Source organism: Sciurus carolinensis, chromosome 9 (assembly GCF_902686445.1).
Source record: "Sciurus carolinensis chromosome 9, mSciCar1.2, whole genome shotgun sequence".
In the NCBI taxonomy this organism is placed as follows: domain Eukaryota; kingdom Metazoa; phylum Chordata; class Mammalia; order Rodentia; family Sciuridae; genus Sciurus; species Sciurus carolinensis.
In genome coordinates this window covers 92,980,244-94,133,676 of record NC_062221.1, presented here as the reverse complement: position 1 = coordinate 94,133,676, position 1,153,433 = coordinate 92,980,244, and the positions used below count along the sequence as shown (strand labels likewise).

At 37.0% G+C, this 1,153,433-nt stretch overlaps 4 protein-coding genes, 1 long non-coding RNA gene and 1 other non-coding gene across 12 annotated transcripts; 3 read left to right on the top strand and 3 right to left on the bottom strand.

The window, feature by feature from the left end:
- Positions 1-501,748: 501,748 nt before the first annotated feature.
- Positions 501,749-1,027,379, top strand: Col8a1 (collagen type VIII alpha 1 chain). 5 transcript variants are annotated; one of them, XM_047563749.1, is made up of 13 exons: positions 501,749-501,943; positions 588,606-588,725; positions 635,108-635,438; positions 639,396-639,551; positions 996,751-996,836; positions 1,008,439-1,008,510; positions 1,010,408-1,010,537; positions 1,014,913-1,014,972; positions 1,016,067-1,016,169; positions 1,020,493-1,020,553; positions 1,020,971-1,021,058; positions 1,025,582-1,025,670; positions 1,027,084-1,027,379. In XM_047563749.1, the coding sequence occupies exons 3-13, from the start codon at positions 635,111-635,113 to the stop codon at positions 1,027,165-1,027,167; spliced, it is 1,257 nt and encodes a 418-aa protein (XP_047419705.1). In that variant the 5' UTR covers positions 501,749-501,943; positions 588,606-588,725; positions 635,108-635,110; the 3' UTR covers positions 1,027,168-1,027,379. The 5 variants fall into 5 exon arrangements, with proteins under 5 accessions (XP_047419705.1, XP_047419703.1, XP_047419704.1 ...); XM_047563750.1 differs by lacking the exons at positions 501,749-501,943; positions 588,606-588,725; positions 635,108-635,438; positions 639,396-639,551 and adding an exon at positions 661,067-661,264; XM_047563751.1 differs by lacking the exons at positions 501,749-501,943; positions 588,606-588,725; positions 635,108-635,438; positions 639,396-639,551 and adding an exon at positions 958,802-959,216.
- Positions 668,175-959,217, bottom strand: Filip1l (filamin A interacting protein 1 like). Of its 2 annotated transcripts, XM_047563744.1 has the most exons (6): positions 958,803-959,217; positions 789,461-789,713; positions 788,562-788,735; positions 777,968-778,146; positions 684,199-686,974; positions 668,175-669,248 (listed from the first exon to the last, which is right to left on the bottom strand). In XM_047563744.1, the coding sequence occupies exons 2-6, from the start codon at positions 789,701-789,703 to the stop codon at positions 669,057-669,059; spliced, it is 3,564 nt and encodes a 1,187-aa protein (XP_047419700.1). In that variant the 5' UTR covers positions 789,704-789,713; positions 958,803-959,217; the 3' UTR covers positions 668,175-669,056. The 2 variants fall into 2 exon arrangements, with proteins under 2 accessions (XP_047419700.1, XP_047419702.1); XM_047563746.1 differs by lacking the exons at positions 777,968-778,146; positions 788,562-788,735; positions 789,461-789,713; positions 958,803-959,217 and adding an exon at positions 712,237-712,422.
- A 4,486-nt stretch (positions 1,027,380-1,031,865) lies between the features above and the next one.
- On the top strand, positions 1,031,866-1,048,748 carry LOC124993686 (cell cycle control protein 50C-like). The gene is made up of 7 exons (XM_047565502.1): positions 1,031,866-1,032,057; positions 1,033,762-1,033,872; positions 1,037,912-1,038,013; positions 1,039,073-1,039,160; positions 1,039,593-1,039,733; positions 1,044,820-1,045,029; positions 1,048,561-1,048,748. Exons 1-7 carry the CDS (start codon positions 1,031,866-1,031,868, stop codon positions 1,048,746-1,048,748), a joined length of 1,032 nt encoding a protein of 343 aa, XP_047421458.1.
- A 34,954-nt stretch (positions 1,048,749-1,083,702) lies between these two features.
- On the bottom strand, positions 1,083,703-1,088,119 carry LOC124993437 (uncharacterized). The gene is made up of 3 exons (XR_007110308.1): positions 1,088,066-1,088,119; positions 1,087,452-1,087,543; positions 1,083,703-1,084,708 (listed from the first exon to the last, which is right to left on the bottom strand). It is a non-coding gene; the product is annotated as an uncharacterized LOC124993437 (long non-coding RNA).
- Positions 1,088,120-1,088,756: 637 nt separating this feature from the next.
- On the top strand, positions 1,088,757-1,149,794 carry Tbc1d23 (TBC1 domain family member 23). 2 transcript variants are annotated; one of them, XM_047564489.1, is made up of 19 exons: positions 1,088,758-1,088,995; positions 1,108,432-1,108,543; positions 1,111,649-1,111,754; positions 1,113,283-1,113,487; positions 1,119,180-1,119,303; positions 1,122,399-1,122,523; positions 1,122,613-1,122,659; positions 1,123,401-1,123,504; positions 1,124,826-1,124,948; positions 1,127,387-1,127,479; positions 1,129,786-1,129,956; positions 1,131,919-1,131,961; positions 1,133,605-1,133,711; positions 1,136,386-1,136,525; positions 1,137,805-1,137,849; positions 1,140,810-1,140,898; positions 1,143,202-1,143,337; positions 1,145,906-1,146,100; positions 1,148,162-1,149,794. In XM_047564489.1, exons 1-19 carry the CDS (start codon positions 1,088,943-1,088,945, stop codon positions 1,148,241-1,148,243), a joined length of 2,100 nt encoding a protein of 699 aa, XP_047420445.1. In that variant the 5' UTR covers positions 1,088,758-1,088,942; the 3' UTR covers positions 1,148,244-1,149,794. The 2 variants fall into 2 exon arrangements, with proteins under 2 accessions (XP_047420446.1, XP_047420445.1); XM_047564490.1 differs by lacking the exon at positions 1,137,805-1,137,849 and having other exon boundaries at positions 1,088,757-1,088,995.
- Positions 1,091,436-1,091,509, bottom strand: Trnaa-cgc (transfer RNA alanine (anticodon CGC)). The gene has a single exon. It is a non-coding gene; the product is annotated as a tRNA-Ala (tRNA).
- Positions 1,149,795-1,153,433: the final 3,639 nt, after the last annotated feature.

Below are 1,153,433 nucleotides of genomic sequence, written 5' to 3'. Positions count from 1 at the left end.
TGCCAATGCACTCGGTTGTTGGTTCTATTCTTTTATTTATTTATTTTTTTAGGGGGTAAAACTTTTCATTTCTATTGTTGTACACAATGTAGATTCATACCATTCATGTAATCATATATATAATAGGGTAACACTGTTTCATTCTACTATCTTTCCTTTCCCCTCCCCTCCCACCCCATTTTCCTGTACACCATCCAAAGTTCCTCCATGCTTCTCTCCACTCCCAGTCACCCCCAGCCTCGTTATGTATCATCATCCACTTATCAGAGAAACATTTGACCTTTGGTTTATTGGGCTTGGCCTATTTCAATTAGCATGATATTCTCCAACTTCATCTATTTACCAGCAAATGCCATAATTTTATTCTTTATGGCTGAGTAATATTCCATTATGTATATATTCCACAGTTTCTTTATCCATTCATCAATTGAAGGGCATCTCCGTTGGTTCCACAATCTAGCTATTGTGAATTGAGCAGCTATGAACATTGATGTGGCTGTGTCATCTCCAACATTTATAAAGAACTTAAAAAACTTTACACCAAAAACACAAAGAACCCAATCAATAAATGGGCTAAGGAACTGGGCAGACACTTCACAGCAGAAAATATAGTGGTGATCAACAAATATTTGAAAAAATGCTCATCATCTCTAGTAATTAGAGAAATGCAATTAAAATCACCCTAAGATTTTATCTAACTCCAATTAGAATGTCTATTATCAAGAACACGAGCAATAATAAGTGTTGGCTTGGATGTGGGGAAAAAGGCACATGCATACATTGCTGGTGGAGTTGCAAATTGGTGCAGCCACTCTGGAAAGCAGTGTGGAGAATCCTCAAAAAACTTTGAATGGACCCACCATTTGACCCAGCTATCCCACTCCTCAGTTTATACCCAAAGGACTTAAAATCAGCATACTACAGAGATACAGCCACATCAATGTTCATACCTGCTTAATTCACAATAGCTAGATTGTGGTTCTACTCTTAATAGCTAGATTCACCACATAAAATGTGACCAAAGAAAAGAGTTCATGTCTAAAACATGAATGCAAAAATGGTTAAATGAATCAGGTCCATTTTCCTCTTTTTTTTTTTTTTTTTTTTTTTTTTTTTGTGGTGCTGGGGTTCGAACCCAGGGCCTTGTGCTTGCAAGGCAAGCACTCTACCGACTGAGCTATCTCCCCAGCCCCCATTTTCCTCTTTTCTTATGTCAACAACTTTACCTTGTTTATGTAATAAATGAGGTCAGATTAAAAAAATATGAAGAACTATATTGGGCAATGGAAAGACAGAGAAAAAGAATCCTATTTATTATCTTTATGTAGGTTTACATAAACCCATCACCACAGTTCATAAAATCTCTCAGTCTTGGTGTATGCCTCCTGATTGAATAAATTAGATGTGCATATTTGATCTTTGCATTAAGTTCAAGACAAGATGAATTCAATTTCTCTAACTTTGTATGCAAAAAGTTATGGTTGTAGCCCTTGTAAATTAGTGCTATTATATTAATTTTATCTATATTTTTAATCTACTAGAATGATTACGATGCTCAGGTGTGGGATAGACTACAGAGCTTAAATTTCAGGCAATGTCTAAGGATTAAAAACTAAATCAGTGGAACAAGTTAGGACAATCTAGATCTAGGAAGATGTTTTTAAGTGACTCAGTGACAAAAATCAAAGTAGAGACTTTGTTTCAAAGTAAGATAATTGTGAAAGTTATGTGAAAATTTGATGTGGATTGATTTATAAAGTCTTTTAATATCCTGGTTAAGAGGTATTACACACTTTGAAAAAAGAAGTGGGGAAGAAAAAAAAATGATTGCATTTGTAATAATGTATTTTTTGGAAACAGAAACTAATAGAGCCAGATATTATTTTATCTTAATGGTGGCTCCATAGTTGTCCATTTTAATTTTTATTATTTGCTTAAAATAGTTTTTAGTAAAAATTTTAAGGACAGAAATTGTTTTCACTATCTTTTTTTTGTTTTCAATTTTAGAGGTGAGTACTGAAATATGCTGAGAGGAAATTATATGATATCTGGGATTCCTTAAAATACTTTATCATTAAGAAGAAAATAAAAGTATTAAAAAGATAAAATGTGGGAAAATCTTTATATGTTGAATGCAGATATAAGTTAGCATGTATATAAATATTTTTGAATCAGAGAGAATGCATTATCTTAAAGTCATCAGGACAGGGATGCTTAGGTGAATACAGAAAGGAATTAAAGATAAAGGAGATTAATTAACATATATATTCTTTTTGCATGATTCTGGGTTTCTAAAAGTTTCAATTTATTTCATTAATATAAAATATACAAAAAGTTTAATTCGTCATTTTTTGAAGATAAGACAATACAAATAGTGACAAGTGAGACTCTTGAAAAATTCCAATTCTTTGCTTGTGTAATCCCCACTGGTTGCGGTACTATAGTACTATAATTCCTCAACCATTGCTTAGGTCATCCCCCACCAACCCTGCATCACCTATCTGCTCTCTCCAAATGAAGACTTTGACCATAGATTCACTTAAAAGCTATTTTCTAAAGGAAAAATGAATAAGAATGTATTAATGTATTAATGGGGGTTAAGTAAGAAATATTCTGAAAAGCATACTTGAAATCCCAATGTGAAGCAGTCTCAGCAAGACAGAATTCTGGGACTGGTGACCATTTACCACATCAATGTCTGTTTAACAGATAGTTCACATATATTCATCAGAGCTCATCCAAATAACCATTCTTTTTCACTTCTGTGCTATTTCCTTGTTTCCTCCTGTAAACACACTCCATATAAGAAGTCACTGCAATGTGTAGTTAGTTTAGCTTTTGGAATTTTTGTTAAGAAAATATTTGCACACAAAATGAAAAGACCCTGCTATTTGGAAATTAGCACACATCTTTTATCCTGCCCCAAAGGCAGGATAAATCCTTTATTGTGTTTCCTTAATTTTTCCTATGTCCTGTATATTTTGGACCTGACAGCATTGCGTTGTATCCTGTGTTGGTGTTTCTGTTTTGGTTAACCAGACTATGTTCAGGATTCAGGACTTTTAGCGCCCATCCCAACGCATGTTAAATCAATTATGGAAGCACAGGGTAGAAGTGAAAGCATTTCTACCCAAAGGCCCTGCTAAAGCTGTTAGATTCAATTAAATACAAATTCTGTCTTCAGGATTAGAGTTTTATATTCCAAGTCAAAGCTCAGTTTCCTTTGTTCTTCCTCACACTCACACATGTACTCTGCCACTGAGGCTGTGTCCCGCCATGCTGTCTAGCCCTTAAAGACACAGTGATTTGCAGCCCTCCTTCTGAGAACCTTATTACATCCACTAGTTGCATTTGGAAGAATTTTGATGGCTTCTTTTTTAGTCAGGGGTGGGGGGAGCATTTTTTGTTGGTTACTACAGGAGGGATTTGGGTTTTGAGTTTTATTTTCATACCAGGGTTGGGTTGCTGAGCCGGAAATCAAATTAAAACTGGCACGTCTCTGTGGTTTCATTTGCTTTTCTTCCCGCCATGGGACAAGCTGGCACCAAAGTCTTATTTTGAAACCCTGAAATTCAAGCCCTAGAAAATCAGTGCCAATAGTGTAAGTTGAAAATGCTTGGTTTGAATTTCCATAGGGTTGTTGGGACCCAGAAAGAAGGGTTGAATCAGAGTTTGTCTCAGCCACCAGTATCTTCTTCATTCAGGTTTGTTAAGGAATTTAGGCACTGTCTTATAAAATGTTTAAAGTGTAAACTTGAATCAGCCCTTTCTCCATTGTGTAAAGTACCCTGTTTATGGGAGTAATACATATGTGAAGGCCAAAAAAAGAAAGCTTGGGTTGCTGAGCTTCCAAGAAGAATTTGGGGCTATTTTATAGAAGGAAGAGAGGAAATTGGGATAGCTGGATTTGTTTGATGGGGGGGCGGGCATTGGGGAAAAAATGGATGCATTATGAATAGAGCTCTCTTTCAAAATCTTCAAGAAACTTAAGATTTAAATTGCATTTATTATTTTTTTTAAAGGTTTAGATCCCTTTTCAAGAAGTACTCTATGGATTAAAATCTGGCCAGGTGCAATAGCACACACCTGTAATCCCAGCAGTTTGGGAAGCTGAGACAGGAGGATCACAGCTTCAAGGCCAGCCTCAATAATTTAGTGAGTGAGGTCCTAAGTGACTTAGCAAGACCCAGCCTCAAAATAAGAAACAAACATTTTTAAAAGGGTTGGGGATGTAGCTTAGTGGTAAAGTGCCCCTGGGTTAAATCCCCAGTACCCTCTACCCCACAAATACAGTAAATTTAAAATCTGGCATCAGTTGAACTTGTTCTTGTATTAAGCTGCACAGTTTGCCTAATGTTCTAGCTTCTTATTTAGAAAGTTTTAAATATCTCTTTTTATTAGTGTCTTCAATACTAGATTTTGAAATTGGAAATATCTCTAATTTCTGTCAATGTAACAGAAGATTTAATTATCTCTCTTCATTTTTTTTAATCTGATATTAGATTTTATAATTAAATATTTCCAATTTCAGGCAATATAATATGCTGGTGATTAAAAAAGGATTCAGAACATATCATGCTCTTTGTAACTGCAATCCAGTGAAATATTTACATATGAAAATGAAGAACAGGTAAGAGGTAGTGTTTGGATAACCGTGAGATTCCTTGTATCTATCTTCTTTTTTCCTCCAACGATACTACATATTAAAAATATTTAAAAAATAGTCATGGACTATAAATTGTAGGAAGGAGAAGTAAAATGAAAGGAATGGTATTACATCCATCATATGAAAATAATAATCAACTACATTGTACAGAATGCCTGGGTCAGCTTCAACTGAAAGAAAGAAATGTGAACATAGTTGATATGCTTTTAATTGCTCTTTTCTGGATAAATTGCCTCTGGGTTTATTATTTACAGTTTGGTCCAGGTATGAATTTGAGAGGAGGAAAATTGACTTTGGTATTTTCTATGGATTAATGGTTTTTCTTGGCCTTGAACAGTCGTATCTAACCTCCACAGAAGTACAGATGTTGCAGTTTAGCAGTGTGATAAAGGCTCAATTTTTTCCTCAAAAATAAAACTCTCAGTTTATTTTAGAGACACTAAAATCAGATCAAAAAGCTTTTCATGAAAAGTAGTCTGGTGAGAAATGTGAAGCTTCTGTTTAGTGTCCTTTAGCTTATATACTGTTTATCATTATCTCTTATGACATGTATTCGAAGACACATAGGCCAACAGGAACAATTAGAGAAGTGTGAGCTTTGGACCAACCATACCTCACATGATTTAACGAGTGATGCCAGCAAAATCTCTCAAATTAGGAAAGATGAAAGAAACTTTCCATAATGTGCCAGGTCTGAGAAACAGGAATGTTTGTAATCATACATCTGTGCCTAATTTCATTAACTTTCCCTGCTTATTCAAGTCTGACTCAGTATACATTCTAGTTCTACTTCCATGCAAAGCATGAAGCTCTTGGTTGATTCCAGCCTGGCTGTTTGGTTAGTGTCTTTTGGAAGAAAAGAGTTTAACCAGGAATTGGAGAACATTATTATTTTATTTGGGAAAAGGTTAAAGACATCACTTTAAGTATGATTAAAACATGTTTTTAATCAATACATTATAAAAACTATGATGTTTAAAAGTGGAATGAAAGAAGAAAGATTCTGTTTATTTAAGCATTAGTGTGGTCTTGCTTTCCACATCAGTCCTGAGAGAGGAAGTGGGAAAGGAGTGGAAGTCACATTAATCATGCCTAGAACAAGAGTCCCTGGCTAAGCCCAATTTAAATTTTGTGCTTAATAGATAATATCATGGCCAAACTAGGCACTTTTAGGTGAATTCAGATTTTAATGGATTTCAGAATCAAATGATTTCTGAGAAGTATTAAGGCTAAAAATAAGACCATGCTATTGAACTGAAAAGATTAAAGTCAAAAAGCTTTAATTTCCAACAATGGAGGGGGGGGGCTTCAAGCTCAGGATGGTTTTGACCCCCAGTCTCAAAAAATACTGTGTTGGTTCAGCTCCTACATACAGGTGAATATTTACCCAAGTCTAAAAAAAATCTCTACAGGGAAAAATTCTATTTCATTTCTCAATTAATAAAAACGATGCCACTGTAAGAATTTTTCTTTCAAACCAGAATCCCTTCTATTTTAGTAGAGTTCACAGATAGCTGGTCATCCAGCTTAGGTAATTCTAAGACAAAACACAAATAAGAACTTAGAGTTGATGGACATTATTATAAATGAACTAACAAAACTGAATTGAGAAGAAAAGATTCCCTGTTCCTCCTATAAGCAATAGGTTCTTTTCTTGAAAAATCATCACAAATACAAGTATCAACCCATTGATTAGTCTCTGTCATCATGCCTCTCCAAGGTAGTTGAAGTTCAAATATGCTACCAGATGAAAAAGTGCTTGAGAATTCCAAAATTCTATTTGAAAATGAGAGATTATTTCAATGGCTTCAATTCTAATAGCTGTTTCATCTTAGGACAGTCATTAACCTTACAAGGTCTCAGAGGTTTCATAAGAAAATGAGGAGTTGGATTGAATGATCTTGAAGGCCACTTTTGGTTCTAACATTCTGTAACTTTAAAAGGCTTTCTTTTCAGTAATTACTTTCTTTAAAAAAAAAAAAATCCCAGCAGTAGTTATTCCTGAAATTATATCTTAAAGTCACTGGACTTGGGATATTTGTTATTTTAAACAGTAGGTCTTTATTTCTAAAAATAACTTTTGTTCTCTTCTAACCTGGGTTCTTTAGGGTAAACCTTAGGACTTTTGTACTCCTTGCCACTTGAACAGAGGGCCAAAATTTTCTGATGAAGTCCCAATTATGAACCAAGCATATCAGAAAGATCTGGCGGAATATATGGTCCACAGTATTCAGGATTTTCACATTTGATGCTGGGTTGGAGATTGGGTTTTGCTAAGTATTTTCCAACATTCATTGCTCTTAATTGAACTCTGAAGGCTTGTCTTGGCTCCTGATTTCTGCCTTCAGCAAGTCTGGGAAGGCTCCTGAATGTGGGTTGTTAGGATTTCTTACTTCAGGTCAACTCAAATTCTTCTCTTAAGGCTTTGTTTGAGCAAAGGACCATCTCCTGCTGCTTGATTGATGTGTAAGCAGGATTTTCCAAGATAGAGATTTCTGATGCATAAGGTATAAAACAAACCCATAACGCTGCCAGGGAATGTGGTTTTGGGACTGAGGTCATGCATTCACTTCTCTCTATTCCTCTTGGAGTCAATTCTTCTGACTCCACTTCCATTCACTCCAGGAATTAGCTGACAGAATTAAGTAAAGTAATGAATGACGGTATTTTTCTTCTCTTGAATTGCATTAGTCTTTCTCAAGATTTGCAAGTAGATGGTTTGAAAGTTCTTCGATGTTTAAATGATGGCAAAATTTAATTTTTCCGTCTGTACTTTTCACTCATGAGGCCACAACTGACCTTTGAAAAATAAAAAGTAAATTTATAGGAAGATAAGAAATTTTATATGTTAGCTTGCATAAAGGCATGGTATGACACTAATGAATTCAAACTGTGTCATTGGCTAAATATCAGGACATAGATTAACCTAGGTTATCATAAGGGAGAAAATGATCTCAGGACTCCTTAATGGCATGAAGAGTGTGTGATATCTGTTCATAATAGAGTCCTCGAGAAAAACAGAATCAATAAGATAGATGGATTCACATACGTGCATATATATATATATATATACACACACACACACATATAAATATAAGGTCTAATATATGATATGTATCACATACAATATATATGATATATATTATATATTAATATGTTATATTATAAGGTGTTGAGTCATGAGATTATGGAAGCTAAATTCTATAATCTATCTGATGCCATCTGGAGATTTGGAAAGAAAGTGGTATAGTTAGAAGGTCATGGAGCCAATGTTACAGATTTCAGTCTGAGTCTGAAGGCCTGAGAATCAGCCAGTGAATCCTCCTTCTTCACCTTTTTGTTGCCTTCAGGCCCTTAACAGATTGAATGATACCCATTCACATAAAGGAAGGCAAGCTGCTTCATTCAGGCTACTGATTCAAATGCTTATCTCCTCCAGAAATACTCTCACTGACACACTAGAAAAAAACATTTAATCAGCTATCTAGACATCCCATGATTCAAGTCAGTATAATACACAAAATTAACTATTACACTGGTAAAATGTAAGAATACTATTACTAATAAATCATAAATTGTCAACAAAGGGAAGAGAGGACTGGAATTTTCTGAGTTCTTTATTGCAATTAATACAGTCTACATACCCTTGGGTGACATGACTATAGCCATATAATCAATTTAACTGGTGAGGCTTCTAGTATGTGTAGTTCATAGGCACCTGAGCCAAAGTCTGCTTGTCCCCTGATACTCAGTGCTGGATGCAATGTAAATTAGTTTAAACATTGGGGGAAATTCCCAAATATTTATAGGTGATCAAAACATTTATTTTCTTTTTTGTTTTTATAAAAATAACACTTATAAAAATTAGAAATTAGAAGAGCAGAAAAAATATGCATATTCCTACCACCTATTGATAATCAATATCAATAATTTTTCTATATCTAGCCAATTTTTTTCTTGTGTGTTTCAATATGGTTATCATATTATATGTAAAAATTTATATTTGAACTTATATTTATATTTACATCATAATTTAAAAATGTATCCATGTCGTATAATCTCTTCATAACTGTAATTGAAATTTTAAATAATGACTGCCTAGCACTCTATTGTATGGACATATGATAGATTATTTAACATTTACTCTCTGATTTTGATCATTAAAAAATTCTCACTACTATAAATTACAAATTACACTGTAATACACATCTTTGTGGTATACATATATTTCCTAAAATATTTTTTCTGTTCTTTTAGCAGATATACCCAGAATTTCACTAACTCTTGAAATTGTCATTGAACAACAAAATCCTAAAGAACCTCAGAAATTTATTTCAAGTAATTTCTGCTCACATTACAAACAAAATATTTGAGTGCCAAGGGGTGCTATTTGTTCTTTCTCTCTTAAGATTCTTTTGTCATTAACAACTTTTGGGTCTGGGATGGAAAACTCCAGCTCTACTTTTTCTTTCCATTATGGCGTTTTTATGGTCTTCATATAAGGTGTCCTCCAGAAGCTCATTCATGAGACAATGCAAATATTTTCAAAGAAAGTAGGTCACTGGAGTCGTGTCTTTGGAGTTTTTATTTTATGATCTCTTTTCTTAACATTGATCACACTTGCAGATCATTTGGCGAGCAAAGCTTTCTCTGTCTGCTTCCTCCCCTGCCATGATCTTCAGCTATGATGATCTGCCTCACCTGGAACCCAGTGCTCTGGAGTTAGCTGACTGTGGAGTGAACTGAAATTGTGACCCCCAAATAAACTTTTGTTCCTCTAAGTTGTTTTTGTCAGGACTTTTGGTCACAGTGACAAAGAAGTTGACTAAAACAGGGGTAATGTAGAAAGAAGAAAAAAGAAAGATGGAAAAATGTTCAATTTCAAATGGAGCCAGATGGCTTGCCTATCAGTCTGAATAGTACTTGTTAGATGTATGAATTCAGGCAAGTCACTTAACCTGTTTGTATCTCAGTTTCTTTATCTGTAAAATTTACAAAATATTATAGCTTCTTTTATTAAATTGTTTAAAGATTAAATGACACATTACAGGTAAATCTTGAAATAGCACATATAGATCACATAATAAATGTTATTATTCATTCCATTAATAAACTAATTAGATATTGACTCCAATTTTAAAGTGCAGGTGTATCCTGAAAGTATGAAGTTGGTCAGTCCTTCTTAATTAGGGTTCAGTGGAATTATTTTAAACAATGTATTTAATTTTTTTGAACCAGCTATGGAACTAAGGATCTTCCTTGTAGTATCTCATTTAGTTCTCAAAACAACCTCACAATGTAGATCAGTTATTCTAGTAAATCGATGAGGAAATGATTCTTACAGAGGTTGCATACTTTGTTCAAGGCTACTCACCTAGCTAGGTAGTGCTGGAATGAGATTCCTAACCAAAGTTCAGGCTGTACCTACTTTCAAATAGTATACAGCTATGGAAAAGGACTTTGTACTGAGATGTGGGGAGGCAGATTAAATTAAGAGTCAGAAATCGTAGTAAAATTCTGAGCACCTTGAATTTCTAAGAATTGAGAGAGAGGTACTTAGACTGCCAAGAAAAAACTGCCCATTTTAAATTTGTATTTAGGATTATAAAGTTGACAACATCATATACATCACAGTTATCTTTCCCATGCTTAAATCTCCCAAGAGAGGTGATGTGGGGGATCATGTTTACTGATTTGGGCAGTTTAAAAGGATAAATGAGAAGGAGTACTTCAATTTTCCTAATAATCCTCAAATGATTTTAATCCTTACAAACACTAACATTTCTCTCTCAGTTAAATTGAGCAATTTTCACTTTTAAGAAGATCCTATTTTCAAAACGTGATCTGGGATTTTTCTATCATACCTTCAAAAATATATAATAAATTGTTGTAAATTCCAGTCACCCTGCTGTGCTACAGAACACTATAACTTGGTCCTCCTATCTAACTGATTTTGGTTTTTCTCCATACCCCCTGCCTTAGCCTCTGGTGGTCACTATTATACTCTATAATTCTATAAAGTAAACCTTTTCGGCTTTCACATGTAAATGAGAACATGTGGTATTTATCTTTCTCTTCCTGGCTTATTTTACTAAATATAATGTCAGCCTTAAAATTTTAAGATAGGCATATCCCAGTAGTTGAAAAAGCACTTATTACCAAGTTATTCAGAATAGTATTCACCATATACAAAACAAATTACCATGTGCTCTATGAGTTTTCAACTTAGAATTCATATCTTCTATATGAACCAGAAGAATAAATTAGAATAAAAGAATAAAAAACAATAATTAGTGAAATGAGAGAGAGAGAGAGAGAGAGAGAGAGAGAGAGAGAGAGAGAGAGAGAGACTTCTCTAAAATAGTTAATGGAGACGTCCTGAAGTGATACTTTAAATTTAGTTCCATTTTTTAAATCGAAGTGTACATGATCTCTTTTCTTAACATTGATCACACTTACAGATCATTTATCACCTCCTAAGGAGGCAGTGCAGAGATATAGGAATAACAGTGAGAATTTGGAAGACAAAGCCTAGCTATACTTTTGCCACTTTCTGTGTTGGGAAAGCAACTTAAGCTCTCCAAACCTCTTTGTCATAGATGGTGAAATGGGGAAATCATATAGTCCTTGACCAGTTCACAGGGCTATGGTGGCTCTTAGCCAGGTGGCTTCATGGACTTAAAAGATTTTGCAAATTATAAAGCTTTATTCATATGTAGAGCGATCTCTTTTGTTTATGAAATATTTGTCTTTTTAGGCACTACAGGGGTCTTTAAAATCAATAAGATAGAATCAGTATTCTCTAAGAACTTAGCCTGTAGCAGGAGTGATACTGACATACCAAAGAAACCCTAAATCAAGGCCCAAGAGATGCAGGAAGTGCTACTATTAATGTCATTCTGCATTGTAGTGATTGGTGCATTCATCTCCCAAATGGACAATAAATTCCTGAATGGTAGAAACCATGTCTTGTATAATATTCTCATATTCCCACTATTGGCAGAAGTTATGAGCTCAATAAAGATTAGTTATACGAATGAGCCCAAATAGGGAAGTGGGCTGAGGAACTATATCACTACACATATAAACACTCTATAAATCTCCTAGTCCATATGTATATTTCCCTTATCCCTTCCACCTCCCACCCTGTGTCTCCCTACTTTCGGACTTTGGAATGTTCACTCTCTGAAACTAAATTAGTTTTCTTGGGCTGCACTCCTTATCCCTGGTGTCATGCTTACCCTCCCATAAATATTTCCAAAGACATTCCTTAAAGATATGCATACCTCAATTTTCCTAAGAAAAGTATATTTCCCATGAATGTTTTGGCAAAGTTAGTCCCACTTTTTGGAGTTTGTGGAAAAGATGGTTTGGGGTTATAGTTTTTCTTATTCACTTATCTTATGACATCTTAAGATAGATATTTTTGTAATTGCTTGTAGTAAAATTCTCCAGCACCCTAGAGAACTCATCAAGAGCCATGCTCCCAGGTTATGCCTTTGACACATCCAGCCTAATCTAGTTAGCTGTGATGTTGTTACAGAGGTAGTAAAGAATTGCAAAATGACAAACTTTGCCCAGAACTTGGTTTCTGTGATCTTAAACCAAACTTACTATCTCTTCTGAATGCACACTCCTGTGCAATGATACTTTCCCAAGTGCATTCCAAACACACAATTGTGCCAACATTTAAGGATGACTCAGTGTGAGTATTGAACTCTCTTAAATTCTAAGAACACATAGCAAGGGTATAAAATTCAGAAAGCGATGATTTGGTCATTCATGGATGTCATGATCTTTTCACACCCCTTTAACATCATAACATGCTCCCAGTAAATACAGCATCCAAGAAGTCTAAGTAGCTGACCTTTTCAGTGCATTTGAGTTTCATTTTTGGGTAATGTTGCTTTGTGCCAGAGAAACATCATGTTGTATTAAGACCAGTACCTCTCTCAGAAATCAGGAGGGCAGGATTCAGATTTCAACTTGACCACTAATTAATTCTAAAACCTTGGAAAAATTATTTCACCTTTTGAAATCCACTTTTCTTACCAGTTAATGAAGAGAAGTGGGCTGGCTTTGTGATTTTTTTCCAGCCAGAATATTTTTTTTAGTGCTAACCACTTTTAGCATTAAATAGCAAAAAGTTGATTAATTACTTTGTCTAGGAAGGACCAGGTGTGTTGAGAAAGTTTTGAATGGCAGAAGGCAGATTACTTGTTGACTTAAGTAAAAAAAGCAAAACAAAACAAAACATATATATGCATTAAAACAAAGTCTAATAAAAATTCCAGTATAGAGAACAATTCCAAAGAGTTGTCATGTAAGACTTTTGCTGTTATTTCAGAACTGGGAACAAAGATCCAGAGGTGGAACCAAAAGGACACTTAGCATGCTTGTGTTCTATGTTACTTAATGAATCCTATTGGGGCCGGACCTCTTCAGGTCTTATGAAAAGGTGACAAAACTGGCTCCTTTAAAAATTGTAATCACCTGTCTATATGAGCAGAAAACTAGAGAAATTTGAGAATGTCTAGAATCTAAGCAGAGAGAGTCAGAACTTCAGTTTTCCCTCCATGGAGGAGGTGGACAATGCTTCCACGTGGAGACACTTTCTTCCTCAACAAATGATCCAAAAATCACTCCTAGAGACTGTCAGCCACAATGGGACCCGACATCTCATTATCTGTGAAGCTTATATGCAGGTAGAGAAGTTGCTGAACTTCCCTGTGTTGAATTGAGCAGGGTAAAAGGAACTGGAAAGATTGGGCAGAACTGAGTGAGGGCTGAGGAGTGGAAAAGGAGTACACGTCACACCCACTCTGTGTCATGGCAGGATGGATGGAATACCTATGGTTCAAAGTTCTTCTGGAAAGGGTAACCCAGAAACCAGAGTCTGTGCAATGCATAAGGATAGAAAGAAGATTAGGGGGTTTAAAAATGTTGAGCTACAAAACACTAGAAAAAATAGGGATAGTAGGAACATACCTGAACATTGTAAAGGCTATTTATGCTAAGCCCATGGCCAACATCATTCTTAATGGAGAAAAACTGAAACCATTCCCTTTAAAAACGGGAACAAGATAGGGATGCCCTCTTTCGCCACTTCTATTCAACATTGTCCTCGAAACTCTAGCCAGAGCAATTAGGCAGACCAAAGAAATTAAAGGGATACGAATAGGAAAAGAGGAACTTAAGCTGTCACTATTTGCTCATGACATGATTCTATATTAGAGGATCCAAAAACCTCCTCCAGAAAACTTCTAGATCTCATCAATAAATTCAGGAAAATAGCAGGCTATAAAATCAACATGCATAAATCTAAAGCATTTTTATATGCAGGCGACGAAACAGCTGAAAGGGAAATGAGGAAAACAACTCCATTTGCAATAGCCTCAAAAAAAATAAAATACTTGGGAATCAATCTAACCAAAGAGGTAAAAGATCTCTACAATGAAAACTATAAAACATTGAAGAAAGAAATTGAGGAAGACCTTAGAAGATGGAAAGATCTCCCATGTTCTTGGATAGGCAGAATTAATGTTGTTAAAATGCTATACAGATTCAATGCAATTCCAATTAAAATCCCAATGATGTACCTTACAGAAATAGAGCAAGCAATCATGAAATTCATCTGGAAGAATAAGAAACCTAGAATAGCTAAAGCAATCCTTAGCAGGAAGAATGAAACAGGGGGTATCACAATACCAGAACTTCAACTAGACTACAAAGCAATAGTAACAAAAACAGCATGGTAGTGGTACCAAAATAGACAGGTAGATCAATGGTACAAAACAGAAGACACAGACACAAACCCAAATAAATACAATTTTCTCATACTAGACAAAGGTGCCAAAAATATGCAATGGAGAAAAGATAGCCTCTTCAACAAATGGTGCTGGGAAAACTGGAAATCCATATGCAACAGAATGAAATTAAACCCCTATCTCTCACCCTGCACAAAAATCAACTCACAATGGATCAAGGACCTTGGAATCAGACCAGAGACCCTGCATCTTATAGAAGAAAAAGTAGGTCCAAATCTTCAACTTGTTGGCTTAGGATCAGACTTCCTTAACAGGACTTCCATAGCACAAGAAATAAAAGCAAGAATCAACAACTGGGATAGATTCAAACTAAATAGTTTTCTCTCAGGAAAGGAAACTATCAGCATTGTGAAGAGAGAGCCTACAGAGTGGGAGAATATCTTTGCCACTCATACTTCAGATAGAGCACTAATTACCAGAATCTATTAAGAACTCAAAAAACTCTACACCAAGAATACAAATAACCCAATCAACAAATGGGCTAAGGAAATGAACAGACACTTCACAGAAGAAGATTACAAGCAATCAACAAACATATGAAAAAATGTTCACCATCTTTAGTAATAAGAGAAATGCAAATCAAAACTACACTTAGATTCCATCTCACTCCAATTAAAATGGCGATTATCAAGAATACAAGCAACAATAGGTGTTGGAGAGGATGTGGGGAAAAAGGTACACTCATACATTGCTGGTGGGGCTGCAAATTAGTGCAGCCACAAATTAGTGCAGCCACTCTGGAAAGCAGTGTGGAGATTCCTTAGAAAACTTGGAATGGACCCACCATTTAACCCAGCTATCCCACTCCTCGGCCTATACCCAAAGGACTTAAAATCAGCATACTACAGAGATACAGCCACATCAATGTTCAGAGCTGCTCAATTCACAATAGCCAGATTGTGGAACCAACCTAGATGTCCTTCAATTGATGAATGGATAAAGAAACTGTGGTATATATATATACAATGGAATATTACTCAGCTATAAAGAATAATAAAATTATGGCATTTGTAGGCAAATGGATGAAATTGGAGAATATCATTCTAAGTGAGATAAACCAATCTCAAAAAAACCAAAGGACGAATGATCTCACTGATAAGCAGATGATGACACATAATGGGAGGTGGGAGGGGGTAAGAATGGAGGAAGGAGGGACTGTATAGAGGGGAAAAGAGGGGTAGGAGGGGTGGGGTGGAAGGAAAAACATAACAATGAATCAAACATCATTACCCTATGTAAATGTATGATTATGCAAACATATGCTGTTACTCCATGTACAAACAGAAACAAAATGTATCCCACTTGTTTACAATAAAAATACATTTAAAAAAATGTTGAGCTACAACAAATCTTCAGAGGCAGAAACTGCAGTTAGAGGTGCCTCTGAAGAATCTTTTTATGAGTCCTGTAGAGAGGCATCATATGGATATCATGATGAGGCATACTGTACAAAGAGACAAGTAATAACATTCTCCTAGAGCCTTTCTTTCTACTCCCTTGTTCCCAAAGAGAAAGAGACTCAGAAAGAGGACAAGGAGGAGTTAATGGAGCATTCCATGTACCTTCCTCATTCTTCAATTTCCAGCCCAAAGCTAACTTGAGCCAGGAAGGAGGGATATAAGGTTAAAGTTTGAAATAATAAACCAGATTTATCTATTTATTAATTGGGCATTTTGGGTAACTGAATATGACCGGAAAGCCTTGGAAACAACTGAGTTTCCAGAAAGAAATAGCAAATACAGTCCTCCCGGCATAGTGAAAACAATTTTAAAAAATTGAAAATCATTTTATTTTTTGCATCCCAATGAAACTCGGTGGCCAGACAACAGAATATTCTAATGCTTCTATCTGAAAATCTTAGTTGTGAGAAACCTGGACTTGGTGCAGATGATCCTGTACCTGTCACTGTTGGATAGATAAGTGGCTACTTCTATCTTATCTTCCATAATTTGTGGAAATTCATGAAAGACTTGCTTCCACAGAAAGGAAAAGATGCTTATCTACTGTTCAAAGTTATCTCCAGAAAGTATTTATATATGTTTATATTGAGAGATAATTCTCCATGAATATTGGCATATTTTTGCATAGTCCAAATTTCCTGATTGAATAGCAAACATGTTCTGGAAGGTAAAGGCTCTGCACTTTTCCAGAGAGATTTAGAGACTTATTTCCCCAGAGCCATTTGCTGACATTCCAGTGGAGAGCCCTTCCCTACCACTCCCCAAAGAAAACTGGGTTCCATTCCAGGTGAAGGTTTCTCTTTCATCTCTAAATCTAAAGAGGAGGAGCGTCAGATTTGTCAGTCACCCTGTATAAGTTTAGCCATGATTTCACTGTTCTGCAGTGCAAACCCCACCACACGCCCTGGTGAACAAGGGGCTCTCGTCCTGGTGATCTGTGGGATACCTGGACTAGAATGTTCTATGACAATAATCTGGTTATTCTCTGATCCAGAGATCTCATGTTTTCTGTCATAAATATGACATATATATATATATATGTGTGTGTGTGTGTGTGTGTGTGTACTATATACCCACTTTTATAAATGACAGAATAAAGTTATTAAAATTATTAGACAGTTATATTGTTTCATAACTTTATCCTACTAATGTTTAAAAAAATTGACATTAACAACCAAATAAGCAGTAAATTTTGAGCCTAGAAATTAGTATAAAGCATTTCATACATTATTTCTGTAATTGCATTATTTTTTAGAAATGATTTTAGTGATATTGATAAGTTTAAATTTTCTGCAAAATAAAAATCTTGATTTTGGTCTTAATATACCTGAACAACATTAATCCTATTAGAGAAACACACTATAATGATCTATTATTGAGGAAGAAATTTCCTAAATACTGGGTGAAGTTTTAGATTTCACATTAAGGTTTAAGTTTAGTGCATGTTTTGAATTTTGACCCAGTTGGGTGTATCTGTAAGGGCCAGTAGGACAATTTGTATTTTAATGAGCACCTAATGAGGTTTCTGACAGTAACCTTGTGGATGTGCTGGGTTGCTTGGGCTCAAGAGCTATATCCCTTACTTTCCTACTAAATGGTGCATGTGGAGAGAGAGTTGGCAGAGGAAAGGATAGAAATTAAGGAGGAAGGATGATTCTAAGGGTATTGAATCACAGTACCACTTAATTTGTCCTTCTGCTTTATCCCAGAAAACTTGATCCAAGTCTTTAGAGGAGAGCACAAAAATGAATGAGCTGAGTGAATCAGATGGCAGATTCTATCCTCTGTGCTGAGGTGGAAGGGATAACATGAAGTACTAGGTTTTGTGATCCACTTGAAGTTTGTTCAGCAAACACCAAGTGCCTACTGGGTATAAGGCACTGTGTTAGGCACTCCGACTCAAAAGGTGAATAAGTCATAGTTCAAAACTGTATGTGTGTGTTGAAGGGAGTGTGTTTAAAACAAGAAAAAAGGATTTCAACATAAAGTAATAAGTGCAGGGATAAAGGAGCAAAAAGGCTCAAAGATAAGAAACAGTACAGTGTCCAAGGAGAAGCACTACCAGATTGTTTATTTATTCATGTTAACAAATATTTTACTCACCCTGTGCGAAACTCAACTCAAAGCAGATCAAAGATTTAAGGCATTAGAACAGAGACCCTGTGACTACTAGAAGAAAAAATAGGCCCAAATCTTCATGTCGGCCAAGGATCTGACTTCCTTAACAAGACCCTTAACAAGTGCAAGAAGTTAAATCAAGAATCATTATATGGAAAAAAAAAAAAAAAGAATCAATATATGGGATGGACTCAAACTAAAAAGTTTCTTCTCATCAAAAGAAACAATCAATAATGTGAAGAGAGAGCCTATGGATTGGGAGAAAATCTTTACCACATGCACCTTAGATAAAGCATTAATCTCTAGGATATTTAAAGAACTCCAAAAACTTAACACTAAAAGCCAAATAACCCAATCAATGAATGGGCTAAGGAACCAAACAGACACTTCACAGAAGCAGAAATACAATCAACCAACAAACATATGAAAAAATGTTCAACATCTCTAGCAATTAAAGAAATGCAAATCAAAACTACTCTAAGATTTCATCTCACTCCAATCAGAATGGCATTTATCAAGAATACAAGCCATTAAATGGCAAGGATATGGGGAAAATGTACACTCATACATTGCTGGTGGAACTCCAATTTGGTGCAATCATTATGGAGAGAAGTATGGAGTTTTCCTCAGAAAACTTGAATGGAACCACCATTTGATCCAGCTATCCTATCCATAGGTCTATATGCAAAGTACTTAAAATCAGCATACTACAGTGATGCAGCCACATTAATGTTTATAGCAGCTCAATTCATAATAGCTAAACTATGGAACTAATCTAGGTGTACTTCAACAGATGAATGGATAAAGAAAATGTGTGTGTGTGTGTGTGTGTGTGTGTGTGTGTGTGTATGATGGAACATTACTCAGCTTTAAAAATGGCAAATTATGGCATTTGCTGGTAAATGGATGGAGTTGGAGAATATCATGCTAAGCGAAATAAGTTAATTCCAAAAAAACAAAAGCCAAATGTTTTCTCTGATATGCAGATGCCTATTTACAACAAGGACAGGAGCTACAGAAGAATGGGGAGGTACTTTGGATTAGGTAGAGGGGAGTGAAGGGAGGGGAAGGGGTATTGGGGGTGTCAGGGGTGGGCGATCACAACGCGTACACTCTTCTTGATCACAGGAACCAAAGGGCTTTATTCCACAAGTCTCAGACTTATATTGAGAACATCAGCCTATCAGAGAGTAGACTACCAGAAAAGTCAGCCTATCAAGGAACAGTCTCCAGGCAGATACCAGGATTGCCTCATGTACAACAGCCAACCAGAGTTAAGCTATGTCTGGCAAGCTGCCAGGTGCCATCTTAGAGATCAGGCCACGGTGCGGCTCTGGGGCCCTCAGAGCCTGCCCCTGACATCTCCCCCTTATTCTTTAAATAAAGAAAAAGATGATTTGGGACCATGCCTGTCTTAGGTTGTCCATGGCAAATTACATCCTTACCTGTCATTGGAATTCTGACCTCCAGGCGTCAGAACCCTGTCTTAGGTTGGTATGCATTTCCACGGATCTTACCCATCTTTGACTACTGGTCCAGCATGCTTAACCATACTTGGGAGGATGTGCCTGTCTCAATGGCTGTCAAAGTCTGTACTAAAGCCCATTGATTACATCGGGCATCTTGGTGAGCTCTGATTTTGCTGCGTATAACATAGACTATCCCTAAGCAGATAATAATCAGAACAGCTACTGTTCCAGCCCACTGTTAACAAAGAGAACATCTCGGATACCGATGCAACTTGAACCCTGGTGGCATTGACTCTGAGTATCAAACGTAGATGACCAATTACCAGTAAGGTAGACAGAGAGAATTTTAGATAACATAACCACAGAGCTAAGGTTATTATAAGCAATAGGGGTGACACACACTGCTCTTAAAGGATAAACACATCCCAGTCCCAAAAGTTCTTGCAAGATATCCACTTGTTCTTGTAGTAAGTCCACTCTTTGATTTACAAGAAGTATGCCTGCTGTTAGATGTTGGTTTAGGGTCTCTTTAGTCTGTAAGGCTGCAGCTGTATTTTCGGCCAAGTGATTGTTGTTGCTGTCTGTATGGTTGTGTCAATGCTGCTGCTGCGGTTGCGGCTGCGGCTGCAGAGACTGCTACCGTGGTGACCACGGCCGCTGTGATGCCAAAATCTCTCCTGTTTCTTGATAGTAACACTGGCAATTCCGCATCTGTAACAGAGACTGGGACTGGTAGGAAGGTAGGAACACACATTAAGACTGCCAGCAGGAACCTAGAAGCATTCCAACATTGAGAGAGATAGCATCCTAAAAGACTAAAAAGAGGTTGTAAGTTAGTTCAAGGGGAGCTACGAGCATCATGGTCATCAGGAGTATGTTGGTCTGAGTTACTTGTTGGTAGTGTTGGCACTGGTCAAGTTAGTCGCTCAGGAACCAAGATAGGCGATGCTTTATCCTGTGGAAACACACAAACCAAGCCGCGGCTCCAGTAAATCACCGGGTCCGGGCCTTTCCATTGTCCTGTAAGAACATCCTTCCATTTTACCGTCGCTCTATCATGTTGTTTACGATTGCCATGTCTCTCAGAGGCAGAGTGACCCTCATTATCCAGAGTTAAAAAAAATTTAAAATAAAGAGGCAAAGAGAAAGTTTATCTTTAGGGGACCTGAAGGTCTCCCCTATTCCCCCTTTTTGTTTATAAAGAGTATTTTTGAGGGTGAGATGTGCACGTTCAACAATACCTTGTCCTTGTGGGTTATAAGGTATACCTGTGGTTAGAGTTATTTCAAATTTAGTGAGAAATTGGTTCTTACCAAATTTAGTTTTTAAAGAAAAATTTAGACTCTATAACGTAGTACAATACTCTAACAGTTGCTTAACCATAATTGTATAAACCCCTATTTTTAAGACTAATTGTTCTAAAGAATAAAACTTAATAGACACAAAGTTAAGAGTAAATTAGTGTTTCTAAGAAATTCTTGTTATTTTACCATGTCATTTTACCATATAGATTAAACTTTGGTTTATATTAGAACATTAGTATTTCACCTTAGGAAAAACCTTAAATAGCTTTAAATGTTTCACATACATACAAACTTGTCATTTTACCATATAGATTAAACTTTGGTTTATATTAGAACATTAGTATTTCACCTTAGGAAAAACCTTAAATAGCTTTAAATGTTTCACATACATACAAACTTGTTGAAACTTGCCCTTTACTTATATAGACTTTCTTAGCACTTACTTAGACCCTCATTTATTTCATCACACAAGCACTTTCTTACCCAGAAACATTTCCTTTTCCCTTTACTAAATATATTTCCATACCCAGAACCTTTATTTTCTCTTTCCTATTGACCCCTTTTTGTTCACATTCTGAAACAACTCTTATGAAATTTCTAAATTTAAAAAAATTACTCTATTTTAATAAGATTAAATATTTTGTTATTTATAGCACTCTACATCAACATTTTATTAGTTTGACCACCTAGAGACTCACAAGTTATTTTTAAGACATTTTACTTCTATTAGTTTACCCAATTTAAATTGAACCTCTTTAAATCACGTGAATTAAAAATATTTGGATTCATTTTTAAATTTTAATTTTAGGAGTGCTCAATTTTGATACAGACAAAACATGACATCAGACAGCACGACATACACAAAACACAAAATCAAAGGTCTTGAAACTTTATAGGTGAATCTCCATTGCAACATAACAGTTGTTCAAAAACTCTAGTTGAATAATAAAAAAAAAAAATAGAACTGATCAAAAAGTCATGAGCTCAAAAAAATATGTAGAATTCAAAAAAAATAAGAGTCCTGGAAAAATGATACGGGAAAAATGATACAGCCGTTAATTACTTTAGTAAAGCACCATAAAATTTACTTTTGCTGGAGTTCAGGTAAGACTTTTTGCTCCTGAGCCTTCAGGCTTTCTCTATTTACATTTCAATGTAAGCCTTGACTGAGATTTGGATCTGAAAAGGGATAAAATTTTCCAGCAGAAACTTGGTGCCTAGGGCATTTTAACCCTTAATCCTGGTTAGTAATCAATTCAGATTTGAACGCAGAAAATTGCGAAACAATTTTGTGGGGACTGGGGCTACTATATCATACTCCTTACTAGGACATGCCACTGATGGTTGGGCTGGTTACTCCCTCCACACCGGTGTATGTGGGACCTCATGGCAAGAGGACTAGGTGGGCCGGGTGGGGCGAAGTTGGAGGAGGAGAAGGAATTAGCATAGAAGTGCAAGAAAGAAGAGACTTGAAGATAAGGAATCCCTTTCCATCTGCCCACTCGCTTGCGGAAGCTGTGTGCCAATATCTTTGGTAGCCACAATCCACCTTCCCATGGAGCCATCTTTCATCCCTGCACAGGCCAATTTGTGATCGGTAGTCATTCCTTCCAAAACTAACATTTTAACATTTACCGGGAAGGCCCTACAGGGAGGGGGGAGGTTAGAGTCTGTGAGTTCTTGCCCAGTATCATAAAATGGCCACCGGGAAGATTTCCCGCCATCCGGAAGGAGGAGAGCGAGGGTTTTCATTGAAGTCTGATGTGGCCCCAGAATACAAGATGGCAGCAATGAGCCTCCCCCGGGGCAGTAGTGGGCCCTCCCTATGTGTAGAGGCTGGCTGCCCTCGTGGTTTCTCAACCTTGGGAGGAGTGGATTGAGATGGATTGGGCTCCTCATTAAAGGTCTCCCAATGTTGTTTACTATGTGGCAAGTTTCTGGAAGGAGATGCAACGGGAGGAGCCAGCGGTTCTTTAGGTGGCGGCTCTTTGGGGAGAAACTTGGAGCCCCCTTTGGGAGGTCCTGGAGAGAAGCAGGCCTTAAGGGCGGATAATGTAGGGCAGACTCCTAGTGGGGGACCCTCCCCTAAACTGATTTCCCTCTTAAAGGTGTCCCAGGCTTTTTCCGCCTGTGTATCAGACCACTCAAGGCTGCTACTCTTCAGCATGAGTCTAAGAGCTGAGAGTGCAGGTCACCATGTGTGGTGTGTGTTTGCCCCATCTTTTCTTTAGTAGATCCTGTAATAGCAAGATTTTTTGTTCTACATAGTAAATCCTCCTCTTCATCTGAACTATCCTCACACCCAGTTTCATTTTCCTTGTCTGTTTCTGATCTTATTGACGCCCTTTCTGATGCTTTAGACCTTTCCTCTTTTATTTCCTCCAAAACCTCTTCCCCTTGTTTTATGGCCTCTCTGCATTTGGTTCGGGCTGTTTTAGTTTCAAGAAGAATTCCATTGGCCTGGAGTAAATCCTTTAAGTGACCTTCCATGGGCATTCATGACATTTCAGCGCCCATATTTCTCTATTAAAATAACAGAATGCAAAGCACTTTAACTAGCAAAACAAAAGCGAAAGCACTTACAAACACTCAATCTCCGTCGCTTAACCCGCGAACTTTAACTCATCGCTTATCCCGTGAACTTTAACTCTGTTGCTTATCCCGCGAACTTTAACTCGTCGCTTACCCTGCAAACTTTAACTCGTCACTTACTCTGCAAACTTTAACTCGTCGCTTATCCAGCGAACTTTAACTCGTCACTTATCCAGCGAACTTTAACTCATCGCTTACCCTGCGAACTTTAACCTGGCCAGACTGTACTTTACTTTCCGTGTATTTACCTGATCAGTTCCTTCTTTGTAACTCAAGCTCCCGGGTTTCGGCACCACTTATGATCGCCCACCACCTACAGGCGGTGGGCGATCACAACGCGTACACTCTTCTTGATCATAGGAACCAAAAGGGCTTTATTCCACAAGTCTCAGACTTATATTGAGAACATCAGCCTATCAGAGAGTAGACTACCAGAAAAGTCAGCCTATCAAGGAACAGTCTCCAGGCAGATACCAGGATCACCTCATGTACAGCTGCCAATCAGAGTTACTTCCTAAAACTTGAATATGAGTGCAGCTATGTCTGGCAAGCTGCCAGGCACCATCTTAGAGATTAGGCCATGGTGCGGCTCTGGGGCCCTCAGAGCCTGCCCCTGACAGGGGGTAGGAAGGATAGTAGAGTGAAACAGACATTAATACCTTATACATATATGACTACATGACTAATGTGATCCTACAACATGTACAATCAGAAAAATGAGAAATTATACTCCATTTATGTGTGATTTATCAAAATGCATAAATGCATTCTATTGTCATATATAACTAATTAAAACATAAAATTAATAAAAAACAAACTTTTAAAAAATTATAAGTGCATTATAATTTCACATAGTAATACTAGAGCAGTGTTTTAAAGCCTAGGCTTCACAGTAGAATCATCTTAAGAACTCTCAAAACAATGCACATTCTCAGTTCCCATGCAAATGAAGAAAATCTGAATTTCTGGAGGTGGGGCCCAGGCACTGGCCACTTTTTAAAGCTTCCATGGTGATTCTGTATGAATTCCAATTGAAACTCATTGTGTTATTGTTTGGATATGAGGTCCCACCCCCGCTACTGCCCAAAGAAAAAGGCACCCATTAATGTAGGAACATTCAGAGGTTAAGTGATCAGATCATGGATCTGTAACATAATCAATCAGTTCATTCTAGTTTGAATGGACTGGAAAAGGTAGTTCACCGGGGGTTTGTTCTGAAAGGGTGCACCTGCTCTGCAATCCCTACTTTCCCCGTCTATCTCAGCTTTGTGATACTGCCAAGAGTTGAGCAGCTCTCCTCCACCCAGCCATTCCTCCCTGATATGCTGCCTCACCTTGGGCCTAGAGCAATAGAGTCAGTCATTTATAGACTGAAACCTCTGAAACTGTGAGCATCCAAAAAACTTCTCCTCCTCTGTGGTTCTCATCAGGTATTTTGGTCACAGTGACAAAAATATTAACTAAAACAGAAGTTACTACTGTGAAGTGGGGTCATACCTATGACTAACATGATCATGTAGTTCAGAAGTCTTTGAAGCTGGTTTGTGAGAGGAATTTTGAAAAGTTTAGAGATGCAGATTTGAAATGCTTTAGAATGTTGTAAGTGGAGTTTAACAGGTGATTCTGGTGGGAACTCAGAAGACCAGAATGATGATAGGAATATAGACTGTGCTCATGAGGTTTCAGAGGAAAATGAGGACTATATTTTGGCAAAGAAGTTTTCTACATTTTCTCCATATCCTGAGACTTAGTGTGACATTGACTTTAAAAGTCATGAACTGACTAATTAATCTGGAGGAGGAAAGTCCAAAGCATCACAGCATTCAATCAGTGGAATGGATATTGCTGACATATTGTACTATGACAATTGGAAGTAGAAAGTAGAGATGAAAGATTTTAAAAATCTGAAGTTTGGCCAGAAAAGTGCATGTAAAGTTGGGACCAAAGAGGATGTACTTGTTGGAGAGATTATAGCTCCTAAAGATGTGCTAAATACTTTGTACAGAAACCATAAGAGAGATGCCTTGAGGGCATCTAAGGAATTTACAAGACTATACCCACTATAGGCTTCAAGTTATAGAAGAAAAATTCCTGAGGCCAGGCAAAGTATAGAAGGGTCAGAGTTCCTGCCGGCTGCCCCTGAGAGGGCATGTGTAAGGCTATGAAGGTGAAGTCAAAGCTACAATGGAGACCCCAGGAATTAAGAGATGCCAGTAAAATGTACTATCCACCAAGAGAAAAGGCTGACTTTGGAAAGAGCCGGACTAAGGGGGTCATGTGGGTTTTATCCAGCAAGGCCAAAGGGGGTAGAGCTACCCTATCCCTTTGGAGAGCACATTATCTCACCATGTGTCTTAGAAACTATCTGCAGAGGTAACCACACCTGTTTGTCCCACTTTAATCTTGCTTTGACCCCATTCTTTCTTTCTAGGCCCATATTTCCCCCCTTTTAATGGAATGTCTACTCTATGCCACCATATATTAGATATATGTAACTTGGTTCCAATTTTCATAGGGACTCTAACCCAAGAATTTGCCTTAAGTCTCAGGGAAGACTTTGGACTTGGACTTTTGGAGTAAGACTGAAACTGTTAAGACTATGAGACTCTTAGAGATCGACAAAATGCATGTTGCAGTGTGAGAAGGGTATGATCATTTGGGGGCCAGGGTGGAATGATAGCATTTAAATATGAGGCATCCCTCAAATCTCCTGTTAATGCAGGAATATTCAGAAGTAAATTATCAGATTATGAGAGCTGTAACTTAATCAATCCATCCTAGTTTGAATGGACTGATCAAGTAGTAACTCTAGTCAGGTGAGGCATGACTGGAGGAGGTGGGTCACTGGGGACATGCTCTGAAAGATGCCCTTGCTTTGTGGGACCCTTCATATTCTCTCCTCTCTCTCTCTCTCTCTCTCTCTCTCTCTCTCTCTCTCTCTCTCTCTCCTCTCTCTCTCTCTCCCTCCCTATCTCTCTCTCTCTCTCTCTCTCTCTCTCTCTCTCTGCTATCTCCCCACACTCTGCCAAAAGCTGAGCAACTTTCCTCTGTTGAATGCTTTCATCACATTGGGATGCTTCACCTTAGACCCAGAGAAATGGAGGCAGATATCTATGGACTGAGACCTCTGAAACCATAAGCCCAAAATAACCTTTTTCTCCTCTAAGTTATTCTTGTCAGATGTTTTGATCACTGCAATAAGGAAGTTAACTAAGACCCACTGTAATTGCCATAGAAGGTGAAATAGGACTTCATGAAAGGTGACATTTGCCCATCTGTAGAAGAGTGCTAATGACAACTACCTTGTCTAATCAGGTTGTATGATAACACTTGAATGTAAGACTGCATTTGAAAATGCTTTGTATACTTATGAAGTCCATTAAAGATGCACAGTAATAGTCATTCGTTTTCCAGACTGAGAGCCCTTGAGCATAGATACCATGTCTTTTTATGTTTGTCTCCACATTTTCCAGCATAATATTTGCCACATGATAGAAAGCCAATTTACTTTAGCCAAAGGGTAAATGAATGAATAAATGTACAATGCAAATAAACACACATGGAGCTTTTGAAACAGCATTGAAACAGAAAAAGAGATTAAAGAAAAGTACATCCTTATGGTTTACATTCAAAGGGAAAGTTTATAGGAGTCAATGAGCCTATGGAGTGATTGAAATTAAGTTGATTTATTGCAACTTTCAAACAAAATGTGAATAAACCTTAAAAATATGTACAGAAACATGTCCCTGATTTTGAGTGTTTCAGCTGAGAACACAGCTTGGTGCATAGACAATTTAAACAACAGATTTCCAGGAAAAAAAAAAAAAGTCAGTATTTAAAGTTAGAGCCCAGTGAAATGAAATTCTTGGAAAGTAATCACACTTTGTTTTTGGAGTCTCCCATTTTTATTATATCGAAGGTATAATGTTGAATACAACTCTGTGTGTGGGTGTGGGTGTGTATATGTAACTGATGTACACATTCAGACCTTATGAAGATGTCCAGATAAAATAAATCTGTAACTCAAAAGTGACAAACAAATTTTAAATTTAGGGAAAAAATATTGCTTGTTAATTCAATTGTTGAGAAAAAGTAAAGGGCTTGCAAGTTTTCATCTGCCTTTTATAATTTTGAAGAAATAGAAAAGTTTTCCTTCAGTGTTGGTGTCAAGGAAAAGAGAAACTTTCTTGTTGCAATTTGGCTTCTTAACTAACCATCACTAACTCTTCATCCTACCTCTGCTGTGTCCCCATTTGTCATTTTCTGGAAGGGATCAAAATATGTCCACATTCATGGATGGTGAGTGCATTTGGGTAAGAAAGGGAGTTGATGATAAGGAAAAAAAAAAAAGTAGAAAAAACAACAGTATCTCAGAGAAATGTTGATTATACCAATAAAGTTTTTACTGTTCAGAGTCAAGCAGGCATCAAGACCCTGTTAGAACTCTGTTCAAAGAATACAAGTCAGAATATACATAGCTTCACGTTATGGTCTGTATATGAGGTGTATCCCAAAATTTCCTGCTGATGAACTAATAGAGGTAAATAATGAGAGCTGTGACCTAATCCATCCATCCTAGTTTGAATGCACAGACTGGATGATAACTCTACGCAGGTCCATTGTGGTTGGAACAGGTGGGTCACTGGGGGAGTGTTCTGGAAGGATGTATCTTCCCTTACCCCTCACTCTCATTGCTTCCTGACCCTGCCATGATATAATACTGTTTCCCCATGATGTGCTGCCTCATCTTGGGCCCAGAGCAATGAAATCAGTCATTTGTAGACTGAGACCTCTGAAACCATGAGCTCCAAATGAACTTTTATTTCTTTAAGAAATAAAGTCTTATCAGATATGTTGCCTGCAGTGATGAAAAAGTTAACTAAAATATAAGTTTGACACCAAAATGACCATAACATTAGTCTGAGTGGTATCATGCCCGAGAAGCACAATTTGGAAATAGGCAGACAGGATGCAGGGGAACAGCTCCAAGGTAGTAGGCTAAGGTACAGAGTTGCACTTCTGAGCTCCTGTGGTCTTGCTGGGGAAATGTCAGTTAGGAGAAAAACCAGTGCTCAAAGGGAGGCAGCAAGTAGTAGACTACCCTTGCCCCAGGCATGTTCAGAATGTCTGTCACATGAAAATCTCACCAATTTTCTTTCTATATATACATAAATGGCAGTATCCAAGGTCATTTTCAAGAGCTACTATTGAATTGGATAAGAAGTTTTACTACAGTGCTAGGTTGGTTTATGCAGGCTAATATGAAGATGGTTAATGGTTAATTTGATAAACAGGGTTTGCCAAACATCTTTTGACAAAAGATCTTTTGACAGTTCATTATAGTGCTCCTCTACCCACTCTTCCTGTTTCCACAATAATCTTCCCAAATATAAATCAAACAATATCACTCCTTAATATCATTGTCTAAAAACCCTCAGTGTGTCCCATTGCCATGGAGTTAATCCAGAAATCTAGGTAACATATGACCCCTTCTCCTATTTGCTTTTCCAGCCCCCTCTCTAGCTACCTTCCCATTCCTTTCTTCTAATCACAGGAAACTTTCCACTCTCCAAATCCATGCTTCTACACACCTCCATTCCTTGGCTTTTATTGTTTTCTATGTCTAGAACATTCTTACCCCTTAAGGATGGATTTAAATCATATTTGTACGTACTGTTGCCCAAACTTCCAAGTTAAGCTTTCTTAGAACAATTTATTCATATTCTCTTTTTGACTATTATATAACCATAAAAATGTGAATTGTATATTCATGATTGTCTCCTCTGCTAATTGGTGAGCTCATCAGAGGCAGGGAATCTGTCTTGTCTCATCATCACCAGTTCTCAATACTTCATGGTGCCCAACACAGAGTATATTCTCAACTTTTTGTTGCTGAATGAATACATGAGTTTATATTGTGTTATATAGGATTAAGTATAATTCAACATAACAGTAACTCTAAATACATGACTCAAAAAGGATAGAAGTCAAGTATGGTGGTGCATACCTGTAATTCCAGTGACTCAAGAGGCTGAGGCAGGAGAATCGCAAGTTCAAGGTCAACCTCAGCAACCAAGTGAGGCCTTAAGCAACCTAGTGAGATGCCTCAGAATAAAAAATAAATAAGGGTAGGGATGTGATTCAGTAGTTAAGTGCCTCTGGGTTCAATCTTTAGTACCAAAAAAAAAAAAAAAAGAGAGAGGATTTCTTTTCAATATGTAAAAGAGATCAAGAAACAGTCTAGGCTATTTAGTGGCTCCATGTTGACATCAGAGTGACAAGAGTAATTCTGACATACATCTATTAATTTTAATTATGTCTGTCAAATTTCATACATTGAAACCCCACCCCCCAATGTGATTATGCTTGGAAATAGGAACTTTATAAAGGTAATTATGGTAAAATGAGGTCATAAGAGCAGGGCTCCATTATGGACTGCAGGTCTGTGTTCCCTAAAATTAATATACTGACACTTTTAATTCCAAATGCAATGATATTTAAAGATAGGGCCTTTGGTAGCTAATTGAGTCTTGAGAATTGAACCATGAACTGGATTAGTGTCCTTATAAGAAGAGACAGGAGACAGTGTATTTTTTTCGCAAGAAACCATGAAGAGGGGCCTCCCCGGACACCAAATCTGCCAGAAACTTTATCTTAGACTTCTGGCCTCCAGAACTGTGAGAAATAAATTTATGTTATTTAAGATAGTCTATGATTTTTTTTAATAGAAGTCAAACTAAGAGATCTGATGTGCTAGAATGAATGTCCTTACAAAAGGAGACCCCAGAAAGTCCTTTCTCTATCTTTTTTTTTGCTCCTTTCCTCAAACATATGAAGAAGTCACATGAGCACGCAGTGAGAGGGCAGATGTCTACAAGCCAAAAGAGGCTTCACTGGAATCTCTATACCCTGATCTCAGACTTCCATCCTCTAGGACTGTGAGGAAATAAGCATCTGTTGTCTAAGCCATCTAATCTAGTATCTTGTTATGGCAGCCCGAGCTAATGCCACTCTTGTCTTCAAGATCTCCTTCTGGTATAAAATGGCTGCTGGAACACCATTGGAGATATCTGGGTTTCAGGCAAAGATAAGAAGAAGGAAGAAAGATGGCAAGAAGTTCCCTTTCCTAGATGAATCATATTTCCTTTAAGATTTCCCAGTATCCACTTAAGTATTTCTGCCACCCCTGGATTCAAGTGAGGCTGGTAAATGTAGTTTATAAGTTGAGTGTATTGCCTCCTAAAATAAAAGTATGTCCTATTTGTGAGGAATATGGGGAAAAAGGAATTTGTCTTCTCCTAGTAGTTCCTACTACAAATGTCTTCATGACCTCTGCTGACAGTTGCAATTGTGGGACGGTAAGTCTGTCCTGGCTGAGTGAGGTAGTAACCTGTGCTACACTGAATTCATAAACTGAGCTGTCACTTGGTATATAATATACACAAGGACCTAGACAATAAAAATGTTGAAGTGCAGAATGTTTTAAATGCTACTATTAAAGAGTTGAATGGAACAATATTTTATAACATTCCTGGGAAAAGTATTGAGAGTATTTTCTCTTTTTCTCCCAGTCAAGTCAATATCAACTAGGTATTCCTATAAAAGATGAAGATCCATGGTGCACCTCTCATTTCAGAAAGGTTGACTATTCTACACTTACCAGAATCCATTTAGGTAAATCAAGTGTGACTATAGCACCACTTCTCAAAGTGAGGTGCATTAAAAGATCTCATCTTCTGAGGGAATGGGGCAGAAGCAGGTAATAGAAGAGAACCAGGCTGGGTGGGTATTGTAAGAAAATCAATCTTCAGAACTGGAGATGTACAGGCTGAACCGGTGCACTCTAGTATTTGCCTGTAGCAGTTTTTTGAGTTTGAATCCACAAAACTTAAACAAAACAACTAATTGGGAAAGTCCTGAAATGCTGTCACCATCCTGGAATTCCTAGTTAACCACAAAGATCCAGAGTGCTTTCCATGTTTAAACAGGAGTGGATACCCATCACTTTTTAGTGTGACTTGGATAGATTTGAATGGAGGAGCCTATTGCCTGGTGTTCCCAGTTGACTGGTTGTTATGACATTAACCTTGCAGCACTGCTACAGTTATTCAATTAATGAATACATTTCCACCTTTTACACAATTGAATTTTGGGAACAGCTTCTGTTGTTTTTCTATCACCATCTGAAAGGGGAAAGGAAATAATATTCATCAATAGCTGCTGTGTATAGCTTCTAGGTCTAAGGCCCTTTTGCCCATCATAATTGATTAGTATTTTATCACTAGAAACCTTATTTTACTTGATAAGCATCTCCTTTTAGAATGTAATGATCTGGGAACTTATTCCTGGGATTAAGTAGCTTTCTCCAAGAATACCCAAAGTGTTAGTGACTGTGATGGCTAATTTTATGTGTCAACTTAACTGGTCTCAGGAACACTTAGCTAGCTGGTAAAACATTATTTCTAGGTGTGTCTGGGAGGGTGTTTCTAGAAGAGATTAGTATTTGACTCAGAAAACTGGGTAAAGAATATCACCCTCATCCATTCAGTAGTATCTTCCAATGGATTGAGGGCTTGAATAGAGCGAAAGGGATGAAGAAGGACAAATTCACTCTGTATGATATGAGACATCCATATTCTCCTGTCCTTCAACATGTGCATTCCTAGTTCTTGAGCCTTTGGACTCAAAAGGTGACTTACATCATTGGCCCCTGTAATGGTTTGGATCTGGAATGTCTCTCAAAGTCTCATGATTTGAAGACTTGGCCCTCAGTGCAGCAATATACAGAGGTGGAATTTTGTGAAGTGACTGGATCCATGAGGACTCTGACTTTATCAGTGGATTAATCCATTGAGGAATCAAAAATCTGATGGCATTATTGGAAGGTAGTGGAAACTGGAGGAGGTAGTGTCTAGTAGGAGACATGCTAGGGAAGGATATATCTTATTCCTGGCCCCTTCCTTACTCTTTGTCTCTGCTTGCCAGATGCTGTGAGCTGAACAGCTTCCCTTCACTATGCCCTTCTGCCATGATGTTTTGCCTCACCTCAGGTCCAAGACTGAAAAAACCTCTGAAAATTTAAGTCAGAGTAAGTCTTTCCTCCTTTCAGTTGTTCGTATCAGAGATCTGGGTCACATCAATAAAAAACTGACTGACAGCCCCTCTGACTTTTACCTGAATTGTACCACTGGCTTTCCTTGGCCTTTCACTTGCAAATGGCAGATCCTTTACTTCCATAATCATGTGAATAAATCATTCATAATCTCTTCCTACATGTATATGTGAATACATTTATATATATGTGTGTGTGTGTGTGTATATATATATCCTATTCTGTTTCTTTGGAGAGCACTCACTAATATAAGTAGTTGAGCAGAGATTGTGACTCATGTTGTACACCCATCTATTACATGTCTTTGTTTAAGTTAATAGGTACAATTTATTGAACATTAACTATGTGCCAAACACTGTGCTCTTCAATCCATATCCAAACTCTGTTATGCCTCACATATAGACAGGAAACACAGAAAAGTTTTTCAAGTAGCCTAACTAGGTAAGTGATAACTTGTACCAATTTTGACTGAACTCCAAGTCTATATTGTTACCTATATCTCAAACTCTGTAACATAGGAAGAGGAAACGACTTGTAGTAATTAGGAGCTTGGGCTCTAGATATGAGTTAAAATTCTGAATCAGCCTCCTATTATATCTGCAACAATGCAGATGTTATTCAAACTGTGCGTATCAATATCTATCTTTACTGCAAAATGTCAATATTAAGAGTACTTACTTGCTAAAGATGAAGTGAATAGCAAATGGGAGATCATGTTGCAGGGCTCTCTAAGGCATTCTTTGGATCATTTTCCACAATGACTTGGTGCTATGGCCACAGCTATTTTTTATTTGGAAAGATATTTGCTGAATTCATTTATAATAGAGCTAGTAATCAATATTAATTTACTATGTTATTTAAGCAGAAGGATTTTGAAAACCATGAAGCTTTAACTGTTTCTCAAGAAATAAAAGTTTATATTTCCAATGAAATCTCAAGTATGAGTCAATATATAATTCAGATGAAAGTATCCTAATTATGATACTTCTTAAGTTTTAGTGTCTGCCAGGTGGTGTTGCTATTGCCTGGGTGAGGGGCAAGTGGGAAGTTCATGGTTGGGATAAAGATAGTGAGCTCAGACTGCATGTGCTAGGCTTGAGGTGACTGTGGACATCAGGTAGAGAGATATTAGGCAGGTATAAACAATGGTCTGAGCTCAGGACAGGTTGCAGAGCTAAAGACATAGATATGCAAGTCATCAGTCTGGGGTGGATGCAGAAACCAGGTGCTTAGAATCAGTATGTACTATGAAGAAAGGACCAGGGACATAATCTTGGTGAAAACATCTCCATTAAAACCGGGGTAAAAGAGGAGGAGGCGGTAAAAGAATCCAACAGGGAAGAGTGTAAAGGAGAGGACAAGAATAGGGAAGGGAGCTACAGAAGTTATTCAGTAGATGCAAATTATGATCTCCCTGACACCATGTTAAGGGAACCTGCCTCCACTCTCCAATCATAATCCAAGCCTGCTCCCTCAAAAGACTCACAAACTATTGGTTATAGCTGATTGGTAATCAGAACTCAACACAAGACCTAAGCTGCATCCAACAAATTCCTCCTCCTCAATGGGTGTAACCTTAATGGGGAAACTAGTTTTTTTACTGGTCTTTTGAACCAGAGATTATGTAAGTCCAGATCAGGACAGCCATGTAGTGTGAAAGCAGAGAAAGTCAGTCTCCAGAGAGATGACTAAAACAAATTTATGGAGAGAGATGCAGTGGGCTCAGAATGCTTGATAAAGGAACATAGATTGCTGTTTGTTATTTTCTGTTCCAGTGCCTCAAAGGTCCATAGAGGACCTAATTTTGGGTTCTGCCCTGTAGGCTGCCTGGAATAGCTGATGATTCTACACTGAGGCATAAATTAAGGGAGAAAGACATTTTAAGGAGACTGTAGTTAGTAGTATTTAGTGCTGCAACAAGGTTCAGACTGAAACATGAGCATCGATTTGGCGTAGCAATAAGAGCATATTGCAAAATATTGGTAGCAACAGAGATTTATGTGGCAGCTGGAAGAATGAAATTGAAGTAATATGGCTTTTTGGGGGAGAAGACTGAAGGATAGGAAAGCACAAAGATGCAGTTTAAAGGAGTAACATGAAGGGAAATTTACTGGGAGCAAAGAACCAATAGAAATGGAATATTTGCTGAAGTAATGTTTTTCAAAGTGGAGGGTTGGGGATGTGTTATGCTCTATAAAGTACAAAATGATTCATTAAGGTTCAAGAAGAATGTTACAACTTCCATTTATAGTTTCTCTTGTTTTAAATTATACCTTAATGTACTTCTATAATGCATTTATGTTATGTAAGTAGTACAATTGTGTAATTTATTAAAAACACACATAGATCATGGAGAGTGTGTTAAAATAATTTATTGATAAGGATATGTGATCAAAAAATGTTTGAGGCCACAGTACTAAATTGCTGACCTATCAAGGGAGCAATATGCTCATCCTCCTAAAAGCCAACATTAGACTAAGCATCAGAATCTGCCACATGAAAGCAAAATGTGTTGGCAAAGTAAAAATAAAACAGTGGAAACAGGTGTGTCCTAATGTGAAAGAAGCTTTACTTTTTAAAAAAGATCATTTTCTCTGTTCTTTCCTGAAACCTTACTTCTTTCTTAACGAGGTGAACTTTATGAAATGGGGAACAGTGGAACTCAATAACTATTTTATTTGATTACTTTTCCAGACCAAAGACTCTTGGTCATCAATGACTGATCATAGCATACAAAAACTTCAGGTATGAAATAAAACATTTCTGTAAGAAGAAAAATCTATCTTTTATTTTTCTTAACCCAGTGGTCTTCGGATGTTCAAATGTTTCATTTCTAATAAGCCATACACACAAAAAATCTTTTAAAAAGTCTCCTGATTGCTTATGCTGAGCCAATCACTCTTTCCTTTGTTTCCCCCTCTAATATTTGATGTAGGTAAACAATACAGAAGACAGAAAACATCTCGTTCTAAACATTGAAAAACTCTTGGTATTGCTATAGCTTAATAACGATGATGATGACATTAACATTAATCAATTGAATAGCAACAAATTCAGCTCCTTATGCTGCCGATCTATAGGCCTCTAGAAGATGGAATTTATAACTCATGTGAAAGGTTAGGGTTTTCTCTTTGTTTTCTAATTGGAGTGAGCATGGGATTATTCAATAAAAAAGAGGAAACAGAGCTCTTTTGCCCTGATGGTATGTGTGAGAAGTGTACCTTATTAGCAGGGAAAAGACCTGTTTTCTAGATGTTCCTCTATGAAGGCCAAGCCAGGGTCCTTGGGAGTGGGCAGAAATGATCAGGAGAACGAGCTGAAAGTGGGAAACACGGGCAGAAAACCAGGGCCTATGATAATGGCTACACGATCATCTACACTGAGTTCTTTATGAATTAAGGGTGAGTCATCAGGAAAAAGTTAAAAGTAAGCTTTGCATCATCTTTTAGATTCTATGTGTGTAAACAACTGCATGCCAAGTATTTCTTTCTGGTCAGAAACTTCCTAGAGATTATGTTGTAACTAAATGTATGTAAATAAAAATGCATTGCCAGATTGCCATCTAGTTATAGTATTTGCCTATTATTAATTTTCAGGGTTGAAGTGGCAAATTCTACTCACCAGGGATGTTGCCTTTTATTTCAACAATTCTTACTGTATCCAGAAATTTACCATCAAAGTCTGACCTTTCCAGGGAGAGATAAGTACTGAGTGTCCATGTCATTTTTATACTACAATAATTTTAGTTGAAATTTTTACTTCTTTATTTCTTCACTATTATTAAAAAATTTATGTACAGTATTGACTTAGATTCAAGTAACTTTGCCCCATTTTGGCAGATCTATAAGCCTAAGTATAATAACTTCCAGATACTACTTTTTTTCTAAGCAAAATATAGATAAGAGGCCAAATGATAACTAGAAGTATGATATTAAAATAATTTATGATAAGCCTACAGTCATATTTTATATATTTGTAGGTTTATAGTTTTCCACAAACTAATCTGAGCATACTTAAGAGATAAAAATGTGATTTATGCATAAGAGAGTTATGTAGGGAATAAAAAGTAATATCTTTTCCTCACTCATTTGCAAGAACCACAGCTGATACTCTTACAACAAAAGACAGATTAGCAAGAGGAAAGAATGACACATTTATTTAACCAATTGTAAGTGACACAGGAGTCTTCATAAGTCAAGACCCAAATACCAGGGAAAGTTGTGTGTTCTTATGTTAAATCTGATGAAGGAAGTGTTTAGTTGTGGCAACATGAATGGACAAAAGGGGTATGGCCTAAAAACAATAAGCGTGTGTTACTGTGGAGCTGTCCTTCCTCCTCAGGTGTGGGGTAGGACACCTGTCATATGAAAGTCTACTTTCATGGAAAGTAGGTCAGAGAATTCTTTTATGGACAGTTCTTACACATTCAGTCAAAAGGTCAGAGAGTGACATCCAAGGTGTCACATTTTAGAGTAGGGTGTCTTGCACTCTGTCAGTTAAGTTTATATGTCAATTTGACTAGGCCATATTGCCCAATTGTTTGGTCAAACAGCAGTTTAAATGTTGCTGTGAAGATATATTTTAGATGTGATTAATATTTAAATCAATAGGTACCCTTAGAATGGTAGATTATACTTCATAAGGTGAGTGGGCCTCATCTAATCAGTTGAATGTCTTACAGATCTTCAAAGAGGCAGGAATTCTGCCTCCAGACTGCCTCTGAATCAAGACTCTGACTTCAACTCCTGCCAGAATTTCCAGGCAGCTGATCTCTCCTGCAGATTTCAGACTTGCCATATTTTCTTCTTTACGTAGGACTGTGTATATGTGTGTATATACATTCTACTGAAACTCTTTCTTTGGTGAACCCTAACACAGGTTAAGTGGAGGTTTCTTTTCTTGCTCAAATTAATTGAATTAATTATATTAACATTATTTTGAAAATAAAACCTCCTAAACATATGTATTTACATATCAAACTTTTTAAATAAGGAAATGAAACACTGAGGAACATGTATGTGCTCAGGGACTATGCTTGTCAACAGTCATACCGATAGGAACAGTGGAGCTCTGTTACCTTCATGTTTAAATGCCCTACTGATTCTGTTGATTGATTCTGTTGTTAGTTCCAACACCTGCTGGTGAGGAGAAGCATGGTCAGGTCTTAAGTGAAGTCCATCAAGGCTAGTCTTATTTCATCCAGAGTATCCTCTGAGGAAGAGCAGTCTAAGCATTTCCATAGCTTTGGTTAGTCTATCATGCTAAAAATTGTACAAGATTGAAGATCAGTATAAACTTTCCAGCTGCTGAGTCTAAATATGCATTCTATCTGAAAATTGTTCTGCTTAGATATACAAAAGTTTACCCAGTAATAATGGGTATTTTGTTTTGGCTCCTGCCCAATGTAAGCAACTATAAGATGTTTCCTGTCATATTCTTTCTTGGTGGACTGATATTTAATAAGTTAGAAATATCTGTTTCTTGGCCAACAGATTTTTATGCCTCATCTTTTAACTCTAAGACATATATATAGCTAGACTGAAATTATGAAATACCAAAAGGTTGAGTAAGTCAAAGTGCTTCATTTACATGTTTTTTTCCCAGATATTGCCTGAATCGCAGAATCAACTCTGTGGCTGATTTAGTAGTCAGTTTTTTCATTGCTCTGACCAAAAATATGTGACAAGAACAATTTTTGAGGAGGAAAAGTTTATTTGGCACTCACGGTTTCAGAGGTCTCAGTCCATAGATGACTGACTTTATTGCTCTGGGCTCAAGGTGAGGCAGAACATCATGTCCAAACATGTGGAGGAGGAAAACAGCTTAGGACATGTCAATCAGGGAGCAGGGAGAGACTAAGCTTAGCTCGCAGGGTCAAAATATATACCCCAAATGTATGTCCCCAGCAATGTACCTCCTGCAGCCACATCCTACCTGCCTATAGTTATCACCCAGTTCATTCATTAAAGTAGACTCATGTACTGATTAGGTTTAGGCTCTCATAACCCAATTGTTTCATTTCTAAACTTGCATTGTGTCTCACGTGAGCTCTTAGGGGACTCATATCTAAACTACAACAGTGGCAGAGTTTCCTTTCTTGGGATTGTCCTTTACTCTTGCTTTGAAAGACTGCTCTGTTCTGTCCTGATGCTCAGAGAGCATCATAGCAATCCAGTATATTGAAATTCTTATATCTTTGTATTTTCCAATTCCATCGCAGGAGAAGCTGGAAAAAAATACTGGCTTGATTTTAGAGTTCATTTTTGCCTTGGAACCAATACAAATTCTGGAACAAATATAAACTGCAATTTAAGAAGAGAGTTATCCAGGTATGGGGAATAAGCCATGAACCTCTTCTGACCAGCAGCAGGTATTTATTTCTCCTTACCTTTTTTTCACACAATTGTTCCCTTTTGTCCTGGTTGTGTTGCATGCAGTGCATTTTGAATGAATTATGTATCTTCCTAAAAGATACAATAAAATTACTCTACCAGTTTCAGTTGTGCAGAGTGTCTCACAACTTTCCTCCATATTCCTATTAGAAAGAACTCTTATTTTTTGCTAGACCAAGAAAAAAAGATAATCTATGCTTCATTTTTGTCAGAACCAAGCTGGATTAACAAACCTGGGCAGGTGTGTTTAAATTGTCCAAAAGGAAAAAAAAAGAGAAATAAAGAATACCTCAGATCATCAGACTAAACATTTACACATCCTCTCTCTGGACTTGACTTTGACCATACTGTTGTTAAATCTCTGGCAATACATGGCAGATGGCAGTAAGTGGTCCTAAGGACTGCAGGCTTCCCATCCAGACCTAGGTGGTCAGAGACAGCTGACTCTCATTGTTAAGATACAGAGAGTCTGAATAAACATCAACGTTTTCATAAGGAAGTTGAGGAATTCCACATGTACCAACCTGGGAAGAGAAAAGCTCTGGAAAGGAAGTGGTAGCAGACACTGCCCACACCACTTGGACAGACATTCACATTTCCTACCAGGTCATCCACTAGCCCCAAATGTGAGAACTGAACAAATATCACTTTCACAGACTAGCCCAGGAAAAGCACATTTTGATTCCAGAAATTTAGTAAGCTTACCAAAGTCGTCTACCTATGAAAATTCTTGGCTACTTACCCCACTCAAAGACAAGAATGACAAGAAATACATTTTTTTCCCTTCAAGAAAGGGAACTCTGCTAAGATGGAAATACTCCATTCTAGACACGTCTGACTTCTAAGAAGATCACAGGCAGTTTAAAAAAATTGTGCAGTAAAGTCAATCACACAGAGAAAGGCCATGGATGTTTTTGAGTACAGGTATGTGGTGTTTTAAAGGGAAGAGAATATATGTTTATAAGAAATTGAGGTCAGAGTATTTTTCAAGCATTCTTTTAATTATTGTATCTCTATCCAAATTCATTAGATGAAGAACAGTTTTATTTAAATGTGGTAGAGTATTCAGTTCAAAATTTATTAATATTGGAAATGGAGATTATTCTTTTTTGAAGTCAAGGCTCTGTTGCTTTTATGCTGGTTATGCTCTGTATCCACAATAGCAGGATGTTTCTTAAGGGCCCACTCACCATCGCTGAAATGCATCTTAAAAAATATTGCCACAATAAGGTTTGTGCCACAAGGTTGGTCTGGGAAATTTAGCAAGAACCTGTTTAAAAATTTTTTTTAAAAAAATGATGGAGGGTAGGGTTGTAGCCCAGTAGTGAAGTATCCCTGGTTCAATCCTCAATACTGGAAAAAAAATAGTGATAGTGTAGGTTTCAGATTTTTAGTGCAAAGTGTTTGAAAGGTTATATTTGAATTTAAATTCAGTAAAAATGAATCTTATTCACCAATTAGTTGCAAATCATTTAGATCATTTAGGTGGAAAGTATTTTCCTTTTTTTTTTTTTATTATTGTATACAAATGGGATACATGTTGTTTCTCTATTTGTACATGGAGTCAAGGCATACCATTTGTGTAATCATACGTTCACATAGGGCAATAATGTTTGATTATTTTTTTTTTCCTTCCCCCCCACCCCTCCCACCCCTCTTTCCCCTCTATACAGTCCTTCTTTCCTTCATTCTTACTGCTCTCCTTATCCCTAACCCTAAACCTAACCCTAAACCTAATGCTAACCCCTCCATAGTGTCATTCGCTTAAAATTTGTTGAGTTGTCTAGCATGTTCAAGTGTATTTTAAATCTTTAGTTCATAACTATGGAAAGGAATGTTTTGTTTCTCCAGGAATTTTCAGGCATCTGAAAGTAGGTGAAGAAATCTAAAAATGAAGAAGCAGAAATACACCTAGATTTGAAGAGCTGCAAATCTCAGGGCCAAATGAAATAAATGTTTCCTTGATAGACAAATGGGAGAAAGAAGATGCTTATATCTTGTTCATTGTTACTGAAAATGTATATTTCTCATTTAAACTAGCATCGAATTTTATAAATAATGGAACAGCTAATCTGGTTACATTCTAGCCTAACCAGTCACACAGGATTTCGTTTTCCTCTCTCCTTTTGATGTCTGCAGTCTGCCAAGCAATCACTTAATCCTTTACAATCTAATTGAAGCTCAGGCTTGTGGCAGAAGAGCAATTAGAATAAAAGAGGTTAATAAAACTCTAGGAATGCTTCTTACGACTCAAAATTTATGATCTACACATTGAGTAATTTATACAATAGTCATCTGAAAAATAAATTAGGAACAGTTTATGAGTTCAGTAGGCCCTGGCTGTTGGTTTTTCTTGTTCATCTCTATACTGAGAGGAGTATGACCTCTTAACTTCAGAATTCTTGCTAGCACTGCACTATAGGGGTGAGCCAGCCAGTATATTGAAAGTGGGGCTCTTCTGCACTTGGATTGAATGAATTTAGGACTGCCAACCATTGTCAGTTAGTAGCTACATTGCAAAGATCTTGGCATTGAGGGTTTAAAAATATGTGTTGGCTAGTCCCAAAAGAATTACTTTACTTTCAGAGTACTTTGAAAACATACAGAGTCATAGAGTAAGGCCAAATGTGTGTTTGGCACAGGTTTATCTACTATATTCATTTGTATATTTTCATGAAACCTATCAGTGTGTCTAAGCTTTTATACAGAAATATAATATCCTTAAATGGAAGTGATTGGAAGAAAGTCAAGTTCCTTTGTACACTGGGACTATGATAATAAAATGCATAAAAGGGGTCAAGGGTTAGCCAAACTTGCAAAATTGTAGAACAACTTTTGCTTTGTTTATCTTTTATACTTTACATGTAGGAGTTACTATTTCTAAACCAAACAGTAGCAAGTCAGGGATACTTGTTCCAGTTCACATTGAATAATGTGCATGTGCGTGTGCACGCGTGCGCGCGCGCACACACACACACACAAAATGTGTGATGGCAGCGTAGTGTTATATAAAGAAATCAGAACTAGAAATCCAGGAAACCTGGTCTACAAACTCATTGTGTAACAATAAACAAGGCATAATTAATATGTGTCTCAGACTCCTTATTTGAAACCAAAGTTTGACTTTCTCTAGGATATATTGCATTGTATAATTCTTAACTTGAAGATGATGAGAGGAAAATGAAAAGGGGGAAAATACAATTAATAATGAGGTTACTTTCAAGATTTTGCTTCTTCCTAAACACCCTATCTGTGTAACCTTTTTCATCAGTCTCACAGTTCTCTTCACTCAAGCTCAGCATTCCCACGTCCAGGTCAGGAACCAAAAAGAATGGCAAGAACTAGTTAGATTCTAGACTCATGTACCTTAAGTAAGCAAGCTTTTGACCCAAAGCAAGGTCTAGGGACAGAGGTTCTGACTCAATCCTAGGACTTTAATCTCTTCTCAGTCTCTGTGACACAAGCTTGGCCAAGCTTATTATTTTGCACAGGTCACTAACTCTTTGCTTTCTGTTCCCTATTTATAAGATAAGGTGCTGTCTAAAGTCCTATACTGCTCTGATATTCTATAGATCTGTCTAAAGAGACAGTATATTTAGGTTCAAGGAAGACCAAAATGATCAACATCTCTCTAAATGTGTACTCGTTGCAAAATTAATCACATGCACTACTTCTTGGCCTTATATACAAGTTGACAATGTTTTTAACTTGTATTAATCAGCCCCATCTTTGGATTCCTTCTTGTCTTTAAAGCCATGCTCATGGGTTTAGGCAATTCCTTGTACATTACTTGCTTCTCAGATGTATTAAGCCTCCCTTAAACCCAGAAAAATATTTGTTCTTAGGTAGTCTTTGAGTTCTTCTGGTTGCATTAAAGACTTTTCTTTGTAAGAAAAGAAAAATTCTCTGTAGCAGTAGTAAAAATCAAAAGTAGGATACTGTCTTGTAAAATTAATCTGTGTTAGTTTGCTAAAGCTGCTATAACCGAGTACCACTAAATTGGGTGACTTAAACAATGAGAATCTATTGTCTCAGTGTTTTGGAGGTTAGAAATCTGAAACCAAGGTGTGAGCAAGATTGGTTCCTTCTGGGGGGTGTGAGGACCACCTGTTTCATGCCTCCTGCCTAGCTTCTAGAGGTTTATAGGCAACCTGGTGTTCCTTGGTTTGTAGAAGTATTATGCTCCTTCTGTGTCCATTTGTCCTTGGTGGTTTTCCTACTTTTTGTCATTTTGTGTATCTGCCCTTTAGAATAGATGTGCAATTTAAAACTAAATTTCTTTCACAGTATTTACCACTTTAGGGAACATCTCTAGTTCCTCTTGCCTATCACTGCAGAAAGGTCTCAGCTGGTCACTTTATCTGACATACTCCATGAATAAGATTAGAGTTTTAAAATTTCCCTTTTTTCCACTTCAAATAAAATTCTTTACCTTTTTAACAGAGTAAGAATTTTATTAGACTCCTCATTTCTGTGACCCATGATTTTTTTTTTTTTTCTGGTCCAAGGAAACCTTAAAGCTTGGCTTAACTCTTCTCTCCTATCTTCAACACTTCACTGTCAGCAGGCACTATAATTTGTTCCTTTAATGTATCTCTCTTTTCTGATATACCTAGAAGAAATTGTGGGCCTCTCTTTTAAATACTTTAATTGGGGAAAATATTCTCATTTTTACCTATTCACAGAATATCTAGGACTTATTCTCTATAATGGAGAAAGGTAAGAGATGGGACCTAATATTTGTCAAATACCAGGACTTTTGCTAGAGATTCTACATAGGTTATCCTGTTTGAATCTTTTTGGATCTTATGATAACCCTGCGTATTTTTGCTTAAATTTATGAAAAAACTAGAGATGAGCTGAAGGATTTGCTTGTTATCATAAACATTAACCAAGGAGAAAGGATCTCTGGTATTCTTTACGTTTCAGGAAGAATTGCTGAACTTCAAATAGAATTGTGAGTGATAATAAAAATAGTGATATAATATGTATTGACCACTTACTTTATATATGAAGTATTGGATCACAAGTGCTTTGTCTATTTTATTGCATTTCATACTCACAACAACACAGGGAAGTGTCAATCTTTCTAAACAAGTCTTAGGGTGGTAAAATAACTGGACCCTGGTTTCATAGCTTAGAGTTAGTAAAACCTATATTGGAACTCCTCCTGAGTTCAGATCCTTCACCTTTTACCACAGCCTTGTATTTGATAGTAAAAATATCACACATTATTTTAAAATTAGGTATCTTTTACAAAACAGCCCCAGCTCTAGTCACTAAGACTGCCACATATAAACACCGTACATCTCCTCATAAATTCTAGTGGGCACAAAACTTATGCTCAATACATACTCTTGAGAAATTTGCTCCACAATTAAAAGCTGTTTCCTTGAAAGTAGGCATATGAATGTGTTTCTTAAACTTACAATAAACACAACTAAAATAGATACAGAGTTAAGAGACCTATATTCTAGCCTCCTTTGGTCACTAACACCTATGAGACTCCATCCCTCAGCTATAAATTTAAAAGATGGTTTCAAAATAGTTTTTTTTTTTTTGTTTAAGGATATCATCCCTTTTTTTTTCTACATTATCTTCAGATACACAAGGATTACTTTTTTTATATTTCATAAAGTATATATTTTTATAGTTTTTTTTTATTGTAAACAAATGGGATACATGCTGTTTCTGTTTGTACATGGAGTAAAGGCAAACCATTTGCGTAATCATACATTTACATAGGGTAATGGTGTCTGATTCATTCTGTTAGTTTTTCCTTCTCCCCCACCCCTCCCACCCCTCTTTTCCCTCTATACAGTCCTTCCTTCCTCCATTCTTGCCCCCCTCATTATGTGTCATCATCCGCTTATCAGTGAGATCATTCGTCCTTTGGTTTTTTGAGATTGGCTTATCTCACTTAGCATGATATTCTCCAATTTCATCCATTTGCCTGCAAATGCCATAATTTTATTATTCTTTATGGTTGAGTAATATTCCATTGTATATATATACCATAGTTTCTTTATCCATTCATCAATTGAAGGACATCTAGGTTGCTTCCACAATCTGGCTATTGTGAATTGAGCAGCTATGAACATTGATGTGGCTATATCTCTGTAGTATGCTGATTTTAAGTCCTTTGGGTATAGGCCAAGGAGTGAGATAGCTGGGTCAAATGGTGGGTCCATTCCAAGTTTTCTAAGGAATCTCCACACTGCTTTCCAGAGTGACTGCACTAATTTGCAGCCCCACCAGCAATGTATGAGTGTACCTTTTTCCCCACATCCTCGCCACCACCTATTGTTGCTTGTATTCTTGATAATCACCATTCTAATTGGAGTGAGATGGAATATTAGGGTAGTTTTGATTTGTATTTCTCTTATTACTAAATATGGTGAACATTTTATCATACGTTTGTTGATTGCTTGTAGATTTTCTTCTGTGAAGTGTCTGTTCATTTCCTTAGCCCATTTGTTGATTGGGTTATTTGTATTCTTCGTGTAGAGTTTTTTGAGTTCTTTATAGATTCTGGAAATTAGTGCTCTATCCGAAGTATGAGTGGCAAAGATTTTCCCCCACTCTGTAGGCTCTCTCTTTGCATTGCTGATAGTTTCCTTTGCTGAGAGAAAGCTTTTTAGTTTGAATCTGTCCCAGTTATTGATTCTTGCTTTTATTTCTTGTGCTATGGAAGTCCTGTTAAGGAAGTCTGATCCTAAGCCAACAAGTTGAAGATTTTGAACTACTTTTTCTTCTATAAAATGCAGGGTCTCTGGTCTGATTTCAAGGTCCTTGATCCATTGTGAGTTGATTTTTGTGCAGGGTGAGAGATAGGGGTTTAGTTTCATTCTGTTACATATGGATTTCCAGTTTTCCCAGCACCATTTGTTGAAGAGGCTGTCTTTTCTCCATTGCATATTTTTGGCCCCTTTGTCTAGTATGAGAAAATTGTATTTATTTGGGTTTGTGTCCGTGTCCTCTATTCTGTATCATTGATCTACCTGTCTATTTTGGTGCCAATATCATGCCGTTTTTGTTACTATTGCTTTGTAGTAGAGTTGAAGTTCTGGTATTGCGATGCCCCCTGTTTCATTCTTCCTGCTAAAGATTGCTTTAGCTATTCTGGGTTTCTTATTCTTCCAGATGAATTTCATGATTGCTTGCTCTATTTCTGTAAGGTACATCATTGGGATTTTAATTGGAATTACATTGAATCTGTATAGCACTTTTGGTAGTATGGCCATTTTGACAATATTAATTCTGCCTATCCAGGAACATGGGAGATCTTTCCATCTTCTAAGATCTTCCTCAATTTCTTTCTTCAATGTTTTGTAGTTTTCATTGTAGAGATCTTTTACCTCTTTGGTTAGATTGATTCCCAAGTATTTTATTATTTTTTTTGAGGCTATTGCAAATGGAGTTGTTTTCCTCATTTCCCTTTCAGATGTTTCATCGCTTGCGTATAAAAATGCTTTAGATTTATGCATGTTGATTTTATAGCCTGCTATTTTCCTGAATTCATTGATGAGGTCTAGAAGTTTTCTGGAGGAGGTTTTTGGATCCTCTAAATATAGAATCATATCATGAGCAAATAGTGACAGCTTAAGTTCCTCTTTTCCTATTCATATCCCTTTAATTTCTTTGGTCTGTCTAATTGCACTGGCTAGATTTTCGAGGACAATGTTGAATAGAAGTGGCAAAAGAGGGCATCCCTATCTTGTTCCCGTTTTTAAAGGGAATGGTTTCAGTTTTTCTCCATGAAGAATGATGTTGGCCATGGGCTTAGCATAAATAGCCTTTACAATGTTCAACTCACAATGAATCAAGGACCTTGGAATCAGACCAGAGACCCTGCATTTTATAGAAGAAAAAGTAGTTCAAAATCTTCAACTTGTTGGCTTAGGACCAGACTTCCTCAACAGGACTTCCATAGCACAAGAAATAAAAGCAAGAATCGATAACTGGGACAGATTCAAACTAAAAAGCTTTCTCTCAGCAAAGGAAACTATCAGCAATGCAAAGAGAGAGCCTACAGAGTGGGGGAAAATCTTTGCCACTCATACTTCGGATAGAGCACTAATTTCCAGAATCTATAAAGAACTCAAAAAACTCTACACGAAGAATACAAATAACCCAATCAGCAAATTGGCTAAGGAAATGAACAACATACCTGAACTTCCTACTATCCCTATTTTTTCTAGTGTTTTGAGCATGAAGGGGTGTTGTATTTTGTTGAACGCTTTTTCTGTGTCAATGGAAATAACCATATGATTCTTATCCTTAAGTCTATTGACATGATGGATTACGTTTATTGATTTACGGATGTTAAATCATCCTTGCATTCCAGGGATGAACCCCACTTGATTGTGGTGCACAATTTTCTTAATATGTTTTTGGATATGGTTTGCCAATATTTTTTTAAGGATCTTTGCATCTATATTCATCAAGGATGTTGGTCTAAAATTTTCTTTCCTTGTTGTGTCTTTGCCTGGTTTGGGCATGAGGGTGATATTAGCTTCATAGAATGAGTTTGGTAGGGTACTCTCCTTTTCTATTTCCTGGAATACTTTGAGAAGTATTGGAATGAGTTCTTCTTTGAAGGTATTACAGAATTCGGCTGAGAATCCAACTGGTCCTGGACTTTTCTTAGATGGTAGGTTTTTAATGGCTTCTTCTATTTCATTGCTTGATATTGATCTGTTTAAATTGTGTATGTCCTCCTGGTTCAGTTTGGGAGGAGCATATGTCTCTAGAAATTTGTCAATGTCTTCGGTAGTTTCTATTTTGTTGGAATACAGATTTTCAAAGTAGCTTCTCATTATGTTCTGTATCTCAGTGGTGTCTGTTGTGATGCTTCCTTTTTCATCACGAATTTTAGTAATTTGAGTTTTCTCTCTCCTTCTCTTTGTTAGTGTGGCTAAGGGTTTGTCTATTTTGTTTACTTTTTCAAAGAACCAACTTATTGTTTTGTCAATTTTTTGAATTGTTTCTTTCGTTTCAATTTCATTGATTTCAGCTCTGATTTAAATTATTTCCTGTCTTCTACTACTTTTGCTGTTATTCTGTTCTTCTTTTTCTAGGGCTTTGAGCTGTAATGGTAGGTCATTTAGTTGTTGACTTTTCATTCTTTTCTGGAATGCGCTCCATGCAATGAATTTTCCTCTTAGTACTGCTTTCATAGTACCCCAGAGATTTTGATATGTTGTATCATCATTCTCATTGACCTCTAAGAATTTTTTTATCTCCTCCCTGATGTTTTTTGTTATCCATGTTTCATTCAATAGCATATTATTTAGTCCCCAGGTGTTGGAGTAATTTCTGTTTTTTATGTTGTCATTGATTTCTACTCTAAATAAATAGTTTTAATGGCTAGGAGTTAAATGGTTTAAAAATGCTCACCCAACATTTTGTAGTTCTAATTGTGTTTTAATTATATTGGAAAATATTTTCAGTTCTAGTTAACACCAAAGAATATGTGGAATGTCAACTTTAGCATAGCAGTTTTATTTATGACACTTAGGAATGCAAATAACATGCACTCAGGTCTCAGCTGGCCTACATATTTTGTGTGTGAGTGTGAGTGTGTGTGTGTGTGTGTGTATACATGTGTTCAATATCAGTGTTAGATCTAATCTAATCTATTATTTCAGAAATACATGTGTTCAGTGTTCATCAAAATTAACTACCAAATTGTTTGGTAGAATATATTATCTTCATTGATGTCTCTTATTATTCTTTAACATGTAGTTTTCCAGTCCTTCAATTCAAGCCGTTAAAAGGAACAGTTAGTACTTTGCGCTACTAAAATTAACAGTTGTGAACTATATAGTACATTAGTTACATAATGGACATTCTAACAAGTGCCTCCTTTAGGTACAGTATATTTATAGATATATTTTATTCAGCATTTAGCTTTTTTTTCAGACTGTGTAAAAAAGGTATTTGCTCATATTATCCCCTCTAATCCTTATACTTATACCATGAGGTAGATGATATAAACCACTCCACTTTACAGATAAGGGAACCAAGACAGGCCATGTAATTTGCTCAAAGGCATCCTGCAAACCCAGCTTTTGAACCCAGTTTGATGCCAAAGATATTCTGAAAGAGAAATATGAAAAAAACTTTCCATTCAATGATCTTTAATATAGAAAAATTCTTTATTAGAATTGCCAGACTTCAACAATAAGAGATGAATGAGTTCTAAAATGCTACTTTACTAAAGCAAAATTCCATGAATTACTCTCTTAAACCTTAGCTCTTATCAACCTCTACTTACTTCAAATTTGATCTTGGCCTCCATAGAGCACTTCCTTTGAATATAACCTAATTTCCTGATTTAGAATATTTCTAGATACAGCACTTCCTTAGCTTCTCTCGATATAAACATTTTTACACATGTTTTTATACTCCCAGAGTTTTTAATGTTGCCAAGGGATGAGTCTTAATTGTAAGATGCACAAGAAAATAGTTTTTAAAAATCTGACTTCTCCCTGCTCTTAACTGATGCTAATATGAGGTGGTGTGAAGAAAGAATTCTTATTTCAATCAGGTCTACAGAAATTAAGTTACTAAATCAATAAGCAAATGGTTTATTTGGGGATGAAAAGAAGGTTAAAGCAGGATGAGTATATGTCCATCCCAACTATGCCTCTAAATCAAAATTCAATAGGTAGATGATGTTGTGGTTCTATACTTCACAAAAATATTCAAATTATTGATGCAAAATACTAGGTTCTAAGTTGAAATAAAAGATCAATTATAGTTATTTATTACCTTTCTGTACATTCCCCATATTCAACTGAAAGGACAAAATATCTATAAAAATACATCTCATTTTTATTTCCAAATGAATCATTCCATTCAGGGTTTTTCTTCTGCGAATAATCTTTTTCAGCCTTTGTCCATTCTTCAATCTATATTTTTTCTTATTACTTTAAAAGAGTTCTTTCTGTATTTTGTATTTCATCTAACAATTATAAGCATTTTATCCCAACATGTGGTTTGGCATTTCACTTTATGGTGTCTTTTGTCAAATAAAAAATTAATCTCAGTAGTCAAGTGCACCAATAATTAGCTTCATGTTTTTGCTTTATGCATCATGATTAATTCTTTACTATGAATGCTATAAAAATACTTCCCCATGCCTCCTTTTAAAATAATTCAAAATTTGACTTTCATATTTAGGTCTTAAATTGTCAACCTATTTATCATCTATTTAAATCTTCTATGTATCCATTTTACATGTAGTTGTGCTAGTGAAGTTCCTATCACTAGAATAAATATCCGATATTATCAACTTAGAAAGAGAGAAGATTCATTTTGGTTCACAGTTTTAGGCATTTCAGGTCATGATAACTTGGTTCCATGGCTTTGGGCCTTTGGTAAGGCAGCACATCATAGTGGGAGTACCTGGCAAAGCAAACTGATCACCTCCTGGCCTGGAAGCAACAGAGAGAGAAAGTGAGCAGGTCTGACAATCCCCTTGGAGGATATGCCTCCAAGGTCCCAAGAGGCCCCACCTCAGAGTTTCCACCACCTCTCAATAGTGCCACTCTTTGGATCAAGACTTCAAGACACGGAACTTTGAGAAACATTCCAGATCAGCCAATGACAGTGGTATTATGGGGGTTAGAGAAGCAGTCTTATTTTACACTGTATGAATGGTATGAATGGTTGTGTCATATTTGCATGGGATAGCACATCATTTCCCAGGTAATAAGTAATGTCCATTTCATTTTCTAGGCCTGTCTACAAAGGTCAAGTCTCGGTCTGTATTATCGTCATTTTCCCTTTCTTTCCATTTTTCTTTTCTTTCCATTCTTGCATCAATATCACATTGTCGTTTATCACATGACAAATCTCGATGGTAAGTTAACTCTTTTTTTCAAAATTTCTTTCTTGTTCCTGATTCTTTCCTTGGTACATATTCAATTCATGATCAGATTTTCACATTAAAAAATCTTTCTGGGAATTTGATAAGACTTACCTGAAAATTGAAATTTATACATATGTATATAATGTAATTTATATGTATAGAATATATTTATGTATATATACATACATGATGTACATACATGTATGTGCACATACATATTCTAGGAGCATTGCATTCTTATATGAACTCTTTCCATCCAGTGAAGACAGCTCTCAATTTATTTAAGTTTTTCTGAGATTTGCAGTAGAATTCTATATTTTCTCCATAAAATTTTTGAAACTTTTAAGTTTATAGGTACCTTATCTTTATTTATAATATACATTTAAAAATAACACTTTATAAATGTTTATTCCTTCTTTTTAGGAGCACATTTAAACTTTTTATAGTTTCATATATTAATCCTATTTCCAGTATGACCTTGCTGAACTTTCTTATTGATTTTAATAGTTTGACTATAAAATCACTAGATTTTATTTAGATAATACATATGTAGATAATATAATTATTAATAAGTACCCCACTGAATAAAATTGATAATAATATTCATTTTGGACTTGAAATTCTTTTATGATCAAGTAATTATCTTAAATGTTTATAGTTAATTAAGTTTTTGTTAGCTATCTTATATTAGAAACTCTGTTTCCCTGTAATGAATAATTATTTGATGATTAAAGATAACATCAGAACCATCTCAAGAGCCTATTCAAAGAGAGTGTTGGGCCCTATCCTGGAGTTTCTGGTTCAGTAGACTTGGTGATAGCCCCAAATGCACATTTCTAATAAGCTTTTAGGTGACATTGATTCTGCTAGTTGTGGGACTACACTGAATACTACTGCCACTGTTCTGTTGCTCTTAAACTTCTGTATTTATCTATTCAGTATAGTTACATGAGCTGGTCTTATTTGTTCCTAAAATTGCTTATACCAGCTTTATTTGGATTCTGTTTCCCTATTTTCAAGGAGATAACCAGAGTGAATGTGAGGCTCACCCCCTGTCACTCGTGAATGGCTTATTCCTGCCAATGCTTTTATGAGTACCTTATATTTCCAGGTTTTATATTTCTTTTCCTCTGGCTTATTCTTTTTATGTCTAACTATGCTTACTTAAGTGTATTTTTTCCAATATTTTATTATAAAATTTTATTATAAAATTTTTCCAACATGAGATTTGGAAGAATTTTATGGTGAGCATCTGTCTACTCATCTCCTGTTCTCTAACCAGATCACTGCATATGATGTACACATATCTATCCATCCTCTACACATTCATCAGTACATCTTAATCTTTGATGCTTCTGTATTTATTTTCTTTGTGTCTTTAATTATTTTTCTCTTTAATCACTTTACCATATTTATTTCATTATTTCAGATTTTCCATTTTCTGTCATTAATGAGAATAGAAACCTATTTGTCATGGGTGTTGTCTCATTTGTGTTACATTGTTTCTTTTATTTTATAATTGCACTGTAAGACCTTTTCACTCTCAGGGGAATCCTGTGCAGCCAAGGTTGAAAGAATTCTTATCAAGGAACTTTTGTGTTTTCTTATTCCATGACTTTCAGGAATATGACTGTTTTAATAGCAATTTTTATGGTAATTTCTCTTCCAAATCAGACAATGTTTAGTACAGACCCAAAACAGAGATATATATATATTTTTTTAAGTCACTCTAAATTCAGGCTAAAATAAACTTCCTTGTATTCTCCCTATGTCAGTGGACTTTTCTTTTCCCATTTTAACTTTTTCATTGAATGCAGACCTTTGAGGTCCCAACTTTGTGTTGGTGGTCTCAGCTCCATCTTTTTCTAAGGACCACATTCTCTGCTCAAAGGTGTAAACCCAAGGTTAGCACATCCCAAGAGCAGACACAACTCCAGCTCCTGTGCTTGCTACCTGCCTCTCCCTTTCTGTTCCCCAATACTTCTGTTTTTCCCATATGTTTAAAGAATTTCTGATATGAGACTCATTTGTGTTCTTTGTCCAGATATTTTGGCAAACAAAAGTCTACCTCTACTTCATTTATTTGGGATCAATTTTTGTGCATATTCTGAGAAGATAACTATTTTTGTTTCTTTTCATCTATTTTCCTATACCCACCAGTCTTAAGTATAAGTTATTTTATATTTTTCTATCTAAAATTACCTTTACTTTAAATTCACCAATGCAATTTTCTCTCCTTCATTTCAAATTGTTTAAAGCTTACTAATCATTCTTATCTGAAAGAAATTGTGCAAAGGAAAACTCCTTTGCTCTCCAGCTAGGCTAGTGTATTCTCTATTTTCCCATTATAAATCATAGTGACTGACACTCATGCACACCAAATACTCATGACCAGGAGAATATTTTTTTCTCCAGTGAACATTGGCACTTCTGTTCCATCAATTGTGGTGTAGACTTAAAGGTGTCAGTTTGTTTTTGCTGTTGTCTTATATTGCTATTTTAATTATTTAACATCTTACTGTTATTTAATTTGTTTTAAGTTATTTAATCATTGAAATATTATACAGCTTAATGAAATATGAATAAAGGTAATTTCTATCAAAATTAAACAGTTTTCTGATAAAGCCTCATAAAATTGTGTTTCTAAGTAAATCTTTTTTAAATTAGGTACAGATACGAGAATTATAAAGAACTGGAGAAATATCCTTAAAAACTTAAGACTTATGTATCAATACTAATTTGAAAATGTGTCTAAATTCTCATTTTAAAGAAGTCAAAGTTAGGAATTTTAGATATTATATTAGGGATAAAGTTCTTTAAGCAATACAAGCTTTTATGGGACACTCCAGTAAAAGATACTTACTTATTTTGATTTAGAATATGATCTTCAAAAATGTCATTTAGAAAAATACTCCTCATATTAAATGACTTGACTAAATACCCCATTACTGGTCCTGCTTATATAAGATAATAGGACTTCTACTTTATTTGATTTCATTATTATGACTACCCAATTTTCTTACTGGCCGAAATGTTCCTAAAATGTTAATATTTATTTGAAAATCTTTCCAAAGGACTAGATAGGGAGCAATAAATTAAACTGCTCAAAATAAAATCAAGTGTTTGATAGTACTCAGAGGTCTCCAGTTGTAGAACTTGCCCCTCACCTTGGGAAACAGTTCTCATTGGGTCACCTTGTTCATAAACAGGACCCCCACAACCCTTGGAGAAACTGATTAGATCAGGGCTGGTGGGGGACATGACCCAAAGACATAGGCAATCAAGCTTATAATGGTGGTCCCAGCCAACTTGCCCTAGAGACTATTACAGTCAACCTGAACCCCATCTCAAAAGAGAGTAAGTCAAAAGTAAAATAGCTCAGAAAGATACCAGAAAAAAGCCAAGAAAGTAATAAGGAGCAACTCTAATTAATAAACTATATGAGACAGAGGAAAGGCATGTAGGTAACAGGCCGATTTCCATAGAATACAAAGAAACACCTAGACAAAGAAGCCTGGAGTCTGGGCATTAGACATGAGCATTCTCCATGGCTTTGAGAGATGCCCTTTGGCTTCTTCAGCATTTATCAATCCTGAACTGAAGTGATGCAGCCCCTAGTTCTCCTTAAAGTGTTGAGACCGTGTTTGGTCTGTTTTACTTTTGGTATCCCAACTACAAACCCTACTCCTCAGATGAAACCCAAGCACATGTGCTTCTTGAAAGTTGAAATTGCCAAAACTCAGTGGAAGATAAACTGATTTACGACTTCACTGTCTTTAACAGTGAGGACTTGTGAAGGCAGGAACCATATGTCTGCCACATTTTGGAATGCTAATAAGGCAACAGTAAAAAAACAGTTTTAGTGAATTTATCTGCCCAAATATGCTTATTTAGTACCATTTCTTAGCAGAGAGACATTCCAAAGTACTGTAGAATTTATCTCATATCTTTGCATGGGGTATTGTGTGAATTGAAGGCAGTAAAACATTGGATGGAGAGTTAGAAAACCTAGATCATAATCACTCAAACAGGACAAGGAGTTGGTGACTTTAGTAAAGTCATCCAGAATCCCTCAGCCTCAGTTTCTTTCTCTGTGGGCCAGTGGGATCCTAGGGTTAAAGTGGATTTGCAGTAACACAGATCCACTCCTTGATGACTTTTTATGGCAGAAAGGAGGGGTGATTCTCACATTTCAGAATGATAGCAAGTGCTTGTAATCTCGGACAACTCTTACTGCTCTTGTACTTTCATACCTGTTTGATTTAAATGTGGATAACATTTTAGCACATCTATTTTCAATGAATTTCCTAATATTACTAAAACAACATTTGAAACAAAGGATATGTTTAGTTTTTTTCCCCTCAGATTAACTATTAAGTGCAGAGAAAAAGGGGAAAGATTCACTCTGTAAATACAAAGTTGTTCACAGAAAAGCAAATAGGAAACAACTGAGTATACTATTACATATTTTTATATCAGATTGAACTTGAGCTGGGCAAATGCATAAGTTGGTAGCGTCCAACTGGCATTCATACCTTCCTCTGACCTCTCCCTTAGCTACCAGGGTTTCTAACCCTCTATGCTCTGTGGCAATGACACACTGTAAGTCTGACCTTCCTCTCTCTCCTCTCCCTGTCTTCAAAATGACTGTGTTCTTAGGCTTTGCCTGAAACAACCAGACTTAACAAAAGAGAAAATGTCTTTTGAGAGCAGCAAATATTTCTCATTTAGGATAATATTTGAATTTTATAAGCTGCCTCCAATAGTGGTAAGCACTTTGAATTGAAGGAATTTTCATTTACTGTGTGAGATCCTTCTAGGACCTCTCATATGTCACCATGTGTGAGGCTCATAGTAGGACAAGAAGCAGACTAACTTTCTGCACAAAATGTATAGCTGTGTGTGTGTGCACTTGTGTGTGTAAAACTTTCTTGGGAAAACAAAAACAACAGCTGGAAACTGACCTTTTCTATTTCACCTCTACAATAACCTACAGATGGAATTGTTTTCCAAAGTGATTAAATCTGCCCTATTTGGGGCACACTGTTGGCCAATAGGTGTCAGAGAATGATTTTTCTTATCATTGACAGGCCCTTTATTGATGTAGCCAGCAATGACCAGGTTGGAGAAACATTATTTATGCATGATTCAAATGTGTGCTGATATCTTGTTAAGTCCAGATGTTCATATTCCTAGATATAATCTTCACACCAAAGCCCAAATCAACATCATGCTGGGAGACTGAATTCCTCAAATTCAGACCTTATTATTTCTCCTCCTCTGGGAAAATATGCATCTTGCCCCTCCCAAACTCCAAGCTCTCCAGATTACAAAGAGAACAGTTAGCAAGACCCAGGAGGCCTGTAACAATTTTAGTCATATGAATCCCTATCCACAGCTGATCATGGTGGTAAAACAGAAATAATTTCAGAATAACTATATTGGGAAGGATAGAGAATAATCAGGAATTAACAGTTAGAAGATTAATGGGATGACAATTTGGTCAGTTGAAAAAGGGTCTTAGGATTTTGGTTGTTTTGTTTTTGTTTTGCTTTTTTGTTCCAGAGAAAATGAGTCCCATGGTTAATTTACTGACTGACTATCAATCATTGGCAGAATTACATTTGGAGTGCTTAAATAGTTATGAAGAATCTGTTTCTTTAGTCTCAGTAATAATCTTAGATAAAGCAGAGGAGTTGAGATAAGCTCTGCTTGAACAATATGTAAAGCTCTTTTAAACATGGTCTGGTCTATCATTTCATTCGAAAACCCAAATATTACAGTAAACTTGTATTAAGGTTAGAACGTTTGGTTAGATTTAAAGAGAACATCCTTAATTCCACAGGTTATTAATTAAATACTAGTAGAAACTGAGAAGGTTTGGAAGGAAATCTATTCCTAAAATATGTTCAACAGCACAGTAGGAGATTATATGAGTATACCCCTACTGATGGCAGAGTAAATATAAGAATAGTGTTTTATGTTCCTTTTATTCTTTCAGTTTATTATTCCATTTTACCTGCCTGGTAAAATAGAAATTCGGGTTGAATGACTTAAATAAATAATGAAATAGCGGGTGTTTACAGTGTTATATGCAAAATGATGACAGTTATATAATAGAAATAAATAATACCTTGAATATCAGGAATTTCTAGTGGACTGCTCTTGTCCTGGCAAATATTAAACTTTTATAGGTAACAGTGCTTCTAGTGTTGATTGAGTGGCAAGTCTGAATGGTTTTTTAGTCACTGAGTTGTTAATTTTGGAGAACATTTTTTTGAGCAGTTAAGAAAACTTTGTATTTTTGTATTTTTGTCGTGTGTGTGTGGGGGGATGTTGGGGACTGAACCCAGGGCTTGAAGCATGCTAGGAAAGTGCTCTACCAACTGAGCAACATTCCCAACCCTGTTAAGTTTTCACTGTAAAAGTAGATTTAAGATCATATTCATCTTTAGTAGACTGTAGGATAGCCTCAAGTGCTAACTTCTCATTGATTTCTAGATATGACTTACCCATGCTGAGGAGTCTTCTTACACACTTATTTTAAATTGTTATGCACTTCTCAAGTCAAATCACAATAAAATTGGATTGAAACCTCTTGACACTTTTCGCGTCACAAAAGTAGTAGATTATTTTGTTGCTGGATTTTAAAAACTATAAGCAAAGTAAAGGAAAAATACTACCCAAAAGGTGACCTCTCAGGAATGGGTATAGTTAATGTTTTAGTTTGCCTCCTCTTTTTTAGACAAGTGTGCATGTATTTATATTTCATTTTATGTCTTTCCCTACAAAACATTTTTCCATGCTGTTACCTAGCAAGGGCTCACTGCAGACCCGTGATGTTCTCAGTTACTGGTTCTTGTGACTCCACTGTAAGGAGTTCTAGGGAAACACAGAGTAGCAAGCAAAAGTTTAATACAGTGAGAAGCAAGGGTAATGTATCACATGACCCTCTTGAAGAGAGGACAGTGTGGTGCCCAGAGTCGGAGTCTTTAAGGAAATTGAGCTCCCCTTTTCTTGCCTTAATTTTTCTGCACCTTACATTGGTTTATTACCCTTCCAACTCTCAGCAATTTTTTTTTTTTTTTTTTTTTTTTGGGGTGAGGGTCTTGATGTCCTGGTTTGCTCAGGTGATTGGGTGGTTGCAGCATAGTTTCTGTGAAGAAGGAGGATCCTAGCAACCTGGTTACAAGAGATAAAGATGACATGGTCTGGAAATTGTAGTTTTTCTTGAGGGATTATAATTAACTATTACTGGGGAGATTTTGACATACCAGATCCTGCTTTTCAGAAGCTCGTCTGCTTCTATTAAGATTTCCATAATTTCAATAATAGTTCCTTCAAGGGATTATAATTATCTACAGCTTGGGGAGATAGGGCATTCCGGTTCTCATTCCCCAAATGCTTGCCTGTTCTGATAAGTTTCCCTGTGGTTTTAGTTTTATAGCTGTAGGATTTCTCTTAATGCACAGGCCTAATGTCTGTCTTCATTCTTTTCTCCTACCCATCTATTCGTGGCTAGCTAACCTTCCTACTAATGCTACTAAAAAAATGATTTCACAGTAGGCAGGCATTGAAGATCAATGCTTGTGGAAGGAATATTTTCATAGCAAATCTGTTTTGGATTCAGGATGAGCAAAATATATTAAAAGGCAAGAATTAGAAATCTTTCAAGAGATGTTTCCTTCGGAGTTGTTTTTGGCTATGGGATGATTTAAATGACTGAGATCAATGTTGATGAGTTAGTTGTAGGAGACATATGCGCATATTTGGTAAAAATTATGCTAACCAGGGAACCCAGAGGACTGGATTCAATAATCGCTCTGCCTCATTGACTCAGTGAGTAACACTGGAAAAATGAATTAATCTAAGTGCCATTATTTATAATATAAACCCATCTAAACTGCCAGGCTATGATTCTTTTTTAATTTTTTAAATTTATTTATTTTTTAAATTTTTTACAGACTGCATTTTGATTCATCGTACACAAATGGGGTCCATCATTTCATTTCTATGGTTGTACATGATGTAGATTCATACCATTTGCGTAATCATACATGTACATAGGGTAATGATGTCTTAACACCACAAATAAAATAATTATTGTTTAATGTGGTCCATTCAATTTTACTTAGTTAACAAATCCAATCAGTTCATTATCATTTTTGTAAGACCAGTCATGGCAGAATATGGATTTAGAGATTGTTATATAGCTAAAAAGCTATTCAGTAAATCTGTTCTTTGAATCTTAGAAAATGAATTTTTATACTAAAGTCACTTAATACATCTATTTCCTTGTGTAATTCAAAGTTATACAAAAGGAGACCAAATGCCAATGTCCAAAATACATCTTTTAAAAAATTTAATTGATAATAAATTATTTTAAGAAAAGATACTATAATAAAATATCAATAACTATAGTTTATGCTGAGTTCTTTAGGTGCAGAGAATTTTTTTTTCATTGATAGACCAATCAGAACCCAGAATCTCATCTGCCTCATTGACAAACCCACTAGTTCACAGTCAACTTCGACTGCTATGATAAAAGTTTCTTACAGATGTAAAACATTTAAAAATAGCTTTGTAAATGGGGCAAATGAAAAGTTAACAAGGAAAGAAAAGTTTCCTTTAGGATAACCTCATCTCTTTAAGTTTCAACACTATAAAATTGTGAGAAGGTCCCTGGAGATGTACAATCATGTATTTCCCTCAGCTGCAGTGCATAGAACTCTATAAATATGGGGGATGAACTCTTGTCTCTTCCAGAGAAGGAAATTTATTTAGTAACTTCATTGCTTTCGGTAAATTATTCCAAACAACATTATATCCCTCCTAATTTGGTTTAAATCCATTTTATTGTATTTTGTGAGCACCTCTGAGTTTGAAAGCAGCTGGTGACCACTCACTGAATAAAGTCTCTTGTGCATCTAAATCTGGCATGAAATCACTCTTGGGTTGTTCCAGCTTTATTAACTTCACAATGTCAGTCTTAGCTTCTAATGCTTCATTCATTTTCTGGATTTACTCTAAAGTGTTCCAGTTTTTCATGAATCAATCTACTTCAATAACCCCTACTACTGAATTGTGTTGGTTGTCATAGTATTTATGTCTCTTGCTCTGTGTTTCCTTTTGGACTCTGGGTTTAAGGACAAAGCAAAGGTGGAGTTTTCAGAGGTGCAGCTTTGCATTTTTCCTGTTTTATTTTTAATTTTAATTTTTTTGTGTGATAATTTCTTTGTCATTGGTCCATAGATTACTCATCTAAGGGAATAATCTAATTTAACTAGAAATAGGAACGCAACTTTAGTTCCATTGAAATTCCAAGACTCTTCATAACCAGGTTTTCACTCAGCTGAAAGTTTTTTCCTTTAACAGTCTTAACTTTATTAATTAACATTTAGATGAAAAATTTCCAAAATATATCTTGCATTCCTTCTTTCTTATTTCTTATTTTATACTGAACTTGTTTGAGCCTTTTTGTTTGATAACATAATTTGATTCAATATATATTTTTTGAGATCCTACAAAAACAAGAAATATGCTAGGAGATATGGAGACAAAGTGAAGCTAACTTTTTCTAAAGAGGTTGTAATCTAGTAGGAAAGATAAATAAGCCTGGAAATGATTCTCATGCACATCAGTAAGTGGTGAATATCTTAAATGATTGCAGGTCATGTTAAGAGAATCTTGCAGGGAATGGAACAGCATGGAGGAAATACCTTTAAGGTGCTTATTAAGGTAGAAGAAATGCTTTCCCTGCATAAGCAAGAAAGTCATCTGAAGTTTAAGACAAGGCAGTATGAGAACAGTAAGATAGTTTGTTTGGCACCTTATTCTAGCATAGTGACTAACTAACATATATGACGTTTAGCCATACTATATAGTGATTTGAGTATAGCCAAGGAGTTTATAAGTTTTTGCAGGAAGAGGGAAGTCACTGTCACTTCGCAATACCATCAATGGGAAGATGACTGAATTTCAGTAAGACTGAAGACTTGAAGAGAAAAATAAATTTTCAAAATGGAATAATTTAGGAGAAAATTAAGGAGGGCTTGAGAAATGGAAAAAGGACAAACTATTTTGGGAAAAATATACAGTTTAACAATTAAAACATGGTGAGGAGAAGCAGAGTCAGAGGTTATTTATAAGGTACAGGTGGCAGGAAGATGGTGGTGCATTTTCAGAAATGAGAGCCTAAGAATGAGAGAGATTCATGGGAATGACAGAAGTCAGAGCTACACTTAAAACTATTTGTTGTGTCACGATAATCAATGGAATAAGTATACATGGTTTTTTCATAAGATTTAACAACCTTGAGAAAGATAGGGAAAGGGTGTCAGACTGAGAAAATAGAATTAAAAATGATTTTAAACTATGGGAGATTTTGTTTGAGGAAAACACAATCCTAATATAAGACATGTAAAGAAGTGGTAAAATGGGGGCCACAACAAAGAAAATAATAAAGGACCAGAAAGGAAGAATTGCAGAAGCCTGAAGTAGTGGAAATCACACTCAAGGACTATAAAAGAGTTTTGAGAAATATGATCAAGGATTTTCAGGAAAATATGCGTAGAAAGGATGAACAATTTAAAAATATCAACAATGAAATGCAAATTATAAAAGAATAAATCAATTTTAGAACTGAAAGGTATAACATGAAAGAAAAATATATGTGATTGGTATCAGAATAAAGACTACATAAGAAAGGATCAAAGAACTTGAAGACAGATTAATAAAAATTATCCTAAATAATTTACTCCAAATAAAAAGGAAAAATTATTGATAAGATCTGAAGCAAATATCAATGCCTTATGAGATAATATAAAGTAGTCTAATATATGTGTTTCAAAGTTCCAAAGATATAGAAAAGAGAAAAAAGAGCACAAAAGTATTTGACAATTTAAAAAAATCATTATATAAGGGTAACCACAAGAAATACAATTGCTCACTTCCCAACAGAAACGATGTAATCCAGAATAAAATAGACTGATATTTTTAGAGTGCTGAGGGGGAAAAAATATCAGTGTTGAATCCTACATTTAGCAAGAAATATATTCTTCAGAAATGACGGTGAAATAAAAGCATTTTAGGAAGGATTGAAGAATGTTAGTAATGGTCAAGAGTGGTTTATTTGCAAGGTTATTTCTTTTTTTAACTTTTTCCAATTTCTTTGAAAGACATTCAACTAGAGCAAAATTAGCAGCCATGTACAGTGAAATATACATATAGTAAAAATTTTTAAAATAATTGCAACCATAACAAAGGGAATGATAGGGAGGATAAATGAATGCATGTATTTGTAGGATTCCTACACTTCACATGTAGTGGTATAATATTTATTCAAGTTAGAAGTTAAAGATGCAAAAAAGAAAATGAAGAAGTATACATGTTCTAGTTTCAAACACCATGATAAAACAAAAATCTAGTAAAGGAGATAAAACAAGAACAAAAGGCTGTATCCTTAAGGATGCAAGAAAGTCGGGTCAAAGGAACAAATAACAGAAGAGACTCATAAAAAACATAAGAAACAGACAAATGTCAAAGTAACCATAATAATACTTTTATTGAATATAAATGGGCTGATAAAAGGCTGAGATGATCAGACAGCTTTGTGTGAAAAGGAGCCAACTGTATGTTCATTATAGGAAATCAACTTAAAACAAAGTTAGAAAAAAATGGACAGAGGTGGAAAAAGATGTGCCATATTAATATAAGAAAGTCATGTGATTGGGGAAATAGACTTCCAAACAGTGAGTATTACTGTAGGCATAAAATGACATATCCAAATTATAAAAGGATTAATTTATTATTAAGACAAAGCAATCTTAATTGTTCATCTTCCTAACAATAGAGGTCAGAGTGCTGCAGCCACCTAAATATGAGTGCAGAACTGTGGTGGTGGAGTCTCAGGGATGGGGAGACGCAGTGGTTAGTGACTCCCAGAGAAGGACACACTCTAGCAATGCTCCTGGTCTCAACATGGTGTCCTGAAGCAGCAACTGGGCTCATGGGGAGTGGGGACACAATATGGGCTCCTCTTTGGAGCAATGTGATCATGTGTGGTCCAGGGCCCTCCTTAAAATGGGCTTGGGGACCATAAGGATACAGAATTGTCCAGAAACAAAAATTACATAGGTGTCTGTTTTTTTTTTTTTTTTATTTGTCTTTTCATTTTTTACAGACTGCATTTTGATTCATTGTACACAAAGGGGGTACATCATTTCGTTTCTATGGTTGTACACAATGTAGATTCATACCGTTTGTGTAATCATACATGTACATGGGGTAATGATGTCTGTCTCATTCCACCATTTTTTATACCCCCTCCCTCTCATTTCCTTCTACATAATCTAAAGTTCCCCCATTCTTCTCTCACTCGCCCCCACCTCCTCCATTATACATCATTCTCCACTTACCAGGGAAAACTCAGCCTTTGGTTTTTTGGGATTGGCTTATTTCACGTAGCATGATATTTTCCAATTCCATCCGTTTATTTGCAAATGCCATAATATTATTCTTCTTTATGGCTGCTGAATAATATTCCATTGTGTATACATACCAGAGTTTCTTTATCCATTCATCTGTTGACTTCCTCAACAAGACTCCCAAAGCACAAGAAATCAAAACAAGAATCAATAAATGGGATGGACTCAAACTAAAAAGCTTTTTCTCAGCAAAGGATACGAGATCAAGAACGTCTGTGGTTTTAAAGGAGACTACTAGGTGACACTTGCTTGTCTTTTCCCCTCCAGGAGAAATCTCATTGGTTTTGAGCTATCTCTGGTGGAGGAGATGGAACAGTGTCAGGGGATTTTGTTCCCTTCTCTGTGTGACCATCTGGAGCCTGCATGCTCCTGAGGGTCTCCACACTTGTGCTGCAGCGCAGCATGCTCCCTCACACACTCCTCTTGGAATACAGTTGTTCATTCATTGTTCTGATCATTTTGTGTGTGTGAGGGGGTGGGAGGATGGGCACTGGGCTCCTCTTGTAAGATATCTTGCTCTTTCCTCTAGCAAGTTACAGCTTTTGCTTTGCTTAGGAGAAGAATAAAGATTTTAGGTAATCGTCTTACTTTTTCAGAAGGGCACAAGACTAAACAGATTTTAAAACCTTAAGGGGAAACATGAAAATCAGACATAAAAATGATAACTTCAAGGTTAATAGAAGAAGACACAATAGAAAACCTTAACACAAAAAGAAATAAAGAAAAAATTTAAAAACACAATTCATTACAAAAGTAAAATGACAGAAATAAATCCAAACATATGAGTAATCCCATCAAATTTTCATTGACAGTACACCCACTAAAAAACAGATAATGTAACACTGGATAAAACTGGAATAACCACAGTTTACAAAAGACATATTTAAAAAATGGAAAATGAAGATTTAAATGTAAAGGACTTAAAATTATAAATTAGGAAAATATTAAAGAAAATCTGTTGCCAACGATAATTCTCCAATTCTTTCCCCCAACACAAGTAAAATTTTTTGATACTTAAAACCATACATTTGACTAATTTGGACTTATACCATGAATTTGAATACAGCATAACATCAAAAATATCTATGTAACTCATCACATTACCAGATTAAAAAAATTGTTATAATTTCATTAGATGCAGTAAAATTAGGAAAATTTAGTAATAATTCAAGATCTTCAAAAAAAATCTTAGTTAACTAGGAATTAAAAAGAATTTCCTTACAGTGATAAAGTTTATCTACCAAAACCCAATTTCAAGCATAATATTTAAGATGGAACTCTTTATTAAGAATAATTTCAAGAAACAAGGATAAGACCACTACTATTCACTACAGTACTCTACTAGATATTCTCAGACAATTAATTAAGACAGAGAAAGTAAGAAGTTTAAGAATTGTAAAGGATAAGGTAAAATTGCCACTATTTTTAATTGACAATGTCAGAGAATCTTAAAAATTAGAGAAGACGTTTGTAGTACTACCGATATATAATGTACAAAAATCGCTATTGTTCTTTTGGTGGAACCCTCTTTGCATTATTTTTTAAATATCTAGAAAATGTAACAATAATTTATTCTGTATTTAATGGCAATAAAAATATTGAATTACAATGAATAAGTTAGCAAAATATAGAATGTTATGGAAAAAATATAAGGACATAAAGGACAACTTGTATAAATAGAGGGGAAAATATTGTTTATAGGTAATGTTGAATGCTTAAAATCATATTTATATTTAATATAATAAAGAAATCATTTTATGAAAATGAATGCATAATATTAAAATAGTTTTTTAAATTATTTCAACAATTCATGAACTAATAAATATTTTTTTGAAAATTCATGTGAATCAAAAGTAGCAAATATAAAACAGTATTGGAAGGATTGCCATCAAATTGATGACTTCAGTTGCTTCTGAGCAGGGAGAAAGGGAAGAAAGCTTGCAAGGAGAACAAAGGAAATTGAAATTCCACCTGTCAAGTCTTATTTTTCATAAATACATATGAATACATTATGTGTCATTATAACAATGCCCAAAGACTAATTGTGAACATTTTGAAAATTCCGACTGGAGAACTCATGATTGTTTGTTTTAGTGATATCTACTTTTCTTTATTGTTTAAGCTTTTCAAGTATAAAACACATTAACTTTTTATTTGACAGGGTCTCCTCTGAAGGTTAGCAGACAATAGCAAAATGAATATTCGTTAGTTCATTTAAAGTACCTAAGGTTTCCATGTATCTCTGTCACAATTAGGTAAAATTCTATTCTATTCAAATAAAAGAGAAAAAATTTATCTCCTAAAAAGTAAGCTTATAACAACTAATTATTAACATTAATTTTTATTATAAAATTTGACACCATTGAAATTAACTTGAAGACAGCTAAAAGATCCATTTATTGAGTTGTAGGATTTGCCTTCACAATACCAAGGACATCTAAAATATTAGAAATCATTTTAGTTATTTAGAGATTGATTGTAATTATTAGGACCTACATAAAAATAAAAGTGCTGCTTCTGATCTAAAATAATGATTCAAATAATTATCAAGTATGTACACTGCTTATAAAGCATTCGGCTATATGCTACTTTTATGTCAGTCACTAACAGTATTCTAGACAACTATTTCAGTTAAAATTTCCTAGATATCATTTTCTAGATGCACAGCTATTTTGATATCTAATTGTGCTTGTCTAATATCACATTGTCTTGGCAGAATAACTTGTATGGTAACTGGTTCTAATTACATTAAAAACCTTAATATATTTGTATCAGTCTGCTTTTCTTTACTATGATCAAAATACTTTATAAGAAAAACTTAGAGGTGAAAATTTTTATTTGGGTTTATGGTTTCAGAGGTTTAATACTCAGTTGGCCAACTCCATTGCCGTGGGTCCCAGGTGAGACAAAACATCATGGCAGAAGGATGTGGTAGAGGAAAACTTCTAGGATCATGGCAGACAGGAAGTAGGGAGAGAGAGGCAGGGGAGTGGGGGAAGGAGCTGGAGACACATGTATTCAAGGGCATACTTCCAGTGACCTACTTTCTCCAGCCAGGGCCCACCTGCCTACAGTTACCACCCAGTAATCCATTCAAATTATTTTAATCCATCAAATTAATTAATCCCTTGATGAGGTTACAGCTCTCAAATATAATAATTTCATCTCTGAACATTGCTACATGGCCCAACACATGAGCTTTACAGGGGGCATCAAAAATCCAAACCATAACAATATTTATATTACTAATAATCATTTTCTTCCAACTATTCAGCAAAATATCTACTCTGTTGGTAGAAACCAGAGTTATCTACAAGTTATTTCATTAGAGTAGCAAAATTTATCTTTAACCCAAAGATATGCCCATATAGTTACTTGGTATTGAAAAAGTATTAATTAAAAAATATTTAATGAATTCCCATAAAGAAGAACCTCTTTGGTCAGAGAAGGGACGATTTCAATTGATTATTCAAGCTTATAAAAGTCAGTCATGATCTTGGGATTCTTGATTTTTCAGTTCAATATGATTTCTATCTGATTCATGAAAACTTAGAGAATTGAAGAGCAGAGATTATGAGGAACATGTATAATTGCAAATGTAGTGTTTACACTAATACTAATACTAGTAGCACAGCGGTTAGTTTTAGGATATTCATCTCTATCCAAGGATATGAATGAAATTCATCAGGAAGAAGTTTACATTATTAAAAATAAATCTTTACCTGGCCAGTTTAGTATAAGGAATGCTTTTCCAAAGGAAAGTGAATTGAAGATGATTAATCTATTCTCATCAAATGATGCTTGTACAGACAATACTCAATAGTGTTTCATTTCATTCATGAACTTGCTAGAATTCAGGTAATAAAAAGAAGAACAGCTGTGTGCATGATGGAGCATCCTGCTATACACTTCAGAAGAATTTATCCTATGTCATGAAGCATGGAAAATATACTTGTTTTCCCCAGAGAAGCTGATTCTAATCAGCGTTAAAGGGAATTGCAATCTCTGATCTAAACACATGGTTGGAACTAACTCGTATCTAGTTGTTGGGGCTTGAGAGAAAGCCTGGGCAATTGGATGCATGATTAAAGATTAAAGAAATTAGGATTATTTGTTTTGGAGAAAGCACAGTTGGGAGTTGACAGGCCATGTGTCTTTAAACATGGTATTATTAGAGAATGTTGACCAGCTGTTCTTTAGCCCCGATATATTCTGCATATAAGACAATTATTTAAAAGTACAACAAAAGAAATATAGACTAGATCAAATGAAGAATTTATAAACTCTAGCATCAAAATATTGAGGTCTAGAAGAAGGGATTGTATAAATGGCTATAATAAATATTTAATAGCTGAGAGAGCTCACATCCAACCATATGAATCCTATAAAAGCTGATTGTACAAGCTTTCTTGGTAATATATTCATGACATTCATTCATTTGGATTAAAGAAAAGTGTCTATTAACGTGACTACACAAATACAAGGTAATGATTTTGGTGCCACTCTAAAGCAAAAAAAAAAAAAAAAAAGTGCCACAGTGTCTATTTTTCTTTGAAAAGCATTGAATTCTTTCCCAAATTAAGCTAAAGATAGAATTTTTAAAGAATCAAATGCTGTCATTCTTTGGTCCCCTTGTCATAATAAAAAGGCATTTGACAGAGTGGAGGAAAATCCACTCAGACATTGTCCTGATATTGCTGCATTTTTCTTAGTGACAGTTACTGACTGAAACAGCTCTGAGATAATCGAGTCTGTGTGATTGAGATATTTCTTTTCTCCACTGTCTGGAAGAGAAGGGATTAGATTGAAACATAGATAATGCAAGCTAGAAACAACACCAGTCCATCAACCAGGGTGTAGCACAATAGAAGAAAAGGAAGATTCAGATCAAGAGTAAAATGGAGACTACTACCCAGCTGTATTTGCATATAAATCTTTCCAACTTTTTGTATGGAAGTTTTGGAGTTAGTAGCAGAACTGTAAGGACAGACAGTAGTTCTGTTCTTATGCCTGTGTGAGTTTTAGAAATATGATGCAAATGATTCCTAAATCAACTTTGAGTTATAATTTACATAGGATAAAATACACCCACATAAGTGTACATTTCCATGAAATTTAACATGAATATAACACCTGTATAACCACTATCACAATAAAGATTCAGAGTATTTCTATCATCCAGCAAGTTCTCTTGTATCCTTTCCCAGAAAACATCCTCTACTCTCCAACCCCAGACAATAACCCCTCTACTTTCTGTCACCACAGGTGAGATTTTTCATATGAATAAATGTAACCATATAGTATGTACTATTTTGTGTCCTTCCTTTGCTCAGTCTAGCGTTTTGGGGATTCAGCCATATCATCATGTGTCTCAATAACTGCATTCCTTTGTCCTTTCTCTTGTTGATAGATATTTGAATTGTGTGCAATTTGGGGTTGTAAAATTCAATAAAACTACCATAATTTTTTTATTTGTGTGAGTCTGTGTAGACATAAATTTTCAATTTGGAAGTCAATATCTACTTACATAGTAAATGTTTAACTATTTAAAAAAACTTAAAGACCTGTTTACATGAAGCATTTGTGTCATTTTGTATTCCCATCACCAATGTAGAAAAGTTCCTATTGGTCCATGTTCTTGATACCACTTTCTCTTGTCAGTCTCTTTGTAACCATTATAAAGTACATTGTGGAATGTGCTTGCTTGAACTTGCATTTTCTTCATGACCAATTATGTTAAACATATTTTCATGCATTCATTGCTGATTTGTATACCTTTTTTCATGAAGTGCCTATTTAAAATATTTTTGCTTCTTCATTGTCAGGGGATTGATATATAGCCATCAGACTTTTTGATTTGGTTTTTGTATTCAAATATATATACTTGTTCCCAATTTTTAGTGAGAAAGCATTCGTTTCTCACCATTAAGTATACAAATATGTGCTAGCTGTGGGTATTTATAAATGCTTACTATAAAGTTGAACAAAACTAGTTTGCTGAGAATGTCTATCATGAATGTATGTCTATTTTTTGATTATTTTGGTGGGACACTATTTACTAAAATAATAATATTAATTTTATATACAAATATTTGTATATCATCTCTATATGTATCTTGATGTATATCATTTTTAAGTACATCATCTCAATATCTGTATACCCAATAAATTTCCCAAGGTCATAGTTTGAATTTTTTTATCTTATGAATTTTTTTTGAAAGATCAGAAGCTTTTAATTTGATAAAACCCAATTTTCACTTCCTTTTCATATAAAAGTTTGTGACTTTTATGCATGAAGTTAGCAATCCCTGATTATTTCAATATGATGAAGATTTTCTTCAGTTTTCTCATTGAAGTTGTATAGGTTTAACTTTTACAATTATGGCCATAAATAATTTTGAGTTCATTTATGCAGATAGTGTCAGGAAAGAATTAAAGTTTATTATTTTCCATTTTGCCAGTGTTCTAACAGACTTTTTGAAAAGACAACCCTTTCCTCAAGAATTACCTTGGCACCTTTGTTGAAAATAATTATATATTATGATAATAAAATTATATATATATATATATATATATATGTATGTATATATACTTGGACTTTCTGTTTCATTCCACCAATCTGTATAGTATCTAAAATTGTGTGCCAATACCATACTGTCTTAAATTCTGTAGTTTCATAGTTCTAAAATAGTTTTAACTACTCAATTTCCTCTTCAGTTTGATGTGAGATTTTAGGAACATTCTATAACATCAGTAAGGTCAAGTCATTTGACAACACTGTTCAAGTACACTCTGTTATTGATTTTTTTGTCTACTTGTTACTGAGAAGTGTTGAAATTTTCAAGTGTAATTGTGGATTTGCTATTTATCTTTCTAGTTTCATCAGCATTATTTTTTAGGCTCTGGGGATTGAATCTAGGGGCACTTAACAACTGAGTCACATTCCCAACCTTTTATGAAAAATTAATTAGTTAATAATTAATTTTGAGACAGGGCCTCCTTGTTAAGTTGCTGAGGCTGGTGTTGAACTTGCAATCTTCTTGCCTCAGTCTCCAAGCCTTTATTGACTTCTGCTTCACATTATTTTCAAATTCTTTTATGGGATCATCTATATTATATCTTTTTGATGCACTTGACCCTAAATTGTTACTATTCTTAATGTAAACATTTCTCTTTTTACTTTTAATGTCTCTGTTGCTGTTTCTCTTTTAAAGAAATATTCTTATAGGTAGCATACATACAAGATGAAATGTGTCTTTCAATGGGCTTTATGCCACATATATTTAATTCAGTTATTAATATGGTTATGTTTAAATATCACATTTTGCTTTTTTTAACCTTATCTTCACTACACCTTCTTTGTTCTTTTTTCCCTCTTTGTCCTTTCGTATGAAACCTTTTTTTTAAATTTTATTGTCCTTTATATTTATTATTGGCTTATTAAAATATTATTTTTATTGCTTAGTAGTTATTCCAGGATTTATAATATATGGCTTTCAGCAATCATGGTCTACCCCCAAACAATATTACCATGTCATTTATAATGCAAAAATCTTACAATAGCTTACTGACATTACTTTTCTTGTCCTTCATGCTGTTCTTGTCATATATTTTGTCTGTATATTATAAACTCCATTAACATTGCTAATATTTCTACTTTAAACAGTTAATTATACATTTTAAGTTTGAAATGAAGAATAATCTTTCATATTTGTCCACGTTCATGTAATTTCTAAATGCATTTTGTTTCCTTGTGTGTGTTTTAATTTCCATCTGGTATCACTTCTACAGTCTGTTAAAGATTAAACCTCTCAATTTTTCTTCATCATAAAAACTTTTATTTCACATTAACTTTTGAAAGGTGTTTCTACTGGGTTTCTTCATGTTCCTGAAATGTGATCTTCAACTCCTCAGCTCATTGAGGCTGCTGGGCTCTGCTTGTGTTCTCCCTGCCAGTGTGTCTGTGGTCAGGAATTTGTCTCTAGGCAGAAAACTGGAACAATTGTGGGGTTCATCTTGTTTTTCTGATTCTCACAGTCCTGTGCTGTCTGTTGCCCACAGTTTGAAAACAGTTGCTTCATACGTTTTGCCAGCTTTTAATTGGTTTTAGCATAAAGTTAAGTTCAGGACTTGTCATTCTGTCATGCCCTCAAAAGGAAAGCCTTAACTGATTTTTACATCTAAGATTACACAGTACTTAAAAGTATACATTTTTTTCCCCAGTAACCACTAAGCCACATCCCCAGATTTTTTTTTTATATTTTATTTAGAGACAGGGCCTCACTAAGTCACTAGGCTGGCTTTGAACTTATGATCCTCCTGCCTCAACCTCTTGAGCCATTGGTGTTACAGGCACCTGGAAAAACATATAAAATTTACAGGAATATGTACACATTTTAACCAGATTAAAAACTATTTTGCCATAATGGTCCAGATTACAGATACAGTTAAAGCTTCATTTGACTCCAAACCACTTGCTTTTTGCCCCTATTAGAGGCAATTAATGGTGTGCTTTCTTCTTAGGTATATTTTAATATTTTTGTGTCTTTTTGTCCATCTATAGTATGTCACATGGGTTTGTTCAGATCAGATCCTCATAGTCACTCTTTACCAAAGACCTGATTCTTCTTCTGCAATTACCACATTGACTCATGTCTTCCCTAGACTTCTTTACTTCTTTGGTGTTCTGAACCTACAAGTTTCTGCCACATTGGTTGTCCTCTATCTCCTCAGTTCAGTGACAGCTGAATCTACTTGAGCAAGTCCAACCTATGCTGCAATTGTGGAATTCTCTCAATTTAAAAAAAAAAAAAAAAAAAAAAACTAGGGAAGAAGTAAAGCTTTTGTCTTGATAACTCCTTTTTTCTCAAGAATCACAGACTTACACTGTCTGTTGTCCATATTAGAAGCAATTGCAATGTGACTTCACCCAGTTATAGAGATGTTTACAGTAGAAGGGTGAGTCTGCAACCAAATCATGGCTAAAAGCAGAAGTTTCCAGTGTGCTTCCAAAAGTGTCACAAGTGATTCTATTGTGTATCGAGGATTATGGCACATTTGTAGGACTTCTAATCTAAAACTTCGCTAATTTTTGGAAATAAAATTCAGATATACTACTCTCTCATCCAAAGTTACCTTCCTTCTCATTAAATAAACCAAATCCAAAATTCCTCTGGGTCATTTGATCCTGTGCTCTTTTCAGTATCCATAAGTAACCTCTTCCTTACTTCCTTTCCAACCTGCTAAGTTTCCACAGTCTTGCACAAACCCTCTTTTGATAATATACCAAACTCTCTTGCCACATCTCTGTCCCACCAACATATTTATTCCATTTTGACCTCAAAAATTTAACAGACACTCTTCTGTGTCTTATCCATTTCTGTAACTTATCCATTTACCATTTTTTTTTCTGTTGATCCTCTTTCTTTTTTTTTTATTGTAAACAAATGGGATACATGTTGTTTCTGTGTTTGTACTGGCGTAAAGGCATACCATTTGTGTAATCATAAATTTACATAGGGTAATATTGTTTGATTCATTCTCTTATTTTTTCCCTTCCCCCCCAACCCTTTTTCCCTCTATACAGTCCTTCCTTCCTCCATTCTTGCCCCCCTCCCTAACCCTAACTCTAACCCTAACACTAACCCCTCCCACCCCCCATTATGTCTCATCATCCACTTATTAGCGATATCATTCGTCCTTTAGTTTTTTGAGATTGGCTTATCTCACTTAGCATGATATTCTCTAGTTTCATCCATTTGCCTGCAAATGCCATAATTTTATCATTCTTTATGGCTGAGTAATATTCCATTGTATATATATATATATATATATATATATATATATATATATATACCACAGTTTCTTTATCCATTCATCAATTGAAGGGCATCTAGGTTGGTTCCACAATCTGGCTATTGTGAACTGAGCAACTATGAACATTGATGTGGCTGTATCTCTGTAATATACTGATTTTAAGTCCTTTGGGTATAGGCCAAGGAGTGGGATAGCTGGGTCAAATGGTGGTTCCATTCCAAGCTTTCTAAGGAATCTCCACACTGCTTTCCAGAGTGGTTGCACTACTTTGCAGCCCCACCAGCAATGTATGAGTGTACCTTTCTCCCCACATCCTCGCCAACACCTGTTGTTGCTTGTATTCTTGATAATCGCCATTCTAATTGGGGTGAGATGGAATCTTAGGGTGGTTTTGATTTGCATTTCTCTTATTACTAGAGATGTTGAACATTTTTCCATATGTTTGTTGATTGCTTGTAGATCTTCTTCTCTGAAGTGTCTATTCATTTCCTTAGCCCATTTGTCCATTGGATTATTTGCATTCTTGGTGTAGAGTTTTTTGAGTTCTTTATAGATTCTGGAGATTAGTGCTCTATCTGAAGTATGATTGGCAAAGATTTTCTCCCACTCTGTAGGCTCTTTCTTTGCATTGCTGATAGTTTCCTTTGCTGAGAGAAAACTTTTTAGTTTGAATCTATCCCAGTTATTAATTCTTGCTTTTATTTCTTGTGCTATGGGAGTCCTGTTGAGGAAGTCTGGTCCTAAGCCGACATGTTGAAGCTCTGGACCTACTTTTTCTTCTATAAGATGCAAGGTCTCTGGTCTGATTCCGAGCTCCTTAATCCATTTTGAGTTTAGTTTCATGCATGGTGAGAGATATGGGTTTAGTTTCATTCTGTTGCATATGGATTTCCAATTCTCCCAGCACCATTTGTTGAAGAGGCTATCTTTTCTCCATTGCATATTTTTGGCACCTTTGTCTAGTATGAGAAAATTGTATTTATTTGGGTTTGTGTCCATGTCCTTTATTCTGTACCATTGATCCACCTTTCTATTTTGGTACCAATACCATGCCGTTTTTGTTACTGTTGCTTTGTAGTAGAGTTGAAGATCTGATATTGCGATACCCCCTGCTTCACTCTTTCTGCCAAGGATTGCTTTAGCTATTCTGGGTTTTTTATTCTTCCAGATGAATTTCATAATTGCTTGCTCTATTTCTGTAAGGTACATCATTGGGATTTTAATTGGAATTGCATTGAATCTGTATAGCACTTTTGGTAGTATGGCCATTTTGACAATATTAATTCTTCCTATCCAAGAACATGGGAGATCTTTCCATCTTCTAAGGTTTTCTTGAATTTCTTTCTTTAGTGTTCTGTAGTTCTCATTGTAGAGGTCTTTCACCTCTTTTGTGAGATTGATTCCCAAGTATTTTATTTTTTTCGATGCTATTGTGTCCATTTACCATTTGATACAATTCTTAAAACACTCTTTCTTTGGTTTCTAAAATTTCTTCTTCCCTTACTAACAGTTCAACATCCTATCCAATTGTTTTCTTACTACCTATTCCTTAAATGTTTTTGTTCCTAGATTCTCTGCTTCTTTTTATTTCACACATTCTCCTTGCACACAAGTACAACAGTGTACATACTCATTGCACAATTTTAGTCCAAATCTGTAGCAGATGGCCAGCACATTTGACCCAAAACTCAGAAACACTAAACAGGATTTACTAAAATTAGGTATTATCTAGTTACAAGAGCATTATAGTTTTGTCTCTTAATTGAATGTGAAATTATAGAATACCTACATGGGCATTTATTTAGGCAGCTTCCTCTTGTTCAGTTACCTTTGTGTGTGTGTGTGTGTGTGTGTGTGTATGTGTGTGTGTGCATGTGTGTGTATATATGTATATATACACACACATATATATAAAACAGGACATAGTGAAGCTTTCTATAATGTCAGTTTAATTAACATTTTTAGAAATAAAATCTGTTGTGCCTACACATTGTTTTCACATGGAAATGGGTAATTTGGTTTGGGTGTCCTGGTACAAATGTTGTAATTGTTTTTAATCTAACTCATCTCCAATTCAACATGAAAAAATTGCTTATGTCCTTGACATTACCAAAGGCATTTCATCCAAGTCTATACTTAGTTTGATTTCCAGGAAAGGTGGGGTAGAATTCTGATTTTTTTTAAAGGTGGTCCCAGTAATTTCAAACCTAAAAGAATTTCAAACTTGGAGGAAAAAAATATATATGTTTTCTTCATCTAGATCAATATCATACTAAAATTATAACAGCATAAAAAGAGTCATTCCAACGTTCCTCATCAGCTATATTGGCATTCACCATATAAATTTTCTTCCCAAACTTTTATATAGGAGATATATATATATCTATATATATATATATATATAAGATTCTGTATATTTCTTTTATTTTGTTTTTATCTTGTTTAGGATAGGTTCTACAATTTTTTACTGTCAACTAATTACTTCTTGCTATAGAGGTATATAGTACACAATAGGATCTCAGTAGATAATAAATCTAAGAAATCTATGGACAATGTAGTGACCAAAGGAATATTTTCTCAACTAAAGGCAAGATGTGACAATATAAACTATCATCATGTTTTAAAAATATATTTCAATTTCTTACAAAGAGAATAATTTCCTAAATTAATTCTTAAATGTTTCTTGTTTTAAATAAATGATAATAAAATAATTTAAATGAAGGTGAGCTAAAGAGTTAAAATATTTAAAACTACTTCCTGTGATTGTTCCTGTAAAAAATTCTCCATAACTTATTACAATGGGGTTATAACAGATTTAATAATATACTGCTCGCTCTTTATTGCACCAAATAAGTTCCTTGGGTTTGGTAAAGTAAAGAACCAAGTTTTCAAGAAAAGTGCACAGTGAAATGTTGAGAGTGTAGGAAATAAGTATACAGGTTTTCAGAAGATTTATAAGTGGGGAGGTGATGAAAGAGTTGAGTCAGGATACTCTTCATAAAAAATGGAAAAATGTCACATAAATGACAAAAATAACATTACCTTGGGGAAGCAAGTCTGGTCATGTTGATATGGAGCACAGTAATGTGGAATTCCGTGAGTTTTTCCAACTCTGCCTTCTCCCCAGTGAGCATGTGTACCTATGAGGCAACAAATTACAGAGAGAGACTAGGGGTAATTTTAATTATATCATATTCCTAGTGACTTTGTAATTAACTGAACTTCAAAAATACTTGACATTCTTTTTCTCCTTTGTTTGGAAACCAGCAGGAGAGAACTTCATTTTTTTCTCCCCACATTATACACTATTATGTATTCTGGCCCACATCTCTGACAGTCTGCAAAGAAAAAGTAACTTGCTAGTAACTTTAGGTGATATGAGGGTTTCATCAGTAATAGGAATCATATGAGAGATGGACTGACCCAAGAGTGAAAACCAACCTCGTAGTTGGTGTGTCCTTATTTGGGTGCAAATAAATGTATCGAGTGTTTTCCAAAAGAATAGAAATGAAAAGGCAAGTAAAAGACATAAAATCCAAATGGAAAATATGAGATTCCTATGGTATTCATAGATTTATTTACCCAGAACTTTCCCAGTATCATGACACACTGTACAAAAAGGAAGAGTGCAGACGAAGTTCACAGGCATGTTTTCAAATAAGCTTTCATTGAAACATGGACATTGTTAACGCTTGGCCCAAATGTCAGAAAATAGTTCAAGATGTAACCAGCAGGATGTTGAGGAGATCTATTTTGACTCTTCCCAAGAATCTATTGTTCCAGAACCCTCTGGATAACTAATTTAACTTTGCAAAATTACAAACAGTAGACACAATTTGTTTTTAAACATCTTTATACTAATTAAATGGCTAGAGTAGACATTTATACTACTACACGTTTTCTTCACCCCTATTCACAACTCAACAATTCTAAGAATTCTTTCATGCTACACCCAAGTCACTAATGAAAACTAGAGGACATGTCTCAAAGAAAGATGGCCTTGGCCCAAAATATCTTCTTTTAGGCCTTAAATTTCTACCAAAGTTGTCAGTACATTTTGACCTTGAATGTTCCTAGCCTATTGGAATCTGAAGGTGAGTTTAGATAGTTTCATAAGTTTCAGATGGTTTGGCTCATGTACTTTCCTTTCAATTCAGGGAGTTTAGGTGAAACTATTGTTAGATTACAGTGAAGTGGTGGAAAATTGAGGAGAAACCATACATTTTGTCAATGTCTGGTGATTTTTTTTTTTTTTTTGGTACATTATAATTTCTAGGTTCAATGGAATTTTCCAAGAGAATTGACTATATAACATTCTAGAAAGCATATAAAGTGCTATAAATTGTGCTAAACACATCAAGATAAATCCATAAGATACAAGTAATTGTCATAACAGAAATAATAGAGAATTTCAGAATGTGCATGTGTGTACACACACAAATCCCTTCAAAACTAAAAGGAAGAAATCTTTAATAGGAGAATTACAACTCACTGTATTGTTTAAAAATGACTGTATATTTAATCTTGAATGTCCTGATGGCCAAGGTAATGAGGGAAAGATACTACAATGTTTTCAGGAGAAAGAATAACAATTATTCAAAGGAGTTAGAGCCTCCATAGCCTGGCTCCCTTGAAGCCCTGACTACCAGTCTTCAGATGTGGTCAACGACCTATCCTCCTAAGACAGTCATTCCTAACATCAGTCTTCAAGAGTCAGGACTAGGAAACTAGGCCTGGAAGTTTCAAAGGAAGCTAAGAAATAAGCAGCCTTCTAAATTTCCTACAGTTTTGTCTGGAAATCTCATTAGGAAAATAGAACAGGAAAATACTTTTTTTTTCTATGTTGAAATAGTATCCCTTATATGTAAATTGAAAATTTTGTAGTTAGAGTTTTGCCACTGGATGATGCTCTTGCATTTTGAGTAAGGCAAAACAAATTTGAATTACAATTTCCTGCCTCTCTATTCTAGCTAAACTGTGACAAACAATGGGATAACAAGGGCAAATTTTGGAAAATAGGCTTCTTTTAAAAGGAAGTATTGGAAGAAATAGGTGGTAAAATGTGAAGTAGAGAAGACTGGACTACCTCTATTCAATCCTGCTGTTTAATCCCATGGTTGAGATGATATTTTGATCTAAGAACCACATTGGGTTTTTGTTGCCGTTATCCCCAATATCACTTTTATGTATGGTTCTTAACATGAAAATTAAACCATGATATTGTCCATTGCTCCAAAGAAATGCTTCAGCACAGAGAATCTAAAATTCATGTTTTTTAATTGCAAAATTCAAAGTTTATAATAAAAAGGGCAAAAGACAGACAATACAGATAAAAGGGCCATTTTCCTCCTCACCCTAAGAAACTACTCTAACTTACAGTGGGAGAAGAAAGAGAAATGGAGGGAACAAGCAGGGTTAGATGACTGTAAGCCTCTGGAAAGCAGCTGTGTGCAAGTAGCTAAGTTTCCTTGGAGGATATGATAGAAAGATTAAATACAGTAGAAACTTGCTCATTTATCTTATTTTTCCTTTGCCATTACAAAATGAACAACTAAGAACCACAGCTATATTAGAAGAATGTAGCATGAAAGAAATAAAAATATCAAGAACAAAGAGGGATAAAAAAAGGGAAGGGAAAAGAGGAAGGGATGGAGGCAGAGAGAGATTTTAAGGAATTGGCTTACATGTGGAGGTCGGAAAATCCAAAATCTGCAAGGTATGCCAGCAGACTAAAGACTCAGGGAAGAATTGATATTGAAGCTTGAATCCAAGACAGTCAGGAGGTGAAATTCCCCTTTTCTTGGAGGAGGGTGGTCTTTTTCCTCTTTAGGCCTTCAACAGATTGGATAAGCACCAACCGGGCTACCCCCGCCCAAATTAGAGCAGGAGGATAATCCACTCAAAAATCTATTTATTTAAATGTTAAATAAAAACACCTTCACAACATTGAAACTAATGTTAGACCAAATATCTGGGCACCCAGGCCTAGCCAAGTTACCACACACAATGAACCATCACAGATGTCCCGCAGGATTGGAGAATAAAGTTCAGAAAATCTAGAATGTGCACAAAAGAAAAATGATGAGATGTATATAAAATAATAAAGCCTGTAAGTCTTCAGATCGCAAAATAGCATGGTCAATAAAAAACAAAAGAAGACAGATATCTAAAAAAATTCTTCAATATTTCAAAAATAGAGAAAGTATTCAAAAATTTTTCACATAGGAGAACAATTATTTCCAAAGGAATATGAGTCACATTGGCATTAAAGTTCTCTTCAGCAACCACGGGATATTAGAAGATTATAATCCCTCAAATCCGAGGGAAAATGTGATATTAGGCAATAAATTCTATATCATGGCAAACTATCAACCAATAAGAAGTCACGAAAGAATTTTTAGATACGTGATGCCTCAGAAAGTTTTTCTCTTCTTACTCTTGATTAGACGGCTACTAGAAGATTTATTCCAGCAAATTAAGAGGGTGAAAAAATATCAAAGAACAAAAAGAAACAAACAATTCTTGCTGTCGTGTGAATCTTGAAAATCCCCAAAGTGCCATGTGTTAAAGGCTTTGTCCTCAAGGTGGTGTTATTGGGAGGTGGTGGAATATTTAACAAATGGGACATAGTGGCAGGTCTTTAAGTCATTAAGGGTATATCCTTGGCTATTATGGAAGCCTGAAAACTTTCTCTACTTCTTTTTCTTCCTGGCATATGAGGCAAGTGGTTTTTGCTCTGCCAGGCACTCCTGCCATGGTATGCTACCTCACCACAGGCCCATAACAATGTTGTCAAACAATCATGAACAGATATCTCCTACACTGTGAGCAAAAATGAACCTTTTCTTTTTATAAGTTGACTATCTCAGGTATTTTGTTATAGTGGTGGAAATTGACTAATGCTATACTTTACAGGTATCTGAAACAAAGAGGTTGAATATTTATTACCTGTCAAGCAGGATGTAGAATCTGGATAAAGTGAAGAACAAATTTTAGATAGGCCCTACGTGTTGGAGTTTAGATACTAACTGAATGTCAGAAGCATCCAGAGTGAAGCACCTGCTTATTAGCTGACAATTAGAGTCCTGAACACCTCCATGAAGCTATCATTGATGGCCAGGAATAGGATTAAAACATTTTCTGAGATGTCTTCTTTATTACTTGGGTCTTTACAATATGATGAATCAGAGCAATCAATCAGCATTTTCTTTTCTTGATATTGGCACAGAGGAAATTTTATTCATAAAATAAAGAGGGTAATATGGGATCCACAAAAGGTGGGTCCAAGTAAGAGGAAAAAGATCCAGATAGAAGTGGCTCTCAGAAGATCTAGATATATACTTATCTCTGTTCAATCTGGAGATTGGAAGTCTGTAGGACAGTGGCATTTAGGGATTGAGTGAGATAAAGTATGTTGAAAGTTTGAGGTGAAAGGCAATGCAGTGTTATATCACAGTTGAAAACACCAACTCTAGAACCTGACGACTGTGCTTGAGTCCTGTCTCCATCAATCACACATCTCCTCTGTGTGACCTCAAACATATTACTTAACTTCCTTTGGCCACTCTTGTCTCACCTTTAAAGTGGCAATGAGAATAGAACCTATCTTGTAGAGATGCTGTGCAGATCACACAATGTACATCACTTATTGCTCCGTTGCAAAACGTAAAACAATGATAAATATTTAATATTGCTCACAGTTTCTGAGGGTCAAGGACATTAGAGAGGCTTGGCTGTGAGACCTGACTCAAGTTTCTGAGGGTGTTGCAGTCAAGATTTTGGAGCTGCACTGAATGATCACTCACTGGTTAGCAAGTTGGTGCTAGTTGTTGACAAGAGGCCTCAGTTCCTGCTTTTGGGGATCTTTACTAAAGGTTCTTAAGTGTCCCTATAAGACAGTGGCTGGCTTCCCAAAGCAAATGATTCTGAAAGGAAGAGCCCGTCAGAAGCAATTCTCTTTATGATCTAGTCTCAGATTTATATGACACCACTGTGACCCCTTCTACTCAGTAGAATGACTCATTCAGACAGGCCCATATTTGAGGGAAAGAAAAGGCAAATGGAAGAATGTCAACAAATTTATGACATTTAAAAACTATTACATATGTAAGGTATATAGAATATTTTTGACACAAATAAGTAATGCATGTGCATTGTATCTTTATAAAATCATAAACAGATTGTTTGACAGTTTGGTTTTTAGCATATATGTCTCATTTTTGTGCACAGTTGTTTCTCCACATCCATGGGGATTGGTTCCAGGACCGCCATAGGTACTAAAATCTGCAGCCGTCCAAGTCCCTTATATAAAATGACATAGTATTTGCATATAACCTATGCACATTCTATCATATAGTTAAAGCATCTCTAGATTATTTATAACAATACAGTGTAAATGTTATGTAAATAGTTGCTCTGCATTGTTTAAGCAATGATGACAAGGAAAAAAATCTGTGCATGTTCATTACAGATGCAATTTCAAAACTATTTCTAATTTGTGGTTAGTTGAATCCAGGTACACAGAACCTGTTGATACAAAGGGCTATTTTTTATCCAGCATTTAAAAAAAAAAAACTGTCTTATCAATTCTAATAATTTGTTCATGTATTTTCTTGGGGATTTCCATAAATACAAACACAATATCTGCACTAAAGAGTATTTTGTTTCTTGCTGTTGAATCCATACACATTTTATCTCTTTCTCTGGTTCACTGTACTGTTCAGGACCTCCAGTACAATATTGAAGGAGTGGTGATAATGGATACTCTTTGTCCTTGATATTCAGGACATGCTCTCAACTTTTCAGTTGTGGTGTTGGCAGGAGGATTTTTACAGATGCTCTTTGTCAGCTATGAATGTTTTCTTCTGGACCTAGTTTGCTAAGAGTTTTTATCAAGAATCGATATTGATTTTTTTTTTTCTGAAGCTGTTAAAATAAACATGTTTTCTTCTCTTATGAGCAAATGTGGTAAATGACAATTTCACTTTTTCTCTTGTTCATTGGATCATCCCAGAGGGAAGGGTGAGGTCACATCATGTGGTTTTTCAATTGACATGGATCAGGATTCAGGCCATGTCAACTCTGAAAGCAAATTTTTGGTTATTTGTTATTCACGGTTTTATCACTAACAAATACAATGTAAATGGCAAGTCTTATTAAATAGAGACTTACATTGACTGTAAGTTTTTTTTTAAGAGTTAATTTTTTTCTACTTTATATTTGTTCAAAATATTCTGATTTTTGGCAGAGAGAGATATTCATAATAATTTCGAGACTGGGAACTGCTTAGTTGCCCAGGCTGGCCTTAAAACTCGTAATCCACCTATCTCAGCCTCTTCAGGAGCTGGGATTATATGACTATGCCACCACATTCACTGAATTTTCTTTTTTAACTTATTTGAAATAATATAGTCAAACACAGGAGCACACAATTTGAAGTTAAGTTTTCCTAAATTTATTTTAGTCAATTTATTTCATTATTATTAGTTATTTTTGCCTTATGTAAGAAGGTATGGCCCTGAAAAGACATGAATTCTTGATTGCTTGCTCTATTTCTGTAAGGTACCATAAAGAATAATAAAATTATGGCATTTGCAGGCAAATGGATGAAATTGGAGAATATCATGCTAAGTGAGATAAGCCAATCTCAAAAAACAAAGGATGAATGATCTCACTGATAAGTGGATGATGACACATAATGGGGGGGTGGGAGGGGGGCAAGAATGGAGGAAGGAGGGAGTGTATAGAAGGAAAAGAGGGGTGGGAGCGGTGGGGGAGGAAAAAAGTAACAGAATGAATCAAACACCATTACCCTATGTAAAAGTATGATTACACAAATGGTATGTCTCTACTTCATGTACAAATAGAGAAACAGTATGTATCACATTTGTGTACAATAAAAATAAATTTTAAAAAAAGACATGAATTCTGTTTTCCCTTAGGGTTCCTGGAAAAAATCAAAGATCATAGAGCTGGAACCAGATATACATTAGTTTGCATTTAGCAAATTAGAAACAAAACTGTATTTTATGTTTCCTTTTAAAATAATAAAAAGGAAAGAAAATTAATATTCCACTTTTCCTTGGAATTGAGCCCTATTGACCTTAAAGATTTTACCTTTTCCCCTATTCAATATTCCAAGAGGTAAGAACTTCTGGTGATTCTCTGGCTTGAAAAGTGGACAGACCGCTTCTCTTTTCAGACTCACTTTTCTTTTTGACTATGCTGGAAGAAGCCCATTTTTGGTTTTTGAGTCAGGAGTCTTTAACAAAGACAGGTGTGGAATCCCAATAAATGCCAAATAAATTGATTTCACCTACTTTGTAATCTGTGTCTCTCCTGGGAGAGTGAGGGTTGATTTAAAGAAGAAAGTGTATGGAAAAAACTGGCAAAGTCTTTATACATGTTGGCAAGGCATAAAGGAAGCAAGGTTAGCAAAAGACAGAATAGTAATTACTACCAGGCTTGGAGTGCCCCGGATGTGCATTTATAAGCATAGTTTCATTTATTCTTTTAGCACTGCAGGGAGCAAGCATAGCTATCTCCAGTTTACTTATGAAAGGTGATGTTCAGAGTTTAGTAAATTTCACTCCATCTAGTGTTAGACCTAGGGCACGAACTCTGTTCTTTCAGGGTCAAATTCCACACTAATACTTGCCTTAGTCTTTGCAGATAAAACATTTTCATTTACGTTTCCATTACTTGAGTACTTTGCTAAGGGTACTTGTTGAAATGCACGAATATAATGGTAAATGAACTAGAATTATCAGTCATATTTGTTTTAAGCAATGCTGCACTCAGGACTATGCTGACAAGATGCTTCCCTATTTGGGTGCCATGGTAAGGCAGTGTCTTGCCAAGTGTTCCATATTTAGTAGGTTGTGGGTTTTAATAAATGTCAAAATGTCTTTAGACAGAGAAGCAGCATAAAATATTTAATGGATCATTGAAAACTGAAATCTGGTATAAAAGAGCTTTCAGATTTCATGAGTGTGATTGGTTGTCACTGGTTTATAATCACAAACAAATTACCAGCCAGTAATAAGCACACTAATTCCAACAATTTTATTGACTTCAAGTGACACCATCTGCATTTAAATGGCTGGAGAAATAATAGACCCCCTTTCAATAGATACTTGGATAACTGGTTGTTACATTTTAAGTTTATGTTCTTGAAAGAAAACTCTGATTTTATTTCTGCAAGCAATTTTTCTATGAGTAGCTGTGATATAGGCCTTTTGGAATTCAAAGAACTACACCTTTTATAAAAGTGGAATATCTAGAAGAAATGTCTAACTTTATAGATGACCAATTTTATTCTAGGGAATTCATGAGAAGGGAGGAGAAACTGGCCATTTCCAGAGAGATTCTTCCATGACAGTGTATGGATAAAGGTTAGTTACAGTGTAACTACCTTATTTTTCTCTCTCTCTTTTGATATTGGGGATTGAACTCAGGGGCACTCAACAAATGAGCCACATCCCCAGTCCTATTTTGTATTTTATTTAAACATAGGTTCTCACTAAGATGCTTAGTGCCTTGCCATTGCTGAGACTGGCTTTGAACTCGAGATTCTCCTGCCTCAGTCTCTAGAGCTACAGTTTTCTCATTTTTATTTCATGTGTTTTTCATCGTTGAATTATACACTCAGTAAATATTAACAACTAATGATACTTTTCCAGGATAGAGCACAAAAGAATTTTTCTTGCTTTTGTGGTGTTTATACTCTGGAAAAAATTTGTAAAACTTGTAGAACACTCGCGCAGAATAAAAGAGCATACCATTAGAGGACTATTTAAGTTTCTGCCTTTCAACAAAGAAAAACCCAGGACCAGATGGATTCTCAGCTGAATTCCATCAGACCTTTTAATGGAACTAATTTCAATGCTCCTCAAATTATTCCATGAAACAGAAAGGAATGGAACATTTCAAAAATCATTCTAAGAAACTAGCGTCACCCTCATACCCAAATCAGATAAGGACACATCAAGAAAGAAAATTCAGAACAATATCTCTGATGACTTAGATGCAATAAATCCCTAATAAAATATTAACAAATCACATTCAACAAGAAGATCATATATCATAATCAAGTTGCCTTTATCCCAGGGATGCAAGGATGGTTTGACATACAAAAATCAATAAATGTAATTCATTACATAAAAAGAATCAAGGACAAAAATCACTTAGTCATCTCAATAGATTTAGAGAAAGTCTTCAACCAAATTCAACATCCATTCATAATAAAAAAAAAAACTGAAGAAACTAGGAAGAAACTAGGGGTAGAAGGAACATACCTCAATATCATAAAAACTACATATAAAAAAATCCAAAGCCAACCTCAAAGTAAATGGGGAAAATCTGAAGGTATTTCCTTTAAAATCTAGAACAAGGCAGGGATGTCCACGTTCACCACTCCTATTTAATACAGTACTAAAAATTCTAGCCAGATCATTTAGGTAAGAGAAGGAAACGAAAGGGATAAAAATAGAAAATGAAGAAGTCAAATTATCACTGTTTGCAGACAACATGATCCTAATCTTAGAAGATCTAAAAAGTTCCACCAGAAGACTGTTAGAGCTAATGAACAATTCATCAAAATAGCAGGTTAAGGCTAGTGAGAGCCTGTCTGAACAGAGCAGGCTCCGAGTCCCGGAGCCGCTGCAGTGCAGTGTACTCCGGCAAAGAACCAGCGGAGAGCCTCGATCTGCAATCAGCCTCAGGGATAAGGGCAGGGCAGCCGGAGACCTCTTCAGGCGGCTCTGCCCACTCCGGCTGCGGGCTCTCTTCACGGGGCGATCCAAGATGGCGGCCTAGAGGGAGACTGCACCCCCGGTCGCTCCAGAACCCAGGAGCTAAGAGGGGGAGGCATAGAGAGACTCGGACTGAAATAGAGCCACGGGTGAGTCTGCCCACTGGGTAAAGCTCAGCCCGGGTGGCAGGCCCAGATAGAGGTGGCTTAGCAGAGCCGGGCAGGGCAGCTTGAGTCTTCCCAAGGTAGTCTTCCACACTCCGGCAGTGGGCTCTTCCCACACGGCCAGCTGCACGGTGCAGGCCCACAGTGAGAGCATTTCGGCACAGAGCCAGTTCCAAAACGTGGAACCAGTAGGGGGCTAGGGGCAGTATTCTTCGAATGAGCTGCTTTATCAGATTCCTCCAAGACATCAGGCTACTGAAGGCTGGGAGGTGATACACTGGAAATCTACTGGGACACTATAAGCCAATAGTGGAAAACTGCAATATCTCAGGGTCCCACTGACAACTGACCATTATGAGAAAACAAGGGAAGAAAATGTCCCAAACAAACCTAGATACTACATCAATAAAACCCAATGACAGCACAGCAGAAGAAATGTCAGAAAGGGAGTTCAGAATGTACGTAATTAAAACGATCAGGGAAGCTAATGAGGAGATGAAAGAGCAAATGCAGGCATTGAAGGAGGAGATGAAAGAGCAAATGCAGGCATTAAATGATCGCACCAATCAACAGTTAAAAGACCAAATACGGGAAGCAAGAGATCATTTCAATAAAGAGTTAGAGATACTGAAAAAAAACCAAACTGAAATCCTTGAAATGAAGGAAACAATAAACCAAGTTAAAAACTCCATAGAAAGCATAACCAATAGGATAGAACACCTGGAAGACAGAACCTCAGACATTGAAGACAAAATATTTAACCTTGAAAACAAAGTGGAACAAACAGAGAAGATGGTAAGAAATCATGAACAGAATCTCCAAGAACTATGGGATATCATGAAAAGGCCAAATTTGAGAATTATTGGGATTGAGGAAGGCTTAGAGAAACAAACCAAAGGAATGAACAATCTATTCAATGAAATAATAACAGAAAATTTCCCAAATCTGAAGAATGAAATGGAAAACCAAGTACAAGAGGCTTATAGAACTCCAAACATACAAAATTACAACAGACCCACACCAAGGCACATTATTATGAAAATACCTAACATACAAAATAAAGACAGAATTTAAAGGCCGCGAGAGAAAAGAATCAAATTACATTCAGAGGGAAACCAATAAGAATATCAGCAGATTTTTCAATCCAGACCCTAAAAGCTAGAAGGGCCTGCAACAACATATACCAAGCCCTGAAAGAAAATGGATGCCAACCAAGAATCTTATACCCAGCAAAACTTACCTTCAAATTTGACGATGAAATAAGATCCTTCCATGATAAACAAAAGCTAAAGGAATTTACAAAAAGAAAGCCAGCATTACAGAACATTCTCAGCAAAATATTCCATGAGGAAGAGATGAAAAACAACGATGCAAATCAGCAACAGGAGGCGCTAGCCTAAAGGAATAGCCAAATAAAGGAGAAACCAAATCATGTCAAAAACAAATATGAGTCAATTGACTGGGAATACAAATCATATCACAATAATAACCCTGAATGTTAATGGCCTGAATTCATCAATCAAAAGACACAGACTGGCAGATTGGATTAAAAAGAAAAATCCAACAATATGCTGCCTGCAAGAGACTCATCTCATAGAAAGAGACACCCATAGACTAAAGGTGAAAGGATGGGGACAAACATACCATGCACACGGACACAGCAAAAAAGCTGGAGTATCCATCCTCATCTCAGATAATGTGGACTTCAAACCAAAACTAGTCAGAAGGGATAAAGAAGGACATTACATGCTGCTTAAGGGAAGCATAAATCAGCAAGACATAACAATCATAAATATCTATGCCCCGAACATTGGCTCATCCACGTACGTCAAACAAATCCTTCTCAATTACAGAAATCAAATAGACCACAACACAATAATACTAGGCGATTTTAACACACATCTCTCACCACTGGATAGATCGTCCAAACAAAAATTGAATAAAGAAACTATAGATCTCAACAACACAATCAGCAATTTAGACTTAACGGACATATATAGAATATACCATCCACAAAGAATGAATACACTTTCTTCTCAGCAGCACATGGATCCTTCTCTAAAATAGACCATATTTTATGCCACAAAGCTACTGTTAGTAAATACAAGAAGATAGAGATACTACCTTGTACTCTATCAGATCATAATGGATTGAAATTAGAAATAAATGACAGAATAAAAAACAGAAACTTCTCCAATACCTGGAGACTAAATAATACACTATTATATGATGAATGGATAACAGAAGACATCAGGAGGGAAATAAAAAATTCTTAGAAGTAAACGAGAACAAAGACACATCATATCAAAATCTCTGGGACACTATGAAAGCAGTACTTAGAGGAAGATTTATTTCATGGGGTGCATTCAAAAAAAGAAGTAGAAATCAACAAATAAACGAGTTAACACTACAGCTCAAAGCACTAGAAAAAGAAGAGCAGACCAATACCAAAAGTAGTAGAAGACAGGAAATAGTTAAAATCAGAGCCGAAATCAACGAAATCGAAACAAAAGAAACAATCGGAAAAATTAATAAAATAAATAGTTGGTTCTTTGAAAAAATAAATAAAATTGATAAACCCTTAGCCCACACTAACAAAGAGAAAGAGGAGAAAACTCAAATTACTAAAATTCGGAATGAACAAGGAAACATCACAACAGACACGAGTGAAATACAAAACATAATTAGAAGCTATTTCGAAAATCTATACTCCAACAAAACAGAAAACCTTGAAGACATCAACAAATTTCTAGAGACATATGAACTACCTAAACTGAACGAGGAGGACATACACAACTTAAATAAACCAATTTCAAGCAATGAAATAGAAGAGGTCATCAAAAGCCTACCAACAAAGAAAAGTCCAGGACCAGATGGGTTCTCAGCCGAGTTCTACAAACCTTTAAAGAAGAGCTCATTCCAATACTCCTCAAACTATTCCATGAAATAGAAGAGGAGGGAACCCTACCAAACTCGTTCTATGAAGCCAATATCACCCTGATACCTAAACCAGACAGAGACACATCAAGGAAAGAAAATTTCAGACCAATATCCTTAATGAACATCGATGCAAAAATTCTCAACAAAATTTTAGCAAATCGCATACAAATATATATTAAAAAGATAGTACACCACGATCAAGTGGGTTTTATCCCAGGGATGCAAGGTTGGTTCAACATTCGGAAATCAATAAATGTCATTCACCATATCAACAGACTTAAAGTTAAGAATCACATGATTATTTCAATAGATGCAGAAAAAGCATTTGATAAAATACAGCATCCCTTCATGCTCAAAACACTAGAAAAAATTGGGGTAATGGGAACATTCCTAAACATTATAAAGGCCATCTACGCTAAGCCCATGGCTAATATCATTCTAAATGGTGAAAAACTGAAAGCGTTCCCCCTAAAAACTGGAACAAGGCAGGGATGCCCTCTTTCACCGCTTCTATTCAACATCGTCCTTGAGACTCTAGCCAGAGCAATCAGACAAACCAAAGAAATTAAAGGGATACGAATAGGAAAAGAAGAACTCAACTATCCCTGTTCACTGATGACATGATTATATATTTAGAGGAACCTGGAAATTCCACCAGAAAACTTTTAGAACTCATAAGTGAATTCAGTAAAGTAGCAGGTTACAAGATCAATGCTCATAAATCCAATGCATTTTTATACATAAGTGATGAATCTTCAGAAAGAGAAATTAGGAAACTACCCCATTCACAATAGCATCAAAAAAAATAAAATACTTGGGAATCAATCTCACAAAAGAGGTGAAAGACCTCTACAATGAGAACTACAGAACACTAAAGAAAGAAATTCAAGAAAACCTTAGAAGATGGAAAGATCTCCCATGTTCCTGGATAGGCAGAATTAATATCGTCAAAATGGCTATACTACCTAAAGTTCTATACAGATTCAATGCAATTCCAATTAAAATCCCAATGATGTACCTCGCAGAAATAGAGCAAGCAATTATGAAATTCATCTGGAAGAATAAAAAACCTAGAATAGCTAAAGCAATCCTCAGTAGCAAGAGCGAAGCAGGGGGTATTGCAATACCAGATCTTCAACTCTACTACAAAGCAATAGTAACAAAAACGGCATGGTATTGGTACCAAAATAGACAGGTAGATCAATGGTACAGAATAGAGGACATGGACACAAACCCAAATAAATACAATTTTCTCATACTAGACAAAGGTTCCAACAATATGCAATGGAGAAAAGATAGCCTCTTCAACAAATGGTGCTGGGAAAACTGGAAAACTATATGCAATAGAATGAACTAAACCCCTATCTCTCACCCTACACAAAACTCAACTCAAAATGGATCAAGGACCTCGGAATCAGACCAGAGACCCTGCATCTTATAGAAGAAAAAGTAGGTCCAAATCTTCAACTTGTTGGCTCAGGATCAGATTTCCTTAACAGGACTCCCATAGCACAAGAAATAAAAGCAAGAATAAACAACTGGGATAGATTCAAACTAAAAAGCTTTCTCTCAGCAAAGGAAACTATCAGAAATGTGAAGAGAGAGCCTACAGAGTGGGAGAATATCTTTGCCAACCATACCTCAGATAGAGCGCTAATTTCCAGAATCTATAAAGAACTCAAAAAACTCTACACGAAGAATACAAATAATCCAATCAACAAATGGGCTAAGGAAATGAACAGACACTTCACAGAAGAAGATGTACAAGTAATCACCAGATATATGAAAAAATGTTCAACATCCCTAGTAATAAGGGAAATGCAAATCAAAACTACCCTAAGATTTCATCTCACCCCAATTAGAATGGCGATTATCAAGAACACAAGCAACAATAGGTGTTGGTGAGGATGTGGTGAAAAAGGAACACTCATACATTGCTGGTGGGGTTGCAAATTAGTGCAACCACTCTGGAAAGCAGTGTGGAGATTCCTCAGAAAGCTTGGAATGGAAACACCATTTGACCCAGCTATCCCACTCCTTGGTCTATACCCAAAGGACTTAAAATCAGCATACTACAGAGATACAGCCACATCAATGTTCATTGCTGCTCAATTCACCATAGCCAGATTGTGGAACCAACCTAGATGCCCTTCAGTTGATGAATGGATAAATAAACTGTGGCATATTTATACAATGGAATATTACTCCGCAATGAAGAATGATAAAATTATGGCATTTGTAGGCAAATGGTCGAAATTGGAGAATATCATGCTAAGTGAGATAAGCCAATCTCAAAAAACTAAAGGACGAATGATCTCGCTGATAAGCGGATGAGGACATATAATGGGGGGTGGGACGGGCTAGCATTAGGTTTAGGGTTAGGTTTAGAGTTAGGCTAAGGAGAGCAGTAAGAATGAAGGAAAGAAGGACTGTGTAGAGGGAAAAGAGGGGTGGGAGGGGTGGGAGGGGTGGGGGGGAGGGGAAAAATATAATAAACATCATTACCCTATGTAAACGTAAAAAAAAAAAAAAAAGAATAAAGCATGTTGTACAACCAAAAAAAAAAAAAAAATAGCAGGTTAAAAATCAACACACAAAGATCAATCTTTCTTATATACTAATAATTAATCTGCTGAGAGAGAAATCAGGAAAACAATACCATTCACAATAGCTTCAAAAGCATAAAATAAAATACTAGGAATAAACCTAACCAAGAAGGTGAAAGACCTCTACCATGAAAACTATAGAACATTGAAGAAAGAATAGAAGACACCCCATGTACATGAATAGACAGAAATAATATTATTAAGATTGCCATACTTTCAAAAGCAATATGCAGAGTCAATGTAATTCTTACCAAAATACCAATGATATTTTCCACAAAACTAAAAATAAAATAATAATAACAAAAAACAAACAATAAGAAAAATATCCTAAAATTCATTTAGAAGACTGAAAGACCTGAAATAGCCAAAGCAATCCTATGTCAAAAGAGTAATGCCAGAGGCATCATAATACCTGACTTCAAATTATACTACAGAGCTTTAGTAACAAAATTGCATAATACTGCATAAAAACAGACACAGAGACCAGTGAAACAGAATAGAACACACAGAGATAAACCCACACAGATATGCTCATCTTATCCTTGACAAAAGTGTAAAAAACATATAGTGAAGGAAAGCCAGCCTTTTAACCCATGGTGCTAGGAAAACTTGTTATACACATATGGAAAAATGAGACTAGATCCTTATCTCTCACCCTGCACAAAAAACAACTCAAAATGGATCAAAGACTTAGGAATTAGAAGATAAACTATGCAACTCCTAGAAGAAAACATAGAGCCAACACTCCAACATATAGTATTAAGCAGTGACTTTCTCAATAGGACACCTAAAGCTCAGAAAATAATGCCAAGAGTTAATAAATGAGATGGCATCAAATTTAAGTTTCTGCATAACAAAGGAAACAAATAAGAATGTGAAAAGAGGGAGCCTACAGAATGGGAGAAAATCTTTGCTAGCTACTCTTCTCATAGAGGATTAATATTTAGAATACATAAAGAACCCGAAAAACTTAAAAACAAATGAGTAACCCAATTAAGACATGAAAAATGAACTAAACAGACACTTCTGAATAGAAGAAGACAAAGATGTGAAAAATTGCTCAACATCTTTAGCAATTAGGATAAGCCAGGTGGAAGAGCCAGGTTTGTGTTTAAAGCAGGAAGCAGACCTCTCACATTGCCATTACACATTTGTCAAAACCTGCAGGATGCACAACACCCAGGGAAAGCCCTGATGCAAACCACGGGCTTTTGGTGACAGTTCATGTTGGTGGGTTGTAACCAATGAACCACCCACGTGGGGATGCTGATAAAGGAGGCATTGCATGGTGGGAAGGGGTTACAGTCTGCGAACTCAGTCAGCAGACTGGTTGACTGTGACACTCAGTCTCACCTCTTCATGTTCCATAACCTTCTTTCCAGAACAATGCATGCACACCTTCCTCCATGTCACTTCAGCTGCTGGGCTGCATCCAGCCACATGCAAACCATCACTAGCAACCTGGGCTCTTGCTCTGGCCTCTGAGTCGAGCCCAGGCTCCCATGTCAGACACAGGCGCCCACAGAGATCCCGTCTACACATCTTTCCCATGGGACGGCTGCTTTATCAGGACAGGTTTTAAACTGGCTCTGGACAGGAGAGAGACAGCAGTGACAATTTCATCTGTGCCTGGGTCTCTTGCCTATGAATACATGAGATCTGTGCCACACCATCTCAGATTCATGGTTAGGGTGACCCTATTACCAAACCTGGCAAGTGGCCTGGCAGTCTGACAGGAACAGGTTCCTGAAGCCAGCAGGGCAGAGGAGTCCTGGTCTTGTCAGCCCCAAATCCCCAGTGTTGAAGTCAGTTAGACCTCTGTGTGAAGCCTGTTGTTGTTTGTTGGTAACTGTGTGTCTTTGGCGAAGTGACTTAACCTCTCTGAATTTAGATTTCCTCAAAGCATTAGCCACCTCATAAGGTTGTCATGGGGATTAGAGGTGCTGATGGACCTCAAGCGGATCATAAGACCTTCTATAGTGTTCACTATGTACCACCAGTCATTCCAGCACTCTGCCTGTTCTAATCCATTACACCTTAGCCCTGGGAGGCCAATTGCTCCAGGACACGTGTCAGGCACAAGCTAAACTCGTGGCTCCAGAGTTTATTTTGGAGAGAAACACCCTCACTCCCCTGCGAGAGTCTCTGCTCTCAGAATGGGAGGAGGGGCTTGGCCAGAAGCCAGTGATGGAGCATGGACCCCTGGTTCTTGGCTCTGAGGTCCCTGGAGATTGGTAGAATAGAGGAAAGGGACCAATGGGAAGGAGGAGGGAAGGAAAGGGGAGTTATTGAGGAATAATATTGGCCAAAATATATTTTTATATTGTGTGCATATGCAAACATGTAACAATGAATCCCGTCTTATGTACAGCCATAATTCATCAGTTAAAATACGGGAAAATACCATACCACTAAAAAGTAGATTAATCAATTGGACAATTGCTTTGGAGAACTCTCAAATGAAAGCATGGAACAATGAAGAAATTTTAAATCAAAGGAAAAGTTAAGAGATGTGGTAGACAGAAGTAGAAAGAGCAACATCTGAATAATAGGAGAGAAATGAAATTGTTGCCATACAAATATTTCTCAAAAATAAGGAAAGATAAACTCTGATGAAAAGTTTTCATAAGCACAGAAGTAGCGAAATGTGGAAAAATTCACACACTGGCAAATACTAGTAAGAATACTCAAAAAAGAAAAAAGTAAATATTCTAAAAATCAGTAGAGTAGAAGAGTAGGTTACCTGCAAAGAAATAAGAATGGGATTGACATCAGACTACTACACAACACTGAATGCAAGAAGACAGTAGGCTGTATTTCAAAAGCATTGAAGAAGGATTTTCAATCAATAATTTTTTTTTTGTAGAAGAGGGCGAGGGTATGAAAGATGGTGGAATGAGACAGACATCATTACCCTATGTACATGTATGATTACATGAATGGTATGAATCTATATCATGCACAACCATAGAAATGAAAATTGTACCATATTTGTGTATGATGAATCAAAATGCAGCCTGTAAAAATAAAAAAATAATAAAAAATTATAATTTGGTGCAAATTCTCAAATAAGCCATAAATATTAGATGAATATGAAGTGTTCATCATTCTTGAAAATGTTTATAGCTATTTTTCAAACAAGGCAAAACAAAAATTAGGAATTATTTCTATAAAATTCAATTAAGATTCTAGATCACATGACCAAGATGGTGAATAGGTGTTGATGAGAAAGTTACAAAAGCACGAGAAAGTTCCCATTAGATGCCGTATGAATGCTAATTTAAGTCACAATTTAAAAGGGAAGAAAGAACAATATAAAAAGTCAGAAATGTAGACGAGGTGGAACAAGTTGAAATTAAAAAAAAGGAAAACAGCAAAGTTCAAAACTATTAGTAAGTATAAATGAACTAATTATACGACCGAAGAGAGATTGTCAAATAAGTAAAGAAGCACCCATCCATATGTTTCAAAAATGCATAAGGACACAAAAAGACCAAAAGTAAAACTTAAAAAAAAGGATATATCAGGTAAGTACTAATTATTTAGGAAATTTGGAGTAGCTATATTATTATTAGACATGTCAACCTTAAGGCAAAGTGTACTCAGTTTATCAAGGAGATATAAGGTTATAAAGTATATATATTTGATAGGATAAGTTTACACTTGTGAATTATTCATGAAGCAGATGCTAGCAAGTCAGTTAGAAGCATTTGTCGTGCAAAATGGATGGGCTAGACTCATTCATAATTGTGTTTGCTCATCTGGATTTGCTGGAAGATAGAACAATTATTTTAATTTTCGTAGTGTTATGTGCCGGGACTGTGACTTCTTTTGTGTATTCAGTCAGCAATGCCGAAGCACATAATAGTTATTACCAAACAACTCTGTGTTGACATGCAGGTCCTTCTATTTACCAATATCACACTTCATAATTAAGTATAAAGTGGCTTCATGAATGGTGACAGATTCCATACCTAGAAAGAATGATTGGCAGACAACCTTTCAAAACCTCACCTTTTCATCTCCCAATGGTGATCTCCTGACCACTCGGGAGCTTATAGTTCTTCTTATGGAGGAAGAAATAAGAGTAGCCGTGTCAGCTCCATATCCAGAGCAATAGAGCCTAGTTTCTCCTTGGTGTCATGTTAACTTGTGTTCTCACCACCTTCTGCTCAAGGTAGACTGTCAAGTCACAGCTGGCCAAGTCCAGACCTAGGATGCATGTGGCAGGCATTCCCCTCACATTGGGCACTGTACGTGTCACTATTACCAGAATCCATACTAACAGTGGTATAAATAAAGATATCCAGGGATAGTAAAGCCTCCGTAGCAATGTGCACAGAGGATCCACCAAAGGTCTTGAACACAGCCTGTATCCTCTCCTCCTTGTTGGTTATGGAGTTTAAGGGATACTCAGTAAAGATCACCATGGAAGGTATATGCCAGATCTTCTCTATGCCATCCTAGTTGGTGATAATATCATCAGTGGGGTATTTCAGGACAGGATTCACCTCTTGCTGTTAGCTCTTCAGTCCCATGTTTTAAATGGTACCTGGGCTACCAACCAAAGAGGAAAACGTGGCTCCTATATCTTTATTTGCTTGGTCCCAAACTGACAGATGTCCTCATGAAAATCCTGACAGTAACAAGTTCAGCTTCATTACCACAGCCGAATGGGATATGTATAATTCCCAGGGAAGTTCACATTGGGAGGCAGAGGGGGATTACCTCCAGGAAAATTATGTTCGCCAGTTTCAGAGCCATGAGCAATGCTGAGCACACAGATTTCTTTCTCAGTTAATCTATCTGCGATGAATATGGCACTGAGTGAGAACCTGGGCAGAGAGCATGAGAGAGCAGGGAAATCTCAGATTACATTTTAGCTCTTTTAATTGTTTGAAAGGTTTCAAAAAATCACAGGGTTGCTGCATTAAAGATATATTACTACTGTAAATAATAAATGTCATATTTTGTGGGGTCATTAGGTTTATATGTTTTTGTTATGTTTCCCACCTCTCAATCCCAGTTATATTATAATATCCTGGCACGTGGAAAAAGTTTAAAATGTTTGTTAATTTACTCATAAATTAATCTTTATCATAGTGAGTAATCATTTTATGTATAAGTTACCTAAGTGTGTCATTTAACAGTCCATCTATCCAAATTAATTATTATTAAATGTTTATTAAAAACGAGAATAATATCACATAAAGAAAACTCTTAAACCATTTATGCTTTAATACTTGGGTTGTAAATAATTAATGACAAAAGTATTTGGTTCTGACAAGTACTCTGGTATTAAGCAATTAACACAAACATTAGCACATGTGGATTTTAAAAACCAGCCAAAGAGCAAAGCTGTTGAAACAAATTAGACATTTTTGGTTGTTTCATTTCTTTTTTTCTGCTTTAAATGACAAATAACCACAACTGATATAGTTTAAGGAATAGTTTTTAATTTTAAGTTGCCAACAAGATGTAACTGCTAAAAAGTGATTTTTAGGCACATGGTTGTGCCTTTATTTTTTGAGGTTGTAAGCCAGTCATGAAAACAAGTCTTAGTTCATATGCACAGTGTCTAAAGAAATCAGATCCCCAGATCGAAAGGAAATTTAGTGCATGGCATGTCTCCTTATTATTCTCTTTTTGTTTACATTTCTTAGGTATTTCTGCTTAAGGAGAACTCTCAGGCCATTTGTTAAGAGCAAAAGCTTATATTTTCTAAGCCTACGGAGAGATAAGCATAAGAAAGAAGTAAAGGGGAAGCGAATGGAAGCGAAACCAGAAGATATGCTCAGACTGGCTACGGCAAAACTCACATGCTCACGTTTATGACTGGCTAAGCCACCACCACCTCCTGCCAGCTCTGCCAGTCTCCCAACTACTTTCCACGTCTTCTTTTCCTTTCAACTTTATGCCAGTCAAGGCAATACTTAAAACAAGTAAATCGATCATATTCCCATTCTTTAAATCCCTCTAGCAGCTTCCTCTTGTCCAGAAGATAAAAGTCCCCTGTCAGACTATGACCTACACGACTCAGGTCCCGGCAGTCCCGTCCCCACCCAGCTGTTCTGTCCCATCAAATGCCGCTCTCCACCAAGTTCCAGCCACAAGTCTCCTGGCTAGGCAGAGGGCAAGCTGTGTTTTCCTACCAACAGTTCTTATCACTGCTGCTCCCTCTGCTGAGACAACTCTGGATCTTTGCATGATTGGCTCCTTCTGGGCTTTCAGGTTTCAGTCCACAGAACTTACCTGACTGCATGAGATGATGTGCTTCCCGATTCATTTCTATTGCTTCATCCAGATTGATGATTTTCACAGTAAGTGTCATTTTCTAAAATGATCCCATTCACATATCTTTTTTCTTTCATCTCTATCTTCACTAAAGTATAAGTTTTACAAGAGCTAAGACCTGGGTCAATGCTAGGCCATAGTAGTAGTCAAATAACATTGACCACAGCCACTAATATAAATGTTTATGATGACTGTTTAAAAGTACTGCTTACTGTCATTCAAGTTTAGATCTTTGAATGCAGGTTCTCAGAGTAATACTTCCTTGGTTTCTATGCTTAGGGTTTTAAAGTCTTTGTAGGATGTAAATACCTTATGACTTGTTTGATTATGCCTATAATTTTATCCTCAAGGAGTGGTGTTGTAATAGAATCTAGAGTTGAGCAATTCCTTACTAACTCACATGAGTCTGCAAAGTCTCTGCTTGCAGGGAATACATAGGGGTATCTTGTGGAAGAGAGACAATAACCACTTACACTTACCTTTGCACATATCTGATATGGCTTATTGCTTTAAAGTCTGATACCGCTTTAACATTATGGATGTTTGTTTCTGAGAGTTGAAGAAAATAAAATTTTAATTTGACCAACACTATGATTTCTTTTAAATACTGCTCTACACTAGGCAGTATAATTGTCCCTCAGTATTCATGGGAGATTTGTTCTAGAACCTCCATGATACCGAAAATCTGTGTTTGTCTTATATAAAATGGTGTAATATTTGCACATAACCTGTGCACAAACTCCCGTGTACTTTAAATCATCTCATTAGATTACTCGTATAATAAGACATTGATGCTATGTAAATAGTTGTTATATAGCTCTGTTTAGAAACTAATGACAAAAAGTCTGTACATGTTCAATATAAACACACTTTTTCCCAAATATTTTGGACCTTCAACTCACCTGCACTGGCAGATGTGGAATAGAAGTATATGAAATCTGATACCTGGAGATAAGAAAGACCTGAATCCTACCATCTAAATTATCAGATTGTATTAAGATCTTTGGCACCTAAATAAATGACTGTGATGCAAAACATTTATGACAAGCAGTATAACTGAAGTACAAAAACTTATTAATTCTAATTTAAGGAACTTTAAAAGACTGCATGGAGAAGGTTAAAATTTGATTAAATCCTTAAGAAAGGATATGACCTTGGCATGAACAGTTGGGGACCATAAAACTGGTTAAGGGTAGAAACCTGGCTGAATCTTTCATTTAAAGGAAAGTTGAGGAACAGAAGTCTGCAGGAGAGTTTAAGAAGAAAAGTTCAGAGAGACAAGAGAGTACATTGTCACAAGGGCCAATTAAAAAAAAAAAAAAATTCGAGGGAGAGGACCTAGAGTCAAACACTGTGAGTTCAGTAGAGAATGAAAAATAAGAAGGATGCTAGGACAATGTCTTAAAGTGTTCCGTTAGATTAGTGGAAGGAGCAGAGTCCAGGTAAGTATGGAGGACTAATTAGAAGGCAATAATTGTCAGAAGAGAATATAGACTTAGCTTTTAAAATTTTTGTAGTGCAGAAGAAAAGGAAATGGAAGAACATGAAAATAAAGTAGAGAAATTGTTTTGGCTTGTATTATTTTTATGGTTAAGATTTTGGCATGCTTATATGAGGAAGGAAAGTAGAAGAAGGAAGGAGGCAGAGGGGAATGAGGGGAGGGGAGGGGGTACGGGGTGGGAAACTTGGTGGAAATGTGGTGGCATGAGACGGACACACTACCCTATGTGCTTGTATGATTGCATGAAAGGTGTGACTGTGCATTGTGTACAACCAGGCAAATGGAAAGCTGTACTCCACTTGTGTAGAAGGAATCGAAATTCATTCTGTCATGTAAAACCAAGTAGAACAAAAAAAAAGCCTTTAAAAAGATAGACTGAGAAAGAAATAGATGTGTCAATTTAAATCACTGGAATTTTGAGGGATAACATACCCTAGGCAATCCAAACTGATCCTGCAAATAAGAACAAGGGCTCTGAGCTTCAGACACAGCCTCCACTATGATATGAATCTCAACTAAGTTTTTTTTTTTTTTTCTGGTGAAAGTATCAATATTTTAAATGATTTTTTAGAAATGAATTTGAGCAAATTTGACAAAAAAAAAAAAAAAAGCACAGTGGAGCTGAGAGGGACTGTCATGAAACTGCTGGTGAAGGGCCCAATCTTGCAAAGAAAGATGAGGGGACAAGAAAGAGAGGTAAGGTACAAAGTTAAGACAGAGCAGGCTTTTTATTTTTATTTATTCATTTTTTGATATTTTTTACTTGAGGTAAAATTCATATACTGTAACATTCATTTTACAGTGTACAACTGAGTGAGTTGAATACATTGACATGTTGAAAAGCATTACCACTGACTCCTTCCAGACCATTTTCATTACCCCAGAAAGAAACCCCATGTCCCCATTAAGCAGTCACTCCCTTATACCTTCTTTTCTCTACACTCTGGAAGCTATCAATCTGCTTAATAAATCTTAATAAATTTAGCTATTCTGAATATTTCATATAAATGAAACCATGTGACATATGACTTTTGGCATCTGACTTTTTCACTTAGAATAATGCTTTCAAGATCCATTTATGTTGTACATATATCAGCAATTCGTTCCTTTTCATGGTTGAATACTATTCCATCTGTGGAAACACCATATTGTGTTTATCCATTTGTCAGTTGATGGACATTTAGGCTGTTTCCACTTTTGGTCTATAATGAATAATTCTATTATGAACATTCATCTCTAAGTTTATGCTTAAATTCAATTCTCTCAGATTCCACCAGAAGTGGTGGAATTGCTGGGTCATATGGTAATTCTGAGAAATTGCCAAACTGTTTTCCAAAGTAACTGCATCATTTTACATTCCAACCAGCTAATGAAAAATACAATGAAAATGTTCTAATTTCTCTACATTCTCACCAACGCTTGTTATTTTCCACATTATCATTACTATTACTACTACTACCACCCTCCTAGTTGGTGTGAAGTTGTTTCTTTCATTTTGGTTTGGATTTGCATTCAATGATGTTGAACATCTTTTCATGTGCTTATTGGTCACTTATATGCTCCTTTGAAGAAATGTCTGTTTGGTCTTTTGCCCACTCTAAATTGGATTGTTTGCCTTTTTTCCATGCAGATGTAAGTGTTCTTTATGTATTATAGGTACTAGACCCTTAACAAATATGTGATATTTACTTTAATTATGTGGATTGTCTTTCTTCTCTATTGCTAGTGCCCTTTGATGCATAAGCTTCTAATTTTGATGAAGTACAGTTTATCTATTTTTTGTTATTTGTGCCTTTGGTGTCATACTTAAGACTTCATTGTTAAATCCAATGTCATAAAGACTTATCCCAATGTTCTATTATGAAATTTTTATAGTTTTAGCTTTTACACATTCAAGTGTTTGATCCATTTTGATTATCTTTTGTATGTGGTGTGAGCTAAGGATCTAAGATCATTCTTCTGTGTGGGTTACTCTGTTTTCCAGCACTATTTATTGAAAAAGACTATTCTTTCCCCTTTGAATGGTCTTGGCATTCTTGTCAAAAGTTAATTGACCAGAGATGTAAGAGTTTACTTTTGGACTCTTGATTTTATTCCATTGGTTTATATGCCTTTCCTTATGCCAGTTCCCCACTGTTTTGATTACTGTACTTCTGTAAATAAGTTTTGAAGTCGGGAAGTGTGAGTCCTCCAAGTTTGTACTTTCTTTTCAAGATTGTTTTGGCTATTTGGTATCCCTCTAATAACATATAAATTTTATGTTCATTTTGTCCATACTAGTAAAAAAAGAAAAGAAGTTTGGAATTTTGATAGGGATTTCATGCAATCTATAGACTATAGTCTATATTGCCATCATTAACAATATTAAGTCTTTCAGCATATGAACACAGATCCTTTCCATTTATTTGGGAATGCTTTAATCTATTTCTTCTTCTACAAATTGTCTCATTTCCCTGCCTTTCCTGCCAAGCATTTCAGTTTGTTTTTTTCCTTAACTGTTAGCCTTTGTCTCAGACAGCAGCTACTAATACATTTGCCTTAAATGGTCTTGACAAATGCCTCTGGCAGCGCCTCAGTTCTGGGTTGCTCTTAATTAGAAAAGGTAAAGGCAAATCCCTGGAGCTGTCCCTCCAACCAGCCACCAGGCAGGTCAAAGCAATCCACCATAATTTTCTGGGAATAAGTTCTATTCTATAACCATCTGGTACCAGAAATGTAGCCAGTCATCTCCAAGATTGTCTCTGATCTTGGGAATGGGTGATGTGGACAGGGTAAGTTAAAATGGCATAGAGCAACTTACTGAGACTCAGATATTTTTTCTTGGTTTAGCATTTGCCTGATTACTGAATATCCTTAGTTGGATTCTAGAGTTTTGGTAAAGTTGATTCGGACAGTCCTTGCCAGTGTCCTTAATGCTTTTGTGGAGATGTGAGCTTTGGAGATATCTACTCTACCATTCCCCCCCGCCTAATATCACTTCTAGACCAGGTTTTTCTTGCTATTCAACACCACCAAGATTTACTTCTTGCTCATGGCTCCCATTCATTGTGGCTAGGCTGCTGCACGTCTACCTCTACCTTAAGAATCAACATTTCGGAATAGCCAAAATTCAGAGCAATGTCAAGAGCTGTGCCTGAGGGAAAAGAACTTGACAAATGGTCCATTGGTTCTTTCATCTTCCTGCTGGAAGTGACACATTAGTATTTTAGCAGCCAGAGCAAGTCACATGGCTAACTTCAAATGGGTGAGAAAGTGAGTAGGAGAAGGAACTGAATATTTGATTTGTGAATAGCAATACTTTGCAAAGAAAATTTGAGAATTTTCCTATTAAGGTTATAGTTAAGAGTATTTACATTAAATAGCCTTGAACCTCATGGTAGAGTAAATGATGAGGTAATTTGCTATGAACAGAGGAGGTGAGGACTACATGGGGCCCCTGAGTGTTCATAAAACATTTAGAACAGTTGTTATAGGTGGGTAATTCAATACAGTGCTAACTTAAAAATAAAGGGACCTGTTGAACAGTGTTGAAAGCCCAGCAAAATTTAGCTACATATTCATAATGCAAATAATCACTGTGGGATATTCTCCATTAATGCTTCAAATTTCAAGACAAATGAAAAATATTTATGATTCCATTATGACCAATAATATAACATACCACCAAATTGCAAGTAATGGCCATGTTTGAACTAGGTAATTAAGTTAACCTGAGATTCATTTTCTTTTCTTCCCACTGGCTCATGTAACATTCTGGAAAACTCAACCTCATTTATTCTACTTTGAATCAATCTGCATTAAATGAGGCAAAACATGTGGGGGAAGACTTGCCTGAGGTGTGGCTAGATAATTTTCTCACAAGATATTGTTGACAACAGGTAAGTCTTGGCCTCCGACAAGAATATTTAAATATTTTAAAATACATATGTGACGGCTCCTATTCTTTCATCTTCAGATTTATGAGAAGCTTGGGAAATAAAAAAGAATGACAAAAGAAATGATTCTTCGTGGATTGAAGAAAAAATTTTAGATTTAAAAATTGATGATTGAGTATTCCATACTTTCACTGAGGGTGGAGTGAGAAAAGGCAACTAGGTTTTATGGAAGAGAACTATTTACTCCTTTCAAAAGGTGAATAGAGAGGGAGGGTCAAGTTTGAACTTTAATACAGGAGGGGCTGCCCCAGTGAGTGATAATCCCGGGAAAATTCTTAGAGGTTGCATTTGCAGGAGGAACATACTGGTCAGTTGATGATAAAATCAGAATTGAAACCTAGAGAACTTAAATAAATAGTGCTTCTGCTTTACACCTCATTTTCAGGGCTACCCTTGAGATGACCTACATAATAATGTTCAGAGGGAAGGAAGTACATAATACTGTCCTAGTCCTATAACACTATCAGCCTTGTTCACCAACCTGCAAATCTTGGCCTTAACACCTTCTCATAGGTAATCATGAAAAATAGAGGAAAATAAAAGAACAGCAGTCTTCTTACAATGCTTTCAAGAGGACTATAAAAGAAGTTGCAGTACCTCTAATTCTGATGCTTGAAAAAGAAGTTGAAAGGTTTAGATTCCATAGATAGGTTGTTTATTAACTTGATGAACCTTTAGTGAACCCTTTTGGGTATAAGAACCACACTAGTTATGCTTAGGAAGCACACAACTGAATGACCCATGGGCTTAACCCTTATGAATCTCCTAATATTGTAAAAAGAAAAGAAAGAGTTGTATGCCTCTAAAACTAAAGAGAAGTTAAACAGGGCAAAATTAAGGCAGAAACAATTCTGAGGGAGTTTCAGATAAATTAATACTCATATTAGTTAAGTAAATCAAAGTTTTAATGAAAAAGTTTATTGGAGGCCCAGGATGGTCAGGATTTTTTTATAGCATTGAAAATAGGTGTTCTTCCAGGCAGAAGAGATGACACAAATGCAGATGAAGGGGTGCTATGGTGTAGATGTGAGGTGTCCCCCAAAATCTCATTTGTAAGACAATGCAAGAGAGTTCAGAGTGAAATGATTGGGTTATGAGAGCCTTAACCTAATCAGTGCCTTAATCCCCTGATAGAGGAATTAACTAACTGGATGGTAACAGTAGGCCAGCAAATAGGGTGTAGCTGAAAGTGGGTCATTCAGGGCATGCCTTCGGAGTATATATTTTGTCACTGGAGAGTGGAGTTCTCCCGCTCTCACTCTCTCTCTCTCTGCTTCTTGGGGCCATGTCCCCAACTGCTTTCCTTTACCACATCCATCTTCCATGATGTCCTACCTCCCCTTGGGTCCCAAAGAATGGAGTCAGTCATCTGTGGACAGAGACCTTTGAAACCATGAGCCCCAGATAAATTTTTTCTCCTCTAAAATTGTTCTTGTCAGGTCTTTTTGTCATAGAAGTAAAAAAGCTAACTAAAACAAGGAGTACAGGTTATATTTTGGAAATAGTCTACCAGTTTAGATGGAGAGGAGAAAGCCACTGAAGTATGACAGATGAGGCTGAGAATGTTCACAAGAGTCAGATAATACAGAGCCTTGAATACAAGGATGTGAACAATGTGTTATTTGTTTGACATGGAAGATAATCAAGGCTTTAGAACTCTTCCACAACATGATCAGAACTGTTTAAGTGCCATCTGAGATAGCCTAGAGTGGGTGAAGACTAGAGATGAAGGCACCTACAAAGGAGGCCATTTCAATAGCCCTGGGAAAGACAGGAGGATTCCAATGAGCATGGTGACAGAAGGAATTAAAAATACTGTCCAGATGTGAGCAGAAAGACTTGTAGGTGATGAAGTATAGATAAAGAACACATACTAAATTTGATTTTAATGGTTTGAACAATAGTGAAAAGAAATTTGTACAATGTCTCTAATAAAAGCAGTGGAATCAAAAGAATGAGGGACCAGGAAGGAGGAGATATTGGTTTCTAACTCAAGATATCTTAAGTTTAACTTAATCTCTAAGTTTCCTAAAATTCCAACAAATTAAGGGAGCTGGGGTTCTTGAATAATTGTTCGCAATCCACACTGCTCTATGAGTTGAATTTTTGGAGGAGGATGAATTTATTTTGGAGGATCTTAAGTTTGCAGTACCTGTGGAATACCTACTGGCTATATCCAGCGTGCAAGTAACTTTGTTACCATCAAAAAATAATCTTCTTCAGAAAGCAAGGACATTTTCATGAAACTGCCTCAAGTGGAACAATAGAAGCTCAATTTTTAATAAAAATTTCACTGAGGTGAATGAACCAACAGACAGGAAGAAGTAATGGAAGGGACACAAATAAGGAAATATGATGAATCTGAGAAAATATATCCTTCCTTCTCATTCCCAGCTTTCTTTATTAAAGAGAAAATTAGAGACCACAGATTGAAATTGCTCAATGTTTAGGTTTCAGGAATCAATATGGAAAGGCCAACAGTGAGAAATAAAGTCTGCATGCTACTGTGTGCACATTTTTCAGCAGTCTTTTTATAAAATGTTTGAAACACACACACACACCACACACAAATAAATCTGAAAGTTTTTGACTTCTTTGTACTCACAGTTAGAAATGTAATTTTTCAGTATCTGCAGGTGAGTATGTCAATGTATGGGTTTAATGTGAAGTGCTCCATTCTTTCACGGATGATGTGCTTGAGAGAAAAGTCTCCTCTTCAAACTACTGTTATGTCAGTAATTCACAAATCTCTGGAGGAAAAAATAGTGCATCCAGACTGGAAGCTGTGGAGAGATTCACAAGTAAGTTCTGTTTGTGTTAATATGATGAGTTATAATGCCATCCAGATTTTATGTCAACCTCTCTGTGCTAGTAGGCAAACTCTAAGATGGTCCCCAGTGACCTAGCCTTCTAGTATTCACAACTTTGTGTAATCCTCTCTCTTTGAATTTGATGCAACTACATCTAACAAACAGATTATAGTCAAAGTGATAAACAGTTATGGTACAGTCATGGCCATAACAAAATCTTGACTGCAGCCTCATGAGAGCCTGCATTCCTGCCTTAAGCTAGAGTCACTCCACTCAACCAGCCCTGGAGTCCTGACACACAGTAACTGGGATATAATAAATGTGTGTGTTTTAAACCACAGTGTTTTCAGGTAAGTTTTTTAGAAATAAAAATGAAAGTTCATTTTCTTATTGTTATGGACTGGGGAATTGACCAACAATAGGTTAGAAATAGATTTTTTTTTTTTTAAGTCAAAGATGCTCTGCAGTACCATGTGGTTTTTCCCTGGAAAAGGAAAGTTTTATAAAGATTGCCTCAAATGAGAAACAAGCTTAGTAATGTGGATATTTTCCTTTATTGAGTAGACATTACTTCTGATACTGAGATTTGATGAGATGAATTCTGGCTCCTGAAGAGATATACCATTAGATGTCTTTTAGAATCAATGGGAATAGTGAATTATTTGCCATATTTTCCTTCCATTCTTTCCTTACTGTTTTAACCACTGACAAATATACAAATATGACATTACTTTTCTCCTCCTCTCCTCCACTTATCTTTACCCCATATTAGACTTAAACTGTTCAAGACAGAAAATGAATCATTCTTTTTTATATCCCAGTCCTTGAGCTGAGTTACATCCCATAATGCCTGGCACAGAGTGAGCATGTAAAACACCTCTTGAACAAATGAGTAAAAGCTGAATTAATAAAGAGGATTTTTCTTGCTTCCTTTTGTGTATCAGTATATTCAGAAAGCTTCAGATATTTTTAAGCATTTGTTCTGTTTAGTTATACACTGATTTAATCTACCTACTAGGTCAGCATTCCCTGGAGATATATTGGATAGCCAACACTGTTATAGGGAATGTAAGAGTTAAAGAAAACCAGAAGGTGAATACCCAACACACGAGAATCTTCCCATATAGCTGGTAACTTCCACATCCTAATTGAAAAAATAAGGTTTTTATTTGTCAGGCCATGGTACGACCATGCAAACAAACATGATGCCGTCCTTTAGCAAAAGAGGCCCCTGCTACATTTTCTAAGCAAAACATTGCAATGACTTTTCTATATATGCTTCTTTCATTTACTCTTGGTATAAAGTTCTAGTAAACATACAAGACCTCTTTGAAGGAAAAAAAAAAGAAGTAAAATTTATGTAGAAATTTGTTTAATCCTAAGTGATGGGAGACAAAAAACTCTTTCACCTAACTCAAACCACATCAAGGACTTTCAAAAGCATTTGTGCATTCCTGGGCTCTGTTCCCTCCACATATCCTACAGCCAGACAAGGAAGTACCTCTTTCCTTATGTGAAATCTTCTGTAGGACAATTAGTTCCATGTCTTGAGATTTCATTTCCTAAGGTCCTGCCAGTGACCTTCTCTAAAAAACCATTAATTCTTGTGAGATTCTGGCCAGGTGAAGTTTGGTCTGGCTCCTGGACAAGGGTGATCCTGGGCAGTCCTGAGCAGCCTAAGGCAGCATTACACATCGCCTTGGAGTCGGGACATTTTTGGCCCTCTAATGACTGGCTCAGGAAGGTAAAATGACTGGATGAGCCTTGCTATGTAAGTCATAGCTCTATAATCACATTTGTATATTATTTTTCATTAAAAAAAGGATTTGGCTTTGGGGTGGCAGGCAGCAATGGTAAGTCCTTCCAGGAGCTCTTGTGACCATTGCCAGAGTTATTTATACTCAATGAAATGGTCCTTTGAGCTGTGCCCAATGACTGGTTCTCCACCTATACACCCAAACCCCATCTGAAATAAAATCAAACCATACACACCTATTCTCTGCCCTCTCTGAACAGTTGGAAGTTTTATAAGGTTGCCTTGGAACTCTTCTGGCTTTCTCCTTAGACAGATCAACACTGTTGACTAAGGCTGGTACTTAGTTCCAGGGAAAAGAAAAGGTCAAGAGAAATGAAGACCATTTTCTCTTTGACTATCTGCTAAGAGTATCTGTAATTATTTATTTAAAACTTATTACCTTCTAGTACATCTATTTGTCTCACAGAGGGAAAACACACATTCCAAAAGGTGTACATTGATTATGTTCTGAGCTTCTGCCTTCTGTCCTTCATCAGGGAAAGGGGAATTTAAAGGGAAGAGAAAGAGATCCACTTAAGAAGCAATGAGGATAAATAGATAAGGAGTAAGAATTGATTTTAAGGAGAATCATGAATCTTTTGTTATTTCATACTTATTGGCAGGAAGCATTTTTGACCACTTCAAATATACATGGCAAAGCAACATTTTCACATTTGTAGACACCAAATTCCATTTAATCGCTCAGTCAGCGAATGTTCACTGGGTATAGTCCAGGCTCCTGAGAAGCATTAGAAGGCTGATTCTTTTTCTCCCCTGAAATTTGTGTACTCTCTATTGTGCAAGACATCCTGATCCATCTCAGTTGCCTTTGGAATTATTGTGGGAATGAGTTGATCTCTGAAGTGTGCTAGCCTGGAGTGGGAGACATTTTGTAGCCCCAGTGGTCTTAGCACAAGCTATTATCACCACTTCTGTTTATTTTAGGTCTCAATCCAGAAAGAAATTCTAAGGAAGTCCATTTGAATGTCCTGCTGAAAATCTTACAATGTTTAATTTCCAAAGAGGAAGTACTACTGTGTGACTTAAGGAGAAATTGTTATTGCTACTGCTACCGCTAATACCATCCTAGTCAACTTTAAATGAATATAATTAATCTTCACAACTGAGGTTGGTTTCTGTTTTAACACATTGGAAGAGTGAAGCTCTAAGAAAATAAGTTACTTGTCAAAAGTAAGAACTTGCTAATAAGAGGGAGAACCAAAATTTGAACCTGTTCTTTCCATGCTGGGAATGGATGTCAGTATTATTTTTACTCTGAAGTCATGATTTTTTAAATAAATGAATTATAAACCCCTAACAGAATTTGGTTAATTATGAATGCACTTAGAATTTTAAATTCACCTAAATAACTATACATTCTATATGGTCCATTATAATACAATTCATCAAAAGCTTTTATGAGTGCCAGGGATGTACCAAGAAGGTCAGGTTATGTTTCAACATTGACATTAGAGTAATGAACAACAACAACAACAGTTCCTGATTTAATACCATTATAGTGTTTTTGTCTTTTTTTTTTTTCTGTCTTCTATTGAAATGAGATAGAAATTTGCAAAAAATCTATAAACAGGTAACAAAAATTCAGTGAAAAAAATGACACAAACCAATGGAGATAGATAACAGGGCAATAGGGATAATACTTTTGAATAGGGTGAACAGGACTACCTCTTTGATGACATTTGAAAAGAGACTGAAAGAAAATGAAAGTAAGTCATGGGGATATCTGGTAGAAAAGCATTCCATTGTGGGGAAATCCAGGTATAAAAATCTTACTATGGATCCATCTTGATGTCTTCCCCAAATAACAAGGAAGCAAGCCCCTCTGGAACAGAGGGAGATGAGCTTGGGAGCTCAGAGGGAGAGAAGGGATGGGAGGAGGATGTGATTAGAGATGGGTAGAAGATCCTGTTGGGTCTGGATGGTCATGGTTCTTATAAGCCATTTCGATTCACACTGACATTGGAAACCATAAAATAAGTTTCAAACAGAGAAAAACATGATCTGATCTAGTTCTTAAAAAAAAAAAATATCACTCACTCTGTGCCAAACATGATATGGGACAAGGGTGGACAGACAGTAATGGCAGGATACAGTTTTGTGATAATGGAGACTTGACCAGTGTGGAAGAATTGACAGGCGCATCTGGAAGAATCTGCTGACCAACGGAATGAAGGGTATGAGAGGAAGAGGGGAGCCAGGGCTGATTCTAAGCCTTGCCTTTAGCAAGTAGAAGGACAGCATAGCGTTTAATGAATGTTCAGGAAGTTGTGGGATGTGTATTGGGGGAGATCACAAATCTGGTCTGAAAGTGGTGAGTTTGAGATGTGTATTAGCCACCCAGGGGTGTTCAGGAGAAGAGTCAGTTGGATATTAGAATTTGGAACTCAGGTAAGAGGTCAGAAATGTAGATATAATTTAGGAAGTATTGATGTATTCAATTCAGTTAAGTATAATGGCCAGCAGAGCGGTGAGTACACAGCAAGGGAGAGTAAGCCCCCACAGAGGAGCAGCCAATAAAGAAAAAAGAGGAAGAATAGAGAACAGTTGTTCTGACATTCAAGGAAGGACATATGTCAGGACACAGGGAATAAACAGTTGTATCAGTAAAGGTTGTTAAATCAAGTATTGGATTATACAGTAGGGTCATTACTTGATACAGGGTCTGAGTGGCACTGCCCTGGGAACAAACAAAACATTTTTGAGTAGAATTGTTTGTAATAGCCCATTCATTCCATAAAATCACTTGCTTGAAGTTATAACTTAAAATTTGTATTTCTTTTAATTATATATAAATACATACTCAGAAGTGTGAACCAAGAGAAAAACAGTTCTTCCTGTTACTTTGCAGAATGTGTACCCTTTCTGGCAATGTGCCTTTGAAATGATATAACTAGCCATAATCCTTCAAAACAGACATCCCTTTTCTCCTAAGAATAAATATCTCTCACATAGTGGGTGATGCACAGAATTGAATAGCTTGACTTTTTCAAAGTATTACAATATCTTTTTGATAACTTTGGGAAATGTGATGATGATACAGAAAAATAGAGGGTTTAGCCTATAAGCTGCCCTTATTCTTGAGATGTTACCTGGCAACTTTTGTTACAGCAGGAAATGAAATGATCCCTAGTAATCCTGCGTTCTTCATTTTGCCTTCACAAATCTACAGATACAATTTCCTCAATTTTAACTTTTTCTTCCACAGATATTAAGCAATATTCAAGGCTGATTGTGTCTTCTAAAATTAGCTGGTGACCACTTAGTCTCTTAAAATTTTTAGTTGTAGATGGACACAATACCTTTATTTGATTGACTTATTTTTTTATGTGGTGCATATGATTGAACCCAGTTACTCACTCTTGCTAGGCAAGCACTCTACCACTGAGCTACAACCCCAGCCCCAACTGCTTACTCTTGAAACATGTACACACACAAAAAATAGCAGAGGTCATATTCTAAAAAGAAAATAGTAAGAATAGAATACACAGGATAATTCCCCTTAAAACATTAGTTGGTGGGGGCAGATCTAGGTCCTCATCTTGCTTTTGAGTAATCCCAGCTTTCCTCCTCCCATTCTGCAAAACTAAACTAACTGAAAAAGAACAGAATGGGAGAGACAAATAAAAAGCAAGAAAATACAGAAAAGAATTTTAAAAACATTTTTAACTATAAAAAATTGGCAACATTTAGGGCCATTAACATTCCTTGACCCTTCATCTGACTAGTTTCTGTGGAGGTGAGATAGACATATGAAATTATTCCCAGATAATCTTTTTCCCCCTCTCATTTCTTAATGGAATGAAGTAATGAAGGATTTAAAATTTCTCAGGGAATCTTTTTGCCTATTTTCTATGAGCAAACTTTGGAGTCACTCATGAAGGCTTATACACAGGATTTTTACTAGTCTTGTTTTTCATGTTCTTTGTGTTTCTGTGTTGAGATTTACATATCTATTGGGATGGCTCTGTCTCTCACTTTAAAGTGAGGGTCTTCTCTGTGAGCAGTCTTCTCTTCACAGTGAGCCTTGAGATATTAGTTTGTTTTGTAGTGTTGAGATTGTTTCCAAATGGACTTCGTGGTATAGTTTCCCTTGGCTTCTCTGGCTGATTGTTGGAGTTGGACACTGTGCACACTGTGTCAAAGCCCATAGGTCTCACAAGAGTGGGGTCTCGCTGGCAGTTCTGGCAGGTGGGCTGTAGAGAATGGAGTACATGGGGTACACTCTCTCTGGTTGATCCTCTAGTCTTGTCAGCAACATGCACTTTGAAAGGGTGTGGGAGCAACCTAGGCTGAGGTCTCTGTTGGGTGCTGTGTTCTCAACAGTTATGTTATTTTACTAGCATCCAAGGCTTGTACTTGCTTAACAAGGACCACCATGAAGTTGAACAAAATACTTGTTATTTCTGTAAATTAAAAACAGGTATATTTCAGAGTGCCCAGTTTTGTAGCATTTTTTTTAACGAAGAATATTTGTAGATGCTTAAGCCAAATACAGAAATGGCACTATTCATGCCTCCTTTCAAGGGTTTTTTAAGAGTCCTGAAATACAGTAAAAGCTTATTTTGCCCCTTTCCCCCTTCAGATTAGGATATAATAAGTGTGTTTATTTCCAGGACCCATGTTTGGTAGCAGTGGGAAGTTCACTTTTGATAACCCTCTTTCTCTTCTGACTTTAGGTATCCATTTGCCTGATCTCCTCACTTTCCTCTTCTTGCCCATGTTTTCAGCACCTTACCTCCTTACCTACACCTGTCTTCTTTCACACAAACATAGACATACCTCTGGATCTTGCCTACATCATTTTTTTCCCTACTGCATTCATTCTTTCAAGCACTCATCAATCATTTAACATACATTTCTGCAGAGCTTACCGTTTACTCAGCAACGTGCCAAGCACAGAGCAAGTAGTGGCAAACAGACATATAAACATATGTTTTCATGGATTCTAGTGGAATGTGTCAAAGAATAAAAGAGAAAAAATAAAAACATAAAAAAGCTATCAGAAAGTGATATTAAGAGAATCAGATAAGATTATATTTCTATAGGTGACTGGGTGCTGTCACAGGAACACATTTTCCCAGGTTGTTTGACCCTCCTGGGACTTCACCCAGAGATTTCCAAAGTACCAACTAATCTATCTGAAGAATTAATCCATATTTCTCTGTTAATAATTTCCCTTCCTTCTCATGCACCTTTTAACTAATGTAATTTTTAATATTTGCACTCTAGAGATAATATCATCGCCTAAATGGATAATTGCAGACATTTCAAATACCAAAGAAACAGGGTGAGATATTTGGGGCCAGGCCATGGTTCATCACCCAGGCTGCCCCAGAGTTTGGCTTTCTTTGGAATTTCTTCTTTATTTCTTTTTATAGAGTTCTCAATCTAAATCTGTCTCCCGGGCTGTTGGTGTCTCTGGCTTTTTCCACTGTATTGCACAGGAAAGAACTTTTAACCACTCCCTGGTGAGTTGTTTCTCTTTTGTCTTTTTGGCCATGTCTTCATTCAATCCCGTCTCTCTCGCTGCAGTTGTTGTCTGCCATTGCTTCCTGGCCATGTCCTTCTACCCCTGTCATGGATCAGCTTGTCTGGCTTTTATCCATTTGAAGGTCATTTCATCCAATACACAGAGGTCTTTTTATTTTTTATTTTTTTATTGGAGAGTGACAAGTTGTCTAGCATTTCAAGGAATGAAGGCCTAAATAAAGGCATTTTCTTGTGTTTTAAAAATTCCTTTTGGCTCTATGCAACACATTGGGTTGCCACCTATCCAAGGAAAATGAAAGGCCTAGATCATTAGTTTACAAACTTTATGAGTCTCTGAAATTCCTATGGGCTGTTTTTCATGTCTTGGACTCCAAACCCTCATTGCAGGACTGGGGCAGTGCGGACTCTGGTGGAGCAGACACAAAACAAACATAGCCCAAAAGGCCATATTATTTTTCTTTCAAGGAACCCTTAGGGGTATTGTTAGAGCAGAAAGGAAGGAAGACCACATCAATTCCCTTCAAGTGTACAAACTTCAATGCCAGGCAGAGAGCCCCAGCATGGTGGAAGACAGAGGGAAGCTGACTAACAAAATCGTCTGTAGATGGAGCAGATGAAAACAAACAAAATTTGCAATAGTCAGGACAGGTCTAAGTGCTGCCTGCTGCAGATGGTGTCTTTAGATTACTGTGAAATAATCCATTAAGACTCAGGGATCAGTCCTGTGTATTCTCTCCTCCTGGCCCCTAAGAATATATAGCAGTGATAAATTCAAAGTCTTTTCAAATGAACCAGGAAAAAAATCTGTGTCAATGGTAGGCCCTGAGAATACAGTCAGTCATAAATTTTGAAAATCAGCTTACTAGATTTGTGAAATTAAGTGAAATTTTTAAAAACCCAATTTCACACCCATTTGCTGTATAATATCAAAAAATTGAGGCCTGAAAGGTTTTTTCATAACATCTGTGTCAACCCCTTCACTGCACAAATAAGGCTATTGAAGCCCATAGAGGGATGCAAAGTAATAGCTTTGAGGGCTGGCGAAGCGGCTCGGTGGTAGAGCACTTGCCTAGCATGTTTGAGGCTCTGGGTTCAGTTCAGAAGGAAAAAGACAAAAAATAATATCTTTTCTTCACACATCACCTACACTTTGAAAGAAAGCTTAGCAATAGTCAGAGTTGTCAAATCTGTTTAACAAAGTTTTCCATGACATAGAGGCTTCAGAAATGAAGATCCAAACTGAGTATTTTTATTCTTAGGGTTGATGAAGAGTCAGGAGTCAGTTGTGTAGAAGTATAATTGAATGAAAAGGGTGTAATCTAATGGCAATGAATTGGGGAAAAGAGGAACTCAGCAAGACCTGGTCATTCAGACTCTTCTTGGCCTTTTGTACAGCATTTCTTTCCCCAGGTATGAGGCAGAATTCTCTGGAATGTTATCTTTTAAGACCACATTTCACACAAAAAGGTGAGGGAAGATAAGAGTGATCTTTCCTTTTAAGGCCTTCCCAATCTCTTTCAATTCAAAGAATTTATGGGAAATGTTTTTTGAGCCCTGATGCCTAAATAGGTGACTGACTTGTTCTTTTAGAAATGAACATACAGTAGTAGTTGGAAAACCAATGAAAATACATGAACTATAACCCATAAACCCAAAACACTTATTAGCTCATAAATTATATATACATATATATATACATAAATATATACACATACTACTGAACTAACAGGTAATTTCAAAACACATAAAATATATATGAGAACTTTAAAATAAGGCAAAAGAAATGAACATTTAATTTCATAAGTAACAATATAACATTGTTCTGTTTTCACTTAATGGTTTTTGTTGAAAGCAAACATTCATTTTTTAAAAAAATCTTAGTTTATAACTTCATGCTATAGTGATTCATAATCTAGGATTTTGTTCAGCTTATTTTATATTTGGTATTTATAGCTACTTTAGTTTTTAAAAGATTGCTAACAGCCTAAAGTCTTAAATGGAAGAAGTATATCATTGATTCATTTGTTAAGTCTTGAGATTCATTTTTTAGTCTGATCTACCAGTTATGAATGATATTTGTCAAAATTCAGCTAGTAGATTTTCATTTTCTCCATATCAATCCATTGTATCTGAAAAGTAATCATAAGGTGGTTTATTTTTGTATTTATAGGAAATGGATTAAAAATGCACTGGAATCTTTTCATCTTGAAAATGTTTTGGCAAGAATATTAAATTTAAAGATTATTATTTGTACGGTTGACATTTAATATATATCAATGAACAAAGTAACACAATAATAGAAACATGCTCCCATTCTCAAACCCGCTTTATATAAGAGACTGCTTTTATAAACTTTTTTTTTTTTTTTTTTTTACTTATTGCTAAAATATCACCTTCTTCTTGAAGGGTGAAATTAATTATATTTATTGTTTTTAAAAAGTGTTAACTAGAATACTACCAACTGTAACTCTTATTTAAAACCAACTATAGAATATATGTCTTTTGGCATAAGTGTCTAGCTTATCTTTAAACTCAATGACATTTATGTAGAATGAGTGAGGGCACCAGCATAAAAAACTCTAAATTAGTCTTGCTAAAATAATAGCAAAACTAAATTACTTTTTCTTTCTTTAGATTAAAAAAATAATTGAGGGCTGGGGAGATAGCTCAGTCGGTAGAGTGCTTGCCTTGTAAGCAGAGGGCCCTGGGTTCAATCCCCAGCACCAAAAAAAAAAAAAAAAAAATTAATTGATATGTAATATTTTGTTCCCTACCCCATGTATCAGGTTACATGGCCCTTTGCATACATATTCTGGTTATTTACCTGTGTAGTCTCTCGGATTTAAATCACCTTTCTATACTCCGCTCAGTAAAGCTGTCACTGGGAAAACAGAGTCTATATTTTCCATGTTCCCTCACTGGCTGGCTTTCCCTGGGGAATGGAGGCAGATTAGAATGAAGGAAGAGGAGAGAAATTCATTGTTTTTTTCTTGATTTCCTATTTAACATTGACCTAACAGTAGCAATTCATCAAGGCAGCAGCGTTTCAGCCCAGAAACTCAATTCATTTGAGTTTTCAGTTTCTTTCTGTGTTCCTAGAGCCAGCCCATACCCAGACTCCCCATACCCATGAGAGGTTCCACCAGGAATTAGGTGATGTTTCTTTCTTAAACACTAACTCTGCAAGAGATTGCTCTGAATTTCTAGAATTTGCTAGTCCTAACTCTTCTCTCTGTTCTCCCAAGCTTAGGAAGGATGATATCTGCTTCCTTAAGCTATTACTTCTGGGTTAAAGTGTTCCTCTTTTGTCCTTTCACTCCTTCAACATCCATGTAATCAATTCTTTATATTACAGTTCTTTCTTCAAATACCTAGCATGGTTTGTTTTCTGACTGGACCTTAGCTGACCCAACTGATTTAGACAATAAAAAGCCTTATAAGTTTCTATCTCCTTAATTATAGTAGCAAAACAAAGATGACTGGCTATATTCAAAATCTAAATATGAAAAACAAAAGTTTATATTTTTTAAGAAAATTTAGGATCATATCATTATGAACTCATGGGAAAGAATTTTTAAAGAGAAAATAAAAATCACAAGTCATAAATGAAACACTTGATAAATTTTACTGCATTCACATATAAAAATGCCTGTGTCAAAAAGATACCATAAATAAAAGAGAGGTAATACACTGGGAGAAGATATTTACAGTGCACATAAGTAATAAAGCAATAAAACCCAGAATATTAAATAAATCTAAAAGCTAGCAAAAAAAAGGCTAATGGAAAAATGAATAAACGACTTAAATAACTTTAGAAAAGGAAACCTCAATGGCTAACAGAAACATTAAAAGTTTCTCAACTTCACCTGTAAACATAGAAATGCAAATGGAAACAACAGAAAGACATCATTTTATCATGAAGTCAACACTTAAAATGTATGAAAATGACAAACGGTATTGGCAGTAATGTTCAGAAAGATGCTTATATATACGGATGCAATGTAAACTGTTTCAAGTTCTTTGGAGACCAATTTTGGAATATCCAATACAGATAGAGATATGCGCATACTATGTACACATCCCCAAAACTTAGTGGTGCAATGTGTATAAGGAGACATGAGTTAAGGTGATTGAGACAACATTGTTAGTAATAGAAAAAAAAATTCTTAAAATGGTATGAATACTTATTAATAGGGAAATGGATGAGTATGCATAAAGTGGAACTATTCAGTGATTACAATGATTAAAGAAGTCTGTGCTTCCCAACAGGGGAAAAAGTAATGCTCTTTGCTAAAAGTAAGAAAAAAATATGTTCAATGGAGCTTATAAAGAAGAAATGTGTTCACTCTTATTAAAAGAAGCCCAAGATGGTATGGCCTGAAGATTGACTAATGCAGTCTCTTCCTGTTTTGCACATATTTCAGCTCCACCATCCCCTATATTTGGACTGACTTTGAGACCAACTTCCTCAAAGCAGCAAAATGGTCACCTACTTGTGGTTCTCTAGTTCAGATATGACAGCATACAGCAGAAGAAGAGGCCATTTCATTCTCGGCTTTCATAAATAAGAAATCATTGCCAGAACCTCCTGGCAGAATTCTGCTCCTTTCATTGAGTAAAATTATGTCACATGGCCCTGCATAGTCCACTCATTGGAACAGACTAAAATTACTATGATTGCTTCGACAAATCAGTCATTACATTTGACATGGAGATATGTTTTCCTTCCTAAAGAAATGGAAATCTCAACAGAATGAGGGCTCTATCAACAAGGAATAGAGAGGAAAGAGTTAATGGGCAGGCAACTCTGTCATCTGTAATGAAAATGCAAGGTGTAGAAAGACATTTACCATTTTCAATCTGTTCAATTTTAAAGTATTAGAAACAATAATAATACTGTATACAGATATAGACACACAAGTTAATGGTCCAAATCAAAAGTAGATTTTTTTTTATATAGTGGTTACTGGGCTCCCCCACTGCACAGCTGACAGTCTACAATGCAGTTTGTATGCCTTAGTGTGCCCAGCACAGTGGCCTGGGAATTTTCTTTAAGAAATGATAAACGGGAGCAAGATGTGGAGGAGGCATCAGCAACAGCTACACATTTTATTTGTTTTCATAAAGGAGCAAATATAGTAATATGTTAACATTTGTTAACTCTGAGAGGCAAATGAAATCCATCATTTTAAACATAAAATAGTTTTGGAGCTGAAGTTCAGGGTATGCTACGTTGTGTTCAAATTCCTGTGTGTTGATTATCTGGTTTTTCGAAAAAAAGGAAAACAGTATTTCAAAGTACAAAATTGGTACATTTTAACCCAAAGCAAATATATTTATTTTGGCAAAACCGTCCAAGATTTATGAATGATGATTAAAATGTTGCCATTTCATTGTTACAATTCCAAAAAAGCCATTCCCGGACATGAATTCCCAGACAAATGTGAGTGTGGTTTTGGGCTGTTTTATTTTTTATTTTTTTAAATTACTGGTTTGTTTGGGGTAATTCATTCATCTAAAGCACTGGGGAACAGGTAAACTTCTGTTTCCTTCCTAAACTAACCCCACTTATGTACACACCCTGAAAAGGGATATGTGGGCAGGACCCAGACTTACGCCCTGGGAAAAATATCTTAGTTGATTCTAAACACAGTTCCTGCCTTTCCTTTCCTTTTGTTGTTGTTGTTTTTGCTTCTGGATATTGAACTTAGTCTCTTCCTCGCTAAACAAGCACTTGCCATTTTTTAGTCCTCCTCCATCCTCACTCCTAGTGTAAAGAAAAACAGGGGTTCCCCTAATCTCTTGCCCATGAACTTCAGTGATCCCTCTTTTTGCCAGATAGGAACTAATGAGGAAAATATCTTTTATTTAGCCATTAAAACTTCACACTTTGAAAAGTGGCATTTTTTTATTGAGGGTCTTCTGCCTGATTATTTTCTATCATCAATATTCAGAAAGTCTAACCAAAAAAAAAAAAAAAAAAAATTCCAAGGAGCTGCAACTCTCTTGGTCACTTTACATTTTATATTCCAAGGAAATAGTGTCCAGGTACCACTATAACCATTGGAAACACTATGGTTGGAGAGAGTTGGAGCAAATCCCAGAGCCACAGCCTCCCTTGGGCTTCTCATTTCCCTAATGGCTCATGAGTCCACTGGCCAGAAGTCAATCCTGTACTGAATACTGTATTGCAAGTCCGGGTTTGGTGTGGTTGGAACTGAGAAGGATTCCTTTTCCTACTTCTCCCCATCTCTACATCCATTACCAAAGAATAAGAACTCCCCAAGCAAACCTATAGGTAGACAAGCCTCGTCACAAAAAGTGCTGGCACCATCACTAATGTCTAAATATCAGATTAAAAGAAAAGTCAGTTCTGAGTCATAGTGCAGTACTTTCTCAGTTGGTCTCACAAAAAAAAAAAAAAAATGAAGGGATATGCTTTGTTGCTTATGTTCCAAGTACTTACAATAGTATTGTAAATATTATTTTGGCTTGCTGTTTAAAATTTATCCTTCTTTTTCTGAGATTATTTGCTTATAAATGTTATGTTATGGGCATCATTAGCCTTTAGACAGGGCTGCAGTTTAGTGGTTTTAAAGAGCAATTCAGTGGTGGGTGTAGCTTGAATGATGCAGGAGAATGGTATTAGAGGTTGTTCTGGAGACAAGCATAATAGCACTATTTTTCACTTATTTCGAAAGGGAGCTGAGCAGAGGAATTCTACTGTTGACTCACCTTAAGTGAACCTCTCAACCACAGTCTGTTTTCACTGTAGTTAGTACAAGGTTTTTATGTCCACCTGATATCAGCATTTTAGACAGTACCTAGAGCAGTGTTTCCCTGATGGTATTGCATTCTGATCAGTTTCCAACCAGAATTAGCTGCAGATTTCATAAAAAAGGAGTACATGTGATTTACATGTAATTTTTTCTTACAGGAACATCCAGAGAGAGCATTCTTTAGGTCTTGTCTAGAGCCTTCCATCTAAAAGCCCAGAGCACTTTCATATGTAAAATTTAATTTTCTTTATCCAACTTTTGTAATATAAGTCAAGGTTGGTTTTAATTATTTCTTCATGTTCCATGCAAATGATATGCTGTTATTTTACGGTAAGTGAAGACTTCGAAGATATTGTCTCAAAGTAAAATAAAGAAAGTCACTGTTTCTCTTTCTGAATACATGCATTGCCATCCAGCTTTGGCAGGCCTGTGCCTGACCTTTTGTTCTTTCTTTTATCTAAACACTTATTTGGCTTTAAGAATCCACCCATGTATGTCTGGAATTATTACTAAATGTGGCCATTGGATTCTAATACCAGTTTACATCTAAGAAAGGGTAAACTGGGGAGGCTGATGTTTTGAAAAAGGCTTCTTAGTGAGGACATGGACCACCATCTTCATGCTCGGCTGGGTGTTTCTGCCTGAAGCATCATCTTGATCTATCACCTTGCATTAGTGATTTGGCTACCTGTAGCCTCTATACCAAATATTTCCCATCATAACCTACCAGAAGGAGGGCAGAAAAAAAAGTTTCTCCTTACCTTAATTCTTTTGTGCTGTCTTTATGGAATTTAGTACAGTATTTCCCAGCTGAAGATACCTATAGTTCTAGAAGTTCTCAAAGGCAAAAATAAAAACCCAGAGTTACTTCTAGTACATTTTGGAGTCTTATGTGGCTCATATATTTTCATATTCTTGTTTTATTTTGTAAAATCATCAGCATAGTATAGTAACACTATAATCTCAAGCTGGCTAACTACCTCAGCTGGTTATTATTTGTGTCTCAAAAAAGAAACACATGAATTACTTAATATATATGGCAAAGTTGAAGACATACAGAAATATTTTCAAATTTGAGGTCTACAGGGGAGACTGTGGTGGGAAGGTTGTCTACTCCTGTCATGAGTTTAGTGTCACTGAGACCCAGTATGTAGATCCCTCCCCTTCAGAGTTCCCATCTAATGTGCCTTGACCCCTCACTGAGAAATCTCCAGATCCCAGAGTTTCTGACAGTCAAGAATTATGGCCCAATAAAGTTTATGAAAGGAAACAATCAGAAAAAGGTAGGTCCCACGTCTTTGAGTCATACTCATTTATTCAACAGAAATATAAAAAAAATAACTACAATGTGCCAGATCTGTGCTGAGTAGGAGAGCAGACATTTATCAGATAATCACACATAAAGAGAAGTAAAATTATCATCATGTTGAGTACTGTCAAAAAGAGGTGCATGAAAACCTTTACTTGGGGATCTGACCTGAGGGAGTTGGGAAGAACTTGCCCAAGGAAGAAAAATTTGAACTAAATCTGGTGGTTGAGTAGCAACTGACTAGGCAGTGATGGGAGGGAGAGCGTCTACACCAAAAGGACCATTAATATAAATACTGTGTCGATAGGAAGTTTGCTAGGTGGTAAGGTCTGAAAGAAGCTCAGTGTGGTGGTGAGACTACAAAGAACATGAGAAGTCAGTGGGAAGTGAGGCTAAAAATTGAGGACCTATCAGGAATTGGAGGATTTTTGAGGAATTTTCCTTTACTTTAAAATGGGAAGACAATGAGGAAGGGTTAAGGAGTGTGGCTTCCATGATCAAACTTGCATGCTGTTGGATTTTTAAGGATCAATTTGGTGGCAAATTGAACAGACTAAATGTGAAGAAAAAAGGCCAATCAGGATTCTACTGCTAGAGTTCAAATATCATGGTTGGGATATAGAACTGGTAAAAATAGAAGTAGATGAAATCAAGAGATATTTAGGAATTTCCCTTGAATTCTTTGGTAGGTCTCCCTATCTTTGCATGTCTTTGCATGTCTCTCATGTCAAGAGATTTCTCTTGGTTTCCCGAGCTTCATCAGAAGAGCCCCTCAGACTCATGGTTAGATCTAACACTCACTACGTATATCAGCCTTTGTCTACATTTTTTATCTCAGGGTCCCTGGTGTGGGTTGTTTGCTAAGCTGTTTATTGTTAAGTCGACCTGGGATACTACCTCTCTAGGCAAAGTCCACAAATTGTTATGAAGGATATTACAACTCTAATGACAGAGATAATATCCAGTTCCATACTCAGCTAGGCCTTAGGCAAGGCCAGCCTCATAAAACATAAAGGGTTCACCTTGGCCACCTGATTTCCAAGGTTACTTAATAATGCTCTGTTTTATGTCTTTCTTCTAGTAAACACTATCATTTAGAAAGAAAAAAAACTGAAAGAGTACAATCATGAGTACAGTCCTACCAGATACAAAATGCCATATTCTTTGATACAGTAGGGCTCCCTCAGTTAATACTAAGAAAGCAGGAAGATGAAAGGCAATTGTCATATCCAGGCTATGGAGATGAATGGATAGTTAAGCTCTTGCTACTGACTTCCAGCAGGGCCACTGACAGAGTTTGAATATGAAAGGTCTCCCAAAGACCCATGTGTTAAAGGCTTGGTCACCAATCCATGCTATTGGGAGGTGGTAGAACCTCTAAGAAGTGGGGCCTATGTGGAAGGAAGTGAGGTCACCTTTGAAGGGGATATTGGGACCTTAGATCCTCCCTGTCTCTCTTTTTGCTTCCCAGGTGCCATGAGGTGAGCAGCTCTTCTCTCACTGCTATAGTTTGGCTGTGCGGTGTCCCCCAAAAGCTCACAAGTGAGACAAAGCAAAAATGTTCAGACAAGAAATGATTGGGTTATGAGAGCCTTAACACAATCAGTGAATTAATCCCCTGATATGAACTAACTGAGTAGTAACTGAAGGCAAGTGGGGTGTGACTGGAGGAGGTGGGGCATTGGGGGCATGGTTTGGGGTATATAGTTTATATCTGGCAAGTGGAGTCTCTCTCTAAATGCTTTCTGATCATCACATGAGCTGCTTCCTTTCTGCCACATTCTTTCCACCATCATGACTTTTTTGCCTCACCTTGAGCCCCAAGGAATGAAGTTGGCTGTCTATGGACTAAGACCTCTGAAATTATGAGCTCCCAAATAAATTTTTCCTCCTCTACGTTGTTCTGGTCAGGACTTTTGGTCACAGAGCTAACTAAAATAGGAATTGGTATCAAGAAGTGGGATCATTGCTGTGACTAACCTGACCATGCGGTTCATAAGTATTTGGAACTTCCTGGAATTGGTGGGAAGAATTTTGAGGGGCTTCACAGTACAAGCTGGAAATGCTTTTAAATTGTTGTAAACTGATACTAATGACTGATTCTGGTGGGAGCTCAGAAGACTAGAATGCCAATAGAACTGTTGACAGTATAGACAGGGTTCCAGAGGGTTCAGAAAAGGAGGACTCTTTTGGAATTTGGAGTAGAGGCAATTCATGTTATGTTCTGGCTGAGAAGTTGTCTGCATTTTGCCCACTTCCTGAGACAGTCTGTGAAGCTGATTTTAAAAGCAATGGACTTCTTAATCTGAAAGAAGAAATGTCTAGGCAGCATTACACTCAGGGGGTGCCATGGATATTGCTGGTGACTTTTAGTCAAATTTATTGTGATAATCAGGAGCAGAAAGCAGAACAGAAAGATTTTAAAAACGTGGACTTAAAATGTGGGAGTAAAACTTGAGCTAAGGAAGTTGCAGTTGTTAAAGACATTACACCCACTAAAGAGATGCTAAAGACTTTGCCCAGAGATAATAGTAAAGATGGCTTGAGGGCATGGCAAAAGCTGGCAAGAATATACCCATCTCGGACTCAAGGAAGTAAAAGTAAAAATTCTCTTCAGAAGAGACCAGTGGGGCACCCTTCTTGCACAAGAGGGCCTAGGAAGTTTTTCCAACATGCTCAGCCACCCAGGTACTCAGAGGCTGATGCAACCAGGGTCCCTGGAAGCTTGGCTACTGCTTGAGATGTCATCAGACCTTGGTGTCAACCACGTGGTGCTGGTTCTGCAGGAATGCTGGATGATGGAGTTAGTGGGACATGGAGGCTTCCACCAAGATTTCAAAGGAAGATCTGGGAAGCCAGGCAAAGTACAGCAGGATCAGAGTCCCTGCAGGCAGCCCCTGAGAGGGCAAAGTATGGAGATATGAGGAGAAAGTCGAAGGTACAGTGGAAAGTCCTGAGATTAAGAAATGCCAGTAATGTGGGACATCATCCTAGGAAAACTGCAGGAACAGAGCAGAGATAAGTCAACAGAAAGGCCACTTGGGCTGCAACCAACAAGACTACAGGGTGGTGCTACACAAGCCCTTTGTAGAAAACATCATGTCATGTACTCCGGATGATGGACACAGGGGACCTGTTTGCCCAGCTGGATTTCAGTCTAGCTTTGGTATCATCCCTCCTTTTATCGCCCTATTTTTGTGAATGGAAATGTTTACTCTGTACCATTATATATTGGGTATTAGTAAATTGTTTTTAATTTTACATGAGCTCACCATGTGAGATTGCCTTGAACCTCAGAGAAGACTTTGGCTTTGAACTTTGAGCAATCTCAGAACTGTTGAGAATATGGGGACTCTTGGGAATGGACTAAAAGTATTTTTCATTGTCTGATGAGTGTGAGCTTTGGGGGTCAGGGGGGAACATTATGGTTTGGATGTGAGGTATCCCTCAAAAGCTCATGTGTGAGACAAAAAGAAGGTTCAGAGGGGAAATGATTGGGTTATGAGAGCCTTAATCCAATAAGTGAATTAAAAACTTGATGGGATTAACTGAATGGTAATTGAAGGCAGGTGAGGTACGACTGGAGGAGATGGGTATTGGGGGTGTGCCTTTGGAGTGTATATTTTGTATCTGGCAAGTTGGGTCTTTCTCTGCTTGCTGATCCTCATGTAGCTGCCTCTCTTCTGCCACACTGCTCCTGCATGATGTCTTGGCTCACTTTAAGCCCCTGGGAATGGAATCTACTGTCTATGGACAGAGACCTCTGAAATCCTGAGCCCTTAAATAAACTTTTCTTCCCCTAAAATTGTTCTGGTCAGATCTTAAATCCCAGCACTGAAAAAGCTGACTAAAATAGTCACATACTCCTGCAATAATGTATTGTGCCACCAGAGACTGAAAGAAATAGGGCCAAGTGACTATAGACTGAGCCTCTGAAACCATGAACCAAAATAAATATTTCCTTCTTTTAAGTTGCTTATCTCAGGTATTTTATCGCAGTGATGGAAAGCTGACTAACAAAGCCACTAAGTGAGTGGTACCCACTGAAGTTATGCACTTGAGTGAACTTCATCTCTCATTCATTGTGTATATTACATGCAATGAGTGGTTAGTATGTATCTATGGTATGAATGAATGAATGAGTCCAACAAAGGTAGTATCCACTTGATTTGCCTGTTGAGAGTTGAAAGGAAAAATGAAGTTAAGAAGAATAGTTATATCCCTATGTTTAGTCAGAAATTCAGCATGAAATTAGAAGGGAAGAAATATGGTTGAAACTAGAACCATGAAAGGACCAGAAAAAAAAGTGAAAAAAGAAAGAGGTTTTGGTGAGAAGACAGTATGGGAAGAATTTTAAACAGTGTCCTAGTCAAAAGGTGTGTGTGTGTGTGGGCACAGTTTCAGGGAGACCCAATAAATCATATTTGGCCATTCACCCCAGAAAACAAATAAGAACAAAAATAATAGTAACGGTGAAAGGCAGGAAAAGAACTTTTTCAATTAGCTACATTGGTAAGACAATGGGGATCAGATGTTCCTGGCCCTGTCTTGAGAGGTGCTGACATGAACTACAGGTTAAAATAGTGGAAGAATCAGGGTCGGGAAAAGACATAGGCTTAGTTAAGCAGCCTTGGTCAAACTGTGGTCTGGTTGATCATCATCTCAGTTCTGGATCTGAAAAGCCCTGGAGAATTTATTAGCATTTGAGGGGACAATCCAATTCTCATCTTGAAACGATAACTCCTGCTTAGGTGAACAGCCTCATCAGGGACAATCTGCCTGCAAAGCTCACTGTTCCTGGCAGGTTTAGGTCAATGACTGGAGACCTCTAAGTGTCGCTCCAGGAGTCTGGAACAGGATATTATAAAAGCCAACAGTTAACAGTCTGTTTATTATGTTCCTGAAAATCTTGAAAATACCTTAGTTACTCTTGTCTTGGTGCCTTCATCCCTTGAAGGGAGATGAGAGAAGTTAGGTAAATTTAGGGATCAACCTTGAATTATCAGTTCTTAGTGATTAACATGTCCAAATGCAGAGCTGAGCAGGAATCCTAACTGAAGTTTAAAGGTAGTAAAAGAAACAGATATAAAATGAAGGCAGAGATGCCAAGATTTCATCCTACTTTCTTGTAGGCCCATCCTGCTTGAAGTTACCTCAGGCATCCACAGGCCCAAATGAAACACCAGGACTTTTAGCAAAAGTAGTCTCTAGGTCCTTGCTACAGCATGCATTGATTCTTATTCTGGCTGGAGAGGGTAAGCTGGAATTGGTGTTTCATCTGATGGAAACTGTGTGACTGTGCTGCCCAGCTGGGCTCACTCCATCTCCTCAGGCTGCTGTGACTGCCCCAAGTTTCTTGAAGTTTGAGCTTCTGGATTGAAAATCAGTCTAGACATTCTATTCTCAGACTTTCCAGAGGAAACTCAGATGGTAACCCTACCAGCGTGTCAAATTGAAACCTACATTGTTCTCACCTCATGACAGTCATTTAGGCTATGTCCAAGACAGTTCAAAGGAATAACAGAACTATTTCCACTTTGTAAGAAAGTAAATGCTTCCTTAAAGTCTGTTATGTGAAATGCTAAAAAAGAGAAAAGCAAAAGAAGAATGCAAACTTTTGAACTGCTTGTTTAAATGCTAATACAAAAACAGGGAGTGGCAGAATTTTTACCTCTGATCTTTGTCATTTCTGAGCATGTTTATATTTTATAAAAAATTTTCATGTTTTATTTCATATAATGCTTTCATATAAAGGCAAAGTCTTGAATTCTGGAGAAAAACAGGGAGAGGTGAAAAGAGCAGAGCACTTGGAATGAAGATATGAAGAAGTTTGTTTTAAGACCAACTAGGTGATCAGGAGCAAGCTATGTAATCTTTCTGGGTGCTTATTTCTTCTCTTAAAAAAGTAGCAGTATTATATAAATGATCTAGAGGAACTTTCTACACAGAATACTCACTAACTCCAGTTACATTTGATAGCAGTTACCCTTCTTAATGTAATAGACCTTCCATTTTTTTAAATAAAGAGGCAAATTTTAAAGACTCAACTTTAATTTTAAAAGTAAACGGCATGAATCATTTGTTTTAGTCATAAGATAAACAGTCAAAACGAAGGCAAAATAATACACAGGCTATCCCAATGCAATCCCCATGCCAAGAGAATTGGCCAAGAGGGAGTTACAAAGTAAGTGCACAGTTGAAGGCACCATGTTCAAATTCATTAGAATTTGTCCTCCACTGAACTATTATATTTGTTATATCATTAATACCACTTGCTGCTGACTAGCATAACAAGAAATATCCTAGGGCATATTGCTATCCTGGGAAAGAACAAAATTCATTATCTGAAGTGTGGATTCCACTGATGTGTATAAATTTCACACCATTGCCAAGTCAAAAAATCGTAAGTTGAAACATAAATCAGGGACCATCTGTTCTTGTGGATTTCTAGAAAGCTAAAGACTCTCAGATGTACTAGGCCAAACCAATGGGATGTTTTCTTTGGTCTCATGTAGGGATCACAAAGAACAATATTTTGGTGTCTACATCCTTTTGTGGCACCTCTCAGTCAACTGGATACTTTCTTGATCTATACTTTGAGACCTTTTAGAACAATTTAAATTGGGATCTGAAAAGAAGAATCTGTTTTTGACAAAGAACAGCCATTTTGACCTCAAAATATACAAATTGAGTATCAAGACAGAATAAATTAATTAATTTGTTTTTAATTTGACCTATATTCAGCTCTCAGGGAAATCTGAAGTCCTTTAAAATGCATCTTTTAATGATCTTCAAATGGGAAAGGCTCTTAGTATTCTAATAATGCTTCTATTTTCCACCTCCTCCTAGTAATAATCAAAAACAAGAAGAAAGGAAACCCAGCCATTCTCTCACATGTCTTCAGGTTGTCATTTATGTTGCAAAGACGAGGCTGTTTTATGCTGTTGATCAAGGATGGATTGCTCTGAAATTAGGCAGCAGTTTTCTACAAAATATTTCTCTCTTTTTTTCTCATATGTGTGGAGAGGGAGAGGGATGAAAGTGAGATTTACATGTGTCCATCATAAAGCATACAACCTTCAATATACTTTCCCTACTCACAACACCTGAAATGTTTAGTAAATATTGAGCAGTCAAAAACAATGATAATGAGGTATCTAAGTAGTCAAATTCCTGCAACCAGAAAGTAGAATGGTGATTACCAGGGGCAAGGATGCGGAAGAATGCAACGGAGGCTGGTGGTTGGGTGACTATAGAATTTTGGTTTTGAAAGATAAAAATATTCTAAACACCTGTGTTCAACAATGTGAATATAATCCACACTGATGAATTGGACACTTAAAAATGGTTAATTATTAAAAAGGCAATTATGTCATATGCCTTTTTAAACTACATTTTAAAAATATGAAGTTAAAAATTCAAACAGGTGGTCATGTGAATTTCCACCTCCCCCAACTCCATATAAAGTTCAAAGAATTTCCAAAATCTTTCTTCAGAGAATCTTAGGCAATAGCCCTCTCTGAATCTCTGTTCCATCCTCTGGACCAGACACAGGTTTCAAAAGTTTTACCAAGAAAACAGAGATAATATCTTTTTGTACAATGAGCCTGCAGACTAACTCCGTTGTACCTTTTGTGTGCAAACCTGGCATTTACAAGAAAGAGGAAATTACCAATCACAGTAACCTCTGCAGACATCCTGCTTGCTGATCTGACAAGAGGAGAAGCTTAATTATGGCAAGGGTCTTTGGTGGGGTGGGTACTTGGTCTGCTTCATTCCTCCCTTCAATGATCATTATTTAATGATTTAAATCAAAGATCATCATCATCCTCTTGGCTTAAAGCTGTGTATAATGCCATAATCTCAGTTGTTGTCTTTTTCTTGACAGCTATTTTTATAAGTAGAGTCAATAGTTTTAATGCACAGGGGAGTCAAACATGGGAGTGCCAAGCAAGTTAATTCCTGTCAAAATAAAGACTATAACTAAGATTATGGCATTGTATCCAGCTTTAAGACGAGAGGATGATGATAATCTTTGACTTAAAATCATTAAGTGCAATCATCAAAGGGGGGAATGAAGCAGACCAGGTACCCACACCCAAGAGACCCTTGCCATAATTAAGCTTCAGCAGTGAGCAGGTCAGTCAGCTCCTGAGTGACTAGAGCAGGGCTGCTGTCTGCCTTCTGATCTTCCAGCTTCGGTCCTTGGCTGGGGTGGGAACTCTTCCTTTGTCTGTCTCATTCACACACTTTCACACAGACGTGGTCAGAACAAGATTTCTATACCACCCAAATCCCCCAAATTCCAGAAATTCCAAAGTCATGGTTTCCCCTCTGCTGGCTGACCTGGAACAGAGACTGCTCTATGACTCCCCCGATCCTTTTTGGCTCCAACCCCTTTTGGAGGTTACTCAGGACCCTCGGAGGTTGATCAAGCCTCTCTTCCACCTGCTTAGGCCTCTGTGAAGAAGTCAGGTGGGCTACCACTAATAGATCCGTGTCCTACCTGTTCAGTCAGGTGGTGATGCAAATCCCCTAGTCCTGGTTCTTGTTCCTTATGGTTCCATTATGCTCCTGGCAGCAGCTCCAGTGGCTGGGGGGCCCCAGTGAGTCACCTTGTGTACAGGCAAAGAGTAGTCTGTTCATCAAGGAGAAGGGTGGTCCTCAGAGTCTCAGGGAAGCCAGACCTGGAGACAAGAAAGGCAGAAAAGCTGTCTTCGCTTCACTTCCCCATCTGAGTTGCCAAATGAAGTAGGACAGGAGAGGCTGGACACCAGAGGAATTTTCAGGAAGCAGGTTTATTGACTGCAGAGTCCAGAGGAGAATGTTTTAGGCTATCCAAAAGCCTCTCTGAACCCTACAGTCAATAAACCTGCTTCCTGAAAATTCCCTGGGTGTCCAGCCTCTTCTGTCCTACTCTGATACTAAATATACAAAGAAAAGATTGTGTGTACAGTCAGAAAAGATGAATTCATTACCACAAACAAATCATAAAACTGGTTATTTATATTTTTCTATACATTACACATTTATTTGTGCAAATATAAAGTCATTCACTCATTCATTCAGTAAGACATTAGCTAAGACTCTGTGATATATCCAGAGAGTCTTTCTTCTCTGGTTGATTTTAGTAGAGTAGGAAGAATAAAACATATAATCAATTTTTTTTCAAAACATCTAATTTATATTTTGTCTTTATAATTTGAGGGGGGAGATACTAAACTTTGCTGTAACTCAGTTTTCTCATCTGTAATACTGTTTTGTTTTGAGGTTTAAAAAAGGATGCATATGAGTGAGTGTGTGTGTGTGTGTGTCTTTACAATTTACCACATGTTGCATACTCTTGGTTAATATTAACTGTTATTTTTATTATCTGTTTTCTCAGTTGATTGATATGATTCACAATGCTGGGATGGTGATGAAAACTCTGAGATTCAGAGAATTAAGATGCTTTTCCCAGGATCATATCTGACTGCATGTTCCAGAATCAAATCTTTACTTTTGTCTTCTGATTTCAGTTTTCTTTTTCTCAGAATTTTCAAAATACAAGAAAGATATGACAAGTCAAGTCAAAACATATCCAAATGGCAAATGGGACTTATAAAACTCCCTAACTAGAAACCTTTCAATAAAACTTTAGAGCATTAACGATAATAAGAAAAATTTAATGTTTGACTTCATAATTCTCACCAAAAACAGGAAAGGTCAGTAAAATTTGAAGCAAATATTCAAAAGGCTATGGGATAATAACTGTCGATCTATAACTAAGTAAATATTTTTTAGTAGTGAGCACAAACAGAAGATATATGCAAATATACCATGACTTTCAAAATTTACCAGAGAGATTCTTAATTTAAAAAAACAATCAAAAGATACACTTCAGCAAGGAGAAAGACAAATTTGCAAGGGAAAGACAAACAAAATCAAAGTTTAAAATGAATTTTAATAAATATTCGTAAATATAATTGCTTCAAAAATATCTAGATAAAAAGAGGGGTGGGAGGAGTGGGGGGAAGGAAAAAAAATAACAGAATGAATCAAAAACTATTACCCTATGTAAATGTATGATTACACAAATGGTATGCCTCTACTTCATGTACAGAGAAACAAGATGTATCCCATTTGTTTAAAGTAAAAAATAAATTTAAAAAAATCTAGATAATATTTTCTTGGATTTTAAAATGACAAAACATAAGCGTTGCAAAAAATAAAATATAATGGAATTTAAATGGATACTTAGAGGAAATTAAAGTCCATATGTTGTGGAGGAAAGTAAAACACTGTCCATATTGTTATATTGTTATAACAAATAGTAAATACATATGTTAAAATAGTGAGGACAACAACTAAAAAATAAAATTATAGCACCTAATGTCCAAACCATCAGATAAAAGAACGATGCAGATTGGCAACAAATAAAAGTAAAATAATAACCAAATACTAACCAAAAGAAAACTGGTATAGAATATGATATAAAATAAAATTACAGGCAAAAATTACTGATAACAATGAATAGGGTCAATGCACAGGAAAATAAATAATCCCACTAGAAATCAGAACATGTATAATCTAAACTAGGACATATCTAATAACATAACTGCAACATATATAAATTTTCAAAAATAACATGAAAATTGGTAATCAGACACAATAGTTTATATGTAGAGAATTTTGATTGATAAATTCTCTCTAATAAATGTATAGGACCATATCATCAGCAACAAAATAATACACTTTTTTTCTTTGTTTCTTTCTTTCTATTTGTTTTTTTTAGATATACATGACAGTAGAATGTATTTTAACATATTATAGATATGTGGAGTATAACTTCCCATTCTTGTGGTTGTACATGACATAGAGTTACAGTAGTATTCATATATGAATACAGGAAAGTTATATCTGATTCATTCTACTGTCTTTCCTATTCCCATCTCTCCTCCCTTCCCTTCATTCCAAGAATATGCATTATAACATCATTGAAACATTAGGCTATTAGTTATATACTAAGTCAAATGCATGTCTCAACCATTTTCAAATAACTTACATTTCAAAATCGATCTTTACACAACTATGCATTAATTAATAAAAAATAAAACAATTTTTAGGAATGTTAAAATGCTTTTATATGTAAAATGAGTAAAAGAAAATATTCTAATAGAGAACATTTATAACTGAATAAAAATGAAAAAACTGCATATTAAAACATATTATATACAAGTAAAGGAGTAATTTGAGGGAAATTTGTTAACATGCATTCATTAAAAATGTTTGAAAATAAATAAGACAATGTTTACCTCAGTAAGATAAGAAAACAATAATAGAATAAAGCACATAAGAGGAGAAGCAAAGAAAATAATGATGGCAATAGGAATAAATAAATAAATAAATAAACCAAAGACTTTAAGAAAATAAACTGAAACAAAACTGTAAAAATATAGAGCATACAAATGAAAAATAAAAAATAATTATATCTCCATGTACATTTTTTAAATCATAAGAAAATTATGAAGAAATGTATGTCAATAAACATGTAAATCTAGATGAAATTGACAACTTTCCTGAGAAATAAGTTAGCCAAATTGCCTGGGGAAGAAATAATAATCATTAAATCTAATAAGTTAAATAACTCTTACCTCAACTGAAAAATACCAGAGTACAAAAGAACAAATAATCCAAGCTACATACAAATATTCCAGAAAATCCAAAATAAGTGGAAACTACCCAGCCACTTTTATGAAGTAAACATTTTTTTTCGCTAAAAGTAGACGGTAGTAAAAGAAACAAAATCCTGCAGATAGGATTTTAAGAAGTCAATAAATTCCAAGACTTGTATTTGACAATTTTTAGCAAATTAGGAATAAAAGGATAATTTCTGAAACTTTTTTTATAGTTAACACCATATTTAAATGTGCAAATTAAGAAGGGTTCCAGTGAAAGTCAGGAGAAGTATGAGGATACCTACTACAATGGTCTCTAATAAATGTACACAAGCAAATAATAAGGGAAAAATTTAAAAGTACAGAAGTATGAAAACTGGCAAATAGCCTTTATTGAGACAACAAGGGTTATAAAATTGAAGGAAATTTACTGACAATTGGGAGTAACAGAATATCCAACAGATTCCCTAGATCAATATGTGAACTCAAAGGCACCTCAACACACGGGTAGTCATCAAGTAGTAAAACAACCACAACAAAAACAATAATATACTTAGCAATAATTCTAGAAAAACTGTACAGTGATATTTTGATGAAAACTTCAAATTTGAATGATAGTGGTGAAGCACTGAATACATGGGCAATGCCATGATAATAGATGGAAGATCTGCTGTCCAAAAGATATCAGTTCTCTTTAACCCATTCTATGCTTTTATCTATTTTCAACAATAGTGCCAGAAAGGGTGTGTGGTGGCGGTGGTGGGTGGGAAGAGTGTGTTTAATGGAACTGAACAAGTTTATCCTAAAATTCATATAAAAGAACAAAAAAGTTGAGATCAAATAATAAATCTAGAAGGAAAATGTGAAAGAGTACATCAACCCATATTTAATTAACATAACAAGACATATTCAATTAGTCAATTAAAAGTAAATGAGCAGACAAAAGAACCAGAGAAGAGAACTTGAAACAGATCTATAGTGGATAATCTGAACTGTCAAATGGGTTGGATTGAGTCACCTAAGATGAAGAGGCTTCTGGATGTGTTAATGAAGGTGTTTCTATTGATGATTAGCATTTCTATTGATGATAGTGAATTGAAGCAGATACCCACCTAAGTGAGGGCAGCACACTCCAATAGGTTGGAGGTTTGGATGAAACAAAAAGTTGGAAGAACCAGGAAGTAGCAACTGACGCAAGCTTTCTTCTAGAAAGGATTCTTGATTGCTGCTGTGATCGCCTGAGGAAATCAGACTCTAGCTCCTTCACTCTTCCAAAGGGACCCTGCCCAGTGACTCTGTAGGGAGTTTCCAGGCCTTCAGTTGTGTACTGGACTAGCATCAGTGATCCCTCTTGTTCTGAGGCTTCAACTTCTTGGAGTGTGCAGCTACTTTGTTCTTCCAGCTCTCCAACTGTATATAGCCATTGTGGAGCTATCCAGCTTCTGGTTGTGTAAGCCAACCTAATAAAACCCCCTTTGATAATCATATATATATGGTTGGTTCTGTTCTTCTAGAGAACTCTGACTAATACAAGATTTATACAAGTATTAATATATGGAAAAGGACTCGTCTTATGAATCAGTGCAACAAATTTTTTAATAAAAAATGAATTGGTTTTTAAATTCAGAATGATTTTTTTAATAAATGGTGTTAGAACAACGAGTTATTCAAAGAAAAAAAGTAATTCCAAATAATGGACAGCTTCAAATACGAGAAGCAAAATTTTAAAAATTCTGAAAGAAAATGTAGAATAAGTTTATGATCTGGAGATTAGAAAGAAGATATTATAGAAGACTGAATAAAAATGATGATATATTTGCCTACATTAAAATTAAAATTTTCTATTTAATAAAATACCACAAAGAAAGTTAAAGGAAGTCACAGAATGTTATTTCATATCTTCAAAGGGCATCTCCAACACAGATTTTTAAATTCAGAAAATATAAATGAATAAAGTTGAATAAGAAGAGAATAATAAACAATATGAATAAAGGGTAGTACATAAGAGAAAGATACTCAAGAAAAGGGATGAGCTTGAATGACCAAATTTGTTGAAGTGAAATACTCAACCCCACAAGTTATTACAAAAGTTAAAATCACATGCACATTAAAATCACATACCTTCCAAAGTCAGCAGAAAAATAAGTTTTTAAAGTCTGGCAGAACTTTAGGTTTATGCACCAATAATGAGCACATGAATCAGTATAGCTGCTTTGGAAGGAAATTAGCCACAGTAAAATTTAAGGTGCTATATTAGTTTCCTATGGTTGCAATAACAAAGGATTACAAAATTCATGGTTTAAAACAGCACATATTTGTTGCTTTGCAGTTGTAAAGGTCAGAAGACCATCATGATTCTCATTGGGTTAAGATCAAGTTGTCTGAGGAGGGCTGTGTTACCTTCTATAGGCTCTGAAGTGGGAATCTGTTTTCTTACCTTTTCTCAGCTCATCCATATCTCTGAACCCAAGTCTCCCTTTCTACATCTTTAATACTAGCAACAGCTGATAGACTCTTTTCATAACATATTTCTCTGTTCATCTATTCTACCTCACTTACCGATTTTAAGGACTTATGATTTAGGCCCTTTTGGATAAACCAAGATAAGCTCCCTTTCCGAAGATCCTTTATTTTAATCACATCTCTAAAGTCCCTCTTACCATGTTTAGTAACATTTTCACAGATTCCAAGGACAACTCTGGGAAACTCATTATTCTGCCTATCACATATACATACACTCTTTGAATCATCAATTCTTGACTCAAAGTAAAGTTCAAAAGCACTTGAAGAGATAATCAAAGATATGTTTCAGAACATTGTATGTTATGAAAGATTTTAAGGCTACATTTATCCATAAGAGAATGGATAAATAATATCGGTGCATTAATTCAATTGAAGGCTGTGGACAATTAAGACAAATTTTAGAAACAATATTAAACAAAATAAAGGTGCATAATTATTAATTATGTGCATGCAAAAAGATAAATGGGTAGACAGAAAAATTGACAGGTATGTAGCTAGATATAGAATTTAACAACTTTCAGTGACATAACAACTCAACATTTGATATTTTGGTTATCTCTGGGAAGTAAGATAGGTCAAGAAAAGACACATAGGGAAGGCATAATGTTTACACTTGTTTAAAGATAGATAAATACATGTGTTTTCCTTAAAATATTCTCTATACTTTTTGAATTATTTAAGTATTTTACATTAAGAGTTGGGAGATTTGAGGGTTAGGACACTGAGCTCAATGAAGATACCCATGGCAGAAGCGAAAGCTAAGAAGAGGAAAACATGGAATTAAGCTTGAATTAGTTCCTACTGTTGAAAAGGCTCTAGACTAAATCAGAAGACCTGCATTTTAATTTTGGCTCAATTACTATCTAGTTCTTTAACTTTGGGCAAATTATTGAACCAGATCTCTGTTTCTCCATCTCAAACGTGAGTACATTGAATCAAAACATCTTTAGACGTGTTGTAATCAGAAGATAGATGGTTTTATATGAATCATGGTCCTTAACACTAAAATATGGATAGTTTTACAAAATGCACCTTCTTGTGATAGGTGATCATATCTAAGGAACTTGTGCATGTATGTGCATGTGCCCGCCCCCCCCGCAACACACACACCCTTGCACACGCCCTACCTCCATAAGCTCTGACTTTGACTTAAAACACCCCACCCAGTCTTTTGGGGATAAAGATGATTCTAGAGCTTGGAGAGGGGAGAGTAGCTAATGAAAGCAAACTGGACTAAAGTTTTGCAGGAATATAAATTTGTGACTCAACATTTTGTGACCAAGTCCTATTTCTCATCCATAGGATCTCCTTTGGAGAGGATGCTCGGTGGTGAGCTATGACAGTACATCTCCAGAACACTTATTCCCCTAAAAGAAGCCTATTTAATACCATAAAATTATAGTAACTGTCTGTTCTAATTTAGCAACAGACAGTGTTAGACTATGGGATAAATATTTCCTGGCAAAAAGATATAGCCGCACAAATCCCAGTGCTTCAGAGCGACCTCCTCACAAATGCCAAAGTGGCCCCCAGTCTGCAGAATTCCAAAAGAATTCCTTTGCTATGTTGTGCCACCTCATAAATGCATCCTTTTGTCCTATGTGCAAGATCTACTCTAAGGACTCCTCAGATTTTCTACCTTGATTCATATCTTCAAACACTACTTGGCATGTCTCTGGGAGCCGCAATTTCAATAAGCACTAACCACTTGTTTCTGATGACATGAATTCTTGAGTCTAACTCTGACTAGGACACACATTGCCTAAGGCTGCAGGCTGGGTTCCTTGGCCCTTTTTGGAGCAACCCTACTTTTATGTCCCAGTTACTCAACTCCGAGGACAGCCAAAAATTATCTCAAGCCAAGTTCTTCTGAACAAAAAAACACTCAGAAGTCTTACTTGCTTCAAGCCAGTAGAAGACTCCAGCCGGAAATTGGACCCATCAAGAAATTTTAATAACTAAAAGAAGAACATATTAGATTTTTGGTCTCATTTTCTGTAGTTTTGATGCCACATTCTTATTAGCCATGCCTATGTGGAACTTTAATATTTTTCTTTAAATGCTATATAGGTTTTCTTGTTCTGTACATATGGCAGTATTTCAGAATGCAGTTTATAAACATGTATGTAGTACCAAAGATCCATTGAAGTGAATCCCTCATGTGTACCACAATTCTGTATTTTTGGAGAGAGTATTTCAGATGTTGTATAACCCTCTCCACTTTACTGGCCCTGCATTGTACCCATATCTTCATCATTTTCCCATCTTCTTTGAGTCTTTGATGCTAGACTCATGAATTTTTTTTTCCAATTCATTGAATGTTCACATGAACAATTTATCCAAACTCAAGATCTCTGAGTTGTTTTATTTTCTCATCTCAGTCAAGAACTCTTTCTATCTGCCACATTCTGGAATATTCCACACTCTGGAATATGTAGTGACACAATTTGCTATAAAATCTGAAAATCACTATTTCAAGTTTCTCCCATCACAATCTGTCAACTTTCTGGCATATTTTTCATGGATATTATTCTCCCTTCTGGGACTCTTCAGTTCATTGACTCCTCTAATTTCCTCTCATTATTTTGTCCTCTGTTCTCCATTTGTAGGTGAGATTATATGATCCAGTAAGTGCTTTGGTAACACCATAACCCATCGTGTGCCTGTTTTTGTCAGAAAACTCTAATCTGGTATCAACTCAATTATCTGCTTTGAAGAAAAGAAAATCTACACTGTAAATTTAAGTTAGGTAATAATAAACCTTACCTCTTTCACTGATCAACTTGCCCTACCATTTTCTCCAAAGATAATTTCAAACTTCCTTTTCTGTCCTTTCTCTGGTCTGACCTTTCTAAGGTCCCTGTCCCTTAAATTCATAGGTTGAAACCCAACTCCCAAGGCAGTAGTATTATCAGGCAGAGCTCTTTGGATGATCACATCAGGAAGGCAGAATTATTGTGAGTGGGAATTATTATGAGGCCCAAAGGACCTTGTTTGGTCTTTCCACTATGTGAAGACAGCAGGACCCCACCATTTGTTACACAGCAAGCCTTCATCAGACATTGGGCACCTTGACCTGGGGTTTCCAGTCTCTCGAACTGAGAACAATTTATCTTGTTATAAGCAACCCAACTTATGATATTTTGGTTTTAGTAATACAAATGAACTAAGACAATTCTTACACTTCTCTGATGATATTACCATGAGCTTTACAGAGAAAAATAAAATATACCTGAAGAGAATGAACTAAATTCCTGACCGTGTGACTCACAAACCTACCTGAATCTGCATGCATATTCTCCTCCATCTGTTACTCTAGGGTAGATCCCCTCCTACCTGAAGTTCTCCTTCCATTTGCCTTCTTGTTTCCACACCTCCTGCTTCCTCTGCAATCTTTCACTTCCCCTACTTTTCTCTGAATCATCAGTCTTCCACTTTACATCAATTTTTCCTATCATCAGAGTTTAGTTTTCCAGTCAGTCTAATCATTCCTCGTTTCAGTAACATTGAACATCTACATTTATTAGCCATTTTGGGGTTTCTCTTTCTGTCAAACTTCTAACCCTATGCTATACCCATTTTCTAAGTAATTTTCTTTTTTTTTTTTTTTTTTTTTTGTGGTGCTGGAGATTGAACCCAGGGCCTGTGCTTGCGAGGCAAGAATTCTACCAACTGAGCTACCTCCCCAGCCCGTAATTTTCTTTTTCTCGTTGATTATGGGACTTACTTGTAGATTCCAGATATATGTCCTTTATCACTTAAATATTAGCAGGGGTCTTGCCAGTTTTGTAACCAGTCTTTTAGATTTGTTTATGAGGCCTTTTGTCATACAGGGCTTTTCATTTCACTACAATCAAATTTAATAGGTTTTTCTTCTATGATTGTGTTTCATGTCTTAAAAAAAATCTTTGTTCTTGATATAATGAAGTTATGCTTCAATATTTTCTTCTGGAAAAGTCAAAATACTATTTTTGTATCAGGTTTTTAATTCATAGATTTTTTTTAGGGTATTCTAAACTAAGAATCTTATTGTATTTTTCTTGTAACTAACTATTCAAACAGCATTCATTGAGTTGTCCAATTAATATCCAAAGATTTATAAAAGAAACTTAATTATCTACCAATATTATCTACTCAATTTTCATATAAGAATAATTCTACATTTTGTTTTATAGTTGATTTCCTAGTCATGTTTTTATTGTTATGGTACCATAGTTTTTTTGCATACCTTGATATCTGATAGGATATGATGCTTTATAGTATATCCTTTTAAAAACTCTTTGGACTTACTGTCTGATTGCACTTTCATTGAATTTTAGTTATCAATTTGTCAAGCCATATTATTAGATTTTTAATTAAATGATACTAAATTTGAGGAACTCCTGACATTTTTTTTACTGAATAATTATTTTAATCAAAAAGTGAAGTATAGAATTGCTTCAGTATTGGATGGTTTTTTTCTGTTTGTAAACCAAATTAAAACACAGTACTTAGAAAGCAGAATGGTATTGCTAAAGCATGAGCCAATTTTGATGGTTGTACTAGCTTACATTCTCACTGACAATGTGTAAGAATTCTCTTCCCCACATCCTCATCAATACTAGCTATCTTTCATTCTTTGATGATAGCTATCTAACAAGCGTGAGGTTATATTTCATTGTGGTTTTAATTTGTATTTAACCATGAGTGACGCTGATCATTTTTTCATGTACCTATTGGTCATATTTCCTCTTTCAAGAAATATCTGTTCAGGTCTATTATGGTTGGGATATAAAGTATTCCTCAAAGACTCACATGTTGAAGGCTTGGTTCCTAATGCAACAGTGTTCAGAGGTGAAGATTTTGAGAAACAATTGGCTCTTGAGGAATTCATTAATAATTTATTGAATACTGGGAGGCAGTGGAAACTGTAGGCAGTGGGACATGGTTGAAGAAAGTATGTCCTAGGGGACATGCCGTAGAAGGGTATTTCTTGTTTCTTTCTGTCTATCTCCTTCCTTCTGTTTCCTGGACACCATGAGCTGAGCCCTTTCCTCTGCCATTCCCTCCCGTTTTGATGTTCTGTCTCACTTCAGGCTCAAAGCAGTAGAGCAGTCCACCAGAGACTGAAACCTCTAAAACTATGAGCCAAAACATATCTTTCCTACTCCGTTATTTTTCTCAGATATTTGTCGAAGTAACAAAACTTGACTAACACAAGGTTCTTTGCACATTTTTAAGTTGGATTATAGTATTCTTGCTATTGTGCTGAGTTTCTTATGTGTTTTAGATATTAACCTTTTATCAGATGTATAGTTTGCAAATATTTTCTCCTTTTCTATGGGTTGTCACTTCACTCTGTTGATATTGTCTTCATTGTGCAGAAAATTTCTAATTTGATGCTGTTTTCTTATATTTGGTATACCTATTTTATTTTTGTACTTTGGGGTCATATCAAAAAATTATCACCCAGACCAATATCATAGAACTTTCCCCTCAAGTTTTCTTCTAGCAATTTCATGTTTAGGTATTGTATGTGTCTAAGTAAATTCTTTATATGGTATGTGATGATGAACCCATTTCATTCTTTTGCTTGTGTATATACAGTTTTCTCAACATAATTTTTGAAAAGGTTGTCTTTTTCCCATTGTGCGTTCTTGGTAAAAATTAATTGACTGCAAATGTGGTGAATTTGTTTCTGGGTTTTCCAACCTGTTCCTTGACTGATGTGTCTGTATTTATGCCAATGTCATGCTGTTTTGATTACATTTGCTTTATAGTATGTATTGAGATCAAGTGTGATGCCTCAAGCTTTGTTCTTTTTGCCTGAGATTGATTTAGCTATTTTGGGTCTTCTGTGGTTGCATACTTATTTAAGGGATTTTTTTTCCTACTTCTGTGGAAAATGAGGTTGGAATTTTGATAGGGATTGCATTGAATCTGAAGATACTTTGGGGTAGTTAGTACATTCTCAAAATATTAATTCTTCTAATTAATGAATATAAGATTTTTCCATTTATTTATATTCTCTCAATTTCTTTCATCATTTAATTTACTTCTTAAAGTATATTTACTTCATTGGTTAAGTTTATACCTAAGTATTCAATGTTTTTGTTATTATCATAAAGGGAACTTTTAAATTTTAGTTTTTGAACCATTAGTTATTAGTGTATGAAAATGCTATTGAGTTTTTGTGTGTAATTTTGTATCTTGAAAATTTACTGAAATTTCTTATTCTTTCTCATAGTTTTTTTTTTTTTTTTTTTTTTTTTTTGTGGTGCTGGGGATCAAACCCAGGGCCCTGTGCTTGCGAGGCGAGCACTCTACCAACTGAGCTATCTCCACAGCCCCTTTCTCTTTTTAGAATTTTCTATATACAAGATATTGTTGTCAGAAAAGAGACAAAAAGATACCTTTTATTTCTTTCTGTTGTCTAATGGTTCTGGCCAGGACTTCAGAACTATGTGGAAAAGAAGTGGTGAGAATGGGCATCCTTGTCTTGTCCCAGATCTTAAAAGAAAAAATTTCAACTTTCACCATTGATAATGAGGTAAACTATATGTTTGTCGCATATGGCTTTTATTATGTGGAGGTATAGTCCTTTTATATCTAATCTGACAAAACGTCTTATCATAGTAGTATGTCAAATTGTGCCAAAAGCTTTTTCTGCATCTGCCTTATTTTTATCCTTTCTTTTGTTAATGGGATGTATCATACATATTTATGTGCATGTTAGAATTATTTCAATATACTACATGATTGAATTTGTTAATGTTCACTTTATGTTTTACATTATAAACATTTCACATTACCACAATTATTTATAATGTTTTCCTGATTACTAATGATATCAAGTAGTTTTTCCCCCTTTGTGCCCATTCACTTATTTTCCTTTCTAAAGTGTCTGTTCAAGAATCTTGTCCCTTTTAATGTTGTCATCCTTTTATTCAAGATATGGAGGCCTCTCTATAGTCTGCATGAGTTCTCTGTTATCAGATATATGTACCCTTATGGAAATCATGGCATTTCATCTATGCTCTGGAAGTGGGAGAACTTTCTACCCCTCCCACTGATGCAGATGAGTTTTACTTCTACCTTTTACCCATGGAAGAAGAGATCTTATTCTAAGTCCTGAGAGAAGGAGCATTTCCTGCTCTTTTTCCAGAGTGAAGGATTTTTGTTTCATATTAAAGAAGGAGAAAGTTAATCAAGGGTCATCAAGTTGCAATTAGGTGGGAGAAAGAAGCTCTGGTATTGGGTGATTATACATAACAATAATGTATGTACATTTAAAATACCTAGAAGGAAGTATTTTCGCAGTTTTTACTATAAAGAAATGGTAAATGTTTGAGGAGATATATATGTTTAAAACTTACACAGTGCATGCAAGAGTCAAAATATCATTACCCCTGGAATATGGACAATTTTTGTGTTCTAATATACCAGTTAAAAATAAAGTTAATTTTTAAAACATATATATATAGTTTGGTGTTTGTCCCCTGCTTAGTCATCTGGATGTCTCTGCTCTGCCTGTCTACACCACAGCAAAGGGTATCTACAGCTATGTGTCATGCCCAAATATTCTTGTAAGCTTCTGATAGAGATCCATTATAGAAAATGTTTTAAAAAACTTGTAAGTGAACATGAACTGTCCTTATGTTTGCAACTCCTGGAATTCTAAACTCATATGCTAGGCCATGCTTAAACTTCATTAAATTTGTTCAAATCTTATCTGATTTCTTCTCGCCTGCCTACCCTTCCTTCTAGTCTCTTCCAAAGTTGAAATAGTTTGCATGTCCCATCTGTCTTGAAGGCACTTGCTATTTGAAACTTATGTCACATGATTGTCTCAAATCCTCAGCTGTGAGGTACGTCTAACAAAAGTTATTGTCTCGTTGTCAGAGTAGAAGAAAGTTCTCTTCTGTCTTTCTACACCTTAAACATAAGTGGAACCCCTTCTAATATTTTAAATATCATTTTCCACATTTCAATCCTGGGAAAATGTCATGTTAATAATGTCAAATATTCTGCTCCGTGAACATGGCATACCTGTAAGTTTATTCGGGTCACAGTTAATTTCTTTCTGCAACATCATAATTTTTACACTAGAGTTCTCATGCATCTTTTTTTGGTATATTTTTTCCCTGAAATTTTTGTTTCTAAATGCTATATTAAATAGAAGTTTAATTTCAAAATTATTGACCAACCATTTGGTACATAAAAATATAAGTATCATTTAATATTGATCATTAACTTGTGATCTTTTCAAAATTACTTCTTAGTTGTAATAGCTTTTAGGATATTGAGATTTTCAATAAAAGAATCAGTTGTTTACAATAAAGATGATCTTATTTCCACTTTTTCACTTTCAAGGACTCCATGCCCCTCTTTCATGTCCACTGCACAGGTTAGGATTGCCAGAACAATGCTGAATAGCATTCTTAACTCTCTAGCAGGGTCTTAAAACTGAGATTTTGTAAGTTAATCAGCCTGCTTCATTATTAACTGAATAGAATTTTGGTTTATTTTTAAATATATTTGGAAGAGAATTTCTTTTACTCAAATTCATGACAAATTCATTCTGTATCAGAATTGTTATATAAAAGAAATAATTTATTTTAGGGAAAAAGGTTTATCATATAATATAAAGAATATGCTGTTCCTTCCTTTGGATTTCCCTATCTATTTGATAGAAAATATTAGGAATTACTTTTGTTAGGCAGTTAGTCTTTGCTAACTATGATTTGAAGTGATCACAAGAACTGAAATATAAAGAATATGCTGTTCCTTCCTTTGGATTTCCCTATCTATTTGATAGAAAATATTAGAAATAACTTTTGTTAGGCAGTTAGTCTTTGCTAACTATGATTTGAAGTGATCACAAGAACTAAAATTTGAAAAAAATGTCTTTATGATTTCCTTAATCATAATAACTTAAACTTAAATTTCTTGGTTCCCAGTTTTGGTATTTAGGTCAATTTTCTTCCTTTGTTGTTTAATATTAAGGGTTTTTTAATTGGCAGCTTATTTTGGTCAAATATTATTCTTGCGAAATCACTTTTATAAATGAAAGAAACATGAAATTTGGTTTTATGGTGCATAGAAAAAGATATGGATCAGCTATAAAGTCATGGAAGGACAAAAAATATTAGAATCTTCTTAAAAACATGTTTTCAACAATCCCAAGATTATTTAGACTTCTTTTTCTTTTGTTTCTTGATTATATTATTGCATTTTTTTAGCCAGGCAAGCACTGACCTCTCCTCTTCTATAATGTGAATGGTGAATTCATGCTTCTGGCACAAGGGATTCTTACATTCCAACAGACTGTGCAACAGATAGGTTTTACCAAAGGTGTACTCTGCTTTTGCACTGGAGTCAGGTTATAAATTTGAAATCAAAACCATCTTTACCATGAAGACTTCTTCGACTTCCAGCAGATTTATTCCCACATAATCAGTGGATCTTCATCAAATTTTAGTGAATCAAAGTAATTCTCAGATAGCATTGGAATGAATTTTCCTGCCAAATCTGACAAAAAAAAAATTATACAAGAAATTGGTCATATGGTTCACTCACAAGTGTGAGTTTATTCAAGAAATCTGTTAATCTGTTGCTTATATTCAGCCCCTGGTTTTAGTGGAAGATTTGGCACACTAGACATTTCACGCTCTACCCCAAACTGTGCAGCCTGTGACCTTATGCCCTAAGTTCATGAGTATTACACTCTTTAATTATAGACTGGCTGGTTGCAGTGTACTTCAAAGATGTTCAAAGGGAGAGCAGAGAATAGAATCAAGACTAATGCTGACTCCAATAGGAGGCTTTTTTGCATGACTTAACTTTTTAAATGATGCAAAAAAATTATACATATTTTCGGAATACCATTGTGATGTTTTGATACATTTATACATTGTGCCAAGTTAAAATCAAAGTTAGCATATCCATTATATCCTCACACATTTTTAATTCCTTTGGAGTAAAAACTTTCTAACATTCATTCTTCTTGTTTCTTGGAAATATATGGTGCACTATCTTTACCTATAGTCAACCTACTGTATGCTAGAAGAGAAGAATGTATTTCCCCTAACTATAACTTAGTCCCTGTTAACCACCTTTTCCAATCTTTCTCTACTCTCTGTTCTTCACAGCCTCTGGTATTCTACTCCCACCTTCTATGATATCAATATTTTTAGATTCCACATATAAATGAGACAATGTAGTATTTATATTTCTATGCCTGGTTTATTTCACTCAACCTAGTCATCTCCAGTTCCATCATGTCACACATGACAAAATTTCACCCTTTCATGTCTTAATAGTATTCCATTGTCTGTACATACCACATTTTCTTTATCCATTTATCAGTTTATGGACAGTTGTGTTGATTCCATTTCTCAGTAATATTGTGAATAGTGTTTTACTAAGTATGGGAATACAGATGTCTCAACATCTGAGTTCTTTTCCTTTGATTATATACCCAGTAGTGAGATTGCTGGATCATTCTATTCTGATAGTTCTATTCTTAATTTTTTGAGGAAACTGCATACTATTTTCCACAGAGGCTCTGCTAATTTACATTACCACCAACAGTGTGCAAAGGTTATCTTTTTGCCAATCCTCAGATTCTTGTGTTATCTTTTGATAATAGCTACTCTCATTTAAGTGAAATGATATCTCATCATGGTTTTGGTTTGCATTTCCACGATGCCTAGCAATGCTGAGAATTTTTTCATTACCAGTGAACAATTCTGAAAGGTCTATTTAGATCTATTGTCCATTTTTAATTGGAATATTTGGGGATTTTTTTTTTGTTTCCTATATAGTAGCCCCTGTTACCATGCATAGTTTGTATATATTTTCTCCTATTTTGTAGATTTTCTCTTACTTCGTATATTGTTTGCTTTGCTTTTGTTGTAGAAGGCCTTTAATCTGATATAATCCCATTTTTCTATTTTACTCTTGTTTCCTATGCTCTGGCATCTTAACCAAAAAATTCTTGCTCGCAGCAGTATCAGGAAGCATTTTCTCTGTCTTTATGTACTTTGTAGTTTTCATTCTTATATTTAAGTCTTTAATCTATCTTGCATTGATTTTCATGCATGATGAGACATAGGGATCTAGTTTCATTCTGGTGTGTGTGGAAATGCAACTTTTCCATAACAATTTATTGAAGAAATTGTCTTTCCTCCAATGCATGTTCTTAACACCTTGTGAAAGATCAGCTGGTTATAAATATCTGGGCTTATTTCTAGTTTTTCAACTGTGTTCCATTGGTCTATACAGATGTTTTTGACCATTCAGTGCTATTTTGATAACTATATCCTTGTAGCATATTTTGAAGACTCCTGCTTTTTTCTCTTTGCTCAAAATTGATTTGGCTATTTGGAAGATTTCTTATACCTGATATAATCTCTTTACTTGTTATTCAGCTATTCAGGTGTTCTGTTTCTTAATGAGTCAATCTCCATAGGGTATATATGTCCAGAAATTAACCTATTTCTTCTAGGTTATCAAATTCATTGGAATATAGTTGTTCATAATATTCACAATTAATTGTCTTTGTACTTAATTCCAAGATATATTCAGTATCTGGAATATTCAGATAATTATTGTGAAGAAAGATAGTGGCAAACAAAAAAACAAAAACCCCAAAACATACAATAGCTATGACTATTCCTCAAAGCAGCTGTCTTATAGATACCTCTTTCAAAGATGTTTCCCCAATAAGATGATCATATAAGAATACCACTGGAAACTCATTTTATGATTCAAACTTTCTCTTAAGTGTTTTAGTTAACAATTTGTTTTTACCAATGAATTGGACAGAACATAAAAAAATCATTAAAATGTTTTATAAAGTAGATATTTTATATCTATTTCTGCTTGTATCACTTAGATTCACAGTGCATCAGTACAAATTATTTTGTTCTTATTTTCTTTACTTATATTCTTTGTCAAATTTAAGATTATTGCAAAACACTAGTAATAAACATTTCAGAAAGTTTAGGTCATTTATACTTCATGTTAATATAAATAATAAATTCACTCAAAAAGTACTTAGCATTTACCCCTGGACCCACTGACAAATCATAGAGTGGTATATAAAGATCAATAAGTCAAGAGCTTAAGAGAGGTGTTCTATACACATATAGAATAATTTCATTTTTAGTAAAGTAGCTATTACTAGAGGCAGAAGTCTTTTAAAGTTATTATTAGCAATTTTTTTTCAGTAAAATACAATTAATTCAATTAACAAATTTTTCCAGGTTTTCAATCTTTTTGTCTGACTTGAGATGTCAAGATCCAACAAGCTTGCCAGTTATAATCCTTCTTCCCAGGCCTGGCTGATCTCATGAAACTAGCTTGGTACATTTTCACATTGGCCTTAGATATGCCTTGAGAATCTTTTCAAACAGCTTAAGATATTTCTTCATTTCATTTGAAGTGCCTTACAAGATGAAATTCATTTGCCATCCCTGGTTTAAATTAAAGATGTGTAGTAATCGTGTTGTCACAAATAAGAACTTTGAGTAGTGTCAGGGTGAATTCTGGATTGTATTCTAATTCATTTAGGACATTTGAAGAACTATCTGGAAAAACAGAGACAATATAAACTGAAAATGATGACTTTATAGATGGGTTTTATAGGGGAAGGGAAGCAAGGCTAGCAAATGTTCCATAAAGGACAAACCTTACTGAATAATGTTATTATGAGATATAATATGGTTATTAATTGATCTTTCACAACATTAAAATAAGACTAGAAATTATGTGTCTTTGTACCAATAATACCATATTCTCTCCATTGAAAACCACACATTTTTAATATTATATTATTCAAGCTATCAGAATGTGTTTTATGTGAGATTTCAAAAGAAATTTGCTTGCTCTCATTTGTAAAAGTGGACTCTAATGAGTTGTCATCACCTGTGCTTGTATGAATTTATTCATATATGGAATATTATAATTCATAAGATTGAGTCATTTGAATTTGCAGCAACTTTCAAATTTGGGTTTTTAAATGTCACTTAAAATATCTTAAGGTATATTAAGGAATGATCTAGTATATAACTTAGTTATAATATGTAGTATGTAATGGAGCATCTTACAACTTACAATGATTCCACCAAGGATAAACAGAAGAGTTGGATAAAATTTAAAATAAACATTTAAAAGCATGAAGAAATTTGCAGAAGCAAAAAGAAAAGAAAGACTAAAATCCCTAGAGGAAAGCACTTTGGAAAGGTGAACTGACAGTCTTCAGGGTCTTTTCTCATAGGACCAAAATGTCAAGCTAGATGTGGGCAGAAACCTGCTTTTAAAGAGCAAACACTTATGAAGCTTTCAGAGTTTCGCAGACAAGAGTGACAATGTTAAGCACTTGATGGATATTTCATACTTGGAGTTTTTTTCCTCAAGACATGAACTGAATTCTCAAACTCCTTGGGGAAGGAGATAAATAAGTTAAAACAAATGAAAAGAATATGAGAAAAGTACAGTGGAGATATTGAAAAGTTTATGGTTCCAAAAAGACAAGGATTTGCAATAAGAGCCCACTATGGAAGGGGGCCTGGAGAACATGCTCTTGTTTGGAAACCTGGAGAACTATGCCCCATTAGCAGGGCATAGCTAATGGCTTACATCCCACAAACAGGTAGACTTAGTTTTACTGTTAGATTAAGTGATTAGCCCTCACTCTGTCAGCTCACAGAGGAAAAAGTAAAGATTTTTTGAAAGAAAAGAGTATCATCTGAATTCTCCATGATTTGGTATATGTAATGCATGACATTCAATTTTAAATCCTTGTTAGAAATGTAAAGACACAGGACTGTATAACAAAAAACACAGGAAAATAAGTCAGTAGTAGAGAGTCGCAGATGATTCAGATCTCAGAGTTTAGTGACAAGGACTTCAATATCCCTGTCATTAATTAATATTTCAAGAATACACAATGAAAGATAAAGAACACAGATGAAAATATGAGAATTTCAAAAGATAAGTAGAATATACAAAAAAGAGAAAATTCTAGAAATAAAAAATTTGCAATATCTGATGTTAGAACTCAATAGATGAAATTAACATCAGTTAGAAAAAGCAAAAGATATGATTAGTGAACTGAGAAACAGGTAAAGAGAAAATATGCAAATTAAGTACAGAGAGAAAGAAGAATGACCAAAGAGAAAAATGCACAAGGAGATAATGAAAACATGTAACGTATCTGCAATTGGATTCCCAGGAAAGGATGGGTGAAGCAATCCATGACGGGGTAATGACAGATTTTCCCAAAACTTATAGTTAATTACCCACTTATTGCAAAGTCCAGTGAACTCCAAGAGAGTAAGAATTAAAAATAAACCAAATTTAAGTGCATTTCAGTAAAACTGTTGTATACACTTGAGGAAAAATTCTTCAAGATATTTAGAGAATAGCACATGTACTTAAAAGTGACAATAGTTTGACTAAATAAGATAGCAGAAATTAAAGAAATCAGAAGACAGTGGCTATTGTCTAAAAAGTGCTAAAAGAAAATACTTAGAATTTTATTAATTCTGTTTTTAAAAAATATGAAGGCCAATGGGAAGTTCCACTGAACCCGAGGACATTGAAAGCCAAGAGAAAATCAGATTTCCTCTTGCACCTGAGTTGAAGAAAAACCTAGGCAATTTACAATATCATAAATTGTTCTTCCCATTAGAGAGCTACTTCACTGGGCAAGCAGGGGAACTATGTACCAAGTCTCCAGAGATGTGGCACACAACCTATTTCACTTTTGGTGGAGATTAGGAGAATAAAAGTTAATGATAGGAGAAAAACCAACAATGACAACTAAAATTTTAACTAAATTTTTAAATTTGAGGGTGAGTTAGCCTGACAGCTTAGAATCTCTGAGATTCTTGAAAAAGAAGGATTTTGTAAACAAATACCTCTTTTATGCATGACTTTGCACTGGGTACTCACCAAAAGAAAAAGAAAAAAAGAAAAAAAAAAGCAGGGCATGAGACTTGAGAGAGCCACCATTAGAGATGCAGAAGTTCAAGTCAGCTGAAGTCTGAGAGTGGAATGGATAACTCCACCAAGCAGTGAACAGCTTCCACAGGAGGGAGGGTAGGCACAAAACCCACCCAAGTCCTGGATGTTTTTCTGACAAAAGTAAACATCATCTGCAAAAAAGGAAAGGAAAACAACCTCATTCAAATCCTCAACTTGATCCTGCTTTAAGATGAGGGAAAAGTTATTAGTTTAGGGGAAGAAACAAGTAAGTATCTCATTCACCCCATCCCAGGAACAATCAGCTGCCAGTGGGGAAGGACTGAAAAATTTCCCCTAAAACCCTGCTCTGAAAATAAGTTAAAAGAGATCTGCTTTTGGTAGAGAGCAAGATGCCCAATCCTGTCCAGAATCCTGTTCTGATACGAAGACAAGTCTTCCGACATGCAGGAAAGAGCAGGGAACTCACTTGCATGGAAGATCCCTCACCAATAAAAGGTAGAGTTTGAATCTCCAGTAAAGAAAGGAGAGAAAATTCTGCCTGTTCTCTAGCTTTTAATAAAAACTGAGAGGCAGAGGCTGTCCACCACAGGTGGAAAGGCAGAAAAACTGAAATCTCATTCAGGAGCTCAGGTGCAAGCATCTGCCTAAGCCTAAAACCAGAAGAATCAAGAAAACACACCAAAACCTCTACATCAGGTAACAAGGAATGAGAGCATGGTGAGAGAACATCTATTACTCAGAGACACAGAACTTGCCAAAAGCTGAGGTCGGAGCAGGAACACTGAAAAGATCCTCCAGCACTCCAACCTCATTAAGCACAAGGGGGAAAGTTCATTGCAAGAGAAATTTCAAAACAGTGGTGGCACCAAAGAGAACAATCACAGTAAACCCAGCTGAACTCCTTTTTTAGATTTACTCAACCTCAACACTAAGGGCCTAACAGAGAGGACGCTGTTCTAGTTTCTGGTAACATCACTTGTCTCATGTTCTACTCTTCTATCTGCACAATATCCAGTGTTCAATTAAAAAATGAGACACATCAACAAGCAAGAAAATTATGTTCTATTTTTTAAAAATGAAACTGTCAGCGGAGAATCAGATGTGGAGATTGTGTGCTGGAATTATCAGAGAAAGTCTTTAAATATAATTTTTCAATATGTTAAAGGGTATATTGGGAAAAGTAGACAAAATACACAGAAAGGTGAAGAATATGAGCAGAGAGATGATAAGTAACAAGCGTCAAAGGAAAATGATGCAAATGAAAGAACAATATCAGATATAAATTATTCTGATGGACTGATCAGTAGACTCCACACACTGAAAGAAAGAATCGAAGAATTTGAACACAGGAATTATCCAAAATGAATGCTAAAAAGGGGAAAATAGCAGTGAAACAAAACAAAACAAAAGACCATGAAAAAGAAACAGGGCAATATTAAATTTTCCAAAATTTATTGGAGTTTCAAAAAAAAGGAAACTGTTGATAATTTAGCTCGGTGGCACGGTTTCTTGCTTAACACCACAAGGCCCTGGGTTCAGTCCTTGGCTCTGAAAAAAAAAAAAAAGAAGAAGATAAAAAGTAAAAATAATAATAATAATAACAACACTAGGCAACAGAAAAGGTGGGGGGACAGAAGAAATATCCAAAGACATCAAGATTAAGAAAACCATGGTTTTATTTTGTTTTGTTTTTTAACTTATTGAATTTTCACTGTTTGTAGAAAAACTTACCTTTAAGGAGAGATGATGCTGAATTTAAAACTCAGTATTTGAACATTCACCCAAAGGTGGTATGTCTGTGTGTATGTACAGACTCTGCCCCCAATTGTCAGGATACAACACAGTTTCATAAATAAAGCTGTTCTTTGATTTTAGATATTAAGTTAATCACTTTAGTTTTTACTCCTTTCAAGTAGAAAGTTTAGTATTACTAGTAACAGGGATTTGACTTAAAAATTGGGAAGAGCAACAATCCTTTCTAAACAGAATTTACAATTTTGTTGTCATGGTTGCATATATATGATGAATTTGGAGTTGAAAATATGATATTCTCTGATTTAAGGCCCACACTTTCAAGCTTTTAGGCGGAAGAGGTATTTTTAATGAAGGAATCATAAGAACATTAGTCTCTTCATTTTTAAGAACATAAAGATGATCAAGCACTGTTTTGTATTTGGTTGACTTGTACTTAAGATATGTACTTTGAAGATTTAGATTTAGCATCTGTAACTAGAAAATACAGTAATCCAAGTTCTAGTTATTAGACCAAATTCTTATTGCAAATCATTTTCATCTCTGTCAAAAATTAAACTAATGTTGCCTCCTTTTTAATGAAATTCTTTGAAAAATTTTGAACTATTAAATTATTTCTTAAGGGTATCTATTATTTCATACTTTCCTACTTTCTTTGTCAATCTCCACAAAAACTGATTTTTTTTTTTTGGCTTCTACTCCATAATTTTCTGGTTTGCTCATTAGAAAAAAGAATATTACATAAGTTAAAAAACAACAGCAAAACCAAAACACAAACTCAACTAACTCTGAGAAACTTCAGAAAGAAAACACCAAAAAAACCATACCTATGCCTATCATTGTCAAATTGGTGCTAAACCTTAACTAAAAATTTTTAAATATTAATGGAGATGAATTAAAAATGTGAACATATGAGGAAATACTTTGTTGTTATGAATTAGAAACTTAAAATTTTTAATATGTCATTTCTTCCAAAATTCTTCTATAGATCCATTGCAGTCACAAATACAGATATTTCAAAAATTGAGAAGGGGATTCTTAAAATTATACACAAATACAAAGGACTTGAACAAAATAATTTTGAAAAAAATTATTTGGTTGTTTTAAACATTTACTATAAATTTCTAGTAATAAAACAGTTTACAAGTCAATAAAGGAAAAAGAAAATGATAAAAAATATTCATTAGCCAAAATAATTTAAGAAATGAAGGAATAAGACCTCAATATTTGAGACAAATGAAAAACCTAATGGAGATTGCAATTATAACATCAAATGTGTTAATGAATCTCAGTTGAATAAAATGTTTCAATTAATGACTAAAATTCTGAGACTTGTTAAGATACAAATTCAACTATATTCTTTGTAACAAAGTTCAATTAAATAAATCAAAGCACAAAATGGTTACCATTAAATAATGAACCAGAGAGAAAGAGAGAGAGAAAAACAAGAAGCATTGTGAGTTATGAAAAGGGACAACTTCCAATGATCAAATTGTTAGTCCAAAAGGATGATGAAAACAATACCAAGTCTTGTTAGTATGTATTCAAAATATGTAGAACAAAATTGCTATAATAAAAGGAGAAAAATAAATTCAAAATAATAATGAGAAATTATACTTGCTCATTACATAATAGAATAAGTAAACAGTAAAGATTGTATATTTCAGGCTATTCTGGTGGTGAATAAACTACATAATCCAGAAATAAGGTGTAATAAATTTAGGAAATTTTATATAATTTATTTGATTTTATAATGTATAGTCACAAAGAAGAGTAGAGATTGAATATCCCGAACCCCAAATGCTTGGGACCAGAAGTGTTTAGGGTGTTAGATTTTTTTAAATTTTTGGGATATGTGTATATACTTAATGAGCTATCTCTAGGGTAGGGCCCAAATCTGACCACAAAATTTATTTATGTTTCATATACACATGACTGAAAGGCAATATTTGTGATATAGCTATCACATGAGGTCAGGTGTGGAATTTTCCTCTTGTGGCATCATGTAAATATTCAAAAAGCTTGGGAATTTGGAGCATGTCAGATATCAGACTTTTAAATTGGGGATGTTCAACATAAAGTATAATAAAGACAATGACGAGTTGAGTTTTATGAAGATTGTTTGACCATGGAAACTTTTTCATTGCAGCTTTTATTACAGTAGTTTGAATATGTCTTCCATAGAATACACTTGGGGAAAGATTGCCCTGGTTCTGCAGTTTTGCAAGATATATATTTTAACAGAAACATAACATATGCACTATTGTGCTTGACTTAGAAAAGTTCAGGCTTACTAAGAAAAGTTCAGGCTTACTAAGGAAACTATTATGCTAGTTATTATTCAAATTATAGAAGAAATTACAAGTTTCATTCCTTTAGTTAACCTGTCCCAATTGAATTTTAAAGTAATTCAATATATAACAGTACACATTTCCAGAAACAAATAGTTTCAGAGATAAATCTAACACTTCGAAGTATGGTTATTCTGTAATTTGCAGATTTCTGAGCAAGAACACTCAGATTCTCTGACAACACACCATATATTCTCCAAAATTATGTAGTTAATACTATTTGAGAATATATTTGAAACTTAATTTCAGGTTGACAATTCATGTAAACTAAATTAAAAGCACATATTAACAGTTTTGTACCATTTAAATTTTGACCAATCTTGCTTATCATCTGAAGACTTTTAGATCCAGATCATATGTTAAAATTGTTTTCATAAATATACAAATATTAATCAAAACATATTAGTTTACAAAATCATTTTATCTGTTCCTCACAACATAGATCCATAATTCCCATCTTGCATGTTAGAAAACTGAAATATGAAATTCTGCATCGTTCTTCTGCATTACTCCACCTCATTCTGCACAGGACTTGAAACTTCTTTGTATTTAATCACTTGACATTGTTGACTATACTCCATTTCAAAAATCTCTCAAAAACGACTTATGAATTTAATCATCTACAAATGATGATATCTTTTCACTGATGAGCTTATTAACGCATTAAGAGGCAAGTGACTAATGAGACCAACAAAGGATTAATATCTAGGATATGCAAGAAATACCTATAAGTTAATACAAAAAAAAGATATCAGTATCAAGGGAGAAAATGAGCAAAGGGTATAAACAGGCAATTTGGGGGAAAGAACATATAAACAACTGACAATCATCTAAAGAAGTACTTGAATTCACTATTTGTAGAAGAATAGCAGTATCACCTGCCCCAAATTCTTACTTAGCTCTCAAGTGAGGTCTCAAGCCTGCATATTCTTTGCAACCTTTTTTGGGTTTACGAAAACTGGAAGCTGTCTATGTGACCTTTAGAGTAAGGGTGATAGCTCACCACTGAGAACTATGAAGCAAGTATCACAACCAATTACATATATGTGGCAACATAGTTGGACCTCAAAATAAAATTCAGAATATAATACATTTACATAAATCAAAAACATATGATCATAAAGTAATGCTTCATATTTTTCCAGAATACAGAGAGGCAAAAGAATACCCATTAGGCAATTTGGAGGATTGCCTATAGTAAGAAAGAGAAAGTGAACATTCCAACTTCTTTTTCTCCATCTTCACTTTTTCCTGTCCATTTTTCCTTTCCATCTTGGACAATGACCTTTACAATTACAAATCGCTTCATCTTTTCTACCTTTTATAAAACTCTTCCAAGACTTCTCTTAGCTTTCTAAAAGCTGAATCCTTAGCAAAGCCATGTTTTGTCTGGGTGCTTCCTACAGTTCCAGGCTCATGTTGGTTATTCTGTTCCTTGCAGATGTTCTGGTGACTAAGTCAATGCCTCTGTCTAAGATGTTCTCTGTCCCCATTTTCATCTAGATATTCATTTTTCAGATGTTGAGCCCTCTCTCAACAACTAACTAAATCAGTTCCCTTCACTACTTTCTCAAGAGCACCATGAAATTATTCTTATCAATGTCTAATTGTATCAGGAATTATTAAAACAACATAGGTGTCTACTGATACTTTTAGCTCCCTGGACAGAGGGACCACATTCGTTTTGCTCACTCTTATATTCAAAGAACTTGACAGAGTTCTAGGTATGTAGGTGGCCCTCATTAATTATCCACTGAATGAATGAATAAATGTAAAGATTTCTGTTTTAAGAAAAAGTTTGGGCACTTGCTTTTCTAATTTAAAGATGAGATTTGTAGAAGGAAGTTTATAATAATAGTAATAATAAAAAGACTGTGCATAAAGGGAATGATGTTCAAATTGGAAAACATGAAATAAAGATATATACATAAACACATTTTAATTCTATATTTACCTATTAAAAGATTATTATAGATTCTAAAAATGATAAGCATGTGTATCTTTTATATTTCTCTATTCAGAATATGGCTGTTGAAAACAAGTTTTGAAATTGCGTTCCAAATAACAGCCTTTAAACAATAATGTTTTTTCTGAAACAATGCCAAGAGATTTTACATCACAGATGTCTATGGCCCAAAGATTCATTGTGTAGAAACTAATTCCAAAATATTCCATGTGCTTACTCATTTCCTTATGTAAACAAAAGTGAAGACAGTATGACATAAGAGAAGAATGAGAATGTTGCTACATTTTTCAAGAATACAGCATCTGTTGTATTTAAATAAATATGACATACTTTTTTAAAAAAAAATTCTGTGACATTTCAACTAGCCCAAAGAAAACCTTAGGGAGAAAATCGTAATTGATATATCTCATGCACACACATTTAATAATGACTAGCATGCATGGAAGCTGTAACTTTGGGAAGAAAATCAATGTTTCACATTCAGATTGGTTGAGTGATAAGAGGAAACCTTGGGAAAAATAGGCTATTTATTATTCAGAAGCCAGTGTCAATCAACCTACACAGATTTTCAAAGCAAAATAGCTAATCAGGACTTTTTTTTTGCTGGGTGCTTTACAAACATCAAAGCCACTTAAAGCCCTGTGAGGTATATGCAACTGTCAACATTACAGAAGAAGAAACCAAAACTCGGAGAAGTTCAATAATTAAATAGAATAGAGGTAGCTAGAAGGAGGGTTTGAACTCAAGTATAACTCCTGAGTGCCCATGTTTTCCACTCACACATGCTTTAAAGCATTCATCCTCTCTTCTTTAAATTCCTGTCTTTCTCAGTCTGTGATTATCCCTTTCCTTATAATCCTTCTCAAGATTTTATTCTTCCAACCAATTTTTCTCTGCCAAACTTTAAGTACTTTCAGGGTAGTTACTGTGATAGACATTTGAAACGTGTAAATTTCGAGGGTAAGTTGAGATCAATTCTCATTCTCTTGCTCTCTTTCTCCTTTATTGTCCTTGGTCATAGAATAACTTAGGCAAACATTTGCCTAGGAGTACCAAAAGACTAACATAGGAGTAGTTGAAAGAATATAAATTATACCCTATAATTGCCAAATTTCTGGTGTGTTTTAACTAATTTAAGCATTTATTTTAGCTCAATTTGACATTAATGTTTTCTAAATGAAATTAGAAACCAGCAAAAGTTTCCTTGACCAAGAGACTGCTTCATTTATTAAGGACTATGATGAAGTAGCAAATCCTCAAACTAGCTACAAATAAAACTTTCCTGCTTGATATCCACATATCTTATTTCCTTAATGAGTAAAATTAAAGAAGAGATTTCCCTTAAAAAGACCAAGGTCCTCAGATCTGTAGACTTTCCTCATCTAACTTTCTTGAGTTAGGGATTCCCACTTGTTTTTATAATCCAAATATTATTACATAATAAAATGACTTCAAGAATTAAGTGAGATAATAATATTTAAAGCAGAAATGATGTAGGGAAAGTTCTCAGTTTATTTCTCTTCCCTTCTCTTAGACTTTCTATTATATTTTAAATTCTCATTGGCTCTTACTCTAATATCCTAGTTCTCTTTTTTGTTTGTATTTATTCCTTCACTAATACCATCCAAAATTGATCAGCTTATTCCAAGTTAATTTCTCTCAAGCCTAAGGCTTTTCCTAACCCGAGTCTCTGTGAACACTCCATTTTCTCCTTTTACTCCTGAAACTCTGTAGCCTGGAACTTCACATGAAAGATTAATTTTTTTTAAATGGCTAGGTTGTGGTTGTGTAACTCATCTGGAACTTGATCATGTCACAAAACCTTCATTAAATTCATATGTCCTGCAGTGGAAGGGTAGAGCATAGTTGCTTCCCTCTTGACATTTCCATAGACAAGCAACATGTCTGCATTTAATTAGAGGCCAAAGCCCCTGTCTCTAGCCAAGCTGGAAATATTTCCAAATCCACCATGATTTTTGAAAGATGGGGCAGCTCAGTTTGCTACAAGGCTTCCTTTCAGTCGACTTTATTTTGGGGTTTATTCTATATAAATCACAATAGCAAACAAATCTAGAAGAATAATTACGGGAATTATAATATTCAAAAATGGTCATAGGAATATATATTATCATAGGCAGGATATAATGATGCTTATGTTTAATGGTAGCCCATGTGGATTGTTTGGTGTTGAAACATGGTTCCAAAATCCTTTTGATATATATATATATATATATATATATATATATATATATATATACATTTTTTTTTTTTTTTTTTTTTAGTTATTTTGCTCGAAGCTGTTTGATACTGATTTAATGATAAAAAAAAAGAAATGGAACATCTCCACCTTGGAAGGGGTCTCTTTTCATCAAATAGTCTATGTCCCTTATGCCTTAAATATCTTGAATTTGTGACTACTTGACTAGTGGAACATGTTAGCAGTAGTATACAAATTTCTAAGCCAGGCAACAACAACAAAAAAAAAATGGTGATGTACTAAATAAAAGGAGATGAACTAAGGGATCTGGCTCACAGCCCTAGTGAGTTTCAAGCTGACAGTAAGTATCATCTTTCCAGTCTTAAGAGTCATATTGAGAATGGATCTTCCAGCCTTCAGTAGATGCCTTATAGAAAAAATTTATTTGTTCCCATCAAATCCTGAAAAAAATCTAGATTTCTGACCAATATAAATTATTGAGGTTATTTGAACCATTAAGTTTGTGGGTGATTTTTAGGCATCAACCAATAACTAGAATAATCAAATAGGCAGAAGGGTATCAGTGCTGCTTGATTAAGGTTGAGGGAGTGAATATTATAGGAGAAGGAAAGTAGTCTATGCTCTCTATGATCCCTACATGTAAATAGGCTTCAAATGTTCCAACTGAGCATCCATATGCACTCAGTCTAAATTTCATGTGTATGTGGAAGTTACACAGATGCACACAGCAAACCAAGTTGTGTATTGGTCAGTTGATGATAACATTGTGAGAAGAGCTTCACCAGAACCTAACCCTATATTTCCCCAAGGAAGAAATAGCAAACTTGATATTCACAGGCTTTATAAAATGTAAATATCACAAATAAGAAGAAGCAATCATATATATTCCAACCTAATATCTCAATGATTTTGCCTGACTTCCAGATGTATACGTATGTGTATACACACACACACACACACACACGTACACACATGGAGGGGGGGAGAGAGAGAGAGAGACAGAGAGACAGAGAGACAGAGACACATATGCACACAAACACACACACACACACACACACACACACAGAAAGAGGGAGGGATGAAGACAAGGCAACATGATAGTGTAGAAATCACTAACATAAACTATAAAACACCAGCTCTGATTCAATTTACTATAGTATAGCATTCATTAAAATATGTGAAAAGCTATGATTACAGTTTTATGGACAGCCCTACTAGTAACATATCCAAGTAATCTGCTTCCCAACCATACACACCATACACAGATTATTTTATCCACACTTCACCTTTTAAACAGGCACCATTTTAAAGACAGGAGGTGATAGAAAAATCATAATTTCCTATGTATAATGTGAATTTAATGAAAGTTGTTTTATGCTGAAATATATAATGTTAAGGACAAGAGAAAGAATGGTTGAGGTGGATCAACTATAAATAGACTGACTAATAGCCACAAAATCTTAGGTGCGGATAAACTGCTACCACCCATTTTTTTTTCTTCACTGATAAATTTCATAGGATCACTTTCAGAATCAGACTTACTTCTGAATAAGCAATGATCATAGAGCAGAAAATCTGCAGCCTCAAGTGTTAGCTTATATTTCATCGCTAGATATAAATTCAGAAACATTGTTCTTTTTTTTTAAATTTGGATTTGTTGTTGTTTTTCCTGACAACTGAAAGGTTAAGCACAGAGAAATATCTAAATCTAAGTTTTTTTTCAGGAGTTACAAATAATCTTTTACCCTCTATTCCTTCTTCCAGATGTTCTTAGTTGCCCCTCATTCTTACCCCCCCACACACAACCAATCTTTTGATGTATGACATGCTGAAGACAGAAGAGCACTTCGATTAGACAGGAAATGGATCTGAACATGGGACGGGGTTCTACTTTTAAAGAAAGAAGCTTAATATCATCTCAGGTTTTTCACTTTGTGGGACCCTCATAGTTCCCGGGGGGGATACAAAACCCCTTTCGTTATCTTTTTTCTTAATGGCAAATCTCAATGAAAGAAAGTGGAACTTTAGAACTTACAGGACAATTTGGGTTTAATTTCTCATTATTGCCTTGGCTTTACATACAAGTAAACTGAGCACAAATGAGATAACATGACTTGCCCAACTCTTCACAGATTTACAATGACAAAACTTGAAAAGGAACCTATGTGTTATTTTATCAGAGCTAACGCAGGCAATAGCAGAGAACAACCAGAGAAGAACATTAACTGTACATCAACATTCTTATTCCTTTGGCTATAATGTTACTGGATTGATGTAAATCACAGAACATCTTTGAGCTATATTCTAAGAGTTCATAAGCACTCTGGTTTGTACTTGTAAAGATGTGTGTGTGCTAATAAAGTGCTATTAATATTTTTATTGATATACCATTGAGATGACTGTTTTAGGTTTGCTTATTTTAAAGACATGGAATGTTTTTCTTTTTCTTTCTCTTTTTAAAAAATGTTATTGGCAACAGCAGAGAATGCTTTCTTCTCTCTCCATTATAGCTGTGAAATTCCATCCAGTAAAATTGTCCCAGGCAATTGGGAGAATTACCACCTTCATCTAATAAGGGAAAAAATAATTTCTGGTGAGAAATTAAAACAATTGTTTGCAGGCAAGACTTGGTGATGCTGTGATTCTGGATCCAAGCACAGCAGAAAAATACAAACCAACATGACCCCCACTTGTGTTTCAGTTTGTTCCCAGAGTATAGCATGAAAGGACTGCTTGTGCTTGCGCAAGTTGACTGTATTTCATGGACAGTGCAGCAATGGAGCAAGGGAGAATGAATCTGGGAACCTGTCGAGTGTTTAACTACTGTGTTCATAGGGTACCTGATAATTTTGGCAAGTCATGTCTGATCTGAAGGAAGTTTATTGCCTTTTTGAAACTCTATGATTCACTTGAAATATTTTGTAATACCAAATGGGTTAGCTAATTTGAATAAGGAACAGATAAGTTATTTCTTCTACAGAGTTCTCTCAAGAAGTTAATTTTCTTTTTTCCCTTCCATCCAAAACATGATTATTAAGATGGGGACATCTTAATGATTTTGGGAAACTCAGGAGAACCCCTTGGAAGCGTAAAATATGAGTAGGATATGATCTGTGACTCATAGTTGAAATGTTTCATCCAGTGTTCAGTGCTTCTGCACGGCACAACTCCAGCAGGGGAATAATTTACAAAGGTTTTATACAAAGGGAGCATCCAGAGTATCAGTCTGGCTCAAGGAAACAAATACATCTGAGAAATGGGGTATCATATGTCAAGAAAGCATGGACTATGTGAAAAACTCTGACCTGGAGGAGAGAAATATGAAGAAAAACATGTTAATGGGAAAAAGCAAATGAGAGTTGTGAAAGAATTATCTAGTTTGGGGAGGGTGCCAAACATTGCTTAGTCAAGTAGAGGAGGAATTTTTCATTTTCATACCTAGGATCACAAAATAGATAGGCTTGGGTTGTAGCAGTGAGGAGAACCTCAATTACCTGTCCTTGAAATCTCCAGCAGTTCCTTTACTTGACTCTTTACTCTCATTTTTGTCAATCATGCCCAGATCTATTTTCCACCCTAGATTCGTCATTGCCAGGTTATGTTGCCACCTTGACTGAAACCATGTAGTGTCATTTCTCATGACTTGGTTTGTCTAACAAAGGACATGAGCTGATCCCTGCCTGCCTTTCCATCTCCTGCCCACTCTGTGCCTTGCTTCTCACCACTCTCTCCCCTACTCCAAAGTTCAGCTCTTTGGCCCTACTCCCTTTCCAAGAATCAGCCAAGAGCATTTACACTTCAGGACTAGTGCACTCACTGTTCCTCAATGTGAAACATTCTACACTGAGGTATTTTTATGTCTGGATCCTTCCTGGCATTTAGATGTCAGTTTAAGTGCCACTTCTTAGCATGGCCTTTCCTGAGCATCTAATTTAAATTATACAACCCTGACCCATAACCTTATGTCATGCTATGGTATTTTATTGGTAGAACTTATCATTGGCTGAAATTATTTTGACTTTTTTGTTTGTTATTATCTCTCCTATTGCCTGTCTGCCCAGGGTTTTTGGTTTTTTTTTTTTTTTTGGGGGGGGGGTTTGTTTGTTTGTTTGTTTGCCAATTTCCCTGTCTAATTCTTTCCAACAATTTTACTTGGCACATAGTAGGTCCTCATTACATATTTAATCAGGAAATCAGTCTCACCTAACTCTGATATTGCTTTGCTAATAATTTTAGCACTCAATCAGTCCAGAAATAAGAAAAAGGAATTGCTACTTAGAATTTAATTATTTTGCATCAAGGAAATGACTGATTGAGTCAATGGGAGTGATAATAGCTTTGGAGAATGTGAACAATGTTCTTGGAATTAATAATAAAGCTGTGGAAAGGAATGCTGGGGGACAGCCAGACATCTACCCTGTATTTCAGGAAAGCACCTTTCAGAAAGTATAAGACAAATTAGGAATGACCACATGGCTAGATTCTAAAAGGGAAGACTGCTTTAGAGAGATGGAAGAATAACAATGACATTTTGATAATACAGTCATGATTACATTTTTTAAAACAAAAAATAGAACCCGAGGTACTGTCTGGGATGAGCTCATATTTTAAAAAGACAAGTACAAAAGGCAGAATAAACAGTGTATAATCAAAAATGAAAGCAAAAATGCCATAAATCTTTAAGAACCATGAGTCAGGTTCAAAATGGGCTGTACCTTGAAAAGAGAAAGAGAGAGAGAGAACTTAAGTGACTTTTAAAAAGAATTGGGAATCACTCTGAACATGAAGAGGTCAATTTGTTTGGGTGAAATAGTGTACTATTAGTAAAAGACTAAGCTCTTAATTATTGCCTCACTTCTGACTTTTGTATCAAGAGAAAGATTCCCATTCAATAAAAAGCATGAATATTGGCCAGGATGTGGGGAAAAGGTCCACTCATACATTGCTGGTGAGACTGCAAATTAGTGCAATCATTATGGAAAGCAATGTGGAGATTCCTCAGAAAACTTGAAATGGAACCACCATTTGACCCAGTCATTGCATTCCTCAGTTTATACCCAAAGGACTTGAAATCAGCATATTACAGTGATGTAGCCACATCAATGTTTATAACAACTCAACTTATAATACCTAAACTATGGAACCAACATAGGTACCCTTTGACAGATGAATGGACAAAGAAAATATGGTATATATCTGTTGGAATATTACTCAACCTTAAAAAGAATGAAATTATGGCATGTGCTGGTAAATGAATGGAGCTAGAGAATATCATTCTAAGAGAAATAAGCCAATCCCAAAAAACCAAAGGTCAAATGTTTTCTCTGATATGGAGATGCTAATTCACAATAAGGTTGGGGGGAGCCAGGGAAAAATAGAGTTACTTTAGATTAGGTAGAGGGGAGTAAAGGGAGTGGGGGAGGGGGTAGGAAGGACAGTAGAATGAATCAGACATTATTACCCTATGTGCGTATATAACTATAGGACCAGTCAGATTCTACATCATGTACAACCAGATGAATAAGAAATTATGCTCCATTATGTATGAAGTATCAAAGTGCATTCTACTCTCATGTATGACTAATGAAAACAAAATAAAACAACAGCTAAGAAAGTTTAAAAAGGAAAACCTATGAGAAGGTATGGGCCCTCCCATACATGAAGACACTATAATCAAAACCCTCTGGTATTTGTTTAGGAAAAATAAAATTATTTAATGGGCTTAAAAGAAAAGAAGCATGGAGAAGAGGAAAATGAAGCACAACATAGACTCAGACGTAAATCAACAAGGAGATCAATATAGTCCAGAGTATCAGAACAACGTGTAATAACACAGTCTTTAAGGAATCCTGTTAAATACATGGAGGCAAACGAACAAAAAAGCCTCGACTTATAGTTCACAAAGAATACGATGAACTTGAAACTACTTATCTACTTATGGTAAAGTTCTAAAGCACGCCACTGTAGTGTGCAGGAGTGTACTGTAAGGTGCGTTTTGTGAACTAGGAACATAGCTTTACACTAAAAAAACTAACACACCAAAACAACTACCAAACAGGTTTCCTTATAAAAACAAGCTTGGAAAATGTTGAATTAATTCAAATGAAGCAGGCCTTCTGATTACTGCAGGACTCATCAATTTCTAGTATTTCACTCTACATTGAGATCTCCCAGGAAGGGGTATATCATATATGGTGGTTTTAGCATCTTATGGAACTAGTATCTTAAAGAATATACTTTGAGAAATCATATGGTGGTGTAAATCAGGGTTTTACACTTTTGTTTCTTGAATTTAACACTTTTATTGATGACTTAAATGAGGACAAGAGCATTTGCTTGTAACATCTATAGCCAACACAAAGCTGGGAGAGACAGTATGATGGAGGACTAAATCAAGTTTGAAAAATATTATGACAGGTTGGAACATTGGACTGAAAAAAAAAAGATAATTTTGGGCTCCAAAATCATCTCACATGTACAGGACAGGAGACACCTAGCTTAAAGGCAATTTCTATGATCAAAATCTAGAGGATTTACTTGACTATAAACTCAATACAAGCTAACAGTATGCTGCCCTTGCAAACAAAAATAATATAGTAAAACTGTGAGGCTGGGATATTTTCACAAAAGAGAAAGGACCTCTGTTAATCTTTAGTACTCATCAGAAAACACTTGGAAGATAGAGTAAGAGTGGCAGTTGATGACCATAGGAAAGTGGCATTGTCTGGTTGCCATATCATAATAAAAACACAAAACTATAAACATTTTGTCTAGATAAAAGAAAACTTTAAGGCTAGACTCCATATAAGGAAACATTTGCAGATCATTTGGTCTCCCAAGGGGAGAAAGTGTATTCTGATTTACAAGATGGCAAGCTCCTTATTGCTGGATGTGTTCAAGTCAAACTGGTGAACATCTGTCCAGGATGTTGAGGTGGAATTTTGACACTGACTTCTACTTTCCTACTCTAAATGGAATCTAAGAGTCTATTATGTTGTGTATTTCAATATCATTTTCCTGGCCATTGGAATCTTAAAAGGTTTTCATATACAACACTGTAGAATGTTAGATCTGGAAAGAAGTTTTAGAGACGGTCTATGAAACCTCTGCTCTTCAAAAGTAAGGAAACTAAGACCCAGAAAATTTCCACTTATTCACTTGACAGAATATTTTTGGTGTTTGATGTGTGCCTGGAACTGAATTATGTGCTGCAAAGAATACCAACATGAATAAAGAGAGAACGTACATTTATCATCTACTGAGGAAGACTGACAAACAGCCAAAACACAGGACAGAAATAAACATGCAACTGAGGAATAAGTATAGCTCAAACTGATTGACATATTGGGAAATGTGGATATTCAGAGGAGTTTAGAAAGGGAAAATATTAACAAACTAGTAGGGAGAACAGGATGTGAGAAGTGACTTCCTTGGATTTGGAATCATGAAAGTGAACTTGTTTCATATAGAACCAGCTCAAGACAGTAGATCAATGTAGTCCTTGGAAATGGACTCAGGTCCATTCAGGAATTCTGAAGTACAGTTACTAGCTACCTTAAATGTGATCTAAAAGAGGGATATAGATTCCAGTGCACACATCATTTTAGGCCCCCAAATTTATTTCCCCAAGGAAAGGCACAAGCAAAGGAGATCAAGGTGAGGTCTTCTAAAGCTCAGGGACAAAAGAATGATTTCTACTTATCCTAGTGAGAAAACTTCTATTTTCTCCCAAGGCCTTTTGGGAGACATCTGAGATTTCTGCAGAGGAAAGAGGCATTATTTGCATAAGGTCATGCAGCAGAACTTTGATTCCACATGTCTACATTCCTAGACATGCCCTCCATTACTCCACATTACACCTGTTATTAGCCATTAAAATAAATGCTCCAAATCAATTAAACTCTAAATCAATTTAATGGGTAACTTTATAAAGAATGCCTTTTAGATATTGAACTAAAAGGGCACATATAACATTTCCAAAAGGATCTAGTGATGCCTATTCATACTAAAAACTGATTCTGTTCAAGAAGAAAACATAAAGAATAAATATCAGAAGTCATTGTCAGTTCTAAAATAATTTGTTGACCACCTACATGTACGTACATTGCTTCTAATGCTTGGAAAAACTCTTCAAGGTAGATGATATTAATCCCTGTCAGCAGATGAGAAACTGAGTTGTCAATATGATGTCAGCCAGTAAGTCACTGAACCTAGGCATAAAACCTAATTTGTCTGACTTCAGTGTTCATGAGTTTCCCCTACAAAACTGAATAAATAGTCTACCAGGGGAAGGAAAGGAGACATGTTCACATTTTCCTTTTCTATGTGGTAGCATTCATTGTATAATTTAAAAACACGTAGGATTTTATGTCTCAAGGAAAATGACCCTGCTTTATGCTTTCCCTATCTATTACCACTACCATTAGTAAAGCGACAGTATATAACAAGCAAGTTAATCCAATCTTAAAACCACTGATTCATTCAGCAGATATTTATGATCTTCATGCTGAAGAATCAGCAATGAGTAAAACATGCAAATGAAGCTCTCATGAAGCTTATTTTATAATAGGAGGAATTAAAAAGCCACAAGAAGCAAATTAAACATGTTTATTCTTGGTCTCTAACATAAGATTATCCATTGAATGATTGTAAAACTGTGCATTAGTTTCTGTTGCTGTGTAACAACTGACCACCAGGTTCAAAGCAATAATAATTTATGGTCTCAGTTATTCTGGGTCATGAGTCCTGCACCACACAGTTGTTTCTCTGCTCAGACTCACATGGCTGAAATCAATGTATTGGCTTGGATTGCTGTCTCATCTGAAGCTTGGAATTCTCTTCCAGGCTCATTAAGATTGCTGCCACAATTCAGTTCCAGACAATTTCTGACTGTGTTTTTGACTGATGTCTAGGAGTGCCCTCTTAAAGGAACTCTTAAAGGAAATATACATTCCCTGACATGTGACCTTACTCAAAATGGCAGGTGCTCAGTCAAGACCAGCAATACAGGTCTCTGCTGCCTCTGATTTCTGATGTCATCTCCACTCTCTAGACTCAAATTTATAAGGCTGGGGTATTTAGTTTAGGCCCACCTGGATCATCTCTGCTTTGATTAAACCCAAAGTCAGTGGATGAGTGACTTTCAGTACATCTAAAATGTATTCAATAATTAAAACCAAAATCTACTATAATTAGAATGTCTCATTAAAAATTAGCAATCTTAATCATATTTTCAGAAATCTTTTTTGTGATACAACATAATATCATCATAGGAGTGATATCATATTCTCCCAGTCATCCACACTCAAGGGAAGGAGGTTTTAAATGCATGAGTCAACTAGGGTCATCTTAGAATTCTTGCTATCACAGGCTGTAAAGGAGATTAAGAATTAATTTCTACTTATCTCTTGCTTTGTATTTTCCCTGCATCAATTTGCTCTTTAAAATGCATTTACTGAGCACTGTTATATGTGTACTGTGCTGGGGTTGCACAAGTAACACAGAAATCACTACCTTCTTATGTCTAAAAGTTAGGATGGCATTTCAGAAACAGGTGGGGCATCATGGCACATACCTGTAATCCCAGCAGCTCAGGAGGCTAAGACAGGAGGATCACAAGTTCAAGACCAGTCTCAGCAACTTAGCCAGGCCCTAAGCAACTTAGGCAGACCTGTTTCAAAATCAAAAAGGGCAGTGGATGTGGCTCAGTGATTAAGTACTCAGGAGTTCAATCCCTGCTACCAAAAAATAATAATAGAAATAATAAAACAGCATAGTAACTACAATAAAATAAGTATATAAACATACAGATCTGGCATGGAGGGAAGGATCAGTCATCTAGAGAGACCAGAAAGCACCATAAAAACATTAATAAGTAGACTCAAACCCTTCTAAAAAATAGCCTTATTCTGAGAGTTTCATAAAAGGTATTGCCATGGGGACATATTCTTACTAATAATAGCCTGTTACTATTTAACAACTATGAATGCTGAGTTTCCCCACTCATACTGAGTCTTCCCACTCTATGGGCTAATCAATTTTCAGTTAAGTCTGTAAAGTGCAATTGATGAGCCTGTGGAGAGGCCTTTCTCCATTCATGAATGGGGTCAGAAAGGTCCCAGTTCTGTTAACAATAACAGGAACTACTGGGTTTATTACTTTCTTCCACATGCAGGTTGGAAATATAGGTTAAGTTATACTACTAGTAAATCTGTAGCAAGATCCCACTGGGCAATAAAAAACAGTGAACACATTCATTTCTTGGCTTACATATAGGGGGAGTACATGGATGCCTGGGCTCCAAAGGGCCAACTTTGTATAGCTCTGTTGGTAGTTACACATAGTCTGTATAAACAGATGAAGGGTCCTTGGCTCCATTTCCACCAGGAAAGGTAGTGAGATTCTAGCAGCCAGAAGTGTAACACTGTTGGCTACAAACAAGTTTGATCAATGGCCTGAGCACTTCAACTCTCCATTCTATTTCCTTAGCAAGCACTTCATCTTGTGCCAGCCACTGCTGTGTGCCCTGTTTGATTTTGAGGACTGGCTATTCATCATCCTTTGGTTTCCTCACCAGGCATGAAGGTGCCAATAAGGCTGCTTGTTGCCTCAAGATAGCAGGTGGCAATGTTGGCAGTTACATGGTCAGAAAAATGTCAATCTTATTTTATTGCACTGTTCCAGAAAAACACAGAACTGAATGAGAGCCCATTTCACCACCTCCCAAATTTTTCAACTATTACATTGTTTAAAAAAAAAAAAGAAAAGAAAAGAAAAAGAAAAAGAAAATTTAGCAATACAGAAAAGAAAATTTAACAACACAGAAGTTTCTTATAGTTCATGGACCTTAACCAATATTTACTTCAAGAATAGAAAAATGAATTCTACATAGAAAATGTCTGCCCAAGAAACTGGGAAAAAATGTTTTCTGTAAAATGAAACATGAAAATTGTCTTTTGTAGGAAAATTTTGAGTGGGTGATTGTTTCACTGGATACCTTCATGCCATCTGCAGAGTTTCATATCATCTCAGACTGAAATGGAACATCATGAGAACACTGTTGATTCTCTGCCCAGATTTCCTCAGAATCATTTTTATGGTTTTCTTTCTGTGGTCCTATCCATCTGTGCTGTCTGCTCAGGGGTTTTATTTCCACATCCTGCATCTGGGGACTGTCCTTGTATGACTGGAGCTACTCTGCCCACAAGTGAGGAAAACTGGGAATGCCTGGGAGATATAACCCTCAGGATATCTCACAGCTTAGGGGATCAGCTTTTTAATTTAGTTTCTGTACATAGGTTCCCTTAGAGAAGACCAAGGTTGGGACAGGCTTGGCTTCTTTCCTTCCCTGTCCCATTATCAACTACTGACAATCATCAAGCTTCAGCTTGAAGATCTGGAGGCTCACTGTCTTATAGAACAGTTCATTCTTCATATTCTGGCAACTGGCATGAACTTCTTCCTATAATAGGCTCAAATAAGCCTCCCATGATTTTTACCTATTGTTCCTAGTTCTGCTGCCTAGAATCCCACAGATTAAAGTTGATGTTTTTTTATAGTGTGGTGGTTGATTTTATGTATCAACCTGATTGAGTGACAGATGCCCGGATATTTGGTCAAAGGTTATCCTGAGTGTGTCTGTGAGAGAGTTTCTATATGTGATTAAATGTTTGAAAGAATCAGTAGACAAAGTAAAGCAGATCATCCTCCCAAATGTAGGTGTTCCTTATTCAATCGCTCCAACATATCAAGAGAACAAAAAAAGACAAGCAAGAAGGAACACCTCATAGCCTAACTGCTCAAGCTTAGACATGGGTCTTTTTCTGCCCTCAAACTAGAATTGAAAAATCAGTTCTTCTTATATACTAAACCTACTGGATTTTAGACTTGAAATTACACACACACACACACACACACACACACTCACTTATAACATTGTATTATACATCACATTGTATACACCACACAACTAGTTCCATTCCTCTAGAGAATCCCTTTAACACAACACAACATCCCTCAGGTAGAAATTTATATACATAGTCTGATATAAGAATTAGTGATGTCCTGGATATACATCATCTCCTTTTTCCTTACTGAAATCTTTGGTGTTGGCAATATTTTTGGATTAAGGGATTATATTTCCATGAAATTTTGGTTTAATGAGTAACATAGGAACATAATACATTAATTACAGTATTGTTTTGATTATACTATCAGAGCTTTCAGTCAAAGAGATAAAACAATATTTTGATTTGAAAAGAAGTTTTGACAAAGGGTTCAGGAGGGGAAATTAGGCTCTGATTCTGTTAGTCATCTTTTCATTACCATGAGCAAAACACCTGAAAAGAGCAACTCATACTTGTGGCTTCTGGAAATTCTGATAGCCTGAGGTACTTGAGATGAATACAAAAAGGCAGATGAAAGACTCCTGGTCATCAGTTTTTTGTTTTGTTTTGTTTTGTCTTTTTCCTCAGTCTTAACCAGCATGACAAGAAATTTCCACTGTTTATTTTAACTGATACCTAGCTTGTATATACTTTTTAAACAAATTAACAAATTTAATATTTTTGTATTCATGTTTTATACATTAACTATTTTATTTGGAAACTTTTTATGTTGTGAATCTAGCTGTTAAGAGTAAAATCAAAAGCCAAGTTTGTTGGACTATGTTTGTAATCCCAACTAATTGAGAGACTGAGGAAAGAGAATCACAAGTTCAAGGCCAGACTAGGCAACTTAGCAAGACCCTGTCTTGAAATTTTAAAAAAAAGGATCCGAAAGTATAGTTCAGTGGTAGAGTACCCCTGTGTTCAATCTCCAGTACCACAAGAAAAAAAAAAAAAGAATCAACAGATTACTTCCTGCTTATAAGGAATTGCTAAGACATACATTAATATCTGACTTTTTGACAACTTTAGGATAAAATTTTCTAAGAGATGTCAAGAAAATAAAACTTCCTGGCCCACAATTGCTATCATCCATATAGTGTAGGTTTTTAAGATCCTAGAGTAGAGAGATGTCCCATGACTCAAACATGCAAAGCATTTTTGTGTATTAACAAGTAGAGTTATTTCCTGCTAAAAATTAATATCTCCTATAGAATATTACTTTAATCTATTTTAATGTTGGCCACTTCTCTTTATGTATTATTCAACAACTAATGAGTTAATTAAAAGGATTTAGGAAAAGATAACAGGCATTGAGCCATTTGAAGATTTAGACATCCTTACTGGTTTCATTTACTTAACTTTACACCACTCTACATTTGATACTAATTTTCCTTTGACTACATACAAATAGGATTCTATCTTAACCTTATACATAAACTCTGAGGAAGGAACATGTGTATCATTTCTGGCCCCCAATTATCTTTAACAGTCTTCTATCATATCAAATTATTATTTAAACTTCCTAATTTCATCACCTTACAAAACTTAGAATACTGGTCTGAATCTCAGAAAACTTAATGGAAGTCCAGAAATTAAACTAAGGCTGATGACCTTGAGGAACTCATAACATCCTATTGTTTTCCTTTTCTGTTAAAAGAAGTTTTAAGGAAAATGACATCTGAAACCACTCTCAACTAAAATATTCTACAATTAAAATGGGCTCTGGCAATGTTAGTCATGTGTAGCTCCTGTTTTAGCAGTATTCATTTTTTAAAAACTTGAATAAAAAACGGTATGCAATTTCAGTTACTTATAGGAATGCCTAAGTCATTCCTAGCTAACATTAACTTTGCAATCTCTAACTTATAAAGTAGTGGGAAACGTCAGAAGATATGGGGTAAGGATATGCAGTGTTCTGCTTCTAGAACTTGGGGTGTCAGTGACACACCTTCATAAAACCTTAGGAGAAAGCAGAGTAGCTCTCTGCATCCTGATTCTCACTAGGATGAGTTTGCATCCTGGTTTGAATGGAAACAGCTTTTTGTGTGTGAATTGTGAATTAAACCATGTGATCAACTGATGGAGAGGACAACTTCCAAGCTTACTGGTACACCCACACAGTATGAAGAGTTTGCTTTGTATTTGCAGCACCAAAAATTCTCTAGAGAATGATCTGGGGAAGTATGTGATGGTTTCTCTTATCTGACATCTCTGACAGATGTCAGTCCTGTGGGAACTCTACACAGGGTTTTCATTTGAGATGAGCACATGTAAAGACAGAAAGAGCCAGCATAAACTAAGAGAAAAGAATATTTGGGCTTGGATTTCTCACACTGAATGAAACTCCTTTATCCAAAGAGATAATCTAATTGAAGAGAGACATAAAAATCAATATGGCACAAACACAGCAATTTAAATATGTATTAAGCACAGTAATGATATAGAATTACTGAGGCTGCAATGTTTACTCATGCAAAGACATGTAGGACTAGAAAAGCATTGTATGGCAATTGGAGAAAGCACTTTGGGTTTTAAGACATGAGGGAAAGCTGGGAAGGTAAGCTGGAGAAGGAGGCAGGTATTAGAGTGGCTATAACTGATTTCAAGAAAATTTTTGACATACATATTTATTGGATGTCAAGTGCAGATTCTGAATATCAAGTAAGATTTGTTTGAATTCTCCAAAATTGTTGGTGATAATTTTGTCAACTTTATGGTGATTTTACAAGGATTTTGCCTATACAAAGTTAACTATACTGTTTCTACAAGAAGCCAGAAAGAAATAAACTAATATAGCTAAAAACCCTAACTCACCAATTGCACCCATTCTTTTTCTCAGTGACCTGTTACACAGCAGGAGCATAATGAGTGTGTGCTATTTCTTCTGTTGGTCTTTGTTCCAAGGCATCTGCCATAGTTTATTTCTCCTTATTAATTGAGATTGTGAAAAATGCACATCTTTACTAGATTTAGTCTACCTCCTTAAACACAATATTTTTACACAGTTTAAATGCAAGTCAACTTCCTTACCTGATACTTGACCAAAATATAAATGACATATTTTGGTGCTAGAGAAAAAAAGACCTGCATTAGACCACTTGAGGGATGCTTATTTGATCACCAATGTGTACCTTCTTAAGAGATTGAGGCTATGTCTGATTTTGTGCAAATTTCATCCTTTGAATTTGACCTTGGATCCTAATTGAGGTGAAAGATGCAACTCTTTGGTGTTGTATTTATGTGTTCAAAAACAAATTCCAGTAAATAAAATTATAGTTTTGAGAAAAGACAAAAGTCAATGATGCAAGAATTCTACTGATATAAAACTTTCTTTAACATTAATGAATATTTGTAATCTTTGAAAATACTACTTTCCTAAAAATTGCTATCATTTTTGTTATTATCATCATTATCATCAGACATGAATTTTCAAAAAGAAAACAATAGGATAATAACAAAACTTGGAGAAGACAGAGTCCTCTGATCACATAGGGTTATGTGATCTCGGTGGTCTGTCCTTTACACCCTCCTGACTGTAGCTTGATTTATGCTTTCATCCAAATTCCTCATCAGCTCTGGAAATGTGTTCAGATTTCTAAGGAAAGACTTCATAGTTTATCCAGGCGCATGATATTCTCTGATATTCTGTGATATTCTGTTGGAGAAAATTTCCCAGTCTTTATGTTTTAGAGTTGACACGATGGTTTTGATAAATATTTTCAAACTTTTTATAGTGATACATTCCTGTAGAAAAGGCTGTCAAAGCTGAGAAAACCAGTTGCATATCAAGCATACTGACATTACCAAATCATCTCTTTCTTCACCCAGATAAACACTTGATGAATAGTTGGCTCTCCACTGATTCAGTCTTTCATGTAGAAGACAGTCTGGGTGTGGTGCAGTCATGGTAAGAAGTCTGAAGAATGGAACTTGGTAAGGGAATTTATTGGGATCTGTGAACAGATCAGATCTAAGTTGGAAATGGTTAGCCAGCCCTCTGGCCAAGAATGTGGGCTTCTCTACACAGGAATGTTGGCTCTTACTCCATTGTGGCTCATCTGGGCTGTAGCTTCTCACACTATGTGTGAAATACCACTGATGGGAGAAAAAAAAATCATATATATTGATATTTGAGTCTGCTCTCTACTGAGTACTATTTAGCAATAGATATTTGACATAACATGCTCTACTAACACAAAACATTATTTCATATTAAGGATGTCTAAACTAAAAATGACTTTTAAATATAAAGCATAATGTGAACTTTTTTTGCTTTTCCAGCATAGTTAGACAAAATACCATATGACTTACAATGAAGGAATAAATTAGGAAAGGTGTGAACAACTGAGAGTTCCTATGTTATATATACAAATGAAAGACCATGGAGAAAATCTGTACATGTTTCCTTTTCCTTCACGATTGGTCCTTTCTGCTATTTAAGGCAGTTTTATAAGTAAAGTTGACCTCGATTCAAGTTTGAGGGGAAACAGAATTTGAACTTAGATGAAGATTAACTCTTTAGGCATGGGAACCAATAAGATGAAAAATGAGAATTGCTAATTATGCATTTGAAAGTTAATAAGAAGACTGAGGTGGGCTGAACAAAAGGGTTTGCTGATGACAAGAGGGAAAATTAAATTGGGGACAGACGTAGGCGGCCAAAATTCCAAGTTCAATAATTCATATAAAAATAAAATTTTAAACAGTCATAAAATTTTTTGCAAATAAATAAAAATAAAATAATAATAAGCAAATATGATAAAACTTAAAATTACACATTTGATTAAATCAAAATTTAAGGCTTCTATATAATGAGAATTAAGAAATAAAGGATGGCATAACACTTTGGAAGACAAATTAGAAGCTCCTTATAAAACTAAAAATACTTTTATTCAATCCCAGTGCTTACATTCCTTTGCATTTACCCAAATGAGTTGAAAAGTGATTGAGCTGGGATACAATATTTATAGCAGCTGTTATGGTTTAGATATGAGGTGTTCCCCAAAAGCCCATGTGTGAGACAATGCAAGAAGGTTCAGAGGAGAAAAGATTGTAAGAGTCTTAATCCAATCAGTGATTTAAACCCCTGATAAGGATTAACTAAGTGGTAACCGAAGTGGTAGGGTGTGGCTGAAGATGGTGGGAATTGGGCATGGTTTGGGGTATATATTTGTATCTGGGGAGTGTAGTCTTTCCCTGCTTCCTGATGATGTGAGCTGCTCCCCTTTGCCAAGCTCTGCCATGATGTTCTGCCTCACCTCTAGCCCAGAGGAATGGAACTGACCTTCTATGGACTAAGACCTCTGAAACCATGAGCCCTCAAAGAAACTTTTCCTCCTCTGTAATTGTGCTGCTCAGATCATTTAGTCACAGTAGTGGAAAACTGACTAAAACAGCAGCTTTACTGATACCTGCCAAAATTTGAAAACAACCAAGATGTTCTTCAGTAGGTGAATGTATAAACAAACTAGTATATCTATACAATGTAATATTCAGCAACAAAAAGAAATAAGATATCAAGACACAAGAAGATATGGAGAAACCTTTAATGCATATTACTCAATGAAAAAGTCAATCCACAGGTTCATCAACATCTAAAATAAAAAATTTTAAAAAAAGAAAGTCAACTCAAGGAGGCTACAAACTGTTATTCCAATGATAAGACATTCCAGAAAGGTAAAATAACAAAACAGTGAAAAGATGAATAATTGCCAGGATTTCAGAGGGAGGTAAGGAGAGACAAATAGGAAAACAGAGAATTTTAGGGCATTGGAACTAATCTATATTATAGATACATATTATTCTGTAATTTTATATATATATATATATATATAAAACATTATGCATAATTATGCATATTTCAAAACCCACAGAAAGTAAAACACAAAGAATGGCTCCTAAGGTAAACTACAGACTTTATTTAATAATTATGCATTGGTATTGGTTCATCCAGCATGAAAAATTTGCCACAGTAATGCCAGATATTGGAAATAAAAGAAGCTGTGTGTGGAAAAAATAAAAGGGAAATATGAGAATCCTCTTTACTTTCCATAATACTAAAACTGCCCTAAAAAATGAAATCTACTATTTACAAAACATTAAAAAAAAACAATAGAAAAAACAAGTTGGCAACATATACAGCAAGAGAGTTTGTATCTGAAATATATAAAGAACCTCCTCAAATCAATAAGAAAGAGATAATGAATCAAAAATGGACAAATGAAATAAATCAAACAATGCATATAAAAATAAACTTGAAAGGCAAGTAATGCAAGATTTTTAATTTTGACAGTAAATTATTCAGCATTCAACAAAATGTTTCTTGAGTATTAGTGTGAAGCAGACACTGCTCTGGGTGTTTTGGATACATCTATGAACTAAATGTGGAGGCTTATGTGTATAGAGGTAAAATTTTTGAAAATATGATATTTCTTTTGCATTCATGATATTGGCAAAACGTAAATATCTGATCTTTGCAGTTTTTTGGCAAAGATTTAGAAAAACCAAAAATTTCATGCCTCTATGACAGAGGTAAAAACTAATTCAAAAAGGTGGAAAAAATCTTGATAGAATCTTATAGTATTAATTATACATAAAAAATAGAAAATAGAAACTTTATATATATATATATATATATAATATTACTAAAAATTCCACTATAATTGTACAGCCTAAAAAAGTTCTTGCACATGTACTGAAGGAAACGAGAATGTTTATCTGAGTTGTGGAGTCTTCACAAGTAAATCTTATTCCAGACGTTCTCAGTATACACATGAATCAACTAGGGAACTTGTTCACCATGAAGGTTTCCAGACTTCTCTCCTTATACTAATGACTGGGAAACAGGGAGTTTGGGATTAGAACAAAGGCACAGACATTGAAGTCAGACGCCATCACTGAGCCTGCCTGCCTGCCCCCTTACTGCTGAGGGACACTGCACTTGCCTCTGTGCTGACTCAGCACACCCTCTGGGGCTCCCCAGCTCCTTTGGAGGTTGCTGCAGGCATTTTGAATTATTCCTGAGGGCGTGGCCATCATCATTGGAAGGGCAGCTCTCTTCCTGAGACATCTACAGGAGACTCGAGGACCTTTGATAGGACTCAGGATTCAAGAAGAGGAGGAATTGAGAGACTCAGGACCAACTCAGAGCAGCCTGGTGAGTCTCTCCCATTGGGCGAGGCTCCCTGGACAGGTCAGTAGTCCCAGAATGCAGGGAACTTCGTGGAGTAGAGTTGCCCAGTGAGACTCCCCTGCTGGAGCTGTGAATTCAGGCAACCAGGAGCATTGTAGAGAAGGACCACCCAGCAAGAGACTCACTTGCAGGGTGAGACTCCCTGGACAAGGAGGTAGGTCTGGACCCCTGGGAACATCACAGAGGAGGGTTGCACAGCCCAGGTGGTAGTTCTGGAATGAAGGGAACTTCTCAGAGGAGAGCTACCTAACAAGACTTCCCCACTGGGTGAGTCTTCCCCACCAGGCAAGTCTTTCCCACCAGGGCGGTAGAACCAGAGACACAGGCCCAGACCAGCCATGCCCCAGCCCACAGTCTAGTCCCCGTTTGGCTGACCATTGGTCAACAAATGGAGGCATCTCTGCCCACTAGCAGGGAATATACCCCATCTGAAGGCAACCACCCCTAGAGGGGCAGCTTTCTTTTGGAGCACTGCATTATCAAGTTCCTCCAAGACTTCAGGCTACTGAAGGCTAGGAGGTGAGTTATTGGAATTCTGCAGGGACACTATAAGTCAATAGAGGAAATCTGCAATATCTCAGAGTTTCTCTACTAGAGGGATGGATACCTGACCTATATGAGAAAACAAGGGAAGAAAATGACCCAAACAAACCTAGATGCTACATCAATAAAATCCAATGGCAGTATGGCAGAAGAAATGTCAGGAAGGGAGTTCAGAATGTAGAAAATGATCAGAGAAGCAAAAGATGAGATGAAAGAGAAAACGAAAGCTTTGAATGATAGTACCACTAAACAGTTAAAAGAGCAAATGCGGGAAGCAAAAGAACATTTCAATAAAGAGTTAGAGATACTGAAAAAAAAAAAACAGAAATCGTAGAAATGATGGAAACAATAAACCAAATTAAAAACTCCATTGAAAGTATAACCAATAGGATAGAACACCTGGAAGACAGAACCTCAGACATTGAAGATAAATATTTAATCTTGAAAACAAAGTTGACCAAACAGAGAAGACAGTAAGAAATCATGAACAGGATCTACAAGAATTATAGGTTATCATGAAAAGGCCAAATTTAAGAATTATTGGGATTGAGGAAGGCACAGAGAAACTAACCAAAGGAATGAACAATCTATTCAATGAAATAATATCAGAAAATTTCCCAAATCTGAAAAATGAAATGGAAAATCAATACAAGAGGCTTATAGAACTCCAAATATACAAAATTACAACAGACCCACACCAAGGCACGTTATAATGAAAATACCTAACATACAAAATAACCACAGAATTTTAAGGCTGCAAGAGGAAAAAAAAAATCAAATTACATTCAGGAGGAAACCAATACAGATATCAGCAGATTTTTCTACACAGACCCTAAAAGCTAAAAGGGCCTGGAACAACATCTTTCAAGCTCTGAAAGAAAACAGATGCCAACCAAGAATCTTATACCCAGCAAAACCTACCTTCAGATTTGATGATGAAATAAAATCCTTCCATGATAAACAAAAGATAAAAGAATTAACAAAAAGAAAGCAGGGCACTACAGAACATTCTCAGCAAAATATTCCATGAGGAAGAGATGAAAAACAATGATGCAAATCAGCAAAGGGAGGAAATACCCTAAAGGAATAGCCAAATAAAAGAGAAATCAAGTCGTATCAAAAAAACAAAAATGAGCCAAATGACCAGCAATACAAATCATATCTCAATAATAACACTGAATGTTAATGGCCTGAACTTATTAATACTCGCAGAATGAATTAAAAAGAAAGATCCAACAATATGCTGCCTGCAAGAGACTAATCTCATAGAAAGAGATACACACAGACTGAAGGTAAAAGGATGGGAAAAAAATAACATGCACATGGACTCGGCAAACAAGCTAGAGTATCCATCATCATATCAGATAATGTGAACTTCGAGCCAAAGTTAGTCGGAAGGGATAAAGAAGGACATTTCATACAGCTTAAGGGAAGCATAAATCAGCAAGACATAACAATCATAAATATCTATGCCCCAAACAGTGACTCATCCATGCACGTCAAACAAATCCTTCTCAATTTCATGAATCAAATAGACCACAACACAATAATACTAGGTGACTTTAACACGCCTCTCTCACCACTGGATAGATCTTACAAACAAAAATTGAACAAGGAAACCATAGATATCAATAACACAATCAATAATTTAGATTTAACAGACATATATAGAATATACCATCCAACAAAGAGCAAATACACTTTTTTCTCAGTAGCACATGGATCCTTCTCTAAAATAGATCATATATTATGCCACAAAGCTACTGTTAGCAAATACAAGAATATAGAGATACTACCTTGTATTCTATCAGATCATAATGGGTTAAAAGTAGAAATAAATGACAGTATAAAAAACAGAAACTACTCCAACACCTGGAGATTAAATAATACTCTATTGAATGATGAATGGATAACAGAAAACATCAGGGGGGAAATAAAAAAATTCTTAGAGGTAAACGAGAACAAAGATATATCATATCAAAATCTCTGGAACTATGAGAGCAGTTCTTAGAGGAAATTTATTTCATGGAGTGCATTCAATAAAAGAAGATAAAAATCAACAAATAAATGACCTAACACTACAGCTCAAAACCCTAGAAAAAGAAGAACAGAGCAACACCAAAAGTAGTAGAAGACAGAAAATACTTAAAATCAGAGCTGATATCAATGAAATTAAAACAAAAGGACCAATGGAAAAAATTGACAAAATAAATAGTTGGTTCTTTGAAAAAATAAACAAAATTGATAAACCCTTAGCCACACTAACAAAGAGAAGGAGAGAGAAAACTCAAATTACTAAAATTCATAATGAACCAGGAAATATCATGACAGACATGACTGAAATACAAAACATAATTAGAAGCTATTTTGAAAATCTATACTCCAACAAAATAGAAAATTTCGAAGACATCAACAGGTTTCTAGAGACATGAATTACCTAATCTGAACCAGGAGGACATACAATTTATAGATCAATTTCAGGTAATGAAATAGAAGAAGTGATCAAAAGCCTACCAATAAAGAAAAGTCCGGGACCAGGTGGGTTCTCAGCCAAGTTCTACAAAACCTTTAAAGAAGAGCTCATTCCAATAAAGAGAAGGGAACCTTCCCAAACTATTCTATGAAGCCAATATTACCCTGATACCTAAACCAGACAGAGACACATTGAGGAAAAAAAATTTCAGACCAATATCCTTAATGAACATCAACACAAAAATTCTTAACAAAATTTTAGCAAATCACATACAAAAATATATTAAAAAATAGTACACCACAATCAAGTGGGTTTTGTCCCAGGGATCCAAGGTTGAGTCAACATCCGGAAATCAATAAATGTAATTCGCCATATCAACACACTTAACGTCAAGAATCACATGATTATTTCAATAGATGCAGAAAAGCATTTGGCAAAATACAGCACCCCTTCATGCTAAAAACCATAGAAAAAATAAGGATAGTAGAAACATTTCTTAACAATGTAAAGGCTATCTATGCTAAGCCCATGGCTCATATCATTCTAAATGGTGAAAAACTGAAAGCACTCCCCTAAAAATTAGAACAAGGCAGGATGCCCTCTTTCACCACTTCTATTCAACACTGTCCTCAAAACTCTAGCCAGAGCAATTAGACAGACCAAAGAAATTAAAGGGATACGAATAGGAAAAGAAGAACTCAAACTATCCCTATTTGCTGATGACATGATTATATGTTTAAAGGAACCGGGAAATTCTGCCAGAAAACGTTTAGATCTCATAAGTGAATTCAGTAAAGTAGCAGGATATAAGATCAATACTCATAAATCTATTGCATTTTTATACATAAGTGATGAATATTCAGAAAGAGAAGTTAGGAAAACTACCCCATTCACAATAGCCTCAAAAAAAAAAATACTTGGGAATCAACCTAACTAAACAGGTGAAAGACCTCTACAATGAGAACTACAGAACACTAAAGAAAGAAATTAAAGAAAACCTTAGAAGATGGAAAGATCTCCCATGTTCTTGGATAGGCAGAATTAATATTGTCAAAATGGCTATACTACCTAAAGTGCTATATAGATTCAATGCAATTCCAATTAAAATCCCAATGATTTACCTCACAGAAATAGAACAAGCAGTCATGAAATTCATCTGCAAGAATAAGAAACCCAGAATAGCTAAAGCAATCCTTGGCAGAAAGAGTGAAGCAGGGGGTATTGCAATACCAGATCTTCAACTCTACTACAAAGCAATAGTAACAAAAACAGCATGGTATTGGTAGCAATATAGACAGGTAGATCAATGGTACAGAATAGAGGACACAGACAAAAACCCAAATAAATACAGTTTTCTCATACTAGACAAAGGTTCCAAAAATATGCAATGGAGAAAAGATAGCCTCTTCAACAAATGGTGCTGGGAAAACTGAAAATCCATATGCAACAGAATGAAACTAAACCCCTATCTCTCACTCTGCACAAAACTCAACTCAAAATGGATCAAGGACCTTGGAATCAGACCAGAGACCCTGCATCTTATAGAAGAAAAAGTAGGTCCAAATCTTCAACATGTTGCTTAGTATCAGACTTTCTTAACATGACTCCCATAGCACAAGAAATAAAAGCAAGAATCAATAACTGGGATAGATTCAAACTAAAAAGCTTTCTCTCAGCAAAGGAAATAATCAGCAATGTGAAGAGAGAGCCTACAGAGTGGGAGAAAATCTTTACCACTCATACTTCAGATAGAGCGCTAATTTCCAGAATATATAAAGAACTCAAAAAACTCTACACCAAGAATACAACAGACATATGAAAAAATGTTCAACATCTCTAGTAATAAGAGAAATGCAAATCAAAAGTACCCTAAGATTCCATTTCACCCCATTTAGAATGGCGATTATCAAGAATACTAGCAACAATAGGTGTTGGCGAGGATGTAGAGAAAAAGGTACACTCATACATTGCTGGTGGGGTTGCAAATTAGTGCAGCCACTCTGGAAAGCAGTATGGAGATTCCTTAGAAAACTTGGAATGGACCCACCATTTGACCCAGCTATCCCACTCCTTGGCCTATACCCAAAGGACTTACAGTGATGCAGCCACATCAATGTTCATAGTTGCTTACTTCACAATAGCCAGATTGTGGAACCAACCTAGATGCCCTTCAGTTGATGAATGGATAAAGAAACTGTGGTATATATATACAATGGAATATTACTCAGCCATAAAGAACAATAAAATTATGGCATTTGCAGGCAAATGGATGAAATTGGAGAATATCATGCTAAGTAAGATAAACCGATCTCAAAAAACCAAAGGCCAAATGATCTCTCTGATAAGCGGATGATGATACATAATGGGGGGGAGGCAAGAATGGAGGAAGGAGGGACTGTATAGAGGGAAAAGAGGGATGGGCAGGGTGGCGGGGGGGAGGAAAAAGTAACAGAATGAATCAAACACCATTACCCTATTAAATGTATGATTACACAAATGATATGCCTCTACTTCATGTACAGAGAAACAAGTTGTACCCCATTTGTTTACAATAAAAAAAAAAAAAAAAGAAAGCAAGAAAGTGTGGGACTAATGACACATTAACTAACTCAGGCTGACTCCTTACTTCCTGACGGGTGAAGAAGATGAAGGCCTCAAAGGCCATTTCAAAAGTTAATGACGATAAATTGGACCACCTTCAGGGATTGGTTAACAGCAGTTCCGCGAATGTAATCAGCTTGTGCTTGCCATATAGTCCTATGGAACTCTCGCCTGCGTGAAACAACCCCTCCACCCCCCCCCACTGACCTTTAAGCTGATTGGTTCCCGCCTAGCCTTAAAAGCTGTGTGACTTCCTCAATAAATGAGTTCCTGCTGTGACTGGTCTCCCTGATGTGTCTGATTGTCCTCCACCCGGAGGGCTGGGTGTGGGCAGTCAGTCGACCCTACCTTTCCAGGTCTGACCTTGTTGGGGAGTGCTCCCTTCCCTTGTCGCTGGTCGAGAAGAGCAAGGGGGCCAGAGACTTCAACAAGAAAGAAAGAAAAAAAACAGAACCAAGGCTCAGTAATCTGATATTGTTTGGTCTATGACTAAACTTTGAAAATCACATTGTCATCTAGGCACCAGTGAAAAGACACCTTATAACATTATAATCTAGGAATTCTAGTGTTCTTTTTCTTTTAAATGAACTCTATTTGTCCATACACTATACATTGAGAAAAGTCCCAAATCAGACAAACAAAAATGAAAGACATTAGTCATTGGACTGTGATTCATACTTACCACCTGTCTCTAACTGTAGATCTGAGAAAAAAGTTTGGCCAATACCCATGCAGAGAAAATGCAGAGCAAAAGGCATTTTGCTTACCCAATTTACTGACAAAAACTCTAGGTATTGATGTATTTTTTCTTATTTACAAGAAATAAATGGAAAGATAACAACAAAGGATTCACAGAATACCAACAACAAGGATGAAAGGACAAATTTCCCTAGATGATGAAGAAAAGAGTAAGCCAAATATCATATACCAGAATATCAAATATCATATAGATATAGATCTTATATATCAGAATCTCAAAAGTAGGAAGCAATAAAATTAAAAGGTTAGTAAATGACTAAAAAACTTGAAAAGTTTGCTGTAAAACATGTTGAAATCCAACCTATGCCAGTTGGTTTGTGTATTTTTAGATAAATTCTACAACCAAGGAAGAAAGCATTCTCTTGCAATGTTTTCTTTTCTCTTTGGACCCCACTCCTTCACCAAATCCAGGCATTGTGTATGCTACCAAATACTTTATCTCAGAATGGAGCTGGAATCTCATTAATTTTTATAATAACAGAATTCAATATTTATGCTATTATAATTTAGCACTTAGAAAAAGTATCTAAACTATTTGCATGAGGTACTCTGCCAGTAGAAACATTCCTTACCTAACTGTATAATATACAGCCAACAGAGCAATATCATGCCAACTTCATTGCCAAGCAACTTGAGAAACTATACTTTGTGTAGTTAAAACTCATGGTAAATGGCCTGAGTAATTCTGCTTAATTAAAAGAGACCAATAAGCTACACAGGGAAAAATATTAGCTGTCACCAGACCACAGATTTATAATCTTCTATCTAGGATCTTGAATTATCATTTATTAACTTTTTAAATATATTTGTTTGGTTACTTACAAATAAAAATTATATATATTTTTGGTGTATAACATGGTGTCTAATTCATTGTTATAGAGCAAAGTTAAATGACTTAATGTACATTACTAACATTTTTTAGTAATAATACTTAAAATCTCTTATTGCAATTTCAAATATATAGTATATTGCTATTAGATATAGCCACTATGATGTACAATAGATCTCTTGAGCATATTCCTCCTAAATAAAATTTTTTAACCTTTCACTGATATCTGTCTCCCCAATCCTCCCATCCCCAACCTCTGATAACTACTATTTTGGTGTTATACACTCCTCCTTGTAAGTGAAATCATGCAGTATTTGTCTGTATCTGTCTAATCACTTAACATGTCCTCCAGTTTTCTCTCTTTTGTTGTAAATGATAGAATTTCATTCTTTATTTGTTAAATAGGGATTTTTTTTTTACAGTTTTTGCCTTAGCTTTTATTTTATGGTGTACAAGTATAGTTACACCTGCTTGATTTTGGTTTTCATTTGTGTGAAATATCTTTTTCCATCTTTCACATTCAGTTTGTGTGTGTGTCTTACTGGTGAACTGAGTTTCTTGTAGGCAGCATATTGTTGGGTCTTATTTTTTTAAATTCATTCACCTACTCTATCTTTCAATTAGAAAATTAAACCCACTTACATTCAAGTTTATTACTGACAGATACTTCTCACATTTATTTTCTCCTCATTATTCAAATCTTTTGTTCTATGCTTCTTTTGTTCATTGATGTGGTTTACTAGTTTATTGTACTGATAAAGTTTTATTTTTTTATATTTCTCTTTTTTGTGTAATAGACTTTGTATTTTCACATGTCTTTATGATAATAGTTCACTTCTATAAGTAGGACTCTTAAACAACTTTGTAAGTCTATTCTAAAGATCATAACTTCCCTTAGTTTTTAACTTGTCTTGAAAGGTCTTTATTTCATCTTCATTCTGAAATTTTGCTATGTATAGTATTTTTAGGTGGGAGTTATTTTCTTTACTTCCATTCATATGCCATTCAATTCCCAGTTGGCCTGCAAGGTTTCTTCTGAGAAATCTGCTTTTAGTATAAGGAAGTTACCCTTAAATGTGACTTGGCATTTTTCTCTTGCAGCTTTTAGAATTATTTTTCTTATTTTAGACAGTTTGAATATAATATTCTGTGATGAAGATCTTTCCAATTATGTCTATTTGGAGTCCTAGAAATCTCATGTATCTAGATGCATAGATCTTTCCCAAGATTAGGGAAGTTTTCAGCTACTATTCTATTGAAAAGATTTTCAATGCCTTTTCCCTTTTCTTCCTCTTCAGAAACTCCTCAGATGTAAACATTTGTTCATTTAATTGTTTCAAAGTTCTTGAAGGCTCTCTTAATTTTTTATTTTTTATTTATTTAATTTTATTTTATTTGTCTTACTGGGATATTTCAAAAAACCTGCTTTCAAGTTAAGCTGTGGTCAATAAAAAGAAATTATTTTTGATCTAGTCTGTTGTTAAGACTTTGAACTATATTTTTTGTTTGATTCATTGAGTTCTTCATTTCCATGATTTCTCTCTCTCTCTTTGTTGAATTTCTTATTTGTATGATAAATTTTTCCCTGATGTTACTGAAATTTCTTTCTTCATCCCCTTGAATTATATTCAGTTTCTTTATAATCATTCTTTTAAACTATTTATCAGGTATTTCATCAATATACTTTTCTTTGAGGTCTATTTAAAAAAAAGTTTTTTATACCTTTAGATGCATGATGTTACCTTGTTTTTTCTTGTGACTCTACCCTGGGATTTGTGCATCTAGCAGATCAGTTGTCTCTACCATTTTTATAAGGTTGCTTTCATAGTAAATGTCTCTCTCCTAAGGATGTTTATTATAGTACCCATTGGGCAGATGTGTTGGCTTTGATTTCACTTAGATGCTATAGTCTCCTTATAGTTCTTTAGTTGTAATTGAAGGACTTGGGTATGGTTTGTATGATGGTGATGTTCTAGAGTCCTTCTGTTTCCAGATTCCAAATGGAGGAGGGTATTCCAGGGTTGCACATGGGTGTGGCACACTCAGTAGTAAGGGTAAAGCACTCACTATGTGGCCACTCTGGCAATGGAAGAGGTAGTGCTAGATACAAGGAACATGGGGGACACTTGCTCAACAGCAGTAGTATGCCCTAAGGCCCAGCAGCTCAGATGACAGATATTATCTGGGACAGCAAGGGGAAAGTGGGGAAGCATGTAATGTACTCTGGGATCTGATTATGTGGCTCAGCAGTGGCACAGATGGCAACATAGTTCCACACCTAATATATTGACTAGTTCATCCAACTACCCAGCATGTATAGAATACAGCAGTGATAGTTCCAATGAAGTATTTAGGTAGTCCCACTGATTGCACAGCTGGGACTGATTATAGTTGAAAGTCTTCTGACTACATAGCTTGGTAGTTTCAGGGACAGAAGCATACTTTCATTCTCAACAGTCAACCATACTGCAATAGCCTGGGATCTGGGGATTGAGAGAGAGACAATGCAATTTTTAATCTCTGGTGCAAAGTTATAGTATAGACTCCAGGAAACCCCCACCAACTGGGCTCCAGGTCTGATCCTCCCATTGGTAGAGGTACCAGGGTGTATGGCAAGGTTACCAGGGTTCAAAAAAATAAAGCCCACTGGGAATTTACTTTCACCCTTTCTCCTATGTTGGAAAACTCCCCTATGGGAAACTGGGATTGCAATTTTTGGTGTGCTTTATTGTACAACCTATGAAATCAGTGTCATCAAAATGGCAGGAAACAATAAACATCTCTATAATAACACTGTATATAAAATAATCTCAACTCTCCAATTAAAAGACATAAACAGGCAAAGTGAATTTAAAAAGAAAAACCTTCTATATGCTATTTGCAAGAGACACCTTATAAGAAGACAGTCACAGACTGAAAGTGAAAGTATAGAAATTGAATAGCATGCAAATGGAGCCCTAAAAGAAGCAGGAGTAGCTACAACAAAGCAGACGTCAAGCCAAAATTAATCAGAAGAGAAAAAGAAAGTTACTTCATATTGGTAATGGAACAATTCAACAAAAATACATAATGATAGTACATATTTATGCCCCAAACTTAGACACACCTATTTATACACAACAAAAAGTATTCAACATAAAGACTCAGACTCCAATACAATAATACTGGGTGATTTTGGTATATACCTCACACCAATGGATATGTCATCTAGATGTAAATTCAGTAAAGACTCTTCAAAACTACTAAATATTATAACTCAAATTTAAATTTAAAATCTAGAACAAGACAAGGATGTCTACTTTCACCACTCCTATTTAATATTGTAAAAGAAATTCTAGTTAAAGCAATTAGACAAAAGAAGGAAATAAAAGGGATTTGAATAGGAGAGGAAGAAGTCATATTGCCAGAGTTTGCAAATGGGACTCTCCGATACTTACAAGACACAAAACACTCTACCAGAACAGTTTAGAGTTAATATACAAATTCAAAAAGCAGAAGGATACAAAGATTTTGTATACACCAATAATGAATAACTGAAAAATAAATCAGGAAAAGAATTCTATTCACAATAGCCTCAAGAAAATATAAAACAATCTGGGAATAAATATAATTAAGGAAGTAAAATACTTCTACAATTAAAATTATATAGCACTGAAGAAAGAAACATAAGAAAATGTTAGATGGAAAGACCTCTCTTGTTCTTGGATAGGCAGAATTAATATTGTTAAAATGGTCATATTGCCAGAAGTAATCTACAGATTCACTATAATTCCCATCAAAATATCAAAGACATTCTTTACAGAACCAGAAAAAATAGTCCTAAAATTTATATAGAAGAACAAAAGAACTAGATCAGTAAGAACAGCCTTAAGACAAAACAATACCTGATATTGAATTATACTATAGAGGTATAGTAAGAAAACCAGAATGGTATTGGCATAAAAGTAGATATAAAGAACAATAGAGGGGGCGATCCAAGATGGCGGCCTAGAGGGTGACTGCACCCCCAGTCGCTCCAGAACCCAGGAGTTAAGAAGGGGAGGCATTGAGAGACTGGGACTGAAATAGAGCCACGGGTGAGTCTGCCCACTGGGTAAAGCTCGGCCCGGGTGGCAGGCCCAGATAGAGGTGGCTTATCGGAGCTGGGCAGGGCAGCTAGAGTCTTCCACAGGCAGCCCTGCGCACTCCGGTGGTGGGCCCCGCCCACACAGCCAGCTTCTCCAGGTTCTCGGAGCAGGCCCCCTAGTGAGAGCCTTTCTGACCAGAACAAGCTCCAAGTCCCAGAGCTAGTGCAGCATACTCCCAGCGTACTCCGGCACGCAAGCAGCTTCAGGGACCAGGATAGGGCAGCCAGAGACTTCCCCAAGCAGCCTGGACCCCTGCGGTGGGAGGTGCCTTTCAAGGCTAGCTTCTTGGAGCAGACCACCCAGTGAGAGGCTTTCTACGTAGAGCCAGCCACAAGTCCCCGAACCCACGGAGAGCTTCGATCCGCAAGCAGGCCTCTGGGATCAGGGCAGGGCAGCCAGAGACCTCTTCAGGCGGCTCTGCCCACTCCGGCCGCAGGCTCTTTCCATGGGGCGATCCAAGATGGTGGCCTAGAGGGTGACTGCATCCCCAGTTGCTCCAGAACCCAGGAGTTAAGAAGGGGAGGCATTGAGAGACTCAGACTGAAATAGAGCCACGAGTGAGTCTGCCCACTGGGTAAAGCTTGGCCCGGGTGGCAGGACCAGATAGGGGTGGCTTATCAGAGCCAGGCAGGGCAGCTAGAGTCTTCCCCAGGTAGCCCTGCACACTCCAGCGGTGGGCTCCTCCCACACGGCCAGCTGCACGGTGCAGGCCCCCAGTGAGAGCCTTTCCGCACAGAGCCAGTTCCAAACCCTGGAACCAGTAGGGGGCTAGGGGCAGCTTTCTTCGGACACACTGCATTATCAAATTCCTCCAAGACATCAGGCTACTGAAGGCTGGGAGGTGATACACTGGAAATCTACCGGGACACTATAAGCCAATGGCGGAAATCTGCAATATCTCAGGGTCCCACTGACAGCTGACCAATATGAGAAAACAAGGGAAGAAAATGTCCCAAACAAACCTAGATACTACATCAATAAAACCCAATGACAGCACAGCAGAAGAAATGTCAGAAAGGGAGTTCAGAATGTACATAATTAAAACGATCAGGGAAGCTAATGAGGAGATGAAAGAGCAAATGCAGGCATTGAAGGAGGAGATGAAAGAGCAAATGCAGGCATTAAATGATCGCACCAATCAACAGTTAAAAGACCAAATACGGGAAGCAAGAGATCATTTCAATAAAGAGTTAGAGATACTGAAAAAAAGCAAACTGAAATAGTTGAAATGAAGGAAACAATAAACCAAGTTAAAAACTCCATAGAAAGCATAAGCAATAGGATAGAACACCTGGAAGACAGAACCTCAGACATTGAAGAAAAATTATTTAATCTTGAAAACAAAGTTGGCCAAACAGAAAAGATGGTAAGAAATCATGAACAGAATCTACAAGAATTATGGGATATCATGAAAAGGCCAAATTTAAGAATTATTGGGATTGAGGAAGGCTTAGAGAAACAAACCAAAGGAATGAACAATCTATTCAATGAAATAATAACAGAAAATTTCCCAAATCTGAAGAATGAAATGGAAAACCAAGTACAAGAGGCTTATAGGACTCCAAATATACAAAATTACAACAGACTCACACCAAGGCACATTATTATGAAAATACCTAACATACAAAATAAAGACAGAATTTTAAAGGCCGCAAGAGAAAAGAAGCAAATTACATTCAGAGGGAAACCAATAAGAATATCAGCAGATTTTTCAATCCAGACCCTAAAAGCTAGAAGGGCCTGGAACAACATTTACCAAGCCCTGAAAGAAAACGGATGCCAACCAAGAATCTTATACCCAGCAAAACTTACCTTCAAATTTGACAATGAAATAAGATCCTTCCATGATAAACAAAAGCTAAAGGAATTTACAAAAAGAAAGCCGGCATTACAGAACATTCTCAGCAAAATATTTCATGAGGAAGAGATAAAAAACAAAGAACCAAATCAGCAAAGGGAGGAGATATCCTAAAGGAACTGTCAAATAAAGGAGGAACCAAGATGTGTCAAAAACTTTAAATATGAACCAAATGACCAGGAATACAAATCATATCTCAATAATAACCCTGAATGTTAATGGCCTGAATTCATCAATCAAAAGACATAGACTGACAGATTGGATTAAAAAGAAAAATCCAACAATATGCTGCCTGCAAGAGACTCATCTCATAGAAAGAGACACCCATAGACTAAAGGTGAAAGGATGGGGACAAACATACCATGCACACGGACACAGCAAAAAAGCTGGAGTATCCATCCTCATTTCAGATAATGTGGACTTCAAACCAAAACTAGTCAGAAGGGATAAAGAAGGACATTACATGCTGCTTAAGGGAAGCATAAATCAGCAAGACATAACAATCATAAATATCTATGCCCCGAACATTGGCTCATCCACGTACGTCAAACAAATCCTTCTCAATTCCAGAAATCAAATAGACCACAACACAATAATACTAGGCGATTTTAACACACCTCTCTCACTGCTGGATAGATCGTCCAAACAAAAATTGAATAAAGAAACTATAGATCTCAACAACACAATCAACAATTTAGACTTAACGGACATATATAGAATATACCATCCAACAAAGAACAAATACACTTTCTTCTCAGCAGCACATGGATCCTTCTCTAAAATAGACCATATTTTATGCCACAAAGCTACTGTTAGCAAATACAAGAAGATAGAGATACTACCTTGTACTCTATCAGATCATAATGGATTGAAATTAGAAATAAATGACAGAATAAAAAACAGAAACTTCTCCAATACCTGGAGACTAAATAATACACTATTATATGATGAATGGATAACAGAAGACATCAGGAGGGAAATAAAAAAATTCTTAGAAGTAAACGAGAACAAAGACACATCATATCAAAATCTCTGGGACACTATGAAAGCAGTACTTAAAGGAAGATTTATTTCATGGGGCACATTCAAAAAAAGAAGTAGAAATCAACAAATAAATGACTTAACACTACAGCTCAAAGCGCTAGAAAAAGAAGAGCAGACCAATACCAAAAGTAGTAGAAGACAGGAAATAGTTAAAATCAGAGCCGAAATCAACGAAATCGAAACAAAAGAAACAATTGGAAAAATTAACACAATAAATAGTTGGTTCTTTGAAAAAATAAATAAAATTGATAAACCCTTAGCCACACTAACAATGAGAAAGAGGGAGAAAACTCAAATTACTAAAATTCGGAATGAACAAGGAAACATCACAACAGACACCAGTGAAATACAAAACATAATTAGAAGCTATTTCGAAAATCTATACTCCAACAAAACAGAAAACCTCGAAGACATCAACAAATTTCTAGAGACTTATGAATTACCTAAACTGAACGAGGAGGACATACACAACTTAAATAAACCAATTTCAAGCAATGAAATAGAAGAGGTCATCAAAAGCCTACCAACAAAGAAAAGTACAGGACCAGATGGGTTCTCAGCCGAGTTCTACAAAACCTTTAAAGAAGAGCTCATTCCAATACTCCTCAAACTATTCCATGAAATAGAAGAGGAGGGAACCCTCCCAAACTCGTTCTATGAAGCCAACATCACCCTGATACCTAAACCAGTCAGAGACACATCGAGGAAAGAAAATTTCAGACCATTATCCTTAATGAACATCGACGCAAAAATTCTCAACAAAATTTTAGCAAATCGCATACAAATATATATTAAAAAGATAGTGCACCACGATCAAGTGGGTTTTATCCCAGGGATGCAAGGTTGGTTCAACATTCGGAAATCAATAAATGTCATTCACCATATCAACAGACTTAAAGTTAAGAATCACATGATTATTTCAATAGATGCAGAAAAAGCATTCGATAAAATGCAGCATCCATTCATGCTCAAAACACTAGAAAAAATTGGGGTAGTGGGAACATTCCTTAACATTATAAAGGTCATCTACACTAAGCCCACGGCTAATATCATTCTAAATGGTGAAAAACTGAAAGCGTTCCCCCTAAAAACTGGAACAAGGCAGGGATGCCCTCTTTCACCACTTCTATTCAACACTGTCCTTGAGACTCTAGCCAGAGCAATTAGACAGACCAAAGAAATTAAAGGGATACGAATAGGAAAAGAAGAACTCAAACTATCCCTGTTTGCTGATGACATGATTATATATTTAGAGGAACCTGGAAATTCCACCAGAAAACGTTTAGATCTCATAAGTGAATTCAGGAAAGTAGCAGGTTACAAGATCAATGCTCATAAATCCAATGCATTTTTATACATAAGTGATGAATCTTCAGAAAGAGAAATCAGGAAAACTATCCCATTCACAATAGCATCGGAAAAAAATAAAATACTTGGGAATCAATCTCACAAAAGAGGTGAAAGACCTCTACAATGAGAACTACAGAACACTAAAGAAAGAAATTAAAGAAAACCTTAGAAGATGGAAAGATCTCCCATGTTCCTGGATAGGCAGAATTAATATTGCCAAAATGGCTATACTACCTAAAGTGCTATACAGATTCAATGCAATTCCAATTAAAATCCCAATAATGTACCTTGCAGAAATAGAGCAAGCAATTTTGAAATTCATCTGGAAGAATAAAAAACCTAGAATAGCTAAAGCAATCCTCAGTAGCAAGAGCGAAGCAGGGGGTATTGCAATACCAGATCTTCAACTCTACTACAAAGCAATAGTAACAAAAACAGCATGGTATTGGTACCAAAATAGACAGGTAGATCAATGGTACAGAATAGAGGACATGGACACAAATCCAAATAAATACAATTTTCTCATATTAGACAAAGGTTCCAAAAATATGCAATGGAGAAGAGATAACCTCTTCAACAAATGGTGCTGGGAAAACTGGAAAACCATATGCAATAAAATGAAATTAAACCCCTATCTCTGACCCTACACAAAACTCAACTCAAAATGGATCAAGGACCTCGGAATCAGACCAGAGACCCTGCATCTTATAGAAGGAAAAGTAGGTCCAAATCTTCAACTTGTTGGCTTAGGATCAGACTTCCTTAACAGGACTCCCATAGCACAAGAAATAAAAGCAAGAATCAACAACTGGGTTAGATTCAAACTAAAAAGCTTTCTCTCAGCAAAGGAAACTATCAGAAATGTGAAGAGAGAGACTACAGAGTGGGAGAATATCTTTGCCAATCATACTTCAGATAGAGCGCTAATTTCCAGAATCTATAAAGAACCCAAAAAACTCTACACGAAGAATACAAATAATCCAATCAACAAATGGGCTAAGGAAATGAACAGACACTTCATAGAAGAAGATGTACAAGTAATCAACAGATATATGAAAAAATGTTCAACATCCTTAGTAATAAGGGAAATGCAAATCAAAACTACCCTAAGATTTCATCTCACCCCATTTAGAATGGCGATTATCAAGAATACAAGCAACAATAGGTGTTGGCGAGGATGTGGTGAAAAAGGAACACTCATACATTGCTGGTGGGGTTGCAAATTAGTGCAGCCACTCTGGAAAGCAGTGTGGAGATTCCTCAGAAAGCTTGGAATGGAACCACCATTTGAGCCAGCTATCCCACTCCTTGGCCTATACCCAAAGGACTTAAAATCAGCATACTACAGAGATACAGCCACATCAGTGTTCATTGCTGCTCAATTCACCATAGCCAGATTGTGGAACCAACCTTGATGCCCTTCAGTTGATGAATGGATAAAGAAACTGTGGCATATATATATACAATAGAATATTACTCCGCAATGAAGAATGATAAAATTATGGCATTTACAAACAAATGGATGAAATTGGAGAATATCATGCTAAGTGAGATAAGCCAATCTCAAAAAACTAAAGGACGAATGATCTCGCTGATAAGCGACTGAGGACATATAATGGGAGGTGGGAGGGGTTAGCATTAGGTTTAGGGTTAGGTGTAGGGTTAGGGATAAGGAGAGTGGTAAGAATGAAGGAAAGAAGTACTGTATAGAGGGAAAAGAGGGGTGGGAGGGGTGGGGGGGAGGAAAAAAAATAATCAAACATCATTGCCCTATGTAAACGTATGATTACACAAATGGTATGCCTTGACTCTATGTACAAATAGAGAAACAACATGTATCCCATTTGTATACAATAATAAAAAAATAAAAAGAACAATAGAATAGAAGGCACATGTACAAACCCATACAAATACAATCATCTGATCCTTGACAAAGGTGCCAAAAACACATGTTGGAGAAAAGATCATGTTTTTAGCAAATGGTCTGGGAAAACTGGATATTCATACATAGAATAATGAAACTAGATCCTCATCTATCACCCTACACAATAGCCAAGAAAACACTGGGCAACACTACAAAATACAGGTATTGGCAATAACTTCTTCAATATGACTCCTAAAGTTCAGGAAATAAAACCAAGGATTAATAAGTGGGATTGCTTAAAAAGCTTCTGTACAGCAAAGGAAATAAGAGCATGAAGAAAAAGCCTACAAAATGGGAAGCTATCTTTGCTAGCTACTCTTCTGACAGGGGATTAATATCCAGAATATATAAAGAACTCAACACCAGAAAAATAATAATTCAATCAATAAATGGACATTTTATCTGAACAGGTAATTCTCAAAAGAAAAAATACAAATGGCCAACAAACGTATGAAATAAAGTTCAACATCTTTAGCAATCAGGGAAATAAAAATCAAAATTACATAGTGATTTTTATCTCATTCCATTTAGAATGACTGTCATCAAGAACACAAATATTGAATGCTGGTAAGATTGTGGGAAAAAGAGAAAAAAACTTATACAGTGTTGTTGAGATTGTAAATTAGTACAATGGCTATGAAAATAGGTTTGGAAGTTCCTCAGAAGACCAGGAATGGAATCGCCATGTGACCTCAGATATACCATTTCCCGACATTTATTCCGAAGTATTAAAGTTAGCATGTGATAGCAATACATGAATACCCATGTTTTTATCAACTCAATTTACAATAGCCAAGTTATGGAACCAGCTTAGGTGTTTGTCAAGACATGAATGGATAAAGAAAATGTGGTATGTAATGCATTTTAATCAGTCATAAATAAGAATGAAATTATGTCATTTGCAGGAAAATGATTGGAACTGGAGAACATGATGTTAAATGAAATAAGCCAGTTTCAGAGAGTCAAGGGTCATATCTTTTCTCTCATGTGAATGTTAGGGAGAAAAAAAAAGGGTAAAATGGATCTTATAAAAATAGAAGGAAGACTAACAATGTAGAGGGACGATCAGGGTAAGAGAGGAGAAAAGGTAAAGGGGAGGTATTTGGGGATGAAATTGGTCAAATTATGTCATGTGCAGGTACAAATATATCACAATGAATCCAACTATTATGTATAATTGTAATGCACCAATAAAATATTTAAAGAAATATTAAGGGAACTCTTTGACTTACTAAAATAAGAATTTTTCATATTCAATTATAAATATTCGAATTTAATAACAATTATTTTTAATGCTAGGGATCATCTCAGTTTTTAAAAATATATTTGAAAATGTAAAACCAAAAGTAATATGCAGAAAATTCTGTCCTGTGAAAAACTGATCACGTCAACAATCCTAAAGGAAGGTCTTATATATCACATTCTTACGCTGTGGTATATGAAAAATTACAGTGACAAGTTTCCTGGCTTTAGCTAGTATACAATTAAAAAATGTCCTAGAAAGGTATTGATAATCACATGGTATAGAATATAAACTAAATATAGGATAATTTCATTTTTACATGTGGCATATTCTTGAATTTATCTAAATTATATGTTATTTGCATTTTTCCTACTGAGAAATTTTCTAATACATATAGTGTAGTTTGTTTCATAAATAATACATCAGAACTTTATAATATGGAAATGATAAACTCATCTTAAGAAGCAGTCTAATGCAAAGAACTGGAGGGGCATATTTTTTACCTAAATTTGCATTTGATTTTGCTGTTTACACTTTATCAGCACTACAAGGGGTAGTGTATTCTACAATAGTGAATTCACCTAACACAGGAAAATGAGGAGTAAGCAATTAATTGTAAACAAACTCTGCAATCTAAGAAAGAAGGAATAAAGAATAGCTATAGAACCAACGGGGAAAATAGAAATTACTCAGTGTAACTAATATTAACAGAATACGGAGAAAGTTACGTAGTCACTTCAATAGCTACAGAAAAAATATTTAATAAAAATTCAATATTGATTCACAATAAAATTCAGCAAACTAAAAATAAAAGAAAAATAACTCTTCTTCTTTTGCATTTAAGCTTCACCAAGACTGGAGTCTCTTTCCCATATCCTTGGAATTCTACTTTACACATTCAAAATATATTTTACAGTTAAGACTTGAAGGACCAAACCACTTTAATTACTAAGGTTCACAGTCATTTTAGAAAAATAAATCAACAAGAAACTTAAAGTATTTGAGAGAACTTCTAAGAAATGTTGCTTTTATATTTGCCTTCTTGCTGCTATCAGAGCGTCAAGTACTCAGGATAGAACACCAAGTACACCATTTCTATGCACACAAAAGATGAACAAAAATAGGTCATGATTATGATGATCAAGATGATATTAATGTCAACTTCTTAAGAAGTATTTACTTGATGCTTGTGATGAAATAATCTCAGCAAAGAGAAGGACTTGCACTTCAAGCTTTAATCTGTTTCTGGAGTGATCCAGTAGTCTGTAGCATAGCCAAAGGAAGAATAGACATACAGGCAGTGTTAATTCTCTTTCTTTGATACCTAAGACTGGATGAATGGACTTAAAAGAAGATGAAATCTAATATACAGTATGTTCACAGGGCACATACTGTGTTTGATATTGATATATATTTATAACACTGATTTGGACTATTTGGTTGGAGCTACAATTTTTGAAAAACTGCAAGAACAAATACCAGCATTAAGGCTCATCACAAGTGCTTTTAATTAAGTGTTAGTTTAAAAATGTTAGCTAAATACTCCCACAGCATTCCATTCTCCCCAATAATCCAATGACAAGTTCTCTTGATCTAGGCCCAATGTGTCCTTAACAGTGAAAATAAATCTTGTTCCAATCACCAAAGGGATCATATTATTATAGTTCCCTAGATACTGCATTTAGCATACACAAAGGTCACACATCCCTATCCTGCCAGAGAGTTCTGGCTTGCACATGGTCTATTAGGTATATCTAAGAGAACTCTGACTCAGTTTGACTTAATTTGAACTCATGAGGAGTATTGAATCCTACTTTTCCAGTCCCATACTAAGGATCTGTGAACTATGAGTCATTTGCATCACCTCCAGCCATATATGTGTGAGTTAATAGGTGAGCCCTCAAAAGAGCAGCCTGGTGTTTCTCTTCTCCGTATGATATTGTCACCTCTACAGTATTCTCAACTCAATCAAATGACTTCCACAGATGCAGTCTATCAGGAATATGAACTATCAACATAAGCAAGTAGAACCTGCTTTTTCTAATGCCTCTACCCTCCAACCTAACTTTCCTTTGGTTAACATTTCATTTGTACTTTGGGACATATGCTGAAACAGGAGGGGTCATCACTGTATTCTCAGTGCCTACCATAATGTCTATCATGTGCCAGTTACATAAACAAGTGAATCAGTGGTCTTAAAATGGCAAATTAATAGTTCTTTATAATAATTTGTATTTCACCTCTCAATTGTACTATGTTTTACCATCCGTTCCAACCAGATTAATTTGAAAAATGAAAACTCAACTTTCCATACATCTTGGTTTTCCAATTGGCCAATACTAAAGGCTGAGTAAAATTATTAATAAGAAGGATACAAACTTACATTCTTTGTCCTCCACTAATAAGGAACAGAAAAACCCAGGAGGGAGAATATATTTTCCATTTTAATCTTCAACCTCCTATAAAATCACTTATTTCATTCATGAAAAATCTCTTCTCTTTGTTTTCATAAAACCTAGGAAATCAAGGGGAATTTCCCCCAGCTCAATAAAACAGAATTACCTCAGCCTGTGCTGCATGTGCCATTCCACCAAAGTTTGAGTATGGAAAGGGGTGCCTGGAGGAAAAGCAGTGTAGTTTAAGGAATCATTTTAATTCCAAATCCCATGTGAATTTATTGTTTTCCACATATAAAATTAACATCTGTAGTATTCAGACTTCCAGAAACCACACCATGGCACTAATGTTTCGGTGAGAGAGAGACCCCAGTAACACAGACCCTTGTCCTGAGCTATATAGAGAGCAGTCTTACAGATGTTGTTTTGGGAGGCTATTCATCTCTCAGTATCCAATCCCTTTTCACACAAGAAACATACCATTTGGCTGGTCCAAACTACTCCACCTCCTTTATTGCAAACTCGGTTGCCTTTTGGTTCCTTCTCTCCTGGGCAGTGTAGTTCCTAAGGGCAGCAGATGCCTTTTCCATTTACTCTAAGGAAACATTGATTAAAGAGGTGAATAGAGAGTATGGTGAAATAAAGTTTTACATCTTTACAGCCCCCAAAGTATGTTTAAAGTAGAAAGGATATCAATTGAATGTATGAAAAGAATAGAAGAAATGTGATTAAGTAATTAATGTTGCTTATGGGCACCCACCTTGTGCCCTACTCTGTGCATGTAAGAGAAAGCAAAGTGTCCTTGTGTGCAGGTGCATGTGTGCATGCATACATGTATGTGTGATCAATAAATGCAATGGAACTTCTACATTCTTCTCCAATTGTTTGTAATCTAGGGAAAACAAAATTTACTCACAAAAGTATAATTAACTCATATAGTAACAGATGTCCAAAAGGGGAGATAGAGTGTTAGGATGTAAAGTCACTACCAGTGGCATCTAATGATAATCTTGATTGACTGGCTACACAATTACTAAGACTGCTAAAGCTGAATTCTCCCTAGTAGAGCTAAATCTAAGTACATCATCCCCCACAAAATAGCACAGACTCTAAACACACAAATTCTGCAGGTGAGCTGCCTGTTCTCATGCTTTGACTTTATCAGATATGTAATCTTGGGTAAGTTATTTCACTTTTCTGTACTTCAATTTCCTAACTTGTCAAATGAAATATCTATATGGATTGCAGTCAGGATTAAATAAGTTTACCATCAGTGCCTGATGGTAAGAACCACAGAAGTATTCACTATTACTTCAGTGCTTGATTCAGTGCTTGAGGGTAAAATAAGTACTTGCTATCATTTCTGGTTTCTATCACCACATGGCTGACCTTCCCCAAGAAGCCAGTAGACCAACTCAATACTCTGCAATATCCTGCAATTAGACTGTGGTTGCTAAATGAAAGAATCCAAGCCAAGCAGAGTACAGATAGGTTGAAGGTACCTCAGAGGCACCAGAATATGTACTTTGATCCTTCCATTTTTTTGAGAGATAAAACAGGGTCATCTCGGAGAGTTAAGAAATCTTCACATCTGGAGGCTGACAACTTAAATCAAAATATTGAAACAATGTCCTGGTGCTCTATTTCTATCATTGGCTGAAGCCTCAACTAGCCAGGGGGAGCCTGTGCACATCACCGATTCTCCTTCCAGGTGTCACGAAGATGAATTTGCTCAATGTCCTGAAATCTTCAGAGATAACTGTTAATGTGGCACTACAAGAAGCAGCAGGAAATTAGACAGGATAAACATGTTGCCCTAAATTATTCACCTGAGTTTCCACTTTTCTGCATAAGGAAATTTATACTTCCTACTTTTCAGGAAAAAAGTCAGAAGTTCATCTACCTCTGCAGCTCAAAGTGCACCCATTTAAACTTGGAATAGACTTGAAGGTAATAGACTCATACTATACCATATTTTAAATTTCCACAATGCTTTTTAAAAAATGTTTTACATCAAAAGTCACTCATACACATGTATGTGTTCTTACAGCATCTTTGAAAGGTAGAGAAAGTAGTTGTCTTTATATTTCTCTTTTATGAGAAATCTGTGGCTTAAAGATATAAACTACTTTATCCAGTTACCCTTTCACAGCAAAAATGGGATTAATCCCAGTTTGGCTGACATTTAAGCCCATTCTTTCTATAATCTTCATTATTGAACATTTGAATTTTTATAACTTCTGATAAAACTGCAAAAAACAGGAGTTTAAGTTACTTGAAGAAAAGATTTCAACTTGATATTCATGATTTGCATTTTATCTAGTTATATTTATGTGTGAGAGAAATACATTATTTACTTTGTAAATCCTCTAGGACATTTCCCATAGGGATAATCCCTGAGTTCAGTTCATGAAAACATGATTACAAATTATATATGTATATTTTTTATTTTGATTCATTGTACACAAATGGGGTACAACTATAGTTTCTCTGGTTGTACATGAAGTAGAGTCATACCATTTGCGTAATCATACATGTACATAGGGTAATGATATTTGTCTCATTCTATTATCTTTCCTTCTCCCACTCCCTCCCCAACCCTCATTTTCATCTACACAATCCATCCTTCTTCCATTCTTCCCTTACCTCCCTTCCCCAGTTATGTATCATCATCCACTTATAAGAGAATTCATTCAGCCTTTGATTTGGGGGGATTGACTTATTTCACTTAGCATGTTATTCTCCAACTGCATCCACTTACCTGTAAAAGCCATAATTTATTCTTCTTTATGGCTGAATAATATTCCCTTGTATAATATATATACCACAGTTTCTTTATCCATTCATCTATTGAAGGGCATCTAGGTTGGTTCCACAATCTAGTTATTGTGAATTGAGCTGCTACAAACATTGATGTGACTGTGACACTATAGTATGCTGATTTTTAATCCTTTGGGTATAAACCAAGGAATGGGATATCTGGATCGAAAGGTGGATCCATTCCAAGTTTTCTGAGGAATTTCCATACTGCTTTCCAGGGTGACTGCACCAATGTGCAACCCCACCAGCAATGTATGAGTGTGCCTTTTTTCCGACATCCTCACCAACACCTACTGTTGCTTTATATAGTCTGGCTCCTTGAACTTCTTTCTCATTATTTCCTGAATTATTTAAGCTATGTGTAAACTACAGCTTATACACAGATTGTGTCGTTGCTTATCTTCTCTACCCATTTTCCAGACCTGTAAAAAAAAGTCCTCATAAGCAAGGAACTAAAGAGGAGCAACTAACCAGAGATTTTTTGAAACTAATAAATAAAAAAAACCCTGTCTCCATTCTCTTATTGAATGGTTAATTCATTTCACACATTTATTCATTCACACAAAATATTTACTAAGAACCCATGATAAGCTAAGCTCTAGACGAGTTTCTAAAAAAATATAAGATTTCAAAAATAGTAATAAAATAAGCCCTGAGCTTATGACCAGTGGAAGAGCTCAGTTGTAATATGGTATCATAATGTCGTTAGATGCTCTGAGGTGTCTAAGGAAGGCTTCCTGGGGGAGTGATGTAATGTACAAAGAACCCAGATCTTGCAGTAACACTAAACATTTGTAAAAAAAGGAAACATCTGTTTCCACGGAAATGCCTCCAGGATCACTGTGAAGGGTGGGGGACAGGGTAGAAAATTGGGATAAAGAAGAGTGGTGCTCCATTTCCCTTATCCAGAGGTATTTTCTTACAGATGAAATTGGGCATTGAGACAGCTTCAAAGGGAAAAGAGCGAATGCAGGCTATCTTGAGGTCTGTGGATGGGTGAGGAGGGGTTCCATTTGTGGGAAAGACTGCCTGCAGTGAGTCTTTAACCCATTAGCTCCCTTCTTCACCCCCTCAAATGTTTCCAGATTTGCGCAAAAAATCAGGCAAAAATCAGTGACCCTGGGTGATAAGAAAAAAGCATACAAATAAAATACAGGCATGATGAAGCTCTGGCTGTGGGAAACAGATGGGAAGAGAGGTATAAGGAGAAAGGTAAGGGGGCAGAGTGCTATTGTATGTGTTTGCTCCTTTTTCTTAAGCAGAGATTTTAAGCTATTTAGGAAGCAAGAATGGCTTTTAGGAAGGGGGTGAAGGTAAACAAGATTTACTTGTTTTACTTTTGTCTTTCTTTTGGTCTTTCTTTCTTAGTATTTTTGAAGCATTTCTAACATCCTCTTAGAAGAGGCATTTAACAGAGATACAAAGGGAAAAAAAGTTAGATATCTCCAATCTGTCTCATCCTGATCTAATACACTCAACAACAACTAGTAAGGTAATCAATAAGTCAATCAATCAATGAATTAATTCAGTAGTTTTCAAATTGTTAAGTGAATACTGGGCATGGAGACAAGATTATGTCCTAGAGGGAACAGTTAACAGTATTGAAAGGAATAAGGCTAATAAATGGTAGAGAAAGGTGCCTGTTAGTGCTAAAGTGCTTGTAAAAGGGAAACCCCAGAGCATGTCTCAGCCTCAGAAGGTAGTGAGCTCTTCAGAAGTTAACTATGTTTAATTTTTAATGTGGAGCAATTTTAAGGATAAAGGCTTTAAGTATTTTTGAAAATGATGTATCTGTGGTTTCAGATCAGAGTTCTCTGGTACAGGATGATTATATTAAGATGGGGCTTAATTGCTTAGGAAAAGAGCCCCAGTAGCCTGTGGGGAATAAACAAGGCCGGTGTTGCTTGGCCCATCATCAAATAATTCACGGGGTTTTCCTTGAGGATGAAGGACTAGCTACTCAGGTTAGCCAAGCATTCATTTTGATTAGTGTGTCTCCATCATTCTGACTGTTAAATATTGTGAATCTATCCTTAGAATCATCTCAATGCCAGAAACATGACCCATAACAAAAGCAGCATCCCTGGTCAAGAGGTATCATTTGCTTTCATCTGATTGTTACAAAGAACAATCCCACTGGTGCACTGGCTTTTTCTTCCTGCATGTGAAACCTATCAGCAAGTAGGATCTCTTGGGAACTGTCTATGCTAAAATGAACAACTCTATGAAGCCAGTATATTATGCTGTATCTATCAAGTGTAATCAGTTCTAAGGAAGCAGGTAAGAATCCTTTGGGAACATGGTCCTCCTTGCCCACTTACATGAGGATTTCTGTCCTAAATCTGGGGAGACGATAAGGTGGAGTCCTGGTCTCCTGAGACATTCTCAAGTTCAATAAAGACAAAGGATTTGTAATCCAACCAAAACAAAACACACCTCCATGTACTTTTGGACTCTGTAGACATTTTGCTCTCCCCAGTAACAATGCAGTCAGCTTTCAGACCCAGTCACTGCAATGCACAGACCCCCTGTATCACATATGGAAAACTCCACAACTCTCTTTCACAGACTGTTGTGCAGTGTGGAAGGAATGGCTGCCAGATTGACAGCTAAATATGGCAATACACATGTAAGGTGACAGTCATTCCACATAGGATCTGAGAAGCAGGAGGAGCTCAAAACAATCAAGGTGATACAGAGTTATTTTTCACCCAGGGAAGAGACTAATGGCTCCGAACAGCTGCTTACTGAAAACTGTGTGACCTTCAGGAGTCCAGTTCTCAGCTGGTTAAGAAAATGAAGCTGTGAAAGAAAATGGAGGACAGAGGACTAGAAGGGCCTGCTTTTCCCTATTCAGTGAAGGCATGCTTTTCTTTGCCTTTTATGGGAAAAAAATATGAGTTATGAAGGTTTATTGGAACACATTTTGCACTTCCCTTTTTTAAGATGTCATAGAAGGTCAAGGAATATGAAAGCATTTGTTCTGATTGAGAAGAAAACACTATAATGGATAAATAATTCTGACATTCAGGTGTCCCTTGAACACATATAACCCAATGGAATTAGACTTTGGACCCACTGACCCATGTGGCGGGTGTACGTTTAAATTTAGGAATTATTTTTTTATAGCACCAACCTTCTAAGATACTTCATCCCAGATAGCCAAAAGCAAGTTCAGACAGTGGAAAACTCTCAGGACAGATGGCATTTCCTTTGGTTTCATCTAGAGCAACCTACATGTGACCCACATGGTTCTGATTTTCCTTCATGTTCTTCTATCGACACATACCTGTCAAATACCAGAAAATGCGCATGTTCTAACCAGACTTCTGCTTACTATTTTCCCTATGGGCATTGGTGGGGAAAGGAAGCAATATCATCCTCTCCAGGCACGGAGCATGAATTTTGATTGTTTGCCTCCAGACCATGAGGCATAGATGCTTACACAAAGACTGAGTTATAACTGTATACTTTTGCATATGGAAAAGATAGAACTGATGAAGCGTTACTATACACAGGTGAACCTAATAGTATAACCTAGAGTCATAAGGTCAGGTTCCCAAAATCCAGCATATTTTAAAATTATTTTCTACCTTTACAGAGATGTGATTTTTTTTCATTCTAAATATGTTTAGATTTCTCACTGAATGTGAAATGATTTGCTGCATTAATCTATGATGATAGTGCTATAAAAATAGTTTGCTTAAGAACAGATCCAGAAGCAGGGAGAGAAGTCAGCAATTATTATTTATTGAATTAACTCATTCATTCCACAAATATTTGTTGAGCATTCATTATATGCCAGACAAAGTACTATGCACTGAGGATACAAAAGCAAATAGGGCAAACAAAGCCCCTACCTAACAAAGCTCAAATTCTAAAAACAGGGACAGAATAAATCAGTACATATATAAAAATATCATAGAATATCATGAAGCAAAAGTGCTGGAAAGCTTTATAAAGTGGAAGGAGCTACAACACACGTACTTCTCACAAGCTATCAGAGGAAGTCTCCCCTGCTCTGTGCGTGTGTGTGTGGGGGGTATTTTAAACAATCAAATAAGGATTAAGAGAATAGACTAATTTTCTTTCAGTATGAAACACAGAATAAATTTTAAAAATATAAAAATATGTGGCATCAAATTCACAAACTCATAAATTTTTGGCACATTTTCTTCACAACAATTCTGTGAAGTAGATAGAAAGTATTACTATTATCTTTTCCTCCTTTTACAGATGGCATATCTGTTAAATAATGAGAAATTCTTATAGTTTGTAAGAGGTAGAAGCGGGATCATAAACAAAGAACTTCCTGACTTCAAACAGAGCATGTGTTCAAAGCCCCGGAGTTATCATCTATAACTAAGACTTTATATTGAGTTTTGAAAAGAAGCTCTTTTATTATAGATTGCAAACTGAAATAGACCTGCTTAATATGGACTGTCACATTTTATGGCCCCTAAGTGGAAACCCATGTTTGTACCTTCTGTCCATGCCATCTTCTCCTTACAGCTGCTTCAACCTGAATGGACCCCTAACCCGAGAGGGAGGACTCTAGAGATTTGGCTACGCAATTCAAATTCTATTTGTTAAGCATTGGAACTTACCAAAGAGGTCACAGACCTATGGACAATTGGATTCATAAGTGTAGAGGGTCCTGATGAGCTATTTGCACAAGGAGAGAGGAACAAAGAAAGCCTATTGGGAGAGGAAACAAAGGAGGGAAGTAGATAAGAACGGATAAATTTACACTGAGGAAAATAAAAGTGGGGGTGGCAGCTCTATTTTCTCCATAGAAAGCAAAGAATTTCCTGAGATACTGTTTTATGTCTTCAACCAAAACCCACACCATCCCTGGAAACTACAGCATTCATTGGCAGCTGGACTGAAAGGATTAACAATCTTTATACTAATTAATCTCTCTGGAGACAAAATCCCTATATCTGAATGACTGTTATTGATAAGAATGAGATAGAAGCTGAAGAATAGCCATCTCTTACTTATTGGGAGAAACGAAAACCATAGATCATCTATAAATCTCAGTTTGGCTGTTCTTATTAATTTCTCCATCCACTGTAAAGAACTGTAACATTTCAGACCTGGAGGAGAATTTAGGGATCATCAAGTTTAAATAGGTCAAAATAATTCCATTTAGCCACTTAACATCCCTGTGAGGCTGGGCGAGTTGAAGACACAGATGGAGAAGCTAAGGTACCAGGAGGCTTCGCTCAGTCATAGTTCTTATGTATAGCAAAGAACTCCTGGCTTCCAGTCCTGTCTCTTTGTCTGCTAACATACTTCATTCTCTTAAAGCAGTTGCTAGAGATACCATGTCAATATCAAAGAGAACAACAGGGTTTAAGGTCTTTCACTTCAGAATCACCACAGGCCACTGGGGTCACTTGGGAGACAGATCTTAAACAAATGCCAGTGAAGTAATGAGTAGGGACTATGAGGAGTGGAGTGTTCTGAGGCTCCTGGCTTGTACAAAAGGATGCGTTCTCATAGCTTCTAAGTTTGCTTCCTTGTCCTATCCTTGTTTACTGGAGTGAATTGCCTCAGTCACAATTTTCCCAAGCCCAACTTAATGATATCATTTCTATTATAATGTTTCTGTTAACCAGGATATTATGATGAATACAAATGAGCAAAATAAAAGGGACATTCTACAGGCATGAAGAACTATAAAATTGTGGATTGATAAGAGTTGATAGAGGCTTTGACAGGTAATCTAGCTTCAAATTATAGATTAAAGTAAACTATACTACTCTACTTTGACAGGTGTTAAAATTCCATCCTGGGAACTCTTTGTAGTTGGAAAGAATGCAACACTGACCTGCTTTCGCTGTTCCCCTCCACTATGGGGCTCTTCGCTTTATCCAAAATGAAGGATTGACTGGGAAAACAGAGTTATCCAGAAAATAGGGAGATACGTGTTTCTAGAAACGTTCCACCCATTCCCATCCTTCCCTCCACCCCAACAACACTGCATAGCTCTCCTCTCCTCTGTCTTTTGCCATACCCATTGTATCTCTTTGTCATTCATGATTATACAAGTCTTCACACTACTATTTCAAAGAATGTCTTTCCTCAGGAAGCACATTCCTTTCCCCTCTAGGCTTAGAAAAGTAATAGTTATTACATAAACTTCAAATACTTTTCCACAAACATATGTGGAGTTCTATCATGTAGAAGGTACCACCAGCCTTAGGTAGTGGCCTTAGGCAGGCAGTCTTCTTGCCTCACAAAAATTCCCAACCAAATGCAATGCTGCTGGTTTCCAAACGATGCTGATGCTATAAATGTCAGATTCACAGCAGGTTAACAGAGGCAGAGAGAATAAAGATCCAGGTGATGCAACACTGGTGCTTAAGTATCTGAATGAATTCAAAACCTGGCAGTGGGCTGGTCTACCTGGACTCCCACTAGCAATTGAAACTATTTCCATTAGTGGACACGTGAGCAAAAGGGAAGCTCAAATCTGGGCAGTCATCATGCAGTCAGAGAAGAGTAACCAACAGATACTGATCTTGTTTATTCCCTCCATGTCCCAAAGACAAACAGTTCTTTTCACAGAGTAGAATGAGGTCTAGGGCATGCAAGTGGCCTCATTGAAGAACAGCTAAGTATTTACAGATTTCTCCATGGATGTTCAGAAAGATGCCCCATTTTTCTCCATTCAGTTGAAGTGGCATGTCTTCAACTCTCAGAGCACTTGTTATGAATAAACCAGACTGGCCTTGTTACCAGCTGAAATTCTATAACAAGTATTTTTCAGGGTTGGCCGGCATTCTAAGGAGAAAAGCATAATTTTCACCACTGCAAAGTCCAAGGAAATCAGAATATGAACCCACCGTTGATATATTTTCTTTTGACATACATAATTTTACTGAAACTGCTGACCTAGAATTTGAAATGCAAGAATGTTTTATCTGAAAATTCTACAGGGAATTATTGCTTCAAGAAAGTCCATTGTACCTCTTTTGCAATAGTGCCACTTTGCACTGATTTGAATTCACTATGCTTTTACATCTATAAGCCCTGTTGGAAAGGTTCCAACTATAATCCCACATATAAAGCCCTCTTTTATTTACTGTTATCTTCGTAACTAATGCCCACTGAGAAAGATGCTTCACTTAGCAATACAGCAAGCAGTTTATCTACTTCCATGATCATGAGACATTTGCCAAGATCCATGCTTGAGCAAAAATATCATGGATTCACTCTTGTATGTATCTCTGTTTTCTAGGAAGATATGTGAGATGGAAGTTGGCAAATTGAAATTGCACTTTAGAGTGTCTGGTGAAATTATTTTGGAACTTTGATGTATGGGAAAGTGGTTTGAATGGCTGGCCAGACCAGATGTTGTGCATGCTTTTGCCAAGGAAGCCAAAGCCATATTCTTGCCCATTCCAAATCATGGAGGGAAGGCTGCTTAATTAGGGAAGTTGCTAGTTCTGAAGACTGGGTGATTTAAATGCTCTTTGGAAGAGTTGTTGGTCAGCTGATAGGTCAGCCATGGTCTGAAGACTTTTTCTCTTAACATAACAATTTGTCTTTAGACTTTTTAAAACCTCCAGTAGACTCAATGCTAGCCAAATATTTAGTGGTTTTGTGAAGTTGGTTTTTTTTTTTTTTTTTTTTTGTGTTCATGTCAACTGCAGTTCTTTAGAAACCCATTTAAAATATTGTTTCTTTTCCATATGGCATTCTGAAATGGAATGAGGGATTACAAATTTAAGATTGTGACAAAAAAATGCTCTTTGTAACTATTTCTGTACTTTTCAGGCTTTTTAAATGATTTTGATTTATATGTGCCAAGACTGAATATGATGTTTATCATTAAAATGGTGATTTATAAAAAAACACAAAAAATAAAAACATATATTCTCTTGGCAACTGAAGATATTATATATATATATATATATATATACACACACACACACACACACACACACACACATACTATATATATATATGTATATGTTATATTGCAGGCTTTTGGTTTTCATCTTTGGCTATGTTTTGAAGTTTGATAGACTGACTGTATGAATGAGTCCTGAAGAAGGATAAATCTTCTAAGCTTTATGTCAACACATTCAAAGCATGTTTAGTACAATGTTAAAACCTAAGACTTTGAAGCACTGGTTGCAGAATTGTTTTTATTCTACCTCATTATTCTGTTATGCATACTGGGGACATGTGTTCTTGAATTTTCAAACTCTCTTGGGGTTGTATTTTAACTCATTCTCATGAACATGACTCCACTAGACAAGCCAAATAATGAACTCTTGAAGACTTGGTATCCCTTCCCAGCCTACAGTTCCCTTCAAGGTCATTCTCCATCCATAGATTGCAGCACTCTATATCCTGTAATCCTCAACCCCACTCCCTAACTCTCCCTGCAACTTCTTTAGAAAGAATGTGTGCCCAACCCAAATGGAGCCATCCACAGAATGGGCAAGAGTCAGGAAGGAATCCGGCTGGATCATGGAGATCTCTGTTCAGCAGAATGAGAGAATGACTGATCCCATCAAAACTCTTTCGGGGAAACTGACACAGATGTACAGAGTTAGAGTTAGTAATGGGGAAAGAATCTGAGGGATAAATTAAAGCAGATAGAAGGCACAACCACAAGGTAGAAGCTAGGAGGCAATAAAATCCATAGGGCTACAGATTCTGTTTTCTAGCAGAAATTACAAAATGGAGAGAAAGAGAACAGAAAGATGTATTAGTTATTAGAAGACATTTTAGAAGAACAGGCAGAGGAGAAACTGACCCATGAACAAGACAGAGAATTACTGGAGTCACCCTGCATCATCAGAGCATAGACAGAGAGATACTGCTGCTTCTGACAAGTTCCCAAGTTCTTTATCAGTTGGGCTGTGAAGTTGCTGAGACTGTTCCCTGTTCTCCTTTCTTCTCTTTATAACACATTGCCACTAGTTTAGATATGAGACTCTGGTTTTTCCCAGTTTCTGAAAAATGGCCTTGAAACCGTTAAGTAAATAGTTGATTTAAAATGAAATGAGATATCTATTTTGTGAATAGGTGTTCTGGTAAATTCTGTGAAGACTATAAATACAAAAATACACTGCTCTGAAAGTTCTCATTGGTTTAAAGAGGTCAGATTATAGAGCATTGGTGGAGGCAGGGAAGGGTTAAAAACAGGCATTAAAAACAGTCAGACTGCCTGCTTTCAAATCTTGGTTCCAAAATCAACTAGTTATATGATCTTGGGCCAGTTGCTTAGCCTCTTTGTGCCTAGGCTTCCTTCTTTATAAATGGACTAACTCTAAATCTTACCTCCTAGTGTTCTTATGAGGGCTACATGAGTTAAAGTCTATGAAGGGCACAGAATAGGGTTCAGAATCACTGAGGTTGCCAGCCCCTTCTCAGGTGTCTTGAGTTCTTGTGGAAAGGAAGGAATTGGGTGGATCAGAAGCAACTCTGTATATGTCTATTGCTCATGGGAGGATGGCCTTTATGCCAAACTAGGCAGCATGGTTGGGGAGTTACACCTAGATTCCCAGGCAACTATCCACAGAACAGACACCCACCCAGAGCTCTTGAGCCTTGGCACAGAAGATACCTCCTCTCATCGGTCAGTCACATGCCAGGGAAGGAATTTGGCTCTCCTGCCTCCCAGCCTGGCTCCTGGCTGCCAGACATCTGCTACATATACTGCTGTTGTGTCTGCTTCACCTTTCCCCACATGATCTTATTTACTCCCCTTCTTTCCCCTCCTCACACTTTCTTATAGAAAAGAACCAGGGGTAATTTTCTTTACAACATATGTAACCACACAAAACATACATTTCCCACTTGGCTCTGGTATGTTCATGAGCCGATCAAGACCATCTGTGCTTGCATATCCAATATCCCCCAGTCCACCCCACCTTCTAAATCTAATCCTTTCTGTGTAATTTAACAGTGTCTTTGTGCTACAAAGCCCTTAATAATTTTTAAACAAAATTGCCTTAATACATAGAAATTGCTAAATGCAATACGGAAATATTTATTTCTCTTGCCAGCTATAGATTCCAGAGTCCGTAGTTGCCTTGCAAAACTTGCAGAACTGTATGTGATGCAAACCATATAAGACATTTTTCTTAAAAGTCACTCTTTTGGAGAATCTAGCAACACATCGCATTCAATTCTACTAGGAGCAAACATTATAGATTATCAGCAAGTTGGTTGCCCAAGGAAAGAACCCAAGCCAGCCCTATGATATTTAATTTCTCCTTGACCCTTGCATGGCTGACATCTGATAAACAGTGCTGGGTCTTTCCCATGGTACCTGATTTTCAGTTGCCGACTTGTGCTTATCACCATTGAAAGACACTAAAGCATAATTTCTACTTACAGAAGGGAATCCAACTGAAAAATTGTATATCAGAGTATTCTGGAATATGCAATGGTCACATAATTATAGTCATGTAGAAGTACTGAAAATAAAAAATAATTTTGGTAATCCTATACTTACAAATCATTTAAATGTTAATGAATTTTCCAGTGGATTTGGATATATCTCAAAGGTCATTCTTTCAGGGATTCTTGAAATCATTTGAGTTAGCTTTTGCTAACTCAATGAACTTTTTGAACATTTTCAGTTTTTTTGACTTATGCACGGAATCTAGGTTGTACCCTTTATCATATGCACACACTTGGATAGGTTCCATGGAAAACACAAAAATAGATCAAACACAGATTTAGGTCTCTAAGGAATTTACAATCTAGTAGAAGAAATAGCACATACATACACGTGGTAGACAGATTACTAGTCATTCCAAGTTATCCATGTCCTAATCTCCAGAATCTGTGAATAAGTTGCCTTATAGGACAAATGAGATTTTTGTAGATATGATGGTTACAGACCTTGTAATGGGAAAAATTATCTTGGATAATCTGAGTAGGACCAATATAATCACATGATTCTGAAAAAATTGGAGAACTTTTTCCTATCTATTGGCAAAGGGATATGTAATAGAGAGATGCAATATTGTGGTTTTGAAGACAAAAGGGGGCCATGAACCAAGGAATGTGAGTGGCCTCTAGGAGTTGGAAGAGGCAAGGAGATAAATTTTCTTCTAGAATCTCCAGAGATGAACTTGGCCCTGCTGACACTTTGATCTTAGCCAAGAGAAATCATGTCAGATTTTTTTGGAGCTGTACTGGGAATTGAACCCAGGCATGCTTTACCACTGAGCTATATATAAACCAGCTTCTCCCTCCTTTTTTTTTTTTTTTTTTCTTTTTTTGAGAGAGAGACTCTTGTTAGGTAACTGAGGGTAGCCTCAAACATGGAGTCCTCCTGCTTAAGTCTTCCAGATCACTGCTGGAATTACAGATGTGCACCACTGCACCAGCACCATGTCAGATTTTTGACCTCTAGAACTGAAAGTTCAAACTATTTTCATTGTTTTAAGGCACTGAGTTCGCAGCAATTTATTACAGTAGCAACACAAAACTAATTCATAATTGGAAAGCAAATTAGAAAGTGCCAATTTCTGTCAAAGAGATATAAAATGAATGAAATCTTAGTTAAATGTTAGCATGGCAATATTGACTATCTTCTTTCTCATCCTTGTCTTTCTTGACTCCAGATTTGTATTATCATTGATTTGTAACAAATGACATTCAAATTAAAATAGCATCCTAATGTCCTCCCCATTTTTCCAAGAGCTCTGCAACACAAAACTAAAGATACCATGCAAATGGGGTGAATGATCTGTGCCAGATGGAAAGTTGGCAAAACTGGTTATCCCTGAATTGAACACAGTACACAGTAAGGAGAAGGTTTCCAGAGTAACTTACTAAAAGTAACTTTTTGGGATCACAATGATAGCATTATGATAGAATATAGTGATGCCAAATGCAATTGCTGTCTTAAAGATTTTTTTAAACAAATTCTCTAACACATTTCTGTAGTCTGATACCTTCTTTATCAAGATAAAGAAATTAGGTCAAAATATTAACTTCTATGCTGTAGTCTACATGACAAATCAAAAGATGGAATTATAATTAATAAAATTAATATCTGACTAAATAGATAATCAAAATTTAAAAGGGGGGAAAGAATCTAATAGTCAAGAGAATACCTGTATTTGTATACACAGAGAATATTTTAAAAGATCACATTTAAAATTTATGGCAATATTGTTAAAAGTCTTGTCCTTGCTTTGGTGATGAGGAAACTGAGATTCCAGGGGTTCAATGACTTGTTGCTAAGAAGCAGAGTCACAGTTAAAGCCAGGAGTAACTAGAAACCCTTATCTATTTTGTACTGGTACCATTCAGAGAAAGATACTCAATTATAAGCTCATGGAAGGCCAAAGCTATGGATGCACCCAGCAGTTAGTACAAAGCCTGCAGAATGAGAATATGGTCTAGTGAATAAAAGTCTTCTCTGTCTGCTCTAATACCAGGCAGCTCTAGAGAATAAGACACAACAACATCCCTTTGATAACGTCTTCGAATGACTCTAGACAGAGAATTTAAACCTTTAGGTTGTATCTGAATCACCAGTGGATTTTTAAAATTTAGACATCCTATCTACATCCTAGATCTGCTATTATGAGGCTCAGATGAAATTGTCTTTGGGTTAAGTCTAATTATCAATCCTTTAATCCCATCAAAACACAACTTTTTTGGAAATCATTCAGCAGAGACCAAATATTTCTTCTTCTTTTCTTATTAAACAAGGTATTAACTAATAAACAAACAACACCTGAATCTTTATTGCCTTCTAAAATAAATGAGCATAGTCCTGGACCCTGCCAATTCTAGCTTCCCTCGTGTTGAGGTGCACCCAGAGAAGTTTTGTTCAGAGCAGATGACCAAACTCTTGGTAGAAGGAGAGCAATAGGCAATTAGAGAACTGTTCTTGGTATGATGGAGGGTCTGGATACTTGTACTATAACCAGAATTGAAGGCTCGTGAGACTAGTATAGCATCCTTACTTCAGTCTACTTCAAGTGGATTGATTTCTCCACGTTCTAATAGAAACCTAAAATAATGAACATTTGTAGTTATAAACAGAGTTGGAGAATGAATGAGAACTCTACAAATATTGCATGTTCTCCTATAGCATGTAGTTAAATTTTCAGCAAGGGGCAGAGATCTGGGTAAGTTTGGAACAATGGCCACAGTTTATTGAACCCATATGTTTTCTTAAAAGGAGAAATTGTTACCTGATGGTGTGCAGGGTTCTCTTCAGTCCAGCCCAAGGCGGTGGGCCATAAACTAATTTTTGAAACAGATCCATTGATCGTTAGGATGCACATCATAATTGATGACCAATTTTCTGTAATCAAAACTTCAATCACCCATGTAAGCCAGCCTTTTATTAATCCATCACAGAACAGGTCTGAGTCTAGGAACCACACAACCTCCATTGTCTTAATGAAGTTACTCTTCTTGGTTCCCCTGAATACAAAGAAAGGGACTGGTAAAATCTAGGAAGGTATTATTATTTAAAAAATTCCTTTAGAAATTATAACTAAAAACAATTGGAGGAATATCAAATTATCTTTAAGAGTCTAATGGTACAATTTTCTCAAAAGTAGAAAAGCAACTGTTTAGTTCATTTCCAACACAGACCCAATGATGAGGTCAGTCAAAAACAAAGTGACGTTTTTTCCTTGGAATTATTTGAGGTATTCAGGTCATAATTGGCTGTGACATTTGGGAAAATATGGGGAAGAAATTTGGCTGTTGGAAAAGAAGGAAAAATTACCTCGGTGCCCCAGAAATTCTCTTTCAAACTATAGAATTTCAGTGAGAAGTTTAGTGTTAGAATTTCCAGTAAGGAACACAACATGAAAGCCATGAATTTCAAACAAGAAAGAAGGTCAAGGAGATGGTTAAAAGAGGAAAAGGAAACTCTGAAATAAATAGTTTTGGATAGCTGAATGGTTAAATGAACTTAACAGTCACAGGAGAGAATGACATGGTGTCTAAATGTTAAGTTGAGGGTGGTGTCTTGTACTTATAGTCTGATTACAAACTATTGGACACAGGTACACTAAAAGGGCTGAATATCCATTTAAAACTTTCATTTATCAAATTCAACATAATCATTCTTTATCACATTTCCTCCTTAGATTATCGGTATTTCTTGTTTTTTATATTCTTTTCCCAAAAAGATTGAGGATTATTAATATCCATAATCCATCACTGGATCATATATTTCAGGAGCACCCTCTATGTGCCTGGCAAGTAACATAAGAACTACAAAAAAAGTAAAACATGATTTCTATTAATGTGAATTTTAAAGTCTAATTTTGCAACTGGAAACTTGTACATTCAGGCAATAAATAGCAATTGTCTATGTAATGCCAATTGGAAGTGTGAAGTGATTTCTGAAGGGTCAAGATCAATGTGACTAGGCTATTTTGGGGAATACCTCAGAGGAAAGCTGAGCTTGATCTGAACCTTGATGATTGGGGTGGAGATGGGGGCATTAACTAAGAAAATGATAAACTTAGAGGTGTGAAAAAGCTAAAAGGGTAAAAGCAAGCAAATATATCTGTTTAACATGTGCTTTTGAAATTTGGGGAACAAATGTCATAGAAAAAGGCTGGAATAAGTGGAATGAGCATGGAGTTTGCAATTGAATCCTATTTTTGCTACAGAAAACTTCCATATAATGCACATTGAAATAAGAAGACTGATTAGACTTATATATTTGAAAATGGCAACTAGCTTATCTACTTGAATGTTTCTCTGAAGCTTTCTGTACTGTCCACTTGATACAATATTGCTTCTCACCTGTATAGAGAGTCATATTAAGCAAGATGCTCTCTTCTGCCCTGGCCCTTTCATTTTTCCATATCCCTTTCAGATAAGTATGTACAGGTGCAACAGGCTTAAGGCAGTGTGAATCTCAAATTGAGCAGCACATTAAAATCATCTGTGGAATTTTTAAATCCAGATATTAAACTTCTTAGAACCCAAACATTAGCATGTTCTAAAGCTCCCAGTTGATTCCAATATACAGTGAGCGTTAAGAAATAGAGCTTTAAAGATATCATCTGAAAGTTTCTGCTGGACACTGTCACACTGCAAGGTCCACAAAAATGATCTGCAGAGAGAGATGGCTAGAGGTTCCAACTCAGGGAGAGCATGAGACATTCTAATACAGTTCTACTCAAGATCTTTCTACAAAGATGTTCTCAAACAAGCATTTTCCTTTCTTTGGCCAGTGAGTAACTCCAACTATTGAAAAAAACTTGGATCCTAAGGATGAATGTTTATTCTCAGATATTGTATAGTCTAAAAGAATAAAGAGAATAGGAAAAGTTTCCTAATTGACACATAATTTCTCATAATTTTACACAATTATGGAGAAAGGCATGAGTTTCTTCCTTTCCTTTTAATGTTCCCATTCCATCTACAGTGGCACTTTGGGCCATTCAAAAGTAAGAAAAAGAGCCCATTGATGCACTGCATCCATTTTCTGCACTCTCTTAGCCAAAGAGTAACTGGAGTTTGAGGATCATTCCTCAAAAGAATTAAGTGCTCAAACATTTATTTTTTTCTCTGCGAGGACTGAGAAAGTTATGTCTGTATTCTTCTGATTAATATCCGTATAGATTTGGCCAAGTTACTTAGCCTTTCTTTTCCTCAGCCTTTTCTTTGGGAAAAAGATAACATTAGTATCACCTGGATAGTTTTTCCTTTTTTATGAAATAATGTATATGAAGGAGAGTGGGTGAAATATGGATGTGCTCCACAGTTGATCATTATTATTCCAAAAAAATGGGCCAGATTGTCATTGTAAATAATGAAGTTAAACAATAAAGAGGAAATTAGGGGATGGAAAGAAAAGAAAGACAGAACATTGATGTTATTGATGAATGCCCACTGTAAGCCTAATTCTGTGTTAAACTTAACAAATATGCTCTTTTATTAATACTATTCAGGCAAAAGATATTAAGGTAATCATTTTGCATATGAGAAAACTGAGACTTAGGGAGTGTAGTTATCTATTCATGTATAGAGATAGGAGATGACTAAGTCCTGATTAGAAAACTTCTTTTCAGCGCCCTTTATTAGTGAACTTTTCTTGAGTTGCCTCCTTCACACGTTACCATTTACCTATTCCTTTAGTTTCCACAAAGCCTCTGACACTTGCAGTTATCTTTAGGAGGTTCAAAGCCTTGAGAGATTATCTGAGTTGTTGTATGTATGTATTTATGTGTGTATGTATTACATGAAAGTATGTATGTATATATACATAATTCAGGTGGAGGGAGCATTCCAGGTTGTGTTTATTCTATTCCTTAGTTTGTGGCATATTGTGTCCATTAGTTCCTGTAGGACTCATCTCATTTCTCATTTTGTTCATCTTTTTAAATTCACACATCACAATTCCTCATTTCTATTATATTGAGCTTTCATAAGATCGCATCCTAATGTTTTTTCAGTTTATCCTATGTTTCATGTTGTTGAAATAGTTATGTTGATTAATGGGTGTGTGAGTAGATGTGTAAATGTGTGTTGTGGTGAATATCATTGCTTATTTTTACACTCAATATTAATATTTAAAACCTATTCATGCTTCTATATGTGTATCAAGTATTTCCTCTATTGTTGCATCTATTCCATAAGGTGGAAACACCAAAGAGTAAACACCAAATTTGTTTGTAATACTCCAATGCCATTGTATTAGTATGCTTTTTATTACTGTGTCCAAAATACCTGACAAGAGCAGGTTAGAAGAGGAAATATTTATTTGGAGCTCATGATTTCAAAGGTCTTCATCCATGGTCAGCCAACTTGATTGCTCTGAACCAGAAGTGAGGCAGAACATCATGGTGGAGGAACTTAGTGGAGGAAAGCTGCTCCCCTCACAGCAAACAGGAAGCAGAGATAAGGAGAAGGCAAGGCACAAGAGACAAAATATAAACCCCAGGGGCACACTCCCAGTGACCTACTTCCTCTAGCCACACCTGACATACCTTCAGTTACCACCCAGTTAGTCCATTCAAATTATTAATTCATCAAATGGGTTTGTCTACTGATTATCTTAAAACCAAATAATCTAAACATTTCCTCTCCGAACATTTTTGCATTAACAAGAACTTTGGGGGAACACGTATGAGACCATATCCAAACTATAACAGCCACAAACAAAACTTTTTCCCTATATACCTTTGTGAGGATTTTCAGGGGCATATTATATATCTAGGTGTGCTCTGGCTTATATGGTGAATGTATATTTGTTTTAAGTTCTACTCAATAGAGCAGTCTACATGCAAACACTTGTACAGGAGGGTTCCTATTACATCCCCTCAGAGTCTCTAGCACTTGGCATTGACTGCAGAACATGTTATTTTAAAATAACATTCACCCCATTAACATTAAGATCTCAAAAAACCTTTAAAGAAACACTTTATAATAGAAAAAGAGAGGCAATCCAAAAAAGGACATTTTAAAAATCAAATCCAGCTCTTAAAATGGCTGTGTTGTAATCCCTTCACTATTGGATTTTAAAATGGTACCTCGATGTGGTTCACACTCTCCACTATAGTTAGGGGCAATGCACCCTTCCCCTCCATATTTGGAGGGACAGTCTATATTTTAACTTCTTGATAATATTTGAAATTTTTCTTTTGCAACCACAGTAGATTGTAAAAAAAAATTTTTTTTTAAAGGAGACCAGGAGATTGGCATTGATACCTTAGATACCTGAGAGGTCTGCCAAGAACAAAATGAGACATCAGAGCTTCATATCAAAACATGGACTTGAGAAGACTGCAAGGATACAGTGGCAAGCAAGACACAGTTTACAGTACAATGGGGAAGAGAGGAAGCAAAAACATTTTAAGATCCTTGTTAGTTTGAGATTTAAGTAATTAACTGAAATGATCTTTCAGATCATCTGGATGTTGGAGCCTGGAACTACATGAGATCTGTAGTTCATGGTTTCTTATTCCCAACTGAGAATTCTCTTTTAGCCTAATTTCCCCCTATGTGCAAGGAAGATGTTTGGGGTGAGTTACTTTCTAACTCATGACATATCCAGGTCCTCACTCTTTTTATTTAAACAGGATTTTCTTAATTTGAATATGTCTGGCATGTTCAGACCCATCTTTTTTGGCCCAAACATTATTCCTAGATTAATGGTCCTGAGAGAATAATGTTCTTCACACTAGATTTCTGGGGAGCTGTTCAATCTCTCTCCTAAATCAACAGTGAAAATAATGAGCTGGAACAAAAGTAATCATGACAGGAATTGTCCTCATCTATTATTTTTCTAACATCTCAAGAGGATCTGGTGGGCTGTTGAACTTTCCCCTTGAGCTAAGTATTTGGAAAGTATTTTGACTCCTGGCACCTTACCCAGTAGTCTGATAAATGTGACTTAGCTACCTTAGCTCTGGTTTGTGGGAAACAGCAGAATTTTCTATGGTTATTTCGTGCACTGTTATAAGAGAAATTTTTTATATGTGAGAGTTCTATAGACAGGAAGGATTGTGAAGGAAAAATTATATGGTAACAACAAATCTGATTGACTCTCGAAATTTCAACTATGACAAGCAGAGCCTTTCTCTCCACATTATCAATTTCATGGAGTTTAGAAGCAACGGCTAGGTTTACTTTTACTTCTGTTAGAAAATATTGGTGTGTGGCATACTGTTAATATGACACATGGAATAAATCTTAATAAGAGTGCTGCTCACTTCCTATGTAATATGTGGGTCATTATGTGTGTAGATTGAACAGTGTTCTTTTCACTTTGTAGACATTAAAATCTATAACAAGTCATATACTGAAATTCAGGGAACATTAACATTCTCCTTTTAAAGTCACTTATGGCTAATATAATCATATGAATTATGAAGCTGAGAGAAAAAATCCTATGACACTGTTCATTAGACAATGAAGTTCATCACTTCATTTCAGGTACTGTGTCATCTGTTCATTCATTCATACTTTTAACAAATATGTATTGAGCACTTAATATATGACAGGCATTCTGCTAAATATTAAGACTGAATTGTCCTTACGTAGTCCTTAACCAGTGAGGAAGACAGAACGCAAAGAAGATAACAAGCAAATAATCACAAGAAAATGTTTTGAATGTTATAATAAAGATGTAAGACACTATTTATCATAACGAAGAAAGAACAAAAACTAGACTGAGAACTAGACTGAGGGACATGAAGACAGAGAAAACTGTGCTGGAGCTGAGACCTGATGGATGAGCAAAAGTTGTATAAGAGAAAAGAAAGGAGGGCAGTGATTTATAGGCAATGGGAACAACCTTTGCGAAGATTACAAGCCAAAGAAAGATTATAGCATATTCAGTGACCTGAAATGAATCCTGGTTTCCTTGAGCTGGTATGTGCAATGAGAGAAGGTTGTAAAGCAATGACCATAATATGATAACCTTTGTAAAGTTTGCTTTTGACTTCAGAATTTATCCTAAAACCACATGATAGGTAGTATTATCTTTATTTATCAGATAAGAAAATTAGCTTAGAGAGGTTAAATATGTTCATATTTATCCATCAAGTAATTGCTCAAGTCAGATTTTTAAACAAGAACCACCTGGCTCCAAAATCTGTGACTTTTACCCTATAATTTATGGTCTGTCTTCTAACCCACATAAAACTTCACCAGTGGGTGGCCTTATCTTGACCAAGTGTTATATTCAGAGAAATATGCATCCAACATTTAAGCATGATTTTTTTAAAGATTAAATATATACTACACTGCCTCAAGAAAATTCCCAGACAGAAGGAGTTTCAATTCACATTTCCAGTAAAGTTTTATGTCCCCCTTTCCACCTCTTTTGATCTCAATAATCCCTATGCTCTTCAGTTGTTTCCCAAGTCTCTCCTTTTCCCACACCCTAGTCACAAATGCTGTCAGGCTCATCCACACAGGCACTCATTCTCCCTCATTTTCTCACTCATGTTCTAACTTTCATCTTTTTTTTTTTCCCCCATGGCTAGTAGCTCTGTCCATTCCAGCATGAATTCAGTCATCTTCTACAGATGCTTCCCTTTCCTTCAAGTAGCAGAGGCAGATTGAGCTATACTGGACTCTTCCTGACAATTCCCCATCAGAAAATATAACCATCCAAATAATCATCATTGAGAAGAATTCAGATTTTTTAAGCTTTATATCCTTATAAATAAAGTACACATATAGGGTGTTACTGAGAGTCCAGAGAATTGAAAAAAGGGCTAATTATCTGGAAAAATAAAACACCACTTCCAAGTTTCCTGGAGTGAGAATCATGCCAAGTATCTGGCCAGTCGCTAAGGTGAATCTGTTGGAGTGAGGGAAAAGCAGCTTGCTATGTGAATGCTTCACAAAATAAGTTTCAATTTGCCAAACTTATCACCATCTCTCACATGGAGAAAACACTTCATGCCATCATTCACTGTTCATCATACCTACTGATAAGAGACAGGGTCATAGTTGCATATGAGATGATTAGGGCATCAAATAATCATAATAATAGAAGCAAAACCAATGGTAGAAGATCAAATTCTTATGAGATAAATTAAAATACACATGCAACAAGTTCTTGGATCAAAGAAAGAAAAAATCCAAACTTAAAAATTAGAATGAAAACAAGCGGGCTATCACTAAAAATTAGGTGGTGTAATTTGAGCTATATGACACAAAGAAAAGAACATCATAAGTGAAAACATAAAAGATATGAAGAAAATGAAATAGATGGGATAAAAGTGATAATTCAAGAAATATTTCATGAGAACAGGAATCTTATACTTCATCATCATCAATAACTTTAGCATGCACAGTCTGTGCTCAATAAAAATAAACATAAGAAGAGTTACTCAAGCCAAAGACTTAAAAGGTATACTAGTAGGCAACAGATCCATTTTCCCCACTCCTCTCTGGCAAATGCAACTATAAATGCTGGAAATTGGGTAAGACACAAAGGAAAGGGAACTCTGAAAGATGGAAAGGAGAAAGTGAGCTGCTTTGGTATGCCAGAACTAGAACAACAGCCAAGTAATAGGATGTCTTGCATACCCCAACCAACAAAAGAAGGTCACTCAGACCCAGTGTTTCCCAGTCCCCAACTGAGCAACAAAAGACAGCTAAGGTAAACTTATCCCTTCCTAAGGCTGAACAGAAATCCCTCTGCAACATCAGGTGAGCCAGATCCCATAGGTATGGAGAATGAATTGGGAGCCCTACTAAAATTAAGTAACTTGAGGAAATAGTCCCTTCCCTGCAGACCCTGAGACTTCTATTTTCCTTCAATAGCTACTAAACTAGGGTGGTGGAACTGGCAGAAGAGACCAACTCTGTCTGGGAAGCTCTTTGTTCTAGAGCCTTTGGAATCTCCTTCGCTGCTTGGTGATATCAGAACAAACAGGAGGCAACAGCCCCCCGCCCTACTGAGAGGAAACCAATGTGTCATCTTGAAAAAACCCCTTCTTCAACCCTAGACAAACACCAACAGAGAGCAACTGTTGCCATAGAGTCATCAGGGAAACTAAGTAGACCAGAATAACAACACAAAGGCTCTGAAGTAAAACCACCTTTAGAACAACAGCCAGCGAAGTAGACCAAGGCCCATGTGACAACCTAAACAGGACACTACCTTCAAAAATAAGACTTCAATAAGATCCAGCACCCCCTAACATAATAGACAAAAACATCCAGAATATACAGGAAAATAACCTGCCATACCAACAATCAAGAAAATCACAATATGAATGAGAAAAGAGAATCAATTAACAGCAAGACAGTGACGAATCAGATGTTGGGATTATCTGACAAGGATTATAAAACAAGCATAATAACAATGCTCCAACAATCAATAACAAATTATTTTAAGAAAATAGAAAGTATCAACAAAATATAAATTATTTAAAAAATAGCCAAATGGAAATTATAGTGCCAAAGTATACAACAAAAGAAATGAAGACTCATTGGATATGCTTAATAGTAGAGGTGAGAAAACAGAGGACAGAATCAGTGAATTTGAGAACAGAACAACGGATAGGTTGTTCACCCAATCTAAGCAATAAACGGAAAATAGGCTTTGAAAAATTAACAATCTGGGAAAGTTTTTACACTCAAGGTTGGGGAAATAAAATTATTTGGTATGATGTAAAAAAAAATTAACAATCTCAGGATCCATGGAACAATCAAAACATCGATGTCCACATCATTGGTATAGCACAAGAAGAGATAAAAAAATGAGACAGAAGGAATATATGAGAAAATAATGTACAAAAAAATTCCAAATTTTGTGAAAACATAGACCTATGAACCCAAGAAACTAAGCAAGCCTCCAAAAAAGGATAAGCTCAATAAAATCTACACCAAGACACATCAGAATTTTTTGAAAACTGAAGACAAAAACTGATGTAAGCAACCAGACAGAAGTAATACATTACCTATAGGAGAGTCCTGATTCAAATGACAGTGGATTTCCCATTGTAAATCCTGGCAACAATAAGAATATGACCCAATATGTTCCAAGTGCTGAAAGAGAAACTGTGAACTGTAAATTATTTCTCTAGAGAAACTATTATTCAGGAATGAAGGGGAAATAAAAACATTGTCAAGTGAAGGAAAATTTAAAGAATTTGTCACTGACAAATCTACCCTTAAATAGTGGTTAAAGCTAATTCTTCAAACTAAAGAGAAAGAGGATGGAAGAAAGAGGGAAAATAAAAGAAAGGATTTACATTTCCCAGTTAGAGTAATTCCCTGGATAGTCTAAGTTGTATGCCTCAGTTGTCTGCTTTCTTCTTTCATTATTGCTGTGTAATATTTAATGGCATAAATGTACTACATTTTGTTTAGACATTTACCTGTAGAAATGGAAGACAGATTAATGATAACTAGGAGTTAGGGTCGGGTGGTAGGTGAAAAGAGGCTGTGGTTATAAAAAGGCAACAGAATGAGTTCTTGTGATGTTGAAACTGTTCAATATCTTGACTGAGGTGTTGGATATGTGAACCAGCATGTGTGATTCAATTGTGTAGAATGTAACACACACAACACAGGCCCAAACATACACATGAATACCAATAAAACTGGAAAAGCCAAACAAAATTGGTGTCAACCTCCTAGTTGTAATATTTTACTATGGTTTTGAAAAAGATGTTACCATTGAGGGGGATTGAGGGAGTATGCTTTTTATCTCTTTGTGTTATCTTTTACAACCGCATATGAGTCTAAAGTTACCTCAGTACAAATCTCATTTAGACAAAAAGGTAAAAAATTCTACATTGCCCACCCTCTGAGACGGCTCCCCTGGATCCTGTGGCCTGGTATTCAACTCTTGAGTGTACCATAAAAGACACTGTGGCTTCCACTTTACTTTCCCTTCGATAAATCATGTGGGGGTAGCCACACATCTAACATCAAATTTATCATCTGCACAGTGAAAAATAAAAGAGAGCTATAAGGTTTATTGAATAATGAGAAAAAAGTGATATCACAGTATATGTCTATAACGTCCCAAGGTATTTCTTCATTTTCAGATCTCACAGATTTGAAAACTCTCTCCATATTCTCATGGTGAAGCAATTACCTGAGAAAGCAGTTTGATTAACCAAGAAAATTATAAGAACTCTCTAGCTAGGACAAGTTTTAAAAGACAATGGTGAGCTATTAGTTTGGTAATATTCATGGTCAATTCTGAATAAACATTTCTAATATAATTAAAAATCACAGTATAGGAAATAAGTGAAAACCCAAGTCATAAAAGAGACATTCTGTAAGAAAAACAACTGTTAAAAAGGAAACAAAATTAATACAAAAGTATTTAATCAAATCCAAGAGTTAGAAGGCAAGTAAAAGATTTATTGGTAATCATAATCATTCTAAAGGTATGATTTCTGTGGGAAGGATGACCCAAAATGGCCAAGTAAATACACTGAGGAGAGAACATAATGCTATTTAATTTTGATATACTCTGTAGAGGTAACTGTTTCAGGTAAACTGTTTTTTTAAAACTTGTTCTAATTAATTATACATGACAGTAGAATGCATTTTGATATGTCTTACATAGATGAATATAATTTCTCAGTTTTCTGACTGTACATGTTATAGGATCACCTCAGTCATGCAGTCATATATGTAGTCATACAGGTAATGCTGTCTGTTTCATTCTACTATTCTTCCTACGCACATACTCCCTCCTCTACCTTCACTTCCCCTACCTAGTCTAAAGTAACTCTATTCTTCCCTAGTGCTCCCCCCTTATTGTGAATTAGCATCTGCATATCAGAGAAAACATTCAGACTTTGGTTTTGGGGATTGGCTTATTTCGCTTAGCATGATATTCTCAACTCCATCTATTTATCAGCAAATGCCATACTTTCATTCTTCTTTAAAACTGAGTAATATTCCATCATATATATATATATATCATATTTTCTTCATCCATTCATTTGTTGAAAGACACCTAGGTTGGTTCCATAGTTTAGCTATTGTGAGTTGAGCTGCTATAAACATTGATGTGGCTGCTCACTGTAATATGCAGATATTAAGTCCTTTGGATATAAACCAAGAAGTGGGATAGCTGGGTCAAATGGTGGTTCCATTTCAAGTTTTCTGAGGAATCAGATAAGTTGTTTTTATGTTTAGTTTTGTCGTTTCGTGTTTTTCTCTTATTTGGTTGATTTTGTTGTTGTTACCATCTTTGCATTGCTGGACATAAACCAAGGACCTTACACAGGCTAAGTAAACTGAATACATTTTAAAGATAAGAAAAAGAATACTTGGAAAAGAATAATCAAACTGGCTTATTTTAGGTAACATAGTGAAGCAGAGATAAATGTCTAAACCAGGCTTATCTGACTCCAAAGGCCAGGTACTTTTTGACCTCTATCTATCATCTGCACAGTTCTGTACTAAAGACATTCCAGGTTATTAAACATCTAGTTTATGTTTTCATCATTGCCAAAATCAGAAAACAAAGAAAATGTTAACGAAGTACCCTACTAGCTTCACTTAGTACTGCAAAATATCAGGAATACATAGCAAAAAAAATAAAAGAAAAAGAACAACACAGAAATTAATTTTACAGTAATAGTCATTCACAAAGGGAAAAATAAACTAGATGTGAGAAAAGGGTGTAGGATTCACTCAGTGGCCACCCACGAGATCAAGAGGAAAAGATTTAGGGAGTTGGTTGTGTCCAGGAACTCCACACATTACACTCACTACAGTTTTTTTCACAACATCCTTATTTATATTGCTTATAAAATAACAGATATATAGTGGTTCTAAAGAAATGATCTCTTTCTCAGAACACATGTTCAAATAATATTTCCAACACTGACTAGTAAGGAACCCTGACAAAAACAAATGACACCAGAGGCCATATAGACTGAGTGAATTCAATTTACAAAAAACTGAAGAGAATATACTAGTTTTTTTAATTAAAATTTTATTTTTTGAAAAAGTGTATTCCTCTTTCAGAAGAAGGGTGCCTCCTTCAGGATGTTTTTAAATGTTCTCTGGTAAAAGTGTCCCCCCCCGCCCCGCCCCCCGCCCCATATAGTGCTCCTGGTCCTTTCCCTAATGTTGCCAAGTGCTGTGACTGAGATTTAATGGAAGAGAAGGGACGTGGACCAGGAGGATCTAACAGGAAGAGGTATCATTGCTTAATGTTACAACAGAAGCTATAGAAAACCAAGACCCTGGATTGTTTCTGTCCTAAATACGTATGAATGCCACCTTAAAGTCTCTGAGAGATGATCTCGTGCTAAGATCTGGACATTTTCATTCCAGAGTACTGAGGATGTTTTTTAAAAATGACAAGTTCTGAGCACAAATACCAAAAGATTAAAGAAGCTAGAGGCTTAGGATAACAGGAAAAGATGAAAGACCTCATTCAGGTGACTGGGCCAAATAATGACTAAGGAGAAATAATAACCATCTGAAAATATTGGAGGAAAATATGGAGTAAGAAGTAAAAGGAATTTCTTTGAGTTATCCAAAGGGGTATAAGTAAGAGAAACAGGATTAAATTGAGCAAAGAAAAATGTAGGCAGAGTATAAGAAAGAAAACGACCACGTAATGAGATCTGTCAGTTTGTGGAATAGTCATTCAGAGGAAGTGGTAGAAACCCCATAACTTGAATCATTTTCAGCTAAACTGGAAAAATTGCTCTATTAAACAGAACTATCCAACCATGGAAGATGGGGCTTGATGATGAGCAATATGTCTTTTTCATCTTTTAGTTCTGAATAAGAAAGAAAAACTAAATAAGGGAACACCTTGTGGAATACATCAGAAAAATATAACCAACCTAGAAACCACAGATAACAATGATAAGCAAAATTTTAAAAATGACAAAAGAAACCATTAAAACACAATAATGTCAAGAAATGTCTAAAAGCTTGAGCAAGGCTAAAGAAGGAATGACTTCAAAGGGAGTTGGGTATTAATTTCAGAACTTTTGCTTTTCTATTCACAATAAAATATCAAACTCATCTTGACATTCTCCTTAAGTACTTGAAGGACAGTTAGGATCATCCAAGTTAGACTACTGTGGTATGATTCCTTCAGGATCCCAGCACGTCTCCGTGCTTCAGAAAGTTTGGAATGAGCTCTATAGTGTCTGGACCCCAGAAATACTCATTAGGCAAAGAGCTTGACTGAACACAATGAAATAATACACAATTTAATCTTTAAATACTATATAAATTCTATAAGCACATATTGACACTGACTACAGGCAGAGTACAATGTAAGATAATGTAAGGATTAAAAAACTGCATAGGACTAGGGACAGAGCTCAGTTGGTAGAGTTCTTGCCTAGCATGCACAAGGCCCTGGGTTCAATCTCCAGCACCACAAAAAAAAAAAGCTGCATAAAACTTGGGTCAGGTTTCTCCTTAAGTCTGGAGTCACGGGGAAAGAGATAATGATGAGAAACATCATAGTCTTTGAATGCCTAAGTATCAAGTCTTCTTGGATAGAGATCTTACTCCTACTCAAAGTCTTAAGAACTCAGTCTGATTTTTTCTTCTCTCAGTAACTCCTTCTCCTAAGTATACCCCATTCCATGAGTCCCAGCTTCCCTATTCCTACTATCATGAAGAAAATGGCTCTGGTCATATTTTTCAGATTTAATCAGTGCTGGGATATCAGTGGGAACCCATAATACCAAGTATTTATTGAGCATACATTCTATGCCAGGTGCTATTCTGGGTGCTTACAATGCAGTATTTCTTAATCCATGTCAAAATCCTATGAGTTCAGTAGAAAAATTATACACATTTCATAGACTATCAAACTGAGTCTCAGGCATGTTTATAACTTGTCTAAGCTCAAACTGGAATGAAACAATGGACCTTGGATAAGAGCACATGATGCCGTGGACTGAATTGTGTTTTCCTCAAATTCATATGTTCAAGTCCCAGCCCTCAATGTGACCCTATTTGGAGACAGTATCTTGAAGGAGGTGACTGAGGTTAAATGAGTTTATAAAGGTGAAACCCTACTGTAGTAGGGCTAGTGTCCATGTAAGAAGAGGAAGAAACACCGTGGTGCTTACAGGGTGTGTGCTCTGTCTTATATGCTCACTGGAGAAAGGCCATGTGAGGACACAGTAAGAGAGGTGTTGTCTACAGACCAGGAAGAAGGGCTTCATCAGAAACCAACCCCAACTACACCTTGACCTTAAATTTTTAAGAACTATGAAAAAATAAGTTTCTGTTGTTTAAGCCACCCAGCCTGTGGTATTTTGTTATAGTAGCCCAAGTAGATTAGTATGCATGCTCACTCCACTGCCTTTTCCTTAAACCACTACTCTATTCTATAAATTTTTATACACCAAGTCCCTGCAGATATATGGTTCTTCAGGAAAGCAAAAAACAAAGCACAAAAATATTAATTTAAAAACTGATCACCACTCAAACAACTTTTTCTGTTTAATGCCTACATCAATCCTTTACCCATTTTATGAAACTGTCTTTGTTCACCAGTTGATGGATGGTTGTGCAATCTTTTAAGTACGTGATGAAATTCAAATAAATACAATGCGAATTTGTCCCAACAAGAAATTTTAAATCTCAAAAATCATGTTGAAAAATATGAAGTATGTACAATCTGTTGGAGAATCACAGATGAAGCTACTGACAGTTAGCATCCTAGAAAAATTAGTTCACTTTAAAATTAAATACAAAAATAATTATAAAGATGATGACAGAATAAGTACTATAAAACAAAAGTATTTTAAAAAATTGTTAGTTGTAGAGGGACACAGTACCTTTATTTTATTTATTTATGCAGTACTGAGGATTGAACCCAGTGCCCCACACATGTGAGGCAAGTGCTTCACCACTGAGCCACATCCCGGCCCACAAAAAGGTTTTGAATAACAATTTTTTTAAAAGTTGGGAAAGCATGATGATACCCAAAGGACTTAAAATCAGCATACTACAGTAACACAGCCACATCAATGTTTATAGCAGCTCAATTCACAATAACTAGATTGTGAAACCAACCTAGATGCCCTTCAACAGATGAATGGATACTATGGTATATATACAAAATGGAATATTATTCATCCATAAAGAAGAATAATATTATGGCATTTGCAGATAAATGGATGGAATTGGAGAATATCATGCTAAGTGAAATAAGCCAATCCCAAAAAACCAAAGGCCGAATGTTTTTCCTAATAAGTGGATGATGATATATAATGGGGGAGGTGGGATGGGAGATGAAAGAAGAATGGAGGGACTTTAGATTACATGGAGGGAAATGAGAGGGAGGGAGGTATGAAAAATGGTGAAATGATACAGACATCATTACCCCATGTACATGTATGATTACATGAATGGTATGAATCTGCATCATGCACAACCATCGAAATGAAATGATGGTTTCATTTGTGTACAATGAATCAAAATGCAGTCTGTAAAAAATAAAAAAATATTATCTTGCAAAAATGGCATTCCTTATTATTGTTCCATGAGAGTCAAATGTGTAATTAAAGGTATTATAATATAGCAAACAATTATGTCTGGTTTCTACATAAAAAGGGAGACTTATACTTTCTTCCTAATATTAGCACATAATTGCAAGAATAACAATATTTTTAATAACCTATTTAGTGTTTGATAAATATAATTTTATAATGTAAAGTCCAAAAAACCCTTTTGTTCACTATTAAATGATAAATTTGAGTCCCTATTGAACTAAATTTGCTTTAACTAGCTGGTTAACAGAACCTAGTTATAAGTTGACAAAACTGAGATAATAAATCTTTCATTTACATTTTTCCATTTGCTTCCTAGTAAGTGGAAACCTTTTTGGTATGCTGCTCTTTATTTTTGTTTATAATGAACAGGGTTAACATTCAATCCCCATCTCTCAACTTCAGGTTAATATTATTGTGGCAGTGATAACAGACAAGAAGTTGTATTATATTGTGTTTAAGTCTTCAATTCAAGTAATAGCCTAAAACTTCTTTGTTTTGGTTGATGCCTTTCTTGAAAATCCAAGTTATGAAGCCATACTCTATGTTTTTTGATGGGACAGTTGCTTAGGCTACATATGAATCCAACAATTAAAGAGCAAACAGCTCTAAAAACAATTAGAGTTCTATTTGGGAGCAAATAATCATCACTTCAAGAAAGCATTCACTACCTGTAATGTTTGTGGAGCAAATACATATCCATGAAGACAAATAGGAGAATAGAAATTACTGTTGCTTTGGCAAGGTTTCCAATTCAAATAGGTATCATGAGTTCTTGAAAACACCATTTAAGACTCCTCAAACCCACTTTTTCTGAGAAGGCATTGTCTTTCAACCAGCAGTCTGAAGCAAGATGTATAACAGCCTGAAATATCCTTTCCATTTTTGAAAGCTTCAAACCTTTCCACACCAAGGGATTTATGACTATTTGTGATATATTCAATCATTTCCCCTGTATTTTTTTCCTGGCACTACGTTGAAAGGGTGATTTAAACATTAAGATTTATGTGCCATTTATAGTAAAGGCAGTCAGTTTATTCTCAAGAGGTGTGATCTGGCTGCCATCTGGTTAAAGTAATGACTTTTTTCCTGTTTAGTGACAAGGCAAATAGAAAAAAGTGAAGAGGACCAATTCCTGAATCAGTTCTGGGCAACAGATGTGATAGCAGACAGGTTTGAAAGCAATGGTTTTAGTGTCAGACAGACTTGAATTCGAGTCCTGAATCTACTTACCAGATGTAGAAACCTTGATGAAGTATGGGACAACTCTGAGCTTCAGCATTCCCATTGGTAAAATGGGAAAAATAATAGGATTATTGTAAAAGTTGAGTGAAGTAATACACAGATAGTGATAAGCACAAGACTGACATCTGGCAGATGTTAAAATTATAGATTGCTATTATCATCATCAAAATATTTTATAAGAAATAAGTGAAAGTTGATTTTTTAAAACTGCTTAGCCACTAAATTACTCGTGCTCAACATGTGGTATGAGGGAAATTTTCATCAGCATCACATTGTAGGTTGAATGTTAACAATGTTCATTTCTGACTCCCACCCAGATCTATTTAATTTTCTGAATTCATTTACCTATTGAATAAATCAGCAAGTGTCTCTCCACACTTGGTATATGCCAGTCACTGTTTGGCATTGGAAGCACAATGATGATTAAGACAGACAAGTTCCCTGCCTTTATAGAACTTATATTCAGGAAATAAATACACAAACAGCATGTTTAACAGGCTGTGTTGAGTGTCACAGAGTAAACAGGCTGGTGATATGGAACATACGTGGAAGGCCACTTTAGAGAGTGTGATCTGGTAAAGCTTTCCAGGGAAGATGACATCTGAGCTGAGAGTTGAAGAAGAAAATTGAGACCACCATGATAACAACTGGGGAAGAGCATTCCAGGCAGAAAGAATGAGAAGTTTAATAACCTAGAAGCCTGAAAGACTTGGCAAGTGGATAAAGGAGACCAATGTAACTGGAATGTAGTGAGAAAAAAGAATGGTATGGAATGATATTGAAGATGTTGGAAAGGAAAAAAATGAAGTACCCCCATCCCCTGCCCAGTACCATGCACTACTCAAGTCATTTGTTTCCTATTATAAATTAATCCCATCTGGAAGCAGCTTTCCCAGGATTATGGTTTTTGTTTTTTTTTTTTTTTTTTTTTCTGGGGAACCACGTTAGGGAAGGTTAGTGGAATAAACTACAGTCCCCATTATATTGCTGTCTGTAGTCCATGACTAATTCAGCTTAATCCTCATCATCTTTCTCCTCTATTCTCCATTCTAGATTCCCCTGAACTTCAGTTAGCACTTTTGCTAGTCCAGGTGGCTCATCTGGTATGGTGATCCAGACCCTCACTCATGAGAAATACAAGCCTACAGTCATTCTCAGTCCATGACTATTGAACTTACCACTACCACCAACATTGGGCAGGGCTGAAGGGGTATGCCACTGATGTCCTATTACACCATTGGTGTGCCAAGCACATTCTTCCTTATTCATGTAATAGCCTCTCTCTGTTTCCTTCTGGTGTTCAAGGTCAAAGACCTTTGCCTGCTGATCATTCTGTATGAAAATCATGAAGAAATTGGATAACAACTGTTCCTTAGGGTTTATTGGGAGTTTCACTGTATTCTTTAATGGAAACATCACCCCTCTGGGAACTAGAACCTCAAGTCTCACAGAGCATTAAGCTGCTGAGCTGAAAAGTAAGTATGTGGGTCACTAGAAGCCATGGTGTGTGAAGATACTCTGATTTCTATACTTTGGATCAAAAATCAACGTATTCATCCTACTGGGGACATAGCATCATGACACAGCTATTGATTTGGAGTCGATGTTAGCACAATATTCTTCCTATAAAAAGCCAGACAGTATTTTAGGCTATCCAGGCCATGTCCTTTGTCAGAACTACTCACTTCTACCATTTTAGTATGAAAGGCATTATTTATAATATGTAAATGAAAGATAGTGTCTGTGTTCTCATAAAACATTATTTACAACAAAGGTAGCCATCTGAGCATGGACCTTGGACTGTAGTTTTTGATCCCTGACTTAGCATGTGTAGTGCATCCTGGGGGACAGCATTCCATTTTTGCATGGCTGAATAGTAAAAAGGCCTTTCCTTTATGTGGTGCAGAACTCCCCTCTCCATAACTATTTCCTCTTTAGATTAGCAAAAGTAAGTTTTTATTTGACTTTTAAAGTCACTGAGATATTTTTTTTCTGGCCATAATAACTACCGTCCCCTAAAACACTGCATTTACATATTCTCAGATCTGATGTGACATCTCAACTGATTGTGAGTATAAAGTCTAAGTTGCCTTGGAGTGAAATATTTATGGGACAAACTAATCATCCTCCTATTAATATTAGCTCTTAAATATTAAATAAAATGCTCTTAAAGGATAAATCTTCTTTTCAATGTGTTAATGGAGTCATTCATTTCTTTCCATCTCTCAAAGATCCCCTTCCAGGAAGAGTGTGAGGAGGAGAAAAGAGCACTCTGCCACATTTATGTCACTATCCACACATCTGTTAATATATATGCACTGAAGCCTGTTATATGCTGACTGCAGAATGTCAGACCTAGTTCAGGAGAAAATATGCACTAAAAGGAATTTTATTATTTCAAATAATTCCAATTAAATATTTTACTATAAGACCATTGAATCTAGACTGCTATAGGACTGAAGGAAGACTCCCAGAGAATATATCAATACTAATCTCTCAGAATCTCTGTATACATTGGTTTCCTGATTTTATACCATGTATATCCCTGTGCAATTGACCTCTTAGCATTTATGGCACCTGACGATATGTCATTTTATCCCTCTGTTTTCCTCAGTTCAACCATCTTCAATTTTCCCACCTATAAAATGGGACTAGAAACACATATGTCACAGATTCATTATGAGGATAATTACATAAATGCATGAAGAGTGGCCAACATCAACATACCAATTGATAAACAATAAGCAGATAATAATTGCAATTTTATGCCTTAAGGCCAGATTTCTTCAATGCAATAAAATTATCTACTAAGGGAAAAAAACATCTTTTCCATTACCCTATCTAGGTGCCATCTTCTGAGTCATTAAATCCCATGTAATAGGACCCACCACCACACCCCTTTTGTTATAGATGAGGTTTTTGGTTTAATTTAATATTATGTGGGTTATCTGTTTATCTGGTTAATGGACCTAAAATTTTGAAGTCCTCAGACAGTGGTATTCACCAAGATATTGTCAGCAGAAAAGACAAAACAAATTGCTGCCTTTTCCAGGTAAAAGTGATCCAGTGTAAACACTTTGCTCTCAAGTGACTGTTGTCCTTCTGTTGTCTTATGGCCTCAGTATTAGTTTCCCTTGATGGATAGTGGATATTTGGTATTAGCTAAATAAGTTTTGGTAAATGGAAACAGGCAAGTTGTGCCTAGGTTTTTGCTATTTCAGGTACACCATCTGTTACACTATTGTCCCAGCACTGAGATGGTGGATGACAAGTGCTATCTGACATCAGGTAGCCCAACATTCAACATCATGTTTTTTCCTTACTGTGAATCCTCTAGCAACATAATGTCTGCTGAGATTATGGATCATGTAGTAAAGCATGGAGAATTGCAGCCTGTAACTGCTGAAGACCTCTTTTCTGCTTTGAGTTCCACTGTTATATACACACACACACACACACACACACACACACACACACATATATATATATATATATATATATATAGAGAGAGAGAGAGAGAGAGAGAGAGAGAGAGAGAGGGAAAGAGAGAGATATCTTGGTAAATAGGTCCAAGAAATATTCCCAAGTGTATAATATTTTTGCTTTTCAGAACCTGAAGAAGCCTACAAAGCACTACAAGGCATTGTGCTACCTTCCTAATGAGAGGAGGTATGAGTTCTAATAGATTATTCCTTATTTGGAGAGGATATATAGGTGTACCCCTGAGTGCTGATGTGGCAGGTCACTGCCACAATATGCCAGGGTGTTTCTCTCACTTCCGGAGTACACATGACTTACCAAAGAACACATATGTCTTATCAAGACCCCTAAGACATTTTCCACTTCTTTCTCATTTGTTCCAATTAACAGACATCAATATAGTGGACCAATGTGATACGCTGCAGACTATTCCAAGGGTCAAGGTCCCTTGGAATTATATTATGAGGGAGGACTAGAGATTTAACAGCCTGTGTTTAGTCAGCTTTTCATTACAGTGACCAAAAGACCTGACAGGAATAGCTTAGAGGAGGAAATGTTTATTTGGGGCTCACAGTTTTGGAGGTCCACAGATAGCCGACTCCATTGATCTGGGGCCAAGTTGAAGCTCAACATTGTGGAGAAAGGGCATGACAGAGGAAAACAATTCAGGACATGATAACCAGGAAACTGAGAGAGTGCCCCACTCATCAAAGACAAAATATAAACTCCAAAGGAACACCCCCAGTGTCCTACTCCCTCCAGTCAGACCCTACCTGCCTACAGTTACCACCCAGGTAATCCATATCAGTGGACTAATCCACTGCTTACATTACACTTCTCATACTCTAGTCACTTCACTTTTGAAAATTCTCACACATGAGCTTTTGGGGAACATATCATATATAAACTGTAACACCTGGGTCAAGACCATATATACTCTGTCCCATGTGATTGTTAACTAGTTTTACACTTCTATTTTGACAGAAATAGAAAATAATATAATTTGCCAGATCAATGGCTACATACCACGTATCTATGTTAATCAGCTCTAACAATGATACCACATGATATAGAAGCTGCAATTTAAACTCCTATTTTCTTGAGTTTGCTATAGTAGACTATCATTCAACAGGATCCAAAAGGTTTCATATGGCCAAACTGGCAAATTATATAGTAAGAACAAGCATGTCTGCCTCCTAGGAGGTTCTCTGTTCTTCTTGGTGGAATGCAATGTTGTTCTTATTTATCATCTTGACCAGAAGTGGGGTGAGCAATTTCAATAGTTTCAACCTAACCATTCCTAGACTCACCATTGATACCAACTGCCAGGATAGGTTCCCTATGAAACAGGCTGTGAGATGAGGATTTAAATGCAGCAGATATTTGGGGAGAATGTGCTTAAGAACATCTGTCAGGGAAGAGAAAGCAGCAGTATTTGGCATAGGGATTAGTTAATCTGCAGTACAATCCAACATTAGTCCTTCAGGAAGCTCTGAAATTGGAAAAGACCCTTCAGAGTAACCTAAATAAGAGCAATAAGGTCAGGTCTTTGTATCTTCATCATGAATCATTTACTGGTTGCATACTGTCCCAGTGAAGGAAATGAAATATTGGGTGAGGTGATTTCCTGTAGCCAATATCAAGAGCTATTAGCCACCCACAGCTCTACAATCTGGGGTCCTGACAGGTAGGATCTGAATTGCATACAATAGTGTCTACTACACCATGACTATTTGATCTATGTTTGGTGAGCCTAGTGCTCCTCTACAGATCTTTTAAAATCACTCTAGTGACAAAGATACTTGGAACTAGAAGAGCTTTTGGATATGTGATCAAACAGACAGACAGACACATTGAGTAAATGGAATCTGCATAAGAAATGGCTCAAGAGTCCAGAAGTTTTACATTACTGCAGCTGCCTTCGGTATAATTCATGATTGTTTCCAAAGATCCAAGACAATTACTCACTTATTTCTTCCTAAGAAAATCTCTTCCAATTTTACAAGTGAAGAAGGAATGTCATAATATTTAGAAAAATAGAACAAGTTGATATGCTTCCATTAAAGCCAATCCTACAATTGAACTTCTTACTAAACTGATATTCGTGTGGATGAATGGCCAGAAGAATCTAAGTCCTCTCATTATTTTCTGAATTTTGTCTATGAGCCTGCATACATACAACTTTTCAAGATAGGAATTTCTGTTAACACTGTGTAATCAAGGCGTCATCCAGTCAGTCAAAATATTTGTTGAACTACTGTGTTCCTTTAACAAACGCTATGAGATATGATGTTGCAATATCTGAGATTCTCCAAAAGTAAATATAATTTCTTTGCTCAACACTTAATGTGTTGAATACAACTTTATGATTTTTCATTCTGCATACTTTTGAAGTTGCTAAGAACTATAGAAGCTAATAATCATTGACACACTAATGTCTTAGAACTAAAAAATTAACAAGAGTCAGAAGCAATTCCTTGGTCTAACTTCAATATCTGAATTTAGTTCAACATAGACCTAAATCCCTGGAGTCCTCAAAGAGAACTAGTGAGTCCCTGATACCTGGAAGTACCACATTCTGTTCTACAAGTATTTCTGATGATACTGCAGTGCAACTTTACCTGTGAAAGAAGCAGAAAACAATCATGCATTGCTGTCAATACTCAGATCATGAGAGGTCGTCACAGGATTGAGCACAGAACTAAGTGTTTAGCTGTCAACAATGTTTAAATACTTTTCAGAATCCTAAATTTGAGGACTTAACATAATTGTTAAGTAAACCAATTAAAATAAAACATAAGGAAATAAATAAAATATAAGTATGTTAATCCATGTTAAGTTGTTTATAAATAATGATCAGTTCAGGGAGATTGGTTTTATATACAGTGCATTCTTGCCTTGGTGCTTACAGTATATTTGGGAAAATGAAAATGTATTACAGCTGGAAAGTCAGTGAGCCGATTTATGCCAATGCTCCAGACTTTTCTTCTAGATTCCACATTCCTAGGAAACATTTGAGTCTACACAGAAGCTTCAACCTTTCTTGGATGCAAAGCAACTGGGAAGTGGAACTTTATGACCTCTTTCCATTAGAAGATGCACTGAGAACTCTCCAGACCATAGGACAATGTTCCTCATCACTATGCAAGACATACCACTCTTGTTGAAATCCTAGGAAGATGATACTCTTATCCCTATTTCATAAGTGAAGATTTTGAGACCCAGAGATGTTAAATGTCTTGCTCCAAGTCACAAAGTTAGTAAGAATGGACAGTTTGCTTGGAAAACTTGTGGCTTAAATTATTTGCCAATGCTAACTTGTGCTCACATTATTTCTTAACAATATTCATAGAACCAGGATTATTTGAGAATGACAGGAATGAAACATACATAAATCATAAAAATGAAGCAGCGTACTTCATTTGATCCTGGTTTGTAACCCAGTCAGTCAGGCATCTGCATTTGATTTACAAATCTTCACAAGAATCATGACTCTCAATGTATGAACAAATATTTCAGACAATTAAAAGGAACTAAATGGATAGTTTCATTTTCAATGGTCCTATTAGTCATAATTCTCCAAAACTGTGGATATATAAAGGAAGGTTAATTACAGGAATTGCTCACGTGATTACAGAGGCTGAGAAGGTCCATAATTTGTTGCTGTCTGCAAGTTGGGGAACCAAGAAAGCAAATGGTATAATTCTGTCTGAGTCCAAAGGTCTGAGAACCAGGAGTATAGATGGCCTATAGATGGCAGGAGAAGGTGGATACCAGTTAAAATGTCCACTTCCTCCACCTTTTTGTTCTACTGGGGCTCTCAATAGATTGAGTGATACCCACCCACACTGGTGGCAGCCATCTGCTTTACTTAGTCTACTAATTTAAATGATAATCTCTTCCAGAAATACCCACACAGACACAATCAGAAATAATGTCCTCCCAGCATCTGAGCATCTCTTAGATGAGTCAACTTGACATATAAAATTGACCATCATGGTGGTGTTGAAAATATTGTTGCCCAGATCATTCCATTCAAGACTCTGAATTGTTCCAGTGACATATTTGCTTTGCCAGCTAAACTACTAAATGAATTGCACATGCATATCTATCAGATGTGATTCCTAAGCTTTTTAATTCATTTTTCTTGACTTTATTTTACTAAACAGAAGTATAAAAACCAAATAATATTATTATATCTTGTAGTTTTCTGACTTTAAAAATCAATGTACATTTAAAATACAATAGTTAATAGTGAAATCCATATAATTGGAAACAAAATGAAAGATACTCTTTTAATTATTATTCTTCACTGATGAATTATAATTCTACCTAAAAGTGGGATTCATTATGTCATATTCCTACATGCACATAACATAACTTGATCAATTTCATTCTCCATTATCTTTCCTTTTCTTCTTCTCTCCCTCTCCAGATCCACTTCTCCCCTCTGCTGATCTCCCTTCCATTATGATATTAATTATATATAATCATATGTATGATAATTATATGGAAAAGTGGGATTTGTTGTAGTATATTAATACATGACCATAACACAGTTTGATAGATTTCATACCCAAGTACTTCCCCAGGTCTTCTCCTCTTCCCTCTCAACCCCCTTCCTCCACTCTATTGATCTCCCTTCTATTTTCATGAAATACCTTTCTTTTCTTTTCTTTTCTTTTTTTTCCTCTAGCTTCCACATTCGAGAGAAAACATTTGACCATTGTCCTTCTGAGTCTGGTTTACTTCGCTCTGCATTATATTTTCAGGGTCTATTTATTTACAAATAAATAATAAGCAAATTACATAATTTTATTCTTCTTAATGTCTGAGTAGAACACCATTGTATATTTGTCACATATTTTTAAACCCACTTATCTATTAATGGACACACTGCCTTTATAACTTGAGTATTGTGAATTGTGCTGTTATAAACATTAGTATACACGTATCACTACAATTACTGAAGTATGCTTAGTTCTTTTTGGTAAATACCAAGAAGTAGGATATCTGGGTGGTTGCACTTCTAGTCTTTTGAGGAATCTCCATACTTTTTTCCAAAGTGGTTGTACTAATTTGCTGCCCCACCAACACTGTATAAGTATAGATTTTTCCCAAAACCCTCATCAGCAATTGTTGTTATTTGTACTCTTGATGACTGTCATTCTAACTGAACTCAGATGAAATCTCAGTGTAGTTTTAATTTGCATTTTCCTGATTGCTTAGAATGTTGAACGTTCTTTTCATATATTTGTTGGCCATTTGTATTTCTTCTTTTGAAAAATGTCTTTGGATTATTTGCCCATTTGATGATTGTTTTTGAAATGATAAAATTTTGAATTCTTTGTATATTCTGGGTATCAGTCCCCTGATGGAGGAAAAGAGCAAAGATTTTCTCTAATTCTGTAGTCTCTCTCTTCATACTTTTGTTTTCTTTGCCTACATAAGCTCTGTATTTGATGTACTTCTGATTTTGAAGTACTATATTGAATAAGAGTGGTGAGATGACATTTTTGTCTTGTTCCTGATTTTAGAGAAAATGCTTTTACTTTTTGTTCATTCAGTATAATGTTGTTTGGGGTTTGTCATATATAGATTTTATGATATTGAGATAAGTTTCTTCTCTCCCTAGTTTCTTTTCATGAGTGGGTGCTGAATTTTGTTGAAGGCTCTTTCTGTCTTTGAGATGATCATATGATTTTTGTCCTTAATTCTATTTATGTGATAAATAACATTTATTGATTAGCATATGTGGAACTACCTTCCATCACTAGAATGAAAGCAACTGAATCATGGCATACAATCTTCTAAATGTGTTTTTGAATTGGGTTATTTTATTAAGAATTTTATTAAGGATGTGTTATTTTATTAAGGATTTTTTATATCAAAGTTCATCAGGGATATTGGTCTAGAGGTTTTGGTATCAGGGTGATATTAGATTCACAGAATGAATTCTGAGTGTTCCCTCTTTTTCTATTCATGGAACAATTTGAGAAGGACTATAATTATTGCATCTTTAAAGGTTTGATAGAATTCCCTTGAGAATTCATCTGGTCCTGGGTTTTTCTTTGTTGAAAGACTATTAGTGCTTGATATTGGTCTTAGTGCTTGATATTGGTCTGTTTAGGTTTTCTATGTTCTCTCTTGGTTCAATTTTGGTGGGTAGTATGTGTCTAAACATACGTCAATATCTTCTAGAATTTCTAGTTTATTGGACTATGTTTTCAAAATAGTCCCTAATGATCCTCTGAATTTCAGAAATGTCTTTAGTGGTATCTTCTTTTTCATTTCTAATTTTACTTATTTGGAGATTATTTCCCTTTCTTTTGGTTAATTTGGCTAAGGGATTTTCAGTCTTGTTTGTTTTTTCAAAGAACCAACTCTAGATTACATTTTTTATTCTATATTTTATTGATTTTTGGCTTTGATCTTCATTATTTCCTGTGTTCTTCTGATTTTGGAATTAGTTTGTTCTGGCTTTTTAAGGGTCATAAGATATAAAATTAGATTGTTTATTTGAGATCTTCCTGATTTTTTTTAAAATATGGGCAATTAATACTATAAAATCTCCTCTTGGAACTGCCTTCATAGTGTTTTGGTTTGTTGTACCACTATTCTTGTTTGATTCTGGGAATTTTTAAATTTCTTTCCCCATTTCTTATATGATAATTCCTGATCCAAAGTGTATTGTTCAATCTCTATGTGTTTATATGGTGCCTATAATTTTTTGTGCCATCAATTCCTAATATCATTCATTGTATCTGATAAGATGCAAGGGATTATATTGATTTTTTTATTTGCTAAAACTTACTTTGTCTTAAATCATGATCCATTTTTGAGAGGATTACACAAGTTGATGAGAAGAAAGTAAATTCATCTGAAATTGAATAAAATGTTTTGTAGCTGTCTATTAGATCCATTTGATTCATGGTATTTTTTAATTCTGGAGTGTCTTACTGATTTTATGTCTGGATGACCTATTGGGAAAAGCAGTATGTTGCAGTTGCCCAGTATTATTAAACTGGGATCCATCTGAGATGTAATGTCAAGAACTATTTGTTGGGGCTGGGGAGATAGCTCAGTTGGTAGAGTGCTTGTCTTGCAAACACAAGGCCCTGGGTTCAATCCCTGGCACTGAAAAAAAAAAAAAAAAAAAACTATTTGTTTTATGTAACTAGGTACACCAGTATTTGGGTATAAATATTTATTATTGTTATATCTTCTTGTTGAATTTTTCCCTTTACCAGTAGGAAATGACCTTCCTTGTCTCTTTTGATTAATTTTTGCTTGAGATTTTCTTTGTTGGATATGAGAATATCTGCTTGTTTTTGGACTCCATCTGTGTGGAATAGCCTTTTCCATTCTTTTACTTGCAACCTTGCAAACAGCTTGTAGTCTGGTTGGGTCTTGGTTTTTAATCCACTCTGCCAGTTTATGTATTAATTGAAGAATTGAGACCATTTGCATTCAAAGTTTTTATGCAGAGTCATTTATTATTTCCTGCCCTCTGTTGTTCCATATACTTAATTTGGTCTTAATTTTCATTTGCTTAACTGTTCTTCTAGTGAGTTTCATCCATTTGGGATCTCTGGGGTTTGCTTTCAGGTATTTTATGTACTATTTAAATATTTTCTGTAGTGTTGGCTTAATAGCCTGAAGGTCTCTTTTCTGTGTAATCTAAATTTTGGTTATACTTTCAACTGAATTTTTAATTTGATTTTTTGTGTTTTTCATTTCCAGAAGTTCTAATTGGTTTCTTCTCAGAATATCTTTCTTAACTGAAATAGTCTTTTACCTCGTATACAATCTCCTTTAATTCATTCCTTAGATCTTTATGGCTCATTAATCATTTTAATAATCAACTTTTTGTAGTTTTTCTCTGGAATTTCATACTCTTCAGTATCTGTAGGTTCCTTTATTAAGGATTGTAATATTTTTGCAGGGGGGAGACTTGTTTGTTTCTTCATGTTTTCAGACGTCGTAGGTTTTTACATCTGTTGAGATGGATTCCTCTTCTTTTTTAATGTGGGAGCCCTTTTGGTGTGTAGTTATCTCCTTGAAGTAAATCCTGTGCTAGCAGTATAACTTAGCTTCAACACATAGACTCAACATAATCTAAGTGTTAATTTCAACCTCCACTTCCTAAGTAACCTGAACTTACTGTCTTAGAGCAGAGACAAGATGGAGTCTTCATTTATGCTCTTACCTGACAAAAACACTAGTAACATTTTCATAGATTTTTCTCTTCCCTTCTCCTTTTCCACCCCTCCTTTTCTTCTTTCTGCTTCTTGCTTTAGTTTTTGGGTCCCCATAAAATTAGGGTACGTCCCATAAATTGGTATTTCATTCTGCTTTATATCATTGCTTATTTGCCCAGGTCATTAAATATTCAGAAACAAATTTCAATGGGTGATTGAATAGTACTATATCATATGGTTACAGCCTAGAGGACATTTGGATATTTCTTTGTTAAAAAAAAATAGCACTATGACAGATTTCTCTTTTTGTTTCTTTTGTCAAATTACTATCACCCATTTCTAAGACACAGGCAGCAGTCTCTTCAGTGAGTTCCTACAACCCTTCTTAATCCCCTCCAAGTTAGTCTTCACACTGCAACCAACACAATCTACGAAAGCAAATTACTACTCTTGGAATAAAGGTAAGAGACTTCATTCACAAGTCCCAGAATGATCTCACTACTGATTAAATCACCAATCTCATCTGACATTCTTTCTTTCTTTTCTTTTATTTCTTTCTGGTACTAGGGATGGAACACAGGCATATGCCACTGAGGCATATCTCCAGCCCTTTTGTCTATTGAACTTCGTCTATTTCTTATTATAAGAATTCTCAATATGCTTTTAAGGGTAAACTTTTGTCCCTTTTATGCGTGTCAGAATCTACTGTGTGTATTCTTTATTTTATGCCTTTTTAAGACGACTTTGGTAAACATAATTGACACACTTTATGCAATCAATTTACTAGTCTTTTATGGTTGATATGTTTACTTTCTTTAAAAATCCCTTCTCCTGGAGCAGGGCCCAGTGGTGTATGCCTGTAATTCCACAGCTTGGGAGGCTGATGCAGGAGGATTACAAGTTCAAGTTCAAGGCCAGCCTCAGCAATTTAGTGAGGCCCTAAGCAACTTAACAAGACCCTGTCTCAGAATTAAAAAATTAAAAAATTTTTAAAAACTGGCTAAGGATGTGTCTCAGTGGTAAGTGCCCCTGGGTTCAATACCCCTGTACAAAAAAAAAAGGGGGGGGTCTCTTCGCCCATATTTTTATATAAAATATTGAGGCTTTTCTTTCAATATTTAATTGCTAACTCTAATTTGAATTGGAGCCTGTGTGTGTAGACATGAAAATCTAGAACCCCCCTTTTTCACTCTGGATAACTGAGTTTTCAAAATCCACTTGTTATTGAACAATTCCTCTTTTTCCTAATGACTTGTTATTCCACTTCTGTCAGACGTGGAAGTTCATACGTGGGTGTTTGTGGGCTCTGTATACTGTTCTGCTCTTTAGCCTTACAAATTCCATCTAATATTACATAGTTTTAATTGGCATATATCTACAATATGTATTGATATCTGGCTACTTTCACTCTTTATTTTTTCCTTATATACACAACTCCTTATTTTTCTTATTTAGATATATGTTGGCCATTTATTATTCCATATCAATTTTAGAATAGGCTTACATTCCATAGAAAATTTTGTTGAAATTAAATTGGATTTACATTCAAGGAATATATTATTTATGTGATAGATAAAATTATGAAAATATTAGATAGCTCTATCAATTTCTATTTATCTAACTGGAGTAGCTTCCAATTTATTTTTATCTTCCTTGGTTTGTATACAGTAAAGTATTATTAGTTTCTATATATGAATCTTGAAAATTTTTATTGAGTTCATCACTAAGTTTTTATAGCTCTTGTTGCTATTATAAATATTGCCTATTTAAACTTTTGTTTCCTAAGTTGCATTCCAGCATATAGAAATGAAATTGACTTTTGAATATTGAATTTACATCCAGTTACCTAACTCAATTCTCTTATGAGTTTTTCAATGTAAATTTTATCAGGTTTTATGTAGATATTCATATCATTTTCAAAGAATGACAATTTTATTTCCTCTGTCTTAATTCTCATGCTTGCTTTATTTTTCATATTAAATAGGATCACAAACATAATTTCTTATAGAAGTGGTAGGACAAGTATTTTATATGATATCTGGTTGTATTCATTACAATAGTTTCCAATTTTGGATTATGTCAATTTAGGTTTTTTAAAGAAAATCTTTAAAATTATCTTTCAATCTTAGTTTACTAAGGAGTTTATCATGTTTTTCTCTGTACATCTATTGAGATGATCTTCCAAATTTTCTCATTTAATCTATCAACATGGTGAATGATATTTAATTTTTATGCAATATTAAGTTGAATTCTAAGGATAAACCTTAACTGCATTATGAATATGTATAGTGTTTTAAGCAGTTTTGGATTTAGTGTGATGATTCTTTGTTCAGGATTTTTGCACCTTTTTCTAAGGGTGTAATGGCCCAATACTTGCCATTCCTTCCTTTGTCCTTGACTGATTTAGGTACCTTGGTTATAATAGCCTTGCAGAATTAATTGGGAACCCCTTTGGGTAGTCCTTGATACTCCAAAAGATTTTACATGAGATTAAATGATCTGTCCACTGAAAATTTGTCAAAAGTTATTGCTTAAAAAAATATTAGGAATGGTGTTTTCTCTGCAGGAAAACTTCTTGCCAATAGTTTATTACTACTTTAAGAAACACAGTCAAAAGAATTTAAACTCATAATCTATTACTTAATTCCAATTCATCCAATTTAAAAAAACTTATATTAACTTATATTGACTATCTCAAGGCAAAACTTACTGAACAATTTTGATTAAAGGATTAAAACTGTGTATCTTTCCAAAAGTCTGAATTTTAATATACTCTTGCCTACAGTGTATTCATTCATATTTTCCTGACAACAATGTTAGCAGATTAAGATTACTATTTCTTTTGCCCGAAATTTTCAATACTGCAATCAGAGTTGTAGTACAGTCAAATACTTGCTCCATTTGCAAAACACTTGTTATTTACTTGAGTTATCCCTTTACTTTTTTTTTTTTTCACTTTTTTGTTATGGAAAATTCAAACATCAGAAAGAGATTAAGATAATGAACCCCTTGTACTCCTCATCCAGTTTGAACCATTATCAAATTAAGGAAAATATTGCTTCAAATACATCACTTTTCTGCAAACCAAAGTTACAGTAACATTAATACTAAAAGCATTTTCTTTCATTTTTCAACTTACTGGAATGTATCTCTAATATAGTGGTTCTTAAGGCATACTCCAGTTGGCTGCTGGTGGTCTCTAAATTCTATATCATATATATATGATATCAATAACTCAGATTAAGAGATTATGAGACCAAAAATTTGAGAGCAAATGCTTTCATATTTAAGTACTTTTAAAAAATTCAAAATGATCGTAACCTCTCTCACGAGTAAAACTAACAAAATCTCCTGATGTCACTAGATATTCTAGCCAGTATTCAGATCCCTCCCCATTTTATAATCACTAATTATTTTTTTACAATTTCTTGATGTTTTTGCTTATATCAGAATACAAATAAGATCTTTATGTCATAATACGGGTTCATTTTAATGTATAAGTCTCGCCTCCATTGTTTCTCTTTCAAGTTTATTTGTTAAAAAAAAAATGGTTTATTTTCCTGTATAGCTTTTGCAGGTTGGATTTTGCTATTACATCCTCAAGGTATTATTTAAATGTATTCCTCTGCTCTGTATATTTTCCATACATTAATATTTAGATGTAATGTATAAGAAAATTTACATTAAAGATTTTGGCAATGTACCTCATAGATTTAGTGATATAAAACTTTTTCTCTGTTTTTATCTGTGACTAATCACCAAGGCTCAGTACTTAGGTATATTAATTTGCTAGAGGATTCAAAATGGTGATGTAATAACTTTTATTCCTTCTTCAGTTAGTAACTGAATTACTTTCATAAAAATAAATTTTTCCTCTTTTTCCTTTCTTTTTCTTTTTTTTTTTCTTTTCTTTTTCTTTTTCTTTTTTCTGGTACCAGCGAGAGAACTCAGAGGTGCTTAACCACTAAGCCACATTCCCAACCTTTTTTATTTTTTATTTTGAGACAGGGTTGCTTAGGACCTCCCTAAATTGCTGAGGCCGGTCTCACACTTGCAGTCCTCCTGCCTCAGCCTTCAGAGTGGCTGGGATTACAGGCCTGTACCACCATGTCAGTTCCTCTTCACTATTTGGTCTCATTGTAACCATTTTCTTTTAGCTCTAGAATAATTGCAGAAAACTTACAAATTTTTTTGGTATCTGTGTAGGCCCTCTCCTAAGAACAGAACACTTGAGATACTAATTAGAAAATAATTTTATACCTGGAACCAGTTAAACCAGTAGTGAAGAACTTAACTCTTCTCTTCAGTTCGCTGACAGCAGGGCTGACTGCAGCCTCTGGAGTCCGGCTGGGGGTCAGAGACACAAGGGGAGAAACAATTTTTTTACCAAAATATATGGAAGTGTTTTATTTAACATACTCCACAGAAAATCTGTAAACTGACAACCATGGTTTATTTGTGCTTTTGATTTCATTTTGTTGAAAGTTCCTTTTGTCTCTCAACACAGGACCCAAAACTTCAAATAGACTCAACTGGTGTGTATGATAATGACTTTTTTAAAAATTACCCTTCTTTATACCAGTAATCTCTGCCAGCTCTGGAGAAGGTCATTAACATTTAAGAGATTATTTAGCCCAGCTGCCGCTGGGCAGGGTGGACATGCCCTTGGAGTGGTGGGCATTGTGAGGACTTCCCACAGGACACAGCTCTGCTGGCCACACCGTGGAGCTCTGGCTGGCTTCGCATGCCCGAGGACCTGCCTGCATTCTTCACACAGATGCTGTATATTTTGCTTTCCCTCTGCAAAAAATTGTCAGCATAAACTCAAGGCAGCATGTATATATCTTACTTAAATTCTTAAGTGTTTCATTACTTGTAGATAAACAATAAAGTATGAAATGTGATTTTTTTTTTTTCTTTCTCTGGTTTCTGCTGAAAACTTCAAAGAGGTTGAGCTGATGTGTGAGTTGTCACGATTCAAGGGGTGCCAACGTTGGTGTTTTCAATCAGGATTCTTCAGCGCTAGTTAAGAAAGTTTGACGAATTGATTCAGAAGAGTCTGAGGATACATACATACTTCAGGGTGGCTGAACACATTTGCCATTAATTCACAGTTGTGCATCTATGTTCCCTTCAAAAAGGAGGGCCAAAACAATACAAAGGGGCATTATGAAACATTAATTCAAGGGTTACTAATTTCAGGTGTATAATTAAAAAAAATTTTTTTTTCATTTTTGGAGGCCCTAGGGATTGGACACAGAGATACTCTCTACTACTAAGTTACATCACCTTTTTTTTTTTTTTTTTTTTTTTTGAGCAAGAGAGAGAAGATCTCGCTAAGTTGCTTAGAACTTCACTAATTTGCTGAGGCTGGATTTGAATTTGCAATCCTCCTGCCTCAGACTCCTGAGTTACTGGAATTACAGGCATGTGCCACTGCACCCAGCAACATTTTTATTAGAAATGAAAAGATTTCAAATATGTCCTATATAGCCTGAGATAAGTCATTAAAATTTACTATATGGATACCTAAGCATTTCATTTCATAAATCTCTGGTGCTAAGAATGATTTGACATAGTTACTTACTTGGTACGAAGTTCTTATACACATTTTTTCTTAGTGAAATCTCACAAGATTCCTATAAGCCTTCTATCTTTAAAGTCCATGCTCTTTCTTTCCTTCAATACCCACCTAAATTTTATTTTGGTTTGTTCCTCACAGAAGTACTTTAAATATGTTATATCACTCTACTTATATGATATATTTTAAAGCAACCTATGTGGTTACACTTAAAATCCAATTCATTCAGGAAACAATTCTTAATTACACAGAGATAAGTCCAATTTATAGCTTAAAAGATTGTGATTTTTCTGAATAGACTTGATATTAATACCATGCAGTTTCTGTTAGCATGATCCTGAAATCGTGTCTCAAATGATGAGACAAAGGACTATCTAGGCCAATGAGAAGCCAAAAAGCACTTCTTAGAGGAAGTAGAATTTTATTTGAGCCTCAAAGGAGAGAAAAGAGTTGGCTCCAAGCAATGGGAAAAACATTCCTCACAAGGAGCGCAGAGATGACATAAGGAGACTCCTGTCTCCTGGTTGAAGTGGAGAGTTTATGAATCAGCAACAGAGGTGAAGATGCAGCCTAGAGGGCTAAAGAATTTTTCCAGTGGGGAGTCATTAAAGATCTTGGAACAGATAAATAATATGATGAAAGATCCTAATAATATTTGAAAAAATATTGATGTCCAGATGGGGCACTAGAGGGGAGAGAAAGAATTAAATATGGAATTTGTTTTTGAAACTACATAATAAGAAAATGGCATCCTTGACAGAAAGAAAGATGTTAGATTCAGAAGATTTCCCCCTATAACAAACTAAGCATGTTTTAATTTTAGGATTCCTTCATTTTGGATTCAATTAACTAAAATATGCTTTCCAAATGAAGCTTAACCAAGTCCCACTTAACCCAATTATATGCCCGATGTTCTCATTTGGATGTCTCAATTTAATTCTGCCTAGTAGAAGACTTTACTGCCACCACATGCCACTTGTTCTTTCCTGCTTCTTTGCCATGTCAGTACATGCCATCATTATCTGCCTAATTGTGCAGGTAAACAATCTAGACTCATAATGGATTCCTCCATTTCCTTCACTTCTAGCCCCATCCCCAGCTTCATTACCATTCAATCCATCAACAAATTCTTTTAGCTGCATCTTAAATATATATTCCAGCTCTGTTTATTTATCTTCATTTCTACCATTCTCACCCTGATCCACGTCACTGTCATCTGCAGCCTTGATTATTACAAAAATCTTCCAATTGTTTTTTTTTCCTTCTACTTGTGTTCCTGTATAATCTACACAAAAGCCATACACATTATGAAACAGACTATTTCAACCCACCTGCATCAAACTCTCAACAGTCCAGCACTGCATTTAAAATACAATCCATTCGTATCCCTTTAATTTCTTTGGTCTGTCTAATTGCTCTGGCTAGAGTTTCAAGGACAATGTTGAATAGATATGGTGAAAGAGGGTATCCCTGCCTTGTTCCAGTTTTTAGGGGGAATACTTTCAGTTTTTCACCATTAAGAATGATATTGGCCATGGGCTTAGCATAGATGGCCTTTACAATGTTAAGGAATGTTCCCACTATCCCTATTTTTCCTAGTGTTTTGAGCATGAAGGGGTGCTGTATTTTATCACATGCTTTTTCTGCATCTATCACAATAATCATGATTCTTGACTTTAAGTCTGTTGATATAGTGAATTACATTTATTGATTTCCAGATGTTGAGCCAATCTTGCATCCCTGGGATAAAACCCACTTGATCATGGTGCACTATCTTTTTAATATATTTTTGTATGTGATTTGCTAAAATTTTGATGAGAATTTTTGCATTGATGTTCATTAAGGATATTGGTCTGAAATTTTCTTTTCTCAATGTGTCTCTGCCTGGTTGAGGTATCAGGGTGATATGGGCTTCATAGAATGAGTTTGGGAGCGTTCCTTCCTCTTCTATTTCATGGAATACTTTGAGGAGTATTGGAATGAGCTCTTCTTTAAAGGTTTTGTAGAACTCGACTGAGAACACATCTGGTCCCAGACTTTTCTTTGTTGGTAGGCGTTTGATGATTTCTTCTATTTCATTACTTGAAATTGGTCTATTTAAATTGTGTATGTCCTCCTGGTTCAGTTTAGGTAATTCATATGTCTCCAGAAACCTATTGATGTCTTTGAGATTTGGAACCAATCTAGATGCCCTTTAATTGATGAATGGATAAAGAAACTGTGGTATATATATACAATGGAATATTACTCAGCATAAAGAAGAATAAAATTATGGCATTCACAGGCAAATGAATGAAATTGGAGAATATCATGCTAAGTGAGATAAGCCAATCTCAAAAAAACCAAAGGACGAATGATCTCCCTGCTAAGCGGATGATGACACATATGGGGGGTGTGAGGGGGGCAAGAATGGAGGAAGGATGGATTGTATAGAGGGAAAAGAGGGGTGGGAGGGATGGGGGGAAGGAAAAAATAACAGAATGAATCAAACTCCATTACCCTATGTAAATGTATGATTACACAAATGGTATGCCTCTACTTCATGTACAACCAGAGAAACAAGATGTATCCCATTTGTTTACAATACAAATATTTTTTTTTAAAAAAAAGGATATGGAAAATAAAAAAAAATACAATCCAAATTCCTTATTCTAGCCCATTAAATGCTATGTGGTCTGACCTTGCCCTTCTCCCTCCTTTCTCCATCTCCTAACTCTTGCAACACAGTTGCCCTTTTAGATTGGGCTCAGATCTTTTCCTCCTTGGGAACTTTGATGCTGTTGTTCTCTGTGCCGAAGTTTCTGCCTCCAGATCTCCACATAGATGATGCTTTCCAGCCACTAGGTCTTAGCTCAGCAGCCACCTTCTCACTGACATCCCCTTTCAAGCAACCTTGCTCCCCACCCCACCCCATCACTTTCTACAACATTCTACTTTCATTTGTTTCACAGTGTACATCACTGCTCTCCTTCGTTAGGTTGTTTGTATATTGCTGCGTCTTTCCCCAATGCCATCCCTTGTCGGGGGATGTCATCTGTCTGGTTTATCATTCTATGCCTTCAGGAATGTCTGGCATACAGTCAGCTCTTACTAAATATTTGCTAAATGAACAAAGTCCCTCTTATATAAGTCAATATAATTCTGGCTCTAAAGAATTCCCATTGTGTGCTAGGCTCAAGGATGGGAAAATATGAGAGGAAATGTACATTTTTCTGCAAGGATTGCTAGACAGCCAGGGTTCCCCCCTCACCATGGAAAACTTTTTTACCATGAAGAAAAACAAATGAAGATTAAATTGTAAGAAATACTTGGAGATCTTTGTGGACAGCTATGCACCCATTCCATGGGCTCTGTGAGCCTGTAAACAATCAGAAGCAGCACAAGCCACACCCTGGCTGCTGCTTTCTATAGAATGGGGATAAAAAGCCAGCTTGTGGTCTCTTACAGCAGCCTGGTGGCTTGAGAGACAGCAAGGTCAATGTTTCCCACTGTGACAGCCTCTCTCACCCTCCACTCCCAAAGGGAAGAGACCGAGGACCACATAACCACCACAGCCAGTGTTCTGACTTCTGGAGAATTTGCAGGCTCCAGGGTGAGTAATGAGTTGGGCCTGGCAGATTACACATTGCCCTCGAGATGAAGAAAAACAGAGCCGGGATGGATGAGTGCCTGTGGGAAAAGAAGGGTATCAGCTCTCACACAAACCATCATGCCCTGCGTGACTGGCTTAAACAGAAATCTGGCAGCAAGAAAGGGATCAGGAGGAAGAAAAATTTTTAAAAAGCAGGCAATCCCCACTCTTCTCATTGTTTAACTTTCTGATGAGGGAATAAAATGCTGCTACCAGATGTATCATGTGATGGCATTAATAATCTCATTCTTCCATCATCAAGAGAGAATCAATTCATATCATCGTTAGCATGAGACCACTTCAGAGAAAGCAGTATGTGGCAAATAATTAGTAGTTCAAACGCTAGATCCCATGTGGACCTGAACTCAAACTACGGATTTTATCATCTAGGGTCATGACATCTTTTACAATGGAGATATTTTATTGCTGCTATGAAAGATTGTGTAGGAAAACAGACAATTCATATAATGAGCACTTGCATCATACCGCTCAATAAGCAACAGTAAAATAGATGCAAAATACATTTTATAAAATAAAATACATGCAAAGAAAAGTAATTACCATTTTACTATCTAAACATTTTTTTCCTCTCAAAGGACAAAATAAGTAGTTTAAAAAATAAATTTTCTCCATAAAGTGTCTGATATTTTAAATTTGAAAGAAACAGAGGAACTTAAAAAAGTAATTATCCTACATTTAAAATATGTTTATGTCTAGAAACCCAACATGAAGTACAGATTACAGGATCTAACCATTAAGAGTAGTAAATAAATAGTGAAAGAATAAGTATAATTTAGCATTAAAATAGAAAATGTATTCTCATGCAGCATACTACTGCTAATTTCCACTAACCATGATGGCAAAGAACTAAAAGCTGAATAATGGCTTTGAATAATAATCGGGAAAAAGGAAGTGGGTTCCCTCATGTACTGTTATTGGAAGCAGAGAAACATTTCAAGATCCAATACTGAAAATCTAACTAAAGATAGCATTAAGTATCTGGAGGATAATTTCTCATGTGCCAAATACATTAAAAATGCTTTTAAAAAACAGAGGAGTTCCACAAACATACCTGCATAAGTATCTAATTTTGGAATTATTTTTAACAATACCTTTCTAACAAAAAACTTGATTATCCATCATTTATTTGAACCTTGCTAAAGGGACTATGATAAGCTAAAGGGACTCTGATATCCACTAAAAGTTTTAGCATAGATCAACTGTAATTTATCTGATTATGATAGATTATTCACTTAAAAATTAAGATAATTTATAGTATCTCATTTTTATTAAAAACAATATTCCCATGCATATAAATGGAAAAATGCTTGGAAAGATATGCTAAGAGATATTAACTTTGGTCACCTTTTGGTTTTAGGATTATAGTTTACCTTTATTTTCTTTATGTTTCTGTATTCTCAAGTCATTTTTATAATGTTAAATTTTTTATATAAGCAATAACAATATATTATGTAAATCAGTTTATTAAAATATTTTATTTAATAGATTATGACAAATATTTTATGAAGCATTAGACAGGAGTTAATATTTTGAACATTAACCTTATAATATTAATATTTAATAGTAGGCTCTAGAACCTAATATTTATAACAAAACCATTCAAATTATATTGCATCCCTTGGCAGGGCCTATGTATAAGCTAATATTTTTCTAAATTTAGAAACACAATAGAAGTTCTTTCTCTATATCACAGAATAAAAAAATGGTTGAAAGAGGAAATGAAAGGCATCGTGGCAACATAAAAACTTTCCATCCTAAAGTAGTAGAATTATTGTTGCTTATCTATTTAAAGAGTTTTCAGCATTTGTTTGCTTAACCAAGTCCACAGATGTTTCTTGCTTTGTCTTACGAGTCAAATCAATGATATACTATAAAATTCATTTTTTATTCATTATCATTTGCCCAAAACCTCGGCTTGACAAAAATAGCATAGTAAAAAGTATATGGATGCAGCACTGACTGGGATCGACTCTCCTTGTTTTGTCGTTAGTGTGTTTGTTTCTTCTAGTCTTCTAGGACCATTTCTCACTTCATCAATGACAAACAGAAGATGCCAACATACTAGAAGCAGACAAGGAGAAATCATGATGGAGTGAGAACTCTTGCAAAACCTACAAGTGTAACTACAAGACACAACAAAACAAAAAGAGCAAGAAACAAGAGGAGGATTCATAAATGAATATTTTGAGATCCAACAATGAATATCTACTTCTTTTTTAAAGCAGCCAGAACTTTAAAAGTGCTGCACTGTTTCCCAATAACCTCATGTCACCACTAATACCCAGAGCATAAAAGACACACCTGTCTTTGGCCTGCCTTGGGTGTTAATGAGGTTGTAGCAGCCACTGTCAGAGAATTCAGATTTGGGTAATAAAAATCATTTTCACTTGAATTCTTTTCTCTTTCCTTCCAAGTCAATGTGTATTTGTTTAATGATTTTGATGCCATTTTGGATGATCTTGGAGCCAAATGCACAGCTTATTTCATGGTATGTTTAGAATCGGGTCTATATTGCCAAAGTGAAGAAGAAAGTTGGATAAATTTGAGTAGTAGAGACAGCTCCTCTGGAAATTTCTGAGCATGAAAGTCGGCCTTGTCTGTCTAGAATTACCTGATTTATCCGAAATTTTTCATTTGCATGTAAAAATGATTTCCTTTCTGACAAAGCCTTTGTGTTTCAGGGAACAAATAAATTTGTTTACACTATCCACCCACCATCCAAAAAAAAAAAAAAAAAATGGAGAATATGGTATTGCATAGTGGAAAATCTTTACCACCCAAGACTATGTAAGTTCTCTACTTCTTGGTGGAAAAAAAGGTCTGGGTGGGGGTGGTTAAATGCATTTGAAGCAAAGCTTAGAACCAAGGAATGGTGGAAAATATCTAAGATCTATTATGCATTTATTAATGTCTCAATATTAATCATACATAGCATTTTAGTATGTAATAAACATGCATGAGTAACAAGCAAATCTGTACTACATATTCCAGGTCAAGCCTTATGCTTTAACCAATTTAATCTCACATAGTCTGTTGAGAGACATCTTCATCTGTTTATAATTGAGAAAACAAAAAAGTTAGAAGACTTTCACAGGGTCATATAGTCTAGTACATAAGTAAGTTGGAATTTAATTCCATGCAATTTGATTCCAGAGCCTTGTTTTTAACAATTGTACTACAATTCCTAGCAATAGTATGCACCAAAAACTAAAAGACATGGTTATAACTCCATGGAATTTCCTTTTAGAATAAAGTAACTGCCCAGAAAGAATGAACTGAGAAGAGGGTCCACATGAGGAGAAACCTCAATGATCATTCCGGAGGTGAGGTGTTTAATGACAGAAAATTCTGAGTAATCTCCATAAAATAAACTCATAATTCTAATAAGTGAGTTCAAGTTTATAGGATAAAGTTTCCTAAAAATCAGGTATGTTTCTATACAGTACTAATGGACAATACCATCTACATTTTTTTCCAGTGAATGTTATTTACTTAAGTAAACAATCAACAAAACATACACATGATATCCATGCTGAAGACTAAAAAATTCTCATAAAATACATAAAAGATTTAAATAAACAGACCTAGTGTTTTCATGAATTAAAAGACTCAACATCGTAATAAAGTCAATTATCCCAATCTGTCAAACAGCTTTAACTCAATAATGCTCAAAATTCCAAGAAGTCATTGTAGATATAGACAAGATTATGAAATGTGTATAGAAAGGTAAAAGAACTAGAATAGCTACAACAATGTTAAAAAATAAAAGCAAAATGAGAGGAATTAGTCTACCCAATTTCAAGACATGCTTTATACCTACAGTAATTATAACTATGTGGTACTGGTGGAAGATAGATAAATAAATGGTACAGAAAGGAGAACTCAGAAATAGATACATAAAAATATGTCCAATTGATTTTGGGAAATGTGCAAACTCATTTCCATGAAGGAAAGATAGTGTTTTCAGAAAATTATGCTGGAGCAGTTGGACATGCATAGACAAAAAAAAAAAATTAATCTGCTTCATAACTTATAAAAATTAACTCAAAATAGATCTTGGGCATAACTGAAAATGTAAAACTACAAGATCATATAAAAACAGAAGAGAAAAATCTTTGGATCTGCACTCACACAAATAGTTCTTAGACTTGACACTAAAGTCACAATCAGAAAAGGAAAGATTAATAAATAGTACCTCACCAAAGCTAAAAACTTTTGTTCTGTAAGGAACATTTAGAGTATTAGAAAGCAAACTACAAACTGGAAGAAAATATTTGTAAACCTGTATTTCATTAATATCTATAATAAAGAACCATCAAAACACAACAGTAAATTAAAGTAGTTTGATCCTCCATATGCATAGATTCAGTATTCATGTCTTCAACCAACTATGGCTGGAAAACATTTGAAAAGACTTCCACTCAGCAGCATCTGTGGTCCTGTACGGTGTGGTGGTGGCAGCAGGTGGCAGTGATCCATGAGCACAGCACAGAAGATGCCTCACAGCCTCTTTGCCAAGAGTTGGAGACAGTGAAGACACTTGTAAATTCTTCAGGAGTTCGCATGTTTCTGGACCATTGAAAGCAACAAAACAGGAGGGCAGACAATGGCAGGAAACCTCACAGGAGCCATTTACCTGAAAATGCCATAGTTTCATTCTTCTTTAAGGTTAAGTAATATTCCATTGTGTATATATACCACTTTTTCTTTATCCATGCATCTGTTGAAGGGCATCTATGTTGCATTTATCCCAGAGAACTGAATGTTGATGTTCATACATAAACCTCTAAATGAATATGTAGTACATTTATTTGTATCAAGCAAAACTTGGAAATAGCATGAATGTCCTTCAACAGGCGCAATTGCTGGATCAAATGGCAAGTGCATGTGTAGTTTTAGAAGAAATTGTCAAACTGTTTTTCACAGTGGTTGTATCATTTTATATCCCCATGAGTAATGTATGAGTGATTCACTTTCTCTACATCCTTGTCAGCATTTGGTGTTGTTACTATTCTTTTAGTAATCCTAATAGATATATAGTGATAATTTAAGAGTTCAACTTGTATTATTAATAGTCAATGGTCAATGATGTTGAATATTTTAATGTGATAGATTACTTACAATAACTAATAGCAGTGTAAATGCTGTGTAACATTATGATAGTGTGTTATTTAGGAAATGATGAAAAATGTTGAGCACAGTTGTAATCCTTTTTTCAACTATTTTTCTATTTTTTTTTTCTTAACAAGGGTGAAATTGTTTATTTTATAAAGAGCTTTTTAAGCTCCGTGTGGTACTGTACCACTAGGATTCCAGCAGCTCAGGACACTGAGGCAGGAAGATCACAAGTTCAAAGCCTCCCTCAGCAACTTAGTGAGAGCCTAAACATCTTAGAGAGATCTCGTCTCAAAATAAAAAAATGAAAACGACTTAGAATGTTGCTCAGCAGTTAAGCATCTCAGGTTCAAATCCCTAGCACACACACACACACACACACACACACAGAGTTTTTAAACATATATTTAGAAGCTGGAGGTATAGCCTATTGGTAGAGTGGTTGCCTGAGTTCAGCCTCCAGTACCACTGAACTAGAATGTTCTTCCCTACTTCTCCACTTGGTAGTTTTTAGTCATTTCAGGCTGTTCTCGGCCGCCTCTCTCCTCAGTCAATACTCTCGACTCCTGAAGAGTTGTTACTAGGCTTTCCACCAATGTCTCTGCAACATCGCATTTGTCTGTCATTAGTTGAGTAAGTATATATTGAATACTTGTTAGTCTTTTGGTTTTATTGATCATAACAAAAAGTAGAAAAGAAAATATTATACTCCTCACATGTTTTTGCAGTATTGGGGATTGAATCCAGAGCCTACCACGTGCTAGGCAAACACTCTACCTTTCAGCTACACACCTTTTTTTAGTCTTTTTTATTTAAAAAATTTTTTTTCATACATGTATATGGGGTAATAATGTCTGTCTCATTCTATCCTCCTTGCCATCCCCACTGCCCCGCCCATCTCCTCACTCCCCTCTGCATAATCCAAAATTCCTTCATTCTTTCCTACCCACCCCCACTATGGATCAGCATCCACTTATCAGAGAAAACATCCAGGCTTTAGTTTTGGGAAATTGACTTATTTCACTCAGCATGATATTCTCTAGTTCCATCCATTTATCTGAAAATGCCATAATTTCATTCTTCTTTAAAACTGAGTAATATTCCATTGTATATGTACCACATTTTCTTTATCCATTCATCTGTTGAAGGGCATCAACGTTGGTTCCATGGTTTAGCTATTGTGAGTTGAGCTGCCGTAAACATTAAAATGGCTGTCACTGTAGTATAACATTTCCTTTGGGTATCAATGGAGGAGTGGGATAACTGGATCAAATGGTGGTTCCATTCCAAGTTTTCTGAGGAATCTCCATACTGCTTTCCAGAGTGGTTGCACCAATCTGCAGCCCCACCAGCAATGTATGAGTGTACCTTTTTTCCACATCCTTGCTAACACTCATTATTGTGTGTATTCTTGATAACTGCCATTTGGATGGCAGAAGATGAAATCTTAGAGTAGTATTGATTTGCATTTCTCTAATAGCAAGAGAGGATGAACAGTTTTTCATGTTTGTTGATGGATTGTATTTCTTCCGTCAAGTGTCTGCTAAGTTCCTTACCCATTTATTGATTGGGTTATTTGATTTTTTGGCGTTGAGCTTTTTTGAGTTCTTTATATATCCTGGAGATTAAAGCTCCATCTGAGGTGCGTGTGGTTAAGATTTTTTTCCATTCTTTAGGCTCTCTCTTCATGTTCCTGATTGTTTCCTTTGCTGAGAAGAAGCTTTGTAGTTTGAATCCATCCCATTTATTGATTCTTGATTTTACTTCTTACACATTAGGAGTCTCATTAAGGAAGTCAGGTCTTAAGCTGACACGATGAAGAGTCAGGCCTAATTTTTCTTCTTTTAGGTGCAGGGTCTCTGGTCTAGTGCCTAAGTCTTTGATCCACTTTGATTTAATTTTTGTGCAAGGTGAGAGAGAGGTTTAATTTCATTTAATTACAAATGGATTTCCAGTTTTCCCAGCACCATTTGTTGAAGAGGCTATCTTTTCTCCATTGTATGTTTTTGGCGCCTTTATATCAACTATGAGACAATCATATCTATGTGGGTTTGTCTTTGTGTCTTCTATTCAGTACCATTGGTTTACATGTCTATTTTGGTGCCAGTACCATGCTTTTTTTTGTTAATATTGCTCTGTAGTATAGTTTAAGGTCTGTATTATGATACGTCCTGCTTTGCCCTTCTTGCTAAGGATTGCCTTGTCCATTCTGGATTTCTTATTTTGCAATATAAATTCTGCCTATCCAAGAACATGTGAGATCTTTCCATCTTCTAAGGTCTTCTTTAATTTCTTTTTTTAGTGTTCAGTAGTTCTCATTGTAGAGGTCTTTCACCTGTTTTGTTAGATTGATTCCCAAGTATTTTATTTTTTTTTTGAGGCTTTTGTGAATGGGGTAGTTTTCCTAACTTCTATTTCTGAGGATTCATCACTTATGTATAAAAGTTCATTAGATTTATGAGCATTGATCTTATATACTGTTACTTTACTGATTCACTTATTAGTTCTAAAAGTTTTCTGGTGGAATTTCCCAGTTCATCTAAATATATACTCATGTTATCAGCAAAGAGGGATAATTTGAGTTCTTCTCTTCCTGTTCGTATCCTTTTAATTCCTTTGGTCTGTCTCATTGCTCTAGCTAGAGTTTCAAGGACAATGTTGAGTAGAAATGGTGAAAGAGGGCATCCCTGCTCTGTTCCAGTTTTTAGGGGGAATGCTTTCAGTTTTTCACCATTTAGAATGATATTGGTCATGGTCTTACAAAAGATAGTAGCCTTTACATTGTTAAGGAATGTTCCCCTCTCCCTATTTTTTCTAGTGTTTTAAGCATGAAGGGGTGCTGTATTTTATCAAATACTTTTTCTGCATCTATCACAATAATCATGTGATTCTTGACTTTAAGTCTATTGATATGGTGAATTACATTTATTGATTTCTGGATTTTGAACCAACCTTGCATCCCTGGGATAAGACCCACTGGATCATGGTGCACTATCTTTTTAATATATTTTTGTATGCGATTTGCTAAAATTTTGTTCAGAATTTTTGTGTCAATAATCATTAAGGATATTGGTCTGAAATTTTCTTTCTTCGGTGTGTCTCTGTCTGGTTTAGGTATCAAGGCAATATTGGCTTCATAAAATGAGTTTGAGAGGGTTCCCTCCTCTTCTATTTCATGGAATAGTTTGAGAAGTGTTGGAATGAGCTCTTCTCTAAATGTTTTGTAGAACTCGGTTGAGAACCCATGTGGTCCTGGACTTTTCTTTGTTGGTAGGCTTTTGATGACTTCTTCCATTTCATTACTTGAAATTGATCTATTTAAATTGTGTATGTCCTCCTGGTTCAGTTTAGGTAATTCATATGTCTCTAGAAACCTGTTGATGTCTTCAAGATTTTCTTTTTTGTTGGGTATAGATTTTCAAAGTAGCTTCTGATTATGTTATGTTTTGTATTTCAATCGTGTCTGTTGTGATATTTCCTTGTACATTATGAATTTTAGTAATTTGAGCTTTCTCTCTTCTTCTCTTTGTTAGTGTGGCTAAGGGTTTATCAATTTTGTTTATTTTTTTCAAAGAACCAACTTTTTACTTTGTCAGTTTTTTCAATTGTTTCTTTTATTTCAATTTCATTGATTTCAACTCTGATTTTAACTATTTGCTGTCTTCTACTAACTTTGGTATTGATCTGTTCTTTTCCTATGGCTTTGAGCTGTAGTGTTAGGTCATTTATTTGTTGATTTTTTCTTCTTTTACTGAATGCGTTCCATGAATTAAATTTTCCTCTAAGTACTGCTTTCATAGTGTCCCAGAGATTTTGATATGATGTGTCTTTGTTCTCGTTTACTTCTAAGAATTTTTTTATTTCCCTCCTGATGCCTTCTGTTATCCATTCATCATTCAATAGCATATTATTTAATCTCCAGGTTTTGGAGTAGTTTCTGTTTTTTGTTCTGTCATTTATTTCTAATTTCAATCCATTATGATCTGATAGAATACAAGGTAGTATCTCTATCTCTTTGTATTTGCTAACAGTAACTTTGGGGCATAATATATGATCTATTTTAGAGAAGCATCCATGTACTGCTGAGAAGAAAGTGTATTCGCTCTTTGTTGGATGGTATATTCTATATATGTCTTTTAAGTCTAAATTATTGATTGTGTTATTGAGATCTATGGTTTCCTTGTTCAATTTTTGTTTGGAAGATCTGTCCAGTGGGGAGAAAGGTATGTTAAAGTCACCTAGTATCATTGTGTTGTGGTCTATTTGATTTCTGGAATTGAGAAGGATTTATTTGATGTACATGGATGAGCCACTGTTTGGGGCATAGATATTTATGATTGTTATGTCTGGTTGATTTATGCTTCCCTTAAGCTGTATGAAATGTCCTTCTTTTTCCCTTCTAACTTTGGCTCAAAGTCCACATTATTTGATATGAGGATGGATACTCTGGCTTTTTTGCTGAGTACATGTGCATGGTATGTTTTCTCCCATCCTTTCACCTTTAGTCTATGGGTATCTCTTTCTATGAGATTAATCTCTTGCAGGCAGCATATTGTTGGATCTTTCTTTTTAATTCAATCTGCCAGTTTATGTCCTTTGACTGATGAGTTCAGGACATTAACATTCAGGTTTATGATTGAGATATGGTTTGTATTGCTGGTCATTTGGCTCATTTTTGTTTTTTAACACAACTTGGTTTCTCCTTTATTTGGCTATTCCTTTAGGGTAGTTCCTCCCTTTGCTCATTTGCATCATTACTTTTCATCTCTTCCTCATGGAATATTTTGCTGAGAATGTTCTGTAGTGCCAGCTTTTTTGTAAATTCTTTTCGCTTTTGTTTATCATGGAAGGATTTTATTTCATTGTCAAATCTGAAGGTAAGTTTTGCTGAGTATAGGATTCTTGGTGGCATCCATTTTCTTTCAGAGCTTGAAAAATGTTTTTCCAGGATATTCTAGCTTTTAGGGTCTGTGTTGAAAAATCTGCTGATATTCATATTGCTTTCCCCTGAATGTAATTTGATTTTTTCTCTCACAGCTTTTAAAATTCTGTGTTTATTTCGTATGTTAGGTATTTTCATTATAATGTTTCTTGGTGTGGGTCTGTTGTAATTTTGTATATTTGGAGTCCTATAAGCCTCTCATACATGATTTTCAATTTCATACTTCAAATTTGGGAAATTTTCTGATATTATTTCATTGAATAGATTGTTCATTCCTTTGGTTTGTTTCTCTAAGCCTTCCTCAATCCCATTAATTCTTTAATTTGGCCTTTTCATGATATCCCATAATTCTTGTAAATTCTGTTCATGATTTCTTACCATCTTCTCTGTTTGGTCAACTTTGTTTTAAAGATTAAATATTTTGTCTTCAATGTCTGAGGTTCTGTCTTTCTGGTGTTCTATACTACTATTTATGCTTTCTATGGAGTTTTTAATTTGGTGTATCATTTCCTTCATTTGTAGGATTTCTGTTTGTTTGTTTTTTCAGTATCTCTAACTCTTTATTGAAATGATCTTTTGCTTCCGCATTTGCTTTTTTAACTGTTGATTGGTGCGATCATTCAAAGCCTGCATTTTCTCTTTCATCTTGTTGTTTGCTTCTCTGATCTTTTGAATTATGTACATTCTAAACTCCCTTTCTGACATTTCTTCTGCCATGCTGTCATTAGATTTTATTGATGTAGCATCTAAGTTTGTTTGGGACATTTTCTTCCCTTGTTTTCTCATATTTCTCAGTTATCTACCCCTCTACTAGTGACACTCTGAGATCGCTGATTTCCCCTATTGACATAGTGTCCCTGTAGATTTTCAATAACTCACCTCCTAGCCTTCAATAATCTGATGTCTTGGAGGAACTTGATAATTCAGTGATCGACAAGGAAGCTGCCCCTCTTGGGGTGGTGACCTTCAGGTGGGATGTATCCCCTGCTAGTGGGCAGAGGCACCTCCACTTGTTGACTGATGGTCAGTCAAAGGGGACTAGACTGTGGACTGGGGCACGGCTGATCTGGGCCTGGGTCACTGGTTCTACCACCCCGGTGGGAAAGCCTCTCCCAACGGGGAAGTCTCACCCAGTTGGTAAGTCTTGTCAGGCAGCTCTCTTCAGAGAAGTTCCCTTCATTCTGGAACTACCACCTGGGTCAGGAATCCTCACCCTGCAACAAAGTCTCTCTCTGGGTGGCCCTCCTCCAAGAAGCTGCCTACGGCCCAGACCTACCGCCCGGGCCGGGGATCCTCACCCAGTGGGAGAGACTCATCTGGCAGTTCTGAGTTGACCCCGAGTCTCTCAATACCTCCTCTTCTTGAATCCTGAGTCCTGGAGCAACATGACATGCAGTCACCCTTTAGTCTGCCATCTTGAAAACCAAGCCTATTGATCTGAAGTTTTTACCTTGATATGTCTTTGTCTAGCTTTGGTATCATGGTGAGTTTGGAAGGGTTCTCCCCTTTTCTATTTCAAGGAATAATTTTAAGAATATTGGTGCTAATTCTTCTTTGACGATCTTGTAGAACTCAGTTGAGAATCTCTCTGGGTTTTTCTTGGTTGTTAGGCTTTTGATAGTGTGTTCTATTTCATTGCCTGAAATTGATCTATTTAAATTGTGTATCTCCTGCATCATTTTGGGTAGATCATTTGTCTCCAGAAATTTGTCAATGTCTTCAAGTTTTGCTATTTTGTTTGAACATAAATTTTCAAAATAATTTCTTATTATCTTCTGCATTTCAGTAGTATCCATCATTATATTTCCTTTTTTATCATGAATTTTAGTAATTTAAATTTTCTCTCTCTCTTTGTTAGTGTGGCTAAGGGCTTACCAATTTTATTTATTTTTTCAAAGAATCAACTTTTTGTTTTGTCAGTTTTTTTCAATTGTTTCTTTTATTTCAATTTCATTGATTTCAGCTCTGGTTTTAATAATTTCCTGTCCTCTGCTGCTTTTGGTATTGATTTATTCTTCTTTTTCTATGTCTCTGTGATGTAATGTTAGGTCATTTCTTTGTTGACTTTTTAATCTTTTAATGTATGAGCTCAACGCAATGAACTTTTGTCTTAGTACTGTCTTCATACCATCCCAGATATTTTGATATGTGGTATTGTTGTTCTCATTTACCTCTAAGTATTTTTTATTTCCTCCTTGGTTTCTTTTCTTCTCCATTCATCCTAAAATAGGATGCTCTTTTGTCTCCAGATGTTGTAGTAGATTCTATGTTTTATTTTATCAATGATTTCTACTTTCATTCCATTATGATCTGATAGAATGCAAGGTAGTATTTCAATTTTTTTGTATTTACTGACAGTTGCTTTGTGGTATAACATATGGTCTATTTTAGAGAAGAATACATGTACTGATGAGAAGTGTATTTGCTCAATGATGGATGAAGTACTTTATATATGTCCATTAAGTTTAAATCATTGATTATATTATGTAATTCTATAGTTTCTTTGTGTAGTTTTTGTCTGGAGGATCTATCCAGTGGTGAGAGAGGTGTGTTAAAGTCACTGAATATTATTGTGCTGGGGTCTGTTTGATTCTTGAAATTCAGAAGGGTTTGTTTCATGTATGTAGATACTCCATTTTGGGGGGCACATATATTTACAATCATTGTGTCTTGTTGGTTTATGATGTCTTAAGCAATATGAAATGTCCTTCTGTATCCCTTCTCATTAAATTTAGTTTGAAGTCCACTTTGTCTCATATGAGGATGGAAACCCCTGTTTGTTTACATGGTCTATCTGAGTGATATGTTTTTTCCCAACCTTTCACCTCCAGTCTGTGGATGTCTTTTCCTAGGAGGTGAGTGTCTTGAAGACAGCATATTGTTGAGTCTTTTTTTTTAGAAAATCCAATATGCCAGTCTATGTCTTTTGATAGATGAGTTTAGGCCATTAACATTAAGGGACTGTTTTTAAGATGTGATTTGTATTCCCAGTCGTTTTGGTTTATTTCTGGTTTTTAACTTCATTTAGTTTCTCCTTTGATTGACTTTTCCTTTAGTGTAGTTCATCTCTTTGCTGGATTTCTTTCTTTCTTTTTTTTTTTTTTATTTATTTCCTCCTCATGGAATATTTTTCTAAGAATGTTCTGCAGTGCAGGCTTTCTAGTTGTGATTCTTTTAACTTTTATTTTTCATGAAGATTTTTATTTCATCTTCAAATCTGAAGCTTAATTTTGCTGGATATAAAATTCTTGATTGGCATCCATTTTCTTTCAGAACTTTTTATATGTTATTGCAGGACCTCCTGGCATTGAGGGTCTGAGTTGAGAAATTAAATGAGATCCAAATTGGTTTTCCTCTATATGTAATTTGATTTTTTCTCTCGCAGCCTTTAAAATTCTATCTTTATTCTGTATGCTAGTCATTCTCATTATAATGTGCCTTTGTGTGAGTCTGCTCTAATTTCGTACTTTGGGGTCCTGTAAGCCTCTTGTAGTTGATTTTCCATTTCATTCTTCAGATTTGGGAAGTTTTCTGATATTATGTCATTGAAAAGATTGTGCATTCCTTTTTATCTCCATGCCTTTGTATATTCTGATAAATCTTAAATTTGGTCTTTTCATGTTATCCCATATTTCTTGGAAGTTCTGTACATGGTTTCTTATCATCTTCTCTGTGCAGTCAACTTTATTTTCAAGAGTATATATTTTGTCTTCATTGTCTGACGTTCTGTCTTCCAAGTGGTCTAGTCTGTTGGTGATATCGTCTAATGAATTTTTAATTTGGTTTATGGTTTCCTTTATTGAATCATTTCAAGGATTTCTGCATAATCTCTGCTTCTTTATTGAAGTGATCTTTCACTTCCTATATTTTTTCTCCAATACCATCCTTTATTTTGAAGATCAATCTAACTATGTGTATTCTAAACTCCTGCTTTGACATTTCTTCCAGTGCATTATCTAAGGATTCTACCGTTGAAATATCTTGGTTTGATTGAGGCACTTTGTTCCTCTGTTTTTCCATGTTTTTAATATGTCTTCTCATCTAGTAGTATAGAGCTGAGTCAATATAGATTCTACCCTGTAGTCTTATTGTGTCCCTGAAGGCTTCCAGTACCTCAACTTTAAGGGGGAGGCCAATATTAACAGCTCCTAATGCAAATGATATACGACCTTAGGTCAAATGGGTCCTATTAAGTAATTTATGGTTTTGTCACAATAGACAGAAATGAAGTGTTCAATTATTGTCTACAATATGAACAGTAAGTTTGCAAAAAGGGTTTATTATTTCAAATGATGTACAATGAGGAAACAGAAATAGTGTTAGATGTGATGTTTATGAGGCAGAGGGAGAGAAGATAGAAGTAAAAATTTATAGTAAAAGTGAGGGAAGAGTGAGGTTGGTTCTTAGTATGAGAGAAGTGAGAAAGAGAAACCAGGGAGAGAGGGAGGTGAGAGAAAAAAATATGTACAGATTTTTTTTAAAAGTAAAAATATAAAAACACAACAAAACTCTCATATACTATTCAGACATCCCATACCTCAATAAATTTATGCTTGAAAACTATTTGTAGGCAAAGATGGTAGAGGTGTGAGAGAGAGGGGGAAAAAAATTAAAAAGGAGGAAAGTTGTCAATGGAAAAATTGAATGATTGCTTCTGTTGTCTTTCAAAAATTTTCTCAGCTTTCCTTGTCCACTGATAGGTGGGGCTGTCTGAAATTTGATGTTAGCTCCAGTCCAGTGGGTGCCAGACCAGTTGGGTAGGTGAACTGATAGCAAGATGCCCTCTTACCCTCTTATAGACTTCCCACCTGTTGTAGCTAGCCCCTTCCGTCCCTGAGCACTTCACGACTTCCTGAGCTGTAGAGAGCCCAGTTTTCTCCAGTTTCTTCAACCTGTGCTCCCCCGCCAGGGAACTGCTCCTAGTTTCTGGCTTTCCACAAGTTTGCTAGACCCAGACTGGCCCATGCAAACCCAGTTGCAATCTGATGGACTTGGACTTCTGCTTCCTTAGTCCCTGTCTTGTTACAGTTCCAAGATCTTAATGCCCTTTCAACATGCAGAGAGAATACCAGGGATGCACTCACACAAAGGAGTGACCCTGCAAAGAGGCAGCCAGATACCACATTGAACAGAAAGACCTCACGTAGAACCAGACCTGCAGGTACCCCAATATATCTCCAGGTCCTGGTCTGAGTTCCCAGACTGAGGTGGCCTGCCCTGAGATGGTGGCAGCTGCAGTGGGAAACAGGCAGACCCTGGCTGTTGTCCTAAGATGGTGACTGCCATGCATAACCAAACCTGCACATACTGTGACAGTGGACTTTCAGGCAACAACAGGCAGCAGGTGATCCACTGGTGATCTCCACTGGTGGTCTACAGTCTCATGTCAGCAAACAATCAGGTAGTGTATGTTGGGTGGTGTGGGATGGGTAGGTGAAAGGTGGGCAATGGGCAGGCAAGAAGCAGGCAAACAGACAAATAAAGGATTATAGGCATCAGTCAGTAATGCACACCCACAAGGCAGGCGTTATGGTGACAAACGGTGGGTGATTGGGGTGGATGAATGGGGTAAACAGCAGGGGATGGGTGGGTAGAAACAACTGCCTCACAGAGAAGCAGTATTTCCTCTGCTTAAATTCTGAGTTACGGAGTGACAAAGAATGCAGCCTCACTTTAGTCTGCCATCTTGTATCTCCCCCATCCGCTTCTTTTATTTTCAGTTTGAGACAGGGTTGCACAAAGTGCTGAGGAAGTCTCAGTTTTATGATCCTCTTTCTTCAGCTTCCTGAGTCACTAGGATTACAGGCATGCACTACCTTGCCCAGCAAAACTGTCCTGACTTTTAAAACCAACTTTGTCCCATACCCAACTTGTTCCTTGGTTCATGAATTCATATACAAAATGTAAGAAAGAAAAAACAAAAACAAAAAAAAACAAAACAAAACAAAAAAACTCAGATTGCTCAGATTGTAAAGAAAACATGGATATTTCCCCTCAGCAAAATCATAGTTAAAATGTTTACTATTAAAGTGTTCTCCACCTAGTCTCAGATTTTGGCATCACTGCAATTACTCGGAAGGGACATACTCCCTCCATCCAAATCAATCCCATCACACAACACCTGTTGCTAAGTAGAGTATCATAGGTTTAGACTGGATGTTCCCAAAGAGAAGACTTCAAGTGTTCAGAACTTTAAGTTTGGTCTAGGAAAGAAAATATTATTATATTTGCTGTGCTGGGGATAGAACTTAGGGCCTTTTACACATTAGGTAAGCGCTCTACCCCTGAGCTACATCCAGAGTTCCCCAGTTTCTCCTGCCTTTATGTCCCAAGTGGCTTGAACTATAGGTATGTATCACCATGCCTAGCTGAAGAAAAAAATGTTAATTGGAGGGTGAAAAAATGAATGCTTTGGGCTCACTACATTTCCATATTCTGCAACACAACCCAAGGAAAACTAAGGGGCACATCTCATGGCACAGTCATACCCAGGTGTAACTGCTTCCCATGGCATGCTTCCTCCTGTCTTCTGGGTTAGGCACAAGATGTCAAGGCTGTCTCAGTTATTGGCACTCTCACTTTCTCTTTAATAATTTGAAACAACAAGATTGGTCTGGTTTAATATTTCCTTTTGCATCTAGCTAAGATTGTTCTTTCACTATATGATTCTTTTTGTACTACTTTAGTTTCAAAAACTACAAACACAAAGAAGAAATACAATCAACAAATATATGAAAAAAATGTTCAACATCTCTAGCAATTAGAGAAATGCAAATCAAAACTACACTGAGATTCCCTCTCACTGCAGTCAGAATGGCAATTATCAAGAATACAAGCAAAAATATATGTTGGCGAGGATATTGGGGAAAAGGTACACTCATACATAACTGGTGAGACTGAGAATTGGTGCAACCATTAAGGAAAGCAGTATGAAAATTCCTCAGAAAACTTTTAATGGAACCAACATTTGGCTCAGTTATCCCACTCCTCAGTTTATACACAAAGACCTTAAAATCAGCATACTACAGTGATATAGCCACATCAATGTTTATAGCAGCTCAATTCACAATATCTAAACTATGGAACCAACCTAGATGTCCTTCAAAAGATGAACGGATAAAGCAAATGTGGTTATATACACAATGGGATATTAGTCAGTGTCGCGTTCCTTCTGCCCGCAGAGAGAGACACGACACATCAGTTGTTCATCAGAGCTCTTTATTCTTCTCTCTTCCTCCTCTGATCATCCTCCGATGATCCTCTCTGATCTTTACAAGGCAGTTACAGTCATATTTATATGAATCATGAGCCAATCAGGTTACAGAGCATGTGGGGAGAGCATGATAATGATGTAATACAATAAGCATGATAACAATGTAATACAATAAGCATGATAACAATGTAATACAATAAGGGTGCAGCGAGCATGAGTCACCTTGTCCAATCAGAGCAGTCCATTCTGGCACTGGCTTAGTGCCGGGGCAACTTCCTTAAGCAGTGTTAGCAGTTTGTTGCAAACCAGGCCGCCCCGGCTCAGCGCCAGGTTGCCCCGGCTTAGTGCCAAACTGAAAGTCCTTGATGTTGCAATCCAGGTTGCCCCGGCTCAGTGCCAGGTGCCACACTGAAGTCCTTGATGTTGCAACCCAGGCTGCCCCGGCTCAGTGCCAGGCTAGGATGGGGTCCGCGGTACCCCGACATCTCCCCCTTTCTTTTATTTAAAAAAAGAAAAGGCTTGAGACCGTGCCTGTCTTAGGTTGAGGGGTCCAGCACATGTCCTTACCCATCATTAAAGACTGTAGATCATGCTACAGCTTCTGTCTTAGGTTGGTACATGGCCACCTCCTTCATTACCCGTCATTGACTACCGGTCTAGCATATTTGCCACATATGGGGGGAGGCCTCTAGCCTCAATGGCAGTCAGGACTTGTTGAAGGATGATTCGATCTCTCTGTTGGGTGCTCGTAATTGATAAATTAAGCAAATGAGATATAAAACACCTAAAATATTAGTTTTTGGGAGCCAAGGTTTTTCCATTGTTTTACAAAACCTAGAGCAGTAGAGAACCATTTGACCATTTTAGATACAGGTGCCACATTTACCCTGGTGGTATTGACTCTTATAATTTTAGCTTTTAGTTGAGAGGTCAAATTGTCAAACCCATATGACCAAGTACAAGTAAGATAGTGAGAAAGATTTCTAGATAGCCAACATAGCTGCATGGCTATCATTATAAAAAGTGATAGGGGCAACACAAACTGTTTTTAAAGAAAGAACACATTCTAGACCCATAAGTTTTTGTAATAAGTCCACTTGTTTTTGTAATAAGTCCACTCTTTGATTTACTAGGAGGATGCCTGTTCTTAAATGTTGATTTAAGGTCTCTTGAGTTTGTAAGGCAGTGGCAGTGTTTTCTGCCAAATGATTAACTGTAGTTGTTGTCTGTATTGTAGTTGTTAACGTGGCTGCTGCGGTTGTGGCTGCTGCTGTAGAGGCTGCAATGGCAGTGATCACAGTTGTTGTGATGTTAAAATCTCTTTTGTTTCTTGATAATAGTACTGGTAGTTCTGTATCTGTAACAGAGACTGGGACTGGTAGGAAGGTAGGAATACGCATTAAGACTGCTCGTGAGAATCTAGAAGCATTCCAACATTGAGAGAGAAGTTTGGAGAATAGCAGCTTGATAAATACTCTGCTTTAAAACTTGTATACTTGGAAAATATGAATACATTTAATATACAAGGAGTGACCATTTCACAATTACCTTGACACTTTAATCTTACTAAATTTAGTTTTCAAAGAAAAATTTAGACTCTGTAACATAGTACAATACTCTTAACAGTTGTTTAACCATAATTGTATACACCCCAATTTTTAAGACTAATTGTTCTAAAGAATAAAACTTAATAGACACAAAGTTAAGAGTAAATTAGTGTTTTTAAAAAATTTTTGTTATTTTACCATGTCATTTTACCATATAGATTAAACTTTGGCTTATATTAGAACATTAGTATTTCACCTTAGGAAAAACCTTAAATAGCTTTAGCTGTTTCACAAACATATAACCAACTTAGTTACACACAGACTTGTTGAAACTTGCCCTTTACTTACACACAGACTTTCTTAGCATTTACTTAGACCCTCATGTATTCCCTCATACAAGCACTTTTTTACCCAGAAACATTTTTTTTTCCTTTTTATTAAATATATTTCCAAACTCAGAACCTTTTATTTTTTCTTTCCTATCTGTTGACCCCTTTTTGTTCACATTCTGAAACAACTTTTATGAAATTTTTGAATTTAGATAAATTACACCATTTTAACAAGATAAAATACTTTGTTGTTTATAGTACTCTAACTGAAACACAGTTGAAACCTTTAGAACCTTTGTATATAGAATTGTACTTGTTAAGACATAACTCTTAGTAACCTTGTTTTTAATCAAGATATTAGACAAGTGTCCTGAACAGGGCTGGGGAGATAGCTCAGTTGGTAGAGTGTTTGCCTTGCAAGCACAAGGCCCTGGGTTTGATCCCCAGCACCACCCAAAAAAAAGAAAAAAAAAAAAGTGTCCTGAACAGTATTTGCTGTCTCTTTCCTGTTGAAGAAAAGTCCTAGAAACAATTGATATTAGACATTGTTTAACATCAACATACCATTAGTTTGACCACCTAGAGACTTGCAAGTTATTTTTAAAGACATTTCACTTTTATTAGTTTACTCAATTTAAATTGAACCTTTTTAAATCACGTGAATAAAAGTATTTGGATCCATTTTTAAATTTTAATTTTAGGAGCGCTCAGTTTTGATACAGACAAAACAGGACACCAGACAGCACGACATACAAATAACACAAAATCAAAGGCCTTGTAACTTTATAGGTGAATCTCCATTGCAATGTAACAGATGTTCAAAAACTTTAGTTGAATAAAAAAATAGAACTGATCAAAAAGAAAAAAAAAATCATTAACCTAGGTATGCAAGATCAAAATTATGAGCTCAAAAATACAGCATTAAAGAAAAACAAAACAAAACAAGAATCCTGGAAAATGAATTAGTTTTGTGTAGTAGCCCAGAAGTTTAAAACAGACACCCTTTTTTCTTTCTTTTTTTCTTATCTTCAGGTTACCTCCCTTTCCCGCTGAGACTGTTGCAGCCTACATTCCAATGCAGGCTTCAGCAAGGCCAGGCAAGGGGGAGGGAGGATCACCCAGGACTTTTTAACCCTTTTTCTTCCTGGTTGAGAAATCAGGTTAGGTTTGAATGCAGAAAATCACAAAACATTATTTCTTACTACTTTTGAGGAATGGAGCTGCTGAGATCTCTGCCTAGGGGGAGGACTGCTTCAAGGACACGGGTGTTCCCTCCCTAGGTGGCCATGGAGCTGTGTGGAAGGGATCAGGAGGGGGGCCTTTTTCTGTCTCTTGTGATAGTTTCTCTTGATTTAACAAGCCCTTATCTAAAAACCAAGGGGCTTTGTCTTTTACAGTTTTTAAAAACTTCCTAGTTGAGGAAACCTTTAAAGGTGCTCCATTAGCCTTTAATAAAGCCTTTAATAATCCTTCCATGTGAAGGAAGGCAGCGGCTAAGCCTGCATTTGTTAATGGGCCACCTATTTCTCTACAAGTTTTCATCCATGCCTTTATGTCTTTGCTTTTAAATGGATTAATAGCATTTCTGCATTCTCTTGTACATTGTTCATATACTAATTGTTTAATTAAAGGCATAGCTACATTAGCATCCCCGAAGATCTTTCCTGCTGCATCTACCATTCTAGCCACGAAATCTGAAAAAGCTTCTGTGGGGCCTTGGACAATTTTTGTTAAGTTACCTTGCACTTCTCCTTTGTTAGGAAGTGCTTTCCAGGCAGCAATGCAGATCATATTAATTTGTTCATAAACCTCTAAGGGAAAGCCTGTTTGCTGATTGGCAAATCTACCCTGCCCCAGAAGCATATCTACATTCCATGCAGGATTGCCCGCTGCTGCATTCCTTCTAGCTGTGTCTAAACAAATCTCATGGCAAGTTGTTTTCCACGTTAAATACTGTCCACCAGTCAAAGTAGCCCTGGCTAAATTCTCCCAATCTCTAGGGATCAAATTTAAAGACAAAATAGTTTCTACAAGTGACATGGTGAATGCAGCTTGAGGGCCATAAGTACCAACTGCTTCTTTTAATTGTTTTATTAATTTAAAATCCAGCGGTTGATGATATCTCTGATTTTGTGGATTTTCAAATACGGGAAAACAAGAACTAGTATTAGGCTCACATTTCTTCCAGGATTGTTTTAGGGGGTTCTCTGGGTAATTATATTCAGGAGGAGGCACTTTAGGAGGTTCCTTGGGCTCCGGGAAATTAAACTGTACATCGGAGCCATAGGATGGTGGAATTGATTGTGGTAATGGACTATTAGAGGATTTTTGTATGTTAAAACTAAAGTTTTTAAGCGAAGGATATATTTTCTTACTACCAGGTGGTGCCAACTGTATATCATTGGCCCTTGGTTCAGGTTCCTCATCTGATAATTCCTTTTCTGACTCGCTTTGGTCAGATTTAAGGGGAGGAAAGGAACATAACGATCTTTGTTCTTTCACTTCCTCCAAAATATTATTTCCTTCATTTAGAGGGGGTTGAAATTTCCCTTTTTGTGAGGTCAAACAACCTTTTATAAGAGACCATATAGCCAAGGTGCCAACAGTAATATTTCCTGTTGATCAGCTTTAAGTAAGTCTTCACCCAAGTGTTCCCATTGTGGGACATTTAATAATCCTTTATCTAAAAACCAAGGAGATATATTTTCCACTGTCTGTAAAAATTTTCTTGCTGAGGAGGCCTTTAAGGGTGTTCCATTGATTTTTAAAAGAGCATTTAAAGGCCCCTCCATACGAGCTCTAGACATTTCTGAACCCATTGTTTTAGTAGTACTGATGGAAACGACGCGAAGAAAAGAGATACCACCAATTTTTTAGTTAGATTTATTATTTTTTCCCTGTATTTTTGTCTCTTTGTTCTAGTTATAATGGCCACCCTCCGTGTGCTTGTTTTTAATTTAAATGGACCGCTTTCTGCGTGTCCTCGGACTTCTTTTAAGGAGTCCTGATTGCTTGTTTGTGATTGTAGTTGCTTTACTGTGATACTTTTATTAACTGGACCGCTTTCCGCGTGTCCTGGACCGCTTTCCGCGTGTCCTAATTTAATTGCTATATTGCAATGTAATGTCCTTGGACTACCTTTTTCTGTTTAATTGCTTTATTGTAATGTAATGTAATGTCCCCGGACCACCTTCCGTGTGTCCTGATCGTTGCTTTATCGCGAACTTTCACTTTAATTGGACTACTTTTCGTATGTCCTGATAATTGTAATGTAATGTCCCTGGACCATCCTTTTAATCGCTATATTGATGTAATGTTAAGGCTGCCTTTATTACTATTTTATTTTTTATAACATTAATCTATAAAACTTATTATAACATTAGTCTTAAAAATTTAATCTTAAAAACTTATTATAACTTTAATCTTATAATTTTAAAAACTTACTATAATTTTAATCTTAAAAAACTTAATCTTAAAAAACTTAATCTTAAAAACTTATTATAATTTTAATCTTAAAAACTTACCTAGGTAGTTGCTTCCTTCCCGGGTCTTACCTAGGTAGTTGCTTCGTTCCCGGGTTTCGGCACCAGATGTCGCATTCCTTCTGCCCGCAGAGAGAGACACGACACATCAGTTGTTCATCAGAGCTCTTTATTCTTCTCTCTTCCTCCTCTGATCATCCTCCGATGATCCTCTCTGATCTTTACAAGGCAGTTACAGTCATATTTATATGAATCATGAGCCAATCAGGTTACAGAGCATGTGGGGAGAGCATGATAATGATGTAATACAATAAGCATGATAACAATGTAATACAATAAGGGCGCAGCGAGCATGAATCACCTTGTCCAATCAGAGCAGTCCATTCTGGCACTGGCTTAGTGCCGGGGCAACTTCCTTAAGCAGTGTTAGCAGTTTGTTGCAAACCAGGCTGCCCCGGCTCAGCGCCAGGTTGCCCCGGCTTAGTGCCAGACTGAAAGTCCTTGATGTTGCAATCCAGGTTGCCCCGGCTCAGTGCCAGGTGCCACACTGAAGTCCTTGATGTTGCTACTCAGGCTGCCCCGGCTCAGTGCCAGGCTAGGATGGGGTCCGCTGTACCCCGACAAGTCAGCCTTAAAGAAGAATGAAATTATGGCATTTTTAGGTAAATGGATGGAGCTGGGCAATAGCATGCTAAGTGAAATAAGCCAAAGACAGAACATTTCCTCTGATATACAAATGCTAATTCACAATGGGGCAGGGGGCGGGAACTAGGGAACAATAGAGGTAGTTTGGTTAGGTAGAGGAGAGTGAAAGGAAGGGAGGGTATTTGGTGGTAGGAAAGATAGTAGAATGAGTTGGACAAACTCTTCCTTACTCCACTGTTGAATAATGGTCCAGTGTCCCTTGGTAATCTGGATCAATTATCCTCACCAACACCAATATCGTCTTTCTTAGCCTGTGGACTCAGAGGCATGAGGAGGCCAAAATGGTCAGGAGAAATCTTAATAATTTCCACATCAATGGAATCATTGTTGTGCCTCATTGTAGAAGCATTCCCCCCTACAGAACTAAGACTTCTAGGTCAGCAAAGCATAAGGCTGTAGGAACAGAAAGTGAAAATTTTCTAGTGAATTGGTAGGAGTAATAGTGAGTGGTACCATTCCCATTTCCACCCCTTGATTCTTGGACCTGTGAATTCTAGCTATGGGAGAAACAGTACAGTATTTTGGATGCTTATTTAGAGAATATACAGTCTTCCGCAGAACCTTTTCCCAGTCCTATAAAGTATTGCCACCTAGATGGTACTGTAACTACATCTTCAAAAAACCATTCCACCATTCTATCAAACTAGCTGCTCAGGATGGTGAACATGGTAAAATCAGCAAATTACATGAGCATTAGCCCATTGCCATAATTCTTTGACTATGAAATGTGTTCTTTGATCAGATTGAATGCTGTGAGGAATACATGATGGTAGATAAACCATTAAGTTCACAGATGGTAGTTTTGGCGGAAGTAGTATGTGTAGGGAAGGCAAGTCCATGCTCAGAATAAGTGTCTATTCCAGTAAGAACAAAGCACTGACCCTTCTATATTGGAAGTAGTCCAGTATAATCAACCTATCACCTGGTTGCTAGCTCATCACCCCAGGAAATGATGCCATATTTGGGGCTCAGCATCCATCTTTACTGCTGGCATTCAAGCCCTCAGAGTGGCCATAACCAGGTCAGCCTCAATGAGTGGAAGTCCATGTAACTGAGTCCATGCATAACCTTCATGTCTGCCACAACAACCACTTTTTTTTTTCATGAGCCATTGGGCAATGACAGGAGTGTCTGGGGAAAGAGGTTGACTGCTATTCATGGAATGGGTCACCCTATCATTTAATTATGAATGTCCTCCTCTATTGAGGTCACCTTTTGGTGAGCATTCACATGGGACACAAAGATCTTCATATCTTTTGCCCATTTGGAATGGTCTATTTACATACCTCTTCCCCAAATGTTTTTGTTGCCAATTTTCCAATCATGTTTCTTCCAAGTCCCTGACCATCCAGCCAAACCATTGGCTATAACCCATGAATCATCACACATCTGGTCATTTTTCCTTCCAAGCAAAATGTACAATCAGGAGCACTGCCCAAAGTTTTGCCCACTGCAAAGATTTCCCTTCACCACTGTCTTTCAAGGATATCCCAGAAAGAGGCTATAGTACTGCAGTCCTCTTTTGGGTGGTACTTGCATACCATGCAGAACCATCTGTAAACCAGGTCTTCATCTTTTCTTCCTCTGCCAATTGATCATAGAGCACATTACACAAGTCCATATGTTCACAATGGAGGACAGAAGGCACTGCAGCAGGAGTAGGAACTGTGGACATTTGGATCACTTCTTATAGAATTTACTTTTGCCTTAAGGACTGTTTTAGTAAGATATTTTTGCTCTTGTGACCAAAGACCTGACAAAAATAATTTTAGAGGAGGAAAAGTTTATTTGAGATTCATGGTTTTAGAGAGGTCTCATTCCATAGATGGCAGACTATTGCTCTAGGCCCAAGGTAAGGCAGAAGATCATGGTGGACAGGTGTGGAGGAGGAAAGAAGCTCGGGAAATTGCACTAGGAAGCAGAGAGAAAGAGAGAGGGAGGGAGAGAGAGAAAGAGAGAGAGAGAAAGAGACACTGCAGACAAGAGATAAAATGTATGACCCAAAGACATGCCCCCAATGACCCATATCTTCCAGTCACACCTTACCTGCCTAAAGTTACCACCTAGTTAATCCCTATCAGAGGATTAATGCACTGATTAGGTTAAGACTCTCATAACCCAATCATTTTAGCTCTAAACTTCCTTAAATTTCCTCACACTCGAGTTTTGCGGGCATCAAAACCATAACAGAGACCCACTGGGGACTTATCCCATATATACTAGTTCCATTTGATGATGGATCACTGCTGTGTGTGTCCAACTTTATGACTTGGTGGTAAAGTAAACATCCAGTTCATGACAGTAACTTAGATTGCATGGTAACTTGGTGGCCTATGGTCAAGCATTCAGCTCCTGTTAAGCCTCAGTAGCAGGCCAAGAGCTATTTCTCAAAGGGAGAGTAATTTGCAGGTGAGAGCAGGACCTTGTTCCAAAAACTAAAGGCCTCTTTTGTGATATGCCTCTGGGAGCCTGCCAAAGACTCCAGGTAACATCTCTATCTGCCACTGACACCTCAAGTATCATTGGATCATATGGGTCAAATGGCAGAGAAGCTTTCACACAGCCTGGACCTGTTGCAGAGTCTACTCTTCTTCTGGGTCCCAATCAAAACTAGCAGCTTTTAGGATCATTTGATAGATGGGCCAGAGCAACACACCCAAGCAAGGAATGTACTACCTCCAAAATACAAATAGGCCTCTAGGCATTATGCTTCTTTCCTGGTTGCAGGAGGGGTCAGATGGAGCAACTTAACCTTTACCTTAGAAAGGATATCTCAGTATCCCCACAAGACCAGACAACTGGAAATTTTACTGAGGTAGAAGTCCTGTAAAATTTAATTAAATTTATTTCCCATTCCCTGACGCACAAAAGTTTCACCAACAAGTCCAGAGTGGTTGCTATCTATCACTCCTTTGGTTCAATTAACATAATGTCAACAATGTAATGGACTAGCATGATACCTTGTGGAAGAGAAAGGCAATCAAGATATCTGCAAACTAAGAAATGACACAGGACTGGAGAGTGGATATGCCCCTGAGGTAAGATAGGACAGTAAAGGTGAATTTCTGAACTTGACAGCTGAAAGAAAATTGCTTCTAGTGGGCCTTAAGAAAATACATGGAGAAAAAGATGTTTTCCAGATGAATAGTTGTATACTAGATACCAAGGAGATCTATTAATCTGCACAAAGAACTACATCTGGTATGTCATCTACAATTGGAGACAGCACCTGATTAAGCTTATGATAATCGAATCTAATTTTCTAAGACCCATCAATCTGCTGCACAAACCAAACAGGATATTTACATGGGGATGTGGTAGGAACCACTACCCCTACATCTTTCAAGCCCTTGATGGTGGCTCTAATCTCTGTGATTTCCCCAGAGATGTGACATTGTTTTGGATTTACTAGTTTCCCCAGTAGAAGTAGCTCTAATGACTACCTTTCACACCATAATAGTCCTCACTCCACTGGTAGGGAACCAATGTGGGGTTCTGCAAAGTGCTAGGTATATCTGTCCCAATTGTGCATTCTGGAATTGGAAAAATAATCACAGGGTGTTTTATGGGTGCAATAGACCAATTTTGAGTCAGATATTGGCTAACGTTACATTGATCACCTGGTCTTCATAGCCCCCTACTTTGCCTGGAGGGTCACAGTGACATTTTGGATCTCTTGGAATCAATACCAGTTTAGAGTCAGTGTCTAGTAGTCCGATTACTTCATTTTCCCTAAAGGTAGAAGGCTTATGTCCCTTTGGGAAAGGATGGGAGGAAGATTAGCAGTAAAACTTTTGGTATTGTACCAGGGTCCTTCCTCAAGGGGATTTTGCCTACAGTTCATTCAGAGGATTCTGATATGTAAACTGGCTCAGATTTGGGAATTGGTTGAGGGGCCATGATTCTCTGCTGTTATGATTCAAGGCAGACTTTTGTACATTTGCTCTGGAATTTTCTGCTTATATAAATAGAGTAAAAACTTGATGGGTTTCCCATCTATTTTCCTTCCAGAAATACCATGATTGATTGGCCAACACCACAGATCTACACGAGTCAAACGTTCTGTTCATTGTTTCTCCTTTACCACCCATTATGGTAAATACAATCACTTTTCCTTTGGAGGTTGAGTGCCACCACTTGGCCCCTGCCACTCTAGGATCCAATTATACCTATTGCATTTAAGTTTTTCAATTGAGAAACTGTGATTCCCATTGTAAGTTCCAACAAACAAAGAAGAGCAATGAGAGAGTTCTTCCAGAATGCTTGGTGCCTGTCTCACAAAAGTTTCTGTTTCTTCAAGTATTGGTAAAGGGAAGAATGTAGGAGTTCAGAGTCCCCAACCTCACCAGGGTCCTCTCACACGTCTCCATCCTAATTTACGGAATTCCATTCCTTTCTATGCAGTGCCCTCACTTTAACTGCAGACACTCTTCAAGCCTTTAAACATTCATTGTAATTAAGCCACATGAGGGAAAATGGCTTCTGTTTGTTTTTTGGTAACTTTGGCCGCATGACTTTAAAAGAGACGTGTCATCTTCAAAGCATAAAGAAACATTTAGATTGGTTGTGTGCTTCTGGAGCTGAGAAATTCAATATCTGAGCTCAAACTTCTCCTTTGTTACTTTGTCCAGTGAAGCCAGGAGTAAGCAGCCAACATCATTATATTTCTTAGTTTTCCATAAATATTCAAAAAGTATAAAGTATAGAGGCACTAAACTCCTTGCCTCTCACAAGTGGCAAATTAGGAGACTAAAGTGTGTTCTCTTCACATATCTCATTAAACAGTTCACTCTATGGATTATCAGTTTTCTCACTGCTACCAGAAGGAGTTTTTAGCAATTTTAGGACTAACCAATATAGAGAGCCAACTCCAGGGACCACAAAACCAACTAAGGAAATTCATTCTTATAATTCTGTTTCTCTTAGAACCACTCCTGGTACCAAAATCTGTATTAGTCAGGATTCTCTAGAGGAAGAGAACCAGCAGGATATGTATATCTATTATTATAAAAGGGAATTTATAAAATTGGCATACACAATCAGAAGTTGGATAGTCCCACAATGGCATTCTACATGCCAGAGACCTAGAGGAATTCGTAACCACTCAGTTCAAGAATCTGGAGCTCCAGAACGAGAGGGACCAATGAATCCCTGTCCAAGACTGAAGGCCTAGAAACTCCCTGGAGAATCAATAGTGACAATCCACATGGGAAGAGTGAAGAGCTAGGTCCTAATGTCCATGGTGATGTCGGCAGTAGTAGACACACCCACTCAACAAGAATTGAATTTACATCTGCCTTGATTCCCTCCTTCTTTATTTCATCTGGGCCCCTGGTATTAGTCAGTGCCCTCCACATTCAGGGTGTGCCTCTCCCCAGTTTTCTGTCCCATTCTTCAATCTCTCTGGACACATGTGAAAGTCTCTTGATCCTAAGCTTCTCAATCCAATCAAGTCAACAGTAGACTAACTATCATATATTATATGACTCCATTTCAACATTTTTGAAATGACAAAATAGTAGAAATGAATAACACATCAATCATTTTTCAGGGATTACAGCAGGGGTAGGATGAGGAGGAAGTGAATGTGACCATAAAAGGGTAACAAGAGGAATTCATGCTGTGATGTCAATGTTTGCTATGTTGATTGTATCATTTTCAGTATTCTGGTCATGATAGTATACCCACTTTTGCAGTATATTGCCATTAGAGGAAACTGGGTAAAGGTACATGAGATGTATTTTCATTATTTCTTACAACATTATAAAAATAAGACAACTGTGTTAAAATTGAAAGTTAAAACTGCATTCTTTTTTAAAGGAAGCCATGCAGCATTGAATTCAGAAGACCTGTACTCTAGTATCTCATCAGAAGTCATAGGACCTTGGCTAAGTCATTTCAACTTTCAAAATCCAAGTTTTCTAATTTTTAAAATGTGCAGATTAGATTAACTGGCTCCTGAAATCAAGTTCCAATTATATGATTATTTTATGGGGTTTTTTTTCCTAGAAAAGAGTGTCTCCATAAAATACACCTTTACCTAGTTCACTGAAATGGAGTGCATGGAGTTTATTTTAAATCTGGGAAACCAATCAAACTCAAGTGTGGAGATCTTGCACTTAACCAAGATCAATGTTTGATCACTAATGGGCAGATCTTTAAAAAGTATCCACCACCCAGCCCATGACAGCATTCTCTAAAATGTTAGAGGTGAAGAGCCAGTTTAAGATTAAATTATAAGATTCTCAGCCTATAAAAGAACCAAAGAAATATTTCCTTTCTAGCTATTTTTGATGTTTTCAGAAAGACAAATTTTTCCCAAGTCCATTTCATGAGAGCAGAATAACCCACATGTGTGGCAGGTCCTTTAATTCACTTTAGCTCCTCCAATGTTAGGTTTGGCATAGTTGTTAGGACTAACATGTTTACATGACATTTGGGGCACGTTTCTTCTGGTACTTCTGTCTGTCACCAGCTGATGGGCTCCAAGATAGTCTGGATATGAATCTGTTGCTCTTTTTGGAATCTAGACTGTAGTATATTACATTCACACAATGGTTTCTTAAAAGTTATTTCCTCTATTAAAAATATACAAGGTCTTGAAAGACATTGAAAGAACAAAATTATTATTTAAATACCACATGATCTTTAAATTCACATTTAAATTGTTCTCTTGAGTTCAAATACATAGTGATCTATTCACAAAACAGTAGAGTGACATAATTTCATGTGTACCATGCACATCTTGTGATATACACATAAAAACATAATAAATGAGAGATTGGAAGTGGCTACTCTTGTGAGACTAAACAATTAATTATGGAAGTCATCTTCTATGTTTGGTGCTGGGAAAACTGGAAATCCATATGTAGTAGAATGAAATTGAACCTCTATCTCTCACCCTGTACAAAACTCAACTCAAAGTGGATCAAGGACCTAGGTATTAGATCAGAGACCCTACACTTTCCATAAGAAAAAGTAGTCTCAACTCTCCATCATGTCAGTTTAAGAATTTACTTCCTCAATAGAACTCCAAAAACACAAGAAGTAAAATCATGAATCAATAAATGGGATGGTATCACTTCACAGAAGAAGATACACAATCGATCAACAAATATATGAAAAATTTTCAACATCTCTAGCAATTAGAGAAATGCAAATCAAAACTACTCTAAGATTTCATCTCATTTCAATCAGAATGGTGAATATCAAGAATACAAAGAACAATAAATGTTGGCAAGGATGTGGGGGAATACAAAATGGTATAACCATTATGTAAAACAGAATGGAGTTTCCTCAGAAAACTTGGAATGGAACCACCATTTGCCCCAGCTATCCTACTCCTTGGTTTATATCCAAAGAACTTAAAATCAGCATACTACAATAATGCAGCCACATCAATGTTTATAGCAGTTCAAATCACAATAGCCAAGCTATGGAACCATCCTATGTGTTCTTCAACAGATGAATGGATAAAGAAATTGTGGTATATATATACAAATGGAATATCACTCCATTTGTCACAAAGAAAAATGAAATTATGGCATTTGCCAGTAAATAATGGAACTGGAGAATATCATACTAAGTGAAATAAGCCAATCCAAAAAAACCAAAGACCAAATGTTCTCTCTGCTATGTGGATGCTAACCCACAACAAGGGAGTGTGGTGGGGGAAGAACAGAAGTCCATTGGAATAGACAAAAGGGAATGAAGGTAAGGAAGTGAGTAGGGGAATAGGAAGAATAGCAGAATTAATTGGGCATAAACTTCCTATTCTTGTATTTGAATACATGACCAGGGTTACTCCCCCACATCATGTATAACCACAAGAATAGCATCTTAATTAGACTGTTATACTCCACGTATGTATAATATGTCAAAACACATTCTACTGTGATATACATCTAAAAAGAACAGATAAAATTTAAAAAATTTTAAAGTGTAAAACCTGTGCCTACCAGCTGTCCTAAACATAGTTAAGAAGATGGAGAAGAGTGTATGAATCAAGGACCGTGTTTTGTATATCCTGAAACTCCATGAAAATTTTGATCCAGAAAAGCTTTCGGTAAATTCCCATTTTATGAAAGAGCTGAGCTTAGACAGTTTGGACCCAGTGGAGATTATCATGACCATGGAAGACGAATTTGTGTTTGAAATCCTGATATAGATGCAGAAAAGTTAATGTGTCCACAAGAAATTGTGATTACACTGCAGATAAGAAGGATGTATATGAATAAAATATCAGACCCCTTTTCCTCACCGAGGACTCAGATGATCCTGGTGAGTGTGTGGAAGTGAGAACCCATTCTGGGTCATCACTGACTTTGACAGAGCAGTTCCTCTGGACATGTATTTAAATTTAAATTTTCTAAGTGTACTGCCCTTTGAAAATAAATCTATAAATATAAATCTATAAAACCAATTTTTAAAAAATCACATAGGTCCAAAGGTTTCCAGTTGCTGGCTTATTGTCATACCAAGGAATCTTCTTTAATTTGCAGATAACTCAAAACCAAACTGTCTGGTGCCAAGAAGTGCAATTCACTCACCTAGATTGTTCTGTAACCTTCACTACACAGGACAGAGTGGAGGAGGGAATGGGTGCACCACAAAAGGGATGATGTGTATCACAGGCCCAGAAGAAATCTGGCCCGCAGGTCTTCCTATGGGGTGTTCCTCTACCTAATGTCACATCTCTACATAGTGACTCTGCCCAGTGCGTTCCTCCTTCAGTCCCCAACATAGCAGGTCAGTGGTTTTACAGAAATGTTCCTGAACCATGTTACAAGACAATGAGAACCTAACAACACTCCCTTGCAAGACAGGCTTCCTGGGTAACAGATAAGCGGAACTCATAAGAAAGTATGTCAAGATTTTCCCCTGAACTTATATAACACAAGAGGGCAGGCTCATTGGAGGGAAATTGAGTCTTCTCAGGGATAAAAGTGACCTTAGGTTCCCCATGTGAACCCAGCTCTCCCCATTCCCGTCTGCTGGACTGTGCTACTGTCTGGTTTGTCTGATTTGATTATGAGGCCCCTGGGCAAGAACATTCTCTAATTCTATGTTCTCTACAGCACCTAGCCCATTGTTGGCACCACTGAATGCCAAGCAACACTCAATCTCCGGTAACTAATAATAGCTTTGCCTTCTCAACTCAATGTGATGAAGTTTCTGTCTTCTTCATGCCAGTTTCATTCTGATTTGTATTTCATGTTTGTGTCTGGAGAGCAAGCTTCATATGTTACTGAATCACCTCTGGGCCAATCGTCTTTTCAGGAAATGTAGGCATGAGGTTGAGTGTTTTGCAGCCGCGAGCTTTGGGAACACACTCTGCTGAAATATGCTGGGCTACACGAAGGGGAAATGTTTCTGAAAGCATCACTTTTTTCAGCAGTCATGGGGATCTCTGTGAGCCAAGGATGCAGACTGGTTAGCAGATGTGACCATAAAACCAGCAGGTCCCTTCAATGCAAATATTTCACTTTAGTTTCTCTGTTACTAAGGAAAATACTCAATTTTTTGTTGTTGTTGTTCTATTAAGAAGTCTTTTTCATCATGCTCCTTTAATTGTGCTTGTTTTCTCTGGTACTGAATTGATAATTAAGTTTCTCTTCTTGTTCTATGAGTCACTGTATTGATTTTTGTAATTATCAATTAGATATTATAGATGGAATTTCATCATACACACACACAAGAACTTTTCTGTGCAACCACAGGCAGAAAATGTCTTCATAAAGACTCTTTCATTACATGCTGTTATTTTTTTTCCTAACATTTATCATGCCTTGTAATATTCTGTTGAAAGTTAGACATGATGTATTAGGTAATAGAAACTTAGGTTAACAGGCCTTTAGTGTGAAGTTTTATGCTAATCTGACAAGGTTATGAGGTGTGTTTAATGGCTTTGGTACCTGTGTACCCCTGTACGCCAGAGTTTCAAATGCTTCTATTGCCCTTGATTTGTCTCTTTCGTTGTTTGTGGGCTTCCCTAAGAATTCCTGAGAGTCTGTGCCTTTTAGTTCTCTCAGTTGTAAACCTCTACCTTTATATGGGAGTCCTGTTGATGTGAGGAGGGGGAAGTGTTCTGTCATCTAATCATTCAGCTCTGGTCTTTTCATGGGCTGATGTCCCTGGTCTATGGCCAAGTATTTCTGAGTTTTATTCCCCATTTAGATGACATCAGACAGCTAGAAAAGACAAGGGCTGAGTAGATGATGCCCTTTCTCCCTGGTGAGGTAAGATCCTGGTGAAGTCTTTACCCTGGAGAGTGGAGCTTTATTATGGTGAATGCTCTCAGTGAGCTATACTTCCCCTACTTGAACCAAAGCCACGGAGGGGGACTTTTCCTGGTCCTTTGCCGGGAGAATATGGTGGTGTTTCTGAAGGTAAGCCCCACTGAAGTGTGAAGGTCCCCTAACATTTTTTCTCCAAGAGTTTCTCATTCTCATGCTAGTCCACACTCAGCACCCACAGTTCATCACAATTACCATAGAAGTGTTGCTGTAAGTTATGGCCTGAAGGAGGTTTCTGCTGCAGCTCTTGGCACTGAGTCTGAATTTGCCTGGTTTGGGGAAATTTAAAATTCGACCAAAATTTGACCTCAGCTTTCTCCTAGATCCATGAATGGTCATTGATTTTCAGTATGTGTAGCTTTTATAAGGACAAGTATAACAGCTTCCAACTTCTTTCATATTGGAGCTAATATGATTTTTATAGGCAAAAATAAATGTGATAAGGTGGTTGAGGGACATATTACTACAAACAATTGGGCTAAAGATTGTTTTATATCCAAGCAAGCTTTGAATCAAAGCTTATTTCTAGTGACAAAGTTAAGAGAACAGGAACAATTGAAATGGATTGCAGAGCCTACCTAGCATGGCTTCCACTGGTCAAATTTGGGATAATTTGTGCTTTGTAACAAAAATGAATGAAATAAATAACTATATTATAATATGTTAAATAAAAAGGAATTCATTTGTTCGTAATGATACCCCAAAATAATAATTTCAAGGGTTGAGGAAAGGGAGAATGAGAAAGAAGTTCTCTTTAAAACACAAAAACAAAAAACCTCAATGTGGAAGAAATGATAAAATTGGAAAGCCATCAGTGGATAACATAATAGTAATGATAAATTAAAGCACTATGAATTAGTGGATACCAAAACCATGGGATTAGGATCACTGGAGCATCATCCCACAGATCACTTATTAATCACACAAGGAAACAAGAGTCTTAACAATGAAGAAATTCCACAAACACACTCTAACCAAATGATCAAGGTTAATTTTTTAATTTATTTTTATTTTTACAGACTGTATTTTGATTCATTGTACACAAATGATACACCAATATCAAGTACTTTCCAATATGATACAGAATCACATACTAGTCCTGCCAAAAATGTTTTGCCTGAATCTTATTATGAAAAAGTACTCATTTTAGGGATAGTGTATGAAACAATGTTTTGGTCTAGTTAAAAATTTTAAAATCAAGAGAGAAAAATAGCTGAAAGCCACTTTAAATTAAAGTAGGATAAAGGATCTTGAAAAACAAATGCAATGCAAGTATCTTCGCTGGATCCTGAAAAGGGAGCTTGAATAAAGGATTTTATTGGAGTACTTTGGAAATTTGAATATGGACTATGTTTTGATAATAGCATTATAACAATGTTAAATTTCTTAGTGATAATGATATTGAGGTGGAACAATGTCCTTATTTTAGGAGAGAAATGTTAAAGCATTTTGCAATTAGTGGCTTGATGTCGGCTATTAACTTTCAAACAGCAGAATGTTAGCAATTAATTAATCTAATTGAAGGGTCCTTATTGCAACTTTACTATGGGCTTGGTGTTTCCAAAATAAGAAAATTAGAAAGTAAATAAAATTAACGATGGTACTAAACATCTCTATAAAATTAAGTTGTTAAAAACAAATTATCATAATAATGGGATTAGGCATCATTACAAAGAAAAAGTTAACCTGCCTTTCATCAATTAGTAAATGGAAAAATCTTTTAACACACTATATGTGAATTAATTCTTTTGCAGTCATACCTCATTCATAGTAAAATAATCAGCCAACTATGCAGAAACAGAAAGAATACAGTAGATAGTCTCAAAACTCTTACGAAAGACACAAATTTATAAGGGCTCTGGCATAGCTGTAGGAAATTAAAAGTAAAGCTTTGAATTCAATAAATTTACCTATATATTATTTATTGCTACATAAACATGATCATGCCAGCGAAAAGATGAACAGCAAATATAAATAATTGCAACAAAATATCATCCTACCTTAATTCAGAGCTTTGCAGAAACCTATTTTCTTCACAATGCTGTCATTTCACTGTACTGGTTAATTTGACAACATGTAAAATACCCAGAACATACACTTAGTTTTGGCTCTGAAGCTTTTGCTAAATAGGGCACTTTTAAAGACGCCTTTTCTCCTGCAAGTGATGGTAAAGTGATCAAAACTATGGCAAAATCCAACATAAAGGTCAGACTGAGTATTGCCAACTGCTGGAGACTTTTGTACAGTGTGCCTGAGTAATGTTTTTATCCTTCCACATCACCTCCTCTGCTGCGGGAATGTGCCAAGGCCCCAGGGAAAGGTTAGTCACTGTGTTCACAAAGGTGCGAGGGGAATAAGGGGCTAAGGGAATTAACCACCTTATCTATCTGGAATGAAAATTCTTCTTCTGTGTTGAGACATGTTTTAGAAGTAGCTTCATTCCAATTAGTGTCAGTTATAAACTATCTCTGCCCAGAGGATTTCAGGAACTATTGATAAAAACCTTACTTAATAAGCAGCAAGTGTCACCATCAGTACTGCATTGGAGACATCCTTACAGGATGTAACAATTACTTCACCTGAAAATGAAGTCTTGTCTTCTTCCCTGCCAACTCTAAGAAGGAGTCTGATTTTAAAGGTTTGTGTCAGTTGGAGAAAGGACAATGGATTTCAAAGGGAAATGGGCTCACAGAATAGAACAGAGCAGGGCTGAAGAAGAACAGTCCTTGTCCTTTCAAATTCTGTCCTTCCCTACATGCTCTTTGATGCTGGGAATTAGAAACTAAGGGGGACTGAGAAGCACAGGAACTCATAGGGCAGATTCATTCCCTTACCTCTTTCAGACTTATATTCTCCTTTTTGAACAGAAGTAGGATATTTGCATCTTAGAATCTGTAGAAGGACTGGACCTGAAACTGGCTGCAGGAAGTGCTAAAGTCTCAGGAATTTTTCTTCAATTCCTGCTGCAACTACTCTGGACTAAATACATGAGATCAAACAGCCTCTGGTTGAAGATATTTTTGCTGCTAGTTTCTGTACTTTAATACCCTGGTATAAAATGTAGATTTGGAAGCCGACACTTGGAGAGTTAAATGCCAGTTTTACAGTTATTTTTTCTTTCACCTTGAAGTCCTTTAAGCGCTCAGTTTCGCTATCTTCTTTTTAAAAACTGTGGTGTAGCAGATAATATTAGCTGCCTTCTAGTTTAGTATGAGAATTAAATGAAATCTTGTCTTAAGGGTTTATCACCATGTCTGACAGTGGTCAGAGCCCAGGCAGGGCATAAGGCTGGCCACAGGGGCCAGCCCCTGAGGAAGGGCAGAAAACTTTTCTTTTGGATCTCTTCATGGAACAAAAATGAAAGCTGTGAGGTAGTCTACTCCACGTTTAACATGAGCACACCATGAACCCCAGACCTAGGCAAAGCTCTGAAGTAGACAATGTTTGCTTTAGTATGCTCTCCTGCTCCTTCCAAAATTAGCTTTTCTCTCCACACAGTCTTTGTAAATTCTGGAATTTTATGTGGTATGTCTCATACAACCTTTTCTGGGTCTTCTGTTCTGAACCTATCTTCTATTTCCCTAGATTCTCTGACGATACCAAATACTACTCCAATACAGTCCTCTGAGCTAAGTTCAGTTCTCTTTCCTTATTCTGTCACATGCTTTTTTCAGTAACAAGGGATCACAGCCTTGGTGTCCAGAAAATGAGTAGTTATTTTGCTGTCTTGGAATTTTACTGTTTTAGGTATTTTTCAAAATAAGTACAGCTTGGAAATATTTTCATGATTTGAAATAAAATATCAATCTTTAAACATCAGGCATACTCTTTGAGAGATATTATCAAAGCTATTCTAGCTTTTTCTAAGTTAAAAAATGCAAAGAAAAATACAGTAATCTTAGCTTTAAATGGAAAAAATGTGAGCTGCGGCTCAATAGAACTTTCAGATTCATCATTTCCCAATCTCCACTATCAGTTCAGTCTAATTATAAGTCGTGGCATGATAGTTAACTCTATACCTACTCTCTTTAGATTTTAAAAAAGAAAAAAAATTCCTTTGCAAGCAGTCTATTAGTTCTTGTCAAAAAATATGGTTGCTTTATAGCTTGCTGAGAATAAGTTTCATATCTGGGCACACAGTTTGGAAAATTCAAATTAAATTTCCCAGTATTTAGTTCATTATAGAGTCCATGCTAACTGCCTCAGGGAGAGTGACTTTTCAATACCTTATCATGATTGTCACATTCTTAAGCTCTGAGTTTCCCCTCACTAAAATACATTAGTTCTCTAAAAGTATAGGTTGTATAATTAGGGAGATCACACCATTTCTCTTACAAAGAGCTCCTTGTCACCATGGGACGATTTTAAGAGATATTTGGAAAACTTATTTTTTCTCACCAAGTTTAAATTTGTCACCATTTTAATGACTCTTTGTGATATACTTATGTCAAACACCCTAGGGAAAAGCCAGCCCACAATAGCACCCTTCCCTTGTCCTACCCCAAGTTATCTAGGTACTTCATTTCCAAGAAATTATTTAACCTCAAACCTGATGCTATCTCTTGTTATCTGTAATTAAACTTTACTCTCTTGAGTGCCAAAATTTAAAACAAACAATTGTCTCTGATGGCTATTACTACATTCCACCTGCCCCCAAAACAATAATGAAAGCAATGCATTTACTTTTGGATTTCTCTTTCCAATTTTTGATAAAGAACTCAAATTCAAGTTTTTATATGTTTGTTTAATAACTTACTAAAGCTCCACCAAAGGGTATTTGCTATCAAGATGTCATTGGAAGTGCAAGGATACCTCCACAATCAAAATGGTATATAAATTTTCTAGATCTTATAAGGACATTGCTCTCCTCATTTATTCGGAAATCCCTCCAAAGACTATATATTAATGAAAAGAAAGTGAAGCTTTCTTTCTATCTCTTCCTATACACACAAAGTTTTCAAAGCAAGATGTTACACTAGAAAGGAAATAAATGCAGTAAACTTTCCTCTTGGCACTACTTTTCAGAGGCAAAGACTAAATGAATAGAAGCAAAGGTAGAAAGAACATGCCAAATATTTTTCACATTTGTTGGAAAGTCTAAATAAAAAGATGGTCACATTGTGAGCTTTGCTATATTGAGATTCTGGGAGAAATCTGCATGGAGAACATTCCTTCCTCTGGCACCCCTGGGAGAGGGCTCCCTTAAATTCTTCACAGCTGGACTCTGGACTCAAGCAACTGCTCTGCATGCCAAGGACATGAAGGGAGAGGGAACTACCAAGCTGATTTCTGAGGAAGCTGCCTCCCAACCCAAATATGAAAATTATAGCCAAGACCCTGATTGTCACTTTTTCCCTGCAATTTTGAAGCAGTAATCATATTTCTCTGAAGGCAGATGTTCATAAAATTATTGCCAACCACACTTTACTCAATCTTTAGTCATTAATTTACTTAAACATTTTACATTAAGGATATTTCAGTTAAAATTCTGTTGATGCTACACACACACACACACACACACACACACACACACACACACCAAAAAAAAAAAAAAAAAAAAAAAAAAAAACCTTCAATCGCACTAGGAGCACTGATTAATTTCCAAACCTTTGTTCTTTAGGAGGTGAATGACTTCCCATTTTCTTCATTTATTCTTTCAGAATGAAAATCAAAACCCACTATTTTCAGGGGATCCTTTTCTCTCCAATGAATATTTGCATCATCTCTAAATTTGCAATTTGCCTTTGCTATCTCCAACTTCCTTTTATTACAGTTCATATGAACGCATACACAATTATTAGATATATCCTATGACTTTGTTATTTTCTAAATTCCTTGCTAGTAAACATGTTCCTTATTGTAGTCCCAAGTCATAAACATGAAGAATATTTATATACTTTAGAATTTACTTTACAGTTCAATGGATGTTGAATAGTAACCTGTAAGAAAGACAGATCACTTTTTATTCTCCCTGAATTATGAAAGATTATAATTATTTTGAAGCAAAAAGTTATCTTTAATTATTAGGAAGTCTAGTATTTGTAATATAAAGATTAGATTTACTAATGATAACAGCTCAATCTTCTTATAAGAATAATTTGAGAATAATTAACATAAGAATATATAAAAATAATAAGAATTTTATTTTAAAAATCGATTATTTCTTACTGTTATTTTCAAGTCTGTAGGCCACTTTTGGTTTAACGTCTGATCACTCTTTTTCTTATGTCTTGTCATCAACTATGTTAGTTACTTAACTATGTAAAGTCCTATGAGAATATCAAGTGTAACCTGCCAGCTTCACAGAAATAGTTTTGAGAAAGAATGATTATTGAGGATTACTATAATATAAACCTTAATTAGTGATTAAAGAGAGAATAAAAACATAAAACACCTTGTTATATTTGGGGGTTTTAACATGCTTAAAGGTAAAGAGAAATTAAAATTTGCTAATCTACATGCTTTGTAATAACATTAAGTACTCTAAAATCTATCGACCTCAGGAGCTATCATTCTGACACCTTCTCAGCAGAATTAAACTACAAACTCAATTTTTAAAAAAAGAAATATTAGCTAAGTAGGTCAGACTGCTGAGATCCTTGGCTCTGAATTTATTTCTGACTGGGCAAGCATTCTCTACCATGGAAGAATGAAAATGGCATAATAAATCTACCTTGTTGCTTATAAAGAAGTGATTTAATGAGAAACTTGAAATATTTTTCTGATAATATCAAACAGTTCTTTGAACTTAAGTCTTCTTTCTTTCTCCTCTCCTCTTTCTATTTTCCCTCCTCTCATCCACATATATACATATACATTTTACTATTATGAAGAAAGATGCCCATTCTTCAAATAGCCTAGATCAGTTTAGTGTTCTATTAGTTCATTATTCATTGTTTCTTTACTTGGGAAAAAAAAAACAGGTTAATCCTTATATATTTAAAGGTATTCTTTTTGTTTTCTTAAGGTAATTTGATATCTAATCCCCATCTATCTATCCCACCAGAATTCTTAACTCACTTTCTTCCTGCCTGTATCAAGTTGCCAAACTCAAAACTTCAGAAATGTCATATCTTCCATGCAGTTAGGTCCTATGAATTTCACTTTGATGCTATAATTTGATGCCATCATCTTCTTTCCACCTCAGATGCCCATTATTTTCCCAAGAAATTGATCATTTCATTTCCAATCCCCTTCCTTCCAAAATATCTTTCATCCTGCTGTGAGTTTTGCTCCTAAAGTAAAATTCCAATCAAACTCTTCTTCTGTTCAAGTCTTCAGTAATTTCCCTAAGAATGCAGAATAATTCTTTTACATTCTTAACATGAAATCAAGGGCTCATTTGTAATTAACTTTGACTTATCTCTGGTTTAAAATGAAGTCCAGCATGTAATATGATTAAGAATACAAAATTTAAGTTTTTAAAGTGTTAGGTTTAAACTCCGATGCCCACATTTTCTCACTAAGTGACTTTGGAAATAGTTCTTAGCCTTTCTCAGGCTCTGTTTATTTATATATAAAATGTGAAAAAATGTCTATCTTATATATTTGTTGTGATAATTAACTAAGAAAAACTATATGAAGATACAAAATGATCACCCAGTATATAATAACTATTATTTTTAACTTTGCAGCTATATCTATTATTACTCTTACCACTACCTCTAGACTATACTATACCTCAGTTACCAAAGGTTTAATTACACAAGCCAAATTGGTAAAGAGCTAGTTGTTACCTGAACCCTATTTTAAGGAGTCTAAGACAAATTAAGTCCAACAGGAAAGAATACTGAGCTTCATTAGTTACTTCTGTTGGGTACAGGAAAGAGTGGTAGCTGCATTAATATTACTTGGTATTCTCTCGTCAGATTGGAAGAGGTCTGTCTCTTGTAAATCCTACCTCTTTGCTTCTTCTACCTAGAATATTTTATTGTTCTCAGTTCCCCTTTTACTTGTTAAAGCTTACCCACCATTTAAAACCCAATTCAAACAAAGCCCTTGGCATTAACCTGGCTTTCCTGTGTACTACGAACCGCACTTTGTGTCTCTGTTAGCAGTCTGAGTTAAATTATAATTCACTGCCTAACTCTCAGGTTTCTGAAAGGTAAAAGTACTGCCAATTCACCTTTGCTTGCTTTTACTCTTTAGCACCTGGAACAGAACTTCCAACCAGCCAATAGCAACAACCACCCACACTCATGGAACCCTAACCGTGTGCCAGGACTTGACAGCACTCATAATATATATTAACATTTATCCTCACAACAACTCCATATAGTTACATTATCCCTCTTTGTAGAGGAGGAGGGAAATGAGAGATAGAAGGTAAGAAAATTTGCCTAAGCCACATTAGTAGTTAGTAGTAGTAATCTGTCTTCACCACTGTACTAAACATCTTCTTAAAGGATGTACTATGTGCTTATTGAATTAAACCAATTCGAATAATATTTCAACCAAATATTTTTTCATTTGAACCATTGGAAATAAATTTTATGTTACTTCATTTCAAAGTTTAATTTATAAACAAAATGCAGGGCTAGTTACATTTGAAATATCTACTCTACCGAAATGCCATCTTGCACATACAAAGAGAAATTGAGTGCCAACAATGTGATACAGGCTATATTTGCTGAAATTCAATATCATCTACATTGCATGTGTTTCAGTTTGAGTTACTAATAGATTTTCTAGTGTTCTGTTTTGTGTTGATTTTTCCCTTGAAATATACCAATTTTTTTCAAAAATCCCTAAAATATTTCATACACACAAAGTTTAACATTGAAAATTTCCATGGTAAGATCATTGGCATTTGGCCCGAGTGCAACCATACTGTGAAGAAAAATGATGTTTATATATGGCAAGGTAAGCCAAATGAAACCAGGATGTCTTAAGCTTAATCAAGCATGCATACACGCACGTGCAAACCCAAAGAGGAAAGAGTGTCATATTTAACTTGTACTTTGCAATAACTCTCCTTTTCCAAATATGGATATTTTCTTCTACTTATCATAGGCCAAGTCTCAACAGGAGGTCATGTCTTTGCTTTCCCTCCCCAAATTGAATAATCAAAGAAGTAGGTCTAGGTGGGGACTTTGACCACGTTCCTCTGGCTCCCTTGAGTGACCTATGATGGTCTACTAAAGCACTGTATGAAAGCAGAGCCAAGAGTATTCCTGAATAAAGGTTAGCTGTGAGACTGTGGCTTTGCAAGGGGCCATAGCCAGAGTTCTCCTTATCTTGTCTAGTAACTTAAACTTTTTGCCTTTGTCCCTTGTGCCTCCGACCCTATGTCAGCCTTCATGAGAATCTCAGAAAAAGGAGAGCAGGGGGCATGCTAATGAATGACCTTTGTTTAGTATTGCAATTGAGGAAACTGGATTTTCCTTTGATGTATATGTGTCCTCAACTCAATTTACCCTCTTTATTCCATAAACATCAAGGTTTCACTCATTAAAATGCCCCATAACTGTAATCCTAAAAGACATCTGTAGTTCTAAAGATCCAAACAAACTAATCAGGAGCCTTCAAAAACTAATCAAATACAGACATGTTCAAATGAATTGACATCTATGTAAATTGAGTCATACATATTATTTTTCTACCCTTTGGATAAAAAAAAAAAAAACAACAGTCACCTTCCACGGTCTCCATGTACAGGGATCCTTGGAGCAGCACTGGCATGCTATAATGAGTTTCATGGGCTCCCTCAGTCACACATTCTTTTCTTTGACCTATTACAGCAGTGTTGGATGTCTTGCCTTCTATAGTACACTGACTCAGTAGGAAACAACTGCATCAGCTAACATGAATTTGGCCTGATTTGGGAAGTGCTAGCATGATTTTTCCACCTTAAAAATATTTTATAACTGTACTTCTATGTTACTGTCTTCTCTCAGTCAGTCTTCAATCTAACTTTCTTTCCATCTTAGCATGTTCTCAAGCACTTAAAAAATCTTGTGAATTTTTTTTTTTTAAACAGACACTTTGAAGAATTCTTGCAATTGGAGTGCTCTCTGGGTGCCTAGAGCTTCATGTTTCCAGATATTATTTCATTTGTCTATATGCCTTTTTCCTGTAAGCAAAAAAAGGGCAAATATATAAAAGTGGAGTGATATTTCACAATTATGGTTACAGTTCCAGACTTTACATATTACTTTAAATCAGTCTAGAACTTCAGGTGGGCACTCTAAATACCCATTAGTTGGATGGAAATCTGGTCATTCTGAAACTCCTCTCTTGTAAATGTTTACCTGGTGACATTTTTTTAAAAGAGTAATAAATGTTAATGACATCACCAGAGTGTTCTTTCCGAATGAAATTTCTAATCCCTCTGGAAATTGCCAACTACTTTCTTTGAGAATATAAAATTGCTAATTCAAAGCCAAATTTTGATCTAGATGATGTTTGGGAGAGATATTTTAAAGCTATCTCTAAGACCTTAATGAATTTAATTATTTGGCATAACATATGGAGTAGTTGACCTGAAAGAGCTCTACTTCCTTCTCTTAATAGTTATTTCAGATATGCAAATATTCACCTTTTTATCTTAGAGGAAACAATAATTATATGTTTAGTTTCAGTTTTCTAAAGTGTAAGGGAATTCATTGACAAATGGAAGACAAATAAATCTAGAATTGCTAGGTTTATACGGTATTTCCTGACAGTGGTTTTGTTTTGTTTAAACTTCATCTTTTAGTTCTGTCCCAAGTACATAATAAGTACTTAGGAAAAATAGAGTAAATACTTAGCATGGATAGAATAGATGAAAGTGTTATGTGCCCCCAAATTTCATGTTGAAATCTAACCCTTGATATGATGATTCTAGGAGTTGGAGTTTTGGGGAGATTATTAGGTCTTTTTTTTTTTCATGCACTTTTTTAATGGTGTAAATCATTCAAAGGAAGCAAGCATTAAATCCTGTATGTTGTGGTTTATTAATCAACATTTTGTATGATTTAGGCAATTAAAATTGATTTTAAAAAGATAAAATTATGATATTCTTACAAATAATGTTAAACTTGAAAGATGATAAACACATATTACTTAAATCATCAATTAATAAAAGAACAAGTATGATGTTATAAACAGTTCAATGATTTCCAAAGTTCCAAAACTTACAAGAGTTGGATTGGAAATGCTGAAATGAATTCAAAGAGAGATATAAGTCTGGCCTTTTCTACCAGGGCAGAAATGCAGATTGATCTGTTTTCTATGTACCAGACACAATTTAGATCTATAGACAGATATTAGGTATATGTTATCTTTTACCTTCAGCTTATAAACTTGTAAAACAGTTCAAAGGTTAGAGCCCTGTTAGAATGAGATAAGCATGAAACATAAGCAAGATACTTGCTTTTCTGTGGAGGTCCTCTCAGACATGTCCTGCATGGATGAGAAAAGTATAAACTGCCAGAGTTGGATGTTGGCTGTATCACTCAATTACCCAAAAAACCTATCTACTCAATAAACACTCAATAAATGTGAGGGGTCGTGACAAGTCTGACCATACCAGTTCTTGGCTCTTACAACAAATCGCCCAACTCTCCTTTATTTATAATACACAGGCAAAGGGGACAAGGACTGGAAGGAGCTTCTTCTGTAATGAACAGGATAGAGTGGAGTTATGGGAGCCATTCTTTTAAGGGGGAATATTCTAGAAGGGGACAGGAACCACTCCCATGCAGCACTACATGTTTCCTGGCAGTTCCTAGAAACCAGGCATCTGTGTCCCATGGCTCAACCTAGCCTGATTCTGATGAAGGATGATTTCCCACATCTCCCCTTTTTTAATATTTTAAAATTCAAATGATGGGAAGTTATGTTGAGGCTCCAGATCTTGGTTCTGAGAGCTGCTCCAAGGTCCCAGCTCTTGATTCTGAGAAATTTTCAGAGGTCCTGGCTCTTGGTTCTGACAGTATGCCAACCTGAGAGTTCAATAGAGCTAGCATAAAAATATTGTGGTTGGAGAGTTAAGATCTTATTGTAAAATCTGTTGCATTCTGTTGCTCCATGTGTCACTCAGCAGCAGTGAACCTCTTAGTAGATGATGTTCCAATCAATGGTCTTTTAGCATCCCATCCTTGTAAATCAACTAAGTATCTCCTTTTTTCTTTCTTCTAAAATCCTCTTAATAGCCCCAGTTCAGGTTTCAAATGTGGGGATCCTCTCTGCCACATCCCACGTGGATAAGAAAAGGATGAACTGCCGGAGGAGGATGTTGGCTGTACATCACTCAATTACCCAGAAAACTTATCTACTCAATAAACACACAAGAACCAATACTCTTTTTAAATGAGAAGGGTCATGATGGGTCTGACTATACCAGTTCTTGGCTCTTACTGATTATTAGGTCTTGAAGTCAAAACCAATTCATGAATGGGATTCATGCCCTTACAAAAAATGCCCAAGAGAGCTTGTTTGCTACTTTTGCCAAATGAGAACACAGAAAGAAGTTGCTGTCTATAAAGAATGGGCTCTCCCCAGACACCAAATCTGCTGGTACCTTGACTTATGCTTCCCAGCCTACATACCTGTGAGAAATACATGTGTATGGTTCATAATCCCTTAAGTTTATGTTATTTTTGCTATTGCTGCCCAAATGGACTGCCGTGATCAAACTGTGCCTCCAAAATTCACATGTTAAAACTTAATGACCATTGTGGTAGTATTAAGATGTGGGGCCTTTAAAATATTATTAATTCATGAAGGCAAAGCCTTCATGGATGAAATCAGGGCTTGAAGGAGTGGGTTCATTCCCTTCCCCTCTGCTGCCATGTGTGTACCCAGTATTTATCCTCTTTTTTGCCTTCCCTTACTTATGCCAAGAGGGAACAACTTACTTGAGAACTGGAACTTCACCAGACATTGATCTTGATAGGCCTTTGATCCTGAACTCCCCACCCTCCAGAACTGTGAAAAATAAATTCCTATTATTTATAAATTACCCAGTGTCAAGTATTTTGTTATAGAAACACAACTAAGACACAGAATAATATAGAATGGATTTATAGATTTAGATTTCAGTGAAATCTATGTAGTCTCTTCAACCATGTTTATTCATGATATATGTACTCATTGATCCAGTCAGAATTAATTAATTCAGTTACTAATGGTTGAAATGAAATTTCCAAACATTTGTCCTTAGCTTCATATTCCTTGATTTGCGTTGAATGTTGTAGGTGGTTTGTGGTAAAAGGTGATTATGGTTGTCTTTAAAGTTTTTCCAAAATTACTTCCAGTTCTCCTAAGCAACTGGTAAATATGTATTTCACTGCTCCTAGGAGATAGATTGCTTTGGTCTGTGGAATATAGGCAGAAATGTCATGTGTTTATTATGAGATTCTCGTATCTAGTGTCTGAATTACCATGCTTTCTTTTCTTTTGCCTTAACATTTAACTATGTTCCAAACAATAGCTGTTTTATCACCCTCTATGTAGGAATGAAGACAAGTCATTGAAGCCCCACATCAATCTGCTATGAACAGAGGGGTGGGTTTTTGTTTTTGTTTTTTATTTATTGTAGCATGTGCTAACCCATCCTGACTGATACTGTGTTATGAAAACCAAAGGAAGAGGGTGCTTCTGGAATAAAGGATTGATCAATAGTGTTAAAAAGTGTTAAAAAAGAATAGAGAACTACTACAAGGACTAAAGAATATCCATTGTATTTGGCTATAAATAAGTCATTTTTATGACTTTTATTACTTTCATTTTGGGGAATTTCCCATTTCAAAGAAAATAGTTTCTACAGAGTGATAAGTGTGAAAGCAGACTGCAAGAGGCTGAGGAGTGAGAGGAGAGGAAGTACAAAGAGTGACTGTAGAAAACTCAAGAAGTGTGTCTGTGAAGGCAAGCAGATAATCAAGGGGATAATTGGAGGAAAAGGAAAACCTCAGAAAGGTTATTTTTTCTTCAAGAGAGAGGCTTATAAGACTTGAATTTAAAATGTCAGTAAGAAAAGGGTAATAAAGAATGAGAGGAGGAAAAAGAGCAAATAATAAAAACAGAGACTCTGAGGACAGAGAAAAGGATGAAATTCAGGGCCCAGGCAGAGGCATCAGTACCACAAAAAGAAAGGACCTCTCCTTCACCGTGATCCTAGGGGAGGAGCAAAGGTCTGGCGACAGGAATTGGAAGAAGTGAAGACTTAATGCCAGGAAAGTCCAAGGTGACTTTATTTACTGGGGTTGAGAGATGGCAAGTCCAAAGTCTGAGGAGAATGGAAATTTGTGAAGAACAAATCACATTTCTGATATGGGATATGATGAGTGAAATATGGAAGTTGTTATTAGGGTTCATTATGTTATTGTTTTAATAATAAAGTCAAGGAACTGAGAAAAGTATGATTTTTCCCAAAAATATTTACATTATTTCATTTTCAGTGTTATAAACTATTGAAATAAATTTTCAGATTCAAGAAGGTGGAGCAGAGACCTTCCCGTCCCCATCTTCTGCTGAAAATCACAACAAAACAAGTTAAAGAAATAATAATATGAACCCCATGTTTAATCAAACCAAAAGTCATATACAATCCTAAATTATGACATATGAAGGAAGAAAACAGGGGAATTATGAAAATATTAGCAGAGAGAAAAAAGGTCAAATTCAAATACCTGCATTTGGTAGAAGAGGTTGAGATAACTGATAAAAAGTAAACCAGTTTTTATAGAATTTTATAGAAATTTGTAGGATTTCAAGAAAGGCTCAACAATTAGGAGTCTAGACAACTGTACAAGATAGAGGTTAGGCAGATGGTTGAAACCAGAGGTTTGATTATCTGGTTGTGGAGCTATTGGGCCTCAGGTGCCCACCCCAACCTGCAGCAGTAGGTGGCTGCCCCCCTTCTCAACTCAGGCAGTCAGGAGAAATTTGTTTCAGAGATAGTGAGTCAAACATTGAAGCTCCAAACACAAAAGAGGGCAGGCATGAAGTACTGGTTTGAAGATAAGTGATTGAATGTAAATCTGCTGAGAAACTAATAGGAGCCAATTCTCTTCTCAAACCTATCCTCTGACTATTAGTACAGCTCACAACCTCCCAGGAGAAGATTACAAGAATCATAAAACTGATTCACAGACTTTGATAATTGTAGCATCTGAAAGGAAAATACCAGTTTTCAAAATTCTAGTTGCTTTTGAGGAAGCTCCCTAGTTGGCACACCACAGACGTGCTCACAGAACTTCACTCAGCACATTAATTTCTCACCCTGTAGAAGACAAAATCAGCAAAGTGAATTCAAGGAAAGCCACCAATGTGGAAGAGAAAGGACAGAACAGAGCAAACCAATTTAATGAAACCAACTCAGAGAAAACAGAGACCATCCAAGGAAAAGAAATATTTAAACAAGTTATCATTTAATACTTTGAGATAGTTCAGAAGATGTTGTAACCTTGAAATTAAGAAAAGTAAAACAATAAAAAAGTCAAAACAGCTGCAATTTTGAGGAAAAATAGTAAAATATTTAGGAGATAAGGTTGAGAGGATCACCCAGTGAGTAGGATTAAAATCAAAGAGGAGAAATATTGGAATAAAAAAGACAAGAAAACTGGATGATCGTCATTCAACTAATAGGAATTGGGAGAAAGGAAAGATGAGGAATAATTTATCAAAGAATAATAGAAAAATATCCAGAATTGAAGAACATAAAAGTACTACAGACTAAAAAACATAAGTAGGTTTAGCACAATCATTATTGAAGAGGGTAGGCAACAAACTAAAAAATAATTGGAAAAGAAATATAGTGTCTGGAGGACTCCATCATGTCTTAATGAAAGTGGTATGCTAGTCAAAACTATTGCTCCCAGTGAAACTGGAATTCTTTTCTGAAACCCCTTGTACATGAAATAATTTTCTTCACTGATTATAACTTTTAAATCTATTCTACTATTTCTAACACTGCTAATTCCTATTCCATAAGAAGAAGTTTCATATACTATTGGCCTCCCTGTCCAATGTGCTGAATTTTTCTCAGAACAAACATTATTATTTAGCCCACTTATTTAGATCTGGAATTTGTAACTCATTAATACAAATTAGTTGTCAAGTTTTAAGATGTTCTATTCTATGGTCTGATATTCAATCTTCTTGAAAAGTTCTTACCACTCCCAATCCCATCAAATTTTGACTTCTGAAATCACTGACTTTTTTAAAAATCTTATTTCTTTAGAAGGATCTGAATATTTTCATATGGACTGTATATTTGGATTACTAGGAAAAAGAAGGTGACAAAGGAATAGATTCCCCATTTCTTCTTTACTATTTAGAAAACAGACTTTCATTGACATCCTCAATAGCAGAGACTCATTGTCTTTAATAGAAAATCTTCCCCATCATATTTTTAAAGTTATACTACTCAATAATGCATAGCTAGCATGGAAAACTTCACATCAACACTTAACTATATCAAACTTAGTTACTTTCATTTACTTTCTGTTGGTATCAGGTACACATGAAACTCTACCTACTAGAGAACACAGAAGAAGACATACTTCATCTGAAAATTCATTTGAAGGCATTCAAGATACTTACCTACAAGTCGAGGTTTAAGGAGTCAGGACAAATGCTGTGGTTTATATCTCTCACTGCCTGTATTTTCAGTGACTAGAAATGAAAGAACTTAGACTTTTTCCTTTGATACTAATTAAAAACTGTAGAAATTATCCATACATAAATATCTGTTTTTCTTTTAGAGGAAACACAATTACCTTCAAAAGTATATGTACGTTTTGAAAATTAGGAAGCACAAAGTTTACCATGTAACAGAATTTCAATTTACTGTTGTGTAATGAATTACTGAAAGAAACAAAAAAACATTAAATAAGTTGATAAATATTTGAATAATTATTCAAAAGCATTGTCTAATTGTTGGCAGCTCCTTAGAATTTAGAAGTGACAGATCCTCCACTGAACAGTCACTGTGGGGTTGGAGGAGAGTAAAAATGGCTTACGCAGAGATTATTGACAAATGTGACCCAAACAGTCACAGCTTTACCAATTAGTGGATATAAATAATGTTTCGTTTATACAATTCATTAAATTCCCAACACTCCTCCATGCTTCTTAGTAGATTCCAACGTTTGAATGGAATCCTATCCCTTAAATGCCTCCAAAATTTCAGGTGGTTTCCATTTTCTTTCACATTGTTCTCCCCATCCAACAGCCTCAATACTACCTCCGTTTCAATTGCCTCCCTCTATCAAAACATTGCACAACTATCTGCTGTTGGTGGCAATACTATGCCTCAACTCTACCAAGGCTGTCTAGTCAACTATGTCAGAGAGGTCTAATTAGAGTTTCAGGGGACAATAAGAAGAATAAATACTATTTTTACAAGAATGTGAGGCATTTTTCTCTTCATAGATTCAAAAGATGAATTTGTCTAAGACTTACACAATGTTACCTGAATTTTTCTCTTGTATGGGCTCAAAAACACTTGATCAGTAATGAAGAGAGGGTAAAAACAAACTTTATCTTTTCCCTCTTTTTCCATTTTTTAAATTAATTTTTTAATTCATTCTAAATGGTTATACATAACAGTAGAATGCATTCGGACACATTGTGCACACAGGGAGCATAACTTCTCATTCCTCTGGCTGGACATGGTGCTGAGTCACACCAGTAGTGTAACCATACATGTGTATAGGGTAATAATGTCTCTCTCATTCTACTGTCCTTCCCATCCCCATCTCCCCACCCCTCCCCTCACTGCACTCTGCACAATCAAAAGTTTCTTCATTCTTCCCTACCCCCAACCCCCACTATGGATCAGCATTCACTTATCAGAGAAAATATTCAACCTTTGGCCTTTTGAGATTGGCTCATTTCACTTAGCCTGATATTCTCCAGCTCCATCCCCTTATCTGCAAATGCCGTAATTACATTCTTCATTAAGGCTAACTTATGTTCCATTATGTATATATACCACAGTTTCGTTATTCATTCATCTATTGAAGAACACCTAGGTTGGTTCCATAGTTTAGTTATTGTGAATTGAGCTACTATAAACATTGATGTGGCCGTGTCACTGTAGTATGCTGATTTTAAGTCCTCTGGGTATAAACCGAGGTATGTGATAACTAGGTCCAGTGATGGTTCCATTCTATGTATCACTGTTCTCCTTCCATTCCATGTTTTCTGAGGAATCTCCATACTGCTTTTCAGAGTGGCTGCACCAATTTGCAGACCCACCAGCATGGGAGTATGAGAGATCTTTCCATCTTCTAAGATATTCTTCAACTTCTTTCCATAGTATTCTCTACTTTTCATTGTAGAGGTCTTTCACCTCTTTCATTATATTGATTCCCAAGTATTTAATTTTTTTGAGGGTATTGTGAATAGGGTAGTTTTCTTGCAGTGGATTCATCACTTAGGTATAGAAATGCATTTGATTTATGGGTATTGATTTTATATCCTGCTACTTTGCTGAATTCATTTATGATTTCCACAAGTTTCCTGGTGGAATTTTTCAGATTTTCTAAATATAGAATCATGCCATTGGCAAGTAGTGATGGTTTCAGTTCTTCTTTTCCTATTCATATCCCTTTAATTTCTTTTGTCTGTCTCATCTCTCTGGCTAGAGTTTAAAGGACTATGTTGAATAGAAGTGGTGAAAGAGGGCATCCCTGTTTTGTTCCAGTTTTTAGAGGGAATGCTGTCAAATTTTATCCATTTAGAATGATGTTGGCCTTGGGCTTAGCATAGATAGCTTTAACACTGTTAAGGTATGTTCCTACTATCCCTAGTTTTTCTGGTGTTTTGAACATGAAGGGGTGCTATATTTTGTTAAATGCTTTCTCTGCATCTATTGAGATAATTATATGATTCTCATCTTAAATATATGGAGGTTATGATTTATGTTTCTTGATTTCTGTATGTTGAACCAACCTTGCATCCCTGGGATGAACCCCATTTGATCATGGTGCCCTATCTTTTAAATATGTTTTTGTATGCAATTTGCCAGAATTTTATTGAGAATTTTTGTGTCTATGTTCATCAGGGATATTGGTCTGAAGTTTTCTTTTCTTGATGTGTATTTGTCTAGGGTGATACTAGCCTCATAGAATACATTTGGAAGGGTTCCCTGCTTTTCTATTTCATGGAATAATTTGAGCAGTATTGGTGTTAATTCTTCTTTGAAGTTCTTGTAGAACTCAGCTGAGAATCTGTCTGGTCCTGGGCTTTTATTGGTTGGTAGGCTTTTGATGGTGTCTTCTATTTCATTGCTTGGAATTAACCTGTTTAAATTGTGTATGTCCTCCTGCATCAGTTTGGGTAAATTATATGTCTCTAGAAATTTGTCAGTGTTTTTGAAATTTTCTATTTTATTTGAATATAAATTTCCAAAATAGTTTCTAAATATTTTCTGTATTTCATCAGTGTCTGTCCTGATTTTTCCTTTTTCATCATGAATTTCAGTAATTTAAGTTTTCTCTTTCTTTCTCTTTGTTAGTGTGGCTAAGGGCTTATCAATTTTATTTATTTTTTCAAAGAATCAACTTTTTGTTTTGTCAATTTTTTGAATTGTTTATTCTGTTTCATTTTCATTGATTTCAGCTCTGATTTTGATGATTACCTGTCTTCTACTGCTTTTGGTGTTGATTTGTTCTTCTTTTTCTATGTCATTTATTTGTTGACTTTTTATTCTTTTCATGAATGAGTTCAATGCAATGAACTTTCCTCTTAGCACTGACTTCATAATGTCCCAGAGATTTTGATATGTTGTATCACTGTTCTCATTTACCTCTATGTATTTTTTTTTATTTCCTCCCTGATTACTTCTGCCACCAGTTTGTCATTCATTAGCATGTTATTTAGTCTCAAGGTGTTGGGGTCGCTTCTAATTTTTATTTTATCATTGATTTCTAGTTTCATTCCATTATGAGCTCATAGAATGCAGTGTAGTGTTTCTAATTTTTTGTATGTGCTAAGAGTTGCTTTGTGGCATAACATATGGCCTATTTTAGAGAAAGATCTGTGCACTGCTAAGAAGCAAGTGTATTCGCTCAATGACGGATGAAATACTCTACACATGTTCGTTAAGTCTAAATCACTGATTGTATTATTTAGTTCTATAAGTTCTTTGTTTCGTTTTTGTTTGGGAGATCTATTCAGTGGTGAGAGAGGTGTGTTAAACTCACCCAGTATCATTATTATTTTGTGGTCTATTTGATTCTTGAATTTGGGAAGGGATATTTGATGTATGTAGGTGCTCCATTTTGGGGTACATATATATTTATGATTGTTATGTCTTGTTGATATATGATTCCCTTAAGCAGTATGAAATGCCCTTCTGTATCCCTTTTGACTAACTTTGTCTGACGAGGATGGAAACCCCTGCTTGTTTACAGGGTCCATATGAGTGATATATTTTTTTCCCAACCTTTCACCTTCCATCTGGGGATGTCTTTTCCTAGGAGATGAGTGCCTTGGAGATAGCATATTTTTGGGTCTTTTTTTTTTTAATCCAATCTGCAAGTGTATGTCTTTTGATAGGTGAGTTTAGGTTATTAACATTCAAGGTTATTATTGGGATATGATTTGTATTCCCAATCATTTTGGTTTATTTCTGATTTTTAACTTCACTTAGTTTCTCCTTTGATTGACTTTTCCTTTAGTGTAGTTCCTCCCTTTGCTGGTTTTCTTTTTTTTTTTTTTTTTTTTTTTTCATTTCCTCATCATGGAATATTTTTCTGAGAATGTTCTGTAGTGCAGGCCTTTGAGTTGTGAATTCTTTTAACTTGTGTTTATCATGGAAGGTTTTTATTTCATCTTCAAATCTGAAGCTTATTTTTGCTGGATACAAAATCCTTGATTGGCATCCATTTTCTTTCAGAGCTTGGTAATATGTTATTCTGGGACCTCCTGGCATTGTGAGTCTGGCTTAAGAAATCATCTGAAATCCCAACTGGTTTCCTCCTATGTGTAATTTGATTTTTTCCTCTCTCACAGCATTTAAAATTCTGTATGTCCATTATTCTCATTACAATATGCCTTGGTGTGGTCTCCTGTAATTTTGTACATTTGGAGTCCTGTAAACCTCTTGTAGTTGATTTTCCATATCATTCTTTAGATTTGGGAAGTTTCCTGACACTATGTCATTGAAAAGATTGTGCATTCCTTTGGTTTGTATTTCCATTCCTTTGTCTATTCTTATAAATCTTAAATTTGTTTTTATTTTTTTTTCATGTTATACCATATTTTTTGGAAGTTCTATTCATGGTTTCTTACCATCTACTCTGTAAGGTCAATTGTATTTTTGAGAATGTATATTTTGTCCTCATTATCTGAAGTTCTGTCATGTAAGTAGTCTAGTCTGTTGGTGATACTTCCCATTGAATTTTTATTATGGTTTATTGTTTCCTTCATTTTGAGGATTTCTGCTTGATTCCTTTTTATAATCTCTGCCTCTTTATTGAAGCCATCTTTCACTTTATGTATTTTCTCTCTAATATTATCCTTTATTTTGAAGATCAGTCTAATTATGTATTTTCTAAACTCCTTCTCTGACATTTTTCTATGGATTCTATTGTTGAATCATCTTGGTTTGTTTGAAGTGCTTTGTTCCCTTGTTTTGTTTTTGTTTTATTTTATTTTATTTTTATTTTTATTTTCTTTTGTTTCTGTGGGGGGGGGATCTTCCCATCTAACAGTATGGACCTGATGCAGTACATTTTCTATCCTGTAGTCGTATAGTGTCCCTAAAGACTTCCAGTACCTCACCTTTAAGGGAGAGACCAATATTAACAGTCCCAATGCAAACAATATACAACTTCAAACCAAATAGCCCCTATTAAGGTGTCTACAGTTTTGTAGCAATAAACAGAAATGATGTGTTCCATTATTGTCTACAATATAAACAGTAAGCCTGTTCAAAGGGTTTACCGTTTCAAACAATGGACAAAGAGGGAACAGAGGTTGTGTATGATGTGTTGTTTATGAGAGAGAAAGAGAGAAGATAGAGGCAACAATTTATAGTAAGAGCAAGGGAGGAATTAATAGAGGTTGGCTGTTAGCATGAGAGAAGGGAGAAAGAGAATCCAGGGAGACAGGTAGGTAAAAGAAAAAATATATAGACAGATTTAAAAAAATAAAAGTAAAACTATTAAGAATACACAACAAAACTGTAATATATATTTAGACAACCCATTCCTTAATAAATTGATGCATGAAAAATATTGGGATTCAAAGATTGTAGAAATGTGAGAAAGAAGGCAATAAAAATAAAAAATAAAAAAAGGAAAGTCTTAATAGAAAATTGAATGCTTCCATTGGCTTTCAAAATTTTTCTCAGCTTCCCTTCTCTGCTGGTTGTCTGAAATTTGATATTAGCTCCAGTCCAGTGGGTGCAGGACTTTTTGGATGGGTGAGCCAATAGTAAGATTCCCTCACACCCTCTTCCCACCTATTGTAGCCAGTCCCTTCCATCCCTGCACAGTTTAGGACTCAATGAACTGGAGAGCGCCCAGTTTTCTCCAATCTGTTTCCACTAGGGAACTGCTCCTATTCTCTGGCTCTCTACAGGCTTGCCAGACCCAAACTGGCCCACACAAACCCACTGGAAATCTGATGAACCTGGGCTTCAGCTTCCCCAGGCTCTACCTTGCCGTAGTCCCAAGAGTTCAATGCCCTCTCAACTTGCAGAGAGACCACCATGGATGTACTCACACAAAGGAACACCCTTGCAAAAATGGCAGTCAGATAACAGCCACTAGCACACCCAGCAGAAAGACCTCAGGTGCAACCACAACTGCAGGTACCCCAATATATCTCCAGGCCCTGGTCAGTATCCCTAGACTGAGCTGGTGGTGGTGGCAAAACTGCAGGCCTTGGCCAGTGTCCCAAGATGGTAGCAGCCACATGTAACCAAACCTGTAGGTACTTTGACAATGGACTTCCAGGCAGCAGTGGGCAGAGGGCAGCAGTTGATCCAATGGGGATCTTTGGGCAGTCTGCAGACTAACGGCAGGCAATTGGTGGGTGGACATCAGGTCCCAGGCAATGGGTAGGTGAAAAGTCGGTGATGGGCTGGCAAGAGGTGGGTTAACAGATAAATCGTAGATGATAGGCTGCAGGCAGTGAGCCATCTGCGCTCAAAAGGTGGGCGATATGCTGGCAGACAGTGGGTGATCAGGGCAGATGAATGGGAGATAAATAACAGGGACTCAGTAGGCAGTGATAGCTGCCTTGCAGAGAAACAGTATTTCCTCGACTTGAATCCCAAGTCATGGAGTGACAAGGAATGCAGCCTTCATCTAGTTCGCCATCTTGGATCTCCCTCTTTTTTCCTATTATATACATCTTTCTCCTATACTCCTGTACACACACACTTTCTATTACAGCATCATCTACAAAAATCCCTAAGTCTATCCTGTTCCAAAAATATTCCTCAGGAGAGCACGACTTGATTATAGTCTTCAGTTTGGACCCAGCTAAGATACATCGACAAGCACAAAAGGAAACAAGGTATAGAATCAATATATGGTTTTATTCATAGGTTGAAGTCGTAACACCTAGTACCTCAGAATGTGACTGTACTTAGAGATAATGTCTTTAAAGAGGTATTCAATTTAAACAATATCATTAAAATGGTCTCTTAATGCAATGTAGCTGTTGTTCTAAAGAAGAAATCAGGTGAATGTTCTCTCTGATATGGGGATGCTAACAAACAACAGGGGAGAGGAAGAATAGAAGTTCAGTGGATTGGACAAAGGGGAATAAAGGGAATGGAGAGGGAATAGAACAGACAGTGGAATGAATCTGACATAATTTTCCTATGTTCATATAGAAACACAGCACCAGGAAAACTCCACATCCTGTACAACAATAATGGGATCCTAATTAGAATATACTATACTTGATGTATGTATAATATCTTGAAATACACCCTACTGTCATGTATATCTAAAAGAATAAGTTTTTTAAAAGAGGAAATTAAGACACGGATATAAACAATACAGAGGAAAGGCAATGCGAAGACTTTGGGAGAAGTTATTCAACTGCAAGTCTAAGAGAGAGATCTCAAAGGAAACCAATGCCACCTTTAACTCAGAATTCTAGCCTCTAGAAAATAAACTTCTGTTGTGTAAGCCACTCACTCTATAGTACTTTATTGTCATAGCCCTAGCAAATAAATACATGTTGTACAAATTTTAAAGCAGAAAAAGGAAAGGTGTCTGACATCTGATATATACAAAACAAGTTAAAAAGTAAGGAAGGTAGGCAGGCAGGAAGGAAGGAAGGCAGGAGGCTAGGATGAAGTTTGATCTCTTAAGAATCATTTTAGTACATAAAAATCTCAGTTTTGGGGATTATAATTGGAAAAAATCTCACAGAGCTGGAAAAGATAAAAGGCAATTTTTGCAACTCTTTTACAATTGAAAAAATGGAGGATTCATTTCTTGGAGAAGTGAAGCCCAAGTTTACTCAGTGAAAAGGAAGGTAAGTATGGAGTTTTAATAATGGAACGTGGTGAAAATCTCAAAAGGAAATTCCATAACACTGGCAGGGGTATGGTGATTAGAAAGACAAAATTCCCCAAACCTTAGTATCATAACATCAGCTAAATGACCTCACAGAGGGAATGGGTGATAGTCTCATTTCTTTGAATGCTACCATTTTGCTAGCCAACCAAACCACTCTAACTCATCCTGCTACTAATTTCTTTCCTCCACTCTTTTTCCCTACCTCTCAAACTTTTAAAGAGATACATTTTTATAAATAATATATTTCTGGAAAAAAGAAGAGTGACATGAAAGACATAAGACAGGTTTCTCTGGACTCAAGAAAACCTAATTCTCATTTTGATCACAGACCATCAGGACGACAGAGATCACAGAAGAACCAGCTGACAAGGGGTTGCCTTAGCTGCTTTAGGAAGTGCCAGAGCCACAGAAGGATTCTCCCTAAACCTCTGACCGAAAGGATATAATGGGAAGAAAAATCAATATTTTTAACAAGAAGAAAGCCTTCCCCTCAATGCTCTATCAAAATAAATTTATAAGGTCTCTGAAACAAGGTCATCTTTGTCTGCTCTGCCCATTGTCTCACTTCTAGCAGTTTGGGGAGTTGATTCACAAAAGAGGTAACTACAGAACAAGAAGCTCCTTTGTTTTTCAGGGAGTGTGAGGTTGAGGTAATATGCCATATTTATAACATTATACATTCTCAAGGGAACATATAGCAGGTTTTACACTAAGAAATCATTGCTTTGGGAATGATAAGACCTGTTACTCTTACATAAGCTAGTCTACTCTGGTTATAAGTTCTATTCTTAGCTTGCTATAAATCATCATATATAAATGATTTTGTTCAGTGGTAGTTTGATTTTCTGTCATGCTAAATCTAACTTAAATGTTAAAATAAATTGGAGACAAATGTTTCATCCAAAGTTATAAAACCATCATCTTGGAAAATGAGGTGATTGCTTATCAGCATAAAAAGATTCAGTGTTGACTTCATCATCTATTGTTTCCTTCATAGAGTGGCATTTATATTAATGTCAAATTTCAAAATAAGAAACTAAATGAGTATAATAGTTAATACCTCACAAATTTGCTGAGCATGGTCACAAACATCTTTCATTCCCTAGGACCACATACATACTACCTATGCTATTGTGTGCATATCAGGAAATGATAAATTTGAACTCAGCTCTTGCAATTCACTTTGCATCATTCTTTTTTGGTTCGAATTGGGTACACAGAGTCAAATCTGTTCTGATCCTATTCCTTCTTCCACTTCTCTGATTCAAGCAGTACATCTTTCTTTCAAATTCAGGTTCCAGTCTAAATTTCATCCTCTTCCTTTCCCTTCTCTGTTTTCAGATTTGGTATTATTTTTGTTCTTCACTAATCATTTAAAAAAGTATTGAGCATTTACCCCAAACACTCACACAAGCATGAATATATGTACACGTGTATGTGCACATCTACAAAGACACAGAGTCTTTAACTTATGCAGACCCAAAATTTCGAACTTTAAATTTTATGATTTCATACAATTCAACATTAGAAAATCAAGTGATTTTAATTTTGTGTCTTTAAGTTATAGACATTCGCTGCAGTGTCCTAGTCTGCAACAATGGAGGAAGCACCACCACCCCACCCCACCCCCCACCCCCCCGTGTTTCAGTATCTAGTCTGCAACACTGACAAACCATGGGAAAAGGAAAACTCAGACTCTGTGCACCAAGATCTGAGGAGAAGCGTTTTATTCGGGAGAGACAGAGCACCTGTCACATAGGAAGCTGCTTCTGTCTCTATTGTGTATAACACTGTCTTTTATATGCTTGCAGTTAAGCTAGCCATACACCTTAAAGGTCAAGACTTACATAAGTAGTTACTAGCCTATTTGGCAGATTATCAGTCAGTAACAGAAAGTAACAAGCAATTCTGTGAACCCAGGAGGTGACAGGCTCACAAGCCATAGAAGAGCTATTTTACCAATCACAGAAGAACATCCTGTTCACAGAGCACAGGAAAAGGGGTATGAGGCCCCCGTCATCGAGTGGCCTGAAAGGCGCACACCACACAGGCCTCCTTCCAGGAGACAGGGCAGAGCCCTAGACCCGGAGTGGTCTGAAAGGCATGTCTGTCTCCTGACAGAATGCCATATAGATTTCCTTCCAGGAAATGGGTCCACAGACATTAAACAAAGCAATCCACTAAATAACATTAAGGAAAATTCAATTATATGGACTATTAGGATACTCAGAGTTTAGAGTACAAAGCATAGTCATATGACAAGCAAAAGTGATTAGTTATAAATGAAAAGACAGTCTCATAGTAAATTTCAAGTAACTATTGAAAAGGAAATCTGAGGGTCTTTATGAAAGTTTTATTTAGTCTCACAACTCTTTACATATTTACAAATCATCATATTCATTTTATGCATCATTTATTTATTCAACCAATTTTTATTTATTTGCTTGTAATATACCAGGCTCTTTCTAGAGGCAGAAAACAAAAAATAAACCTAATTAATATAGTGTGTGTGTAAAGTATACAGTATGTTAGAAAGTAACAAGTGAATTATGTAGTGGGTTATAAAGTGGTAAGTAATATACAGGAAAGAAAAAATCAAATCATGTTTAGAGGTATCAGGAGTGCCATGATGAGAAAGTGAACTGAAATTTCAAATCATGAAGGCAGACCTCATTAGGTGAAGGTGACACTACAGGAGAAGAATGTTAACTATGAAGCAATTGGGAAGGATGTAATAGGGTAGGAAATGACTGAGACAAAGTTCCAAAGGTGAAAACATACTGGCTCATTGGAATAAAAGAGAGAACCCATAGCAGAGGGATCAGTGCAAGAGAAGATGAAGTCAAAAAAGTAATGGGAGGAGGTGGTTTATGTAGACGCTTCATAGGAATTTTAATAACTTTGGCTTTGTCTAAGTGAGAAAGGGATCTATGAGAGGAATTTGAGCAAAGACCACCGTGCCCTGCCTTATACTTTCAAAGGATATCCTTAAACTCAGTGGTAGTGAAATGTGGAGGGACAAAGTTAGAAGCAGGGAAACAGTTAGGAAGTCGTTGTAACTGTCCAAGTGCAGATTATGATAGCTGGGACCATAGAGGTAAATAAAAGGAGTGGTAAAAAGTGATCAGGCTACATTTGTTTTGAAGCTTATGCCACCAGGATTTTATAAAAGATTGCAATAAAGTACAAGAAAAAAAAGGAGAAGGATTGTTTTTCTTTAGTTACATTAAATTTGTGGAGGAACTTGGGAGGAACTGACATTTTTAGAATATTGTATACAAATACATGGAATGGCTCTCTATTTTGAGAAACATTTTAAATCTCAATAAAATATTAGAACTTTCTTCAAGAAAAATGACTCTACGATGCTAATCAAAGAAATGTGAAATATTCTATCAACCAAAATGAACATAATGAAAAAGAGAGAAAGATTGTACTTCAGCATAAACATGTTGGGTTTAAGATGTCCATTAGAGATACAGAGAGTATATATATATATATAAAATCTTGGGTTCTAGACTGAAGTATTGTCTGGAGATAATAATTTAGGAGGTTCTGCTATCTAGATGGTATTTAAAGATACGGAATCAGATGAGATTACATAGGAAGTGAAGTAAATGGAGAAAAGAAGAGGACAAAGGATACTTACTGAAGTACTCCAGTATTAACAGATTGGGAGATGAGAGGGAACCCTTGATGGAATCTAAGAAGAAATACCTGGTGAAGAAGAAAAATACTAAATTATTTGAAACTGAAAACCAAGTAAAGAAGGTTTATTAAGAAGGAGGGAAGGCTATTGTGATAGATCACAAAAGATGAGGCCTAGGAGTTGATCATTGCATTTAAAAGTGTGACCTGGTAAACAGATCATTAGTGACCCTGATAAAAATCATTTTAGAGAATTGGGAGTAGTGATAGCTTGATTGAAATGAATTTAAGGGAGAACAAGAGTTGGAGAATTGGAGACATTGGAGGTACTAAAAATAAATCTTTCAAGAAGTATTGCTGCAAAGAAGAAGTTAAAAGTGGAAAGGTATCAGGAGAGGGAAACAGAAGACGACTGAAGAAGTAAGTAGCATACCTTCAGTATCCATAATAAGACTGTTGGAGAACCCTTGTCATCAGAGTACATTGACTGCTATTTAGTTAAGACTATTTTTTTAAAAATCCAAAAATCATTTGCTGTAATCAGACTCTAAAATTTTCCTTTAATGTATTTAGAATCATAAAATTTTGTAGCAAGAAGGAATCTTCAAAATTCTGCATTTGACACTCCACATTTCATAACCAGAAGAGCTAACGGACTTATTCCAGAGTGCAGTTTGTGATAGATTCCAAAACAAAATCTAAATCTTTTGGATCTTCATGGAGTATTTCTTGTTCATGATAGTGGTATTATTTTTAAATAAAAATGAAATTGCTTCCATGAATATGCTTCTTATAAGGTTTATGTAATGCATATTCATTCTTATTTTATAAACTATCCCCTTAAAGCCCAAATTTCACATGATGCATGATCTATAAAGGATTAGTGTCTTTATTGTTCCTCCTTCTCCATCCTCTGTTCCAGTCTAATATCTGCTTGGGTGCTACTCTAAATTCTTTCTTGAAGAAGGTACTATACCAAATACAAAAATTACAGAAAGACATATGACAATATTAAACCTTCCCTCCTTTCCTTTCTTCTTTTCATTATTTCTACCATCCAAAGAGATGATAAAATTTTGAGAAAATGCTAATTTAAATTATAATTGAGATAATGCGAACTAATCAGTGATATTTCATAATAGCACTTGCAAAATCTTAACAATCTAGTAATATCACATTAAAGAAAATATTCTGAATTCGATGCACTCGCATACTACTGATAAAAGGGAAAATTGTTATTACCATTTTAGAGAAGACAGTTCATCGTAATATTATAAGCACAAATCTTCCATAATCCAGAGATTCTACTTCAAGGTATATATCCTAGAGAAGCTACAAATATCTATGTAAGGAGACAACTACAACAATATCAATTGCAGCTATATTTTAATGATAGAAATTTAAAACAATGTAAGTTAAAAGAAAAATATATATTTTATTGATACAGAATAGTATAAAGACTTTTTATGAAATAATTTAAAGGCATTTATGCAAATAAAAATCAGTAATGATGAATCACACAAACAAAAAATGGTGGAAAGGAAAGAAAATTAATAAAGTATGATATCATTTAAGTTCATTTATAGAAAACAAAAAACACTACTACATTTCATTATAAATGCATATATATGTGGACTGAATTAACACATGAAAAACCCATGATAGCAACTGTCTTTAAAAAGGGGAAAAGCAGATCAACCTGGAGTCATGGTTTAGAAAAGCATTAGCCTTATCTGTACTACTTACTTCCAAAAATTGAAACAGAAATAAGATAATATATGGGATAGAGTCATGAGTGTTAACTTTTTTATGTTTAAACTTCAACTAGATTACTAATAACAAATGAAATAATTTAAAATGTAATCTAATGATTTGCCAAATCCTTTTATTCCAAATGTTAAATAGGAGATTAAAAACACTTATTTACATATTTAAACACACACATACATATATCCATGTGTGGTTATATACATGTGTAAACTACGTATAATGTTGGATGTATTCATACCTTTAGAACTGGTTGTGTATGTGTATACACATAAAAAGTAAAAAAATTAAACTTCTCAGCTGAGAAACAGAACTTACCTGCAGAGCACTGAGAGGGGTTCAAGCCAAAACCCTGCTAGATCCTATGATTGGACGCAAGCACTGAGAATGAGGCATTTGGCCTTGCAAGATACAGGAACAAAATGTGTTCCACACAAAATTACAGAAGACATGAGCCAGGTTTACTAGTTGAAGCCAAGAACTAGGGAGGAGCTGCTCTATTTGTAAAAGGAGGCTGAAAATAACATTGTTCAAAGGCGGCCTAGGGCTACAACTTAAACGAAGTTACAGCTCTAGTCCCAGCAGGACTGCTAGGGTCATAGACACAACAACAAAATGGCAAATCATATTGCAGTCGTAACCACAAAAAGTGAATGCCAAAATGCCATTATGAGAGCTACTTCAAAGATAAATGTTCAGGAAACCAGGTGGAGAAAGTTGCAACCTGTTACAGAGAGAGAAAAGGAAAGACTTGTTAAAAAAAATAAAATAAAAAGGTCTACAAAGCAAAATTGTAAAACCCTTGAAGATTTTTAATATAAAGAGAGATAGGCAAAAAAGTCAACCTGAATTCATTCTGCATGAAATAATGTTACAAAACAATCTGGCTAAAATAAATTAGTTTACAAAAGAATGAATTTCAGTATCTTTAAAATGGGGGGAAAGTAATTTATTTTTTAATCTCAGTAAGCCAAGTAGTTTCTGTACTGAGCGCAATCGAAGAGAGAATTAGTAAAATGGTAGCTTACACAGAGGAATTCTTGTGGAATGCACCACAGAACAATGGGAAGACTTAAAAAATAGGAAAGAGTTGTCTAAATATGTGAAGAAGAGATTTAGAGACTCGAATTTATTTCTAGCTGAACTTCCAGAAAATAGTAGTTAGCTGAACAATAGACTTCACTTGTACCTTCGCTTATAAGGGAAAAACAAAGACAACTTCAGAAGTAAAAAGGATTGTAGTAGTGATTTCTACCCTAATCTGAACCATCAATGAAATAAGATATCACATTAGGATATATTTAAGCAGGGTAAAGAAAAAAAAGCAATAAGAAAAGTAAATTCACAAGGAAATAAAAGGTTAAAATTATCATTGGAGAGTACAAACAATGATGAAATATATTAATAAATTTAATAACCAGTAACTATAAGGTTAGGAGGTTTTTCATTTAAAATAAATTAAAATGTACATCCTTAAGAAAAGTGACAGGATCTGGAGGGCAGTATAAAATAGACAGTTAAAGGATAAATAAAGTTTACCATAGTCATGAAGAGATATAAATGACTAAATTTTTTAAAAAAATTTCCTGGACTGAGATGTATAGTTCAGTTATAGAGTACTGGCCTAGCATGCACAAGACCTGTGTTTGATCTCCTACATTAAAAAAAAATAATACGAAAACTTCTTAATTAAACCTGAATGTTTAAAACGCAAGACCTATCTTAAAAGTAAAGAAGTATAAATATATTACTTGAAAACAAAGAATAGGGGAATGGAAAAATGCCATTAACCAATTAAAATTAAAGTTTTCTATTCTGTGACCACTTCAATAAAATGACATTTAAAAAGGTCAAAGATCATAATCCAGAGATAACATAATTACTTTAATTAGTATTAGTTATTATAAGTGCTATATTATTACAAATTTTATAATATAACTACATATTAAATTATACATTAACATAGAAACACATAAAATAGAGGTATATAAAAGATATTTTAAGCATTTATTAAATATATCAAAATTAAAGGGATGTAACAATGTAATATCAAATAAAGTAGATTTAAATGCACAAACATCACTGTATATTAAGACAAATACTGCATAATAATAAAAGGAAAAATGTAATATGAAGACATAACAATCATAAGTATTAACCAAAAATCTCTCTTGAAATTTAGTTCAACAAAAACTGTCAGAATTAAAGGTGAATTTTACAACACAAGTCATAGTGAGACATTATTTTTAAACTATCAGAAATTGATACATCAAGCCCATAAAAATTACCAGAGTTACAGAATTTTTCCATGTCAAAATATATTTGATCTAGCCAGGCACAGTGACTCAAGCCTGTCATTCCAGTGACTTGGGATGCTGAGACAGTATTGCAAGGTCAAGCAACTTGGTGAGACCCTATGTAACTTAATGATACTCCATCTCAAAATGTATAAAAAATAAAAGGGCTGGAGATGTAGCTCAGTGGTAAAGCATCCTTGAGTTAAATTCCTGATTAAATCCTCAGTACCAGAAAATGTGTGTGTGTGTGTGTGTGTGTGTGTCTGTGTGTGTGTGTGTGTATTGATATAATTGAACAATTAAAAAATCTGCATTCCATCAATGGAGAATACATAGTCTTTTCAACACAATGTTTTCCAAAATTGACTGTAAAATAGATCACAAAATATGTTTTAATAACTATAGAAGAACTGATGTTATATAGACTACAGTCTTTAAACCCAGTTAAAAGAATTTCATAAATAGTACTTTTAAAAAATAGTTTTAAACTCATGTTTGGGCACTAACAAATGCAGTCCTATGTAACTCGTACTAAAGGGGAAATTACATTGGAAATGACAAAATATTTAGACAGACTATAAAAGCACTATATATAAAAAATTCAGGATGTTGTTAAATAGAACATGTAGATAAATTTTAATCCTTGGAACATATTTACTGTAAAACAAGAGTGTTTGAAACTAATTGGTTAGGAATTCAAATTAAGACACTTTAAGGAAGACAAAGATTACTTGAAAAAGTGAAAGGAAAGAAATAACATGATCAAGACAGAGAATAATGGAATAGAAAGAAAAGGTACAAGAGAGAAGATGTGTAAAACAAGAATATGTTACTCAAGAAAAAAATGCACAAATAAAAATATCCATAATGATAGAGTGTCATTCAGCAGTTAAGACTATCAGCAGAGAATAATATGACCTTTATGGAAATGAATTTTTAAAATTATATCAAAGTGCTATTACTGCAGAAAAATGAAATTCACTCAAGAATATAGAGAATGTTCTCTCCTATATACAGAAGCTAACACAACAAGGGAGGGAGGAGAATAGAAATTCAGCAAATAGATAACAAGGAATGAAGGAAAGGGAAGGAGGATGGGTTTGGAAAACCAGTGGAATAAATCAGACATAACTTTGCTCTGTTAGTATATGCACACACCACCAGTGAAACTCAACATCATGTACAACCATAGGAATGAGATCCTAATAAGTATAATTTATACTCCATGTATGAATAATATGTCAAAATACACTCTCTGTCATGTACATCTAAAAAAATAAATAAAAATATAAAAACAAAAAGAAGATATAGAACACTCAAAATACTTATAAATTAAAGAAAATGAATTGTTAATTTTTAATCAAAGGTCTTTCCCACAAACTATAGCATGCACAAAAATATTTGCAAAGCATATTCTTATAAACAACTCTTTTGACTCAACAACAAAAGACAAACAACCACATTGAAAAACTGGCAAAAGATTGAGTCAATATTTCTCCCAAGAAGATGTACAAATGGCCAAGAAGCAGGTGAAAAGCTGTTCAACACCATCCACTGTTAAGGAAACATGAATAAAACCAAAAATGTGGTGCTCCTCCATAATCAAGATTAAATTTTTAAAAAATGGAAAATAAATGCTGGCAAGGATGTGGAGAAATTGGAATCTTCATATATTTCTAGTAGGAATGTATAATGGTTTAGTTGTCATGGAAAATAATTTGACCAGTCCTCAAAATGTTAAACAGAATTACCATATGACCCAGTAGTTCTACTCCTTGGAATATACCCAGAAGAAATAAGAATGCACATCTACAAAGAAGTTTGTACATAAATGCCCATAGCAGCATTATTTATAACAGCCCAGTGGTAGAAACAATTCAAATTTCCATCACGGATAAATAGGTAAATGAGCTGTGGTATATACAAATGATGGAATATTATTTAACCATCAAAAGAAATGAAGTACTCTACATGCGTCTATTTGGATAAACCTCTAAACATTATGTTAAGTGAGAGAAACCAGACATGAAAGGTCACATATTATATGGTCTGTTTTATGTGGTGTGTTCAGAATAGGCAAATCCATAAAGAAAGAGGGCAAATTAGAGGTTACCAGAGGTTGTGGGGAGAGAATGAAGTGATTATTTAATGGATATTGAATGGTTTTATGGAGCAATGAAAAAGTTTTAAAATTAAAGAGAACTAGTAGTTGCACAACATTGGAAACATGCTAAATATCACTGAATTGTAACCTAAACACCATTGAATTATAATTTAAATACCACTGAATCATAAGCTTTAAAATGGTTGATTGTTTGTTATGTGACTTTCACCTCAAAAAAACAAAAAAAGAAGAAGAAAAAAAGGAAAAAGTCTTCACCACAGTAACACCAGAATAAGGTAATTTTTCTAGAATGATCTAGAAAAACTTCATGGAACAAGTAACCCTATAAGATCACTTGCTTCACTGAATAAGGAAGAAAAGCTGCCAATTTATTTCATGAGGTTAGGAAAACCTTAATAACAAAGCTCAAATGGGATACTACAAGAGCATTATAGACTAATCTCACTTTTAATATAACAATAAAGAAGAGAATATTACATTCAATATAGGAGCTTATTAAAAACCTACACCATGACTATGAGAATACCTTTAAAAAGTCCATAAATCAACTTGACACACTCAAGAGAGAATAAGGGACCTTGAAGAAGACAGATCAATAAAAACTCCTCAAACTACATAACAAAAAAAGAGAAAACAAAAAACCAAGAGAAGGGACATGAAATAGAATATTCCCAGAATTGTAACACAAATGAAAAAAGTCTAAAAACAAGTATAATTTAAAATGCCAGGAGAGGAAAGACAAAACAAATATGTTCTGCTAAAATGTTTTCAAAATTATTGATAGCAACTATACTACATGTCTGAGAACCTTACAAAACACCAGAGTGAACTTTTAAAAAGAAATTGATACAACATAATTATGACTGAAAACCAAAGAAAACCCTGACAGAAGACAAAGAAAAAAGACATACAACACACAGAAAAAAAGTAGCTCAAATTACAACAGACTTCTCATAAAAAATTATGCAAGTCAGAAACAATGGAGCAAGATCTTAAAGATGAAAGAGAGAAAAACTATCAATGATGAATTTTATACCTGGGGAAAAGATCACCAAAATTACAGATGTCTGCTCCTCAAAAAATACAGCTCAGAGTATAAAACATCTAGCTACAGAATGGGAGAAAATATTTGGAAATTACATATCTGATAAAGATCCATGTCTATAGTATATAAAGTACTCAAAATTCAATACTAATTAATCCAAAACAATGACAAAGAAGCCCACTCAAGTATGGTACATTTTTGGCAAATAAGCACATAAAACTATGCCATAGTCACTTGGAAAATAAAAACCACAATGAGATATCACTACACAATCATTAAAATGGTTTTTTGTTTAAAAAAAAGCAATATCAAGGGTAACAGGGATCTTTTTTTTTTTTGCAGTGCTGGGAATCGAACCCAGGGCCTTGGGCATGCAAGGCAAGCACTCTACCAACTGAGCTATCTCCCCAGCCCCAACAGGGATCTTAATAGTGGGAATGAAAAATAGTTTCATCACTTTGAAAAGTACTTTGGAAATTTCTTATAAATTTAAATGTACAATTACTACATGGCACAAAACTTTATATTCCCTCAATAATTTTATGAATAATCACTAACAACTTGAAACAACCCAAATGTCCCTCAACTGGAAATCGCACAAACAAGCTATGATAACAGTCACACAATGAAATACTACCTAGCTGAAGAGTAGCATAAGAAACACACAAAATGTGCAGGTTTAGCATAGAGTTTGCCAAGTTTTGAGAAATAATAAAACTGTTATAATACACAATAATTCTATTACCCCATCCCCAGACACTCCACACCAATTTGCACTGAACTCACTCTCATGCCCAGCCCCTGGCAATCAACGATCAGTTTTCTATGCCTGTAGTTTAGTATTGTCTTAGTATGAATGTCATATAAATGGAATAACACACTATATAGCCTTTTAAACATGCTTTTTTTTTTTTTACATAGCTAAGGGTGATTGGAATTTACCCACTTTTTAGCAGCATACTTTACTTCCCTTTTAAATTTTTTTTGAAATTCTCTCTATTCTTGGTTTCCATGATATTTCTCCCAGTTTTCCTTTCATCACTTTCATAATTATTTTCAGTCTTTTTTGCAAGATCATCTTTCCCTACTAAGCTTTTACAGCTTGTCTCTAGAGATCAATCCTAAACCCGTTTCTTTCATATTTACCCTCTCTCAACAAAATGATATTCATTCCCATGATTTTAAATAATATCAAGTCATACATTTATATCTTGATACCAGAAGTTTCCGCTAAATCACATATTTGTGTGATTCATTTGTGTGATTCAATTTCATATTTGAGATTTCTGTTTGAATATCTCAAGGGCATATGAACTTAATACATCAGTCACCAGTTGGATTACCCTGGAAGCAGACACTGAAATGGAGTTCTGTGTTCAAGATATGTATTAAAAGTTCCCCTTGGGATTAACACCTCTAAAAGAAGGAGGAAGGAAGCAGAAGAGGACAGGAGGAGAAGTCACATCATGGTGCAGTCTCAGTAATGGCTTAATGACACCTCTAGGAAATGCCAGAGCTAGAACACCCTTTGGGGTTGTCTTCCTTGGACTGAGAGAACCAGGACTTGTACTCCCACATCCATCAGTCCTTAGATCTGGATCACTCCAGGAAGGGGTGTGAAATTTAGCACAGTATTCTTGGCAGATAAATTACCACTAATGGGGCTAACAGAGGAAGGATATTGACTGAAACCAATGTCAGCAACTGGGACAGGAAGAAATTTCCTGAAAGAGGACCTGTAAGGCACATGAACTAGGTCACCACGGTCTACCTTTTGAGCTTCTCAGACCTATTTCCTTGTGTATATTCTTAGAGCAGTTTTTCCAGCATTCTAGTGGGAAGAGCCAGTGGTTTTTCTTCTTGGGAAAAAAAAACTAGAAGAGGAGTTACTGAAATGAATGACGGCTCTACCACTGCTACTGGTGCAGGAGTGCAAAAACACTCAGTCTCCCTACTGTACTATCAACTTTGAGTTCCCCTTATCTTTAGCTGGCACCTCTTGATACTTTGCCTCATGACATGATCCAGAGCTTCAAAACCTATAAAATCTGTGTCTATGGTCCCCATGCCTCTCTAAGAAAGGGGCTCTCTACTCATCCAATTACCTTCAAAATTAGGCAAGGCAGCACCTACCAAGGGGTTCGCTTCTGTGCCAAACATATTTACTATGATCTGTCTCTACCTATAAAATGCTTCTGACTTCAAATATGTGAGAATTTTCCTCACATCAATGACCAGTTCTCCAACTCTCCAAACAACAGCTGGTTGTCTTAAAATTTAATTTAACTCTAACACTAACTTCCTGGAGTTAGAAACAGATTCTACAAACTAGAGATTCAGTATTACAAGACTGCCCATTTCAGATGACATTTACAAGCCCAAGCCATTTCTGACTGACCAACTATAAATTCAAGGGGTTGGTCACGCACCCTTGGGTTCAATAATTTTCTAGAATGGCTCACAGAACTAAGGAAAACAGTTGACTTACTTTTACTGGCTTTCTATTTTAAAATACAGCAAGATAGCTAAGAAACAACAAAAGAAAAGATGAATAAGGCAAGGTATACGGGAAGGGCATGCAGAGCTTCTGTGGCTTCTCTGATGCATCTACCAACACCTTCACGTGTTCCTCAACCCAGAAGCTCTCCAAATTGAGTAAACAGAAGGATAAATAGTACCAACAAGAGTACTGACTAAGCCATGAAGACTTCTGGAACCAGATGATGCACCTTTTCAATTGCTCCTACTGGAACAAGATAGCCGGGTCCTTATCAGTCATTACGTGTGTCCACTTCCATCCCAGAAGCAGTGTGACATCATGTGAAGAGCTTTCTTGGGCTTCCTTTAAAGGGCTGACAGTGATAGTCTGTCTCCTGAGACAGACTCTTACACCTGGAGCAACAAGCTCTTCACTTCTAATGTCTGCTTGGGGAAGCAAGATTCAAAACATAAGTTTTTCCTACATTTCTAATATCTGGGTAATACCTGTACATCTGGTAGTGAATCTCAGTATATACTACAATGTCCCAAACCAAACTCTTGAAATCAACCAACACCCTCCTCCCCCAAATATAATCCTTTTCCAGCCTTTACCATTTCAGGTATCTACCCACCAGTCCTCAAAACAGAAACCTAGGAGCTCTAATATCTCCTTTTTCCCCACCAGCCACCCACAATATACATTAGTATTAAGTACAAACACTCATTGCTCACATTCAAGCTACTCACCTCCACAGTCATTGCCACCTATGTTTCTAAGACACAAGCATCCCTCATCTGAACAAACTCTAGAACCTCCTTGCTAGTCTCCCTGTCCCCTCTTTTGCTTTTCCATTAATTATTCACCTACAAGCCAGCATAAACTTTGTAAAGTATGAACTGGATCTTCTTAATACCGGGCTTCCTACTGAATTTAGAACTAAATATAAACTCTTTCACATCTCCCTCAGGCTTTGAATGATTAGTACCCTCTCCAATCTCATCGCAAGCCCCTCTCTCACTGTTCTTCAGTCATGGTAAAATTCATTTCCTGGAAGTTGCTAAGCATTCCATTGCCATAAATAAAGCATTCTTCATTTTCTTTTAACCACTGGCTTTTGCCTAGTGCTTTCTTTCTCTTCCTCTAGGTGACATCCTGAAATTAACTTCTCATATTTTCCTTGATCTTCAGGGACCTATTTTCCCCTTTGTGCTGCTTTAACATCTCTTTAATATTCTTATGTAGTAATACAAGTTCCCATAATGTAGGAATACCTAACATGTCAGAATTCAGTGTTCCAGCTCTATCACAGTTGGACTTACAGGTCTAAGATTGAGGTTCTGCTGGTCAGTTGTATCAGAGTTAACCTTCCACTGAGAAGGAGCAACATGTAAAACTAGTCTCAGTATTACTCACCTTTCAGAAAGCAGATGACAAAAGTGACAAGTTATCTTGGGCAGTAATGGTAGAGATCCTGTAAAATATCCTGAGTTCCATTGGTGGGGTGGGGTTTGTGGAAGTTGTAAATTTGGAGCCAGGAGGTGGTGGTTATGCCTTTTGCTGGAGCAGTTACACATAGTTGTGGTTGCATATTGTTTCTAGTTCACCAGTCTTCCCAAGAAGATATTCCCATCTTTTATATGTTGAACAATTCACTTTCTATTAGAACTAACCACAGTGGATTCCATTTTTTGTAATTAAATTTTAACATTTATAATCTCCCCTCTAACACACATTCTATAATTCTCAGTCTTAAGTCTTGTTTCCTTCTTTGCATCAGCACATCTTGAAAGTGTGTGTGTGTGTGTGTGCATGTGTGTGTGTGTGCATGCATACATGTGTGCTCTATCTTCTCTCCAAGATTACACACTCCTAAGGAGCAGGATCTTTGTTCTTTTCATTAGTCACTGGATAACATCACCCTTGTTCATTCATTCGACAAACTTTATGGAATCCTTTTTTGTGTGGCAGACACTGACACAGCACTAAGAATACAGTATCAATAAGATATTATTTCTTCTCTCAAAGTGCTCAAATCAAGACAAAAACATATCACTAAAACCTGATATGGTATATGCACTGATTTAAAAAATGTCAAGGGTTCTTAGATACTTAGGAAGAAGGACATCTAATGCAATCTGTAGAGAGAGGGAAGAGGTGAAGCTAAAAAGAAGCAGAAAACAGAAGAGGGGAGGAATAAGGAAAAGTCAAGGAAGAATTCTTAACAAATTCAGTTTTAAGAGCAGGAACTTGGTGAAGGAAATACAGAAGGGAGATGGTGCTGGGAAAGAGGATTTTAGGCAAAGGTAAATGGTCCCACAATGACAACCAAAATAATGGAAAGAGAAGACACTTTCACAAGAGGGAAACACTAGAGAAATAGCAAAGTTGGGAAAGTTTAGACAGGAAGATAAGGGCCATATCATGGGTGGACTCCTGCTCCTCTTCTTTGGAGATTCCTAAAATTATGCCTGCATATGGAAAAGGTTTGGGAGAGAATGTGAAAATAACATCAAACTAAGAGATTAGTTTGAGTGGTATTATTTTTGTTTCCTTCATTTCTACTCAACCACTACTTCTACTATTTTTTCATCAACTAACTGAAGTTTGTAAAAATATTTTTCCAAATATTCCAATTCACCACAATGACCTTGTGTCTAGTGTATATTTCTCAGTTCTATTATATCATGTGTGTGATATAATCACAACATGTTGCTATGGTTTGGATATGGCTTGTGTCCCTCAAGGGTGCATGCTTTGAAATAACATTCTGAGATATTGAGAGGCTGGAAACTTAATCCATCTAGGGTTTTTAGAAGTGGGCCTTAAGGAGGTGATTAGGATTAGATAAGATCATCAGATGGAGCCTCCATGATTGAATACTGATGGCTCTGTAAGAAAAGGGAGATAGACCAGACAACACGCACATGTACTCCCTGCCTTTTGTCATGTGAGACTCTTGCCATCTTGGGACTCTGATAACAAGAAGGTCATTACCAAATAAGGACCTTTGACTTCTGACTAAGACTCTGAGGTAAAACAAACCTCTATTCTTTATAAGTTTCCCAGCCTCAGGTATTTCATTCTAGTAATAAAAAGAGGAGAAATACAGATGTGTACTTGTTTTTGTATGTATTTTATTTTTCCATATAGACTACATTTCTCAAGTAGGTACTAGGTACTATGTCTCTTCAGATGCAATAATCTTAAAACCCCAGTAAGGATACAATAATATCACATATATGATTGTGGAAGGAATATACAAGATCACACTTAGGAAACTTGAACATAAAAAGAACCTTTTCTTTTTCTGTAATTGTTAATGTGTAATATCCATATAAGAGGTTCAAAATGTTTCACTGCAATCTGTTTTAGTCCATGACCTATGCCTAAAAAGAACTTTTAAACAAATTATCAAGTTAGGTGATGATGCAGATCTAACTTTTTCAAACGATAAAGCAGGACTCAAAGACAGATTATAAAATCAAGTCATGATGCATAATCCTACCAGAATTCACATAAATATTCTCTCTAGGAATCAAACACTTGTTTAAGTAAATTTTTAGCCCTTAATTCTTAATGAAATCCTTTAAGGACTTGACTGTGGGGTCTATCTTCATATTGTAGGGAGAAAGAGTTTTTTTACAAGACCCATCTGAGTGGTAAATGGGATTAAAGGGGTAGAGTCAAATGAACAAAACACCATTGACAGGTTAAGAAGTAACAAGTAACTTCTTACATCCCCTAATCATTCTTTGCTCTGTGGAGACTCTGGATTTAAATGTTGCAACAGAGACTTGTGAACCAACTTTTACAAATGTATCACCACTGTTGTCATCAGGGACTGCATCTCTCTAACTCTTCTGTGTGTCTCTCAGAGCCACATAGGTCTGTTCTGCTTTTAATGGGTTAATTACCAAGGAAGCATTTTTCCTCTGTGGTCTAGACATAGAAATATCCAGATATTGTTTCCCTTGAAAGGCAGCCATCCTGCTGAATGCACTTGATCACCAATTCCCATGTTTTTCTAAGGCCAGATGGGACTAAAAACAATTTCTGAAGATTTTTCTCCCTCCTTCTTTTTTACCGATTAACAACTTGTTTGTTTTCGATTGAGGATGCTGCCAGGCAAACAGAGGGAAGGAAAAGAAAATTCCTTAATTTTTAAGGTGGGGAAACTAGAGAATGATGGACTTGCTCTTGCCAAGAGGAAACAATCCTTGGACCTAGCAAATAAGTATGGAATAAAAGGTCACTCAATATTATATAATTTCAGTAGTATGAGTACATAGTAGAGATTTCCAGAATAGTATAATTTTCTTAACTAAAACCTAAAGGAGCATGTGTGTGTGTGTGTGTGTGTGTGTGTGTGAGAGAGAGAGAGAGAGAGAGAGAGAGAGAGAGAGAGAGATTTCAGATAGGAAGGAAGTGAGAGAAAAACAGAAATCTCAACCTTTAGAGAAAAAAAATCTTAATCCTGACATTAATAACTCCCTAAATCATTTAACTTATTTTAGAATCTCTTTTTCTTCACATGTAAACTGAAAGATTTAGATGATTTTATACCCAAGGTCTTTCCATCTCTAAAATTATTTGGTCTCCTGTGATTCTCTTTCAAGTGTATTCTACCTAAGGTTAGTAGTATTTCTTTTTTGTAGTATTCCACCTCTCTAGACCTCTGTGGAGAGACACTGATGGCTTCTGTGGGAGTTACATAATAAGTGGGAAGCGAAGACAGCTGAGGCTGCTTTGAAAACATGATAAATAGCTCCCAAGTCCTGCATGTGCCTTCCTGTGGAGGCCCAGGAACTCCACACAGACATGGGAAGGATTAAGTGGTACTCTGGCCCAGTGCAGACTGGCACAGCAGCCAGGAACATGTAGGCCACATGAGGTTATTTTGAGGCATCTCCTTTCTGAGAGGACTTGGACTTCCCTTCTCTGTCACAAACTCCTAGTCCTAGAGGCCCCCAGTTCAGTCACATTGATTAGCATTGCCAGGAACAGTGGTAAGAAGGAGGAGCAGAACCCTGACTGTATCAGGACTCGCTCCAACTATTAATGACTGGGGCAACTCACTTGGCCACCAGCACTGTTTTCTCCCAGCTTTGCTAAAATAGCCAAGTCTGTGATTGCTGATGCCCAGTAGTGACATTCCCATTCCAGGCCAGGACTGTGAAAAATATGTTTTAAAAATACAAAAGAGTCAATATGATTAATGTTCTTGAAAACTGAACTTTTTTTTTTCCTTTAGTATAAAAACACTATTAAAATGGATGGGGGACTGATCACTTTGGGTAGCTCTGTGGCTAAAGGGACAAACCCAAGCCCCCAGCTGACGGGAGGCCAAACTTGCTCAGGTACTGGAAAACTACAGTCATATGGGGATAATGAAGGCCAAATTGGCAAATGTCGGGAACATTGCCTCTCGAAGGCCAAACCCCTCACCAGAGGCTCATGGCACCCTCCACTGAGTTGCCGAGACGGGGCCTCTGGTTTCTTTCTGCAATGCGTGTTCCAACAGAATTAGACACACTCTGGAAGCAACAACACATTTCTGAATGATGAGTTCTGAGGGGAAGACTTGTCCGTAGTATGGTAATATGGATAAAGGAGAACTATTTTATTTGGTGGTAGGATTTTCTGGCTCTTGAGAAGATACTACAAAACTTAGTTTGACTGCAAATGATGTTAACTATCAAGGTCTTGTGTTTCATTCATTGTCACAAAAAAATTAGTCCTCTCTCACAATTTTTTTTCTTATTAGTTCATGTAAGATAACACATTCAAGCATATCAAAATAGCAAGTTCAGCCTCAGGGTCAGATTATTAATTCAAGGCACCTCACACTAGATCGCTTTCTTAAACACCGGGGAGTATATTTTCCAGCCCTCTCTACCCATCAAAAAAAAAAAAAAAAAAAAAAAAGATGATCTTCAGGATCTAAGAACACTTTAAGTTTACTTCATTGGATAAACACCATTAACTTGATTGAAAGGACTAGTCACTTTTAGTCACTTTGTATCTACATCCTGGAAGGACATGTTACCCAAGCCTGTGGAAGACACAAGGCCAAACTGCATAACACCGGCAAGCCATTTGGGAATGCTGAGGGTGGAACTGGCAAATGACAGAAATGTGGCCTCTCACAGGCCATGCCCCTCACCAGAGGCACTCAGTACCTTCGGTGGAGTTATCCCTACTTGTTCTCTCATTTCTTTCTGAAATGCTTTTTCCAACAGTATAGATGCACTCAGGAAGCAACCACAGATTTCTGAATGATGAGTCTTGGGAGACGATTTATCAGTCCTAAGGTGATTCCACTTTTCAACAATACCACAATTTATTAATCCATTCTACTCCCGATAATGGGGGTTTCAGTTTCTTTATTATCATGAATAGTGCTACTGGGATCATCTGGTACATGTCTACTGATAAAGCTCTGAGTGTGCCTCCATTGTTACGTATCTAGTGAGGTATTGCTAAGTAGGTTTTGCCCAACAGTTTTCCGGTGGGACTGTATACATTCCATGCCATGTAGAGATTTTTTGTTTTTTAATTAGTTCTTTTTAGTTATATGTGATGCGAGAATTCATTTTCACATGATTATACAAGCATGGACTATATCAGAATCTAATCAGGCTTGCATTTTCTTAGTAACTAACAGATACGGTTTTACTTAGCTTTTGGTCACTGTGACAGAAAGAAATGACAAGAACAACTTTGAAGGAAAAAAAAAGGTTATTTTGGCTCACAATTTCTGGACTCATCTATTTCAAAGTCCTTGAAAAAGTTCTTAATTTTGATGTAAACTGATAATTATTTTTGTTTCAAAAACTCCTTTTTTGTGTCCAGGTTTAAAGTCTTTGCCCACTCTGAGATCATAAAAATGATTACACAACTTTTCCTCAAAAAACTTTGTTTTGCCTTTTGTAGTTAGGTCTGTAATCCATCTGAACTTAATTATTTTCTGTGAGTATGAGAGGTAGGTCGAGCATATTTTCTTCATGTGACCATCCCATAGACTCAGTCATTTATTGAAAAGACTGTTCTTTCTTCACTGCACTGTAATGCCACTTCTTTCCTATTTTTGTCCTAAATTGGGTGACTACATATAAGAGTCTGGTCTGGATTCTATTCTGTCTCAGTTGTCAGTTGATTATCCTTCTACCAATAAATAGCACATATCTTAATTACTATAATTTTATAATCTACTTTGATATAAAATTTTGATGTAAAATTTACTCTTAAATTAATTTTTCTCACTATTTTCTTCTTCAAGAATGCCTTGGATATCCTTGGCCTGTGAACTTTCAATTTTTATTTAATAAAAAGCATACTGGCATTTTAAATTAGAATTACAGTAAATGTGTAGACTAATTTGGGCATATTTAGTATCATAATAACATTGTGTCTTCCAACTCTGACTATAGAATATCTATCTCTTCATTTATCAAGGCTCTATTTAATTTCTCTCAATAATGTTTTGTAATTTGGTTTGCACATGTTTGATTTCTTTAGTTCCTAGGTATATAAATATTTATAATGCTATTATAAATTATAATGTTTAAATTTCATTTTTACTTATTTCTGGTATATAGAAATCCTTATCAAATTATGCATACTATATTCAATGATGATATAAAATTATGCACTTGTATTCAGTGATATTGCTAAATCTACATATAAATTATTAGGATTTATTTTTTTCCTGTAGTCAGTTGATGTGATGAATTACATAGAGTAATTTTGTACTTTTAAACTACCCACGTGTACCTGAAATAAACCCTATTGAGTAGTAATTTATCATCCTTTCTATGTGGTGCTAAGTTGAATTTGTTAATATCATCTTAAGAATTTTGGCCACTTAACATTTACCCACCGATCACCTGCTGATAGGCTACAGACTGCCCGAAGTACCCCCCCGAGGACCACCCACTGCCCACTGCCCACTTCTGCTTAGAAGTTCATGGTCAGAGTACCTGCAGGGTTGGTTATACACAGTCACCACTGTCTTGGGAGACTGGCCAGGGCCTGGAAGTTCAGGGTCAAGGGGTCTGCATGTTTGCCGACTCCACCATCACCATCTCTGGGCATGGCCACCTCAGTCTGGGGACACCAGCCGGGACTTGGAGATATATTGTCAGGGTACCTGCAGGTCTGGTTGCATCTGAGGTCTTCCTCCTGGGTGTACCAGAGGCCACCACCAGGCTGCCTCTTTGAGCAGTTGCTCCTTGGTATGAGTACATCCCTGGTAGTCTCTCTGCAAGTTGAAACAGCATTGAGATCTTAGGACTTCAACAAGGCAGAGCCTGGGGAAGCTAAAGACCAGGTCCATCAGGTTGCAGCTAGATTTGCATGGGCCAGTCTGGGCAAGGCAGGCCTGTGGAAAACTAGAGAACAGAGGCAGTTCACCCAGCAACCACAGGTTGGAGAGACTGGAGAAAACCAGTCTCTCTCCAGCTCAGTGAGTTCTGAGGTACACAGGGAGGGAAGGGGCTGGCTACAACAGGTGGGAAGACTGGAAGAGGTTGTGAGGGAATCTTGCTATTGGCTCCTTCAGCCAATAGGTTCGGTGCCCACTGAACTGGAGTTACCATCAAACCTCAGACAACCCCACTTATTGGCAGAGAAGGGAAACTGAGAAAATTCTTGAAAGTCAATGAAAGCAATCATTTAATTTTCCATTGAGATATTCTTTTTTTTCCCCTCTTTCTCACATCTCTACCATCTTTGAATCCAAATATTTTTCATGCATCAATTTAATGAGAAATGGGATATCTGAAGAGTATATTATAGTCTTCTTGGGTATTCTTATATTTTAACTATTTTTAAATCTGTATATATTTTTTCCTCTCACTTACCTGTCTCCCTGGATTTTCTTTCTCTTTTCTCTCATACTAAAAGCCAACCTCTATTAATTCCTCCCTTGCTCTTACTATAAATTTTTACCTCTGTCTTCTCTCCTTCTCTCTCATAAATAGCACATTGTACACTACTTCTGTTCCTTCTTTGTCCATTATTTGAAATGGTAAACACCTTAAGCAAACTTACTGTTTATATTGTAGACAATAATTTAATATATCATTTCTGTTTATTGCTACAAAAGGACACCTTAATAGGAGCTATTTGGCTTGAGGTTGTATATTGTTTGCATTGGAACTGTTAATATTGGTCTCTCCCTTAAAGGTGAGGTACTGGAGTCCTTCAGGGACACTATATGACTACAGGGTACAAACTGTATTTCCTCAGGTCCATACTGCTAGATGAGAAGACAAACATACAACATAAAAAACAAGGAAACGAAGTGCCTCAAACAAACCAATATGTCCAAACAATAGAATCCATAGACAACACAACAGAAGAAAAATGGCAGAGAAGGAGTTTAGAAGGTACACAGTTAGACTGTTCTTACAAATAAAGGATAGTATCAGATAGAAAAACAGAAAGTGAAAGATGACTTCAATAAAGAGGCAGAGATTATAAAAAGGAATCAAGCAGAAATCCTCAACATGAAGGAAACAAAACTCCCAATTAAAAATTCAATGGAAAGTATCACCAACAGACTAGATCACTTACAAGACAAAACCTCAGACAATGAAGACAAAACATACACTCTCAAAAGTAAAGTTGAGGGGGCGATCCAAGACGGCGGCCTAGAGGGAGACTGCACCCCCAGTCGCTCCACAACCCAGGAGTTAAGAAGGGGAGGCATTGAGAGACTCGGACTGAAATAGAGCCATGGGTGAGTCTGCCCACTGGGTAAAGCTTGGCCCGGGAGGCAGACCCAGATAGAGGTGGCTTATTGGAGCCGGGCAGGGCAGCTAGAGTCTTCCCAAGGTAGCCTTCCACACTCCGGCAGTGGGCTCTTCCCACACGGCCAGCTGCACGGTGCAGGTCCACAGTGAGAGCATTTCCGCACAGAGCCAGTTCCAAACCGTGGAACCAGTAGGGGGCTAGGGGCAGTTTTCTTCGGATGAGCTGCTTTATCAGATTCCTCCAAGACATCAGGCTACTGAAGGCTGGGAGGTGATACACTGGAAATCTACTGGGACACTATAAGCCAATAGTGGAAAACTGCAATATCTCAGGGTCCCACTGACAACTGACCAATATGAGAAAACAAGGGAAGAAAATGTCCCAAACAAACCTAGATACTACATCAATAAAACCCAATGACAGCACAGCAGAAGAAATGTCAGAAAGGGAGTTCAGAATGTACGTAATTAAAATGATCAGGGAAGCTAATGAGGAGATGAAAGAGCAAATGCAGGCATTGAAGGAGGAGATGAAAGAGCAAATGCAGGCATTAAATGATCGCACCAATCAACAGTTAAAAGACCAAATACGGGATGCAAGGGATCATTTCAATAAAGAGTTAGAGATACTGAAAAAAAAAACAAACTGAAATCCTTGAAATGAAGGAAACAATAAACCAAGTTAAAAACTCCATAGAAAGCATAACCAATAGGATAGAACACCTGGAAGACAGAACCTCAGACATTGAAGACAAATTATTTAATCTTGAAAGCAAAGTTGGCCAAACAGAAAAGATGGTAAGAAATCATGAACAGAATCTACAAGAATTATGGGATATCATGAAAAGGCCAAATTTAAGAATTATTGGGATTGAGGAAGGCTTAGAGAAACAAACCAAAGGAATGAACAATCTATTCAATGAAATAATAACAGAAAATTTCCCAAATCTGAAGAATGAAATGGAAAACCAAGTACAAGAGGCTTATAGAACTCCAAACATACAAAATTACAACAGACCCACACCAAGGCACATTATTATGAAAATACCTAACATACAAAATAAAGACAGAATTTTAAAGGCCGCGAGAGAAAAGAATCAAATTACATTCAGAGGGAAACCAATAAGAATATCAGCAGATTTTTCAATCCAGACCCTAAAAGCTAGAAGGGCCTGGAACAACATATACCAAGCCATGAAAGAAAACGGATGCCAACCAAGAATCTTATACCCAGCAAAACTTACCTTCAAATTTGACGATGAAATAAGATCCTTCCATGATAAACAAAAGCTAAAGGAATTTACAAAAAGAAAGCCAGCATTACAGAACATTCTCAGCAAAATATTCCATGAGGAAGAGATGAAAAACAACGATGCAAATCAGCAAGAGGAGGTGCTAGCCTAAAGGAATAGCCAAATAAAGGAGAAACCAAATCATGTCAAAAACAAATATGAGTCAATTGACTGGGAATACAAATCATATCACAATAATAACCCTGAATGTTAATGGCCTGAATTCATCAATCAAAAGACACAGACTGGCAGATTGGATTAAAAAGAAAAATCCAACAATATGCTGCCTGCAAGAGACTCATCTCATAGAAAGAGACACCCATAGACTAAAGGTGAAAGGATGGGGAAAAACATACCATGCACACGTACACAGCAAAAAAGCTGGAGTATCCATCCTCATCTCAGATAATGTGGACTTCAAACCAAAACTAGTCAGAAGGGATAAAGAAGGACATTACATGCTGCTTAAGGGAAGCATAAATCAGCAAGACATAACAATCATAAATATCTATGCCCCGAACATTGGCTCATCCACGTACGTCAAACAAATCCTTCTCAATTCCAGAAATCAAATAGACCACAACACAATAATACTAGGTGATTTTAACACACCTCTCTCACCACTGGATAGATCGTCCAAACAAAAATTGAATAAAGAAACTATAGATCTCAACAACACAATCAGCAATTTAGACTTAACGGACATATATAGAATATACCATCCAACAAAGAACGAATACACTTTCTTCTCAGCAGCACATGGATCCTTCTCTAAAATAGACCATATTTTATGCCACAAAGCTACTGTTAGCAAATACAAGAAGATAGAGATACTACCTTGTACTCTATCAGATCATAATGGATTGAAATTAGAAATAAATGACAGAATAAAAAACAGAAACTTCTCCAATACCTGGAGACTAAATAATGCACTATTATATGATGAATGGATAACAGAAGACATCAGGAGGGAAATAAAAAAATTCTTAGAAGTAAACGAGAACAAAGACACATCATATCAAAATCTCTGGGACACTAGGAAAGCAGTACTTAGAGGAAGATTTATTTCATGGGGTGCATTCAAAAAAAGAAGTAGAAATCAACAAATAAACGACTTAACACTACAGCTCAAAGCGCTACAAAAAGAAGAGCAAACCAATACCAAAAGTAGTAGAAGACAGGAAATAGTTAAAATCAGAGCCGACATCAACGAAATCGAAACAAAAGAAACAATTGGAAAAATTAACAAAATAAATAGTTGGTTCTTTGAAAAAATAAATAAAATTGATAAACCCTTAGCCACACTAACAAAGAGAAAGAGGGAGAAACTCAAATTACTAAAATTCGGAATGAACAAGGAAACATCACAACAGACACCAGTGAAATACAAAACATAATTAGAAGCTATTTCGAAAATCTATACTCCAACAAAACAGAAAACCTCGAAGACATCAACAAATTTCTAGAGACATATGAACTACCTAAACTGAACGAGGAGGACATACACAACTTAAATAAACCAATTTCAAGCAATGAAATAGAAGAGGTCATCAAAAGCCTACCAACAAAGAAAAGTCCAGGACCAGATGGGTTCTCAGCCGAGTTCTACAAAACCTTTAAAGAAGAGCTCATTCCAATACTCCTCAAACTATTCCATGAAATAGAAGAGGAGGGAACCCTCCCAAACTCGTTCTATGAAGCCAACATCACCCTGATACCTAAACCAGACAGAGACACATCGAGGAAAGAAAATTTCAGACCATTATCCTTAATGAACATCGACGCAAAAATTCTCAACAAAATTTTAGCAAATCGCATACAAATATATATTAAAAAGATAGTGCACCACGATCAAGTGGGTTTTATCCCAGGAATGCAAGGTTGGTTCAACATTCGGAAATCAATAAATGTCATTCACCATATCAACAGACTTAAAGTTAAGAATCACATGATTATTTCAATAGATGCAGAAAAAGCATTCGATAAAATACAGCATCCCTTCATGCTCAAAACACTAGAAAAAATTGGGGTAGTGGGAACATTCCTTAACATTATAAAGGCCATCTACGCTAAGCCCATGGCTAATATCATTCTAAATGGTGAAAAACTGAAAGCGTTCCCCCTAAAAACTGGAACAAGGCAGGGATGCCCTCTTTCACCGCTTCTATTCAACATCGTCCTTGAGACTCTAGCCAGAGCAATCAGACAAACCAAAGAAATTAAAGGGATACAAATAGGAAAAGAAGAACTCAAACTATCCCTGTTCGCTGATGACATGATTATATATTTAGAGGAACCTGGAAATTCCACCGGAAAACTTTTAGATCTCATAAGTGAATTCAGTAAAGTAGCAGGTTACAAGATCAATGCTCATAAATCCAATGCATTTTTATACATAAGTGATGAATCTTCAGAAAGAGAAATTAGTAAAACTACCCCATTCACAATAGCATCCAAAAAAATAAAATACTTGGGAATCAATCTCACAAAAGAGGTGAAAGACCTCTACAATGAGAACTACAGAACACTAAAGAAAGAAATTCAAGAAAACCTTAGAAGATGGAAAGATCTCCCATGTTCCTGGATAGGCAGAATTAATATCGTCAAAATGGCTATACTACCTAAAGTGCTATACAGATTCAATGCAATTCCAATTAAAATCCCAATGATGTACCTTGCAGAAATAGAGCAAGCAATTATGAAATTCATCTGGAAGAATAAAAAACCTAGAATAGCTAAAGCAATTCTCAGTAGCAAGAGCGAAGCAGGGGGTATTGCAATACCAGATCTTCAACTCTACTACAAAGCAATAGTAACAAAAACGGCATGGTATTGGTACCAAAATAGACAGGTAGATCAATAGCACAGAATAGAGGACATGGACACAACCCAAATAAATACAATTTTCTCATACTAGACAAAGGGGCCAAATATATGCAATGGAGAAAAGATAGCCTCTTCAACAAATGGTGCTGGGAAAACTGGAAAACCATATGCAATAGAATGAAATTAAACCCCTATCTCTGACCCTACACAAAACTCAACTCAAAATGAATCAAGGACCTCGGAATCAGACCAGAGACCCTGCATCTTATAGAAGAAAAAGTAGGTCCAAATCTTCAACTTGTTGGCTTAGGATCAGACTTCCTTAACAGGACTCCCATAGCACAAGAAATAAAAGCAAGAATCAACAACTGGGTTAGATTCAAACTAAAAAGCTTTCTCTCAGCAAAGGAAACTATCAGAAATGTGAAGAGAGAGCCTACAGAGTGGGAGAATATCTTTGCCAACCATACCTCAGATAGAGCGCTAATTTCCAGAATCTATAAAGAACTCAAAAAACTCTACACGAAGAATACAAATAATCCAATCAACAAATGGGCTAAGGAAATGAACAGACACTTCACAGAAGAAGATCTACAAGTAATCAACAGATATATGAAAAAATGTTCAACATCCCTAGTAATAAGGGAAATGCAAATCAAAACCACCCTAAGATTTCATCTCACCCCAATTAGAATGGCGATTATCAAGAACACAAGCAACAATAGGTGTTGGCGAGGATGTGGTGAAAAAGGAACACTCATACATTGCTGGTGGGGTTGCAAATTAGTGCAGCCACTCTGGAAAGCAGTGTGGAGATTCCTCAGAAAGCTTGGAATGGAAACACCATTTGACCCAGCTATCCCACTCCTTGGCCTATACCCAAAGGACTTACAGTGATGCAGCCACATCAATGTTCATAGTTGCTTACTTCACAATAGCCAGATTGTGGAACCAACCTAGATGCCCTTCAGTTGATGAATGGATAAAGAAACTGTGGCATATTTATACAATGGAATATTACTCCGCAATGAAGAATGATAAGATTATGGCATTTGTAGGCAAATGGTCGAAATTGGAGAATATCATGCTAAGTGAGATAAGCCAATCTCAAAAAACTAAAGGACGAATGATCTCGCTGATAAGCGGCTGAGGACATATAATGAGGGGTGGGAGGGGTTAGCATTAGGTTTAGGGTTAGGTATAGAGTTAGGCTAAGGAGAGCGGTAAGAATGAAGGAAAGAAGGACTGTATAGAGGGAAAAGAGGGGTGGGAGGGGTGGGGGGGAAGGAAAAAAAATAAACATCATTACCCTATGTAAACGTAAAAAAAATAAAAAAAAAATAAAAAAAAAAGTAAAGTTGACTCCACAGAGAAGATGGTAAGAAACCATGAACAGAACTTCCAAGAAATATGGGATAACATGAAAAGATCAAATTTAAGATTTATCAGAATAGACAAAGACATGGAGAAACAAACCAAAGGAATACACAATCTTTTCAATGACATAATATCAGAAAACTTCCCAAATCTAAAGAATGAAATGGAAAAATCAACTACAAGAGGCTTACAGGATCCCAAAGTACAAAATTAGAGCAGACTCACACCAAGGCTAACTAACATGTAGAATATAGAGAGAATTTTAAAGGCTACAGGAGAAAAAAAATCAAATACATATAAGGGGAAACCAATTTGGATCTCAGCTGATTTCTAAACCCTGACCCGCAATGCCAGAAGGTCTAGAATAACATATATCAAGCTCTGAAAGGAAGTAGATGCCAACCAAGGATTTTATATCCAGCAAAAATAAGTTTCAGATTTGAAGATGAAATAAACAAAAGGTAAAAGAATTCACAACTGGAAATCCTACATTATAGAACATTCTCAGAAAAATATTCCATGAGGAGGAAATGAAAAAAGAAAAAAAAACAGAAAAAGAAAACCAGCAAAGGAAGGAGCTACACTAAAGTAAAAGTCAATCAAAGGAGAAACTAAGTAAAGTTGAAAATCAGAAATAAACCAAGATGACCAGGAATACAATAGTATCTCAATAATAACCCTGAATGTTAATGGCCTAAACTCATCAATCAAAAGACATAGACTGGCAGTTTGGATTTAAAAAAAAAAAAAAAGACCCAAAAATATGCTGTATTCAAGATGCTAATCTCCTAGGAAAATATATCCACAGACTGAAAGTGAAAGGTTGGGGGAAAAAAATTGCTCACATGGACTGCATAAATAAGGAGGGGTTTCCATCCTCACATCAGATAAAGTGGACTTCAAACCAAAGTTAGTCAAAGGGATACAGAAGGAAATTTTATACTAGTTAAGGGAATCATACATCAACAAGGCCTAACAGTCATAAATATATATGCCCCAAACAATAGAGCACCTACATACATCAAACAAACTCTTTCCAATTTCAAGAAACAAATAGACCACAACATAATAATAATACCAGGTAACTTTAACACACTTCTCTCACCACTGGATAGATCTTCCAAACAAAAACTACACAAAGAACTTACAGAACTAAATTATACATTCAATGATTTAGAGTTAATTGACATATATAGGGTATTTCATCCATCATCGAGCAAATACACTTTCTTCTCAGCAGCACATGAATCCTTCTCTAAAATAGACCATATATTATGACACAACTCTAAGCAAATACAAAAAAAATCAAAAATCTACCCTGCATTCTATCAGATCATAACAGAATGGAACTGGATATCAATGACAAAATTAAAAATAGAAGCTCCTTCATCTCTTGGAGACTAAATAACATGCTAATGAATGACAAATGGGTGGCAGAATAAATCAGGGAGGAAATAAAAAAATAGAGGTAAATAAGAACAGTGATACAATATATCAAAATCTCTTCGACACTATGAAGTCAGTGCTAAGAGAAAAGTTCATTGCATTGAACTCAGTCATTAAAAGAATAAAAAGTCAACAAATAAATTACTTAATATTACAGCTCAAAGTCCTAGAAAAATGACAAATTAACACCAAAAGCAATAGAAGACAGGAAATCATGAAATCAGAGCTGAAATCAATGAAATTGAAATAAAAGAAAAAATTCAAAAAATTGACAAAACAAAAGGTTGGTTCTTTGAAAAAATAAATAAAATTGATAAACCCTTAACTACACTATGAAAAGAGAGAGAGAGAAAACTCAAATTACTGAAATTCATGATGAAAAAGGAAATATCAGGACAGACACTGATGAAATACAGAAGATAATTAGAAACTATTTTGAAAATTTATATTCAAATAAAATAGAAAATCTCAAAAACATTTCTAGAGACATATAATTTCTAGAGACATATAATCTACCCAAACTGATGCAGGAGGACATACATAATTTAAACAAATCAATTTAAAGCAATGAAATACAAGATGCCATCAAAAACCTACCAACCAAGAAAAGTCCAGGACTAGTTAGATTCTCACCTGAATTCTACAAGACCTTCAAAGAAGAGTTAACAGCAATACTGCTCAAATTATTCCATGAAATAGAAAAGGAGGGAACCCTTCCAAACTCATACTATGAGGCTAGTATCACCCTAGACAAAGATACATCAAGGAAAGAAAACTTCAGACCAATATCCCTGATGAACACAGACCAAAAAATTCTCAATAAAATTCTGGTGAATTGCATACAAAAGCATATTTAAAAGATAGTGCACCATAATCAAAAGGGGTTCATCACAGGGATGCAAGGTTTGTTCAACATATAGAAATCAAGAAACATAAATCATCAGCTCAATAGATTTTAGACAAGAATTATATGATTATCTCAATAGATGCAGAGAAAGTATTTGACAAAATACAGCACCTCTTCATGTTCCCGGCACTAGAAACCAAGGATGGTAGGAACTTACCTCAACATTGTCAAAGTTATTGATGCTGATTCCACGACCAACATCTTTCTAAATGGATAAAAATTGACAGAATTCCCTCTAGGAACTACAACAACACAGGGATGCCCTCTTTCACCCCTTCTATTCAACATAGTCCTTGAAAGTCAACCAAAGCAATCAGAGAGACAAAAGAAATTAAAGGGATATGAATAGGAAAAGAAGAACTCAACCTATCACTGTTTGCTGATGATATGATTCTATATTTAGAAGATTCAAAAAATTTCACCAGAAAACTTCTAGAACTCATAAATGAATTCAGCAAAGTAGCAGGATATAAAATCAAACCCATAAATCAAATGTATTTCTATACATCCCTGATGAATTCACTGAAAGGTAAGTTAGGAAAACTACCCTATTCACAATAACCTCAAGAAAAAATAAAATACTTGGGAATAAATCTAACAAAAGAGGTGAAAGACCTCTACAAGGAAAAGTACAGAATACTGAAGAAAGAAATTGAAGAAGATCTTAGAAGATGGAAATATCACCCATGCTCCTGGATAGGTAGAATTAATATTGTTGAAATGGCCAAAAAGTGTTACACAGATTTAATGCAATTCCTATGAAAATTCCAATGAAATTCTTCATAGAACTAGAAAAAGCAATCATGAAATTCATTTAGAAAAATAAGAGACCCAGAAGAACCAAAGCAATCCTTAGCAAGACAAGTGAAGCAGGAGGCCTCACAAAACCTTAAACTATACTACAGAGCAGTAGTAACATATATAGCATGGTATTGGCACCAAAATAGACATGTAGATCAATGGTACAGAATAGAAGACACAGAGACAAACCCACATAGATATGATTATCTCATACTAGACAAAGGCACCAGAAACATACAATGGAGAAAAGTTAGCCTCTTCAACAAATGGTGCTGAGAAAACTGGAAATTCATATATAATAAAATGAAATTAACCTCTATCTCTCACCCTACACAAAAATCAACTCAAAGTGGATCAAAACTTAGGCACTAGAACAGAAACCCTGTGCCTACTAGTAGAAAAAGTAGACCCAAATCTTCATCATGTCGGCCTAGGACCTGAATTCGTCAACAAGATTCCTGAAGCTCAAAAAGTAAAATTAAGATTCAATAAATGGATGGATTCAAACTAAAAAGCTTCTTCTCAGCAAGGGTAACAATCAATAATATGAAGAGCCTACAGAATGGGAGAAAATCTTTACCACCTGCACCTCAGATAGAGCACTAATCTCCAGGATATGTAAAGAACTAAAAAATCTCAATACCAATAAAACAAATAACCCAATCAATAAATGGACTAAGGAACTGAACAGATACTTCACAGAAGAAGAAATACAATCGATCAACAAACACGTGAAAAAAAATGTTTCATCATCTCTAGCAATTAGAGAAATGCAAATCAAAACTAAGATTTCATTTCACTCCTATCAGGATGGCAATTATCAAAACTACAAGCAATAGTAAGCATTGGTGAGGATGTGGGGAAAATGTTCACTCATATATTGCTGGTGGGACTACAAATTGGTACAACCATTCTGGAAAGCAATATGGAGATTCCTCAGAAAACTTGGAATGGAACCACCATTTGACCCAGCTATCCCACTCCTTGGCCTATACCCAAAGAACTTAAAATCAGCGTACTACAGTGACACAGCCAAATCAATGTTTATAGCAGCTCAATTCACAATAACTAAACTATGGAACCAACCTAGATGACCTTCAACAGATGAATGAATAAAGAAAAAGTGGTACAGATACACAATGGAATATTAGTCAGCCTTAAAGAAGAATGAAATTGTGACATTTGCAAGTAAATGGATGGAGCCAGGGAATATCAAGCTAAGCAAACTAAACCAATCCCTAAAAACCAAAGGTTGAATATCTTCTCTGATCAGTGAATGTTGATCCATAGTGTGGGGGAAGGTAGCGAAGAATGAAGGGACTGAATTTTGCAGAGGGGAGTGAGGTGAGGGGAGGAAGTGTGGGGATGGGAGGGATGGTGGAATGAGATGCACATTAATATCCTATATACATGTATGATTACACTGCCCATTTGACTCTGCACCACACCCAGCCAGAGGAATGAGAATTTATGCTCCTTTTGTGTACAATGTGTCAAAATGCATTCTATTTTGCATCAAGGTTTTCAATGAGAAAACAACTTATAATTTTCTTTACTATTATATCTTTATCAATTTTACAATCACATTGTGGTGTTTTTAAAACAGATTTAGCAAATGTTTTCTCTTTTTCTGTTCTGGAACAATGTATACAATTTTGCTGTTAGCTCTTTCTTAAATGTTTGAAAATTGACAAAGTGAAATTACCTGTGTTTAGGATTTTGTTCATGAAAAGGCCTTAATTAAGAATCCAACTTTTAAAATACATACCTGATTGTTCACATTTCCTATTTCTTCTCAAGGAAAGAAATAAATGAGTAAGTTATTAAGTTTTTTGAGTTACTGATTCACTTCATCCAAGTCCTCAAATTTATAAGAGTATGCATAATATCATCTCATTTGATGTGTTATGACATGCACACTTTCAATTCTGAAAAAAAATGTAAATTTTTCCTGATCAATCTTGTTAGAACACTTTTGTATATTTCATTAGCTTTATCAAAGTATTGACCCTTAATTTTACTGATATTTTGCATTATATTTTTATTTCTGTTGTTTCTCTTTCCTTATGTTTTCCTTAATTTTAGCATGTTCTTTTGTTTTCTAATTTCTTGGGTTGCAAAGTTAGGTAATTGATTTCAGTCTTTCTTCTTTCCTAATATGTACAGCATATGGAGGTCAGCTAGAAATTGAATAACATGTTGACGTGAATTAAAAGGAAAACATAACGCAGATTGTAGTGCTACAGTTTCTCCCTAGGCATTGCATTAGCTTTGGCAATAGTATGTTTGAGATGGTTGAACATTGTAAAGCAACAATATCAGCTGTTTTACTTATATATCTATAGATGAGATGGCATTATGACTATTTTATACATACAGCCAATTCTGAAGTTCAGAATTTTCTCTATGTTTTTATGCTCCACATGGAACCTTTTTTCTGCCTGGAGGAAGTTTATTTTACAGAGATTCACCTGCTAGTGATGAATTGTCTTTTTTTCCCTTTGACTAAAACTATCTTTGTCTTCATTTTTGTAGTGTATAATAATTTTTGTGTATGAAATTATAGGTTGGCTGTTATTTTCTTTCAACTTATAAAAGATGTCCATTCATTGTCTTCTACTTTCTATTATTTCTTTTGAAAAGTTAGGTTTTCATCATAGTGATTTTTTTTCAAGGCACTGATTGTTTTTCTCTTTATATGTGGTTTTCAGAACATAACATGATACAGGTATGGTTTTCTTTGTTTATCTTCAACATGGGATTCCCAGAATTTCTTGAATCTCTCTTTCAATTTTTATTGAAAAAAATATTGTGATTTCCCCATTTTTCTCTTTTGCTTTCTGTGATTCCTATTATATATATGTTAGGCCTCTGAATCATTTTACACATATCCATTGACTCTTTCTTCTAATTATTTCTATTATTATTTTGTTTTTATTTGATACATTTATCATAGTAATTTTGAGTACCTTGGTTAGTACTCTGATATCCAGTTCATTCATTGTTCTGCTATTCTTTTCCGTCTCTTTCTCTTGATCATTAATAATATTTTCCTGTCTTTTTGTATATAGAGTAATATTTCATTAGACATTAGGTATAAAAGAAAGGAAAAGGATCTGAATGATGTCATTTTTCACTGGAGAACTGATCCCCCTCTTTTTTTCTTCCACAATTCAGGCCAGAGGCAGAACACTCCCTCCAATCAGGAATTGACCGGAGTCAGAGCTGGATTGTAGATTAAATCTCAGTCTACATCTGTTTCAGTCTTCTTCTTGGAAAGAACTCTCTCAATTTTTGATTGAAAGCCTAATTGTTCTCTTTCTCCTTAGCCCTGAAAGTCTTCAGAATTTCCAACTCTGTCATTCATAAGTTTACAGCCCAGGCTCTAGCCTGCCATTCCAGACGTCTTAATCACCTAGCAAATGTCTTGATTTAGAGGTTAATGGAGTACTTAGGGAAGGCCCATTCCCCATGGTATGTCTTAGATTTCATTTGACTTTTTGAAACTTCTAGTCTACCTTTCCAATCCCCAGTGCTTCTGCAGCTGTCTAGAACTAAGCCGATGTCACATGGGGAGAATTATCCCTACATTTGAAGAAGCCCCTAAGGTTTCCAATTAGCCACACCAAACTCCTATGCAGTTCAAAAAACAAGTAAATAAACAAAAACGTTACTGTTTTCTCTGTCTCCCTGGAAATGGCTCAATCTGCAGACAATGCACTCAATCAGATTTCCCAAAGAGAAAATTTTCCAGGATTCAGCAAACATCCCCAGGAGAAAAGTCAGCTTACCTCAGAAGTTTTCTCCCTTCATCCTTGAGACTTTTTCTGTTTTCCTCATGGCTGGAGTTGGCGGGCACAATTAATGGACTGACTAGACAAATATTTTTCTGAATCTATTATAAAGACAGAATCCAAGCTCTTAGAAATTCAAATGTTAAGAATGAACAACTTAAATAAACCAATTTCAAGCAATGAAATAGAAGAGGTCATCAAAAGCCTACCAACAAAGAAAAGTCCAGGACCAGATGGGTTCTCAGCCGAGTTCTACAAAACCTTTAAAGAAGAGCTCATTCCAATACTCCTCAAACTATTCCATGAAATAGAAGAGGAGGGAACCCTCCCAAACTCGTTCTATGAAGCCAATATCACCCTGATACCTAAACCAGACAGAGACACATCAAGGAAAGAAAATTTCAGACCAATATCCTTAATGAACATCGATGCAAAAATTCTCAACAAAATTTTAGCAAATCGCATACAAATATATATTAAAAAGATAGTGCACCACGATCAAGTGGGTTTTATCCCAGGGATGCAAGGTTGGTTCAACATTCGGAAATCAATAAATGTCATTCACCATATCAACAGACTTAAAGTTAAGAATCACATGATTATTTCAATAGATGCAGAAAAAGCATTTGATAAAATACAGCATCCCTTCATGCTCAAAACACTAGAAAAAATTGGGGTAATGGGAACATTCCTAAACATTATAAAGGCCATCTACGCTAAGCCCATGGCTAATATCATTCTAAATGGTGAAAAACTGAAAGCGTTCCCCCTAAAAACTGGAACAAGGCAGGGATGCCCTCTTTCACCGCTTCTATTCAACATCGTCCTTGAGACTCTAGAGCAATCGGACAAACCAAAGAAATTAAAGGGATACGAATAGGAAAAGAAGAACTCAAACTATCCCTGTTCGCTGATGACATGATTATATATTTAGAGGAACCTGGAAATTCCACCAGAAAACTTTTAGAACTCATAAGTGAATTCAGTAAAGTAGCAGGTTACAAGATCAATGCTCATAAATCCAATGCATTTTTATACATAAGTGATGAATCTTCAGAAAGAGAAATTAGGAAAACTACCCCACTCACAATAGCATCGAAAAAAATAAAATACTTGGGAATCAATCTCACAAAAGAGGTGAAAGACCTCTACAATGAGAACTACAGAACACTAAAGAAAGAAATTCAAGAAAACCTTAGAAGATGGAAAGATCTCCCATGTTCCTGGATAGGCAGAATTAATATCGTCAAAATGGCTATACTACCTAAAGTTCTATACAGATTCAATGCAATTCCAATTAAAATCCCAATGATGTACCTCGCAGAAATAGAGCAAGCAATTATGAAATTCATCTGGAAGAATAAAAAACCTAGAATAGCTAAAGCAATCCTCAGTAGCAAGAGCGAAGCAGGGGGTATTGCAATACCAGATCTTCAACTCTACTACAAAGCAATAGTAACAAAAACGGCATGGTATTGGTACCAAAATAGACAGGTAGATCAATGGTACAGAATAGAGGACATGGACACAAACCCAAATAAATACAATTTTCTCATACTAGACAAAGGTTCCAACAATATGCAATGGAGAAAAGATAGCCTCTTCAACAAATGGTGCTGGGAAAACTGGAAAACTATATGCAATAGAATGAAACTAAACCCCTATCTCTCACCCTACACAAAACTCAACTCAAAATGGATCAAGGACCTCGGAATCAGACCAGAGACCCTGCATCTTATAGAAGAAAAAGTAGGTCCAAATCTTCAACTTGTTGGCTCAGGATCAGATTTCCTTAACAGGACTCCCATAGCACAAGAAATAAAAGCAAGAATAAACAACTGGGATAGATTCAAACTAAAAAGCTTTCTCTCAGCAAAGGAAACTATCAGAAATGTGAAGAGAGAGCCTACAGAGTGGGAGAATATCTTTGCCAACCATACCTCAGATAGAGCGCTAATTTCCAGAATCTATAAAGAACTCAAAAAACTCTACACGAAGAATACAAATAATCCAATCAACAAATGGGCTAAGGAAATGAACAGACACTTCACAGAAGAAGATGTACAAGTAATCACCAGATATATGAAAAAATGTTCAACATCCCTAGTAATAAGGGAAATGCAAATCAAAACTACCCTAAGATTTCATCTCACCCCAATTAGAATGGCGATTATCAAGAATACAAGCAACAATAGGTGTTGGCGAGGATGTGGTGAAAAAGGAACACTCATACATTGCTGATGGGGTTGCAAATTAGTGCAACCACTCTGGAAAGCAGTGTGGAGATTCCTCAGAAAGCTTGGAATGGAAACACCATTTGACCCAGCTATCCCACTCCTTGGCCTATACCCAAAGAACTTAAAAGCAGCATACTACAGAGATACAGCCACATCAATGTTCATTGCTGCTCAATTCACCATAGCCAGATTGTGGAACCAACCTAGATGTCCTTCGGTTGATGAATGGATAAAGAAACTGTGGCATATTTATACAATGGAATATTACTCCGCAATGAAGAATGATAAAATTATGGCATTTGTAGGCAAATGGTCGAAATTGGAGAATATCATGCTAAGTGAGATAAGCCAATCTCAAAAAACTAAAGGACGAATGATCTCGCTGATAAGCGGATGAGGACATATAATGGGGGGTGGGACGGGCTAGCATTAGGTTTAGGGTTAGGTTTAGAGTTAGGCTAAGGAGAGCAGTAAGAATGAAGGAAAGAAGGACTGTGTAGAGGGAAAAGAGGGGTGGGAGGGGTGGGAGGGGTGGGAGGGGTGGGGGGGAGGGGAAAAATATAATAAACATCATTACCCTATGTAAACGTAAAAAAAAATAAATAAATAAAAAAAAAAAAAGAATGAACTTTTTGCATTTCAGCCATGAACAGTAGAAACCAACATTTCATATGAACAGAGTAAGGGAGAAGTAAACAAAAGGCTTGCAGAGATAAGAAAAAATAAGATATAATCCTTTCTCCTCATCCTACAGCATTGGAATCTGGCTCTTCCCTATATTCATCTAAAACTTCACTCTCAAGTATTTCTTGTCTGTTCAGTGTAGTGTACTAGACCTCAGAATCCAAGGACAATTGTTAGATATTTCACTTAGAAGGCAGTGCTCATTTTATAAGTCTTATCTATTTCTAATGAAAAACAGAGTACATATTACAATTTTAGTCATATAGTTAATCAATATTATGATTGGATATTAAACAAAATGCCCAAGAACTACAAAGTATGTGAAAAGTAAATATAGCATAAGCATATTAATAGTCTACAAAGCCTGAATAAATGCAAACATGTTACACTTACAGAAAAAAGAACAAATATTACTTAATATTCTTTGAAAGCATCCAGCTACAAAGATCAAAATGTTTCCAGATTGTTAATGCATTTTGAGTGATGGTCATTACTCAAAATGCATTAACATTTTAATGATGTGATGGTCGTTTTTTTCCAAAGGTCTTTATTCTCATAGCATGCAATGAAATTAAACTCATTCTAAAAAGCCAAGACTATAGAACCTTTGACTATCAAAAATTAGCTCGTCCCATACTTAGAGTTGTTGGTAATATTGAGATTGCATGGGAAAGGAAAATAAATTGCATGACAGCTCCGTTCATTTTGAAAGCTTTCAGCACTGGGATACACAATGGAAAAATCTCAAGGACATTCTTTGTGTTTGCATGTTTGTGATGATTACAAGAAAGTCAAGCACAAATCCAACAAATGAATTGCTCTCAAATGCTTCAGAGTTAAAATGCTGGGTATGTGGACCAGATTCTCTAATAAATACCAATATATTGTGCAATTACTTAAAGATCATGAGAAAAAAAATTGATGTTTGATTAAGGTAATCTTGATCAGGTGGTTGAATCAAAGTATGGGGAAGGGTAATTTTATAGTTAACAGCATATAGATTAGTATGGTAATTCACAATAAACTTACAGAATAAACAGTATTTTTCTATTTGTGAACAATGGCATGTAGTAAATAATGATGTTAGTTTTGTTTTTATTTAAAATTAGCCTATTTAAAGTACACTTACAGTACCCCATACCGCCCCCATTTCTTGGGTATTGCCTACAAAAACCACTATGGTCAGGTACCTGTTTATGCCTGCAATATCACCTTGCCATAAATATCCTGTATATTAGCTCCTTTAAATCACTTGACATTTGTATTAGTTTGTAATGAAATATCTGAGATTGGTAATGTATAGAAAAGAGATTTCTTTACCTACTGTTTTGGAGTCTGAAAGTCCACATGGCAGATGGCGTCATGGTAGAAATTCATGTGACAGGAAGTGAAACATGGTTAGACAAGAAGCCAGAGATAGATTAGAGCAAGGCTGGGCTTGCTCTTTTGTAATGACTTTTCCACATGAACTAACCAATGTGCCAGGAGAGCTACATCAGTTCCTTCCAAGGGCAGTGTCCTCCATAACCTACTTCCTTCCTACTAGTCCCAGTCCTCCAAAGGTTCCATACCACCACTTAGCATCACCACACTGAGGACCAAGCTCCCAACACAAAACTCAGGGGACATACTCAAACAACATCCAAACCATAGCAACATTCAAGATAATGTGGCAGACATGGAGAAGAAGGGAGAAAAAGCAGGAAGTAAAGGAAGACCAGAATCTTTAAGTCTGATCAAAAACTTTCCCAGAATCTTAATTTAAAGTTAATAAACCAACAATAATAGTTTTTGAGTGAGCAAAGGCCCCCTAAATATTCAAAATGCAATTATGTAATAAAAGATGGCAGATTGCCACATAATGTTGTACCATAGGGTATAAAGGTAGAACTTCTTTTTGCTTTCTTTTGCCTTTTTTATTTTGCTTTCCTCCAATGAGACTTCATTTTCTCTTCCGTTCATTTCCCTTTCAGGACTCATTTTCTGTTCTGTCATTTTCCTTAGTGCTCAGTTGGTTACTTGGGGTCCTTTTCTCTATTCAGCAATGATACATGATGTGGGCTTTGGGTGTTATGGTGTGAAATAACTATGTGAAATATAACAAAACATCATTTTTATTACTATCACATTTTCTTAATTTAAAATTAGAATTGCTGACTTTTGTAAAAATTATTATGTGTTGGGACTATGCCAAATGCCAATTCTGTTTTCTGAGTTGAAATCAGAGCTTCATTAAAATCTGAGCATAGTTCAGTCATGCCCAGGGCTCACAATGACATATTCTTTCTTTCTATGAAAGCTACACAGTACTTATGAGTCACAAAGCACTTTACATGAAAAACCTATTTAATTCTTTATCTTCCAGGCAAGGAAAACAAGGTTCCTAAAGACAGACAATGGACACACTTAGCCAGTGAACTGGAAAGTTAGAGATTAATATTGGTCTTCTGACTTCAGATCCTATCTTCTTTTTTTTTTTTTTTTTTTTTTTTTCTATACCTGAGTGTCTTCTTATACCCTCTTATTCCTTCGTCCCTTCTCAGTATCTGCCCACCACCCAAAGTGTGATACTCTGGTGGCTGGTTCACTCATCTGCTCCTTTGAACTTCAGAGCTACATCTAAGCTCCTTTTCACACCTTTGTTGGGACCAATTTATCAGGAGACCAGATCTGTCTAAATGTCTCTGGGAGACACAAGGACTTGATGGATAAACTCCTAATTAAAATAATCCACATGGATTAAAAAGTTCAGTGTAATGATTGTTGCTGTTGTTCACTAAATATTTTTCAGCTTTTCTACTGAGAAATTGATAAGCTTATACCACCACCTGCCCCTTGGAATTAACTATGCCCATATAAATAACTTTGGCCAATGAAATTTGAGAAGTGATGGTGATATGTATTACTTCTAAAGGGAAACATTAAGAATGAGTGTGTGCTCTGCCTTACTCCCTTGTTCTTACTCCCACACATACGTTTTTGTTTTTTTTTTTTTTTTTTTTTGGACTTGACTTTCTGGCAGCACAAACATGTAACCCTAATATCTTGGTTCCTGAAAATGTAGAATACATCCTTCTTTCCCACTTGCCCCCACAAGCCAGTCCACAATACATGTGGACAACTAGAAGTAGACAAAGACTGTATGTTTTAAACCTCTAAAACTTAAGTGTTCTTCATAACTAAGCATAACTTAGCCTATTTTAACTGGTGCACTTAAACTAGCATATTATTCCAATTCAACAGTAATACCCAGTGGAATAGGTTAATGGATTCTTTTTTTTTTTTAACCTGTGGCATCTTTTATTCTTTTTTTATTTGTTCTAATTAGTTACACATGACAGTAGGACACATCATACATAAATGGAGTATAGCTTCTCATTCATCTGGTTGTACATGATGTAAAGATACACAGGTCATGTAATCAAATACACACACGGGGTCATAATGTTCAATTCATTTTACTATCCTTCCTGTTCCCACATCACATCCCCTCCTTTTACTGACTCTTTTTTGAGTCTAGGAAATTTTAGTATGGACTACTCTTAATTAAGAATTTTCTTTAAGATAAATAAGGGGTTTAGGACATGCTACCCCAAAACATGACACCTTGGCCATACTGAGGTAAAAAAAATCAGGAAGTTCTCTCTGACATTCACCTGTCTTTCTCTCCTAAAGCAGACCATAAAAGAATTCTTCAACCACCTTCTAAAACAGGTCATTAGACCCTCTCATGAAAAGATTAAATGCTATGCTAGACAAAGGGAAAATCCTTATCTTTAAAGATACAGAGACATATATAGAATTTGAACAAAGAGGCCCTACTAAAGTCCCCCCAGTTAGTATCTTAAGCTCATTCCATTTTTCCATTCACACTTCCCCACAACTGTCTAATCTTCACCAAACCCAAATATAAAAATGCACAGGTTTCTCTGTTTCTCTGGGTCTTCATTTCTGCAGGCTTCTGTGTACCACAAAACTCATATTAAATCAATTTGCATGTTTTTGTCTTGTCAGTCTGTGTTTTATAGTGTGCATGAACTTTGTGATTTTGAGGAAAAGATATTGGGTTGTCTCCTCTACGATATTATTTAAACATTTATAGGCTCATTGTCAGTTCATTGCTAATAAGCTATTCAAACAACTACTTCACTTATGACACTGAAAAATAAACCAGTGGAAGAAACAATTTCATGGAGAGCAATCTGTAAGGGGATCTAAGAGGAGGGAAAGGAATGGCTGCATTTATGAGAACTTTCTAATTTCCTGCAGCCTCAATTGCCTCCATAGACCACAGTTTCAAAATCAATTGTTCCTATTGAGACAAGCTGGACAGTCCTTCCATTAGACCTGTCAGAGGAGAACTAATCTTGGCAAACTCTAAGAGCAAAGAGATGTTTAGACTACTCTATGCATCTTGATTCCCATTTTGCTTAAGGAGTAGGGTGCTCCATTTCACAGATTTCAGAGTCCCTGTGGGTTTTCTGAGTCTCAACTGGCAGCTCCAGGCAAAAAGATGCCTGCAGTGAATAATTTCAGAATTCACAACCAATTTCTAGTTCTGTGCATGACAAATACTCAAATCCAGCCACCCCAAGCCAAATCATGTCCACATGTGTATCTGCAAGGTTTTCCGTCAAAGTCATGAAGACTATTTAAGTACAGCTGAGGACAGAATTTGGCCAAAATCTTTGTTTTAACTTAATATCTATATGACAATTTTCATCTGGAATTTACTCTAAAGATTCAGGATTGAATTTCCAGAGATGAGATTTGAGTAAATAAAGACTGGACACAAAGACATACATGTATTTCTCCCAATTCAACATAAACCAAGATTGATCTAAACCTTACCACAGTGGTTGCACTCATCCCCACAATCAATATTGGCTCTTGAACCTAATAGAAAATTTAATTAATTATGTTCAATTTAATTCAGATGTTCCCTATCTTTTGACTTCTAGTTAGCTCTCTCCCCTCCCCTTCCTGGGTCACAAATATGAAAGCAGGATTTTGTACTAGAAATTAAGGCATACAATTTATACAGCAGAAAAGAACAAAAATATTCAACATTTATTAAAGGAGTAAGTCCAAATAAAATAAACTTGACCAATTTTCCTCTTTTTTAGTAGTAAGAGTACAAAATTGAAGGTGATTTTCACAGTTTCTATTAAATTTCTGTCTATATTTGACTAATGAACATTGATAATTCTTAATAACCAGTGGCTTAGATACATTGGCATACTACAACACTTCTTATCACCAACCCTGCTGTATGGTTAAAGATAAAAAAGAATATAAGGGGAAAAACTTTCTTGGGAACATATGTTTGTTAACATATTATTAAAGTTCCAGTTTTAGATTTGGACATGTTTTTCCCAATGCTAATCAGTTTGTACATTTTAACTATTACACTCTGTTTTTTAAGATATGGCAATAGATTTTTAAATGAATGTTATGGAAAAACACATTAATCTATGATTACCCCAATTAAATGAAAACCAAGGTGATATGTATATCAAGATTATGATACAAATTCTAAAAGCCTCCAAGTTACAGTATACTTATAAAAACAGTGGAATGAGGACATGATGGCACACAAACCCACATAAAGAACTCATGTAGCTTTCAGGCATCCTTCCTTTCTAAGTCACTTGAGATATAGTATTTTCATACCCTGGGAGAGGGAGTACCAAGCCACGTTCATTATCCATTGCCAGGAAATAGCTCTGCAGATTGTTTGTGGCTACTTCAGTTCTATAAAGTGTGTGTGGGTGGCACACACATCAGGTCGTTAGTTTCTGAAGTGGAACCTGGACTTCCTGAAGCTCTGTATGCCTCCCAGTCTCTGGAGGGCTAAGTTTCCTGGAAGGCCACTTCCTCTCCTTTCTCTGCTCTGCTCATAGAGGCAGAAGAAGGGTAGGATGGGACTCATGTGAGTGGAATGGAGAAATACCTGAGAACACATTAATTATGAAGAGCAAAGGAGAATAATTTTCTCCCTTCAATTTCAACAGCTGCAGCCCTCCATGCATCTTAGTAGATGTTTGGAATAAAGGGAGAGAGAAGTGGGAAACTCTGCAGTAATTTCACTGCTTAGAAGTGGGCAAAAGGTAAGCAAAGCCACCAAGAGAAGAGCAAAAGTCCTATCTCCATGTGATCCATGTACTGTTCAGTACAGGCTAGGTTATGCTTCTATACTAAGCACCCAACACCACAAAGGTTCACTACTCTCTCAAACTAAAGTTAGATATTGTCAGGGCAGCTGTCCATCCTGTGGTGACTGCAATCTGAGCTTTCAGAGAGCAGGAGATCACACACGGGGGATGGAAACTCTAAGAGATAGATGTCATTCCTGCTTACATTTCATTGGCCACCTCTGGTCACTTCTAGACAAAGCCTGACCTCAAGGAAAATATCACTGTCCCTGTGTGTCTAAGTATGATGGACTAAGTACTGATGAACATTAGACTCATGTGCCCTTACTCTCTTAAGCTCTAAAATCAAGTTCTAGTTCTATGATGTACCTACCCATTCTGTGACTTTCAGTTATCTCTGTTCCTGCTTCTGGGTTCTAGTCTTCTTTCCAAAGGAAAGAGAGGAGAGGAAATAGAGAATTTGTCCACCTCGAGGACTCTACAAAGTTGGTTCCCCAAACAAATTTTAAACAAAGATGGTTGTCTATCAAAGCAAAGGTAACCAAAAACGTATCACAGGTTGGCAGAGTGAAGCAGGCCCGTCTCCACCCCACCACAGGAGCTTGGAAAGAGGTATCAACGGAAAGAGGTATCAACTTGCACCTCTCCAGGCTTTGTTCTTCTGCCTCTTGTTTTATGAATGATACTTTTGTTTGTTTGTTTGTTCATTTGTTTGTTCATTTTTGTTTAGGTTCCTGGTGGAGATTCTAGTGCTTTATTAAATGAAAAGAAAGAAGGGAACATCAGTAAGATGGTAGAGTAGAACCTACGCCTCACAGGAGCATCAAACCATCTGGCATGAAAGTACTTCCTAAGACCTAAGGACAACAGGGGATAGATTATAACACATGGGTATAGTACAGAAATTTTAAAAGCATTGAAAGGGTAGAAAAGACAGTTTCACATTACCTGTGAAATTCCCAGGTCCAGGCAGCACAGTATAGAGAGAGGTACCCTTTGTGAAGGGCAGGAAAGTGAAGTGAGAATGAGACTTTGACTCAGACTCCAGCATGCCTCCCACCCCTCATACACATAGAGTAAAACCCAGTGCCAGGGAAAACCCCTCAGTTCCAGACTCCAGATTGCTACTCTCAGACCAAATCTCCTAATGCCAGGCCAGCGTCCATTGCCATAGTCTCTAGGATGACCCTGCAGACTTGTTATCTAGTCCCACTCTGTACCAATCCCCCATAAAGATAGCCAGTATCAGGTCTTCCCCTAAAACCTTAGGCTCCAGACCTGCTTAAGGCTCTAGACATGTCCCACTGCCTAGAAGTCTCAGGTCAGACTCCACTGACTCACTCCAGGCTGCATCTGCTATCTCAGTCAAACCCCATTGGCCCAAGGGAACAACTGAAGCCACAGAACCCAAGGCTGCTCCTGTGGATCCAACTCTAGGTCTTCTCCAGCACCAACCTGCCCCCATAACTCCAGACTTCAGGCTAGGACCCATAGACTCCCCAACATCAGTCCCTGACCCAGTAGTTGACCCCTGTGCCAGGTCACTCTCTAAGCTGACCCCTATGGCTCAAAGCTTTAACAGAGTCAAATTTCAGGTCTGTCCCCAACAGTCCAACACCAAGCCAGTCACCAAGGACCCAGGTTCCAGGTTGGTCCCTGCAGGCCGGCTATCAAATCTCAGAGCCAAATCAGCCCCTATCATCCCAGGTTTCAGAGTAGCCTTCATGCACCCAACTCCTAGGCTATCCTCCATGGACTCTGGTTCCAGGGTGGTTCCTGCATCTTCAGGCTTCAGTAGCTTCAAGCTGTTCCAGAAGACTTAGGGTCCAGGTCTATCCCAATAGACCCCAGCATAGGCTGGCCTCTGGAGATCCAGGCTCCAGGGTCACTCCTGAGGCCCAGGATCTGTGCCTGTCCCTAGACTTCATGCTTAGCCCACCACCAAGACAACCTCTACAGACTAAGACTCCAAGGTTGCCCCCATATCACAGGTTTCATGACAATCCTATTGCCAGGCTAGCCCCTGCAGATTCAGACTCAAGACGCCCCAACACCAAGTCAAACCCTGAAGATACAGGCTCTGGGCCTCTCCTTATAGATCAAGGATCTAGGAACACAGGTAATAGGCCCACTCCATGGACACTAGCACCAGTCTATCCCTCATAGACCCAGGACTAAGATCTGCCTGCAATGAGGCTTACCCTTCAAGTTTATTCTATGGACCCAGGCTATAGACCCAATCCCATGTACCCAATCAATAGTTCTATCCCAACATATTCTTGGGTCATGCTGGCCTCTGTGAACCCAGGATGAACACTCCAATACATGAATCCAGAGGTCAAAAAACAAAATAAAGTACCAGTAGCCAACCTTAATAAGATCAAGATTTATGCACTACCTGACAAAGAATTCCAAATAATCATCTTATAAAACTCAGTGAGCTACAGAGGATACAAATAAACAACTAAATGAAATCAGGAAGAACATGTGAACAAAATGAGAAGTTCAGCAGAGAGATGGAAACCATGAAAAAAAAAACAACAATAGCCAAGATATGAAATCAACACAATGTAAATGTCTACTGGCAGCTACATAGATAAAGAAAATGCAATACAATGGTGTTATGACTTAGACATGAAGTATCCTCCAAAAGATCCTGCATTAATGCAGAAAGTGGAATAATTAGATCATGATACTTGTACCCTAATCAGTGAACTTATCCTTTTGATGGATTAATAATTTAAATGGATTAACTTGGTGATTACTGGTGGTAGGTGGGGTGTGGCTGGAGGAGGTGAGTCACTGGAGGTGTGCCCCTGGGGTTATATCTTGTACCCCTGGCTCCTCTCTCTCTCCCCAATCCTCTGTTTCCTGGTTTCTGCACAGTGGGCACCTTTTCTGTACCTCACCCTTCTGCCAAGATGCTCCACCTCACCTCAGACCCAGAGTGATGGAGTCTGCTGACCATGGACTGAATCTCTGAAACTGTGAGCTAAAAATAAACTTTTCCTCCTCTAAGATGTTTCAGTTGGGTATTTTGGTCACAGCAATGAAAACCTAATACATGAGTATCAATTAGCCTTAATAAGGAAACCCATGCTCAGTCAAATAAACCAAAAAGAAAAATATGCAATCTCACTTATAAGTGAAACCTTAAAAAAAAAAAAATTCAAACTCATTGTCTGAGTTAACTTTTTCACTGCTGTGACCAAAATACCTGACAAAAACAATTTTAGAGGAGGAAAAGTTTATTTTGTAGCTCTTAGTTTCAGAGGTCTCAGTCCATAGATGGCCAACTCCATTTCGGGGGCTCGTGGTAAAGCAGAACATCGTGTGGCAAAAGAACATAGCAGAGGGAATGAGCTGGGAGCATGGCACCAGGAAGCAGAGGAAGAGCTCTTTCCAGGGACAAAATATAGACCCCAATGGCATGTCTCCAGTGACCCACATCCACAGGCATGCCCTACCTGCCTACAGTTCCCTTCCAATTAACCCCTAACAGTGGATTAATGCACTAATTAGGTTAAGACTCTCGTAACCCAATCATTCACCTCTAAACTTTCTTGCTTTATCTCACACATGAGCTTTTGGAGGCCACCTCATATATAAATCATAACACTCACAGAGGCAGAGAGTAGGATGGGGTGATTGCCTGGGACTGGGGATGAAGCTATAAGGATGGGAAGATGTTAGTCAAAAGATACAAAATTTCAGTTAAGCTGAATAGGTTCTGGAAATCCATTTCATAACATGGTGACTACAGTTGATAATGTATTATATACTTGAAAGTTGCTAAGGAAATAGATCTCCAATGTTCTCACAACAAATATATATAAGCATGAGAAGTAATGGATATATTAATTCACTTGTTATTATCATTTGGTGATGTATTTCTATATCAAAACACCAGAGTATATTCTGTAAATACACATAATTTTTGTCAACTATACCTTACTGAAAATGAATAGAAATTTAAAAATAAAAAAAAGAAAAATTTAATTTTTGAGGAATACAGATTTTTTAAAGACATCAATTCACGTGTTTCAAAACAACTTTCTGAAAAAAAACTTACATATTTACCCTCAACTTATCAGTGAAGAAACTTAGATTTAAAAGGATACATAAACCAAGTTCAGGGGAGAGGCAGGAATGTTAGTCAGAAGCAGTTTCCAATTACTTCAGGGTCCTGTAAACACTTCAATAAGCTCACATTTTAACATGTGCTTAGTCTTTTCTGAATGTAGATGTCACTTTCTTTTTATTGCAATGGTTATTTCGTTACTGAAAACATCTGGATTGACTTTCCCTAAGTATTTTCTGACAGTCCCTGGTCTCTTCACCTACTTTGAATCTACCGAAACTAAACCTGGGGACTCAGACTGTGCTTGTCCTTACTTTGGATCATAGACACAGCAAATTCCATGGGTGCCCTAAAGTTTCTTTTCCAACTCTCAGTGCCAACCCATGCCCAATAGGTATCCAACTAATCCTGCCTCACCTCACCAGGAACAGGGCTGTAGTTCAAACCAGCTCACTGTGTGGCTGTTTGTTTGGTGCCCTGAGCCACACTCCTCAGTGATTACAGATGGGCATGGTAGGAAGGGGTGGAAGGGCTCCCAAAGAGGTGTGGGTTCACCGGCATGAAACTGAATGCTCCCTTGAGCCGAGCAATTAAAAGTCAGGCAGGCTTCGGAAGAGAGAGGCAAAGGCGCCTATTAGCCCAGCTACTTAGAAGAAGAATGTAAACTGCAGCAGCCCAGGCTGCTGGCATGACTGCTGGAAGGTATGGGGACTTGCAGAGTGAGGCTGCAGAGTCATGATCTCCTGGAGACAGGGCAAGGCAGTCCAGGCAAGGGAGGGAGCAGGAATGTGTCTCCTAATAACATGTTTGAGAACAAGCAGTTACTTTCCCCAAAGTCATGTGTGAGACTCAACTTGTGCCTGAAAAAGAAAAGGGCAAGACAGAGGGAAAGAGAAAAGTGAATTACTGGAAAAAGCAGGTATCTCTTGGGGAGTTTGGGAGGGAAGCACAAAGACTGTCTACCAGTCTGTTAGTCTTGGCAGTCGCATATCTGTGAATCTGGCCACGGTCGAGTTTCCAAGACCTTGCTTCTGGAAAATGCAGCAAGGGTTTAACCTGAAACGTGGACTGTGGAGGGCTCTGGTGTGACCTAAGTCAGAGGGAACCCTCAAATTCCTGACTGAGGTCCCTTAGCACATGGGGTCACTCAGGTGAATGTGACTAATGGCATGGAAGACTTTACGGGAACATGTCTTCAAGTGAACTGGAAAGTCCCAGGATGCAAGTTATTCCAAGTTTTTTTTTTTTTTTTTTTTTTTCCTTTCTCTTTCTATTGCAGTCTAAGTAGTGTTATGAACCATAGGTGATGGATGAGAAATTCCTGGTTGACAAATGTCAGGCTGTTCGCCCAGCACTCTTCCCAGCCACCAGAGGGCAGATTTTCTGACAAGAATGACAGTGCCTCCTCTCAGCTATTTAAAACGACATGAGAAATGTGATCTCTCTTCTTTATGCTTATAGGAGCAGTATCATTTAGGGATATTTTTGGCCATAAGTAGCAGAAAATATCTTAAAATTTCTGAAACAAATGCAAGTGTAGTTTTTTCACATTACAAGATTTTGAACCTACTTAGAAGTTGGCATCAACTCAGTAGGCCAGTGGCATCATGGAAACATCTCTAAAATTATTTTACCTTTTCTCTCATGCTTGTCCCATCTAATAACTGGGTATTGTGCTTATGTTCAAAACAGGAAAAATGGAGAGGGACAGTGTCCCTTGTGATAATCCCCATTTATCAGAGTGGCAACTTGATGGAATTTCCCATCAAGCCTAAGTGGCCAGTTCTCCGTCACAGAGCCACACATGGCATGAAGGGAGCACAGGAAGGTGAGGATTTATCTGGACACCCTGCCAGCCTGAACAAAATCAGGGTCCTATCAACTACAAAGAAGGAACTGTTACTGGGGAGGCAACTAAAAGTATCCACCACACCCTGCACATAGCACTGATCAAATTGCATTGAAATGTTCTGTTTCTGTCTCTGTCTCCCTTCCCATCAGAATTAAGAGCACTTGGCAGACAGAGGCACTCACTCATCTATGTATTCCCAGCACGTGGCACACTGCCTGGCACAAAATAGACTTAATAAACACAACTCGAGTTCAAAAAATATTGGCTGTCCTACACTCCAAATAATAGAGAGGCAAAAGAACTGAATTTAAATTCATTTTTACATGCCCTTCTCTCTAAAGATAACAGGAGGTATTCAGGTAAAAGAAGCATCCATTATCCAAAACACAAACACTTAGAGGAATGAGTAGATGATATCCTTTGGATAAACACATCTTCTAACAAACAAAATGGAATGGGTAATGAGGATAGCAGGTACTGCTTTTCAAGTGCCTTTGAAAAAGTGGACGCTTTCTATATACCACCCTTAATCTTAATATCTACACAAGTATCATTTGCTTCCTTTTAGAGATGCTAAGAAAGTGGCCAGAGGTTTAAGAGTTACAAATGTTGGAGCCAGAATGTGAACCTAAGTGAGTCCATCTTTTTTCTACTATCCTACCTGCATTTTCTATGAGGGTTTCCAGCTTCTTCGTTTTACTCAAGGGAATCTCCTGTGCTGGGAAGGTCACATAAAATATTAGGTTTCCTCTCTCCAAGGACACTCTTCTTTCTTTACCCTCTGCCTCCCTCAACACCTCTCCAAACTGAAATGACAGCGGGCTGTGTGCTGGAGACACAGTGGTGGTGTTGAGTGTGAGTAAAGGCATATTGGCAGCCAGCTTTCTTTCCAGGACTCATCTTTCCTGGATTCAGAGAGAGAGTCCCTCCCTTCTTTTAAACCCACCCCATGAAGCATGATGTCCCAAATTTGGACTATCATGTAGGAGGAGCAAACATTTGTTCCATTGACTTGTCTTTCAAGCAGTTTTCTGACAAAATTAGGTGGAGCATGGAGAAGAGATGAGGGAAGTGTATGTGGTTTTTGGCATTTTGATGAAGGTTTTAATGAATTTCCTACAAACATGAATGAAAAATCAAGAGAGAAGATGAAGTGGTGGCATTTGGGCTTCGGGTTGCCGACAATAGTGCAATGATAGCAGCACCCTGACAATCGCCATTCTCTCTAATTAACTAGTCAAGCACTATGCCAAGAACTTGGAGTCAGGTATGCTTTGGTGAGTGTATTAGTCTGTTTAATGACACTACAACAAAATATCTGAGGTGACTAACTTATAAAGAGAAACAGTTTTTTGATTCATAATTCTGGGACTTTCGATCTAAGACTGGGTAGCCCCTTCACTTTGGGCATCTGATGAGGGTCCTGGATGATAGTGGCAAAGAGCACCTGTCAGAGAAACCCACTCAGATAAAGAGAAAGACTGGCAAATAGGAAAAGACCAGGGTCCCATAATTTCACTTGCCCCCAGTGACCTAGGAACCTCTCACTAGCCTGCTTCTTGTTTATATGGACCTTACATGTAGACCAAGCCTATCTTACATATAAACCTGTGAGAGACACTTATCTTAAAAAGCAGTTGGGAAATGTGCTATTTCAGCCTTGACTTACCTAACAGGCAAGAGCACATGGCCACGTTGGTGGATGTGTCCAAAGGGTATCATTTGCATTGCTTATGGCAAATGCAATACAGATGAGGTTCTTCATCAAGAAACCAGAACCTAATTCAATAAAAATCTGCTCATGCAGTTCAAAAGCAGCCTTTTCTGAGGATTGCAGAATGCCTAGGGGCTGAGAGGCAAGCCCGTCCAAGCAGTGTCCATGACATTTGCATCTCCTAAAACATTTGCTTCTGAGAATATGGACTGAATAAGGGTGTAGTTGGATGTAGTGAAAAACCTCAGATAAGTCACAGCAAGCTCAAAGTGGCTCTTAAGGATCTTGAGCTTAGTATCAGGATACACACTGAGGCCTTATAATCCTTTGGATAAAACAAGGCAATTCACACACACACACACACATCACAAACACATACACTATTCTGAGTTATTCAGGCACAGAGACTGTACATTTTGGCAGAATACACTGACTGAAAGTTAAAGGCTGAATTGCAAATTACAAACCTAAAATGAGAGAAAAGACAAACCAGGCCATCAGAAAAAGAATTTTATTCTTTACATTTTCACCAAAATAACCATTATACATTTCAAAATTGGATTTTTTTTCAGGTGTTTTCTTTTAATGATTCTTTTTAGTTATACATGACAGTAGAATTCATTTTGACATAATTTAACAAGCATGGAATATATCTTATTCTAGTTAGGACCCTATTCTCATGAATGTACATGATAATGGGAATCACTATGGTGTATTCATATAAGTGCATAGGAAAATTACTTCAGATTTATTCTACTGCCTTTCTTTTTCCTATCACCCCTCCCTTCCCTTCATTCCCCTTTGTCTAATCTACTGAATATCTTCCCCTCTCCCCACCTATTGTGGATTAGCTTCCACATAACAGCAAAAACATTCAACTTTTGGTTTTGAGGGGACTGGTTTATTTCACTTAGTATGATAGTCTCCAGGTCTGCTCATGTACTTGCAAATGTCATAAAGTCATTCTTCTTTATGTGTAGGTATTAATCCATTGTGTACATATGCCACAATTTCCTTATCTATTCATCTGTTGGAGGGCATCTAGGTTGGTTCCATAGTTTAGCTATTGTGAATTGAGCTGCTATAAACATTGATGTAGCTGCATCACTATAGTATGCTGATTTTAAATCTTTTGGATAAAAACTGAGTAGTGAGATAGTTGGGTCAAATGGTGGTTCCATTCCTAGTTTTTTAAGAAATCTATACTGTTTTCCAGAGTGGTTGCACCAATTTGCAGTCCCACCAGAAATGTATGAGTGTATCCTTTTCCACACATCCTCACCAACATTTATTGTTCCTTGTATTCTTTATAATTGCCATTCTGACTGGAGTGAGATGAAATCTCAGAGTAGTTTTAATTTGCATATTTTCAATTGCTAGAGAATCCACATTCAGTTTATTTTCATTGGAGCCAAACTAATTACTCAGAAATTCTCATTTTAATTTACTTACAAACAAATATAACAATTATTCAAGTTAGAATACAAAATTTACAATTTGGTAAACAATCAGCAAGGGATCAAAACAAACTAACAAACAAGCAAAAAACATTTTGCACTGGGCCAGGGCTCTCTCATGTTCTGAGTACTGGTGTTATATACCCAGTGATCTCAGCTCTAAGTCCACATAGTAGGACATTGCTGGGACCATACCTGGGATTTCACAGCAATGGCCTCTGGCTGTGGTTCCCCAAGTTTGTTGCTGGCTTGTGTAACATTCTTAACTAACTAAACCAGAGATAAATCTTTATTAGACCATCTGGGAGATGAAGTGTTTACCCTTAAATTCAGTGCTCAGAATCTCTTCAATCTGGAGGTCTTGGCTGTGGCAGACTGGGGGTTAAAAACCCTCCCATGAGCTCTGTTGAAAACCATAGAATCTACATTACATTGAAGTAAAATGACTGTGTGAGGTTTCAGCATCCACTTCTGCCTGGGCTTTTAAAAGCATCTCTATTATTCAAAACGACATGGTGGGTTGTGGGCTAGAGGACAGATGCTGGCCCAGCACCACGCAGGTGGGAAACTTCAACTGTCTCCTTGGCAGACAAGTCCTGATGAAGCCACTACAAACGCAGCCACAGAAGGTATGGGTTTAGCAGTGACCACAGAGAACCGATGGAAAAAACAAGCATCCGAACTTCTTTTGGACCTTTTAATAGAAAGTATTTGCTATTGAAATTATGAAATGTGAGCATCAGGAGGAAGAACTGAAGTTTTGTATCAACACGTGCAATACAGGAACATTCTTGGTTGCAGTAAACTTGTTTATTCCTTGGACATGTGTTTGCAAATTAAAGGTTAAATTTCCCCCTCTCCTGAAGATGAAGGAGAAAGCCTGAGAAAAATAGTTGACAATTATAATGAAGAATATACCTTAAAATACTTTTATATACTGAAACCTGTTATAAATTAGAGAATAAAGGCATATCAGATATTATGAAGCAAGCATAACCTACTACCTTCATGTAGTAGGCCTTGGGTGCAACAAAATTCATGGTCCTGCATTCTTTAAGACCTATACTTCCCAATCTGAGACAATCAGTGCAAGGGGTCTTCAGAGGAACTAAAGAATCGTAAATGGGAAAATACACCCCCATGCAGTTGAAAGGTGAGACGTGGAAATTCTGATACATATTCTACAGACTGGATTTCTCTTCTATAATTCAAAATAATAGCAAAGGGAATAAAATTTGAAGAATCATATTCACATTTATGTAGCATGTACCATGTACAAAGAGACTTTGCATATGTGATCTCCCTGAAATAGCAAGAAATTCCATCCCCTGAAAAATTTCTTGCATGAGGAAGTACATATGTAAAAGCATTATTTGTGTTTATAAATAATGCTCTGCTTTTTTGACAGCAGTCAACCAAAGCATGTCCAGGTATCTTAGGCTGGGGTTCCAGAGGCAGACCCTGAGGTGAGGACTCACTGCCAAGCAGAGAAGCAGGACAGAGAAGGAGAAGCAGTCAAGCAAAGGTGGAATTTCAGACAAACTCATAGCTTCGGCCTGGATCCCCAAAGGGAGGTCCGTTATGATATAAACTGCATTTCAGAGTTTGTCCTGATGAGGAGCATGGAGACGGAGTTTTTGTATTCCTGCCCAACCCCTCTTGGGCTAAGGGATTGGATTTTGTGTTTTAAAGAACATAAAATCCTGCATCCTGCTGCCTATCTGCACATCTTGGACTCCAGAAGGATTTCAAGAGACTACCGTTAGAAGAAAATCAAACAAACAGAAGAGAATAATCTCATAGATATAAATGGTAAAAAGAGATCAAAGGAGATCTAGGCTGAGTTAGGGGCACAGTCCACTGTGAGTTTAGCTCTCCAGACAACAGACTTTGAAAAGCAGAATGTTAAGGCTAACAGCTCAAAGATCAATACCAAAACTATTGAAATGCACGGAAAAAAATATATGTCGTGGTTTAAGTATGAAAATCAGTTGCAGAAGAAGAACCACATGGAGCCTTACTCTGTGGATATTTAAAGGTAGCTAAAAACTTAAAATTCTATTGAACAAATCCTAGGACTCTGGTAAGGCAACAGTGAATTAATTTTGACTGTTATTAGCCAGCTATAAGACCTTAGATGAGTCATTTCATATCACTGAGTCCCAAATTAAATTTTTAAATGGAGGGATAGGAGATAAGTTTATAATAAGAATTAACATTTATTTGTATATTTTACTGCACCAGATTCCAAGTGGTTAGCCTGCATGATTTCACAAAATAACATATTATTTTATTCATTTCATAGATCCCTAGTGAAGCACAGAGCCATGGTTCAAACTCAAATATGTCTGCTCTAAGAGCTGAGCAATAAATTGTTCCACCCCTGACTCTCAGAGGAATCCAGGTCCTTTATTCAGGAATTCCATTGTTTAACCTTTCACCCTATGAGTTCACTAATGGCAGATGTAAGGAAAGATGAACAGAGAAAACCAAGCCATTTGTGAACAGGGTGCTCTCTCCACATTGCACAACTCCTTGGGTCACTGCATACCACCAACATCTCCCATCCAGAGTTTTGCAGAGCTGAGATACTTCACAAGGCCCCCCTGAAGTAAGTCAGGATGATTCCTTCCATCTCCATTCCTAATGATGTTCTTGAACAATATATTGGAAACTTAGTAGCGTGATTAGCTTAAAACAACTCTAAGATTTCATCTTACTTCAATTAGAATGGCTATTATCAAGAACACAAACAATAATAGATATTGGTGTGATGTGGGGGAAAAGGCACACTTTTACATTGCTGGTGGAGTTGCAAATTGGTGCAGCCACTCAAGAAAACAGTATGGAGAGTTCTCAGAAAACTTGAAATGGACCCACATTTTGACCCAGCTATCCCACTCCTCGGTTTATACTCGAAAGACTTAAAGTTAGTGTACTACAGTAACACAGCTACATCAATGTTTATAGCAGCTCAATTCACAGTAGCTAGATTGTGGAACCAACCTAGATGCCCTTCATCAGATGAATGGATAAAGAAACTGTGGTATATATACACAATGGAATATTATTCAGCCATAAAGAAAAATGACTTTATAACATTTGCAGATAAATGGATAGAATTGGAGAATATCATGCTAAGTGAAATAAGCCAATCCCAAAAAAACCAAAGGTTGAAGGTTCTCCCTGAGAAGTGGATGATGATACATAATGGGGGTGAGGGCAGTGGGGGGGGTGAGAGAAGAATGGTAGAACTTTAGATTACGTAGAGGGAAATGAGAGGGAAGAGGGGACGGGGGTATGAAAGATGGTGGAGTGAGACAGACATCATTACCCTATGTACATGTATGATTGTAGGAATGATATGAATCTATATCCTGCACAACCATAGAAACAAAAAGATGTACCCCATTTGTGTACAATGAATCAAAATGCAGTCTGTAAAAATAAAAAGAAAGAAAGAAAGAAAGAAAGAAAGAAAGAAAGAAAGAAAGAAAGAAAGAAAGAAAGAAAGAAAAGATAATTGAGATGTCAGGGTTTAATGCTCTCAATAAGGGCTATCTTTTTTGTTTAAAAACAAAATAAACTTTTCTTTCCTATTGCATGTTACTGAGACGTTTCTAGTTATCCAAGGAATTTGTAATATCTTTAAAATCTAGTCTTTCCCAAATTACCATGCTACCTCTTTCTGACAACGAAGACTTCAAATCAACCTAAACATAAATGTGGCCTTAAAAGCTTATACCACATGTGATGGCAGGAGCAGGGATGGAGCAGGGCAGGTGGCAAAGGGATTTTTCCACCTTGCACACCACACCATGCAGGCCACTCATCTATGCATCTATGTTTTAAGCATCATGTGTGACGTTAGCCTCAATGTGGGGTCTGAAGAGCAGCACCAAATGCGAGTTCTATAGAGATACCTATCAGGTAGAACGGACTTCGTAAAAGCAATTCGAAACACCGCGAGGGGAAAATCTACTCCCATGTTGCTGGCATTTGTTTTCATACTAGAAATTATCAAGCCATCATTATCCATTTGTATGAGTCTATGAATGTACCCTCTTGAAGGGAAATTCTTTGAGAGTAAAAGTCATCACTTAGTTATCTCTGTTTCCCTGGATCTGGTATGTGACAGATGATCCCTATCAAGGACTTAGTGAGTGTAGGACTGAGCAACACTGAACATGCCCTCCCATCTCCCCGAGCAGCAGAAGCAGAGATGCTTTGTGAAGAAGCAAGTCGTATGGTTCCCTGGAGTCACACCAACCCTCCCATCCTGTAAAAAGAGACCTCATAAGAAATCTTAAGTGCCAAGGCATCTGTACTACATTGAGTTGGATTAGACATGGACATGTATATTTTGGGACCCCCAGACTATCCTTATTCAAACATTAAATAGATATGTATCTATCTGATATGGTTTCAGATTCTATATGCCCTTCTGTAACTTCCCCCGCCTCACCTCATTTACCTCTGGATGCACTCTTGGAGTTTTACATGTTAGCACAGAGTTTTGATAAACTCTATCCTAAAATGGGTAAAATGTAAATTCCTGTGCAATACAAAACACTTTAATTGTAGTCATCAGTCATTTACACTGTAGTACAAAAGCTCTCAGAGCAGAAAATGTATTTAAAAAGTACTAGGGGCCTGAAGGAGAAGATATAATTATATCAGGGATTTTAAAATAAAATGAAAAAAAGATGCAGTGTTCTGAAAGCATGTTTCACCTCTTCTCTGACTTGCCCTGAGTTGGCCTTGGATGAAACCTGAAGGTTACTCACCTGTGGCAGCAGAACAAGTCTCCCCTCAGATGCAGGAGCTCAAACACACTGAAGTCTTCAAAGTTCCTTCTTTGAAGGAACACAGGCTCTCGTTGCCTCCTGCTAGGTCTGGGGAAAGAACTTTAGATTCAAGAGAATGATTTGGCAAACCAGAACCAAGGCCTGGTCACAGCTCTGCAAGTCCTCACTTGTAAGTCACAGAGGGAGCACTTCACACACCTTAGCAAGTTAAGTAATGACCCAGAGCCCAAGAATTGGGAAACAGAGGATTTGCCACCAATCAGCTGTAACTTTAAAAAAAAAAGTGTAAGTAAAAAGGAATAATATTTTTAAAAGAAGAGGTACGATACTGCATGAATTAAAAAGGGAAAATGCTAAATTAAAACAAACCATTTTTTTCTCCATTTTTGGACTTCCCTGAACCTTTGATATATGTGTTAGCTTTTCATTTCTATGACCAAATACCTGACAAGAACAACTTAGAGGAGGAAAAGCTTATTTGGGGCTCACAGCTTCAGAGGTTCAGTCCATGTTCCACTGACTCCATTGCTCTGGGCCTGAGGTGAGGCAGAACATCATGGTGGAAGGGCATGGCAGAGGAGGGTGCTCACCTCAAGGCAACCAGGAAACACAGGAATGAGGATGGCTTCCAGGGCACAACCCTATGACCAACCTCCTTCAGCCATGCCCTACTGGCACAAAGTTACCACCTGGAAGAGTAGTCCTTTCAAATTAGAATGGATTAATTAGATTACAGCTCTCATAATCCAATCATTTCACCTAAACATTCCTGCATTAACACTGGAGCTTTGGGGCAACACCTTATATCCAAACCATAACAAAATGCTAATATGAATGTGGATATCTAGGACAAGAAATAACATTCTGTGTTTCCCAAACTTATTGGATTTTGGAACCCTATTTTCCTAGAACTAGTATTCTGTTCCATAGGATTTGAGAAATGCTAGACTCCCAGAAGCTCTTTCAAACAGGTATTTTCTGAAGTTTTCTTTATAATTCTTTTTTATTCTCTAATCCTATGAAGGACTTCCACTTCAGGTTCTACATATCCCAACTCTGCAAACTTCCAAATGCCAAATTGTTATTAATTATGAAAAAACAAGGCAGGACCAGGACATGAAGAACATCCTTCTGTCATCACACTTTCCATCAAGGAATGTGGAGAACACAGGTAAAATTCTACCAAAACAATCCTTGACCTTCAAGCTTGCTTTCTAAAGAAAATGTTACATACTTAGAAAATAATCACATAGTTAGGATTCCAGTACAATTTTGTTGGAGAAAATAACAAAATTCTTTGTTTTGCGTAAGCAGTGTTGTAACTAATTAAGGGGGAAATTAACTGCCAGGTTACATGAAAAGACAAGACCTGATTCCATGACATCTTTGCACTCACGAGAAGCAAGCTGATGGTCTGCTGCCTGTGTGGTGTTCAACTCAGGCCCTGCCGACTGGGACTCATTAGCCAAGGGTTACAAAAATGTAACCAATGCTTTTTCCAGATATTCCACCGCAAACCAAGCACCATGGTGTCCGTCCCCTGCCTTGAAGGGCTGGGTCTGAGCCACTCACAATGATCCTCCAGCTCAGCCTGCAGCATGGGATTTTCATTAGATAGAGTTCCTGACATCCAAGCAAATCCTGCCAGGGTATAACTATCACCCTTTTTGAAGAGGTTGAGAGGGAGGTGAACTTGTTAATGAATAGCTACTCTTTAACATTTTAATAATTTCAATGTTTAATAAACAAATTCTTGTTCTACTTTTGTTTTTCCTGAAGATGAATCAACATATATTCCAAGTGGTTTTGGGAATTAGCCTAATATTGCAAAAGCCTGTTCCCTTAATGGAAGTTCATCCCATTTTGTGACTTGGGAGGCTTATTCACAAGCAATGTTAACCAGAACTGCTGATGCCGAGCGAGGCCCAGGATAATGGGATGTGGAATACAGACATTAGAGGCCTGAGTGAGCACAAAAAGCCACAGGAGACCAAAAGCAGGTCTAAGTTTCACTGCTCTGGAACAGATACAGACAGGATCAGAGCCAGGCTGGGCAAAGGAGGTTCCTGGCTTTGTCCTTGGAGACCCTCTGTTAGGAAGATTTGCTGTCTCTAGACAGATGCTGTTAAAATCTACCGGAGACCCTCTCCTCACATTTACTTATCAGATTAAACAGTTCCTTAAGAAGAACTGAGAACAGGAAGCCACATCTAATTATTTATATCTCTCCCAGCATACATGTTCGTATGAGAACTTCTCTAGTCCAAACAAGGAGCACATCCACACTTTGAAAAGAAGTGAGGAGGGAGTGGAGAAGAAGAAAGGAAGACAGGGAGGGAGGGAAGGAAACTGTGAACCTAAATCCCTTTAATAATTTAGCTCTTCCCTGGAGACAAAAGTGACCCTGTCCTTTTAGAGAAAGTGACACAAGAACACAAGTTTTTTTTTGTTGTTGTTGTTGTTGTTGTTTTTTTTTTTTCAAGAACCAGAGAGCTCCCAGACCCCTGAGCTTCGGCCAATTCAAAGAGAGATCTGTACCAAGGAGACAGTGATTTCACTTGTTCCCAAAGTGGGGGTTGGGGGCAGAGGAGGGAATAAACTGGACCAAGTCCCATGTCTGACTCTCTTAAGAGATATGTGTAAATAAAAAGTGAACATTTCATGCTTGAGAGATTCCATTGCAATGAAATTAATCAAAAGGACAAATAAACTGAGGGCCCAGAAGCGTCTCCTGCTAGCCTCATTGAGAGGAAGGGAAATGAACAGCTAAGCCAGGTAACCTTGTTTTCCTCCAGCTGAGACTGAATCTCAAGTATCCCCACCCACTCTCAGGAGTGAGAACGCCAATCCCTGCAGCTCTTCGGTTTTGCCACAAATTTTATTCTTGTGATTTTATTCTTGAGAAGCCAGGGGCAGCAGAAAACCTAGACTCACGTTTTCCTTTTCGAGAAAGCCCTAAAATTCTCTCAAAGCAATCTTCTAAGGACAAATGAGGTAAAGCAGCCTTAAAGGGCAGTGTGTTTAAAAAGTAAGACTTCAGCCTGAACGACAGTTAAATGTCCATAAATAAATAAATGCATAAAATAAAATAGATCATCAAGAGTCCTTACTACTAGACTGCCAGAAACCTTGAGGGAACCCAAATACTGTATGACCTTAGAGGAAAACCCAAGGGCTGTTTAAATAAGCTTCATTTTACTGAACCACAGCATAGCTGATGGCTGATGCACCCTTGGAACTGCATATTTATACTCCTGTCTGTGAGTAGAATAGGTGGCTGGGCTTTTGTTTTGTTTTGCTTTATCCAAGTGGAATGCATTTCTCTAGGAGCACAGCATATCTTAGACCTGGGTCTGGATGGAGCCCAAGGAATGTAAGATCAGAGAGTGCCTGAAGTTACCAGATAATGGCCAACAGGCAATGAAGCTTTTGATTCTGTAAAATAAAGAATTGGACGAGATGAACTCTAAGAGTCTTCCAGCTCGAACATTCTGTGATCCTGTGATTCCACCCCACATTCCATATTCATCGACAAACAAGGAAAATCTGATCTGGACTGGTGGTTTTTAAAACCTCACGATTCTATAAAGTACCAGGAAAATGTGGTCATACCAGACATATTTAATTTGTGTGCATTTCATCATGGCTAAGCCCTTTCCAAATGTTAAACTGAGACGAGGGTTCAAGGATATGCAATTAAAAAAAAAAAAGATCACAGCAAGGTTCTAGCTATTGAATTTGTGCTATATTAATGTATGGAAAAACCAATAAAGACTCTGAGACATCCTAAATAGGTGAATGTAATACTGAAGGTTATAATCAGATCTACTCTCTGAGGAGAGAAACGTTCTTGAGAGAGGAACTATGTGAGAAAGAACAGAATGACTAGTCTTGAAAAGGACTGGATGTGTATTCTTCCAGAAAACTCATGTTGAAATCCTAACTCCCAGGTGATGATATCAGGAGGTGGGACCTTTGGTGGTGATTAGGTCATGAGGACAGAGACCTCATGAATGCAATTAGTCTTCTTATAATTTAGACCTCAAAAAGATCTATCTCTCCTTCCTCCCATTTATGTGAAGTTACAGTAAGAAAATGACCCTCTTTGAAGAAGGCCCTTACCAGACACCAGACCTGTTGCTTGGACGTCCCACTCTCCAGCACCGTGAGAAATAAATTTCCATTGTTTCTAAGCCATGCAACACATGAGCATTTTGTTACAGCAGCCAGAACAGACTAAGCTGTCTGGACATTTCATCCAGCTCTTATTAGAAATCTTTTTGGCTGAGACTCACCATATGTTAGAAAAGTTAAAATGGTTTTGTTTTTCAAAAACAAAATATATTTGGAAAACAAGAATAAATAAGCTACATACTTTTTAAAGTAAGATTTAACGGACATTCAGTTAAATTCATTCCTGTTAGCATATTGTTATGATTTGACAAACATGATAGTGGTCATGTGTAGCTACCACTATGACCAAAGTATAGAACAATTTCATTAGCAGAAAAAAAAAAAAATGATTCCCTTGTAACCTCTTTTAGCCAATTCATCCTGCCCAGGTCCTGGCAACGACCTACGTGTTCTCTGTTCCTATAGCTTTTCTTTGAACAAATGTCACATACACCAAATTATATTCTGCCTCTTAAACCTGGTTTCTTTCACTAGCATAGTTCATCTGACAGTCATCCATGCCATTGCATCTGTCAACAGTTCGTTCTTCTTTATAGCTGTGATGTGTTCTCTATGGCTATTCCACAGGTGAGAGACACTTGGGGCTGTTTTCACTTGTTGAAATTAAAAAATAAAGTTACTACGAACATCCCTATTCAGACTTTTATGTGAATGTATGTTTTCATTTTTCTAGGGTAAATACTTAGAGAGTAAGATTGCTATTTTGGTGTGCCAAGTATGTGTTTAACCTTATAAGAAACTGCCAAATTGCTTTCCAGTGTGCCCAAACCATTTGACACTGCCACTAGCAATGTATGAGCATTCAGATTTCCCTCCATCCTCTCCAACATTTGGAACCATCAGTTCTTTCTTTAAGCATTTCTAATAAGTATTCATTGATTATCTCATGTAGCTCTAATTTGTCTCTTCTTAATGACTCATGATATTAAGCATCATTTCATATGCTTATTTGTTATCCATATGGTTCTTTGGCAGTGTCTGTTTTTGAAGTTAGGTTGTTTATTTTATTATTACCTTTCCCATATTCCTTTATCTTCTGGATATGTTTTTTATTATATATGTGATTTTGAAAATATTTTCTCCCAGTTGGTCTTCTCATTCTCCTAGCTGTGAATGTCAAAGAGCCTTTGAGTCACTTTTGAAACCCATACGGGAGGGTTGATAGAAAATGGAGAGTCATTGAAAGCCCACTTATTTGACTCCTTTTTCTCTGTCAAACATTTTACCCCAGAATAAATATTGTGTGAGCATATTCATTCTAACGAGAGGGGATTGAATTTATTACATTTATTAAAATTTGAATGAATGTTAAGAGAATATTTGCCTTCTCCAGACAAGCTCTCTCATTGCATCTGGGAGAAATGCATCTCCTGTGGCTGAGAGAAATGTGAATATGAGGTGTGTCAGTGAGAACATGGGAAACACAGAGGAACTGGAGCATCACAGACCCCCAAACGTCTGTCCTGTTCCAAAGCAGAAGAGATGGAAATAGCATACACCAAAGGACAGCAATGCCAGCAAGACTCCAGGAGAAGGACATGGAGAACACAGACAGTTAATGTTTCTACTAGGAGTTAGCAGAAGTTCACTAGTAGGTCACATCACATGAACCTATTGTTCCTACTTTTGGCAAGCCAAGAAAATGTAACAGATTCAAAACATGTGACTTCTACATTTTCAAAGGCTTTCTAAATAGGTTAGTTGATAATATGGAGAAATAGAGTGAGACAACCAAATAGTTGCATTTTAATTTTCAAAAAATATCTGATATGCAGTAGGTGCTTATCTGTGAATTGGTGGTAGCTTAGATAAAGGTCGCCTTACTTCTTTCACACTAAATAATTTTATCAATGATTCATATAAAAATATGAGTTATACCAAAATGATTATAAATAATGGAAAGCTGGAAATGATTATGAATGATTTAAGACTCAATAAAGACTAAAAACATCTTGCCAAGCCAGGCTGAACAGTAAGAGGAGATTGTAAGCAGATAATTTAAAGTCCAGCACTGAAGTCCAAAAGCATTTTGAGTTCTGGGTAGTGAAGGACACAGGGCATAAAGAGGTAAAAACATGACTTATGTTTTCAGTCAACAATAAGCCTGACATAAGTTAACAATGAAATACAATGTCCAAAATTTCTAGTATGCAATCTTAGGATATGTCGGTGATAAAGTATCACTATAGAATGAAGAAGGACGATAGTTATATTTGGCCTCATCTGGAGATTTGTGTCCAATTTGGGGCACAACATTTAGGAAGTTTGCAAACTGAGCATGCTCTGAGATCAGTAGCTGGCTAGATAGTATAAGCAATGACCAAGGAAATCAGAAATGATGAAACTATGAGGAAAGAGAAGATGGTGTTGGGGGTCACAGTTGTTGAGATAAAGCAGTGAAGAGTTTGCCTATAAATTGAGACTTGTTCCAGATAACACCAAGGCTTTATAACTCCAAGATAATCCCAGAACTAGGATCAAGAGGAGAAAGGCCTAGAAAGAGAAAACTTCTGACATAGTTGCACAAAACTAGAATGTATTGTTTAGATATGACTACTTCTCCTCTCTTAGGAGGAAATCAAGAATAAACCAGATTATCTCTTGGAAAGGATGTATATAGACAAGATTAAAAATTGCGATAGGTCGATGAATATAACAATTTAGACAGTCTCATCCAACCAATGAGTATGAGGTTCTATGATAATAAAGTACTCATTTGAACTCTCACTTCTCTGAAACTTGTGGGGGGTGAGGAAAATTGAAAACTATGTGGAAGGAAATGGGACCCATAGCTACAAAAGAATATTTGGAATCAATTTAGAAATGTTTCCAAGAAGTTGCATTTGGACAGTTAGAGTTGTTTTTGAATTTTGTGTCAAACTGAAAATTAGATTTTATGATTTTATGAGTTGCAGATATTAAAATTTTTTACATTGTTTCTTCCATTTGACATTTATAAGAAACCATAAGCAATTGAAGCAAAGTAATAAACAATATTAAATTTAAGGCAAGAATTTTTTATTAGCTATAGTAGGAGCTGTCTAGAACATTGGAGAGATTTGTAAAAGAAAACAAATTACTATGTGGAAGGAGGAAAGAGCACTGGATAGCTGGACTCATTAGTGATTAGCTTAGTAATAATTTTCCTGAATAATCAGTGGAGAATTAAGATGGGCAAGAATCTTCTTAAGTGTATATAATACAAGATAATTAACAGAAATTATGAAAGATATTCAGGGTTACATGGTAGGGAAACGGAAAACCATCAAAACCTTGTAAATAAAAATTAATTATATGCCCTCACAAAAAGGAATCTACACTAAGTCCTGCCAGGAAATTATCCCAGTATCAGATTGCTCTAGGTTCATAGAGCCCAGCTGATTAAATGGCTAAAAATAAACAAACAATTCAGAAGCTGAAAAGTTCATAAGCCCTGAGGGTGGAAACGACAGTACCAGACACAGGGAGGATAAGGATAATTAAATTAACATTTTCCAGACATTCTCCATGGTTCTGAGCAACCCAACCAACATCATTTAGCACAATATGTTATGTGATACAACACACACATATACATACATATCCAGACTTATATGCATATCCATATAGGGATGTAAGTATATGTAAATATACATAAATTTTTTTCCTATCACTTGCCTTCCTTTCCCTCACAGCTCAAGTCCACACTGGGAATGAAAGTGTAAAAGGTGCAAATCAGTCAGTTTCAAGTAATGGAATCCCTTCAGGAGTATTTATTTTTTTGGCTTGTTTGTATGTTTCTTATAACAGACAGAGTCTATCCCTACGTTGCCCTGGCTGGTCCTGAACTCCAGGGCTCAAGTAGTCCTTCTACATCAGCCTTCAAGTAGCTAGGACTACATATGTCCACCACCAGGTCTGTATAAGAGTTTTTAAATTATTAACAATACCATGACTAAACTAGGGGTCTGTAAACATATGGACTTCAACTAAATCTCCAAGTGCTGCTTCAGGGCAACATTTTTGGAAGGCTGTAAACAAAGTTAGTTGCCCAGGCAAAGGAGGTAGTTGGCACAGTGACATATCCCTGAATAGTTTGGAAGGACCCTTGTTAAAACTATATATCTCTACCATTCAAGTGTTTTCATATCAGAAATTTTATCATTTGTTTTGGTTAAGCCTCATCTTCCTTCCATGAATTTTTTAAAAACCACAATTTCTAATATTAACTGACGATGGGATTTATCATTTTCAAACCTACTCAGTAAGGAGAGAGAAGAATGGGTGAACACCAGATATGTGTCCCAAGGGTCAAGGGAAAGAGAAGGACCTAAGAGGTAAAGAGTACAAGAAGAAGTAGTTAGAAAACATCTCTGAAAAACTCCACTGTCCTTCACACCTTTGCTCCAACAGGCTCCGACCTTCAGAATGATCATCTCCAAGTCAAAAAGCACAATACACATGGTACAGCTGATTTTATCTCAGCAGTGATCAAAACAAATCAAATAAGCCACTAAAATATGGCTTGGTTTTCTCATTTTAGATTGTCTTAAGGAATATACAATAGTCCCACCTTATCTTTAGTGGATACTTCCAAGAACTCCAGTGAATGCCTGAAACCACGTATGTTAGCTTCTCATTGCTGCGACCAGAATGCTTGACAAGAACAACTTAAAGGAGCAAAGACTCATTTCAGCTCATAGTTTCTGAGGATTCAGTCCGTGGTTGACCAGCTCCAAGACAAAAACATGGTGAAGGGTATTATGGAGGGAAACTACTTAGCAGCAGCTGGTAAATGGGAGTGGGGAGGCAGGGAAACCATGAACCGTTCCAGGGCCTGCCCTGAGGGACCTCCTTCCACCAACTAGGACCAACCTTCCAATAGTCCATTCCAGCTATCATTAATACATTGATGAGCTTACAGCCCTCATGATCCAAAGATTGCATAAAATCCACACTTTGAACTTGGCTATGTGGGGACCATACTTTCAACAAATGAGTTAAGGGGTGGATATTTCAAATCCAAGCCAAAATACCATAACTAATACAGAACCCCATATATATGTTACATTATAATGGTACTTTATGGCTATTTCTCAGTAAAATAAGGGGTACTTGAATAGAGGGGGATGCCTCAATATCACAATAGTCAATCTGATAACAGAGATGACTAATAAATGACTAATGGGTGGCTAGTGTATATACAATATGAATATGCTCGTCAAAGGATAATTCTTGTCCCAGGCAGGACACAGCAAAATGACACAAGATTTCATCATGCTACTCAGAACTGTGGGAAATTTAAAACTTATTATTTCAAGAAATTTTCTTTTAATATTTTTGGACCACAAGATAACCAAAACAATGTAATGTGAAACCACAGGTAAGGGAAAACTACTCTTGATGAAACTTCCTCCTGTTGTTCAATTCACTTCTTTTTTAAAAACAACCTCCAAATGGCCTAGTTATCAAAGCACCTGCTATGTCATGGGGCATTGTATAAGAGAGCCTTACAAATACCACCTCCTTCATGAAGACTTTTCTGATTCCCCAATCCATATCCCCAGTGATGACTCTTCATGTTCTTTTATGGTTCAGTTAGCCCTTCTCTAGACTCTTCTTTCACAGAAATGAAACATTCACATTTATCATCCCAGCAACCTCTCAGATGTCCACAACACCTACTACCTTGATATTTGTAGTATGGTGTTTAACAGCTCCTTCACATGTAGCAAATGCACATTGAACTTATAGGACAAGGTCATCCAGTAATGACACTTCCCTCTGAATTATCTCCTTTGAGTCACATGGAATTATTTTTCCCTCATATCATAGAAAGTGTAAAGTCTATGCCCCGCCCTTTAATAGTAAGTGGTGGTCCTGCACCACCAGGAGGATACATTAGATGACATATTTAGAATTTTCCTTCTTGTTGTCAGAAGCATTAACAAGTAAATATCACACAAACTGGTGATTCAGGCAATGGCTATAATGTCTTTTTTGTCATTTCATTCTCATAAAAATATCAATGTGTTTGGGGCGGTCCCAGGGAAATAAACCAAATCGGTTTAGTTAGTGCTCAATTCTCCTTTCTTTTGACTCCACATCCTCTTAGTCTGCAGACCAATGTAGAAACCTTTTCCCTCCTGCAAAGGAGTCTGCCTTTGCCAAGCCAAACAGCAGGCACAAAAGCAAATGAAGCGGGTGCCCTGACTCTGGCTCCAGGCCCTACTTTTGGTTGGCAATAGGCGTTTTCTACCTCCATCCTGTTCCTTCCACAGGAAGACCACTGGCCTCCTATGGAGCTTCCAAGTTCTTTGACAAGTGTTCATGGAGACCACTTGGATTTCTCTTGAAGAGTTTAAATTTCTCCACCCTTCTCTTGGTAGGAGAAATTTTACCTAGTCATGGGGAAATTCAAAAGCTATGAAAGTTCTGGAATCAATGGCTTCATTTTTACAAAATAGAATATCTATGTGTCTTCTGACCAAAATAGCATTCATTTTAAGCATTAATAAATCAGTATTCACTCTGGGAGAATAGTAGATATTTTTGAGTACTTGTCGTAGGACTGAAATGTTTACATACCAATCCAGATATATTCTACACCTTTTATCATTGTCTATAACTTGTCTTATGTTTGTTTGTTGTTTGTTTGTTGTTTTGTTCTGGGAATTGAACCAGGAATCCTTGTGAAGGCGAAGATGGTGGGGAATAAACCCTCTCTTCCCAGTTCATTACTTTCTTCCAGTTAATTCAGTCAAATAAAGTTTATAGGTTTCTCATTTCTCTAGAGTTTCCCCCGTCCTGTTCCACCTTCCAAAGATGTTGCCTGGTGTGGTGACTTTCCTGCCTTCCTTTGCTGTTTTGCTTCCTCTCTACCACAGGACAGTTGATTTGGTCTTGCCCTTTGGACTTCTTTGATGGTATCTGTTGAGAAAAAACTGGTCCTTGGCACGGCCAATTTAACAACTTCTGCTGATTCCTTGTCTGAATTTAATACTTAGGATTCTCCTTCCCAGGATGTGCAGGAGAATGTCATTCTCCTAAAAGCCACATTCAGCCTGCAGGTTACCAGCACACCAGATCTAGCCCATTCACTTTGACATGAAGCTGTTTGAAAGTACTCAGCTATTTGGCACTGTGTTGCCCCAACCCATGCCGAAAGAAACAAATTCTGTGAGGAGCTGGAGTCTGTCTGTATGTCCTGTCTGCACAGTGAAGAGTACAGGGAATTTTCCAAAACTATCTGCGTATTTCTGCCTCCCACTCCCACTTCTTGGGATTTTGGCCAAGAGAAGAAAACTAGAACAATAACATCTGACTTCTTGCTTCTCTCCCATCTACCTCACTTTCTCAATGGGAAAACAAACAAAAACAAATACCTTAGTACCCTGATAGGAACTCTCCTTAAAACAAACTCTAACACTTTATACAATGACTTACAATAAGACTCTGAAGGAAATTAACCAGACTTGCCTTTTGATATTCATAGTAAGAAATAAGTCCTTTTCCTTTTCAAGGAAACTAGATTTCAAGACCATTCTGTTACTAATGACTCAAAATGTCATCTTTAAGACTCATTCCCAAGGCAAAAACCTCTATGGTTTGTCTATATGACAGGAGAATTTTGGGAAAAGATGATTTAAGAGCGAATAAAGATACAATTGTCGAGCATTTTTCAAAATAGATACATTTATATGTCTTCCTATATGTCTTCCTGATACCAAGAGAAACAACAAAAGTTTTATACTAAACCACAGATTGATTCACTAATATGTAGTCTAGGGAGTTAACAGAGTAATGAGGTTGAGGAAGTCTTGATGACCTTCAAATAAATAGAATTCTTTAAAACCATTTGGATGTGATGTTTTAAGGCAAAACTTGCCCATTAAAAAAAAAAAAAAATCTTAACAAAGATGCATTGGACCTCCCTGGTTATATGATCCCGCTATTTTTATCTGTCTGTTTTCTTAACAGATACACACAAGTACCTAAACAGCAATATAGAGAGATGCAGATATGTGTGTCTATATCCCATACTAACAGTAAAGCAGTAAGAATAACTCTTCTCTTTTAATTCTTATGGTTTACTGTGACAAGAAGAGAAAGTACTTACAACCTCACAGATAGCAATAAAATAAAGATTCAATAAGTTAAGGTAGCATGTGCAAGGTCACACAAGGTGTAAAGTCGTTACTAAAGCCCAATTCCCTTGGTACTGAGTCTAATACTTCTACTCTACCATCCTATAGCTCCTTGTAGCCAGAATCTCTTGGAGATATTGTCTAATTTCCCCCCATAGGAACATGCGGCCAAGGAACGTGTGGTTCAGAACCCTGCATGGGTAAACCAGGCGAGAATAGCCAGATACCCTAGTCTGTGCATACACACACTGCACACTGCTGGCTCCAGGTTGATTATGCTGGCACTTGTTTTAGTCAGTTTTTGTTACTGTGACCAAAATACCTGACAAGAACAATTTAGAGGAGGGAAAATTCATTTTGGCTCAAGATTTCAGAGGTTCAGTTCATGGTTATCCAACTCAGCTCTGGGCCTGATGTGAGGCAGAAGAACGTCATGGCATGTCGGAGGAAAGCAATTCAGGATGTGATATCCAGGAAGCAGACAGACAGTTCTGTTCACCAGGGACAAAATATAAACCCTGAAGACATACCCCCAGTGACCTATTTCCTTCAGTCGTACTCTCCTCGCCTGTAATTACCACCGGTTAATCCACATCAGTGGACCAGACCTCTGATCAGGTTATGCCTCTCATAATCTAATCATTCACCTCTGAGCAGTCTTGCATTGTCTCACACGTGAGTTTTGGGGGACACCTCCAACCTAAACTGTAACACCCTTTTTCCCAAGTTGTCTTTTTATGATAAAAAAAAATATTTTAGCTGAGTGCCTCCTTTCCCCCTGTGCCTTTCCTGTAGCAGACATGTGGAAACAGAGGAAAGCTACCATGAGCCATGTGGACAAGGACAAGCCCTAGTGATGGTGAAGCAAGAAACTAAAAGGTCCTGGAACCCTGGCTATGTGAAACCAACCTACCAGTCTGGATTGCTAAAGCCTTGACTGTTAATAGTCTGAGAAATAAACTAATCTTATTTAACTCACTTGTTTTTGGTGTCTGTTAGACCACCTGAACCTGTAATTTAATAAATATAATTGTCTTCCCAAATTACTCATTTGCACATGTCATGACTTAGAAACCATCGATAGTTCTCCATTGTATACAAAGTGAGTTGCAAACCCAGGACATTTGGGATCTCACCATCTGGACAATACCTTCCTTTGACTCTGCACTTTCACTATTTCTTTTCACATCACCAGACTGATGGATTCATTGTTTCTTGAACATTCCTTCACAATCCACCCTCCTGACAGATTCTCTGCAATCAACTCTAATTTCTAAAACCCATTTTATTCTTTCAGTGCACTGTTTATAACCTACCTTTGAATCTACAGTATCCTATGCCCAGAAAATGCTTAATAAAGATTCTTTTGTTGAAAAAGGAAAGACATCAGAGGAGAATAGAAGAAGGGGGAAAAGGAGAAGGAGGAGGAGGAGAAGGAAGATATAGGAGAAGTAGAAAATGATTGGGAATGGTGACTATTGTGTTTCAATAATGACAGAGCAGGATATGTCAGGGGTTCAAAACGGAAACTGTAAAGTTATGGAAGCCTGGAGGAAGCACCATAGTCATGACATGTTCTGTTTCTTTCGTGAACTTTCTATTTGATTGTTTATATTTATTCCTTGGGAAAGCAATTAGGCAAATGAGAAATTTTAGAAAATTAGTTTCCACTCATTGACTGAACTATTTTCTCCTCCTGTATGGTAATTTGAATAAACCACAAATTAATTTTCTATGGGTAGTGCCAAGATGTCTTTGAGCATTTTAGTATACTCAGAGTGGCTATTTGAAATTGTGTTTACTTTTCAGGGTAATCTTATTGAAAATTAAAATCCCAACATATTGGTATATTTGAAAGGAGCCCATTCGTTTTTCATTTAGGACTTTCTGTGTTGTCCCAGAGTAAAACAACAGCTTTGTCTAGGCAGCATATTAAATTATCCCCCTTCTTAGGGAAAGTTTACTTGAGTTTTAAAAAAGGTAAGGTAAAGAACATTAGCAAGAGAGTCCTATGAAACAGTATAAATTCATTTAAAGGAAGATTTCATGAAGCAGTGGTTAATCAAATGTCATTAACTTTAACCTCTGTGTAAATAAGACTGAACCATTGGAATTTTTCTCTGACTTGAAGTTTCCATGTGTTTATCCCCAAATCTATGTTCCCAAGTATTCCCAATATTTTTGAAAAATGTTTCTTCACATCTTCCCTAATAGCAAAAGCAGCAGGAGTCCCTAATGACAGCATTCAGAAGCAAGTACTGTCTACACACAAAGAATAGGGTTTCCACTGTCACGCACTGAACACAAAGCAACTATACGTACCGTCTCCTTGGTACCAGGTTTCACCTAAGAATGAAGATAATGTGAGTCATTGGAGAGATCCAGGAAGAGCTTGCTCTCTGCAACCAGGAAAGATTAGGTCCTCTGGAAAGCAAATTCAACCTGTATATTTTATTGTATAGACAATGAGATAAGTCATAATTTCATTCTTCTTTAAGGCTGAGTAACATTCATTTGTGTATATGTACCACATTTTCTTTATCCATTCATCTGTTGAAGGACATCTAGGTTGGTTCCATAGTTTAACTATTGTGAATTGAGATGCTATAAACATTGATGTGGCTGTGTCACTGTAGTATGCTGATTTAAGTCCTTTGGATACATACAAAGGAGTGGGATAGCTGGTTCAAATGGTGGTTCCATTCCTTGTTTTCTGAGGAATCTCCACACTGCTTTCCAGAGTGGTTGCACCAACTTGCAGTCCCACCAGCAATGTATGAGTGTACCTTTTTCCCCATATCCTTGCCAACACTTATTATTGCTTGTATCCTTGATAATTGCCATTCTGACTGGAGTGAGATAAAATCTTTGAGTAGTTTTGATTTGCATGTTTCTAATTGCTAGAGATGATGAACATCTTTTCATAAATTAACTGATGGACTGTATTTCTTCTGTGAAGTGTCTGTTCAGTTCCTTAGCCCATTGCTAAGCAAAAAAATCTAATCCCACAAAAGAACCAAAGGCCAAATATTTTCTCTGATATGCAAATGCTAATTCAAAATAAGGGGGGGCATCTAGGAAAAATAGAGGTACTTTGGATTAGGTAGAGGGGAGTGAAGGGAGGAGAGGGAGTATGGGAGTAGGAAAAACAGTAGAATGAATCAGACATTATTACCCTATGTACATATTTGATTACACAACCAGTGTGATTCTATATCATACATCCAGAAGAATGAGAAGTTATACTCCATTTATGTATTATGTGTCAAAATGCATTTTACTGTCATGTATAACTAATTAGACCAAATTTAAAAATAAAATAATAAAAAAAGAGAATGAGATATGTTACAATACCTTTAAACTGGGATGCTTGTATTCCACCCAAAAAGAGTATCATTCAAAGCAGACTCAGGTCTCAAAGTAGTTTCAGGCCCACTATAGTACACCATAACTTACTAAGATAAAAATTAAAAATTCAAACACCTGAAACTTCTTTCTTTATAAAATTAAAATTATTATTCATGATTTAATGCCAATAACTCTTGTTTGATACTCAGGGTACCTTAAGAATAACATCAATATTGTATATTTGCATCACATTTTATAGCTTCAAATTCACTATTTCATAATGTGGTGTGTTATTTATGTGTGGTTGTCTTATTAAATTTTTAGAAACTGTGTTATTGCATATTGCCAATGTTTTGATAATACACTTTTAATTCAACAAGCACTAATTTTGCAGCTGCTACCTTTCAAGCTCATGTCACACTGTAAACATATTTACCAAAGTTCACCAAAGTATTTTTCCATCACAACCTTATACAAATATCCATTAGACCAGAAATCTCATGTCTATCACATCAATAAACTATATTTCTCTACATGTTTATAGTAAATGAAAGGAGGTCAAAAACATCTAAATCAATTAAAACTGGGACAAATATCAAAGATTTTCCTTGGATGTGTAATTCTATTAACTAGGGTAAGTTTACAAGCTTCTTCTGTTGAAGCAGCTGCCCATTTCCAGTCACTAGATATATCATAGAAGAGTACCAATACCATGCGAAAGTACATCAGCGAAACTTTGGCGCAACAAAGGATAAGCCACACTGCTTTCTTTTACACAAGGGAGTATTCTCTCCTGATACTTTGGGTTTGTATTAATCTGCTGATGGTTCCCACAGACAGATGCTATCCTTATGTGCCCTCAGCTTTGGTAACCACGTGCTGCCCACTCTTCTTGTTCCACAGACACGCCTTAAGGTCTTTCAGCCAACATTTACTTGCGTCTCCTAGTTGACCCTTTCCCTGGAATACACCCTTGTCTCATCTTTTTCTCCCAGACAATCTGCTCTTCTCCATAGACAGTATGTCCAAACAACTCCAATTTGTATTCTATGACCCTTCCAACAACCCACACACCCTCTTAAATGAATGTCTTACTCATATAATCAAGATGCTTTTCTTGTTTTTCTAGGATTCCCTGTATTAAAATGTTTAGAGACCAGTGTGTCAGTTTTTTAATCATAGACTTCAGAGCTAAGATTTATTGGATGCTTGCAGCGTACCAGGTACCATGATAAGAATCTCATTTAAACCCCACTACAATATTTAGAGGTCAGTGTTAACTCTACTGCATGCACAAAGAAACAGCAGGACATTTTGAAGAATTTTTCCCAAATGCTTTGTTCATGATGGGTTAAACACAGACTTTCACTTATAGCCACCAGACTTTATCATTCATAGTGCAGCAAGGAGCCCTATTCCTGTATCTGGTAATTCAACAGAAGGAGTTTACCATTGGATACTAGTCACGAAGGTGTTAGAAGAACCCAAAGAACAAATATTGGAAAGTGAGACAACCAATTGGGGAATTTCCAAGTACAGGAGACTCTTATGATCCCCAAAGCTGGATGAACCAAGGAAAGAAGTGATGTCCATTAGAGCTCAGGGGTTAGAGACAAGGTCAAAGCTGCTATCAGCAGACTCAGATTGTGAGAGTTAGGACCATGGAAGAAGCAGCTGTCTGTCAGGAACTGAAGTTCCAGAGGAGATACAGTCACTAGATACCCCTAAAGTAAAGAGGGGTAAAGGTAAGTACTCTGACTTCTCTCCCTCCCACCCTCCTGCCCCCTGACATTGCCTCCCAATGCCACTCCTAAGAAAAATCTGACTGGCAAGGAAAACTTAGAAGTAATTTGCAAAGAAAGCTTCTCTGCAATACAGAGAGTGGAAGGACAGAGAGTGGATTGGAGAATAAACATGCAATGGCCCACTTGACACCAAAGACCAAGTTGATTTGCTAAGCCATGACTCCTGCCATTCATCATTCATGTCCAGTACTGACAACTGGGTGCAGTCTATGACTGCATCAGAGTCAGCCACCCACATATGCATTGAATCATGCCTGTTCTTCCTCCTAAACTTTGTCATGCACCTCACACAGTGATCAGAACACAATGGACACTCAGTGAATATTAGTCTGCTGTTTCCCCTTCAAATGTGGACTAAGCCAATCAAATTATCTGTAGCTAGAAACTAAACACAAAGAAGAAAAGTCCTTCTTTCCCAGGATATAAAGAAGGCATGGGAATAGCATGACTTTTTAACTTTGGCCTTTATGTGACATTGCTCTGTGAATTTATTGTTAAATCAGTTAGCAATAAATGATTCAGATGACTAGGAGTTCATCATGCAAGCCAAAAATCTATTTAGGTAGCCTGAGAGGTCTTCAGAGAGCTGACTTACTACCCACCTGCCCAAACATCTCTCCTCCTGAAGAGAAGAAAATTGTGGATACCACTTTAAAACTGTTGAAAAGTCACTCGCTCAGCCTTTTTGTTACAACAATTGATATTATTGTTGGAATTCATTACTTCTCAAGTGTCCTCTATTTAATCTATTTCACATTCATAAAGAGTATGAAATCCAAAACCAGCACAGACTCAATTATCCTCATTACTTGATCTTAAATGTAATTCCCTAACATATGGAAGAGGGAATATTTTCAGGGAAATGTCAATGGATCTAAAGCATCAGAGTGACAAAGTTCCCAATGTTGGATACTCATCTAAACATATTTAATTCCCTTCATTATAAAAATTACACAAGAAATTTCATAAGAACCATCTTACTAGCAGAATTCTAGGTATTTCCTGTTCTCAAGGGCAGAGAAATACTGCAAAATCAACATTTTTTTAATGACATTTCAGTACTGTCTCTCTTGGCTGAAAAAAGAAAAAGCAAGAGACACATAAAAATGAAAAAAAGAAAACAAAAGGTTAATTAAACACTTTCAACCCTTAATCAGTTGTTTTTTATGTGAAATCTTTAAGACGACTTGCATTTTATACAAACAAGTTTGCCTTTCCCTGGTGACAACATCACAAATAAACTGAAATAAATACATCTGCTTCCTCTAACTTTAATTCTTCCCTGATTACTATAATGAGAAATGAGCATTACCATTTCAGTGTAAAGACCAAGCACCTACTTAATTCAATTGTTTGGTGTTTCTACATTTTAGAATAAAAATCTATCTGCTACTATTTATTTGGAATACAGTCTTAGATAAGCTCATTTGAACTGGTGGCAGATTCTAATGTTTATTAAAGTCTGTGAAATGAATTCACATTGAATATGATCCCTTGGTCTGAAAGTTGAGCATCAAGCCAGCATAAACTTCAACTCTTCTGGCAGTAAAGTTAAGAATTTCTCCCAATTTCAGACACCCTCCCAATCACCACCCCACCAGACACACACACACACACACACACACACACACACACACACACACACATACACACACACCATTTTCCTCTATCATATTACCCAGGATACTCCTATAAAGAATAGGCTGCTCCCCATTGCTCTCCTGCCCCTTTGGCTGCTCTGTATCTAGGAGGCACTGACCCCTGCAGGCAGTATTCCCCATGTCCCCAGAAAGCTTCTGGCTTTAACTAATGAAAGGCAATTTCTAAGGACATTTAAGAGCAAGAGGAAAGGACCAGTCTGGGTATTTCTACCACTATTTCTGCTCCATGGCAAGAAAGACTCTCTACAGTTCCAAATTCCACAGAATGACCCCTGACCCCTGGGATCCCATAAAAATGCCCATCCCTTTTGCATCTCTTGATAAGGCTTCCCTTGTTGCTAATATCTGGGTTGTTTCCTATTTGGTTTCTAGGGTCTCCCATCATATGTATTTAACCAAGTCCATCTATTAAATAATTTGGGTGGTTTCTATTTTCCTGGTGGGAAACTGACTAATACGGATAGTTTCCATTAAAGCTCATAAGGATAATAACTCACTATTTTCTATGACCCTTTCACACTGACATTGAGATCGGAGAAACCAAAACCATGGCAGAAAGCAAAAAGAAAAGAGAAGAGGATGGGGAGAAATCTCTTGTCTCATGCGCCTCTGGAAGGTTGTTCTCTGTAGAAATTACTATCTGTCTTTTCACTTCTTCATCATTTACTCCAGAATGAAAGTAGTTGTGTCTAATATCAGGCATAACATCCCCAAATACCCCAATTCTGCCTCCACTAGAATGTCACTTCTTACAACTTAAACTGAAATAGTTCATGGCTGGCTGATTCAACTGAAGTTTTGAATCAGAAGCTATCTCTCCTACTTCACGGAAAGAGTCTGGCATGACCAAGAACTCCCCAGGAACTTCAAGGGGAAATTCAATTACAGTATCTTGGGAAGTATATCCCTAAGCCTGAGAAGCCTCACTTCTGACAGTGCTGGCCCTGAGAAGTCCAATATGCCAGCAGAGACGTGCCTCTAGAAGCTTCGGTGTTTTCAGTCTGTAGACTGTAAAAGCATCACTCACCCAGTTCTGCACTTCACTTTCTACCTGGACTCCAATGCTTTGCTCCCCAAATCCATTTCTCAGTCAACTTTTTTTTCATCACTGTGACAAAATACCTGGAAGAACAACTTTAAAGGAGAATAATTTATTTTGGCTCATAGTTTAATTAGTTCAGTCCAATGTCAGCTGACTCCGTATGTTTGAGTTCGAGGTGAGGCAAAACATCATGGCAGAAAGGCATGGCAGAGGAAAGCAGCTCAGAATACAGCAACCAGGATGCAGAGAGAGAGAAAGAGAGAGAGAGAGAGAGAGAGAGAGAGAGAGAGAGGGCTGCATAGACCAGGGACAAAATATTAACCCCAAAGTCACATCCTGTTACCTACCTCCTCCAGCCATACCCTATCTACCTACAGTTGCAACCCAGTTAATTCACATCAATGGATTAATCTACTAATTAAGTTATAATTCTCATAGCCCAATCATTTCACCTCAGAACATTCTTGCATTGTCTCACAATGAGCTTTTGGGGGACACCTCATATATAAATCATAACAATCTCCAAAACTCTCAAGAATAATCAGTTCTTTGAGTTCTTTGATACTCACTTTTCTAATCATCGGAAATGAAAATAATCCCCTGAACTAAATGTGAGTTAACCATCCTCATTTCTTCTGCTTCCTTCTTCCCTTTTTTAATGTTAACTCTACCCCCAACCCCAAAACAAAACAAACATGACCAAAGGTATCAAGAGATATAAAAGTGCCTTAGTAGTAATGAGTTAGATAACTAGGGATAAGGGGGACATTGTGGAAAATAAATATAAGATTCAGCCTCTTACCATCATATATTCCTGTTCCCTGTGAGCAATGAATGTGTAAATACAAATGGCATATGCTAATTTAGCTGTATGTACAAAGCACCATGGCACAAGACAGAAAAGTCAGTCCATCTGGGGAGGGAAGGATGGTCATTTGTTCAACCCTGGCCCCAGCAAACAGGTTTTGAACATGAGAGTTCAGAGAATATCAGTGTGTCTGATGTTCACTGAAAAATCACATACATTTTAGCCACAGTGTCAATCAGTTTGAGCTGTTATTACAAAATAGACCGGGTGACTTATAAACAGCAAAAGTATCTAGTAGTTCTGAAGGTGGGAAGTCTGAGATCAGGGTGATAAGCATGGTAGGTTCTGATAAAGGCCTTTTTCCAGCTGGTGGACTGCTGACTTCCCATATATCCTCATATGGTAGAAAAGGACAAGAGAGCTTCCTGGGATCCCTTTTGTAAGGTCACTAATCCTATGTGTGAGCAGCCACCTTCATGACCTCATTACTTACCAACATCACACCTCCTAATTCTGACACATTGGAAGTTAGGATTCAAATACATAGATCTGGGGAGGACACAAACATTCAGTCTATTGCATATAGGGATTAAAGAAATTCAATTATTCTTTCATTTTTTTCAATCCCTCCTTAGGCCTTTGATGTTGTTCTTGTTTCTGTTCACTCATCCTAAAAAATATGAACTCTCCAAAAATTTCCAAGTATGTTTACTGTGAATAAATGCTCTGTCTGCCAACCTTTGTGGCTGTGAGAGGTACTACGAAGTAGAAAAAGCATTAGGAGAAGAACATTTACTCTGAGTTCACAGGCCTGATGATTATTTTTTATATTTTTCTTTTGCAAAGCTTCACAATATGCTCTGATTTCCTTTTTCTCAGTGGGTTTTTCCACTACTTCTTAAATGAAGGCATCAATATTTATAACTAACTTCCGGTTATGTTGATTAAATGCAGTAGCATGGATATTCAGTCCTTGTAAAGCCAGTTGGTTCTGGTTTTTGAGTAGCCAGCTCATCTCAAGATTTAACACTCACAGCTAGTACTTGCACTATGATTCAACGAATTCTTTTATTTTCCCTCCCATTGATGCTATAAAATTCCAGTACAGACCTAGTCTTTAGCAAATACATAGCTAGGATGCTTTATTCCTGAGCTGCATGTACATTTAGCTTATGAGAAAGAATGATATTCATAGTAATTTGAAGAACTTCCGGAGGGGTCTCTATGAGCCATGATTTCCATATTAGTCCTTTTTTAGGGGGAAAAACAAGTCTAGGTTGCATACTTGAAATGCTTTCAATCAGCGGCTTCACATGCCAAGCTAAATCCGCTTTCTACTTCCCTGGTCAAATCTCTGAGATTTGTTAAGGACAGTGGACATTTTCAACTGGTCAGTCCCTTTGTGGAGTCAGAAGTTCCTTTTCTAAGCTCTAAGAAAGTTCACTCATACAAAATCAGCCACCTAACTGCAGCTTTCTCTCAGCTGGATTTATGAAGGTTTAATCTCCATCATTCCGCTCAAATTGGGGAATTTGACAAACAGCGACTATACAGCACTTTGGAAATCCGATTGAGTCCATTGTTTGTCCTTCTTAGTTCCTGAAAATCAGTAACTCTGGAACACCAAAGCCGTGGTCACAGACCATAGTATTGTATTATAAATGCAAAGAAGAACAATTTCTGTTTCTACTTTTCAGAGGGGGAGTAGGGGTAGAAAGGATAGTAGAATAAATGGGGCATTATTACTCTATGTATGTATATGATTACATGACCAGTGTGATGCTACATAATGTACAACCAGAAGAATGAGAAATTATACTCCCAATTATGTATGATGTGCCAAAATGCCTTTTACTGTCATGTATAAGTAATAAGAATCAAAAAGAGAGAAAGAAGAAAGCAAAGCAATATAATAAAGTGACATAGGGAGCAGAGGATGGTTTTTGAATTTGGACAAAAGTGGTTTTGAATCCTAGTACTGTCACACACTAGCTGGAAGATCTTCTATTATTATGAAGTGGACATATTAAAACTAGCATACTAAAATCGCTGCAAAATTTAGAGAAAATACATAACTAAAGCAGTTGCTATTATTATTAACAGTATTATGTTTTGAGAGAGTAAAATAAATAGAATTCCATTAGATAATCACATTACCGAGAAGAGAAAATATGCAGGTAGGAAGGTAAAGCAGACAGATCTCACTGCCCAGGGGATGCACCCCCAATACCAGAAGAAATTCTATAGTCCTCTCTGAAATGCAAAGGGAACACTGTGGAAATGATATGCCAGATAAGTTATTTAGTTGAGGGGGTTGTGACTATCACCTAATTATACATCTTGTGCCTGTGGTTTAATCAAGTGTGTCTAACAGCAGCCTCATACTAAATAAGAGAAAAAAGGGGTTTTATCAAGCAAGTGACAGAGAGTGTGATGGCTGACCTGGGTGTGGAGTGATTTAGCGTAGCAAACCGTCCAGGTTATATCCCAAACCATGGGGTCAGGCAGCACAAGAACAAAAGTAATTTGGAAGATCTGAGAGTTGTCACCTTTTTATTTAGTAACATCTTTTTTTCATTTGTTCCAGCTAATTTTTAAAGTAAACTTCTTACTTTGTTCCTAATTCTTTTTCTTCTTGATTTTAATGAGTACAGCTATGAATTATTTATAGTTATCTATGTTGTCCTGGGCCAGTTTTATTAGACAAAGATTAAAAAAAAAACAGTATGAAAGAATTAAAAATGCCATGACATCCTCACTGTTTGGCTCTTCCAAAAACTGTGCATATCTTCAGATAGTTTTCCCAGGCACACAGCTCTGAACTCAGTTTAAATTCAATAAATGCTTCTGGAACCTCTGTTGAAACTAAAGACCCATTCTGCCCTCCTCTAATTGACAGCATGACATTTTTTTGAAAGGGAATATGACACTTTCCATTATTATAGATAAGCATTTCTGGTGTAGATTAAAAATTCAGGGATTATACTCCAGCTTCCAGCATAGATTCAGGTATGAACTCCACAAACAGCAGTTTACAATTTTTAAGCAACAGAAATCACACTAGGAATAAAAGTGACCATGGTCTACAAACAAAAGATTAAATTATTTCCCCAGATGCAGCTCCTGAATTTTCAAGTTTGAAATAAGTGTCATTTACCCAACTAAAGTTTTTTTACAACTGCAGAGGTTTCATAATTAATCTGTAATCACAACTCATTATCTTGACTGAGGGTGTAGCTCAACGGTACAGCAGCACTTGCCAAACACATGAAGCCCTGAGTTCAATTCCCAGAACAATTTAAGAAATAAAAAAGTTCATTACTTCTTTAAAATATCTAGTTTTCTATAAGTGAAACTGAATCATAGACTTTCAAGTGTTTGGGGGCTTCTTACCAGATTAAACATGGAATTTATTGGGGAAATCTCTGTCCTAAATTGGGGAAATTATTATAGAGATGAGAAAGCCATCAAATTGTCGAACCTGAAAATACTTTGTCCAGAATGAAAAGCATTCAGGTAGAATATTCTTACCCAAAAGGCAAAGTTCAATTCAATATTCCAGAGATCTACCAAATAGTTTAAGGCTAAAAATATGGATAGAAATTCAGGCAAAGTGCTCCATTTATGTATACTGTAAAATATAAGACTATAAATTAATTATATTTAGAAAATTTAAGGCCAACTAGAAAAAGATCTAACTCAATCTTGAGTAAAATTGCTTATTTGAGGGAAAAAATGAACAAAACTTCCCACTGAGTCAATAGCTATAAACATTTTCACTGGACTTTTGGAAAGTCTTAACACAGCAATATCACAAACATCTGCCAGTTTCCCCGTTTATGTGAAGAACTAAGCAAAATTTCAACTGACATTCATGACTTGGGATTCAAATCTGTCTCCTACTAGGAAAGTCCAGGGATGGCTTTACTATTAAATAACAAGCCTACAGCTGGGGTTCTAGAAGTGTGGTTTGTAGTCAAGTATCATCAATATTGACTAGGAACTCACATCAGTGCAAACTCTAGGGCCCTACTGATTCAGACCTGCTGGATTGGAAATTCTTGTGGGGTGATCCCAGACATCTATATCACAAGTTTGACAACCACTGGCCTACAGACTTAGAGGTCGCAATGTAAAGTTGCTCCTACCTCTTATTCTCTTCTCTGAAACTGACTGAAAAGAACAAAAAGGAAGAAAAACAAGGAAATTCCATTTTAAGTAATATTAGCTACTACAATACCAAATCAAAAACTATGAAGGAACATAGTGAGATTTGGATTCAATTGAGCATAATAGATGCATACCTTAACAGACCTCAGGCAGAGCATGGAATCCTAAAACGGAAAGAGACACAGCCCTGAGGCGCCTGACCAGTGATTTCTTATTTGAAACAGCAAGTGGTAGAGAGTGACAGGCAACGTGGAGCCAAATGAGGAATGAGGCCAACACGCCATCTTTAAAAGTAGTAGGCTGGTATGTGGCAAGGAGAGGTGTCTTAACAGCTACTGTTAAAAATTGGTAAAGTAAAATGAATAAACACTAATTCCCTTGCAAGATAAGTAAACTGAAAGAGCATATCTAATGTGGTGAAGTGAACGAAACCCTGTTGTCCTCAGGCAGAAATTTTAGAAATAGAATTGAAACAGCATAACCATAACAAAGCTATCTGCTGCCCCAGCCTGCTTCCCCAGCCCTTTCTCAGACCATCGTTCAACAGCTAACCCTCAAAGAATGACCCCATTTAAAGATGGGAAAAAATATCAGAAAAGAGCTGGCATAATACCAACTTGTATAGATATTACAAGAAAAAAATTGAAAAAATATTGAAAAATAAACACACAAGAATCACATGCCACAATTATCAAAAAAAAAATATGATTTCTTCAAATACTTTTCAGTGATACTTTTTAAATCAAAGAAATAGAGCTTTAAAAAAAAAAAAGCACTTAAATCAAGAAAGAATGGCTCAAAGACCAAAAGGCAAGCCAATAGGAGGATATTAAAAGTGAGCTGGCAGAACATAGCAAGGAAACAGAAGAAATAAATATAATACATTCAGAAAGAAAATCTGCTTAAAGAAGCAGAAGCTTTTTAATGAATACCATTAAAGCTACAGAATTAATTATGGAGGTTAGACTTGAGAACACCAAGTAAAATGAATAGAACAAAAATAAAGAATTAGAAGTCACTAGACAGAATAATTAAAGAGAAATGAAAATGTATGTGGAAGACAAATAAGACCCAACATGAAATAGTATAGACCATATTTTATAACCAGATTGCTATGACACTTGAATTTACGATAAAAATTAAGGCCAACACACTGAGAACTGAAACATTCTCAAACAATTCCTGAGTCTAACAGGAAATCAACACTAAAATATCCAATTCAAAAGCCTGGGGCCTTAACTGGTTCTGATCCTCAGGCATGGTCATCAACTTAAGTCTTAGAAATAGCCTCTACATACAAATAATAACTTATTTAAAAAAAATCAAGAGAGAGGGAGAGGTGAAAAGATCTCATTTCAATAGCAAATTAATGAGTCAGGGTCCAACTAGCAAAACAGATTCCTGACATATGATTAAACAGCAAATATAATATTGGAAATATTTATGAAGTTATGAGAAGAGTCAAAAGAGCAAGCAGGGAAAACTGTTACCCTAAAAAATTAGTAACAGCAGAAAGTTGCTAATATCCTTAAACTGGAAGATAAAGGAAGAGACCATACTCACACTTAGAGTAGTATATGAACTGGACCCATGAGTGTGTAAGAACTCAGACAGCACTGCCTATTGGAAGCTGGGAGTATGGAGATACCTGGAGCCACTGAAGAGACTCGACTGGAGCTGCCACCAGCTGCAAGGGTGGGTAACACCTAGAACCTCCCCAGATCTGCCTCCATATTGTTCCAGTGCCTCCCACTGGCCAAACAGAAGCCAACTGGGCAGAGAATCTGGGAAGGTAGTTTACATGGTTTCATTGTCTACCATGCAAACTACAGGGAAAGGGAGAGAATTGAATCTGAAAGCAAATACACAAAAGACTATTATTAGCACAGCAACCAAAAAATAAAAACAAAAATTAGAGAGAAATAGAAATTTAGCTCCATTTCCATATCTTACTTTAAGGCCTTTAATGGGAAATGTGTCATAGATCAGGTATGTGTTTATTTAATTATTTTAAAATATGGAGTGGGGGCAGGAATATTGTATGTAAGTGCCATGTAGTAGAAGATGAGCTTCTCTGTCCTCCATAACCCCAATCCCTCTCCACAGAGTGACCACTGTTAATTATTTTGCTTGCACCTGGAAAGGTTTCATATATAAGCTTGAATATTTTTAAATACCCACAAGCATAAAAATATACATTGTTTTGTCTCGCTCATGGATACGCACACATTGGAGACGGATGACGATTTATTTTTTACAGGCTCTATTTTTTTAATAAGCAGGTGGTTTCCAGGTTTTTGTTATTACAGCCAATATATGACAAAGATGAGGGAGTGTTTCTAAGACCGCCAGGCTATTGTCTTTACATGTCTGGTATCTAAAACAATTCACTTAGCATGTGTTGGGCCAGGGGCAATACCACTAAAAGTAGAGCCTAAGTGGGAGATGGATTTAAAATTAAGTCACAGAAATATGGAGCTCATTTCACTCATATCTCACAATCAGTGTTTCTGATGATTCATACCCATATGTATGGGAATGTTTGGAAGGACATACAGATGTAGCCAATATGTGCATCTTCAGCCCAAGGCAGTTGCACATACCAATGTTCTTATGCTCTCAAAAATAAACAAAACCTGATCCCCTCTGTTTTAGCCAGGCCAACTCACTTGTCTCTGAAAAGTTTAAGCTTTCTAAGACTGTGTAGTTGTATGCTCTTGGACTAGATCTTAACATCCACAGCCCTCAGTTTCTTATTAAAATGAAGGTGTCATATTCATCTATCTTTCCCTTAGTTTTCAATGATTCTACTCTTCAGTTCTTGCTGTTACATTTTCGATGCCACAATCAAAAAATAAGTTTCAGAATTAGGCGGAAGATATCCTGAAAATCCACTCGCTAATATTGTAGATTTTCATATAGACTTCTCTCTGTAATCCTTGTATTCTCTTCTTGACTCTTGTGACGCACTAGGAGTTCCTCAAGTCTCCTTTCATGAAGAAAATAAAAAAGAATAATATATTGAAGAGTGAGCATGAGAATGAAATTGTTAAGCATTATATTAAAGTTAGACTGCTATTGTTTTTACAGTCTTCAAAAAGAATAAATTATGATGTGATCCTAAAATAAAAGTTCTATAGGTCATTAATAGCTGTCACGTGACAGAACATGTAATTAAGGCCATAAAGTTGCCAAATTTTGGAAATGATCATGGAATGTTCAAAGCTCAAAGAGTTCAAAGGGAATACACAGGTCCTGATGGACTATCGGGCAAATTCTGAATATCTGACCATTAAAGCTTTCGGATAATTTCCAAAGGAATTTGTTTTAATTTTGAGTTACATGTAATTCAGTTAAGGAAAAGGCAAAAACAAAAGTTTAATCAAGTTGGGTGTAGTGGCATATGCCTATGATTTGGGAGGCAAAGGCAGGAGGATCACAAGTTTGAGACCAGTCTCAGTAAGTTAGCAACATTCTGCCACAAAATAAAAAATAAAAAGAACTGAATGGGGGATGTAGCTCAGTAGTAAAGTGCCCCTGGGTTCAACCTCCATTACCCACCCCCCAAAAAAAGAAGTTTAATCAAGTAAGAAATGAACATAAAATTCAAGTGCTATTCAACACTATTTAGGTAAAACTACCTAAACAGCCCAGTAGGAAGTATGAAAAACAATGAGCTCTCATGTCCTTAAACACAACTACCCAAGACCGTAGGTCAAGACCAAAGGTCATCCTGCAGAATCTTTAGACTAGCTGTTTAAAAAATGCACATGCTCAACTTTGGGCTATTGGAGAAAAATAGTGACAGATCTGCTTTAACAATAAGCTACTCTTGGTTTTTAAAATTATCTTTATGTCCAAGATTGTGTTTTGGAAAGAAGACATTACACAAATAGTTGCATTGAGAAAATAAGACAATTAGCTGAGATATGTTCCAGTAGAATTTTACTGAATTTAAAAAGGCTAAAAAAATACTGTGAGGACATATATTCAGGATTAATTCATCCCAGGGGAGTTGGGAAATGCTCTACATACGAAGCCAAGTTTTAAATAAAATCGAAGGATGAGATGTAGATCCCCAGTCATGGAAGAGGGGATGGGCAATCCAGTAAGAAAGAACGGCAAGAGTGAGGCACTAGAGCATGTTTGGAGAGAAAAGCGAAAAGTCTAGAATGATTTTTTTGGAGCAGAGTGTGTATATGCACAGGAGGAAATCAGTTAGACATGTAGGGTGGGACCAAATGTGCTGTGGAGTTTGAGGTATGCCCAAACACCATGGCCTCTTTAATAGCAAGAAACCACGCTAAGCTGTAGAGCCACATGTTTTATCACAGCACATTAATGACCACATGTGAACAAGGAGGAAACTGGAAAATAACCATCAGCCATGGCAATGACTCAAACATTCTCTTTCTATTTCAGTCTTCAGAGCACCAGCAGGCAAGATGACACGAGAGAGTTACACTTGCTTTACATCATATTAAAATAAGCAGAAACCCAACCATTTCAGCATTTTAAAAACACTAAGATGAAAACTTATGAAACAAAAGTGGTAGAGCTAAATCCATTTCTCAGAGGGTTCTACATCTTTACAATCCTTACCTCATTAATGGAAAGCGCATCCGGGAAATATGTACATACCAGGGTACTGATGAAACCACAGAGGTCTCATCATTCTGAAACCAAAGGAAAATTTGACTTCTTTTAGAACCTATAAAAGGTAACCATCTTTTCCTCAGCAGTATTTCTCCCTTTTTCCACCATACTGGCCCATGTATGCTCATACATACCTTATCCTGGTCTTTGCCAAATTCATGCTATACTCAACTCCCTCTTCATGCAATCTGCCTGATTGGCTTCTACCCATGTCTTCTCCTCCTGAATCAAGTATTGCCAATCATGTACAAGAAGCAAGAAATACATTTGATGGCATAGTGGTGGCGAAACAAGAAAAATGGAGTAAATGAAACACCTAAACATATCAATCACTGGGCCTAGTTTTCAATAATTAATTAACTTTATTACCAGTGCCCATGAGTCCAGACCAAATACATGCCACTTTTCTCTCACTCACTACAGTCTTGTGCAACCCGACCCCTTCCTTCCCCTTCCACTATGCTTTAGTGGACCCCTTCCACTATGCTTTCACTGAATTTATTAAAATCCTTATGTTTCCTTATTTCATTCATAAAAGTCTTTTCTTCAAACACTATTCCTCACCAAAACCAAAACCAAGCTTTCCCTTGGACATCTCAAAGTTCTAAATATATATGCATATTTTTTTAATTAAGGAAATTTAAAAGATCTTTGCCACCATTATAATAAGTTCTTCTCTTCACTTTCCTCGACTATCAAAGGATAAGGAGAAGTTTTCTGGATCATTTCTGTACTTCTTTTCAGGTATTTGATGGTGAAGATTTCCCCTTAAACTCAGTTATTGACACATTATAGTTCTGATTTCTTAGAAGTGCCAGCTCAATCACTTCTTAAAGAATTCAGGAAGAGAGAACATTAGGTACTTGAGAGGTGAGGACATTCAAATCACGATATTACACTGTCTGGGCCAAGATAATCATTAGCTCAAGTCTTTCAGACTCCAGGTCCTTTCCCTGCTGGGTTAGCAGACAAGCCACAGGGATCCATTCTAATGATGAATGGGACCCAAAAATATGAAAGCAAACATCAAAGATCAGTGAGTTAGGGCTGTAGCTAGTGGAGGGCTTACTGAATATGAATTACTGTATTTTACATGATGATGAAACTTGGCCATTTTGAACTTTAAAATGTGGTGTTAGGTCTTTAGAACACCAGTGTTTATCAGACAGAATGTGTTTCAAAGACTTGATTACAAAATCCTGTGCCAGAAACTGGAATCAGGTCTCTAGAGAATTATTAAATTCTGTTTATTCTAGTTACATGAAAGCACATTACAGCACAAAATAAAAAAATAATGTTAGTAAATTCAGACAACAAATGGTTCTTTGGAAGCTCGGGTGTGAACCTTGTGAGTACAGAGTTTCTGTGAGACATCGGCTAGACATCTCGCTGTGTTTGGGCTGTGCTCATCAGGTTCCCTCCACATTCTGTCTTTTTCAAGAATGAAACAGATATGAGAAATCTTCCATGCCCAAACCCCCAAGAGGTGAAATTCAGAAGTCTGACTTGAACTTTATCTCAAGTTTGAGTGTTGTTGGGCAGCTCAAAAGATAAAGTTGATGAAAGCAGGTGTTGGAATGGAAGCAAAAATGAAAAGCAAAGACAGCCACACAGTCTCAAGAAATGAAAGCAGCTGAAATGGGAACAGCTCTCCTTGCTTACCCTTCAGAGACAAAGTGGCAGGAAATTGTGAGATTCCTCCCAGAGCCCCACTTGTGAGGAAGCCCATTTAGCAAATGGTATGAGTTGTTGGATCTGTTGTTGTTGGTTTTCTTCCCTGGGAACACGGCACACTGGGGATTCAGCTGCACCACAGAACAGTCTTCTAAACCCTCAGACATGTCAAGTGCAGACTGAGAACAGCTCCTTCTGGGTTTGCAAAGAGCCGTAACTCTCCTTCTTGGCCCACTCCTTCTTGGCACTCTTGAACTGCTGGAGGAAACCTTTTTAGGGGGCCACCATTAGCTCAGACTCACAATAGCTATTCTGAGCAGCACAGGGAATAGAAACGTGACAAGTTTCTATTAAGCCACGAAATGTCTTCAGAGAGAGAAACCCCTAAAATGCAGCCTTCACCTATTTACCAAAATTAGGTCGTGTTTTTCATTCTTGACAAAAGTTCTTTTCAACACTAAAAGAAAAAAAAATTAAAGAATCTGGAATAATTTACAATAACAGAAATATAAAGAAAATTATTCCCCAATGTAAATCTGTTGGGGAAGGATTTTTTTACTATGTATAATAATATCCAGCATTTATTGAGTGCCTGATAGTGCCAAATAGTACTCTTAAGCATTTTATATGCATTAATTCTTATAATCCCTATAATAAGTCACAATAAATCAGTTGGGTCAATATCAATATCATCTCTATTTCACATTGAGGGGAATGAGATATGTCACATGTTTGTGGTCCCAGAATGTGAAAATAGAAGAACTGGTACTTGAACCCATTACGGCTGGTTCCAGCCTTGGATTCTTAGCTGCTAGGTCGTGTTTTTCATGCTCACCAAAGGATAGGAAGGTAAGCAGACAAATGAAAATCAAATTCAGAAGTTAAAAATTCTCTTGAATTTTAAACCCTAATAATTGGTCCCACAAGAATCTGTGAATACCCAATTTCTCTTCTGGGGCTCTGTGGGTGGGTGCAGAGGCTTCCATTAAAGTGGCAGAAGGCATCTTTGGGATCCTTCTCTTCAGACTCAGCATCGCTGTGCCACAGTGGGCTTCAGCAATGTTCTCTGTGCTTCCTACACATGTATGAGTGAGAAAGAAAAAATGAATATACAGCTGGAACAATTGTTCTTCTGTTGATAATAAGCTACGTGCATTAGGAATTGTGTCTGACTCACTGTTGTGTCTCCATTGTCTAATATAGCACTTGCCTGTGGCAGACATTCAGTCACTATTTTCTAAGTGAAGGAACTCAGTCATGTTTGTGTAGGTCATTTATGATTACTGTGATTGTATTGTACGTAAATACCTTTATGTTATTATGGATAGGGTTTTCAATGATCGGAAGTTCATAGAAAACAGTATACTCGATGACATACACAAAAGACAGCAGGAAAGACTATGAACATTACATTCGTAAAGGAAGAAGGAATTTTTGCTTAAATCTAACTGAAATAAGCCTGACATATACTGTAGACACAATGGAAAATGGTCAAAGAAAATACAGATGATGTTTCTTTAAAGAATTTTTAATAAATTAGGGTCTCAAATAAATTAGAGGCTTTCATTATAATTTATATCTGCCAACTCTTTGTTAAAAAGATTTATTTTAGTGAATATAATTTTTATGACACCATCTTTATTGCCAACACAGCTTTGAAAAATGTAGTCTATTAAATAGGATAATAATCCCTATTGAAGACTACACCAAAATAGTAAAAAAAAAAAAAAAAAAAAAAAAATCAGTTGTATTTCATTCAAAGTAAAAGTGATTAAATTTACCTCATCTCTGGATATGGTATTTGACCTAAATTGCATTTCTGTAGCAGGGTGGAGTTTGAGATCAAAATCACCAGAAAAGTCATGCATTTAATGAAAGCCAATCTTCTGGCAAATGGGTTAGCACTTTTTGTCCTATTTCTGTGGAATTTTAGTCATGTCTCAGATTCAAAGAATATTCTTTATTCCTATATAACTACATCCTCCAGAAAGATAGGCACCATATCTGCAGTAGCACTTAATTTAATTGACAATTGTGTTTCTTCATTAGCAAAACAAAAGTACATATGAAGAAACCAAGAGAAAACATTACATATTTAAACACTTCACTTTAAAATTAAAAACATAGATGACTCTGCCTGTCAAATCACTAGAGCTAAAAGGGGACCTTAAAAGTAATCTAGTCCCATCTACTGGTTTCACAAGTAAAGAAATTGGGATAGGAAAAGGGGCAATGATATATTCATAGTCTCATGGTTATTGAAGGACAAAGCCAAGACTTTGACCCAGGTTTTCTGTGCATAATCCAGACATTTTCTATGGTCCCATGTTATCTGGCGGCAAGGCTGTACTGTCCAAGTCTCTGGTGAGATTTCTGGGGCTGGCTTAAACGTGAAGATACAATATAGCCCCCTGGGGATGCTCTGGAATCCGTTTCCTGTACCTCAACCTCATGAGTATATGGGTGTTTGCTTCCTTACAGTTGTGTCATAACTTGTGACAGCCTGGACAGACATGTGTCAAGACCGTGTTTATTTTGTGCTATTATGTAATTGAGAGAGCTCCAAGAAACTTACTTCACTTGTCAATTAATATCATGGCAATTTTCTGTGAGATTTTTCTAAGTACTCAAATCCACTACTTTTGCCATTATCTGAAAGAAATCATCCCTTCCTGTTCTTTCTCTTTTATTTTTTTAATAATAGTCCATATACTGGTTTATGGAGTTTGTAAATTTCATGATAAAACAGCACATTTGAGAGTCAGAAAGACAAAACTCTGCTGTAACAAGGGACCTGTGAAGGTTGAGTTGATTTCTGTGTTGCATTATTCTGTGATACAAACTGAGTCATCAGTCTGCAAGCCAGGAGGGACGATCCTCATGCTGTCGGGCCACCAGGAACAACTTCATCTCTGCTGTTGTTCCTGTGGATTTAGTTAAAAAAAATTTCCCCCCACAGGCTAACAGCAGAAGTCTGGTGGTTCTCAGTGACAACCTGACACTAGACAGGTTCCTGTCCTTGTGCACCATCCCATTCACTTTCCCATTTAAAAAACAAACTCCTTCTAGAATAAAGAAGAGTGTCCACTATTCCATATCCTTTATTCTGCAATAACCTAAAGATAAATAGATATTAAACAATTCACCATGGCATATGTGATTATAATAAGGAAAGAGCCCTAAGAGTTAACAGTGAATCCCAACACTGTTCTATAATTGCACATTTTCCTAAAGTTGATTGACACACTTTAGAGATGCAAAAAGCAGGGCAACCAAGGTAACCGCCAACACGATTGCCTCAACCTTTGACTTTATTTGCTCTCCGGGGTAAAATTCTGGGAACAAAGATAATGATAGCAGCCTGGTTTCTTGCTTGCTTTCACTCCACAGACCTCTTCATAGTCACGTGCTTTTGAACTTAAGAGGACATAACATCTTCTTGCTCTCAAAAGTTCTATTCTAGTTCTATTCAAGTAGAAAAAGGTCAATGGAAAAAAGTATGTGAAGCATGGAGTTATCAAGATTATTATTGTAAGTTCCTATTTCTACCTATTCCATTTTAATAGAAATTGAGTTTCACAAAATAAAAATTGTTTGTAAGAGAAATTGGGATAAAATTTGTAAGTCCTTTTTTTTTTATTGTAAACAAATGGGATACATGTTGTTTCTCTGCCTGTACATGGCGTAAAGGCATATCATTTGTGTAATCATAAATTTACATAGGGTAATATTGTTTGATTCATTCTGCCATTTTTTCCCTTCTCCCCCACCCCTCCCACCCCTCCCCTCCCTCTATACAGTCCTTCCTTCCTCCATTCCTGTCCCCCTTCCTAAACCCAACTCCAACCCCAACACTAACCCCTCCCACCCCCCATTATGTGTCATCACCCACTTATTAGCGATATCATTCTTCCTTTTGTTTTTTTGAGATTGGCTTATCTCACTTAGCATGATATTCTCCAGTTTCATCCATTTGCCTGCAAATGCCATAATTTTATCATTCTTTATGGCTGAGTAATATTCCACTGTATAAATATACCACACTTTCTGTATCCATTCATCAATTGAAGGACATCTAGGTTGGTTCCACAACCTGGCTATTGTGAACTGAGCAGCTATGAACATTCATGTGGCTGTTTCTCTGTAATATGCTGATTTTAAGTCCTTTGGGTATAGGCCAAGGAGTGGGATACCTGGGTCAAATGGTGGGTCCATTCCAAGGTTTCTAAGGAGTCTCCATATACAGCTTTCCAGAGTGGCTGCACTAATTTGCAGCCCCACCAGCAATGTATGAGTGTACCTTTCTCCCCACATCCTCGCCAACACCTGTTGTTGTTGCTTGTATTCTTGATAATCGCCATTCTAATTGGGGTGAGATGGAATCTTAGGGTGGTTTTGATTTGCATTTCTCTTATTACTAGAGATGTTGAACATTTTTCCATATGTTTGTTGATTGCTTGTAGATCTTCTTCTGTGAAGTGTCTATTCATTTCCTTAGCCCATTTGTCGATTGGATTCTTTGCATTCTTGGTGTAGAGTTTTTTGAGTTCTTTATAGATTCTGGAGATTAGTGCTCTATCTTAAGTATGATTGGCAAATTTTTCTCCCACTCTGTAGGCTCTTTCTTCGCATTGCTGATAGTTTCCTTTGCTGAGAGAAAACTTTTTAGTTTGAATCTATCCCAGTTATTAATTCTTGCTTTTATTTCTTGTGCTATGGGAGTCCTGTTGAAGAAGTCTGGTCCTAAGCCGACATGTTGAAGCTCTGGACCTACTTTTTCTTCTCTAAGATGCAAGGTCTCTGGTCTGATTCCGAGATCCTTAATCCATTTTGAGTTTAGTTTCGTGCATGGTGAGAGATATGGGTTTAGTTTCATTCTGTTGCATATGGATTTCCAATTCTCCCAGCACCATTTGTTGAAGAGGCTATCTTTTCTCCATTGCATACTTTTGGCCCCTTTGTCTAGTATGAGAAAATTGTATTTATTTGGGTTTGTGTCTGTGTCCTCTATTCTGTACCATTGATCCACCTTTCTATTTTGGTACCAATACCATGCCGTTTTTGTTACTATTGCTTTGTAGTAGAGTTGAAGATCTGGTATTGCGATACCCCCTGCTTCACTCTTTCTGCCAAGGATTGCTTTAGCTGTTCTGGGTTTTTTATTCATCCAGATGAATTTCATAATTTCTTGCTCTATTTCTGTAAGGTACATCATTGGGATTTTAATTGGAATTGCATTGAATCTGTATAGCACTTTTGGTAGTATGGCCATTTTGACAATATTAATTCTTCCTATCCAAGAACATGGGAGATCTTTCCATCTTCTAAGGTTTTCTTTAATTTCTTTCTTTAGTGTTCTGTAGTTCTCATTGTAGAGGTCTTTCACCTCTTTTGTGAGATTGATTTTATTTTTTTCAAAGCTATTGTGAATGGGGTAGTTTTCCTAATTTCTCTTTCTGAAGATTCATCGCTTATGTATAAAAATGCCTTCGATTTATGTGCATTGATCTTATATCCCGCTACTTTACTGAATTCACTTATGAGATCTAAAAGTTTTCTGGTGGAATTTCCTGGTTCCTCTAAGTATACAATCATATCATCAGCAAATAGGGATAGTTTGAGTTCTTCTTTTCCTATTCGTATCCCTTTAATTTCTTTGGTCTGTCTAATTGCTCTGGCTAGAGTTTCAAGGACGATGTTGAATAGAAGTGGTGAAAGAGGGCATCCCTGCCTTGTTCCAGTTTTTAGAGGGAATGCTTTCAGTTTTTCACCATTTAGAATGATATTAGCCATGGGCTTAGCGTAGATGGCCTTTACAATGTTAAGGAATGTTCCCACTATCCCTATTTTTTCTAGTGTTTTGAGCATGAAGGGGTGCTGTATTTTATCAAATGCTTTTTCTGCATCTATCAAAATAAACATGTGATTCTTGACTTTAAGTCTGTTGATATAGTGAATTACATTTATTGATTTCCTGATGTTGAACCAACCTTGCATCACTGGGATGAAACCCATTTGATCATGGTGCACTATCTTTTTAACATGTTTTTGTATGCGATTTGCTAAAATTTTGTTGAGAATTTTTGCATCTATGTTCATTAAGGATATTGGTCTGAAATTTTCTTTCCTCGATGTGTCTCTGTCTGGTTTAGGTATCAGGGTAATATTGGCTACATAGAATGAGTTTGGGAGGGTTCCCTCCTCTTCTATTTTATGGAATACTTTGAGAAGTATTGGAATGAGCTCTTCTTTAAAGGTTTTGTAGAACTCGGCTGAGAACCCATCTGGTCCTGGACTTTTCTTTGTTGGTAGGCTTTTGATGACTTCTTCTATTTCATTACTTGAAATTGGTCTATTTAAATTGTGTATGTCCTCCTCGTTCAGTTTAGGCAATTCATATGTCTCTAGAAACCTGTTGATGTCTTCGAAATTTTCTATTTTGTTGGAGTATAGGTTTTCAAAATAGCTTCTAATTATGTTTTGTATTTCAGTTGTGTCTGTTGTGATATTTCCTTGTTCATTCCGAATTTTAGTAATTTGGGTTTTCTCTCGTCTTCTCTTTGTTAGTGTGGCTAAAGGTTTATCAATTTTGTTTATTTTTTCGAAGAACCAACTATTTATTTTGTCAATTTTTGTATTGTTTCTTTTGTTTCAATTTCGTTGATTTCAGCTCTCAGTTTAACTATTTCCTGTCTTCTACTACTTTTGGTGTTGGTCTGTTCTTCTTTTTCTAGGGCTTTGAGCTGTAGTGTTAGGTCATTTATTTTTTGAGTTTTACTTCTTTTATTAAATGCGCTCCATGAAATAAATCTTCCTCTAAGTACTGCTTTCATAGTGTCCCAGAGATTTTGATATGATGTTTCTTTGTTCTCATTTACCTCTAAGAATTTTTTAATTTCCTTCCTAATATCTTCTGTTATCCATTCATCATATAATAGCATATTGTTTAATCTCCAGGTGTTGGAGTAGTTTCTGTTTTTTACTCTTTCATTTATTTCTAACTTCAATCCATTATGATCTGATAGAATACAAGGTAGTGTCTCTAACTTCTTGTATTTGCTGACATTAGCTTTGTGGCATAATATATGGTCTATTTTAGAGAAGGATCCATGTGCTGCTGAGAAGAAAGTGTATTCGCTCTTGGTTGGATGGTATATTCTGTAAATGTCTGTTAAGTCTAAATTATTGATTGTGTTATTGAGATCTATGGTTTCTTTGTTCAATTTTTGTTTGGAAGATCTGTCCAATGGTGAGAGAGGTGTGTTAAAATCACCTAGTATTATTGTGTTATGGTCTATTTGGTTTCTAAAATTGAGAAGGATTTGTTTAACATACATGGATGAGCCACTGTTTGGGGCATAGATGTTTATGATTGTTATATCTTGCTGATTTATGCTTCCCTTAAGCAGTATGAAATGTCCTTCTTTATCCCTTCTGACTAACATTGGCTTGAAGTCCACATTCTCTGAAATGAGGAAGGATACTCCCACTTTTTTGCTGAGTCCATGTGCATGGTATGTTTTTCCCCATCCTTTCACCTTTAGTCTATGGGTATCTCTTTCTATGAGGTGAGTCTCTTGCAGGCAACATATTGTTGGATCTTTCTTTTTACTCCAATCTGCCAGTCTATGTCTTTTGATTGATGAGTTCAGGCCATTAACATTCAGGGTTATTATTGAGATATGATTTGTATTCCCGGTCATTTGGTTCATATTTAAAATTTTTGACACAACTTGGTTCCTCTTTTATTTGACAGGTCCTTTAGGATAATTCCTCCCTTTGCTGATTTGCTTCTTTGTTTTTTATCTCTTCCTCATGAAATATTTTGCTGAGTATATTCTGTAATGCTGGCTTTCTTTTTGTAAATTCCTTTACCTTTTGTTTATCATGGAATGATTTTATTTCATCGTCAAATTTGAAGGTAAGTTTTGCTGGGTATAAGATTCTTGGTTGGCATCCATTTTCTTTCAGAGCTTGAAAAATGTTGTTCCAGGCCCTTCTAGCTTTTAGGGTCTGAATTGAAAAATCTGCTGATATCCGTATTGGTTTCCCCCTGAATGTAATTTGGTTCTTTTCTCTCACCGCCTTTAAAATTCTGTCTTTATTTTGTATGTTAGGTATTTTCATTATAATGTGCCTTGGTGTGGGTCTGTTGTAATTTTGTGTATTTGGAGTCCTATAAGCCTCTTGAACTTGATTTTCCATTTCATTCTTCAGATTTGGGAAATTTTCTGATATTATTTCATTGAATAGATTGTTCATTCCTTTGGTTTGTTTCTCTAAGCCTTCCTCAATCCCAATAATTCTCAAATTTGGCCTTTTCATGATATCCCATAGTTCTTGGAGATTCTGTTCATGATTTCTCACCATCTTCTCTGTTTGTTCAACTTTGTTTTCGAGGTTAAATATTTTGTCTTCAATATCTGAAGTTCTGTCTTCCAGGTGTTCTATCCTATTGGTTATGCTTTCTATGAACTTCTTAATTTGGTTTATTGTTTCCTTCATTTCAAGGATTTCTGTTTGGTTTTTTTTTCAATATCTCTAACTCTTTATTGAAATGATCTTTTGCTTCCTGAATTTGCTCTGTTAACTGTCGATTGGTGCGATCGTTCAATGCCTGCATTTGCTCTTTCATCTCATCGTTTGCTTCCCTAATCATTTTAATTATGTACATTCTGAACTCCCTTTCTGTCATTTCTTCTGCCATGCTGTCGTTGGATTTTATTGATGTAACATCTAGATTTGTTTGGGGCATTTTCTTCCCTTGTTTTCTCATATTGTTCAGGAATCAGTGGGTCATTAAGATATTGCAGATTTCCTCTATCGACTTATAATGTCCCTGAAGATTGCTAGTATATCCCCTCTTATCCTTCAGTAGCCTGAAGTCTTGGAGGAAGTTGATAATGCAGAGCTCCACAAAGAAGCTGCCTCTCTAGGGGTGGTGACCCTCAGGTGGGGTATATTCCCTGCTAGTGGGCAGAGGTGCCTCCACTTGTTGACCAATGGTCATCCGATGGGGAACTAGGCTGTGGGCTGAGGCAAGTCCTGTTTGTGCCTGTGTCTCTGGTTTTACCGTCCCTGTGGGAAAACCTCCCCCGGCCAGGAAGACCACTCAGTGGGGACATCTCACTGGTCAGTTGCCCTCCTAGAGGTTCCACTCAATCTACAACTACCCGCCTGGGCTGGGCTGTCTTCCTCTGCAACGTTCCCAGGGGCCCGGACCTACCTCCTGGGACTGGGAGCCTCACCCTTCGCAGGCGAGTCTCCTTAGGCTGCCTCTCCCAAAGAATCTGCCCGCCGTCCTGGAAACTTCGCTCCGCCCCTAGGCGTGTCTCTGTGCAGCTCTTCCAGCAAGAAGCCACCTAGCTCCTGGGACCCTGCTCTACACCTAATCGCCTGGCTATGCGGCCCCTCCTCTGAGCCGCCACCTGGAGCCCCATACAATAGCTCCAATACCCAGAGACCCGCCACACACCTCCTCCTCCAGACAGCCACCCGGTTTCTGACACAGTCACTAGGAGTCCAGGCAACTCACTTCGCGTCTCCTCCTCCCACCAACCGCCTATAGCCCTAGGCAGTCACTCCGAGTCCAAGTGACCCGCCCTGTTCCTCCTCCTCCTCCTCGGGGTAGCCCCCTGGGTGTTCAGGAGCAGTGGCTCTGAGACCAAGTGACCCACCACGCTCCTCCTCCAGGCAGGCCACCGGTGTTCAGGAGCCGTTGCTTTTAGTCCAATCAACTCACCACTCGCCTCCTCCTCTGGCAACTGCCTGTGGCTCTGATGCAGTCACTCCTAGACCAAGCGACCCACCACGCTCCTCCTCCAGGCAGGCCACCGGTGTTCTGGAGCGGTCGTTCTGAGTTCAAAGAGCTCGCCACGCAGCTCCTCCTCTGGCAACTGCCTGTGGCTCTGATGCAGTCACTCCTAGGTCAAGCGACCCGCCGCACTCCTCCTCTTCCTCCGGGCAACCTCCTGGTGTTCAGGAGCGCTCGCTCTGAGTTCAAAAACTCGCCACGCAGCTCTTCCTCAGGCAGCCACCTGGAGCCCCAGTGGTTGCTCCGAGTCCAAGCGCTGTGCTGAGCCGCCTCCTCTATGATGATCCCAGTTGTCCGTGTTTATCGCTCCAGCGGGGGGAGGGGCGTCTCGCTGGGCAACTCTACTTCACAAAGTTCCCTGCGTTCCGGGGCTACCGCCCCCTCCGGGACGCCTCCCCAAAGGGAGAGACTCACCCGGCGGCTTTGAGTTGGTCCCAAGCCTCTCACTATCTCTTCTTTTGAATCCTGCGTCCTGGAGCAACGTGAAATGCAGCCACCCTCTAGTCCGCCATCTTGAAAACCAGTGGCTCTGTTTCCGTCCAAGTCTTTCAATGCCTCCCCTTCTTAACTCCTGGGTTCTGGAGCGACTGGGGGTGCAGTCACCCTCTAGGCCGCCATCTTAGACCGCCCCGTGGGAAGAACCTTGTAAGTCCTTTATGTAACTTTTATATTTTTGTATATTATAATTCAGTAATAAAAAGAAAAAGAAGAAACAGTGCAGATATTCTATTATAAGTCCTACACAGTCTATTTTCTTTACTAATATCTTAGGAGAAATTTCCATTTTCCCTTTGTATGAAATGACTTTAGTCTTATCTCCAATCTATAAAGGTGTTATTTAGTTATATTATAACTTTCATATTTGTGTAATTACTGACAATTATAACCAATATTTCCCCAAAATAGTCTTGCAGGAAACTGTGGAACTCCATTCTTTTTAATATATTTAGGTCTTCACTCACTTTGATTATTTCTCCAAGAACTTACAAACCAAAATAACTATTGCAATTCTGGTTAATTCTGTACTTTATCTCAGTCATAATCTCACATAGCAACAACTCCCGAAACTTTTAAATCCGTAGTTTGTTTTCAGATATCTAAACTGTTTGTAATTGTGACCCATAAATGACAAGGTGACTAGATGAGATGCAGGATACTCCAGAAGGACTTCAGTTAACTGGGCCCTACTCAGAATTGATGCTCCCAGAGTATCTATACCTGGTGTTCACCCTGACCTGAATCTGAAGTTGAAGAGAAGCAATCATAATGACAGGTGGAAGAGTGGGTTGGTCTTCATTAACAGTGATTTTAAATTCCTCTTGTTAAGTATAATCATTACCATTCATACAATGTGCTACATCTTGTATAAATCCTTTACATGAAATTTTCTTGCTTGATTTTCACTATCACTCTGTGGTGTATAGTTTCTGATGTTATTCCCATTTTACTGATAATATATGCTTGAATCTCTAAGAGGTAGGATGCATGGTACATAGTAGAGTCAAGGGTTGAACTCAGGCTTCTGAATCTAAGACCAAGATCTTAACCTCTCAGAATAGATAAGTAGGTAGGTAAAGCAAAATAAAATAAAATAAAAAATTTTTAAAAAGAAAGGAAAGAAGGGAAAGAAAAAAAAAAAAAAAACGAATAACCAGGAATTACTGCTACCTGAGAAACAAAATGGTCAATTTCAAATAGACATTGTCAAAAGAAATGCAAATGACACTGAACTTAAGATGTTGAATCTCTCTTAATCAGGATGATGCCAACTGAAAGGATAGTGTATTATTTGTTTAATCATCCATTACATTTGGATGCAAAAGTGAAAAACACTAAAATCTGATTTGGGTGAAGAGAGTTAAATGGGCTCTTCTATATTCTATGTGATTAATATCAGGCAAGAGTTCTTCAGAGGAAATTCAACTTCCTATTTGGAACATTTGACATTTGGGATAAAAATTTAAAAATGAAATGTATATGAAAAATAATATTTTCAAATGCTTACCCATTTTCTTATTTTCTCCAACATTTTTATGGTTTTCTGTTATTTAAATATTTTATGAGAATATAGTTATATTATCCTGTGTAATTTAGAACATTTACATAAAGTTTCAGCTGAAACTCTTGCTGCTTCCTACCTATCATATTCTTTAATCCTACTGTTTTTTGTTATTTTCAGGAGATTTGGGAGAGATGCCTTCTTCATCTTGTCTTGGCAACCTGAGATACTGTTGTCACATTCCCCTCATTCTGCTAGCATTAAATTCCATGGCCAGCCCTTCCCTCTGTGTTCTAAGTTGAAGGAAGATATTGAAACTTAATTCTTTTTCAACTGAATCAGGAACCTCTAGCAATGCTTACTTCCTTGCCACTTTGCAAAAACAGGAGGGGTTTCAGGCTTCTGATTCTATTCAATTCCCAGGATCACCCACACGCACAGGGAAGAGCTCCCCCCCTGTGTCAGCATGACCCTGCCTCCAAGGTCACTCTTTTTCACCTTCAGTGCTCTGGGTTTTGCAAGGCCTGTTCTTTCCTACCTAATCTCATGCCCTCTGAATTAACCCATTTCCTCCCAAGTACCTGCCTGGTCCTCTCCTTTGCTGGCACTGAATGCCCTTGTTGCTTTATCTATAGTGTCAATGAGATACTCCTTCTCCCCAGCATTGCTGGTTTCCTGATTCAGGGGACTCGGCAACAAGTAAATGTCTTTTAAAAATGGGAAATTTGTAAAAGGCTACCAACTGCCAATTTCACCAAGTTGGGCCATCAAAAACAAGAAATATTGAATACATCAATCAATCTATGAAAGACATTTTAACACTAAAAATAGGGAAAAGCCATAATCTAAATAAATAAAATGTTTTTCTCAAAAAAAAAAAAAAAAAAAAAAAACCAGCATTTAGGCACTCTCTGTGGGGAGATCTAATATAGGAGAATGCTGAGTTAAAAAATAGCTGAACCTGTCTGTCTCGTATAACAGACACTCTTAGAAGTCTGCAGAATCACTTTTGCAGCCCAGCCCCTATCTCCTCTCCCACCTCAAGGTCAAGAATGAGTCCCTCATCTGCAGAAGCTAAAAGGTCATATTAAAAGGTCTTGTCTCTCAGAAAACTACATTTATCAACAACTGATTCCAGGTCAGGATGGAAATTCCAGTAAAATGAAGCTCACCCATGCCTGGAGTTCGCGGCCTCTATCACCCAAAGGCCCTAACTAGATCTCTTGTACTGTGGCCTGGATACTTTAAGCTCCCCTTGAAGAATATAGCGTCCCTAACGTGCAGAGAAGCTGTACTGGTGTGGAAGAAAGACCGAGAAGGAAACCCGCAGCACCCTCCCTGTAGTGCTCCCTTCATCACAGAAATGTCATTTATACCTGTCCATAGAAAGGTTTGTAGGGCAATCATCAATACGTTCTCCACTGAGACTTTAAACTCCCAAGTGCACTCTTTATGGATTGTTTTAGGTGAACATAGTTCTTGAAATGAAGTCCTTTTTGATATTTAATAAAGTACATTATATCATTCACCTTCATGACTCATCACAAATTCAAATCAAAACCAAAGGGCAGAGTTTTTTTATTGGTTCCAGGTTCCCAATATTTTGACCTAGATATGCTAGCAGTATTTTGACCTATATGTGCTAGCAAGAGAAGTATCCTAACCCTCTGGCTCAGGGCATCAGATCCCATGTATCAGGAAACAGCGAAAGGAAAGGGAAGGAAGAAAGGTAGGCAGTAGCCAAAGTGGCCTGTGCTATGAGAGGAAATTGGTCGATTTTGGTCTACACAAGGGTGTCTAGAAAGTGTAGACTGCATAGATGCCCCATTTCCCCCATGTACCAAGAAAATATTAATAGTTCCCTTTTATAGTGGTATGCTGTATTTGCTCTACTCACATTTGGTAGCAAAGGAATTGTCTTGCCCCAGGCTTATTGCTAAATAATACAGAAGCTAGAAGGAAATGCAGTAAGAAAGTTGAGAATGTGAAACATGTGGTGAGGTCAGGACACACTCCCACATGCCCACACAACACATGACTCTGTGGTTTCTTCTATCACTATGAACACGACTGCCATTTCTATCACCATCATTAATTAGAATAAAAATTCTTAAAACTTGCTACACCATTCATCTGTAGAGCTAAGTAGGATTATTCCAGGCCTTCAGGCCAAGTTTTCTTAAAACCTAGCTGATTAAAAAGCATTAACATTTGTGTTTTGCCAACACTGATTACACTGATTGCTGGCAAGTGTTTATGTGCTAACCAAGACCTAACAAGAGAGATGCAGAAAAGCATCAGGAGCAGGACACTCACATAGAAGGGGGTACCCGGCAATAACTAAAGTATCTGCTTCCTCTTTGGCAAAAGAATGAAGTTAACTCATGGTCTTCAAGGCACCTCTATAGCTAACATTTTTTTTTTTTTTCTTTTTATTGTAAACAAATGGGATACATGTTGTTTCTCTATTTGTACATGGCGTAAAGGCATACCATTTGTGTAATCATAAATTTACATAGGGTAATGTTGTTTGATTCATTCTGCCATTTTTTCCCTTCCCCCCTCCCCTCCCACCCTTCCCCTCCATCTATACAGTCCTTCCTTCCTCCATTCCTGCCCCCCCTCCCTAAACCCAACTCCAACCCCAACACTAACCCCTCCCACCCCCCATTATGTGTCATCACCCACTTATTAGCGATATCATTCTTCCTTTTGTTTTTTTGAGATTGGCTTATCTCACTTAGCATGATATTCTCCAGTTTCATCCATTTGCCTGCAAATGCCATAATTTTATCATTCTTTATGGCTGAGTAATATTCCACTGTATAAATATACCACATTTTCTTTATCCATTCATCAATTGAAGGACATCTAGGTTGGTTCCACAATCTGGCTATTGTGAACTGAGCAGCTATGAACATTGATGTGGCTGTATCTCTGTAATATGCTGATTTTAAGTCCTTGGGGTATAGGCCAAGGAGTGGGATAGCTGGGTCAAATGGTGGGTCCATTCCAAGGTTTCTAAGGAATCTCCACACTGCTTTCCAGAGTGGCTGCACTAATTTGCAGCCCCACCAGCAATGTAAGAGTGTACCTTTCTCCCCACATCCTCGCCAACACCTGTTGTTGCTTGTATTCTTGATAATTGCCATTCTAATTGGGGTGAGATGGAATCTTAGGGTGGTTTTGATTTGCATTTCTCTTATTACTAGAGATGTTGAACATTTTTCCATATGTTTGTTGATTGCTTGTATATCTTCTTCTGTGAAGTGTCTATTCATTTCCTTAGCCCATTTGTCAATTGGATTATTTACATTCTTGGTGTAGAGTTTTTTGAGTTCTTTATAGATTCTGGAGATTAGCGCTCTATCTGAAGTATGATTGGCAAAGATTTTCTCCCACTCTGTAGGCTCTTTCTTTGCATTGCTGATAGTTTCCTTTGCTGAGAGAAAGCTTTTTAGTTTGAATCTATCCCAGTTATTAATTCTTGCTTTTATTTCTTGTGCTATGGGAGTCCTGTTGAGGAAGTCTGGTTCTAAGCCGACATGTTGAAGCTCTGGACCTACTTTTTCTTCTATAAGATGCAAGGTCTCTGGTCTGATTCCGAGATCCTTAATCCATTTTGAGTTTAGTTTTGTGCATGGTGAGAGATATGGGTTTAGTTGCATTCTGTTGCATATGGATTTCCAATTCTCCCAGCACCATTTGTTGAAGAGGCTATCTTTTCTCCATTGCATACTTTTGGCCCCTTTGTCTAGTATGAGAAAATTGTATTTATTTGGGTTTGTGTCTGTGTCCTCTATTCTGTACCATTGATCCACCTTTCTATTTTGGTACCAATACCATGCCGTTTTTGTTACTATTGCTTTGTAGTAGAGTTGAAGATCTGGTATTGCGATACCCCCTGCTTCACTCTTTCTGCCAAGGATTGCTTTAGCTATTCTGGGTTTTTTATTCATCCAGATGAATTTCATAATTGCTTGCTCTATTTCTGTAAGGTACATCATTGGGATTTTAATTGGAATTGCATTGAATCTGTATAGCACTTTTGGTAGTATGGCCATTTTGACAATATTAATTCTTCCTATCCAAGAACATGGGAGATCTTTCCATCTTCTAAGGTTTTCTTGAATTTCTTTCTTTAGTGTTCTGTAGTTCTCATTGTAGAGGTCTTTCACCTCTTTTGTGAGATTGATTCCCAAATACTTTATTTTTTTCGAAGCTATTGTGAATGGGGTAGTTTTCCTAATTTCTCTTTCTGAAGATTCATCGCTTATATATAAAAATGCCTTCGATTTATGTGCATTGATCTTATATCCCGCTACTTTACTGAATTCACTTATGAGATCTAAAAGTTTTCTGGTGGAATTTCCTGGTTCCTCTAAGTATACCATCATATCATCAGCAAATAGGGATAGTTTGAGTTCTTCTTTTCCTATTCGTATCCCTTTAATTTCTTTGGTCTGTCTAATTGCTCTGGCTAGAGTTTCAAGGACGATGTTGAATAGAAGTGGTGAAAGAGGGCATCCCTGCCTTGTTCCAGTTTTTAGAGGGAATGCTTTCAGTTTTTCACCATTAAGAATGATATTAGCCATGGGTTTAGCATAGATGGCCTTTACAATGTTAAGGAATGTTCCCACTATCCCTATTTTTTCTAGTGTTTTGAGCATGAAGGGGTGCTGTATTTTATCAAATGCTTTTTCTGCATCTATCGAAATAATCATGTGATTCTTGACTTTAAGTCTATTGATATGGTGAATGACATTTATTGATTTCCTGATGTTGAACCAACCTTGCATCCCTGGGATGAAACCCACTTGATCATGGTGCACTATCTTTTTAATATGTTTTTGTATGCGATTTGCTAAAATTTTGTTGAGAATTTTTGCGTCGATGTTCATTAAGGATATTGGTCTGAAATTTTCTTTCCTCGATGTGTCTCTGTCTGGTTTAGGAATCAGGGTAATATTGGCTTCATAGAATGAGTTTGGGAGAGTTCCCTCCTCTTCTATTTTATGGAATACTTTGAGAAGTATTGGAATGAGTTCTTCTTTAAAAGTTTTGTAGAACTCGGCTGAGAACCCATCTGGTCCTGGACTTTTCTTTGTTGGAAGGCTTTTGATGACTTCTTCTATTTCATTACTTGAAATTGGTCTATTTAAATTGTGCATGTCCTCCTCGTTCAGTTTAGGCAATTCATATGTCTCTAGAAACCTGTTGATGTCTTCGAAATTTTCTATTTTGTTGGAGTATAGATTTTCAAAATAGCTTCTAATTATGTTTTGTATTTCGGTCGTGTCTGTTGTGATATTTCCTTGTTCATTCCGAATTTTAGTGATTTGGGTTTTCTCTCGTCTTCTCTTTGTTAGTGTGGCTAAAGGTTTATCAATTTTGTTTATTTTTTCGAAGAACCAACTATTTATTTTGTCAATTTTTTGTATTGTTTCTTTCGTTTCAATTTCGTTGATTTCAGCTCTCAGTTTAACTATTTCCTGTCTTCTACTACTTTTGGTGTTGGTCTGTTCTTCTTTTTCTAGGGCTTTGAGCTGTAGTGTTAGGTCGTTTATTTTTTGAGTTTTACTTCTTTTATTAAATGCGCTCCATGAAATAAATGTTCCTCTAAGTACCGCTTTCATAGTGTCCCAGAGATTTTGATATGTTGTTTCTTTGTTCTCGTTTACCTCTAAGAATTTTTTAATTTCCTTCCTAATATCTTCTGTTATCCATTCATCATATAGTAGCATATTGTTTAATCTCCAGGTGTTGGAGTAGTTTCTGTTTTTTACTCTTTCATTAATTTGTAACTTCAATCCATTATGATCTGATAGAATACAAGGTAGTGTCTCTATCTTCTTGTATTTGCTGACATTAGCTTTGTGGCATAATATATGGTCTATTTTAGAGAAGGATCCATGTGCTGCTGAGAAGAAAGTGTATTCGCTCTTGGTTGGATGGTATATTCTATATATGTCTGTTAAGTCTAAATTATTGATTGTGTTATTGAGATCTATGGTTTCTTTGTTCAATTTTTGTTTGGAAGATCTGTCCAGTGGTGAAAGAGGCGTGTTAAAATCACCTAGTATTATTGTGTTATGGTCTATTTGGTTTCTAAAATTGAGAAGGATTTGTTTAACATATATGGATGAGCCACTGTTTGGGGCATAGATGTTTATGATTGTTATATCTTGCTGATTATGCTTCCCTTAAGCAGTATGAAATGTCCTTCTTTATCCCTTCTAACTAACATTGGCTTGAAGTCCACTTTATCTGAAATGAGGATGGATACTCCAGCTTTTTTGCTGAGCCCATGTGCATGGTATGTTTTTCCCCATCCTTTCACCTTTAGTCTACGGGTATCTCTTTCTATGAGGTGAGTCTCTTGCAGGCAACATATTGTTGGATCTTTCTTTTTAATCCAATCTGCCAGTCTATGTCTTTTGATTGATGAATTCAGGCCATTAACATTCAGGGTTATTATTGAGATATGATTTGTATTCCCAGTCATTTGGTTCATATTTAAAATTTTTGACACATCTTGGTTCCTCCTTTATTTGACAGTTCCTTTAGGATAATTCCTCCCTTTGCTGATTTGCTTCTTTGTTTTTTATCTCTTCCTCATGGAATATTTTGCTGAGAATGTTCTGTAATGCTGGCTTTCTTTTTGTAAATTCTTTTAGCTTTTGTTTATCATGGAATGATCTTATTTCATCGTCAAATTTGAAGGTAAGTTTTGCTGGGTATAAGATTCTTGGTTGGCATCCATTTTCTTTCAGAGCTTGAAAAATGTTGTTTCAGGCCCTTCTAGCTTTTAGGGTCTGGATTGAAAAATCTGCTGATATCCGTATTGGCTTCCCCCTGAATGTAATTTGGTTCTTTTCTCTCACAGCCTTTAAAATTCTGTCTTTATTTTGTATGTTAGGTATTTTCATTATAATGTGCTTTGGTGTGGGTCTGTTGTAATTTTGTGTATTTGGAGTCCTATAAGCCTCTTGGACTTGATTTTCCATTTCATTCTTCAGATTTGGGAAATTTTCTGATATTATTTCTTCAAATAGATTGTTCATTCCTTTGGTTTGTTTCTCTAAGCCTTCCTCAATCCCAATAATTCTCAAATTTGGCCTTTTCATGATATCCCATAGTTCTTGGAGATTCTGTTCATGATTTCTCACCATCTTCTCTGTTTGTTCAACTTTGTTTTCGAGGTTAAATATTTTGTCTTCAATATCTGAAGTTCTGTCTTCCAGCTGTTCTATCCTATTGGTTGTGCTTTCTATGGAGTTCTTAATTTGGTTTATTGTTTCCTTCATTTCAAGGATTTCTGTTTGGTTTTTTTTCAATATCTCTAACTCTTTATTGAAATGATCTTTTGCTTCCTGAATTTGCTCTGTTAACTGTCGATTGGTGCGATCGTTCAATGCCTGCATTTGCTCTTTCATCTCATCGTTTGCTTCCCTAATCATTTTAATTATGTACATTCTGAACTCCCTTTCTGTCATTTCTTCTGCCATGCTGTCGTTGGATTTTATTGATGTAACATCTAGATTTGTTTGGGGCATTTTCTTCCCTTGTTTTCTCATATTGTTCAGGGATCAGTGGGTCGTTAAGATATTGCAGATTTCCTCTATCAACTTATAATGTCCCTGAAGATTGTTAGTATATCCCCTCTTATTCTTCAGTAGCCTGAAGTCTTGGAGGAGGTTGATAATGCAGAGCTCCACGAAGAAGCTGCCTCTCTAGGGTGGTGACCCTCAGGTGGCGTATATTCCCTGCTAGTGGGCAGAGGTGTCTCCACTTGTTGACCAATGGTCATCCAACGGGGAAGTAGGCTGCGGGCTGAGGCAAGGCCTGTTTGTGCCTATGTCTCTGACTTTACTGTCCCTGTGGGAAAACCTCCCCCGGCCGGGAAGAGTCACTCGGTGGGGACGTCTCGCTAGTCAGTTGCCCTCCTAGAGGTTCCCCTCAATCTACAACTACCCCCTGGGCTGGGCTGTCTTCTTCTGCAACGATCCCAGGGGCCCGGACCTACGTCCTGGGCCTGGGAGCCTCACCCTTCGCAGGCGAGTCTCCTTAGGCTGCCTCTCCCAGAGAGTCTGCCCGCTGCCCTGGAAACTTCGCTCCGCCCCTAGGCGTGTCTCTGTGCGGCTCTTCCAGCAAGAAGCCACCTAGCTCCTGGGACCCTGCTCTGCACCAATCGCCTGGCTATGCAGCCCCTCCCCTGAGCCACCACCTGGAGCCCCGTACAATAGCTCTGAGACACAGAGACCCGCCACACACCTCCTCCTCCGGACAGCCGCCCGGTTTCCGATGCAGTCACTAGGAATCCAAACAACTCACTTTGGGTCTCCTCCTCCCACCAACCACCCGTAGCCCTAGGCAGTCACTCCAAGTCCAAGTGACCCGCCCTGTTCCTCCTCCTCCTCCTTGGGGTAGCCGCCCGGGTGTTCAGGAGCGGTGGCTCCGAGACCAGGTGACTCACCACGCTCCTTCTCCAGGCAGGCCACCGGTGTTCCGGAGCGGTTGCTTTTAGTCCAATCAACTCACCACTCGCCTCCTCCTCTGGCAACCGCCTGTGGTTCTGATGCAGTCACTCACAGACTAAGCGTCCCACCGCTCTCCTCCTCCAGGCAGGCCACCAGTGTTCTGGAGCAGCTGCTCCGAGTTCAAACAGCTCGTCACGCAGCTCCTCCTTCAGCAACCGCCCGCAGCTCTGATGCAGTCACTCCCAGGTCAAACAACAAGCCACGCTCCTCCTCCTCCTCCGGGCAACCTCCCGGCACTCGGGAGCGCTAGCTCTGAGTTCACACAGTTCACCACACAACTCCTCCTCTGGCAACCGCCTGTGGTTCTGATGCAGTCATTCCCAGACCAAGCGTCCCGCCGTGCTCCTCCTCTTCCTCCGGGCAGTCCCCCGGCGCTCAGGAGCGCCCACTCTGAGTTCAAACAGTTCACCACGCAGCTCCTCCTCTGGCAACCGCCCGTGGCTCTGATGCAGTCACTCCTAGACCCAAGCGACCCGCCGGGCCTCTCCTCCTCCTCTGGGCAACCCCCCAGTATTCGGAAGCGGTCACTCTGGGTCCAAACAGCTCACCACGCAGCTCCTCCCCAGGCAGCCGCCCGGAGCCCCAGCGGCTGCTCGAGTCCAAGCGCTATGCTGAGCCGCCTCCTCTACGATGATCCCAGTTGTCCGTGTTTACCGCTCCAGTGGGGGGAGGGGCGTCTCGCCGAGCAACTCCACTTCACAAATTCCCTGCGTTCCATCCGGGACGCCTCCCCAACAGGGGAGACTCACCCGGCAGCTTTGAGTTGGTCCCAAGTCTCTCACTATCTCCTCTTTTGAATCTTGCGTCCTGGAGCAGCGAGAAATGCAGCCGCCCTCTAGTCCGCCATCTTGGCCCGCCCCAGCTAACATTTTATAACTGATGAGCAGACAAGTTTTTAGAAAACATCTGCAGAATGACATGATGTTGAAAATTCTTCAAAGATGGATTAACAATTCTGAGTACTCTACATTGTTTTACCTTTATTCCTCCTATCTGTTACTGTGTGCTTATTTCTCATTAACACTGACAATCAAAGAGGGAAGGAAGAGAAATTCTATTCAGTCAAATTTGATGGGATCAAAAGTTGAAGTTCTGAGATTATCTACAAAATTTTCCCACGTATTTAAATTCTCTGAAATATTTTTCTCTGGAGGTGTTAAACAGAAAGAGTGAGCTGTGGTTTGAACCCTAGTGAGCCTAGCAAGATTCATTGCAAAAATCTCCTCTGAAGGAAAATGTCAGGGAAGAAAGCAATGAACAGCTCCTTCTAGAGACCCCGACAGCAGCTGGGAATCTGGAAACTCATGTTGTTAGTGATAAGAGTGAAGGCAACCAAAAGACTTTGGTTTTTTGAAACAAAGGAAAATGAGAAACAGTGACTTGCAAGTTCATAGCAATCTTATCTCCTTTGGTTCAGGAGCACTTGTTTGCCGACTAAGTGTTTTCACAAATTTTAAAGTTGTCAACAACTTTTTTGGCATTTGTGAATTTTACACTGTAGGTAAAATGGCCTACAAAAGGTGGAATAAAATGTTCAGGTTTTGAAGTTATACTTCAAAATTAGGAAAATAAACTATGTCTTGAGTGTTTTGCTGGCTCATTTAAACTCCCCAATCCTAACACTTGATTCTCCAAGCAAGGAAACAGAAACAGGGAATATAGTGTGTTCAGAATAAAGCAGAGTGCAGCTTGGATTATGAGTTAAATCCCATGTACCATTTATGCTTTCCCCACTTCACCACCATCATTACTATTATCGATGCTTTACCTTAGAGTTAAGCAGTTTGCTAAGTGCTTTCACAGTTTTTCTCACTTACATGAACTTCCCAACCCTGTGATATAGACAAAACATTAAGCATTCCGAAACTGTGAGAAATGTAGTGTCCATCACTCTTATCCTCCTCCTCATGCCTACCATCTCTGTAATCATCATCTCCATTAATGGGCACTTTACTAGGTGCCAGGTCCTGCACTATGTGTTTCACAGGATCATCACATTTAATCCTCACAACCACCCTATGCAATTATTTCTATGGTACAGATGAGAAAACACAGTTGATTGGGGATTGGATTCAGGGACTTATAACTCTATGCTCAGTGTTCTTTCCAAATTGTTTTAATAATAGAGTTTTAAAAGAACAAAGGAAATGCTAAAATTTCCTGTTTATTTCATATCCATTTCCTTTAGTCAGAAATAAGGCAAGAAAGGGGCCATGAAATAAAGTTAAATTCACAGCCTCTTCCTAAAATAAATACTAACAAAATGAAATAGGCAAAAATATTTCCAAATCTTTTGGAATTTTACAAATTGCATTAAGGTTGAAATTTCACTTTATTTGCAGCTAAATGCAAATTCTACTTTTTAATCTGCTACTGACAAAACAAACACTCAAAAAAAAACCATTCTTAAAAAAAAAAAAAGACTTTGTTTAAAAGCAGACAATATAGGGTGACTTACCATGCCACCCTGGTTGCAGCCTGGTTGGTCTTGACTGTATGAAATTTGATTTCCACTCAGGAAATATTTAATGAATATTTACTGCATGTTTAGTGTTGAGAAATATGGAAGCAAAAAGAACACTTACTGTTCCTGCCTTTCTAGAGCTTATTATGATACAGATGACAAAACAGATATGAGAGATTATAGTAAAGTTTTAAAACAGAATATTATCCCAGACTTGGAAATTAGAAGATGATTCCTTACCCCCTCAAAAAATATATACATATAAATATATTTATATATATAAATTTGTATATATATAAGTATATTTATATATTTTTTTTTTCAGAACCAAGCACAGGGCAGCTTGGATTAGGGGTTAAATCCCATTTAGCATATTTTTAAATGAAATATAATATATTTCATAGTATAATAATATAATAGCATATATTTAAATGAAATTTAATTAATAATAATATATACCTATATGTTTAAATGTAACCTTAAGGAATGTTAATAGTCTGATAAGGAGGTGGCTTAAAGATTTAGGGGACTTTGACAAACTTGGGAGAAATCTAAATCCACTTGAGATGAAGAAGTTTTCCATAATCTACTATGGGGTGAATATTTGGAGGAAAGCAGATTATTATATAAAAGTTCATCCTTAAAACATTTCCCCTTACTAAGCCAAGAATTCCCACAGTTATAAGAACCTAGCTTAAAATTCCCTGCTCTGGAAGAGGGTGAAGGAAACACTGGTAGTGCCTCAGATAATTAAAATAGGGTTTTCCTCTGCATCAGGAAAAATATGGAGTAGTCGCTCAAAAGGATGTGAGAAGAGAAGGTAGGGCTCAAGAAAGAAAGATGATTGGAGAAGGGATGTAAATTGAGAACAAGAAGCAAACAATATTCTAAGGGAAATAGAAGCCCAGTAACAAAATTTTAAAAACTTATTATGATGAGTTGTCTACTACCTGTATCTGACCTGAAGACTTTATAGCATCCTATTCCAGATTCATTTATACTACACCTGAGATCTCAAGGAAAGACCATTAGTTCAGCAGATTTACCTTCCTATGTTCTTCATAGGTTTAACACAGCAGATGAAAAGTAAATATACTAGAATCCTTGATTCTTTTCCTTTTATTTGAGGGTCAATTGCTAATTTACTTTAATCATGCATGAGCATTAGTTTTGAACTACTAAAAAGACACCAACTGACAGGATAAGAAAGTAGCCCAAAAGATGCTACAAAAAGAAGAAAATGGGAGTTTTCCACAATGTGCTGAACATTCTCTATTTGCCCACCTGGAGATGCATGTCAATCTTTTCCACCCTCCTCTGCACTACAGCTTGACCTGCATTAGGGAACAACCCTGGCTTTCAACTGGGTGTGGTCAGTGGTAAGCACCAACTGACAAGGAGATGAGGACCATGAGATGATGTCCTTCACCGCTTCTGAAGTTTTCCACCAGCCCAGTCTACAACCTTACAAATAGTACTTCCTTTCTCCTTAGGGGCCTAATTTGAATGTGTCATCTCTTTCCTCACCCCCCAAAGTGGAAAAAGATAGTCTAATCAAATATAAATGCAATGCAACATTAGGGCAAGAATGATGGACAAGAAAAGGGAAACTTATGAGATAATGTTACAGTAAGAAATCCATCTAAAAACATCTCTGAGCTTTTGATTTTCCTCTCACACCAAGAAGAGAGAGAACTATCACTACATTGAGAAGAGGTAAGAAAAGAGACAGCCAGAGTCATTTGGACAGTAATTCATGAAGACCACTGAGAGATGGAGGATCTGGAGAAATTATTTGGGAGGAGTTGATGATAAGCACACTGTATTTTTCTTTAGCATCCAAAAACAATAGAGCCCTGTAAGTACTTAATATATGTCTCCAGTGTCATTTTTCCCCTCTTCTCAGGCTTAAGTAAGTCCAGCCACAATCGCCTCAGTGACTTTACTGTTAATTCTTTCCAAAATTGAATATTGCCAATTTGGTAATGATCTCATTAAGTTAAAGACCTCAGTCTGCTAAAGGTATAGTATCTCTTTATTACCACCATAATAAATTTCTACTGGTGTCCTCTTAGTTATATTCATTAAAGAAATACTAATTTAGCTAAGTGGTGAGTGTTAACTAAGTGAATATGATATAGTTAAATCAATCATCAAATATATATTAACTGTCTCTGCTTCTTAGATGAAAAACATATATTGTACTACATAAGGTAAAGCTGCTCATTTGAATTTCTACAATTTTCCTGTATTGCTCCTTAAGTAACAATGACAGCTAAATTATTTTTTTCTCAGCCCAGGAGTAATGTGTTGGGCTTCCTATTTAATGACAACAATCTTTTTGTTGCCAAATGCTTCACGTCTTAAATAATGACTTGAATCTTGGCTGCAATTACAAGATAAGCTTTTTCTCATAAACTTTTCACAATGGATTTTCACCAGCTCTTTTATAAAGGAAACTAAAATTTGCATTTAACTTCAAATTCATATATCTGAGATTGGACACACCATTGGTACAAATAGAAGTATTCATAAAAGAATAAAATTTGGTTTAGCATTTTTAAAAAACTATTTTATCACTAAAAGAAAAGAGGAGAAATGTAATTGAAGTCGATGAACAATCAACTGACATTGAAAGGCAGAGAAAAGGGACTCAAAAGGGCAGGCAGTAAGAGTAGTTTTGTAAATACATTGTGCTAACTTCCAAATATGCCCAGAAGAAAACCTATTTACCTTCCAACATTTCTCAGTAACATCTGAGATTCAGACAATATGGCTAAAAGTGGGTTTGATGAATAACAGGATGTAAATTGCCAGAAAATAAAAACCATAATAGGTGAGTTCTGTACAGTAAGTGACATCTTCATTGCCCAAGACAGACTGCCTAACAACAGCTATGTTCTAATAAAAGCAAGATGTCCTTGGGAATTAGCAAGAAACTCCTTCTAGGCAAAGTTTTTAGCTCATTTTTTCCAGAACCCAAGCAGAGATTTTGTAAAACCTGAGCATAAACATCCCTAATGCCAGAACTTGAGAAATACCAAACTCCAAACATGTAGAGAAGTATCTATCCTTGATCCTGGATCCCAGCTCCTTGGCTTGCCCCAAATGTCTCCTTCCTTCAATGTTACACAAATACTACACACTTTGATGGCAGGTGGGATTTGCCTATATTAGAGTCTCAAATCAAGAAAACATTCAAAACTAAATAAGACAATGGCTAATTCAAAGGCAACATCTGTGGGAAATATGATTGCAACTAAGAAAACTAGTTGTCTATCAGGAGACAAGTGATTCATAAATGCTTCTGGCAACGACTCACACAGATGGAGTGGTGCACACATGCTATTTTTTCCCACTAGGATTTTTGCCTAACACAGCATAAGTGATTGCAGGCCTGAGTGAGTATGCATTAAGATCTGAAGCAAATGTAATGAACTTTCTGATCAAAGCCTCATTGAGTCTTTTCCTGTGTGGTATTTCCCACTCTGGCTTCTTCCCTTCAGTAGGCAACTTGGGGAGGTTCTTGACTGAAATGTTTGTGCAGATGCAAATGTTGTGACTTCCTTCCTGGCGAGGATCTCAACCTTGACAGGATATAGAGAAAGGAAAAATCCGGTGTCTCCTTCCCAGAAGTTATAGAGAAAATGTCATCAGTCCTGTTTGGGTCAGATGAGGCATGACAAAATTAGTCTCTAGTGTGAAGACACCACGCACTCAGATTTTCAGAAAGTTAGAATTGGGCCTTGAGGCTTGTGGTCTACTTCTCATTGTACAGAAACTGAGACACGAGGAGGCAAAACAACCTGCTGGTTTTTATTAGAGTATAATGTTATAATTGTTCTATTATTAATTATTTTAGCCTTTCCTGTTCCTAATAGATTAAGCTTTCTTGTAAGCACATATGCATTGGAAAACATATAGTGTCTATGGAGTTTGGTACCGTCTGCTTTTCTGGCCATCCACTGGGGGTCTTGGAACATGTCTCCAGTGGATGAGGGAAGACTACTGTAAGTGAAGGTCAAGGGATAGGAAGTGATGACAGCTCTGAGAGAAAGTGATAAGGGGGACTCTGAGGAGATATTTAAGCAGAGGTTGAATGAATGAGGACATGGTGACCCAAATAGCTATGGGAAGAATTTTCTGAACAAAGAGAACAGTACGTACAAAGTCCAGGACACTGGAAGGAGTTTAGTGTGGTGTGAGTGGCTGGTGTGGAGTGAAGCAAGGGCAGCAGTGAGTCTGAGGTCAGAGGCCACTAGAGGGCTTTCAACAAGGACGTTACTTAGCTTATTTGGATTTTTCAAAAGATTATTGTGGCTGTTAGGTGAAGAGTGGATGGAGGGTGGGAAGAAAAGAAATCTGTGAGATTAGTAAGAAGGTGTCTCTCTTAGCAGAACTCAAGTTCCTGAGGACAGGGATTTACTTGACTTGTTCATCACTGCAAAAATCATCCCAAGAAGAGTGCCAAGCACATTGTAGGTGTCTCATGGGTGTTTGCTGGATGAATGGATGTCTGAGAAATGGGCTAAGGAGGAAGTTGATACTGGCTTGAACTAGGATAATAGCATTAGAGACTGAGAGGAATGTTTGGACTGAATGGATGTTTTGAAAGTAGAAGTTACAAGAACAGATCCAAGAGTAGACATGGATCTGTAGAAAGAACTAAAAAAGGACTCCTAAATTTTTGACTTAAGCCTTCTCCTGTGAATAACGATGACTTGGCAACTCAGAAAGAAACAGTTTTAGTGGGGAAAAATCAAGAATTCTGTCTTGATCATGTTATGTTTCATCTGTATATTAGTCTTTCAAATGGTGATACTGGATAAGCAGTTATATAGAAGTATCTGGAGTTCAAGAAAGAGGTTAAGCTTGGAGATGTAAGTGGACAGAGTTTTAAATTATTGAACACAATAAAGATCACATAAAGAAGAAATGTAGATTGGGAACTGATGAGATCCAAGTAGCCCTGAAACATTCCAGGATTTGCAGGTCACTAGTGGGAAAAAGAACCAAGAAAGGAATTTTGCCCAACACAAAGTAATAAAAGCAAAATCTGAAAAGAGGGACACCAGGAATGTGTCTTAGAAGCCAAGTGATGAAAGTGTATTTTAAAAGGAAGGAGTGGCAAATAGTTTCAGTTGCTCCTGAAAGTTCGAGATGAGGACCAAGAATTGACCACAAGATTCAACAACAACAAGGTCATCAGTGTCACTCACAAGTGGTTTCAGTGGTGTGATGAGGACAAAACCCCCTCTAGAGTGAGTCCAAGAGCAAATGGGCGAGAAAGAAAGGAGACCACAGGAACAGGCAATTTTTCCAGGAAATTTGCCTTATGTAAAAGGAGTCAAAAAATGGGGAAAACGGAAGAAGAAAAGAGGACAAAAGCAGTGTGTGTGTGTGTGTGTGTGTGTGTGTGTGTGTTTTGTTTCAGATGAGACATATCATAGCATATTTACATGCTGACAGGAAGATCCAGTAGAAAGGGCAGAATTCATGATGGAGAGAAATAGGATAATCACAAGAGAAAAGTCTGAGTTAGGCAAAAGCAAATGGGACCTGAAGCACAGTGGCAGGGTTTAGCTTTAGAAAGCAGTACAGTCAATCCAGAAAGGAAGGAAGGCAGAATATACTGGTATAGATACGATTCGTTGGTAGGAAACAGAGGATGTCCTATTCTAATTGCTTCTTTCATTTTTTCCCAATGAAATACCAAGTTCATCAGCTAAGAAAAATGGGAAGGGGGGAATATCTGAGATTAAAAAGAAAGAGAGAGTGAGAGACAGAGAGAGAGAAGATGAGGAAACAGTTATAGGAGATTGATTCCCTACAAGACTCTCTATGTTGAATCAGTATGGAATAGAATTGCATCAGAGAACATCAAAAGCAGTCATCCATTTGCCAGAAAGTGAAGGACACTTAGCAGAGCCAGGTGTGGGTAGGTAAGGGGAAGGGGTGGCTCCAGATAAGAAAGAGGTGCAGGAAAACAAGACAGGGGTGTTTTAGAAAACAGACACCTACCTCAACAATTTGAAAAGGAACGTCAAGATGGAAGATGTCAGTGTTGCTCTTTATGAAGTGGCAAATGTTAATTAGTAATAAAACATTTTTTCTGAATAATAGAGGAAGAAATCTGTCATCTAAAATCTCAGGGTTTTTTATTTAAACAACTCAAAATTTAAAAAAAGAGTCACACTCTCAATCATGAAATGTAGGATCCATGAATATTATGAAATTTCATTATACAATAATGCATCCTGTATAGGTCAAAAGATTAATTACTTGCTAAGTGGAGGTAATCAGCAAGCAATAAAAATAGTGAAAATGACAGAATTATATATTCCTTCTGAGTGCTTGAGATTGTAGGAAACAAAAAAACATTAATCTGAAGGGTTCCATTGTTTATTCTCTGTAGTAGTTTTTATTTTTAGCTGCTTGCTTCTTTTTTTATGGAAGGTTTTAATTAAGTACTTTTACTGTTTTATAAATCTTTTTCTTAACTACAGTTTTAGATAAGAATTAGATTAAAATCTTTGAGTAGTTTAAGTGTTTCCCTTTCCTTTAACACTTATAAAGCACAAAAGTTCCAATGTGAGAAATTAAACAGCAAAAAAAGCAATTTGAAGACATGTCATAGAAAGCTTGCAACTTCCTTAAATTAAAGGAACCATAGCACTGTAGTTTTCCAACTCCTTTCTCACATCACTTTGTGGAGGAGGAGGATGTATAAAATACACATGAGTTCATATACACATACACATACACAAAGCCTGAAGCATTTTTTTTTTCAAACTCAAATGGATTTAGGGTAAAGTATGCCTGGCCTTTGTACTTAAGTACCAGGAAATTTCCTCATAATAAATGTTCTTTTGTTGTTTTCTGAATTAAAAAAGAACTTTCTATTTGAAACATCTTGCATTTTGTTGACTCTAGTCTTGATAGAACGTTTTAAAAGCAATTCAAAATATTCTATGAGGTTAAAACTCTTCTCTAACTTTGAAAGTGTCAAAGTGTCTCTTTCATTTCCCTGTAAGCCCCTCACATTTTTTGGCTGAGTCACACTGGGGGTTTCTGAAGGAACATCACTGTAAGCACAACTGATACCTGCACACACCCATGTGAATTTCTTTCTTTCTTTCTTTCTTTCTTTTTTTTTTTCTTGCGGTGCTGGGGATTGAACCCAGGGCCTTGTGCTTGCAAGGCAAGCACTCTACCGACTGAGCTATCTCCTCAGCCCCCATGTGGATTTCTTTGGGTGAAATAGAAGCCTTCCTTACCCCATCCAGTCAAGACCACAGCTAAGTGACTACTTTTATTCAAGGAGCTGAACTCATCAGAAAAGAAAGAAAAAAGTGTTATTATTTTACAGTATTAATTTCTGTGTAATCAGTGCTCTCTATCTGTCCTGCAATATCAAAGTAAATTGCATAAGCTGAGGGCTGACCAGGAATCTGTGTGATCCAGGTCTAGGTGAAGCAAAGAAATGGAAGTCCTTCAAATTGCAGACATGCCCTGGGTTGGAACAATTTGCCAATCCAACTTCAGATAATAGTGTGTTGGAAGTTTAGACTTTGGAGTCATGCCTGTGTACCAGTTCTAGCCACACAATTCAGTGGATGTTTAACCTATAAATGTTGTTTCATTCCTTTGATATAACTGTAAAAATGAGGATAATAATGGCCCTACCTCAAAGAATTGTGAGGTTCAAAAGAAATCATATATTTAAAGTGTTGTAGTGTGAATCCTCGTCCCTTCCAAAACTCATACTGAAATTTAATTGCCATTATAACATCATTAAGAGGTGAGAAAGGTAAGGAATGATTAGGCCATGAGGTCTTCTCTCTCATGGGTGGAATTGGTGCTGTTACTAAAGGGTAAGTTCAGCTCCCTTTTACCCTCTATTGCCTTTCCTCCTTCCATCATGGGCAGATACACAGAGAGCTCCTTACCTGATGCTGGCCCCTCAGTCTCAGATTTCCCAAACTACAGAGCTATGAGAAAATAAATCTCTGTTCTTTACAAATTACTCAGTACATGGTATTTCTTAACAGCAGCATAAGACAAACAGATATGAGCCTATAAAGATGTGCTATGCGACTGTATCTCAGTTAATACTTCAAAGAGTTCTAATGTTTGGTAGCTAGTTAGCCATGAATGGGCGAGCAAGAAGGACAATGAAGAGTAACTGAAATCCATGAGGAGTCTTACTCTGACAGGCAAGCGCCAGGAAGATGGGACCACCTCCTCCAGTCAAAATTACATTTCCTTCAGAAAACTATTGTTTCAAGACCAGGTCACACCCTATCAGGTGGCCTGGACCCTCCCTTACCACCAAAACCATCACAACTCCCAATCACCTTGGCAGTCAAAATATCTAGACCCTCACAAAGAAAGTTTGCTAAGGGCTGTTCAAAGAGTAATAAAGGGAGTAGGAAATTAAAGTGAAAACAGGGGACTGAATTTTCTTAAAAACTCCAACTCTATGCACTATGCTATCCTCTCTTCAGGGATGCCCATGCAGTTCCTATGCTGTCAGTCAAAAATGAAAAGTTGAACCTTGGGGAACTCTCTGAAAACTCTTCTGAGACTCTTGGTAAGACTGGAGGGCAGGAAGTGTGTACTATCCTCCTCCTCTCTGAGAGAATCCACTTTATCCCTTGAGAGTGTCCCTTTCCCTTTTACTATCCCTTCTAATAAACTCATGCCTTTTACTCTGAGTGACACATCTGAAATCTTTCTGGTGTGATTGCAAGAATCAGGATGAGGAGGGGAACTCCAGGATTGCCTCAGTTTGGCAGTAGGTTGGTGCCCCATAATACTGTGAGGTAGGCTCTATTAATCTCTGCCTTAGAGATAAAGAACTTGAAGCACACAGGAGTTGGGCAACTTATTCAAGGACACAGTTAGACACAGCAGAGACAAAACTTCTGCAGTCTGGTTCTGAAAACCATCCTCATAACTACCACATAATACTGCCTCTCTTAGTTCTTTGTTGTGAAAGTTCCATTGAAAGGGAAGTTACACTCATGGCTAGAATTAGTCAGTGGATGGAGAAGTGGAGGACATGATAACAATGATGCCAGGGAAAATTCAACACTAGGTCCCCAACAGGCAGTATTTGCTATTATACTCGATATGACATTACAAAAATAGACATCAAACAGTAGGTGCTGGGGTTTGTGCTCTCCAGAGTTCATGTGTTGGAAACTTAATCTTCAATGTGATAGTGTTGACGGGTGGAAACTTTAAGAGGTGATCAGGACTGCTGAGGCTTCACTTTCATGAATTGATTAATGCCATTATCAAGGGAGTGGGATCCTGATAAAAAGATGTTCTCATACCTCTTCCTCCCTCTCCATGGACCCCATCTCATGCTCTTTTTCCCTCCTATCTTCCACTATTGGATGATGCCACAAGAAGGCCCCTGCTAGTCCTCAACTTTGGACTTCCAGGCCTTGAAAACTGTAAAAAATAAATCTCCATTCTTCACACATAACCCAGTCACAGGTATTTTGTTACATATTAGTACAAAGCACATTAGACAGTAGACCAATATCCAAGAATACTGCAAGAATCTAGGGAAGACCAGCCTATCTGGTGTGTGGAGTTCGTGGAGTGAAGCTTCAAAGCAGGATATACAGATGCAGGTAATTCTTTCACTACCAGATAAGGGAGACCACGTCTCCCTTTATTACCCTGAATACTAAGTTTAATTGGTAAGAAAAATTAGTTCATGCACATAAGATAGTCACAGACCTCAAGTAAAGAGAAATTAAGACAAGGACTAGCTCCATTTTTTTCAGAGCACCATTCATGGGATGGCAGGCTTTGTTGAGATTGCCTCTTGTCTTCAGTGGGAGATTTTTTACTTTCTTTTCACTGATGAGCACTTGATGATGGTTACACACTTAGGATATTAGTCTGGATATGCTTGGTTGAATTTGAAGGAAAGAAGCATGACTCATGATTCCAGATGGGGCACAAGAGATTACACTGGTCTGAGGTTTCCTTTTTCCTTAACCTCTGAGTGCCTGCCCTTTTGCACAGTATCCATCCACCCTCTTAAGCTGATAATAGTTTAAAGTTTGGGAGTTGTAAATAAGCTTGCTTTTACCATGGTTCTGACCTCTCAAAAGGTTATATATATATATATATATATATATATATATATATATATGGCAAAAGGTTATATATATATATATATATATATATATATATATATGGCAAAAATAATCCTAAGATCATGTAGTATCTGATTTCCTGCATACTGCAAATAGGTATGTAAATTCTTCTTTGATTACTTTCAAAGGGGCTAGAAAAATAGAAGTTAGTCAAACTGAACATCTTTTCCCAATTTATACTTACATATAAACTGTGCCTCTCCTCTCTTCTCTTCTGTCCTCCTCTTCTCCTCTTCTCTCCTTTCCTCAGATGTCTCTAAATGGAACTATGAAGACCATCAGCCTATTTACACACACTATCCCTCTTCCCTGTAGGGCAAAACAGCTGTAGGCAGTCAGCACCAATACTAGGGACAGCTCCTTTCCCTGGGGCTTCCCAGCCTGGTTCCCAGTTGTGGTTTTATTGTAGGGCTGACAATAAGTAGCTAGGAGGTTCCCCAACTTCTCACTCTCATATTTTCTTTTAATATCAGAGTTAAACTGAACAATTAAATTTCTCTGCTGTACTATTTTGAGTGCTCTCAAGGTCTAAAAAATAGAAAAATGGAGATAAGTAAAGACTTGCAGATAGCATATTTGATTAAGTCCAGTCTTAAGTCAGTATGCACAAATCTAAGAGACTCTTAACTAGCATTTGTTAATCTTAAAAAACTTCAATGGATGCTTGGAATCATGAGGAATGGTGGGTAACGAAATGCATCAGCATTTCAGGGTCCATCTGGTCTGAGTTGAACTTGCCAGGTTCCTAGAATATTCCACTCCCTCTAGGGCCTCCACAAGTTTTGTTGATGCTCCCACTAACAGAAAGACTGTTCAAGCACAGTTACATTATTCAGACAGAACTTACAAGTATGAGATGGCAATTCTAACTTTATCTGAGCACATGTCATGACATAGCTCATGTTCTCTAGGATATTTTAGACAGCATCTGGGATTCCCATATCAGGCTTATATGTCTTTCATAGGCATCCACAGCAGTCTGAGTTGCAATGTGGTTTAGAAGCCAGGATTGTTACATTTTGTGTAGTCAGTGTGTCCTGGGGAGGGACCTAATTAAATATCTTCAGGATAGTTCTAAGGGTGCTCTGATTTGGAAATGGTATTTTATTCATATCTAACATAGAGTATTTAATTATTACAGAGTAGTCACTAAATTATCCAACCTACTTGTTCTAACTCACAGAGAAATTCATGCTCTATTTCAATGGAATTCCAAGCTATATTTTTCACCTTATTATAGTACTAAATCACTGGCATCTTCAGATATCTCACATTGGGATCTAGCATCTCATGTATATGTTTTTAAGGAAAAATATGCAAGAGCACAGCTTGTATGGATTTCAAGACTAAAGAAACTTTCTACAACTAATACCTCTCTCAGATTCAATATGTTCAGTTGAGACTTGACACTTGCCCTCAAGTACTAGAGGATTCAGTTAAGTGAACATATTTAGCAAAATCAGAAAATGAGAAGCTAGGTCCATAAACTCAAGAGAGCTAAGCAAAATTGTGATATAGACTCAAGGACACCAGGGCTACCAGTGGGATTAATCTAGCTTTAAGAGTAGACCTTGTTTGGCCATTTTTAAGTTGAGGGAGGAGACATTTTGTCAAGCATTGCAACTCTAAGGAAACTCTGTACCTAGTTTCTCTTGGCCACAGTAAATATGTATTTAGAAAAAGTTACAGTTGCTGATGGAGCAAGAAATTTTGAAGGGTCTGTAAGCTCCTTGAGGGAAGAACTTTAAATAAGTTGTTCTATATTAATCACTGGATCCTAGAACATGCCTGGCACATTATAAATGCCAGGAATGTTCATTACTCAGTGGTGCAGCAACCCAGAAAACAATTCGAGGACCCTATAAGTTTGACAGATATAGCCTTGAGATATCAGGAGTGCTAGATGTGACCTGTTTCTCAGGGTATTTTCTGGCCATCAAGATCAATTAGTCTTCTTAAAATGAACATTTTGCTGACTTCGATCAAAGATTCCTATTTAATACATCTCCTAGAGTGGAATCTTAGAACTTCTTTTTGTCAAGCACCTTATGAGATATGTCTATAATGGTTTGTAGTCTGAGAACAACGGAACTATCTCCTCCAAAAATATAACTGAGCTGTCTCTAGTCCTGGAACTAGGACCATAGTTGAACTGATATTCATGGGAAATGAGAACAGGTTGCTGACTTAGGTCTCTTTGAACCATCCCTGGAATAGCCTTATCCTCTGAGAACATCCAGAAGCCTGTCTAGACTCAAATACCTCAGAGGCCCTATGTTGAAGGAAGTTCTTCATATATAAATAGAGAATGTGAGTTTTTCCTGAACATGTCATTCTCAAGGAAGTCATCTGGATGGTGGGTAGGATGGTGGCTTACTCCATTCTGAGTCTCAGAGACTTAGAATTTCAAGGTATATGTAGTAACAAAGTTATGCTACTTTGATATCTATACACCTATCTTAATGATGAAAGCTTGGTTTGGGCTACATCAAGTCAAATTAAAAGGTTAATGTTTCACTCATATTGAAGAGATATCACATATACCAGAGGATACTTTCAAACCCCACTAAATTCACCCACAGAGGTGAAACGTTCTCAAAAATGTCAGGAGATGTTATCAACTACAGAGATCCCAGTGGGAGAAGTACCTCTGTTTCCAGGCACTTTTAATGAAGCATCGTATCTGTGGCTGGACAAGATATGGCACATTCACTTGTGAACTATCTTCTATGAGAAGTCTCTAACTTATTACAAGGTAGGTACTTCATAGAACCATGATTGTGGTCCTTTTATTCAAAAAACTTCCAGATAATTCCAATAAAAAAACTTTGAAAAGAAAGGTTCTCCTAAAGAAATTATATTGGTCATTGTAACATCTTCCATGTATTAAATAATTCCTTTTTGTGTCAAAATTACTTGAGCAATGGTGTCTTTAAATGCTTTTGTGACTCCATTTGTCCAACATAAAACCTCCTATAACCTTGAACATGATAAATTAAAAAAAGGAAAAGAATTATTAGTAGAGGTGTGATCAGTGGAAATTGACTGACTATAGAGAAGGTCTTGGGCAGAGTGGTTGAAAGTACATATTTAGTATATAAATGTCAGGCAATGCTCTGCCAAACTTGACCTCTGCTTGACAATCCTGTAAGCCCCAGAAAGTGGATCTAGAGCTCAAGAATAAAGCCAGAGCTTCAATTTAATTTCTTATTTACCCACAAAATAAAGATCAGCTTTTAACATCTGACAGAGCTAAGGAATTTCCTGAAAATCAGAAATGGATTTGGAAGACCTTTCAGTTAACTGTTGCTACAATAATGCTCCATAACAAATATCCACAAAACATCAGTAATATACAAGAATACACACTTATCTAGTTCGTATGCAATGCAGGCCTGTTGAAAGTTAATTAATCCAGACCGAACTTGGCTGGATAGTTCTCCTCCAAATGTCTCTCAATCTTCTTCTGAGACTAGCAGACTATCCTGGGAATGTTACCATCATGGAATTTTCAGGAGTATAAAAGAGTAAGTAGATAAACATAAAATCTCTAAGTCCTGAGTTCAATACCAGCACACTAAACTTGAACTAGATTCTGTCTTCCAAAATGAGCCCCATGACCAATCCCAAAGTCAAGAGTAGGGAAATAAACTGTAGCCTTTAATGGAAGAAATTGAATCATCATATGGCAAAGAAGATGAATATGGGGAAGGTCATTGTGATTTTCCAAAGAGATACTCAACAAACAGACCAAATGACCAGCAGACCACAATGCATCTTCTACACAGATATGAAGATGACCTGCATCCTAGATCAAGGATGTTTCTACAAAGTGTGTCCCATTTATATGATACTTGGCTTTCATTACTATTAAAAGCAGTTAACGAATATTGAATTAAATCTCCTCTGGTCAATGCATACTTTTTGAAATAGCTCTGCAAGAATGAAATTAATGTTCATCCTTTTTGTTAAACATTATTTTTAAAAATTCATTTAGTATATTAGTAATAATTGTGAATAAGTAAAAATAATCAAAATACTTTACAAATCATTTATTATTTGGACACAGTGTGGTGCTCTCTTGTTATTGTACAATAATTACAAGGGGAAGGAAGAACAACCTCTCTCAGTCTGTGCCAAAGTTCAATGATCTGACCATCTGGGTGTGGATAGCATGAACTTCAAAATTTCTCTTCAGAGATTTCCAAATGCATTCAACTCTCAGTAGGTTTGGCAGTAATTGTAGAAAGAATTGTGTTATGACTACCAAGTGAGAAATCTAGGTCTATCTGTTAGTTACTTAGGAATTACAATAAGATTGAAAGGAACTCTGTAGGGTCTTGGTAACCATGTCCTTGAATTTTGAATAGGATCTGAGTCTATTCAAATTGCCTTTACCTGGTGATAGTAAAAATATATTTTAGAATCAGAGGACTTAAGATACTTGCCCTTCCTTTGATTTTTGGATCATATTTTCAAGATTGTCATGTGTCTTCACAAACTTTCTTCCTTGTTTTTCTCTTTCAAATATTTTGCCAGAGTATTTTATCTCAGAATATTTAACCAAGTGCAACTCAGCAGCTGTTCTTAGTTAATATCTTCAGGTTAAATCAGTACACACACTGCAAACTAAAACCTATTCTGAATGCTTGTTTTTAAAGTCAGTAAATGAATGCACAGCTTTGAGACTTGTATCCTACTCCCTCAGCATTCTCCAAACCAGGATGTTCCAAGGAGATCAAATCAGTCAATGCACTTGGGAAAGTGGATGTATTTTTCAAAACACGAACACCATTAAGGAAAAGTAAGAAGCATATTATGTTGGTTACCTGGATTACTAATGACAGTTACTATAAAATAAGTCTATACAACCAGTCTCATAATATCATATAAATAAATAAACATATCTAGATATCATTCAATAAATCTTCGTTCATTAAAGATTCCCATTGGTTTTCCTCATATTCATCTAGCTTCCAGGTAATGAAGTAATGCTTCAAAAGACTCTTCCCTTAGCATAAAAACTAGACTGTCCCTAAATAGGAAAATCATATAAGGGCTCTTCCAACATTTTAATATTTCTTAAAATAGGGAACTAGGCCACCAAAAATTTCTATGACTAGGACATTATAAATGTCCAACCAGAAGTCACAGCAACAATATGAATTCATCTCTCCAAGTAGCCATTTGTCTAGATCAATGACTTCCAGTTTTGACCATAACACACAGTAAAATACACTGTGTGTGTTTTAATACCACAATTCAGCATGCACAAATTCACACACACACACACACACACACACACACACACACACACAAAGTGAAATAAGTTTTAGGAAATGAGGTTTACCCTTGCTACCCAAGATGTACTCTGATGTTTTACTTCTCTTTTGTTTAATCATGCTTTCAAATGTGGATGGAAATGCACAGAAAGTGATTGCATAGACTGTTAATAGTTGTAACATGCTATTTGAATTTTGGAGAAGCAGAACCTTAGCAGATGTCAAAGTCCAGTTTCCCCAGAAGTCATGTCCCAAGGCAAAGTTTTGGTGCTTTGGAGGTTTCATTTCCAGAGAGCAAGTATGGAAAAAGAAGGAGTCAGGGAAAGGAGGAGGGCACATAAGAAAGGAACAATGCTGAGCTAGCCACACATTCACAAGGAAACACAACCTGCTGCCCAATTATAAGAAAGGGACATGTCCAGGTGGCCACATGAAAATTATACCTGAGAGGAGTATTTTGCAGAGGATGAGGAGGTAGGCAACCTATTGACTGCTAACTCTCCCATTCACATTCTCTCATTAATCAAAATTAATCCTGTTACATTTTCCTGTTTATGTCTAGATTACATCACTGAGTTCTTCTGGGCAGGCTCCTCCAGGAAGGTCACACCTATGCAGAGACCTGCTATGGAAAATATGCCCAGATCTCCCCACAAGGGATCTTGAGACAATCCAAGATGAGGGGATGGTCATACAGTAGTCTCTCATCACCACGGAAATGACACAAGTTGTCACTGTTCTCTAGCAAGAAAATGGGACAAGCAGTCAAGGCCCAGGAGCCATGTAGAGTAAAGGATATTTGAGGTGGCCCTAAAATCGGGGCCACTCTATTGGGAAATACACAGATCTCAGAGTTGAACAGGCCAAGTTCAAATACTTACGTCTTCCACTCCTCAGCTCTGTGACATCTATGTAAATTGCTTCATCTCTTTAATAGATGATACTAATATCCTTGCAGAGCTGCTATAAAAATTAGCATGTGTATGATTTCCTCTGAAAAGGTCTTTCATGTCATTTATTAGATTTATTCCTAGTTTACTTAAGATAGATAGATAGATAGATAGATAGATAGATAGATAGATAGAGATAGAGAGATGGATACTTTTCATCTATTGTTGAGGGGTGCCATTTATGGTTGCCCCTTACGGTGAGGGCAAAGTGCCTTTATCTCAGTACAGTGTAGGTTTTGTTTCCTGTCTCATAACTCACAGAGGAAATGGAATCTGACAGTTACTAATTCAGTAAATATCTTCTGGACAAAATTAAAATTTAGAAATAGCTAGCTCTCTGGATTTCTGTCTTCACTTACCTATAAATTATCCCAATAATTGCCTCTCATTCATGCTTTAAAGTACCACTAGACAGTATTTTTAATAGTTTTCAATGAGAAGTTTTGTTTGGGTAACCAACCCATCATATTATAAACAGAAGGCAATATTGTACTTGTAAATTATCAGGCATAGGCTAGGCATTCAACACTGTTGTGGTGATTAGGATTGTAATTTATTCTCCTAGCCTAACCAGCTTGTCTCTCTGTTCCCTTCTCTCTTTCATGAACATGTCACACATAGAAAAAATGACAAGAAGTCTTTAAATTGGTAGGGACGTGATTCTTCACTGAATTTTTTGTTAGGAGAATGTCAACGTTAAGTTCTGAATTCTAGTAATTTGAACCAGAAAAATAGAAAGCCATGCTCATACATTTGTTCCAAGGCTCTCTAATAATAAGACAGGAAAAGAGAAACGGTTCCTTTATTTTAAGTTGGAAAACAATAATTTTGATCATGCAAAACACAGTGAAGAGTTGAATAAAAAGAACACACACAGATCAAATCATACAGAAAACTTTGCCAGAGAAAGAAAACAAAAGGCCCGTTTTTCCTCACAAATTCTAAATATCAGTTGGTTGATGTAAAATAAAATCTTTTCATGACTGTGCGGCTGCATGTGATCAAAACCCAAGTGTTTGATGAGAGTTGCTGCTTCTGTTTAAGGAATGGGAAAGATATATTACATTGTCATTTCAGAACATCTAAACCAGACAGGGTCACGGTAAGGATACTGCTCATGAAAGTCATCATGATCCTAAATCATGAAAGTAAATATGAAAATGCCTAAACACCAGTATCTCTTTACTGTTATCTGTTGCCAAGTTTGTACTGACAGAACTAATTAGAGGAAAAGTGACATTTTCCACATTCATCTCATTGCTAAAACATCAACCACATGACTAGCTTTTGAACTATCAAGAAAATGGCAACATTTAACACTTCTCAAGAGAAGATATAAGCTACAGACTGAAACTGTCACTTACTATCGCTGCCCTCTTACAGTTAGGAAGACATGATTCCAAGGACAGCAGCATTTCAAGGATCTATCTTTAGAAAAGAATCAATCATGATTGAATAGTTCTTTTATTTGTTCATTTGGTTTTGACCAGACATTTTCTATGGATCAAAGTTACTGGAATGCTACATTCTCCTAATTCTAAAATGCAAAGTAGTTAGCCATACTTCAGAGAGATATCAAAATCTAAGAGTACTTGGATATGTCCTGCAGGTACAAGAATCCTAAGGAAAGTGAACCTGCAATCAGCTGAGGGCATCCCATTCCCGTCCAAAAGAAGAAATCTAGTCAGGAGACTGTCGACAGTCAGTGGAAAATATAAAGAACCAGTTGTTTCCAAGTCCCCAGAACAAGCCCAGGGAGAGGAATGAATGACCGGGACTGATAGAGATCAAAGGAATGAAGGAGACATATTTCAGGCACCTGGCTGGCATGCAAAGGAGCTTTACCCTAGAGGATCAAAATGCAAAGGAACGGTCAGAACACCCTGCACAATCCAGAATGGCTATAGGGAAACAAATGTTAGTAATTAGATTGGACACTGATATTAGTCACCAAGGGGGTGGGGGGGACACTAATCAAGCAAAATCACATAAAATTTTCAAGAAGATATAAGATAATTCCTGATTTGCTCATTCTGGAATCTGCTTTGAGCATTAGACTTTGAATGTGCTGATGATTGGGGCATTCAAATTGTAAACCATAAGGATTCACAGTTACTCTTAGTTACAAACAAAACTAAGGATCTTTGTGGAGAAGAAGCACTTCTATACTTTAAGGGGAGGAGGAAATGGAAAAAAATTAGGTGTTTAAAAGATTCTTTTTTCTTTCTTCACATAATATTAATTGAAGGCTATACCAGAACACCATAAAGTATACCTGAAAGCATAACTTCCAACCCACACTAAAGTCTTTGGCTCTATACTCCCTAACACCATGCATTGTTAAGCCAGCTGTATTGTGAAGTCACTCTGTTTAGTAGGACAAACAGAAGTTGGGTGCCTATTATGCACCAGGAAGATTCCAGGAGATGGAGATAAATAAGACATCATCCTCGCCACTGTACCAAATGTTCTTTATAAAGAGACCATAAAGTCTAGGAGGAACATCATGTAATTATTTTTAATATTTATTTAGTGTTTGTACCCATGTGGCTCTAGACATTGGACAAAAAGCAGAAGATCCACAAACCTTATCAAATGAAAAAGTACCATTTGTTTGGCTCAAGTGTTATTTTTCTATTGCTTACATAATAAATCAGTATGAACTTAGTGGCTTAAAACAACATCACTTATTATCTCCCAGTTATGTGAGTCAGACATGTAGGCATAGCATGCCTTGACCGAGTCCTCTAACTGAGGATCATAAAGCAGAAATCAGGACATTGTCAGGGGTAGGGTGTCACCTGAAAGCTCTGGGGTGGATTCTACTTCCAAGAAAAATTCAGTTCCTTATGGTTGTGGGACTGAGGCCTCCATTTCCTCACCATATAGCCTCATCATCTTCAAACCAACAGCAGCACCTCAACTGTTCCCAACTTCCCCTTCTGTTACCAACCAGAAAAAACAATCTACTTTTCAGTATTTAGGCAATTATGTTAGGCCTGCCCAGATAATCCAGGATGATATACCTATTTTAAGTGTCAGTTGATTAATTACAACTGCAAAGTCCTGTGGGTCATAAACCATAACTTTTAGTGAGAATAACTTCAGGGAGTAGGGAGTCAAATTTCTGCCTACCACAACCCAACTAATTGCAGTATATGCCAAAAATAAATAAAATGGAATTGTTGGCTGGGAATTAAAGGAGTGATGCTGCCATCATCGTGGATGAAACCACACCTGAATACGTATCATTGACTCTCAGTCTCTTCAGTCTCTTAGCTTTGCTCCCCTCTGAACATAGCCTCATTCTCTCTTACTGCAGAGTGATTTCCTTCAACTCCAAACTCATATATTTCAAGATTAGCAAACCACAAAATAAAGGATTGTCTTTATTCCAGTGTTCATTTAGAACCCTCTGTCTGGACTTGGAAGTTAAGTGTTCCTGTGATGGTAACATGGATAGTGCTCCCTCATTCCAATACCATGACAGCTTACTCTTGATCATGAAACCCACTAAATCCTGCAGAGGATGCTGAGTTTTCACTTTTTCTGAGCTTACTTTTCTTTTCCTCCTTTAGTATATGCTGTGGTGCAATACGCCACATTATCCCACTACTGGGTCTGCTGGGTATGCTCAACCTATTAGCTCATACTTGCAACTTTCTTTATAGCATGCCCTTGGATGAGTGGGAACACCTTGCCCATCTCTCTCAGAGATGTGTGGAAGGGTTCACCATCCCTTATTTACCCAAGGTGACCCATGACTGACTGATGGAGAGGTACAAGAGCCCAGCCCCACTCCACCACCAACAGATAGTTTTTAAAAAATGAAATGAAGAGTTGGTTCTTCAAAAAGATAAATAAAATTGACAAACTTATACCCAGAGCAAGAAAAAGAGAAAAAATTCAAATAAATGAAATCTGAGCTAAAAAGAGATGTTATAGCTGTCACCAAAAACATACAAAGGACTATTAGTAAATATTAGAAACAGCATATGCCAACAAATTTGATAAACTAGAAGAAATGGACAAAATCATAGAAATATACCAAGATTAAGTGGTGAAAAAACATAAAACCTGAAAAGAACAATTAACAACTAACTAGATTGAATAAATAATAAAAAGTGTTCCATCAAAGAAAAGCCTCGGACCAGATGGCCTCACTGTTGAGGTCTACCAAATATTTAAGGAACTAATACCAATTCTTAAATAATTCCAAAGGAAAAAAATAGAGAGGAGGAAATCTTCCAAACACATTCTCTGAGGCCATCACTACCCAAAACTACATAAGGACACACACACACACGAAGGAGAAGAAAGAAAGAAAACTGCAGACCAATATCCATGATGAACGTAGTAGATGCCAAAATCCTTTACAAAATACTAGAAAATCAAATGTAACAGTCCTTAAAAAGACTGTTTTGATCAAGTGGAATTTATCCCAGGGTGCAAGAATGGCTCAACATGTACAAATCAGTAATTATGATACACTACATCAGAGAATGAAAGACAAAACAAATGACAATCTTAATAGATGTAGAAAAGGCATTTGATAAAACTACATCCCTTTATGATAAAAAACACTGTGTAAGAATTAGGTATAGAAAATAACGACCTTCAAAATAAAGAAGACCATATATAATAACCCAATAGTTAAAATGTCCATGCTACTGAAAGCAACCTAAGAATTCTGTGCAGTTCTATCAAAATACCAAATACCAATGACGTTCTTCAAATAACTAGAAAAAATTTCTAAAATTTGTATGGGACTACCAAAAAAAAAAAAAAAACAGTCAAAGATATCTTGAGCAAAAAAGAATGAAGTAGAAGCCATTATACTCCCTGAATTCAAAATATAGAGGTTCAAGATGGCGGACTAGAGGGCGGCTGCATTTCATGTTGCTCCAGGACTCAAGATTCAAAAGAGGAGATAGTGACTTGGGACCAACTCAAAGCCGCCCGGGGAGTTTCTCCCATAGGGGAGGCGTCCCCGAAGGGGCAGTAGCCCTGGAACGCAGAGAACTTTGTGAAGTACAGTGACTCGGCGGGTCGCCCCTCCCCCGCCGGAGCGGTAAAAACGGTAAAAACGGACAGCGAAGCGGAGCGAAAAATGGCGGATTGAAGTTTCCAGGACCGCGGGCAGATTCTCTAACCTAAGGAGACTCGTCTGCGAAGGGTGAGGCTCTCAAGCCCAGGAGGGAGGTCCGGGCCCCTGGGAACGTTGCCTGCGAAGGCTGCCCTGCCCAGGCGGCAAGTCACACCTCCCCCGCTGGAGCAGTGAACTCGGAAAGCGGGGAACTTTGAAAAGGAGGTTGCGCGACACACCGCTTGGTTTTGAAGCGATCTGCCAGGGCTCCAGCGGCTGCCAGAGAAAGAGTGGGGCGGCGAGTTGTTTGGATCCAGCAACCGCCTGAGCAACGGGGAGGGGGCTGCCCAGAGGAGGTGGAGGTACGCAGTGAGTGCCTTGGTCTCCAAGCGCCCACACCTGGAGGAAGAGACGAGCGACGGGTCACTGGGGCTTGGAGCATATGTACGAGGCTCCAAGTGACTGCTCAGAGGGCGGGTCGCATAGCCAGGCGATTAGGTGCATAGCAAGGTCCGGTCCAGGGACCTAGGCACCTTTTCTTGAATGAACTACACAGAGACAAGCTGAGGGGCGAAGTGAAGGTTCCAGGACTTCAGGCAGCGTCTCTGAGAAGGGACAACCTAAGGAGACTCGTCTACGAAGGGTGAGGCTCCCAGGCCCAGGAGGTAGGTCTGGGCCCCTGGGAAGGCTGCCCTGCCCAGGCAGCAAGACACATCTACCCTCATTGGAACAGTGAGCTCGGAAAGTGGGAGACCTTGCAGAGGAGGCCGAGCAGCACACCGCTTGGTGTGCTCCGCCAGGGCTCCGGGGGCTGCCAGAGAAAGAGTTGGGTGGCGAACTATTTGGATTCAGCAACTGCCTGAACAACGGGGAGGGGGCTGTCCTGAGGAGGTGGAGGTGCGCAGTGAGTGGCTTGGTCTCCAAGCGCCCACACAGAACACCTGCCTGGAGGAAGAGACGAGTGACGGGTCACTGGGGCTTGGAGCATATGTACGAGGCTCCAAGTGACTCTTCAGAGGAGGGGTCGCATAGCCAAGTGATTAGGTGCAAAGCACGGTCCGAGCCGGGGATCTAAGCACCTTTTCTTGAAAGAGCTACACAGAGACCAGCTGAGGGGTGGAGCGAAGGTTCCAGGACTGTGGGCAACTTCTCTGAGGAGGGGCCACCTAAGGAGACTCGTCTGCGAAGGGCAGGGCTCCCAAGCCCAGGAGGTAGGTCCAGGCCCCTGGAAACGCTGCTTGGGAAGGCTGCCCTGCACAGGCGGTAGTTGTGGACTGAGGAGAACCTCTAGGAGGGGAACGGACTAGTGAGACCTCCCCACCGGGTGGGTCTTCCCCGCCGAGTGAGGTTTTCCCACAAAGACAGTAAAACCAGAGACACAGGCCCAAACAGGCATTGCCTTAGCCCGCAGTCTAGCTCCCCTTTGGATGACCATTGGTCAACAAGTAGAGGCACCTCTGCCCTCTAGAAGGGAATATACCCCACCTGAAGACCACCACCCCTAGAGAGGCAGCTACCTAGGGGAACACCGAAGTATCAACTTCCTCTAAGACTTCAGGCTACTGAAGGATAAGAGGGGATACACTAGCAATCTTCAGGGACATTATAAGTCAATAGAGGAAATCTGCAACATCTCTGCAGTCCACTGATACCTGAACAATATGAGAAAACAAGGGAAGAAAATGCCTCAAACAAATCTGGATGTTATATCAATAAAATCCAATGACAGCATGGCAGAAGAAATGTCAGAAAGGGAGTTCAGAATGTACATAATCAACATGATAAGGGAAGCAAACGATGAAATGAAAGAGCAAATGCAGGCATTGAATGAACGCACCAATAGACAGTTAAAAGAGCAAATACAGGAAGCAAAAGACCATTTCAATAAAGAGTTAGAGATATTGAAAAAAAACCAAACAGAAATCCTTGAAATGAAGGAAACAATAAACCAAATTAAGAACTCCATAGAAAGCACAACCAATAGGATAGAACACCTGGAAGACAGAACCTCAGATATTGAAGACAAAATATTTAACCTCGAAAACAAAGTCGAACAAACAGAGAAGATGGTGAGAAATCATGAACAGAATCTCCAAGAACTATGGGATATCATGAAAAGGCCAAATTTGAGAATTATTGGGATTGAGGAAGGCTTAGAGAAACAAACCAAAGGAATGAACAACCTATTCAATGAGATAATTTCAGAAAATTTCCCAAATCTGAAGAACGAAATGGAAAATCAAGTTCAAGAGGCTTACAGGACTCCAAATACACAAAATTACAACAGACCCACACCAAGGCACATTATAATGAAAATACCTAACATACAAAATAAAGACAGAATCTTAAAGGCTGTGAGAGAAAAGAACCAAATTACATTCAGGGGGAAGCCAATACGGATATCAGCAGATTTTTCAATCCAGACCCTAAAAGCTAGAAGGGCCTGGAATAACATTTTTCAAGCCCTAAAAGAAAATGGATGCCAACCAAGAATCTTATACCCAGCAAAACTTACCTTCAGATTTGACAACGAAATAAAATCCTTCCATGATAAACAAAAGCTAAAAGAATATACAAAAAGAAAGCCAGCATTACAGAACATTCTCAGCAAAATATTCCATGAAGAAGAAATGAAAAACAAAGAAGCAAATCAGCAAAGGGAGGAGATATCCTAAAGGAACTCTCAAATAAAGAGGAACCAAGTCATGTCAAAAATAAGCAAATAAATGAATAAAATGAGTCAAATGACCGGAATACAAATCATATCTCAATAATTACCCTGAATATTAACGGCCTGAATTCATCAATCAAAAGACATAGACTGGCAGATTGGATAAAAAAGAAAGATCCAACAATATGTTGCCTGCAAGAGACTCATCTCTTAGAAAGAGATACCCAAAGACTAAAGGTGAAAGGATGGGAAAAAACTTACCATGCACATGGACCCAGCAAAAAAGCTGGGGTATCCATCCTCATTTCAGATAAAGTGGACTTCAAGCCAAAGTTAATCAGAAGGGATAAAGAAGGACATTTCATAATGCTTAAGGGAACCATAAATCAGCAAGACATAACAATCATAAATATCTATGCCCCAAACAGTGGCTCACCCATGTATGTCAAACAAATCCTTCTCAATCTCAGAAACCAAATAGACCACAATACAATAATACTAGGTGATTTTAACACGCCTCTCTCTCCACTGGACAGATCTTCCAAACAAAAATTGAATAAAGAAACCTTAGATCTCAATAACACAATCAATAATTTAGACTTAACAGACATTTATAGAATATACCATCCAACGAAGAGTGAATACACTTTCTTCTCAGCAGCACATGGATCCTTCTCTAAAATAGACCATATATTATGCCACAAAGCTAATGTTAGCAAATACAAGAAGATAGAGACACTTCCTTGTATTTTATCAGACCATAATGGATTGAAACTAGAAATAAATGAAAGAGCAAAAAACAGAAATTACTCCAACACCTGGAGATTAAACAATATGCTATTATATGAGGAATGGATAACAGAAGATATTAGGAAGGAAATTAAAAAATTCTTAGAGGTAAACGAGAACAAAGAAACATCGTATCAAAATCTCTGGGACACTATGAAAGCCGTACTTAGAGGAAGATTTATTTCATGGAGCGCATTTAATAAAAGAAGTAAAACTCAAAAAATAAATGAACTAACACTACAGCTCAAAGCCCTAGAAAAAGAAGAACAGACCAACACCAGAAGTAGTAGAAGACAGGAAATAGTTAAACTCAGAGCTGAAATCAACGAAATTGAAACGAAAGAAACAATACAAAAAATTGACAAAATAAATAGTTGGTTCTTCGAAAAAATAAACAAAATTGATAAACCTTTAGCCACACTAACAAAGAGAAGACGAGAGAAAACCCAAATCACCAAAATTCGGAATGAACAAGGAAGTATCACAACAGACACAACTGAAATACAAAACATAATTAGAAGCTATTTTGAAAATCTATATTCCAACAAAATAGAAAATTTCGAAGATATCAACAAGTTTCTAGAGACCTATGAATTGCCTAAACTAAACGAGGAGGACATGCACAATTTAAATAGACCAATTTCAAGTAATGAAATAGAAGAAGTCATCAAAAGCCTACCAACAAAGAAAAGTCCAGGACCTGATGGTTTCTCAGCCGAGTTCTACAAAACCTTTAAAGAAGAGCTCATTCCAATACTTTTCAAAGTATTCCATGAAATAGAAGAGGAAGGAACCCTCCCAAACTCATTCTACGAAGCCAATATCACCCTGATACCTAAACCAGACAGAGACACATCGAGGAAAGAAAATTTCAGACCAATTTCCTTAATGAACATCGACGCAAAAATTCTCAACAAAATTTTAGCAAATCGCATACAAAAATGTATTAAAAAGATAGTGCATCATGATCAAGTGGGTTTCATCCCAGGGATGCAAGGTTGGTTCAACATCAGGAAATCAATAAATGTAATTCACCATATCAACAGACTTAAAGTCAAGAATCACATGATTATTTCAATAGATGCAGAAAAAGCATTTGATAAAATACAGCACCCCTTCATGCTCAAAACACTAGAAAAAATAGGGATAGTGGGAACGTTCCTTAACATTGTAAAGGCCATCTATGCTAAGCCCATGGCTAATATTATTCTTAATGGTGAAAAACTGAAAGCATTCCCCCTAAAATCTGGAACAAGGCAGGGATGCCCTCTCTCACCACTCCTATTCAATATCGTCCTTGAAACTCTAGCCAGAGCAATTAGACAGACCAAAGAAATTAAAGGGATACGAATTGGAAAAGAAGAACTCAAACTATCCCTATTTGCTGATGATATGATTATATACTTAGAGGAACCAGGAAATTCCACCAGAAAACTCTTAGAACTCATAAGTGAATTCAGTAAAGTAGCAGGATACAAGATCAATGCTCATAAATCCAATGCATTTTTATACATAAGTGATGAATCTTCAGAAAGAGAAGTTAGGAAAACTACTCCATTCACAATAGCCTCAAAAAAAATAAAATACTTGGGAATCAATCTCACAAAAGAGGTGAAAGACCTCTACAATGAGAACTACAGAACACTAAAGAAAGAAATTAAAGAACACCTTAGAAGATGGAAAGATCTCCCATGTTCCTGGATAGGCAGAATTAATATTGTCAAAATGGCCATACTACCAAAAGTGCTATACAGATTCAATGCAATTCCAATTAAAATCCCAATGATGTACCTTGCAGAAATAGAGCAAGCAATTATGAAATTCATCTGGAAGAATAAGAAACCCAGAATTGCTAAAGCAATCCTTCGCAGGAAAAATGAAGCAGGGGGTATTGCAATACCTGAACTTCAACTTTACTACAAAGCAATAGTAACAAAAACGGCATGGTATTGGTACCAAAATAGACAGGTAGATCAATGGTACAGAATAGAAGACACGGACACAAACCCAAACAAATATAATTTCCTCATACTAGACAAAGGGGCCAAAAATATGCAATGGAGAAAAGATAGCCTCTTCAATAAATGGTGCTGGGAAAATTGGAAATCCATATGCAACAAAATGAAAATAAACCCATATCTCTCACCGTGCACAAAACTAAACTCAAAATGGATTAAGGACCTCGGAATCAGACCAGAGACCCTGCATCTTATAGAAGAAAATGTAGGTCCAGAGCTTCAACATGTCGGCTTAGGACCAGACTTTCTCAACAGGACTCCCATAGCACAAGAAATAAAGTAAGAATCAACAACTGGGATAGATTCAAACTAAAAAGCTTTCTCTCAGCAAAGGAAACTATCAGCAATGTGAAGAAAGAGCCTACAGAGTGGGAGAAAATCTTTGCCAATCATACTTCAGATAGAGCACTAATCTCCAGAATCTATAAAGAACTCAAAAAACTCAACACCAAGACTACAAATAATCCAATCGACAAATGGTCTAAGGAAATGAACAGACACTTCACAGAAGAAGACCTACAAACAATCAACAAACATATGGAAAAATGTTCAACATCTCTAGTAATAAAAGAAATGCAAATCAAAACCACCCTAAGATTCCATCTCACCCCAATCAGAATGGCGATTATCAAGAACACAAGCAACAACAGGTGTTGGCGAGGATGTGGGGAAAAAGGTACACTCATACATTGCTGGTGGGGTTGCAAATTAGTGCAACCACTCTGGAAGGCAGTATGGAGATTCCTTAAAAAACTTGGAATGGAACTACCATTTGACCCAGCTATCCCACTCCTTGGCCTATACCCAAAGGACTTAAAATCAGCATACTACAGAGATACAGCCACATCAATGTTCATTGCTGCTCAATTCACCATAGCCAGATTGTGGAACCAACCTAGATGCCCTTCAGTTGATGAATGGATAAAGAAACTGTGGCATATATATACAATGGAATATTACTCAGCCATAAAGAATGATAAAATTATGGCATTTACAAGCAAATGGACGAAATTGGAGAATATCATGCTAAGTGAGATAAGCCAATCTCAAAAAACCAAAGGAAGAATGATCTCGCTGATAAGTGGATGATGATACATAATGGGGTGAGGGAGGGGTTAGTTTTAGGGTTAGAGTGAGGGTTAGGGAGGGGGGCAAGAATGGGGGAAGGAAGGACTGTATAGAGGGAAAAGAGGGATGGGAGGGGTGGGGGGAAGGGGAAAAAAATAACAGAATGAATCAACCAACATCACCCTATGTAAACGTATGATTACACAAATGGTATGCCTTTACTCTATGTACAAACAGTAAAAGAACATGTATCCCATTTGTTCACAATAAAAAATAAAATAAAACAAAAAACAAAAAAAAAAAAAAACGCTGAGAATTCATGGAAAAAAAAACAAAAAAAACAAAAAAAAAAAACAAAATATACTACCCCTGTAGTAATCAAAACAGCATGGTATTGGCATCTACACCCTGCTATGTACACAGCAACTCCTTACTCTCATAACTGTAACTCAGTACCTATCTATCACACTTTCCCCATCTCTTCTCCTTGCTGCTCTCAGACTCTATAACCAACCTCTACTCTCAACTTCTATGAGATCAGCTTTTTAAAATCTTCTTCCACATGTGATTGAGATTGTGCAGCACTTGTCTTTCTGTGCCTGCAATACTTCACTTAGCATAAAGATCTCTAGTTCTATCCATGTGTCACAAATGATAGGATTTCATTCTTTTATGGTTGAATAATATTTCATTGTGTCTATGTACCACATTTTCCTTATCCATTCATCAGTTGATGGTCACTAGTTATTTTAATTTCTTGGCAATTGTGAATGCTGCTGCAGTGTACATGGAAGTGAAGATGTCTCTGACACATTGATTTCATTTCCTTTGTATATATACCCGCTGTGTCATATGGCAGTTCTATTTCTTTTTAATTTTTTGAGAACCTTCAAACTGTTTATAATGGTTATCTTGTTTGACATTCCCATCAACAGTGTACAAAGGTTGACTTTTCTCCTTATCCTTGCTAGCACTTATTATCTTTTGTCTTTTTGATAATAACCATTCTCAATGGAGTAAGATAATATTTAATTGTGATCTTGATTTACATTTCCCTGATGATTAATGATAATGAACATTTTTGCATGTATCTTTCAGCCATATATATGCCCTCTTTTGAGAAATATCTATTTAGATTTATTGTCCATTTTTAAACTGAATTTTTATACCGTTGAGTTTTTTTAGTTTTTCGTCTGTTACTACAGAGCCATAGTAACAAAACAGCATGGTGTTGGCACCAAAACAGACAAGTAGACCAATGGTATGGAATAGAAGACACAGAGAAGTAGGAAGTAAAATCAAGAATCAATAAATGGAATAGATTCAAACTAAATGGCTTCTTCACAGCAAAGCAAACAATAACGTGAAGAGAGAGCCTACAGAATGGGAGAAAATATTTTCCTCATGCACCTTAGATAAAGCAGTAGTCTCCAGGATATATAAAGAATACAAAAATTCAACACCAAAAAAAAATAACCCAATCAATAAATGGGCTAAGAAACTGAGCAGACACTTCACAAAAGAAGATAAACAATCAACCAAAAAATATATGAAAACATGTTCATCATCTCTGCAATTAGAGAAATGCAAATTAAAACTACTCTAAGATTTCATCTCACTCTAGTCAGAATGGCAGTGATCAAGAATACATGCAACAAAAAATGTTGGTGAGAATGTGGTGAGAAAGGTACATACATTACATACATTGCTGGTGGGACTGCAGATTGATGCAACAATCATGGAAAGCAGTATGGAGATTCCTCAGAAAACCAGAAATGGAACGACCATTTGATCCAGCTATCCCACTCCTCAGTTTATACCCAAAGGACTTAAAATCAGCATACTACAGTGACATAGTCACATCAATGTTTATAGCAGCTCAATTCACAATAGCCAAACTATGGAACCAACCTAGACGTCCTTCAACAGATGAATAGATAAAGAAAATGTGGCACATATACACAAAGGAATATTACTCAGCCTTAAAGAAGAATGAAATTATGGCATTTGCAGGTAAATGGATGGAGCTAGAGAATATCATGCTAAGTGAAATAACTCAATCCCAGAAAAACAAAGTCTGAATGTTTTCTCTGATATGTGGATGCTAATTCAGAATAAGGTGGAGGGGAGCTAGGGAAAAATAGAAATACTTTGGATTGTGCAGAGGGGAGTGAAGGGAGGGGAGGAGGTATGGGGGTAGGAAGAATAGTAGAATAAATAGGACCTTATTACCCTATATACATATATGACTACACGACCTGTGTGATTCTACATCATGTACAACCAGAAGAATGAGAAGTTATACTCCATTTATGTACAATGTGTCAAAATGCATTCTACTGTCACGTATAATTAGAACAAATAAAAAAAGAACAACATAGAGGAGGAAAAGTTTATTTTGCTCATGGTTTCAGAGGTTCACTCCCTGGTTGGCCAACTCCAAAGCTCTAGACCCAAGGTGAGGTAGACCACCATGGCAGAAGGGTTTGGCAGAGAAAAACAGTTCAGGAGGTGGTAACAGGAAGCACAGAGATATTTGCTTGCCAGGGACAAAATATCAACCCTGAAAGCCACACCCCCAATGACCTGCTTTCTCTAGTAACACCCTACCTGCCTACAGTCACTACCCAGTTAATCCATTGATTAGATTATGGTTCTCATAATCTAATCCTTTCACCTCTGAACATTCTTGCATTGTCTCACACATGAACTTTTGGGGGACACCACATATCCAACCCAAAATAGTAACCCATTAATATGTATCATTTTTATGTTTTATGTTTTGGTTTAAAATAAATGTAATTTTTTTAAAAAGAGCCCAGCCACCTTGCCTTAAGATTCATACCTCCAAACCAAGTACAGACTCTATCTAAGGTCACATCATTGCTTAACTCCTTTCTCTTACCTATACTGTTTCCTCACTCACAAGTTTCCCTAAACAGCAAGCATTCCAAAAACCATGGGCACCTCAGACCTTGTCTTAGGCTCTGCTTTTAGGAGCCCTACCTAAGACACTTCCTGCTAACTACCTAATGTCCCATTTTTGCTCAATTCAGTCAGAGTATGTTTCTGTTTCTGTTGCCTATAATCAAAGTATTGTAAAACTTGTGAGAATCCAGAAAAAGGAAGAAATGGGAAAAGTGCTCTAGAGTTACAACCTGACAAGAGTCATAGGGAAGGTTGTGTTGGGAAGAGTAGGGGAAAAAACAGCAATGGCAGTCTACTTTACTAGTAGTTATTTTTGAGAGTTTTAAATCTTTGACTAGTTTGTATGATTTATGAGAGCCAGAACCATGTGCTGTACACTGTCCACCTGAATACCTTCATAGCAGGTCCCACAAGTCCTTGCATAAAGCAGATGCTCCAAAAATATGGAGGGATCAAGTGTACAAAGGCCAGTTCCCCAGACTGTGATTGCTATCTGCTAAAAGACAACATGGAAACAGACAAATTAAAAGATATTAAAATGCTTTTTCTAACATAGGTCTTATTAATTACAACTAATCTTTACATGGTTCATTACAGTTTACACACACATCTATGAAGTCCATCATTTCATTTACTCCCGGTAGCAATAACGAAAGGTGAGTTTTAAAAGCAGCCCCATTTTACAAATGAGCCTCAGAGAGGTAAGAGCCTTGCCCAAAATAGCATGACCAAATATTGAACAAGAGCATCTGGACATCTGATGCAAATCCTCTCTTCCTTCTCCTACTACATACAACCTCCCTGGCTAAGGGAGTTGCTCTCCAACCCCTACCCCCAACTTGGCCTACCCAGGAAGGAGCTTGTGCAAAGTACAAATGTATCCCGGCAGGTGATTTTGTCTTCTACTATTGTACTACAGGGATGTTAGAGTTCATACCAGCTGGGAAAACAGGAGAACTTTCCCAGGTATCAGAATCCCCCTGCCTGCCCACCATCCCCTGAGGGCTCAACAGAAATCATTCTGATCTTGCCTGGCACTGTCCTCGATTTTAGGTGGAAGATTCTTCCAAGTAGAATCTTGGTCTACCCAGGAAGGAGGCTGTGCTCAGTTTTTTGGCACCTGAGCAGCTACACTGTGGTGATCAGAAAGAGTGCACTCTGCAGCCTGCCCGCTTGTTTCAAAAGAGATTAATGGTGTCATGAAGGAAAGTCAAAGAGGGTGCCTAAATGACCTGTAAAAGACAGCAGGGGGTGAAGCACGCAGGCGCACATGGGGTGAGGAAGGCCTGCCCCATTCACAACTCTCCGCGTTAGGCTCTGTTATGCTTCTCTAATTCCTGGCATCTATTATTTCAGCTGCAGAGCACTTTGAGTTTCTTCCTCAAGAAGCAAGCAAAGCTCTCTTCATGTGTAGTCTCAGTCACATCTTTTAAAACATAATTAATTAGGGTAGTGTGTGGCCACTTCCAAACTAGGAACCAAAACTTTTCCTTTAACCATTAGCTAAATACCTCCCACCCAAAGAGAGCACCCTCCTTGCTTGTCCTCAGTGCCAAAAAGCAGAGAACAAGGACAGGTCATCTGTATCGAATCTACAGGTATCATCTGGGCCCCACATCTGGTCTTTGAGGTTCAAAAATGCACAGAATCCCATCTGAGTAGTTCTTAAAAAATCCTCTGCAAATCTGTTTGGAATTGTCTGCTGGCGAGAGCCTTCACATTCACACCAACGGTGTCTGATTTTCCATTCTTTAATAACATTTTTCTACCTGGGGCCATTGATTTCAAGCTATTTTACTACAGGGATGTTAAAGTTCATACCAGCTGGGAAAACAGGAGAACCTTCCCAGGTATCAGACTCCCCCTGCCTGCCCACCATCCCCTGAGGGCTCAACAGAAATCACTCTAATCTTGCCTGGCACTGTCCTCGATTTTAGGTGGAAGATTCTTCCAAGTAGAATCCCACACACACAGAAGACAAAATCATCTGCCCTGATACATTTGTACTTTGCCCAAGAATTTTAAAGTACCTTTCCAAGAAGCAAAAAATGAAATCTCCCTCCATAAATAATGTTTTGTTGGCCAATATGGTTATAGCCAAAATCGTATCTGTCACACATTTGCCTATGCTCTTATTTAAGGGTCAGAGAGGTTAAAGGATGCACTCCAAATCTATTCTTAAACCAATTATCTTGGTGCTAGATTCTAAATACAGGGCAATTTCACCTCACTTTTGTCTTTCAAGCACCCCACTTACAATTTCATTACTTTTAACATTCAATGCTCATTCATCCCACAAAGGAGAGTGTCAGGTTGAAGAAGAGTTGTCTGAATAGGAAAATGAAGTTCTACTCAGAGTAGATTAAATCAGAGGAATACTGTATTTATGAGGGACCATTCCCAAACATGTATGTTTGGGGTAACTACGAATGCTAGTGCAATAACCTAAGAGTGTCAGCTGAGTTTTTAACACCAGTGGGCCAAACAGACAGAGAGGAAGCAATTATTAGAATCCAGAAGGCAAGAGGAGATTTGAGTGTGGTCCCTGGGATTTGGGTGGAGTTACTATCTTGTGAAGAATAGACTTTTGATAGAGGAAAAGGAGTGCATTCACTTGGCTCCTTCCCTAACTTCAGACCTCTAGGTCTTCCCTTATCCCAGATTCCTTCAAGGTCTTCCCTTTGGCCAAATCCAAAAGAAAGCCTGAAGACTTGAGAACCCTATCACTCTATCCCAGACAGGTCAGCCTTTCAGGACCGATAGTTTTGGTAGGTTCTTATGATTCCTAAAAATAATAACAAAATAATTCATGATATGTGTTAGACATGAGTAGTTTATTCCTTCCATTCCTCTAATCCCCTCTATGGTAGTTACTTTATCTTTGTCTTAAAAACATGGAAACTGAGTCTCAGAAATTTTCAGTAACATATTCAGTGGGGTCACACAGCTAGTAATTGGTAATTGCTAACCATTGGTAATGGTTTAAAACTCCATTTCTGTATACAACCAAAACAAGAGTTCCTAGTATGCTCCACTGCATGTAAAATGCCCATTAATATGCTTAGTTCATAATCAGGTTGAATATATTATAGCTAGACAGTTGGTAGTAGTAAAGATGATATGAAAAGAGATACCTCTTCCTATGCAATCCCTGTGTGCTATGTGTTGTGCTAAGCCCTTCATGTGTATTACCCCAGTGAATTTTCACACTCACCAATAAATGTTTCCAAGAAAGAAAACTTGCCTCATTGCTGGACAGATGCACAAACTTTGGCCAAGGACTATGGGATAGCTGTGAGAATATGTCTCTTGGATCTCCCTCTGCAGGGAGTGTATTCAACTAACAGCCCCAGGGACCACACTCAAATCTCATCACTACCTTTGTTCCTAGGTCAGCTTTGCCCCAGTTACTCTCAACCAGAGAGAACACAGCATGGACACTAAGTCAGGCCTTTTCCTGCAAGCCGTGGGATTCCTGTGACAGGCAATTTTGGCTTCCCAGTGGCATGGCCAAATTGTTCTTAGAACTGCTCTTCAGTCTAAGATGTTTGCACCAGTTTGTCTCCTCCCTTCTCTTCTTCATTTGTTGTCAGACCTATATTATAATCTGATGTCTCTCCAAAGACATTCCCAGCTCCTTCCCCATTTTCACTTATAAGCATTTCCTCTAAAACTTTCTTGCAAGTTTAATCCTGTCTTCGTGTCTACTTCTTGGCAGAACCCACTAATACACACCACAGTAGTCTCCCTGAAATTGGAATCTCTGATGTAGTACTATTGACAATTATTGAGTATCTGTTGTTTACTAAGTTGCTATAAAAAAATGAAAAGTCAATCAACTATCTATCCTCAAGTCACTTATAATTCAGCAACACATTTTTTATGTACAAAGATATTCTCTCAGCTGCTTACCTGATATACCAGAAAGAGAGACTGTGCTGGGAGGTCAGACTATCCTTTTGTATTTCAAGCTACTATCAGTGGGAATTCCATGTATGTTCCCTAGCAGTGTATTTCTTTGAAAAGTTACTTCTAAATCCAATATCAAACTGTGGTTTTTTTCAATCCTAAGTGGAAATGGCTTGGCAGGAAAAAAAAAAAAATGAACCAGCTGTCTTTGTCCAACAGTTTAAAATATGTATTTTCCAAGCATCCCATTCTTTCCACTGGTTTTTTATATTTTCAACAAAGACCCCACTCCTTCCCACAAAATACATTTGTACTCGGGAAGTCCTGCTTTCCTCTGAAATAGATGTAGGCAGGAACAAAACCACTGATCTAAAACATTCTTTTATTTATATAATGGACTACTGTGTGTGCATCCCCCAAACTCAAAGAAAAACAGAAGAATCTTTCCCTGAAATTTTCTTATGCAGGTATTGGACCAGTTTTCTTTTCATTCACTCAAAATGAAGTTTAGGGTATACGTGAGATACACAAAGGGACAGACACTGCAGAGAAAGCTAATTCTAGTTGTCTTAGTTGTCAAGTCTGAAACATTTTGCACAAACTAAAGATCTAAGAAGTGATAGACAATTCAAATTAAAACTTGTCAAACTACCACCTGAAGGGACCAGGGAGCCTCCAAATCTTTAAGATGTCTTCCCATGTGGCAGGATGCCTCTGCTTGTACTGAAAACAGCCTGTCAAATTTAAGGAAGAGGTTAATGGAGAAAGTCTGCTTTTCTAGGGGTCTCTAAATTATGTGGCCAGATGTCTTCAGTTATTATTCCTCTGGCATCTAGTTGATTCCAAGAATCCCAGCATGAATTCTGACAAGAACCCAAATATCAGTTCCAAGCCATATCTCCTCAACTACTGCCACAAGTGGTATAGCACCACGCTTGGCCTAGCAGGGGCTTCTGTCAGCTGCCTGGCAGGAATCCCAGCAGAAATCATCCAGGGCGTGGATTCAGCTGAGGGGCAGCACCCTCGCTACCTTATATTTCAGATTCCTCAAATAATTACCTGTATTTGAAAATAATTCTTGATAGAAAGTAGAAGGAAAATGAGAGCATGTCTGATCAATTTTATAAACTTTATTAGGACCTAGGAAAAGTTATCTTTTTACAGAGCCTTCTGCTCTTTTCTGTAGTCTTTAGAATTGCATTGATAGTGTGAGATTTAATTCTAATTTATTTTAAAATGACTCTTCTTGTCATCTTTTAAGGCAGCTTCCTGAGGATAAGACTCAGATTCTATTTCCCTCCTGTCTGTCAAGCATCCCACCCAGAGAGTACACTCAGGTTTGCACCTAGTAGAACACCCATAAATACGTAAGGAAAACTGGATGCCCCAGAAAAGTAAGTCCGTTACTTTCACCTTCAGGTGCATTTTAACTTTTTAGACAACTGCTTGATGACCAAATTATTAAAAGAGAAGAATTTTAGTAACTCATGAAGAGAGTTTCTCTAAAAATATACACAGATATATAAAATGAACAATATTCATCTTTCAGTTTCTGGGATAAAAAGTACATATGCAACCACAGTATTGTTAACTGTTTACTTTTTGCTCTGAGGATATTTAGAGGATTTTTTTTTTCACTTCTTTTTCTTTCACAGCTCACTTTCCTTCATTAAACCTTCCCGGATATTTCCCTTTCATACTGAGTCGAAAGGTAATTCTGTGAGACACAGAAACACAGGTTGACCAGTGTTTTAGTCAGCATTTTTGCTTCTGTGACCAAAAGTCCTGACAAGAGCAATTAGAGGAGGAAAAGTTTATTTGTGGGCTCATGATTTCAGAGTCCTCAGTCCATAGACAGCTGTCTCTATTTTCAGGGCCTGAAGGCAGGACATCATAGTGGAACTGTATGATAGAGGAAAGCAGCTGGGAACATCACCAGGGAGCAGGGAGAGAGCTCCCCTCACCATGGGCAAAATATATACCCCCAAAGGCATGTCCTCAGTGTCCTCCCTCCCCGACCCACACCCACCTGCCTACAGTTACCCCCCAGTTAATCCCTATCAGAGGATTAATGCACTGATTAGATGAAGGCTCTCAAAACCCAATCATTTCACTCTAAACTCTCTTGCATTGTCTCACACATGAGCTTTGGAGAGGCATCTCACATTTAAACCATAACAACCAGGATGGGTAAAAATCAGATTCCTCTGAGGAAATAGTTAAGATTTAAAAAAAAAAAGATTTATTGATCTTTTATTTTATTTTATTGGTTCTTTTTAGTTATACATGACAGTTGAATCCATTTTGTTATACTTTTATAAGCCTGGAATATCTTATTCTAAATAGAACCCCAGTACTTCGCCTCTTTCCCTTTCCCCACCCTGTTTCCTTCCCTATGTTGAACTTTCTGCCATTTACCTATAGTTATTTTTATTTACTTTTTGATTAATTTCTTGTGGTACACAATGGTGAGATTCACTGTGGTACATGTCATAGAAAAGTTATGTCAGATTCATTTCACTGTCTTTCCTTTTCCTATCCTCCTCCCTTCCCTTCATTCCCCTTTGTCTAATCCACTGAACTTCTATTCCCCACCCCTGTTCCACTTATTGTGAATTAGCTTCCACATATCAGAGAAAACATTCAACCTTTGGCTTTTTAGGAACTGTTTATTTCATTTAACATGATAGTTTCCAGATCCATCCATTTACCAGCAAATGTTATAAAGTCATTCTTCTTTATGGCTGAATAATATTCCTTTGTGTATATATACCACATTTTCTTTATCCATTCATTTGTTGAAGGGCACCTAGGTTGGTTCCGTAGCTTAGCTATTGTGAATTGAGCTGCTATAAACATTGATGTGGCTACATCACTATGGTATGCTGATTTTAAGTCCTTTGGATATATATAAAGGAGTGGGATAGCTGGGTCAAATGGTGGTTCCGTTTCTTGTTTTCTAAGGAATCTCCATACTGCTTTCCAAAGTGGTTGTATCAATTTGCATCCCACCAACAATGTGTGAGTGTCCCTTATTCCCCCACATCCCCACCAACATTTATTGTTACTTGTATTCTTGACAATTGCCATTCTGACTGGAGTGAGATGAAATCTCAGTGTAGTTTTAATTTGCATTTCTCTAATTGCCAAAGATAATGAACATTTTTTCATGTATTTGTTGACTGTAGTTAATTTAAGCTTTAAGAGATATTCCCTCACATTATGTGGAAAGGCATTTTAAGGTGGTTATGTGAGAATTGTCACTGGAAGGAGTCAACTTTATAACAGGAAGTTTAAATCATTCAAAAGCTAAGGCAGCACTGATTGAAATGTGCAGAAGTCATTCTTAATCCACAAGCAGCATTTGCAGTCACCTGTTTTGTTTCATGCCTGGAATAGTTGGAGAAGAGTGATAAAAGAAGAGGCAGAGAGGGAAGAGGAAGGTGCTTAAAGAAATCTTACCCTGCCAACTTCTTTTCTCTTCATTATATGTTCCCTTGATTAAGACAACCATAGTCCTCTTTAAAGATAAGTACACAAGGTCCGTTCGCATCTAAGAAGAATGTCCTCTATAACTTAAAAGTTATCATACCCATTTGCTGGCACATTTGGTATTATTAATGACCTGAAATATTGAAGAATTTTTCAATTCCTAGACAAAAACACAAATAACCATATTAGCACTGAAGATAATTTTTAGTATCTGAATATTTTAATAATTAAAATGGCCCAGAGCACTTCAGTCTGCTATTAAACACAAACCAACAAAGAAGTGACTTCCACAATGTACAGGTTCCTTCCCTGCCTCCTTTTACTTGTAGCTTCTGTTATGGGGCACAACTTAGACCAATCACCACTGAGAAGTCCAAATTTGAGAGTCTTTATTAAGTCAGCTGGCTGACTGTCTCACACAATTCCCAAAAATATGGCTATTGGGAGAACAGCCCCGACCATTGGGTGGTAGGGGTTCTTATACCAAAAATCACATTAATCATAAGTGTCTGTTGCTATGATTCAAAATTACAAACTAACATCATGAGATCATCAGCAGAGGGGGAAGTGGGTCAAAATGACCCTTACCTAGGTACAAACTAAAGAATGGTTGTTAACATCCACAAAATCACTGTTCACATGATACATTTTTTAGGAGCAATAGGAATCAAAAGAGAGCAATTCTTCTTTACATAGGAATTGTCATTCTGTATTGTTAAACATGTCACACTAAGTCACTGATGATAGGCACAGAGGCAGGGTATTCCCATGGAAGAAGCTTATGGAGTCTCAGAGCAAAATGGAGTCTGTTTAATCATTTCCCTTAAAGTCTGGCCTATAACATCCTCATGGAGCCAGATCTGTCAGCCCATCACACTTCTAGCAGTCAAGCACTCTTAAAATCCCAAGACCTGCAGCTGGACCTGTTACCACTTACTACTTTATAACTTTGAACAAGTTTCTTCGTCTCTAAGCCGGAATTCTCCCACCTATAAAATAGAAATATTTGTATCTATGTTACCTAAACACAAGGGTTCTGTGAAGCTAGAAGGGGGAAACATATGTGATAGCATTTTATAAATTATAAATTGCTACGTAAGAGATTATGCTGAATAGATTAACTGTCAGTGGAAGCCCTTTAAGGATTGTTGCCTGAGTTCCACTAACCATACCAACAGTTGGGAGTCCTGACCTGACCGTCATGCAGTCTAGGGCAGACCTTCTGTTGACTGAATACAACATGGGGTGGAGTATGAATAAACTGAATCCAAATCAAAACTGTGTTTACCTCACTCCTGACAGATCTCCCGGTAATTAGCATTCCAGAGTTGTTTTCAAGGATAAAAATTGGGAGAGAAATTATAATTGCATTGGTTTAGTGTCTTAAACTGTAAGGAATTGTATTTTCATTATTAAATCATTTTTGGAGAGCCCTTATTAAATGATATAACAAAGGTTTATGTATCTTGTAAGAATATACATAAACATTAATGTTCTTTGCTCAAGTTCTAGAAACTTGGCTCCTTGGATTTCAGTAACATATTTTATTCTTCCTACTAAATCATTTCAAATGAATATTCTATGCCAGGGTTGTACCTTATATATCCTGCCAGTCAATAGCCAGACTACATTGGCATTCATCCAGATTCTCCTTTTTACATAAATGGTTTTAAAACACATTCTCTATATTACACCCTAATCTCATCCTGGCCCAGCAAAATATACATGATTCAATATAATGCAAATAATATTATGAGAAAAAATTACCAAGGAGTCAAAATGGTGTTATAAAGACTTACTATAAAATCCATATGCTCTCTCTAAAAATGCTCCAAATAAGCACTAGAAAATGACAGTTTAATGCAGTATTGAAAAGGTCAGATCAAGAAGCAGGAAGGCTCATGAAACCAAAGCACATGCAAAAGAAATAGCTGAAAGAGTACCATGACTCTTACATGAAGATTTCTGTATAACATAAGAGTTCTCTGTGACCAAGGCCCAAATTTCTAGCTTTAAACTTAATATACCTCTGTTTGTATCAGAGACAAAATGGTTTTGTTAGAAACATCAGAAAAAGCAAAACAATATAGGTATTGTGTGTTGCACTAAATTTTAGCTACAAAATACCTTTCTTAGAACTAATAAATGTGAACACCTAGATCTTAAATCTGCACACATAGTAAGATATTACATGTCTGTCTTCCATTTAATTCAGCTAGTCTGATGATATTTCTTCATGCCTATGATACGTAAATATGTTTTCTATAGTTTGTTTCTGTTCTTTCTTTTATTAGAATAATGTTTTTTCAGGATGGATTGCTTAAATAATTTTTACTTATTTAAGTATATCTTTATATGCATCTTTTTAAAGGAAGCTTGAAGGATTTGACAAGGCCTTATAATTCATGAAATTTATAGCCTATTCCAATTCTGTCCCTATATTGCACCACATTCCCATATTCCAGATAGAGAAATTGAGGCAGAAAGGAGAGGAGTTTGAGAATACTTAGAGATTAAATTCAGTAATAGAACACGTTTCCAAATTCTTTTTCCTTTAATAGTTTTCTGTAGTTGCCTTAGAAACCCTTGCTCTGGGTATGATCAGTTCTGACAAACAACTAACTGCTTTTAAAAACAAGAAATTGACTGCTGGAACTTGCTCTAATTGGCATGAGTGAAATCAAAACTCAATAGGACTAAATAACTTTGGCTCGGGCTGCATGACAATTCTGTCAGTAAAACTCTAAAACACAAACATTCAACTGTTAAGCAGAAAAAAAGCTTAAAACTTCATGTCTCTCAATCCAATATAAATCAAAATAAACAATAATAGAGTCATGAGATGCTTCCAAATTGGCTGGGATGAAACAAATCACTGAGATGCAATATAAAATAATGGAAGAGAAGACCTTTCCTTGAGAGTGGGCAAAGAACCCCAGATAACATGTGCTTTCTCTTCTAGCTTTCCCACCAGGAGGATAGTTACCTGACTAATCTGAAACGGGGGCTGCTGCCTCATTTATTGAGTCCAGAGGGAAATTACAGCCAACCCCCAAACTCCCTTACAATGAGAACTAGTCAACAAAGTATTTAACCAGACATTTTCTGTACTGAGAAAAAGCATAATAATGTATATTTTTAAGGACCAGAGAAATCAGAGGCAGAAAGTAGGATTTCCCAGCATTCTTCTGCCCTAGAATGAGCAGTTGGAATGAAACCCAGAAAAGATTGAATTTTGAGGATTCTTTGGTTTGTGGCTACTGCTAAAGATCCTTAGATTCTTTATTCAAAAGTTACTAATTCTTACTGCCACATTGGTAGAATGTGTACTCAAGAATTGACATTTTTTTTATTGTAAACAAATGGGATACATGTTGTTTCTCTGTTTGTACATGGCGTAAAGGCATACCATTTGTGGAATCATAAATTTACATAGGGTAATGTTGTTTGATTCATTCTGTTATTTTTTCCCTTCCCCCCCACCCCTCCCACCACTCTTTTCCCTCTATACAGTCCTTCCTTCCTCCATTCTTGACCCCCTCCCTAACCCTAACTCTAACCCTAACACTAACCCCTCCCACCCCCCATTATGTGTCATCATCCACTTATTAGCCATATCATTCGTCCTTTGGTTTTTTGAGATTGGCTTATCTCACTTAGCATGATATTCTCCAGTTTCATCCATTTGCCTGCAAATGCCATAATTTTATCATTCTTTATGGCTGAGTAATATTCCATTGTGTATATATATACCACATTTTCTTTATCCATTCATCAATTGAAGGACATCTAGGTTGGTTCCACAATCTGGCTATTGTGAACTGAGCAGCTATGAACTTTGATGTGGCTGTATCTCTGTAATATGCTGATTTGAAGTCCTTTGGGTATAGGCCAAGGAGTGGGATAGCTGGGTCATATGGTGGTTCCATTCCAAGTTTTCTAAGGAGTCTCCACACTGCTTTCCAGAGTGGCTGCACTAATTTCCAGAGTGGCTCCACCAGCAATGTATGAGTGTACCTTTCTCCCCACATCCTCGCCAACACCTGTTGTTGTTGCTTGTATTCTTGATAATCGCCATTCTAATTGGGGTGAGATGGAATCTTAGGGTGGTTTTGATTTGCATTTCTCTTATTACTAGAGATGTTGAACATTTTTCCATATGTTTGTTGATTGCTTGTAGATCTTCTTCTGTGAAGTGTCTATTCGTTTCCTTAGCCCATTTGTCGATTGGATTATTTGCATTCTTGGGTAGAGTTTTTTGAGTTCTTTATAGATTCTGGAGATTAGTACTCTATCTGAAGTATGATTGGCAAACTAAAAAACTTTCTCTCAGCAAAGGAAACTATCAGCAATGCGAAGAAAGAGCCTACAGAGTGGGAGAAAATCTTTGCCAATCATACTTCAGCAAGAATTGACATTTTCATTGCATTTCTGTACTCCAATGATGAATCTGTTGAAAAAGAAATTAGGAAAACTATTCCATTCTCAATGCCTTAAGAAAATAAAAATTTGGGACTCAATCTAACAAAGGAAGTGAAGACTCAATCTAACAAAGAAAGTGAAGGACCTCTACAATGAAAATCATAGAACACTAAAGAAAGGAATTGAAGAAGACCTTAGAAGATGGAAAGACCGCCCATGTTCTTGGACAAGCAGAATTAATATTGTCAAAATGGCCCTACTACCAAAAATGATACACAGATTCAATACAATTCCCATCAAAATTCCAATGACATTTTTCACAGATTAGGAAAAGCAGTTCTGAAATTCATTTGGAAAAGTAAAGAGACCCAGAATAGCCAAAGTAGTCTTTATCAAGAAAAGTGAAGCAAGAGGCATCTCAACACCAGACTTCAAATTATACTACAAAACTTAATAACAAAACTAGCATGGTATTGGCACCCAAACAGGGATGAAGACCAATGGAATAGAATAGAAGACACAGAGACAAACCCACATAAGTGGACTTATCTCATAATCGATAAAGGAGTCAAAAAACATACAGTAGAGGGAAGATAGACTTTTTAACAAATGGTGCTGAAATTCATACAAAAAGAATAAAATTTAACACTTATCTCTCATCCTGCATGAAAGTCACCTTGAAGTGAATCAAAGACCTAGGAATTAGACTAGAAACACTGCAACTGCTAGAGGAAAATGTAGGCCCAACTCTTCAACATGTTGACACAGGAACCATTGTCCTTGACAAAACTCCTAAAGTACAAGAAATGAAATAAATATCAATAAGTGTTATGGAATTGAATTAAAAAGCTTCTGCACAGCAAAGGAAAAAAGAGTGTGAAGACAGAGCCTACAGAATGGGAGAAATTATTTGCCACCTGCTCTTCAGATAGGGCATTAATATCCAGAATATCAAGAAATTGTCTGTTCATATGTATACTCATATTCCTTCTATTACAAATGCATGACTTTTTGAAGGGAAACTGCCCATAAAGACCACAGAACCATCAATTTGTGAGCTAAAGGACTTTGGAGATCACCTATTCACCTTTCAATACAAAATGAGACTGGTTCAATGAGCCAAATCCTAACCTTCAACACGGAGTCTCAAATAGAAAACAAATCTATTAGCAAGTTGCTAATGACTTTTAAAACCTATGTTGCAGAATCTTGCTCTTCTATTAAAGGCATGTTCCAACCCTTTCTTGCAAAGTCCAAAAGAAAAAAGAAATTACATTTGACATCCTGCTACTGTTCCCTAAATATCAGGAGCCATGTGTACGCATAGCAAGTTCTTTACAAATATGATTTTTGTACATATTTTTTCTATTTTCTTATTCCTTAAGATGTGTTTTTAAAGTTGTATGTAGGAAATGTGTGGTGTATGTATGTGTGTGTGTGCATGCACCCATGTTTAAGAACTATCAAGGGCACAGAGGAAACATGAACAAATGTCTCTGTGGTATTTAAAGAGAATAAGAATCAGTATTAGCAGTTACATGTAATAAATTTTCACTTGAAAATTCCTAAATTTTCTCAGTGGTTATAGTGAATATAACATAAATAACACCACTTTCCTCTTACAGAGAGAGTGTACAGAATTTATGAGCATGGGCCAATACACTAGAATGTGCCAGTTCATGAATTTTCCTTCACCCCAAGATTACATTTGATAATCAATCCTTTATGCCTAATAAATCCATATTATAAAGGTCCATATTTCAGTAAAGCTGAAGAACAAATATAGCATGATTCCGACAAATCTTTGGAGACCAAATGAAAGCTTGTCTGTTAAGAAACTGTAGAAACTGCAGAGTGCAGTGGTGCAGCCTGTAATTCCAGCAGCTCAAGAAGCTGAGGCAGGAGGATCACGAGTTCAAAACCAGCCTCAGCAAAAACAAGGTGCTAAGCAACTCAGTGAGACTCTGTCTCTAAATAAAATACAAATTAGGACTGGGGATGTGGCTCACTGGTTGAGTGACCCTGAGTTCAATCCAAAATAAAATAAAAGAAAGAAAGAAAGAAAGAAAGAAAGAAAGAAAGAAAGAAAGAAAGAAAGAAAGAAAGAAAAAGAAAAAGAAACTGTAGAACCCTAAAACTCAGAACCACCTTATTCAACTTCCTCATGTCAGAGATAACATGAAGTCAGGGATTTGAAGTGGTTTACTCATTGTCACAGATGATGGAGTACAAAATGACTAGAACTTTGAAGACCAGTTTCCTGGAGTTATCTAGTGGCTCTTCTGACCGACTGACTAATCAATGGCAGAGCATTAAGAGAGGTGGTTTATTATGGTCCTTCCTAAAATCAGAATATGGCCCAGATATTTATTAAAAAAAATTTTTTCACCTATGATTCCTAGTTTATTTTGTAAACCAAAACTCCAACCTCTCTAGACTATTATTTCTTAAAACACATTTTTGTTCCCCCGCGGTACTGGGGATCAAACTCAGGGCCTTGTGCTTGTGAGGCAAGCACTCTACCAGCTGAGCTATCTCCCTATCCCACCTCCCCCAAACTCTTCAGCCCTACTCTTAAAATAAAAGTCCCATCTATTAAAGCCAGACATTAAGTGTCATCTCCTCCATGTTGGCCTCCTCAGGCTCTAGCCATAAGGGGAGCCTTCCAAGACTATAGAGGATCTCATCTCTCTCCCTCTGATTCAGCATTTGTTGCATACTTCTGTGCATTGATGTTATTCACACTTGCCTTTTACCTACCTCACCACATCTAAAACACACAGATTTTAAGTCAGAACAGTATCTCTCACTCAGCTACACTTTTGAAAGGGTAACACTGGCCTTTTGGGAAACCCCATTAGTCCTTTGTGGCTGGGGATCACAGTCTGACTTATAGTGAATTTTATTTATGCATCTGGGTCCTGCAACAAATTAAGCCCTGAATGTCTAGGATTATGTTTGTCTGTTTATTTGTTTTAAAAATAACTTTCATTGGGTGTATTTATATTTGCAGCCACAAATATAATTTTTAGGAAAATTACATACTAAAAGAGCTTAACCTCATGTCTCTCTTACAGTTGGTAGGCAAAAAGTATATAACTACATTGCAACAGGAAAATTTCTCTAAAGTGCTATTATAACACTAATACATCCTTTTTTAAAAAGCTGTGTGCTAGTCCATGACATAAATAAACCCACCTTTATTAATGATGTTCCTATCATGGATATTTACCCTTGTTTCTGTTTTTTTGCCACTACAAACAAAGCTGTAATAAATAGTCCTATACTCTCAATTCTGCTTTAACAAAATATATGCATCTCTAAAAATCAACATGCTAAGCAAAGTTGTGTAATAAAAAAAAAACACAGCTGCTGGGGAAAGTGGGTTAGGGAAAATAGCATTCAGAAACTTCAAAAAGAAAAGAAACAAATATGTGTATATATATGTCATTTATATATTATGTGTTAAATGTATTTACATATCACTTAATACATATTTTACACGTTTTATATATTCTGATTTAAAAATATCTATCTTTTTATATATACATGTTCTTTTTGAGTTTTTTGAATGCTGTGTATTAAGAAATACATACATACTACATTCAATATGGCACTTAACCTTGAAGAAGACTTGAAATTTGCTTGAAGAAGAGGGCATCAGGAGGTTGCAGCTTGTGAGTTATTGTGAAGTGGTGGAAAGAGGGTCATTTTAAATCAAATGAAGCATTGAAACAGCAAACATGAATAGGGCACAAAGTAAAAAGATAACTAGAGATATTTGAGTTATCTGTGTTTTGTTCACCAGATATCTTAATTCAGCTGGATGCAGTTTCCTGCCACCCTCTAGTGTCTCTTGCAGAAAAAAAAAAAGTTGTACATAAGGAACAGCAATAATGGAGAATAGAGTGCTTGCCTAGCATGTGTGAGGCCCTGGAACCATCCCTGGCACCAGAACCACACACACACACACACACACACACACAAACACACACACACACACACACACACACACACAAACACACACCAAAAAGAAAAAGAAAAAAATTACACTAACTTACAGTTCCACAAATCTGCTCTTAACCAGATTTTAATATTACCTTGTGTAAACTTCTGCTAATTTAATGTTTGAAATATTTTCCTGCCTGTGTTGTGTTGTGAAATACTCTAATAATTTGTCTGGTGTCCAGGAGTAGAGATAAGAATAGTTCATGAAGGGAGTGTATGTTATCTTTCAAAGCCCCTGTATCATCCTCCAACAGCAGAAGGGACTAATATTTAAAGTATGGAGTGACCACCTCTGTGGTCCCAGAGGAGTCAAGGAAATGTGATGATTCAAGATTTTTGAGAAAAAAAAAAAAAAAAAAAAGATTTTTGAGGACATTAGCCCTAAGGTCCTCATTGGAAGTCTCAGGCTCCTTCTGCTTTCTACCTAGGACCCTGATCTTGGGTGTACATTTGCTGAGAATAAAAATTTAACCTTCTCTGCAATGCCACTACTCCAAAAATTAAATCCTGGAATTGATCCTCAACTTTTTCTTCCTTCTCTTTGTATGTTGCCAAGAGAATCCTCCAGTCTCCATATTTTACCTTATATAGTTATTGATCACCTTTAGCCCCTTGCCTTGTGTTTCTCCAGTGCACTGTTAGCACCTCATAAAGGCAATCTGCATCCACTGGCCTGGTATTTCTACTTCCTTAGAACCTTTCAAATGCCTTAGATATTGCCCCTGAGAGTTCACTCCCATTCACTGGTATCCTATCCCACATCAGCATTTGTGAAAATTCAAATAACTGCACTGCTATGCCATGCCAGAAATTATCAGTGTCCTCCTACCCCCAAGTCCTCCTTCCAGACATCAGATGTTCTAGCTCCAAAATTCCATTTAGATTTTCATTCTTTAGACCACTCTAATTGGTATTTCACTTGAGATTCCTGGAAAAAAGATTCTAGAATGGAATAATACCCTTTGCAAAGGAGTAAAGAATGAGGATTGGGCAGAGGTTTCAAAATTGAACTACAGTCTGCAGTTGTAACAGGGGACTGAGCCTGTCCTTCAAGAAGCACTGGAGCTAGACTGACCCTTCAAAATTTTCCAGAATGGAGGCAAGGAGGCCAGGTCTTTGTAGGCCCCCATAGACCAATTATTTGATGACTCTAGGTGAGGGTATAATCTTGAGCAGAGTAGCTCCCTTTATCCTAGAGCAGTCTCCAGGGAGGTACTCAGTGTTGAGTTGTGTCTATAGCCCAAACTCCTCACAGGTGTGGAAGCAAGTGCCTCCAACCTGAAGGGGCATCAGGATGCATGACACACTGCGACACACACAGCACCCACTACACACTTCAGCAACAGCAAAATAGTTTGAATATAATTTAACCAAGTGGTTGGAAAAGATGTTCATAAAAATCCGGATAAAGATCAAATAAGAAAACAAATGACATAATAAATGAGAAAAGCGACATTCTCAAACAAAAATGTAGTATGAAATTAAAGATATCAGGAAAGGTGCTCATAAATGTCATCATAATGAACAGGCACATCATTAAATTTAGATGTAAGGTACATGGTGAAATTAACTAGTAAATAAAAACAGGGAGGGGTCAAAGAATTACTTTGGCTAAGGGATAAGCTTCTCTATGCACAAGATGTGTCACATCAGCTGCACATCCTCTCCAGCCCTGAGCTTGTCCCCACCTCTAAGGTTACATGCCATCTATATAATTGTCTACACGCATCTTCAAAAGCCTAACTTCTACACCACCGCTCATTGTGCTCAGCCTCGTAGGCAGAGAACAGAAGCGATTCAGGAGATTATCATTCCCCAAATAGATATCATTTCCTGCAATTCTACCAACCACTGCTCAGTTAGCTGTCTGCCTTAAGTAGAAAAAAAGTAGTGGGAAGAAGAGATTAGAAGCACTTGATTCCTCTTCCTCCAATCAGAAAGTTATTAATCAGCATAGATTATTATAGGAAGCATGAATATCATATTTCTGTGGTATAGGTGATCTGACCAGTAATCTAGAATAGTCTTCCTCATCTAACTTGGTGTATAAACTGCTCTAGTTGGAGACTCTTGAGACCTGCCATTCCCACCACTTCTGTTTGTGATGCCATAGAAAATTCTTAACCCTATTAATGGAAGGAACACTGCCATTTAAAAGAAAGAAAGCCAAGTGAGGTGAGTTTTGAACTTTATTAAAGTCATAGATAAATTATCATGCTATAAAAGAATACAAACATTATATTATAAATATAAATATCCTACTAACTCACCCAGGGCTGTCAACTCTAATGAGAACCGGCAATCTGACCTACCATGGTCTTTGGATTTTAACAAACTCAAGTTCAAGTCCTGGTTCTGTCAACTAGTAGATTTGTTTTCTTTTTTCTTTTTTAATTTATTTTCTTTAGAGTTTTGTAGTTATACATAGTAGTTGGGTTCATCCTGACAAAATCATACACACATGGAATTCTATTTCAGTTCATAATCCCCACCCTTTTTCCTTCCCCTTTCTCCCTCCACCCTTCTCTCCCCTCCCTGTTTTCCTTTCTCTGCTCTGTTACACTTCCTTTAACTCATCCATTCATTTATATTTGATTGGTTCTTTTTACTTACACACAAAGGTTAAATTCCCTGTGGTATATTTATAGTAGCTTTGTTTTCGTGGGCAAATTATTTGCTTCTCTAAACTTCAATTACCTCTTGCATAAGATACATATATTAATGCTCCCTACTTCACAGAGTTGTAATAAGAATTATTTTGCAATTACATGAGCAAATAGCACAATACCCCATGCTGAGAAAATCCTCAATAAATTATGTTTATACTAATTAGCATTTTTCTGTAATAATTATTGTCTTTATTAATATTCTGGAAGATATCTCCCTTCTCAATGTTCTTGGATTGTGAGAATACAGTCTAACAGAAGCAAAACTTGGTTTCTTAGTGTTCCAAATTGTGGCCCTCCAGAGGACCAGCAACCCAACTGTGCTTGTTTAATGTGGTTTGTTCTGCGCCATATGCGTGTGGGCTTTTAATAAATGCTATTTGATGATGATGATGAGTTCCTGGAGACAGGGTTGTGTTCAGCAGAGTCACTCCATTATGCTTGGCCTAGCTTTCCACTACTCAACTCCAGGAATGCTCTTGTGAGCCATAGAGAAACTTCTGAAATTTCCATTTGAGGTGAAGTACCACTGCCAGCAAGCCTCTCGAAGGGAGTCATTAACCCTCACTCTTTTTTCTTGTGACTCCTTCCAAACTGACCCTCAGAGGGCTTTCTCAGCAGGCTGCCTGGAGTCCTCAGCATTCCAAAGGCTGTCCTGAGGAAGCCAGGGAGCACAGCCCCAGCTACACAAGCCACTGCTGAAGTCCACCAGACAGAGAAGTTTATTACAACTCCACCAAGAGGAAAGACAAAACCAAGGGCTCACAGTCTGCTGTCCCTAATCAAAACAAAATGAAATACAGCTCCAGGAACCAAAATCGAGTTTAAACTCTGGAAATGTTTGCATTAAAAACAATGCTATATTAAAACACCCCGCCCAAAAACTAAGATCTAAAGCAAAGACTTTTTCTCCCCATAACTTATGTTAAAGTGACTGGGTGGTATGAGGACTTTTCACTCACTGGAGATCAGTACTTTCAAAAAATCTGAAGCTCTTTTCCATTATTAGTTCATTTTCCAATCCAAGCCAGACCTTTTGCCTGAATTTTGTCTTAATATATTTTCCCCCAGCTGTAAAATATTTATCAAGTGTCTTTGAATTAAAAGTCTCTTGTTTCAGATGTGACACCTACCCCATTTTTAGAAGATAAAGTATTTCTTCTTGGTTGAAATATTGACTATCTCACTGACAAAACTCCACTCCCCGCTTCATGGGTTGTTGTTGGAAAAGACCCCGGGAGACGCTTGGTACAACCTTCCCAAGTAGGACACTTCAGATAAAGTGATGTAAATCAACAATGCTTCTTTTCAGAATACCTGGGTTCTCCAAACACACAGAGCTAGCTGTGTTGCTTTGCCAGGTCAAGAGAGAGTCCTGTGTTTAACAGGGATGACCTGGACTTTGAGCAACATTATGAGATTTGCAGACAGTCATCTATGCAGGCTTAGACCTGGTTTATAAGGTTCATTGAAACTATTGCCTAAAATAGCATAAAAGTGTGAATGGAGAGTCAAGAGAGCAGAAAGTCATCAAACCACATTTGGGGACAAATAGGACACAGGAAGAAGCCTGACACAATTGTGCCTCTACTCGGAAAACAAGAAGACTGCAGGCTTCCTGTTGCAAAAATCTCAGAATGAGTGATCTTGCTTTATTGCACCTAAGTTTATGTGTTTACTGTTGCACTTTTAAGACACTATTTTCTCTTTGATACATTGGATCAAATTTTATAGTCAGTTGATCAATCATTTTATCAAGTTTTTATTCATCCACAGATATTTTGCAACAATATGCCAAAGATTATTTTTTTCTATTTGCATTGTGGACAAGTCTGTTGTTACTGGCAATGTGTGTAGGAACTAGTCCTGGTGACCTCCCTGTGAACCCACCAAAAAGTCAAAATTTGCAACTTCTTGTTCAGTGTAAAACTGAGCTTTGACCTTGAGGACTTTGTTGTGGTAGCCTTCCCTAGGAAATCAAAGAGACTGGTCATTTCCCAAGTCTCCAAAAGCAGTTCTGTTGTGAGAATCTCTTAGGGACCTTTGAGTAAAAATCTTTCAATTCGATGGTCCAAGTACAAGTTTTCATTGGTATAGAGAGGCTGTAATCAGAACTGCAAGTCTTTCATAGGTGACAGGAAGACAAAAGGAGGAGGAAAAATGGTAATGGTATTTTGAGAAAAGAAGTAAAAGAATATAAAAAGTAGCAGGAGTGAGTCTATTTGAGCTGCATGACCATGTCAGTTTTGCACTCTCTTTTGGAATGTCTCATTTCTGTTGTGGAGTCCCTTCCATTGTTCTTGCTGGTTCTTCTCATGTAGAGAGCAAATACTTCCTCTGCCAATTACAATGGAATTTATACACCTCAGCTGAGAACATTCTGTAGGTTGGCCTTTATTCCGATTTACTTGGAAGCCCTTCCTGTTGGCCCTATTTTCTTTGCGTCTCAGTTATAAACCCTCCCTAGGAAGTTAGGTACTGCTATCTGACACCTCCCTCAAATGTTGACATAACTTTTCTCACCAGCAGTTCTCCCTGTCAAAAACAGTTACGTGTGCTATCAAATATCTGAAGTCCAGCAGATCATCTTTATGATACACTTCAAGGAGACGCTCAATTTGTAGGTTTATTCATCCATATCCTTTTCTGCCTGTTTGCTGAACCCATGGGACCACTTCTCTCTCTTAAAACCACATAGTTTTGTGAGGGCCAGGATCAGTCAGTAATTCTTGGATGAATATCCATTATGTGCCAAAACCATCCACACAAAACAAAACACAAACAATGAACAGAACTGGAAAGGACCCTACAGCTTTAGTGTAATAATTTCATGTCCTAGACAACAAAATTGAGGACCAAAGGAATAAAATAATTTTTTTCAAATCATCCTACCACATAGTGGTGAGACTAGAATAAAAAAATCAGTTCTTATCACAACTGCTGGGCTTTCACATGTTCATGGAGCTTCCAATTTAGTTGCAATGACAACTTGAATTGCATATCATAACTCAAAATCATTTCCATAGAAACTTACATGCTCCCCTGTAGTTAGAAAATTATTTGAAAATACATATGGATGCCTTATCTTAAGATTTTCCATAAAAACAAAGTCTGGAGAGAAAGCTAATGAGTTATTTTATTCTTCCCATTGTTCAAATTCTCACTGACCTCATAGGTGATGGAAAATCTTTCCTATTAACAGTCTTGCAGAATTGTAAAGTAATAGACAATTCAGTGATGACCTCATCAAATAAAAAACTGCCTATCTCAGGAAGTCTGTGAAGAAAAAGCCTTAGAGTTATAAGTAAGAACTGAAATGGGCTCACTCATTCTGACCAATAACAACTTTGGTAAGTTAGATTTTATCCAAATCTTTCAAGGAAATTAACCCATTCGATACCAAACACATGCCTCAAACATGGTCCAGAGGGCCTCAAAAGTCTGTGAATGTGTGCATACATACACATGTGTGAGAGAGAGCATTTCATCCTTACAACTTTCACTTAAAATTTGTGAACTAACCATATGTGCAGAATACAGGGATTTAGAGAATCATGTGATTCTTAACTTTAAGTCTGTTGATATGGTGATTTACATTTATTGATTTATGGATGTTGAACCAACCTTGCATCCCTGGGATGAAACCCACTTGATCATGGTGCACTATCTTTCTAATATGTTTTTGTATGTGATTTGCTAAAATTTTGTTAAGAATTTTTGCATCTATATTCATTAGGGATAAGGTCTAAAATTTTCTTTCCTCAATGTATCTTTGTCTGGTTTTGGTATCTGGTGATATAATGAGTTTGAAAGGATCCCCCTCTTCTTCTATTTCATGGAATACATTTGTAAAATTTATTTATTTTGATTCATTGTACACAAATGGGGTACAACTATTGTTTCTCTGGTTGTACATGAAGTAGAGTCGCACCATTTGTGTAATCATACATGTACATAGGGTAATGATGTTTGTCTCATTCTGTTATTTTTCCTTCCCCCCACCCCTCCCACTCCTCTTTTTCCTCTATACAATCCATCCTTCCTCCATTCTTGCCTCCCTCTCACACCCCATTATGTATCCTCATCCACTTATCAGAGAGATCATTTGGCCTTTGTATTTTAGGATTGGCTTATCTCATTTAGCATGATATTCTCCAACTGCATCCATTTACCTGCAAATGCCATAATTTTATTCTTCTTTATTGCTGAGTAATATTCCATTGTGTATGTATACCACAGTTTCTTTATCCATTCATCAATTGAAGGGCATCTAGGTTGGTTCCACAATCTAGCTATTGAACAGCTATAGACATTGATGTGGCTGCATTACTGTAGTATCCTGATTTTAAGTCCTTTGGGTATAGGCCAAGGAGTGGGATAGCTGGGTCAAATGGTGGTTCCATTCCAAGTTTTCTAAGGAATCTCCACACTGCTGTCCAGAATGGCTACACCAATTTGCAACTCCACCAGCAATGTAAAAGTGTAACTTTTTCCCCACATTCACATCAACATCTCTTATTATTTGTGTACTTGATAATAGCCATTCTAATAGGAGTAAGAGGAAATCTTAGAGTTGTTTTAATTTGCATTTCTCTAATTACTAGAGATGTTGAACACTATTTCATATATTTATTAATCACCTGTATGTCTTCTTCTGTAAAGTGTCTGCTCATTTCCTTAGCCCATTTGTTAATTGGGTTATTTGTATTCTTGGTGTAAAGTTTTTGAGTTCTTTATAGATTCTGGAGATTAGTGCTCTATCTGAAGTATGTATGGCAAAGATTTTCTCCCAGTCTGTAGGCTCTCTCTTCACATTGCTGATAGTTTCCTTTGCTGGGAAAAAACTTTTTAGTTTGAATCTATCTCAATTATTGTTCCTGCTTTTATTTCTTGTGCTTTGGGAGTCCTGTTAAGGAAGTCTGGTCCTAAGCCAACATGATGAAGATTTGGACCTACTTTTTCTTCTATTTGGTGCAGGGTCTCTGGTCTGATTCTGAGGTCCTTGATCCATTTTGAGTTGAGTTTTGTGCAGGGTGAGAGATAGGAGTTTAGTTTCATTTTGCTGCATATGGATTTCAGTTTTCCCAGCACCATTTGTTGAAGACACTATCTTTTCTCCATTGTATGTTTTTGGCACCTTTGTCTAGTATGAGAAAATTATATTTATTTGGCTTTGTGTCTGTGTCCTCTATTCTGTACCATTGATCTACCTGTCTATTTTGTTGCCAATACCATGCTGTTTTTGTTACTATTGCTCTGTAGTATAGTTGAAGTTCTGGTATTGTGATATCCCCTGCTTCGCTTTTCCTGCTAAGGATTACTTTAGCTATTCTGGGTCTCTTATTCTTCCAAATGAATTTCATGATTGCTTGCTGTTTCTATGAGGTATGTCATTGGGATTTTAATTGAAATTGCATTGAACTTGTATAGCAATTTTAGTAGTATGGCCATTTTGATAGTATTAATTCTGCCTATCCAAGAACATGGGAGATCTTTCCATCTTCTAAGGTTTTCTTTACTTTCTTTTTTTAGTGTTCTATAGTTCTCATTGTAGAGGACTTTCACCTCTTTTGTTAGATTCATTCCCAAGTTTTTTTGTTTTTTTTTTTTTTTTTTTGCTATTGTGAATAGGGTAGTTTTCCTAAATTCTCTTTCAGAGGATTCATCACTTATGAATAAAAAATGCATTAGATTTATGAGCATTAATTTTATATCCTATTTTACTGAATTTATTTATGAGTTCTAGAAGTTTTCTGGTAGAATTTTTCAGCTCCTGTAAAAACAGAATCATGTCATCTGCAAATAGGGATAGTTTGAGTTCTTCTTTTCCTATTTGTATCCCTTTAATTTCTTTGGTCTGTCTAATTGCTCTGGCTAGAGTTTCAAGGACAATGTTGAATAGAAGTGGTGAAAGAGGGCATCCCTGCCTTCTTCCAGTTTTTAGGGGGAATGCTTTCAGTTAGAATGGTGTTGGCCATGGACTTAGCATAGATAGTCTTTACAATGTAGAGGAATGTTCCTACTATCCCTATTTTTCTAGGTTGAGCATGAAGGGGTGCTGTATTTTATCAAATGATTTTTCTGCATCTATTAAAATAATTATGTGATTCTTAACTTTAAGTCTGTTGATGTGGTGAATTACATTTATTGATTTCTGGATGTTGAACCAACCTTGCATCCCTGGGATAAAACCCACTTGATCATGGTGCACTATTTTCTTGATACGTTTTTGTATGAGATTTGCTAAAATTTTGTTAAGAATTTTTGCATCTATGTTCACTAAGGATATTGGTCTGAAATTTTCTTTCCTTGATGTGTCTTTGTCTGGTTTTGGTATCAGGGTGATATTAGCTTCATAGAATGAGTTGGAAGGGTCCCCTTCTCTTCTATTTCATGGAATACTTTGAGACGTATTGGAAAGAGCTCTTCTTTGAAGGTCTTGTAGAACTCTTGCTGAGAATCCATCTGGTCCCGGACTTTTCTTTGTTGGTAGACTTCTGATGACTTCTTCTATTTCATTGCTTGAAATTGATCTATTTAAATTGTGTATGTCCTCCTGATTCAGTTAACCCCTGTATTAGAAGTTGTTATGGTTTTTATTTTTAATGTCCTCTGAAAAAGTTCATGGGTTAATCAATGCAGGAATGTTTAGAGGTAAAATAACTAACCTCTTCAGTGTTTTAATCCATGAAATAGATGAATAATTTTAATGGACTACTGGGTGGTGACTCTAAGCAGGTGATGCATGACTGAATGGCTAAAAATGGAAGGTCACTGAGGCTATGACCTTATACTACATCTTGTCCCTAGTTTCTCCCCAACTCCCCTCTCTGGTTCCCAGCTGCTATAAACTGTGCAGCTTTCCTCCACCCTTCAGTCATGATGTTCTGCCTCACTCAGGCCCAGGGCAATGCAGTCCATCAACCATGGACTGAACCTCTGAAACCATGAGCCCAAAATAAACTGGTCCATCTCTAAGCTGTTCTTGTCAGTTGTTTCAATCCCAGTAACTCAAAGCTGATGGCACAGAGCCGTCTTGCTGAGCCCACATGCCTCCTTCATCTAAGTGTCTCACCTTTTGGCTTGGACTGGACCCCAGATATTGGGAAGAAGACCTATTAAAGGCAGTACCTACTTCAAATTTCTTCTTTCAATTCTCATTCTATGCTGAGGTCCATTCTTGTTTCTGGTATGTGGTGCCACTTTTTCAGATCTTTTCATTCTGATTCTTAGCCTCTTTCTGTACAGACCCTTGACAAACTAGTGCTGTATTGTACAATACTGCCTGGATTCCTGGGTTCTCCAAGGTTTCTCAGTTCCAAAGCCTACTTCTCTACTAGCTCCTTTCTTTTCTTTTTATTTTTCTTTTCTTCTCTTCTCTCTCTCTCTCTCTCTCTCTCTCTCTCTCTCTCTCTCTCTCTCTCTTTCTTTCCCCCAGTATCACAGATTGAACTCAGAGGTACTTTACTACTATGTCCCTAATCCTTCTTAAAATTTTTTAAATTTTTATTTTGAGAAAGGGTCTCACTAAGTTACTGAAGCTGGCCTCAAACTTGAGATCCACCTGCCTTAGCCTCCTAAGTAGCTGAGAAGACAAATGTGAACTACTACAACCAGTCGTGCAGTCTAGTTTTTTAATGGCTTTAACCCAAGATACATACAGCTCTTCCTTGATCTGACTTAAGTTACCCTTGAGGCAGCACTGCTAGCACCTTTCTGACTTCCAAGTCAGATCTTCTTGATGTTTTAGAAAAGTGAGTCATCTTGATAAACAGAAGATAAACACATGGAGTTTTAAAGAATATCAGACTGTGGATAAATTCCTCTGAGACACCACCATGATCATTAAGACTCTGAAATTAGCAGAACCTACTTAAGTCTTCCTTTTAAAGAATCCAAACTTTTTTTAACATGTTAAACTTTATGTCAGAAAAATTAAATTTCATTAAAACAAACTTACCCAAGGAATTTGATCTAAAAATATCTTCCTGTTTGTATGTCTGGTTGTTCACATACAGATAATCTCTTGCATTCTATTTGTTCAATTCCAGAATTCAACTAATGATCCTGAACCAATAATAGCCTTTTAATCATTGATTAAAGATTAAAATACCCTGTAGTCTCATGCAGACCAAACAGCAGTCATTTGTATATGTTCAGATAATTATTAATACTAAAAGATGATCTCTTAATTTTTTAGCAAAAACTGATTGAGGCAACACTAATTTCTTATATTCCAGTTAACTGAGATTTTAGAACATCAAAAACAATAGAAATCCATTATAAACCTGATTTTTCAAATGACTTTTGTACGTCCAAGGACTGAGCATCGGTTCCTTAAAATACAACTACACTGAGATAACATAGTTAAACCTACATGTATCAGTAACTGTACTTGATAAAGTAATTTAAGTCTTTAAGCTTGAGTCCTCTTATTTGTACAATAGGAGTGGCAGGTGTCCAACAAAATGAATCAAAGTCACTTCCAAGTGTGAAAGGTTATTTGCCTATGTGACTTCTATAACACTATTTGTGTATCACCTAAATATTAATCTTGTCCTCTGGCAATTAAAAAAAAAACATAAGCACAAAATAAAATCTTATACGACTTCTCCAGTGTTCTAAAAGCCTGTGTTTCTCATTGACTCTAAAAGGAGTTCTGCAGATGTGGGAGGAAGAACATAAATAGTGTGTACTTCTGCAAAGTGAAACTGAACCACTGTGAGCCAGCCAGCTGCACCCAGAGTGACTTCATTTGAGCTTGAGTTGATACCTGGCACTCAAACCAACTATGCCAAGATCCCTGATCCAATTTTATTTGCAACAAGAATGTGTTTGGAGACTCAAGGGAGGACATTTATTTGCCTGGAGATTAAAGACAGAGATACCAGAACTAATTTGCGAGTCGTTGGTTGTTATAGGAAATTTCCCCAAACAGAAATATTTGCCAAGTTTTCTGGGTTTGTTTGTTTTGTTTGTTTTTACATTTTAAACCAGCATTCTGTTGTGCATCTAGCATGTACCATACAGTAGTAGACTCTCGGGGTAGAAGGATATAGAAAGCATAATTCTTGATCTTCGGCTCTGTTGAAGAGACAAGATGTACACAAATAGATGTAGTACATGCAGATATTCGGTAGTCAACAAAAGTCATTGTAACATGTATCACACAGGCATATACGTATGCGCACATACATGCACATTTGTGCATGCACACACACACACTTGTTGTAAGCCAGGAAACATGACCTTGACAACTAAATATTTTAAGAAAACAATAATGAACTGAACAAACTTGGTGACAATTCAGTGAGGTTTGTAATAATAACTAGTGAACTTATTTCATGCCACTAAAAAAATGTCATTTGGTATTCCAGCAGATGAGTAAATCTGGTCAAAGGAGGTAGACATTGCATTTGCATCATACTATTGAGTGAATTGTTTCTTGAAAACACTAAATAAAGGCAAGATGAATGACTTCCCCAATATTCTGTGCTTGGGATTTCTGACAACCTCGTTGAATACTTTCTAATTTTCATTCTTTTCACCCAAAGAGTTTTTAAGGGAGTGCCTAGTATCTTAAATAAAAATAGCATACTTAGTAGAAAATACAGCATAAACCTGAGTTTCTATGTGCAGTTTAAGCTTCCTTACAAGATTGACCACATGTATATAACTATTCTCTCTCCCAAATGCACTAAAATGTAAGTAGTGAAATATATGGATGTAGATCCTAGAAAACAAAAGCAAAATGAGAAAGCAGGCAACAGAGTATGAGAGATTGCATCAACTTTTTGGAAAACTGATGTAGCAGTGGTAAATAATTTAGTTTATGGAGGATTACAATCTCAAGTGCCTGAAAAGGGTTGTTCTAGGTCAGGTTCTTTAGAAGCAGAAGCCAAAATGGAAATCCAGGCATAAATAATGTATTGATGAAGTGCTCTCAGGAAAACTTGTAGTAAAATGAGGGAACCGGGGTATAGTGAAAAAGCTAGGCAAAACTGTGATTTCAGAGAAAGTCTAACCTCTGCCTGATCTCATAGAAAGCTCTGGAGAATAAAGTGCTCCAAAAAATATTCCTTCCAGATGGAAGGATTCTAGACATCAATCATCCAGTGGTCATAGGGCTGCTCCAGGCAGAGAGAAGTGTAATGTCCCATGTATATCTGGGCCAAGAGGTTCTCCTGAACTAAGTACAATCTTTCAAACAAGTGAGCAGGAGTGAGCCACTAGCAGCCAGAATCTTGAGCAGCAGGAGGCTGGACACACACCTTCCATAAAGGTGATCAAGACGTGGCACCCACAGCATCTTCTCTAGTCCACCTTTGCACAGCTTAGTCCATCTGCTTTGCACATAAACTTTACTCCATCAGGTCACTACTTCTTTGGGGATCGAGTTGGTCACAATTTCCAGTAAAATTTACAGAAGGAGAGTTAGTGGGATGAGCCACTGCCCCACTGCTGAGATACACTATGTATTATTTATCATTCATATTCATACAGATTACCTACTGGAAACAATGCAACATGTAGTGATCATTGATTTCAGGAAAATGCTGTATCCTGAAGAAAAATGCCCAGCATTTGTGGATGTCAGTAAATCCCTCAACTGCATCATCAGAAGGTCTTTCCAAAGTTATATCAGGCAAATTGTGCCCAGAAAAGGCTACAGGTGTAAGCCATTAAAAAGCAACACACCTGCAAGCCAGGAAATCTGTGCACCAACCTAGTAAAGGGAATTTGGCCCTGCACTAAGAACGGCCTGCTACAGGAAGATCAACAAGAATTGAAAATGGAGCTGATTCATATTTCAAAAACCTCAAATGGCTGAGTATTTTGAAGAATAGAGGTAATATAAGCGACAAAAACAAACCATCAAAAAAATTTAGATTTTCAAATAAGTAAGAAATAAGTGGCATTAAATTAGAAAGGGTACTTGGAAAAAGAAATGATCCAGAGAAATAAATTACTCTTAGAAAGTAGAAATACAACAAAAAATTTCAATGAAAGATTAGAAGATAAGTCAAGGATATCTCTCAAAAGTATAGTAAAAAGATCTGAAAAATAGAAGAGAAGGGAGAATGTATGTTCAGCATATTCTAATATTCAACAAGAGTCCTGGAAACACATAACAGAAGAAATGGGGAAAGAAAATCATTAGTAAAATATTCAAGAAAATTTCCCCAGTTAGACATGCCTCCACACAGAGAGCCCACTAAACATGTACACAAAGAAAAGACCTCTAAAGTATACTTCATAACAAATATCTAAAACGCACCCAGGATAAAGAGTGCAGAACTATCCAGAGAAGGAAGGTCATATACTGAAGAACTAGAATTGTATTTGGACCTTGAGAGCCTATTTAGAAGTTCTAGTAGAGGAGGGCAGCTACTCATATACCCTTAACCAAAGAACTGTCTTCTTCTATCTGAAAGGTCATCCTCTTCAATGGAACCGGTAGCTTTGGGAGGCAAGCACATGAAGCATGAGGAACCCCCACCCCACCACTGCAAGCCAGCCAGATCAGCCAAATCAACCCCAGTGATCAATAGGATGACAGATGTCACAGGCAGATCTCCCTCACATCCTAGAATTATATTTGGGAAGGTAAGCTATGATAGTCATTTCCAAGATAGTAATTAATGTTTTTATACTTCCTTTGCATGGAAATTTTGAATAAATATAATAATAAATAAATAATATTAGCAATCCTTGTTTACATAAATCCCTCTTTGTTATTCTCACTTTGTTAATCATCTGTTCTTTAGGTGGCAATAGTATCTTCCCTTTTCAACATTAGTCTATTTGAACTCCAAAATCATCATACTCAATGAACATCCCTAGTAATGCAACCAATTCCCAGTTTTCGTAGTGGATTTTTCAGAAACCTAAATTCAATACTTGTATTCCCTTGCTACTTGAATTTGGAGGAATTGCACTGCTTGTTAGCACCTCCATTAAGAGTGTTAAGTGAGAGGGAGGAGGCAAAACTTAAGACTCATATTAAGACTCAATATTCTGTTGAGAATCATAAAATCTTAAAGTTGGAAGTAATCCCCAAAGTAATATTTTCCAATCAATGCTGAAATCTCCTCTACACTATCTCTAACAGATATTAACTACAGCCAGATTGTGCTTGAGCATTTTGGATAGTAAAAGATCCTAAGTCCAGTTTCTTTAATTTTGCAGTCTTTTCCATGTTAGCAGTTCAAATGGAAGCTCTTAGGGGTGGTTGAAAGCAATATTTAAATTTGGTCAGGGAATAATAATGTTTTATATATTTTGATTCACATTCCCCTCCCCCTCTCTTTCTCTCTCTTTCTCTCTCTCTCTCTCACTCACACACACACACACACACACACACACACACAATATTCCTCAAGCAAAAAAGAAAGAAGTAAATGCTTCCAAAATGTTTTGTTAGCAATACCTCACCCCAAATATTTCTTTGGGGTCAGGAAGAAAGGTTTGGGAGAAGAAGAGGGAGGAAAGACAGTAGTAAACTGAAGAATTAATCCTTTGGTAGCTTGTCATCCCTCTTCAGCTCTCATCCCTTCACCATCCACCACATGAGGACACAGCAAGAAAGTGGCCATCTGCAAACCTTTGCCAGAACCTGGTCATGCTGGCACACCTATCTCAGACTTCTAAACTCTAGAAATAAATTTCCATCATTCAGACCATCTAGTTATGGTATTTTGTTATGGCAGCCCAAGATGATTTATACAATTAGTCTTAGAAAGGATGTTTTAAGTAAATTAACCTTTTAAATGACACATAAAAACTTAGAAATTATATGAATGTATAGATCACCATGTGATGATTCAATACATGTACACATTATGCAATGCTTGAATCAAGTTGAACATATCTCTCTCTTCAAACATGTATCCTTTCTTTGTGGTGAAAATACTCAAGATACTTTCTTCTACATTTTTTAAATAAATGTATATTATTGCCATCTTCAGTCACCCCACTGTGCGCACACCAGAGCTTACTCCTACCTAAATGTACCTTAGTTAACTTTGATTTTTTAAATCTGTCCAGGAATTTATCAAAGTCGAAAATAGTTTCTTTCATACTTTAATTTAATACTCACAATTTAAAAGATGTTTCAGATTTGCTTTTGTTCCTGTCACTTATTCCGTTTTAACTTGTTGACTTTTTGAAGAGAGCAGACACAATGTGGAGGAAGACAGACCCTCCTAAGAGTGCGACTGAATGCTCAGATCCTGGATTTGGACTTAGGGAGATAGTTTAACATCTCTGCTCCTTAGTTCCTCTTCTGTAAAATGGAGGGCTGGAATCTGAAGTGATCTCAATCTCTTCCCCATCTTTAGAATTCTCCAAATCCTAAATCTAAAGGACCACATAATATTGAAAGAAAAGGAACAAATATGTAACCAAGTTGGTTGAATCTGTAAGGAACTTGGAAAATGGGTAAAAGGAGTCATAACTACCTTCTAACCAAGATAGCCATAGACATCTCTGTAAGGAAGCTGAAGTTTTCCTATCAAGGATGAGGTGTCCTAAAAATGACATCACACTAAAAAGTGTGATGAAAAGATTACAGTTGAGGTCTCCAATTGTAGTCTGTAAATTTCTTTTCTGTTTAAAATTATTCCTTCATCCAACATAGATTCAGGACTGAGGACAAAGACAAAAATGCAGCCTGTTTATGCCCCTTAGAGCTGAGGAGCACTTTTTTAGAGTTTTACAATGAACCCAGTGAATGTAAGTAAGTGTAGGGTTTCACATCTTGCTGAGCAATATACACTTTCCATTTAATACAAAAAACACACACACATAGAAAAAGCAGCAAATCATAGATTTGGGGAATTGTAATGTTAAAAGTTGCTTCAGAGACTTTCTTCCCTGAAACCTCTTCAGATGGCTTTGGGGACAGCAATCTGTTTTCTTGTTGGAGCTTCCACAGCATTTGTTTCTCTTTCTGTGATTGCATCATATCATATTGTAGTGGACATTTAAATGTGACTAGATAGCAAGGGGCACCAGACTGAGAACCAAGACCTCATCTGTCCGGGACCTGGCACTGACTCTGACCTACAGCTAGTGCTCAGTACTAGGTTTGATAGATTAGGGAGGAGAATCTTAATTGAATGAGAAGAGGCTGAGGTCTGTAACTACTTGTACAAGACTTTAGGTGACCTAGGTGTGACAGAGCCAGAACACTAGATCTCTTAGCTTCAATAGCTTGTGATTAAGGAACTGGCATCTGACCCAATCCACAATTATGTGTCCTCTGGGAAGTAATAAGAAAGGCTAACATTAATAAGAAAAAAAGCAAAATTTAAAATAAGAGAAGGTGTAAAATCAAAGGCAAACTGGTGTGAATAGCCATTTCCCCAAAGAAAAGAAAATACAAAAAAAGCCAAAAACACAAGAAACGATTTTCAGTATCATTAGTCATCAGGGAAAAGCAAATTAAAGTCACAGTGAGATACTACTTCAAACCCACCAGAATGGCTGTGATCAGAACAAAACAATGAAGATAAAAAAAGAAATTTGGGCAACAAATATATACCCAAAGTCATGCCCCAATTCCCACTTCTTCCAGCCACACCCTACCACTTCAGTTACCACTCAGTTAATCCCTATCAGGGGATTAAATCACTGATTGGGTTAAGACTCTCACAACCCAATCATTTCTCCTCTGAACCTTCTTGCATCATCTCACACGTGAGCTTTGGGGAGATCACATCTAAACCATAACAAGCCCAAAAGTTATCCAACCTGCCTCCTGACTACCTTCTTCATAACTGCCTAAGTTGAAGAGAACTGTTTATCCGCAAGTCCCTGCCTACACCTAGAAGACAATGAATACAGACACAAAGGTGTCCAGTTCATCAAAATCCACAAAGCACTGAACTGAATGTTGCATTCAGTAGAAGTTCAATGCATGAATGTGGTGACTTAGTGAACAAACCTGCTCTTCCCCTCAAAAGCACATCATCCATTTGATAGATAAGATGAGGACACAGGAGAGCAGATCTGTGGATGAACTTGGTAGATAGGAAGCTATTCCCCAAAGCATTCTGTATAGGGCTATAGACAAAAACAATGGCAACCTTCCACAAAATGACACACTTAATACTCTATGGTCCCATTGGGTAGGGCCATGTGAATAGTTTTGAAAAATAGGTTAAGGACCTAAGGGTTACTTCTGGATCAAGCATTATGGTTAATCTCATGTACACCTCTCCTTTCTGCTGCATAGTGACTGGTGACTGCTGAGATGGTGACTGTTCCATTAGGCACATGAGGAACTGTGTGTGTCATGGAGCCCTAAACTGATTCACATGAACATTTCATAAACCACTTAAATTCTGAGGTTGATTTTGTTTCTGCAGCATAGCCTTGCCTTTCCTGACTGAATCAAGTTTCTGAAGTACAGGTTATATGTGAAAAGTGTAATTTTACTGGAACATGCTTGACCACAAGGAACTGAAGGTGATCAGATACATAGTTTAAGGTTGGATAACACGAATTTCTAAATCCAAACTAGTCTAAAAGATATATTGAAGGAGGAAGTACTACAGATGAGAAAAACAGTTAACTTGTTCATCCTAGAGACAGTGACAAAGAAGAAACTAAAAGTAAGGGTATGCTCAGTCAGTATCAGGTGTCAAGGCATGGATCATGAGACTCAAGAGAGAGGAGAGAAGACAGATAACCAAGGTCTAAACAAAGGGACCCCAAGGCAGGACACGCCAAAAGCTGATCAAAAAGGACCAAAATCCCATGGCTGGGTGGAGAGTTGTATTAGTTTTCTATTGCTGCTGCATCAAATCACCACAAACAGTGTATTAAAACAACATGAACTTAGTACCTTACAGATCTCTAGAGCAGCAGGTGCCTTTCTAGAGTCTCCAGGGAGTGATCCATTTCCTTCCCAGCTTCTAAAGGATGCCTACATTACTAGACTCATGTAGTCATTTCTCCATCTCCAAATTGAGCAAGGAAGCATCTCCCTGACTCTTCAGTTTTCAGATCTCTTTTCTGACCACAACTAGAAAAGCTGTCCCACTTTTAAGGACTCTTGGTAATTATGTTGTGCCCATATACATAATCCAGAACAATCTCCCCATTTTAAGATCTATAAGTCAATCACATTTACAAAGTCTCTTTTGCCACATAAAGTAACTTATTCACAGGATCCAAGGATGGGGACATGAACATCCTTGGAAGATCATCACTCTTCCTACTACCATGACCAAGTATTAAGAATAGTGAAAAAGGCACTGCTGGTGGAGTTGGAAATTGGTGCAGCCACTCTGGAAAGCAGTGTAGAGGATCCTCAGAAAACTTGGAATGGACCCACCTTTTGAACCAGTTATCCCACTCCTCAGTTTATATCCAAAGGACTTAAAATTAGCATACTACAGTAGCACAGTCACATCAATGTTTACAGCAGCTCAGTTCACAATAGCTAGATTGTGGAACCAACCTAGATGCCCTTCTATTGATAAATGGATAAAGAAACTGTGGTATATATATACAATGGAATATTATTCAGCCATAAAGAAGAATAATATTATGGCATTTGCAGATAAATGGATGGAACTGGAGAATACCATGCTACGTGAAATAAGCCAATCCCAAAAAACCAAAGGCCAAATGTCTTCCCTGATAAGTGGATGATTATATATAATGGGGATTGGAGGTGGGGGTGAGAGAAGAAAGGAGGAACTTTAGATTACATAGAGGGAAATGAGGGGAGGAGTATGAAAGATGGTGGAATGAGACAGACATCATTACCCTATGTACACATATGATTACACTAATGGTATGAATCTACATCATGCACAACCATAGAAACAAAATGATGTACCCCATTTGTGTACAATGAATCAAAATATGGTCAGTAAAAATAAGAAAAAAAGAATAAGGAAGACAATCAAAAAATAAATTTGGTACTAGACAAGAGAATGGCTGTATTCTAATGTATTCTAAACTATAGAAGGCCAGTCTTTTGTACACTCGTTCTTGTCCTGAGGGACATCGAGGGCAACTCAATGGTTTAAATGGGAAGCGATTAGACCTGAACTTGGTCTGTGAAAAGAAGTGGCATACTGCAGACAGCAGTGTTCACAATGCTTTGGGATTATTCCTTGGCATCAACAAATGCAGGTAATGAATGAATCAGTGGGTGAAATGTCAACCAAATAAACAGGTCTTGACCACATCTGGATACAGAAGGTGGAGGAGAGAAAATAAATCAAAAAAAAAAAAAAAAAAAAGTCAATAGAGCAGCTAGGAGAGGTTAAAGGCTAGAGTCTGAGAAAAAACATGGAAGAAGGTTGGAAGGAATTTCTTCTAAATGTGCTTCAAAGTATCACTGCTTCTTTCACAAAGATGAAGGAGTGAATGTATTGGCAAATAGATGTAAGCTAGAGAAATATGAGAAATTATATTAATTGTATGTTTAGAAAAGGATTATTGGCCAGATGTTTTCAGGAAACCAAAAACTATACATAGCTTTTGTTAAAAAGGATCACAAAACCTTGTAATTAGGAGAGTGGGATCATTTTTAAATGAGTTTTTATCAATAAAGGAACCTAAATGGATAGGACCATGTTTTAATTATGAAATGATCTTTTTGAAATAGACGTCCGCAGGGGAGGCATGCTGCATCTGGATCCACTGACTATAAAATATAGTGAAAACTGAAAAGTGTAATAAATCACAACCCCTGTGAGGAACACACGGTTAAGTTTCTTTCTGGCTTTTGCACAATGGTGGCAATGGCTGTAATCCAGAACATAAACAAAAACTCATATGGAAGCAACAAACACATTTAAAATAAAACTTATATTATTCCCCAGTCCAAAGAACTTTTTGTCTAGGACTTTGTGACTTATTTATATTTCTGAGTAACTCCACCCAGTGAATACAAACCACATATGAGGACCAAAAAAGGCAGCATTTACATAGTCTAATGATTCCCATATATGGATGATAGATGCACATGCCAAGAAGCTTGGAAATTCCTTTTTGGAAATTGACTTAATGAGTCGGTGACAAGTGAAGTGTGTGCATAGTCAGTTTGATGCTAACCCAGATATTTATATTCTCATCTCTGGAAATGCAAGCCACTTGTTCTCCATTACCAATAAGCTCTAAAACAACACATAAATAATGGGCACACTGCCATAAGTTGAATTTGCTAAAAACAGTCTCAGGGCATCAAAGAAACCAAAGCTTTAACCACTGCTAATGCAATGTGAGAGTTGTTGGGAATGACACAAGTCTTAACCTCCTTGCTTCTTGAAGCTTACTTGAGGGACTTGACAAACAATGATAAACAAGGACCAGAAAGAATCAATTTGGCCTGCCACTTGAATTATGGGTTCTTCCAGATCGCCACATTGATTATCCTACTAATGTAGATTGTTTCTGGTTAAACATAAAACAACACTGACTTTGCATGCCACCCAATATGTTTGCTTTCTGTATATCCACTCAGATGGGAGATGAAATGAAATTGAAAATTTCTACTGGGTCTTCCTACTTCTTTGCCAACATATAATTGGGGATTTTATAAAGAGTGGCCAAAATGAACTGATTCCATATATGGAAAAGTGAATAAGAATATGCCATTATATGATATCTATAACACACTACCATGAAAGTGTTCATCTAAAGTTTACCAAGTTTACCACCAATCCATCTATCATTTAACTAGGATGCCTAGAGTCACATTCTACTCTCTCTTGGTTTTCTTCTGTTTCTGTTTCCAGTCACTATGTCATCTTTAATCCAGATACAAGCTGGTGCAATGAGGTTTTACCTCGTTAATCTTGATGTCCTCTCTCTTAGCACCACACTCTGATTTCTATCCTAGTAGACCCCATCAAATTTGGTGCCCCTGTTATTTTTATTCATCCAGACACATTTTCCATAAATATTTACTGGATATGATTCTATGTTCCAGGCACCATGGAAGGCACTGAAGATGAATTGGATCAAAGACACAGATGTTTGATTCTCAACTTTCCCTAACAGATCCATTTTCAACCCTATTCCTCTAGCTATGCCCCTTGAGTCTTAAATATTTCAGTACCTCAGTATCCCCTGACCTATGGTCTGGCATTGATCATTAGGTGAGCATCCCAGACAAGCTGACCCTGGTTCTCAATTCAGGACACAGAGAAGATCCATGCAACATTAGTGCCTTGGTCCTCGTTTGGCACTTGAGCATCACACCACAGTGAATGGCCTCTTCTTGGTGTCTGAGCAACTGCTATAATGCAGTTGTAATTACTTAATGCCTACAATAGCTTAGAGGTCAATGATGAATGTCAAAGGAATCTATTCCCCTTCTATTTTTACTTTGGTTATTTTTATGTCTACTCTTAATGATTTTATAGAAATCTGTGCCATTCGGGGTATCAGGAAATGAATCTCTTTGGTACCACTCATTTCCTTTCCATATACAAATTGAGGAGAAAGGGAAGTTTCCAAATGATCCCTAATGAGTTCTCTATATCAGAATTTCTAACAAATCTGTACAAAATTCTCTGCTATAAGTGAGTGACTTGGTTGGATTTCAGTAAGGACTTCTTCCTCCTCCCCATTCCATTATGATCTAATATTAAGTCAATCTGATTTGTTCAGGCAAATGTAATGGCATGTTGACACTGAGTCAAGTCACCTGAAGTATAACTCCTCCACGTGGTACAGTATCTACTTGCATGAAGATATCACCACACACATTAGAAAAGTCTCCTCTTGGTAGTGTGCTGAAAAGGAGAAAATTGTCCACAACATTTGAAAGAAGGAAAACACTGCTTTTTATAATTACGAGGATTCTCCAGCCATAGAGCTCAGTGGTTTTCTGACACAGTAAAGCCAGGAACTACTGGAATAGTGTGTCTCTTCTTCATCTACCAAGATGAAAAACAATACTTGCACAACACTAATCATGGCTAATAAAAATCAAATGAGATAATATACATGTATAAATGCATGTATATTATATAGAAAGTCTCAAGGACTATATATATTTAAGAAGAAGTGTTGATGTTGATAGTTGTGCTAGTCCTTGTGATGGAGGTATGTCAATTTTTCTCACAGGGTTTCTCAGTTTAGGGCCTGCAGAGAACCCCTCCTAGGAGAAGTCTCTTGGGGAGTGATCAGAGTGTGAGTTGGTTTTGTTGTCAAATAACCAAGTATGATATATACCCTTCAGAATTTGAAGAAGCACATTAGCCACTCAAGGCTCAGCACTGCTCTACTATAAAGAAATCTGTTTAATTCTAATAATGCAGAATTTATGAAATATAAATTGATATGAAATACTTTTTCTACATAACACATGATAGTGTTCCAAGATTCTAGAGTCCCACAGAGCATGGTTGTCATTTAAAGGAAATAGGGAAGGAGGTGCTGACCTCAACCAAATGCTCACTGTAATTGGCCAACTTCTTCCCCTCATAAGATCCCAAACTCTGCTCTATATTAACAGCATGAAAGGTGAGATTCTTAATTTATGAGTAAAACCACTGACACTAACATCCCCTTCAAAAATTAGGACCTATATTTGGAATCTCCTTTTTAGATCCTACTATTTACCATTTTTTACACATATACTACTTTTGCCAATATGATAATAATCAGAGAAAAATATATTCATGGATTTAGTGATGTGTGAACCACAGAGACTCAGAATGGAAATAAATCAGCAAATAACTGTTAGTGGGGTTAGCCGTATGCTAGTGCATTAGGTAACACAGAGTTTTCTGCTTTCAAGGAATTCTGTCTTTTTGATTTCTTAATTTAAGAAAATTATGGTCTTCAAGGTAGAAGTAAGGATAAAATAACACAAATTAAAATAATAATCAACACTTCTTTATGCAAACATAAACACGAGTTATCTTCAGAAATGTCACCAACAGTAATAAACCCTCCTGGTCCAGACCCAGAGAAAGTGAGGAATGGAGAAACCCATTCGATCTTGAACAGTGTTCTTCTAATGCCACATGGCCAGTCGAAGTCCTTCTATGATAATAAATCCAATACAGAAAATCCAATAAAAAAAGAATTTCAAGAAAGTATACAAAGTGCCTAAAAGATCAATTAAGTTGAAGACTTAGAATGAGAAAGTTATAATAGAGAAGAAATGAAGATAAGAAAAGTAGGTGAAGCTAAGAGTGATACAAACTCCTGTAAAAACCAATAGGACAAAAACAATGAGTCAGGACACAGAGAGTTTTATGGAATCTGATCACATTTTTTAAGTCCCATTTCTTAGCAGATCATGTCTGTTCCCATTCCCTTATCTAATAGTGCAATATCCAATTAATGATGTGCATAACGATGATGTGCTTAAGATTATCTGACAAAGAGACTTACCTATCTCCTTACATTACAGAGTAAAAGTCCAAGGATGTGACTTACCTTCTAGGAAAATAAGTGGGCTGCCAGAAATGAAAAGATGTGGAACTGGCACACTGAGCGTGCTCACAAAACCATATAGTGAATCTAATCAGAAATGACAAGGGTCAACCATTATAGGCCACATTTAGGAAATATGTTCATGAATAATATAGAAGCAAAGGTGTGTGGGACTCTAAATCATCTCCCTTATTTCACGGAAGCTCTCTAAGGATATCGTGGAAATGTTTTCTTTTTAAAGGAAGGGGGTGGGAACCACATACCACACATGAGCCATCACAAACGGTGCAAAACTAAGTGGTTCTGGTTTTTTAGTGCATTCAGGATTAGGTACAACTTACTGTTCAGTCAGTCCATCAAAACTCAGTGAGTTATGGTGTATACTGAAGAGTGTATTCTGACCCTTCTTATATGAAAGAAATGTTGAAATAGGTTCAAAAGTTTTGCTTTTTATTTTGTTTTGAACCAAATGGGGTAAAAGGATCTGAGAATAGAGAAAGGTAAGAGAAGAGTATTTAATTATTTATTTTTTAAAAAAGACTCTACAATTCAAAGATGGGTATTGACGACCTACTCTATTCTTGGTGTAGTTTCAGGAAAAGGAAAGAAGTTGAGGAGAAAAAAGGTGATCATATGCATAAGATGAGATAGACAGAAAAAAAAATGTACAGGTACTAAGAGAAGTACCAATTTTCCTGGGAGATTCAGAAAACATTTCCTGAAGAAGTGGTGTTGAAGTGATAAAGGATTTGAGCAGTGTTGATGGGTGGACCCAGTGGCAGGAGCTCCATCAGTCCACAGGGAAATTGAAAAGCGGTGGGAGTCGACATAGTGAAAGGTAGACAGTATCCCCTGACTGAAGCATGAGGCATGCAAATGAGATTGGAAAGAAAACTTGGGTTCAAACATTGAAAATGGACCTTCAATACCAGAATACAAATTTATAAATAATGTGACACCATCAAGGGTGTCTGAACAGGGACATGACATAAACACTGCTCTGAAGGAACCCACAAGGTGATCTGGAGATGAGGCATACCAACCTGAGGCTGGGTACCTGTGAGATTGCTCACCACAAATCTGAGTTCCTCATGAAAATCTTAGGTTGTATAACTCCAAGCAGGAAATATTGAATTTATTAAAATTGAATATGAAATAAATACTGGTAAGAGTTTAAGAAAATAGACCATGACTAGGAAGAATGGAGAATAAAAGATAAAGCAGAGATAAAGAATTAATCACCAAGCAAAGGCTAAGATTAAGACAATTCCCATATTTTAAGTAGGTTCTAAGTTAGCACATAGAAGGAGTAAACTATAATTCTCTACTACCCTAGAAGGCTTAGATTTTTCCACTCCTGAGGCAGGAAGAAATTCCTGGGCTATTTTGCTCTTCCCTATTGCACTGACCCCATGAGGGAGAATTCCCTCAAAGAAATTGGAACAGGAGAAAGGTTGGCATGACTTTAGATGGACATTGATTGCAAGGAAGGTAAAAACTAGGAAATAGTTTGGAGTCCTTAATAAAAGTCTAATTGTTTGGGAAACTAGGAAGAGTTATAATAATTTAGTCCATAGCCAAAAGGACAATCAGTTGGGCATGCAGCTCCAGAGACTGAGACAGGAGGACCACAAGTTCAAGGCCATCCTCATTATTCAGCGAGACCTTAAGTAACTTCAAAAGACCCTGTCTCAAAATTAAAAATTAAAAAAGGCTGGGACATAGCTCAGTGGTAAAGTGCCCCTGGGTTAAATGCGCAGGACCAAAAATGAGGACAATCAAATTTTCCAGATTATATAAATAAAGGAGTACAGCACTGTGGAGAAGGAGCAGTTTACAGTGGGAACAGAAAACTGCTTAGGTAATCAAACCAATTTGTTTGTTTGTCAAGGAAATCTGAGGCATTGGAGAGAATTTTCAGAAACCAGAAATTTGTGTGGTATGGTTACATTTCCATCAATCATAGGAAAATTACTACTTGATTCTGAGGAAGAAAGTTTAAAAGATAATGGCTGGGCCTGGGAGACTTCCGCCACATTATGAAACTTAGGCAATGGTGATGTTAAGTGACAATGTACACTCCACCTTTTAGAATCCTGTATCTAGAATACAGACAAGGTTTAGTTTTAGGATGCACCCTCTTGTAGCAAACACTGGACTACTGCACTATGAGCTTTTCCTCCCATGCCTAAAATTAAGCATGTGTTGTCATTGACTGTTGGGTTAACTTCATAGGCATCCACTGACTGGCATGAAGCAGGCATCTGAAAAGCAGAAGGGACTTTAGAGAATGTCTAGTTAAGCTGCCTTGTTTTACAAATAGAGAACTGAGTCCAAAAAGCATAAAATACCTGCCCAAGTTTTCATGGGTAGTTGGTAGCAGAGTTGAATCTTAAACCCCAGATATTCCAACTCCCCATCCAGTGCTCTTTACAAAACCAGTGGGAGTTGGGCAGCAGTCATCTGTGGAATAACTAGACCAACAGGAAAACAGTGGCTTACAAGATGCAATGGTCTTTTGCAACACATAAGAGGTGTACTTTTCTTCTGTGCTGTGAAGCAGTTTGTGATTTTTATAAATAAAACCCTATTTTAAATGCCTCAGGAGAATTGGCAATTTTAAGGACTTTACAAGCCAGGGTCATATTTGATGATGCTTAGTTCAGGCTCAGGCTGAGTAACTGATGGTTCATTTGATTGATGGAAAGCAACTTCTTTATACTACAGTTCAAATTGACAGATTTGCTTGAAGCAAGAACACCTGTCTATGATTCTTACTTAGAACAAAAGCCAACCTCATTTGCATCTTGAAGCACTTAGGAGTAACAGGAAGAACCAAAACTTGACATCTGCCAAGGGCAACACATACAAATAATTGGAAGTTAGCTATTTGAGAACATGGATGTGAATATCCAGCTTTTAGAGCCAGATTCCACTATTTTCCAAGCCCAGATCCTTTTAAATCTCAAGTATCTAAGAGACTGTTCTCCTCTGACACAGAGTAGACACCACCCTTCACATTAGTCTCATTTGTCAACCTGATCACACCCTGGGAGGGTCCTGTCTTCCAATTTCCTTCTTGCAACCACACAGGGCACTGTTAGGGAAATTGGATTAGAGCCTCCTCCATTTCTGCCTCCTTACTCAGGTCCCAAGTCTGCAGAACACAGACACTTACTTCTGTTTCTAAGTATGCTAATGCCTTGGGACATGCAGGCAAGCGTTTATCTACAAAGTTACAATAAAGACTGTATCCTGAAAAAGATGAAATGTTGGTAATATGCCACTTCCATCATGTTATTCTACTGCTCAAAAGTCTTTATTGCCTAGAATACAGTCAGACTATGGAGGTGACATTAAGGACTTCCACCTGCTGATCTCACCTCTCTTTTCTACTTCACAGCCTTATTGTTCTACTACTTGGACCCTTCCCTTCACCTAGGCTAGCTAATTCATCAACGTCTGAACATTCCTGTGCTTTCCCCAGGTACACACATTCCCTCTCTCACCTGCCATGCACTGGAGTCCATCACCCTCCTGTCCAGATGCTACCCTTCCATGACCCAGCTCAAATACCACTTCCTAACTAAAGTCTCTTAACCACCTAATTAACAGAAGTTCATGCTTTTTTTCACCTCCACAAGAACAAAGCTACACTCTTGTTTTTCTCTGCTTTAATTACTTCCACACTGGTATTCATTCTTAATAGATATTTGTTAATTGATTGATTCTGAATAACCCCCACCCCTCCAAAAAAGGTTTACCTTTGCAAAGGGCTTGAAAGTAAAGGGTTCATCTATAGCTGGTATTGCAACCACACAGTGGAAACTTCAGAGCATGTTGTCATTGGATTCCTTTCTTTTCACCAAACTAGGTCTTTCAACCCTCAGTCACCTTTGGAGAGACTCTAGGAAGGGCACACTAGAGTCAGCACAGATCACCTTCCTGGATTCCCAGCTCCTTGTCCAGATCTGCTACTGAATCAGATTCAGGCAAGTGTGAACTGGAGAAACGAACTAATCACTAACTCCATCCAAACAAAATGAAAGGAGGGCTTTTGTTATGTTGGCTGGATATTGAGGTTTGAAATAAGGGAGTGAAGGAGGGAAAGGGAGAAGAAAAACACAGCTTACAGCTGTCAATTGCCTTCTCTTTCAGTGTACTTTTCTTGCCCTTTTTTTTTTTTTTTTTTTTTTTCTATTTTTCACAACTATGTGATGGAACTGGAATGTTTGGGAGGTATTAAATTTAATCAGGATTGAAAAGAAGATTTACTCTTGCCCAATGGGGATGTTCACTAACATGCTTTATCACCTAGACCCTCCTCTACCTAGGTCTTCTTTTGTTTGCCCAGAGCACATTTCTTTGCTAAATTAAAAAGTACCAGAATTGGAATCCTGCCTGTAAATCCCTGTTTGGTTTCAGAGTTCAGTACCCAGATAGATTGGCCCTGTTTCCAGGGCCAGTAACATGGGTTCTTCATGTCTAGACTTCACTTAATGGGTTTGAATTCTTCCTCAAAAGACATACTATTTGAGAAGAGGAAAACTGAGTACAGAGAGAGTCAAATCAAATAGCACATGGGCAGAAAAATTAAGGTTAAAGTTTTAGTTAAGTACTCATTAATTTTTTAATTCATTCATTAAATAAACAATTCCTGGCTAGTCTGTCAGTGCTCACTGATGTCATTTATTCATTTATTCAGTGTAGTCAGACTACACATATGTATTGAGCACTTATATACTGCTACCTTGTAAGCCCACAAGTACTTGTTATGGCCAAAAAATTTTACTGAATGTAAGATGAATAAGAGATACAAAAACAAAAAGTTGAGCTTAAGACCAATAAGCAGCATCACAAAGCATCATGAGCAAATTTGAATAACTGCTTTAATGTCAAATTTCTGTTTATGAGAAAATTTTCAAGTTTTTATTTCATGTATCATTCATCTTTCACTATATCCTCAGCACATGGGATTTTACTTTGTTGACTACCAGGTGTACTCAATTAAGAATGAGCTTTGTTACAAAGGTATGAATTGGTTTGGGACTTGAGAGACAGACAGATGAGAATAAGTCTATAAAAAACGAAGTCCAGTGTAAACTTAGTACATATGGCAAGTATGATTATTATTTGAATGGCACCACTGGGTAATTTCTTAATAGATTCTTTTAAAATCTTTTTTATAGCTGTGGACATTTTCTAGACCAATGGCTCTTGGAGAGGAGAGCAAATTGCCCCCTCTGAGTCATTTAACTAAATGAAGAGATTTTTTATTTTCACACCTAGTGGAAGGCTACAGGGTGAGTAGCAGTAGTGGCATCTGATGATGAGAGGCCAGGATGCTGCTCAACATTCTAGAATGCACAGAAGAGGTCCAAAATGTGAGTACTACAGAGTTTGAGAAACCCTGCCCTCTAATCATCAGTTTTCCTTTTCCTGGTGCCTGGTGCCACCCAAAGACATCCACACCTAACTGGAAATCACACTCGGTGTTCTATATAGCACTCTTGTGCACTGAAAAGTGCAGGTTTTCAAGCTCACTAACTGTGTGGTTCTACCTCTTGTTAGCTTGAGCTAGTTGCTTAACCTCTTTAAGATCCCTTTCATTTAAAAAAATTCTCCATAATATGGATCATAACTAACTCCCCCAGTTGTAGTGAGCACAGACTGATCAAGTATATGTGCATACATATATATTCAGTAAAAGTCATGTCTTATTCTTACCGGCCCACCCATCCTTCCCCCTGCTTCTCCCTTTCCCCTCTCAATATCCCCACCCCTGAGTCTCAAGTTTTCTCCCTTAAAATGCTTTGATTCCTTCGGTGGCAAAAATCAGGCTTGGGCTAGGAAGTGAGTCACCACTCAGCAGCGAAAGGAGCTTGTTTTTCTTTCTCTGAGTGCATTTCTTAATAATTTCAGCCTGATCCTTGGGCCCTTGTTGGTTGAATCCTCCCTGAATGTTTAAGACATACGGAGAAAGGGCTGTGACACCACGATGTTTTCCAATCATTGGGAAAGAGAGTTTTTTAAATACCGAAAATAACCAGAAGGCAGAGAGCCCTGAAATCCTATGTTACATAAGCAGACGTTGGAGGAATGGGCTGGTTCCTCTCCACAAGCCAGTCTCCATTGATACACCTTTATGCTGCTCAAGTGTCAAGAGGAGCCTTGGGGGCTGAACACTGCAGGAGCAAGGAGCACTTTCCTGTCAAATCAGCGTTGGCTGGACTGATGAGGGATGGGCTGGGTCTTGCTGGCGGCCGGTAGCACCGTGGCTGCGGATGCAGCAGGGGCTTTACCGGCTCGCGGCGGTGTGTGTGGGTGCCCTCGCGCTCCAGGTCCAGGTCCGGGTCCACCCAGCACTTTGTGCCACTCGGACGCCCAGCCTCCCCCTCCTTTGCCTCGCTTATGAACCCTTCCGTTTGCCCGAACCGTTATTTAGCTTTTCAAATTCACAGAAAACACCTTTGGTATTAACTGTCACACCACAACTCCCCCCACCAAATGTCAATCAAAGCCGGAAAATAATCCAATTCCCATTTTCTTCCAGATCTTGCTTCTCAGTCTCTCTGTTTCTCTCCCTCCCTCCCTCCCTCCCTGCTGTCCCCCACCCGGCCCCCATTCATTTCCTCCCCGACTTTTCCCCATTTGTGGTCTAGATCTCTTTCTGTCTTTCTCTCCCTCTCTCTCTTGCCCGTTTCCACTCCTTCCTCCTCCCCCCACCCATCCCTGTCTCTCCTCCCTCTTGCAGGCAATCGACTCTGCCCTCTCCGCCCTCTCCGCCCCTCCCCAGAGAAGTGTCCAGCTCCTCCCGGGGCTGCCCGCCCGCCGCTGCTCCTTCCCTGCCCACCTACTATGAGGAGCAGCTCCTCCCACCTGCCCATAAAAGCCAAGTGCATGTTACCAGCAGCGGATCAGAGCACTTCCCTGGTCCTCTCCGTGGGAGCCCGCGAGCCTGTCTCCCTGATCTTACGTGCTCAAGGTAAGACACTTCTGCAGGCAGCTGACCTATTAGGGGTTGCTGCGGGGGAAAGGTCTGGGCAATGCGCTCACTGTTTGGCTAGAGTTAATGCTTATGGATGCCCCATCAGTTGCTAGTTACAGCAACTGGTTTGAAAACAAACTTCTGTTTGAACAGTAAAATAAAACTCCTTTTCGGTAGAAACAGCAGCATAAATATTACAAAACCCTTTTCTCTTTTTAAATCCCTTTTCCCCCTCTTGCTAACTGTTGCCGAGGTTAAAATGTATCTGTTTCAGTGTTAATACTGACGTTTTTCATTGTAAATATTTCACATATCAGCAGGGGCAAGGAAAACATTGTCCCATTGTCAAAAATGTACTTTAAAAGAACACAATTAGCTTCCTAAAAATAGCACAGTCAAAAGGTCTGCTAACAATTTTGCCATGTTTTCCAAACCCCCCAAGACAGCTTCTGTGAGTCCTTTAAAAAATATCTTTCCAGGTTTAAGTGCTTGGAAAAAATGATGTGAACGGGTGCCCTTTGCACAGGGACAGTAATCAGGTGGCTGGTAGATAGGAAAGAACAAATCCAAATTTACAAGCTGGGGCAGGATGAGCTCTCACAAAGCTATCTTTTCACCACGTCCTAAAAAGAATTGTGTTGGGACGACAAGAGTACATAAAAGAACTTCATGAATTTCTATACACACACCTAAACATAAAGCGTTTCAATATGTTTCACAGTAAGAGAAAAATACAGGCCAGATTATACAATACTTCTGTGTACACCAAACTTCTATAAAGAAAGATCAGCTGGAGGGGATTTGAAAGTTTTAATCCTCCTCACCACCCCCTCTTCCTTCATATAACAAAACCTACCTGATTGGCCACTGATTCTCACACAACTATGCCATGTTTAAGCTACCCTCTGGGAAAAAAAACCAATCTATTCTCCCTGAGGTGGAAAGAGTGTTGTGCACCTGTGAGAGCAAACCACAGTCTGCTGCTACTTCTATAAAAGCAAGACTCTTGGTCCATGCAGTTTGCCATCAAAATCTGTGGGTTGTGTGGGATGAAACTCTCTCATGTGGGAGAAAAACCCTCTTCAAATGTTTCCTCTGGGGAATTGCACAAGACCGCTTAGAGAAGGCAAACTAAAGCTGCCAGTCAGGAAACCAAACCACTATTTTGGCCCTTAAGGTTCTTAAAGTAAGAGAAACCCATTCCCTTTTCTTTTTTGGTTGTTGGTTTATATTGTTTCACAGGAAAAGATAAAACTAACCAAAGCTGTACAAAATTCTCCCCTGTTAAAGAAACTAGAATCATTGTTAGACATTTGACTTAGGACCTTTCAACCGCAAAAGAAATAACAAAGATAATTTAAAATTCTATTTCAGATAGATTGAAGGGATTTAATACTACTACTCAAATGAAAGAGTTATATGTAAACCTTTCTGTCATGTTAAATTTTTTTTCATTGGAAAAAATTATTTCAAGGGAGTGTGGTTTCCTTTAAGAAAATAACATAAGATTGCTATTGGCCAAGATAATATGTGACCTACCTTTTATCTCAAGCCACAGTGCAGATGGCTTGCTTCATATCTGATGTAACTGGCTAATCAACCATGACAAGAGCACAGGTATGAGACAAGGCCAAACCAAGTGTGTGGTACGTCCAAGTTCTTCCTTTATGGTAGCGCCTGAGTCCTGCCCATCATCACAAGGATGAACATACACCATGTCAGTCACTAGATTCCTTGTGCAGTTATCTTTTCCAGGGTAGCGGGGAATGTTACCCGTGTAAAAGAGCTCCCTGTTATTCCTAAATTTGGGGATGAAAAGCATTCTCTGGGGGTTTGCTTCTGCTTTGCCTGGCAGTTAGTCCACTGGACCAGCTATGAACCATTTAACAGTAACTGCCTTTCCTATGTGCCATCAGGTTCAACCCCCTAAATAACTAACTGGGTGAGATCATCTTAGATTGTTGGTGATCTAACCCTCCCAGGGGCCTTTACCAGTCAAACTGATTCCTTCCATAGGGCACACATTAAGCAAATTGGCACTTCCCTTCTTAAGTTTTTAGAAAACTCAGTGATGAGGTTTCAAACAGTTACCCCAGCATTGCCCCTTCTGCCCAGGATGTAGTAATATTAGTCTCCTGTTTTGTGTTTCGTGTGTGTAGTTGGTTTTTTTTTTTTTTTTTTTTTTTTTTTTTTTGCCTTTCTAAGCTGCCCCTGAGTCAGATTCTTGGCTATATCAACATTATTGCAGCAGGCTTTGATTGATTTCTTAACATTTCTCAAAAAAGAGAAGATAAGTGGCTGCCCCTTTCAGGAGGACACAAGAAGGTGTTTTGCTGACTTTCAGGGCCTACCATACTTAGGGAAACAAACACTTTAGATATTCTACTATTGTTAAAATTACAAAATGTGTCTTCTCCATGATCAAAAAGCATGTGCTCCTTTATTACCTTTGCAAAAAAGAAAAAAGAAAAAAAGAAAGAAAGAAATCAAAGACAGGAGGATGGGAATGAATAAGGAATTAAGAGTGAAGCTGGGGAAATCACAGAAAAACAATCAGGATCTCTTTTAGAAACACAACTCTTGCTGCTGTCACTTATGTATGATCTGAGGGGATGAAGAAGAGCAAAATCCATGTCTGCTCTTGATTGTTTCTCTCAAGGAGAGTTTTGCCACTGACAAGTTAAGATCCATCTCTTAACTTGTTCTTCTCCTTAGTCCTCCTTCTCTGACAGAAGAGAACAACTTAGTCCTAGAGACAAAAATGATTCAGGTCAGTCCTATATTAAAACCCACAGGAATCTGCCAGTTATAATTTTAAAAGCTAAATTATGAGCATAAAGCCTTCAAACGTATTTTTAAATAATGGGTAGGTCACATCAGCAAAACCAATCTAACTCTTCGGGAGGGTACAGTGTTGGGTAATTATTTATTTGCAGGTTAGAAGCAGCAATTTACTCCTTCTCCAGTGTCACTCACCCTGGTATGGGTGACTACAGAGTGATTAAGACATAAATGTAATTCCCAATCCCTGCTACTCCAAGTAACCACTGAGAAACTGGTCTTTCTGCACATGTCAACTTCCTTCCCTTCAGCCAGCCCCCCATAAATATGTATGTGCATAATTTAAGGAAGGTAACTGATCTTGAGGCTTGGGAGAGCAGTCTTGTGAGAGAGAAGTGTACTGTTCTAACTACTAAGAACAAAAGAAGAGGAGATGAAGAGGTTAAGGGGACAAAGAAAGTCTTGTGGGATCTAGAGAACCTTTGTCTTAAGCATTGTGTGAAAAAGATCTCTCACTACCTAATGCATCTAGAAAAGAGGTGGGGGGAGAAAGGAGGGAGAAGGGAGAGAGAGAGAGAGAGAGAGAGAGAGAGAGAGAGAGAGAGAGAGAGAGAAAGGAGCTTTTGTTACCAAATGCTAAAAATATAATGAGAAAGATCTCTCAATGGCCTGGCAGTCATTAACAGCTGTTCACACCCCATAGCACTAAATTACAGCTTTGCTAACTCCCCTTTTCTAGAGAACTGAGGAAGCATGAAGATTGAGAGAGAGTTAACCACATTTCAGCACCAACAGGCTAGTCAAAGATGATCAGTAACTATTTGCTGTTTGAGGAAGGAGGTTCTTTGTTGTCTTTCCTCAAACAAGTAGATTGGCAGGAATGAAGTTAAAGTGAATCACACAAGGTGGAAATATCCACAACCTGGAAGCCCTGCGTAAATAGATCCACCAAGGTGGTGATATTGCAGTAGATGAAACTGAAGTAGATTAAACAAAATCATTCTCCAAAACTAATCATCATCACCTTAAAAATGAATTCTGATTTCTCAATGTCCCATAGAAGCTAAAGTGGCAATCGAAGCTGATTATGTGATGTATTAAAAGATGCCTGATGATTAACCCTCATTGTCCTTTATTTGGGGCTCACTTCCTTTTCCCTTCCTGGAAAACAAAAACTGACCCTTCTCTCCTTCAGCAAAACCTTCTCAGGACTTGCAGATACAGTCACAGTGCCTTTGCACCACAGCCTCTGTTTTTTCAATAGAAGAAATCTCTTCAATTCTTATAGATCAAGTTTTTGGAGTACCACTCATACTTGTGGCTTTTCTCATTACCCAAAGTCTCCACAGACTTCTCTTAAATAGGATATAAATTTTCACTCCATCAAATAAAAAAGTTTCACATTTTTTTCTAAACCTTAATTCATAGTCCTAGAAAAAAGATCATTTAGAATTGCTCCTTGCCTTCAGTAAATTCCCTGAGATGAGATTTCTATAGAAATACTTAAAAAAAAAAAAAATCCAGTCTCTATTCTAACTTCTTGAAGATTAAAAGAACTTAGAGAATCCAAAATATAAATGCTGGAAGGAACTTTGGAGCTAATTTTAACTAAAAGTTCATTTTACAGATGGGTAAAGTCAGAAAGGTTGAAGTCTTTCCCAAGGTCACTCAGATGAGTGTAGCAGAACCAAGGTCAAGTAGCAGAACTCTGCAGTCAATGCTCCGTCTTGAGTAACTTTGATGGGTCTTCCCACACAATGTGAATCTAAGGTGTCTCTGACCATGCTGAGAATCCTGTAAAAACTCAATGGATAGGGTTCTCAGAAACCACCGCTGTAGGGGTGTAGACTACAGTTATACGTCTGCCCCGGAATGTCTAGGAAACATTGATACAAACACCTGTGAGGAGTGAAGTCACCAATCAACGCCTTCAACGTATGTATTTCCCTATTCCAGAAACTGACACTAGTAGCTGCTGGGTAAATCTGTGTTCGGTGGGAGAAATTATGAAATTTTTTTAATTTAAAAAAATAGCTGAGTATAAAATATCAATCTTTCTTATCTCCTCTCATAATAATCCCTATAAGAAGTCTATAGGGACAGATAAGGACTCAAATCTCAAATTTTTGTTTAAGATTTCCTCATGCTTTAGGAAACATAGGAGAGTTCATTTAACTTCATCAATGGCTAAACCATTTCCCTGCCTACAGTACTCTTACTATTCCTTCCTACCTTTACCTGAGTTCTACAAGTTATATTATTTTCTGAATATGATTTCAGAGTAAGGTCTCACTCTAACATTTATGTGACAGAACATAAATGTTAACATATTAATGTATGATGACATAGTATAATCTTCCTCCTCTTCCACCCACCAGACAATGTGTTGCCAGTTTAATCACCTTGTACCTTCCCAAGTCTTTAAGGAGAGAAAGAGCTAAATACATGCGATAGACAGTCAGACAAAATATGAGGAGCATGCTGATTGGGGGCAAGGAGGGATGATCAGGATCCACCAGTACAAAGACAGGAAGGTGCAGCCATGAGAGTTCACACCTCTGAAACAGAGGAAAGACTCCAGAGAAATTCCAGGTGCTGGAGAAGGGGTTTTGATGATTGTCTGAACCCAGACCCTCCATTTTGGAGATGAATGCCTATCTGGGTCACTATTCTTTAAGCCTGGCACCATTAAGAGATGGGATCACACTGGTAAAAAATGTATAAGCTTTGTATCTATTCAAACTCTTCTTTACTCTTGACTGGACTTCAACTGGAAAAAGAGCCTCATTCGACCTCATTTTAGACTTGACTCTGACCAACATAATAACTATGGATGTCAAGACATCAAAATATTCTCTGCTGAGATAACAACACAATTATTGGTAACACAGAAAATCCCTCTACTATAGAAATTAATGAAGGTAGAAAAAAATATTCTTGTATCATTTCTGGAAGCATTGTACCCTGAATAAGTGGACAGATGTTACCCCAGATGCTTCTCCACTTTCCTCTAAAACATGCCTGACAGTTGTTTGCATATCTTTGAAATAGTAATTTGATTTTTGAAATTGATTTATTGTATGTTAAAATGTACATAGTCTATGACTAAGTTTAAGCATCATTGTGAAAACATCCTCCTTAGTCTTTCTTGAAGGCTGCCTCTATTGAACTCTCCATTGATGTGTTTACATCACAGAATATGGAGGCATTGGCTCATTTGATGTGCTGAGACCAAAGCAATTAATCACTCTGTGTGCTACTTTTCCAACTAACTGAATAGGCCTGGGTGTGGGTGTGAGCTGTTGGCTTCTCCAGGCAATTTCATGTATCCAGTCTGTTGAGAAGCATCTCCAGTCCTTTCTGTTACTAGATAAAACTGCTGTTTTTCTAGAAATTTGGCCTCCATATACTAAGGCAAGTAAAGCAGTTTTATATAGAACTTTCACTACCAGGCAGTGGAAGGGTTAAATCACAGCTGCCTTCAGTTTAGTGGGAAGACTTCAGATCATAAAAGGTGCCTGAGAGCATGTGGATGGAGAAACTGGGACACATTTTGCCAGCAATCATCCCATTTAATGTTGCTTCCAACTGTCGTACCATTTACATGATAAAGCTAAGTCTAAACTTGGTTCATAAATTCAAAGTGATAACTGTACATTATTATATTTATTGAAAAATTTCTACTTAGTGATTGCCCAGTCTGAACAAGGCGGAGTCATAACATTCATCAATGCAATCCATCCAAACAAGCGGTCTCTTATTAAAGGCGGATATAAGATAAGGCCAAGAAGTACATGGAGGGAGACACTAGGTGGAGCTAAGAATTTGTGACTTAGGTAGCCAAGATTGTTGAGGTTGGAAGAATGAGGGAAGAAAAGGAATCTGTAGCAAAATATGCTATTGGATCCACAATTCCTAGTTTTAAAATGACATGTCGTCTCCCTTCCAGCTCCCAGTTTATTCCAATCCCTAACTGCCCATAAGAGTGGAAGGGAGGTTGTTCACCAGTAGAGGGAGCCAGGGGGCTGAGACTTTCAGATAAGAACCTGTTGCCAGGGGGTACCTTCAGATTTGAATTTTTCTGATAAAAAGCAGAGTAAGGTGTCTATTACAATCAGTGGCTAGAGAGTTCCTAAAATTGTTAGTTTTTATTTTCAAAAAATGCCTAATTTAAGCCTCTAGGAATAAATCACCCACATTTCAGCAATGCCAGAAATGTCCAGGCTTACAGAAGTTTATTTGAAAGAAAACCAAAGCAATCTTAGAAAATATTCTTTCCAAGGTTACCACCAGCCAAGACTGAATCTAAATGCTCAATTCAGTAATAAACAAACTCTGGCAGCTGGAGGTCAATGAGAGACAAGCACAAAGAGGACGAAAGATCTGCCATAACTAGACCTTCCCTTGTCAGCAGGACAAGGGGAAGGAGCTAGGAGAGAGAAGACAGAAATGGGTCAGACAAGCTTCTCCCACCAACACCACCCAGAACCTGCTTCCCTGGATGTGGATCTCCAGGGAGCAGCCAGGGCCTTGCCTAGACTGAAGTGAATACCTTTCTGTTGAACATTTCCATTGCACAGCTGTGTGGGGATGACTTGTTAAGACTTGAGACACTTGCATAATTCAGAACCCTTTGGGGGATATAGATCAATTAGAACCATAAAAATAAATCTTTGGCACACCAGAGAAGGACTGCTTTCTTTGTAACAAAAAAAAAATTATGACATTCGCAGCAAAACAGAGTAATCCTCTTTCTAAGGCTATTTCTGATGTCAATGGAGATGAAGCTATGGAGATGGTATGCATGTGGCTCAGGAATCCTCCATTCCAAAAAATTCTTCAGTATTTTAATCTCAAAAACACCTTGACTCTCTCTCTGGGGTCTGGGACAAATTGCTAATCACCTCTGTGTGTGTGTATGTGTGTGTGTGTGTGTGTGTGTGTACATAAATATAGATATATAGATATATGTATATATATATATATATATATGTAGATAAATATATGTACCTTAGAACAATTCTCAAATAACCACTCTTTTTATCAGTTAGACACTCATGGAGTCTTGCCTGGTGTTTTATAGAATGAGGCCTCTTCATCATGGTTATTTATTTAGTATGGTAAATGGATTATACTCACAACACCTGGGAATGGCTTGTGGTATTTATGAGGAACCAGTCAAAATGGGATAAAGTTTCAAATAGGCACGTATCCTTCCAAGATGTAGCAAGAGCATTCTTGTTTCTTAGAATACAGAGGATAATCCCACATGTCTCAAAAGACCAGACAAGGTCAAGGGCAAGTGGAAAGGGGGAAAGAAACAATAATTAAATTACGGCTTAAAAAGCCTCAAAAGGCCTATGTTTAGTAATCCATATTTTGACACCAGTTAAAGGGGAATTTCTCCCTCACACGCACAAAAAGGATTTGTAAACTAAAATTCAACTTCAAGTATGGAATATGATATTTTAATAATAATTGTTATATTGTATAAAATCTCTTCATCCCCTCTTCAACATTTTCTAAAGTTCTTTTCAAAGCACTACTACCTGGGATAGGTGTTTATATTAATATTTAGTGGCAGCTCTCCCCTACCTAAGAGTATGTCTTGGTATTGGTATTTTATGGAACAGCTTGCAAACACTTTGGAAATCACTTCCTACTTCATTATTTCAAGATCTTCTGTGATATGGTATTTTCAGTGTTGCTATTTATTATGTAATACATACTAAGCATCAATATAGGTTATGTGTTTTGACAAACCATAAATTAAGAAACAATCCCAGTGTGATACATTTCTAAACCTGTGTGGAAAAGGAACAAAACGAACAAATGGGCATGCCTTGTTCAAGGACTCAGTTCTTTATCATAGTAACAATAATAATGGTGGAAATGCCAATGTTATTAAACTTTCTCCTCTTCAACCTTCATTTCTAAAAAGAAAAAAAACTCTTCACGTCCTCGGACAAATTAAAATTGTTTCTTCCTTCTCTCTTCTTTCTCATTCTCTGAATATTTTGTTATAGAGAATTGGCCAACAATGAGCAATAAATTCAATAAACAAGGAGCTTAGATAATTCTGTGAACTGGCTCATCAATTTCCAAGCTGACAATTTTGTTTTGACTTTACTTGTCATTAATTAACTGATATCGTAAGCCAAATATCTTCTTTGAACACTTGCCTTCTTGCTATCATTAGGGAGCCTAATGTCAATAATAGGAAAACACTTACTGATAGTCTATTATAATTTACTCCATCTGAGATTATTTATCTATGACACTCAGGACTTCCACCCCTTAAGATTCCCTATTTCTCTTAGGTCTTACTTTGGGAATTCTCTTTCTCTTTCACAAATCCAGCGCCTGGAGGTCCATACTTGAAAAGTGATAAGAGTCAAGTTACTATAAGAAAATAAGAATCCCATAGTCATCCAAGAGAGAAAAACTCAAACTCATCATTAATAATAGTTAGAATAATAGAAAATATTAATTGTCTAACAAAACCAGACATTGTACTTGATTGTACTTGTCCCATTTTCCCTATTCTTCATATCAACCAAAAAAAAAAAAAAAAAAAATCTTAACCATGAGGAAATTGAGCCTCCACTCTGTCAAGCAGACACACAGCTAGGAAGCAGCAGAGCCAGTATGTCCATCCAAGTCTCAGTCCAAAGCCCATCGTCTTCCTGCATCTCAGTGCTGCCTCTCATGTCTGGTCCCATTATAAAAGGAAGGAAAAACATCAACTCCCGTGGCAGTGCCTCTGACTCACAAAGTGACAGAATTCCAGTGGCTCTGTTCCTAGACACTGCTGACTGGCTCTGTTTCTTGCTTAATACTGTGATTTTAATTTCTTTTTCCTTTGTGTATTTTTATTTCTAAAATTTTGTTGTCATTCCAGAGCCAAAAAAGTAAGAATTTTATAATTAAAAAGAAGAAAAAAAAAACATCATTTGTCCCATGGGTAATTCTGAAGGGCTAAGTTTTCTCCATGAAGTCCTCAAGTGATTGCAAGTTGTTTGGCATCAATCTGAGAGTGACAGTCTAGCATGTGGTTTTTAGTGAATTAGAAAGTCCCATGATAATACGTGAAGCAGACTAGAAAAAGGCACCTCGACACATTAAGAAAACTTGAATCTAGCTCCCCAGATTATTTGCTTTGGAGTTACTTTTACTATAACCTGAAGTCTGATGATGAGACTCAAGACAACTCTGTTGTCTACCCTGGCTGCTTAGCCTGAAGTTAAAGTATATATGGAAATAAGTATACCACAGCCCTCTCTTTGCGATGAGCCAAAGACAGAAAAGGAAACCTGGTTCTCCTTTGGTCATATTCTGCCTTACTTTCCTTTGCTTTTGCATTTGATCTTCCTTCTCTGAATGTAGCATTCCCCCCACTTAAACTGTTGGAATAAACTGTACTCCTGTCCTAAGATTCAGGTTAACTGTCTTCTCCTGCCCAAGCTGCCCTGTGCCCCTCCTCCATGCTCCTAGGTCTCTGTGCACAGTCTTGTCACGATCATCTCCACTCTATAACAGCATTGACCTGATTTATGTATCTATCCCTATGTATTTATCTAGCTCCTTGTGAAAGAGTGCTGTTTTTCTCAGTACTCTCGATGCTTGGCACATGATGGAAACTTAATACATGTAGAAAGGAGAGAAGAAAAAAGCAGGAAGGGAGAATAAAGTGGATGGGTAGTGAATCTGAAGCCTCTAAACATGCTTCTCTGTCCTCATAGAGTGTCCTCTAAAAGGCACAATTTAGTCTCAATCCATTCTTGAAGCCTTGATATAATCAGAGTATTTCCAGACAAAGTGAGTTGCTTCACATTTTGTAAAGTTAGAAAGAATGAAAGTACTGAATAAAATTTGTAGCACTCTGACTCTCTGGGTCTCATGAAATGACCACAACGGCTCCCCTGACTTTCTTGTAATTTTTCTGAGAGGACCAAGAATGGAGTCTCCATATCTCTCCTTCTTCCCAGTATGTAATATGAATGTGCATTTTTCCTCTGTGTGTGTTTGCACATACATACACAGATACACACACACATATAGTGTCACGAGGCTTTGATTCAATTTTGAAGCTAACCTTGGAGCACAAAATGAAGTCTTTATTGGCATGCAGATATTAAATATTAGACTCCTATTTATCAAATTGTACAAAGGAAAATTGTTTTCTGGGTGGTGCCGTTGTTCTAGGATTATCAGTATCCTGGTCAAAAATATTCATTGCCAAAGAGGTATGGTGGAACACACCTGCAATCCCAGCTCCTCAGGAGGCAGAGGCAGAGGCAGAGGATCGCAAGTTTGAAGACAGCAATCTATTGAGACCCTATCTCAAAAATAAAATAAAAAGAATTGGGGAGGTAGCTCAGTGTTAGAGCACTTACCTAACTTACCTAAGGCTTACCTAAGGCTTACTTACCTAAGCACTTACCTAAGGCTCTGAGTTTGATCCCCAGTACTACAAAAAAAAAAAACAGGATATATACATATATACATATATACAAATGTATATGCACATATATACAAATGCACATATATACATATTAAATAACATTATGAAACGTAGAACAAACGCCTTAGTTTGACATTCAAGTCCCTCAACTTATCTCATCACAATCTCTCATTCCATCCTCATCCCCCTCAAGTTTATAACAGGAATTTGATCTAAGTCAGGTAGGCTATCTTTCTTCCAGACATTCCTTTTTTCCCATTCTCCTTTTCACTTGTCAAAATAACCATAATTCCAAGGTTATTTTAAACCTTCCTAAATATTACAGCCTGTACTGATCCTTTCCTGTTCATGACTGAAAAGTTACTCTTGTCAGTAACATTCCTGACCATGGTCATGGTCCATTAGAACTCTCTGCAATGAGAGAGTCCAATATGGTGGCTGCCAGCCACATATGGCTACTGAACACTTGAAATGTGGCTAGTGTAACTTAGGTGCCGAATTTTAAAATTGCATTCTAATCTCTTTAAATTTAAAATTACATAGCTACATGTGGCTAGTGGATACTGTATTGGATAATACAGAATGTTTAACTTTACATGTGCTATAACTTAAGTTCCTCAGTGAGAATATAAACTACTGAATAAGATGTGCTTTTTTGTATCACCAGTGAATGCTATGACCACAGTAGTGTTTGTTAAATGTGTTCAGTGTATTGCTTGACTCCTGGGTATGCCTCTTAACTGTTATATGTCTTAAAGATTTCCACTTCCCTACACCTATAACTTTAATAACATTGTACGTAGTGTTTGCCTTATTTTTTTCCTTAAATTTAGTGGTTCTAAATCCCTCAGAAATGCACCATAATGTTCCTTGGACCCTTTATCACCATGTTAACCAAATGATGTGCAATAATTTGAACTGAACTTCTGAATGAGAGAGTTCCATCGTTTGTTGTCATCTCTTCTTTTTTCCCATTGGGGGAAAATTGTGGTTTAAATATGCACTGAAGCAGGGCACAGTGGCACATGCCTGTAATCCCAGCAACTCAGGAGGCTAAAGCAGGAGGATTAGGAGTTCTAGGGCAACCTCAGCAATTTAGTGAGCCCTTCAGCAATTTAGTGAGACCCTGTCTTAAAATAAAAATTAAAAAGCTCTGGGATGTAGCTCATTGGTGAAGTGTTGCTAGGTTCAATCCCCAGTCTCACCACCCCCCCAAAAAAAATACCCATACTACTTTCTTCACTTGACCGTTTCTACAGAGGAAGACTGTTCCTGGGTATCTGAAACAAGTACAGTTAGCAGATTATTGCTTCTTCCTCCTGAAACCGCACTAGTTTCTGAGGGAAAACAACTCTTTACCATAGATTTTCCCAGAACTTTTTTGTCTCTCCTTCTGCATTCCATAGTGGACAACCTGAGGCACTGTAAAAAGCTACCACTCCACCAGCAGGTCAGGGGAGGTAGCATGTCTTTGGAATTTGACAATGAAGTGCCCCTGGCACTTGCTGGCTTACGGATGGCCCTTCAGGAATCATAATACCAGCAGACCAACCATGCAATAAAATCCTGTGCCTGGCAAAGCCAAGGGCACAGTGATCAAACAGCCTGGCTGCAGATTAGGTTCTGACTTATTAATAAGCCTTCAGAAAATAAACCCGAGTGAGACTCTAGCAGCAATAGTTTACAGAGATGTTTAATGATTTCAGAGGTCAACAACACCACATGCCTTCCTTCTGACTCAGCAAAGAGCAGGACAAGGGCAAAAGAGCCACTTGAAAAGCCAGGCAATCAGCTGTCTCTTTTCCATTGAGAGCTAAGTTTATTTGGAATGACTGGAAAAAAACCTTCAATGAAAACTTCTTCTGAAGTAACAATATAATTTATCCTGCTATCATGAGCCAGACGACATCAAGAAATAATTATGGGTGTGTATTTTTCCCCTGCCTCATAAAATGTTTACAAATTGTAGCATAAGCAAGCTTTAGAGTCAATGGTAAAGATATCAATAACATTTAACTTGTAAATTTTTTATATTTAGCTATAAAAGAATCATCATGTGTTTAAATCACATTCAAATACATATAAATAAAATTCCCATCTACAGACACGAGCCAGTGGCTAAAGAAAGAATCCCTGACTCTTTTTCCTCAGAGAAAGTGCACTGGAGATGTCTGGTATCTTGCATTCATGAAAGAGAATTCACTGTCACCATATCAGCAAAAGAGGGCTAGCAAGGATCTTAATGTGGAACTTTCAAACATGAAGATAATCTATAAATAGTGATGATGATGATAGCAATTAACTTTTGCAGAGCAACTTAGAGTTTACAATAAGTATTTTAAATGCTTAAAAATATTAAGTAAATTCCTCAGCATCATTGTAAGAGCCTTGGAGCTGGAATATGAACCTATGTCATCCTGTTCCTGAAGTCCCCTTCTTTGTACAAATTCAGGCTGATCTTTAACATTAGTATATCCAGGAATGGTTCAGAGCATTTCAGTAGCATAAAATGGAAACTGCAAACTACTTAGGAAACCAGAACTACTTAGGGAACCAGATTCCATGATGAAGAAGGTGCTTTTCAAGAAGCATAGATCACTTCGAGTATGGATATTTAAACCATATTAATTTTTCCAATCCATGAACATAGGAGGTCTTTCCATCTTTTAGTGTCTTCAACTTCTTTCACCAGTATTTTGTGATTGTCATTGTAGAGGTCTTTTAATTGCTTGCTTAATTTTATTCCTAAATTATTTTATGTATTTATTATTTTATTATTATGTGTGACTATTCCAAATGGGATTGATTTTAGGATTTCTTTGTCAGAAAATTTGTTATTGGTGTGTAGAAAAGTGACTGGGTTTTGTGTGTTTCTTTTGTATCCTACCCTTTACTGGATTCATTTATCAGTTCTAGTAGTTTTGGTGGAGGCAACATACCAAAAAGATACTTGCAAACCCATGTATATCGTGACCAGATTCACAATGCTAAGATATGGAATTAGAGAAGACAAAGTGTACATACACAGTAGAGGATTATTTAGTCATAAAGAAGAATAAAATCATGTCATTTGCAAGTGGAGGACATCAGATTAAGCAAAACAAGACAGAAACATAAAACAAGTACCACATGTGGAAACTAAAAATAAATAAATAAGAAGACCTGAAAGTAGAATAGTGATTATTGGAACTAGGAAGGGTGCTGGAGGCAAAGGGAGGGCAAGGGACAAAGAAGGGTGCATGGGTGTGATCAATGCACACTGTATGCATGACTGGAAATACTACAGTGAATTCAATTAAGCTGTACAATTCATGTATTAACTTTAAAAAAAACTATATGCTGATTAAATTTCATACAAGAGGAGAATACAGACTTTCCTCAATAATAGAACAGTAAACATGCATCAAGGATTCAGCCTGCAGAAATGGTTTTGGAGATTGTCTTCCATACCATGTATGATTTCAAAGGATTCACTTAAACTGTCAATTATTTTAATGACATTTTAAAATCCCCTTTATATTTAATGTCCAAAGACATGCCATACATGAAGAAAAAAAAAATACTTTGCATTATCTATGGGAAGTCACTACTCCCTATGGTGAATAAAAAACACTGAATTTAATATAAGAAGTTCTGGAACTGAGCCCTACTTCCAACGCCTAACAATGCAGACACCCTTGACAAGACAGAATCTCACTGAGTCTTTTTTCTCTCTGCCCCTTAGGATTGTCATGGCAGTCAAATAAGGTAACACAAAGGAAGTGTCTGGTACTCTGAAGGCGCACAGTAATTTACTTAATGGTGAACAGTTATCGAATGCTTACTTCAGTGCCAGCAGAGTGAACATTTGGGAGAGAATGGTCTTCAAGACTTGCTTTCTATATATTGCAAAAAAAAAAGAAAGAAAAAAAAAAAAAAGCACTAAGGATCACTTTGCCTCACAGTTTTTTAGTGAACTCCGGATTCCCACTCCAGGGTCCTGCTTTGAACTGGTTATTGTGGTAATAAGAGCTATTTTGGGGTTGATATATGTTTCTGGTCCTTAGGGAATTTTTGTTTCATTTTGGTTTAAAAATGGTTGCTTTTGGGGTTTTGTTTTGTTGTTCTTTGCTTGCACTAAATGGCAATATTTCCGTCCTCCTACCAGTTCCCCAAAGAAGGAAATTGTCATGGTTTCATAGTCCCTTCCCAGTTCAAGGGCACCTCATTCCCTTAACCATGTTAATACATATTATGTATATGTACATACACACACACACACACACACACACACACACACACACAGAGCTATGGCCCTGGGTGTTTCAGCTGAGATTCTTAACTCCCATGGGCTTCTGGAGTTTCAAGCTGCTATGCTCCACAGCACTCCTGTTGAGGTTGCCAGCATCCCAAATGCATCTTAGCCCCTGTGTTTTGGTGCAAAAATAGACCTCCTCAAGCCATGTGCATATGCCCAGCACGTTTAATGTCAGTTCATCAGAATCCTACCTTACATGAATTCTGTTCTTCTGCTAAAAATGTCCTAACATTTTTACTACTGTGTCTTGATTATCAAGAAGTCTTTCAATTCAGTTTTCCTCAAGAAAATGACTCTATGCTGCCCATTGTTGAAATAAGGAAAATTGTAAGCTATAGTTGAAGGTATTTTAGTTCATAAAGGAAAAGGAAGAAGAATCATCAAAGTTCACCCTCAATTTCAATGATCCCAGTTTTGTTTGGTTTGGATTCCAATCTCTACCTCACTTATTCCTTTAACCAGTATCTACTGAGAACCTACCATGTGCTGAGTCCCACATAGATACCATCAAAGTGTGTTTCACCTGCACCCATGGTTTGTAACTAAAAGGCATAGAAGCTTGTAAAAAGTCACTGGGGGCATAAATGCACAAGGAATGTGAGAATCCCTCTCTTCGTTTTCCTCAAAAGGAAGGCCTCTTTTTATGTTTTTTTCCATGCTAGTTAAAGTGTTTTGAGCCTTCCCTGGGGCCAGTGTCTTCTCACAACACACCCATCCCCACCCAGCAGAAGGCTCTCAGTCAAGAACTGTCAGAGATAATAAATCTGAACTCCATCTCACTCCCTAAGTGCCAAAAAGATAACAAGTCAGCAGTTTAATAAGTGTCTTTTCAGACATTCAGCACACTTACCTAAAAAATGCACAAAACAATAAATTGTCTTTTATTTGATACTCTCTCAACTAAAATTATGAGATCTTCTGTTTGCTACCAAGATAGTACAGTCAATACTGTTGGTCCTAGGGATAATCCTGAAACAGAGAGATCCTGAGGTCCTGGACAGAGTCAAGCACATAGCATTCACCATTTGTCGAATGGATATCAAAATCGCTGCAGAAAAAAATAAATTATTGCAAACTGAGTTTTAGAAGCGAAATATATCCAAGGTAACATTTAATTTATCTCAAGTTCTAATTTCTGAAAATTTCAACTCTACAGTACACAAGGGAGGACAAAAAGTTTAAGTCAAAAATGCTCAGAGAATAGAAGGTAGAGGTCATTAAGATCCTCACTTCCAGCCTGTTTGCTTTTACCTTACAAATAATTCTGATAAACATGATTCTCTAAGTTCTAAGAAAATAACTAGAAAAGGGAAAGGGGCCAATAGGTAAGTGTACTTAACAGCAGGAAGAATCAGAAGTATGGAAGCCCAGAAATAGAAGAAAAGAAAAAGAAGCTTTCAAAAGATAAGGATTTTAAAAGCATGATACCATTCATTATGGAAACAAATAGTCATGCAACCTTAGGAAATTCCTAAAGAAGTCACTGAATCACAGGGGATATAAATTTGTTGACATTTGTTTAATCACATCTTCAAAGGATTAATGAAATTATGTATTTTAAAGGTACCAAAACAAGCATATTTTGATCCTTAAAGAGTGAAATGTTAACTATTAGGGAAATTTTAATTATCTAAAATGTCTCATTCCCTGAAGAATCTGGAAAGTGGGGGTTATCTAATGATCATTCACAGCCACATACATGCATACAAATTGTATGCCTGTTAAATTAGAAAATTTTCATTTCCCTAATATGTAGTATAACAGATTATTAATTTCTTGGTTGTCAGCTTCCAATAAAATCATGATTAAAGTGGTTACCTAGAATCCATAACCTTGAGTTCCTACTTTCTTTTCATCTAATGCAACTGAGACCAGGGAAATTACCTCACTCTCAGTGACTCAATTTATCTATTTGTATAATGAGAAAAACAAAAACTGGCCTCAAAGGGGTCTGGTGGACTTTGTTCCTATTTCAAAACTTGGAAATGTTTAATATAAATCCCAATAATAGCATATTTTGGGGTTATTATTTTTTAAACAAAGACCCCCACAAGGAAAAGATGCAAAGGAAGTCAGTCTTTCTTTCCCTGCTTTTCTTTCCTTACAATCTTTCTTTTCCAAAGAACACAACAAAGAAATAAAGAGCCAAATACACTGACTCGCGTCTTTTTCTAATAGTGCTGTGGTCAATTTGCTCCTGCATAAAAAAAGTAGTAGTGAAGCTTTGAACTCTGGGTTTTGGAAGGCCAAGAGTGGAAAAATGTCTTTAGCAAAATGAACGGCACATTCCAAATCTGTCCAGTACTGTCCAGTGTTACAGATTTGGAAGAAAAGTCTACTTGGGTATGCTGTGCCCCGCGAAGCCCTTTTCTGTTGTCAGACTTTTTGAATGAGAAATGGTTGAATTTTGCCTTTCAATGAAATTTTGAGTTGTTTTTTGTTTTTTTTTTTGTTGTTGTTGTTTATTTGTTTAAGACATTTCAATATGATTTCTCAGCTTCAACTTGCTTTGAGAACAAATAGAAGAATGGCATAACTTTGCACCTGGAAAAACTGGCTCTATTCTTTGGGAGGAAAAGTTTTACATGCTTCAGAAAACTAAAAAGGCACTGAGAATCTTCACTAAGAGATTTCTAATCCTAACATTGGTTATTACAACCCCAGGTTAATCATATGTCATGCCTTTGGTTTTCTTAGATGTTGCTTTTGGAAAGTCTGTCACATTCTAACATAGTCATATGACTATAATGTACAAGAGGCATTCATACATGTTAACTCACTTGATAGATGCCTTTGCCTTCTTAAAGTTTGCTAGTTGCTTCTCATTTTTCTGTTTTAATATTTAAAGACACTAAAAGTCTGAAAAATAATACTGCTGGTACATTTCTAAATGACTAGTGTCATTCTTTGATTGATAAGATTGAGCAGTTGTCTTACCCTACATACCATTCAATTGAGGAATTTGTGTCACTAGTCAAGTCTCATTACTAAAACGCTCTATGGGACAGCTCAAAGACGTCTTCACTCTTTTCTTCCAGAGAGGAAAAAACACCCTCAATGTACTTTTACCAAACACCCCTCTAACCTGCAGACCATCCTGTCCTCTGCCTCTTGCCTGCTGTCACAGTGGGAAAGATGCTTCTCTTCCCACATGCTCTCCCTTGCCTATTCTCTGAGCACTTCCCATCCCCCTGACCTTGGAGACTTTACTCTGAATTATTTGCACCACGTGTCACATGCAGTGTACTTTGAGTGAAGACCAGATTGTGACTCACGCCTGTTTCAGAGCTTTCAGAGATATTTCAGAGGACTCAGCATCCAGACTCTGTCTTGGGATTTACCAGGCCTTTTGCCCTAAGGCCTGCCCATCTTTCCAGCCCCATTCTTTGCCACATCACCTACTTTGTCCACATAGGAGCCGCAGCTCTTTTTTGAAAATGCAACAGCTCTTACCTTTTAGGACTTCCATTCACACTGTTCTGTTCTTTCTGCCTTCTCATCCCATCCCAGTTCCCTAAGCACACCCAGCAGCCTTTTTTGACATGCTAGCCTAGATGAGGTGGCCCAGCTATGTGCTCACACCTTGCCAACACCCCTCTGTGACACCCAACACTCCCAGTGCTTCTGTTTAATTAACTGGCTGTCTCCACTACTGGCCTATATGCCCCATTATGGCTTGAACTGAGTCTGCCTTACCAAGCAGTGTGTCTTAGGCACAAAAACCAAGTGCAGATCTTTGGTATGGCTGAATGAAAGAATAAATAAAGAGTACACAAAGGAAAATGAAAATCAGAGAAGCACAGATATCAGAGACAACATATCTGTTTCAAAGGTCAGTCAGGGGTTTAGAAAAAGTGAGTGGTAACAAACCCAGCAAAGGGCCAAGAGATGAGAGTAAAAAAAAAAAAAATTTGGGGGGGTGATTTCACCCACTGTTATACTTACTATGCAGTTAGGCATAGACCATTAAGAATTAAAGTTGCAGTAGGCTTTTGATAACCTTTTCAGATTGAATAAGTTCCCTTCTAGAAAAAAGAGAAAAGGAAAAGTGAGTGTCAACAGTTTGATCAAAGGAGTCTTCCAAAATCAAGAAATCTGTAGCAACCACAATTTCAAGGCAGGAAGAAAAGGTCTAAGACAGGCCCTGAGCAATAATGCAAACAAAATCACAGTACCCAGCTCTCTCTCAACCTTCTCCTGGGCAGTTGCTCTGAACATTTTAAAGTGTGGTCCAAGGACTACCTGCATGGTGACTGCACATCCCTGACTAGACTTACTGAATCTTGTCTCATGGGTGGAGCTGAAATGTGCATTTTTAACTAGCATTTTAGATGATTCTGTGCACCTTAAGGTCCTACGGCTAGAAGTAGGAACCATGACAATGGTCGGCTGAGAAAAGAAAACAAAAGTAAAAAACAAATGCTTTCCCTGATGGTGTGAGATCAGCACAGCAGGCCCCCTTTGCTCCACATGAAGAGCATGATATGGCTCCTGGATTAGGCCACCTTTGCCTGCTTCTTCTATGATGAGCTAATGCGTAGCTGACTCATGGTTGGCCCTTAGATGTTCCAACACAAGTCATGTGGGGGGGGGCCTGTTTTCACAGTGCGTTAGTCACCACCCCCACCTAACTTCTCACTGCTGCCCCTTTTTTCCTGTTTGGGTCATGGCCCAGTGTAATCCATCTGTGCATTCTGTCTGGACAGATGAACATTTAACCAACATTCAATAAAACAATAACCCCTTGTCTAGGACCTGGACAAAGTGCTAATAATAATAACTATTAATCCATTGTAAGTGATTACTCCTCTGAGAAAAACAAAAACGCCCCCTTCAGCCTCACTGACACTGTGGTTTTAAAGCCCTTTCCAATTTTGCATTATTGTCAAAGAAAAATAATTAGATATGGCTGACTGACAAAAATATCTAGAAAGTTCTGTGTGAGGAAAGAGGCTCATTTCAAACCAAAATTTCCTGTTTTGATCTTGTGTTCCAAGTAGTCTCATTTTTTCCTTTGCTTTTACATATATTTTTGTCGTTTATGGTCATGCCCATAATCTGTCATGCTCACAATGAGTCCAGAGTAAACACTCAATTTCTGTTGCTCTTCTCTTATATATAGCTTAAATTATCCTTCACCTTCCTCCTGAGACCCTGTTCTATCACTGGCCACTTGACATCAGTGCACTGCACCTTTAGTTCCCAGTAAACTAGAATGCATGTGATATGGGCAAGAAAAACAATACATCTTGACTTTCCCAAAGTAGTTTGAATCAAATGTTTTAAGTGTAATTGAAAACATATTTTTACAAGCAAATAGAGCCAATAAACTAGGAAAGCCATATGGAAGCACCAGGCCTAACTTCTCTGGTTTTTTAATAAACTGCAGTAGAGGACCTTAGCAACAGTAAGACGTTTATGTTCCAACCCGGAATCATGCAGGACAAGTAAGTGCAGTTCGCCACAAATGCTCTGTGCAGAAAGTTCCGGCGAAGAAAGAAGAGAAAATGCACGTGGGCACTATGGTTTTTATAACCTCCTTGATGTTCCTGTGGGGATCTTGCATGCCTTTACACAGGTGGTATGATCAAAGTAGAAACACGACATTACCTTTTTTCCCTCTGGTCTCAAGATCTAAAAGCCTGATTTTCTTCTGTTATCATTATTGTTTTAAATTATAACCACAAAGGAAATATCCTCCTGGGTCAGCCAGATCCTTTTCTCAACTGCAGTGACAAAATTCCCAGAAAACTGATGGTACATTGTCTCCCACTATCCCTGTGTCACCCATGCAGTCATCTCTGCCTTTTCAGTCCCTGAAAGCAGAAGCATGTGGTGGCACAGTGGCCCTGGCAATGGGAAGAGAGTTCTGGGCCATGAGATTGAGTCCTTGGCATACACTGGCTCATTCGGGCACACTGGCTTCTCCTATTTCTCTAGCTATGAATTGGAGCAGATTTGTATACTCAGTTTATAAAATGGCACCATTCATTAAGTAAATCACTTGAGGTAAAAGAACTAATTATAGAGTTTTTAATAAAAATAAAGTAAAAACTTTTACCCTAGGGCTGGTGGTAGATCCAACTTCTGGGTTGTAAGGTTTTTTTTTTAATCAAATATACATGTTAAGTTCCAGGGAACATGATTTGACTCAAATTTGTTTAATAGTTTAACCATGATGTAACAGGCTCTTATTGTACAGAACAGAGTAGCTATGTATTAAAATATCCTTCACAAAAGTCCTTGGCAATTCTTTAAGTACATCTCTTCTGTGGACTGGCATGAAATGAAGATGGGAAGACTGGTCATACACTGTTAAGAGTCTAAGTTGGAACAACTTTTGTAGGTTGCACTAGTAATTCCACTCCAAGAATTTCTCATGTGTAGGATAGATGTGCATAGACTCACATGAATGCATTATGATACAAGAATAATGGTGTTCATCAAAGGGCACAATGAGTGAAAAGGCAGCCAACAAAGTGGAGAAAAATGCTTACAAAACATGTCTTATAATAGATTCATATTCATCATATATAAAGAACTCCTAATACAACAACAGCAAACCCATTCAAAAACTAAGTACTTAGATGTTTCTGCAAAGATGTAAAAATAACCAACATCTGCATGAAAAGATGCTATGCCATCATTAATCATTAGGGAAATACAAACCAAAACCACAGTGAGATACCACCTCACACTCATTAGGAGAACTACTATCAAAATATAAAGAGAGAGAGAGAGAAGGAACAAAGGAAGGGAGGTAAGGAGGGAGGGAGGGAGGAAGGAAGGAGAGAGTAAGAGAGAGGAAAAGAGAAAAAAACTTAAAAGAACGAAAGAAGAGAAAGAAAAAGGAAAGCGCAAGTACTAGCAGGATATGGAAAAACTGGAACCCTGAGCAATGTGAGTGGGAATGTAAAATGGCACAGCTGCTATGAAATACAGTATGGCAGTTCCTAAAAAAAATTACAAATAGGATTACAATATGATCCAACAATTTCACTTTTAAGCATAAACCCAAAAGAATTGAAAGCAGGGTTTCAAAGAACCATTTGGAGATCCACGTCCATAGCAGCATTATTCCATTCACAAAAGCCAAAAGGTGGAAGCAACCCAAATATTCCTCAGCAAAAGAACAGGTAAACAAAATGTGGTCCCTACATACAATTAAATATTATTCAGCCTTAGAAAGAAAGGGAATTCTAACACTTGCTATAACATAGATGGAGCTTGAGGACATGATGCTAGTGAAGTAAGTCACAAAAGGACAAATTCTGTATGATTGCATTTAAATGATGTAGGTAGGGTAGTCCAATTCATAGAAAATAGAAGTAGAATGGTGGTTACTGGGGCTGCTGGCAGAAGGTAGTAAGGAATTACTGTGTAATAGATATAGTTTTGGTTTGTGAGACTAAAAATGTTATGGATATTGGTTGCATAACTGTGTGAATATATTTATCACTTGAATTGTACACTAAAAAATGGATAAGATAGTAAAATTTTGCCTTTAGGTATTTTATTCAGTGATATATATATTTTATTAAACTTTTGCATTTGATTGAATATATTTTTTTAGAGAAGTCTTAAGTTCATGGCAAAATGAAGTTCACAGAAAATACAGGGATTTCCCACACACACCTTGCCCCCACCCATGCACAGCCCCACTACAGGGGTGCATTTGTTACAACTGATAAACCTACATTGACACATCATTATTACACAGAGTCCATGGTTTACATAAGAGTTCACTGTTGGTAACTTTTATGTTATATATGTTTTACTACAGTTTTTAAAGGAGAATGCCATTAATTAATGATGGTGAAAGGATAGAGAAAGCATGCAAGTTTTTCAAATGGGAAAGAGCCATTGTAAAAAATTGCATGCATTCCTTAAAAAGATGCTGTCTATATGCATTCATTAACTTAGAAGGATAAAGAGGATTTGTTTGGACTTGAAAAGCAATTTCCAGAATAACATGCTTATAATGACTACATTAGTTTGCCAGGGCCTATGTAACAAAATACCACACACTGGGTGACTTAGAAAATACTCTGAACTCTAGAAATTCAAGACCAGGGCCCAGGAAGAGAGTTTCCTTGAAAGTCTGTGAGGAAATATCTGTTCCATGCCTCTAACAGCAATTTTTAGCATTCCTTTGCTTGGAGATGATGCATTTCTCTAATCTCTGTCTTCATCTTCACATGGTGTTCTCCCCGCGTGCATGATTATCTCTGGTCCTAAATTTCCCCTTAGAAATTTAGATTTCTTAGTCATCTTAGGAACTCACACTACTCCAATGAGTAGTATTTTAACTGATTTCATCTGCAAAAACTGTATTTCAAAATAAGATCACATGCTAATTTATTGATGGTTAGGACTTCAACATATACATTTGGGAGGACACAATTCAACCCATAACAATTATCTCATTTTTTTATAATTAGAAAGTTAAATATATGTATACATACATATATATACATATGTGGGTGCACATAAATGAATATGTAGAGGACTGAGTGGTAGACAATAAGATGATAATTGTTTGTACCCCTGAGAAAGGGTAGGGAGTGAGGAGAATAGGTAAGCAGTACTTAACACTTTTGAATAGGTTGAAAAATGTCCAGCAAGAATACATAACTATTGCAAATTTAAGCAAGCAATTTAAAAGCTTTTCATGTACCTTATAGGTACCAATCAAGGTAAATATAAGCCTGCCTCAGAAAGAAAGGGAACCACAATCAAGTATTCCAAAATTGGAACACTTTTAAGATATAAATGTTTTAAAAAGTAGTATTTTATATGTTCCCTAAGAAAATGCTTTTGAGTCATAGGCAGAGTGGAATTAACGCTGAACTTGGAGTTTGAAAAGCCGGATGGAGTTCCATTTTTGACATTAGTTGGCATGTGACCTTAGGTTATTCACCATACTGGCATGTGCATTTTTATCTTTAAATGTTTCTGTAGATTTCAGGGGTGTAGCCCCTCAGTCTATGTTTATTCAGATCTGGCTCATATATGAATGTTGTGCATCACAACAAAATTTGAGCACAAAAATAGCCAACCATCACTTCTCTTAAACAAAGATCTGAACACAGAGAGCATTTAGCTGAGCTGTGTATTTGAAGGCCAACATATCAATATTTTATGATCAGGCAGTTGGGTTCTTCACTCTGCTTCTGCCCTCCATGAATGTGTGGGAAGGACAACAGGCCACTGCAGACCAATATCCAAAGACGGACAAACTCCACAGACTTACTCTCCTCTGTGACTTCTTTTCATTCCTTCATTCAGTCAGGACATAATTACTAAGTACCCATTATGAACCAGGAATGTTTAGATTCATTGACGAATAAAATAACAAAATAGATTTATTGATCATCAAAATAATGTCCCTATTCAGTTCAAGGAGGTTAAGCTTTTGGATGAAACAGACAAAAAACAAACAAACAAAAAAAAGTAAGCGATTACAAGACAATGTAAATGTAAAGTTTTGGTAAAGGAATTACAGGGGACTGGGAGAGCCCAACTCTCTGAGTTAGGAACCCCAACTCAGATTGGAAAAGTTTTCCAGCAACTTCTTTTTGCATTTTGTCAAATGAGATTTCAAATTGTTGAGTTAGAAAATTTTGCCCAGTCCCCACTGGCTTTCCAAGAAATCTATCCTCCCGGGTGTCTATGACATCTGGGGAGGGACATGACTCAGACTGGGAGTAACAAAGCCCCCATGGCTCAACAGCTCCAAGGACGTAATTTCTTAACTTGAATGTTTCTTTCAACTTTCTGAATGGTGCCATGTTCTTACTCTAGGTAGGTGAATCCATCTGCCAATTCCAGATTTAATAGGTTTGTAGATATTTGCTCACAAATCTTGAGAATAATGAGGAATATTTACTTGTCCCCATCAGAATCAACATCTAACACAGCCCACTCCTCACTCTTACTAAGCATGTCTATCAAACATGAAGTATCCCTCTCAAAGTCCCCAGAATGTGTTTATTGGTTTCTTCCAGCACAGCAAATGCCAGAGTGACAGGACTCACTTCTCTTTGATGTTTGCTTTCAGTGCCTCAGAATTCTTGCTTCCTGCTCTGTTTCTTAATGATGGGCTGCAAAACTCAAGCAAGTATACCACTTTTGGGGAGTTTTCTTTTTTGAGGAATTCTAATCAATATGGTGATAACAATGTTTTGCTTTGTCTTTCACTGCAATAAGCTCTATAAATATACTGAATCCCAACAAAAACTGATGTCTGACTCTTTGACCTAAAAGTCTTAATTCCCAATAGTGCCCACTACCATTTACCCCTATAACTGATTTTCTGAAGATACACACACACACACACACACACACACACACACACACACACAAATCTACACTGGAGGGAAACAAGATTACTAAGAAAGTAATGAAAATGGTGACTTTTCCCACCCACACAGAAAGTCCTACATCCCTTATTGAAACCAGGTTTGGTTTTTTGGATTTTTTTTTTTTTTTTTTTTTTGGCGGGTATTTTTTTTAATCCAGATTTTTTTAAAATTTTCCTGTGCACCTAAGAAAATCAATTAGTTTAAGTTGTTTCCTAATCCATGTCATCCTTGATTAACAAAGCTATAAGTTTCCTCAAATTATGTTCTACTATAATTCTATCAATTCCCCTATCATAATTTTTAGCATATAATGGACACCCCATTACAGATCATTGATTTAGATTAGGAATGGGCAGGGGAATCCAACACAAATGGCATACCCCTAATTACCAAATACTCTTTGTATATAAAAGCAAACTCAAAGCTGAGTCTATCTATGGGACCTATGTAAAATCTATACCACTGAATTAATTTTATAAGTATGTTCTCCCACCATAGAAAGAATATGATTATATAGAATCCAAAATGCAAGGTACTATTGTTGTTTTTTGTTCATAGTTGGTCTTTCTCCTACTTAAATGTAAGCTCTCAAGAGCAGGAACTTTGTTTTTGTTCCCTGATTGCTGTATCCTCAGGGCCCAGACAACACCAGGCACAATGTAGGCCAGGCCCTTCACTACATATATTGAATGAGTGATAAGTAATAAGGTTTTTTCCCTTAAATCATGGATTTCAGACTGGCTCTGCTGATTCATCTTTTGCTGCCCTTTAATAATATCATAAGTATATTCTATTACTTTTGGGTCATTTTCAACAATTAAAAGTTCAATTCAATTTAAAACTTCAATCTCAAATCCAATGAAAATCTTTCTCCTTTCCCATGAATGGTCAGATTTGAACTCTGCTCTTTACCCCTCCTCCCAGCTCAGAATGCTTCTGTGGATGCTAGACATGTCCTGACTCTAGTCCTGACACCATTCTTCTCATTCTTTGGTGATGAATGGCCTAGCTACTCAAGTTTTGCATGGGGTAGAACAAGGGAGAAGAAGTGGATTGACTTTTGGTTTTTGGTTTTGGTTTTGTTTTGCTTTGTTTTAGATTTTTGTTTTGTTTTGTTTTGCTTTACTTAATTTGCTGGAGTCGAAGTGCTTTTTCCATTGACTAGCATATTCATTGGGTCCATGTATGACCCTCTAGCCGCAATGCTGCCTCTCATGGGACCTATGTTCAAGTTTTTTGGAGGATTCTGGGAAGAATGAATAGGAAGCATTCACCTGTCCACTATACACTTCCTTGAAGCAGAAACAGCTTCCATCCTCCCTCAATCACCAGGAGCCTCTTACTCCCGCCTGGGAATTCCACCCAAGTTACTTTTGGTGAAATTCTAAGAAACACACATCTTCACTACCTCCAAAAGTGGGAATGTGAACTGCTGCATGCCCCCTTATTCTCCTGGGTACTGCCATTTCTCAGACGAGAAGGGTCAGGCTCTGCTTATCCTAGGCATTCTCAACTTTCAGCAGAGAATTTCTTGGAGCTCCCACCTCCTATGTCTTAGCCTCTCACTTGGCTTCATAGAGTAGAGAGCATAACCATCTCCCTTTTTTCCACAGGAAAAACTTCTCTATATGATTGCTGACATCCACGGGTGGATGTTCTCAGTTCCAACTCTCCTCCATCTTGTTGCCCCTTCACAGATAGATGTAGAGGGGAGGGGAATGTAAATGTAAATGTTTGGTCACTGCAAACTTGTTCTTCTTGGCCTCTTAGTAAACCTGCACTGAGGTGCAAGGAACAATTGATGAATTATTTGTGGTACATAAAATATTCCTTTTTATATTCATGTCTCTCTCAGGGACTAACAGAGTACCTGGTTCTGCAAGCAATGGTTGAAGACACTCAATAATTTTTCAATTGTATTCTTGATGCAGAATTAGGTAATTTAGATGTTGACCCATAATTACAGACTTTGAACTGAAGCCTGCTAGAAGAAACTTGTGGGTTTCTTGTCCTCCATCCTAATAAAATCACGGAGAATTCCCACCCCTGCGAGAACTTCTAAACCCTCACCTCTGAACCATCATAAGAGTCAGAGATGGTGACTCCCCAGGTGCTCCAATCATCAGAGAATCTCCCATGTGAGGAAATAACAGAGACAATATTTTTTTAAATTACATCCCCATACATAGCGGGGATTAAAGACAGAAACATTTGAAAATGAAACAGTCTTCCATCTTTACTTGCTACAAGCTCTTTGGCCTCAAAATGCCTCATTAGCTACTGGAATCCAATTTCATTGGAGTTCCAAAACAGAAACATTTGAACACAGTTCTCAGATATTTAATACCCTCCTCCTTGGGACTTGATTCATATTGTTGATTTTATCATTGGGTTCTTTGGTATGTGTTGTTTTCTTTCTCATTCAGTTTCATCAACTCTTTTGGATTCTCATTAAACATCTTAGATGCATACCTCCCTAATATAACACTCAGGGAACAAAATTCAGATTAGTGTGGGAAGTTATTGGGCAAGGATGAATTATTTTAATTTTGTTGGTTTCAACTTTCCATTGAAACTTCTATCTCTCTCTTTTTTTTTTTTTTTAGTTGTAGATGGACACAATATCTATATTTTATTTATTTATTTTTATTTGGTGGTAAGGATCAAATCCAGTGATTCACATGTGCTAGGCAAGTGTTCTACACTGAGCCACAACCCCAGCCCCTGTCTCATGTTCTTACTACAAGCTGATTTCCCTCTCTGTGCTTCTGCTGCTCCCTCAATAATAAGGAATACCATCTATTTTTCTTAAAATCTATGGGAATTGAATAAAATATTTGTATAACAAAAATTTGAGTTTCTAGAAGAAATTCCTACTGTTCTATCACAAGTTACATAATTAAATATGCATTCCTTGACAAGTCTTAAACTCTAGTCATCATTTTTCTGATTTCCAATTTAGGACCAGGGAAATTGATTCCGCACTTATTATTTAATTCTATAGCAGGTTCTGTGGAAAATGTTTGTCATGCATCATTATTTTATTATATATTCATGATATCTCTCTCTGAAAGGAGAAATAATCTACATTTTATAGATGAAGAAACAGGTTCTTGCACAGTATGTGCCTGGGCTAGTTAATGATGGAACCTGAATCCAAATCCTCATGCATTTAATTCCAAAGCCCTAGTTCATAACTGCTATAATCTGCTACTACCCTAAATGAGCTGAGTTTCCTCAACTATTTTTTTGAGTCCCACCTCCTAAGTCATTTTTTCATTGCAAAAGGGATTATTGAGAAACTATTATTCCTAGTTTTGAACATAATAAAACTAGTCTATCTTAATTTGGGGGGCTACTTTTATGCTGTGAATAGTGAAGATAAAATAAATAACAGGAAGATTCATCTTCTTTGGCTTTTTAAAAAATATTCTATCCTAAAGAAACAGTTTTATTTTTATTTTAAATAATCCAAGTAGAGATTATACAACTTTCCTCAGAAGACTATTGCTTACTATTGAGAGGAAGAATTTTTCTGTCTGATGTGGCTCCCTTCTGTTCTAATATGTTGTCTTATCGTCAGAACTTTGGAGTGAATTTGATTATTGCTTCCTACCCCCTTTCTCATGATGGGAAAAAAGAGGACAGAATGTGCTTAAGGGAAGATACACAAATATCGTATTGAGACACCACAAGGAATGTTGATTCCTTTTTGCAGTTGGTGTCCAGGATTGTCTGTTTGCATGGATTAAAAATAGAAGGAATGAAATGTTCACAGATGGACAGATGAGCTGCTCAAAGGAACAAGAAAAGTGTACGTCATCATCTGCTTCTCTTTTAAGTAGCAAAGATTCAGTATTATCTATGTCTGGTTTTTTCCCACTTTTTGGAGAAATAACACATCAGGAAGAGGGTGGAGAGGAAGGAAAGGTAGTTCCAATTGAAAGATAGACTGATTTCATCAAGAATTATCTAATAGGCTTAACACGAATTATCGTCTCCATATGTGCTGGCCCAAGAAAGTGAAAAATGTCTTTTCCACCAGTTTTTGAGATAGTGAATCATGATTTTCCTATCATCTAAACACCCAGTGAAAGGAAAGAAACATTTGAAAAGATAATACAGCAAATTTTAAAAAATAGAAATGAATGAGAATTTGTAGACCTCCCCCTCCCCCGCCCCGCTTTGGCAAAGCTATTATAAATAGCATTTTTTTAAACCGTCTGGCTAAAACAAAACAAATGTTTCCTGTCAGCATGGAAAAAGAAATTCCTGTCTAAAATTGTGTTATCTGGTTTTTAGTCCATTTAATTAAGAAAGCTGTTAAATGTCATGCTACATGTCATCAAATGCCCTTTTTTCAAAACTGATTTTAATTTTGCATAAGTTCATTCCAACTTTTGTGTTCTCGCTACTTAATCATTTAGAGATTTATTTTAAGTAGACATCATTTCTAAAAGTGGAAAATAAATGATTATTGCCAAGACTCCTTTTCACACTTCAGACTTAAAAAGATAACAGAATATAGAAATATATTGAAGATCAAGTCATCCACTAAAATGTAACAGTCTGACACATGTCGTTCATACATTTAAGGAGAAAAACTGAGATATAGAAACTTCTGAAGCGGAGTTGAGCTATATTAAGTCTTGCTCTTTAGTTTTTCATATTTAAAAACCTGAGACTTAGAACTTGAATTAAATAAAGGTCATAAAGTTGGTAACAGCTGATTTCCTTTCTATAAAACCAGTGAAGTTCTTTAGTACCGCACTGTTCACAGGACATATGTTAAGCAGCTACTATATGCCAGATGCAGTGTTAGCATCTGGTAACACAAAAACGAATAAGAAAGGGTGTCAAGTCTGAAGAGGTGACAATATAAGACAGAATCAAATAAATGAATTGAAAAGCAAATTTCCATATAACAAATGACTTAGAAACTTATCAGCTTAAAATGATATGTATTTATTATCTCACAGCTTTACTGGATCAGGAAAAAGGCATAGCTTCTTTTGGTCCTTGCCCTCAGGGTCTCTCACAAGACTATGATCAAGGTGTCACTAAGAGCTGAGGTCTCATCTGAAGTTCAAGAAGAGAAGGATTTACATGCAAGCACATGTTGTTGTCAGAATTTAGTTCTTCATGGCCTATGAGACTGAGGTCTTCAGTGTCTTGCTAGCCTTATCTGAAGACCACCATTAATTCCTTGCCACATGGACTCCCCAGCATTACTACTTCCTTTATCAAATTTCGCCTGTCAAGAAAGCCACAGAATCAGCTAACCTGATGGAGGCAGAGATAATTGAGGGCTAGAGTTTATCCATCACAAAATTTTATAGTCGAACTTGATAAGCATTTAGAAAGGGAAAGACAGAGAGCATGTGGAGATCAGGGGGACAAGCACTAAAACAGACTAAGAAAGATGAGCTGTCGTTTGAGTTAAATTGAAAGGATAAGGGGTCATTAGATCAGTGATAAAGGAAACGAGGTCATTCCAGACCCGAGCAGAATCTGTAAATGCATGGGAGCACTAAAAGCACAACACTGTTAATGTCTTTATACTTGAGTTGGAATGGCACAATATCAAATAATTAAGAATAATGCTTTTTATTTAGGATTAATAAATTTTAGAGTTGTAAACTCTGGATGGAAAAACTAGGATTCAGAGAGATCAAGCCTGGCACATGATAGATGTTCAATAAGTAACAAATAAATGAAGGAATGAGCAAATGAAATACCTTCATAGCCAGAGAAATGAAATTCCACTTCCATATCTCACATAATGACCATACAAGTCAACGTTTTTCTGTTTAAGAAAGATAGGAGGGATAAGGTTACAAGTATGAAGAGGTAGACACAGATGTTTTATAGTAAGAATACTAAAGATAGACAGAACCTGATGGTGGGGGGAGTAAGTTTAGATTTCAGTTCTATTATCTAATTGCTGTGGTGTAATTCATACTCTTTGATGGGTGATGCTCTTGCAGACATGTAGAAAAATAATGAAATTTTTGCTATTCTACACAGGTGGGGTGGGATTTCCACAACCTTATTCTTCAGCTCACCAAAATCCTATACAATTTCTGACTCAAAAGCATATGAAATACAACATCTCTAGAACCCAAAGCAAGGAATGTTTATATTTCATCTGACTTAGCATTTTTGCCTCAGTATAAAACATATTTCTGAGTTTCAGCTGAAGAGCTTACTTTGCAGAGAGAGAGAGACTAGGAGATGGTATTTGAAAGTATAATTCCTTTCTCTGCCAAATTCTCTACAAATGTACAACAGAATCAAAATCCTTAAGGAAAAACATTTTTTAAAGAATATGAAACATGAACTAGTGGAAGGAAGATGATTTCCAAAAAATTGGATCAAAATTATAAAAAGAAATATGAAAAAAATAAAGGTAATAAGATATGATTTCAAAACATCCTTTGAGAGAATGATAGAGAAAACAATTCTCCAGATGTGTTAAGGTTAGGAACTTTTTTTTGATATCTTCAATGAGAGAATGTTCTAAGGTAGGAAACTGAAAGATCTTAATTACATACATCATTTTTAACTGATAGATAAAAATCATATATATTTGCATACGACATGATGTTTTGACGTAGATATGTATTCTGGAGTGGCTAAATCATATGTTTAATATACGAATTATCTCATACACTTAGGTTTTGTGGTAAGAACATTTAAAAACTAGTCTTGGCAATATTCAAATATCTGTATTAACTCTAGTCACCATGATGCACAATAGAGCCCTTGAATTTATTCCTCCTGTCTCACTGAAATTTTGTGTCCTTCAACCAATATCTGCCCAACATACCCAGACCTCCACCTCTGGTAATCACCATTTTACTATTTGTTCAACATTTTTGCAGTCCACATAACAAGTGTTGTTGAAGATGTGGAGAAAAACAAACCCTTGCATATTGGTGGTGAGAATGTAAATTAGTACAATTATTTTGGAAAACAGTAAGAAGATGCATCAAAAAATGTAAAACTAGAACTCCCATGTGATCCAGCAATCCACTCCCAGGTATATATGCAACAGAAATGAAATCAGTAAGTCAAAGAGAAACCTGCACTCATGCTCATTGCAGCATACCTCACAATAGCCAATATATGTACATCAGATTTTGACAGAAGTACATATTGAATCATCTAGAAAACACCCAAACTGCTACAAAATAAAAAAGCAATGGTTTGTGAACTTAATCAATTTAATTGTCTTCCATAGAACATACTGATTGGATTATGTAGAGTTTACCACTTCAGAATTTGAGATAAAAGGCACAGCTAATTCAGAACTAGTGAAACCTGAAGTGTTCCATAGAGACACTAATCCACATTGACTTTCTACAGTGCAGAGAAGTAAATATTAATAGCTTCCTCATTTTCAGAAGTGATATTGAAAAGAGATGTACAAAATCTTTTGTCTATTTCAATAGCTAAATTTCCTTTCTTTAACACTTAGGATTATATTCTGAATGTTCTTCTTATGTCTTCAGCTTATTTAGCTCTTTAAGACATAAATTGCGTTTCTTACTTAAATAACATATTCTTTTTTAATTAAAATCTTTCACTTCTAAAATTTAGATTTGTTTTTTTTTTCTTTTAACTATCTACCTGTTTTTCTTTTCAATATGCTCATGGCTTTTCTTACAATTTTTATTTGTTCTGTTATCACTGATCATTTTCAATACACTTATTTTTAAGTCTCTTAGATAATTATACTATTGATAATTTATCTAATAGAATTTTTTCATTTCTTGCATCAGCTAACTCTTAAGCAGTGAGCTTTTGCTTGTGTTTTGTGATTTTGGTCTATGAGGTCATTTTCAGAGAGAACAACTTCCCATGTATATACTAATTATTCCCTGATCAATAGAGATCCCTTTTGGAGTAGTTTTTCATTTTCTTTTGCTGGAGTATTTCAAGTTTCACTGGTTATAGATGTGTTTTACCTTAGAATTGTGTTTGTAGATTGCTTGGTTTTGCAAATTCAGGTCTCATGATCAGTCCAGATTTGGGCTTCCAATTTCCACAAGAGTCTTTCCACCCATAGCCCAGGGAATACAGATTTTTTGCATGTCACAAACCCACACTAAATTCCAGCACTGTCTGTAGACTAGACTAGACTTTTCTAGCTTCTTTTATGAATTGTGTAGACTGTTTTCAGATCTATTTCGCCATAGTACAAGGACCTTTAGACATTGGCTTCTAAGGCATATATCCTGTTAATACCATTGACCTGCTTGGCATCAGCCATCACTCTCTACAATCACTTAAGTTCCCTCTATTTCCTGCTACTTAGTGATTTCCCTTTCTGGCTTTTGAACTCAGTTTTGACCTTTTTTAAAAATGTATATTGTAGCTGGTATTACTATGTATTTTGAATTAGAAGGTATGCTTACTACCTCTGCTTAGTCAGCCAATTTTCCCAGGAATTAATTTTGAAACTGAAAAAAAAAGTGATTTTCTAGTTAGATAGCATATTGAAATAGTGTTTTACAAGTGAGAAATAGACTCACTTCTATGAATTATCAAACTTTCATTTCTGTTGACTCCCTCCACTTTTTGTGGACTTTTAAGAAATTCTTTGTAGTGAAAAAGTAACTCAAGATCATCAGTCCATCAAAATTACTACATGTGGTTAGTGAATAGGCAACATAGCTCAATGTTACTTACTTTGGCACCAAAATACGAGAGAGAAGGGCTCGATTACACTCAAATGAAAGTCCTTGAATTTTCTAGCCAAAAGTGTTTTGAGTGACTTTTCAGACGCAGATACTGGGAACATCCTGTTTCCCTTCAAAATATATTATGAGAGTACCACCCATGAGTTTGTCTAAGTCATTTTACATCTCTATACATTAAAACAATTTCTTGCCTTTGGTTTGAATAATATGAGTTTATTATTCATCATGCCAAACAGTATTAGTCCTTAGCATTTATATGAAAGTAAATTTTGAAGAACAACATTTTGGGTAGGAAATCCTTTTTCTTGTTTTTTATTATTATTTTACCTTCCTGCCTTTCTTTCTCTCTTATTCTGAGACAATTTTTTTTATGGTGAACAAATGGGATACAACTTGTTTCTCTGGTTGTACATGAAGTAGAGGCGTACCATTTGTGTAATCATACATTTACATAGGGTAATGGTGTTTGATTCATTCTGTTATTTTTTTCCTTCCCCTCCACCCCTCCCACCCTTCTTTTCCCTCTATACAGTCCCTCCTTCCTCCATTCTTGCCTCCCTCCCACCCCCCATTATGTATCATCATATTCTGAGACAATTTTGGTGTAAGGTTATTTCTTTTAAAAAATCATTTTCTGTGCCATTTTTAAAGTAGCAAAGCATAGATGTTAAGATTGCCTGGGTTTAAATTCAGCCTCTATCACTTACTACTGACTGTGTGACCATGAACAAACTTTTCACTGTCCACATCTGGACAATAATGATGATGGTATTAATCATAGTGCCTACCACATAGATCTGTTCTAAGAACTAAATGAGTTAATACATAGAGAGCTATACTTGAGATAGCTTTCAGTATGTCAGTTATTATATTTCAAATTCCCATGAAGCTTTTTAACAGACATTTCTAGAACCTAGCCTAATGATTTCATGGTTTTATGGGAAAATCTTAAGGCACAATGTCTCAGGACATACAGGAAGAAACCATTCTGTGCTATTGTCTTCCATGGGTTCTTGCTTCCTTCATGAATGTATACCTTGAAAATAATGAATCCAAATAACTTTCCTTTCTTCAATCAAAACCCTTATTGAAATTGTTTATAGATCTCGAGAATGGAGGGAGTTGGGGCAAATTAACAACCCTTCAGCTCTGTGGCCCTCACCTCCCTGCTGGTCCTATGGGCCAAAATAAGCATGCTTGGCAAGAAATGCCTTGCTTACTCCACCCTGTCAACGAGGAGGTGAAGGGTTTAGACTGTGAATTGCTACTCCACCCAGATTCTGTTCCATTTTTAATATACCTTTGTGATAAAGTGTATTGTATCCATTAAAAAAAAAAATCCTTGAAGGTGTGGCTGACAAGAAGGAAAGCAATATCCTGCCACTGCCTCAGACATGAAAGGTCCTCTAGCCCCAGTTCATGACCCACCCTCTCAATTCTGGCTGTTCAGCTCAGGTTCCACATTTTGTTCACTGAAAGCAACAACATTCACATACCCCAACACCTGGGAAAATGCCAGAATTTGTCCCTGGCAAACACCCAGCTATGTGATTGAGTTCACAATGGCCAGTTACAGAAAGAATATCAACACACCTTGCTTTCTTCAACAAACCTGTTACTGAAACTGCATGAAAATCAAATGTTCACAAGTTGAATCGCTTCTTAAATGCATTGGGAAGTTGCTGTTTAATGAACAATAAAACTCCTTTAAAAGTAATAATGAACCTTCCTTTTGCTTATATGTTTTCATGTTTAGAAGTTTGGAACCTGGTTTTCATCAAAGCAAAACAAACCAATAGCATTAGTTTCTCTACTACTCATGGCATCTAATGCTCAGTTTTCTTCTGGAGAATATTAAGTTTCCCTGATCTCTGAAGCTCCTTCCAGATCAAAATTCACTATCTTCCAAAGGCAACCTAAGAACAGAGATGTGGCCTTTGGCTTGGGTATTTCTGATTTTCTCATTCCCTCCATTGTTTAGGGGAAGGATGAGCTTCTACTAAGAGTTTTTTGCCTGCCTTCATTGGATACTTCACCTGGGGTTGCCATGCCTGACTTGGTGGACATGACCGAGAGAGCTAGAGTCACAAAAACACATTTTGAAGGACCTTCAGAGGTTTCCTTGTATGGCTACCTTTTCTGCTTTATTTTTGGTCATGTAAAAAAAATTATTTTAAAATTTTGAGAGTGCCTCTAACAACTTATATATTAGGACCTCCTGCCTGGATGTTCCCTAGAACATAAGACACTATGTACAATATTTTGTTGTTTGCTGTTAGTGGCAGTGATGCAATAAAGGGAAACCCATATTCACTCCACTTCACATGCTGGAAAAGAGTACAACAAGTTAATTTAGTTACTCACCAAAGTCATCCAGCAGGTATTAAGAAGCCAAAGATGCTCGATTTTCTGATAGAATTACTAGGCTTCATTCTTGAGGTTGAAATGCCTGACACCAGACAAATTTTAGATAGTACCTTTCTTATCATAGCCACCAAATGTCACACATCACTCTCTTCTCCAGGGAGTTCATACATTCACCAACTCATTCCTGAAATATACTTGAGAACAAAAAGCAGCTGGATATTGGCCAAATTATATTATTACATTGTATACATGTATGAATATGTAACAACAAATCCCATCAAAGTGTACAAATATAATGCAACAATTTAAAATGAGAAAATTTTAAAAAACTAAAAGAAAAAAATAAAGGCAGCTGAAAGGTGATACATCAAATATTAATGAGGTAATGGTGGTGTGCCTCAACTAACCTGTGCCACAAGGCTCCAAACACAAGCACAAGTTGTATTTGACCTCTTCTGTGACCAAATAAATAACTTCCACATTAGTCCAAGCATTTGAAGTCACAGAGATAAAAAGAAAAAAAAAGGGTGTGATTCAATCCATATTAAGCCACCTCTTTAATGGCATGAATAAATGTGATATTCAATTTGAAATGCCTTGGAAAACTTCAAAAAATTGATAATCTTATTTGGTATCATTATTTATTGCAGGAATCATGACATTGTAAACTATCAGTGTACATTAAAAGGATCAATAGCATATATTTGATAAAATAATTTATGCTAAAAATATGATCATTTTTATGAAGTTATTACCAAACTGTCACAAAAGAAATAGAAAAATCTGAATAGTCAGACATTGTTAAAGAAATTAAATTTGGTTTTATGAATTTACCCACAAAGAAAAATCCATATCCAGATAGCCTGATCAGTGAATTATTCCCAACTTTACAAAGCAGCTAATCTTATATAAACTAATCTTATATAAACATTTACAAAGAATAGAAAAAAAGAGATAAGGGACACATTCCCACTATTTAACAACTCAACATAATCTTGATGCCAAAACCTGATAAGGATATTAGAGGAAAGGAAAAGAGTAGACACATAGATACAAAAATCATGAAATATTAACATGACTAAGGATTTTTTTACAGAAATGAAAGGATAGTTTATGATTCAAAAACTAGTCAGTGGGACTGGGATTGTAGCTCAGTAGCAGAGCACTTGCCTAGCATGTGTGAGGCACTGGGTTTGATTCTCAGCACCACATATAAGTAAATAAAATAAATGTCCATTGACAACTGAAATATATAAAAAAAAAATCAATGTAATTCACCAATAAATTCAATATATTCAGAAAATAACATTTGATAAAATTTGACACCTGTTCATGACAAAAGTGCCTTGCAAACCTCAGGGATTTCCTCAATGTGTTGAAGTACACACAGGAGATTTGCAGTAAAATTGTGCCCGTTTGTGACTGTCAGAATAAGACAAAGGGGCCCAATATCAGCACGTTTATTCAATGATTGTGGAATCCTAGTCAATGCAATAGGGAAAGAAACAGAAATAAAAGCCATGAGAATTAGAAAGAAAAAATAAAATTTTCATTATTCATTCTTAAATTAATAAATGCATTTATCAAACCCATGAAATACAAGATCAATATTCAAAAATTAAATTAATTGATCAATATAAATAATAAACAAAAAATGAAGATTTTTTAGAAGATATCATTTCCAATAGCATTAAAACATCAGTTTTAACAGATATGTTCAAAAAATTTAATGAACATCAAGAAATGACTGCTTCAAGTATTACAAAAATCTAATGGGACAAGTAATTAAAAATAGATTCAAAATCTATATAACTCTTTTTTTTTCTTGGTACCTTTTGGTACCAGAGATTGAATCCAGGGGTGCTTAGCTGCTGAGCCACATTACCACATCACCAGACCATTTTATTTTTTATTTTGAGACAGAGTCTTGCTAAGTTGCTTAGGAACTCACTAACTTTGCTGAGGCTGCCTTTGAACTTGTAATCCTCCTGCCTCAGTCTCCCTAGTCACTGGGATTACAGGCGTGTGCCACCATGCCCAGCTACAACTCATTTTTAATAATCATTTTCTAAAAGTAATTTTCAAATCTTTCTTCTTCCTGTTGATTGTTGGCTGCTTCCTTTCTCAAAGGTAAACTACCACAGCTATATGAATGTTGTGGAACAGGAATGGCCTTCAGGAAACTTTCTATGGAAGTCTTCAGTCTTAAGTTGGTTTTATATCTTAAAGGAAAAGTATAAAATGAGAATAAATTAATACAGAAAATCAAAAGTATCTTAATAGCACCATCGTATATGAAATCAGATAACTTCTTCATGTAGAACACCTTACAGCATGTCACATGAAAATATACAAGGTACTTAAACAAATCATTTCAAACTAATGCAGAACTTCTGAACCCTACCTCAGGCAAAGTTCAGAGCATTCAAATGCTGTGTGACTTGATGAAGCATTTGCTAGACCCCAGGGCCAACTTCAAATCCTCTTTTCACTCCTCCAGACTTTCCATACAGTTCCTCATGCAGAACAGTTCCAGCTGTCTATGGGAAGGCTCCACAAGACAAAGGGCTAGAATTTGGCCATGTTCACGCAGACCACAAATGAATTACCCAGAGTGTGCTGGCAGGAGGACTTGAGTGCAAGGACATGGGAAAATCTGCACAGGTTGCCAATGGTTTGTGAAAATTGTGAGAAAAGAGAAGAGTTTTGTTTTGTTTTGTGTTTAATCTTACTAGCATAATCCACAGGACAACATGAGCACATTCCAATCAATCCACTTCATAGACATGATCTCACTGGTCTCCCCAACATCCCTACAAGGAAATGAGGGGGACAAGTATGACTCCACCTTTTAGGCCAAAGCCCTATTCTTCACTCCCACTTGTGGCTAGAAGTGGGTGGAACAAATTTAAACAGAGGAACAAATTACCATCTTCCCTGTTGTCTGACCCCTCAGTGTGGGTGAGCAAGTTTGTCTTTCCCTGCTTGAGGCCACACAATTCCCAAAACAACTTGTCTGAAATGTTGGAGACTGAGTCACTGGCCAGTGATAATTCTCAAACAACTGCTGGTTTGTTTCTCAGCCGCTGCCTGGCCATGCTGACTTGGACACAGTACAACAATACATAATGAAAGTGCCTGGGCTGTTATGCTCCTCATCGGCCCGAAGGAGACTAGAAAGGGAAGACAACCATGAATATGGAAGGGGAAGCATTTGCACTTTAGCACTCAGCTAAAGAGAAGGTCTGAGACCAGGAAAAGCACATTGGCAGTCCAGAGTTTTCCTAGACAGTAAAGGAGATCTCTATTTTCCCAATATATTTTTTTTGCGTAAAACGGTATTGCCTTTCAAGATATATTTCACTTCTTTCTTATGTATGCTATTTTTTTTAAAATCTGTGGCAGAATTGTTTAAATCTCCATCAAAACAGCTACTAGTAATTAAAATGTTGAGATCATATAATAATATGATATAATAATAAAAGTTTATTGCTTTGGTAGTTTTTTCCCACACTGGGAAATACAAGATAATTATTCAAAGACCAGTTTCCTAGGACTCATCTGATTATCCTATATTTTAAAATATGGTTAAATTTTTCTTTCTCTCACTACAAATAAGATTTTCTGAAATATGTAGAGACAAAAAGCAGATTATTCTCCATATAAATGTTGACATACATACTCTGCCCACGTGGCTATCTCTTTGGGATGGGAATTCAACAGCTTCTTGCAGTCATCTGAGATGAGCACCATATGGGGCAAAATAATGCATTATTTTACCAAAGCTTTCAGAGCCTAGAAAAATAGCCCAAAGAATAAAATTGTTCCTTTCTGAGCCAAGGTTGTAATCTTCTTCATCCAAGATGTGTTTGGAAACAGTCATTAGGTAATTGCTAAAACCCAGGAAGATCATTTTAAGAATATGAAACCATTTTACCATTGATTTCCCTTTTCTGTGTTTAATTCAGTTAGAAGCTAGACACATGGGAAGTGACATTTGTATAACATCAAATAAATGGAGACCCAGGGAACAACCACCTTGCCTCCATGTTCTCTTTCCAAGACCTGTTACTACTTTCTTCCTATAGTCCCCAGAAAATGCAAGAATTAACTATGTTCACTAAATTATAGAAAGTCTTCCTGTGCATTTATGGAATATAGTTTTCAATCTGTCTTAGGCAATTGCATTTGATACGTCATAGCAAACTGCTGAAAACAACAGTCTGAAAGGCAGTTCATAACACTGAATAAAGAGCTTTGAAATGGAAGTTAGAATACTTCACTCTTTCATTAACTTGGTGTATGACCTTAAGAAAAAGTCACTTAACCTCTCTTAAGCCATGCTTGCTTCATCTGTCAGATGGGAGAAGATAAGTTCTTTCCACAGGTCTTTCCAGAATATTCTTCTCTTTTTTGCAAATTGGTTTATGTTTGTAGAAAAGATTCGATCTGTTCTTCACCATGGCAATGGTGAAGTCAGAATCTCTGTTTGGGATAGTGAGAAAAACAGACCAATACATTTACAAGATTAATTACTGTGGCTAAAAGATATATAAATATGGATTGGGATGTATTTTGAATATGCACAGAAATTTCCATTGCTGGATCACTTCGTTAACAACTGTTACTTCACCCATCCCCGGATGAGAAATTCCAGTGACTCTAGGTCAGCAATTATGGGCCCTATTTATTATCTAAGAAAGATCTCTTGTATTTTCCATCTGTGAAATTTTCACACCAGTGGCCTTGTTCCTTAGGATCCAAAGGAGACTGAAAAATTCAAGAGAAGAAAAAAAAAAGACTTATTAAAAAAAAGTTTAAAGGAGGTAGGAAGAGTTTCTGACTGGAGAGTGTATTTAGTCTAGAAACAAAAACTTTGAAGTGTGGCTTCATAAAAGACATCAAGAATATGAAAGACCAGCTGTTCTCTATTTCCTCAAAGACTAGAACCTGAGGAAACCGCCTTCAATTATAACAGCAGGTGGCACTTTGGGTTCAAGCCAAAGAAGAATTTCCTGGTTAGGTCCCTAAAACAAGGCACTGAAGGAGATTTCCACCACCTCCCAAGGATACAGAATACTTGGGACAGATATGATCTGATACCAGCTCTTGCATATGAAAGATATCTATATTCAAGTTTGTATGAAGTACGTCACCTTCGTTATTTTCTTTCATCTTTGTAACAACCCTGTTAAAGGGATGTTATCATTATTCTTATTTTAGAGAAGTCTAACAAGCAGAGGAGTGTCACATGAACCCAGAGAGTTGGATTCCAGAGCTGGCTCTCTTGACCATTGGGCTGTTCTGCTTTCTGTGGAGGATTGATTCTTGCATAGTTAGTTGCAGTTTTATTTGGAATAAGAAAGGGAAGCTATTGGATCTGACCTTCAAATGTAGAAAGGTCTTTTTATACAAAGAAATACAATCTGAAGTTTTCCATCTCTACCAACTCTGAAATAATTGGAAATGGCATACGTGGTTTGGAGTTGTATAAAGAGTAGATCATATAAGAATTATAAGAACTCACCAACTTGGTGATCTTAGGCATCTGAACTAACCTCTCTGATGCTGTTTCCTCTTTTACCTTTTCAGCATTATACAATGAGCACCTGCTTAATATCGGTAATTCAATGATGAGTAAAATTTGAAAAATGAGAAAAATAATATCTAGTGCATGGTATTGTTGGATTTTGTATGCATCGAACCTGAGTTTCCTCCCTGCTTTCCCATCTGCACAAGGGATTCAGGTTGCAGAAAGAACTTCATAACATTAAATGTGAAATATGCTCCTTGGTATAAAAAGGAAGAATTATTTTCTGAACAAAAGATGCCTTTATGAACTTTCAGAAAGAAATCACCAGAAGGATATTATTTTCTCTTTGACACCCGTAGAATTTTCCATACCTTTATTACAGACTTATCATATTATTCCTTGACCTTTTCTCTTTACCAAGAGACTCTGAATTCTAGAAAACAAAATCTATCCTTGGCTCCTCTCTGTATTTTCCAATTTCATGCCAAGCCAGGACCTAGAAGCCACTCATAAAATATTTGTTGAATGAATAAATAAAGAATAAATGAATGAGAGTTCTTGGTTGGAAAAAAGAAAAAAAATCACAAAGTAGAAAATGCAAATTGGAATTTATTTTATATATAAATACTGATAAATCATTATATATAAATACTGATTTTATATATAAATACTGATGAATTATTTTCTTGTTTTGTTTAGATGTGGGAAGAGCTATAATTAAGCACAATTTGTAAACATCACTTATGATTATTTAAAAATTCCAGAACTCCCTTCTTCTCAGCTCTTAAGAATCAAAATAAATTCTAGCTTTAGAAATGAAGTGTGTAGTCCTTCTGGGAAGCAGGTGGAAAGGACCACATGATTTCTTCCAGTCTGAACTTTGGTGACTCAGTGGTTCCAAATGAATACTTGAACTCTTTCCAAATCATTCTTTCCTTCTGTGCCACCAACAAGCTCTCATCAAAAGAAGAGTTTTAATACATAATCCACGATTGTGATATTGCAAGCATTCCACTTTTTGCATAAGCACGTGCTTTCAGCACTGTGGACTAGTAGAGACTGGGATATTGTCTCTGTAAGACAAAACTAATAGGCTGAAAATGGAACACTTCACAAAACCAGGTTTGAAGGTCCAGAATTGAAATGAGTTTTTTCTTGAGCAAATAGACTAAACTGTTCAGAGTAGCCAAATAGGTCCAGGTTCATGGAACCTGATTCAGGGAACCCTGAAATTTCATATCATTCTGCACTCCTTCAGGCTTGTCACTTAGCGGGTGATATAACTGTACTGAAACTGCATTTAGAGCATGAATTTATAAGAAGGGATGCTATGGTTTGAAACCTAAATGTCCCCCAAAGTCTCTTGTATTGAAGGCTTGGAACCCAGTTGACAATGCTATTGGGAGGTCCTGGAGGCTTTAGGAGGTAGAACCTGGTTGGAGGCAGTAAGTCATTGGAGGCACATCCCTGAAGGGTATACTGGGACCCCACCAGCAACTCTTTCTCTTTGCTTCCTGGCCACCATGAGATGAGCAGCTTTGTTTCACCAGACTCCCACCATGATGTTTTGCCTTACCACAGACCTATAGTAATGGGGCCAAGCAACCCTGGACTGAAACCTCTGAAAGTATTAGCCGAAAACAATCTTTTCTCCTTTTAAATTGTTTTTCTCAGGTATTTTATCACAGCAATAGAAAGCTAAGTTAACTCTCTGTGTATCATGCCACTTGTGAAACTACTAGAAACTGCATGAAACTCTACTGAGCCTTAAAAGAGTTTTGTAAGGTAGGGCTCATTATTTCCATTTTAAATGTGTAGAAATAGGGTAAACTGCTCTTGGATGTCTGTATTCAGATTCAAGTGTACCTCTTTGCCCTTCTAAAGTGGAAGAACTGGAGTGCTGTTGGTTCATCTACAAACACTGAGTCGGAAAACTGTGAAAAGACAACCCGGGGACACAAAACATTACTGAATGAACAACTGACAACCTTTACTAAGAGCTTATCACTCAGTTCAGTTCAGTTGTCCCTCTTTGTTCTTCTGTGGTGTAGAGTTTTTAGATCTCGGTAACCCATTTCCCATTGCCTTTCGCAAATTGTCAGTATTTATTTTAATAAGTGAATCATTTCTTAAGGTAGAAATATATGTTTTCTTTATAATGTTTGAGCCTGCACCTTGTAGAGTGATTTTCTGAACAGGAATTGTGCTTCCATTACCTAATTGCAAAGATTTGCCAAATTTTAAAAAGGCTTTGGGAATGGGAGGCAGTGCAAGAATTCAAGTGGATCTCCAGGTCTCGCTCTTAAAAGAAATGGAACTATTTTGAGGGCTGGATTACCATGACTGTGTTATCATCCTACTTGTTGTGTGATTACAGCTAAAATAGGAGAATGAAAGCCACTGCTTTTCTCCCTACTTTCTCTGGTGATACTTAAAACTGAATTATACTATTAATAAAGATAATCTGAGTATTTGGCAGAGTTTAGCCATCTTTTAAAAGCATTAATATATCATTTTAGGGCCTCACTCTGAGGAATAAATAAAATTTATTCTTAATGTGATAAAGACTCAACCAACTAAAATAAAAGCTCAGAGAGCAAGAAAAATAAATAAATGCAAATGATGCAAAACATGGCATTCAAAACCAATGGAAAGTAATACTGCCTAATTCTTACAGTTATCAAATGTTGATAAAAGGAATAAGAATGTGTATGCTCATGGTGTGCCCCACATATGGGTATCTTCCAATGTCACATATTTTAAACTCTAATTTAAATATTATGTGCAAAACCATGACACAATATTAATCATTCTACTGAATAATAAAATTTGTATATAATTTGCATCATTGCTAATCTTCCATCTCAGATGCCCTCATGATCTTACAAATTTGCCAAATTAAAATATGTCAATGTGAATTTAAATGAGGCTTACCCTTCTCTACAGTGAGGCACTACTGGCTCCACATGCTCAGTGTGACCCCCAAATGACATTGGCTGACCTCTGTAACTGTCATCTCTGAAAGTCCACAGGCCATGTGGAACCACCTAGCAGCAGGCAGATCAGTGGTTTCCAAGACAAATAAATGGAATTTGAGCTATGCCTCCATTGCTTACAGGCTTTTGATATTAGAAAAGTCACTGAATTTCAATTCTTTTAGCCCCCATCTCCTAGTCTATAAAATATGATAACAATGACAAAGAATAGCAAGGCTACAGAAAAGCCTCTTTATGCACTGTTAAGACTTCTGCAAAGTTTTGCTATCTCTCTCTGTTCACATATCAAAATGTTATGTGCAAAAGCATGACACAATATTAATTTAGTCACATTCTACTGGATAACAAAGTTAGTATATGATTGTGTGTGTGTGTGTGTGTGTGTGTGTGTATGCATGTACTAATATTGAGGACTAAAATATTCTAAAACTTTTACATTTCACAAATGGAGGATTGCACTCTGTGGAGGAGGTCAGGTGTGGGAGGCTGTGGCTGGGTGGCAGGCAGCAGATGTGCAACAGAGCACTAACGAATACACATACTAGTGCTGGTCATTACAAGATCCTGTGCTTCTAAGGCCAATCGACTGCTTACAGATATCCCTAATATGGAGCAGGAAAAACCTCATATTATCTTTATTTAGGGTTCAAGCTGAATATCAGTGAGACTTTGTTGAGAAATATAATATTCTTTTAATAACAACAAACAGTAGAGTTGTCATAAAAATAAATGAAACCATGTGAAAGCATAACAAATGTTTGAATTTTGACAATTTGCAAATAATTGTGCAGTCACTATCAAAATAGTTCCTTATTCTCTGCATCTTCCAATGGACTTGAATACTTATTTTACCCAGAATTTGTCTCTTAAGGCAGAACAGAGGAATTTGATTTACTTAAGATTCTATCAACCAGCTGTTACACCCACCAGCAGCTCACCAAAATGATCATGAATATTCAAAATCCCAAAAAGCGCCTCCCAAATCCTTAGAGGAAAAAAAACATGTTCCAACTAGCTGTAGGATAGTTATAGATATAACTGCATGTTGTCTTCTCTATGGTAAAGATATCTATTTATGTTATGTATATTACAGAAATGCTTATCAACTCCCAAACTACTCAAAACGATTGTGTATCTGTTTCTTACTGCTACTGTAACAAATTAACATGAATTTAGTGGCACCAAACAACAGAAATTTAATATTTTACAGTTCTGGAGTTTGGAAATCCAAAATGTTCTCATAGGCTCACGTCATGGTGTCAGTAGGGCTGCATTCTTTCTGGAGGTTCCTGGGGAAGATTCGGGTCCTTCCCCTTCCCAGCTTCTACAGGCTGCTTCCTCCACCTTCAGAGTACATCACTGCCATCTCGGCTTCCCTCATCACGTCTCTTTTCCTGCCTCTCTTGCCCCTGCCTCCCTCTCAGAATCACCCTTTGATTAGATTAATCCAGCTCAAACCATCCTGGATAATCTCTCCATCTCAAGGTCCTTCACTTAATTATATCTTCAAAGTCTCATTTGCCACTTAAAATAGCATATTCATAGATTCTGGGGATTGGGATATGAGTGTTTAGAGGGGATCCATTATTCAACAGATGGTTTCTTATGTTATCATTACTTCTTCTCTGAAGAAAAATAATGCATTAGGAGTCTAAAAATTGTGTTTAAGTATGCCCAATGAGCCATGGAATTGAACTCTGCAATCATGATGTCCAGTTCTTCCTACATAAGCCTGTATGTCTCTCGTCTTTGTCACTATGGACATTTTGGACCAGATATTTCTTTATTGTATAAATTTATATTGTACATTGTAGGAGGTTTAGAAATACTCCTTAGCTTTTCGCTGGATACCAATAGCGTGCATTCCCAACAGTTCGACAAACAAAAATGCCTCCACACAGAACCAAATGTTCCATGGGGGTGGAAAAAAAATCACCCTCAGTGGAGAACCACCATTCTCAACAGAAAGCAGCCTAATTATTATAATGACCTCTTTAAGGGCAATTACTCTGAGAAGACAGAAGATCCAGCAATATTAATCAATGGCTAATCTTAAGGATGCAAATGGAAGTCATTTATCTCAGCACTGTAGGTGAAATTTATGAGAGGTTTTATTTATCCAAAAGATAAGAAAGTCAGAATTAAATCTTCATCCCTGGCACTAACTCAGCTCCATTACATGTTCAAGTGTGGGATGACAAAAGAGGCTGTCTGCTCTTTGAGTGTCAAGCTGAGTGATGCTTTAATATGCAGCATCTCCAAAGACTAAGCCTGTCAGGGCAGGAACCACATCTTACTGTCTTTGTTTTCACAAAGCATAATCCCTCCATATAAACCCAGCATCCTTTCCATTATACTCTGATGGGTCTCAAAGGGTCACAGTGTTTCTGAAAAAACATAGGTCAGGCCCTAAGACTCACTTGTTGGTTAATTCCCTGAACACTGTGCACTTCTTTCATAATCTTTTTGCCATTATTTACTAGCTATTTGTCTTTAAGTTGACTTGTTTTTTAAAACAGAAATACTTCTTTAGCAATAATATACATGGAATCATGCATTTTAGAATACTATTGTAATTCTTCTAAAATGCATTAAATTAAATGCAGAACTATAAAATGCTTAACTGGTGTCTATGTGCCATTATTTATATATTTCATCATCAGATGCACACACAATATTTTGAAAAACACTGCCCTGGAGGAAACCAACATCAGCAAAATCTCAACTTTTTTATTTTTAGCTTTAAAAATATCTCTGCCATCTGTTTAGCTTCCTCAGAGATGAGGGAATAGTACAGTACAAAGAATCACATTGCTCATAGAGAGATGCTGGAAACCAGAGAGAAGACCTTAGGCTACTCTTCCACACTTTCCTAAAAAATCCTCTCTTTCATCTTTCTTTAAAATATACATATGGTTGGAGCTGAAATTGTGAAAATAAATGAGATAGTGTGGCCAAAACACTGAGCCCAGAATGCCTCCTAAGACTGGTAAAGCCATAAAATGTTATCAAAGAGGGTTTTAGCATTGGAAGGAACATGAGAGAAGTAGCAAGTGACATGGCCCTCAGACTGAGAGTCGTGGTACCAGGAAGTCTTACATGGGGTGTACTACTCCATTGTTGTGTGAGCTTAGGTAAATCGCTTTGCTTTCCTAGGACCTACCTAGTGTCATCTACAGAATAAGAGCGCTGGGGATGGAAATCATCTAGCACCTTGCATGAATCAGCATCACCTGGGATGGTGTTAAACCTGTAGAAACTCAGGCCATCTCAGACCTGCTGAATCACAATCTGCCTCTTTCCAAGAGCCCCACGTGAATCAGAATATGCTTTCTAACTTGGTTCCTAGCACCTTGGACCATTTCCCCACGTACCTCCACTGCCCCTCAAGCACTCTCATGGTGCCTCATTCTAAGGGCAGAATTAGTAATTAGAATTAATTTCTGGAAAAGCAATACTAATCCAAACCTCATTTTTGACATATAAGGAAACCAAGGCCCAGAGAGGGAAAGCAGACTCCTTAAAGACACACAGATAGGAAAGAACAGAGCCCAGATTTCATTATTAGTTTTCCAATGTGGTTGATTGTACTGTTTCAAGAGAACATTACCAAAGTGGTGGAGTAAAATTGCCAAGTATGAATGTTACAACAAATGAATAGCAATGCTTTTCTTCTCATGGAAAAGCCTTTTTATATTTTAAGTTTAAAAATGACTGCTTTTTAATGAAATTATGTTATTCCTGGAGGTCCTTAGAGAAGAATCAAGTTACAGGGCGTCTCATTCCTCTTGCAGGCAGTGGGAAAGCCTCTATACTCGGGCCAGATGCTGGCTCCCCCTTTCCTCCCTCTCCTACCACCGGCCCCTCCACCCCCCACACACCACCGCCACCACATGTGGCTCAATTATGAATAACGGCAGAAACCACATGAGTCCACCGTGTAGGATGATCACAAGCCCAGTTTTCATCAATGACCCCATTAACCGCCAGCATTTATCTTGTCTCATTTCAGAACCTTCTCTCATTCAGAACCAAATATACCAGACAGCCACGGAGGAATGAATGGCTAGGAGAATAATATCATGGTCACTTGTAAACAATTTCACCATACTCATAAAATCAGGTGAAAGGGACATGCATGTATTTCCCGGATGACAAGTCTCTCTTTTCACCTTGAGACAACTTCTCTTTTCACTGTTGTCATCAGTGGGGGCCAAAAACAAGGGAAATGAGTCCTACCAGAGTTAGGAAGAGTAACAAACTCGTTTGGATGAACAGCTGATCATACTGCATGAAGCTTAGCAAGTTGTGCTCTTCAGTTCACTTCAAGACTGTCCAAGTTTTGTGTGAGAAAAAAAGTTCTAGGTGCTGTACTAAAAAACAAGAAAAAAATTGCATAATGTCATGTGGACTCTGAAAATGAGTTGCCCCTCCTTCATGCATTTTGAACGATTATCATCAGAGAATCATCAAACTAAATACATCAAAAGTTAAATTGAGCATTTCTTGGATACTTGAAAACTCTCAATTACTTTTATCACTCTTTGACTCTTTGCTTCCTGTAAATCTTTGTAACTCTGAGGGATTCTTTGTTTTTAATCTCTTTGTCTTGCACAAAATTGCAGGACTTTTTTGACAGAGCAGCATTCTTTAGTGTGATGAGATTGGGTGAGTTACAAAGTTTACCCAAATAATAAAAATATCTAGCATGCAAATAGGAAACTGAGAACTAAGTGAAAGGAATCTCCCTCTTCTCAAGAAACTTGTGATGATTGGCAGAAATAGAAACTGCCATGGATCATTATAAAAGGTATAGAGGATATAATTAGCATCCTCTTCCACCAGTAACAGTTGTTAAGAACACTCATCTTAAATCAAGGTCCATCCAAATAATTAATAGATTTTCATGCCAAACTTCTGTAGCAGTGCTATTCAATAGAAACATGAAAGCCATATATGTAATTTTCTGTACAGCCACATTTAAAAAGTAAAATGAAATAGGCAAAATTAATTTCAATAATATATTTCGTTTAACCCAATATGTTTGAAGTATTATTTCTACATAGTCAAAATAAAAATTGCTAATTAGATATTTTACATTAGTCTCCACAAAGTATGTTAATATTAAAAGAATAGAAGCTGGTCTTTTAGAAAAAAGAGTCGAGTTTTTAAACTATTATAAAAAGCCATTTTCAATGATAAACCAGCATAAGCCTTAGGATAATTTAATCAGTTATGGTTTCTTTTTTTCTATCAATAGATCCCCAGAGAAAGTAAACATTTTTCTCATCAATAATTACTTATTCTATGGATGAGATTTACAGTTCATGGTCAGGTTTCTCCAAAAAAATTAAAATACTTAAAAATCAGAAGACCAGAGAAAACATCTAGCTGTGTGTGCGCACTCCCTCTCTCTCTCTCTCTCTCTCTCTCTCTCTCTCTCTCTATCTCTCTTTCTCTCTCCCTTCCTCCCTCTCCTTTATCCTCCCTCCTATTTTTATTTCTGTCATATCTCCCATAATTTATAAATTGTTCCTTTATGTAGTTGAGCTCCTTCTTTTTCATAGAATATATATTCCAAAAGACAAGAACAAAAGGTCTTGGCCTGTTATACTCAGAATGGCTTCCTGCTGCCTAGGACACAAGAATCACTGAATATTTGTGAGACAAAAATAAAAAACAAAGTAAGGAATCAACTAGAACAGTATAAAGAGAATGGGTTTTGTTATTAATAATGCACTCTAGAGTCTAAATATTGTTTTTCCTAATAACAGGTAAAATAAACAAAGAGAAAAGCACATCAGAAGTTTTGCCTCTCTGACACTTTCCATTCTTGCATGTTAAGCATAATTTTTTCTGGGCTGGGGTTGTGGCTCAGTGGTAGAGCGCTTGCCTAGCACGTGTGAGGCACTGGGTTCAATCCTCAGCACACATAAAAATAAATAAATAAAATAAAGGTATTATGTCCATTTACAACTAAATTTAAAAAAAAAAAAAAAGAATAACTTTTTCTTCCAAATGTTCTCAAGATGAACAAGACTTACAGCTTGTCCAGGTTTCACCTACAGGGCTAGAGAGGATCTGCTGGGGGCTTCTACCACGGGCAGCCGGGACCAGGGAGAACTAGTCTGAGAGTCAGGGTGTTTTCACCAGGAGCAGCAGACAGCTGAGACCAAAGGAAAGCTTGAAGCAGGTCAGGGAGGGAAAGCAAAGATGGAAGAGCAGGGTTGAAGAAACATCCCTCTGAGGGCAGCAGAGGGCCCGGCACCACTGGAGGCCTGTCTGTATTTGACCAGTGACTGGCAAGGACCAGTGACTGACAGTTGACTTGACTGCCCAGGCTCCTGCACAGAGACATAGAGCAAACTTCATTAGCTCCCAGTGCTGTACAGTGAATGCACCACCATAACAAAGACTAAAACCAGCCATACTCACACCAGATTCTGACCACCAGACCTCAAGGTTCCAACCAAGTTTTCATAAATGGGACATTTTAGAATTCAAGTGACAGATTTAGGCATGACTAACTCAGATCTATTTTTTTCATACTTTCATCATCTGCATGACTAACTCAGATCTATTTTTTTCATACTTTCATCATCTGCCTCTCAAACCCACATTTTCCTTAAGTTTTTGCATTTTAAAAAGGGTCATTTGTCAAAATTTAGTTGGTTTGCTACCATCCCCACCTGAAATATACAAAAATTTAAATAATGCTCAAAAGATCTCAGTGTCTGTCTGAGTTATAAAATGTTCCCTGTTAACTACACAAGACATTAAAGGAGTAGCTAATATAAAGAAACTTTTAAGATGATTAGATCTGCTAATAAATGTTATAGGTTTATGACTCAGAGTCGAATTAGTCAGATTAGGAAGTTAAAAGGCAAACAACCAAATTGTTTAAAATTCTGGCATTTCCCTAAAGAGATGGGGAAAGCTGAGATAAAAGTATGTTTTAGGGAGTTAATTGAAAATGCTTTGGCACCAAAGAGGCGACTTAAGAATCTTTCAACACCTAGGACCAACTCTAGCTTGAGAAATATACAAGTCTAACAATGAAGGTTATAAATTCTCAATGGAAAAAAAAAGATAATAAAAAGCTTGAGATAGGTAAGATTCAATGCATCCAGAAGGTCAATTTCTCTCAGAGGATTTTTGAATACACACCTGAGCATTCTATATTTACTCCGAATTTATATCCCTCTTCATGCCCAAATGTATTTCCCCCCTTACTGATAGCTAGGGATACTTGGCCAGCTCCAAATACAAACAACTGTGTAAGAGAAATACCAGATATCAGAGAAGGATCTAGAGTAAGTACTCAAGCCACTTATTGATTCAAAAAGGAATTTCATAAGCTCTCACTCCACTCAATGGACACCTTGACATGAAGAAACCTGATAGAACACAAAGCTGATCTCTGTTCTCTAGAACTGATAGTCAAACTGGAGAGAGAGAGAGAGAGAGAGCACATTCACAATTAGAAGTTAAAGCACTCCATAAAACACAGTACAATAGGTAGGGCTGGACATGTAGCTCAGTAGCAGATCATTTGCTTAGCATGATGAAGCCCTGGGTTCAATCCCCAGCACCATGAAAAAAAAAAAAAAAGAAAGAAAGAAAAGAAACACCAATCCCCCAACTTCTATCATGTTGCTGTTTAATTTGCTCTGTACTACATGTCACCCTTTGAAATATCTGGTATGTTTGTTTCTTGTCAGTATATTCATTATTTATGTCTCTCCTGCTAGGGTATATGTTCTATGGAAGGTGGGAACCCCCACATCTCCCAATGCCCAGAACAGAACACTAGTTGAATGATGAACATCAATGTTAATGATGAATAAAATATATCACTTACAACTGTATACCATTTAGTACTCAATGAGATGCAGATAACATGAGCGCCATTCATTAGAAAGGAAGTAGAGTGAGTGGGCGAGGTTCTATGATTAACAGAGTTTCCATCAAAAAGGGAGGCCATTGAAGATAAGTCAAATTTGAAGAAGTGGAGACATTCCCTTGCCAGAGTGAGGTGGAATGGGAAAAGCAGAAACAAGTACCACTGACAGAATAGTTATAACTAGCTCCCCGTGATAAATGATCAAAACTAAAACTCCCGACACAAAACCCCAACTGCATTAAAAAATGTCAATCTCTGCGTCACTTACATTAAAAGTCTACAGTCATAAAAGATTCCTCTTCCCCTTCACCCAAGAGCCAGCTCCACATCCTGAAGTCTCTATTTCAGTCCTTCCTCTATTCCCTCTCCTCCACTCACACCACCAGTGCCTTAACCAAGCCCTCATTAACATTTACTTGAACCATTGCAGCAGACTTGGACTTGTCTTCAATGCCCCCTATCTGCTTTCCAGTAGATAGTCCTTGTTTTGCCTCTAGTTGATCCACGTGACAGTTAAATTACAACTTCTCCCTGCCTCAGTCTCACCTCTACAGTGAGGAACTGGGATGGGCTAAAATCATCTTCCTACTCTCATATCATGGAACCTATGACATTTCTGTCCTCTACAAAACCTACCACCGTACTTTGGACAGAAGGATGATCAAAGGTTATTTCCTTTTAAGGTGATTGAGTTGCACTTTGCATATAATCCTATTGAAAAATTATCTACAAAAATTCTGTTAGAATTTCTTTCTTAGAATTCTTTGTAGATATTTCTTTCTTTCTACGTTTAACCTTCTCAAATACATTTACAATCTGAGTACAAGGTTTTCTCCATTCTAACCAAAGTATAATTGGTTAATTTTCCATTGTAAGGGAAAAAATCTAGTTAGAATAGTTTTTAAATCAAGGTTTTAAGAGTTGAGCTAATTATTCATTTTGAACAAATATATCCTATCTCTCTCTCTCTCTGTCTCAGACACACACACACACACACACACACACACACACACACACACAATTTACTTAAACATTTGAAGTGTAAACAATCTAGTCATTTTGACTACAGGGTCATGCTTAAAATATGTGTTCAAATTACTGAGCATCAATGAAATAATTAGATGAATAAAAAATGTATTAGAGCAGCACTTCCCAAATACTAATATGTGTGTGAATCAACTGGAGATGCCATGAAAAAGCAGATTCTGGAGCAAGGGCTGAGACTCTCCATTTCTAACAAACTCCCAAGTGACACTGAAGGCACTACCCTGGGAACAAAGGTACACATGCACAGGGGAAACTCAGAGACCACTGTGTCAAACGTCCTGTGTTTACAGGTGAGGTAGGTTGAGGCCCAGACTTGTGGAGGAAGGGATGTGCCCTGGGTCCCCGGTTAGCACTCACAGGAGTGGAAGCAGCACAGACACACTAAGACATGGGGCCTCTGTACAGTGTAGACATAGATGGTACCCTCACTCTGCTCCATCCCACGTGGCAGGAGGAGCCACACTGTTGGAAGACCAGTGAGTTTCTCACCACCTTCTACCACAGAAATGCCACTTCCCATTTACTAGTCTCAGAGGCTTACCTCCAACCCACCAAGGAGCGAATCAGGAGGAATATTCCTTTGACTACCTTTCTTTTTTTTTTCATTTTTAACATAACTTTACCAAAACCTAGAGAGAAAAGATAAGTGTGTTCTAATTTTATTTAATTAAGATTATTAAATCAGAGGCCCAGACATAGACACACTGCACTACCAGAACATTGCTGAGGCATCCTTTGTGCGTGTGCGCACACACACACACACACACACACACACACACACACACCCGTGGCCGCATGCATGCTGGGCATTGGACTACATTCTGCTTACTCCATGGAGGTTCCATGTCTACAAACACGCAGGCTGTCTGACTTGCACTTCAAAATTCTAATAGCTTCCCATGAATAGACTTCCCCAATCTTTCCAGTATAGTTTCATGATTTGGGGTCAAACTCAGATGATCAGAAGAACTTGTTTATAAAAAGAAAGGCAATGCAAGAGAATTACTGAAGCAGTGGTGTGGATTTCTTTTCCTCTGGTAAGGACCAGAGGTCACTCAGCTCATGAGAAAGTATCTAAAACCATAGCAAGGTCCTGGCTTAGGAAACTGGGAAACAGAGCACTTGTTTCTAGTTTAGTCTATTAAGAAAAATATCAGCCTTGAATTCAGTTTGGTTTCAATTTACTTTTCACAAAACACATACTCAGTGAAAGATCTTGGGTTTGTGTTTTCCTTTCTACTTGCAAATTTTACCCCATTGAAAACATGAAAAGAGAAAAATAATGGTGCTAACCAGAGCCAAACATAATATGGGTGGACACAGTACAAACTTTCCCTTAAAAAACTCTACCCTAGACAGAATGAGTGAGATTTTTCCTCAATAGGAAAAGAAAGCATGTCCTCCAGCAGTAGAGCATTCACTGTCAATAGGACGCAATGGGTGCCCTGAGGACCCGCATTCTTTCCCGAACTTTATAAGACAAAAGGGGGAGACTAGAGTAAGCAGAGTGTTCACTGGGTGAGAATGTTGTCCTCCTGACTTTGTCCTCCTGCAAGTAGAAGCTTAATGAAATGAGGGGTCCTTTCTCTGTCATCTGTGAATTAAAACCTTAATGGCTGTAACCTGTGACATTAAAACCTTAACCCTATACTCTTTTACCCTGTATGTAAAAACCTCTCAGCTGGCAACTTCCTCTTAATTATGAAACCCTAGAAGTCATTCAGTTTAGATCTGGGAGGTCATTAGAGAGCATCCCACAAGCATGTCTGACTGTAATGAAATATTAATATTTCTTAATAAGAGACAGGGCCAAGACTTTCATTCACAATCCCATACTCTTTTCCCTATAGCAGTTTTACAGTAAAGAGTGAAAGAGCGACTTGGAAAGCACTTTAATGCGACTAGGATCCATTGCTGTTCTCCACACTCTTGTCCTTTTGTCATTAACTGTAAACTGAAGAAGTTGTCTCCCTCATAATGATATTTCGAAGACCCCCGTTGACTCTCCCAGCCCTACCTCACATCAACAGTGTCCACTATCAGAGATTCTGAACTTCAGGCTGGGCATTGCCCTCTCTCTGGTTCTGTCATAAAATGAAAATATCCCTGAGAGAAACGAAACTTGAAGTCATTGACATACAACTCTGTTAAGAAACAATTTCTCAGGCTAGGGATATAGCTCAGTTGGTAGGTTGCTTGCCTTCCAAGCACAAGGCCCTGGGTTCAATCCCCAGCACCACAAAAGAAAAAAAAGAAAAAGAAAAAGAAACAATTTCTCTCCACCATGGATCAAAAATGGCCCTAATTTGAGTATCAGAAATTCCAGAAAAGAGAGAAAAGTGCTCAAAGCAGAGAAGTAATATGCCAAACTTAACCTGCTTCACAGTTTGACTTAAGCTGGTCTTTAGCCATATTTTAAACATCATTGAGATTCTATAATAGAGAAGCAACAAAATCTATGTAGAGCCTAGTTGCTTCTAGTAACTGTAGCTGTGAAATGACTAGTGCCCAAAAAGATTATAAAAAAACAAAAGCTGTCAATTTCCATTGAATCAAGACTTTTTCCTGGTTACTAATATTCCAGAGGAAGTGCTGGGGGGATTTCAGTTTATGTAAAATAATAACAAAGACAATATTGCTGGTGGTGGTGATGGTGACAATGAGGACAGGTGTGCTAGGTTCTTCTAAGTACTGTCATTCATTCACCCGTCCAGTCATTCATTCAACACTCATTCATATCCTCCTCTCGGTGAGGCACTGTTACACACTGGGGATTGAGTAGTAAAAGAAAAAAGTAAAATCTCTTGCCTTCATGCACCTTGCATTCTAGTGAGGATGCAGGGATAGCAAGAAAACAAGGAGATTCATGATATGTCAGATGCAAAGATCCACGGAAAAAAGTGAAGCAAGATAAAGAAAACAAGTATTGTTGGGTGGAATTACTTTTTTATAAACATGATCCAGGAAGGCCACAGTGTAGAATTGACATCGAGCAATGGCTGAAAAGAAATTAAGGAGTAAGACATGAGAATTTCTAGGGAAGAATGTTCAAGCAGAGGGAACAGCCTATGCAAATATCCTGAACAGAGAGCACAATTGGTGTGTCTGAAGAACAGCAGGAAACTAATGGGGGCAGAGACCGGTAGAGGAGAAAAGTGGTAGAAGCTGAAGTCAGAGAGAGTCCTGGGATTCTCCACATGCAGGACCTCGTAAACTGATATGATCTGATTCATGCTTTAAAATAATCCTCTGGAGCTGGGGAAGTGGCTAAGTGGGAGACCAAGTGCTCAGCCTATGAGAGGCCCTGGATTCCATCCCCAGAACTAACCAAAAACTAGGAGAAAAAAATTTATTCTGCCTGCTTTGTTTAGATGGGCTTTTAAGATGGAGGCTTCAACAGGTGCTATATTACATTATTTAAGTGCCTTGGGTTATGAGATTTGTACTGTTTCCCATTTAACAGATGACAAAACTGAGGCAGAAAAGTTACACAGATGGTAAATAGCAGAGTCAGGGTAATGGCTTGGCAGCTGGCTCCAGAAGTCATGCTTTTTGCCCTCTGTACTCCATCCCTCCTCAATAAAGAAGCCAAATTCTGAAGTAAGGAAAATCGATACAAATATTATTGGATGGAGACCACTAGGGGTTGTTCTAATTGGGGGAAGAAGCATTCTATTTTCTTTATTGCACAAACCATTTTGTATTTTGCAGACAATGAGTCAGAAACAGCAGGCTTTGTCACAATATTATAGTTTCAAGAGTACAGGAGTTATTAGCAAAACCTACTAATGTCCCAATTACCAGAATTGTCATTAGCAACACTGCAAAGGGGCCTTGTGCACTTCTTTGCCAGCCTGCCAAGAGTTCAAAGAAATATGGAAAGGACTGAGCTATCATTTCAGGAGTCACTCTGTCAATATTACTCTTCAGTGGTTCTCAACTCATTCCTAGACAACCTAGGTTTCTCCAGTTATTTAAAGCTGGCAAAGAAATTCTCTATACTATGTATTTTTTTATTCACTTCAATTCTGCTCTATAATTCTCTTAAAAATTAAATACCTGTTTTAGTCAGCTTTTTCGTTGCTGCGACCAAAAGACCTAAGAAGAACAATTAGAGGAGGAAAGCTTTATTTTGGAGCCCACAGTTTCAGAGGTCTCAGTTCATAGATGGCCAACTCCATTCCTTAGGACTCCAGGTGAGACCAAATGCTATGGTGGAAGAATGTGGTGGAGGGAAGAAGATCAAGACATCACACTAAGAAGCAGAGAGAGAGAGAGAGAGAGACTGCACTCACCAAGGATAAAATATATCTCTCAAAGGCATGCCCCCAATGACCTGCATTCTCAGCCACCCTTACCTGCCTACAGTCACCACTCAGTTAAGCCCTATTAGGGGATTAGCATACTGATTGGATTCAGGGTCTCATAACCCAACCATTTCACCTCTAAACCTTTTTGCATTGCCTCACACATGAGCTTTTGGGGGATACCTAACATCTAAACCATAACAATGCCTGATTGCTAAAAGTTCTAAAAGAAATTTTTTATTAAATCCTTTCAACATCATATTTGAACAAAATGAAAAGTCACTACATTAGCTTCTTTTATGATGGGCCACCGTTTTAGAATTATCAAAATTGTGATGTGAAATATTAGGGAAATACTTAAGGGAAATGTAACCACATATACATTAATGATTATGTAACAGAAGTTGTACCTCAAGCATAATATCTTTCTTTAATAGTTTTTTGGAGCTTGTCTAAAATTTGAAAGAATTGAATGAATCCCACCAAATAACCAAATACCCAACTCAGCTTAAAGAAAATTCATCATATGATTTACCACTTTAAAGGAAAACTAGATAAGTATTAGGTATAGGATCTTCGATGCTTAAAGAATTGACAGCCTGTTGAGAAGACAAGATTCATCTATTGTATAACAAAAAGAAAAAATTCTATAAAGATAAATAGTTAATAACAAGGCTGAAGTAGATGTGGCAGCAGCCCTTTTCTCTGGGAGCAGCTTCTTGAAGCACCAGACTTCCTTAGCACTCACTTCTTCCTACCAGTCAGATCCCTTCCATCTCTGAGCTCTCAAGACTCTGAGCAGCCTGGGTTATTTTACTTTATGGTATTAAACTTCTGAATGACCAATTTGTGTAAAATTCATTGCTACACCTCTAAGGATGTTCCTTCTCCTCTCACCCAGGTGGAGAGCCACTAACTGATAGAGCAGGGATTTTGATTGCTTGAGAAAAGAGAGCCTGCGTCAGGCAAATTTGAACATGGATCCCCTGAAAAGGATGACAGTTCCAGGCCAGGTACCCAGTAGTCAGCCTCCAACAGCAAGAAGGTACAAGATGTCTGGGGGTTTGGGAAATTAGGTATTAGAACTTGGAATAGGAACCCAGCAAGGAAGGTATCCTTCAGATTTGACAGGCAGGGCTTTATATCTCAGAAATAGGTGACAACTCCATAACTTTTTCTTCTGGTATACATGCTGTTTTGCTTCCAGCCCCCACAAAACAAGGTAATGGGAGAATTATTTGATTCAAAAACCCAGTTTCCCATTAGAATTCCCAAGTAGTTCTGCCGCACAGTCAGGTTTGGGAATCACTACAAGAGTTTATTTATTCATGTAACGAATTTATGGAGCCCCTGTTATGAATTAAGGAGGCCTCTGAGGACCCAGTTTCCATCATTTCTGTAGGAATCTATGCTATGAATTCCCAACTACTGATTTATGCTTTTGGGAACTCTTCGCAGTGGTAAATAGAGGGTTCTTTATATTCTTTCTCTATCAGAATTCACATGCTGCCTTCTTAATTGCAGCATTAAAGTCTAGAAAAGAGATTGCAGACCGCTTGATTTTATTTATTTCTCTTTTATTATGCTTGAATTATTTGCATAGTAGGAAAAATTCATGCTATGGCATTTTTATAAAGGTCCTGAGAGAGTTATCTATCACAATACTGGTTGAAAAAACATAATACAGGACAGATCACTTGATTTACATAGTCTGCACAGAAAGCAACATGGTTAACATTCCTAAAATAAGATGTCAAAAGTTTACTTATTCATAAGAAACCAAGAGATGTTGTTTCTATTTGTGGGATAAATAAACTTCTGTCCCAGGTATGATCCTTTTAGGGGAATAATAGACACAGTAAAAAAAAAGGAAAAAAAATGTTTTGCTTATTCAATTCAATTTTATTGCTTTCCCAGGGTAGAATAAATATGATGCTAAATAACCAATAATGCCTGTTTTGAAATGTCAATGATTTTTTTTTCACAGCATGCAATATATTTTTGTATCTCTTTCTATTCTATTTTTCACAAATATTTTGGGCATTTTAGAAAAAAGACACAAATTATATGGTTCCTAATCATAACTACAGCAAACTAAGCAACAGTACAATAAATTGCTGCAATGTCAGGAGAAATATGTAGCCTCTACATACACTTTGGAAAAGAAAAGGGTAATTTAGTCTTACCCTTCCTACGACCTCACCCCACTCCCCGTATGAAAGAAAACCCACACAGGTTTGTGTTTGCACTTGCCCTCTTCAGCACTGGAAAAATAGTGACAGTGTGAACTTTTCACAGTCAGAAAGCATGTTAATCTGCAGTTCAAGACTTCAAGTTTCCTAACATAATCTTATTTGAAAAAATAAGGAATTTTCTCAATGAAAACCAGCTTTGTTTCCAGGGTGGATTTTTTTTTTTTTTCCCTCTCTTTGTTTTCTTACCTAGGTCCCATATAAGGTGAACTGGAAGCTCAGAGTCATTTTCCCAAAACATACCTAAGGAAAAATAAATTTTTCCAACACTGAGTAGACTTGTTCAGCATTAGAATTCTGAAACTTTAAACACACTTTCAGACTGGTTGCCTGGTGTCCTTACCTAATGTCCTATGTGTTTTGAGCATGGAAAACAGTTCTGATTCCTTGTTTGGTTAGGACTCATAAATATGGTGTTTGTCATTTGCCTTCTATGTAGAACATAAATTACTCCGATTCAGTCACCCTGATGTGCATAAATACTTAACTCACCTTTATACCCGATCTTTTCAGGCCTGCAATGATAGTAACTAATTAAGAAATATACATAGACCTTGCTGTTCATGGTAAAGTTGGCTTTTCTTGGAATTCTGCAACAGGAACATTCTCATAAGCAAATACCAAGGAAAAGAGCTAAGTGTAAGGAAGTAAGGGAGCTGCACCAATCTTGTTGGATGATCAATGCCTTGGATTGATTTATCAATGTGTTTTTCAAGTGCTTAACTTTCCTTGTTCCAAAACTATTGGAGTCAGCATACAATGAGACAGAGAATGTAGTAAGAAAAAAACAGATTTTAAGAAAGTAAAAAGGAAAATGGGACACACTATAGAAAAGCAAATGGAGTGTGCAAGAAGGGGCACACCCAGCACACTCATGAAGACAGGCTGCACAGTTGTGAGACGCAGGTCACAGACAGGGTCTGGCCTTCGTGGCAGATCTTGTGAATGGGAAACAAGATCAATCACAAACATAGGCAAAATTAACCTCCTGGTCACGACATTTGCTGACACAGTGGGAGGGTGGCTGCACTGGTCTGAGGCAGAATCCCCAAACCCTCAAGCCTACAGATGGCACCAGGTATTGGTTCAATGTCACTTCCAACTGGAGGACACTGTCTGCTTTCTATCAGTGATTAAACCAGGGAGCTTCACACCTCAGTTGAACATTACCCCTAACAGTAACTATCCCTCATTCCTCAGGGCATGCATGTGCTTAACTCTCTCCCTGAAGAGGTTGGTAGGTGTGTTTAGGAAGAGGTCACTGGGCTGTGTCTTGCTTCATTTTGATTTTGGTCCTGATTTGTTAGGGTTTAGGGAAGTCAGAAGATCGACATAATTGGGCCTGGGCACTACCTAATTGGGCTATTTCTAGAAAGAAAATTGAAAAAAGTACCATCAAGAAAAAAAAAAACATAAGAGAAATAAAAATAAATATCAAATAAACAATAAAACTGAATTAATGGAATTAAAAGTGTATGTCTATGTACATACATTTAATAAAATAATAGCTACTCTAATAGTTTTACATTAGATGCTACTCTAAGAGTTTTACATTTCATTTATTTAATCCTCCCAACAAACATCTGAGATCGACTATTACCTGTTTTATAGATGTAAAAACTGGAACTCAGAAAGGTGAAATGACCTCCTCAACATCACATAGCTAGTGGATGGCACTGTTGGGATTTGAACCCTATATTAATTAACTTTGTGTCACTGCGACCAAAATACCCAACAAGGGTACCTCATGATCTATTAGTCTCAGTCCATGGTTGACCCACTCCATTTCTCTGGGCCTGACATTGGGCAGAACATCATGGTGGAAGGTCATGATGGAGGAAAGCTGTTTAGTTCATGGCAAACTGAGATGAAGAGCCAGGGAGAAGATCAGCCCTTCCAGTGCACCTCCCCAATGACCTACTTCCTCCAAAGAAGTCCCACCTCCCAGTAGTCCATTTGACTATCAATGGATTAATCAATCAAATGGATGAATCCACTGATGAGATCAGAGTCCTCAGATTCCAATCTTTTCACCTCTGAGCATTGCTGCATTCCCTAACACTTGACTTCATGTCCATTAAAAAAAAAAAAAAAAAAAAAAAAAAAAGGTTAAAATGAAAATCCCAGAGTATTACTTGCACAAACCCTACACTGTCCCCGATCCTCTTCTCAAAGACATTGCTGCTTATGTGGTGAGCAGGCATCTGAGGACGCACGGGGCAAGTTCTGACCTAGAACTGGAGACTACCAAAGACGCCAGATGCCTCAAGACAGTCTGTGGTCAGGGATATAACTCTTGAGGAGTGTCTGTCCCTAATTCCTCATTTCTCTTTCACGGCTGGGTCTCGGTTCCCTTTTGCCCACATCAAAAGCTAAGATGCTCCCTTCTCTAACTTGGCCCATTGACTTGCCTTGCCAGAGAATCACCAGCTTGAATTATTCTGATGATAAAACCTTCCGCCTGAGGCTAGAGCCCACTTCCTCCACCCGTCTTTGATCTCTGCAGAATTTTTCTTTTTTGGAAAAACCATACTGGCAGGCACACCAAACTCCTTCCACATACTTGAGATTTTACAGTGGCTTTTTTGGCACTCTTGTATTTTACATGTCAGTCGATCTCTGCTGGATGGGGCCCCGCAAGGACCTGTTGACACCTCCCAGCAGAATTTCACAAAATGTTCTAGGAAGAGATAATTTTCTAATTATAACACCAAATTCTGCTTATGAAGGCATTTTCCAACCACTCCATTTCCAGTGGTGGGAATAGTCTGAGGGTGAAATTATCCTAGGGTGCATACTTTCTTTTCCTTTCTCCAAGTCTAACTCATTTTTTTTTCCTTTCAAGTACTAGGAAGTATTGCCTAGAAAACGAGACTTCTTTCCAAAGGCTCACCTGAGAGTGCAGACTTAAAGAAATGTTATTTTTTTTCAGACTCACACCTGGAAGCAATAGAACCAGGGCTCTTCCCCTGGACCAGCTGGATCAGGACCCCAGAGAAATACTGTCTGTCACTTTTGACCTCCTTGGCCCTTTCTGTTCCTTTACTTCCTGGACAGCTCTTCTCCAGCCACCAGTTAGAAAGGCAAATCCCTCTCAGCCTTCAACCCATGGTTGAGCTTCCCTCTCAAAACAGGCTTCCCTAATAAGTTGATCTTAAACAAGTAGGGAATGGAATGGTTACTAGAGATCAGGAAAAGTGAGGGAAAGGAGATGGAGAGGGGATGGTTAATGAGTACCAAGTGCAGTTAGACAGAAGGAATCACTTCTCATGGTCTATAGCACGGCAGGATAACTATGGTTGACAGCAATAAATTTGATTTTGGGGTGTTCCCAACACAGAGAAATAATATATGCCCAACATGATAGTATGCCAGTTACCCTGATCTAATTATTACACATTGTATACTGGGATTGAAAAGACACACTGTACCCATAAATATGTACAATCACTATGTGCCAATATGTGTGTTTTATGTGTGTGTGTGTATGTGTGTGTGTGTGTGTATAGGCACCCTTCTCTGACACACTATACCAGTATTCCCCAACTCTGGCCTGTGGATCACCTGCATCAGAATGATCCTCCATCCAAAGACCTGAATGTCACCCAACTTTAAGGAGATTCTTATGCACATAAAAGTTTGAGAACTTGTGTTCTAAACAGTTAAATCTCATGCTATGCCCTCCCCTGGGGTCCCTATCTGGCTTCTCATCATTATGGTAATGGACCTGTTGAATGTGTATCTCTAACCAATCATGAACCTGTCAGTACAAGGACATAGTGGCAGAGCTTGGCACTCTAACTTGTAATAGTTGCTCAACAAATATTTGCTGACCCACATTGAAGTAAATCAATCTCTCAGAGCTGTTTTTCTTTCTTAAGGAATCCTCAATTTCAGGAATTAGTCTCATTTCACTTTTTAGAGATAGCAGCACAGCAATTAAAAGATATTTAAATGAGGAATTTAGTAAAAAAAAAAAAATCGGTACCCAGTTGGGTACAGAGGTGCACACCTATAATCCCAGTGGCTCAGGAGGCTGAGGCAGGAGGATCACAAGCTCAAAACCAGCCTCAGCAACTTAGCAAGGCCCTAAGCAACTTAGTAAGACCCTGTCTCAAAATAATTTTTTTCTTTAAAAAGGGTTTGGGAATGTGGCTCAGTGGTAAAGCACCCTTGGGTTCAATCTCTGGTACAAAAAAAAAAAAAAGTTCAGAATTCTCATACATCTTTCAGTATTGAATCTGACCTTATATCCATTCTTCTTGACCCTTATGAACACTAGCAATATTCTGGATTTAACACAGACCTTATCCATAACGAAAAGTTAATTTTTAACCAGAAGATAAACCTTTTTGTATAATAAACCTTTTTGTATAATGTTTTTTGAAATATTTAAGAGCAAAGCTTAAAAAACAAAGAACTTTTACATAAAAATTCAGTTAAAGGGAGTGGAACATAAGGAAATCCTTTTTATTGACTCACAACTCCTCTTTCTCATGCATGACTTGTCTTGGTGTGAGGATCGGGGAGAATCTCAGGACAATATGTGCTACTTCAGTAGACAGTATAATTTTTTTTTAAATCCATCCACTCATTGAAATGCCATTTACCTCCACATTTTGTCAAGTGTGTGTGGGCGTGCACGTGCACACACATTTAACTCACAAAAAACATAGTGTCACAGGAACTGAATGCTGGGTTACGCGTTAAACTAGAAAAGATGACCTGGGAATCCCAGAGCAAAGGAGCAATGCTGTCATCAGTGGAACTGGGACATTTCCCAGATTGTAGACTGGGCTTCTCACCAAATATTCTCTCTTCTTACTCTATCCATAAAAGAGGTGGCATCCACGGGGAGGAGCAGGCTGTGACAGAGTGAAAGTCACAGTGCAAATAAATAAACCCACTCCATCATGCCCATCCCCACCTAGCACTAATAGAAGAATTTAAGGCAGAAAAAAAATAGAATTGTTTATTTTAAGGAATGCTAGTTATGTCTGAATAAAAGGGACATTGTTAAGCTAAGCTGTTTCCAGTGCCCTATAAACAAAATTCCAAGTAACACTGAAGCTGAGGAAATTCAAGCATAAAGGAAGAGATTTCCACTGACCTTCCACAAGTTGAATCCACTTGGTCAGCTACTGTCAGGAGAAACAGCCAGTCTGTTGACTTTCAAGAACAATCTTTGTGCCAAGAACAGGTATTATATTATTATTCCTATTTAACAGGTAAGATGATAATTTAGAGACATTAAGTAGCTGGTCACATGCACACAAATAGTAAGTGATAAATTTATTATTAAAAATCAGGCTACATTAGTTCAGGCATATACTTCATGCACTATTAAGAATCTGGAAACTTCTGCCGTTTGGTCATAATTTCTTAATGAATCAGAAAAATGTGAGGTAGAAAAAAAAATACTTTATTTTCTTGGAGTAATTAATGGTCTCACTCGAGGACCTTGCCTATAGGAGAAATTCACCACTTTAACTTTCCCTAGGTACCAAAGAGCAAATATGTCCTCACACTATGCATGGTTGAGGAGAGGGTCCTAAGAGCTTGACTACCCTAAGCAACTTAGTGTGACAATTCCAAAACTGCTGGATTTTTTTTTTCCAGTTGCCAATCTTTGCAGTGGTCAGGATGCTTTTTTCCCTCATTATCTCACATATGAAGTCACCTCTTTTTTCTGGTTTGGAAGTAAGGAGACAATTTGAAAGCCTTCTGACTTGGAGCAACAACAAGAAATAAGAGAAAGCAAAAAAAAAAAAAAAAATGTGTGATGGTTATTCAGTAGTTGCATAAAATAGATTGAACTAAGGTCTGAAAATTCAGACCTTTAACAGAAACAAGTGTCACAGTCACCATATGATTAATTGTTTTGTTTTCAGCCTTCTAAAAACACTTTCTCTTCTCTTCTCAAAGCTCTCCTCCCCACCACCACCCCCACCGAACCCCACCGCCCTTTCTTTTTCAAAACTCCTGGGATTCTTTTGCACATCTGCAAAACCCATGTCAGTTCCAGGTTTCTCTTCTAGCATTGAACCAATCTGGCTTCCAGCCTTGGAAAAGGAAATCAGTTCTCACCAGACAAACAAATGGAGGTGACCTAATACCTGAGGGACCCTGACTGATAAATGGCAAAGGATTTCAGGCCTGTCTGGTCCTCAGACCACTGACAAACGGAACTACGTCAGAGGTCTGTGGCAAACTGACGAGGTGATTAAAAAAAAAAAAAAAACAGGTGAATTTAACTTTCAGAATAAAGGGAGAGGATGGGTATAGAAAGAATTATAGGATCAAACTAAGCAGGGTGATATTTTTTAAGATAATTTTTTATTTTTTCTCGTGGTGCTAGGGATTGAACCCAGGGACTTGTACATGAGAGGCAAGCACTCTGCCAACTGAGCTATATCCCCAACCCTAAGAGAATATTTTTAGGAAAATAGTCATCAAAGTGTGGCTAATATTTTCTAACTCTCTCCCACCTTAATGATGGTTTAGGTCTTCAAAACTGAGGCTAGTAAAGGGAAAAAAGGGGGCATTTTGATACTATCAATAAATAGAAGCAATGTTCCTGGTTTGTGATTTTCTTTCCTCTAATAAAAATAGTTGAGCCTTTCAGGGTTTTGTTGACCTCTATTAAATTCAGGTAAACTTGGAAGTGAACAAAACAGAAAACCTGTAGGTGTTGGAAAGGGATAAAGCCATACTTCAGAATGGGAGATTTTAAAAGGTTAGGAGAGAATGCGTTTAGGGCCATTTGGAGAAGAAACCAAAAATCAGATCCTATTATCCCACCAAGAACTATGAAAAAAAAAAACTGAGTTATTTGTGGCTATTCAAGTGTTACTTTCTTTGAGAAAAGAAAAACTCCAAACAATTCCTGGAAACCCTACCTCTCTAAGAAGATGGCATTTTTGTGAATTGAGAATAAAGGCATCAGGAACATATGGAGTACATTTTCCCGTTGAACACTGATTTGTTTAAAATTGAGGGGAAAACCACTTGGCAAGATATACTGGCCAAACCAATGGCAAAAGTCATTTCAGTTTACCCTGATTCCTTTCCATGGTCCACCTCCCAGCCTGCCGGACGTCCGGGCACATGATTTATAAGACCTGAATTGAAAACCAAGCAGCTGAGGATGCCCAAAGAATGTGACTTTCTCTTGGCCTATGAAACACAGCCCTGCCCTTTTGCACCCCATCTGAAGATAACATGAGGGGAAAGATCTGAACATTTTCCAGAAACAAAGTGAAATTTAAAAAGCCTCAGTAGTGACTGTTTTTTGAAGGATTACCTAGACTAAAGAAGAGCTCACAGTAGGGAATCAGGTATGAAACCTTTCCAAAACTAGTGACTCACCGCCCCCACCCCCAGTTTGCCCAGGTCTCCACCAGTTTTAGTACCGAAGGTCCCAAATCCCTGGAACCCCCTCAGTCCCAGGCAAACTGGTATGGTTGATCACTCAGCTAGGTGCCTTAGGATTCCTTTGTGACTCAAAAGTAGAGAAATGAAAGTCCTATACCAACAAAAGGTCATGAAAACTCTGCTAGAGTCCTTATTTTGAGGTAGATCTCTGCCGTGTGCTTTATGAACATTTTCTCAGTTAATCCTGATTGCAGTCTTGAGAGTTACTTAGTATTGTACCCATTTTGCTGATGAGGAGTCTGAGGCACAGAGAAATTCAAGTAACCTGCCCAGTTCACACAAATAGTAAAGATAGAATAAATATCATGAAGTATGTTGAACTTTATGAAGAGCAGCTTCTTCCCTTCCACTTTTCACCACTTAAAGATTCCTCATGCACCATGTGCAACTTCTTTTAAGTTTTAGGATGGAATTAGAACAGGGCATATCCTTTCTCTTTTTTGCTACCCCAGGAATTTGCTAGATGCCAGATGCTCCCTCAAGAAACAGACTAAGGAAGAGAGAAACCAGTAAATCTAAGGCTTGTTAAATGGCAATTGGTTTAGCACCTCCTAAAACAGATCCACGAGCTTCTATGGAATAATGCTATAAACTCTTAACAGCAAGGTTACTTGAGACCTGCACCAGTAAGACCTGCAGTGCCTTCTCTCTAAAGCATTCTTTCAGCCCTTGATCCTGAGCACTGGGCAACCTCTTGTGAGTTAAGCACCCTGCCAGACAGCTGCTGTGAGCTCTATTTAATCCTCCTCTCAAGGAGCAGTGGTATTGTTTGAATAAAGTTGCCACTGTAATTGCTTGGTTTACCATTTAAGAGTATTACAGGCTCTAGGAGTGGATTTGTGAAGAAAAGATAATTTTTAAAATTTTAACAGAGTTCTATTGAGTATGTATTTGCACAAGTGGAAACAACTTGCCCCAGACTGGCCACTGGAGGATTTATCTTATTAGGGGGAGCTGTTTTACTTAATCTGGCTTTCTATATAAAAACAGAATGCTGGGAACTTGTGGCTCTGATGATAGGGGAGGAGAAAAAGGTAGTCAGGCTGTATCTCCAGATTAACACTTAAAATAGGGGCAGATGGAAAACACATCCAACTGGGAGTCTAAACATAGATGCACTTGGATGACAAAGTCAGACTTTCACATTTTAAATGAGTGCCTCTGACATACCTCTCCCTGAACATGTCTAAAAACACATGTATTTATGATGAGTGGGCCAGAGACCACCACCACACAATTCTGGCAGTAAGGCAAGTAACTCTGTTTTTTTGTTTTGTTTTGTTTTGTTTTGTTTTTTCTTTTTAATGCATCCACACCATCTGTTTTTGACTTTGTGTTCTACTGGACTTCCTAAAACTTGACCCACCTCAATGCCACCACCATGGTATTACATCGTTTCCCCCAAGGGTACCCTTCACTGCGAGAGCAAAGCATAAGCACTTGGACCAGCAGCTAGAAGAAAGCAGTCTCTAAAGCCTATCCCATCAAGTTTCCCATTCCTAAAAACAAAGGACTCAGGGAACTATTGATTTAGGTTCCTAGTGCTTCCCAAAATTTCAACAGAAGTACTGATGAAATGGAATCTATCCTGAGGAACTGACCTTTGTTCTGGGACAGTTACAACTTAAATACACTCTGCATCCTTGGTCACCTGTGAGCAGCTCCCTTTATGCTCATTGGTGACAATCCTAGGGATCCATTTCCATTCATCCATCCATCAATCATCTATCCACCCATCTTTCCTTCATTTGGCAAATACATGAACCATGATTTTAGGATCCAGAGTACAGCAAATAAAAGGGGAGAGAAATTTCCTTCTCTGAAGGGGCTCTCACCCTAATGAAAAGACAAAAAATATATATATTTTCAGATGACAAATCTCAAAGCATAATTTATGGTTCCAGAATTTGCCTCTGTAATCAGTCTTCAGGCTCCAGATAAAACTTTTTTTTCTGAATGTATCTCAGGACAAGCAAAAATTTGTTAGAGTCAGAGCTACACAAACTGTCAGCAATGAGAAAATAATTCTCCCTAGGATCTGAGGAAGTGAGACAATAAGCAAAGGCATGCCTTTTAATTTTGCAGTCCTCTCCTTGAAAGGAAAAATTTGATTGAGTCACTAGTAAGTGGGAATGCTAAAAGTGGGGTTAGGGTGGGGCCCTGAAATGTTTAGTCTCTAGACCAATCTGCAAGACTAGTGGCCTCCTGGAGATTACATCTCTGAACACTCTATTATTTTTTCATATTTCATGAAATCTGTAAGAGAGAATTAAAGGTCTTTATGCATTCATACTGGGACATTTCTCAGATTGCCTTTTGTTAAAATAATTGTACTTTATACTAGTATAACCCTTTTCACTTAAAAGTGGAAGAATTTGCAATTGGCAAACTGCTTGCTATGTGATATTATTTGAGTCCAAATTTAACCCTAGTATGCCACATCTTAGCTTGCCATGCTCTGTCATACAGATTGGTGATTATAGGACCAGGAGTAATATGGTAGAGTAGGGCAATAGTTCTGTCATTAGACTTAGTAACTGAGTGGAGCATGAATATAAGTAAAAGACATCTCTGAGCATTCTAATTTTCATGTTGGTAAGGACGCACCCTGTCTGTCTGGATTCCCACAGTCTGGGAAAGCTCATTCGTCAGACTGGCATCTTTAACAAGAACCCAGGGAGTTGCACTGGGAAAAATTACTTCAAAGACATATACTCCATTGGAATGATTAGAACCAAAATGCAAATTCACTGAATCCCTGAAGATAATACATAATTATTTAATAGTACTGACAATAGCATTTTTATGCACATGTTCTAAAACCCTCTACGTAAAGAAAGCTTATTAAATCAGAATTTCAGTCAGCACACTTTGTAAACAATGCTGGACAAAATAGAAATCCAGACAATTAATGTAGCAGGTGGCCTTCCTGTCCTCAGAGATGACTCTTGACTCCTCTCTTCAGAAGATCAATTAGTTGCACAAGTCACAACAGCAGTCAGTCCTCTGCATTTCTTTGCATGACTTTTGAACTTGGGGGAGGAGCGGGTATTTCTCTAACCCCTTGGTGCTGAATGTTTGACCTTAAAGCTTGCTGCTTGCTCCTTTTTTGTCTCAGTCCTCATGACTACAAATGCTATTATTAGTCATAAGATTGTTCAGTCCCTTTGAAATTCCAACCATGGTATTTGACTCTCTGCCCTCAACATATTAGGAAATTCAAAATCCTAATCATTTACAAAAGATCTAATTCTTCAGCGTTTATTTTGCATTTTCCTACCTCCATATGAAACCAAGACCTATAGTAAATGTTAGCAATGTTGTACCCTTGAGTCCTTCACTGAGAAAGAAAATAACATTTCCTAGGGGAAGTGTCTAAGTGGATCTCACTCTGGCCACTGGTAAGTGAACTTATGTGCCAGGCATAATGGTCCATGCCTAAAATCCCAGGGACTCCAGAGGCTAAGGCAAAAGGATCACAAGTTCAAGGTCAGCCTCAGCAACTTAACAAAGCCCTAAGCAACTTAGCAAGATCCTATCTTAAAATAAAAAATAAATTAAAAGGACTGGTGATCTGGCTCTGTGGTTCAGGACCCCTGAGTAGAGTGTTCCTGGTACCAATTCCTGTTACAAAAACTAAACAAAACAAAACAAAACAAAAAACCTCTCTATTTTATACTACATACAGAAGACATTTATGTGAGGGGTTATTATATAAATGATGTGTATTACATATGAAATTCCTGGTACAAAATAAACATTCAGTAAATAGCATATTTTATTCAGTATCATCATCGTCAACATTACTCATTTATGTAAAGGTAGGAACTAACTGAGCATTATTTTGCATTTCAGCTTATGTCTGGCAAGGCATATTTTAGCCTTAAGATCTTTACTCTGATGATTTCACTGACATGTCCCCACCAAGTCATGAAACATCCAACATACCACTTAAAATAATCCACATAAGAGAAACCTAGACTGTTCGTTTAGTCTGAAAATCTATCCTATACCATCCATCATAAGAGGTCACATAGGTTTGAAAATGGAAAAGGAATGTTTGTCATATATCTTAGTGCTCAAAATGTTACTAGTAATCAAATGATTGAACCCTATTTATTGATGTGAAAACTGAGCCCTAAGTAACTTTTACAAGATCATGCAATTTAAGTAATGAGTTAATACTCTTTACCTATGGGCAAGGTACTTAGTATTTCTGTGTCTCACTTTTCTTACCTATTTAGTAGGATAAAAATAGTAATAACTCAGAGACTTGTTGTAAGGATTAAAATGAGATTATACATGATAAAACATTTAAATAAGTGTCTATCATATATTAAGTTCTCAGTAAATATTATCTATTTATCATTACTATAATCCAAGACTCTGTGTGTTGGACAATTTTACATATTTTAGCAGATATAAATTTTTGAAAAACTTGTTTTTGTGTTCACTGATAGATTTCAGACATCAAAAGGAGTCCCTAACCCAGGGAAGATATTCAGGAAAAAATTGTAGCATGAAGGAAGGGTTTCATTTACTCCCCACATTAGTCTTAGAATGTGGCAAGCACACTGAATATACCAGTAAGCCAAAGAGTATTCTCACTTTCAGGTCTGGTGGGTGGGGTGGGAAGCAGGATGAGCAAGGGAAACAGACAAGTCAACAGGCAGTTCCTACCCAGGGTGATGGCTCTAATGAAGTAGCATAGGGCATTTAGGATCAGATATGAGGAACACCTGATCCAAACTCAAGGGAATAGGCAAGGCTCTCTGGAGGAAAAGACATCCAGACTGAAATGTGACGGATGAACAAGAGAGGCAACAGGGTACAGCAAATCTACCAAGTGAGAAGGCACTGTGACTTCCTTATCTAAATGTAGGCAATTCCCTACTGATGAAGTGTGAAGTAAAGAGAAGAGAAAGGACACTCTAGAGATCAACAGGGCAGTGAGTGCCATGCTGTGAACCTGGGCTTGAACCTAATGGCAGACGAGCCATTAAATTACTTAAGTGGGTGAGTGACACAGGCTTTGGAATGAACACCATGGTGACCCCCTCCTCCCTCCCTCTGAATCCTCAGAGTTCTAATTATGCATTAAGCTAGAACAACTTTGCTATCCATTTGCATATTTGTGAGTCCACATTATTAGAATTAAAATTTTTATTATTATCAAACCCAAGCCTACCTTTGACCATCTTAGTGACAGTGGTTTCTTTGACCAAAACTATCCTAAAGCTTATGGACCCAAATCCTGTGGGTAGGTAGTTCTTACTGAAAGTAGATCCATTTAGATATGTTGTGTCATAGAATTTCTTAAAATTTCTCTCTGGTTACCTTCCCAATACCACATTGTATTTGAGCCAATAAATAGTTCTTTGCCATGATTATAGCAAAGGAGGCAATTAACCTTTTGTACTTGGTGACCCAGCCTCAGAATGAGTATATTTTTTTATTATTTTCTAATACTAAATAGCAGGTGGAGAATTTTCAGGGAAAGAAGTGGGTGGCAAAATGTAGAACAAAAAAGATCCAGATCCTTACAGACTTTCCAACAGGTTCTTGATGTTGATCTTAATGTGCATGTGTACTCTATCCCTCGGGTGATCTCTATATGGTCTCTCTGATAACCTGAATTTTTCTCTCTCATAATTCAAGGTGAGAACACTATTTAAGTATAATAATGATATATAAATCTTCAGCAGGAACTTCATGGGAATTCTATTTACCAAAAAGTTGCCTTTCATATAAACATACCATGCAAAGTGACATAAATTAAAATCTAAATTAATGTTGTTGATTGAAACAAACTTCCCTTTCACTGAGCCATATGTGAATTGGTTTGTCATAGCAGAAGGAGCTGCTTGGTGGTTAGAGTGTGGAGAAAATGAAAGACTAGACCAGATATTCAAAAGCTGAGACTTAGCACTGAACTGTGCACTAAGAAAAGGCAAACTTTATTCCAGGAATCAAAATGGGGGAAAAGATCATCTAGGTCATGAACTCTGAAGGATGGTGAAGGGCTTCTGAAAATAGAGACAACTGAAGGAAAGACCCTCTTAAAGGGTTCTATTACTCTTCCTTAACCCTCTGCTGTGTTGCTGGTGATTTCCATGTGGTGAGAAAAATGACAGGAGAAAAGAAGGAACTGGGCAGAAGAGGAGTGACAGACAAGGAGGAGGAGGAGTAGTAGGAGGAGAAGGAGGAAAGAAAGGGATTAAAAGGTGAAAGATGGGTCTGAGGATATAGCTCTGTTGGTTGAGTTCTTACCTCACATGCACAAGGCCCTGGGTTCAATCCTCAGCACCACAAAAAAAAAGTGGGAGTGAAAGAAGTGGGGAGAGCATGCTCTAAAACATCCAGAACACAGGGATTAACACCAAAGACGGTGAAGTGCGAGCATGCCGGGCCTCTTGCTCACCACTAGCTCCAACACCAAATTGGGCGATTGCCAGGCAGCGCGCCTACTAGTCAAAAAGTACAAATGTTACTCAGGGACATGTAATGTGAAGTATGTAGCATAAGACAGAATAAAAAGATTAAAGGAAGCATTTAAAAAGTCAGCGGACTGCTCAGCAGACCAGTCAGTGAACCAGGGAAACCAGAGCACTGGCTTTGTACTCATATGGCGCAAGAAGACACCAGAGCAACCCAGATGGGCAGGGCTGAGACCCATGGGAAGAGAGGCATGGTGGTGCTCACAGGAGAGCAAAGGAAATGCTAAAGCCAAGTAGATTTGTTGCTAAGGCAGAAAGTAAACGGCTGACAACCTCCTAACAGAGGAAGAGGGGCTTAAATTTATAACAAGGGTCCATTCCACTTTGATATCTGGAGTATGACTGAATTCAGACTTCCCTTGTTGAATTAGCTATTAGATTGGATGAAGTACCTTTTTCAAGCCAGGCAGAAGATGACTTTATGAAAGGCTTGTGTATAAGACAAGAGACAAGGGAGGGTCAGGCTGATGGGGGGAAAGGCAAAAGAGCAGAATTAAGTAGGAGACCTCTGAGAATATTGCAGCAGGCACTGGGTGTTGATGAGGGAAGTGGTGTGGTGAGCCCCCATGTGCCATTTGAGGCTTTATTTGAAGTGCAGCAAAAGTTTAAGGGAAATGAAGAGGAAATTGACACTTGATAGATAATCACGGGAGAAACAGATCCTCCCTCTAAATATCGCTGCCGCAGACTTTTTTTCAATGCCCTACTTTTGAAGAGCCTTTCAATAATATTTTTAAATTCCATAGTACTTAAGTTTTTGGAATAAAGGAATTATCTTTTAAAGGGAACTTTGTGTGTCATCATATTCTCAAAAGGCTCCTTTTATTAGTATGTACTTGAAAGATCCTAGGGCATGAAAGACAGGAAACATCCATGTGGACAGAGTACACTGAGAATGACAGCCTCCTTTCCAGGTGACCTAAACATCACTTAATAAAAACACATATGACATCAGTGGCCTTACAAAACATTCAGGAAATAATAAACTGAAAAATGATTCAACATATGCAAAAATTCATTAAGCTGTAAACTTATACCCTTTGACATTAATGTATCATATAAGCAGGAATATGTACCTGAGAGGAGTAATATTAAAATATGTAACTTATACCTCAACAGAGAAATTTAAAATGTGATTTAGATGTTCTTCCTTGAGAAGTCAGTGATACAATGGCATGCATTGATCATTGTAGGTAGAAGTAATGGTAACTAAGGAAGAGTTGCTTTTTTTTTTTTTTTCCTTTTGGCTAGAATACTTAGAACATATTCAGAGAATTGTTGAGTATTAAGAGTAAATAGAATCCTAAAGTTATTTTGTCCTACTCTCCATTATGGTTGCAGAAAGCATTCCTTCCATCATGATACCTGGAGGCAAATTACTTGCCCAAGATGTTAATAGCTAGGGAGTGCCCATCTGTATCTTGAGACTACACTCACCTGTTTCAAGGAAGCATAGAGGATGAACTCCAGCATTATTTTAGATTGTTACGACCTAACCAATAAAGTCTGGTTGGAATTAGAGAAATGGGACATACTGATGTCAATATGTGTAGAATGAACCTCTTGAAATCAATTATGAAAACACAATTTTAAGTAGCCTTTAGCAAGTTATCTGATCTTGAGGAAAAAGCCAGTGGCTTTTAAAAAGAGAAAAATATACATAAATAGATGACATCTGAAATAGAAGTCATGTGTATCCAGGAAAGAAGCCTGAGGTGTGTGTTTCACAGCTGCATTTAGAGAAATGGCTATTGGGGGGTAGTCATCTCTACTCTAATGAAGAAAGAAGAGGAAATGAATTTAAATTACAACCAAAGGAATTTATGTTAGATGGAAAGATCTTATTGGCAGTGAAGGTTTTATAAACCCTGGAAAATATTCCTGGGGAGGTTTTCAAATTCCCTATCTGGATGTATTTAAAAGAAGAGAGATATCTATCAGCCCAGGGTGGATGAAGTAGAGACCTGCCTGGAATTTGCTTTCAGCTGAATTCTGTGAGTACAGATTAGTTTCTGACAATGTTCAGGACGTCAAAGACAGAAAATGCTAGACAATGGCAAGCAATGTTGCCCTTAAAAAAAAATCTCTCTCTCTCTCTCTCTCTCTCTCTCTCTCTCTCTCTCTCTCTCTCTCTCTCACACACACACACACACACACACGCACACACACACACACACAAAACCTCACCCAAAGCAACCATTTCCTTGGAAAATCAATTGGCGTTTGCTAGTTGGCTATAAGTGGAATGTACAATTATAATTCATTCTGGTTTTTATTTTCTTTTTAGCCTGCTTTCCACTGGAAAGAAGTCTTATGAAATCTCTCTGGCAGGCTATGCCCTGCTTAATACGTTTTTATTTTCCTTCTCTGAGCTGGTTACAACCAAATCCCTTAGAAAATAACCTCAATCTAAGTAGTAATACTTGTGCCCTCAGAGTCTATCTCCATAAAGGAAATATCCTGTCCTCTCACTCCAATGAGAAACTTCTTTCCTCTCTTATTGAAAGGAGAGGAATGAATCCACCACCACCATCACCTCTCTTCTTCCTTACCTTCTCACAGACTCCAACAAGTTCTCTGCAACCTGCAGGATTTCCTCTCATTCCCAACATACAAACAGCACATGCACTAACAGTTCATACGAAAATCCCCTAATTTGTTGTACTTCTCTGTTTATACAGCTGTGCATCTGTTTGCCCCCATTGTTTTCACTGCATCAATTGTCTGCTTTTTATCGTGAGCTCCTAGAGGCAAGGTCTGGCGTCTGTTTAATTTACTTTGCACAGTGCTGCGTGTGCACATGCAGATGGGCACTGGGAGATCGGGCCTGGCAGTAATGGTTCCAGGCATGACTGGATACTCAACATGAAAATATTACCATGTATTAACCAAGTCAGGAGATAATGGACTCAGTCTGCTGAATCTGTGTCATCCTTGGGTTCCTCCTGTATAGAGCACATGAAAGCCATAAATGCTGCCAGGGATCATCAGGGTACTGAGCCATGTGGACAAGAATCTGGTCAGCAACTGAAGGGCTAATAAACCAGGGGCAAAAATGCACAGAAAACAAGGCTGCATTTGTCTGGGAGTTTGTCCTCCATTATGATCCTTCTTTCTCTTGTATATGCACTGGCTCTTGCTGGAGCTTTCAGTTCAGAGCATCATTAGTCAATACCCATTGCCACCGACACCCCACAGAAGACTATCAAGTTCCTAGTATCTTGGTATTCTTTTTCTTTGTGTTTATAGTTTATGGGGAACAAATTTATTTTTACCAGAATTCATATTTCTTTCTTCCCACCAATTTCTACACAAACACCCTCCAACCTTCCTTTAATGTCTGTCTTGTTTACTGACCCAAGACAACAGAAATGAGTGAATCCACATTTTGTCAAATTAAAAATTTCGAATGCCTGTTCATCCCTAGGAGTCTTCAAACTTAGGTTTCCAAAGGACAGAATGATTGATGAAAATCCTTCCCTCAGGGGAAGCAAAGGAAATGACATTTCATTGAATTCAACAAATATTTTCTGGGCACCAATTATGAGCCATCCAATGTGTGCTGGAGAAAGGGAAACAAAACAGAAAGCTTCTGGGGGTTGGGGGGGGAACGTGTGTGTCTACAAGAGAGTTCATTTAAGTTCGTATTAAGTGATCTTAAATATAAGAAAGTTGCTTATTATAGATTTTGGTGGGGATTAATTGATATATACTTAACTATTTGTAACACAGAGCCTAGCACAGAAGACATCCTCGATAAGTAATGGCTGTTACTATTACTGCTGAGTTATAGCTTCAATTTCGGCATTTTTTAAAAGAGGTTTCTCTCTGTAAATCAAATTTCAACTTGGATTACAAGCAATATGGTTGGATTTTTTTTTTTCTTTTGGTGGGGCAAGATAACCATCACACTTAAATTTAAAAAATAAAATGCTGTCATCTAGAACACTGAAATCACTATCTTCTCACCAAGAGTGGAGCTTAATCACCCCAATGCCCAGAGTCTGATTCCCATTCAAGGTTCTTATCAAGGTTCTGGGGTGTGTCAGAACCTTGTTCATTTCCCAAACACACAGCACATTTTTCTCTCCTTCTTGTTCCTTCCTACTGTGGTCTGGTTCATGGTTACTTCACAAAACAAGTGACTACCAAAATAAACTTGAAGTTTTTCACAATGATTTGAAAGGTACAATGCTTGGTCTTAAACTGTAATAAATCTACTTTTTACTAGAGATAAAACTAAGTCCAATTTTAGTCAGTCAAGGAATTTCTTTTTTAATTTTCCCGAATAGCTTCACAGATCTTCTTAGGTGAAATGTAATATTTAATTAATCAATTGCATGGATGAATATATGAACTAATTATAATGCAAATAACAAGATGATTAAGTGCAAGAAGGTCATAACATAAATAGCCCAAGCAAAACACTTATTTACCTTGTAGGTTTTGGTTCAATTTAAAATTTGTTCCATAATACCAAATGTCTAGGTAAATAAAGGAAGACTTCATGCCAATTTCTTTTTGAATATTTACCATTTACCATTTGACATAGCCTTTCTTTTTCTCATACTCTGTTATTTGGAAGACCTCTGGCCATGTCTTGAAACACTATTATATTCTCAATATCTTATTCTATCTGATGGTTCATTAGATGGTGTTATTTTAAAAGGCTAGAATTTTACCTTTCATATTGTTTCATCAGGGATAAGAAACATCAGGGAAACACTTGATATATTTCTGTCTTTGCAAAAGTGTCAGATATATGCACCTAGAATAAAAATCTCAGAGATGTTTTCTTCAAATATCACCATTTAAGGCCCTGGTTTTAGATTCCAACCAGCTGATTCTATTCTTCAGCTCTTTAAAGGCACCAGTTCTCCAATTTATTCACATATTGAAGTATTAATTTTTCACTTCTACCTTCCTTGTTCTAAACCAATAGTGTCCAAATATTTCACATATGCTTTAGGTATTGAGATTTAGTCTCAGTCTTTTCTTTCACAAAGTCATTTAGACTTTGCTCCTTTGGACTTTGTAACAATAAAATGCTGCCCTGGGACCATTATGTGGGTTTTATAAACAAAGGAAAATTAATGTCTTTCCAGTCATAAGTTACTTAAAAGAAAGTCAGTGATCTATCAGTTTAGACCTCCAATGGTGGTTTAGTGTAACCTTAGCATAAATTTCCCTTCCTCTAATTTATCAAGATTTAGTTGCTAATTAAGAACAAATCCTGTTCAAATAGAAATGGACTTGGCAATCAGAGTTTTCTCTGAAACAGTACAACCTTGAATTTTTGTGAAAAAAGAGGGTTAAGGGGTTTGAAAGATGAAAAAATGGGTTCTCTCCATCCTTCCAAACATTATGAGGAGCCATGGAACCAAATCAGATGCAATACTCTATGGGAACAAAAGATCAGCTTCCAGGAACCTCAAGTGCATCACACAGTTGTCTTGTCTTTTTCTAATTCCATAAACAACTCAAATGTGAAATTCCTACGGAAATCTTGTATTCAATTTAATGGCATGTTAATCAATGAACATTTGTCAGGCAATTGTCATGAATCAGTGAAGTAAAATATAGTATCACCTGAAAAACTTGAAACTAAACCCTAGGATGATGTCAGTGAGGCAAAAGGTATTTCCTTTGTTTTGCTGATTCCTTATTCACCAATCTTCTCCTTCAACATTGTGTGAAATAATAGAATCTTTCATCTCACTGTCTTTCTTCATTTATTGCACAATTCTCAGGATTAGTTGAGACTCCACAGATAACACAATGAGCAAGGAGAATGGCTCAAGAGACATGTTTAACAGACTTGTATTTCCTTTCCTTTAAGACACTTAAGAATGTGATCAGCCTGCTTTGTGGAGGAAATTCAAAACTCTTGGAGTAGATGATTGTTGAAACACATAGTGTAACTTTTGCCTGAATGTCTGAGAGAGTGCTATATACTTTCTGAAATGTTATGGCATGTCTATAAATAGCAATGAAGAATAACAGTTAAGATTTTTTTCATGGGCTTTATAGAAATAGAACTCAATACTGCAGAATCTTGTGATCTTACCTGATCATTGAGGTCCACCCCACAAAGTTCCTGCATCCCAGAAGAGAAGCTTTAGCTTCCACCCATCCACCCAGTGGAATCATGAGGACATCTCATTCTAGAGGCTTGTATTTAACCAGTCTCAAAAAAATGAAATCCTGTTTTCAACCCTTTCAATGATGAAAGAGAAGTCTTTTTAGTAAAACTTGTTCCTTATCCAGGAAATAAATCACGCATTCAGCAGCAATACAAATATTGATAGGAGGTGAACATTCCTCCTTTCAAAGCAAGGACCCTGTTGAGTGATGACATAGTTTAAAAGTGTTTGATTTGACAAGGGAATACTCATCATTCTGAAAAAAAAATATGCTGTTGTGATTTTGTTTGTGTATTTTTTCTTTTTCAAAATCAAAGCAATATGGTTAACTCTAATTAGAGCCATCAAAACCTTTCAAAATGCCCATAGAGTTTATAATTTCTGGCTTTAAAAAAATAATCTCAAGTGCTATTGCTTTTGCCCTGCTAAGTTTTGTGTTTCAGAAGTACAAAAAGTGTTTCTTTATAAGGAGTCCAATAAGTATTTATGAAACACCTACCATGTGCCAGGCCTGGTTCTGGTTGCAAGAGGTACTATAGTAAACAAAACAAACAAGTTCCCAGAGTTCAAGAAGGGGTTGAGGGAGGAAGAGTTGATGTTGAGGCAATCTATAAGTGTTATGATTTGGATGTGATATGTCCCCCAAAAGTTCCTGTGTTAACTCAGGAATATTCAGAGATGAAATGATTAGATTATAAGAGCTTTAACCTGCCGGTCCGTCATAATTTGAATGGATTAGCTGGATGGTAACTATAGGCAAGTGAAGTATGGCTGAACTCACTGGGGCAAGCTCTGGAAGGGTGCATCTTCCCTGCAGCCCCTCCCCCTTTCTCTCTCTGCTTCCTGGCTGCCATTAGCTGAATAACTTTCTTTCCCCGTGCCATTCTGCCATGATGTTCTGCCCCACCTTGAGCAGAGAGCAATGGAGTCTGCTGACAAGGACTGAACCTCTGAAACTGTAAGCCCAAAATAAACTTTTCCTCTTCTAAAATATTTTAGTCACAATAATGAAAACCTAACTAACACAATAAGTAAATAAGATGTAAGAAAAACATAACTTCAACTATGGAACTGAAAAGAATAAGATTAAAGAAATATGAAAGGCTGAGGCAAGAGGATCACAAGTTCAAAGCCAGCCTCAGCAACAGTGAGGCACTAAGCAACTCAGTGAGACCCTGTCTCTAAAATAAAATACAAAAATAGGACTGAGGATGTGGCTCAGTGGTAGAGTTCCCCTAAGTTCAATCCCCAGTACCATGCCAAAAAAAAAATATGCAGATTAATGATTGACTTTAGGTTGGATGGTCAAGAAAGACCTTCCTGAGGAAATGACATTCAGGGTGAGATTTAAATGTCAAAGGACCCAGCAGTGCGGTGTTCTGGGGAAAGAACAATACAGGAAGAGGAATATCAAAGCCCTAAAAGTGAGGATCAACACTATTTCCATAAAAAAGGCCAGTATGGCTACAGGATACAGGACAAGAAGAAAAAGACAAGGTTGGTAGGTAGACGGATAAGAATCCAGTGAGGAGAGGAGTTCAGAGTTATCCCAAGTGCTGCCAATAGCCATTGGGAATAAGAGGAGGGATATATATGCTGGAGAATAACATGATCTGATTTACATTTTTCAAAGCTCACCCTATGTTGCATGGAGAACAAGAATGGATGCATATTTATTTTAATTAGAACCATTAAGGAATTGTAAGCAAGAAAACAAACTCACTTATTTTAGTTTTTGTTTTCAAAATCTCAGACTGTGGTATAGGGACTGAACAACAATAGAAAAGGACATTTGGAGAGAGGGAGCCAGGTGGAAGAAATTTCAGTGAATTTGGAAAGTAATGCAAATTTGGATATGTAGCTCAAATGGTGTTCTGGGTGGTAAGAAAAGAGACAAAATTATTGGAAAACTATTGTGTTTATTATTTATAAACACATTAATATAAAAGTATTATACATTATTAGTCATAAATATATAACTTCATTTAATAATTACTATAACAAATGAAATAGGTACTTAAACCCATTTTTCTTACATGAAAACCCATTTTTATAGTTTTAATTAAATTTGGTAAATCAACTTTCCAAATACTCAAGAAAAAGTAAATGGCAAATCCAGAATTCATGCTTGATCTATATGACCATAAATCCTTAGATTTTTCTACTTTGCTGGTGTCCCCAGGTCAGAATTAACAAATAAAATATCTTCAAATTCTAAATCTAAGTAATAAAATAATATTCTACAATATAAAGTACATAGTCTATTTAACTGTCTTGATTGACAGTTTTTATAATTTTCTCCCATAAATAGACACAAATACTTTATATATTATTTTACATTAATTTCTGGTTACTTCATGATTTGAATTGCTAGATTCCTAGAATCATCAAAGAAAAGAGATATTTTTAAAGTTCTGAATATATAATATTAATTTATTTTACAGAAAATTTGCACAATATACACTCTCACTTAACCCAAACCAACATTATTTTTTTCTTCTTTTCCAATTTGATTACCAAAATTTTAACTTCATCATTTAATTTTCATTTTCTTAATTACTAATGAGGTTAATTGCTTTCTTAAGTGCTTATTAGCCTTTATTTCTTTCTTTTTTTTTTTTTTTTTTGGTAAATTATCTGTTCACTTAATTTCCCATTTTACTATATAGTATTAATTTTTTTTGTTCTATGAGAAGGATATTAACACTGTTGCAACTTTTGCCAATAATTTCCCAGGATGTCTTTTACATTCAAGTTTTTAATTTTTGTAAAACTACACATACAAGAGAGTATACTTTAATTATCTTTGCTGTATAACAAACCACATCTAAATTTAGTAGTTTAAAACAACAAAATTTTACTTTACCTCACAATTTTAGGGGTTGAGAATTCAGGAAGGTATGGCTTACTGACCTGGCAAACTGGCCAAGATTTCCTCCTCTTCTTCACACAGCAACTGCATAATTAAATGCATGGTCCAACCTGCATTTATTAGATCAATCTTCAAATATGTCACTGATGGAACTTTAAGGATGAAAAAAATTAAGAATTAAGTTAAATGAATGAAGTCATAATATCTAGGATCTAAAGAATCTGAAGACTTTAAATATATTAGTTGGAGGAATAATGTCCTTGATTTTTATATACACTTTGCAAATGATATTTTTTAAATGAATTATAAAGCAATGAAAGAAACCACAAAGCAAAAAAAGAGATAAATTTATTTGTATAAATACTTAAAAACAATTGCATATAAAAATCATCATGAACAAATTGAAAGCTGAAGGGGAATTGTTTCATCCCTTAAAACCTTCTGCAGGTTTTGAAGATGGCCACCAGTTCTTTGACTTGCCTCTGTGTTCCTTACCATGGAATCTGGGAGAGCTTATAACTGCTTTGATAAATCCAGCACAGTGGAGGAGGTAGTATAACTTCTGAAGCTGGGTGATACAGGCCCCTTAGGTTGCTGCCTTGTTTGTTGTAATGCTGTTTTTTTGAGCCCTGAGCCTCTAAGTAAGAAGTCTAACTACCTTAAAACAACCGTACAGGAGAAGTCACATATAAGTGCTCCAGTTGACAATACCAGCAAAGCTCAGGCTCCTTCTATCCTTGTTAGGATGTTAAAATATGTCAGTTAAGCCATTTTGGTCCTTTCCAGAAACGGAAGATTCTCAAATCACCTTTGGCTAACCAGAATGTTATCGATGTCTGAATATCCACAAGTTGAGCCAAAGTTCAGAATGCTACTGTATCTACCCTTTGGGCCTTAACAACAGGCTCCATAGTGAAGGTCATATGTCAGAGCCTGGGCCTTGTACTTTGGGGATACTTGTGTTTTATAGATATTTATTGACTAGAAGACATCCATTTTGTGACAAGTGCCAAATACAGAGAAACTCTAGAACCATTCTCTTCAATGTGATAGACACTAGTCACAGCTAGATTAGTTGAAATTAATTAAAATTAAAGAAGTGAAATTTTAAGTCTTCAATCATACTAGTATGTGACAAGTGGCTACAATATTGAACAGTATAAATAGAGAACATTTGCATTGTTACAGAAAGTTTTACTGGACAGTACTACTCTAGAATATATCACTTATATCACATTACAAAAACTCTAAATTGGGTACTCAATTCTGTATTCATTTCCTAATTAACAAATACTTGCTTTCAAATCTTTTTATTTATCTCAATGTCTTTTTATTTATCTCAATGTAGTTGTTCCTACTTAAATCTGATTTTTGTTTGTTTGGGTTTTGTTATTGTTGTTGTTGTAGATGGACATGATACCTTTATTTTACTTATTTTTATGTGGTGCGGAGGATCAAACCCAGTGCCTCACACATATTAGACAAGTGCTCTGCCACTGTACTACAGCCCCAGCCCTTAAATCTGTTTTTAACAATAAATACGAATATTTCCTGAACAAGTTTCTGTACAAAACACACAAAAAAATAAAAATAGGAAATATCTGTTGCTTCAAACAGAGTTAAATTTCTGAAATTCAATTCAAGTGGAGAGAAATCACATATAGTTTATAGGGAAAAAAACTCTAGATGATAGTGGATTTATAAAGTGTATTCAAATAGTTAAATCGCATCAAAAGTCAAACTAAAACCTAAAAAATGTTGCCAAATTAAAGCCCTATCAATCCTGACTTGGTAAATAACTAAGAATAACGTATAACTCGAATACTGTTGTATACAAATTTTGTAGAAAATGTATTGCTCAAAAAAATTCACTTTTCTTAAATAAACCTAGTTTTCTCCCTGAGATATTATTTCCTCATAAATTTACTTCTTCTCTAGCAAATGTCCAAATCTTTTCTAAGTTATCTCAAATCTATATTAATGAGAAATAAATTAGTGAAACTCTGGTACATAAAAACATAAGCAATACATTGTCTAGTCTAGTTAGACAAAAACTGTATAACACATGGTAGTCAGCTTTCTATCACTGTATCAAAAACCAGTGATAACTTAAAAAGAGGAAAAGATTTATTTATGCTCACAGTTTCAGAGCTTTCAGTCTATGGTCATTTGGCCTTGTTATTTGAGGCCAGTGGCAGTACAGTGCATCATGGCAGAAGTGAGTGGCAGAGGAGACTGCTCACCCACCTCACAGCAGCAAGGAAGCAACAGAGAGAGAGGAGGGGCCAGGGTTCCAATATCCCCTTCAAGGGCATGCCACCCAATAATCTAACTCCCTTCCTCTAGGCCTTACATTCTAAATGTTCCACTTCCCAATAGCCCCACAACTGGTGACCAAGCCTTCAACTGGGGGACATTTCAGATCCAAACTATAGCAATCTATGTGTAAAAATAAATAAATGCATACTTGGTTACATAAGAAATGAAAAACATATATTCTCTCCTATTCAACATAAAAGAATTTCTATTATATACTGAATGTACACTTAAAATTTTGGTAAATAATAGCATTTTTAATGAAGTATATATTTATACATTCCTATCATGTAATATTTCCTATGATCCAGAAACTTTGATAGTAATTATGCTTTTTATTGTCATCCCAATTGAGTAAGAGTCCTCTATTTTCTACTTTAGAAGCTGTTCTGGAAGTAGAGGAGCATCTGGCAAAGAGACCGAAGCCGGACCCACGGGTGCCACAGCAAGGCATAAGCAAGGACTTTGGTCCTAGATTCCACAGGCCAGCCAAGTCTAAATGTAAGTGTCGGGGCAGGAGCCCAGCCTCAGGGTGGTCCACTGGCGAAGCAGCCCATCACTGTCTAGGCACTCACTGGCATTTGACAGACAGGTGTCCAGCTGCCTAGACATCCTATCTCCCATTCTATCTACACCTCTACAAAAGCCTCGGATGATTGCTACTAATACCAGGTTTTTAAATCCTCTATAGTAAAATTCTGTGCAGAGTGTGATCCTCGCTGATTTTTAAGTCCAGGCATGTTGAAATTGAGTCTTAAAATAATCATTTCCATAGGACCTGACTAGGTATCCAAGTGTTCACCAGATGCTAGCAGCTAGAATTTGCAAAGGAAAATTGCTAACTTAAGCTTCTTTTCATGATTCAGCAGAGGATTTTAAGTAATAAAAGATCTGGAGATTTGTAAAATAAATAATTCCAGTGCAAATGGGAAAATTAAAATAATCTTATCATCTCCCAGACATGGCTATATGTATTTTTCTACCATTATCATATTTCTCTTAATTGGGCCAATTTTTTTTTCTGGCTGATATTTTATAGTTTTGAGTTATGAGCTGTAATGAACAAATGATTCCTTTCAGATGACTGAAGTGATATGTACTAAATTTTCCTAGAGACAATCTAGAATGTATGAAACAGAGCATGATATAACAAGAATGGTTTTATTCACATGTGATATTGAATATATCCACAGTGAAAAATAATAACAGCATGCCAGAATCTCTTTTATTCCTTAATTGATGTCTCAGTAAAAGCAATAAAAATATAAAGTACATAATTAACTTTTGAACTTTGATGGGGGAAAAAAAAAACACAACATACCATCCATTTCTGACAAGTAGACATTATCTCATAGTATCCGCAGCCATCCTATGCTTATTACTATTGCCTGCTCCTAAGTGTGACTTTTGGACACACAGCTCAATATTTCCTAATATATAATAGTACAATGGCTTTTATACTCCATTTAATTTTATTTCATTATCGAAGGAATGAATTGCTAAGATTCCTCAGATTCTTGTGTTCTTGCTGAGAGTGCACCTGAACAACAAGACAAGCATAGCATCTAGCCCTACTAATGCCACATGGCCACATCCTGTCTAGAGTGAATCCACTCGGAGCTCCTGGAGAAATGCGAATACATTAATGATTTTATGAAGGCATTACATTTTTAATATAGGTACCACTAATTATCTTGGTAGAATTCCATCAAAGCCAGATGTTCTCCAAATGAAATACTTCTAATACAGGACCATTAAATTAAAAAAATACGTGCTTATTTAAGCAGTGGGTCATAAGACTCAAGCTGATCAAGGATTATGGAGAAGTTGGTGAAAGAGACAGGACATGGATTACATTCATAAAGTCAGGGTAAGGCTCTGAACTCAATCCAAAGAAACTGTAAATGTTGCAACCATAACAAGCTCAGCTTCTGGATTTCTTGTAACAAAATCTTGTTGCCAAGGGCATTGATGGGCTCACCCAGTAAAAAATTACAATAATAATGTTAAACTAAATTATAAAAAATGCAGAAGGTGGTTATTACAGGGCAGAGGAGAGGAATTGCTTGTAAAGTTATGGTGGAAATATCAAAAAATGCATTTTATTGGACTTTGAAAAAATTAAGCTCTTTGTTTTTAAACTAAGGTGCAGAAGCAATAAAATGTAAATGTTACTCAATAATTCAACAGTCAACAGCAATGATTCAGCAAGTGAAAATAAAAATTATCTTTCTTCAATCTGGTCACCAATTCTGACAGTCCTGAAATTTAGATATGATAGTTGACTAATGAAAATAATCTGTTGAAAGTTATTTTAAAGAATTTTCATGGAAAAAAGAATAAGAAACTTTTTAAATATGTCTTTTTCTCTGTGAAAATGAAAATGGTTTATGCTTAATTTCATATGGTATAAGACTCTAAATATTTTATTTAGTTTTTAAGTTCTATGAAGTTCACTTGACAAAATGTAGACAATGACCAAAAAAATTCAAATGAAAATATCATAATAGGCATCCAAATGGGGAAATTGAAACAAATCATAACTAATCCTCCATGTATCCTCTAAAAGTATAGGATGTAACATTTCAGATTATTTTTGAGTAATCTGGAATTTCCTTTCTAATCATCTTTCTACCTTCCAAAACTATAGATCCATTATTCACATATCATAGACATTTTAGGGACAGATTTCATATGTCCTCAAGTTAAATCATATGTGTATGTGACAATTATCATAGAAACAAATTCCCTTTGATCATTAATATCAAATGTTCCATACACACAGGAAGTATGGGTTAAACTGACTTGTTCCAACTTGTATTTAACATTAATATGTCTCTTGGATTCACAATAGAGAGGTGGTGTCTTTCACGTGGGAATTAATGAGCTACATCTGTAACCAAAAATATATATGGAAAACCTGCTGAATTGTCCATATCCATATCTGTTTTATTAATCAAGCCCACTACAGAAGGGCTTTCTTGTGGCTGTACTATATTTTGGAGATAAATAGAGTAGGGAAACCACAGTTCAATTTAAAAGTTGTTTGAAACTTTGAAGAACATGGAGTTTTATATTATATGACAGCAATAAAGTCCAATCCTTGATGGCTATAATTCTGAGTATGTAAGTATATAAATATCCTGTATGTATAATTTTACTATAGAACATGACAATGGCCAAAAAAGACCCTAACTGTTCAATATGGAATTTACTTCTTACTGCCATTCTCTTTTCTCATTTTTTTAATAAAAAGATTTTTTAAAAGTTAAAAATATATATATGTAAGTAGTTTGGTATGAGTAGCCTTTAACTGAAGCAGATGACTGGAAGTCAGAAACCTAGATTCTATCCTTGATTCTCCCACCAACTTGGAATGTGGCCTTGGGCAAGTCATGACAGCAAATCTACAATAAAAGAGGTAATAATGCCTTACATGTGTATGGTGCTGTATGATCTAATGGAGCACTCTCATATATGATATCTTATTTAATCTCCCCACCCCCAGCCTCCTGAGAGCAGTATGTTAGTTATTAACCATTCCCAATATAAAGAGGAGGAATCTGAGACCCAGAGAAACTAAATCACTCGTTCATAGTTCTATCAATATCAAACATCAGAGCCAGGAGCAGAACATTCCAAGAATCCAGGCTGATCTTTGTCTTTCCCTCGACACATTGTCACCCTGGTGGCTCCTATCTTGGCAAAATAGGAATGACTGCAGTGCCTTATTGAGCACTTGAAATGTGACCAGTCCCCATTGAGATGTGCTATGACTCTAAACTACATGCCAAACTTCTGAGACTTGGAATGGGAAAAAAAATGCAAAATACCTTGTTCATACTTTTTATATTGGTCATATGTTCAATAATAGTATTGATATCCTGAGTTAAATAAAACCAATAAACATAAGTTAATACATTAATAAATATAATTCAGTAAGATTAATTTCACCTCTCTTTTCACTTTTTAATGCAGTTACTAGAAAACATAATGTTACATGTGCAGCTGCTGTTAACATTTCTATTGGACTGTGCTGGAGTAGAGGATTCCATTGTTCAGTGCTCATGATACTGATTTCACATAACTGAACTTGTTTATGCACCTGCCTTGATGTGGCTGACAAAAATTTCCTGAGATGCTATCAGAGTGGGGTATAAATTAGCCACAGTGATTCAGCCATTTACATACATCTTCCACATGCAGAGAAAAATTCAGGCTTCATCCTTTTATGCCTCAAATTGCTCATTTGTTAAAAAAGTTCATTTTATACTTGTTGAATGCTTGAAAGCCTCAGAAGTAAAAATGCCAGGGAAAGAATTATAAATTATATTTATGACAGTATAGCACTGCCTATTTTAAAATACATTCCCAATAAACATTTCAAGTGAATAAGATATTGGACTGTTAGTTTAATATTAAAAATGTAAAATAATGATAATACATACATTTGTTATCTAATAAATTTTATTCTCCCTACTAAGTTGTTAGGATATTTCATATATAATCCCAGAAGTAGCTTATTCCTGTTTTGAAAAATCTAACTGAAGGTCCGTGGAAAAAAATAGATTCTTGTTTCCAAAAATGTATATATATATATATATATACATATATAGTAAGAATTTTATATATATATAAAGTATATATATATATGTATATATATGTGTATATAATATATATATACACATACATATTATGTGTATATATATTGTAGGAAGAAACAGCCCAAAGTACTAAAAGCTAACTGATTTAACATTTACTGTGAGTTCAAGCCCTGCGCTAAAAGTTAGACTACAATTATGTCTCTTAATCTTCATAGGGCTTTGAAAATCAGCCACATGGATAAAAAACCAAAACTCTTAACCATTATTGCTTCTTACTTCAATGCTATTTGAAATCACAATGCAACATACCTCAACAGTATTAGAATATTTGGAATTGATTCCCTTTTATTCATTTCAGCTCCACGAGTGTTTACCAAGCAAGTGCAATGGATCAGGGAGAGTTCTAGACCCTGAGGGAGTCTTGAGCAATATAATTTGAGCTCTGCCCACAAAATACACAAGTTGGTAGACTTGTGAACATGTTTTTTGAAAAATGTGTACTAACAACAGTTAATAAAGGGTGGGTTGCTATTTTCATTCTAAAGGGCTTCTTTTTGATACAATAGAAATCTTTCTAGCATCATTTCCTAGTGTGTTAAAACTTACCTATTGTGTATAAAGGTCTAGTGTAAAAAAATAATATGTAGCATGAATTTCAGTTCTTTTCTTTCCTCTCTGTTATACCCATTTGGAAGGAAGTAAACTGAAACTACCTTAAATATTTTCTGGAATAAGTAAGGGCGAAAACAATGGGAACATAAATCAGAATGGCACTAAAAATCTCAAAATAGTGAAAATTAAAAAGCTTTACAACTTTTTATACAATAATATTATCTTTGAAGGTAGAAATTTAAAATAATGTGTAAATGCTATATATTAATGTTTAAAAGAAGATATCAAAATATGTTTTCAATTTCTTAATGGTCATGCTAACCTAGAACAAAATAAGAAGAAAAATATTACATATTGCTTTTATAATAAGTAAATTGAAAAATTATTGCAACTGACTTAAAAAATGATTGTAAATGAGAAACACAATAATTGGGGGTGAGGGGTATTAAATGCAAATTTTGTTTTCAATCACAAAATTTTTTATAATAATAGCAATGTTTTGTAGATTCTTCTTTCAGGATGTTAATGCCCTTCCTTTGATTCAACTTCCATAGGCAAGGAAGATAAAAATTGCTTTGGGTTTCTGGTTTTCTTGAGAAAGCAGTGTGAATCTCAGCTATGAGCACAAGTGTAAAGATCAGGTTGTAACATGAGTTCATAACACTGAAAGTTGTGATTGTAGTAATCAGAAAAGGGATTGTATAAAGGACGCCTCTTCCAACTTAAAACAAGCTGGCTGTCATTCATTTCTAATGGCATCTGCTTCAAACATGCCTTAGTGTTAGCCCCTGACATGTGTAAAATGTGGAAATACATCATATACCTTTGGACTGAATAAGGTGCTAGTGATCCTGAAAAGTGAAATATAGAGTTATTTTAGGAATTGTACTGAAAAATGCATGGAGAAATATTTGGTCTGATAACTTCTCTATGAAAACACTAAAACTCATTTCTGAGTTTTCTTTGTACCATTTAATCTTATTAAATCATCAATCCACAGACCATTAGAGATGAAAGGGGCCTTCTAGATTATTTCATCCAATACCAATATTTTGCAAATGCAAAACTGATGGAGCAGAAAAACGATTTTCTCAGGAAAAAGTAAAATCACTCAAAAAAATCCCAAAGAATCCAGGAACATCTGGAAGCTTACTTAGGAAGAACTAGGCACAATATTCCAAATCCTACCAGAACTTTAATTACAACTTGAATTTTCAGTTTGTTTGTGGGCACTCCTGTGCAATGAACGGAAGTTGCTAATGTTGACAATGAAAAGCACAGTCATACTGAATACTTGGAAAGTAAAAACCAAAAATATAACAAAGCTCGTGATTTCAGACTACATCACTCACTCATTACTCAGCTTCCTTTCCCCAGTGAGTCAAATAATTGAAATGCACTTTCTTTGCCACTTTTCAAACACAATTCACCTATTATCATGAGAAATTGTCTACTTCCAAAGTTGCCAATAGACAAAATAATGGGACATGCATTCCTTGTGTTTATAATAACACCAAAAGCCTCATGGATTTAGACATTGATGAAAAATATACTTCTAATAAAAATTTTGTATTAAGAATATATTCTTTGTCTTCCACAAATACATACCTACTTCACATTACGGAGATCATCCTGGAAGAAGTAATTTTTTTTTTTCTACCAGGGGTACTTAACCACTGAATCACATCCTCAGTCATTTTTAATAATTTATTAGAGACAGAGTCTCACTGAGTTGCTTAGAGCCTGGCTAAATTGCTGAGGCCAGGTTTGAACTCTCAATCCTGCCTCAACCTCCCAAGTCACTGGGATTACAGGTGTGCAACACCACACCTGTCAAGAGGTAAATATTAAAACTGGTTTTCTAGGTTCAATGTCTGTCTAAGCAATAGAAGTTTAAGGAAAACAGAACAGCATTTGCTTGCCCATTGTCATCTGTAAAATGAAGATGAGTAGACTCTTGCAAAGTTATTTAAGAATTAAATCATTTAATAATAGATGTAAAATGCTCAGAACGGTGCTTGAACACATAGTTAACATTCAATAACTGCCAACTAGTACTAGTGGTGGTAGTATTTACAACATAATTCCTCTGTGGCATCTTTTTTGAAACAAAACTTATGATTCCCCACACTGTTTCATGGCTCCAAATACAAACTGGACCCTCATTCCAAATGCCTTTCCTTGCTTCTCCAGCTAATAAACTCTTAGTCACACCCTAGGTTCAGTTCTGCAGTTTCCTGCTTTTACCTACCTTTCCTAATCCCAAGGCTCTCTGCATATACCCCTCTCTTATAAACTTGAGATGAGTTTCTTTACTTGATTCCCCCTCATTCCCACCACACACATACATACACTCACATGCATGCACACACACACATACATATGCATGGACACAGCATATGCACACACACACATACAGGTGCATGCACACACAAGCATGCTCACACATGTACATACACATATATGCATACACTGGACCTAAACAAATGCAATCATAATTTTTATATTCCCATGATATGCTTATTGAAATGAATGAACAAACTCTTGTATAAATAAATGTCAGAGTGGATTTTTTTCCCATCAGAATGAGATGTGTACCTGGTGGTCTCAGTCTAGAGGAGGGAGGTAGAGAGAAAAGGGCATGGTGGGAGGAACTGGGACATACAACCTTAGCTACCCTGGACCCTAGCTCTGCCACAAACCAAGACTGAGACTTTGAATCATATTTAAAGGCATCCACCTTACTTTTTCCAGTGCTTTGTTTAACTTCTCAGTGTCCCTCTGGGGAAAATGTGAGTGCTGGGTAAATTGTTCTCTGAGAACCTTTCCAGTACCAACATTTATGTGATGCTGAACACTGGTTTATCTCAGTGGTTCTCAAATATTAGCAGGCATCAGAATCATCCGTAGGGCTTATTAAAATGCCAATTTCCTGGTCATCAGATCTGATGAAGCCCAAGAATACTGAGACTGCTGGTTGGGGGAACACGTTTTTAAAACTGCTGATTAATCTTCTTAACACAGGATCCTGATACTGTCTGGTTGTCACCTGACCTAAAGCACTCCCAAATATGCAAATTCACACTAGGATTAGGAGGCTGCCGCCAGAAGGACTGATGCCTATGGGTGAACCCCAAGAGTAACTACAGAAGGCAAAATTTGCAATCTACAGTTTCGTTCAAGGCTCATCTTGTGGGGAAAGAACAGCCCAAGTTCAAGGCTACAGGGCAAAGAAAGCACAGATGCCCGGGTTTCACCCATTGGTTTCGACCTGCCGCGGCTGATTTTATGGATCACAATTGCCATCTAGTGACAATTTTGTATTACTGCATTGAGGCAGCAGGAACTGACACTCCTTGTTTGCAAACTGCTTGCTTTACAAAACCATGTTCAAGAAGAGAACCCTTAAGAATAAGTTCTAATATGCTCTTGTCTTGTTTACATTTATATCTCAGGACTATAAACATAAACACAAATATAGCACTTATTATGTGCTATGTACTATTTTACATATATTCAATTATTTGTAATTGCACAATGATCTAGCTACAACTCTTTTCCCCATTATAGAGACAGGAAATGTAACCACAATTGGACAAAGGAATTAAGAGACTTGCCTGAGGCTACCTGGCTGGAAGAAGGGTAGAGCAGAGATTGAACATAGACAGCTTCTGGGAAAATACTACAGTGGCCAGCAATTTCAAATGTAGTTGCTGAAAAGATACTAAATCAATCTAAGTGTTCCCCAGTAGATTAATGAATAAAGAAAGTATGGTGTATATATTCAACAAAAGACTATTCACCCATAAAAAGAAGGAAATCCTGTCATCACGACAACATGGATGAACCCAGAGGACATTATGTTAAATGTAATACATCAGGCATAAAATGACAAAAAAAAAAAAAAAAAAAAAAAAAAAGACCTTGTGATCTCACTTACAGGGAGTCTAAAAGAGTTGGTCTCATAAAAATACAAAGTAGAATGGTGGTTGCCAGCGGCTGAGGCAATTGTGTAAGGCGGACAGGGGGTTGAGATGTTGGTCAAAGGATATGAAAGTATAGCTAGCCAAGAGGAATTAATTCAAAAGATCAAATGTACAGTATCATGATATATAATGGTGATATATTGTATTCTTGAAAAATGCTAAGAGTAGCTGTTGAGTGTTCTCACCACAAAAATGATAGCTATGTGAGGTAATGGATATGTTAATTGGTTAAATCTCAGCATTCCAAAATGTATATATGTTTCAAATTATGTTATTCATGACAAAAACATACAGGTTTATTCATCAATATAAGTAAATAAACTTGAGAAAATAAAACAGTTGCTAAAATAAGTGGGATCTATAAATAGTTATCAGCTCCCAGGTATGGGTCCCCAAAATTTAATAAAATACACATTGAAGCAATAATTTTTGCTGATTATTCCAAGTGAAATCAGCCCATGTGCAATAGCTAAAGAAATGCTTCTACCTTCACAAAGCCCAAGGTAATACACCAAAAAGAGCGCTGAGTTGGCATTAGACTTGGAATCAGTTTCCAACTTGCTATGCAACCCTGGACAAGTCATTTAAACTTCCTGGGTGTCACATTTTCGCATGTGTAAAATAGAAAAATAAAAGCATAGTTTACATAGTCCTATAACTCCCAAAAGTATAGTTTGGGAGTTCTGTAAAGCCAGACTTAAATTCAAAACCACTCACCTCTTCCAGTGAATATGATCACAAAAGCAAACAGGAAGGTGATAGTAACCATATTGGTCTTGTTCAAATTATCTTGCACATGTGAAAGACACCAGGACAATAGATGTGATCTCCTGATTTATTGTCCAGAAGTACCAGCAGTAAATAATAACACTCATGTTTGCAGAAGCAAAAAACTCAATCAGGGAGATCCACATTCCATTTCTCTTCCTGGATGTTGTATTTGGCCTGTGTGCTGAACTCTGCACCTCGGCCTGTTCTGAACCTTCTGAGAGTCCTCTCCAAAGGACTCCATGCAGAAAAGTCACATATTTGCCAGTGGATTGAGGTCCATTCCCCCATGCTCCAGCTTTCTAGTATCAGAGATCTCCTTGGATTTAAAAACCTGTGCTTGATAATCCTTGTAGCTCCTCATCTAAAACACTTCAGTTACCAAACCATTTACTATTTGAATAGACCAAATACTATAAGATGTTTATCAAGCCAAATACTTGCATTCCCTGTGTGTGTGTGTGTGTGTGTGTGTGTGTGTCTAAGACTTGCTGGAATAAGGATTCATGGTAATAAAGAAAAACAAACATATAGACAGAAGAATAAAGGGTAATCATTAAATTAGAGTAAGATAAAATATTAGTACCACACATTAATAAATTTCTTTGTATCATTTCAAGTATTTGCATGCATCTTATCACCTAATTAGGCTAGGTGCTATCATCAGCTCTGCTTGAGAAGGGAAAGAAGTCTAAGCACAGAAATGCGAAGGAAAATGATAGAAATTGAAACACGGAAATTTTAGCCAGCTTGAAAAAAAAATAAACGAATGGCTGAAAATCCACTTATCTTAATTATTAGTCTGTACTTGCCCCTCAATCATAGTTTAACAATCAAATCCTGATGTAAGACAACTGCCCTCTGATACATGAGTTAGAAAAAAGTTCTTTATACAAACATAGTAAAAGTAAAGGATTAATGACTTAAAAGATAATAAAAACTATAATTTCACTCAATAAATATGTTGAGAATTTGTTATATACCTGGAACTATTGTAGGTTTACGGATTTTGCAGTCAATGAGGCCCAAAATGCCACTCCACCCTCAGGGTTTTATTATCTGTAGTTGGAGAGAAGATAATAAATAAAAAAATAAACAATTATGTTCTACAATGTCTGATGACAAAGAAAACCCAAGTAAGATAGGACAGAGAACAATGTAGTGGCAATGATGCCTTAAATTGGACAGTCAGGGCAGGTGTCTCTGAGGAGATCTGCAGGAGGCGAAGTCACGTGAAGGAAGATCTGGAAGGCCTGGAAGGAGAAGAGAGAACAGCAAGTAAGAAGTCCCAGCACTGGGAGCTAGTTTGGCTTGTTTCGGGATAGCGAGGAGACCCTTCAGCCAAGCCTAGTGACTAACAAGAAGGCAGAGTCGGATCATGCTGGCCTCTCCAACTGTGCAGCAGAGCTCAGAGCCAGTGTGAACTGCAGTAGGGAGTCACGGGAGGGTTTTGAACACAGGCACCACAGAACTCGGTGTGCTTCTTTAAATCATTGCTCTAACTTCTTTGAGGAATTAGACTGGGGTCAGAACAGAGGCAAGGACTTAAGGAGTTGTTCAGTGGTCTAGGCAAAACATAATCAGTGTCCTGGTGATAGTGATTCAGAATGTATTTTTATGAGAGAGACCATAAAATTTGCTATGGATAAGATATGTGGGAAAAGGAGATATCAGAAATGTCTCCTGGACTTTTAGACTGAAGAAGTGGTCAAGTACCCTTTACTGATACCGTTTTATATTTGGAAGCTATAACCCTTTAATAGTATCAGTTAACATGATTTTTAAATTAATTTTTGAAAGTGCAAAAAAGTTAACTTTTAATTTAATTTCAAGAAATTTTAATTCAAGTCTCTTCAGGAAATGTCACCCCTCCGCCCCTTTTAAGGAGACACTGTATAGAGCAACAGTGACATTCTATGGCATAGCTTCTGACTTTGGAACAATCTGGAATCAGACCATGAGCCTGAAATGGTATGAAAGTTCTCAAGTTTGTAAAAAGTTTCAAAGACTCATGCCCAGAGAATTTTTTTAAAAAATTCATGCTTTCTGTTTAGGAGGCTTTTATAAATAGGAATAATGAAAGATTAGCTCTCTATTCTTTCAAGAAGTACAAGGTAGAATTTCACAGTTCAGTTAAAAGGAATGTTAAGTATTGGCCTGAGATTTATTAGACTCTTGAGAAAGAAATGTTACAGTGGAAATGGGGGAGAAACGTGCTTGGCCTGTGAGCCAGTGGCACTTTTGTGGGAACCAGAGTCTTGAACTTCCGGGCAGTTATGTTGTGCCGGGCTTGGCCTGAGAGATCTGGGGACGGTGCCATCACACCACCCATACATGGTCAATAAAAGCAAGAAAACACTTGGGGTAAAAAGACTTACCCCAAACCATCAGTCAATAAGGGATAGAGCCAAAACCATATAAACAGAAGTTTAAAGATAAGCACGGAAAGTATTTTATTCATACACAGAGAAAACTTAAAGGGCCAACACATACCAAGGAAACAGGGTTCCTTTCTCGGTTCCCACTTTAGAGAATGACCCCTTTTCAATACTTTAGTTGCTCGGATGAGGACTAATTAGCTATGATCATTTCTACACAGGGAGAAGAAATGAAATTCTCATGACCTACAAAGGCCATAAAGATAAGGATCTTTCTATCTTCTATATTTCTGTGTCCCCAGCAAGTAGATCTGTGCCTGGCACACACTTTGTAGTCAGCGAATCTCTGTTGAGTAAAGAAGAGCTTGTATCAACTGCTAAATTAAAGAGGAAAAAGAAAGTAGAAAAGAATCTTTTCTATTTTGTTTTTATACAAAAAAACTAAATTATCAGGTGAAACCTAATAAAAATATATCAAAAGGAAGTTTTTCCCCTGGTAGAGCAACTCTTGTCTAATATGTGGTTTTTCTCTGGTATCAAACTCTTGTTGCCAGATATAACTCATTGACATTGATTAAGCATTAATAGACCTTTACCTTAGGTCCTTCCAGTTTTTAAGAAGTCTACATTTCTCACTCATTTTTCATTCTCTTTCTTAGGAGGGACTGTCAACTTAAACAACTAGGTAAAAAACAGAATAATTGACAGGCTGGCAGCCCCAAATTCTGGCTTCCTTTGATCACTTTATCAACTCAGTCCACACTTACAAGATCCATGTCTAAGATTCTAACTTGACTTTAATTTGCATGAGTACACTTTGCCCTTGTCAGTTCTGACCTCGTGCTCAGAGCTGGTCCCTTTTCCAACACCATTAGCAGCCACCATCATTGACCATAGCAGCCTCCAGAGTAGTAATGTATAGTAACTATAAAGACAGAAAAATGAGAAATGATTAAAGGAAGTGGAGGTGACATATCTGTTGCCAGACTAAGCCCCTTTAAGGAAAGTATTTGATGGGAAAACAAAAGTCTCAGCACAGAAACTAGTCTGGATTCTAGAGGCTGTTCTGCTCAGCCTCAGGCAGATAAGCATAAATCTGTTCTTGTAGCCTGTGTTATTTGAGATCTTTGAATCTAAGACCTTTTTTTTTTTTTTTTATGTGTATAAGTCATTCTGAAGTGAGAAAAGGAAAAGGATACATTGCGGTAGAAATCCAAGGAGAAATAATAAAATAAATCTTTCCCATCTTCCCTTTTGATGACATCACACTTTAAAAATAGGTGTAGGGAGGAACTCCAGAGAGGAATTTCAAGATAGCCTGAAATTCTAAAAGGTAAAAGCATTCTCTTTCCATGAAGAGTGTCAGGCAAACCTCCAACACCACAGCCTAAAGCGGGTCAATCCAAAACACACAAATATCCCCAGCCAGTTCAAGATCACTGACAAAGTTAGACCTGAGGACTTTGGGATATTAATTGTGAAACACAATTTCATGATGTTTATGGCTCCATAAACCAGACAGAGCTCTTCTTGAGTCTTCTGAGGTGTCCCTCACAGTGGGTACAATTATTTATCCTTGATGCTATAACACGTATTATATTCAAAATAATGACAATTTAATCGGTTTTGTACTAGGACTATGGCTTAGTAAACATAAGAATCAACTAGAACAAGCTTGTAGAAAATGCACATTTCTGACCCCCTCCCCAAGCCTATCAGACTCCATGAGGACACAATGGGCAGCAAGGAAGGCCAGGGAGTGAGATGCAAATGGTCAGGAAACCACACATGGAGAAACACTCCACAGAGTGTGATGTGAGCTCCCAGCAGTCAGGACTCTATTAGTGTAACTTAATTCCCTGCACTGCAATGAGACCTGAACTTGGTAGAGACAATGACTACTTTAGTGAATGAAAATCAATTAGCATTTACAGACTGGGGCATTATTCTAAGCGCTCTAATGCATTAACTCACTTAATCCTCCCAGTAAGGCGCTATTATTAACCTTAACAACAGCTGGGCGCTTTGCCTGCATACTGTGCAGAAAATGGTCCGGTGCTGGCACCTCTTCAGGAAGATCTTTCTTGACTATCTAAGGAAAGTTACACCAATCCTATCCGATCACAAGATTCTGTTCCTTTTCTTTGTAGCACTTACTTTTATCTAAAATCACCTTGTTTGTTTTATTGCATTGCTCCCTCCACTAAAGTATAAGCTCCATGAGAACAGGAGTTAGTTTTCTATGTCACTGTCTGGAGACAATAGGGCCTGACTCACAATAAACACCAAGGAAATGCTTGTTAAACGAATGCATTTAACAAATATGTGATAAATGCAATGTAAAGAAGAGGGATTTGCTATATAATTTATTAAAACTTGTCAAATTTTATTATAAGTATTAAAAGTGAAAGAAAGAATTCTAACCCAAAAATAGTCCTAAAAATTATTTCATGATCTATGGTGTCCCAAGTCACAGCATGGACATGAGAAAAAGGGAGAACTAAGTAAAGGTTAAAATGTAAAGTTAGGATAGATTTCTCACTCTGTGGCTTCAATTTTTTGAGTGCAATAAACTTTCAGGACATCAGACACACCGTGTTCAAACATATGTGAAGAACATATTCCAGAATCAAATACACATGATTTTTAGATTAACCAATATTTTGATTGACCACACAACTGCCTTACTAGTTCATAAAGCCGTAGCTACATGACATTAAAAGAGCAAGTTATAACAATGAATTCAAGCCAGATGCTTTAATAGTAAGAAGAATGAATAGACCAATTCAGTCCAAAGAATGAATGTGTCAGAATCATTGATTATGTTGCCCTATGCCAACAAAATCATAATTAGGACATGTCCAGTAGTAGGCTCAGAAGAGAAATTTTTGAACTATAGATGAGTTTTAAAATGAGCTTCTCATACAATATAGATCAAAACGGTGGTTCTTTTGAATAGGACCACTTGCTAGCTGAGGTCATGTCAATGCTAGTCAAGCCCCTACAGTATTCCTACTATGGATGATTAATTGCACTCTTTCTTCTCTTTATTTATGGTGTGGGTCTCAGGCAAACAATAGTCCATCCTAGGAATTGCTGTTGAATGGAACTTTATATTCCAAATGATTTTTACATTTCTACTAAAATGCCAGACAGTAAATGTTGTCAGTGATGTTGGAAAGAACATACTCAAAATCAACTCAAAACTTCAAAGAAAGCTGTTCTCCTTGTTTTATTTTGAGAATGCTATGATCATGCAAGGACTTGGCCATACCTGGGTTGGCTTCATTAGTCATCTCAGAGCATGTGCATAGGTCATGGAAAAATCTTTCCATTTTTGAGGAACTGCTGGTCTCCAATCACATTTATTTTGGTCAATCACTGAAGCTTAGTATGAAAATTGGAAGTACCAAAATAGATGGAGGGAGGAACAGAAGAAGGAGTGAGGTCGCTCGGACTACAAAAAGGCAAAAATTCTTTTTTTGCAATGAACTCCACCTAGGAAAAATTTAGCTGCCCTTCCTCCCATTGAGAAATATTTAATTAAAATATTTAAAAAGATAGTGAGGAATTGATTTTCATTCTAAAAATTTCCAATCTAGGCAAGAACAAAGATAATTTCTATGTTCACTGCCCAAGCCCTCAAAAACATCTGGATTAACTCAATGCCAGATTTAGCACGTTTTATTTTCCATTTTATGAGCAAAACATGATTTGGATAACAAATTTTCTGAGGCTCATGCATATTGCTGAGAACCTCTGTCATTTCCTTATCAGAAGCAACAGGAGAAATTCCAAATATGAAGAATCACTGAGATTTATGGTCTCCATTCCCAGCCTGACACTTGGCTCAGCATAGAGGGTAAGCAGCCAAAAAGAAGTCCTCTGCTAAGGTATGAAGGCAACTGGCTGCTTGTGGAGTCCAGACTTGGGAGTGACACAAAGGAAGGTTTGGGTTTTTACACGGCCAGCAAAACCTAGTCTGTTTGAAGTTGGATCAATTGATTTCTTGAACATTTCAAATAAGCAAAATTCTACAGGAAATGGGAGCCAGATGCATTTTTTAACTCAGGATGAGAGTAGAAACTAGTCATACCACATCCTCTAGTTTCATTTTGGCCTTCCTGATAGACTTAAACTCTCCAGAACTATACCCACACAACATGTATATAGAAACAGTCATTAAATAAACTTGGGAAGGGTAGAGATTTTCTTATTCAAATAACCAGGGAAACAGTATATGTCTGATATGTATCAATTTTTAAAAAAAAATTCTTCATCGATTTGGGAAGGGTTCTAAATGCTTAGGAAGAAGCATCAACTGTGAAGCAGGCATAGTATTGGCTATTTGGACAAGCCCATAGAAGGAGGTTATTGCTTTCACTGTAACCTTAAGAAATCAAAGTTCATAGATACAGTGATTTGCCAGAGACCACATGATTATAAATGGAGAGAATGAGATTGACTCAACAAAGGAGTCCCCAGCCAAGTCTCAAAAACAGGTAGGAGGAATAGGTTCTAGTGTTTCTAGGGGGACAACAGGTTACAGTAACCTATCATACATTTAACAATGAATGAGAAAAGGGAAGCCTAAAGTCTCCAAACAAAAATAAACAATAAGGATCCAGCACAGTGGCACACACCCATAATCTCACTGACTTGGGAGACTGAGGCAGAAGGATCACAAGCAAGATGGAGAGATCCTTCATCCTGAGCAACTTAATGAACCCCTGTCTCAAAATAAAAATTGGAAAGGACTGAGGATGTAGCTTAGTGGTAGAGTGACCTTGGGTTCAATGCCCAGTACCAAGAAAAAAAGGAAGAGAGAGAGAAAGAGAGAGAGAGAGACTGAGGTAAGGAAGGGAGGGAGGGAGGGAGGGAGAGAGGGAGGGATAGAGGGAGAGGGGAGGGTAAGTGAAGGGATAGGGAGATGGAAATGCTAATTACCCTGATTTAATCAGCATACATTTTACATGTTTTGAAATATTATACTTTACCCCATAAACATATACAACTATCACATTACTTAAAAAGAAAAAAGCGATATTTTTAAAGGAGTCCCTGTTGATCCTCGGGGTTGAACCCAAATGGAAAGACTCTGATTATTCAGACTGAGTTTCTTCTACACTTGCTATTGGTAGTTTGCCCCTCCCTGCACGTGTACAGGAAGGAATTGGCAGCCTCTCTGGAAGCTGTAACTACCAGGTCAGGAGTCATTGGTAGTCATGTGCGTGCCAGGAACACCACCTCACCAGGCAGAACAACCTACATGCAGCTTCCCCCAGGAACCCGAAGCGGGAAGGAAAGGGTTCTTCCCTCTTTCCCATACTCTCTACCTTCAGAAAAAACTGACACTGTCACCTAGCCATTCCTGACTGCTACCTTGTAAACACCTTGTTCTTTGTACTCGTGACTTTCACAGAAGATAGAATGTTCTTTTTTGTTTTTTTTAGATGAAATATTCTTTTCATCTTGATTTCACATATGCTGCCCAGAGGTTCCCAGGTTTTCTGGAATTTTTATTAAGAATTCCAGATATTCCAGCAATAATTTTTAGACACCACAACTTTGGCTTGACAGAGAGTAGATACATACCATGATATAACCAACCTCTAAGGATTTTCCCTTTGCTTTCTTCAGCTTTTTCTTCAAGTGAAATTGTCCCATTATTGGCTTAGATTTATTAATGTGATCATATTTCTCTTCCTAGAAATCAAATTTGGAAGATAAAGAAAGGATGAAAATGGTAATTAATAGTCTTCCCTAGTATTATGTTAGTTCTCCTCTGCTCTTGCATTGAAACTAACTGATCCATTTCTTGGGCATTTCTGTATTGGCAAAGAAAAAATCACAGATATTTTAGTGTGATGGGTTTTTTCTGTATATATGTATGTTATTTAGGATTTCCCCTAGCATTCATGATGCTTGGACAAGAGTTCCAAAGGAAGCCCACATGCCATACATTTTAATGTTTAAGTTATGAATTGAGCTTTAATAAACCATTAAATAATTTATGCTCTATCTCTCTACTTTGGCAAAAATACCTTCACAACAACCTAGAAGGCCAAATTCAAATTTTAAATTCTCAGATTCTTGGAATTATTCCTCAGAATGCAGAGGTGCAGGAACCCAATCTGCCCCTCCGGTCTTTGTTCCCACTACTAGCTCTGCCATGGACCACAGCAGGTTTCACAGACATGCATTCAATACCCAGCTTGCTTAGACAAGCTCTATCCAGTTCTTGCAGCAAACAACTGCTCGTGGACCCCATGTTGGTCCCAACACTGTACCCAAGGGACACAGGGTCCAGGAAACCGGACCCTGAGAAAAGTCTGTTTAGATACTGGAAAGTTCTCAAAATTATCACTACAGCAAATTCTAGGGTCCTCTATATCCAGAGCATGTTCTAGAAGGGTATGAGCTCTGCAAAGGACAATTGCTTGGTTTCTCACACCCTGGAAGTTGGAGGATGCCCGACTGGAGGAGGGTCAGAGCAGAAACCCCACCTGGATAGTGCTTAGAGTTAATTATCCCTGTTGCGATGGCTAAGTGGAAATTAATCACATTCGCTGAACACCTTTCATCCATAGTCTCTAGGTAACAGTAAAAGGTATCTCAAAAGAAGATTTAGAACTAGAGGTTCAAGATCAATAGCTTCAACTAAGTCAAGACATCTGTACCTCAACAGCACTGAGAATTATGCAATTTGCTCTTTGAATTACAAGTGCATTCTTCTGATATCCTGCCCCAGTTTCCAATGGTCAAAAGCCAATGAAGAAGCGGAGTGTTTTAACAATGAATTATTCTCTAACATGGAAATAACTTTAATTGAGAGAGAGTACAAGCACATATTTCATTGTCATAAATTTCTTTAGAAGATAAAACAAGCAGAAGGCAGAGAAATGTACTCTGGGAGATGAGAGGGAGGGATTGATTCTTTGGGTTTACATTTGTTCCAAGTGAGACAGGCTGGGTTTCCCCTGGCTGTCCAATCTTCTGGATCCACTCCTGCCTCCATCAATAATGATAACAATAACAGCTAATACTTATATTACAGTAACTCTATGTTAGACACCATTCTAAGCATTTTCACACACATTCACTTATTTAATTTGCCCAAAAGTTCTATAAGGTATGCACTATTAATACCCTTGTTTTATTGAGAATGAATTTGAGAGTTTCTCTCTGCCAAAAAACAGGAAAAGGAAATTTAATTTTGAAAGAAAAAAAGACTTGCCCAAGTCTCATTGACGAATAAAGAATCCAAAGTAGGATTTGAGCCCAGGCAGTATGGTTCTAGGGTCTGTGCCCCCAGCAAAATGTCCTCCTGCTTCTTGAGGTGATCTGCCATTGAAGGAGTAGCCCATTCATCCACTAGTCACCCTCCACTCTACCATGTTCCCCACGTAACTATGCATTTGGCCCTGGTAGTTGGAAGCTTGACCAAGAAGAGTTGTGTCTTTGGCTGACCCAGGATTTTCTGTTTTGGGGAGATAAGAACAGCCTCCTCCTTCTCAGGCCCAATGGCCATCACCTACCAGAAGCCAAAGAAACCACACAGCCCAAAATTCTTTCAACACCTAATTGAACTTTCTTAAGAGGATCTTTGTGCATGAAAATTTTCTTATTTTCTTGTCCTTCGGGTTTATGAAACATTAGAGATTGTGCCTTATCTTTCTTTATTTCCAATTCCTCAGTTCTTTGCATAAAAGAGGTATTCAGAAACTTTCAAATGAAGTTCTACTGTATTCTTCAAAACCTGATTTTAAATCTGGTAACTTAATTTGAATACAAAGGGCAAAACAACATTTGTATAAAAGTTCCAAATTCAATTGTGGTTGGACATGAATATGGAAAGTGTGTGTGTGTGTGTGTGTGTGTGTTCCCTATTTAACATTCCATTCAGATGGGTGATTTATTTAATAGTTAGGTACCTGAAGATAGACTCCTTGCATTCAAATTCTAGTCCTGCTACTTACTGATTGTGGGATTTGGGACATTATTTAAACGCTCTATGGCTTTTTCCTCACACGTAAGTAGGAATGATTATGATGATTGCTTACACCTCAGGCAGATTTTTCGGAGAATTAAATGAGTCAATCAATCGGGTGCTTAAATGAATTAATCAATGTGGGATGTTTTTATCAGTGTCTGGAAAAAAATAATTTCTCTATGAATGCTTACTGACATGCTAAACTGTCCCATAATTAAAGTACCCATATGGTTATCTTTCAGTACATAAAATAATTAAATTTCTTAAGGTATTGATAAGGTAGTTAATCATATTTTCTCTGAATGGTTATTACAAAATGAGGAATAATAATAGTTAATAAAAATTACTTAGCATCATATAACCAGGAACAATAGAATATAATACATGCCGTATTAGCCACCAAGTGCAGGTGACAAAAAGCTGTATCATAGAAGTGTGGCTCACAGAGACAGGCTCTTGGCTATCATGGTATCAGCTAATTCGCTATCCTCTCTTCTCTGAGAAGCTTCACCCTCTGTACTCTCTAAGAATAACAGGGAGCAGAGACATCAGCCTTAGCTCTAGTGAGCTTCAGTTGCTGCAATTACTCAAATTCACACCAAACAACACCAAAAGAATAAATCCCACAGTTCCCAGTCAACATCCCATCCATTCAGCAAAGCATACCCAGTAGAACAGTACAATGAGAACCCACAACATGAGTTTGTTTGTGTGTTTATACTCTCCACAGTGAAGACAGGGAATTACTGTGAGATAGCTGTATCCAAAACATTTCAAAGTATACACTCTCACATTAAGTCCTTTTTGAAGACAAAAATTCTTCCTTAATAAACTTAATCTCTGCTGCACAAATCCTTCCCAAACTGCTCCTTCGGTATTATTCAAGGTATAGCTATGTGGTATCTTCTCATTCTTATTAGTAAAATGCAAAGATAAGGCAGCCAGAGTAATTCTCAGTTGGTCCTTTAATTCCTTTTGGTCAGATCTGTGCTCTTGGCCCCCAGTCTAAGAATGTTGATATTTCATAGTCCCTCCTCTTTCTATTGTGCATTTCCCATGCAGCTTCAACTTTCCATTACAGTATGCTCTAAATTTATTAATATCTCTTTTTATTTTTACTAGATTTTTTAGATTTTTTTTATTTTTTACAGACTGCATTTTGATTCATTGTACACAAATGGGGTACATCATTTTGTTTCTATGGTTGTGCATGATGTAGATTCATACCGTTTGTGTAATCATACATGTACATAGGGTAATGATTGTCTCCACCATATTTCATACTCCCCCTCCCTCTCATTTCCCTCTGTGTAATCTAAATTTCCTCCATTCTTCTCTCACCCCCCCACCCCCCACTCCCATTATATATCATCATCCACTTATCAGGGAAAACATTCAATTCGGCCTTTGATTTTTTGGGGATTGGCATATTTCACTTAGCATGATATTCTCCAATTCCGTCCATTTATCTGCAAATGCCATAATATTATTCTTCTTTATGGCTGAATAATATTCCATTGTGTATATATTCAAGAATCCTCAGAAAACTTGGAATGGACCCACCGTTTGACTCAGTTTTCCCACTCATCAGTTTATACCCAAAGGACTTAAAATTAGCTTACTACAGTAACCCAGTCACATCAATGTTTATAGCAGCTCAATTCACAATAGCTAGATAGTGGAACCAACCTAGATGCTCTTCATCAGATGAATGGATAAAGAAACTGTGGTATATATAGATATTCTTAATACCTCTCTCTTCTCCAACACAATGGATGGATACTCAAAAATATTAAAATTACCTTTTTATTTCACGAAAGTATACTAAACACCATTCAATACAAGGTAAAGTGACTATTACCACAGGTCTAATTCCTAGGTCCTTGATTCCCTTTGAGTTGAGTTTTGTGCAGGGAGAGAGGTAGGGGTTAAATTTCATTCTGCTACATATGGATTTCCAGTTTTTCCAACACTATTTGTTGATGAGGCTATCTTTTCTCCAATGTATGTTTACGGCACCATTGTCTAGTATAAGGTAAATTTATTTCTGTGTATTTGTCTCTGTGTCTCCTATCCTGTTCCATTGGTCTTCATGTCTGTTTTGGTACCAATACCATGCCATTTTTGTTACTATAGTTTTGTAGTATAATTTAAGGTCTGGTATTGTGATGCCTTCTGCTTTGCTTTTCTTGCTAAGGACTGCTTTGTCTATTTTGGGTCTCTTTATTCTCTCAAATGAGTTTCATGATTGCTTTTCTGTTTCTATGAGAAACATCACTGGAATTTTAATAGGAATTGCATTAAATCTGTATAGCGCTTTTGGTAGTATGCCCATTTTGACAATATTAATTCTGCCTATTCAAGAACATGGGAGATCTTTTCATCTTCTAAGGTCTTCTTCAATTTCTTTTCTTTAATGTTGCATGGTTATCATTGTAGAGGCCTTTCGCCTCTTTCGTTAGATTGATTACCAAGGTTTTTCTTTTTGTTTTGTTTTTTTGAGGCTATTGCGAATAGGATAGTTTTCCTAATTTCCCTTTCAGCTGATTCATCATTGGTGTATAGGAATGCGATTGATTTATGGTTGTTAATTTTATATGCTTCTACTTTGCTGAATTCATTTATAAGTTCTAGAAGTTTTCTGATGGAGTTTTTTTGGGTCTTCCAAATATAGAATTATGTCATTGGCAAAAAGGATAGTTTCTGTTTTTCTATTCATGTCCCTTTAATTTCTTTCTTTTGCCTTATTTCTCTGGTTAAAATTTCAAGGACAATGCTGAATAGAAGTGGTAAAAGAGTATATTCCTGTCTTGTTCCAATGACTATTACCACAAGAACTTTTTTTTCTCTCTCTTTTGGTACCAGGAATTATACCAAGGGGCAATTATCCACTGAACCACATTCCCAGCCATTTTTATTTTTTATAAATTTCTTAGGTCCTGGATAAGTTGCTGAGGTTGGTTTTGAACTTTCAATTCTCCTGCCTCAGTCTCCCAAGACATTGGGATTATAGATGTGCACCACTGAGCCTGGCTAAGATACAGTAATTCTATATAAGATGCTAGCTTTTAAAAAGCAGGAAATCTTACTTCTTTTATGCATGATTGTTTTTTAAAATAAATTTACCTAAGTTACCAAAACTTGTTGCTAAAAATTGTATCAATATCCTAGTGAACCCTGGAACCACAGAAATAGAATGAATACAAAACTACATAAGGCATATTATTATAGCCACCTTTGTTGAGTTGCTAAGCAACTAGCAGACATTTGTTACTAAATATGATCCCCATAAAGATTTTTACTCCCATTTTCCAGGCTAAGAAATGGAGGTTCCCAAGGTTTCATAGATAGCAAGAAGCAGAGCCAGGATGCAAATCCAGGTGGCTTGGATTCTCCAGCACACATACTCTTTTCACATTGCAAGCCATCAGGTCCCCCATATCGTCCCCAATCACTGCAGAACCCTTGGGAAGAAAGACCTGAAACTCAAATAGCTCATCCAATCCATGCATTTAAGACTGGGAAACAAATGGCCACTACAATTAACTGAGAAAGGAAACCTAAACCTTTATATTCCTGGTTCCTTGTATAATCTTTCCCTGATACCTCATTTTCCCATAGTGTTTTCCTTGAGAAAGAAGATAATAAATCCCAGGGGGTTGAAGAATATGATACTATTAAAATTAACATTCATCATAGTAATTGGACTTGAATTTCAGAATCCAAAGTTACTAACAGTTAAAGATGATGTCCTATAGGGAAGGGCGACTCTCTTAGGATATTGTATCACATACCCATGTGAGCGATTAATTCCTCTCACGGCTTCTTTGCATGTGTTACACTTCAACTATAAGTGTAGTGCCATTATTCCTTCAAAGAGATGATTCCTCTTGTAAGACAGAAAAATGACTCAGTCCACCTTTACCCTGTGGGTTTGATCCCACAGTTCAAAAGGTAACACTGCTAAGAATACAGTGCCATTTCCTTTAGAGATTTCTTCCTCTGGTGACTTGGGATCCCACCTTTTGTACCACTTGTTATTAATTCTAGAGCTCCTCAGACACAAGGTTTTCATTTAATATTTAGCTTTGGCAAAGAGACATTTTTAAGTTTCTCCAGTCCAAAGCTTGGAAAACAGCTAAGGAAATGTAGCCAGGAGAACTCTACAACAATATTTTTTTAAAACTTCATATGTTCAGATTTTAAAATACATACATTTATCTTTTCTTCAGGAACAGCAATAACTCTAAGCTGACAAGATTTTTATTAATGTTCTTGGTAACAGCTGGTGGACCCAACATGTTTTTTTGGAAAAAGAAAAAAAGAGAGAAACCTCAAATACCTCCCATTTACCCATGATGACCTGGCTCCATTCTTGATAGGATTACAAGTGTTTCATAAAGTCACATTTTATTAGGATGAACCCTTTGTTCCAACCCAAATACATTGTAGCCCATCATCACTGTTTCAGTTGATTACCAAAAAGCAACTCAACACATAATGCATCCTGCTACTGAGCCTGTGAATCACAAGGTTCAGAAAAAGTGTGCAGGTGCATGATATGGTAAAAGAAAGAGCAGATTCTCCAAAGGACAGAAGTGAAAAACCAACATTAGAAGAATTATTTCTAAATACTGGCCTTGGGAAAAGAATATTGCTCCATTCTCTTGATTGTGAAATAAGAATATTGTTATAGATTATAAAATACAAATGAAATTTGTCTCCACATAACTAAAATTTGTTTGATTAGCATGTAACCAATCTTATTTCAAACACGGAATAAAACCATAATTGGTTACATTAAGATGATTTAACAGCAGAGATGAAAGGGCAACATAAATATTCCTTTTAGCCAAAAAGGTTCCATATTCCTGGATAAAGGGTTCTCTAAACTCAACCTCTTGAAAGTTAAGGAATACCAAAGGAGACATTTCCCCCTCTGTGCAATTGTTCTCACAATCAAGCATCAGCCTGAATTAATACATACCAGAATGACCACATGAGACCACAGCTTATAAAATACCAATGGCGGAGTAGGACTTCAGGTGCTCTGTGCAATTGCACACTAAGGGCTGATATTTATCAATCAATATCCACCACCTTCAGAGCACTGTCTATGGAAAAATCTCATTTACTCTTCATGGCACCCAAGTGTAATATGTTTTGTTAGCTATCACCTTCTGTAGGTGAAGAGTAGGAGGTGCAGAGAGGTAAGTAGCTTTCCCAAGGTCACACAGACTGTAGGGGACAGAGGCAGCATGTAAACTTAAGTGTCTAGTTTAGATTCCACATGTATAACTGCCCTACTGTGCTGTTTCCTACACTAACCATCACACCAGCCAGAATCCCAGAAAAGGGCCTGCAGGGTGCTGGCAGATATTAGCATAGCCCCTCAGACACCAAACTGTCCCTTCTCATCACCCTCAGTCTCTCACTCTACCACAGGGCTTCCTTCCTGAGGGACCATGACTCTCCAACTGCCCAGCTTGTACCATCCCACAAGGATAATGATCTCCATTAGAACCAAGAAGAAGTTAATCTTATCAAAGTTATTATATGCCTGGGTGAATGACTTATTAGGGTATTCCCATGACAGAATACTTTCCTTTCAGAAGTGGGTCTTGTTAACTTACCTGAATCATACAGGAGAAGAGTTTGTTGTTATTTGGTTGCTTTTGTGGTGCCTTTCTTATAAAGAAACCAGCACTTGCATCCTGAAAGAAGCTGAAGTCCTAGCTCTGTCAATGTCAACCATTTTGAATTGTGCAATATTCTGAGTCTCTGGGTCTTCATCTCATTTTTTAATTAAACACAATAGTGTATGTCTAGCATTTAACATATTGCCTGGGACATGATGGGGCATTCAATAAATGTCAGTTCATATCCTATTTCCCCAGCATTTCCAAGAGCATCAGAACCATGGAACTAACCCCTGACATAGACTGCCATTATTTGACCAAGGAAATCAGATTGACAAGGTTTCTTGTGAATAATGAGAATAAGCATTCTGTTCTCTGCCCTCTCAGCAGCCTGCCAACTATTCATGCGCTCCTTAGAAAATGAGAATGAATCTGCAGAGACTCTGGAGGCTGGTGCAATCAGTGCTGTCACTGCAACTTCACAAGAGACCAACACTCATGATGTTGGCATTAAGCTGTACTATATGCCTGGGGTGGGAGGCGGACTTAGCAAGGCCTATTTACTCAGGTTTTGCTTGGCCCTCAGGTATAGGGAAAAGCACTTCTAGAATGATGGTTTTATGGCTTACTTTCAGAAGTGGTAGGTGGTAGGTCAAAGAATTAGTTTATGGCCTATTTCGGGGGAATAAGACAGGACGAGGTCACAGAGTGGCCTTCACGATTCTGATATTTTCTTAATTTCCTCCAGTTTAAAATAACATTCAGTATGCCAAAGTATCATCTGTGAGAATGAGGGGGTTGATATCCTGCACCCTGACAATGCCAAATGGCATATCCCCTTTATTAAAGAGATCCTTCGGCATTGCCAACAAACTTATCTATTCACTCAGTGACACATATTATCCAAGGATGATGTACCAAAGGTTGAACTGAGTCCTGAGGTATGCAGAAATCAAAGGAAGCCATCAAATTGCTGTCTGATAGCTCAGGTGAAAATAAGAGAGGTCAGGAAAGTGTGGTACACCCTCGGAACACAGAAGCACGTTCCGGGAGCAACGCTCACCATCCATGGTCCATGCAATCATTCATATTTCACCTTTTTGCTGAGTGCTTACCATAATGCTGATGCTGGGGAAATAGTCCAGTGACTAAGACAGGTCAAGTCCTTCCCACAAAGCTGGCAGACATAGCCAGGGAGATTGGACAATGAGTAAATCAATAAGCAGGATAACTTCAGCTATTGGAGCTATTGGGAAATTCCACAAATGAGGCAACGAGACAGAGAGTGCCTGGGTCTGGACACTGTCCTGGCCAGCAGGGTTAGGGAAGTCTTCTTTGTGGGGATGGAATTTAGCTGAGGCCCCATTGACATAAAAAGGAGTCAGTCCTGGGCAGACTGGGAAGCCCATTCTTACAGGAAGAGCAGCATGCCAGAAAGGTCCTGGCAGGACCAAATTAGACACTCTGAAGAACAGAGAGAGGGTCAGTGGGGCTGGTGCATAGTCAACAGGTAAAGGCAGACTGAGGGACTGGTGCAGACCAAACAAAACAGAAATCTGTAAGCCCTTGCAGGGAGTTTGGATTGAATTCGAAGAATAATAGAAGCTATTGAAGAGTTTTCAGCAGAAGATGAACAAAGAATATTTACATAATCATAATCACATTTTTTTTTTGTACTAGGGATTGAACCCAGAGGTGCTTAACCACTGAGTCATGGCCCCACCCATTTTTATTTTTATTTTTATTTTTATTTTGAAACAGGGTCTTGCTAAGTTGCTTAGGGTATTGCTAAGTTGCTGAGGCTGGCTTTGAACTCTCAATTCTCCTGCCTCAGCCTCCCAAGCCGCTGGGATTACAGGCGTGTACCACTGCACTCAACTACATAATTGCATTTTAACAAAGTTAATGAATTAGATTTGGAGAATGATTAACAGACCACAAAGGATTCTTAGGGCAGTAAAACTACTCTGTGTGATACTACAATGGTGGATACCTGTCAGTATCCATTTGTCAAAACCCATAGGATATACAATACCAAGAGAGAATTTTCCTGCAAAAGTGGACTTAAGATGTTTATGATGTGCCAGTGACAGTTCATCATCTGTAATAAATGCACCATTCTAGTACAGGATGTTAATGTTTAGGAAGGTTAGTGTTTAGAAGAGAGATTATGCAAGAACTCTGTACCTTTCACTCAATTTTGCTATAAACCTAAAACTGCTCTAACAAACTCTATTTTTAAAAAGTAGTACAAGGTAGAAAAACAAAATCATGTTATATAAAAAGGAGGGTGCAAGTTTATGAGCAGGAACTCAGTGGGCAATCCTGGGTCACACAATGATCCATGATCACTCAGAGAAAGACCACTGAACACACCATGATTTCTCCCAGCCATCACTGGGTGAGCAGGACTTGGGGATGCAGAGAATACTGTTGCCAGCCTTCCTGCCAATACTTCTACTAATAGGAACAACAACCCAGACATAGGGATATTTTTTCACTCAGTCAAATTTCCCTCTTTAGGCATTGAGGCCAGGGACTCTTCTAGCGGCTTTAATCCAGAGTGTCCTACAGGATAAAGCCATGGGAAGTAGACCAGCAGACAGAATTCCTGTAAATTATATGCTTGTTGTGTGAAAACCTCTGGCAAGTGATTTATCCTTTCTGGGTCTTCATTTTCTTATCTACAAAGACAATATAACAGCACCTGCTTCCCAGGGTCATTGTAATAAATGGGATGATTTTTGTCAAGCACCTAGCAGTGTCTGGCACTTGGTAAACTTTCACTCAAAGGTTGTGACTTTTTATATTGTCATTACAAAGAGTCTAACTGTTTATAGGATCCTAAACCCTCACAAAATATGTGTTCAATGAGTTTTTAATAATAACAGGGCTTCAAGTAACCCCTGGTAGTGCCAGTGCTATGACTGGCTACCACGGCACATGGAGCAGGTACTTCCAGATTTTTAAGGGAAATGGTAGCCAGGAGTAAGACAGACCCTCCTCTAACAATATATCACCAACATTGATGTTTCTCCTCTGATTGTCATCCACACCTGTGTGTTTCATGAATTAGATAAGACACAAAATAAACTAATTCTGGTAACTACCATTTCTATACACATAGGTTCATCTTTATTTTGAAGATTTTTTTAGAAAACAACTTTGTAGTAACCTCAGATCTTTGAAAGAAAAGCCTCATGTAAATTATAGTGGGTAATAACATTTTCTGTGTTCAACCCAAAGGTCCTTTAACAAATGCTGAAAATGTCCATTTCTATACCAAATCAGAACTCAGAACCAAGCAGCAGCTAATCTCTGCGTCTCTGTGTGCTCTGCCTGCATTGGTAACAAGAGGTAGAGAGGGACAGAAACAATAGCTTGGAAGATAAATCCATGAGTAGATGATACACATCTGTGTATTTCATAAAAAAGAAACCTTCTATACAGGTTATGATGCCATTTGATTTTCTTAGATGCTAGAACAAGTAAGGTTCAGCAGTAAGAATCTGTTTTGGTTCTTTTTAAAATTTAGCTAATATCATATACATTAAATAACATATAGGTTTAGTAATTCTTCTTATGCATAACTCATTAGTTTTTTCAATGTGTTTGTATAAGGCCAGATACAGACAATTCAATAGTTATTTATGTTTGCTATGCAACGTCCTATATTTGCATTTCTTGCAAGTCTCCTTCAGAACAATATTAAAATAAGTTTGTTTTTTATGGATACACATCAAGGACTGGAGAGCAGAGGAAGCTTAATCACATGCTGAGAGGTGGAGAGAAGCCAGCATGAGATTGTAAAAATGCTGGCAATTATCGTCCAAGTGAGTTAGTCAGCCCAACACACACCATCAGGAGTTGAATATTTCCCTGTTACTAACTTCACAGAGATGGAAACTGACGCAGAGAAAGGGTCTGAGCATTCAACTCCTCAGCTAGCCAACTCTGAGCTGTGAGTCATTCCAGGACAGGGACCTCATTCTCCACTCATTACTATGTCTCCAGCACCTGGCATTTGCAAAGTGCTGGATAATGCTGAATGGATGGATAGATGGATTAATTAATTAATGGGTGAACACATTTCTTTGCATTCTTCTTATTTTGAATTCCAATGTCTAAGTAGAGGACTGAGGGAGGATCTGGAGTTTGTTATGCAAACAAAGGCAAATGGCCAACCAGTGTTCATTAGGGAAAATTTATAGAGAGAGAAGTAGCAGCGGTGTGAGGGTCCTCCTTATTCTTGGCACATTCCAGACTAGGGTTGTACACAAAGATCCAGCAGGCCTGGAAGTCAAACTCCAGGCAAAAGCCCCTGCCCTGAGGACTAGGAGGCATTTAAACTGTCTGATTAGAGAAGCATCAGTCCTACTCCTGGTGTGATCAGAGACTAAAATAAAATAGAAATACAACTGTGGCAGAACCTTGGCTCCAGTCCCCGCTGGCCACTCATCAATCAGGGCTGAAGGGAGAATCTGCCTCTCTCCTGCCTAGAGAATGGGGTCCAAGCCTTACAGCTCTAGCTCTCTAATGTGGTAAGCTAGTGTCAGGATTCACCACGTCCATGTGCATGTTAGGAAAGCAACAGCCCCTTCCATGACAGTATGTGGCAAGAGATGGCTGAAGTCCAAGCCTTGCAAACAACCAGATTGTTATCTTAAATCAAAATTTAGGACTAGGCTATAACGAGTCTCTATGGAGCTTTGCTGGTGGTGAACTCCTCTCCTGGAAGACCAGCCTATAGAGAATCCCTCTTGAATACATTAACTCCTGCTTCTTAATGGTCATGTAGTAGACACACATTAATCACGACACCACAACTAGCCATTCTTCCCAGTACCTGCTGGGTTAGCGTTCATGCCTCCATTTCACACTCTCACCTCTGCAAGGTACTATCTACCTTCTACCTCCATATTAGTCTCTCCCTGTTCCCAGGAAGGGCAACCCACCCAGCCCTCTCAGACTGCCCCAAGTCCAATGCTCCAAGATGCCCTGAGTCCCAGTGCCTCGGGCTCTGTTAGACAAATTTTGGTCTATATTAGCTTTCCCAAACTCTGAAGGTTTAATAGAAGTTTCAGGTACACAGCAGACCTATGGAAGAGGGTTTGAGCTCCAGGTATGCATGAGTGCTTTTGAGTGCCACCCTAATCGTACTGCATTGGCATCTCCTCCTTGCTTACAAGAAGTCTGTACTGGAATTCAGTGAAGAGGGAAGATGATTTTGATTCTTGGGTCTCATTGTAACCTTTGAAGGACATTAGTCTTACTTCTGGCTAAGGATCAAGTGGGTTGTTAAGATTGTAAACGTAAGGTGGGAATCAGAAATCTGGGAAGAAGCAAAGGCATCAATAATAGAGATGGGAAAGGACAAGTGAAAGAAAAAAAGCAGGTAGAAGAGAAAAGCCCACAAACCGAAAGCCTGATGAGGAAACAGTACTGGTTTCTTTGCGTCTTTTCCACACTCATTTGTTTCCCTCAGCTTTCCATGGAAGCAGAAGTGATATCGTAGTCATGCTTGAATCCTTCATAGTTCCTTGCATCATGGTTCAAAAAATGTTTGTTGAATGGGACAAACAGAAAACTAAAGCAGCATGTGGTAATGAGCTTGGTGGAATGTGTCATTAACACTAACCCAGTCCTCACTGCATGCCATCTGGTTAGCTTCACTTTATAAGCAAACAAAATAGAGAATAGATGAAAATAGTTCATTCGAGTGGCATTGTCCATGACAGTAGTTCATCTCTTGGGGGAATTTTTTGTTCTTAATACCCACATTCTATTACTGTGTTCCAGCAGAGAAGCCAGAAGCCATAGGAAGCAGCATGAATGACCCATGGCCACACCAGAGACCAGTAGCAAATTCAGCACCAATGCTCATATTTTCCAACTTTTAAGGCTAGGAGTCTGCGAAGAACCCTATAGAACATTCTGTCCCAGAGGAGGAGACACAGATTATATATAAGTTTCAGGTGGATTAATAAAATATAAAATGTTGAGAAAGTATAAATAAATTGCAGACTATATGAAGTCGAAATGGGATCATGACAACGGATCCCTAATCTGTTTGCTATTAGGGGGGAGAACAAGGTTGCATTCTGCTCTTCTGGAATTCAGACACACTTTCTGGTATTTAAAGGAATACAAGGAAAGCTCACACAGGCTGAGCTGTCTCCTTGTAATGTAAATACCTTTCCAATGGGAAAAAAATTACTAAAAGATGGTGAGTTTGTCTTCCGACAATATTTCCCAGACATTTTTTCAGTGTTAACAAAGCTCTCTTGGAGTGTAACTAAGTGTGTCTGAGGAGTGGTAACTTTAAAGTGAAGGAAAGGAAAATTTCAATAAGAACCAAGTTGCCCCAACTCTCCCTTTATTTTTAAACAGAATCATCAAAGGGCAGCTAACGGAAATATACTTAAGTGGCATTAATTCATCCCTAAGAGCACTCTCCAAGAGTTTTATTGCTACATAAGGGAAAGCCATAAACCAGCGGGAAGAGAAAGCAAAGAAAATAAGTCTGGGGAGTCCTCTTGTGCAAGAAAGTGAGCAGGTGGTCAATAATGTATCCTTGGCTGGTTTCCCCAGCAAGGAGACAGAAATCTGTGGCCCACAAAACAGACAATCACGGGAAGAAAAAACTGGAATTTTGCAAAGTGTTGTTGAAGAGTTCACATGAATATGAAACAATAAAATATTCATGTCTCCCCCTCCTCTCGACTCTCATCCAATTTCATGTTAATACTTGACTCCGCAAACTATTGCCTGACTCTTTCCAATACCTGGCATGGCTGAAAGAGATTGGAAAGGACTGGGGTGGCTATGAATGAGGACACTAAGTCTTTAGACTTGCAAGTGTCCTTAGGTATCAGTTAATCTAACACTTTTGGTTTTACAAACAAGGCAATGGCATCTCAGAGGTTACTTTTGTAGAAGGAGAGAACTTCAGAGATTGTTACTTGAGACCTGAAAATCAGACAAGGGATTTAGAAAAATGTCTCTGTGAGGGCTGGGGAGATAGCTCAGTTGGTAGAGTGTTTGCCTTGCATGCACAAGGCCCTGGGTTTGATCCCCAGCACTGCAAAAAAGGAAAGAAAAAAAAAAATGCCTCTGTGATACTGTCATTCAACTCAAGCCAAGTCTGAGATCTCTAAAAAGGCTCTTACAAACATCCTGCAAATGAATAAAAATTATCACCAATCTCAAGATTATTTTACTGTCAGTCAACCCTTCTCCATTCCTTACAGGATTCTTAAAGTCAAAAATAGCACTCTTTTTATTAATTTCTAAAGAAGAATAGCTATTATACAGGATTTTCCATCCTTGTGAGGGGGCAACAGACACCAGAATACACAATTAAAAGAATGCAAATGAAAATAGTAGGAAGGGCTGGGGTTATGGTTCAGTGGCAGAGCACTTGCCTGGCATGTGTGAGGCCCTGGGTTCAATCCCCAACACCGCATATAAATACATAAATAAAATAAAGGTCCATTGACAACTAAAAAAAAATTTTTTAAAAAAGAAAAAAGAAAGTAGTAGGAAGAGGAAACTGCAAGTTTGATTCAGCAGATAGAGTGCTGTCCCAATCATCACCCCACTAAGGTCTTATTGTAACATTTAGAGCCAGGTGCATGGTGCACACTTGTAATCCCAGCAACTTGGGAGACTGAGGCAAGAGGATCGCAAGTTTGAGGCCAGCTTGGGCAATATAGTGAGATCTTGTGTCAAAAAAAAAAAGGGAGGGAGAGTGGGTTGGGAATGTAGCTCAGTAGTAGAATGCCCCTAGGTTCAATCCCCAGTACTGCAACAAAAAAGGGTTTTTTTGTTTGTTTTGTTTGTTTGTTTTTTACTATGTAAATAAAATCGAACCAAAATTAGTTTCAAAATCATTTAGAAAAGGCAGGGGACAGCATGAAAAATGTTGCCATTTATATATTTGTTTTACAGCATTTATCAAGCACAGTGGCTCAGTCATGAACTAGGTGCAAAGAAAATTCCCAAAGGTAAATGTCTAATCTTTTTACTCCAGGCACTTGAGTGAGCTCTAATGTGGAGGGTCTCTCCCTTTACCTCACTCCTAGAACTTTTGACTAAGAATTCATTTTTCAAAATAAATTATAGATTTGCTTGAACTGTGGGAAAATGAACTTTTTTAATTAAACAAATGCGCGTGGCTAAATACAGTTTGGAATTTATTTGGCATTTTGGATTTGAGATTCCTATTTTTGCTATCTATAAAAGAAGCAAATATTGAACTGTGGTTTTTTTTTTTTCAGACACAAAACTCAATATGATTTCGAAGCAGAAGTCTAAGGGAGAATCTTTTAGATATAACTCTTAAAATATGGTAAACACTAAATAAGTGTTCATGAGAGCAGTGTATTATTCATGTACCTGAAAATAGCAAGGAAAGATCAAGCTTCTAAAAGAGTTGTAAGCTGATTATTGTCCTGACCTAAAAGTTTATAGCTATTATTACTTGTGGATTTTAGTTCCTTCAGCAGTAAAATACAGTCTCAATTCTGCAGTCACTTTCACAAGGCCAATGCACTGCTATCACCTCATAGAAATGTCTTGTGTTCTCTGGATTTCAAAGCTGAAGCCAAATTCCCAAAGCACAAAGGCTGTAGAGGGGCCAGTTCTGAGAGGGAAGGGAAGTGGGAGGAGATCCAGCCCTTGAAACAGTATTTGCATAGGGTTGGCAGGTGGGGAAGCAGACCCTGTCCTTGCTACCTACTTATTAAGAATGCTCATGACCATGTCTTTGGAATCTCAGCCAAGGAGACATTTGGTCTGCCTAATTTTCATAATCTGTCTGGAACAGAGCAAGAACGAAAATCATTACCTTTCAAATTCTTCAAAATAAAACTGCAATAAAGGATCATGAAATTTGTGCTCAAGATCCCTTCTCCTTCCTCCCTCTTCTTCTTCTCCTCTTCTTTCTCCTTCTCCTTCTTATTCCTCTTCTTTACTTAGGTAATAGCTAACACATAACCTATAGTACATTGAAGCACTTTACTTGCATCAATTCCCTGAATCCCCTTAACAATCTCCTGAGACAGGTCATGTTATCATCATCCCCAATTTATCACAAAGAAATCAAAGCAAGATAGGTTAAGTAATTTGCCTAAGATCTCAAAGCTATTAAGTGATGGAATCAGAATTTAATCCAGGCTGTTTAGCTCAAAGTTACTGTTCTTAATCATTACTCCAAAAAACTGTTCTTTAGCCATCTTAGCTGACCAATGTCTGATTTTAGATGTTTTGATGAAGGTAAAAAGTACCTTCCACTCCCCTCTTTCCTCTACTGAGCAATTCCTATTTATTCTTCATCTCTTAGTTCTGATACAATCCCCCAAGGACTTTGTACCTTACCAACTTCAAGGCTGTTTTATCTTTATTGAAGCACTTATACTAGATTTGGATCTTATTTTTTTAATCATCCACTAGAAACTTCTGAGAGTAGATCATTGGTTCACCTTCATTTACTATTCCTGGCCTACTACCATAGTGTCTAAAAATTCAACAGAATGCTAAATTTAGTAATTGAAGAAACTATCACAATGGAGGCAATCAATGCCAGGACTTAAATTTTTTTTATTATTTTCACAGACTGCATTTTGATTCATTGTACACAAATGGGGTACAACTTTTCATTTCCATGATTGTACACAATGTAGATTCACACCACTCATGTAATCATACATGTACATAGGGTAATAATGTCTGTCTCAGTCCACTATCTTTCCTTCCCCCAGACTTAAAATTTTAAGCAAATCAAGGCGCAAGAAATCCCCAAACAGCCCTTTAGAATGAGAGATGTTGAGACCACCCACTACAAAGGTACCCAGCAGCCCAAGGCTAGACTCTGCCCCACGAGGCATATTATGTTTTGGGAGGAGGGGAAGGGTGCTGTTTTTCTCCCAGATAATGTTTTTTTAAAAGTCAAAAGTTTTAAAGAAGAGGCACAGTGTGTGTCCTGATTTCTGGTTTCTCTTGATGAAGTTGGAAGAACCACTCAAACTAGGGGTGCATGCCCAAGACCAGCAGTACTTGTGCGGTTAGCCGCACTGGCTCAGGAGTGACAAGTGCTCCCCACTGCCACCAACTGGCCAGTCCCCTCCAGTGTCCCGCGCCCCTCACTACTTCCTCCAGCATGGGGCGCCCATCCCATCTAATTAATTTCCTTGATTTTACAATTTAGTAAAAGGAGGCCTTGAAAAGGATTTGAAGACATCATCCTAGAGAAGGTTTCAGAGAAGACCACACCCCGAGTCCTCCTCCACCCAAGTGGTGCCCATTTTACACTCTCCAAGAGTCTATGTTGATGCAGCATGTTTGTCAATGAAACTCCGCTTTTTATGTGAATTCTTGTGCCTCCTAAGAGGTTTTGCTCATAAAAAGCAAAGTTCCTTACACACTTCCAGTCTCCATAGCAAATGTATCCTTAAGACCTGGCATCTTTCACATAATTCTCTCTCTTCTCTTTTCTCCACTTCCATTTTTTCTGAAAAATGGTCAGTGGATTAACTGTGAAACCCTTATGATTTTTCCTCCCAGACAGCACATCCATCTCTCTCTCCCTCAAAATAAATTCCACCCTTTAAATAAATGGAACTTCCAATACCCAGATAGCTGTGGCTTGGTCGCGCTCCGCGTTTTGCCTGTTCAAAGGGCAGGATGTTACCACGTAGGCTAATTATCTGACTGAGCTGCGGTTGAAAAGCGGTGGATTTTAGAGACTGCCCTCTCCGTGGCTGACAATTTATCACAATTTGGTGTTTTAGGCTTAGTCCCAGCTTGAGAACTAAATTTTTTAAATTTAAATTCATTGTTGGGAACAGTCCTGTGAAATGATTTCTGCTACTCTTGAACCACACAACAGAGAAAAAAAACAAATCCACATTTTCACTGACCAAGAAATTGTTGAATTGTTTTAGTTCTTTCATAATTCAGAAATTGCCAGGGCTAAATACTGCAACTTTAGTAGGATTGCTGTTCTGACCAGAGATTATCTTTATGTGTGGAGGTGGGTAAGGGGTAGGAGGAGCCAATTTTGGAAGACATTAATTATTATTATTTTCCATGTGCTGTTGATTTAATGTTTTCTCCATGTGTGATAAAAATCCTAGGGTTTGACTTTTAATATCAAGTCATTCAAGGTTAAATGACTCAAATAATCGTTGCTAAATAAGATGTCAACAATCAGACCCACAAAAATAATGAACCCAGAAGTAAAGAAAAAAACAGTCAATCATTGGCCATTTCATGCCCTCTATCTCCTGCCACTAAACCCACAGACACATATGTACCCACACAGTAATTTAATTATTAAGCATTTTAGTCTTATGGAGAGATGAATTAGGTTAGGATTTGTTCCTTGTCTGGGAGGAATTTGTGAGTTTCATAGTTTCCTATGAAAATAACAGAATGAACAATCTACTGTCATAATAGCCTGCTCATTAAAGAGAATGCTAATAGGAAGTCAGTTGCTCCCTTATCTTCTGAGTACACTGGTAGAGGAAGTTCACAGAATGAGGCAGAGAAAACAGGCTTCCCATGTTCTGGCACCATCCTCAGAAATCACCGAAACACCACTGTTCTCAAAGGCTCTCCCTCCTGCTTCCAGAAAGTGCCCTCGCTGAATGTTAACTGAGCTCACTGTGCTTTAATTTTCAACCTCAATTTTCAAGTTCTCATCAGAGAGTCTACGTAAGAATCACCATTAATTGAAGTTTCACCTAAATTCTCAACCTTCTTGACTGAGATGCTGAGCAATAGTGAAGTACCTAAGAAGACACACAGAATTGCAAAGAAGGAGAAAAGTAGGAATCCTTATGCAAGCTATCTGGTCCTCCCTATCCCTTCCTCCCTCCTTCCCATACGACAAGGCTGTCCCAGGCGTCCTTACTCCTTAAAACTTAAAGGACCCAGAAGAAGGTCATTCAGGAAACAAATCATCTGCTTTGTTTCTTTTTACCTAATATGGTTTAAAATTCCTAGTTTCTGTGACCTGACATACTTTGAGAATGAGCCTAATCTTATTGTTTTACTTTATTGAATTAATCCTTGTTACAAAGGATCACTTCAACCTCAACTCCCAACCTTTCACTGCATATCACAAGCACACTGCAGAGCTGTGTTGGTTGAAGGTCACTTGTAATTCCATAGGTTTCACTCAACAAGAGTTTAGGATGAGATAGAAGTGACTGTGGTGAAGAAATATTTATGAAATTTATATTTTGCATAACAGTGTGATTGTTGGTTCTTAATAAATGTCTGTACAATGGTCAGTTTTAGTGGATTACTATGGATGAAATTTTCCTACGCATTTTTTCCTTGCAAAGACCTGAAAACATCATGATTTTACACTACACTATTTATTCAAACTATACAAGGTCAGAGAAGAAAGATGCTTACAAGAATAACAGAGCTTTCTACAGTCCTCCTAGGGAAAACAGCAAAGAATTTATTTGCTGTGCAACCCTTAATCTTAGGAAGCCCTCACCATCACCTACTTTACTGTAGAGCTACCTCAAGATTTTATAGCTTCAATTCTTCTTATAAAATGAAAAAACATAACTCCTTAAAGGTGATGGGGTCACACCTAGTCACTAACCTCCTTCGCCTTCCCAAGGTACATATTTTGGATTTACTTGTTATTCTTACATCAGGAGGCATAGTCAATAGTTGCTAAATGACTTTGCAAGAATTTTTGAGCCAAAACATTGTAGGAAGACATTATAATTTATAAGCACTTTTTAAAATGTTCTCAGTAAGCCTCGCATTTTTATTCAATCTTTGAATATTGTTTTGGTTTTTGTTTTCTTGCTTTTTTAAGTCACACATCCTTTTTTAGTCCCTAAACTTTGTTTCGTATTTAGGTCCTTCCTTCACCTTCTGGTCCTGCACAGTTTTCTTATCAGAGGACTATTTGCAGAGAGGTTATACAAATTCTCCTTTTTCCATCCCCAACTATAAGAAGGGAGATTGGAATAGTAAAAAGCAACTGAAAGTATGAGATTAATCTAATTTTGGGACATCTAAAAACTCGAGCACTGAAACTCATAAATTCATTTAACTATAAATTTACATGTGTTTTTCAATTCATTTACTAGAAATCTTTAGAGCTGGAGGGAACTTCAAGTCATCTAGCCAATGTCCTCATTCTGCAAATGAAGGAAATGACACCCAGTTGGGATAGGTGACTTGCTTAGGTCAGAACTAGATATTAGGTACTCTGTTCTTTGGAAACAATGATGCTTTCTTATTATGGGAAGAAAAAAAAATTCCACTTTAGAATTTTCTCTTGTAAGAGTTCTCTCAAGTGTTTTATAAACTGTTTAGCAGCTGACACTATTCCAGTTAGAGAAACAAAAGGAGTTAATTTCAGGCTTCAAATATGTGAGCTATTATTTTAAGAAAAATATTCTCCAGATGTTTCCCACCTCCTTTGAGAATGGAAAAAAGAGGAAATGAGCTTAAAGTTCAGCAGAAGAGATTCAGATTAGATATTAGGAAATCTACTGTGAAATACTGCAATTGGTTACTGAGAATGTTGTGAAATCTCCTCCTCTGGAGAGATTTTGGAATGTGGTGGTTGGCCATTCAATTCAGGGGGGTTATGTGGGTGGCCCATTTCTAAAGCTGGGGGCAAACCCTACTTGACTTTTCAAGTTCAGCGGGTCCCATGAGGTCATGCTCTGCCTATCGCTAGTAGGAGGGATGGATGACTGCTCTTACTTATAGCAGGATTCAGGATTCATCAGTGAAGTTTATAACTCAAGCTCAATTATACATTTATATCAGTCCTGATAGGTGTAAATGGACAGATGAACTAAAATCAACAAATGCTCATTGGATGGTTTTGCCTACTGTCTCCAGTGGATTGATTGATCAGCATCTGATAGGCTTATTAATTTGAGTTCCATCTCAGCATATTCACCTCAGCAGTGGCTTTCAGACTTCATGAATAACTAATCTAAAAAGCAGAGAGAATGGGATCCAGTCCAAGATCTTGACCTATATATAATAGACAAATTCTTTCTTTCAACCAGCAATAAAGCCTTGATAGTTGAAGAATAAGATAGAGCACAATGCGTGCAGTTTGACAAAACTATACCTAATAAAACAAAGTAGGAAGCTTATTAGTTAATGTATTGGATGGTGGCCTCTAGAAGTAATCATACAGGAATTTTAGATTTCTAACTTGGAATGTAACAGGGATAAGCAGAATTTCAGTGAAATAATCAATCATAAGAATAGGTTGGGGAGATATCAATTGAAAGAATATCTAATGTCAGAAAAAGACCTAACAAATGGGGCTGGGGTTGTGGCTCATTGGTAGAGTGCTTGCCTAGCACATGTGAGACTCTGGGTTCAATCCTCAGCACCACAGGAAAATAAATAAATTTTAAAAAGGTATTGTGTCCATCTACAACAGCAAAAAGACCTAACAAATGGATACAGTATTAAAGATATGACATATTTGAAGTATGTCCATGGTGCCAACACAAAGTAAGTGTTCAAAAATGTTGCTAAGACAGACTGTAATGTAGATGCTCTCTGCCCCTTCATTCCCCAGCCATTCTTGGGGATGGCCTGTTTCTGTTACACTCACTGATTTTGCCCAGTGCCTGTCTGGGCACAGCAGTGAATGCTTCTTCTCAATACCCAAAATAATACATTCCTGCCAAAGGATCAGGTTTTCAGAATATTTTTCAACATAGGAGATAAAAAGGTGAGAATTTAAGATAGAAGTCCTGTAACAAACAGCCAAATGTCTTTCTCTCTCTCTCTCTCTTCACTGCTCCTCCACTAAAGATCTGCTTTTCTCTGAGTCTCCACGAGGGGCAATGAATGTTGCTGGGCACACTTAACATCCTCAGGATTCACCTAGGGGGACGAATTTCTCCACGATTTATTATTTAGAGTTGCTTCTATCTTCCCTGAAAAACCAGATGCCAGCCCATCCAGGCATAGAAATCTCAATTCCCACTACAAAATGGGTCTCAAAGAGCATCATCTCAGAGAACATGCCCACCCCCACACCTGTGCCGCCCTCTCCCACTTTTTCTCCATAACATGTGAAACGCCACATATTTACATTATTTACTTCTTGTGCCCTCACCAAAGCATAATCCTCAAACTGTTAAAAACATAATTCTCATATATAGTGAAGATAAGTCAAAGTTTTATGCAACAGGATGACAAAGCTGATTCAAAACAAAATATCAAAAATCTTTAAATTTCTGATAATCAGTAGATAAAAAGAATGTTAAGAAAATGTTAAGTTAGATACAAACTGGTTAATATTATAAAAGACAAAAAAAATGGTCTTGAGAGGGGTTAATTAGAATAGTGTGTAGAGTTATTAATATCTGTAATACTAATTGATTATGCAACAAAGTTAAATATCTCTGGTAAGTTGATCCCAGTGTAGTTTGTCTGAATGTTTTCAGCATGATAATAAAAGATCACATGATCATCCTTTGTCTTAGCTTTATAAGCAATTTGGGGATATGGTTTCTTAACATTCCCTTCCCAACCCCACCCACCATAACAAAGCTATATGTGCACAATCAAATATAAACCAAAAAAGGTAAGTCTCCCTTACAGGATTTTTCAGATAATCTTTAAAAAGCAGCAAAGTCATATGACAAGATAATAGATTGCCTTATGAGTGTTCCCATCACTTTAAGAGTCAAATTAAAAATAGGAAAGCTTTCTGTCATGGCAGGATTTTAAATAGACAGTGAGGTTCAAATATTTTCAAAAGCCCCTAGTCATCTTAAGAGTATTCATTGTGAGGATCCATCAATAATCATCTAGAAAGTCTAAAGACTATCACGCCTTTTCCTTGTCTTCAGGAAGCTTACAGTCATGTTAAGTCTAATAGGATTTTTAAAAATAAAGAAAAAGGAAAAAATGCAAGCTCAGTTACAACTGCATTCAGTTTTGTGTTGAGCTTTCAGTAGAACTAGTAGAACAATGAGGATTGAGAAAGTGAGGCTTGAGGGAGGTGATCAGGGTATGTGCTCATGAATGGGATTAGTACCCTTACAAAAAAGACCCCCGAGAACTCTCTTGCACCTTACATCGCAGGAGAATGCAGTGAGAAGATGGTCATCTCTGAACCAAGAACATGCCCTCACCAGATACCCAATCTGCTGGCATCTATTTCTGGACTTCCCAGACTCCAGAATTGTGAGCAATACATTTCTACTGTCCGAACCACCCAGTTGGAGGTATTTTGTTGTAGTAATCCTGGCAAACCAATAGCCACTATTAAAATGACAAGAACACTCATAAGGCAATCTATTATCTTGTCATATGACTTCTTATACAGCATTCGAATCTGAAATTGTAAAATTTGTTTTTAACCTATCACCTGTTTCCTCATACTAGAATGTGAGTTCAATAAGACCTCGTCTTTTTAATTGACCTCTGTTTCTCCTGTATCGAGAAAATTATTAACAATTTGAATCTGCTCAGTAAATATCTATACATAACAAATGAATTTATCTGAGAAATGCAAAAAGAGAAAATTTTCTTTGAGAGGCACCGAGAAGACCAGAAGGCAGTTCTGGTGAACAGTGGAAGAGGATTCTGCCTGACTGTCCCTGTCTTCAGGGGGCAAATCTTAGGCTCTTGAGAAGCTAAAAATTCTGTGTAAGGGCAAGAGTTGGGCACAGAGGACTGACCCAGGAGCATATGGGACTGGCTTGTCCACGCCATACTGCACAGACACAGATGTGTCATTAGCCCTGTGTGAGAGAGAAAATTGGATTGAGAGCAAGGATTGAAGGTTTAAATGCTTAAACATTCCTTTGGAGAGCAAACCAAAGTCTCATGAGGATAAATGTACGAGCAGAATGCTTAGGAGCATCTGAAATAATATATATTATGTTATCCTGCTATGTACATTACAGGTCACATGAGGGAACCGAAACTCACTGTAGCCCTGCCCAAATATAGGGAACCATTTAGGGCTATTCAAAATGATTAGGATTGGCAAGTGGGACACCAGAATAAATGGTTAGACTGGTTGGTTTTTCTTTTTCTTTTCTTTTTTTTTTTCTTTTGCCTTTTTTAAAAAGTACATTTTAATGGCCCTTATTGTTTTACTCATGTTAGGTTTATCCTTATTGCAGTTAACCTCACATTTACTTTGGCTAGTATCCCTCTTTGAAAATCTGACATTTCAGTTGGTTTGGATTTGCCTTTTTGGTTGTGCTCCATTAATAACTTAAATTTTAATAGTACTTTTCAGCTTACAAAGAATTCATACTAACATTTTTACCCTTAAGCAGCTCTGAAGGAGAGGCAGAGATTATAATTTCTACTTTATAGTTGAGGAAACTGAGGCACAGTAAAGATGAAGGACTTACCCAAAGCCATAGGCATGGAGAACAGCAGAGCTAAAACTGTACTCAAACACAAGTCCTTTGACTTCTACAGGGTGTTTCCCATATAACATGGCAGCCATCTCTAAGCCAGCCTGGATGGCAAACATTCAGTGTCTACACACATCGGATATACTTATCTTCATGTATACACACACTCCCCACATGTTAAATAGAAATTAGGGGGGGAAATCAAGGAGAACTCACAATACTATTGTGTTCTGCCTTCTCAGAAAAAGAAGAGAAGCAAGAACACCCACTACCACCATTTCCTCCCAGCAAGAATTCTGAGGTCCCTTCTTCTACCAGGTGTTTGTATAATATTACACAAATCTGATGTTCTTTTGAGTGATTTGAGAGAACCACCACACCGCTTTGACCACCAAAAATGTCCTCAGGGACAGGAGGGAAATTAGTAAGGATAAGTCAAGCAGTAAATTTTAACCAGGGCCCCTATATAAATATTCAAGTTAAAACTGAACAAAGTTTATTTAAATAAAGAGCCAGAGAAATGGCAGATGGCAAACCTAAGGAGGTGGTTTCAGGGAGAGAAAGGCCAAGCCTCTGACAGGAAGTAATGGAAGGGAAGCAGGATCCCACTGGGTCTTTGGTATTCAACTGGTCTTCCAGGCATTTTGCCTACCTCCAGTTTTCCAGTATTTCACTAGATTGTCCTGGTTTGAAGATTATTAAGTATAATCCAACACATTTACTGCATTGATGGAAGGGTGAAGGGCCAAACATGCCAGCTTATTATTAAAGACATCACCACAAGTTTAAGATTCGATAATTGAATTCATGCATTCCCAAAGGCAAAATTAGGTCCCGCCTTATACATTACCAGGTATTACCACACATTTCCGGTATGGTATAACACACTCAGGTGACTACCTTAAAGAAACTGAGTGTTAGAGCTAGACAGGGTCGGAGAAAACAACTAAGCTCTACTTTTAGTAAACGAAGAACCTGAAACAGGTTTTTGTTTAGATACACATAACTAGACAAGAAATAATTTCCGTACTGAATGTTGAGTGGGAAAATAAAAAAAGAAACAGAAGTATGTATAGTATTATAAAATTTGTATTTTAAAGAGATTTATATCATATTGCATATTCATAGACTATCTCTGAAAAAATATGTGGAAATAATCAGAAAAAGTATTGCTTCTAAGGGAAGGGATTTGAAAAAACAGAAGTAGGAGGGAAATTTACTTTTTTTCAGAATGTCTTTTGCTAATTACTAATAGTGTACACACCTGTCACCCCTGCTAAAGTGATATAAGCTCCTTGAGGGTAGGATTCATTGACCATACTATGTCCATGTTTATAATCCCTGGTTGGGCCTACCATTGTTTCTGGTGATAATTCAACAAATTATTTTTGAGTACTTATGGCAGATTTTCCTTTTCCATCTAAAATAAATTTGACTATTAATGAGTATAAATCAATATTAATTTTTGTGGCTTTTTTTCCCAAATGTTTTATAACACTTATTCTTAGAGGAACAGAAAAAAAATAGTTTTCTATCTTTTCTCATTTTACAGGTATATGTATTTTCAGAGTATGCTTGAAATAAAACAGTTCTTTAGACTATTCTAATTTACGAAATGGAGAAAGTTTTATAAATCCTACTGCTGACAAATGTTGCTTCATTTTTCCCCCGAAGGAGAAAAAAAATGATTAGTTAGTATATTTAGAAAAATTGGAAAGCAGTGAATTTTGTGGTAGGGATTCATATTGAATATTTTCTTAGGTGCTTTTTATTAACCAGTCCTTTTGTAGCCTGTTCACACTCTTGGCATTAACCTTGAATAGGATGTCGCAAATTCAATGCACATTTTCTAAGAAGTGGGAAACTAAGATCCTGAATTAAGTAAGGCAGAAGTAAAGAAAACAAACTCCCATGAAAATGGAAATTAAATTACATATAGAGAGGTTTTTTCAAAGTGTCCGAAAGATTGTGAAAAACGTGCCACTTCTTTCTCTCTTCCCTTCTCTCTCTCTCTCTCTCCAGCATTATGATGAGACTGCACTAGGATTCCAATTTTCATAAAGTCCCTCAATAGAGTATTAGAGTACCGTGGGTGCAGGGCCATGAGGGTACCACGGGGTGGGGGTGGGGCGGGAGAACGGAACAGATCCCAGGGTGTGTCTCGCATGCCCTCTAGTGTGCATCTGCTCGTACTGCATCTCCCGGGACTTCGCTCTTCAACCTAAACTGAGGTCTTCTCAAGCTGGTTTTTATAAACAGATAAATCCCATTTGTATTTTCCTGTTAGCTGCTAATTAGCAAAGAATCCTGCTAAAAGACTTAGAAACAGTTTATTCTTGTGAATAGTCAAACATCTCCCTCTATCTTATTTATGCAATGGATTTGCTTTGCAAACTCCTTTCTTTCATAAAAGTGCAAAGATAAAATTTAATAGACTCCAAATTCAATTAGCCAAATTCTAAACTGATGACTTCATAGTATTTAAGTATAAAAAAAGAAATGTTCATAGTTGTAATAGTGATTTTTTTAAATGACATTTCAGGGCTATTACATGGAACATCTTTACTCCAACTCAGAAGATCTCTGCAGGTTTGGGTGGTGTTTGCTTTTACATTTATTTTACGTTTACATTCATAGTTACATTTATTTGTGACCAAATAAAAGCACACAAAAGGCATCTTAGCAGATGAAAAATCTCTGTCCCTGGCATAAAGCCTATAATTCTTAACTATTTCCAATTAATATAGAATTCTGGCACTTATTAACAAAGCCTAAATGCCACCAAATTTGCAGACTCTAGCCTCATAAGATTAGTTCTGTGCAACTGCAGAACACCCAACATACAAGTGGATTAAAGAAGATAAAACTTTGTTTCTCTATTGGGTAAACCAATTCTAAATTCAAGGATGGGCAGAGTGCCTCCACATTCAAATAGAGCTAAGATTTCTTTAAACTTGTTGCTCTACCAACCTCAATGCACAGCCTCTCTTGTCTCAGCTGCCTGGTCCACTCCAGGCAATGTGTCAGCATTCCAACAAAGAGAAAGAAAGGGAAGAAAACGTTTATTTCCTATTAGAATTCTCCTTGGAATGTGCGCTGATTATAACTACACCCAGTTGGCTGGAACTTTGTCGCAAGAACACACCTAACTGAAATGTCTTCATTAAGGGTTGCTCTACTCCCAGCTGAAAATCAGGGCTTCCAATACTATGGAAAATGTGGGGGCAGAATTGATCTTCAGAGACCACCGACAGTCTCTGCCACAGCCTCTATTCTCACCAATTACCTTCTTTTGACAGAAGCCACACTTCTGGTTTTTTATTTTTGTTTGATTGTGTTTTTTTTTTCTATTAAAAAGTACATCTTTATTCCACCTGCCTTCCATCCATAAAGTTCTGATGAGAAGAGACTGTATTTCCCCCATCTTTTCCCCATTCTTTCTCTGAGCAAACGGCAGTGCCTGGGCCTGCAGATTTTCACCGTGTTGGTGCCTTCCTTCCACAGGTGATGGCCGTGCCACCTGGGCCTCTGAAGCTGCTCGGACTGCTGCTCACCATTTCCCTAAGCTCCATCAGGCTCATTCAGGCTGGTGCATACTATGGGATCAAGCCGCTGCCACCTCAGATTCCTCCTCAGATGCCACCGCAAATTCCACAATACCAGCCCCTGGGCCAGCAAGTACCTCACATGCCTTTGGGCAAAGATGGCCTTTCCATGGGCAAGGAGATGCCCCATTTGCAATATGGCAAAGAGTATCCACACCTACCCCAGTATATGAAGGAGATTCAACCGGTGCCAAGAATGGGCAAGGAAGCAGTACCCAAGAAAGGCAAAGGTAACCTCACACTGGCACGCTGTCCTAAAACAACAACTTTCCAACTTCCGAAAGGATGGAGGGCTGTAGAAGATGAATTTTAGAAACTCTCATTTTAGAAATTGTTGACATTTATTAAATTCCTACTGTATTTCAAATTCTATTCTTGAAAAATTCAAGTCTTAAAGAAAGATTCATGGGTTTGATCACCAGCTCCACACACACACACCCCACCCACACATACTCAAAAAAAAAAAAAGATAAAATTACAATTTTATGTTTGACTTTGTCATTATAACTAGTATCAGATGAATCAAAATATATTTAATTACAAATACTCTATCCCCTTATTTATTTTATTTATTTATTTATTCCAATATTCAGCAACTGGGACTGGGAATGTGGCTCAGTGGTAGAGGGCTTACCTGGCATGCATGATACCCTGGATTCAATTCCTAGCACCACCCCCCAAAATTAGAAATAATTTTTTTAAAAATCCAGCAACTCTCTAGAGACAATCCATTTTTATGTCAGGCTCTGGGCCTGATGTTACAGGATCAAGCAGTGGAAAGAGAAAAGAAAGGTATCAAGTCAGTCTTCTGAACTAGGGGAACAGAGTTCTAAGGACCAGGTGTGTTAAGAAAAAAAACACATGAAAGCATCTTGCAAACTAGTTGTCAGATAAATGCAAGTGGTTTTAACACTGCTCTAATTAAGCTACACATGTCAGTCAATAAATCAGCAGAAGGGATTAAAAAGTACAGACTAAATCTAGATGACACCTAAAGATTTGCCCTCATTACTTTCTAGGCATATTTATTAGTTATTGAACACCTAAAAAATGCCTATCACTGTGACAGATGTTTTTCTTATACATTAAGTTGGTTTATCTAGAGTTATCAGAAATGCAGTATTGGGCTAAACTGTAGAATCAACTTAGGTACCTTCAACATATGAATGGATAAAGAAATTGTGGTATATGTACACAATGGAATATTACTCAGCCTTAAAGAATAATGAAATTATGACATTTTGTGGGTAAATGGATGGAACTGAAGAAAATCATGCTAAGTGAAATAAGTCAATACCAAAGAACACAGACTGAATGTTTTCTCTGATATGCTGTTCTAATTTACAATATGAGGGGGTGGGCTAGGGAAGACAGAGGGAAGTGTAGGGGAGGGGGACAGTATGAGGGCAGGAAGGATAGTATAATGAATTGAACATTATTACCCTGTGTGCATATACGATTACATGACCTGTGTAACTACATCATGTACAACAAGATGAATGAGAAGTTATACTCCATTTATATATGATGTGTCAAAATCATATATAACTAAAATTAGAACAAATAAAAATAAAATAAAAAAGAAACACAGTACTGGTAGGAAAAAAAGCTGCATCAGAATGGCAATGACCTTTGAGGAAGTGGAAGTTATTACCCAAGCCCCCAAAATCACAAGAAGATTCACTCTGGAGAACTGCTGAATTTGGCACTCTGAGGCCTTGGGGTCTGGATCCCAGAGAGAAAGAAACCTAGTCATTTGACCTCCATGAGTCTATTTGTCTTCATCTTTAAAGTAAGGCTTTTGAGAGAATCGGTGACCTAAGATAAGTAGTGCTGAGGAAACACTTAAACATCACAGGAAGTTTTAGTTGCTGCAGCTGGTCTTTCACATATCCTGAGTCACAACGGAGTATGTCCCAGGCACTGTGCTGCACGGCAGGGACTTCTGACAGATAAGATGTGACCCTTCTCCAAGACACTTCCTCGACATGGTAACTACGCAGCTCACTGTTTGGAAATAACATTCCTTAATGGTGCTATGGTAGTGTCTCAGCTTAAGAGAAGTATTCCCAATTTTCTTCTCTTTAGGAGGTAGTATACCACTCTGGGGATTATTTCAACTTTTTTCTCCCTGCTTTCTGTTTTGTTGTTGTTGTTGTTGTTGTTGTTATTGTTCATGGACATTTTATTTATTTATTTATTTATTTATTTATTTATTTATATGTGGTGCTGAGAATTGAACCCAGTGCTTCACACATGCTAGGCAAGCACTCTATTACTGAGCCACAACCCCAGCCCTCTCTGCTTCCCTTCTTAAATGGCCTGCCTGTGGGTTTTGGTACCCCTTTGTAACTTTTCTCCTATTTGAAAAAATATGTGAGTTCTATGTTCAATTTACTTCCCTGTAAAAGTTCCCTATTTTGCTCTGTAACAGTATAATGGTCAGGATTAAGATGCTATTATTGGTTAAAATCAGACTTTGGGACTGGAGATATAGCTCAGTTGGTAGAGAGCTTGCCTCACAAGTACAAGGCCCTGGGTTCAATCCCCAGCACCGGAAAAAAAAAAAAATCAGACTTTGGGGCTATATATTTCATTTCTCCTTGAAACCCATTATTCCCAGCAGCATGGAAGATTCAGAGTTGTGTTTATCTGCAAGGCACATATAGAACAGTATAACAAATGCACTTTGTATTTCAGGATCAATTTAAGGTGTAACAACACCTTTCCTATCTAGTCTCTGATCTTGAGTGTGCTGTATTACCCTTGCTATACAGATAGGAGAGTAAAGGTGCTGATAGCAAAAGCTACCCAGCAGATACCTCATGCTAAGACATGAAGGATAAGCAGTTTCCTGGTCCTAAACCAAGATCTCTTCCTTATCCAAACTACTTGTCATCCTAAAATATCTTCTTTACCTCTCCTGTTTAAAAGTCAAATTTGCCTATGAGAAATAATTAAGTTAAAGAATTAATATTGGAGGGTTGGTAAATCTTACAGCACAGTAGAGAAATAAAGCAAATTCATTGACTGTAGAGGACAGATACAGAAAGTCATTAATGAACTACATACAAAATAAAATACTTTCCTTCCTTCCTGAGTCCACATGATGACTTCCATCATCCACATCATACTGTATTTCAACACATGAGGAAATATCATTTAGCTCTGAATTATTATATTAAAAAATCAGCCAGGCATAAAAAGATAAATACCATATGTTCTCATTCTATAACTAGAATCTAAAACAATCCAACTCATTGAAACTGAGACTAGACTGGTGGGGGATGGGAAGATGATGGTTGAAGGAAACTAAGCCTCAGGCAGGGGGAATATGGTTTCAAATGGTAGATTCTTTTTTTTTTTTTTTTAAGATCTGTTGCACAGTTTGGTGAATATAGTTAATAATAACATTATACATTTCAAAACTGCTATGAGTACATTTCAAATATTGTCACCACAAAAATAAGCATTTAAGAGGATATATATGCTAATTATCTGGATTTAATTATTCTATATTATAGCCATAAATCATAATAATTTGTGACTATATACAATTATATAGTTATAACTTGTCAATTTATTTAAAAATCGAAAATAAAATTTTAAAACCAAAAAGATCATGGAAAAATATTACTTTAAGTAGGAAAAATAGAAAAAAATAAAAACAGAGAATGACTCCAATGCTGTTTAAGATAGACACATACATATCTATAATAAATAAGATGAAAATACATATAAATGTGAAGTGTTTATCTCTGATTACTGAATTTATAGGCAATTTTGAATTTTCCTTACACATCTTTGAGCTTTCCAGTTTCTCTATGATGAACACACCAAATTATCTTCAAGTTTCGTAGTTGGAAAAAAGTTGCTTCATTACTTTTTAGCTTTTTCGACTTAACCAATGCTGATATAAGCAGCTGTACATATCAGTTCTCAAAACAATACCTCAAATAGAAAAAACAAATTACCAGGTTGGTTTCCCTTTAAGTATTTATATTACACAGTCCTGGAAGATGAACATATGAATTCTAAGTCTTTCCTCTCCCTAAGTAAGTTGTCTAAATAATGATCACCATTACTTTGTTGAAATAAAAGATAACTAACCTTCTTCTCTCCCTCTCCCTCTGTCTCTGTCTCTATCTCCCTCTCTCCTTCCTCTACCTCTCTATCTTCTTTATCAGCAGAAATACCATTAGCCAGTTTACGAGGAGAGCAAGGTCCCCGTGGAGAACCTGGCCCAAGAGGACCACCTGGGCCCCCTGGCTTGCCAGGTCATGGGATACCTGGGATCAAAGGAAAACCAGGGCCACAAGGATATCCAGGAGTTGGAAAGCCAGGTATGCCTGGAATGCCAGGGAAGCCAGGAGCCATGGGAATGCCTGGGGCCAAGGGCGAAATTGGACCCAAAGGGGAAATTGGGCCAATGGGGATCCCAGGACCACAAGGACCTCCAGGGCCTCACGGACTTCCTGGCATTGGAAAGCCAGGTGGGCCAGGGTTACCAGGGCAACCAGGAGCAAAGGGTGATAGAGGACCCAAAGGACCACCAGGACCTCCAGGCCTTCAGGGTCCTAAAGGAGAGAAAGGCTTTGGGATGCCAGGTTTACCAGGCCTGAAGGGTCCTCCAGGTATGCACGGCCCTCCTGGCCCTGTCGGACTGCCAGGTGTGGGAAAACCAGGAGTGACAGGCTTCCCTGGGCCCCAGGGCCCTCTGGGGAAGCCAGGACCTCCAGGGGAACCTGGCCCACAAGGCCCTATAGGAGTGCCAGGGGTTCAAGGACCTCCTGGGATGCCTGGAGTTGGAAAGCCAGGCCAGGATGGGATCCCTGGCCAGCCAGGATTTCCAGGTGGCAAGGGGGAGCAAGGACTACCAGGGCTGCCAGGACCCCCGGGCCTTCCAGGGATCGGGAAACCAGGTTTCCCAGGACCTAAAGGTGACCGGGGTGTGGGGGGTGTTCCTGGGGCTCTTGGACCAAGAGGTGAGAAAGGACCAATAGGTGCCCCTGGAATGGGAGGACCCCCAGGAGAGCCAGGCCTGCCTGGAATCCCAGGTCCTATGGGCCCTCCAGGTGCTATTGGTTTCCCTGGGCCCAAAGGAGAAGGTGGGGTTGTGGGGCCACAGGGGCCACCAGGTCCCAAAGGTGAGCCAGGGCTTCAGGGTTTCCCAGGAAAGCCAGGTTTCCTTGGTGAAGTAGGACCCCCTGGCATGAGAGGTTTGCCAGGTCCCATAGGGCCCAAGGGGGAAGCTGGACATAAAGGATTGCCAGGGCTCCCTGGTGTTCCGGGGCTACTTGGACCAAAAGGAGAACCAGGCATTCCAGGGGATCAGGGACTACAGGGCCCCCCAGGTATCCCCGGGATTGCAGGCCCTAGTGGCCCCATTGGACCACCTGGGATTCCAGGCCCCAAAGGAGAACCAGGCCTTCCAGGACCTCCAGGGTTCCCTGGTGTAGGGAAACCCGGGGTGGCAGGCCTTCATGGCCCCCCAGGGAAACCTGGTGCCCTCGGTCCTCAAGGCCAGCCTGGCCTTCCAGGGCCCCCGGGTCCTCCAGGGCCCCCAGGCCCCCCAGCTGTGATGCCCCCTACACAACCACCCCAAGGAGAGTATCTGCCAGATATGGGGCTGGGAATTGATGGTGTGAAGCCCCCCCATGCCTATGGGGCTAAGAAAGGCAAGAATGGAGGTCCAGCCTACGAGATGCCTGCATTTACTGCTGAGCTGACCGCACCTTTCCCGCCGGTGGGGGCCCCAGTGAAGTTTGACAAGCTGCTCTATAACGGCAGACAGAACTACAACCCGCAGACGGGCATCTTCACCTGCGAGGTCCCTGGTGTCTACTACTTTGTATACCATGTTCACTGCAAGGGAGGCAACGTGTGGGTTGCTCTGTTCAAGAACAACGAGCCCATGATGTATACATATGACGAGTACAAGAAGGGCTTTCTGGACCAGGCATCTGGGAGTGCCGTGCTGCTGCTCAGGCCCGGGGACCGGGTGTTCCTCCAGATGCCCTCGGAACAGGCTGCGGGACTCTATGCCGGGCAGTACGTCCACTCTTCCTTTTCAGGATATTTATTGTATCCCATGTAAAGAAAAAGAAAAAGAAAAAAGAAAAAAAAAAATAAGAGAGAGATTTAATAGAGGACAAGAAAATGGTGCACCAAAAAATCAGATGAAAAGCATAATTGCTTCAGAACATTTATATAGTTGGAAAGTTATATTTAAGTGAAAATTCAGACCATCATGTACAAATAACGACTAAGACGCATGTTTAATACTCTGCACAGCAGCTTGTCATTGAAAACAATGGGATAGGTTCATGTATCAAGTACTGACACTTGTTTGTGTTGTACCCACTGGAATCACATTAGCTGTTGTATCTTATTTGCTCTCACGATAACCTGCTTATTCAGATCAGTCAACATGTCAGTACAAAAGATCATAGCTAAGGGAAATCACTCATATTGTTTCCTTTAAAGTATTTATGAATATGCCTTAGAGAAATGTCAGTGATAACAATTACATACCATATTTACTTTCATAATTTCCTCTCCATCTGTGCAGATACCTTGCCATGGAATGTTGGGGGGGAGTTCTGTAGTGTTACTGTCTCAGTGGGAGTGGGTGAAGGACATGGGAACCTTAGTCCTTTTTAGTCCGAGGGCTATTTCTCTGGTGACAGAGGCTGGTTTTTGTTTTGTTTTATTTTATCAATAAGGAGTTCTAGTCAGAATCATATGTCTGGAGCCTTGAAAAAAAAAAGGGACAGAGTACCCTTGTATATGTGCTGAGCACTGGGTAGGAGCCAATGTGAGGCAGGAGACAGAGCCCCACAGGAACTAACAAACCAGTGGGGAGACATGAGCAGTGATTAACTCATTTATTCCTCAAAGACTTCTTTTAGAGTTGTTCTGTGACTTATATTTTTGTTTTTAATTCCCTCCATGTAATTTCTACTATGGCCCAACCAACATAAATACCTGGAAGGCATAAAGAAAAAAAAGTGACTCTTCAACAACTTTCCAGTTTTGTGGAATATTTATTATTGATAGGAATTTTCAATGGTGTTTACATGCATTGAAAATTTCCCTCCTTTGCCTACACATACAAACAATCACAGTGAGGTTTGAACCATAGAGATATCAATATTCTTTAGTAGCTGAAGAATATCTCCCTGTGTCATATGTAAGCATATTCATGTGTCATCTGAGGTTCCAAATCAATTTCCAAATGTCAAGTTGTTTTTTTTTTATTTGGGGGAAAAAAATTCAAAATTTATAGGAAAAGAAATTTCTATTTAAGAAAGTAATTGTGCAGTTTGATATTTAAAAAGAGGTGTGATGCTTCCAGGTGTAGATACTCAAATAATGGGAAAATAATGATCTCTTCAGCATCCATCTGTGGAAGTGATATCCAGAATGCCACAGGGCACAATGGCCCTGGCCATCTATGTGGCCCCTTTAGCACAAGTCAACAAATAAAACAAACTTGAAAGAAAGACACAAATCATTGTCCAGGTTTTCATTTAGGCACATACTGACTGATTCAAGCATTGCTCAAAACAGACAAATCACTTCGAGTCTGCTATTAGCTGTGGATGCTATTAGACACTGGGGAAATGATATGGAGCATAATAGTAAAAGCATATATTTTTTGCAAAAATTTAGTGAGGACATAGATATAGATGGGAAAATACACAAAAAGCACAAGGAAATGTGTCTATGTAAAAGTGGAATCATTTTTGGACTGGAGGTGCAGCTCAGTACACAAGGCCCTGGGATTAATCCCCGTACCACAAAATAATAATAATAATAGGAATTATTTTTACCATCACAAAAGTTCTTCTCTTGCCTAATATATATCTTTCCCTGTGCAGTATACAAGCATTGTTTCTTCTGTTTTTTTAAAAATAGAAATGAGTTCATTACCCCAAAATTTCTTATTCACTGCTAATTAGATAATGCACTTTTCCTATTGAAAAGACATCCTACCCAAACCTCATTTTCAAAGTGGACAGCATTTATGTAGCCATATATCCTTTGGGTTGGTCTTGAGGATGCTGGTTTGGGGCTGGTGACTTTGGAGGTAATAAATTCACTGGGCTCCTTCTGCCAAATAGCTACACTGACATGGCTTGGAGGCAAGTCAGACCATCTGATCTATAAAGTTGTATTTATCTGTACATGTATGGACTCTTAATTTCCATCAAGCAAGAGAGAAATTGTCTCTTTAATTAAAAACAAATTCACTTTTCAAAATATCTTCCAACTTATTTATTGGTTGTTACGCAATTGCCTATATATATATATATGTATGTGTGTATGTTTATTATCAGGCATATGCTTCTAACTTTTAGATGGAGGAGGAGCAAACTCTATGCCAGATACTGTGTATTCTACAATGGTGCTAATCTCAGAGCTAAATGATACTTCATTTAATTTAAAACAGAGTTTTAAATAATTATCTATGTACCTGTGTTTCCCTTTTGAGTGTTGCACATCATGGTAACACATTCATGTAAAAGCAGATAAAACAAGTGCATGTTCTAAAGTCTAGGGACAATAATATGATCCCTATTTCATTCAAAATTAACTAAACTTTTCATGTGAAATGGACCAAACTTGCATTTTTCTTATTTAAATACAGAGTTTTAATGCAGCATGACATCCCCCAGGGGAAAAGAGTGTCTGTAGTGGGTGACAGTCCTCACATATTTTACAGAATTCAATGAACGGTGAATAGACTGGTAACTTGTTTGAGTTTCCATGATAGATTTGAGACTTAATGGCAAATCATTTTTGTATTTAAATTTTTGTACTGATTTGAAAAAAAAGTCATTAAATATCTTTGAAAGTATATTTCTCATCTTGTTCATGTTGCTCTGTGGTACTGTATAAACCTCATAAGTCCCTTCACATATACATAGTAGCAATTAGCAGCTGAACTAGAGGCCCAGCAGGACAAGTGATTAACAGCTCTGGGTGTAAGCAGTCCAAGGCTCCATGGCAACCCAGGCAGGGGCCCAATTTCCTTCTATCTTGTTGCTCTTCCACCCAAACATGTTGCCCTTCTCTCCGCTGTCTAACATCATACACAGTCCAGCTAATGGGAGGGTGGAAAGCAGAGGGGAGGGTGTACTTTCTGTCTTGAAAAACCCAAACCAACCACTGCATAGAGCACTCCCTCCCATCAGCATTGCTGGGAATGTAGTCACCTTGCCAGCAAGCTGCAAGATGGTGTGGGAAACTGAAGATTCATTCTGGGTAACTCCATGCCCGCTAAAAACCAGGGGTTCTATTAAGAAGGGAGAACAGATAGTAGGACACAGTTTGCTGCTGCATCAGCAACATCCATCATCAAAGAAAGGACTGCCACAGTCCTCTCTTCTCCCACAAGAACCCAGTCTTCAAATAATCCAGTCTATTACCCTATGCCACTCCAGAGCCAAATATTGGGAAGGGAGATAGTGCTGAGTGTAGTCACAGAGCAGAACCAGACCCGTTTCAAGAACCTAAAGGTCTCAGTAAGTATCACTGATAAGGAAAGAGCTCTTTTGTGGTGACTTATAAAGCCCTGAGTGATTGTAACTTACCATATCTATAATATGACAAAGGGACTGTTTACATCATTGGATGGGCAGGTATGTATTTCCAGTCTATGACAGCTATGTATTAAGCCGTCAGTGTGGAAACTCAGTTCCCTCATAGCTCAGTGGTTCTGTTTCATTCCAGAACTATTTTGGAAAATCTGTTATTCTGAAGATACTCCCATCCCATCTTGTTGGCTTACAGTAGGTGAACAGAAGGACGAGTACAGAGACATAGCAGGGAGGATTAATGGTTAGAATTCAGAATGCTGGACCAGTGGGGTCAAGCCAGTATCACTGGGACTGAATAAAAAAATCTCAAAATAGACATCATATTTACAGTGCATATGTAGTAGCCCTTTATATTAAACACTAAGTAGCCCCTGTTTTGTGCCCAATACACTAGGTGATATGGGGCAAAAAAAAGCAACAGAAAACATAACCATTCTCCATAAAAATATTATCTTCTGCTTGGAGGATCTGAAGATGTTTGCTTTAAAAGCCAATTTCCAAGAGCAGGGTGATGTGATGGTGACTGGATGCATATAAACTAGAGAAACCCAGAAAGAGAAAGACCAAGCCATGCTGCCCTTCTGGGGAGCACCTCTCTGTCTTACTGCAGTATAAACTCTTCCTCGCCCCCGGGACACAGAGGAAGCTTTACCTCCCCTTTGCACTGTTCCTATTGCCTAGATCGAGGCAACTTCTCCCCACATCACCATCCCGCCTCGTATGTTCTGTCCCTTCACTATTTTTTTTTTTTTTTTTTTTTTTTTTGCTCTGTCCATGGCTCTAATTGGAGAACAAGATTCATGGCGGGTAGGCGCTTCATTTTTTCCTCTTTGGATCCACAGCCCATCTCAGAGTAATAGTCCCAATACCAGGGTTGAGGGAATAATGAATTTCTCAAGGATGCTGCGGGCAGGAGTCCTCATTTGGAGGTGAGGTTAGACTGAATGGCAGGAAACTTACTTCCAGTTCTGATATTCCACAATTTTACAGAGGCTCACTGTGGGGTCAAACTTAATTTCAGCAGGGTGCAATGGTGCACAACTGTAATCCCAGTGGCTCAGGAGGCTGAAGCAGGAGGATCGTGAGTTCAAAGCCAGCCTCTGCAACTAAAGGCCCTAAGCAACTCACTGAGACCCTGTCTCTAAATAAAATACTTTAAAAAACACTGGGGATCTGGCTCAGTGTTTAAGTGTCCCTGGGTTCAATCCCTGGTACAAAAACAAAAAACAAAAAACAAAAAACCTTAATTTCAGATAATTTATTAGAGGTGGTTTCTTAAAGAAATGGAGAATTTGAATGGAGGGAACATGAAGGAATCCCAAGAGGAATGGGGCTAGGTCAGGGGGTTGGGAAGGGAAGGAAGCTAAGATCAAGGGCAATGACTCAACTAGATCAGAGCATCTATCCAAGAACTAGTGAAGGAAGCTGAATAACCAAAGGAGGATCAGGTGATCCAACACTGCCGCCACAGGTAAGAGACAGTTCCATCTTATCTAGTAAGATGATGTTGTAGGTCCTTAAGTGGGAAAGTGGTGTAAAAATCAGCATTTGATGAAAATCATTTTGATGATTGTATGATGACAGCACCAGAAAAAGGGAAGTCCAGGCTGTAAAGCCACTTCGGAGACCAGAAGAGCTTTCCTCCAGGATGGCAACCGCAGGCATGACAAAGGCCCTAGAGGAACCTTTGGAGGGAGGAGAGAAGTCAGATGGATTCAGTTGCAATTCCCAGTCTAATGTCAAGGTCTGGTAATTGAAATAAAGAAGAATGGAAAAGCTGAAAAACTGAACTGAACTTGGGTACAATCCTGGACAACCTTATTAGAGGGAAGGAAACTTGACCCCAAAGCAGTTCCCCCCCATTTATAAACCTGGAAGGTAGGATAGGGTCATCAATGCAAGCAGGTAGTCCAAGAGTAGAGTCCATCTAGGCGAGACAAAGGGCAGACACCCAGTTTCTTTAAGGACGTGTTGAATTTGACCTGATGGTGAGTATACTGTTACCTAGAGCGTAAATAACAGAAATTCACTTCCTCAGTCTAGAGGCTAGAAGACCTGAGGGCAAGAGCAAGGTGTCCATAGGGTTGGTTTCTTCTAAGGTCTCTCCTCTTGGTTTGGGGATGGCCATCAGCTCCCCGTGCCTTCACTTGATCTCCCAATCACCATAATAAGGATATTAGTCATACTGGGTTAGGGTCTACCCTTGTGACCTCATATTAATTTAATGGCCTTTTTTAAAAGCCATATTTCCAAATACAGTCACATTTTGAAATATCAGGAGTTCAGGATTCAATATATGAATTTGGGGGGTTACAATTTAGCCTACAACATGCCTCTGCTCCAGATGTGCCTTTGGTAAGAAGAAAAAAGGGAGAGCGACCTGGTGACCTCTTGTGGTAAGAGGTAGATAAAGGTAGCAGCAATCATGTTTTACAACATTTTGGAAGTTTTTCCCTCAATGGTTCATGTTACTCTTAAAATGCAAGTTTTCATATCATGAATAACAAAAATATCCTATGGAGTAACCTTTTTCTTTTAGCAAAGAGTCGTACATCATTTCTGATGTGGCTTCATTTTCAAAACCAATCCTTTTGCCAGGATAAATTTTATTCTCATGTTATTTTTTTTATGAAGGGGAACAGCTATTCATGAGTTTTATTATCAGGGGAAAATTGTTAATGCCTAGGGAGAAGCATAATAAAATTTACATTAAAACGAGATACATCATCCCACTTTAACAAGTAATCCAGAAGCTTCTTGTGTGATGCTGAAATGCAGGACCATTTCATCAAAGTTTCCTTTGAGGTACCCATAAGCTTTCCAAAGATGATTTTTTTTTTTATTCACTATCTTACTATGAGTAAAAATAGATTTTTTATTAGCATCAAAAGCACTTCTAAATTAAAGTTTCTAAATCTCATGGAGAGCTACATTTCATATACCTTGTTAAAACCATCAAGACCAAAATTAATTTTATAATGAACATAGCCAAGTCAGTTCTCCTCTGACAAATGAGTGGCTGGCAGCAGTTTTCACATCTGCTCTTCATTCGTGGGATGAGAAACACAATGGGAAAAACTGACTGAACATTTACAGCTCTCTGCTTGCCTGCTACTAATAATCGTCTTTCCTCAACAAAGATGATGATGTTCTTGTCATTTGCTCTGCCAAACAAGAGTCACCAATAAGAGGGCTCTGGGATCAGACTGTCTAAGAATAAATCTCAGTCCTCTATTTACCAGCGGTGATACCCTCAGTCAATTACTTAACCTCTCTAAACTTCAGCTTATGCAACTGTAAACTAGTAAATGATAATCATAACTATCTTTCACAGTAGTTGGACAGGTGAAATAGTAGGGTGTGGTTTGCAGGTGGCCAATTGCTACCATTTACTGAGTGCACACCATTGACTAGAAACTGCTTTAACCGGTTGTATCCATTACCTTAGTTACTCCTATAAAACCTCTAATATTCGTTCATGTTAGAGCTGGAGAAACTGAGGCATAGTAACTTGTCTGAAGTCTAATAAATGACAATGCCAGGATTTTAACTCAGGTACCTGGCTTCGTGGTCTGGCTTCTTTACACCATCTGGCCTCAAGGAAGGAGACAAATTTTCACAGTTAACTAAGAAGCAAACAACTGTAGTGAGGGTTTGAACGATGACAAAACTCAGTTGTTTCATGGTCATTGTCCTTACCAGAGTCGAGTAAAATAACCAGCTACAAGATGATATTGGCAGGTATTGTGGTAACTTCCTCATCCCTTAGGAATATGGGGATAGCTGATTTAAAAACTGAAGGCACCACCATAAACTTACTAGAATGGCTACTATCAAAACAAATAAATGAGCAAAAAAAAAAAAAAAGGAAAATAAATGTTGGCAAAGATGTGGAGAAATTGGAACCATTGTGCACTACTGTGAGATGGTACATTGGACCACTATGAAAAACAACATGGTGGTTCCTCAAAGAAATGTAAAATAGAACCACCATATGATCTAGCATTTCCACTTCTAGGTATATAATCAAAAGAACTGAAATCAGAGACTCAAGATCTGTACATATTCATACTTCTAGGATTATTCACAATATATAAAAAGTGAAAGAAACTCAAACTGTTTTTCCATAAATAGATACACAAAATGTACATATAATAAAATATATGTGTTGTAAAAAGTAAAAAAAAAAATATGACATATGGTTCACCATGGATGAATTTTAAGGGCATTGTGCTAAGATAAAAGGCAGTCTCAAAGTAAATACCATATGAACTTATTTGAGGGACCTAGAGTAGTCAAATTCACAGAGACAGAAAGCAGAATGGTGGTCTCCAGGGTTTGGAGGGAGAGAAAACGGAGAGGTTTCAGTTTTGCAAGATGAAAAAGAGTACTGGAGATGGATGGTGGTGATGGTTGCAAAACAATGTGAATGTACTTCATACCCTTAACAGAACACTTACAAAAGGTGACGATGGTAAGTTTCAAACTATGTGTATTTTAAAACTAATTATAAAAGTTGAAAAAGAAAAGGGAAAACTACTTGTTGATAAGAATAACTCATTACAGGAGGTAATTGGAAATGACTTCCAGCAGCCAACTTTACCTCCACAATCACCACAGCAGTCACCAAATGGGTAAAGGGTTCCAAGCATCATTGTGGTCCAGAAACCATGAGTCACAGACTCTCCAGGAAAGTTCTGCAGACCATGGCAACTGCCACTTAATCTGTCTTCTCTCTTCCAGTGTATGTTTTCTGGGGACCTTAAGACCTAGCTGCTATAGGCAGACACTCCACTTTCACCCAGTGATCCCAAAATGCAAACTAAAATGACTAAGTTTCTTTTTATTCTTCAACACCAAATATGCAACTTCCACTAGAATATTTCTGGTTCAAAAGGTGAAATGACTTGGGCTGGGGTTGTGGCTCAGTGGTAGAGGGGTTGCTTGGTATGTGTGACGTCCTCAGCACTGCATATAAATAAATAAATTAAATAAAGGTCTACTGACAACTAAAAAATATATATATAAAAAAAAAGTGAAGTTACAGATCATGTTTCCCCTCTCTAAAGGAGGGTATATTTATGAAGCCTACACACACTTAAGATATAAGATGAACAAAAGTTTTAATTCAAGAACATGACCTCACCAGACCCTGTGCGAAAAGAGGAAAAACAATCATTCTTCCTAGACAGGACTAATGAGGGAAGCAAGCTTGGTTTCAGGGACTCTCCCGTCCGCCCAAGGAACAAGGTCTCCATCTTATGGCCAGAGAAAAAATAGCAGTTCAACAAGCTCGTTTTCATTAGACTTTTTCTTAAATGAATTCTGGCATCAGGATTTCAGAGAGGACATGGTGTGGATGGTTTGTCTCTGCTCCATGTCTGGGGCCACAGCTTGGGGTCTATCAAAAGTCGAATCCTGGAATCATTTGGAGTCATCTTTATTTATAGGTCTGGCAGTAGATACTGGCTGTCAGCAGGAACCTCAACTGAACTGTGGGCCAGAAGACCTACCTGTGTTTTTTCCATGTGATTTCTCTGTGTGGTCTCTTGTGGGCTTCTGCACAGCATGACACCTGGGTTCCAAGTGAGCATACCAAGTGAGCAAAGTGAAAAGGCATAACATTTGAAAGATCTCGCCTCAGAAGTCACAGATCATTTCTACCGCATTCCACCAGTTGAGATGATAGTAAGCCCAGGTTCAAGGAAAGGGAACAAAGACCACACCACCAATGAAAGGAGTGTCAAGGTTGTATCATAAGGAGAGCGTGTAGGTGGAAGTTACTGGTGGCCATCTGTTATTGTTTACATATAAGGTGTTCCCCAAAAGCTCATGTATAAGACAATGCAAAAAAGTTCAGAGATGAAATGATTGGGTTATGAGAGCTGTAACCTAATCAGTGCATTTTAATCTGCTGATAGGAATTAACTGGGTAGCAACTGTAGTTAGGTAGGGTATGGTTGGAGGAGCTGGGTCATTGGGGGCATGCCTTTGGGATATGTATTTCATCCCTGGTAAGCAGAGCATTCTCTCCGCTTCCTGATTCTCATGTCCTGAGCAGGTATCCTCCATCATACCCTTCTTCCTTGATGTTCTGCCTCACTTCAGGCCCAGGGCAATAGAGTTGGCCTTTTATGGACTGAGACCTCTGAAACTGTGAGCTCCAAATAAACTTTTCCTTTTCTACATTGTTCTTGTTGGGTCTTTTGAGCACAGCAATAAAAAAGTTAACAAAAACACCATCTTTGAAAATCATATACTCTGCCACATTGTCTCCATTGTTTGGTGCTTTGTCTGTGGAGGATACTCTCTAGTAGACGTAGACATGGGACACAATGATCCATACTCTTTGTACCCCCTTCCTGTGTGTTCTACATGCCTTTTCCCCCCATCTCTTTGTTATTGGACTTCCAATATTCTATCTTCCAGGAGTTTGATCCAATCAACCACACCATTTACCATTGCTCAATGTCCTACATTTATCTGTATCTTAGACTATGTGTCTCTCTATTCAAAGATGACTAAATGTATGTCTAGAAGTTCTGCCCACCAGGAGGATTCTTCTCAATGTGGTCCTTTATGGCCCCTCCCAAAATGGGACTGTAGCACAGTATTAATTCATTTTCATCTCTACCAACATTCCAAACTTGTCCCACGCTTGAGAATTTTTCCTCCAACATCATCAACTGGTCAAAGGAACATGTCATGAAGACATAATGTGAGAAAAATAAATACAACAGATGGGTAGATTAGGGCCAAGTGTCATGTAACTTATTTGTGACTCAGATCTTGCTTAATGTGTTCCCATGTATACCATTTCTATCATTCAGTGGGTTGTGCTATGAGAACCCAACCTTATAATACTCAGGTCCTGAAGGGAAGCTCTGTTCATATAGTCATTTGATATTCTATAATCAAGGGCTCAGTTCTACTAGGGTTCAGTACCATACTCAAAGCTGCTTTTCTAATGGTCCAACTCTAGTCTTAGTCTAAAATCCTAGTAGTTTGCACTGTGATTCTCCCCTTAGGATCTCCAGAGATTCCATCCAGTTCCATTACATATCATCAGGCACTTTGGATCTTGCTACTCTGTTTTTGCTGAAATCTTACTCCACTTATTAGTGAAGAAAAAAATGAAGGGATAGGAGAGAAGATTGTAAAATTGTATGATCATATATATGGAGTACTCAGAAGGAAGCTATCAGCATGATGAAATGGTCTACCAAAGCTTCAGGGAAGCCTGGACACAGGTCGAGGAGAAACTGAGCAGGGAATGAACTTCAGTCATATGAAAGAAGAGGGTGGCATGAGAAGAAAGACAGGAGAGTTATAAAAGAACCAAGTTTATACGTATATAGCCGTACACACATGCACATACCCATGTATTGCTTAATGACAGGAATACATTCAAGGAAATGTGACATTAGTCAATTTCATCATGGTGCTGACATCATAGAGTATACTTAGACAAACCTAGATGCTATGGGTCAATCATTCAACGTGGGATTTTGAGGCTATCAAGAAACACAGCAAACATGAGATGTAGGAAGTTGCTGCCAGTGTAACATGACATACCATTTTACAATAAATTTTTTTTTAATAATGGAAGGATGCAGGTCAGGGGTAGAGTGCTTGTCTAGTATGTGAAAGGCCCTGAGTTCAATCCTCAACACATGCACATATACACGCATATACACGTATATATGTATGTATGTATATAGATGTGTGTGTGTGTGTGTGTGTATATAAATATATATACATATATATATATATAAAGATATAACTTGACACTGTATATTTTCATAACTGAAGAGACAACTACCAGGAAACTATTACTACTGACAAAATTACTCTGAACATAACACAGAGAGATATAGAAATGGAAAATATGAAAAGGCTAATTAACTACTGTGAAATTGAAACAGAGATGGACAATGACCATTAAAAAAAGGGTTCCAACATTTCCCTACAGACACATGGATGCTTGCTTATGATGGAGCTGTCACTAGATCCCTGGAGAAAGGAATAACCATTAAATGCCTATTCCCATCAGATGGTATCTCCTCTACTTGGCTATGGATCTCCATTTGTTTCCCCTCTGCAAATATCTGACTCATGTACAGTCAGGTACAGTCTTGTATAGTCTATTTCTTTACTCTTGGTAGCACACCATTGTTTGGGAACCCCTCTTCTTTCTTGCTTCTGCAAAATCACATTTGCCTGGCTCTGGTCTTCCCTCTGTGTCCATATTCTCCTGGATCCTGGGCCTCAGCTCTTCCTCCTGAGTTTTAAATAGTGGAGGTTCAGGAACACTTTGCTCTTCTCTGTCTCTCTAAATGATCTCCACCAGTCCTGCTTCTCTTCATTTCCATTTCTACCACCATATTTCAAGTCACAGCTATCTCATTTGACTTCAGCAGCCTCTAAACTAGTCTTCCTGCTTCTATTACCACATAGCAGCCAGTTTTGAAAATGTAAGATGATCTGACAGCCTAAAAGTTCCCCAATGATTTCCCCACTTTAATCCCTTAGGATGGTAAGAAGCTGTCCTGGGTATGGCCTCAGCCTCCCTCTCCCTTCTCTCTAGGCACTATCCCCAACAAACCTCCTCTCCAGATTGCAATTGCTGTTTATTTCCTACGTGAATCTTTTATTACCTGAAATTATTTTTATTTATCTCATCCTCAAACTGTTCCCTCCTTGTTTTACTAGTCCTACAGATTTTATGTTTTCAGCTCTTAAAATTTGAAACTTTAGGTTTTATTGACCTCAGTTTTCCTCATCATTTATTTTCAAATAATTTCCATAAATGTATGGCAATGTTCCTCATTTCAGTTCCTCTTTTTTTCTTACTTTTTGCCGTAGTTCAGTGGGTGTGAATCATTCTTGGGTCACAGATCATTTTGAGGGTGTCATGAAGGTCATAAAGAAGATGTGAAATAATTTCCCAGATGGGTAACTAGGGAAGGGAAACTTAGTTTCACCATCTAGGAAATGGAGGGAATGACAGTGCAAACCTGGAGTAGATGCGTTTTTATGCCCCTTAGACCACTTCAAAAATGAAGGAAAATTTTGTGTGTGGTGCCATTCTCCCACCTAAATCACACCAAGGCATGTCACTCAGCTGCCTCAAGACTCTCTCCAAAGGCAGCACAATTTGGGACTCTCTGGAAACTCCTGTCCTGGGGACAACCCTTACCCCATGGATGGCCTACCTATTCTCCTGTTCTGCATTAGGATAACTCAGGCACATCCTACAATTTTTTTTTTTCAGAGGATTGCAGCAAGATAAAGAGTCAGATATTACCCATACTGATAATCCTTCCTTCCTGCTCTCATTCTCCTTTGATTTGAGGTCAGCCTGGGCAACTTAATGAGACCTTGTCTCAATATTTTAAAAGTCTGGGGATATAGCTCAGTGATAATGTGTTTGTCTAATATGTATGAGAACTTGGGTTCAATCTCCAGTACAACATCAACAATAACAATAATAAAAAGAACTTAGCAATGGGAGTATCTGTGAATATAAGGTCGGGTTAAGGAAATGATGAGTGATGGTATATAACCCAAGGTTGAGTAATGGTGGGGAATCATTACCACACTTAAGGGCTAAGGCAGTATTGATGCTGTGGCCTTCAGTAAAGGGACCAGGGCAAGAAACAGGGTGAGGCAGGGAGGTCCTTCAGGCACAGCATTGAAGGTCCTCTCCCTCATTTTGTGCCAGTATTAGTCTGTGAGCAAACATCTCCTTAAATGTGATGTCACAGGCCTCTGCTTGCCTCATGCAAGTCCTAGTACTGAAAGCAGGACATAGCGGGCCATCATTTTTCTCTCATCCTTTGATTTCTTACTGATGCCTCCAATTTGCAAAACCCAAATCTGAAAACAGATTAGAAAGGTAGAGAGTAGCAAATGGAAAAATCTAATCCAACACATGATGTTTAGATGAATTAAGATATAAAGTACTTAGAGAGGTACCTAGAATATGCTACCATTTTTTTTTTTTTTTGCTATTATTATCATTGTCTATATGATGCAAGACTTCAAATCAGGGGCTTCCTGAAATTCATTAATGGACTGTTTTCATGGACCAAGAACCTATCCTGATTAAGCCCTTTTTGTTGGATGGTATGACTTCATGAACTAGTCTTCAAACCTTTTTTCCTTTTTGTTAAGTTCTTGCTGTTTCACATTGTGGCATCCACAGAAAACATTTGTATGACATCACAGGGAAGAGATGAAGTTGTGATAAACCTGGGGCACCCAGGGATTCTGCTGGCCCCAAGAACTGTGGATCAGAATCTTAGATTACCCATGCCACATAGGAAACTCTGCTCAAATCTATTAATCTATACTGCACAGTAACATCAACTTAGCTTTTCTAAAACGACACCTCCATCCAGCCTTTGGCTTTAATTTTAGAAAAGTTATATCCAGAATTTTTGGTCTGATATTCAAGATCTCAAGATTAAGTCATAAACTTGGAAGAGATCTCAGTAGTCTTTTGATTTATTCCCTTTATTTCACAGAAGCACAGAGTGAAGTCCTGCAAGGTTGTTGTAGCATGGATCTAGAATGAGTCTGGGGACAAAGTCTCCAGGGTTGAAGGCTTGGTCCCCAGTTGGTGGTACTCTTGGGAGGTGGTGGAAAATTTAAGAGGTGGGGCCTAGTTGGAGGAAGTAGGTCTCTGGGGTGTGCCCTTGTAGAGTATATCTGTCCAGCAACATGCCCCACCCCACTTCCCAGCTGCCATAAAGTGAGCAGCCCTGCTCCCCCATGCACTGCCCTATTATGTTCTGCCTTACAAAGGCCCAAAGCAAGGGGACCAAGTGACCAAGGACTAAAACCTTTCAAATTATGAACCAAAATAAATCTTTCCTTTTAAAGTTGATTTTCTCAGGTATTTTGTCACAGCAACAGAAAGCTGACTAACACAAAGGTTAAATGACTAATTCAAAATAATGTACCAGTCTTTCTGCTAGTAAACTGTTATTTGCCCTATCCATTTTTACCTATTGACATCCAATGACTTGGTTAAGTTCAACTGCCACCTCTTTTATGGAGACTGTCCAGTTCACCCTTTTGGAAAGTGAATACTTCCTCCTTTAAATTCTCTACAAGAAGAGAGAACAGATAAAGACTTGCTAGCTGTTTGAGTCTGAAACTTCTTGTGTTCCATGAGGTGATCAAATCCTGGGATACACTGTTTTACAAAGATTGATTTATACACCAAGACACAAATTCACTGATAATAGTTCAATGAATGTTAGAGCTTAGGTTGGCTTCTTAATATAATCTGTAGCTTAAAAAAAAAAATAGAAGGCCAATGTATAAGTAAAATAACAAATATGAAAATTTTATTTTAAATGAAAAAAAAAAACCTAATAGCAAATGTATGAAGGCCATATACATTTCCTGTAGTATATTTTTCATTTCTTTTTTTTTTTTTTTTTTTTTGGCTGGTTTGTTCTGCTTTGTTTCCTACACTGCTTTAAAAATGCAAAAACCATTCATGGCTCCTGGTACAAACAGGCCATAGGCTGCATTTGTCCAATGGGCTTACTTTGCTTATCTTTGATATCTGTTATTAGAAGGAAAATTAACTTGGAAAACAAACTTAATTAAAAGATTACTTGGTGAGTAAATAATTAGAATAATAGGAGTTGGAATTTGGCCAGGCCGTCAAAAAAGTCTGAGTGTTTACTTGGTGCCAGGACTGCTCTTGGTCCTGGAACTGCACTGATCATATAATCCTGGTGTCCAGGGAAGAGCTAGAGGAGTGGGGATGTCATGGAATAATGATTCAGACTGCTGTGTGGGGGCAAGACGGGTGGACAATAAGCAGGGTGTGTTAGTTTTTTGTAGCTATGACTAAAATACCTGACAAGAATAACTTAGAGAAAGAAAGATTTATTTTGGCTCAGAGTTTCAGAGTTTCAGTCCATGGTCACTTGTTCCAAAATAGAAACATCATGGTGGAAGACCATGGTGGAGGAAAGTTGCTCTGTTCATGACAGCCTTGGAGCAGACAGAAAGGGAGGAGCCAGGGAGAAGATAAATCCTTCCAGAAAAAGCCCTGTGACCTACCTCCTCCAACTAGGCCCTACCTGCCTTTCGTCCATTCAGTGCTCAATGGATTAAATCACAGTGAGGGCAGAATCCTTATGATTCAATCATTGCCTGAAAGCCCCACTTCTGAACCTTGTTGCATTGGGGACCAGGTTTTCAAAACATGAGCTTTTGGAGGGGAGACATTCCAGCTCCAAACCATAACACAGGGAGACTGATTAAAAGGCAATATTATAGTGGGCCAGAAGAGAGATGATGGTATTTGGACCAAGATTATCATGTTAGAGGCAGGATAGTTAAGTAGTTAGATTTGGGAGATATTTTAGATATAGATTCAACCAGACTAATGGATCAAGTGGATGGTACTGTCACCCTTGTGCCTACTGGAGGTGGCTAGGAGGTGAAAGAGGTTGAGACCCAGTGCTCAAAGGAAGGCTGCTTTTGTACTAAGATCAGGGACAATGCAAAAGTGAACTCACACGGAAAAGGTGGTAGGAGTATCAGGCAGAGAACCCTTTGAGATGTAGTCATGAATTGAAATTCTTGTTGAGTTATTGACAAGTAGCATCTAATTTTAAATCTGTTGAAAACTTTTTTTGCACAGATGCATCTTTTCCCTTAGCTTTAAATGTATATAAGTCATCATTATTTGGTTTAATGTATACCTGTGAACTCTCCACTTTACTCTAGAATTGGATCTTGCCAGCAATTTACGTTTCTTCTTCTTCCTAATCCCTTTTCCCTAACTACTGTCCTCCCACACCAACCCATATTCTAAATTTTGTACTTATTATTCTCTTACCTTTAAATATATATATATATATATATATATATTTTTTTTTTTTTTTTTTTGCCAAAACAATGCTTTAGTTGTTCTTGTATTTAAACTTTAGAAAAATGGCATCTAGGACATGACTTTTAAAATTTTTTAATGGTTTTTATTGGTGTATTACAATTGGTGGGATTTATTGTGACAAACTCATATGTGCACATAATATAATTTAATTTCATTCCCCAGTACCTCCTCTTTCCCTCCCCTGTGTCCTCCTTCATCTACTGGTCTCTCTTCTATGTTTGTGGGATCCCATTTTTATTCTTTATCTCTCTAGCTTCTGCATGAGAGAATACATAGGGACATGATTTTTTTTTAAAAAAATCAGCATTGCTTCCAAGATATATTCATGTTATTTGTGTGTTCATTCATTTGCTCTGATGAATTATAAGTATACATAACTTATTCATTTTCCTATAGAAGCACACATTATGGTTTTGATATGAACGGTCCCCTGAAGACCCATGTGTTGAAGGCATTGTTCCCAACATAGCAGTGTCAGAAGTGGGGCTTTTGGGAAGTGATTGGATCAGTAAAGCTCCAACTTCATCAGTGGATTGTTCCATTTTTGGATTAATAATTTGATGGCATTGAGAGGCGGTGGACACTGTAGGAGGTGGGGTTATTTGGAGGAAGTAGATCAGTGGGGGTATGCTCTGGAGGGTTATTTCTTGTTCCCCATTCCTTCCTCTTACTATTTCTTGCTCTCTCTACTTTGAGGCTGCTCTGTGGTGAACAGTTTTCCTCTGCCACATCCTTCCACCATCATGTTTTTGTCTTAGAATCAGCTGCCAATAAAGCCACCAACCAAAATAAATCTTTCCTGAGGTAATTTGATTGCAGGAAGCAAACACTAATTTGTGTCATTTCCAGTGTTTTACTATCATTAACAGTGATGTTGTGAATATTTTTATACTTTCCAGGTAAATATATGCAAGTTCCCCAAGTGTATATATTTAGGTGTGGAACTGCTGAATCATGAAGTGTGTGAATGTTCATCTTTATAAGGCTGTACCAAATTGCTTTTCCAAGTGGGTATACAAATTTCTACTCATCTCAGTAAGAATTCCCATTGACATACATACTTCTCATAATTTGGTATTGCCAGACTTCTTAATTTTGACATTTACTGCATGAAAAAAACAATATCTCATTGTAGATTTTAATCCCCCAGATCAATAATGAAGCCAAGCATCCCTTCATATGTTTAGTTGGCCATGGCACTTCCTTTTCCAAAGTGACATTTTTTTTTTATCTGACTTTACTTTTCAATAATCGGTCAACTGCCAAAACCTCCTGTCATCTACATTTCCTCATCAGACACATTATTTTTGATGAGTACAATTATTTTACATTTGCCACATTTATACCAAGAACCCTCCCTTTTAGGGCATTTGTAGTATATTGTTAAAGTCTAACCAATAATGCATTAATATAGCTCCTATTAGTTGGGTGAATTGGGGGTAATTTTCTACATATGACTATTCCTATCCTCAACAGATTAGTTTCCTGTCTTGTAATTTCAGAAATTGTTACCATTTTAGGGGTCTAGAACTTTATTCCTACAAGTTCTCTTTCTTCTATGCTACTTTGTAACATCTGGAAGGTTGTACATATTCTACTCATCCTCCCTCCCCCACCACCACCACCAGGGATTGAACCCAGGGGCACTCAACCACTGAACCACATCCCAAGCCCTATTTTGTATTTTATTTAGAGACAGTGTCTCACTGCGTTGCTTAGCGCCTCGATTATGCTGAGGCTGGTTTTGAACTCTTCATCCTCCTGCCTCAGCCTCCAGAGCCGTTGGGATGACAGGTGTGCAGCAAGGCACTCTGCATTTTAAATCCACTATTGTATGTGCAGTATGCAGTGCATGGACAGGCACATTGGGAACACTTAATATATTTTGTATTTTTTCTACATCTGTGTAGAAAGACCACACAGAAAAATATTTCCCACATTTTTTTGCAGCTGGTCCCACCCAGCATTTGGCACCCTGCAGGTTTTCCTTTCACCCCAGCCATTTCACTCTGCCTGTGAGAAAAGCAGCAGGCTAAATCTCTCACCTCTAAGTGAGCAAAGAACTCCCTTCTTCCTTTTTTTTTTTTTTTTTTTTTTTTTTTTTTTTTTTTTTTTGTAACAGTGGTCCACTTCACCTTTTGAATACAGCTTGGAGGCTTGTTTTTAAAAGGGAAAAGTTTTCCTTTTTTCTCTTCTCCCTCTCTTCCTAACTTGGTGGAAGAGAACAAGATTACCCTGAACTACCTGTGCTCCCCAGGAAGGAGATATCTGCCAGAGGATCTCCAAAGTGAATATCTCCCAAATTAACAACTCAATGTTAACACAACATTAGGGCGTCTTGGGACCCCCTGTCAGGGCACACCTGGAATGTAGCCTTTGTAAAGCTCCTTTAAAAATCCCCCTGGTCCTTCTGATAAAGAGAATCACTGTGTCTGGGACAGGAGTCCCCTGTGCTTCTCCGTTGCCTGGCAAAGCAATGAAACTTCTTTTCCTTTTTCTCAAAACCGTGTCCTCATTATTGAATTGGCATCGGGGACAAGGACTGAACTTTCAGAAACACTTTGTTCTCCAAAACGGGGGTGGTGGGATGCAAGCAAGAAGGTAGGAGATGGGGTGACCACAACCGAAAGGGTATGGGTGCGGGACGACTCCTAAGTCTGTGGGTCACTTGTTGCTCTGTGGGCGAGCCCTTCCTGACTCGTGACGTTTTCCTGGTCCTGTATAAGGAGAGCAGTGCCCACATCACTATCCTGCGCACCCTTACCCTTCTTTCTCTTTCCGTCCCCGCGCCCCCGCCCTAGGGCCCTGAACCCAGGGGCGCTCTACCCCAGACCTACATCCTCAACCCCTTTTACGTCTTTACTTTATTTGAGACAGGGTCTCGCTGAGTCGCCGAGGCTGGCTTTGAACTTGCGATCCTCCTGCCTCAGCTTCCCGGGTCGCCGGGATGACAGGCGTGCGCCACCACGCCCGGCTCCCGCACACTTTTAAGAGCTAAGAAACGCCCCGACACAGAAGCAAGTGAAAACACACCCACGTGCTCCCTTCTTCTCCCGCGGCCGCCAGTACTTTGAAACGGATCAGGGAGAAATTGTCTTCGTGTCGCGTCTCACACTTTCAACACGATCTTTTGGACAAAAATAAAACTGAAACAAAAAACATTTGAAAGAAGGCATCAAAAGTGATAATAAAACCTCGTGTTTTACGCCTCTTCACGCTCTGGCGGGATTTACTGTGCGTTTTCGGGTTGATCCTGCGCGGAGGCGCGGGTGTGGAAACTGCCTCGACTCCAGGTCCGCAGCCGGAGAGGCGGGGCCTGGACGTGACGTCGTGGCCGCGGGGCGGGGCCGGCGGTGGGGCGAGGAGCTCCGCGTGCAGTGACGCCGGCCGCCGGCTCCCCGGTGCCAGTCCCTACCGCTGGCCGCCTTCGCGTGGTCTCTTCGCCTTGAGTCCCGGGCAGAGATGGCAGACGACCTTGGAGACGAGTGGTGGGAGCAGCAGCCGGCAGGAGCAGCCAGCAGCCCAGGTACCACTCTGCCCGCGTCCTGCCTAGCACCTCGGCCCAGCCGCTTCTGGCCGCCAGGGTCCCGCAGAGGGAGCGGTACCACCCACAGGCGTGCGCTCCACGCCTGCCTGTCAGTCAAACACTCTTTTCCAAGCTGTGCTTTTCTTTTTTCTTAAAACTTTGAGGCTGGATGACAGTTTTCGAGAGGAGAGGCAGTTTTGCCTCGTGGTTAAAGATAACCCCTGGACTAGGTTCAGACTGACTGGTATTCTAATACTTTCTGCTGCTTTTCCTTATCTGTAAAATAAGGGTAATGATAATGTCTGTTTCATAAGGTTGTGAAGATTAAATGAAGATACTTCAAGTTTTGCACTTTGATTCTGTTGCTTTTCCTTATCTGTAAAATAAGGGTAATGATAATGTCTGTTTCATAAGGTTGTGAAGATTAAATGAAGATACTTCAAGTTATGCACTTTGATACAGCATTTGGCACTTTATGTGCAGTAAATATAAGCTGTTATTTTTCTTGCTATCATCATGTAGTCTGGAATATTAGACCTGGAGATGAGTTTAAATAGAGATCATCCCTTCAGACTCACCTATTTTACAGCTAAGAAACCTGCCCTAAAGATGTTAAGTAGCTTGACAAGTTAACATAGCAAGAAACAAGACTAGAATTCAGAAACAAGACTAGAATTCAGTTAACACAGTTTGAACAATTTTTACTCTCTTGTGCTATGTTTACCTATTCCAAATGCTGTGGATATATTATCCTTGAGTAACATTAAGTAACTCACTTATAAGTGTGTGATGCCCCCTCTTACCAAGCATCTAACTAGAAAACTGAAGTGTTAAGACACTGCTGTCATGCTAAGTGAGATAAGCCAATCTCAAAAAACTAAAGGACTAATGATCTCGCTGATAAGCGGATGAGGACATATAATGGGAGGGTGGGAGGGGTTAGCATTAGGGTTAGGGTTAGGTTTAGGTTTAGGGATAAGGAGGGTGGTAAGAATGGAGGAAGGACTGTATAGAGGGAAAAGAGGGGTGGGAGGGGTGGGAAAAGAAATAACAGATTGAATCAAACAACATTGCCCTATGTAAATTTATGATTACACAAATGGTATGCCTTGACTCCATGTACAAATAGAGAAACAACATGTATCCCATTTGTTTACAATAATAAAATAATAATAATAATAATAAAAGTTTTACAGTAAAATTAAAAAAAAAAAGACACTGCTGTGTACAGTGCCTGGAGACTTTAGGTAATAATAGCAGCTTGGCATTTGTTGATTGCTTACTGTGTGTCAGATGCTGTTTTGAATGCTTTACATGCACAATCTCATTTAATCTTCATCAGTGCACCATTGGGTAGTCACTGTTATCCTCATTCTAGAGGTAAGGAAGTTGCACTGAAAGCTTAAGTAATTTGCCCAGTATTGGTGAGTGGGGAGCTGGAATTCACAATGGAGCCCCTCTGAGTCTGCACACTTTTATTTCTCATAATTATTCTATTTATCAAAAGTAAGAATCTTATCTTCAAAGCAATAACTTCTTATTGATTTCAAGAGTTTCATTATTTATAAACCCACATCACTGTTGTGGAAGCGTGTTGGGGAACCTTCCACTTCAGGAGTGTGTTGGCTCCTGAAGTTTGCTCAGAGCTAGATAAGCTGCATTTCTATTAAGCTTTTTTTTTGGAACCAGGGATTGAATCCAGGGGCACTTAACCACAGAGCCACATTCCCAGTGCTCCCCCCGCCCCCGCCCTTCTTTTTTTTTTTTTTTTTGAGACAGGGTCTTGCTGCTGAGGCTGGCCTTGAATTTGAGATCCTTCTGCCTCAGCCTCTCTAGCTGCTGGGATTACAGGCATGTGTCACCATGCCCTGCTGCTGTTAAGCTTCAAATGTCACCTCCTTGCCAGTAATTCAGACATAATCTTGGAACTCAAGTCTCAACTACATGGCTGCCTTTTTCAAGTCTTTTCTTAGTTAGTTAATAGGAATGTCAAATGTAAACCTGACTCAAGTGCTGCATTATTCTCCAAACCTACTTTTTCTCTAGACTTTCCTACTTCAGTAAATTTACCACCACATATCCAACTTCACAAAGGCTTAGTAGCATCTTGATTTATTAATTTCTTCCCTTATCCCTCACGTTTTATATATGGAGTCCTGTTGTCTTTGTCTCCACAAGATAGCCTGAATCTTTGCCTTTTTCTCCGAGTACACACTATTATCCTTGTTTGTCTTAATCACTGCGGTAAGCTAATAATTTCCAGTTCAATCTCTGTTCTTCATTCAGAAGTCTGCATACCCTCTCCAGTGGCTTTCCCCTGCTACACAGAGTGGAACTCCAACATGGCTGCCTTTTTGCCAGAATTATGACTTACTCCCTACCAGTTTACACTGCCTCAGCAACACTGCCCTTCATTCTGTTCCTCAACAGGCCACTCTTATTCCGATTTAACCCTTTGTAATAGCTCTTCTGTGTTGTCCTATTTTAAAATGACTGGCTCTTAGCATTAAGAACTAAGTTCAGGGCTGGGGTTGTGGCTCAGTGGTAGAGTTCTCACCTGGCATATATGACACTGGGGGTTTTATCTTCAGCACCACATAAAAATGAAATAGGGTATTATGTCCACCTACAACTAAAAAATATGAAAAAAAAAAGAACTAAATTCAGATGTAATGTATTCAGAAAGGCACTTTCTGGTCAGCTAGTCTAGAATAGCCATCCAGTGACTCTGAAATTCTCACTGTACTATGATTCTCTGCAAAGCATTTAGCACCAACTGTTATTTTTCTCATTTAATTATTACTGTCTCCCAACACTAGAATGTATACTCCAGGTAAGCAGGAATTTTGTTTTTCTCATTCTTTGCTCTTTATCCTTAGGGCCTAGAGTAGTATTTGGACACATGGAAAGCACTCATTCTGAAGCTGGGCGCAATGGTGCATACCTGTAATCCCAGCAACTTGGGACACTGAAGCAGGAGGATCACAAGTTCAAAGCCATCCTCAGCAATAGCAAGATGCTGTCTCAAAAAGTAAAAAGGACTGAGGATATGACTCAGTGGTAAAGTGCCTCTGGGTTTAATCCCTGGAACCCCAAAAAAAAAAAAAAAAAAAAAAAGCTCTCATTCAGTATATTTTAGTTACCTAATTTGTCAAGATTTTACAGCCAAACAAAATATTTGTGATTCTTTTTTCAAATCACATGACTTTTTGCTGAATTTCTTCTGGAAATGATGAAGTAGGGGAACACTTGAATCTTTCCTTTGGCTGAATAACTGGTTTGGTTTATGATTTTTTACACCAAAGTGAGACCCTTGCATTGTAGGTGTTGTAAAGCATTCTTTGTACACATAAAATTCAGACTTGGAATACTTACAGTAGATGCTGACAACATTCAACAGATAATCAACTTCAGGGCGTGTCATTTTCAAAATTGTTTATTGAGCTTACCACTGCTTTAGCACTAACAGAATTAGAGTTATAGGGGGAAAACTTAACCAGCTTACGGTTCAATCAAAATGCAGATAATATTGAGACAGACATTCAGAACAAAAAACAGGCAGGATGAAATTTACAAAGCAAGGAAAGAGAAGAGAAAAAGATGACTACATTATTTATCATTGTTATATACTTGAAAACTTCAACAGGTAGACCCTCAGATAATCTTCCTGGGCTGGTTTTCTTTAGAATATGTAATTTTCATGATTCTTGCAAATAATTAAATGAGCGGTTCTTGACAACAATTATGAAAGTTTAAAGGTACAGGTATATGTGTCTTTCTTCAAATCAGATGCACAGTTCCTGCTATAATTTCGCTAAGTGTCCATGAGGGTTTGAAAAATACCACTCATAAATGTGGAAAGCCTATAAATTCTTCCATTTTCCCTCACTGATTTAACAATAAATATATTATTTTGCGGCAGAATCCTTTGATCTTTTCTTAATGTTCTTTGGTTGAACACTTTAGATGCATTCATAGAATTACACATTTTACTAAATCACAAACAGGTGAAATATAGTTTTCCTTTTTATCAGTTTTCATAGAATTCTTAATTGAATTCTTAAATTGCTTAAGTATCGTTTTTAAGAATAATAGTCAATGATGCGCTACTTAATTCTTATTCCTGAGTTCTTTGTTAGTTTTTAGTTCACACGAGGCTGTGGATCAGCAAGCTTTTTGGTAAAAGTCTCCGTCTGTAAAACCTTTAGGCTTTGCAGATCCCTTAACCACCTGTTCGAACTTCTCAGCTCTGCTGTTGCAATGCAAAAGCAGTTGTAGACAATAAATATGTAAACAAATTAGCATGGCTGTGTTCCAGTAAAACTGTTTTTATGGACAGTGATATTTGAAGTTTATGTAATTTTCACATGACATGAAATAGTCTTCTTTTAATTTTTTTTCAACATTAAAAAATGTAAAACTATTCATAACTCTTGTAGGGCCACACAAAACCAGATGTTGGCCAGAGTTTTCAGATCTCGCCTCAGGCTAAAACTAGGACCCTGAGTTGTGTCTTGTTTCTCTAGGACGAATTTGAAATATACCCTAGAAAAATTGGGTTTTCCATTGGTTATTCCATTACTCAGTCCATAATTATCAGTCATCTGTTAGACCAGTCATATTAGTGTTAAAATCAGATACTTGATTCCAGATACAGAAGAGTAGTTCAAAGATTTTGAAGCTAAATAAATGGAGGGCTGAGAAAAGACTCCATCCAGCATCAAAGTGTCAGGTTTTTAAAAATTCTGTTACAAACTAATTTGTTTTCATTCATTTGGATTTTCATCTGCTTACTTTTAATGATTTAACTGTAGTCACTCTAGATGAGAACAGTGTATTTTGTTTATGTATGTTAATTTAGTATTACTGTTATTGTCCTTCAGGAGGGCACATTTTTGCAGAAACAGAATTGTGCACAGTGACAGGATTCTTTGTTTCAGTTGTCTTATGTCACAACACCATTTTGTTGGATTCCAGATAGTACTTCAGTTCTTCATTGAATTTGCTTTTTTATCGTATTATATATTGCTTGATTGAGCCTGTGCTTTGGTTAGTAATCGTTTTACTAAAATAGAACATTATTTTCAAGACTTGTCTTAATGGGACTAGAACTTTATCATCATTTAAAGATGGTTTCTGCTGGTTGCCTTCAAAATGTTCATATTTTCTTAATCTTGTACAGTAGCTTGTCCTCTTTTTCTTGATTGCTCTTGAACTTATGCCAGCTTGTCTTAAAAATGTACTATAGGGAATCTCCTTACATGGAAGAAAACAATTTTGAAATCTCCCAACATAAAACATTTTCTGTTCCTCTTTCAGATGAAACTTTCCCAGGGTATTTTGTTTTTCTGGGACTATTGTTGGTATGTTATTTCTCCTGTTTCCACTCTGGAATTTCCAATGTTTTTTCTTTCCATTAGCATAACTCCCAATGTTGAATGTCACCCAGGCATAACTGCTTTTCCCAACTGTCATACTTCATTGCTATCTCTTGGCTGTATTGCTCTCATATGTCTTGACTGAATTCTCTCTTTCATCCATCCTGCATTCACTCGAGATTTATCAAATACCTGCTTTTTGTCAGGCACACCTCTAACTACTCTCTGCATATGTGAATTATTTTGGATGTCAGAGCTTCTTCTTCAACTTTTGTAGTCCCTTCCTTTCCCCTGCTCTCTTACTGCTTTCCCTTAACTTCCACTTTTCCATTTCAGACTTCTAATTCACTTGTTCTCCCCATCTACTTCTTCCTCTGCCTCTTGCCTGTGGAGACTATTGCCCATTGTCCCTTTCTTTGGCTCCGATAGCTTGATGCTGCCCATCCTCCAGCTTCTCCTCCTTGAAATCGGATGGACCCTGGACTGTTTGTGTAGTGACATCAGTGTACAGAAGCAGACTTAGCTGGGTGAATATGGGGAACTGCTTCTGCTCTGTTGGCTCCATCCCAGCACACCTGGCAGTTCTTAACCACAAGGATTTCTGCTATGGCCATACCTCCAATTTTAGTGAAGGATAACAAAAGATGTTGGGTCATGCTGTTCATTTAATTATTTTTCCCTCTGACTGAGGCTTTGTGAAATATAACTGTCTTCTGGGCCAAAACTGCCTTGTCTTGAAATGTCATTGTGTTACTCTGTCCACACTGAATTGTAGGCACACCTTCTCCAGAATCAGGGAGCTTTCCGTGTGATGAGAAGAATTAGTTTAGTTTACTAACTACCAGGGGACTGTGTTCAGCCTTATAGACAGGTTGTTTGAATTCAGTATTCTGTCATTAGGCATACTTGTGGGTTATCACAGCTGGAATGAAACTACTTACCTGTCTTACATATGGGAAACTCAAGGTTTAGCTAGTTGAATGTCACTCTCAGTGTCACATGCATGAAAAGCTAAGATTGAAATTTGAGTTTCCTAATTCCAGACTTTTGCTGAATTAACTGATTTTTTTTTTATAATATTCATTGAGGAAGAAATGTGACTTGTGGGAAGCCATCCTTATTTAGAAGAATCAGACTAGGTTGTGCCATGGGATGTAGAGGCCTGGCTTCCAGGAACTAACAGCCACTGGAGGTCTGTCCCAGATTGCCAGGAAGCATGTGGCGCTGCATGGGAGTGGTTCCCTGTCTCCTTCTGAAATAGTCCCCCAAAGAGATGGCTCCCTTCACTCCACCCTATCCTGTCCATCACGGAAGAAGCTCCTCCTAGTCTTGCCCCCTTTACCTGTGTGTCTATAAATAAAAGAGAGTTGTGCTACTCCAGGTTGTTAGAGGCCAGAACTGGTGTGTCCAGACCCATCACGCCTCCTCTCATTTTAAAAAGAGTGTTGGCTCTTATGTGTTTTAAGTTTATGGGTGATTGATTGATAAACAGCCAACATCATCCTCCACGGTTAACCTTCTCTCGTCCACGCGGGACGTGGCTGAGAGACCCCCACAGTGACTAAAGAATATCTTATGAGATGATAAATTGTCTTTTTTTTTTTAACACCCAGAACAGTGCTGCTTATTTTCCTAAAAGATGTCAGTATTATTGGTCTTTGAGTCTCATCCCCTAATGGTTCTAGAAAGCAACAGTACTTACTGAAAATGAGTTGTCTTACAGCAGTATGATTTTATGGCCTGTAATATACAGAAGGGGCAAACAACTTGAAACAAATGGGGCAGGAGATAAAGTGCTATCAATCAAATGTACACACTGACAACATCAGTGGTTGTCAGGTAGGCCACACAGGGAATATGAACTACTACTTGTTTTTGTTGTTCCTTATCTCCTTGTAATTAAAAATTACCACTTTTCTCCCCTTATTAGACCTTAAACTAGGATTTTTAATTGTTCTGCCATTTTGATGGAAATAATCTAACTTTCCTGAAGCTGATTAGAATTCTTGCTAGCACATTTTCTTAGAAAAATATGATGATTCAGTAAAGTTCTGAAGAATGAAGAGGTGCTTCTTTGTTCACAGGAAACGCTTGAATTGTTGTAGTGAATTCAGTCCTATCCCAGGCTAATGATTATACAAGTAGCATGAGGAATTGAGTGGCTTTGGGATGTGAGTCTGAACCTGTGATTGTGCGTGTGTGTGTTTATACACAAATAGAGCTGAGATGATTGTAAGCATGTTGCCTTTTGAGGATGATCAGGACCAGGTCCACCAACCTGTGCGCGAACTGTCTGCCAGTTGCTGCTTCACATTTCCTGAAGAGATGACTGTTCCTCTCTGGCCTTCCACAGTGATCCTTTCAGCTTTCCAGATATTTCTGTAGACAGTATCCAGACAGTGTGCTCATGTGACTTACCTTTTCCCTCCCATGTGGAGGAAAGTGTTAGAAGTGACAGTTGTTATGATGTGTAGCTTCCCACAGCCATTTTGGTGAATATGTTTGTCCATAGGCCCTTGTGGGGCTTTTGTGGAAGTCCTAGTGATGCCTGTAGATTTTGGTTTAGGGATCCGTGTTGGAATTCTTTGCTTGCTCACCTCCTTGATCTTGAATGAAACAAAAGAATGAAAGGTAGTTAATGGCATCATTGGTGGAAAGGTAAACATTGTTCAGGACATGGAGTTAGTTTGGAGCGTTTGTCTTTGAAAGCACTAGGTTTTAGGAACACATCATATTCAAGATTATCTGGTTGAAAAAAGAAATTTCTGCAGAGCAGTTCTGCCATCGTATTTTGGATGTGGACTGTGTGCAAGGGCCTAGATAGTGAATAGTTGTAGATACAGAGAAGAATAGGTTATTTTTTTGCTTTTGGCAATCAGAGTTTAGTGGAAGATAAATAAGAGTAGTTTTCTAAAGAGCCATGAGATTGCCAGAGAAAGGTTAATTTCAACTAATAAGTCTTAAGAGAGCTTCATGAAGAAAGTAGCTTTTGTTTGGGACCTTTAGCAGCAGGAATAAAGGGAAGGAGTTCCAAAATAAAGGAATTGTTTTGGTAATAGACTGAGGAACTACTTTTGGCGGTTGCCCTGAAGTAGTCTAGTATTAGATTTGGTTGAGAAGTGAAGTGGCTTCAAATTAGATTGTATTTGAGAGGAGGGATAGGAATGTAGATTGGGGGTGGGGGCGTGGATTGTAACTGCTTCTATAGATGGCAGTGGGTGAATGATTGGGGGTTACAAATAGGGTTCTGGGGAGATCTCCAAAAATTGTTTTACTATTTGTTCACTGGTTTACATGAGGGAGTGAAGAGGAGTCACAGGTTGAATGATCTAGACTGAAGGAGTAGGTCAATGGAGCAAAATAACTTAAGAGCAGTTATTTTCATTTAAAAAATATTTTTAGTTGTGAATGGACACCATACCTTTTTTTTATTTATGTATTTTTATGTGGTGCTGAGGAACAAACCCAGTGCCTCATGTGTGAGGCAAGCGCTTTACCACTAAACCACAACCCCAGCTCTGTTTCCATTTTTTTAAGGAAAAAATACTCCTGCATAAGGATATTTGCTGGTAAAGAGATGGGAAGGAAGTTTCAGCTAACTGTAGGTCTTCCATTATAATATAGATGTGATTATTATTATAGTCCCCTTTGTTTACATCATTCTTTTCTTGCTGTGAGTTTATAACTCTGAGTTCATAATTCTGAGTTCTTAAATATAAATCCTTTTTTTTAATCTTTAAAATTTATTGTAGTTTTTTTGTCATAGATTCCTAATATTGCTTTTATGGAAGTCCATCTTATAATTGTTTTCCAGCCTGTAGAAATTTGTTTCCATGTTTTTATTTTGATGATATAGTGTAGTGAAGTCCCTTTATCTCCTTTATGTACACATTCAGTTTTTAAGATACAATATATAAGATTAATTTTATTTCAGTATTCCAGAAATACAGTCTGATGTTTTGGGCTTTTTAATTTTTAATCATCGAGCATTTGGTCAAAAGGTACATTAGATGCACCTTTCTTCTTTAACATTGTTTAACTAAAATGAAATAGAATGGGGAGAATAGACTAGGATCAAAAAACATCAGAATGCATAAGGCTAAGTATTGTTTTGTGGATTTTGCTTCAGTTTACATGTGTATGTGTATGTATGTGCACACATATGCTTACTCATGTACCAGGTTATGTTATAGCATGCATTTCTTATTGAGGGCCATGGATCATGGTGAAGAAGTTAAATCTACTGAACAAGAAGGAAGAAAAGGGCAGAAGATTAGGCATTTATTTCTGGGATTAAAAATAATACAACATTTTCAAAATGTTCTTTTGTAAGAAATTACAAATATATGCAATAGCAATTAGAACTTCATAGTCATAATTCATTATTTAAAGTGCCCCCAAACTTTCATAGCAACCTAAATAAGATTTTCAAGTAAATACTGCACCAGACTTGGCTAAAAATAACAGTCCTTCAGTGAGGGATAAACTATATAGGGAACATACTCTTTTTTTGTACATTTAGTCAATTTTCTGTTTGCCTAGGTACTAGAAGAATATTTTGGCTTTATTATTCTTACTGGCTCTTTTTTTTTTTTTTTTTCAATTATTCCCAAACATAACAAATAAGATGTTGATGCTCTAATCTGTCTCCTTATCTCAATGCTCTTTCTACCTTTCAACTTGACTTCATTATCTCATCTTTAATGCTGATGTGCATTTTACGTCTCAAATAAGCAAAGCTTTTTGAAAAAAAAAAATAAAATTCAGGGCCCCAGTGAGGGTTTAATGAGATAGGCAGCTTCTACTGTGATTCTGAGAGCAGTTTGATACTGTCCATCAAAAATCTTAACATTCATACCCTGTAATTCAGGTTATTTTGTTTTAAGGAATCTTTTCTAGGAAATAGTCAAAGAGGCAGATGAGGGTATTTGTTTTAGCATTATTTAAAATGAAGAAAAATAGACACAGTTTAAAACTCCAACAATAAGGATGTGCTAAGTGAATTACAGAATAATTACATGAATATATTATGCTATCCTTAAATAATGGTACTTTTGAAGATATAGGAAGATGTTTACTCAGAAATGTTAATTATTGTATTTAAAACTCTATAAATATTTTAAATATGTATGTATGAAGAAAAGGTACTGGATATTGAGTGTCTCTTATCTGAAATACCTGGGACCAGAAGTAGAATTTTGGATGTAGGATTTTTTTCAGATTTTGATCTATTTGCATATTTATGATGAGATATCTTATACATTGATTGAAGGTAATTTTATACAACATTTTAGTTTACTTGTGTTTTGACTTCAACTTGACATATGAAATCAGGTGTGAAATTTTCTATTTCTGGCGTTATGTTGACACTCAAAAAAGTTTTAGATCTTAAAGCATTTTGGATTTCATTAGCAATTCTTAACCTGTAGATGAAAATGCACCCATGCTGTTAATGGTTAACTCTGATTAGGAGCTATGGGTGCTCTTTTTCCCTACATTTTCTCTAACTATATGATTAGATAGCCAAAATATATTGAGATTAAAAAAGGAAGGGAATATCTTAGAGATCAGGACATTTCTATGAACATCAACCTTATTATTCAAATCATGAGCAGTAGAAGCTGCAGTCGAAACCAGTGATACACTAATCAAGTTTCCTGGTATTAGGACCACAAAATTAATAATAGCCTTTCCAAGGTAGGTTTCTCTGATGTCATTTAACTTTGTCAATATTTAGATTGGTTTTCCAGCTTACTATACAAGAATCTGTGTTGGTTTCCCATTTAAATTGTAATTTCCTGGACTTTGCCCTTATAAATTGTAATTCATTTGTCTCTGGATATACGGAAACCCACGTATCCACATTTTTTTCAAATACTGGGGATTAAACCCAGGGATACTCTACCACTGAGGGGTGCCACATCCTCTGCCCTTTTATTTTTTTATTTTGAAACAGTCTTGCTAAGTTGTTGAAGCCATACTTGAACTTGTAATCTTCCTACCTTAGCCTCCTGTGTTACTGGAATTAGAAACTTGTGCCAGAATGCCTGGCTATAAGTCCACCTTTTTAACAGATTCCCAGGGTAATTTATTCTGATACAAGTGATCAACCTACCATACTTTGAGAACTTGCTGTAGTTGAAATTCCTTCCCTGGCATTTTGATCTGCCTGGATACGGGGAGTTCAGCAGTATGAAAAGCCAGAGCATCCTGGCCCAGTGTTTACCTGAAATAGTACTCATCATAATCATCCATGGACTTTTAAAACACTACAGATGCACAAACTCCATGTTAGAACCTGTTACTTAGATTATCTAGGAATAGGAGCAGAGCTTGTGAATTTTAAATGAGCATCACAGGTTGTTAATAAATCTGTTTGATGGAACTGAGGGTGTAGTTCAGTGGTGGAGTGCTTGCCTAGCATATTTGGAGTTCTCAGTTCAGTCCCCAGGACTGCAGAACAACAAGGACAACAAAAACAAACAAACCAAAAAACCCAAAGGAAATCTCTCTGATAAACCAGTTGACATGAAACACACCATTGGTGGAGCTTGTTTCTTCTAAGCAACACTGATGTGTTGATGAAGAAAATGTGGCTTGGGATGGTGGTAACTGATAGGACCAACTCCCCTCTCCCCCAATTTTTGGGTTCCTAATGTTTCCTCACCATTCATTGATGCAGCAAATTCTTTTTGTTTTCTTGGTAACATTGATTTTGCTACATAGTTTTTACCGCTAGATGGCAGCAAAGGCTAGTTATTTTAGTAGGACAACTTTAAATGTCATTCCCCCCAAATCTTAAAATAATGATGCTGGTTCTTTTCTTGTATGAATTTTATACTTGGACTTGTTTCAATAAATGAGGTATGGAGCTTTAAAATGTGTCATCTCTTGGATCATTTTTGTAGAGCATTATGTCAAGTAACTCCAAGAAAGTTTCCCCCTTCTCCCCTCAAATTTGGAGTGCATATTGCAAGAGAAATACATGCATATGGCTCTTTTAAGACCACACAGTGAATGTTCTACTCGAAGTTGGAGGCTCCTGGGTTTCATCAGAAAGCAGATGTCTTGGAGAAGATTAAGCAAGTTGGAAAGCTTATTCACAGAAGAAAAAATATTTTTTTTTTTCAAAAATGCTTAACTCAGTCAGCCATGGAGTTTGATATTTGGAATGGATTACAAGTCTGAGGGATGATGAATTAAATGAGACAGAGGCAGTGGTTCTTATCTAGGGAGCAGTAGAAAGAAAAGGAATGTCTTCATGGCATATGTTCATTGAATTCTAAAAGTGTTGGCTTATTTCATCCATAGGTTCTAAAAAGAATCTAGTAACCTATACAGCTCCCTGGTTGCAGCAAGTTTTTAGATGAGTCTTATTGACCCACAGAAGTGTAAAAAGGTGAAATATTTTCAGTTTTATTCAAAGTTTTAGTTCTTAGCCTGGTTTCTACATGACCTTTATATTCTTTCATATTACCATAAAGGACAAACATCTGAAAATATACCAGAACAAAATCAGCATTTGTGAGGAAGCTATCAAATTCTAGTTAGACAGCTGGAATCAGGATGTTTCCTTTTCTCTTAGAGAAATTAAGTTTGTAAGTGCTTTGAACTTTTTGGTGATATATTGGCAACATATTGTATAAGAAGACAGTGTTCCCTTAGGAACAGGCCTGATGCCGGGGACTGTGGGGCTCTCATCACACCTTTGTATCTTGGCTGTAGATGTTGAGAAGTTCAAGATTCCCTGAGACCTTAGGTCATTCTGACTTGTGGTCATTGAGGTCTGGTTGGGGAATGGATTCAGGGCTGTCGACTCCCCCAGGGACCCAGCTGTGGAACATTTGGTCAAGGCCATGTATTATCAGAATGACAGTGTTTTTGTAATTTTGTTTTTATCTGTGTTTAGTGGGAAAGTGCATAAGTAATGATGATAGATATAGTGATGAAAAGAAGGAAATGCTAAACTGGAGGGGAATGTCCTTGAAATACTATTGTTTTCATTTCGTTTGTCTTTTATATTGTTTGGCAAATCACTGCTAATTTGTGTGTGGAGGGGGTAGAAATAACAGATAATGAATCTGGCAGGTAGCCCAAAGTTTCATATGCTGCTTTGGCTGTTTTTCCTCTTCATTTTCTTAAAACTTCCCATTATGTAATAAAACTTTATCACTTAAAGTTTCAGTTTTATATGGCAAGGGGGACCTTCAAAGGGGAACCCTGTAGTTTAATTAGCTTATTCCCATTAACCTCCTTTGAGAGAACATTTGGTTTTAAATAGCAGTTCACTGCTGTAATTTATATTAAAGAGTTGTCCAGTTTCTGAGGTGAAGAATAGAGTAAATTGGTACCTTTGTTCTATAATGTAATATGATTTGTGGTTGTACCTAGTCACCTCCCAGTCTCTCTTTCTATAGTAATTACAACAGGGGTTCTGGGGCAAGGTAAGAATAAACATTGAAATATAGTTTTCAAAATCCTTTCTGATCCATTTGCTTATATTATATGCCAAACACAGTTTCACATGTAGAAAAATGTTAAGATAGCCTTGAATAATTGTCTTCCTTATTTATCCCCTTTTCTTTTGTTCGTCGTCAGGTTTTTCTTTTACCACAGTCTTTTCTATTTTTTGGTACCCTTTCTCTTCCCGCTTTTCTTTCCCATTCTCTCATTTGCACGGGTTTAATCTTTTTCCCTTGTTCTAAGGTTTGCATCCTGGGATAGTGACTAGAGCTCAGACCATGAAGGCAAACAGGCTGGGCTCTGTGTTCTACGTAAGGCACTAACTAGCTGCAGGTCCGTCAGCAGCAATCTATTGCCTGTCTTCATCTTGGGATTAAAATACCCACTTGCAAAAATATTCTTTGGGGAGTAAAGATTGTATAGGAACGTCGCTTAAACATCCAAACTGCCAGGTAAGTGTTAGTTGTTACTATTATTATCATTGCTGTTATTTTTGTCTTTTTCCTTGTATCTGTTGTTAAGGTGACTGTGCCTTAATCATAATCCTAATATATCTTTGGCTGTGTTACCTCTCTTGTCTTCCTGCCTTTCCCCTGTTCTCTCATCTCTCCACTTTTTTACTAGAGATATATTACAAGTGTAGGAGCTGAGACTGCTGAATCAGCAGTGCTGGTTCCTGGGCTGTATCTCTAACCACCCTTGGCCTAGAAAATGACCCTTCATACATCCTTTTCCCTCCTTATGCTACTTGCTCTGGTTATTGTGAATCTTTTATATAGTTCACCTGAAAACATTATCTATTCTTCCCTATCTTTTCATATCAAAAAATGAAGCAGTTCTTCCAAATCACTGGTAAAGTCTTTTGCCCCTGACATTCTGTGATTCTGTGTGAAGAACAGATATACACCAACTGTGGCCACCAGGTATGTTGTTATCTATGTGAGCCTTTGTTGAACATTGGTTGTGAGCAGTATTTAAATCCTGTGTTGTATGGGACAGTGGCTTTTAAAATGTGTATGTCCAGTGATGCCCCAGAGAGTTTCTGAGGCTGCACATTCCCTGCATTGAATTTACTAGGTCTAGGGATGTGAAAATCTGCAGAGTCCTAGGTGATTCTGATGAAGGTGGTCAGTGACTGCATTTTTAGAAACATTAATGTAAATATTTAAAAAATAAATAATAGTTGATTCTTATTCTCAAGATTGTAATATAAGAGGGGTGACAGATAATTAAATCACAAGACAATGCCATAATGGAGTTACAAACAGAAATATTTTGGAAACCCAGAGGAAGATTAAAAAGTAAGGAAGGTTTTCAAGTAGTAGTACTGGAGGAGTGAGTAGGATTTCAATAGGAGGAACAAGGGAGAAAAGAGCATTTTAGTCCTAGAATCAGCATGGGCAAAAGTGTAGGACAAGAAGGCCAAATGGCATGTGGGAGGACTGTTAGTACTGTGTTCTGACAAGGGTGCAGGGCATGTCCAGAGTTTCAAAGGGAGATGAGGCAAGAGATATAGACCATGGTCAAAGGTTTGAGCAGCTGTTATTTTGGCACTAAGTAATGTAAGTGTGAGACTAGAGAAGTGCAATGATCAGGGCGGTTTTTGGGGTGAAGGTTGGATGAGAAAGGTGAGGAATTAAATGTAGATCAACTGTCTTATTAAAGTTCGATCTGTACTAAGGTTTGGATTTAGGGAATGGTAGTCCAGGTAGGAATTAGGGAGGACAGGAAGAAATAACAGAGGAGAGTGACTGATTGGATCTAGACAATGAGCAAAAAAGTGGAGAATGGTTCCCAGTTGTTCGGCCTGGACAAAGAAGAAGGTGATATACCATCACCAGAAGTAAGACAAGGAGCAGTTCCAGAGAGAGTGCACATGTGGACACGTGCAGTGTGGTTGGGCTTTCCCTGTGGAACTGTGTAAGAGTATGGAAACTTTGGAGATGTTGCTTTGAGGATCATCATAGAGAAATTAAATTACTATCATCAAGGGACTGAGATAGTCCAAGGAGAAAACATAATTCCTGCTCGTCTGCCACTCTTTTCTTCTCCCACCATGGATACTTCTGCATCCCTTCCCTGGAGCCTGAAAGATAAATTTTCTGGGTCTTACCATGTTCCCACATCCTTTGCATTCAGCCCACAATCTTACCAATAGTGTAACTATTTCTGAGATGCCTATGAAATGAAATGAAAGCATTCTGTCCCATTACTTCAACAATGTGCAGTAACTAAACCATTATCTAGGCACTGATTGGCCTGCATAAGGAGAGGAAATCCTGCCCCTCTCTTTTAGTGACCTTGCTGGCCCCCTTAGCCATTGTGTCTGGACCAAGCAGACAGATTACATAAACTTGCACTCTGCAGGGAGATTTGCCACTTCTTGGCTCTGAGAAGTGTAGTAAGGGCAGGATGCCCCCTTCAAAGCAAATTTCCTTCCTCATTGGCAGTCTGAGAAAAGCCTGAAATAGGGCCATGGTTGATAGGTTTCACTGAAAACAATAGTGATAATTGTCCATTGTTCTCCCCAGTCCTCTCATTCCCATTCTTCAAAGGTAAGATCAGCAGTCTCAAAAACATTTACCTTTTCTAAAGTTTCTGTAATAAATTTGTATTATTCTTATAATCGGAGAAAAGTTCTGTATGAAATAAATGGGCTGCTCATATGTTGCCATGAGAGATGTTGTCCTTCTCAGCATGATCGCTACTCTGACTCCCTTCCTGATGCCCCAAAGGACCTTTTGAGGACCTGTTACAGTTTTTAGTAACTAGTTTTCTGAGGCATCAATAGTGACTGATATTGATGTACTCAGACCAAAACAAATTGAAAGTCAAGAGAAAAGAATTTAGCTCTTTTTCTCTTTCTTCCCTTAAGAGAAGAAGAAACTCCAGCAAATCCACTAATAGTACGGTAATGTATTCTTGAGAAATTGATTTGAGTTGTATGAGATGGCTGGTGGAACTGGCAAATTGGTGAGGCAGAGCATGAAGAGGTAACATTAGGCAGGCTGTGTCTGTCACCACAGGTTGTGGAAATGATCAAATACAACACATAATGCTTCCACTTGCACTGTGGTAGCTTTTGAATATGTTGCCACAGAAAGAGAATGGAACAATGAAGTCAGACCTGTGTCCACATCCCATGTTTGTCTCATTCTAACAGAATGATCTGCAACAACTTCCCTTAAATCTCAGAGTTTTCATTTATTTATCTCTATAATTTCAGTAATACCCCTTTTAGAGGGTCATTGTAAAGTGAAATAAAATTGAATAAAGGATTCACTTTTTTCCTGTTACGTTACCTTACTAACCAGAAGTCTACTGTGGGGACACAAAGCACCACCTAGCACTGTATTCAAGACCCCTCACAGTCTGACTGGACTGTGTCTTTCGAGCTGTATCCCTGCCCCACTGTACTGCTCATTGTCCTTGGATGTTTGTTGTCTGGTCTCCTGCCTACCTCCACCTCTACCTTGGGGGTACCTCTTTGGGACACCCTTTTGGCTCTCTCTATGCCAGGCATCTTCATCTTCCAGCCCATACTCACATCTCATCTGTTTCTGAAGCCTAACCCTCAAACCCCCAACCCAGAATAACCTGCTCCTCTTCCAAACTCCCTCAGTACTTACTGTCTACACTGTTCCTTCTCTGTGCTGTACAGAAGCGCAACTGGCTTACAGAGTCAGTTGGTTCGTTTTTCTAATGCAGCAGTTTTCAACCAGGGGACGATTTTGCCCCTTAGACATTGTTGTGATGGTTGGAGGATGTTGCCTGGCGTTTAGTGAACAGAAGCCAAGGATGCTCCCAAATATCCTACAAAGCACAGAACTTGCTTCTCCCGAACCAAGAACTATCAGGCCCACACTGTTGGTAATCCTGAGATTAGGAAACTGCTCTCATGGGGAAAAAAGCCGATGTACTGAGAGTTAAAAGAAATTAATTTATGGAATCTTAGAGAAGGAAACAAATGTTTAGAGACCATCTTAGCATTATGACCCCTACTAGTGAGAAAATAAGAAAAAGGAAATCTAATTTCCAAAGGAAAAGAAATCAATGCAAGTTGTTGGCATGTTTATGCCCAAGCCTTATTCCCAGTCAAATTTTAAATGTTTAAAGGAAGGTGGCAAGTCTTAGATAGAATCCAGAAAGTTTTAGAAGTTTGAGCCACACATGATTTTAGAGATCATCAAGTCCAGTTCTCTTATTTCACAAAGGCTAAATGACTTGCTCAAGGCCTCACAGCTGACTGGAAGAAGCATGAGCTGGAATCTGGTCTTGTTGGTCTGCCTCTAGTATCCTCCCCGTCACTCCACTTATCTCTTTCTTTATGAAAATTGATTAATCTACTCCAGAATCTCCAGTTGATTGATAGAAATGCATTTTCCCATTTGATTAAATGTTGTCTGATTGTCTTATTTCTTGTCTCATTCCTTGCTCAGGTTATTAAGGGCAGTGAATCTTTCATCTCCATAATACCTGCCCCACTGTTGGGTAGGAGGAACACAGTGTAGTATGTCATGATCAGTAAATTGATCATGTACCCATGTGAAGCTTTGAAGAAAAGATATTGCACACTGAGGCACTGTGCATGTCACTGAGTGGGCATGAGTGACAAGTCCATTAGTAAATCTACCTCCATCAAACCAGAGAATGAGGGAAGCTTTGTAGGTCTAGAGAGCCTATATTTATACATTGTTAGTTATTAAAATTAAAACATGAATAGCCTTTTAAAAATGAAACGAAGCAGGACAAAAAAAAAAAAAAAGTCAATCATACAGGACCATTTGGCCATGGGGAGAAAAACAAAATTCACTAAAATAAGAAAACTATTTTCAGACTTTATAAAAAAAAAAATGCTTTGAATAATCAGGCAAGTTTTGTTCTCTTGACCAATAATTTTGACAGAAATTTTGAAATGAAGCCACAAGTAAAGATGTCCCTGGGATGGCTAACTGCAATACCAGAGGTTAGCATGGAGTACATTTTTTATGGCAGCATGCTAAGTGTAAAACCTGGTGTCCTGATGGAACGTTGACAGATTTGTAAGTGCTACCCTGTGGAATGTGTTAATTCCTTATCAAAGTATTTAGAGGCGTTGACCAGTTAATTTGCTGGACTCCCTAAGGATTCTTTACCCAGTGGTGTTGCCCTTTAGAAGATGCCTGCTCTGATGTATTTGTACGAAAGCCCTTTTTGATTTAATGTGAAGACTGGAAAAGGTCCATCCAAGGAAAGAGCTTGGAGTTTGAATGAAAATGGATTTAAAATGATTTAAGGTTTGGGAACTTTTTAGTAAGCCACATGTCTTTCTTACATTTGCTTCACTGTGTCCTAAGGTGAATGGAGTGCTTTCTTTTGGTTTATCCAGCTGCTTTCTTTAATGTATGTTCTGGAACATTCCCAAGAAATGTACAGAAGCTACAGGGTTAAGTTCAGGGTCTGGGATGTGGGATAGAAATAGAGGTTGTAAGTGTCAACCTGCTACAGTTCAGCTAAAGATTCAGGTATCTGTGCTTTGCTACTATTAAAAACTAGGGACCTTCTCACCCAATAAAATGTAGATGTTTTTTCTTGAATAAAAAGAAAACCTGGAGAAAAGCCTTCTGTCTGTCATTCTCACCACTAGAGGACAGAATAGTTACACTTCCTGGTACAGGTGTAATTCATTCTAAGAGTGGCATGATAGAACACATTTGCCAATGTTTTTCAGTACAGGAATTTATAAAACAATGGTGCAAATCAGTCAAGGAGCTCCTTAAAATGCAGCTTCCTGGGCCCTACCCTCTAAGATAATCTGATCCCATAACTGTGTGGAACATACTGTTTACATCAGGGAATACAGATACAGGTGTTTTGGATTTTTCTTTGTGAAACACTGACCTCTGAGTGGTGCACACATTTTGTCTGATTATCTTTTCTCTTAGGATTGTAAAGAAAAACTATTATTTTGGAGGAAAAAACGATGAACAGAAATCAACGTATAAGGGAAACTAGAGTGATGGTTAATTTAAAAAGACCTTTCCCTGCCTTTGACATGTTTCAAAGGAGACACGCTTTGTAAATATTCAGAATCCAAGAAGCTACTAAAAGTTTTTTTATTTGGAGTTATATTTCAGTCAGTAAAAATCACAGGATCCTTAGGCAGCAAGTCTTTAAAAATTGTTAATAAAATATCCCTTCTAGGACCATCACACAGTGCCCCTAGTTTTATCCTTTGGACATCAGAGAGATACCATGCTTGATATCTTATCATTATAAGATCTGGTTGTGGGGACCCTCTGAGTAGTTTATATAATCCTATGGTCATCTTGAGCAAGCATTATAGGTTGAACATCCAGAATTCAAAGAGCTCCAAAATTTGGAACTTTTTGAGCATGTGTAGGGCACCACAAATGGAAAATTCCACACCACAGACCTTTGTTCTGTAATTCCTTTCTCTTTTATCACACATGAGGATATAAGAAATTATTTTTTAAATTAAGGACCAGAAATCTAGAGTGTCATTTTAAATGTAATTTTATAAAAAAGGGAAGGTGCTTTTGCAGAACTTACAGTGTCTTCACTATGAACTTTAGTGGTACTTTTACCATTCTACATATAAATTGTTAATCTGACAGTCTCAAGTTTATTTTGATGCTTATAGTAATTATTATTCTCAAAAATCCTTCCAGAGGAGGAACCTCTAAAACAGGTAATCCTTAAGGGTTCAATAAATTTCCAGTAATGTCAGATTAATTGCTTAGGAAGCCTATTTATAGTTAAGATTGAAACTGATGATAAAATGATAATTTGTGCATTTTGTATTAGCTTTGTTATAGAGAATTGCTGTGGTTCACATAATTGAATCTTTACAAAATATGTGGGCTGATGAATAGCCAGAGCTCCAAACGCTATTAAATGGTTTTGGGACTGTCACGGGTAGGAATGCCCCTCCCCCCACATCTCTGCACTTGGGGCATCCAGGAGGAACCTGGGTGATGGGAATCCCTTGGCTGGTTCTCTGCTTCTGTTTCCACCTGCACCATGCAAACATGTTTTCTCTTTGTGCTGTTGAATGATAAAATTCTTTGTAGTTTCTGGTTTCTGGAATTTTATGATCTGTTGATCAGTGCCCTCCAAAACATTGCCTGTCTCTTCTCTTGATCATTAACTAGAAGATCTCACACAGCAGCATTTTCATTATCTACTTTGAAAGATCTAACGTGAACTGTGTAGTTCTTCCTGGAGTTCTAGCCCACGTTGATTTAAAAATAGTTTTGAAGTACATTTAGGCCATCATGTATTTTGTAATACAGTTGGGTCACTGCCGATTCCCAAGATAAATGTGTTTAAACAGAAGCTTTCTCATTCATCATCAGCCTCAGCTTTCATCCTCATTTATTTAATGATGATGCAAGCCCACAGCAGTGGTGTTGCAGTTCATCACCATGGAAGTGTTTCTGTCAACAAATCCTCGCTTTGCTATCATGAAATTGATTTTGCAGGGAAAAAGAAGATAATTATGAAAGATTCCTTTTACTCTTGAAAGATCTTCACAGTTTGCCCAAATGTCTAAATGAATTGTGTTTAAAATCAATAACTGACAATAAAATTGACCACATTAAATTAACAGTTAAGAAGTTAAAAAAGGTAAAATGGCGATGAGCTACTTTGTCTGAAATCATCTTTAGGGAATGTAACTTGGGAACCAGATTTGTAATTTAAAATGTTCCTCTAAAAGCTGTTATGTTTGCTCAGAAGTATGGATTATGCTCAGGGAGTCCGATGAGTCAGATATCAGAGTTTCTAGGATGCCTTAACTGTTTTTAATCACCAACCTTATAAGTGGCATAAGAGTAAACACAAAAGAAATTAATAGTATATTTACTTCCCTTTGCTTATACACCATATGCTTTAAAAAAAATAAGCTTCTCCTATAACTTACATTTGCAATTATCTTTGGCTTTTATTTGCTCGTTGCAAGGTTTTTAAAACAACTACAAAATTAAATTGTAAGTTTCTGATTGTAGCCTACTTATCAACTGGGTACGGTGGCACCTGCATTTAGTAATCCAAATTGCTTTGAGATCCAAATGGTAAAAAGGAACAAGAATAACACTTTCATTTTGAAACAGTGTTCAAAAGCTTATGTCCTAATGGCTGATTCAGATTTGGATATATATATATATATGTATATATATATATATATATATTTTTTTTTTTAATGGGTTTTCAGTCTTTGGTAGAAATAGTCAACTTTTGATTGTCAAGGTAATGTGTGTTTCCAAATGTGTTTTCTGGCTTCCTATCACATTTCAAAGCTTTTTATTTTCAACACCATCTTAGGTATGCTCATTGAAAGCAAATTATTCAATATTATTTTATACCCCTTATCACTAAACATTTATTAACTTCCTAATAAATGCTAACAAGCACTGTGCTGGATATTAGGGGTATTGAGATGCATCTCAAGAGTGACATTAAATTTGTCCTCAGAGATCTTATAATTCACTTTAAAATCACAAATATACATTTTATTTGGTTCACTTTGAAGTCTCAGAGATAACTAATTTCTCTTCTTCTAATATGTAATCAGAAGTTGACTGTAAATTACAAGTAGGTCCTGCTTGATTTTTTTTTAGCAAGAACTAATAATAGACATAAACAGAAAATAAAATTATATTGGACATGCAAATATGTAACACAAAAATGACCAAAAGAAAATTCAGCAAGCAGTGGTAAAAATAACAAAATTATTTACTGTTTTATAATGTTAAAGTATTTCACCAAGACAAGTTGCAGTCAAATTAAAGTGAGTTATGGAAAATGAAATACATAAAGATGTATTTATACAAGTGCAGACTAAATATTTTCCATACAGTTATGTAAATGAAAAGATATACAGTAAATGCACACTTGATATGACTATGCAGGCAACACTTAATTAGTTTCAGATACTCTTGTATAGTTCATGCACAAACTTTCCCAAAGTATAAGTTCAGTCAGTCTTTTGGGGAATGTGGAGGGATGATTAAAAAAGGATTGAGTTCCTTGCAAGAATATCAGTATGGACTGGATGAGGATGAGGGGTGGTCAGTTATATATATTACTTACTGTAATTTGTGATTGTCGAGGAAGAGGTGTAGCTGTTGGTGTGATAGTAATACTGCTGGTGACTTTATTGGTTGTTTTGTTTAGTGCCCCATTAGTTAAGCCTTGAGTTCGGTTATCCTGCAGTGGTGCTGAAGGGCTGGCAGGTCTCACGGGGCTGGCCACAGCTTGCATGTAAGGACTTCCTAAGTGAATGTGGATTTTATTATCCTCAGTAGTTATCACACTTGAACTATTACTGTTTGCACGTTGAAACTGCCACGATGACTGCCGGTCTGGGGAGACTCTGAAAATAGCGTGCTTGGCACTGATTTCTATTGGCTCTGGGGAGCGTCCCTGCTCAGGAGAGCTAGCTGAACCAGTCACAGCCAAGACCTGAATAGGTGACATTGTCCTTTCTGGAGTTATAGAACCACAAGACTCTGGGGTCTGTGCTCTGGCAAAGGTTGCCATGGTAATTGGGGACATGCCTTGCTCTAAATTCATGAGGCCTTCAGTAGAAGTTTTGGACTTCACCGGTGTTATGGAAGCATTTTGGAGAATGGTTATCCTCTGCTTTGGGGTACCACAGTTTGGTATCACTGCAGTGCTTGTGTAAGAGTGAGGGTTCTCTGTGGTTGGACTTGTGATTTCAAGAGTGGCTGTATTTTGGGCATGGTCTGGCGTAACCTTTATATGAAGCGGCTGTCCAGGTGTATGGCTTAGGACTAGATCTCCAGGTTGCATAAAGTTGCCACTGGGTTTAGTTTGTATTTTCCCATTCTGAGGATGGCCCTCCTTGGATTTCATCCAAGGAATCCACAACTTCCTGTTCACAGGAAGGGGAGTAGACGGGTTGCTTCTGAAGGACAGCACTGAGTCCTCCTCATTAGGATCCTCATCTTGGTCCTCACTCTCCTCATACAACTGACCATTGATGACTGCTCGTTCCAGAGGAATGAGACTCTTGTAGTCTGGTGGTTCATTGTCTACTGCTTCTGTTTGAACTTCTTTAGAAAATACTTGAGGGTCGGAGATTCTTCTTCCATTGAGACTAGGACGGAGGCTCTTACTAAAATGCCGGTACCTCTCTAGCTCTTTAGTGAGGTTTTCGATTTCTCTTCCTAAATCTCTGTTCCTGTTTTCTTGTTGATTTAGTTTCTTTTGCAGAATGGAGTGATCTCCCTGGAGATGACATATCAGGTCCTCAGTTGCCATGTATTCATGAATTTTCTCTTTTAATGCATCCACTTCTCTTGATAGATGTCCTGATTTAGCTTCTTCTTCTTGAAGCCTTTTAAAAAGCCATTGTTCATGACTGGACTCTGTCTTTTCTGCTAACTTGTACTTGGCAAGTTCCATTTTAACATGCTCTAGCTCTTCAGATAAAAATTGAGCTTTTTCTCGTTCATTAGCATACCTTCGTTCCAGAGTCTCATATTCATCTTCTGTTTTCATGAGGTCATCCTCAATGGCTTTCATATCCTTTAGTTTCAGTTTCAGTCTTTCCACTTCTTGGGAGAGTTCTTTAATTTTATTGTTTTCTTGGTGTAAAGCTGTTGTGGATTTACCAGAGTCTTGATTTAATTTGTTTTTTAGGAAGTCTTTTTCAGTTGCTTCCAACGATTGAAGCCTGTTTTTCAACATATTGACTTTTGACAAGAGATCATTTCCTTTCTCCTCTTCTGCTTTCAGTTTGTTTTTTAGATCATCTCTTTCCTTGGTTACACTGAACATCTTTTCTTCTGCATCAGTTTTGGACTTGAGTGCCCTTTTAGTTTCCTCAATTAACTTCTCAGTAACTGTTGTTACTTTATTCTGCTCCACTTGAAGCTGGGAAGAAGCAATTTGTAATTTATCTTCCGTTTGCTTCAGTTTTTCGCTCATTGTTTTCCGTTCATCCACAAGCATCACAGTTAATGTTTTCAGTTTAGTCAAATCCTCCTTCAGAGTGAATTCTGTCTTTTCCAGCCTACTTTCAATGTCTTCTAGCTCTTTGAGTCTCACTTTTAAACTCTCCAGTTCCTGAGACAACTGCTTTGTGGTTGTCCTTTCTTTTTCTAAGTTGCATTTAAGAGAGTAGCATTCTTGTTTGCTTTTGTTGAAGGCATCTTCTAATTTTTCCAGAGCCATAATCCTTTTGTTGAGCTTTTCAACTTCTAGTTTAAAGTCTTTACTCTGTGCTGCTTCCTTCTCAAGCCTCTTGTTGAGATCTCTGCACTGTTCCTCCATCCTTATGAGCTCTTCATCTTTTCCTTCCATATCTAGCACACGTTTCCTGAGCTCCTCTACCTCAGCCATGATGCCAGCATTTCCATATTCTCCCTTGTTGATTTTTTCTTTTATATCTTGCAGCTCTTCTTCTGCTTTTCTTAAAGATCTGTTTGTCTCTTCTAACTCATCAACTTGCCGACTGAGTGCTGCCAGCTTTTGTCGAAGCTGGTGATTTTGACTGTCCTCATTGGTGAGCTTCGCCATAATTTCGTCTTGGTCCTGATGAAACTTTGTGGTCTGCGTTTGCAGTTCTTTCTCTAGTCTGGTTGCCTTCTGCTCTTCTTCCTGAACTCTGGCTTCAGCAAGGGTTAGTTTAGCATGTGTTTCCTGTGCACTTGTGGTAAGGTCTTGGATTTTCTGCCTTTGAAGGGTGAGCTGTGCTGTAAGCCTTTGTTGTTCGTCCACCACCATCAAAGCAAAAGACTTCAGCTTGGTCAGCTCCTCTTTCAGAGTGATGACCCTCTTTTCCTTTTCTTGCTCCTTCTTCTGCTGGGACTTGGTTTCTTGATCAATCAGCTTCTTTAATCTGAAAAAATACAAGAGTGCATTCTGTTTTATGATTGTTGCTTTGGTAACTCATCAGCTATGATTAAACAGTTACATAAATTAGAAAGATTGTATCAGTTCATATGGAATATGGGAAGGAGTTCCTGAATTTGATGAGGGAAAGAGAATCTTGTTAAGTATCTTGCTTCTTTGTTAGCTACCATTGATTAGTAACAGTTGTAGTTTACCAGGAGCCTTTATAGAAGAGGAAAGCCAAGAATATTTGTTTTAAATTGCTGTGTAACAGTTGAAGGGTAGTTCAGCCAACTGGCTGTGAAAATGGGTATGAGCTAGAGATTCAGTTAAACCTGGCTTCAAGATTGAACCTACTCTTAGCAGCTCATTTAATGAACCTGGGCAGTTATTTAACATCTCTGAGTTTCAATTTTCTCATGAAAGCGGGGGCAATCTTTATATTTACCTTAGGGGTTTTTGTGAAAATTAAATGAGGTGATTCATCTAAGATTATTACGGTCCTGGTAGATGGTAAACACTTGATAAATGTTGCTGTTGTTCTTTTTTTTATTAATTATGATTCCTAGATTTAGTAAATGGTTTCCTTGAGCCATTAAAATGTGTGATATACTGATATTTGGTGTTCACTCCTTGATCCTTAGTTAAGATAAAATTTTATTCACATTGCTTAGAAGTTATGCACTTTATTGATGAACTACTCTGCCACTTAAAACTTGTTTTGCATTAGCATGACATTATCTGAGAACCACTTCACATATACCTTTTTCCTCCTAGTGAATGACAGTTTAGTGAGGGGAGTTGAGGCATCTGAACTGGGCTTGAGGGTTTTCACAACATATGGGAAGAGCAAGGAATTTGGTAGGAAAGAGCTTATTGATGAGAATTCAATACTAGAAATGATGGAGGGGAAACATTATCAGGAACATAATGATTCCTTCTTAAATGAAGACTATTACAACATGCTATTTTTTTTCATTTATATTTTAAATTTGTTTGCATAACAGGAGAGCATTTCATGGGCAGAATAAACTCTATCTTCCACATGCATAGTTACCTCAGCAGGGAGGTTGTAGTTTTAAACTTGTGGCTCTGTTAATTACACTGGGAATGGCTGATTATAGAGGATGTAATTATAGTTCTGCAATATTGTTATACAGAAGCTAAAATAGAATGGAATCCCTGAAGAATTTAAAGGACTTGACATGGATGAAAACATAGTACTTGCTTTCTGATCAAGACTGAAATGTTCATAATATATTAATAAATTATTTCTATTAGGAATGAGTTAATTATCCAATGCATGTCTTTTATCCTTATCACAGAACTTTTTGAAAGTTAAGAATTTGAGAGGACATTTGAAAAAGAAACTAATTTGGGGAAGTCTTAGAAATAGAGTCCTTTTTGAGATCTGAATCTTCTCTTTTCTGTAATTATACTACACAGGAGGAACATGTTTAAAATAACTGTGTAATGTAAGAATGCCCTAAGTCTTTTGTGGGGAGGATCCACTTTTAGTTTTTCCTGTTTTGAGAACCTGACAAGAGACTGACTGTGGCCTGTGAACTTCAGAAGAGGCTAGGCAGGATGCTGGGGTGGGGTTGATGATGATCTCATCTAGGGTCTTGGTAAGAGACTTGCTCATGGTTCCTGGCTGCTCCCCACTCTGTACTTGAGAAACCTGGGAGTCTGAGAAGAAAAACATGGTATCTTCTTCCTGAATGGTTGTGGGACCTAGTGGCAGAGTTCACAGGTAAAATGCTTTGGTGGTGAAATAGTTACAGAAACTTTGGCAAAGTGCTTTTTCCTCCTGCCTTAGCATTAGTATTGGATTTAATGGTCTTGACAATGAATTAAGCATAACTGCACTGAAATACACCTTCTACACCCCAGTTGCTTATAGTTTTATTTAAAAATAGTTTCACAAAAATACTTCAGGATTTCTTTTCAGTTTATTAAATAATAGCATGTGATGCTTTTTCTTTTTCTTTATTTGTGTGTGTGTGTGTGTTTTGCTAGGAATCAAACTCAGGGCCTTGCTCATGCTAGGTAAGCAAGAGCTCTATCAACTGAGCTATACCTCAGTCCCGCTGTTTTATTTCTATGAGAAGGGAATGTGTTTCCTTAAGATGTAAGGGTAAAAAGATTATTTTGCAGTATAATGAAAAGAGCACTAAAATGGAATAGTAATTAGTGAATCTGGGCAGTGTGATAGCCAGCAAAGAAGTTTCAAAGAAATTTCAGTTGTTTCCATTGTGTTTAATGTTTTGGGGAACAAGCATAGTGCATCTTTTTCAGCATAATGCAAGTGTGATGCAGCTTTTTCCTGGGTTTTGTAAACTGGCTACGACCCCCATCTGCTCCCCAAGTGCCATCTTACAAATTAGTCATATAAAACCGATGATTTTTTATTTGTTCTAATTAGTTATACATGACAGTAGAATGCACATTGACACATCATACATAAATGGAATATAACTTCTCATTCTTCTGGTTGTATATGATGTGGAATCACACCGGTTACGTAGTCATATATGTACACAGGGTAATAATGTCTGATTCATTCTACTTTCCTTCCTATCCCCACATCCCCTCCCCTCCCTTCACTCCCCTCTACCTAATCTAAAAAAAACTAACAATTAGTGTGCTTTTGCTCCAGTTGTTTTCTTACTCCTTGTTTCCCAATACCTTCACTATTTCCCATGGGACAGTCAGCAGTCTAGCCTGCTAAAGCCTCAGGAAAGGAAGCAGGGGTTTATTTGTAGGAAAAAAAACTATACCCTCAGAAGTCAACTCCAGAGATCAGGACCAGGAACCAGTGGGAACTGAGGGCAGGAAGCCCTGACAACTCTTCAGAGGCAGTTGGCTGTGTGTAGTGATATTATATGTAGTGTAGTTGGATACATGTCTAAAAGAAGAAGGCAAGAGAAACCACTCCTGATAGTGGTGAGTGGGCTAACCCTAAGTCACTATTTTTTGCCTTTCACCAGGAATATTTGAAGGTTAGGTCTGAGGTGAGTTTATGGTTTTGAAGAAAATATAATTTCTTGAAGAAATTATATAAAGTAGTAACTGACCTATCTCCATTATTTTTCTTAGCAAATTAATAAAGTTTGGCATTGGTATGACTGACACAGATTATCATGAACTCTGGATTTGCTAACGAATGCAGATAAATGATTTTGAGAGCTTTTAACCAGGGTTCTCATAAGAAAGTAGCATGAACCTTGAGAAGCAGAACTCTCCAGACCTGAAATCCATTCTCTTAAGCTGTGTATGCAAATTATGACTCCTTTTTCCACTAATAGTTCCAATTTAAAATGCCATTATATAGGAATGTTTTATAATCTATGCCATGGTTTTTCCAACCTCAGCACTACTGACATTTTGAGACAAATTCTTATTGTGAAGGGCCATTCTGGGTACTCGTAAGATGTTTAGCAGCATCCTCCAATGATAACAACCAGAAATGTCTCCAGACTGCCAAAGTCTTTTGGGAGCAATATAGCTTCCAGTTGAGAACCACTGATCTGTTTGTGTGTGTGTGTGTGTGTGTGTGTGTGTGTGTGTGTGTGCATGTTTACATTAGAATTTACACTCCACCTCCTGCCTTACTCAGTTTTACTTAAGCAGGTGCAACATAAAGTTCCCATCTGAGTTATATACACCTAGTGATTGTATCTTCCCTTCTAATGATATGTTCTCTGTCAGTGTTTTTCAAATTTTAGTGTGCATTTGAATCACCTGGAATTTTGTTAAACTACAGATTTCAATTCAGTAGGTCTATGGTTTGGATGTGAGGTGTCTCCCAAAAGCTCAAATGTGAGACAATGCAGGAAGGTTCAGAGGAGAAATGATTGGGTGTAAGAGTCTTAACCCAATCAGTGAATTAATCCCTGATGAGATTAATGGAAGTAGTAGGGTGTGGCCGGTGGAGGTGGGAATTGGGGCATGGCTATGGGGGTATATATTTTGTATCTGGAGAGTGGAGTCTCTGCTTCCTGATGATGCAAGCTGCTTCCCTCTGCCATGCTCTTTCCCCATAATGTTCAGCCTCGCCTCAAACCTCAAGGAATGGAGCCAGCCTTCTATGAACTAAGACCTCTGAAACCGTGAGCCCTCAAATAAACCTTTTCTCCTCTATAATTGTGCTGGTCAGATCATTTAGTCACAGCAGCAAAGAAAACTGACTAAAACAATAACTCTGGGGTGAGCCTCACAGTTTGCATTGTAGCAAGATCCCAGATGATGCCCAGTCTGCTGGCTGTTGGACTGACTACAGAGAGCAAGACTTTATTATTTACCTGCCAGATAGTTCCTGAAAATGAGATCCTTGGTCTCAAAAAGGTGAGGAAGGAGTGAAGTCTGTGTTGTTTCCCCATATCACAACATTTTGCCTCTACAACCCAAAATGTAAACCACTGCCTGTGACTATTCCCCCACAGAAGGTGTCTATCAAAGAACACTCAGAATGGACAAACTGTCAACCTATAGAACAAATCAAATTCTGTTTTGGATTTTTTAAAAATTTGTATTTCTTAGAGCAGTGTTTTCAAATGTTTGCCTTTTTAAAAATTTTTTAATTGTAGATGGACCAAATGCCTTTATTTTATTCACTTATTTTTATGTGGTGCTGATGATCAAACCCAGTGCCTCACACATGATAGGCAAGTGCTCTTTATCACTGAGCTACAACCACAGCCCAAATGTTTTCCCTTTTATCTTTTAAAATAATTTTTTGAAGCTAAGAAAGTTTTTACACATTTTAAAACATCTAGATGTTTTTAATTCAAAGTTTTGCTGGTTGCAAAAGATACATTTTCAAGTCTGATGTACGATCTAAACAAGCTCATTAATAAATCAGACAGCCAAATCAGTCATTCTTTCATGGAAAAAACTGAGTTCAACTTAAGTAAATATGTAAATACACATTCTGCTAGCAACCATCTCACTTCAAGACAAAGCAGTATTCTATAAAATCGTAGGTTCTGAGCTATTGCTGCTGCTCTCCTGGAACTCTAAGAGTTAAGACTTTCTTTCTCTTTCTTTTTTTTTTTTTTTTTTTTTTGGTACTGGCGAATGAACCCAGGGGTGCTTTACCACTGAGCTACATCCCCATCCCTTTTTGTTTTTTTTAAATAACTTTATTTATTTTTTTATGTGGTGCTAAGGATTGAACCCAGTGCTCACAACCCTAGCCCCCTTTTTGTTTTATATTTTTAAACAGACTGTCACTAAATTGCTTAGGGCTTCACTAAGTTGCTCAGGCTGGCCTTGAACTTGTGATCCTTCTGTCTCAGCTTCCCAGGTCACTGGGATTACAGGCATGTACCACCGTGCCTAGCAGGAGTAAGACTTTCTGTAATTGTTCCTTTGTCTTGTGCCCCAGAGGAGTTTCCAACCCAGGAAGAGGTAAGAGTTAGCTAAGCATGTTGGATATTTTGAAAAGGTTATTGGAAAAGGAGAACTCATAGAAGAACATAAACACTTCTGGCAGATCAGTTTTGGAAAGAGTATATGTATGAAATGCCAATGTAGACACTAATTCCCTTAAAGCTGTCCATGCCTTATACCCCTGCAAAGTCTTTGTGTACCCTCAGGGGTACATGTTCCTCAGTTTGAAGACTACTGTCTTGGAGTACTTATATTCATATTCAAGTACTGACACTACAGGATTATAGGAACATTCACAGAATCCTGTCCAATACAAACAGGTTGAGGAAACTGGTTTTATGGATACAAATGTGAGGTAATTAAATCCAAACTGGCTTAAAGCAGTGTCTTATTACAGCTTTTCTTTAGAGTTTCTATTATGGCTCAGAATTTTTATATTCTGTGGTTTATCACTATTATTATATGCAATGCCAGTTACTTGTTTTCTCAAACATATCACATCTGTCATCTTGAGTGTTCCTTGGTACCAACCATAATGCTGGCCCTTCAATACAAATTATATATTCAAACGGTCTTTTCAGTTTTTATTTACACACACATATGTCAGCACACATGTGCCTGTATTTTATCTCCTCTGTGGGAGACACAGAGTGTTAAGTAATATACACCATAGAATACACATATGAAACAGATGGTATGTCTAAACCCTATAATGCCAGTCACACCCATAAGAATTTATAATACAATGTTGGCCACTTTTGATTTTGTCCTATTTATATATATCATAATCAACCCTACAAAAATATAAACTTCTTGATAACAGGAGGAGTATCTAAGTGATTCATTTGTGTCTTCTATAGAGTCTACCACAAAACCCTTTGGAGAGAACAAAATGAACATTTTTTTTGAATGAATGAAAAAATGAACAAGTATACCCTTCTGTAGAAAATAACTGCAACACTGCCCTAGAAGTTTTATTCATTTTTAAAGAGGTTTCTCTAGGGTGGAGGATTACCTGAGGGTGGTTTTTAGGCATTTAAGAAAATGAGGTGTAAGTGGGTTTCCCATGGGTGTTCTTTAAGTATATTATTGCCTCTATTTCAGTTACAGAAACTCTAGAAAGAATCAGGACTGTTTGAACAACTCCTTTTTTCCTTCTTCAGATCCCTGTGTTAGAACTGTGTGCACTTGCTTGTTTAAGAACAATAGGGATGAGTGGTAAATGTTCACATACTAGCCTGTCACTCTCCTTTGGTTATTTCAACTCTGGAAACAAAGGCATGGTTCTTATATTTTTCCTTCACAGTCCAGAGCTCTTCAGGAAACAGATTTACCTCATAAGCAAAATTACATCAATAGCAGATGAAATTGGAAATACATGTCTATAATCTGACCACTCTGACCTATCAATTGTTCCTACTTTTGCAGATTCTGTTCCAGTTTTCCAACAACTGACTCCTATAAATAAGCTTAACAAGCAATAAAACCAGTTCCATTAATGATACTATTTTCTATTAGCTGCAGAAATCAACCTGTAAGAAGTGAACAACTTCAGATTCAGCTTAATTTCTCATCTGTCATTTTAGAGAGTAACAGTCCATCACTGTATTCATGAAGTAGACCTTGAATTTTAAGTTTTTGATGTTCTGAATATGGCAATATGTTTGTTCATTTAATTTACAAAACAACGAATGGCTGTAGTTAATACTAGGGCTATCCTGAGGTAAACAGGGGAGGGAGGATCCTCTTCTCAAAGAGTTTGTAGACTGTTAGGAATGAATGAACAAATAGTTCAGCACAACTCAGTAAAGGCTGCTGAGCAACAGTTCTTCACCTTTTAGGTCTCGTAACCCCTCTACACTCTTAAAAATTATTGAGTACCTCAAAGAGCTTTTTAGTATGTGGGTTTTATCTCTCAGTATTTGCTATATTAGAAATTCAAATTAAGATTTTTTAAAAAATATTCATTTATTTGTTAAAAATAATAAACCCATTATATTTTAACATAAATAACATTTTTAAGGGAAATAACTTTGAAACAAAAAATTTAGTGAAAAGAACTGCATTGTTTTACCTCTCTGCAGATTCTAACGTCTGGCTTAATTGAAGACAGCTATCCTCAGACGTTTTTCACACATTGCATTCACTGTCATAGGAAGGACGTAATCTAACACCTCATTTAGCCTCTGGAAAACAACCTGACCACTTCTGAGAGAATGAGGAAGAAAAAGATGGTTAAAGTGAAGATGGCTTTGACCTTGTGGTTCTTGATGGGGACCATACTTTGAGAACCATTGCGCTAGAGGATAGACTGTAGAAATTAAATGGCAAATGTGTCTTTTTCTGGAAAAGCCTCTGGTTTGAGCTGTCACTGATCAGCCCTTTGCTTCATCCTGATGAAGTCCCCAGATTCACTAGTCACTGCTTTGATGATTCTGTCAATAATAAATCCATTGGTTCACTGCCTTCCACGTAGATGGATATTCTCAGCTTTTAAATTTCCTCTCTCCCAGTCTTTAGAGCTATCTCCATAATTTAAATATGTTTTGTTTGAAACCACAATTTGAAATAAGGGTACAAAAACCACTGAGTTGCCTGTTTTTAGAAATGGTTGTATCCATAATGCAGTTCAGATGACATTTAATTCCTTTCAAATCTTTATAGGTCAAGTACAGTGAGCCCCTACTATGTGCAAAGCATTGTGTGTGTTATTTGTCAATTTCCCCCCCAAACCTGCCAGTATACTTGCACAGTTCAATCTGGTCAAAATTTAGTCTCCCATTAATTATCAAGTAATATGATGATACCAAAATCTGTTTGGTCTTTTCATACAATATTTGAAATAGTGCAACTCTCATCTTAGTCTAAAGTATATATTTTGCTTTGATGAGGTTCTATTCCCATATTTGTTCTCCTATTCCCGAGCTAGTTTAATACATTACTTTTTCTCCTAATTTAACATGTTGATTACTAAGCAGAAAATTACATATATCACTGTTTTATTCATATTTATGTCTGCTTTCATGGCCAGAGTCTTATAGTCTGGTCAGAATATTATCTTGTTTATCTTTTAGCCATTCTTGTTTAATATGTAATTTTTATTGTTGCACCACACTGATAGCAGCAATGTTTATGGATAAATAACTAGAGTTTCAGCAGTTTGCAGAGTAATTACATGAAATTTACTGGAAAGCTTCCTTTACTTGAGATAGGCTCTTAGTAATCAGGCCTATAATTTATGTTTCCGTGCTGTGTTTCTTGCTTTTTCAAGGGAACTTTTCACTATTTGGTCTAATTTTTAGGGGCACTTGTAAAAATAGCCATGATCAGTCTTTATTCTATGTATGCAGCTTTCTTTTATCTCATGAGCAAGTCAGAGTTTGGATTTTTTTTTTTTTTTTAATTACAGCTACAGCATACCATAGCCATAATGTAATGTTTGATTCATTTGACTTGGTCAGCAAGATCTAGAAGAACAGTAACACTTTTTTTTTTTTTTTTTTTGCATCTGCTAGCCAAGTATGAGCGTACATCTGTGTCTGTTCTATGTCCTTATTACTGAAGGTCCTGTCATCATCATTGAGATCGTTTAGAGACACCATAAATGGGCCCAGATTCAGCAAGCTGAGTTACTATTTTCCTTCATTGTCAAACAATACTTAGGGTGTGAAGTGATGGAGGAGGTTTTAGTTTGGTGTCAGAGGACTATATGTTAAAAATGGGTCAGGATTCTTCATCATCTGGACAATTTTGTTTGGTTCCCTAGTTGGCAGGGGAAGTGAAATAGTAAGATGTAAATTGCCAAATGATCTATTAATTATAAAGAGTTGGGGAGCTCTTAGCAGATAAACAGGATTCTGAGAAGAGGTAATGAATCTTCAAATTGAGTGGAGGACTGGCATTGGGACAAATCTTGTTCTCTTAAAGCAAAGACCAAAGTAACTGACTTAGAACATGGTCTTCTACTAAGAAAAATGGCTGAAAGGTAAGGTTACAGAACCAGAAAAATACCAGTCTGAAAGCCCACAGGCACAGACAGTTACAGGAGAATATTTTCATCCTGAGACCAACCAAGGTGCCTGTGGAATCTGGGCTAGGAAAGACCCTCCAAACCACCAGGTAGAGACTCGCAAAGGTGCTTAGGCTGGAGCTGGGTGTGGAACAGGAAACAGGAACTAACTGGGGAGTGACAGTAAGGACAACTTGTGTAAATCTGTGCCACGAGAAGTAGTTAGACCCTGACCTATGTTTTGTCTACTACTTCTGTGTTGTACTGTTGGGGGCTTTTTAGTTGGAACCTTTTAGATGATGGATGTTCACTTAATCCTACTGTTCTGGGCTGGGAATGCATGCCTCTGAGGCCCTGGGTTTGACTGAAGCACTGCAAAAAAATCTAAATAAAATAAAATAAAAATTTTAAGAACCACTAATATGCCTCCTCCATCCCATTTTGGTTTTTCATATTTAAGAAAATCTATACATATTTTTCTTTTTGCCATTTACTTGGATAGTTTTCTTAACCTTGTTTTTGAATATATTATAACTATCAAGAAAGAACTTTTAAAAAAAACAGTGACTGTGAATACACTGCTGTGCTGAATATGAGAGCCTACTCACTTTTCTTTTGAGATTTTTCTTTTTCCCCTTCAGCCCCCGCCCCGCCCCGCCGCCCGAATTGAAGTTCTTAATTTTTTGGAAAATATTCCTCAGATAATGTTTTTTTTTTCTCTTCCAAACTTTAGATTTTGATTGCTACTACACCACACACACATAACACAACCACAAAGAAAGGAACAAAACAAAAAACCTGTCTTTCAACAGAAGAGACTGTAGGTCCTTGTCAAACTGTTTCAGATAGATATTTACACAGTCCTTCAGGTCTACTTGGGCCTGTGATGCCTTCCCTGGGCTTCCCTGCCACTTTAGGAAGAAATATTCAAAAATAGTTCAGGCAAGATGCAGTGATACACACCTATAATCCCAGAGACTCAGGAGGCTGAGGCAGGAGAATCACAAGTTTAAGGCCAGCCTTGGCAACTTAGCAAGACCCTGTCTCAAAATTAAATTAAAAAGGCAGGGGATGTAGCTCAGAGGTAGGGGGTCTTACTTTAACATGTGTAAGACCCTGAGTTCAATCCCCAGTTGTGGAAGTGGGAGCCACTCAGCATAAGGTGTTTATGTGCATATTCCTGATAGTGCCTTCTGGTACACAGCATGCAGAGCCACATTTAAGTGTGAGCTGCGATGGTGCTATTGGACTTTTGCTCAGGTCCTTAACACTCTCCATTTCCTCCTCCTTCCCAGGGGTTTGTTGTGTCCTTTCTTTGATCTCTGTTGTTCTGTATCTTATATACTTGCCTTCTTTAGGATAAGGCTGATATCCTTCCTACTGCCTTATCACTATTGCCCTGGTAGTAGATGGCAGTAAATAGTGCAGGTGACTGAGAGGCAAAGGGCAGTGAGATGACTGACAGGGAGCTTGTACCTTTGCCAACACCAAAGCACCACTAGGGAAGAGGCAGTGGAATACTACAGGAGGGAGGGTAGTGCCGCCTTAGAAAATCAGGCTCTGGAGTTCAATTTTGGGAATTGAATCCTGGCTTCCCCATTTCAATGTGGTGTTGGTTGAGCAAGCAATGTAAGCTTTACAAGTCTCATTTTCTCCACCTGCAGAATGGAGACAATACTAGATCCTCCCTCACAGTAGAATTATTCTGAGGATTAAGTAAAAACCAATCCATAAAAATTCCCTTAACATACTGCCTGAAATAAACACATGTTCGTTATCATTGGAAATCAGGTGGGGAGTATTAGGAGAATAGATTTTATTCATTTATTTGTTTATGTCTGTTTGTTTTTGGTGCTGGGGATAGAATCCAGGGCCTAAAGCATGTAAAGCGTGCTACCACTGAACTATATACCCTGGCCCCAAGAAAATAATTTTGTTATGTTCTAATCACAAAAAAAGTTAAGTATTTGAGATGATGGGTATGTTAGTTAGCTTGCTTTCACCATTCCACAGTGTACTCCATCATGTTGTAGGCTATAAATGTATTTTTAATTATTTATAAAGTAATTTTATAAATAATTAAAACTGCTACTTGTTCACCTTTGGGGTTGGGGGGAGCAACAGAATGGTGAGGTAATATAGGAGAGCAGCTCAGCCATAATGGGCTGGTTTAAAGTATGGGCCATCTGTGGAAGGAATAGTAAAAATCCACAACTAGAATGAAAGCTAAAAGGACATAATCTGTGTATATGATCTACATTTAAGCAGTTCATTCATCTTTTCAGCTATGCTCATTGTTAGACATACTATCCTTTTTGGTTAGGGTTTGAACTTGGCCTCAGCACTACTGACATTTGGGTTGAGTCATTGTCCTGGGCTGTCCTGTGCATTATGGAATGTTTAGTGCATCCATGGCCTTTACCTATTAAATTCCTTAAGTAACCCAGTACCCTCAACTCAGTCGTGACAACCAGAAAATGCTTCTACGTTGCAGATGTTCCCAGGGCAGGAAGTGGGGGCAAAATTGTGTCTGACTGATAATTACCATTTTAAGACATAGTTAATTTTTAGGAAAACTCCTGGTGGATCTCTTTGTATTATCTTTGGCATTCATAACTCTTCATCATTATCTGCTGTTCAAATATATTTGAGGTGAGCTACTTTTTTCCATTTCTGTTTTGTTTTCAGATCTACTCAGCTCTTCTCCCTTCCTGGAAAAAAAATGATGCTTGGAATGTATACTATCCAGGGAACTACAGTATAGCAAAATGGATGCTAACAGCGACCTTCCCAAGGCCTCACTGATGTTCTGCTCATCTCACCCTTGCTCCTCCTTTGTTCCTTGAATGTGAACATGCACTTGCTCTGTGGACTCACATGCTCATAGACTTGGTGTACTTGGGAAACCCAAAAGCAGGGTAGGCAGACTGGTCTGGGACAGACCAAAGGGAACAATATTTTTTCTGAGTAGAGTAGGGCCAGGTTTGGTTTCCACAGTAAAAGACTGGAATGTTGAGGGATGTTTTATAATGTTTTTTGAGCCCTTCAGAAAAAAATACAAGCCAGCAGGTTGTGAGAAACCCAAATGTCTGAGAAACAGTATTTACGGTTTTCATATTGTTTTATAACTAAATTTGCAGGTATTTTGTGAAGTTTAAACTCCTTAAGCAATCTGAATTTCGTTCTTGGATTTCAAATTAGTATCCCTAAATATATAATATATATTTCAAAATATGAATATTAAAAGAGGTACTGTGAAGAGTTTTCCTCTTTCCTCATCCTTTAGCTCCCAACTGTGACTACCAATTCTAGCTTCTTATATGTACTCACAGGGTTTTTTTAATGAGTGAACAAATACAAATAAAATTTCTTATTTTCTCCCTCTTTTATGTAAAAAGTAGCTTACTTTTGTAAACACTACTCTCAACACCTTGCTGTTTACATATATATGTATATATATGGATCTTTATTTATTTATATGTGGTACTGAGTATCAAACTTAGGACCTCACACATGCCAGGCAAGCGCTCTACCACTGAGCCACGACTCCAGCTCCTCAACACCTTGCTTTTTGCAGTTAAAAATTTCTTGGAGATCTTTGCATTAGATCATTGTTCTTAAGCAGGATCAGAAAAGGGGAATAAAATGTTACAAATTAAATCTTTACAATTTCATGCTAAAAAATGAAAATTTGTAGGATTTAAAAAATGGAATGTGCAAAGGTACAGGGGTCATGTGCTTTTTTGCATATTTTTAAATATTTTATCTTTAATATTAAGATGAATTCTAATAATAAACTTATTCGATTTATAACAGAAGTTTAATTATTCAACATATGTCTTTAAAATGTCTGTATAGTACCTGCACTTATTTTCTTAGTTGAGAAACTGAGACTGAGGCAGTTAAATACCATCCAAGGCCATCTTTTTGATAGCCTTAGAATTGGAATATAGACTCCAGTTCCCAGTGTGAGACTTGGCTTATTGAGAGAAAGAAACAAGCATACTGAAGATCTGTTTTGTACCATTTATCTCAATCCTTATAACAACTTCATGAAGTAAGTATTATACCCACTTACCAGATGGAGGAGGGATCAAAAAACTAAAATTTAGGGAAGTTAAGTAATTTACTGAACAGCACAAGTAACCAGACCAGAATAAAAATAACTGCCTTCAAAGCCTGTGTTTTTTTCACTTAACCAGGCCATATGCTAGAAAAGTCAGACAGTGATGACCTCTGAAGTTTCCTCTTCCCATCCTGCTTCCTATCACTCACTCCCCTCTGTTCACTCTGCTGCAGCCACACCAGCCTCTTTGCTGTTCCTCAAATACAACAGGGACTGTGTGCTTTTGTGCTGGCTGTCTTCCCAGGGGGTCAATGGACTCTCTTACCTCATCTAGTACCTTCTGGCAACTACATTTTACTTATTTATTTGATTACCAGCTAGGTATCCTTCTAAAATGAAAACTTAATATGGTTAGGGATATGTGTGTGTGTGGTTTTGTGTGTACACACATGTGTGCCTGTGTCTGCACACATTCTGTTCACTAATTGACTGATAATTGGTTACTGTTATATTCAGTGCTATGTTTTCAGTTTGAAAACAGGGCCTGGTGCTTAATTGGTATTCAATAAATATTTGTTAAGTATTTGAACAAATATCTGTTTTTACTTTTAAACTAGGTTTGATGTTATTGTCCCTCCCCTCTACAACTCTGGAAATAACAGTTATTTGAGCAATTATTATATGCCACATACCATTTCAGTCTTGGAAATAGTCATAAGAGGTAGGTATTAATGTCTTCATTTTATGAGTTAAATAATTTGTCAGTGGCTCTGCTAGCAATTGTCAAAACCAGAATGCTGATGTCATTTAGACTCTAAATCCTGCTTCCCACAACTAAGACATATGTCCACACTTCCTATCTCATATCATATGCCATCCTCACCAGTGAGTTTGTATGTTTAATATTTTGCCTTTCAAAGATACACAAAATCACCACCACTAGCAATCCATTGTTTTGTCACAGTATTTTCTGTAGATTCATGGCTACGTGGAGCCTTGATCATGAGACATTAGTAAATACTGTCTTAATCATTGAAATAATATAGCAAGCTCAGTCATTTGGCATGAATTCATAATTATTTTTGGGTAGTTTAAAAAATTGTGACTGTGCCAGTAATAACATCTCATGTTCCCCAGAGGAGGTGAATTTGTCATAAATACCATTTCCGAAGAACATTTTCAAGGAACTTAAAGTTCTTGGAAAATATTTTTAACAGGCAGTCTTTTCTCAGTCATATTTCAGGGACATAATATTACATACCCGTAGACAAGTATATGTATTTTTTATCTTATGAAGAATATTTACATGCATTTCTTTGATGGCTCAAAATCCATTTATGTTTAGATGTTCTTTTTGTATCTTAGTAGATTGAGAAAGCAGAAATGGATTAGTTAAGAAAGGATTCTTCTTGGTGGTGCATGCCCATAATCCCAGCTATTTGGGAGGCTGAGGCAGGAGGATTGCAAGCCCATGGCCAGTCTCTTAAAATAAAATTAAAAAGTGTCTAGGGATGTAGGTCAGTGGTAGAGGGCTTACCTAGCAGGCACAAGGTCTTTAATCCCCTGAACAATGGTAAACCACACCACCACCACCACCAACAACAACAACAACAAAAAAGTGCTGATGTAGCTGTTAAATTTTCATTATTTTTAATTTTCAATGGTCCTTTTTTCTCTGACAGGTCATTTTCACTCAGGTATTGCAAACAGGTATTTTGGAAGATTTGTATAATTCCTTTCTTTTAATACTTACTTATGAGTTGCTCTTCTATTATTCTGTCTTTTAAAAAAATTTTTTTGCAAAGAGTAAATTTTCCAGATCTTATTCTGAACCAAAAAAAAAAGTGTTTTTTAAGTACCTGGTTCTTGTCTGTTTTTTTTTTTTTTTTTTAAGGCTATCTTCTTTTATTTAGCTTGTTTTAATTAGTCAGTGTTCAATCCATCAGAGGCAAGGCAGGAGTCAGCCATGTGCCAGAGTGGGTAAGTTCGCTGGCTTTCACCTCCATGTAGTCTGGCTGTCTTTGCAGAGGCAGTGGCTAACATGGTATGCCTGGGAAACCAAATATTTCCGAACTTGTTAGTGGGAAATCCAAGCTTTAGAAATTTAGAAACCACAACAACAAAGGCTTATGTTCTACTGTGACTACTGAAGTCACATTGTTTGCCACAGAAACAGGGTAGAGAGGAGCCCCAATAGTGTGAGACATTTTCTTAGAAAAGGACTTCTATTTTTTGTTTGTTTTGTTTTTGCCTTTCATCTTGGCTGTAGTAAGTCAGTAAATGATAAACGAGAACAGGAAAATTAATACACTTAATAGTATTTAGAGAATAAGACAATTGAGGATGAAGGTTTCTGTGTGGACTGATTTCTTGTTGAACAAACAGTTCAGTCCTGAGGCACAAGGTTTCTGTGTGGACTGAGTTCTTGTTGAACAAACAGTTCAGTCCTGAGGCACAGTGAACATCCTCACATTTCCCTTCCTGACTTTTCTCAGTTCCTGAGGATGATTGGTTTATGTCTCTTGCATGATTTTTGAAGAGCTAGAATTTGGGCCATATATGAAGTCTAATTATAGACAAGTATGAAAAAGTTCTATTCTAAAATCTGTTGGAACATAAATGATGATTTTCTTTTCTGTGTTTGGTGTGTCCTCTTGCATGCACTGTAAAAGTTTTAAATTATTTTTGTCATTTGGGCCTTATTTAGCATTCCCTTGACCAACAGTCCAAAGCATTTTGGTAACGTTTTCCTTTTCAGCCACTCTGAGCACACAGAAGACCAAATGCATAAACACAGAGTTTGATCTTGATGTCTGTCCCTCTAAGCCAGATTCTCTTAAAATGAATGTGTTCTGCAGAACATTAGCTTGTGTGGTGAGGGCATTCTATCAAGATATCACAGTAGTCACCCTCAGGTCGGCCAGAGATGAGAGCAGTGACTTTATATCCCACTTTAATTGGCCCTGGGTCTGCTGCTCATTTTGTTCCTAAGCATGAGCTCCATCCATTTAGTTATGTTTATCTCTCAGAGAAATGTTCAGTTTGGGGCAGAGTTAAAAAAAAGGCTACTGTATACCCATGTATGTGCTGTTTGAATACCCATTCATTTTTGCCCTAACCATATTTTACCTTGTGATTTAAATTTTCAGAGAGGACACACTATTTCAGGTGTTCTGTAGTTAAAAAAAGTATTTCTGAAAAAAAAAAAAAAAACACTGATTTCACTAGCCCTCACTTGTAAAGTTTACCCATTCACAGCTCAAAAAGAAAAAGGCAAAACCCCGGTTCTTAAACAATTGAAAAACCACTTTCAGAAAATCCAGCTATCTGGTAGGTAGGAATTATTGGACCAAAACCTGTTTCTAACTGTTTGACCTGGCCTCTCTGCCTGTCACCTCAGGTGCAACCTGGGGAAAGCAATACAGTTACATATCTAAGATTTAGAAAGTCTTTGGAGATCCTTAAATCTCAATTCCACAAAATCATAACCTCCAGCAACTTTTAGAGTCTTTCCCTCCCTTCTTTCCTGTATAATGTTGTACACAAATTCACATGTCAAGAGATTTTATGACTTGTCAACTCTTTGTGGTTCATAACTATATTGAAAACCTTAATTGGAATTTCATGAGATTCAGATTTTTTTTTGGTTCTTTATATGGAAAGCATCTGCTGTAGTTCAAAGTGTGCTGTAAAAACAAAGAAGTAAATCATTTTTTGTTCTGACACAAAATGTTATGTTAACTTTGAAAGTATAGTTAAACTGAAAAATTCACACCTGGGGAGAAGCATTTAGACTATTAGTTTCCAAAATGGAATCTCAATCGTCTGTGCCTAGGTTCTGAACTAAGCCCTTTAGCGCAAGGAGTAAGATTTGTCTTAAAAAGTTTTGTGTGTGCCGCTGAGGCATGGAGGAACTTTCTAAATACAACAGGGAGATTCCAGGCTAGCTTTTAAGCCTTTTGTTGTCATCTGCTTTCTCTGGTGCTTTAAATGCTCAGTAACTTGTGTCTTAACTTAGGTGACTAAGATATCTTTAGGAATGCTCATGTGGGTTTATCACAGGAGGGACTGCCTTCTAGCAGGGGAATTAGGGGTGTAGGATAACCTTCTTTGGGAGTTACTGAGGTTAGGCACTAGAGACATGGATTTTTCTCCAATAAATTTAATCCTTTATAGCTGAGTCTAAGAGAACCCAGGCTCTTTAGAAGGATTGTATCCTGTAATGCACCTCCTCCTAAGCCTGGCAGAAGCCTACTGTAACACCAGATGATGAAGGAGTATCATTCTTATGGGCATAACTAGAAGAGTAATAGGTAGCTGAGCATTTGCAATAGGTATGGCACTGGGCTAGCTACTTTATCATCACATTTAACCTACACCTTAAAAACTTTAAGTCTTTTAAGATGTCTTCCTTTCTGTGAATTCCAGGTTTTTCTGAAGGCCAAATAATGGATTTAATAACCAGAGTTTGGGTATTCTGATCTTAATCGAAGCGTTTTTTCTCATTTTACCTCGGGTTCTCTTTTCATAGTTAACATCCAAGAAATAAATCTGCCATCCTTTTTGGAATGCTTCAGTCAATAGCTGCATGTACATTTCAGTTCCCATCCCATCTTTTCCATGACTATTCCTTAAATTATCTAACCCTGGCTGATTTCCCTTCCTAAGTCTCATAGTTCTTATGTTTTTTATGATACAAAGGATTGATACTTCTATATCACCTGACGTGTTTGAACTCCATGCATACTTAGTGATCAAATGATTGAGAAATGAGAAGAGCCATCTTCTTAGGGAAATGTATCCCTTTCTAGGCTGAATGGTGCCTAAAGTGTCCAGAATTTTCTCTCGTTATTGGAGAAGAACAAGTTTCTCTTGATCTTATCATTTCTGAGAAGGAGAGCCATTCAGTGAAGTAAGGAATTCACTTGGAGACCAATTTAGATGAAAACCAGATAAGGAGAGCTGGATGGAGAATCTTTTCTTTGCCTGTGATTCTTTGCATATTTGCTCAGGTATAATGAATTTTATGAAATAATAAAAATAATCTTACTTGGAGGGAAGTGGAACTTCAAATCACTTGATGAAGCTGTTGTCACCTTTATTGAAAATACCTCCATATTGCCAATCACATGAAAGCCTTGAAGATAATATACAACCTCAAACTTTTTTTTTTTTTTTTTTAAATAATGTGTTTATCTTGACAATAAACGAATTGGTGTTTCTTTATTTTTTATATTTTGTGGTGCTAGGGATCAAACCTACAATCTCATGCATGCTAGGCAAGCACACTCTACCACTGGGCTACACCCTCAGCCCAATGTTGTTTTTACAGGGGAGATAATTTCCCTTTAGCGGCAATGGATTCATTTTCACAAAACTCTATGGAATGATTCACCTCTTCTGTTATTCCCAATTAGCAGAGCAGCAAGTTCAGGCTAAGAGACTTCCACAGCACCTCTCTGCACTTCTTTGTCTTCAGCAAGAAACTGGGAACTTTTTCTCATTTTCTCCCCAGGCTCCTAGGCCAAGCAGCTCTTTCCTTTTCTTCAGATTTAATAACAGCAGACACTTAAGTCTTGTCAGTCCAAATGTGATGAATATTTTACATTCTTCTTATGATCTGTGCTCAGAGATTTGTTTTGTTTTGATTCACATAAAAAAAGAATTTTGAAAAGAAAGGGGGGAAAAAAGTTAATTCACCTTTAAACTTTTGTTCCAGTACTGGTGGGCCATGAGACACAATAAATCTGGCAGATCTGCTTCTGTCAGAGCAGCCTATGTTGGAGGGCTGACCTCATCCTCAGGGCTGCTCTAGGAGCAATGATTTGGAGCTTCTGCAGGCTTAAGTGCTACAATTATGTTAAGCTGTCCGGCACTTACATGTGGACTTTTTTCCTCATGTTAGTGCCTCCACTGTCTTGGCTGATTTGTCTCTGTAAAGACATGATCAATAGTAACCTGTATTTTCATATACTCTATGCTGTACTTGATCAGAGTTCCCCCAGGGGTTTTTGCCCACCATTTAATCTTTACCCAGATAGTTGGGGTTAATGACCTTGTTCCTTTTTGAGGTTTATGGAAATTGAAGATACAGGAGGCTCACCAATGAATCGATGGCAGAGCCAAGAAAAGTAGAATTCAGATTGATTAACTCATTATTATTGGTCTTACTATTGAAACAACACTGTCTATGTTAATTCAGTGTCACTAGTAGGCAAGTTTGGCAGTTAACTATATTTTGTAATTTTTTACAAACATTCCCATATTTTTACTTAATTTTTATTTTCAGCTAACCTCTCATCTACATTGTTTTATTAGTCCTTTAAAAAAAAAATGGCAGGAATGTGACCATGACCAAAGCCACCCTTTATGCAAAAGCTGCTTAGGAACTCAGTCCTTGTCACTAATGTGCTAGTCGGTACTAATAGGTACAGCTAGGTTAGTGACATGGTGTTGTGTGAACTTAGTTGCTGGGCCTGTTGTCTTATGTTTTGTTTGAAACAGCTGGCTGCAGAGGAGGAGAGGTACTATCCCTAGGATGGTTTCATAGGTTAACATTGGAGTTACCTAACTTTGAAATTATAGAAAAATCACTCCAGTTCTATAAAATTTGGCATATGCTAATTCAAATATAGAAAGTACCCATGGACATTTTGAAGTCAAAATGTGTGCTTAGGAAAAGGCAATACACTGGTTTCTGTTATTATGAGGATAAGCCTGTTTGGGTCCCATGACTATATCTTCTAGGTCCTCAACTAGAGGTTAGAAAGACTCAGAGGAATCCACCCTTCATTAAGGACAAAACCACTATAAGGTGCTTGTCCATACTTTACTTCTAGTACATTCCATGCCCCAGGGCAACTCACCTGGTACTCTTTCAATCTCATTATTTGGGGAGGGAGTTAAAGTAAGAAGGATGGAGGTAGGCAGAGTAGAGAAGCATCTGATTTAGTCTGCCTACACAGTACATTCTGTATGGTACAAAGCACGTTTCACTGCCTTGAATTAATCTGAGCCTAATTTGTTTTCCAGTTTTAGTATCTGTAAGTCAATTCTATGTGGTTACTTCAAGCATTAGCAGAGATTTATTTGGGGCTCCTTAACGAAATCTATAAGAAGGGACCCTCCCTAACCCCCTTAGGGAGAAATATTCTTTTCTTACCATATAAGAAGCTTCTAGGTTGTAATTTGTTTGTATATTTATCTGATACTATTCTTGTCCCACTAACACACCTACTAACTGTAGCTAGGTACTTTCCTAGGTGCTACAGGTAGAGCTGGTTGCAAAACTGACCCTGGAGGAATTTATAATCCAAAAGACAGGCGGTAATCAAGTAGTTAATATGTAATTTAATGGCATATCACAATGCTTAGTGTGAAGGAAAATAAAGCAAGATATCACCCGGAACTTACAGCCTTCTTAGGTGATTTCCTGAATATTTGGGGAGGAGGTTGTTTTGAAGGCATTGAGCTTGCTGGCTGGGGAAGTCTGGGGAGTGCAGAATGCTTAGTTGGAAGCTACTGAGACAAGGTCACTTGTCAGGTTAGTAGTTTAGACCTAAATGTCTTTGACCACAGAGCACACACTCTTTCCAGGGCATCTTTCACCTTCCAAGCAGAGTGGGCTTTGCCATCCAGCAGACTTTTAAGTAGATTTATTATTTGAATTCTTTGTCCTCGCTTTACCTCTCTCCCATTGTGCAGCCTGATTGAAGTGTATTGATTTTTACCTCCCTCCTTTGCCTTCTTACTATTTATTAACAAGAAGTTGAACCTTTCTGCTTTCTTTTTTTAATGAGTTTTATATCTGCATTACCACCTACAGTGCCAAGGCTGCTTCTGAGGCTTCTGTGTGCCTCTCTTTCTATCATTAATTAAAGGAGAAACCACTGATGGGCCCTAGTCCAAGAACACAGTGGGCCCTTGGCTTTGCCTTTGAGAAGCTCTGGGTCTCTGGAGCAAGTCACACTGTGGACATCAGTTTCTTCTATAAAGTGAGGCATCTGGATCAGATAACCTCCTCTGCCTCTTCTAGCTGTAAAGTTCTGTAGCTATTCTATGCCAGAAGTACAGGTTGGTGTGTACATGTATACTCAGGAGCATGGGTTAGCACATTGTCCATTTAGTAGAACTTACCAAGGTATTTTTCAAATTCATGAACCTTTATTATTCTGATGTAATATTTGTCCTCTTTAGGTGTTTATAACTGTCATTTGGGCTAGAATTAGTAGTTATCATAAATACAAAGAATTGGGTATATGTATGTAACCTTATCTGTCTGCTTTACATTCCTCCTCCCCACAAACACATAATTTGCAAATCTTATTGTTAAAAAATAATTATTATGTATCCTTAATAGTTAACTTTATTTGGGAACCAGTAGAGTATAAGAAAGTGAGGAAGGTCAGATTAGAGAAGGAATATTGCCAGTATGTGATTCACAGTTCTTGGGCTCAAACTTAAAACTGGTGCTGTTCTATCAGTCTGCTAAAGCATCTGAGAGAAGTAGCATGGAAAGCAGGTTTCTCTCATATTTGAAAAAGAACCAAGGGACTTTCTTTGGTGAGTCTTCCCACCTTTGTCCAGCTTTCACAGTTAGGGCACTATTAGCACAGATGAGGTGAGGGAGAAAAAAAAAATCTCAAGTCAATCTATTTAAGAAAAAACAGCAAGCAGAAGGCCTTACTAGGTGACGATCTACTAGGAATTAGTGCATCTCACACAATGATTCAAGAAGTCACTGCCCCACCTTACTTCAAATGACCAGTTAGAGGAAGTCCTAAAAGTCTTTGCTAACATTAAGCCTAAGTGATTGGGTTGTGGCTCAGAAATATTGTGGTGATGGCTGAAACAGCCACAAATACTTCTTTTGAGCATTTGTGCTGCTGGCTGTATATGCAGCTTCTCTTCATCTTTAAGTCCTTATTAAATATAATATATAGAAAATAAACAGTTCAAATTAAGACTAATTTAGTTGCCAAATACAAATTAAGTAAGCCTTAAAAATCATTTTAAATTAATGATATACCTAAGAGAATAAGGTAGAATGGGTTCAGTTTTTCAAAGATAATAACTGACTATGTGAACAACAGATGGGACATTTCAGTTCCTGAGGGAGGTTGAGACCAATATTGCTTTACATCCTCTAATTATTACCCCACAATATCCAGACTTTTATGAATAGTTCTCTTCCTTCTCCCTTTCCTTTTTCCTTTAAAAAAAAGAGGGTCTTTTTTTTTCTTTATTCACCTTGTAAAATGTTTACTTTCCCTTGAGACACAAGATATGAACAAAACATGACCTAAAGAATTATTATTGTAATTTTCTTCTCTCTCCCCCATTTTCACTTTCTCACCTCAAATTTCATTTATTACCAGAAGTACATTTTTGGAGGGGAAAGGGCAGAGAATCCTAAAATGAAATCCATAGCTTTTTTTGAGAAGGCAAATGAATGGAAATTGCAATACTACTGGAAAATTAAGACAGTCAAATCTTGATTCATGTTTTCATTTTGGCTGCTACCACAGACTCCATAACTGCTTTAGGAAAATATCACAGAAATACCAGTGATTATCAGATAAGCTGTCTATCATAAAGGCACAAATTAATAAGTATAACATTATTACGTTCTTTACTTGAAAGTGTAAAAATACATGTTCATTCTGTCGTAACACCTTTTCCTTCAGATAGATTGTCCCAAGGACTAAGAAATGTTTACCCACAGAACCCATTGTGAGATAATGTATCCATGTTAAATCTTTTTTAATTTTCATTTTTTAAAAGTGGTCTTAACATGTGATTATTCTTTGAACCATGCTTTAAATGTTAATAAAATGGAAAAAAGTGTGGAATATTAAAGTGTGTCATATAAAAATTTTAAAAATTGATGCTTGTCTGCTTTAACATAATAAAAAAGGCAAACTCTGGGAAACACAGCTGTTAGAGCTTTGATAGAAGTTATGATTTTCAACAGTTGATCTAGTTTATGGTACAGATGGTACTCTGGGTATAGCTGAAACAATAATTGATGGTTTCTGTTTCTCCTTCTCCTCTATTAGATTCAAAAGTGCAGAATACCTTTTTCCCAAGGCAGGAATTTTTCAGTTTCCAATTACTGCCTATATCAAATAAACAACTCTTCTGTTGCATATTCCATACTTCTCCACAGTGACCTGGGTGTTGGCCCCTTTCTTTTCATTATGGTAGGCTTCCCTGGGTTTGAAATAATAGTTTGGGGGAAATCCTACTTCTCAGCACTAACCTGGAGTTTATATAGCCTATCTTCAGGCCAAATAACATATAATTTTTCCTTAAGAATACAAAAACCAAGTCTTGCATTGCTCTAAACAAAATTAGCAAAAGCAAAACAAAACAACAAAACCTCCGAAGAAGCAAAAATGGTAGGCATCAATGTCATACACTTAAAAAAAAAAAAAAGGAATTACTAGAATCACTATTTCCCAAATTTTGAACATATTTTAAATAAAGTATGTTTCAAATGATAAATCTCACATCCTTTTCTTATTTTTAACAATTAAATTTTAAAAAATGTGAATTCATAACACACACACCTAATATGACTAAAGCACTTTTTTGTTAAACTTTTACTAAACATCCAGTTATATTATATGGTCTTTTCACTGCCAACAATATTAAGCATTTTACAGTTTTGAGAGTAAGTCAATATAATGACAGCCTATGGATTCTGAATTTGTATTGTATATGCTTACAAAACATAAATGCTAATTAAAAAGGGAAATAATTCTGCACACCATTCTTAAAGTTTTGTTTTACAGTATATATTCAGACTAGATAAACTTTGAGCAAGAAGTCAGTTTTTTCATCTCCTATTCCAGTGTTCTAAACTTGACATAGTATAACCTTTTATTTTTAAATCCTGGGCTGATTTTTAGTTGGAAAAGTAAATAGTATATCGATTTTCAATGTCTGCCAAGTGTTCAATGACCATACTGTAAGGGTTCATTTGTAATTGCCTGTTCAGGGTCTTCATGTAACTATTAATAGTTCAATATGCCAGTGATTAAAATTATTTCAATAGATTTCACCTTCTAAATTAGTATCTTTTACATATTATCCAAAATATTACTTTAGAGAGGACAGCTTTAAGTCCAGCTTGCCATTTATCCAGTGTCTGGAGTCAAAGCTGAAAGAACTCACAACTGTTGATAGTTAACTTTCTTGCACAAATTTGACATGTGCTTTTTTTTAAAAGAACAGTATAAGCTTTTTGAAGCTTGAAAAGGTTTTGAGTTTTTGTTGAATTCATCCTAATTCCAAGATGTGTTACCAACAGTATATTTCTAGTCTTTTATATTAAATTTGCAAAGAAAAAAAAAAAAAAAAAAACGGCACTAACAAATTCACTACCATGTGGCAGTGTTTCGCACTCTGCTCTTAAGACATGAGCGAGTTTGAGTTCCGAGAAGCGACGAGATAGGGAGGTAGAGTTGTTGCATTACACTAATTCCCCACCCTTTCCCCAAAGATTTCTCCATAGAGGCAGATTTAATGTGCAGCGCACTTGGAAAGCGTATGTATCAGCCCCCAGCTCTCAACATTTAAATGTAAACCCCAAACCTGTTTTCTCCGCGGGAGAAAACTTTTACTTAAGTTTCGTGCGAGTCCAAAGGGGTTTGAAGCTAGGCTTCATTGGATGCGCTCTGCGAAACCTGTCTGCAGTTGAGATGCTGAGACAAGGTTAAAAGCCACCTAGAGACACGCGCCCTGGCTCTCGGACAGCAGTGCCCCGCGCCGGAGCGGAGCGGCTCTCCGGGCTTACCTGAGCTGCCTGCGCCTGGCCGGGCGGGGCCGGGCCGAGCCGGAGCCGCTGTCGCGCTGCGCTGCGAGCCGGCTGTGCGCGCTCCGGGAGTCGCCCGAACAATGCGAGCGGGACGCCGAGCGCGCCCGGCCTATGGGCGTTACGTCACTGCGCAGCCTTATAAGGCGCTCCGCATGTGCGGCGCGGGCGGCGGGGGCGCCGGTGACAGCCAGACCCTCTGCGGCGGCGGCGCGGCGATGCTCTCCCGCTCCGCCGATGTCTGGGCGGTGTGAACGGATGGTGGGACCCCGGCGCCCCGCGGCTGGAATGGGCGGTGGGCCGAGACGCTCGCGCCCTCGCGCCGGGCTAACCGAGTCATTAGGGTCACGGTCGATCCGCTCCTAACTTCTCTCCCTCTAGATCTCAAATTTCTTTCATTCGTTTGCATTTTTAAATGCACATTCTGTTAGTCTAATGTAAACTTTTGTAAATACATTTTTGTTACATTTCTTTTTTGGTTGCTGGGGGAAGGTGGGAGAGGGAAGGGGGTTTTGGCCATCTCTGGTGACCTAGACTTCAAACTCTCTTTTTCCTCTTTGTAAAGAGTTGGGGTCCTCAGAGGATAGTATTTTATTTCCTGATGATGTAACTACCAAACAATTCTTCAAGTGATGATGGGAAGGCCAGATGAAATCTTAGTTTTTCGGTGTTTTCACTGAAAGAACCTTCTCGTTCCCCATTTCTGCATGCCAGTGTTTTAACGAAAGCAGTTAAAACGAGTAAGATTATTTGGCAGGGAAAATATTTTAAAAAGAAATTAAGTGTTTCGTGCTGTACTTACTTGCAAGAAAAAGTATAAAATAGAATCTTAGAGCCAGTTTTAACTTATTTGCACTCTTATACCAGCAAACAAAATAAGAGAAATTAAGAAACAAGAAAAAAGAAACTGGCCAAATATGATTGAATTAAGCCTAGCATCCTCCAGTATGGGGCAGATTTACTTGCATAATCCTGTTTCTTGTAAATGACAATTAGCCTCCTAATTATCTTGAATGTCAATAAGAGAAGTGATCTCTAAACTCCTAGCCCAAATATATGAATCTGCTAAATAAATTATGAATGTGGCAGGCAGCCTTATTTGCAAACCTCGGATGAGTAGTTTTAGTAGCTTGAGTCTATTTAAAACCCCTTTTAAAATTACATTAAAATAGGATTGCTTCCTATTATGATGTACATATGTCTATAGAATTATTGTTTCCATATGTTTTGTCAAACAAGAATAATGAAAATAATCTGTTTGTTTCTTCTTAGTGTGGGGTGGAGAAAGGATGGTTGCAGAGTCATAGTTAGTGGAAGTGATGCAGGCACAAAAATAAGCATGTGTCCTCTGCTCAACTAGAGGTTCACTTTGCCAGTACTTCTGGATCACTCTACTATTGAGAAGCCTAAACTAAACTTGTTCCTGCTTTTCACATCTTCTGTTTAAAGAGATGTGAACAACCATACCCTTCAACTGAATTTAAATTTTGCAGTTTTGTAATAACATTTTAGATGTTGATTTGGTTTGTTACTCTGCCCTATGTGAATTGCATTGTAATTGTTTTTGTCTTCTGTGGCTGCCTCACACTTATTAAACATATTTTTTGAGACTTTTGTGCTAGATATTTTTATTACAACTGAGATAAAATGATGGTCATGAAAGCTGCATGAAACACAAACACCTGAATCTCAGCCCTGAACTGATAGCATAAAGTACTTTTATTCCAAAGCTAAAATTTTCATACACGTGCTTTGCATTCATTTTCATTCTTTTGACTTCCTAGTTTCCCTGTGAAACACGTTCATATTATTTCCTCCTTTTCTTTAGCTCTTTTCTGAAAATAGAGACATTGAGTACAGGATTTGTCTAAGGTTCCTACTCTTTGTCTGCCTTGCTTGGTGCTCTGTTGCTCCGTGGAGTCTCTCGCCCAGCTATGACTCAGCTTTCCAACTAAGGTCATGGTATGTGACCACTTTCTTCAGTAACCAATAATAACCCTTGCTTATTGAGCTTTTAGATCAAGCCAGTGACCATGCCTTCTGCTCTACCTGCATTCCATCACTTAATATTCACAACACATTTTGAGATGATGTTGTCTTGTTTTTCAAATGAAGAAACACATTTGGAAGGGTGAGATGGCTACCAAGTTTGCATAGATAGAAGGATTTAAATCAGTGTTTTATACAGCCTTAGACTTATCTTCTAATAATTTACCCAGAATCTCTCAGAGGTTCTGTTGTTAATAAAGGAATATTCTGATTTAACGGAGAAACTTACATGTTTTTCAGGCTGAAAATGTTGAAGGAGGAAAGCCAAGACACACCCTCTTTTCAGGCCACACAGGAGAGCCACCCCATTGTACCCTGACTAATAAAGGGTGTCATTCACATAGAAGATATCTTATGTATTTGTGTGTTTACTAAGACAGTTTTCTAGGAAGTGACAGCAAAGTGCCTTATTCTAATAAAATTAGAGTATCATGATAATTTTCCTACCTGAGTCAAAAGTTTTAAGAAAGCAAAACATTTATCTGACACAAGAGCTACTTGAGTTGTGTCGTGTAATCTCCAGCCAGTATTGTGCATTGTACTCTTGGCCACAATAGTTGATGAGTAGACTTTTCACTTCTTTCCCTCTGCCTACCTGAAATTCATTTGAGATTTTTTTTTCTTTTAGCATCTGACATATATGTATTATGAAAATAGTAGTTATGGCCTCCATACCTCAAAATTGGCTGAGAAAATTTTATTTCCTAGCCTAGTTCTGTTCAGTTACTATATGACTCTCATTTCATTTTTTATTATCAGAAATTTCTTATGAATAAGTATACCTACAAATTAAGGTCTTTTTTATAATTAATAATCTAAATTTATGATCTAAATCAGCAATGACTTTAAGGTGTTATTTAGAAGTAGTAGAAGGGAATTTGTCTACAGAGCTACTTTCTAATATGGGAAATGAGGTTTCTAGGTTATAAGAATGGAAACCAGGAAATAGCATCTGAGTATAACTATAGGAAGTTACTTTTTTATGCAGTTAAAAACAGCTGAATATCAGAGTTTCCCATGTTTCAAGCTAATGGAGAAGGTTAGCACAGCAACTGATGTCATTAGTAAAATCAGACACTACTAACCACCATTACATAACTGTTTTGAAATACAATTAATGTACTGCTAAGCATGTCAAGCCAGTTCCTCTTTGTGAAGTGAATGCTCTTCCTTTCTTTTATGTCTTCTCTCCTTGTCTCTGTTTCTTCTTTGTTATCCAAAAAGTGCCAAAGGATTTGTAATTCACTGAATCTTCGGCTTTCACACTGGTTCTTTCATAGGTGAAAGGGTGGTATGTTCTGCTCCCTTGGAGCCCTACTGCAGACCATATATGAGATGCAGCACCTGACTTTCAAGGTGACACATTTGTTCTTTTGACTCTGAGATAATACATGTGGAAACCATACAGTAACCCTTCCCCCTTAAACCTTGTTTTCAGAAAACATTAAATGGAAACAATTCATAAGTTTTAAATAACTTTTCTCACAATATATTGTTACAGTAGTTCTATTTTATTATTACTTAGTCTTAATCTCTTGCTATGCCTAATTTATAAATGAAAACTTACTATAGTCATGTAAGTATAGTGAAAACATAGGTCACAGAAGGTTTAGTACTATCCTCAGTTTCAGGCATCTGTAGAACATCTTGATGTTAACCACTGCTGATAAGGAGGACCACTGTGACACACACACAAAAACAGCAAATGTTGTTATGTACTTGGGTCTGTATTGTAATCTGAACAGAGTGGGGACAGACACAAGATGGTCTGGGGAGAAGCAGAGCTCCATAGGCCATCGCTTTAGGTGACAGTTGGATTGGCTGGAGTATGAGCCATTAGTATGGGCTAATGTATTCTGCCCCACAGAACCTCCTAACATCTTACTGGCAGCTTTTTTCAAAGCAGCTTTCCCTCTGAGCACCAGTTAACTGCCATGGATCCGGTGCTGGTACCTCCTGCTCCAAAGCTGCAGCTTCGGAAGAAGGCTGAAGGGACCAAACACCACATATTGGCAACTGTAGACGGTGATGCAAATGGGGAAGGATATCTTAATAGGAAAGCACTTTTGCTGCATTCCTGGATCAGTCATTTTTCTAACTTTTTCCTTTCTATTTTGCTTCTGTTCCCCCGATGCCATCTGCCTGGCTCTGACAACACAGATACCCACACAAACTATCACTCCTTGGGCAGGGCAGTACACACTGTGTATGACCTTATACTTAGAGTGGGCCTCAGTGAACCCAGATCTGCAGATAGACTCAACCACTCTGATCTGCAACTCCAATCTCTTCTATAGTCCTTGAAGTTTCCAGAAGCCTTACTATTCCTGCTTATACTTCAGCTGACTTTGGTTATAGGACAGCAACCTATGCCTTTTAGAGCTAACTGGGCGTGATTACAGCAAGAAAGTCAGTAGTAAGACTAGAAAATGGGGAACTCTTTGTTAATATTGAAGTGAATGGTATTGGTTTTAAAATTAATTTAAAATAGTTTTTCTGTTTTCACATTAAAAGTAATTGGTATCCTCATAGTATGCTAATGCAGAAGAGTAAGCAAGAGATTTTACACCTACTACTACTGCATGAATACTGCCAACTCTTAAGAGTTCAGTGTACTATATTTTGTTTCAACCTTCTAAGCATTTGTAAAACACAGTTGTTTTCATACTGTGGTGTGTGTGTGTGTGTGTGTGTGAGAGAGAGAGAGAGAGAGAGAGAGAGAGAGAGAATGTGTATTATGTATCTTAGTACCTTTATTACGTATATTTTAATCATGTCAGCTGCTTTTCTGTATATGGCAGGTCATTTAAAAGCACCTATTTACATATTCTCCTTGAAAATAGAGATCACAAAACCTGCTAGCCCCCTAACATTGCCATGGTTTTTTCTTCACCTAGTGAAGCAAGGAAGTCTCTAAGAAGGAATCTTATGTTGATTCAGGAGATCTCCTGGTCTTGGTTGAAAGGGATTCTGTGATTGGCTGTGGGACTTCAGTGAGCAAGCATGCCAATAGGCGAGCAGGATGACTCGGAGAGAATGAAGAGCCAATAATATGACGCCACCATTACATGGGAAGCAGGAAAGGCCTGTTATTTAGGTCCAGTCCCTTTGCTTATTTATTCCTGAAAACATTTTGCGTTTCCTTGGTAACTAATAATAGTTTTGAGAAATTCTTGAACTCACAAGTATTACTGTAGGAGTAAAAAAAACCCTCGAATCACAGAAATTAAAGATGGAAAAGACCTCTTATTAGGTCATCTCCTTGTTCCTTGCCAGTACAGATTGTTCTTAATGCTTTATCTGGTCCTGTTTATTTAAAGGGACCCCATTAAATTGTTCACATCCCATGTCTTATTAATGCATTTTTCAATAAACTACTTTGACAGATTTTTCCATGTAGATGTGAAATTTGATGTAAGGTAAAACTATTTGTGGAGAAAGACCTGTGAATTTAAACAATTCAACAGGATTTTCTGGGTGGAATAGGTTTTTTTTAGTCATTGAAGTAGGTTAGGATGTCTGTGGAATAGTTGAATAATAAAGGGTAAAACAGGTAAGTTGAATTTACATGTTTTCTTTTATTTGGAATGAAATACAAAGAAATGTATGAAAATAATTTTTTTACCAAATAAATTCACCTGAAAGGATCTAGAAGAACTGAGAAGATAAAGAATTTAGGAAGTAAAGTAAGAAGCACAATGGTGCAGGCCTGTAATCCCAGCTACTCAGGCTGAGGCGGGAGGCTTTCAAGTTTGAGACCAGCCTGGGTAACTTGGCAAGGCCCTGTCTCAAAATATATGTGTGTGTGTGTGTGTGTGTGTGTGTGTGTGTGTACACATATATTTTTTAAACAGGCTAGTAATGTAACTCAGTGCAGAGTGCTTGCATAGCATACATGAAAACCTAAGTTCTATCTCCAGTGCTGCAAAAAGAAAGGAAAAAGGGGGAAAAAAAAGAAAGGTAAGAGTTAAATGGTTCTTTCCGAGATTATTTTTATACAGAAGACATTTTAAAAGCTCCCTTTTTGTCCCTAGTTCCCTTTTGTCCATTATTTACATAGTCAATTGGTTGATATGAAGGTGGTTTCTAACTGTAAAATACTTTGGCAGTTTCTACCAGACCCCAGAAAAACAGAATAAAACTGACTCATAGAAGCAGTCACTGGTCTTCAACATAAATAATAAGTTTGGAAAGATGACAGTCCTGCTTAATTTTCCTATATTGTGACTGAAAATGTCTTCTCTAGAAAAAATATTCTATAGATTAAGAAATAAGAATTATGCTTAGAATTTTATATGGAAGATGACCCCTTTGTAAAATCACTATTTTTTGTTAATGTAATGGCCTTAGAAAACATCTATTTATTTGCACTCCCCATTCCCTCTTTTTACATAGATGGGACAATTAGAGCTCACAGAGGTTAAGGACTGCCCTAAGGTCACATAGTACTTTGATGACCCAAGCACTATGTTTTATGAATCTGCATTTTTCTTTTGGGAAACATGAAAAGTGGGATTACTAAACAATGTAACTAGAATTGTCAAAAGGAATATATTTGAAGTGCTAACTAATATCAGAGTAATTTACCTACGTCATGCTTACTACAGAACTAGTTTAGAACATAGTGAGCTAGTTATCAACTTCATGGATTAGAATTGCAATTTTAATGGTACTTTTTTTCCTTTTTAAAATTTATTCTCTTTAGATGTACCTGGCAGTAGAGTGAATTTTGACATTATACATGGGGTATAACATATTCTAATTTTGATTTCATTTTTGTAGTTGAACATGATGTAGAATTTCACTGGTCGTATATTCATATATGTACATAGGAAAGTTATGTCCAGTTCTTTCTATTGTCTTTCATATTCCCATTCCCCCTCCCTTTCCTTCATTCCCCTTTGTCAAATCCAATGAACTTCTGTGTCCCCCCCCCCCCCCCCCCCCCCCCCCGCCCAGCTTTATTGTGTGTTAGCATCTACATATCAGAGAGAACATTCAGCCTTTGTTTTTGGGAGATTGGCTTATTTCACTTAGCATGATAGTCTCCAGTTCCACCCATTAACCAGCAAGTGCCATAATTTCATTCTTCTTTATGACTGAGTAATATATATATATAGCATATTTTCATTATCCATTCATCTGTTGAATGGTATCTAGGTTGGTTTCATAGTTTAGCTATTGTGAATTGAGCTGCTATAAACATTGATGTGGGTGCATAGCTGTAGTATGCTGATTTTAAGTCCTCTGGGTATATACTAGAGAGTAGAATAACTGGGTCAAAAGGTGGTTCTATTCCAAGTTTTCTGAGAACTCTTCTTACTGCTTTCCAGAGTGATTGCCCCAATTTGCAGTCCCACCAACAATGAATGTGTGTACCTTTTCCCCCACATCCTCGCCAACATTTATTGTTTCATATGTTCTTGATATTTGCCATTCTGTAACTGTGCTTCTTTTAAGTTAAAGATCTGTAGATTGTTGTTTATCAACTCAAGCCACAAAAAATGGTCACGTAATGGCAATTCTAGCTAAAAATCTAATTGAGGAATATGGACTTTAAATATTAATTTCAGTATTGTCACTTTTTGTCCATTATTTTCCATGTTTGCCATTGGTCATTGTGTACATGAGAAATACTATTATAATTAACATCACTCAGCATCCAACCTGCAACATAAAGAACAAGATTGGAAGATACCAACTTTTTTGTCCACCCTTAAGATTTAATTCTCGCTTAAATGAGAACTTCATAGTTTTGTCTCGCTAACTTTAGTTGATGCTATACAACTCCAGAGATTTTTTTACTTCCCCAACTGATCCATTCCATTCCAAAGCGAAGACTGGCCTCTTCTTATTTCCACTGATTGTTCCTGGTCTTTGCATGCAAAGATGTTGAACAAATGCATTGCTTTGATATGACAGCCTTTTAAGTCTTTGAAACCAGTTTGTTCTTCAGCCGTTTCTATTTGATCTACTTTGAGTCTTTTCATACCCTGCACCCAAAAGTTTGGCGTTCCAGAAGGAATAAATTATTTTAGCAGTGTTAGAGTCATCCTCGCCTTTATGTTGTGTGTGATTGCATGTTTATTTGTATAAACAGATTTTCTTTTGTTTAGACAACCACATCACTCTATTGAGTCACGGAGCTATTGATCACTAGCCTTCTAAAAACAGCATGGTGTACATGCTTCCATGATAATTTAGGATCTTCACTTCTCTACTGGTCTCATTTGTATTACATCTTTGTTATGATAATAATGAAAGCAATAACAATAATCAATGATATATTCAATGTTTTTTGCATGCCAAGTACTACATGCTTCACATGTGATATCAACTTTGATCCACATAATGACCCTGTGAGGTAGTTAACTAAAGAACAGAGTAGTTAAGTAACTTATCCAAGATCACAGATCTAGTAAATGGTGACATCAGAGTTCGAACTGTAGATTCACTCCAGCAACTTCTGGTAGAAATCACTTATGGACTTCTGGGATAAAAGTACTAATTTGGAATCACAGAACATTTTGTCTCTTATCTGCCACTTTGTTCATTGGGCTTGTGGGATGAAGTAGGAGAATGAGAATGGATCTTGAAGATCATCTTATAGTTCATGGAACTGAGCCCCAGAATACAGTGCTTTTATTCTTCAGAATTCTAAAGTGTTTCTTTTGTCACACAGTTTTCTCTCTCTGCTTTTTTCCCTTTCTCCTTCCCTTTCTCCCTCCCTTTCTCCCTATTTATGGCACTAACAGTGATAAACAACAATAATAGAAATGCAGTCGAACAGATCACTTAAAATTCTCCCATACTATGTTTTAAACTGCTAACTCTGAACCTGTAAGTTTATCTTTTTAGATTAAGACATAAATTTCATAATCTCATCAAATGTATTCTAAAATTGCGTTGATTGAAGTTTCACAGCTCAAATATGCCACTTCTAGAAAGAAGGCAATAGGAAAGGAATTGCTGACTTTGTTTGAGAGCCTACTGTGTACCAATCACTCTGCCCATCCCTCATCTCTGATGTCTCAAACCTCCTTTCCACTTTATGGGATTCTGTATGAGGATTAGCACAACACATGGAATAGGTGGCATTCTGCAATCCTGATGTATGAGCACATGAATGGAAAGAAGTGTTGAATCCAGCAAGAGAAATAATCACAGACTACTCATACTATTAGCTGTTAGCTTCTGGTTCATTTTTGTGCCATTTATTTCGTAGCCATTGAAACAAATATGTATGTAGTATGTCAAGAGATGCATTTACAGTAATCCATTTTGGCTCTCATTCCTTTGAATCAGCTAAATACTGATTGATTAGACCTGGGTTTAAAACTTTTTTTCTTCCATTTATTTGTTTCTTTATTACACTTGACTACAAATAATGCTAAGGAAATTTCACCTGTGGAGAGGTTTTTAGCCATGCCAGTGGGAGAAATTGACAGCCTGGACATAAGGAATAAAAACTGCAGGGGCAGTTCCTTTCAGCTGTCAGCTCTGGGCTCACAGTGACTTCTTGGTAAAACATTGTTTAAAATAGTGCTGATTTCTTTTTAAACATAATCAATGCTAATAAAAACTGCTCCAACTGAGTTTGAAACATGCAGAAACAACTGTTAGTTACCATAAATTGGTTACTGCCCTATGATGCCAGAAGAGCCTGTTCTAGCTCACTTATTCACACTAAAGCCCAGAGGACCATTTGCTGGGGACCTAATGTTGACTCTCAGCAACTTCCACTTTAGGCTTAGATTTATCTCCCCATGTGATGTTCTATGATAAGATTGACAGAAGAACAGAACAGGTATCTATCCTTTGCCCTTTTCTTCCCTCCTCTCTTCTCAAAACACATGAACACGTGTACACACACACCCCAACTATTTCTGTACATATGGGCTTTCATATGCACTCCCCAACAACTACAGCAGAAAATGAAGAACAGCGGAATCTTAGATCAAGAATGAAGAATCAACTTTCCAAATGCTATGTACTTATATCTTTTTATCTGGTAGTAGTGACCTTCAACAACTAATTGTACTTGCTATATGAGAATATTCCTGAAAAATATCCACCCTTATTCATAATGTTTGTTCATTGGAAAGGGGTTTAGTGGATTAAAAAGGTATTACAGTTTCCCTTCTAAATTGAGGGAGGTGGAATAGTCAAACAAAATATTGTGTGTGTGCACGAACAAGTGTGTATGCACATGGAAACAGTCATTTATAGCATACTGGAGTTGGGCCTAGTCTGCTTCTACTGTGTTCTTTAAAGAGGTATTCAGTAACTGTTGGTTGAGTACCTTTTGTGTGTTTATCACTTACGCTAAGTTTGGGGCAGCAGGGAAAGAAATGTGAAGCATGTCCCTGCCCAGATTTTGGGAGGCAGGTCCAAGAAACAAATGAACAAAAAGCAATAATAATAATAAGTTGGAATGCTGTGTTTGGTGAAGTGAAATTTTTGTGAAAGTGTCAGACCTAGCAATATCTGATAGTTGTTAAAAATAGAAGTTAAACTTCATTGGAACCTTGAAAGGTGAGTAAATAATTCCAGGAAGGAGAATAAGAGAGCAAAGGGAATCATGTTGAATAGAGTCACTGAGTGGCTCTTGTGGAACAGAACATGACTTCTGCAGGCTGTGAGGCATATGGTGGATCCTTGTAAACCCTGGCTAAGGGAGTTGTCACTTAAGGTGAGACCAGACTATGAATGGGTCTTAAAATTCAAGTAGTGGAATTTTACATTAAAATTTCATATTGTAGACAGTAGGCAGCTTTAAGCAGTTGATAAATATGTTGAAAGCAATTTTCAATTAATACGGCCATGTTAGAAAGTTCCTTTTCAATAGCATATTTAAATGCAATAAATATACACAAAGTAGAACTCAGAGGACTCCACCCCCACTATGTACTAATGCTTCTTGTGGGTACTACCTTTGGAGAAGTGGGCGTATAGAGCAGCATCTATTAAAAAATTGAAATGCTTGCTCTGAAAGTTAAACCTAAACAGGTATAGGACATTGTAATAAATAGGAAATTTTCTTTTAAGGTTGATTAAATATTGGAGTGACTACTAAAGAGTGATTCTCTTGAATCATTTACTTAACAAGTGATTACAACTTACCAAAGGTTCTTTACCAAGAAAAGGTTAGTAACTGGATAAAAATTTCATAGGACTGAAAGCAAACAAAACACTGAATATGAATGAATTGGTTTGTTTGTTCATTTTTGTTTGTTTGTTTTGAGATGGATTCTCACTATGTTGCCCACGTAGGCCTTGAACTTGCAGTCCTCCTGCCTGAGCCTCCCAAGTAACTGGACTGTAGGCATGTGTCACCAAAACCAGCTGTTTCTTTTGATGGCAATCTTTGCACAGACTGCTGTATAATCCACTACTGAAAATAATGAGAGGCTCTTTATGTTTTAAGTATACCCTCTTGACTACCTACATACCACTAATTTTATTTACTGGCTGTGGACATTAAAGTAGAGAATCTCCTTAGAATATTCTTTGTTGAGATACAGCGACTATCTTCACTTTTGCATCTTTTAGGGAAAGAAATTCTATGACTATATTCATTGAGTCAATTTTGGTATGTCATAAATTGCATTGCAAAAAATGTAGCTCAACCAAGAACTTTTTTTTTTCTTTTCCCTCCATGGTATAGGGCTTTGATCTCTTTGTTGCATTACTTATTTAGAATTGTGCTTTTTGTCATTGACATTATAGTCATAGAATATGTTATCTATGCTTGGAAAATAGTTTAATTTGCTTTATAGTCCCACTATGTGGTTACTTTTTGTACAAATTTACTATTTGGTTGAAGAGAATATATAATCCATAATAGTTAAAAGTGCTCTCAATATAGATATATTTTGCTAACTGGGTTCTTAAAATTGTAATATATAACGTCACTGCTTTTATCTGCTTAAATTATTAATGACTGAGGGATGTTTTGCTAGAATCTTCCCCTTGGATGGTAGATAAGTCTTTCTGTTAATCCTTGTTTTACATCTTTTAAGACCATATTTTTAGATGCATGTAAATTTAAACTATTTCTAGGATATGGAATCTCTTCATCATAGAATGACTGTTTTGTAGATGCTTTTCATCTTAAAGTTCATTTTATCTGATATGATATAGGTACATAACCTTTCTTTTGATTAGTAGTTCCCTGATTTGTCATTTTTCTGACCTTTCACTTTCAGCTTTACTATATTCTATGTGCTAGAAAGTCTCACACAAACAGCACTTAGTTGGAATTAGCATTGCTGTAGAATTCTTTAATGTAGTTTTTAAAAAATCTTTGTTTTTAACAAGATCATGTCATCTCTATGGTAATTGTTGATAAATTTTATTTGCCATTTTTTCAGGGCTTCTATTTGCACCACCTTTTGGTTGTTCTCTCATTTCTTGGCTTCTTTTGAATTTTATTTTTACTAACTTTGGAAATAACATTGTATTCCATTCTGTTAGGGATTAATTACTTATATCTTTTCCTCGCATTAAATTCTTCCTGACATTTTAAATTCTCAAAGTGTAAAGCTCAATCATCTTGCACCAACATTTAAGGACTTTAGAACACTTTGAGCATACCCTCCCAACTTATGTATTATTGTCACATGTTGTAACTCTTTTTCTATTCCACAAGACATTGTTATCTTTTATTGTAGTTTTAGTCTTTGTTGATTTTGATATACCACCACCTTTACATTTATACTTGCTTTATTTATCATTCCTTCCATATTACAGATTTGCATCTGGGTTCACTTTTCTTTGCTTTAAATGCAGCCTTTTGAAGTTTCTTTTATGTAATTCTGTTCTTCGCATATTCTTTTTTTTTTTTTAATTATTTGAACATGTCTTTATTTTACCCCTGTTCTTAGGAAGATTCTTACTGGGTATAGATTTCTTGATTGACACTTGTTTTGTCAGCACATAAAAGGTATTCTTGCACTGACTCCTGGCTTTCTATGTTATGATAGAAGTTAGTCACCAATCTAATTGTCATCCTTTTTTTTTCTCGGACTGCTTTTATGATCTTTCCTTTGTCTTTGATATTCTATAGTTTTATTATGACATACTATGTACAGATTTCTTTTATTCTTCCTGATTTTCATTAGGAGTCCTGAGTCTTTGGAGTGTCTTTCTTTAGTTCTAACAAATTCTCAGTATTAACTCTTCAAATATGACTTCTGAACAATTTTTACACTTCTTAATCTTTTAAAACACATTAGATACTTGTTAGACTTTCTTATTCTGCCTGTGCATCCCTTAATCTTTTTGGTCATTCCATTCTGCTTAACTCTTTAGACTATATTCTACATAATTTCTTTAGATTTGTTTTCCAGTTCATTAATTCTCATTACTTCATCTGCAGTTATATCTCATTCCCCAAAGTTTTTTTTTCTTTTTTCCCTAGTTTGACCATTTTTATAATCCCCTTTTAAGTAGTAATATCAATCCTCTTGCTTTTCTTTTTGCATATTTAATATGATTTACATGTGTCTGATAGTTTAAATATCTGAGCTCTGATTCTGCGGTTTATTTCTCTGGCTGTCAGTTCTTGTGTATTATTTTCTAGTGTTCTTTTGGAATTATTATATGAACTTACTTATCTTACAACTATGTATGTGGGAATTCTTTGGACTCTGAATTGAAGGTAGCTTCCCCCAAAGAGGATTTCCATTTGTGCTGGGTCCCAACAGATTATTTCCAGCCCCAAATTTCTTTAAATTAAAATTTCAACCCATAGTCTTTTTGTTTGTTTGTGTTTTTATTTTTTATTACTTTTTGTTTGCTCACTCTGGACCACCCAATTAGTATGAATTTTGGCTGCAAATTCTATTGTGGTTTAGCTTGTTATAATAAATTCTCAATCGAGTTTATTTCACCCTTTACTCTCACTGCCATAGAGCAAGGAAAACAGTTTTCCTTTCAGTTCCTAACTTTTGATATACTAACTTTGACACTGTCACTTTGCAATCTAGCTTTATGTGCAGCTGGGAGAACCCCGGGCTTTGTCTTCTGTCCACATGCTCTATGACACGGTGAAGACACAGTGTACGTTTAGAGAATTCAAAGAAACACTATCAAAGCAACTGCCCTCTTTGGTGCTTTGTTCACCTTTTATTCAATGTTTGGCCTTCAATATTTTTTAGTAATTTAACATTTTGTAGATGCATTTTATATTTTATTTTGCATTTTAAGATGTTTTTGTTGTAATTTTTTAAATGAGAAATATCTTAGAATAGCTAATTCATTTCACCATCAGCAATGGAATTTAGACCCATAAATCTAATACTGAAAATCAACCTGAAAACTATGTAAGAAATAACTAAAAGGAAATATTTCAAATAAATTCATTAGAGTCCATTGTATGGTATTTTATGCTAAGAAATAGAGTTTTAACTCTTAAGCGTTTATATGTATCAGCATTTTCATTCATTGTTCAGCTTACTGATAGGCCAAAAGTGATTTTCCATCTGCCTATCATATAGACATTATCTTAAATATGAGCTCAGTAATTTGCAAAACTTTAAAATTTTTAGTCTTCACTCTTTTAACTGCTTATGTTTTGGTCTTTCTTAGCTTCACACATTACCAGGAAAATCTTTCTGCTTCTGGGATAGCTATGATATACTACCACTTATTAAGTTCATGTTAAATGTGCTTTCCTGACTTTCCAGTTGTTACTTTTTAGATCAGGCAAACGTACATAAGTCAGAATCTGGTGTAAAAACAGACAAACTAATAGAGGTTAGGAGTTTCCCCTGTGCCTTTAGTGAACCACTGTGAGCAATAGGATGTCATTGAAGTCTCATTCCAGGTGCTTCAGAGGGAAGCCTGTCATGTGGGTAGGAGGCATCTCAAATAAGGGAGTTAGCTCTTCAGAGTACTAGAGGAACCCGCAAGTTTATAATGTTGTTTCAAGTTGCATGTAATGCAAAAGGGTTTCCAGTCATTGAAGACGGCTCTGTATCCCATGATATGAAGAGTTAATCTTTTTGCCTCCATTGAGAACTGTCCTGAAAATAGTGCACCAGTTTCCTCAAGTGGGTCCGCAATATAAGTAACCAAAGGAAAATGACACATTGGCCCATGTGCCTCAAGCTAGTCAGGAGAAAACAGACTGCTGCCAGGCTCAGTTAATGGTGAAATGTATCGCCTCACAGTAATAATAATAATAAAAATCGTAATTTGGTGTAAGCTTCAGACATAGCATATTGCTTCTGGTTTTCTGGTTCTTCTGGCTCTGAACTTTCTTTCTGGATAGCTTCTTTGTCATGTGTCCCAAGATGACCTCCAGAGTTCCAGGTATCTCATCCAAACATGCAAAACCCAGAGGTAGAAAATGGACAGTCTCTTTTGATATCTCCTTAGGAGCCAGGGAAACCTCCCCATAAGCTGCCTCCCCATTTCTCACTTTCATACACCTACCCCAAAGACTTGCCCTGACGTCTTATTGTTTCGAACTGCCAGAGGGAAAGAGTAACACAAATGTAAATCAATCAGAGTTTATCACTGACCTGGTTGGGTCATGCTTATGTGAATCTTCTGGGCTCAGTGGATGATTCTAAATTTGTTTCTGTAAAATTTCTGAGTACATTATTAGCCTGTAATTTTCTTTGCAATGTATATGAAGACCCCTGTTGATGCAGATCTTCACAAAGAGAACTAAATTAGAGGTGATTAGGATCTCCTAAATAGTCTGTGTTTGTTCTCTCAGAATGTTCTTGGGTAGAAACCTGGGAATTGTTTGGAAACATGCTTCTGCTTTTAGGTAGTTCTATCTCCATTGATAAAATTGGCATATAGGCATTTTTTAAACAATAAGCTAAAAATACCACTGTTCGTTTTATAGAATTCCACATCTTCTTGTGGAAGACTAGATTAAGGATTCTTTAAGGTATGAAGTTCTATCATAGTAGACGTCTAAAAGTTATGGGTTTTTATGGTGGAAGCTCATACCTTATTCTTTCATTGTATATTATGACAATTCACTGCTTTGGGAAAATAACCTCTAGTTGCTTTAATCTCCACAATTCTTTGTGCTATATAGATAATTACTTTTTCTATATAGAAGTAGAGTTCTGTGCTGACTGAGAGTGATTTTTTGTTCATCACCATCCTTTTATGAAATATTAAGATTTTTAAATATAATAAATTTTGCCCCCCCCATCAAGACTTTTTTGTGGTGCTGTGGATTGAACCAGAGCCTTGTGCTTGCAAGGCAAGCACTCTACCAACTGAGCTACATCCCCAGCCCTCCATCAAGACATTTGGAGGTTAAAAAATTTGGCTACCTCTTTGCTGAATGCACAGATGTTACTAGTAACTGCTTTACAATTTTCTTATTGAGGAGAGGTGACCATACATTCAGCACTCATTTATTAAGCACCTACTATGTGAAGTGACACAAATTTTAGGGAAAGAAACCAGTTAATAGAGAACCAGTATGTAACAGACTTCAGTAAACTTGGTTCCTTTCCTCTCTGCTATTATAGTCAATTGGGGTTTTTTGTTTGTTTGTTTGTTTGTGGTTTTCTATGTGGTGGGAAGTAAGACAAATCCCTGCTTTAAAGAATTTATAACCATGTGTTGGGTGGAAAGGTTTTAATATAGAAGAGGAGATAGACTGGTTAAGAACAAGTGGATTACACAAGGTACATAAAGTGCACTTTTTGTGTAAAGGAAAAAGTTCTGCATCTAAAAAGACATGTCAGAAGGTAGCACTTAAAAGTTCAGGTGAAGTTCCACCCCAGTCGTTCATTCATTGTGGATGCACTCAAGAACTTAGAACTGGCCAGAGAATTCACTGACCTGTTAGTTTTATGTGCCATTTCCCTTCTATTTATAATTATTACCTTTTTTATCTTTTATTTTTATGACTATTATTTTTTCATGCTTTTAAAGTCTGTGTTGATTATGGTTTCTTTTGGTCATGAAAGAAACATGGAATAATACTGAATTTACTCTCAGTTTATTTTTTATTTTATTATTTTTTCCAGTTCTGGGGATTAAACCAGTGCCTCACATAAGCCAGGCAAAGTCTACACTAAGCTACACCCTTAGCCCATACTCTGAATTTAGATATTAAGGCAATTTGCTTCCTTAGAGCAAAGAGGAAGGTAAATACTTTAATTTTCAAAATGTAGAATGTTCCCTCTCTTGAAAAGACTGTTTCAAAGATGGCTTTGTAAGATATTTCTCCATACAGACAATGTTATTAAGCAGGGAATTGATTCCATACTAGCAGGAGATTTACTAAACCCATATTAAAGCTAAAAACCTATAGTTAGATATCTGAAAGAGTATGGTGATTTCTAGCATGGTAATAACATAGCTCACAAGGTTTATACATAGTGTGGTTATTACAACATGAAGTGGAGAACAATATGCTTGCAATTGTATCGACTTTTAAGTTATATTTTGGGTCAGCTAGCTTTTGTGGACTAGTTGAGAGCGTATGTGCGTATGTGCTACATAAAATATGATATTTATTAGCAAATGTGTTCCAGGTTCCCACTTTAGATTCCAGGTGAATACCTCCCTGTCATTTCCATGGCAGCCCCAGGCCAACTAGCCTGAAGAAAATTAAGTAGTTCTGGAAATAATCTTGCTCTCCAGGTGTCATCCCTTTGAGCAGACTGTAGATTGGCTTTTTATATAGATGAAACATTCACAAGTCAGGTGTTCATAACCCCGAGAATGCTTGTATATATTTTATGTGGCCAGTATGGCTAAACATAATGATATTTTACCGTTAGCTGTCCTGGGTTAAAGCATACGGCATGTTCTTTTGGGCAACATGGTTGCCCATGTTCACTGCTGGGAAAGCTGAGAACATCCTCCTTTAAAGGATGAATCGTAATTCAACTTGCTTTGCAAGTGGCTTCATAGGCTTAGAGGGCTGTCACTCAACAGGACTTTTTAATATTTCTACTATATTACATATAAATGGTAATATTTGTGAGTTCTTCAAGGTATTGTATTTCCTTTCTGCTTATGGATAATACTTATTTTTTGACTAATCTCTTTTTCCAGAAGCAGTCAAATTTCTGGTAATGTCTGCTGGATATAGTTTAAGGAACTTTTAATTCAATAATTACATAACTATTAACCCATGGCAATGTTTTATGACCTACAGATTGGTTTCAGTAGCCAAAGATAGTCAATACACAATACAGAGTGAAATAAACATTCATTTTCCCCTTTATCTTTTGTGGAAAACCCCTTCCTCTTAACCAATCTTTGTTGTGTTTTCTTCTCTTGATTTAGGTCAGTCCCCTAGCAGTTTGAACCCAGAACAGGTGTCTCATTAAAAGACTGTGGTTAAATGTTGGGTGTACTCTAGCAGAGATTTCAAGAAAGGAAGGCTATGTTGACATTTGAGGATTGGACAAAGGAGCTCCTCACCTATGTTTGATGAAACTCTGAGCTGTAAAGATGGTCTTTTTGAGGAGGCATGTAGCTCACTGAAGGAGGGAAGTATTTGCTTGTGCAGGGAATTGCTGCAGTTCCATATTCTAAAGCATGAGTCACGGATGTTTTTATGATTACACATCCCTCCTAGCATATGAGGAATAAACTTTAGAGAAAAGGAAGTTAAGAGAAAACAGAAGTGTGAATAACTGCTAATGGTGCGCTCTCTGGCTCCATTCGGTCTGCTATTTCATCATACATAAAGAGGGTAGGTCAGAGCTTCCTTTCCTGGCAAATAAGTGGCAACATATGTTTGAAACAGTGAATGGAAACTATAGGGGGAAGATGACAGGCATATGGCAATGGGAAGGCAAGGGAAAATTTGTTGTCGTAATGTTGGCCACTTAATCTGTATGCTATTCCGTAGAGGGGCTATTTTACTTTTAAAAGTCTGCATTCCCCATTAGTACAGCATTTTCTGTGTATAAAATGTGTTTTCTAGTTTGGGGTTTTTTGTTGTTGTTGTTGTTGTTTGTTTTGGTTTTTTTGTGTGTGTGTGTGTTTTTTTTTTCTCTTGTTTGTCTTCATGAATGGCAGTCACTTTAAGCCCTTGAGGTATCATAGAGTATTTGAAAGATTCCTAACGGACCCTAGTTAAGAAATAGGATCCTTTATTAAAGTAGTGAAAACAAAAAAGCCAGGAAGCACTTGAAAGCCATGGCTTTGATGAGCTGAGAACAGATTACTGTCTTCAGGAGCACTAAATGATAATTCTAAGATGACAGTGTTTACGATTCATTTGTTGTCATAACAACTAAACCTTTGGTACAAGGTATATAAGGACAAGGGTTTGGTATTTTTGCTCTGCAATATATTCAGTATTGTTCACTTTTTAATAAATTGAATCCACAATGATTTACTGTGAAAAAAAATTTTCTGAACAAAAAAAATCAATATATTCAAAAGGGAGCTGACCTTTTTACGATTATATGCCATACATGGCTAGCCAATGAGAAATAGATTTTTAAGTCTAAAATTCAATTATGGAGCCAGGCGTGGTGGTATACACCTGTAATCCCAGTGACTTGGGAAACTGAGGCAGAAGGATCACAAGTTCAAAGCCAACCTCAGCAAAAGTTAGGCATTAAGCCAACTAACTCAGTGAGACCCTGTCTCAAAATAAAATACAAAACACAGTGCTGGGGATGTGGCTCAGTGGTCGAGGCCCCTGAGTTCAATCCCCGGTACCAAAAAAAAAAAAAAATTCAATTATGACCTGTTGTTATTATGGAAGATAGTACTAGAAAGAAACATGATTTACTTCTCAGAACAAACTTCTTTCTGCTTTGAGCAGAAATGCTTGTGATAAAGAGTATAACAACCTTTATGTTTCTCAGATTTAAAAAGACTATTTTAATTTTGGTAAGACTTAACTGGTTATTAAAGGCTTGTCAGGTTGTGGAGAGAAAAGCAGTTGGTGTTATTACTGATTAGAATCTTAATAATGAATAATATTATGATTGAAGAACTTATTCATGCTACTATTATATCTATTTCTTATGTACATATGTGTAAATATTATTTAAATGCACATCAAATGTTGTAGAACCCAAATACTGTATACCTGCTCTCTTCCATACCCTACTCTATTAATGATTGGCATTAATCGTGCAATTTTTTTTTTTGCCACTGTATCTCTTTTTTTTTTTATTGTAAACAAATGGGATACATGTTGTTTCTCTGTTTGTACATGGCATAAAGGCATACCATTTGTGTAATCATAAATTTACATAGGGTAATGTTGTTTGATTCATTCTGTTATTTTTTCCCCTTCCCCCCCACCCCTCCCACCCCTCTTTTCCCTCTATACAGTCCTTCCTTTCTCCATTCTTGCCCCCCTCCCTAACCCTAACTCTAACCCTAACACTAACCCCTCCCACCCCCCATTATGTGTCATCATCCACTTATTAGCGATATCATTCGTCCATTGGTTTTTTGAGATTGGCTTATCTCACTTAGCATGATATCCTCCAGTTTCATCCATTTGCCTGCAAATGCCATAATTTTATCATTCTTTATGGCTGAGTAATATTCCATTGTATATATATACCACAGTTTCTTTATCCATTCATCAGTTGAAGGACATCTAGGTTGGTTCCACAATCTGGCTATGGTGAATTGAGCAGCTATGAACATTGATGTGGCTGTATCTCTGTAATATGCTGATTTTAAGTCCTTTGGATATAGGCCAAGGAGTGGGATAGCTAGGTCAAATGGTGGTTCCATTCCAAGCTTTCTAAGGAATCTCCACACTGCTTTCCAGAGTGGCTGCACTAATTTGCAGCCCCACCAGCAATGTAAGAGTGTACCTTTCTCCCCACATCCTCGCCAACACCTGTTGTTGCTTGTATTCTTGATAATCGCCATTCTAATTGGGATGAGATGGAATCTTAGGGTGGTTTTGATTTGCATTTCTCTATTACTAGAGATGTTGAACATTTTTCCATATGTTTGTTGATTGCTTGTATATCTTCTTCTGTGAAGTGTCTATTCATTTCTTTAGCCCATTTGTCAATTGGATTATTTACATTCTTGGTGTAGAGTTTTTTGAGTTCTTTATAGATTCTGGAGATTAGCGCTCTATCTGAAGTATGATTGGCAAAGATTTTCTCCCACTCTGTAGGCTCTTTCTTCGCATTGCTGATAGTTTCCTTTGCTGAGAGAAAGCTTTTTAGTTTGAATCTATCCCAGTTATTAATTCTTGTTTTATTTCTTGTGCTATGGGAGTCCTGTTGAGGAAGTCTGGTCCTAAGCCGACATGTTGAAGCTCTGGACCTACTTTTTCTTCTATAAGATGCAAGGTCTCTGGTCTGATTCCGAGATCCTTAATCCATTTTGAGTTTAGTTTCATGCATGGTGAGAGATATGGGTTTAGTTTCATTCTGTTGCATATGGATTTCCAATTTTCCCAGCACCATTTGTTGAAGAGGCTATCTTTTCTCCATTGCATATTTTTGGCCCCTTTGTCTAGTATGAGAAAATTATATTTATTTGGGTTTGTGTCCGTGTCCTCTATTCTGTACCATTGATCCACCTTTCTATTTTGGTACCAATACCATGCCGTTTTTGTTACTATTGCTTTGTAGTAGAGTTGAAGATCTGGTATTGCGATACCCCCTGCTTCCCTCTTTCTGCCAAGGATTGCTTTAGCTATTCTGGGTTTTTTATTCTTCCAGATGAATTTCATAATTGCTTGCTCTATTTCTGTAAGGTACATCATTGGGATTTTAATTGGAATTGCATTGAATCTGTATAGCACTTTTGGTAGTATGGCCATTTTGACAATATTAATTCTTCCTATCCAAGAACAGGGAGATCTTTCCATCTTCTAAGGTTTTCTTGAATTTCTTTCTTTAGTGTTCTGTAGTTCTCATTGCAGAGGTCTTTCACCTCTTTTGTGAGATTGATTCCCAAGTATTTTATTTTTTTCGATGCTATTGTGAATGGGGTAGTTTTCCTGATTTCTCTTTCTGAAGATTCATCGTGTATTTATAAAAATGCCTTAGATTTATGTGCATTGATCTTACATCCCGCTACTTTACTGAATTCACTTATGAGATCTAAAAGTTTTCTGGTGGAATTTCCTGGTTCCTCTAAGTATACAATCATATCATCAGCAAATAGGGATAGTTTGAGTTCTTCTTTACCTATTCGTATCCCTTTAATTTCTTTGGTCTGTCTAATTGCTCTGGCTAGAGTTTCAAGGACGATATTGAATAGAAGTGGTGAAAGAGGGCATCCCTGACTTGTTCCAGTTTTTAGAGGGAATGCTTTCAGTTTTTCATCATTTAGAATGATATTAGCCATGGGCTTAGCATAGATGGCCTTTACAATGTTAAGGAATGTTCCCACTATCCCTATTTTTTCTAGTGTTTTGAGCATGAAGGGGTGCTGTATTTTATCAAATGCTTTTTCTGCATCTATCGAAATAATCATGTGATTCTTGACTTTAAGTCTATTGATATGGTGAATTACATTTATTGATTTCCTGATGTTGAACCAACCTTGCATCCCTGGGATGAAACCCACTTGATCATGGTGCACTATCTTTTTAATATGTTTTTGTATGCGATTTGCTAAAATTTTGTTGAGAATTTTTGCATCGATGTTCTTTAAGGATATTGGTCTGAAATTTTCTTTCCTCGATGTGTCTCTGTCTGGTTTAGGAATCAGGGTAATATTGGCTTCATAGAATGAGTTTGGGAGGGTTCCCTCCTCTACTATTTTCTGGAATACTTTGAGAAGTATTGGAATGAGCTCTTCTTTAAAGGTTTTGTAGAATTTGGCTGAGAACCCACCTGGTCCTGGACTTTTCTTTGTTGGTAGGCTATTGATGACTTCTTCTATTTCATTACTTGAAATTGGTCTATTTAAATTGTGTATGCCCTCCTCGTTCAGTTTAGGCAATTCATATGTCTCTAGAAACCTGTTGATGTCTTCAAAATTTTCTATTTTGTTGGAGTATAGGTTTTCAAAATAGCTTCTAATTATGTTTTGTATTTCAGTCGTGTCTGTTGTGATATTTCCTTGTTCATTCCGAATTTTAGTGATTTGGGTTTTCTCTCGTCTTCTCTTTGTTAGTGTGGCTAAAGGTTTATCAATTTTGTTTATTTTTTCGAAGAACCAACTATTTATTTTGTCAATGTTTTGTATTGTTTCTTTCATTTCAATTTCGTTGATTTCAGCTCTCAGTTTAACTATTTCCTGTCTTCTACTACTTTTGGTGTTGGTCTGTTCTTCTTTTTCTAGGGCTTTGAGCTGTAGTGTTAGGTCGTTTATTTTTTGAGTTTTACTTCTTTTATTAAATGCGCTCCATGAAATAAATCTTCCTCTAAGTACTGCTTTCATAGTGTCCCAGAGAATTTGATATGATGTTTCTTTGTTCTCGTTTACCTCTAAGAATTTTTTAATTTCCTTCCAAATATCTTCTGTTATCCATTCATCATATAATAGCATATTGTTTAATCTCCAGGTGTTGGAGTAGTTTCTGTTTTTTACTCTTTCATTTATTTCTAACTTCAATCCATTATGATCTGATAGAATACAAGGTGTAGTGTCTCTATCTTCTTGTATTTGCTGACATTAGCTTTGTGGCATAATATATGGTCTATTTTAGAGAAGGATCCATGTGCTGCTGAGAAGAAAGTGTATTCGCTCTTGGTTGGATGGTATATTCTATAAATGTCTGTTAAGTCTAAATTATTGATTGTGTTATTGAGATCTATGGTTTCTTTGTTCAATTTTTGTTTGGAAGATCTGTCCAGTGGTGAGAGAGGCTTGTTAAATCACCTTGCATTATTGTGTTATGGTCTATTTGGTTTCTAAAATTGAGAAGGATTTGTTTAACATACATGGATGAGCCACTGTTTGGGGCATAGATGTTTATGATTGTTATATCTTGCTGATTTATGCTTCCCTTAAGCAGTATGAAATGTCCTTCTTTATCCCTTCTGACTAACATTGGCTTGAAGTCCACATTATCTGAAATGAGGATGGATACTCCAGCTTTTTAGCTGAGTCCATGTGCATGGTATGTTTTTCCCCATCCTTTCACCTTTAGTCTATGGGTATCTCTTTCTATGAGGTGAGTCTCTTGCAGGCAACATATTGTTGGATCTTTCTTTTTAATCCAGTCTGCCAGTCTATGTCTTTTGATTGATGAATTCAGGCCATTAACATTCAGGGTTATTATTGAAATATGATTTGTATTCCCGGTCATTTGGTTCATATTTAAAATTTTATTTATTTATTTATTTATTTTTTGACACATCTTGGTTCCTCCTTTATTTGACAGTTCCTTTAGGGTAATTCCTCCCTTTGCTGATATGTTTCTTTGTTTTTTATCTCTTCCTCATGAAATATTTTGCTGAGAATGTTCTGTAATGCTGGCTTTCTTTTTGTAAATTCTTTTAGCTTTTGTTTATCATGGAATGATTTTATTTCATCATCAAATTTGAAGGTAAGTTTTGCTGGGTATAAGATTCTTGGTTGGCATCCATTTTCTTTCAGAGCTTGAAAAATGTTGTTCCAGGCCCTTCTAGCTTTTAGGGTCTGGATTGAAAAATCTGCTGATATCCGTATTGGTTTCCCCCTGAATGTAATTTGGTTCTTTTCTCTCACAACCTTTAAAATTCTGTCTTTATTTTGTATGTTAGGTATTTTCATTATAATGTGCCTTGGTGTGGGTCTGTTGTAATTTTGTGTATTTGGAGTCCTATAAGCCTCTTGGACTTGATTTTCCATTTCATTCTTCAGATTTGGGAAATTTTCTGATATTATTTCTTCAAATAGATTGTTCATTCCTTTGGTTTGTTTCTCTAAGCCTTCCTCAATCCCAATAATTCTCAAATTTGGCCTTTTCAAGGTATCCCATAGTTCTTGGAGATTCTGTTCATGATTTCTTACCATCTTCTCTGTTTGTTCAACTTTGTTTTCGAGGTTAAATATTTTGTCTTCAATATCTGAAGTTCTTTCTTCCAGGTGTTCTATCCTATTGGTTATGCTCTCTATGGAGTTCTTAATTTGGTTTATTGTTTCCTTCATTTCAAGGATTTCTGTTTGGTTTTTTTTTCAATATCTCTAACTCTTCATTGAAATGATCTTTTGCTTCCTGGATTTGCTCTGTTAACTGTCGATTGGTGCTATCGTTCAATGCCTCCATTTGCTCTTTCATCTCATCATTCAATGCCTGCATTTGCTCTTTCATCTCATCGTTTGCTTCCCTTATCATTTTAATTATGTACATTATGAACTCCCTTTCTGTCATTTCTTCTGCCATGCAGTCGTTGGATTTTATTCAGGTAACATCTAGATTTGTTTGGGGCATTTTCTTCCCTTGTTTTCTCATATTGTTCAGGAATCAGTGGGTCATTAAGATATTGCAGATTTCCTCTATTGACTTATAATGTCCCTGAATATTGCTAGTATATCCCCTCTTATCCTTCAGTAGCCTGAAGTCTTGGAGGAAGTTGATAATGCGGAGCTCCACGAAGAAGCTGCCTCTCTAGGGTGGTGACCCTCAGGTGGCATATATTCCCTGCTATTGGTCAGAGGTGTCTCCACTTGTTGACCAATGGTCATCCAACGGGGAACTAGGCTGCGGGCTGAGGCAAGGCCTATTTGTGCCTGTGTCTCTGGTTTAACCGTCCCTGTGGGAAAACCTCTCCCGGTAGGGAAGACTCACTCGGTGGGGACGTCTCGCTGTTCAGTTGCCCTCCTAGAGGTTCCCCTCAATCTACAACTACCGCCTGGGCTGGGCTGTCTTCCTCTGCAACGTTCCCAGGGGCCCGGACCTACCTCCTGGGCCTGGGAGCCTCACCCTTCGCAGGCGAGTCTCCTTAGGCTGCCTCTCCCAGAGAATCTGCCCGCAGTCCTGGAAACTTCGCTCTGCCCCTAGGCGTGTCTCTGTGCGGCTTTTCTAACAAGAAGCCACCTAGCTCCTGGGACCCTACTCTGCACCTAATCGCCTGGCTATGTGGCCCCTCCTCTGAGCCGCCACCTGGAGCCCTGTACAGTAGCTCCGATACCCAGAGACCCACCACACACCTCCTCCTCTAGACAGCGGCCCGGTTTCCGACGCAGTCACTAGGAGTCCAAGCAACTCACTTTGCGTCTCCTCCTCCCGCCAACCGCCCGTAGCCCTAGGCAGTCACTCCAAGTCCAACTGACCCGCCCTGTTCCTCCTCCTCTTCCTCCTCCTCGGAGTAGCCCCCAGGTGTTCAGGAGCGGTGGCCCCGAGACCAAGTGACCCACCGTGCTCCTCCTCCAGGCAGGCCACCAGTGTTCAGAAGCGGTCGCTTTTAGTCCAATCAACTCACCACTCGCCTCCTCCTCTGGCAACCGCCTGTGGCTCTGATGCAGTCACTTCTAGACGAAGGGACCCACCGTGCTCCTCCTCCAGGCAGGCCACCGGTGTTCTGGAGCAGTCGTTCTGAGTTCAAACAGCTCGCCACGCAGCTCCTCCTCTGGCAACTGCCCGTAGCTCTGATGCAGTCACTTCTAGACCAAGGGACCCACCGCGCTCCTCCTCCAGGCAGGCCACCGGTGTTCTGGAGCGGTCGTTCTGAGTTCAAACAGCTCGCCACGCAGCTCCTCCTCTGGTAACCGCCTGTGGCTCTGATGCAATCACTCCTAGGTCAAGCGACCCGCCGCGCTCCTCCTCTTCCTCCGGGGAACCTCCCGGTGTTCAGGAGCGCTCGCTCTGAGTTCAAACAGCTCGCCACGCAGCTCCTCCTCAGGCAGCCACCCGGAGCCCCAGTGGTTGCTCCGAGTCCAAGCGCTGTGCTGAGCCGCCTCCTCTGCGATGATCCCAGTTGTCCGTGTTTACCACTCCAGCGGGGGAAGGGGTGTCTCACCGAGCAACTCTACTTCACAAAGTTCCCTGTGTTCGGGGGCTACCGCCCCATCCGGGACGCCTCCCCAGTGGGAGAGACTCACCCAGTGACTTTGAGTTGGTCCCAAGTCTCTCACTATCTCCTCTTTTGAATCTTGCGTCCTGGAGCAACGTGAAACGCAGCCGCCCCCTAGTCCGCCACCTGAAACTCCGATTTTTTTTTTAATGTCCTTTCTTATGCTTTTAAAATGAATACTGTGGTAGGCAGCTTTTCATCACTGTGACCAAAATACTTGACAGGAACAGCTTAGAGAAGTAAAGGTTTATTTTGGCCTTACAGTTTCAGAGGTTTGATCTATGATTGTCTCTGGGCCTAAAGTGAGGCAGAATATCGTGATGGAAGGACATGGCAGAAAAAAACTGCTCAGCTTATAGCAGCTGGGAAGCAGGGAGAGAATAAGGAGCCATGTACAAGATATAATCCCAAAGAGCATACCCTCAGTGACCTACTTCCTCCAGTCAAACCCCACTGCCTACAGTTACCACCCAGTAGTCCAATCAGTGACTAACTTATTAAATGAATTAATCCACTGATGAGGTTACAAGTCTTATCATAATGTAAAAGCCCCACTTCTGAACTTTCCTGCATTAGGAATTGTGTTTTCAAAACATGAGCTTTTTGGGATATGTTTCTAGATCCAAACCATAACAAATACCTTATTTTTAGTCACAAATTTCTGTTTACATTTTCCTGTATGAGACATGGTAGAGAGAAGGCATAGCTGAATTTTATAGTCAGCTCACTGCCAATATTTGTGTGGCACACAAGCCAAAAATAGTTTTCACAGGTTTAGATAATTGGAAAAAAATCAAAAGAAGATTATTTCATGATATGTGAGAGTTACATGAAATTCAAATTTCAATGTCCAGAGATAAAGTTTTTTTGGAAGAGGGCTACACCCATTTGTTTACATTTTTTCTGTGACTGCTTTCCTGCTATAACAACTGAGTTGGGAAATTGCAACAAACCATCTAGCTCACAAAGCTGAAAATATTTACTGCCTGGCCCTTTGCAGAAAATGTTTGCTGATCTTTTCTATAGCTTGGACAATAATACATATAATGCATGACCATGAATAAATGCAGTTCAGAACAAAATGAAGAAAATGAACTCGGAGTTTTAACTTTATATATCTCAACTAATTTACCTGACACCAAATTTTGAATTTTCTGTTCCAGTTCTTTTTTATATCTTGAGTAGTCTGTATTGGTAAGGATTGATTGCCATTGCCAAGCAAATGGGATTTGTTATGGTGGAGTACTGAGGTGATGTGATGTGTTGTATTTGAGGGAAAATCTGGAGCTGTGAAAGGAGAAAGACATTGTTTCTGAGACTAAAGGAGAAGCCATGAGGTTCTGAATTGGTTACTTTTTCATTTCCTGTCATATCACTTCCTTTTATTTCATCTTGATTTAAAAGGGAATATCCAAGATAGGTCTTAGGGAATGTAGGGGGGTTCTTATAAGAGAACCCATTACAAAAAATCTCCTATAGTATGTCAAAGCTGGGCAGACAATTGTGAAAGAAACTGTCCTGTACTTGTGTTTAAATGAAGTTTGCCATTTTTCTAATCACCATGAATGAAGACTGGTTATAATACAATAACTATCTCTAATGTTGATGCCTCATATTAATATTAATATTTAATATTATGATTTTTTGTTTCTTATTGTCAAAATTTATTTCTAAGTAGATTTATCTAAGTTATCATACTCCTATACTCAAAAAGAGAAGGAAACACTCAAGACTTTTAAATTTAGTCACTTACTTAAGAGTTTAGATATGACTCATTATTTTTTAGTTTTTTTTCCTTGAATATTTTGACATCTTTAAAGGTTTTAGGGAAAATAAATGCATTTGTATATTGTATATAACATTATTTAGTTTGGTATGTTGTAGGTATGGGGAACAAAAAATTTCAAACTGTACTACATAAAATCACATGGTTTTTGGAGGGCTGATTTTCCTTGATTTTTAAAAATATTTTGTTTTAGTTGTAGGTGAACACAATATCTTTATTTTATTTTTGTGTGGTGCTGAGGATTAAACTCAGAGCCTCACACATTCTAGGCAAGCACTCTACCACTGAGCCACAACCCGAGCCCCTCCTTGATTCTTTATGTCCAGCATCATCCTAGCCCATATCTTCTGTTATAAATAGAAACCTGAGAAGATAAGCTACATTAAATTTTTCTGCATTTTTTTCACATCATCCTAGTACTTCTATTTTGCTTTCTTTTGTTTTACTGTAATTTGAACTGTCACACAAAGGTATCAGAAGAAAGTATGTTAAGTGAGATATATTTTATGAACACTGAATCCAAAACTCTCAAAAAGTTTAGGTACATTTCCAGCTGCCCTCTTACTGGCTAATTATTTTTTTAATCATTTTATTGTTGTTGTTGTTTATTTTTTATGTGGTGATGGGGATTGAACCCAGGGCCTCATACATGCTGGGCAAGTGCTTTACCACTGAGCTATCTCCCCAGTCCACTAGCTAATTATTAATACCAATCAGATTCTTACTGCTCTTTCACAAGCATCTCAGAAAGCCTGAACCATAACACTGAAAAAAATAAACATTCTTTTACTTAGAGCCTTGGGGCCTTAAAGAGAGCTATGGTGAATATGCTTTGTTAATATTAGAAAGGGACTTGAGTGTGTGTGTGTGTGTGTTTGGAGGCTTAAACTGGGAACTTATTTCTTTTCATCAAAATATCTTTTAAAAGAAAATAATTTGTTTGTTGATCTTTAGTTTGCATTATATAGTCAGCTCAATGTTATACTGAATAGAACATTTAGCTGTAATTTTCAAAAGCAGATTTCTAGTTTCCAGTACCAAGTTTTTACTTTTCATGGGTGTTTTGGTTATTTCTTTATGTAATGCATCCTTTCAACTTTAATGAACATTACTAAATGCTCTAGAATTAAAAGTTGAAATCATGTGTTTTAAGATCATATTGGAAATTTTCTACCTAATTCCTTTAAAGAGGTTTTCCACTAATTATATTGATTACATGTTTTAATAATTGTTATACATAAAGGTCTTGGTGTTTTGTGGAATTCCTATAATAGTTGTGTGATTTCTATTATTGCTTTGATTTTTTCGTAGCAGTTTCCTAACCCCTATTGCATCCTTCAACAAACCATCTCTAAGACAAAGTTTGAGGACTCACACATAAAGTATACTCTTCCTGAAACTGTTATGATGGACAATTTGAACTCCATCTCCTTGCTTGTAACCCAACTCTGCTCCACTTTCAGGGAATCTGAAACTCCTGGGGTGATGACCCAAACTCCCCGTGTTTACATCTTAACTTTTCTACCTATCAGTTACATAATCTCTCTGTGCTCCATTTCCTTATCTATAAACAGGGGATCCTAAGAGTACCTTCCTCATAGGATGATTATAAGTATTTAACGTGTAATAGCGGATAAGTACTTTAAGTAGTATAGACACATAGTAAGTATTTAACTCGTTAGCTGTTACTGTATCTTCCTAAGATGCTATCTGTGGTGTTCTGGTTGTATTGGATCTGTGAAAACCTATATCCTAAGGTCAAAACTACCTTGTCAGGATTTTAGGATGAAATAAATAGAACAGTACACGAAAGCTTTTTGAAAAGTTATGTCATATATCTAGAATGGTGTTTCAAACCATTTCTGAGCACCACCAGGTTTTAATGGTTATGTCATTCTTAAAATTCATAATAACTAAATTCTGGAAACCAAAACAATTCAACTGTCTTCAGTTTGAGACAGTACATTCAATTCTCATCTATATTAATGAGGTACGAATATGAAACACTGTTTTCACACTTTATAGTGATAGTCATTCATTTAATTTTTAAAAAAAATTTTTTAAATATTTTTAGTTGTAGATGGACACAATACCTTTATTTTATTTATTTATATGTGGTGCTGAGGATTGCACCAGTGCCTTACACATGCCAGGCAAGCACTATACCACTGAGCCACAACCCCAGCCTCACTTATTTAATCTTTACAGCATCCTATAGGTAAGTGCTATTATTATCCCTATTAAATAGATAAACTCAGTATCTGAGCAGTCATAATGAACCAGGATTTAACCCCAGGAAGTTTGACTCCAGAAGGCATACTTTTAACTCTATATTATAATTAAGCCATAAATTCATAACACTTCTTTAGCAGGTTTTTTCTCCCCAACTTGATGCAGATGCTCATCAGAACTTCCATAAACACACACAATCACCATTACTCAAATTGTGCCACATACAGCAATTAACCTGGGAAATTTGTTACTATTGATACTTAAGCCTCAGAGATTCCAACTTGATTGGTGAGCCCTGGGCATCAGGATTTTTAAAGGTTCCTCTGACAATTCTAATATGCAGCTAAGTTTTACAACCACTGGTCTAAACGAAAATGAAATTGCCCTTGGTAGGCTCTAGAGCATGCCTGAAGGGGTGGGCATGGAGGTAGTAAGTTGGCACTTTCAGGAGGTGAAACTCAAGCTAAGTTGCCTACTTTTTGTTGAGAACTATGAAGGTATACACAGCATACTGGGTAGAAATAATGAATGACATTGTGTTTCTAATTTACCAAAGGATTGAACTGTATATAATATTTACTTAAATTTTAAAAACAAATTGTCAGGTAAACTTTAGCATGCTTTAAGGATTGGGCATTAGATGGTCATCAGAAATGTTCAGTAAGGTGTTGTTTAGAAAAATAAAATGTCTACAAGTTGGAATGGATAGTGTCTTCCTTTAGAGATACCTTCTTGGTGCTCCAGTGAGAAGAGTAGCCTGATTTTACTAAACTGTTTAGGAAAATTGATGTTTATTTCAAATGTTTATGGTTTATTGTCTCAGAAGATTAATGCCAAATCCTCAAAAATGTAGTGAGGAGCTATGACTCATTTTAGCTCATGTCAAAACAATGCGCTTTTGTAATTTTCCTGTCCCTGGAGAAGCTATTAAACACTAAACAAAATGCCTCAGAATGAAACTGATTGAGTGTTTTAAATTATGTGCTTTTGTTTGGCTATTAGCCAAATGTTCAGTGGGAAAGCTCACCATACATCAAAACCTGCGATTTACACTGACAGTGGTAACTGTTCGGTTTATGCTGCTTGAATATCAGCAATGTGTATTCTGAAGCTCAATAGTCAAACAAAGTTCAGTTTCTTTACATAAACAATTTGTGTAACTAGACTCTCAGCCAAGTGATTTTTTTTTTCTTTGTTAAACGCTGGACAGGATGTACCTAATGGATAAGGTATTTTTCTCTATAGTATTTTGTTGATAAATAGCAGGGATTCCAAAAAGCTTAAAGAACAGTCTTTCTCTCTCTCTCTCTCTCTCTCTCTCTCTCTCTCTCTCTCTCTCTCTCTCTCTCTCTCCCCCTCCTCCCCCTCCTCCCTCTCTCTCTCCCCCCCACAAGATACATGTTTGTTTCTATTTAAGAAATACCACATATCTTGTCCCCAGCAGAGCTTAGCATAATATTTTACATGTAGTAGATACACAAAGTATGTGCTTCTAATAGTAAATATGCCAGTAAACAAGAAAACACAGATTGTCTTTTTCATTAACTTCCTTTGATCTGTCTGCCAGTGCTATATGAGGTCTTACAAGAATCAATCTGCCAACCATTTTTTAAAAAAATTTTTTAGGAATAAAATATTTAAATGATTGACTTGAGTTCACTGACCTAAGTAATGGGGGTATTTCTGATGTTAGGTTGGACATTTAAAAAGATACATTTAAAAAAAATTTTTTTTAGTTACAGATGAACACCATACCTTTATTTATTTATTTTTATGTGGTACTAAGGATTGAACCTAGTGTCTCAAACATGCTAGGCAAGCACTCTACCACTGAGCCACAACCTAAAAAGACTCATTTATCAGTGTAATTGACTCTTAATGTCAGTATCCAAGACATTGTCAATGGCATATAACCTTTTTGTATTTTTTTTTAAGTAGGAATTTGGTGGCATGGTTTCCCGATATCCAAAAGTGTAGGGTTACTGATGACACTATATTTAACCAGCACCCAGGAAAAAGTAGATTCTTAATAGAAATTTGTTGAATTGATTTGAACAGATATTCTCCTCATACTCATTTGCTCATTTTTTATAAGCATCAGCTGCATTTTCATGAGAAAACGCGGAAAAGGTAGACAAAATGATATACCTTTGGGTAATCATGTGGCTGTCGTTCCTAAGAAAGTTATCCTGATCCATAGAGGTATTTAATTTTCAGCCTATTGTAAGTTGAAAAATGGTAGTAATTAAAACTATATCTGAAAATTACCATTTTGATCCAGAGAAGAAAGCTTGGATTACAATAATTTGTTACCAGGAGAAACTGGACATTGAAAAGAGTTAATGAGTCAACAAAATGCTTGCAGGGAAGAGATTCACACCAAATCACAAGCCTGTGATTCAAAATAGATCATATCCCCTTGTTATGTTTTCTTCCATTCTAGTTTATCTGTCCTGGAAGAAGTTTAATGGTGCTGGAAGAAGGTTCACACAGTGCAAACAGAATGGAAAGAAGTGGCTTCCATGTGAAGTTATCTGTGGCAGATTTAGATGAAAGTGGAAATGGGTCTGATTAAAATCTGTAGAATCGCAAGTATTGTGGCAAGCGAACACACACTGGTTCATGGTTCACTCATACCTAGAACTTAGAACTTAGAATCAGAGGCTTGAACGAAGTACTTTTACTCAAAGAGCAGTATCGCCTCATGATTAAAGCTAGGAACAAATGGTCATACTGCTGGGTTCAGTTCCCCTCCCTACCCATTTTGAGCCCTGTTACCCTAAGCAAATTTGTTATCTTTTCAGGCCTCAGTTTCTTTATCTTAAAAACATTGCTAATAAAAATTGCTAATAGGGTTGTTAAGAAAAACACTTAAAACAGTAGTTGGCATAAGGTAAGCATTGTGTATGCATTCATGTGTGTATGCATATGAGAGTGTGCATGTACATACATGAGTATATTTTATAAAGCACTAGCCATACTGGTTGGGTGGGCTGAAAATAAATAGAAGAATTTTGATTTGTGAATGAGTCCAAAACGTGCTTGCATCTTTACAGTCTCCTACCCACAGCATCCTTTCAAGTCACTATGGAAAATGAGACCCTGGTTGGTTGGATCAGTGACTTAACCCCAAAAGAGTGTTTCTGTTTTCACTAAGATGCTTCGTATAAAAAACTACATACTGCTCCTTTTTGTTTCTCAAGCTGAAAAAATAAGGCTATCATCCTCTGCTGCTTCATTTACTTGTACTAATTTGTCTTAAATGAAAAATTCTTCATTTGGTAATAGAAAAGTGTTACTTCAAGTAATAGAAACAAGCCCAAGCTAATTGAGTTAAGCAAGATCTTTGGCCAGGAAACTAACTATTGAGATAGGCATCTTGTTTTTCCAAGCAAATGCTCCTACTTCAGAATCTAATTGTGCCATATTCTGCTTACCTGCTTTGTGCTGCCAGGCTTTCAGACAAGCACTTTACGTACGTTTCTGGCAGCAGTGAATGTGAATGTTTTTGTTATTGTTGCTTTTAATGATAAGTGTGTGGTTTTATTCTCAGTATAAACAAAGGGCTATTGGGGCCATACACCAGACTGTTTTGCCATTAGAAGGTGCTTATTTTTGTTATTTCCATCATTTGCTAGTGTTTTTGTTCCTAATCTTGGAATAGATCTTTCAGTATGGAGAGAAAAACATTGCTTTCTGATCAAATATTTATAACCAGTTGAAGTAGTAGAACCTGCCTAGTAAAAATAGATTTGGTTTTCATCAAGGCAGTGTTATTAGCACTGGTATTTTTGAATGACCAAACTAAAATAGGGCCTTTTAAGATTGCATTTAATGTGCTCCTTTAAAATAGGGTATCCCATTAGTAGGAGCTAAAAAAGTCTTCCAATAAATAATTTTTGTTAGTTTGACATCTTCTTATTCTAAACCTAGTAGACTTAGGTTTTCTTACTTTTTTTTATTTTTTTTATTTTTGGTTTTTGTATTCTTTAAGAAATTTTCTTTTTGACTGGTTATTGCTTCTCAGTCAACTTTAGATCCATGCTTGTTTTAACTCTCTTGTTTTAATGCTGTCTGTGGTGACTACTTCCTCCTTGCCTCCCACACATACCTCTTGTCTTCTCCAGAACTTGGCTCTGTTTGTCTTGTCTTGTTCCAGCATCTTCAGTCTCAGTTGGCTCTTCTCCCTCATTCTCACTGTTCCTACAAGTGACCAGCCTCTCTCTCTTCTTCCAGATCCTGACAGACTTCTCAAAAGAGCATGACCACATTCTCTATCCACATCCTCACCACCCTCTCTGGGTTGAAGTCTAGTGTCAGTGCCTGCCATTCTGACGAAACTGTTCTCAGGTGAATGGTGACGTCACCGTTAGATCAAACAGGCTTCACTCTGGCTTTATCCTGTGCTCTTTTTCCATACCAACTAACATAGTTGGCTGCCTGCCCACTCCTTTAGATTCTCCCTTTGGCTTCCCAAACACTGGTCTCTCCAGATTCTTTCCATGTCATAGACCTCTTCTTTTCTACTTTCCTTGATAGCTTATCCTCCAGTTCAGACCCTCCGGATGTAAGCATTTGCCAGGACCATATCCAGCCCTTTGCTTTCTATTTTACTTACCTCTTGATACTCTCATCTACTACTGTTTCCTCATTCCCCTCTATGCTGAAACTCCTAAACCTTTATCTTTAACCACTGTTTGCCTGTGTTCTGTCATGCATTCTTACTCCTAGATGTGCCCCCCCAGTTCCTCAAGCAGAACAGTCTAGAGCCACACTTCTTTGCTTTTCCTAGCTTTCCAACTTTCTGTCCTTAGGACCAGTCTTATCACCAGTGCTCACAACAGTTGCTGAGTCCAGTAACTTCTGTTTCTTCCATCTTCAGAATATGTAACATACCCCACTCCACAACTTCCAACATAATCGGTATTTCTTGATTGTTCTCTTTTATTGAGGTGTAATTTATATTTAGCACTGACATGGATTTTTATATATGAATACACATTTATAACTTTTATGCAGATTGACATATAGATATTTCCAACTCTGCAGCAGGCCTTTTATGACAGCTTCCAGTTGATATCCACTTTCCTTCTAGGAGATAGGTAACCACAACTTTAACCTCTGTTACTATACATTAATTTGTCTATTTTGGATTTAATGTCAGTAGAGCCTTATATTAATAGAAATGTCAGTCCTATAAATGGAAATTACATTGCTCTCAGAAATGTACACAAGTTCTAATCATTCCACTTCCTCTTCTATATGTAGTAATATCCTCCAGATTTGACCCTTCTAGTAGGACTGTAGTGGTATCTCACTGTAGTTTTATTTTACGTTTCTGTGATGATTGATAATGCTCAATACCTTTTCACATGCTTAATTTGGATATCCTCTTTCATGAAGTGCCTTTTCAAGTCTTTGCTGTTTTAACATTGGGTCATGGGTCTTGTTATTGTTATTTGCAGAAAGAAAAATTCTTTATTCTGAATGTGAGTCTTGGGTTCACTGTATCTCTCCAGATATCTTCCCAGATCCGTGGCTCATTTTTTCATCCTGTTGTTGCATTTTGATTAATAGAACTTATTAATTTTAATAAAGTCCATGTTTTCAGTCTTATGTGGTTTTTGTGTCGTTTTTAAGACATCTTAACCTTCCTCAAGATCTTAAAGATAAGATTGAGGCACAGAAAGGTTGAGTGTTTTGCATTAAGATGGTAACAGATTACGTTATCCTTAAAACATCAGTTGTCCCCACTCCTCCTGGGCATATGGCTGCCCAGCCGGACATTTCTAGCTTTTCCTGTATGAGAAGTAGCTATGTGAGTTTAGATTAGATCAGTGAAATATGAGGAGAAGAGATAATCATCTCCAACTTGAAAGCAAGACACCTTTTATGCACTTCGCCCTTTCCCCTCAGCCTCCTTGCCTCACCCAGGCAGGCACTTAACAGAGATAATGGTAGAGCTTCAGCACTGGTCAAGTAGGTGAAGGTAACTGTGAATGATCTCATGAAGAACTCCTTTAAGTTTATTTAAATAGTATTTTAGTGTATTTGAATAAGTTTAGGTCATTTAAAACTTATTTATCTAATTAGAATGTATTCAAAGCTAAATAAGCCCATTTCAGGAACTCTTTGTTTCAGTCCTTAGAGTTTTCTTTAACAAATATGTAGGCACAGATAGTAAATAGTGGAAGCTTTCCTTCAACTTAGATCTTCTGACATCTTGTGCTCTTATTACTTTGTCACATTATCTTTGCGCCACCGAAATGTATCTTAACTGCCTACTAGCCCTTTAATTTGACACCCACAGCCCTTCTGTTCTCTGAACCTAACATTGAAACCATAACTTCTGCTATTTTTCCACATTACCTGTACGTAACCAAAAGCAAACTCCCTCTACTTCCTGAGTTTGATTTTGCTCTTTGTCTTAATTTTCTTCCCTTATGCTATCAAGTCCACCTATAATGCTTTCTGTTTTCCTCTCTCTTTATTCTGCCTGTCTGAACTCGTTCCCATCTTTGAAGGTACAGCTCAAATGCTGCTTTTTCCACGGAGCCCTGCCTGATCTCCACAGTGATGACTTTGTTTTCCACCACCTGATTACTTTTCTGCTTTTGAGGGCAGGGATCCTGTGTGTGGTCTAGTGCCTTGCACATGGGAGGTACTCAGTAAGAATTTTGTAATGAATGAATAAATGAACTGGACAATATGTGAATTTTTCAGGAGCAGAAACTTTATATCATTCATTAACAAATGTTGAGCTGGTCATGCAAGTATAGCAGAGAATTTAAGCTCTATCCACTTTCGTTCTATGCTTTCTCCACCGGTGAGGTTCTGATTCAGCAGTTCTGAGTCAGCAAATTTGTTGTGCTGTATCACTTTCTTCTTCCATAATGCAGCCCTTACAGCTGACTGTATTGGTACTAATTGCTGACATGGTGTGACCATGACCTCATTTGACTTTTCAGCAAACAAGACCTTTTTGACTGCTATATGGTAAGAAGAGGTTGAGGTGGAATAAGAGCTGCTATTTTCTATTCGGGGCAGATGATTTAACTTAGACAACTATGTGACAGCTGGTTCACTCGTGTTCTCTTGGCATCTTAAAAGAACATTTGAATCATATTTGAGATGCCGTTGTGTTCCTGCCTTCAAATGCCACAATTGGAGATCTGATTCAGTATGTTTAAAATTGACCCTAGGAATCTGCACTTTTAAATATTTCCCTTGGCAAATTATGGTGGTCACTTAGGTTTGAGGACACCTGGCAGAGAAAGGTTAAAAGCTCAGATTTGGGTGTCAGGTAAACCTGAGTTCTAATTTTCCTCTACAATTACTAGTAGTTTGACCTTGGGAAAGTTATTGGGTGTCTTTGAGTTTCAGTATAATTATTTGAATATCATGTGGACATAATAGTACCTACTTTAAAAGCTTACTTTGAAGATTAAATGAAGTAATCCATGTCAAACACTAACATAGTGTTTGATGTTAAACATTCAATTAAATGTAATTATCAAGTTCTTTATAAGGGGTCTTTCTTTGTGGTGTTTTTGTAGAATTTACAAATTAGAATCTACCATTTCTACCCCCAAAAAAGCATGTGTCTTGTGAGTATATGTGTGTGGTTTTTCTTTTAATGAGGTTCTTAATTAGCCTCAAGTGTTTAAAGTTCTATGTAAGATTACTCTGATCCCAGTTACTCTTCATGAATATTTTACTAGCCACTCCATACTTAAAAAAAAAATATTGGAGAACTGTTTGTGTGTGTGTGTGTGTGTGTGTGTGTGTGTGTAGACTATTTTAAGGAAATACCTAGAAAATTTAAGAACCAAATGTTTGAAGACAGCATTTCTGAAACAAGTAGGTTGCTAAAAGGTCATAATTTGGGAGTTGAGGCCCCAAGTGAAAGAAATACAGAAGCCACCTAGTTCTGGTTTCTCATAAAATTAATTCCTTGTCTTAATCAACATCAAACACAGAATGGAGTGGAGGAATTCTAAATTAGGATTTATTCGGTGGTGCCAACTACAAAACAAACCTGACTTTTTTGATTTGTGTGTGTATTATAGATTCATGGAGGAGTGAGGTGAAACCCTTAGGGCAGGAGGAAGGGCATGGGGGTGAAGAGTCATGGTTCCAAAAATATTGTAGAGCCACTCACTTGTGCCATATTTACTTCCAAGGGTAACAATGAATAATGAAAGTCAAATTTTGGGAAGAAATATTTATTCACAGCAGGGGCAAGATTTCTTTTAGGTGAAGCAGAAATTCTCCAGGGTAAGAGAATGGACGGATTCACCAGAGAGTCCTCTTTGCATAAAGAAGTAATAATCCGACTGATGGATAGTATATTAAAAAAGAAATCTTTAACCTTTCAATCCATGTGTCATGCCTTTCATCTGTGTGGGTTAATAGTCCATTACACTGCGAATTTGAGTTAATTCTTACAGCTACTATCAGTTCTAGTTAATTTAGATAACTTTAGTGTATATATTGCCACATTGTTTCATTTGCATTCAGCTACTTATTGAATTCTCAAATTGCCTAGAGAGTAGGTGATGAGAGTCATGGTCTGTGGCCCCTTTCCTGTTCTTTCACTTGACTGAACCCTTCACACATAGAGTTCATTTATCATTGTCAACAAGAGATGTCATTTGACCCAAATGAATGAGAAATTTCTGTTCTTTGGGTGAGAAGCATGTAGCCAAAAATTTAAGAATAAGACTGATTAGTTAATAGTTGAAGACTTTAGTTTTAGTTTCCCTTATTGCTCTTTCAGGTATTAGATAATAGTTATCCAGAATCCGTGGAATTCTCAATAGAGTTGGTTTACATATCATTTCTACTCTTTGACGCATATGAACTTGAATCTAGTCTAAAAACCTGTATGGATTTCAAAGGCTTAGAGAGGATTAAAGAGCTATAAAAATTTAAATAACTTCATCCAGTGAGCATGTTTACCTAAATGTGTCATCAAGTTTCTTAGTTTTCTGGTTAGAAAACCGGTTTGAGACAGACTGACTCACACTGTCGACTGATAGAGTGCAAACACATTCAGAATTCTCTTGGCAAGACTAATGCAACAAAAACAGGGTTCTAGGAGGTTTTAGAAGTGAAGGTTTCATTTCTCTATTACATGTTCTTATCATTAAGAGCTTTCAAAGTAAACAAATACATGTCCTCAGTTTGGTACTAAGTGAGATGGTAGATGTTTATTATTGTATCTAGTATCACTTTCCATTTTTCAAGGAAATAGTTTTTAAAGGTAATCTGGAAAGAATTAGTAGTTAGCCCCTGAATTGATAAAAATGTGACACTCTGTTATTACCAATATTATCTGCATATGTAGTAAAACATTTTTTTGGCCTTTTACTGTATAGATCTCAAATCCTTTGCCCTACTTGTTATCTATATTTTTCTTTAATAACCCTCATGGAAGGCAGTAGACATCAAGCTTATTTATGCCCATCTATATTGATGGAAACATTAATACAGAACTCGTGTTATTTTTTTTCCTAAGCGTTGCCCAACAAGTTTGGGGCCATACTCAAAGGACACCCAAAGACAGCAGTATTCTCTAAGAAAGGTTAACTGCATAGCTCTTTTCAAAGATAAAAAGGAGCAGATTGGAATGTCTTCTTGGCAGAGTTCAGGACACTGTTAGAAGAAACAGACACTTCAGTTTCTCTCTTCCAGTTGGTTATATCTCATTGCCATTTGTTCACATGCTGCTGTAACTAGCCAATTTTAGGCTTGCGAAAGGAATTAGGTAGCATATTATACACAACACCTCTGTTTCTGGAATTTAGAATGAAATGGGACTTTTCCATTTGTCGTCAACCAAATGGAAGTGTATTTCTCCAATCTGATTTTGTTGTGAAGTATCAGCAAAATACTTGCTCTCTTTTTTCTGTTCTTGCTCTCTTTTTGTTTTTATTGTCTGTATTAGTTTTGTGATTGTTTTCATTGTTGCTATTATTAGGAAGTTCTCTCCAAATGTGATACAGCTAACACAATATTTTCAATGATGGTTGAAATTTTTCTGCTTACTGTGGGCTTAGGATAAAGGCAAGATCCAAGGCACACAATCTAATGTACTAATCCTCAACAGAGACTTCATTCCACAACTTGTCTTTTTTCATTCTTTTATACCTGTGAGTGCAGTTGTCTGTCTACTAAGAGTCTACTCAGACTTCAAGTTAATTGCTACCCTCTGGGAAACCTTAACATTCCCTTCATACAGAACTAATCCGTTCCTCTAATCGCATCCCTGAGCACTTTTGTACGTGCCTCTGTGATAGTTCATGATTAATTACCTTATACTACTCATGTTTTCTACCAAGACCTCAAATAGGATCCATGTCTTCTGTATTATTTTTTCCCCACTTCCTAGTTGCATGCATAGTGTAAGTTAAATGACTATCAGATTAGTGAATGAACAGATCTTTAAAATGTCCTCATTTTCTCCTTTTTCTTTCTTTTTTTTTTTTTTCATGAAGAACCAAAATTCTCTTCTCCCCCCCTCAAAAAAAAATCACTTTGGTCATTTGGTCATTTCTCTTTGAGTAAATGCCCCCATTTTCCTTTTTCCAAGTCTCTATTTGTATTAGTCAGGTTTTCATTCCTCTAATAAATACCTGAGTTAATCAACATGAAAAGAGGAAAGGTTTATTTTGGTTCACAGTTTTACAGGTTTGAGTCCATGGTCAGTTAGCCTAGTTGCTTCTGGGCCTGTAGTGAGGCAGTACCTCATGCCAGGTGCTCATGGTAGAGGTGCCTGTTCACCTCATGACTGGAATGAGAGAGAGAGAAACAGGAAAAGGCTGGGGTTCAATAGTTTCCTTGGACATGCCTCCAAGCACCTAACTTCCTCTTACTGAACCTTACTTCCTGAAGCTTCTACCACCTCCCAATAATGCCACAGACTGGGGACCAAGACTTTAACAGGTGGGCCTTTGGAGGACATTCCATTTCCAAACTGTAGCACTATCGTTTGGTTCATGATGATATTTAAAGTCCTTGTAATATTTTAAGAAAACAGCAAAACTACAAGTCAGGAGAAATATCCATGTCATTAATAATTCTATATCTAACATTTAAATACTTAAATCAATAAAGTTATATCTCTACAGTTGATTTCAGTTATGTTCAGCTTTAAGAAGGAATGAAGTACTGATGTGTTGCAACATGGATGAACCTTGAAAACATTATGAAGACTGAAAGAAGTCAAACACAAAAGGATACATATTGTACGATTCCCTTTACCTGAAATGTCCAGAATAGGTCAATCTATAGAGTCAGAAAGGAGATTACTAGTTTTCAAGGTCTAGAAATTAACTACGTAATGAGCCCAGGATTTCTTTTTTTAAATTGACAAGTAGTATTCCACTACATGGGTAGCCACAGTTTTCTTTATCCATGTTTCCAGTTAATGAACATTTGGATTGTTTCCATTTCTTGGCTATTACAAATAATGCTGTGAACATTCATGTGTAAGATTTGTTTGGATGTTTTCATTTCTCTTGCATACATATCTTTTAGTGAAATCTGTGAGTCATATGGTCTGAATAGAAAAAGCAAACTCTGACTCAAATTCGGTTTCTCCTATTATACTTACAACATAAGCCACTTCTGTGATCCCAAAATGTGCAGTAATTTTTCCCAATGTCTACCTGGAGACAGTGTCAGAATCCACAGATACCCACAACTGCTCCCCTCAGATTGTTTTATGTGTGCTAAAAATCAGGGTTCTCACACGTCCATCCTCAGGTTTAAATAATTTGCTTGAAGAACTCACAGGACTCAGGGAAACACTTACGTTTACTGTCATATTATAAAGGATATTACAAAGGACATAGATGAAGAGGTATGTAAGGAGAGACATGTAGAAAAAGGCGTTGGAGTTTCCATGCCTGTCTAGTTGCAATGCCCTCCAGGAACCTCCACGTGTTCAGCTATCCAGAAACTCTCAATTCTGTCCTTTTGTTTTTTTATAGGGATTTCATAGGCATGATTGAAGCATGAACAACTACATGGAAATGTGTTTGGACATAAAGATTAGTATTTAATGCTAGCAGACAGTGGGAAACCCCGGCAAGACCTGCCTGTTCATATTCTTTTTGGCCTGTCTGTACATCATTCCTTACTCCTGGGTGTGGGGCAGAATCCCTTCTGAAATAGTTTCTTACGATCTTTCTTCCGGCGAGGTCAAAGAATTTCTTTAAGACCAACTCTAAGACAGACAAGAAGGAAATGAGAGTTTCTATGACCTGCCTTGGGGAAGACAAAGTCAAGTTTCTATATTCTGCCTTGGGGAAGGACTTAGGAACCAAGAGCCATGAACAAAATCCCCCAAACTAATACCATATCACATATGGTGACAGCAATGTACTTGATATTTGTGTCCCCCCCCAAAAAAATTCATATGTTGAAATCCTAACCTGCTGTGTGATGAAGGTGGAACTCTAATGAATGGGATTAGTGCCCTTTGGGAGTTTTGCCATGTGAGGACACTAGGAGAAAACAGCAGTCCACAGCCCTCAGAGTTCCCTTATCAGAGCCAACCACGCAGGCACTCTGATCTCAGACTTCCAGCCTTCAGAATTGTGAGAAATAAATTTCTGTTTACAAGCCACCTAGTACCTGATGTTTTGTTATAGCAGCCTGAACTAAGAGTGTAATGAACTGTTTGAGGAACTGCTAGACAGTTTTTCAAAGCAGCTGTACCATTTTCTATTTCCACCTGGCAGTATATGTGGGTTCCCTTTTCTCCCCATTTTTGTCAATGCTTGTTATTACCTGGTTTTGTTGTTTATTTTTTTCATAGTATTACATGTAATGACACTTAAATTATTTATCTTTTTCTTTCTTTGCTTGTATTCTTGGTGTCACATTAAGAAATCATTGTCTAATCAAGGTCATGAAGAATTATGCCTGTGTTTTGTTCTAGGAGTTTCATGGTTTTAGGTCTATTTGAAGGTCTTTGATTCATTTTGAGTTAATTTTTAATATGGTATGAGGTAGGGTAGAGATCCAACTTCATTTGTTTGTGGATATCCAGTTGTCACAGTACCATCTGTTGAAAAAACTCATCTTTTCCCCCATTGAATTCTCTTGGCCCACCTATCAGACCTCAGTTGGCCTTTAATGTAAGGATTTATTTCAGGATCCTTAATTCTGTTTCATAATCTATTTGCCTATCTTTTTGCCTGTACTATACTGTCTTTATTGCTATTGTAGTAAGTTTTGAAACCAGGAAATATGAATGGTCCAGCTTTTTTTTTTTTAAAGACTGTTTTGGCTATTCTGGATCCCATAAATTTCCATATAATAAAGGATCAGGAAACCAATTTCAACCCATTCAGCTGGAATTTTGCTAAAGTTTGCAACCCGTCGATCAATTTGGGGAGTATTATTATCCTAACAAGATTAAGTCTTTCAGTTCATGAATATGGGAAGTCTTGCTACTGTTTATTATTTAAGTGTTCTTTAATTTCTGTCAATTCATTTGTGTAGTTTTAAAAGTATTATTCTTACCCTTTAGTTTGCTTCCAATTGTTTTAATTTTTTTTAATTTATATTTTCAGTGCTGGTGCTAGAACCCGGGGCCACTCTACCACTGAGCTACACACAAGCCCTACTTATTTATTTATTTATTTATTTATTTATTTATTTATTTATTATTTTTTTATTTTGAGACAAGTTCTCTCTAAGTTACCCAGGCTCAGGCTAGCCTCAAACTTGCAGCCCTCTTGTCTCAGCCTCCTTGTTAATTGGGATTACATGTGGCACCACCTCACCTAGCATCTTTTACATTTATTTTTGATGCTATTGTCAATGGACTTGTTTCCTTAATTTCATCTTCGGCGTATTCATTGATACTGTAGAGAAATACAGTTAATTATTACAACTATTACCATTGTTGTTAGTTTGACACTTTTTAAAGTTTTTCTAGGATTGTTCATCATCCATAAAAAGCAAGGCATTGATTTCATTTTGTTCTGTAAAATTGTATGTTAGCTATTTTATCTGTGCCCGAATTTAAGTTTTTATGATTTTATATATTTTGTTTGTATATATATTATCTATTTTAATTTTGTATTAGAGAATTTTTTTTCACCTATAGGCTATGTTAGCATATGTTGAAACTACTCTGTTAAGATTTATAGTCTCATTACAAAATTTCAAATAGTTAGGAAGAAAAAAGTATATCATTTTCTCTGAAAGAAGAGAGTACTCATAGATGGCGATGACTCACAGACCCTTAATAGTTTTACCATTTATTTTGCTATGTTTCTAATTCCCTGGGGAATATCTAGGGACAATATGGAGTTGATAAATCATGTTCATGAATCTGTTCACCTCATTGCTAGTCCCCTGTTCAAATAAACAGCATCCCCTGAATTTGTATTTGAGAAACTGAGAAAAATGTATGTTGGCTACCTTTAGTTCTTCTGGGTTTTTGTTTGTTTTGTTTTGTTTTTCTTCATCAAATTACTGCTGCAGAAAAATTCAAATTTCTTTTGCACTGCAGGAGCTGCCACTCTTGTATTAAATCCCTACTTCTGTTGCTTTTACAGCCCTGACTTGCTAGGAGATCAGAAGACCTCTGGGTAGGGACCTAAGAAGCACATGGGTGGGGTTTGTGGACCTGATTCAGGAAGTATCTTCCAATATTATTCCCCCTATTCCTGTAAGATCTTATATGATATTTTCAAAGTCCAAAATATAGCTTCTTTTCTAGTAATTTTAGTTTCTCATTATTTAAAAAAAAAAAAACAAACAAAAACACTGCAGAGTTACCAATGATTAACCTATTTGAAGGAAAGTTGAAATTAAGAAGTATTTGAAGTCACTGAGTCAATTCACTGTTTAATGGGGGACAAGAGGTACCCATGATACACTATGAGGTCCAGAAAGGACTTGGCTAAACAAATTACATTTATAAAATGGGATAATATCCAACCATTTTTTTAAAAAGACTAGGAAAAATATAGTGTGACCTTCTTCATGAATTGTTGATATATGCATACAATAATTTTTTAGAACAATATAGAAGAAACCACTCACTCTGAGCTACCTTTGGGAATAAGAGGAGATGCTAATGTTCTTTATACTGCACACTTAAATTTTCTAACTATTTTTATGTGTTAGTATGTATTCATTATTTATTTATAAAGGAGAGATAATAGTATGATGAATTATCATGTGCCCCTCATGCAGCTTCAATAGTTATCAACTTTTTTCTGTACCATTCTGTGCTCCTTAACTCATGATAATTTTGAAGGGAATCCAAAATGTCATATTATTTTATTTTAAAATATTTTCAGAATATATCTCTAAAAAATAAGGACTCTTTTTAAATACACAACCACAATACTGTTAGCATATAGAATGTTAAGAATAATTCCTTACTATCAAATATCCTGAATAGCATTTAAATTTCTTTTCTTTTGTCTCTCTCAACACTGTCTGTGAATTAAGATTCAAATAAGAGTATGTATTACATTTTATGGAAATGTCTAAATTCATTTAACATGTGAATTTTCCCTCTGTTTTTTTCCTTGTACATTAGTTGTTAATGGAACCAGGGTCCTATAGAATTCTTAGAATATTGATTTTACTAGTTGCAATCTTGTGATGATATTTTAATTTTATTTTTGTTGTCAACTCCAGGCAGTGCAGTTGTGGGTGATTTTTCTGTGTGTATCTATTCAACTTAAAGAAACCTGATGTTTATATATGTATTGAGAAATATAGCAAAGGTGGAAGTTCATGACTATGGATCTATGGAAAACAGGTAGAAGCACAAATAAAGAATAACACACCTTACCATCAAAGGACAGAGGACCCCTAGTGAGAGGTCTCCGCTAAAACCTATGACTCCTTTGAAGTCCTTATAATTGCTTCTACTAATTATAGTGCTCACATTGGTGACTATGTCTAGAGAAAGACATATATTTATTAATTAAATGTAACACTCTTTGGTGATTATAAACATAATAGATAAACATAGATAAACAGAACAAGATATCTACGTAGATTAGAAACCAGATATCCCTGCGGGGAGCGCGAGTCCTAGTTCTGGTCTGTGCTCTTTCACCCTGTGCACAGGCTGCCCTTTAGTGCTTGTCTTTCTTATTTAGCATGTGTCTTCTGTTACCAGATTCCAAAGAATATTTGCCTCATTTCTCACCATACATACCTGTTCTACAAAGCTGGATTCCTTAAGCCTGACTTCTTTTTTGAATTGATTGCATCACGTGACTGATTAGTGATATTGAAGTAATCATTCAGAAGGCTGAACAGATGGGCTTAAGCTTTAGTTTGTCATAGTCTCTACCATTTCCTTTTATATACATTCAGTCTGCTCCTATCATTTGCTTCCTTTCTGGCTTCCAAAGTAATGAGAGTTTTATGTTCTGGAGATGATTTCAACAAAAATAATGAATACAGCATTTGTGAGAAAGAGGTATTTGAACATTGTTTTTGAAGCATTGGTAATGTAGTTTCATCTGAATTACCTGTGTATGTTTGTACTCTGTGTGTGTGTGTGTGTGTGTGTGTGTGAGTGTGTGTGTTTGTGTGTGAGTGTGTGTGAGTGTGTGTTCGTTCCTTGACTGCCTCCCCACTTAGTCCCCAATCCCTTGTGTGGTGTGTCTGATGTCCAACGAAACTAACCAGCAGTCTTTGGATCCTTTTGCATGATTTGGCAGGTTGCAAAGGCCTCAGCCACAGTGTAAGAAAAGTTTGTTGTAAGACCACAAATCTCCTTAGATTACTGAGGTTTCTTTCTGAAACTGGAAGTGGGAACCAAGTGACTGTCCCACATGTTTCCTTAACAAACAAAGTTTAATCAATGAAGGGGCCTATGGGAAATAGGCTATTGAGAGAGACAGACAGGCATGTTTCAAGGTTACGCCCTTCCAGTGAGGAAGGGAATTCATTCCCTGCTGTCTAGAGGTTTTTCAGTATGAGATTGTATCTGACTTACTGTTTTGTTACTACTAAGGCATGCCTCATTTAGACTTCACAGATGAAAATTAGGAGTAATTTTTTTCCTTTCAACATTTTTGTTATTCTTTTCCTCTCACTTTGTTTATTCATAAATATCTTAGCTTTTAAAGGAGTAGAGAGAATAAGCAACTGGATTTTCCTAGGTAACGAAGTCTTGGTGTTCTCCATCTGCAGCTCCACAAATAACCACATGACAAAAACATTCAGTTTAATCTAAATGCTGTCCTAATGACTGAAGGCTCTCATATTGGAAATATGGTTGTAGAATGACTAGAAAGTTCTTACTAGCTGAAGTTTTGATTAATCAACAAATCTGTTTAGAGTAGGGAATGATTTGACATAAAATAAATGATGCCCACAGGGGCATATCCTTTCTTCTTAGTTGCCACTTAACATTTGGTCCCCACCTAGGGCACTACTGGTAAATACTCAATTTTGAGATCTCTTTGATTCCTTTGATGGACTTTTTTTTTAACCAAATAGTGTCATGACAGCCACATGTGTTTTTTTTTCTGGTTTTCCTTTATTAAATTTATTCCAGTGTTTGTAATGGCATGAAATGCCTTTTATACCATATTTACTCAGAACAAACACTGCAAGATACAAAGTAGCAAAACTATGAGTTAGAAATTATTTATTTTTAAGAAAAAAACATAAAACACACATTCTGCCTCATAAATTCTGCTAATGTGTTTCTTCTACACTTGATCTTAGCCAAAAGGCCAAGAAGTGATAATACTGGGTTTCTAAAAAATCTTCTGATACTATGCTACCTATATGTTAGGTATCTCAGATATTTCAGGATACTGGTAAGAAATTCATGAAAGTAAGAGTATGTACGTAATGGGAAGAAAAAATGAAATAGAGTTGGCAAGTAGAAATTGAGTTAAATAAGGAAAAATAGGTATGGAACTCTCACTCCAAACCAACTAAATAATTAGAGGGGGAATTTGGCAAAATGCCCATCGATCCTGTAATGTTAAACAAATCAGTCTTGTCAGGACACATAAGGTCAGTACTAAGTATTGTGAACTGTTGCCAAATGTGTCACATGGTGTGGAAGGTGAGCCAGGATCCTGGACTTGGCCTCTAAGGCTTGGCATGGGACACATGGAGCAGAAAGCTTCAGACCTTTCAGAGAAGGAGCACTGAAGGTGTTTTGGAAGACCACTGATGCCAGGCATGAAAACTGAATTTGATGGGGAAAGGAAATCAACTGAAATTGTATTAACAAGGTCAAAATAACCTTTCAAGAAAATGTTATACCTCTAAGTGTGTTTTAGATGATATGTTAGTTGTTTCATCTGTTTTGTTTCCCAGAATTCACAGCTCAAAAATTAAAAGCCCAAGTCAGAAAGTCCAATTCATGTTATTAGCACACACTTTGCATACTTCTTAGCATTGTATTGTGTTTAAAATGAGGTCTGATTGAAAATTAGTTTCAGGTAAAGTTGTAAAGTATGCAGTGGGTCCTTCATTGTTAATAACGGTACAAATGTCTGTTTATACCAAGGGCAATTTAGCTACAGGTTTCAAAATCCTTGAATTGTTCATAACTTTTGACTTAGCAATTTCATATCTAAGAATTTATTCTAAGGCAGTGAGGAAGACATTAAAGCTAACTGGAGTATGAGATTATTTATCATAGTGTTCTTTACAATAATGAAAATTTGGGAGTACTCTAAATGACCACAATAGGGAATTGGTTAAATAAATTGTAATACAGCACATGTTATGGAAATATTCATCTACTTAAAAATTGCCCTGTAGAGGAGAGGAGTAGTTGTTGATTTAGGAAAATGTTCTTTGTATTTTCATTGGTGAAAAAAAAAGTTACAAATACTACACAAAGTGTGAATTGAGAGTTCTTTTTAGTTTTTGGTGTTTGTAATTAATGTTTTTTTTTTAATTTTGAAAAATTTTAATATATTTTTTATTTGTTCTAATTAGTTATACATGATGGTAGAATGCATTTTTTGACACATCATACGTAAATGGAGTATAACTTCTCATTCGTCTGGTTGTACATGGTGTAGAGTTACACAGGTCATGTAATCATGTATGTACTTAGGGTAATAATGTCTGATTCATTCTACTATCGTTCCTACCCCCGTAGTTAGTGTTTCTGATATTCTTACTTTAAAATCTCCTTTCAGGATCATTCTTTTCATCAGTGCCTTAATCCATGTGCCTTCTCTGTAAGCTTTCAAGCTTATTCTCCTTTACCCATCAAATCTGACTTGTCTTACATCCCATTCTCCCACAGCCATGCTAATTAAAGGAAACTAATCCAGGAACTGACTTATGGTAAGAGATTAATGGAAAATAGTAGATTAAGATGGAGCAACTTAGCCTGTATTTCATTCATTCATTCATTCATTCATTCCAAAAACTGTTTATTGTACTCCTTCCATGTTCTTGATCCTATGGAAGGAGCCATGAACACAACACAACAAAAACAAACAAAAAGTCCATTTAAGTCCATCCCCTGCCTTACACCTATCCATCACCCAACCCATGAGGTTCACCTCCTAATCGTCCGACAACAGTCAGCAAACTGATCACTGACCTCCAGTGGAGCACCAGCTGCCTGCTGTTGCCTAGAAGTTCACTGTTACAGTACCTCCAGGTTTGATTACACGTGGCTGCCCATTTTGAGACAACAGCTAGGCCCCGTAGGACCCCTGGCCAGACTGACTGAGCCCTATCTCCAGGATCCCTCAGCCCGACCAATCACTCCCTGCCTCTGGGGCCCTCACATCGACTGACTGCTCCCTGCTGCCAGGACCCCCAGACCAACTGACTGTGCCCTATCACCAGGACCCCAGACCAACTGATTGCAACAAGCCTCCAGGATCCCACAACCACACCAAACACACCCAACCTCCAGGACCCCTGCCTGACCAACCGCATCCCGCCTCCAGGACCTCCTGATGACCATGGCCACACCCTGAGCTGCAGCTCCCCATTTGCCAACACATTTTGAAGCCAGAGCGGCCATCTTGGATAATCCTGGAAGCCATAGCTCTGATCTTTAGGTGGGGCAAAACCCATCCTGAGACGCCTGCTGGAGGCTTGAAGCTCATTGTCAGGTACCTCTCCTGCATCAGGCTACTGAACTCTGGGAGGTTTCATTACTATATGACGGTTATACTGTAGATTTTCTTTTTTCTCCTTATTGAAAAAGTTTAAGTTTTTATTTCTTTACTTTTCTTGCTCTCTTTTCCTTTTGTTTACCTGTTCCCACAGAGTCTCTTTCTCCCCTTTTTTTAATGCTAACATCCAACTTCTTTTGATTACACTCTCACCCTATTATCTAGAACTTCTGTATATTCTTTTCTTATCCCATTAAGAGCCACATTCTACATCCCTCTGCATCCTCTTTGTCCTCCATTTGAAACTATAGACCTTATTGCAAATCTGTTTGTTTTACTGAAGATAATATTCGAACTCATTCTGTTTATTATGAAAATTTTGTTATTGTCCTCATAGGGGCTATTTGGTCTAGGATTGCATAGTGTCTGAATTGGGCACTGCTAATATTGATCTCCCCTGAAAGAAAGGGTTTTGGAAACCTATAGGGCCACTATAAGCCTATAGGGGGAAATCTGCAATACCCCAGATCTGCACTGCTAGAAGGGAAGATACATGAACAACATGAAAAAACAAGGAAAGAAAATGATCCAAACAAATCTAGATTCTATATTAATAGAATCCAGTGACAGTATGTTAGAAGAAATGTCAGAAAAGGACTTCAGATTATACACGATTAAGATGATTTGTGAAGCAAAGGATGAGATAAGATGCATGCAGGCAATGAATGATAATACCAATAAGCTGAAAGAGCAAGTGCAGGAAGCAAAAGATCATTTCAACAAAGAGATAGAGATTCTCAAAAAAAACCAGATGGAAATCCTTGAAATGAAGGAAACAATAAACCAAATAAAAAACAATGGAAAGCATCACCAAAAGACTAGACCACTTGGAAGACAGAACCTCAGACAATGAAGACAAAATATTTAATCTTGAAAATAAAGTTGCCCAAACAGAGCAGATGGTAAGAAATCATGAACAGAATCTCCAAGAACTATGGGACATCATGAAAAGACCAAATTTAAGAATTATTGGGATTGAGGAAGGCACAGAGATACAAACCAAAGGAATGAACAACCTATTCAATGAAATAAAATCAGAAAATTTCCCAAACCTGAAGAATGAAATGGAAAATCAAATACAAGAGGCTTACAGAACACCAAATGCACAAAATCACAACAGGTCCACACTAAGGCACATTATAATGAAAATGCCTAACATTCAAAATAAAGATAGGATTTTGAAGGCCACGAGAGAAAAGCATCAGATTACATTTAGGGGGAGACCAATACAGATAGCAGCAGACTTCTCAACCCAGACTCTAAAAGCTAGAAGGGCCTGGAACAACATATTTCAAGTTCTGAAAGAACATTGCCAACCAAGAATTCTATACCCAGCAAAACTTACCTTCAGATTTGAAGATGAAATCAAATCCTTCCATGATAAACAAGAGTTAAAAGAATTTACAAATAGAAAGCCTGTGCTACAGAATGTTCTCAACAAAATATTCCATGAGGAAGAAATGAAAAACAACAATGGAGGTCAGCAAAGGGAGGAACTACCTTAGAGAAAAACCACTCAAAGGAGAAACCAAGCCAACTTAAAAACCAAAAATAAGGGCTGGGGAGATAGCTTAGCTGGTAGAGTGCTTGCCTTGCGAGTACAAGGCCCTGAGTTCAATCCCCAGTACTGCAAAAAAAAAAAAAAAAAAAAAAAAGAAAAAAAGAAAAAAAAGAAAAAATAAGCCAAATGACTGGGAATACAAATCATATCTAATCATATCTCAATAATAACCCTGAACGTTAATGGCCTAAACTCATCAATCAAAAGACATAGACTGGCAGAATGGATTAAAAAGAAAGACCCAACAATATGCTGCCTGCAAGAGACTCATCTCATAGAAAAAGACATCCACAGACTAAAGGTGAAAGGATGGGAAAAAACCTACCACGCACGTGGACTCAGTAAAAAAGCGGGGGTTTCCATCCTTATATCAGATAAAATGGACTTCAAGCCAAAGTTAGTCAGAAGGGATAAAGAAGGACATTTTATACTGCTTAAGGGAACCATAAATCAGGAAGACATAATGATGGTTCATCCCTGTACATCAAACAAATCCTTCTCAATTTCAGGAATCACATAGACCACAGCACAATAATTCTGGGCGACTTTAACGCACCGCTGTCACCACTAGATAGATCTTCCAAACAAAAACCAACCGAGGAAACCATAGAACTCAATAACACAATCAATAATCTAAACTTAATAGACATATATAGAATATTCCATCCATCAACGAGCGGATTCACTTTCTTCTCAACAGCACATGGAACCTTCTTGAAAATAGACCATATGTTATGCCACAAAGCAGCCCTTAGGAAATGCAAAAAAATAGAGATACTGCCTTGTGTTCTATCAGATCATAATGGACTGAGAATAGAAATCAATGACAAAATAAAAAAACAGAAATTACTCCAACACATGGAGACTAAACAATATGCTATTGAATGAAACATGGATAACAGAAAACATCAGGGAGGAGATAAAAAATTATTAGAGGTCAATGAGAATGATGATACAACATATCAAAATCTCTGGGACACTATGAAAGCCTTACTAAGAGGAAAATTCATTGCATGGAGCGCATTCCAGAAAAGTATGAAAATTCAACAACTAAATGACCTAACATTATAGCTCAAAGCCCTACAAAAAGAACAGAATAACAGCAAAAGTAGTAGAAGACAGGAAATAATTAAAATCAGAGCTGAAATCAATGAAATTGAAACAAAAGAAACAATTCAAAAAATTGACAAAACAAAAAGTTGGTTCTTTGAGAAAGTGAACAAAATAGACAAACCCTTAACCACACTAACAAAGAGAAGGAGAGAGAAAACTCAAATTATTAAAATTCATCATGAAAAAGGAAATATCATGACAGACACCACTGAGATACAGAACATAATGAGAAGCTACTTTTAAAATCTGTATTCCAGCAAAATAGAAACTACCAAAGACATTGACAAATTTCTGGAGGCATGAACTCCTCCCAAACTGAGCCAGGAGGACATACACAATTTAAACAGATCAACATCAAGCAATGAAATAGAAGAAGCCATTAAAAATCTACCATCCAAGAAAAGCCCAGGACTAGACAGATTCTCAGCCGAGTTCTACAAGACCTTCAAAGAAGAACTCATTCCAATACTTCTCAAAGTATTCCAGGAAATAGAAAAGGAGGGTAACCTACCGAACTCATTCCATGAACCTAATATCATCCTCATACCCAAACCAGGAAAACACACATCAAGGAAAGAAAATTTTAGACCAATAGATGCAAAGATCTTTAACAAAATATTGGCAAAACAAAAACATATTAAGAAAATTGTGCACCACGATCAAGTGGGGTTCATCCCTGGAATGCAAGGATGGTTCAACATTCGTAAATCAATAAACATAATGCATCATGTCAATAGACTTAAGGATAAGAATCATATGGTTATTTCAATTGACTCAGAAAAAGCGTTCGACAAAATACAACACCGCTTCATGCTCAAAACACTAGAAAAAATAGGGATAGTAGGAACATACCTGAACATTGTAAAGGCTATTTATGCTAAACCCATGGCCAACATCATTCTTTTTCTTTTTTTTTCCACCATAATTCTTAATGGAGAAAAACTGAAACCATTCCCTTTAAAAACGGAAACAAGACTGGGATGTCCTCTTTCACTGCTTCTATTCAGCATTGTTCTCGAAACTCTAGCCAGAGCAATTAGGCAGACCAAAGAAATTAAAGGGATACGAATAGGAAAAGAGGAACTTAAGCTGTCACTATTTGCTGATGACATGATTCTATATTTAGAGGATCCAAAAACCTCCTCCAGAAAACTTCTAGACTTCATCAATGAATTCAGCAAAATAGCAAGCTATAAAATCAACACGCATAAATCTAAAGCATTTTTATACGCAAGTGATGCAACAGCTGAAAGGGAAATGAGGAAAACAACTCCATTTGCAATAGCCTCAAAAAAAAAAATTAAAATAAAATACTTGGGAACCAGTCTAACGAAAGAGGTAAAAGATCTCTACAATAAAAACTACAAAACATTGAAGAAAGAAATTGAGGAAGACCTTAGAAGATGGAAAGATCTCCCATGTTCTTGGATAGACAGAATTAATATTGTCAAAATGGCCATACTACCAAAAGTTGCTATACAGACTCAATGCAATTCCAATTAAAATCCCAATGATGTACCTTACAGATATAGAGCAAGCAATCAGGAATTTCATCTGGAAGAATAAGAAACCCAGAATAGCTAAAGCAATCCTTAGCAGGAAGAATGAAACAGGGGGTATCACAATACCAGAACTTCAACTATACTACAAAGCAATAGTAACAAAAACGGCATGGTATTGGCACCAAAATAGACAGGCAGATCAATGGTACAGAATAGAGGACATGGACACAAACCCAAATAAATACAATTTTCTCATAGTAGACAAAGGTGCCAAAAATATGCAATGGAGAAAAGATAGCCTCTTCAACAAATGGTGCTGGGAAAACTGGAAGTCCATATGCAACAGAATGAAACTAAACCCCTATCTCTCACCCTGCACAAAAATCAACTCACAATGGATCAAGGACCTTGAAATCAGACCAGAGACCCTGCATCTTATAGAAGAAAAAATAGGTTAAAATCTTCAACTTGTTGGCTTAGGAACAAACTTCCTTAACAGTACTCCCATAGCACAAGAAATAAAAGCAAGAATCAATAACTGGGATAGATTCAAACTAAAAAGCTTTCTCTCAGCAAAGGAAACTATCAGCAATGTGAAGAGATAGCCTACAGAGTGGGAGAATATCTTTGCCACTCATACTTCAGATAGAGCACTAATTTCCAGAATATATAAAGAACTAAAAAAAAAACTACAAGAAGAATACAAATAACCCAATCAACAAATGGGCTAAGGATATGAACAGACACTTCACAGAAGATCTACAAGCAATCAACAAACATAGGAAAAAAATGTTCACCATCTTTAGTAATAAGAGAAATGCAAATCAAAACTACACTAAGATTTCATCTCACCCCAATTAGAATGGTGATTATCAAGAATACAAGCAACAATAGGTGTTGGAGAGGATATGGGGAAAAAGGTACACTCATACATTGCTGGTGGGGCTGCAAATTAGTGCAGCCACTCTGAAAAGCAGTGTGGAGATTCCTTAGAAAACTTGGAATGGACCCACCATTTGACCCAGCTATTCCACTCCGTGGTCTATACCCAAAGGACTTAAAATCAGCATACTTCAGAGATACAGCCACATCAATGTTCATAGCTGCTCAATTCACAATAGCCAGACTGTGGAACCAACCTCGATGTCCTTCAATTGATGAATGGATAAAGAAACTGTGGTATATATATATACAATGGAATATTACTCAGCTATAAAGAATAATAAAATTATGGCATTTGCAGGCAAATAGATGAAATTGGGAATATCCTGCTAAGTGAGATAAGCCAATCTCAAAATCCAAAGGACGAATGATCTCACTGATAAGCGGATGATGACGCATAATGGGGGGTGAGAGGGGGGCAAGAATGGAGGAAGGAGGGACTGTATAGGGGGAAAAGAGGGGTGGGAGGTGTGGGGGGAAGGAAAAAATAACAGAATGATTCAAACATCATTACCCTATGTAAATGTATGATTACGCAAATGATATGCTGTTACTCCATGTACAAACAGAAGCAACATGTATCCCATTTGTTTACAATAAAAATAAATGAAAAAGAAAAAAAAAAGTCCATTTACTTTAGAGTAGGAATATTTGACTTTTTACAATAACTTTAGACAAGAAGATGTGATTTGTGTGGGAAGTCTTTAATTAGTGGTAGGATAATGGAACCTTGGGGTGTTTTGGTATACTTAAAAACTATAACATTGGGTGAGTCTTGATTTTACCCATGCACTAAGCTGTGCTCTTTATAATACCATCACACTTCTATTTCTGCTTATCTAGCAGGATGACTTCTAAAAATGAGGAAATAAATCTCAATGATTTTTAAAAAAAAATGTTCATTGAGTACCATCATACCCAGCTCAGTGTTATGCCATGTTAGATCATTAGAACACTCACTGAAGGAAATAAGATACAACCATGACTTAAGAAAGATATCTCACTTGTGCTTCCTCTGTATTCTTTGTTGTCATTAACCCATAACCACATTGCAATTACTTGTTTTTCTGTGTCCCCTATTTGGTATGCCCCTTGAAAACTTATATTGTCACATTTTTAGCATCCAGTATAAAGTTGAATGAATTGCTTTCTTGACAATCTGAAAAATGTCCCAGGGGCATTGCACAGAGTACATAAATGAACTACTTTGAAGAAAGGTATTTAGGATTGTTAATTTTGTGTGTGAACGGGCTGGGCCTTGGGATACCCATTAACTAATTAAACAAATTTTTTGGAGTTCTGTGAACGTGTTTCCAGAAGAGATTAGTACTTGAAATGGTAGACCAATTAAAGAATGTGACCCTCCCTAGGGTGGGTGGACATCATCCAACTTGTTGAGGGTCAGAAAGGAACAAGGTGGAGGAAGATTGGATTAACTCTATCTTAATTATTGAACTGGGCCATCAATCTTCATTTGCTTCTAGACTCCTGGTTCTTGGGCCTTCAGACCTGGACTAGAATCTCCTATCAGCTCTCAGTCCTTGAATTACATCACTGGCTTTCCTGGGTCTCCAGTTTGCAGATAGAAGATCATGTGACTAATTAACCTTTATTATCATGTGAACCATGTTTCTCTAGAAATTCCTGATCAATACAATGGTAATGCTTACTGAGTGCTTTCTTTGTGCCAGTTGCCATACTTAGCACTTTCTGTGCATCACATAATGCAGTAATCATAAGAACCTGTGAGGTTGGTATCATATTTTAACAGATAGGGTAACTTAGACTTAAAGGGATTAAGTATTTGCTTAAAATCAGATAGCTTGTGAATCAGATGAGAGGATGGCACCATGCTTCCAACCTTTATTATCCTAACTCAAATCTATGCTTCTAACTCTGAACTCTATCTCCTTCTATAAGGCCTTTCTGTGCAGTGTGATACTTGCTCATCATTTATGCTAGTCATTTCCATCCTCATGGCTGGCCAAAGTTATTTGGCTTCATCTCTTTAACGAGGGATTAATGCTCTTGCCAGGAAAGTTTACCTTAATGTTGCAAATTCAGGATACAGTTTAATTCTAATGTTCCACCTTGATTTCCATTTATGAGGTAATAATTTCCATTTTGATATGGCTTAATAACTCTTCTTCCTCTTTATATTTTATAGTCCAGATGGAACAGAAGTTTGAGGTTGTCTTTCCACATTGAGTCTTTGGCTTCCTTTTTTATAGAGCTGTTAAGCTAGTAACTATGAGCCAGTTAGTAGATATGTTTATCCAGTACTTATTATATGTCCTGTATTTGCTCAGTGCTGTATTGGCTGTTAGATAATTACAGATAATCAGTCTCCTTTTGACCTCACTTTTCATAATGTTGCAACATTGGTGTCTGTACACCTACGTTGTATAGAGTGAACACTGGAGTTCTGCCTGAATTATCTACAGATTGTTTTATGAGTATCTTTTCAACTATATTATAGTTCTTTAAGTTCTTCTGGACCTCTCAGAACACCAACCCCAATGTTTGAGTGCCTCTTAATGATTACACTAGGAGAATGACATTGAATATATTAACCGGATACCTGACTTCTGGTCTGGCTTTACAACTATTTAGCAGCAAGATTGGGTGTTTCTTATGTGGGACTTGATGGACCTCACTTTTCTCAATTTGAAAACTCAGAGGATTGTTCTATATTGCCCGATCTTTTCTAGCTTAAATTGTGGATTGCAAGACTTTATATTTTTGACAGTTATCTGATATATTGATTCAGTTTGGTGGCATTACTAGGAATGGAAAGATTATGAGTGGACCTGGATTTGCAAAGATGATATTAAGTTTAGTTTTGAATATATGACATTTAAGGAACAATAAGATATACCAATATCTAGATGTCCTTCAAGAATGAAAACACAGATTTGGATTTGAATTAGAGTAGAGGCATTGTCATTCTCACTAATATCTTTAGATAATGCAAGTTAAAATAAAGGCTCTTAATCATAACAATCACATAATCATAGATTGTTAGATCTGAAAGAGACATGCAAATCAATCATATAGCCAGCCTTGTTTTATATATAGTGAAACAAGATTAAGAAATGGAATTTTCCCAAAGTTCTTAAAAGCTACACCTGCAGATCTGAGTCCCCCGATTTCAAGCTCCTGTTTCGTCCCTCATTAGACTTGTTATGTTTTCTTTTAGACTGCTTTTAAACATTTCTAGTATTTTGTGTGTGTGTGTGTGTGTGAGTAATAAATTCACTAATCGTAATAAATACACACAAAAATTATTTGTAAAAATTAGCTTAGCTCTCTGGGAAGGAAAAGCAATCAAGTAGCAACATCAATGTATCCAGATTTTGACCTCTGTTAGTAAGTGGTGCTATTTAGAAACCACTGAATTGTGCAGTTACAGAGGTATGGTTTTGTGACATCTGTTGAAAGTTAAATCATGGTTTATAGTCCTAAATGGTTTTCTGGTACCTACATAAGGTAATTAATCTCTCATCCCTGCCTATGTCCTGTGTTGTTTCTGAGGTATGGTGCATAAACACCAGTCTGGTTGCATTGTAATTCTGTAAAGAATGCAATACCAAAATATGTGTTTGTGGTGGGTCTCCATTTTGTCCTGATCAAGAACTGAATCCTCAAGACAAAGGTCAAATGGAGATCTGGCATCCATTTCACTCTTTGCAAGATGTAGTCCTGAGAATATGTAATACAAATAACTCCTTGCCAGAATACTGAAGGAAATGATTGCATTTGAGTACAATGTATTCTATAACAATAGTTTAGTGTGCATGAAATTTAAAACTGCTGGCTTTCCACATATTATTCCTAAAAAGAAGACTTTTAAAGCATTGTCCTCAATGTGTTTTGCTTTATGGAATATTCTTAAAAACTGAGATTTAAAACCAAAGAAACTGAAAATTCTAATGACAATAGGAGTTGGGGTTTTATTTATTTATTTATTTTTATTCTAATTAGTTATCCATGACAGTAGAATGCATTTGTGCCTTTTGATAATCTTACATAAATGGAGTATAATTTCTCATTTTTCTGATTGTATAAATTATAGGATCACATCTGCCCTGCAGTCATATATGTACGTGAGGTAATGAGTTGGGGTTTTGGATAGATAAAAATCACATCTACCTTCTTCACCCACTATCTAGCATAAGACCTGGCTTGTAGCAGACATTTAATTAATCATTTTTATTTTTTTTAAGTTGTAGATGGATATAATACCATTATTTTATTTATTTAGTTGTATGTGGTGCTGAGATTCAAACCCAGTGCCTCACACATGCTAGGCAAGTGCTCACTGAGCCACAAACCTAGCCGTAATTATTTTTTTTAATTGTAAACAAATGGGATACATGTTGTTTCTCTGTTTGTACATGACATAAAGGCATACCGTAATTATTTTTTAAACGAATCACTGAATGAATGAATGGAGAACAGTACTAAATAAAAAAACATAATTAATACAGCCATTCATTTATGTATTTTAAGGGACTGTCCAAAGCCTTTAGAGAACAGATTTGGGCTGGGGATATAGCTCAGTTGGTAGAGTGCTTGCCTTGCAAGCACAAGACCCTGGGTTCAATCCCCAGCACCGCAAAAGAAAAGAGAGAGAGAGAGAGAGAGAGAGAGGACAGATTTGATGTTTCTTGAGAAAAACCTTGAAAGAAGTCAAATATACCCAGTTAACAGTATGGTCAATGGGGCACAAGCCATGTTTCAGTCATCTTGCCTGACGCCAGTATGTAAAATAGGCCTGTCGTAGTAGAAAAGGGTCCATGACGGAAATCTTTGTAAAGTTGCTTCAGCCAAAAGGAAAAAGAGAAGTGGTTTGTTCTTTACCAAAACCTACCAACAAAGGACTTGCCCAGGATGTAGTCAAAGCAACAGCTTGAAGCTGGGCCCTGTTGACTTTCCTGCAAAGGTCCCTATACTGCCTACATAACTGTGTATCTAGTCAATCTGGGCAAGAAATTAATTCTGCTGTGATGCTTCCCCACTTTGTAGCTACCATTTGAACTCCTTATTTGTAAAACTTGATATCAGAGCAATCTACTTAGCCAAAATATTATGAAAACTAACTTAAGACTTAAAAAATCCATGGTTGAAGCCACATTTTTATACAGGGTTGCATAATAATATTTGTTTTCTGCCATAGTAGTTATTCCAAGGCCAGAAATGCAGTAATATACATAGTTGGTTTACATGGTTCATTTTAATAGTCTAAAAGAGAATGTATGGTTTCAAAAGGAAAGACTTTTCTGTTCCATCACATCTTTTAGCCCATTGAAACTAAAAAAGAAAAAAAATTCTGCAAGCTTTTTTGCAAGTAGAGGCAAAACTGGCATTTCACTTATGGGAAAATTTTGCAAAATTATACTGACTAAAAGTGATTTTTGTTTTGGCTTTCCTGTGAAGCCAACTAGAAAGGCCAAAAATTACTGGCATTGCTTTTGTGTAAAACCTTTCACATAGACTCCACTTGTAATCCAGCCAACTACATAATTCAGGTCATCAGTGACACATATCCACGTAGTAGAACTGGTCAGTGAACAAAGTGTTGCCATGAAACATGACTATGATATTGTGATGTGGACAAACCAAACTGCACAGATTATAGCTAAGGAAACTTTACATTAACAGGCTTGGAACAGACTTTTCTAAGCCTATCTCTGCCCCCATTCGCCCTCAGTGGGAAAGCCAATTGCTTACTGATTACGACAGCGACATCACTTGGCAAACATTTTGGCCTGAACTCAACGTGTGACATCAGACTCCTTTAGGGTTTTCCACATAAAATGAATTCTCCAAAGAAAACAGAAATTGAGCCTTAATTTGAAATCCATTATTATATCCTTTAAGGTCTCATTAACTACCCTCGGCCATGTATTTCTTAATTTTTATTTCACTTCCATGTAGATATTAACCAACACTTAAAATATGAGTGCTAACCCCTCACTCAATTTTTTTTCAGAACTTCAGTCAAATATTTCTTTGTAGCTACCCTCACCCGCTGTCTTCTTTATAGGAGTTATGATATCTTTTGTTTTGCTATAAGTACAAGTATCTGCTAACTTGGGAATGGATCAGGTGACTGAGAAAAAAAGTAAACATTATTCTTTGACCCCAGAGGATGAGTTAGTCCTGCTTTTGTGAGGGGTGGTGTGTGTTAGAGAGGAAGTACTTCCACCAAAGGACTCAGTGATGGTGTTTTTTGCCCTGTCATCTGAAAATGAGGCACATTACTGCTATTTCACTGTTGTGTGAGGGTATTTACCTCACATTAGTCTTTAGTTTCCCCCACTGCCCATTTGATTAGGTAGTGTGTACTTCACACTTTGATACATGAAACCCTAAAGCAGGTAGAAGCCAGTTATGTCTCACAAGGCCTGTAGTCTCCCTGCAGACAAAAGAGGAGCGGGGAGGGTAGATGTGAATGTGCCAACAGTGCCAAGATATGGAAATTGTGATATTGTACAGGACAAGCAGAGGAGGAACTATCCGTGTTTCATGTGAGTTGAGTATAGGTTTAACATTGTCACACCCAAAGAGTTCCATCTGGAAGCTGTTCCTTGGCAAAAGGGAATAAGGTGAATATTCTCCTATCATCTGGAACAGCTGAAAACTCTCTATTCACTTTTTCCTATTTCTTGGTATTGGCATATTCAGTTTAATTATTCTTCAGGAAAAAATTTATATCCTGTAAAACTAAAAAAAAAGGATCTCTTAAATTCTTTAACTGATTTCATACATGTAGAAATACCACTCTTAATATATCAATTCTTCCTTCCCATTGCCTTTATTCCCACTGATCTTTGGTGCCAATTTCTCAGTGTTATTCCTCTTTGGTCTCTTGATTTATGTAATCATTGCCATCTGCTTCCCAGGGTTACAGTATTACTTCTGGATACACTTCCCAGCCTTCCTCCAGAAGACAGTAGAGATACAGCAGTGAATATCAGAACTGTACCCCTAGCCCTTCACATTGCCACCCTAACTCCGTATCCTCTTGCCTTCTCATGTGATAAACCCCCTGGGCAGAGACAGGCTGTGCTGCTTTATTCCATAGCAGGCAACACTCTGACTGTGATCAGTAAATGTTCACAATAATGAGAGATGAAAGAAAGTGGCTGCGTTCAGCAAGTTAGTGCCAAATAAGTATGGAGGCCAAATGAGGCCACTAGTGCCAAACCACAGGGGTTCAAAATAATATTTAATATAACATTGTCTCATTGAATAACAAATCGCATATTGTAATGTCTGAATCTAGTCTTCCCCTGGTGCCAGATTTTTTGTCTTCCTTTAATCTGCCTTGTAGATATTTCTGCAGAGTTCATAAGGGGCAAGTGAACAAGGATCTCCTCCCCACTCCCCGCTGCCTACCTTGTAACGAGCAAAAAACAAACTCCTAGAAAGAAATGGACTGGATTATGGATTCTCTGGTATTCTGAGCAAGTGTCTACCATGAAATGCACTGAAAAGAAATGAAAGTTTGCAATTAACCTAGATATTGTTATATCTTCAGTTACCTAGCTAAAATATGAATTGGAAGCTTTTGAATAAAGCAGTTGATTACTAGTGTTTCAGAAAGGGGAGCTCACAGGTATGGTTTTTTCCTGCATCTTTCTGTGATTGTTAGAATCCAGTATTGTTAGCACTGTAACTTTTATAGAAGTATATAATATGAATAACCAAAGTGAAATAAATACCTAGTAAAATTTTAACATTGCAAAGCTTGGTTATTTCTATCTTTGTAGGATTGAAAGAGAGATATAAGCAGACATGATTGCTCACACCTATAATCCCAGTGGCTCAGGAGGCTGGGGCAGGAGGATTACAAGTTCAAAGCCAGCCTCAGCAACTTAGTGAGGCCCTAAGAAACTCAGTGAGACCCTGTCTCTATGTAAAAATGTAAAAAAAGGCTGGGGATGTGACCCGGTGGTTAAGCATCCCTGGGTTCAATCCCTAGTACCAAAAAAAGAGAGGGAGAAAGAAAGAGAATAATCTTTTCGGTTTAAAATGGGTGGGCATCATTTCAAAGTTGATTTAGAATTGAGCATCAAAGCAGAACAAAATAACCTGCTCTACACATGATTATGAAATGTTTATCAACCGAACTTCCCATTTTGCAACCAGGCTTCTTAAAATACTGTCTTACAAAATAAATAAATAAATACTGGTTTACATATTTAAGCTTCTATATTCTTATTTCTTATTTATTCTTCAAAAAATTGTAATTTGGCTTCTGCCCTTCCTGCTTTTAGAAATGACTCATTAAGCTCTCCAGTATCTTGTTGCCAAAACCCGGGACATTTCTTATCCCTTTCTGTATGATTTGATGATATTCCAGTTACCCCTTTTGTGAAAGTCTTCCCTTGCTATGTTTTATTACCTTCTTTCTCTATTGTTTCTTTCAACTTTCTGCCACTCTCTCTCAGCTTCCTTTCTTGACCCCCTTTCCTCTGAAAAACTGCCATGCATTGATGTATTCCAGGGCTCCCTTCCCAGCATTCTCTCTCATAGCTTTAGCTGTCACCCACTGCAAATCCATATCACCAGCGCATCCTTTTCCAGACCTGTACTTCTGACTGTTGATTGTCTTTAGATCTATTCTTTCCACTAGGTATTGGAGAAGATCTAAAATAGGACTCCTCTTGCTCACCTCTTCCTAAATAAACCATTTGCCCCAGTCAAACTCCTATAACAACAAAAGGCTGTGCCCCATTCCCATATTTCATATCTTGGTGAATAACCGGAGTACTTCTAAATAATTCCCTGTATCCCTTTCTATTCTCACCAGTCACTAATTCATGCTGACTATACATCATAAATATATCCTGTTTATACTCCCTCTTCTTCCTTATCTGGGTGTTTGCTTCCAGCCTCCAGTCTAAAGCTCTGTCTTTCCTCCACTTTGCTGTAATGGTTCTTTAAGAAAGCATGCCTGATTGTCTTGTTTCCTCAGGTTTTCACTGGTTCTATCATGCCAACAGTGTGAAGTCCAACTGCTTATGGCTAGCCCTTCCTTTTCTCATTCCTCACTCACACCCATGCTGCAGTCACATGGAAAGCCTGCATCCCCATGCTCTTTTCTCACCTCTGTGCTGATACACTTGCCTTGAATATAGTTTCCATTCTTCTTTGCCTAAGGACTAGACCCCAATGCCTTCTCTGTACAGCATTCCCAGGGTAATCCCTTGCAGAGTTAGATACCCAATATGTTGCTTCCACAATCTTGACCATGCCTGGTGATTCTGACTTACATTGATATTATCTTTAAATATGTCCTTTTTCCCCTTGCATTGGACCATGAGATCTTTGGAAACAGAGGCTGTGGCATATTCTTGCTTGTATCCCTGACACCTGGTACAGTGCCCAACCCATAGTAACAAGTTAGTCATAGTTTGCAGAATGGGTCATTGTTTCATCCAAAACAACCTTACCTTTCACATTCCTGTTCTAGTAAGCTTATGAATTCATCACTCTTCACCATGTATTCTTTATGATTTCTTTTTTCTTCCTCCAACTGCAATATGGTTTGCCTGTGGGATTTTTCTACCATTAAAAGTTGTTCCAAGATTCGTCTGTGAGATTCTTTATGTTTTTCCACGACTTTGTCCAACTACAAAATAAAATGCATTTATAACCTGTTAACCACAATACTGCCATCTTTCATTCTTTTATAAGTGTCTGTTTTGACTAATTCAGTGATAAGTATTTGATCTCACAATTTAGTTTTTATCCTTACTCATGCTAATTGATGCTTTTTGGTTAATTGATACAATTTTTAACACAAACGTCTTTTTATTGTCATCAAAATTTTCCAGGGAGAATAATCTGTGTCTCTGTGGATATCAGAATACTTTCTTCATGTCCCCTTTCTGACACCCTTGCTTCTCTCCCCAGAGAAACCATTTTAAATGACTTGAGAGTGAGAGAATCCTTACATGTGTTTGATTCTGCAACTGCCCTGCTTATCTCTTTTGCCCCAACCCACCCTCCAATACTGTCTGCCAGTGTTTATCTCCTGGATCTCTTGATCTGTTTGTTCCTATTGTGCATCAAAATATTTTCATTAAAATAGATAGATAGGTAGATAGATAATCAATCTGTGTTGGTGTGTAGTACATATGTGACCAAATTTAAGTACTAAGTTCTTTCAGGTTTTCATAGCACCATACTTGTGTCTTTATTAGAAAATGATCAACTGTACCTGATTTATGTTTGTCCTCCTACTACACAATGAACTCCCCAAGGGTAGAATCTATATCCAATTTTTCTTAAATTCTTAGCATCTAACAGAGTACCTTGCTTCAGGTAGCTACCTAGTATATATGCTTACGGAGTGAAAACAAAATAATCAGACAAGGAAATCAAGAAAGAAAGGAAAAAGCCCAGGACCAGACGGATTCTCAGCCGAGTTCAACAAGACCTTCAAATAAGAACTCATTCCAATACTTCTCAAAGTATTCCAGGAAATAGAAAAGGAGGGTACCCTACCAAACTCATTCTATGAAGCTAATATCACCCTCATAACCAAACCAGGAAAACACACATCAAGGAAAGAAAATTTTAGACCAATATCCTTGATGAATATAGATGCAAAGATCCTTAACAAAATATTGGCAAACCATATCCAAAAACATATTAAGAAAATCATTCAACATGATCAAGTGGGGTTCATCCCTGGAATGCAAAGATGGTTTAACATCCGTAAATCAATAAACATAATCCATCATGTCAATAGACTTAAGGATAAGGATCATATGGTTATTTCAATTGATGCAGAAAAAGCATTCAACAAAATACAACACCCCTTCATGATCAAAACACTAGAAAAAATAGGGATAGTAGGAACATACCTGAACATTGTAAAGGCTATTTATGCTAAGCCCGTGACCAATATCATTCTTAATGGAGAAAAACTGAAACCATTCCCTTTAAAAATGGGAACAAGACTGGGATGTCCTCTTTCACCGCTTCTATTCAACATTGTCCTTGAAACTCTAGCCAGAGCAGTTAGGCAGACCAAAGAAATTAAAGGGATACGAATAGGAAAAGAGGAACTTAAGCTGTCCCTATTTGCTGATGACATGATTCTATATTTAGAGGATCCAAAAACCTCCTCCAGAAAACTTCTAGACTTCATCAATGAATTCAGCAAAATAGCAAGCTATAAAATCAACACGCATAAATCTAAAGCATTTTTATATGCAAGTGATGCAACAGCTGAAAGGGAAATGAGGAAAACAACTCCATTTGCAATAGCCTCAAAAAAAAAATAAAATACTTGGGAATCAATCTAACCAAAGAGGTAAAAGATCTCTACAATGAAAACTACAAAACACTGAAGAAAGAAATTGAGGAAGACCTTAAAAGATGGAAAGATCTCCCATGTTCTTGGATAGGCAGAATTAATATTGTCAAAATGGCCATACTACCAAAAGTTGCTATACAGATTCAATGCAATTCCAATTAAAATCCCAATGATGTACCTTACAGATATAGAGCAAGCAATCAGGAAATTCATCTGGAAGAATAAGAAACCCAGAATAGCTAAAGCAATCCTTAGCAGGAAGAATGAAACAGGGGGTATCACAATACCAGAACTTCAACTATACTACAAAGCAATAGTAACAAAAACGGCATGGTATTGGCACCAAAATAGACAGGCAGATCAATGGTACAGAATAGAGGACATGGACACAAACCCAAATAAATACAATTTTCTCATAGTAGACAAAGGTGCCAAAAATATGCAATGGAGAAAAGATAGCCTCTTCAACAAATGGTGCTGGGAAAACTGGAAGTCCATATGCAACAGAATGAAACTAAACCCCTATCTCTCACCCTGCACAAAAATCAACTCACAATGGACCTTGAAATCAGACCAGAGACCCTACATCTTATAGAAGAAAAAGTAGGTCCAAATATTCAACTTGTTGGCTTAGGATCAGACTTCCTTAACAGAACTCCCATAGCACAAGAAATAAAAGCAAGAATCAATAACTGGGATAGATTCAAACTAAAAAGCTTTCTCTCAGCAAAGGAAACTATCAGCAATGTGAAGAGGTAGCCCACAGAGTGGAGAATATCTTTGCCACTCATACTTCAGATAGAGCACTAATTTCCAGAATATATAAAGAACTCAAAAAAAACTACAAGAAGAATACAAATAACCCAATCAACAAATGGGCTAAGGATATGAACAGACACTTCACAGAAGATCTACAAGCAATCAACAAACATAGGAAAAAAATGTTCACCATCTTTAGTAATAAGAGAAATGCAAATCAAAGCTACACTAAGATTTCATCTCACCCCAATTAGAATGGTGATTATCAAGAATACAAGCAACAATAGGTGTTGGAGAGGATGTGGGGAAAAAGGTACACTCATACATTGCTGGTGGGGCTGCAAATTAGTGCAACCGCTCTGGAAAGCAGTGTGGAGATTCCTTAGAAAACTTGGAATGGACCCACCATTTGACCCAGCTATCCCACTCCTTGGCCTATACCCAAAGGACTTAAAATCAGCATACTTCAGAGATACTGCCACATCAATGTTCATAGCTGCTCAATTCACAATAGCCAGACTGTGGAACCAACCTCGATGTCCTTCAATTGATGAATGGATAAAGAAACTGTGGAATATTACTCAGCTATAAAGAATAATAAAATTATGACATTTGCAGGCAAATGGATGAAATTGGGAATATCCTGCTAAGTGAGATAAGCCAATCTCAAAAATCCAAAGGACGAATGATCTCACTGATAAGCGGATGATGACACATAATGGGGGATGGGAGGGGTGCAAGAATGGAGGAAGGAGGGACTGTATAGGGGGAAAAGAGGGGTGGGAGGTGTGGGGGGGAGGAAAAAATAACAGTTGAATCAAACCTCATTACCCTATGTAAATGTATGATTACGCAAATGGTATGCTGTTACTCCATGTACAAACAGAAACAACATGTACCCATTTGTTTAAAAATAAATTTTAAAAAAAAGTTAGATTAAGAAAAAAAAAAGAAAGAAAGGAAGGAGGGAGGCCACTTAGAGCAAAAAGTAGCTCAGGATCTTTCCATTGATAAATTAAAATTGATTATGAACATGGTTTTTAAAACATGTGACTTTCTACATTAAGCATTAGATGCTATAACTGATAATATTTTATTATTTGCCCTTTGTCTTTATTATGAAAGATTGAAAATTTATTACTCAGAATGAATTTAATGCCAGATAGCATTTTTAGGATGTTTAGTGGGCATCCCAAAACCTGTGTACTTGACTAGAAATACAAGCATAAGGCAACCAAGTCATTTCAGAAAATGAATAGAAGCATGAAGGTATGTGTCCCGCTTATGGAACCCAGTAATTTCTCTTGGACCTCTAAATGCTTAAACTGGTTGTTGAATGTTCTATTATGGGTTTATGTAATTTTGAAACATGCTGCATTATGCAATTGTTGATGATTTTTAGTAAATATAGCCAGTCCTTTTATGGAAGCTGGAACTACCAAGTTGCATTGCCTGCTATCAGAGGCACTGTTAACTGATGATCATTTTTGGAGCAGGAAACTATATTGATTTGTTGTGGTCTCAAGCCACTACAGCCCTCTGAAAATCCCATCTTACAGTTGCCCACACTTTGCAGTGCATTGTCAGGGAAATTCAGATCACTTGCTTTTAGAATTTGAGAGTAAATAATGAAAAGATAAGCTTCAATTTAGGGAAGTTATCAACTGATTTAGAAAAAAATTAATTTAATTTGTCACAGAAAGGCTGGAAAGAATCAGCCCTTTGTTTAGTATATGACCAAGTAAGTGGTGTCCCTTCCTTCAACCTCACCTCTTTCTAGTCATTTCTTGTCACTACCAGCATGATCTTACAACAGTGGGATTAGTTATTCTTCTATGCAGGGCCAAAGGCTCTTTACCAACTGAAACCCCCTGCCATTTCAGCCCCATTTCCATTCCATTTCCCACCTTTCCCACCCGACTTTGTAACCACCCTGCACTTTAGGAAGTTTTTAGAAATCACTCTGCTTTTCTCAGTACTAAAACCTAGAAACCTTTTCCCCTTTATTGAGCTTCATCAAAACTTTTTCCGTCTTCTGTTCACTCCTAGGTAGCATTGTTTGCTCCTTGTGTCACTGCCTAGTTCTCTGGGTTTTCCTTCTGTCACATTCCATGATTCTCAAAAGAGTGGTTTGAATTTACTACATGTTGTTCAGTGGAACCACCAGGCAGCTTATGATTGTATCAGCATTAATTGGAAAGCCATCCAATAGTACTTTGCAGAGAGAAAGTTTTCAAAGAAAAGTGTTTCTGGGGCTGGGGAGATAGCTCAGTCGGTAGAGTGCTTGCCTTGCAGGCACAAGGCCCTGGGTTCGATCCCCAGCACCGCAAAAAAAAAAAAAAAAAGAAAAAAAGAAAAGTGTTTCTGATTCCGGAGATGTTTTAGCCTGTATTTGAAGTTTTATCCTCTGACTTCATTTCTCCATGTTAGAATGCCTCTTAGAAAACAGGCCAGTGGTTTTCACTTCAGTCCGTTCCTCATTCCTGACAGATCAAATGATGGACCTGATACTCCCTGAATGCATGTGAGTTTGGCCAAGCCACATGAATATTCTATACTTCAGGTTCTTCATATATAACTTGAGTGGCAGGAAGTTGATTGTTCATAAGATCAGATCTAGTGTCAAAATTTTTGCAAAGCAACCAGTATTTTAAGGTGCTTATTCTGCCATTACTGTGATAGTTGCCGTGGAGAACACAAGAGAAGTTTTGAACTCTTAAGTGCTTCCACTCTCACTAGGAAGATAAGATAAACAGGCAATCATTAGGAACAATATATGGTGGTATATCATTAAGTATGAAAGGCTAATCGGAGAATGATTTCCCTTTTTTATAATCCCCACTTGGAAATTGAGTGAAACTCGGGAAGAAAACTTGAAGATTCATCAGTCATTTCAGAGATCATCAGGAGTTGAAGAATTGAAAAGATGGCTTCTTAGTGTTTCCTGTACAATGACAAGCTCCCAGCTTATCAGTTCAGCCTCCTTGATATGATGTCCTCCTACCCCATCCCCTGATGCAGTCCAGCTGCTTGCCTGGGATGAAAAAAGCATAGTATATCCCATTAGGTTGGGTGTTTGGTTATCTTTCCATGGTCAGAGGGAATAAAACACAGAGAAGTTTTCTGTCTTTTTGCCCTTTCTGCTTAATATTTGTTTAGAAATTAATAAGGACCTCTGTCTTAACACACCCCCAGTCCACCCTGATTTGGGCTTGGTCTTCTTTCTGTGCTATGGCTTTGGAGCCAAAGTTCCAAACAATAAACTTTGTTCTTTTCTCTTGTCTCTATAGATTGTCCTTTACCTTGGTTGTCTTTTTTTTTTTTTTTTTTCAATTACCTTAAATATACTGATAGGGATAAAGCTAATCTAAGAGAGCAGAGAAATTATTGGCCTTTTTAGTAAATCAAAGTTAACCAAATATGCTATTTATTTCAAAGTACCCTTCTTCTTCCTTGACTGTACTGAAATTTAATTTCCCTTGTTAACACTGGAATCTGGAAAATAGCTTATCATTGCTTCGCATCTCAGACCCAAGGTATGTTTCTCAGCTCGGTGCTGCCAGTACAGACCTTCCTGAAGCCCTTCCTTGTTTCATCCTCACTCTGAATGGTGTTATTTTTCTCTCATATTCAGTTTGGTCATCTGCTGAGCTTCAGATCAATCCTCCAACAATCTTCCCTTCCACACTGAATTTTGGTAGCATTCTAGGGTTTTCTGGCTTAGCTGGACCTTCACATGGCTCTTTTCTTTAGGCCTTGTGTTGTGATTTGGGTATGAGGAATCCCCTCCAAAAGCTCCTTTGTTAATGTGGGAATAGTTAGAGGTGGAATGATTAGATTATGAGAGCTGTCACCTCAGCAGTGAATAAATTCTTTTGATGGATTAAAAATTTTGAAAGGCTTCTGTACTTGGGATAACTATAGACAGGTAGGTTGTAACTGGAGAAAGTGGGTCACTGGAGGTGTGCTTTTGGGGGGTTTATATTTTGTCCCTGATGCCTCTGTCTTCCTGCTTTTCTCTTTTTCTTCCCCCACCCCTTCTCTCTGCTTCCTAGTTGCTAGTACCTGAGCAGCATTCCTCCACCACACCCTTCTGCCACAATGTTCTGCCTGACCTCAGACCCAGGGCCATGGAGTCAACTCATCATGGACTGACACCTCTGAAACTGAGAGCCAAAATAAACTTTTCCTCCTCTAAAGTGTTCTTGTCGGGTTTTGGTCACAGTAACAAAAGGCCGACTACCACAGCTGATCAGAATCCCTCCTTTCCTCAGGCTACCTATTTGAAGCCCTTTGAAGCCTATGCAGTTCTCTCCAGGTTCTAGGACTGCACACATCTTTGCCTTCTCAGGCTTGTCTCCTGCTTGACTAGGATGAGTCTATCAAGCATGAATATTCTATTTTTTTTTTCTGCTTCTGCTGCTACTTCTAACTTTCCTGTATCCTTCCACATTCATAATCTTTGTATCTGTATGTACTTTGCTTTTTAATCTCTCTGTTTTCTTTCCAGCCCTTGTTTTACCTGTGGGTCTCTCTCTTTTATATCTTTGATGCCAACTCTGTCCCTTCAAACTGTGCCTGCAAACACAGTCAAGTTTTCCTTCTCTTAAAGACACACATGTACACATGCAGAAAGAGGAGGAGGATTTACTATGAAGCTAATGAAACTTAAGTTTTAGGGCATCTTCACTTGCATGGGCATCTCACAAGGCCTTGTGAGGATCCCAGCAATGTGTTTACCTAGTCACATGTTTTGTACAATCTGCAAAAGTAAAATATTTCTGTTGTAATCTGTTAAGCCCTCTGTCTTTTTTCCATTTTGACTTGTTCTCCATCATATTTCCTTTTATGGTTGGTAATTTTGGAAAGACTGTGAACATTTTGGGGGTTGTGCTAAAGGAAAGTTCAGTTAACATTTACAGCAATATATTATGTAGTTCACAGGAACTTAAATGTATAATTAAATTATTGCCAACCATCTTGATGGAGGAAAGGCTTCCGGAAAGACTTTACCAGCCACTTTATTGGTTCACTCAGCCATTGTCAAATAAAGGTAAAAGGTCAGAGATTATATTACAAAATGATTATGTCTTTGGTTCCCAGCACTGGAAGTTTGTGAATTATAGATAAGAAAGGTTAAAAATATATGAGTCCAGAAACTATTCCTTCTATGGAAATTTCTCTTTTAGTCCTAGCTTCAGGACTTCTCTTTTTCCATGCAGATCATCCATGCATTTAAGAACTGTCTTATATTGCATCTAATGCTTTAATGTACTCTTTAGTGATCTTCTTTCATGATATATAGACTGTTATTGCCAGAAATGGAAAGCCATTCCTACTCCTTCTCTAGATTTTGTTTTCCTGACTAGTCTAGCTCAGTACTCCAGCAGTACACGTTTTTTGAGAGATCATTTGTTTTCTGTCACTCTCTTAGATTCATGAAGGCAGGAACCACACAATTTTTATATAATTATCTCTTCAATAAATATTAATTGTGAATGAATAAAGTGAAATTTAAAAACTAAATTATACAATTGCTTAAAATATATACTTTAAGAATTGCCCTAGGGTCATGCTAATATGGTACTCAGATTCTTTTAGTATCTTGGTAAGTCTAAACTGTTATTATATTTTCTGTGATTTAATTTGGGGAAAACTAAGAATACATTAGTCCATTAACTCAAGTACCTGTTTTGAAAGTTACTTACAGTGTAGAACCCTAGGTTGGAAGGGAAGAGCAAAGGAGAACTGTTATGGGCTGGGTTCTTGCCTCTCCCCTCCATCTGACTACAGTTCTCCCCTGGCCCCACTAGTTCCTCATAAGTCTCTGTACCTATTATCATGAAACCAAAATTTGTTCTAAGTTATTTTGCCTTAAGAATTAAGAATTAAATAAATCCCTCTTGTTTACCCCAGACATGATAAAACTCCTCTAGATTTTTTTCAGAAAGAACATTGTGAGGAAAATAAAAACGAAGACAGGATGCTAACACCCTAAGATGGAGGACAGCAAAAGAAGAGGAGCTCTTTAACCTGTAGATGTTTAGTCCCATGTGACAAGGAGGGCCACCCCTGATCTTAGTAGGAACACCACCATCCCCACCTTTCTTTTTTTCAGCCCTATCTTGGGAACCTTAATAGGAGTTCCCCTTTATTGTTTATTTTCTGGTTGTCCTTCTCACTTATTATTCCTAGGTAAAAGAAAAGAGTAGATCACTGAGTTGTTGTGTAGGTAGAGTTATGTGGGCTTCAGGAAGTTTAATAGACTCGTAGCTGAGGAGAGAAATCTGTAAGGTGGAATTGGAAGGAAAGAGGAAAATCGGTAAATCATGGGGGTGGGAATGTAGGAGGGTGTGTGTGTGTGTAGGTATATCTGTTGAAGGAATAATCAAAAAAAGTTGTATTTTATTGCAGGGACAGAAACTGGATAACTTTCAGGGACAACTTGCAGTTAAGATCAAAAGCATTTGTTTAGAGTCAGAGTATTTCTAATTTCTTACTGATCTTGATGTAAGTTTGGAATCAGTCAGTTTCATTTCACACTGAAATTCTGAGGGTGATGCCATTTGTGGAGTTCCGCTAGGGGTATATTTACTGGTCACTTATTGTCACTTGAGCTCATACAGATTGGGGAATTTATGCCTGATGTTGTTTCACAGTCAATATGTTGGGTACCAGGATACAGTTTTAACACTGTTGACTTGCATGCGGCCTCGGCTCCTTTTGTTTAAAATTTGGATTAAGGCACAAATCAACAGACTTTGGGTGGTCTCATCCTCACCCCTCAGAGAACTAGATTCACATGACCAAACTCCTTTACAACTTGGCAAGATGGTAGTCTTCTCTCATGAGACACCCAAGACAATAATAGCAAAGACATTCGAGGTCAGTCCTGAGGTAGAGTGCCAGAGCTTATGTGCAAGAAATTTGCCCAAAACTTGCTTTCATTCACTCTAGCCTTAACTCATACTCTTAGCTGTTTCCTTTTTATAAAAATGAAAAATTATGAAATGTTCCATTGAGGTCTCAGAGGAAAATAGAAGAATAAAACAAGGATGCCAAAGAGTTTCAGAAATGTCAGCAAGAAAGAGAGCAAGAAGTACTTGTGTGCAGTGGTGGCCATGTTGGAACTGCTCACCTTTGCCGTTGTAATAGCTGGGCACACTTGGTAGGGCAGAGGTCTTGGTTGTCATTAAACTTTTGAAGGAAAAAGAGGGTATGTATTTATCTAATATCTGCACTTTTAAAAACTGTTTCTTGGGCAGTTCAGATCATTTCCTTGCCCAAAATTTTTATGACATAATTTCAGTGTTTTCAAAGAAATTAACCTCAATGGCTGAACTTTGTCTGTTTTTTATTATAGTTTGGGTAGCCGTCAAGTCCCTAAAAGAAGTACAGGCTCTTGCGGGGGGGGGGGGGGGGGGGGGAGTGCATGCACATGCATCATGCACATACATGTGAAAGAAAGAGGAATTCTCTTGCATTTATTATGTTTCAGTCTGATATCAAGAACCAAGCCAGTAGAAGCATCCTATTACCATTCATCTCTCTCTTTCCTATAGAAATTAGCAGTATTTCTCTACTTTGTGTGCATTTTCAATGCATTAGAAAGTAAAACTACAGGCTTGGCATGGTAGTGTACACCTATAATCCCAGGAACTTGGGAAGCTCAGGCAGGAGGATCCCAAGTTCAAGGCCAGCCCCAGCAACTTAGAAAGACCCTCAGCAATTTAGCAAGATCATGTCTCAAAAAATACAAAGGACTGGTGGTGTAGTTCAGTGGGAAAGTGCTTCATATCCAGTACCAGGAAGGAAGGAAAGAGGGAAGGAGGGAGGGAGGGAAGCCAGCTGGCTGTAAAGAACTAGAGGGCATTACAGGTCTTGCCTGCTTACAGACCCAGTGCTTCACTGAGTGTTGAGCTTCACCTTCCTCCCAGGGCTCACCCTCATGTGGTGCATACCTCATTCATTGGTTTCTCATAGATGTCCTCCTGCCAAGGGGTAGATTTTGCTTGAAAAGCATCTCTCTGGAGAGCCTCCAACACCTTTTTTGGAGTGACAAACCCATACTGAGCTTCCAGCAAAGCCAAGTTCATTTTTTCAGCCTTTAAAATACCTATGACTTCATCGCGAGCCTGTAGGAACAAAAGATATTTCAAAAAGCCTGCTTCATCTACCAGCAGTCTCAGCAACTGATTTCTTTTAAGAGTTGATTTTTCTTTAGTTTCAAATATAAATAAATCAGATTTGGTTATAATACTTGGAAAAGGTAACAAAACTATGTCACTTCAACCTTCTTATAATCTAATTACATGCTAACAATATTTTTTAAAAGTTATCACTATACAACATTGGGGAACTATATTTTTTTATTGAGTTTGACAAGCAGATAACGTTATTCCTCAGGGCTGCCATTTAGGAAGTAGGAAATAAGATTCTCCAATATATGTAGCTGCTATTTTTAGAATTTTATATAAATAAAAAGGTTAATTATGCCAGGGCAAGTCTAGTGACAACTTCGCATTGGCTGCAAAAGCTGGATTTAAGGCAATCCAGAAGTCATCTAGCAGCGTAGTTACCAACACCTGTCCTTGTGCTGAAGTTAGTGGGCAGCATAGACAGAGGATGTAACTTTTCACAAAATGCATGCCAATTATATGTCATAACGACAAACCTTTTAGATGTGTTTAATTGCTCTTGGAGTTGGCAGAAGAGAATTTTGTGTATGTGTATTTATGCTTTGCTTTCAAGTATACACAAGTACTAACCACAGATACCTATTTCTGTGGCAACATGCACACCAAATTCACAAGCAGCTTTCCCCCCAAATCATGCCAGGGATCACTCCTACCCAACTGACCTGCAGTTCTCCCTCTAGAATGCTGAGAAGAAATAACAGGTCATCTCTTGAGAGGCCTTCTGCTTGGTGGCCATTGCCATTGTGTGACTTCTCTGATTTGGGACATGGAAGGATTTCATCCAACTCAATGGTTGGGTCTTTGTCTTGCTGTCTGTGCTTCATGTTCTGGAAATTCTGGTCTTTACTATATCTTGGAAATTGCTTTTGGGCTGAGCCCTCAGGGTCACTGCTTCTGGAACGCATTCTTTAAGGCCTAGAAGGAGAGAAGATAATTTGTAACTCTTAATGGAAGTAGAGTTTTATAAGAGTACCTATTACTGCTTTAACAAGTCTACATTCTTGTTACATTTACACAGCCAAAAAGTTGGTCTTTCTGATCTCAGCAGCAGAGAGTTATTAGCAGATTCATAAATCACAGTCTTATTTACACTTCTGCTTTTAAAGTCAACATTTTAAAAACATCTTCTGCTTTGATTCAGGCCACTCATGTCCATGGGTAAACAGACTCTGTTTGAACTTCATCCACCAAACATTCCACCACAAGGACCCAGGTCATACCTCCAACCATGTCCTAAGTGCTTACTTCAATTGAGACATGTTTGACATAACCATAAAATGATAAACTTGCTGTTTGTCTTCAGATTCACAATATAGTGTTTCTTTTTAAAGTTGTTGGGTTTTGTGTGTTAATATGTGTGTTCATTTTGTTTGATTTGTTAATGTTTTAGTTTTTGGTGCATTAGGCTAGAAGTGTCAATTATTACTATAGAATACTTTGGGTTATTTTGTTTTGAAAGCAAAGTTTAGTATTAAAGGAATGAAGGCATGGTCCCTGGCCATGTTCCTAATATTCTGCTTAATTTTCAAATCTATCTTTGGATAAGTCAAGTTTAGGAATCTCACATCCGAAGCAGAGACACTACTGCCTATAGTAGTTGGCCATAAATATTTGAGGGCCACATCAGTTTTATATTTGATTATGTAATTATCCAAATTAATTCATAATAGAAAAATTGCTTCACCTTTGAGGTTTCTGACTAGAACAGAAAAATATCATTTGAACTTAGACTCTAATGATATATAAGCAGATTATTAATTTTGCTTTTTTTCCCCACAAATTGTGCATCTTTGATTACTGGTGCCTTATTTTTAGTTTATAATAATATTTCTTTAAAAAACCTGAAAAACTCAAGCATACAGGATACTATATAAAATATAATGAATTGCTTATGTGCTACCATGCAAATTTATCAATTTTACTAATTTACTGAATATATATATGAAATAATTTTTATAAGTAATGTATTATAAATGCAGTCAAAGACCCCTGAATAGCTCTCTGGAACCTATTCTCTTCCCTTCTACTCCAGAAATAACCACCACCTTGAACTTGGTGTTTATCATTTCTGAGCATGTTTGATACTTCTTAACTACTTTTTTATACTTTTATTTTTAATACTTTTTCATACTTTCTGAAGCTTGCATTTTAAATCCTATATTATAAAAATTCTTGCTTATTCTATTTTACTGTAATTTATATATTTTGATTGCTGTGTAGTATTTCATTGTATGAATAGTCCACCATTTACTTATACATCTTATTGTTGATAAATCTTGAAATACTTCACTTTTTCTCAGTATTAGAGAAAGGCATTCTGCACATTTTTCTCCCTGTGTACAAGCATTTATCCTGGCAACATTGTTTAGGGCAGAGCAATGGGATATCTGAACTCTGGAAAATCCCACTCAACAACTAGAGATTATTGCTGTCCCAAAGGGACAAAGTGTGAGAGTTCTCAGTGCTCCATTATTTTCATCGGTACTTCATAAATTGATAGTTTTTGATAGTATGTTAGTGGTTTTTGCCCATTTTTCTTTTGTGTTTTGCTATTCTTTTGGATTTGTAGGAAGCCATTATATACTGTACAAACTACTAATTTGTTGATTTTGTTATGCTCTTATCTTTCCTAGTGTGTAGCTTATATTTTTACTTTATTGTATCTTTTATGTTACTTAAAACTTAAGGAAATTTTAAATTTTAATTTAGTAAAAGTTATCAGATTTTCTTTTCTCTTTTTGACTAATATATTAGTTGTACACATTAATGGGGTTCAATGTGATATTTCCACACATGCATATAGCATGCACAATCAAATCCAGCCTCCCTGGATCCACTCTCCCTGCTTTGCACAAACACTCTAACTACTATAATTCCTAGTCTACATTCAGGCCAACTTTTTTTTTAGCCTCCACGCATGAGAGAGAACATGCAGTGGCAGTATAAAACAGTGTAACTCACTGGACTCAAATCACTCCACCAAAGTCAGGTTCCTGCACCATTACTTACTGACTATAAAACCTTGAAAAAAAAAAAAAAAAAAAAAACCTTGAAAAATTATTCAGTACCCCTGTGCCTTAGTTTTCTCATCTATAAAATGGGGATGACAATACTGGTAACCTAAGGTAAGGTTGCTATGAGAATTCAATAAGTTAACATGCTTATAATATGTTTGGTACACAATAAACAGTAACTTTTATTATTAATATTATTATGAACTTTATTTTAATCTCTCAAAATTTTATATTGAGCTTTTCCTAACTATGTCTTTATGCACTAGAAATTTTTTTTTCCAAGAAGGGAAAAAAAGTACCTCTTTGATCTAGTAAAATGTGAGCCATGGATACAAGGAAAAAAATTTAAAAAACAAAAAAAGACTGCCTTTGTCTGAGCATTCTGTTTAAGAAGTGATTCTCACCTAGCTTACTGGCACCACTTGAGACCACCTGAGTAGTGGGACAGGTTAGGGACCTTGGGAACTTCACAGCCAGCCAGGAGGGTTGACCATCCCTGGGTTCATAGTTCCTATCTGTGAAGTGAAAGGGGTTGGCAGGTGATTTGTAGAATCCTTTTTCCCCTATGAGATATGATTCTCACCACTACCTTTCTTTTAGCATAGATTACCAATAGAATATTTAAATGGATGGATTTTGTGAGTCTGCATCTTATTGGAAATCTACAGAAATCTCTGTGCTACCAGTGGATATGGAGTAAACTTGTGTTCTGTCGATTTTCACCAGGGGAAACATTACAACTAAAAGATTCTTCTTAAGAAAATAACCCTAGTAACAATTTTCCCCTGAGAATTCTTTATATCTTCACCTTAACAATCAGGCTATGACAATAGAAGTTGAAGGTGTTTATTGTCTTCTGTGTTTATTAGTTACATGTTTTATTTGTGGGTAGCAATCCAAAATTTTCACAAGTCACATAATGCGTTGTCATCCTAATTAATGCTCCTTCTCACTCGTCTCCATCACACTAATTTATTTATTGTTTTAAACACTGGGGATAGAAAGATGGTGGTGGCAGCAGTGATAATTATAACAATAGCTAACATTTACTAAGCACTTACTATGTACCAGGCACTATTCTAAGCATCTTACATGTATTAACTCATTCAAGATTCTCACCAACACAGCAAAGTACAGAAAAGTGTTATCTCCATTTTACAGTGAAGAAGCAGAAGCACAGATAACTTACTGAATGAAGGAAATGGAAACAGGTAATTACTGAAAGTTGCATAGCTAATAAGTGGCAAAACAGGGATTTGAATGGTTCCAATCTAGGTAACCTGGCTCCAGAACCCATATTTTAGAAATCATGGCCTAAAGCCATTATACTAAACTGCTTAAGACATGCAGATACCATCTGGAAAAAAATCTGATAACCCTACTTAAGAGAATATTTATAAGTTAGTGGAATACAAATGAACAGTGATCTGTAGTAGTGGTCACTGGCTCTTCCCTAGTTTGGATATACTAAAAACAGGTAAATATTACATCTGTTCTTGTTTGCACATGAAGGACAGGCCCATCTATGCTTTTGTCTGTCTGTCTTTCTTTTGAAAAACATATTTAGCTGTGAAGAATTGAACCCAGGGCCTTGTGTGTGCTATGTGCTCTTATCACAGAGATATACCCTTGCCCCTAATATTTTTTATTTCTACCCTCCAAGAATGTATCTGACCTGGTACTCCATTCATAATGGGTATTCAACTATCTGACTGGCTCCTTCTACTGTATGGCCTCCTGTCTCAGACATATCACCATTTAACAAACCACTCTAAAACTGAGATAATGGCCACACTGATTCAAAATTCTGTGGTTTACTCTACAGCTTCAGCCATCTTGCAACTGTGCTGGGTCTGGGCGACCTAAGATGCACTTTTCAACATAAAGGCTTGTTGCACCATGTGGGCCTCAGCTGTGTGTCTCATCTGTGCTCCCAGTGAATTCTCATCCTTCAGTAGCTAGACCTGAGAGTCTCAGGACATTCCAACAATGTCTCATTTTATGATAAAAGAAGATCACAAAGTAGGTGCAGATTCAAGAGTGGGGGGCGGGGAAGACTCCACTCCTAGATGTAAAGAGCTGCAAGATCACATTGCAGTGGGAAGAAAGGAGTTAACTGCTGCCATCTTTGAAAAAGTCCACCACACCTATAGATTCAGATTTGTTTGAAAATCTAATAAAAGTCAAGTGAAAAAGAGTGATAAAATGTAGCTGGGTGTGGTGGCACATACCTATAATCCCAGCAATTTGAGAGGCCAAGGCAGGAGGATTCCAAATTCAAGGTCAGCCTGGGCAATTTAGCCAGACCTTAATCAAAATAAAATTGGACTAGGGGCATAGCTCAGTGATAAAGCACCCCTGGGTTCAATCCCTAGTACTGCAGGAAAAAATAAATAAGGAGTGATTAGGTCTTTATTTCTTTTAGTTTCCTGAAAGTATAAGCGTTTTCTTTATTCATTTAAAGGACTTCTATGACCACTCCTGTGTTTTTCTCTTACCACATATCCTATGGAGAACAACAGCCTACTTCTAAGAATCAACTTGTATTCCGCTGCTATTCAGTAAGGATTCTTCTGCCCCATCAGTATTATCCGAGGTGTGCCTTCCAGAATACCAAGATAACGTATGCTTGTATTAGCAGGGTAGTTTGTAAGCAGCCCTGAGCTACGCAGAAATATTAATAGAGTTCTGCATACTTGCTACCTTCTCTCACCTCACTCTTTAAGTGGGTTAGCTGAAATCTGTCAAGACAGTATAGGTCATTTGCCAATGATGATATTTATAAATGGTTAATAAAGGAATGACCTGAAATATTTTTATACTGTTTGTTATTCTTTTTAAAGTGATTAGAATTCTCTGAGACCACCAATTCTCTTTGGAGGCTGGAGATAATAGCAACATTCTTGATGATTAATGAAGCACCACTCACATTGGATTTGTGAACAGAACCATCATGTACAGACTCCTGGTCTGCTGAGTGTATGTGTCTCCACATGTTTACAGTGGTGGAGTTTCCTTGCCCCTCTGCCAACAACCACAAAATGATCAGTAATGAGAAGTAATTAAGTATGGAGAGGAAGAAAACAAAGACATGAATTTCATGATACTCTCTTGCTTTGTATTATCAGTGACTTCATTGTTTCTCTTGGCAAATTTTTAATACATCTGTGCTTGGCGCAGGGGTGTAGACTGGGTAGAAAAATGTTGTAACAGCAACAGTGGTTTGGGATTTTTAGGTTACTTACCCCCCCCCCCCGCCAAAAAAAAAGAAATGGAAAGTTGCTTTTGTTTTTAGTAAAATACCAAACGAAGGTGCTTTACTCTTTTCATAAATTGTAGGCAGTCACAGATACTTGATAGATTTGCATGGACAACATCCGCATAGTTGACAATTTAACAAAGCTTTAAGTATTGTTATCTATCATAGCCATAGAAGAGCAAGCTTTGAGAGTGTAGATTAGGAATCAGGAAACCTGGCTTATGATCCCACCTCTGCCTTTAATTAGCCAGTCTCTGGATTGTCACTTACAAAATAAGAATTTGGGGCTAGGTTTCCCCCCCAAGGTCATTCAGGGTAAAATGAGGACCAGGGTTCTTTCCCTTGACCTCTACCCTGTTCTTACTCCCTAGTGGATCCCCTGACAGCAGGGTTGTGGCCCATGACTAGATGATCTCTGAGGTCCCGGGACTTCCTGCTTTAGAATATTGTGATTCTCTGTTGTCTTGTATCTATGGATACAAATACCGTGCAGTTGGTGGTAAGAAGTAGATCATGCTTTGTTTTCCTATGTAGTAACCTTGGTCAGTTTTTTTTGGGTTTAAGCTGGTTGAAATCATGGTGGGTCTTGGTAAGAATGTGCCCATATAAGAGGATGGCTTAGGAGAAAATTGCAATTATTTACTTAGTTACAGGATATGGCCATATATACATAGAGGACTATTCTATTCACTACCTCCCCACAACACACACACCACCCCTCACCAGCTTCTTGCCATATAAGTTAAATTTTTAAAATCTTTACGTATTTATCTTGAATATCAAAAATAATTTATTCTATATTATTCGATCATTTTAGCCTTTATATTACCTGTTTATTTTCATGTTTGAATTGTGGAAGAGATATAAGATGTTTTGCTTGTGTAAAGTAACTTTGAAAAGTCTCCAAAGAAATCATTTTTGATCTTGATCATTTCATATGGTATTGTGGTAGCCAATCAAAACTCAAATTTGAAGAAAAAGAATAATAATTTATTCAGTACTTACCTAATATGGTAAGTTTATATATGGCATGTATATATGGTATGGTTTATATATAACCTGTTCTAAAATCTTTCCTTTGATTAATTTAATCCTCACAAAAGTGTTATGATCCCCCCCAACACATGTACACTCTATGGAAGAGGGAACTAGAAGTTATTTTATACTGCTAAAAAGTGACAAAGCCAGATCCTAACTTAGGCAGTCTATCTCCAGAGCCCACTAATCACCATATTATATCTACATAGGTCTCATTTTTAAAAAGCATACGTATTAAAGGAAAATCCTGGTTTAACACCCATGTTTTCATTTGTGTTACCTACTCTGTCAGGTATTGTACTAAGCAGTGTTGTTTTAGTTACCTTATTTTCATATTCAAGCTATGTTGAACTCTGAGTACCCAAAATTATACAAAAATCTGAGTAAATTCATAACTCCTAGACCTTGATCAGTTGGTCTATCAGTAAAGATGTCTTGTTTTCACCCATTGCTTATGTGCAGAAACTGTATTTTAATGACAGTTATCCCTAAATGTTAATGTGCTTTCTCATCTGCTTTTCTGTCATCTTGGAATATCATGAGACTGAATAGAAAGAGTATGAGACGGGGCAGTCTGATTGAACTGCACTTAAATCACAGCTCCAACATTTAGGCCTTGGACTTCTCTGAACCATCAAACATGAAATAAGAAATAATGGTACCTGCTGATGGGTTTGTTGTTCACACTTTGTAAGCACAGGGTCCCTGTTGTTTCTGTCTCTGTGCCCATGTCCAACCAAGTTGGATCTCATCAGGGATTTATTGGGTAAATGAATCATGCAGTCCTTCCTCAGCAGAGCTGCCTTGAATTGAGTAGAAGCAGCTTCCTGGTTAAGATGATTCATCGGTGAACCACTACCTAGCAGTTTAGGAAAAGGGTCATAAGAATCTACTAAAGTAGCTGTGTATAGACCTAATCACAAGCCAGGCACTGTTTCAAGTGCTTCATGTGTGTTAATCTTTTTTAGCCTGAAGTCAAATGAAAAAAAAAATATGTAGAGAAGGGGTGGTAAAGATAAATTAAGGGTAGAGATTCTCATAAGAGACATCAAGGACTAAGAACTTAATATTAGTTTCAGGGTAGCACTGGTTGCCTACAAAAAGTTTAGAGAGAGTCTGTGTGTGTGAACACAAACACCCGCTCTTGTGTGCTAGGTGGAGAAATGACATCAGATTCCTGAGGCTAACTAGAAATCTCCATTTAATTTCACTGGTTTGGGAAAACTTTTGATCTTGTATGCCCTGGCCATTTGCTAGCCCACTCTCCCACGCCCTCCCACACATCCTCACATATATAAAACCAGCTGAATATCCACTATACCCCTCCTTTTTATTTGACCGTCATTAGTCTTGTTTTAGGCATGTCACATTTCATTAAGGTTATGTCATTTCAACTTGGTTTGGTGGGAAATTTTAGGTTTGAATTGTTTGTTTTGATGGCAAGAAGACTTCATAATGCAGAACTGTCCTGCACTAACTGTAGGACATTTGTTGCCAAGGGACAAAGATGGACACGATCCAAGGTCTTAAGTTTGAATGTGTTTAGCATTCCATATTTTTCTGAGTTTAGGGAGCATGTCTGCTAGCTTTACATTTCCACTTGCATTTTCCCCTCTCTGCCTTGAATCATTAAGTAAAACTTAGTTCCCTCAGAGGGGAATGGAAAGAGATGTAGTAAGATTATGGGGTTCTCAGTAAAACTGGTTAGGTCCTTTAATATTAACTGACTTATGGTAAATATGATTCATCTATGAAAATACTAGCTATAAATAGATGTTAACAGTGCTTAGTTGCAGAACAGCCAGGTTGTGCTTGCATGGCCAGATTAGGGAAAAAAATCCTATTGGGATTTTATTTGGTCTCTCAAAATAAAAATAAAAAAATGTTTCGTTTTATTGCCCTAGTCACCAACATTTGAAGACACTAAACTCAGCTAGCTGCAGTAAACCTATCTGATGGCTAAAAAAGACAAACTGAAAATCAGATAACCTAATTTAGCAACTGGCTTTCTATCTTTTTATCATCAAAATATTCCCTTTGTGGTATTTTTCCTTGTAGGGCATGGCCAAGGCTTCAGAGAGGGAAATGAAAATGGGGATGTGTGATTCAGGTCCATATTCCCAAGGATTTGGGTTCTAAGAGCAAGTCACAGAGTGAAATGATCAAATATGAACTTAAAAGGCAGCACAGTCAAGTGAAATAAGCCAAGCCCAAAAAACCAAAGGCTGAATGTTTTCCCTGATAAGTGGAGGATGATATATAATGGGGGTGGGGGTGGGGAATGAGAGAATAATGGGGAACTTTGGAATATGTAGAGGAAAATGAGAGGGAGGGGGATATAAAAAATGGTGGAATGAGACAGACATCATTGCCCTGTGTACATGTATGATTACACGAATGGTATGAATCTGCATTGTGTACAACCATAGAAACGAAATTATGTACCCCATTTGTGTACAATGAATCAAAATGCAGTCTGTAAAAAATTAAAAGGTAAATAAAAATAATTAGAAAAAAAAAAAAAAAGGCAGCACAGTCCCCCATGGTACCAGGTGCTGGGTGTTTTCCATTTTCACCTGCTCGGTTGTTATATAGCTTAAGTGTCCAAAAATGTTTCTTTGTTGGGAGCTGAATTTCATCTACCAGTAAATTCGGTTCATTTATCCTGATTCTGCTTCAGAGCTGAATCAAGCAAAACAGCTCCTATTGCTACAAGTGTAGTCCTTTAATGCAAAGGACAATTTTTTTATATATATATAAAAGTTTTTATTTTTATTTATTTTTATGTGGTACTGAGGATCGAACCCAGTGCCTTACATGTGCCAGTCAAGTGCTCTACCACTGAGCTACAGCCCCAGCCCAGGACTATTTCTTATGCCAGATGAGACATGCACTTTTTTTCATCCATTCCTCACACCACCTGGTTTCAGTCTCCCTCACCCCACACACATTTTTGATCATGTCCCTCAAGACCCACTCATTCTTTTGTAGGTTAGGGGCTTTCTTAAAGAAATGCATGGAGTTGGACATAATTTCCCAGATGTTGAACACTACTAAAGGAGTAGATTGGTGAAAGTGTATACTTAAGGAAGATCTTAGCAGCTCTTCTGATACTGAATCTCAGTTGGAATTTTAAGTATTGTTCCAGAAATTTAATCATAGACTTTAATGAAGACTTCTTCCAGTCTACCTTATCAGGTGACTGCTTGGATTTAACAATCCATATTTTGCTGAGTTTAGGGGGCATGTCTGCTAGCTTTACATTTCCACTTTCGTTGACGACATCAGCAGACAGGTAATTATTCACCCTATTTGGAATTCAGGAGACTTATATAACTTTAGCTAATAAATGTTGAACTAGAGGTGAATACTTAGAAATTCTGACTCTTCTTCCCCTCCATGTTCATGCTAGGCTAACTGACACTGACATTGTCTATTAAACTGGAAGTTTTCTTTGGTTTCTTGTCTACTAACTGCTATGATCAGAGATGCTGGGCTTCTCTTTTTATTCTTTGCTTAATAAAAAGCCTGCTGATGAGGTCTAATAGAGCAGACTTACATCATGGCTTTTCTTAGCTCTGTGTTCTGAAGCAAGGACAAAAAGAAATATAAAAATCTCAGTGTATAAATAGTTGATTTATCTGAGTTTTCCATTACAAATCAGAGGCTCTTTAAAGATTCTTTTCTCATTTAAGGTTAAACAGGGCTGAGAATGTTTTCCAGATCTTTGTGGAATAGAGCAGAAAACAAAAATTATTTTCATATAGTCCAAGTTAGTTTTAAATGCCACACTCCCAGTCCTAGATCAGAGCTCTGTGATTCTTTTAACAGTTTTCAAACTACATCACTTTGCATATTTCTTCCAACTCTGGTTTTTCTTAGAAATATGGTTTTATTGAGCCAGTCATTTAACCTTTCTGTTCTCTTGTTTTTGTCCATTCGGGCCAGTTTTGTCTACTCCTCTCAGTCTGTAATCAAGGTCCAGTGAGGTTAACTGATGTACTTATTATGGTCACACCCAGAGCCATCACCAGAACACAGGTCTCTGCCCACAGCTGTGTTGCTGCTACCATTGCAATGCAGCTTGTTCATAGCTCTAAAAAGTTATGAATACTAAAAGATCAAAAGGCACCATTCAGAGTACTCAAAGTTTCCCACAAACTTTGGTTGTCTCCTAACCATCTTCCACCCTTTCAGTAACAATAGGTCACTCTGTATGCCTTTAGACGTTGGATAGTTCAACCCAGTGTAACAGGAGCATAGGAGTGAACAGATTTGGAGGAGGTTAGGAGTTCAGATCCCAAGATGACAACACAACATCTTTCCTTTCTCCTATTTTATCTAAAGGACTTTACTAAAATAGAGAGGCTGCCTATTGCAGAGAAAATGTTGCAATTCAGAAAGCCCCTGGGCAACACTGGACCTCTAAGCCACTTGCTCTCCTTTCCCAACCTCCCAGGTGTACTCCTTTATCATTCTATAAATAGGGGAAATTTTAAAAACTCACCTTCCAGGCATATGTCTAGTCTGAGGCATTTACACTTTCTCTTTTTAGGGGAAGAGAAGGAAACTAGCTCTTGTAAAGTTTCTGTTATGTGCCAGATAATATGATTGATAGTTCCTATTCCTTGTGTGTTTTTTAAATTCAGACAGAGTTGGATTATTTTCTTCCTTTGACAAATGAACAAACCTGAGGTATTGAGAAACTCAGTATCTTAGTGTGGTACAAATGCAGGTTCATGTCTAAATACAAATACTGAGAAATACTATAAATAATTTCCAGTGTACAAAGTGCTTTGGGAGCTTTTGAGAGGGAATGACCAAGTCTGCCATGAGACCTAGTGAAGCCATGTCAAAGGTGAGCTTGTTCTTGGAGGATGAAAATTACTTTCCAGGTCATATGTTCAGGGAGAGGGTGAAGGAAAAACACAGTATATGAGGAATACCATATCCTCCCTTCAGTTAGAGTACAGGAAGTGTTCAGTAGTGAAAGATGAGAGTAGAAAGGAAACCATGGACACAGAGGAACTGCTCATCACTGACCCTGTATAATAGAGAAGATGAAATAATACCAAGTGTCCAAGAAATAATGGGAAAAAATTAAATTGATCAACATCTGTACACCTATTCTAGGATCAATTAGGCAACTTATAAAAAAGTCAAGTTGTCAATATTTAACAATGTGTGTGAAAATACTGAATTTGGAAAAATCATACTGATTTATCTATTACATAGTTTTCATATTTTTGAGACCTTTTTCAGAAAAGAAAAAGGGATGAATTAGATAAAACCTTGAAAGTCATCAAAACAAAAAAAGGTTACCTTGGTATAACAACTGATGTTATTGTCCTTGGAGTGGAAGAAAAGAAAACCAAGGAAATTTCAATGTGGATAATATATAAGATACTATTAAGAAGTTATAAATTTTGCTGGGTATGTTAATAGCATTGTGTTTATGTGAAAGAATCCCCCTTTTACTTCCTTAGATGTATGATAAAGTATTTAAATGTGAAGTGAAGTGCTGTCCTGGGTCTGACTTTTAAAAATGCCAGAAAAAAATAAAGAGATGTGAAATAAGTATAGCCAAATATTGAGGATTGTTGAAGATAAGTGATGAGTAAATGGACATGTTATATTCTTCTGTTTTTTTGTATATTCAGAAATGTTTATCATAAAAAATTTAAAAGGAAAAACCAGCGACTTAGCATTGTATACATAAACATTTTAAGAAGTGATTCTCTTTTTTTTTTAAAAAAAAAAAAAAGCAGGGGTTGAGTGTTCAGGGCTGGGGAATGTAACTGCGTGGTAGAATGTTTGACTAGCATGTCGAGGCCCTGGGTTCAATCCCTAGTACCACAGAACAAAGAAGGCACCAGTGTTTGGTTGTTAGGCAGAGACAGAGAAACAAGAGTGAGCTGTGTCCCAGGAGCCACGAGAGAATAATTTCAAGGAGCAGAGAACTTCTTTGACCTCATTTTAACAATATCGCCACTGCTCAGAACAGTTTTAGAACTCCACTTTTGGAGTTGTCTGTTTTGAAATATTTCTCAGCCATGGCAAAGTCTGATTCTTTGAAGGCAAATTTGATTTCTCACAATAGGGAAAAGTTCCTTGGAACCAAATCTAATGAATCAAAATCAAGTTGGAGTTTGGGTCAACTAATACTGTCTTTGATGGGATTGGCTTTTGTTTTTGTCTTTTGAAGGGGTCTTAAAGACATTTCCAAAATGTGTCAGCCATGACACGTTCAGAATATGCTTCATAAGGTAACCCTTTGACAAAATTACATGCTTGGATTTATAATTCAGGGCTTTTGTTTTTAATATCCCACCTACGATGGTTCCATTTCAAATCTTTGGTGTTCTAAAGCTTCCATCTATTTTCTAGACTCCAAATGTAAGCAAAGCAGTAAGAAACAGCAAAGTTGAGGCAGGAGAAAGAGTGCAGGCCCAGGAGCCAGCCTTGCTGAGTTGCAGTCCTATCTCACTGAATACATCTTCAGTTCAGGGTGAATTACTTCATTTCTTCAGCCTTTCTGGAAGGGTTAGATAGAGATCAACTGTATAAAATGCTGCACCCAGTACTTGGCACCTGACTGGAACTCACAGCTCATCCTGTGGAGATGCCCTAATGATACAACTTTATCTGTTGGTTCAGCAGACATGCCTTCCCTCCTAGACATCAAATGAGATAAGACAATAACTAATAGATTCTTGCCTTTTAGCATCAGGAGAAGAGTACAGTACTCAGCCCTACCTCACCAATGGGAAGGAGTTCTTTTAGTCAGTGCTAAACAAGTATTTTAAGAGTGTGTGTTATGCCTAGTACAGTTGAAGATTAGAAAACTGAAGAAATTGGGAACTGGTGCCTGTTGTTCAACAGAGAAATGATAGGGAACTATGATCCTGCTAATTTGGAGGGACTTGACATGAGGTGACTTTTGGTCCAAACTGGTCAGAACTATTCCAGACAAGATGAGAAAGGCTTCAGAGAGATATGCTTACCCAGCTCTCACTGGCCTGTCTCTTCCACCAACCAAGACTTTTTAAATCCTTTTTTAACACAACAGCAACTCAAAACTTACTGTCTGCAGGCACCATGCTAAGACAATTTATATCACTGTTTCCTTTGGTACAAAAACACTATGAGACATATACTATGATTAATCTATACTTTATGGGCTAGAGTTACCTAAACATAAAGAGGTTAAGTCATTCTGCCCCAAGCCATAGAGCTGGTAAGTGGCAGAGCAGGAATTCTTACTGGCTTCAGAGCCCACCCAAGTTTACTTTCCGTTGCCTGAATTCTTTCTCATTAGGAAGGGTCTGTGTCAAGTTGGGAGAGACATCTCCTCAGTCATTGTACAGCTTTTACTACATCAGCAAAAATTGAAGCAGCTAGTGTCTTTTCACCTGCTTCATGAAGTGGTGAGAACAGAATAGAGGAAGAACCAATGAGGAAGAAAAAAATGCCTCTGTTTTTCTGAAATTAAGGCATGTTGTGAATAAATTCAAACTCCTCCACTGCTCTCCATCATCCAGTTCCTTCTAGGCAGTAGGGAACAGGTTTTAATAAAGCAGGAGTTCTGCTTAAGCCAAAAATTGTGAAGCATCAAGTATATGACATGCAGCAGGGTGAGATCTTGCTGTAGGCTGTGTGCCTCCAGCTGCACCCTGTACATTTGGGTCAAGTCCTGGCTTCTTCGAACTGATACAAGGCTTCTCCTCATGTCCTTCTTTAAGTATGGTCCAGGGAGGGAACATTTCCAAAGTCCTTTTCCAAAGGACTACAGGAAGAGAACTCTCCCTGGGTTCATCAGTGAGGGCACACAGTTTACCCAAACCCCTTCCCAACCCTGTTGAAGAGACCTGAATCTGAGACACTACAGAGTTCATGGTACTGGGGATAGATCGAGCTTGGGGGTTCTGCCCACCCTGTGTGGTTCCACATAGGCCTTTGTTAGAAAGCACTCAGGGCAGCCAAGAGCGCCTGTTGACCAAAGAGGGTGGCTGCTGCTTGGAGCTGTAAGTAAATAAATGGATGTCAGAAGCTTACAATTAAGGGGGGAAACAAAGAATCATTACCCTCCCTTGAGCCTGTTGCTTTGGATGTTTTGGGTAATGGTTGTGAAGGGTTTACACACAGACTAAACTAAGCTCTTTGTGTTCTTTGCAAGGTAGAGAGCTTGCCAAGTCAATTTCAGCGTGCAAAACAGACAATTATTCTTTTGGCATTTAGGGGCCACCCCTGTTTTTGCTGGGGGTGGGCACGGGCAGCCTGTTGACAGAGGAAGGCTTTATAAGGAAAGAGAAGGCAACTGTAGCCCCATGTTTCTTTTTAAAAGAAACCGCCCTGTCAGGGCCCTCTTGTCCCCACCTCTTATGCTAACCCTCTTGTCACGGAGCCACCAGGCTCAGAAGTGCCACACACACTTTGGTGTCCACAGCATGTGACTCACTCATGACTGTATTCATATCCTCTGCCTAGCAGCTTACCACGAAAGTGTGTATTTCTTCTGCAGATATGTGCATATAGATGATTGGTAGGTTTATTTCTAGAGATAACCAATGAAAAGACAGAGTTCTTGAGATTATGGTCTTGGCCCATTAGATAATGTAAGCTTTGTGATAATGGTTCACAGCCTGTGAACCCAGAACCCCTGGGAGCTTTCAGAGTTGTCAAGGGAGGCCTATATCCTCATACCAAAGTATTATGAGAAACACTGTGCTGATGCTAGGCCTACAAAGAAACTTTAGGATATTTCCTCAAATTTTATGTTGATGTATTTGTTTGACTGTATTTGGTTTTTTTTTGGGGGGGGGGGTGCTGGGGATTGAACCCAGAGCCTTGTGCTTACAAGGCAAGCACTCTACTGACTGAGCTATCTCCCCGCAGCCCCTCTATTTGTTTTTAATAAACTAAATTTAAATAAAACCCTCCATAATGGGAAACTGACTTCTTGCTTAAATATTTAAATGTACTAAGGTTTTGTCCTTCAGCTCTGTCTAAAAGTCAGTCTTTTTTGTCCCTTTGCTTTTGGTGGTGCTGGGGATTGAACACAGGGCCTTGTACATGCTGGGCAAAGAAGGCTTTACAACTGAGCCCCATTCCCAGCCCCCTAAAAGGTCAGTCATATAGCTTGATTCAGTTCTTCACTGGGGGAAGCCAGGAATATATGATAGTTTTATACTTCCCCCTCTTCCTTCCTTAAATTAGGCTATATCACTCTGGGTGCCTTTTATCAGTTAATAGAAGGAAAAACTACTCTGCAGTAACCTGTGGTGCACTTCTCAGTGCACTAACGTGGTGGAATTTCAGTCTTCAGTGTCTCCCTAAGAGATACAAAGAAGTGTGCAGTGCTTATTATGTAATTTCCTAAACAAAAAGAAGTAGCACTTGACAGATCATTAGAGTTGTGCAAAAAAATATTAGTAGTGGTTCTTTGTGTTTCTAGGGCTAAAGTATAATTTTTATTTTTAACACTTCTAAGTTTTAAGATTTGGAATAAGACTTATTTCACATGTTGAAATAATTCTTTTCTTTTGGTATTGCTAATCTTTCCCTTAAAATCAGTCACGAGGATTACCAAGGGCATTTCTAATCAGCAGTGTATGTATGTGTATGTGTTAAGAAAGGAGTGTTTGGCTGAGTTGTTAGGTTGCTATTTTTTAAATTGGTAAATATTCTCAAGTATGTCCTTAATTATATCCAGAATAACCTTTAATTTTGCAATTAAAAGTACATCTCTACCTTTGATGTTATGCATGTTTGCTACCTACTCAGGAAGATTGAAGATAAGGTCATTTTAAGGTGTAAGTCACTTTGAGTCCTGAAGTTAGAAAACAAAAGTCAGTTTACAAAGTACAAGGAGCCATCTACAGATAAGCCAGCTGCAGATAAGACTTTTTTCCACATTTACTTCCTTATCTCTATTTTCTCTTGCCACTGACTCAGGTTTCCTTGTGGCCCATGACATTCATCAGAAAAAGAAGAGGAAGAAAATTATATCAGAGCTTTTCTTGGATGTTAGAAACTTTTACAGCATCTCATTTAATCCTCATAAAAATTCTATGATGGATGCCTGGCTATTCTTGTTTTTACAGGTGGGAGAACCAGAATTCAGAAAAGTTAAGTACTTGCCCAAGGTCACAAAGTTAATAAGTGTCTGGGATGTAATTCACATGTCCTGTTACTGGGATTTTTTTTTTTTTAACTTCTCTTGTCTTATCTTCTATTTTCACTGTTATGTCTTGGTGACTTTCCTCACCTTTCACCTACAAAATAGTATTTATCAAATAATACAATTGAAGCTTAAAATGTGCTGCTCTCAGTAGGAAGGGGTACCTGACTGTATGAATATCCTCCCTGCTCCTCATTCCTAATATTCACTTCCCCAGACAGAAAGAATTGGGGCAGGCTCACATCATTCAGTGCATTTGCAAACAGCTGCATTGTAAATTCTTTGTTTTCATGCTTTCCTTTTTGCTTTTTGCTTATTGAATATGTTGATGAAGTCTTCTGTGAATATTCAAAACAGAGCTGTGTATTTGGCTTAGGATTAAAAAGAAAGAAAAAGAACTGATCACAAAGACAGTAGTGACCCTAGGGGGAATCACCCAGGGATTACTGGATTTAACTCTGCCCTTAGAATAACTCAAAACTTGTTAGTAGGGATCCAAGGTTCTGCTTGATTTGGCCAGTTTCACCTCCTACTCTTCCTTCTTCACTCTTCACGTTCCAAATGTGGTGGCTTTCTGTTGGTCTCTTACGGCCATCATTCCCCCTCCCACCCCCCAGGCCCTTGCCTATGCTGTGCACTCTGCTTGGGCCTCTTCCCTCTGGCCTTCACCCAGTTAATATCTCCCACTCAGCCCTCAGCCCTCAGCTTTAGTGACAGTATCTTAAGAAGTCCTCTCTGACTTCATAACCCCATTGTACATTCTAACAGTGCCACACTTCTTTAAGCTGATAATTGCAGTAGCAGTTTTATTTACGTGTATATTATTACCTAAAGAATTTCCCCCACTAAACGGTTAGCTCCATAAGTATAGGACAGTCTCTTTGTTCACAATGTGTCTCTGGTACTTTGTACTTGGTATATACTCTGATGGAAGAATGAATGAGTTTGTCTTGAATATTATCAGAGACCATATTTTATTTTAGTCTAGTCCTCTGGGTTAAAATCACATGAACTTGACCTAACAGAGCTCATGTATTTACAGCACTGTTGCACATCAAATTGAGAGAGATGGGAAGTACCAATGAAACAAATGCTTGTATCTCCCCATTGCTGCCTGACCATCTCTCGGTCAACACACACACAGCCCCCACAGTATTGAACTTGGCCACATGACATCTTTTCCCTAATGCATTGAGTGACTAATTGGCCCAACAGTTGCCCTTAGATCAGGGTTCACAGACTTTCTCTGTAAAGAGCCAAATAGTAAATATTTTAGGTTTTGTAGGCTATACAGTTTCTGCCACAACTACTCATCTCTGTCTTGCCAGCAGAAACCATGTAACGATACACAAATGAGTGGCAATGGCGGTGTTCCAGCCAAAATTTATGTGCCAAAACAGCCATATTTTGCTGACCCCTGTTTTAGGTGATTTTATAAAGTAATAGTGGTGTAACCTATGAATGTGACCTAGGGCCAACTTCGAAGCTGCTAACTAGAATATATAGGTTTGGCACAGATATCACAGGGGCTGTAATAGCCCTGATGTTACACAGGCCAGTCTCCTGTAGATGTAATTTTTTTCTTTGATTTAATAAGAGGAAAAAGGGTCAATTCCTATTTGAGATCTCAGAGTATCTAAACCCAAAATTTATGTCCTAAATCAAACTAGAGAAATTTTGGTGGGGTTATTTTGGCTTTAGCTAGATGTCTACAGTATTCTATAATGAGCAAATTATAGTATTACACACACTGTAGAATTCAAACATTTTCCTCAGCTGTTCTTCAGCAGTCATTTTGTCTTTTAAAGTCCAAGAAACAAAAGAATTTTCTGGCTGATCCTACCCCCAGCCCAGAAATTTCCAACTCTTAGAACCAGTGTAAAGAATTCCAGATCCGTGTGGAGTTCATTCATGGTTGGCTTAGTCATTGTGGAATAGAAGCCACATGGAATGGATCATTTACATTCTCAGTTTATTAAAACATTTGGTGCTAGGAAACACTATGCTACAATTCTTATTAGATATAGACACACGGCTTTTAAAATCACACAAAGGAAGAGAGCTATGGCGGGGGCATAGGTTTTCCTCTTTCTACCCCAGATTTCCTTAGAATACCTATGGTTTACTAGTTTTGAGTGGAGAAGGGAAAAAACCAGAAACACTTAGGTTTACTATTAAGTTGCTCATTAATATTCCTAAAAGGAAGCACAAGAAAATGTTTATCGTATGGATTTTATTTGAATTGGTTGAGTATACTTTTACTCCTCATATTTTGGATTATTTTTCTGATGCACAATAGAAAAGAGAATGCCATTGCCTTATTCCCTTACAAGAGGCAATAGATTGTAGATACTTTTGGAAAGAATCCAAAATAGCATCTTACTGATTCAGTTTTTGTCACTAAAGTGGGTGGTCTGTGGAGGTGAATTTTCCAAGGACCACTGCTTTCCCCTTTAAAGTGCCAGCAGTTTTTAAAAAATAATCATCTGTTTGTTGTTTTTATTGGTGTATTTAATAACCTTTTTGATGAAAATATTTTTAAGATAATCAATACTTTCTTGTATACTTAAAGGACAGTGTTATTTAGAGCATTTGAAGTATTAATAATATCTCTTTTTTATATTTTGTTTTCGACCTCCTCTGTGCCAAGTTTTAACCAGTCATCTATTTGCTCCTCTCACCTGCCTGTGCCTTCTACACAAATTCTAGTTTTAGCTTCTATTCTACCGTGGATCGAGGAATCAGGTAAATAGCAAGGTTCTAATGTGTGAAGACTGCTTTTGGAACAGAAGTTTTGAAGGAGCTATTTTATGTGCAGATACCTTTGCATCCTTTTATCTGGGTTAGAGTTGTATGAAAATTGTGTCCCAGAAAGGTGCCAGTTGATCCATCTCTACATCATGACACAATGGAGCATTTTACCTTTGAATGGGATCCTTAATCTTTGCATTTTTATCTAACTGGTCTTTTTTAATTTATTTTTTTATTATTTGGTTCCAGGAATTGAACCCAGGGGTGCTTAACCACTGACCCATATCCCCAACCCTTTTTATTTTTTATTTCAAGACAGGGTCTCACTAAGTTTCTTAGGGCCTCGCTAAGTTGCTGAGGCTGGTGATTTCCTGCCTCACCCTCCCAAGCTTCTGGTATTATAGGCGTGCACCACCAAGCCTGGCTCTACCAGTCTTTTCTAAGATGGCTTTTTATTGCTATAGTTATAGGGATTGGGCCCATTGTCCTATTGTACAAGCTCTTTACGAGGGCTGATCTCACTTATCCATTCAGTAACTGTGAGGTGCAAACTGGTCTTCATATTTTGTACATAAAGAAACTGAGGCTCAGAGAGTGAAGCACATGGCCAACATCACATGTAGCAGAGCTGGGCTTTTGAGTCCAGGTCACCTAATTGCATAGCGCAGGTTTTCTCCAGTACTTCATGCTGCCTTTAAAAGGGAAAAACAAATTCATGCTGGACGCACTTTGGGCCGATATCTCTCATAATAATCCAGCCACCTTGTGGGTAGGTATCCCAGTTTACACACAGACAAGTGACATTAGTTCACCTAGTGATGGTTACACATCAGTAGGAACTCAACCTCTAGTTGGCTCTCAGCTTCTCTAAGCCTTCATTTCCTCGTCATAAAATAAGAATAATAATGGCACCAATCTCTTAAGACTATTGTAAGGACAAAATGAAATAATCCTTGTAAAGCACTTAGCACCATGCCTGGCACATAATAAGCTCTCAATAAATGTTAGCTATGGTTACTACAGCACAGCAAAGGCAAAGTTACATCAAATAGAAAAATCTTGCTATTCTGCTATCATCTATTGGACTCTTACAAAGATTCTGTTATTAATGGCAAACAAAAAGATATCTCTCTCACTTAAAACAGAGAGTTAGATCGAGTGCTAGGTAATTTGTCCTTCATCACCTAAGTGATTACACAAGTGGTTTCAAGGCCCCTTCCAATTCTATGACTGTGTTATTCTAGCCATGGAGTGCTGTTTTTCCTATTAAGAAATCTGAGGGCAGAACTCAAGTCTACGCTACAGTATAATGAAGTGGTGTGTTCACACAGAGGATGAAACAGAGTACATCAGCAAAGCTCAGAGAACACTTTGATTTTCAGAGTTGTAAATGACAAGGAGTATAAACAGTAAGGCCTTTGGAGTATTTGTATCTCATGGAAAGATAAGACACCTACAATATTTGAAAAGTTGGAAACAAAGCCCAGTTAATTGATTTTACAGCAAAGGCATTTAAGAAAATATTTGTTTTATGGTTGGCGCCAGGGGATAATAGAATGCAAGTAATTATTAAACCGGAATACAGTGGCCTGAGCTGAATCAGGAAGCCAGTTCCACAGAATAGTTCCCAGCAATGCTTGAGGATTTTAACAAGATATACAGCCACAGCCAGATGCTGTGCTGTTGTGAAAGACTACAAATTTTTTGTTTAAATCCTATTTCCATAGAGTTCTGTTAGTTCTGTTAGTCTGTTAGTCTCTCTGACTCACTTGTGATTGTGAAATCACATCCTAAAGCACTGATGGTCCAGATCCTCAGTACATTGTGTGGAAATGCCCAGTTTCACGTAGGATATGGTTAAGTACCTTCCCACTAACGTATGTTGGAGAGTAACAAGATGGCATTTCCAGTGGCCTGTCCTCATTGTCACCACTTCAGCAACTCCCTCTCCAGAAACTCCAAACCCAGCTAACCCCTAGATGGAATGTTTCTTCTCTGTCCTCCTGTATGTCCTACACAGAACTCTAACATGCCACTTACTCCATGTGCTGTGGTTTTTTACCCACTTCACTCCCTGACTTGGCACTTCAGAGTTGCTCTTCAACTTCATCATTCATTACACGTCACAGTAAATTTTCATTGACTGATTGACTGAAAGAGCATGTTTTCAAGCTCCAGTTTCAAATGGGCCCTGACTATCAAAAACAGTTGCAGTTATACCTTTTTGTCCCTTTTCTACTCTCCTCACGCCCTCCCTTCCACTCTCCCTGACCACTCTCACCCTGCACGAATAACCATTCCTCTTTATTACTCCCCACCCTCTGCCCCAACACCTCTTCCCTTCTTTACATGTTTTTTCCTCTCTCAGGTCTTTGAAGAGTGCTCCTCTTTGTGTCCAAGTCTGCTCCCTGTATCTGAGCTTTGGATCACAGGAGTGCTCTGGAATCTTGCCCCATCAAATACTTCCTTTCCCCTTGTAGCTAAAACTTCTCTCACTACTGGTTCTTTTTTGTAACTTCATAACATGCTGTCATCCCATTTTCTAATAAAATTTGCACTTTCACCCGCGCCCCCCCCCCAGTTTCTTGCCCACCTTCACATTGCCCCAACTCATTATATCCATCTCCTAACTCCCCGTCTGCTACTTAGTAGTCCAACTTCTGTCCTAATTTCCAATCCAAGGTCTCCTCTTAGTCTTCCCATTTCTGTCCAGGCCTCTAACTCGATTTAATAGTGCTCTCTTTCTCCTAGCTATCACAGGCCAGAAACCTGGTTGACTTTTTCTGCCTCCCTTTCTCTTCTTTAACATATTCGCATATAGGAATAAAAGTTTATTTTTTATCTGGTATACAACAAAAATTGTCTGAAGCAGAGGAATGACTTAAATATTCATAAGTGCATTCTGATTTGCAAATGGATTTTTGGTAAAGCAAAGGGCCAAGTCAGTGAAAGAAGTGTGGAAAGTAGAAAAGAAATGAATGAACCACATGCATTGTGTGCGCAGAAGCCTATTAAGAATTCCCATTTCCACACATTCCAAGCACTAACAGAAAGTATCTAGTTGAAGAAAGGCCAACCTAACAAAGATTTGGAGCCAGAATGTTTTGGGTTTTCACAAATAATGTGACTTTTTGAAATGTTAATATAAATTTTATGTATTTACATACACATGTATGTATATACATATGAATATATAATCCTCATGTTTCTGTATGGTTATATCATCAAAAGTCTTTTAATGAACAAAACAATGCTGTTAATCACTTAAATACCATTTATAATTGGAATTCTGCCCCCCCCACCCCCACCCAGGGCCTCCTAGAAATTTCTGCACAGTGGTTCAGCCCTAAGATTGGAAGCTAAGCCACCCATAATTTTCTTCTTGCTCCCTCTTCCTTCTACAAAACTGAGCCATCTGCCCCCTAAATCTCGTTGGTCCCAATACTTTATGAGTTTGTATTTTTCTTTTTTATTTTCATTTTTTGAAGTAGAATGGAAGTTTAGTTTGAAATTAAAAGAATATGCAGAAAGTAAAGAGGGAACTAAGCAGCTACCTAGAATCTGATTTTACTGTCCTTTCTTGAGTAGAGCCACGTAGATAGAGGTCTAGGGCAGCAGGAGAAGGCTTACATAGCTCTCAGGCCTACCCTTCAGGAACTTGCAGAGAAAGGAGACATTTATGAGCCCACAAGAACTATGACATGTTTTATGCACCACAGAAGGGTAGGAGGTATCCAAGGGGGAAATGGTTGCTGGGGTCTACAATAAATAGAGTTAGATAGCATTTCAGAAAATACTTAGTGAAGTTTGATTTGAAACCTGGTGCAGGGGAAAAGCGTTGAGTACACAGTGTGCAGTGTGAGGCATGGAGCATGAGCCAGCAGGGCTTGTCAGGGAACCTCACAGTAGATTTTGGGGCTAGAGCTTGTGGGAGACTTATGGTGTGGTGGAGAAGGCAGACGAGGGACCATGGGAGAAATCAGAATCAATTGGAGGTGGAACTGTCCTGAGTCTTGAGTCACGTTAAGGAATCTCAACTTTATGCTCAGGCAGCAGAAGCCATTATATATTTCTAAGTGAGTTCTTTTTATCTGTAAGATAGATAAGGAGCTCTGCATTCCAGGATTATTTTGAGTGAAAATCTAGTCAGTTGTCATGACTTGATAAATACAATTGTAATTTTAAAAATATCACTGTGTAAGTTTTCAGGCATTTTTCCATTCCCATCAAACTTTAAATAGTCTGTGTTCTATATAAATATTAAAGAAGAGGAATTGAGTCATTTAATTTTTATCTAATTCTAATTCATTGTACAAGTTCCATCAATTTTATGGACTTTCCTGGTTTTCCACATGTTAAATTTCTTTTGCAGTCTGTTAAATTTAGCAATCTGTACATCAAAATGTTACAGTCATTAGAGGCAAATTAATAAAGACACTTTCTAACAGACTTCAAAAGAGCAATAGCGACTTCCCAGTCAGTTATCAAATTAGCTCCCAGAAGGTATTAGATATTTGTGTAGTAGAGAATAATTAAAGGAAAGGATTGTACTAACGTAATTTTTTAGAGTAATCCAGTAGTAAAGTTGGGTGTGGTTCTCTGGCTCAGACCCTAAGATCACTAACTCCCAGGAGTGCAGTAGAGATAACATTGCAGGCATACCTCTGTTGCTGTCACAGAAGGAGACATGGAAGCTGTGCCTAGTAATTTCTCATCTTTCCTCTTCTCCTGTCTCCCTCCTTCATCAATTGTCTATAGTATGTACAGCATCATACCTCTCAGTGTTACTAATTATTGGCTCTACCATGTGCTGGGTTAAGTTCAGCACCCCAAAAAATAAACGTAGTAACTCCACCTGCCATTACCAGAGGGGAAGTTAAACAAAATCAGTGAAGGTTTCTGTTTTTCTAGCTAGTCACCTTTGCACACTTGGTTTGAGTTATTCCTCTCAACAACGTTATGAGGTAGGCCTAAAGATCCCCATTTTACAGATGAGAAAACTAAGGTTCTGAGAAGTCAAGTGGCAGAACTTGGATGTCCATCCAAAGACTGTGACTTGCAGCCCAGCCCTCTTCCCACAGCTGTTCTCAGTTAGGTAACCCAGGAGTTTGTCACTACCCAAGGGTGAAAAATCAAGGATTTTGAACACTTGAAGCAACAGTCCCGAGCAGGTATATAAAAGCCCCTGGTGCTGCCCCAGGTTACAGTGTAAAGTGGAATCTTCTCTTCCCTCCTGCCATCATTTTGCTGCCTCCTCAGTCCTCAGCTTGCCCTCTCAGTTGGGGCAGTCTGTGTACTGGGTGGAGTGGGGGTCGCTTTCACTTTCAGGGCTATTGTTCATGCTTCCTTTTAGATGATGTCGTAGTTTCTGTTTTTCATTTTATGTTTACTTACCGTCTGAATCCATGTCAGTTTATGTGCCCTTGGCTCTGAACCATCGTTTATATATTTTCATGTTGTTAATATTTTTAATTGGTGTTTTTAAAGTAAATGTACTCTGTGTGTTTGGCAGGCCAACAAAGTAGAATGTAAAAAGAGTCCATTTTTTAAAGTAACCATATAAGGTGAAAAGTCGCTTTTTGCGTGGGTGCATGCGTGCATGTGTACAGATTGCAGGTTTTATCAGGCATGATATTCGTTAATATTTATTATAACAGTTTACAGTGTGGCCCCTTGAATCCCTCTGGACTGCACAGCCCAGATGACGTAACCTTGGAAAATGCAATAAATCTAAAGTTGAAACCACTTCTAATGGGAAGTTTCTTTAAAGTTGTAAAGTTAAATTGCCTCCTCCAGGATGAGAAAAGTGGTGTGGAGAATGCTCCAGGGGATCCGGATATGCCTCTTGTGGGTGTTGTCCCTTGCAGTGGAATGCTAGGTTGTGGGTTGGATTATTTTGTTTATTTTGTTTCAAGTTCTCTGAGTATTTCTTTGCCCCAGTACTCCATGGCCTGGCAGGCCCCCATGTATACATTAAATTATAACCCTCTATCCTCTTTTTATGCATCCAGAAGGGCTCTTCTGAATAACCAGGTGCCCAGAAGTAGAATTCAGGTTTTAATTAGTCACAGAATCTTAACTCTGGGAAGAGTCTGGGTACCACCCTGTTCATTTTTGCCACCTCCCTGTGGGACTCCCATGACATGCAGCCAGACATCAACCAGAGTGTCTCATGTGCTCCTTTTAGGAAGTTCTTTGTTGTATTGTTTTGTAAAAAGGCTCCCCAGAACCTGAGCTGTTGATCATGGTATCTCTTTTCGAAGCTATGTAAAATAAGTATTCTTCCCCTTCCATGACATTTCTAGATATTTAAAGACAGTGACTTTGTCTTGCCCCCTTTTAGGAGTCAGATGTCTCCAGGTGTGTCAACCTGTTTTCATATGTCATAGTTCATACATATACTTCGTACTGTAGATCCAGTTAGAAACTAGGTAGCAGTGAGGAGAAAGCAAGCTGTGATCCCTGCCTTCAGGGACTTTTTGGTTGAGTGGCAAGGGCCAGAATAGGGCTACCAGATTTATCCTTGGGGATTGAGGATGTCAAGGAAATTTTTCTGGAGGATGCCTCATATAAGTGAAGTTTTGAAGAATAGTATACGTTGCCCAGGGGAGTAAGATAAATGAGGTGAGGAGGGTCTTCCAAGAAGAGGGACCAGCTTGTTGGAAATGCTGACAACAAAAGTAGCACATATGATAAGTTCAAGGAAGAGAGAATGGATGGTTCAGTCTGAATTGGAATTAGGGAGTGGGAGAAAAACGTAGACGTGCTAGGTCACAAAGTAGGGCTGATGGTGGGGAGTTGAGGCCAGATGTGATGGGAGAGTGGAGAAACTGGGGAGTCCTCATCACATCGAAACCTGTTGTTCTTTGGTTACACAGTGACTATGGGCAACATAAGTTTCTGTATAAGGTAATTTAGGTTTGGATATATTTTACATATTATGTTTTGACATTAGAGAATGTGTTCAGTCCTAGCAAGATGTGGCTCATTCAGTAGCATGACTATTTCAGAGAAAGAAGAGGAAGAGATAATACTACTTAATCTTCTTATGATTAGAAGGTTTTGGGGTGACCTCTACACCCAAGATTCTGTTAATAAAAATAAGCAATAAATGCATACAGCACTCTGGACCTAGTTCTTTTATACTAAGAAATTTAATGCCCCATCAACTCCATAAAGTAAGAGTCATCCCCAAATACAGAATTTAAATAATTTGCCAAAGATTAAAAGGCTAGAATTTGAATCCAGGACCTAAGAACAAATAGGGAAAGACTTAAGTTATTGACAAAACAAACCACAACAACAAAAAAAATGTATCTGCAAAATTAAGGCTGTCTAGAGACATCGATCCTGTTCTCTCTTTATGGTCACAGCTAAACAATCACTAGTGTGGTTGTGTCCAACATAAATACGGCAAGTATTCATCCACATTTCACACCTTACCCACAGGCTTAGCTATGTGGAGGAGATCACTCTCTTGATGCCTTTCAGAAGCTGGCTTGGATTTTAACTAAGAATTGTAGCTACTTGCACCCTCAGTTGCTCTCCCTAGCTTCTGCCCAAGAGCTCTTAGCCTGCGTAGACAGGGTAAAATAATTAGGGTAACTACACACCAGATGATGTTTGAAATACCCTTACTTCTAGGAAGACCTTTGCAGACCAGACCAGTTAACACTTGCACTCATGAATATATAGTTGCCTCAGGGAAACGTGATTTTCCTCTGGGATTGACTGATTTGAGTATGTGCAGGTAGTCGCTTCTTGGGACAGAAGGGATGTGTAAGAGAGGGGTTGAAGTACTGATCCATGGAGCCTGTGTTGGCTAGGAAAAGAAGCAAAAATAAGAGTGGGTTGATGCATAAGGATCAGGCAGTGGAGAAAGAGCAAAGAATGTTAATAATGTTAAGTGAGCAAGATATTTAAATTTCAGAGTAGACTCTTAAACTCTTCCACACCTGGTTCAGTGTTTCCTAAACATGCATCAGTTTGTTAATGACTTAATTAAAGTGTGCCCTAATAAAAATGTTCAACAGGTCCGATCAGCATTCCTGGGTAAAACCAAGGTGAAGTTGATGTATTAATTTCACATGAATTTATAATCTTCAAGCTCATGTTTGAGTATTTGAATATGACAGTTATTCTGTTGAATGATTAGATAAAAAGAAAAGCCACAGACTATTTCTGTGATGCAAATTTGCACTGTAGATTTCTATGTTCAGGAGGAAGTGCCTTTGAAGTATTATAAATGATAATTCTCTGGTCTCCTGACCTTTTAAATTCAGTTATATTTTATTTCTACTTATTATTTTTATTTATCTTTAATGATCTTATCTCTAGGTGGTTTATAGTTTCCTTGAGAACAAGGATAATGTGTGTGTCTACTCCAGTTTCCCCTCCATCTCCTAGCCCAGTAGAATGTGGTATTTAGAGACACATGGGTTTAAATTGGATGGGCCCATACAGAGGATCAAGGCTGGTCCACTTGTATAACCACTGGGACACCAGTCCTATAGTGTATAGATACAGTAACTTCCTGGGGGTACATGAGGTCCTGACTAGTAAAGTGATCTGCTCAGAGCTTGGTAGTGAGAAAAACTGAATCAGAACCCAGGTCTTGTAACTAGCTCTACTTTGCACCAATCATGCTGACACATCTCATCAAATCAAGGTCTTGCAGTGATCTCTGTGCAAGTCAAGCTCCAAAAGGAAATATGTTCCCTAAACTAGTGTTTCCTAACCTGTGTTTCTCAATATGATTCACAGAAGAGATGGTGATATTTGTCTATGACATTAGGGTAAAGAGAAGACATTTGGAGGGCAGCTGAAGCAAGAGGTCCCTAAGGACACCACAGCACAATGCTGTATAGTCTCTTTGTTTTGATGGAGAGGTGATATGAGTTACTGAGAGTCATTGGAGGCAGAGAAGAGGGCAAAAAGAAGAACATAACCAACCTGGAATAGTTGTTTCTGATCTTGGTTAGCAAAGGTAGCGAGAGGACAGCAGAGAATGATGCAAAGAACACTTTTTGATACATGGATCTGGATTACTACCCCAGTTCCCTGGCATGCTTACATGTGAGTCCAGTGATATATTAGGACTGGTCCTTACTGGATCATGACTGATAAATTTTTAGGAACTTCGTGAACTAATCTTTAAAAACAATTAATTTTAACTTTAAATCACTTCATTTTGCAGTTAAATGAATTATTTTTGAAGCAGAGATAACAAGTATTCAAAACTCACCACTCCTTAATTATTTTACTACATTTTGTGTTTATCTGAGCTCTTGAGATTATTTACATCTGTTCTCTTCTCAGCTCCATATTTATTGATTTCATGTTGGGCGCTTGAACTCAACCATTAAGGAAATATTTCACCATAGAAAAAGCAAATGCTGCAAGTCAGAGGGTTTTTGCTTTTGTTTTTCCCGTAGAACTAGTTGTTAGTCATTTATCAGCACAATACTGGATATTATGATTGTATGCCAACCACTGGGAAGGATGGGTATTATCTTTGTGTCGTTGAAACACTGTGTGTCTTCCCTAGATTGCAAGTCTTTATTCTAGACTGTGCTGCCTAAATCGAGGTTCAAAGAAAATACAGACCCAATGACTTCCAAGTGCCTTGTCCTCTGTCTCCATTGTACATACTAGCATTTAAAGATATTATCTGAATAGATTGTGATTCTTTATATTTCTGTTCATTTTTCTATCCCCAGTGCCTACTATACAAATAGCCCTTATCAGTTGTACAATAAATGATGTGTTATAACCCTCCCATAGAATCTAAATGTATCAGTAATCAGTTATAGCACCTTAACATACCTTGCACCTCTCCTTAATTGTAGGAAACAAGTTACTGGATTTTTTCACAAAAAAAAAAGCTTTATGAAGGCTGGGGCTGTAGCTCAATGATAGAACACTTGCCTAACATGCGTGAGACACTGGATTCAATTCTCAGCACCACATAAAAATAAATAAAATAAAGGCATTGTGTCCATTTACAACTAAAAAAAGTACTCCAAAAAAAAAAGAAAGAAAAATTTTATCTACATCTCCCTTTCCTTCTCTTCTTCACTTTCTTACTTGCTTCCCTTCCTGTTCTTCTCAACCTAAAGCCTGAATCCTTCCAGATAATTGTAAATTGTGTGTGTGTGGCTATATAATTCACTTTAGAAGATTTCAACTTCTCCATAAATGATTGCTATTATGCAGGGCCCCATCAAAATAGTTTGCAGATTAAGTCAGAATTGTCCTAATAAATGTAATGTGTCAGATGTGAAAAACTATTTGGAGAACAGGCTGTCTGTAAAGTTATGGCCACCTGTACAAGACGAAGCTAAAGAGAACACATTCAATGGAGCATGCTGTACTTGGATAATACAGTGATGTATTTGAACTGAATTAACCCAATCTGGCAGAGCTCTGAGCTGCCTAGATTGAGAGCCTGGATGGAAGTAGATGGAGTGCCTGTCTGAGCCTCAGTACTTCCCTGATGCTACGCAAATGTGGGATTGAATGGCTGCTATTGACCATTGCATTCTCTTTAGTTCCCTATTGAGAAGGCAATGATAAGAGATGGAAAGAGGGATGAGGAAAAACCATCCAAAAAAGAAAAGATAATGTTCCTAGACTTTCTTCACACAGTAAGAATGACTTTTTGAAAAGCTCAGATTAGGTCTGGCAATGGATGTAAGCACAGGACTCTTGGAGTATGTTCTTGGCTCTTACCACCACCTCTGACTTTGAGAAAATCAGCTGACTTCTCTGCCTGTGAAATAATATTCCCTCTGACATTAATACTTACCTCATGAAGTTATCTACAGGATAATGTTGGCAATAATGTCTTGTGTTTGCATTATTTCTTTTACAACGAGCTCAGAGCACTTTACATACATTGAGAGTGAAACTTTTTCTGAGGAGTGAATATGAGAATTCACTTTTTAGAAATTCACTGAGGTGTAAGAGCCTGGATTTAATGCACTGCAGAAAGAAATGTGGTCTATAGTGATCCATTGAGTCAAATGAATTTTTTATTCCACTATAAGTCCCAGCCTTCCTCCTTATTATGAGAAATGAGAAGACAGGATAAGTCCATACACCTGGATGGGAGATCCCACATGTGTAATCAGATTGGTCTCCTATGTCACATCCAGACCTTGAAGAACAGAGCATCTTTTAATTACACTCTTTTGGACCCTGACAGTGACTTAAAGAAACCTGGAAAATCTTATTTCTAAACTACAGAACAAAACCACATGAAAGGAACCCAGGTTTAGAAGACATAGATATGAGGGTGTTTTTTCTATTCATTTCAGCTCACTTCAACCAATATTTCCTGAAAATTTCTTATACGAGATTGGGAGGATGTGGACAATGAAAGAAAATTAATAGTATTAGGAAGAAGTAGAATTTACAAACAGATAAGTACAACAGTACTTGGGAGAATCAGGAAATCACAATGGTGTTTCAGGTCTTCAAGAGTGAAAATAGTATGTCTAGTTGGTCAATTCCAGCATATGTGATCCATATACCATGCACTATGCTAATTGGCAAGACATAATTTCTGTTCTGAAGACCTGGTGGGGAAGATATGCAAAGTGATAGTTGCAGCACATTCTAGTAAATGCAGAGATTATAGGTACCTAGGCTTGCTTGGTTGGGAAGGCTTCGTCAAGGAAGAAATTTTTCCTAAAGTTTTAAAAATTGAAATGAACACGGGGAGAGAATGCCAGGCAGGGAGTTTATCATGTTCATAGTTCCCCAATGTTTAGTCTCCTCTGAACAGAAAATGGTGAACCGCAGAAAGTTTGGTTTTATCATACCTGAAGTGCAATTGGTGGTAAGAGTGAGAAATGGAAATTAACATCAAAGGCCTGTCCTGCTGTCCTGTTTCCTACTGAATAATAGTATGCAGTGGGTCACCTAGAAATATTTTTGAGAAAAAAAAACCTGAACGAATGATACACTGGGTTTAAGTCTTCATAGGCTATCCACATAAATAATGCACCAAGGAATGGGAGAAGATCTGGGGTAGAAATATAAAATTGGGAGCCACCCCAAATCAGTGGTGTTCAACAGCAAATGAAACTGCACAAGGAGCGTGTGCAGAATGAGAAAAGCACCAAAGGTAAAGCCTTGAGAAATTCGAACATTCAAGTGGTAAACACAAGATGAACCCAGAAGGAAGAGTACAAAGAACATAAGAGAAATAAGAGGGGTTCCCCGGAGTCTGCTCAGAGAAGATTCAGAAGAGTGGCCAAGGCAGAAGTGAGAGCATGGCTTCCTGTAGAGTAAATGGGAATGGTGAGAAAGTGCAGACAGCACAGACTCTCTCCAGTCACTTCGGTTAAAAGAGAAGGAAGGGTGAAGAAAGCGGGGGGCTGGAATTCAAAACTGGAAAATATGATGAAAGATTTTAATAGGCTTCTGGGCTTAGAAGAAAGAGTAAATAGGCAGGGAGCCATTGAAAATCTGGGAAATTAAGGGAATATAATCGATGGAGCATGGTCATGAGAGAGATGAAAGAAGACTGGAGCCATGTGTGCAGGGGGAGGACCTTAAACTGGAGGAGAGTAGCTCATTCTCTGAACTGGAAGAAAATGCACAAGGACAAGTCTAGAACTATGCAGAAGGGGAAGGAAAGGAGGTTGAGATCATATATGTTTAATTGTCTCATTGAAGTAAATAATGATGTCATCTGCTGAGAAAACTGTGGCTTTAGGTTGGGGTCCTCTGCATGATGACAGTTTGGGAGCACTACTGAGTAAAATGAGAGCAAACTAAGCAGGGATGAATAGAGGGTCAGGCAGAGTGGATTGAAGACTGCAGATTTATAGTCCAATCTCAAAGCTGATTTTTTTTTATTGTAAACAAATGGGATACATGTTGTTTCTCTGTTTGTACATGGAGTAAAGGCATACCATTTGTGTAATCATAAATTTACATAGGGTGATGTTGTTTGATTCATTCTGTTATTTTTTCCCTTCCCCCCACCCCTCCCACCCCTCTTTTCCCTCTATACAGTCCTTCCTTCCTCCATTCTTGCCCCCCTCCCTAACCCTAACTCTAATCCTAACACTAACACTAACCCCTCCCCCACCCATTATGTGTCATCATCCACTTATCAGCGAGATCATTCTTCCTTTGGTTTTTTGAGATTGGCTTATCTCACTTATCAAGCTGATTTTTTTTAACTACTGCGCTCCACAGCTGAGTCACAGAAATATAAAAAGCACATTTTTTAATTTGTCTTGTATTGGTATAAAAAAAAAGGAAGAAGAAGAAAGAAAGAAGAAGGAAGAAGAAGAGAGGAAGGAGAAGAAGGAGGAGAAGGAGAAGAAGATGATGATGATGATGATGATGAAGGAAAAAGACAGAGGTCCAATACAGATTTTTGAAAGAATGATTTCAGTGATGAGCTGTTCTGCCCAACTGAGTAAAGCCATGAGGCCAGGAAAGGGGTCAAGGAGCTATGATTTTCTGAGATTTAAGAGCACAGGTAGTGAGAGGAAAGGCATGGGAAGACTGGAGAGATCAGAGATTATGGTCATCTTTGGATATTGAGTGGAAAGCATTCCCACTTGATCCCTTTCAGGGTGTGACCTTGGGTATGAGTGAGTACAGAGTTGAAAAGGTGAGAATTTATGGACTATTGGATGGGTCGTCTAGATGAAGACTAAAGTTACCTAAGATAGTGACTCTTGAATAAATGTAGGGGAACCAGATTAGTAAGGGGACATCCATAAAAAAAGACAGCTGGGTAATACACAAGTCAAAATGAGGCAATTACAGGTACAAAGGTGTTCAGGACTAATTACTCTTTTTAAGTGCATGGTTTCAGGCACTGTTTTAAGTATATGTTTGAATCATATGAATTTGCTGATATTTGAACATTTTGATCTATAAAATGGTCATTTTGTTCCACATTTTAATTGGCGCATTACAGTTGTACATAGTAATAGGATTTGTCATTACATATTTATACATGCACACAATATAACAATATAATTTGGCCAATGTCACTCCCTAGCACTTCCCCCTCCCTCCCTACCTCCAACCTCCTGGTCCCTTTCCTCTACTGATCTCTCTTTGATTTTCTTGAGATCTGTTCCCATCTTTCTTTTTCTTTTTCCTCTCAAGCTTCTGCATATGAGAGAAAACATGACCCTTGACCTTCTGAGTTTAGCTTATTTTGCTTAACATAATGGTCTTTTGTAGTTCCATCCATTTTCCTACAGTTTTTCTTCATGCTGAATAAAACTCCCTTGTGTATATAGAACATAAAAATGTAATTTCATGTGGTTCAGACTTATACTTTGCATGTATAAACTCATTTATTTTTCACAACTACCTTTTGATGTAGATTACCATTTTGTACTAAGGAGGCAGAAGTTCAGAAGAATAAAATTTGCCCAGGGTCCTCTAATAAACTGTGGAGGCAGTTTGGCTCCAGAGGCTGCAATCTCTCTGGATAAGGAATGCCCTTCTACCCTCACTACCCTCCAGGGCTAGTACTGTGAGATAGGTGGGGCTGAACTCTTTGTATGCATAATAAACTTAGATTAATGCTGTAAGAAAATGAATGTGGCTCCCTAGTCAGTCTTTTTTTTTTGTTTTTAAAACTTTTTTTTTAGTTATTGATAGACCCTTAGTTTATTCATTTATTTATATGCAGTGCTGAGAATCAAACCTAGTGCCTCACACATGTTAGGCAAGCACTCTACCACTGAGCCACAATCCCGGCCCCCCAGTCAGTCTTGAAGTCTCATCACAGCTCTGTACTTCCTTAGCCCTGTCTATTTGTGTTCTCCTTCATTCCCAAACTTCTTCCACCTGATTGCAGAGTAATTTCTCTCCCTCCTTGCCTGACTGAAGCCTTGCATGTCCCTGCTTTCCTTGTGAAAGTTTGCAAGTAGGCAAGTAGGGAAGATAATTCTAGTCATTGCACATTACAGGCTCACATGAGTTTAAAAAGAGCAAAGAGTACTATTCATTAAATAAGTCTGTCTATATATGGGAAATGAATCAGGATGGTGAGAGAGATAAAGTATGTAAGAGCTAGTGAGTGATAGAGAATATGATGAAGTCAGAAGCTGGGGTAGATCTTTTACCATTTTAAAGACCTAAGCATTATCATCTTCACTACAGCCAGCCACTGAAAGATTTTTCAGAGTAAAAATACCAAAACAAATCATTGATAAGTGTTGGTGAGGAAAAGCCTAGACATTAGAGAGATACAAGTTAGGAAGCTGTTGCCACCATCCATGTAAAGGAATAGGACTTGGCAATGCTCCTAGCTATGTGATTGAAGAGGAAAGGGTACACTCACAAGACATTTAACAGCAAGAATTGGCTGGTTTGGGTGTCTGAGAGTGAGATGCTGGAAGCAGTAACTGAGATTACCAGACAAGGAAAGAAGTCAGTTTGGAAGGCAAAATGAGGTGTCCTCATTAGTACATATGGAGTGTGAGATGTCTGTGGAATCTTGGAAGGAATACAAATGTAGGACTTGGGAAATAGGTTTCACAGAAAAAGCAGTTGAAAATATGTCAGTGACCCTTTACCTCTCCCAGCCTTATTTCCCAAATTACTACTCCCTCATCAGTGGAAATTGCCATAGAATTGCCACTTCCTGCTTCAGATAGAGCACTCCAGGATATATAAAGAACCCAAAAAACTTAACACCAAAAATAAAACAAATACCCAATCAATAAATGGGCTAAGGAGCTGAACAGATACTTCACAGAAGAAGAAATATAATCAATCAACAAATATATGAAAAAATGTTCAACATCACTAGCAATTAGAGAAATGCAAATCAGAACTAAGATTTCAAGTCATTCCAGTCAAAATGGCAATTATAAGAAAACAAGTCATAATAAATGTTGGTGAGGATGTGGGGAAAAAGATACACACATACATTGCTTGTGGGACTGAAAATTGGTATAACCATTCTGGAAAGCAGTATGTAGGTTCCTCAGAAAACCTGGAATGGAATCACCATTTGACCCAGCTATCCCATTCCTCAGTTTATACCCAAAGGACTTAAAATTGGCATACTACAATAACTCAGCTACATCAATGTTCATGGCAGCTCAATTCATAATCGCTAAACTGTGGAACTAACCTAGATGCCCTTCAACAGATGAATGGATAAAGAAAATGTGGTATATATACACAGTGGAATATTACTCAGCCTTAAAGAAGAATGAAATTATGGCATTTGCAGGTAAATGGATGGAGCTGGAGAATATCATGCTAAGCAAAATAAGCCAATTCCACAAAACTAAAGCCCAAATGTTTTCTCAAATACACAGATTCTAATTCACAATGGAGGGGTGAGTGTTAAGGAAGAATAGAGGTACTTTGAATTAGGCAGAGGGGAGTGAAGGGAGGGAAGAGGGTATGGGGGTAGCAAGGATAGTAGAATAAGTAAGACATTATTACTCTATGTGTATATATAACTTCACAACCTGTGTGATTCTACATCAGGTACAACCAGAAGAAAGAGAACTTATACTCCATATATTTGTTATGTGTCAAAATGCATTCTATAGGACTGGGGCTGAGCTCAGTGGTAGAGAGCTTGCCTAGCATGTGTGAGGCACTGGGTTCAATTCTCAGCACCACATACAAATAAATAAAATAAAGGTCTATCAACATCTAAAAATATATTTTTTAAAAAAATGCTTTCTACTCTCATGTATAACTACTTAGAACAAGTTAAAAAGAAAAAGAATTGCCCCTTTGTGATCTAAGTTAGTGCCAAAAGTAGGGACAGAGACCCTACATTATGGATTGTTGCTTTGGACCAAGTGCCTTTATCACAGTTTTACCCTGTGGAATTAGGGAATAGTCTAGAGTAAGATCTAGGACACCTGCTGACCTTCCAACTGCCAAAAGTAGCTCTCCCTTCATCAACCATTCCTATAAAAGGGAGCATCCTAGCAGGAATGAACGAATGGTCACATTGGGCCTCTGAATTTAGGTCATCTTAAAAAGCCACCTGTACTTTTTAGGTGGGTCTTATACAGTTAGAATTATGTAGACTCAGTTCCTGACCTTCATACATGTAATCCTGATGGAAAATATGGGTTGATAGTATAATACCTCACTGATCAGGAGTATATTCAACAAATGGATAAAATGGTTAAATATTGACAATATAGTCTTGCTAAGCAATAAGTGAATCAGTGGGACTACTATTGAGAGGAACCTGGTTCTGACAGAAACAGTATCGTAATGTTGCAGAGATGTTTAAGTGTAGACTAAAATATGAAGTGTGGGAAAATATGACCCAATACAGTATTCCAGTTTTGCTCATTTGCAGAGTTGAGTTCGGTTTCAGGGATTTACCTGTGCAAAACTAATGCCATGACAGGACTTTACTAGACTGCAAATTCATCAGGAAGCTTGATGATACCATAAACCATGAGAAGCCAGTGTCTTACAGTGAAACCTTCCAATTTGGGTAAGCACTGGTAATCCATTTTACTTCCATTAGTTGTTACAATAATAACATATTGGAGACACAACCTCATTTTCTACCCTCTAGTGCTGTCTACTGCTGGGCACAGCTGTTCCTAGTCATTCTTTCCAGTGTAAATAATGGTTTCTGTTTCCAAGAGATCTTTCTGTGCTTGTGAAATAAGCCCATGTCACTACCCTGTTGGGAAAGATGGAAGGTTCCATGAAGCCAGGGAACTGCTGAGAAAGTCAGAGCTTGCCCCCTCCCTAGGATATGTGTTCTGCTCTTAGGACATTAGGATTGATTGACTGGGTGTTAATGATGTGAACTTCCATGAGTGTGGGGCAAGAACATTGTCACATCTGCCTGATGCAGGCCTTTTGCTTTGGGACTTTTCCTTTCATGTTAGGTGTAAATAATGAACTCCTTTGTCATGAGAGAGTATATTACAAAGCAGTAAACACTTCAGCAGAGAGCATCTTTTGATCTTCACGCCTTTGGCAATAAAAACTGAGAGCAGAAACAGGCCAGAGAATTTGGAGCAGAAGCCACTAAAATCTTCCCTTTTATCTAGTCACAAAATTAGGTGCAGAACTATAGTAATAATGAATGGAGTGACAATTATTAAGAAAGACAAAGGGCAAAGCGAGGCAACCTTACAATGAAAGATTTTTTTCCCTCTCTTCCTGTGATCCCTTAAGGAATTAGTGGATATTCAAAAAATTCTTAAATACTGGTTTGAGAATACATTTTTAATAAGAGGTCAGCATTTACTAACCAACAGGTCAGTGTTTACTAATCTGTAGATGAGTGTATGCAAACTTCAGTGTTTATCTGCTGACCTCTTATTAAAAATATGTACACACACACATACAAATTTCTTACTGGTTTGTTTTAATACCTTGATTCTGTGAATCCCATCTCATATGATTGTTAATTCAGAATTCTAAATATCAAACCATATATTCATACAAAATAGAAAAATATGCAGTTATAAATGCATATGAAAATTCATATCATTTTTATTTTTTCTTGCTTATTTTTAAAGTTTAAGTGGTATGGCCAGGTTTTATTGGTAGATATCCAAAGTTTCTTTTATTATATGAAATTTATCAGCATCCCCTCTTCAAGTCTAACAGAATTCAGACTCACATCCAAGTTAGTAATAGACTGGGTCAGGAGAAAGGAGGAAAACCTTGGTAAGAATTAAATGCACTTCACACTTAATAAGAGATAAACAGATTTGTACTTACCCTGTTTAGTACATTATTATTTTATTTTCCCAGTTTGAGTAGGAATAATAGAGGCCGAAACTGGGATGCAGGCATCATATCAGATGTTAAATACTACTTTTCTTGGACCTAGTGTGGGTGGAGGGTATTTATTCTAAATTTTAGTTCTTCGTGATAGATATTGTACAACTAATAAATGACTTTTAAAAGATCTTTCACAGTTTTTTTTTTTTTGGGGGGGGTGCTGGGGATCGAACCCAGGGCCTTGTGCTTGCAAGGCAAGCACTCTACCGACTGAGCTATCTCCCCAGCCCCCCTTTCACAGTTTTATACTTTATTTTAAACCATTCTTTCTTATAGTCTCCAGTTCAAACTAGCATAAGTGACTGAATTGCTCTATGATGAAAGGAAATCTGAGACTATGTACTATTTTCCTTCCAAGTTTAAGACCAAGACAATTCTCTCTGAATATTTTTCAGAGATGGATTGGGGAACTGTGCTCCATTTTAATGGTCTTTTAATTTGAAAGTTAAACTCAATCCTTCTAATTGCTTGTAGGTATTGGACAATATGAATATTTCCATTGGGTAATATGGAGAGAACAATTTATCACTGAAGGACTTGTCATTTTTATCTTAACTGAATTGGGTGCCAGTATATACAGTTTGTACTTTCAGGCACAGGTTGATTTATTATGGTTCAGACCTGCAGCTTTTAGAAGGGCTCATAAAACAGGATATTTCTTTATGACTTTAGTAATGCCCCCCCGCCCCACCCTGTTTTTAATCTTATTGACTTTGAGGCTATCACTGTTGGGTCAAACAAGTTAGAAATCACGAATAAACACCCAGATTTGAAGGGAAAAATCGATCACTTTATGACATATAATTAAAATTCATCCAACTTTATTCAACTGAATCTAATTTAGCTCTCAGGAGGCAGAAAGAACTAATAGTGCAAAATGAGTTTCAGGGAGATAGACAATGAGCACTTCAGTATTCTCTTCCCCAGGCCTGGGCTCTGCTGTCTCCCACACCCAGATGGATTCAGCTCCACCTCTTCCTAATTCTATAAACACGGCTGTGTTATTTGACCTTTTAGAATTTGCAAAACCAAAAAATAATTCCATACTAATAGATTTAGATATATCAACAATGGATAGACTGAGATAAGAACAATAATTAATTAATTATAATTAATAACAGTGAGTATCTGCTAATACTCCAGGGACTGTGCTGAGCATCGTAGCTGACCTGGGGTGAGCCTAGTGAGTAGTACCTTTCTCATAGCAAGCGTTAACTTCTACCTGCTGCTTCTGCTGCTCTTCCCCACACCCTCTAGTCTATCAGATTCCTCTAGTAAAAGGAATTTCTCTATTCCACAAATCCACAATGAACTCCTTCTAGTTTTAGGAACTATTCTAAGTACTGGAGTTATAACAGGACCAAGAGAAACAAAGTCCCAATTGTCATACATTCTAGTGCAGGAAACTGACAACAGACAGGCAAACAATTATTTGATACTTCATGTGATAGTAAGTGCCACCGGGTGGGGGAGGGGGGAGACACTAGTGTAAAGCAATAGAAAGTGACCACAGTATTGGGAGAGACATGGAAGAAGGGAGGATTCTATTTTAAGTAGAGTGGACTAGGAAAGGAACATTTCAGCAGAGTCCTGAGTTTATACTCATGCCAGGGTCATTCCAAAAATGATAATCATACTCAAATGTGCAAGTCAAATATGTAATGAGTTGTAACAAGAAAGCTTAATCAACAGCATCCATGATGGAATATTCTTTTGAGCTAGCAATAAACAGTAATACAGAATTTCTTTTAATAGATATACAGCACTTAGCAGAGCATGGTGAGGCTGTGTAAGTGTGTACTGTCAGTCTGTGGACAGCAAAGGAATACTGAACCTATATACTCATTCCTACTTATAACAGCAATCACACAGAAGTCATATATGAAGAATAGAATTGGATAGTGGTGTCCATATTTATTGGGTGTTATGGGTAAATTCTTAAGCCACATCCAGAACAAATGTATAGATAATCAAATGTATAGATAATTAGGAATAGTAACCCCACAAAGGAAATGCCCCCAAAACTACAAGTAAGACCTATGCTGGACCCAAACTTTAATAGCTAGAAGTCTCGTCCTATGGCTTTTCTTTAATCACTTTGAATATGTCACTTTATTGTCTTCTGGCTTACATAATTTGCAGCAAGAAGTTGGCTGTAATTCCTAAACGCTGTTCATGTGTGTGTGTGTGTGTGTGTGTGTGTGTGTGTGTGTGTGTGTGTTTGTGTGTGTGTGTATATACTCTGTCTTATTTTTTCCTGGCTACCTTCAAGGTTTCTTCTTTACTTTTAGTTTCAGGAGTTTGATATGATATGATTTTATTGTTATTTATCTTATGCAGGGTTTTTTGGTTTTCTTGGGCCTGTGATTTGATGTCTTTTTTGTAGAAAAAGGTTTTTTACCATTATCCCTTAAATATTTCTTCTGTCCTATTCTCTTCTGCTCAGCACTTTTCTCTAGTTTCCCAATCTGCCATCTTCCTCTCTCATGAGTACCTAATGTAGGTCCACAGAACAGAGTCTGTGAGTTACTTTGAATTTCATTTATGACTGAAACTCTCAGGAGCTCTATAATCTCACTAGTTTACAGTCATACTTTAGCTGTCCTTAAATACATAGCAGAATCCTTCTTAACCACTATCTGTTTCTTTATGTTGTGCCACAGACAAGTTAGTCTTTGGGTTCCATATTTCCATATTTCAGTCTATTTGTTTGTCCTCATACCTCAACTGTCTGAGCTCAAGAAAAGTTACTTTTTAAAAAAATATTTTTGGGTTTTTTTTAGTTGTAGGTAGACACAATACCTTTATTTTATTTTTATGTGGTGCTGAGGATTGAACCCAGGACCTCACACATGCTAGGTGAGCACTCTACCACTGAGCCACAACCCCAACCCAAAAGTTACATTTTTATATTGTCTTCAGCTTTTCATCTTTTTAGGGTGAATCTGACACTGTAGCTTTCTGTATACTAAGTGGAATCAGAACTCTACTCCAGTGGTTTTTAAGTTGTTTTACACTTCAGGAGTTCCACAAACCTGTGATACAAAATTTATTTTACAGATATTTTAACTTTCAAGATTGTACTAAAAAATAAGTCACACTAAATTGTCCTATATTCCAAAGTTATTACCTCCAACATTACCAACTAAAGTAATTGTAACTCTCTTAACTTGCCTTTTTTCAGACCATGTGATGTCTCCTGCCATTGTTTAACATTATCTTTGAAATTATTAGTATTCGTGGTATTGGTTATAAAGAGTGTAGCTCTGCCTGTAGCCCTGAGTATCACACATGTAAAATGGCAAAAGCCAGGGTCACTACTGCACATGTGCACAGAAGCCAATTAAATTCAGGTGGTGTCAGTGACACCTGCCTTTACTACTCACCAGTTGGTTATGCAATAACAGGGATGGCTAGCAGGTGCATCATGACATTGTGGTCTTAGCATGCTTTGTTCTTTTCCTGATTTCCATTTAACAGGCAGAATTAAATACTTTATGATTTCAAATAGTTCTCCTTTGAGGCAAGTAAAATTTTCTAGTCCTGATTCAAACCTTTGGATTGGTTTCAGGAAGGTTTTTTTTAAAAAGCACTTTTATAACTACTTATCTTTGTGAATTTACATATGCTTCCCCCATCCCAGCTCCAGAAAAAATTTTAATTTTCTTTGATTTGGTGGAAATAATAATGGCAGACACTTAAGTAGAACATTTTACATATATATCTTTTATCCTTATCTCAATCTTGTGAAGTAGCTACTTTTATTATAACCATTTGCAGATAAGGGAAACAAATATGGTATATCATGTAGCTGGTAAATAGCTGACTCAGGATTCAAACCTAGACAGTCTAGTTCCAGAGTGTGGGTTTCTAACCATGAACCATGAATTATATTAGTGGATAGAATGTTATAATAGAAGTCCCAATTCTGTGTGAAATTTTATTTCTTTTTTTCTGTACCATTTTCTCTCCGTCTCTCTCCCTCTCCTTCCATCTTTTTCACTTGCAGATTAAGTGGGAAAAGTGCTTATTCCCTCTGGGGACCTGGTGAGACTTAGTAAGTTAAATACTTGGATTGTCCATTGGGGGTCATATAGTAAAGGCCAGGCACCTATAGTGCTTGTTGAAAGCAACTAGATTTGCGTGTGCCCCTATTTTTTCTTCTTAGTGAATTGAAGATATTGTGTTGATCAACAGGGTCTTAGTCAATCCACTACTTCTACTTCCTCTTGTCAGCATTTTCATTTGTTCTTCATTGAACACTCACTATGTGCCCGAGGTGCTTGAGTAGCAAGTGCAAGAAAATTAAGTAGTGGAATACATGGTCCCTTACTTGTAGGTGTCCTCTGACCAGTTCACAGGTTTTGGAGTTCACAGTTGAGGTGTTTGTGCTGATTAGGTGACAGTCAGAATGGTTGCTATGGAATAGTAGTCCATAAGTTATAATATTTTAATTTTAACAGTTATGGTTTTGTGTTTAGAGTTTTTTATGGAAAAAAATATTTCTAGACTGAAGAAGTTAAACAAAGTGCTTTTATTTTTGTTAATTTAGGAAAGCAGCATTTCAAAAAAAAATAGACATTTAGTATTATTTAAAATCAAACCCGGGATTACTGGAACTTGAAAAAATTTGAAAATTATGCACTTTTATAGTATGCTGTCTTAGTCTCTTTCATTGTTATAACAAATACCTGAGACTGGGTAATTTATAAAGAAAAGAGGTTTACTTTGGCTAAAGATTCTGGAAGCCCAAGAGTATGGTGCCAGCATCCAGTTGGCTTCTGGTAAGGGCCTCATGCTGACATGTATTATGGAGGAGAAGTGGAAAGGGCAAGTGGGTGCATGCAAAAGGAGCACGTGTGCAAGAGAGACCAAGGGGAGGTGCTAGGATCGCTTTATAACAATCTGATCTGACAATACCTAACCCAGTCTCAAGGGAACTATATCAATCCCTGCATGAGGGTGGATCCATCAAGATCCAAATGCTTTTAAAGACCCCACTCCCAATACTACTGCATTCAGAATCAAGTTTCAACATGAGTTTTGATGTGGACAAGCCATGTCCTAACCATAGCATACAACTGTTCGTTTTAGTTTTGCTGAACCTGGTAGAATGGAAAGGTGGGAAAGCTACATTGTATCTAATGCTGTCATGTATTCCCTGTATAATTTCAGATATCTTCATTTGAACAGATATCTGGTAGTTTTTCCTGGGCAGAAAACATCACAGAATAATGGAAAATGAACACTTTCCTAGAAATGTTTTTGCATATGAAATGTCCCCATTTTATAGGTCTGGACTTAAGATCTTGAAGTTCACTAAGATGAGATGGTAATACTGAACATGACTACATACTTAGAAATATCATATTTCTTTCCACGACTGCCCTCCTCATTTAGTAGATGTAGCTTAAATTGAAGACATTCTCTACACATATATAAGTAGCTTTTATTCATAATTTGACAATTTCTTTGTTCTGTAGAATATGCCCCCTTTTGGTTTCCATTTTTCATAAGAAATTTTTTGCTGAAGATTTTTCCTCCAAATAATGAGAAAATCTATGTGTGTAACCTTATTAAATGAATGAAAAAAGTAAGTATTTTTATAATATTGTGCTTTGTTATGAAGAGCTCTTCAGAATTAACTAAAACTCAAGTCAGTTCTAGATAGTAATAATTAATAGGACCTATTATTTCTGGTGAGCTTCTCCTGATAGTAATTTTCTAATTAAGACTCTGTCTTGGAAGCCTTAATGATGAGTTTGCAACTGAAGTGGGGGCCAATAGGAAGTTACCACAATGACCTGAGTCCAGGGAAGCCAGACCCTGAACCTGTAGAATTAAGTGTTTGCCAGAAGCTCCACACCTTAGATAATTGGATGTTGGAGTTTGCTGCTGTTTCCTATCTTCTAGATTCACTTGCATGGACATTGGCACAAGAGATGAAGCAGCCTGGCATGCACTGCACTCAGCTCCATTGTATGGACTGGAGAAACAGGCAGGCAGCATAGCACAGGAAGAAGGTCTACAAACAGCCAGCTGATGCCTTGTCCCAGGTATAGTGGGAAGCCAGTAAAGAGATTTAGACAAGGAAATAACATCCATGACTTTACATTATAGAAAGCATCTAGTAGTTGGTTGTAGGACAGATTAAGAGGGTAGAGAGATCTGAGGCTCGGCAACAAATTAAGGGCATTGCAACGCTTCCACAAGATATGATGAGGGCCTATGGACAACAGCAGTGGAGAGTCGTATAGACTGAATATGAGACGTGCTAACAAAAATAGTAAATATTCCTAAATAAAATTTGTTTTCATGGACGTTTGCCTCTAAAAGGATTAAAAATTCTTCTTTGATATCTTTATGAAATAAATTTCAAAAATAGTAGAGTTGATTTTGGGCATAGAGACCCTAACATGTGTAGCACAAATAGTATAATATCATAACCACTTATTTTATTTGCTAATTATATCAGAAAAATATGAGAATGGAATCTTTTGGAGAAACTTGGCACTGCTGAGATCAGCACTGCTGGGTGGGTTCCTTTGTGGATGAGTTAACTCATTTTATGGCTTAATTCCACCCACTCATTTACAAATACGGATGGAATAAGAGGAATCCATCACCATTACTAGAAAGTCAGTTCAAAGCGCATAACATGCATATAGGCATCATTAACCTAAAAGAAAAAAACTGCAAGACAAATAGGAACAGGCCAAAATTTTCATGTGCAAATTATTATGCCAGCTGGTCCTCCTTAAGATTAATATTGTGTGTGGAAGTTCCTCATAATTCCACCTAAAATCATTCTTTACATAAAACAAGAAATGGACATTTCAAAAGAAAACATTTTTAAAGCTTACCTCTGGAAAATATTATAAATTCTTTAATAATAGTAAAGCACTCAGAATTTATAGACTAAAAATAGTGTATAAAATAAAATGTCATCTTCAGTAATTCCCTCATGGAAACAAACAAACAAAAAAATCTCAAATCCAGTCATTTCCAAGAAACCATTTAAGATTTTTTAAAATGAGGACTACCTAGAATTTTATTATATTCTCAATTTATGGCCATCTGTTGGGCAACACTAAAAGGATAAAAAACTTATGTGCACTAAATATGTGGTTCAGTTAGAAGATACAAAATTAATCATAATGAAAAGATTCTAAAGATATTATATCAAGTCCCCTTTTCTAATGGGATTACTTTCTGTGGGAGCTAAATTTCAAGGTTAATGAAGCAGCATTGGAGTCTGGCTGTTCATAAGTGGAAATGGTTTATTTTTCTTTCCCATTCTTTTTTCCTTCAGGCTCAGTCTCATGAGAAACAGGATCAAATCCTTTCTTTATGAGAATTCCACTTGAAAATGATTATGTTTTTAAAAGGAAAAAATTTAAACCTGTCATTACATGGGTGTTGAACATGGTGCCTCTATACATGAACATGAAAATCATTAATTGAAATACTTTCAACTTTTTATTCCGACAGCCAATATTTATGGAACAATGATGATATTCATGGCACTGCTGTAGTGTGGAGATATAAAGAGGAGTGCCACATGGTCTCTCCCTGAAAGAGGGCACAATTTAGTTGGGAGGCAAGATGAGTTCACAAATAACTATAATATGAGGTCAGATTTGTCTTGTGCCCTGCAAAAGGAGATAGAAAGTGCCATGAAGGATGACGCAAATGTTGAGGAAGTCAGGAACATTATTTTGAAGGCGGAGACCTTTAGCTGAGTCTTAGTGGATGGGTAGAAATTGTTACAGCAGCATTAGGGGAAAAGAGTTCCAAGCAAAGATTACTCTGAAGTTGGAAAACAGGGTATGTCTTGAGAAGTGATGAGACGCCTAATTCAGTTGAAGCATTTAGTGTTCTAAGTAAAGTGAGATTTGTTGTACTGTGGAGCTGTCTTTGGAGGTCTTTGGGGTTTATTGGACACTAGAGTAAGTTTAGCTAAATGATTTAGAGTCTAGCGCTAGTGCCAAATTGCTGGCTTTAAGACCTGGGTCTACTAAATCTTAACTGTGTGACTTTGAACATGTTACTTAACTTCTCTGTCTCTTGGTTTGCTCATCCACAATCACTGAAGTCTTGTGTCAGATGCTTTAAAATTCAGAATCTTTCAGTTTGAGGAAATAGAATATTGTACAGTTCAGATATTATACAGTATCTGCCATATCTGTTGTACAGTAGATATGGTAGATAACCTCCCCAGCAAGGTCTAAAACAGTGCCTCATAACCAGTACATTTCCACAGAAAACCATATGGGAATTTATAATAAGTGGAATAAAAATAATACATAGCCTTATATGCATTCAATTTGGATTTTGTACAAATGAGTTTGTAACAAACTTATGAAAATTACTGTTTTTCAGTACTTTTTAGATTTTGAAGTGTGGTTTAGATATCCACAATGGATCCACCAGAGTAATATTGTCATGATATATGTCAATTCTTATGAGATTGTCATGAGAATCAAATAGGACTATATATTTGCAGGACTTGCATACTGACTGGCACTTGATAAGTGCTCATTTGTATTCTTTCTGTATTATTATTAGTTGTGAGTGTGACTTATCTAAAAGAACCTGAGAGAGTGAATAACATGTCCAAGATCTCTGGCTCTTCAGCAGGTAAACAGCTTGGGCCACCCAAGCTAGTTTTCTTTCCTACATCATGCTGTGTTTGAGTTGACAGTTGAAACCTTTCAGTTCTGGCTCAGTGCTGTGTTTGCTGGGCATTTGGGATCCATCCAGTCAAATGAGGCATAATAAAGATAGGAACTTTGGTAGATTGGTGAGAATGAAAAGATAATGGGCTTACTCAGGAGATACAGGCGTGAGAAAGGAGGCAAACAGGACCCCAAGGTTTGGGGGACAAATGACCTCTTACTTTTGTGTGGGGTTATGTTCTCCGTACATTGTCAGAGCTTTGTCTCATGCATTATGTTCCTAACTCTCACAAGCACCCTGGTCTGGGATGAGGTGCTGTGGTTCTTTGACAGCTGATTCCAGTTCTTTGACATCTCCAGATGCTTAGCTATGTACCTTCCTCTGCAACAATTCTAACCTTGTCCCTGGCCTCCTAACAAATTCCTGTTCATCCTCAGGACTAAGCTCAAATGTCACATCTTTAGTGAAGCCTTCTCGAAATGTCTTAGGAAGAATTCAACCCTCCTTCCCTCAGTCTTTTGTGACACTATTATCTGTCACAGCATTCAGGACATTGCTGTAGTTCCTTCTGTCTGTGCTTCCTGTCTCCCCAACCACTCTCATGAGTATTCCCAACACCACAATGATACATGGACTTACAAATCCCCATTTTACAAGTGGAAATTTCAGTTTCAATAACTTGTCAAACATTACACAGATTTAGTTGGATTCTAAATTGCATGTCTGTTTTCTCCTCTACACCCAAAGGAAAGAAATGCATATAGGTGTTTATTCAAATGTATATAGGTGTGTATACAAGGGAAGGTGTATGAGAGGACATTACAAAGCCATGCATAATGATTTACATATGGAATTTTTCTGACAACTATTGTATATTCTTTTAGTCATAAATATACATAAATTGAAGTTTATGCTTTTGCAACAGCAGTTAAATAGTCTTATGGTTTCTGTAGATCTCATGTGATCTCAAATTTAAGAAACTTAATAGAGAAACAGTATTTATTTTGACATGTATGCTTTAGTGTATGTTCTTTAATGTTACATATAAGTGTACATGTATACGTTATATATAAATATACATTTCATCTCCTTATACCATGATATCTTTTTTTAATGCCTTACATGCTTCCATATTTCTCATTCACCAGTTTAAGAGGGAGCTGTGTATTTACGAGTGAAGTACAGCTTTCATTCAGCTAACTTCTAAAACTATTTTTGAGTCATTGAAGTGTTTAACCATGAGAGTAACTAGACCACCATTCATTTGTATGACTATGTTAATGCCATATGTAGTATTTCATAGAATGATTCTTCCTCATTTTTCAAAAATGTGCTTATAAAATTTGATGACAATTGAACAGCCCAACCTTATGAAATGTTAATTTATGCAGCAATAAAAAATAAATAAATCCATGTAATGGGGGCTTGCAGCTGAAGACAGCTGTGTTAAGCATTTTTTTTCTTTTTGTCTCTTACATCAAAGTAATGCATACAGTTCTGTGTGGGAATGTGGGAGGGGGCGTCTTTGAAGTACCCGCATACTCACTATACTTCTGTACCCACAGTATGAGGATGAGGAAAGGCATTGTTCTGTGTCCATCAGGAATAATAAATAAATGATGGCCAAATCAAAAGTGACATTTTTTCAGATGGCTTGAAAACCTTTTTATAGTCACAATCTCACTTACCTTCACTACGGTTTGAACAGAATTTCTCAAGGACAGTGTTCTCTTAACCTCTCTGAATTGCTGAAGTAGTCAAGAAAGATATTCATGGCATTGATGGAAAGAAATTGAAGCACCACATTATTTACCAGCTGTTCAAACCTGTATTCTGTATGACTTGATTGTAGTTGCCAAGAAAAGTAAAATCAAAGGATGAAAGTAGAAGAAAATGGACCATCTAATGGAATGATTTTTGAATGTTGAATAACTTGGAAAAACAAGTGAGAGAACAGATTTGGTCAGAAAACAGACTGGAAGAATGCCAAGAGAAGCCAAAAGTCTTATACTACATGATGTGAATCAGTTACCTAATAGATTTTTATAGTTCTATTATGTTGGTAAATCCAATTTTTACCACTTTTGCAATTTGTTGATCAGCATGAAAAAGGACGTGTGTATATGTTTGTGAATATTGTGTGTACATGTATGTCACATATAAAGTGAAAGATAAAAGAATACCAAGTGCTCACATACAAAATAATTGATCCATATTTCTGGAAGTACATCACAAAGGGCTTAAGCAGATTTTTTTTTTAATGCAGTTGGAATGCGATTGTTTGGGAGCCAAAGATGCATTCTTTTGGTGTAATTTTACTAGTAGCAATTCATTTATTTATTATGTAGGGTGTCCTGTCATACCAAATTAAAGGTTATATTTTGTCTTCTCCACATGTAATCCAGAGCCAGGAATGAAAACCACATAATATATTTTTAGAATTAAACCTTTTATTACTGATAGATAATGACAGAGCAGAAACAGGAGGCACCGGCTAGTCTGCATTCGCTCATGAGCCCTGGATAATTTTTTTGTGAACTCTAAATTAGATTCATGCAATTCTATCACTTGCATTAACTTTCTGATAAACTTCTGATCTGGTCATTTGTCCTCTATCCTTGGGCACTACAAGTGATTCTGTGTACTGCCAAGGGACTTCTCTTAGAAGATCTTTGCCAAATTCCCCTAGGTGCTTTTTAGAAAGAATGAGCACCTTTGCCAAATACACCAGGCCTCCTCTCTGGACATGCATTTTAACTACTATGGAAAAGGTGATCGCAGTGCATAGGAAGGAAAGAATTATGTCGGTGGAATAAAAAGAACTTTTTTAAACTCAGGATTATACAAGTTTGAGAATATAAGTGTATTGCAAAATCAAGGATCATATTCAGCTGATCTTTGTTGAATACATTCCATGTTGCCAAACTCCAGTCCCAAAACACAGTATTCAGAAAAAAGACTGAAATAATCTCATAATTCTATTTACATATGGAATAACGCATTTAGATCTGGGTGCCATATACTAAGAGGGATATTAACAAACAAATGAACACAGTGATAAGGAATTTCATGACCAAATACACCATGAATATTTTTCTTAGAATAAAAGATTCAGTGGGAGGAAGATAACTCTTGTTAAATATAAATATTTATATGATGGAAGGCATTAGGGATAGAATACAGGGCATATGTACTTAGAAATTACATTTTTAATATGTCTTTCTTTATAAGGCACAGAATACCAAAAAGAAAGCTCTTGCATTAATTGGAATAGAGAGCAAAATCATTCCAGGAGTTCATATTTATTTATTTTTTTAAATGGGATTGGTTAGCTACTAAGATAAGTCTCAATAAAGTCAAAATTTTGATCTTCTTTATTTTCTCTTACATTCATAAGAAAAGCTTTGTTATAATAAGAATTGTTTCTAAAATCCTATTAGATTTATCCATACAGAATATTGAAGTTTAAGCAAGTGTAGCTACTAAGCATATTTGTATCACAGTGCCTTCATACTAATAGTACTTCATGAGATGACATGTGAACCTAAGTCAATAGCAAGAAATGTATTCGTGGAAAAATAAATTTCTATTGAGCTATCAAAATTTATTTCATGTGTTTTAAGTTTTATAGGAAGACAATTGAAATTTTTAATCATTTTTATTTTAATAAGAACCAGATATCCCAAATGTAATTATTGTAATTATTAGATGTAAAAGTAGCTTTCATCAACAGAGTGGTTAGTAGATGTTGCATCAGGATGCAAAGTGAATGTGATGTGTTCCAGGATTGGGTTCCCTTTCATAAAGCTTGCTATGTGTGTATGTATGACCTTCCATTCCATGGTCATAAGGGCATATCATTGTAAAATAAATAGTGACTATATATGGATATGTGTATGTGTATATATATATATATATATATATATATATAAAATAGTGATATATATATATGTAATAGTGATACATACATATGTAGGTTTACTGAACAAAACTCACCAAGCATATATATATATAAATATATATATATGAACAAAACTCACCAAGCATGTGCATATATATATATATATATATATATATGCAGAAGACATGTTTGGGTAACCCTAAGATGGCGGCTGGCGTTGAGCCAAGAGGTGGCGTATAATTAATGTTAACACGGCATGATCTACCTTTGCCTGAGTAGTTAATGTCTCCTTGGTGCTAGTGGTCAACAGATATTCCTCATTCTTTCTTGATTGGTACCGAGGGGTGTGCCTCAATTGTGCTAATCCTAAACTGATTGGCTGCCTTAGGTATATAAGACACACCTATAGGAAGCACCAGGGATAACCAGATAAGGAGGATAAGCAGCACCTCTGAATGATGGCAGAACGCAGGTTGTAGATTGCAGAATGGAGAAGTAAAGCCACACCTCTAGATAGCAGAGTGAAGGACGCAGGATGCAGGATGCACCTTTAAGAAGAAGCCGCAGAACTAAGAAGATATAGATCTCTGAAAGTGTAGTCTCTCTCTCTTATGCAAAGCCTCTCTCTCTCTCTCCTCTCAAAGCCTTTCTTCCTCTATAAGCTAGGGAACAAGTGAACAAGCAAGAAAGCAGCGCACTAAAGAGAAAGATAATAGAAGTAGCTCAGTTTCCAGTCCACCTCCAATAAATACCCGCGCAATTGTTGCTGCAGGCAGTAACAATACCCGCAGACTGTTGCTGCGGGCGGTGACATATATATACACATATGCACACAAACACCCACACGCACATACTTATATGTATGTGTGTATATAAATGCTTGGTGACTTTTGTTCAGTTTTTTAATATAAAGAAAAATTATATCACAAGCATAGTTAACCACACAGTTTGAGAACTGCTAATGAAGATTAGTCTTTCTAAACATTAATAATGAAAGAAAATAAAAAATGTAGTAGCTAGATGAGCTGCAAGGGCTTACATGAGGGTCTCCAGTTAGTGTGTGTGTGTGTGTGTGTGTGTGTGTGTATGTATATATACATAAAATGTCTTTTCATAGGAAGAATTAAGATGTTAGATAGTCTAAAAGAGTTATGAATTGCAGATTGAGAGTGATTACTCTAAGGGATTAACTAAGATTAAATGGAAGTGCTGATGGATATGGGCCTAAGAACTCAAGTAGTGGGAACAGAATGGTCCTTCTTGTTGAATAGTTCTCAGTGAGGATACTTGTGCTCCTCCAGGGAACATTTGGCAATGTCTAGATATGGTTTTGGTCATTACAACTCTGGTTGGGAGGTATTATGGCACATAGCAAGTAGAGGCCAGAATGCTGCTAAACAGCCCTGTACAACAAAGAATTTTAAGGTCCAAAATATCTGTAGTGCCAGGGTAGAAGAACCCTGATCTGATTAGGATAACAAGAAATATTGGGAGGCTATACAAAGAAATACTTAGGTTCAAGAAATTTCAGCTAAGGAAGCTTGAACCCGCTGGTCTTGATCTGATTAAATTAGAAAGCCACATGTCTGATGATACTCTGTTGTGGAAATGACCTAAAAGTTAAAAGTAGTTTAGTGCAGTCCCACGATCTCAGCTGTTTTCTTCATGGATGCATGTAATAAAAGTATTTTTGAAATTCCATTTTAAATTGCATGCATATGTCCAGTGAGCAAGTCAGCAAAAATGCTTTTGTTAACTTAAAAATAACACTATAGCAGTAAACATTTCATTAACTTGATCTGACAAAAAAGTATTGTGCATACTTCTGAAACAGCTGCCAATCTCTCATCCTGTTGGATTTTCAAGATAGCAAGAGTAGTGTTCTCGCAAGCTATTATTTCTGTTTCAGAAAAAAAAATAGTTATATTTTCCTAATAAAAAGTGGAGCAAAAACATGATACACCAGAATGCAAGATGAACTGTATTTCCATTGCTTTCAATACATGCTTCAGAAGAATCTTGTTTTAACTATTGTTCTATTTCAACAACATTTTAATTTTGTAATAAATGAATAAAAACTAAAAGAATTGTTCAGGGATCTTTCATTTTAATACAAACCATACTTTTAAAGAAGAAAGTCAAATTTTCCTCCAGTTTTGTGAATGTCTCTTATAAGAAGTGCTTTGTTTTAAAGATTTGTTGCATATTTTTAGTCTTATTTCTAAAGTCCTATTGTGGATTTTGATTTTGATTTTGACTGGCAGTTCAATAGTACAAACAACAACAAAAAAATTAACCCTTTTTGACTTGCTTCCTCTAAACATGGGTAAGTGCAGTTGTGTGGATTGCCCCTGTAATTTCTATATGCTTTAAATTTTTTATTAGTGTATTATAATTATACATAATCATGGGGTTCATTTTTACATATGCATTAATGCATATAACATATGCTTCATTAAATCCCAAGTACTGCCCACTTCCTTCTCCTCCTTCCTCCTCCAATTCCTTTCCTCTACTCTATTTATCCTCCTTCTGTTGATTTTTCTTTTTTAATTGGTGAAATTTGGTTATATATAAAAGGGAAATTCATTGTGATATATTCATGCAAGCATATATCATAGCATGGTCAATTTCATTTCACAGTTCCTCCCCTTTCTCATCCCTCCTCCCTCTACCTGCGTCCCTTTTTTATTCTTATTTTTATTTTTATTCATTGTACACAAATGGAGTATAACTATCATTTCTCTGGTTGTACACGAAGTAGAGTCATACCATTTGCGTCTTCATACATGTACATAGGGTAATGATGTTTGTCTCATTCTATTATCCTTCCTTCCCTCGCCCCCTCCCCTCATTTCCTTCTACACAATGTCTTTCTTCCATTCTTCCCTTACCTCCCCCCATCCCCATTATGTATCATCAACCTTTGGTTTTTTGGGATTAGCTTATTTCACTTAGCATGATATTCTCCAATTCCATCCATTTACCTGCAAATGCCATAATTTTATTCTTCTTTATGGCTGAATAATATCCCATTGTGTATATATACCAGTTTCTTTATCCATTCATCTATTGAAGGGCATCTAGGTTGGTTCCACAATCTAGCTATTGTGAATTGAGCTACTATAAACATTGATGCGGCTGCATCACTGTACTATGCTGATTTTAAATCCTTTGGGTATAGGCCAAGGAGTGGGATAGCTGGGTCAAATGGTGGTTCCATTCTTAGTTAAAAGGAATCTCCATACTGCTTTCCAGAGTGGCTGCACCAATTTGCAACCCTACCAGCAGTGTATGAGTGTACCTTTTTCCCCACATCCTTGCCAACACCTATCGTTGCTTGTTGTCTTGATAATAGACATTCTAATTGGGGTGAGATGAAATCTTAGGGTAGTTTTGATTTGCATTCCTCTTATTACTAGAGATGTTGAACATTTTTTGTCAGTCTCCTTCTTGTACTACACTCTTCTCCCTTCTTTTCACGAGATCTCCCGCTTTTCTTTAATTTTCTTATTTCTCTCTAGCTTCCGCATATGACACTTAAATTGCCATCATTGGCCACTGTTCTTGGAACCAGTTCTTCCACTTTGTAATTTTTTGTCCTAAATTTGGCAAACTCCTTAAGTCTCTTGACTTCTTCTACTTTGTTTTCTATTAAAACATGTTTCAGAGTTCTAAACAATTGAGAACTGTGTTTCCAAATTTCTGTATATAAGTTAGAAATGTGGTATAGTTGTGTTTATACCTTTAGGGCAGGTATATTTTTTTCATGGACTGCAAAGGAAAAATCAGAAGTGATTTTTCTCAACAAATTCTAATATCTAGTAGTAAGAGTTGACTATCTTAGAGTTGGTCTAATGATTCATCATTTATAGAGTACTTTCATATACATTGTCTTGTTTGGTCCTTGCAATAGCTATCTGAAGTGAGTATTTTTATTATACTCTTCTTAAAGATAAAGTAAGTATAAATTTCAGTGAAGCTTCGAACTCCGAAGCTCACAAAGTAAACCTCTGGAAATTAGCAACCGGGTATTCTGGTTTCTGCTCCAAACTAGTTCTGAGTTCTGTACTTTCAGAGGAACTCCTGACCACATATCTAGGACTCTGGATATGAAATGTTGGTTGGAGGCTAGAATAGAGGGATGAACAGAAGAAAATCCCTAGACAGGAATAGCATCACTCACTTCCTGTTCTAAAACCTAATACCCAATTTCCAAGTCCCCCATGTATTCTGAAGCCCCAATACTGCAGCACTCTGGGTGGTTCCCCATTCCTTAGATCACTTTTTCTTTTTTTCAGAGGTGAGTGGGTTCCGGGGGTTGAACTCAGGGGCACTCGACCACTGAGCCACATCCCCAACCCTATTTTGTATTTTATTTAGAGACAGGGTCTCATTGAATTTCTTATCACTTTTGCTGAGGTTGTCTGTGAACTCCAGAGCTGCTGGGATTACAGGTGTGCGCCACCACGCCCAGTCAGATCACTTTTTCTTATTCTGATCAGTTGTACAGAACAGTAAAGAGAAGAGAAAAAGGCAAAAATTTAAAGAGATAGTTATCCTGTTTCTACATCAGGACTTCAACCAACAACCACAACTAACTGACTAAACTATGTCATCACTCAGTCATCAGAAACCTAACATTGATCTGCTCACCTATCCACTCCCTGAACACCGACAACCCTGTATCACCAGGTAATTGCGAAGTGCTGGAGACATAACAGAGTGAGTAGTAAACGTTCAGTCCGTAACTCTAATTGTATCTCCTCTTAATTTAAAATCAAGTTATTGAACAAATATCTTATGCACTCCAACAGTGGTTTTCAGTTCTGGAGACAAAGTTACTGGAAGAGCCTTTAAAAATACCAATGACTTTGTTCCTTAACACTAGTTAAGTCAGAATTTTTTGTTGTTGTTGTTTTTCTAGAGATTGAACCAGGAGCACTTAACCACCAAACCATATCCCTGGACTGTTTTATTTTTTGTTTTGAGACAAGATCTTGCTAAATTGCTTAGGGACTTACTAAGTTACTGAGGTTGGCTTTGAACTTGGGATCTCCTGCTTCAGCCTCCAGAGCTACCACTCCAGGCTACAGAATTTGGAAGATGATATCCTAGAATGGTATGCAGCCACAGTTGAAAATTCATTTCCTATCAGGTGCCCAAAGTTGGGGAAAAGGAAAAAAAAAAATATCCCCCAAGTTTGTAAATGACATTGCCTTTCTGGAGTTCCACAAAAAAGGTGAACCAAGCAAATAATTTGCCTTCATATTTTTTATGCAGCTAGTAAATATTTGTTTACTCTACCTTCACAGACTAAATGCAAAAAGTATAAAGTCACTTACTTCCCTTAAGGAGCATAAACTTTGGTTTGAAATAAAAGGCACAGAATCTTGAGAATTAAATAAAAATATGAGTGCTAGTGGGCACAACGGTGCATCTTGTAATCCCAGCTACTTGAGAGGCTGAGGCAGGAGTTTCCATCACAAGTTCAAGGCCAAGCTGAGCAATTTAGCAAGACCCTGTCTCGAAAAATATAAAAGGGGATAGGCATATAGCTGAGTGGTAGAGTGCCCCTGGACAAAATCTCCAATACCTCAATGAGGATAATAATAGTAAATAAAAATATGAGTACTCAAGAAATATCCCTAAAGGATAATGACAGATTTAATTTGGTCCATGAGTTCCTATGAAGACAAAAGTCAATGAAAATCAGGAGCTTTTTCATTACACAAGACCAAGAAAATTCTTCCCCACTCCCATTCCTCATAACTGAACAAAATAGTTAATATTCTCAATTGTTTTACAGCAGAAAATTTCCACACATTTACACATAAGCAGCCTATCGCTTATTTAGGGCAAGGATGTTCTCATTAGAATTAGTGTGCCTATTCCAAATAACTGATCTACCTGTTTATTAATTATGAGGCTATTTATAGAGACATATACCTTTTCAAAGGCTTTAGAACAGTCTGTGAATAATCCCTGAGGGATTTTTAGGAATAATAATAATAATAATAGTAATTGTTCTAAGAAATAATTCTGTTGGAAATATATGAAGTTACTTCACATTACCTTTTTTCATCCTCACAGGTATATCATTGAGAAGATGAGTCACATGTCACTATAAAGTGACAAATTCAGGTTTTGAGTTTAAGTGTTCCAAGTTCATTATTCTAATACCCCAGTGGTTCTCACTGAAATACCAAGGGAACTTTTCTAAAATTGTCAGGCCTAACTTACCAGTAATTCTCACGTAGATGGGAGAAAAGGCAGCAGGGAAACGCTTCCAGTAGGGAGAAAAAGAATATTTTGGTTATCCTTACTGTCACCTCCTCTGAAGTAATAATATATTTGTTCATAGTTTAAAAACTTTGTACATGGAGCTATGAAACTAGAGAATATTTATGAAGAGATAAGAATAGCATGAGGTAATGGAGTCTTGCTTTCCCTTAAATACCAAATATTTGACAACCTAACTCATAAGTCACCCTCTTATTACCCACACCTTATTAAAATGTAAGTTAAAATATAATGTATTCTGAAGATAATCCACTTTAAAAATTCGGGCTCAGGATTTCCACATGTAGAGTCAAGATGAAGTTGAATAAGATTTTTCAGAAGGGTCATTCCAGGCTCTTTCTGGGCTATAAAGTTAAAACCAGTTAGTCTTGGGTGGAAATTCAGAATCACAGTGCACTATTGAAAGAGTATTTAATCTGAGCAAGATCTTTCCATCTGAAAAATAACTTAGTTCCATAAAATAATACCTATTTGTAAAGGATAAATCTGTTCTAAATATCCTGTTAGATCTAAAAGTGTTTTCTAAATATAAGGTAACCCTTGAAAACATCTTTAAGTAAGGTAACTTTTAATCCATTTTGCATGTGTGTTTACATGTTTAGGTACCAACACATTTTACATCATAGGTTACTTTATCCATCTTGAAATTATTTCTTCCTGGGCTTCTGTGGTCCCTTATGCTACTGTTTTTCCTCTATTCTCTGAGCATTTTTTCTCTAGCCTCCCATCTCTCTTCATCTCTTAAATGTGCATAGTTCCTAGGGTTTCATCCCCAGCAGTCTTGCTCATCATCCATCTCTGGATCATCTTGTTCCTCCTTGGTTTCAGCCAGCGGTGTGTTGGAGCCAGCTCCTAAGAACCAGTTGTGCACGTCTCCTCTCCTCTTTGCTCAGTAACTGTCATATCGGTAGCTTAAAATTGGCCAAGGTAGGAATATTTACACTAAAGCTACCACAAAAGCTACAGATTAGGGTTTTATTTATGTGTTTATTCATTTGTTTCTGACAACTAGTTTAACAACACAAAACTGGCATCAGCTGTGAGGCATCACCAATTCCCAAAACTTTGTCTCACACTTTGTGAGCTCCAACCATTATTTTCAGTTGATTTCAGGCCAGCTCGTCTTGAATGCCCAAATGGAACTCATTATCTTCCCCCAAAGCAGCCCTGTGCTGCTCTAGCCCACGGTTTGGCTAATGGCCCCATTGCTCTCCTGTCATCCTTGCAGAATGCCAAAACTTTCCTCTCCTTTGTCCACCATATCTAATTAACTGGAATGTGTATGTCTCCATCTTGTTTCATAAAGATTTCAATTAGCTCAGCAAAACATAATGAGACAGGACTGAATACCTTCCCTCACAATGATAGTAAAGGAGGAGAATCTGAGCAAAGGAGAAATAAGCATCAGAAGGACAGATGAACTCAGAGATAGGTCATGCAAAATACATGCCATGAAGTCCGGCCAGCCCCGTGCTGCCGGTTGCTTCAACACCCAAAAGTGCTTTAAGTCCATCTTCTCTGGCAACTCACTATCACAGCTTTCTGCCCCAGACTTATTCCTGTCTCTCTCTCATATTCATTTTTCCATAGTGCTTCCAAAGAGATAATTCCAAACTGGATTCTAACACACCATCTTCCCCGGGCTTAGGAACTTTCAGTTTTCCAGGTCTTTGGGACAAAGTACAATCACATGTCCAGACAAAACCTCCACCACAATATTTTTGTCTCATCAAGACTCAACTTTCATATAACTACTCTGTGAATTTTCCCCAGCTCCAAAGGTATTTCAGCTGTTACATATATCTCTCATATAATTGATTCAGTTTACGGTTGTTGAATACCAGCTTTATGCCACAAATTTCACTTAGCTTTGAGGAAAGAAAGTAAGGTAATCCTTGATTTTCAAGGACTTCACCTGTAGTTGAGAAAATATTTTTAAAATTATGCAGCTGGGTGCAGTGGCACACGCCTGTAATCCCAGCAGCTCTGGAGGCTGAGACAGGAGGGATCATGAGTTCAAAGCCAGCCTCAGCAAAAGCGAGGTGCTAAGCAGCTCAGTGAAACCCTGTCTCTAAATAAAATACGAAGTAGAGCTGGGGATGTGGATCAGTGGTCAAGTGCCCCTGAGTTCAATCCCTAGTATCCCCCCCCCAAAAAAAAAATAAAAAAATAAAAATTATAGAAAGAGTGATGATAACTTGCATACCACCGAAGAGGGCATACAAAAGTAGCAGGGAGAGTCAGGCACTGTCTCATGGACAGCACATATCACATTCTCCTGTGATTATCACTAGTGTGTCTCTCCCACTGGAATGGGAGTCATGTACATCTCCTGCACCACTGGGGAAGTAAAGAGTAAATGTGCAATAGTAGCTGTATGTTGGATGGATGTGTGGATGGTTGAGTGAGTAGGTCCATGGAAGGAAATTGCAACAACTGCCTAAAAAGTTTAGAAATTTTTCAGCAAATTCCAGTGATTCAAGGGCTAGGGACATAGTTCAGTGGTAAAGTTCCTCTGGGTTCAGTCCGCAATACCCACCCCCCAACTCCAGTGATTCTTGTCTTCTTTGTCTTATTACCAAATTTATTTAGCATTAGGTGAGCAAGGATGTAGGAATATGCAAACATATATATCCTTACTGTGTGCTGCTTTGGGAACTTCTCCTTGTGGTTCAAAGAATCTGCGAGCCTTTAGGGAGGAGCTCAGGGCCTGGCCTTTTCAATCAGCCCTTTGCTAAACACATCAAAGAAGTCTGTCACTTGATGGTTCGTTTGCTTTACTGTTTGCCAGAGGCTCAGGCAAAAGGTCCCAATTAAAAGATCTGTGTTGTTTCTGTGGTCTCTTGCTCAATGGTAAGGGGAGAATCCCCAGGGCTTCGTCACGTCTCAGAACAATGCGTCCAGTTAATACGCTAGATTAAAACAAAACATGTGTACCATGCTAAAACTTTATAGTTCAGTTTCACACATAGTCCAGTCCCTCTGTTCTCTGAGGGCTTTAATTCATGCTAATATAAAGATGTCTTTAGACTCTCGAACAGTGGTTATTTGTCCTTGGTTAGTAAAGAAAGAAAAGAAATATCAGACTCTATCTCTAGAATGTTATTGGCCCTCAAGGAGGCCCAGGCATCAGTATTTTTTGAAGGTGTTTCAGTTGATTCTAATATATAATCAGGATTGAAAACAATGCTGTAGAGTCAGGACCAGCAAACTTAATTTATACTCAGCATGGAATTTGCTCCATGTGCCTCCCTTTTGTCCTTCACATCTGGCCTGTTTATCACCTTCATAGTTAATAAGCTCAGTTGATCTTGCTTTTAGTAGGAAGACACTTGATCAAAGGGGCTTCCCCCAGTACCCTGTCACTCAGGGCATTTCCCACAATCTGAAAATAGCCTGTGTATTTATTTGTTTTCTTGTTTGTTATCTGTTCCTGCTACCAGGTTGGGAACATCCTATCCTATTTATTTACAGTTATCGCTGAGTGAATGTCAACCTAAACCTAAGAATATGTGTATGTGACTACTAGTAGGCTAAAGTATGGGGAGGAAGAAGGGACTGAAAGGAAGAGTAAAAGCAGGTGGAAGTTTGAAGGGAGGAAGAGCCATATTTTGAAAAGGGTCACAGAATGGCTTTGGCTAATGATGCAAATCAAGACAGAGTTATAAACTGAAGTCTCAAAGATTGGCTACTTTTTCTACTAATTTGCAAAAAAATATATAAAACTAAATAAAATTCACAAAGTAATATTTCTTGTTAAAAAAACTGAAATAATACTGCTAAAAGTGAAAGTTTCAGCCCCCTTTTCCCAGGAGTAATCATTGTTTATGGTTTGGTATTTAGCATTTGAAACATCTTATAAGATATGCAGAAATAATATACAGGGTGATTAAAAAGGAACTGAGTACTTCCAAAGGCATATTACTCAGTAACTGTTGTATATAAGCATGTAGAGTCAAAGCTATAGTTACACTGGACAAGACACCTGTAAGGGTAGTTTACTGATGTAGTGCAAACCACATTTTTATAAGATAACCTAGTTCCTGGGTTTTAGTTTTTTCAAAGTATTCGATTCCTTTTGAATTACCCTCTATTTGTCTCACTCCTCTCCTTCCTCCCCACATGTATACACACACACACACACACACACACACACACACACACACACACATTCTTTCCTGAAACGGGGTCTTATTTTACCTACTTTTAATGAAGTAATTTTAGGTCAGTTCTCCTAGAATGTGACTTAGATTTAAAAATTGTGTTAAGTGGTGATAAATTTGGTAGTATCTGCAGTACCTCTCACTCTACCACAGTTCAGCTATTTGGGCACATATGCAATGACCAGGAGCCAAATATAACCCTTTACCAGTTTTTATAAATAAAGTTTTACTGGGACACAGTTATGCTCATTCATTTACATGTTGCCTGTAGCTGTTTCTGTGCTGCAGTTGGCAGAGGTAAGTAGTTGCAACAGAGCCCACATAGCCCACAAATCTAAAATGCTTACTGTTTGGCCTTTTAGGGGGAAATTTTGCTTGACCCCTACCCTAGTTGATCCAAAACACATTACACTATCAATAATCAATCAGAACAAACAAACTAAGCCTAGTATATAAGAATGGTGATTCTGGTGTTTTACAGCTCTAAAATTATACACATCTGATTACTTTTGGTAGAAAGAGAGTCACCCAGCACATTGGTAAGAGATGGAGTGGGGAGGAGTAGGGAGGCATGTTTCATCTAGTTGTGTCCTGTCTTCCTGTCAGGCAGGTCACATCTTCTCCCTTTCTCTATCTTATCCCCTCCCAAGAGGAATAGTTCTTGTTGGAGATGTGGCCAAAGTTTTCAGAATACCTAAGGTTGGAGCCTTTGAATTTAAACCGGTCTACCCTGTATATGCTGCCAAACTTCATAAATCATTTGGCTGAACAATTAAAGGGCTGGGTGCCTTGTTGAATGCTGCTCCAGGTGCAGAGTGGGTAATCCCCCCCCAACTCCCAGCCGCTCAGCATCCAAGGTAGGGGACCCCACACAGTGTCAGCTGTGAGTGAAGCACCATGAGGCATTTGGTTTTCATCTCCACTGGGCTTGTCTATTTTCTCCCAATCCCAAGTTTTGTTGGAAACACCCTCTCTGGAGATTCCATCACAAATCTTCTGGTGGTGGGTGTCTGATTGTTTGCATTGGCCAGGTCTGGAAAGGTGCTGTGCCACTGCAGATGGAAAACATTATGAGGGAGGCCCACTGGGCTGAGCGCCTCCTCTTTACTGTGTACAGGCCTGTGTGTCTGCTGAGTTCTTCCTGGTGTGGCAAGCTGATAGTGTGTATACTCACAAGCTGCTGTATTTTGTGTAAATCATGCAAAAACTGCTGGATTTGCTTTAGAGTTTAGAGCATACCTTCTAAATTATGAATTACTATGATTTATTTTTGCATCCCTCACAATTTCTTTTAATTCAAACTCCTGCCCCTATAGAAAATAGGTGTTAATACATTATATTTCCTGATAAACATTTGCTTTTTAGCTTCTGTGGTTTAGACTAGGGTAGCCCTATAATCTCAGGTGTGAACATTCACAATTTCTAGATCCACCAGTGCCTACTTGCCACTTCTTGCCTGCTTTTATAAGATTTGGACCAAGAAAACACTCTCCTGGTAATTCAGAGTGGGATGAAGGGAGCCTAAAATCTGAGTGACCTGGATAACGGATAAGAAATAGAACTGATTTTGTGCCTGCTGGTTCAACTAAATGCTTATCTGCCCATTGAATGGGTGTGATTGACCTGAATTTTTAGTGATAGAATTACAGGACTGAAAGAGATCCTTGAATATCATCGGATTGTACAGTTGTGGAAAAGAGGTCTATAGACCTTTAGTCCTTCAAACCGGATGGCATAATCTATAGTTACACATCCCACCCATAAGACTTCCCCTCTACAGCATGATTTAAACAAAAGGAAATACCAGATACTTCAGTTGGAGTTCATATTCCTTTCTCTGATGAGTATGTGTGTGTTCTGAGACACTCTCTGCTTTCTGCAAATCAGACATTCTTGCTGGGTTGCATCAGAGTCCAGGGGACATGATTGATGAATAAAGGGCAGAGGAGGGATGACGTAATGGCTCGTGTGGCGTTTACCTGCGAATTATCTCTAGCTGTGTACAGCTCGGTGTCTGTGTGACTCATGCACTGAGGTACTGCCATCCCTGTTATTCAGCACTATAGCCTCACACTTACCTCACCCTATTTTTCTCTCCCTTTCTTGCCAAATCTGATTAGAAGCACTTTTGTTTTAAGCTCATGTTTATGAAGCCATAAGTGAACTTTGTACCAATGACCATGTGAAGAAAACAAAAGAATGTTAGGACTAGCAAATTTTATATTGACTTAGTCAGAGCAGCTTGATGTCTGGTTATCAATTTAGTACATACTTTCGTAGCACCTACTATGTGCCCTACTCTGTCAGTGATTTTTCTTACCTTCCATGGCTGTTTTGTCTTTTAACTTTAGTTCAACAAATTCACATCAAATAAACCTGCAGAAAATGCCTACTATGGACCATGATTATGATATATGTTTTCACATGCATTGTTTTTTTGGGGGGTACCAGGGATTGAACTCAGGGGCACTCAACCACTGAGCCACAACCCCAGCCCTTTTTTGTATTTTATTTAGAGACAGGGTCTCACTGAGTTACTTAGCATTGCTGAGCTTGGCTTTGAATTCACAATCCTCCTGCCTCAACCTCCCAAGCCGCTGGGATTTCAGGCGTACACCGCCGTGCCTGACTTTTACATGGCATTTTTAAACTCAAAGCAACCCGGTGAAGCAGTTACTGCCTGTACTATTTGAGATGAGAACACTGACCCAGCTCACATAGCAAATGTCAGAATTGGGATTGGAATTCTGATCTCTTGCTACCAGGTACAGTATTTTTTCCATTATCACAACTATCTTGGATCTATGTACTCAAGAAGTTTTTGCAATTTCTTTTAGGGTGATATTCATATTTGATCTATGATCCTCATACTTGATCTAGTGTCTATCTCTTTTTATCCTGGGATGCAAAAAGTCAAGAGAATAAAACTAAGTATATTTATTGGACAATAACCACTCAAATTCTAAACTGGAATTGCATCACAGAAACCCTAAACTTCTATGAATTCAACAATACCTGTTCAACAAAAGAGTATCAAAAGAGCAAGAATTAAAATGATACCTGTGCAGACAAGTCTTCTCAGGTTATATTCAGTGAGTCTGTACCTGGGAATGTTCCTAAGATGGAAGATGTGTATTTTTTTTTCTCAGTTCACGTCTGTTCCTGTGTGTCTCTCAATGTAAACTTCTTGCTTTGCTCAGTGTGGTGCTATTTGTACAACATGTATCCTAAACACAAGCCAAACATTCCATCTTTTTTTCTACATTTTTTATTGGTGCATTATAGTTTTACATAACCATTCCATCTTTTATTCAACCAAAGACGGTAATCTGTGCCAAGTGTTGAGGGTAAATCTACCTGGGTTGGACTTACTGAGAGAATCTTACATGAGGCCTTCCTAAGGCAGCATTAAGGTAATTTTGACACAAATTGAGGGGTTTTTTTCTTACATATTCTCTTAAAAAAAAAAAAAAAAAAAAACACCCTAAACCCCAATAAAAAGCAGCTTCTACAGGTTGCATGTAATCAAATAGGGAATTTTTGTTTAGGGTATACTAAAACTACCTTCAGCTCCAGAATATTTTGTATATTGGCAGTTGAACATATCTTCCATATTCCTGTATGTTGTGAAAGACAAGAAGTATTCATACTAGGCAAATTATGTATTCTTGTATTCATAAGAGAACTGTGTTACCACTGAAACCAAGGGAGAAAAAGCGAGAAAGTGAACTAATAAAACTCCATTGGATTTAGTTACTGATGACCTTTGAAAGAATAGTCATAGTCAAGTCAAGGTCAGAAGCAAGATACAAGGAATTATGAACCATTGTCTAATATCAGGACAAGAGTAATCAGCAGGATTTCATGAAACCCAAAGAAGACCTGCAGAAGAGATGGCACAGGAATTGAGATCCGAAAACTGGGACTGGGTGGTGATAGTTCCTAAAAGGTAGAATTTAAAGATCTAAGAGTAGAAGTACTGATGTCATCAAGAGGAACCCTGAAGTTCTAAGCCTGAGAGTATATGGCACAGGTGAGGAAGTTCTGGCCATTGAGAGAAGACAGGCAGGACAATTAATGGCATCTGTTAGCAGATTCTCAGAGTCTCACACCCATTAGGTTTTGGATATCACTTTGATTACCTTTCTAAGTAGTTAGATTTTCAGTTGTTTACAGTTTAGAAAAGTGAGGCTAGCTCTGCAAGACTGTTACTGGACTGGAGAAGTTGGGGTCACCAGAATATAGCATTCAGGACATAACCAAAAGGCTAGTAAACATTCAATCTCATGAATAGAAAAGCCAGCCCATTCATAATAACAAATGTCAACTCGTTCAAGGAAGTGGAGTTGCAACCAGGGCACCTCCCTTTCTTTCCTGTATTTGTGTAGCTAATAGGACCTTGCATTGTTGAAAGTGAAATCTTGTTGGTGATAATTTTCTTTTTCTCAAGTTGCTCACTTGGTATTTTTGGCTCAGCATTCAATGTGAACTAAGAGACTGCTTGACTACTGTCACTAGGAAACAGCTGTCTTGGAGCTGAAGCTGGGAAACTAGGGAGCTCAATTTAGGATGGGATCTCAGAGTGGCTCCTCTACCCCCACTGTATGTGTATAACAATCTCACTGGATTCTTATTAAAATTGTAGATTCAAGTGCCCGACCCTAGACCTACTAGTCCATGATGGGATGTGGCTCTGAAATATGCATATTATTAACATCGCTGGGAATTCTTATGAAGCCCAAAATGCCTTTGGCTTAGGAAATGTGAGTGTGATATATAGATACATAGATATATCACATAATATATATAAAATCTATATTATATATCATATATATTACATATATCATATGTATAAAATCTGGAGGAGTAATGTTTTGATAGACCAAATTCTCATCATTCTAAAGTTAAATTTTATTATACAAAATATGAATAAGGGGGCTAGGGTTGTGTCTCGGTGGTAGAGTGCTTACCTAGCATGTGTGAGGCACTGGGTTCAATCCTCAGCACCACATAAAAATAAATAAAATAAAGGTATGTATCCATCTACAGATAAAAAAATATTTTTAAATATGATTAGGAATATTTGCTTTAACAAAAATTTATAAGCTATGAAAAAATTTGAAATACAAGGTTCATGCAAAATGCTAACAGTCGTAATAAACACTCTTGCGTATGAGGAAAAGGAGATTGTTATAAATTCCAAGTTTTTGTGCCTTGTGAAATTTCTATCATTTCCCAAAAAGAAGAAGGACTGAAAGGAGGGAAGAATGAAGCAATCACCAAGGTAGATCCCCACGGTAGAAGAATTGAAGTTTTATGGAAACAGGTTTTGCTTACTTTTTTTTTTTATACTGAACCTTGAACCCAGGAGCACTTAACCACTGTGCCACATCCCCAGACATTTATATTTTTTATTTTGAGACAAGAGTCTCACCAAGTTGTATAGGGCCTCACTTAGTTGCTGAGGTTGTCTTGGAACTTGCTGTCCTCCTGTCTCAGTCTCCCAAGTCATAGGGATTACAGGCATGGCCACCGTGTCCAGTGGGAAGCATGGTTCTAGGAAACCTCCAACATTAGACAGAAAGCCCTTAGCCATAGAGTTCTGGATAAACTTTGCTGTAGTTACAAAGCTGTGTGTGATGTCGTTATGCTAGAGGTTGCTGGGGATCACGGCAAGAACAGACTGACTCCGGTTCTATTGCCTCTAATAAGATAACTGCAGAAAAACCAACCCCAGCCCTCTTCTGATCTTTAGCTCTTATATAAATTTTGGAGACTTCTTTGTCTTTGGATTGTTCTCTCTGTGTAAATCATTTCCCTAAATAATGTCTACATTTCTTCATGACTGGACTAGTTACTTTATTTATTTATTTATTTATTTATTTATTTTTTGTATGGGGGACTGAACTCAGGGCCATATCCCCAGCCCTTTTTTTTTTTTTTTTTTTTAATTTTATTTAGAGACAGGGTCACACTGAGTTGCTTAGGGCCTCACTAAATTGCTAAGAATGGCTTTGAACTCTGTATCCTCCTGCCTCAGCCTCCTGAGTTGCTGGGATTACTAGTGTGTGTCCCGCTCCTGGTGGTACTTCTTTTGAATACTTTTGCCAACCCCAGTATTTCCTCAATCCTCACAATTATCATAACTGCTACTCACAGGAGGATAAATTTGAGCCCTTCTTTCACCCCTTTTCACAAAGTAAACATGTCATTTTCTGCTTCAAAAGCCCCTTTAAAAAAAGTATCACTTCTGCATAGTCATGAAAGTCATCTTTCAAATCCCAGAAATTTGAGTTTTATCCTTTTTATTTTATGTTTTTAAAACTCATCTTTGGAGTGATGAGAATCTAGTTTATCTTATATCTTCTCTTCCTGAAAGAAAGAAAATTCCAACTTGTGGTGCACTTGGCCTTTACCATTGTGACTACTAGAATTTGCTGCTTAAGAAATTAAAGTTAAGAGCAAATGATCCTAATTCTGCTTTGAATCAGATAATCAAATTAATAATTACAGCATGCCAACCAAGCTAAACAAGCATTCTTGATGGGTGGAACACTGCATTGTCTTGAGCTATTTGATTACTTAACCACTGTAAGCTTTTTTAAGTGACCCATCTTTAATGTGCATTGTGAAGGATAAAAAAAAAAAAAAAAAAAAAAAAAAAAAAAAACTTGTTTTAAAAGTATTTTTATTTGGTCTTGTTTTAGGTATTCTTTGTCCAAAACATGAATATATTCATCTTCATAACTCTTTCAGTATTTCCTGGCTTACTCAGTGCCTTAGCTGGTATTTTCCACTTGAGGTTTACACCATCTTGTGGCCTGTAATTTTCATTGATGTGCTATGTTTCTGTGTCCTTGGCATTTATTAGCCTATTGGCAGATGCATGAACTTGGAAGAAACAGAGAAATTACCTGTCGTTTTTTTGCTCTAAAGGCCTTTATTTCTTTTCCTATGTTTTCTTCGTGATGAGAGCAAGTGATAGGAGTCTCTCAGATCTATCCTTTACATCATTTGTTTGTCAAACTGAAAATTTCTTATTGTCTGAACTTTTCATTTGACTACATGACCATGTAGAGCAAGGACTAATTGACATGTCCCCAAAAATTATTTTTGCTATGGTTCCTTGATCCATTTTATGTGAAATATTAAATTCTGGATTCTGGAAATTCATGCTTTTAGATCTCCCACCACACGGAAGGAAGGAAGGGAGGAAGGGAGGAAGGGAGGGAGGGAGGGAGGGAGGGAGGCCAAATCATGAAAGATGCCAAAGTCCAGTGAGGACAAACCAATAAGAGATGCAATGAAGAAGAGAGTTAGAGACAAGAATCCACTCTCACTTGGGTGACTGAAGTAGAGAGATACAGAATTAGCCCAGAAAATATACAGATATTTCCCCAATTGCAATTCATAGCCAACCTCTAAAGTGCTTTGAATCAGAAAAGCGCTTCAGTGATAGAAGCGAGAGTGTTATACACATAAAATGGGCCTAGTTTTCACTTTCTACTGTTAAGAGTTAAGAATTATGATATAGGATTGACAGATATCATTAGGAAAGATGTATTAGTTATCTAGAGGCAAAAGTGAATTGGCAAGAACTGGACACTGAGGGAGGAAAACAGACTCTGGTGACCTGCCATCCATTGTTTATTGCATAGCATCTGGCTATTCGTTTTCTAAGTAGTTAGGTTTCAATCGCAGTGTGGGAAACTAAGGCCTCCCCTAGGGATTAGGGGTTGGGTATTATTTTCCCCCCAGCACAACTTTGCCTGGGACCTATATACAGGGTGGTACCCCTCACTAGGTTGTCATAACATTTTCCACCTTCCTGATTTTTATACTAATATAATTACAATAAATTGCTACTGCTCTTGGAAGTAATCTCTTTTCTCATATCAGGGTTTGAAGTTTTCAGTAAGACTGCCTAAGCAGTGGGGAGGAAGGAGCCTTTCCATAACATTAAGATTTTTCCTGATAAAGGTGACAGCCCCGCCTTCCCAATTAGATCCCCTGCCAGCAATAGCATGGACATGAGCCATTGCCAAATGTTTTAGTGCCATAAGGGCTAACTTGATAAAGCCTATGCATGGCAAAGAAAAAAAACCGCCAAAGGTTCTCAAACTAAAATTTCCAAAATTTCCATATGAGATGCAGCCAGAGCACCCTTCCTCTAAGCATTACCGTGTGTTTGCTGTCGTTGCTGATATCCTGCAATTCCCTTTCCCCAGTGCTTCTAGAGATTAGTAATTACAGGAAGTGCTGGTTATGTCAAGATGGAAATCTACTCTAGCTGCTGAGAATTTGGTCATTGACAAAAAAGACAATGGCAAGATAAGGAACAACTGTGGGATCAATACTCTGATCTTTCCAAATAATTGCTAAGTAATTATTGGTCAGTCATCTGCATTCAGGGTTGTACTTCATTGTCCCATTAATGTTTTGCATATGTTTGCTAGCCTTGATTCCCTTACTATTAGAAACTTCAAATAAGGAGAATTGTTGTCTTGCTATGGCCCTTATATTTTGCATGGAGAACTAGCATAGTGTCGACAATTAGTTGTTGATGTAATCATTAATCTGAGTAGTTGAAGTAAACTGATTTCATAGATTCCTGAGCATGAGAAAGATTAATTAATAATTACAAAGTGCTCAGACAGTTTGGAAACCAGGAACATCTATAAATATAGTAAAGAGATTTTTCTCTAACAGATTTTTAAATTTCACATGAAATCATAGTTTTAGCCTCAATATCCACAAAACCTTCACCACAGTTGCTAACAAATAATAAAGTTGACTAGTTTGCAGTAGAATCAAAAGGAAAAATGAAAGAATATGGCCTTCAAGCCTTAGAATGTACCTGAATGAGAACTCAAATTGAGTGCAGTGACTGAGTTTATTAAGGCCTGTTTTAACTTTCCAAAGTTTTGCCTCCTGTTTGTAGAAATTAATGGATTTAACCAAACCTAAAACACTACCAAGAATGTAAGATCCATCTTCAGTTCAGTTTATTTTCCTGTCATCCTGAAACATAATGTCAGCTAACAAAAAATTCCACATATTTGAGGAAGTTAGGAATTTGAAGTAGTAGTAATAATAACGATAGAATTAAAAGCAGGAATTAGATTGTCTGCTCCTTTTAGCAACCTGAGCAGTTAAAGACATTAATGGACCATGAAAACTGGAGGGCTGGGGCGACTGTGGGTCAGAGCCTAACGTACATAGGCAAACACAGTACAGGGAAACCTTTCATCACCTCCACCACACTGAGCCTTTTCTCTTAATGGAGCGAGCTCTTAATTTCCCCAGGTTGTTAATCTGGCACCTTTCATGAACATCACTGTGCACTTTGGAAAATAAAAAGCAAACAGTCAAAATATCTAAGTGTCAAGGGGAAAGAAAATCAAGAGAGGAAATTACAGTAGCACTTGATAGACTGGCACCTTTTTCTTGAGTCATAGGAGGTGAAGATATTTGAAAGTTTGCACTTTTGACAGTCTCTCTTTAAGACAGTAGGCAGAGGTCTTGGGAAAGAAGGTGCCATGCATATTCTGTCACAGTTCAACTTTGGTCTCTAAATGCATGCGTGTCCACATTTTCAAAACTGATCTCCCAAAATACAAATGAGAACCAAGTGATTTGAATGTAAACACCACTTTCTTCTGCCATTGCTTTGCTCTGTGTTTACCATTTCCTTTCTAAAGGAATTGGTATTTCCTAATATGGTATAGTTTGTTTGTTTTGATATTATCCATCAGTTAGCATATCTACCATATGTTTTCATATATCGAGGATTGAGTACAATACCAACTTCTCATTTTTCTCTCTTATTTTTAGGTAAGTCATCTGATTCAAGTGACATTTCATTTGATGGAATTTTCCATTTGGTAAAGTATTGCTATTTTTATCAAATAATGTAAACTGTTGTTTTGTGATTTCTCAATCTTTATTTTCCCACAACTTTGATGTTAGTAGTGTACCCTCTCTGGAAGATCAGAGGAGGGGGGAAATGGGGAGCATGGGAAACAAAGGAAAAGGCGTAATACTGAGTATATTTACATGTCAAAAAGCACTGTTGAAGGGAACCTACCTCTTTTAACTATTTTCATAAATTTTGCCATTTAGAACTTCAGGAAACAGGGGTTCTTGTAATTGGAAAGATTGGGTTTACTTTAGAGAATCCAACCAAATTTACAGCAATGATTATCTGTTGGGGGCTGTGCCATGTGGCTGTGCCAGGATGGTGCCTGGCGGCCAGCGGGAGGTTGTTTTGATCACATCGGCAGTGAGGAGGTTAATTAACATAAGCACACTCAGGTGATTTATCATTGATTCAATTAAGTCCACACATACAACGCCTGCGCAGGTGTTCCCAAGTGCTCCTGCTCGGGCCTGCTCCTGCCGACCTTTGCCGTGATAGGTGGCTCCTGGCCTGATCTCAACTGGCGTGGCCCCACCCTCCACCTCCTCGAGGGAATATAAGCAGGCAGTAGGTAGAAAGAAGCAGCTAGCAGTAAGAAGCAGTAGGCAGCGGCAGAAGGCAGATCATAGAGCAGAGAACTAAGAGCACACCTCTAGGTTGCACCCTTTAGTTCACAGGATGCAGGACGCACCTCTAAGAAGAAATAGATCTCTGATAAGCATAGAAGCCTCTCTTTCTCTAAAACTTTCTCTATAAGCAAAGCCTATCTTTCTCTCAAAGTCTCTCTTCCTCTATAAATTAGTGACTATAGGAAAAGTAGTTTATTTCCAGTCCACCTCCAATAAATACCCACGCAATTGTTGTCACAGGTGGCAACAATTATCTTTGGTGAAAATCTGACATTTTTCAAAATGTTGCTATATATGTTGGATAAAATATTCTCACCCTTTGTTGCTATTGCATTTGAATTCTGTATTCATTTTGGATATTAACCCTTTATCACATGTTCAGTTCACAAACATGTTCTCTCCTTCCATAGGTTGTCTTTTAATCATTCTGTTGATTGTTTCCTTCACTATATACAAGCTTTTTAGGTGATGCAATCTCATTTATTTATTTATTTTTGTTGTGTTTTTGTGGTCATATTAAGAAGAAATCACTGCCTAGATCAATGCCAGAAGCTTTTCCCCTATGTTTTCATCTAGTACTTTTATATTTCAGGTCTTTGATGCATTATGAGTTGTTTTTTGTATATGATATGAGATAAGGGTTCATCTGCATGTGGTTATATCGTTTTCCCAGCACCATTTATTGAAGAGCCTGGACTTTCCCAGGCATTATAAACAAAGATCAACTGGCCATAAAAGTGCTAATTTGGGAGTTCCCTGTTCTTTTTCATTGGCCTGTGTCTATTTTTATGCCAGTACCTTGCTCTTTTGTTTCCTGTAGCTTTATAGTATATTTTAAAGTTAGTTGGTTGTGATGCTTCCAGCTTTGTTCTTTTTGTTCAAGATTGTTTTGTTTACTTGGGGTCTTTCATGGTTTTATATGAATCTTAGAAACTTGTTTTCCTGTTTCTATAAAAAAATGTTATTCCATTTTTGGCAAGTCACATTGAATCTTCAAATCACTTTGGGTAGTACAGACATTTTAACAATATTAATTCTTCCAGTCAGTGAGCATGAGTGTCCATTCATTTGTGGAACAACATTTTTAAGACATTCAGGACTGGGGTATATAGCTCAGTAATAGAGGACTTACTTGCCTACTATGTGTGAAGTCCTCAGTTCAATCCCCAGTACCACAAGAAAAAAAAAAGTTCAGTGTCAAGTATATTGCTACTAGAATTCTTACAGTCTTTGGAATTGGATGCTAAGATTATTGAAGCAAAAGTCTCTACAGAAGAGAAACTTTCTCTTAAACTCTCACTGCCAGTGTCCTCATCTTTTTGCTTTCATTAGGCCAAAAGTGCCATGAAGTTAGAGACTGTGTCCACTTTTGCATATTTTTATACTTATAGTAGTTATCACACTACCTGATATAGAAAAGGCACTCATTAACTGGTGAATAGAACTACTGAATGTAAAATAATCTCAATCTTATATGATGATTATGAGGAATAATAAGGTGATTTATATAGGTAGATGATCCAAAAATAGTTTTTTTAAAAAAATCTGTTCATGTTAACCAAATATCTCTCTCTCTCTCTCTCTCTCTCTCTCTCTCTCTCTCTCTCCCCCACACACACACACACACAGCCTTTCAAACCATGGTGCCCCTATTAATTGCAGTAGATGACATCTTTATACCTGCTTTGAGAGCTGAAGTTGCTTGTATCCCTTAGTCCTTCCCTGCTATTGAGTAAATACATAGGTAAATCAGTTGCAATTTAAAAATCATTTGATGATATGTAGCAAGAGATTAAAGGAAATAAATTAAAAATAGGCTGATGAATTCCTCTTCTTATTCTAAGGTTTCTATCTAAAATGTAGACCATACACCTTGGATAATACCTCACATACTGACAAGGTTGATAGTACAGTTGGCTTGCTATTACTCTGAGAGCCCTACTGCTCTCAACATTAGTATTCATCTGACTTTTGAACATATTTTCCTCCAGATGTATCACATTGCTCACCACAAATTTGTAGAATGGCCTATACTTTTTTTTAATTTTTACAGACTGCATTTTGATTCATTGCACAAAAATGGGGTACAACTTTTCATTTCCATGGTTGTACACGATATAGATTCACACCATTCATGTAATCATACATGTACATAGGGTAATGATGTCTGTCTCAGTCCACTAACTTTCCTTCCCCTACTCATTTCCCTCTACACATTCCAAAGTTCCTTCATTCTTCTCTATCCCTCCTACCCCCACATAAGTGAATGATGGCCTATACTTTTCAATACATCAATAAACTTCCAACCAGCTTCAGGTTCGATTTGTAACCTTTTCCTCATCTCATTTCCTCTTTTGATCTTGATGTCTACTTTGCACTTTTTACCAAGTGTGTTTTGTGTAATAGAATCCAGGAACATGGGTGACCAGGAATCACCAACATGAAGACCATTATGATACTTTTTCAAATAATGTCCTTTTCAGTGCATGTGTATTGAATGCCTACTCTGTGGGTATCCAGGGTTATGAATCAACTATAAATAACATGAATTATAATCATGTATGAGTTATAAACAGAAATCATAAGTTTTTCCCTGAGCTCTAGAACTCAGTCCCCACAACAGGAAGGATGAGAGTTAAAAATATGTAGCCCTTGAAAACGTGCCATGATGTCCATCAGTATTTCTCACAATGTGGTCTGTGGAACACCAATCCTATGGAATATACTACCAGAAGTCAAGTAAATTTAGGAAAAATAGCAATCAGTACTCTTAAAATTTCATAGTACATATAAGATAAGTCTGGTAAAAGTCCCAAAATGTCTTACACAGAGAAACAAGTTTAGCTTTGCTGGACTAATTTGGAAACACACTTGGGAGAAAACTAAAAATAATAATGACACCTTTAGGATCTTATAATTCACTCATTCCAGCATTTTAAATTCTATTTCCATTCTTTTTCTGGATTCTGTGAGTAGTTTAGAGTTCCTAATCCTTCTATTCTGTTCTCCCTCCAAATTCTCCATTATCAAAATAATGTGTCCTGAAAATGTTGATCATTATAAATCAGTATTTATAAATATTTATTAAGTTATATGACTCTTTCTGATTACCAATTACTCAGAAAATGAACTGAGTCCTGGAGAGAAGTCTGACCCAGTCATAGCAGAAAAAACTGAAATGTTAGAGCCGTGTAGGTTTCTGGAACTCTGGTATAGATGGAGCCATGATGCTAGGTGAGATTTTTACCACCTCCCAAGGACCATGTTAATCATGCCTGTAATGCAGTTACCCCTCCTGCTATCAGTACTATTAAAGCATCTCATCCTTCAGCCCCTTCCTTTCCTCCTTAACCTTTTATCCTATTTATGCACTCAAATATTCCTGGCACCCATCTTACAAAATTACAAGTCAGAATCACCATAATAACCAAAGAATGAAATTCCTTTATATGTACTTAGAACTGTCATTGATATACATACTGAGATCTGTTTTGAAGCATCATGAAGAAATTAGAGAATCCTTGGATTATCTGACATTCAGAGTTCAATTGTGGTATTTTGGTAAACTTAAAGATAGTAGCAAATTTTTCTCTCTGAAATCATTTGTAGACTTCTTGAGTATAGCTGTTTATTATTTTTTCATTCATTTTCCATTTAAAAGTCTTCTCTTTTTAAACAGTGTAAATGGAAGCTGCTGTGTGTTTGGTTTGTGTAAGAGACTATCATCTGTCTGTCAAGCTGTTATTGCAAAATTAAGGCAGAAGAGAATTTTTCATCATGTTGTCATTCAGTCTCATGGCTTATTTTCATTTATTTTTTTTTATTACTGGAAATTTATGAAGGAGAATTCCAGAATGCTAGGGTGACCTCCCCCCACCAAGGAAACTGGCATGAGTACTGCGTATTATATGTAATTTTATTTTCTGAGTAATATCTCTGATTCAGTAATCACCCTGGGTAGTAGCCATATAAGTTTTCTTATCCCTGGAAAACCTTACTATAATTGAGAACTTTTCTAGCATATCATGTACCTTCTAATTTTATTTTCTAAAAATTAGTGACATTTAATGTCTTTGTTTCCCAGATGTAACCTTTTAAAAGTCTTGTATCTCCATTTATGTTATTGCTCCTACACCATCTTTCGATTTCACATAATTCTTTTGCTATTCACTTAGCTGTTCTTCCAATAAATCATTTGCACATATTTCTAAACCTGGAGCATCTCACTTAAAACCTAGTACTGTGACCTCTTAGTAGAAGACAAGTTTATAGTCAGAAGCTGTACATTCCCTAAGATCAAAACCTATACAAGTTTACACTAGATAGCCAAAAAAAATTTCCTTTTCAATCACTGAACTTCCCAAAGAAAACAGATGCCATCACCTAGAAACAGAATTGATTCTTCAGGCTCTGGGTACTTTGAAGACCCAAGATAGCAAGGGCATGCAAAACTCAGCATTGCTTTGACCATTTTCTTCTGAGGACACAGACAGAGCAGTTTATTTTTGTTGTTGTTGTTTTTGTTTTCATTTTTTTGTTGTTTGTTTGTTTTTGGTGTTGTTGTTATTGTTATTGTTTTGCTAAGGCCTAAAAAACATGTATAAATGGGCAGGATGGTAACATCATTGACTCTACTCTTGCCAAAAGGACTAGCATCCTGTTGAAAGTTAATAATAGTTGATAGCATTTTTAAAATGATCTTCAGGTTCTTAAAGTGTGTATTCTTAGTGGTCTAATTTAAAAATTGCCAAGCCAGTATACATGTTACTATTTGCTTACTAAGAGCTACTTTATTAGAAGTAGTAACTGATTTTAAGTTTTCTTAGTACCAGTGTGCTGTATTTTTCAAGGTCTGTGGATTGCCTAGTAGACCTCACCATCCCAAGGCAGAAATCCCCAGCTTATTGCTGTCACATACAGCATTAGAGGATACATTGATCCTGATGTCACTGCCTTTTAAGGTATTAAACAAAGCTTGAGTTTATGGTGGCTCACTGTAGAGCTCTTCTCATACATAGTAAGTTCATTCTTTAGAGTTGGTAAAAGGGGAAACTTCAGTTTTTGTACCCTCAACCACATCCCCTTTGGTTCAAATTAGACATCTTCAGCAACTTTACTCCAAAAAAAATAAGCTTATGATGTGCAGCATTGGACAAGAATCTTCTAGAGAAATGGAACCCTTCTCAGAATTCCAGAATTGCCTCATAGGAGAAAAAAAAAATCCCAAAACATTTTGTTTGACTCAGAGAAGCTGAGTGTCAGAAAGAACAAAAGGCAGGAAGGGAGTTATCCTGAGCTCTGGAATTTGAAACCAGATCTGCACTGTGACTCCACAGTAAATGTTTTAACAAGTGTCTTTGTTGCTGGTTCTCTTAAAATCTAAGAAAAGACTTGAAGATCTAAAATCAATATCCAGGAAAACCTTCAATTTAAAGGGAATCTCCCCTTTCTCTGCCAACCCTTTCTATGCATTCTAGGAACTTCTAAGAGTTCTGGGGATTCCTTAAGTGATTAATGAGGAGATGGTAATTCATTGAAACAGTGATTTGTAGGTTAAAGGATATCTGATACTTTCTGAATTTCTGCCCTTCTTAGTGCAGAAGGAAAAATGAATAGACCAGATAGTTGATCCCATTGTTGCTTTTGTGGGGTCCAAAGGGAGGGGGTCACAGAGATATAATTATACTCATCTTGTTTTTTTTTCACAAGGCATTTGCAGTAGCTTATAACTGAGACGAATAATAATATTCAAATAGGTTGTTTTTAATATTTTAAATAAAAACAAAGAGGGAAACCCATGGGAAAGGAATAATTATCAGTTAGTAATCCTATAGCTCTTTGGATTCAGGTGGAACAGGAGTCAGACACAGTTCTGTGCCTGAAGAGGACCAGCAGAGGTTTGGTTGGTGCTCCCTCCTTCCATAGCCCCAGCTGAGCCAATGCCAAGTTCCTATCAGCCCTTGGACTTCACCTGGCCTGTGCCTTCATTCTACTCTCTGGCTCTGTCTGCATGCTTGTTATGGCATGACTCTGCCAGAGATTCATTCCATTGCTTTGGAAAGACCTGTAGTTTCAACAATTGCACATCCCATTACAGAAACAGCATTGAGCATGATTTCAGAAAAATTGCACATGCTTCTTACACTGGACTTGAGTATTCAGGAGGGCTTAAATATTATCCTTATTATTTATTCTTTAGCTTTTCAAGTGCTTTCATAGGATGGACATAGGTCAGAGACTCAGAAACATGTCAAGCACGGGGAAAGGAAAGTGAGAGGATTCTGCTCTTCCTGATTCCGCTGGGATAGGTAGAAAACTTAAAGATCTTTTCCTTCACCGTCATCATTTATTTCCACCATTTGTTCCCATGGTTATTTTCCACTGCCCAGTTGTTATTTGCACTTATTTTAAAACATCAGTGAATGAGCCTCAAGAGGCAAAGAGAACTGAGGTGCTATACCAGAGACTGAGAATATTCAAGGTTTTGGACTGAAGTTCCACCTCTGAGCTCATACTTTTTTATTACACTGTATTTGGCTGAAGATCTGACACTAGATGCACCATAACCATTGCAAAATCTGTGCAATTTCTTGCTTTTTAGATTTCTATTGGCATTTTTGCCTATTGTTAGATTAGCTATACTTGTCTATGAGTTGTAGATATTTTAACCATTTAGAAAGAAGAGGGTAGGGGAAAAAAAGAGATGATCCCTAGAATGTTAAGGTCACAGATGAAAGTGGTGCTGCCTTCTCGGCCAGGCCAGGTGGTTGGGTGTGGATGTTGTATGTGTCCCCAATGTAGTCACCCTTGCAGTGGTAATTCTCTCAGTTTAGCCACCACAGAGTATTGTTCCTTGTTTTTCTATAGTGCTTGTCAAAATGCTATGACAACTGGTTGGTTTTATGCAAACAGAGCCTGGCTCTCAAGAGACAGTGTGTCTAAAAGTCAAACATGGATGGCAGCCATTGGCACACAGAGGAGTCAGAAACCACAGATTGTTTTCTCGTTGGATGAACAGCTTAAAGCAACGTAAAGTTAATTGAAGAATTCCTTGAAAGTGAAGTCAGACTGAAAGAAATGCTCTGAGTCTATAATTTACTAAATGTGAAGGATCTGTAAGTGGTAGTGAGACTGACAGAGTTTGTGGGGAAAAAAGAACATTTTTGTAAACAGATCTGCCATGTATTATTGCCTAGGCTGTTTTAATTATTTGCTCTAATAATGTAGATCTGCAGAAGAATCTCTAATTAGGTAAGGCTTGATTTATGGAGTTGGCCTCATATAAACCATGATGTCATAGTATACTGCAGAAAATTACAGGCCTGGTCTCGCTGTTGAAAACTATTATTTCTACCTAGAACTACTCATGCTCTGCATGTCTTACTCTCAGGAAATCAAAGTAAACTATGTTCTCTTTTAGAGTGTGCCTTCTGCAGGTAAATTCAACATATACTCTTACTTATTAAGTAATTTTATCATATATTAAAAGGGGAAGGAAAAAAATTGGTGAGCAGGGGGGCAAAGGGAAAACTCGAGTAGTTAAAGAAATATTTACTTCTTGGGAGCTTGGTAGAGACCAACTGATGATTCTCCACAGAAGTGGATTCATTCTTTCATCAACTGACAAATATGGGTATACAAGACTGTCAAAAGTAGTGTCTGTCCCTCCGTCCCTCCCTCCTGTAACCCTAGCTCCATTCCCCATTCTTCCTCCCCAGGGACTTTCTGGAAAGCTCTTTCAGTGTCATTGTTGCCTGTTTCATCCGGTTTTAAACAAGAGCAGGGGGCTTCTGTAACATTTTACCATGGTTCTTACTCCCTTTCCCATTGCGGGAGAAGCCTTGACAGAGGGCCAAGGTCCTCTTTTTTATTATTGGTCTGCTGATTACAATTTCCTAACGTTTTACTTAGATTACCTTAATGAATGCATTTGCTATGGTTTCCCATTTCAACTTTATTAAAGTTTTGCTCTTGTTGATCAAGGCTGAAAGAATCCTCCTAGACTTATACAAGTTGTTTTCCTTCCTTTTATAATTGTCTAGCCTACATCTACCTCGATAGCTTTTTTTTTAATTGGAACTATTTTTCTGATTTGAGTGTTTTTTTTTCCATATCCAGAATTTCTTCTAAATCTATAACGAAACAACCACAGGATTGAGAACATTGTTTCTGAGATGGACCCATTTGCTGATGAGAAAGTCCAGTTCCAGCTGGGGAAATGTACCTAAGTCCCAGCCTTTTCCACTTAACAGTACACCTACCACCTAGAAAATTAAGTCCAAGTACCCATCTGGGTTGAAGAAAAAGAGTTACTTACGACTCTATAAAAAAATGGAACAATGTAATATAAAATCCCAAAAAAGTCAAATGGTGCTACATAAGACATTTTTTCTTAGGAAAATGGAGTTGTATGGAAACTTCTCATTTTTTTTCCTCTATTCTTCTATCTCCAAAGCTGAAGGCAGGTCATACTGTAGGGTCCATCACACCTTCTTAACTAAAAAACTACTCATGCTACTTTTCTTCCAGCTTTGGCCACATGGAAAACTAACTCTACTGTGCTATATGACTCCACAAAATAGGATAAATAAAACTGTAATACAGCAACTTCTCATCTTAGGAAGGTGAATAGGGTTCCATCATAGGCTCAAACTGGGTTGTTTGCTTTTACCATTCTTTCAACTAAATGTAAGCATGCATTCACAGAGTTAGCTACTACACAATCTGATCCTTTTGTAGAAGAATGAAAAATTTTTGAAATAGCAAATGTTCCAAGGCTTTTGAAAAAGTCAACAACAGCTTCTTTCTCTAGAAGAAAAATCCTCTTTTTATCCAAAAATGTGGATTTACACGTGTAAAATATGTATTTGTATAGAATCTCTTCAGGTATATCAGGTATGCAGTCAGTCTTGATATCTTGTCTTTATGCTTCTTTATCACATCAAAGGGTTAATTACAAAACTGGACCTTTGTTTCTGTCCAGTAAATTTATGTCACAATTTTAACCAGGATTAAGAGATATATGTAACATCTCTTTCTTTACAAATTACAACAAATATTTGGAATTTACTGCTGTAGTCTCAAATGTGCTTATCATAATAGTGGCTGAAACTGGAAGACATTTTTAAAAAACCCTGAAGTCATCCATACTTGCCATTTATTAGTCTTCTTGTTTGGAGTAAAAGGCAAAGAATTCACAGATACCACGACCTAAGCACCTATTTCAAATTAAACATCAGCCTTCAGTTTGCGAAATAATTTTGTGATAATTAAGAAAATTGCAGAAGACCCATATCAGTTGCTTTTTCTTCCTAGAGAAGTCAGCAGGATAACTGCACTCAAATGGCTTCTTCCTGTGTTGAATCTGAAAGGTGGAACAAAAGCAAAGCAGTCTTTTCCATTCCAAACCATGGAGGTAATGTGTAGAAAGGTATCCATATTTCAGTAGAGTAAGTGACTGGATAAAAGAAGGAGGACTACTGGCTCTAGAGGACAACATAGTAATACCTGCCACATTCTGAGTTCAGAACTTTGTTTTGAGATGAATATAAAAGCATCTAAATGTCAGGAAAGTGTCCGTCCTGTGTGATAAGGATTCTTGCATGGTCCAGCCCATGCAGTCAGCTTCCCAGGGGCCTGCCAGCCCGCAGCCCAGAGGCCAAATGGCCACATGGCCAAGGCTCTCCTCCCTCCACCATCTTCACTTCCCTCGATAGCTCTTTTAGGTCATTTGTCTTTTTGAGGTTCCCTCAAACTATTAAGTGTACTTTTCATAAGAAACAATTCTTGCCTTTCACTGTCATATTTCATCAGTTTGCAGAATATTTCAATTATATAGTTACAGTAACAAGTCCAGTGAGCACAAGCAGGTTTAAAAACAAAAAACAATTCTAAAAGTTTGAGGAAGTACCTGGGGCATATTACAGAATGGCCTCCTAGCCTCTAGAGTGCAGCATATTGGACTCATTCCTGGGTTAAGCATAGTGTCAGAATTGTAGTTCAGTAATTCAGTACTGGAAGCTTCTGGGTACAGTTTGATTGATTACTGTCTTAATTTGTGCTTTACCCATAGTTTTGGTATTACAGTAGTCTCTCTTTAATCTGTGGCTTCACACTCCAAGGTTTGTTATTCATAATGATCCAAAGATATTAAATGCAAAATTTCGGGAATAATATATAAATTTTAAATAACTTTTATTACATATTATTGTTATATTTATTCTATTTTATTATTGTTGTTGTTAAGCTCTTACTGTACCTAATTCATTAGTTAAACTTTACCATAGGTATGGGTGTATAAGAAAAAGCATAGTATACTTAGGGTTCAATACTGTGTACTCAGGCATCCATGGGACAACTCAGAATATATGCCTCACAGATAAGGAGGGCTTCTAGACCAAGTGACATGATTTTCTTCAAATTCTGATATGCAAACTGATGCTTCCTTATCATGGAGAGCTGATAAAGGTCATGAGATTCGTCACTCTATCTAGAAATGACTGCACTTATTTAAAATAAGAGAAAGGCTACATGGAAGAATTTTCCTAGGTGGGGCCTGTTCTCCATGCCAATCCACAGCCCCATATTGTTTATAACTACTTTTGTCAATGTAAAGGCATTATTTAAAGGGCAAAGACCTCTAAAGCAAAGCTGTTTTCAGGTTCAGCCAGGATGATAAGATTTATATTTATTTGATCACTTTTACAAACCACATGTGCTAACTTTCCTAATACCAATTTGGGAGAATTTTGAAAATTATTTTCCTTCTCCTCTCTTTCCATTGCTTCCCTCCTGCCCTACCTTCTTCAAGAAGGATTTGATGTTGTATAGAGTAAAAGGTGTACCTATAAGCAGTTTACAATAAAATGAAAACCATTTAAATATGAAGGTAGGAAAAACATGTTGTATTCAAATATCTTAACGTAAGATGACTTTGCTCTTATTGAACAGTGCATTTAGCTCTGAGCTTCCTCATAGACAAAGTGAAACGATGTTTTATTTACTGAAGGAAAACATTTCAGGTCTTCCACAAAGACATTGTTACCAGGTACTTTATTATAAGCCAACGATTTCTATGTAATAAAGCTGAGCAGCCATCTAGAGCAGGAGATTCATACATACATTAGAGTTTAAAAAGTCTTGCCATAGACCATCTCTGTTTTTTGTTGATGAAAAACAGAAGTTCAAAGAGGATAAATAATCTGCCATTCACCATGCTTGTTGGTGATAGCATAGGGCTGGAGCTATGTTCCTTGGTACTAACCTGGGCCTCATAGCTCCCTCTTCCAGGTGTAGTCCAAGGTGGTACTGGACCTAGTGTGTCCAGCATCTACTTCCCTTCTGGGCACTAGGGACACAAATTGTGGCTTGGGCTTTGGGATTTAGACTTGAGGAAGATGTGATATGTGGAAGAGGAGTTTCTTCAAGGACCTTCTCTTTTCACTGCAAGGTTGGGTTTCTGTGCCAGATTGCCTTCAAATTGCTGTGGAAGTGAATGAACTACGATGATAATTCATAGTAGATGCTCTGTTTAAAATACTTTGTCAAAATTCTTTTTGTTGAGTCAAATTTGTAGTCAGATTTATGTCATATTTTTACTACAAGAAGTATATGAGAAAACTTTGATCAGGGTTCCTAAACTCAACCTGCATGCAGTAGTCAGGCAGGAACAAAATGCTGTATGTCATGCAGAAGGCTAAATGTGAGACGAGAAGGAGCAGGGCTACTATACTGAGCCAAAGGGCCAGTGTACTGTCTCCATGGAGCAACTGTATCTTAGCTCCAGCTCATTTTTATCATGTGAAAAATGTAGTTTTGCAGTGGACTAGATCTTCCAATATTTTGAGAGAAGCTGGAAGTCTGGGTTATTAAGTTAAATCTCCTGATTTTAAATGTTGGCAACTCTTTCTTCCACTTGCTCAGGCCAGAAACCTTGGAGTTGTCCTTGACTCCTTTCTTCCTCTCAAAACCCACATCTAATCCATCAGGAAATCCTGTTGGCTCTACCCTCAAAATATATTCAGACTCAGATCACTTCTACTGATCTTTACTGCACTACTACAGAGACTGCACTGCCGTCTCTCCAGGATTACTCCAGGAGCCTCCCAACTGTTCTCCTTGCTTCCTTGTTTTCTTCCCTACAATCAGAGGGATCTTATTGAAGTATAAATCAGATCATGTTGCCCCTCTTCTTATAACCCTGCAAAGTCTTCCCATCTCACTCAGCCTGAAAGCTAAAGTCTCCCAGAGGTCCCTTGAAGGTCTCGGACCTCATCTCTGCAGCCAAGGTCACCTCCTATCCTGTTCACACATACACCAACTCATGACCTCTGCTGTTGCTTTTCCCTCTTTTCCCAGGATCTCCATGCCTTTTCACCTACTTCGACCTTTGGTTCAAACTTCATCTTACTGAGGCCTGTGCATCCTTCCTCTCCCCTTCTCTGCTTTGTTTTTCTCTTTAGCACATATCCCGATCTTATGCACTACATTTTTTTTTCTTTATTGCCTGTCCATCTGTATTAATATGTAGATTCCCCAAAGGTAAGGACTTTTTATGGTTTTGTGTATTTGTTCATCGCTGTATACTTAGCACCTAGAAATATGCCCCATACATTGTAGGTGCTCAATAGATGTTGCCAAATGAATTAATCTTTAAAAAAAATTTCAGCTTTGAGCCAGACCTGGCCTATCCTCTTTTGACCCAGGGTCAAAAAGAAGAGTGAGTGCTTCTTAGCAGCACCTTGTAGCATGAGGACAGACTATGAATGTCTCAGGATACCCGCCCTTCCCAAGAAACTACACAATAGCTCTTACATTCCACTTGCCCATGTGGTGTCCCATGTTCGCTGTGCTGAACTTCAGTGTGCACATGTTGTTCTACACCTCAACGTTGTTTTTCCCACTGCATTACTATTTAGAATATGGAGAATGTTATGTAAATTATTTAAGCCTCCTGAGCAGACTTCCAAATCTCCAAAGGAAGGAAACATCTGAAAAATTTGGCTTGTTTTCTACAAGGTAAAGTAAGAGAAAGAGCATTTCAGAGGGAAAAGCATATGTAAAGACACTCAGGCAAAAAGAACCTTGATGCTTTGAAAGAGAAAAAGTAAATCTGGAGTGGGGAGTGAGGGGGAAAAGTGTTAGAAAGGATATTGGGTAGAGGCAGGGCCAAATCTTAAAGGCCCTGGTGAAAAGTTTGGGTGTTACTATTAAGTTCAATGGGAAGCTATTAAAGAGTTTTTAAGTACTGGAATGTAAGGGTAAGATTTATATTGATTAAATCTTACATTGGCTATTTCTAGATTCAGGCGCCAATAAGAATAACAAAACTAAAGCACCTAACATTTATTGAGCACTAGTACCTGACAGAATGCCAAGTGCTTTATTATTTTATGAGATTATTTCAGTTAATTCCTAAATCACTATTTTAAGTTACATATTATCCCCATTTTGCAGATGGGGAAACAGACACACTAAAGTAATTTGCCTAAAGTCACAAAACTAAACTGTATAATCCAGGCCATCATTTTCAGCCTTGCTCTTAGCCACTACACGTGTTTTTATCCACTCCTCACCCAGCAGTTCATTCAGTATTCAAGATGAGCATGTAAAAGGTTAGTTTTATATCCCAGGTCAAGAGTCAGTAGCTGTTTGGGCTTTGGGTTAAGATGTTTTTCTGGTGCTCATTTTAAATGTAATGTTCATTCTAGTTAATAGAGTAGGATTTCATTAATATTGGAGAATAGGTCTTAGCAAAGACTGAAGTAATGTATTTTATTAAGAATCATAGACATTCTCACTGAATGTTTAATTTTTTAAGTACTGCGTACCCAAGAAACACTCAATATAATAGTTTTATATTATAGAACAAAGATAAAAGATACAATGATGTAATAGGATTTATTTCTAAAGATGGAGAATTATGGTAATTCATCTAGTTCAAAAATAAATCTGTAGATTCTTGTCAATGATAACAGTGTAATGATAACTTGAGTGTCAGTTTTAATATTAATTCTGATAAGTTATGACAACAGCTGTAATAGACTCAAGATTCTTTACTGTGAATTATTTACAGTGAAGATTGTTTTAAAAACACCTTTTTACCATGGTGTAACGTGAATATATCTTCATTGCTATGGTTTAGGTCTTGAATGACCCCCAAAGCTCATGTGATGAAGCTTGATTCCCCAGTGTAGCAAGGTTCAGAGATGGAGCTTTGAGGAGTGATTGGCTCATGAGGGCTCTTCCAAAAAAGGGTATTAATCCATTGATAGCTAAATGGACTACCAGGGGGTAGTGGAAACTATATAGACAGGTGGGGCATGGTTGGAGAGAAATAGGTCAGAAAACATGCTTTGGGAACTATACCTTGTCCCTAGCCCTTTTCCCCCACCCACCCCTCTTTCTTCCACCATGCCCTTCTCCCATGGTGTTCTGTGTCACCCCAAGCCCAAAGCAATGAGACCAAGTGACCACAGACTACAACCTCTGAAACCGTGACCCAAAATAAGTCTTTCCTCCTTTAATTTGTTTATGTCAGGTATTTTGGTCACAGCAATGAAAAGCTGACTAATACACTGATGATATTTTATAAGACAGTCAATTGTTAGCAGTTATTTTAGCACCTAAACCAAAAAATATTAAAAAATAGTTTTGGACTTATTTGGCTGGAAAAAATGTTTTATTTTCACATTTATAAGTAAAATATTAAAATTGATTTTTAAATACCTTAAAAACAAATGTTTATTTGAATTGAAAATAAGTTTTAGTTCCATAACACTATTGATATTAGTCATGATTATTACTCTATAAAACAAGATCCTGCAGGCACATTCAAGTTTTTTTTTCATTGTTATTCACTATAGTTACATAAATAAAATGCTAAATAGTCATTCATTTTACTGTTGCATTTGCAACCTTTGCCAAGTCACTATCTCATTAAAATGTGTAGTGTTTACTTCTAAAAATATACTTCTTATTCTTAGACTATACCAAATGTGCTTAATTGGAGTCTATAAATGACATCGCTTTTCCTTGAGTTCAAGGTTTATTTCAGCATCTGTGCTGTAATCATAAAAAAAGAATCAATACTGAGCAGTTTACTCACATTCCATGGGCAACAGAACAGACTTCACTTAGTATATAAGGACGGTAGAACATTTCTCATGGATTTTTTTTTTTTTTTCCTTAACTTCAGAATTCTGCAAGATGAACACAATTTTTAGAGGGCTTTGTGGCTTACCCTGTCACTAGGCTATCTAGTTACCAGAAGGGCAGATTCTGAGTCATAGGATCATTCAGTATATCAAACAAAATCAAGCTGAGGTGATATGGAAAGCTGAGATAAAGGCCAAGTGTTAGGATGACGTTTATAAAACCTTGGCACATGCAGAGGAAGTCCAGGTGTGACATAAGTGAGAACTAGAAGAAGAAAAACTTCACAGCTCTTTGTAGCTTTCTCACAACTACTTTTCATTTCTGTAGTGTGGAATGAAAAGTAGAGAAGCAGAGAAATACAAGGAAGGAAAGGACCAGAGAGACCCAGTTTTACAGAAAAGAAACTGAGACCTAGAGAGCATCAAGGACTTGCTCTGAGTTACACACTAGAGTTACTGTAGAACTGAAAATGCGATTTGGAATTCCCCTTTTCCAGCTCAAGCTTTTTTTTCTCTTCTCTTTTTGGGTATTTTTACTCTTATAATCTATTGAAGTTGTGCCAAAATGAAAAGATCTGGCTTGATGACAAAGGGGTCTCCATGCCACCAGGAGAGTGGGATAGGGCCGAAGCTGGGGGCTGTGGTTTGCATTTTCCCCACACAGTTCATGTGTTAGAAATTGAATCCCCAGTGCAGCACTGTTGAGAGATGGGACCTTTAAGAAGTATTAGGTCATGAAGGCTCTACTCTTTCACAAGATGATGTGTGATATTTTACAGGAGTGGATGCCTGGTAAAAGGATGAATTTGGTCCTCTTCCTACCCCTCCCCATTCCCGTGTCCTCTTGCCCTTCTACCTTTCATTATGGGATAATACAGCAAGGAGGCCCTTGCCAGGTACTAGAACCTTCATATTGGGTTTCTCAGCCTACATAACTGTGAGAAATAATTTTCTATTGCTTACAAATTACCAAATCTGTGAAATTCTGTTATAGCAACATAAAACGGACTAAGACTCTACAGTCTCTACCTGAATAAATGTCAATTTTCCATGAAGGGAACTTGATCCTAAATTTCCTAAAAACCTCCCAACTCTAATCCCCCCCCCCCCCATACTGGGGATTGAACCCATGGGTACTTTACCACTGAGTTACATCCCAAGTCCTTTTTACTTTTTATTTTAAGACAGAGTCTTGTGAAGTTCCAAAGCTAACTGACCTCAAATTCGTGATCCTCCTACCTTAGCCTCCACAGTATCTGGATTTATAGGTGTGCACCACCACACCTGGCTTCTAACTCTAATTTTAATGAATGTAGATAATTTTCATTATATTTGTGACAGAGTAATTATTTGTCCCCCCCTTAGAAAATTTTTGTGCATTCTCATTCATGAATGTCTCACCTATTGTAGTCTTTTCTCAGAACCTGTTTCAAAGTTTCTTAGTAATAACAGTATGACTGAAAAAACAGGCCAAGACTTTAGGCTTTGCCCATGACTTGGAATGATGGATAATCACTGAACCCATAACTAATATAACTTTCTACATTAGACCAATATCTGATAACTGCTGCTTTTCCTCTACCATACAAATACAAATTGATATATAGTTAGGAAAAGGGAGATTTGTGATAATGAAGTCAATTAACTTTCCTTTCCAGCAGCAAGGACTTGATGTGGTAGAAGCTTTGGATAATTCATAACTTAATAAGGTGTAAATTATTTTTAAAGTTTTTTTTTTCTTTACTGAACAACTATATAACTAATCTTGGGTTAAGTTGAAAATGTACTGATTCACATTACAATGTAAAATCCATGTGAAAGAAGTCTGATTCAAAATGTATTTGCATATAAACATCTCTGTTACTCTCTGCTGAATGTAAAATGATCTCTATCTATCCTGCCTCCTTTCTGTTGTCCAGCTTTTTAGATCCTATCTTTTTTCCACTGTAACTGGGAAGGTATTTTCCCACACATCAGCAATGTTTTTTACTGTACTGAAGTGGGAATTTGTAATAGGGAATTTCTAGAAAACAAGTACTTCAGTTTCATTTGCCATTCTCCAGTCAAGTCCAGAATGAATTATTCATCATAGTAGTTATATAGCCACAGTAGAGGTCCATCTTCATTGATTTAAAACAGTGAATTTTAAAGTTTTAATCATGCATCCATTCATAGGAAAGATTTCCAAAAATCCCTATTCCCTTTGCTTCCACAAATCCTGGAATGATTTGGGAGGTGGGTAAGAAAAGAGATGGTGGTAGGAGTTCAGATATCATCATGGTGGTCCAGTAAGTGAGTACAAGTTTCCTTCATTCAAATCTAAAAGAGATTAAGAGCCCAAAATGGGAGAAGCCATGTTACAGGTCTAGAAAAGTACTTAATTGTCCAGAGTCATTATAAAAACTTAATATCAAAACAAGACCCAAGACCAATACCTCTTGGATCCTGTGTCACTTCTCTTATTGCATTCCACTGCCAAGGAAACCTCAGGCTAGGCCATGTTTCCTTTTCAAAGCTGAGGGTGTTGTACAGAAGGGCAAGGAGTAGGGCAAACATTATATCTTACATGTATTTACGTCACATCTCCCAAGAGAAAAACCTTCTAGGGCAGTGTCAACAAACTTTCTCTCCAAAAGGTCAGAGAGTAAATATTTAAGGCTCTGTCAGCCATATGGTCTCTGTAGCAACTACTCATCTCTATCATTGTAGTAACCATTCACAAAGGCTAAATGAATGAGCATGGCTACAGTCCAATAAAACCTTATTTATAGACACAGAAGTTCAAATTCCTTTTTTTCACAACTCATGAAATTTTTTCTAATATTTTCAACCTTTTAAAAATGTAAAAGTCATTCTTACAAACTATACACAAACAAACCGCAGAGCACAATTGGCCTGTTGGCCAGTTTACTAACCCCTGCCCTAGGAGAATAAATAATGAAATATGAGGAAGACTGTAGGTGTCAAGACACCAAAAGACAAAACATGATACCTGCAGTACAGATGATTTAAATGTGGTAGGGGGGATTACTGGTGCATGTTCAGGGAGAGTAGATGATTGCCTTACCCTTGATCTATTTTAGGTGATCTTGGTTGATACTCAGTCAAATTCCAGATTGATTATTTTGATTTACTCTGTTCAGATTTATGAAAGGCAGGTTTTAGCTGACCTTAGAGAAGAAGCACAGAAACAAAAAGAGGACATATGACATAGAGCCTGTCATAAGGTATGCAGAGCCAACAGAACATTTTATTAGGAATGGCAGCTGGTGGTTTTCAATATCAGTGAATCATAGTGAATTCTGTCTGAGGCAAGGAGGAGGCAGCAGAAACTACTTCACAACACTGCGAAGCTCTCACAGAAAATGGCTTCTGCTGTATTGAAAGAACCTATAAAAACCCTGAATTGATGGCATAAAGACTATATTGATAAGTTTTAAATTAAAAAGAACCAGGAAACTTAAAACTGTAAAGGAACACTTCTAAAAATAGTGTGTATTGTAATATTGTGTGCATTTATGAATAGGTAACAATGAAGCCCAGCACTATGCATAATTATAATGCACCAGTAAAATATATGGGAAAAATAGGATGAATAATTTACAGGCAGTAAATCAGTACAGCTTTTGTTGCTTTGTAGGTCAGCTCACCCATAATGATTACATAAATGGTTATACAGTTATTTATAATAAGAACATTAATAATAATGACAGTGATAATAAAAATTAACCATTTTTTGACCAGTTAATATCTACTGCCACCTAACATACATTATCTTGTTTATTGCTTACCATTGTAACTACAAAATAGGTCTTACTCTCCTGTGGAAGATGAAACTGAGGTTCAGTCACACAAAGTAGCAAAGGACCAAATGCAAATTCACTGGCCCCTTGACATGAAAATTTATGCTGTTTCCACCACACCATTGCCATTTATGAGAAATAGTGACAAAAATTTTTTTTTAAAAAACTATCCTCAACTGTATTGCTGGATAGTGTTACTTTATAGATGTTAATTTTATTCTGTGTAATCCGTGGTACAGTAAAAGAATGATTTCAGCCCCTCAAAACCTTGAAAAACATCAAACCAATTGTGCCCTTTAACATTTGTGGTTTGTGTGTCCATTCACCGCTTCCAGTTTCTAGGCATGCTGCAGCCTTGAACTATTCACTGTCTGAACTTGCCCTCAAAGAATCCTTCCTCCCTAATCACCTCTATCAAGTGGCAGCCAATGAGAAAACCGCAAGCTCGGCAGCTGCAGCTCTGGAACGTTTCCATTGAAACCCTCATTCCCAGATCCCCTGTGAAAATCACAGTTCCTGAGCTTGCTGTTATCTTCTAAAAGGTCATGACTAATGTTTGTAACATTGTAAAACTTCCACAGCAAACACTGTCTGCAAGACCCGAATTCCTTGAGTTGGACTCTGTATTAACTTGCTTATACCAAGGTATTTTAAATGCCTCCCAACAGCTTTATCCCAAATTCTTAGTCAGTAACCTGGAAAGCCAACATTAAGATTGGAGCTTTATAAATAATCAGGAGGAAAATTGGAAAGCTTAATGAATTTCATAAAATGCCTCTTTGACAGACCAGAATTGAATCGAAGAATCAAACCAAAAAACAATAAAACTAGTATATGAAAATATGAGATGAATTAGCCCTGTTCTTGTTTCTCTAAATTTTATTCTATGAATTAGTTTTAGGATTAAAAGGCTAAATTTCCAGATACCTGTCTCAGAAGAAACAATTCCATTTTTTCTAAATGTGGAAATGTAGTACAAAAGTGACTTTTTATGTATGACTGAGTAGTACCAAAATCCAGCTTTTAGCCAACCTTTTTATATGTGAAGCATATTATTTAATCCAGATTTCTTTGAAACCACAACCAGACTTGCAGTATGAATGTTTGATTGAAGAAACATGGTTGCTATTATTTGCCCCACCATGCTTTATTTTACTTAGATTAATGACCCACTAATACGCTTAAGAAAAAAGTAAATTTTCATCATCATCCACTGAAATTGGCAAGACTCAATGCTGGTGATTATAGACATAAGACCCCATCAAGAGATAATTTTCTGATCTGTATGTATCAGAACATTGTTTTTTTAGACTGTCCCAAAAATGTATTTGGGAACTCTGGGCAGTTGTGGTGGGAGGGGAGGAATAGCTACAGCCAGGAGACAAATATGTGTAATGCACACTTATTGTCTGGAGAAAATGTACACTTAGGACAGCAGTAAGAAGAAGTTATTTGGTCTGTATTTATTTACAATGTGCAGGCTGCAGATTGTTGGCATTCTTACTATGCCCAGATGTAATGGAAAGAATTCACCAGCATTTTCACACTGACTTTAGTAAGGAATGTACCTTTTAAATCAACTTTGGGTTAAAGGTACTAATTTAGTTCCAATAACCCCCAAAAGTTGTTTCTGTTGCCTAAACACTAAAGGAAATTATTTGGGGCCTCAATTGCCATCTGAATTGATTGCTTTTGGTCACTTAAGCTTGTTTCCTTATCAGTAAAACTGTGCAGACACATATTTTTAAAATTTGACAGAAAATGTCTACTATTTAGGTACAGCAGTGAGCTAAATAGTAGATTTATGATGGAAAAACCCTCATAATTCAAAATAGACTTTCTAGAAATAATGTTGATAAAGAATATCAGTGTCAGTTTTCATAAGGGAAGAGGGACATGCTTCATAAGCCAAGACTTTCTGTTAAATGTGCAGAGTCAGGAGAATGTCCTCTTTCATTAGTGAGTGGCATACACATATAAATGTCTTTCCTTGACATGTTCTTTTTCCCAGAGTAGGCTATCTCAAGTTCTGCAGTTTTCTAATTTTCTGCTTTAGTATTTTCATTTAAGTGTGAGACAATGACTTGGGATTTGAAGGAAAAGTCATGTTCATATAATTGAAAAATAGTGGGGGCTTTCTTCAGATGGCTTAAAGACCTGTTTATTGTACTTTATTTTTTAGGGGTTGATCTGATATCATATATGTGTATTCAAAATTATTTTCAAAATTGTGTTTCAAGTTTGTGCTTTCTCGGCTAATGGTTTGATGGTGAAGTCCATGAACATTTCCAAATCCCTTAGATAAAAGTATTTAAAAAATTAATTTCATAGGTGAATGAGCATTCTATCAGTGGTTCTTTTTTTTTTTTTCCTTTAAGTTATTTTAAAAGAAAAGGTATTCACATAAACGTTATAGTACCTTCTGGTTCCTAATAATCCAATTGCCTTGATATTTTTTCACAACACCAAACCAATAAACCGAACCATAACAAAAGCAAAAATATTGTCATTCAGATAAGAGAGTAGTTCTTGATTGTTTTAAATTATTTTATTATTATTGAAAATTTCAAATATAGAAAAAATTAGAAGAAAAAAAAACCTGTGTGCCCCTCAGCACTTACAGCAGTTGCCACTTCACAGTCACCTTTATTATATCTGTACTCCTTTCCCCCACCTTAGAGCCTTTGGAATCAAACCCCAAGTATTGTCCATTATGTGATTTGAACTTTTGGGGGCTTTGAGAATAAAAAGATAAATGAGTCATGATCCTTGTTCTTAAGAATCTCATCAGATCTGTCCAGGGTGACAATGTTTAGTGGTAGGAGCCCCTGAATGCAATTTTATGAAGACCTTTTAAAAGCATGAAAACTTTCTTAGCTCACTTGGTGAAAGGGCCTAGAAGCAGGGACACTATAGCCATGAGCCCTTTTAACATCTAGATCTTTGCTGCTAAATCATCACTAAAGGGATTCAGGTTTGTTAGAAAAAAGACTGACCCCTGGACCAATGAAAGATAAACAAGATGAGCCTGGGATGTCTTTCATACCAGGATGTTAGAAATCTAAAAGAATGACAGGGATATGTCCAGAGAACCCAGGTGCCGCCCAGAAGGGACACCCACTGACCAAATCTGGAAAAACTTGAATAGCAAAATAACTAATTACAATAATAGGATGTAACTCATTGAATAAATTAAGAATCCTTGAATGAATTCATTGTGATAATCAATAGATATTACACGTGTAAGAAAAAAAGCACTTCTTTATAAGAGAATGCCTACTAATAAATGTAGAAGGAATGGTAGGATAGAAAATCACCATTTGCAGCCATCATAGTTACATGATTCAGACAAAAAGTATCAATAAATACCAAAAGTAGTAAAGAAAGATTAGTGACAAAGGATATTTACATATCTCAAAGAATCTCTCCATTCATTACTTATCAGTAACCATGGGAAATAGTAGCTTTAGAATGGAGGAGCCCAGTAGTGACACCTTCACCAAATAGTTTAAGTTATCATCACCAACAGTAGAACAAACTTGTGTCATGTGCCATGAGATGTTATGCACTGAGAAAGCACATCACTTCTTTGATATTTCTGCCCCAAATACATAATTTAATAACAAATAAATATTAGACAAACTCATTAATCCCTCTTAACAATCTGATCACCTCTGAAAGGTCCCACCACCTCATCACTGGTGTATTGGGTCTAATTTCCCAGCACATGAACTCCCAGCGACATACTCAAATGAGTAAATGGTTGTCTTTGTTCTTAGGGAATAAACATTGAAACTTTTGAGTGCAGAGGGCCATGATGTTTGCAAGTTACTCAAATGGTTTAGAAAAGCAAATAATAATGTGCATAGAATGCAAGTGTCAAATTTTTAACAATTGGTGAATAAAATTGAAGGGTAAAATGGAGCTTTTGGTACTATCCTTGCAATTTTTCTCTTAAGCCTGAAATTATTTCAAAAAAAAAATCATCAAAAATTAAAACACACAAAACACTGAGTTATCTTTATTTTAATAAGGCCAACTTATGCCAGGTGTGGTGGTGCCCACCTGTATTCCCAGCAACTTGGGAGGCTGAGGTAAGAAGATCACAGTTTTGAGTCTAACCTTAGCAACGTAGCAAGGCCCTCAGCAACTTAACAAGATCCTGTCTCAAAAAAAATCAAAAGGACTGGGGATGTAACTCAGTGGTAAAGCACTCCTGAATTCAACATTCAGCACCCCAAAATAAGTAAGCAAAACCAATTTAACATAGAAACCTGAAAATCATATCCTAATTAAACTGAGGAACATACCATTTCCCCTTACAAAGTGGCTATAGAAATCCTTTTAGCAAAGTACATGTTCAAATATAAAATTGATAGATGCATATAACAGACATATAAACAGTTTCCCACACCCCCATGTAAACTAAGGCACACTTGCATTTGTTTTATCTCTACCCTGGTGACAGTTTTGTATCCATCTGGCTTGTGTATAAATGTGTGCTTAAGTATTTTTTGAAGAAAACAATGGTGATGATAACTTGCTTCAAAATACAGATTAAGATTTGCCTTGGTCTTTCTTTTCCTACTTACCCCCCACCCCCACCCCGGTGCTGGGGATTAAACTCAGGGCCTCATGCATGGTAATCAAGTACTCTACCAACAAGCCACATACAAAGACACACAGACTAAGATTTGAAGAATTGAAGTTCAACTCAGATTTGTTTCTCACAATTACTTGAGTAGCCTTTCAGCTATGGGAAGCCAGGTTTTAGGAATTCTATTTCTTCCATTTGACTGACTTTGAATGGCTTAAGCTTTCCCTTTTATCTTTTTTTCCTCACTAAAATGTAACTTTTATAGGAATAAAAAGAGTAATGAAGTAATGAGTCTATTATTTTGAGCCTGTCCAAAAAAAGTTGTTGCTTTATTAATGATAAGATATTCAATTACCCAAAAACTGATTAGCCAAATTGCTGTTTTTGCCTCTTGTTTTTGCCTATTTTTATGTTCATGGAGAATTGGAGTTAGGAAACGAAACAGACTAACGTAGTTAGTCAAATGTAGTTTCTTATTAACTGGCTTAATTTTCAAATGATCAGACATTAATTTTAATAACAAAAGATTAGAAATAACCTAAATGTACCTTCATAGGGACCAGTTAAATAAATAGGATATGTCTACTATGGAATACTATGGTTCTATAAACAGACTGGAAAGCTCCTTATGTGTTGATATTAAAAGATCTCCCAGATATATTGTAACATCCAAACTGCAGTATAGAACCTATTGTCGATATTGTTCGTTACAATTTGAATATAATAAAAGGGAAAAATTACTATATATATATTTGCTTGCATATGTATAAAATATCTCTGAAAAGATACACACAAAATTGCTTGCCTGAAGAAATGAGAATTTGGTGTTAGGAGGCAGGTTCATTAATTTCAGCACAAACAGCTGTTGAAAACTCCTAAATATAATGCTTATAGAAAAGAATAAGAAAGTATAATGTTCACCAGTGTTTTATTGCTATGGAGATTGCTGTCCTAAAATCATAGTTCATGAAACATGGAGACATTGTTATCTTCACTGTAATGATGAAAAAACATTATGCATTTTATCTAATTCTGTTAAGCATAGTTTACTTATTAACTTGGCCTCAAAAAACTCATCGACTTTCTTTTTTCTAAATATTTTTTAGATGTTGCTAGACCTTTATTTTATTCATTTATTTATATGTGGTGCTGAGAACCCAGTGCCTCACAATTGCTAGGCAAATGCTCTATCACTCAGCCACAACCACAGCCCCTCATCAACTTTCCTGTAAGTGTCCTTGGTCACTGGATTTAGCCTATTAATGAATGCAAGAGTTACCTACAGTAGGAATATTAAAGAGCTCAAAAACATAAATCTGATTTTAGCTGAGTTTTACCACAATACTAATTTGGTTTAATGCCCCATGGAAAATAGAAGAATAACACCGATGGTATAAAATTCAATCTTCTCATAATATGTAGAATACTGAGAATATCTCAGGAAGAACAGAAACCAAATAAAACATAGGAAATTTTTAGGAGCCCAATAGAATCTAGAAGCGTATCCTCCCTGGAGTTGATAATTTAACGTATCACCAAGTCATTTCTCAGCTAAGATCTCACTATTTTCTTTAAATGGGATATTACATAGCACTTGGTAGTTTTTTCCCCTGGTAGTTCTCTCTGTAGTGAACAACTTTATCAGTCCACCTGCTTCTCTTAGTTGGATAAATAGAATCACTACCCATGTTCTTTTTTTCTCCCTGTCTTCACCAAAGCCAGTGAGAAGTAGGAATGTAAGATAAGTCTCTAGAACAGGTAATCTGTTCTCACAATATAAAATTAAAGAGAAATCTTATCTGTGACTTATTTGCATATCTCATGGCTCTCGCATTTGTTCCCTCTTCTTAAAAAAAATCATATATTATTCAAATAAACACTGCTTATCCAGCCTGTATAAACAGTATATTAAAGCTTTTTCCCCTAAGAATCATTTGTTTAGTTCTGGTTAATTACATTCTACTTTACTATGGAAGAGTACTCAGATGTGATAGTAGTTTTGGAAACAGTTTAGGTAGCATCAAGAAATATCTACACGTTTTTCCAGCAGTTTGGGTAATTAAGAAGTGATTTGTACAGACTTCTCTGTATCTGCTCTTTACCCCTTTGCTTTTCTCAGCACTAGATGCTGAAAAAAGATAATAAGCAACACTCCGTTACATACGCATTCTGACGGCCATGGGTCCTGCCTGGGCCGACAGTACACACATAAGCTAGTGTTGTTGCGATAGAACACCTCATTTGGATATCTTTTATGGGCTGACCAGGATGTCCTATAGCAGGGGGCTGTGATATTTTGAAAGGATGGTGCTGGGGGCAGTGCAGGACTCTACCCAACACAGCCAAGTGGATATTTCTCATCAGGTCTCAGAGAAACTTTGAGTCAGTGGCTGGGTAGTTGTCCCTTCGGGTCTGGATTATGCATTTGAAGACATGATTTCCTTGCCGTAGGGAAGCAAATATAGTCTCGTTTTAAAAAGAAAAGACAGTTTTCATAACCGATTCATTCATTTCACTGTGACTTTTTTGCTGAAAGGCCTATTCTAAAGCATGTCTCGACTGCCAAATCCCAAGCTTCGCAGTTACCAAAGTTGACTGTGTATGACCTGTTACATTTTCCTTAGACAGTTGGACGTGATCACAGAAGGATGACTGCCAAAGTTTTCTTTCAGCTCAGATATGACTAAATGCAAGAAATCACTTCCTGACACCTTTCTTCTGTCTGCCCCACCTTAAATCACCATTTTGAAACGAGTTATGGGATCTAGAAAATGGTCTGCCTCTGTTCCAAGTTAGTTTTTAAAGTGGCTTTTTATGGCTGGTTTACAATCTTTAGAAAAGTAGAATTACGATGGAAATGCTATGACATCCTAAGCTGTAACAAATGAGCTGTTCTTGAAGATAAATGTAACTTCATGTCTGTGAAGCTAAATATTTACTTTCCAGATGATTTAGGGTATCTTTGTTCCTTTCCACACTAAGCTTTTTCTTTCTGTGCATCCCTTCATCTCCAAGCTACTTTTTGTAGCCCTGTTATATCAGTGTTTTGTGATGTTACAAAAAAGCAAAAAGTGTGAGGTCAAATTTTCCATTACATACCTCCATAGGAATGCCAGGGAACCTAGCCAAACTAAGGCTACAAAAAATAAAAATTACAGGAAAGATGATTCATTAATCAACAATTGCCATACCAAGAAAACAGAATTGGTTGTGTATATTTGGTTTTGAAAGTGGGGATGAGTGTCCCCAGCCTGGCTATGTGTTGGGGAGGGTCGTATTTTTTGACTATATAATATGGTTTTAGATCTGCTAGGGATGTTGTAAAGTATAAAATTCAGAGGAGGGAAAACTCACTTTATAGCTTGATTTCTGTCAACATTTTCCCCCTTTCAAGATGAAAGTATATTACATGCTGACCCTAACTACAATTGGATTTTTTTTTTTTAATGATAGTGCCAGACACAGTGGCACATGCCTGTACTCCCAGCTACTTGGGAGGTTGTGGGAGGAGTGCTGCAAGTTCAAGGCCAGCCTGCACAAATTACCAAGATCCTGTCTCAAAATCAAATAAAATTAAAGGGCCGGGAGTGTAGCTCAGTGGTAGAACATTCGCCTAGCGTGCACAAGGCCCTGAATTTCATCCCCAGTACCTGGGAAAAACAATGTTAGCTGAAAGATACTCCACAAAGACAGAGCCTGCAACTCAGCAACAGGAAGAACAGCCTTTCCTTTCTCTGTCATCTGTGGTGTCACTTCCTCTTCATTCATAGTAGATCTGCTTCCACTTCCCTTTTTCTTTTGCCATAAGGCCAGGATATTGGTCCCTCCCAATATCAGATTAATATAAATGCCAGAATTTTGTCTTTAAATATAGTTATTACATATTAAAGGAGCCAAAAAGGTAAAAAATTATGACACTAGAGGAAAAAACTAGCCACTGAAATCAGGAAAATCCCATGAACTCCTAACATTTCTCTAATAAACAGAATTTTGTGATCACAGAACTTAACATCCAACTCAAAGTGACGTTTAATTTGTGTGTGTGTGTGTATTCTCATAAGAAACTCAGCCAGTAACAAATACAGTTGGCTCTGTGACCTGTCAGATATGGCGAACTGTGTTATATGAGCTTCATTAGCTAACCAGCAAGCACCATTGTAAGTTCATGGCCCACAAATGACAGAGGCAGGAGACGGGAAGCAAACCTCAAATCAGCAAACTTTCCTTTATTCTGCAGTGAGGCCAATCAATCGATCAGGCATGGGAGGGCTCATTTTCTGGGTATGGAGATGGCCCCTGTGTTACAGAAGGAGTCTAGGTTTTATAGTTTACAATGAAGTTGATTTAATTGTTGGAAACTGTGGACATGTAGTTTGGACAGTCAGGGACCTAGTTGTGCAGGTTAAAATTTTAACTCAGGAAGACAGTTGTAAAAAGTTTGAAACTCATTGCCACTGGGAAAAGCTCACAACTCTGTGTTCAATGCTTATCTTCCTTCCTCTGGGACCCATTGTTACCTAGAGCTTCACTATTTGCTTTTCTACCTCCAGGACTCATCTGCAATGGGGAAGGTCAAAGTCCAGGGCCCAGTGTTTCAGTATTTGCCTCCTTCCTTCAAGGAGCACTGGAGTTGGGAAGGGGTATAACTGCTTTTGGTGGAGATGCTGGGGATGAACCTGGGAAGGGATGAAAGTTCGCTTTTTTCCTCAGGCCTGGTTTTATTGGGAGAGGTTTAAAGTTTGGCTAATTTCCCCTCTTTCCTCCCAAGCCACACTGTCTCTCCATTTTTCTTGGGGAACTATCTTGTAGAAATATTATTTTCCATAACTCTTCAACCATCATGCAATAAAATGTTCAAAACTAACTCAAAGGTCCTTGTGCATCTTCTGACTCTTCAAAGAAAGAAACTGTTGGGACTGGGGATATGGATCAGTAGTAGAGCATTTGCCTGGCATATGTGCGGCCTTGGGTTCTATCCCTAGTGAGAGTGAGTGAGAGAGAGAGAGAGAGAGAGAGAGATGTTGAAGTCTTGTTTCAGTTTACTACTTAGTTTATTTTATTTTAATTGGTAATTCATGTATAGTTCAGGCAGTATTAACCAGAATACATAATTAATCAGAGCAACTGCAACCATTTTGAATGATACTAAATTTACTGAAGATTTTTACTACCTTTTATGGAAAACATTAGGGAGAAATAGAAATCAGGTTTTTATTCCTTTGCCAAAAAGCTGATAACCTAGTTGCTATTATCATTTCATCCATGCAGAGATTACAATGTGAGAGATAAACTTTTTAAAGTTCCTAATGTTTTTGTTTGTTTGTTTGCTTTTGGTACCAGGGATTGACCTGAGGGACACTTAACTACTGAGCCACATGCCAACGCTTTTTATTTTTTATTTTGAGAGAGGGTCTCGCTATTTTCTTAGGGCCTCACTAAGTTGCTTGAGGTTGTCTTCAAACTTGTGATCCTCCTGCTTCAGCCTCCCCAGTTGCTGAGATTATAGGTGTGTACCATCATGCCTGGTATGATTTGTTTTTCTTTTATTGTTCAACTGGGATATAAGTTCAGTGAAGGTGAAGACCATGTCTACTTTGTAAAAAACTGTATTCATTATGCTTAGCATACTGCCTAATGCATGCCATTTTTTTCAGGTGATTAATGATGGTAGTGATCAATGGAGAAGTGGATGGATCCAGGACAGATTTAGGAGGTAGATTGATAGTAGTTGCTGGCTATCTTAATTGGTGGCATTGCCAAACAGGAGATTGTCACTGATGAATTTCAGTTTTCTGAATGCAGGTGCTATTTCCTGAGGTGAGAACTTTTGGAGAAGAACCTACCCTTGGATGGGGAGCAGTAGATCCTAAGCTCAGTTTTGGACATGTTTGATCTGAGATGCCGTGACTTATGAATGGAGATGTCATGCAGGTTATTGTAAAAATAGATCTGGAGCTCAGAATATATGTCTAGCCTGAAGAAGTAAATTGGGTAATGACTTGTAGATGATATTTAAAGCTGTGAATATGGATGAGAGTGCCCAGGAAGAGAGCATGCCTCTGGAAGAGGGCTTGAGACACCTCTGAACCTCAGTTGTCACATCTTTAAATCATAAGTATTGATCTGTCTGTGCATGGGGATTGAGAGGCATGTATGTAGCACTCAGAATATGGTAAATGCTATTGTCACTATGTACAGTAAAATCGCACTGCCTAATTGTCTGGAACAAGTTGGCACTGATTGACAGGAGAGTGGAAAAGTGTGAATGCTTTAAGGAATAAACATGAATCTGTAAGAATATGTCTATAAAAATAAGTCATGAGCTTTCATTGTGCACGTTATAATTTTTCCCCTAATTTCTCTTTTCCATGAAGCTCTCCTCTTCCAAACAAGCCTCTATTAATCCTCCCCCTGAAAAATCAAGGGTCTTCATTTTTCTTTAAATAAAGCAACTGAACCAGAATCGCTAGTAAGGCTGCCCGCCCCCCCAGGTTCATCAGTTTAACCAGTTCTCCACACTGCTGCTGCAGTTGCTGCAGATTGGCTCATTAAGAAATATCTAAATGAGTAAGGTTCTTCTGCAACCTTATTTTTAATAAGGCAAAGCTTTTACATTTCCAGACAGCAGCTTTCTTGTGAATATGGGAGACCACGGAACTGTAACACAGAGCACATGTGGGCAAGGCTGTCTGGGCTTCTTGGCATTACTAATGATGATAATGATCCCACTTGGTGAAGGCAGACCCTCCCTGCAGCTGGTGTCCTTTCTGCACAGGGATGAGGTCATTGGGGGAGGGGAGGTGGAGCTGGGGAGGATGAGAGAAGGGGAAGTAGCTGTCAAGTCTGCATTCTTGGTGGAAAAATGGAAACATATTCACCACATGCTTGCTTTATTCATTAGTTTTTTAAGGCAAGTGAATGGAAAGACAAGAGGATAGTGAGGATCTGTAACATGAAAATGGCTTGGTTTTTCCCTCAAGGCTGTGCAGCTGAGTATTCACAATAACCAGCTAATCACATCTCCCAGGGCACTGATAACCCTTTGAATCAATCTAATCTCTAGAATATGAGAAACTGCTCAGAGCAGGATATTCCAACTATCTAGACTCTGGTAACTACTTCAGAATTGTATAAGATCCTAATTCTGGATGGCCCACTCCTACCTCTAAAACGTGTCTAAAACGGGGGAATTAGGAATTTTCCCTTTGGCAATGTGGTTAAAGGTATCAGATCATTCAATTCTGTTACTGAAAACAGTCTTTTTATAGTTTACTAGTAGTAGTGTAATTGGCAAACCATAGTTTTATTTCTAGAGCTTGTATATACAAAGATTTATAAATCTAGATTTCCCTGTATGTCCCCAGGGTTTAGGGTTTTTAAAATTGGTTGTTGAGAATTTTGGGAGGAGAGGGGTTAAGAAAAGTGCAACCACTTTGGTATTACAGCAAGAACACCCTGGCCTGGGCACAATCTGTCAACCACACTCAGCCATTTGACCATCTTTGCTCTAGGCAGTAGAATATAGCACCATTGACAGCATGGAAGGCAGTAGTAAAAGTGCTCTCAAGATGTTCTGAACCCTTCAAATATAAGGCCAAGTCTGCTTAGCCTGTGTCTCCCCAGTGCCTCAGTCAGGGCCCACACAGTGAATGCTCAGTAAGTACACTGGTGAGGAACCCCCTTCCCCATTCTCCAGGGTTCAGGACTACTGCCCAAAGCCGAAACAAATGACCACAAGAAATTAGGTAGAGGAAAAAGCATGTCCTGTAAATGCTGGAGAAAGTCTGTTGTTCAAGTAAATTACAATAATTAACTCTCAACAGTGTTCCTGTCTTGGTTTTTCAAGATATAATGTAAAGGATACTATCCTGAAAGTTTGAAAGGCCCCAAACCTTACGACTACATTGTTTAGACACTAAAATGTTTTAAACTCAATTTTCTTGGCAATAAAATGGGAATAATGGTATTTTCTCTGCCTACCTCCCAGGGTTATTTTCAGGATTAAGGAAGTGAACTAATAAGAACCGTAGAAAGTAAGGTGTTGTTATTGGCTTCCTTTGAGAGTACTGCTTTTAAACATTTTTAGAAGCAGGGAAAAAAAAAAGATTTTATTTCCTTGAAGAAGGTGCTTAGAAAGCATGTTTATTGGTACTATTGTTGCTAATTATTATTAATCCCTCATTAAACTTCATTTAAAAACTGATAGCAACTCTCCTCTCCCTTTCTAAAAGGGAGAGGAGACTTAACTCCAAATTTTATGTTTAAAAATCTAAAGTATCAGATCTTCCTTTTAAAATAACACTATTATTATTATTGATAACAATAATCTCTAAAAACAACAAGTTTTATAAAGCTACCAACTTGACTGATTAAGTGACACAAATAAGACACTGGAATTACCACATGTAAATTTTTTCCTGCAGTTTGTGCCTTTACAAACAGTGATTCAGCTGCAAGGTGTTGGTCATGAGACTACAGTTTAGTTTCATCCTTCTGGAAAGTGTGCTTTAGTAAAACACAAAGCCTCGGCCACTATCTAGCTGCAACCTTCCTCCAGTCTGCATCTCCCTCAGCCTTGGCTTCCTTTCCTTAGCTGGGAGAGCTTTCAGCTTTGCATCAGGCCTTACTGCTCTCCTCAAGAGGCATTTGAAAGATGGAGGGCGTTTTTGGTTGTCAGAGTGATAGGGTGGACATGTGCTACTGGCATTTAGTGCATAGATGTAGACCTGCTAAGTTTTCTACAATGAGCACAGCAGATTCCTGAAAGGAAGAAATGTCCCCCACTACAGTGTAAACTAGCCTTCTGTGGCCACAGCTTTTGAGAATGAAAGGGATCACCATTAATAACAAGGGACTGACTCAAGTAAATTGGCATCTGTGGACCAGCTAGCCACCACCCAAGGCCACTTTTGCTTATGTCATCTTCCTAAATTCTTGTCCCATCCTCCCCACAATATGCAAAATCCAAGCACTGCTAAACTACCCTCACAGAAGGGGACAGACCAAACCCAGCCATTGTCTCTATCTTACCAGAAAAGCAATCGGTGAAGTTAGTTCCCTTGTTGTCCCAGAGCCCCCCTCCACTCCCCACCAACCCTCACAACCATGGGCACTGCAAGGACTCAAGTGTACCAGCTGCCTGAAGTATTTGTTGGGGAAAGAATGGAGGGAGGAGAGGAGGAAGGAAGAGTTAAGCTAGCTCTTTCCTGCAGCTGAGACTAACCAAGGCAAGCTGCCGACTCCCTCACTCCACTTCAGACAGGGGCCACCCTGAAGCCTTATGTGTGGGTGCAAAGTTATTGTGACATGTGCCATCGTGGGGTGTGAGGGGAGAAAACTGCATGTGTGACGGAGGAGCCAGATGATTCTTACTGTCATTTAGAGCATGAAAACAAAGTCAGGCACAGTGGCGCCCACCTGTAATCCCACCTTACTTGGGAGGCTTAGGCAGGAGGATCGCATCTTAGCCTGACCCTGTCTCAAAACAAATATTAAAAAGGACTCGGAGTGTAATTCAGTAGCAGAGTGCTCCTGGGTTCACTCCTCAGTACCAAAAGTAAGTAAATAAGGAGGGAGAGAGAGAGAGGACAAAACCCGAGTCAGGAACCATTTCTCCTCTGTTGACACCTCAACTGAAGAAAGCAGTTAAGTCCAGGTGGCTTTTGTTTCTCAGGTCCTGTACATGCACAAAGACTGGGATTCCAGAATTTCCTGTCTAGCTCCAGGTTTTTCTCCTAGTTAAATTTACTTTCAGCTTCTTAAATTATATTTTACTCTTGAAAGAAAATCTGTTGTGCAGAATTGTATAAGGCTTGACATGATGATCTAGACTAATTGTTTAAATATGGAGTTGAACAATTGTTGAAAAGCACTTTGTTTATGTCAAGGAATGAAAGTTACCACATACACAATAGTCTATTTTCAAACCTAAATGAATTACATCTTCAAAGGAATAAAAGAGCATAGCATTTTAAAAAGTATTAACTTTTTATGCCAAAAGTAGTTGATATCTAAATTTAACTGGAAAGAACTGTAGAAATTTGCCTCTGACATTGATAGATGGTTCTGTTTCCTGTGTGTGTGTGCGTGTGTGTGTGTTTTCTCAGTGTTTGAAGTTATACCTTTAGAAACACATATTTTTCTATATTATAGAAAATTAGTAAATATAAATCAATCATGATAGCAAACAGACTATTTTCTTGTTCCACTCAGTATATTGCCTCTTTTGAGATTCAAGCAGACCCAACAAAGACCAGAGGTTAGGCTATTGTTTTTCTAACTTTCCCATGAAACCCTATAATTCTCCAGAACTTACCAAAGAGAGCAGAGTTAATTTGGAGAGGTTTTTTTTTTTTTTTAATCGCTCAGTATTGTAGAGGAGATTAATAATTTATTAAAGTGTCATATTTTTAGGACTGATTGTTCTTTTTATAAATCTTTTTATACCTCATTTCTAAAATATAAGCAATACAGTAGAGTAAAAGAGTTAGTTAAGGTACTCAGGGTGATTGGAATGTAAAGCTAGAGATGATAGTGAGAGACAGAAATATATGCTATCTGGTTTTCATGGTTGTTGGAAGTCAATCACTTATTTAGCTGTAAACTTTCAATGGCCTGATTGTAAAGAAACATGCTTTTTTAATCATCTGGCTTACCCTGTGGAATGAATTTATTAAGGGCATTGTTAAAGAGCAAATGGGTTTTTATTTGTTCATTCATCTGCCAACATTTCTTGAGCAACTTTCAATACTTGGGCAACTTACAGAGATCTTGGGCAATAGCAAAGAAAGACATACCTTTTTTAGATATGTGTGAAATGCTCAGTATAAAAATGTGAAATTTCTTAAAATTGATTTTAAATAAGTTTTTTTAAATAACTATTTTTGTTACCTCTATTTTACTTATTTATTTTTATGTGGTGCTGAGGATTGAATCCATTGCCTCACATGTGCTAGGCAAGCACTCCACCACTGAGCCCCAGCCCCAGCCCTTAAATATGTTTTAATGTTAAAAAGAAACATTGACCTGATTATGGTAAGATCCAAATTAGACCTACGTGATTTTCCTTTGTAGAGAAGTCTGAAAATTTCTCAGGTCTTATCAAATTGTTACCTTTGACTCTGGAAGATGCCTATAAGACACCCTTGGGAGCACAGATGTGGCTCCTGTTGATGAAGATCTTTAGGGTCAGAATTTGGTCCAAATTCTACAATGCTATCTACCAAGTTTGTCATTTTCACATGTTTTAGGCATCAAAGTCTCTTCTTGTAAACTGTCTTATGCCCACCCTCAATAGAGAAGACACATGTAAGTGATGTTTTATGAGTATTAATGTATTTTTAAATCATCATATGAATAATATATACTAATTATAAAGATAATTGCTGAGATCAATAAAATTCTTTCTGTAAATCAGAGACTTGAATGGATGACAGTTGCCCCAGCATCTTCATTTTCTTCCATATTCTGTTTGAGAACAAATGGAAGAATACAAAAAGAAAAAGATAGCGAGGCAGACCTTTATGGATCAGTGATGCTTTATTAAGCAACAGAGGGGCACATTTTCAAGGGGAAAATGGTGACAGGCTACAACAAGGGTCTGAATTTTATAGGGTTTAGCAGGGGCAGGTCATAGGAGGAATTTTGTTGGGTTTTGGTGATGGGCTCATTTAGGGTGGGGCAGGAGGGGGTAGGGGAACAGTTGCAGATAAGGGAAATTTCCAGGGACCCATTGTTCTCCTTTTCTCCCTGCTATATTCCAAATCCTTCACTGTATTGTTGCACTTTCTTAAAATTCATGTTGATTCTTCAGTATGTGTTAAGCAACTAATCTAATCCAAAAGCTTGAAAAATAGAGTAGTAAATAATTTTAAGTTTGAATAAGAAAAAAAAGTCTCGATTTCTAAAAACACTATTTTCTCTTATATATTATAAATATATAATTTCCATAATATTTTAATACATACAATTATTGTTTTATTCAATTTTGTATTCAGAGGGTGAAATGTATTTATTCACATAATATAAATAATAGTATTATATATGTTAAACAGGAAGTACATACAACTTTCCATTTTGTCCTTAAGTGATCCATAATAGTATCATGACATGTGTGTTATTATGTGTTATTAGACAACCAATGGGCATTATTTGTGGCCAGAGTCTTGATCTTCCTCAGAGCTGACCAAGACACCATGAGACCCACTTGTTATAAGCAGATGTGCTCCAGCTTTTCTTGGCATGTAATTTGTATGACACACACATGCTATAGCAGTAGTAACAAACTCTGTTGGAATTTTAGATGAACAGACATACACAGTCCAGAAATGAATAAAGACTGATGCAGAGCAATTTCCTTCCTAGTGCATGGCACATTTATGAGAGATTCACTTTTCTGCACCAAAATTGCAAGATCAGTTTTTGTTCCAGCATCTGGGTGGTGCTGATGGTGATTGTGTGTGTCCTGAGTATACTCAGTTGGAGGATGAGTTTCATGGTACCATTTGTGTTGTAATTGTGGTTTTATTAACTGAACTGAAGTAAGACTGATGAAGGCTCACCTCCCTGTGCTTAGAATGGAAATTCTAGACTAGTATAGGAAGGAGGGTCTGAGACATGAAGATAGAAGGCCACGGAGAGGGTCATTGGGAGTCCAAAGCAGGAGGATGGCAAGTTTGAGACCAGCCTCAGCAATTTAGTAAGATTTTGTCTCAAAATAAAAAATAAAAAGGGCTGGGGGTGTAGCTCAGTGGTAGAGTGCTCCTGGGTTCAATACCAACTACCAAAAAGAAAGGAAGGGAGGCAAGATGGAAGCCAGCTGAGGAGAAGCTGTTAACAATGAGAATCCATGGTTAAATTAATACAATATTTCTTTCTACAATGTAGTTTAAAAAATAATTATTTCAAATTTTTACAAAGGTAAAATGGAAGGTGCCTACCCTCCAACAATCAGGTAAACCTGTTGAGTATAGATTATATGAGGAAAACCTTCTGTGTATGTTATGAGACAATGTTATAAATAAATATGTTCATATTCAATCTTGTTCTTGAGATATGTAAAAATCCTAAAATGCCTTGTAGTTATTTTATAAGGTTTATTTTTCTCTCAAAAAGGAAATTAAATTGGACAAGGGTAGGATGAAATTTTTAAAATCTGAGATGTGTAATTTCCCCTAAATAAAATGAAATCTAAGTCAATCCTGGGATAAATATTACATATAATACAACTAGAGTTATCCTGCTGGAAAGCAGGATTTGGTTACCAGTCTTTTTTACTCCTTGCTTAGTGTATTTTGTATTTCTCTAACAGAACATTAGAGACTGGGTAGTTTGTAAAGGACAGATTCATTTCTTACAGTGGAGGTTGGACTCAAGGGGCCAGCATCTGGTGAGGGCCTTTGTGTGGTGTCATCCTATGGCAAAAGCAAAAGGGCAAGCGTAAGAATATAACATCGACCCATTCATGAGAACAAAGTCCTCACAGCCTCATCACCTCTCATTAAGCAAATACCTTCCAAAACTTTTGTACTAGGGATTAAATTTTCAACACATTAACTTTGAGGGACACATTCAAACCATGGCATTCCTGTTTTCTTTCCTGAATCAAGAGTGTTCACCCTCCAAGGATGATATGTCTTATGCCTTTATTGCTTATACCCTATATATTGCTCCAATTTAAGACATAATTGTAAATCATTGTATAATTCACCATAGTGAGTCTTCTACCCCAGAGGTAGCTTGAACAGATAGATTCCTAGGACTTCCCTAACAAATCACCATAAACTGGGTAGCTTATAACAACATAATTTTTTTTTTCACTCTAACTGTTCTGGAGGCCAGAAGTACAAAATCAAAGTGTCAGTAGGGCTATGCTTCCTCCAAAGGCTCTAGGGATGCTTTTGTGGCTTCTGGTGGTTGCCAGTGGTCTAGCATTCCTTGGCTTATGGCAATATAATTTCAAAATCTGTCTTTGTCTTTACATAGTTGCCTGCCATTTGTGTGTGTCTGGGTCCAAATTTCCCTCTTATAAGGACACCAATCATTGGATTGGGAACCACCTCATCTTAACTTGATCACATCCGCAATGATCCTTTTTTCAAATAAAGTTACATTCACAGATTTCCAGTGCATAAATGGGAAGCAGGTGGTTATGTGGTATACAGGTAAGAACCTTGCTCCATTCTCACTTCCCTGAGCATGTAGGGATCTCCACTTGGGCATTCTGTTCATCTTACCTCAAACAAAGCATCTTTAAAGTTTCCATCCAGTCTTGAGTATGGATATTTGTTTTCATTGTTAATATCTTTCTTACCTGGAAGGCTTTCCAAAGCCACAGAAACTCTAACTAATCAATTCTTTGGTCACAGCATAGCACTTGCTAAGTATGTATCATTTTATGTAATTGCCCCTTGGGGCCAGGTTTTGTTCTCCAGTTTTTATGTGCAACTTCCTATTAGAATCAAAGTAAATTATATCCAAGTGTTTTCAAGCATTGACTCTGGCCCACACTCCTCAAATTCTATACTTTGTTCTTTGTACATCTGGATATTAGGCTTACTTACATGTGTGTTCTCCCCAAGGCACTATTTGTGAAGAGCTACATTATCTCAGATTCTTTCACCACTTGAGCTTCCCTGGTATTCTAAAGGCTGGCCAAAGGTCCAACTTTTGTATGCTTTCAAGACAGTCTATAGTGATGTTTAAATCTCTTCCTTAACCAAAGTTGCAGTTTTACTGAAAGGGGTTCAGGGCAAATGTCACAGACCAACCCAAGTAACACATTCCTCCCAGATGTGTTTTCTTTGACTTTCATGATGTTTTTTGTTTTTCAAAAGAAATTAAATTACTTGCTAATAATAGAAGAATTCACAAAGAAATCCACATATCTGGCTTTTCTTGAAAGCTCAGATCTAACAACTTGGGGCCCACATTCCTGAAGCTAGCCAGAGCTATAAAGTGGTTGTCCTATCAGAGCATGTGCTCTTTCCGGCACCTTGGGCCAGTCTGAATCATTTCTTTCTTTATGTTACCGACCTGGGCCCTATTTACATGTCTACCCATAGTCTAAGACTCAGGAAGCCAACCTGAACGTTCTTGCTAGTCTGACTCAGAAAAACCATACTCAATATCCTTCAGAAAAGGAACCCAGACCACTGGTTTCCCTTCCTTCTGGATTGCATTGTCTTTTGAAGTTTTCTACCAATATCCTCAAGTTCAAGATTGAGTTGCACACCTTTTGAATATAATACCTCTGAGGTCCATAGCTTTGTCTCCTTTCTTTTATCATCTCTGTGTTAACAGTTGAGCTCAAATGCAAGAACTGAAGTGTTCAAAACTGTGAGGTGATTTTTAATTTAGTCACATGTTACTCTGTTAAGCTCAGATTTCATTAATCACTGCACAAACCCTTCCAGAAATTTTGGAATACTTTTCCTAGCTATAACAAACTTCTTTTGGCCCTTCTTGCTTCCATGCTTTACCTTTTACCCCTAGGTCAGCAGTATTTTGACTTTGGGTTAGAACTATCTTTGGAAGTGACCCACCTGAGATTCTTACCAATGTCCTCGTGGACTGGCCCTTCAGTACATCTCTGACCAGCCCCTGTTTCAATTCAGAGTTTCCAAGATTTCCTTGTCCTGTTCTTATTGATTTCATTTAGTACCTAAAGGGTTTCAGTAGAAAAGTGTCATTTCAAGCACTAACCTCAAGATCCTGAACAAGAATTCTCCAGCTTTCCTCAGAATCCTCAGCATCATTAAATACCTCTTAGTTCTCCATTATCCTGTACATTATTGGCACACTGAGTCTATCCTGCTCATGGAAAATTATGTTCACTGGGTGATTCATATGGCCACATGCTCCTCTTGAGAAATCACAGAACATATCATCATAACAGTCACCATCTGATGCCAGAAAAAGATTAATTTGTCTCCCCTCACATACTTTTACATACTAAAGAGCCCATCTTCACCTTTAAAGTTTTTTTGGAGTTTTTTCTTATTATAAAGGTAACATGTTTAATGCAGAAAATATAGAAAATAAAGTGCAAAGATAAAAAATATAAATTACCCTTAACTGCGCCACCTAGATAAAACCACAGCCAGCATTTTGATGTGCCTATTTTCACATTTACATTTTAAACTCTTCCCAGTTCTTCAGTCCTCACTCTTGAGAAAAGTATAATTTTTGTGATTATTCCAGTAGTTTAGGAAAAAGAATTATGTAACAAAAGAAAATTCTAGCCCTAATGTTTCAGGATTTTTGAATAGTATATATTCTTTCTTTTTTTATGTTAAATGACTTTACACTTCCACCATATGATTGTTAGGTTTTTTCATAACTACCTCCAAGGACTCTAAAAGATTATCTCTATATTGTTTTAATAGGTTGGATTTTATCTTAGATAATCCCTGTGTGCAAAACCCTGGGTTTGTCTTAGGGATTCAAAGAAGGAGATCCTGATTTACTTAGTTGAAGATGTAAGGTACAGAAAGCAGGTTTCATTCCTTTGTGCATGCCACATTTGGTGTACCAGGATCTTTAATAGAAAAGTTTTAGGATACCAAGAGTTATTGCCTCTGATATTGTTGTAAGACCTGAACAGGAACCTAGTCTGACCTTCAGCTCTAGGATTTTCCCATATTTCCAGCTGATGAACCAACAAATCTTCAGTGCATCCTCCCATAAATATTAACAATCTTTCAGACCTCACATCTACTTTTAAATTTATATGGGAGGCTGTTTTTTGAAATTTATATACTTACAAAAAAGTCGGTGCTACACCAGCAATTCAGTATTAAAATAAATCACAGTTGCCAAATGCTTACTACCTGCTGATACAAAGGAAACAAAAGTTCATAACCTGTTCTAGTTAAGTTAAATAGAGATATCATTAACATTTTAGCAGCTAGGTAAGAAATAGCATTTGCTGGCTTTATCTGCTTGCTATTAATAAGTGTGTCATGATATAATTAACACAGCTAACATTGAATTAATAAGCAGCTGCAAACAAAAGTATGATTGCTTTGGACCACCATATAACACTGTGTGGCAGCCCCAGATCATTAAAAAATAAAATAAAATAGGCAAGTGATTTGTTCTGTAACTTTGGGATGCCTTTATAAAAAGAACTGATGATTGGGTGGCTTAGGGTGGCAGATGGGTCTAGAAACCTGGAGCTGGAGCCAGAGAAGCTCTGGTCCTGGCAGAGTCAACATTTCGCTATATAAGCTTTGCACATCACCAGGCTTCTTTGACCAGCCCCCAGGGGGCTTGGTAGCTCTAAAGACCCTTGTAGCTATAATATTCTTTGACTAGGTTCTCTGAGCATATAAACTTTCTAGAGGAAGCCAGGAATGCAGTGAGATGTTACTTTAAGGAAAGATGACTTGATTTCTAGTTCTGAGCTTCTTCAGTTGTAATCATGTCAGTTTCAGACACTCATTACATCATGGAGAGAAAAGACCAATAATGCCCAGACCTCTCTGGCTGTAGAATCTACTTATAAATGAGATTGGACAGAGTAGCTACAGTTTCTTCAAACTCTGAAATATCACATGTTCTTGGGTAATACTGAAATATAGTTTGTGTTCTGCATCTTGTTAAAGTTCTCATGATAGGTCCCTGCAAAAGTCTGTTGGCCTGTGAGCAGGGAACATGCCATCGGTTATGTTACCAGTTAGCTCAGTTGGTTGAAATTCAAGGCTGCAGGATCTGGCCCCATATGAAATGGTTGGCTTCATGCAGAGCAGCCCCTCCTTGCTCTGATGTTCTGTTTCATAAATGTGTGCATTTGATCAGAAGACATAGGTGTAAGTATGACTGCATCTTTACTTATCCATGGTACTGGGCAGAACCACTCAGGTGCCATGTTCTTTTGACCAGGTCACTTACCTCACCCTTAATTAGAATCAACAGTGGTAAACACAATGCCAGGCCAACTTTGATATATTCTTCCAAGTTCCTGATGGCCTTTCACCCTCCTGACCATTTAAATCTTTCTGAACATTGTGAGAGACTCTGATGAAATGGCTAGTTATTGGCAGCTGACTACACAGTGCTGGACTGTGTTCTGTGTGTACTCTCTTACTCATGCCTCAAAGCAATCCCAGTAATGTGTAATTTTTATGGCCTTTTTGCAGGTGAGGAAACTGGCTGGGGAAGTTGCCTTTCACAGGGTCCCATGTCCACCGACTAGCAAAACCAGGACTGCTATCCATGTCTGTCTGACCCTTGAGTTTGGGCTGTTACCAGTAGACTGTATGCTATTGCTCTCTCATGGCACAGCACAGGATTCTGAACAAACTAGAGGATTTGGGAAACTGTGATGGAGCCCCTACTTAGGGAAAGAAACTTTGCACAATTCCAATGCTTACAAATGGGTAGGATTTTAAGCTGTAATTCTTTGAAATGAAAAATGAGGTCACCTCTTCAGGCAGATGGGGAAAATTTGCCAAATAGTCAAGTGAGGCATATGTCTGTTGGATGTTTCCACAGGCTTCCTATTAATGATCTCTTCTCTATCCTGGCATCTTGAGATACATCCCAGATCTAAAGCTTTGCTCAGCTTTGGTTCCTCAAACTTCCAGTTCAGACACAAATTCCCTTGGTGAACAAGTTGAAAAATCTCTCTCCACCTCTTTTCTCCTCTAAATTCCCAAGCAACTCACCACCAACTCAGTTCACTCTGTACTCTTACCCAGGAGCAATAGACAGAGTAAAATTGCAGAGACTTTTCAATAGAAAGAAGCTGTAAAACATCCTTTGTTAGAACATGGAGTTAAACCAAGACTTCTCTTGAGCCACAGTGTCACCCATGAAGTTTAACTACTTCAGTCACTAAGTGATGTGTGTAGAATTCTGGAACCCTGTTCTTCCTGACCTTCTAACTTCACTCGCATTTGAGTGCAAAGGACTAGCTTGGACAGCACAGAGAAGGCGTTTGGTGCAGGCTTAGGAAAGTTCCTTGGTAATATGCATCTTTTCCACTGTTTTTCTTTTGGGATTTTTTAGATAGAGATGATATTAAGGCTGTCTTTAATTTCTCTTTTACCTAGTCAGCACTACAAAGAAAGACTTGAAGCTTCGTGGTTTCCTTAAAAGAACTGAAGAGAATGACTCACTTCACTGTTAACACAGTAAAATATACTTGGAACTGAAAAACCTCATTAGGTAATCTAGGTTGTTTCTGTCATCTAGCTTCTGGGAAGCCATCATTTAAAAAATGCAATACCTCTTTTAATTTTCTTTCTTTCTTTCTTTCTCTCTTTCTTTCTTTTTTTCTTAAAGGGCTTTGTGAATTTCTGTCATTGGAAGCTATAATTCAACAAGATTTTCCATTTCACATCCTTTTTGAGGCAGTGAAAAACACTTCACTCATACGTTCTTACCCATGGCTTCGTTTAACCCCTGCCCTGATCCATCACTTCTTCCATCTACTTCTCTGATTCTGGCCTTTCAGGGACAGTTCTTTAAGCAACTGTTATGGAAATAACACTGTACTAGGCATGAGGAGGCTAGGAGATGAAGTCAAAGGCCCTGTCCTCCAAGGACAAGGCATAGGTCACAGGTCACAGGTTTAGAAAGAGGAGTGATTGGGACTGTGCAGAAGTGCCAAGGACACTCTGTGTCTGAAGGGGTCAGTTCCAGCTGATTGAGCCATCTCGGAACACTGACCCAGCATTGTCAGAGCTTCCAGTTTGTCCAGAGGAATCAGAAACCCAGACTCTGTGTGTGTGTGCCATCTCCTAATTTTTAAAAAATGCTGGCAACTAATTTAGATTCTTCAAAAACATTATGTGGGCCAAACAAAACATGTATGTGGGCTGAATTCAACCCATGAGCCTCCAATTTGGGTAGTTCTGGTCTGGTTAGTGAGGTAAATCACACATGTATGAAATCATTATTTGAAAATGTGACCCATATGACTAAGAGCCCTAATGAGTGGCACAGGCAGTTCCTGCTGGCAGGGTTCAGAGAAAAGAGGAGGACTGAGAGGAGGAAGAAGATGGGCTCCAGGTGCTTTGAGGCCTTAGCTGTGCTGGGTGCACGTGGCTAGGATATGGGCAAACTGGAGGTGAGGACTCTAGTGCCTGGCTCAAGAGGTCAGGCTTTACTTTTTCCCATCAAGGGAGCTACTAAGGATACTAAGGATTTTTTTTTTTTGGGGGGCGGGGAGTAAGCGGGTACTGGGAATTGAACCCAGCAGCAGTTTACCACCCAGCCTTTTATATTTTTTATTTTGAGACAGCAAAGTTGCTGAGACTGGTCTCAAACTTGCAATCCTTCTTTCAGCCTCCCGAGTTGCTGGGATTACAGGTGTGCACCATTATGCCTCACCTACTAAGGATGTTTTGATCTGCTATTTTAGAAAATAAAATCTGTTGGGAGGTAAGGAAGCAGGCAGGGAGAAGCCATGAGGAGACTGTTGCCAGAGCTCTTTCCCCCACTTCCCATGCTGCTTTGTCTTCCACCCCTTCATACCACATCCAAACACCTTCCTCCTGGTGCTCTTCTAAGAGAAGGGGGCTCCCTGGCCTAGCACATTAGTTTTAAAGCATACCTAACCAAAACGAAAAAATGGAATCAGACCAAATTAGGATAGCAGCCCCACCAAGGGGAAAAAATGATTAGCCAACCACCACCTCTCACTGAATAAAAACCACCACTTCAAAAATAAAATAAGACAGCTCTTTGAGCCAAACAGATCTATCAGTGACCTATGTGGCTCTAAAATGGGGATAGGAGGTTGCAGAACTACATTCTCATTTAAGCACACAAGGTGATCTGGAATAACTGATGAATAGGCACAATCAGAAAACACATACTTTGCAGGGCAAACTCTATGAAGTGGTCAGTAGATGTACATGTAGAAAGTGACCTTTCTTTTCAGCAAAGCAGAAAGATGCTGCTAGGGGAAAAAAAGGGTACACATTTTTAGATATCAGACTATATAGCAGTCTACCCAGTGAACATGAAGTACCAAAATGGGTCTTTGTTGTGTGTGTGTGTGTTGTGTGTGTTTGTGATGACAGACTCCGGTTGTCTTTCGGTGGACAGTTACCTGACCCCATCTCTAGAGAATCGGAGACAGCCTAAGTCGGGACCAAGCATATACACCTTTGAAATTCTTCACAAGTGGAGGAGAGCCTTCAACAATTTAGCTTGCCGATTGGAATTTAAATAATCAGTGGATACAAGCAAGTTTCAGTTATTCCAGACCTGGTTATGCAGGGTATTACTTTTCCCAGGCCCTTGCTTTACTTAGTCTTCCTTTTCTATCCACATTTCCACCATTTTATCTCATATTAGTATCTCTACCAAAGAATGAAAAGAGGAAGGAAAAGAAACTAATTAAGGTTAGACAATTGTTTTCCATCCTAGGAAGTGCAATAATTAGAACACCAATAACAACCACGAACTTTCGCTGATCCTTTATTATGTGCCAATGCCAGCATGAAGTACACATATTAATTCATTTAATCCTCCTCACCTCTGTGAGGTGCATGCCATTATCCTTCACATTTTGGGGTGACAAAAACTGTAGCACAGAGAAGTTATACAATACAATACAAAGACTTGAGCTAGGAAATATCAAAAACAAGATTTGAACACAAGACTGATTCCAGAAAGGTAAAATATACATCACTTAACAGTTTTTAACTGCACAATTCAGTAGCATTCCGAATATTCACACCATGCTACCAATACACAAACTTTTTCATCTTTCCAAATTGAAAGCCTTCATTTTCAGCCACCACTGTATATCTTACTTGTCCAATAATGCTTGGAGTTCTGGAAATATCCACTATGTGTGGTGATTCTGTCTTTTAACACAGATGATTTAACACCTTTGAAGCTTTAGCATGCATCACTTCTCCATTTGTCCACTGTACTACCACATGCATTACAGCCAGCCTGTCACATAAGGGTCAGTCACACCACCATCTCCAAGCTCCAAAGTACTATTATTTCTTCCAAAAGATTTGTGTGTTGGGACATGGCTATGATTTGGATCTTAAGTGTCCCCCAAGGTACATGTGCTAAACATTTGGCCCCCAACTTGGCACTATTGGAAGGTGATAGAAATGTTAAGAGCTGGGGCCTAGTGGGATGCCCTTAGGTCTTTGGGAGTGTGCCCTTGAAGGGGACTGTGGGACTCTGGTCTCTTCCTCTTTCTCTTTTACTTCCAAACCATGAGGTGAAAGGTTTTTCTGCATAGTGCACACTTGCCATGATGTGCTACTAAAGGCCCACAGCAGTGGCACCAACTGAACATAGACTGGAACCTCTAAAATTGTGAGCCAAAATAAAAAGTCATATGTCTTAGACTTGAGGAAATCCAGTCTTCTTCCATGCTGGGTTGTCATTCTGAAAAAGTTTGGTCCTAGTTCTTTGGCATTCTCCCTAGCACCACTCTGCTCCAAGATTCCTTCCCAACAGCCTGGATCACTGTCATAACTGGTGTCCCAATTCTCGGATACTTCTTCTACCCACTGGAGATCGTAAGACCTGGATCAAAACTATAACCTTGAGCAATTCATCTAATCTCTCTTAATTAGACCTTTGGGTAAACAGTAAAGGAGCACAGAAATAGATATTTGTTTTTGACACTATTTCTAGATGTTCTCAAGATGGAATTTGGAGGTCATTGCAGAGAACTTTGAACTATATTAAATGTTACATTAAATATTTCTTTGTTGTTATTTTACCACCCAAGGAATTGGGGTTCCTCGCGGGAGGAAATGGGCTAGTGATGCCTTAGTCTTATGGCGAAAACCAGTAATCACTGCTCCAGCTCATAGTGGGATCGCCATTCCTAAGTTTATTGATAATTGAGTGGTGGGTATAAATGAGTGTGGTAATAACCCCAATAGATTTTTTGATCCAATAAATATGATTAAGAAAATAAGTGTTAAAGATCAAGTACATCCTTTTGAATTATGTATTGTCATTATTTGTTTTAGCACAAGTTGGATTAATCATTATTGAAAGGATATTAACCTATTAATAAGTTGACCAGGTGAGGGAAATAGGATGTTGGGAAATGAAACAATGAGAATAATAATAGGTAATTCTATTATTGTAGGGGTAATGAAAAAAGCAAATAAATTTTCATTCATTCCTCTTCTTAAGGGGTATTATGTTCAATTAATTTTATATCTTTTGGTGAAGGAGTGGTTAAAGATTTTGAATTGAAATAAAATAAATAGGGCAAAGATTATAGAAATAATAGTATTAAATCATGTTGAGTGTCTAGTTGAGGCATCCCATTATGAGGAGGTTTAAACTCCTAGTCTTTAACTTAAAAGGTTAATGCTATTGGGCTGGGGATATAGCTTGCCTCGTAAGCACAAGGCCCTGCATTCAAATCCCCAGCACCCCCCCAAAAAAAAAAGGTTAATGCTATAATTAGCTTCATAATGAATTTATAGTATTGATGAGGATCAGTTTTCAAAGTGTTTTAGTGGAACTAATTCAAGGACAATTGGTATGAAGATTAGACCCTATTTTCTTTCCTTCTGAGCTTCCAATCCCCTCACCCACTCCTTGGATATCTAGAATCTTCTTACCCCAGGACTCTACCCCTGTTCCTCTTGTTCTCAAACAACCCCTGATACCTTTCATTTTCCCCTTCCTCCCCAGTTTAAAAAAAAAATTAATAAAGAATTTAAAGTTGACTCTACTCTCAATATGATAACCATTTTGGCTAACCAGTAGGGATTTGAATGCCTTATTACTATATATCTGAATAGTTGTATTATTATTATTAGTGTAATTGTTACTACTGCATTAATTATTATATTATTTGAATAGCTTATTACTTACTAAAATTCAAAGCATGATGACTTTATTTTTCTCTGGGTGAATTTGCTTTTTTTTTTTTTAAAGAAACTTCATAAATAAAATTTAAAGGCTTCTCAGCTTCTAACCCATCCTGAACAATTAGCAACTAATATGCAGATCTAAATACTTTCTTGTCCAGAGTTTAACAGTCTTTTAGAAGGTATTTTAAGATTTATTCTAACTTGGAGACCTCACTTTTCATTAAATATTAAAAAAAAAAAAAAACTAGTAAACTAGTTTGTTTCCAGTTTGCAAGGTTGCAAGAAAAGAAGTCAACCTGTATAAAACTTAATCAAAACTCTGGACTTCAGGGCACAGAGGCAAACTAATTTTCAAAAGCATCCCATTTTTTCCCTCTCTCTTAAAAGGAGATAATTAAAAGAAATAAACTGATTTGTTCTGTTATTTGAAGAATAGAGACAAACCTAACTAAATGTTAAAATCTCTGCACATATACCTACAAGACTTTCATTATAAATACTTTCAGCCCAAACCATTGCTGACAGTACTGAATGTTTACATCAAGGTTGGAAAAGTTGCTTCTAGTCCCCCTCTCAAACCTCAACTTTCTAGAGCATATAGAAGCAGGTGGAAGAGTGCCCCTTTTTCCGCTCTGTTTTTGTTTCATTTCTTCTGATTTCAGGGATTCCAGAAGAATGGAGATTTTGAAAGTAAGTTTAATGTTGCTATAAGCCTTCAAGGGCTCTTTCCTTTTAGGACTACTGAGTTGTCTTCTGGGAATGTATTTGAGATGTGGTGGATTGGGAAGGAGGATGCATCAAAGTAAACATTTCATGAACTTCTGCTTTGCAGTTTAACTTAATAAACAGACAAAACCTCTGAGTATTTCCTGTGTATCTTGAAGGACCAATGTGTCACCAGTTCCACCAGTCCCACTGCCTTTTTTTTTTCCAGTGAACCCACCCACACACACATATACACATCCTTTGAAACCACTCATCAGGTGTGGGACTGACATGCTTGCCAGCACTGTGCTGGATTAAATGTGCTGTGACTTGTTGGCTTAATTTATGGTATAACTGAATTTCATTCTTTATGTTTTGATAAATGCAGCCCAATATTAGATTCAGAGAATTTAGTTTAAGACCCTTGGCTCTCAAGAAGATAGAAGGCCCTGGAGTGAAGAAAGGGTGACTCTGGCAAAGGGCTTGGAAAATGCTTACAGTCATAATGGAACTTGTGACTTCTACTTGCTGATTTTTGTTAGCCTCAGATTCATTGAGGGCATATTGGCAAATTGTGCTCATACATAAGAACACTTCTAATGAGTTCCATGTTGCTGTCTACCACATAAGACTCATTTTGCCAAACAGTTAATTTTCTAAGAAATCAGCAGTTGGATTTTCACACAGTAAACAGATTGGTAGAAGGCAAGGTTTGAATTTTAAGAAGAACCTAAAGAAATAAACAAACATGTATTACCAATGTTGCCTATGCAGTATGTATCTATCCACCAACATATGTCACACACACACACAGCACATGCATGCATAGCAAAACCCTCTGTTCGGCATTATGTGTGATATAAAGAGGAACACAACAAAGTTCTTGCTTTAGGGTAAATCTAATAGGATTGAAAAACAATGAGCCCAAATGACTACAGCATAAGATGGAGTATAGAAAGTGATGTAATTAAGATATACATTGAGCAGTCTACTTGGTGTGGTGCTTTAGTGGCAACTGGATGTGGATTGTTGCCCCCATGCTACTCAGAGTGTAGTCTGAGGACTGGGTATGAGAACATCAGAATTACATCTCCCCAAGCCCCGTTCTGGACCTAACGAATCTGAATCTCTGGGGTGTAACCCAGCATCCTTCTAATAAGCTGCTATATTTTAACAAGAATGTAGAGGTCATTCTTTTGCCACTGCAGTTTGAGTACCACTGCTCTAAATTGCAGTTCCCAGACCCAACCCCAGTCTCCATGATAGGCATTATTATTCAAGCACAAGACATGTAACAGTCAGAGAAAGAAGTAAGTTTGCCAAGAGCCACACAGCCACCATGAGGGCATTCCAGTCAGTCCTACTTATGTGGAACCAAACGTCATCTGCACTCCTCCACCCATCCCCTGCTGTCTCGTGCTAGGAATTACACCAACCATGCAAACCATTTTCTTAAGATTTCTCTCTTAGTTTTTCACTTATCATCTTTTTCTTCCTATCCCACTAAAGAAGTGCTCACTGTAGTCACTTTACCACTGCCATCATGCCCCAAAGCTGTCATCATTGTGGTACAGATGGATTTTTGGATTGTTTTTTCCTTGCTATGTGATCATCAAATGGTCAGCTGAAATCACCAGCTTTATTCTTACATCTAATCACTTCCCCAGCATATCAATTCATATTCACATTTGAGATAGGGAAGAAAACATTATATTTCAATATGAACTCAATTCAGTTAATAAATATTTATTGATTGGCTACGATTTACCTAATTTTGTGTGCTGTGCTTTAAGGCAATGGTGCTCACCTTGTGGTTGCTGGACCAGCAGTATAACCTGGGGACTTGTTAGATATAGAGATTATTGGGCCCTACCCCCAGGAGCGTTGAATCAGAAACTCTGGAGGTAGGCCCAGCAATCCATGTTTTTAAAAGTCATCCAGATGATTCTAATGCACACCAAAGTTTGCTACAGGGAGATGAGGTGTTAGAGACATGTTTTTTGTTCTTAAAAGGACTCACACATATTTTTCCTTGTCCACGTGTCAGTGTCGAAATTCAGACTGGGCTTTCTGCTAGCTAGAACTGAGAGATAACGTGATTTTGCTTTACTACATTCATAAGATTCAGAAATGCCTCCTGTAGCTTTTTGTGGGTTGTTGTCATCCCCCCCCCTTTGAGATTCAATCACTCATTTATAAAGCCATTTACAGAAAATTCACTTTGTTTCAGACAGCAATTATACTTTTTTCTCTCTCTAGGGGTCTCAATTGCAAAGAATTCTTATAGAACTGAAATGTTTTGTTTATGTAGGTAGTCATTTGCCATGTGGTGAGCTTGAAAACAGACTAAATAAATGGTTTGGTAATGTCGTGGATGGTGGTGATTAAAGCAAGGATAATGCGGAAGGCTGTGCTTCTTAAACCACCCAGAGACCAGACCCTGGGTCACAGTTGAAGATTTTTGTGTGTCTTCCTTGTTTTCTCCCACAATATTCTGTTTGAAGAAAATATTTTTCTTCTTCAGAGAAATACCTGAAAATGAGTGTCCAACACAGACTTCTTGTTCAAATGTGCTTTGTATTCAGAAAAGCAAGCATGGACTGATTAGATTAATCATCACAGGGCTGCTGAAATGCACACTCCAGGGGCAGAGTCACATGGAATAAGGAGTTTTGTCCACGTTTCCAAATTGTACTTGTGAAATAGGGAAATTTCCTATGTTCACAGATTGACCTAAATTAGGGAATCCCTATTCATACTGAATTATCCTGACCCTTTCTGTCTTCTTATCATTACTTTATTTATTTGTTTTTATTGGCACATTATAATTATACATAGTATTGGGGTTCATAGTAATATATTCATACATGCATATAACATAATTTGGTCAACTTCTTTCCCCAGTACCTCCTTTTCCTTTCCTCCTCTCTCCCCTGACCCAATTATTCTACTCTACTAATGTTTCTTCTATTTTTTCCTGATTTCCCCACTCTGTGTGTGTGCCTGTGTGTCTGTGTGGTGCAGGGACTCACTCATTTTACACAAGTACTCTATTAGTGTAGTATATTCTCAGTATATTTCTGTCTTCTTAGTCTTTCTCAACATGTTCAAGAGTTATTCTGGCCTTGCCTGTGGGTCAGGTAAGAGTTATAGAAACTTATAGCTTGAAAAGGAAGTAACTAAGCACCCTGTTGAGGGTTCTATTTGTAAGAAAGGTGTTGACTTTCAAAATGTCTGTTGAATCTCTGGGTGTGAGAGAATTACTACCATTCCTCCAGTGGTTATGCCTGACTGGGAACAGTGATGGATTTTCAGGTGAAGCCTGACCTAGAGTCAGTTCATCTAAAATGCTATGAGATCATCTGAATTTTGCAGATATGATATTCAAATACAGGCTTATTTAATGCCTATAGTTTCGACTTTAGAGACTGGAAAGCACAAACCAAATTTACAAGATTACCCATGCCATTCAAGTTATCCAAGTTGTGGTAGTATTCCGGTTTGGGTAATAAACTGGATAATGATTAAGTAGTTTAAAAACTTTGTACTGCACACTGAGTAGGTGATGGATATATACTGCAGTGGCTTAAAATGGTCACTGTCATCTCTATGCAAACCTTAAGTCATGTGGGCTAACATTTCAAAGAGGCTTTGGTAGCCACCCAGGAGGGCTCTGTGTATATAGTGCAATAAAAAAGAACACAATACAGTGTGTTCAACAGAAAAGAGCACAATATAGTGAACAGATATGCCCTTGTTTCATCCCATATCCCAAAGACCCTTGACTCCAAGGACCTTTCAAGCCTCTCCACAGCACAAGTCAAATGTCATGGTGGTAAGAGTTAGGAGACCAGGAAGTGGAATAACTCTAGAGTCAAATAGACCTGAATCCCAACTAATAATGAGCATTTAGGAATAACTACTTAATGAAATTTTAAATTTTGGAAGATCACATGGAACGTATGTAAAAAAATTCAAAGCAATCAGTGAAAGGCACATTTAATCAAAGAACTACCTTTTCTCCCATAGTAAATTGATAGATTTTTATTGATGATCATGCATGATATTTACAAAGATCAAGGGTAGGTGTTTTTTGCACACCGATGCTGGAATGTAAAAATGACCTTTAAGGCAATTTTGCAATGTTATTACAAACCCAGATGTATGAATGGGTGGATAGAAGATGATGTGAGGAAGAAGATAGTATGTAAGAGAGAGACAGTCATAAATATAGTATTGCTTGACCCAGCAATTACATTCTAAATTATTTATCCAAAAGAAATCATAAGGGTTATGTGCAGAGATTAACTGTGAGACTGTTTATCACATTCTTATTTACAGTGTTGAAAAACTGGGAGCGCTTAACATAGGGCTGGAACTCTGTGAGCATCGGATGAATACTGGTTCCCTCCTACTCACCCTGGAGTCCTCCCTGCCATTCTTGCCTCCATCTTCACCCCATTGTGACCAGTAAGAAAACCAAGGCCAAAATCATTAAGTAACTTGTACGAAATCAAGCAAACAAGATTGATGCAACATTTCAGACTTTTAAAGAATTTCACGCAGGTCACTGCTTTAGCCTCTTGCCCCCCATTAAATCAAAACCAGCTGGCATAGACTCATAATCACTTATTCTTGATTCTGAATTCCAAAACACCCCCCGAAGCACAAATTTGTTAAGAAGTTCTATACAAATATTGCTATAGTTTGCATCTTGAATGGTCCACAGAGACCCCTATGTTGACGGCTTGAACCCCAACCTGTGGAACCTTTAGGAAGTGAAGCCCATTAGAAGGAAGTTAAGTCATTGGGGATGTGCCCTTAAAGGGAATATTGGAATGGCAGTCCCTTCCTATCTCTTTCTCTTTGCTTCATGACTGCCATTAGGTGAAGGGGGCCTCCTCCACCATGTGCTCCCACTATTATGTGCTGTGCTGCCAAGGCCCAACCTACCATGGACTGGAACCTCTGAAACTGAGAGCCAAACAAACTTTTCCTCTTTATAAGTTGTTTATCTCAGGTATTGTGTCGTAGCAAAGAAAACTGACACAAACACTTTGACAATGAAACCTGATCGAAACTGATTTGTATATTTAGAGTCTTTAACAATTTAGTGTGAATATTCTTATATATTACTGCAGGGCTATTAATGTTTGATTAATGGGTGCTGCCCAAGAACCACTGGGAGTGTCACGTAATACATAAGTGCCCCTTTACTTTTCTAAAATCTGAAACTGTTTTCAACACATATAGCCAGGAGTTTCTGGTGAAGTATATGGATTAATTTTTTTTTAATAATCCAGAAGTGGAAACTAGTGCTTTATGTGATGGTAAGTTCTTTAACCCTGGTATTTATGCATGTATGTATGTATGCATGCATGTATGTATGTATGTATGTATGTATGCATGTATGTATTTGCTAGCTGCATCAGAATTTGGGTGTTTATTATATTGGGACTAATCATTAAGAGTTTTCCTGCAAAGGTTTAACTATGCCATCTAGAAGTGGCATTAAAGATACTGATGAAACTAGTTTTTAAAGATTGTGATTCAGATGACCCAGAAGACCATGCAAGGACCATATATTATGGTCTTGGTTTTAGTGCTCCAGTTTCCTGTTTGGACATCTCAAAGGACACACTCATCATTGGCCGGGGGGTGGCTAGGATAGCAGCAAAGGTAAGCAGGATTGTACCATTCTTTGTGAATATGCCACCATAGAAAACACTATCAGTATTCTGTGTGGAGTTGAAAGAGCAAAGACTTTTTTCTGCTTTTTGTGAATTCATAGGTATCCACAAGGTCAGCTTAACTCTCCCCCTTAACCAGCAGGTGGTGCTGTGAAATAGAGGGATAGGATGGTACAGGGAGCTACCTTTCTGCTCCACAAACCTAGTTATAACATTAGCAAGTACCCACATGGTTTTGGCACTTAATAATATATCAGTTGACATACTTTAAAGTCTCCTTAAAGTCCAGTACCTCAAACAGGTTTTGTCCAATTTAGTTTCACATCTTCTGTAAAGCTGCTGCTTCCGTTAAGATCAGTGGTATCACGTACTCATATAGTGAGCATTAGCAGAATGCTCTCTTAGCATTAGCAGAAGCGCTGAGGTCATTTTAAAAAGGTGCAATTCTGTTTCTGCACCTGGACATTAGAATGGGCCCTTTCTTCCGTTTGTGGGGAAGGCCATGTTCTCCTCAGCCAGATGTAAGTCTTACTACCCCTCCTACATGGGAAAGGATCCATTAACTACTTGAGTGAATTACCTAATTTGTGTGACAGTCTTAACCAAGCCAGCTATTAGCTGCCTAGCTAATGCTCAGCTGCTCTGCTCCAGACAAGCAAGTAGTTAAGAGAAACAGAAGAAGTCGCCAGTTTTATATTCCAGATCCTTCTCTTTGGAAATACTCCCCTCTTCTCCTCTGATAGTGGTTTTTTTGGAGTTCTGATATAGCAGCCAGTCGAATTAGTGGCACAGTCTAAACACCAAGTGGTTCCTTCAGGCTTCAGTCTCCTGGGGCACCAGACAAGTTTATGCTCATAAGAACTTTCACTGCTCTTTCACAGACATTAATAGTTTCCTGGCACTGCCTCTCAGGAAATGTCGTCATGGTCTGGAGGAACCAATAAAAATACAAGTAACCTGTTTTGACAGATCTATTTTCTGCCAGAAATTTCAGAATTTTGGGTTGGGGTGGGAGACAGAGTAGAGAGCCAGTCCATTTGTGCAGACATAATCAGAAATAGTGGACTTGTCATAGGGAGGAAGTTGATTTCTGTCTGCCCTGGACATGAAGCCTGGAGAAGACTCTAAAGCTACCCAGCTCATTTTGACAAACTTTAAATTAAAAAAAAAAAAAATCTAATTTGATAGGACAATTCAAGACTATAACACATTAGGAGAATTTCTTTTCTTTTTTCTTTCTTTTTTTTTTTTTTTGTTTTTTTGTTTTTTGTTTTTTTGTTTGATAGTTCTAGGGATTGAACCCAGGATCACTGTACCACTGAGCTATATCCCCTGCACTTTTCAGTTTTTAAATTTGAGACAAGGTCTCACTAAGTTGCCAAACTTGGCCTCAAACTTCCATTCCTCCTGCCCCAGCCTCCCAAGTCCTGGGGTTACAAGCATGCATCACCACATCCAGCTTCCTCTTATTTCAAACATAATTCTTAACTCTTTTGATTCTTGAATAGAAGAATCACTCATTAAAAATTAATAGCATTTGATTTTGGATGCACACAAGAAATTGCCATAAGGGATGCAGAAAAGAAGCCATAGATTTGGATAATTATTACCAAATGGGTAATAGTAAATGCTCTTTGCTCACCCTTGCTAAGGCTAGAGCACGTTTCTGAATCCTATTATTGTTAGAAAACCTGAAGGTTGCCTCTAGAATAGTGATTGAAATTAGATCTGGGACCATGGGGTGTCAGTTGTTTCTCACTTGCAAGTGTTTGTGGGCGGTTGATGACCATAATATTTTAAAAGTGCAAAAAATTTACAGTAAACTGTTGGAGACATTAGAGATGATTGTTTGATTTCTTCTAATGAATTAAAATGTATTTTTCCCAAACTACTGCTTATTCTTGGGTCCAGAGTTTTAAATACTGTTTAAAACTAATCAGTTTAAGTTTTCAGCCTAAGTACATTGCAAGGCATCAAACTTTTTTAGAGAATTTTAGAGAATATTTGGGGTTGGAATGAGATGCTAACCCAACCCATAAAAAATTGCCTGTGAGTAAAAGCTCCATATCAGCAATATTGGATTTTTCTTCCTGTGTGATTTTTCCAAATTAAATTCTCTCTTCTTAATGCCCTTTTGTTTTTCTTTGAAGTTTCTTAGACATATAGAAATAAGTAAACTTCTTATAAAAGGGAGGGTTTTGTTTTATCTTTGTTTTTTTAAAGAAGCTACTGTTTTTATTGGACGGAACAGCACAACTTCCATTTTATGTAAAGTTTTTATAATTTTGTTCTGTTTCAGACATATCCACTATCCATTTATGCTGGGGAAGTAGAGGGGAAAATATCAGATTTTATCCTGATTTTCTCTCACCCACCCATCTATTAAGAACCTGAATTTGCTACACAACTTGTTGGGTGTGATGGAGAAACTTAGAGAAGAACATAAACATAAACTTAAGAAGAACATAAAGGGCAGGGACCACTTCTGAGAGAACTGCCTGGGTAGTGCTCAGTTCTCTGCTAAGGCAGCCTCTTACACCTTGCTATAGCCTAGCCCCTACCTGAAATAGAGTGGATATTTTTTCAAAACATTCACCAGATTTTACAAGTAAGGGGATAAAAGAACTTCAGAAAAGCCCAAGGATGTGGGGCTTCCATATAATTGGGCCCATGCTGGAAATCAACTTCTGACAGATCTTTCTACGCAGACCTTTATCTCACTCTGCTCTAAAAGTACCCTTTCCTGATCAAGACAATTTCTCCCCAAATGATCTTTGTCTAGCTTTTCCTCTCGATTTCATCTTCTGTCCTCTTCTTTCTCTGGTCTCTTCCTATCAGCTGCCTCTGGATCTTGACTTTGTCCTTGAAGGGTATCTCTGTGCAGCTTTAAACCTGAAGGGGAGATTGGAGCTTTCCAGGTTCACACTCATGGGACAGCCAACTGAATTATTTCCCAGGTATAAACCAGTAACCCATTAAGTGGGTCACTGTCTAATAACTACATTTTTATATCTAATGATTACATTTTTATGATTTGATATCTTGATCCACAGAATGAAACTGGAATATAGAGGACTCTTACCTGCAGAGGTCCACAGGACCATTAACCCTGTGGCAAACCTATTAGCCTTAGAACTATATAGATTCTCGATGAGCAATATGGACTCATCACCATCTTGAGTGTTGCATGGATCAGGCTCTGAACTAAAGGTCCATTGAAGTGGACCACTACAAATCTCATGAGCCCAGATCTTTCAGCTCTGTCTTCCTAAACCCAGGGATTATTCAGCTGAAAATGGAATGTGTCTAAAACTGATGGACAATCATTTTCTCAAAGGCCACAACTCCATTTGTTTCCATGCATTTCCAAATAACTTAAGCATGTCTCTAGGAACTCAGAACAGAGCTGCCTCTGACCAACTTCTTGGCTTTCCCCCTACCTGTGATCCTGACTGGTTTCTGATTTCCTCTTACTACCGATTTCATGGACTCAGTGTTTTCAGTGATTGCACATACCTTGCAGTACTTTATACAGTTGTCATACATTCTCTGTTATCCAAGTCCAGCATCTCAACTATCAACTAAGCTACCATTCCACCTCACCCCACCCCCAGCTGATATAGTCTTCTTTGCAAAAATTAGAAAATCTTTCTTGCCATCCAGAAATGAGATAACATAGCACAGGGGAAATACAGAAAATGTGCTACACAGAGGTGTACAGGTGTACAACCTGTACCTCTTGACCTCACTGATAACGTATCATCATTTATTTTTGACAGCTTGCCAAAGAATAGAGAGTGTCAACCTCCAGAGACCCATGAGCCACTTCAGTTGGAGAAATGATTGTTCTCTTCCCCATAAACTCCCTACCCAACTTCCCCTAACTTGTCCCTGTAAATCTCAACAGAATGAATGAACATTGAAGCCGTTTTTGTCTGAGGGTAGGGAAAATAATAATGATAGCACTTTCAAAAGTACTTTTATATCCATTTAATTAATATATCTTCATTCCTATCAAAGGCAAAGTACAATTAGTGTATGTTCATAATAAAATGGAAACCATTGTTTCTTGCACCCGCCTGCTATTTTTTAAGAACCCTGGTATAGAGCAGTGAAGAACTAATACCGAGAGTCACAAATTATAGCCTATTGACCAAATCTGATCTGCCTCTCTAAATAAAGTTTTATTGGAACTCCCCCACACTTATTCACTCATGTATTGTCTATGACTACTTTGTGCCACAACAGCAAAGTTAAATTCTTATGATAGAGACTGCATGGCCTGCAGAGGCTGAAACATTTACTATCTAGCCCTTTACAGATAAAGTTTACCAGCCCATGATAGCAAAATGAAGCCAGCTTTCACATTGTTAAGGTGTACATTTAAATACAGACGAAGTAACTTTTGCCTGCAACTTCCTGAAAAATATTGAGGTAGAAATATTGAAGGGATGGAGACACTGGTGGGCTTGGTCAAGAAAACAGATCTTGAAAGTTTCTCTTTAGCTCTTTAGTCCCAAGCCAAATAAGTAACTTGGACTGAGGGTATAAGAGGGAATTCTATAATTATCTTCATTTGTTGCATTTTGTTAGAGCTTCTCAAAGAAGAAGGCCGGAAAGTTTTCAATGCCAGTACTGAACTACAAAGGATCCTGCAAGATAGCCTCCTGGTCTGCCTACCAACCTGACAGCCAGCTCACTTTAACATTCAAATAAAGAGCAGGGCACATGCTAGACAAAACCTCTCTCGATACTTCAGTGTGTCTTGGCCAGGAAGACTTTATTAAGAACCTTTCTACTCACTTGTGTATCTTTCCTTTTAAAACCCTAGAGTTCAGCATTCATTAGCTCTCTCCCCTTTGATTGCACACCAATGTTCTCACTTAGAGAGGAAGTGATGGTTTTCCTGTTTCCTTTCTGGGGACATTTTGCACACTGGTTCTCCTTCCTTTTTTTCAGTCTTGCATGCAAGTAAAAGCAAATCCTCTTCCACAGTTCGCTGCAGTAAAAAGTGTGTGGGCCGTTTTCCTCCCTCCTTCCTCCACAACTGGAAAATATGAGGCAGATCCTGTTTATGTGTGCTGTAACCTCAAAAGGAGCTGATATGCTGTTGTCATTAAAGAATCCGGAGCTGTTTATCCAGCAGTGGAGTACCAGAGCTCTAAATCTGAAAGCCCCCCTGGGCCCTCCAGACACAGCCTGAGGAGAGAGCTCTTTGCTGCTTTCCCAAGGCTGCTGCAAATACAAGACCAAGATTTCTGCTACCGAATCTGCTCCCTGACTCTGGGAACAACAAGATGTCAGTGTTGCAACTTAATTAAAAATCAGGGGCTCTCTTCCTCTGTATTTCTTTGAGCTCTGTTTTCCAGAGGCCTTTTCCACTCTGAAATATAAATGTATATATTGAATGTATATATTCCTTGATTGTATTGAATGTATATATTCCTTCTGATGTTTTATCTGTGAATCTCTTATGTTCTAGAATCCTTTTGCAAATTTATTCTTCAAGATACAGTTTTTTTTTTGTTTTGTTTCGTTTGCGGTACTGGGGATCGAACTCAGGGCCTTGTGCTTGCGAGGCAAGCACTCTACCAGCTGAGCTATCTCCCCAGCCCCAAATTTATTCTTTATATAAGAATATTTAGTAAATATATTTAGCAAATTGTAAGAAAATGAGCTTTTTTCTTTTTCTGAAAACTAGTAAAACTGGGATTTGGGGATATATCTTTCTTTTTGAAGTTCAGTCTCCACTTTTTTTCTTTCTTACAGTTTGAACCCAGTGCCTCACTCATGCTAGGCAAGCCCTCTGCCACCAAGCTACATCCCCAGCCCTTAAATCTCATTTTTCATGCATGGCAAACATTTAATTTTGTTTCATGATTTTTTTTCTTATAAATCTGTATTTATGTGTAGCTATTTTAACCACTATATTTTTTATGTTTTATTTTATTGGTTTATATTGGTTCTCCTTGTTTTGGTTTGCCTTGGGGGCAAGCCCAGATTCCCCTTACAAGGATTAAATTTGATAGAAACCATCAAAACCGGAAGTGGCCAACTTAAAATACTCCCTGTCCAGATTTTGTTAAAAGAAGCAATATTGATGCAACATAGTTACTTTTCAAATAACAGACTTCCAATAAGACAAGAGAACTATTTGAAACATGCCAGTTGCTAACACAGAAATGGATACAGAGACAAGCTATTCTCTGGTTCTCATCCCTGTGGGAGAGAAAGGTTTATAATGAGACAAATTTTGCATTTGAGGGAGAAGCTTCAATGTTAAGAAGGACCATAACTTGTTCTTTGAATTTATCTTTCTTTTAAAAGTACTGTTTTCTTAGTAGTGTTATAATACTTTTTCCTGACATTCAAAAGTTAAAGACGTAAGTTAGAGTCATTATAAATCAAGGTATTTAAAAGGAGATGGAATTCTAAAACTAGCACACAGATTGTGGGGATAGTAAGAAGAGAGGTTTGGCTTAATTTCTCTGGCCAGCAGTTCTTGGATTATTGAAACAATAAATCTGTAAGACTTAGTAAATTATAAGAAATACCTTTGAATACAGGTCAATATGTGGTTTCTTTCTGTTTTACATGGAACTTTGTATTCAGAAATAGCTTAGTATTTGGAGAGTAGATCTTCACACTGCCATCCTTATGTGATACTTCAGAGGAGGCATTTCCATTTACCAGCTCATGCCCATCTCTGCCAAGATGGCAGGCTCAGAATTAGTCCCAACTGAGGGCCTGAAACCACTTAATTCTTCTTTTAAGATAAACTTGTGCAAGACCCATCAAAGTAACCTCAGGTTACTTTTAGAGACAGTTACTTGTAGGGCCTTCTTCTTCTTCATGTATGTTGTTGGCAGAGAGAGTGGAATGGATTGAAGAGCATTCTCTTCAGACTGTGCTTTAACTTCATGCATGTGGATCTTATGCCATCCTGACCAGAGGTTACTCATTTCTTACTCCTGTTCATAGCTTGTCTGTTTTTCCTTTTACTTCCTACTCATTTATTTGTCCTCTATTTTCTTTCATCTTCTCTCCTTATTACACAAGAATTAAATGAAGCAACATCTAGAATATAAATTAAGTTCTCAGAAAAAGAGCATACAATATGGTAATAACTGCTCTACAAAGGCAATTTATAGATTTGAAGAGTTTTTATACCACAGTAGTAACAGTTGATACCTGACCTTGGACAACCTACCTCTTTGGGCCCCTGGCTTTCCTTACCTTTAAAAGGAGGCCCCTGAACTTTGCAATCTTCGTAAATTAATCCCTTTTGGGTATTAGAATTCAAGAGTCCTGAGTTGGAGCCCAGGAATCTTCATTTCCAACAAGCTCTCCAGACAATTTTGAATTAGGTGATTCTCAGATCTCACTTTAAAGACAGGAAACTATGTCATCACTAAGATCCCTACCTCTCTAAAATTCTGTGATCTTAAGTCTTCTTTCAGCTACATGGCTTTGTGCAGAGTTGATATTTCCTGGAATTTCACTGTCTCATCTGCCACATGTATAACTAAGAAATATATTTGTTAATTATCTTTTGTAGAACATCCTTAAAAACATAAGCAGTAATTTTGAACAGAGTTAAATACCCCTTTTTATCATTGCTCAGCAGTTTTATCTGTTGCGTCCCTTTAATCTCTCACCATATGCCTGTCTCTAAATAATTTATTCTCCTCTAAAGGTCTCTTATGTGCTTTTCATTTTTCTGAAAGAATGTTTATCACCAAAGCTGAAGTTCAGGTGCTCGTACTCCTGGACCCAAGAAATGAGTTGTTTTACTCATCCATATTTGTGTGTGTGTGTGTGTGTGTGTTGTTGTTGTTGTTGTTGTTGTTGTTAAATATATATAAACCATCAACAGCATTTGCTGAGTTCTTTGCATGGGCAAAAAAAGTATTTAACTAGTAGACTATAGCTGGATTTAGCCTTAAAGGAATTTATAGCATAAAACATTACTATAAAGCAGTGTATTTTTAAAAGATAAGGAGGAGTTGAGCAAATTAGAGGAAAAAAAAATAACATTCCAGGTAGAGGAATGATATAGACCTTTGCTATATTTCTCTGTACCCAGCAAAAATCCTGTCAGATGTGGATTGCAATATCCATCCAGTTGCTTTAGACATGCTTTCAAGGTTTCTTCCACCCACTGCTTGTCAGTCTCTGTATTATTTTTTCCTAGATGCTTGTATTTTGTTGTATTTTGCCAGACTGAACTTAGTGTACTTTACTGTCCATTTTTCTAGTCTTCATGGATCCATTTATAGTATTTGGCCTCACCTCTGTCTCTCTTGATATCTCCACATTTAATGGCATCTGAGGAACTTTTTAATACAAGGTTTGCTCAGATTTTCAGGTCATTAATGAAGTTGTTTATTAAGACCTTTTATGCAACCTGGACATTCTTCAGGTTTAGTCAGTGTTTTACAGCTCTGCTATGGTTTCTTGCCTGGCATTGAATCATATAAACTTAAGATCACAATACAGAAAAGGGTTACTTTTCACATTAGAACTTAGCTAGGAAGTGCCTCTTCCCAGAAGACTCTTTACTATTTCCCATGAGAAATCAAAACTTTCAGTTGGGACTTTCAGTACAAGACTGGCCAGAGTACGCTTACATAAGCTTGATTGCAGATTCTGGTTAGGTCTCCCAAGGTCACAGACAGCTGTGTTTTGAATTTACCATCCTTTAAAAGAATAGATTCTTGGATAACACTTATTTAACTTGCAAGATCTTAGGGAAAACAGACATTCACACGTTGTTCATAGGTTCTAAGCATGTGATTACATACCATCATGCAGCACCCAGGTAAGCTCCCACACGAGACATGACATTTTTAAGAAATAGACTTGGAAGAAATGACCAAAGCCATCTTCCTGTCTTAAATCTGAGAGACAGAAATGTTTGCGTCTCACTTAGAGTCTTAGCAACAAGATGTGAAATAAAAGTAGTTAACAAGAAAGTATTTAACTAGTAGGCTATAGCTGGATTTAGCCTTCAAGGAATTTATAGCATAAAACATTACTATAAAGCAGTGTATTTTTAAAAGATAAGGAGGAGTTAAGCAAATTAGAAAAAAAAAAAAAAAATAACATTCCAGGTAGAGGAATTACAGAGTAACCTTCATCCCCCAAGAGAATTAACTTAGGAAGTAAATAACCCAGAATGAGATAACTTCATTAAGAACAATAAGGAATTGTTAAAACAAAGATTGATAACTCCCACTTTCATTTATTTGGACTCTAAAATAGATTATCAACAGCATAATGGCCTGCTAAGATTATTACTTTTTATTCTAGTTATGATTTTAAGAACCAGGCCTTTTTTTAAGATATCATATGCTGGTTTCATAATAATTTCATTTCAGCTTTTTAGGATACAAACTTTATATTGGTGGTAAATATTCAGTCTTGCTTGATTGGAACAACTAAGGAAAAAGAAAATAAATTAACTTTTCAAAGTCTCAAAAAATACATTGGAGAAAAGTAACAGTTCTTATTGAAATGAAACACTAGAAATACAACCTTTAATATAAACTTATTTGTATTTTAACCACCAATTGATTAATCCAGGGCAAATATAGAAAGTTTATCTAAATTTTTCTGTTTTTGTTCTCAGACTTAGAACTGTGACTTATACGTAGTAGTTGGTTTTGTTCTCTGTTGCTACATAATAAACAACTCCAAAATGTGGTAATTTAGAACAACAATTATTATGTAGTGACTAGGCTCAGCTAAGTGACTCTTCTCCACATGGTATGGCCAAGATCTCTGCCCCGGCCTGTTTCTAAGAGTTCGGCTTATGCTAACACATACAGAATACGCCCTCATCATCCAAGGCTTCTCTCCCAATTCTTCCAACATTTAGCAGTCTGGCACAGTGGTTTTTTTTTGTTTTTTTTTTTTGTTTTTGTTTTTGTTTTTTGTTTTTAGAGCATGATGACCAGCTTCCCAGAGTATAAAAGTGAAAGCTATCAGACCATTTAAGGCTTATGCTCAAAGGAATAGAGGAATATTTGACTTTCTTTTCATCAAAGCAGTTGTAAATCCAGCCTAGATTCAAGGGAGGAAAAATTGCCTCCACCTCTTGACAGGATGAATGGCAAAGAATCTGTGGCCGTCTTTATCAGATGGTTGTTTAGTAAATGTCGCTTGACTGACTGCATAAATATTGCATTTGAATATTTTATGTCCTTGGTTATATCAAAGTAATGTTTATGTTATCAAGTTGCAGAAGTAGACTTTTTAAATGTTTTTGTATAGATACAGGCAATGTCACTTTTGATTATTAAAACTCTTTGTGAGGGTATAGAATCAAAGTAGGCTTCCAGATCCTTCTGAATTTCTCTTCATTGTAAGATTCCATTATTTTATGAGATCATATGAATTCCTAAGACATTAAATATGTATATTCATGCTTCAGAACAAAAACCCATGGCAAATCTCAAATTTGGAGGAGGGAAGTTATTGTCCTTTCACAGTTCCTGTGCCTCGTTAATCTTACAGTTCCCCCCTTAAAAAAAAGAAATCAAGGTTTGATATCTCCATTATTTAGAAAAGAATTCACATAGAATAACATAGGCATGGTTATGGAATTTTTGTGGTTTCCTTTTTTTCCTCATTATTAAAGTACAGTGAACTCACATACCGTGTCTTACTCCATTTTTTGTTGCTGAGCCAGAGTACCTGAGACTGCATAAAAATAGAGGTTTATTTGGGTTTATGGGAAATCCAGGATTGTGCATCATATCTGGTGAGGGCCTTGTGCTCAAGGCCGCAAAGGAATTGACAAGCAGGCAAGGGCAGGAAGAAGGCAGGAAAAGGGAGAAGGGAGGCCAACTCCTGTGACAGCAAATCCATTCCCTTGTGAAAAAACATTTATCCTATAATGAGGACTCTGCCCCAACAACCCAAACGCTTCCACTAGGCCCTACCTCCCAGAACTGCCACTTTGGGCACAGGAACTTTTGGGGGACACCCTCGAACCACCACACATGGGTAATATAATCTATAGAAAATGTGCCTATGACATGTTGAGAAATGCATAAAGAGTGATTCGGAGATGGATCACGCAACTCAGAATTTACTGTGTGAGAAATTAAATTCATCATAACAGTCTCAATGTAGGGTCTTCCACCACCTCTTTTAATTTGCTCCACTCCTGTGCTGAAATAAGTTTGTACAAGCTAGCTTATTGGGGAAATATTTGATTAATAATTCTAGGTGTTTGATGCTCCCTGAGCAGACTATCCCTTTACAACGAGGGTTTCTGGAACTTTAGTGAGCGTGAAAATCACCCAAGGAATATTAAAATGAACCTTCCTGGGACAATTGTCCCGGACAATTTCAATTTCATAGTTAGAGGTGGAGCCCCGGATCTGAATTAAGGATATAGATAAAGTTGATCTGTTGTCCACATTTGGAAAAACTAGATAAAAAGCTGCTTAAAGATAAAAAGCTTAGATATCCTCCTCCCAGTCCCAGAAAGGCTATAACTAGTGAACTTTGAAGGGTCAATACCTTCTGTTTTCCCATTAGCACAAGGCAGTCCAGGTGGCAGAAGACAGTATATGGGTTCACTGAATAATTAGAATTGATGTCATTCTTGGGGAGTATCAGCTATTGTGTGTGTGTGTTGCTGGGGTTTAAACCCAGAACCTCACACATGCTAAGCAAACGCTCTACCATTGAACTACACCCCTAGTCCTCAGCTAATTTTTTATTTGAATTGGAGCTGGAAGCTTGTGGGGAGAGATATGGAATGTTTCTCCAGTCAGTTATTACCCAAATAAGGTCTGAACTGATTTTTCTTGCTTGGTTCTATTTTGGGACTAGATGTGTATGCTTTTCTGCCATGGTTACCAGAGTAGTCCCTTTGAAACTAGCTCATTTTGCCATCCTAGAGGATGAGTTGAGAATTTTAATTGGTTTTTGGTATGTGTTTGCAAAAGATAAAGGAGTCACATTTGTCAGTCTTCATTTATTTATTCAAGAAATATCTGTTGAGCATCTTACATGAGGAAGGCAGTGTTCTAGGTATTGTCGATAGCTAATGATATCCATCTATTTTCCTGATATTTCTAGGCCTCATTTGATGCTCCTTAATTAAAAAAAAAAAAAAGAAGTGCAAGATTCAGACCATCTCCATTGTCTATAATCCTCTCAAGATGGAGCTTTACCTAAGTCACCCAAGAGTGTCTTAATAGTCTTAACATTTTCAAGAGGTAAAGATGAGAACAGCAGTTCACCACAGTTTATTCTTATTCAGCACATATATTAATGGTCAAACTATGTCTGTGAAAGTCTAAGAAGAGAAAGCCTAAGAGAATCTTTGAAAACCTGATGTCATACTCTTGGGCAGACATTAATCATGTTTCTGAACATTACACTCTAGGAACTGTCTGATTGTACTTGGCAACCCTTATCTTCCACGTATCTTTGTGTAGAATGGTATTTTGTTTGTTTGTTTGCTTATTTTTTTCTCTTAGGACAGCTTAAGGATTAACAACTCATGAAGTCCTTAGTTGGAGCTGAGATCTTATCTTGGCTTCTACACCCTAATTTTGTTGTCTTCTTGAAGACTGCGTACCATGTTGTTTGATTCTGTTAGTATGAGAGTCACAAAAAGCTCTCTAGGATATGAATTTTTGATACATAGTAATATAAATAAACAACAGAATGTTTACAGGGACAGTCAAGGTATGTACCATACAACAATGCCTTTTTATTATTTTTATTATTAATATGTTTTCTTAGTAGTTTTTAGAGCAGGGTTTTCCCAGCAGTGGCACAGTGACATTTTGTACTGGATAAATTAGCAGCAGGAGTACCCTGTGCATTTTAAGATAATGCTTAGCAACATCCCTGGCCTCTACATATTAGATGCCATCAGGACTCTCAGTTGTGGCAACCAAAAATGTCTTCAGACATTGTCAAATGTCCCCCCAAGACAAAGTCATCTCCTCTGAGAACATGTTTGACAGTACATGCATGGTATATTTAGACTTTATGCTGTCTAAAGAGGAACTAGGTTGTTATCTTGTGATACTCCCTCCTTGTCTTCCAAAAAGACAGAAGGTGCTCCATAAGTTCTGAAAGTCCTGGCATGCTCCTAGACATCTCTAGATTTATTGAATCTTTAGAATGGAATTGTGAAATCTAAGCACCTCTTGATTCCACATTATGGTACTTATCACAAACCAAAAATTGTTTTTATAATAAGGAAGTCACATATCATAAAGTGTGCGTGCACACTTTAAATATGACGTTCATATTTCTAGTCAGAAGAATGCAGCTCTGAGAAAGAATCCCACAGGGTAGCCATATTTTGGGTTATAGTCAAGCTCCAACAAATTTTCTTTATGGAACTTTTATAGGCACCACACAAACATGCCCATTTTTATACCCTGGCTTAAATTTATTGTTACATGTTTCTGTTTCTGTGAGGTCCATAAATGTCACAAAATCTGCTTGTCAGCATGATATTCAGAGTCTTACCCTTGTTGACTTAAGACACCACCTAGTTTGAAGAGATATAATTCACCCTTCGGGGTTTATTTTGTGAGAATAACCTATTGGACATTCCACAATCTGTAGAATTAGCTCGCCCGTGGTTGTCAAAGAAAATTGAAGACTTTTGCCCTTGTGGTTTTATTTAATGTTGAGAAAAGTTCAAGTTTAATCTAGTGATTTGGAATGTATACATTTGACTAGCTATATTTATGAAATTATAGTTCTTTAGCAGCAGTTTCAAACTCTCAAAAATTATGTGTGGGTTTTATTGTTCAGGGTCAGACATGTTGGCAGTCAGCACCTGACAGTGTCAAGGTAAGAATTTTTACATAATGCCTCAGGATATTTAACCTCAGACTCCCCAGTATGGTTGACACAGAATTAACTAAGTAGTTTTTCTTCAGTCTCAGAAGTGCTTGAACCTATAGCTACCTTTTTTTTGTTTTATTTATTTTTTTAATCTTGACCTACCAGTTAATTGCCAAAAGATGACTTTAAGTAAGCATTTCTCAGAGTATGTTTTCTCCAATGTATGTTGCTTGAAACAGCATCAGCAGCTCCTAGGAACTTGTTAAAAAATGAATATTCATGGACCTAACCCCAGACCTACTGAATTAGAAACCAAGGAGGGCTAGGGGAGTGACTCTGTGGTAGAGTGTTTACCTAGCTCACACAAGGTTCTGCGATCAGTTTCTCAGCACTACAAAACAAGAAAACAAAAAGCCCTCTGGAGGCAAGGCCCAGCAGTCTATATTTTAACAAGCTTTCCAGGTGATGCACACCAAGATTTGAGAGTCCTTGTTTTAGACAGCCATAATCATTGTGATATTTTTTTCCCTGTTGACCTTGATGCTATAAAACAAAAATCATTTTTGCTAAGAAGCAGATATTTTTTGGTTAGACTCACACTTTATCTCCTTTGAAATATAAGGGCATTTGCTGTCACTTTTTTTTGGGGGGGGGAGGGCGGGAAAAATAGGGTTACTAGGGATTGAACTCAGAGGCGCTTGACCACTGATCCACATCCCCTTCCCTATTTTGTATTTTATTTAGAGTCAGAGTCTCACTGAGTTGCTTAGCACCTTGTTTTTGCTGAAACTGGCTTTGAATTTGTGATCTTCCTGCCTCAGCCTCCCAAGCCACTGGGATTACAGGCATGCACCTCCGTGCCTGGCTGCTGTTACATTTTTTAAGAAGCATAGAATAATCAGTCTTAACTGAATTGTGTTTTTGACTTATAGAAACTTTTTAACATCACCATTTCTTTGATTCTTGCCATAGAAATTCTTATAGTAGCTTTTCACAGAAAGTTATGAGCATAATTATCAAAATATAAATATAACCATATTTATATAAATATAACCACATTTATGTGATATCTGATCACAAAAAATACATTATAAATATGAAATCTGATCATATAAATATGACCATGAAGAGGATGTTGGGACCCCACCTCCTTCTTTTCCCCCCACCCACTTTGGTCCCTAGTATCATGAGATGAGCATATAAGGTGAGCCACTTCCTCTACCACACACTACCTGCCATGATGTTTTGCCCTTCCACAGGTCAAAAGGCAAGAGAGCCAAATGACCATGGACTGAAACCATCAGCCAAAATAAACCTTTCCTCTTCATAAGTTGATTGTCTCAGGTATTTTGTCAAAGTGACAAAAAGCTGATTAACACATTAGGTAGTTATAAAGTGATCACTATTTGTTTGCTGGACCTTTTTTTCTGTTATTTTTATTACTTTTTACTTATAAAATTTACATTTGGTTTCTATTTTTTTAATTTTTTCCTTTAAATTTTACAGACTACATTTTGATTCATTGTACCCAAATGGGGTACAACTTTTCATTTCTATGGTTGTACACGGTGTAGAGTCACACCATTCTTGTAATCATACATGTACATAGGGTAATGATGTCTCTCTCATTCCACCATGTTTCATATTCCCACCCCCAACCCCTCTCATTTCCCTGTATGTAATCTGAAGTTCTTCCATTCTTCTCTTACTCCCCTGCTCTCCTACCCCCATTATGTGTCATCATCCACTTATCAGGGAAAACATTTAGCATTTGTTTTTTTGGAATTGGCTTATTTCACTTAGCCTGATATTCTCCAATTCCATCCATTTACCTGCCGATGCCATAATTTTATTCTTCTTTATGGCTGAATAGTATTCCATTGTGTATATATACCACAGTTTCTTTATCCATTCATCTGCTGAAGGGCATCTAGGTTGGTTCCACAATCTAGCTATTGTGAATTGAACTGCTGAAAACATTGATGTGGCTGCCTCACTGTAGTATGCTGATTTTAAGTCCTTTGGGTATAAACTGAGGAGTGGGATAACTGGATCAAAAGGTGGGTCCATGTCAAGTTTTCTGAGGAATCTCCATACTGCTTTCCACAGTGGCTGCACCAGTTTGCAACTCCACCAGCAATGTATGAGTGTACCTTTTCCCCCACATCCACACCAACACCTATTATTGCTTGCATTCTTGATAACAGTCATTCTACTTGGAGTATGATAAAATCTTAATGTAGTTTTGATTTGCATTTCTCTAATTACTACAGATGTTGAACACTTTCTCATATATTTGTTAATCCCCTATAGATCTTATTCTGTAAAGTGTCTGTCCAGTTCCTTTATTGATTGGGTTCTTTGTATTTTTGGTGCAGTTTTTTAAGTTCTTTATAATTTTGGAGATTAGTGCTCTATCTGAAGTGTGTGTGGAAAAGATTTTCTCCCACTCTGTAGGCTCTCTTTTCACATTATTGATTGTATCCTTTGCTGAGAAAAAGCTTTTTAGTTTGAATCCATTCTATTTATTTATCTTTACTTTCATTTCTTACACTTTAGGAGTCTCGTTAAAGAAGTCTGGTCCTAAACTAACATGATAAAGATTTGGGCCTACTTTTTCTTCTGTTTGGTGCAGGGTCTGTGGTCTGATTCCTAGGTCCTTGAATCATTTTGAGTTGTTTTGTGCAGGGTGAGAGACACAGGTTTAATTTCATTTTACTGCATATGGATTTCACGACAGACAACCACTGAAATACCTAACATAATTAGAAGCTACTCTGAAAATCTCTGCTCCAACAAAATAGAAAATATCAAAGACATTGACAAATTTTTAGAGACATATGATCCTCCCAAACTTAATCAGGAAGATATACACAATTTAAACGGATCAATTTCAAGCACTGAAATAGAAAAAGCCATCAAAAGCCTACCAACCAAGAAAAGCCCAGGACCAGGATTCTCAGCCAAGTTCTACAAGACCTTTAAAGAAGAACTAATATCAATACTCCTCAGAGTATTCCATGAAATAGAAAAGGGGGGAACCCTTCCAAACTCACTCTGTGGAGCTAGTATCACTCTATACCAAAACCAGACAAAGACACATGTCAAGGAAAGAAAACTTTAGACCAATATCCCTGATGAACATAGACACAAAAATCCTTAATAAAATACTAGTAAATTGCATACAAAAACATATTAAAAAGATAGTGCACCATGATCAAGTGGGGTTTATCCCAGGGATGCAAGGTTGGTTCAACATCCAGAAATCAATAACGTAATTCATCACATCAATAGACTTAGAGTTAAGAATCATATGATTATTTCAATAGATGCAGAGACAACTTTTGATAAAATACAGCATCCCTTCATGCTGAAAACACTAGAAAGAATAGGGATAGTAGGAACACACCTCAACATTGTAAAGGCTATCTATGGTAGGCCCAAGGCCAACATCATTCTAAATGGAGAAAAACTGAAAGCATTCCCTTTAAAAACTGGAACAAGGCAGGGATGCCCTCTTTCACCACTTCTATTCAACATTGTCCTTGCTAGACCATTTTTAAAGGGTAAATCCAAAAATATTTCATAATGGGGAGGCTCATTCTCTGTCTACTATCTTCAGATTTCTCTGTTAAGTCTGTAGAAATTTGGCACACTTTAAGGTATGTATATATGATAAAGGTCTCAGTCAATCCTCCTAAACTAAGGATAATCCCTAAAGCAGTAGTTCACAACTGCTTCAGAACCCCTGGAGAAGGAATTCTCTTAGAAGTCTCTAAGGTGATTCTACTGTGCAACTAGAATTGATAATCTGAAGTTTAGCTGAAGAAAACATTAACATTTTAAAACAACTTCTTGTGGAACATGGTTTGATTGTAAATTAATGAAAACACTTTACACTAAGATGGCTGACATTTTGTACCTTCTCTCCTCCTTTAAGAATTCTTTTTTTTACTATTATCTCACTTAGGGGAAAAATGACTGATTTTTACTGAGTATTTTTATACATATGTTGTACATTTGAGGCCATGCTTTTTCTAAGTGCTCATAATTTCCCGAAATTGTATGTCAATCCGAAGTTTCTTTCCTCTTTTGTCTTAAAAGCAAAAAACATTCCTATTTCTTCTTCTCTCATCACTGTGGCCCCTCTGTGGCCCCTCTGTGGCCCCTCTGTGGCCCTCTTTCACTCTTCATCCCAGCACAGCTCTAAGACTAGGGCAAATGTCCTCCAACAGGCTTTGCAATTCTTGTGAGGGAACTAAGTGCCTTTCCTCCAACTGAAATGTTTCTAATGTATTCCTCAGTCACTTTATGTTTGTCACCTGGGAATTCAGAGCTATGCATGTTGATGACCTTTTCCTAAATGATAAAATAAAAGAAGTTACATATGTCTTTTATTCAGTCAGTGTTTCTCTGGAGACCTCCAGGAGCTGAAAAAAAGTGGTTACCTTTTCATGAAGGGTAATGTACTCTCAACTTGGATTTTAATGGATAACTTAGCTCTGTGTTAGATTCTTTGGTGTAAAGGTCCCAACTTTAATATAGTGGGTCATGGGTTTAGTCATTGGATGAGTTAATCAAAGAGCTGCTGTAGTTCAAAAGTGCATCTGCATTTGAATAAAATATGATTCATGTTAGAGAACTAAACTTGACATTTTAACGAAATAAATGTGTACCTTTTTGCAGCAACCTCCATGAAACACATAGCACAGTTACACTTCCCCTATGGCAGTAGTAGGGAATCTTTGACCTGCCAGCAACTGCTTTATTTCATTCAGTCTCAAGTAGTTAACCTATTGAGCTGATTAACAGAACAACTCGGAGTCATTGTCAGCACCACAGATGAAAGGAACAGAAAAGTCACAGTTATTTATACTTGTTTGTACATCAGCATTCTTGATTATATTATTTCAAGGATTGCTACTGAGAAATACATATATATCCCCTTCTAGTACTAACACTGTATAAGGCAAAAAAATAAAATAAAGTAAAATAAAGACCCTACTCATATATGTACTCTTAATAGTTCCTAACTCCTAGTGGAAACATTCAGTGCTATTTTAAAATCAGAGTGATATTTATTACCAACTAGGCCAAAATCCAATACACAATGTCTAATCCTATGGATCGTTGCAAACATTTTAGTGTAGAGTCTCTTAAATTTTTTAATGACAGTCACTGGAGAGCCAAACTCAGTGACACACACCTGTAATCCCAGCTACTCAGGAGGCTGAGGCAGGAGGATTCCAAGTTCAAGGCTAGCCTGGGCAACCTAGTGATACCCTGTCTCAATGTAAAACTAAAAAGGGCTGAGGATGTATCTCATTAACAGAGTAACCCCTGGGTTCAACCCCCAGCACTGCCAAGAGAGGGGAAATCACTGGAGAGCTAGGAGCAAAGGCTACCCCATTTTTACACTTTTTAAAAATTTATATACGTAAACCTCCCTTTTTTATAGATTGTGATTTAGACCATGCATAAGTGGTATAACACCACCACCACAATCAAAATAAAGAACATTGCCATCAGACCTAAAAATGTCTTCATGCTGGCTGTTTTAATCATCTCCCTTCCCCATTTTCAGCTCCTGGTAACCACTGTTTTCTGTTTCTTTCATTTCAACTTTTCCTGAGTGTCATATAAATAGAACCATAACATTTTGAATCTAGTTTCTTTCACTTAGCATATATACCTGAGATAACATTCAAGCAGTTGGGTGCACCAGTAGTTTGTTCTCCTTTGCTACTGTGTAATATTCCTTCTTACACATTACTGGTTTGCTCATATACTCATCAGCTGAAGGACATTTGGACAGTTTCCTGTTTAGGGAATTTATGAATAAAGCTACTATGAGTGTTCAGTTATAGGTTTCAAGAGAACATAACTTGTACTTCTTGTGAGTAGTCCTGTAGGAACGGAATTACTGAGCTTTATTATAAATGAAAGTTTAACATTGTATAAGAAACTGCCTGCTTTCTTTTTCTGTTGTTTGCTGTTTTTTTGTTTTAATATTACAGCTTTGTTGTTTTAACAGTCCATATTTGTTGTTTTTAGATATACATGACAGTAGAGTGTACTTGACATATTATACATACATGAAGTACAACCCATTCCAATCAGGATCCTATTCTTGTGGTTGTACATAGTGTGGAGTTACACCAGTTATGTATTCATATATGAGCAAAGGAAAGTTATATCTGAACCTTTCTACTGTCTTTCCTATTCTCATCCCCACTCCCTTCCTTTCATTCCCCTTTGTCTAATCCAATAAACTGCCTGCTCTCTAATGGCTTTCCCATGACCGTGTAGGAGAATTCTACTTGTTACATAACCTCAATGCTTAGTGGTTTTGGTTGTTGTGATGGTAAGTTTTTTTTGTTTTTGTTTTTGTTTTTGTTTTTTGATTGACTGAGTTTTGTCTCTCTTCTTCTCTCCTTCTCCTTCTTCTCCTTTCCAAAAAAACTATCTCGAGGTTTTCATTTGCCTTTCCCTAAGGGCTCATAATATCAAGAATTTTTTCATATATTCATTGGTAGTCCATATATATTCATTAAGCATTTATTCAAATATTTTTCATTTTTAAGTTGAATTGTTTTCTTGCTATTTATATATTCCGAATACAAGTCTTTTTTCAGATAATGTGATTTGCAAAGATTTTTCTCCCCAGTCTGTGGTTTGTCTTTTTATTTTCTTAATGACATCTTTCACAGAGTTTTCAATTTTGGTGAAGTCCATCTTCATCATAAGAAATCATTGCCTAACTCAAGATCACAAAGACTTTCTTTATGAAAATTTCCAATTTATTCAAGTATTCCCTTAGGTTTTTAAAATTTGGTAGCTTGTCAGGATGGAGGAGGCAGCAAAGGGGAAAGGTTCTCAGTGTGTGTGTTCCCTGAACATTCCTTAACTAAGTCAAAAGCTTGAGTTGATATGGAAAAAGTAGTTTCATGTCTGAAATTAGTATAGGTTTTCAGTGTAACCTTCAGACTTTATGGAGTAAGGACACCTTGATCCTCCAAAATTAAAAATAATGCATTGGAGTAAGTTCTTATTTCCAAAGAAAGTATATCAAAGCATAGCTAATACATGGACAGATAACCTTTCTGATTATAAAATAAATTTCTAAAACTTAAATTATTCCCTTGTACATATCCACAGTATTTATATTTGTAGAATATAAATATTGTGCACATTGTTAATTCATAATAAATGCCAAGAAAATGGTTACAATTTCAAATTTTGGAACATAGCCATTTTCTGTATGTTTTAAGCTGGCATCAAGTTCTTTTTTTTTTAATAGTATATGAACACAGTGACTTTATTTATTTTCATGTGGTGCTGAGGAACAGACTCAGTGCCTCACACATACTAGGCAAGTGCTTTACCACAGAGCCACAACTCCAGCCCAAAGCATCAAGTTATTTTGCTTTCCTTTCTCTTACTCTACAATTTTCTCTCTCCTCTTTCTCTCTTTATCACTCCCATTACTCTCTCATTTCTCTTCCTAATCCTGACTTGGGTTCTTGTGTCTTTTGCCCCAGAGTTAATATCTCTCTTGTTCATCTGCCCCTCTTTTTCTTGTTCTTTAGCTCACTACAATATAAGAGAGATTTCTTTTCTCTAGGTAACATTTATTCAAGCAGGTCTTTTCCCCCCTTTTGTGATGTAAACATTAAATGTTTTGGATTTCTGACTCAGAACAATTTTAAACTCTCTATTCCAGTCACTGCTAACATGTCCATCAATCAATCATGGCTTACATGTCCTGAAAGAAAGTATGCATTGATGAAATAGGGAATTTCCTGCCTCAACTCTGTGAAGGATCAGGAAAAGACATCATTGAGGATCATGTCATCATTTGACTGCCAGTACAATATCCCAAATTAAAACGTTATTTAATATAGTTAACATCAGGTGCCTAGACATAGCTACCTTGCTAACACATTCCAATGTCTAGCCCTTGTTTTCAGTGGCTTAAAGAAATTTGGTAATTTTCTTTAATTTGCTTTCTAGTTTTCTGGCTGATTTGCCCTATAGGCCAGATTTTATTAAAAGGACTCAGTTGTATTTTCCTACCACTGCTATGGGCATATCCACAAACTAAACAATTGGGAGATTTGTTTGCTTTCCCCATTCATTCCTGCTTAGTGGCTAATATTCTTTGGAGATAAATTTCCTCTTTAGTTTACTAACTTTATACAGGTGACAGGTTAACTTAATTAAAACCCTTAACAAATAAATAGAAACAAAGATTTTTCAGCATTTGCCTCAGATGAGGTAAAAGCCTCATGTCAAGCAAAGAGCATAGGAAGCAAACACAACTAATCTGTGGTGCCTTAGCTTAGAGTCTGGAGTTAGGCACTCCTCACTGGGGTTCCTTATATGGTACCAGAGGATGTCTTACTAATGTCTTACTTCTGAGGGGAACATGTTCATCAAGCATTTATGTAAGTATAAGAATTCATTATTTCTTAATAATCTTCAAGAGAAGTCACCTAGTGGGTAAATGGGGAAGATTGAGACAAGGTTTTATTTGTTTGTTCAGTGCTGAGCATCTAACTCAGGACTTTACACCTGCTAGGCAAGTACTCTACTACTGAACTATCCCCCCCCACCCCAAGGACAGACTTTTTAAGTAGCATGTTGTAATAGAAACAATAGTATTCTAGTCTCTATTTTGCCACATACTACTAACTAGCTGCCTGGTAGCAAGTCATCTTGTCTTTCATTTTATGTTTCCTCGACTGTGAAATGTGGGAATTGAATTAGATCATCACTAAGGCCTCCTCCAGTTCTAAACAAAATTCAAGGAGGGTGGAATCATACACTGTCTTCCCTATTGCACCCCACCCCAAAACCAGCCAGCTTTTCTGCTAAGTCGGTGCACATGTAGCCACAGGAAACCTTGTTCACATTTTCTCTGAGCTTACTGCTGCACTGTTCTGTCTCTGTGGCTGCCCGCTTTGAGCTGCTCTGTGGAGGGCTTGCTCCAGGGCAGTTGCTCCCTGGACTGTGAAATACCATGAGTGAGTGCCACTTCTAATAAGGCCCAAGGCCTCGTCTGCCTGGGTCTGCAGTGCAGCTGTTTGCTATTGCATTTTTTTTTTTTTAAGATTCAAATTTAATTGTCCTGCTCTTCTAAGTCTTTAAGATAGTCAAGGGAACATTAGCTCACTGAAAATAATTGAAAACACCTTTTGGAAAAGTGCAACTGGGATTGCAAGCTTGGGGATCAGTCATGCTGATCGTGGTTTTTCAGGGAAGAGGTTATTCCTCTACCTTATGACATTCGCTAATAAATTTAGAGAAAGCAATTCCACCTCAGAGTTCCTGAATCTTGGACTTTGGGGCAAGACAAGGCCATACAGATATGCAACTTGCCCAGGGCTTCCCGAATGGTAGGCTTATCCCTAGATGGGCTCTTTGTCTGTCTGTCTAAAGCCAGGCAGACCGTCCTGAGCTTGTAGGCATGTGCTCTCTGGTAGTTCCTGTTGCCTTTGACCTTGCCTCACTCTGAGAGTCAGAGGGAAGAACACATTCTTCATACTTAACCATCCAAATCCCAACCAGAAGCTTCAGTGGAACTGCACAGTGACTGACCATGACTCTCCCGGGAGCTCTGCACAGGTGTGCCAGGGCTGACGGGAGGCCCACCCGGGAACGTGGTGTCACCTGTCCTCGCCAGAGCTTGCCTGCTTCGTTCCACCCCATGTAGTCTCGAGTATATTTTAAGAAAACTTGAACTTAGTGCAGAGGTTAAACACTCGCAAAGCAACTTGGCCTTATGAGTAATTTTAACCCAAGATCACTTTGAAAATGTTATTCTTGGAACCCTCTCTTTAAGGGTGTGTGTCTACCCTCTTCCCCCAAACCAAAATGCTTTAATAAAAGAACTTGTGTAATCTTATTGGAAAGACCTCATGTTTTGTAAGGGAAGAGGCAGTTTAAGAAATGACGAAACAAGGGAAGAGCACCCAGTTTTAAAGATGACTATTTAAGGCTTCGCTTCTACCATTTTCCAAAATAGTAAGCATTATAAATTATTGTCTCTAGAAATACAGCCCTGTTCTAACTGAAGTGCCTGACTTAAGTTTAATAAACATACTCACCCCTTAATTTTTCTAGATAATCCTGGCATTTGAACCCCCATAAGCACCTGCAACTTATATTTCTGTCATAAGTCAGAATTCTTTGCTGGGTATCTCCTCTCATGATTCAGACACACATTGCTCTGACTCCATGTCAGTCCTAGGTAAATATTAATGGAAAGTTTAAAGACAGTATAACATGGTGGTTAAGAGTGCAGATTCTGCAGCCAGATTCTTCAGGTTGGGATCTTAATCCTGACCTCTATTGGCTTTGTGTTCTAGAACAAGTTGCTTGACCTCTTTGGACCTTATTTAAATGTGCCACATCTGTAAAACAAGGATAAAGATATTACTGTCTACCTCATTAGGTTGTAGTAAATAGTAGACTTCAACAGTGTACTTCCAAAAGAACTTAGAAAATTTGTCTTCCTCATACATTTTTAAGTTGAATCTAGAACTTTTCATTATGAGTTTTTATTAATAGGAAGTAGAAAAGAGTGAATATTTGATAATGTGATTAAATAAGAATTAACTGTGAATGAAATAGTTAACATGCTGTCTGAATATATTTTGATTAAAGCCCGCATCCCTAAAACCAGTAGTATTTCCAAAACTAACGTGTTTTGTATTCCAGGAAATTTGTGTACTCCAAGACAATGGTATAGAATTAAGTGACTAAGGATGAGAAAAATCTCTTACATCTGTATTAGAATCACAGTTCCATTTTTCTCATGAGATACAGTTTCTCCAAGTGTAACTGCTGGAACTTTTTGGTCAAATCCCACTCAATTTGGCTCTCCATAAATGTGATATTCTCCTGGATATACTTAACTTTCTCTATATATGGATTTACCCCAATGCCAAAGAGCTCATAAATTGGCAATCTGTGGATTTCATAAGTGCTTTGAGAGTTTAGAGGTTACTGGATAACTTAAGAAGTAGAATACAAAAATGGAAAAAAAAAAAGTGTGGGGTTTAAGAAGAAAAAGATAGCTCATTTTAAATACATTCTATGCACTTAATCCTTTGAACCCTTAAAAATCAAAGTCAAAACAAGGATTACTGGCCTAAAATATTATCAAATACTCTGAGTCGGGCCACTTATGTCAATAGTTTAAATTTGATTATAGCTGATGTCTTCCTTAACTTTTAACTACCAAAAGAATATCTGTTCATTTTAGAAAGAGCCAGATAATCCAAATGAAGAAAGTAAAAGTCACTCATTCATAACCAGCTAGAAATAACATTATGACACCTATCTTCTCATTCTTATGCAAAAAAATCTAATTTTAGTCATTCTGGTATGTAATGATTTCTCATTTTGGTTTTCATTGCTCTAATGGTTAATGATGTGAAACATCTTTTTACATGCTTATTTCTTATGTGTGTCCACTGTGGTAAAATGTCTGTTCATGTCTTTTGTCCACTTTCTATTTGGATTGTTTGATTTTTTTTTTTTTTTACTATTATGTTTAGAGGGTTCCTTATATATCCTAGATAGTTGTCCTTTAACAGATGTCAATTTAAGAAATATTTTCTTCCAATATCAAGATTTCTTTTCATTCTCATATTAGAAGCTTATGCAAAGCAAACATTTTTCATCTGGGTACAATCCAATTGATCAATTTTTCTTTTTATGGATCGTACTTCTGGTGGTAAGTATGGGAACTCTGCCTAGCCCTAATCCTCAAAGGTTTTCTCTTAATTTTTCTTCTAAGAATTTTACAGTTTTACATTTAACACTTATCCATGATCCATTTTGAGTTTGTTTTTGTGTAGGATGGTAGACTTGGGTTGAGGTTCTTTTTTTTAATCTGTGAATATCTGCTTGTTCCATCATGGTTTATTGAAATGTTGTCTTCTTTTGACTGAGTTGCTTTTGCACCATTGTCAAAAAAAAAATGTCAAATATAGTTGCCTGGGTCTGTTTTGGGGTTCTCTGTTCAGTTCTGTTGATCTGCGTAGATATCCCTACACCAGTACCAACAGTCTTGATTACTGATTATTATAGCAGTATGTATTGAAACCAGGTACCCTGATTCCTTCCAGTGTTTTATTCTTTTCTACATGGTTAGCTATTTAATTCCTTTGTATTTTCATATAAATTTTAGAATTATTCTCTCTGTACCTACCAAAAATCCTACTGAGGTTTTGGTTGGAATTGCATTGTACCTGTCTATCAATTTGAAATAAATCTACACATTTGGTATATTAAGTATTCCATTCCACAAACACAGTATAACTGCCCATTTCTGAATTTTCAATGTATTTCCTAAGCATTTTGTAGTTTTCAGTATACCAGTTCTGTACATACTCGTTGAATTTACATCTAAAAGTGAGATTACACTCAGTTTCAAACCCATTTTTTATGAACACATATGTCATGAACATCTACATTATTTACTTTCAACATCATTTTTAATTGACTCTAAGAATTTGTTCTGGATTTGCATATTCTTGGGTATTAGCAAATATCATGAAGACTTACTCAGTTTTTAAATTTTTCCTAAACTATGACAGGGTCTACATTTCAACAAAATAACTAGGGTAGTTATTACCTTCTAAGTTGCCACTACTTTATTGCTTTTTTTTTTCTGCATAGCTTTTTTGTTTGGTTGTTTGCATTCTCATGTTTATTGCAGAACTTTTCACAATAGCCAAGATATGAAATCAGTTTATGTGTCTGTCAATGAATAAGTGAATAAAGAAAATGTGATTTACATACATTAGTCAGCTGTATGCCATTATAACCAAGTAACTGTGATAATCAACTTATGAAAAAAAAAGGTTTAATTTGGCTTATCATTTTTGGGGATTCCATTCTGAGATCAGGTATACTCATTGCTTTTAGACCTTTGATGGGAGAGCAGAGCAATGGTGGGTAGACTGTGGCTGAGCAGAAACTGCCATCTGAATAACTTTTCATAATATTTTTACTGAGTAGAAGCTTTTCATTGATTTTTTAAAAATTTTGTCAACAATGGACTTTCCAATATTTTTTAATGTTTAACCATCCATGAGAATGGTACATGCTGCATTGTTATTTGAAAAATCTAATAAAATCAGAGAGCAATAAAACCATAGGTGAGCATCTTGTTTTGTTTTGTAGTTTTATGGTACTGGGGATTGAACCCAGGGGCACTGTATCCCCAGTGCTTTTTATTTTTTATTTTGAGACAGGGTCCCTCTAAGTTACTGAGACTGGCCTGGAACTGTCTCAGCCTCTCAAGTCTTTGGGTTACAGGTGTGAGCTACCATGCCCATAGCGACTGACTTCTTGACTCTGTGCTGTAGTTACACCAAGCCACTGACCTCCTCCCTGTTGATTAGAGCACAGCTAGCCAAATGCCCCAAGTGAGTCCCTCCTGAAGTTAGCAGATTCACACAGACTTAGGTAAGAAAAATAAAGTAATACTTGTGTAGGTGATGATATAGAAAGAGATAAAGAGTAAAAGGAAGCATTGTGTTTTAGAGTCAGAGTCCTGTATTTGAATCCCAATTCCACTACTTAACTAGCTCCTTGACCTTAGGCACATTACTGAATGTCTCTTAGGCTAAGTTTCCTTGTGTGTAACATGGTAATTACAGTACTATCCCTCATGAATTCTTTGGATTAAATAAATCAGTGTATTAAAGTATTCAGCATAGTACTTGGCATATAGCAATCAGTAAGTGTTCACCAATATTGACTCTCATAATTTTATTTTTATTATTCACAGCTGCACTTTGGTTCTTGCTGTCAATAGATATTGTTATAGTTCAGATATGAGGTGTCCCCAAAAAACTTATGTGTGAGACAGTGCAAGAAATTTCAGAGGTAAACTGATTGAGTTATGAGAACCTTAGCCTGATCAGTGCATTAATCCACTTGAATAGATTAACTGGATGGTAACAGTAGGCAGGTAGGGTATGGCTAAAGGAGGTGGGTCGCTAGGGGCATGCCTTTGAGGTATATGTTTTGTCCCTGGTAAGCATAGCAACCTCTTTCTCTGTTTTCTGGTAACCATGTCCTGAGCCACTTTCCTCCACCACGCTCTTCCACCTGATGCCATACCTCAGAAGGACAGAGCAATGGAGTCAGCTGTCTATAGACTGAGACCTCTGAATCCGTGATCCCCAAATAAACTTTTCCACCTCTAAAATTATTCTTTTCACAACCACCTACTGCCCAGAGGCTTTGTACCCCTCATTGTTCAACACGGTAGTGCCTGACTGAAGGACACTGAATTTCACAAAAATCATCACCATACATGGATGGACATTTACCATGGAAACAAACCATTAGCTGGAATCCCTTTTTGAAAATGACTTCCTTAAAGTAGGAAAATATTTTAAAGATCACAGATGATAAGAAAGACTTTTCATTGCCTGAAATAGATAGTTTTTAGTTTAGGATTGTACATGAGATTCTAGTTAAGATTGTGCTATGTTCAGCCACATATGGGATACAGAGTAGCGTGAAGCAGGAAGCTTTTTTTTTTTCTTTTCCTCTACCAGTTGCAAAATCCTGTATATATTAAAAGGGATTTTTCAGATTTCTGCCAGGGATCATTTTCACTGGTAACCCAGAGGAATTTTGAACTCTCATCCTGTAGATTTTATCAAAAAGCTTAAATCCAAGATTGAATTAATCAGAGAACACAAGATTGAGTTTCTGTATTTTCACTTTTGCACTCTGCTTAATGTGGGTAATAGACTGAATACTTATCATCTTAGTGCTAACACTGGGGGCAGCCAAATATTACATTGTTTTTTTAAGACAGTACTGCGAGGACTGAGAATGTGGCTCATGGTAGAACATTTGCCTCGTGCAGGGCCCTGGGTTCAGTCCCCAGAACTGTAAAAACAAAAATCCAAAAGGAACAAGGAGAAGGCACTGAAAGTTTAACACATACTCCGATAACAGGGTATCCTTGGGAGCATGGAGATGCATAATCCTCTCGGAACTATTCATAAGTGCATAAGATGATAAGCTGATTATCTTTCAAAATTTTCTTTTAAGATTTTCATAAGAAACAAGTATACAAGGGTAAGGAAGATAGAGGAAGAACAGGACAGTTTTTGTAACTAGGATGATAGAAGAAGCCCAGTGGACTTCTAGGTGATCTATAATATAGGTCCTCAGAGTACTTAATGATGTCACCTGAAGTAAGTCACTTAGCTTTCCTAAGCCTTGTTTCCATATTTACAAGGGGAATTGCAATCATGTTTCTACCTGCCTAAGATGATGCTGTTGTAAGATAATGAATAGAGGAGCATATTTTAAGTGTTATGAAGCTATACAAAACTACCGTGTTATTCCATAAGTCCTTATTAAATACCCACTGTACATCAGACTCTGTCCTCAGTATAAAGATAAAAAGTCAAATAAGATACAGTCTCTAGCTGTAGAGACATAACTATTTACCAAGGAGAGACAGACATGTGAACCACTTAAGTACAGTAAGATATCATAATTGTGCAGAGGTGGAACTTTCCAGAGGTAGCTGTGGAACTGGGTTGCTGAAGTAGAATGGGCAGAGAGCTCTGGAGTCAAGAAATTTTGAAGCCACAATCTTGTAAAGACCATCAGTGTTTAAGGTGAGACCACCCACAATGTGGAAGGATTTGGGGCGGAGTTGGGGGAGGGAGTGTGGTTTAGTTGTCAGAGCTCTTATTAAAAAAGGTACAATGATGGGAGAAGCCAGTAGGTGGCGGAATTGGGGAGTGGACAAGTGTGGCATGGATAGTTGGCCTGATCCTTGAGAGAGGAGTGACTTTGATAGGAGGATGGAAAAGAAGGGTCTAGAAGCAGCCTGCTGGACTGGGAGAATGCTGCCCACATGGTCTTGGAACTTGGGCTCTGGACGCATTGGTTATCTCCTCGTAAAAGACTGAGGTTTTGTTCATCTAGGGGGAAGAATTGTACCAAAGATGGAACAGGGGATGAGAGAATGAGTCTGGGAAGGGCAAGGACGCGTGTTTCAGTAATAGCAATATCTGTCATTTGTGGAGCACCTAGAATGTTCCAGTTACTGTACCGAGCTGTTTTAAAAATTTAATTCTCACAAGACCTTACAAAGTAATTACTGTTATCTGGATTTTACAGTTAAGGTCAAAGAATACAGTCAGGCTGTGTGCATTATTTAGGGCCACGCAGCAAGTTCACGTTAGGCTTCTTGGACTCAGATCTGCCTGACTGCCGAGCTGTGCTTTTGCATTGTTCTACTTGTCTTCAAAGGGATTCAGAGAACATTCTGGGAAGGACTTGGAAGGGAGAGGAAGGAATGAATCAGAAATTGAAGTGCACAGTTAATAAAAGACTGAAAATCCAGTATGCAGAAGAACTACTGACCTGAGGGGTTGGGGTTTTGCTGATGGCTGTGAGTGCCAAGGCTGTGAAAACCAGCATCACTGAGATCCTTGATAGAGTCCTGGCCTCACAAGTAGTGATTATCTTGCTGCAGGCTCAGGTGGAGAAGCATCCAAGCACGTACAGTTTTTTGAGAGGGTTCTCCCAGGCAGTAAGCGGGGAGGATCAACCTCTCCTGGCTTTTCTGTTCTTGCTGTTGTGGTCAGCTGAGGCTTAGCTCACTGAGATGTTATTGGTCAGCCATGTAACCCCAGTACATGGAGAGCAGAGAAGGAAGTATAGAATGGCCCTGACATCTCACTTGCATGTAAGGTGGGAGCCCATTGGTTTTGGGGTTCATTGGCCACTTTGTACTTGGGACCTCTGGAGTGGGGTGATAAGAAGTGGAGTTCTTGCTAGACTATGGTGAGAAGGACGCACTTTTACTAGTAGCTACTGACTACTGTCCAAGAGTGTTATATTTGCATTTCAGTAGCCACTTTATGTTTAAATACACAAGCCCAATGACAATGATCATCCTGGATTTGTTAGCTCTTTACTTAGTTACCAAAGATGATAATTTGCAAAGGCAGCTTTCTCTGTCCTCAGCAATCAAGGACTAAATTATACTAAAAGTGTTTTGTAATGCCTTGAATGTGTAGGAGACAGCTTTTCTGTTTAGGTAATGTTGCCAAGTCCTCTCATCAAAAATAGCCTTCCATCTACTGCCAAACTCTGCCAGGGCGGAGCCGATTGGCAAGAGCAATTCAAAGGAAAAAGCAACGTAATGCTCTCTTCTCATGGCCCTACAGGTGCCAGTGGAGGAGGAAAATGTGTGCAGTTGAAGCTTGGGATGCTGAGTGCTATAAAAATGAAGCAGGCAACTGACAGTGGGTACACAGATCTGATTTTGCCAAATACCTTCCTCAAATTTTACATGTTCCTGTGCACTCTATGATCCTAGGCCAGGTGTCTTTTAAAGGAAACTGGTGATTTGAAATCTCACTGCATAGCAGAATAGTGCCCTTTAAAAGGAACCCATTCAGACCATGAAGAAAGCAGCAGCTTAGAATGGCAGCTGGACTGGAGGTAATGGTGAGAGTCAGCCAGAAACCCTCGTGGAACCAGTGACAAGATAACCATTTTAATTTTTGCAAAATATCCTCATAAGTGTGAGGCCTTATGTGTAACTGAAAATCTAGTCTTGAGGGGTTTGTTCCTCAATCTTGACTCATTGGTTGCTCAACATTCTTAGTGTTGAGCAAAAAAGAGGAATGGGCCTTAAAGGGACAAAGTTGGAATAGGAAAGTGCTTATGGCATGGCTGTGGTAGAAGCTTTAGAATGGTCACTTCTAGAGGCTGTTACACATTGCCCCCTGGAGATTTCAAACAGGAAAAATGTGGGTTTGGCATGACTGGCTTTGCAATAAATATATTTGTTCAAAGAACAAATTGTTGCATTAAGATGGATCTGTCTGTGTTATACTAAAGAAAAGAGTCTGTACCCCTTGTGTTGGCAGCATTAACAGTAAACAGCTGATCTGGATGTGAAGATCAGCCTTATTACTAAAGGATCATGAGCATGTTTCCACCATGCTTCCCAGATGTTTCATCGTCTACATTAATGCAGAGGTTCTCAATTAATAGACACATCCACTTTCACCCCTTTCCTTAGAGGCGCAGAGACCACATCACTAAATTTGTGCTCCTAGTCATACTCTGAGGAGAGATGACTTCTCATTTCCCTGAAATGAAGATAACTACTGCCTGCAAGTGTTCAGGTTGGAGAGAGCAAGCTATGAGAGGAGCCTCCCTCTCCCCACTCTCCCACCACCAGTCACACAAGTTGCTGGGTGGAGGCTGCAAAGAAGCCTGCTCAGCAAAGTATTGGACGGACTGGCTGGAGGCGCCTTCACTGGATGCCTCACCCTGACCTCTGCCCGAAGCAAGAAACAGGGCCAAGATGACATAGCTGTGGTCACACGAAGCCCGTTAACTGCATCAATTGTCTTTATTTGTTTGTTCAAGAACTCTGAACTGCTCTTTCTTTAACAAGAAATTCGAACCACATTTTGTTTGAGATACTCCAGAGAGATGTAGCAATGTGGTTACCATTTCATAAACTTTTAAATGAAACTGTTAGCAGTTCACAACTTCGTTTAAAGAACAATGACTTGGAGCACAGGCCTGTGATCTCAAGACCCTGAGGACAGTGACCAAAGCAGAGAAGAATCTAGTACAAAGCCAGCCAACCAAGGCCTCCTTTGGGCCAGGAACTCAAATGTTAGGGTTGAGGGCGTTTCCCACTGTGCAGGAGTGGTGGTGAATTTGGCACCGTTGTTTGGTGATTTGCACCAAGGCCCTCAGCTTGTTCGTTTTCGTCAGGTGAAAGAGAAATGCAAGAAAAAAACATAAGAACAGTCTCCTCTATTGTTTTCCCTTATTCCACCAGTGGACCCAGAACTGCTTTCAGCTTAGCTGGTTCACTCTCCAATCACTGACAGGCTTGTTTGTTCCATGTTTTTCTACTCCTATAGTTTCTTCTCTGTAACACTCAGAACTTAGCCCGTGCTTTCATTCTGATATTTTGTTAAAATGTCAGTGTTTATTTCACTTTCTTCTCATGGTACAATTTATGTTTATAGGACTCTTCATTATGTTTTTCATAGCTCTGTTGTTCTCTTACCCTTTTCTTGGAAAGAGTGTCAACGAATGGTATGAAAATTTCATAAACATTCTTGTAAGACCATACAGATGTGTATGCCTATGTCAATTTTCCTAACCTATTTACAAGGACTGTTTAGTAGATAATGTAATCTTTCCAAAAAAATAAAATTGAAATAGCCTATAATTGAAATAACCTATAATTGAAGCTGGCCAATGCTATGATGTTGGAGTGGTATCATTCAGTTCCCAATTTCATGAAACACATATGATTTATAGAATTGTAGACCACTGATAGCTGTTTTGATGCATGGTTTAAAAAAAAAAAAATCAGTTCACCTTCCAGGAAAGCATTTCTTTTGGGTGGGTTAGAGTTCATATCTAACAATTTCACAGCTTACAATTAAGGATATGCTTGAACTATTAACTAATTCCAGGGCAAAAGAGACTTCAGGAAGGTTTAGTAATCATTGAACAGGGTAGTTAAAGGGATGTGAGATTAACCAGTTTTAACCTAAAACTTAGCATTTTTCATGTACTGTTTAAGTAGTACTGACAAGGTATTTCCTGGAGATTAATGGCAGTCTGAGTTAATGGGCAGCAGGAGGGTCATTAATCCCTTACACAAAGGTATTTCTGAAAGTAAAAATGAAAAACAACTGCTAGGTCAAGAGGACTCAATCCCAGGAGATATTTTAGAAGATTAGTTAGCTTTTCAGAAGCCCATCCTCACTACTGTTCTCACTCTCCCTTTTCCACATGGCCTGTATCAGTATCAGGATTTTCACACTCGTAGGATGCAATTCATTTTTGGAAAGTAGTTTGTAACCTCTCCTTTCATCAAAAATAAAATAAAAAATATATATTAGTCAATAATCTTACTGTTTTCACTGCAAACATCATCTTGAAAGTCATTCATTTTCATGTAGCTTCTGCCCATCAAGTAGTAGGGACAGAGTTGTGCTTAAGAGTCTAGAAACCAAAGCAGTCAGAATAGACCTCCTAGGGGTTAAGATTAGATAAAATATCCACATGTGCTATGCAAAAGATATGCAGAAACTATGAAATCGCCGTCAGTGGTTAACTGGGATTAATGAACTCATCAGACACAGATACCACATCAGTAAATCAGAAGAGAAGGATGTAGAAACTAGTCAGTACACTCAAACTGCCATTATAAGCAGAGATACAGCTTCTGGACTGCCAAACTCACCAGAGATATACACTTGGCAGGTGATAGTGTCAGACTTTGTGGAAGTTCATTTGTTTTCCAGAACAGCTTAGAATTGACTGATTCTGTATGTAGGCTAATCTGGATCTGTTCCAAGAATCCTCCCATCTGGCCAAATTTATTTATCTCAGGATTATGCAATATACAGTATGACCTCTAGGGCAAGAGGGACTCTAGTGGAGAAAGGGGAAATGGCAGCAAAGGATCTGAAACTATCTGTCAGATCACTTCACCAGAAACCCCACATTGACTCTTTTACCCAAAAAATGGTTGAGGACTATACAATGATTTCTTAGTTGGGGGGGGAAAAATCTGCCTGTCTGCATGTGGTATCGTTTTCTGTGATTGTCCCTAGAGAGGGTTTCAGAATCCAAACACCTACACCCTTACCTGGGTCAGATGTTGCTTACCTTCCTACTACTGAGAATACAAGCTTCCTTTTGAATCCCTTAGATGAATCCCTTAGTCTGATTCTAATGTATATTGTCATATGTTGAGAAAAATATGTCAGAAGTTATTTTGCTGCTTTAAAAAGAAAGACCTGATGAAAATTAATAAGACAGAAGAAGTGTACTTAAAGAAACTCTAAGAAAAAATTTTTTCTGATCAGTAGGGTGAACTATAGAAATGTATGAGTTCCTACATTGCTGGTGGGAATGCAAATTGGTGCAACCACTCTGGAAAGTAGTATGAAGATTCCTCAGAAAACTTGGAATGGAACCATCATTTTACCCAGTTATCCCACTCCTTGGCCTATACCCAAAGAACTTAAAATCAGAATACTACAATGACAGTCACATCAATGTTTATAGTAGCTCAGTTCACAATAGCTAAGCTAAAGAACCAACCTACATGCCCTTCAACAGATGAATAGATCAAGAAAGTGTGGTATATGTATACAATGGAATATTAACCATAAAAAAATGACTTTATGACATTTGCCAGTAAATGGATGGATCTGGAGACTATCATGCTAAGTGAAATAAGCCAATTCTGAAAAAACAAAGGCCGAATATTCTCTTTGATATGTGGATGCTAACACATAATAAGGGAGGGGGAAGGAAGAATAGAAGTTCAGTGGATTAGACAAAAGGCAATGAAGGGAAGGGACGGGGGATGAGAATAGGAAAGACAGTAAAATGAATCAGACATAACTTTCCTACGTTCATATGTGAACACACCACCAATGAAACTCCACATCATGTACAACCACAAGAATGAGATCGTAATTAGAATAAGTTGTACTCCATGTATGTGTATGTCAAAATACATTCTGTCATGTGTATCTAAAAAGAACAAATTAAAAAATAAAGAAATTTATGAGTCCTATTAAAATGATGACTAGCATTTTGCCACTGTGTATTTGATCTAACTCTGATCAAACACTTGTGAATTTTGTGACTTAGGGAAGAGACTGAAGTTTGCAGCTACCCATTGAAACTGAACTACTGTTTTAGTGCTGTGAGTACAGGTGAAAATCTTTATATTCTTCCATAGCGTTAAAAAAAAATCCTTGTTTTATATGCAGATTAGTTCCACCAGACCTAGCTGGATTTTTGAGTTCTCTTTTCAACTGAAATTGCCTTATACAAATGAACTATCCAGATGTAGATGGGGACATAATAACAGAATTATGTGCTGAAATAACTGGATTATTTAGGTCATGATTGCAGTTTTATGATACCATCTGGGAAAACAACTAAGTACATTGGATTTGAAGTAAACTGAAGTTTCCTCCCTTCGGCAGGCATGCTGGCCTCTCTTGACACTTTGTTGGTAGTGGAATTTCCTGGTCACTTTGCTTACTTAGAGAGCAGTGGATCCACAACTGTGTTATGATTTGAACCGGAGCTTTCTTTCCACACATTTGGCAGGTATTTAATGCATCAGCACAGTCTTTCTGAAACCTGACCTAACCACTTAACGATAGAATAATAAAACTTGCTATCTTGTGTGTACAAATGCTGTCTTTCCAAATTAGAAAAGAACAAAATAAAACTCTGTGAAAGTGTCTTGTTTTAAAAGGAGTAATTTAATGCTCTACTGTTAACATTCTCCCAAGGTAGTGTTACATAAATAATTACTGCTAGACAGGAAGAATCGTTTCCCATTCTGGAATAATTTGAACACGTTTAGAATTTTTATTGTCTCTCAGAATTCTCTGGGTCTTGGGGCCATAAATCATCACTTTCTTCAGTATGGAACTTTCATTATATGATTTAAATTTTATGGTAGAAAAGTAAGAGAATTGCAAAAAGTAATAATAATAATAGTTACTTGCATAAGACCAGAGAATCTCAGGGAAGTTTCAAGGGTATTTCTACTTCTTTAACATCAGTCAAGGAAATTTCTAGTTTGCTTTTAATAGTCAACTTTCTGGGGATTTTCTTCATGCCCAAAACATAAAATTTGGTGTTTTAAATTCATATATGTCTGGATGTATAATGTCTCAATCAGTGATTCATAACATCGGGTCCCAAAGAAAACATCATTCAAATAGCAATTCTCTTAACTTCTAGATGAGTCTCTAGCCCAAGGCTTCTTAATTTGGTCCAGGGAATCCCTGGTTTTGTGTTTGTATTCTGTGTCCTGTAATATTGTCAGCTTCTCAGAAGAGCCTGGCATGCCACATTTTTGAGACTGAATTTTTTAAGACCGATCCATAGCATCATGGTACAGGTTTTCGGTATGAATAATGATGATGATAGTTCCTGATTACTGAGTACTTATATGCTTAATATCTTACATTTCTCACTTACTGCTTCTAATAAAACAGGAATTATTACTGTCTTCATTTTGTGGTTTAGGAACTTAAGAATTTGAGGTTAAGTTAATGGTTGAAGATCAGACTATCTTAAATAAAAAATACAACAATAGAGTATCCAAAATCTGGAGTCTTGGTTTTGGTTTTCAGAAATTCTGCACCAGACCCACTTTCATATTTGCCTTTGTATGAAGAGGAAAGCCTAGAAAATATTGTCTGAAATAGATCCATCCCCCAGAATCAAATCACAAATAGATGCCTGGTAGCTTTAGGAACTAGAATACTGGCACTACAACATTTCACACCCTGCATTTCCATTTTCTCATTCCTCCCCTTCAAAAAGAAAAAAGTAAACAATTTCTGCCTATTCCATACTAACAAAATTTGCCCTTCCTCACTTTTACAACTCAGATGTGGTCTTATGTCCCTGCCACCCTCCAATATCAATGTCTTTGATCAATATTTAGTGAGATTTTTTCTGTTATGGAGAAGGCTTCCCTACAAAGTGTGGTTTTCTTTTGTCTCCATACTTAAATGTGACTCATTTTACTTGGTCATCTTGATCAAGTAAAGACAACTGTGTGCAGAATAGTCATTGAGCTCTTGAGGTGTTTCCCAACAGTTGTGAGGCTGCTGTTATCAGTTTTGAGACTGCTAATATCACTTAGTATAATTATTATCTCTAAGGGTTCTAACATCACTTAATGCAATCAACATCACTTAGTGCTACTCAGGTTGTGGTCTGTTGCTCAGTGCTAGTCTGTAAACAGTTATCATCTGCTGCAAGATATAATAGAAATTAAACATTTAGCAGCTTTTAAAAATTTGTTCTAATTAGTTATACATGACAGTAGAGTGCAGTTTGATACATCATACGTAGATGGAGTATAATTTCTCATTCTTCTGGTTGTACATGATGTAGAATCCCACAGGTCACATAGTTATATGTATACATAGGGTAATAATGTCTGATTCATTCTCCTATCCTTCCTACACCCATACCCCCTCCCCTCACTTCACTCCCCTCTACCTAATCTAAAGTAACTCTATTCTTCCTTAACCCCCATTTATTGTGAATTAGCATCTGCATATCAGAGAAAACATTCGACCTTTAGCAACTTTTATAACAGTTTTATGTAGCTGCAACATCTCAGCATACGATCATTATTCTTGTGATTAACTTTTATTGCAGTCAGTGATGAATTAACAAAACTTGTCCAGTGTTACAGGTAGTTGGAAAGCACAGATTTAATGTGTTACTACTAAACTCTAATTTATGTAGGAGGGCCTCTCAAAATGTAGATTTGATTCTAGAGCAGAACCTGAGATTCTGCATTTCAGCATACTCCCAAGTGTTGCCAACCAAACTTTGAGGAGCAAGAACTCAGTGGACTTGTATAATTTATGTCCTGGTTTTCCTTTAATTGGTTTAAGTATTCATCTTGGCCTTGTTTTAAATAACAACAATAAAATCTACAACAATAAAATAAACAATAAAATCTACAACAATAAAATCTAACAACAATTAAATCTACAACAATAGAACACCTCTATAATCCGGGATTTTCAGTTTGAGTTATTTTCAGTGAGACTCTGGGCCAATCATCTGTGCTATTTCCCAGGCTTCAAGATGACAGTTTGTTATTATGACCTCAGATCTTCTCTTGTGTCAGGAAGGGTGAGAGTCCATAAATAGACAACTCTCTGACCAGTTCCCTCTCCTTGTATTTCCCTATCAAGGAACCTGCCATGTGTACTCCAGGTTGGGTCCTAGTTTCATATACCCTATTCCTTTTCAGCAACAAACCTCTGTAATTGGATCATTTTAGATTTTTGGCCTCCTCCTTTTGGGATGACCCACTGTCCCATTTTTCCTGGGAGAGTCCTGCATCCCAGGTATGCCTGGAAATCTCCTTTATTTTTCTAGAGTTGGATCCAAGCACCCTGCTTTGCTGAATCTCCTAAACAGTACAAACATCTTTTGAAATGAAAGGACAAGTCTGATTTGGATGCATGGGTAGATCACTAGGGATAGAGTTTCAACAAGCATGGGAAGACATATATGTTTTGAAGGAATTTGCTGATACTTAGCTTAAAACATTATTACAAGGATTTTGTCGTTTGTATCACTATTACTTTTACATTCAACTTTATGTACCTTCAGAAAGTCAAGTGACTCTTAGAGACATTTCTCTAATTGTAAAAGTTCAAATAATTAATCACAGATTGATATTGTTAGACAATTCCAAATGTCCTTAATATACAGTGGCCTCTTTGGCAGCCAAATGCCCAGTACAGTAAGTAAAGAATAGGAGAAGATTAATGGACACTAGCACAAATACCTAACAGAAGCCAAATGATTTTATTTATTCTTCTGTGTTTTTCACTAAAATTTTGCCAAACACAAATTATAATGGAAAATGAGAGACTTTTTCAAACCAAATTCTAAATACTTTTCGTTGTATTTAAGAAACAAGTCTCCATCTTTATCACCCTTAATATGAAGTTATTTGTGCTTTGATTCTAAGGAAATACAATAAGTTTTTTTTTTTTAAATGTGAGCTGACTGCACCTGCTAAGAATCTAAAACCAAAGTGGAAAACATAAGGCTTAACCCCACATGCTCCCTGGTCAAATGCAAAAGTTCTTAAAATAGCTTCATGTGGAGTTGTTAGGAGCAGGTGAAACAAGGAGTCCACAGTGTCCCCAGTCACATCCTGGCAGTCTAATTACATGGCTCAGAGGCAGCTGCCTCTGTCTCTTTCTGTTTCAGGGCCAGGCGCAGCAACTCTGAGGGGAGGCACAGAGGCAGCCTTTGCTTTATCCACTTGGTATCCTCCTCTGAATTCTAGTTTTCTAGCCAAGGAATTGTCCCTAGATCCATCCTGAAGATCTGTGACATCCATTCCAAACCATAAACAAGAAAGAAAAGTAGCAAAAAGTCTCCAGGCAAAGAATTTCAACAAATTTTAAATGAACACAGAAAAAAAATTCCAGGAAGAATATAAAAGGAAGTGAAGTCTTGTTGCATATGTTGGTCATAGCTAATAACAGACAGAACTATGTCTGGTCCCCTACACACTGGTACCCTTCTATGTTAATCAGCAACAGATCAATTTACTCTCTAATTCCATTAGAAAGGCCTCCATTCACTCAAGACTGCTCTGCTCAGCTGTGTACAGCTCTCAACCACACTTACCATTTTCCCACACCACGAAGTTTTTCTTGTGATGTTTTCTCTCTTACCCGTAATAAACTGCTTTTCCACAAGGACCCACTTGTGCTTCCAACAGAAAGAAGCAGGGTCTGGATTGTGTGGGCAATTGCTCTGATCCGACGTGACAATTTTTGTTGTTAGGCTGGTAGCATTAACCAGCAATTTAAATTCCATTTGCTTTTGCAAATATACTAACATACAATACTGCTCCAATCCTTAATAATCACCAAACTCTCTAAAGTTATGAAAGGTAATAATGTTTTCCATTCTTATCACTCAGTATCATTTTTACATCATTACAATGGTATTAGGAGTAAATTCAGAGTTAACCAGTTCACTTCCCCCTATTCTACTTCATTGTTCTATCCAAAAAGCAAATGAAATGAAAAAGGCAGTTGCTTATGTCTCTTTTAGCAATGAAACTGCTTTTTCAAGGGCAAGATGAAAGAATTCAAGGGTGAGGACTTTGAAGGGAAGTGAGGGCAGGGAAAGGGTCGCAGGGGATTCCTGACACTTTCCCTTATTAGACAGTTTCCCGTTTGTCCACACCATCTTCAAACAGTAGGCAGAAGCTGTAAATAGCTATTGTGAAAATTCAAAATTTTTCTTGTCTTTCATATAAGAAATTACTCTGTGAGGCTCTTCATCAGAGAGAAAAATATTTGGACTAATCTCTTAAATATCTAAAACCTAGTTTGTCCATCTGCCAAGCAGAGAATGGTCATACTTGCTTTTCCTGTCATACAGAATCAAATGAGTAACCAACATGTGAGTTCTCTGAACAATGTAAAACATTTCATGGGTGTAAATGGCATTGTTGTTTAGTTAAGGCTGTTATGATGTCTCCTCAACCAAAGTGAGAAGCACAGTACTGCTACTCTTTCAGCATGGGACCTACGATCAGCTGTGTCAGACAGAAACATCTTGAACATGTCAGATTTGACTGATTTCTAAGAGGCTGTAATAGAGATTTTGTTCTAATATCTTCCTTAGGGACTTCCTTTGGAATACAGTCCATACTATTATTTGTCCTAACTGAAAGCAAAATTTTCATTACCATTTCCTTCATACTATTCAGGGACTTTCTTAGGGGACATCCTAGCTGACCCAACTGGTCACTTATATGAAGAAAAGACATTTGAGCCTTTTACTATCTAGAGTGTAGATGGAAATGTCAACATCCCTCAAAGAAGGCACAAGTATTTGTACTAAAATGTATCTTCCAACTTGGTTAACTTGGTTATTTAATGATGAGTTGGTCTCTTGGAATTGTCCCCATATCTTGCAGATAGAAACTAACCCTTTTCAAAGTAGGAGAAAAAAATTTCTGGTTCTTAACTTTTAAACAGGAATGATAGAAATACTGTGGTAAACAACATGCACAATGTAGGGATTCAAAACTCTAATGAGTGGCCTTTTTGTGCAGATTCCTACTCTCACAGCCTATGGAGACCATAATTGTTTCTTTGGCTATTGTATCCCGGTTAACCTGCCTGAGGCCTAGCACAGAGTAGGCACTCATAGTCACCCAAGAGCAAATGAACAAACTCTTCACTATAAAAATGTTCCCCCTGTTAGAAAAATTTTCCATGCTTAGAATTAATGGTAAATAAATGCTGATAGTCCCTAGTTCTCACCTAAGGAAATACAACTAACACTTTTTCTTTAACTGTTCTTTAATGCAACACATTAGAGAGGCAAATACGTATTTCCTCAGTAATGAACTTTTTGTTTTCAATTAAGACAAATAATAGTATAAAATGTATTCTGAACAAAATGAACGCAGGATTCATTACTTTGGGTTTTTCCCCATCCTTGGAGCTGCTCAACTTACAGCAAGTTATAGTGTCAATCTCCTACAACAGTGCTTCACCAAATGCACCATCATGTTGAATCCACAGTAATATACCTGTAGTGACAGTGCTACTACCTAAGACCAGTTCTTGACTAAAATTCTTTACTTCAATAAAGTTTAAGCAAAAATACAATTATGTATGGATGGTAATAAATGCTAAACTCAAAAAATGAATTCACACTCCTCTTAATAATCAGTACTTTTCTGACCCAGAATTTTTATGGAGTGTTTTTGCTCTGGTTATAAGAACCCAAACCCTTATCACTTTGGAAAACTCTCAGTGTAGACCTGTCTTCATTACCCTTAATTAAAACATTTGCTTTTAGGAAGTCTAAATAGCTCATGCAAATTATTGTTGCCTTCAGGAAACTTGAATAACAAACAGCTTTTACAGTATTTGTGCTAATTTTGAATAAGCATAACAAGAGTTTTGTAATAGTGTCAACTGATAGCTGTGGAAGATACTTACACAGGATTTTTTTTAAGGGATTGATAAATTGGAAAGTGTCATCATAGGAAAGGCATCTCAACTGCAACTCGAGGAACATTGCCATGATTTGAATAAGTTCTCTCCAGTAGTAAACTACACCATGCCCTCCTTTATGTGAATCTAATACACATTAACTGTGGTGCATGTGTTTAAGCAGTATATGTACTGGACTCTTCTAGTGCTTTCTGAGATTTACACAATATTGAAAAAAGAAAGATGATCATCATTTGTTAGAAAAAAAGAGAATGTTATAAGCATTTTTAACTGAACATATGTCTCTGTTAAAAGAAATTCCTATATACAAAACTATGCAGATACCCTAAACATTGAATAATACTCCTGCCTAGTAAGTACAATGAGCAGCGCTTACTGTGGTATTAATTGGCAGTAGTCTATTATCATTTCTCATTTACATTGAGACGTGATGTGCCTGTGGATATCCAATCATGCTCTTTGGGATGAGTGACAGCAAAAGCTCTTGATAATTATCTCTCAGGACCTTCCAAAAACTCTGCCTCTTCTGTTCTCTAGCTACCCCTACCCCATCAAATGTTACCATCACAGAACTGTGAACAAAGAAAAAAAAAAGAATACAATCTGGTTGCCTCTAAGATGCTAATTTCTTCTTCTACTAATCTTGCCATGAAAAGAGAATTCCTCCTCTCCAAGCTAGCATATCCAGTATTCTTCTCCATTTCATCACACAGTGATGATTTTTGAAATTCTGTTTTGATCATCCACATCAGCTTACAAATTCATGCTACTAACAAGGAAACTCAAATGCTCAAACCTGCACCCCCTTTTTTCTTTTTCTTTTCTTTTTATCTTGACCACTAATCTTACTCTTAAGAGGATAGTAATTTAAGATTTCATTTTGGTTTTCTTTCATGCCTACCAATTTTAGCAAAACTTACCTGCCATCTGAAGATTCCTCTTTTTTGCAAGTGGCTCTTACTTATTTTAGCCTAAAAGTCATCTTCATAATCTCTTAATCATACCTGAGATTTACTGCATCCTCTTGCATAACATTCAGAAGATCTTACTTCTGCAGAGCAGAGTTGGCAATTCCCAGCTGCTGGATAACACAGAAAAACCTCAAAGTCCCTTCTCAGCAAGGATAAGGACACAACTTACCGTGCAGATACCTGCGCTTGATCACACTTGGTAGTTCTCTCTTCTCATCCCTGCCAAAATCCAATAGTGGAGTCTGGGGACCAACACCGTTTTCTTCTTCTCTTTTTAGGCCCCCTCTCAGTTTTTATTTTGTGGACTTCAAAGCCACAGAGAGTTTGCAATCGGGGGCCAGTGACAGTTCTGCAAAGGAGAAATAGTGGGGAGCCCAACACTGACTGGGCCCGAACTCTAAATATAACCCTCTTCCCTTGCCGGGCAGTGTCCTTCATACTCTGAAGACAGGAGACCTTGCCGAAACCCTCACCCCACAGCTTTCTAGTCTCCAGGGAAGAAAAGGTCTAATTGGACTGGGCTGCGAGATGAGGCGACCCAAAAGCAAGAGGCCATCTGCTGAGAGCAGACAAGTAGAGGCAGGTATAGTCTCTGTGAGCGTGTCTGTGTGTGTGTGTGTGTGTGTGTGTGTGTGTGTGTATGTGTGTTGCATGCCTGTGCCCAGCAGCTGCTCTCCAGATTAGAAGACACCACTCTTTGGCAGGCAACTCTGAAACACCCTCTTGGTTGTTTCAAATTCATGCGCACATCTTGGCTGAGAGTAGAAACCTCCCGGGCACAACCTGGTCCCCCTTCTCTGTCATGTCACTGCCCTAAATACACTGTGAACTACAAACAAACAGTAGTGCCAGCCTCTTAGGAACGGTTGCCCAGATGAACATTAAATTGCACCCCATTTTGTTCCCCGCAGCCATGAACTGATGCAGGCCTTGTTGGAGATTTAAGTAACAAGGGCATGACCCCTTCTTTGACAGCCATAACCCATGGCACTGTATGTCGACATTCACAATTACTAATGCTGTGTTGCTCTTCAGTTTGAATGCCTGCCTATTCCATTTAGTGTCACAAGAGTCAGGAGGCAAAGTGCTAAGCAAGCTCTAGACCACCATCCCAATGTTCGGTGGTTGTTGTTATTATTATTATTATTGTGTGAGGTTTTTTGTTTATATTATTCAGGTGTTAGAAAAACCTAATACTTTAGATAGCTAAAATTTGAAGATTCATTCTAGCTTTATTTCAGTGGTATCATTTGTTCAGATGGAGGGCAAATGGGAGGGAGGACCTTGTTCATTTATACAATAAATATGTATTACTGCACCAGGCAGGTATCAGGTCCTCTACAAGACATGCTTACCACCTGCAAGGTGCTCAGTTTATCTTATTATTTAATGATTACATTAGCTATTTGTTATTTATCATTTATCTTATTTAATCCTCACAGCATACTTTTAAATTAGTCCTATCACTGATGATCAAATAAGAAAACCAAATATGAGTATCATTAAATAACTTCCCAGGGTCTTAAGACTGACAGATGTCAGACCTGGAATTCAAAACTAGATCCAAGTGATTCTAAACCTGTGCTCTTTATTTCTTTTTTTAAATGTTCAAAACACATTTACTTATGAAATCACTTGAGTTTGAAATAATTTCAACAAATAAAGTGTTTGAAGGAAAATCATGGTATATAATGTACTTGTCTTTAGGGGAAAAGTCTTATTTACAGTTTGAGGAACAAATGTATTTCTATTAATTAATATGGATTTTAGAAAAACATTTATTATGTAATAGTACCATAATAAAAATGGATTTCCTAAAAGTTCAAGTATCAAGTGACATAAAGAGGTGAAATATATTTTTTTATCATATTCAGAAACTCTAATGTGTTTATTTGTTCATTGAGTCTTTGCCAACCTAATCTTTTTGACTTTGGTAACTAGCTTCTCAGTACTACTTTTCTTTACCCTGAGTCTGATTATGTTTGGCCTGTCTATCTATCAAAATCTGCCAATACAAACTCAAGAAAGGACCTTGAGTTTCCAGCAGTGCTGCTTTTGTTTGTTTGTTTGTTTTAATTTTTTAAGAAATTTTTTTACAGACTGCATTTTGATTCATTGTACACAGATGGGGTATATTATTTTGTTTCTATGGTTGTACACAATGTAGATTCATATGGTTCGTGTAATCATACATGTACATAGGATAATGATATCTGTCTCATTCCACCATTTTTCATACCCTCCCTCCCTCTCATTTCCTTCTACATAATCTGAAATTCCTCCATTCTTCTCTCACTCCCCACCCTCCCACTCCCATTATATATCATCCTCCACTTATCAGGGGAAACATTCAGCCTTTGGTTTTTTGGGATTAACTTATTTCACTTAGCATGATATTCTCCATTTCCATCCATTTATTTGCAAATGCCATAATATTATTCTTTTTTATGGCTGAATATTCCATTGTGTATATATACCACAGTTTTTTTATCCATTCCTCTGTTGAAGGGCATCTTTTTAACTTTGGTGTATATATTCATTACTGCTTGAGCATCCTCAGGAGTTTTAACTCTAGCATGGCATCCTGTCCATGCTCTTTATCTTTTATTTCTAACTGTGAAATAATTTCAAAGTTGCAGAAAAGATACAAGAATAATATAGAGAATTTCCATATACTCGTCACCTAGGTTCTCTGCTTTTTAACATTTTATCACATTTATATTCTCTTCCTTCGTCCCTTTCTCCCTCCTTTCTTCCCTTACTTTGCCTTCCTCCCCCCACCCCACCTCTCTGTATTTGTGTGTTGGTCTATTTTTTTCATGAATCAACTTAACATACTTTAGTATGATTATTCTAAAAGACAAGCGTACCCTCTATATAACCACAGAATAATACTCAAAATCAGTAAATTAATGTTGTTTTCTGTTATGGTTTGAATCTAGAGTGTCCACCAAAATTTCATGTGTTCAGAGGTGGGGCTTTGGGAAGTGATTGGATTTTGAGGCCTCTTGACCTTATGCGTGGATTCATCTCATGATGACTGAATGGACTATTGAAGGAGGGGCTTAGTTGGAGGAAGCAGATCCCTGGGGGGGTGTGCCCTGGAAGGGTTTATCCTCTCTCCAACCCTTTTCTCTCTCTGCTTTCCGGCTACCATGAGCTAAGCAGCTTTCCTCCACCATGCCCTTTTTTGCCATGATATTTTGCTTCACCCCATGCCCAGGGCTATGAAGCTGGCTGACCTGGACTGAGACCTCTGAAATTGTGAGCCAAAAAATACTTTCTCCTCTAAGTTGTTTTTGTCAGATATTTTGGTCACAGCAATGAAAAGCTGACTAACAATTTCTTTCTAATCCATTAACCCCATTCAATATTTCACCAAATGTATCAATAATAACCTTTATAGGAAGATTTTTTCTTTTGGTTCATGATTATGTATTACATTTAGTTATCATGTCTCTACTCTCTTCAGTTTTGAACAGTTCTTCAGTCTTTTCTTGTCTTTTGTGACCTTGATATTTGAAGCATACATTTTGTAAAGTGTTCCGCAATTTAGGTTTGTGTGATGTTTGCTCATTATAAGATCAGTACATTTTTAGGCCAAAATACCACAGAAGCAATATTGTATTCTTAGTTAATCATATCAGGAGACACATAAATGGAGTTGATCTTGTAACCAACCCTACCTGGTTAAGATGTATCTGCCAGATTTCACCACTAGGAAATACACATACACACACATATACATGCACCCACACACAACTTAGCTATTATTGCTCTATCTCTGTGTCTGCATTAAATACCATGAGCTCACACTGATGGCTCCAGTTACAGTCGAACACCACAACAGCATTCTCACTTTTGCCCTTTCCCTGTTTGTAACTCCATTCCCCAACAGCGAGTATAACCTGGTTTCTATTATCCTCAAACTATTTCTTCACCCCTGTCTGTGACCAATCCTCTGACACTGCTGACTCCCTCCTGGGCCCTTCCAATCTTTTCAGCCCCATCAGCCCTGATCCCTTAAGCAATGAGAAGGGAAAAATAATCAATCTTTTTTTTAATAAAATGGTAAGAAAAAGATAAGATGAGGGTAAAAGTCCCATGCTCTTTCTATACTTTGAGCTGTCCGTGCCTTAATGGTAAGATAAGACTTAGAAATCATTGTGCTATTTCTATGAAGATGTCCTGGAAACAAAAGTTTTTAATGGCTGAGGAATAATTCAGGTATTTATTCATGTAATTAATTTGGTACTCACTATATGTTAGTCACATTGTGAAATCATGCATGGCTTTTGCCCTTGGGAATATCATCTACTGTATTTTTATTATAGTTACTGTTTATTAATTCAGAATTTGTGGCAGCACTGCATTAAACACTTTGTTATCTAATTCAGACCGAAGCCCAGTGAGAGAAGTAGTATTCTTCCCACTTTGCAAATAAAGGAACTGAGATTTGGAAACATTAAGTAACCTTTCTAATACCACTGAGCTCAGTAGACCTTGGATTTGCATTTAGTTTGGTCTAACTCCAGTGCCCCAGCTCTAAACTCTAGGACTGTATGAGAACAAATAAGGTGGAATTATTTATCTTGATTGCTTTCAGAAGGAATCATCAAATTTTGATTGCAAACTCTTCTGAAGAACTGTGCCACCCAGTAATTAGCCACTAACCATACATAGCTATTAAGTACATGAAATGTGACTAATTCAAATTGAGATAAGCTATAATTGTGAAATAGTAGATTTTAAAGACATCAGGGAAAAGAATGTAAAATATCTCAGTAATCATTTTATCTTGGTTACCGTTGAAGCAATATAACTTTGAATCTATTGGGTTAAACAGAATACATTAAAAAAAAAATCTGTCTAGTGCAGTGTGACTCAGGAGGCTGAACCAGGAGGATATCAAGTTCTAGACCAACCCCAGCAACTTAGTGAGACCCTTTGTCAAAATAAAAAAATTAAAAGGACTGGGGATGTAGCTCAGTAGTAAAATGCCCCCAAGGTTCAATCTCCAGTACCAAAAATAAAAAATAAAAAACTTTTGCCTTCATAATAGCCAAAATGTGGAAACAACCCAAATGTCTCTCCATGGTTCAGTAAGCAAAATGTTGTACATACATACAAAGGAGAATTACTCAGGCTTAAAAAGAAAGGAAATTTCAGTACATACTACTACATAGATGAACCTATAGTACTACATGAACACTTTATGCAAAGTGAAATAAGCTAGGCACACAAAGGACCAATACTTTCACTTATAGGAGGTACCTAGAATTGTCAGTCATAGAAGCAGAAAGTAAAATAGGGTTACCAAGAAAAGGGGGTGGGGACAAAGAATGAGGAGTCTTGTAAATGGGTACAGAGTTTCTTTGGGGATGATGGAAACATTCTGGAGATACATAAAGGTGATGGTTGCACACCAGTGTAACCATACTTAATGCCACTAAATTGCACACTTATAAAGTGTTAAAATAACATCTTATGAACATTTACCACAGTTAAGTGCATTTGTCCTAATGGATTTTACCAACAGCAAAAGTGACAGATTTAAATTTCATGTATTATCCTTTCTTTAATACATGCTAAGTATGGAGTCACTGACTTATATGTAGAAATAAAAGGTGTGGATAATCCACAAAGTAGAAAAATATCTCCAAGTAAGTAAGTCTGTTTAGCAACTAAGGTGTAAGAGAGCCTCTCTTCCTTCCAAACTCACCTGGGGGCAGTGTTGTGGTATAACACTTTCTTTAGCGCTTCACATTTTTTCTAAAGTGAAAATGATAATAACAGGTTAACTTTTTTTAAATGAGCTAAACATGTCCTTGACCTCTGAAAATTGTTGTTGCAGATAATCTGCACTCTCCTGTTTCCAGGGTCTATTTCTTCATGACTTCTAGAATGCCAAAACACCAGGTGACAGCTGTTTCAGCACTAAGACATTCCTCAAGTGTCCTATTTTGATGTCATTATGTAATGCTTTTCTCTTGGCTGAGTTATCATTACTCAGTAGCCTTGTTGACATGTTGCACTGCATAACTCTCCACTTTTGCATCCATGTTACTTTTCATGCTTCTCTGAACAGGCACTGGTTCTCTGAAAACTGGAGAAAAAGGGAAGGAAGGAACAATTCCAGCAACATCTCAAATTGGTGGAAGTGTTTTCTCCTTGGCTAGAAAGTTCCTTTGTGAACAAGAGTTTTCTTTATCCTCTCTCAGTACTTCTTCTCTTTAAAAGTGTTATTTCATTTTAGACTATTCTCCTTTTTAGTTAGACAGCTTATAAAGAGGTGGTGTTTCAGCCAAAACTTGTTCCTTTTTTTAGCACAAATCTTGTCTTAGTAATCTCTTGTCTCTGATGGTCATAAGGACAAGGCGTGCACATCCACAATCATGATTTTCAATCTCTACAACAGATATTTACTGAGTGCCCACAATATGCCATGCACTGTGCTGGGCTTTGGAGCTATATAAAGATGAAATAGTGTTTTCCTGTCCCTGTCCCTCGAGAACTCAGTCTAACAGGAGAGGCAGTAATGAATTCTGATTTTACAAGACTGAGCTTTCTGATGTGAGGCTGTATATATAATACTGTTTGAGTCCTCCTGAGGTGGAGGTCAGGACAGCTTCACAGAGTGAGGTGTGAATATTTGAACTAGACTCCTCGGGGGAGGAGAAGGAGGTTTCTGCCAGGGGAAGGATAAGATGGAGGACATTCCAGGCAGAGGTCACAGTGTGGGCACAGGCACTCTGGCAGGAAAGCACACGATGGCTGCCCCTGTGCCCAAGGACAGGACGTGGCGTCTAACTTTGTACTAGGTAAAGTGGAATCTTCATGTGCATCTAGACTGTTCAGGGTCTTGGATGCTTTGATGCTATGCTTATAGCTTCAACTGTACTCTGCAGGCAGTATAGAGGCACTAGAGGCATTTTAGGGACCTACAATGATGGAAAACATAAGATTTGGACCCAAAAGACCTTTTTTCTGGGAATATTTCACCTGAAAAGGAACTCAGGGTTAATCTAATACTAGCCTTTTATTTTATTCATGAAAATAAGGTTACTCAACTTTGGTTTTCATACCGCTGGGTGCCCTGTATTTGACATAAAGCCTTTAAAGGGGCCACTTAGGTCACAGCCTCTCTAAAGTGATCCCCGGATTCAGTCAGAGCTGTCCCTTTGCACTTTGACTGATGAAGGATCCTGGCACCTCAGACTAGCCTCATGAAGGGGATGAGGAATGGGGCAAGCTGTCCACAACAAAGGAACCAGTAGCATACATTATAATTGGGGTATTTCAGCACTGTAAGGAGAAACTGAGCAGGTGGCTACCCTTGATTTCAGGTGCATTTCCTGGGTTGAGGCCTAATCCCAAGCAGTAATTAAATATGGGCAGCAAGAAATGTAGAAAGATGGTTATGCAAGGGAATAAAACCCCATCCAAATAAACTAGGTGCTGAGTTATAAACAGAGCTATAGTCCTAGCAAATAAATTAAATACACTGAGGAAACCAAAGGAAACGTTTGGTACTAAGAGCTCAGCAAATCACGAGGTGATTAGAGAAAGGTCACTTTTCATTCAGTATGCAAGCACCCAGGACCCACCATGGAGTTCTCCAGAGTGCTTCTCTAAGCAGTAAGACAATTCTGCACCTTCCTCTCTTGTATCTGGGTTCCTGGTAGCCTGCCAGATTTGATTTCACAAGGTAAAAGCCAGACTGCACATAGATAATCTGAAGACATAAGATCTTCCATTTTAGCCACTGGGCAAGGTTGGGAAGTAGGAACTGGCACCCAGAGTACTGCTGAGTTTCCAGGCAGCTCCAGATTTGACAACCCAAGCCAGAGCCAAACATCCAAGTGGCAGGCAGGGCGTTCTCCCTTGGACTAACTTCACAATAGCTCCCAGGAATACATTGTGGTGTCCATTCTTAGTGTTCTGGTGCTAGATTTCAAGGTTCTTTGTAATTTCCTAACTTGAGTGAACACCATGCCACATTCATAATAGCAACTCTGCCTTCAACCACAAATGTCTTTAAATGAGAAAGCACTACCCTGCCCCCATTTAGAATGCATTGTGTGCCAAACCTGATGTTGTAAAGCAATGGTTTTGAAACATTCTAATTGTAGCCATACGTCAGGTCTCCATTCTCTCCATTCTCTCCATTCTCTCAAGTGCAGTCAGGGTGGTCCTGGTTAAAATGAATATGTTAAAACCCCTTGTAGAAATCCAAGATTTATGGTAGTGTAATAGTATTTATGGTAGTACAATAAAATAAAAAAGATGCCCCTCTTTTTATTTATGATTTGCAATTATATTCACTTCACTCATCTATTCAACAATTATTATTGCATTTCTGCTATGTCCTGGCACTATCCTGAGTTCGAGGGATGTGATATTTAAAAAGCATATGTTTTTGGTCTCTGCAGTTTTGAAATGTGAAGTCTGTGAGAGGGGTGAAATGAAATAAGGTACCAAATAAATCAGATCATTGCAACTTTTAAGATATTGCTATGATAGAAAGGAAGAAAGTCATGACAGAGAAAGGAGGGGCACACCTCTGATGTCACACGAGACCTCTGTGTAGAGGGGACATTTATGCTGAGGCTTAAACCATATGAAGGAGCTAAGAAGGAAGAGCATGAGAACAGTAAGCGGGAAGTCCCTAGGGCAAGAAAGGAGAAGGCCTGTTCTGTGAGCCCTAGGAGGTCAGCGTGGCCGGGTGGAGTGGGGCAAGAGCAGTGGGAGACTGAAGGGGAAGCCTTGCGGTCCATTCCATGGAGTATTAACGTTATCTCAAGTAGAAAAGCACACTGTTACAGAGTTTTAAAGTTTTAATCTGGATGGTATGTGATGCTATTTACATTTGTAAAAGAGCTTGGAGCTGGGAGTGTTTCTCAGTGGTAGAGCACTTGCCTAGCATGCCCGAAGCCCTGGGTTTGATCCCTAGCAACACACACACACACACCCCGTTTTTGGCTCTCATGTGGAGAATGAAAGGGTGAAATTGGTTGCTGGGAGACCAAACACTGCCTGAAGGAGGCACTGCTAATTCGTGCCTTCGGACAGTCCCAAAGAAATGACCTGGAAATTCATGACCTGTAGGCAGCCTGTCATTAATTTTTTTTTTTCACACTGCTTTCCCTCTAAATGTCTCAAGCATTTCTCTCTTTGTTGGGTGTTAACAGAAGAAAAAAAAAAAGTGCCAGAAGCACTCTAGTCATTTGGGAGAGCCATTGAGATAGGAACCTGACCCCCACACTGTGCACAGAATCCTAGACCTGAAGTCATTTTCACTTTGCAGGTTGGTTCAATTCATGCCAACTTCCCGCTGTTCTTCAGCTCTGTTACTGGTACACAGAAGGTGTTCTACACGTGTTTGTTAGGTTGATTGTACTTGAATTCTCAGGGGTCTGAGGAGAAAGGGAGAATTAGAGAGGCCATTGGGATTCTCTTTATTTCCTCTCTGGAGCAGGGATGTGTCAGTGGCTTATGATGGCTCTTGAAAAAGTAGTAGTTTTTCAGCCTTTGTGGATACAGTTGGGAGGAAATAAAAGAACTCTCTGCTAGAATAAAAGATGATGTGTACATGCAAAAAGTCTCAAGAGCACCTGGTTAGAATTTAATGTGGCTGAAAACATCTCTATTTTTTTCATGTTTCAATTACTCAAATATGCCAAAAAAGTGTGCTTTGGAGATTTTCCAAAATAAAAGCTCTAAGGTGAGAGAAATTTCAGACCCAACAATAACTTGAAAATTAGAAGTTGGAATGGCAACTGCTTTTTCAACTGTCTTAACTCTGTCACCAGCACTATAGTGATTCGATCACTTGTGACAATTCTGGTTTCTGGCCATTAAACTGCACGCGTCAGCTACAGGCATCAGTCTTTTCCTTCTTTTCTTTCATGGTGACTAGATTTGAGGACAGAAATGAGAAAGATAAGAGAAAGGAGGAAGCTGGGGGAGTTTAGGTCTTTCCAGTGGTCCCTAGGTCTCAACTGGTGACCCTGACCTTAGCATCCTCATGTGATTTGGAACCTGCAGCAAACCAGTTATAGGGCAGATCTTTCCCCACCGTCCTTATCACCCACAGTTGTTATACAGATACCAGGAGCTTGCTTGAACAAGAACAGAAAATATACCCCCAAATGAGCCACCTGGGACCTGCATAGGAAGGGAGGGGACAGTGTGCCTCAGTGAGTTAAGTCCCTTGGTGTAGTGCCTGGTACAGAGCAAACGTTCACCATGTAGTAGCAGCTGCTACTGCGGCTATGCTTTTATTATTTATGACAGTACCTTATATATCACTTAGATGTATGTAAGCCTCACATTGTCAGGTACTAGCTATCACATTTGCCTATTTGTGCTCTGTTCCTCACCCCACCAGCCACCCCTGCACACTTCCTCGAGCACTATTTGACACCACCTTCTAAATAAGGGCTGTTGTCCTAATTCACTCCCTATATTTAGTGTTGCCCTATTCATGGTAGCCACATTATTCCACCATCTCCATTTGGCAGTTGTCATTCCTTCCTTAGCATCACTCTGAGTCTCTTTATTGGAGACAGGTAATTTTTCAGAAGTCCAAAAAATACATCCCTACACTGTTTATGCCCTGTCTGCTTCCTCTCCCCTGTATGGAAGGTGATTTTTGTTACCATCTCACTTTAGTACTTCTCATGATGGAAATAACTCAATTAATTTCCATCTTCTGCAATTTGCTTAAGAGCTCTGTGATCTCAGGTGCCTCATTTTGTTGGGAAGGGAGGAGCATGACACATCTGATCCCTCACTTTGAGAAGCAAGAAATAATCATTTCAGTTAGGGCCCAGGGAGGCGAGTCTGTTTGTGAAAGGAAGGAGTTGCTGTTTCTCTGGCTGTCTGCTTCTTTCCATCTGCTGCAAGCCCACCCCTGGAAATCATGGCTGAGCATCTCTCAATGAAATAAATGTTGTAATGGGTCACATAATTAGCAGGCAGAATTATGCTTGAGCTGTAATCTGACTCTAATTGCTGACCTCAGAGAATCAATTTCATATGACATAGCACCTTATCTGTGTGCTGCCTTAGGAGTTTCCACTCGTCTCTCCCTTTCAGGCCAGATTGCTTTTTCTATTTCTGGGCTTATATTGATGAGTCAGGTGGCCTCGGACTTTTCCTGTGGATGAAAGGGGCATCCTGACTTAGACATTTGTTATACGTAGTAAATTATGAAAAGGAAAACCTCCGCGTCTGTTCTTTGGCATTAAAGTAAGGAAAACCGGAAGGTTGAGTGAGGAAGGTATGAACTAGCCAATATAAATAAATTCTAACCCTAGGACCTGAATGCAGCATGATGTACAACATAGGAAATGGCACTGAAGAATAATGCTTTTCTACACTAAAAACAGTCACCTTACGGAACTCGTGATGTAAAAGGTCATGTTAATATTTTCCATCAAGTCCTACACACTAAGTTAAAACAACATACAAAATAAGATAAACATTTCGCTGCGTATCGATTTAGTCCCATGACATGTCGGGTGGGTTTTTATCTTTTCCCCTGAAGCTAGTGTGGAAATAGTCACCCTTCCCATCTCCCCAAATCCTAGAACTATTTCAACAACTAATGAGTTCATTAAAGTCTCACATGCTTTGATTTCTGTAGATGGAATTTTCTGCATGAATTCAGAGATGATGTGCCTTTTCATGGCACAACATGACATGATGAGCCTGGTATAGTGGTGAACACTTGTAATCCCAGCAACTCGGGAGTCTGAGGCAGAAGGATTACAAGTTCAAGGCCAACCTCAATAAATTAGAGAGATCCCGTCTCCAAATAAAAAAATGTACAAAGAACTTTGGATGTAGTTCAGTGGTAAAGCACTCCTGGGCTCAATTCTCAGAAAATTCATACATACATAGATACATACATACATTAATCAAAACAAAACATGACATGTGAATTCTCCTACACACTAATGTAACAGTATGGAAAATAAAATCACCTTTGAAGACCTAGTTCAAAGCTGTTAAATAATCAAAGGAATTTACTGCACATTATGACTGGAGTTGTAATTATTAAGAACCTAAAATAGTTGCACTTCTGAGGAATTATTTTATTGTCATTACTGTTGTTTTAGCCTATGGATATTATGAATAGTGACCAGGTTGACTTTATCATAGTGGCTTCTACAAACTTCTAATCAAATTTTTCCCATCAGTAGCAAATATATAGGCCAATATACTATGTCTGTCATAACTCTTGTATTATTTCCATTCTAATTCCTTATTTTTCTTTCATATTCTCTCCCACTTGTATATTTTTCTTTGTTTTATGTTTTTTGTGTGACTTTGTAAACTACTTAAATCCTTTCTAAAAAAAAATGATCCATAGTTAACTGATAGCTATATATTGGGGAAAAAAATGAAAGTTGGGCAGACTGGGAAGGAATTAAGGAGAGAAAGCAGGCAAAAAACTACGAACCTCAGCTATGTTAACTCCCTTAACCCTCGGCTTCCTTATCTCAGACATGCTGGCTCCAGCTTTATCGTGGGACTCAAAATCATTCTTAGATAATGATTATAAGCATACTTTATCACTTACAGAACCATGTGCAGCTTTATTGTGATTATTTGAAAGCCATTATCAATAAGGCAATTCTCTATTACCAAGCCTTTGGCCTAATCCTCCTTCATCTCTTCCTTAGGAAGTTTGTTCTGAGAGCATGGCCCCAGCTCTTCTGAGAGCCTTCTTGCAGTTTCCCCACTCTGAGAACCAAAATCCTTAGACCATTACAGAGTCAATGTTCTCTCCTCAAGGATGGCTCCAAAACTTCTAAACCTAACAGTTCCTACCTTAGCTGGTCCAAAAGCTAGGAAGTCTAACCACCAAAACCTAGAAAAAGAGTTGATCAGCAGCACTGTTTACCTCAGTGTCTGGTGAGGACATCTGTACCAAATTTCCCAGTATGGGCCCTTCCACTCCATACACATTCCCATTAAAACCATGGGATAAGACCAACAAGGATATCTTATCTCCCACCATGTCATTGCTGACCCAGTCCCCAAATTAGAACTTCTTGGTAGGTAGAGTGCTTGTAATCTGCCTTTGCTTAGTTACAGTTACCAGTGATCTTATTAAGAAAAGTTCTGCTCTCAGGTGGATTGAGGCAGAAAGAAAAGATGAAAAGACAGCCCAAATGATCCATCCTTGTCTAAGGCCTGTTACCTTCCTAAAGCCTCCCTTAGGTCTCATCAGTGCCATGCTCAGGCCGCACTCCCCAGCACAGCAGATAGGAGCCAGCCCACTATGGAAGTCAGAGTGAGAGCCCAGGCTACCTGAGTGGGGAAGACTTGCCCCGTCTGCATGACACCAAGGAACCTGGGCCAGGCCATGCTCCTTGCCAAACCTAAGTTCAAAAAATGAAGGTGACTTTACATATGTCATTCAGGAATGCTCTTCCTGTTTTTTAACTCCCACTCTTTTTCAACATCCAGATGAGATTCACCTCTTTCTGGATGCCTTCCCAGATCCACAGTCAATAGAATGTGGAGTTCTGACCTCCTTTTTCCCATACTGCTACGTACTCTACACATTGCATTTCAATTATTTTTGTCATAAGATTTATTGTTGGAAAAAATATATTATTGAATATTATGTTATTTCATTAAGAAATTTAAAAAATTAAAATTCATCTTTAAAAGAAAGTGTTCACATATGGTAGAGCAGTTGTAAATTTTTTTAAACAACTTTAGACACCATTAGAAATTCTGTTCTGTGAAAGATAAGACAGCTAAATACACACTTTTATTGAAATATTACATTTACCAAGGAACTCAGACCATAAGTGTACTGTCCAATCAATTTCAACCAAAACCTAGAACATTTCTATTACACCTCAAAGTTTCCTAAAATCCCTTCCCAATCCATCCCTATCTCTTACCCTCCTTCCCCACATCCAAGCCACCACTGAACTGATTTCTGTCATCACAAGTTAATGGGGACTACTCTAGAAGTTCCTATCATATAGAATGTACTTCTTTACATCTCCTTCTTTCATGCAGTAATGCTTTTGTGATTTATCTATGTTGTGGCATTTATCAGTAGTTCATTCCTTTCATTGTTCGGTAGCATTCCATTGTTTGGTGATACCTGTGTTCATTTATCTATTTTCCTGTTGATGAGCATCTCTAGCACTATATTTTTTATTTCAATTTTTAAATTATCATATAGTAAAATTAACCTTGTTCCTTTCAGACATATAGGTCTCTGAATTTTAACACATGATTAGATTTGCGTGAACACCATCACAATCAGCATGTATACAATTCTGTCATCTTAGATAAGTCCTTGGTGTTCCTTTTAGAGTCCTGTGCTCCTATTCCAAGTCTCTGACCACCTCATATCTGTCTCCATCTCTGCAGCCTCACATTACATTTTAATTGCTTATACACATGTCTATCTTTCCTTCTATGTTGTTAGTTTCTCAGAGTAAGGACTGTATCTTTTTATTTTGCCTCTTTGGGGCATAGCACAATACATTCAAATATTTATCTGGTACCTATTATGTACCCATTAAATACCCATTAAGTATTTGAAGGATGAATGGATTAATGTTCATGTGGCTACACAACGAATCCTTTCATAATCCCTAGGAGGGAAAAGAAAATAGAAAGTTGAAGAAAACCAAGATTAACTTTGTTCATTTTAGGAAAACTAGGTCCTTTTTTAAAAGCAATAATAATTTTATGATTTTAAGAAATTCTAAAGAATACTGTCTGATAATTGGCACTTGAAAGAATATGTTGAGTCACATAAAATGTCCAATTCAGCAAGTGTTTAATTATACTCAAAATATTACTGCTAGTTAAGTTTGAACATGAAAATGAAAAGGAAAAAAATTAAACTTGCTTCTGTGTCTTATTACCTATTTCTAAGTATATTCCAGAAGTCTAAAATTTCTCCCCCAGGGCCTTTAATATATTTTCCAGGTATTCTTAGCACTATAAGAATCCTCTATAGAGAAACTCAATACTCATGCTGTCATTTTTAACTGAAGTTTCCATTTCCATATTTTTCTCTAAATCAGTGTCATCTTTATCTAAAATTTGTTTTACTGGAGTCATTATTATTACTTCAAGTGATGCTTGGTTCTTATAGCTAGTGTCTTTCCTGGAGTATAGTCAGTTCTCTTCAACTTCAACTTTACTTTTCTTCCCGCACCCCCAGTGTTTAATAGTGTTTCCTTTTTCATTAACACAATGCTGAAATGACTCTGATATATCCTTTTTATCCTCTTAATTTCACCTACCAGTACATTATCTCTTATAACCTGAGCCCTTTGCCAGTTCCATGTCACATTTCTCTAAGCAAATAAATTTTCTCCATATGCTTAGCATATACCCTTGAGCCCTGTAGCCTATTTCCCCTTTTAAAATAGAAATGGGGAAACAGCTGTTGCTCAATTTCTATAAAGTGCTCCCTGTTTTATAGATCACCCTGGACAGCTCTATTTTGATGTCTGCAATATTACTTGGTCCTCGAATTGTGAGTTTCCTGGACTTGAATTTTCCTCTCATATTTAGGAAAGAAGGATTAATTCTACAAGATGTTTTAGTGTACTATACAGGCCATGAGTTCTTCTCTATAGTTTATTTTGGTAGCTAGTTAAGGGCTCACATGGAATAATGCTTTCTTCCCTGTAGCTAGCACAACAAGCTTTAAAACTCATATATGGTCATTTCATTCAGTGTTTCAGCAGATGTTGATGGAATAGACTTACCAGACTCTATGCTACATGCAGACATATAAGGTGAAAGGACCCCCTGCCCTCAGGTAGCTGACTCAAAACTCAGTAGGGAGGACAGATGCAATGTGATGAGTATTCTAATCCATGAACACTTGAGCCAGAACATCTCCTACAGGAGAAGGTGACAAACTGTGGTCTATGGGCTGGCTGCCTGTTTTTGTATATAAAATTTTTGTTGTAGCCCAGCTACACATACTCATTTACATAATGTCTGTGGTTTCCATACAGGACAATGTGCAGTTTTGATAGAGAACACTTGGCCCACAAGCTTAAAGTATTACTCTCTGGTCTTTGAATTAAAAAAAAAAATTGCCCTGTGCTGGCTTAGAGACCAAGTAAGTGTTTGGTCACCAGAGATTAGGATAGTAGAGGATACCTTGGAGGATATTAGGGAATAGTGAAAGAAAAGTGTGATGAAATCATCACAATGCTCCAGAAAACGAAGGAGAAAGTGTCAGAAAGTTGAAGGTCAATATCAGTGTCAAGTGCCTCAGGGCAATATAGTAAACTGGTGACTGTGATGGCCATTTCATGAGAATTTGTGTACCAGGCTGTATTAACAGTTTATTATGTTGCAACTCTGTAACAACCCTATAAAGTCGGCATCACTAGTACCCCATTTTATAGATAAGGAAACTAAGGTGCAAAAAGAGGCAATAACTTTTCCAAGATCACACAATTTGTAAGTGACAGAGGTAGGGTTCCAATCTTGGCAACCTGATTCTGGAGACCCTGTCATTTTAATACCTGCAACATAGTGATGTGACAATTAGGGGATTATTGTTGTCCTTATCAGGAGTAAATCATATATATTCTAGGGTATGTTTTCCTTGATCTGCCCATGAGTCTTCTCTGTTGGTACCATACCTCAGTATTTTAAAAAACCAACATAGTGAGATTTCTTAGCAAGGTGGGGCGTTAGCTTCAATTGAGAGAAAAAGGTGCTTACCATAGACCATGCACTGTTCGAACTGTTTTACACTAATTTACAGGATCCTCTCAACTACCTCATTTTATATATTAGAAATTCAAGGCACAAAAACATGAACCAACTTACCCAAAACTCAATCGCTGTTGGGTGGCAGGGATGTTATGTGAACAGTGTGTTCTGGAGGGAAACAGCTTGGTGCCTGATTTAGTGTGACTCCTTCCCCCAACATCCCTGCTGACTTCCACCCACCCTTGGCTCTTGCCCAGTTCTCTGAGATTTTGGCCTGAGTCTGACTCTCCTTTCCTTACTAACTCCCTGTACCCCAGAGTGGTAGCCATTTTCAAAATAGAAAGAAGAGAGCTCAGTGTGTTGGGTTTTTGAATAACTTTTGAGGTACCAACAGAAAAGACTTGTAGGCAGATCAATGAAACCATACCCTAGAATATATATGATTGGTGTGCCATCATATATATTCTAGTGCCATCAAAGAACAATAATAAAGAGAAGAATCATTCAACACAAAGTTAGGACAATTGATTAAATATTTGAAAGGAAGAGCTTCAATTTATTCTTCTTCATATGGATTTCAGTTAAATGTTTAAAAAAGTAAAATAAAAAGACTTAACCCACTAAAAAATAATAATAAAAGTAGCTGCTTTGGGATAGTTTGGGAGAACTTTCCTAAGAAAAATTATAATAGAAATATATGAAAATTTGATCACATCACGATTGGAAACATCCATAAGATCAAAAATGATTTTCAAAATTAAAAAACAAAACAACTTTAAAAATTAGCCTTAACATTAAAAAATCCAAGCAAGTTAAATAAGTAAAGTATTAAAACCCTCAGTTGACAAATGAACAAAGGTTAAGAATATTCTATTCATATATAATTCACATGGCTAATAAAAAGAATAAAATATTTAGCCTCACTCATAATCAAATGAATGCAAATTAAAATGCTTCATCAATTTTACCCATTAACAATGTTAAAAAGATAATATCCAGTAATTATTGGGGTATAAGACAGGTATTTTTATACAGTATAGATGTCTTAAAAATTAACCCAAGACCTTCTAGAAAATACAAGTTAAGGCTCTGTAAATCATTCATCCCCTTTTATGATGTAATTTTCCTTCTAGAAATCTTTTCTAAATAGAAATATATAAAATGTTATATATAAAGATGTCTGTACTATATTTACAAAGGCTATTTTTTAGAAATAATCTAAGTAATGATAGAACAAATTACTATAATACAGACAATGGTTTGTTATATAGCTATTAAATTTTTTAAACTAATGACATTAATTATTTAATGAAATAAATTAAAAGATAAAGATTTATATAAGGTACATACAATTCTGGATGTGCAAAGATCTGTGTACATGTGTATACATGTACACATACTCATGAATACTCAAAAAGAACAAAGGGTAGAAATAAATGCATCAAAATTATAATAGTGGGTATCTCTTTTTTTTCAATATTTTTTAGTTGTCAGTGGACCTTCATTTTTTAATTTATTTTTATGTGGTGTTGAGGATTGAACCCAGTGCCTCACATGTGCTAGGCAAGCACTCTGCCACTGAGCCACAACCCCAGCCCAGTGCATACGTTTTTATAGCAGGAGCATCTTTTTATAGTAGGACCAAAATTTGTTTGTTTTTACTTTTCTATATTTTCCATAATCTCTGTAATTAGTACACATTGTTTTCATATTAGAAAAAAGTACAAAAATAAGTGTTCTTAAAAATGATGACCCCCGGGGCTGGGGTTGTGACTCAGTGGCAGAGTGCTTGCCTAGCATGTGTGAGGCACTGGGTTCGATTCTCAGCACCACATATAAATAAATAAAATAAAGGTTCTTTGCCAATTAAAAATTTTTAAAAAAAAATGATGACCCCCATCTCATTGTTAGAGTAGTACTGGCAAACTGAGTCCATAGACTGTTTCATCTCTGTCTAATCCCACCCCATCCTATATGACCTCAGAGCTGTGGTTCTTGAAGATCATTCTAAACCCAAATCTGCTTGCCATGTAGGTGATACTTACTTGATAGAATAATATCTTTTTTTTTTTAGTTGTAAATGGACACAATACAATCCCAACCCTAGACTGATATCTTTAAGCACAGTTTACCAATAGGAAACTTTAAGGATGAAGCAATAAAGTACTTTGTCCTAAGTTACATGAAAAAGGCTGTCAGTTGGCTTAGTGGTAGATCACTTGCCTAGCATGTTTGGTGCACTGGGTTCAATTCTCAGCACTACATATAAATAAAATAAAAGTCCACTGACAACTAAAAATATATTAAAAAAAAAAAAAAGGCAGTCATGAAAGGATTTTTTCCATTGAGAAGCTGGGTAACATAGCCGAGCATTCGGAAGCAGGCACATGAACATCACACCCACCTTTACTCCAAGGCGTATATCAAGGGCATACTATAAGTAATCTAATATATAGCCAAAGTCTCTGAAGGCCAAAAGGCAGTCCTAATGGAAACAGTGTGCTTTCCATTGTAACCTTTCTCTTCCTAGGGATTTTACTTTATAACAAGAGTAGGTAGCAGGGTTAGCTGCAGCCTCAAAGGCTTTTTTCTTAGGCAGTTTCTTTTCAGGGGAAATTACATAATGTGCACACCCACGTAATGGGTTATGTTCACCTATATTCTTTAAAATGTTACCCTATCCTTCTATGCCTCAGCATTCTGCCACACTCTGGAAACTTTGACATGTCCAGGGTATATAGCATCCTACAAGAAGTTGGCCTAAACCAGAAGAGAATCATAAATCACAGCAGTATGACTTCATCAGTCTACAAATGAGAAAACTGTAACAGAGTAAGTGATTTGCCCAAGATCACAAAAGTTGGAACTAAAATTCAGGCCCTCTAGGTAGTCTCCCATCAACTCTTCTGTACTGACACTTTTCAAAATAAACACACAGAGCGCTGTTCTGGGAACTGTTAAAAGGTGTTCGGCAAAGATCAGCATTTAGGAATCAAATAAGCCTAAAGATGTCTACACTAAAGAATCCCTGCAGGAAGACAGAAGCAAATGGGATGTAGAGATAAGCATAAACCAAGACCAGCCCAGGAAAACCAGGGTATAGTTTCTCCCCAACTAAAGTATAGAATAGGACAGGGGAGTTGGGGAAAATTCCTGACAGATATCTGATATGTTGGTTTTGGGTTGTTTTGGAGAGATGAACTGCCTACTGCCTATATTTAGTATCCTCTGCTTTAGTTAGATGAGTGTTAGTCAAAGATAATGTTCATTATTATACTAAAATAGGCTCTCCCCTCGAAGGACCATGGATTCTTAAAACCACCAGAGAACTATTTAATTTGCTTTCCGAGTTAGAGGGGAAATATTACATAGTAGTTAAGAACAGACTTTGAATCAGGACTGCCTGGGTCTAAATCCTGGCCCTCTCTCATTAATAGTGACAGATCTTGGGTTCTACCTCTATAAAACAGACAGTATTAACAGTTTACGTCTTGAAAGATGGATATGAGATTTAAATGGGTTACTTTATGTAGCACATTTAGAACAGTGTCTTGCACAAAGTGAGGACCATATAAGAGCTATTGTCATTATTAGTTTCTAGCCAGGAATGGAGAATTTATATAGTAGTACTCCCAAATGTACCAAATATGTTCATTCAATAAGCATAGAAAATATATTAAGACCCAAATGCTCCTGTCAGCATCTGTGGCTCTATCACCTAACTACAAAAATTGGCCAGAAAATGTTGATTTGAAATTACGCACAGTTTGAAAACTGACCCCAAACATGTTGGCGTTCCAAAATTTAAAACAAACTAGAGAGGAAAAAGGGTCGAGCTCTAACACTCAAGTCTGAAATTGAGTTTGTGTCACTTAAGCCAACTTACCTTTGGTTTCTCTTTATGCGAAAAAGAAAACGAGATCAAAGGCGGGAGGGAATGCCTTATTGCAGACCAGACAGCAAGCAGGTAGTGGTCCTACTTGCAAAGCTGTCCCCCGATAACTGCACTTACTACACATCCTTTTTGTAACAAGGTAAGAGAGGTCCCAAGGCACCCTGATTTTTGGCAAGTGAGGTCCTTCCCACTGTTGCCAGATGTAGTTCAGAGCATTCACATCAGGGGCCAGGCTTGTGGCCCTTCCTGTGAGGAGTCTTTCCTGTGTGCCTTTTAAGTAAATACAGTAACACCAACATAGAGTAGTCAGACTTTTAGAAAATAAACTTCAAGATTTAACTGTGCTCACTCCAAGCTAGCAAGAGAAATTTTGTAGTATTCAAGCTCTGCACAAAAAGAAGATGAAGCACTCTTCTTCAGTCAAGTGCTCCTGAGGTGGTCTTGTTGGTCTTAGTGCTTTACCTTTATCAGAGTGTCAGGACTCATAAAGTGACCACAGTTCATGTTTTGCCATTCTGTTCCAAAATTTTTGACTTTAAAGTTGCCTCTGGGAACTGGCAGCATATTTTGTAAGCAAAACTGAAGATGCGTTGCTAGGGACATCCTCAGCTATGAAAATAGGAATGTTATTGGAATTTAGATTAGATTGTACCCATTGCTGTTAGAAATGGCAAAATTAAAGGATGACCCCACTCCCCATTACAGCTCAGAGTGATACTAAAACTTCTGATAGAACCAATGCACAGGGATTTATTCAGAAGCATTTAATTTTTAAAAAATTTTTGGAGAGAGGACGAAGAGATCCTAAGGAGCTTGAGGGATGAAGGAGGTTAAATCATACCCAGTTTCTTGCTGTGTATAAGAGAGTGAAAAGGCAAATGAGGACAACAAAACAAAACTGGAGTGCATAAGCTGAACTGACATACAGCCTGATGAACCACCACAAGCCTGAGAAAGACTGAGTGTTCCAATCCCAGCACCTAGATCTGGACCTGCATAGCCCCAAAGACCCAGACACTGAAGGGCCAGCCTGCCTGAGCTTCTTGAGCAGCCCCCTCACAGCAACTAGATGCCCGTATTGGGCACAACAAATTTGGGGTTGAGTGTGCTTCCCCTTTTGCCATCTCCTTCCCTGAATCCTTTATTTTCACAGACCCTGTTCTCCTTTTCTCATTATTTTCCTTTATCATTGAAAGTTGCAACTGCTTGCTGCATTTTATCCCTCCGTCTTTTTTCTGCATTTGGAGTCTTCACAGAGGTGAAACTTGAGCTGAATTTTGGAGGGTAGAGGTAAGATTCTGATTAAAAAAAAAAAAAAAAAAAATGGAGATACAGCAAGTATAGAGAGCAGGCATTCTGAACAATTAGAGTAAGAAATACACTTAAAGGCAGTATGATTCTTTTCTGGGGTGGCCAAACGGATTATAAAACCTTCTGTTTTAGACATGGCATAACTGTAGTAATTATTTTGCAGAGTGCACAGAATAATAAAAAAACAACTTCCTTCCTCCACAACTTGCACAACCTGATAGTAAATGTCCAGTTCAATCATGAGCCTCTTCTTCCACGGCCAGTCTCTCACTGCCTGTCCTCTACTGTGCTGTGTGTCACTAGCATGGCCTCGTGGCCTTCACAGAGTTCAGTCTCAGGGCCCTGTTCTTTCCATTTGGGAATTGTGTTCTTTCTCAGTGATGCTGGTGGGAGTCTCTTAATGAGCTGGGAACAGGGTTCTTGAAGAGTAGTTCCCAGCCCTGGTACTCCTAGCCAAATAAAACATTCTGGCTCCTAGGGATGAGTAATTTTAGCAAAACACTTTAGACTGTTTAAGTACAGCTGTGTATCCAGCATTACTTTTTCAGATTGTATAGCATTGCTTTCCCAGAGAACAACTGACCTCTTCCAGAAATAGAGAATAGCCACCGCCTCAAAGTGAAACTGAACTAAATTAAACTAGATGAAATTTTTAAAAACAATCAGAACATAATGATAAAAGGAACAATTCAGCAGGAAGCCTTCACCATTTGAACTTGCATGTGCCTGATTTAACAATGGAATATGTAGAATTACTGGAAAACATGGACAAATTCAAAATGAGAGGAAATGTTGATACATACCTTTTAACTGAAAGATAAAGCACAAAAAATCATAAACGTAGAACAGATTTCAAAAAACAGCAAGTTTATCTATGATCATACTCTGAAATCTCTACCTAACAGAAACTGTTCTTTTCAAAAACCCTTCAGACATGTTTAAAAATTCATTGTATCCTATGATACAGGGACCAAATCCAACCAGGATGAGTTTCTGTAAATTAAGTTTTTCAGGACAAAACCCTTCCCATCCATTCATGCATACATTGCCCAAGGCTGCTTTTGCAGCACAACAGCAGAGTGGAATAGTAACAACAGTGGCCTTATTGCTCTAAAAAACAAACATCTACATATTATATGGTCCTTTACCCAAAAAGTTTGCCAAATTCCTATGCTGGACAATAAAGCTAGTCTTAACAAATGATAAAGAATGAATATATAGGCCATTTTTCTAACCCCAAGCAAAAAGATGACTTTTAAAAATATGTTCAAAATTGTAAAATACTTATTAATAAGTGGATCAAAGAAAAGTTGTAATGGAAAATATTATGGATTGAATGTATTCCTCTAAAAATCAGTGTGATGGTATGTGGAGATAAGGCTTTGGGGAGGTAATGAGGTTAGATAAGGTCATGAGGATGTGGCCCCCATGATGAAATCTGTGCTTTCTTAAGAGGACACACCAGAGAGCTTGTTCACTCTGTCTGCTACCATGTGAGGACACAGTGAAAAGGCAACTGTCAGCAAGCCAGGAAGAGAGCCCTCACCAGAACCTGACCATATCGACACCCTCATCTCTACTTCCAGCCTCCGGAAACATAAGAAAATAAATATTGCTCATTTAAGCCAGTCTAGTATTTTACTAGGGCAGCTCAAGCTAAGAACTTCAGAAACTTAAAAGTATTTACAGTTAAAATTTTTTATAATTAAATGATAATAAAATGATGTAATACTAAAATATCCGCTATTCAGCTTACATTATATCTAGAAGGAGTATACAGCTTTGATGCTTACTTATATCAGAAACTCTTGGTGGACTACATGTCCAACCACAAAATATTACAAAATCAGAGATCCAAAATGGCAGACTAGATGGTGACTGCATCTCCCGTCACTCCAGAACTCAGGATTCAAGAAGGGGAGGTATTGAGAGACTAGGACCAACATAGAGCCACGGAGTGAGTCTCTCCCACTGGGTGAAGCTTGGCCAGGGCAGCAGGCCCGGACCGGGGGCAGCTTCCTGGAGCAGGGCAGAGCAGCAAGAGTCTTCCCCAAGCAGCCCTGCTCCCTTCGGCGGCAGGCGCGATCCACAGCCAGCTTCTAGGAGCAGACCCGCCCAGTGAGAGCTTTTCCGCACAGAGCCAACCCCAAGCCCAAGACCCAGTGGCGGTCCCGGCCGGCAGGGGGCTTCTGGGACCAGGGCAGGGCAGGGAGAGAATTTCCCAGGCAGCCTGGCTCCCTCCGGCAGCAGGCGGGGTCCACAGCCAGCCTCTTGGAGCAGGCCGCCCAGTGAGAGCTTTTCCACATAGAGCCAACCCCAAGCCCCGGGACCCAGCGGTGGGCCCCGACCTGCAGGAAGCTTCTGGGACCAAGGCAGGACAGGGAGAGGCTTTCCCTGAGCAGGCTGGCTCCCTCAGGCGGAGGCAGGCCCTAAATATAGCCAGCTTCTAGGAGCAGGACCGCCCAGTGAGAGGATTTCCACGCAGAACCAGCCCCCAGCCCTGGACCCAGTAGCGGGCTAGGGGCAGCTTTCTTCAGAAGCATTGCATTATCAAGTTCCTCCAAGACTTCAGGCTACTGAAGGCTGGGAGTGATATACTGGAAATCTACAGGGACACTATAAGCCAATAGAGGAAATCTGCAGTATCTCAGAGTCCCACTGATATCTGACCAATATGAGAAAACAAGAGAAGAAAATGTCCCAAACAAACCTAGATACTATATCAATAAAACCCAATGACAGCACAGCAGAAGAAATGTCAGAAAGGGAGTTCAGAATGTACATAATTAAAACAATCAGGGAAGCAAACGAGGAGATGAAAGAGCAAATGCAGGCATTGAAGGAAGAGATGAAAGAGCAAATGCAGGCATTAAATGATCGCACCAATCAACAGTTAAAAGAGCAAATATGGTAAGCAAAAGATCATTTTAATAAAGAGTTAGAGATACTGGAAAAAAAAACCAGAAATCCTTGAAATAAAAGAAAAAAACAAACCAAGTTAAAAACTCCATAGAAAGCATAACCAATAGGATAGAACACCTGGAAGACAGAACCTCAGACATTGAAGACAAAATATTTAATCTTGAAAGCAAAATTGACCAAACAGAGAAGATGGTAAGAAATCATGAACAGAATCTACAAGAATTATGGGATATCATGAAAAGGCCAAATTTAAGAATTATTGGGATTGAGGAAGGCTTAGAAAAACAAACCAAAGGAATGAACAATCTATTCAATGAAATAATATCAGAAAAATTCCCAAATCTGAAGAATGAAATGGAAAACCAGGTACAAGAGGCTTATAGGACTCCAAATTACAACAGACCCACACCAAGGCACATTATTATGAAAACACCTAACATACAAAATAAAGACAGAATTTTAAAGGCTGCGAGAGAAAAGAATCAAATTACATTCAGGGGGAAACCAATAAGAATATCAGCAGATTTTTCAATCCAGACCCTAAAAGCTAGAAGGACCTGGAACAACATTTACCAAGCCCTGAAAGAAAAAGGATGCCATCCAAGAATCTTATACCCAGCAAAACTTACTTTCAGATTTGACGACAAAATAAAATCCTTACATGATAAAAAAAAGCTAAAAGAATTTAGAAAAAGAAAGGCGGCATTACAGAACATTCTCAGCAAAATATTCCATGAGGAAGAGATGAAAAACAATGATGCAAATCAGTAATGGGAGGAACTAGCCTAAAGGAATAGCCAAATAAAGGAGAAACCAAATCATGTCAAAAAACAAAAATGATTCAAATGACTGGGAATACAAATCATATCACAATAATAACCCTGAATATTAATGGCCTGAACTCATCAATAAAAACACATAGACTGGCAGATTGGATTAAAAAGAAAAATCCAACAATATGCTGCCTGCAAAAGACTCATCTCATAGAAAGAGATACCTACAGACTAAAGGTGAAAGGATGGGAAAAAACATACCATGCACATGGACACAGCAAAAAAGCTGGAGTATCCATCCTCATTTCAGATAATGTGGACCTCAAGCCAAAACTAGTCAGAAGGGATAAAGAAGGACATTACATACTGCTTAAGGGAAGCATAAATCAGCAAGACATAACATCATAAATATCTATGCCCTGAACACTGGCTCATCCATGTATGTCAAACAAATCCTTCTCAATTCCAGAAATCAAATAGACCACTATACAGTAATACTAGGCAATTTTAACACACCTCTCTCACCACTGGATAGATCTTCCAAACAAAAATTGAATAAAGAAACCATAGACCTCAATAACACAGTCAACAATTTAGACTTAACAGACATATATAGAATATACCATCCAACAAAGAAAGAATACACTTTCTTCTCAGCAGCACATGGATCCTTCTCTAAAATAGACCATATTTTATGCCATAAAGCTACTGTTAGCAAATACAATGAGATAGAGATACTACCTTGTATTCTATCATATCATAATGGATTGAAATTAGAAATAAATGATAGAATAAAAAACAGAAACTTCTCCAATACCTGGAGATTAAATAATACGCTATTTTATGATGAATGGATAACAGAAGACATCAGGAAGGAAATCAAAAAATTCTTAGAAGTAAACGAGAACAAAGACATCATTTCAAAATCTCTGGGACACTATGAAAGCAGTACTTAGAGGAAGATTTATTTCATGGAGCGCATTCAACAAAAGAAGTAAAAATCAACAAATAAACAACGCTACAGCTCAAAGCCCTAGAAAAAGAACAGATCAACACCAAAAGTAGTAGAAGACAGGAAATAGTTAAAATCAGAGCTGAAATCAACGAAATTGAAACAAAAGAAACAATTGGAAAAATTAACAAAATAAAGAATTGGTTCTTTGAAAAAATAAACAAAATTGATAAACCCTTAGCCACACTAACAAAGAGAGAGAAAACTCAAATTACTAAAATTCGGAATGAACAAGGAAATATCACAACAGACACGAGTGAAATACAAAACATAATTAGAAGCTATTTTGAAAATCTATACTCCAACAAAACAGAAAACCTCGAAGACATCAACAAGTTTCTAGAGACATATGAATTACCTAAACTAAACCAGGAGGACATACACAACTTAAATAAATCAATTTCAAGCAATGAAATAGAAGAGGTCATCAAAAGCCTACCAACAAAGAAAGGTCCGGGACCAGATGGGTTCTCAGTCGACTTCTACAAAACCTTTAAAGAAGAGCTCATTCCAATACTCCTCAAAGTATTCCATGAAATAGAAGAAGAGGGAGCCCTCCCAAACTCATTCTATGAAGCCAATATCACCCTGATACCTAAACCAGACAGAGACACATCGAAGAAAGAAAATTTCAGACCAATATCCTTAATGAACATCAACACAAAAATTCTCAACAAAATTTTAGTAAATCGCATACAAAAATATATTAAAAAGATAGTGCACCATGATCAAGTGGGTTTTATCCCAGGGATGCAAGGTTGGTTCAACATCTGGAAATCAATAAATGTCATTCACCATATCAACAGACTTAAAGTTAAGAATCACATGATTATTTCAATAGATGCAGAAAAAGCATTTGATAAAATACAGCATACCTTCATGCTCAAAACACTAGAAAAAATAGGGATAGTGGGAACATTCCTTAACATTGTAAAGGCCATCTATGCTAAGCCCATGGCCAATATCATTCTAAGTGGTGAAAAACTGAAAGCATTCCCCCTAAAAACTGGAACAAGGCAGGGATGCCCTCTTTCACCACTTCTATTCAACATCGTCCTTGAAATTCTAGCTAGAGCAATTAGACAAACCAAAGAAATTAAAGGGATACGAATAGGAAAAGAAGAACTCAAACTACCCCTGTTCGCTGATGACATGATTATATATTTAGAGGAACCCGGAAATTTCACCAGAAAACTTTTAGAACTCATAAGTGAATTCAGTAAAGTAGCAGGTTACAAGATCAATGCTCATAAATCCAATGCATTTTTATAAATAAGTTATGAATCTTCAGAAAGAGAAGTTAGGAAAACTACCCCATTCACAATAGCATCGGAAAAAATAAAATACTTGGGAATCAATCTAACAAAAGAGGTGAAAGACCTCTACAATGAGAACTACAGAACACTAAAGAAAGAAATTAAAGAAAATCTTAGAAGATGGAAAGATCTCCCATGTTCTTGGATAGGCAGAATTAATATTGTCAAAATGACCATACTACCAAAAGTGCTATACAGATTCAATGCAATTCCAATTAAAATCCCAATGACGTACCTTACAGAAATAGAGCAAGTAATCAGGAAATTCATCTGGAAGAATAAGAAACCTAGAATAGCTAAAGCAATCCTTAGCTGAAAGAGTGAAGCAGAGGGTATCGCAATACCAGATTTTCAACTGTACTACAAAGCAATAGTAACAAAAACGGCATGGTATTGGTACCAAAATAGACAGGTAGATCAATGGTACAGAATAGAGGACATGGACACAAACCCAAATAAATACAATTTTCTCATCCTAGACAAAAGTGCCAAAAATATGCAATGGAGAAAAGATAGCCTCTTCAACAAATGGTGCTGGGAAAACTGGAAATCCATATGCAACAGAATGAAATTAAACCCCTATCTCTCACCCTGCACAAAACTCAACTCAAAATGGATCAAGGACCTCGGAATCAGACCAGAGACCCTTCATCTTATGGAAGAAAAAGTAGGTCCAAATCTTCAACATGTCGGCTTAGGGTCAGACTTCCTTAACAGGACTCCCTTAGCACAAGAAATAAAAGCAAGAATCAATAACTGGGATAGATTCAAACTAAAAAGCTTTCTTTCAGCAAAGGAAACTATCAGTAATGTGAAGAGAGAGCCTACAGAGTGGGAGAAAATCTTTGCCACTCATACTTCAGATAGAGCACTAATTTCCAGAATATATAAAGAACTCAAAAAACTCTACACCAAGAATACAAATAATCCTCAGTCGGTAGAGTGCTTGCCTTGGAAGCACAAGGCCCTGGATTTGATCCCCAGCACCCCACCCCCCCCAAAAAAAAAAAAAAAATACAAATAATCCAATCAACAAATGGGCTAAGGAAATTAACAGACACTTCACAGAAGATCTACAAGCAGTCAACAGATATATTTAAAAATGTTCAACATCTCTAGTAATAAGGGAAATGCAAATCAAAACTACCTTAAGATTCCATCTCACCCCAATTAGAATGGCGATTATCAAGAACACAAGCAACAATAGGTGTTGGCGAGGATGTGGGGGAAAAGGTATACTCATACATTGCTGGTGGGGTTGCAAATTAGTGCAGCCACTCTGCAAAGCAGTATGGAGATTCCTTAGAAAGCTTGGAATGGAACCACCATTTGACCCAGCTATCCCACTCCGTGGTCTATACCCAAAGGACTTAAAATCAGCAACTACAGAGATTCAGCCACATCAATGTTCATTGCTGCTCAATTCACCATAGCCAGATTGTGGAACCAATCTAGATGCCCTTCAATTGATGAATGGATAAAGAAACTGTGGCATGTATATACAATGTAATATTACTCCGCCATAAAGAATGATAAAATTATGGCATTTGCAGGCAAATGGATGAAATTGGAGAATATCGTGCTAAGTGAGATAAGCCAATCTCAAAAAAACCAAAGGACGAATGATCTCACTGATAAGCGGATGATGACACATAATGGGGGGCGGGAGGGGTTAGTGTTAGGGTTAGGGAGGGTGGCAAGAATGGAGGAAATGAGGACTGTATAGAGGGAAAAGAGGGGTGGGAGGGGTGGCGGGGAAGGGAAAAATAACAGAATGAATCAAATAACATTACCCTATGTAAATTTATGATTACACAAATGGTATGCCTTTACTCCATGTACAAACAGAGAAACAACATGTATCCCATTTGTTTACAATTAAAAAAATTACAAAATCAATAAAGAATGAGCTGGGGATATAGCTCAGTTGGTAAAGTGCTTGCCTTGCAAGCACAAGGCCCTGGGTTCAAATCTCCAGCACCACAAAAAAAAAAAAAAAAATCAGTAAAGAAAACAAATTCCATTCTTATAAATGAAATCATACATATAATAGCATTTATCAATAAATGAAGAACCTGGTTTTTGAAAAAGAGTGCCCTCTAGCAAGAAAAAAGAAGGTACAAATAAAATATAAGAGAAAGGGAAAAGGAGACATAGATACATATAATGATGGACTCTTCCCAGCAAGTTTGAAAATTTAAATAAAATGGCCAATTAACAAGAAAAAAAAAACCCCAAAGCTGAATTAAGAATAAATAGAAAACTCTAAATAATCACATAACCATTAGAAATTGAAACATTATTTTAAAACATACACATACAGAATACTAATACACTGTTGGTTGTACTGACAGATTTCACCAAAGATCAAGGGGCATACAATTTCAACTGTATACTACTATTTAAGAGAATTTTAAAAAGGAGAAATTTCCAAGATCTTTTATGAAAGATCTTTTATAACCCCTAAACCTAAAGCAGACAAGAAAAATATTAGAAAGAAAAATTACATCACTCTTTTTGTTTGTTTGTTCTATTTAGTTATACATGACAGCAGAATGCATTTTGATTTGTTGTACATGTAATGGCTGATTTGAATTCTCAACTTGATTGGATTAAGAGATGCCAACTATTAAGAGGCTTCTGGGTGTGTCAGTGAGGGCTTGTCTAGGAATGCTTGGGATGTGGGATAGTGAACTGAAGTGGAGCCCCTCCCTAAGCATGGGCAGCACTGCCCAATAGGATGGTGACTTGGATGGAATAAAAGTTGGAAGAACAAGGAAGCAGATATAGATGCAAGCTCAGCTCTTCTTGAATGGGTTCTTGATTACTGCTTCAACTATCTGAGGGTATCAGACTCTCTTCTTCACTCTTCCAAAGTGGACTCTGCAAGTGATTCTCCAGGTTGTTTCCAGAAGCCTTGATCTTGGACTAGGGTACCACTGTTTATCCTTCTTGTTCTGGGGCTTCTGCTTCTTGGACAGCACAGCACTGGTTCTTCCAGCTGTCCAGCCTACAGATGGTCATTGTGGACTGTCCAGCTTCTGGTCGTGTAAGCCAATCTAATAAATTCCCTTTTTATAATCATACTTCCTATTGATTCTGTTCCTCTAGAGAACTCTGACTAATACAGTACACAGATGGAGTACAACTTGTTATTTCTCTGGTTATACATGATGTAGAATCACACCATTCGTGTATTCATACATATACAAAGGGTAATGATACTTGTCTCATTCCACCATCTTTCCTTCCCCCTCCCCCTCCCCTGCCCTCATTTCCCTCTATATAATCCAGAGTTTCTCCATTCTTCCCTTACCCCCTCACCCCCCTGTCCCCATAATGTATGAGCATCCACTTATCAAAGAATACATTTGGCCTTTGGTTTTTTGGAATTGACTTATTTCACTTAGCATAATATTCTCCAGCTCCATCCATTTACCTGCAAATGCCATAATTTTATTCTTCATGACTAATATTCCATTGTGTATATATACCACAGTTTCTCTATCCATTCATTTGTTGAAGGGCATCTAGGTTGGTTCCACAGTCTAGCTATTGTGAATTGAATTGAGTTGCTATAAAAATTGATATGGCTGCATCACTGTAGTATGCTGATTTTAAGTCCTTTGGGTATAAACCAAAGAGTGGATAACTGGGTCAAATGGTGGGACCATTCCAAGTTTCTAAGGAATTTCCATAGTGCTCTCCAGAGTGGCTGCATCAATTTGCAACCCCACCAGCAATGTATGAGTGTACCTTTTTCCCCACATCCTCTCCAATACCTGTTGTTGTTTGTATTCTTTATAGTAGCCATTCTAATTGGAATGAGATGAAATTTTAGGGTAGTTTTGATTTGCATTTCTCTAATTACTAGTGATGTTGAATGTTTTTTCATGTATTTGTTGAACAATTGTGTATCTTTTCTGTGAAGTGTCTGCTCAGTTCCTCAGCCCATTTATTGACTGGATTATTTGTATTTTTGGTGTTAAGGTTTTTGAGTTCTTTATGAATGAATTGTGGAGATTAGTGCTCTAATCTACCAAGATTTTCTCCCACTCTACAGCCTCTCTCTTCATGTTATTGTTCCCTTTCCTGAGAAAAAGCTTTTTAGTTTGAATCCATCCCATTTATTGATTCTTGTTTTTATTTCTTACACTTTGGGAGTCTTGTTAGAGAAGTCTGGTCCTAAGTGGACATAATGAAAATTTGGGCCTACTTTTTCTTCTATTTGGTGGAGGGTCTCTGGTCTAAGTCACTCTGACTTGTAAACATTGATGAAAAAAATCTATAAAAAAGAAACACATCTCAACCAGTTGGGGTTTATCCTGGAAATAACAAGGATAGTTTACCATTGTCAACCTATTTTTGCATGACCATATTAACAGATTGTAAGGGGAAAAAAAATGTAATCACCTCAGTAAGTGCAAAACAAAAAGCACAGCATTATATTCAGCTCTTAAATGATTTAAAAATAAGAGCAACCGAGAGACCTCTTAGCAGAACAACACAGGAATCAAATGAAACTGTAAGCAGCATGTTTTGGTGGAAGGGTAGTAGTGTTGGGTTAATATCACAGACTCTGAGATTAGAATGTCTGGGCTTCAAATACCAACTCTGCCGGTAATTGTGTGATATTGAGCACGTGTTATAAATAAATGAAAGTTAGCTTCTATCATGTTTTTTAAGGAATGATTTACCTATGTTAAGATTTGCCGTCCAGTTCTGTGAATTATGATCAATGCACACAGTTGTGTAGTCCACCACAATCAAGATGTAGAACATTTCCATTGCTACCTAGAAGTGCCCACCTCCAGTCTCCCATACCAGCTGACTTGTTTTCTATCACTGTAGTTTTAACCTCTCCCAGAATGTGAAATAAAAGGTTTCATAAGTTGTATAGCTCATTGAGTCTGACTTCTTTTACTTAGCTCCATGCTTTGAAAATTTATTCATGTTGTGTAGCTTGTTTTGTTCTGTTCTCAAATATGAGTTCAGTGAGGTCATTAGCCTAAGTTTTTGTGAAGCCCAAAGCTTACACAATTTGGGGGACCCCCTTTAAGAAAAAGAATGCAAAATTACAGATACAAAATAAGGTATGAAAGATGTTATTTTAAATATGAAAGAACAATGGTACTGCTGCAAACAGGAATTTTGAAAAATTTTTACTCATCCCCATCAAATAAGAAAAAAACAAGACTAGGGTTGTGGCTCAGTGGGCTGGGGTTGTGGCTCAGGGTTGGACAACTTGCCTAGCATGTGTGAGGTATTGGGTTTGATTCTCAGCACCATATATAAATAAATGAATAAAATAAAAGGTCTATTAACATCTAAAAAAGTATTTAAAAAAAAAGAAAAAAAAAACATCATTTCTTTATAGTGCTATGCAATGCACCATGTAGTAAATTCCTACAGGAAATACTTTCCATTTTGAATAGGCAAAAATGAGAACCTAATGGTCTGTTTACAGTTTTATTTTAGAATTTTCCTCTGATTAGTTTCAAGTTTCATAATTCTGAAGTTGGTTTTCTCTTCCACTTCCTACATAGTTCTAGAGATTGATGCTACAGGCACCTTCATGTCTTGATCTACTCCCTCCAGCTCTCCCCCTTTTGTGCCAAAATGTTTAGTCAGTCAGTACAGGGTGGTGGGCGAATTCCTGGAATCATCCCTGCATTAAAACAGCTAGCAGTCTCTTAACTAAAACCAGAAGTGATCACAAACCATATAAATATCCATTAGACACAATGTATATCCAACCAGCTTTCTCTGACGGATTCCCCAAAACACTTCCAGCCACACCCATACCACCCATTAGGTGATGTGTGACAGGAAAATTCTGAGTGGAAACAGACTTATTGTTTAACATAGTGGTCTGAACATATTGCATTTAAAATAGCTTTCTTTTGTAAAATTCGAAAGAGCCATATGACTGTATGATCCCATTGCTGGTGACCCTCTGAGGGCATAGAAAGGATTTATACAGGCGAGCACATGGAAAGTCAAGGAAATGCTGGGGAATTAGACTTCAGATACTTATAAAGAGGGTAAAGGCAGGGGTTCAGGGCAATAGAAAATATGCAGCCTTCTGTTTTCTCTCGCTATTGTTGCCAGGGGTTAAAGACAGTGCGCTTGACCCCTCTTTTGGAAGAATTCAGCCAATCCCATCTGGTGGTATCTTCTTTTAAATAGAGTCTTCAGGGAGTTGGGGAAGAGGCAGCAACGTCTTGTGACTCCACAAACTGAATCACCCACAGAGACCAAGTGGCACAGGCCTGGCTTAATATCCTCACATCCCAGCATTCCTAGGGGACCCTGGGTACTGGAGCCAGTCTGGCTAGGTTAGGTCCCTGTACTTTTCATTTAATATTCTCTTAATGGAAACTGCAGAACTAGCATCCCTATTTCAGAAATGCAGTTTTCTTTTGGAACCAAAAAAATCACAAACTAAGGAAACAACTGATTTATTCAGCCTACAATGATATGGGATGATCTCATTTTGTATATTAAAAGGTTTCAGATGAAATAAGTTTTTGGAATAAAAAGTAACTCAGACTTAGAGTATTTGATTAACAAGGTATTTTAAATATTTCTCATGGGTTTTGTTGCAGAAGAGTTGCATACCTTTTAAAATATGTTACTTATTTTCAACTAGATTGCTTAAATATAGACTAACTGCATTTAGCTGATTGTACGGGAATGGAAGAATACAGAGTTTTAAAGTCTTTTTAAGATCATTACTTGATCGTTAAACATTTATAGGATTGATGCTGGCATTTACTTATAGTTCATTCTTTTTATCTTAAAGTGATTTTTAAAACTAATAAAAGGATATGAGGAAATTTGTATGAGGGATTTAATGTTTTACATGAAAAATACATATTGCTTTTATAATTAAATGTAAATAAAGCAATAGGTATAGGGTGCTTTTTACTCTCAGGCAGCCCTGGGCCAAATACTTTGGGCACTCGTGCATACCCTCTTTTAGAGTGTGGTTCTGATGGAAAGAAAGTCTTACATTTAGTCAATTCCAGCACATTCTGTGAGGTAGATAAAATTATATGCTGACTTACAAGGTACAGGCTACATATGGCATAGAAAGAAGTGCTGAGACGAGAGGAAGGAGGAAAGCTGTGTAGTCAGCCAAGGCTTCACTGAATGATCTCAGATGAAGATGTCTAGAAGATAAGAGGAAGAAACCCCACTGATAAAAACTTACATGAATTTTCACAGAACTAAAAGTAACCTTTAGATTCTTGGATATTTTTAGTGTAAGCACTCATGTCATCTGCAAATGATGGCAGTTTGATTTCTTCCTTTCTAATTTATGTGCCTTTTCTTTCCTTTTCTTGCTATACTCCTTTACAGTTCTAGCACTACTTTGAGTAAGTCTGGTTGGAGCTGACATCCTCCTTGCCTTGTTCCCAATTGGGGAAAGTATTCACTATTTCATTATGAAGTATAGTGTTTGCTCTAAGCTTTTGTACATACTGTTCATCAATTTCACTTATTAAATTGGTTGATCTTTTACAGTCTAGAATGTAGTCCATGTTCCAGTACACTTGAAAAAAAAGTGTATCCTACTGCTGTTGGAGTGTTCTACAAATGTTGATCACATTCTCTTGCATGAGGGTGTCCCTCAGTTCTTCAACATCTTTGCTGATTTTCTGTCTAGACATTTTTCCAATTTTTGAGAGAAGACTGTTAAAGTTTGCAACCTAATAGCGGGTTTATCTGTTTCTCCTTTCATATCAGCTTTTACTTTCATATATTTTGTAACTCCACTGTTAGCACACACGTATTAAGATTACTATGTTTTCTGGAGGGATTCACCTTTTTATAATATACCATCTCTCTCATTCTCTGGCAATTTTCTTCACTCTGCATTCTGCTTTATCTGGCATTAATATAGTCATCCTTGCTTTCCTTTGAACAATATTTACATGTTGTCTTTTTCCACTCATTTGCTTTCAACTTGCCTATGTAATTATATTTAAATTAAGTTTCTTATATATAGCATATAGCTAAGTCATATTTTTTTAATTCAATCTATCAGTCTTTGTCTTTAAAACGGTATGTTTGGACCATTTATATTTAATATAATCATTGATGTTTTGGGGATTCAAATCTGCCCTATTATTTCTTCCTTTTTGCTTGCTCACAGTTTTTTCATGTCTGTGTTTTCTTTTCCCTGTCTTCCTGTGGGCTGTATGAACATTTTTTAGAATGTCATTTTGATTTGTCTTTGAATATTTCATTGTATTTTTGTATAGATTTTCTTGTGGCTGCTAAACTACCCCTAGTGTAGATGTGGCCCCACTATTGCTGGGTAGTGTAGAAAGTCCTAACTCTTCACGAGTCCTTCTCTGACACTAGCCTTGTAGAGCATTCAGTGGGAAAGATAGACCACATTAGGACCAGAAGAGAGTAAAGTATAGGCTTCCCAGGTGGTCTACATTGATACTACACTAGTAGAGTGGGAAATAAACCCCACCCTGTGGCCATGAAAATTCCAGCTCCCTATCTGATCATCTCTGACACCATGCTTGTGAGAGATGGAGAAATACTTGGGAGACCTCATAAGAGCCTGGCAAAAGTAGAAATCTTGGACCTTGGTGATAGGGATGGAGCCACAGTTTTTTCCGTGCTATTTGGCTTGAGTGAAGTAGTTATTGTATAAAAGTTTTATAAACAAATATCTATCCATTCATTCATCCATAAAGTGCAGATATATAGGTAAAGGGATTATAGAGATATAGAAAGAGATTCATTATAAGGAACTGGGTCACATTATTAGGGAGAATGGCAAATCCCAAGACTTGCAAGGTAAGTTAGCAGTTGAGAGACCCAGGAGAGCTGATGTTTTTGTGCTAGCCTGAAGGCCAGAGGGATTCAGGAAAAGCCAATGTTTCAATTCCAGTCTGAAGACAGGAATAATTCTCTCTTACTCAGGGAAGGGTCAACCTTTTTGTTCAGCTGATTGAATGATGACCACCCGTATTATGGAGAGTAATCCTTATTCAGTCAACCCATTTAAATGTTAATGTCTCCAAAAATGCCCTCAGAAATATCTGAAATACATTTGGCCAAATATCTGAATGTCCTGTGGCCCATTCAGTTTGACACAAAATATTTAGTATCATAGTATGCAACCATTTATAAGCTCTGTTCGACCAAACTTGACTAATTTGGACCTAAATACAAATTCTGACCAAGTTGCTCACAAATTCACATATTGGACTCACTTCGAGAAATATGAAGACACCTAAAGAGAATGAGTGAAGCCTTTTAAAGACCAAAAATTCTCCAGGTATCACAGCGCTTGCCTGTAATCCCAGCAGCTCAGGAGAATGAAGCAGGAGAATCGTGAATTCAAAGCCAGCTTCAGCAACTTAGTGAGGCCCTAAGCAACTTAGCAAGACCCTGTCTCTAAATAAAATATTAAAAAGGGCTGGGGATGTACATCAGTGGTTAAGTGTCTCTGGGTTCCATCCCTGGTACCAAAAAAAAAAAAAAAAAATTCAAAAATTTGTCTAATGGGAGAAACTACTAGACCGTTAAAAACAGTATGGCACCATAGGAAGTAAGAACTTTCTGCTAGCCATGTTTTTTCAGAAGAGCTTTATAGGAAAATTGTTAGAACTTTTGTTTTTCCTAATTATTAGTATAAGGATTTTTTACCATTATGGAAAGATTAGGAAATTCAAAATGGGAATTTACCATGAGTTATATACTTTGTCATAGTCTCTTAACATTTTCCTTGGAGCCAACACCTAGTATCAAGGCCTGTCTGATGCTTGGTGCAGGAATCGCTTGCTGTGGCTGACTTTAGACTAAAGTAAACTTCAGCTCCCGGGTATGTGACCTGCGGCAAAACACTTCTGTTACGGTTTATATGTGAGGTGTCCCCAAAAAACTCATGTGTAAAACAATGCATTGTTCAAAAGTGAAATGTTTAGATTATGAAAGTTATAGCCTAATCAGTGGATTAATCTCTAATGTTAGGCATCTAGGTAATCTTTGGTTTTTCAGTTTATAAATAATACTGACATCTTAGTTCTTAAATCTCTGCCTTCATTCATTTTCTTAGAGCAAGAATGGAAGTACCAAGGTAAGAAAGAGACACTTTTCCAATTTTCAAACTTTGTATTTCCTAGATGCATCAGATGGTGAAGAAGGAGACACAGAAATGACACAGCAGGAGACAGCTCCAGCTCCTGCCCCCTCAAAGAAAGGCAAACAGGTGATGGTCACTGGGACAGCTGCCACTGTTGGATTCTGAGATCACCTCTTCCACCCTCTACAGCATTTCCTGCGCCCTACTATCAGTTGTGGTGTGGTTTAAGGAAAGCTTCACCTTCTCTGCCTTCAAAAAGGCCACACTTCCTTAATAATGAACTGCAAGATCTGCATCCCCTTGATTTTGTTTGTTTAACTATGTAAATGCATTTCACAATAACAATATCTTAGATTTTTTACGTCACTTTCAAACTGACGATCCAGGCTTATTCTTTTGAGTGCAGTTCCTAGGAGGAGACAAGTAGCATTAATATATGAAACATCGTCCCACACGTAATACATGACTATGGTACCAGACATACTGCCTCAGGTTCCTGGGGTCTTATTTCTACCCAGCATTAGGGTCTGTCATACGTATTCTTATCAGGGAATTTTCTGCCTTGTGTTATCCTGAGTGGACATTTGGATAAGCTTTACTTCCTGGATCTAATTTTTTGTTACCTTTTAAATCTCCTTACTGGTCATTTGAAATGCCACTCACATCCATGTGTAATGTTTTCTAATTTTGTGTCCCTCGAACTTGAGAGATAAATTCACATGTGAATTTTAAAGAATTGTCTGCTATCATCCAAAGTTACTTTTTTCTTAATAATAATGATTTGTGGTCTTATTTTTACTGTTGATGCCCTAAACTCGCTCCACTAGAGGGTGACTCCACCCAGAGTTTGTGACCAGGCTGGGGATAACTGTGCAACACAGTGATAGCACAGTGATTCTTTACAAGCTGTATGACTTTGGGCAAGTTAAACGCTCTACTTCAGTAACCTTCTTAGGAAAACGGTAATAATAATTCTGTATTCCTTACAGTGTTGCATGGGGATTAAATGAGTTAGCACATGCTAATCACTTCCAACTGTGATTGTCAAAGAATAATCACTAAAGTTTTCACTATTATAATGAAATCTACTTCATCTATTTTGTTATTTTTTCTTTGTGGGAAAGAGAGTATAAAAAGGTACATATATTTAATATGTAATCATCCTGGTTTTATCTCGAACCATTGAATTTTTAGTCAGAAGCCCTAAATCAGTTTTAGTTTTAACCATTCTTTCAAAGACCTATAAATTAACATCCTTAGCTTTTCAATGCATTTCCTCACAGTGGAGGAATTTTATCTGAATTAATCCCACCAAGCACACCACAGCCATGTTTTCTTTGAACTTTGCCTCTAGTTGGTGTCCATCTGCAGAACTTTTTTCCAAATATTCTTTGTACCCCAATGACTTTCTTTTCTTTACTTTCCCCCTTGATTTTCTTCTTGCTTGGTCCTTGTGGACCATTAGTAAAAGAATAAGTTTGAATTAATAAGCTCACACAAGCCTGTATCATTATTGGCTTTTTCACTGGTAATACCATTATCATTGCTAAATTCCTGCCTGTTTTTTAGCTCCTTTCTTCTTGACTTTTCTTTTCCCAGAACCATCAAGTTAGGTAAGTGAAAGATAGCTATAGGAAGAAGAAGAAAGATGAGAAAAGAGAAAGTTAAATATATTCTTCAGTTCTAGGAGCATTTGCCCATCTTTGGCTACCCAGATTTTGATAGTGATAAAGACCTTTTCTTGAGCAATTACCATAGTCACTCTACAAGGCACATTGTGACTCAAATCATCTCCAGTGACCCTATGGAGCAATGATGCCCCCTTGTACAAAGAACAAGCTCTGGGAGTTGTGGTCCCTCTGAGCTGTCTGTGAGCAGATTCTGAGGATTCTGCTGCCTCCACTGCCCTTTTGGCCTATCCTTTTTCTTTTATCTTGGAAAATTGGATTAACCATGTGCTTTGTTGGTCACATACCTTTGCAAATTTTCTGCTGAGCAAAAAAGGGAACCCAAAAACTTAAGGTTTTACTGCCCATTTTAATCACCTTCCTCTTGCTCTGATTTCTTTCACTACCAAATTGCTCTCAAGACTCCACAAGTTAGCTGGACAAAGTGCCCTAACCCCTTTCTCCAACCCTTCTCATTTCCCTAGCCAGAGAATTCTGAATTTACATGGGAATTTGTACTCCTCTGCTTCATATGAGTGATGTCCATCTAGATCCCCTCCACTAGCCTGGAATACCCCAAGGACAGAACTTACCTGTGCATACACAGAACTTTGTCCCAAATTGGCATTCATTATTTGTGAAATGACGGAATGACTATAATGAAGGAGGACTATACCAGTACCCCAGTTTTCTCACCACTCATACCATCTCCACCCTTTATGTTCCAGCTGATAAGCCATCATCTCCCTGACATTACCATTTACAGAGGTTCCTTGGAGTCTTGTAACTCAGTATCTATCCTCCAGTCCCGTTCTTGACCTTTCAGATTCAGGTTCCTCCTTGAAAGGCATCTTGACATTTAAGGCAGAGGTCCTAACTCCAACTTGGGGTCCATGACTCCATCCCTGACTACCCACCTATTCCCTCTGGCTCCTCTGTGAGCTCCCTTGCATTCTCTCATCCCACCATCCCAAGACCAAGTTTCTTACCAGGCACACCATCCTTCTGTAGTCTTTCTCTGTTCATTCACACATAGCTTGAGTCTCCAACTGATTCATAAGTGCACTGTGTCTAATACAGTACCTAGCACAATGTTAGGTGTTTATTTGGCTGACATGACAAGCTATATGTTTCCTGTATTAGAAAAAATAAGTAATTATTTTATACTATATTTAAGTTTTGAATTTTCAGATTTGCTTAGTTGCTATTCTTTTTAAGTTTTTCTTCATGCATGTACAGGACTCACCTGGTATTATGCTATCAACTCTAATATACATTCAGGCTTTAATACCACCAGGTGGAGCATCTTGTGAGATAAATGGTGCTCCCTCCTTTGCCCTAACTGGGCCTCACAATTGTGTAACTGAGTCTACGCCCATAATCTGTCCAGTATTTCAAGCAGCAGGTTTGTAACTATATAAGTTTTAAAATCCATACAACTACATCATCTCTAGCAACCATTTCACATCTCAATAAGCATCCTTGGCCTGCTTAATAACATGAGTATAAAGATTTGCCAGCAGTTCTTTTTTTTTCCCCCAGGTATTGCTTCCAAAATAAATGATGAATTCCCTACTCCCAGAGATTGCATCACCCTCTTCCCTCTCAACATCAGTCATTTCAGAGCCAGCCCTAGTGACTTTGTAATTATGTTTCCCAGAATATAAACCCTTGCAAGGGATTTTCTGACTTTTCACTGATGCCTGCCTGATGTCAGAAACCTTTCAGTGGTTCCATGACCCATCCTGTCCCCCTCAAAAACCACAGTGGACTTATTTTTCCTTCAACTAGCTTTTTATTTATGGCATAGGACCATGGAGGAATCTTTATCAGGAATGCTTATCCCTTCTGCTCCTTATGTTCCTCTACGATTATATTTTCTATTTGCTTCAGCGTTGCTCATTTCATGTTTGTTTCACTCTTTATTTCCAAAATCATTCTTGATTCATAACAGAACATGGGACTATGACCTGTCCACTCTCTGATTCACCTTTCTCCTTTTCCACGACAGCATCTCAGTTCTATTCTTTGCATTGATCTATTCTTGCATAACAAATGGTCCAAAGTCAGCAGCTTAAAACAGAAAAAAAATGCATTATCTCAGAGTTTCTGTTATGTCACAGGCATGGTTTAGCTCTTTGCTTCTGGCTTTACATCTTTTATGAAGTGCCAGTCAAGTTGTGGGCTGACTGCAGGGATCAACTGGGAGAGTCCACCCTGAAGCTTACTCATGTGGTTGTTGGCTGGCCTCAGTCCCTCTCTGGGAGCCTCTCCACATGGTTGTCTCACAACATTGCAACTGGCTTCCCCCAGGGATCCTAGAGGGAATAAGCAAGAGTAGTCAAGACAGAAACCATAGTCTTTTTATAACCTAATCTCAGAGTTGACATTTCATCATCTCTGACATATTCTGGGAGGAGTAAATTCAGTCCACTGAATTCAAGGGGAGGAAAGTGCAAAGGGGCATAAACACCGAAAGATGGATAACTGGGAATTGTCATGGATTCTAGCTACCACATCTTCCCTCAGGCCTCTAATGATTTTTATTCCTCCAAAATACAGAATATATTCACCTCCTCTAAGGCTTACAAAATCCTATCCCCTTACTATATGAGCTCAATTTTATCATCTCATCCTTAAAATCAGGTCCAGGTGCAGTTGAGGTTCCTTGGGTTTAGTTCCCTAAGCTTAGGTCTTTAAGTACATTTCTTCTCAACCTATGAAACTAAAGAGAAAAATAATCTTTCCCCATACACACAACACACAGAGGTGGGGCAGGCCTAGGGTACCCTCTACTGATAGATAACTCTCTTCCAAAAGGGAGAAATAGGAGTCACAAGAAGTCATTGATCTAGCAAGGCAAATGTTAGGAGTTTCTTCATTAAGTCGTAAGGTCAGGATAATCGTTATGTCTCTTGGTTCTGTCCTTTGAGTACTTTGTTCTGCCCTCTGTGTCATTTTTTTTTAATGAAAAACAGCATGTATTTGCAATTGAGCAGCTCCTTTAACCTGCTTCTTGACATAATTCTGAGGGTTCAAATGGCTCTCTTTATTTTGTTTTCTGACCCTCTCAGCCCAAACTAGTGGTATTCCTGCATAAGTAACTCCTTTAAAACCTGTGTGGGTCACCTGTAAGTTTTCTTGGATCTTACTCCATTAAGCAAAAGTCAAATCCACAAATCCTTGCAGATAAACACTTCTCTGCCTTGGGTCCCTACTGAGACAATTGAGATAAAATCATTTAAGCTTCCTAAAGGCATATTATTTGAGAAAATGTAAGGCATACACATAATATTTTTAAGAGCTCTGTGAGACTGAATAGTATGGTAGTCCCCCACTGTACTTAGCCACAATTTTGATTTTCATAATATAAAAATATTAAATGAAAAATTCCAGAAATAAACCATTCATAAGTTTTAAATTGTGTGCCATTCTGACTAACTTGATGAAATCTCATGCTGTATTTTTGTTCACTCCAGATGTAAATCATCCCTTTGTTTGACATACCCATAATGGGCAGGTGCACACTACCTTCCCATTTGTCACTTAGTAGCTGCTTTGGTTATCAGATAGACTGTGGTGGTATCACATTGCTTGTACTCAAGTAACCCTTAAGAAATAGCCTAACACTACATCACAAGGCCTCTGTCACTCACCTCACTTTGTTCCATTATAGTGGCATTGTCTCATCTCACATCTGAGAAGGAGGTGAGTACCATATAGTAAGATATTTTAAAAGAAAGAGAGCCAGGCAAGGTGGCACATGCCTATAATCCTAGCAGCTCTGGAGGCTGAGGCAGGAGGATCATGAGTTCAAAGCCAGCCTCAGCAAAAGTTAGGCACTAAGCAACTCAGTGAGACCCTGTCTCTAAATAAAATATTAAAAAGGACTAGGGATGTGGCTCAGTGGTTAAGCACCCCCAGGTTCAATCCCCAGTATCCCTCCCCAAAAAGGAGAAAGAGAATACATTTACATAACTTTTATTACAGTATATTGCTACAATTCTATTTGTTGTTGTAATTAATCTCTCACTATGCCTAATTTGTAAATTAAACTTTATTATAGGTACATAGGAAAGAAACAAAGTGTATTTAGGGTTTGGTACTGTCTGTAGTTTTAAGGATCCACTAGGGGTCTGGAAACATATCCCCCATGGATGAAAGGGAACTATTGCACTCTGAGACACCATCTTTGCTCTTTCTGAGATCTTAACAAATAGTTTTGCAGTCACATCCTTGATATCATCTTTAACAGTCCTCTCAATTTAACTCCCAGCTTTTGCATTTTACTGTAAGTCTCAAGAAGAAATCAGGTGACTTCTTCAACACTATGTGGAAACCTCTTTAGCTAAATAACACATCTCATTAGACATATTTTCTGCTTTCCATACAACTACAGATAGCCGGTGAGGATATATAAAGCTCAGTGGTAGAGCCTAGCATGCATGAAGTCCTGGGTCAGTTCTCAGCATGCAGAAATAAAGAGGGAACAATATAAGTACAGACAACAATATTGCTAAATTTTCTACCACTACATAACAAAGATCACCTTTCCTCTAGTTTCCAATAAGATCTTGCTCGCTTTCTTCAAACCCTCACCCTCAATGGCTTTAAAGTTCAAATCTATATGAACAGTGTATTCAAGCACACTATTCATTTGTCACCTTTTTGTAGACATATTTTGAAGTGATTTGCAAAACAATTACACCCCCCCAGATATTTCAACATGCATATCATTAACTAAGGTTCGATCATTATTTTAAAGTTATATTATTTTCTTTTGAGGTAAAGTTTTATTATACAATAAATGCACAAATGTCAAATGTACCATCTGAGGGATTTTACATATGCATACAGACCTGTCAAACAGACCCCTAATAGAATAAAGAACAGTCCCAACACCTCTGAATCCTTTCATACCCCCTCCAACTCAATCACCATCCGAACTCCTTGCCCCAGAGGCAACTGTTCTGCTATCTTTCCAAAAAAGATCAGTTTTACCTATACAGAAATGCCATGTAAATGGAATTAGATGTTCTTGTGTTCAAGGCTTCTTTAATTCAGCACAATTATATTTAGATTCATCCATACTGATATATAGTGTTTCATTCCTTGTTATTGCTGAGCATATTAGTCTGCTAGGATGGCCATAATAAAACACCAACACATTGTGGCTTAAACAACAGAAACTTCTTTCTCACAGTTTTGAAAGCTGGAGTCCAAGACCAAGATGTCAACAGGATTGGTTTCTCCTGTGGCCTCTGTCCTTGGCTTACAGAGGGTCTCCTTCTCTCTGTGTCCTCACATAGCCATTTCTCTATGAATGCAGATACATGATGTTTCTTCCTCACCGTGAATCTACACCAGTCATTGGATGAGGTTCCTCTCATTGTGACCTCATTTAACCTTAATTACCAAGGCCCTATCTCCAAATATAGCAAAACTGGGGATTAGGGTTTCAACTCACAAGTTTCAGAGAAACTCAGTCTATAACACTGAGCAATATTCAATTGCATGCATATACCAGTGTGTTTATCTATATTTCTATGGAGAGATACCTGGAACTTTTTCCTCTTTGAAACTATTGTGAATAAATCTACCAAGAACATTACATACATGTCTTTTGTAAATATATATTTTTATTTATCTTAAGTGAATACATGACTCTTACTGAGTCATATTTAGTTTCATAAAAACTGCTAGATCTTTTTCCAAAATGCTTGTACCATCTTGTATTCCCACCATCAGTATAGAGTCTTGCTTGTTTTATGTCATCATCAGCATTTGGAGTTATCTGTCTTTATTTTAGACATTTTGGTAGGTGCATATTGAAAAACTTTTGACCAAGCCCAAAAAGAAATTAGTAGCCAGTTCTAAATTGTTGCCATTTTTACAACAAGTAGTTTTGTTTTGTTATAAAATGGCAATTTAAGTATTTTATTTTTACCAGATAATAATCATATATATATTAAATCAACACTATTGAAAGTATTTAATGAAAAAATAACAATTCTCTTTCCTGTTCACATCCCAGTTCTTTCCTCAGAGAAAACAACTCTACTGGCTTTTTTTTCCCTTATTTGCTGCCTTATAGTTTATCAATTTAGTAGTAGACATGATCTAATAACTTTCAGACATAGTGTATGAGGACATAACTCTCCCATCCACCTCCTGTTCCGTCTCCATCTCCTGCCTGACTTTGCCAACACAATATCACATGTTAGTTAAAGCAGTTGTCACTGTTACATTATTATTACATCATGGAAATATTGTTTAATACTGATAAAAAAAGAAACTATAATCATCTATTCTTTCTTATGCAATTATTTATTTTCATGGCATTAGTAATTGCCTCATTTCTTTATTTGCCTGACTTAATGTTTTCCTATTGTTAATTGATTCCATATGCTCCACCATCTCTTCCACATGCCTGTGAGTAATATTTTCCATATGCTCAAATAGATCAGTCATTTTTTCCACTCTAAATTGGCTATTTTCTGGGCCCATCAAGCAATTGAGACCACTTAATTATTTTCTGGGATGCCCTTTCAATGCTCTCCAGGGTTGGACTCCTTTTGCTGAATCCCATATCTTCCTTTGTATTGGTTTTGCCCTTTATTTTTCTGGAATAAAACCTTTGATATCTGTGAGTGGGAAGTAAGATTTTTGAGACTTATTTTTCTGAAAATGTCTCTATCCTACTCTTACACTTGATTAATAGTCTGGCTGGGTATAAAAGTCTAATTTACAAATAATTTTTGCTCACAATTTTGGAGGCATCATTCCATTGAGCTCCAGCATCTGTTCATACTATTGAAAGGTCTTAACACTATTATTTTTCCTGATCCTTTGTATTTTGTATATTATTTTTTCTTTTGGAAATTTTTACAATCTTTTCTTTATCCATGACTTTCTTCAATTTCTCATTGATGCTCTTGATGTGGAATACTTTTCTTATTCATTTACTATATATTTAATGGGATTTCAATAGAATTTCATGTTCTAGTTTCCTTCAGTTCTGGAAAGTTTTTCTTATATTATTTCTTGATTGCTTCTCTCCTATTTCATATTATTTAGTTTTCAGTAATACCTTTTGTTGGAATGTTGAATCTTTTGAGTGAATTCTCCAATTTTATCATCATCTTTTTCTTCACATGTTTATCTTTTTCTGGGAGATTGCCCTTTTATCTTCAAGCCTTCCTCTTACATTTTTTTTATTCCAACTTTCTTTGCTTTAGTATTTACATGTTTTCTAATTTTTTATGGCATCTTTTTCTTATTTCATGGTTGCAAAATATTCTGTCTCTGGGAATATCAATTGTAATTGTTGTGAAGTACCATCCATCTTTCCTCCAGGTTCTTTAATCCTTTGTTGGTTGTTTCCTCTCATGTTGGAAACTTTCCTTAGATTACTAATGAACCTTAGTGGTCTATTCATATTGCAGAAAGACTCACTAAATACTTGGTGAGAAGTTTTTGGCATGAGTAGGGTTTCTTGATTATTGTACCCCATGATAATATGATCGAATGACAAGCTGAATTTTTACTGCAGGAACCCAAATTTCACTTCCTTGTGTCATTTTTCTGACAACATTCCATTTTTCCAGAAAAGAATTCAGTTGTCTCCTACCTGCAGTACTTCTTGTACTCCTTGATCTCTCCAGAGAATAAACCTCCAGTGTGCTGCCAGGAAGCACTAGGTGAAAGGCAGCAGTAATGGGATGGCTGCTTGGCTGCCAGAGTAGGAGGTACAGCTAGTAGGAGATGGGAGGATGGAGATTGCTAAATATTCTCAATATCAACTTTCAGCCAGTCCCTTTCTTTTTCTTTTTCTCTCTATAGCACCTGGCACCCGAAGTACTGGACTTTTTCACAGTCCAACAGGCCAGACTCACTTGTTAGTTTCTGCTTCTTGGGAAGCCCCCATGCAAACTTTCTCTCTCTGCAAAGCCACCTCCACCAACTCCAACTACTTTCCATTCTTCAAAATGTTTCAATCTCTCCACTACTGCTGCCCTTTCTCCTGGTTTCCTGATTCTTATAGATTTATACCTGTTCAATGCCCTTTATTTATAGTTCATTTGCATTTGTGGGGTGACTTTTTCATGTTTAACCAGGAGAATCATTCTTAAAGGTTATACCTTTTTTGTGTTTTAAGTAATTGAGAATATGCCCCAGTGGCTCCACTTAGAGGCTATGTTTTTTGTACACTTTTGGAAATGTATGATTCTTCAGACTACATATTTGAGATGAATATAAAAATGAGACTTTACATGTCAACTGTCAAAGTCACATTCTATAGGAACTGATTTCTAGAAATGGTTAGTGGCCTGACCTGAGTCCCCCACATCTTCTTCTCGAGTCTCTCTTAAAGTAAACATCAGTAGATGAATCCATATCTTTACAACTGAGCTCAGTTTTCAAGTTAATTTATGCCATGTTTGAATTCATCAGCTTTGTAAGCCTAGCATAATTGCAATGCACACATTAAACATATTCCTAGAGAATATCCCAATATACTTAATAAGAAAATATGACAGTTTTCTAAATCTGCTTCCCAAAAACCTTAACACTGGTGAAGAAATATTATATATGCCTTAAGAGATCTGCTAATCATATCCAGGCCCCTGCTTGAGGAGCATGAGCTGAATGTTAGCCTAGTCTGTAGTTGGACTCTTTCTGACCATCTGGCAGCTTCTGTGACATATTGGTGGCCTTGACCCAGTTTCTTACTTGCATGTACTAACATCAAATTGATATGAATCCATATCCATCCACAAGACAGCTTAACTTTCTACATAAAAAAGGCCATGATATCTTTCTTTTCTTTTGCTATGATGCAATTGCTCTTTGCAGGTTTTTCCTTTTAACTGAGAAGCAGCTAAAATTTCAAGATTCCCATGTCATTTTAATCCTGAACCTTTTAAATCTGCATCGTTACCAACTGAAACAGACTAGAAACTGCTGGTCTTTGGCCCAGTGTCTTGAAGAAATTATATAGCATTATATCTCTCTGTCTGATTTGAGGCCATAGGCATTCCTAATCTGCAGGCTGTCTGCAAACATATAATAGAAAGATTCATCTGTGATCATTTTAAACGGAGCCAGTGGAGACAAGATTGCTATAGTTAGTAGTTTGCCAGCTTAAACAGAGTACACTGTAGCTGGAATGGAAACCTAATCAAGGGAAAACTCAGAATAAGTTTTACTTACATTTTATATCTTTCTTGGCAACTTGTTGGAAAATGTTGCGTAAAAGATCCAGCACAGGAAACATTTTATATTCTTGCTTATGATTAATAAATATGGAATCTGAGGCATTCTATTTTATAAATCAAGGTCTTAGTCCAAATTTCCTGTTTTTCAACCTTCAAAAAAAAAACTGAGGATAAAAATAGCACTAAACTGTATAGGGTGCTCAGGGGTCAAGGCAACAGGCAAAATAAATTACGCTGTATGCTGCAGTGCTGAGAATGTTATCAGACCATTAGCAGAGACATTCATTTTGTAGTCACTATAAAAAATATTTGGTATAGCTGGTTTTATAAAACCTTAAGTAAATATATCCTATCTTTGGATTTTCTGTGCTTATGGGAAAGAGGAAAAGAATTGATAATACAAAATAATAAACCAGTGACTTGGAAATGCAGGCTCATACACAGCCAGTTCATGGAAAACTCCAGTCACTCTAGTCAAAGGCTGTCACACCACATCATAATTTTACACACCTATTTCTGCCTATATTTTACAAACTGGCCACTGTCTCCCATCTTTAATGCTCTGCACATATCAGGCACACATATACACTCACTTACACATTTTGATCTTTGTTCAAAGATTTTCCAGTCTTAAGTCATCCACACTTCCAGACATTCTCAAATTCTCTCAGCTCAGTCCCTGCATAATAAGCTCCAGTGGGTCTCCCAGCAGCTCAGTCTGCAAAATATCACCAAGGTACTCAGAGGAATACATGCAGGGCAGAAGGTACTTTGGGACTCATACCATTCATTGACACATCATCATGTGCAGATGAACGTTTCCTCATTTGTGTTTCTTTATAGCCTAAAGAATGTTTCTTGATAAAACCAAAGGAAATAAAAGAAGACTCCAAAAAGACCAGGAAGAGGAGAAAGGTAATATTAATAATATCTTATGGTGGTATGACCCCATGTGGTTTCTATCACATTTTTATTTGTCATACTTTGATGAAATAGCTATTGTGATCCCCACTTTAAAGATACAGAGATTGTTAAGATTCAGTGAGGTTTGGTGACTTTCCCAAGGTCACTAGTAGTGTGTTCCCATTGGGGCTAAAAATAAATTCTTCTGACTTCTATTTCAGTATTGAGGAGCACCAAACATCTTTGTGACCCACCCTGTGTTTTCATTGTGGTTAGGTGTCAGATCTGCATTTCTAAATCTAGAAGGAGCCCAGCACTATACCCACTCCCACCTCCCTGATCCCTCTGTTTCTGTCCCCAAAACCGGCCTTCTTTTTGTACTCATTCCAGTTTTTGAGACCCTATACCTTAGAATATTAATTTTTAAAAATAAACAAATGTAGGTAGCATAAGACATTTCTGACTCAAATTTGGAACCATAAATTTAAGGCAAAAGTTCTCCTTCCATTTTAATATTTGCCTCTGAACATAGGAAAGACTTTGTTGCTCCTATACAACTTTTTTATGGCTCAGACTTTGAGAAAATATGGTTAGCTTTCACCTTCCACCACAGTTGTGAAAACAGCAGTGTAATTCTCTCCCTGCCAAGAAAGGTCTACAGCTGTAGTCAGCAGAGGAAATATGATTGGGATTAGAGGAAAGAAGATGGACTCAAACCAGTTACTTAACAGCAAGCTTTTAGAAAGCTGAGAGTGTGTGTGCATGTTTTCTTTTCTTACAAATGGCCAAATAGGAAGACGGGAGGTGCCAAATTGGCTGAGGTTTGGCAAGTCCTTAAAGAAGTGACTTTAACTTCTCTTTGATAATTTGTACACTAATGGCCTTCAGGAGTGTTAAGTTCTGTGGCTCAAGGTCAGAACTCTAGCTGGATAGTTTAGCCTTGGCTGAAGTCATGCTAAAATAAGCCCACTGATGACATATTTTTAAATGTTAATTCCTTTGACAGAACCTTGACCATTCTTGGCAGTGGGTGGAAATGAGGATATTATGGAAGGAAGGAAAAGAACTGGAGTGGGGGATGGGGAATGGCTCCTTCTGGGTCTTTGGTGAAACATTAGAAGAAAACGAGAAGGAAAGGTTATGATGAAAATGAAATGAACAGTTGTGTGCTCCCAGCACATTGCCGACTTTGAATAGAAGTGCTGCACAAGTACACAGTTGAATCCAAATCAAAACAGATGTTGCAAAGGATTTCCTGTTAGAACACTGCTTCTTCTTTCCATAGGACCACTCGAAGATTGCCAGTCTCCCAGGACTTGAGATTCAGGGGAGTAAAGTCCCCTTTTCATTAGGCTCCTATGCTCAGGTGACTCCTACAGGTTCATCTCTAAAGCCAGAAATCCAAATTGAGACTTAACACCTCAAAAACCAGGTTAGGCAAGAAATTTTCAAAATTCTACTCCTCCAAAAATACACGTCTTTTAAGGCTAAAAGAGAGGTTTCCATCCAACAAAAATCTCTGGACTTTTAACAGAAAAGACCTTATTATGGGATCTCATGCAAAAATTTCAGTTCTCATAGAAATCATGAATCAAGAAGTACAAGGAGGGGCTGGGGATATAGTTCAGTGGGTAGAGTGCTTGCCTTGCAAGCATAAGGCCCTGGGTTCAATCCCCAGCACCACAAAAAAAAAAAAAAACAAGAAGCACAAGGAGCCTTTCAGATCACCTCCTCATTTTTCAAATAGTTATGTCCAGGAAGTATTCAGGAAGTTTTCTCAAGTGTATTTATTAGAGCTTATATTCACACTCGTCTATCACCAAAAGTATGTGCAGTTTCGATGCCAGAGGAACAAGCCTAAGCCAAATGCCATTCTGAAATCTATTTGTTTTTCCTTTTCATATCTTAGAAGAAAATTACTGATGTTCTTGCAAAATCAGAGCTCAAACCAGGGACACCAGAAGACCTACAAAAGCTAATGAAGGACTACTACAGCAGCCATCGCTCAGTGATTGAACTAGAAGAACTTAAGCTACCAGGTACTGCCAGGCTCCCATTTTCCTAAGGATGAAGAGCAAAACATGCTTAATGTTTCTTTACTATACATTATGGTTAGGTATCTCAGCCAGTGAATTAATATATTTTGCATGTGCTAATACTTTTTTCCTCAACCTAATAATTGGTTTTTATGTTTGTTTTGTTGTTATGGTTTTTATTTGTTTGTTTATTTTGTGGTACTGGGAATTAAACCCAGGACCTCACACATGCTAGGCAAACACTGAGCTATATTCCCAGAGCTTTTCATTTTTAATTTTTTTTTTTAACAGAATCAGTTCTATAAGTCACCCATCCTGGCCTCAAACTTGCAGTCTCCTGCTTTAGCCTTCCCGGTAGCTGGGATCACAGACATGACCACCATGCCTGGCTCAGTCTGACAATTTTAACTACTGAGCATTTCTTTCTTTGGATGCTAAACAATATTGGTTGAATCTAATACTAAAATTTTTTGTTGTATTTTCTTTTTTATTCAAAAGACTAATTGTTGGGTATGTCTTTTTTAGCACACTCTTTAAGGAATAAGAGACCTTAATGAGGATAGAAATTAAATTAAGATAAAGCATACATTTAAAAGTATAGATATGAATGAAACCTTGGTTCACTTCTTCTTTATAGACAAGAATTTTAGCCTTAATAAATATCTTAATTTTCTTATTTTGCTGATCTGGATTTCCTAGTCATGGTTTTATTTCCTAGTTCCTGGTTTTATTTTTGAGAGTAGTATTTCAGGCTGGGAACAGTGGTTCATGCCTATAATTCCAGCAACTCGGAAGGCTGAGACAGGAGGATCATAAGTTCAAGGCTAGCCTAGCAACTTGGTGAGACCTGGGTCAAAATAAAAAATAAAATGAACCAGCAGTGGAACTCAGTTATAGAGCATTCCTGGGTTCAATCCCCAGTACATACACGAAAAAGAGTAGTATTTCTAGTAGTAGTTCAGACTTTTTCAAGTAAATTGTCTAAATGTCATAATCAAATTCTGAATTTTTAGTAAAGTTAACACCTCCTCCAGATGATTCTCTTAAGTCAATCATAGTTTGAGATCTACTACTGTTGAGTATTTATAATTAAAAGGTATTTCAAGATTAAAATAACTAATTTCAATTAATTATTAAAATAACTGATTTTAAAATTTTGATACATCCTATAACACTTTTGCACAAGCCTGGAAAAAAATAGATGCTGTCATAAAAGCAAACCATAGGAAGTTTGGGTACCTCTGTTTAGATGAGCTATTTATAGACTACAAGGAATAGCTAATACTACTTTGGAAAAAGCTGAGGGTAGTTTGATTTTCTTTTTCCATTACAACTTTATGCTTTTTAGAAGCTTGAGAAGCTGAAGAACAGTCTGTTCCCTGGATTTTTATAATTCTTTTGTGATATGCTCTTTTTTTTTTTTTTTTTTTTTAACTATGTAGGGGTTTGGAGACATGAGCGCCTGTTTCTTTTCCAAGAAAATTACCCTGAAGGGAATTGAAGGAGTGCCTTTGCACATGAGCAAGCTTTGGAGTTTTGGGCTTACTGAAGCCAGACAGCTCCAAGGGTAGAAACCACTCCTCCTAGCACCCCAGCTCCTCTGGCATGAGAGCTGTGTCCTGACTGCTTTGTCACAGAAACCAAATGCTATAACAAAATCACCTCTCAAGCTTTAGCTAAAGTTTGATTTTTACTGTGACTCAGTGGTCGGTTTTCCTGCTAGTTCTTTGTTAGTGCATACTTTTAGAACTTAGGAAGGATTCATGAGTTAATGGGACCACTACTATTCTGTAACCTTATAGAACATCAAAAACCTTGATTCTCTCCAGAATTGTTGAGAGCTAAAAATGAGAAGAAACCTTTAAAAACTCATCTAAGTTCCATAGCAAGTTTGGGTTATATTATTGTTTTATTGGAGTTCAGTAATAAAATCTGATGAGAATGTGGAGTCATGAGTTTGTTTACAGAGGAAAGAGAATATCTTAGAAATATAGCCCAAAAAAACAGCCTTTCTTTTTCAGTTAAGAAATTAGGCTATTCTAAGATACAGTAAACTATGGCATCATTGGAAGATTTAGGAGAAAAGACCCTGGTCACTGCACAGATGAGTCCAAGGATAGAAAGAAGTTTATACTAGGTGAGGACAGGGAGATGCCATGGGTTATTTGGAACAGGCGCAAGAAGGTATAAGGTGGATATAAATAATAAATATTGTTCCTACTCAGTTTGTCAAGTGTCTGACTTGGTTTTAATTTGAGGTTGTTTGTGTCTATAGGGAGGGAACATGTCTTTTCAATTAGTATTGTGCATTGTACATTGTTAATATCACACACATGGCACTTAATTAGGGTTTTGAGACCAGAATCTCTAGGAGCTAATTAGCTCTGCTGTCGCCTGAGAGCTACAGTGTGGTTTAGATCCATGATCCTAAATGCCTAAAGGCTAGCTGTAACTAAATCTCCAAGGAAGTTTTTAAAACGCAACCCAAACCCACTCTCAAGGAATTTTGAGACACTGTACAAAGGAAAGTCCACCCCAGGAATCTATCTTTTGTAAAGCTCCCTGGGTGAGTCCGATTGTATCCAAGCTTGGAAAAATACAGTGGCAGAAACCAACAAAGCCTCCACACATAGAATAGGCAATATCTTTGAAGTTAGTTACCCATGTGAGTTGTATGTTCTGGGGTCACAATACAAATTTAGAAATGCTTGCTTCCTAACACATGCTGTGTTTACAGAGAAACTTTTTCTTATAGAATTAAGTTCATAACTGTTTTAAGTCAGCTTTTTTGCTGCTGTGACTAAAAGACTCAACCAAAACAATTTTAGAGAAAAAAAAGTTTATTTGGACACTCACAATTTCAGAGGTCTCAATCCATAGACAGCAGGCTCCATTCCTCAGGACTCAAGGTGAGGCTGAACATCATGGCAGAAGAGTGTGGCAGAGGGAGGCAACTCACACAATAATCAGAAAGCACAGATAGAGAGAGAGACTCCACTTGCCAGATCCAAAATATATATTCCAAAACCCCACCCTCGATGCCCATCTTTTCACCACACCCTATAAGCCTTCAGTTACCACTCAGTTAATCCCTGTCAGGGGATTAATTCACTGACTGGGTTAAGGATCTCATAATCCAATCATTTCTTCTCTCAACCTTCTTGCATAGTCTCACATGTGAGCTTTTTGGGGACACCTCACATCCAAATAATAATAATAACCATGATGTTGTTTTTTTATGCATCTCGTGTAAACAGTTAAAAGTATTACATAATTGAGAGACCACAAATGTCTATGGTCAACAAGGGTTGTTTTATTTTAATGTATTATGCTGTGACTTTGTATTGTTGTATTTTGATGTGTTATTTTCATTCTTCCCAAATCTCCACTTTTTTTCTTTCCTCATAGACATTCATTCATTTTTTTTTTCCTCTTTGGGATTCTGATTTCATTTTTTTTTAATTATTTATTTATATTTTTTACAGACTGCATTTTGATTCATTGTACACATTTTTAAATATGTATGTATTCTTACAAAATATGTTGTATGTGTGTATATATTTTAATTTTATCTAAATGATTTTGTATTGATCCTCTCTTTGTGTTTTTTTCTTCACTTCACACTTTTCTAGATATGCCTTTGTGGCTTCATGCACATCTAATTCATCACTTCCAAGTGCTACATAGTATTCCAATGTTTTCATCTATCACACTTATAGATATATTTTCCATGGTATGGACACTATGTTATTCCTGCTTCTCAGAATCACAAATATTGCCAGGGTGAATGTCCTTGTAAGTGTTCCTCTATAGACCATATACAATTTATTTCCATTATTTACCCAGAAGTGAAATCAGGGTATCATTGGGTATATAATCTGCATATTACTACTTTCCAAAATAAGTGTACCAGTTTACACTTCTATCCTCCACAGAAACATTCCAGTTACCCTGAATTCTCAACAACCCTTGGTAGTTTGCATCTTTCTAACATTTGCCATTCTAAATAAGTGTGCTGTCTCATTGTATTATTTTTTAGTTCTCATCTCTCCTAGATAGTTTTGGCCACTTCCCTTTGCCTTTGTATATTGTTTATTCCATGACTTTGAAAAACAAAGGTGCTTCATCTCTCTGCTGAATGAATATCTGTTTTATTACTTTAAGAAAATGATGAACAGCTCCATAGAGGGTTTTTAAAAAGTTACCTTCTTCTGCTACAATGTGTTATTTTAAATACTAAAGAATACTTTAAAATATAGAATGAGTCTGCAATTCACTGATGTTTTATAACTTGTTCAACTATATATCATTCACACTTAATTTGTTGTGATTGTGTGTTTGCAAAATTCTCTACAAAGCTTGTTTATCATATTTCTAGACTCCTGTTTCCTGAAAGCCAATGATTTGACTCACAGTCTTTCATCATACCTAAAAGAAAGTAAGTTACCTTTGATCTTTAAAAAATTATTCACCTATTAGTCCATCAAAAAATCAGTTTTTTCCCTTTAAAATAAAAACTTTGAAAACTACATTTAAAATAAAAAGTTTTTAGCTTAAATGCATGTTGGCTTCATCTGATGTTAACTTTTAACCTACTTAAATTTATTCTTGTTTAGCTCTGGCTTGGGGAATTACAGTTTTGGTCTCATTTTTGTTTTATAACACATTATAAATATTGGTCTAGGAATCCAAAGAATAATGTTCTGTTCCCAGGTCCCCAGTAATTTGCTGTTTGACCAGGGGCAAGTCATTGAGGACCCCCTGGACTTTTATTTTGTTACCTGAAAGATAAGGTAATTGGACTCTGTGAACTTCATATCCACTGTGAGATTCTGAAAGTCTGTTCACATGTTGAGAATTCAGACCATAGCTATTCAAAGTCAGTCTGGTTTGGTCTTTTCATTATTATTGTGCATAGCTATGGATTATTCATATCAAGTTGTCATTTATGTGTGGCCAGCAGTGAAATAGTTTAGATACAGAGATTTAACATTCTTCTTTTAAATTGTAAGCAATTCTGATGATGAACTTTTCTCAGCAACAAATTCAGCAATGTAAATATATAATCAAAGTCACCTCTTTATAAGAACTAAAAAAGAAAAAAAATTACACAAAATGCTTAGCACAATGTTTAAGAAATGCTGACTATTATTTAAATGTCAGTTCCAGTTTATGTCTTATGCTGGGTGTCTCTTTAAAACTTAATATTATTGGGTCAGAATCTTCCTATTTAGTCAATGTTGTTTTTGAGCATCAGTCATAAAATATTGAAAATGTATTAGTCTAAACTTTTTTACATAGTTCTAAAACTAGTCAAATTTAGATGCTTGGCATATTATATGTTTTGTGTTGTAAATTAATGACATGTCATTTTAATCTAATATCTAGAATAACCAGAAAATAGAGTTGTAATGATCAGTGCACATTATATTTCATTTTACTTAAACACTAGTAAGAGGTATTTGGAGAATACACAACTTTGGGGGCTCTAGTTTACTATATTCACAGTAATTTTATGTGCTCTATTTTCAGTCTGTCCTAAGTGGGTAAAACTTCGGAAAAACCATAGTGAGAAGAAATCTGTACTGATGCTGATCATCTGCAGCTCTGCCGTTCGAGCCCTGGAGCTCATCAGGTAGAAGCTTCACCAGCTCTACTTCATAAATGCTTTCTGATTAACTGATAGATGTCAACCTGGTACACTCTGTGCACTGGAGTTAAAGTAGTGATAAAACAAGTCCTTGCCCTCATGAAATTTACATTCCAATGGAGGAGACAATAAACAAATAAGTAGACATTATAATGTCAGGTGTACTAATAAGTTATGTAAAGAAAAAGCAGAGCTTGGCTAAGGGTAGAAGTGAATGGGGACTCTTTGTAAAAGATCAGGCATGGAAAACTTCTAAGGAGACCATGTTTGAGCAGAGGCTTGCGTAAAGTAAAGGGAAGAGCCAAGCACCTATCTGGGAGGAGTATTCCAGGTAGAAGAGACATTGCACACAAAAGACTCTGAGATAGGATGCCACCTTAGGACTCTGAGCAGAGGATTCCCATGATCTGAGTCATCATTTTAAAGGATCACTTTGACTGCTGTATGGGGAAACACAGTGTGTAGAAGCAGACTATACCAGCAGCATTCAGTTAGAAGGAAAATTACAAAAAGGAATCTGACTCAGAATAATAAGAGAAGATAGAATACAAAGGTATAAACTTACCAAAATCTGCATAAAGAAAACATCAAATAAGAGAAAAGATCTTTAACAAAAAAAAGTTGTACCATATCCTTGAATAGGAAGACGCAGTGTTGTAAAGATCTCTGTTTTACTTAGGATAATGAACAAATTTCAGGTTCCCATAAGACTTCAGTACAGTTGTTTTTTAAACTAGATAAACTTGGTCTAAATTCATGTAAGAAAATACTTGCCACTCAAAATTAGCATGGAAATTCTGAAAAAAGAATACTAAAGACAAGATATTAATCCCTATCAGATCACAAATATATGTATTACAAAGTCTCAATAATTAAAACAGTATGGAACTGTCATGTGTACTACAAATCAGAACAGTGGAGCAGAATTGAAAGTTTAGAAATACACAAATGCTTATGGAAATGTCCCATACAGAAAACCAGAAATCAGTAGAGAAAGATAGATTATTTAATAAATTGATTTGGAACAACTGACTAGCCATCAGAAAAGGCAGGTTAGATTCATATCCCACTTCTTACACTAAGATAAATCCCAAATAGACCAAAAATTTGAATGTAAAAATTACATATTAAAAATATTTTGTCAATGTTTTACTAAGTGCTTTCATATACCTTACTATATTTTTGTAGAATAAACAAAAATGTCTCCACTGGGTAAGTGGTAACATTCAGTTTTCAAAGAAGAATCAACAAGAGTAAGACAGGAAGCAGTGGGAACAGTCCTTTCTGGGAGCCAGGCTCTGAGCCAGGCTTTGACAGGAGACAAAACAAAGGAAAATCCAACTCATGAAGAAAACTGAACTTGGTCATATGGACAAAGGTGCAAACATAGGTACTCAGTAGTTACTTGCATCTATTTTTCTAGATGAACTAATATAATCATGATTTAGAAAATAGTTATTATACTTTAATAGTCCTTCAAACTCCCTTTTCCCCCACCCGTGCACACACATAAAATTGTATCACCTACCCATCCAGTGAAGCAAAAGTGTTCCTTTCAACTCTTTCTGCTGCAAACATAATTGATCTTCAGTTCTCTGATTTCTGGGCCCTGTACTTCCTGGACCTGAGGTCACAGCAATTCACATTGACTTTTCATTGCTTTAAAAACTACCACCACAGAACTTATTTCAGATTGAAATACTAATGGCAAAGAGGTTGACTTAGAGGTGACCTCTTAAAAATGAACTGTCAAATTGATTTGAGCTTTTACGGTATATAAATTCTCTTCTAAGGGGCATAAAAGCCCTGTGTTGTCATACTTCATTTACCAATTCTCACTATTTTTCTGTGTCCCTGGTAATATTATGATCCATTTCCAGGTTAAATGACCTGTAAATTTGTTTTTGAGCAGGCACAAGCCTGTTCATGATTCTATTTTTATAGTATCTATTCTCTTGAGAACTATGAATTATGTTAAATTATCTTCCTAGTTGACCTTAACATGAAGAAAGTTTATATGTAAGTAAAAACTCACATGCAACAGAAGTTGCATAGCATGATTCACTATTTTGCAAACTTTATGTTCCTCCTGGTCAATGATATTTCTCAAAACAGCATAATATATAAAGGAGAGCAATATTCCCATGTTGGGTCTATCCCCAAATATTAGTTAAAAAGATTTATACCCACTCAAAACAGAACTTCAGGTGCTATATAGAAATACATGCAACAAATGAAAAACAGGTGGGGAAAATGGAAGCAAAGAAAAAAATAAAGATCAGAATATCAGTGAAGCCAGTGAGGACTGGTGCTCAAGATCGCTTCCATAAAGTCCTGTTGAGTTGCAGAGGTGACCCTAAATTCTATGGGCCTACACTTTGAAGCAGTCAGAATGACTTAGGAAATATCAGTTGCCACATTCATAGCATTCAGTGTGTTAAAAAAAAAATTCCCTAAGAATTATGCTTTTCCCATGATGACATAGTAGCAGCAGCATCATTATCATCTCTGCAATAAGACAATGAGCAGATGGTATTGAGCAGCCACTGCTATGAGCTGCCAGAGACCTGCCAGAAAGATCTGGTGAAGGCAGTTGTGTCAGGCACCACTAGCGTAGTCTTGACTGCCAGAGCTGACAGTCTGAATTAATGTAGATAGATCCAGATTCTAGAAACTAAATGGTCTACCGGTCTTACATGTAGGTCACAGGTTGTAAATCAATAGCCCAAGGACCAGGTTTAACCCGTAAGTATTTTCCACCTAAAATATTTGAATTAGTTGACCATATCTAAAATATTTTGAATGAGTTGCCCAAAATTTAAATCAAAATGTGCACATTAAATTCTAGATTTTTGGCTTCTTCAAAAATCAGGTCTTGTAACACTGGGCCCATAATCTCGCTTCTGAATCACTGGCTGACCCGTCTTTCTGGGGCAGATGTTCTCTGGGTCACCTCAGTTCTCACACCTGCCTCACTCATTTTTAATACCCATCTGCTTTCATGCTCATGGTCAACCAGTCCTTTGTGTCCTTTTCCTTCTTCCTTCCCTTTCTTCCTTCTTTCCTTTCCATTTGGCTGAAGTACTTCCCAAATGAAGATTTTCAGAGAGTCTCAGTTTACAAATTAGAATAAGTGGAGCTCTCTGATAGGAGAATGAAAGCCCTTCTCTCTGTCAGGCTCATTCATCTGCCAGCTCCCATTTATGGCCACCAGAGACAGACCTTTGGAGATGCCCTTGGGTTCTGTAGAGCCCAGACTGATAGTACTGCTCCAAGATCCCTTGTGCAACCAAAATATGTGTGAGAATTACACTGCAGAGTTGGAAGATAAATTCTCTGTCAGGGAACTGAAATCTGGAAGTTCTGTATTATAAGAAAAGTGCAAATGTTTCAATAATTTTTTGAAATTTTGTAGACTTTTCATTTCTCAAGTCATTTATTTAATTATTTTCCCAGAAGGAGCTCCACTTTACCTAAATCAGTGTTTCTCAAAGTACAGTGTTCAGATCAGCAGCATCACATCACCTGGGGTCTTGTTAGAAATGAGAATTTGGGGCATACCATCTTAGACCTACTGAGTCAGAAAGTTTTATCTATATGAACTCTATAGATGTTTGGAATACTAAAGTTCTAGATCTTCAAAACTTATTAAATTTTATATCTTTGCCTTATGCTTTACAAATGATGTAAGTCTGTCTCACATATTGTATCCTCTTTCTAATTTATATTTTTGGGTATTTTTTATCATTTAACTTAGTAAGAGTTTACTCTATTTTTCTTGGCTTTTCAAATAGTTTAGATTTATTTATCAACAAGCTATACTACCTAATGCTGCACAGGAGAATCATTAATACCAACATTAAATAAAGTTTAATTTAAAAAAAAGAAAAAGAAAAGGGCAGATCCATGTGTTTTAGTAATCAAGGAAACCTAAGTAACGTTAACTTTGTATATGCAAGTTAGAAGCCAGCACGGATATGTGTCTAAATAAAAGGCCACCCCAGTTTCTGAATCTTTTCAGGCAGGGCCTTTGTTGCCCAGTCTGACCTTGAACTAGAAATCCTCCTGCTTCAGCCTCAGGAGTAGCTGGGATTATAGGCACCGCCACTGAGTCCAGCTGGCCACCCCAATTTCACTGTAAGAGGAGCTAACCTGAAAATCCCAAAACTTTGTGGCTATATATACACACGTGTGTACGTGCACATATATACACACACATTCTTTGAATAAGGCAAGATACACTTAAGTAGTCAACACAGGCAAGAATGAGTGAGTTTTCTTCAACATTAATCTGTTCCTTTTCATTAGGTCGATGACAGCATTCCGAGGAGACAGCAAAGTTATGAAATTATTTGCAAAACATATAAAGGTAAGCCGAGTTTGTGGTTCCTAATAGGAATGTAAGTCACCACTAAGGGCCACTCCCAGATCTCAACTTTACCCTTTAACCTCATCTAATGTCCTTATTAAGTGTCTTCTTTGGTGCCTGGTTTATATGACAGGCTTAGCAACCATTCTGGTTTTCTTTGAATTTTGTGCCTCTGCCTCTGCATACCTTGCTACCTTCTGCAGTCATTCCTATACAGCAGCTGAGGCTTGATTCCTGCATTCTTTAAGAGTTCACCAGTTTTCTAGGGAAGTTTTCTTCTTGACCCTGGAACTTGATCCTAAACACCTCATTTGCACTTCACTTTCTTAACTTTACGTTAAAATGCTCTAAATTGACCTTTAATTGCACTTCCTTAATGTCTCTTCTTTTTCCTTCTTCTCTTCCATCTTGGAGCAGGTTCAGGAGCAAGTAAAATTGCTGGAGAAGCGTGTGGTGCACCTGGGTGTGGGAACACCAGGAAGAATTAAAGAACTCATTAAACAAGGTAGGAAAGAGGGCAATGATACTTCTACCCAAAAGTAGGACTTGCCTTACCCCCATGTGGAAGTTTAAGAAACCACATTTGAATATATAGAAACTAGATCTCTGTGTTAATTTCCCAATGGGAAACAGAGCCTGTAGTCTCTGAAACCAGTAAGGATAACGTAATGGGGAATGATATGGACTGCGATAAACTGAATTGCATTTGCCCACCTAAACCATTCAAATCCCAGTCACAGTGCAGGCCATATAGCCCACCTCAAATCCCAGTCACTGTAAGCAAGTTAGTAGATCCAACAGGTTTTGTTCACCAATTTGCAATCTCTAGAGTTTGTAGAGCTCAATGTGTTGACCATTTCTTTCCCAGCTAATTGAGTCTTAGTCCCACAAGACTCCCATTGTGGTTTAGGATTGGTATATAAAACTTCTAAACAAAACCAAAAGAATGCAGTTTCTGTGGATAAAATACAGATATTCTGGAATATTACTACCCAAATGCATTTCTCTTTTAGTACTTTATGCAGAAAGTATTCCAGACAGCATCCCGCAGTGAGTTTTTATATTTTGTTGACTTTCTTGAAGCCAGTAGACTGAGAACCTGCTAACCTGTTGATGATCTTATTACCTGTTCTGCCAACCAGACAGATTTAATGATTTCTTTTCATACTCATTTCCAAGTTACTTCCTTAATGTAGTAATAGAACTTTGTTTTATAACTGTCTGGAGCTATTCCTGGATTATTTTATGTATCTTAAAGTAATGTGTTCATCAATTTAGTAACTCAGTACAGAGATGATCATTTACTCAGAAAACCAAAAACTGGTTTCTCTCTAGATGAAAATCATACATAGTTAATTAAACCCACTGTATGCAGAGTTCTATGCAGAAGAGAAAGAGACTAGGCAGCCTCCAACAAGGAAGGGAAACATACGTTTATTGAAATCCTACTTGTACTTATGCTAGTCATCCTTTTGTATGCTATCTCATTCAGTGCTGACTGGCACTCTTTATTTTTTATGAGAGAAACTGAACCTCAGAAGGATTAAGCGACCCCTGAGGTCCTTTAGTCCAGGCCTCCCTGGTTCCAAAGACTTTTCCCCTTAAGGAGTTCTTGACCAAGTTGAAGAGCTAAATGTTCACAGGATGAGATTGACAACATGAGGCAGTCAATGCCAAGAGCCAAATGATCACCAAGTGCTATGAGATTTGAAATCAGGGAGAGATTATTATAGAGGCCTGACCCTGCAGGGAAGGATCTTTAACTGCTCTTTGAAGTTTTGAAGAGGACTAAGGCAACCAGGGATATTCATTGAAAGCATGTATGTATAGGAGATGAGCCCACTCAGAAAAGAACAGGCAGATCCATGTGGTACATCAAGAGCAGACAGTGAGTAGACAATATAGTGCTGAGATGAAGAGTCCCTAGTAAGGTTTCAGACCTTGGATTTCAAAGCTGAGGTCCAGCAATTGACCAACTCTGTGACTTTGGCCAGTTAACCTTTTTAAGCCTATTTCTTTAACCAAATGACAGGAATAATAACAGTATTTACCTCAGGGATTGTTATGAAAAATGAAATGTCAATAAAGAGCTCAGCACAGGAGACTACATGGAGAAAAAGGAATTCCCACTGTTGGCAGGATTATAAATTAGTACAACCACTATGGAAATCAGTATGGAGGTCACCATATGGAGGTGGAACCACCATATGACCCAGCTATACCATTCCTTGGTATTTACCCTGAAGAATTATAGTCATCATACTACAGTGATACGTGCATACCCATGTTTATAGCAGCGCAATTCACAATAGCCAAACTATGGAACCAACCCTAGGTGTTCATCACCAGATGAATGGATAAAGAAAATGTGGCCTATATACAGTCAGCCTTGAAGAAAAATGAAACTGTCACTTGCAAGAAAATGGATGGAACTAGAGACTAAACTCAGAAGGTCAAGGGTCACATCTTTTCTCTCATATGTGAAACTAGAGAGGAAAAAGGAAAAGAAGTGGGTGGGGCACAAATCTCATGAAAATCAAAGATCAATAGAGGAAAAGGACCAAAAGGAGGAGGGGGGAAGTTCTGGGGAGTGATATTGGCCAAATTATATTGTGTGCATGTACAAATGTGTAACAAAAAAATCCCATTATTATGTACAACTATAATGCACCAATTAAAAAATGTGGAAAGAGAAAAAAGAGCTCAGCACAATGATTGTCACACCCTAAGTGCTCAAAAAATACTAGTTTCATCAAAGAAACCAACTTTCTTTCTCAAAGACTTTATGAGCTATAGTAATAGGTGATTCCATTGGAAAAAAAGTCAGATTTTGGAGAGGGAGAACCTTGAACAGTAAACTAAAGAGTTTGAATTTTTGTCTTATGGACCTGGGACATTAAAAGTTAAGGAACAAATGAGAGATAGCAATTATAGCCCTTCCGTGAAACACGGATTTGGAACAGATTAGCTGGGCTTTAGGAATGGCCAGGTGTAGACACTCAGATTGGTTCCTGTCACCAAATTAACCCTTCTACTCTGCCACCCATGCAACAGCACCATTCTTCTCTACATTTGAAAAAAAAGGTGTTCAGACTATTGAAATTAGGTTTCTACAGAGTTGGGAGAAATGTGAAGGTTAATTCACATGGAAAATCATTTAAGGGCTGTTGATGTTGTATATTAATGAAAATAACTTACTTCTGAATCTGATTGGCTATCTAATATTCATTAGCGTCAGGTGTTAGGCTGCATACAAAGAAGAAAAGCCCTCACACTCTGGAAACTGGAAGTCTTAACAAAGCAAGACCAACAGCACATAACGTATTTTAGTAGCTGTTTGTGACTTAGCAAGATGTTTATTGTGTTGGATATACAGGAGAGTTTCCAGACATTGAACAATATCCCATGACATTGGGATCTATACAATGATAGATTGAATTTTGTTGTTATAATTTCATAATGAATGGGATTTCCTGACTATAAGAAAAATGCCAAAATGGACAAAGAAAATAAGACACAGTAGAGATAATCCCTTATTAGTTATAATGCATATATTTCCTTTCAGTCTTTTTTATACACGTTCATGTATTTAGCACTACAGCTCATAACTTTGCAGCCTACTTTTTTCACTTACTATGTTTCATGAGGACTTTCCTTGTCGTGACTAGGTTTAGTTTTTCATTTATGATATCTCTGCAACATTCTATTGCAAAGTTATACTGGTTTGGGTTTTTTTGTTTGTTTGTTTTATCAGTTTTTTATGGCAGGATTTTTGGTTTTATTTTCTCATTTTTTATGATCATCTTTGCAAGTAACTATGTTCAAGTTTCTGTTTGCCCTGGGATGTCACGGAAGGAAAACTACTTGTCCAATAGTGTTTTAAAGCCTTATTACATAATGCCCAGTTTCATTACAGAGCTGTATTTGTTTGCTCTTCCACCTGTTATTTTTTAGAGGAGACTATCTCTCAACTCATTTTTTTTTCCCAGCTTACCATTTGCATTTTGCTTTTTGCAGAGAAAGTTTTAAATAAAAGGTTTGTTTGTTGTTTTGTTGGTTTGGGGGGTTTTTTGTTTTGTTTTTTTCTTCTTGTCATTTTGGGTTTTGTGGGGGGTTTTTGTTTGGTTGGTTGGTTTTGGTTTGGTTTGGTTTGGTTTGGTACTGGGGTCTGGAACCAGGGGCACTCTACCATTGAACTTCATCCCCACTCCTTTTTATTTTATATTTGAGACAAGTTCTCACTGAGGTCCTGAGGCTGGCCTCGAACTTGTCAACTGCTTGCCTCTTCGTCCTGGATCACTGGGATAACAAGCAGGTGTTTGCCACTGCCCCCTGCTAAGCACTTCAGTTATGAAAAGCTACTTGGAGGAGAGAGGGAGATATTGAAGTAGCCAAGGGAAGAGCTGGGAGGAGGTGCTGCAGGCTGAGGAGGTCTTCAGGTACTGTCTTCAACTTGGAGCAGTAGGAAAAACAGACCTCTGAAGGTCCTCACATTTGGTAATTGTCTTCTAGATAGAAGGAAAAAGAGGAGAAGGAGGGCTTGAGTGATTTTCCAGCCTCATCAAAGGATATCTGAATGAATAGAACAATTCACGTGGACTTCCTTTTCTGCCTAAAACAAACCACCCGACCCCTTCCTCCTCCTCCTCCCCACTCACCTCCACAAAGTCATGCAGATTCCAAGGGCCTCTGTACCTAACTGAGGATATACCTGATCCAGTCCTTTCAAGAAGGAGGCCGCACCTTCCAGGCTTCATGAAATGGAAGCTTGGTCAGCACAGGAGCATTCAATAAGCTTAGCTAGAGCAGCTTCTCTGCTTTTTTCAGGAGCAATGATAAGACTGAAAAGAGAGAAGTCCCAGAGGACTTTTTTGCTTTCCATCAGGCAAAGGCAGCACTTAATGGGCAGAGATTAGTTGCTAGGGGAAAAGACAGCAAACAAGTCAAAAAGCAACCAGAATAAATAAGCATTATAATAAGCTTCTGTCCAGAGGTCTTTACTACAGCCACTCTCACTGTCTCTTTCAGGTGGCCTTAATTTGAACCCCTTAAAGTTTCTGGTTTTTGACTGGAACTGGAGAGATCAGAAGTTGAGGAGAATGATGGACATTCCTGAGGTACTATGTAATCAGCAACGACCTTTCATCCTTTTTGTTTGTTTGTTTATTTCCAATCCCTACTTGAGTTCAAACATTGTAATAAAGCATTTGACATGGAGAGCCAACATATTCTGGCTTTTGACATGATTTCTATCTTTTAACTCTGAGATAACTACAATTATGAAGGCCACCTCAACCCCTTAGACAGAACTGTATTCTTTGTGTTTTATGGGAGTCCACTTTGTCACTCATTAAATGACCAAGGGCCTCTGTCCTAGAAGGACAATGTTTGTACTTTGCCTTTGAGAAACAGGATGATCTGAAGCAGTTGGCACTTTTCCTGTGCCTTTCCTCATAGACACAATCATCTTTGCCTGATTTTATTCTTATGTGTGCACTTTTGGCCAAGGTGGGAGATTGGGAGACACATACTTATCTCTTTGCCAACATCTCCTCATCCCCAAAAACCAATTACTTAATTTAGAAAGATATTTTGGCTTTGTGGGGTGGGGAAATTTTTTGATATCTCAATGGATTAAGATTGAATGCCTTTATGAGTACAGCTTTAGCTCATTATATATTTATGAAAGCAATCCATTATCATCATAATGTAAAAAATTGATTTTGCCACCCACCATATTACCATGGGGCCAGTTTTTTAGTCTAGGGTTTGCATAGTAATAAACATGACTGCCAAAAATAAATCAGGGCAGTAACTATGGAAGAGACTTGGAATTGCTCCTCTAGACATGCTAAATAATTTACCACATAAAACCATATCTCCAGATTGACCAAACCTGATTTTAATTGATTGGTAAGTTATTATCAGTCATCAGTTTGGGGTAAAAGACAAGACAATTTGTTCAATTCCACCCACCCCTCACCCCCCCATCCTCTCTCCAGACACAGAGTCATGCATTTTGCCTCTGAACAGATCGACTTTTTTAAAACTAGTTTAACAAATTTTATATCAGACAAATGAGACCCTATTTAGTGATTTCAGTTATAATGTTAAATCTGAATAATCTACTAGTTGTTTAGTTATAATAATGAGGAATAATGTCAGAATTTCTTTGTCATCAGTTATTGTGTTGACATCATTAGCAATTATCCTAAGGCAATAAAATCCTATATTAGAGTATTGCTATGACCTGGTTTACAGAAACCACACTTTGGAGTCCTTGAGCCATGTTTGTATGGCATTTATTTTGAATGGCTACAAACAAAAGGGCACTTTAAAGAAACTGATGTGTTCTCTAATACCTCTTCCTTTGTGTGACTATTTCAACTCTGAATCAAGTTGATCAGGGCTGTTCCTCTCTGCTACTGGCCATAACAGCTGTGTAAATACCTGGGAACCCAGATGTTTTCACCATCTTTGCTTGATCTTAAACTTTTTTTTTTCTTTTTTTGGTCTTTTCTCTCATTTAGATAAAAAAGGAGGTTTTTGAACTTCTAGAAATGGGAGTACTCAGCCTGTGCAAGTCGGAATCCTTGAAACTGGGACTTTTCTAACCTGGTCCTAATGAAGATTTTCGCAGTGAAGTTTGCATCATATTTAAAGGTGCTATACATTGTAAGCACTCAGTAGATATTAGCTACTTTTATTATGTTAGTTGTATCATCAATTAGATCACTGGGAATGTTTGCCCGAGATTCTTTGACAGAAATTAATTTCTCCTTTGCCATCTCTCTTGTATAATAAAGAATCATGAGCTTTTGTGTGATCTTTCTTGAACAGATTGAGTTTTTCTCTCACCCTCTGTACTTTGCTGTGATATGCAAAAGAAAAGGAAGAGCAGCTGGGCAACCTGAGGCAAGCCCCTTCCCTCTCTGAGCCTCAGTCTCATCAGCTGTGAAATATTCACAGAATTTTCACAAGATTTCTGTGAGATGGTGCATGAGGAGCTGTGAAGTGTGGTCCCATCATGAAGGGTAGCAGTGGCAGCTAGGAAGACCCATAAATGTATGTAGCACTTTGTAAACATACAAAACACAATATAACTATGCCTGTCTTATCCATTTATTTTTTAAAAATTTTTTTGAAATAATTTCAGACATACAGAATAGTTGCAAAATTTAATGGAGTTAATTCCTATGTTCCTCCCCCTACAGCTTCTCCCAGTGTTAATATCTTATATAACTATGATACAGTTGCCAAAACTAAGACATGAACATCAGTACTGTACATTTAACTAAACTACGGACTTTGTTCAGTTTCACCAATTTTTTCACTGATGTCCTTTTTCAAGTCCAGGAGCCAAGCCCAGATTCCATATTGTGTTTAGTCTTTATGTCTCCTGATGGTGACAGTTCCTCATTCTTTCCTTCTCTTTCATGACTTTCACACTTTTGATGCGTACTTATCATGCATTTTGCAGAATATCCCTCAGTTTGGATTTTTCTATTATTTCCTTATGATTTTATTGAAGTTATGCATTTTTTTGGCCAGAACCACAGTAGCAGTATGTGCTTCTCAATGTATTGTGTCAGGGAATGTGTAATGTTATTGTGGTTTTTACCAATGATGTCATGTCAGCCTTGGTCTCCTGGTTAGGCAGTATCTGCCAATTTTCTCCACAACAAAGTTGCTGTTTTTCCCTTTGTAAACAATATCTATCTATCTTGGGGAAGATACTTCAAGGCTATGCACATACTTTGTTTTCCTCAAACTTTGCCCACTAATTCTTAGCAATAATTGGTAGTTCTTTTCTGCAACAATTATTACTGCGAAGATTTTTTCAGTTTCCCTTATTCTCTTAATATATTTTTATTGGAATTTCTCTGTAAGAAAGAACTATTTCTTTTTCCCATTTATTTATTCAGTTATTTCTTATTTATTCAATTATTTATTTTGGTATGGGCTCATAATATTTATTCTGTGGGTTAAATGCAAATTCTCTTACTTTTCTTACTCATGTAAATTATGTTAACTATTATCTACTTTGTGCCAAGCACTGTGTTTACAGTTGTCACACTTAGTCTGTCATGTTTGATCACTGACATAGTCCTGAAGGAAGGATGTTACTATTCACATTTTATAAACAGTAAAACTGAATCTCAGAAGGGACATACACTAGTTCAAACAGAAGAACTGGAAATCAAACCCAGGTCTCCTGTTTCACTTCAAGACACCAACTTGTCTGTTTGGAGACTCGGGCATATACAACAAATAGATAATAAAGCAAACAGATCCCACATGAAATTCTGCACTTAAATTCTGTGAAGTTTTAAACAAGCCTCAGAGGCTAGCAAATAGAAATACAGCAGATCACACTCTCCTGCATACTAGCAACTTACTGCTCATGCACCTCTGCAGGCCAAAAACCACACAGAAGGATTCAGGGAAAGAGAAATGTGTTCCATTCTCAAGGGTCCTGACCAGAGCCCAGCAAGTTAAAGGAAAGGAAAAAAAGCCACCATAGAATGAAGTTTTATCCAAACTATGCCTAACCTAACCCTATTATTTTATCCCTTTAACCCTAACAAGTGAGATGTTCTCAGCCACAAGTAAAAAAGAAAATGGATCACATGTCTTCCAAATACCAGCATTCAACTACCTGTCAAGTGACATGTCTTAGACTAATCTGGAAAAAAGTTTATCAAGCCTGATTTTTTGAATGAACAAATCTGCATATTAAGACATTGCTACCTGTTTCTGTCAGAATCCAAACCAATCTATCAAGCTGCTATTATTGACTTCCCCAAAACAAAAAATGAGACCATTATGAACATTATATATGTGAGAGTGTTCCCCACACTTCAGATTCTGTATTCATATTTAGTATATTTACAGCTAATAGGAAACAATAATGAGATACAAGGCAACTTCAAATATAAAATATGGCTTATACTGCCTCAGAAGGCTGTCTACACCCATGGTTAAAGAAAAATGAAGGCAAGAACTTTAAAAATCACTCTTTCAAATTTCTAATGATACCGCAGCACAACAGCTACTAACAAACTATCACATAGGTACAGTCTAGAAGTGTTCTCACACAGGCAATTTTGTCCCCCCAGGGGACCTTTGCAATATTTGGAAATATGTTTGGTTGCCACACCTGTGGGGGATGAGGGGTTACAACTGGCATCTAGTAGATGTTGTGACTGACATTACCAGGCAGAGGCCAGGGATGTAGTCAAACATTCTGCAATTCTACAGTACAGCCCCAACAAAGTAATACCTGGCTCAAAATGTCAGTAGTGCTGAGGAGCCCTGTTCTAGAAATATTGAAAAGCAAAGCATAGGAAGTTTATTTGCAAGCTTAAAATAGATTTACTTAGAAGAAATAGGTGAATGTAAAATATATATCTGATTATAGCTCCAGAATATTGCACCAGAAGTGTACATTACCTGTGATTTTTCCTTTTCATGTGTCCACTGGACCAGGCCACAAGCACCCAGATAGTTGATCAAATATTATTCTGGGTGTTTCTGTGAGGGTGTTTTGGAATGGAATTAACATTTAAATTGGTGGACTTGAGTAAAGCAGACTGCCCTCTGTAATGTAAGTGGGCCTCATGCAATCGGTTGAAGACCTGAAGAGAACCGAAGGCTGACCCTCCCCCAAGTCTGAGAATTCTCCTGCCTGGCACTTTCTAACTGAAACACTGGCTCTTCCTGACTCCTCCAAGACCTTGGCCTGCAGACCTCAACTGAGACATTGCAGTTGCTACAGATTCTCTATAATTGTGTGAGCAAATCTTTTATATAGATATATAATCATACAATCTATTGTTTCTGTATCTCTGGAGAACCATGATTAATATACTACCTGGGAAGCTTCTTTTAGTTTGGGATCTTGGTTAGTTTGCTTTTGTTGTTTTATAAAAAGAAATATTATTTTTATTTTTATTGGTTTGTTACAGGAAGGCCCTTTTACTATTAGCTCAGTAGTGTACTCCCCACCTGATGCTGGAATAAGTACCTAAATCACAAACAAACCCGATATTTTGTAGGTCAACACTGCACATGTAATTTAATCTTATAACCTGTTATTCCCTTTTAAACCTGAGTTCCTAACTCTGTTCTTTCAGTAAAACAATAGTCGATGATAATTAGAAGTCTTTGCTTCCATCTTCCCATGCATGCTGTCTGACAAGGACAGCCATACTAGTTGCCACCTCCAAGTCAGATTCAAATGTCACCAGAAAGTTTCCCATTGGTATTTTACCTTTTTCCAATTTTGCAAATAGGAAGAGTTGACTCTGAATTGGAAACCTCCTATGTAAGTACTTGCATTTATTTTGTCTTCTTTTAAATGTACATTTGCCAAAATCATTGCCTTCTTTGACACAAAAACAGTTCATCATGGCATCACTGCCTAATTAATAAAAAGGGAAGATTAAAAATTCACATACTGCCTAATTTTAAAAAGCCTAATTCTGCATTCTTAATGACAATTTTTAAATATTTAACTATTGTTAACAGCCTAATGAAAATGTTAGTGGATTGCTAATAAGGGAAAACAACAAAACCAACCATATACCAGTGTTGAACATCTAATTGATTATCTTTCTCTCACCTCATCTGGGCTACTCCAGTGCAGGCATTTGGGAGAAATTAGGAAGAGATGTTTTAATCCACATTTTTATGGAATCTTTCTAATGAATTGGGGGGAAGGAAACTGCTGAAATAAACATCTGTGGTCTGCAGTTCCATGTATGCTTCTCCCTTATTCATTGTCACAAATAGCAAAGCCAGCTATCTGAGAGCATTTTTCCAACTCAGTTTATACTCACATTAGGTGACAGCCACATTTGGAAAAAGTTGTCAACCCTAAGTTATTTTTATGTATTCAAGGATCTAAGCAAGTTCCTAAAGATAAATCCATTTTTTTTCCATTCCAGGAAGGGTTTGCCTTGAATTAGTCACCAAATCCCAGAAATAGCCCATACTGATTATTTCTGCTTATTGCCAGATGTTAATTTCTATAGACCTTTCTGGGCACTATCCCTTCTAGGTATGGCGTTTAGCACAAGTCTTTCTGAGCCTAGGTAAAATATACCCAGCAATAGTTGACCAAAGAGAGATATGCTCCTGTTGAAAATCAGGTCTGGTTAAAGAATAAGTCCAGGAAGTAGAAAAGATGTTGTAACTTCAGAGAAAGAATTCATGTAATTCTTCCTGTAAAATTAACATCATGTGGTATTACTATGAGTAGGAATGTTCTAAATGTACCAGAAGTGTATCTAGTCCCCTACAGGACCACCATGGAGAAGGAATTCCATCATCGCCCATCCAGAATGCCAGACAACTCTGCCATGAAGCAACAAAAGTTGCCTGCCCACCAACTCCACTTGTCAGCCCGGGTAGTCCTCACTATATTTTTTGCCACAGGAGTATTCTGCTTTTGCATGGGTGTCATCCTTATATTGTCTGCACAGAGCATCCAGGAAGTAGAGGTTTGTCCCATCTTACTTTATTTATTTTTTTGGTACTGGGGATTGAACACAGGGGTACTTAACTACTGACCCAATGCCCAGTCCTTTTTTATATTTTATGTAGAGACAGGGTCTCATTAAGTTGCTTAAGGCCTCACCAAGTTGCTGAGGCTGGCTTTGAACTTGCAATCCTCCTGCCTTAGCCTCTGAAGCCGCTAGGATTACAGGTGTGCACCCCACACCCAACTCCGTCTTACATTTTCAATGCAGTTTCTAGGAATTTTCAACTTTGGGAAATGATTAGTTTGGGAATGATCAGTTTGAAACCATGGCACTTCAACAGAGACCTAAATGAGACTCACAGGTGCACGTAGAAATAGAGCCCATGTGATTGCTTTATCAGTCCCCACTACTTATTAAAGACAGTTGGCAGTTGCTCTCAAGCTGATCAGCTCAGCTATTTGTGTACAAGAGCCTGGCAAAGTCAGTTGGGTTTTTCTTGTTTTGTTTTTGTTTTTGTTTTTTTCTTTTTTGGTACTGGGGATTGAACTCGGATATACTCGACCACTGAGCCAAACCCCCAGCCCTATTGTGCATTTATTTAGAGAGAGGGTCTCACTGAGTTGGTTAGCAGCTAGCTATTGCTCAGGCTGGCTTTGAACTCGTGATCCTCCTGCCTCCACCTCCCGAGCCACTGGAATTACATGTGTCCAGCAAGTCAGTTACTTTTTACAGTAGCAGAGTAGCAAGCATGCCACTAATAGGGGTAGAAGGAGAGGTAAAGCCAAAGGACCCATGACTCACACTGATAAGAACCAAAGATATGGGTCTTCAATTTTTTTTAAAACATGTGCGTTTTTATTTTAATTTTTCCATTAACATGTATCGTACATATTTATTGGATACAATGCAATAGTTTAGTACATGTATAAAATATATACTGACTCTTAAAACTTACAAATGAAGAAATAAGCGGAATGCAACACCATTTTAAAATTAGATTTATTCCATGCACATCTATAATCGTACTTGGAACACTTCTTTCTCTGTGTTCAACCATTTTTGGTAACTTCTGTTGAATGACATTTAAAATACTTCATTAGCATGAATGTTTTCCATACAATAAAAGGAAAAACAATGAAGCGACTTCCCCATAAAGGTGATTAGACTCAGGCTGTAAGCCCAGTTTTCATGAGTCATTGACTATTGCCTTCCTAGTGACTTCTTTAGGATCAAAAGGCAAGTCTGGGTCCCTACAGGTCACATAAGAATGCAACAGTGGGCTGGGATTGTGGCTCAGTGGTAGCGTGTTCACCTAGCATGCATGAGGCCCTGGGTTTAATCCTCAGCACCACATAAAAGTAAAATAAAGTTATTTTGTCCATCTACAATTATATATATATATATATAAAAATATACATATATTATATATATATATATATATATATATATATAAATCATTAAAAAAAAAGGTTGGAACAGTAACACTGAACTTCAGGCAAGTGGCAAAATGCTGCCAGATTCTCAAATGAAAGGCTGCATAAAGGCCCACTCCTCCCAAAATGCCCTGAAACACTTGCCCTGCACAGCCGGATGCCCATCATTCAAGTTGTAGACTCCATGCCCCAGACAGGTTGAAGACTTTGGTATACTTGGGACTTGAATTTTAAGATCAGAACTCACATAGTTTTTAAATTACTAATTGTTCTTTTTCCTGCCTGACAGATTAATTACACATACATCTGTGAAAATTGTGCTAAACTTCGGGAAAATGCCTTTAATTTTGACCAAAAATGCACCTGCTCCATTCCCTTCTACCTTCAAGAGAATATGGAGGTTAGTGAAATTGAAGAGTGCAGTTGACTTTATGTTGTTATACTACTATTTAACTCTCCTCAGTAAGTTTATAATTTCCATCAAATGGTTACGAAAACTTAATAAAAAATATTTTTTAGAAAAAGGCAGTCTGAGGGTGACAAATCTTGAGTTTATGCCTGCCCTCACGTTTTCTTGGTGTTATTATTCAACTTTGTTTTCTTCATTTCTAAGTTTTAAGAATCTTTACCTTCCCAAGTTGTAACATAATTCTTATAATCAAATACGGTTTATTTCCAGTGTCAGCACAAGAGGTAACTATAGAGATCATTGGATTCAACCACTCATTTTGTAATGAGAAAATTATTGGGCTGGGAGGTTAGGTGACGTGACCAAGGTCACACAGTGAGCTAATGTCAGTGAGACTTCCTTGGGAGCTCCACACCCCAAGACATTGCCTAAGTTATCTGCATAATCCCAAAGAGACTTGGCCTAGTTGTCAGGCACTGTGAGAAATGGCAAAGAAATACTGAGAGGTTTCTACTGGAGCTCAGTGAAGTGTCATGTTTGTTAATCCAGGTCCTCTGAGAAGAAGATACCAAGACAGAATGAGATACACAAGAGGTTTAATGGAGGGATGCCTGAGGGGGAAATGAGAAGGGAGCTGGAGGCTGAGAGAGCTGTGGGACCACAACACGGCTCTGACCCTCAGCAAGGAGAGAAGAAAGGAGAGGAGAAAGGGGGGATGGGCCGAGGTGAGGAGGGTTTTCAGGAGATGATGATGGCTTAGGTTTGGAACTAACTGGGTTTGAGGCAGGAGCAGCACCTTGAGGTGGAATGTTCAGTGGAAGTGCAAGAGAAAACCTGCCTAGACTAAGATCCATCCCATGTAGAGAGCCATCAGTGAAGGAAGGAAAGGAGGGGTACCAGGTCAATGCAGAGCATGCTACAGCAGAGAGATAGAGTCCAGAGGACAGAATAGGACCCTAAAATACCTTTGAGGAGCTGAAGGAAATGCATTTTTCATTGGATTAAGTCTGTGGAGGACATGAAGAAAGCTCTTCTCAGATCTACTGCAGGGAATGTGATAGTGATGATCCCAAAGTGTTTGCACGAAGACCATGCTCCCCAGGGCCCCACAAATCAGGGGCTAAGCACAGCAGGAATACTGAGGTAAGCTCTTCCAAGAGAGAGGGTGCCTAATATGTATCTTTGGGAAATTCTGTCAGTTTGCTAAAACTTTCTTAAGAATGCATTGCAATCTAAGATCTTTCTTCCTCCTTCCCTTTCTACCCTCTACAGAATCCCTCCTTCCTTTTTTTTTTCTTCCCACCTCCTCCCTTCTTTCCTTATTGAAATTTAAGAATGCTTAAATTTTTGAAGAAAAATATCCAAAAGATAAAATCTTAAAAGGGCTTCAATCCTTAAATCTGTCTACCCTTAAAGAGGCCTATGAATTGTTACCAGTGACTGATCATTCCTTTCAAGCAGAGGCTTCTCATAAAAACCCAGTCAGACTGCACAGGACAATCACTGGAGTTTCAACTCTCCAGTAACCTGCATTGCACGCCCTGGAACCTAAGCAAAGATACTTACAAAACTCTTTTTTTTTTTTTAACCAGGGATTGAACCCAGGGCCTCTCAATCATTGAGCCACATCTCCAGCCCCACCCACCACTGTTTTTTAAATTTTGAGACAAGGTCTCACTAAGTTGCTTAGGACCTCACTAAGTTGCTGAGGCCAGCTTTGAACTTGCTATCCTCCTGCCTCAGCCTCCCAAGCAGCTGGGGAAACTCTCTGTCTTAAAGAAAGGAATCCTGCCCCAAGTGCCACTGAGTTTAAAGGAAAGAAAACACCATAAAGTTAATTGTGCCTCCAGGAATAATCAAAACAGATAATGGTCTTGGAGTCATTGTTAAGCTACATCTTAGAGAATCATTGAAAAGAGGCTATAGTTCCTAGTGTGGCAAATGCTCTCTGCACATTTCTTTTGTCATTTACATAAATATATAACTTTGGTTAAGTAGAACTTTGAGCTTCCAAGGATGGTAAATTCCATTCTGTGGATTTCTTACTTTCTGTGTCAAGGATTGACAGTAGAGGGTCCCTCTCTGAGTAAGGAAATGTAATCAGTCTTTCTCACTAAGACTGGCTTATTTGCCTTCAAACCAATACTCTCTGTCATGGGCCAGCGTCTCCACTTTTCAGTCTTCAAAAGATCTTCTGTTACAAATGACAAAGTTCTTCATTCTTGTTTTCCATAACTGGCCACACTTATCATGACTTTTCTTGCCAGCTTACCATGGGTATCCAGCTTCCATTTTCCGTATCCATCCACTTTCGGGTCCTTAGGAAGTGAGGCCAAAAGTCTTTCCAATATGCTGTTTTTACATAGGGTCGAAGAATCAGTGAGCTTAGAGGATTACAAAGTAATGCTTTTGTATCTTACACTGAATTTAGTACCTAATACTCAAGAAGATATACTTAATAAAGGTAGACCTTTATATTTTGAGATACAGGCCTTCATTATTTTGAAGGTATGTAGTATATTAATTATAAACAACTACATTGGACATTTCTATGTGTGGTGTTAGTAAAATCTGTCTCACATCTGCCTGGAGATTTCAAGAGGCTTGCTTTGTCACCATAAAGGTAAAACCATATGGTAGCCTGTGACTGAGCAGCCTCACTCAGTAGCACACATGGAAAGATATCTCGCTCATGGCAAAAAGGCTACTTATTTTTAGGGTGAAAATCACCTTCTTAGTGGGATAAAGTGGTACATGCCTGTAATACCAGCAACTCAGAAGGCTGAGGAAGGAGGATTTCAAGTATAAGACCAGCCTACACAACTTAATGAAATCCTATGCAGATCAGTGGTCAAGTGACCCTAGGGAGCTAAAAGTGGTGGCATACGCTGGTAATCCCAGAGACTCGGGAGGCTGAGGCAGGAGGATTGTGAGTTCAAAGTCAGCCTCAGCAACTTAGTGAGGTGCTAAGCAACTCAGTGAGACCCTGTCTCTAAATAAAATACTATAAAAAAAGGACTAAATAAAAAAAGGACTGGAGATGTGGCTCAGTGGTTAAGTGCCCCTGGTTGCAATCCCCAATACCAAAATAAGGGGTGGGGGGATTGCCTTCTTTGGGATCAGTGGGTCATTCCGTCATGTGTCCATAGCAGATGGCTTACCATTTCTAAAGTAATTATTACATGCCAGGAACTGTGCTAGATCCCAGGAGTAAAAAGGCAAAACACCAGGAAGCTGACATCAAGAAGCTTTTAGTCTCATGTCTTTTATGTGCCCAGTATGCACAGATACCTAAATCTTCTTGGTAGCTCCAATTTTAAATAATGTTTCATGAATTTGCTTTGAATTTATGTGACTTTGGGTACCCACCACAACCCCTAGTGAAGTGTTTTTCCTGGGTAGCTGGGAAATTATAGTATTTGTAAAACTAATTTTATGTATTAAAAATACAAAACCTGATTATAAAAAAAATTTTTCAAGGCAAGAGCACAGTAGCCCTCATGAAAACTTTTAAAATAGGTTATTTAGTCATTATTAATAATCCCTATAGAACAGGACTTCTCACTAGTGACTGTTAAGAATTATTTCTTGGGTTTCTATTTTCCAAAAAAGAGACATTCAATTCTCATCAAGTTTTTTAGTACTTTTTGTTTTAAAAATTTCTGGGGGTGGGAGTGGGGGTGAGAGAAGAATGGAGGAACTTTAGATTATGTAGAGGGAAATGAGGAGGGGGTATGAAAAAAAGTAGAATGAGACAGATATCATTACCGTATGTACATGTATGATGTCACGAATGGTATGAATCTACCTTGTGCACAACCGTAGAAATGAAAAGATGTACCCCATTTGTGTACAATGAATCAAAATACAGTCTGTAAAAAAACAAAAAAAAAAAAAAAAAGAGAGAGAGTGAGATTCAGGTATAAGGAAAACATGTAAAACGAATAGAAAAAAATTCCTATCCAAGTTTATTAACATTCTACTTAATTTCTCCTACTCTTGTCTTACTTCTTGGTTTTCTCCCATTCAGGGTGATGTGTATATGTACTACAAATTGTATGGCTTCTATCAGAACCACTATCGCTATGTCCTATCCAGAAGTAATAATCAACTGGTGGGTAAGGATATAATGGTAAGAGTTTATTTAATTTGGTATAATATATTCTTTTTATTTTTTAAACCAGGTGGATATTGTAGTCTAAAAGTGGATGGAAAATAAACTCAAAAGTTAAGGTTTAACAAAACAGTAATATTTATTTTGTTTTTGCCTAAATTAAGGAGCTGAGTATTCAGGATAACTGTTATTAAGAAAGAGCACTGTCTCACTTTGAAGCAATAATGTGAATCCCATCCAAGTAAATGGTTACCCTTTCATGCAACATTTTTAGAGACCTTGTATCAGTTTGGCTCACTTGTCCTTACTATAATTGGGTCCTTCAATCCCATCTATGTTAAGGAAATTGGTCTCTTTTTGATGGAATAAAAGCCTTCAATTTCACTGAATAGCTTTTCAGACCTAGAATTTTAAATTTTTACTCTTTTTTTTTTTTTCTTTTTTGCTGTATTGGGGACTGAACCCTGGGTCTCACACGTACTAGGTAAGTGTTTTACCACTGAGCTACATCTCCAACCCCTAGTTTTTGCTCTTGATAGATGATCTACAACATGGTAGCAAAAAAAGCAAGAAGGAAACCTTTTACTTAACTGACATAAGGTGAAAGTGATAACCAAATCATTTTTAGCAACTACTGTCAAAAGATGTATTTTGGTAGTTTCAATAGATGAAGTCCCTGTGATCAGTCATCTAGCTATAAAATCATGATCTGTGTACTCTTCTGAATATAAGTTATACTTTAGTAAAAAGATGCTTAAAAATGTATCCCAACATAGACTTAGTGTGATAGGTGGCCTAACCAGCAAGGTAAAGTTCCTTCCTACAGATACTTTTGGTAAGCTAGGTATTGTTAATGAGGAAATAAACACACTTAGACACCCACATACATACATGCATATCTCAAAAACACAGAAATGTCCTAGTCTAAGTGAGCCAGAAGCCTGGGAAAAACAGGTAGCATTCTATGAGATTGGTTTGTTTCAATAAAATAGGGTGGGTTGATTGGTGTTGCCAGTGTTCTCTCTTTCAGTATTCTAAGAGTTTACCAAAAGCATTTCTCATTGATGTGTCATCCAGGATGTTGAGGACTGTGCTCCATTCAAAGTGTCCCAGAATAAGACCCCCATCGCTCCCTGTGGTGCTATTGCCAACAGCATGTTCAATGGTAAGTGACTTTTTTTCTATCTCTGTGATGGTCCCTTTCAATAGTGTATAACTTCCTAGATGTCCAGAACATAATCCTTGTAGTGGAGTGGGAGTTTTTTTTGTTTTGTTTTGTTTTGTTTTTTTTTTTTTTTTAATGCTATATCTACTACCCTGGTTAATTCAGAACACAGATGTATGGTATTTCATTTGCAAATAAGTTCTTCCCTGCCAGAAATCTGAAAGAATAGTCAGGAAACATGAGTTAGATGGAGCTTAAGAGTATTTTTCAATAATTGGCTCAACTTTGGCGGGAAAAAGAATGGTCTTGTGAATCTATGGCATGTAGGCATGTTGAAAGTCTGCAAAAACCCATTTTTCTGCCATTCTACATTTTTAAAGGAGGCAAAATTCCTCACACGTATCTCTGATACAACTTGCAATTTCCTTTCAGATACCATAATTCTTTCATATACCCTTAAGTCATCTGTACATATCCAAGTTCCAATGCTAAAGACTGAACTTACATGGTGGACAGATAAGTACGTCAAATTTCAGAATCCAAGTCTCATAAATCTTTCTGATCGTTTTGTAGGTAAGATCTATATAGTAGTTCAATATTCTAACCTCTTTATAAAAACTTTTTTTTTGAACATATGAATTATTTCTTTTTTGACTCCTTTTCACTCTTACTTTCTCTACCGTGTGCACCTCCATCATGTACCTACCAGAAACATGAAATGATTGGTTCGGTTTCCTCCGTTTACCATCAAGACAAAGGAGATGTTTTAAGAAACTTGCTGCTTCAGCTCTATTCAGGATGACTGTATAATCTTATCATCCAAAGTGATGCACTTTTGATAGTAAAAGGGGATACTAGAATAACTAACTATATACTATTTAAAGTTTTCATTTACTGATCAATAAATTGACATAACATTCATAGACCTATAAAATAATTGTACTAAAATCTACTTTCAAAAATGCAGTTGCTTCAAATATCAAAATAATATACAAGTATACAATAAACCAATTTTTAGAAAAACTAGTTATTATCTAAACATTACAAGATGCAACATAAGTGAGATGTTTATTCTGGATACACATTCACATTGTTTATTCTGGATACAGTTTCACAATTTCTTCGCCATATCTGTCTTCAAACTCACCCCTGTATTTTTCTTATGAACTTATTATTTTTGCTGTGGCCTTAGTTTTAATTCTTTCACAAAATTTTTTCAAGTCTTTTTTCAAGTTTAAATTTATAGTTAATCAGTTTGAAATTGTTGGTGCCCTTAACTGAAGTCACCAACAATTCTCTTTTGACTCTAATATCTTTATTGAGAAAATACTCTTTAGGTGTCAAGATACTCATTATGCTCACAGCCACTTTGGCTAAATGGAGGAAATTCTCAATTTCAATTTCTTTGCAGTGGAATGTTCTAGTATTTTAAGCCAAATATTTTCATCAATAATGGTTTTTCTTTTTACTTCATATTGTTTTTTTCTATTTTTGATCCTTTTGAATGTATTATTAAATCTAGATGCTACAAATCTTAGACCTTCTCAGAATCATTTCATTGTAGTACAGAAAATTTTATCCAGTCCAGTGCTATTAAAAGTCTTCACATAAATCAAGATGTTCCAAAGCATAATTATAGAATTTAAAAATTAAATTTCATATACATTTGAACTCTTACTATTTAATATGTTCAATTATTCCTTTGCTCTAACAGAGAGTTCAATCTCTTCTTATTTACAAACTTGGTTTTCAATAATTATAGTTCATTAAATCTTCAAAAACAAGCTTTTTGACATTTAATATTTCAGACACTTTAAAAATTGTTTAAACTATTTTGAGCAAAATGCAACCCAAAATCAGAAAGTAAATTTACAGAAAAAGTTCAGAATCATTGTAGGACACACCATTTGAGGTACAAAAACATTCCTTAACGGTCCAGGTGTCTCTAAAATTCTTATTAATGATACTATAAGTAGTATCATTCTGAAATATGTTTAATTTAACATGTTGTAAGAATTTTGCAGTTCAGTTTCTTAATGAATTAGCAAAAATATTTAAATTTGTACAACTGCAGCTCTTGTTTTGATTAACAAGACATTGTAGTTTGCTTGGATACAATTGTGAATTATATATGTACAACCACCAATTTTAAGTACATTTCTTTGTCAATTTACTGAAAGCATTATCTTTACTTGTATCACTACAAAACTACATTTTCTTATATCACTATAAACCAATTTAAACTTGACTCTTGAAGTTTTAACTGAGTTTATAATAACATTTACAATAATGTCAGAGGTTTTATCTTTAATGATTGAACTTCTAAAAATTTGGCTTTGATTCCATGAGGAATTAACCCCCCCCCCAAATCAAACTATCATAGGAAATTTACCTGATTATTCTATGTGAAGACATTCATGTAAAAATGACCTCATTTAACTCTTTACAAAGTTCCTTTTGTGCTAATGGAGTCAACACATTAAGAGCTTTTCTTGTTTACAAAAACCATCTGTATAAAAAATTGAAACTAGACAACATCCATTTGATGTTAATAAAAAATCGTGCTCACAGTAATACATATATGGACCATTGTCTTTGGACATAATCTGTTAAAAGTAAGCCACGATCTTTTGAAGCAGATTCTGATGTTTATCAGCAGATTTATATCTTTAGATTTTCATATGGCATGGACATATCCATCAACTTTCCTAAGAAACTCCACTCAATTTTACATCAAACACATACATCCCATGTTTTAGCTCTTCACAGCTAAAAGGATTTATTAACAAATAAAAAATGATATCGAACAATATAATAGTTGTATAATAACACCATAAAATAAAGAACAAAACACTTTTGCAAGAGAGTTCAAACTCCTCTCAACAGGAGTGCTTGGCATCTGTTTCCCACACATACATCATGTACACATAACCGGACCCGTAATTTCCCACGTTTTCCACTGACCCCACTGATCTGCAATCTGGCAGCTTCACACAAATCACAGGCCAAAACAGAAACTATTGGCTAGCTGGCTGGAATGCGAAACAGCTGGCAGAGGTCACAGGGATAAGCTTATGTTAGATTTTGACTGAAAGGGTCCCTGCTCACCTTTCACATACAATCACACGTTAAAGTAAGTACCCCATTCACTGCACATGGGTAGTTCATACACTACTAGTTAAGACCATGCCTGAAAACTGAAAGGATGAAATTATATGCACATTGTTTATCTGTAGAACATGCTAAATCAGATGGGATAATGGACAACAGACATAAACTGGAACTGTCCTCAGCAAACTAGCATGTGTGGTCACTGTGTCTATAATGCAGTTGCTAGTTTTTGAAAGGAACTTGGCTGCATTCTGTTGTTTTGTCTTACCACATAACCATAGGCCTATAACACAAAGGGTCCTTGGCTTTCTCTCATCTCCTGCTGCACTTTGTTCTTGCTTTCATTTTAAGAGTCCCCACATTGTATTCATCTTTTTGCATATCTGTCTGTGAATTGCTGAAGGGAGGAATGGGTCTCATACAGGTTTTTATCTGTGGTACTTGATACATAGTGAGTGATCAAGAAATGCTTATTGTTGAATAAATAGATGAATACAAATGACCCAGGGAACTTGGAAAAGAAGGATGTTTGCATCTCTTAAACCATGTTCCTTATACTCTGGACACATGGGATGGGGTGGGATTGGGATTAGATGCTGATAGGAGAGGGCACCTTTGAACCTGTTTGTTGTTTTTTGATGGTGCTGGGGATTGAACCCAGGGTACTCTACCACTGAGCTACATCACCAACCCTTTTTAAAATATTGAGATACCATCTCACTAAATTGCTCAGGCGGCTTCAAAATTGTGATCCTCCTGCCTCAGCCTCCAGAGTTACTAGGATTACAGGCATGCACCACCATGCCTAGCACTTTGATCTGGGTGCTTCTGACATCAGTAGCCCATAGGACATTCTACCTTAGGTCATAATCTCAAGCCAAAGTAAAAAGAAGGTGAGGTCCATAGTGCAGATGCCAAAGGCAGTTTCAACTCTGAACAAAATTTTTTCTAGCAACAGTGATTGAAGTCTTGGGAAGGACCAAGATAGGTAAGCTCCACCGTATTTGCAAAGGAAGATTCTCCAGCAAAGGATTATTTCCAGAGGAAGTACCCTAGTATACAAACATACTTCAGCAGATTAATCCAACCAAATTTAGACTTACGCTTTTACAAGCACCATAGCCCATGCTTCAAAAACAAGTCTGGATTTCTTTCTGGGAGAATTTATTTAACCCAGGGGTGCTTAACTACTAAGCCACATCCGTAGCTCTTTTTTGTGTTTTTTGTTTTTGTTTGTTTGTTTGTTAATTTAGCGATGGGGTCTCACTGAAACTTAGCAACTTGCTAAGTTGCTAAGGCTGGCTTTGAACTCAAGATCCTCCTGCCTCAACCTCCCGAGCTGCTGAGATTACAGGCATGTAATCCACCTAAGTCTGGATTTCTTTTAGTAGGAAATACTTCAGTAAGAAGTCAGAGTTCAGAAAGAGTGGCTCCTGTTTACCATGTGCACATCCTACAAGTAGAAGAGCTACACTTATGGTAGTAAAAAAGAATTACCCTTATTGACTAGCTGTTTAAAATTCAGTATGGTTTTTATTACCCATTTCTGTCAGACATAATTGGACTCTTCCCTCCTTTTATCAAGTATTTATTGAACACCTACTATGTGTCAGGCACTTGCCTAACTGGTAGTGGGAAAGCAGAGGAAGATGAGAGTGTTCTCCAGAGTCCTCTGCAGAGTGGAAGAGAGACATGCTCACAGTTGTGGAGTGGGAAGTGTGCAGTCAGCAGAGGCATCCCAGGCACCGCCCTCCGCCCAGCGCTTCCAGCATTCCTCCAGCACCCAAACTGACCCCGCTTCCTGGCGGGGCTGGGCTTGCAATTCCTGGCCTCTCCACCTCTTCCCACTTGCTAGTTCCCCTGCCTTGTGTGGAGCTTTGAGCTGTCAGGCGCCCTGCTGGGTGAACACCTATGTGAACCAGTCTTCCTGCACTTTCATGGCTATTTCCTTAGAGCACATTTCTAGAAGCAGAATTTCTGCACCAAAACATGCAAAACAATCAAACTTTCCACATATATTCCTAAATTGCCAGAGATAGTAACCCACGCGTCTGCTTCAAATAAGAGTTCCCCTTTTATAGCTTCCTCAATGCTTATCACTCTTTTTTCTTTAAATGTTAACCAATTTTTGGATAGAAATAGTATCTTGTTTTAATTTGCCATCTTCATATTACTTGTGAAAATTTTTTAAAAGAAGTATATTTCCCATGATGATACTGCAGAAGACAACTACCATCATCATTTTTTTCTACCTATTTTTCAAGGCTTTATATGTGTGTAATATAGTTGAAGACATAATATACATATATTTTGATATTTTACTCTTTTTTTTAACCCTATAAAATTATCATGAGTATTTCCTTAAAATCTTTAAGGCCATTATTTTTAATGGTTGCATACTTAAGAGAGCTTTCACACATACTTTTTTAAAAGTCTGATTTCTTTTTCTCTTTCCTCATGAATAAAGTTGTTTCATTCTCTACCTCCTAGGGAAAACTGAGGAGATAGATGATTTTTCTCTACCACACCCCTTGTTTTCTTCCCTCAGGAACCGAGAAGCCCCCATACTGGCAGGCACCCATCTATGAGCTGGATACAAGTGATCCAGGAAACAATGGTTTCCTCAACGATGACTTCATTGTGTGGATGCGGACAGCTGCCTTTCCTACCTTCAAAAAACTGTACCGCAGACTCTATCGAGTACAATATTTTATGGATGGCTTACCTGCTGGTAATTATAGTTTCAACATATCCTATAGTATCCTTTTATACCACTTTCCTTTCTGAAGATGAAGGAAATCTGGCTACTGGTTGTTGAATTCTTTCATTTTATACTTTTCTATCAAAAGTATACCAAAAGAAAAAAGTGCATTTCTCTCTTATAGATAATAGCGTGTAGGGGAAGAAAATACTGTCCCCTACTCCCCTAGGGTCTTCATCTGGGACTGACCTAAGACATTAACAGGAAAAAAAATACAAAATGTATTTACATGTATGTAGGAACCCTCTCAAGTGACACAAAGACCCAAAGAAGAGACTAAGCCTAGTGTGTATGTAACTTGAAAAAAAGAGTGTCCGTTGTGGAAAAGTAACTAGAATTATAAGAGTTAGTTTAATCAAGTTTGTTTATACAGATTCATCTTGTCCTCAACTCCCTGTCCTTAGTGATAAAAACATTTCTTTTCTCTTGGTGTAGGAAGGGCATCTTTCTCCTTTTTTTGTTTTCAATAAGCATAAAATCACTTGATTTATTAATATTTAACATAACAAATATAAAGCATAACAAAGTTATCACATACATTGTTACATTAACTTTAAATATTACAAAATAACATTAGGGAAGGGCATCTTTCACATGGGAGTTTTATCTCTGTTGTTTTTGGAGGTTAGAGTGTCCCTCTTTCACTTGCTGTTTTTCAAGCATCTTTAACTCAAAATAATAGACTAAAAGAGGCATATTTTGGGGTAGCATGTCTCCAACCTCTTCAACTGTCACATAGCTATTACCATGTTATGTACTTAACTTGTGTACTTTTTTTTTTAAAGGACTATCAGCTAATTACAGTATCAGGTAAAGAAGTATGGTTAAGTGTGGATAACAGAAGTACTTAGGGAAGAAGCATTTTTGTTCCCAAAAAAAGACTAAATAGCAGTGCCTAGAGACCTAAAACCTAGAGGATGGGATGAGGTGAGGATTCTGAAAGTAAAGTGAGATGGTTTTGATAAGAAGCAAATTTGGAACATAAACTAAAAATAGTAGAGACTGAGAATATTTTATTCTGGACAAAAGTATCATAGAACAAGAGTGCCCTGGACTCAAGGGGCAGATCCAGTTAATCCAACCCACTCTGGTCGTGCTATGAGCTCTGCACTGAAGATGCCATATTTGTCCCTCCCGTAGGCACTAAGCCAGCAAGTGGGAGTTGGTGCCTTTGTTATGGACATATGGTCCAAGTTAAGAGACATATGCCTTAATAGAGATTATGAATTTTTCCACTTATTTTTAAATACAAATATAACTCCTTTTTGTTGTTGTTATTGTTACTCTTCTTGAGATTGAACCCAGGAGCACTTACCCACATATCCACAGCCCTTTTTAATAAATTTTATTTAGAGACAAGATCTCACTAAATTGTTCGCGTACCTTGCTAAGTTGCTGAGACTGGCTTTGAACTTGCAATCCTCCTGCCTCTGCCTCTCGAGCCACTGGGATAACAGGCGTGCAATGCCCAGTATAACTCGATTTAAAAACAAAAAAGATTTAACTTTAAAATGGCACCAAATACTGTCTTTAAAAAATTATATATTTAAACATAATTTATACTAACTCTAATTTTCAGAGTTAATTTTAAATTTTCTTTACAATGCTCCCTGAGAAAAAATTCTCTTGGAAGTAGAATCTTTCCTGGGCTTGTACACAGCTTTGAAGCTTCAACCCAAAAAGGCATGGAGACCTCTTGCAGCATATCAGGGTTAGTGACTAGCTGTTTGGTGGAACCCCAAGCATGCCAGAGGTTCCTTAGCACAAAATTAGCCCCCTCCTCAGTCTCTTTACCTCCTAAGGAGGGTACATGAGAAATTTTGGAGGAAACATAAAACATGAATGACTGCATATGCTCCAGTTTCCTACTCCATGTTTTCTTCTCTCCTACAGCAAGTGTATGGATATCTCTGACAGGGGACTGATGGCTTCCTCAGAGATGTCCCTGCTGATGTGACACCATCTCTGCCCTAGCTTTTTGCCTTCTTTTGTAGTCATTTGCCTTTAGCTCACTAATACCTTTAGCAGGGTCTCTAATTCTATGCAATGAAAATAAAAGCCACAATTGCCTCTCTTATGGATCATTATAGGTACAGATCAAAGAGCAAATGGTAGAAGATTACCTTTTTAAGAGAAATGTCAGCAAACCCTTTTCTGCCTCAAAAAATGTAGGTAGAGATTGGAAGTTGCTTGACAGTTGCCTCTCAAGTTGAACCTCTGATCCCAACTGTGAACGCCATACTGGTTAAGTGCATTCAAGAAGTTGGGGGCGAGGGGAGGCACTGCTGCATCGCAGTGGGTTAGAGCTGGGAGATGAGGAAGGGAGGCCGTGAACCAAACAGGGAACACCCTGTTTTCCTCTCAGGCCATGGTTTCCATCATTCACAGTCATGTTTTAATGCTGATCACTCTCAAGTCTAGGTCTTCCCCATAGAACTTCAATCCTGAGCTTCAGGGCTACCACTGTACTACCTGAGGTGACCCTACTGGGAATATTACCCAGCCAACCCAGTGGCCTGGCTAAAAAGCAAGAAGAACTAAGCCTGGGCTGCATACGATCACCACTTCTAACAGAAAAAAGATGCTCTGTGTGTGAGGGAGGGACTCCCTCCCCACTCCAAATGGAACTAAGGGAGAAGACAGGCAGGCAGATGGCTTGAGGTGGCACCCAAAAACCTGGTGACAATGAGAAAGTCTGATGTAAAAGAATAGAGAGAACTAGTTTCCTAACATGTTTCCTTGTGCCTTTAAATAGCAGTTGCCAAATGATTTGAGGCCTTTTAAGAGCTTTGCTGGGAAATACCTCTGTCCTCTGCCGTTGCTAAGAGAAACCTTTGTTTGTTTATTAGTTTCATTTACAAAAGGCACCAGATGTTTAAAAACCTCAGGCCACATGCATAATCAAAATGACATCATTAAAATGCTAATGATAGCAAACCCACTTCAAATACTTTCTCCCCAGCAGTGGGGATGCTGGCCTTTGCAAACCCCAAACAAATGCATCATCTTTAGTTTTCCCATCAAAAATGCTTTGCCATCTATCCTATTATTTCACTTACTTTTTTTTTTTTTTCTTAATCCCCATCCTTGAAATTTTTTCCCTGAGGCAGGACTTCAAACTTTAGCCTATTTAGGAACTTACCTCCCCCTGGATCTCCTGATTCATAAGTAAAAATTCAGGTTTGCTTGTAAAACCTATCTATAGGACTTTAACTTCCTTGGGATCGTCAGAGCAAGTTCGATATGTTTGGGTTCATCAAAGCAAGTTAAATACGTTTCACCATTATTCAGCTGTCTGAAAAGTCTTTCAGATTATGACTATATAGAAGCTAGGCTTGTTTTTACTTAATTTTATTCCAGCAAGACACAGAATACTTTTTGATCATGTTGAATCACATGAAATTGAAAATTAAACCATTTTTTCAGCCACAAAAAAGAGCAATTTTATATGGTTTAACCTAATATATTCTATATGTGCAATGACAGAGATGAAAGGTACTGAGATGGATCCTTAACAGGTCTTCTTAGATTTTCCAGTGACCAGGATCAAAGGAGAAAAATCTGTTGTTCTTTCTACACTAACATGGAGTGGAGGTAGCAGCCTTTTCTTAGGGCTTGCCTACACAGTGACAGGAGCATTTCTGTGGTTGGCTTCCTTTGCCCTGATGGCAATTCACATAACGATGAAAAGAAAGAAACTGTCCTATCGTCGTTAAAGTCAAGCTTTACAGAGGAAAGCAGAAAACAGAAATGGGGAGTGAAGTAACAGAGCCAAAGATCTCAAACAAGGCTTGAGATGACTGAGACATTTCAACAAAGGGAATTGCATTGACTGAATCAAAAACCATCCCAGACAGATAAATAATGAGAATTTCAGAGGTGGGGGGAGGGAGATATAATTATGTGTAATAAATGTCCTTAGAATGCAGATAATAAATCATCCTGTGCTCTAGACCAAGTCTCGAGTACTTATTTGAAGTCCTTGTGCCTGAGGACAAGGGAGCAGCCTAGAAGAGTGCCATTGCCAGACAAGATCACATAGACCTGGATCCCCAAAAGTAGGTGAATGCTTTCAACTGTCAGATCAGCCTGCTAACTGGTGGAGTGTAGCGTAGACTTCCCAAGAGTAATTACTGAATTGAATTGAGAATCAGAATGATTTTTGAAAATTGATTGTTTTTTTATTATTTCCTCCTTTCTGTGAAGTCAAAACTAAGTTTTTTCTAAGAATAGAATAAGCAAAGTCTACAGCAGTGTTCTGAGCAACCAAAATACAGCACTACACCAAAAGAAGGACCAGAATTTTCATTAAGTTATTCATGTGGCCAAGAGGGAAACTCTGAAAGTGACTGATTCTCTAAAACTGTATACAGCATGTTGAGGGCAGGAAACAATTCTAGAACTTACATTGGGATGACAAGTTCTAGGGTACAAATGGTGACATGGACTTTTTTTTTTTTTTTTTTTTTTTCTTTTTATAAATTTTTTGTAGTATTCCTTTTTTTTTTTTTTTTTTTTTTTTTTTTTTTTTTTTTTTTTTTTTTTTTTTTTTTTTGTAGAATGCCTTAATTTTATTTGTTTATTTTTATGTGGTGCTGAGGATCAAACCCAGTGACTCACACATGCTAGGCAAGCGTTCTACCCTTGAGCTACAGCCCCAGCCCTGGTGACATGGACTTTTGATACTTGAAGTACGTGTGTTGAAGGAACTTCTCAAGGTCTATCTTTAAAAGGTTTTTGTTCCTGCCAAAACTCACAGGAGACTGGATGAAGTGGTGTGCTTGCAAAGCTACCAGGTTACAAAGCCCCACAGATTTAGGTACCTAAATGACCTCAGTATAATATTTTTTGTGGTGGGAAGGGGGATTGAACACAGGCCCTCACACACGTTAAGCAATTGCTCTACCACTGAGCTATATCCCCAGCCCTGACCACAACAATATGCTTTTTAAAACGTTTTTATATTAATTTTTTGAGGTGGAAAAAGTTTTACTCTGTGGTGATTCTAGGACCAGAATTGTCATTGTTAAAAATATAATACCAACACATAGGTCTCTTTAGGAGCCAAGAAAGCCTTTGCATTCATCAAAAAAAAAAAAAAAAAAAAATACCACACTTTTCCAAAAAAAAAATGGTATTGTTTCAACTACCAACTCAGAAATCTTAGAATCCTTTCCTGTCTCACCTCCCAGGTATAGCCATTTTTCTCTGGCGATCAGGTGTGGTAGGCTGTATGGTGCCACCTCCCCCACATTTGGATATGATGCTCTCCACATCCAAATCCCTGGAGCCTGTACTGTTACCTAACTTGAAATGAAGAAGACTTTGCATACGTATGTGATTCAGTTAAGAATACTGATATGAGGAGATTATCCTGGGTTATCAGGGCAGGTTCAAAGTAATCACGAGAGTTCTTTTAAGAGGAAAGCAGAAGATCAGGGGAATAGGGGATATGACAACAGAAACAGAAGGTTGGAGTGCTGTGAGGAAGGAGCCATTCAGCAAAGCTGGGAAAAGCAAGAAATGATTCTCCCCTGAAGGCGTTGGAAGCCCTGCCAACACTTTGATCTGACCTCCAAAAATATATAATAGATTTATGTTGTTCTAAGCATAGAGCATGTGATAAAATGCCAGAGGGTAATAGAATATGCCAAGAGCCATGGTTTGCCAGACTTAGGTGACCTAGTCAGGGAAGGGTGCTGGGAAGGGACAGAGCTCATGTGTGAACCAGGCCCACTGAAGTAAGATCCTGGACTCTTGCCCCTTATCCCACACTCCTCAGCTACGGTGCTGATTAGGAAAAGGCCTGAACACATGCCTTCCATCTCGAGCTTTCTTGTCCACTTAAAGGACGCTGTATTAGTCAAGGTTCTCCAGGGAAGTAGAATCAATAAGACATTTGCATAGATAAACACATAGATTTATTTTAAAAAATTGGCTCATGTCCTGTAATCCCATGGACTCAGGAGATTGAGGCAGGAGGATCACAAGTTTGAGGCAACTCATCAAGGCCCTAAGCAGCTTAGTGAGACCCTGTCTCAAAATACAAAATAAAAAGCACTGGGGATGTGATTCAATGATTAAGTGTCCCCTGATTGTTCAATCCCTGGTTTTAAAAAAAAATGGCTCATGTGATTGTGGAGGCTGGCAAATCCAGATGGGGGAGGCCTGCTCAGGAGAGAGCTGCTGTCAAAGTCTGAAGGCATTTTCCTGGGAAACAGGAGCTGCTGTTACAGATGAAGACTGAAGGCAGTCTGCTGGAGAACTCCCTCTGACCCTGGGAAGGTCAGCCTTTCATTGTATTTAGTTCTTCATATATTGGGACCCAAGCACAATCCCCTTTACTCAGTGTCCACTGGGTTAGGTTCAAATCTGACCTAAAAACCCTCCAGAGTAAGATTTGACCAAATATCTTGGCACCCCATGGCCCAGCCAAGTTGGCACATAAAATTAACCATCAACAAGTACTCAAGAGGTTCTCCCAAAAAGCCCTCTTCATTTACTTTGTCTAGAGTTGGCTTCATGGAAAGGATCTATGCAACAACACAATTCATATCCATGAGAAACTAAGATACTGAGAAAGAGAAACGGCCAGAATCCCTGCCAGAGCAGACTCGTGCTGGAGTGCGCTGCTTTCCCACGAGTCAGTGCCCTCGAAGCAGTTTGTCCTTGCAGGACTGTCGCCCTGCTATAAAGTCCTCCCTTCTCCTTGACCCTGTCAGGGGAGAGCCGCATCGCTCACCCTTCTGGCCCTACCCACGCTGTGGCTTGTTTGCCTTCTCTGGTTTTCTCCTGTTCTACTCCCATCACCTTGCCTCTCTCTCTCTCTCTCTCTCTCTCTCTCTCTCTCTCTGTTCTTTTTAGATATACATGACAATAGAGTGTATTTTGATATATTTTACATACATGGAGTAGAGTTTATTCTAATTAGGATCCCTTCTTGTGGTTGTACATGATGTGGACTAACAGTGGTTGTGTATTCATATAGGAACATAGGAAAGTTATGTCTGATTCATTTCACTGTCTTTCTTCTTTTTATCTCCCCTCCTTTCCCTTTACTCCCCTTTGTCTAATTCAGTGAACTTCTCTCCTTCCACCCCGCCCCCCGACACACGCACTTGTGTGTTAGCACCCACATATCAGAGAGAACATTCGGCCTTCGGTGTTTTGGGATTGGCTTATTTCACTTAGCATGACAGTCTCCAGTTCTATTCATTTACTGGAATGCCATAATTTCATTATAGAATGGCATAATTTCATTCTTCTTTATGTCTGAGTAATATTCCATTGTGTATCTGTACCACATTTTCTTTATGCATTCATCTCTTGAAGGGCATCTAGGTTGGTTCAATAGCTTAGTTATGAATTGAGCTACTATAAACATTGATGTGGCCATGTCACTATGGTATACTGATTTTAAGTCCTTTGGGTATATGCCAAGGAGAGAGAGCACTGGGTCAAATAGTGGTTCCATTCCAAGTTTTCTGAGAAATCTCCATTCTGCCTCCCAGGGTGGTTGCAATTTTCAGTGCCATCAGCAATATATGAGTGTACCTTTTCCCCCACATCCTTGCCAATATTTATTGTTACTTGTATTCTTAATATTTGTCATTCTGACTAGAGTGAGATGGAATCTCAGTGTGGTTTTAATTTGCATTTCTCTAATTGCTAGAGATGTTGAATTATTTTTATATATTTGTTGACTGATTATATATCTTCTGTGAAGTGTCTGTTCAATTCCTTCACCCATTTATTAATTGGGTTATTTGTTTTTTTGGTGTTAAGTTTTTTGAGTTCTTTATATATCCTGGAGATTAATGCTGTATCCAAAGTGCAAGTGGCAAAGATTTTCTCCTAATCTGTAGGCTCTGTTCACATTATTGATTGTTTCCTTTGCTGCAAAGAAGCTTTTTAAGACTGGGATTGTGGTTTAGTGGTAGAGCACTCGCCTAGCATGTGTGAGGCACTGGGTTTAATTCTCAGCACTGCATATAAATAAATAAAATAAATGTTCATTAACAACTAAAAACATTTTTTTAAAAAGAAACTTTTTAGTTTTATACCATCCCATTTATTGACTCTTTTTTTTAAATTTATTTTTATTGTAAACAAATGGGATACATGTTGTTTCTGTTTGTACATGGAGTAACAGCATACCATTTGCATATTCATACATTTACATAGAGTAATGATGTTTGATTCATTCCATTATTTTTCCTCCCCCCCACCCCTCCCACCTCTCTTTTCCCTCTACACAGTCCCTCCTTCCTCCATTCTTGCTCCCCTCCCACCCCCCATTACGTGTCATCATCCACTTATCAGTGAGATCATTCCTCTTTTGGATTTTTGAGATTGGCTTATCTCATTTAACTTGATATTCTCCAATTTCATCCATTTGCCTGCGAATGCCATAATTTTATTATTCTTTATAGCTGAGTAATATTCCATTGAATATATATATACCACAGTTTCTTTATCCATTTCATTCATCAATTGAAGGACATCTAGGTTGGTTCCATAGTCTGGCTATTATGAATTGAGCAGCTATGAACATTGATGTAGCTGTATCTCTGTAGTATGCTGATTTTAAGTCCTTTGGGTATAGGCCAAGGAGTGGGATAGCTGGGTCAAATGGTAGGTCCATTCCAAGTTTTCTAAGGAATCTCCACACTGCTTTCCAGTGTGGCTGCACTAATTTGCAGTCCCACCAGCAATGTATGAGTGTACCTTTTTCCCCACATCCTCTCCAACACCTATTGTTGCTTGTATTCTTGATAATCACCACGTTTATTGACTCTTGATTTTATTTCTTGTGCTTTGGAAGTCTTGTTGAGGAAATCAGTTCCTAAGCTGACATGATGGAGAGTTGGACCTACATTTTCTACTTGTAGGCAAAGGTCTCTGTTCTAGTGTCTAAGTCTTTGATCCACTTTGAGTTGAATTTTGTATAGGATGAGAGATAGATGTTCAATTTCATTCTACTACATATGCATTTCCAGTTTCTTAGCACTGTTTGTTGAAGAGGCTATCTTTTCTCCAGTGTATGTTCATGGCACCTTTATCTAGTATGAGATAACTGTATTTATCTCAGTTTGTCTCAGTGTCTTCTATTCTATTCCATTGGTCTTCATGTCTGTTTTGGTGCAAATACCATGCCATTTTTGTTACTATAGCTCTGTAGTATGATTTAAGTTCTGGTTTGTGATGCCTCCTGCTTAACTTTTCTCACTAAGGATTGCTCTGGCTATTCTGGACCTCTTATTTTTCCAAATGAGTTTCATCACTGTTTTTTCCTATTTCTATGAAGAACATCATTGGAATTTTAATAGGAATTGCATTAAATCTGTATAGTGTTTTTGGTAGTATGGCCATTTTGACAATACTAATTATGCCTATCCAAGAACACAGGAGATCTTTCCATCTTTTAAGGTCTTCAGTTTCCTTCTTTAGTGTTCTGTGGTTTTCATTTTAGAGGTCTTTCATCTATTTTGTTAGATTGATTCCCAAGTGTTTTATTTATTTATTTATTTATTTTTGATGCTATTGCCATCACCTTGCTTTTGTCTTTTTTCTCCACTTTTATAATTCTTCATCCTTATGTGTGTTTGTTTGTTCTGTTTTGTTTTCAAGACAGGATCTCTGATGCCCAGGCTGGTCTCAAATTCCTGGCTCAAATGGTCCTCCTGCCTCAGCCTCCTGAATGCTAGACCACTGCAGATAGGCATCACTGTGCCCAGCTTAGCCCTGTGTTTTTTGTGAAATGTTTGGTGAAAGCCTGAAAAATGGGTTCTACTCTTCTCCTTTCTCCAACTCCTGGCAAGGGTGCTGGAGAGAGGAAGAAAAAGTGAGCCTGAGACCAAGAGAAAAAGAATAAAAATAAGAATTAGTGAGGGCTCATGAGTGTGCATTGGTGTGTGAGTGTATAAGTGCATGTGAGTTTGCGTGCGTGACTATTTAGAAACTCAGGGTTTTAAGGTACTTTCACCTTGATTTATACTTGGAGTACCTGGGCAGAGGCAATAGGTATCTCTTGAGTAGATGAAATTGTGGGTAGAGTTGGCCTTCGTTTCAAATTTACTTACAAAATCCCTACCTTGTGTAACAAGTTCACAACGCTGAGGATTCCAGCATGAGCCGGCTGCGGGGCAGGCTGTGAAGGGACTTGTCCCACAGGGATCTTCGTTCCTCCACACCTGCTCACACTCACCCCAGAGTGGAGCATGCTCCCATGCTCTCCTTACCTAGATTTCCCTCATTTTTCTATATGTCAGTCTGACCTTGCCAAAGGAGGAAAGGGAATGCTCCCCCAGGACTGTATCAGGTCTCCAACTTCCTCCATGTGACCCCAGAACACCTGAGTCAGAACACCCACTGACTTGGACAAAGCAGCTCTCTCCCAGCATGCATGAAGGCCTTCCTAATGGAGGTTGGCATTTCATCTGCTCTGTTTCATGCTGCAGGCTTTATTAACCAAATGTTAATAAAACCAGCTTCAGACAGCTGCTCATGGTTTTCCTTTGCAATGTGTCCAACAGAATCCCTCAGCACTGCAGCCTGCGGTTGTCAACATTTTTGTCTCTGGATGTTCATAAATGATTATGTTGCGGAGCAGATTTCTGCTGGCTTCTCCACTGGGTGAGACGCAGGGAAACCCCTCCCCCTTCTCAGAGCCAGGGGAGTCACTCAGGGCCACAGGACTGGTTCACAGTTCCATTGGTAACTCAGTTTGGGTTTGGCAAGTAAAGGGTAACCCTTTTGAGTCTTTATGAACCAGATTTGTAAAAATGTCATTCTCCTCTACCTGGTTACTGGGTCAGTACTTCACTGTCACTACATAGTTAAATGCATTTTAGGGCAAGTCATGATCTTTTCTTTTTTTTTTTTTTTTTAAATCTCAATCCCCCTTCCCTTAAAATGGTTATCTGTTAAAATGATTAGAAGAGAAGGAAGTAAAATGATGAGATTTGGATTACAGTGCTGCAGAGAGCAGCCAGAGCAACTCATTTAGAAAGGGGAAGGAAAACCTTCCCGCAGAGTCAGGCTTGTACAGTATCCCCACTCACATCCTGTGGCAGCCACAGAGTAATTCAGCGCTACTCTGACAAATGTAGGAACTCTTTAAAAAGTCTGGGGAGTGAAATATTGTCTTAACAATGATTCTTCCTTTTTTGATTAGCGGGGAGCCTGTATCCTGCTTCCAAAGGCAGGATCCAGTTTTCTTATTCATTTTCACCACAGTTGGAATGGAAAAATTGAAGTCATTGCTCTGATGGCAAGACACATCTTGTGGCGCTCAGAGCCAGCAGTCGGTACAGACAGGCGCAGGAGGGGTGCCTCTTTGTGTAAAGAGTTTCACTCTGTGGAAACAGATGATTTTCAGTGCAGGCTAATATTGTACAAATGGCATGCTCTTTTATTAAACCTCTCTTTTAGTTATAAGAATTTCTCAGTTTTTTTCATGCTCAACATCTCTAGACTAGCCATAAAAAAAAAAAATGTATTCCTCAATCTAGTCCTGTAGAACTCCAAAGAATCGGCTGGGGTGGAAGAGACAAGCAGTGTCTTTACGTAGGGAGGATTAATGATACTTTTGGATTTCCATCTTTCTTCTAAAGCTGAAAAACAAGGAAGGAAAACTGAAGGGGAGAAAAAGAGATATGAAACACAGAAAATTGACAAGGATTGAGTCCTTTAAGTGCCCAGTGCAGAAGAGTTGCTTTATCCACATTGCTGCATTTCATCCTCACAAAAATGGGGTAGTTACCTTCCAGTGGTCACCTCCCTCATCCCCCATCCTCCATCAAAGCCCACTTCACATTGTAAATGTTAAAATGCCAGATACATACTTCACCTTCAGGTTGGCAAGCGACTAAGGGACCCAACTCTGACTATGGGGCATAAGAGCAAGTCTACTTGGGGCAGTTTGGGTAAACATTTTCCCTCAAAACAAAAGAAGAAAGGAGAAGGAATGAGAAGAGCTATTTTTTCACCTTTTCTGCCCCCTACTCCCCACATATGAATGCAAGTGTACAAGGACAGGATTCCTGGAGCTGCATCTGCCATCTTGCAAACAAGAAGTAAAAAATATGAGGACCAAAATTTTCATACTGAGGATATTGGAATGGAGGATGAAAAGACCTGGGATCTTTGTGATATTGTTGAGACCACTGATTTAGCCCTAGAACCACCTACCCCTAGGGATCATTTTATACGATGTAATAAATTCTCATTATTTGAGTCACTTTTAGCTGGCTATTCTATTATTTGTCAGTCATAAGCACTCTGATAGATACAATATGACTATCTTCATTCTATTAGATGTGTTTCATTTAACAGACCAGAAAATTAATACATTGACCACTGCAGTGGAAACACAACATAGTTGTTTTATAACTTGTTTGTTATCTTTTCTGCAGTCCTTTAGTTTCTAGCTTGATACACTTCCTCTTCCATAACCTTCGCATGTCGATGAAAACACAGGGTGGTCCCTAAAATGACCATGTACTACAGTTGGTAACCTTATTTGATGTTATGCCTTATAGCCCAGCTGCTAAAAGTTGATTTTAATCCTCAACCACTGGCCATATAATTTGGCCTACATACTTTTCTGATAGAAGATAGAGACTGATAGAAGTTCAAAAGCTGATGCTCTGAGGTCAACATAACAAATGAATCTATGATCATGATCTTCTACCATAATGATGCCAGGTTCACAGGTTGTGACAATTCTGCGGAACAAGAAGGCTGTTCAAAATGGTTCATAGCTAAGCTATCAGTCACACTTAAGCTTGTAGTGCCAGACATAATTATGTTATGCTCTGCATGAAATTCTCAAAAAGACAACACTGGAGGGGTTGTGGCTCAGTGGTTGAGTGGCTACGTGGTTGAGTGCTTGCCTAGTGTGCATGAGGCACTGGGTTCCATCCTCAGCACCACATAAAAATAAATATATATATAAAATAAAGGTATTATTTCCATTTACAATTAAATAAAGACAACACTGGAGTGATGATGTCATCGGTCGCCAAGGGTCCGAGATAGGGTGTGACAGAAGGGGATGGTATGCAGGAGAATGAAATGATGGACTGTTCTGTGACCTGGTTGTGGTGGTAATTACATTAATCTATGCGTGTGTTTATTCATTGATCCATACAGAAAAACAAATTAAATTTTACCAGAAAATACTTGTAAATTTTTAAATAAAAGTAAACTTGTTCCATTAAAAACAAATGGTTCCTAGCCAGATGTGGTGCCACACACCTACAATCCAGCTACTTGAGAGGCTGAGGCAGGAGATCACAAATTCAAGGCTAGCCTGGAAAAGTTAGTGAGGTCCTGTTTCAAAAAATAAAAAGGGGTCTGGGGAAATAGCTCAGTCAGTGAAGTTCTTGCCTTGCAAGCACAAGGCCGTGGGTTTGATTCCCTGCAACATAAAAAAATAATAATAATAATATAAAAAGGGATGGATGTAGCTCAGTAATGCACTCCTGGATTCAATCCCCAGTTCTGGAAGAAAAAAAGGTTCCTAGCTTTTTTCATTGATTTAATCATTCATTGATTAATCCAAATTGATTTGTTCCTCCCTCTAGCAAAAAAGAAGGGCTTAAGAAAACAGGCAGGTAAGGGAAGAAAAATTTCTAGATCTGACTCTATAATTGACAGCAGGTTTGACCTCACCAAGAGGTATGGAAAAGAACAGGATTTCATGAAACAAAACTGTAGTTTCTAAATTGCTGAGGCCTCTCAAACTTTTCAGCCTAGGAACCAAACCCCTTTCCCTAGTTACAAAATCCATGATCATCTCACAATGCAGAAAAAGTGTTGGACAAAACTCAATTCCTTTCATGACAAATACACTCAACAAATTAGAAATAGAAGGAAATTACCTACACATAAAAAAGGTCATGTATGAAGAACCCATAGCTAACATCATATTCAACAGTGAAAGTCTGAAACCATTTACTCCTAAGATCAGGAACAAGACAAGAATGCCAATTTTTATCACTTCTATTTAATATAGTCCCAGTCAGAGTATTTGGCAAGAAAAGAAATAAAAGATGACCAAGTTGGAAAGGAGGAAATAAAATCATCTCTGTTTGTAGATGACAAGATCTTGTATGTAGAATAACTTAATGACATTTGACAAAAAAACCTGTTAGAACTAATAAACTCAGCAAAGTTTCAGGATACAAGATTAATACACAAAAGTCAGTGTGTTTCTGTACCTTAACAATGAACTCCCAACAAAAGTGGATTCTGTCCACTATACAGGTTCAATGAAATAAGATGGATATTGTTATGGTTTAGATGCGAGGTGTCCCCCAAAAGCTCACATATGAGATAATGCAGGAAGGTTCAGAGGAGAAATTATTGGGTTGTGAGAGCTTAACCCAATAATGAATTAACCCCTGATGGGATTAATTGAAGTGGTATGGTGTGACTGGAGGAGGTGGGAATGGGGGTGTGACTTTGGGGTATATATTTTGTATTTGGAGAGTGGAGATCTCTCTCCCTCTCTCTGTTTCCTGATGATGCAAGCTGCTTCCCTCTGCCACGTTCTTCCGCCATGATGTTCAGCCTCACCTTGAGCCCTGAGGAATGGAGCCAGCCTTCTGTGGATGAACCTCTGAAACCATGAGCCCTTGAATAAACTTTCCTCCTCTATAATTGTGCTGGTCAGATCATTTAGTCACAGCAGCGAAATAGCTGACTGAAACAGATATCAAGCCTGATTCCCTTTGAGAAACATGAAAAAGATGTCATTCTTTTGTAGGTGAAACTTCTGGAAACCTTCTTCGTTATGATACAATATGCTAGATATATAAAATAAAGATTGCCTTCAACCCCCCAAGAAAAAAACAATAGTCTTTTTAAAAAATATTTTTAGTTGTAGATGGACACAATACCTTTGTTTATTTATTTGTTTTTTTATGTGGTGCTAGGGATCAAACCCAGCACCTCATGCGTGCTAGGAAAGCACTCTACCACCGAGCCACAACCCCAGCCCCAAGCAACACTCTTAATAGCTTTAAGAAGGTTGAAAAAATACATGGAATGTGCAGTTTCTCCCAGAGAACAAAATAATCTTGCTACTTAAAATTTTAATAATCCCTACAATCTGATTACTTTTACAAGTATTGATATTCTTAAAAACAGACTTAAATTCAAAATCCCTTCACTACTATCATGTATAACTAAAAAGAACAAATAAAAAATTTTTTTTAAATTGTTTCATTGTTCAACTAGGCAACTTCTTTGTATAAAGCTATAAGAAACAGAAACTTTTATGTACTTTTCAACTACAGAAATGAGATAAAATGCCTAGAGGATACAAAGTATTTTACCTGCATTTTCTACATTTGCAGAGGATGTCATCTTTTTGTGAAATGGTGGTTAGGTCTACAGCAAAGAGTTCTTGGGTAAGTTTTGCCATTCTCTAATGACATAACTAGAATATATCCATTTGTCAACATCAACTTTGCATTTTCAGACACCAGTTAGTGTCAGACTAAGGCAACAAGTGCTAAACTCAAATTAAAATTAACAACACTGCAGTGTTGAGAAATCAGAATGAGTTAGGAGATGAGGCCCTTGCATTCTGGGTAGAGACTACCTGAGTTCAAATCCCAGCCCTGTCATTTACAAACTGTGTGACCTCAAGTTATTTCTTACTAAACCATAGTTTCAAAGGGAAACAATAGGACCTATCTCACAAAATTGCCGGGAAAACGAGCTTTTAATGTCAAATGGCATCTAAAAAGGACCCAGTACATACTAGCAATTCTTATTACTCAACTGGATAATTCTCTGTGACCTCTGGTAAACAATATTGCTTGTAAATTGCTCCAGATGCTTCCATTTCTCATCCCATTGCTTGGTATCATTTTAGTTACCATATTCATTTTGTAATGAAAATATAGTTATTTTCTTTGAATAAAATCACCTCACAAAACCAGAACTATTAATATAACAAAAAACTCATTTAGTCTAGTTTGATAGTCAAAGATTTTCATAGACTCTTTCAAGGTAAGTTGTTCAGTCTTCATCACAAAAGCAATAACTACAGCAACACTTCAGCTGACCCCTGCAAGACTGAAAAGGGACCTTTAAGATAAATATCAAATAGCAACAATTAAAAAACCCAGCCCCCATCAATGGTAAAGTTCAGATACTTCATTTCCACTTCTGCTCAAATAAATCCTTTACCTCTGAAATATGACCAGTGTTAGAAAAAGAAGAAGAAATAGTGGAGGAAATCTACAGAATGGGAGAAAATATTTGCAAATACTGTATCTGAAAAGTGATTGATATACAGAGTACATTTTTTAAATTTCTATAGTTTAACAATGAAAAAATTAAAAATCCAATTAAGTAATGGGCAAATAGGCCAGGTACACTGGTGCATGCCTATAGTCATCCCAGTGACTCAGAAGGCTAAGACAACTTTGAAACCACTGAGCAAGACCCTGTCTCTAAATAAAAAATATAAAAAAGGGTTGGGGATCTAGCTCAGTCAGTAGTAAAATGTCCCTGGGTTCAATTACCAGTACCAAAACACAAAACAAACAAAAAACATAACTCTTCACCCCCTTTCAGATGGCTATTATTAAAACAAAACAACTATTGACAAAGTTATGAAGAAACCGGATTCTGTGTACTGCTGGTAGGAATGCAAAATGGCAGAGCCACTTGAGGAAACAGTACAGTGATTTCTCCAAAAGTTAAAAATAGAATTACCATATAACCCAGCAATTTCACTCCCAGGAATATACCAAAAAGAGTTGCAAGGAGGGTCTCAAAGGGTTATCTGTATACCCATATTTATACCAGCATTATTCATAATGGCTAAGAGGTGGAAGCAACGTAAGTGTCCTTTGATGAATGATTGAATAAAGGAATTGGGGATAAACATACAACCATTCAGCCTTCATAAAGAAGGAAATTCTGGGGCTGGGGTTGTGGCTCAGTGGTAGAACACTCACCTAGCACTGGGTTCGATTCTCAGCACCAATTTTTTTTTTAAAGGAAATTCTGACACATGCTTCACATGGATAAACGTTAAGGATATTGCACTAAGTGAAATAGTCACAAAAAGGACAAACATTGTATTACGGCACTTACATGAGATACCTGGAGTGAACAGATTCATAGAGATAGAATGGTGGTTGCCAGGGGCTGGGGGAGAGAAGAATAGGGAGTTTTTATTTAAGGATATGGAATTTCAGTGTGGGAAGAAGAAAAGTTCTTCAGACAGCTGATGATGACCCACAACAATGTGAATATACTTAATGCCACTGAACACACACTTAAATGATTGAAATGGTATAATATCTCTCTCTCTCTCTCTCTCTCTCTCTCTCTCTCTCTCTCACACACACACACACACACACACACACACACGCACACACATCTCAGGATCAACATGTCTTGTCTGCAGTTTGAAATGGCAGATACCAGAAAATAATCTTGAGTGGGCCATTGCATGTCCACTAAATAGTTGAACAAGCCAATATCAGTAGAGGGGACAGAGTGAAGATGGCAGTAGCTGTCAGCTCCAGCATCTCCTAATAGGTTAGGGTAACAAATTTATATGAGGTTCCTGTGTTGCTAGTCTCACTGGAAATGAATAGTCTCCATATTAATGGAGAGTTTCACTAATTAGGATTTATTGGGTTCACTAAAACGGTTCTATTTAAGTACTCAAAAAGTCCTTTGGCCATAGACATGTCACTACATCACTGAACAGAACTCTGTCAAGGATGCTCTGTAGATAACTTCTTAGCACAAGGATTTCATTCTCCTGGGAACACACTGGAGCCTCCACATGGCCCTGAAGAAGACAGTGATCTCTTTGAAACCAGGACTGCAAGATCCAGTGAACTGGAGGAAACTCCCGGTTGTACAAATTCTTCTGAACTCTGGTTCTCAGAGAGGCTAAGTGAAGGAATCATCAGAAGATTCAAAATAGAGTCCGTCACATTCCAATCTTATGAGATAATGTGTGATCTTGCAGAGGCATTAAAAAGAAGGAAGATAATCTGGGGTTCTGTTTAATGTGATTTATTGACTTCTAGACACTAAAATACCATGAAAACAATTCTCTTCTATAAAAAAAAATATATTCCTATTGGACTCTGTTAAACTGAAAATAATGGTTAAATCCTAGGATCAGGAGTAGAGCCAGCAGAAGGAAGGAGTTTCCCACTTGCCAACTTCCTCCCAGCCAATGCAGGGATAGTCTGTATTTCAAGATTTTTGTCTTTGACTGCTTATGTCTAAAATATGAAATAGCATCGTCGAGGGCCTTTTAGATGGCCTGCAGCTTAAAGCAGGCTTCTTTGGTTCACACCAATGAAAGTTTCTCATATGAACGGAGGTCACTTCCTGACCTCTGGAATCCTCGATATGTTATCCTCAGGGCAGCTGCCTTCCTCCTACTCTCTTATAAATTAGCTGTGTATTTTCTGGGATCAACCACATCCTCAGAAAACTGACTACAGCTCATCCAAAAAACTTGGCCCCCATTCTCTCTCCAGAGACAGCTGTGTGAAGGTTTCAGAAGTAATAACTCAGACAGAGGGTCCTCTGTGGTCTTCAGAGTCCCAAATTTGGATAAGGTTTCACTTGAATATTCATTGGCCTTAGCAGTTTGACAAAAGTAGGAAAGGACTCCTAATTCCATGGGGTCAGATATCCTCCCTGAAACTAAAATGGAAACAATTAACTGACTCATGGAAGGGATTTTGTGATAAACCTAATGTCCTGGGGCTACTTTCATAATAGCACCTCCTCTTCTCAGCACTCATCTCCCTTGGGTGTCTCTTGAATAATATAATTTTCAAGGATTTAATAATGATTTCTCTATCAGCAGCCTAAGTCAGTCTCTAGAGAAACTGATACACTTTTTGAAAACTCCTGGCTCCTCAGTCCCAGTGAGGTATAGAAACAAAGAGAATGTAGGGAACAAAATGTCTGTTGGGAGCAATTTAAAGCCAATACTATCCAGGTTTAGAAAGGATTAAGAGATAATCAGACCAAAAGGGTCCAGTGGAGAGGGAGGAGAGGAAGGAAAGAGGAAATACTAGGGAATGATGTTGGCCAAATTTTATTGTTATATTGTGTGGGTGTATGACTATGTAACAACAAATTCCACCATTATGTACAACTATAATGTACCAATAAAAAGTGAAGAAAAAGAGAAATATCAGACCAGTGGAGATATTTAAATAGACTAAGAGATAGATGATATTAGCAAGTATTGTTAATTTGGTGTGATAATAATATTGTGACTAGGGTCATGATGTTGTTTTTGTTTTTGAATTAGAGATAAACACTGAAGTTTATTTATTTATTTATTTATTTATTTATTTATTTTAGTAGTTGATGGACCTTTATTTCATTTATTTATATGCGGAGTTGAGAATAGAACTCAGTGCCTCACACATGCTAGGCAAGTGTTCTACCCCTGAACCAAAACCCTGGCCCCAACACTAAAGTTTTTATGGGTGAAATTATGGTATCAAGGGTTTGCTTTTAAAAACTCTAGCAAGCCAAGCCTGGTAGCCCACAACTGTAATCCCAGCTACTTGTGATGTTGAGGCAGGAGGATTAAAAGATCAAGGCCAGCCTGAGCAATTTGGCAAGATCCTGTCTGAAAATAAAAAATAAAAAAGGACTGGGGGTGTAGCTCAGTGGTAAAGCACCCCTGGATTCAATCTCCAGTATTGGGGAGGTGGACTTCAGAAAAAATAAGTAAATTATATAAATAGGAGTAGGATAATAGGTGAAATAAAATTGGTAAAATGTTGGTAAGGGTGGCTATAGCTAACCTAGGTATTTCCTGGGGGTTTGTTATACTATTTTCTTAAATGTTTTAAAATTTCTACAATAAAAAGTAAGGGTGTAAGAACCCAGAGACCACTCCGGACGCAGGAACTCACATAAGAGAGTTTATTAAGCAAACAGGCAGAGTGTCTCCCTGCAGGGTAAGAGAGAAAATGAGAGGAAAAGAGAGAGAGAGAGAGCGCAAGAAAGAGTGAAAGCCAGGTGGAGAGAGCATGAAAGCAAAAAGGAGAGAGAGAGAAAAATGGCAGGGGAGCCATTCTTAAGAAGTGGAATTTGCAGGCTAACAGGGGACCAATAACAGAGAAGGATACTTGCAAGCTGACTGATGAACCAATAGCTAGCTAGGATGTTCACAGACTGACAAGCTAGGTTGTAAGTTGGGAGGGGGGAATGACTGCAGGGTAAAGGGCGGGGGGAGCAGCTTTATATTATATTATAAAGGGGAAAGGGAGGAGAGGGTGCTAGTGATGCTAGAGTTGTAACAGTGGTCCACTTCCCCTTTTGAATATAGCTCTGAGGCTTACTTTTAAAAGGACATGTTTTCCTTTTCCTCTTCTCCCTCTCCGGCTCCCTAACCTGGTGGCGGGGAACAAGATCACCTGAACTATCTGTGCTCCCCAGGAAGGAGATATCTGCCAGAGGATCTCGGAAGTGAATATCTACCAAATTAACAAGTCAATGTTAACACACCATCAGGGTGCCCTGGGATCCCCTGTCAGGGCACACCTGGACCGTGTCCTTTGAAGAGTTCCTTTAAAATCTCCCTGTTCCTGCTGATGGGCAGAATCACAGCCTCTGGGACAGGAGCCTTCTCCTTTGCTAGCAAAGCAGTAAAACAACTTTTTCCTTTTTCTCATATCTGTGTCCTCATTATTGAATTGGCAACGGGGACAAGGACTGAGTTTTCGGTTACAGAGTCAGTCAGTGTTTCACTTTGTAAAGAGCCACTTCCCAAAAATTAACTCAAAATGGGTCGCAGACACGTAAATGTAAAATGCAAAACTACAAACTCCAGAAGAGAACCCAGGTTACCTCGAGTTTGATGGTGATAACGTTTTAGGTATGTATCAGAGGCACAATTCATTAAAGAAAAAATTGATAATTTGGACTTTGTTAAAGTAAAAACCTGCTGTGAAAGCCACTGTTAAAGAATATAAAGACAACAACCATGGATACACAGAAAATCTTTGCAGAACATATATCTGATAAAAACTGCTATCCAAAATATACATAGAACTCTTAAAACTCAAGAATAAGAAAACAAACAGCCCCATTAAAAGATGAGCAAAAGATCCAAACCAACACCTCACTATAGAAAATATACAGATTGGCAAATAAGCATACAAAAAGATGTTCAGCGTCACATATTGTAAGAAACTTCAAATTAAAACAATGAGATATCTCTCAGAATGGATAAACCAAGACATTGACCACACCAAACAACTAGTCAGTTGTGGAGCAGCTGGGTCACTCATTCATGGTTGATGGGAAAGCAAACTGTACAACCACTCTGGAAGACAGGCAGTTCCTTAAAAACCAACTATATTCTTACCAGCTGGCAATTGTAATTCTTGGTAAAAAAAATAAGTTAACTAAAAACTTATATCCACAAAATAACCTGCCCATCAATGTTTACAGCAACTTTATTCACTGCTGCTATAGTTTGGATCTGGAATTACCCCCAAGGGCCAAGGAGTTAAAGACTCAGTCCCCAGCGTGTGACCAGTGGTAGGCCCTCCTAAAGTGTCCTAAAGGTAGCGCCTAGTGGGAGGTTTTGATCGATCTGATCGTAGAGCGCATGCCCTTGAAGGAGACAGTAGGGTCTCTACCTCAGTCTTGATTCTAGCCACGAGGTGAGTAGCTTTACCCTACCAAGTGCTGCCTGCCATGATGGGCTGCCTTGCCATAGGCACAAAGTGGATTGAAACCTCCAAATCATGAGCCAAATTAAACATTTTCCTTAAGTAAGTTGATTACCTGAAGTATTTGCTATAACAATGGAAAATATACACAATAGCCAATATTTGGAAGCATCAAGATGTTCTTCAATAGGTGAATATGAATAAACAAATTGGTAATTGGTATATTTATATAATGGACTTTTTATTACATTCATTTCAACTTAGCAATAAAAATACACTATAAAATCATAAAATTGCATGAAATAACCTTAAATGCATATTGCTAAAAGAAAGAAGACATTCTAAAAACACTGTATACTATATGATTTTAACTGTAAGACACCTGGAAAAGATGAACCTATGGAGATAGTAAAAAGATCAGTGATTTCCAGGGCTTTCAGGGAGGAATGGAAGGGTAAATAGGTAGAGCACAGGAGATTTTTAGGGGATCTATGGAAACTCCTTGTACTTTCCACTCAATTTTTCTGTAAATTAAAAAGTTCCCTGCAAAATAATGTCTATTAACTAAAAAAGAAGGGGAGAAAAAAAGGAAAGAAAAGGTGCTGATGGAAGAGCCAGCCAGTAATGTCTATCTGCATGAAGACAGGGGCCAGGAATGGATAGCGAACTCTCAGCTGCGTAGATTAATGGGTGGAACACATTAAAGACTTTATACCAAAATGAAGTTTCTCGAAATTTGGTCCAGGAGCCACTTCTATCGGAATCAATGGATTGATTGTTGAATGCAGAGTCCAAGGCTCCAGGCCAGAGCTACTGCATCAAAGTCTGTAGGTGTGGGGCCTGGAAGTCTGCATTGTGAACACCCAAATGTTCCCTATGCACTTTTCAGGAATCCCTGGTGTACACTGCCAAACTGCTCAACTCTTGGCCTTCTATTGTTGTAGAGACAGAGGAATAAAGAGAAAATGTCCACCAAATTCTTATCAAATATAAGTAATAAGCCTCTGAACAGAGGGCTGGAGGTGGAGAGAGTGGAATGGATACACAAGATGAGGCTGATGAACGATCTGTTTGAAGAAGGTTCTGAGTCTGGATGAAGAAAAGGAAGCAGAACCAGAGGCAAACAGTTCACTGTCCACAACAAGTGAGGCTGGGTTAATTTTAAGCAGGAGCTAAGAAATAAAGACCAGGTAACAATGAGAAAGTTGGGAAATAAAGACTATGAGAGCCTTCCAGAAAATAAGTGCAAGGTGTTAGAAGTCAGCTAAACTGAAGACAGAGAAAAAGTGGCCAGAAGTACCATTTCAGCTGATTCTTGGAGTGATGCTCTGCTAAGCAAAACAAAACAACCAAACAAAAATTAGTAAAAACTAAAAAAAGAAGGGGGAATAAAAAGAAAGCAAATGGGGGGAGGGACTGAAGGAGAAACCCTGAAAGGGCAAAACCTGAGCTCGATAGAAATGCATCAACCAGAGGTGACTAAGTAATGTTCTGATTTGGAAAAAAAAAAATTAAAAATGGAAGTAACCAAGTAAAAGATAGTTTAGGAGCTTGGAGTCAAGGAAGCATAAGTGATTTCTAGAAACAATTTGTGCCAGCAACCAAAACCGAACCAAACCAAAACAAACAAACAAATCCACAACCCACCCCTACTAAAAACCCAAATATCTTAAACAGGAAACTAGATCATAAAAGATAAGCATTTTCCATCACAGACATTACATTCGTGGTTTTCTTTGCACTTGACTCAATTATTATACTTATAACCTGAGACTGAGGTAACAAAATAAACTGAAAGAGCAAGTGGGAGGCAGAGTAAAATATCTTTTTCCTCATCGTCTGTACCCACTGATGCAACAAAGCAATGTACCCACTCACATAACACAGTAATGTCCTTTTATGTTTACATAATGCTTCATTTATTATTGCTCTTTAGCACTTAAAGCCAGCTATGTACAGGTGAGTCTCTTCCCCTTGTCTATGAACTATTTAAAGGCAGATTCTGGGTCTCATTTACCTCTCGGTTCTCAATACTGGCACACAGAAGTTATAGCTGGCCCCTGAACAACATGGGTTTGAACTGATGGTTGCATTTATATATGGATTTTTGTGTGTGGATATTCACCATAATTTGAAAAATTTTTGGACAAATCACGTAGCCTACAAGTATGGAAAATGGTATGTAATAAATGCACAAAATGTATGCAGTTAATAGTCTAGTTTATCATTTATTATCATAAAATATACACTAATCTTTTATAATCAGAGACTATACATGGTGTCATTCACAGTTGAGAGAAATGTAAATGAATGTAAAGATACAGTATTGAATCATAACAGAATAAAATTAAAATGACATCCTGTCCTACTGCAATAATTTCTTTTTTTTTTTTTTTTTTGTAATAATTTCTTTGTAGTCACCTCTTCTTGCTTTTGTGGTGAGCTCAAGTGTTGGAAGTATCCACTTAAAACACTGTGAGTAGTTCATCTCTCCAGTAAACTATGCGTCTGTGGTTCTCACATATATTTCACTGTATTTAATACATACAATATATAAAATATGTGTAATTGACTATATTATAGGTAAGACTTCTGATCCAACAGGGAGATGTTAGTATGTGCTAGACACCAAACATCACAGTTAGGGAGTTAGCAGTGTGTAAACCCAGACAAATATAAGTGATTTGTCTTGTCATAGCAAGAAGAGTAATATTAAATTCTGTTTAAAAGTCATTATGATGGCTGGGGAGATAGCTCATTTGGTAGAGTGCTTGCCTCGCAAGCATTAAGGCCCTGGGTTCAATCCCCCAGTACCGCAAAAAATAAAATAAAATAAAGCTCACTATGAGCTAGGCATGGTGGCACATACCTATAATCTTAGCAGCTTGGGAGGCCGAGGCAGGAGAATTGTGAGTTCAAAGCTAACCTCAGCAACTTAGAGAGGTCATACGCAACTTGAGACCCTGTCTCAAAATAAAAAATAGAAAGGGCTAGAGATGTGACTTAGTGGTTAAGTGCTCCTGAATTCAATCCCCTATACCAAAAAAAAAAAGGTCATCGAGGATCCTTATAGGTGGGCATATGGTCTTGATACAGATCTATCAATTATCAACTTTCCAAAAATGACTTTAGCTTGTTTCAGTTACCCAGATAATTCCTTTTCACTCAAAATCTTTTTTCAAATTAACTATACAGATACAATCTAAATTATAATCTGAAGTGTCACCCCACCAGCTAGGTCCTTCATCTGCCTGAGCTTTGGTTTTCTCAACTTTCAATGAGAATGCTTGCCAAGCTTCAGGTCAGGACCATTGAGGGGATCGAAGATGGAGAAGGAAGGGACAAAGAGTCCTTTTGTCCCTTAGGTGCTTCAAAAGTGATGCAAAGGTTTGAAAGAGCCATTATGGCTAGGCACCCTGATATGCGCCTGTAAATCCAGCAACTCAGGAGGCTGAGACAGGTGGATGACAAGTTCAAGGCCAGTCTCAGCAATTTAGTGAGGTTGTGTGTGTGCCTCTAACTTCTGAGCTTAAGCCATCCTCCTGCCTCAGCCTCCCATAGCTGGGACAACAGGCACACGTCAAACGCCCTAAGATGTTATTATAATTAGAAAAGGTGCTACAAGAGTCAGTGGGGTTTTTTCCCCCATATAAATATAGTTTATGGTTCGAAATTATAACCATGAAATATAAGCTGGGTTTTAAAATTCTGTCACCACTCTTGCAGAAAACATAAGGAAAAAACATTTCTGAAAAATGCCTCTTCATTTAACTAAAGTTGTTATTAGATTATGATCATTTTACTAGATATGCAGATGGAATGATGAGTTAAGAAAAACAAATGGATGAACTCACACAGGGTTGCTAACTTCCCTCGCCATTTGAGTTATAATTAGCAAGAATTTATCATATAGGGCATGAATAACAGGGGACCCGATTTGCATTTAGGGTTTTGTTGTTGTTGTTTGCTAAACTTTTTAAAGGTTAGAGCCATTGATTTTTCTCCCCATGACTGAACAACTTTAGAGATCATTTAGTTCAACTCCCTCATTTTACAGTCTGTTTTGGTTTTATCACTTGAGCAGAAACATTCAGTCTATGCTTCCATTTGGTTAATACACATCTATTTTCATAAGACATATTTGTTTAATTCTCCTTGGCAATGGTGTGGCTATTTTTGAAAGGCATATAAATAGGGAAACCAGTAGCACTATTATGAAGTGGTCTAAATTGTTTAGATATATATACTCTAATCATGCAATCACAAGATATAAAAATAACTGAGTGGCTTAGAGGCTAAGGAAGGAGAATCACAAGTTTGAGGCCAGCCTCAGCAACTTAGTACGGTCCTACACAACTTAGCAAGACTCTGTCTCAAAACACAAAACAAAACAAATTTTAAAAAAGCTAAAAAATAAAAAGGGCTGGGAATTTAGCTCTGTGAGAAAGTACCCAATACCCAGTCCAATACCCAGTACCCCCTCCCTGCAAATAGTTGGGATTTATACTAAAAGGTTCATATAATGATTTATGAATTAAAGCATTATTAATCTCTTAAATGCATTCATGGTTGTTTTGTTCCATTATAAGCAGTAGTGGGAGTGGAAATTCTGGAATCTCAACTGTATTACTCAATTTCCAACATATGTTTCCAAGATTTGCATACATTTGGGACTTGTGAGCTGTCTAGAAGCTTCTTTCTGATGCTTGTCACATTGTTTACACTATCATCAAATGGCTTCAGTTGACTAAAAGTCAAATTAGCAGAAAGGAAGACTAATTAAGAGCTTAATTTTCATTTTCTGCTAAATGGCATTTCGTTTAACTCACTTTATGATTTTGTCTCCAGTGTTAACATACACAAATATTGACTAATATTGTTCTCATGGTAAGAAATAAAAGGCTTATGGAATTCACAGGGCTTCTGAATGATACCCAAACACTATTACTATTTATGGAGTCACCAGTGATCTCAAATCAAGGTGAAGAAATAAGTAAAAACATAATTATGAGCATATGTTGGAAGAGCTAATTATCTTTCCTATGATATTAGGTACATTCTTCATAAGTAAATAAAGCAAGTAACAACTACAATTTCCATCACTATTATGACAGAAGTATGATATTGAAGCTCATTTTCTTTTCATTCAAAATTTGATCATTAAATTGTCTTGAGGCCTGTGTGGTTCACAGCAGTTTAAATGGAGTTACAAGCACAGCGGAGTGGCAGGCTTTGTTGCTGAAGGAAGGTGTGAGTCTTGACATTACCCCTTCATCGTTGGTTCTGTCACGTATTTGATCCCTCAGCTAATTTTTACCAAACATTATTATCTATGTGTCCGACACTATCTGGGAAGTAGGATAGGAAGCTACAGAAATGAAGTGGATGTGGTATTTTCCTTCGAAGAAGTTCTGTTTAGTGGTAAGAGATGGGCAACAGATAAATGTATAAAAAAAAGAAAAACTACTCATACATTGCTGGTGGGGTTGCAAATTAGTGCAGCCACTCTGGAAAGCAGTATGGAGATTCCTTAGAAAACTTGGAATGGAGCCACCATTTGACCCAGCTATCCCACTCCTTGGCCTATACCCAAAGGACTTAAAATCAGCATACTACAGAGATACAGTCACGATAATGTTCATTGCTGCTCAATTCACCATAGCCAGATTTTGGAACCAACCTAGATGCCCTTCAGTTGATAAATGGATAAAGAAATTGTGATATATATATATATATATATATATATATATATATATATATAACAATGGAATATTACTCAGCCATGAAGAATGATAAAATTATGGCATTTGTAGGCAAATGGATGAAATTGGAGAATATCAAGTTAAGTGAGATAAGCCAATCTCAAAAAACCAAAGGACAATGATCTTGCTGATAAGCAGATGAGGACATATAATGGGGGGTGGGAGGTGTTAGCATTAGGGTTAGGGTTAGGTTTAGGGTTAGGGATAAGGAGGGTGGTAAGAATGGAGGAAGGAAGGACTGTATAGAGGGAAAAGAGGGGTAGGAGGGGTGGGGGGGAAGGGAAAAAATAACAGAATGAATCAAACAACATTACCCTATGTAAATTTATGATTACACAAATGGTATGCCTTGAATCCATGTACAAATAGAGAAACAACATGTATCCCATTTGTTTACAATAAAAAAAATTTGAAAAAAAAAAGATTAAGCATGATGACATATATAAACTACTTGACATAGGCAATAGGCACACAACGAAACTACTTATTCCTTTAAGGAACTTTTTAGTACTAAGTAAGTTCTTGGCGCTGTTCTGGATACTTTTCTTTGTTTGCTTGCTTTTTTGCAGTGCTGGGGATTGGACCCAGGGCCTTGGGCATGCAAGGCAAACACTTTACCAGCTAAGCTACATCCCCAGCCCTGTTCTGGGTATTGAATGAGAGTAAGAGTAGTAAAAGTCGTAGCCCAGCCCTCAAGAATTACCATATGCAAGCTGGAGGGAGAAAAACCCAAGTACGTTGGTTTTTTTTTTTTTTTTAATATTTTTTAATTGTAGATGAACACAGTGCTTTCATTTTATTTATTTTTATGTGATGCTGAAGATCAAATCAGTGCCTCACATGTGCTAGGCAAGTGTTCTTACCACTGAGTCACAATTCCAGCCCCACAAGTAGTTATTTTTTAACACAGATATCTCAACCCCAAACAGTACAGGATAAATGTCAATGATCCCCTGGAAATTAAATGCTGTGTAAGTGGAATAGGGAGACAATAAGAATTAGATAAAAGGATTGCAATGACAAAGACCTCAATGAAACTGGCTGCCTTAGAAGTGTAGTGTGCCATTCAGAGGATTTACGTGAATTTCTCCAGTAAGGCTCACTCAAGTTTAAGAGGAAAGAAAGTAGACTGTGGAGTAACTTAGAACTACAAGTCAGTCAGACAGGCATGAGAAACAACAGAATCAAAAGGAGCCATAGAAGGCAACATTAAAATGCCAGACCCAAGTCCCAACTTGCAGGGGAGACAAGAGAAATCAGGAGGCCAGCTGTCAAGATTAAGAGAGAGAGCATGTGAAAAACTGTTCAACATCACTAATCATCAGGAATATGCAAAGCAAAATCGCAATGTGATATCACCTCACCCCAGTAAGAATGGCTATTATAGAATAGGTCAAATGTAATGAGTGCTAATGAGGATGTGGAGAAAAGGGCACCCTTCCTTATTCACAGGAATGTAAATTAGTACAGCCATTGTGGAAAACAAGATGGAGTTTCCTCAAAAAATTAAAAATAGAACTACCATATGATCCAATAGTCATATACCTGGGTATATATTCAAAGGAAATTAAATCAGTATGTCAGAGACATCTGCATGCTCATGTTCATTGCAGCACTATTCACAATTGCCAAGAAATACAAACAACTCAAGTGTCCATCAAGTGATGAAGAATAAAGAAAATGTGGTACACATACACAATGGAATACTATTCATCCATGAAAAAGAATGAAATCCTGTCATTTGCAATAAGATGGATGGAAGTTTGCTATGTTAAGTGAAATAAGTGAGGCACAGAAAGATTAGTCCTGCCTGATCTTACTCTTATGTGGAATTCTAAAATGTTTATCTCATAGAAGTTGAGAATAGCATGATGGTTACCAAAGGGTGGGGAGAGTGGGTGGATGGGGGTGGGGAAATTTTGATCAACGTGCACCAAGTTTCAGTTAGGAACAAGGAGCTCTGGTGCTCTATTGCATAGTAAAGTGACTATAGATAACCATAACGTACTGTACATTTTAAAAAACCAGAAGAAGGAATGTTGAAAGTTTTCACCACAAATGATAAATGTTTGATGAGATAAATATGTTTAACCTACTTTTGACATTACACAATGTACATGGTAGCCCATTAGTATATACAACTTTTAAGTTTTTATATATTAGTTAAAACATTAAAATAACAATTTATCTATATATATTTTAAAAAGATAAGGACAAGCAGAAGAATAGGGGTCACAGAGGTAGGAAAGAGCAAAAGTTTATAGTCAGAGAAAAGGAACTCGTGATCTGGCCTTGTGATCTTGTCTCAAGTGACCCCACGTCTGCCAATTGTGGAGGATATGAGAGGTGCTACCACCCAGATGCCCCTTTTCAAGAAAGAACTTCTTACTCAGCTTTGAGAAGGTGGCTAGCTGATAGCCTCCAGGTGTTAGCTCCTTCCAGATCTGCTGTGTTGGAGCTGAGGTTGCATTCTTCATGGGGCATCCCCTGGTCAAGGACTGAGGGACACAAGGGCACAGGAGGTGGCCACAGACCCCTGGGACTGGTCAACTTTGCTGGATGCTCCCTGCTGGGCTAGCAGACAAAGCACCCTCCTGCTCATTCCTGCCTGCTCTCCCCCAAAACCTTTTCACCTCTAACTCCATCCCACCATCTGCTTCCTGAAGAACCTGCCTATAGAATTTTATGTCCTGTCACATACATTACCTTATTTCATCCTTATAATAATCCAGGTAGCAGAGTTAGTAAGAGCACCATTCTTTGAAACAGAAACCTAGAACACTGTAACTTCACAGCTCTTACAAAACTCATTTGTGCCAAAACTGGATTAGAACCTTCTTCCACATCTTTTCTGAACCTAGTTTTCTTTACCTTGGGGATGTTAAAAAGAATGATGAACAACAACAAAAGTCACTAAAGGAAGTCACATTGAGTGTCTGCCAAGCTTTATAGAATTGGCATGAGGATGAAAGGTTAAAGAAAAAATTATAGTAGAGAAAGGCAATCACATGCTGAATTCATTATGTTTTGATTAAAAAGAGAATTATATCTCATCTTTAAAAATTTTATCCTGCTTTCATTTTATAGTTTCTCTTGGGCAGGTCGAGGACAATCTTAATAATGTTAATAGAAGCCTTTCAGGTGTTCCTTTGCTATCAAGGGATCAGACCAAACTCTTTGCACATCCCAGGGAAGCACTACAGAGCTCTTTTGAAATCACACTAGCTATTTTACCACAATCAAGGTAATTTATAAAGAACTATTTCTTTGTTAAAACCTGTGGATCACTTACTTTTCTTCTTTTTCTTTTTAAATGATAATTTGCAAAACAAAATCACAGTCTTTATTTTTTATTCTTTATAGGTTTTTGGTCCACTGACCCCTTGTGCAACTGTTAAAATCATGGTCTTAAATAAAATTTGAAATGTGCACAAATGATCACCCATATTATTTTATTATGGGGTTATTATTTTGGCTTTAGATATTTCTAGTTGTGTGTGTGTGTGTGTGTGTGTGTGTGTGTGTGTGTGTTTATATGTATATTTAATCCCTTATCCTAAACCTACCACCACATTGCACCCCACCCATAGGTCTGAAGTTGAGAGTGTTCCAACCCAGGAAACTTCATGCAACTTAGAGGTCCTGAAGTCAATATCCACCTCCTACTCTTAAAATGAATTAACAATACAGAACTTTTTATTTTTCAGATTTCAAAGAGTTAGACTATAAAATTAGTTCTTCTGTGTTTATTTTGGTTGCTAAATCCTCAGCTGCTAGTCCTATGGTCTTTGCTAGAAGGAAAAATCTGATAGGTGACTTGGATGACTTCTGCTGATGAAGAAACTGTCATCTTTGGGACTACATTTGACCATGGAGGCTTCCAACTCTCTCACCTCTGAGTTGAATTCTGGAAACAGAGTGAACCAGACTGGATTCCTGAAATGAACCTGGACCAGAAAAAATTTCCCTGGGAACTTCAGGAACTCCAAACCGGCTTTGGAGAACAAGGATTTGAAGGACAACCATATTTGGCTGACCACACGTAGTGGCAGACAATGGACAGCTCATCGTGGGAAAGAATTCCATCTGCTTGAAGTTCAGTGTTGAGACAGTGGATATCACTTCTTTTAAAAGTTTCTCATGCAGTCACATGTGACTGGGAGAGTTTAGTACACATTTTTACCTCACACAAACATCACAGGTGTAGCTAAACCCTAGAAAGATTTTTGTTCAATATTTAAAAATTTGAGATAATAGAAAGGGGAAGAACATGAAACCAGAAATACTTAATTAATGAAAGGAGCTTGTAAAATACAACATACTTCTAAAAGGAGTCCTAAAACTGCATTATTTCCCAAGGTGTCCCTGGCAGGTTCCTGAGTCTTTTGAAAGATAGAGGGTGGCAGCCAACTTGCTCCAACTGCTCCCCACTGGAGTTACATGAGTGCCACCTAGTGTCACTTGTTAAAGTTGAAGGGTCCCAGAGAACATCTAGTTCAATTTACATTATCTGAGGAAACCGAGACCCTGAGAAAGTGATTTAAGTAGATCCACCCCTCTGTTTGGCTCATGACCAAGTGAGGACTAGGGATCAGGCGTCCTGCTTCAGTATCTCCTCAAGTGATGATAACCTCTTTAGTTAGTGATGACCTCTAGAGTTTGGGAATCAGGAGTCCTGACAGCTGGACTATGTCAAAAAATAAAGTCTGCACCTTTCAGGGCTTTAGGTTCGCTGTACATTAAACTCCTAGAATAATCTTTGCTTGTTCTTAAAATCTTTGAGACACACGAGTGACAGAGAGCAGATTCTTTCCCGGTCCCCAAGGCATTTGATCTGTTCTTCTCCTTGAGTAACAGTTCCTAAACCAGCTTTCCAAGTAATCAAATTAATTCCTAAAACCAGGTGCTCTGATCCAAAATCATTAGCCTTAATTGCAGGCAATTTATGGCTTTCCACCTTCAGTTTCTACCTTCGTGAATGAAGCTCGTCTGCCACTATCTTAAAAATCAGTTTTAGGATTGGTTCTAGTAGACCCAGTAAAGCTTTGGTTTCCAGAAGTCTAGTGCTGTCCAGATACACTTTCTGCTTTGAGGTTAGTCTAGGTCAGTAATGCTCAAAGCTGCCTACACGTCAGGGTTCCTATGGAACTTGTGAAACATACCTGTGTTTTGGTCTGATCCTAGTCCAGCAGAGTCAGAAGCTGTGTGTGTGTGTGTATGTGTGTGTGTATGTGTGTGTGTGTGTGTGTGTGTGTGTTTTAAACTTTCCTGGATTATTATAATGCTCAGAAGATTGAAAAACACAATGGTGAGCTGAACTTGTGCTAAATAAGAGACTAGAGAGATAAAAGTTGGAGAGGCAGTAGGTAGATAAGGTCATTTCCTTTAGAGCCTCAAACAGAACTTGGACTTGCTAAAGTGTTCAACAAATGCCTATTCAAAGAAACTTGTCCGAAGTGAGATGGTATGACAACACTGGAGGAGTACACAACCTAGACATGATTTCAAGGTTCTCTTACAGTCTCACAAGAGAAACATCTACAAAGAACCATAAGTAAAATTCAAAGTAGAAAAGTCCACTTAGATCAAGAAGAAATGTTTTAAAATATGAAAACCATTCAAGTATTAATCTCTCTATGCTTTCCTTCTCATTTCCTGTTTTTTTTTTATTGTAAACAAATGGGATACATGTTGTTTCTGTTTGTACATGGAGTCAAGGCATACCATTTGTGTAATCATAAATTTACATAGGGTAATGTTGTTTGATTCATTCTGTTATTTTTCCCTACCTCCCACCCCTCCATCCCTCTTTTCCCTCTATACAGTCCTTCCTTCCTCCATTCTTGACCCCCTCCCATCCCCCATTACGTGTCATCATCCGCTTATCAGTGAGATCATCATCCGCTTATCAGTGAGATCATTTGAGATTAGTTTATCTCACTTAGCATGATATTCTCCAATTTCATCCATTTGCCTGCAAATGCCATAATTTTATCATTCTTTATGGCTGAGTAATATTCCATTATATATATATATATACCACAGTTTCTTTATCCTTTCATCAATCGAAGGACATCTAGGTTGGTTCCACAATCTGGCTATGGTGAATTGAGCAGTTATGAACATTGATGTGGCTGTATCTCTGTAGTATGCTGATTTTAAGTCCTTTGGGTATAGGCCAAGGAGTGGGATAGCTGGGTCAAATGGTGGTTCCATTCCAGGCTTTCTGAGGAATCTCCATACTGCTTTCTAGAGTGGCTGCACTAATTTGCATCCCCACCAGCAATGGATGAGTGTACCTTTTTCCCCACATCCTCGCCAACAACTATTGTTGCTTGTGTTCTTGATAATCACATTCTAATTGGGGTGAGATGGAATCTTAGGGTAGTTTTGATTTGCATTTCTCTTATTACTAGAGATGTTGAACATTTTTTCATATATCTGTTGATTGCTTGTACATCTTCTTCTGTGAAGTGTCTGTTCATTTCCTTAGCCCATTTGTTGATTGGATTATTTGTATTCTTGGTGTAGTGTTTTTTCTTTTTATATTCTGGAAATTAGTGCTGTATCTGAAGTATGAGTGGCAAAGATATTCTCCCACTCTGTAGGCTCTCTCTTCACATTACTGATAGTTTCCTTTGCTGAGAGAAAGCTTTTAGTTTGAATCTATCCCAGTTGTTGATTCTTGCTTTTATTTCTTGTGCTATGGGAGTCGTATTAAGGAAGTCTGATCCTAAGACGACATGTTGAAGATTTGGACCTACTTTTTCTTCTATAAGATGAAGGGTCTCTGGTCTGATTCCGAGGTCCTTGATCCATTTTGAGTTGAGTTTTGTACAGGGTGAGAGATAGGGGTTTTCATTTCCTGTTTTTAATTGCTTGATTAATTAATGTATTCAAATCACACGGAGTGTATCTAAAGACACATATAAAAAAGGGGGCTGCCATGTCCCAAAAGGCTTCCTTGGCACCTCCTGGAGGAAGTGGCAATTGAGCAGAGGTCTGACATAAGCATCAGGTAACTAGATGCTAGGTGTATGTTTGGGGTGTGTGTCGGGTCTGCAACAGGGAGAGTATGTACAAAGGTCACGTGTTGGGAGACAGCATGGCTTATTCAAGGGATACAGAGGAGGTCAGTGTGAGGGGGAATGGGATGTGCTTTGAGAAGGGACCAGAATGTTCAGGAGGTGCCAAACTAGACAGGGCCTTGTCTGTTTGCCTTCACATACATACATACCACATTCTACTCTCTCTCACACACAATTAAGATCATAGCATACTTTTCTGCTTTGCTCTGACCTGTGTTCACTATTTCATCTTTAGTATCAGTGATGACATCCTTAGAATTTGCAAGTGGTTTTTCTAAAATTCTCATTTTTCTGAAGAGAGTTTTCCAGTGTTTTATTCTCATTATAAACCTAACACGTATTCATTAGGAAAAAATTTTAAACAACTTATAGATATATAAAATGAATGTCCTCCCAAATCCTACTCATCAAAAACTACCACATACATTCTTTCAGATCTTTCTATATGCATGTCCATTTTTTTTTTATCCAAGGGATTGAACTCAGGGACAACCACTAAGCCACATCCCCAGCCCTATTTGGTCTATGTTTTTTAGAGACAGAGTCTCACTGAATTGCTTAGTGCCTCTCTTTTGCTGAGGCTGACTTTGAACTGGAGATCCTCCTTGCCTCTGGGATTTCAGGTGTGCGCCACTGCTTCCGGCCCTGCATGTCCAATTTTTTAAAGGAAAAATGAGACCATACTATACATACCTTTATGCAACTTGCTTTTTAAAAAAATTTTTTTTAGTTAGGTGGACATAATACCTTTATTTATTTTTTATGTGGTGCTGAGGATAGAACCCAGTGTCTCACACATGTAAGAGGAGTACTCTAACACTAAGCCACAATCCCAGTCCCTGCAACTTGCTTTTTAAATTTAATGTCATAAAAAAAATCGTTGTATGTCAACGTACACAGCTTTACCTCATTCTGTTTTATCATCCACATAGTATTTGAGTGTATAGATGAGCCATTCGTTGACTTGACATTTAGGAACCACTTTTTAAAAATTTTGTCATTGGGCTGGAGAGATAGCTCAGTTGGTAGAGTGCTTGCCTCTCAAGCACAAGGCCCTGAGTTCGATCCCCAGCACCGCAAAAAAAAAAAAAATTTTGTCATTGCAAGCTAAGCAGTACATCAGTGAGAATTCTTTAGTCTACCCCTCCATTGTGAGAACATTTGCCTCAGCAAAAGTGAGGCATTGAGCAACTCAGTGAGACACTGTCTCTAAATAAAATACAAAAAAAAAAAAAAAAAATAGGGCTGGGGATGTGGCTCAGTGATAGAGTGCCCCTGAGTTCAATCCCACCCCTCAAAAAAACCAAAAAACTAGAATTGGAATTTTTCATGATTCATACCCTTACACCTAATCCACTGTCTGAGCCTTCCAACTGCCTAATGCACTCCATTCCACCACACTTCTGTTCCCAACAGATACTCTTCCTGAGGTCTAGTATCTGGAAGACCCTCCTGTCCCTATTTGTCTCTCATATCTAATCAGGAACAGTATCTCTGATAATCTATTTTTCACTTTCCTTACTTTTCTTTCAGCTCTGTGACCATTATCCTAATTTAGGACCCTATAGTCTCCTTCCTGACCTCTCCGTCTCTGGTTTCTTCTACTTCAGATCTACGTGAACTCATTGCCGCCTTCATCTTTGTAAAACTCTCCTCAGACCATATGGCTCTGCCCTTCAATGGCTGTCCATTCCCTACCAGATCTTGATTGAGGTGTCTCTTCCCATCATGTGGGTAGAGGAACTCTTCTCTCCAGTCAGACTGGTCCCCTCTGCCAACCACCAACATACCTGGAGCTTTTCTGCATCATTCACAACAATCTCTGAAGTTCTTTCCCATATTTTTGTCTATCTGAATGCTATCTATGCCAGTCAGACATAAAGGTATCTTGGAAAAATTTCCAAGTAGAAGAAGTATTAGGGTTGCAGATTATGTAGGGACTCAAAGGACATTGAAAAGACTATGACTAGGCAAAATTTAAGCATTATCACATTATCATCATATATGAATATATGCTTTCTCTCTACTAATAGATTATCACCAACTACTTTGTACAAACACACATGCACACACACACATATTGCTATACTGGAAATTGAACCCAAGAGTGTTCTACCTCTGAGATACATACAGGCCCCTTTTTATTTTACTTTGAAATAGAGTCTTGCTGAGTTGCTAAGACTGGCATTGAATGTGTGATCCTCCTGCCTAAAGTAGCTATGGTTATAGGCATGTACCCCTGTGCCTAGCAAATAATTTTAGGAAATATTTTCATGGCAGAAGGAAATTATTTTGCTTGAGGCTAAAAATGATGACTCAAGATTCTGCCTTTGCCAGTAAAGATTGCATTAAATGGAAACACAAACATCCAATTAGGATTTTTCAGCAATTGCACCTACTTGTGACAATTAAATAAGGACTCTAAAGTAATGCCTTCCCTCTTCCTCAAGATTCATATGTCTTCATTAATTTATTTTTCTTATTTAACCCCAGTATGGCAATCATTTCTATTACTAAAGAGATTCATCATAAGTCATGAAAATAGAAAACTACTTGCCTATTTGATTTACTTGAAGTCAGATTTCATATTCACTCATTGCTAAACTATAGGGATTAGGAGGGTTAAATGAGTTAATTTAGGTGCTTAGAATAATGTCTGGAATATAGTTAATTCTCTATAAGTATTTACAGTATAGTGTTATATTCCATTCATTTATTCATTCACACAGCAAATTACTGTTTTGTATCAAGTACTATGCAGACATTGGAAATGTAAAGATATGTTAATATGATCCCAAAGGTCTTAAGCTTAATGGAAAAAAACAAAAATATAAACACATAATGAAAATAAAGTTGATAAATGCTTTAATTGAGATATATTTAAGGGGTAGTGGTAGATACCAAAAGGCGGAAATGAGTAAATTTGCTTGGGGGAGAGGGTTACACAGAAAGTCCTCTTCAACACATATGGCTAGAAGCAACTAGTAGTGGTGAGTTAGTTGAATGTGACAAAGAAAAGGACATAAGCTTTAGCAAAGACATAAAGTCATGGTGCAGCAGGATTTATTTGGGGCCAATAGAATAGCTAAAGTGAAGGTTATAAGAAAAGATGGGAAAGTACTTGATGAGCCGGATTATAAGTGTATTGTATCAGTGATAAGGAATATAGACAGTCTTTCATTGGCATGGCAAATCATTGAAGGGTTTTAGGTAATTTTCACTTTAGAAAAGTGTACAGTAAGCCAGAAGTGGTGGCTCATACCTCTGATATCAGCTACTCATAAGGCTGAGGCAGAAGGAAGAGTCCAGCCTGGGCAATTTAGCAAGACCCTGTCTCAAAAAAGTTTGAGGGGTTGCTGAGGATGTAGCTCAGTGGTGAAGTGCCCCTCCGTTCAAGTGTTCAATCTCCACCACCACAAAATAAAAGGGGGAGGAGGAAAGGGAGAAAGAGGAGAAAAAAGAAAGTAAGAATAGAGAAGCACAAATTCAAATATCTCTGAGGACCAAGCAAGTACCAAATGTGTAGATTGAAGTCTGGTTTCAAGTGATGGGGAATATTACAAGAGACAACTGAAAAGTGAATAAAGACATTCAAGTGATTAAAAACAAGGGCTTGGGATGTAGCTAACTGGTAGTAAAGGGCTTGCCTAGCATGCACAAGGTCCTGCATCATTTGATTCCTAACACTGTAAACAAACAAACAAACAAATGAACAACACTGCTAAGTAAGTTGAGCCTGAGGGTTGCATATTTGAATCCCTGGAGTAGAGGCTATGTTGGGGAGAAGAGTGGAAGCAGATTAGAGAATAATTTAGGAATCCCTTTATGCAAAACATAGTAAGAAGGGGATGGGGTTGTGGCTCAGTGGTAGAGCGCTTGCCTAGCATGTGTGAGGCACTGCGTTTGATTCTTAGCACCACATACAAATAAATAAAATAAAGGTCCATCAACAACAACAACAACAACAAAAAAGAATTTGAGACTGGGGTTGTGGCTCAGTGGTACAGCACTTGCCTAGCATGTGTGAGGCACTGCATTTGATTCTCAGCACCACATATAAATAAATGAATAAAATAAAGGTCCATCAATATCTAAAAATAAAATTAAAAAAAACATAATAAGGAGTAAAACCTAGAGAAAAACTGCAAGGATAAAGAGGAAACTTGAAAAATATTGAGGGAGGCAAAAATTCATGGGAAGGAGAGGGAAAGAAGTTAGAATAATGCCGAAGTTTCTGGTTTATGTGACTGGAATTATGATGTAAGTCTTCAACTCTATAGAAATGTCAGGTAGTGCAGGGGTAGGTAGACAAATTGAGTTTGATTTTGGAAATGTCAAGTACTTAGTGTTTATGGGTCATTCAGGTGTCAACACCAGGTAGATGACTGGATTTACAGCTGCAGAGTGCAAAAGAAAGGCCAGGTTTGGAAATAAAGACATAGGGGTTATCAGTTTACAGATGGGAATTAACAACAGGACTAGTTGTTATTGACCAGAAAAAAAGTGAGAACAAAATTACAGAGAAGAACTTCTTTATCTAAACTTTGGGATACTTTTGCATCTCTAGTCACTTTAATATTCATGATATCTTAAGAATTCATCTTTTAAATTTTGTATTCTTTCCATGTGAATTTGGAGTATTGAAATGACAACGATAAACTATATAGTTTAATATGAAATCTGTAGAAATTCAGTAAATATCAGTCTGTAGATAATGCATTTATAGAAATTGTAAATTATATTTTTAAAATACATTGTTAAAAACATGTGTCATGCATTTCCATCCAGTTACCTTAGATGGTTCCTTCCTATTTTATTTGGCAAGACATATACTTGAAAGGAGAAGTAAGTACAAGTGTATGAGACGAATGAAAACAGATTACGCAGCACTGTTGTTGTCTAAAGGACACTGTTTAAGTGTGTGTGTGTGTGTGTGTGTGTGTGTGTGTGTGTGTGTGTGTCCTTAGGATATTAATTCAAAAAATGCAAGAAGTTTTAAAACTATGTCCAAAAGAAGGCATGGTTGCACACGTCTATAGTTTCAACTACTTGGGAGACTGAGGAGGGAGGATTGCTTGATTCCAGGAGTTTGAAGTCAGCCTGGGTAGCACAGCAAGACCTGTATCAAAGAAAAAACAAATAAATAAGAATAAAAACTCTGTCTAGTTCTGTCTAACATACTGTTTATTACCCCTGTTTCCAACCAGGAATGACTTAACCAGCCTTTTGTCTGGAACATTTGGGAACAAATGTGGAATGAGGAAAGGGTGAAATAGGCCCCCACATTAAAGCACAAACATTCCAAACTCAACAATGGGTCAATTGCTATCCAAATGTTTATTTTGGGTTCATCTACATAACCTATTAAGACTCAACCTAATTAGCAAAGACAACTACTAGAAGGATAATGGAAAAATATTATGGTTTCCAGTTCTTTTTATCACCGTCTTCTCAACACTTTTAAATGAACTAAAAGCAGATGTTGAAATTGCTGCCAACTGTTCACTTGTCTTCTGTGAATGGGAATTAACTTGGTTTTGTTCACCATTAAATTAAATGTTAGACTTCAACAGTTTAAAGAACCTTGGAATGCAACTACTGATGGAATTTTGAGGTTACAAATAACTGAGATAATTTTGATAATTATGAAAACATTTATCCTTCGAAGATAAAAAGGAAAATTTCTGGGAAAAGTTTAGAATTCTGAAACTCTCACATAATATCTATAGAAACAAAAATCAATATTTTGTTATTTAACAAGAAAATGTGGCCTCCATCTATATGTTCAGGTCTGCATTTGGTGGAGTCTACGAAAGAACTTAAAAATGGTTATCATTCTCAGAGTTAAAGAATACAAAATGTTGTGTAGTTCAGTGCCCAGATGAGAGGACTTGCCTTCACAAATTCAGAGGAGGTAGAACTCAAGAGGGTAGAAATGATATGAGCAGGGATCTTAGGGAAAATTTGATTGAATAATTAAGAATGTGAAGGATTTATTTAGTGCTGCCTCAGGCGGCAGTCAGCCTGTGGGATGGCCTTCAATGATTCTCATCTTTCAGTATTCAAGCCTCTGTAAAGCTCCCTCCCACATCAAATGGAGCTAACCAAAGGATAATGCAGAAATGATGGGGTGAGATCTGAGGCTAAGTCATTAAAAAAACCAAACAAACAAACATTATAGTTCTTAGGTTGATTTCTGTTGACTCTTACTCTGGGGGAAGATAGTCACCATGTCAGGAGGACATTTGAGAAAACCTTTGAGAGACTCATTGGGAAGAACCTGAGGCCTCCTGCCAACAGCTAACCCCAATTTGTCAAGCATGTGAGTGAGTGATCACGGAGTGAATCACACTTTCAGCTTCAGTGAAGCCTTCAGTTGATTGCATGACTACAGTATTGGCAAATATCTTGATGGTGACTTAAAAAGACTCTGAATCAGAGCATCCACCTAAGCTGCTTCTAAATTCCTGATACACTGAAATTTTGACATAATAAGTGTTCATTCTTTTAAGTAATTAAGTTTTGTGGTAATTCATTATACAGAAATAAATTAGTACATCTTACTAGGTCTTTATTAATACCTTTATTATTATTTTTTAATACCTTTATTATTACCTACCTATTCATGCACCAAAGTCATGAAAAGGTTGCATGAATACGGAATAACTGATCAGAGTTATGATCATCTCTAACAAATGCTATGATAATATTATGAAAAATGAAGAAGTCAGGCACAGTGGCATGTGCCTGTTATCCCAGCTATTTGGGGGGTTCAGGCAAAAGAATCAGTTGAACCTAGAAGTTTGAGGGCCAGCAAGAAGAAAACCCTATTACACTAATATAACAACCATGACCACACAGATAAGTTCATAATCCTACTTGTCTCTGTTTCCAACCAGTCATTTCTATATTGGTGAATGAGTTCATCCATTTCAAAAATACTTCAAAAAATCCCTTTGTTCATTTAACAAATATTTATTGATAATCTACTACATGTCATAGTATGAATTAAGTACTTACAAATAATATCAGTTACATAATTTTGTGGCACCACACACCATATAATAGATGAACAATATTTTATGTTTCTTTTTTACAATTTCATTCAAAACACTTTAATTCACTAAAATCAGAAATTTTGATTTTACTTTTACAGAATAAAGAACTGCTTAAAAATGTCAACTGAAATATTTTTAATAGCATAATTTTATTTTTACCAGATTATAAGGCAGTCACTAATTTGATTACATTTAAAATGAATTACAGGGCTGGGGATATAGCTCAGTTGGTAGAATGCTTGCCTGTCAAGCACAAGGCCCTAGGTTCAATCTCCAGCACTGCAAAAACAAACAAAACAAACAAACAAAAAAACCGAATTACAGTTGAGGATTAAAATCACTCTAACCTGTGGACAACTACTTGTCACATCACTGTCCAAATAGTTTGTAACCCATTTCAGGAAAGCTTCTGAAAACCTACTGGCACAACCTAAGGGACTAAGCAGAGGTCCTGAATGTTAGGATAATTTGATAATTCATACCTTTTTTATTTATTTATTTTGATAATAGGCATCTGAATTCTCATTTAGGGGTTAAAAGGAATTTTCCCTAATGAAGGCTCACTCAGGGATCTGGGGCTTGGAAGTGAAGTGATAACTTGCATCTCTGTATTATATTATGTTCCTTTTGGAAAGAGAGGGAATGCATTTTTGGTTATAAAATTATAAAACATTTTAGATAGTGAAATACAGATTATATGAGGGACACCAGAAATCTATTTATGTAGTCACTTCTCAGCTCTTAAAAAATAAAACATTAAAATTTTAAGCTGGTCATGGTGGTGACACCTATAATTCTAGGTACCTGAGAGGCAGAAGCAGAAGGGCACTTGATCCCAGGAATTTCATGCCTGCCTAGAGTGAAGGTCAGCTTGGTAACACAGCCAGTCTCCATCTCTAAGAAAAAAAAAAAAAAAAATTACTTAAAGCTATTTCCTCCTCACTTCAAATGTAACTGCCATTATTCCTGTTTTCCTATATATCATCCTGCATTTTGAAAAGCACATATACAGGGCTGGGGTTGGACTCAGTGCTAGAGCGCTTGCCGAGCATGTGTGAGGCACTGGGTTCGATTCTCAGCACAACATATGAATAAATGAATAAAATAAAGGTCTATCAACGTCCAAACGAAATATATTTTTAAAAAAGCACATATACATCTATTCATAATATACTGTCTTGTTTTTAACACCAGATATGAATAACACCATCCGTCTGTAACACGTTTTGCCCACTTTTTTTTTTTCCAAAGTGAAGATTAGGATTTAATTTAGTTTATATTCTGTCTTATTAATGTATTCCACACACCTAGAATGGTGTCTAGCATATGGTAGTCGGTCAATAAATTTATCGAATTGACAAATGAATTTATTCATATTGTTACATGCAGTTCTATTCATCATTGTTTCCAGGGCTTACAAAAGTATTTTCTTAGGTTCATCCCCCTTTGTGTGCGCCATCTTAAGGTCCTCTGCAGTAGTCAAGGGTAGCTGAGGGAGGGGTTTTGGCAGTACTGGTGATGTGGGTGGAGCTTGCACGTAGAGGTCCAGGTAAAGGGGACGTGGGGTGGGAAAGGAAGAATCTCGGTAACTCTCCTTGAAAGGAATTACAGTTCCAGAATTTTAAAGTTTAACTTGACCTTCCAAGCTGTTAGAAGGTATTTTTAAATTTTCCTTACTATTTAGCTTGTTTTAATAACTTTTAAATATTCAGATATAAAGTATGCAGACCTCCATTTGTATTTTTGACGTGGTCCCACAAATAGGGGTAGTCTGATTTTTCTTATATCCTACTTTTTCCTCAAATGTAGTTCTTACACTAGTAAATTACTGCAATGTGAGTCTCCTTTTATGCCCACTTTCCCGGTGTGAATTCCTACTTCCCTTCCTCTCTACACTAGGTCAAGACTCTTAACTCTTAAGTTCGACTCGAAGTTGGAAGGAAGAAGCTAAGTGGACGCCAAGCAGCGACGCTGGACACTCATTGGCTTCCTACTGCAACAAGCTTCCCCACAAGGCTCCGCCCACTCCGTTCGTCGGACCGCGTGGCATCCTGGGACTCGTAGTCTTTGGTGTGGCTGTCTCCACCAAGTCTCCACCCTCCAGAGCCTGACGCTGCCTTTCGCCCTCGGGACGTCGTGACGATACGTTCCTCCTGCCCCTTGCCTCCTCCCTCTTTCTTTCGCTCCGAAGAGGCTCAGTTCCGGACTTCCGAAGACCTTTTACGACGTTAGCTCTCGGAGACTGTCTCGGCGCCAGGTCCACTTTTCGGCAAAGTGACGTGGACGTCAACAGCAATGGCGGAAGGAGAAGAGGTCCTGCCACTGCCTACGACGAGCTGCGACAGCTGGTGAGTGAGAACTCAGGACTGCTTCCCACTGGCTCCTTATTCTTTCTTCTCACCAACCCGCTTGTCCCTAAGGCACCGGGTGGCGCCGACACGGAACAAAAAAGACCCGTCCTGGCGAAGTCTGGTGCCCTGCCCCGCCCCCTCTGCCGTTCGGTTCTCTACTCGCTGCCGGGTCCTGCCCGAGGGGTTGGGGCCAGACTTGAGAGGAGTGTGGTCCAGTTGCTCGGCCTCAGTCTGGTCCCTACTTAGTCTCCAGCCTCAAAAATGTGTTGGAAGAGTGGCTTCAGGGCTGGTTTGGCCAGTGTCTCTGGCTGCGGGAGTTGGAGTAGGCTGGTTAACAAGGAAGTTTCTTGGATACAATCTAAGGAACTAGAATATCAGTTGGAGAAAAGCCCTTTTTAAATTACCATTACGACCTTTCCCTGAGGGTTCAGAGGTTGAGATAGATATGCTCAGAAAGGATTCCTTCTCCACATTTGAGATATTTTTCTATCCTCCGTTCTTTGTTATTATTTTCTTAAAATCTCGTTTCGTCTTCCAACAGTTTCTGTCATTTGTCTCTTTTAAATAGGTTGTTTTTTTTCTTTCGTCAGTTTTCTCACAGCTTGATTTCATGTCTTTGAATCAGTGTGGGACTTTATTCTTGCTGCTCCAAACACTTTGCATGCTTACTTGATTTGTAGCTATGACTTTGGGGAGGAACTCCAATAATGTTTTGGTAGGCATTACTCACCTAGTGTCATTAATCTTTGGGAAACTCTCCTACTTTTGAAATGGTTGTTATTCCCAGTACAGTACTCCCTAGCATAATTTTCTTTAAAGGAACCTTTAGAGGCTTGTGTAATTTTTACACACATTATTTTTGGATTTTCTTGTTCATATTATATTTGTACAACCCACCGACACTTTGTTTACCTAAAAATCATAGAAAACATTGATAGACATTACTTTAATCCTAGAGAAAAAATGGAAATAGTTGAAAGGGATAGATAATATGGTAATTGAGAAATTCAGCTCTCAGCAGACATCAAACATTACCTTTGTACTTGTATTCTCTAAGAGGTGTAGGAGGAATACTTAGGATAACCTAAATGTAGCTTCTTTCTTCAGTTTGCTTTTTTTGGAGTTGGGGAACTGTGATAGGCACACTAAGTAACAAGTAAAATTAATCTCATTCTTTGGTGTGTGAATAGAAGTGTTATCAGAGGGGGCAGAAATCACTTCCACTTGGAGTCATGGGGAAAACTTTGTGGAAGCAGTGGTGTTTGAATCATACTTTGAAGAATGAATGGGATTTACATCAGTTCTGTCCAAAAAGAATTTAAATAGTTTACATTATTTCTGTCCAATAATGTGTAATTTAGAATATTACTATTAGTCTCATTAAAGACTAAAAAGAAACAGTGGAAATTAGTTTTAATAATCTACTTTGTTTAGTATGATATCAATATCTTTCATAATAGAATCATTGCTAAAAATTTTTTTTCGCATCATTTTTTGACCCAAGCCTTCAAAATCCAGTGTACAATTTACATTTAGCCTACATCTCAGTTTGGTCCAGACACATTTCAAATGCTAAATGTTTGCCTGTGGCTAGTGGCTAAAATATTGGGTAGAACAGAGTCAGATTAAGAAATGGGAAAGTCCTCTGGATTAATGGCAAACAAGGGCAAAAGAACGGCCCCACCTCCCCCCAGAGTAGTATCTAGAACCAAATGATTAAAGAGAAATTGTAGAATAATAGGTCTGGAAAAATATCGAGGAAATTTTTAATCAGTATAGGAACCTTTTAAAAATCAGTGATATAGACATTGCAAAACGAAAGTGACCTAGCTGGTTATTGCCTGAAGTTTGCTGTTTTGGAAGAATGGATGGTATTATAAATTGACTACAGTCTACTGATGTTGAGGGCCATAAGGGGAAATGCTTCTGGAGTTAAAGCCTTTTAGGGAAGTTCTTAGGTTAGAATTGCAAGCAATTGTCTGGTTCTAGACAAGGGATCTGGAGTGAATGGTTTCTACAGGTAGTGTTTATTCTTTTCTAGAGTTAGTATGTTATTTGTGTGGTTTTCCCTTTTTGCTTGTTTTATTTTCATGAAAGGGGGATCCCTGAGATGATTTTCTGTGATTTCTATTCTCCTTTCATTCCCCTCTAATCTGTGTTTGTTTTCTTCCCTCACCAGGCCCCCAGGTGTGGATCTGAATAGTTAAGAAACACCTTGGGATTGGGAGTCATAGGTTCCATACAACCTCTTCTCTTAGTGATTGGTGAATAGATTCTTACAGAATGGGGACACTTTACTCTTTGTTTTACGAAAAGAGTAAATATTTTTAACTGACATGTTTTTATTTAACTTTGTCAGATGGAAAGTTGTCTGAAAGGTATTAATATATCTTACCACCTAACCCAAACTCATCTTTTTTTTTTTTTTTTTTTTTTTTTGCGGTACTGGGGATTGAACCCAGGGCCTTGTGCTTGCGAGGCAAACACTCTACCAGCTGAGCTATATCCCCAGCCCCCAAACTCATCTTAATGATAAGGGTCATACAGCTACAAATGTTAAGTGTGTAATAATAAAACTAGGTCCTGGTCCTCAAGGAATTTCCGATCTAGTTACAGAAGGTACATTTGAGAACATCAGTTACTCTTGGGCTGTGGTAATACCCTGAGACCTTCAGTTCTCTAGTTATGCAAATACGGCAGGTTGTTGCTATTAAATGACCCCCCATGTAGTACAGTCTTTACTGTTTGAAACTTCTTTTTGTAAGTTTTCCCTCTTTTCTTTCTTATCATTGGTATTTGTTCCTAATCTATGAAACTAGATAGTTGAACTTGTTAAAATTGTGTATAGTTTTTTGAAAGGTTCAGGATGGCACTTGAAGTTCTAAAAGTACATGGACTCTCTGATATTATTTTTACTTATTTACTGATTTTTCAGTTTTGTTCTAAATTACTGTTTCCCAAAAGTTAAATTGGAATTATTTTGGGAGATTATTAAAATGCACATTCTGATTCAGTGAATTTTGAGTGGGATCTGAGATTCTGTATTTCTAACTAGCTTCTGGTAATACTAATTCTGCTAGTTCATGTATCACATGTCAGCAAGGTACTGAATGATATATTTCTCAGCATGAGTAGGTCAGAGTAATTTATATATCACTTATCATGTAATACTGTAATTTATCTAAATACATGACTTATCATTGCTCTTTAGATAGTGAACCTTTCAAGGCAGTGACTGATAGCAGGTCGTTTAATAAATGTTAAATTGAATTTATGCATGAATGAATGCAGACTTTTGTATACTCATGTACAATAGCATACCAAGCTGTTATTTCATACGAATTTCCTGACTTCAGTGGTTTTGTGAACTGATTGTCTGCTGGTATAATGGTCATTTCCTATGGAAAGTTTAGGTGATCACAAACTGCCTAAGCTCTTTAGCTTTCTAGAACTCTAGCCGTGTATGGTGAAATCCTTTTAAAAGTGTTTATAGTTAGTTTGAAATTTAAATTTAATTTTTAAAATTAATATAAGTTAAGAGAATCTTGATTTATAAAGTCAAACAATGATAAATTGTTAGAATTCAAAGATTGGTAATACTTTTCTTGGTATTAAAGAGAACAGCCTTGTATTTGTACATATATTCTCATTTCTTGAGTCTTCTGAAATATTTTTTTAAAATGATCTTAAGTCATAATTTTAAAAAATTTGATTGTATAACTTGGTATTTGAACTTCTTTAAAAATTTTACTCAGTATTCTCTTTTATTTCATAATTCTATTTTACTCTAAAGTTATTGCTCAACTTTTCTTAAAATTGAAAAAGGATTAATTCTATAAAGAAGCTTCTGTTGTTAATTTGAGATGTGACTAGGATTTTGAGAATAATAGGTTCTTTTAAAAAGTTCTGTGTACTCTGTAAATGGTACTCTCAGTGCTCCCTGCTTTATAAGTACTAAAATATGAGGAAAGATGTAAAATATCATTTAAGGACTGGATGATTGCAATTTTAGACATGATAAATACATTTAATACGAAACAGAGAGGAACCTTCTGTTTAACAACAATGACAGCTTTTGAAGGCTAGGTATTACCTTAGGGAAAAAATGAAGGAAAGCAGGATGCAGTGACACAAGCCTATAATCCCAGCTACTTGGAAGACTGAGGCAGGAGGATCACTTGAACCTAGGACTTGCAGGCCAGGGCTGTATAGCAGAACTTGATCTGAAGACAAACAAGCAATAACAAAAATAAACAAAAAAAGGGAAAAGAAGATAAAATATATTTATTATTTCTTAAATTAGGTGTTAGTGACAGCTGTTTGATTTTGTAACATATAATTAGAGGATGTGCAAAGATGAGAATTGAAGATGAGTTGTTTTGTTTATGCTATTTACATTAAACTCTTAATTATAATTCAGATTTTACTTTTTAGAGGTACTTAAATAATCACCTCTCTGATTTTTGTTTCCTATAGATGTTTTAATAATTCACAAGTTAGGATTAGTAATTCACAAGTTAGGTTGAGTAATTGATTTTATTTATTGTTTTATTTTTTTGGGTGCTGGGGATCGAACCCAGGGCCTCATGCTTGCAAGGCAAGCACTCTACCGACTGAGCTATCTCCCCAGCCCATAGAAATACATTTTTTAACATTAAAAAAATCGGTGCTGGGGAGATAGCTGTCGGTAGAATGCTTGCCTTGCAAGCACAAGGCCCTGGGTTCGATCCCTAGTACTACCAAAAAAAAAAAAAAAATGTATTTCAGTTAATTCATTTTCATCTGTATGTACTCACTGCAGAAAAAGAACAAGTACATTTCATGAATACATTTAATGAGGCAGTTCAGATAATTCTAGAGCACTGCAATAGACAATGAATTTATGAGTAGGAGTCTTCTGAACAGAATTGATAAAATATGCTTGACAAAGCACTTCTGCTGAATAATGCTGAAGTGTGAATTTTACTTTAAGACAATGCCCTCTCTTATGTATCAAAAAGCAAAATAGTTTGCAAAGCATTCATAGCTCAGCAAACATTCACTGAATGCTGGTTATATTCAAGCTGCTGTGTAAGGTTTTAGGAAAAATTTGAAACAGTTTACTGGAACTCTACATCCTATTGCTTTGTTTGGACACTTAAATTTTTTCTTCATTTTATCACTGGGAATAATATTTGAAAGTAGCTGCAGAAGATATCTAAATACCAGTGTTTTTGGAAATTACATGCTCTAGCAGAATAGAACAGGATTTTAGTACACAATTGATAAAGGGGCAGTGTTTGAGTTACTTATTTAAAATTGAGACTTACAAACGGATAGCAGTTTGATCATAAGATCAAATTATTTCTTGTGCAAAAAAATAGTAAATAAGTCACTTAAAAAACCATTTGCTAAAATAGATTATATGTTAAGTTTTTAAGGATTTGCCTTGACTTTTAACCCAAACAAAGAAAATGATGACTAATTAAATAATTTATTTCAGGTCTTCATCCTTTTTATTGAAGGTTTTCTTGAAAGTTAGTTTTTTCCTTTAGTTGACACAGCATTTCATAGTTGGGTGGAAATGTTGTGGTGTGTGTTTCTTTTCTTATTTAAAGTAGTCATTTCATAAACTAGTTGTTACAGTGGCATTTAATAACTTTAGCAAGGAAATATAAGTGAACACTGTACATTTGCAAAAGAACTTAACCCTTATATATAATGTTTTATATATAAACTCATCTGGATTTTACAGCAACTCAATGAGAAAGTTAAGTTACGAATTATGGTTAGTGCCCTATGGGAAATGAGAAGTCAGACTTAAGAGTAGTCATATAACAAATCCACTTAGCAGAAGATTTGATGTTTAAGTGCATGACTCCTTCCACTAAGCCCTGTACTCTTTCTAAAGTTGATTTCATATATATTGTTTATTTTACTTTAACAGACACTTAGAGAAAGCCAAGTAAAAATGTTTTAATCATCTGTTCAATCATGTGTTTTGGGAAACACTATTAAAAATCTATGTTGTTGAGCATATCTGTGTATTGGGTATCTGTAGTGCCTAGAGGCCATAAGGATATGTAAGAGCTGTGTAGCACATTGACACTCTTGCATCCATGAAAAGGTACAATTCATGACTCATTGTATTGTGTACTATACCTTTTTACCACTTTTGTTTTCATAATACTCTGTTATCATATCCTTGCCGGGAATCACATAAATTAGTTTTTTAAATTTTAAGATATTATGGTTACATACTTCGTCTAGAATATATATTTACTTAATATAATATATCAACAGATGTATTTATATGTTACATAAATATGAATTTATAACATTAATGTATGTCTATATAATATATATTAAATTGAATTAGTTAATTTTGACTTGGGAGTAATATTTACAACATGTAAGCAATTATACTTTTTAAATGACCTTAGCTCAGTAATTTTCTGTTGTTTTTATCTAGTGATACTGGAGAAATAAAAAATTGCTTTAAAAATAATTCTTATGTGTTATTTTCCTCTAAAAAGTTTCTAGCCTTTGTTTTGCATTATAAAAGTAATATATAAGATGTTGTATCCATTTCATATCAGTGGGTAATTGAAAAACAGAAACTCTGTGCTTTGTTAATTTAGTTTAGATTTAGCTACCAATCAAAGTAAATGAGGTCCTCTTTTATCAGTCAAATCTTTATTAATGGTTGGAATCCAGGTTTAAAAAATCCGAATTGTAAAAGTACTCTTGAAAAGAATTGCCCAGATATTACAAAGTGTTGTCACTTCATTTGCAGTAGTTCCTTTGTTTTTCAAAAGGGTGTTTTCAAGAAGAGGAATATTAGTGTTTTTTTTAATATCATTATACTTTGGATAAAGTGGAAATTTGTAACTGTCATAGGTAGTATCTCTGTCCAACTTCTGCTGTTTTTAATCCCATCCTTTGTTTTATGCAAAGGATATACTCTAGTTTCCAAATAAACTGTGTTGATAGAAAAACATTGAAAAAAACAGATAAATTTCTCTGTACTTTAAAAAGTACTGCAGAGTGCCAGTTTCAGTGGCACATGCCTATAATCCCAGAGGCTCAGGAGGCTGAGACAGAAGGGTCACCAGTTTGAGGGTAACCTCAGCAACTTAGTGACATCCTAAGCAACTAAGCAAGACCCTGTCTCAAAACAAAAGATGAAAAGGTCTGATATTACGATACCTCCTGCTTCACTTTTCTTGCTAAGGATTGCTCTCGCTATTCTGGGTCTCTTATTTTTGCAAATGAATTTCATGATTGCTTTCTCTATTTCTGTGAGGAAAGATGTTGGGATTTTAATTGGAAATGCATTGAATCTGTGTAACATTTTTGGTAGTATGGCCAATTTGACATTGTTAATTCTGCCTATCCAAGAACATGGGAGATCTTTCCATCTTCTAAGCTGTTTTTTAATTTCTTTCTTTCGTTTTTTAAAAAATTTATTTTGATTCATTGTACACAAGTGGGGTACAACTGTTGTTTCTCTGGTTGTACACGAAGTAGAGTCGCACCATTTGTGTAATCATACATGTACATAGGGTAATGATGTTTGTCTTGTTCTGTTATTTTTCCTTCCCCCCGCCCCTACCCCTCTTTTTCCTCTGTACAATCCATCCTTCCCCCTTCTTGCCTCCCTTCCACCCCCCCATTATGTATCATCATCCGCTCATCAGAGAGATCATTTGGCCTTTGGTCTTTTGGGATTGGCTTATCTCACTTAGCATGATATTCTCCAACTTCATCCATTTGCCTGCAGATGCCATAATTTTATTCTTCTTTATGGCTGAGTACTATTCCATTGTGTATATGTACCACAGTTTCTTTATCAATTCATCAATTGAAGGACATCTAGGTTGGTTCCACAATCTAGCTACTGTTAATTGAGCAGCTGTAACAGGTATAGACCAAGGAGTGGGACAGCTGGGTCAAATGGTGGTTCCATTCCAAGTTTTCTAAGGAATCTCCACACTGCTTTCCAGAGTGGCTGCACTAATTTGCAACCCCACTAGTAATGTATGAGTATACTTTTCTCCCCCCACATCCTCGCCAGCACCTATTGTTGCTTGTATTCTTGATAATCGCCATTCTAATTGGGGTGAGATGGAATCAGGGTAGTCTTGATTTGCATTTCTCTTATTACTAGAGATGTTGAACATTTTTTCACATATCTGTTGATTGCTTGTAGATCTTCTGTGAAGTGTCTGTTCATTTTCTTAGCCCATTTGTTGATTGGGTTATTTGTATTTTTGGTGTAAAGTTTTTTGAGTTCTTTATAGATTCTGGAGACTAGTGCTCTATCTGAAGTGTGTGGCAAAAGATTTTCTCCCACTCTGTAGAGACCTCTCTCATTACGTTGTTGATTGTTTCCTTTGCTGAGAAAAAGCTTTTTAGTTTGACTATCCCAATTATTGATTCCTGCTTTTATTTGTGCTTTGGGAGTCATGTTAAGAAAGTCTGGTCCTAAGCCAACATGATGAAGATTTGGACCTACTTTTTCTTCTATTCGGTGCAGGGTCTCTGGTCTAATTCCAAGGTCCTTGATGCATTTTGAGTTGAGTTTTATGCAGAGTGAGAGATAGGTGTTTAGTTTCATTTTGCTAGAAAACTTGGAATGGAACCACCATTTGACCCAGCTATCCCAGTCTCCCACTCCTCGGTCTATACCCAAAGGACTTAAGATCAGCACCCTATAGCTAGGCAACCACATCAATGTTTATAGCAGCTCAATTCACAATAACTAAACTGTAAACCTAGATGTCCTTCAATAGATGAATGGATAAAGAAACTGATATATATATATATACACAATGGAATATTACTCAGCCTTAAAGGAGAATAAAATTATGTCATTTGCTAGTAAATGAATGGAGTGGGAAAATATCATGCTAAGTGAGATAAGCCAATCCCAAACAACCAAAGGCCAAATGTTTTCTCTGATATGTGGATGCTGATTCATAATGGGATTGGGGGGCAAGAGAAGAATGAAAGAACTTTGGATTGGGGAGTGGGGAGTGATGGGAGGGGAGTGGGGATGGGAATGGGAAAGGTGGTAGAATGAGAGTGACATTATTACCCTATATATGTGTAGGATTACACGAATGGTGTGACTCTGCATTATGTATTACCAGAGAGATGAAAAGTTGTGCTCCATTCGTGTACAGTGAATCAAAATGCATTCTACTGTCATGTATAACTTATTAGAACAAATTTTTTAAAAAAGAAAAAAAAAAGAATTGGGGACGTGCCCCTGGGTCTAATCTCCAGTTCCCTCCCCCACAAAAAAAAAAAAGGAAGGAAAAAAAAAAGAAATTGCTGTGAATTCACAGTGTTGAGGAATTTTGTCTTGAGAAAACATGAAAGAGGCAAGGATTACAGCCCTCTGAGATTAACTGCTTCTTTTTTTTTTTTTTTTTTTTTTTTTTGGGTGGTACTGGGGATTGAACCCAGGACCTTGTGCTTGATTAAGCTTCTTAGTGGAGAAATTAGTCTTCAATTTTGTAGGCAAAGTATTACAGAAAATCTGTTGTATAATTGTACATGTAGTTACCTTTTGTTTTCTTTTGCTTTTTGTTTTGTTTTGTTTTTTACTTAGACAATAGCTCCTGAGTTTTTTCTTAGTAGAGGAAGAGACAATATTGATACCATTCCTACAGTTTGACCTATATGGTTCTTGGGTAAAAAATGTCTATGAAAAAGACTTAAAGCTTCTGTATCTTTTATTAATTTTAGTAGTTTACAGTGGTTACAGAATAAACAATAGGCATCTTGCACAGTGATGAAATATTGCAGCTCTCGTGTTTGTTTGGTTTGTCAAACTAAAAGGACCAGATTTATTACCATCTTTACTTGGCACAATAACCTGGTTAAAACACAAATTGTGGAGAGGATTATATTATTTGATAAGGGAATATCCGAAAGCTGTTTTTTGGATCTGATCTTAATAAAAGTTCACTAAATTTTTAAAGCCAGTGAGTGGGGTGAATACACCATTTTATATATCATTTTTTTTTTTTTTTTTTTTTTTTTTTTTTTTTTTTTTTTTTTTGCGGTGCTGGGGATCGAACCCAGGGCCTTGTGCCTGCAAGGCAAGCACTCTACCGACTGAGCTATCTCCCCAACCCCTATATATCACTTTTATGATTCAAAACAAAGGGTAGAAACTTTTTAAAGAGGAAAATAACATAGGCAAATATATAATCAATAAAATACTTGTAAGAGTTTTATCTGATTCTGACACAAATTGAGATAACTCAGAATTTTGCAATTAAATAATACTCTCAAAACACTGTAAGTGTAAGATCTTTTCCGAATGTGCTGTCATACTATTTGTTGAAATACTTAAGAAAGTTTTAATGGTTTAAGATTGGTATTTAAAAATAACAAGTTACACAGTATTGGAATGCAGTGTGATAATTCAGTTCCACCCATATATACTGTACAAATGAATCTGTAACAAAGTTGTCCTATTTTCAGTTCTAACAATGTCACAAAATATTCAGGGATTAATTAAGGAATTTGGATATGGTAGTAAATTGTAGTAGCGTGCTAATAATACTAGCAAAATAAGTTCAGACAAAGCTTTGGTACTGATGTCTCACAACCTGGGTATTAAAAAATACCCAGAAATGTGGAGGTCACAAATTAAGCCATGAAACCACAACTCTACATGTGTAGCTTGCCACTGCGTACTCACTGTCACATAATTCGCTAGTGCATGCAACTAGTTGGTTAGTCATTTTTAGAATTTTGAGTAATTGGTCAGAGACTTGCATTTGGTTATGATATATATACAGACAATCTGATCTGTCATGGTTAAATCCATGCTCCCAGTGGTTTACATTCTAAACAAATCCGAGTGGACTGCACTCCAGAAAGAGCTGCTTCCACCTCTGTTTGACATTACATATATAATAGTACTTGGAATTTATATATTTATAAATTTATATAACCTTGGAATAGCTGTCTAGCATCCCAACCACGAGAGGGTGTGGACATTTTCTTTACTGCTACATTCCCAAAGCATCACAGTGGCTGGTGTGTAGTAGGTGCTCAATGCATATTTATTGAAGGTTTGAATAAAATTATGTTAGGGAAAGAAAGAATTTGGAGTATGAGTTATGAAAGTAGAGGAGAATCTGAAGGAGAATGTTTTAAGAAGAGAGTAAAACTTTTCAGAGTGTTGTTGATTGATGACTAATGACTTCTTGAAACAATTTAGTAGAATGATGGAGGTTTTTTTTTTTTTTTTTTTTGTACCAGGAATTGAACCCAGGGGTGCTTTATCACTGACCCACATCCCCAGCCCTGTTTTGTATTTTATTTAGAGACAGGGTCTCACTAAGTTTCTTATTTCCTTGATTTTGCCGAGGCTGGCTCTGAACTTTTGATCCTCCTGTCTCAGCCTTCCCAGCTGCTGGGATTACTGCACCAGGCTTGAATGATGGAAGTTTTGAGTGAATGAAGAGAGAGCAAGTGGAGATGTTTGGAAATTACTGTTTTCATTTAGTTGAACTGTAAAGAGAAGGAAGGAAAGAAAAATGACTTTGTTAGGGGAGTTGGTTATGTATAGGAACTTTTGAATACATAAAGGTGGAAATATTTGAGGTAAGGAAAATAATAATCACAGGCTATATTACCCTATACTTTTTAGCACTAGAAATAGTTTCAGTAAAGATTCCTGTGTCCATTTTTTTTTTCTCTTAACTGTATTTAGTAGATTCAGGTTTGAACAATATCGTATGCAATAGAAATAACATATTTAAGATGTTTACATAGCAGGCTTTGGGCCATTACTGATTTCCCAATAATGCAGCTTTTGTATTTCTATTTTAAGAAAACAATCTATCTTAGATTCTGATCACTCCAAGACACCATACTTTTAAATGCTTTTATTAGTGCATTATGGTCATACCTAATGGTTGGGTTCATTTTGACATAAGCATATGTGAATGGAATTCAGTTTGCTTCATTTTAGTCCCATGTCGTTTTTCCTTCCCCTCCTCTTCTCTCCTTCCTCTACTCTACTGGTAAGATACTACATTAAAAAAAAAAAAAAATTGGCAATTAAGTCTGTGTCCGTCCTTCCTTGCTTCCTCCCTTGGTTCTAGAGATTGAACCCAGGCATGTTTTACCAATGTACTATATCCCCAGTTCTTTTTATTTATTTATTTATTTTAGTTGTAGATGGATACAATACCTTTATTTATTTATTTTTATGTGGTACTGAGCATTGACCCCAGCCCCTCTTTTTAATTTTTAACTTTTGACAGTGTCTAAGTTGCTGAGACTGGCTTTAAACTTGGAATCCTCTTGCCTCAGCCTTCTAAGTTGCTGGAATTACAGCTATGTGCCACCTTGCCCAGCTAATTCTTTATATTCTGAATTTAAGTGTAGAGCGATTATATATATTATAGGTCTTATGTAGTCCTTTTGAATTATTATTATAATCTTTCATTGTTTTTATAATTACAGAAAAAAGATTTTAAGAATTTTCAGAACTAGTGAAGTTGACTTAGTTTAGTTGATAGACTGAGGCTTCATGAATTAAACATTTGTTTTCCATTTCAGAAAACATCCTACCTTAAGTGTTTTAGAATGATTATTAGGAAGGAAGATTGGGGATGATAGGAAGAGGGGTTCCTATGGAGTGTAGATGTCAAAAAGGGAAAAGAAGTGATGGGGTAGGCAAGAGAGTGAGGAGATGGGTATAAGATGAGGGAGAAAAGATGGCATATATTGTCAAGAATTCTTTCAAAAAGCTCTGCTGTGAAAGAGATGGTCAAGAGTTTGGTGGCTGGATGTAAAAGGAAAGTTTGGAGTTTTTTTTGGTTGCAGTTGTTGATGTTGTTCATAATGATGATATTTGAACATAATAGTTCAGAGGAAAGCCTGCAGAAAAAGAGAAATGGAAAATTGGAGAGAGGTGACAAGTGATGACACGTGACTCCAAGGGTATTTTGGGGGAAAATAAGAACCAGCTGAAGTTACCAGTCTTAAAGTAGGGAAAGGACACCTTGCTCCTGTGAATACTGGAAAGGAGTTGATGTCTGAATGACAGTGCTGATGTTTGGTTTTGGAGGGGGTTGAGATCAAAGGGAAGAGAAGCCTGCTGGCCTGTATTTTCTCTTTGAAGTCAGAAAAAGGACATTCTCTGTTATTGAAATCAAGGAAGTCAGAAGTGACCTGAGGTAAAGTGGCTGGGCAAGGGGTGTAAAGAAAGTAATGAATTCAAGAGACTTTCAGGCAGTATTGGTACCCAAATACTAGGTACCAATGAGAAGATGATGAATTCATGGTGGTATCATAAAGTTTGTTCTGTTTTCCCAAGAAGTCTCATTCACAAAGAAGACAACTGATTAGAATCATGTGGCAGGAATTTACAACTTCCTGACTGTGTTACAAAAACCAAGGCATGAAAAAGTTGAGTAACTGGGGATATAGCTCAGCTGGTAGAGTGCCTGCTCACATGCACAAGACCCTGAGTTCAATCCCCAGCACTGCAAAAAAAAAAAACTTAAAAAAAAAAAAAAAAGAGAGAAGTTGAGAATATGTCAAGACTGCCTGAGGTCTTAGGCCACAGTACAAAGTGAAGCCTGGCGAGAGGTCTTCTAACCACTCCCTGCCACCCTTTCACCTTTTACCTTTAACTCCAGACACAGAGACCTTACCTTCTCCCCAGAATTAGTTTTCTTTGCTAACAAAGTGAATCAAATACTCGTACATTTTTAAACTTCTGTATTCATCTTGTATGTAAACATTTAGAAGATAGCTTGTTGTTAGCTATTAATTGAACTTGTTTATCTTGTTTACACTTTTAATATTCATAATTGGAGAACTAAAATTGAAATATATAAAATAATACATTGTCTCTTTCTTAATAACATATATATTGTATCCTTAATGTTTATAATATCCTATATGTGTATAGTATCCTTAATATCTTAATATGTCTATAGTATCCTTTCCTAAGTTCTAGTTACTTAATGCTCTAAAGAAAGAAATACATATTTGAGGTGAGAATTCTTATTACTTGCAAATTTATTCTTACTCTTTAAAAATGTATTATATTTGCTCATTTTAGAAAATACAGATAAATGCCTCTGCCAGCTACTAAAAGACAAAACTCTCATGTAAAGATACCACTATAAATAAATGCTTTTAAAATTTCCTTCCTACTGTGTGTGGGAAAGAGTGGGAATAGTGTACTTTTTCTGTTAGACATATAGACATATATGTTTGTACATTAATTTAAAAACTGATTTTGTTTTATATATGTCTTTAATAAACTTCTTTCCATGTCTCGTTTCTCAGTATTTCAATTTATTGCTAGAATACCCATCTGATTGAAAGTCGTTTTTTTTTTTTTAGGTAGCCACATTGTAGTTTTTTGTGGTTAAAAATACTGCTTTGAACATGGTTGTAGCTAAATCATTTTACTTATTCTCAGTTACTGCTGGGGGAAAGGGTATAAATGTTTATAAGAAATCCATCAATATTTAAATTACTCAGTTCATTCAAATATAATAAATAAATGTACTCAAGGTATATTTTCATGTCTTGTGAGAAGTGAAAGTCTTCTTCCCATTTTGTTTCTCTGAGTAGTGCCTTTGATGATTTTGTTTTTGTTTTGTTGGATAAAAGTGAAAACTGAAGTGTTTAAAACTGTATTTTCACTATTATTAAGTTATACATGTGTCTGTGTATGCACACACACACAGATATGAAGAACTAAAAAAATAATTTGCAGAATATTAACAGTATTTATCTTATGGTTGTGGGATTACATTTGGTTTTCTATTTCATATTATACATTGAATTCTCTAGAATGATTGATAAAAATGAGTTTTAAAAGTTGGCTATTGTTTAGTAATAACAAGAGTAATAATATTCATGGTTGGAAGAATTATGTGGTCAAGTGCTGCACTGAATGTTTTGTGTTCAGAAATTTATTTAAGCATTAATTAATCCTATAAAGTACATAGTGTCTTGTTTTCATCTTATATACAAATAAGCAATTTATATGAATTTCAAGATTATGGAGAAAAGATGTTTTAGAATACCATTAAGAGGAAAATGATTTAGAAAAAAACTTTATAGTTGTTTTTCCTAGGGAGATTTTCTGTAACTTTTTAAAATTTGTAATTTTAGGAATACAACATGCGTAATCCAGTTTTCTTTGTTTTTTTGTTTTTGTTGCTGGGGATTGAACCCAGGGGTACTTTACCACTGAGCTACATCTGCAGCCTCTTTTTGTTTTTATTTTGAGACAGGGTCTCACTGAGGTGCTTAGGGCCTCACTAAGTTGTTGTTTGACCTCAAACTTGTGATCCTCCTGCCTCAGCCTCCTGGTCACTGGTCACCATGCCTGGCTCCAGTTTTTAAAAATCACAGTTTTTAATATGATTCAGGGTTTCATTTATTCAAAAAATAACTATGAACTTTCTGATTTAATTTGTTAATCCTAGAAGCATTTGGAAATGCATATTAAATTTGGTAGTGCTTGAAATTTCATGCTTTTTTTCTCACTTAACATTGTATAAATGCTCCATATGTTAGAATTTACTCACCATTTGACTGAGGAAGAGAAATCTAATTTAGTTACTAGCTTAAATATAAACATTAACTAATTCCATATAAGTCTAGTCACATTGTTTGCCTAGCTATAATCCTAAAGCAACTTTGGTTAGATTAGGTTATTTTAGTGTTTAGTGTTTGGTTAGATTAGGTTATTTTGCCATAAAACATGAGATGAGGGAAATCCCATTATATTTTATTTAGGTTTTGAAAACATGTCATTAATAGATCAGCGACATAACCTGTCACCTTTATTGACAAATGTTAACAGTTTCAAGTCATAGAGCCAGGAGGGAGGTGAGTTTATTCTAATGCAAAGCTTTGGATGTGCCCTGTCCTGAACTGTCTGAGCAAAGGAAACCATTACTTATTTTTCATAGTTACTAGATTGAATGAATAAGACCTATACTTTTCTATTTTAAGACTTTGTTTGAATGTCTGGTACAATTGTACCAACCTTTAGCTTATAATCAGAGACTCTGAAAATACTAAAATCCACCTATTCATATTCCACCAGAAATGCATTTTGCTTTTATACCTTAGAATTGCATGTATTTCTTGTTCAAGTTGGAACTTGTTCTGTTTGAGGGCTAAATGCTAGAGTTTGTATCTGCTGTATCTTTCGATGAATTATTACTATTATTTTTAAATATTTTGTTTTAGTTGTAGATGGACACAATATCTTTATTTTATTTTTATGTGGTTCTGAGGATCAAACCCAGGGGCCTCATGCATGCTAGGTGAGCACTGTACTGCTGAGCCACAACCCCAACCCTCTGTGAATTACTAAACCTCATAATTTTTAGCTCTTAACTACTTTTACAAACATATGCACGATGTTGAAGGTCCTTCAACAGATGAATGGATGAAGAAACTGTGGTACATATACACAGTGTAATATTACTCAGCCTTAAAGAAGAATGAAATTATGGCATTTGCCAGTAAGTGGATGGAACTGGAGAACATTATGCTAAGTGAAATAAGCCAATTCCAAAGAACCAAAGGCCTAATGTTTTCTCTGATGTGCAGGTGCTACTTCACAATAAGTGAATGAGGGGAGAATAGTGGTATTTTGTACTAGACAGAGGGGAGTGATAGTAGGGGAAGGAGTATGGGGGTAGGAATGATAGTAGAATGAATCAGGCATTCTTACCCTATGCGCATATATGATTACCTGACTTGTGTAACTCTGCATCAAGTACAGCCAGACAAATGAGAAGTTAAACTCCATTTATGTATGATGTGTCAAAATGCATTCTGTCATGTACAACTAATGAGAATAAATAAAAACATAATGTCGAAGGTCTTAAAACTGAACCTTGCCTTGTTCAGAAGATAATGTTATTCTTTAATTATTTAGGTTTGTCAGAAGTGTCTTTTATTGCTTACAGTGTAGCATTTTCTGGTCCTCACAGTTCTTGCCCTTGGTTATATTTATGGAGACAACAGTTGTGTTTTCCTGGGAACAGCATCACAGAATCCAGCAACAGCTGTATGAACAGAGATGTAATTGTACATTTTTGTGATTTAAAAAGTAGCTTCCAGGATTGAGCATTTTGCCCCTAAATACTAGTTTCGTTGTCTGAAATAGTAAGAGATTGAAAGTATTCAAAAAGAAAATAAGGTTTTTGTACTGAAAAATGGAAACATTCTAGTTCATTTATTTGGTAAAAGATTTTCATGTCATTAAGTGGTATTTTCAGTTCCTCTTTTCATTTACATATTTCATTTACACTTAAATATATGGTATTTGTTCACCAAAGATGCCATTAATTTTTTCTTTGTTTCACAGTTAAAAACTGTCCTTCAATTTTTCTTTTTTTTTTCCAGTATCGAAGATTGAACCCAGGGACACTTTACCACTGTGCTATATCCTCAGCACCTCCCCCACCCCTTTTTTTCCATGTTGAGACAAAGTACTAAGTTGCTCAGGCTAACCTGGCACTTATGATCCTCCTTCCTCAACCTCCTAAGTCTCCTGGATTGCAGGAATGTGCCAGCATATCTGGCTTGTCCAAGCAGGCTGTCTTGTACATTTTCACTAACATCCCAAATTCTGGTCTTTATCAACCAACTGTAGACCTGCACTTTCAACAGACTTGCACTTTCAGTAGACTTGAAATCTCTTTCCCTTCCTTTTCCTTCCAGTGTTTTGATGATCATATAACAACCAAAATGTTTTTTTGTGTCATTACTAGTTACCTTGTTCATGAATTTATAGTAGCTTTGTTAAAGAACCTTTCACATTCTATCAGTGCTTTTCTCTAAATTATGATCCCAAGTTGTAACATTTTCATTTAATTCCTTGAGAGAGCAACACTTTATAAAATTTAATATTCTATTAATATATATTAATATTCTTAGAATCTTATCAATAGGTGAGGTTTTTATTATTGAGAGAATGACTAATGGGAGTGATTTATTTTCTTTAAACCACAAAAATGAGAAAATTCTGAATTCCTGATCTCAGTGGTATAATCTGCCTTTTAGGCTGCTTCAGAGATTGATAGAAATCATCTGGATGAGTTTTGAAATTTAAAAAATTTGTACGGATTTTTAACATATAATGTATAATAAACAATGACTGAAACCCCAGCTTTTGATAATGCCTAGGGAATTAATTTAACTGGTTATTTTCTAACTAAAAAATAATAATTCATACCTGTGTGAAAGTTTTTAAAAAATTATTGTAACTATGTACAAATGAAAATAAAACTGATTTCATTCTTTTCTCCTTAAATATAGTAGGCTGAATGTAATCACTTGACATTTAATTCACAATTTACAGGACAATGCAGTTTTCTTGTTTTGCTTTATTTATTTTTTTTAACGAACACAATACCTTTATTTTATTTTTATTTATTTTTATGTGGTGCTGAGGATGGAACCTAGTGCCTCACCCTTGCTTAGGCAAGCACTTCACCACTGAGCTACAACCCTGCCCTTGTTTTGCTTTAATGTGTACCAGTAGAGCCCATTTTGTTCCTTTAATATTTATTGAGTACTTATTGTAGGTCAGGCACTGTTCAAGTAATGATATCAGTATGGTTATGAACCATATTGTTATGAACAACTATATTGTTATGAACAATGTAGTTATGAAGTATCTCTGATTGCAGTGCTTTTAATTCTTGGCAGATTTTGTTTTCTCTTTACCGCTACATAGCAAAATGTTAAAAGCATGAGTTTAGGAACCTGATGATTAAAATTTAAATCCTGGCTCCACTACTAATTAGACATATGACTATAACCGTAATACCTTAAACACTTGAAAGAATAGTGATTTTTTTTATATCATAGAATGATTACTTCATTTTCTTATAAAGGTTTATAACCCCTCTGTGCTTCAAATTTTTCATTTGTAATGGGCCAATCATGTATCCTACCTCATAGTGAAAAATTTTTTTTAAAAATTTAAAAAGGACACATAAAAATTAAAAAAGGACACATAAAATGTTGAGAGTCATCCTTGGTATATAGTGAATGCTTTATCAAGCATTAGTCATAACTTCTACCTTTATTAGTAGTAAGTAGTAGGTATTACTAGTACAATTATTACTGTGATTTCACAATGCTGTGAACCTCCTTGCACCATCTTCTGTTTAAAAATTTCTCTAATCTGGTAACACAGATAACTAAACTTGCTAGTGCAAAATAAAAGCAGGTTGACTGTATAAAATCTAAAATTCATCTTCAGGAAAACAGAATGTGTGAATACTATGTATGCCTTGACATTACAGTTTGGCTGCTGAGAATATTTTTTTCTTTAATAGGCCGTGTTTATAAATGAATATTGAATATGAAAAACAAATATGAATTAAAATTTATCTTAATAAATAGGATTTGTTTCTTAGGCAAAAGGATCTTGAAGAAGCTCTGGAAGCAGGAGGTTGTGATCTTGAAACTTTGAGAAATATAATTCAGGGGAGACCATTGCCTGCTGAACTGAGGGCCAAAGTCTGGAAGGTAATTGGAAACTAAAATGAATTAAATGTAATTACTTAAAAATAATTTTTTTTTGCAGTGCTATTGATCAAACCCAGGGCCTCATGCATAATGTTCCATCACTGAATTTTATCTCTAGCTCTTAAAAATAATATTTTTAAAAAATTATTTTCAAGCCAGGTGTGGTGGCACATTCGTGTAATCCCAGGCTGTGGCAGGAGGATTATAAATTTGAGGCCAGTCTTGGCAACCTGGTGAGACCCTGATTAAAGAAATAGAAGAAGAAGAGAAAAAAAGATTGGAAATGTAGATTAGAGGTAGGATGTTTCTGGATGCAGTCCCCAGTACCACCACTACAATAGCAACAACAACAAAAATTTTTTTTTGAAAAAAATAAAGTCTATCTGAAAAGACTTCATTACTTCGAGTAGGCTGTCTCTAGAAAAACTGATTTATTAAATAGAGCAACTTACGAAAATGTGTTTCTATAATGTTTGCTTTTTAAAAAATAATAGTGATTTAGGTTTTAGAAGGTTTTTTTAGAAGGAATTTTTAGAAATGGTATGTATGAATACTGATTAAATGGGGAGATACAACTGAAGAATAAAATAGGAAATATGACAGCTTAAATGGAATGATCCAAACTGTTCTGTTAAAAAAAAGGAAATATGCCTCCCGTTATTGAGTTATAGAGTTTTCTTTGCTTTTCAGTTGATACCCAGTGCATATGTATTATTATTTAATTTCTAAATTATTTCAATTTCTGAATTAATATTTTGATATATATTTGTAAAAACAGTTTTAGTCAGCTTTTTTTTTTTTTTTTTTTGCCACTGTGGCCTAAAGATCTGACAAGAACAGTTGCAGAGGAGGAAAAGTTTGTCCCTCACAGTTTCAGAGGTCTGTAGTCCTTAGATAGCTGATTCCATTGCTCTATGTCCTAGTTGAAGCAGAACATCATGGTGGAGGACTGTGGAGGAGGGAAGGCAGCTGGGGACATGGCACCAAGAAGCAGAGAGAGAGACTCCCTTCACCACAGACTAATTATATACCCCAAAGGCATGCTCCCAATGACCCTCCTACTTCACCCACACCCTACCTGCCTACAGTTATCACTCAGTTAACCTCTATCAGGTTATTAATGTATTGAATAGGTTGAGATGCATAAACCAATCATTTCATCTCTGACTTCTTGTATTGTCTTACACGTGAGCTTTTGGGGCACACCTAATATCTAAACCATAATAATATGCACAATAGATAAAATAAAAATCATCTTTTATCTACTACTTACAGGTAAAACATGTAATAACATCTAAGTTTACACCTTTTTCTTTATTTCTCCTGTGCATATATATACTTAAACACATATGGAATTTTAAATACATAGCATTCTGAATGTTTTATTATAGAAATATAGACACATTCGAAAGTATGAAGACATGTATAATGAACCCCCATGTACTCATAATCCAACTTTCACCGTTATAAATATTTGGCCTGGAGCTGGGGTTGTGGCTCAGTGGTATCGGGCTTGCCTAGCATGCTTGAAACCCTGGGTTTGATCCTCAGTAACACATAAAAATAAAATAAAGGTATTGTCTACCTACAAAAAAAAAGTTAAAAAAAATAAATATTTGGCCTATTTGATTAGTACCTCCATTCTTTCCTCCCCATCCCATCCACTGGATTATTTTTGCTCATTTTTTAATTGGTGCATTATAACTACACGTAATCCTGTGATTCATCGTCACATATTCATATATGCATATGATATAACAATATAATTTGGTCAGTATTGTTCCCCATAATTTTCCCTTTCTTGACCCACCTTTCTCCCCATGGTTCCTTCTTCTCTACTAATCTCCCTTTGATTTTCACAAGAGATCCCCCAACTTTTTTTTCCTTTTTCCTCTCTAGCTTCCACATACAAGAGAAAACAATGACTCTTGACTTTGAGTTTTGTTTAACATAATGCTCTCAAATTCTATCCATTTTCCTGCAAATGGCATAATTTCATTCTTCTTAATGACTGAACACTTCATTATGTATATATACCACATTTAAAAAAATGCATTCATTCAATGAATGAATGGTCTAGTCAGGTTCCATGATTTGGCTATTGTGAATTGTGCTGCTATAAACATGGGTATGCAGGTTTCACTATAGTATGGTGATTTTAATTCTTTAGGACAAATATTGAGGAGTGGTATAACTGGGTCATATGGTGGTTCCATTCCTGGTGTTTTGAGGAACCTCCTGCTGAATTATTTTAAAACAAATCTTTTTGTTTTGTTTTTTTTGTTTGTTTGTTTTTTTATTGTAAACAAATGGGATACATGTTGTTTCTCTGTTTGAATCCTTTTGTTTTAAAAGTATTTAAATACTTTAATATGAAAGTCTGAAAGGCGATTGAACCCTGGGGCACTTAACCACTGAGCCACATCCCCAGCCCCTTTTTATATTTTATTTGTTTGTTTTGTTTTTTGTGATGCTGGAGATTGAACCCAGGGCCTTGTGCATGCAAGGCAAGCACTCTACCAACTGAGCTATCTCCCCAGCCCCTATATTTTATTTAGAGACAGGGTCTTGCTAAGTTGCTTGGGGCTTCACTAAGTTGCTGAGACTGACTTTGAACTCAAAATCCTCCTGCCTCAGCCTTCTGATCCCCTGGGATTACAGACTTCTGCCTTTGCGCTCAGCTGTTCTGTATAATTTTTATTGTGCATTGCACAGATGTACTTTTTCTTGCCAATATTACATTCTCTCTTATTTTGGGTGGATGGGGTACCAGGGATTGAATTCGGTGCCACTCAGTCACTGCGCTACATTTTCTTGTTTTTACCTTTAAGAAAAAAAAAAAGTACAAAGACGATTGTTTAAATAGTTTCATATGTAAATATTTATTGTGTGTAATTCATGCTATTTACTGACTCAACATCAAGTAGTAAAATCTAAGGTAGGAGGATTTAAAATAATGGTTGGTTTGTTGTGATGTGACTAAGGGTTCAGAAACTTTATTTTTTAGTCTTTGTTACTATTTCTAAATTCAGGACTTTTCATGATTATAGCATGTTTTCATAACATATGAAGCTATGTTGTTGCTTTTTAAAATCTTTTTTCCAGATTGCTTTGAATGTTGCAGGAAAAGGTGATAGTTTGGCATCATGGGATGGTATTTTAGACCTGCCAGAACAGAACACTATTCATAAAGATTGCCTAGAGTTTATTGGTAAGTGTAATGATTGTTTTCAAATAGCAAAAATTTTTTATCTCATTATAGTATGGGATATGTTACACTTGTAAAGGTCTTGTAAATAGTTTTAGACTTTTTCTTTTGAAATTCTTACGAAATATTGTTTAATAATTTTAAGAAAGAGAGCCTACTTTTTACTGTTTCTTTTGCATAATATTTTATTTTTCATGTACACTTATAGTTATGTTGCAGTTTCAAACTTGGTTTTTGTATAATTAAAGATCTGTATGATTGTATATAGTCCTCAAATTAAAGGGACTGTTTTAAAAGTTTGTCTATAAATCATAGATCATGATCTACTATAGAAAGACTGTTATAAATTATGGGTGAATAGTTTTCCAGTCACCCCACAGGACCTATTTAATTCACAATATAGATTAAGTTAATTTAGTTTATTTTTCTCTCTTCTAATTCATCTATAGTCCACTAGAATCTTTCATTCTCTTTCCATTACATTTTAGTTAACTTACTCGTTAAATAGGCTCTGTGTACTAACTATACAGAAATGTCATTGGTGCTGTATGCAAAAGAAAGGGAATTTAGATGAAAGATTTGAGGGCAGCACATTATGTATCATATTAATGAGATGACTTTGATATTATTGATTCTGTTAAAGATTTGTTCACATTTAATTTGAATTAGTATTTGTGCTTGTTCTGTGTTGGAACTTTCAGTATAAGGAGTTTATAGGCAGTTTTATGTTTGTACATGTTTGAGTATAAACATACAAAACAGACAAAAATAAAGGGAATTTGGTGGAGGGGAATGAATGCCTTTCTCTCCTCTTGCCAGAGTTATAGTGGCAGCTGCTCGTTGTGGGTTAGATGATAATTCGTTGTCTGGAAGACACTTTTTTGTTTTGTGCAATATGAGTTATACCTATTTTTGCCTGTCACTGTACTTCAGAAGATTGGCCATTCTTTTTTTTTTGGTACCAGGTATCCCCAGCCCCTTTTTAAAAAATATATTTTATTTGGAGACAGAGTCTCACTGAATTGCTTAGGTCCTTGCTCAGTTGCTGAGGCTGACTTTGAACTTTCAATCTTCTTGCCTTAACCTCCTGAGCTGCTGGGATTATAATGTGTGCCACCATGCCTGGTTCCGATTGGCCATTCTTATGTTTAACCTAAACCTAAGTCAAGTGTTAGTAAGTACTAATGGCAAGTAAATTATATACAGAAGTCTTCCTTTTCCCTAGATAAGAAAATACAAAAGTGAAACTAATTATTTCTCTTGATTTTTTTTTTTTCTTTGAATAACTGTCTTGCTTTAAGGTTAAAAGATTATAAGAACTTTGCCTGGTTTTTTTTCCCCCCTTGGAATTTAGATCCATGAACCAATGGTTATTAAGTATGAGGAACAGTACTTTGATGTAATTTTACTTTGCCTCTGTCATGTCCTAAATTGCCTCTCATAATACTGTGTGTTTGTGAACAAATGGTGTATCCAGCCACCCAGCCTCTAACAGGACCTTGGTAACTTTGTTTTGGCACTTATTTTCTAGACCAGCTTTCAGTGCCAGAGGAAAAGGCAGCGCAGTTACTTCTGGATATTGAATCTGTAATTACCTTTTATTGTAAATCACGGAATATTAAATATAGCACATCCCTTAGCTGGATACATCTACTGAAACCACTGGTGCATCTTCAACTGCCACGCAGCGATTTATACAACTGCTTTTATGCTATCATGAATAAGTACATCCCCAGGTAAAATATGATTTATGGTTTTAAAAATCAATAAATGTCTAGTTAGTTAGCTTTGAACTAAAAATGTCGGATTTACTTTTATGATAAAGATTCAAGTAATTTGAACTGTAATTGTTAATTTGACTTTATTTTTGTTGTTATAAACTTATTTGAAAGGATTCTGTAGTTAAGAATTTGTGCTTCTGAGGTTTATATCTGTAGTATAACTTTTCAAGTTTATTTGATGTTATCTCTATTTTAATTACTTCACCTCAGAAATAAAAATAACATTATTGTGTCTAAGATAAAAGCAATATTTTTGGAATATACTTATGTGAGGTTATAGTTAGAATTACAGTTCTATGTCCTAGAAATTTTAGTCCTAGAACTAGATATTGAACAAGTAAATTATAATGTGCTGAGTGCTAGGAAGTTGAAATATAGAATGCTATGGGAATGTATATGGGGGTAACCTAACTCACTCTGGAGATAGGGCTGGTTTCCTTGGACTTGAGATATTGAGACCAAACCAATGTGTAGATAGATGGTCATGGTTGGAATTACGGTAGTGGGGCATTGATGAAGTCAAAAAGAATAGTTCCCAATACTATGAATCAGATAGTCAGAATTATAGAGCAAAAAGAAACTTTACATATAATCTAGACCACTGCCTTGGCTACATAACTTTGGGAGCACATTAGAGTAATGGGAGTACTGATAAAAATTCTACTGCCTATTTGCATACCTAATTAATTAAATTAAAATCTCTTGGTGATGGGACTCAGACGTCATTGTTTGTTTAGAGCTTCCCAGTTAATTCCAATGTGTTGCCACAGTGAAGAACTGCTATTCTGGTCCTGGATAGTTAACTGACTACCATTTTTTGTTACCTTCTATGTGTTAGCACACTATTCTAGGAGTGTCTTACATTTTTTTCTGATTTAAACAGTGACTGCTATAAGGTAAGTATCTGATTTATGACTGTAGAAACTGAAGCAAAGAGAGAGAGAATTTCTTTTTCAGGATTACATTTCGGATGTATGACAGTTAGGATTTGAATCCGAGTTTGAATGGACATCATTTTCTTTACTGATGTGGTTCTCCATCTTGGTTGTGTATTAAAATCAACTGAAGAACTTTTTCTTATTTTGAATAACAACTTTATATCATTCACATACCATAAAATTCACCTTCTAATATGTGTAATTCACTGGTTTTTGGTATAATCACAGAGTTCTGCAACTATAACCAGTCAATTTTAGAACTTTTTCATCACCTCAGAAACAAACCCCATTCCTGTTTAGTAGTCAGCTCTCCACACCCACATAATACACCTGGCACCAGGCAGCCACTAACCTGTGTTCTGTTTCTGTGAATCTGCCTATCTTTTTTACATTTCATATAAATGCAACCATACAATATGTCTACTTCCACTTAGCATGTTTTCAAAGTTCATCCATATTATAGTATATATAACTTAAAAAAATTTTTTTTATTTTTTCTAATTAGATATACATGACAGAATGCATTTTGACACCATACATAAATGGAGTATAACTTCTCATTCTTCTGGTTATACATGGTGTAAAGTTATACAGGTTATGTAATCATATATGCACATTGGGTAATAATGTCTGATTCATTCTACTGTCATTCCTATCCCCATACCCTTGTTCCCATGTCACTTGTTCATTTCTTTTTTTCTACTTTGCCAAATAATATTTCATTGTATGCATATAACACATTTTATTTACTGTTCATCCGTTGATGGACATTTGGGTTGTTTTTACTTTTTGTCTATTATGACTATGCTGCTATGAACATTTGTGTACAAGTTTTTCTGTAGACATATTTAGTTTTATTTCTCTGGGATATGTGCCTAGGAGTGGAATTGCTGGATTATATGATAACTTTGTTTAACCTTCGAAGAATTGCCAGCTTTTCCATAGTTCCTGTACCATTTTACATTCCCACAAACAATGGAAATTTCAGGTTTCTCCACATCCTTGTCAATGTTTGTCTTTTTTCATTATAGCCATTCTGTTGGTTGTGATGTAGTATATTGTTGTGTGTGTGTGTTTCTGTTTTGTGGTGCTGGGGATTGAACTCAGGGTCTTGCACATGCTAAACAAGTGTTCCACCACTGAGCTACACACCCAGTCCCTCATTGTGGTTATTGACTTGCATTTCCTTGATGGTTAATGATTTTGCGCCTTTTTTCATGTGTTCATTGGCTATTTATTTTCTTTGGAGAAAAGTCTAACCAAAGAACAACCGTACAGAACAGAAACATGCCTATTCAGCCAATGGTTCCTGTAGTTTCAAATGAAAATGGACTAGGAAGAGTATGTTTAGGTTATATTTTAAAAGCTCCCCAAGTGATTATGATGCATACCAGGATGGAGAAACTCTATGCTACCTTGAAGTTATACTACTTTATATAAGGAAGACAGAACTAAAGATGCCAAAGTCAAGGCCAAGATCATAGCAGAGCCAAAATTGAGATTCCTTTATAGAACTTACTCTGTCATGCTGGGTTTATCAATTGCCTATATTTTAGTACTTCTCATGGACATCTCTTGGTGTAACTGAGCTAGCAGTAATATGGGACATGATGTCCCAGCTTCGTCTCTAGAGTGGTGATGGTAGTGGTCGTAGGAGTAAGGAAGAGGGACTTCTACATTGAGCTGTGTAACACTGTCTTGTCAGGTTCCTCCAGTTTCTTTTTCCATGAGTTCACTGTAACACAGTACTCTAGCCATTGTCAGTATTAAGGTCCCTGAAAAGAACACTGAGCCCTACAGAACTCTGCCTGAAGAACTTGATTCCCTTACTATAGATTCAGATGTAAGATGGGTAGAAATCTATCAAGCACAGTGCCTTGCAGTAGAGAGTGCCTTGCAGTAACTTTTAAGTAAATAGATGCTATTGCAATGGAACACTCCCAGAGACTGACTTTTTCAGAAGACGAGATCATGAGCTATGCAATTGTTCCTTTAGTTTATGCTCCTTACTTCTGTTTCTTTGTTATACCTTAGCTTTGTATTTATATGGTAAGGGTAATGTTCATACTAAGGGAGGAGATAATCTTGCCAGTATGAATCCAGTTCTGTCTCTGGACACCTGAATTGCCAACCTAGAACTTTCTCTCTAAAGCTTATGGGCTCCCTTCGGTATCAAAAAGTTGTGTGTTACGAGTCATGCCAGAATCTGTCAGTAAACTCGGGTCTTAGGTTTGTACAAATTATTTTTGTTTATTCCCCCTTGTAGAATTTTTAATTTTTAAAATTATTTTATTTTCATAGTGTTGGGAATTGAACACAGGCCCTTGCATGCCAGACAAGAACTCTATCCACTGAATTATATTTTAAAATATTCTCTATCAATGTTATAATGTTAAAACTGACATTAATTTAATTAACGTTTTTACAGGAAACCTTTTACCTTGTTTCATTTTCTTTGCAGTCTGCTTTTTTAGAGACTGTTCCCCTGCTGAAATGCCACACATGTTGATATAAATTATGCTTATGGAAGGGGGCAGAATGGCGTAATGATTTTAATGCTCAGTTTTTGTGTCTTAAGTCTTAGCTCTATTACTCTTTATCTACCTGGCCTTTGGTTTGTCACTTGTCCCTGTTAAATCTCATCTGTAAAATGGATGTATATTTCATAATTTGTTTGTGAATATAAAATAAAATAACTTTGTAAAATGCTTACTGCAGTGTTTGGAATAAGATAGGCTTCTATAGCTTCTATAAATACTGATTTTTTATTATGATGATCTGTACTTTAAACTATTTGAGTATTTTTGTTAATTTCAGTAGATAACATTCTTGCCTCATTCCCTTGTGACTAGTTGATTGCATCTCAGAGCAAAAACTGGAGTAAAGTTTATAATTTGTGGCAGAAGCCTACTGGTTCAAATGAAGTTTAACTTAATTATCACATGGTTCACAGTAATATCACACTTTAACCAATAAGACTGTGTGGAAGTAAATGTGTTTGCAGTACTTTTTGGTTTTAACTGTAGTATTTAAAAATAATACTCTTCATGTATTCAGTAAGATCATATAACCAAAAAAAAAAAATCTTTCAAGATAAACTTTTTTTTAAATATGTTTAGTTGTCAGTGGACCTTTATTTTATTTATTCATTTATTTACATGTGGTGATGAGACATGAACCCAGTGCCTCACATATGCTAGGCAAGTGCTCTACCACTGAACTGTAACCTCAGTTAAGTTTTTTTTTTTTTTTTTTTTTTTTTGGTACTGGGAATTGAGCTCAGGGGCACTTAACCAGTGAGCCACATCCCCAGCCCTTTTTGTATTTTTTTAGAGACTGGGCCTTGCTGAGTTGTTTAGGGTCTTACTAAGTTGCTGAGACTGCCTTTGGACTTGCGATCCTCCTGCCTTGGCCTCCCAAGCCTCTGGGATTATAGCTGTGCCTGGCTCAGTTAAGTTTTGAGGTATTAGAAACATAAATGCTAGAATGAGCTAATGTAAAGACAGTCTTTAACAAATCTAGACACAAAATATTTTCTAAGAATACTTCTTAATGTGGAAAGGCTTCTGAGTTTGGAGTCAGATACTGAGTGTGGGAGGAAGAAGCAGTTGTGCTTCCTGAAGGATAGCCCAGTCCACAGACCTGATCTGGATCTGCTGAAGAGGGTTGTCTTCTTTGAGCTCAGATGCTTGGGTACCTGAGTGAGAGGATGATACTATTTGGATCAGGGTTGGAGGGCTGGAGATGTAGCTCAATGGTAGAGCACTTGCCTAGCCATGCACAAGGTGCACAGGGTTCAATCCCCAGCACCACCAATAAAAAGTCATATCAGGGTGTCATGATCTTGGGCAGAGGTGCCTACTTAAAAACTAGACTGATATACTTACTTGAAATAATGACCACAAACTCAAGGGAATCCATGGCCTAGACTGCATTTTCTAGGCCCTTTGTAATTATCTCTACTTTTGAAATAATTTCTAGTTTTGAAGAATCTTGCATTGGAATGTGATCTTTATTTGAAAAAGGCACTGTAATAATTAAAATGGTAGAATATGTATTTGGAACCTTTAAAACATTGTTCATGTTCAACTTTCCTATTTTACTCTCACAATAACCCCTGAAGGACAGTTATTAAATAGGATGAATATTTGGTGTCTTCTGTAATTCATTCTGAGCACTTGGTACCTAGGCTGCCTTGACAGTTTCTAAGACTTCAGTTTATTATTCTGAAATGTTTATCTGTGGTCATTTCAGACTTCACCATTACTAAAGGAAATTCCTAATGGAGTATATGCACTTCGTTGGAGCTTACCTAAAACCTCTCTAGGAGTTTCCTTTTTTACTTGTTAGGGAAGCAAGGGCAAAATTTCTTCAAGACTACAGACCTTTTGAGATTCTGACTTTATCACAATAACCTAAGTGCTATTTCAGTGATTCCTATAGTCCTCTCACTTGAGTGCTACCTGGGTTCACCTGGAGAGAATCTCCCTAAAGTGACTGTTGAACTGCTGTGAACTTTTGTCATGTCAGGCATATTGAGGTTTTGTCATGTCAGGCAGCTGAACTCTGGTTCTGTCAGGTAGGCTTGCTACAGATGCTGTGTTGTTCAGATATTCTGGGGTTAGGGAGAGGAGGTGGGTCTTGCAGTACTGATTACTGATGTGATCATTTCATACCTATTAATGCAAAAAACATCTTTTGTCTTCTAGGGATTGTTCCCTGAAGGGAAGACCATTTCATCTCTTCCGATTACTCATCCAGTACCATGAGCCTGAGCTTTGTTCTTTTCTTGATACAAAGAAAATTACTCCAGACTCCTATGCACTCAACTGGGTAATAAAGTGAAAGTAGGAACACTTAATGAAAAATAGTTTATATAAAACTATAGTGAGGTAGTATTTTTTTCAAGGAAAAATTATAGATAATTATTACCTAAACCAAATAAATTATTAGCACTTCATTATAACTTTCTTTGCTATTTACTTTTGTTAGTTCAGATTATTTGATATGAAGTTTAGCGTTTTTGTTTTATACATATGCAGAAATATAACTATGTATTTAGTTTAAATGCATATCATGTATTAATTTATATCTATACTCATACTAATAGCAATGTATTTAATACATATTTTCACAAATATATGCATATAATATATGTAAACATATTATTTACATCAGTTCAATTAAAAACCTTATATGTCTTAGCTAGGTGCATGGTGCATGCCTGTAATCCCAGCAGCTCCAGAGGCTGGGGCAGGGGCATTGCAAGGTCAAAATCAGCCTCAGCAACTCAGCAATATCCTATCTCAAAATAAAATATAAAAAGGTCTGAGTGGGACTGGGCTTGTAGCCCAGTGGTAGAGCATTTGCCTAGCACATGTGAGGCACTGGGTTCGATCCTCAGCACCACATAAAAATAAATAAATAAAATAAAGGTATTATGTCCATCTACAATTAAAAATTTTAAAAGGGAGGTGCTGAGGATGTCGCTCAGTGGTTAAGTGCCCCTGGATTCAATCCCTGATATAAAAACAAACAAACAAAAAACTTAAATGTATTTAAACTATTTATAGTGTATGTAAGGACTGGTAAACAGTCACAAGGAAAATTACTTAAGATTATCAAATTGTTAGTGTGAAACAATGTGAAAGTAAATTCAGTGCTCCATTCTTGGTTATTGATATTTTCAAAGGGAAGCAAGTGGTTCTCAAACCTTGGTCTTAGGACCTCTTATACTGCTAAAATGTATTGATGATCCATTGTTTATATGGATTATGTTGATGAGAAAGTAAAACTAAGGCATTTTAAATATTCACTTGTTAGTTCATTTAAGAGTAATGATAAATTCATTGCATATTAAAATGACTAGCCTATTTTTAATGGAAAACAGCTATGTTTTCCAAATGAAAATTAGAGTAGTGGCATTGTGTTTTATATTTTTACAAATCTCCTTACTGTTTGGCTAAAACAAAGACAGGTGAATTCATATAACTGTTTCTTTATTCAATCTGTCATGATGTCATGTAGCTCTCAGAGACTTCTGTTGTTCATTTTTGAGGAAATAATTATGAAATAGGCCAATAAAAGTCAACTATTGTTATGAAAATAATTTTGATCTTATAGACTCCCCAGTAAATATAGAGTCTGGGAATTTCCAAGGTCCTCACACTACAATTTGAGAACTGCTCTACTACCTTAAAGATGTTTCTAAAGCAACAAGACTATTAAAAAGTTGAGCATATTCTTCGATCATATCTTAATTAACTCTTCTTTAGGAAGAATCCCATTTTTACCACCTATTAACTATGTGATATGACGCTTAACCTTCTGAACTTCAATTTCCTCAATCTGTGAAATAATAATAATAATAATAATAATAATAATATCTTCTGTCTCAGAAGATGATGGGATGAGTTAGCAACCAGGAAATGGAAATTAGAGAATCTGTTCTTTTAACTTCTGGACTCATTACGTCTCAAACCAACACTACCACTCAGTAGTCTATTCCTTAGTTCTCTCTTGGCCAATGTCTTGTCACTTTAGTTAAAATAGTAAAATACTTACAAAATTGTAGCTTCTCTGGGTTTTCATGTGTTGCTATTAAATCCTCCCAAAGTTCTGCCTGCCTCAGCCTCCTGAGTTGCTGAGATTATAGACATGCACCACCATACCCAACCCAAAGAGTTCATTGTTGCTAGTAGTATCATACTGTGAAATGAAACTGTTTTTTTAATCACAAAAAGGAAGCAGTTTAAAGTAATTCCTAAATCAAGAGAAACCATAATTGTAAGCAATGCAATGGTAGTTTTAGTTGAGCTGAATTTAAAGATAACTGTATATTACTATTCTCTTTCTATTTATGTCTTCTAATCTGTATTTGTAATAATAATTTTTCAAACAACAAAACAAATTAGCATTTTGTACTTTAAAAGCCCTGTGGTCAAGTGTAATGGTGATTACGTGGGCTATGGAGTCTAGGCCTTTTTCCTAGTCCCAACACTACCACTCACTAGCTCTGTAAGTTTGGAAAAGTTGTTTCATCCAAACCTAGTGCCTGTAAAATGGAAAAAAAATGACTACTTTACAAGCCTGTTTTGAGAATTTAGAAGTAAGAATGTGACTGTAGTTTAGTATCTAGCACAAAAGTATGTGCTAAATATATGTGTTCCCATAAGCTCCCTTTAGCTATTAAAGATTTTTATAAATAATCCTTTAGATGGAATTGTTTCTGAATCTAATGAAAATTTAGTAACCTAAAAATATTACTGAATTCATGCAATTTAAAACACAATTGAGCTGTAGAAATACTTATAAATTAACTTTTTTATTTGATATATACAACCACAGAGCTGTAATCTACTAAATGATATGAATTTTATCTCATCTATTTGAAATGATTTACAAATAAACTTTGGAAACAAATCACATTTATATTCCTGTTAAAATTACATTAGGTGCTTTTAAGTTCTATGTTTGAACCTCACTATTTTTTATAAGTTAAATACTGTACTGTAATTAATAATTTTGCTAGTTTCCCTTACAGAGCTTGATAGATAATTATACTATTTATTATGCTAAGGCAAATAAATGTACATTAATTACTTTGGATATTCTAGATTAATTATCTCTCTTTTCATAACAGTGGTAGGAGATGGATAATAGTTTTCTTTTTTTAAAAGCCGAAGTAGAAATGGAAGCTTTAAAGAGGTTAAGTGATGTGCTCTAACTCACACAGCTATTAAGGTGGCCCATTGTCCCTTGAACATACATGTCCTGCCTTTGGATTTCATATAGTAAAATTAAGGCACACATTAAATATCAGGTGCAGATAATTCAATGTAATATTACTTATTCATTTGCTGCAGTATTTTTAAAAGAACAATTCAGCTCCAGTGGTTTATGTCTTATATTGCATTTCCTGATTACAGCTTGGAAGCCTTTTTGCATGTTACTGTTCCATTGAAGTCACTCAAGCAATATGGGATGGATATCTACAACAAGCAGATCCATTTTTTATTTATTTTTTAATGTTAATTATCCTTGTGAATGCAAAGTAAGTATCAAATTGGTTAGATCTCCCCCCCTTTTTCTCAGGGTGCTCTGTTAATATTTGACTCAAATTCATTTGATTCCCTCTTATAGAGAAGTTATTTTGACACAAGAGTCAGACATCAAAGAAGAAGTTATTCGTAAGTATTATTTAATGTGGAGACAATATTTATGGTCACTTAATCTCTCTGAAACTCTGTTTCCTCATCCATAAATTTGGGAGATTAGGCTAGAGCACTCTCTAGTTAGAGATCTTAAAGACTGTTTTACCTCATTTTGTCATTCTCATTCATTCTGTAATATATTTTCAGTCTTTTTCCATATACTATTTCTTTGGTTTCAGTATTCAAATAGAATGTCCCTGTCTCTCCTTCCCCAACCCTTCGTTAGTGTACCTTTCAGTACTCAGTTTACAGTCTCCATTGTGAAACCTGGTTTTCCTGTTGGGTTCTCCCTACATTAGCACCCATACAAAGATAGTCACTTCTCTTTTTTTCCTGGTATTTGGTACTATATATATGTTTATCTTACATTTTTATGATTTATTTTTATTTTCTTATATAAGTTGAAGTAATGACTTATTCATATTTAAGGGCCTTGACATTTTATATGTGTTTGTTGAATAAATCAGAGAATTCTAATTAAGGCTAATGAATTTGATTTAATTGTCTTACTATCCTTCACTTATAGAATTACATCAACAGTTTAAGCTCCTTTAGGGAAATTAATTTTTCCACAAGCAGCTTTAAAAGCATTACTGTTGAAATTCCGTTTATGTAGTATTTATTATGTTGATGCTCCTTTAGCTTTGAACTTGAATATTACTAATTGTTGTATTTTTCAGTTTATTAAATATTGCCATATCTGTAATCACATTTTAGAATTCTTGGAAAATACTCCATCCAGTTTGAATCTAGAAGATATAGAAGACCTTTTCTCTCTGGCACAGTATTATTGCAGTAAAACACCAGCTTCTTTCAGGAAGGTAAAAGATAAGAAATGACCTACTCTTTTGATTTCACATTTTGTACACTTATTATTTATTTTGTATCCACTTCAACAAAAATCCTCTAAATTCTTTTCTTTTTACATAGCATTTTGTGGATTTTTCACTGTAAATATGAAGAAATAGATTTAAAAAGATAGTGGAAACCATGTTACCTTTGCTCTAGAGATTATTAGTTATTTCTGACCATGAGAAAATTAACTGACATATTTCTTATATTAGTGGTTTTGTGACTTCAAAATTTGTAATACAAAAATCCGACGGAGTCAGATATAGTTATGCCTTTTTCTGGAGTTTAGCCTTGGACAACTTTAGCAATACAGAGCTGTTTTTTAAACAGTTAGTCATTTAGTCCTTAAGAGACCTAGACTAATAAATAAGTGCTTTTAATAAAAGGCCAAAAAACTAAAGTAAAATAAAAAATAAAGGACACCAGATTAGAAGCACACAGGCTTGTCAGTGATCTCAGTGGCATATGAAATTATTGATGTCTTTTTTTTTTCTTTTTCTTAAGCATTCTGCCACATAATTCCCAGTAGTGGTCAGCATGTCACTAAAATGAGGTTAAATTATGTTCAGTATATTGTGTCTCAGATGGCAGGTACAGTTAACTGTTAACCTTTTGAGAACATTTCCTCAAGCATAATCTGTTAAAATATTAATTCTAGGGACTAATTTAAGCTATTTTAATAATTTCCTTATGTAGATCATTTAATTTCCAACAATCTTGGGTAAGTCAGGTGATCGAATAGTGGCTTAACATACTGGGTGAAAAAGAAATCTTACTCTTTTTCAGTGAGAGTAAACATAGTAAATAATCCACACTAGTAGTTGAAAATTAGACCATACTACATTATTGTATTACATAATTTATGCTATTTCTCTCAGATTTCTTGTTTTTATTACATGAAGACATGAAAAGTAATGAGCAAACATTAAAATTTTTCCCCGTGCTGGGGCTTGAACTTAGGACCTCACGCATGCTAGGCAAGCATTCTACCCCTGAGCTATATCCCCTACTCCTAAAATTTAATATTTAACTCTGGGTCAAAGTATAGAAAAGCTATGTAGAACATTTTTTCTTAAGTCTTTGATTCTGTGTGAATCTAGCAGGGACTTTGTGATCTTTTTGTATCTTTTAGCCTGTAAGATTTGAGAACATATAATGATAAGTTTTAAAAATCATAGGACTCAAGTTTGTTACATAATTATTTCACATATTATCTTGGTTTAATAAGACTAGGAAGAAATTTTGATGTTGATTTTTCTTGATAGTGTTTAAAAATTTCTCTTTGAATAGGATAATCATCATCTCTTTGGTAGTACTTTGTTGGGAATTAAGGATGATGATGCAGATCTGAGTCAGGCTCTTTGTCTGGCCATTTCAGTGTCAGAGATCCTTCAAGCAAATCAGCTGCAGGGGGTAAGTAAAGGAAATCCATTTGTCAGCTTACTCTGCCTTTTATTTTTTTTATTGGTTCTTTTTAGTTATACATGACAGTAGAATTCACTTTGATAAAATTATACAAGCATGAAATATATCTTATTCTAGTTAAGATTCCATTCTTGTCCCTGTATATCATGATGGGATTTACTGTGATACTTTCATATATGTACATAGGAAAATTGTCAGATTCATTCCACTGTCTTGTCTTTTCCTATCCCAACTCCCTTCCCTCTATTCTCCATTATCTAATCTATACTATTCTTCCCCTTACCACTCTCCTTTATTGTGGGTTAGCCTGCACATATCAGAGAGAACATTTGACCTTTGGCTTTCTGGAACTGACTAATTTCACTTGGCATCATAGTCTCCAGATCCATCCATTTACTGGCAAATGTCATAAAGTTATTCTTTATGGCTGAGTAATATTCCGTTATGTATTTATACCACATTTTCTTTATCCATTCATCTTTTGAAGGTCATCTAGGTTGGTTCAATAGCTTAGTTATTGTGAATTGAGCTACTATAAACTGATGTGACTGTGTCACTGTAGAATGTTGATGTTAAGTCCTTTGGGTATATACCAGGGAGTGGGATAACTGGGTCAAATGGTGGTTCCATTCCAAGTTTTTTCAGGAATCTTTACACTGTTTTCCAGAGTAGTTGCACCAATTTTTAGTCCCACCAGCAATGTACTATACCTTTTAAATATGAGGAACTGGGATTGGGGATATAGCTCAGGAGTAGAGCACGTGCTTAACTTGAATGAGGCCTCAGGTTCAATCCCTAGCATCAGAAATAAAGAAGGAAAGAAAGAAAGAACCCACACTTCCTCTTTGTTCATTGATTCCCACAAAATAATTTACTACAACAATATGACTTTCTTAGTATTTTGAATAATTAGTGTGTTGAATCTTCTGTCCAGCTGATCATTTTTTAAACTGCTAGCTTGTCTGCTGTTACAATTGTCAGCAATTTTTTTTGTCACTCCTGACACAAATTTTTATAAATTGCCAAATCCGTTTTCATATTTCAGCAAAGCAACTGATTGTGGCATTGTATAAGAGTGACTTTAGCACTTAATGGTTAAATTCTGGGTCATTATAGAGCTAATTGAATTACATGGTTGAATGCCATAAAGCTAGCAAGTGAAAATTTATGATCATTTGTGGATAACTTTTGGTCCATGATAATTGTAATGAAAATCCAGTGAGCCAATTTGACCAGTAATATTTTTCAGTATGTACTGTTAATCACTTAGTGCCACAGTTAACCTTGGGCATCTGTATTTGGAAGGTGGGATGTATTTCCAAAGTTTGTCAGGAGAGAAAAACAGATACAGGAAGACAGGCCTTTTTCACATCTCAGTTGGACTTCTTGTTGTAATTGTACTATGGTTCAGAATTTTAAAACTAAACATCTCAAATATTTTTTCCACTTTTTTTTTTATTGGTGCATTATAGTTGCACATAATGGTGGGATTTATTGTTCATATTCATACATACACACTATATGACAATATAGTGTGGCCAGTATCATTCCCCAATATTCCTCCTTTTCCTTTCCTCCCTTCCTTTCCTGGTCCCTTTCCTCTAGTCTACAGATTTTCCGTAAATTTTCATGAGATCCCTCCATCTTTCTTTTCCTTTTACCTCTCTAGCTTCACGTATGAGAGAAAATATACGACACTTGACCTTCTGAGCTTGGCTTATTTTGCTTAGCATAATGTTCTCAAGTTCCATCCATTTTTCTGCAAAAGACATAATTTCGTGTTTGTTTTTAGATTGAATAAAACTCCACTGTGTATATAGACCACATTTTCCTTATCTGTCCATCCGGTGATGGTCAGCTAGGTTAGTTCTATCATTTGACTGTTGTGAATTGGGCTGCTATAAACATGGATGTGCATCACATGCTTTTCTTATTAGAACTAATATTATAAAGAAAACATGTATTTCAGGTTAAAGAGATACATATAAACTTTTTCAGTTTAAACTAGCTTTGTAGAACCCTCCCCCATACCCAAGAAAGATATTTAGTTTTTACGTGAATTGAATTGTTGATAAGTTTGTGAACTTATTTGCAAAAATAAGTGTATCTGGATTTGTGTTTACATAATATTTATGTGATATAAATTTATAAAGTCAAATTTCAATATAATTACTTTTATAACTCAAACCAGTATTCCTTTGGGAGACTTTTGAGTCAAAAACAATAAACAGAATTTAAAATTTTGTTCAAAATGAATAAAAGTATTTTTTTATGTCTACAGAAATTGAATCCTCTAATTCTGTGTGAGATTTTTTTTTTCTAATGTAAACTTTCCCCCCCTTTTGTTTACTGTAATTTTGTTACTGTTAAATTGTGGAATGTGAACCTCTTGGCAAATTCCAGTACAGCGAATGTTTTCCTTTTAGGAAGGAGTCCGGTTCTTTGTGGTGGATTGCCGTCCTGCAGAACAATATAATGCCGGGCATTTATCAACTGCTTTCCATTTAGATTCAGATCTGGTTAGTATAAATGCTAGTTAAATTTTTCATAAGAGAAGAAGTAACTTTTTTCTTTATTTCATAAGTTAATATTTATGTCCCAGATTGGGTATGTTTCTTTTTGCTTAAGAAGGAAGTCTCTGCTCTTAGAAGAAATGTTGGTCTCAGATTTACTTTTTACCCAGTACACTCTTTTAGCATCATAAAGGGTAAATGAAAACTGTTAAGTATGGCTTACTGTTGCTTACCATTGTTATGTCAGTAAATTCTAAACCTACTATGAATTACCTGTAGAGCATTTAGCATAGTGCCTTGCACCTGGTAAGTACTCTGTAAATATCAGCTCTTATTATAATGGGTGAGACTTGTAAAAGGTTTTTCCATAAGCCATTTTTTATCATATATACCTATGTATATAACAAACTCATTTTTAATAAGGTTAATATTTGGCATGTGAATTGCTCAGTTATTATAATTACAGTTCTAGAGTCATTGCAATTGAAAGAGTAGATAAGGTAAGTAATTAAACCTTGTCAGAGTGTAGTGTCATTGGTAGAACTGAGACTGACATCATTTAAGTTGTTCTGAGGTCATTAGAGCCTCAGGATTAGGGAAAACAGAGAGTAGTGGGGAAGTAAACCCCATGCTAAATATGCAGTCCACCCTTCTACTTTTCACCTTGTCTAAAGAGAAGTATAGAAGGGCCTAGATGGTTTTGAGAGGAAGCTAACAGAAAATGGATGTAGAAGAACTCAGAGAGTTTTGGACATTGTAAATGAAAAAGGCCATCCTAGCATGTTCGTATCCTTTATGTAAACTCTTTATCTTTCCCTTCCTTGATTTCTCTCTTATGCTTATTTTAAAAATTTATTCCAGTGCTTCATTAATAATTGAATAAAAAGTTTTTCAAAGAACATCCTGAGTTAACCACTGTTATCAGCTTGTTAATCTAAACTTTTAATATGTATTTACCTATTTTTTGTTTTGTTACTTGCTTTTTCTCTTTACCTATTTCTTGGAGATCTTTCCATTTGAGTGTATTTATTTTTACTTTTAATGCTGCATAGTGGTCCATTGTACAGATGTAACATGTTATTATATTATTGATATAATTAATATTATTACCACATAAATATGTACATTTGGGTTATTTTCAGTTTTCTTGTTAAAAAAACAATGCTGCTGTTAATATCCTTATACTTATTGTGTGAACTTGGGCAAATATTTCTGTAAAATAGGTTCTTAAAAGTAAAATTGTTGTGTTGAGGGATATGGGCATATAAATCCTACTAACAACCATTTAATTGCCATTTATTTATTTATTCATTCATTCATTCTTTCATTTAGTAAGAATTTAACTCAGGGGTGTTTTACCACTGAGTTACATCCCCAGCCCTCTTTACTTTTTTTTTTTTTTTTTTTGAGACAGGGTATTGGTAAGTTTCCTAGGCTGGCCTCAAACTTCTTCCTGCCTTAGCCTCTGGAGTTTTTGGGATTACAGGCATGTATCACCACTCCTGGCACCTAATTGCCTTTTAAAAAGGCTGACCTACCTTATATTTCACAACTCTAAATGGGGATTGTTTTATGTCATCAGCATTATTGGAAACTATCAATTTTTTTTTTTTAACCAGAAATGATGGGTGAAAAATAGTGGTAATTATTAGTGGAGTACTCTTTCATCTTTTAAAGAAGTTGCTTTTCTGTATGATCTATCCACTATTTTATTGGATTTTATTGTACTTTTTAATGTAGCACCATTATAATACTTTAAAATTTTTTTTGTAGTTATTGGCATACTTGTTTCCTTGAGGGTAAGAGAGATTTTTTTTTATTCTTGTGTCTCTGGTACCCAAAGTAGTGTTGATAAATAAATGGCTTCTGCTATTTCTGACAGTCCTCTAAGAAATAACACAGATTTGCCCAGTAAACAAAAATAGAGCTGGTTTGACCCATTTTTTAGTCATGGACTCCTCTGCTCAATGTTAAACTCTTTTTGCCTTGATACCTAAACCTACTGTAGGTAGTTGTTTGTTATATAAGAAACAACAAATATTTCTGTAGTAGGGCAGTATTTGTATGTGTGTTTGTATGCACGTGTAATTTAATCTTTCTGTGAATATTCAGCATTTGTTGTAATGTATTATGTATGCATTTAGACATTTATCTTATCCTAGGGATTTTACTTGTAATAGTCTTTTCTTTTTCCATTGTTTTCATGGTGGCCTTTTAAATGTTGACTTTTTTTTCTGGAAAAGTATTTCAACTTTTGCAATTATATATAAAAACACAGACTTGCCAAGTTTTAATTTTTAAAAATTGTCTAGATGCTCCAGAATCCATCCGAGTTTGCACAGTCAGTAAAGTCCTTGCTGGAAGCACAGAAGCAGTCCATTGAGTCCGGCTCCATAGCCGGTGGGGAACACCTCTGTTTTATGGGTAGTGGCAGGGAGGAAGAAGACATGTATATGAACATGGTCCTCGCACACTTTTTACAGGTATGCTGACGTAGATTATTTTATTTTGCTCAGTTATTGCTATCACCTTGCAGAAATTTGCTTAATTTTTAACTTTTATTTATATGGTCAGATTTATCTGTATTTTTCTTCATAGCTTCTTGGTTTTGTGTCTTGCCAAGAATGTTGGTCTTTTCCAGATTTTTTTCACGTTTGTATGATTTGTTTTTTATGTTTTAATTCTTGAACCATCTGGAATTTATTTTGTTTAATAAGTGAGGTAGGGGAGCTGGGGATATAGCTCAGTTGGTAGAAGGCTTGCCTCTCATGCACAGGGCCCTGGGTTCAATCCCCAGCACCTCCAAAAAAGAGGTGAGGTAGGGAATAAATTTTTTTTTCCAGATAGCAAACCAATTACATTAGAAATTTGAATTACCACTTTCTTATTATACCAAATTCCTCTGTGCATCAGGATCTATTTCTGGATTATCCTGTTGTATTCTTTATGGCTTTTTATGCTTTAATAATTTTTACTGTAGCTATATAATTCATTTTCATATTTCCACTTTTCAATTGAATAAATAAAATATACATGCATATTTATTTATGGAATTAGCCATTTATTCTTCTGGTGTTTGATTATTGTCCTCAAAACACCTAATTAGTATTAGTGATTTTTTTTTAATAGGAATCTGGTTTGAGATAATTATTCTAAAGGAAAGGTCCTTGAAAGTATCCTTGAAAAAGAAGGGACAAGGTATTTGACAGGATTTGGGATATTGTGAACTTAAGAAATTGATAAGTGGGAGACCCAAATTCTATAAACTTGTTATAACATAAAGATATTATCATAGGCAATTGCATACTTTGTTTTTGAAAAAATTCTGATTAGCGTTCAAGTTTCCCTGAGTCTTTTCTTTCTTTTTTCTTTTTTTTTTTTGGTACCAGGGTTTGAACTCAGGGGCACTCAACCACTGAGCCACATCTCCAGCCCTATTTTGTATTTTATGTGGAAACAGGGTCTCACTGAGTTGCTTAGCACCTTTCTTTGCTGAGGCTGGCTTTGAACTCGTGATCCTCCTGACTCAGCCTCCAGAACCATTGGAATTATAGGCGAGCGCCACTGTGCCTGGCATCAAGTTTCCCTGATTTTTTAAGATCCAAAAAAGATCTTTTAATTTACAGGTTCCTCATTTCTGATTTTTCCCCTTCCATATATTTGTTAAAAATAACCTCTTTAATTTGTCTTTACATAAGTTTCCTACATTCTGGATTTTGCAAATTACAGTCATATGGTATCATTTTTCAGTCCTGTCTCTGGTTTCTTTTAAGCTGGTAGTTAGAGACATGAACAGATTGTTTTCATGAGGGCAGATGGTACTAGGATAATGGTGTGTGTTTCAGGTGGCAAATACTATCCAGAATTTTTTTTTCTCTTCTTTTGTTTTTTTTGTCATTAGTTAGATCCATTATATTCTTAGTAGTTTATAAAATGGCAGCATTCTGTCATTTCTTTTTCTTAATTAGCTACAGTATTTTTTATGTTACATTTTTATTAAGGATAAAACATTTTTAAATCTTACACTTTCATTACATCCTAAAAACCATTTGTTTAAAATTTGCTTTGACTCTTGCACTATTGGAACTATATTACGAGTAAAATCACAGTCCTGCTCATATCCATGAAGTTGTCCTCTTTTTTTTTTTTTTTTTTTTTTTGCGGTGCTGGGGATCAAACCCAGGGCCTTGGGGCTTGCAAGGCAAGCACTCTACCAACTGAGCTATCTCCCCATCTCCCCGGCCCCTGAAGTTGTCCTCTTTTTCCTATCCTAGCACCAGACCTTATAATAATACACACGTAAATGAATATAAGTCTCCAGGCCAAAGTCCAGAGTGTCAAAGAAAAAATAAAGTCTATATATTGCATTTGTCAATGTTTTAGAACTATCTGAAATTTTATTTGAATTAAATTGCATTTTGGAATAATTTTATCTTTCATTACAGAAAAATAAGGAATATGTGAGTATTGCCAGTGGAGGATTTATGGGTAAGGTTTTAATTTGTTAATTTCTTCACCTCTAGTTTTCAGAGAAAATTATAATGACTGTCAGCAAAGCTTATTTGAAGTAACTAAATTAATTATTGGATAGACTCTTTCTTCAATCATTTACTTTTTCAGAAAAGACACAGCCAGCAGGGCATATGGATAACTAACATAATAGGCAATTGAAATAAGTGAATGTTGGGTGAAGGACTATTTAGGAAAATGTGTTTAATTAACTTGTGTTTCTAAAACATACATATATGTATCTATATGTGCACACATGCACATATACGCATGTACACATGTGTGTATTGTGCTGGGAATCAAACTCGGGGCCTCATGTATGGTAGGCAAGCACTGTGCCACTGAGCTATGTCCCCAGCTCCTCCAAAATATAGTATTATAAAAATATGTGAAAATTTGCCCATATTATTTGCCCCTGTGAAGAAGCAGGATTTGATAGGAGTGGGAAACTAGTTGGAGTAACACTTTTCACAGTATACCCTTTTTAGGTATGTGGTATTTAAGTATTTTATCATATTATTTTTTAACTACCTCAAGGTATTAGCTGGTTAAAAAAATATTGACAGAGGAATAAAATAAATAAATTGATGTTTTCAAATTTGCAGATTAATACCTGGCAATCTAGTATAGTAAAATGATTGCCAAATTTCAAAGTCTTTGCAGGCAAATATTTGAGAATTTATGAAGACATAGGTCAGTATAAAAAGGTTTGAAAAGAGCCTGCCTTATATTAGGAAAAGAGGTATCATAAAAGTATGGAATTATAAATACTAGGGCAAATTAATGATAGGATCAAATCAGTACATGTTGAAAGTAAATAGAATCTTGGGTTTTAGTTATGAGAGTCTTACTAGAAGTAAGTTCTGACCTAAAATAGTTTTATGCTATAATTTGGAGTTTTTGGTAAATTAGGATCTGTTTGCTCTTGAGTCTTTGTTGATATTAATAAGGATTATGATTATCTTCTATATATCATGACCTCATAACTACCTTATGAAGTTCATACCCAGAGTTACCTACAAAGGGATTAATAAGTAGTGTTGAACAAGTGTTGAATTTATGCTCAGTGGTGTTTAATAAGTATCCTGATAACATGATATAGAATTGGTTATTAGGCATATAATTCTCAAAAGTATCTGAAAAGCATTATTTTATAGTAAACTGTAGATTTTAGAAACTTTTTTAAACTCTAATTTTTTTTAACTATCTTTTTATAACTGTTCTTCATTATGGGAAAATTGATTAGTGACTCCTTATGATATAACAAAGCCTTCATAGGTTTTCTGTTGATCCTTTATGTCATAAAATTGTTGAAGAAGTTATCTGTTAATACTGGAGAAATTAGTTTCCAAAGAGGAAAACAAAGACTATATAGTTATCATCACCTTTAGGGACAATTAAAAAAGTTATTTCTGTACAGGGAGCTTTGAAAATGATGAATAGGAGGTTTGCTGTAGCCCAGGATTCTTTATTCCTTTATGGAAGAACTGAAAAGAAATATTCATGATTATGTCCTTTAATCTTTTTTTACTCAGCTGTGACATGTTTATTATATCTGGTAATGAATCTTTCTAGAAGTGTTCATAGTTCAGGTTTTGTTGTGTTTTGTTTTTCTTGTTTAGCACTGCAGCAGCACCTGGCAGACATTAATGTGGATGGACCAGAAAATGGATATGGCCATTGGATTGCTAGTACTTCAGGTTCAAGGAGCAGTATCAATTCTGTTGATGTAAGTGTGTGTGTGGAATATGTCATGAGAGTTTTAATAATTTGCAGTGAAGATTATTTACTGCTAAACTCCCATCATAACAGAAATGATGTAAAAATATTTAAGACGCAAATAATGAGGAGTCATATTTTTGCAAGGTTAATGAAATGATGGAGTAAGCCTGCACAGCTAAGCTAACTAGAACTCTTAAGTGAACTGGTTTCAGGAATCTTAGTTTGGGCCAGCAGTATATTGGGGCTCCTAATGTCTCCTGAACATTATGTCTGTACCCTTCCCCACCAGACTTACATGATTAGAACTTCAGTCTAAATTCACATGTGAGATTGGACTTGCCAAAGGAAGATGGGAAACAATTGCCAGTCCTTTTATATTTGATATTTAGTTATGGAGACGAACATTACTTCAGGGGTTCTGCCATAGTAGATAAATGTGTTTTTCTCTTCTAATTTGGAAATATTTGGGTAATAAGTCTTTTGTGCTTTTTTAGTATCTCACATCAGTTGAATTAGATGTCACTAAATCATTTTCTTAACAAATAAGAGTCACCTATGTAACATTTACTCTTTAAAACAGAAATAGAGAAGTGTAGTACAGGTTTGTGGTTACTAATTTGGACTGCCATACCTGGGTTCAGTTTTCATCTCCATAACTTAACTTTCTTTATGATCTCTAGCAAGATCTTTCAATTATATTTTTTCTATCTATGCAAGAGAGTTGATAATAACAGAACCTTCTTCATAAGGAGGACTTGAAGACAATTTAAGGATTAAATGAAAAAGTGCATATGTAGTACCTTGACCAAACCTTTAATAGTAGTTACTATAAAAATTCAACTTCCTAGATATATTGAGGTTTATCTTCAGCCATACAAATCAAAGCAACTTACTGTCATCTTCAGCAGATAAGTCTTCTTTGAGAATTTTATTTTTACCTTGATCCTCTAGATATGCAAGAGGTCTTTGTTTGAAAAGTTAAATAGTATTCTGTTGTATGGATATATCAATAATTTATTCAGTTGATATCCTGTTGTTGAATATTTACTTTGCTTTTAGTCTTTTTCTACTACAAACACTAATAGTTAATTTTTATAGTGACATATTTGCATATGCCATGATTATTTAATCATAAAAGTAGAATAATTTGATCAAAATATTGCTTATCAAAATCCTTAGAATTATTCTGGATAGTCTTTGTCTTGAAGCTTCTGTCTTCAGCTTTGAAAACACTAATTGAGGCCATTGTAGAAACTACCCTAATGTATTCTATTCAAAAGTACCAAATAATTTCCATAGTCAGTTTAATTAGTTTTGATTTAGGTATGGAATTAGAAACGTGGTCTTTTGTGTAGTTAATAACTTATTTATGCTAAAAATAAAAGTAAAATATGTTCACTGTAGCATCATATGTAAATGAGAAAAGTATAAAGAAGAAAAAATCACCTGTAATTGTCAGGGATAATCACCTTTCATATTTTGAAATAATTCCATCAGTTTTTTGTTATATATGTGTATTTATTTTTATATGTGTATATTAATATTTTATTTTAAAACTCTTAACCGTTTATATAGTTTTATTTTCTTTTCACTAAATATATAAATATTTTCTAGCATTTTAAAACGTTTTGAAGTGTCATAAAACAATACCTAAATCTTTTGGCACTTTCTAATTGTTTCTTTTCTATAAATTCTGAAGAGGAATTAATGGACAAAAGATTGGATCACTTAAATGTTTGACAACCATTATCATATTGCTCTCTAGGGTATATATGAGCTATTCCGTGAAAGGATACAAAATTATACTCGCACTTATTTACATTAAGTATATCAGAATAACCTTTCTTCCAAAATTAAAAGCCTAAATGGGGATGTTTTAAAAAGCAAAAATATACAAGGAATAAATGTTTAAACAGTTAGCATCATAAATACTAGTTTGATTATACTTTTTATTATTTTTGTAGACTAGTCTGAATTAGAGATCAGTAACTTTTTTAAAAAATTTTTTTGTTGTTGATGGACCTTTATTTTATTCATTTATTTATATGTGGTGCTGAGAATCGAACCCAGTGCCTCACACATGCTAGGCTCTACCACTGAACCACAACCCTAGCCCTATAACTTTATTTCTTACAGAGTAGAAGAGGTGATTTCAAACTCCATACACACATGTATTGCAATTATATTCTAATTTTCCTTTATTCTTTACATTTTAAAAATAGTTTCACCTAGTAATTAGTTTGCTAGTGTTGCCATAACAAAATAATACAGACTAGGTAGTTAAAACAACAGAATTTATTTCGTTATAGTTTGGGAGGCTAAAAGTCTAAGATTGAGGTGTTGGCAATTTTGATTTATAATAAGTCCTTTCTCCTTGGCTTGTGGATGGCCACCATGCCCCCATGTCATCATGTGGCCATTTCGCTGTGCATGTATCCCCATGCCTTTCCTTCTTATAAGGATTGGATTAGGGGCCCACCTTGACATGATCTAACCATAATTACTTCTTATAAGCCCATCTTTAAATATAATCACATTCCAGCATGTACTAGGAGTTAGGTCTTCGACTTGTAAATTGGTGGTGATATAATTCAGTCCATAACATGTGGATAATCTTTAGCAGTAATATGTCTGCTGATTGTTTGGAGAGCAGTTAATCCATCTGTGTTCTTGTTCCTCAGGGTGAATCTTCTAATGGCTCAAATGATAGAGGAATGAAATCTTTAGTAAGTAAAATGACTGTGGCTTTGAAGACAAAATCGGTTAATGTCAGGGAAAAAGTTATCAGTTTTATTGAGAATACATCGACTCCTGTGGACCGGTGAGTTTGTTAAATAGTGTGACTTTATGAGTAAAACTAAAGAGATGTGCCTTACTGTGAGTTAATGTTAATTGAATAGAAAGTGTTCTAGAAAAGAATCAAAAAGTGTATTTTCTGTCAGATTATTTCATAGTGTTCACTATAATTATAGGAATGTACTTTATTGTTATAAAATTTGACTATAAAGATTCTTTTCTCCTTTTCCACTGCAAAGAATAAGATGCAAATATGGAATCTGCCCCTTTTGCTATTCATTAAAAAACTAAGTTTCCCTATATGTATTACAATTAAATTGTAGCTGCTTCCCAAATAGCAAATGAATGGGCCTCATCTCCGAAATGCAGTGGTCTATAACAGGAACTTCTTCCTCTGCTCCAGGAATTTAAAACCGAGACAATTTGGTTATACTAAATACAGCAGAATCCCACTTTTTTAAGTTCAGATCTTCATACAATTTTGTTCACAAGTATAAGCAAACTTCATTTTTCCAGTGACAAATAGGAAACATGACTAACAATTGATAAGCTAGTTTTAGGATGTCTGTTAAACTACTTCTCATTATTAATGTATGTGAGTTTTTATTTTTCCATGTGTTAGTCTAATTGATCATTCCTTGTTCCTATACTAAAACTAACCTTTTAACAGAGTTTGCTTCTAGGCAAGCCTGATTTTGGAAATGTGTTATAGTATTTAATTTCATTCTTGTATCTTATAGTATTCTAGGAACATTGAAATATTTGACTTTAGGAACTGAATGTCAGGAATTTGTTCTTTGTCCCTTTATTAAGGATAGTACCTATGCATACAAAAGTATACTTATTCCCTTTTTGTACATAGCAAAAAAATAGTGGGGGGGTTTGCTAATCCAAAAATTGTACCTTATCTAATAGTCCACTGATAATTGTTCAAACATGTTATCAGTCCTGATAGATGTTTGCTCAATAAAGTTTTATCTGCTCTATAAAATCTCTTTTGGTGTTTTTGAATTACAGTACTATTATTACAACATTTTGCAGCATGAACAATTAAAATTTTATTTTAAAATACACTCATATAGACTAGCATTAATCATAAGTTGAAAAGACTGCTGTCTTTGTTTAAAGTATTACTTAAAACTGACTTTTCTTCATTTTTCTTTGTACTTGGGATGGTTGAAATGTTTTCTTAACAGTATACATCTCTGACTTAGAAAAACTGATTAACCATACTTTTGTTTTAAAGCTATTGCATTTTTTTTTTATAATCATTTTGTTCTGTCCTCTACCTTGATTTGCTATAGAATGTCTTTCAATCTTCCTTGGCCAGACAGATCATGTACAGAGCGGTAAGCCAATGAGTAGAGCAGCTTTATTGAACCTTTGTTTTCCTTTAGCATGCCTCATGCCATCTATAAGCCTTGTGCTGTCTTGGCTAAAATTTCATGCAGCTACCTCAAAAGCTACTTTTCTCATTCTGCTTGTAAGAGTGTATCATGCTGATGGATCTGGTTTTTTGTAGTAGTTGTTTTTTGTTTTTTGCTTGCATGTTTCTCTCATTACTCATATGAAAATCAAACTCACTCAAATCCAAGAACTTGATAAACACTGCAGTTTTTATTCTGAGAATAAAAGGGGGAAAGTGAACCAAAGAAAAGTGTATGTGTAGTTAAGAGTTGGCAGGGAGATAATTTAGTACTCTCTCTCACCCTAACAGAAAACTATAGCACCTAAAAATGGAACTTTTTTTTAATACATAAAGTCCAACCATTGTATTTAATTAATTTTAACCAGTCTTATATTATTGTTGTTAAAAAATTGTATTATAACTCTAGATGAGTAATGAGTTACTTTTTTTAGGATTGTTTATACATGCTTTCTGGTTCAAGCATTAACGAAAGCATGATCTTTGTTACTTTGTGTTTATGCTTTATATCAGGAGATAACCTATAATTTAATCTTATAGAATTTTATCATTTAGATGACACTCAAGCTTTTTTAAAAAAAGCTATTACATTTTTCTTTGCCTTTTAATAGAAAGCTGAATCTGAGTTTCAAAGATCTTTGAACTATTTCTTTTCATTTTTATCTCTTTCTGTGTTCATCAACTTTCCATTACTATAACAGAATACCTAAGATAATCAACTTAAAAAGAGAAAAAATTATTTTAGCTCACAGTTTTGAAGGTTTCCCATTGCTTTTGGGCCTATGGTGAGGCAGCATGTCATGGTGGGGAGGGGAGTGCATAGCAAATCAGAATTGTTCATCACATGGTTGGGATGAAAGAGATAAAGACGAAGGAGTGAGGAGGCTTGGTGGCTTGGGAGGCTGAGAAAGGAGTAGCCAAAGTTCAGAGATAGCCTTGGTAATTTAGTAAGGCCCTACGCAACTTACCAAGACCCTGTCTCAAAATAAAGAAGTACTGGGGATGTGGCCCAGTGGTTAAGCGACCCTGGTTTCAATCCCTGGTACCAAATAAAAAAAACCAAAAAACAAACAATAGAGCAGTGAGGTCCCACATCCTTTTAAGGGTATGTTCTAAATGACCAAAGACCTCCTAGTCAGTCCCACCTCTTAAAGCTTCCACCGCTTTCCAGCAGCACTAAATCTTGCCACATGAACCTTTGGAGGACATTCCTGATCCAAACTGAAGTACTTTAATGAATATAGTTTAATACGGACAATTTTACATTAGCTATGTTTTAACATAAAATCAAGTGATTTTAAAACTTTTAACTTAAAATCAAACCTTGAGATTACATACTGTTTTCAACTTAATTTATAATTCACAAACAGTATCTGTTACACTATAAACTATCATTAGTTTTTTTCTTCCTTTGTACTTTTCTTCTTTTTTTCTTTCTGTTTTGGTAAATACCTAGGTCAATTTCAAGAAAATCAGATTATAGTAATATTTTTATTGATATATATATATGTTTACTTAAATATAAATTTGATTTTTATCTTGTGGGAAAACTGAATTCTAAACTAAGTAAAGACATGTGGTTTGATTCCCCCCCCCACACACACACTTTTGGACTATCTCTTGAAAACAGAAGATGCTGAATGTCTTCGTATATGACAAAGAAGAAAAATTCTAGTCTTCCTTTACACTGGATAGTCATAACTGAACCTTATCCTGCAAATAATCCAATGTTTTCTCCCCAAGAAACATGTAGCATTTTGTTGAAATATTTTAACTTTACCTTTTGGTTTATTTGGAATTACCTGAAAAGAAGTAATCAGGTGTTGATTTTTACTTTAAAGTAAAAGAGGTCACACTTCCTGTAGAATTAGCAAGTTTGAGTGTATATGTACTTTATGCTTCTGCCATTTGAAAAAGAAAGGAAGGGGCTGCAGTTGTAGCTCAGTGGTAGAACACATAGCACATGTGAGGCACTGGGTTTGCTCCTTAGCACCACATAAAAATAAATAAGTAAAGTAAAGGTATTGTGTCCATCTACAATTAAAAATATATTTAAGAAAAAGAAAGAAAGGAAGATTCATTTTTGTGATTTGTATTTATGCAATAGAAATAGGATATTAATTTCAATTAAAATAAGCAGTAATAAAAAATGGCAAGAAAAACTCTAAGACACTTGAACATTGTAGGAGAAGTCTTGAGTGAGGCATGGTGGCACATGCCTGTAATCCTAGAAACTTGAGAGACGGGAGGCAGAAGGCTGGCAAGTTCAAGGCCAGTCTCAGCAACTTAGTGAGACCCACCCTGTCTTAAAGACTAGGGACATACCTCAATGGTAAAGGACCCCTGAGTTTAATCCCCAGTACCAAAAAAAAAAAAAAAACAAGAAAGTCTTGAACATTACTTTTGATTATTTAGTACCATAACCTGTTTTGCCTAATAAACATGTATGTAGTACTTGCTAATACCAGCCATTGTTCTAAGAGCTTTACAGCACAATTATCTGGTTTAATTGTCACAACAACCCTGAAGGGTAGATATCATTATTACCATTTTACAGATGAGGAAATAGAAGTATAGAGAAGTTGTGTAGTTTCCTAAAGCCAAACAGGTCTAAACATTGGTTTTAATATGAAAATTAAAATTGTTTAAATTTAATTTTTACAGATTTAAGAGCATTCAGCCTATCAAGTCCTTATGCTACTTTTGCCAGCATAATTTCTTTATCTTCTTTCAGTTTCCTTTACATAGCTGTCCTAAAGCTCTGGGTGGTACATGGGAGGCAAAGAATATTTACGTTTTGCTCAAATATTCAAATGATGCTTGGTGAAAATTTTGATAACTTCTTAAGTGATGATTTCCTTTCTTAAAATTGTTTCAATATAGGCATGTCAGCAGCAGTGACAGAGTGGGCAAGCCATACCGTGGTGTAAAGCCTGTTTTCAGCATTGGGGATGAAGAAGAATATGACACAGGTGTAGTAACACCTACAGACTGCTTTCCTCAGTCACCAGGAGTCATCCTGGGAGTAGCATAACATGCTGTATAAAACAGTGAGATTCTGCAGAGAGAGTTTGAGAGTGTCTGAGTTTCTGTTAAAAGTTTGATTTAAGATAAATGCGCCTATGAGAAATCCAAGCAGAAATGTTAAAGTAGGCTTTTGACTGTAGAAGTCTTCAGCTGAGGAGAGTTCTGATGACTTTGAGGGGTTATCAGTGTAGATGCTAAGTTTGGATTTAAATCATTTTGATCACCCACTAGAAGATTGAGAGTTGTGGGACTAGATTTCAGAGATTCCAAAATTGAGACAATTGAAAAGAGCCTTTTGAAATTGAAGGCAATATTCTAAAGTGCCACAAGATGGGGATATTGTGTTAAGGAAAATTATTTTCCTTGTGATTATATTTTTAAAAATAATTTATTACTTTGGTTTATGATTCCATAACCTAGATTATTCAGATTAATTAATAATAATTAATGTATTTAGTTAGAAAAAACCCAGCATATAAATGTACAAAATGAAAAAAGACTTCTAAATTTCATCTTGCCTTTTCTACTTCATACATGTTGCTTATTTTCCATTTCAGCCTGTATGTCTCCTCATTCTATACCATATATCACAATTTATTTACAGTCTTCTGATTTACACTGATTTTTTTTTTTATTTCAAATGGCCACAGATATTTTTATACGTAAATCTAGTTGACCTTTTTAAAGTGTATGCAAAGTGTAAATTTTTAGTAGTAAGATTACTAGATTAAAGCTAACCACGTGATGTTTCAATAGCTATTAATAAGTCACCCTCTGGAAAACCTGCATTGGGGCAAATGTGCTATTTCTTCTTTTTTTTTTTTTATTAAAATCTTTTTATTTTTGCAGACACATTTTGATTCATTGTACACAAATGGTGTACAACTTTTCATTTCTGTGGTTGTACACGATGTAGAGTCATACCATTCATGTAATCATACATATACATAGGGTAATACTGTCTGTTTCATTCTGCTTTCTGTCCCCCACCCCCTCCCGCCCCATTTTCCTCTACACTATCCAAAGTTCCTTCATTCTTCTCTTACCCCAGACACCCCCCTCTCATTATATATTGTCGTGCACTTATCAGAGAAAACCAAATGTGCTGTTTCTAATTATTTCATTTTCTTCTTTTTTCCCCCCTTTCTATTGCTATCTTCCTATTATCTGTGTCTGAATAGTGTTATCTCTCCCTGAATATGTAAACTCTTCCATTAACCAAAGGGAGAGGTAAATGGATAAATAAATTTTGGTATATTTACATTTATCATATATTACTCATATATTTACACTAAATATATGGGAAATTGGGTAGTAATAGAAATGAGAAAACAAGAACTATGTGTATTACATACATAAAATTAACCATGTTGGGAGTAGGGTAGTAGTTGCAGAAGAATGCATGTAAGTCGCCTTCTTTTTATAAATATTTTCCTTCTTTTTATAAATATTTTATTAAAACTGAAAAATACTATTGTATATTATTTAAAGCTGTTCATAATATGGTTAACAACAAGACATGCATGGAACTAATAACACCAATTAGAGATTGTAACTACTTGGTGGGGAAGTGAGAGAGATGTGATTAGGGAGAGATTCTTGAGGGCTTCACTCATTTAAGCTGGATGTGGAGTTATGGACAAATGAGATTTCCTTTATCATTATACTCTATATTTTGAACTACTTAGTAAAAAGCAAAGGGAAGAACATTCATAATTATTAACACTAGGGAATGCAATTCTTAAATTAGAAAAACAAAATTAGAATATTTTATATTTCTCTTATGGAAAGTAAAGAGAGCTTTTTACTGATTTATACCAGGATTGATTTGTATTGTTATTTTCCTTCATAAAATCATAAAAATAAAACAAAAAGAACTCTGCCATCTTTACCCTCCAGATAGTTACTTTTTATTAAACAATTCAGCCATTGTTCTATAGACTAGACAGATTGTAGTTACATTATCTGTGTAAAACAATGTTAAAACTGTATTCTTAGTATTATTTTCATTTGACTTTCTTACCCTATAAATTGATGTTGCATAATAGCACTTCTGTATTAATGTCAGTGGCAGAAGGAAATACAGTAGCAGAATTAGAATTGTATAGGTTTTTGTTTTGTTTTTGTTTTTTTTTTTCCTTCAAATCCTTGTGTTGAAAATACTAACGAAAAATCTTTCAAGTTGTTAAGAAATGTTCCATTTTTAAAGTTGGTAATACCCACTTTTAACACTTTAAATTCTTTGTAGATGAAATTGACAGTTCTTCAATGTCAGATGATGATAGAAAAGAAGTTGTAAACATTCAGACTTGGATAAACAAGCCAGACATCAAGCATCATTTTCCTTGTAAAGAAGTGAAAGAAAGTGGACACATGTTCCCTAGGTACTTTTAAGAATGTTTTCTTCAGAAGTAAAATTAATTGAGGAAGTTAATAATATAAAACTGAACTGCAGAAGAACTTTTATTTATCCAAGTACAAAAGATAATTTTTCTTCTGTGAACTTGTATTATGTGTCTTGATTTTTGAGGTATTTATGTAAAATTTATTGAAAATTTATTGAAACTTTTTAAGCAAAACTATTAAATATTACATTGAATGCCTCTATATTTTGCAAGATTCACTGGTAACATCTTTTCACACTACCCCCTGTATACGTATACACTCCACACACATAGACCTACACTTCTTTTTTTGTCAAACCATTCAGAAGAAGCTCATAGACGTGGTACTTCACCCTTAAATGCTTTAGCATAAATATCCTAAAAGTAAGAGCATCATTCTACACAACTTCAAGGCCTTGACTCCACCTAAAATTTTTTAAAAATTAATATCACCCAACATATAGATCATACCCAAAATTTTCAGAGTATCCCAGAGTATCTTTTCTTTTCTGGGGTAGGGTGATGGGGCAGTACTAGGGTTTGAAGCCAGGGATAACTGTACCACTGAGTGACATCCCAAGACCTTCCTTTTTTTTTTTTCTTAAATATTTTTGTTTTAGTTGTCAATGGCCTTTATTTTATTTATTTATATGTGGTGCTGAGAATCAAACCCAGTGCCTCACACATGCTAGGCAAGTGCTCTACCACTGAGCCACGACTCCAACCCAATCCCTTTTTATTTTTTATGTTGAAACACAGTGTCACTAAATTGCTGAGGCTGACCTCAACTTGCAATCCTGCCTTAGCCTCCCAAATCACTTGGATTGCAGGCCTGAGCCACATGACTGGGCCAGAGTATCTTTTTCAGAGTTTTTCTTAGGGATTCAGGATTGTTATGGTTCATATTGCATTTGTCTGTTGTATTTCTTGGGTGAGACCCCAGTGTACAACAGTTCTTTCCCTTTTCCTTTCACTTCCCCTTACTATTCACAGTGAATGAATCCTTTGAGTCCAGGTCAGTTGTCCTGTAAAAATTCCATATTCTGAACTGTCTGATATTTGTTTTACTGTTTTAAATAAAAATGTAAGAGTATTATCATTATTAAAAGTGAAAAGGGTGGGGTGCCTGTAATCCTAGTATCTCGGGAGTCTGATGCAGGAGGATTTCATGTTCAAAAGCAACTCAATGAGACTGTCTCTAAATAAAATACAAAATAGGTCTGGGGATATGGCTCAGTGGTTGAGTGTCACCAAAAAAAATAGTGAAAAGGGGTGGTGGTAATTCTATGCTCATATGTAAGAGTCCCCAAGCAGCTACTATACATTATGCCCTCTCAGCAACTGACTGAGGTCTCTTCACCATTTTCTACACCAGTCCTGCTTGACACCACAGGGAGCTCTAAACCCCCTGCACAGTGAAATTCTAGTCACCACCACCAGCCAGAACCTTAAACCAGCCTTACCAGTGGTCACAAGCAGGACCTTGGGCCCCTTGGCACTATTTCCTGGGAAGAGGAGAAAAAGCCTTCACACCAGTCTGGGTCTGTGTAAATGACACCACAAAGGAGTTACAGGTCCGTGGAGTCCATGAATCCATGGGATATGCACAGATGCTTAAACATTTCAGGGCTGGTTTCTCTGTTTATATCTAAATCTGGTACTTAGGAACGGGGAATCATGCCCCAAGGGCAAAAAGCCCTACTTATTATTTATTTGTTTGTTTATTTATAGCACCTGGGACTAAACCCAGGGGCATTTTCCCTCTGAGCCACATTCCTAGCCCTTTTTATTTATTTTGAGGCAGGGTCTTTGCGCAGTTGCTTAGGGCCTTGCTAAATTGCTGATCCTGGCCTTGAACTTGTGATCCTCCTGCCTCAGCCTCCTGGGTTGCTGGGATTACAGGTGTGCACCACCATTCAATCCTACTTTCTTTAAGGAAGGAAGCAGACTTGATGCCCGACATTGAGCAAACCTAGACTTTCTCTTGCTTTTATTCCCCTTTTTTCTGTTGGCCTTGTACTGGGTTTATCTACAAAAGATGTATTTTGTTTAACCAAATATTTAAAATGGTAAACTCTGGGAAAAAATTGTACTCATTTTGCCTTCAGGATCCAGTTATTGGATATTATTAAATATTCTCTATTTTATAACATTGTGCATTTTCTTACAAAATACGTAAGGAACTCAACCATTATTTAGTGATCTTTGAGATTAGATAGAGATTATGATGTGTTGACTGAGAATAATTTTGAATATAGATAATCCCTTTAAAAATCACAAAGGCAGTATATTCCATTTCAATCAAAACCTACTATTTTAATGATTTGTATATTGAATCAAGTTTTAAAATATACCTTTTAAATAACTGCATAATTGTTATAAAACATTAATTTTACATAAAATTAAAGGAAAATTATAAGCTGTTATCTAATTTATATTTTTTAGTTCAAAAGCAATTTCATTTAGAGTTGAATATTTTTTATCATTGGGACTGTTGATACAATAACTTATCTTGAATTATTTATTTAAAATTCTTTTTTTCTTTTAATGTTCTTTTATTCTCTCTAGTCATCTGTTGGTTACGGCAACACATATGTACTGTTTAAGGGAGATTCTTTCAAGGAAAGGATTGGCTTATATACAGTCTCGACAAGCACTTAATTCTGTAGTTAAAATTACATCTAAAAAAAAACATCCCGAGCTAATTACCTTCAAATATGGGAACAGCAGTGCTTCAGGAATAGAAATCTTGGCTATTGAAAGGTAAGATTTTTAAGATGATGATATCTGAATTATTGCAAGTCATTATTAAGAACAGTTTGTTTCTCTGGTGAGATGGTGGAATAGTATACTTTTTTTTTTTTTTTAAGAGTAGAGGTGATGTACCAAGGGGTCGGAGGAGAGAAAAAGAGGAAAAACTGGGAAATTAAGTTGGCCAGATGATGCCATGTGTACTACAATTTTGTGTATAATGATAATGTACCAGTTTAAAAAATAAGATTAAAAGAAAACCAATAGACTAGGTAAAGGGAATCAGAGGAGGGGGGAGCAGCAGAAAAGAGGATATACTGGGGAATGAAATGAAGAAAACTGTATTATATGCATTTATGAATATGTCAAAATGAACCCCACTAGTAAAGACATCAATGAAGAATAAAATTGTAAACATGTGAGTAAAGCAAAAATATTATTGCTAGATTGTAAGGTCCAAGGTATCAGGAACCAGGTCTTTTCTGTAGTCCCTAACATACTCTCAAACAAATGTTAAGTTCTCAATAAACCTGTCTGGTAAATAACTCAACATTTGGCAGACAAAAATTAAGATACCTTAGGTCCACTTTGCTTCGTTGGAGATTGTTTTTATAAGTATTCTTTATTATCTTTTTCTCCTCAATCCTGAGTTATGTGGTTTAACCATTAATATGTAATTTTTAGTAAGTGCCGTGGCTAATTTCATAAACTTTTGACAAAAGAATCCTTAAGAATAATCCATACCAGTACTGCACTAAATGCCAGTTAGCAGTGAAATAAGAAACTTGTCTTAGATTGAAAGTCAGTATTTTTATTTTCCCTCATCAAAAAACTGTTGTTTTGACACACTGTCAGTAAGTTGGGCTGTATACTAAGGGATGTAGTACAGGTTGAGCATCCCTAACGCAAAAATTCAAAATGCTCCAAAATCCAAAACATTTCAAAAGCTGACATGATGCCACAAGTGGAAAACTACAAACCAGGAAACTTGGTTTCATGAATTCAATTATTAAAAGTATTGTATAAAATTAACTTCAGTCTTTAAGGTTAATATGAAATGAATTTTGTGTTTAGAATTGGATACCATCCCCAAGATATCTCATTTATGAGGTGAGCACTCTACCAACTGAGCTATCTCCCCAATCCCGATATCTCATTATGAATGTGTGAATATTACACAATTGGAAAAAAAATCTGAAATCTGAAACATTTCAGGTTCCATGCGTTTTGGATTGGGGACATTCATGGTTTTAGGGATATTCAGTCTGATACAAGCTCCTCCTTATCTCATTGTGGACTAGTGACAGACAGCTCACAGGTACAAGAACTACAGACCAACCCTATTTTGATACTAAACCATCTTTAATTTATAGAAAAATGGGAAGCCCAGAGGGTTGAATGATTCCCAGATCTGGACTTGTGATAGAACCAAATATAGTACTCAATTAGTCAACAGTTAATCATCTTCAGAACAAATTTGTACATGTAGATTCAATGGATCAAAGAGTATACACATATTAATATCTACTTATACATTAATCCTAACCAAAGGATATTGAATTGACTCATGTATAGGAGTATTTAAAGACTATGTTTTAAAGATTTAATATTATTTAATGTTATCTATAACCCTCTGTAAAATTGGGATAACTGTCTCTGTTTTAGGGAACTTACATTCTTGCTCAAGTTTAAATTATTAAGTATTGTACTTGTTATCTTTGGAATTAGATACCATCAAATTATGACTTTGTGGCTGATTAAATTTTATCTGTGCTGGGCAGAAGAATATTATATTTGGTTACCTTGTGTTCTATTATCTATCTATTATGTATATTTAATAATAGTTCAGAGAATTTATCTTTATACTATATGAAAAAATCACATGGCTTTTATATTTAGATTTCCTTTCAAAATAAGCTTTTAATATCTGTTGAAATACACTATGGGGAGTACACAGGAGGGCATCTCTGCCGGCTTTGTGGGTTAGGGAAAGCTTCTATCAGGGTTGACAGCTGAGTCCTGAAGGTAAAGCACTGTATTAATATATATCTATCTATATATTTCTCCCCACAGGTATTTGATTCCAAATGCAGGGGATGCTACCAGAGCCATAAAACAACAGATCATGAAAGTTTTGGATGCTTTGGAAAGTTAATATATTAAGAAAATTATTTAAATGAAATTAAGGCAACCAAGAGAAACATGAACATATATTTCCTGACTGAATACTAACCAGAGACCTTTCATTTACTCATGGGGGTGCTTGCAGGTCTAAGTGTAAATTATTATAATCAATCTCTGGATGGTTAAATTTTTAAAAAAATTTTCTTTCGTGTTTTCGGTTTTATAAAATGATTTATTACAAAGGCCAGTTATTAAATGACTTTGAAGTAACTGCCATTGTGCCCCTATGGACCAAGGGTACAGAATGCAGTTCTGTTTTGAAGAGCTGTTTTCGGGGAACATACATCACTTTCAGGTTTTCAAACAACCATACACATACATATTTGCAATGTCTTCACTGAAAATTAGAGATAGAATTAAAGAGACTTCCTTAAATGTTAAAATTAGTTTTACCCACTAAGCAATATCAAAAACTAAAAACAGACTAATAATTAGTTCACTGTTTCTGTTCTTAAAAAGAATGAAATCTTTTTAATTAAGTGGATGAAGATTCTAGCCAACTCAAAATACAGTCCAGCTAATGAAATATTGAAGCATCAGTTTCTAAGTCCTTATCTTTGCTCCATTATGTAATTACTTGGACACTGAATACTTCAGAAATACAAAACTTCATCTTGACTGTTTCTAAGAAGCAATTGAAAACATTATTAGTAAGTAGGCATGTTAAGATCAAAATTAGCTTTTGGGGGACAGAATTGTATCTGTAAAAATGTCATTGGTCTTTATTACAAGTGGATTATTTTTAGGATATTTCAAAACAAGTGTTGAGCACACATTGATTTATTCTCCTTGAGATGATGGTCTGTGACCACACTCCATATCCACTTAAGTACAAGCCAAATAAATAATCAGAGAGGTGTGTAAATTTCAATTGTTTTTATATCACTTTTCTGAAATTCCTTTTTCTTTTTTTGGTTTTGTCTTCTCATTAAGGTTCCGGGGGTTTGTAACTTTTTATTCTGTTAATATGAGAAAACTGAAGTGATCTGCTTTATTTTCCAGTTTTATCAGCTTAATTTATGGTGGCCCATATTAATTACATGTGGTAAGAGATCCAGAAACATCTTTGGGACTATGGGATGATTTTTGTAAAATCCATTTGGAAAATAGCAAATATAATCTGCTGTGTCCTAAAATGTAAGGTTATCTCTAAGAGGTTGATAGAAGTATCTAGATGTGCCCTGTTAATAACCAGTTATTTTAATTTTCTTAATGAAAATCAAGTGAATAGAAGACAGCATAATTCAAGAAATTTTATTCTAATAACTAAATAAAAACAGTTTGAGTGGATGAAGACATTTGCATGAAATTGCACCTGGTACGATACTTGATATTCATAATCTCCCCAACAACTTGTATTGCACTTTTTCCCTTTTCTTTGCACCCCCTTTAGAAATGTCCTGAAGTCTGATTTTTTTGCCCATTTCAGTCATGGGACTTTTTTCACAATATTAATGTAAAGATGTTTGTGTTACTGTTTATAAATTACAATTGTAAATAAACTGGTACAGTTTGCTGAACAGTTTGTTCTTAAAGAAAACGTCTTTCTTTCCTTTTTTCCCCCAATTTGTAAATCTCTACCTTCCACAAAATTAGGAGTTTAATGACTGGGGGTTATTTTGTTTTGATTTGTTTTTAGACTTTAAATGTTCAGATTTCATATTTAGCTGGGGATGTACCTCAGTAGTGGAGCACTTGCTGGAATATGTGAGGCCCTGGATTCAGTCCCCAGTATCACAAAACAAAACTAAAACAGACAGATTTCCCATTTGTATTAAGTTCCTATTTCTGTTGAATTAGATGAGAGGAAAAGAGGTTTTATTTAAAACTGAAAAGCAAATGATATTAGCTGGACACTGTGGTTCACACCCCATATTTCCAGCTATTTGGGAGGCTGAGGCAGGAAGATGCTTGAGTCCAGGAATGAAAGGCACATAGGGGAGATATTATCTTTTAAAAACAAAAAACCCCTAGTGATATTAAATCCCACACATGTAGTAAATTACTGCCTTAAGCCATTTAACCTCTATGAACTTTATTTTCCTCATCTGAAGTAACACCACAGTTAGATTAGTTACACTCATTAGATTGCACAGATTGCATCATTATGAGGTTTGGTGTTACATTATTGACTTGCAGGATGAGAAAAACAAGACTAAAAGAAACTGAGTAAAAAGGGAAAGCATTCCCTCTTTTCTCCCACTCTCTGATAATTATTGCTTATTAAAGTATAATATTAACTATCTTTGACAGTTGGACATTGTGGCCCATACCTGTAATCCCAGCTACTTGGAAAGCTGAGGCACAAGGATCATGGGTTTAAGGCCAGCCTAGGCAACTTAGTGAAACCCTGTCTCAAAATAAAAAGGGCTAAGAATATAGCTCAGTGATAAGAGTGCTTGCCTAGCATGTGGGAGAACCTTGAGTTCAATCCCTGATATTGCAACAACAAAAAATTTTTTTGAGATATAATTCACATAGCATAAATCTTACCATTTAAAAATCTTCAGTGTTTTTTAGGCTATCCACAGAGTTGTGCAGGCATCACAAATTCTAGAACATTCCATGACCTCAGAAAAAATATATATATTAGCACTCACTCTCCTTCCATCCAGCTCTTGGTAACCACTAATGATTTGCCTAATCTGGACATTTCCTTAATAAAGCAATTGTACAATTTGTGACTTTTGTGTCTGGCTTCTTTCACCTCACATACTATTTTCAAGCTTCATCCATGTTCTAGCATGCATCCAAATTGCATTCCTTTTTGTGTCTGAATATTTCATTGTATGGATATATCACATTTTATTTATTCATCAGCTGGTGGACATTTGAGTTGTTCTTTGTCTTGTAAACGTGAACACACAAATTTTTGTGTTGATACATATTTTTAGTTCTTTTGGATAGCTACCGAAGAATAGAATTACTAGGTCATGTTAATTCTCCATTTGACTATTTTTTAAATATTTCTTTTAGTTGTCAGTGGACTTCTATTTTACTTAGTTATATGTGGTGCTGAGAATTGAACCCATGCCTCACACATGCTAGGCAAGCACTCTGTCACCGAGCTACAACCTTAGCCCTATATATGACTTTTTGAGGAACTTCCAAAGGGGCTCTACCATTTTACATTCCCACTGTAAAAGGTGTGAGCCTTCTAGTTTCCTCACCATTTGTTATATTATCTGTCTTTTCTTATAGACATCGTAGTGGGTGTAACGTGGAATCTCAGTGTGGTTCTGATTTGTGTTTACCTAGCAACTACTAAGGGGCTCCTTTTCATGTGCTTATTGGCCATTTATGTATCTTTTTTGGAGAATTGTAATTCTTTGCCCATTTCAAAATTGACTTTTTGTTGTTGAGTTGTAGGAATTCCTTAAATATTCTAGGTACAAGTCTCATCAGATATATTATTCACTAATATTTTCTTCTCTCTGAATTGTCCTTTCAGTTATTTTTAAAATTTTTTGTGATAACTGGGGGTTGAACCCAGGGCCTTGAGCCATGCTAGGCAAGCACTTCATCACAAAGCTATGTCCCCACAGAGTCTCGTTAAATTGCTCAGGCTGACCTTGACTTGACATCCTTCTGTTTCAGCTTCCTAAGTAGCTGGGATTATAGGTATGTGCCGACATACCTGGCTCCTTTCACAATCTTGATGGTATGATTTGAACCATAAAAAGTTTAAAATTTTGATGATAAGCCTATTTGGTCACTTGGTCTTTTGGTGGTATATCTATGGAATCATTTCCTTAATTTTTACAATTGTCACCCATTTTGAATTAATTTTATATGATATAAAGATCTAATTCAGTAGTTTACATACAAATAACTCATTTGTGCTAGTACTCCCTGTTGAAAGGATTTTTTTCTCACATTAAGTCATCTTGGTAGCCTTGTTGAAAATCATTTGACCTGATCAATTTATTTTTGTGCTTTCAAATTGCATTGGTCTGTATGTCTGTCTTTACTGCTAGGACTAACATTCTTGATTACAGTAGCTTTGAAGTGACTTTTGAAATTGAGAAGTTTAAGTTCTCAACTTTGATCTTGTTTTCAAGATTATTTTCTGAATGCCTGTTGTTCTTAGTCCCTTGCATCTCCATATTCATATGAAAGATCAGCTTGTAGGTTTCTGCAACAAAAACAGTTGGGAACTAGACACAGTTGTGCAAACCTCTAATCTACGTTACTGGAAACAGGAGTATCAAAAGTTCAAGGTCTCAAAAAATACAAAGGGGTAGAGGCATAAGTCAATGGTAGAGTGTTTACTTAACAAGGAAAAAAAAACCAGCTGGAATGTTGATAGGGATGGCATAAAATGAAATTAGTTAGGAGAGTATTGCTATCTTTTTAAAAAATATTTCTTTACTTGTAGATAGACACAATAACTTTATTTTTAAAGTCTTGCACATCTCTTATTACATTTATTCCTAAATATTTTATTCTTCTCTATGCTATTATAAGTGGAAATATTTCCTTAAATATGTAGATCTTAACATTCTCCAACCTTACTGACCTTTCCATTCCAACAGAACAGGAATTTTGTGTGTGTGTGTGTGTGTGTGTGGCATCCATTAGGATTTTCTACATACAGGATCCTGTCATCTGTGAATGGCAATAGTTTTTTCCTTTACAATCCAGATGCCTTATATTTGTTTAGCTGATGGGTCTGGCTGAAGCTTCCAGTATAAGGTTAAATAGAGGTGGTGAGAGCAGACATCTTTGTCTCTCTTCCCCCCAGTCTTAAAGGGAAAACATCTAGCATTTCATCATTAACTATAATGCTAGCTTTTAAGGGTTCTTTGTAGATGTTTTTTGTCAGATTGAAGTAGTTCTGTCTATTCCTAGTTTGTTGAATGTATTAGCTTTGGCCACTAAAGAAAAATACCATGCTTTAAACAAAAGAAATTATCATTTTTCTCATACTTCTGGAGCTTTAAATCTGAGATATGGGTGCCAGCATGGTTGGGTTCTGTGAAGGATCTCCTCTTGGCTTGTGGCTAGCTGCCTTTCACTACATCCTCACATGGGCTTTCCTCTGTGATGTGGAGAGTGCCTTCTGTCTTATAAGGGCACTGATCCCATCATGAAAAGCCCCACTTTCTGGACCTCATCTAAACTGATTACCTCCTAAAGGCCCTGTCTCCAAATACCACAA

Bases quoted from the DNA above. Each gene is read 5' to 3' on its own strand.
- Col8a1 (XM_047563747.1), top strand. From the start codon at position 635,111: ATGGCCGTGCCACCTGGGCCTCTGAAGCTGCTCGGACTGCTGCTCACC. The intron at 635,439-639,395 runs GTAACCTCACAC...CTTCTTTATCAG, and splicing joins AGTACCCAAGAAAGGCAAAG to CAGAAATACCATTAGCCAGT.
- Filip1l (XM_047563744.1), bottom strand. From the start codon at position 789,703: ATGCGTTCCAGAAGCAGTGACCCTGAGGGCTCAGCCCAAAAGCAATTT. The intron at 788,736-789,460 runs GTCAGTTGGGTA...TTGTTCCTACAG, and splicing joins TTCTAGAGGGAGAACTGCAG to GCTCGCGATGAAGTCATAGG. The intron at 778,147-788,561 runs GTATGCACCACA...TTTATTTTGTAG, and splicing joins ATGAGAAACCAATGAATGAG to TTGGACAAAGTCGTGGAAAA.
- LOC124993686 (XM_047565502.1), top strand. From the start codon at position 1,031,866: ATGGAGAAGGAATTCCATCATCGCCCATCCAGAATGCCAGACAACTCT. The intron at 1,038,014-1,039,072 runs GTAAGAGTTTAT...TGTGTCATCCAG, and splicing joins TGGTGGGTAAGGATATAATG to GATGTTGAGGACTGTGCTCC. The intron at 1,045,030-1,048,560 runs GTATCCTTTTAT...AGGTCTTCTTAG, and splicing joins TAGTTTCAACATATCCTATA to ATTTTCCAGTGACCAGGATC.
- Tbc1d23 (XM_047564489.1), top strand. From the start codon at position 1,088,943: ATGGCGGAAGGAGAAGAGGTCCTGCCACTGCCTACGACGAGCTGCGAC. The intron at 1,129,957-1,131,918 runs GTATGCTGACGT...CTTTCATTACAG, and splicing joins TCCTCGCACACTTTTTACAG to AAAAATAAGGAATATGTGAG. The intron at 1,131,962-1,133,604 runs GTAAGGTTTTAA...TTTCTTGTTTAG, and splicing joins TGCCAGTGGAGGATTTATGG to CACTGCAGCAGCACCTGGCA.